The following is a 1,128,579-nucleotide window of genomic DNA, read 5'->3' on the forward strand; positions in this document are numbered from 1 at the left end:
ATTAACAAGACACTTTTTTTTCTCACCCAATCTCCAAGCTCTGGTATACATTCTGCCCACAGCACCCATCTTGGTAGGCTCAGCTGCATCTGATTCCTGTCAGTCTTTGTGCAATACTGACTTGCTCACTGGTGGGAACCCGAGGTCCCCAGCAAGCCCAGTGTGGAGGGAGAGTAGCGGCTGCAAGGACCCCTGCAATTGACTCCAGAGTTTGCTGTGGAGTAGAGCCTAGTGGTCTGGTTTTGGCTCTTCTCAGAGTGACGAAACCAGCCAGTACTGGGCACACATGCCTCAACCAGGATCAGGTCCTAGTCCCAGGAGCCTCTCAGGCAACTGCTTCCAGAAGCCAAAACAAGGAGGAGTCTCTATAGAGAACTCTGCATCTAAAGTTCTCTGCATCTACAGAGCTCAGTGATGCTCAGCCATGGATCACTTTAGCCGGCCCCAGTTTCTGTCCCGTAAGGCCTGACAATCTCTCAAGCACATGGTGTAGATGCACACTCTGGCAGAGACATGCTACCATATGCCATCTCTCTCCAAGCCATGCCGAAGCCAGGGTTCAGAAGCTGTGGCTGTACTGAGAGTTCCATCACCTGGCTTCACCTGGGCTCTGAACTCCCATCTTAGTCACCCTTGTCTGAAGAGGCACCTGGACTAGCATCTAAGGCCCCTAAATGAGTCGCTTCTCACATTTGAGATGTGACTTCCTCCTGAGGGTTGGTTCTCTGTGTCCATGCTGTGTACACTCACTGTCCTGAGTGACATTTCAGTTGAAGGATAAGGAACACAGATGCTCACCCAAGCAGCTAAAAATATGAGTTTTTAGGGAGGGTCTCTACCTGCCATGGGTGTGATCTGGAGCTTTGTTCTTTTTTGCCCCAAAACTCAGTGCTCTTCTTGGCCTCAAGGGAACTAGCATTCTTTTTTTTTTTTTTTTTTTGGTTTTTGTTTGGGGATCACACCTAGCAGTGATCAGGGCTTACTCCTTTTTCTGTACTCAGGAGTCAACTCCTGGTGGGCTCAGGAGACATATGGGATGTCAGGGATTGAACCCAGATTGACTGTGTGCAAAACAATTGCCTTACCCACTATCCCATCTCTCTAGCACATGGGGACCAGCATTCAACTGAGTCTGTGCAGTTCTTTCCTGCTTCTCCTAGTCCTGGACTCAGACTGGAGTTGCACCCAATTTTCCAGCTATGATCTGAAGATGTCTCAGCTCCAAGATCAGGTGAGTCAGTGTCTTACTGTAACCACATATCAATTAGCAGGGAACAATCTTAGATATCAATGTGGCTCTGTTTCTTTGGGGATGCTGAGGTTCAGATGGGGTGTCCAGTAGCAAACCAATTCATTTATTTGCAAACATTAAGATTTGCTCTATGCTAGACAGTCTATGGACTTGGACAAATACTTATCATTGGACATGGCATGTGTCCACAGTTACTATATAGACAGACAGGGTTGCAGAAGCCTTTTATTTTATTTCATTTTCATAGTTTTTCACAATAATTTATTACATTTAACATTCCAACACTAATCCCACCACTATTACACCTTCCCACCACCATAGTTCAAATGTTTTCACTCCAACTCCAAAACCCTGCTACCAAAGCAGGACCTGTCACTGTCACTGTCATTGTCATCCCGTTGCTCATTGATTTGCTCGATCGAGCACCAGTAACATCTTCATTGTGAGACTTGTTGTTACTGTTTTTGGCATATCAAATATGCCATGGGTAGCTTGCCAGGCTCTGCCATGCAGGCGAGATACTCTTGGTAGCTTGCCGGGCTCTCCGAGGGGGTGGAGGAATCGAACCCCGGTTGTCCGCATGCAAGGCTAATGCCCTACCCACTGTGCTATTGCTCCAGCCCAATTTATTTTGTATTGCTTGTTAAGAATAATCTGCTAAAAATTATCTTAAAAAGTTTCCTTAGAAGAAAGTGTGTGAAGATTGTTATATTTCACCCTGGAGCCATTAGCCCTTATATAAGAGATTACTAACATGTTGTTATAGGTTGAGCCTTGTGTGCTTATATCTATAGCTTATATCTATAGCTATAATTTTTTCTCCCTGAGATTGGTTGCCTTCCACTTTACACCCCATCAAATGTGGTGTGCTACGCTTGGTACATCAGTGCTGTAGAGTATAAGATGAATGCGGCCACATGCTTCAGGAATTCTAAAATTTTAAATACAGTGATTTAGCTGTGGTTAATTTAATGTTTTTTTAACTGGATGGTGACTTTGGGGTCCAGAGGCATCTCTGCTGCATGTTGCTTTGTGTTGCTCTCTTCTGAGAGATTTATTTGTGAGTCTCTGGATCGTGGCCATTAATGAGCTTATATGGTGCCAGAGACAATTTGTAGGTATGGCTGCCAGGCTACCAGAAGCACAGGGAGATGGGGGTATGTCACCCATTCCCAACTCCATGCGAGCCTGGAGATTTCAATCACAAGTCTCGCATACCTGGGTTTTTCAGCAGATTTACTCGTGTATGAATCTCAGCCGAGCCTGTGGAGATCAGCTGTGAGCATGGTGGTTGATTTCTAGAGATTTTCAGCTGCTGGGGCTCTGTCGGGGTGAGTGGATGGGGACTTACTTGCCCCACTCCTGGTTGCCCTGGATGATACAGCATGGCGCAGGGTCCAGAGGCCTTTCTGCAACATGTCCTACAGAAGCCTTTATAAAGAGCTCCGTGGGCCTCAATTCTTCAACTCTGTCACTTCCTGAGCCCCTGGAAACCACAGATCTGTTTATCATCACTAGTCTGCCTGTTTCAGAATGTACACATATGTGATACAGTTCTTGCACATGGCAACTCAGCTTTGAGCTCATGTACCTGTTGGCATAACTTGCTGATCTTCCTTCATTCAGGTGAGTAGGTCCCACAGCTGGACTCTGTACCCATTTGAAGGCACTCTGGTTGCTTCCAACATGGTGTGAGAGTGAAGGTGCTATAGGTTTGCTGGACTTTTGGAGAAACTATCCTCGAAAGTACCTGTACTTGTTGTTATTAATAGCAATGAAGGCAACAGGGTCTGAGGTTTGATAAAAAGAGCACTCCCTCAGTTAACCCATAAACGATTATTTCCTTTTTGTGTGTTTTGGTTTGGGGCTCACAGCTGGTAGTATTCAACAGAGCCCTGTGTGCCAGGGAGCAAACCACACACTTTTCCTTTCACCTCTTATAAATCTCAGATCCAGTCTCCTTTCAATAAGTCCCTATTTCTGAAGCTGTACAATCTGTAGGGGAAAAAAGCCCTCCCTACAATCTGCTTTCATGACAGTTTAGTCTTCCCTGACAAGGTAAAAACAATCACCATTTAATATTTTTATCACTGAAGAAATTCTTTACTGAAAAGACTCAAACATCTATTACTGGCATAAACGTAACTGAAACAATTGAAATATGTCAATACATAGTTTTGGTAGTTAACAGACCATTGGCACATACTGTGGAAACCCATTTCTTGCCAGCAGCACCCGGTATACAGCCAAGTCGCCTCCTGCAGGTTGCAGCTGGGCATCCCCATTGTTTTTGCTTTTTTTTCTTTTTAGTGTAATTGAATTCATTTCTTTTACTTGATTTTTTTTATGCCTGGCAAGCTACCTGTGGCATATTCATATACTAAAAACAGTAGCAACAAGTCTCACAATGAAGATGTTACTGGTGCCCGCTCGAGCAAATTGATGAGCAACAGGATGACAGTGATACAGTGATTAATTCACCATGAGGTACAGTAACAAAAATTTCATGTTTGAACTTCGATCATATGGTCATCAAACACCCATCCCTCCACCTGTACATATTTTCCACCCCCAAAATCCCCAGTATCCTCCCCCACATTTTATACCTCCCCCTGCCAGTGTGGCAGACAATTTGCAGAATATTCTTTCTCTACTTTAGTTCTTTTTTTGGGGGGATGGGGGGGCTGGAGCGATAGCACAGCAGGTAGGGCATTTGCCTCACATGCAGCCGACCTAGGTTCGATTCCTCCGCCCCTCTCGGAGAGCCCGGCAAGCTACCAAGGGTATCTCGTCCACACGGCAGAGCCTGGCAAGCTACCCATGGCGTATTTGATATGCCAAAAACAGTAACAAGACCCACAATGGAGACGTTACTGGTGCCCACTCGAGCAAATCGATGAGCAACAGGGTGACAGTGGCAGTGACAGTGTCTTTAGTTACCTTCGATATTTTGAGACCAATCCTATCTACCACCCCTCATAACTGGCAGAAATAAAATTGCTAGACAATGTGTTTTGTATTGTTTGTTATGGATATAATATAATGTTGCGCGGCTGCGTGCCCTAGGAATTCTAAGATTTTAATAATTATTCAGCGATGAAGACATCGCTGCCTCAAGTTGCTTGGGTCTGAGACTCATTTGTATGTCTCTGGATCATGGACAGGTGGAAGCTTAAGTAGAGGGTGGGCGGATGTGGCATCATCTCAGCGTCCCACTAAGGAGGGGGGAAAGAGGGCCCACTCCTCCCCTGTCCTGTGAGACTTGGGATTTATCGTCACTGCGACTCTTGTACCTGGTGCTACTTGCTGGCTTCTAGAAAATGGCAACTGCTGGCAGGCGGAGGGACAACACCTGGCCCCGTCTGGAGTAGGCCAGTGGAGAAGGCCTATTGCAAAATCCCAGGCCATCTCTGCTGCAAGATTCCTTTGTGTGTCCCTCCCCATTGTTATACAATAAGTATCTGGCCTTAACATGGGTTTGAACTGTAAAATTAGGCTTTCGGTCTTTAAGAAGCCTGGATCCATGGTGCTTTTACAATTGTTTGGTTTGGTTTCTGGGCCTCATCTGGCAGTGCTCAAGCGTTACTCCTGACTGCACTCCAGAATCACTCCTGATGGCTCTTGGGGGACCCTGTGGTATGCTGGGTATTGAACCCAGGTCATGCATGCAAGACAATTTCCCTACCTGCTGTACCATCACTCCAGCCCTACCTTTTAAGTTTAGGGTTAGAGTGTTCAGGTTGATGTCGGCGGGTAGATAAGAAAAGGCCCTGGCAATGAAATTTAGGTCAACAGAACTTCTGGGAGGAAAATCCTAAAACTGGTCCACCCTGTGGATACAGAAAACAGAGCTGATAAGACCTTCAGCAGACCCTGAGGAGGTTGGACCCCTCCCATGAAGTTCCTCAAACTCTCAGACCTCTCCCTTAATCTGATTAATTCAGCCCAAAGAAGATCATCACCACTCCCAACCTCCCTGGTAGCCTCTTTAGCAATGGACTTTTACCTGGGAAGAAGCCCCACGTGGGGACAGGTTGGAGAAACCCTATAAAGGCCCTCTGGAACAAGGGACGGGTGTGCATATGCTGCCTGAGCCCATGTGCACTTGTGCCCATGTGGTCAAGCACATGTGGTACCCAAGCACATGTGTCACCCGCATTTCCCCTCTTGAGATGTATACTTTCATGCTTTTGTGTCTAATGCTGGGATGTGTATAGGGGCTTTCTCTGCCCTTGGAGAAGCCCGCGTTCTATCGAGCATGTTTCTCTCTCTCTTTGTCTCTCTCTCTCTCTCTCTCTCTCTCTCTCTCTCTCTCTCTCTCTCACTCTCACTCTTTCTCTCCCTCTCCCTCTCTACCTCTCCACACTTTAAAACCCTCCAAATAAAATCTGTTTTACTTCACTGCTTGTCTACTCCTGAAATTCCTTTCTGTGAGTGAGACAAGAACCCAGTAACCCTGGGTCCCAGGTGGCAGAGAAGGTTGGGGAGAAAATGACTGTCTTTCTCCTCCCAGCTTCACATAAGTCACCCGTGGGGCCCACCAACATCAAGGTTATAAGCATATCAGCATGTTCAGGGTGCATGCATGTCAGCATGTACAATACATGTCAGTGCGTCAGGGGTTATACACATCAGTGCGTTCAGGGGTCATGCCCATAAGCATGTTCAGGGTTCATGCATGTCAGTGTGTTCAGAGGTGTTGCACTTTAGTGCTTTCAGGGGTTGTACATCATTGTGTTCAGGGGTCATGCCCATAAGCGTGTTCAGTGGTCATGCATGTCAGCCTGGTAAAGGGTCATGCCCATAAGCATGTTCAGGGGTCATGCACATAAGCATGTTCAGGGGTTTTGCATGTCAGTGCATTCAGGGGTTATGGACATCAGCGCATTCAGGGTGTTTGCCTGCCTGCACCACCATGTGTGAGTCCTGGTGTGCACATTGCCTTGTCCAGGCTCTTCTGTGCCTGCTGTGTTTTTCTCCAGACCCCGTGATGTGTGAGGGCTGACCTTGCTGAGGTTGTCTGTGTCTGAAAAGCAAATCTTAGTGGAAACGATCTGTGCAGTTTGCGTGGTTCTTCAGGTCTGAGGTGTGCGGTTATAAGGGCTCTTCCCCTCCTGTGTGTGCCTTGGTTATTGCAAGCCTGCAGCAGGAGGGAAGGCTCTGTGCTAAGGAGGCCCTTTCCAGTGGCTCTGCATTCCTGTTTTTCAGGTTGGGGAGTGGGACAATGGCAGTGTTGCCCCTTATGCTTTAGACCCTTCTCTCCCCTTGTCAAAGTCACTCCCACTATCTGTCTCCAGGCTGCAATCTGTAAGCTGGGGGAAAGTGGATGTATATTTAGCTTAATTTACATGACAAAGAGCAAATTACTTGTAAAATGCTAAGCTATTATCTGTGACTGAAGCTAGAATAGTCTGGAAAGGACCCAAGGAAGAAGCTATGAACTTAAAGAGCTAATATTTCACTAGGGAAAAAAGTAAAATATAAAGATTTTTAAAGAAGAAAAGACAAAGAAAGTAAAATTTGTCATTTCAAATTTGTAGAATCCCATGCATTGAGATAAAATTACCTTACATTATAATTAAAAATTACAAATCCCCATTTTTATGATAAAACAGAAAATTATCAGTTACAATAGGTGGGGCTAACTCCAGGAGAATATAAGCTGTCCCTGTACATGGGCAGTTCCTCTCTGCGGGCCATCCCAGAGTGTGGGACACGGGCAGAGTTCATCAAATATCCTAGGGTCCCTGCTTAAGGATCCCCACAACCAGCACCCGGTGCTCCCTGCAATTCTCAGAGCACAGCTTCAGGAAGGCCCCAATTTCAAGTTCTTAGCATGAAACAGACAAGCATTGAATTTAGCTCATCACTCAGCAAAGTCTAAGAATTCCCTGGTAGAAGACACATCTGAATGAAGGAATAAACACCCTTTGTCATGTGCTTACACTCCAGATAGGCCCTCACAGCCCATGGGGCACACATGGGTGTGGGGACCCTGTCTCCTCAGAAGCAGCACTGCTGAGTTAAGCATCTCTTCTCCTTCAGATTGTGATGGCCATGGTTCAGAGAATTCCGTGGCCAACGCTGAAGTCAGTGTAAGACACCTTGTCAAAGCTGACTGCACTGCCAGCATGCAGCTTATCTCAGCACCTGTCTTTTTAGTACCCTCAGTACTAAATGCAAGTACCCTTAGTACTTCATGCAGCCACAGCACCTGAGGGGGTGCTGGAAGTGGGTTCCCTTGAGTCTTTGCAGGTGTTCTGGGCCAGGACAGAGGGGTACATGTGTCTCACCATCCCAAAGCAAGATGACACACGGGGTCAGGCCTGGAAGAAAACAAAGAGGCATGCTTCCTTTGTTTTAACTCGACCCACTGCTATTTCCCTTGTGAGAATCTAAATTACCAGTCTGCCCTCTGCTCTTGAGCTCATCTTTTTTCCATGGGCTCAAGGCCACAGCGCTCAGCTCTTGCAAAGCTTCTTGAAGCTCTGAGTTAGAATTCATGTCTCCTGATTGAGCACTAGTGTCTTATAATCTCCATAATACTTGAATTTTTCTACTTAGACAACCTGTGAGTTAACCCGGGAAGAAAAGGATGAGCATCCAAGAAGTCTCCAGACCTCATAGCCATGTTCTCCCCACCCCACCCTACTCCCAGGTCTGCAGCACCCTTCCTGGTGTTCTGAGTTGAGGTCCAAGCCAAGCTCCTTGAAACAGATTCTCTGAAGGACTCAGCACACAGAGATAGTACAGGGCTAAAGGCACTTACACTGCATGTGCTGGACCCTGGTTTGACCTGCAGTACCACAGGGTTCCTGGGACATAGTAGAGTGTGGCCTTCAAAACCCTGAGAAATGGGGAGGGGACACAAGGGTAGGTGTTCCCCTGCACCTGACAGCAACACACTCTCGGGTCTTCATTTTGGACTACGGGTTCAGTTGGCAGAGAAACACCAGGAGAGGCCCCTTCAAAGGGTTACCTCTCTACCCCAGGGACATGAGGACAGAAGTGACAGGTAGGTAAGAGTTGATACTTGGGGGAATTGGAAGTGATACTCTGTGAGGGGACAGACCTCTGCAGTCCACCAAAGGGCAGAATTTTTCTAACATTTTCACCCCCATCCCTTCAACTGCCCAGGTGTCCATCCAGGAAACAATGTTCCTGGGGGAGTGTCACCCTCTCTGCAGTTAGGTGAAAAAGGCCTGTGGTCAGAGTCCTATGTAAAGACCAAAGGCCTGCCAGAGTCCAGCACATTCACCAAGAATTTGAAGATTCATTACACTCTTCTTTGTAGTTTTCATATCTCTCTGGAATATCCTGAGAAAATCCACCAAATAACTGTGGATAAATTATAGTTTTCTATGATTAGTTCAACCTTCAATCTTCAAAGAGAATGATTCACTTTGTGGCCAGGGCGCTATTCTATTCCAAGGGTCCTAATTCTACAAGATCCCAGGAAATACCATCTCCTACATTGTGTTTTCATTTACTGGAATTTTCTAGGAAAGGGCCTTCCTGCTAGAGGAATAGATTTTTTTTTTTAATAGAGGACCAGATTGTGTTCCAAGAGAGCAATTTGAGAGGAAGTCGTTGACCAACAATAGATTGCATTGCTACAAACATCTTTGCTGACTGTAGTTTGGAGTGTGTTTTTATTCAGACAGCTTGGTGGAATGAAATAACACGTCCTTTTCATTCATTGTCCTTTTCTCTGCTGGTGAGTTTGAGTTTCTTCCAGTTTTTACTAGCCACATACAGTTACTCATCTGTCATTTGTTATCTCTAATCTTTGTTCACTTTTTCTATTAAAAAAGAAAAAAAAAAAACATAGTTTTAGGGCTGGAGAGATAGTACAGCAAGTACGATGCTTTCCTTGCATGTGGGCCAAACTTGTTCAACCCCCAGCATCTCATATGGTCCATATGGTCGCATATCCACCAGGAGTGAACCCTGAATGCAGATGAAGTAAGCCCTGGGCACTGCTATATGTGACTTTAAGACAAATAAACAAAAATATAATTTCTTGGGCTAGAGACATGGTACAGCAGGTAGGGCACTTGCCTTACATGCTATCGATACAAGTTTGATCCCAGGTTCTACATATCAGTACCGTTCTCTAAGCCTGCCATAAGCCTGCCTGAGAGCAGGGACCAGAAGTAAGTACTAAGCGTTGTCATATGTGGCAAAAAAAAACAACCAAAGAAAACCATAGTTCCTTTTAAAAGCTTTTAAGATTTTCAAGATTCTTTTAATGCCAGGGCTGGAGAGATAGTGCTGGAGAGGGGAGGTGGCTGCCTTGCATTCCACTGACCCTAACTTGAATCCCTGGTACCACAGTAGAGCCCTGAGCCCCACTAGGGTTTTTTGTTGAGCCCAGAGGCATAAATAGCCTCTTAGTAGCACTGGGTATTGCCACCCTTCCCCCAAAACAAACCAAAGGGCCAGAGCAAAAGTACAGCCACTCGGTCAACCCAGCTTTGGTTCCTGCCACCCTATATGGTCCAAGCCTGCCAGGAGAGATCCCTGAGCACAGAGCCAGGACTAAGCCCTAAGCATAGTGAGGTGTGTCCTCCAAACAAACAAACAGACAAACAAACAAACAAACAAACGTAATTTTCTTGCTTTACAGGAGCAATATATATTGCTCTGATCCCAGCCCATGTTCTATCTTGAACACACACTTCTTCCCTTTCTCTCCCCTCACATCTTCCTAAATTAATTTCAATAAAAACGATCTCATTTTGGGACTGGAGATTGGTACAGCAGATGAGACTTTTGCCTTGCAGTTGATCAGGTTCAATCCCCTGCATCCCATATGGTCCCCTGAACACTGCCAGGAGTGATTCCTGAGTGCAGAGCCATAAATAATCCCTGAGCATAACCAGGTGTGACCCAAAAATATCAGCATAAACTTCTCTCACCTCTTCGCAAAGTTGAGAAGGCAGACCAAATTGTTCTAACATTAGTATTTCATGTCTGCGAAGAGAAATTTGCAGAGAAATCTACAAATAATGTTTAGCATTTGTTTCCAACGTTGAAGCAAATATTTGAGACAAGAAGCAGGGTATACACATGCAGGTCAACAATGAAGCACTGTGCCCACCAGCCCCCCAGTCTCCCAATGCAGGGGAGGGGCCCTCAGATCATTCAGAGGCTATCAGCTTGGATCAGGTTCACCCACAATCTCACCATAATTACTTCTTCCTTTATGGTGTCTCAGAATGTGTTCACATTCATGCCAAGTGATGGGCATAGTCTGAGGTCAGCACCCTCTCTGAGCCTCTTGGGAGACTGTTTCAGTGGCTTGAATAACGTGTGTGCCTTTTGCATGCCTGGGAGGGAGGCCAGGCTGGCCTTTGAAGTGCCTAGGGCTGTGGAACAAAGGGAGAGTGAGAGGTACTTCCCAGAGGCAGGCTGCTCTCCCAACTCTAACTCCTGTGGTTTCCCTACAACCCTGTCCCCACCTAGTGCTGAGAGGGACAGTCCCCTGAAAAGAACTAGCTCAAAGGCTAGAAAGTGCAGAGATTAAGGCACATGCCTTGCATGCAGTCAGCCTCCATTTGATTCCTGGTACCACATGGCCCACTGAGCATTTCTGTGTAGCCTTGGAAGCCCCTGAGCATCACCGGAGTGCCCCAGTGATCTGTGGCACTGCAGGGTCAGAGTGGCCTTCTTCTCCATCCCTCACATTGTACTGCTGGCCCTGCTGGCTGAGAAACACCGAGAGGACCCAAAAGAATCATCAAGAGCACTACTTGGGAAGCCAAAAATAAGTAAATAGCAAATAAATAGCTTAACAAAGAACAAACTTGTGCCTAAAAATCTTGTCAAGGGGGTATTCACAGGTCACATGGTTACAGCAAATGATTTTAAATACATGCTTCCATGCATCACTTTTGGTTTTTGGTTTTGGGGGTTTTGTTTGTTTGGTTATTGGGATTTTTGTTTGGTTAGGGTGAGAGACCACACCAAGCGATTTTCAGGGGTTACTCCTGGCTCTACCCTTAGGAATTACTCCTGGTGGTGCTTCAAGGACCATGTGGGATGCTGGAGATCTAATCTGAGTAAGCCACATGCAAGGCAAGTGCCCAACTGCTGTATTATCACTGTGGCCCAGCCACCGATCACTTTTCTATTGCTGACCCCAACTCCAGCTTCCTCAGTAAATGCAGTTCCCAATCACAGTAGTTTTGTTTTCCTACATATCTTCCCCAAAATGATGCTTGGTGTCAAAGTATCGATCTAAGCTGCAGGGTGTTTCTGAAGGTTGAGGAAGGCTGCATGCTCCTTAGCATCTTGGCTCCAGATCCTTCCATTTGCTGAGTAGTCTCTCTTTGACTAAGATGATTGTCAGGCTTGGGAATGATGAGAAAGGACTTCAGAGGAAACCAGTTCTAACTATATTAACAGAGTAACTCCTGTCCAGATGAATCAGGTGTCACTTTGGTCAATATTTGTCAAATCAAGTAACAGCTTAATTCATTAAGGACACGGTTTTCAAACAAATGTCTTTAAAAATATGCCTAAAGTGTGTGCAAAGTGTCCACCCTTCCCTTACAGCCACAGATGTTGGTCTCTGAACCACACACAGAATGTTCATTTGCTACAGACTGGAAAACCAGAACTTTGGGTCTGTCTCCTAGAAAGCTGCACTGACAGGGCTTCTGTGCCAAGTGTCAGAACCTTCTTGTCAGAGACACAGCTAGATATTTGTAACCTCTTGCTGTTCTGAGTCCCTAGACTTTTAACAAAACACCAGGGACCTTGTTGTTTTGTCCAGCACAACTCCCAGAAGTCAGTGGGGCTGGAATGACAGTCCCCTCAGAGCACAAGCTGTTCCACTTGAGAAGGTCCTAAGGAGCATCATTCAGATAAACCCAGATGCTTGGCAGTGCCCTTTGCTCAAATGTAAGGGGCAATACCTAAGCCAACAAAGTTGTTCACTATGAAAATCCCAGCTGAAAGCGTCCATGTAGTTGAATTACAGCTTCTGCTTTCTATGCTCTTGTTCCAGTTAGAAAACCAAACCCTTACGATAGTAATCAGGGGTCTGGTAGGAGGAGGTGAGGTTCAAGGGACCGGTGGGTAAGTGAAGGTGATTCTAGTGCTCTTTATAATACCATCCTGGCTTTGCTTTTGATTTTTGTTTGTTTTGTGGACTTCCATTTCCATAGAAAAGAGCAATGGTCCACTAAACATCCCAGATCAGGAGGGTGGAACTCCTAATGGATGCTCAGGGACACATCACTTGGCAAATGGAAGGTGGCTTACAATGGGAAGTACACAGAACTGGACTGGATGCCAGCCATGCTAGGCAAGGAAGGAGGCCCATGCACTAAATGGATATCCTGAAAACCTGCCTTTCCCAAAACAGGAGTCAAGGTCATGACCCTCTTCAGCATCTCCCAGCCGACATGTGGTAAGCAACGCCCCACTACCTGAGGCTGAGAGCTTCCCTTTGCACCCCTTTCTCCCAGCCCCCAAATGAGTCCCAGTTCTTAGGTACTGACAGTGGAGTGGAGTCCACAGGCCAGTGTGTGAAGCTCAGGCACCCACAGCCCAGTCCACCCCAGAGACTGGAATACTCTGCACACACTCTGAGTCTTCATGCCATAACTGGGACCTTCCCCTGGGCTCTTCACTGGCACTGACAACAAGGTTGCCCTCTGCAGGTGGTCCTCTATGACCCTCTGCTCACAGCCACTTCCAGAGTGGAAAGTTCCTCCTCCACTAAGAATGTTTGGAGTTTGTCTCTGAAGAGATCTTTACAATCTGAGACTGTTCCTTAAACTCAGGCATTTCCTAAATCAGCCTGGATGCTTCGGCCCTCTCATTGCACAAGCCCCCGTCTCACCCTGGAAGCCTCACAGCCCTTCCTGCAGATAAGGCTGTACACACTTACCGTGCCTTATTTAGTTTAAATTCTGCATCTCTGTAGAACAATGTTGCTGCCCTGCTAAGGGATGCTGGACCCATGGAGAGGTCACAATAGCCTCAGGTACAATTGGGGATGCTTTCTGTTTGCTTAAAGAAGATAATTTTTAAGGGGGTCACTGAGCAATTTTTTTTCTGATAACGGAGCAGTAGGACAAGTAAATCTGAGAACCTCTGTTATAGAGTCTCCATATATGTAAAAAATTTGAGTCTTCATTTTTTTTTATTTTCTTTTTGAGTCATACCTGGCGATGCACAGGGGTTACTCCTGGCTCATGCACACAGGAATCACTTCTGGTGGTGCTCAGGAGACCATATGGGATGCTGGGAATCAAACCTGGGTCGGCCGCATGCAAGGCAAACGCCCTACCTGCTGTGCTATTGCTCCAGCCCTCAAAATTTGAGTCTTCTTGCCTCTTAATTTGATGGTTATTTGATTGCTCAGGCAATCTTAGAGAAGACTAAGGAATGGAGATTTCCTGTCTGTGCCTTGGGTCTCCAAGATCAAGACCAAAGAGGTGTCAGTGCTGTTGTGTGAGGGCAGCTACCAACTTCAGACATCTGAGAGCCAGTGAGGGGAGAGAGGGAAGCCAGGTGGGCATGACAGCTATGAGATCTCCATGCCAGCACCAACCAGCTAGTTAGGTGTTCCCTTACCAGCTGAGCTGTGGGATGGGCCATGGAGCCTCTGGCATCTTAAGGACACACACATGGCTCCCCTGAGCCTAGACTTCCTTCCAGTTGGTGGCTGAGTTCCCCAAAAGCATCCCCAGAGAGAGCCTTTCAGAGCTGGTCTTGAAGTTACGTGGATGTAGCTACTCCTTGTGAGCAAAATAGAGATAACTTCCCCCTTGTAGGGAACAAGATCTTGGCAGTGGTGTGGCAAGGACTGTAATGGCACATAAGACCAGAAATGGTGCTGTCCACATTTCTGGATCATTTTCCCCAATGATTAATAACACCTGCAATTTAGAAGTATAAACATTTTCAATGAACTTTACTGTAGAGACCACGAAACTTGTTTGGTTAACTCAGGACTTAGCAATTATCTTACTATGTTATCATTGCCAATTTACTAATCTGATATTTTAAGCTTCATTAGAGCAGGAAATTAAACTTGTTTTATTCCACCATTATACCTATAACACCTGGTGGGATTCTGGAATTTTATTGATGCTTAATTAATATTTTCTAAATAAATGAATCCATAAGTATATATTAACTTGATAGCATAAATCTCACATAACTGCCTTTTACGGCAAAATCTTTTCTCATAAATATATTTTAGAAATTTGATTCCAATTTGTTATCTTTTTTTTTTTTTTAGTTTTTTGGTGACATCCGATGATGCTCAGAGATTATACCTAACTCTGCACTAAGGAATTACAGCTGGCAGTTCACAGGGGAGAATATAGGATCATATGAGATGCTAGGGATTAAACCCAGGTCACCAACATGCAATACAAGTACCCTACCCAGTGTACTAATTCTCCAGCTCCTATTATTATAATTTCTGGTTAGTGAACCAATCAAAAGCAGTGATAATTGACCATATTATAGGATTATAACCTCACCACAATTGTGGTAACCGGCAACAACCTGATATCTAACACAAGACCCACAAGTACAGGAGTTGGTAAGATACATTGCACTTGGTCTCACATATGAAAGCATGGAATGTATAAACCAGGAAATTTGGTGTCCAACCTACACTTTGGAGTTACTCAATATTAATTAGGTGTTTCCAGTCCCACTTGAAGTTGGGGTTTGCTTTAAAGCTTGGGTTGGGCTTCATAAGCTATTACAAGTCTGCCCCGCTCAGTTCCCTCACTGACACTCTTAGTTAACCAGGGTGAAATTACCTGTAAGCAAATGTGAGCAGCATAACCTTTATATTCTGAGGACAGAAAGAGAAGTTGTAGTGAGCTTTCTACAGTCCCCTATTCCATGCATCCTTTGGAGTGGTAGTACCCTGTGGGGCCCATTGACAGCCGAGTCAGCATGAAGGGACAGTGATGCATGGAACGTTCATTTGTTTTTTGTTTCCATTCCTGGTAAATTATTATGAGGTAGAACTTGACATAAGAGGTGGGGGTGGGAAGGAGCCTTAGGAATCTGCAACCATCGGTGGCTGTGCACTGGGCTGGTGGCATGGCCTGGGGGACAGGGCCCATTATCTTGGCACTCTTAACTCTCAAGCTTTTGGCTTTTTCATGTTTCAGTCACTCAAATTAGAAATCCAATGAAAGTATTATTGAGGGAACTTGAGATATCACAGTGGTCATGCCTCATATCTTGTATGCACCCACCCAGGAATTAATTCTCAGTGCTATAGAGAACTGTAGGTCCCCAAACACCACCAGGTATGGTCCAGGGATCTCTAGCACATGCCACATCCTTGGTCTTTGCACTGAACCAATGCCCCAGTTGACCAGAATTGCCCCAAGACCCCTCTGGCTTCCTGAGCACCGCTTTGGGGACCAAATAAATAAAAGTTTATTTGATCGCTGATCATTGAAGATAAAATAGGTTAGTATTGTTAGTCTAATGTCATTTTACATTTCTCAAAATATCACATTATTTCATCAGATAAAACTTTTTTTTATTTTTTTTATTTCCTACCTGATGATGCCTTAAAAAAAATCTTTTTACTTTTCACCAATACACAGATATGCCCATATGTAAATTACCCTGATAATTATTAAAGAGGTAGTTCTCCAGTGGCAAAGAAATCTCGAGTATTTATCAACATAGGTACCCAGGAAAATGGGGTGTTTGTTTTGTATCACAGAAGAAAATTCTAACCAAGTATACATTGTAATGCAAGAATTATAGTGAGAACTAATGCAACTACATTTTAATTTTCCTTATGGGATAATTTATATTCCATAAAATCCTTCCATAGAATGTATGCATCAAACAGATTTGATCAGACCAGTTTTGAACATTCCTGTTATCTCCTCCAATTCCTCAACCCTTTTTCAGTCTGTATTCTCATTCACTCCCACCCACTCAACCACTGATCTGATTTCAGTAATAAGTATTTGACTTTTCTGCACATTTATGTAAATGGAGTCCATATGTAATATTAGCATCTGCTGTTTTCTTGGGCTAGAGCGATAGCCAGTGGGTAGGGCATTTGAGCCAACCTGGGTTCGATTCCTCCGCCCCTCTCGGAGAGCCCGGCAAGTTACCGAGAGTATCTCACCCACTGGGCAGAGCCTGGCAAGCTACCTGTGGCATATTCGATATACCAAAAACAGTAACAACAAGCCTTACAATGAAGACGTTGCTGGTGCCTGCTAGAGCAAATCGATGAGCAACAGGATGACAGTGATACAGTGATACAGTTGTTTTCTTAGCATAATATTTTTAAGATGCAGTAGCAGTTATACTTCATTTCTTTTACTCATGATCACGAAATCCCGTTAATCATCGATTTCTTGAGCGGGCTCGGTAACCTCTCCATTCGTATCCTTTCCCTGAGATCTTACTCTCTCTACTCAGCCCTCCCAATGATGTCACACTGGAGGCTCTTTCAGGGTCAGGGGAATGAGATCCAGCTTGTTACTGGCTTTAGCATATGAATAGGCCATGGGAAGCTTGCAAGGCTGTCCCATGTGGGCAGGAAACTCTCAGAAGCTTGCCAGTTTCTCCCAGAGAGAGAAGTAGGCTACAAGATATCTGGGAGCTCACTTCTGGGAGCTTGCTTTTAAATCTCTGGATGTTGGCCGTTAATGGGATTACACACACCTGGGTTCCTCTGCCGGTACCTTCATGCATGAGGCCTGTCTGTGGGGAGGGGCCTTGAGCATGGCTGTAGCTAGGTTCCGGTGGTCTTCGGCCTAAATTCGGAATAAATTCCTTTTATTGCTGAGTAATATTCCATCACCAGGAGAAGCTGCATGTTTTGATCCAATCAACCAGTTAACCAGTTCAATTATTTGAATATCTGTTGCCATGCTGTATACATGCAAAATTTTGTGTGGATATATTGTTTCATATATCTTGAGTCATAGATTCTTGAAAATTCTGGAAGACATGATAACCTTATGTCAAACGTTTCAATGTTAATTTTTTTCCAAGTACCTATAGGGTTTTCCATTCTTACCAGCAGTATCTGAGGGCCTCTACTTCACCATAATCTGGTCAACCCTGGGCCTACCTATCTTTCTCTTAGCTGACCATTCTCTGAGAGGATGGTACCACATGCAGTTTTCATCTACTTTTTAGCAATAACTCATAGAGGTTGACACATAGCCCCATATTTTTGAATTGAATAACAAAGCAGTATGAATGGAAGGAGCAGGTAGAAGTTATTTTTCACTATAGAAATTCTATTTCTATTTCTCTTTTTTAATAGGACCCTTAACTAGAACCACAGAACCATTGCTTCCCAGAAAAGCAACTTTGCATGTCACTAAAGTCCTTGTGTTATGAGAAAAAAATGAGATTAGAATAATTTTCTTCCACAGGTTCATAGCACCTCTACTGGAACACAGTCCTTTAAACCAAGACTATTCTGTTGTAACCTGCAGGTGTGTCTTGTGTCTACAAACACAAGCTTGCAACTTTCTGTTCATGGTCTCAGTTCATTCGGTGGTACTCATAGACTGAGAATCAAAAACGCCAGTGCTTTAGGACACTGTTGTTAGGGATTTTATTTGTTGGATTTGTTTCCATGTCTTTATTGTAGCAAATGTTTCCTTGATCCTGTTTGAACATTATCTCCTACTGAGAAAACACCCATTAAGGTTTTTGACTGTTTCCTAAAAGTGTAAAGTCTCAAATTCTACAATTTTGTAAAAAATTGATGTTTATTATATGCAGAAATATGCTGGGGATTCATGGAGAAATAAGCAAAGCCCCAACCGTGGAGGTATTAATATTTTACAAAAGGGCCAAATTATTTCAAATAGGGCTGTTTAACAAAAACACCTTGTGATTATAGAATAACTCTATTTTAAAATCTAGTAATCATTCTTATTAAATTGAAGAATGATAGTAGGTCTAAACATGATTCAAGTGGTCAAGCACATGCCTTACCTGGCAAGGTCCTGGCTTTCATCCCCAGCTCTAGTTGGGCTCTTATCACCACTGGGTGTGGCTCCTGTGTAAAAACAGACATGTAGAGAATTCTAATTCCATGTTTTCAATTTTCAGATGGCTTAGTATGCAATCAGTACCTAATGCTGGTATATTGTGAAGTTTTGTAGATTTTGTTTTTTTAATTTAAGTTATAGAACGTTAGAAACCAATGTATAATATAAGCTATTTGTCAGGCCTCATTTAACAAGAACTCCTACTACCCAGTTACTTCAGTGTCATCTCACTGAGAAACTGGATATTCATTTAGACACTCTGAAGCTAAAAGTAAGTACTTTGAAGAACACACAATATATATATTTTTTTGCTTTTTGGGGTCACACCTGGCAGATACACAGGGGTCATTCCTGGCTCTGCACACAGGAATTACCCCTGGTGGTGCTCAGGGGACCATATGGGATGCTGGGAATTGAACCTGGGTTGGCCACGTGCAAGGCAAACACCCTACCTACTGTGCTATCTCTCCAGCCCCAAGAACACACAATATTTATAGTAATCTAGAATCAGGTACTTATAAATATATGTACTTCTCAAATATGTTTCTTGCTTTTTAGGCCTACATTCTCCAGTTTTCTTTTCAAAAGGAAACACCAGAAATAGTACTTTCCATCTCCAGAGAAAGAAAGATCTGCATATATTTCCCTTGTGTGGGGGAGTATCATGCAGAGAGGCCTTGCAGTCACAGTGTAGTCAGCAAAGAACTTAGCAATGAGAGACATTTGGGCCTCAATGAACCTGAGTCCTTCTCCACAACATTCCCCTAGCCTATGCTCCCAGCCAATGGCCCATTGAGCCTTGCACATAATGGCAGCCACACATCTTTTATTCATTTAAATTTTTTTTATTGAATCACTGTGAGATAAAGCATTACAATATAGTTCATGGTTGTGTCTCAGTCATACAATGTTCCAAGACCTATCCCTCCACCAGTGAAATTTCCCAGCTATGCCATATGTATTAAATTGTGGTAAAATACACATAATATAAGATTTTCTATCTCAACCATTGTAAATGCACAGTCCAGCTGTATGTATCATATTCCACATTGCTTTGCAATTAATATCCAGAATTTTCTCATTTTGCAAACTCTTAACTCTACTTACGAAGCACCTCCCCATTTTTCCTCCCCCAGCCCTGAGCAAGCACTACACTGCTCTCCTCTCAGTGAGTGTGGCCACTACTGTTCCCAGTGCTAATAAAATCATATTGCATGTGTCCCTTAAGTTGGTTGGCTCCTTAAACCAAGTTGCACTGAAGTCACATAGGTCTAACCTAATGAAGATTTCCAGATTATGATCCAACATCTAAATCACCTCACATGTTTCTGCCAGAAGTGATGTTCCAGAGAGAGGTACAATGGGTATGGCACTTGCCTTGCATACCACTGACCTAGGTTCAATCCTGATACCACGTATGATCCCTCCAGCACCACCAGGAGTGATCCCTGAACAAAGAGCCAGGAGTAAGCCCTGAGCTCTACTGGGTTTGGCACCAAAAAAAAAAAAAAAAAAAAAAGAGAGATAAGTAAGTCCCTCTCCATCCCTTAATAGTTAATCCTTTTACCTGATTTACTCTCCTAATCTCTCTAACTGGTAACAACTGCTTTGTTCTCATAGTCTAAGACTTTCTGGCTTTGTTTTGTTCATTTGTTATTTTTAACCACATGAATGTGGTCATCTGGCATTTATCTCTTTCCAACTTGCTGCAGGAATCCTGATGTCCTTCACTTCACTCATGCTATAAATCTATCTTTCTGTGTGTATCTAGCAGAGCTGCATCTGTCCTGTGTTTATAGGCCACCACTCCTTTATCCACTCATCCTTCATGGGTATCCTTCATCCTATTTTTTTTTGCTACTGAAAATAATGCCTTTAGAAATATAGGAAGCAGACAACTCTTTAGATTCATGTATTAGTATTTCTTTGGTAAATATACAAAAGTGGGACCACTGAATCGTATGAAAATTGTTTTTAATTTTTAGGGCTCCCCACAATGCCTTCTACTGAGGCTTTACCATTGACTTTTCTCCAGCAGAGCATGAGACCCTTTCTCGCCACATCCTCTCCTTCATTTCTTTTTGTCATTTCTTTGAAATTTTGGATTTGAGGTTTTATTTTGATTCTTTTTGTTTTCCTGGTGGGGGTAGGATGGTGTTGGCATCATGCCCAGCAGTACTCAGGGTTACTCATGGCTCTCTGCTAAGGGATCACTCCTGGTAGGTCTTGGGAACCAAATGGGATGGAGGGGATCTAACTCAGGTCAACCATGTATACGGCAAGTGCCCTACCTGCTGTACTATGGTTTGGCCCCTACTTCTTGTCTTTTGGATTGTAGCCATCATTATAGATGTGAGTTGAGAGCATGTTTTGGTTTTGATTTATGTTTCCCTAATAATAAAATCTGAGGAACATCTTCTCATGGACTGTTGACCATCTGTGTGTCTTCACTGGAAAGTGACTCACTCTGCTTATGGTCCTAAGTGTTGCTATTGTTGTTGAGTACTTGAATGTTGTGCTGTTGAGTACTCAAGTTCTCGAGTGTTGTTATTGAGTATTCAGAACTGCTTGCATGCTCACCCTAGTCAGATGTGTGAGTTGTCAGCTGTTTCTCCCATTCAGTGGCTGCTCTTTTCACTTTTATGACATCCCCTCTGTGCTTTGGACATTGTACTCATTGTAACCCCGTGTGTCTCTTGTCACTTGTCACTGAATAGTCAGTTTACTTAACATAATGTCTTTGAAATTCTCCATGCTGTAATCTGTGTTGGAATTTCCCTCCTTTCTACAGGTGAATAATATTAGATTGAGTGTTCATATGACATTTTGTTTATCTCTTCTTCTGTTGATGTACAATTGGTCTGCTTCCTTTGACCTTTTACCACCATGGATAATTTACTATGAGCCTGGATAAGCAGATATCTCTCCTAATTTTAAAATTAATCCTATGTGGCCTGGAGGGGATAGCACTGGGATTTAGAGCAACTGCCTTGCAAGAGTGTGGTCACAAGTTCAAAACCATGGTATCCTATCTAGAAGTGCTCAGAGGTTACTCCTGGCTCTGCACTCAGGAATCATTCCTGGAGATGATTAGGGAACTATACTGGGTACCTGGGATCTAACCTATCTAACCTGGGTCGACAACATGCAAGACAAGTGCCTTACCCACTGTACTATCCCTCCAGCCCCTCACCATTACATCTCTGACTGCATACAGGACCAGTTAGCTGGGAGAGTATTCAGAGTATTCAGAAAGCTCTGAACAAAATATCAAGTACCGTTTTTTTGCCACCTGTCCACTCACTTCTGTATGGAGCTTGGGGGTGCTACGCATCCTGCAAGGTGATGCTGTCCTTTCCAACTTTTGTTCTCCATGTGAATACTTTCTTAGAGCTCCAATTCAAGGCTCTCTTGCCTTGTTGTCTCCGGGTTTCCTCTTCATTATAAGTTCCATAAGAGCAAAAGCTATCTCTGTTCATGATTGCATCTGAACCCATTACATAGTCAGGACTCAAGAGAGGACAAGTGAATTGGACCCTTTGGGAAGTTAAACGCAACCTCAAAGTATATCATATGTGGTTAACACCGAGTGGGTGCTTGGTAATGATTGAAATCATAATCCACATTTCAATAGACACAGGACCATTTATTTGATGAGTGTACTAAGATTCATGAATGGTTTCTCTGAAACTAGTTCCCACTGACTCTAGGTTAGCTATAGATTCAGAGTGTCCTTTAACTAGAATGACCAAAGCAGTAAGTGGGGTGTACAGACAATACAAGTACAGCCAGCAATTCATTTCTGCATACCATGTATCCAAATTGACGATGTTTTGTTAAATTCCGAAAACAGAATTGCGATAAGGTTACTTTTATAATTTACCAACTTTTGTAAGAGAATTTGATGCTGATTACACCCCACACCTCTGTCCCTATCAATGTTGTATAGCTGGACTCATGGCACAAACTTCTTAGTAAAAAAAGTTTCCACTAATAAATGAAGCAAGGTTTTGAATGTGGTCAGATCTGGGGACCTAATGACTCCTGTACTCTGAGTTGCATCCATCTGGTATTCAGATTTCATCATTCAGATGAAATCTGCTCCCACCCATAAGCCTGCACTGACCTGGGTAAGAAAGAATCTTGGCCGTCTCATGCATTAAATTCTTTTCCACATGGGGCCGGAGCGATAGCACAGCGGGTAGGGCGTTTGCCTTGCACAAGGCCGACCCGGGTTCGATCCCCGGCATCCCATGTGGTCCCCCGAGCACTGCCAGGGGTAATTCTTGAGTGCAAAGCCAGGAGTAACCCCTGAGCATCGCTGGGTGTGACCCAAAAAGAAAAAAAAAATTCTTTTCCACAAAATTTGGTTGACTTCCTATTGGTTCATCATACTATATAAATGCCTGAAGTCCAGCTTCACCCATGACACATGTTTGAGCCCACCTCACTGACCATCCCATGAAGTCCCACTTTGAAATAGTGACACTGTATCCTCTGTCAACCAGATATGTTTTGTTTTGCTTTTGGGCCATACCTGGTGGTACTCAGGGCTGACTCCTAGGTCTGTGCTCAGGGATCACTCCTGACAGGGCTCAGGGGACCATATGTTATGTGGTGTCAGGGATTGAACCTGGGTCATCCATGTGCAAGGCAAGTGCTCTACCCTCTGTACTATCATTCCAGTCCCTTAACCAGATTTTTTTTCAGTCAAGGTTATTTTGTGTGTGTGTGTGTGTGTGTGTGTGTGTGTGTGTGTGTGTGTGTGTGCGCGAAACATTACTTCTTTTCACATATGAGAGGAGCTATCAGATAACTTTTCACTTCCTGACTTATTTCATGAGCAGAATCACTAGATCCATCCATGTGGTCCCAAAATGAGACTTATGCTCTCTACAATTGATCTCTGTTCCTTGGGTTTCTCTATTGCCTTGCCTTTTTTTGTCTGTTGGTGAGCATCTGGGTAGGCTCCAGTTGTTCCTCCTGTGGACAATGCTGCTAGAATCCAGAGTAGATAGTCTTTAGAGTGAGTGGTTCTGCCCTTGGGGTAAGAACCCTCTATCTTTGGGCTTTTATTGTATTTCTACAGTTTTCCCTGAGGCTATTTATTCTCACTGGTCCTGAGCAAGCTTCTGATCTCCACTTCTCACCAGGGATGTTTGCTTCTGCCCTTGTGCTCAGTCATTGGCACAAGTGTGGGATGGAAGCCCAATACGGCTTGAATCTATACTTCTCTGATAGTCAGGAAGGCTGAGCAGCTTCTCACCTGCCTGCGCCATCTGTGTGCCTTCTTGTGAAAAGCATCTGTTCACCTCTTTCTCCCATTTCTTTATGTTGTTGTTGTTGTTGTTAAAGAAGTGGTCCTTAAAAGCAGAATGAGGCTGTGAACTTTAACCTCTAACTGAACTACACATTGACTGTTGCACCTGATTATAGGTGTGTGTTCCTAGATAATCACATCCCACTGTAGAGGTGAAGAATGTGTGAACACCCACATTTGTTCTGCAAGTGGGTCACACATCTGAAAGTGACCTCAGTGACAGGATGTGCAGAGCCTCACACAATATAAAACTAATCAAATTACCTACCTAGCAGTTTATTTTCAGAGGAATAAATTTATTTTAAAAATTGGAGATTCGATGCTCCTGCAAAGGAAAACAAATTTTCACCATGAATGTGTCTCTGGAAACCACAGACACAGATCAGAAAACAGGTAAAGGTGTGATGCTTTAGCTCTTAGCTAACAGACTAATGCAACTGGCTAAATTTTAAAATACAGAAAAATAAAGTGGAAACCAGACCCACTGAAATTCTGTGTTGTCCCCATCCCAGGTTTGGTAGAAGTAAAAGAACAAGGATTTCCTGAAAGTGAAGGGCCAAGAAATTATTCTTGAGTCCCTGATGAAGGCCTCAAATGAAAATACATCCAAGTCAGACTGAACTTGCTGCCCTTCCACTGCAGCTGCTCTGCAGAGGTATGACTTCAACACAGCACCATGCTTCATGTATTAGAGCTGTGGGCATGATATGTTTGTTAGGGACTATGGTAAAATGTCAGAAACTCTTTGGACATGGTAATCTTATACTAAAGGTTCTGTGGAAATGTGTATTGTGTTCCAGGGGCTCTGTATACATGATATAATATGTCAAGAACATCTATAATGTGTGTCAGGGCCCCTGTGACATTTATAACATGTGCCAGGGGTTCTGTTACATAATAACATGTGTTAGGGGCTCTGTAGACATGGTAACGTGTCAGGGGCTCTGTGGACATGGTAACATATGTCAGGGGGCTTTGTGGACATGTATAATGTATGTCAAGGGCTCTATGGACATAATCAGGGCTCTATAGACATGTCAACATGTGTCAGGGGCTTTGTGGACATGTGGGATCCAGGGGCTCTGTATACATGATATAATATGTCAAGAACTATGTATAATGTATGTTAGGGCTATAGTGACATTTATAATATATTTATAACATGAAAGAGTCCCTGTCAAATGACAACATGTGTCAAGGGCTCTGTGGACATGGTAACATGCATCAGGGACTGTGGATATGTGTAATGTGTGTCAAGAACTCTGTCAGGGGCTCTGTAAATATGTGTAATATGTACTATAGGCTCTGTGTACATGATAATGTATGTCAGGTGCTATATGTAATGTGTATCAGAGGCTCTGTGGACATGGTAATGTATGTCATTGATTTCTGTGGACATATGTAATGTTTATTAGGGGTTTGGTGGACATGGTATCATGTCAGGGGCTCTGTGGACATGTGTGATGTGTATCAGGGGCTCTTTGGACATGGTAACATGTCAGGGGCTCTGTGGACATGTGTAATGTGTGTCAGGGGGCTCTGTGGACATGACAATGTATTTCAGGGGCTATGTTTACATGTGTAATGTGGTTCAGGGAGTCTGTGACATGTACTAATGTGTCAGTGACTCTGTGACATGATAATGTGTGTCAGGAACTCTGAGAATTTAGTAACATGTGTTATGAGTTCTGTAGACATGATAACATGTACCAGGCACTCTGTAGATGTGGTAACATGTGTCAGTGACCTCTGTGGACATGATAACATGTGTCAGAGGTCTGTGGACAGGCAACATGTGTCAGTGATCTCTTAAACTTAAACCTTTGTTGACACTAGCTCTAGGCTTTCCCTAAGCTCTATCAAAGGTACCAGGCTAGTAGAAATAGGCCAAAACCAACCAGTACAGCACAGTGGATAAGGGTTTTGCCTTGTATATGACCAATTCTGGCTCAATCTCCAGCCCAAGCCCCATCAGCAGTGATCTCTTATCACAGAGTTAGGAATAGGCCCTAAGTACAGCTGGGTGTTGCCCACCCCATCCAAAAAGAGGAATATAGCATGCCCCACCTTATACTCAGGTTGGCCACAAACTAAACTTTATTTACATAGAAAACTGCACACTTTCTTGGCCACTGATGACTTTAGTTTTAGAAAAATGTCCAGGGTCATGAAATCAAAATGTCCCAATTCACATGAAAGCTGATCAACAAGCACAGTCACTTAGTTAGGATCTATTTCAATTAAAATGCTTTTTTTCTACTTCACTTTTAAAAATCCATTCACAAAAATTAAACACACAAATTTTAAAATCTATATTTATCTGTTCTTATTTCCATATTTCTATCTCTTTCTTTTCAATCCCTTGCTCCATGCTTTTGTCCATAAAAATGAGAAATGAAGAGGGACTGCCACCTGCTGGTGTTTGGGAACCTTTCCTGAAAAAGCATAGCAGCAGAAAACATGCTTTGCGACAACTTTCCAGACAAAAGAAATGTGAAACTTTTTACATGAAACCCTGGTCAATATATTCATTTATCAATAGACTCATTTCAACACAATTGGCTTAAGAACATCCCGTGTTGCTAAGCACAAATTTAAATCCAGATCACGCAGTGAAAAAAAGCATGTGTCTTGGTAGAAGCACCTCTTCACTTTCTTCTTTCTCTTTCCATGCACATTCTGTAGGATATAAATATGATTTTGGAGCATGTACTTGAGTTAATGGAATAAGCCTCTGAGGATAATTTCTGGAAAATATTAAATATTTATGGCTATGCTGCCAGCAAAAGATCCCAGAAGGACACAAATCTCATAAATACCCCTTTCTTCACTCATTCAACACACAGTCTACTTATTTTAATGTACTTAATAACCCCTCTAAATATTACTATTCCCAAGGGAGCAGAGGGTAGGTGAGAAAAGTGTGCTCCTTCCTGCAGGCACAAGAAGGGCACGTTGGGAGAGTGGGAACTGCTGCTCATTCATCAGGGGTGGGCAGTTTACCCACATTGTAGCCACCAGCCCCAGCGCAGAGTTCTGTCTCTGGCCCCCAGGCAAACCCAGGTCTTCATGAGTTCAGAAAGAAATACCACATGACGGTACCTTAAACATCAGCTCTAGGGGCTGGAGAGATAGTACAGCATATAAGGTGCTTGCCTTGCATGTGGCCAACCTAGGTTCAATTCCTAGCATCCCATATGGTCCCCTGAGCACCACCAGAGTGATTCTTGAGTACAGAGCCAGGAGTAACTCTGATCATTGCCAGGTGTGGCCCCCCCAAAAAAAAACAAATAATTATCAGTTCTATGCAAATTCTACTGGGAAAAAAATAAGTGTTATTGGGGACTCTCCCTTGAACCTGAGGTCTATGGGCATAACTTTCCTTGAATTTGCAATGACTCTGGAAACACCTCACCTGAAGCTGGACTTTTCCTTCTCCCTACCTGGTTTCAGAAAAGTCAACTCAGACTCAGGAACTCTGAGTCCCCTTTCCCCTCTGTGGCAGAGACAACACCATTGGCAATTTGTGTTGTTCTGTTGCAAAAGCACATCCTACCTCTTCTTCACAGTCACACCATAGCCTAGAGCCAGTATAGAACTCCTCCTGGCAGATGGAATAGAGAAAGGATCACTAAGAAAGTGATGGCTGGAGAAATCAGTCAGGATGGGAGATGCATGCCGAAAGTATATAAAGGACCAAACATGATGAACTCTCAGTGTCTGTGTTGCAAGCCATAATGCCCAAAAGTAGAGAGAGAGTATGGGGAATATTGTCTGCCATGGAGGCAGGGGGAAGGTGGGAAATGGGGGGTTTACTGGGGGTACTGGTGGTGGGGAATGTGCACTGGTGGAGGGATGGGTGTTTGATCATTTTGTGATTTTAACTCAAACATGAAAGCTTGTAACTATCTCACTATTCAATAAATTTTTCAAAAAAATTTAAAAATTTTTAAAAATTTAAATTAAAAAAATTTTAAAATTGCGGCTGGAGCGATAGCATAGCGGGTAGGGCATTTGCCTTGCATGCGGCCAACCCGGGTTTGAATCCCAGCATCCCATATGGTTCCCCTGAGCACCACCAGGAGTAATTCCTGAGTGCAAAGCCAGGAGTAACCCCTGTGCATTGCCGGGTGTGACCCAAAAAGAAAAAGAAAATTTTAAAATTAAAAAAAAATTTAAAAAATAATTGAATAACTATTCAATAAAATTTAAAAAAAAAAGAAAAGAAACTTACCTCCTCCTTTCATGACGTTCCCTTTCCCTCCACCGAGCACATGATCAGAATCGCTGTGCCCACACTGTCACAGCTTGACATGATCAGCAGAGGTGAGACCATGGTTGCCCCCCCATAGTGTCACAGTTTCTGACTGGCTGCTGACCACACACTCCTCCCTGGTCTTCCTACTGCAGGCATCCAGACTCCCTTTCTGCCCAGAACACATTGATTCTTTGTGTGCACTCTTTCCTGGAAGACTGCTGCCCCTGCTGAGATATTCAGGATCCTACTCAAATTGCACCTTCTCCCAAAGCTTCCTGAGTACCCATTTAACCAGAGGTCCTGTTACACCAGTCTTTCACATCACAGCAATCACGTCCTTGGTGAGGATTAAGTTTTCCATTGTTCATTGCTTGCTTCTTTATTTACCATGGTACTCATACAAAAACCGTGAAAGAAAAGAAAATCATTTTTCACTACTGTATCTGCACTGCATATATTACTGTTTTATATTATGTCTTAATTGAAGGGATGGAGAGGTGAAGAAGGCTTTGAAGCAGGAAGAGGCAGGTGTTGGGATCTACCAGGTAACTAACCTTAAAGAGGAGTCAGTAAGCTTTGCTCTGAGGGTAGATCCAGCCAGACACCAACTTTTGTAACTGGAGCCATGAAACAGTCACAGCATCTTATTAGGTGTTGCCAGAGGCTTTAGGGCCTGGAAACCCTTTCACAGAGACCTTGCTGACTCTGGCCGTAGGGAGAGATAAGGGAAGCCAATCAGGAGAAATAATATTGAAGTATTGCTCTTGAATATAACATAACTATGGAAGCATTGCTCTTGGATCACAGTGTGGGTACATGCAACTCACTCCACCCCATGCTCTGATCCCTATATGCCCTGCCCTCTCTCTCAGGGTGAGTAGAATCCTTTCCCAAGGTGCACACCCAGAATCCTGAGACACTAACTGATTTCTTTGGAAAGATTTTTTTTTTAATTTTAGATCCCATGAAATTACAATTTTATTCATGATTGAGTTTCAGGCAAACAATAATTCAACACTAATTCCTTCACCATTGTCCACTTCCCTCCACCAGTGCCCCCCCCACCCGTATTACCTCCCATCCACCAGTCTGCCTCCATGAGAGGTGCTTTTTTAAAAACAAGTTTTTGCACTGTGTCTAACTCATATTTCTGGAACTTTCTTTTTTATGATTGTAAAGGCAAATGCAGAATCCCAAATATACATTCTGTAGCTTATCCTAATATTCTAGAACTTTCTTTTTACTGATTCTAACAGCTCCATCGCTCTTGCTACTTGTTTTATGTTTCAAAGATGTTGCCATTTCATTAAACTTGCTAAGATATATGTTGTTTTCTTTTGAATCCCATCAGAAATTGAGTGATCTATCTTTCTAATACCAGCGGGTCCTTTGACATGGACTTCAGTGTCCTCAAGAGGATCTTCCAGCCTCTAAGTGGTCCCAGCTGCCGGAAGTCACGCCCTCGACCCACCCTCGGCGCCATCTTGCCACATTCAACAGAGAAGCAGCCAGGCGTTCTGGTGAGCAATGCGGCCCTGGACCCGAAACGGGGCCAGCAACACCGGGGATCCAGGCGGAGGAGGTGCAGCCACCACACCTTCTCCAGATGGAGCCCCGGCGACACTGAGCAGCAACTAACACGGCTCCGGGATGCGGGACTGGGACACATCCGAACCACGCGACCTTTTCTAAAAACTGAAAACATACAATCTTTTAATGGAAAACTAATTATCAAATGCTTCCTTAGTAGGGCTGTCTTTCTTGGGGGGAAACTCCAACAATAATAGTGAGTTTGGTGTTGAAATATGGAACGTAATCAAGGTAAAGAGAGAACGAAGTGAAATTCATCCGTTATACAGTTGAGGGTGGGGGGCGGGAGCGGGAGGTATACTGGGGATTTTGGTGGTGGAATATGGGCACTGGTGAAGGGATGGTGTTTGAATATTGTATAACTGAGACATAAACCTGAGAACTTTGTAACTTTCCACATGGTGATAAAATAAAAATTAAAAAAAAAAAAAAAGAGGATCTTCCAGGGCACTCCAATGTGTGTAGATTTGGAGGCAGTTCAGCAGTTTTAATATCAGTGCAAAGACAAGACTTGACCCTATACAGAGGGTGTGGTAACAGGAATGATATCAGGCCTTTGTCTGCTTGGAGGCTGGGGCCAGGTATCCCCAAGGAAACCTCAGATTCCCCACGGGGAGGGAGAGCCCTCCCATGTCACCATTCTGCTTTCAGGAAAGAAACGTTTCTTTTGGTGCATGTCAAGGCACAGCAATGACACCAGGCAGTCACCATTTCTTGTTTTGAGATCAAAGGAGTAGTGATGAGAAAGCTAGACCAGAGAGGGGACTGTTAGGGGAGGGGACAGTTACAGGTCTCTGCCTCACTTCTCTGCTTTGTCCTGTGGGAAAGACCGTAAACATGATCACAGGGTGAAGCGGAACCTCTTGCCCAAGGAGAGCATGTCTTTATATGAGCCACCACAGCAAGCCTGTGCCAAATGAGTCAGATCACACTATCCTGGAAATGAAGCCACGGGGGGTCACTGAATGCTGGTGTAGCCCCCCAGGTCCACATTTAGCAAAACCAAAACAACATGGAAGCAGCATTCGTTTGCATCCCTGATTGTTCTCATAGGCTATATGGCACAGGCCTGCAGCCTTTCATGGATGCAGATTAACCCCAAACAAGGCAAACTGTGACATCAAAGAAGGGGAAAAAAAAGGAATCTTAAAGTACAACTAAGTTATTAGTGTTGTGTGCAGTAGAATGCTCAAGTTTCTCCTTCAGTATGGATTATCTGAGAGGAAGGCAACCACGCTCTGGCCAAGGTCCTCTGAAGGTCAGAGCTAATCTCCTGGTCGTCATCAGAACCACCTCACATTGTTTGATATGCTAGAGTCCCATAACCAGAAAATAATTGACTTTCATAATAATGAACTATCAACTCTGTAGCACTGTCCTCCCGTTGTTCATCAATTTGCTCGAGCAGGCACCAGTAACATCTCCATTGTGAGACTTGTTACTGTTCGTGGCATATCAACTCTCTTTTCATAACATTTAAAATTGTTGATCATTTTCTTTCCAAATATTTAATTCCATGTATTTTAACTTAACTCTTTTCCTAATTAATGTTGACCTGTTACCAAACTTTGCTGAAGATAGAAAATTCTAAATTATACAAGTAGCAGTCAAATGTATGATACAATCATCATCCCAATCCAACAATTTCAGGAACTAGTTCATTTGTCTATTCATGCAAGTAGATACCTTGATGAGAGAGGCTGGGAAGTAAACTTGTAGAAAAGATACTGCACATTGGGGAAGTGAAACTGGCAGGGTCAAGAGCAGACAGGGTGTGTGAGATGGTTTTCATTCTTTGGGTAGCAAGCCCCATCCCACCCAGGTGAAATTGAAAGAGAAGTTGCTGTTATGAGCCATGGCTCAGTCTGGGACCCACTGCGCACTATGTGAAGTCTTCTCATCAGCCTTTGTAACTACATGTCACTTAATCCACTTTAATTTAATGTTGAATGCTTGAATTAGGCATGGATGTAGGAGATCTTTGTGATCATCAAAGCCATGTGAAAGCATTTGTATTGAGGATCAAAGAGATAGTACAGGGATTAAAACACTTGCCTTGCCTGTGGCCAATCCCTGCTGAGTCCTCAGTACCACATTGTCCTGTCTTGAATTATAGTTCTAAACATTTTTGGTTTACCAAGTAACTCGAAACTTTGTGACCTTGGACTCTGGGCTCAACGGGACCAGGAGTGGAGATCCTCTGCCTTTTTCCCCCCAGTCTCCGGTGACCCAGGGGTCACACCCATAAACTACCTCCTGTGGTGTCAATAATCTCATCATCGTCATTGGCCACCATCCAGATCACACGGCTCTTTCTCCCAGAAGGTAGCATAACATGAAGCCTGCCATAGCCATGCCACTCGTCTCCACGCCAGGCTATTTCACTCGGGGTGCCCCAGAGGGGGGCAGGTGAGAGCCCTCTCTGTCCCAAGGGACCCAGCCCCAGCAGCTGAAAATCTCCAGAACTCAACCTTCACCATGCTCAAGGCTGCTCCCCACAGGCTCAGGCCGAGCCTCACGCATGAGTGAACATATTCTTGGGCTGCGTGGCACATCATAAGACACTCCCTACCCGGGGCTGGAGTGATAGCACAGTGGGTAGGGCATTTGCCTTGCACGCAGCCAACCCGGTTCGATTCCCAGTATCCCATATGGTCCCCTGAGCACTGCCAGGAGTGATTCCTGAGTGCATGAGCCAGAAATAATCCCTGTGCATTACCAGGTGTGACCCAAAAAGCAAAAAAAGAAAAAGAAAGACACTCCCTACCCATTCTCCATAAGTACCGCACCACATTTGATGGGATTCAGATAGTAGGCAACAAATCATAAAGGGAAATATTTATGTGCATTATATACATATTTTCATATATATGTACATATATGAAAGCTCACATCACTTAACCTTTAACAACATGTTAGTGATATCCTAAAGAATGTCTTAATGGCCTCTGCCAAAATAGAACAATCTTCAAACTGTTTCCTATATGAAAACTTTTTTGTAAGCATTTTCAGCAGTTCTTCATAACAGACAATACAAAATATATTATTTTGGTTGTGCTTTGGGACAGAGATTGGAGCTTGAGATGGAAACATCCCAAATTCGGCGGTGGGAAGGTGTACTGGTGGTGGAATTGGTGTTTGAATATTAAATGTAATCAAATATTGTGAACTATCTTATAAAATAAAAAAGTAAATTAATAAATAAACATTTTAGGTTTAACATTGGTTTGTCCTTTCTCCCCTGAAGGGAGCTTAAGTTTATTGAGTAACTCCCACCACAGTGCTCCCAAGGCTCACCATTCCATTAGGTGCTCCCGATCCTCCGTGTTTATCTTTAACCTCTCCTTTTGTGCTCTTCTTCCCCTTTCTGTTAATCACTTTTATCCCCAAATCAAACCTTGTTACTTGTAAAGTCAAATTCTTCTGAGGACTCTGGATTCTGTGTATGCAAGTAAAATATTGCTTTTCTCTTTCCTTTATGTCTTTTGCATTTACTTTAGAGTAATATCCTTTTTGTATAGACACAGGAAGACAGTTAATGCTATGTTTTTGTAACTTGGGAGTTAGCTGGCTCCAAATAATATTTATTCCTGGGCATCTATCATATTTACTTGACTTAAGTCTCACTTGCTCACAGTTCCTAACACCTCAAAATGGAGGTCCTTCCGAGGGACAAAGATCGACCGACTCAAGGCAAGCCATCAGCTACCCTCGCATCAAAAAAGGACAGGCTAAGCACCATAAAAAGTATAATAAGTTAAGAACACAGTCATGGAACAAACTCTGCCATGACCCCCCCAAAACAATAACTGAATCAGGATCCTGCTGGGGTTAGGAAAGACTAACCTGATGATAATTGTAGTCTGAAATATATAGCAAGATGTCCCCCATATATACAGTAATATAGATATATACAGTAATATATCTCTTACTGTACCCATACAAAATGACTAAAAATATTATTAAGAAGTAAATTTAAGATTAATGTTTAAATGGATACTGGCTGAGAAAAGGAGAAAGCAATACACTCTTAGATGAAATTCTACCTTTGAGCGGATCTGCTAGCAGGTATCTAGAGTGCTGAGTACTTAGATTTTGTCTTTGAGTATTTCCTAGAAGAACTACCCCTGAAGGAAGAAGTTTACATCTGTTCATTGTTTGTGATAATGTTCAACGACACCTATATGTAATAGCTACCCCAACCCTTAGTGATTTCTCTATAACTAACACTGTGAGACTTGAATAAACAACCATGGATTACCAACCAGCCAGGTGGCCCTCATTCCTTATTTCATCCATCACCATTGGCCAGCCAGAGGAATGGTGATTGACCCTGAATGCACCAGGGGACCCTCGGGTCACCACGATGAGCCCGTGACCACCATGCAGGAAGAGCAACACTCTGAGCACAGGGCTGGGAGTACAGTTTTTACATGAAGACTAGTCACTGCCTGATCCTCACCCTCCTCTTTTCTTTACTGAGAAGATAGAACTTTTTTAGACTGCGTGTGGATTGTGAAAGGCACAGAGTTAATACAGTTTCTAATGGTTAATAGACACCCCTCCTCTCAGAAGAAAAATATTTAAGAAAGGAATCTGCTATTGAAATTAAAGTTGACTATTCCAGAGGCAATATTTTCTAGTGAAAGGTATGGGAGATGAACCCTGCCACCTGATTTCTTGGGGAGCAGTGAACTCAGGCTGGAGGGAGGAATTGCTCTTTGCAGAGAAGAAAAGTCAACTTTAATCTTACCCAGGCCTTTTGGGTTTGTCATCCTTCACTCACAAAAAAGGATATCAGGAGACGACGAACAATGAAGCATTGTGAGTTTATTGGGGGAAAAAAAGGAAGTAAGGAGAGAGGTGGGTTAAGATATGTGCTCAATTTTAGTATTGAGCATTGAGCACATATCTTATCCCACCTCTCTCCTTACTTCTAAACTTACTAAAATACAGAAACCCAAAATCGTGAGGCCACTAGTGCGGTCACTCGACCTCATACCCTCTTCATTCTCAGCAGTGGAAAGCAGGTTATCTAATGCTTCCTTTTCAGCAGGTCCGACTTTAGGGCAGAGACTCTCCAAACAATAATAGTGAGTTTTGTTGAAATATTGAATGCAATCAAAGTGAAAGTAAAGTGAAATTTATTAGTTACACAGGCGGGGTGGGGGGGGGCTAAGGGTGGGCGTGGGAGGGGCTGGGGCGTGGGAGGGGCTGGGGTGTGGGAGGGGCTAGGGGTGTGGGGGTGCGAGGTGGAGCTATACTGTGATTCTTGGTGGTGGAATATGTGCACTGGTGAAGGGATGGGTGTTCAAGCATTGTATAACTGAGACTTAAACCTGAAAACTTTATAACTTTCCTCATGGTGACTCAATAAAAAAATTAAAAAAAAAAAGATATGTGCTCAAGAGAGAACACATGAGGTGGGCAGAGCAGAGAGATAGTACAGAGGGTAGGGTGCTTGCCTTGCATGCAGCCGGTCCAGGTTCAATCCCTGGCCTCCCAAACCCAGCCTGCCAGGAGTGATTCCCAAGAGCATCGCAGAGTGTGGCCCCAAAAACAGAACAAACAAAAATGAGAATATGGACTTCTCGAGAGCAGAGAGATCCACTACACATTCTGGCGTAAAAGTATAAAAGAACACATCTTAAGAGAGGAGATGTGGGCATCATGGGTGCTGGCACCAGGGGCACTGGGCAACATTCATGTGCTCATTCTCTGACAACCTAGTTTATATGCAGTTTTCTCAAACTGCCCCCCTCACCCCACCCACCCCCAGTCCATTGCTAGGGTGGTTGCCAAGGGCAAGATCTTGGAGCAGTTGATGGTCTTCCTTTGATATTCTTTGCCAGGTCTTTGTTCCAGTGGTGGAGTCTCCTCCTAGGGGTCCAGCCATTTGTCCTCTCAGAATCCATCCTAGCTTGGGCCTAGAATTCTGCATTTCAATAGTTTTATGGTCTCATGAGATGGGTCCTTTGTGTCAAAGTCCTCCATTCCTTCAGGCAGTCTTCAGACCCTGTTTTCCCCAACTTCCATTACCAGTAGCCCCCTATCTTTCCTGCCCACAACTCTGGCTGGTGTTACATGCCCCGCTTGTGGTCCTTACACACATTCTGGTGGTAGTTTTCACTGTGGTGCTCACCCTTGCTCATGGGGTGACACTTCTGGACAGTTTCCTTTGCATTTGCAGCCATAGTGCTTTCCAGCTGCACCGTTTAATTATGGCACTGACAATGCCTAGCTGCGGTACTCCATATTCTGCCCTCTCTATAGTGGGACAAGGGATCCCAAACAGCAAATCTGCAAGACTTGGCTTTGTGTATGTGGCAGGACTGGGATTTAAACTGAGCCCTCACACTTGTAAGGCAGGTATTGTTGCCACTGAGTCATTTCTAAGCCATTGTGAACCTTTCAAGGTCACATAAATTCAGTGTGAGTCAAGACGACTGCTCTGAGATAGTATTTGCCCTTTCAGAACCCACAGGTTGGGCAGAACTGGTTTTCATTGTTGCCTCCACAAAAGCTTTTCTAGTTTTGTGGGGAGAGGACACACCTGACTGTAGGGCTTACTCTGGACTCTGAACCTAGGGATTTGGGGAACCATATGGTGTGCTGGAGATTGAACCTGGTTTGGTTGCACACAAGTGATGCTTTTGGAATCCTCAGGTGACTTATATGAAGTGGTGAGGAGAGAGGCCGTAGGGAATCTGCCATTTTCTCTCTAACCACCTATGACACCCAGGAAACGACTGGGGAGATCAAGGACTGTGAGCCTTGCTCATTGCAGGAAAGAAAAGTCTGTCCTAAACCTTACCCAGGCCATTTGGGTCCTTCACCTTTAAAAAAAATTGCGGAGAGGAGTCATTTCTAAGCCATTGTGAACCTTTTTATTTGGAACCTTGTTCCAAATAAAACAGGTTTTATTTGGAAGTTTTGAAGAAGGAGAATGTGCTAGAGAGGAAAGAGAAAATGTGGACTTCTCCAGAGTGGAGAGGGAACCCCAGTACACCACCCAGCATTAGATATGAAAGTATGATAGTACATATCTTAAGAGAGGAGATATGGGCAACACATGTGCTTGGGCACCACTTGCTCTTGGCAGCAACATATGGGCATAAGCAACAGAAATGTGTGCACTTCCTTTGTTCAAGTTGGCTTTTATAGGGTTTTCCCAACCTGCCCCATGTGGGGCTTTCTACCTAGATAAGTGTGTTTCTAGGGTGTTTGCCAAGGGGTAGAGTTGGGAGGAGAGTTGATGGTCTTCCTTGAAATTCCTTTCCTGGCCTTTGTTCCTGCTGGAGCTTCTCTGAGTCAGGGAAGGGGGTTCTAGCCTTCTCTGTATCTGTGCTGGCACAAGATAAAGATAAAGGTCTGGTATCAGGTCTTAATTCCTGTGTTCATAAGGTGGGTTTTTGCAGCCTTGAGGCTAGTTGATTTTATTACTTCCCAGGAGTTCATTATCATGGGGGATGCTTCCCTATCTACTTTCCTGCCTGCTCCACAAGGCAAGTGTCCCATCAGTGTTCTCTCTCTTCAGTCCCAAAAGATTTTCATCTTGGTGTACCATGGGTTTGAAGTACTATAAAATTTCAGGGGTAGAGTTTCACACCTCTATATATGTATATTACTAACCACATATGTATAATGCCAAAATGTCTTCTCCCTAATATGGTTTTCTTGAATGGTGTCTACCAATTCTCCTTAGTATTATATTTTCACTGGCCAGTGGAGGTTGTGTGAGCTTGAGTGTGTGTGTGTGTGTGTGTGTGTGTTCACATCCATGCACACATGTCTTTTACTGTCACTGATGGCAAAAAGATGCCTTTCACACAGTGCAAATCTTTAAATCTGCGAAAGAACCTGGAAGGCAGACTGTTACCTGAAAATCTTCAATCACTCTTCTTGGAGCAAGGCCATGAAGCATAATTTTGGGAGGGCAGTTTTCTCTATGAATTACAAACTGGTGAACCTAGAAGGGAAACTTCCTGCTACAATAACACGGCAAGGCAATATGATGAACACTTTTATTTACAAATATAATTAAAAGCTCTGACAGTTATCACGCTCTTCCTTGAAACCTGAAAAATGTTTTTTTGAAAGTGCATGCAAAAGAAGTAAAGCCTTTTTTTCATCGTTTTTTATTGTAAGAAAATACACAGCTTGAAAGTGTGAATAATGCAATATTTATGAGCAAGATATGGGACTTAGGGAAGGAAAGGGAAATAAAGAAAAAAGATCAAGATGATCTGATTGAGAGGCAGTGTTGAACTCCAAATACTGAATTGGAAAAGGAGGGAGGTGGGCTAAATATTTCTTTTTAATGATTTTTTTGGCTTTTTGGGTCACACCCAGTGATGCTCAGGGGTTACTCCTGGCTCTGCACTCAGAAATGACTCCTGATAGTGCTCAGGCAACCAGATAGGATGCCGGGGATCAATCCAGGTTGGCTGCATGCAAGGCAAACGCCCTCTCCCCTGTGCTATTGCTCCGGCCCCTTGGCTAAATATTTTTAATGATCACGCTCCCATATTTTGCTTTTACTAGAATAATTTCATATGCATAACAATGAAGTAAAATATATAACTTCTGGGTATTTGGTTTTGAGGTCCAGACAATCTTAGTAAGAGGCATTATGATACACATCACAATGTCCCATATGTACGAGGCCCCTGAGTTTAATCCACAGCACCACCAAAAACAACAAACCAAAAAAAATATTGCAGGGAGGTCTCTGTTCTAAGCCTTAGGTGTTGAAAATTGGTATTTAGGGTTTTGATTCAGAGATTGTTTTGTAGCCTACAAGATGAACTGTTACAACAGACAAATGTAACAAGACTGTTTATTGTAATATGCCAAAGCAGGAAGGTACACTGAAAAAATGACAAACTATTGATATAGGGTAAACCCAACTTTAAAGCCTCTAATAGTGATTATGCCATTCCTTCAGCTGTTTAATTCACTGAAGTTCCTGTATTAAGTACATCTGAAAATATTGGAAAGAACTGGAAGTTAAGATATAATTAACCAAGGAAAAGGGGTGATGCACATTAGCATGCTTGGTTCTCAGTGTGCTGAGATGAGAAAGCAAAGCATTTCCAGGGCAAGGGGGTGAGCTCAGGCCAGAGTTGGTGGTAGCAGCAGAATCGAAACCTGACTGATCAGAAACCATCTAAGCACAGGTCAACTGACACTCAGAAGACATTAACTCTTTAGTATGGCAAAAAAAAAAAAAAAAATCCTGTAGTTATTTAATTAACTACAAGCTGTAAAAATAGCTTGTGAAAAGGCCTAATTGAAGTTCCCTCTCCACAAGTTGTCAATGGTGCTTCCCAGGGTGGAGTTAACCAGAAAGGATGGGATCCTGTTCCTAAGAGTGGTCCAGACGGGATCTTCCAACTCATTCTGGTACCTGCCTACAGAAATAGAGAATAGAGCAACTAGATTGAGAGCGCAAGAGCAGGCCCAGAAGTTTGGGTATAATAGCAGAGAGTCCATATTCTTCCAGCATCTGCTAAATTCCCCTGCATTAAGATGAATTAGAGTGGAAAGAAACTCAGGATGCAGGAGGCCTGGTTCAATCCCCGGCACCAAATGGTCCCCTAAGCACCACCAGGTCTGGACCCAAACTAAAATTATATAGGTGTCATACATAATAGCCAAGGTATGCTTAGCTTTGATTTATAACTTCATTGAATATTTACTATGCCTTGCGTGTTAGGCAATATAGCAGATGTAAGCTATGTCACTTTGTCTCACACAGGTAAAGCTCTTTGCCTGAATGGAATTATATTATTTCATTCAGGCAAACAAGACAATAAAAATCATATGTTACGGGGGTAGATAAAGGAGAATGTAGGAATGGTTAGGGAGAGCAAAAGATCCAGAATCAGTACACACTTTTTTTAACTAGTTGGATGGCTGGAGAGATAGTACAGAGGGTAAAGTGCCTGCTTTGCACATGATTAACCTGAGTTTGCAGCAGAGTCTGGCAAGTTCCCTGTGGCATATTCTATATGTCAAAAACAGTAACAATAACAGGTCTCATTCCCCTGACTCTGAAAAGCACCTCTCAACGTTGGGAAAGACGAGTACGGAGAGGCTGCAAAAATCTCAGGGCTGGGACAAATAGAGACATTACTGGCGCCCGCTCGAGTAAATCGATGAACAGCAGGATGACAGTGATACAGTGATATGTATAATACTAACACAGAGTGCCACTGCCAAACCTCCTGCAAAGATCTTCTACCCATTCCTCCCATTTTTTATTTTTTATTTTATTTTTTTCCATCATTTTACTTATTTATTTATTTTTTATTTTTATTTTTTTTTATTGAATCACCATGTGGAAAGTTACAAAACTTTCATGCTTAAGTCTCAGTTACATAATGCTCAAACACCCATCCCTTCACCAACTTCCCATTTTTTTAACTCTTGTTTTTCACCTACCAACTTCCTGGCCAATGCATCTCCTTGACAAACATCTAGGTCTCTTACCCACAGTGCTTGGTTCCCACTGTGTGGACAGTGTGTGTTTCATTATGTTTTAACAGTTCCCTGACTTAATATCCACCAATGCCACTGTATCACTGTCACTGTCATCCTGTTGCTCATCGTTTTGCTCAAGCAGGCACCAGTAACATCTCCAAGTGAGACTTGTTGTTACTGTTTTTTGGCTTATCGAATATGCCACGGGGAGCTTGCCAGGCTCTGCCGTGGGGGCGGGATACTCTTGGTAGCTTGCCAGGCTCTCTGAGAGGGATGGAGGAGTTGAACCTGGATCGACTGCATGCAAGGCACATGCCCTACCCGCTTTGCTATCACTCCAGTCAAGCAATGTGAAATAAAATACCGTGGGCCTGCTATGGGGGCTGGCCTGACGGGTGGTTGGGAAAATTAAGACAATACACATGTTCAATCTCCGGCATCCCATACAGTTCCCCAAGTACCTCCAGGAATATTTTCTCAGTGGAGTCAGGAGGAACCCCTGAAAATTGCCAGGGGTGACAAAAAATATCTTTATTTATATCTATATCTATCTATCCATCTATCTATCTATATTATGGAACGGATCTTTTAAAGATACCTTTGGGGACCAGACATATAGAATAATGGTTTAGGTGCTTGCTTTGCATGTGGCCAAGCCTGGTTCAATCCCCAAAACTGCCTATGGTCTCCTGAGCACCACTAAGAGTGATCCCTGGGCACCACTGGATATGGCTTAAGAAATAATCCCTTGTATCAAATGATGGAGGTCAGAACCCCTCGATGGTTCACTGCCTCATTGTGGCAGGGGGTGGCAATGGTGCCAACTGGTGAAGAGTGGACCAACAGGCGCTGCCCAAAGACGCAGGCAGGTGCATATTTGTCAGCGTGCAGATCGTTACAACATCCAAGTCTACCAAAAGCTTGCATTCAGTAGACTGAGCACCTGTAAGGGCAATTAGAGGTCACCGTAAAAGCCTCCTTCCCTCTCGGGGAGACTGGCAAGCTATTGAGGGTATCCCGCCCACACAGCAGAGTGTGGCAACTATCCATGGCATATTTGATATGCCAAAAACAGTAACAGTAACAATAAGAAACAAAACTAAAATAAAATAAATCTTGACTTTAAAGATGTTTTTATGGAGCCCAGGGGAATTTTTCAGGGGCTTAGAGCACCTATCTTGATTGTGTGGTCATAACCTCAAATCCCCAGTGTCCCACATATAAAAGTTTAATCTGGGCAACCTGGCAGCCCTGCTGTCTGTGATTCCCCAGCACCACACCACAGCAAGGTATGGTGATCGTGTGGGTGTCACTAAATGGGGTGCAACTGCCAGTGAGCACTGAAAACTTCAAAGGATATGGGACCACGAGGACCAGGAAGTATGAGCACATGTGAGAGAACCCCAACACTAACGCTGCGTGCCTCAACTCGAAATGCCAGCCCCTGTGAGCATCTGTCGCAGAACCACCACTAAAGGAGTCCAAACTTCAGTAAGCAACACCACCCGATGTAGGAGCACTCCCTCCCAGTGTGGGAGCATCACAACTGAAGATGCATCGCTGGCCAAAACCTCAGCTGAAAATCTATGAGCACACAGCCAGGTATGCAAGCAACCCCCAACTAGGGCAGCAACAATGAGGGCCAGAAAGGGAACACACCAATGCCACATAACTTTTTATTTTTCAGGAAAGTCTATTAAGACATTGTGATTTACAAAGTTGCTTATGACACAGTAGTAGCAATCATACAATATTCCAACAATTCCACCACCAATGTTCCCTACCCTCCACCTGTATCCCCAAGGTCCCTCCCACCCACTAGCCTTCCCACTTGGCCGACACGTAACAAATTTATTTCGTTTTACTTGGTCCAATAACTCTTAAAGGAATGGCAAATAGAATTATCAGAAAAAATCATTAAAAGTCAATTTATGATGATGAATTGTTATTTTTTTTTCTTGCTTTTTGTTATTTTTTTTTTCTTGCTTTTTGGGTCACACCCAGCAATGCTCAGGGGTTACTCCTGGCTCTGCACTCAGGAATTACCCCTGGCAGTGCTCAGGGGACCATATGGGATGCTGGTAATTGAACCTGGGTCGGCCGCGTGCAAGGCAAACACCCTACCCGCTGTGCTATCGCTCCAGCCCCAATTGTTATATGTTCTTTTTTTTTTTAATTTATTTATTTTATGATAATTTTTTTATTTATTTATTTATTTATTTATTTTTATTGAATCACCAAGTGGAGGGTTACAAAGTTCTCAGGATTATGTCAGTTATACAATATTCAAACACCCTTCCCTTCACCAGTGCCCATCTTCCATCCCCAACCCCCCCAGTCTATCTGCCGCCCCCTCCCACCTCCCTAGTCCCCACCCTTATACGTGATAAGTTTCACTTCATTTGCGCTTATCTCGATTACATTCCATGTTTCAACACACAACTCACTACCGTTGCTGGGGTTTCCCCCCAAAAAGAAAAAGACAGTCCTATTGCCAATGAGGCATTTGATAATTCTCCATTACTAAGCATATAGAGATATTAAGTCCTGCTGTTTGTTACATAACTTTTCTTTTTCCCCCTTGCCCCGCGCCACCGAGTTCACGCCTGTTTAGTAATCGCCACGCTGTCTGACAAAGGGAAAAAAAACCGAAGAGGATGGTTATTTCCCGTCATCAGCCGGCGTGGGGCTCTGGCTTAGTTGATAGTCTAGTAGAGTGTCTGGAAGCAGTTTCTGGAACCAAAGCTCTTGCGCTGATATCGGCTCTGGCTCGAGATACCACCAGCGTCCCGCTGGTCCATGTACCTAATTTTTCCCCTTATTTCCCATTCCCACGCCACCAGGTCTGTTTGCTTAATGGACATCACACTATGTTTGACACCACGCCACGTTTCTTCCCGAGAAAGAAGGATATTTCTTTCTCAGCCAGTGTGGGGATATAGCTTAGTTCAGTCTAGAGAGATGGCTACCATTTTGATTGCCTTCAATATTTCAACAAAATACTTACTATTCTTGTTAGGATCACCCACAAAAGTCCGACCCATTAAGAAGGAACCATTACATACTGCTGATACTAAGATGACATTAGGTCTCGAGTGTTATATGTTCTTAACCCTTCTAATCTAGTATAGGACAACCATATGCACTATTCGTGAGTGCCATACTCAATGCCACATGATGGGAAGTTTCTCCTGTCCTTTACAGAAGTTCTTTTAATTCTTCTTGCAAAACTGGTTTCAAGGCTATGAATTCCCCAAACTATTATCTGTCTATGAAGCCCTGTATAGCTCCTTCTAATGTGAATGATAATCTAGCTAGAGTATTCTTGGTGAGGTATTTATTTCATTGAATTTTTGTATTAAGCCCTACCATAATCTTTTGGCTCAGAGTCTCATTTGCTATATCTGCTGTACATCTAATAGGTTTTCTTTTGTATACAAGTTCCTTTTTTGGTATTGCGGCATTTGATATTCTGTCTCTATGTTTGGGTTTTGTCATTTTGAGTATAATGTGTTTTGGAGTTTTGCTTATTGGCTCCATTTTCTCTGGGACCATTTGGGCCTCTTGTATCTCATTACCTGTAATCCTCAACTCTGGAAAGTTCTTATTGATGATTGATTTCTTTAAGTAATGTTTCCTCATCACATTTACCTTCCAGCTTTTCAGGGACTATGACGATTCTTATGTTGTTGTTCTCAAATGCAACTCATAGTTCTCTAGTATGTTGTTCATTTCTTTCCAGGCTATTTTTCACCTTCTACTGTTTCCTAGAGGTTTTCTCCTTCAAATCTTGGATCTCCTTGATCTTTTATTCAGTTTCTGTAATTCTGCTGTTCAGGGCTTCTGTTGACTTAATATCACCTACCATGCTCCACATTTCTGTCATTTATGACCTTAGTAGAAATTTTAGTTTGATTCTCATACTTTTTTGTGCCTTGATAATGACCTGTGCTATTGTTTCTTTGAACTTACTTAACATCCTCATCCTAGTGTCACTAAAGACATTGTCTGAGGATTTTTCTGGTGTTGTTTATAACTTTGGTGACATTAGTTTTGCTCCTTGATCTTGGTGGGCTTTTAAGTTTTCCCCCATTGGTTTTCTAGTGTTTTTGCTGTGCTGAGCGTGAGTGTAGTTACCCCCACTGGAAGATACTGAGGGATTAAGCTAAAGATTGCTCTCTGTCTTCTCTGCCTGTCCTTCCAAAATGATGGGAAGAAAAAATTTAAGCATATAATTTGTTAATTATCTATGTCACAGGTCCCTTAATAATGGTGCAGGTCAGGTGTGAAGGCTACTGGGCCCCATATGGTATGGAGGGGTTCTACTTCCCATTCTGAAATAGGCCCGGTGATATCAGCCTGAGAACCACAGCAACATAACTTTGCATGAAGTCTTGCACTACTTTTAAGATCACAGGCATTTCCTGAGGGACTGGAGAGATAGTACAGCAGGTAAGGCACTTGCCTTGTACGTGACCAACCCAGGGTTTATTCCCAGCATCCCATATTGTCCCCCAAGCCTTCCAGAAGTGATTCCTGAATGCAGAGCTGGGGGTAAGCCCTGAGTACCTCTAAGTGTGGCCCAAAACACAAACAAAAAGGAAGACCCACTTGTGTACTCACAAACCTGATGTTACTCCTCATCCCAGTGACCTCTGCTCTCCCTGATAAATCTGGTTGCTTCTGCAGTCTTCCCTATTAATAATTTTTCCATCACAAATACCTACCTTCCTGTTTGTTTCTCCTGTGAAAGCCTCTTACTAGGAAAACCCTAATCCTAATCCCACAGTCCCTGTTACTTAATCGATGTCCAGGCAGCTAAACCCATTCCTACCAATCCAGCCAGCAACCATTTCTATTCACAATCAAGGTATGGCCCTCCCATCACACCAATTTCTATACAAACATTTCAGATTACCTCCATCTGTCACACACCAGGATTCTGTCTTCTCCCATCTCACGACTCAAATGGTTGGAGCATCAGACAGATGTTCCTTTCATGCTCCACCAACAAATTTATTAGCAGCCTACCTCAAAACCAACTTCTTCTTGGGGGCTGGAGCAATAGCACATCGGGTAAGGCATTTGCCTTGCACTTGGCTGACCTGGGTTCAATTCCCAGCATCCCATATGGTCCCCTGAGCACCGCCAGGAGTAATTCCTGAGTGCATGAGCCAGGAGTAACCCCTGTGCATCACCGGGTGTGACCCAAAAAAGCAAAAAACAAACAAACAAGCAAAAAAACCAACTTCTTCTTCCTGCCCTCTTGATAGAAAACAAACATGTTTGTCCTTATCTCCAGGCCACTTCCTCCACGCAGATCCCAAATCCCAGCCACCTCCCTAACTCTCTAGCTTTCAAAGCATTCTTCTGTTTTTTGTTTGTTTGTTTGTTTGTTTTGGGTCACACCCAGCGATGCACAGGGGTTACTCCTGGCTCTGCACTCAGGAATTACCCCTGGCGGTGCTCAGGGGACCATGTGGGATGCTGGGATTAGAACCCGGGTCGGCCGCGTGCAAGGCAAACACCCTACCCGCTGTGCTATCGCTCCAGCCCCGCATTCTTCTATTTTGTCCACAAAAAATACATATTACATTGCAACCCAGATTACATACATATACCCATGCATACTTTATGTAAGTATATATCATATAAATGTATAAAGGCGTATATAAATACAAAACTTTTTTTACATGGCTTGCATTTCACAATTTATACAGATAATAGGAACAAAGTATCACAGGATCAGGTTTTATTGCTGTGCTTTGGTGCTGTCATATTTCCTCTCACTGCAGGTGAGAAAGTGCTATGTACCATGCTAGCACAGCACTGATGAGTCCAAATATGCAGTTTGAACCAAAGGGTATTTCTCCATTCCCTGTAACTTTATCTTTGAATTCTATCATTGAATCTTTTCAAGTTCTCATCTCCCTGAGCCTCTGCACACTTAGTCATATCAGAAATGCTATTTCATTGTCATCTCCCTTTCTGTCCTATTAACTTCTGAGATTCAGATAATCTGTCTCCAGGCCCCACTTCAAGGAAATCAGTTTTAACTGACCCATTAAGCATGTGTGAGCACTACAGCTGCAGATTCCCAAGACTATGGATCCTGGACATGTGAGTGCCACAGTGCCCCTTAGTGAGCACTACGACTGGGTGACTCCCTAGAACCAAAATAATCCAGGGGTTCATGGGGGTGGTTATATCCACTCCTCAGAACTGACTTGGTGCTGTTGTCAGTCTTTGATGTTCATGACCTCTTTCTTCGGACTCCTCTGCCAAACTTCCCAGCATTCAAGGCTTCTCCTTCTGTGTTTCTTTACACTTCTCAAAGCTTGCTCCAGTCACTGTCTCCTTGTAAGAATTACCACTGGGATGTAGTAGACCAATGAAACTGCCTTTCACAGGCTCAAGGTCTTTGAACTTAGTCATGTAAGGAGGCTTCCTCACCCCAGAGAACAGAGAATGGCTCTAATGAGTCAGGATCCGAAGATTCTCTCAGATCACTTCCATGTATATGCAGTTCCCCCACAGAGAAATCCTTCCTTTTATATCCTGTGCTCAAGCCCCTAACTATGTAAATTTTAGCATGCTAAATGCTATTAATATTCCACCTACATTTCCTATTTCATTAAATTCAAGGATTCTTTTTCTTCTTGCAGAATTTAGGTCTCTGTGGAAGCTAACAGGTTCTCTCTGAAATCAGCTCCAAGTCTTTGAAAGTTATATGCTCATATTTGAGGGAGAAGTTTATAGGATAAATAAATCATAACACCTGCTTTCTAGCTTTGTCAATTCTGTGATCTGTCTCAAGACATTTGGCCGTTTCACCTATCTTTGATTGCATTTCTAGGTGTATGACCAAAAATCTTTTTTTAAGTATCTTGTGGTGAAATGAAACTCATCTTTAACTTCTCATGAATTTTTTCTTTGCATACATAACATACTTTTTGAAAAATGTGAATATAATGGGCTATCAACAATCACTCAATATTTAAGTGTCTATTTACAGATCTATGCTATGGTCTTCCAAATCCAGAAATGTTCACTTCAAACTTGCATCCCTGTAGAATAACTTTGGTGAATTTAAGGATACAAGTCTGGTTCATATTAAATTAAAATGTGACCTTCTGATCATGTACTTGTTTGAGAATAGCCTGATGGAGGAGGCCTGAGCCACAGTACAGCAAGCAAGGCTGTACTTAACCTGGGTTCAATCCTGATACTCCATATGGTCCTTTGTGCACCACTAGGAGAGATCCCTGATGCAGAGTCAAGAGTAGGCCTTGAGCACCAGAGGGTTTGGCCCAAACTACCACTCCCAAAATTAACTCCTATTTTCATATATTCTTTGCATTATTTTCTGAATTTCAATATTTTTTATTTATGTTACTTGTGTTATGATTATTATTTTTTCCTTTCTTCTGCTTACTTTGGGTTTTATTTGTTGTTCTTTTAGGTGGTTGGGCGATTAATATGAGCTTATTCTTCTTTTCTGATACATGCCTGTATTGCTATGAACTTCCCCCTTTGTGCTACTTTTGCTCTGTCCCATAGGCTCAGTAATGTGTGCTTTTCTTGGTTTTGAGGAATATTTTATTTCTTCTTTGATTTTCTCTTTGACCCAATAGTTATTTAACAGTATGTAGTTCAGTTTCAAAACATTGGACTTTCCCCCAACTTTTTTAAATGATTTTTTTAATTAAAGATAAAAAGATTAATTTTTATCTTCATAGTTTTGTGGTCTAAATAGGTATAATTTTCATTCTCATTGCTTTATGGACACTCGTATTATTTCCCAGCATGTGGTTTATTATAAAGAATGTTCTTGAAAAGAATGTATATTTAATATATTTAAATTTCAGGTGGTGGAGGGTCCTGTACATACCTATTTGGCCCAGTTTTTTAAAAATTGCTTATTTAGAGCTTTGTTTCCTTACTGAAAGAAGTGATTTCCTTTTTCATGACTTTAAGGACACTAGAATTGTTCCCCAGCAAGTGGTTTATCATAAAGAATATTTTGGAGAAGAATATATATTCAGCTTTTGGGTGGTAGAGAGTCCTGTACATGTCTATTTGTCCCAGTTCTTTTAAAATTTCTTATCTAGGGATGCATATGCTGCCTGAGCCCAAGCGCTGCTTGCGCCCGCGTGGCCGAGCATATGTGTCGCCCGCATCTCCCCTCTTGAGATGTGTACTTTCATGCTTTCATACTTTTGTGTCTAAAGCTCGGTTATGTGTAGGGGCTTTCTCCACCCTTGGAGGAGCCCGCGTTCTCTCTTGAGTGCGTTATTTTCACTATTCTCTCTCCCACTTATCCCTTCCTCCTTCCCTCAGAAACCTCTAAATAAAATCTATTTACTTAAAAAAAAATTTCTTATCTAGGGCTCTTGTTTCCTTACCCATATTCTGTCTGGTTCATCTGTCCAATATCTTAGTTTCCCACTACTATTGTGCTATCATTGTTGTATCTTCTCAGTTTTGTTAGCTTTATGAACTTTTTACCCTTCATCTGCTGTATTTATGTTGGTTAGAATTAAGTTATTTTGATCATTGATTCCTTAACCATTAAGTAATGACTATCCCTAACTCCCTAGCTCTCATTTTCTTTAGCTTGAATGTTATTTGGTTTGATACAAGGATGACCTTCCCCTATTTTCTCAGTCTTCGGTACCGGTAACAATATGATAGTTTTTTCACCCTAGGCCTGTGTTTATTGTGAAAGTTCAGGAGTATCTCATAAGCAACAGAACACTGGATTTTGTTTCCTGATCCACGTAGCCACACGCCATGCCCCTTGATAGAAGAGTTAAGTCCACTGACATTACATAAATTATTAATATGAAGGAATTGGTTGCATTTTTCCAATTAGGGTTTATTCATTTTTGACATTTGCCATGATTAAAAAAAATACCATTACTTGTAGAACTCATTTAGATACAACAAATGTTCTTAGTTTTTCATTCCCTGACATTTTGCCTCCCCGCCCCCCACTCCCTCAAATCTAAGTGATAACCTAGCAGGGTAGAAGATTCTTAGTCAGTACCATGAATATATATGTAGATATATATGTATACATATGTATATATACACATGTATAATCCCATTCTCTTCTTACTCATATAATTTCATTTGAGAAATCTGATGTGAATTTTGTTTTCCATACATTTGAAACAGGAGTTTGCTTTTCATTGCCACTTAGTGTACTTTTTATCTGTCTGGTTCTTATTATTTTGTCACAATGTGACTTAGAGTTGGAGTATTTTATTTGCCTCTCTTTGGATCTCCCTTATTAGTACTGGATTCTCTCCTCTCAGACTGGGGAAGTTTACAGATAATCATTTTCTCTTTCACCATCCATTCTTTCCTTTCTTTCTTCTGCAGATCATTCCTTGTCTTTCTAGCTTTGAAAGTCAACTTGGACTTTCTCCACCAATTGAAAAGGCTTAGTTTTCTTCTTTTGCCCTACCGTGCCTTAAAGGAAATCCAATGATAAAGAAATTAACAGGGGCTGGAGCGATAGCACAGGGGGTAGGGCGTTTGCCTTGCACACGGCCGACCCGGGTTCAATTCCCAGCATCCCATATGGTCCTCTGAGCACTGCCAGGAGTAATTCCTGAGTGCAGAGCCAGGAGTAACCCCTATGCATCGCCAGGTGTGACCCAAAAAGCAAAAATAAAATAAAATAAAATAAAAAATTAACAGAGAAGAACACATTGGAAAATATTATATGTAATGATCAATAAAATTAAAATCACAGTCATGGTAAGATTCTTTGTTTTTCCTTCTTATGTTTGAATTAGCTCCATAGACTTCTCAGGTCCTCATATATCTCGGCTTCTGATATTACTCCATTCTACTGACATTACTCTGTTCGACTGACATGCCAGTACTCACCTTCTTTTCAGATTCCAGCTGATGTCCATTACTTGAGGGTATGAGTGGGCCTGACCACAGCTAGATTTGCTCAGGGCAGGGCTCATGCCTGACTGTGCTGGTGGTGGGGATAATGTGATGTGATGCTGGGGATAGAACCCAATCAGTCACAAGCAAGTACATCTCACCTGCTTTCTTGAATTTTATTATTTGTTCATTATGGGGTGGGGTGGAGATTTGGGCCACAGTTGGTAGTACTCAGGTGTTTCCTCCTGGCTCTGGAGGCAGGAATCACTCCTGGCCGTGTTCAAGTATTCCTGGGATTGAACCCTGGTAGGCCACTTGCAAGTCAAATGCGCTACCAGCTGTACTAACGCTCTGGCCCCATATTTGTTCTTTTTAAGGTTGTGAATTTGCCTTTATATTTACTAGTTCCACACAAGCGTATTAAGATTGATGTTTATTGATTTTTCTTTTCTTCTTCACCTGCTGCATCATCTACTGCAGGGCTAGCAGTTACCCACACGTTCCTTGTGAGTCTGTTCTGTGAGTGTGTGGGAGGCACCCACCCAGGGTTTTAGAACAGATTTCCCATTGAGAACAAGGTACTACCATAGTTTTGGGGGGCTCCAATACTTGCAATGTAGTGCTGCTCAATGCTGGGGGCACTTGGTCACTTGTGCATTGCCAGGAATGCTCAAGAGCTAGCTACATCACTACCCGTATGTGACGCTGGGAATTAAACTCAGGTCTCCGCATGCCATGCATGGACATCCACCCTTTGAGATATACGGTCTGCGCTTTTGTTGTATTTCTTAAGGATTTTTAAAAAATATTTTTTAGACCACCCCTCCTGCCCCCTCCTTGAACAGCTCCCGCCCACTGCCCCTCTCCAGCTCAGGCCCCGCCCACTAACTCCCCTCCCCGGGCTCACAGGCCACTCCGCCCACTGCCCGCCAGCCTCCTGCGCAGGCCCCGCCCACTGCCCCCTCTCGCGTTCAGGCTCCGCCCACTTTCCCCCCTCCCGGCCCCCAGCCCCCAACTCGGGCTCACGCGCCACTCCGGCTGCGCCAACCCGCCTCGTGCGCAGGCCCCGCCCACCGCCCCCTGGCTCGCTGGCTACTTCGCCCGCCGCCCCCCTGGCTCGCAGGCCAGTTGGCGCGAGGTTGCCTGGCCGCTACAGCTGCTCCTGTGCGCCTGCGCCGCCGGAACCTTCGCGAAGGTTCCCGAAGCGGCGCCGGCCGTTTCCGGAAGCCATCGGCGCGGAGGGCGCCTGAGGAGCTGCCGCCGCCGTCCCGCAGTTCCGGTGCCGGTGCCCGCCCGTTACGGCAGAAACATGGCCCTGCTGTGCTACAACCGCGGCTGCGGCCAACGCTTCGACCCCGAGGCCAACTCAGACGGTGAGGGAGGCTGCCGCCCGCACCCGCCCCGGGGCCGGAGCGCCAAGGCCTCCAGGGGCCCGCGGCGCCGCCTCAGCCGGTCCCGGCGCCCGGCCGCGCGCGGCCCCCGCCCCGCCGCCTCAGCCCGTCCTGGGGCCCGTCCGCGCGCCGTCCCGGACCCTGAGCTGCTGCCGTCTGCGGGCGGGCGCGGGCTGGGGGGGGTCCTCCGCGTGTGAGCGGGACGGAGTGCGCGGTGCCTGGGTGAGGGGGTTGTTTGCTGAGTGAGTGGGGCGGGTGGCTGTGATTGGTGGTTGTGGGGTGCGGTTGTGTGTGTGTGAGGGCTGCTGTATGAGTGGGGCGGCCGGTCGAGTGTGACCGTGGTGGTGGGGTGCAGGGGTGGTGTGTGCCTGGGCAGGCTGTTTGGCGAAAGTGGGGCGGGTGAGTGTGAGAAGCGAGTGTGATGGTTGTGTGGGGTGTGTGTATGGGAGACAGATGATCGTGTTCGCTTTAGATATTTTGGTGCCCTTGTGTTTGATACACGTATATGTTACCACTTCCTGTTGTTTAGGTCCCTTTATAATGTCCATTTTGTCTCTTGTTACCTTTTTGGCTAAGTCTTTTGTTGGATACAGTGGCTTTTTGCGTTTTAAAACTTCTTCATTTATTATGGGTCAGAGAGATAGTACAATGGGTAGAGCACTTGCCTTGAACATGGCCAATCCAGGTTTAGTCCCCTGTACCTTGTATCTTCCCCTGAGCCCTGTCAGGAGTAAGCCCTGAGCATAGCCAGCCAGGTATGGCTCCAAAACCAAAAAAATAATAATAATAACAAATAAATTTGTTTTTCCATTTATTAGGCACTGTTTGGTGACTCAGAGCACTTGTATTTAGGGTGGCTAATACTTTATGAGTGCTCGTCCAGTCAGGCTGGATGGTCAGTGCTCGCTGGGCCTGAGCAGGCCGCTCCTCAGACCCTGTGCTGCTGGGGACCATTAGGGTCACTGCAGCCGCAGAACTTAGGATCTCTAGGGCCTCATTCAACATTCACTATTGCTCAGGGGCCTTCAGGGCTATACCCGACTGTTCTAAAGGGGTGAGTGCAGTGCTGGAGATTGACCTGGGCCTTCTAGACACAACCCTGACTCCTGTCTCCCCAACCCCTTTGTGTAAAATCACCAGGCAGCTAGGAAAATCCCGAGGCCCTCCCTAGCTGTCTACCTTAGGTGGTCTCGGGCTGCTTCTCCACCCGGGCTGGCCAATGCCGTGGGCAGACGAAGGAGGAAACGAGGGCCAGGCTGGTGATCAGTTGCCATGTATTCCATTCTCCCCACGCGCCTGTTCCAGTCTCACTAAGCTCCCCATTCTAGTCTCACACTGTCCCTCATTCCCATCTCCTCCTGTCTCTTCCACTCACCTCTCTGCTTATGTCAGCGCCCAGACTCACTGCCTTGGTCTCTCTATCATCTCTCTCCACTCCCTGCATTGGTGGTAGCACAGTCCACATAAGAAAACCCTTCTGCTCAAGGGATCAAGGGCAGAATACCACTTAGGGGTGTTTCTTCTCTCCTTAGTCCGATAACTTAATTAACATCTTAATTCTACTTCTTAATAGTAGTTATTTTGTATGGGACACAGTAAGAGATACATTAAGCTTATAGGGTGGATCTCCTGGGGACATCTTGCTATAGATCTCAGACTACAGTGCTCAGGGCAGATTAATCTTTCCTAGTCCTAGCAGGGTCCTAATCTAGTTGTTACTTTTTGGATCTTGACAGAATTTGTCCATCACCATGCTCTTAACTTACAGTTAAGTATTGTGGCACTTTGGCCTGGCCCATTTCAATGCCAGGGTAGTTCACAGTTTGCGCTACGTCCATCCAGTCCCTCCTCGGGACCCTGCTTTTGGGGTGCTCAGTCATATGAGGCTTAAGTTTGAGAGAACAGATGCCCAGGTTACAAAAGCATAGCATTAACTGTCTTGTGTTCATACGAAAAGGACATGGCTCTGAATTGACTATGCAAAGGACTTATGGAGAAGAGAAAAGCAATATTTACAAGTTAACAGAGTCTGATTGGAGATAAAGGTGGTTGACCCGTTGGAAGCAGAGCACAAAAAAAGAGGTTACAAATAAACACGAGGGATAGGAGCACTGTGATGGGAGCAATAAACCTAAGCTCCCTGTGGCAAGGCAGAAAGGACAAACCAATGTTCTCCTACATTCCTAATCAGTGTTTTGTGGGGGGGGGGGGATTTTTTTTTTAATTAATTTATTTTTTTTAATTTAAATAGGCTTCAGTTTCTAGTAAGGGGAGTCTCATTGTGGTTAATTCTTTGTTTTTGTCTGTGAAAGCCTTCATTTTGTCTCACAAAATTTATGGTATATAGCATTTTTATCTGACAGTGTATTTATTGTATTTATTTATTTTTTATTCTGCTTTATTTTTTTTTTCAGTTCAGTTATTTTTATTTTCTTTATCACAGTTACAAATTTGGCCATGATTTGATCTCAGTCATATGATGTTCCAACACCCACCCCTTCAGCAGTGTACATTTCCTACCACCAATGTCCCCAGTTTCTTTTTATATGCCCCCAGGTATTTATTTTCATAGTTCTACTTCCATTTCCATATCTTCATCTTTTGCAGTGCTTATTGTCCTTGTTTACTTTCTTGATAAAGTCACATAACATTCTTAGTGTCTGTTTTAATTTTCTCTCCTTCCAGTTCAGTCATATCTAAGCTTCTGTCTTCAAGCTTGCTGATTTTTTGTCTATCTTCATAGTTTGTGCTGTACTCTTGATCTCAGTGTTTCCTAAAGTGGGTGATGCCCTCTCCTTGGGGGCACTGGAATGATTGTGGGGATTGGGGAAAGAGTGTAGCAGAGTTGAATGCAATTGGAGGACATTTTCTGTTTGTTGTCCTAAGGTAGATACACAGGAGAACAATATTTTTCTTCACAGTTGGAAGAGGGAGGGTTATCCAGAGTACTTTCTCTGTTGCCTTTCTTGTTGGGATCTCGGCCCATGTGGGTCACCTCAGCTCCTCAACTTTGTGATATAGTTTGAACAGCAACTTGTCACTGTAGTCACTGCCTACGCCTAGAATACCTTCTCACATCCCAGTCCCACCAACTGTCCAGTTTTGGTTACACAGATGCTTGGATCTCCCGGGACCCTACACAAACTCCTAATGCAGTTTGTGTAGGGTCTCAGAAGGAGAAGTACATCAACTTCACCTCTCCCTTGTGCTACAGGATTTGCTCCTCTAGACCCTTTTCTGAATTGTTTATCTTGTCAAGAGCCAGATAATATTGTATTATCTTGGTGTGGTAATCTGATCTATTCAGTACAGTGTTGCATAGGTACTCGTGGTACTGAATTCTTAAGAAGTATTAACTACATTTGGAGAAAATATTCAGTGTTAATACCTGAAGGGAAGCATAATTTTTATTATAAGGCTTTTCCTTCTTTGTTTTAACCAGATGCTTGCACATACCACCCTGGTGTTCCAGTATTTCATGATGCACTAAAGGTAAGAACTTGCCTTTTTTTTTTTTTCTTTTACCCACACAGTAAACTTAGAGGTGTAATACTGTCTTTGTCTTCTCATTTTTCCCATCAGTTTGTGTCTGTCCAGTTTTGTTTTGGGGCCACACCTGGAGGTGCTCAGTGATTACTCCTGATCTGCACTCAGGGAGACCATATGGAGTGGCAGGGATAGAACTCTGTTTGGATGCAAGCATCCTAGTCAATGTGCTATCTCTCTAGGCCCTTTCTTACTTAATGACTAATTTTGGTGTTATTTAGTTAGTCTTGGCAGCCATACCTGGCAGTGCTCAAGGCCTACTCTTGGCTGTTGGCTCAGGTATCGCTCATGGCGGGCCTCAGAGAACTATATGGGATGCCAGTAATTGAACCTGGGTTGGCCACATGTAAAGCAAGTGCCTTACCCATGTACTGTCACTCCAGCCCCCTACTTCTGGTGTTTTAAATGGGCAAACTCCAAATAGGCAGACAGTAGTAGACAGTTACAAAACAATGTAATTTCTATTTCTGCTCTAATTGTTTACATTTCTCATTTCTTTACTCGCCCGTTGGTGGAGGAATTAAAATCACTTGTATTGGATCTTTTTTGGCGGGGAGGGACGGCACAATTCATCGGTTCTCAGGACTTACTCCTGGCTTTATGCTCAGGGATCACTTCTGGTTTTTCTCAGGGGACCATGTAGGGATGCACCTGGGTTGACTGCATGCAAGGCAAGCATCCTAGCCACTGTTTATTGCTCTGGTCCCTTAATCTCTCATCCTGTGTAAAAGAAGTCCTCTATTTTAGGAAAAACTGTCATAGACACCCACAGTGCCAATTTCAAGCATACATAAGCTTAAAGAAAGCTCTCAACAGAAAAAGAAACACTGGCAGTTTTATGCCTGTATTTCTTTCATATTTGGCACAGTAGAACATTTTTGTCTTTGTGTGTGTGTGTCTTTGGTTGGTTCCTTCATCTTTCACATTTTTTCATGACAATATATTCTTCACTGTCTTAAAGTATTGCATTGTGGGTTTTCCTGGAGTGCCATTGTAACTCTTCTCTGTTGACCAATTTCAGTAACCCTTCCTTGTGATGTTTTCCTCTTACCTTCTAGCCATAGGAATACCTCTCAGCCTTGGTCTTCCAGTTTCTCTAATTACAGTTGATAAATTCCTATCCTTAGACATCACCTCTACACCAAAGGCTTCTGCAGCGTATCCCCATTTATAGCTCATTGGCAATAACAAACTGGCTTCTAAAGAAAACTATTCCAAAATTAGTTTGCCTTTCAACTCTGCTACCACGAGTAATATTTTTCCACCGTACTGCTCCACCCCTTGTGACTGTTTTTTTATTTTAAGGCAGTTTTTTTTTTTTAGGCAGTTTTTTTTTTTTTCAGGTAGTGCTAGTGATCACACCCAGGACCTCACACATGCAAGGCAAGCACTCCCAATACTGAGCCACGGCCCCAATACCACAGTTAGTTATTCTTTACTATTTGTTAGTGACCCAGTTAACTAATCTTAATGGTTTTAAAGTTTAATGATTTTTAAATATTCCTCTTAACCGTCCCTGCTGTTTGGAGTGTGGGGCCACACCCAAAGGTATTCATGGTTGTTCCTGGCTCTGCACTCTTAGGAGGATCATAAGTTAGGGGGCTCATAAGTTATGCCAGAAATCAAACTATGTCATCCTGTTTATCATACCCTGTCCTGTAAACATCGATCAAAGACTTAAACTTTGTATTAGGCTTGTTAGCCCAGTATGATTTCAGATAAAATATGTAAATTACTACAAATGCCAGTTTCCTAGATTACAGTTAAAAATTAAACACTGCTGTAACCAAAACCATGTGTTAATACACAAATTAGGAGTATATTTAGAGAAAAGGACAGTTCTTTTTATTAGTGAATCACCATGAGGTACAGTTACAAACTTAAGAACTTTTGTGTTTGCATTTCAGTCATACAGTGATCGTTTACCCATCCCTCCGCCAGTGCCCGTTCTCCTCCACCAATGTTCCCATTATCCCTCCCACCCACCCCATCCCCCACCATCACCCACCATCCCACCCTGCCTCTGCGGCAGGGCATTCCCTTTTGTTCTCTCTCCTTTTGGGTGTTGTAGTTTGCAATAGAGATATTGAGTGGCCATCGTGTTCGGTCTATAGTCTACTTTCTGCACATAGCTTTCAACCCGAGTGGGTCCTCCCAACATCCTCTACTTGGTGTTCCCTTCTCTATCTCAGCTGCCTTTTCCCCCAGTATATGAGGCCAGTTTCCAAGCTGTGGGGCAGACCTCCTGGTCCTTATCTCTACTACTCTTGGGTGTTTGTTTCCCATTCTGTTACTTTATATTCCACAGATGAGTGCGCTCTTTCTATGTCTGAAAAGTACAGTTCTTAAGACCATTGGTAACCTGTCCACATGCCTAAGTTCTTCTCCTTCTCATCTTACTGCCAGAAATTCAGATTGACTTTTGGTAACAACTAGTCTGAGTCATAAGGGAATTCTTCATGTATAAATGAGACAGAAGTGCTTTTTCTCATAGAGAATATATTTGCCAATGACTTCACTATTTATGCAGAGTAAACTATTTGGTTGTAGTTATTAAGAGTAAAGTGGGGTTATTGTTGAACAAGTTACAATTTTATTCAGAAATTGAATTAATATAATTAACATCTCTGCTAGACTTTTTGTTTGTTTGGGGGTCATACCTAGTGATGCACAGGGTTATTCTTGGCTCTCTTCTCAGGAATTACGCCTCGTATTGCTCTGGGGACCATATGGGATGCCAGAGATTAAACCTGTATTGGCTGCATGTAGGTATCTGTTATACTATTGCTCTGGCCTCTACTGGACTCCTCAGACTCTTCACAATAAATGCTTTTAAAATTTGCAAGTGAGGGGCCACTATGGCCCTTGCCTTGCATGTGGCCAAACTGGGGTTTGATCCCTGGCCTCACATAGGTTTCCCCAAGAGGAGTGATAACTGAGCACAGCTGGTTATGATCCACTCTCAGCCCCCCCAACCCGACCAAATAAATAGAAATTGCAAGTGTTTCTTGTGTGTGGCTCCCGAACTGGGGGAAAAAAATCAAGAGCTTTTCTTGAACTCTACATATTTTGTTTACAGACATAAAGATACAGATAAATGCAAGCTGCTTCCTTGTTTAAGGAGTTATGTGGAGTGTTCAGATGTTGTGGTTCTTAGCAGTTTTCTTTTGTTTCTTGTTTCACAGGGTTGGTCTTGCTGTAAACGAAGAACAACGGATTTTTCTGATTTTTTAAGTATTGTAGTAAGTATTGCCCATTTTTCTCTATATTATCTCTTGAGACGTATGTATTATGGGCACCTCAGATTTGAGGGGTTTGGTTTAGATATCAGCTAGTCTTCACTAACTTGTAGATAGTATTTTTTAAAATGGGGTTCAGGGACCTGAGAGATTGTACTGAGGGTAAGGTACTTTGCATGCAACCAACATGTTTTTTTGATCTCTGGCACTCCATATGGACCTTCAAGTCTCTCCAGGAGAGATCTGAGTATTGAGCCAGGACTAAGTCCCGAGCACCTCTGGGTGTGGCTCAAAACCCAAAAATAGGAGGGGTGTGGGTGGGGTCTTACCTCCCTTCTATAAATTTTAAAATAAGGATGTTTCAGAGATTAAATTTGGGAGATATTAACTCCCAAGTTTACCCATTTGTCAGAGTTTAGGCTTAAGCCTATATGTGGAAGCAGAAAGTGGGGAAGCATGAACTAACAGCTTTTTTTTTTTTTTTTTTTTTAATTCTTTCATTGATTCACCATGTGGAAAGTTACAAAGCTTTCAGGTTTAAGTCTCAGTTATACAATGCTCAAACACCCATCCCTTCACCAGCGCACATATTCCACCACCAAGAATCACGATATACCTCCCCCCTCCCCCACACCTCCCCAGTCCCCCACCCCGCATGACTAGCAGCTTTTTTATTAAAGTATTGTGGTGCATTGTTATTTTTTGCAACTTTGAGAAAACGAAGGTTGTTAAGTAAATCACATGTCATTGTTCTTAGAGTTTTGTATATGTTAAGATGTAGTATAACTCAGTGAGATTTGGAAGTAGTTACCCTTTTTTGAATGTCTACCATCTGCCAGATATGAGAAGTATTGTTTATAAAGTCCTTTCAAAAAAATAAATTATATGCTGTTACCTTCACTGTACTAAAGTTTTAAAAGATTGGTTAATTAGGAACCTGATTAGAACACAAACGCCTGTAGCATGTGTGTGTTATACGTGAAGCCATGTTGTGTCTGACACAACATGTCCCCTCTCACTCCTGCTCCCCTCCATCTCTGTTATCTTCGTGTTGGAGCCCTGGTGCCCCTATCACCCAACAGCTAGACTAGGTATCATTGGGAAGTGGTCCCTGAAAAGCAAAAAAAGAAAAAAAAATTGTAATAAGCAAATATAATTTGTCCGGGTTTATAGCTGATCAGTAGGAGAACCAGAGCTCAGTTTGATGACATATTTTGTTTTTGTGTTTTGGACCACATGCAGTGGTGCTCAAGCAACACTCCTGGTGGGCTCGGGAGACAATATGGGATACTGGGGATTGAACCCCAGGTTGGCTGCAGTTACCCTACTCGATGTACTACTTCTTCAACCCTGATAATAGTTTTTGACCCAAAAAAACTCAAACCCCAAAAGAGATGGTTTACTCTCCCCCCTCATTCCGCAATCAACTTTATTGGTAGGCTCATTGTGAAGATGTCGTGCTTGTAATGTGAGGGGTTGCTCAAGCCACCCCAGCAGTGCTTGTGGTCTTCTGAAGCTATATTCAGCAATACTCAGGAGGCCAGGTGGTGCTAGGGATAGAAGCAGAGTCAAGTCACATGCAAGGGATGCACCTTCACCATGTACACATGTTCTGACCCTTTGAGCAAAAAGATCTATATCTATAACTTAGAGAATTTATTTGATGAATGTGAGTTCACAAAATATGTGTGAGGTGCTGCGTGACATGTGCATTTGGTGGCAGAGAGCTGCTTCCTATCCTCCCCAGGCCTCCCTTTCAGAGAGACAGACGGGGGAACCATAGCCTGATGGTGAAAATGGCCCATTTAATGCAGAGCCGCTAGTATACTTATGGAACATTTGAAAGGGGTTGAAGTATAGGACCTTGGTGTGAATGATCATTTAGAGATAAAACATTTGGCAGAGGTAATTCTCTTGGGGAGATTAACTCAAGGAGATACTCTTTCTCCCAGGGACATCTACATTGCTTTTGTCTTTCCTTCTAGTTGTATATATTAAACAATTAACTTTATTTCTTATCAATACTTGTTTGATATACTTGTTTGGATAAACACAGTAAGAGACAAAGATCCCAAAACTTAGTTCTCTGGGCTCTGAGAACAAGCAAAGTTTTACCGTAAATCTCCTCAGGAGGAGGTCAGCTCAGCTTGTCCTTCCCCATGGGGGTCCTGTTTCTTAAGTTGTAGCAGCTTGAATCAAAACTACACATTTATGCTTTCTAGACTGTCCCATTTCAATGCCAAGGTAGCTCACTCTCCCTGGCTTTATGCCAGTTCCATGGTGGGACCTCCCTTTTGGGGTGTTAGGAACTACAGCGTGAAGCCTGAGTCAAGTAATTATTACCAGTGCTCAGGAATAGATATATTTCAGAGTCAATCAACTCCCAATTAGAAGCATAGCATTAATGGTCTTTCTGTGTTTAACCAAAGAACATTGCTCTATAGTAAAATATAAAAAGACTTTAGTGGAAATAGGAAAGCAGGTACAAATACACAGTACTTCAAATACAAAGCACTACAAAGTCCAGAATTATCAGAAAGTTTTTGCTTATAAGTAATCAAGACTAACTTGGAAAACTGAGGCAATGAGAAGTAATACACAAAAGAAAGGTTAAAGATAAACTTTAACTGAATTAGGGATTGCTAGCAAGAGCACGGTAAACTTCTCTGGAAGGAGGAAAACGGGCAATTCACTGATAAAGCCTAAAGCACTTAGGGTTAATATCCAGGAATGAGTTCTCCACAATTTGTTTAGGTCAGTTTATGTTACTTTGTTTCATGGAACAACTTTAGTAGACATTCATGAAGCATAATTCAAAGACATTAATTCATTATTATATGAGAACTCATGAGCAAATACAGCAAATTCAGAATCTTGTTTCTGTTTTTTAATAGAAGTGGACAGAACATACTGAGAAAATATGATTGCTCAATAAAGATTTGTACCTCAGTGTATGTGAATTAAATCATAGGCTGTCTCATGATGCATGTATTTTACCCACAGGGCTGTACCAAAGGTAGGCATAACAGTGAGAAGCCACCAGAGCCAGTCAAACCCGAAGTGAAGACTACGGAGAAGAAAGAACTGTCTGAATTAAAACCCAAATTTCAGGAGCACATCATTCAAGCTCCTAAGCCAGTAGAAGCAATAAAAAGGCCTAGGTACACTTTTAACAGTTCCATGTCTTGAAGTCATGCTTGAGGAATAGCATTTGCTTCTAGTATTTCCATACATGGTTTTGCATGATACCAGTACTAGCAGCTGAGGTTACCTGTCATTGAGCCATTTAGTTTTCCTTCTCTATGCCTTTTCATTTTTTCTCAGATGCCTGAAAATTGTTGATCTCTTTTTACTAATGAAGCTTTGCTTTTTGTTTTGTTTTTTGGGTCACATACACTGGTGCTCAGGACTGACTCTTTGCTCTGCGCTCAGGGATCACTCCTGCTGTGCTCAGGGGACCCTATGGGGTGTTGGGCACCAAACCCTAGTTAGCCACATTGCAAGGCAAGAGCCCTATCTGTTCTTCCACTCTGGTCCCTTTACTGATAAAGTTTCAGTGTATTTGATTTAGATGGCACCTTTGTTAAAATGTTTGTATATTACCTCTTGCTTGTTTTATGGTAGAATCATATAGTTACTTAGTAATCACCTCCTGATCAACTAGACTCATTTCATTTTTCACATGCATACTGGGCACCTCTGTTACAGGAGGTCTTTTTTCTGTTGCCCTTGAGTACTAAACTGTTTTAGAATCAAAATACTGGACTTGAATATTCATCAGATGGTTTAGGGGCCTTCAAAGGACCCATGCTATTTCATGGTTTCCCGAGTTCTTTTGGTTTTATTTTGTTTTTAACTAATCTTAAATTTATGGCTTATTAAATAATGTCCAAGCAGATCAAGATAAGAGTCTAAGAAATTTGTTTTGTTAGTCTGTGTTAAAGAATATATTTAAAATGATTTTTGTCCCAATTCTACCTTGTTTTATAATCAGGAGACTTATCAAATGCCTTGGTGACTGATTTGCCATTTTATAACAACAAAAGCCAGAAAAAGATAATAAAGCTGGTAGTAGAATCTGATATAATTGATAGTGTGAGTTAACATTCTCTTTAAGTAATTTTTAATTATTTTCTTCATAATATTGATTTTATTTATGAACATGAGGGAAGGGCTGGAGACATAACTAGCATCAGAATACTTGCTTGCTTAAGTTTGTAAGGTTCTGGCTTCCTTCAACACCAGGAAAATAAAATGAAGAAAGTGAAGGAAGTCAAGTATGTTACCATAAAATGTGGTGGCACTGTAGAGTTGTAAAGACTTGGGTTTTTCATGTATTTTGTAACTATGTCCTGTACAGCATTCTTTTTATTAAGGAGACAATATGAATAACATAGGGTTTCTTAAAACATTGCTAAATGAAACAATGTTTTAATTGCTTCATTTATTAATATTCCTCACTTAGTTACTGAATGGTCTTAAACAGATGATGTAGCCATTATGAAACAGCGGGGGCTATCATTACTCCTCCTGTTTGGGGGAGTAGGGGTATCACCCGGCAATACTCACAGGTTACTCTTAGCTTTGTACTCAGGAAATACTCCTGGAAGTCCTCAGGGGACCATATGGGATGCCGGGGATCAAACCTGGGTTAGCTACATGGAAGGCAAACACCATACCCTTATACTGTTGCTCTGGTCTCTCTTCCTACTTAAGAGAGCTTTTTAAATTTATAGGTATATATACAAAATCTTATAGCAGATATTTTCTTAGTAATTATTTATTACCTACTTATGATAAACTTGGTTTTCTTTGACCATCCAATGTAATAGTTGTATATGGGGCAGAGAGTACAGCAGATAAGGCATTTGCCTTTCATGTGGCTGACCTGGGTTTGATTTCCTGCAGTCCATGTGGACCCCCAGTACTGCACAGACTAAATACTCAGAATTTCTGGGTATGACCCATAGTCTCTCAGCCACACACACACACAATCACAATGTTGTGCGTGGTCCCTTTAAATTGCAGTTGTACTTCTTGACTAAAGATTTCTAGAGTTATTGTTAATGCTGATGATTTCATAATTTACTGCATTGATAATTTGATATTTAGCACCTTAAAAACCTTCATATTGATCTATTAAAACATTCCCTTGAAATACTTTCTAATAAGAAAAAACTTGGCTTTTCATAAATCAGCTCTTAATTTTAATAAGTTTGATTTGATGGATTATTTTGGTATATCATTCCTGATTATAAAATTTCAAAATTCTCCAGCCCAGATGAACCAATGACAAATCTGGAATTTAAAATATCTGCCTCCTTAAAGCAAGCACTTGACAAACTTAAGCTGTCAGCAGGGAATGAAGACATGAAGAAAGGTAAGGTATTTTATGTTTTATAATGTATTTCTGTTCAATTAACCTGTTATTGGTAAAGGAGAGAACAGGCCAGAGAGATAGTACAGCAATAGAGTACTTGCCTTGCATGTGACTAATTTGGGTTTGATCCCCAGTATCCTTCTGGTCTGCCAGTCCCTACCAAAAGTGATCCCTGAGGGCAGAGCCAGGAGTAAACCATGAGAATGTAGGTTGTTTGCCCTCAACTACCCTAAAACCCAAAATATCCAAAAAAGATTTTGAAAAGAGAGGAGGATAGTTGGATAGTTTACTAATAAAAATGTGAAAAACATATTTCAGTATAAAACTTTTAAAGCTAGTAATAGCACAGAATGAAAAAATGGTTCATTATGTTCTGATTAAAAAGAACAAAACTAATGAAAGTCCTTTTAGTGTGATTAATTCCTCGTCAAAAGTTTAGTTTCTTTGGTTATAAATATTTTATTGTTTATAATATAAAATGTATTCAGTATTCTCTGAACTAAGCCTGACATCACAAGAGGATAGCACCTTTTTGAGATTGCTTCTGTATATGGTTAAGATGATGGATAGAGAATAGAATTAGAGGGGCTAGAGAAATAGTACAGTAGTAGAGTGTTTGCCTTACATGTGGCCAACCCGGGTTATATCCATGGCACCTTATGTGGTCCTACAAACCCCCAGGAATGACCCTGAGTGCAGTTGCAGGAGTAATCCTTTAGCCTTAGCCCAACCAGGTGTGAACACCCTGCTGCCCAAAACCAAGAAAAAACTCCAATAGCATAAAACAAGGTAATATATCATTTTGGGATTTTATTGTATATGTGTTTTGGAATATCACAGTAGTTAACTTACTAATCTTTAAAATGTTGCCTGAAAGTTCTCTTGGAAAACACAATAACTTAAAATTAGAGTTTTCCTATTTGTTCGGTTTGGGTATTTATGTTAATTACTTAAAAAAGGTAGAAAAGGTAGAAATCTGCATCCAGGTCAAGAGCTACTTCCAGTGGTGGTTGAGGGGGTTTGCAAGGCCAGAGATCGAATTCAGAGCCTTGTGCATTTCAGTCATCTCCACCAGCATAAAATGATTACTTTCAAAAAAAGTCACTACAGTAAAATGTTCTATGCCAGTGTTTTAAGTTGATTGTTTTATTACTATTTCAGAAGAAGACAGTGATGAAATTAAAGTTGGGACCTCGTGTAAAAATTCAGGATGTTCAAAGGTATGCATTTTGTAAAATTTATGTTGTCATGGAAGCAATGTTTTTTATTTTTTATTATAATGCTGTGATTTACAAGTTGTTCATAATACAGTTATTTTAGCATTAAATGTTCCAACATCAGTCCTGCCACCAATCCCCTCTCCGGTATGACCTTTCCTCCCCCAGTGTTCCAATTTCCCACCCACCACCCCAGTCTCCCCTTTTGGCAGGCACAAAGTTACTTCACGTATTGCTTGTTACAACACAAAAGCAAATAGAATTATCAAAACTTGGATCAATAGAAGTCAGTTTGTGATAATTGATTGTATCTCACGGTGATAAAAAGTCATCGAGAATCTGCTTTGCTGCTGGTTAGTGCTAGTTGAGCCCTCTCCATTATTGTTTAGGCTCATTGAGCTTGGTGCTCTTCTATGCAACTTCCTGTCATATTTGTTGTGCCCCTGTTGGACTGACAGTACTACGAAATTTGGAGGTGTTGCATTATTGCTGTCCAGGAACTATATATCTGGATCAGTTTGGTTCATTTGTGGAACTGGGCCATTTCTGTGTTGGAGGGTATCAGGTGTGGCTGCAGACTGCTGTGCCTTCAGGCAGAAATGAGAATCTGCCTGTCCTCATTCTGAGAAGGCCCCAGAAATCTCAGCCTAGACCAGTCTACCTAGGAAGATTTAACAGATATGTTGTTATGGAGATGTGGCACTGCGCCATTTCTCTGCTGCCAAGATGGCAGGTGTCACAAGTTTTAATTTGGAAAAAAGGATTTCAATTTAGTGATGCAATTCAGCAAAAGTTTGGGTGTCTGTTGTCTGCCAAGTACTTTGTCATTGACCATAACTGTGAACTTTGATAAACGAATATCTTTGGGGCACATATATCTGATAGAAAGAAGAGAACATTTAAATCTCAGCATTTACGGAGAACAGACTGTGCTAGACATTGTTTTAAAGGAGAACCCCTGTTCTTGTGTTGCTTATATTCTAGCTTGGTGCGAAAAACAGCATATTGTTAGTTAAAACATGATTTGAGGGCCAGAGCAATACTACAGCAGGTAGGGCATTTGCCTTGTGTGTGGCTGACCAGGATTCGTTCCCCAGCATCCCATATGGTTCCCTTTAGCACTGCCAGGAGTAATTCCTGAGTGCAGAGCCAGGAGTAACCCTGGGCATTGCTGGGTATGACCCAAAAAGCCAAAACAAAGTATGATTTTTTGGTTAGGTAAAGCAGATAGGGAGATACGGTAGTTCAAGTTGGTGAGATGAAAATCAGTCAGGTCAATTATGTCTAACTTGGAGTTGATGTGGAATTATATGCATAAGTTTGAGAAAGGTTTGTGTGGCTTGGTATAGGGAATGAAAGCAAGAGTAAGAGATAGACAAGGTTTGGAGCTATTCACAGTCATTATCTGATTCAATTAGTGTATTTTTTAATGATTATTTGACACAAATTAATTTTTTAATTGAATCATGTGGATGACAAAGTTACAAATATGTTTATGATTGAGTTTCAGGCACATATTCTTTCAACAACAGTCCTTTCACCAGTGCCTACTAACCTCCACCAGTATCCCCAGTTTCCCTCTCCCCCAGCCTGCCTCTGTGGCAAGCACTTTTTTTCCTGCTCCCCCTTTGCCTGGTGTTTCCTTTCATTCCTTATCTCCTTCATCCCTGCCCCGACGCCAAGCTTTCTACTAAAGACCACATCTGGTCTTCTCGCCTGTTCACCTGTTCCTTACATTACATTTATTTTGCTTATGATTTCTCTCTTCTAACTCCCATGCTTCCCCTTTTATGAACTGTTTTCGAGTACAGAATTTTGTATCTTTTAAACTGTGTAGTGTCCTGTACCTGGTACATGGCAAATACATGTAGAATGAATGCTATTTAGAAGTCTTGGCAGGATATTGGGATGCGCTGAAAGAAAGGGGGCTTGTGGCTTTAGCATCCAGGTGACTGATGACACCATTAACAAAGGAGACTGGAGGAGGGTGGGATATAGTTTTGCCTCATACTGCACTTTGGGTCTCTCTCTCTTTTTTTTTTTTTTTGTTTGTTTTAAATAGAAACTATGACTTATAGCTACTGTTAATTCTTTCTCATGCACATAAAGTCCAACACCACACCCATAACCAGTGTTCCCATCTCCCACCCCTAAGGACCCTAAGATACCTCCCTCCCATCTCTCCCTTCCCCCCACTCCATCTCAGTTGTGGATCAGTTTCCCAAGGGGCCACTCTTCTGAAATGTCTTTTATTTATTTTTTGGTGTTTAATCGAATCACTGCGAGATACACATTTACAAAAGTTGTTCATGGTTGAGTTATAGTCAGAGAATGTTCCAATACTGTCCTTTCAGTAAACTTTTCTGAAAAGTTAGGAAATCTTTGGGAATCTTTTCATCTAGAAGTGCTCTTGAATATCTTGAATAGAAAGCCTGCTGGACTTGACTATTGTATAAGATATGATGTAGATACAGTTAGTGGACTTTAAGAGATACAGAAGTAGAAGACAGAGAAATGAGCCTTTTGGTATAACACAGTTCCTTTACCTAAAACTGTGATCTTGATAGTGATTGACACAGTAAACTGCTATTTTCAAGTCAGACAGATTTTCATAGAAAACTACATATGACTAGAGGGTGAAGAAAAGTAAAGTGGACTTAAAGAATTTTGCTGACTGGACTTGTCATTAAGTAAGATGGGAGGAGGGCTAAGGAGGTTGGGGAGTAGTAGTATAAATTTAGAATCTCACATCTTTAGGGCATATGTCACCTGTATTTAAAACTGGGAAAAAAGGAACCTATGGAATTTTATTGTCTGTACTTGGAGGTAGTTGTTATGAAATCCAAATCAAAGACATTCTACCACCAGCTTTATCTGTGTTATTGGCATAATGTTTTGTGAATTTATCTGTCAATACTTCAACTACAGCCATGATGGGGTCTGGATATCCTAGACAGACTCTGAATGTCTGTGTACGTGTACAGCTCATCTTACCCTTTCCAGGGATAAGAAGTCATCCAGAAATTTAGGAATCCCAGAAATAAGCATATACAAAAAGGAATCTCTTTCATTTCTTACTAGAATGTCTGGGGTGAACTGGATATGTTAGATAATATTATCTGAACATTTTTATAGTTTATAGATGCATAGTGACAATTATGTGTTAATGATAACTGAGATGTGTAGCTTATTTTTTCCTTTTTTTTTTTCTTGTTTAGACATATCAGGGCCTACAGAGTCTGGAAGAAGTCTGTGTGTATCACTCTGGAGTACCTATTTTTCATGAAGGGTAATTTATGCATGACTCAGATGTTATGATAGAGGTTAAAAAAGCTAATTCATATGTCTTTAAAGACTATTTACCACATTATTAGATATTTTACTTTCTTGTATAATTTAGATGGCCACCTACAGATATAAGCTTTGTCCTTTTGTTTCTTTTGTTTTGGGGCCACACCTAGCAGTGATCAGGCATTACTCCTGGCTGTGCAGTATGGGATGCTGGAGATTGAAACCTTTGTTTGGCAGTTTGCAAGGGCAAGTGCCCTACCCGCTTATCATCGCTCTGGCCTCCAAGTTTTGTATTTTTAAAATATATTTTGTGTGGGCCACATCCTCTGATGCTTAGGACTTATTCCTGGTTCTGTGCTCAGAGCGTCATTGTTAGTGGTACATGGCAGACTCTGTGGAGTTCTACAGATCCAATCTGGGTTGACTGCATGCAAGCCAAGAGCCCTAAATCATCCTTTGTCTCTCTAGCCCGGTATGAAACTAAAAGATGGTTGTTGAGGATTCTTGAGAGATAGTACAGTGGGTTGGGCACTTGTTCTGCAGACTGCTGATCCAGGTTTGATCCCCAATACTTCACGGGGTCCCCTGAGCCCCACAGAAATGAATTAAGTTTTATAAATACTTACAATTTTGGTAGGGTTTGGGGGTAACCACACTTAGTGTTGCTTGAACGCTACCCTGGAGTAATCTCAGCTTGGTACTACCTCCTTGGCTTCCTGCCTTCTAAGCATAGCAATCTCTCCCGCACGTGGCAATGCTATCCTGGGAGCCACCCCGTGCATAGTCCCTGATCATGTGTTTCGGGAAATTGAACTGAAGTTGTCTATAGGCAAGGCACATATCCAGCCCTTTGAGCTATCTCCTGGCTGGAGTGTATTGTTTGAAGCACTACCCTATGCTTTGTAGGGTCTTGTCAGTGTTTGTCCTGCGGCACTGAGAGCCCCAGTGCAGCAACTAGGAAGTGGTTTTCTCTTCCTGAACTTCATCAAGGAGCCTGTGGTTACTGGACTGCCTCACTACCATGCTATAGGGAGGCAGCATCGAGATATCAAATATCTTTTGTCATAGTTATCAGGACCTAGGCCTGAAGTTTTATGCACCAGAGGAGTCTTATCTCATGGTAAATTTTTCTCCAGTAATGGTAGGTTTCTACTATTTTAGAACTCACCATTTCACGTTTGTATAAATATTAATTTTAGTTTGTGTATTCTTTCTTGGATTACTGAAATGTGAGAACTGTCATCTTTGCTATGTTAGCTTCTTGGGAAAATAGTATTGTGAATAGTCATTGTAAAGCTGATCTGGCATTTTGTGATGATTTATGAATGTTTTGACTTATGAGCTCCAGGATTGCTACATCAAATAGCTTTCAGGTTTAAAGATTAGACATTTGTAAGGTACTAGAGTAACAGTTGATTATTTTTTAAAATCATAATGACCATACTATTTCTGAACTTGATCAGTTTGAGATTTCTGAAATTTCCTATATTAATTTAAAGGATGAAATACTGGAGCTGTTGTAGAAGAAAAACTTCTGATTTTAATACATTCTTAGCCCAGGAGGGCTGTACAACAGGCAAACACGTGTGGACTAAAAAGGATGCTGTAAGTAGCCTTTTCTGGATAACTGAGGCCAGAGTCATTTTTAAAAGATTGGAGATTGTGTTCTCATTGAATAAAAAAGAAAGGTTTTATCCTTACTCATTTTTGATGAGCTGTCAGACTGACTGAGTCTGTGCTCTAGAGAAGCCTCGTAAGCAAAGCAACCATCACACAGGTTTGTGCGCATATGTGGTTTTTTGTGAAGCATGTCAACCTGCCAAAATCTAAAGCATTCAGTATAATTACATGGCCTGTTCCCATTTTTTTTGCTTTTACAAATAGCTTTTCTACTGATTTAGTAGGAAAAAAGTTATTAAATTAAAAAATGTTATTAAACATTCAGACCTGGGATTTTTAGTTATCTACAACTTTCTTCAACCTTTTAGACCTACAGATAGTAGTGAACAAAAGGGAGAATTGCAACTTGTGACAGTGGAGTGGTTTTGAGTGCTCTGCTTGCTACAGAGATAGTAATCAGCAAACATAAGCAAGGATTAGTTTCTAGTTTCCTGGACACCTTTTTAAAAAGACTTGTGGCTGTGCCAGTGACTCCTCAGGATCTCTTTAAATAGTTGGAAGGCAAATATTTGTTGCTAGATAAGTGTTTGTTAGCTATTGTTCATGTGACTTAATAATGTTTTCATGAGGTTTTTCTTGTTCTTTTTTTGTGTGTGTGTGGGAGGGGGTGGGAGCATCTTAACGATGATCAGGGATTACTCCTGACCATGCTTGGGGGATCCATATGGGATGCCAGGGACCGAACCTGGGTCAGGTGTGTGCAAGGCAAGTACCTTAAGTACTATAATATTGCTCTAGCTCCCCATTCCTTATTTATTGGTTTCATTTTTGTCTTGGGACTTTAGCCAGGTCCCCTGATAGTGCTCGGTGGACCATATGTTGTGTTGGGGATTTAATGATGGTCAGCCACATGTAAGGCAAACACCTTAACCCTTGTATTCTCTCTCTAGCCCCTATAATCAGTTTTCTGTTTTATTAGCCCTAATAACCGAAGTCTGCATTTTATATCTTGCAACTTAAAAAGTAATAGTAAAGTTTTACATTTGAGTCCTCATAAAATCAGCTTTTTTATTAAACTCGATTGGGATTGAGCTATATCCTAGTTACTTGTCAAACACCATACAACTACCAAGGAATGATTTGTTAGTAAAGAGTGAAGTTTCCTTTGTTTTCCAATGTCCAAAGTTTTGGAAAGTGTAGTTTGAGAATTTAAAACATTTTATATGCAAAAGTTTACCGAGCATAATGCTTATGAAATGTTTTTGTTACTTTTCAGTACATGTAGTTATCAAGTGTTAAGTGTCAAAGCTGATGTCTAAGGGAAGAAAAATGTGAGTGATATGCATTAATTAATATAATTATATAAGATGTATATGTATTTTACAACAGCAGTGTCTCAGTTTTCTGAAATTATGTTATTAAATCTCCTTTATTGAAAAAACATCAGCACTAATTTATTGAAAAAAACATCTCTCCATTTAAAAGAAATATGAATAAGCTAGGGATTGTACTTAAGTGGTAGAGCACATGCCTAGCATATATGAGGCCATTAGCTTCCTGTACCCTATGTCTGACACTGCTAGGTATGGCTGTGGTCTCCTCAGGAAAAAAAATAGTTACTGATAACAGCAGTAGGTTACTGTTTGGTAAAAATATTTCCATCATAGTAATTAAAAGGCTAATTCCCACTTTTCACTTGCTTGGTATTAGGTGAGAAAAATCATTATTCATTAGCAGCAGATAATTTTAAGTAGTTATTTCCTCACAGTTTGATTTATATAAGATATCCTATCATGAGAAGAAAATAAGACCTGGTGGATTCTACAAAGCCATTATGTTTCTCTCACTTTAGTTTTTAAAGTGTTTTTCTGGGGTAGGAGAGCTAGCTCAATGGGCTGTAGCACATACTTTGCATGCAGGCATACAGGAAGGCTGATTTGCTCCCCAGCACCTCATGGTCCCCTGAGCCCCTTAGTGCAAGAGTCACTCCCTTGCACTAAGCAGGGAGTAGACCCCAAGCACTGCCAAAAAATTCAAAAATAGTATGTTTAAGTGTAGTAGCTCTTAAACTATTTTTTATAGTGTATATAAATCTCAAAGGAAGTAAGTAAAATAAAAGGAATAAACATGTTCTCAAAACATGAAACTGCTGTTCGTTTTTTTTATAGGCGTGCTCTCAAGCATCATTCAGGTGGCTGGTGGGTCGGGGTGGGGGGCAGTTCCAACAGCCAAGCAGACCAAACTTCTCAGTGCTAGGGCCCAGCAGTGCTTGGTGGCTCCAGGTTATACTTGCGGTGCTGAGTGTGGGAAAGGCCATGTGGTAGGTGTCAAAGATTGAACTCAGTTCTGCGCACATGCAAGGTATGCACCCTTATCAGCTTGAGTTATCTTCCTAGCTTCACCTGTAAAAATTCTTATGTTACAGTTCATTGTTTAAATTTCTGGTCAAAATTTTAGAAGTTGCTTGCTCTTGAATTATTATTATTTTTTTTTAATTTAGACAGTTGTGCATAGTCATTTATTCTTTGGTAAGTCATTCTTTCCTGTGGCATTTTGAAACTTTAAATAAGATTATGCTGTATATTACAGGGGAAAAAAGTGGTTCCATGTAGACATGACTGGCATCAGACTGGAGGTGAAGTCACCATTTCGGTTTATGCTAAAAATTCGCTTCCAGAACTTAGTCAAGTAGAAGCAAATAGCACGTTGGTAAGTACATTCAATGTCTTTGGTGCCAAAGAGAAATTACAGCAGATAAGGTGTTTTTCTTGTACATGGTGACCTAGGTTCAATATCTAGCACTCCTTAGGTCCCCCAGTCCCGCCAAGGGTACCCCTAAGTGCAGTGCCAGGAGTAAACTCTTAGCACTTATCAGTGTGGTCCAGAAATCTCCCCCCCCCAAGTATTTCATTACACATTACATTAATGTTTTATATAAAGTACTTTCCTTTGAGTTAATTTTTATATCCCTTTTAGTCTTCTCCACTTAAAAAAATAGTCAAAAAATCTTTTTTACAGGATTTCTTTTAGGTGAAAATATCTGCATGATAGAATATTCTGGAATACTGATGTAGCTTAAAGCTGTATCAGATAATGTAATATCCAGTTTGGAACTTGAAGTTAATTTTTCTTTTAGTTATTTTCTCGTACAAAATAGAAATAGCTAAAATGATTTTAATAGTATTTTCTGATGTGTATAATTGTTTTATGTTCACAATCTTCATTCTGAATTAATCAGTGAATCTACTATCTTTTACAGTTAAACGTGCACATTGTATTTGAAGGAGAAAAGGAATTTCATCAAAATGTGAAATTATGGGGTGTAAGTACTATGAAACCAAAAGAGCCCTATTCACCATTTAAAACCCTTTGTACAGAAAAGACAGTGCTTCATTTAGCAATGATGCAAAGTAGGGTGTATGTAACTGACCATTATATCATACCAAAAAATTTAAAGCTAGATATGAAAATGGCTGTATTAATAGCTAAAGATTCAGTACAGCAGGGAAGGCATTTTGCCTTCCATGCTGACCTGGGTTCTATGCCCAGCACACCACATCATCCCCAAGCCCTGCCAGGAACTCTGAACCAGGAGTAAGCCCAGAGCCAACAGGGTGGGGCCCCAAAACAAAACCACTGAGATTTACCTTTTTGTTTTTTAAACAGGTGATTGATGTAAAGCGAAGTTATGTAACTATGACTGCCACAAAAATTGAGATCACCATGAGAAAAGCTGAACCTATGCAGTGGGCAAGCCTCGAACTGCCTGCAGCCAAAATTCGGGAAAAACAAGAAGATAGAACAAAATAAATCCCACGTTTTTTGCCTATTTCAGAATCCTTACTATATGGTGAAATGGTAGCTTGCTGCTGTACTCTATTTTTGTTGTGGAATCTGGCATTTCAGGGTCAACACTAGGTTGTTTAAAACCAAAGTCAGTTTGTCTTCTTGAGCTTCCCACTCTTTTGCTTAAGATTGCATATTCACTTTTTTCTCTCCAGTAGGAATACAATTTGTCCTATACTTGAAGAGACTTAAAAATAGCTCATAGACAGATGCAGTATTTCTTAGTACATTAAGTAGAGAAATGTAAAGGAAAATTTGTTTATTTTGCACCTCTTCCCATTATCCCACAGTTCGTAAAGCAAGATGGAATGTAAAGTTTTTAATTAGTATTAATATTAAATTAATAATTGCATTCCTATAATACTTGAAAATCTTTGAGTGGGAAGATGAAACTCTGGTTACTCTTTTTCCTAGGAGAACTAATTCTGAGGTAGTGTAGTAAGTACTTAAAGGGAATATAGGCATTAACGAATTAAAATTTGCTTTCAACTATTTTTTTAAGTTTTTTAATTTTTTTTGTTTGTGGCCTATGATTTTAAGAAATATATGTTCCTCCATGGTAGAGCACACACCTTGCAGTTGTGGATCCCTGTATTTTTTGTGTCTCATTCCCAGCAATTCAAAAAAAAACAGTTCTAATAATACAATTTAAGATTATCAGAGTAAGGGTTAAGCGACAGTAAGTTGTTAGAATTTACCACTTTTGTAAGACTAAGCAATAATGGTTAGCAACTTTTTTCTTGATTTCTATTTCTTTGGTGTTATGAGTATATTGTACCTGATTTATAACCTGTACCTTTCTGAATCCTTCTGTTGCACATCAAGAGGAATTGTGTGTGTGTGTCCCTGGGGAGAAAAACTAAAGTTTCAAATGTAAAAATGTGGGAGTAAATTAAAGTGTCAGAAAAACTAAATAATTCAGCTTTGCATTGTGGCAGCTGTGTTTTCCTTGTTGAATAATAGCTTCATCCTTTGGGATTTTTAAAAAGGTGTTCATGAGACAGTGGACAATTCTAGGTGATGGTTTTTTGATTATTGTGTACTTTATAAAATATAGCTATCACAGAATTAGATTATTTATGCTCCTTGAACCCATTGAAGGATAGGTTAATTTTTAAGTAATGCAGTAGAATTGTCAAAGTAAACTAAATGTTATGAAACCATAAACTCTGATAAACCATATATGTTTGGATATGAGTGATGCTTATGTAGATTAAAAGTATTATTTCCCAAGTTCTTTTGAGTGTTTTTCTTCTCTTTGTATTTAATGGTATTAAAAGAAGAGAATCTGGGCCTATAAGATTATACAGTGGGTAAGATGCTGCTGACCCAGGAGTGATCCTCTGGTATAGCTGGGTGTGTCCCATATATTTATATGTGCCTACACCCCAATGGATGATGTCATGAATGAGGGGACTCCATGGACAAAGCCACAGGTGAGTCTCAGGTGTGTGCTTAGCTGGACCCCTCGTGGGATCTTAGCTTAAGAGTATTGTTGGTATGAGTTAGTTAGCTTTAGGTTTAGGAGGGCTAGGTATAAGTGGTGTAGGCTTAGGGTTAAGGGTAGGGTTACAGTTAGATTTATCTAAGGTTAGAGTTAAGGTTATGGTTAGTGATAGATTTATGGTGGGAGGTGTGTTTAGCCTTAGAGTTATGGTTAGGGTTAGTGGTTAGGGGTTAGGGTTGGGGTTAGGGATATGTTCAGGATTATTATTGGTTAAGGTTAGCTTTCAGATTAGCATGTCGGATAGGATTAGGGTTAGATTTATGGTTAGGGTAACAGGGTTCTTGTTAGCATTAGGGTTAGAGTTATGGTTAGAGCAATGGGTAGTAGGTGTTAGGGTTAGGGGAATGGGTGTAGGTAGGTTTAGATTTTGGCTTTAGGGTTAGGTTTAGGATAAGGTTAGGAGTTTGGGTTAGGTTTAGTGTTAGGGTAATTGTAAGACAGGGTTAGAGTTAGGTTTAGGGTAGGGCTAGGTTGTAAGAGTGATATAGGGTTAGGGTTAAAGGTAGGGTTAGAGTTAGGGTCAGTTAGGTTACTGTTAGGTTCCATGTCATGGTCAGGCTCCGGGTCACAATAGGTGGTAGAGTTAGGGGAGGGTTTAATGTTAAGATTAAGGGTTTGGGTGAGGGTGAGTGTAGGGATTTGGGTTAGGTTTAGGGTTATGGATAGTGTTACTATTAGGGTAAGGGTAAGGATACTGTTGAGGTTAGGATTAGGGTGTTAGGGTGACGGGTTGGGTTTAGAATTTTAGAGGGTTGGGGTTATGGTTATGTTTAGGGTTGGGGGTTACTGTGAGAATGAGTGAGGGTGAGTGTAGGGTTCCGAATATGGTTAGGGTTAGAGATAGAGTTAGGTGTAGGATTAGGGTTCGGTTTATGGCTAGGACTAGTGTTAGTGTTCAGTTTAGGGTTAGGATTCTGGTTATAAGGGTTAGGGCTCTAAGGGGATAGGGTTAGGATTTGGGTTTAGGGTTAGAGTGGGTTAGGGTTAGGTTCTGGATCAGGTTAAGAGTCAGAGTAAGGGTTACAGTGTTTTAAGGTTAGGGTTAGCGTTAGGTCAATGTGAGGTTAGGGTTTTATACTTAGGGTTATGGTTGTGATTTTTAGGGTGAGGGAGATAATCTTGAGGGTGAGCGTAGGTGCTAGGGTTAGTGTTAAGATTTGAGTTTAGGATTAAGATTAGGTAGGGGTTAGGTTAGGGTTAATGTTAAGATTAGGGGTTGTCAGGGTTAGCATTGGGGTTTAGGATTAGGGTCCTGTTTTGGTTAGGGTTAGGTGTTAGCATGAGGGTGAGGGTGAATGTCCTTAGAATAGGATTAGGGTTAGGGTAAGGTTAGGCTTATGGCTTGGTTAGGTTTAGGTTAGAGTTAGGGATCAGTTTAGGGCTAGGTTTATGGGAGGGTCTAGAGTAGGCTATGGATAGTGCTAGGTCTATAGGTAGGGCTAGGGTTAGGTTAGGGTTTAGGGGATAAGGTTAATGTCAGTGTTAGGATTTGGATTTAGGGTTAGAGTAAGAGGGTAAGGGTTAAGTTCAGGATCAGGTTAAGGGTCAAGGTCATCATGCAAGTGGAAGCAAACATAAACGGGACTACATCAAACTAAGAAGCTTCTGCACTTCAAAAGAAACAGTGACCAAAATATAGAAAGAGTCCACAGAAGTGTTTGAGCATTGTATAACTGAGACTTAAACCTGAAAGCTTTGTAACTTTCCACGTGGTGATTCAATAAAATGATAAATTAATTTTAAAAAATGACTCCCAGGTTACAAAAGCATAGCATTTGCTACCACTACCATCTTCCTGTGCCCATACAAAAGGACATGGCTCTGAATAAACTATCAAAGGACTCAAGGAGAAAAGAAAAACAATATTTACAAGTCATCAGAACACAAAGAAGTTACAAATAAATACAGACGGGAGCACTGTGATGGGAGTAACCCAATAAACCTAAACTATCTGAGGCTATGTTATCCTACAGTTTAGGGTTAGTATTATATTTAGGGTTAGAGTTAAGGTTAGGATTTAGGGTTAGAGTAAGGGTTTAGGGTTAGGCTTCTGTGTAGGAGTAGGGTAGGGCTAGTGTTAAATTTATGATTATGTTTAGGGGTTTGGGTTAGGGTTATGGTTTGGGTTTTAGACTTGGGATTAGGGTCAGGGTTAGGGCCAGGGTTATGCTAAAAGTCTAGTCACTGAGATTGGAGTTAGAATTATGGTTGCGGTTAAGATTAGGGTTATAGGTAGGTTTAGGTGTAGTGGCAGGGATAGAATGAGGGTTAAGTGTTGGGGTATGGGTAGGATTAAGGGTATGGGTACTGGCTAGGGTTTTGGTTAGTGTTAAGTTTTAGGTTATGGTTAGTGTCAGGGTCAGGGTCCATGTAAGGGTCAGGGTCAGGATGTCAGAGTCAGAGTATGGATTAGAGTTAGGGTTACTGTTAGGGTTAGGATTAATTCTTTTGGTTAGGGTTAATGTTAGAGTGAAGCTGAGATTTACGGTTATAGTTAGGGTTAGGGGTTAGGATTAGAATTAGGCTTAAGGTTCTGGTTAGAGTTAGGGTTAGGGTTAGTTTAAGGGTTAGGATTAGGGTTAGGTTAGTATTAGGTTTAGGTTTTGGTTTGACTTTGGGTTTTGAGTTTGGGTTGGGTTTGAAGTTTGGGTTAGGATTAGTGTAGAGTTAGGGTTGGGGTTAGTTTTAGAGTTAGGGTTAGGATTAAGATTTCAGATTTAGGGATTAGATATAGCATTACAGTTTAGAGTTAATGTTAGTGGTTATGGAGAGGGTTAGGTTTAGTGTTAGAGTTATGGTTGGAGTTAGTGTTTAGGGTTAGAGTTAGTTTTAGGGTTAGAGTTAGGGTTAGGGAGTTATGAGTTTAGGATTACTGTCAAGATTAGGAGTTGTTACGGTTATGGTTATGGTTACGGGTTAGGATTTGGGTTAGCTTTAGGGGTTAGGGTGAGGATGAGGTTGAGTGAAGGTGAGGGTGAGGGAGAGTGTAGGTATAGGGTTAGGGCTAGGTTTAGGGTTAAGTTAGGTTTAGAGTTAGAGTTAAGGTTAGCATTTGGGTTTAGGGTTAGGATTAGTCCTATGGTCAGTGTCAGGGTAATGGTCAGATTATGGTTGGTGTCAGGGATATGGTTAGGTTTAGGGTTAGTGATTAGGATTGTGTGAGATTTAGGTTTAGCGTTTGGGTTAGCGTTCAGGTTAGGATTAGGGTTATAGTTAGGGTTGGAGTAGAGGTAGTGTTAGGGTTAGGGTAGGAGTCAGATCAGGCATGATCAGGGTAGGGGTTAGGATTAGGTTTAGAGATGAAGGTTTGGTTTAGGTTTGGGTTACACTTAGGGTTTGATTAAGGATGGGTAAGTGGTAGTGGTAGTGTTAGGGTTAGGGTCAGGGTTAGGGTTTAGGATTGGGTTTAGGATTAAGTTTAGGTTTATTGGGTTAGGAGTAGGTTTAGGGTATGTTTAGGGTTTGGGTTAGATTTCGAGTTATTGTAGGTTTATGGATAGGTTAGGCTTAGGTTCAGAGATAGGGTTATGGTTTGGGTTAGGGTTAGGGTTCTGTTAGGTTTAGGCTAGGGCTTAAGGGCTAGAGTTAGAGGTTCAGGATTATGGTTGGGTTAGCTTTAGGGTTGCAGGTTGGTTTAGGGGTAGGGCTGGAAGAGGGTTGGGATAAGGTTAGGGTTAGGGTTGGGTTTAGGTTTAGGATAGGGCAAGGGTTAGGGTAAGGATAGAGATTATGCTGTAGGGTTAGGGTAAGAGATGAAGTAGGGCTAGGTTTTGGGATACATTTAGGATTTGATTAAGGATGGGTTAGGCACCAGGTAAAGTGTGGTTTGAGGACCCGCATGGGATAGGAGATGCATGCTGAAAATAGATTATAGACCAAACACGATGCCACTCAGTGACTACTGCAAACCACAACACCCAAAAGGAGAGAGAGAACAAAGGGAATGCCCTGCCACAGAGGTGGGGTGGGGTGGGAAGGATGGGGTGGGAGGGTGGGAGGGATACTGGGAAAATTGGTAGAGGAGAATGGGCACTGGTGGAGGGATGTAAACAAAATGCAAACATGAAAGTTCATAAGTTTGTAACTACCTCACGGTGATTCACTAATACAAATTTTAAAAAAAAGCATGGGTTACAGTTCATGTTACATTAGGTTCAGGATTAGGGTTTATGGTTAGGTTAGGTTTATAGCGTTAGGATTAGGTTTAGGGTAGGTTTAGGGTTAGGCTTAGTGATAGTGTAGGGTTAGGTTGGATTAGGGTTGGGTTATGGTTATGGTTAAGTTAGTGGTTAGGGTTACATTAGTGTTAGGGTTAGGATTAAGGATAAAGTTAGTTTAGGGTTAGGGTTAGCCTTAGTGTTAGGGTTAGGGTTTGGTCTGGGGTTATGGTTAGAGGTTGAGGTTTAAAGGTTGGGGGTAGTTAGTGTTAGTGTTTGCTTATGCTTCGAGTTTGGTTTAGGGCTATGGTTAGGGCCAGGGTTACAATTATGGTTAGGGTTAGTGTTCGTTTTAGGGTTAAGATTAGGGCTAGGGTTAGGGTAAGGTAGAGATTATAGGTTTAGGTATAGGGCAAGGTAGAGATTATATGTTAGGGTTAGGGTAGAGGTGAAGCTTAGGTTTGAGTTTGGGTTAAGTTTAGGGTTTGATTTAGAATGGGTTAGGGTTAGTGTTACGGTTAGGTTCAGGGTTAGGATTAGATTTATAGCATTACGATTCAATTTAGAGTAGGTTTAAGGTTAGGGTTTGCCTTAGGGATAGGGTTAGGGTTACGTTGGATAGTGTTGGATTAAAGTTAGGGTTATGGTTAAGGTTAGTGTTTTGGGATAGCTTTAGGTTAGTGTCAGTTAGTGGGCTAAAGTTAGTGTTATTGTAGCTTTATGGTTAATGTAGGGTTCGGGATAGAGTTAGCCTTAGTCTTATGGTTAGGGTTTGATTTTGGGTTATGGGTAGGGTTTTAGGTTTAGTGTTAGGTATTAAGGGTTAGGGTTAGAGTTAGGTTTAGTGCTTTCTTATGGTTTGAGTTTGTGTTAGTGCTAGGGTTAGAGCTAGGGTTACAGTTAAGATAAGTGTTAGCATTCGCTTTAGGGTTAGAGTTAGGGCTAGGGTTAGGGCTAAGCATAGGGCTAACCTTAAGGTTAGGTTTAAATTAGGGTTTGGATTAGGTTTATACCTCTAGGATTAGGTTTAGGGTAGGTTTTGGGTTAGTGTTAGGGTTAGCCTTAGTGATAGGGTTAGGGTTAGTGTTAGGGTTAGTGTTTAGGGATAGGGTTATGTTAGTGTTAGAGTTTGAGTTAGAGTTAAAGTTAGTGTTAGGATTAGTGTAGGGTTAGAGATTGGATTAGGTTTAGTGTTAGTTGAGGGTTTGGTTTTCATTTATGGTTAGAGATTTAGATTTTGCCTTCAGTATTAAGGGTTGGGGTTAGGGTTAGGTTTAGTGTTTGCTTAAGGTTTGAGTTTGGGTTAGGGTTAGGGTTAGGATTAAGGTTAGGATTAGCGTTTGCTTTAGGATTAGGGTTAGGGTAGGGCTAGGAGTAGAGCCAATCCTAGGGTTAGTTTTAAGGTTAGGGTTTGGCTTAGGGTTTGGGTTAGGTTTAGTGTTAGATTTACGATTAAGGGTAGGGTTAAAGTGTAGAGTTAGGGTTTAGTGTTAGGGTTAGGATTAGTTGTTGGCATTAGAGTTAGTTTTGGGGGTAATTGTTGGTATTAGGTGTTAGGGTTATGGTTATGGTTAGGGTTACAGCCCAGAAAACCAGCACTGCAGAACATGTGAGTAGTACATATAGTACACCTGTTCAGTAAATACAAAGAAAAAGAAAAAAATAAAAAAAGGAAATAAAGGAAAAAAGAGGAAAAGAAAACATGTAAAAGGGGGCTGGAGCGATAGCACAGCGGGTAGGGCGTTTGCCTTGCACGCGGCCGGCCCCGGGTTCAAATCCCAGCATCCCATATGGTCCCCTGAGCACCGCCAGGAGTAATTCCTGAGTGCAGAGCCAGGAGTAACCCCTGTGCATAGTCAGGTGTGACCCAAAAAGAAAAAAAAAAAAGAAAACATTTAAAAAGAGAATTGAAGAGAGAAAAAAGTAAAAAAAAGAAAAAAGAAAACAAAAGAAAAAAACGAAAAAACAGAAAAAAAAATGAAAAGAAGGGAAGGAAAAGCAGCTCCCAGGATCAGCACTTACAGCCCAAGTGAGGTGAGCAGCACGTGCAGCCCACATGATCATGCATCCATCCACATATTCAGCAAGTAAAATGACAAACACATAAAAAAGAAGGGGAAAAAGAAGTAAAAGAGAAAAGTAAAAATAAAAGGAAAAGGGAAAAAAGTGTGAAAAGGAAAGAAAAAAGAGAAAAAAGAAAAGAAAAAGAAGTGAAAAAGAAGAAAAGGAAAAAGAAAAAAGGAATAAAAGGGAAAAAGGGAAGAAAGAATAAAAGAAAAGAAAAAAACAGGGAAAATAAACAAAAAGAGGGAAAAAGGAAAAGCGAAAAAAACAGAAAAAAGCAAAAAGGAAAAAGAAAAAGAAAAAAGAAAACAGTGAAAGAAAGAAAAATATGAAAAGAATAAAGAAAAAATTAAAAAACAAGAAGAAGGAAAAAGAAAAAAGGATAAAAATGCAAACTACAAATAAGAGAAAAAAACTGAAAAAAGAAAAAATAAAAAAGTAAAAAGAGAAATAAAGAAAAAAAGGAAAAAAAGGAAAAAAGATAAAGAGAGAAAAAAGAAAAGAAAGGAAAAAAGAAATAAAAGAGAAAAAAAGAAAAAAGTAAAACAAAAAAAAGAAAAAAATTTTAAAAGAAAAAAATGTAAAAAGGGGTAAAATAGCAGCTCTCAGGATCAGCAACTACAGCCCAAGTGATCAGCACCTGCAGCTCACTTAATCAGTACATGCAGTCTACGTGATCAGCAAGTAAAAATAGCAAAAACAAAAAAAAAGAAAAGAAAAAAAGGAAAAAGTAGGAAAAAAGTGAAAAAAAAAGAGAAAAAAAGAAAACAAAGGGGAAAAAAATGAAGCTCCAGGGATCAGCACTTAGAGTCCAAGGGACAAGCATGTGCAGTCCACGTGATCAGCACCTGAAGGCCACATGATCAGTATACATACATTCTACATGTTCTTCAAGTACAAAGAGCAAAAAAAAAAAAAAAGCAAAAAGCAAAAACTAGAAAAGAAGAAAAAGGAAAACAAAGAAAAAATATAAAAAGTGAAAAAAGTAAAATAGGAATGAAAGTAAAAAAAAGAAAAAAGAAACAAAGAAAAGAAAAAAGGAAATTTAAAAAGGGAATAAAGGAGAAATAACAGAGTGCGGGGAAAAAAGAGAAAAAGAGAAAAAAGTAAAAAAAAAAAAAAAAAAAAAAGGGACAAAAACCAAGCTCGTGGGATCAGCACCTGCAGATCCTGTGATCTAAACATGCAGTCCACATTTTCTGCAAGTAAAAAGATCAAACAGAAAAAAATAGGAAAAAAAGAAAAAAAAAGGAAAAATCGGAAAATAAACAAGTGAAAATAAAAGAAAAAAAAGGGGAAAAAGGGGGGGAGGGAAAGAAGCTCCTGGGATCAGCACTTAGAGCCCAAGGGACAACTATGTGCAGGCCACATGATCAGTACATACAGTCCACGTGTTCATCAAGTACAAAGAATAAAAAAAAAAAAGAAAAAAAAAGGGAAAAAGGAGAAAAAGGAGCAAACAAAAAAAGAAAAAAGAAAACAAAGCAAAAAAGAAAAAGGAGAAAAAATGAAAATGAAAGAAAAATAAAAAGAAGTAAAAGAGTAAAAAGGAAATAAAAAAAATAAGAAATAAAAGAAAAAAGTAAAAACTTACAAAAGAATAAAAGAGAAACAAAAAAAGAGAAAAAAATTTTAAATAAAAAATAAACGGGAAAAAGCAGCTCCGGAATCAGCACCTACTGCTAAGGAACCCGTACGTGTAGCCCACGTGATCAGCACCTGTAGCCAACGTTATCAGTATATGAAGTCCACATGTTCGGAAAGTAAAAAGAACAAATACAAAAAAAAAAAAAAGAAACAAGATAAAAAGGGAAAAAAGGAATAATACAGAAAAAGTAAAGGATAAAAGAAAATTGTTTTTTTTTGGGGGGGGGGTTGGGTCACACCCAGCGATGCACAGGGGTTATTCCTGGCTCATGCACTCAGGAGTTACACCTGGCGATGCTTGGGGGACCATATGGGATGCTGGGAATTGAACCTGGGTCGGCCGCGTGCAAGGCAAACGCCCTACCCGCTGTGCTATTGCTCCAGCCCCCAAAAGAAAATATTTTTAGAGAAAAGAGAAAAAAGTAAAAAGGAAAAAAGAAAAGAAGATTAGACTCTCCACCGAGATGTGACCCAAGTGGCCGCACGTGTTCGGCCTCTCTGTTGCTGGATGACCATGATCCCGGAGGCCAGCTAAACTGCTTTTGGTACCAGCAGCTTCTTGCAGAAATGTCTCTAGACTGTGATAAGGAATGGGCCGATTCTTCTCAACCCCCCATACCCATGGGACCCTGGAAGTCATGCCCACAAACTGCCTTCATCTGCTACTTGAGCTCCTTAATGGTCATGATCCAGAGACACACAAAAGTATCTCTGAACCGAGCAGCTCGCTGCAGAGATTTCTCCAGACCCTAATTATCTAAAATTTTAGAATTCCAGGAGCACACAGACGCTCTTGCAGCCATACGACATCTTATGCTATTCATAACAAGGAATACAAAAGAGAATATGGGGGAAGATTGTCTGCCATAGAGGCAAGGGAGTGGGTGGGATGGCAGGGGTGTACTAGGGACCTCGGTGGTGGAAGATGTGCACTGGTGGAGGGTGGAGGGTTGGGTGATTGATCATTGTATGACTGAAACTCAAACAGGAAAGCTTTGTAATTGTATCTCACAATTACATGTGATTAAAAAATTAAATGTGATTAAAAAATTTTAAAAAATAAATTGAATAAAATTAAAATTCTGAATAAAAAAAGTAATGTGGAGTTCATGCACAATTCAATCAATTTAGTCAATGGCTGAATAAATAGTACTCCTACATTTTAAAAAAATCCAAAAGAATTTAAAAAGAAGAAAGAGAGGGAAAAATTGTAAAAAATAAAATTAAAAAAAAGAAAAAAAGGGTGAAAAAGGTAGCTCCTGGAATCAGCACCTACATCCTAAGTGACCAGCATGTGCAGCCCATTTGATCAGCACCTGCAGCCCACGTAATCAGTACAACAGTTCACATGTTCAGCAAGTAAAAAGAAAAAAAAACACACAAAAAATGAAAATAATGAAATGGAAAAAAGAGTGAAAAAAGGAAAGAAAGAAAAAATGGAAAAAAGAAAAGAGAAACAAAAGAACTAAGTTCAAAAGGATAGAGTGAAAAAAAGAAAAAGATAAAATAATAAAAGAAAAAATTAAAAACAAAAAAGAATAAAAAACAAAAAAGAAAAAATGGAAAAAAGAAAAAAAAGAACAAAAAGAATAACGAAGAAAAAACAAAAAATTAAAAAGAGGAAGAAAAGAAAAAAGAAAAAGGAAGGAAGAAAAAAGAAATAGAAAACGAGTAGCACTGCACTATAGCATTGTCCTGTTGTTCATCTATTTTGCTCAAGCAGGCACCAGTAATGTCTCCATTGTGAGACTTGTTGTTTTTGACATATTGAATACACCACGGGGAGTTTGCCAGGCTCTGCCGTGCGGCGGGATACTCTTGGTAGCTTGTCGGGCTCTTCAAGAGGGACAGAGGAATTAAACCTGGGTTCGGCCACATGCAAGGCAAACACCCTATCGGCTGTGCTATTGCTCCAGAAATGAAGCCATGAAATTTGATTATAAATGTATGGGCATAGAGAGTTTCATGCTGAGTCAAATGAGTCAGAGGAGAGAAATAGATATAGAATGACTGCACATATTTGTGATATATATATGTATGCACATATAAAATATATATATATAAAAGGATAGTATGAAACTAATACTCAAGGACAGTTGAAACAAGGGCCAGGAGGACTGGTTCACAGTTGAAATCTTGCAACTTGTGGTGGTGGAGGGAAGGGCATTTAGAAAGAATGCCCTTTTTTTATTTAGGATAGAGAGAAGTCCACTATGACAGTGACAGCTGGAAATGATCGCTCTAGACAAGAACTGAATATTGAATATTGAAAGTAGGTAAAGAGATAAACATGACAATGTTTTAGTACCTATTTTGCAAACCATAGTGCCCAAAAAGAAAGAGAGAGAATGACAGTGAGAGAGAGGGAGAGAAAGAAGAAATGTGCCTGTCACAGAGGTAGACCAGGAGATTGGTAGCAGTAGGGAAACTGGAGACATTGGTGGTGGAAAATGTAAGCTGGTAAAGGGAAGGGTGTTAGAACATTTTATAACTGAAACCCAATTGTAAACAACTTTGTAACTGTATATCTCATGGTGATTTAATAATTAATAATTCCAAAGGTAGTCCAATATATTTTATTAAAGTACTCACAATGAAGATGTTACTGGTGCCTGCTCAAGCAAATCAATGAAAGTAGTCAGATCTACTACATACTCTATAATGACTTTTAAAATACCTTATGGATCTAAAAGAGGAGAGTCTGACTAGAATACTAGATTGATTGATACTGAAACCTCGATAATTGGAATAAGGTTAAATTAAATTTGTTTCCAAATTTGTTTCCAAATGGTCAAATGTTGCTGTCAGTTTATAATCAATATTTCACTAAGTATTAGGGAAAAATGTGGAGAATAAATCAACAAGCATTTCTTTAAGGAAGACCAATGTTTGGCGAACAGGAGTATAAATGTCCATCATCAATTATTAGTAAGGAAATCCAAATCAAGATGATAATGAGATAGCATCTTACACCAATGAGAATGGCATATACCAAAAATACTAGAACAATCTCTGTCAGCGAGAATGTGGTGAAAAAGAAACCCTCATTCACTATTGGTGGTAATACTGTCTGGTCCAATGCCTACAGAAAAACAGGGTACTCAGTAAGCTAAGAATTGAGCTCCCATGTGGCCAAGCAATTCCACTTTTGGGTATCTATCCCCAAGACAGCAAATCATTCATTCAAAAGGACGTGTGCACACCATAGTTCACTGCAGCGCTCAGTACAATAGTTAAGATTTGGAACCAACCTAGATGTCCAAAAACAGATAAGTGGATCACGAAGATATGGTATATATACACAATGGATGTGGTATACACACACACACACACACACACACAGAGGATGATATCACTTCTCTGGATGAGGGAATGCAATGTTTTTTTTTGTTGTTGTTGTTGTTTTATTTTTTTTTTGTTTTTGCTTTTTGGGTCACACCTGGCAATGCACAGGGGTTAATCCTGGCTCTGCACTCAGGAATTACTCCTGGTGTCCTCAGGGGACCATATGGGATGTTGGGAATCGAACCCAGGTCGGCCGCGTGCAAGGCAAATGCCCTGCCTGCTGTGCTATCGCTCCAGCCCTGGAATGCAATGTTTTAAAAGAGGGATGCCCAGGTCAACCTTGAACCCAGAGTATAGGAAGGAAAAGAAAAGAAAGAGTGGGTGAGAACAGACAGATGAGAAGAAATGGGCCAGGTCAGGTGAGTCAGATGCAAAAGGGGTGTTAAGGAGTGATACACTCAACACTGAAAAGACAACCAAACTTTAATAACTGACCTCAGAAATGTGCCTTTTAAGAAGGTATGCTGAGGGGACAAGTATGGGAGGGAACCTGGGAATACAGGTGGAAAGAAGTCGATACTGGTGGTGGGATTGGTGCTGAAATATTGTATTTTAAAACTCAGCTATGAATACCTTTGTAAATCATGGTGCTTTAATAAAAATTAAAAATAATAAAATAAAATAAAATTACAAAAGAAAAGAAAATGGTGGATGGATAAAAATGTAGGGGAGGGGAGTTGAATAGGCAGATGTAAGGTAACAGGTGCGTTGGATACAGTGGTGCAGCAATGTAATATACGTAAATATCTAAACCTCAGAGTCAAGCATGGGACTCAAACTACATCAAACTTCAAAATATGCCTGTTTAGGAGGTAGATTGGAAGGTGGGACAGAACCTGGGGATTTTGGTGGAGAGAAGCTGAAATTGGTGGTGAGATTTATGTTAAAACATTGTATGTCTGAAACTCTATTAGAAACACTTTTGTAAATCATGATTTCTAATTTTTAAAAATTATTTTAAAAGTCCCTTATTGAATGCTGCATTAAGTTTTTAGGAGTTCTTTGTATTGATGTCATAGGAGTGCTCACAGAATTGTTCATTTGTTCTCTTAACCTATCATTTCAGCTTTCTTTTTCTTCCTCTTCCTCCTCCTTTCCTCCTCCTCCTCTTCCTTCTCCTTCTCCTTCTCCTTTTCCTCCTCCTCTTCCTCCTCCTCCTCCTCATCCTCCTCCTCCTCCTCGCCCTCATCCTCCACCTCCTTCTTTTTGGTATTGAGTCACATCTGGTAGAACACAGGGGTCAGGAATACTCCCTGTGATGATGGGGGTACCATGAGTTGCCAAGAATTGAACCTGGAGATTCCACATATAATGAATGCAATTCAGATTTGTTTTTTGTCAGTTTGTAGGCTAAACCTGGCTGATCAGAGGCTTTTCCATTGCTATTCCATTGCTCAGAATGACACCTTATTTTGCTAAGGGAAGCAACTGTATGCTGGGGAATCAAACAAAGGTTGGCAGTAATGCAAGGAAACATCTTAACTCTTGTGCTATCTATTCATCACAGAGAGTAGTCATATATTTTAGCTTTCTGAACCATCTTTGTGACCCATCAGCTTTCATTGTAGAGGGCAATAGCAATGTTTCTGCAAATAAGTCATAGGTAAGAGCTGTGGGCCTTATGGAGCCATTGAAAAGATATGACAGGAAGTAAAGAGAAAGAATTATAGTCAGAATTAATAAAAAAGAAACCTTTATTAATGATGAACAGATTATTTCTTACATATTTTAATTATTATGTATAATTAATTTAAGAATGTGAAATGGTTTCTAATGTATTCTGTAACCACATGTTAAAAATAAGACCTGTTCTAGCATTAACTAAATTTATTCTTCAATAGAACTGTCCAGATGCCTGAACTGGAGAGATTCTGCTACTTCAGGAGGAGAATGGATACTTCCATCTCAAAATGGCTCCATCAGCACTAACACTAATGATATATTGATTTCCTGGACTTATCCGGATGCTCATGATGTTTCCACTATGCCCAATCCCAACATGAGTCACTTTACCCTCATTATAATCCCAAACTTTGACCAGATGATCATTTCCACCTGAAAAAAGACAAATAATTAAAAGGCATTACTGCACTAGAGTAGAAACAGCCATGATTTCAAATAACTAATAATTTTACACCCACAAAAGGGCCCGGGATCACATTATGTCTAGTTTTATGCATTAATTGTTTGTGAAATTTTATGTTTTTATTTAAGCTATCATTAAAATCATTAACATAAAATGAAATTTAAATGTTCATATAGCATATTTCTTTGTCAATGTCCAAAGAATTCAAGAACCTAGCAGAATATGATATCAAGGTTTTCCACTAGGTGTATTTGTGCATGTTAAATGCTTATGAAAATCCTGACTTAAAATACTGGCTCTTTCTTTCAGTAGGAAATAACAGCAAGACATTATGGAGAACTCAATTCATGTAAGAACTCAATTCATGCCTTCTTTATTTTTTCAAATGGGGGTGGTGGGACCAGAGTGATAGTACAGCAGAGAGGGTACATGCCTTACACACAGCCAACCCGTATTTGATACCTGGCATTCCAGGACAGATTCCTGAACGCAGAACCAGGAGTAACCTCTGAGCATCACCAGGTGTACCCCAAAATGAAAAATGCAGGTGTACCTTCCAAGAGGTGCTCAGGGGGTCTAAGGCTACTTGTTCAATTCAGGAAGGTGTTTCAACATAAGGGTTGAAAGATGTTCTACTGCTCAGATTATACGGTATTGGGAGCACCACAGCAACACTAGCTGTTCTTGGACTCCTCCAGGGCCATGCCCAGAAATACACAGGAAGCCGTTTGGTGCCAATAATTGAATCCAAGCCTGAAGACATATAACCTAACTTCTGTATTCTCTCCCTTAAGCAGAGGTCCATTTCTTTAATCAGCGTCTCTCACAGAACAAAATCAGGCAATGAAAAGTATAGCTTTTATTTGTGCACTCTTAAAGTCCTAGGCAAGTGTTTTTCAGAAATGTAATATCTGAATTTTTCTATTCCAGCACACTGGCTGCAGTATGAAGTGATGAATCCAATTATTATTACCCTCTCCTCTCCTCCCCTCCCCTCGCCTCCCCTCGCCTCTCCGCCCCGCCTCCCCTCGCCTCCCCGCCCCGCCTCACCTCCCCGCCCCGCCTCACCTCGCCTCGCCTCTCCCTCGCCTCTCCCTCGCCTCGCCTCGCCTCTTCTCACCTCTCCCTCGCCTCTCCTCGCCTCTCCTCGCCTCTCCCTCGCCTCTCCTCGCCTCTCCTCGCCTCTCCTCGCCTCTCCTCGCCTCTCCCTCGCCTCTCCTCGCCTCTCCTCGCCTCTCCTCGCCTCTCCCTCGCCTCTCCTCGCCTCTCCCTCGCCTCTCCTCGCCTCTCCCTCGCCTCTCCTCGCCTCTCCCTCACCTCTCCTCGCCTCTCCTCGCCTCTCCTCGCCTCTCCTCGCCTCTCCCTCGCATCTCTTTCTCTTCTCTCTCTCTGTCCTCTCTTCCTGTGTGGACTAAACATGTTATATGATTTATGGAACCTATGTGTTATCAGGGAACAAAACAGTATCCATATATATATGTATATATACATATATATATAGATATACACAAGACAGGTACCTTAATCCCTGTACTCTCTCTCTGTTTCTATGTTTACCTTTAAATCTGTTTTGCTGAAAATTTTGATAGCCTCCTGCCTGGGTGTTCCATTTTTTCTATTTAAATAATCCACATCTATATTTCTCTATCCCAGTACTAACCTGTGACAAAGTATACTCCATCCATTGTGATATCCATACCATTTATTGATCCAGACACGGAACCTTCCAGCTCTCGGATTATTGACCCATCAAATACTTCCCAGTAAGCAATCTAGAATTCAGAAAAGGATAATTTAAGCATGAATCAATCCAGTGGAATCATTCACATGTAACCTAACAAAAGCTAGTTTTACACTTTATAGAAATTTTTAAAAATTTCAAGGGATGATATGCTAACTGATATTATAAAACACTACAGCAAGGGTGGAAGAACCATTTTAATATTTTAAGTATTCCATTTAAGAAGTGCATTGTATTTGAAGAGATGTTGGTAGACTGATAAACCAATAACGTGATAGAATGTTTTTTATTAGCTAAGCAGATGAAGTCACAGCAAACTATAAAAAGGAGGAGAAAAAATGTCCTTTATCTACTTTATCAACTCTGCTTTTGTGGAAGAAAATAAGCTACAGATAGAATGGAAGGGGAAAACATTTCATGCCTTCAAATTGAGAAGCAATTGAGTAATCCAGAGAGTTCTAGAGAGGCTGAACTTAAATTTTTTGCCTTCTTATTATGGCTAACTCTCCCTCTATCACCAGTCTTTCCATCCTTTCCCCAATGTTCCCTTTGCCTCATAGCAATAAAATATTCCACAGGGTGCAGATTAAATACTAGGTGATAACACCATTAGTAGTTTGGGGTGAGTGAAGGAGACAAGGCTCAAGGGAGAGGGATGAACTGCTTTCATATTATTAAACTTTGAAACTTTATCCTTTGCAATCTACTTAAAAAGTATTAGCTCATTCTAAACAAAGAACTTTTGGTCAAGAGCTAGGAGTATAAATTTTGGTGTACATTTCACTGTTTCTGTTTGCTTGATGTTGATACCATTATTTATATTCCTTATGCCAGAAAAACATGAGTCTAAATTTAGCCCAAAATTATGTTATTTTAAGTATTTTATGTAATTTTTATTGATGTAGTGTCGGGGAGGTAGTACTGTGGGTAGGGTGCTTGTCGTGTGTGCAGCAGATCCAGTTTGATCCCCAGGACCCCATAATTGTCCCCCAAGCTCTGCCGAAAGTGATCAGTAAGCAGGAGCCAGGAGTAAGCCAAGTGTATGCCTCCCCAAAACAAAACAAAACAAAAAAATATTTGTTTGCTTTAACAAAAAAAAAAAACAAAAAAAAATTTATTTGCTTTAACAAATAGTTCTATTTTCTTCCCTCTCCCTTTCTTTGCCACCAGCAGGAAGGTGTTTCCTTCAGTTCAGTTTTGCTCTGGCTCCTCATGTAATCTATCTTTTCTTTTTACCTGTTCCATTCCATATAATCCTGCTCACTCATTACTAAATGTTCATTTACTTATTTGCTTAGATTTTTATTGACCATTTCATCATTCTCCACTCAAAATAAATACATAAAAATAAATCAAGGGGCTGGAGTGATAGTACAGCAGGTAAGGTGCTTGTCTTGCACGCAGCCAACCCAGGTTTGATCCCAAGCATCCCATATGGTTCCCTAAAAACAGCCAGGAGGCAATCCTAAGAAAAGTCAAGAGTAAGCCCTGAGCATACATCCAGATGTGGCCCCCAAAGAAAAAAAATAAATACATGAAAGAGCAGAGGCATAGTCGTACCACCAATATATTTATAATAATAAATCTATAAATAATAGAATTGCTATTTTTTAACTTATTGGGTACTGGAGCAATAGCACAGCAGATAGGGCATTTGCCTTGCACATGGCTGACTCAGGTTCAATTCTTCGTTCCTCTCAGAGAACCCGGCAAGCTACTGAGAGTATCCCGCCCACAGGGCAGAGCCTGGCAAGCTACCCGTGGCATATTCGATATGCCAAAAACAGTAACAACAAGTCTCACAATGGAAACGTTACTGGTGCCTGCTCAAGCAAATTGATGAACAACTGGATAACAGTGCTACAGTGCAGTAACTTATTGAATAACCATAAATTACAAAGTTACAAAGCTGTTTATGATTGAGTTTCAGGTGTTAATTTATTATTATTTAAATACTCTAATGAATATTCTAAATAGCAAACCCAGAGGTTCTCAATGGGCTGTTCCTGTATCAGTGCTTAAGAATTTGTGGTGTTCGAGTTGAAAGCTGAGTGCCGAAAGTAGTGTATAGACAGAACATGATCACCACTCAATACCTCTATTGCAAACTATAACATCCAACAGGAGAGAGAACAAAAGGGAATGCCCTGCCACAGAGGCAGGATGGGGTGGTGGGGGTTGGGGTGGGGGTGGTGGGAGGGATACTGGGAACATTGGTGGAGGAGAATGGGCACTGGTGGAGGGATGTAAATGAAACGCAAACATGAAAGTTTATATGTTTGTAACTGTACCTCACGGTGATTCACTAATAAAAATTAAACAAACAAACAAACAAAAAAGAATTTGTGGTGTTGGTCTGGGCCTCCCACATACAAAGCATGTGCTTCGGTCCATTGACCTATCTTTTCTTTCTCTCTCTCTCTGGCCCCATGACTATTCAAATTTGAGGTAGCCTCTCAAATTTTATAATGTAAAGCCTAGAATATGGCAACTATCACACTAATTATAAAAGCATACTGGGTCTTGATTCCTTGGCTGACATCTGCCTGAGACGTGTCCTTTCTGACTCTCATGTCTCACTAGTTCACATCTGCCTGTGATGTACTTTCCTACTGGGCACATTTACCCTTCCTGAGGAAATGGGCTACACATCCTGGCTTGGGATAGGTACTTGCTTTTCTAATGCTATTTGGCAATAACGTTGGTTTACATAAATCCAGAAAGGTAGTCCTCTCTGTAGTAGTAGACATTTTGCCAAACCCAGGAAGGTGTGGAAATATTACTTAACAGACAGGAAATCTTAAGAGTCAGCTATGAAGCCTTGCTCCAGAGAAAAAGAGATTTGGACAATTTTTGAAGGATTGGTTTAAATAACAAGGAGTAGGCACAATATTAAGTGCCCTCCAAGCTCAGGGGAGACCCTGAGGACAGGCTGACTCAAGAAAGAACTTACATAGTTTTTGCCAATGGAAAACAAGCAATGTCCAGATCTGCAACCATTTCATGGATTCTATACTCAAGAATCAAGAGGAAAAAAAATCCTGATAACTTGGATATCTCTAACCCGAGGGTGGATGGAACGTATTTTTGCATGCTAGGCAAAATGAGAAGACTCCTATGAGAAGACTGAGAAGATTGAGGCCATCATCAGCTCACTGTGCTGACCTTATCGTCACAGCATCCTACTAAGCCTTGGTAACCAGACATGATAGGTAAAACTTTTTAATTTCTTTTAAAAAATTTTATAATGTAGGAGTACTGCTATTTATTCAGCCATTGATTAAGCTGATTAAATTGGGCATGAACTCCACAAAAATTATTAATTTCTTTACTGATGAGGATGGGCTGGAGCGATAGCACAGTTGTAGGGCATTTGCCTTGCATGTGGCCGACCCGGGTTCGATTCCTCTGCCCCTCTCAGAGAGCCCGGCAAGCTACCGAGAGTATCTCACCCACATGGCAGAGCCTGGTAAGCTACCCGTGGCTTATTCGATATGTCAAAAAACAGTAACAAGTCTCAAGATGGAGACATTACTGGTGCCCGTTCGAGCAAATCAATGAACAACGGGATAACAGTGACAGCGACAGTGACTAATGAGGATAGCTTGACCTGTCCTTAGCAAACCCCCAGGACCTTCCAAAAGGTAACAGAATTCTCTAATCTTGCTTTATTTGTGCAAAACAGCTGACCATGTTTATAAAAGCAAATTATTTGGTAAAAGCAGAGAGAAAACTATGTTTCAGAAACACACCTTTTTGTTGAAATCAGTGCAGTTCTATGGAGATGACAAAGTTTCTGGGTGGGTAAGGATATAAAATCTTCCCTTCTAAGGCATAAATTGCCAAAAAAAGGTTAAATATTTAGGATCTGTACTTACACCTGAAGGTTTATCTCTGTACTAAAGCCTTGCAGAAGTTATTCTTAAGCTCACAACACCTCAAACTAGAAAATAATAGAGACCTTTCTTGGGAATGACAGGATTCTGTACATTTGGATTCCCTGAAAATTTATAGCAATATAGCAAAACTTCTTTACTAGGAACTAAATGAGACTTATTTTAGACCCTAGAGTAGAACTAGAACTGCTAGCTAGAACTTCAAACTCTTAAAGATTACCTAATCTCAGCTCCAGTTTTGGCAATACCTAATCAGAGAAAAGCTGTGTACCTTATATATAGCTAGGTATATATAAGGATAACAAGGATCCTAGCAAGGATAACACTAGGTTTGTTAACTTCTAAAACTTTGGGAAGCTCCTACACCTGATATATAGCTAAGAAGCAAAGCTTTATAACTGTGTCTCATGGGGATGATGATGATGATAATAATAATAATAATAATAATAATAATAAAATTGACATTCTGAATTAAAAAATAATGTGGAGTTCATGTCCAATTCAATCAGCTTAATCAATGGCTGAATAAATAGCAGTACTCTTATATTATTAAAAAAAAACTTTCCCCAATATAATCAAAACCATCTACCACAAGCCCACAGCAAGCATTAATCTCAATGGAGATTAATTAATTAATTAATTAATTAATTAACTAAAGGCTTTCTCCCTAAGATCAGACACAAGACAAGGTTGCCTACTCTCACCACTCCTATTCAACATAGTGCTAAAAGTACTTGCAACAGCAGTTAGAGAAGAAAAAGATATCAAGGACATCATTATAGGAAAGGAAGAAGTCAAGCCATCCAAGGACAGTAGTTACAAGGACCAGGAGGATTGCCCCATAGCTGAAAGACTGCTTCATGAGCGGAGGGGAATAGGCAGATGGGATAGAGAAGGGATCACTAAGAAAATGATAGCTGGAGGACCAGTTGGGATGGGAGATGCAGGCCGAAAGTAGATAATGGACCAGACATGATGACCTCTCAGTGTCTGTGTTGCAAGCCATAATGCCCAAAAGTAAATAGAGAGTATGGGGAATATTGTCTGCCATGGAGGCAGGGAGAGGGTAGGAAAGGTTGAGGGGGTTACTAGGGATATCGGTGGTGGGGAATGTGTACTGGTGGAGGGATGGATGATCATTATGAGATTGTAAACTCAAACATGAAAGCTTGTAACTATTTCACGGTGATTCAATAAAATTTATTATTTAAAAAAAAGAAGTCAAGCTTTCACTATTAACAGATGACATGATACTATAGTTAGAAAATTCTAAAGAATCTACAAAGAAATTCCTGGAAACAATAAATTTGTTTAATAAAGTAGCAGGTTGGAAACATCATCTCAAGAAAAAGAGATACAAGTATGGGATGTCAAGAGAATAGGTCTGAATGAAGACAGGTAACCTAGATTGCCTGAACTTGTGCTGATAAAGTAAATGACCAAGTAGATTGGAACACAATCATTTTATATCTGCCTCAATGGTTCACATTCTTAGAAGATAATAAAGTGCTTACCCATCCAACTTCCCTTTGTTAAATATAAAACCTTCCTCTGGAACCCTTTGGGAAACCCTCCCATAATATGGAAGTTTCTCTGCATTTCTTTCTCCTTCCTTTCTCATTCCTTAAATGAAGTATTTTTTTTTTAATTTTGACCACTTGATCTCTGGTCCCTTTCTTTCACTATTGACTGCTTGAAAACAAGAACCTGAGTGCCTGCACCCATTAAAACAGCACCACCTGCTCAGCATTGGGAAATCTACCCAACAGATTAGCAGCTTGACTTCAAACAAATGTCTAAGTGTTCAGTGTACAAATATTTATTGGTTCTTATTAATACCTTCACTGGGTGGGCATTTTTCAACCATACTTAAAAAGCCAAAGAAATGTCTGAAGTGTTGCTTAAGGAGATAATCCCTAGATCTGGCTTTCTGAGGTCATTACAGAATGACAATAGAGCTTTTATTTTTCTGCTTTTTGGGTCACACCTGGCAGTGCACAGGGGTTACTCCTGGTTCTACACTCAGGAATTACTCCTGGCAGTGCTCAGGGGACCATATGGGATTTTGGGAATCGAACCCTGGTCAGCCGTGTGCAAGGCAAAAGCCCTACCCGCTGTGCTATCACTTCAGCCCTGACAATAGAGATTTATTTGATTCTAAAGTCACCTGAGATTTAGCCTCTGCCTTAAAAATTAATTAACAACTACAGACAGCCTTGTACAACCCCCTGCCAAATGTCAGGAAAGATGGAGAAATATAATCATACCCTAAACAAATATATTATAGAAATTATGTCAAGAAACTTCTGAGACTTGGTTTCACTCCAGACTATATTTCAAGACAGAGAATAGCTCCTAAGGGAAAAACTTCAGCTTGATTCCTTTGAACTAGTGTATGGTAGGCCCTTTTGATATTAGATTCTTACTGGTCTTGGGGAGCTGTGATGTGAATTACAATAATGTAGTTTTATGCTATTTAAAAAATTTATGACATGTATTCTTTGAATTTATGATTTTGCTTGTATGAGTGGAAAATTTTTTGCTTTGAGAAATGCCTTAACCTGAAATTTGTACAAACCATAAGGAACTATCTTTCCTGACACCCTTTTGCTATACTGCCTTGTTCATAATAAATCACATAAATCAAAGATAGCATGTTGCAAACCACCACCCCCTTGCTGATGCCTGATAGATAAGTGTGATTGATAAGGACAGATGAATTTGCATTAATACCCTATACAATGGGCTGGAGTAATAGCACAGCAGAAGGGCCTTTGCCTTTCATGTGGCTGACCCGTGTTCGATTCCTCTGCCCCTCTCAGGAAGCCCAGCAAGCTACTGAGAGTATCATGCTTGCACAGCAGAGCTTGGCAAGCTGCCCGTGGCGTATTGGATGTGCCAAAAACAATAACAAATAAGTCTCACAATGGAGAGATGTTACTGGTGCCCGCTCAAACAAATCGATGAACAATGGGATGATAGTGACCCTATACAATGGCTTATGGGATTCCCAATAGGGGTTGATTATTTCAGGCATTTTTGCCTACTCTCAGTCCACCGGTAAACACACTTTATTATTCTCCTTACTTAAGTCTTGGTGTGCTTGATTAAGAGAATTTTGAGTACAGCATATCCACGTACTCATTATAGATTTTAGGGGGTAAAATCTCTAGATATTAAATGTTGCAGCGGGAAGATATGGAGGGAAGAATATATGCTGGGAAAACACTGGAACTAAAATCAGTCCAAAGGCACAAGGTCTTTGACACAAAAGAACTATCTTAGGAGCCAAAAACCACTAAAATGCAGACCTCTAGCCCCAGAACACAAATGTCTTCCTGACAAAAGGTGGCTAAGACCCCTAGGAGGAGATACTACACACTAGAACAAAGGTAAGGAGAAAAATATAAAAAGTTCCAAGCTGTTTTTGGCAACCACATTTGAAATGAGGTTTGGGGAGGAGGTGGTTTGGGGAAATTGTATATAAACTATTTGGCAGAGGAAAAGGGGTCTTGTCTCTTTGACCAGCATTGAGATATATACATTCTTATCCTAATGCCTCTTTGGACCACACATTTGCCTGTGATATGTATTTTCTTACTTTCCCATTCTAAGGAATGGCCTTTACATCTTGCTTTTAATGTGTACTTTCTTTTGTTCACTCTTAAGAAATCTGTGTTTTTTCTTGAGCATGTATCTCTATCTTTGTCATTCCCTCCCTTTATTTCCAGAGAAGCTTTACAAACCATATACCAAAAACATATACCAAAGCTTTATAATGAAACTGTGATTACTTCCCTAATTATCAATTCTATCCCAGTTCTTTAAGGAACTCCACTTAGACTGTAGTGAAATATGGGGTTGAGATTGACTGGGACCCAAAAGACACATGGTTTGCATTCAGGAGCTTGGGGTTTAATCCCAGAGCACCAGATGGTCCCCAAGCATTTGGACAGGTGTAACCCCTTAGCACTGCCAGGTGTGGGTACTATCCACAAGAACAAAGAGATATGAAGGTCTAAGTCAATTTGGGTTAATGAGACATATGAAGGCAAATATTCTAGTTGGACCATGTAATATTTCTTGTGTTTCTATAACAAAGTGTCTCCTATGGTTCTCAAATACCTAGATGAGAAGAGTGTAGCTCAGTGGTAGACACCAATGTCATCTAGACAATCTAGACACCTAGATTCTATACTCAAGAGCACAAATAAATAAATTAGTTAAATAAATATGAATAACCACCATGCAAGTTTAAATAATAAAAATATTACACCTAAATTCTTATACAGGGAATTGGAGAAAGGCACTTTTAATATCTTTTTTAAATAATTTGTTACTTTCAACTCCATAGATTTTTCTGTAGCTTATGAAAATATAAATATTTGAATTTGACTTTTATTATTTGAAAATTATGTTAAAGTCTGAATTTGGGAAATCGAGATAGACAAATTGAGTATAAAGTAATTAGATAGGTATCATATGGGTGACACCATATTCCTTATTCCTTATCCCCCTTATACCACCATATACATCTATCCCCTATGGAGAGAAATGTTACTCAAAAGAAAGACAATCTTTACTGAAGGAAGTGGACTCCTCAACTAACTAGGTTTTTAATATATTGATGAAGTATAATGAAAAGAGATGACATGCTCTATTGTCATTCAAGTTGAGTTTAGTCAAAGTGATTTGGGCACTGCAATTTTATTCCAGATACAGAAATGTCCTAATAATAAAAAATATTCTAATTGGGTATCCACTAAGAGCAGGCCCCCTGCAATTACCACTATGTATAAGCATCATGTGAATCACTGAACAATTCAATTTGGTCTCTTTTATTATTTTGATAAAATTTTTAAATAGCATGACTGATCAGCAGCAAAATCATTGAAGTGGCATCCCCTAGACTCCCTGAGCTGCATCCTCAGCTGCAATTCTACAGTGTGATCTCCTTAGTACACACACACACACATACAAAACAAAACAATAAAACATCTTAACTCTTACTAGAAATACTTACCTTTCTGTCTGTCCCACTGGTGATGACCTGAAATTCTTCAGGGTGGTAACAAACACACTGAAATAAAGTGTTGGCCAGGATCATCTGATTCCTCCTAAGATGCCTAAAAAGAAAAATGATATTAGGGAACTAAACCACTGAAACCAAATATCATCAATAGTGCAATAGTGAGATCAAGGGACCAAACTTTAACAACCAAACTTAGAAAGGTGCCTGTCAAGAGGTCAAGGCTGGAGTGTGTGGTGGTGGTTGGGGGATGGGGGACAGGGACTGAGACCTGAGAACATTGGTGGAGGAAAGTTGATACTGGTGATGGAATTGATATTACAATATTGTATGTCTAAAACTCAGCCATGGTGCTTCAGTAAAATAAAAATAATAGATTCAATAGCTGGAAAGTCAACTTCCTTCTCTCTCTGAAAGCACTTATTTATTTGTTTTTGCTTTTTGGGTCACACCCAGCAATGTTCAGAGATTACTCCTGACTCTGCACTCAGGAATTACTCTTGGCGGTGCTTGGGGGACTATGTGGGATGCTGGGGATCGAACCCAGGCCGGCTGCATGCAAGGCAAATGCCCTACCTGCTATACTATTGCTCTCACCCCAGAAAGCACTTATTTTTCAAATTGAATTTTGTACAAATTGGATTTGAATTGGGTTAACTATACAAAATGCACCAGGAGATATTTTCAAAGGTAAAGCACAACATTCTGTGATAAGTCTAAAGTTCCTATTGCAAAAAAAATTGAAGACTGAACTTAGAGTCAAAATTCTGAGTTCTCCCTCCACCTGCCCCCTAAGAACTTCAGTGGCCACCATCTTCCAGAACTTAATGAGAAGTGCAAGTATGCGGGTTCAGTGACAGTAAACTTCAGGCCTCAAGGGATAGGGGATGGGCCTGTCCTTCTCATCTCTCCTCCCCTTGGGACCCTGGAGGTCACACCCACAAATTGCCTTTGGCTGCAACTTAAGCTCCTTGAGGGCCATAATGCAGAGACACACAAAAGAATCCCCAACCGAGCAGAGCAGCTCGCTGCAGAGATTTCTCCAGACCTTAATTATCTAAAATTTTAGAATTCCAGGAGAGCACAACTGCAACATCGTCTGCTATTTATAACAAGCAATACAAACGAGAGTATGGGGGAGAGTGTCTTCCATAAAGGCAGGGGGAGGGGTGGGATGAGAGGGATACTGGGGACCTTGATGGTGGGAGATGTGCACTGGTGGAGGGTTGGGTGATGGGTCACTGTATAACTGACACTCAAATAGGAAAGCTTTATAACTATCTCACAGGGGAAAAGAATAATAAAATAAAATTAATATCCTGAATAAAAAGAAAGTAATGTGGAGTTCATGTCCAACTCAATCAGTTTAAACAATGACTGAATAAATGGCAGTACTCCTACATTATAAAAAAAATTTCTGAGTTCCTTATATTCTTGAGGATATATATATATATATATATATATATATATATATATTGGCCTTGAATAGCTTTATTGAAATCTGTATAAATAAACATGCACATTTCAAATGTAAACTCAAGTGAACTCAAGTGCAGACAAAATTTTAACCTCTGTCATGCAGGAGGTTAGTTTACATTTGAAAAAAAGAGAGAGAGAAAAGAAAGAAAGGAAAAACAAAACTCAAAGCAGCTTTTAAAATACCAGGATGAAAAACCAGCTTTAATATCAAGGTATAAAGCAAAGCCATGATCAACATAACTTGAGGATATATTTTGAAGTCAAGTTCCATACAAAGTGTGAGAAGGGCTTTTTATAAATGGTTTTATAGGTCCCACAATGCATTGTAACTTTATTTTTAATTAAAATTTTATTAATTTGATGTAAATTAATTGATTCTCATGTGCACAAAAGCTTGGGAATACTGATTTAAATGTTATACATAAATAAATTAATTTCTCTATCATTGGAGATTATAGACTACCTTCCACACAATTTCTTCTGATTATTGATGTTATGAAACAGAATTCTATGATATTAAAGCTAAACTTATGCTTTTGTTTTGGGACCACAACCCAAGCTTGGGGGGTGCTTGTAGTTCAGTGATGGGAATTGATCCTAGTAGTGGCTCTGGGGACCATGAGGTAACTGAAATCAATCTGGGGCTTCTCTATAAGCCATCTCTCCAGAGATGAGCATTTGAAAACACAGATACAAATTAACAAGATATTACCCATTATATACAGAGAAGCTTAAGGGATTTGAGGCTGTCACAAATCATTCATAGAAACATATTCAGATATGCCCTTCCAGTCACATACAAATAGGAAGTTTATGTGTAGACTAACACTTTCCACAAGCATTAAGAAAATGGTTATATACAAATACCTTTTCCTATACCATTAAAAACTGTTTTTTAGCCTTTTCTATGCTTCTCTGCTTTACAGTGTGCTTTTTATTTTCAAATAAACTCTTGCCCTGCCTTACTTTTACCTGTCTATCTTGCTCAATTCATCATTTGAGATAGTAGGATCCCAGACAGAACTAAGAACTCCATCAGTTGAAGAGAAGGAAAAGTTTACAGCACTCTGCCCACTGCCATGGTTAGCTCATTATAGCCCTGACTAGAGTGTGTAGAATGACTAGAAGAACATTCTATATCATAAATTATTTTCCCTTGAGGTAAGAGATATAGATAAAAGGGGAGGTATGTGATATACAGAGGCCTTGATTCTATCCCCATAATCACATGCGTTGAGTCCTGGTGGTCCCCAAACCATTGGACTTCAACAGTGCCTTATTGCCAGTTTTATTATTTAGCTGAATCATCTAAGTATCTCCAGAAATAGTCACCAAAGCCCCCTGAGCACAGTGTGGGAGTTCTCAAATCCCCCAAATCCTATTTTCCTTCTCCCTTTTGGGAAAAATAATGTTTCCCTCCCTCCTTCCCTCCCTTTCTTCCTCTCTTCCCTTTCCTTCCTTCCTTCCTTCCTTCCTTCCTTCCTTCCTTCCTTCCTTCCTTCCTTCCTTCCTTCCTTCCTTCTTTCTTTCTTTCTTTCTTTCTTTCTTTCTTTCTTTCTTTCTTTCTTTCTTTCTTTCTTTCTTTCTTTCTTTCTTTTTTTCTTCCTTCCTTCCTTCCTTCCTTCCTTCCTTCCTTCCTTCCTTCCTTCCTTCCTTCCTTCCTTCCTTCCTTCCTTCCTTCCTTTCTTTCTTTCTTTCTTCCTTCCTTTCTTTCTTTTTGTTTCTTTCTCTCTTTCTGTCTTTCTCTCTTTCTATTGGTACACTAGAAGGTACTCAGGACTTACTACTAGCACTGTGCTTCAGGATCACTCAATCACTTCTAGTAGTGCTCATATATAGGTGATGAGACCCAGGTCATCAAGTGTTTACCTGCTATACTATCTCTTCCTCCTCAATTTTATCTTTTCTTAAATCTGAGTAGTGTTTCATTGTGTATAAAGGATGTACAGTCATTTCTTTATCCAGTCAACTATTCTTGGGGAATTGGGTTATTTCCAGGTTTTGACTATTATGAATAGGCTGCAATGAACAGAAAATGCCAAATGTCTTTCTGAATAGAGTTCTGGGACTCCTGGGGTAGATGCCAAGAAGTAAAACTGCTGGGTTATATGGAAGCTCAATTCCTAGTTTTTTGAGGAGTTCCATATTGTTTTCCCAAAGGGTTGGACCAGTTAATATTCCCACCATAGGGAATAAGGACCTCTTTCTCACCACATCCACACCAACAGGTTTTTTTCCCTCTTTATGATGTGTCTCACTGGTATGAGATGAAATCTCCCCTTTGCTTTGATTTGCATTTCCCTGATGCACAGCATTTTTCACACACCTTTTGGCCATCTGTATGTCTTCTTTGAGCAAGTTTCTGTTCATCTGTTTCCCCTATTTTTTGATTGGGCTGTATATTTTTCTTCTTGCAAAGTTCTACCAGTAGTTGCATGAACTTTTATTTTTCTTTTTGAGTCACACCGCAATGCTCAGGTGTTACTCTGGCTCTACACTCAGGAATTACTCCTGGCAATGCTTGGAGGATCATATGGGATGCCGAGGATCAAACCCAGGTTGCCCAAGTGCAAAGCAAATATCCTCCCGCTGTACTATTGCTCTGGCCCCTCTACCAGTGTTTTATATATCTTTTATAACATTCCTTTATCAGATGGGTTATGGGCAAATATATGAGTAATAGGCAAGTATCATAAGTTTTAGTCAAAAATTCCCTTATTTTAATTTCCAAGTGATGAAGATCTTTCCTGTTTCTTTTTGTGATTAGTTTCAATTTTCAAAGCATCATGGTCTAAGAGTAGTTCATATAATTTTTATCTGCTTGATTTTATGAACATATGTTTAGGATTCTAGCTTGTAGTATATTTTGAAGAGTGTCCTGTATGCACTGAAGAAGAATGTGTACTTAACTTTTGAAAGATGAAGGATGCATATTCCATCCTATCACATCCACTATTATTGTGAAGACTTTTCTGTGGGATAGGTGAATGGAGTTAGAAATCATTAACCCCTTTGTATTTTCATCTTCTTTGGCATATTTATTCCATTCCTTCTAACAAAACCATTTTCAGTTTTTGCCTAATTATTCAGAAGTAATAGAGAAGTTTCCACTGCTCTTGTATTGCTATCAGATTTTCTTTCCTGTATATTAGAGTTGCTTTAAATATTTAATGGTATAGTAGATTGTTTAAAAATGTGAGTTTTTGCTATATTGATCATTAAAAATGCTCTTAGTAGTCCTTTATAGCATTTATAAATTTGAATTCTGTGTTGCCTGATATAGGTATGACCACCCCAATCATTTTAAGGGAATTGTTTGCCTAAGATTGCTTCCCATACTTTGACTGTGCTTATTTACTGTTAGCACACTTTAACTGTGCTTACTTACTGTTAATGTGTCTCTTGTAGGTAGCAGGAAGTTGGATTCAGTTTTCTGATCCATAATGTCATCTTGATTTCATGGTATTAAAATTGAGTAGATTATTGAGATGAATAAATTCATTGACATAACTTTCTAGAAGTTATACATATTTGTGAAATTTATCTTGACTTTTAAAGAAGTTCCCTTAATACTTCTTGCAAAATTGGTTTCAAGGCAACGCATTTCCTAAATTCATGAAGCTTTTTATAATTTCTTTGAATTTAAATGATAATTCAGTTGGATAGGGTATTCTTAGTGAGATTATAATGTAATCAATTCATTACATTGAAGGGTTTTATGTTTCTTACTATATATTACTATTATCTACTGACCTTTAAAATCTCATTTGATCTGCTATGAATAGAACATAGAAGTTTCTTTAAGATCCTTCTTTGGGGGGCTGGAGTGATAGCACAGCGGGTAGGGCGTTTGCCTTGCACGCGGCCGACCCGGGTTCTAATCCCAGCATCCCATATGGTCCCCTGAGCACCGCCAGGGGTGATTCCTAAGTGAAGGGCCAGGAGTAACCCCTGTGCATCGCCGGGTGTGACCCAAAAACCAAAAAAAAAAAATCCTTCTTTGGGCTTGCTGCTTTTAATATTGTTTCTCGCTTTGGCTTTTATCCTTCTGATAACAATGTGTCCTGGAGTTTTCCACTTGGGTCTGTTTTGGCTGGGACCCTTCAGGCCTCTTGAATCTAGGTGCCAGCACTCCTCAACTCTGGAAAATTTTTATCTATGATTTCTTAGACTAGTGACTCTTCACTGAATTCACCTTCACCTATGAAGAGACTCTGGTGACTATTATTTTTTCCTCTTCAACTTATATAGTTCTCAACTGTGCTATTCATTTCTTTTCAGATTTTGCCATCTTCTGCTATTTCTAGAGATTTTCTGCAACTCATCATGGAACTTAGCAATCACCCTCAGTTGTGACTAGAATGTAATGCTTAGGCCTCCCATTGAATTTTTGTTAGTTTCAGCTATGTCATTTCTCCTATCATACTTTCTTGTGCTTTATTTACTACCTATATCATAATTTATCTGAGCTTATCTATGCTTTTTTAGGTCAATGTGAGAAGCTATAGAAATGTTTGGAACTGTTAAAGCCTTCCACATTTGAGCTTGATGAGATTGTTGAGCTTGATGGGATTCTACTTGGCTTCTTCTCCATTGTGTATGCTATGCTCTGACACAATGTACACTGTGAGGGTGAATCTTTGTAGTTTGACCCAATGGGAGATTTATAATGGATCAGTTCTCTAAGTGCTGCTATTTTTCTTCCCTGCCACTTCTTCCCAGGAACATTTTGTTTTTTAGTGCTTGTGATATTTAGGCCTGATATGTATTACACAGCTTCTTTCAATGCCACCTTGGCCCTGCCTCCCTTCTTGCTACACTTTAAAGTTCTATGTTTTCTTACTACCAACAACCACTGCCTTTTGAGAGGGCTTTTCTGTGGGATAGATAGGAAAAATAGATTTTCTGTAGCACATATAGAGACTAGAATAAGATATTAATAGCTTGGAGCCCTGGTACCACTAGAGGTACCACCAAATCTGTGGGTTCACCTCAAGAAATATAAGTGTGTACAGAGTAATGAGTAGTAAGTAGAAATTCTATATGAGTAGTAAGGCCAGGAAGTTTGGGATACAAGTATCAGAAAGTGGAATTATACATGCCTGCAGTGATGAGAGGTCAGGCCCTATCTATTTTAATTAATCTAGCTCTTCCTTGGCTGGAGCGATAGCACCGTGGGTAGGGCATTTGCCTTGCATGTGGCCGACCCGGGTTCGATTCCTCTGTCCCTCTCAGAGAGCCCAGAAGCTACCGAGAGTATCCCGCCCGCACGGCAGAGCCTGGCAAGCTACCTATGGTGTATTCGATATGCCAAAAACAGTAACAACAAGTCTCACAATGGAGACATTACTGGTGCCCACTCGAGCAAATCGATGAACAACGGGATGACAGTGACAGTGACAGCTCTTCCTGGAAACCATACCTTATCTACATCATCTAAAAAACCCTTAACTCTCTTAAATATCATAGGTGCTCCAGTTATATTTCCTTACGCTGCCTTAAATAAGATTGTGACTCTTTATTTGCATATATTTTTGAGTACAATTAAATGTTGGATCTTGTATGTGCTGCTTTGTCCTTCCCATCACAGGTACCTACACCAAGTCCCAAATGATGCAAGTTCCATCTGTACTGGCTGTGACACACTCCTCGTTGTTCTTTTTCACCCTAATACAGGACACAGAAGACTTGTGCTCCTTTAGGGCCTCCTCCAGCTTCTGAGTCTGGCAATCTATCTGCCACACTCTCACCTAAAAGCCACAAAACACAGGCTCTCAATACAAGCTTGGAAAGTTTGAAAGACTATCAACAAAACATTCCAAGAGCTTTTTAACTTTTTGTGAATTTCCTGTAGTCATCCCAGTTTTTGGGTAAAAAAAATGGGGCAGAAACATTCTTTCAGGAAGTTGTAAAAATGCTACTATCCTCTTGTTCTTAGGACTGATAAATATACCAGACACACACTAATAAAACCAACAATACAGGAGCTATTGCTAAACCAAGTTAATTAATATATTTATTCACTTACGAAAAACATTGCTCTCTAATTTATAGTGCTATCAGAAAATTTCTTTGGTACTTAGCACTGGATAAGAACTTTCATACTGGGGCCAGAATGAAAGTACAGTGGGCAGGCCGTTTGCCTTGCATACAGCTGACCTATATTTGATCTCTGGCATCCCATATGACTCCCCTAGCACCACCAGGATTAATTTATGAGCATGGAGTTTAGAATAACTCCTGAGTATGGCTGGATATGTCCCAAAAAGCAAAACAAACAAAAAATAAAAAAATATTTTTTAAAAAAACCTTTCATATAAGCTGTTTGATTTTAATTGATTAAAATAAATAGGTCTAAGTCCAGTTAAAGTGAGTACTAATTTCCTTTAAGAAATGCTTCTTAATACCCCTTCACTTTCTGAAGTTACAATCAACCACTTACATGCAAAATCTCAAAATTTCAATGTGATGTCCTCAAATGATAAGTAAAAGGAATATAGGTAAAAAGGATAGGTAAAACAAAAATTAGTACTTTCACAACTCTACTAGAAAACATGGGTGTAGGAAAAAAGAGATAGATTGGCAGGCTGAGCACAGTATTTTGCATGCAGGAGGTCCAAGTTAGATTCCTGGTACTATATGGTCCTACCAAACACCTCTAGGAGTGACCCCCAAGACTGCTAGATGTGGTCAAAAACAAAAAACAAATAATGTAGTCAGATGCTTATAATTTCTTACAATGAATATTAGATTTATACAACAAAGGAGAGCAGAAGCTATCTTATATAAGCCACACAAGACAAATAAAAGTAGTTTACACTAGACAAAAATTAGTGTTAGGATAAGTAAAAAGACAATTTTATTTTATTTTTTTGGTGTGGGGGGAGGGTTGGGTCACACCCAGCAATGCTCAGGGGTTAGTTCTGGCTTTGCACATGGGAATCACTCCTGGAGGTGCTCGGGGGACATATGGAATGCCTGGGATCAAACCCAGGTCAGCCATGTGCAAGGCAAATGTCCTGCCCGCTGTACTACTGCTCTGATCCTGACAAATTTACTTTTTACCTGCTAAGTGATAACCTTAAATGAAGCAAGAAAATATTTTTATCCCAAATGAACTGAAACACTCATGTCCACAGTGCCTAAATAATCCTCCATATAACAAAGAGACATGAACTGGATAGTTACCCATGTCAAAGTTAAGAGACATTTTACTAATATACCACATATTTTAAGGCATACATTCATTCTTTAACGAACATGATACTCAAATTACCTAACAAGTATTGTATGGGCACAGGCAAAATGACTTAAGGACTGGAACTTCAAATGTGCCAGGTTAATGTGCCCCTTAGTCATGATATTGCAGGGAATTTTTATAAAACTTAGCAGGAAGGCGATAAGTGGTGGGGAAGGAATCTTTGCAACCCAGGCAATGGCCATTTACCATTTACCAAGAAAAATGGAATTATCTGAGTATGTTGTTGCATGATTATTAGTGCACAGCTGATACAGTACCTCTCATTTCTAGTACTTACAAAATATTACATAATACGAAGGGTACAAAATTGTAATACAACAAAAAAACAAAGAAGAGATTATAATAGTTGTATGAGGCATGGGAGGAGGAGCTTACTTTGATACTGTGATAAGATTGCTGAGCAGAATTAAGGATGATTTTCTGTGTGATATTTCCTCCAGAACCCGTCATCTATTCAGGTTTAGACACTCAGAATGAAGATGGTCTGGTCCAAGCCATGTCTGGATACCAGAAAGGCATCAGAGAGGCAAATTCCACCCCCAAATGTAGAGGGACTTAAACAAGAATGCCGAAGGTGTCCACAACAACTCTGACATAGCGAGGATATTGAAGAAAAAAAGGTGGAAGTAAACCAGGAGGTTACAGATCAGAGTTGGAGGTGCAGCAGGTTAAGGGTTTAATCTGTTTGTGTAGTTGATACCTGCCATGTGGTTGGTACCACTGGAGGTGTGCTCTGGTTGCAAAATAAATACACAGTTTTGAATACTTTATACAGAACAATTTACAATATACCATTGTTATGGACGAGATTGGGCGCGTTCAGGGTGGTATGGCCGTAGTACCATTGTTAGTTGGAAATGGTCACTCTGGACAAGAACTGAGTGCTGAAAGTAGGTAAAAGGATATACATGATAACCTTTAAGTACGTATATTGCAAACCATAATGTCCAGAAGGAGGAGGGGGTGAGGGAGGGAGGGAGGGAGGGAGAGAGAGAGAGAGAGAGAGAGAGAGAGAGAGAGAGAGAGAGAGAGAGAGAGAGAGAGAAAGAGAAGAATAAAAGTCTCTGCCATAAAAGCAGGCTGGGGAGGAGGGGAGATGCTGGCGGGAGGGAAACTGAGGACACTGGTGGTGGGAAATGTACAATGGTAAAGGGATGCATGTTGGAATACTGTATAGTAGAAACCCAATCGTGAACAACTTCGTAACTGTGTATCTCATGATGAGTAAATTTAAAAAATAAAATATAACATTGATAGGAATGTTTCTGTCTTTACATAGAGAAATTCTATGTCTTTATACATGTCTTTATACACAGATACATAATTTTGTGTATAGTTTTAATTCTGTATGCATAAAAATTGTCTATAATCTCCCTGGAGATTAAAGAACATGCACAAGTCACTCACCTGGGAAGTAGAAGTGAAATTTAAGTACGGACCCAAACACTCAGCTACTAATCTGCACGGCCCAAACTCTGCTAAGTGCTACATCATGATGCTGTATTTTTATTCTCCTTGAAAATTAATTATTGGGCCTGGGAAGATAACATATTGGTCATGGTAGGATCTCAATTTGATTTCCAGAGCTGCATAGCCCAGTATAAGGTATGACCCTGGGATTTTCAGGAATCTCTGAACATAAGTAAGTACTTCCTCAGAACCTAATACTGAGCTATCTTTCCAGATTTAATGTGACTGAGAATTGCTGGGAGTAGCCCCTGGACCCCTGAATATGCCTTGATAGGCACTCCTATATAAAAATTAATTTTTGTTTTAGAGCCATACCCAGCAATAATTAGGTTCTATAGTCAGAGATCACTCCTAGTGGTGCTCAGGAAAATGACATGCAGAGCTAGCTCCACACCTTATGCTCCATCTCTCCAGTTTCAATAATTAAATAGCTTAAAAAGTTATATGATGGTATGGATAAAATGAAGGGAAAATAAAGATCCTCTGTAAAGAAAGGGAAAATCTTGAAGTGGGAAAAAGCTGAGGGTAGAGGAGACGGTTCAAAGAATGAATGAACATTAAATAGATGTCTAAGAATTCTCAAAATGGCAGATTAAGTAAAAAAGTAGTATAGCTTTATAAACTTGCCACGTTCAGTTTGGTGCAATTTTTTTTTTTGCTTTTTGGGTCACAGCCCGCAATGCTCAGGGGTTACTTCTGGCGGTGCGAACTGAGTCACTGCCCCATGCCAGGAGGGAAGGGTTTTTCTCTCTCGGCTTTTCCATCTTATGAGCACCACAAAGGGGAAGTAAAAGCTTGCAGTGATGCAATTTCTGGCAGAAATTTCCCTGGACTTTGTTACTAAACTACAGAAATCCAAAACCATGCGGCCACAAGAGCGGCCACACGACCTCATATCTCTTAATTGTCAGCAATGTAAAACATTATCAAATGGTTCCTTTTCAAAAGGTCTGACTTTGGGGGGGAAACTACAAACAATAATAGTGAGTTTTTGTTGAAATATTGAAGGTAATCAAAGTAAAGTGAAATCTATCAGCTACACAGGTGGGGGGTGGGGGCTGGGGGGAAGTATACTGGGGCTCCTGGTGGTGGAAAATGTGCACTGGTGATGGGATGGGTGTTGAGCATTGTATAATGGAGACTTAAGACTGAAAGCTCTGTAACTTTCCACATGGTGATTCAATAAAAAAAAAAAAAAGCAAGTGGGGGGAAATAAAATAAATTCCTAATTTGTTCCTGCTTGAATCTTAGTTTAGAAACATATTAAAAATGGGTAGCTGCTCTAAATTCAAGGCTATTTTAAAATATATATTAAAAAATAAAATATATATTCAGCTTTTCAGAACAATACCTCTCCTTCCCCACCACCGCTGATAATCCTTTTACAGTCACTGGTGGTAGCAATAGCTGTCACTCCAATCCTGTGGGCATTGTGAATCACATACATCAGTCGACCTGTCTCTGGTGCAAAGGCTCGGATTTTACCATCGTTCCATGCTGACATAAAAAGAAAACAAAGGACAGGTGAGTTAAGTATGCAGATGGTTGCTTTTCTAAACAGTAGATGATTGGATAGTAGTGGTTCTAATAAAGGAAAAACAGAAACCGATCTCCTGACAATTGAAAATAATAGTATATTTCTTTCCCCTTGTTTCTTAAATAGGACCTGAGTGATTTTCCTTCATTTAATCTAAATTCTGTTGCACCCATCATCAGGAGAAGGTTGAGATGGGAGGGAATGAAGATAAGCAGCTCCCGCCTCTCCTATGAACTATATATATTTTTAATTTAGTTATTTAAAAATTTATTTTATAAGGTAGTTCACAATATTTGATTACATTTAATACTCAAACACCAATCCCACCACCATTACACCTTCCAACCACCATACTCGGGATGTTTCCATCTCAAGCCCCAATCCTTGTCCCAAAACACAACTGAAATTATGTATTTTGTATTGTCTGTTATAAAGAACTGCTGAACGTGGTTACAAAAAAGTGTTCATTTAGGCAGGAGCCATTAAGACATTCTATAGGATATCACTAACATGTTGTTTTGGTGATGTGAGCTTTGGTATATATACATATGAAAATATGTCACTGTCACTGTCACTGTCATCCCGTTGCTCATCAATTTGTTCGAGAGGGCACCAGTAATGTCTCTCATTGTGAGACTTATTGTTACTGTATTTTGGCATATCCAAGGGTAGCTTGCCAGGCTCTGCCGTGCGGGCTAGATACTCTCGGCAGCTTGCCGGGCTCTCCAAGAGGGGCGGAGGAATCGAACATGGGTCGGCCGCGAAGGCAAAGGCCCTACCACTGTGCTATCGCTCCAGCTTATGAAAATATGTATATATGCATATATATATTTCCCTCTATGATTTGTTGCCTACTGTCTGAACCCCATCAAATATGGTGTGGTAATTATGGAGAATGGGTAGGGAGTGTCTTATGATGTATTGCACAGCCATGAAAGCAGCCACACAGTCCAGGAATATGTTCACTCATACATGAGGCTCGGCTTGAGCGTGTAGGGAACAGCCTTGAACATGCGGTGGTTGGGTTGTGGAGGTTTTCGGCTGCCAGAGCTGGGTCCCTTTGGGTCCCTTTGGGGCACCTCGGGTGAAGCAGCCTGGTGCAGAGTCCGGTGGCATGGCTATCGCAGCCTCATGTTATGCTTCCTTTTGGGGAAGTAGCCATGTAATCTGGGTGGTGGCCGATGACTAGATTATCTGGTGCCAGCAGGAGGTGGCTTATGGGCGTGACCCCTGGGTCACCAGAGACTGGGGTAAACAGGCAGAAGATCTCTGCTCCCAGGTCCTGTTGAGCCCAGAGTCCAAGGTCACAAAGTTCCGCATTACCTAGGTTCCATGGGATTTTTCACTCATGTGTGAGGCTCAGCCTGAGCGTGTGGGGAGTGGCCTGAACATGGCGGCAGTTGGATTGTGGAAGGTTTCTGGCTGCTGGAACTGGGTCTCTTGGGGTGGGGAGGTCTCTCACCGTCCCCCTCTGGGGTGCCCAGGGTGAAACAGCCTGGCGCAGTATCCAGTGGCATGGATATAGGGGCTCCCATGAACTATAAAACCTGTACATTTAATTAATTTCTATCACATCTAGGATATATAATTTAACATCTTCAAATAAATGTCACCGCTCCTCCGCTTATGAATGAGCTTGATGCTCTGCCCTCACTCCTGTCATCTTCACCTCAATAAAAATTTCCACCATTCATCCTGATGCACAAATGAACTTTAGTCATCCTTGATTCTTCTCAATTTCATCCTCCCAAACTAATCCAATAGCCAATTCAATAGCAAGTTCTATCAGCTTTCAGAAATTTACTAATGTTTTTATTAATGCATCATGATTTACAAAGTTATTCATAGTGGATTTTCAGGCATTTAATGTTGCAACACCAATACCACTAGTGTCAACCCTCTCCACCATCTTTCATATTTATAATGAAAAAATTATAAAAATCAGTATTTGGAGAAAAGTAAAGAATCAAGTATGGCTAGAGTGTGACTGATAAGAGACGAATTAGAAATAAAAATGCTGTTGTAGTAGAGAAGAAGGGAAGACAAGGATATAAAAGACTTGTAGGCAATTACACTCTTACTCTTGAAGAGTGGATCTGTGATCTGAATGAATGGTACAATCTGTCACATATTTTTAAAAACTGGAGAGGAGTTGGGCCACATCCTGTTATATTAAGAGGTTTTTCTGGCTCTTTGCTGAGGCATAAATCCTGGCAGTGCTTAAAAACTGTGTTTGGTTGTATACAAGGCAAGCACTTTACTATCCTTCTAAAATACCTGTCATACTTTTAAGAGATTTCTGGGTCAGAGCTGGGTGGTAAAACCTTGCAATTAGAAGATCTGGGCCCAATCTCTAGCACTGCAAATTTTTTTCCCCCTGAGTTCTGTGTTGAGAACAGATCACTTTAGAAGGGTTATAGACAAGGATAGAAACAGGGAGACCTAGTAGGCAGTTAATAGAGAGTGATGATGGTGAGGTTTGGCATGACATAAAATTATCGAATCCTGAATATACTCTGAAGTGTGAGCCATTAGAGGAAGTGGGTGTAAGAGGAAAAAGAGGTTCATGACTCCAAGACCTGAGGGCTCATTAATAGTTAACTACTTGTCAACCACCTGTTCAATAGTTCAGCAGGTAGGGCATTTGCCTTGCAAGCAGTCAACCTGGGTTTGATCCCTTACACTCCATATGGACCCCTATGCCACACCAGGAGTGATCCCCGAGCAGAGAGCCAGGAATAAATTCTGGGCACAGCCAGATATGGCCCAAAACCAAAGAAACAAAAAGTCTAAGTCAGGCTTTTTTCTCTTATACAACAAATGGGGTTCTTAGCACAATTGTCCTGTACTGACAGAGGTATCGAGTTTTTTTTTTTAATTTTATTGAGTCACTGTGAGATAATTACAAGCTTTCATGTTTGGCTTGCAATCTCACAATGATCAACACCCATCCCTCCACCAGTGCACATTCCCCACCACCAATATCCCAGGTATAACCCCCTTTCCCACCCTCCCCCTGTCTCCATGGCAGATAATATTCCCCATACGCTCTCTCTACTTTTGGGCATTATGGCTTGCAACACAGACACTGAGAGGTCATCATGTTTGGTCCATTATCTACTTTCGGCCTGCATCTCCTATCCCAACTGGTTCGCATCTCCCATCCCAACTGGTCCCTCCAGTAATCATTTTCTTAGTGATCCCTTCTCTATTCCATCTGCCTTCTCCCCTCCGCTATGAAGCAGTCTTCCAGCTATGGGGCAATCCCCCTGGCCCTTGTATCTACTGTCCTTGGGTGTCAGCCTCATGTGATGTTATTCTATTCGAGTTTATTTCAAAGCTGAATTACCCCAGAAAGTCCAAGCATGCGGGAATCTATGATTGGGAACTCTGGGTTCAAGGGGACTGGGAACGGAAATCCTCTGCCAGTATTCCCATGTCTCTGGCAACTCAGCAGACACACCTATAAGCCATTCCTGGCAGGCAGGTGCCAGATAATCTCATCACCGGGGGAGCATAACATGATGCTTGCCATAACCATGCCGCCAGACCCCGCACCAGGCTGTTTCACTCGAGGTTCCCCAGAGGGAGACACGTGAGAGCCCTCCCCGCCACAAGAGACCCAGCCCAGGCAGCCGAAACCTCCAGAACTCAACCACCGCCATGCTCACAACTGCTCTCCACAAGCTCGGGCTGAGCCTCACCCATGAGTGAACATTTTCCTGGACCTTTATTCATATGGGAAGACTAGTAACAAAAGAGAATGACAAGAACCGAAGATACTATCTGAGTCTGAGGTAAAAATTTGATATACTGAAATTACCGGAAATGATACTTTTGCCATCTTTCATAAAATCAATGCTGTGGCAGGTCATGTTGGGTATAGTTATCCGCAGCAATTCTCTATTGGACAGTGTGTGCCACACCCTGATGTCCTTCTTGGCACAAGTGGCAAACAGCTCAGCAGTACCACTACAAAGAAACCATCAAGCGAATCAGAGCTATATCATTGTTTCTTACATGCGTGTCTGAAACTAAAACGTATTTTATAAGGATATAGAGAAGGAAGACTCTTCAATGCTAATCATCTTAAAGGCTGATTATCCTATAGGTTTCATGTGGAGAATGGAATTTAATGCCTCAGATATCTGTAAAGAAGCTTCTGTTGCCTTTTCCCTTTAGGAAGAGTTAAGATAAAGTTTTTCATAAATAAAATTTACATTTTTGTCATGTTCTTCCTCTGAACTCAGTTGCCCCTGCAACTCAGTGATGGTGGAGAAAATGGAAGTGGATAGTTGTTTCGCTATATTTATCTCTGAGATAATGAGATGTTCTAAAATTAAATTAGGTAGAGGCTATACAACTCTATATATGCCCCCCCATTGTAATCTCTACAATAAATGGTATTGTATGTACTTAAATTTCAATACTGTATTTCTTGGCAGAACTATGAATTGACTCCAGAAAAGTACTCTACCACTGAGTTACATAATTGTTTCCCAATCTGTCTTTAAAATACAGGTCCAAAACCTAATTAGGATTAATGAATTGATGGACTGGAGCAATAGCACACTGGGTAGGGCTTTGAATTCAGCCGACCCAGGTTCAATTCCTCCGTCCCTCTCAGAGAGCCTGGCAAACTACTGAGAGTATCCTGCCGGCACAGCAGAGCCTGGCAAGCTTTGTGGTATATTCGATATGCCATAAACAGTAACAACAAGTCTCACAATGGAGACGTTATTGGTGCCCACTAGAGCAAATTGATGAACAATGGGACAACAATGCTATACAGTACTATAATAAATAAATATAATAATTACATTAATAATTATTAATATAATATTTAAAATAAATATATTGAAATATAGTTATAAAAGATTATAGGGCTCAGTAATTTTACATATTAATTCTATCAAACTTCTTAGAAGAACAGAGGCAGTGAGGCAAAAATAAATGACCAATGAGAAACATCAGCATTTCCAGTAGTGGAAAATTAGAAGACTTTAGTTACTATTCACAGAACCAAAATAATACCTCAGAAATTAGAGATTGATTCTTTCAAGTGAAACATTTTGCCTATTAGAGAATAATTTGTATTTTTATAAATTCAACATAAAAGTTGAAGAAGTTCAGGACTAAAGATCTTTGATAAGCCTCAGTGAATAAATATCATGAAGGGCAAAATGTTGCAAATTTGATTATTGGCTGAAGTTGTTGTTGATATAAAATTTTTGATGATTGTGTGTTTAATTTGTTTCATGTGGGACTTACTAAAAACTCCTTAACTCAATCCAAAAGAACTACTATAAGAACATCAAATCAGGTCAAGATTGTGGTTTAGCTGTGAAGCACATGACTCTTCTCTATGAGTCCTTGAATTTAATGCACAGCACCACAGAATAAATAGAGGGAAAAAATACAAAATCTGCAAACCCTAGAGGTGTTTTAAAGTTTTTTAATGCCCTACTACACTTTTTTCCAGTTTCTAGTATTGGGAAAATAGAAAAAAAATTAAACATTGTAAAGAAGGCCAATGTTGAGTAGCAAACACTAATGTACATTAGTAAAGGCAAGATAAAATCTATTACAGTAATTTACTGCGATATAAATTAAGGAGGAAAATGATGATGGTAAATTTTGAAATTCATGAGTACAATTAAATTTCTCTGCACACTATATCACAGTTCCACATTCTGTTTGTAGGAGGATAATTCCCCCCTCCCCCCTTATACTTACAATGGAAAGACAATGTCCTGGACAGCTTCAAAGTGACAAGTTGCAATGAGAGTCTCTTTGAAATCTGTAAAGTTGACACGGTAAATGTGTGATTCTTCTGTTCCTACAAAAAACTGGTGTCCTTCACCTCGAAGTGTGATAGAAGTGATACCACCTTGAAACTGGATCTTCCTTTAAGGAGAAACAGATTCAGTCAATGAGTTTTGCATGCCATATAAAAATTATGTAGGGGATACAATAATAAGTCAGAAATATATCTATAGATATGCCTTCACATAGGTAACAGTGAAAAGTTAGGCGTTAACACAGTACTGAGATTCCATTGTGAGAAAATAAAGAGACAGAGGCCAACTTAGTTTGCAATAATGAGGGAAACTTCATTTATGGGATATAATTGGAACACAGATTACAATAAATGTGGGATTTGAACAGAGATAATTCCAGGCAGGTATATTGGAAAAGATAGTTGTGTCAATTAAATATTAATTCAATATCTGAATATAATTTGAAGATCAAGAGAAACCTTGTCAAAGAATATTTTGATCATAGCACTGTCCTCCCGTTGTTCATAGATTTGCTTGAGCGGACACCAGTAACGTCTCCATTGTGAAACTTATTGTTACTGCTTTTGGCATATCGAATATGCCATGGGAAGCTTGCCAGGCTCTGCCGTGCGGGCAGGATATTCTCAGTAGCTTGCCGGGCTCTCCAAGAGAGACAGAGGAATCAAACCTGGGTCGACCACATGCAAGGCAAATGCCCTACCTGCTGTGCTATCACTCCAGTCCTATTTTGATCATATCTTTTAAAAAGAGAAGTTGGAGGGGGCTGGAGCGATAGCACAGTGGGTAGGGCCTTTGCCTTGCACGCGGCCGGCCCGGGTTCGATTCCCAGCATCCCATATGGGCCCCCAGCACTGCCAGGAGTAATTCCTGGGTGTAGAGCCAGGAGTAAGCCCTGTGTATCGCTGGGTGTGGCCCGAAAAGCAAAAAATAAAATAAAATAAAAAGAGAAGTTGGAAACAAGCTATCAAACTGTTAAATCATCTCAGAGAGATTGATCTATGGGCAGAAAACTCTGTAGCCTTCTCAGGATGAGGGCGGGCCGACTCCCCCTCCCTTCAGATAGGGCCAGCAGATACCACACCGAACCTCCTCTGCCATATAAATGAGCCCAATTCCACAGTTCCTAAAGTGAAACCTCCTCCAAATTTCATGGTTCTAACAGCACAACAAATTTGATGGGAATATTGCATAGAAACCACCAAACTCAACAATCAAAAACAATAACAGAGAAGGTTCACCAGCACCACCCAGCTCAGTAATCCGTCAGACAACGTTTAGGAACACATAGTGAGATATAGCAATCGATCATTATAAATTGACTTTTATTTATCTATTTTCTTATAATTCCACTTCCATTTAACTGTAACAAGCAATACTAAGTAAATTTGCAATGTGCCTGCTAAGGAGGCAGGCTTTGGGGGTGGGAGGGAAAATGGGGTCAATATTGGAGGGAAAGTTGTATTAGTTATGGGAGTTGTGGCATACAGGAACATTGTATGCCTGAAACAATTATATTATGAACAAATTTGTAAATCATGATGTTATCACTGTCATCCCGTTGTTCGTTGATTTACTCAAGCAGGCACCAGTAACGTCTCTATTACACTCAGACCTGAGATTTTAGCAGCCCCTCCTTACTTGTCTTTCCATCAATTGGAGGGTCTTTCAGGGTCAGGGGAATGAGACCTATCGTTACTGTTCGGACGAGCCTCACGCATGAAGGGACCGGAGGAGGAACCTAGGTGTGCGGGACCTGGGGCTGAGATTTCCAAGCCTGCTTGGATTGGGACTGGGCCTTCTCCATCCAGACCCCCAATTTTCCAGTAGCTTGGCAGCCACACCCACAGACTTCCCCCAGCCAGCGCTGTGTAATCCCACCAATGGCCAACATCCAGAGACTATAAGACCAAGCTCCCGGAAGAGAGCGATGCAGAGTCTCTTGCTCCCTGCTCCTGGCTGTCTTCACCAGGGCCCTCAGAGGGGACGGGTTGCCTTTCCCTTCCCATCCCAAGCAGAGCTTTGACAGTTAAAGACCTCCGGAACCCAGCCACAGCCATGCTCAAGCCACTCTCCACACATTCAGATGTGCCTCACGCATGAAGGGACCAGCAGAGGAACCCAGGTGTGCAGGACCCAGGGCTGAGAGCTCCAAGCCTGCTCAGATTGGGACTGGGCCTTCTCCATCCAGATCCCCCATTCTCCAGTAGTTTGGCAGCCACACCCACAAATTGCTCCCGGGCTGTGTAATCCCACCAACAGCAAACATCCAGAGACTATAAAACTAATTTGACCTGAGCACTGTAGTCTGAGATCTATAGAGAGATATTCCCAGGAGATCCACCTTTTAAGCTTAATTTTTCTCTTACTGTGTCCAGAAAGATTATTAAGAAGCAAACAAGGTGACTTTTTAAATGGCTATGGACTAAGGAAAGGAGAAATATGTCCAGATTAAGATTCCACCCTTAAGCGAATATTCTAGGACATCTTTGTCTTATCTTAGAAGAGCTTCCCCTGGAAGGAGGGGTTTTCATACGTTGATTGTGCTATCTGGCCTATGTATAATTGCTATCCCTCTCCCCCCCAGCCCTTGGAGATTGTTCTCTATGGCTGATGGAGGAGAAATATGGGCAGTGAGGGAGAGTGGAAAGAGGCAGAGGAAGAATAAATGACAATTGATCACCAACCAGCCTGGCCCCTGTTTTCTCCTTCCTTCATCCATTGCTGTTGGCCATCCGGGGTGGGAAAATGGCCTAACCACTGAACACACGTGGAGAGAGAGCACCGAGCCTCTTATTTATTTTGTAATTACACACTCCCCAAAGCATTACAGAGATTCAGTGCAGTCTCTATTAGGCTACTCATAAAATTTTTCAAAGAAGTAGATCAGACACTTCTGAAATTCATATGTAACCCTACTCCACGAATAGCTGAAACAATCCTTGAACAAAAGAAAACAGTAGGTATCACTTTTCCCAACTTCAAACTGTACTACAAAGACGTAGTAATTAAAACAATATAGTATTGGATAAAAGACAGATCCCCAGATCAATGGAACAGAGTTGACTATCCTGAGACAGACTTTCAAGTATATTTGACATTGGAGCAACAAATATGAAGTGAAGTAAGGAAAGTTGTTGCGTGAACGTTCATGCGGTTAGAGGCGCTGAGATAAGGAACACAGAAGAAATATGTCTCATGGAGGACCAAGGCTTGCTCTGGCTCTTGGCAAAAGCAGAGGGCCTCGTGGATCCCCTTTTATTGATCATGGTACCTCTAAAGGTCACCAAAGGCATCAAAAGATGTTACAGGAAGAACATTGAGGCAGCATTATTTCCTTGTATCTGCAGGCCAGTAATCTAGGCCTCCTGAAAGAAGATACAAAACCAAAACTGAAACCTTCCTTGGGCTAAAAGCACTTGGATTTACATCCCAAAGACAAAGCTGGGCTGCCACAGGAAATCTACATGTCAATTACAAAACTAGGCAGCACCTGAAATCTACATCCCCAAAGACTAGGCTGCCCCAGAGCCTACAATTTACAATATCAAAGGTCAGGCCTGGCTACCACCTGAGATCTGCATGTCAAAGACCAGCCAGGCTTTTGTGAGAAAAGGAAAAACTGCCTCTTTCAATATACTGAAATTATTTTCTGAAGGCAGCTTGAAGGGGGAAAATGTTCCTGTCTGTAGTACAGTCTATGTGGGCTCGCCCTGGTAGCTCAGTCCATCCCCAACAGAAAGTCTCTTTAACAAATGGTGTTGTGAAAATTGGTCACCTACATACATAAAAATAAAGAACTCAGACCTCTTTCTAAGGTCTTGCTCAAAATTCAAATCCAAATGAATTAAAGACCTTGACAGTAGACCTGAATCCATAAGATATATAGAAGAAACATAGGCAGAACTTTCCATGACGTAGAAACTTTAAAGGCATCTTCAAAGATGAAGCTCCATTACCAAGAAAATGGAAGCAAAGATAAACAATATTAAGTTGTTTATCTTTAAGGACTATATTAAATTGAGTTTCTGTACCTCAAAAGAAATGTGGACTAGAATACAAAGACAGCCCATGAAATGGGAGATATTATTTGCACACTACTAAGGGTAGACACTGGTGCCAGAAAATTACATTGGTGGAAGGATGGGTGTTGAAACACTGTTTGACTGAAATACAATCGTGAACAACTTTGTAATGCTCTATCTCACAATGATCCAATTTTTAAAAATTAATAAAAAAAATAAAACTGGTGAGGGTTTAATTGCGATGGGACCATTGGTGGAAGGAAGTGGGTCCTGGATAAATGGTGTTGAATAATTTTATACCTGAAATCCAATCATAACTTTGTAAATTCACAGTGACCTCTGAGCACCAAGCAAGGAATCATACCTGCGCGCTTCTAGCGTTTCCTGCAAAACAAACTGCTCCTCAGTTCAGAGAAATAAAAACCAATGATACTGACTTATCTCACACTAGTATGAATGTCACATATCAAAAAGTATAAAAACAAGTGCTGGGGCTGGAGCAATAGCACAGCGGGTAGAGCATTTGCCTTGCACTTGGCAGACCCAGATTCGATTCCCAGCATCCCATATGGTCCCCTGAGCACTGCCAGGTGTGACCCAAAAAGCAAAAAAACAAAAACAAACAAAAAAAACAAGTGCTAAGTGCTACCGGGAATGCAGAGATGATGGAATCCTCACTCACTGTTGTAAATTGGTTCAGCCTCTAAGATAAACAATCGAGGTTTCCTTAAAAATTAAAAACAAAAATTTGAAAAAAAAATCTAAGACTAGAGCTACCACATGGTCCATGAGACATAAATTTGAATATATATATATATATACACACAATCCAGAAATGACATAAGTGCTCCTATGTTCATTTCAGCACTACTCACAACAGCCAAAATATGGAAACGATCCAACTTTCCAAGAATAGATGAATGGATGAAGAAACTATGGTATGTATACACAATAGGATACTACTAGGATGTAAAAGAATTAAGTCATTTGCTGCTTTAATGGTGATCTGGGAGTATAATGCTGATTGAAGTTAGGGAGAACAGACACATAATGATCTTTCTCACATCCTGGATATAAAAAAAAGCATAGAAGAAAAATAACAAATTCCTAAAGGCAATAAACACAGTAGGAAGTTTCCCACTCATGAGAGGGATAGGACAGGAAAGCAGCGAACACCAAAGTGCTCCCTATCCATAACAGAGCCTTGAAGGAAAAAAAGGTGCCTGTCACAGAGTAGGCGAGAGAGTGGGAGGAAAATTGGGGACACCGGTGAAGGAAGTACTGGTGTTGGAATATTGCATACCTGAAACTCAATCATGAATAAATTTGTAATTCACAGTGATGCAATAAAAATAAATAAAATAACAACAACAAAAGATAGATGTATTCTATGCACATTGTTTGCAATTCAGAATTTGGAAACCCAAGTATCTAACAACAGATGAGTGGATTTACACAATGGAATACCACTTAGGTATAAGAAAATATGAATTCTTGCCTTTTATTATAACATGGGTTGAACTCAAGTGGATTACACTAATAAATAAAATAATGAATGACAAGTACCAGGTAATCTCATTTATATGTGGCATATAAAGAAAGAAAGGAACAGATAATGTCCCCCTCCCCCCAAGAGCCCTTAGGGATCAGAGCAATAGTATCGCAAGTAGGGTGCTTTCTTTGTACCTTGTTGGCTGGGTTCTATCCCAGGAACTACGAGGGCACCAGGAGTGATCCCTGAGCACATAATCATGAGTAAGCCAGGAATAAGTATCATTGCGTTGTGAGGATCTGACCCAGGACAGACCACAGGAATCTATTTAGCTTTCTTAAGACTCTTTTTACAGGAGCCCGCATTCTAGAATAACTTGATTTTCTGCCCCTGAGCAAGGAATTCAGATACAGGCACCCCGGTTCGCAAGAAGGGTGGTGGTCAGACCAGATAACCAGACCCATATCACATGACCCGTATCACAAGACCCAGAACTGCCCCCAGAACCGGGACATTCCTGAATATTGGCGCGAATACTGATCTCTAAAACCATAGGCTAAGGAGTGATGTCCTTTTAAATGGATTGGTTAAGAAAGTTTGTACTATTACAAATCTATTGGCTATGAAATGCGCGGGCTCTGCTGTAACGGCCGGGGAAGGCCTATATAAGATCTCCTTTGAAGAAGCTCGGGGTCTTTTGCCCAACCTGCTGGACCTGCATGTCCGTGTAGGTGGCTGGACCCTGGCTAGCCAGTCTTACAATAAACCCTGCTTGCTGTTTGCAGTCTCTGGAGTCTCTTTGTCGTTATAGGGAGATCTCGATCCGCGCCCTAACAGCGTATGGCCCAAAAATCAAACAAAAAAATCAACTACTAACCTAATGTCTGGCACATAATATATTTCAATGAATAAAACAAAACTGAGAGCCTGAGAGTTGATATTATAGTATAAGTTTATGACAGTGTATTTCATGATATGACTCCATGTATTTACTGAACAATAAGGTGCATTTATTAAAAGGACAGCACCCCTTTGTTAATACTGGATTACTTTCATTTAACACTTCACGGACAAATAAAATGTCTATTGGGATTCTAACTATTCACTTTAATAAATAATTTTTTTAAATTTAGGCACTATGATTTACAAATGTATCCATGAAAGCTTTATGCACAAAATCTTCCAACATCAATCCCCCCACAAGTGTTGATCTCCCTCCACAATAGTCCTAAAGTTTCCTTGCACCCCAGCTTGCCTCCTAAAAAGCACGGTTTAATTATTGTTATTTTAAAGTTCAATTAACTCATGCTTACAGTCTTGATGACTCTGTTGGTTTAGATACATACACATACCACACATCTGTATATAACTTTGTGTCTTAGGACCCTGACCCTTATTCCCTGCTACCTGCTGCTTTCCTCTGACATTTTCATTTATATATTCTAGGGTGAAATTCCATCTTTGGAATTTAACAAGATAAAACTCTTTAACAAAGTAGCACTGCGCTGTAGCACTGTCATTGCATTGTTCATCGATTTGCTCGAGCAGGCACCAGTAACATCTCCATTGTGAGACTTGTTGTTACTGATTTTGGTATATCCAATACGCCACAGGGAGCTTGCCAGGATCTGCTGTGCAGGCGGGATACTTTCAGTGGCTTGCCTGGTTCTCCAAGAGGGACAGAGGAATCCAAATCGGGTCGGCCATGTGCAAAGCAAACACCCTACCTGCTGGGCTTTCGCTCCAGTCTTCCTTTCCCTGTTCTAACCCTACGGGGCCTAAAACAAGAACTTACTTGACAGGTTTGTAGCTGGGGCTTTTACAGAAGACCAGTAATCCGGCTCCAGAGCCTACCAACAAACCTCCCATCTTCAGGCATCTGATAGCTGATACTCCCTAGAAGGAGAAACATCATTAAATTCAAATGGTTACATTTCAGATAAAGATGAGCTCAGACCTGTTTCGAACTCTAGGCATGAAAGTCAGATCAAAATGAATTAAAGACCTCAATATCAAACCTGAATCCATAGAGGAAAATGTAAGCAGAACCTTCCAGTATGTTGAAGCTAAGGGAAACTTCAAGGATGAAATACCACAGACCAAGCAAGTGTAAGAAAAGATAAACAAATGGGACTACATTAAACCAAGAAGTTAGACGAGACTACAGTAAAACAAGAAACTTCTGCACCTCCAATGAAATGTTGACCAAGATACAAAGACAGCCCACAGATTGGGGAAAAATTATTTATGCAATATCCATCTGATAAAAAGTTAATATCCAAGATATATAAAGGACTAGTATAAATTTACAACAAAAAATTCCAATCCCATCAAAAAAATGGGGAAAAGAAATGAACAGAAACTTCCTCAAAGAAGAAATAATAGCCAAAAGACACTTGAAAAATGCTCTACATCGCTAATCATCAGGGAGAGGAAAATTAAAACAACATTGAGATATTATCTCACACCACAGAGACTGGCACACATTCAAAAGAACAAGAACAGCCAGTGCTGGCATGGCTATGGGGAGAAAAGGAGTCTCATTCATTGTTGGTGGGATTATCAACTGGTCCAGCCTTTTTAGGAAAACAGTATAGGCATTCCTCAAGAAGCTAGAAATTGAGCTTCCATATGACCCAGCAATACCACTTCTGGATATAGACCTGGGGCCCAAAAACACAAAGAAGAAATAACATCTGCACTTCTTGTTCATTGCAGCACTGTAGGATATCATCGGTTTGTCCTTCCTCCCTGGCCGCCGGGAGCTTGGGTTTGTTGATCGCTCCCCCAACCTGTCGATTACCTTTGCCTCCTAATCAGACTCTGATGATTTGTAAATATTTTCTCTTCTCATTAATGTCATTTGCATAGTTAGTTACTTCAGAGCAGTTACTTTTTGTATGGACACAGGAAGACAGTTAAAAAGATAAGTTTGAAACCTAGGAGTTAATTGACTCCAGATAATATTACCTCCTGGACATCTGCTCTTGACTTAAACCTTAGTTGCCGTTACTTCCTAGATCCCCAAAAGCAGGGTCCTAATGAGCGACTGGATGGACTCAGGGCAAGCTGTGAGCTATGAGCTACCCTGGCATTGAAATGGGCCTGGCCAAAGTGCCATAATGCTTAACTATCAGTTAAGAGAATGGTCATGGACAAATTCTGTCATGATCCAAAAGATAATAACTAGATTCAGACCCTGCTAAGGTTAGGAATGATTGATCCGGCCTGAGCACTGTAGCCTCAGTCTGAGGTGAGATGTCCCCAGGAGAGTTGTCCTACATGCCTAATTGTGTCTATTACTGTGTCCAAACAGAATGGCAAATATTAGGAAGTACAATTAAGATGTTAATTAGGTCTTTGGTTTAAGGAGAGGAGAAACACATCTTAAGTGCTGTTTTGCCCTGTGGGCTGCAGGTGGCCAAGAAAGCTTGAAAAACATGTCAATTGTGCTTCCCAGGGGGCAGGAGAGGGGAGGGAGGCATGGTTTGGGAGGTGTGGTTAGAGAAGAGGTGGTAAAAAGTGGTGGCTGAGAAGCAAGGGTGACAGAGTTAAAGAGGTAAGAGTTGAAGAGAGGCAGACTGGGAGCTGTGGGCAGAGGTGAGACAGAGTTAGTGAGCGAGAGTTGGAGGGAGCATTGTGGAGAGAGAGTTGCCGCGGGATTGGAGAGAGTGCGACATAGAGAGAGGCTGTGGGGATTGAAGAAGAAGGAGTTGTGGAGCGAGTTAGAGAAGGTTAAAGAGAGCTGGGAGAGAGTTGGAGAGAGTTTGAGGTGAGATGGGGAGAAAGTTGTGAGAGTTATGGAGAGAGTTTGGAAGAGACAAGAGTTAGAATATACGACAACTGGTTATCAACCAACTTGACCTTCGTTCCTCCTTCATTCACCCACCCAAGACAACAGCCATCCCATATGGGGAAGTGGTTCAAGAGCACTGAATGCTGGGGGCGAGAGAGAGCCACCCAAAGAGCCTGCAAACATATAGAATAACATCACATGAGGCTGACACCCAAGGACAGTAGATACAAGGGCCAGGACGATTGCCCCATAGCTGGAAGACTACTTCATGAGCAGAGGGGAGAAGGCAGATAGAACAGAGAAGGGATCACTAAGAAAATGGTGGCTGGAGGAACCAGTTGGGATGGGAGATGCATGCCAAAAGTAGATAATGGACCAAACATGGTGACCTCTCAGTGTCTGTGTTGCAAGCCATAAAGCCCAAAAGTAGAGAGAGTATGGGGAATATTGTCTGCCATGGAGGCAGGGGGAGGGTGGGAAAGGGGGGGTATACCCAGGATATCGGTGGTGGGGAATGTGCACTGGTGGAGGGATGGGTATTTGATCATTGTGAGATTGTAACCCAAACATGAAATCTTGTAACTATTGCACGGTGATTCAATAAAATTAAAAATAAAGTTAAATTTTAAAAAATGTTAAAAAGAGCCTGCAAACATCCTTTAATGTGTAAGCACTCCTAGCATCACTCGGGCAAAAGGTGCTTACACAGCCCCAGAGGAAAGCGAATTACACACAGCACTATTCACAGTAGTCAGAATTTGGAAACAACCCGAATGATTGAGTACAGATGAGTGGATGAAGAAATTAGGGTGTATCTACACAATGGAGTACTAAGAAGCTGTTAGGAAAAATTAGGTTAGAAAATTTGCTATTAAATGGAACAACATGGAGAATATCATGCTGAGCAAAATGAATTAGAGGAGGGGAACAGACATAGAGTGATTGGACTCATTTGTGGGATATAAAAAACATAATATGAGACTAATACAGAAAGACAGTAGATATGACTAGTACTATTGGTCCATGGTTTGAAGCCTGCCTCAAGATTTGGGGGAGGGCTGGAGTGATAGCACAGTGGGTAGGGCATTTGTTTTGCATGCGGCCGACCTGGGTTCGAATCCCAGCATCCCATATGGTCCCCTGAGCACTGCCAGGGGTAATTCCTGAGTGCAGAGCCAGGAGTAACCCCTGTGCATCGCCGGGTGTGACCCAAAAAGCAAAAACAAACAAACAAAAAAAAGATTTGGGGGGAGAAGGCAGTTGGGATAGAGAAATGACCAGTATGAAATGATCATTGTGGATAAGAACTGAATGCTGAAAAAAGGTAAAGAACAAACATGATAACCTCTTAGCATCTGTACAGCAAACCATAATGCCCAAAAGGGGGGGAGGGGGGAAGTGCCTGTCATAGAACAAACTGCGGGGTTGGGGGATGTTTTCGGGAGTAAAACTGGCGAAAATGATGGTGGCAAATAGAGATAGGTATTGGAACGTTGTATGACTGAAACCCGACCATGAACTGCTATTTAACTGTGTATCTCACAGTGATTAAATAAAAAATAAGTAAAGAAAAAAAAAAGAAAAGGGGGGCTGGAGTGATAGTACAACAGGTAGGGCGTTTGCCTTGCACAGGGCCAATTTGATTGCTGGGTTCGATTCCCAGCATCCCATATGGTCCCCAAGCACTGCCAGGAGTATTTCCTGAGTGAAAATCCAGGAGTAACCCCTGTGCATGGCCAGGTGTGACCCAAAAAGCAAAAAAAAGAAAGAAAGAAAGAAAGAAAGAAAGAAAGAAAGAAAGAAAGAAAGAAAGAAAGAAAGAAAGAAAGAAAGAAAGAAAGAAAGAAAGAAAGAAAGAAAGAAGAAAGAAAGAAAAAAAGAAAGAGAGAGAGAAAGGGAGGGAGGGAGGGAGGGAGGGAAGGAGGGAGGGAAGGAGGGAAAGAAAGAGAGGGAGGTAGGAAGGGAAAGAAAGAAAGAAAGAAAGAAAGAAAGAAAGAGAGAGAGAGAGAGAGAGAGAGAAAGAAAGAAAGAAAGAAAGAAAGAAAGAAAGAAAGAAAGAAAGAAAGAAAGAAAGAAAGAAAGAAAGAAAGAAAGGGAAGGAAGGAAGGAAGGAAGAAAGAAAGAAAGAAAGAAAGAAAGAAAGAAAGAAAGAAAGAAAGAAAGAAAGAAAGAAAGAAAGAAAGAGAAAAGAAAACTGAAGAAAAGAAAGGAAAGAAAAGAAAAGAAATAAGAAAGAACAGGAGAGAATGGAGACAAATGCCCTGCTCATGGATTGGGAGAATTAGCATTGTCAAAATGGCAATATTCCCCAAAGCATTATACAAAGATTCAGTACAGTCCTTATAAGGATACCCATGATATTTTTTAAAGAAAAAGATCAAGCACTCCTGAAATTCATATGGAAAAATAACCCTTCCCCCACACGAAGAGCTAAAGAAGATGGGAGGCATCACTTTCCCAAAATTCAAATTGTATTACAAAGCAGTAGTAATCAAAACAGCATAGTATTGGAATAAAGACAGACCCACAGCTCTATCAATGGAATACAGATGAATATCCTGACACAGACCATCAAATATATTACCATTTAATTTTTGATAAAGAAGCAAGAAATATGAAGTTGAGCAAGGAAAACTCTTTAACAAGTGCTATAAAAACTGCAGAAACATGGAGGGAAAAAAGGAAAAATAATTCAGTCCACTTTTTAATGGATCAAAAGTCAGATCAGAATGGATTAAAGACTCAATATCAGACTTGATTCCATTGGGTTCTTGGAGGAAAACATAGGCAGATGTGAAACGTAGGCAGCTCCATGACATTGAAGATGAAGCCATCTTCAAATATGAAATACCACTGACTGGGCAAGTTGAGGCACAGATAAACAAATGGAAATTCATTAAACTAATAAGTTTCTGCACCTCAAAAGAAATGGTGACCAAGATGCAAAGATAGTCCATGGTACGGAAAAAATTATTTACTAAGCACCCATCTGATAAGGGACTAGTATCAAAGATATGAGGCACTGATAGATCTTTACAAGAAAAAAAAATCCAACCCCATCTAAAAATGGGAATAAGAAGTGAATAGAAACTTCCTTAAAGAATAACTACAGGGGGGAGATAGCAGCAGCAGCAGCGGCGCCCACGTAGTGTCCGCCATTCTCCAGAACTCACAAACCAGAGTTGTGAGCTTGTAGTGACATGGCGCGCAAGAGATCATGGGATGGGGGTGTGAATTGTACTTGTTATTTGTTATTTGTGCAAATAAATGTGTTAACTTGTTATTTCATTACATTTAAATGTCACACTCTCTGCCCAGATGAGATCTGGAGCAGCCTCGCACAACACGGCCCCTCTGCTCCTTAAAGACTATGATCCGGGAGGTCTACTAACCCATTTTGGCACTCAGAGACTTACAGAAATGCAACTGAGCTAAAACAACAGAAATCCAAAATCTTCCTTTAATCTTCATTCTCAGCAATGGAAAACAAACTATCAAATGATACTTTTCAGCAAGTTTGATTGTTGGGGGAAAATTCCAAATAATAATTGTCAGTTCTCTGTTGAAATATAGAGAGAATTAAGTGAAGATCATTAGCCACTCAGGTGCGGGGTGGGGAGTATATTGATTTCTTGGTGGGGGAACAGGTGCACTGGTGAAGGGATGGGGGTTTGATCATTATATGACTGAGAATTAAATCTGAAAGCTTTGCAACTTTTGTCACGGTGATTCAATAAAACAAAAATTAAAAAAAAAAGAATAAGTACAGGGGCCAGAGTGATAGTATAGCGGGTATGGCATTTGCCTTGCACACGGCCGACCCAGGATTGATCCCTGGCATCCCATATGGTCCCCAAGCACCACCAGGAGCAATTCCTGAGTGCAGAACCAGGAGTAACCTCTGAGCATTGCTGGGTGTGACCCAAAAAGCAAAAAAAAATTACAAGTGTCCAAAAGGCACACAAAAATGTTCTATATTACTAATAATCTGGGAGATGCAGATCAAAACAACAGTGAGATATCATCTCATGCCACAGAGCCTGGCGCACATCAAAAAGAATAAGAACAAACAATGGTGGTGTGGATGCAGGGAGAATGGGACTCTCTTTCATTGTTGGTGGAAATTCCTACTGGTCCAGTTATTTTGCAAAACAATATGGTCATTACTCAAAAAACTAAAAATTGAGCTTAATATCACCCAGTAAAATCACTTCTAGGAATATACCCTGGGAGGCCCCAAAACAGGAGGAATGCCATCTGCACTTCTATGTTCATTGTAACACTATTCACAATAGCCAGAATCTGGAAACTATATGAGTGTCTAAGAACAGACAACTGAATAAAGAAACTATGAACATCTATGCAATGAAATACTATACAGCTGTTAGGAAAAATGAAGTAATAAAATTTGCTTATAAAAGAATGAACATGGAGATTATCATGCTGAGTGAAATGAGTCAGAGGGAGAGGGACACACATAATATGATAGCCCTCATTTGAGGAGTATAAAAAAAAACCTAATATGAGACTAGAATTTACCCAAGAACAGTAGAAACATTTGTACAAAAGGACATTAGAAACAAGGGCCAACAGGATTGGAAGCTTTTCACAAGTGCTGAAGAGAGGGTAGTTAGAATTAAGAAGGGCCTACTATAATAATGATAGCTGAAAATGATCACTCCTGTCAAGAATAGATCACTGAAAGTAAGTAAAGGGACAAACATTACAATCTTTCAGTACCTGAATTGCAAACCATAATGCACAAAGAAAAGAGAGAGAGATACTGAGTGAGAGAGAATAAAATTATCTGCTGTTGAGGCAGACTGGCAGGAAGCAGGGGGTGGAGAGAGGACACTGGGGACACAGGTGGGAAATGTACAATGGTGAAGGGATGGGTGCTGGAACACTGTAGGACTGAAACCCAATCATGAACAACTTTGTAACTGTCTCATGGTGATTCAATTAAATAAATAAATAAATGATAAAAATTCAATGGAATTAACACTTCATCAAGAATACTTTATTCAGTCACACTCTCATTCAGATTTGAAGTAATGATACAGAACTTCACAAATAAATAACAGCTCGGCAACTCTATTGGCTCAAAACCATCTTTACAAGAATAAAAGGGTCTACTTTAAGACAACCAAATTTAGAAATAAGCCAAACTTCTATGGAAAGATGGCACAAAACTCTTATAATAGTCTTACTCTATATCAATCAACTGTCTAAATACATCAATTAAGAAACAGAGTGTATGGGGCTGGAATGGTAGTACAGTGTATAGGGCATTTGCCTTGCATGCCGCCCACCCGGATTGAATATCTGGCGTCCCATATCCATATGGTTCCCTCGAGCAATGCCAGGAGTAATTTCTGAGTACAGAGCCAATAGTAATCCTCTGTATCGATGTGTGTGACCCAAACAAAACAAAACAAAACAAAATAAGTAGAGTGTGGCATTATGGACAAGAAAATTGAATCCACTTTTTGCTACATTCAAGAAACACATTTGTATAGTCAAAGCAAAGGCAGATTCAAAATCAAATGTTAAAAGACAAGCCTTCAAAGCATGCAACTCCCTCAGAAAGGTCAGGAAGGTCAGGACGGCTATTAGATAACGTAGACTCCAGGTCCAAAAACGTTATAAAAGAGAGGGTCATTCTATAGATTGAACACAATGGCCATCCAATTCCTCCACTGCAAACCACAACACCCAAAAGGAGAGAGAGAACAAAAGGGAATGCCCTGTCATAGAGGCGGGGGTGGTGGGGATGAGGTGGGTAGGTGGGAGGTTTGCTGGGGTTATCGGTGGAGGAGAATGGGCATTGGTGGAGGGATGGGTACTCAAGCATTGTGTAACTGAAACACTGAAACACAGCATGAAAATATGTAAATCTGTAACTGTACCCACACAGTGATTCATTAATAAAAAAATAATAATAAAGGAGGGTCATTTTTTAATTACCATGAGATGTGTATATCAGGAAGAAATTACACTTCTAAACATATGTGCACTTAATGAGGAACCAGAAAAATACTGAAAAATAAAAAAAAACCCTGCTAATACACTCAATAAAAGACATTGATAACAACACAATAATAAATAGTGGGAAACTTTGACATTACTCTTCTCACCTCTTGATTATATCAGGAAGGAAATACATATCTGAAAGAAGAAATGGGAGAGAGGGGCTTTTATGTGACTTTTAATCAGCCAAACCCAAATACACATTCTTCACATATGCATCTGGGACATTTTCCATAACAGAAATTTGCCGGGACACTAAACATACTTCCATAAGGCAAAAGAATAAAAATTATATCAACTGGATTCTCAGAACACATTGCACTGAAAATAGAAGTCAAGCATAAACAGAAACAGAGAAATAATTCGACACCTAGAAATTAAAAATCTCATTACTGAACAACCAGCAGATGAAAGAAGAAATCAGAGAGGAAATGAAAAGATTCTTGGAAATAAATGTGAATGAAAAAAAAATGAGCTACCAGAACTTGTAGAACACAGCAAAACAGTTTTAAAGGGAAAATTCATAGCTTTGTAAGCATTCATCAGAAGAAAGAAGGTCCCCACATAAATAATCTAACCTCACACACAGCTAAAGAAACTGAAAAACTAACAATAAAAGGAGCACAAAGCAGGCAAGAGGACATGATAAAATTTAGAGCAGAAATTAATGAATTGGAATCTAAAAATCCAGAACATTATCAAAATAAAGAGCTGGTTCTTTGGAAAAATAAATAAGATCAATAAACCATTTGCAAGACTCACAAGAAAGAGAGAGAACCCTAATCAACCAAATCAGAAATGAAGAGGAATGTCACAACAGATACCACAGATATTCAAAGGATCATCAGAGATTACTTTGAAAATCTTTGTTACTTTAAAGGAGAGAACCTAGAAGAAATGAATAAATTCTTGGACTCCTATGATCTACCAACACTTAATCAAGATGATATGGAATACCTATACAGACCTATTACTATCAAGAAAATCAAAACGGTAATCAAAATTCTCCCTCAAAACAAAATCCCAGGACCAGATTGGTTCATTTGTGATTTCTTTCAAACCTTTAGAGAAGAACTACTTCCAATCTTCAGGTTCTTTCGGGAAATTGAAGTAACAGAAACACTCTCAAATTGTTACTCTGAATCAAACATCACCCTGATACCAAAAGCAGAGATAGCACAAAATTGAATTACAGACCTATAATCCTGATAAACATAGGTGCAAATATTGTCAACAAAATACTTGAAAATTGAATCCAAAAACTCATTTAAAAGATCATACACCATGACCTAGTGGGATTAACCCCAGGATGAATGGATGGTTAAACATACACAATGCAATAAAGTAATAAACCATAAATACAAGGGGGAAATAATATATCAATAGACGCAGGCATTCAACAAAATCCAACACTCTTTCTTAGAAAAAAAAGCCTCAAAAAAAGGTATTGCAAAGACAGTCTAAGAATGGGAAAGGATATTCACCCAATACTCCTCCAATAAGGGATTAATATCAAGGATATACAAGGCACTGGTTGAACTCTACAAAAGAAAATATCCAATGCCATCAGAAAATGGGGTGATGAAATTAAGAAGAACTTTCTCAAAGAAAAAATATGAATGGCCAAAATGCACATGAGAAATGCTTTTCACGGTGAGAGGCACCGGCCCCTCCCACCGCCGAGATGTGATTCCAGGGGCCGCATGCATGTGCGGCCTCTCTGCAGCTGCACAAGCGTGAATCCAGACCCAGCAAAACCTCTTTCGGCGTGGGCAACTCCTCGCAGAATGTCTCCAGCCTGAGAACTAAGCCTCGGCCCCGTGCCCGCCCAGGAGGGGAAAGGTATTTCTCTCTCTCGCCTCTTTCTCTCCGGGGATGAAGGGCGCGGTGGCCGCCATATTAAGACGACCACAGATTGGGTTTTCAAGCCTGCAATTATCTAATATCTGGAAGAAATCTCCCTGGACTTCTTGTTAAAGTACAGAAATTCAAAACCGCGTGGCCGCTATCACGGCCGCACGACCTTATTTGTCTTCACAGTAGGTCTGAATCTAGTGGGGTACTCCTAACAACAATAATGAGGTTTGTGTTGAAATATTGAATGTAACCAAAGTAAACAGAATGTAAAATGAAACTTATCAGTTACAAGGTAGGGGGTGGGGGGTCGGGATGGGAGGTGTACTGTGTGGGTTTTTTTTTTTTTTTGGTGGTGGTATATGGGCACTGGTGAAGGGACGGTTGTTTCAGCATTGTATAACTGAGACCTAAGCCCGAAAGCATTGTAATCTTCCACACGGTGATTTAATAAAAAAAAAAAAAAAAAAGAAAAATGCTCTTCACTACTAATCATCAGGGAGATGCAGATCAAAACAACAATGAGATATCATCTCATACCACAGAGACTGGCATACACCCAAAAAGCACAAAAACATCAGGTGTTGGCATGGATGCGAGGAGAAAGGGACTTTCCTGCACTGTTGGTGGGAATTCTGACTGGCCCAGTCAGTTTTGGAAAAAAATATGGACATTTCTCAAAAAACTAGAAATCAAGTTCTCATTTGACCGAGCAATACCACTTCTGGGAATATATACCAGAGATGCAAAAAAGTAGAGTAGAACAATAGCCGGAATCTGGGAAGAAACCCGAGTGCCCAAGAACTGATGACTAGTCAAAGAAACTTTGGTATATCTACACAATGGAATACTATGCAGCTGTTAGAAAAAAATGAAATCATGAAATTTGCATATAAGTGGATCAACATGGAGAGTATCATGCTAAATGAAGTGAGTCAAGAAGAGCAGGACAGACATAGAATGACTGCACTCATTTGAAGAATATAAAGTCACATAATATGAGACTAATATCTAAGGTCAGTATAAATAAGAGTCAGGAGGATCGCCCCACGGCTTAGAAACTGATCTAATGTTCTGGAGGAAAAGGTAGCTGAGATGGAGAAGGGAGTACTAAGTAAATGATGGTTGGAGGGATTGCTTGGATAGTAGACGTATGCTGAAAGTAGACTATGGACCAAACATGATGGCCGCTTGGTACCTATATTGCAAACCATAATACCCAAAAGGACAGAGAGAGTAAGAGGTAATGTGCCTGCCACAGAGGCAGGGTGTGGGAAAGGGTGAGGTGGGGGGAGGGAGACTGGGAACATTGGCGGTGGAGAATGGGTACTGGTGGAGGATGGGTACTGAAACTTTTTTTAGTGAAACGCAATCATAAAAGTGTGTGAGTCTGTAACTATCTCATGGTGATTCATTAAAATAAAAAAATAGGTATTGAAGGAACTTTCCTCAACATAATCAAAGCAGTTTTCCACGAGCCCACACCAAACATACTCAGTGTGGAAAACAGCCTTCCCCTAAGATCAGACACAAGACATGTTGCATCCTGTCACCACTAATATATTGGAAGTAATTTCCAGAGGAATTAGAGAAGAAAAAAGATATTAAGGAGCATCTAGATAGGAAAGGAAGAAGTCAAGCGCTCGCTATTTGCAGATGATATGATACTACCTGTAAAATTCCATAATTATTCTACAAATAAAGCATTTAGAAATATATTTGTATAGTAAAGTGGAAAGCTAAAAAATTAACATCCATGGCTTTCTTATATGCAAATATAATTGGCTTAACTGTGATGTGAAATACCTATACATAAAATTATAGACTACTACTTGAATAAAAAAAGAATACAAAGAAATGGAAACCCATTACCTGTTCAAGAATTGGGAGGATTAACATAATAAAAATGACATTACTCCCTAAGTATTATGCAGATTCAATGTAGAGTACAGATGGAGAGTATCATGTTAATGAAGTGAGTCAGAAAGAGAGGGACAGCCATAGAATGACTGCATTCATTTGTGGAATATAAAGTAACATAATATGAGACTAACACATAAGGACAGTATAAATAAGAGTCAGGAGGATCACCCCACGGCTTAGAAACCAATCTCATGTGCTGGGGGAAAAGGTAGCTGCAATGGTAGCTATCCCACCACCATTTCATCTTCCTACCACCATTATCTCTAATATATCCAACCACCCCTTAAGTCTGCCCAGGCTATCAATAATTTATTTTATATTGCTTGTTATAAATTATTTGCTATTAGAATGATACAAAAAATGTTCTCTTAACGGAAAGTTAGTGAAGATTGTTGTATCTCACCATGGAGGTCTTAATTCCTTATATGAAATGCTACTAAGATGTTGTTACAGGTTAAGCTTTCTGTGTTAATATTTTGCAAATCGTTCTACATTATATCCCATCCAATCTGGTGTGCTGCTCCTGGTTTATCTGTGTTGTAGAGTTTGGGATGTCATGTGGCTATATTTGTGGCCATGTGGTCCAGGAAGTCCAACATTTTTAATGTGGTGATAGAGTGGAGTTAAATTTTTACTGGGTGGCAACTTTGGGGGATCTGCATGAGTGCCAGAACTTCTAGAGTACAGCAAGATGGGGGGAGGTAGGTCATCCTCGACTCTGTAGAAGCCTGGAGATTTCAGTCACAAAACCCACATACCTTGTAAAAAATATCTGCAAGGGGTGCCCAGAGGAGAGCCCCAGAGGCTTTCCCCATCACCGCCCAGATTTGGGGGGTCAGTCTTGGGCCACTCGCCCAGGCAGGGCGACGCAGGCCATGGGGCAGACGAAAGAGGAAACGAGAGCCAAGCTGGTTGATTCCATTCTCTCCACGTGCCTGTTCCAGTCTCTCTGAACCCCCCATTTCTCCTCTCTCGCTGCCCCTCATTCCCATCTCCTTCTGTCTCTGCTAGTTCCTCATTCCTTCATCCCAGCTCTCTAGATTCTCCTCTCTCCTCTAGTCTCTCCCCCTTACTTGTCTCTCTGGTCCCTAGTCATACCCAGCAAAATCAACATACATAAGCCCTTCCTGAGGGCCCATCAGGTTCAAAGGAAACACTACCTAGAGGCATTCCCCTCCTCCTAACATCTTAATTAACAACTCAACATTAGTTATTTTTGTATGGGCATGGTAAGAGATACATTGAGGCTTGTAGGGCAGCTCTCCTGGGAAGATCTTGCCACAGACTCAGACTACAGCGCTCAGGCCAGATTGATTAATCATTCCTAACCCTAGTAGGGTCCGAATCTTAGTTATTACTTTTTGGATCATGACAGCATTTGTCCATGACCAAGCTCTTAACTTATAGCTAAGCATTAGGCACTTTGGCCAGGCCCATCTCAATGCCAGGATAGCACATAACTCACCGCTTGCCCTGAGTCCATCCCATCCCTTGTCAGGACCATGCCTTTGGGGGTGCTAGGAAGTAAGGGCAGCTGAGTCTTAGGTCAAGAGAACAGATGCCCAGGAGGAAAATATATAGAGTCAAATGACTCCTAGGTTACAAAAGCATAGCATTTGCTACTGTCTTCCTGTGCCCATACAAAAGGACATGGCTGTTAATAAACTATGCAATGGACTCAAGGAGAAGAGAAAAGTAATATTTACAAGTCAACAGAACACAAAGAAAGAAGTTACAAATAAACACAGAGAAATGGGAGCACTGTGATGGAAACAACCCAATAAACCTAAACTACCTGAGGCTATGTTATCCTACAATACCTGAGTTTTTCAAGAGATTAATTTCTGGGTGAGGCTCATCCTGACCAATGGAGTTTGTCTGGGAGCATGGCAGCAATTGTGGAGTGCGGAGGATTTTGGCTGCCAGGGCTCTATTTGAGTGGGCTCTATGTTTATACCCCCACTCCACGGTACCCCAGATGACTCAGCCTTGTGCAGGGTCTGGAAAATCTCTGCAACTTGTTGATCTATTTTGAGATTTATTTATGAGTTTCTAGATCGTTGCCAGTGAATAAGTTTACTTGGTGCTGGAGATGGTTCATGGGCATGACTGCTGGGGCTTCTGGAAGCACAGGGAGATGGGGGGAGGTAGCCCATCTCTGACTCCATAGAAAGAAACCTTGAGATTTAAGTCATAAAACTTGCAAACCATAGTTTTCCCTCAGACTAATTTTTGGATGAGGCTCGTCTTGAGCAGTGGAATCCAACAGGAGCAAAATTGAAATGTATTAAAGAACTTGATATGATAAAGCACTGGTTGAACTCTACAAGAAGAAAACATCCAACCCCATCAAAAAATGGGGCGAAGAAATGAACAGAAACTTTACCAAGGAAGAAATACGAATGGCCAAAAGGCACATGAAAAAGTGCTCTGCATCACTAATCATCAGAGAGATGCAGATCAAAACAACTTTGAGATACCACCTCACACCACAGAGACTAGCACACATCCAAAAGAACAAAAGCAACCGCTGTTGGAGAGGATGTGGGGAAAAAGGGACCCTTCTTCACTGCTGGTGGGAATGCCGACTGGTTCAGCCCTTCTGGAAAACAATTTGGACGACTCTCAAAAAATTAGATATTGAATTCCCATTTGACCCAGCAATACCACTGCTGGGAATATATCCCAGAGAGGCAAAAAAGTACAATCGAAACAACATCTGCACATGTATGTTCATCGCAGCACTGTTTACAATAGCCAGAATCTGGAAAAAACCCGAATGCCCCAGAACGGATGACTGGTTGAGGAAACTTTGGTACATCTATACAATGGAATACTATGCAGCTGTTAGAAAAAAGGAGGTCAAGAATTTTGTAGTCAAGTGGATGGGCATGAAAAGTTTCATGCTGAGTGAAATGAGTCAGAAAGAGAGAGACAGACATAGAAAGATTGCACTCATCTATGGTATATAGAATAACAGAGTGGGAGACTAACACCCAAGAACTGTAGAAATAAGTACCAGGAGGTTGACTCCATGGCTTCGAGGCTGGCCTCACGTTCCGGGGAAAGGTCAACTCAGAGAAGCGATCACCAACTACATTGTAGTCGAAGGCCATGTGGGGGAAGGGAGTTGCGGGCTGAATGAGGGCTAGAGACTGAGCACAGCGGCCACTCAACACCTTTATTGCAAACCACAACAGCTAATTAGAGAGAGAAAACAGAAGGGAATGCCTTGCCACAGTGGCAGGGTGGGGTGGGGGGGAGATGGGATTGGGGAGGGTGGGAGGGACACTGGGTTTACGGGTGGTGGAGAATGGGCACTGGTGAAGGGATGGGTTCCCAAACTTTGTATGAGGGAAGTATAAGCACAAAAGTGTATAAATCTGTAACTGTACCCTCACGGTGATTCTCTAATTAAAAATAAATAAATTAAAAAAAAAATAAAGAACTTGATATGAGACTTAAATCCATAAGGTACACCGAGGAAAACACAGGCTAAATTCTTCATGAAATTGAAGCTAGAGGCATCTTTAACAATGAAACGCCACTGACCAAGCAAGTAGAAGCAACATTAAATAAATGGAATTACATTAAATTAAGAAGCTTCTGCACCACAGAGGAAATGATAACCAGTTCACAAAGAAAGCCCACAAATTGGAAGAAATTGTGCATCACTCATTTGATAAAGGATTAATATCCAAGATTTATAAAGCACTGGTAGAACTCTTTAAGATAAAACATTCAAGCAAAAAAAAATCAGGAAAACAGGTGAACAGAAACTTAGTAAAAATCATCCAAATAGCAAAAAGGAACATGAAAATGCTCTGTATCATTAATCATCGGAGAAATGAAAATCAAAACAATAATGAGATATCACCCCACAGTAGAGAGTACTGGCATTCATCAAAAAAAAAAAACAACAACAACAGTCATTAGTATTGGTGAAGATGTGGGAGGAAAGGGACTCTTTTTCACTGCTGATAAAAAGTTGACTGGTTCAAGTTACACATGCGCGGTGGGGGGCTGGGGAGGTGGGGGAAAAGGGGGAGGTATACCGTGATTCTTGGTGGTGGAATATGTGCACTGGTGAAGGGATGGGTGTTTGAGCACTGTATAACTGAGACTTAAACCTGAAAATTTTGTAACTTTCCCCAAGGTGATTCAATAAAAAAATAAAATTAAAAAACAATAAATAAATAAAAGTTATCTGAAATAAAATCCAAAATTATTAAAAGAATAAAGTGGCCTGTTCTAAAAAAAAAGAAAATTAATACAGATTAACCTTGATTTAAGCCAAATGTTGAACCGAGAAAAATATTATCAAACATCTATTACAATTATATTCAATAATGCATGTAAAATATAAGAGAATTTGTAAACTGAAAAAAAAAAGTTGACTGGTTCAACCTTTTTGGAAAATTGTACATTCCTCAAAAAACTGAACATTCCTCAAAAAACTAGGATTTATCTTCCTTATGACTTGGCAATTACACCCCTGGGACATATCCCAAGGATCAAAAGGAAAAAGCATGATACAGAAATTATATTTGCACTTTTATGTTTGTTTCAGCACTATTCACAATAGCCAAAATATGAAAACAACCAAAATGTTCAAGAAGAGATGACTGGATAAAACCATAATATCTATACAAAATGGAATCCTATTCAGCCATAAGAGAAGATAAAGTCATGCAATTTTCTGCTATGTGTATGGATCCAAAGAGTAACATGTTGAATGAACTGAGTAAGAGAACAGACTCAGAATGATAATAGTAAAGGGGAGATATTCCTATTATAGAGGCAGGCTGGGGAGGTAGATAAAAACTGAGGATATTGGTGGAGGGTGGTAGACACTGTTGATGATATTGGTTCTGTTACATTGCACACCTGAAACTCAGTGATAAATGTACTTGTAAATGTGTAATTCATAGTGGGTCAATAAAACTTTAAAAAATACAGTCTTAAAGTTCAAACAGCACACTTCTCCTTACAGCTATAGGTATGCCCAATAAAATAGCATTGTTACAAACCACAAAGTCATAGCCTTATGCTTTGAAGAGGTGAATACAAAGGTGTGATTCATTTTTTTTGAGGGGTATTACATTTGGAAGTTCTCAGGGTAGCATGAAATAGGGGACCATGAGATCTCAGGGAATTGAGAGCTTTTGCATATGAAAGATGCACTCCAACCCTTTGAGCTATCTTCCTGGCACAAAAATACAATTCTGATTTTCTAATTGAGATGACTTTCTCCTAAATATAAACCAGAAATAATATGTTTAGAGAACTATTCCATGCACATTACAATTGTACATGTGGCTTGAGTATATGACAGATTTTTGTTTGTTTCACAAACTATCAAATTGTAGACTGTGGAAGGAAGAGGTTACTAGTAGACAGTAGTGAAGAACAGACTTGATAGTCTCTGTTTACCAGGCTATATTTGTCCTTCAAGGGTCCAGTATCTGATAAAAGTTTAGTCCTAGTATTCATCTTTAGGATGTCTCCAGTTGTGGTGCCAAGGTAGAAAAAGCTATCATCACTAGTCATCTAGGAATAAAAGAAAAAAAAGAAACTGAAGATGCTTTTGGCCACTTCTATTTCCACAAAGTTAAACATGAGTATGAACAGTTACAAAGGGAAAAACAAAGTGTCATGTTACAATTACTAGTTTCACTTGAAATCTTTGTGTCTCCTGTTAATTCCAACTTCTGAGATACCTCCACATGGGTCCTAGAAGAAACCTGTGCTCCTCACAAAGATTTTTGTACCTGCTTTATCTCATGTTTCACAAAATCTATATTCATAAAATAATTATGCATTAAACAAGAATAGGTAACTGGATAACCAAGTTACATGTATGAATCTACATTAAAAACATGTCTGGTTCTTTATAAAAGAGAATACATTTTAACATGTTTTCAGTGGGAGAAATAATTTAAGTGGCAAATACATGTGCTGAGAGTTCTGATTGTTTCCCAGCTACACAACTTCCCTCCAGATAAGTCAGATTTCTGGCACTTGATAGTATGGGAATTTGTACCCATAACAACAAGAGGAACAAAAACCCAACGATGGGATATTGGGATATGACCCTGGGAAAAAAGTCTAGATCTGAGAATGTAAAGTGTTCACAAATGTGCACCCAGGAAAGAATAGTATAGCAGGAAATAATTGAATAGGTGACAAATATCTGTTATCTGAAAATATGCACCAGGCACACATAGTCATTTAGATGTCTCATAGTCATTTAGATGTTGGGATAACATGGGCAAAAATAGAATAGGAATTGGTCAAGTCTTTATACTTTTAAGAGTGCCTGTTGATTAGTTATGTGAAATATCCAGCTTCTGATCTTCATTGTATGTATGTATCAACATTATATTGTATGTTAAGTTCTCTGTTAACTTAAACAATATCAGCTCTTTTGGGAAATCAATATTGTATTGAATTAATGGTCATCCCACGAGGTCACTGATGGCTGCCTAGGCAACCCTAAAGATAGGATAGTCCATGTGTGTCTGTTTCTATATATTTATCTCATTCCCTGTGACCAAGCCCACTGGATGGAGGTTGAAGGTGTAAATCTAATTAGTATTAGACATGATGGTAGCCCAGGTCACAGTAAAACAACCTTAATTCTGCTTTCTGAATAAAATTCCAGAAATGAGATTCTTCTTAACTTTCTCAGCCATCATTTGATATGTACAGACATTACTTGTCCATCCCCAGTTCTCAAAGGATACACACACACACACACACACACACACACACACATTGATCAGTAATATTAAAACAGAAATTTGTATTAGTACTTGTTTAAAAAGTAATACTTGGACTATAGAGACAGTACAGTTGATAGGTACTTGCCTATTCAGCTGAAATGGGTTCAATCTCACAATATTGAGCCCCTGTGTATCTTATGAGCACTTCTAGGAGTAACCCCTGAACATACAGCCAGGAGTAATTCCTGTGCACTACCAGGTGTGTCCTCCCTTCCAAAAATTTCCCCAAAAGTAATACTTACTGCAATGCTAATGACTATTCTTTTTTTCTGTCCTGTTCGGCATTCAGTTGGCCAAATTTTTCTATTTGGGAGATCTAGTTCCCAGACACGAATTGTCTCACTATAGGAAAGAAATCACAACAAAATAGATACATATCAATATTTACTTCCTCTCATCTATGTTTTCTATATTATATTGAAGGAAAATCTAAAGGGACTAAATACATGTATATTTAGTAAATATACTAAAGGACTAAACAGTTTTGAGGGTTTATTATAGCATTTTATCCAAGTACTCTTTTTTCATGATCTTTACCATAACCATGTGAGGTAGGTTTTATGATTCCCCAGTTCCAAATAAGAAAATAAAATGCCTAAATAAAAAGAATTCATAACTATCTCTCTTTCACTTTAAAGTGAATACTTTATCTGTTACAGTTTAGACAGGACAATATACAAATTAACAAAAAAATCTTAAGGAAAAAATGGTATTTCATTAGTTATGTTCCTTTCAAAGTATTGTAAAATGACAAAAATTAACAAAAAACACAAAGGAGAAATTGACACAAAGAGGAAATGGAATTTACTGTGCCCTGTTCCCAGAACAAAGGAAATTGTAGCACCTGTTTTCAGGATAGGCTTCGAGTAATTACACCATGTTGTGACTAGGGCCAGGATGCATGCTTCACTAATTGCTATTCGTTTTTGCCTCTGTAACCCCTTTGCTTGCTTGCTTAGTGAAATTCCAGAATATTATTTTTCTCTATTAAAAAAAAACCTTGCTCTTTGATCTCAAGGATGCCTCTCTCATCCAGGCTGAGCTTGAGAGAGCAGTTGCTGGCCAGCTAATAAAGGCTTCTTGATTTGAGACAAAACTCTTACTCTCTGGAATAATTTTGGGATGCTTATAACAATAGTGAATATGTTCAAATGTCTTTTAGGGACTCTGATAGCTCAGAGGTCATGGAGCATATGCCTTGCATACTAAGTGACTCATGTTTGATCCTTGGCACCATGTAGCTGTGAGAGTATCACTGGGATTTCCTAATAGCTCCCAGTGCGGGAGTTCGTTTTCTTAGTAATAATCCCAGACTGGAGCGATAGCACAGCCGGTAGGGTGTCTGCCTTGCACACGGCTGGCCTGGTTCGATTCCTCTGTCCCTCTCGGAGAGCCCAGCAAGCTACCGAGAGTATCTTGCCCGCAAGGCAGAGCCTGGCAAGCTCCCTGTGGTATATTCGATATGCCAAAAACAGTAACAACAAGTCTCACAATGGAGAAGTTACTGGTGCCCGCTCGAGCAAATTGATGAACAACGGGACGACAGTGCAGTGCTACCCTGCTACAGTAATAATACCAAGATCCAGAATAGCCCCCTGAGTAAAACAAATCTAGTTTAGTTTACAATAACTACAGCAAAGGTGGACCAAGGCAGAAACAGAATAAGAAATCACCGTGACTTTAATAGTATACTTTAAAGGTGTTTACTGAATATATATTACCTTTATCCCAACGTTTGCTCTTAATGAACCTGCTTACTCTTTTTCATATACCTATCAATGAAAACAATGACTCAAATGTCTGGAGTCAGGAATCCATCGTGGGAGAGAGATTTTCTGCTCAATAAATAGCCAGACTATTCCCTTGTTGGGGCTGTTGAGGCTAACCTGCAATCTAGACATGCTACAGAGCAAGTCTGTCCACTCTCTGCTACTAACCCTGCTGAACTATTGTAGAAGGTGCCAATACAATCGAATTTATTGTGGAAAAATACCACATCCCAGCACCACAGACGCTGAGCAGCATCACATCACAGTGCCAAAAAATGAACTATCTGACCTGCTTGACCAAATATTGATGGGAGTCCCCCTGGACCTCCTGCCTCAAAAACTTTTATAGAGGGAAGAACTTTATTTCTTTAATTTCAACTTTGTAGAAATTTCTAACTTCAAGGAAGAAAAAATGAGACTAAGAAATTAGAAGACAAACAAAATAGGCTCTTAAAGCGTCTTAGCATATAGTTGGTATTTAATCATTTTGGGGTTAATATGAAATAATAAAAACTAAATTGAATAAATTTATTGTAGACACTTTAGTCATATACAAGTATCACAGACAACAAAACAAAGACTTAAATTAATTTTCTATGTATTAATGTAGAAAAGTATGCATATCCTATAAATGTGTTAAGATATAAGTCATGCTGAGTATTTTTTAAATCATTTTTAATTTTATAAATTAGTTCACAATATTTTATTAAATTTAATATTCAAACACCAATCTCACCACCATTACATCTTCCCACCACCATATTTCGGATGTTTCCATCCTGACCCCTAATCCCTGACCCAAAACAGAACTGAAATAATGTATTTTGTATTGTTTGTTATGTAAAACCACTGAAAATGCTACAAAAGATTACCCTTAGAGAAAAGAGGGTGGAGATTGTTGAATTTCACCCAGGGCCATTAAGCCCTTTTATAAGAGATCACTTACATGTTGTTAAAGATTCAGCCTTGTGTGCTTTTTATATATGTATCTGTAAAAAAATGCATATTTCCCTCTAAGATTCATTGCCTCCTACTTTGAACCCTACCAAATGTGATGCAGTAATCTTGGAGTATGGGTAGGGTATGTGGTTTGAAGTATTGTGTGGCCGCTAATGCAGCCACGCAATCCAGGAATAGATTCACTCGTGGATGAGGCTCGGCCTGAGCATATGGAGAGTGGCTGTGAGCATGGTGGTGGCTGGGTTCTGGAGGTTTTCAGCTACAGGGGCTGGGTCCCTTGGGACAGGGAGCGGTCTCACCCACCCTCCCTCCAGAACACCCCAAGTGAAACAGCTAGTGCAGTGTCTGCTGACATGGTTATGGCGAGCCTATGTTATGCTCCCTTCCGGGAGAGAAGGACATGCGATCTGGATGGTGGCTGATCATGTTGAGCATTTTTTCTTGAGATGCTCCAGTGTTATGACATAGCAAATACTCAAATAAGTATTTTTAATACACTTTCCAAAGTTAAAAGAATCTTCTTTTCTATAGCTGTCCTGGTAGGAGTCATTTCATTTGCTTAAATACTTGAATTTGAAGAATATGTTATAGGAGTAAATATAATGGAGTACTTGATATTGAGACCATAACAGAGACTCTCATGAGAATGGATTCTATACTCACTATATATATGTGTGTGCATATATACATATATACACACATATATACATATATACACACACATATATATACATTTATATAATGAAAAATCTAAGCTATTCCAATTATCATTGTCAAGAAATTAAAGCAGTAGTAAAACATAAATTGTCCTAATTATTTTTTCATGGATTAAATTCAAGTTCTGATTTCTGGAAAAAGATTGTCTAGCCACCAGAAGTGTAAATTTCTTAAACAGTTACTGAAGAGCATAAAGATTCCATAAGACAGGTCACTCTGCTTATAGATAGTTTAGGAACTTTATGGTCATTGGTAAGTTACAAATGCTTTAAGATCAGAGTACTAATTATTAATGCTTGCTCTTTAGTGGCTATAATCAATGGTAGCTAGTCAATTTTATGGCTTCTGAAAAAATCCTTCCTTGGAGTTAATAATGTAATAGCTGCTTATAGAAAGACAGGCAGGTTAGGAAAAGATACATACATGGAGCAGCACAAATTCATAACTCTGTCTAGAAATAAACAATTGTGTGAGCTTTTAACATATGGGGCACCAGATATTGTTGAAAATAGATCTATCCAGTTTATACATCAATCTTACATTCACATATTCCTGACCTTTGAACTAGTAATGCAGATGCTTTTGATAGGCAGTGGGGTGTGGATTTTGACAATGAAAATTCAAAAACTGGGGGGGAGTTAATCTGCCAATCTCCCAGTTTCAGACTGGTTTCAAACTAAAAACTTAATGTCAGGTGTTAGAGAGATATTACATGGGTCAAGGTGCTTGCCTTGACCACAGATAACTCCTTATCACTCCCTGAGCACCACCAGAAGTGATCTTTGAGCACTCAAAAAAGCTTTAAAAATCAAAACCGACAATAAAAGTTCAAGAGCTCTGGAGATTGCTCAAAGGGTTGGAATGTGTGTTTATATGCAGGAGGCCCCAGTATGGCTCCCAATACTGCTGACCCAAGCAGCGAACTATATGAGCCACATAGTTGGGGTGAGTATCTCTGGAACTAGCCCCGCAACACCCTGAGCTCTGCTTAAGAGATTTCCACACACATACACACACATACACACACATACACACACATACACACATACACACACACCAAAAAGGCCTAAGGTCAATGTCTATATGGAATCCATGTTTTCTCATGAACATATTTCTTTATCTCTCTATCTCTCTTTTTCTCTCTCCACACATACACACATACTTCTCTAAGTAAACTTTTTAAAATAACCCAATTTTACATAAGAAAAAAATAGTAAGAGTGAAGGAATAAAATCCCATATAAGACTAAGTACAAGACTCACAAATAAATCTTGAAAGAGAGTAACACGCTGCAGAGATGCCTCCTCACCCTGCACCAGGCTGACTTTATCCAGGGTACCTCGGAGGGGGGAGCAGATGAGTCCCTCTGCCTGTGCCAACAGAACCCAAGTCATCTCAAACTCCAAAACCCAATTGCCGCCATGCTCATGGTAAACCTTCACAGGCTTGAGACGAGTCCCTCATACGTGATAATGAATCGGCTGAAAAACTCAGGTATGCGGGTTTTGTGTCTGAAACCTCCAGACTTACATGGAATCAGGAATGGGCACCCTCCCCCCAATTTCCCTGTACTTCTGGTTGCCTGGTGGTTCACAACCATGAACTGCCTCTGGCGTCATATAAACTCATTAACTGCCATGATCCAAAGACTCACAAATAAATCTTGGAAGAGGACAACATGCTGCAGAGATGCTCCCATACCCCAAAATCACCATGCAGTTAAAAATTTAACTCCAGCTCTAGAATGCTATTTAAAATGTTAGAATTCCTGGACATCTCATACTCTACACCACTGATGTACCAAGAGTGACACACTACATTTGATGGGGTGTAAAGTAGAATGTAATAACATGTTAGTGATCTCTTATACAAGGGCTTAATGGCTCCAAGGTGAGATACAACAATTTTCACACAATTTCTTCTAAGAAAAACTTTTGGGATCATTTTTAGTGTATTATTTATAACAAGCAATACAAAATAAATTATTTAGCATCTGCCTTTGTGGCAGGCTTGGGTGGTGCTGGGAAAATTAAAATAATAGTGGTGGGATTGGTGTTGAATGTAATAAATTATTGTGAACAACTTTATAAAAATAAAATTTAAAAAAGACTAAATGCAAAAAACCTTTTTCCTTTTTTCATGACAATTCACTAACTCTGTGTGTGTGTGTGTGTGTGTGTGTGTGTGTTCAGTGCTAGTGATGGAACCATTGTTCTCACACACACAAGATTTTTATCCCACTAGTGTTCCATATACTTGGCTCTGAAGTGTACTCTATTTCTTGTTTTCAAAGACATGCCCAGAGGCACTCAGGGGCTATTCAGGCTCTTTGTTTTGGGGTTCAATCCTGGTGATGCCAGAGATTGTGTGTTCTCTCTATTTCTATCTCTCTCTCTTTCCTCTCTGTCTCTCTTCTCTCTCCCTATTTCTCTCTCCCTCATTCCTCCCTCCTGTAATGCACTGCAACCTGCACAGATAATCTCTATTCAGGTAGCTTGGAAAAGTTAAAGCTTTGAAAAGAAACCTCTATATGCCCCATTTTGGAGTCACTAGCACATTACAACTTGGGGTGTATAGTTTCTTTCTTTTAAATATGGGATTTCCCTTTCTATCATCAATAAAAACTATTTAGCTTCACATTTTGAAAAACAATTATGTAACAACTCAACAAACAACAATTAATAAACTTGCACTTCAAATCCTGAACAGGACTCTAATTGGTGAGTCTGTACATTAGTATCTTCTGTTAGAATAATTTGTCCAGAACTTCAGCTTGGTTCCCATTATCTGGTCAAAGAAAACCCATGAAAATGATCTCATGTAGCTAATAGTCAAGCATTTCAAACTTCCTAATATGGTTTATTCACAATTGTTATTTCACGAAACCTAAATGAACTGAGACAAATCAATCACTAAGTGTAATGATGAGTAATGATGCAATTTATTTTATAAGCATGAATTATAGATAAGATGCTTTTAAGAGCTCTCTTACTTAACCAGATAAGCATACTTTCTTGCTAGGATGAAGACCGGAATTTTGAAATATGGTATTTTAAAGAATTTTTACAAAAGGAATTTTTTTCTATGATTTGAACCCATACCTGAGAATACTCAGGGGCTTCTCCTGTATTGGTGTTTGGGTGTCAGTCTTGGTAGTGCTCCATGCAACACCAAGGTAGGGAACCATGCAACACCAAGGATAAGACTTGGGCCTCCATCATGCAATGTGTGTGCTCAGCCTATTGAAGTACCATTCAGGCAAGCAAGATATTTTTAATGACATGGAAACTATTATATAAGATTTTCTAGGATTAAAACATGTTTCCCTACAAGTTGGAATGACTTATGTTTTCTGTACAAGCAAATTGACCTACTTATGATTCTTGAAAATAGTAAATGGAGACACATACTTTCCAGCAGTAACAAACATCTCATCACAGGTCCTGGAGAAGATCACTGTGGTGGCATTCCCAACATTGAGGCCAGCTGCAGGACTGCCACAAATAGCTTCTCTCTTGGCTACGCTCCACACTACCACACTGTCAAAAGGAAAGAACCCACAATCAGGGAAATCAGGCTTTCAAAGTAATAAAACGCTCTTTCAGTGATTGTAGGAAGAAAATAAGAGAAATTATTTACAAAGGAGCAAAGGAATTACATTGACCCGCAGACAGCTACGCCATTACATTGGATATTAAGAAAGGGTGACACTGACAACATTTTGAAGGAAACGAGGCTAAAAAAAGCAGTGAGACCACAAAACAAATTTGAGCTAAAATAAAGGCATTTTCAGATATGAGGCATAAAAGCTTACCATCCATTTATATATGTAAAAATTTTCCTGAGGGAAGTATTCTAACCAAAAATTAAATTGTAATAAAGTGACTGACATAGGTAGTGTTTTTGAACTTGATTATGTATAAGGATCACTTAGACAACATATTACAATCAACCGTGGTAGTGTATACCTGCAGAATTTCAGGTCTGGGTGGCAAATCTAAGGATTTGCTTACAAAAAATTCCAGGTGATGTTGCTGGTCTAGGGAAGAGATTACGAGAAGCATTGCTTTAGGTTAGATCTACATTACTCTGAGTGTAATCTATAACTTAGTTTTAAATTGAAGTTTGAAAAATACCAAAAACTACCAGAAATAGGGTGTTAAATTAAACATCTGAGACAAAGTATTAAAGAGAAATGAGAAAAATTATTTAAAACTTGCTCATATAAAAACTTATCTATCTACGTTTCCCAAGTTTTCTATACATAGACTAAAATCAAAATATAACTAAGATTGTCAGGAATGGGGTGTGAAATGTTTAGCATAGGCAAACATATAGAGACAGAAGGTAAATTAGTAACTACCTGGAGTCGAGTGTTGGTGGTAAAGTAGGGATATGGAATTTCAACTTGGGTGTTGAAACTATTTGTAAATTGATAATGAAGATTGTTTCAAATCATAATAAATTTCATTCTTAAAACAAAACCCCACGTAACTATATGCTAAAACCCACTCAATTACATATCTGAAATGGGCAAATTTTATGGCTTGTGAAACTATCTATTGAAGAAAAAGAATCCAGTCAGCTAAAATGATAGTACAGTGCACTAAACTTGCAGGCATGATTGGGTTAGATCCCAGGTAGCACATATAGTATGTCCAAAACACCAGGAATGATCCCTGATTGCAAAACCAGGAATAAGCCCTGAGCACTGGTTGGGTGTGACCCAAAATAAATGTTTTAAAATTTTGGGCCACAAAATAAAACAGAGAAAAATCCAGTATCTCTAGAGACTAAACTCTTCATCATCCTGGAGGAGACAAAAATCTGGAAACTTTGTGTCTAATAGAATAGCGCAGCTTTTTAATAATCCATAAGTAATCATATATAGCTTGAATTTTCAAACACAAATTAATATTTTAAAATATTGATTTTTAAATTAATATTTAATTTAATATTAAATATTATTTAAGAGGGGAGTTTTGGAAAAGTGAAAGGAAGTAGCAGATTAGAAGCTACATAAGGACAATAGTGAAGGGACTTTGGTTTGGTGGTGGTGGAGGTGCAGTAATATTGTATACCAAAAGAAAAAACCATGTTATAATCATGTTACCTCAATAAAATTTTTTTTAAATAAGTAAAATTTCCTTGAGGGCAAAAATCACGTCTTGATTAAGTCAGAAAAACTCTGACGTTTGCCAGAGTTTTTCTCCCTGCTAGCTTTGCTATTTAACAACTGGAGATCTTAGTTCCTCCCATGTTATATGACCTTAATAGCTCCCATCTTATGGAGCTGTTAAACTTAAATGATACGATGCAGTTAAATGCAGAGCATAAATTCTCATCATTTTTAATGATGATAGCAATGATCAGTATGGTGGTGTTAGCTGTAGTACTAGTGATAAAGATGATAATGTTGTCATCTCTTTTTACAGCAATGACTCTTAAATTAAGTTGTTCATTCGAATCACTAGGAAAATTCCTATGACTAAATTTAAAGCCCAAGGCTAAAGCCCAAACCAAGAAGATCAGATTCTCTAAAAGTGGAACAAGGCATCAGTAATATCCCAAAATTCCCCAGTGGATTTCACTGCACAACTAGGGTTGAAAATCAACATTTTGTGGTATTTCCCTCATGGGTTTTTAAATAATAAATATTTAAATATTGACAAAGCAGCAGAAAGTGTCATAAGGGAGATGGTACTTGACATGCTTGAAATATGTCTGGTGGGCTGAAGCGATAGTACAACAGGTAGGGTGTTTGCCTTTTGATCCCTGGCATGCCATATGGTCCCCTGAGGCCACCAGGAGTGATTCCCAAGTTCAGAGCCAGGAGTAAGCCTTGAGCACTGACTGCTGAGTGTGCCCCTCTCCAAGAAATATGTCCAATGGGAAATTAACAAATAAATTTAGATCATTACCTTCCATCATCTGGGCCGCCTAGTGATACCAGATGCAAATCATTTGGTGAAAAGGCCAAAGCTTCAATTTTGCCCTTGTGAAGGGAGAGTCGAGAAATCAGCTCCCTTTTCTTATAATCCCACAAAATGACATCTGCCTAGGGGCAAAAATACACTGTCAAACAATAGAATCAGAAAGAAACTACCACTTTGGGGAAAGGAGGAAAATTATCAGAAACCACTTTTCTAGGTAAGAGATCATGTCTTACAAACATGACAGCATCAATTTGAAAACCAATTTCTGCTTTTGTTTCTGTTTTTGTTTTTGCTTGCTTTTAGTGGAGAGTTTTCCCAGATGCCAATGGACCTGAGGGTCACTCCCTGCTATTCTTGGCCAATCAGATCTGCAGTTCAATGATAGGGCCCAAGGATGCTGAGCTTCTTAGGCTCTGCATTTCTGGGGCCACTAAGGCCACCAGCCATACTTATGGGCGCCTCTTACAGAGGTAACTTATGGGTAACACTGCAGAGGCTTAGTGGTGCCAGGGTTGAGTGCGTGCTAGGCATATGCCCTACCTGATGTACTATCTTCTAGCACTGTGTTTTTAAGTGACAAATTGTGTTCCTAAAAATTTTTGCTCCTAAAATTTTTGTTCCTAAAATAATTTTTAGTCACAGCTGCAACATCTGGTTTAACAACACTAGCTTTCTTCACTTTGTTCTTCACACAATGACAATTAGTTCAAAGAAAAAACAAGAGGAAGTGGCATAAAAACACAAAGCAACACAGAGCTAGAAGAACAGTTTTCTTGGCGAAACCTTGAAATCAATTCACAAAATTCAGTTTTTTACCTTGAAGCCCATAAAGGTGACTTGTCCAGAGGCAATGTACTCTCCATTCTTGGAGATGGTTACACAGGAGACATTGTTGTCATGCCCATGTAGGAAACTCTGGTCCTTCCTATTTATTGCCTGAATTAATATTGTGCAACCCAGAGGGTACACCAGATGTTCCTGGTCAGGATGACATTTCAGACCAGCAGGCACATGTCCTAAAATAAAAATATTAAAATAATTAGACACAAAAGTGGCTAGTGAAATTTTCTCGGTACCTAAGAGAACATTTTTTGTAGGATAACATTGGGTTTGTCCTTTCAGCCTTGCCCCAAGGAATTTAGTTTGCCTTAGAGCAATGTCCTTTCTGTATGGACACAGGAAGACAGCTAATATTATGCTTTGTAACTTGGGAGCTGATTGATTCCAATAATATTTACTCCCGGGCATCTGCTTTCTAAACTCAGTTGCGCTAAGTTCCTAGCACCCCAAAAGCAGGGTCCCGACGAGGGACAGAATGGACCCAGGGCAAGCTGTGAGCTACCCTGGCATCAAAATGGGCCAGGCCAAAGCGCCACAATGCTCAACTATAAGTTGAGAACATTGTCTATGGTCATAGACAAATGCTGTCATGATCCAAAAGTAACAACGAGACTAGGACCCTGCTGGGGAATTAGGAAGACTAACCTGGCCTGAGGACTGTGGAATAGAATATATAGTGAATGTCCTCAGGAAGAACCAAACTTTAAGTCTGATATATCTCTTACTGTGCTCATATAGAATGACATTGCTAGAAATATTAGAAGTAAATTTACTATAACTATTTAAGTGGATTACTAGCTGAGGAAGGAAGAAAGCGACACACCCTTGTTTGAATCCCACCCTTGAGTGGATCTCCTAGTAATCTGGAGTAATCTCTTAAAATGAGATTTTGTTAATCTCCTGGAGAAGTGGTCTTACCCCTCTTTGTTGATTTGTTAATGTTCAACCCACCTTTGTGTTACTGCCCTACGTGATTGCTATATAAACTAAGATGGTAACAGAAGTATGGAGAAGACACAGAAGCAAGGGAGAAGAGGCAGAGGCAAGACAGAAAGGCAGAGGTAAGACAGAAGCAAGGAAAAGAGACAGAAGCAGAGAGAAGACACAGAGGGAAGACAGAAGACACAGAAGCAGAGACAGAGAGAGGTCGGAAGAGACCAGAGGAGAGACTACGGAGCCAGAGCCAGAGATAGACAGACAGAAGAGAGTACAGTAGCACACACAGACCCAGAGCACAGGAGGAGCCATCCCAATCCAGTCCATACACAGTGGCTTGAAAGCACCAAACATGAGTGGCAAGAAAGAGGAAGAGAGTGCCACCCCAAGAGCCTGTGAACAACACAACACAACACACATTGCATCTCCCCCTCCCGTACGCGCACCTTTATATTTAAAAAAAATTTTGATATTAGCCATTGTTTAATAATAGTAATTTTGATTCAAAAGAAAGAGGATGAATCCAGTATATCCCTTCTCAAACTTTAATGTGTATGAAATTTCCAGGGGGGTCAGTTAAACTACATAACTGATTTATTTATGAAATTTTGGGGATTGAAGTCAGGGCTTGACATCTGCAAGGTGAGCATAAACTACATTCCAGCTGCTGATTTAGATATGGGTTGGAATCAAGATTCTGCATTTTTTAACCAGCTCCCAAGTGATGCTGGTCCCAGAACCATTGGGCAGTCAGGGCCTCTGGCCAATTTTAGAATCCTAACAAAATTGACAGCCTATATGAGGTAGTACATAGAAGAGGGAGAAGTGAATTACTACTTCAGGCAAAAGTATAGTAAGAACAAACATTTGGTTTTAGTTTTCTTTCCTCAAGGTCCTCTGAAAAAACTCAAGACCTCTTATAGTCAGACCTGTATGCCCACCACCTCCAGATGTCGGCTAATACTCACCTCAATAACCACAATTTAAAAAAAAAACATGTCTTAATATAAAAAAGATATACCACTTTAAATGTGGGCCAGTGTCTTTGTTGTTAACATTTATTTTATAATATAAACATCAGTCAGTTTGGCCATATAGAAATAACATAATACAGTGATACTAAATGACTAAGGAAAATTTGTTAAACTAACATTTTGCCTTACTAAAAATGGTACAGATAATTAGGCAGACAAGCAGGCAGGAAGTTAGGGTACTTGGAAATACATTTAGCAAAATAATAAAATCAAGAAATAATTTGAAAAGGAGCTCCTGTCACCAGTTTTGAGTCTCAGATTGAAGATGTCACCCTAAACCCCCTTTAAAGATAACCTATACAGGGGCTGGAGCGATAGCACAGTGGGTAGGGTGTTTGCCTTGCACGTGGCCGACCCGGGTTCGATGCCCAGCATCCCATATGGTCCCCTGAGCATCGCCAGGAGTGATTCCTGAGTGCAGAGCCAGGAGTAACCCCTGTGCATTGAAGGGTGTGACCCAGAAAGCAAAATAAAATAAAATATTAAAAAAAAGATAACCTATACAAAGTAAGACTCTGAGTGATGGCAGCCCATTTAAGAATGGAGATATTTCGGCGGCGGGGTGGGGAAAAGAAAAAGAATGGAGATATTTCTATAGGAATAAAAGGATAAAACTAGATAAAGACCACTGAAAGTTCAAAGTTTTTCTTTCCATCTAATAAGAAAATAGCAATTGATTGTTTTGAATCACTGTCAAATACACAGTTACGAAGTTGTTCATGGTTGGGTTTCAGTCATACAATATTCCAAAACCCATCCCTCCACTAGTGTACATTTCCTATGACCAATGTCTACAGCTCCCCCCCGCCCAACAGCCTCTCTCTCCCTCTTTCTGTTTGCACATTATGATTTGCAAAACAGGTACTGAGAGATTATCTTGTTTGATATTTGTTTCCTTTTCCTACGTTCAGCATGCAGTTCTTATCCAGAGTGATCATCTCCAACTACAATTGTCATAGTGGTCCCTTTTTTCTTTCAACTTCCTTCTACCCCAACACTTGAGGCAGGCTTCTAACATTAGACCAATCCTCCTGGCCCTTGTTTCTACTGTCTTTGGGTATTAGTCTCATACTATGTTATTTTTGTATTCAAGAAATAAGTGCAATCATTCATGTCTGCCCCTCTCCTTCTGACTTATTTCACTCAGCATGATACTCTCCATGTTGTTTCATTTAAGTGAATTTCATCACTGAATCACTGTCATCCCATTGCTCATCCATTTGCCCAAGCGGGCACCATTAACGTCTCCACTGTGAGACTTGAAAAAATTTTTGGCATGCTGAATATGCCACGAGTAGCTTGCCAGGCTCTGCCACACGGGCAAGATACTCTCAGTAGCTTGTCAGGCTCTCTGAGAGAGACAGAGGTATTGAACCCGGGTCAGTCGCGTGCAAGGCAAAAGCCCTACCCGATTTTTTCCTAATAGTTGTTTAGTATTCCATCGTGTAGATGTACCATAGTTTCTTTATCTGTTCTCATGTATTCAGGTTGTTTCCAATTTTGGCTATTGTGAATAGTGCTACAATGAACATAGAAATGAAGAAGGCATTTCGGCTGTGTGTTTTTGTGCCCACAGGGTATATTCCCAGAAGTCACTGTCACTGTCATTATCATCCCGTTGCTCATCGATTTGCTTGAGCAGACACCAGTAACGTCTGCATTGTGGGACTTCTTGTTACTGTTTTTGGCATATTGAATATGTCACAAGTAGCTTGTCAGGCTCTTGGTAGCTTGCCGGGCTCTCCGAGAGGGGAGGAGGAATCAAACCCGGGCCTCATGAAAGGCGAATGCCCTACCCGCTGCGCTTTTGCTCCATTCCCAGAAGTGGTATTAGCAACTGATTCTTAACTGCACCATGGTAAGCTCTCATGCCAAGAAAACTAGGGATAAAAACTATAAAACCAGCTATACAATGTAAGCAGCATGCATTTAATTTCTGAGGTAACCTGAGCTCCAACTTCGAGGATGAAATTCCTTTCTGTTTTTCATGGGGGAGCACCGGGAAGTATTCAGGGGCTATATCCACCTTAGTATTCAGGAGTGACTTCTGTCTATACTCAGGGGACCAATGGAGGGCTGGAAAACAAACTCAATCTCCTGCATTCAAACCATGTCTCTTGACCTGCATTTCCTTTCCTGTATTATTTCTCCTTCTCTCTTTGGATAAACCTGCATTCTTTTCTAAGTATGTGTCTTTCTCCCTCAATTTTTATTTATTTCATTTTAATAAAAGCAAACTAAGATGTGCTCAGATTCTATTCCAATTCAGAGATCAAGGGTGCTCCTCAGTGTTCAGGGCACAATAGTGCCAGGAATCAAACCCAGGGCTCCAGCATGTATAGTATGTGCTCCAGTCCCTCAAGCAATTTCCTGGGCTTTCTCCCTACCTTTATATTTTAATTGAAATTTGTATTATAGTTTAAGGTAATAGGGTTACAATAGTCTTGTTTGTGATGTACAAAGTTATTGTATAGCACTAACACCAAAGTGTCTTTGACTCACTACTCATTACTTCTGGTCTGATATTCCTTCCATACCAGCTATCCCTATTATTTGTTGATTGATGATTATAATTTTAGTTTATGCTGTTACCTCCCTAAGCACCAACAGTGTGCTCAAGACCCACCAGTTTTGTGTTTCATTGTTACTTCTAGTCAACCTATTTATCTCCCTCACCTCCAAACGTGGCATTCTCGGGTCCATATTCTAGCATAAAAGCAAGGTTTATTAGATTATTTTCCATACCCATTTGTTTTTCTGTGTATCACCAATGACTGAGATCATCCTATATTTATCTTTTTCCTTTTTCCTTATTTTATTCAGCATATCCTTCAGTTCTATCCAAGTTGCTGCAAAATGCATTAATTATATTGTTGTAGGTGCATAGTATTCCATTTTGTATATATAACACAAATTCTTCATTAAGCCATCGTTGTTGGGCATTTTTGGTTGCTTCTATATTCTGGTTTAGTACTAAGAGCTGAAATGACCATAGATTTGCACAAACGTTTTCACATTCAAGTTTTTTGTTTGTTTGTTTGTTTGGGGAATAAAAGTGGGATAGCTGGGTCAAATGGAAGTGCCATTCTTACTTTATTTAGAAATCTCTATATTGTTTTCCACAGGGGCTGAACCTGATGACATCCCTACAATGAGGATTCCTTTTCTGTCACTACCCCACAAATATTTGTTGTTTACAGTTTTTTGAATACATTTTATTGAATAGCATATAAACTTTTTTTAATGGGTGACTCAATAAAAATTTTTTTCAACTGGTGTTAGGCGATACTTCATTATCATTTTGATTTGTATTTCCATGATACTGTTATAATGAGCACTTTTTCATGTACTTATTGGCCATCTGTGTAACTTTTTTTGCTGTCTATTCATCTCCACATTTTTCATGAGGTTATTTTGTTGTTGCTGTTGATGAGCTTTGTTGGTTGCTTTAGAGTTTTTTAGATGTTAGTTCTTTATTTGTTTTATGCACAATATGGTGTGTGGGACCCGGGGCTGAGATCTCCAAGTCTGCTTGGATTGAGACTGGGCCTCTTCCGTCCAGATTTCCCATTTTCCAGTAGCTAGGCGGTCACATTTAGGGACTGCCCTCAGCTCTCTGCAATCCCATCAAGGGTCAACATCCAGAGACTTAAAAGCAAGCTCACTGAAGAGAGCTACTCAGAGAGTCTCTTGCCTGCATGCCTGGCTGTCTTCCCCAGGGCCCCTCAGATGGGGTGGGCTCTAGCTTCCCTCCCCGCCCTGAGCAGAGCTCCCGAGGCCCAAGACCTCCAGACCCTAGCCACAGACATGCTCAAGGCCCCTCTCCACACGTTTGGATGAGCCTCACGCATGAAGGTACCAGCAGAGGAACCCAGGTGTGTGGGACCCGGGGCTGAGACCTCCGAGCCTGCTCGGTTCAGGACTGGGTCTCTTCCATCCAGATTTCCCATTTTCCAGTAGCTAGGCAGTTACACCCAAGGACTGCCCTTGGCACCGTGTAATTCCACCAATGGCCCACACCCAGAGACTTAAAACCAAACTCCCTGAAGCGGCCGAGCCACATTTTATAGCCTAGTTCTCCCTTGGGAGAACCTGGCTAGCTACCGAGAGAGTTTCCTGCCCACATGGGAGAGCCTCGCAAACTCCCCATTGTGTGTATTAATATGCCAAAACCAGTAACAATGCTGAGTCTCATTCCCCTGACTCTGAAAGAGCCTCCAATGCAGCATCACTGGGAAGGACGAGTAAAGAGAGGCTTCTAAAATCTCAGGGCTAGGATGAATGGAGATGCTACTGAGACCACTCGAGAAACTCGACGATCAATGGGATGATGATGATGATGATGATGATGATGATGCACAATATTATGCACAAATATCTTCTCCAATTAAATTGAGTGTAATCTGATTTTAGTTCAAGTTTCTTTTACCATGTAGAATATTTTCAGCTCCACATAATCCTAATTACTGTTTTGTTTTTGCTACCTTATCCAGTGAAGTCGGGTCATGGATAACTCTTTTGATATCCAGATACTAAGGAGTTTTGTTTTCTTCATTATTCTCAAGGGTTTCTAGTCTAATCTCTAGGTCTTTGATCCATTTCGAATTAATATGTGTGTGGTGTGAGATATTGATTCAATTTCATTTCTTTACAAGTGGTTATATAGTTTTTTTGACACATTTTGTTGAAGAAGCCTTTCTTGTTTCATTTCACTTTACATACCCAACTCCTTTGTCATAGTTTAATTGTACATATATATGAGCACTTATCACTGGGGATCTCAGTTCTGATACATTGGTCTGTCTATGTAACCTTATTCAACTTTTATCTCTTTTAATTTCATAGCTCTATAGTATAAACTTAAGGAATGTGAGAGACCCCAAGTTGCTGCCCATAAACGGCTCTTCCGGCTCCTGAATGGCCATGATCCCAGACGCACACAAGCCAATCTCGGAACCCAGAGGCTTTTGGCAGAAATCCTTTTGGACTTAATTACTAAAATAACAGAAATCCAAAATTGTGCACCTGTAATAGTAGCCGCACAACATCATATGCTCTTCATTATCAGCAATAGAAAACAAATTATCTAATGATGCCTTTTCAGCAGGTCTGATTGTTAGGGGAAAATTCCAAATAATAATGGTGGGTCTTCTGTGAAAAAATTGAATATAATCAAAGTAGAGAGAGAGAATAAAGTGGAAATCATCTGACTTTGCACTCATGAACATATACACACCTAAAGTAGGACTATCAAAATATATAAAATTACTGCTAATAAGCCTGAGGGAAACCATGAACATCAATCAAAACAATAGTAAGAGATTTCTCCTCCACTTTACTTAACTACTGACATTTACAAAGTTGTTCATGATGTTCTAGGCATTCAATATTCCAACTCCAATCCCACCACCACTGTGACCTTCTTTCCACCATTGTCCCTATTTTTCCCAACCATCCCTCAAGTCTGCCCTCACAGCAGACCCAAAATAACTTATTTTATGTTGCTGATAATTACACTACTAAATGGGTAGTGTAATTATCAGAAGATACTTCAGTAAAAAAAAATTTGTGGAAAATTGTTATACCTCACCATGTGCACATTAAGTCCTTGTCTAAGGTTTCACTAAGTTGTTGTTCCTAGTTGAGCCTTTTGTGTTAATGTTTTTGTTAATTGAACTCAATTGGCTTTTAAGGTACATTTCCATCCAACCTGTGTGTTCCTACTGGAACGTCAGTATTATAGAGTTTGGAGATGTTGTGCAGCCAAGAATGTGGCCAAATTTCAGAAAAATTGGAATATTTAACTGGACGGTGAGTTTACATGGCAGTTGTTGTGGAATGTGGGCTTCTGGGGCTTCTAAAAGTATGGGGGACAGTGGCAGGAGACTGCTAATCCCACTCTGAGAAGGCCCAGAGCTCTCGGCAAAAAACACCCTAGTGTACCTGAAATTTTTAGCATTTTAGCATCTGCATAGCTCAGTCATAAGGCTGAGTCCTGTAGGCATGGCAGCAGTCTGTGAGTGGGCTACTAGGGCTTTGGAGGGGTAGGCACATGACCCATAACCCCACCCAAGGGCATCTTGGATTGGTGTATCTGAGAATTTTTTGTGACTAGTTGAAATCTTCTGGGATTTAATCATGAGTCTATGAAGCTGGGCTAATAGATGAGTTTACATGGCAGTGGGTTCTGGGGTATGGGTGTGGCTTCTGTGGTTTCCAGATGGGTGGGGTGGGCTGATTGGGAGGCTCCCCCCTACTATGAGAAGGCCAAGAGTTCAGTAGGAGATTTTAATACTCCTCTCTTGCAACTGACTAAATCAACTGGGAACAAACAAACAAACCCAACAAACAAACAACCTCCCCCAAGCTTCCAAACAGTATAAAGTAATGTTAGCTTTAAAAGGAAGAAATTTAATTAAAAGAAAATAATCTATTAGATATATATAGAGAGAGCTCTCATCACCGCCCCCCCTGAAAAAGTTGTTTACATTTTTATCTGATGCACGTGGAACATTTTCTATGTGCTTGGGACACAAATCATATCTACATAAAATCAAGAAGATAGAAATCATATCAACCATCTTCTGGAAATTAATCACACACAAAAATAGGTGAGAGGAAATTAATCACAGAAAAGTGGGGGAAAACCCAAACACTTGGAAACTGAACAACCAGTGAGTCAAAGAGGAAATCATGGAAGAAATAAAAAGATTCCTGGAAACAAGACTTAAGATACAAAGTACCAGGACATACAAAACACAGCAAAAGTTGCACTAAGGATGGAAGTCCAGTCCACAGCAATGCAAACAGTTCATTAGGAAACAAGAAAGACCCAAATATACAGCATAACTCCTCCTCCTCCTCCTCCTCCTCCTCATCATCATCATCATCATCATCCCATTGATCGTCAAATTTCTCGAGCGGTCTCAGTAATGTCTCCATTCGTCCTAGTCCTGAGATTTTAGAAGTCTTGCTTTACTCATCCTTCCCAGTGGTGCCACATTGGAGGCTCTTTCAGGGTCAGGGGAATGAGACCCATCATTGTTACTGGTTTTGGCGTATTAATATGCCATGGAGAGTTTGCGAGGCTCTCCCATGTGGGCAGAAAACTCTCGGTAGCTAGCCAGGTTCTCCCAGAGGGAGAGAGGGAGAACTAGGTTATAAGATGCTTCTGGGAACTTGGTTTTATAGTCTCTGGATGTTGGCCGTTGGTGGGCAGTCCCTGGGTGTGATTGCCTAGCTACTGGAAAATGGGGAATCTGGGCGGAAGAGGCCCAGTCCCAATCCGAGCAGGCTTGTAGGTCTCAGGCCTGGGTCCCACACACCTGGGTTCCTCTGCCGGTACCTTCATGCGTGAGGCTCATCCAAACGTGTAGAGAGGGGCCTTGAGCATGGCTGTGGCTAGGCTCCAAGGGTCTTGGGCCTCAGGAGCTCTGCTTGGGGCGGGAAGGGAAGCTGGAGCCCACCCCCTCCAAGGTGAGCCTAACTAAACACCTTAAATTACTAGAAAAACATCAACAAAGGAGCCCCTGTAAACAGGGCTTATGAGGGGGAAATCAGCTAAAGATAAACCAAAAGAACAATACAAAAGGTTGAAGGAAAAATGAACTGGCTTTACAAAAGAATAAACTTCTGTAAAGAGATTAGTATGAAAAAAATTATGCCACCAAATTGGAGAACCTAGAAGATATGGATAAATTTTTGGAATTCTTGAATTCTGATTCAAACATTGAATCAGAATGTTTGAGCAGACCAATTATTTACAAGGATGTCCCTTGGGCAACCAAGTGACAATATTAACAATATTAGTATTATTAATTAATATCCAGGTGTGCAGAAACTGGGGCTGAGATCTCCAAGCCTGCTCGGATTGGGACTGGGCCTTCTCCACCCAGACCCCCATTTTCCAGTAACTTGGCAGCCATACCCACAAACTGCCCACTGGCTCCCCCTATCTCCGCCCCGCACTGCATAATCCCACCAACAGCCAATATCTATAGACTATAAGACCAAGCTCCTGGAAGCGCGACATCTAATAGCCTTGTTCTCCCTCTTCGAGAACCTGACAAGCTACCAAGAGTCTATTGCCCCCACGTGAGAGCCTTGCAAGCTCCCCATGGCATATTCTATCTCAAATACAGTAAAAGATATATACATACCTCTTGGAGACCCCAGCAAGTTACCGAGCCTGGCAAGCTACCCCTGGCGTATTCAATATGCCAAAAACAGTACCAATATATCTCATTCCCGGACCCGGAAAAAGCCTCCAATCGTTGAGAAAGACGAGTAAGGAGAGGCTGCTAAAATCTCAGGGCTGAGTGTAATAGAGACGTTACTGGTGCCCGCTCCAGTAAATTGACCAACAATGGGATGAGTGTGATACAGTGATTAACAATATTTAATAGCGGTTTTCTACTCCAGTTCCTCCTGGTGTCTTCTCTTTCTAATGCTCACCGTTAGAAGCCATACTTAGGTCTGGGTAAGGTCATTCCTAAAAGCAGTTCCTTGATCCATCTTTTCAGCACTTTCTCATCAGCACATTCTCTCAGTGGTTGGAATTTTAGGATTTAGTGAATGATCAGATACTGGTGGCAGAGTAGAGATCTTGGTGAGCCGAGGAGGCATTTTACTCCCCCTAGGCGTTGAAAACTTTATCCTAATCCCTGAACATTGCATGTGACTGGATATTTTAGGCAGGAGTAGCTGTCTGAGGATCTCTGTAGGCAGTGATAGTGCATACTATCGCTAAGCACTATCGCTATTTGTAGTTCACTTTCCCTGGGTTCCTAAACCACCCAGCAGCTCATATATGTTGGACTCACCATTAAAGCCGATCACCGATTCAAGCTCTAGATCTGCCACGTCGGATTCGGGAGAAATTTGTTTCTCCATCGTCAGCTAGACAGCTTCGGCGAGGTACAGCTTTCGTAGATACAGCGTCTTTGGGTCGTTATGGTAACGGAATGCGCATGCGCTCTAGACCCATTGCCGCTCTGAATCCGAGTTCGTGAATTTGCCTTCTTGAATTTGGGCGGAGCATTTCTTCCTAGTTCTCTAATAAACTGGGAGGCACCAAATGCAAATCTTACATTTCCTCTTTTCATCCTGTGACTTTCTCGGCGACTTAATCAAGTAGCACAAGTTATTTAAAAATCATAACGAGGGGTTGCTTTTAATGAGACTGCTACTACAAAATATGATTGACATTTTGAGTTAATGTTTGAAGCAGGGCTTAAGACTATTTTTTAAAAAAAGCTTCAAGTGAATTTCAGTAAATTTGTACCTGCGTGTAGCTCTCACCATAATACAGTTTTTGTTCCTTTATTACCTTTGTTTTAAGCAGGATAACAGTTTAAGAAACTGCTACTGATCTTGAGGTGCTTCTGTCTGCTTTCTGGGAAACAGAAATTCAGCACTTCAACAATTCAGCCAGAGTTAGCGAGAGCATATTACATCAGCCTGCTGTGCTCTGGTGGAATGCTTCCTCCCTTTTAATAATAATTTTGGGAACTGATTGTTTCTATTCATTTTGAAAACCTCAGGGTTTTTAGGTCGCGCTCATGCCGAAGCGCAACGTTTGACCCGCGCGGGCCGCCGTAGTCAGCTGCTGCGGACCGGAAGTGTTGTAGGAGCTAGAGAACTGCAGGATGGCCCCCGACCCCTGGTGAGTCCCTGCGAGCGTGACTGGTCGTGGAGCTTCCTAGCCGGGGAAGCCGAATTTCAGAGAGCAGGCGATTGCTAGAGATTGGGGCTGGGGCTGGAGAGTTTTCATGATGAGGGGCCAGCAAGAACACCTCGAGAGACTTGCGCCTGCTCACCCTTGGCTCTTGGAGGAACTCGAGAAAGAGACGTAGACAGGTTTCTGAGGAGCTGACTCGAACCCAGTCTCTTAACGTCCCATTTCTTTTTGCATTTCGTCGCGGACTTTTCCCGGCACGCATTGTTTGTGAAGCAATGCGCTTAGGATGCTGGCAAGAAATTGGGAAAGTGGCTTTCACAAAACGGAGCTCTCTTTTTGTGGAAGGCGAATCAATCCAGTGGACCCATTTAGCTCACAGATCGGTCACCAGCTGCCTAGCCTGTTGTCTCTAGTACCTGTATTTTTGTGCCTTCTTAAAAAAAATAAAACAAAACAAAACATCTTGTAGGAATCTGGATGAGGATCAGGGATATGACTTATTAAAGTGCATGGTTTGTTTGCAGAGATTTTATCCCGGTATTGAAGTAAAAAAAAAAGAACCCTTTTGCTCAGAAGGCAAATCCTTGCTTTAGTCAAAGAAGACCTTTCTAAGGTAGTAAGTTATGCTAGTATAAACATAAAATAACAAAAACAGCAGCTGAAACGTGTAACTCGGCAATTATGTCATCAGGACTAGTAACACATGTTTTGATCACATCACCTTGAGTTTTTTGTTTGCTTTTGGGCTGCACCCAAGTGGTGCCAGGATGCAAAAGGGCCTATCTCCTGCAAATACTCGGGCCCCTTGATTTGAGGTTTTAATAATTTTTCCTTCCTCAATGTTCCCCTAGTTTCTAATAATTAAAGCATTATTATAGTTCTATAACGTCATTCTTGTAGTAATATGCCTCTGCTGTCATTTCTATTATAGTTTATAATTATTTAAGTTGTAATCTGGATAGTAGGGGAAATAGAATGCAATATCAAGGTTTTTGGTTCTATATTGGATCTATTTGATATATGTATATGTAAATACACATGCATTTACAAAGTATTTCATTAAATGTTAGTGAACATAAAATAGGATTTTTCAATGTTTTAATATTTTGAAAGTATTTAATAATTTTTAATGGAGGTAATGTTGGTTTACATTACTGTATATGTTCTAGGGGTACAGCTGTGTACCTCTTCATATGTATTTGTTACTCCCTGCTTATCACAAAGGTAGCAAACACTTCTCTCTGTTTTGATATTTCAGTTGTTTACTCAGAGTTTAATCAGTTTGTTTTGATTTGCCTTTATTCTCTTTTTTTGTTTGTATTTCACATACAAATTAAATTACCTAGTTTTGATCTTTTCCCTCACTTTGCTTAGCATGAGCTTCTCTGAATGGAGAATTCATCAGAGTTGTTGCAATCTGCAAGATTTCATCTACAACCAAAAAGATATATATCACTGTCATCCTGTTCATCGATTTGCTCGAGCAGGCACCAGTAACATCTCAATTTGTCTCTGTCACGTGCTAGTGTAGCCCGATGGCCTATTGGGGGCTCTTTCAGGATGGGGAATGAGGACCGTCATTGATACTGTTTTTGGCATATCAAGTACGCCATGGGTAGCTTGCCAGGCTCTGCCGTGCTTTTATATATATATATATATATATATATATATATATATGTATATACACACACACATATCCCACCATTTCTTTATCCAGTTATCTGTTCTTGGACACTTGGGTAGGCTATTGTGAATAGTGCTGTAATGAATATAGGAATGCAAATGTCCTTTTTGAATAGTTTTTGAACCCTTGAGGGTTCAGAGAAGGAGTCTCCCCTTTCTTCACATGGAAGAAAGAATAGTCTCTTTGTTACTCCAAGGGAAGGGAAGGAAGAGGGGATTCTTCCATCAGGACCCTGGGGAACACCCTTGGTGATACCTACCCTTCTGGACCAGCAGTCTGATATTCAGGCCTGATAATGAGGAGTTCTTGGGCTGTGTGGTGGCAAGGACCACTAGGGCCACCATACTATGCTGGAGAGCACCAGTGCTATCCTTGGTGATGCTCTACATTTGGTGGTGCTGAGGAGGCTGGGCACATGACATGTTGGGGATTGAACCTAGGTGCCAAATCTGCAAAGCACAAACACCTTATCCTTGTGCTAGCTCCCTAGCCCTAAAGCTATTTGAAGTTTTATCACATAGCCCTAGAGATCAGAACAGTTCCAGGCAGATATATTGTAAAAATACAATTTTTATACTGCATAATAATATATGCTTAATTATTTCCATCCTTGTAATATTGGTTTATTTCTAATGATTGTAGAATTGCCCTTTTGGCGGATGGGAGAAGGCAGTGGAATAGAGAAGGGATCATTAAGAAAATGATGGCTGGAGGAATCGATAGGGATGGGAGATGTGTGCTGAAAGTAAATAATGGACCAAACATGTCATGATCCAAAAGTAACAACAAGATTAGGACCCTGCTAGGGATAGGAAAGACTAATCTGGCCTGAGCACTATAGTCTGAGATCGAGATGGCCCCAGGAGAGCAATTCTATAAGCTTAATGGATCTCTTATTGTGTCCATAAAAAATGATTAATATTATGAATGCTTATATGTTTGCTGGAGGAGGAGAGGAGAAACACACTCATGGGACTCCACCCTGTCCTAGAAGCAGCATCCCCTGAGGGAAAGAACTTTATCCCTATTGATGGTGACCACACCTATGTGTAAACCCCAACCCCCTCATGCTGGGTGGATTTAACTAGTCTGTAAGAGTGGGTTGGGGGAGAGATCGAGAGCCAGGAGAGAAGCAGAGGGGGAGAGACAGGAGAGAATGGAATAAATGGCAACCGATTAAGCAACTGGTTTGGCCCTCGTTTCCTCCTCTGTCTGCCCTATGGCCCGGGCCGCTCCGACTGGGCGAGTGGCCCAGGATCAAACCCCCGAACCTGGGGGGCGGTCGACGGGGAGAGCTGCCAGGGCTCTTCCCTCGGTCACCCCCTGGCAGATGTTTTATATAGTGGGGAATGTGCACTGGTGGAGGGATGGGTGTTTGATCATTGTGTGATTGTAACCCAAACATGAAAGCTTGTAACTATCTCATGGTTATTCAATAAAATAAAAAAAAATGCCCTTTTGTTACAGCTCTTAGTTTTTTAGGCTCACTTTCTAGAACTGGATCTATTGAGTTCAAGGGTATGAGCATTTTTGCCCCCTTCCTTTCATTGTTTTAATGACTGGGGTTGGACATATACTTAAATGTGGTTCTCACCAGTGTACACGATACATGATACATGATACCCTGGCGGGGGGTTATGTACATGCTTGCCATGGTTCTCCTGGCCATAGTGCTCACACCCTACATTTGTTGTTTTTGCACACACCTGATTGCGGTGGGCTGGGGATCACACAAGCATGCACTACCTGCAAGGCATAAAGCTCGAAAGAAATTGGACTATGACACAAATAGCATAAAGAAGTTATCAGAGATATAAGAAAAACTAAAGGAGTTAGTGAATAATCTGGTATGAGGAGTGAAAAAAAAGTGATGATAGTGTGTTCAAGCCAAAGTAAGTTAAGAGGATGGTGATGCCATGAAGAGCATCCAGTACCAGGGAACTGGAAAAGAGGGGAATAAATTAAGTTTCTAAACAATGAACAATACCTTTATTCTATCTCAAAAATACTGAGTATACATTTAACAATAGTAAAATTATTTTAAAGTAAATGACATCTTGTATTTAGTATTAACAAAGGTGGAAAAAATAATTATCAAGGGTCCTGGGAGTGGCTCAGTGATATGAAGTACTTGCTTTGCTGGTAAGAGATTGTGCATTCTGTCTTTGGTGCTGCACCCACACACTAACTCACTGCAGCTCTGCAGTTGGGATCCCCTGTGCCATAGTGATTTCTGGCACACCACATCTAGTATGTATAAGGATTTTAGCCAATATATGACCACAAGCAAGCACCATTATGTACAATTGAGTGTGTGAGTATTCAGGTTTTTTGAATATGTTGGAGTTAAGATATATTTTATTTTTAGTTTGTTTTCTTTTTGGGTCACACCTGGTGATGCACAGGGGTTAATCCTGGCTCTGCACTCAGGAATTACTCCTGGTGGTACTCAGAGAACCATATGGGATGCTGGGGATCGAACCTGGGTCGGCCGCATGCAAGGCAAACGCCCTACCCTCTGTGCTATCGCTCCAGCCCCCAAGGGAGTTAAAATATATATATATATATATATTTTTTTTTTTTTTTGCTTTTTGGGTCACACCCAGCGATGCTCAGGGGTTACTCCTGGCTTTGCACTCATTAATTACTCCTGGCGGTGCTTGGGGGACCATATGGGATGCCGGGGATCGAACCCGGGTCGGCCGCGTGCAAGGCAAACGCCCTACCCGCTGTGCTATCGCTCCGGCCCCAGGAGTTAAAATATTTTGATAAATTTTTTTCTTTTCCTCCCCCTTCCTCCGTTCTTTTATTTATTTATTTATTTTTTAATAATGTAGGAGTAGTGCTATTTGTTCAGCTAGTGATTAAGCTGATTGAATTGGGCATGAACTCCACATTACTTTTTTATTTTATTGTATCACTGTGAGGTAGAGTTACAAAGCTTTCATGTTTAGAGATTCAGCCATACAATGATGGAACACCTATCCCTCCACCAGTGTACATTTTCCACCACCGATGTCCCCAGTATCACCCACTGATCACTGCAGAGCAGACTAAGAGAGGGGCCAGTCTACCCTTAAGTACAGCCAAATTCATCACTGTTTATATGTGGCTCTCTCTAGATTTTCTTATAGGAATCTGACTGGCTTTGGCAGCTGCAGGGGTTAATAGGGCCTTCTGCTGAATGAAGTTAAATGTATGCCAGGTAAAACTTAGCAAATATTAACTATTTTTGAACTTTTATCCATAGACAAATATTAGCTACTGTTAATAGGAATCAACATCCCAGTTTTAATTTCTTTAATTTTATTTAATTATGGTGTCTTAGTTTATAATAGTATAGACGCTGTTATTTTATAGTTGCAGAGCTACCGTACAAATTTTTCCCAAGTACTTCAAGATCCCATGATTATTATCCCACGATTCCTTCCCTCTTCCCAAACTCAGTTCCCATTCTGATTGATTGATCATATATCAGTATTTATTTCCATTAGTAATAGTCTAATTCTTTCTTTGTTTCTTTATACTCAACATATGAGCAAGAATACAAAATTACATTTTGACTTTTATATATACTATATTTTAGCATAACCAAAGTTGAATTTCTATCATCATTACACATTGTCGCTCAGTCCCTTCACTGAGTTTGCCTGTATTCATTCCTGTTTTTCCTTTTAAATCATTACCTTGTTTTTATAGTCTAGGAGGATTTAACAAAAATTTATTGTTCTTGTTAATTTGTTCCATATTTTATATTACACGTGAGTGGTTTTCTGAACCAATCATTGCTTTAAAGCAGAGAAATGTATATATGTGTGCATATACACACTCATACATATATATATACATACATATATATATATATACACACAAATAAACACATATATAGTCATGAATACCTCCAAAGAGGTTGACTTGATTATCAAATATCTAAGAAAAGAGCCATCAGTGACTGATAGTGACATTACTGTCTCAAGTATTATCCACTTTATGACCATATTGTTAAAGTTAAAAAAGCTTTAAGAATCATAACAATATCTTAAAATGTGTAGGAAAATTACATACATATTACTAATACCTAGTGTATTCTAAGGATTTTTTCTTAACAAAGTTTTTCATGATCATAATAAAAGTGTATGAATGGGTAAACTTGTACGGAGTAACTTGCAAAGGGACCAGAAGAGATAAGAAAACATAAGGAAACAACAACTTATTCAGAACTCATTCAGGCAGATGCTTCTCCATATTTATCAGTTGCATGAGGTGAAGCCCTTTCCCATGGAAGAGAATTCAATGGTGTGGAAAACCAACCTATTCTCATTATAAAAGTTTTCTAGGAGCCCTTACAGCATAAAACTCCTAATTTTCCCGTCAGCCGTGTCCTGTTCTTCATTCTTTCTACTGTTCTTCGATTATTCTTTGTTATCTTGGAAAATTTTGATCTATGCTTTAATCTCTTGCCCAGATGACCTCCTGTTTCCAGTTTCATTTTCTTCTGTTTTCCTAGAATAATGCTTATTGGGGTTCAGCTTTTCAAACTATGCTGACTTTGCCTCTTCTACTTTTTCTTATCTGTTATCAGAATTTACTCTGTTTACATGAAACAATCATGTGCCAAGAGGTATTTCTATTTTTTCCAAGTAGTACTGAAAAAAGCCTCAGGGGAGATCTCCTGTCTACTTGAAGGACCACTCCACCTCTTTTGCTATATGATAACATTATTAAGGTTGATATCTTTTTCCTGGCCAACAGCCTTCATGGAGAGAAATGCCTTTATTCTATCATGTTTTAGCTCTCAGCCAATAAGCTTCACCCATATTTTGTCTCAAGTGTCTAAAATCTCAGAGGACTTATCCATGTGATATAATGACATTGAGTTTTATATACCAGACCTTCTGACAGACTGGGATTTTGGTAAAGCCTCAATGGTCTTGTGTCTTCCTGAATTCATTCTTAATATTCTGTGGACTCTTCTGCTAAAGCTTCTGTTTGTGTCAACTACTAGTTTCTTTGTTATAGCATTGTTAGACATACTAAACAGATTGTTGATGTTTTCAGGCAAAATTGGGAACTTTTTGACAACAGCTTGTCAAAAAGTGCAGCATAATGCTACTTCTTTAGAAGCTGTAGTACCACCCCACCCTGTCTCTGCAGCAGGGCATTCCCCTTTGTTCTCTCTTCTTTTGGGTGTTGTAGTTTGCAATAGAGGTATTGAGTGGCCTTTATGTTCGGTCTATAGTCTACTTTCAGTTCGAATCTTCCAACCCGAATGGTGGGGGATGGGGTGGGGGTGGTGAGAGGGATACTGGGATCATTGATGGAGGTGAATGGGCACTGGTGGAGGGATGGGTGAATGATCACTGTATGAGTGAAATGCAAACACGAAAGTTCATAAGTTTGTAACTGTACATCATAGTGATTCTCTAATAAAAATTTAAAAAAATTAGATGAAACATGATCAAAAATTTTAAAAAAAGAAGCTGTCGTAGGTCAAGAGAGGATGAAATATGTATATGTTTAAGTATTTTCTATACAACATACATGAAGTAAAAATGCTACTCAGAAGGAAAGAAAATAAGGTGTAATTTTTCAGTCCCTGTGAATCCTTAAAAGTGCAAAAATCTGTTGAAAAAGTGTAAAACTGTTAAAAAAACAAGTAGAGGCTTAGTGTAAGTTTAAATAGAATTTGAATAAGAGGATTTGAGATTTTGGATGCCTGACATGTGTCCTTTGTCTCTTGAGTATTTTGTTTTAGAATAAACAGTACTAGCTGTCTGTACTATAAAAGCACTTCCCCAGGTGATAAGCCTGGCTAGCTTCTTCACCTTGCCTGTCATCCTGTCTTTTAATTCTGAGTTGTTTTCCATAGCCCAGATCAAATTTGAACATACTCTGTGTATTTGTTTTATGCCTTTCTTCCTTTACTTAGCTCTGGGAAATCAGGGACTTGTCCATTTGCTTATTGACATAGTCTCCAATACCTGGAACAATGCTCAGTGCAGTGAGCTACATCAATATCTACTGGATGTTTTATTTTAATCTATTTTTCAAATTTTCAGATACAGTGATTTACTATGTAATAGAGTTTCAGTATTAGGCATACAGTATTCTATCACACCTCATCTCACCACCAGAATGTCATCATCCCTCCATGTATTAAGGTCCTCTCACAACCCCACCTCACATAAAATTTCCATTTAAGTGAGAGTACAGATGAATGTTTGGAATAGATTCTAGCTTAGAATAATTACTGTTCAGTACTTGTTTCTGTTTCTAATCGTGTTATTCTTCCTTCCTGTTTGAATTTGTTATATAAATAAAACTATATATGCAGAAGTTTCTTTCTGTTTTTATTTATTTTTTGTCACATCTGACTGTGCTCAAGAATAACTTTTTGATACTTAGGGGAACACATGTGGTGCCTGGCATTAACTGTTAACTCAGGTTTTTGTGTGTGGCTAGGCAAGCACCTTATCTGCTGTACTAGCTCTCCAGCCTACAGAAATTTCTTTTAAAGAAACTTGAACATTTTCTCCTTTTCTGGCATAGGTTTTCAGTGTATGATTCTGCTTGCCAAATCGCACAAGAGATTGCTGAGAATATTCAGCAACGAAATCGGTATGAAAGGAATGGTGAAACTACAACCAAGGTAAGTATATAAGGAATTAGTACTTGAAATGATTTTGAAAGCTTTGAGGTCTGAAAAATTTTTTTCTAATCTGTAAATTATTTTGCTTTCCCAGCTTTTATTTTATTAAAGCACAGCGGGTGGCCAAGTTATTCGTAATGGGGTATTTGACGTACAGTGTTTTATCTGGTTCAACTCCTGTGGAAAACAGTATGCAGGGTTCTGAGCTACTATTTGACCCAGAAATTCTACTTTTGAGTTTCTATCCTCAAGACAGGAAAACATTCATTCAAAATGACATATGCACACCATTATCATTACAGCACTCAGTACAGTAGCTAAGATTTGGAATCAGTCTATTTAGCATCCATCAGCAGATCATGCAGAAGTGGTATATATATAAAATGGAATATTATGAAGCTGTAAGGGATGATGAAATCATGTAAATTTTCTGCAACATGGAGGGAACTGGAAGATATGTTAAATAAAGTAACCCAGAAGAAGGACAAACACAGATGATATAATTTCTATGTGGTATTTAGAGAGTCTAGATCAGGAAATGCAGTGGTTTAGAGGAGGGAGGGGGGTTTGGTACCTAGATCACCTTTGGTCCCAGAGTACAGGGAGAAGGATAAATATAGAGTGAAAGATAGGGAGAAGAGATCTATAAGAAGCAATTGGAGCAGGGATCAAGAGGATTCAGGTATACTGGTAGTGCTAAGGAATGGGAGAGCTAAATATCCAAATTACAGTTAATGACAATGAAACACAAGACCCACACTTTAATAACCAATCATAAAAGATGTTTTTTCTTAAATTATTTTTAATTGGAATTTAGAATTTTTGTGAGATACAGTTATAGTCTTACAAACTTTTGTGATTATGTTTCAGTCATACAACGATCAGGTACTCATCCCTCCATTAGTGCCCATTCTCCACCACCGATGTTCCCGGTATCCCTCCCTCCTCTCCTATCACATCACTCCCCCTCCCCCACCCACCTGTGTGGCAAACACATTCCCTTTTACTCACTCTCTCCTTTTGGGTGTTATGGTTTGCAATACAGGTAGAAAGTGGCCATCACGTTTGGTCTGTAGTTTACTTGCAGCACATATCTCCCGTTCTGAGCGAGCCCTCCAAGCATCATTTACTTAGTGGTCCCTTCTCTATCCCAGCATGTGAGGCTGCCTTCCAAGCCATGGAGCAATCCTCCTGGCCCTTATCTCTAATACCCTTTGGTGTTAGTCTCCCATTATGGTACTTCTATTCCACCTATGAGTGCAGTCATTTTATGTCTGTCCCTCTCTCTCTGACTCATTTCACTTAGCATACTCTCCATGTTGATTCACTTATCTGCAATTTTCATGATTTTATCTTTTCTAACAGCTGCATAGTATTCCATTGTGTAGATATACCAAAGTTTCTTTGACCAGTCATCTGTTCTTGGACACTTGGGTTTGTTCCAGATTCTAGCAATTGTAAATAGTGCTGCAATAAACATACAAATGCAGATGTCATTTCTATTGTACTTTTTTGCATTTCCAGGATGTATTCCCAGAAGTGGTATTGCTGGGTCAAATGGGAGCTTGATTTCTAGTTTTTTGAGAAGTGTCCATGTTATTTTCCAAAAAGGCTGGACCAGTCCGCATTCCCACCAGCAGTGAAGGAGAGTCCTTTTTTCCCTGCATCCATGCCAGCACCCGCTTTTTTGTTCTTTTGGATGTGTGCCAGTCTCTGTGGTGTATGATTGTATCTCATTGTTGTTTTGATCTGCATCTCCCTGATCATTAGTGATAAAGAACATTTTTTCATCTGCTTTTTGGCCATTTGGATTTCTTTTTTGAGAAAGTTTCTGTTTATTTCATTGTGCCATTTTCTGATGGGATTAGATGTTTTTTTCTTGTAGAGTTCAACTAGTACCTTGTATATCCTTGATAATAACCCCTTATCAGAAGGGTATTTGGTGAATATCCTTTCCCATTCTGTAGACAGTCTTTGTATTCTTGTCACTGTTTCTTTTGAGGTACAGAAGCTTCTTAGTTTAAGATAGTCCTATTTGTTTATCTCTGTTTCCATTTGCTTGGGCAGTGGTGTTTCATCTTTGAAGATACTTTTAGCTTCAGTGTTGTAGAGGGTTTTGCCAACCTTTTTTTCAATGTACCTTATGGATTCTGGTCTGATGTTGAGGTCTTTAATCTATTTTTATCTGAATTTTGTGCATGGAGTTAGGTAGAGCTCTGAGCCCATTTTTTGCATGTAGCCGTCCAGTTTTGCCAGCACCATTTGTTAAAGAGGCTTTTCTTGCTTCACTTTATATTTCTTGCTCCCTTATCAAAGATTACATGGTCATATATTTGAGAGTGTGTGTAAGGATATTCAACCCTATTCCATTGGTCAGCAGATCTGTCTTTGTCCCAATACCATGCTGTTTTAATTATTACCACTTTGTAGTACAGTTCGAGGTTTGGGAAGGTGATGACTCCCCTCTTTCCCCGCCTCCCTTCCCCCCACAAGAATTGCTTTAGCTATTTGTGGGAGCTTGTTGTTCCATATGAATTTCAGGAGTGTTCGATCAATTTCTTTGAACAATGACATGGGTACCCTTATAGAGATTGCATTGAATCTGTTTAATTCTTTGGGGAGTATTGCCATTTTGACAATGTTAATTTTCTGATCCATGAGCAGGGAATGTGTTTCCATTTCCTCATGTCCTCTTTCATTTCTTGAAGTAGTATTTTGTAGTTTTCTTTGTACAGATCCTTTATCTCCTTAGTTAAGCTGATTCTGAGGTACTTGATTTTCTGAGGCATGATTTTGAACGAGATTGCTTTTTTTCATGTCACTTTCTTCTCTTTAATATTTGCATTTAGGAAAGTCATGGACTTTTGGGTGTTGATTTTATAGCCTGTGACTTTACTATAAAAGTCTATTGTTTCTAGGAGCTTCTTGGTAGAGGCTTTAGAGTTCCTTCAATATGGTTTGATGTCATCTGCAAATAGGAGAGCTTGATTTCTTCCTTTCCTATCTGGATGCCCTTAATATCTTTTTCTTGCTACCCGTGGCGTATTCGATATACCAAAAACAGTAACAACAAGTCTGACAATGGAGACGTTACCGGTGCCCACTCGAACAAATTGATGAGCAATGGGATGACAGTGATACAGTGATAGTGATATATATTATACTCTCTCTCTCTTTCTCTCTCTTTCTCTTTCCCTCTATCCCTTTTTGGGCATTACAGTTTGGGCATTACAGGTACTAAAAAGTTATCATGTTTGTTCCTTTATGTACTTTCAGCAAACAGGTCTTATCTTGAGTGATCATTTCCAACTATTATTGTTATAGTGATCCCTTCTCTGTCCTAACTATCCTCTTCCCCCACCACTTTGAGGATGGCTTCCAACTATGGACCAGTATTTCTGGTCCTTGTATCTACTATCCTTGGGTATTAGTCTCATATTTTTTTTTAATATCCCCCAAATGAGTGTAAGCATTCTGTCTGTCCCTCTCCTTCTGACTCATTTTACTCAGCATGATGCTCTCCATATCTCCATTTATAAGCTAATTTCATGACTTCATTCTTCCTAACAGCTGCATAATATTCCACTGTGTACATGTACCATAGTTTCTTTATCCAGTTGCCTGTTCTTGGGCCCTTGGATTGTTTACAAATCTGGCTATTGTGAATAGTGCTGCAATGAACATAGAGGTGCATGTGGCAGTTTTGGAGTGTTTTGGAGCCACTAATGTATATTCCCAGGAGTGGTATTTCTGGGTAGCATAAAAACTCAATTTCTAGTTTTTTGAAGAGTGCCCATATGTTATTCCCAAAAGGCTGGACCTAGTCAATATTCCTACCAACAGTGAATGAGTGTCCCTTTCTCCTCGTATCCATGCCAGCACTGGTTGCTCGTGTTCTTTTGGTGTGTGCCAGTCTCTGTAGTGCGAGATGATATCTCATTGTTGTTTTGATTTCATCTCCCTGATGATTAGTGATGCATAGAATTTTTTCATATACCTTTTGCTCATTTTTATTTCTCCTTTGAGGAAGTTTCTGTACTTCCCATTTTTATTCTCCATTTTTTAAATGGGGTTGGATGTTTTTTACTTGTAAAGTTCTACCAGTGCCTTATATATCGTTGATATTAATGTATTATCAGGTGAATGTAAGGTGAATAATTTTTTGCATTCTGTGGGCTGTTTTTGTATCTTGGTCAGCATTTCTCTCTATATATATTTTATATTATATTATTTTTTATATTGGACTGGAGCAGTAGCACAGTGGGTAGGGCATTTGCCTTGCATGCGGCCGACCCAGGTTTGATTTCTCCATCCCTCTCAGAGAACCCAGCAAGCTACCAAGAGTATCCTGCCTGCACAGCAGAGCCTGGCAAGCTACCCATGGCGTATTCGATATGCCAAAATCAGTAGCAAGAAGTCTCACAATGGAGACATTACTGGTGCCTGCTCAAGCAAATCGATGAACAATGGGACGACAGTGCTACAGTGCTATATTATTTTTTATATTGGACTGGAGCAATTGCACTATGGGTAGGATGTTTGCCTTGCACGCGGTCGACCCAGGTTTGATTTCTCTGTCCCTCTCAGAGAGCCCAACAAGCTACAAGAATATCCCGCTTGCATGGCAGAGCTTGGCAAGCTCCCCATGGCATATTTGATGCCAAAAACAGTAACAACAAGTCTCACAATGGAGACATTATTGGTGCCTGCTCAATCAAATTGATGAACAATGGGACAACAGTGCTACAGTGCTATTTTTTATATTATTTTTGCATATAGAGAGATTATTCACATAAAGGGCAGTGTTGCTCTGTGTGTACGTGTGTGTGTGTGTGTGTGTGTGTGTGTGTGTGTGTGTGTACCAATTGTTTTGCTAGAGTCTGTTCTGTTTTATTTTTATTTTTGGCTTTTATCTTCTTAAACAATTTTCATCGAATCATGTGAGATACACAGTTACAAAGTTTTTCTTGAATAGGTTTCAGTCGTACAATATTCTAACACCATCCCATGACCAGTGTACACCAATTTCCCCAGTTTCCCTTCTTCCATGCCTACCCAGCCTTTCTCTATGGGAGGCACCTTCTTCTTCTACCTTCTTCCTTCTTCCTTCTTCTTCCTCCTCTTCTTCCTCCCCCTTCTCCTCCTTCTCCTTCTCCTCCTCCCCCTTCCCCTCTCCCTCCTCCTCCCCTCCTTCTTCCTCCTCCTTCCTCCTCCCCCTCCCTCTTTCTCTTCTCTCTTTCTCTTTCCTCTCTTTCCTCTCCTTCCTCTCCTTCCTCTTCTCCTTCCTCTTTTCCTTCCTCTTCTCCTTCCTCTCCCATTTGGCCATTATAGTTTGCACTAAAGGTACTGAAAGGGTATTATGTTTGTCTTTTACCTGTTTTCGGCACTCACTTCTTTTACAGAGAGATCATTTCTCACTGTCATTGTTATAGTGGTACCTTCTTTCTCAAAAGCCCTCTCTCTATACTACTGAGGTAAGCTTCCAAGTGTGGACCAGTTTCCTGGCCCTTGTTTCTACTATTCTAGATCTCTTTCTGTGTGTGTGTGTGTTTTTTAATATATCCCACAAAACACGAAATCCATTAATCACCGATTTCTTGGGTGGGCTCAGTAACCTCTCATTTCGTTCTTTCCCTGAGATCTTAGAAGTCTATCTTGACTCGGCCCTCCCAATGATGTCCCTCCCAATGATGTCGATGTTGATGTCACACTGGGGGCTCTTTCAGGGTCAGGGTAATGAGATCCAGCTTGTTACTGGATTTAGCATATTAATACACCATGGGAAGCTTGCAAGGCTGTCCCATGTGGGCAGGAAACTCTCAGAAGATTGCCAGTTTCTCCCAGAGGCAGGTTACAAGATATTGCGCTGCCGCAAAGCAGCCGAGTGCTTCTGAGAGCTTGATTTTAAGTCTCTCTCTGGATGTTGGCCATTGATGGGATTACACACACCTGGGTTTCTCTGCCGGTACTTTCATTTATGAGGCCTGTCTGAATGTGTGGAGAGAGGCCTCGAGCATGGCTGTAGCTAGGTTCTGGTGGTCTTTGGTTGCTGGGAGCTCTGCTCGGGGTTGGGAGGGAAGCTGGAGCCCATCCCCTCCAAAGGGCCTGGGGGAAGACAGCCAGGTGTGCGGGCAAGAGACTCTCTGCATTACTCTCTTCTGAGAGCTTGCTTTTAAGTCTCTCTGGATGTTGGCCATTGATGGGATTACACACACCTAGGTTCCTCTGCCGGTACCTTCATGCATGAGGCCTGTCCGAACGTGTGGAGAGGGGTCTCGAGCATGGCTGTAGCTAGGTTCCGGTGGTCTTCGGTTGCCGGGAGCTCTGCTTGGGGTGAGGAGGGAAGCTGGAGCCCATCCCCTCCGAGGGGCCCTGGGGAAGACAGCCAGGCATGCGGGCAAGAGACTCTCCCACAAATGAAGGCAATAATTTTATGTCTGTTCCTCTCCTTTGGACTTACTTCACTCAGCATGATACACTCCATGTCCATCCATTTATAAGTGAATTTCATAACTTGATTTTTCCTGGTGGCTGCATAGTATTCCATTGTACCATAATTTCTTTATCTAGTCATCTTTTCTTAGGCACTCAGGTTGTTTCCAGATTCTGGCTATCATGAATAGTACTTCAATGAACATAGACGTTCAGATGGTGTTCCTGCTGTGTATTTTTGGGCCCCCGAGGCATATTCCCAGAATTGATATTGTTGGGTCATATGGAAGCTCAGTTTTCAGCTTTTTGAGGAATGCCATATTGTTTTCCAAAAAGGCTGGACCAGTCGGCATTCCCACCAATAGTAAATGAGTGTCCCTTTCTCCTCTTGCATCTGCACCAGCACTGGTTGTTTTTATTCTCTTGACGATGTGCCAGTCTCTGGTGTGGGATGATATCTAATTGTTGTTTTGATTTGCATCTCCCTGATGGTTATCAATGTAGAACATTTTCCCCTATGTGCATTTTGACCACTTGTATTTTTTCTTTGAGGAATTTCTGTTGCTTTCTTCTCTCCATTTTTTGATGGGCTTGAATTTTTTTTTTTTAGTGCCTTATATCCCGTTGCTCATCGATTTGTTCGAGCGGGCACCAGTAATGTCTCTCATTGTGAGACTAATTGTTACTGTTTTTGGCATATCCAATACGCACAGGTAGCTTGCCAGGCTCTGCCTTATATATCTTTGATATTCACCCCTTATCTGATCAATATTGGCCGAGTAATTTTTTCTATTCCATGGGCTCTCTTTGTATCGGTCACCATTTCTTTTGAGTACAGAAGTTTCTTAGTTTTAATGTAGCCACATTTATTTATCCTTGTTTCCACTTGCTAGGCCAGTGGTGTTTTATCTTTAAGACGGTTTTAGCTTCAGTGTCACTGAGAATTCTGTCTACATTTTCCTCCATTTACCTTATGGATTCAGTTCCTATATTGAGGTCTTTAATCCATTTTGATCTGACTTTTGTGCTTGGTGTTAGAAGTCAGTTAATTTTTTTTTTTGCGTGTAGCTGCCCATTTTAAGAAGCTTTCTTTGCTCCACTTGATATTTTTCTTTTTTATCAAAGATTAAACGATCATATATCTGAGGGTCTGTGTTAGGATATTCAACTCTATTCCATTGACCTGCAGGTCTGTTTTTATTCCAATGCCATGTTATTTTAATTAGTATGGCTTTAAGTACAGTTTGAAGTTGGGGCAGGTCAGGTCCCCTCTCTTCCCTTTCTCAAGGACTGCTTTAGCTCTTTGTGTGTTTGTGGCGGGGGGGGGGGGAGGTATTGTTCCATATGATTTTTCAGGAGTGTTTGATCTATTTATTTGAAAAATTTCCTGGGTATCCTTATAGGAACTGCATTGAATCTGTGTGGTACTTTGGAGGAATATTGCCATTTTGATTATGTTAATCCTCCCTATCCATGAGCAGGGGCTGTTTCTCTATTCCTCCTGTAGTTCTCTTTTTGTATATTTGTGTTGTCTCTGTCTGCTTTTGGTCAGGATGATATTTTCCTCACAGGAACTACTTAAGAGTGTTTCTGTTTCTTCAATTTCCTGCAACAGCTTGAAAAGAATGGGGAGTAGGTCCTCTTTAAAGTTTTGAACGAATTCATTAGTAAATCCATCTGGACCTGGGTTTTTATTTTGGGGAAGATTTTTGATTACCATTTCAATTTTCTTCAATGGTGATAGTTTATTCATGTATTCCAAATCTGCTTGTTTCAGCCTAGGGAGGTTATAGGAATCCAGGAATTCTTCATCCATTTTTTCAAGTTTCTGTTGTTTCATGGCATAAGAATTCTCAAAATAATCTTTCATGGTCTTTTGAATTTCTATGATGTCTGTTGTGTTTTCTCCTTTACATTTCTGATTCAGTTTATTTGGGTTCTTTCTCTCTCTCTCTTTGTGAATCTTGTTAGTGGCTTATTGGTCTTGTTTGTTTTCTCAAACAACCAGCTCTTAGTTTCACTGATATTTTTTGGATTGTTTAGTTGGGATTACAGCTCGTTAATTTCTGCTCTAAATTTTACTATTTTCTTCCTCCTGCCTGGTTTGGCCTCCTTTTGTTGGTTGTTTTCCAAGGTTTTAAGCTGTGAAGTTAAGTTATTTATGTGGGCCTCTTCTTCCTTCCTGATGAATCATGCTTGTGGAGCTATAAAGTTTCCTCTTAACACTGCTTTTGCTGTGTCCCACAAGTTCTGGTAGCTCTGTCCTCAGTTCTGTTTGTTTCCAGGAATCTTTTGGTTTCTTTTTGATTTCTTCTTTAAGACACTGATTATTCAGTAGTGAACTGTTTAATTTCCATCTGTTTGATTTGATTCTCCATTTCTATGTATGATTAACTTCTATTTTCAGTGCCTCATGGTCTCAAATGATAGTTGATATAATTTCTACCCTCTTAATTTTATGGAGAGATGTTTGGTGACCCAGCATGTGATCTATCTTGGAGACTTTCTTATTTGTGAACTAGAGAAGAATGTGTATTAACTTTTGGGGAATGAAAAGCCCGGTATATATCTACTAGCCCCCTCCCTTCCATTCCTTCTCTCAAATAAAATATTTTCTTGGTTTGCTTTAATCTAGTTTATATATCAAGAGGTCAAAAAGCAGTGTTGAAATCTCTAACCACTATTTTTAAAAAATTAATTTAATTTTTTTAAAGCTGTTCATAATAATTTATTACATTTAATATTCCAACACTAATCCTGCCACCATTACACCTTCCCACCACCATTATTTTGAATTTTCCTACCACCACCCAAGCTTGCCAAAAGAGCAGGTCCTAAATAACTTAGTTTGTATTACTTGCTATGAATAATCCACTAAAAATAATCCAGAAATTTTCCTTACAGGAATGTGTTTGAAGGTTGTTGTATCTCACCCTGGAGCCATTAAGCACTTGTATAAGTGATTACTAATATTTTTTAAAGGTTGAGCCTTTGTATGCTAATATACATATCATATATATATAAGATATATATATTAATTGGTATGAGATCGGTTGCCTTCTTCTCTATCAAATATGTTGTGCCACTCTTGGTACATCAGTGGTGTAGAGTGGGAGATGTTGAGCAAATGTGGCTTTATGCTCCAGGAATTCAAAAATTTTGAATGGAGTTAAATTTTTAACTGGCTGATGACTTTGGGGTCAAGAAGCATCTCTGCAGCTTGTGGCTCTCTTCGAGATTTATTTGTGAGTCTCTGGATCATGGCTGTTAATGAGCTTATATGGCGCCAGAAGCAGTTCCTGTGTGTGACTTCCAGGCTCCTGAAGAATAAGGTGGGGAAGTCTCCCATTCCCAGCTCTGTGAAAGCCTGGAGAGTTTGGTCAGAAAACTCATGGAGATCAGCTGTGAGCATGGTGGCAATTGGGTCCTGGAGGTTTTTGGCTGCTGGGATTCTGTTAGGGTGCGTGAGTCCTTCCAATCACTGTTTTTTCAATTTAATTTTATTTTTAAAAGTTGTTCACAATAATTTGTTACATTTAATACTCCACCACCAATCCTGCCACCATTATACCTTCCCACCACGTTATTTTGAATTTTCCCACTAGCATCCAAGCCTGCCCCAAGAGCAGGTCCTAAATAATTTATTTTGTATTATTGCATCTTCGAGGTGCCTTGAATGAGACTCAGCCTAGTGCGGGGTCTGGAGGCATCTTGCAGATTGTGGGTCTCTTCCAAGATTTATTTGTGAGTCCTCCAAATTTGTGTTGCTATCAATGTCTCCTTCAAGTCTATTATTGGCAGTTGTTTTAAATATTTTGGTGGTGCCTCATTAGGTGGTCCTAAATAAGTATTTTGCTGGTCTCTCATTAGGAGTGGGCGTTCTTCCTGATATACAGATCCCATGATCATTAAGAAATGAGCTTCACTGTCTCATAACTTGCAGCCAAGTCTATGTCATCTGTTACTAGTATGGACACCATGGCTTTTTTTGAGAGGGTTGTTTGCTTGAAGAAGTTTTTTGAGCCTTTGACTTTGCATCTGAGTTTGCTCTGACTGTTCAAGTGTGTTTCTTGCAGCAACAGAATTGTTTGGTTCAATTTCTTAATCCATCCTGCCACTCTGTCTCTTCATTGGTGCATTTAGCCCGTTGACATTGAGGGAGATTATTGTTATGGGGTTTTGTGCTATCTTTCTACAGGAGTTTGGTATACTTGTGGTGCTTGTTTTATCTTAAAGTAGCCTGTATAGTTCATCTTGTAACAATGGTTTTGAGTCAGTGAAGTTCCTGAATTGGTAATCTGTGAAGTTGTCTATTGTTTCTTCAGATCTTAATGAGAGTCTGGGTGGGTAAAGTATTCTTGGTGAGGCATTCATTTCATTGAATTTTTTCACTATATCCTACCACTGTCTTGGCTCTGGAGGTTTCATCTGATTAGTCTGCTGTAAATCTTAAGGATGCTCCTTTGTAAGCAATTTTCCTCTTTGATATTGCTGCTTTCAGTATTCTATCTGTGGTTTTTGTCATTCTGAGTAGGATGTGTCTTGGAGTATTTTTATATGGATTTATTTTAGCTGGTACACTTTGGTCTCCTAGATCTGGGTGCATGCATTGTTTAGCTCTGGGAATTTCTCAACAAAGATGCCTTTGACATTTCCTTCTTCATCAGGTTTTTATTTCTGCTCCTCAGGAACCCCAATGATTCTTATGTTATTCCTCTTTAATTCATCCCAATGTTCTCCTATCATCTTTTGGTTTCTTATGAAGCTCTATTCCATCTTCTACTGTTGTTTGGAGATTTTTCTGCACCTCATCTTGAAGTTCACTGATTCTGTCCTCAGCATGTTACTCTGTTGCTGAGGTCCCAGTTTAGTTTTTCATTTCACCTACCAGATTTTTCAGATATGTCATTTCTGCTGTATTTTTGTTTGTATTTTTCTCATTTCTATTCTCATAGTCTCTTGCATTTTATTGGTGGTGTGTTCTGTTCTTTCTCTGAGTTCCTTATGCATCTTTAACAGTTCTATTCTGAATTCTTTAACAGAGAGGCTATATGGCTCAGTATTACTGGTTGGATCATTTGGACTAGATGTAATCATTCACTAAGCTTGGTTGATTTCTGCTTTGCTTTACTATTGTGACCTTTGCAGTCTGGAGTTTTTTCCTGTGTGTTGTTGTGTGGTTAGGGACCTACGGGTTAGGATGTCTTTGTATGTTATGGTGAGTTATGAAGAGGTGAAGAAATGCACTCTCGTGGGTGTAGTTCCCTCATTCCTGTAGTTTCTAAGTATTAGCACCTTGCAGTTTTCATCACTTGTTTGAAACAACTTTGGGCCAGCCATTAAAAATATTCTGTGCAGCATCTTTCATTCCCAGCCTTTGTGTGCTTGTTGGTGTTCAGAAATCCAGGCCCACTGGTCTTCTTACCTGTACTTTCCAAGTATTAGTGCCTTGCAGTCTCACTAGTAGAAACTACCTTTAGCTTTGGGCCCGCTGTTGAAGAATCTGTTTTGCTTTAGGAAGAATAAAATCGGTTGCAGATGTTGCAGAAGCCATGGGTCACAAGAAGCCAGTGTCAGCTTTCTGCATCCATGGGGGCATGCCCTGCATTTGAGAAGGGTTTGTGAGGATTTCCTCTTTGTGGAGTTGCAGATGTTGCTGGAGGCACAGGAAGCTGTAGTCCTTGATACACCTGGATGACAAAAGATGTCACAGTCTGCTTTCCAGATCCTTGGGGGCGTGATCTGGTTTTCAGAGGGGTCAGAAGAGTATTCCTAGTTCCAGGGGATCCAGGAAGAGGTTGACTGTATTTGGGTTTTTGAGGAGATGGAAAGCTTCTGTCTGTAATTATCTTTATATTTTTTAGATTCAATGGAATTTGGTCTGATATAAGTATTGCTGTCCCAGCATTTTTTTTTTGTTTCCCATTGGCTTGTATCATTGTTTTTCATTTTGTTTACTGTGAGCCTGTGACTGTCTTGTGATTTTAGATATGTTTCCTGTGAGTACTAAATGGATGGATTTTATTTCCTGATCCATATTGCCATTCTGTGCCTTTTGATGTGATTTTAGTCCATTGACATTTAGAGATATTATTATTATAAAAAGCTGTGTTGCCATTTTAAAAAAAATTTATTTTGTATTGAATCACTGTGATATAAGTTACAAAGTTTTCATATTTGATCCACCACCAAACCCCCGCATGCCCCCTCTGCTTGTGTTGCAGACATTTTTCACTTTACTCTTTCCTTACTTTGATTACATTCAGTTTTCAACAGGGTTCTCACTATCATTATTTGGAGGTTTTCCTCCAACAGTCAGACATGTTGGATGGCATCAATAGATTGTATGTTTTCATTTTTCAGAAAAGGTCCATCTGGAGAAGATGTACCGGCCATACATTCTTCTCTGTTGAATGTGGCAAGATCTGTGTTGCCATTTTTATTGTCTACGGTTTATTGCATCTACAATTGGTTATTTGTTAAGTGGCCATTCAGTAATTAATTCAGGGCCTGTTTGGTTATCATAAATGTTTCTAGCTTTTATATGTCTGAGAATATTTTTTATCTCTCCCTCTCATAGAAATGAGAGCTTTGCAAGGTAGTAGAAAGGGATGTTTCTTTCATTCAGTACTGAATATTTGAATATTTTAATCCACTCTTTTCTTACCTGTACTGTTCATATGAGAGATATGTTGTGATTCTTATGTCATTTCCCTTAAAGTTTATTCTCTCTTTTTGCTTTTAGGAGTTCATTTATCTTGGTGTTTTTGCCATTTTGATTATTGTGTATCTTGGTGTTCTGCTTGAGTCTAGTTTGTTTGTTGTTCTTTTGACCTCATGAATCTGCACAACTGATTCCTCCTTAGAATGAGGGAAATTTTCAGCTACTAGTGTTTCTACCACTAGACCTTCTCCTTTCCTTTTTTTTTTTGGTCATGTTCTGGTATTCCTATCATTTGGACATTATCTTTTTTGTTCATTGAGTACCTTACATTTTCTTTCATTTCTTTTTTCTGTTTTCTTTCCCCACTTATCAATTCATTTACATGGAATCTCTTGTCTTCTGAAACAGTTCTTTGATTTGGTAGAATTTGTATTCCAGTGATTGCTTAGTTTCACTGGCAAGTGCTAGCTTAATTTCTGTTGTCAGTGCAGTGAGCATTGATTTTAGGTCCTTATTGATCAGGCTCAAGGTTTTGATGGTTTGGGGAATTTTGTAGGTTTTTGTCCGTATCTGCTACTTCAGCTAAGTCTCTCTATTTCTTCTCCCCATTTTTTGATGGGGTTGAAGGTTTTTTCTTGTACAATTCTACTAGTGTCTTGTATATCCTGGATATTAACCCCTTGCCTTATCAGATGGCTATTGGGTAAATATTCTTTCCCATTCTGTGGGCTCTCTCTGTATTTGGTCACATTTTTTTTTTTTTTTTTTTGCTTTTTGGGTCACACCCAGCGATGCACAGGGGTCACTCCTGTCTCATGCACTCAGGAATCACCCCTGGCGGTGCTCAGGGGACCATATGGGATGCTGGGATTCGAACCCGGGTCGGCCGCGTGCAAGGCAAACGCCCTACCCGCTGTGCTATCACTCCAGCCCCTTTTTTTTGAGGTGCAGAAGTTTCTTAGTTTAATGTAGTCCCATTTGTTTATGTTTGTTTCTACTTGCTCGGTCAGTGTTATTTCGTCCTTAAAGATGCTTTTAGCTTCCATGTCATGGAAAGTTCTGCCTACTTGTATCTTATGGATTCATGTCTGATATTGAGGTCTTTAATCCACTTCAATTTGACTTTTGTGCCTGGCGTTAGACACAGGTCAGAATTCATTATTTTGCAGGTAGCTGTTCAGATTTCCGAGCACAACTTGTTGAAATGGCTTTCCTTATTCCACTTCAGATTTCTTGCTCCTTTGTCAAAGATTAAGTGATCATATATTTGAGAGTCTGTGACAGAATATCCACCTCTGTTCCATTGGTCTGCAGGTCTGTTTCTAGCCTACTACCATGCTCTTTTAATTACTGCTGCTTTGCAGTACAGTACAGTACATCTTCTTTTTCCCAGGGATTGCCTTAGCTATTCGTGGGGGTTTATTGTTTCACATGAATTTCAGGAGTGTTTTCTCTATTTGAAAAATGTGATGGATATCCTGATAGGGACTGCATTGAATCTGTAGAATGCTTTGGGGAGTAATTGCCATTTTGAAAATGTTGATCCTCCCTATCCATGAGCAGGGGATGTGTCTTCATTCCTAATTTCCTCTTTTATTTCTTGAAGTAGTGTTTTGTAATTTTCCTTTATAGGTCCTACACCTCTTTAGTTAAGCTGATTCCAAGGTACTTGATTTTCTGAGGTACTGTTGTGAACGGGATTTTTTTTTTTTTAGTGTCTCTTTCTTCTTTCATTATTTGTATATAGGAAAGCCATGGACTTTTGGATGTTGATTTTGTACCCTGCCACTTTACTGTACAAACCTATTGTTTCTAATAGCTTTTCTGTAGTCTTTAGGATTTTCTAGGTATAGTATCATATCATCTGCAAATAGTGATAACTTGACCTTTTCCTTTCCTATCTGTATACACTTGATATCTTTTTCTTCCCTAACTGTTATGGTCAGAACTTCCAGTACTATATTGAATAGGAGTGGTGAGAACGGGCAACCTTTTCTTGTCCTCAATCTTAGAGGAAAGGCTTTTGGCTTGTGGTGGGTGGCTTTTATTATATTGAGGAAAGTTCCTTCAATGCTCATTTTGCTGAGAGTTTTCATCATAAACAGGTGCTGGATCTTGTCAAGTGGTTTCTCTGCATCCATTGATATGATCATATGGTTTTTATCTTTTTTCTTTTAGTGATATGATTTATGTTGTTTGACTTACGAATGTTAAACCATCCTTGTATTCCCGGGATGAATCCTGCTTGGTCATGGTGTATGATCTTTTTGATGAGTCGTTGAATTCTGTTTGCTAAGATTTTGTTGAGGATCTTTGTGTCTGTTTTCATCAGGGATATCAGCCTATAATTCTCCTTCTTCATGGTATCTCTATCTGCTTTTAAAGGTGTCAAGGTGATATTTGCTTCATAGAAACTGTTTGGAAGTATTTCTGATTCTTCATTTTACTGGAAAATCTTAAAAGAAGATTGGGAGTAAGTCCTCTTTAAGGATTTGGAAGAATTCATTAGTGAATCCATCTGGGCCAGGACTTTTGTGTTTGGGGAGACTTTTTATTACCGTTTCAATTTCCTTGATGGTGATAGGTCTGTTCAGGTATTTCAGGTCTTTTTGGTTCAACCTTGGAGGCTCTAGGAATTCAGGAATTTAACCATTTCCTCGAGGTTTTCTTGTTTCATGGTAAAAATTCTCAAAGTAATCTCTGAGGATCCTCTGAATTTCTGTAATTTCTGTTGTGATGTCCCCCTTTTCGTTTCTGTTTTGGTTTAGTAGGGTTTTCTCTCTCCCTTTCTTTGTGAGTCTTGCTAAGGTTTATCAATCTTGTTTATTTTCTCAGCTCTTGGTTTCATTGATTTTTCAGATTGTGTTTTGTGCTTCCATCTTGTTAATTTCTACTCTAAGTTTTATTATTTCCTTCCTCCTGCCCGAGTTGGGCTCCTTTTGTTAGTCATTCTCCAAGCTCTTAAGCTGTGAGGTTAGGTAACTTATGTGGGCTCGCTCTTTCTTACTGAGGAATACTTGTAGAGCTATAAACTTTCTTCTTAACACAGCTCTTGCCTTGTCCCATAAGTTCTGGTAACTCATGTCCTCATTTTCGTTTGTTTCCAGGAATCTTTTGATTTCCTCTTTGATTTCCTTTCTAAGCCACTCGTTGTTCAGCAGTGAGCTGTTTAATTTCCAGGTGTTTGATTTGATTTTCTCTTTGTGGTTCACTTCTATTTTCAGCGCATCATGGTCTGAGAAGATTGTTGATACAATCTTTATCTTCTTAATTTTATGGAGGTATATTTTGTGTCCCTGCATGTGGTCTATTTTGGAGAATGTCCCATGTACACTGGAGAAGAGTGTTTATTCAGCTTTTTGTGGATGAAGTGTCCTGTATATATCTACAAATCCCCTTTCTTCCATTTTTTTCCCCTCAGATATAGTATGTTCTTGCCAAGCTTGAGTCTGGTTGATCTATTGAGAGGTGATAAAGCGGTGTTGAAATCTCCCACTAGTATTGGTTGCTGTCGATGTCTTTCTTCAAGTCTATGAATAGTTGTTTTTAAGTACTTTGCTGGTCCCTCGTTAGGTGCATATACATTTAGGAATGTAAGTTTTTCCTTTTGTACAGATCCCTTGGTCATCATCACCATCATCATCCCGTTGGTTGTCAAATTTCTCAAGCGGTCTCAGTAACGTCTCCATTCGTCCTAGCCCTGAGATTTTAGAAGCCTCTCTCTACTCATCCTTCCCAACAATGCCGCATTGGAGACTCTTTCAGGGTCAGGGGAATGAGACCCAGCTTGTTACTGTTTTTGGCATATGAATACACCATGGGGAGTTTGTGAGGCTCTCCCATGTGGGCAGGAAACTCTCAGTAGCTAGCCAGGTTCTCCCAGAGGGAGAACTAGGCTATAAGTTGTTGCTTCTGGGAGCTTGCTTTTAAGTTTTTAGATGTTGGCTGTTGATGGGATTACACAGTGTTGGGGGTAGTCCCTGGGTGTGACCGCCTAGCTACTGGAAAGTGGGAAATCTGGCAGAAGAGGCCCAGTCCCAATCCCAGCAGGCTTGGAGGTCTCAGCCCCGGGTCCCACACACCTGGGTTCCTCTGCTGGTACCTTCATGCATGAGGCTCATCTGAACGTGTGGAGTGGGGCCTTGAGCATGTCTTTGTCTAGGTTCCGGAGGTCTTCAGCTTCTGGGAGCTCTGCTTGTGGTGGGGAGGGAAACAGGGGCCCATCCCCTCCTAGGGGCTCCAGGGAAGACAGCCAGATGCTTGGGCGAGAGATTCTCTGACATCCCTTTATCAATAAGAAATTATCTTCACTGTCTCTTGTGACCTTCTGCAGTCTGAACTCAATGTGGTCTGATACCAGAATGGCCAACCCAGCTTTGTTAAGGGAGTTGTTTGCCTGTAGGATTGTTTTCCAGCCTTTGACTTTGAATCTGTGTTTGCTCTGACTATTCAGATGTGTTTCTTTTTTTTTTATTTTTTATGTTTTTATTTTTATTTTTTTTATTGAATTACCATGTGGAAAGTTACACAGCATTCAGGCTTAAGTCTCAGTTATACAATAGTCGAACACCCATCCCTTTACCAGTACACATATTCCACCGCCTGAAAAGGAAGCATTTGATAATTTGTTTTCCATTGCTGAGAATGAAGAGCTATGGGGTTTTGGATTTCTGTATTTTAGTATTTTAGTAACTAAGTCCAGGAAAATTTCTGCCAGAAATTGCATCATTGCAATCTCGTACCTCTCTTTAGTGGTCCTTATAAGAGACATTTCTGCAAGAAGCTGCTGGTACCAAAAGTAGTTTAGCTGGCCTCTGGGATCTTGGTCATTCAGCAGTGGAGAGGCCGCACACGTGAAGCCACCCAGGTCACATCTCGGCGGAGAGCGGCACCGGTACTGCCCTCATCCCGAGATCTCGCGGGCATCCCGTTGCTGCAATCTCGTACCTCTATTTAGTGGTTTTTATAAGATGGCGGTTGCTACACCTTTCCCCCCTGGAAAGGAAAAGCGGAGAGAGAGAAAGACCTTTCCCCTCCTGGGGCTGCATGCGCTGTGGCTTAGGTCACAGTCTAGAGACATTTCTGCAAGAAGCTGCTGGTACCAGAAGTAGTTTAGCTGGCCTAAACACGTGTGGCCACCCAGGACAGATGTGTTCCTTGTAGGCAGTAGAATGTTGGGTTCAATTTTCTGATCCTTCCTGCCACTCTGTGTCTTTTAATTGGTGTGTTTAGCTCATTGAAGTTGAGAGAGTTATTGTTAATGGGGTTTTGTCCCATCTTTCTGCCAAAGTTTGGTTTATTTGAGGGACTTGTCTTAAATTAGCCCTTTTTCTTGTTCTTGTAACCATGGTTTTGAGTGAATGAAGTTCCTGAGTTGTTGTTTGTCTGTGGAACTGTGTATTGTTCCTACTGATATGAATGAGAGCCTATCTGGGTAAGTATTTTTGGTGAGGCTTTTATTTCATTGAGTTTTTTCACTATATCCCACCACTATCTTTGGGCCCTGAGGGTTTCATCAGATGAATTGGCTGTCAATCTTAAGGATGCTTCTTTATAGATAATTTCTTTCTTTGATCATGCTGCTTTCAGAATTTTGTCTCTGTCTAACGTTTTTGTCATTTTGATCAGGATGTGTCTTGGAATATTTTTATTTGGATTTCTTCTAGCTGGTACCCTTCGGGCCTCCTGAATCTGGTCGCATGTGCTCTGGGAACGTCTTAAGCAATGATGTCTTTGACAGTTTCTTCTTCTTCAGGGTTTTCTTCCTGTCCCGCTGGGACTCCAATGCTTCTTAAGTTATTCCTCTTGGCTTCATCCTGATATTCTCTTGACATCTGTTGGTTAATTGCGAGTCTCTTTTCCATTTTCTACTGTTTTCTGGAGAGTCTCTGCACTTCATCTTGGAGGTCACTGATTTCTGTCCTCAGCAGCTGTTACTCTGCTGCTGAGACCTTCCACTGAGTTTTTCAATTCACCTACCAGGTTTTTCAGATCTGTCATTTCTATTTGTAATTTTGTTTGCATTTTCCACATTTCTGCTCTCAAATCCTCTTGTATTTTATTGGCGGTGCATTCCATTGTTTCTGTTAGCTCCCTATGCATTCTCAGTAGCTCTCTTCTAAATTCCTTGTCAGAGAGATTGTCTAGCGCTTAATTACTGGTTGGGTCTTCTGGGCTAGTTTCTTCACTAATTAAGCTTGGTGGGCTTCTGCTTTGCTTTACCATTGTGACCTGTGTGGTTTAGACTTTTACACTGACCATTACTGTTGTGTTTTTGGCATAATATTAATTGAGGTGGGGCTAATGAATTATTGGCCTACTGTGTTTTTGGTGATCAGGCTGCCCTAGTGAAAGTTCCACCTAAGAGCATAATTTATGATTCTCCCAGGATATGAGGGGGGGAGAATAAAGTTCCAGATGCCAACCCTCCATCCCCCACAGCCCGGGCCTATACCTGGATAGGGGGTGATTAAGGAGTCCTTGGGAGTTGGCTGCTAGTGGCACAGCCCACCTGTGTTTCCATCCCTCAGAGATCTAGGCTTGGTAGCCGGCTCGGAGTTTTGTGGGTGTTAATGATGGAGGTTTAGATTCCCAGTTAATTGAGGCCTGATCTATTCATAGCACTGTAGCACTGTCGTCCCGTTGTTCATTGATTTGCTCGAGTGGACACCAGTGGTGTCTCAATTGTGAGACTTGTTACTGTTTTTGGCATATCAAATATGCCACGGGTAGCTTGCTAGGCTCTGCCATGCGGGCGGGATGCTCTCAGTAGCTTGCCAGGCTCTCCGAGAGGGATGGAGGAATGGAACCCATGTTGGCCGTGTGCAAGGCAAATGCCCTACCCACTGTGCTATCGCTCAAGCCCTTTTCTATTTATAAGGCTACTAATACTTCATTTGCTTTTCAGATTTTCCTTGCAGGTATACAGTGTTGAGTATAACCAGGGCACTTTTAACTAGTTACTCCATTGAGTTAATTGAAATTTGAGGTTATATAATGTATGGATAATAGGAGTGCCACATCCAACTTGCCTATAATGTGAGAGATGTTTGCAGTGGTATTTTAACTACATGGTGTGTCCCTGTAGTTTTGGGTTTGTAGTATGGATGGACATGAGGCGGGCCCAATCTCTGGCTTAGTGGTGAGATATAGCATCAAGTGCAAAAGATTGGGTGTTTTTAGGTTTGCAGGTGTGTCTCTGTCGAGTCTTGCTCACAGGTTGCTGTAAGTCCAAGCTCCCATGGCACCTCAGTGTTGGAGGATAGATTAGCATGAGGCAGTCCCAGTCCTTGACCAAGGGGTAAGGGTACATTGCACAGGGCAGAAGGATCCTGTTTTTTGGTTTTATTGAATCTCTTCAATGGTGCCAGGGCCTACAGGTTAAATTTCACAGTGTCAATAAAGACATGCAATGGATAGAATAGGATCTGGATCCCTATGCATGCCAGGCAATCTTTCTACCACTCCCAGCACTAATTATCTTTTTTTTAAATTAATTTTTTTTACTAATTATCTTTTAAACATATTTCTAATTTTGTTAGAAATTTATTAGGTTAAAATATACAATAATTCACTAGGTATTTTTAATATGCCACTAAACATCATTTGATATATTTATTTAATAGTTCAGTTTTTTATGAATTTGCCTTTATATATCATAACATAACTTTTTGGCATATTTGGTATAGATATTTTTCTGTTGATTTGCCTTTTGAGTTTGTAAATGATGTAAAAATGTAAGTATATGTTTTAACAAGTGTTTTAAAGGTTTTTTTTTTTTTAAACTAGCAGTAACTTTTTTTCTTTGCTTTGGAGGAAGAGGTTTATTCCAAATGGTGCCAAGGACCACAAGGGCCACTCTGGCAGTGATTGGTGGGGTCTCAGGGACATAATTCATGAAGTTCTGTAGCTTCCTGGGCTATACCTTTTGATACTGGTACTGGAGATCCACCTGGGGTTGGAATCTTCTAGCCCAATTATCATTATTATTATTATTATTATTATTTGTAGTCTTATAGAGGAAGGAGAACTGGTATTTTGAAAAGTCAGATTATAAAAATACTTAATCATATAAATTTCTGCTGATTTTTTTTACAGTTTTAGCTATTTTTAAATTAAAAATGATTTATTTTATTTATTTAAATTTTTAAATAGAATATCCATGAGTAGACCATTACAAAGCTGTTCATGATTGGGTTTCAGTCGTACAATGATCCAACACCTATCCCTCCCCCAGTGCATATTTTCTACCACTTCCAGTTTCCCTCCCACCACCCCTCAGCCCTCTCTCTCCTGCAGCTTGCCTCTATGGCATGTACTTTTCTTCTCTCTCTCTCTCTCTCTCTCTCTCTCTCTCTCTCCTTTTGTGCATTATGGTTTGCAGTGCAAGGTGCTATTGTGTGTTTATTTAGGGCATTCTGTGTTTTTATCAGAAAGGAAAGACTGGGGTAGTTCTTTTAATTGGGTGGCAGCTTTGGATTGTGGATGGGACTCCCAAGGCTTCTGGAAGTACAGGGAGGTGGGGGAGGTAGCCTGTCCCATCCTGACTCTGAAAAAGCTTGAAGATTTCATTCACAAAACCCACATACCCCAGTTTTCAGCAGATTATATCTCAGGAAGGTCCATTTTGAGACAATGGAGTCAAGCTGGGGTCATGCGGCAATTTTGGATCGTGGAAGCAAGTGGCTGCTGGGGGCTCTGCTTGGATTGGTGCCAGGCTGGCCCCCTTTCCCCCTTCCCCAACTCCCCTCCTTCTCTTCCCAACCTCGATTTATTTATTTATTTATTTATTTAATTTTTTTTTTCCCCCAACCTCGATTTAAACCAGTCTGTTCAGCCTTGTGCTGAGATTAACTGTGGCTTTTGATCTCTTTTGAAATTTATTTATGGACCTGTGAAGCAAGGTGGATAAATAAGCTGATATAGCTGAGCCAGAGGTGGTTTGTGGGCATGGCTCCCACATACCTAACTTTTGACCATTTAATTTCTTGGGAAACTTGGTCCTGAGTTGTTAGGGTCTGGCCAGAGGCACAGTGACAATTTTGGGGTATCAAGAAGTCTGAAGGCACCATCAGGCTGCTGATGCACTTGCATGGCAGGTACAGAGTGACCTGGCAGTGCTGCAACCCCCAAATGATTTACTTTTTATTGAATCACCATGAATTGCAAAGTTACAAATATATTTGTGATTATTAGACATACAATATTCTAACATTGTTCTCTTCACATTGTCCCTCGTTTTCCTCCTGACATCCCAGCCTGCCTCTGTGGCAGATACATTTCCCTTCCATAATTGTCCTTGTGTTCCTGTCCCTAACTTATTCCATCGACCTCCACCCCAGTGGCAAGATTTGTACTGAACACCAGTTCTCTTGCTTTTCATTTCTGTTGCCTTTAGATAGTTTATATTCCCTTAGGAAGTTTCTTTATATCCCACACATGAGAGAGACCATTCTGAGTCTGTTCCTCTATGTCTTACTGACTTTACTCAAGATGATACTTCCTGACCCATCCATACAGCAGTAAATTACATGATTTCATCTTTTTTTTTTTTTTTTTGTGGCTGAGTAGTATTCATTGTATGTATGTACCATAGTTTCTTTGTTCAGTCATCTGTTCTTGGACATTTGGGTTGTTTCCATATTTTGACTATTGTGAATAGTGCTGCAGTAAATAAATATAGGATGCAGATGTCTTTTCTGCATCATGTTTCTGGACTCTTGGGATATATTCCCAGGGGTTGAATTGCTGGGTCCCAAGGACTCTCAATTCCTAGTTTTTTGAGGAATGTTCATATTGTCTTCCAAAAAGGCAAGACCAATTAACATTCCCACCAACAGTGAAAGAGACTCCTTTCTTCCCTATATCTTTGCCAACACTAGTTGTTACTGTTCTTTTTGATGAGCGCCATCTCTCTGGTTGTGAGTTTTCTCATTTTTGTTATTTGATAATGGTTAGTGAGCAAGAACATTTTTAAATGTCTTTTGGTCATTTGGAATTCTTTTTTGAGGATATTTCTGTTCACCTCTTCTCCCCATTTTTAAATAGGGTTTTATGTTTTTTCTTGACAGTTCTACCAAGAATATTTTTATTAACCCTTTATCAGATTTTTATTAACCCTTTAACAGAGTAGTGATCAGATAGTTTCTCCCAATCTGTGAGTTGAAAGATCTATACAAGGAACAACTACAAAATACTACTTAAAAAAATAAGAGAGGACACAAGAAAATGATAACACATCCCCTGCTCATGGATTGGGAGGATTAGCATTGTTGAAATGGCAATAGTCCCCAAAGTATTATTGAGATTCAGTGCAGTCCCCACAAGGATACCTATGATATTTTTCAAAGAAGTTAATCAAACAAAATTTATACGAACAATATACCCCCCCACAACCCCTGCATAGTCTAATTGATGTTTTATTTGGTGATAGAATGGTGTTGAAGTCTCCAACTATTTTTAAAAATCTATTTAAATACCACGATTCAAAGTTTTCATAATACAGTTTTATTTTTTTGTTTGTTTTTGTTTTGGGGCTACACCTGGTGATGCTCTGGAGTTACTCCTGGTTCTACTCTTAGGAATTATTCCTTGAGATGCTTGGGGGACTACATGGGAGGCCGGGTCAAAACTGGGTATGCTGCATGCAGTGCAAGCATCTTACCTGCTTGCACTGCATGCAGACTCCAATGCCCTTGCCCTAATGTAGTTGTCTTGGGCATTTAATGTACCGACACCAATCCCACCACCAGTATGACCTTCTCTCCACCAATATCCCCAGTTTTCTACCCACCCCCCAAATATGCCAAGGTTCAAATTAATTTATTTTATGTTGCATGTTACTTGAAATGGTAAGTGGAATTATCAAAAAGTAGTTTAGTAAGAGAAAATTTGTGAATATCTCGCAATGGGGTTATTAAAAATCATTGTCTTATGGTGGGAATGCCGACTGGTTCAGCCCTTTTGGCAAACAATATGGACGCTTCTCAAAAAATTAGAAATTGAGCTCCCATTTGACCCAGCAATACCACTGCTGGGAATATATCCTGGAGAAGCAAAAAAGTATAGTCGAAATGACATCTGTACTTATATGTTCATCGCAGTGCTGTTTACAATAGCCAGAATCTGGAAAAAACCCGAGTGCCCGAGAACAGATGATTGGTGAAAGAAACTTTGGTACATCTATACAATGGAATACTATGCAGCTGTTAGCAAAAATGAGTTCATGAACTTTGCATATAAGTGGATCAATGTGGAAAGTATCATGCTAAGTGAAATGAGCCAGAAAGAGAGAGACAGACATAGAAAGATTGCATTCATCTGTGGAATATAGAATAGTAGACTAGGAGATTAACACCCAAGAACAGTAGAAATAAGTACCAGGAGGTTGGCTTCATGGCTTGGAAGCTGGCCTCACATGCTGGGGGAAAAGGCAGCTCAGATAGAGAAGGGAACACCAAGTAAAATGTAGTTGGAGACCACGCACGTGAAGGGAGATGTGTGCTGAAAGTAGACTAGAGACTGAACGCAGTGGCCACTCAATACCCCTATTGCAAACCGCAACACCCAATTGGAGAGAGGTAACAAAAGGGAATACCCAGCCACAGAGGCAGGGTAGGGTGGGGGAAGATATAACTGGGGGGTGGGAGGGATACTGGGTTCATTGGTGGTGGAGAGTGGGCACTGATGGAGGGATGGGTTCTCGAACATTGAGGAACACAAGCATGAAAATGTGTAAATCTGTAACTGTACCCTCACGGTGATTCACTAATTAAAAAGTAAATAAATTGTTTTAAAAAATCATTGTCTCAGGGTTTACTGAATTGTTTATTGCTAGTTGAGCCTCCTGTATTAATGTTTTTACTTATTGAGCTTAATTGGTGTCTATGCTACTTTACCGTCTAAGTTGCTGTTTTCCTACTGGACTCAGTATTTTTTAATTTGGAGATGCGCAGTCACATATGTGGCTGTTTGTGCTTCAAGAACTTGAGGATCTGTTTACCTGGAGTTTTGTTGGTTTGTCATCTCTTCAGAGATTAGTCATGAAGCAGTGAATGAATGGTGTCAGTTGTGGGGTGTGGGTGTGGCAGGGCAGGAATTTGGCCCAATCCCCTCCCGAGGGTGCCCAGAGTTTTCAACCCAAAGACCAGTGTACCTGTAAGTATTGTTGGCTTGGCTTGCATCTCTTTTGAAGTTAGTAGTGAAATTGTGAAGGTTTCATGGCAGTTGACATAGAATGTTGAAGTCTCCAACTGTTACTATGTTGATATCAGTGTCTTCATCTGGATTAGCATTTAAGTGTTATACTGGTCCTCCATTAGTTGCATATATGTTTAGGAGTGTGAGTTTTTCCTAATGAACATATCCCTTGATCATTAAAAAATGACACTGTCTATCCCATATAACTTTTTAAATCCTGAAGTCAATGTTATATGATACCAGTATGGCTCTTCTGGCCTTTTTGTGTCATTGTTTGTTTGAAATACTGTCTTCTGACCTTTGAGTTAAGTCTTTGCCCTTTTCAAATGTGTTTTTTGTTTTTGTAGGCGGCATAAGTTTGGATTCAGTTTTTAAAGACATTCCACTGTTCTGTGCTTCTTAATTAATGCATTTATGCTGTTGACATTTAATGAGATGATTATCATGGAGTTTTGTGTCATCTTTCTGTAGAATTTTGGCATAAATTGTGGAACTGTTCATGTCTTAAAGTAGCTCCATTAGTTTTTGTGAAGCTAATTTTAATATATGAATTTCCTGAGCTGTTGTTTATTGGTGAAGTTGTGTATTTTTTCCTTCAAATCTGATTGAGATTCTGGTTTGGTACAGTATTCTAGATGAGGTGTTTACTGAATTTTTTTTTTTCAAACAAACTATATACCACCATTGTCTTCATTCTCAGATCATTTCATTTGGTAGATCTGATGTAATTATTGATGCTTCTTTGTAATTTATTTCTTTGATCTTACTGCCTTCAGTAATCTATCTCTATGGTTTTTGTCATTCAGGCTACGATGTGTTGGCGTGTTTCTATTTGGATCTCTTCTAGCTGGTACCCTTTGGATCTCAGATTTGGGTGAATGCACTCTTTCAGCTCTGGGAACTTTTCAGCAACCATGTCTTTGACTGATGCTTCTTCATTGGGACTGTCTTCCAACCCCTATGTTCTGGGACCCCTATGTTCCTCTTGAATTAATTCAACAGTTCTACAGTTCTCTTGTCTATTGTTCATTTATTATGAGTCTTTTTTCATCTTCAGCTGTTGTCCAGAGGTTTTCTGCATCTCATCTTGGAGCTCACTGATTTTATGATCCTCTTCTATTCTACTGCTGAGGCCTTCCTGTGAGTTTTGCATTTCACCTACCAAATTCTTTTATTCTGTCATTTGTGCTTATAGTTTTCTCAGTTCTGCTCTCATATTCTCTTGTGTTATATTGGCTGTGTATTTCATAGATTCTTTGGATTTCTTAAATATCTTCAACATTTCCTCTGTAAATTCCTTATCAGAATGATTACATGCCGTTTATTGCCGATTGAGTCTTCTGGGCTATGATCTTGCTAAGCATGGTGGGGTTCTGTGTTGCTTTCCCATTGTGACTTTTGCAGCCTGGAGATCTTTTTTGTGTGTTGTTATGTGGTTAGTATATGGTCTCTGTGAGATATAAAGAAATCCAGCATTGATCAGTCCTTTTGGTAGCCTCATGCTTTACCGCAGTCCTGACTTGAGGGCAAGATGGCAAATTCTTAGTGCATCTTTCTAGTTACTACTGAGATGCTTTGAGTTCACAGGGCTGAGAGTGGGGCCTTCCAGGGCCTCCTGGATCTGTGCTGGTTCCTAGCCAGGTAGCAGGCTTACTTTGCTGGGACCCTACCAGCAGGTGAGACGGCAAGTTATAAATTCAGCTTCCTATCTATTTCCTGGCTACTTTCTAGCTTTGAGTTTGAGGGACCTTCTGGGGCCTAATGGGGTCTCCTGGGGCTGAGCTTAGGCCTAGCTGGGCATCAGGTGTGCTTCACAGATGTTCTGACCTGACAGTGAGATGGCAAGTTCTAAGTGACTTCTGGTTTAAAATTTTCTTTTAAGTTATTTTTTTTCCTATGTATATATTTAGAAGTTTTTAGAAATTTATTCTTAATTGCAATTATATTGTTTACAGTATTATTAAAAATGTTTCCAACACCACACTGGTCACCAGTGTACTCATCTCCCTTCCTGCAGAATGATTAGAAAAAATTGACTTATTCCTGCACAAAGAATGAAATGCTTTATAAAAACACACAAAACCTTTCAATGTTTTCAAAGTATATATATAGCTGTGTTTAGAGGTTGGTCAGCATGACAGTGGATTTAATATCTTAGTTTATAAATGGTTAAGGGAACTGGCATTTTCATTTATGAATAAACTCTAGGGAAAAATTTCTTGTCTGGCACCAAGGTAGACAAATAGGATTAGAGGGTAGACTCTCAGGAGACAGTTTTGCTAGAAATAAACATTCAGTTCACTACACGTGTTCAGGTCTTCATGGCTTACCTAGTCTGGTTGTAGAGTGGGTATAGGCATTTGGTATGTGAACTGAATTAACATTACAGTACTAAAAGTCATTACTGTGAAGTTAGGCATCTCTTCCAGCCCTTTCTTGGTTGAATTATAGTATGTAAAATAGCATTTATATGGTATTTTTATAGATTCTACACCTTTGAACTAGCATACTTAGGGTTGTATTCTTTTCTTTTCAGCTTACCGTGACAATCAGAGCTTTGTTGCAGAATCTGAAGGAAAAGATCGCCCTTTTGAAGGATTTATTGCTAAGAGCTGTGTCAACACATCAGATGTATCCATGTAAACATTTCCACCTCTTTACTAGAGTGGGAGGAAAAACTGGCTTTATTTTAAGAAAGGAAAGAATCTGGGCCACCCAGATTTTTCCACAGCTTGAGGAAGACCTGTTTTCCAAGATATTGCCTGTGATCTTGATTTCTATTTTAAGTGTTACATGTTTTATAGTGCCGTGCTGGCAAAGCAAGACATACTGAAGGAATTAACTTCTTTGGATATAACCTTTTCAGGGCAGGAAGCTAATACTTCCTGTCAGCTATACAGAGCTCTGCACCTGTCTAGACTACTTTGAAGATGGTTAGTTCCTGCTTTAATAGGACACTCATGATAATTTTGAGCTTAGATTCTAATGGTGTTTCCAAAGATTTAAATGATCAATTTTTTCCCCCTGAGAGAATGTACCAGTAGAAATTGAATATATATATAAAAAATTCTCCCTTTTTGTGCATATATTGGAATTTTCTTGTTTGACCTACTGTTATTTTAGAATAATGACTGCTGTAATATGAGGTGGTCCAGGAGATAGAAGACATTTGTTTCCAGTATCTTTTGCCTTTATCTCCACCTTCCATTTCAACTTGAAAATACGTTGTCAAGGATTATTTTTTTCTTTTTAAAATAAATTTATCATCTGAGAAAACTGTTAACCGTTAAACATTTTTTAAACTTAAAAAAAAGTTTTTAAACTTAAGTTAATTTTAGTATGAAAAGAGAGGTCAAGCTGGGGTCTCTTAGGTTAAGAAGGGTCTGTTTAGTCCTAGCTTGCTTCTTCTAGCTTGTTTGAACTTGCTAAGCGTTTTTATGCTTTTCCAATAATGAATTAATGTTTAATTTATATTGAATGTTTTATATGTATTTGGGTGATTTTGTTACATCTATCTGTAGAGATGTATTAGACGTATTATTAGAAGTTATTAATGCAGATATTTTAGCACTATCTATGTAATATTTTCTAATATAAGGACAGTATTTCCTTTTCAGGGGCAAAACACACTTTTATAACATTATAAGCCTATTCAGATTTTCCTTTAAAATTTTCTTAATTCTCCTCTCTTCATCCTTATTGAATTTCATACTTATATGTAACAGTTATGTAAACTGTTTAATGTATCAACATAGAATTATTTATAACATGAATTTTAAAATTTATATACTTAAAAAGAGAAAATCATAGTTTTTTCAATAGTCTATAGTAGTAAAAGTAGTAAAATTCACTAATAAAAAATTAAAAAATATTATTATTGAAAACATTTTTTATTAGTGAATCACCCTTGAGGAACTTTTATATTATTTTTTATCTAAAATATTGACGATAAGGTTATAGAGTTTAGCAACAAAATATGTGCATGACTATCTTTTTAGTGTTGACTGCAACTCTAATGAGGCAAAGATGCCTATTTCCTCTTCAAAATGGGCTTGTGATGGAAAGAGCATTTATTGAATTCATGATTCTAATCTTGTTACTTCTACTGGCTAGTTCTGTGACATTGGGTGACAGATTAAATGATGCTTTTTGTCTTTAAAAATGGGACTTTATTTTTTCTGTCATTTATACAAAAGACCCATACATATGTGAATGTGTAACACACATATATATACATGTATGTAAAATATATACATATATCTATAAAATATACATATATATAAACCTCTTCATGTCACTGGGGAGGTTACATGAATTTCCAAATATTGTTATCAACCACTATGGTTTCAAAATAAAAGTTTAATTTCACAAACAATTAAGGTCTTCTTTGGAACACAGGATATTCTGATATATATATGTGTGTGTGTATGTATATATATATATATTTTTTTTTTTTTCACCTTGTCTTTTGTGTGGTATTGTTTGTTACTTACAGTTAGTCTATAATATAAAATTTTTCACTGTCACTGTCATTGTCATCCCATTGCTCATCGATTTGCTTGAGCTGGCACCAGTAACATCTCCATTGTGAGACTTGTTGTTACTGTTTTTGGCATATTGAATACGCCACGGGTAGCTTGCCAGGCTCTGCCATGTGGGCGAGATACACTTGGTAGCTTGCCAGGCTCTCCAAGAGGGGCAGAGGAACCTAACCCGGGTCGGCTGCGTGCAAGGCAAATGCCCTGCTGCTGTGCTATCGCTCCAGCCCATAAAATTTTTATTTTGTCAAAATCAACTTCTTAATATATAGACTTTAAGTATTTTTAGTTTGGCAGGGCTGTTTTATTCACATTTAAAGGAACCTACACATGTGATTATGGTGTAAAAACTCATTACTTAAAACACATTTAATATTAGAATATATTGCATAATAGATATATTAACAACTATGTATTTGATAACTTTCATGAAAGTAAAGAATTTACTCATCTTAAAATGTTTATGTACTAAACTGTTGTTTAGAACTTTAACTTTTTAAATTTATGTCAAGTTGTTAGAGAGTTAATCATTACACAGTAAAAATTACTTTTTTCTTCTGACTCTTAGAATCTACCCAGTCTACCTTTCAAAATCTTTGTGGGTTTTTTTTTTGTGATCTCAGTGTTTGCTGAGTTAAGTGTAAGCAGTTAAAATACTAATTATTAAATATAAAAGTATTTAAGAATCTGTATAATTCAAAACAAACTGGAATATAACTTTAAAAAAATTTCATCCTTCGTATAATTTATTTATTCTGTAATTTCATCTGATTCTAAGGATGGAATTCATGTAATCCACTCCAGAGATTGGAAGGTGCTCATAAACCTCTGTATTTTGAGGAAGAAAGGCCTTGTTTAAATTCTGTTCCCCACCTCCCTTCCCTTTCTCTTTTCAAACACTTTTAATTATTCAGATTTAAAATATATAGGATAGCAATTTACCAATTCTAGGAACTTTAAATTATTGCTTTCTTTCTTTACAAAAAGCATAGTTGAGATTGGGTCAGATTTTGTACACTAAGTCACTGATGCAGTTGGAGAGAAATTCTAGCATTCCTGCGGAGGAGTTACGTCAAAAAGTAGAATCTCTGTGAATTTAGGTCATTTACTCAGGACTACACAACTGGGAAAGGAAAGAACTAGTATTCAAATGATCCAAATCTGATTATTTAAAAGCGGAATTCGACTTTATTTCTTTTTAATTTTGGTTTTGGCTCACACCTGGTGGTACTGAGGACTTATTCCTGACTGCTCAGGAATCACTTTTGGTGGGGTTTGGGAGACCAAATGCGATGCCAGGGATTGAACCTGCATTGACCATATGCAAGCAAATGTCCTATCCAGTCCCTAAATTCTAGTTTAGTTGAAATAGTACTGACATATCTGTTGGCATGTCTTTTACTAAAATTCTCTACTGTTAATAATTTGCATGCTGGTGAGTGCTGAAACACTTGTTGCTTATAATGTATAGCACTGTAGCACTGTCGTCCCATTGTTCATCGATTTGCTTGAGCAGGCACCAGTAACATCTCCACTGTGAGACTTGTTACTGTGTTTGGCATATTGGATATGCCACGGGGAGCTTGCCAGGATCTGCCATGCGGGTGGGATACTCTCGGTAGCTTGTGGGCTCTCCGAGAGTGATGGAGGAACAGAACCCGCGTCAGCCTTGTGCAAGGCAAACGCCCTACCTGCTGTGCTATCGCTCTAGTCCTTATAATGTGTATCTTCCCAAATCTAATCATCATAAATATTAAGTAGTGTCCACAGAATGAGTTATTCTTTATGATCTATAATTTTTTGACAAATTTTTGTCCATACATTTTTTTTTTTTTTGGTTTTCGGGTCACATCCGGCGATGCACAGGGATTACTCCTGTCTCTTCACTCAGGAATTACTCCTGGAGGTGATCAGGGGACCATATGGGATTGCGGGATTAGAACCTGGGTCGGCCACGTGCAAGGCAAACGCGCTACCCGCTGTGCTATCGCTCCAGCCCTGTTCATACATTTTTAATAAGCCTTAAACCCCCTTTTAAAAAAATTATTTATTTTTTAATTAGTGAATCACCGTGAGGGTACAGTTACAGATTTATACATCTTCATGCTCATGTTTCCCTCATACAAAGTTCCTTCCCTTCACCAGTGCCCATTCTCCACCACCAATAAACCCAGCATCCCTCCCCCCCCCCCCAATCCCATCTCCCCCACCCCACCCTGCCACTGTGCCAGGGTATTCCCTTTTGTTCTCTCTGTCTAATTAGGTGTTGTGGCTTAAATCCCTTTTTATTAAACCCCTTTAATAAAAAATTCCCCTTTAATAAAAATTTTTAATTCCCCTTTTTAAATATAAGTATTTTTAAAGTATAATTCTCCTTTTAAGTTATGCTTCCTAGACAGTGATTAGGAAGTCAAGAACAGCCATCCACTGGCAGTTCTTAACCATGTCAGGCTTTTGGTTAGACGCTAGGAACTAAGGATGCGGTGCTGCTTGGGCCTTGTGGTGCCAGGGATACTCAGGCAGCCCCAGTGTTATTGGGGGCCCCTCGGGGCTGGATCCTATGATGCATACAGGACATGTGATGTTGGGAGTCAAATCTAGATCAAGTGCTTGCTAGGCATGTGCTGTACCATGGTACTATCCACTGTATTATCTTCCAGCCCCTAAATCATACTTTGTTTTTAGGTCACACCTGCAGTGCTCAGGGTTTGCTTCTGGCTCTGTGCCAGATCACATCTAGCAGGCTAGGAGGACCATATGTCATGCCAGGGATTGAACCAAGGTACATGCTGCCCTACTTGTTTCAGTTTGAGACACTTTTTTTAAAAAAAAAATGCAAACATTTGAATACAAATAATTTTCTTTGCTGTGTCAGGCTACTACTGAGAGTTTATGGCACTTTAAGTGCATGCCTTTCTGCATTCATGAAGTTTTGTGAAGAACAACTAGCAATTGTTGAAAAGATAAATCCTAAGCCTTCTAAACAGTTAAAGTAATGGTATAGGCATAAGATGTTATTTCCTGTGAAAGTATTTTCCTCTTGAAAAGAAAAAATAAAAATTAAAGGGAAGACCTGTGCTTTTGAATAAATTAGTTTGCAATTCTTTTTTTTTCTTTCGCTTTTTGGGTCACACCCAGCAATGCTCAGGGGTTACTCCTGACTCTACACTCAGGAATTACTCCTGGTGGTGCTGGGAGACCATGTGATGCTGGGGATCAAACCAAGATTGATCAAACACAGGTTGGTCGGTCATGTGCAAGGCAAACGCCCTACCCCCTGTATTATCTATTGCTCAGGCCCTAGTTTGCATTCTTAGACCAGAGTCCTGTAGCCTATTTTACATTGCTAAAAACAACAACAAAACAACCTCTTAACTTCTATTCAGAGTGACTTAGTGGTAGGACTTAAAAATGCCTTACCAATTGAGGAAAGATATTCTGAGTACATAATCAAATTATGGGATTTTTTCCATGTGAAATTTTGAGCAGGACTGGAGTTATTAGAATTAGCTTTTCTTTTAAATGTCACATTTTTGTTGGATTTTTTAATACTTAAAAAAAAAGACTTAAAAATCCCTTTACAAAAGGTTCCATTATCAAAAGGTACTTGTTCAGTGTCAGGAAAAGTCCTTTAGAAATAATTCTAAAAGTATATTTATTTTTCTGCTTTGCATTTTGGGATAGTGGGGAAGGTGAACAGATAGAGAGGTCAATGGAGAGATACACTGTATAACAGAACCAATGAATGCAGGTATAGAGGGCCTGATTAAACAGAAGATGGTTCATGACTTCAGTGGAAGTGAAATGACTTTGTACCTGTCCATGACAGTTTCACTGGGGCCTGTGAGAAAAGTATGTAGAAAAGTAAGGACAAGACACTCTTCATTGGTAGAAATGTTTTTATGTACACGATGATGTTTTTTTTTTCTTCCCCAGTGTTTTAGGATTAAAAATCTTCTTTTCTTTTTTTGACCATTGTAAAAATGGTAAAAATGCATGATAGTTTTGCTTTTTGTAGGGAAATATCTAAATATGGCAAAGTGTATAAGTAATAATTTTATGTACTGTTTTTCCCCAAATTTGGTTTTGCAAGTGTGGCCAGGTTCTATCTACCTCTGCTCAGGGCTCACTCTTGGTGGATGCTCAGGGAACTATATGTGGAACCAGAAATTGAAGTGGAGTTGTCTACATACAAGATAAGAATCCTTTATTATATTTTGGTCCTATTGGGTGGGAAGGTCTCCCTCTAATGGTTTTGGAAATATCAATGCTCTCTGAAACCTAAATCTGGCATCACTGGTATAGTGAAGACAGCACTGTTTTTGGACCTAGATAGGACTGAGATCGAGTTGCTGATTTTTCATGGGAAAAGTATTTTTAAATTTTGTATAAGACTAAGTACATGTAGTGATTGTTCAATAAAATATATCAACCTTTACTTAATCTTGGGCAAGTTACTTAACCTATTTGTGCCTTATTTTTCTTCCTTGTGAAATAGGGACAATGAAAGTACACCTGGTTTATAGGATTGTTATGAAGCAGAGGTGCTTGACGCTTCCATTTGGGCTGATACTTCCAAAAATGTTACCAGTATTACAAAAACCTTTACTACAGCTATTGAGAGTTTATTAACAGTTGTTTCATTTGTAATTATGTAGGAAAGATATATCAAAGCAAACTATTATATTAAGTAGTACTTTAAAACTGAAGTAAGTGCTTTGAGGAAGATAAGGACCTGATTTAGATTATCATAGATGTTCAACAGCATTTACTAACTTAAAGTTTAAACACTATGGGAACCAGGAAAATATGTCCTCTGGGACTTTAATCTGTGCCCTTGGAGTTACTTTATTATGGCACCAAGGTGTATGATGCAAGCTTCTTTCTTTATAGCAATAGATTCCTGTGTCAAACTTAAATTTTCAAGACTTTTAATAATAAAGAGAAAATGTAGAAGCTGGAATGGGGTAGGAGTTCCTATGTATATAGCTCCATCCTTATTCCACTCCATCCTAATTCAGAGTCCTGAAATAACCCAAATATCCAATGACAGATGAATAATAAAGAAGTTGTGTTATATATACATAGTGATATACTATGCATCTATAAGAAAAGATGAAATGGTGTAGTTCTCTGTAGTATGAATGGAAATAAAATAAATCAGAGGGAGAAGAACAAATACCAGATGATCTCACTCATCTGTGGAATTACAGACAAAATAAGAGAATGGGTGGTACGTAACAAAGACAAATCCTTGGCCTTGGAATACAGAATCGTTACCAAATACAGCAGGGAGCATGGGAAGGAAACGTAACACAGGGACTATGGTGGAAGGTTGTAGGCATTTTGTTGGTAGTATTGTAGTAATTTTGTATTTTGGTAACCATATTATGTTAATAATTTTATATATTATCACGATCCTAACTACCTAAACTATGATAAAGAGCAAACAACAGGAAAATAAGGTGTCTATGCTTAATTATAGCATGATCCAGAGAGACTCACAAGGGTAGTAAATGTTGTGATATAATATTTCCACTATTAAAAAAATCCCATTTATCCTGATAAATTATTTCATACCTTGTGTTTTTAAATCCTTTTATTATTATTATTATTTTATTTTTTGCTTTTTGCATCACACTCAGCTATGCTCAGAGGTTACTGCTGGCTCTGCACTCAGGAATTACTCCTGGCGGTGCTTGGTGGGCCATAAGGGATTGCCAAGGATCGAACTTGGGTCAGCCACATGCAAGGCAGACGTCCTATCCACTGTACTATTGCTCCATTTCTGTGCTCCCTCCCCCCTGCCTTGTGTTATTTTAAAAACATTTCTGAGCAGCAATTTTTACTTTTTAATTTTTTAAGACCTATTTTTAGATGAAAGCGAAATTTTATCTTACTGCAGTTTTAATACATTGATGTTTGTTTTTGATTTGCATTGATCAGGAAGCTAATATTTGGTCCTTTTATTAATGCAGAAGAAACACTTTGGTGTACTGTTTTTCAATTACTCTGGTTACTTTATAGTTTCCAGAATGGGATTCTTAGTGACTACAGTCAAGTTGTAAATGAAAAAGCAATGGTAGGGAAGCCTGGTAGTCTGACATATTGAGAAAATTCATTCAGTATTTTTAAAATAAATTTGACCTAACATTGGTTAGGTCAAATTTTGGTTTTACTGACACTGGGGAAATTTAATGGATTTTTAATTCTTTTACTAGATTTCTGTAGCTAGCAAAGCTAGCAAAAACATTTTAGATTCACCAGGCCATGAATCTTTCATTCAGGAAATGGTGATGCTACTGCTCAATTCTGCCAGTTTTTCTATTTTTTATTTTTCTATTTTTTATTTTATTTTTTATTTTTTTTGCTTTTTGGGTCACACCTGGTGATGCACAGGGGTAATTTCTGGCTCTGCACTCAGGAATTACCCTGGCGGTGCTCAGGGGACCATATGGGATGCTGGGAATCAAACCCGGGTCAGCTGCATGCAAGGCAAATGCCCTACCTGCTGTGCTATCACTCCAGCCCCAGTTTTTCTATTTTTTAAAATTTTTTTATTTCTTTAAAATTTTATTTTATTTTTATAAAGTTGTTTAAAATAATTCATTACATTCAATATTCAAACACTAACCCCAACACCATTGCCCCTTCCCACCACCATAAGAGGAAAGTGTGTGAAGATTGTTGTATTTTATTCCGGAGCCATGAAGCCTTTGTGTAAGAGATTACAAACATGTATGTTAAACCCAAACAAGTATGTGCTATTTTTGATGCATTAGTTGGGTAGAGCATGAGAGGTCGCATACTCCAGGAATTCTGAAATTTAAAATATGATTATAGAGTAGATTCACTTGTAGGTAAGGCCTATGTCGTTTTCTTCCATGAACTTTATTTCAGAGTCTCTGGATCTTGGCTGTTGATGAGATTATATGGTGCGAGGGGCAGTTTGTGGATGTGACTGCTAAGCTACTGGAAAACTTGGAAGCTGGGGGGAGGAGGCCCAATCCTGCTCTGAGCAAGCTTGGAGATCTTAGTCACAGGTCCCACATACCTGGGCTTTTCTGCAGGTTCCCTCGTCGGGGAGGCTCATCAGAGTTTGTGGAGAGCGTCCTTGAACATGACTGCGGTTGGGTTCTGGAGGTTTTCAGCTGCTAGGGTTTTGCTGGGGTGGGGGAGGGAAACTCATCCCACCCCACTCCATGTTTCCCTAGTGAAGACAGCCTGGTGTGGGGTCAGGATGTTCTCTATTTGTTTTTTAGTCGTATGTACAAAGTTTATTGCTTGTCTTTTAAAAGTATTTATAAATCCCAACAGTAATATCATTCATATCTTGCTAGAACTAGGTCATTGCAACCAGGGATACTTTGAATCATCTGGCGTTCAGCTTTAGTAAAACAAGTCAGTGAATAAAAAAGGTAACAGATAAGGCCCATGAATACAGGTAGACTAATTTGGGCCCTCTCCCCCCCTTTTTTAAAAAGTTCATTGTTTTTCTCCCTTTGTTCTCTTTTGGAGGGCAGTGGTTCTTGCACCATACTGTGCTCAGAACCAGAATCTATCTGGGTAGTGTTCAGGGGACTATACTTGGTGCTAGGGATCAAACCCAGATTGGTCATGTGTAATGCAAGTGCCCTACCCAGTGTATTATTTCTGTGTCGCTCCATTTTTTCTGTTTATGGTAGAAATCTTTGTTATTTATTTATTTATTTATTTATTTATTTATTTTTTGCTTTTTGGGTCACACCCAGCAATGCTCAGGGGTTACTCCTGGCCTTGCACTCAGGAATTATTCCTGGTGGTGCTTGGGGGACCATATGGGATGCCGGGGATCGAACCCGGGTCGGCCGCATGCAAGGCAAACGCCCTACCTGCTGTGCTATCGCTCCGGCCCCCGTTATTTATTTTTTAAAAACATGTGAACTTGTATATGTGCCCACATATACCCACATTCTGCTTGGAAGAGCTAGTTACTGTATTTTTCTTCAAGAAGCTGGCATATAGAGAAACAAATCAAGAGAATAGACAGTATATAATGGGGACACACCCTTGATCTTTTAAAAATTTTAATAATTTTTTTTATTAAATCACCTGTGATATACAGTTATAAAGCTCTTCATGATTGAGTTTCAGTCATCCAATGTTCCAGCACCCATCCTTTCACCAGTGCACATTTCCTGCCACTCTGGACAAAAACTGAGTACTGAAAGGAGATAAAGTCATATACATAATACTCTTTCAGTAACAGTATTACAAACCACAGTACCTAAACTCTTGGCCTTTGATTGCAGAACTGAGATTACCAAGCAATAATGAGGGAGAAGAAGGTAGAGAAATGAAGAGGTGGACTTGAAGTGACACAAAGACAGAGCTGGAGGATGTTGGGTACTTGGGTGGTACTTGAAGGTACAGTAATTCTGTTCCAAAATCAAGTTGATACATTATAACTATGTTATCTGATCTACCGTTTACAAAAAGAAAGCTAGTATGTAAAACTTTGGATCTGTTCCTAATTTTTATTAAACCATGACTTATGGATTGGGTTAGAAAATGTGTTAAGACTATTGGTGGTGGTGGGGCTGCACCATGCAGTGCTCCAGATGCTATGTACCAGAGCTTGAACCAGGAACACTGTGGTTCATATACTGGTAATGTGGGAGAGTGGTATAACTAACTGTATACCCAAAACACAGACTCAGCAACACTAGACACATGAGATCCAAATTACAGCCTCCAAACTTTAAAATATGCCTGTGAAGGTGGCAGATAGGTGGGCGGGAACATGAGAACACTGATGGAAGTTGACCCTGGTGGTAGGATTGGTGCTAGAATATTACATGCCTAAAACTCAACTGTAAATAACTTTGTAAATCAGTTTTTTATTAAATAAAGAGGAAAAACAAAGCATAAATGAGTTATTTTATTAACAGAGATAATAATTTCAGTGTTGGTCACTGGAAAAAAACTAAACTTTGCCACCCACCCACTGTCCTACTTTCTGGTTTTGTAGTTTTGTGCCCTGCTCCACCTCCCACCCCCAATCCCAGCCACTACCTCCCGCCATTTCTCAATTTTCACAATGAACTCTATTCCCCTTGGAATAGCCTTGTGGATCACAGGAGACCATATGCGCTTGCTTGAGAAACACATGATTAGAGTCTGTAAAAATCTGTCAAACTAACTTGAAAAATTCACCTAATAACAAAATAGGTAAAATGAGGCAATCCACGTACTACTGAACCTTAACAAGTTGTCTGCAGAACACAGCTTGAAGGAGATCGAAGACAGAACCTCTTGGATGATCTTGTAACTCGAGAGAGATTACTTCTGGCATCCTTTAAGAACGAGGGTGCAGAGCCAGATCTTATCAGGTATGATGCTTTCATTGTACATAGATCACACAGTGGACAGATAATTTATTTGCAGATTGCAACTGTTTCCTGATTGGCTTAACTTCTTTTAACAGTAAAATGTAGTCTGTGATAATGACTGTTTATAATTTTCCATTAATTTAATTTCAATTAATTGGAATTAGATTTAGTGAACTATGTTCAGGGGAATTTCATCTTGGAGAAAATATTTAGAAAAAATACAGATGAAATCAGAAAATATCTTTTGCATTCTTTGCTTAAAACTTTTGCTGTTAGTTGCCTTCTAAAGAAAGTCTTGAAGTCCTGTATGGGCAATGAAGTGTATTATTTTGATGTTTTGTTGTTATTTTAATTTATTAGCACATTGAATAAAACCTTAGTATAGTAGTCTTAGTATAATAGTAATTTGTGACTCATGCGTAGAGGAGTGTTGATGTTGGATTCTTTGCCACTGAATAATTCATTCTACAGAGTTGACATCTGCTTTCTATCCAACTCTCTTGGCATACCCAGACATGAGTTCACAACGTGTGGGGCTGTGACCCGTGCTTCTGAGATGGAGAGCCTCCTCCCCATCCTTCTCAGGCCTCCCCAACAGGGGAACAAAGAGATGGGAGACTCTTGGATAGATGGTAAAAACGGCCCATTTAATGCAGAGTTGCTAGCATACTTATAGAACATCTATCTGAAGGGGTTTGAGGTGCAGGACTGCATGTAGGTGTGGTTGATCATTTACAGAGGTAAAACATTTCGGCAGAGGCGATTCTCTTGGGGAGATTGACTCAAGGAGAAACTGTGTCTCCCAGGGACATGTATATTGCTTTTCTCTTTCCCTTAAATTGTACATATTAAACAATTAAGTTCACTTCTTATTAATACTTGCAGTTATTCGGATAAACACAGTAAGAGATACAGATTCCAAAACTAAGTTCTCTGAGCTCTGAGAGCAAGCAAGCCTTTTACCATAAATCCCAGACTAATTCCTCAGGCTCGTTCAGCTTGTCCATCCCCATGGGGATCCTGTCTCTTAAGTCATAACAGCTTACATCAAAACCATGCATTTATGCTTTCTAGACTATCCCATTTTGATGCGAGGGTAGCTTCGCCACTCACCCTGCGTCCATCCCAGTCCCACAGCAGGACCTCTCTTTTGGGATGTTAGGAACTACAGCAACTGAAGCCTTAGTCAAGTAATTATAACTAATGCCCAGGAGTAGATATATTTCAGACTCAGTAAGCTCCCAAATATTAGGAGTTAACGGTCTTTCTGTGTTTAACCAAAGAACATTGTTTTATAATAAAATATGAAAAGGCTATAGGGGAAATAGAAAAGGTGGTAATTCACCACAAATACAAAGTCCAGAATTACCAGAAAGTTTTGGCTTTTAAGTAACCAAGACTGACTTGGGGAACTGTTGATGATGAGAGGTAAGACACAAAAGAGAGGTTAAAGACAAACTCGAAATTAGGGATGCTTGCAAGAGCACAGTAAGCTTCTCTGGGGGGGAGAGAAAGAGGCAATTCATTGATGAAGCCTAAAACTGAAGCCTATGTGAGTCATAGCACAGTGGGTAGGGCATTAGCCTTGCATGCTACTGACCCATGGTTTGATTCCCAACATCCCATATGGTCTCCTGAGCACCGCCAGGAGTAATTCCTGAGTGCAGAGCCAGGAGTGACCTCTGTGCATCGCTGGGTGTGACCCAAAAAGCAAAAAACAAACAAACAAACAAACAAACAAAAAACAGAGAGAGAGTTTGCTATTTTTCTGTTTCCCCATTAGGAATGAAGCTTTCATTGTGAAAAGAAGCTTGTTTTTACCTTATTTCTCATTAGGAATAAGAAGACATTCTAAGGACTATGTTTTTTGACCCTGTGCCATGTATTTTTAAGGCCCTAGCGTCTATTGCTCATCGATTTGCTCGAGTGGCCACCAGTAACGTCTCCACTGTGAGACTCATTGTTACTGTTTTTGGCATATTGAATACGCCATGGGTAGCTTGCCAGGCTCTGCTGTGCGGGCGGGATACTCTAGGTAGCTTGCCAGGCTCTCCGAGAGGGATGGAGGAATCGAAGCCGGGTCTGCTCCGTGCAAGGCAAATGCCCTACCTGCTGTGCTATCTCTCTAGCCCAAGGCCCCACCATAGTACATTAAATCAGAGGGATCTGGAGCTGATGTTAGTCCCAGGTGATTCTGATATGCATCAAGAATGGCACGAATTGTTGGTGGTCTGTTTTCTTAGAATTTTGTGATTCAGTAGTATTAGAAGTTACAGAAAACTAGGAGAAAAGTTGTTTCATGAAGAAATTATACCAAGGAGTCAGTGAAGATCAGTCATGTGTCCTGGCATATAAACAAAGGCAGAAGTAGTTGGTGGTCCGAAACCAAGTGAAATCAGTTGAACAAAGACTGACCCAGAGTGGTGAAATAAAACAGGTGAGCAAAAGAGCCAAAGTGAACAATTAGTAGCACTGTAGCACTGTCATCCCATTGTTCACCGATTTGCTCGAGCAGGCACCAGTAACATCTCCGTTGTGAGATGACTTGTTACTGTTTTTGGCATATTGAATACGCCATGGGTAGCTTGCCAGGCTCTGCTGTGTGGGCGGGATACTCTTGGTAGCTTGCCGGGCTCTCTGAGAGGGGCGGAGGAATCGAACCTGGTCAGCTGCGTGCAAGGTACCCACTGTGCTATCGCTCCAGTCCTAATATAAAAATAACACACCTGTAAAAAATTCAAATGCGCGCAGACACGGAAGGGTGTGATGTGTGTGTGTGTGTGTGTGTGTGTGTGTGTGTGTGTTGTTCATGGGCTCTCTCTCTTGCTGCTTGAGTTCGGTGCTCTCGAGCCGCTGTGTATGGACGGATCGGGATGGCTCCTCCTTGTGCTCTCCTTCTGTATTTACCGCTGTGCTCTCTTCTCTGTCTCTCTATCTCTGACTCTGTCTCTGTAGTCTCTCCTGTGGTCTCTTCCTACCTCTGTCTGTTGTCTCTCCTCTGGTCTCTTCCGACCTCCCTCTGTCTGTTGTCTCTCCTGTGGTCTCTTCTGACCTCCCTCTGTCTGTTGTCTCTCCTCTGGTCTCTTCTGATCTCTCTTCTTCCAATCTCTCTCTCCATAGCCCTTCTGCTTCTCTTTCTGGAGCCTCACTCGCTCTCACTTCTGACTCTGACTCTGACTCTGATTCTGATTCTCACTCGCTTTGTGCTCTTTCTTTTCCCTGCTTCTGGCTCCAATGACTCCCTGATTCTCTTTCGCTCTGTGCTCTGCGCTTCTGTGTCTTCTTGCCTCTGTGTCTTCTCTTTCTGTGTCTTCTCGAACAATTAGTACCATCAGAATTTATATATTTGAAGGAAGAGGGTTTTTTTTTTTTTCAGTTCAGAAATGGAAAAACTTAGGCAGGAAACAGGTTTTTAGGGGAGTGGGTTGATGGTCAGAGGAAGAAGAAACTTAAAAATAAAGTTTGCAGCAGTGAAAACGAATGGATAATGTTACCATTTGCTAAATCTGGGTCAGATTCTGTTTACCTCTCTGTCACTTAGTGTATTCAAGGGACCAATGTATGCACTAGGTGTTCGTGTTTTATTTTATTTTTTTTTGGCCTAGACCTCTTGCTTGTCACCCCCTTTTTTCCTGTGTCCCTGCTACCTGAGAGTGTCACTGTTACCTGAGAGACTGTTAGGAATGCAGCATCCATACCCCAACCCAGACCTACTGAATTCTGAGAGTATAATTTTGCAAGATCCTCAGGTGATTTGAATGCAGGTTAGTTTGAGAAATGTGTTCTTTATTGTGATGCTTACATCAGAATTATCCAAGAGGCTTTAAAAGTTAAAAAGATGGGCCAGATGAGGTGCTTACCTTGCAAGTGGCTAACCCAGGTTTGATCCTTGATACCCATTATGGTCTTCTGTGTTCACCAGGAGTGATCTCTGAGCCAAGCAAGATGTACCCCGCAAACAAAACAAAACAAAAAATTAAAAGCAGATTGGGAGATCACTCACAACTGATCACATACTTTGTATGTTGAATACCTGGGCTCCAGCCCCAGCACTACATGGTCCCTTGAGCACTGTCAGGAGCAAGTTCTGAGCATTGCAGGGTATGTCCCCTCCCCCCATTTTTTTTTTTTTAAAGAAGAGATTAGGGCTGAAGAGCTATTATAGGGGCTAGTGATACAAGTCTTATAGGATCTCTGGAACTTAGATCTGGGCCTAGAGGTACTGTCACTGCAGGGTCTAAGCAGCAACAAATCTTTGCGCTCTTATGTTGAGCTATTTGGTCTAGTTTGCCAAGTGTCACTATGTGGAAGTCGATGTGGAGGTCTCGTTCTGTTCAGCAGGGAGAACCCTTCGTAGGGCGCAGCCGAAAGAACAGACGCAGAGCCCGGAGGAGGGAGAAAAGGCATTTATTCTATGGCAGTTACAGTATTTATACCTCCCTGCTGGGGGGAGGTGGTGCCAGGACCCCCAACAGAAATGCAGGGTGTGGCACGGGATTTAGCTAGTAATAAACAAATGCTGATAGGATAAGATCTGTAAGATTAGGAGTGGCATGGGGTTAGCTAGTGATTAAACAAATAGTGACAGGATAAGATCAGTAAGGTAAAATGGCTCCCTACATCACCTGGGCCTTCTCAACACTGCTCAAGAACCCTCCCCCCAAAAAAAATTACAAAGAAATATGTGCCTGGGCTATGATTTTTGAGGAGTTAGTGATCTGGTGCTAAGTCTTGGTATCTGGGCAGCAATAACACTGGGGAAACTTCTAAAATATATATATATATATGTATATATATATATATATATATATATATATATTTTTGCTTTTTGGGTCACACCCAGCGATGCTAAGGGGTTAGTCCTGGCTCTGCAGAAATTACTTCTGGTGGTGCTGGGGGAACCATTTGGGATGCCGGGGATCGAACCCAGGTCAACTGCATGCAAGGCAAATGCCCTACCTGCTGTACTATGGGCTCTGGCCCCATCTAAAATAATTCTAACAGATGGCAAGTAAAAAGATATATCCTATTAATGATATCAAATAGTTTCCTTCTGCTCTGTGTTTTCTGTGTGCACACTGTGCTCATCTTTAAAAAAATTTTAATTTATTTTTGGTTTGCGGTCACACCCCTAGTGATACTTGAGGACTGTTGTGTTTGTGCGATCCTTCTTGCCCCGTGAATTTTTCCTTCAAGATTGGTTTTGAGCCTCTGAAGTTCCTGAGCTGTTGTTTATCCATAAATTTGTGTATCAGTCCTTCAAATCTGAGAGTCTAGCTGGGTAGAAGTATAGTATTTTTGGCAAAGCCTCCATTTTGTGAAGGTTTTTTTTTTTTTTTGAAGTAAACAGATTTTTATTTAGAGGGTTTTTTGAGGGAAGGAGGAAGGGATAAGTGGAAGAGAGAATAGTAAGAATAACGCGCTCAAAAGAGAATGTGGTCTTCTCCAAGGGTGGAGAGAGCTCTACACACATCCTAGCACTAGACATGAAAGCATGAAAATACACATCTCAAGAGGGGAGATGCGGGCGACACATGTGCTCGGGCACCGTATGTGCTCTGCCATGTGGGCGCAAGCAGGACATGGGCTCAGGCAGCATATGCGCGCCTCCTGAAGTTTTTTAAAACTATATTCCACCATTGTCCTTGACCTGGAGGGTTTCTTTCAGTAGATCTGCTGTAAATCTAAGGGATGCCCCTTTGTATGTAATTTCTTTCTTTGATCTTGCTGTTTTCAGCATTGTACCTCTGTGTATGGTATTAATGATTCTGATTAGGATATGAGTTGGAGTTTTTATTAGGGTCTCTTTTAGCTGGTACCCTTTGGGTCAGGATGCCTGGGTTCTCCAGCTCCGGGCACTTTTCAGCAATGATGTCTTTAACTGTTACTTTCTCATTTGGGGTTGCCTCCCTGACCCTCTGGGACTCCAGTGATTCTTACGTTGTTTCTCTTGAATTCATCTCATAGTTTCCTGTTCTGCCCTTGAGTTGTTTTAAGGACTTTTTTCATCCTCTGACATTCCCTGGAGGTTTTCTGCACATGTCCTTGAGCTTATTGATTTTGTCTTCAGCTGTTGTTACTCTCCTTTTAAGGTCACCCATTAAGTTTTTCAGTTAATCTACCAAATTTTTAATTAATGTCATTTCTCTATGTAATTTTCTTATTTCTGCTCTCATTTTTCCCCCAATATTTTATTGGATGTCTGTTCCACTGCTTCTTTCATATCCTCCTGTATTTTATTGGATGTCTGTTCCACTGTTTCTTTGAGCTCATTAAGCATCTTTGCTGTTTTGTCTCTGAGTTCTTTATCAGAGAGATTATGTATGTGGGCATTCCTTGTTGAGGCTTCGGGGCTCCTATCTTCATCCACCCCTTGTGGTGGGTTTCTGAGCTATTTCTCCATGATGCCTATGGTACTCTGAAGGCAGTTTATTCTAATGCACTATCAGAGTCTCCACCTCACTGCCTGGGAGGGATCTATGGGAACTTGGTGGGTCATGGTCTCTTCTTTCTTCTTTCCCTGAATAGGATATGGTAGGGGAAATTAACTGGTCGCTGGCCCACTCCAGCAAAACTATGCCCACCTGTGGGAGTAGCCAGGCATTAGGGCCTTGCAGGTGCCATTATGGTAGATTCTGTGTCTCAGACTGCCTCTAGCTTGCTGGTTCCCAGAAAATATCTCCTGTTATACCACCAGCTTTTGTCTTTCTCTAGTTGCGTGTGCTCCATGCTGTGATATGTATAATTCTTAAAGATAATCTTTTAATGCTTGCTTGGATTTTAAAATTCAAGTTGACATATAGATTTATTCTACTGTTGGTAGAATTTTATGTTTACCCATCAGTAATTTCATTTGTAATTACATCTTTTCCCATAGAGCATTGCTTTTGGGGCACAGTTACTTGCTTATTTTAGTGTATTTTATCTTCATAAAAATTGAGGGAAAATTAAAACCAAATATGGTGGAAAAGTGTAGAATTAAGATGGAAGCTATGTGCATGCCAGAACCTACATACAAATTGTTCACCTCCCTTGGGCACTCAATTAGTCATTTTACTGGTTGCAGAGAACAAAATGAGAGTGGTCGATCTGTTAATAAAAACAAAATAAAAACAGCACAATTCTAGGGACCACAATTCCACTACATTATATAATCATATAATTGGCTTTTAATTACTTATATACTTATTTTCAAGGTGGATTGGGCAAAAAAATTAAACATTGCCTATAAGTTTAAAATGGTAATTTTTGAACATTTAACATTTGTAGTTAAAATTTAACTGTCCGCCAGTAGATGGCTCTCTGTTACCATCAGTATAAAGTCTAGTAGCGCAACTAATTGATAGCAGAATTTTTTGCTTTTACATATTGCTTCTAACCCCTCTTCTGTTTTCCAGGCACTGTGACAATCAGACAATTAAAGGCTGTTCCTTATAGTCTTAGATGTTTGATTTTAGATTTCCTGGAAGACTGAGGGATATAGCATGTCGGGATTTTTGAAATTCAGTTTGGAAGCCCAAACAATGTCTTTAGATATCCTTTTCCATTCTGTATTACTGATCCTATTTGATATTCATAACTTTTATTGGTAAATTTAATCAGAAATTTCCAGGAAAAATAGGATTGATTTAACATAAAAAATGTTTTATTACAATAGGTTTAAAAAATGGTATAATGAGAATTTTCTTTTTAAATTAAATCGCTGTGAATTACAAAGTTACAAAGGCATTTGTGATAAAGCTTCAGGCGTAAGTTGTTTCAACACCAATCTTTCACCAGTGCCCATTACCCTCCACGAATATCCCCAGGTACCCTCTATCTCCCAGTTTGCTTCTATGCTAAACACTTTTCTCCTTCCCCATTGTCTTAATGTTCCCTTCCCTAATTTATCCCTTCCCATGCCCACCCCAACCCCAGTGCCAAGCTTCCTATGAAGGCCAATTCTTCTGCTCTTCTTTTCTGTTGTCATTGGGCATTTGATATTGTCCCACGATGTTTCTTTATATCCCACATATAAGAGAGCTTATTCTGAATGTGATCCTTTCCCTCTAACTGATTTCACTGAGCATGATACTCTCTGGATTCCTCTATGTTGCAGCAAATTGCATGACTTTATCTTTTCTTAAGATTGAGTAGTATTCCACTGAGAATTTTCTTGATAAGGAAAAATCCAAGATGTTTTCCTTATTTGAGTTCCTAGTTGTCCTAGAGTAATAATTACTGTTTCTTATTCAGTTTAGCCAGAAGTTATTTAGAGAATTTCCTTTGCAAAAGATACAGTATTGCATTGTTTGTTTTTGGAGTAACAGCTTCCAGATGTCACTTGTCTATCTTGTTGACTTCCAGGTTGGTAGATTAGTTCGTGGCACATATACCAGTAAATATTTGTTGGGTTGGACACACAAAAATAATGGGACAGAATATTGGACTTAAATTAGCAATCAAGTGAAAATAAAGCTCCATATATATTATCCTTTGAAGAAGCAGAATTTGTGTTAAAGTTTGAAAAAAATCCTGAAAGGAAACAAAAAAAATTCTATCCCTGTTTTGTGTCTTTTCCCAGAGTTATCCGGATTTAGAAATCTTTATGGGCAGTCTAATTACTAGTCTTGAGGAGTTTTTCTTTGAATTGCTGGTGAATTGTTCCTTTTTTGCTGTTCTTTTGTCAGACCTCCATCACCTTTTTCATACTCCTGTAACCTTTTGCCTAAATCACACTAATCTTTGGCCTTCCTTTGTGACTGCTGCCTTTCCTCAGTATATTCCAGTTTGCATATTATTGCGATTCTTTATAAGGAATTTATGTCAAAGGATATATTTCTATTTAAGTTTGAGCCTCTGTGCATCTTTACAATCACAGAAAGAAACTACCAAAAATTTTGGAAAACAATTGCCTTTTCAATTTACAGTAGCATTTTCACATCTTTTGAAAGTCTTATTATAAAGCCTTGTATACTCAGTTCCATTCACTGACACCTTTAGAATACCTTCTTTACTCATAATTGCAGATTTCTGTGTTTTCTTATATCTTTTGTCCACTAATATTTTTCAGGTAAAGCAAATATTTTATATAATCACTTTGACATCTTTTGAAATACTAAGTAAAGCTAAATAAAGCTATAAGAATATAAGAATGAACTCTAACAAACTTATGAACTCTAACAAACTCTAACAAATCAGTGAATTCTAACAAATTTTGTATGACATAGAAAAACATGGATTATTTTCCCCACTCAGTATTGTCATATTTTTAATAATATACTTCAGATGCTTTGGGGGATGAAAATGAAGCGATTTTGTATCTTCAGAAGTGACTGGAATCTTTTGGTAAAACCTTACTAATGATCTTTTGGTAAAACCTTACATATAATTGCTAACTTGAAAGAATATGGGTGAAAGTCATGGGAAAAAGTCATTTTAAATCTCTCAGAGTTAATATTTCTTCAACTTTAAAAAAATTTTAAATTTATTTTTATTTAACTTTTTTTATTTTAATGAATCACCATGAGATACAGTTACAGACTTACAAACTTTCATGATTGCATTCCAATCAAACAGTGTTTGAGTACCCATCCCTTTACCAGTGCCCACTCTCCATCACCGTTGTTCCCAGTATGATTCCCTCTAACCCCACCCCTTCCCACTTGTTGCCTCTATGGTGGCACATTCCCTCTTTTTCTTTCTGTCCTTTTGGTGTTGTGGTTTGCAATATAGGTACCAAGCAGCCATCATATTTGGTCTATAGTCTACTTTCAGCACGCATCTATTATCTTGAGTGATTACTCCAACCACCATTTAGTTAGTGCTCCCTTCTCCATCCCAGCTATCTTTTACCCCAGTGCATGACATCAGTTTCCAAGGGGGTCTCAGGTGGGAAGGGGGCTTTCAGGGTCCCAGGGTCCAATTTCGGGGCACACCGACCTGGAGGCTATACCCTTTCTTCAACTTTTCAAAAGAGAAATGTTCCTTCATTCGTCATTCTAGAAGCATGATTAAACCATTGGCTGTTTTAATGATAGAGTTGGGTTTCAAGTAATTTTCTATCTTCTTGCACAAAATCTGTCTTTGGTGTTAAAATCTGTAGGTGAGTAGCAGTAATTAAGGTTTTTCTTGTTAAATCTTTGGAGATAGAAATGTTAATCTCCCTCATTTCCTATCTCTTGCTTTAAAAAGATCATTGCTATTTCTTTTGTTATTTTTATAAACATTTATTGACCCTATTCTCTAGTTTATTCCAAGGCACTTTTTTCATGGAACCAAGTGTATAGACATGACTGTTATGTGGTCTCTTCCCTTTTAGAGCTCATAATTTTGGAAGGGAGACATATGAGTAAATAGCTAACTACAATTCTCCTTGATAAATGTCACATTAGGGATTTGGAACAAATCGCCATGAGAGTACCATGGAGTGATTAATTCAAAAGAAGGGGGTAGGTAAGGGGATCAGGAAAGACTAAACAGCAGAAGTGACATTTGAGTTAAGCCTTAGGGGATGAATAGAATTTTGCCAGGTGGACAAACGTTTGGGGGTGGGAGTTTCCAGACTCATACAAAAACATGAGTGTGAAAGTAATGCATTTTTTAAAATGGAAAGTTAATGCTTTTGTCTGAAAAGTGTTGAACAGTCTGTGGTGAAAGAGAGTAGAGTGTGAAAGTGAGTGGAGATGGAGATGATGTTGCAGAGAACACTGGGGCCATATTGTAAATCTTAAGCTTCATCCATAGATTCTGTAGCACTGTAGCACTGTTGTCCCATTGTTCATCGTAACATCTCCATTGTGATACTTGTTGTTACTGTTTTTGGCATATAGAATATACCACAGGTAGCTTGCTAGGCTCTGCCGTATTGCTGTAGTGGTTTATTGATTTTAGGATCTTTTTTCACGTACTTTTAGGATCTATATATATTATCTTGTCACCAACAAATACTGATAAAACTTTACTTCTTTGTTTCCATACTGGATCCCTTTGATTTCTGTTTCTTGTATGAGTGCTGCTGCTAGGTCATCTAATAAATTATTTAATGTAAATAGAAACAGTGGATATCCTTGCCTTCTGCCTGATTTTAGTGGAAATGCTTTCAGTTTTTCATCATTAAAAATGAAACTAGTTGTGGATATGTTACAGATGGTTGTTACTGTATTAAGGTTACTTTCACCCCTATTTTATTGAGGATTTTTAAATCATTAATGAATGTTGGATCTTGTTAGAACTTCTCTCTGCATCAATTGACATGATCATATAATTTTTATCTTTTTATTTGTTATGTGTTTTTTTTTTTCTTTTTGCATCACACCTGGCGATGCACAAGGGTTAACTCCTGGCTCTGCACTCAGGTGTAACTCCTGGTGGTGCTCGGGGGACCATGTGGGATGCTGGAAATCGAACCTGGGTCAGCTGCATGCCAGGCAAACGCCATACTCGCTGTGCTATTGCTCCAGCCCAATTTTTATATGTTGAAAAGTTCTTGCATCTTTGCAAATGAATCCCACTTTTTTGTAGTGTGTAATTTTTTGATGTGTTGGATTTGGTTTGCTAAGATTTTGTTTCTGTGTATGACAAACTTCTATTTTCAGTATATCATAGTATGAGAAGATAGTTGATACAGTTTATGTCCTCTTAATTTTATGGAGGTATGTTACATGGCCCAGCATGTGATCTGTCTTGGAGAATATCCCAGATGCTGGAGAAGAATGTATATTCAATTATGGGTGATGAAGAGCCCTGTGTATATCTACTAACCCCCTCTCTTCCATGTCTACCTTCAAAGCAGTATTTCCTTGCTGAGATTGAGTTTTGTTGATCTATCAAGGGGTCACAAAGCTGTGTTGAAGTCTCTACTATTGTGTTGCTACCAGTGTCCTTGAAGTCTATTAACCTATTGTTTTAAGTATTTTGCTCATCCTTGTGTGCTGAAAGTAGATAATGGACCAAACATGATGACCTTTCAGTGTCTGTATTGCAAGCCATAATGCCCAAAAGTAGAGAGAGAGTATGGGGAATATTGTCTGCTATGGAGGCAGGGGGAAAGTAGGTAAGGGGGGTATACCGGGGATATTGGTGGTGGGGAATGTGCACTGATGGAGGGATGGGTGTTTGATCATTGTGTGATTGTAACTCAAACATGAAAGCTTGTAACTATCTCACGGTGATTCAATAAAATAAAAAAAAAATAGCTAAAAAAAAAGTATTTTGCTCATCCCTTATTGGGTGCATAGATGTTTTAGAGTGTAATTTCTTCTTGGTTAATAATCCCTTGATTATTATTATTATTATTATTATTATTATTATTATTTTGCTTTTTGGGTCACACCCGGCAATGCTCAGGGGTCATTCCTGGCTCTGCACTCAGGAATCACCCCTGGCGGTGCTCAGGGGGCCATATGGGATGCTGGGAATCGAACCCGGGTCGGCCATGTGCAAGGCAAAGGCCCTACCCGCTTTGCTATTGCTCCAGCCCCAATAATCCCTTGATTATTGATAAGTGACTTTTGCTCTTTCTAATTATTTTCTGTCTGAAATCTATGTCATTGGATTCTAGTATGGCCACCCTGACTTTTCTGAAGGAGTTGTTTACTTGAAAAATTGTTCAGCCTTTGACTTTGAGTCTATGTTTGCTCTGACTATTTAGATGTGTTTTTTGTAGGCAGCAAAATGTTGATTTCAATTTTTAAATCTGTTTTGCCTCCCTGTGTCTCTTAATTGATATATTTAGGTGATTGACATTGAGAGAGATTATTGTCATAGGATATTTTGCCATTTTTCTTTAGTAGTTTGTTGAGTTTGTGGGATTTGTCTTGCTTATGGTTGCTCCATCAGTTCTTCTTTCAAGATTGGTTTTGAGTCTTTTGAAATTCCTGAGCTATTGTTTATCCAGGAAGTTGCGTATCATTACTCAGATATGAATGAGTATAGCTAGATAAAGTATTCTTGGTGAGGCCTTCATTTCATTTCTTTTTTTAACTGTATCCCACCATCAACATCTGGCCCTTGAGGGTTTCATTCCGTAGATCTGCTGTAAATCTAAGGGATGCCCCTTTGTATGTAATTTCCTTCTTTGATCTTGTTGCTTTCAGTTTTTTATTTTTATCTGTGGTTTTCATCATTCTGATTCGGATATATCTTGGAGTGTTTATACTAGGGTCTTTTTTAGCTGGTACCTTTCAGCCTTCTTTTATCTGGTTGCCTGATTTCTCCAGTTCTGAGAACTTTCCAGCAATGATGTCTTTGACTGTTACTCCCTCATTGGGGTTGCCTTCATGTCTCTCTGGAACTTTGATGATTCTTATGTTGCTTCTCTTGAATTCATCCCATAATTCTCTGCTCTGGCCTTTAGTGATTTTGAGGACTTGCTCCATATTTTGCAAATCCCTGGAGATTTTTGCATCTCATCTTCAAGCTCTCAAATTCTGTCTTTAGCTGCTGTTACTTTTGAGGATATCCATTGAGTTTTTCATTTCATCTACTTAATTTTTTATTACTGACACTTCTGCTTGTGGTTTTCTTATTTCTTCTCTCATATCCTATTTTATTTTATTGGATACCCTTTCCACTTTAAATTTTTTTTTTTTGGGTCACACTCGGAATTGCACAGGGGTTACTCCTGGCTCTGCACCCAGGAATTACTCCTGGCGGTGCTCAGGGGACCATATGGGATTCTGGGAATCAAACCCGGGTCGGCTGCATGCAAGGCAAACGCCCTACCCGCTGTGCTATTGCTCCAGCCCCCAAATTTTTATTTTATTATATTGAATCACTGTGAAACAAAATACAAAGCTTTCAGGTATGTCTCAGTCATATAATGATTGAAACCCCATCCCTTCACCTGTGCACATGTTCCACCACCAAGGACCCCAATATAGCCCCCTTCCACCCAGCCCCCACCTAAGTAGTTAATGATCTTCATTTTATTCTTTGTACTTTGAATACATTCAATATTTCAATAGAGAACTCACAATTATTGTTTGGAATTTCCCCCCAACAATCAGGCCTGCTGAAAAGAATTTCTTTTCATTGCTGAGAGTAAAGATTCTATGAGCTCAAGATTCTATGAAGGTTTTGGATTTCTGATATTTTAGTTCAGTTCACAGTCTAGATGCATTTCTGTAAGAAGCCGCTCTGGGTGCCAAAATGGGTTAGATGACCTCTTGGATCATAGTCTTTAAGAGCAGAGGGTCTGTTTTGCGAGCAGCAGCTCCGGTTCTTATCTAGGCCAAGGGCATGCCAGTACCGCCCTCTTCCCATGATCGCCTATGGTCCACAACATTGCAAAGTTCCTATGTCTGGGTGGAAGTCTTAGGGGTTGGCTCTCACCATGTGGATGATGCCGCCGCCGCCAGGGTGGAGAGGGAAAATCCTCCCCGGGTGGGATGTACAGCTCACAGTCTAGATGCATTGCTGTAAGAAGCCGCTTTGGGTGCCAAAATGGGTTAGAAGACCCCTTGGATCATAGTCTTTAGGAGCAGAGGGTCCCCCTTTCCACTTTTCTATGAGCTCATTAAACATTCTCACCATTTAGTCTTTGAATTCTTTATCAGAAAGGCCATGTATGTGGCATTTCTTGTTGAGGCTTCAGGGCTCCTATCTTCATCCACTCTTTGTGGGATTCTTCTCCTTTTTTCCAGTTTGCCTGTGGTAGTTGGAAGAGTTATTTTCTGGTAGACTATCAGCATCACCCCCCAACCACCTCCCTCACTCCATGGAGAACTCTGAGCAGCTCAGTGGGTAGTGGTTTCTTCTTTCGCATCAAGGATATTCCCTTCCAATTTGGTGTTCCTATGTAATTGTGTGGTGCCGCTTGCACCGACTCAGGGAATGTGTTCTATGGCTTGAATTTACTCTTACTTTTTGATAGTGATTGTTTTGTTTCTTGCACTCATCATTACTTTTGTGGATTTTGATGGGATGTTGATTGAAGTAGGGGCTAGTGGAGTTTGGCTTAATCTGGTTGGGGTAGCAGGTTGCCCTGGTGAGAGTTCAGTATAAGAGGCCAAGTTGTGAATCTTATGTGATATGTAGTGGGGTATTAACCAGGCTATCTGTTGGGAAAACCACACCCACCACTGGTCTGACCTATGGGTGGAGCCAAGCATCAGTGGCATTCAGCATTGGTCACAGAATGTGTGTTCTGAACCTGAGGTTGGTTTTCTCACTTCAGGGAGGCAGGAAAATGCTTTCCAAGCATTTGTGTGCTGCTGGGCACTCATTCAAGAAAAGTTTCTTCCTGTGTGGAGAGAATAACCTCACTAGTCACCTGTGAATTTTACTGACTTAATGGCCTCTCTTCCACTATTTAGTCATGCATATGTGGAGCAGTGGGTGAATTGACTTGCTAACTGCTGTGGGATGTGGACCCTACTATTTATTTTCTATTGAACTATATTGGAGCAAGATAAGAATAATTTTCTAGTGCTTAGGACTTACCTAGATCTGAATTTAGTCCTTATATATCTTTCCTATACATTTTTTTATTAATTTGGATTGATATTAATATTAAATTTTTCCCATGTTATACTTGATTCTGTAATTGGTGCTAATATATATGTATGTATGTAATATTCATATACATTATACATCTATCTAATTAAAGGCTCAGGTCTACTTTTCTGGTTTTGGACATTGCTAAAGCGATGTTCTAATCTTTTTAGCCTTTTAATAATTTTTCAATGTATACCTGGGTCTGGAGCGATAGCACAGTGGATAGGGCGTTTGTCTTGTATGCAGCCAACCTGGGTTCGATTCCTCTGTCCCTCTTGGAGAGCCTGGCAAGCTATGAGAGTATCTCGCCTGCTCAGCAGAGCCTGGCAAGCTACTTGTGACATATTTGATATGCCAAAAACAGTAACAACAAGTCTCACAATGGAGATGTTACTGGTGCCTGTTCGAGCAAATCGATGAGCAACGGGATGACAGTGATACAATGATACCTTAGGTGTGGTTATATCTCTCATTAAGACACAGTAACTATAGAAAACTACTGTATCATTAACTTATGTGAAAAATACTAATTTGAATGGATGCTCAGAGCTGGTGATAGATGCCCATTTGATGTTACTTTATGTAATTTTGAACCATTCTATCATTTACAGTAAATTCTTTTGCTAGTTACTGTGCACTGTACCCCATAGCACATACAATGATCAAGAACTGACAGTTGCAAGATGTCATAAGAATTGAGGGTATGTCTTAATTGTAAATTTCCTTCTTTACTTTTATCATTGCTTTCTTTTTATTTATTTATTTTTATTGAATCCCCGTGAGATACAGTTATAAAGCTTTCATGATTAAGATTCAGTCATACAATGATCAAATACCCATCCCTCCACCAGTGCGCATTTTCAACACCAATGTCCCTAGTACCCCTCCCGCCACCCCCACCCCATCCTACCCCTTCCCTCTGTGGCAGGCACCTTCCTTCTTACTCTCTATTTTGGGGCATTATGGTTTGCAAAACAGATACTGAGAGGCCATCATGTTTCTTCCTTAGTCTACTTTTAGTACCATCTTCCATCCTGAGTAATCCCCTCCAGCCATCATTGACTTAGTAGTCCCTTCTCCATCCCAACTGCCTTTTCTCCCCCAGTACATGAGGAAGGCTTCTAAACTTCAGCACAGTTCCCCTGGCCCTTGTCTCTACTGTCCATGGCTGTTAGTCTCATATTACGTTATTTTACATTCCACAAATGAGTGCAGTCATTCTATGTCTGTCCCTCTCTTTCTGACTCATTTCACTTAGCATAATACTCTCCATGTCCATCCACTTATCAGCAAATTTTATGACTTTTTTTTTCTAACATGCTGCATAATATTCCATTGTGTAGACATACCAAAGTTTCTTTAACTAGTCCTCTGTTCTCAGGCCCTCAGGTTGTTTCCAGATTCTGGCTATTATGAACAGTGCGGCAATAAACATACAAGTCATTGCTTTCTTCTTTCTCCTTCAAAATTGTTAGAAATTAAATTCTAGATAATAAATTCAAACTCTTGACATCTTAGGTATTTGAAACTGACAAAGTAGTAAAGAAATGTATCTACTATTTAATCATATAGAGGCAAGTCATACTTCTGTTTGGCATATTAATACTTCTAAGTACAGTGATCACTTTAAAATTTTTGCCTAAAGAATTAAAACTTTTCATCCAGTTTGTTCCTGTTTGCTTTTTTCACTCATATCGTCTTCTTCTATAGGTTTTATTGTTTCACTAAATTAGAAGTGAAATTAATATAGTCTTTTGGGATATATTCTTTTAGTAAGAAATACCTCACTGCCTTCTGTCATGTATCACAGTAACTGGCAAACTGATAAAACAATTTATTGAATGATTGTTTTCTTCAGGCATTGTATTAAGCACTTTGAACACAATTTGTATGTTCTCCCCCTCATTCAACTCCCACAGATAGATGCAACATTTCTATTGAGAATTTATGCTTCTAAGAGCAGAAACAGACTTGTTTTCTCTATATTACTTTCCCCCTCCTCCAGTACCACATAGTTATTATTAGAAAATAGTTTTTAACACATGGATTATATTATTTAATCCTTAGCAACCCCTGTGGTAGATATAACTCTCAGATATTATTGGTGCATGGTGGAGCCAGGACTAAAGCTTATGTTTACAGCTCTTCCTTCATTCTCTGTTTCGAGAGTTGTGTATAGTTTAATCAGGAGTAAATGTCAGGACTCGGGAGATAGCACAGGTGTAAAGGTTGCAAGCATTAGTTCTACATATCCCTGTTTTGATCCATGGCATTATATGCTCCCCAACCCTTGGCCTCACCAGGTATTAACCACAACTACCTGAGTCTTGTTCTGGTGGCCCCTGAATACTCCCAGGGGGACCCTTGTGGTCTACACTGCAGGGCCTGAGCAGCATTGAGCCATCATTGCTATACGCGGCCTTTGTGACCTGAGTCACTCTTAGATAGACCCTGCATTCAAAATATAAAGAAAGACAAGTTTACAGTTCCTGCATTCTACTTAACACTTATCTATATAAGAGATCAAACCATAAGATAGCAGTGATTTCTAACCAAGGGCTAGAAAAACAAATAATAGAAGTGTGAGAGAATATGTATCAACAGCCTGGGCTGTGCCTGCACATAAGTATTAACTGTTATTATTGCAGGTAATACTATGTGTCACATCATCATTTTTATCATATTATATGAGTTATATAAAGAATATGTGGTAGTGAATGCCTCTATCTGGGTTGTGATAGTTTTATGAGCAAAATAGTTCTTTTGGCAAGGATGGAATGTAGACAGGTTGGGGCAGGGAAAGGAGACACTTGTTCTAAGACTTCTATAAAAATGGGTCCTAACGTCAAAAATGTGTTATCTGTTCCTCAGACTGTAATATTTCTGAATTAATACATTTTAGTATTGACAAGTGAGTTATTAGGAGAAATAAAAGTTGGTACTGATATCTCAAAATTTATCTATTATGCTATAAATTCTACAAGCATATTTATAAAATTGGATTCGAAACACTGAATGTTTCTGTGAGCAACTGGTGCTTTCCATTAAAACTTTATATGATCATTTTGTGTGTGTGCTATATAATGTTATATCTTCTTTTTCACCTAAATTTTATTAAAGCACCATGATTTACAAAGTTAATCTATTGTATTTTAGACATACCGTGTTCCATCACCATTCCTGCCACCAGTGTCAATTTCCTTCCACCAGCGTTCTCAGGTTCCCTCTCCTACCCTGCCATTCCAGCCTGCCATTTTGACAGGCACCTTTTACAGTTTCGTTATTAAAGTTCAGGTTTTCCCCCAAACCCGTGTACTTCTGAAAGCCCCAGCAGGCATGCTCACCTTCCTCCCACAACCGCTACTATATTGACTCACACTGGCCCTGCTTTACTTATGTCCTACTAACTCTCCCAAGAGATGCACTTCAGGCATCAAAAATTTATGGAATCACCAGTCCCCACAGCTGAAAACTTTAGGGTTCCCTCCGAGGGGGGGCAGGCTGAATATCCCCCCAGCCAGAACTCCAGCAGCTGCAGTCACACCCCACCAATGCAGCTATGCCAAGGGTTTGATTCTACTGCTTCACAAATATTTTCTGCAGAGTAGCCAATCTGTGAATAATTTTAGGTGTCTGGTACTCAGGCTTAGAACTGTGGTGCTTTTCAGATTTTGGGTGGGTAGCTTCCCCCCAACCTCCCATACTTCTGGAAGCCCTAGCAGTCAGGCCCATCACTGCCATGTTGACTCACACATAGGTCCAGCTCTACTGACCCCTGATTAAATCTTTCAGGAGGTGCACACCAAGCAGCACCACCTAAAACAACAGACAACTACAACTTAATATATTCTTGGCAAGGACCTAACCCTGCAACCAGATACAACAATTTTTACAAAAATTGATTTTTTATACATACTGCTTTTAATAGCAGAGCTGTGTTACATAATCAGTTTTAGTTGTAGAATTGTATCAAAAGTTGTGAAGTTTTCTTTATTAAAATAAAATTTAAAAAACCAAGGCAAGTCTATTGTATTAGTAGCCAACCTAGTAAACCAAAATTAAGTCAAAGTTTCTACACATAAGTCCAACTAAAAGGATACACAAAAAATTGACAAGACAGTCCCAAATGAGCCAATAGATTCTGCTGTAACAAATAAAATTCTTTGCTTTCCTTCAGCATCTTTTTAATGAAAATCTTCCTCCAGCCTTTTATTATAAGATGTCCCTTAACCACTTCTGGTTAGTGATAGATTAGGCATTGCCAGATTTGAATGGATATTTGTTCAAATAAGCTCAGTAGTTAAAAATGAAAAAATCTGGATCCCTTTATTTCACTGTTGTTGACTCTGTGGTTTGGATATTTATCTCTATCATTCCTTACTGCCACCGATGTACCCGTATCGCCTTGACACCTTGACCTGTTGAATTCTATCTCTTTGCTTCTTCCCCTTCACTCTATTTATTTTCTTATTCTCCTTGTACTCTGGGGCCAAGGATGATGATCCCCTTTTAAACTATTGCATAGTTACAGTTATTCTACATGCTACATATAAGTAATATTATCCTTCTTCTGGCTTCCTCCATTTAACATGATATGTTCCAGTTCCATCCATGTTGTAGCAAATTGTGTGATTCATCTTTCCTTACAGCTACATAGTATTCTATATATTCCACATCTCCATGGTGCATTAATCTGTTGTGGGATGTCTAGGTTGATTCCAAATCTTAGCTGTTTTATTGAATGCTGCAATGAATAATGGTGTGCACATGCCCTTTTGAATGAAGGTTTTTATGTGCAGGGTGTACATATCCACGTGGTATGGCTGGGTCTTATGGTAACTCAATTTTGAGCTCATTGTAAATCTTCCTTGCTGCTTTCCATAGTGGTTGAACCAGATAACATCCCCACCAACACAGATTGTTCCCAGTTATGCCAAAACCGGTAACAACAAGTCTCACAATGGAGATGTTACTGGTGCCCGCTCGAGCAAATCGATGAACAATGGGGCAACAGTGCTACAGTGCTACAATGCCATTCTCACTGGTGTGAGATCATATCTCATTGTTTTCTGATTTGGATTTTCATAATAAGTGTTGATGAGTGTTTTTCATGTGCCTTTTATTCCCCTAGTGAATTAGACAAAGCTTGTCTATCTTCTTTATTCTTTTGATGAACCAGTTTCTGGTTTCATTGATTTTTAATTTTTTAATTTTTAATTTTTTTATCACCTCTTAATCACTATATCATTGAGTTCTGTTCTGGATTTCATGATTTCTTTCATTCTGCCTGTCTTTGGATTCATTTGTTATTGGTTCTCCAGATATTTCATTTTATTTTATTTTTTAATTTATTTTTTTCAGTTTTGTTCATTTATTTTTATATTTATTTAATAAAGTTGTTCATGATGATTTGTTATATTCAGTATTCTAACACCAATCCCACCACCATAGCAACTTCTCACAACGATTATTTCCAATTTTCCCACCACCCCTCAAGCCTGCCCCTATAGCAGACCCTAAATAATTTTTTATATTGCTGTTATAAATAATTCACTAAAAATGATCAAAAAATTTTCCCTTAGAGGAAAGTGTGTGAAGATTGTTGTAGCTCACCATGGAGCCCTTAAGCCCTTGTATAAGAGATTACTAACATGTTGTTACAGGTTGTATGTTTACATATATATTTTTTAAATTTTTATTTAAAAAAATTTTTGATTAGTGAATCACCATCAGGTTACAGTAACAGATTTACACATTTTCGTACTTGTGTTTCCCTCATAAAATGTTCGAGCACCCATCCCTCCACCAGTGTCCATCTCCACCACCAGTGAACCCAGTATCCCTCCCACCCCCCGCTTCTGTGGCAGGACATTCCCTTTTGTTCTCTCTCTCCTTTTGGGTGTTGTGGTCTGTAATAGGGGTATTGAGTGGCCATTGTGTTCAATCTATAGTCTACTTTCAGCACGCATCTCCTCTCCTGAGCAGGTTCTCCAACCACAGTTTACTTGATATTCCCTTCTCTATCTGAACTGCCTTTTCCCCCAGCATGTGAGGCCAGATTCCAAGCCATAGAGCCAACCTCCTGGTACTTATTTCTACTATTCTTGGGTGTTAGTCTCCTACTCTGTTAATTTATATTCCACAGATGAGTGCAATCTTTCTATGTCTGTCTCTCTCTTTCTGACTCATTTCACTTAGCATGATACTTTCCATGTTGATCTACTTATATACAAAATTCATGACTTCATCTTTTCTAACAGCTGCATAGTATTCCATTTTATAGATGTACCAAAGTTTCTTTCACCAGTCATCTGTTCTTGGGTACTTGGGTTTTTTCCAGGTTCTGGCTATTGTAAACAGTGCTGCGATGAACATATAAGTGCAGATGTCGTTTTGACTGTACTTTTTTGCTTCTCCGGGATATATTCCCAGCAGTGGTATTGCTGGGTTAAACGGGAGCTCAATTACTAATTTTTTGAGGAGTGTCCATATTGTTTTCCAGAAGGGCTAAACAAGTCAGCATTCCCACCAACAGTGTAGAAGGGTCCCTTTCTCCCCCCCATCCCCTCCAACAGTGGTTGCTTTTGTTCTTTTGGATGTGTGTTAGTCTCTGTGGTGTGAGGTGGTATCTCATAGTTGTTTTGATCTGCATCTCCCTGATGATTAGTGATGAAGAGCATTTTTTCATGTGCCTTTTGGCCATTCGTACCTCTTCTTTGGGAAAGTTTCTGTTCATTTCTTCGCCCCATTTTCTGATGAGGTTGGATGTTTTCTTCTTGTAGAGTTCAACCAGTGCCTTATATACCCTTGATATCAACCCCTTATCGGATGGGTATTGGGTAAATATCCTTTCCCATTCTGTAGATTGTCTTTGTATTCTGGTCACTGTATCTTTTGCAGTGCAGAAGCTTGCACATTGAAGACAAAGTCGGCGAAACCCTCCACAATATTGAAGCTAAAGATATCTTCAAAGATGACACGCAACTGATCAACCAAATGGAAACAGAGATAAACAAATGGGACTATATTAAAATCTCCAGATATTTTAGATGTACACTTTTGGGTTCTTGATTTTATTTTTCTTCTTTCCTAGTGTAGGCCTGTATTGCTATGTGTTTTCGCCTAAGTATGGTTTTTGATGTGTCCCATAGATTTTGATAACTTGTTTTTTTATTATCATTAGTCTCAAGGAATTTTTAAAAATTTCTTCCCATGTTTTTTCTTGTTGAGTCTTCAAGGTGTTAAATTTTCTCCAAATCTTCTTTTTTATGATTAATTTCTGTCTCTGTGGCATTGTGGTCTGATAGAATGCTTGGTATGATTATATCTTTGTGAATTAATGTAGGTTTGTCTTTTGCTCTAATGTGTGACATACTCTGGAGAATGTTCAGTGTGTGTTAGAGAAAAATGTGTATTTGGATTTTTGAGGATGTAAGGCCCTGTATATATCCATCATTCTCAGCTCTTCTAAATTTTTACTTAGTGCTCTTATATCTTTACTGATATTTTGTCTAGTTGATCTATCCAGTGGTGACAGTGTTGAAGTTCCCTATTACTCTTGTTTTTCCATCCATTTATTTCTTTAGTTTGTGAGCTAAAGCCTTATAAACTTTGCTGATCCAACATTTGGCATTTATGCTAGTACTTCTTGATCTAATGTTCCCTTAATAAGCAGTGTTCATCTCTTTCTTTAAATTGAATTTTGTTTGGTCTTATATATGTATGGCTTTCTCAGCTTTTTTCTCTTTACCATTGGCTTTATGGTTGTTTTTCATCTTTTCACTCTGAGCCTGTGTCCATCCTGTGATTTTAGAGGTGTTTCCTATAAGCACCAAATGGATAGGTGGATTTTGTTTCCTGATCCATCCTGCTACTCTTTGCTATTTGATGGGGGATTTCAGTCCATTTATATTCATAGAAATTCTTGACATAAAGGGTTATATGTCCACTCTTCTGTTTGGGGTTGTTGCTTCTACAAATGACTCTTGGGTTTGTATAAATCGTCTTTCAGTCTTTCTCATTCAGGGCTGGTTTAGTTGTAGCAAATGCTGTCAGCTCTTGCTTGTCTCTCAGTGTTTTTATCTTTCCTTCCCTGCTAAATGACTATTTCCCAGTGGACTCTAGTTTGAAATTTTTTCATTGAGTGATTTGAATATGTTATTCCAGCCCTTTCTCTTCTTTACCATTTCTTGGGGAGAGATCTGTTGTGATTTTTGTTATTTCCCTCATATATTTTAGGTTTCTCTTCTCTCTAGAAGCTTTAAGAAGTCTCTCTTTGGATTTTGCGACTTTGAGTACTATGTTCTTCCATTTGGATCTGTTTTGCTTGGTACCCTTTGAGCCTCTTGAATCCGTATATCCAGCCTCCCTCTACAGAATGGGGAAGTTTTCAAATATAATCCCTCCCACTATTTGTTTTTTCCCTTTCTCCTTTTTCTGGTATTTCTATAATTCAGAGATTGTTCTTCTTTCTGTTATCCATTAAGTACCTTAATTTTCTCCTTTTCTAGAGTTTCTCTTTTCTTTTGCCAGTTCCCTATTAGTGCTGACTTGTATTTTTGTTTTCAGGTTTGTCCATCTGGTTCTGTTTGCAGTTCTACTATGGTTTGCTGTTGTGTTCTTTATTTCCTTCATTTCATTTTGTATGGAATCCATCATCCTTTGAATCAGTTCTTCTTTGACTTGGTCTAAGTTTTCATCTAGTGATTGCTTAATTTCACTGGCCAGTGCTTGCTTAATCTCTATTATAATGCAGTGAGTGTTAATTTCAGGTCTCATTATCCAGCTCAAGAGTTTTAATGGGCTTGAGAATTTGCCTGGGTTTCTATCTCTGTCTGACAAAGCACTTGGGTTTCTTATTTTCCCCATTGTTCTTTATGTATATTTATTGTGTATCTGTTCTTTATGTTTACATATGTTTATTCTGGAGGTTCAGATTTCCAGTTATTTAAGAACTGATCTGTTTAGTTGTTACTGATAATATATGTGGTTTTCAAATGATTTCTTTTACTTTGTTTGCTTATAACAAGGGGTCTTCAACTAGTCATTCTTTTTAGTTAACTGATACTTATGAGTAAGGTGAGTGAAGTATGATTGTTGCGTATCACCGGCTTCAAAATAATTTCAAAAAAAAAAAGAGCTTTTTCATAATAATCACACTGGATCCACTAGCGACCATGTGGTTTTGGGTTTGAAGCATGACTTCGTGATCTACAGATTGGGATTGATAAGGTAGAGTCCCTCAAACCCACTTCCATTTTGTGTGTTTTTGAAATGTAAGATTCTTCCTCATTTATGTTTGACATAAATGCATTCTAGAGGATTAGTAAAAAAGAATTTGATGTGCTGTCACGGTCTTTTAAAAGTCTTCAATTCTTTTAGGGAATAGACTTCTACAGTATTCATCCTGAAATCTCTTCCACCACTGTATACAGTTGCTAGCATCAACTAAAGGTGAAGTTTGTTGTGGTTGAATTAAATGTATTAAAAGAATGCATGAGTGACCATCTTTGTGCTTCTGAGAGTAATTTTTAACAGAATATATTTTGAATAATGTAACATGTTTAATGTTGTTTGTAGGTCCAGCCTGATGACTGGAGGGGCCAAACGAGAATTACCTAACCCTTGGCTCTTCGAGGAGCCAGAGGAGACAAGAGGCTTGAGTTTTGATGAAATTCGGCAACAGCAGCAGAGAATTATTCAAGGTAGTGGATACTCAAATAGAGTGGGTTCAAATGCCTTCTCAGATTTTTACTGTGGGCCCGACTATCCTTATATTAATTGGACACTGGAAGTAAAACAGTTGGCCTTCAGAAACTATTTTTAATTTTGTGCTTCCGGATTTCTTAGACAGACAAATGCTATCATTCACCTGATAGCTCTTGGAACAATCAGTTCTCTATGAGGAGACATCATCTTCTCCATCATTTGGTGTCTGTTTTCCAGATTGGTGATTCTAATAGGTTTGTAATGGTAAATCTTTGATCTGAATTACCCTGATGACATACAATGTGTAGATTCTTATCATATGCTTATTTGTCATCTGTTAATATTAATTGGTGAGATGTGTGCTAACAGATTTGACCCATCGAGAGTTTAATTGAATAACGGATCTTTATCAGGTGTATCTTTTGTGGGCCGGAAAGATTCTACAGTGTGTAGGATGTTTGTCTTGTGCTCTGCTGACCTGAATTCCATCCCTTGCACCCCAGTGGACCCATGAGTGCAGAGCCAGGAGTAAACCCTGAGCACTGCCAGGTACCGCCCAAAAAGAAAAAAACAAGCAAAAAACCAGATATCTTTTGCTGATTTTATTTTTCTGTCGTATGGCTTGTCTTCATATTTTTCTGACAATGTCTGTCTCAGCAGACATTATAATTGTAATGAATTTTAACCTGTCAGTTCTTGTCTTTCATTGGTTATGTCTTTGGTATTATATTTAAAAAAAAAAAAGTTATCACCAGACTTTGTTTTGTGTTATACATGTAAGCATCCTAGAATTTTCCACACAATTCTAATTGTATCATATCAAATCATTAGTTCTTCTGGAATATGTAGAGAGAGGAAAGGAGGATAACAGATCAATAACTTTACAGTCAGGTAAATACAGGAAGGTTGTTGTTAACTGATGCAGAGATTCTGAAGCAAGAACTCAGTGCTGGGTCAGAAAACCTGAACTATAATAGGATTTTTTACTGGAAACTCTGTGTAGACAACTCTGAGATTTTGAAAAATATCTCCAGAAGAGCCAATAGTAGAGAGGTATCCACTAGTTAAGTTTATCACCAGAAGATTGTCCTTGTTCTCCTGTAAATGTTAAGTGTAATTAACTAAGGCTCGCCGAGGGGCGTGCGCACTCGCGGGCTCTCTGGGTGGCTCTGTCTCACCGCCTGCGTTCGGTACCCCGGAACCGCTATGTGTGCTGTCAGTTGAGGGCAGGCAACGGAAGGAAGAAGGCCAAACTGTTTGCTCGATCAGTTTATTTCATTCTCTCTCCCTGCTTCTCTCCCGGCTCTCGGTCTCTCTCTGGATCTGTGGATCTGGGCCCCGTGGATCTGGCCCCCCAACTCACTCTTACAGCCTAGTTAAATCTCCCCAGCACGAGGGGGTTGGGGGTCTACACCTAGGTGTGGTCACAATCAATAGGGTAAGGTTCCTTTCCCTTAGGGGATGCTTCTCCAAGGACTTAATTCTCTTTCAGCAGGAGGATCCACCCAAGGGCGGAGTCCCATGAGTGTGTTTCTCTTCTCCTCAGCCAGCAAACATATAAGAATTCATAATATTAATCATTTTGTATGGACACAATAAGAGATGCATTAAAGCTTATAGAATTGCTCTCCTGGGGCCATCTCAATCTCAGACTACAGTGCTCAGGCCAAATCAGTCTTTCCTATCCCTAGCAGGGTCCTAGTCTCATCATTACTTTTGGATCATGACAGCATTTGTCTATGATCAAGCTCTTAACTTATAGTTAAGAATTAGGCACTTTGGCCAGGCCCATCTCGATGCCAGGATAGCACATAACTCACCGCTTGCCCTGGATCCTTCCTGTCCCTCGTCGGGACCCTGCTTTTGGGGTGCTAAAAAATGAGGGTAACTGAGGCTTAAGTGGAGAAAGCAGATGCCCGGGAGGGAATAATATTCGAGGCCAATTAATTCCCAAGTTATAAAAACATAATATTGTCTTCTTGTGTCTATACAAAAAGGACATTGCTTTAAAGCAAATTATTCAAAAGGCACAAGAAGAGGAGAAAGGCAATATTAACTTATATAATATAAATTCAGTATCCTAGGAAGGTCTGACCGTACAAATTAGCGAGTCAGATTAAGGGAAAGCCTCGGATTAACTGTTTTGGGGAAGAGAGCATAGAGAAGTGATTATAAAAAAAGGGGTGGGAGAGATTCGGGAACACCTTGATGGGTGAGACTGGGGTAAGCCTAAACTCGGGGAAAAACCGGGACAAGCTACTCATGGCAAGTGGGGAGAGGACAAAGTAATGTCATCCTACAGTCAAGTAAATGTCCCTTTAGACTTCTGGCATTAGAAAGGGAAAAGGAACCATTCTGGAATATGTCTGATCATTGTTCTTATTAGTAGCAATCTTCTTATACAAGTTTGCTCTCAGGAGAAATCCCTAAACCAGAACTTAACCCACTTGGGTTTTCTCATAATCTATTGGCCTTATGGAATGATTGTTCAATTCAAATCAACTAACTATTCTGTTTTACTTCAAAAGGAATATGTCTGTGCATGTTGGGTGTAGGTAGGATTGTCAAATGCTAGTGAATTTCTCAATTCAGAGGCATAGGTCTTTTCACTAAAATACTAAAACCTAATCAGAGGACTATAGAATATTCCCTCTTTATATTACTACCATATTTTCCAAAGACTTATTAATGGTAGTTCTATTTTACCCACTAAATTTTGTCTGGTTATCAAGAAAAATTTAAAGGGCAAATCAACCATCAAAAAATTTAACTGAACTCAGATCACCTGCTTCTTCTCATGATGGTTAGATTCCAGACAGAAAGCATGAGACCCTGAGCACTCCGTTCTCACCTACCCCAGATCCCAGTTACTGATCAGGGAGTTGTCCTGTCTGACATAGATCTAATTCTTTGAACCCAGGTGTGTGCTCTTAGGTACTGGGCCTTCACTCACTCGATCTTCTCACCATGGCCAGCTAACAAAAGGAAAGCCTCAAACTCAGAACCCTGAGGGCTGGTTTTCTGAACCCGAACATCGCATGGAAGCGTTAGTGTTCTCAAAAGATTCTTACTGAACACACTTCATATGTTCAGTGGATGCGACAAACATACTTCACTGACCTTATAGAGTCATATATCTCAGTCAACTAAAAGGAGTGATTAGTTCAAAAACCTTTTCTCTTAGTCTAATAGCTCTACATGGTAAGTGAACTAATCTGAATAACAGGGGTATTATTAGCAGTTGTCTGGTATAAACAACAACATATCAGTTCTTGAGGACTGAGCCTCTAAATCCACATGAAACTCAAAGAACAGTGGGGAAACTAAGTAACCCAACTGCTGTTTCAGACAAAGATCAGAACTCAGGCAAATCCTCGAGCTCAATAAACATTTTGAGCCTTGATGATGAAGACCTGAAATCAACACTCACTACATTGCAATAGAAATTAAAGAAGTACTGGCCAGTGAAATTAAGCAATCACTAGATGAGAAATTTGACCAATTCAAAGAAGAACTGATTGAGAGCCTGGCAATTTCCATAAAAAATGAACTAAAGGAATTAAAGAACATAGTTGTAAGCCATAGTAGCAGTATTGCACTTGTAGAGAGCAATAGAGAAGACTTTAAGACAAAATATGAGCCAGCATTGATAGGGGAACTGGCAAAAGAAAGAGAAGTAGAAGAATGGAAGAGAATGGAAGGCACTTAATGGATAACTGCAACTGGCACAGTCTCTGAATTATAGGAATAGCAGGAGGTGCGTAAAATTGAAAAGGGGATGAACAAGTGGTAGGAGGGATTATAACTAAGAACTCCCACTCTCTTTGGAGGGAGGCTGATATACAGATTCAAGAGACCCAAAGAATACCAAGCAAAATAAACCCAAAAAGAAAAATGCCAGGACATACAGTAATCAAAATGACAAAATCCAAAGAGATAGACTTCTTAAAGCTCCTAGAGAGAAGAGAAACCTTAAATATAAATGAAATAATATGAGAATTGCAACAGATCTCTCCTCTGAAATGGTACAGGATAGAAAAGAGTGGAATGACATTTCAAATCATATGCTGAAAAACACTTTCAACCTAGAGTTCACTACCTTTAAAAGCTTCATTTAGACGGGAGGGAGGGGTAAAAACGTTCTCACACAAAAAGAGCTGACAGCAGTTGCTTTAACCAAGCTGGCCACAGGAAATACTGAAAGACCATGTGTATAAACCAAACATCCACTTGTAGAAGCAACAATCCTGAACAGTAAAATGGCAACATAGGGGAAGGTGGGTGGCACCGGCCCTGCCTGCCGCCAAGATGTGATCCCGGAGGCTGCACGTGTGTGCGGCCTCTCCACAGCTGCATGAACGCGACTCTAGACGCCAGCTAAATTTTTCGGCATGGGCAGCTCCTCGAATAATGTCTCCAGACTGAGAACTAAACCTCGGCTCCATGCCCGCCCAGGAGGAGAAAGGTATTTCTCTCTTTCGCCTCTTCCTTGCCGGGGGTGAAGGGCGTGGTGACTGCCATATTATGAGGACCACAGATGGGATTTACGGAACTGCAGCAATAGGATGCAAGGGTGCTCTTGGGAAGGTGGGTGGCACCGGCCCCGCCTGCTGCCAAGATGTGATCCCGGGGGCCGCACGTGTGTTAACAAGCTGGCAGTGATCCAATACCTGGAAGAAATCTCCCTGGACTTAGTTGCTAAAGTACAGAAATCCAAAACCTGTTGTGAAGAGACCTCATATCTCTTCACAACAGGTCTGACTCTAGTGGGGTACTCCTAACAATAATAGTGAGGTTTGTGTTGAAATATTGAATGTAACCAAAGTAAATAGAAAGTAAGTGAAATTTATCAGTTATAAGGCAGGGGGGGTGCGGGGGGGGCAGGATGGGAGGTGTACTTTTTTTTTTTTGGTGGTGGGATATGGGCACTGGTGAAGGGATGGTTGTTTCAGCATTGTATAATTGAGACTTAAGCCTGAAAGCATTGTAATTTTCCACATGGTGATTCAATTTTAAAAAAATGGCAACATAGCCCTTTATATCAGTAATTTCTCTGAATGTCAATGGACTGATCTCTCCCATCAAAAGATGCAGAGTGGTGGAATAGATCAGGAAACAGAAATCATCTGTTTGTTGCTTATAGGAAACACATCTAAAATCAGAAGATAGACACACGGTTCAGACTGAAAAGATAGAGTGCAGTTATACAAGCCAACAATAGACAGAAAAATCTGGGACACCCATGCTTATATCAGACCAAACAACATCCAATCTAAAGAAAGTTGTGGATTTAGCTCTTCACTGTCACCACTGGAGAGATCAGCTTGATATAATGTCAGTAAAGTCATAAGAGCCGGGACTAGTGCATATATTAATACATACAGGGCTTCTCATCCTCAAAGCTTACTGCTTGCAGTAAGGGCTTCTCAAAAAACTGAAGACATATTTTTCTCTAGTGCACACAAAATGTTCTACAGGATAGATCACATTTTATGGTATAGATAAACATCCATGAATTCATAGATATACATATCATACCAAGTATCCTCTCAGATCACAATGCCATAGATATAGAAATTTATCATAAAAAGAACAAAATAATATCGTCAATGAAATCTTAGCAAACAAAACCCAATAGCATGTAAAAAAATTGTGTACCACATCAAATAGGATTTATCCCAGTGAGGTATGTATGGTGGAGAAACTCTAACACCTGGAGAAGACTGAACAACATAGTGCTGAGTAAAAGCTGGATCGTAGAAATCAAGGAAGGTATTTTTAAAAAATTCCTTGAGAGAAATGATAAAGAAACAATTTATCAAAACCTATGGGACACAGCGTAAGCTGTACTTAGAGGGAAACTCATAGCAATGCAGGCCTACATTAGGAAAGGAGGAAAAAAGATAAACTCAACAACCTACATGTGCATCTCAAACATCTAGAGAACCAACAACAAATTAATCCAAAGACCAGAAGGAGGAAGGAAATAAAAATCAGAACAGAAATCAATGACTGAGAAATGAAAGATGTAATACAAAATACAATAAAACCAGAAGCTGGTTCTTCGAAAAAATATATGACAAACTGTTGGCTAGACTCATGAGGAAAAAAAGAAAATATTCAAATAAGTGTGATCAGAAATGGAAGGAGAGAGATTGCAAAAGAAGACTTAGAAATGCAAGCCATCATGAGAGCTTACTATGAACAACTCTACTCACTTCAGCTGGTTAACCTAGAAGAAATGGACAGATTTTAGAAACATGTGCTCTCACAAGTTGAAAGCCCAAACAGGCCAATCACAAGCAAAGAATTTGAAGCAGTAATCAAGAATCTTCCCTAAAACAAATTCCTCGTCCAGATAGTTTTACTGGTGAGTTCTGTCAAATCTTTAGAGAAGATTAGGGCCGTTGATCCTTAAACTCTTCCAAAATATTGAAGAAATAGGAATCCTTCCTAACATTGTCTGTGAAGTTAACATTACACTGATACCCAAAGCAGGAATCAATTTAACAGATCTTTGCCATAAAAATTACAAAACAATTAAGAAGGAAATAGATGACCTTTGAAACTGGAAAAATATTCCATACTCATGGATTTGAAATATCACCATTGATAAAAAAATAACTTTCTTAAAGTAGTATATAGATTCAATGTATTCCTACCCAAATTCAGACATTCTTGAATAGTCCATAATAAAGTTTGAAATCATATTTTATTATACATATTATTTGTACGGAATCATAATTGACCCCAAATATCCAGAACCATATTGAAAAATAAGAACTGGGAGTGTAAAAATACCTGCCAGGGTGGCGGCCAGGGGAGAGCCCTGGTGGCTCACCCCGTTTGCTGCCCTGGTTCAGGGGGGTTGGTCCCGGGCCACTCGCCCAGCCTTAGCGGCCCAGGCCATGGGGGAGATGGAAGAGGAAATGAGGGCCAAGCCGGTTGATTGATCAGTTGCCATTTATTCCATTCTCTCCACAAGCCTGTTCCAGTCTCTCTGAGCATCCCATTCTAATCTCACACTGCCCCTCATTCCTTGATCCCAGCCTTCTAAATTCTGCTTCTTCTTCACTAGTCTCTCCACCCCTGCTTATCTCTCTCCACCTTGCCCTCTGGGCTACACACAGTCTGGTAGCAAAATAAACATAAAAAAACCCTTCCTGAGGGCCCACCAGGTTCAAAGGAAACACCACCTAGAGGCATTCCAAAGCCCTTCCTGACTGCCCAAAAGCAAAATACCACTTAAGGTGTTTTTCTCCTTTCCTCAGTCCAAAAACTCAATCAGCATCTTAATATTAGTTATTTTTGTATGGACACAGTAAGAGATACATTGAGGCTTGTAGGGCAGCTTTCCTGGGAACATCTTGCCACAGACTCAGACTACAGCTCTCGGGCCAGATTAACCAATCATTCCTAAACCTAGCAGGGTCTGAATCTAGTTATTACTTTTTGGATCATGTTATTAATTTTTCAGTTATTAATTTTTTAGTTATTACTTTTTGGAGCATTTGTCCATGACCAAGCTCTTCACTTATAAACATTTGACACTTTGGCCAGGTCCATCTCGATGCCAGGGTAGCACATAACTCACCACTTGCCCTGGGTCCATCCTGTTCCTCTTCAAGACCCTGCCTTTGGGGGTGCTAGAAAGTAAGGGCAGCTGAGGCTTTGGTAAAGAGAACAGTTGCCCAGGAGGAAAATATCATGTAGAGTCAAATGACTCTCAGGTTACAAAAGCATAACATTTACTACTATCTTTCTGTGCCCATACAAAAGAACATGGCACTGAAAAAACTATGCAAGGGACTTAAAGAGAAGACAAAAACAATATTTACAAGTCATCAGAACACAAGAAAGAAGTTACAAATAAACAGAAGAATGGGAGCACTGTGATGGGAGTAACCCAATAAACCTAACCTACCTGAGACTATGTTATCCAACGGGGGGTATCTCATTAACTAATTTGAAACAATATTATAAAGCCATTGTTAGCAAAATAGCATGGTATTGGAATAAAGATAACTCTCATACCAATAAGTCAGAATAGAATATTCAAGGACAAACTCCCATACATATGGTCAGCTAATATTTGACAGAGGAGTTGAGAGCATGAAATGAAGTTAAAAGAGCACATTCAGCAAATGGTGCTGGCAAAAGTAGATAACCATGAGTAAAATATTACTGTATCTTAGACCTTATGCAAAAGTAAATTCAAAGCTAGTCAAAGACCTTGAGTTAGACCAGGATCAATAACATACACTCAGGAAAATACTGAAAGCTCCGAGCTCTGTACCTTAAAGATGTCTTCAGTGATACAATGCCGTTTTCAAAAACAACAGAATAAAACATAATCAAATAGGTTACATCAAATTAAAGAGTTTCTGCATGTCAAAAGAAACACGGACTAAAACTAAAAACTAACTGAAAGAGAGAATATACAAATAAATGGCTGATACCTAGGATATATAAATTTCTCACAGATCAGCAACAAAAAAATCCAAAAACTCCATCAAAAAATGGGGAGAGGAGTGAACAGGAACTTCTGATTAAGACCAACATATGGCCAACAAGCACAAGAAAACATGCTCACCATCACATGTTTCTTTTTTGGAAATCCAAATCAAGACAACAATGAGGTACCATATCACACCAGTGAGAATCATACATATCAAAAATACTGGGAACAACTTGTGTTGTTGGGGGTGTTGTGAAAACGGAACTCCCTTCCATTGCTGGTAGGAAGGTTGTCTGGTTCAACCCTGTGGAAAAACATATGATGGGTTCTTAGTAAACTTAAAATTGTACTACCACATGATCCAGCAATTCCACTTTTGGGTGTCTATCCCCTGGACAGAAAAACATTCAACCAAAAGGACATATGCACACCAGTATTCATTGCAGCACTCAGTTTAATAGCTAAGATTTGGAATCAACCTTAGATGTCCAATAGCAGATCAGTAGATTATGAAGATTTGATAGATACACACAATGGAAAACTGCACCGCCTAAGAGATAATGAAATCACGCAGTTTGCTGCAACATGGATGGAACTGGAAGATATGTTAAATGAAGTAATCAGAAGAAGTGGGACAAAAACAGCATGATTCGCTTATATGTGGTATTTAGTGTGATTGGATGAGGAAATGCAATGGTTTAAAGGAGGGTTCACCCTTTTCCTCATAGGGAGTTGAAAGTAAGAAATAGAGTAAATGGGAAGGGGAGAAAGGTGAGAAGCAATGGGGTAAATCATCAAGGCGATTTAGCTACGTCTGTGGTGTTAAGTAACAATACAGTTCAGAATAGAATCTCAAAACAACTATGATTCTATGCTGACCCTGATGGAAAAAGTCAGCAGTATGTTAAAAAAAATCAATAATGTAAACAAGGGATTGGAAATCCTTTAAAAGAATCATAAAGAAGGGGCTGGAGTGATAGCACAGCAGGTAGGGCGTTTGCCTTGCACGCGGCTGACCCGGGTTCGAATCCCAGCATCCCATATGGTCCACCGAGCACCGCCAGGAGTAATGCTGAGTGCATGAGCCAGGAATGACCCCTGGGCATGGTCGGGTGTAACCCCCCCCCAAAAAAAAAGAATCATAAAGAAATGCAAAAGAACAAAACCTCTGTAATTGACTTGAAATGGCAACTTGAAGCTTGCTATATCAATATAAACTACAAAACTGAAAATTAAAGATAATAACTAATAAAAAGCACAAATATGCAAAGAATGTGAAACAACAAAAGGTCTAGTTGGTGTGTAATTGGAGTACCAGAAGAAGAGAAACAAACAAAATATTTAGAACCATAATGTATTTTCTCATCCTTAATATCAGACACTAAACCACAGATCCAGGAAGTTTTGAGAACTCTTAACCAGGATAAATCCCCTGAAAAACACCTAAGCATATAACTTTCAAACTAAAAAAAATTTTCTTAAAGAAATCAGGGACAAAAGTCACCTATAGGAGAACAGATTGTCTCTTAACTTCTCAGAAACCATGCCAACAAGAAGAGAGTCAAATAAAAGTTCAAGAGTTTGTTGAAGGGGAGGATCAATGGGGATTGGGAAGGGGAACCGACCTATCATTCTGTACTCTGCTAAATTATCCTTCAAAAACTGAAAGGGAAATAGATAAATTTGATCTAATTTGTTGATAGTAAACCTACCTTGCAAGATATATTTAAAACTTTAGAAGGAAAATGATCTAGGAAAATAATATAGTTATGGATAGATTTTGTTTGGTATTCTTTGAATCTTTTGGTTCTGTGCATACGTTTCCCTCCAGTGATTGGGAACATTTTCCATTTACACTTGTTATCTCTTTTTCTTTCTTATGTTCCTCTTTTGATATTCCTATAATTCAAGGTTGTTTCTCTTGCTGTTAACCATTAAATATTTTCTATTCTCAGTTTTAAAAAAGTCACTTCTCTATTACTTCTTTTCCTTGGTATGTAATGGCATTCAGTCTATGGCACTCTGAATTCTTTCAGCATTCTATTGTATACTTGCAATTGTATTATTTATTGTTTTTTTGGAACACTGTGGACCTGGGGTGGGAGGAGGCCCAGTCCCGATCCAAGTGGACTTGGAGGTCTCAGTCACGTGTTTCTGAAAATCTGGGTTTTCCTTCTGGCCCGCTCTCTGGTGAGGTTCATCTTGTTTTAGGTGAGGCTTGTGCCCTCTTTGGTGAGGCTCGTCCGAGCATGTGAAGAGTGGCCTTGGGCATGGCAGTGATTAGGTTCTGGAGGTTTTTGGCTGCCAGGGTTCTGCTTGGGGCAGGGAGGGCAACTCAACCCACCCCCCTCTGAGGTGCCCCAGTGAAGACAGCCTGGCACAGAGTCAGGATATTCTGCAGTGCTCTTTTCTGGGAGCTTTAGTTTATAGTTTCTGGGTCTTGGCCATTGATGAGATTACATGGCTCCAGGGGCAGTTTGTGGGTGTGGGTGTGTCTGCCAAGCTACTGGAAAACTGGGGACCTGGGAGGAGGAGGCCAAGTCTTGATCCAAGGGAACCTGGGGCTCTCAGTCATGGGTTCCCACCTACCTCTGCACTACAGGCCCCTACTGCATCTTTTGATCTCTTTTGAGATTTATGGGTCTCTGAAATAAGGCTAATATAGCTGAGCCAGAGGTGGTTTGTCGGTGTGTCTCCCACATAACTAACTTTTGGCTGTTTAATTCTCTTGGTGAACTTGGCTCCAAGTTGTTGGGGTCTGGCCAAAGACATAGCAGCAATTTTGGGGTATGTGGAAGTCTGAAGGCATCATCAAGCTGCTGCTGCACTAGCCCCATAGGTACAGGTGTACCTGCTGGCGGCACTATATCCCCATCTCTGTTTTTCTTAACTCCTGTGCTCTCTCTCTCTTTCTTTTATTTCTAAACTTTTTTTTTTGGTAATGTATTTAAAAATAGTTACAAAGTTGTTTATGATTTGGGTTTTAGTCATACAACGTTTCAACACCTGTTCCTTCTCCAGTGTACATTTCCACCACCAATTCCCCAGTTTCCTTCCCACTGCTGCCTCTATGGCAGGCACTTAGGCACTTCCCCCCACTTTCTCTTTTTCTTCCCCCCCTACCCCATCTCTCTCCCCCCTCTTCTCCCTCCCCCATCTCTCCTTTTACAACATTATGATTTGCAATACAGATACTGAAAGGTTATTTTGAATTTCTCTTTACCACTTTCAACATTCAGTTATTATCCAGAGTGATGATTTTTCAACTATTATTGTCATATTGGTCCCTTCTCTATCCTAACAACTGCCCTTCCCCCCTTCCCCCTCTCCCCCCCGACACACGCACCTGTGGCAAGCTTCCAACCATTCACCAGTTCTTCTGGCCCATGTTTTTCCTGACCTTGAATACTTTTTTTTTTTAATATATCACAAATGAATGAAGTATTTCTATGTCTGTTCCTCTCTTTCATACTCATTTCACTCAATATGATACTCTCCATGGCCATCCAGTTATAAGCAAATTTCATGACTTATCTTTCCTTAACAGCTGGATAGTATTCCATTGTGTAGATGTACCAAAGTTTCTTTAACCAGTCATCTGTTCTCAGGCACTCGAGTTGTTTCTGGATTCTGGCTGTTGTGAACAGTGCTGCAATATACATACAAGTGCACGTGTCATTGCTACTGTGCTTTTTTGCATCCCTGGGATATATTCCCAGGAGTGGTATTGCTAGTTCATATGGGAGCTCAATTTCCAGTTTTTTTAGGAATGTCCATACTGTTTTCCAAAAAGGCTGGACCAGTTGGTGTTTCCACCAACAATGAAGAGTCACTTTATCCCTGCATCCAGCCAGCAGTGGCTATTTTTGCTCTTTGGGATGTGTGCCAGTTTCTGTGGTATAAGGTGATATCTCATTGTTTTGATTTGCATTGCCCTGATGATTAGTGATGAAGAGCACTTTTTCATGTGCCTTTTGGCCATTTGTATTTCTTTTTTTTTTCTTTTTGGGTCACACCTGGCGATGCACAGGGGTCACTCCTAACTCTGCACTCAGGAATTAACCCTGGCAGTGCTCAGGGGACCATATGGGATGCTGGGAATTGAACCTGGATTGGCTGTGTGCAAGGCAGACTCCCTAGCCGCTGTGCTATCGCTCCAGCCTCTGTATTTCTTTTTTGAGGAAGTTTCTGTTTATTTATTTTCCCCATTATTTTTTATGAGGTAGGAGTTTTTTTTTCTTGTACAGTTCTACCAGTGTCTTTTGGATAGTAAGCCCCTATCTGATGGATATTGGGTAAACAATTTTCCCCATTCCTTGGGTTCTCTCTGTATTTTGATCAATGTTTTTATTTTTATTTTTTTTGACGTGCAGAATCTTCTTAATTTAATGTAGTCCCATTTGTTTATCTTTGTTTCCACTTCCTTGGTCAGTGGTGTTTCATCCTTTTTTTAAATTTTATTGAATCACCGTGAGATAGTTACAAGCTTTCATGTATATTGCTGACCCCTCATTTTGTGTGTATATGTTTAGGAGTATAATTTCTTCCTGAGTACTTATCCCTTGGCTATTAAGAAATGCTCTACTGTGTCCCTTCTAATCTTTCTCAGCCTGAAATATATGTCATTGGATACTAACATGGCCTTTTTGTCGAGTTATTTGCTTGAAAAATTGTTTTCTAGACATTGACTTTGAGTTTGTGTTTATTCTGACTATTCAAATGTGTTTCTTATAGGCAACAGAATTTTGGATTCAGTTTTTTAATTCACCTTGCTACTCTCTGTCTCTTTATTGGGCATTTAGTCCATCAACATTAAGAATTATTATTATGGGATTTTGTACCATCTTTCTGTAGAACTTTATTCTGGTCATGGGTTTGTCTTTCAAACCAAGCCCTTTCAATCCTTATTTTAAAGTTGGTTTGGAGTTCATGAAGTTCCCAAACTTTTATTTATCCATAAAGTTGTATATCATTCCTTCAAATGTAAATGAGAGTTTAGCTGAATAAAGTATTTTTGGTGAGACATTCATTTAATTAAGTTTTTAAACTATATTCCACCAATGATCTTGGGATTGGAGAGTTTCATAGGATAGGTCTGCTGTAAAACTAAGGGATGCTTCTTTATATGTAATTTTCTGCATTGATCTTGCTACTTTTAGTATTGTATCTCTATCAGTGATTTTTGTTGTTTGGATTGGAATATTTCTTGAAGACTTTTTATTGGGGTCTCTTTTAGATGAACTCCTTTGGGTTTCTTGGATGTGGATCCCTGTGTTCTCCAGCCCTGGGAACTTTTCAGCAATGATGTCTTTATATGTTACTATCTCTTTTGGGTTGCTTCCCTGTCCCCTTTGGGGCTCCAGTGATTCTGATGATATTCCTCTTGAATTCATCACATAGGTCTCTTGCCCACCCTTGACCTATTTTGATGTCTGTTTCAATCTTCTGTTGTTGTCTGGTTGTTTGCTGCAAGTCATCTTCAAGCTCACTGATTTTGTCTTTGGCTGTGGATCACTCTACTATTGAGGGCACCCATTGAGTTTTTCATATCATGTACTGATTTTTTTATTAATGACATGTCTGTTTGTAGTTTCCTCATTTCTGTTCTCATTTCTCCTGTATTTTATTGGCTGCCCATTCCACTGTTTTTCTCATATCTTCGTGTATTTTATTGAATATCTGTTCCACTATTTCCTTGAGCTCATTGAACATCCTCACCATTTCATCTCTGAATTATTTTGGAGAGATTTTGTATGTGGGATAGGAGCATCAGGGCTCCTATCATTATCCACTCCTCATGGTACGGTTCTTCGCTGGTTTCCCATAGTGCCCGTGGCTGTCTGGGGTGGTGATATTTTCTTCCCCCTTCTAGGATATTCCCTTCCATTCTGGTATTTCTGTGTAACTATGTGGAGCCTCTTTGGAAATGGATCTTATGGGCTATACAGTGGGAGTATAGGTTGTATAGCCCATAAGATTGTGGCAGCGTTAGGGGAGACTGTGCTCCCCTTAGTGCTAACCTGCGGGCAAGGGCATTAGCAGATTCTGAGAGTTGGGGACCTTGCAGGGTCCAGTCACCACCTAGGAACACTGGCACTGGGTCCTTGGGGTTGCTACCACTTTATTTCCAACTTTAAGTTGTTTTCCTTTGGTCTTTATTTTACTTGTTTGTTTTGTTTGGGGGCCACAACTGGGGAAATTTATGTTGGGCATTGGTGCATGAGTGGCCATGCTGTGCCAGAAAATGAATCTGGAACTTACACATGCAAAACATGTACTCCAGCTCTTTTTCCACTGTCCCCCTTTCATTTCAGCTTGTTAATTGTTTTACTTTTTCCTACAGAACAGGATGCAGGCCTTGATGCCCTTTCTTCTATCATAAGTCGCCAAAAACAAATGGGACAGGAAATTGGGAATGAACTGGATGAACAAAATGGTAAGAAAATGTCTGAAACTGACCAAATATGCCATATAATGAAATACTAAATGCTTGAATGTTTTTTAGTGATTTAAATGTTACAAAATAAAGTGGTTTAACATTAATACATTATTACTATTTAACATGATTCTAGTTGTTTTCTCTCTTTTTTTTTTTTTGGGTCACACCTGGCAATGCACAGGGGTTACTCCTGGCTCTGCACTCAGGAATTACCCCTGGCCATGCTCAGGGGACCATATGGGATGCTGGGATTTGAACCCGGGTCGGCCGCGTGCAAGGCAAACGCCCTACCCGCTGTGCTATCTCTCCAGCCCCTGTTTTCTCTCTTATAGTTTGGGTGGTTGGTAGGTTATAATAACTATTCTATGGAAATTTGTTAAGGAGGTTTCTAGTACTGAGAGAGATAGTACAGGAGGCAAGGTGCTTGCCTTGCACAAGGCTGACCCTGGTTCTATCTCTGATGCCCCCAAGCAGATCACTTATGAGTGCCGAATTAGGATAACCCTTGAACAGTGATGCATATGGACCAACTCCTCCCACCAAAAAATTCCAGGTTTCTGTAGACAATTTTAAAGGTTATTCATTGTGTAATCCTTTTATCCCATAAACTCTTTAATGTGAAAGTGTAATGCAATTACTAAGTGCCTTAAACTCTGATATAAATCACATGAGAGGCACTGAGGTGCTAGGGACTCTCTGTTGTCTACACACCCAATGGACTTGGTTCTTCTTCCATCATAAATACCATTTTCTAGTCGAAAATGTGTTTGGCGAGGCGAGCGTGCTTGCTTGCATGAGGCTTAACAAGCTTTGATCTCTATCATTGCTAGGAGTGACTCCTGAGCACAGAGTCAAAAGTAAGTCCTGAATATAGCCAGATATGGTCCCCAAACCATAAAAACTAAACAAAGCAACACGCACTTCCAAAAATACACCTGAAAAAGATGTCTAGAGATTTTTATTCAAGACTTGTGACAAATCTGGATGGAGAATAACTTACATTAATTTTCTATTAATTTATACTATCACAAATAGGATAACTACTCGCAGGCTCTTATCTTTGATGTTTCTGGTGTAAGGGGACAGGTATTTGAATGAGAGCTGCAACAGCAGGATTGGATGAGAGAGGATGAACATGAGGGACTGACAGTGATTCTATTATATGCACAGTCCTGGGAATTGGAACAATCACTTGTTTATTTCTGGACATCATATCTGGGCATATTCAGTTAGAGATACCAGTAAGAGTTTTGAATGGAAGCGCTGAGTAGAGTGTTGAAAGTATGGCAACAGTGAAGAGACAGTATCCAAGGAAAGAATAAAAGAAACTTCAGCATAAAGGTGATTTGAGAAGGCATAAGAAAGTAAGAAAGTCTACGTACTCAAAGCAGTTCCATCGTTATAATTTTATTCATCAGTATGCAGTATCATGAAGGCAGTGTTGTCTGTGTCATACATGAAACTCAGAATGAGTAACTTTCATACGAGTAACAGAAAAAAGTATCTACTTAGGTACTTGGATTTTAATATGGTGTGCTCTCTCTAGTAGGCTGGCTTTTATTGGCAAGGAAGGTAAAAGAGAGAAACAAAAGAAAAATGTTATGTGGCTCTAAAATTTATCTTTTATTATGGTACCATGGAGGTCTGCAATTGAGAAAAATTACTGTGTATGAGTAAATATCAAAGACATGGGAGTGCATGATTGCTCTGGAGGGCTGCATCTGTCAAAATTATACAAGTACTTCTTTTTATGATCTTACAAAGGCATGAATTAATTTGTTCTCACGTACTTTTCCATTTATGTATATGTCATATGTCAAAAATAAATAGATTACTAGGTCGAAAAGAGAAACTGTTCATCTACAATCCTAATTGTGCTTTTAATAGTTTATATGCAGGGAGAAGGATAGTTTAGTTCTGTTTCTGATGATCCCAACATGAAGACCTCTATGTATTTGTATGTAATTTAAATATTTCTTCTTTCAAAGATGGTATTGGTTAAGAAAATAGATTTAGAAAATTGTCATATATATGTATCATGTGCTGTTCTTTTTCCAAAGAAAATTTAGCTTATGAAATTGGTTGAAAAGACTCTAGCACACTTACTAGTGAAGTGTGCCCACCCTATAAAATTATTAAATAAATTTACCATATGTGGGGAAAGAGTTTAGAATGAGTAGTACAAACTTTAGTAAGGTGACTTATTGAATTCCTAGATAAAGTAAAGCCCCATACATTTTCTCTCATATGCCAGCATATTCTTAACTTTTCTTTTTTCTAGATTAGTAGTTATCATATAGCACATCAGCAGGGCATTTGCCTTGCATGTGGCCGACCCGGGTTCGATTCTTCCTCCCATCTTCGTGAGCCCGGCAAGCTACTGAGAGTATCTCGCCTGCACGGCAGAGCCTGGCAAGCTACCTGTGGCATATTCAATATGCCAAAAACAGCAACAAGTTGTCTCAAAATGGAGACGTTACTGGTGCCCACTTGAGTAAATTGATGAGCAATGGGATAACAGTGACAGTGAACAGTAACAGTGACATATTTTGTTGTATAGTTTTCAATCATTTGGGAGATTTTTTTAGATTGCCATATCTGGGCTTAATATTTTCTGTTAAAATAAATTACCAGAAATTTAGTGACCAAAGACCTTGTACTTTTCTTACTTAAAATTTTATAGGTCAGAGATATGACATGGATTTTAGTGGGATAAAGCCAAGGTTTTGGCAGGGCCACATTCCTTTCTGGAGACTATAGAGGAAGATTAATTCCCTTGCTTTTCCCAGCTTCTGTAAGCTGTTTATATTTCTTACCTTTTGGCCTCCTCCTCCATCTTCAAATCCAATAATAGTAGATTGAGTCCTCCTCATTTTTCACGAGTCCCTCTCATTTTTCATCATTCCATCCTATAACTTCTGCCTGCCTCTTCTACTTTTAAAGACCTTTGTAATTACAGTAAGCACACCAGAATTATCCAGAATAAAATTCTGTTACTTTGTCACCTAATTGCAACCTTAATTTACTCAGCAAACTTAAATCCCCCCTATCATTTAACATAACATAGTCACAGATTCTGTTTGTGTGTGTGTGTGTGTGTATGTGTGTGTGTGTGTGTGTGTGTTTGTATCTGCCTTACTACTCTCTGAGAGATTTTCTTTTTTTTTTAATATTTTCATTTTATAAAGTAGTTCACAGTATTTGATTACATTTAATATTCAAACACCAATCCCACCACCATTACAACTTCCCACCACCATATTTCAGATGTTTTCATCCTGAACCCTAATCCCTCCCCCAAAGCGGAACCGAAATAATATTTTTTTATTGTTTGTTATGAAAACCTGCTGAAAATGTTATAATAAAGTACCCTTAGAGGAAAGAGTGTAAAGATTATTGCATTTCACCCAGGAGACATTAAGGCCTTCTATAAGAGATCACAAATATGTTGTTAAAGGTTGCAACGTTGCACCGTGTGTGCTTTTATACACACACACACACACACACACAAACACACACACACACATATATATCATCATCATCATCATCCTATTGATCATCTAATTTCTTGAGTGGTCTCAGTAACATCTCCATTCGTCCCAGCCCTGAGATTTTATTTTAATTAATTAATTAATTAATTAATTAATTAATTTTGCTTTTTGGGTCACACCTGGCGATGCACAGGGGTTACTCCTGGCTCATGCACTCAGGAATTATTCCTGGCTGTGCCCAGGGGACCATGTGGGATGCTGGGAATCAAACCCGGGTTGGCCGAGTTCAAGGCAAATGCCCTACCTGCTGTGCTATGGCTCCAGCTCTGCCCTGAGATTTTAGAAGTCTCTCTTTACTTGTCCTTTCTAATGGTGCTGCATTGGAGGCTCTTTCAAGGTCAGGGGAATGAGACCCATCATTGTTACTGGTTTTGGCATATGAATATGCAATGGGGAGTTTGCAAGGCTCTCCCATGTAAGCAGGAAACTCTCGATAGCTTGTCAGGTTCTCCTAGAGGGAGAACTAGGGTATAAGAGTCGCGTGGCCTTATATGTACATATATTAAATGTGTCATGTTGGATGTGGTCCTTGGTCATGGTCTTTTAGTTGAGGTGCTTGCACATTCAGATAATGTGGGAGTCTCATTAGGGGTCACTGTGTTGTTCATACTTATGCTTAATGAGTATCAAATACCTGGCTCTGGTATTCACACATCTCTAGTTTTGGTGCTCACTGTGGCACCAAACAATGTTTGCAGAACGTGCTGTGGTGGCAGTGTTTGGGACATCAGGACTGCACTCCATAGGTGGGACAGGCAACAGGGATAAAACTCACAGTCTCATAATGTAATGCAGGTAATTTTTGCTGTTGGACTGGAGCGATAGCACAGTGGGTAGGGCATTTGCCTTGTATGTGGCCAATCCAGTTTCAATTCCTCCATCCCTCTTGGAGATATCTATAAAAAAATATTTCCCTCTAAGATTGGCTACCTAATACTTTGAACCCCATCAAATGTGGTGCAGTATGCGAAGGGTGTGTGGTATGAAGTGTCGAGGTCCAGGAATAGGTTCACTCATGGATGAGGCTCGGCCTGAGCGTGTGGAGAGTGGCTGTGAGCATGGCAGCAGTTGAGTTCTGGAGGTTTTCGGCGGTGGGGGCTGGGTCCCTTGGGGTGGGGGACATCTCACCTGGCCCCTTCTGGGGTGCCCCGAGTGAAATAGTCTGGTGCGAGGTCCAGCGGTATGGTTGTGGTGAGTGTCATGTTATGTTCTCTTCTGGGAGAGAAGGACATGCAATCTGGATGGTAGCCGCTGACAAGATTATCAGTGCCAGCCAGAGGTAGCTTATGGGTGTTGCTGCTAAATTGCTGGAGACAGGAGGATACAGGCAGAGGATCTCCTGGCAGAGGATCTCTGTTCCTAGTCACATTGAACCAGAGTTCTTTGTCATAAAGTCCTGCATACCTGGGTTTTCCGGGAATTCACTCATGGGTGGGGCTTGACCCGAATGTGTGGTCTCTGAGAGATTTTCTAATCATGTTTAATCCCCATCCTTTCTTTTCTCATTTTTGGTTTTGTGCCACACCTGGCGATGCTCAGGGGTAACTCCTGGAATCACTCTTGGCAGTGCTCAGGGCACCATATTAGGTGGCAGGGATTAAACGCAGATTGGCTACCTATAAGGCAATCACCCTACCTACTCTACTATCCCTTCAACCCGATAATACCCATCTTTTCTACTTCCTCATGTTTCTTTAGTTCTTTACTATATTCCAGACCTAGATGCATACATGTGTACATAGACAAATATAAGGTATTTTTTTGCCCATAAATTTCCAAAGTTAGCTGTGCTTTCTCTGTGGTAACCTTTTGGAGAGATGATAATTATGCTTTCAGTTTGGCATGTGTACCTTTGCTCCATAGAAATAGGAAATAGGAGAAAATTGGGCATTGTATTTCCTGGAAACTGAGACTCTGAGGCTAAATTATAGTACTGCCAGGATTGTAATTAGCCTTTATTCCTTGTCAGAATCTAAAGGGTCATCATGGGCCTTGTAAGATAGCCCCTGTGGTAGAGCACATGACTACCATGTATGAGGCCCTAAGTTTGATCCTTACCACCACATTATCCACTTTATCCCCAGCACTGTGTGCTGTAGTCCTACTGGATTTTGAGTCTCACTGTTGAGTCCAAGTTCAAAATCCAAGGTCCTGGGTCCAACGAACAGTCAAGCAGTACACGAAATAACATTGATAGGAATGGTCATGGGTGCTCCAAGCTCTGCTGGGTACTCTTATTTGTGTGCCGTGTGTGTTTGTATGTGTGTGTGTGTGTGTGTGTGTGTGTGTGTTTATATTCTGGAGGTGGTGGCACACACAGATGAATAAAGATAAGCTTCAAAATTCCTCAAAATTGTAAATTAATAAGTAGATTAAGTAACTTGTTTTTTTTTTTTTTTTTTTTTTGCTTTTTGGGTCACACCCAGCGATGCTCAGGGGTAACTCCTGGCTTTGCACTCAGGAATTACTCCTGGCAGTGCTTGGGGGACCATATGGGATGCCGGGGATCGAACCTGGGTCGGCCGCGTGCAAGGCAAACGCCCTACCCGCTGTGCTATCGCTCCGGCCCTAGATTAAGTAACTTGTTTCATAAACTACATTTTTAATTTTTACAGGCATAAGTGTAAAAATTGGTAGTGTAAGAGGACTGGAGAGATGGTACAAATATGGTGCTTGGGCTTGCACATGTCCAACCTGGATTCATACTCCATATGGTCTCAGGAAACTCAGTCCTTGAAGCTCTGTGTTGTTCCCTCAAATATGAATGGTAATCTAGCTGGATAGAGTATTCTTGCTGAGGTTTATGTTTCATTGTTCTTTTTTTTTTATTATATCCTCTAATCTCTTCTGGTTTATTCTCCTTGAACTTTATGGGCTTTATATTATAGGTAATTTACTTTTTTCCCTGGTCCTACCTTTATTATTATGTTGTATAGAGAATGTGTGGAGCATGTAACTTGTCTGACTTGTTTTTTTAATTCATAAGTGTCATGATCAAAAGGATCATTTATCCTGTCACCTAGGCTTTTTTTGTGCTGATGGCAGAATTGGAAGTCCTGTAGTATAGGCGAGCATGTTTGGCCTAGGAGAGGAATGTGAGCAACAATGTGAGTGAGGGAGGTAGACCTGGGAAAAAAGTGCTTCCACCTCTCTGCTTGACCCACCTCTGCCACCAGTAATAGGGGGAAAGGTCTGGTATGGGGCAGGGCTGGTAAAGCTGGCTACAAGCACCTACACAGCATTGGCACTCAAGTCCCAGCTGCCTCACATGGCAGCCACCAACCTGCTCCTGGGGTCCACTTTTCCAGCTTGGCATGGTGATTGGTCCCTGCCACTTGATAACTCAGGAGACTGTGGACTCAAACTGGAGCAAATAATTGTTCTTTTTTTTTTTTGCTTTTTGGGTCACACCTGGCGATGTACAGGGGTTACTCCTGGCTCTGCACATAGGAATTACTCCTGGTGGTGCTCAGGAGACCATATGGGATGCTGGGATTCGAACCCGGGTGGGCTGCGTGCAAGCAAATGCTCTACCCTCTGTGCTATCACTCCAGCCCCAAGGAATTGTTCTTTGCAAAAGACAAAAAGTGATAGCGCTCTCTCTCTCTCTCTCTCTCTCTCTCTCTCTCTCTCTCTCTCTCTCTCTCTCTCTCTCTCTCTCTCTCTCTCTGGACTTTTTAAAAACAATACTTCCCAGAATCAACATTGTCAAAATGGCAATACTCCTCAGAGCATTATACAGATTCAATGCGATCCCTATAAGGATACCCATGAAATTCTTCAAAGAAATGGATCAAGCAATCCTGAAATTCATATGGAACAAAAAACGCCCACTAATAGCTAAAGCAATTCTTGGGAAAAAGATGAAGGGAGGCATCACCCTCCCCAACCTTAAACTCTACTATGAAGTGCTAACAATTAAAACAGCATGGTACTGGAACAAAGGCCGAGCCGCAGACCAATGGAACAGAGCGGAATATTCCTACACACAACTCCAAATGTATGATCATCTAATCTTTGATAAGGGAGCAAGAAATATGAAGTGAAGCAAGGAAAGCCTCTTTAACAAATGGTGCTGGTGTAACTGGACAACGACATGCAAAAGAATGGGCCTAGACCTCGACCTAAATACCATGCTCAAAAGTCAGATCAAAATGAATTGATTCTTCACTTTCTGTTTTTGATTAACTTCTATTTTTAGTGTCTCATGGACTGAAAGAATGAAGAACTCTGTATATATCTACTAGCCCCCCTTTCTTCTATTTCATCTTTCAAGCACAGTATTTCCTTGCTAGCTTTAGTCTCGTTGATCTATAAAGGGGTGACAAGGCAGTGTTGAAGTCTCTACCTACTGTTGTGTTGCTACCAATGTCCTCCTTGAAGTCCATTAGCGTTTTTTTAAAGTACTCTGCTGGTCTCTCATTGGGTGCATATATGTTTAGGAGTGTGATTTCTTCCTGATGTGCATCACCACCCTACCATCCCATTGCTCATTGATTTGTTCAAGCGGGCACCAGTAACGTCTCTCATTGAGAGACTTATTGTTACTGTTTTGGCATATCCAATATGCATGGGTAGCTTACCAGGCTCTGCCTCATGGGCTCGATACTCTCGGTAGCTTGCTGGGCTCTCCGAAAGGGGCAGAAGAATCGAACTCGGGTCGGCCGCATGAAAGGCGAACACTCAACTGCTGTGCTATTGCTCCAGCCCTGATGTGCATATTCCTTGATTATTAAAAAAAGACCTTTGCTGTCCCTTCTAATATTTTTCAGCCTGAAATCTATGTTGTTGGATACTAGTATGGCCACCCTGGCTTTGCTTGAAGGATTCTTTTTTGCTTGAAGAATTGTTTTCCATCTTTTAACTTTGAGTCTATGTCTGCTCTGACTGTTCACATGTATTTCTTGTAGGCAGCAAAATGTTGGGTACAGTTTTCTAATCCATTTTGTTACTCTGTGCAATTCTTAATTGGTGCATTTAGAACTTTGACTTTGAGAGAGATAATTGTCATGTGATTTTGTGCTATCTTTCTGGAGAGGTTTGTTGTGCTTGTAGGGTTTTGTTTTGTCTTGCAGTAGCCCCTTTAGCCCTTCTTTTAAGGTTGGTTTTGAGTCTTTGAAGTTCCTGAGTTGTTTATCCATGAAATATTGTATCATTCCTTGGAGTTTGAGTGAGCTTTAGCCTGGTAAAGGATTCTTGGTGAAGTGTTCATTTCATTGAGTTTTTTCACTATATCCCCCCATTTTCTTCAGGCTCAGACAGTTGCCTCTGACAAGTCTGCTGTAAATCTAAGGGGTGGTCCCTTGGTATGTGATTATTTTCTTTGATCTTGCAGTTTGCAGTATTGTATCTCTATGTGTGGTATCTGTCATTCTGATTATGATATGTCTTGGAGTCATCATATTAGAGTCTGTTTTAGCTGGTACCTTCGGGCTCCTTGGATTTGAATGCCTGCATTCTTCAGCTCTGGGAACTTCTCAGCAATGATATCTGTAGCTATTGCTACTTCATTGGGGTTGCCTCCCTGTGCTTCTGGTACTCTGATGTTTCTTATGTTGTTCCTCTTGAATTCGTCTTCTAGGTCTCTTATTCGCCTGAGTGCTATTTTGAGGTCTTTTCCCATTGTTTTTGTTTCCTGTATGCTTTCTGCAGCTCATCTTCAAGCTCACTGATTCTACCTCTGGCTGTTATTCTACTGTTGAAGGTGCCCACTGCGTTTTTTATTTTGTCTACTGAATCTTTTATTAGTGGCACTTCTGTTTGTAGCTTTCTTATTTATGTTCTCATTTCTCCCTGTACTTTGTTGACTGTCCATTCCACTGTTTCTTTTAATTCTTTTAATTTTCTGGATACCTGTTCCACCATTTCTTTGAGCTCATTGAACATCCTCAACATTTCATCTCTGCAGTTTTTGTTGGAGAGATTATGTTTGTGGGAATTTCCTGTTGAGATTTCAGGGCTCTTTTCTTCATCCCCTCCTCGTGGCGGGGATCTGCACTGTTTCTTCATGTTGCTATGGTAGTATGGAGGTGGGTTTCTCCAGTTCACTATCCGTGACCCCCTCTCTCACTGCAAGGAAGGATTTTAGATGGGCTTGGTTGACGGTGGTCTCCTTTTCCCCTTTTAAGAATGCTACCTCTTTGGTGCTCCTCTGTGCCTTATTTGGGGCTACTAGTGCAGCTTCAGGGGATGTGTTCTTTTCTATTAGGCTTGTTCAGATTCTTATGCTAGCTGTTATTTTGGTGGACTTGGGGAATTTTTTGATTGGAGTGGGCTAGTGGATGATTGGCCTAATGTGTTTGGGATAGCTAGGATGACCTCTTCAGAATTGAGTAATGGAGGCTGAGCTGAGAGTCCAGAGTGCTGTGTGGGAGGGGTCGCTTCAGTGCCTGTGTGGGATTTTGAGTTAGCTTCTGAAGCTCCTAAGGCTTTCCAAGTTCCCTCCTGGCCAGGTGCTCGAAGGGGGCCTCAGCCCTTGAGGGGGCTTTCAGAGTCCCAGGGCCTGGTGGCTCCACATGCCTCCCCAGAGGCCACACCTACCATGCCCCTGTACCTGTCCCAGAGGGGTTTGTGGTAGTGCTTTTGAGGGATTTGGAGTTACCTTCTGAAGCTCCTAAAGCTTGCCGGGTTCTCTCCTGGCTGGGTGTTCCAAGGGGGCCTCAACCGCTAAGGTGGCTTTCAGGTCCCAGAGTCTGGTTCTATTTTCATTAACTTTTGGTTGTATTTTGTTTCAGTTCAGATTCATTAGTTTCTGCTCTAAAGTTTATTATTTACTTCCTCTACAAGTCTTACAATGGAGACATTACTGGTGCCTGCTCAAACAAATTGATGAGCGACAGGATGACAGTGATACTTGTGTTCAGTTTCTTTTATCTGGCCCTTCTTCTTTCTTAAGCTGTAAGGTTAGGTTATTTATGTTGGACCATTCTTTGTTCTAGATGAATGCTTTTATAACTATGAAATTTCCTCTTAATACTGCTTTTGTTGCATTCCAGAAGTTCTGGTTGCTCATGTGAAGAAATAATTTTTAAGCAGGCTTTTTTGAAATTTGCAGATTCATCAATCTCCATTTAACCTTTCATATTATTTGTTACACTGTTAATTACATAATTTAGTCTTGTGAGCTGTGATAACAGTATTTAATGTGGTGAAATGTTTGGTCAAGTTGGTGAAGTTTTCTTTCTTTAAGATTTTTCTGATGGGGCTGGAGCAATAGCACAGCAGGTAGGGCGTTTGCCTTGCACGCGGCTGACCCGGGTTTGATTCCCAGCATCCCATATGGTCCCCTGAGCACCACCAGGGGTAATTCCTGAGTGCAGAGCCAGGAGCAACCCCTGTGCATCGCCGGGTGTGACCCAAAAAGAAAAAAAAAAAAGATTTTTCTGATAACAGCACTTTCCAAAGTGTGTAGGCAAGCTGCTTTTATGTTCTGTGCAAAAATAAAAAAAATAGTTTACATTCCATTAACTATATATCTAATAGTATGATAGAAATAAAATGGCACTAAATATCTGTTGTTTGCACAGAAATGTTTGTTTCAACTATTATTTTTACTTATACAAGTACATTTAACTTGTATAAGTACATTTAACTTGTATAAGTAAAAATAATAGTTGAAACAAAGACAAACATTCATCATATATGGTATACAATAAAATACAAGCATGACAAAATATTCCAAAGGTGATATTTCAAATGTTCCACTGGAGATAGATTGCTAGAGACTTTTGTTAAAAGTCTTGTTTGAATAATAGAGAGATTAGAATAATTAATGAAATGATGACTTCCAACCCTGTAACTGTTACTGTTGAAGGGTTTGTCTACAGCAAGGGTGTCTGGTGCTAGGCTCCCAGAATTTATCCTTTGAAGAAATTAAGCCTGTCAGATATGTTTTTTTTTTTTTAACTTTGAAGGCATTATATATGATTTGAGATAGAGGGAGCACCTGTTACTCAGCAGGTGATAGGTAATCACTGATCCATTATCAGAGATAGGTCGACGAATGATAAGTTCAGGCCTTTGAGTACACATCCAGTGATATCCAGTACTTAATGGGACATGCTTGGTTTTTATGAATTAATTTTGGGATGCAGATTTTTTTTCTTTTTGTGTCACACCCTGTCGTGCACAGGGGTTACTCCTGGCTTTGCACTCAGGAATTACTTCTGGTGGTGCTTGGAGGACCACATAGGATGCCTGGGATCGAACCTGGGTCGACTGCGTGCAAGGCAAACGCCCTACCCACTGTGCTGAGACTGGAGTCATAGAACAGCGATAGGGCTTTTGCCTTGCATGCGGCCGACCCGGGTTTGAGTCCTCTGTTCCTCTTGGAGAGCCTAGCAAGCTACTGAGAGTATTCCGCCCGCACAGCAAAGCCTGGCAAGCTACTCATGGCATATTCAATATGCCAGAAACAGTCACAACAAGTCTTACAATGGAGACATTACTGGTGCCTGCTCGAGCAAATTGATGAACAAGGGGTCAGCAGTGCTACAGTGAGAATTTTGGGATGCATTCTCCTATTGCCAAATTTGAAATATAGGCACAAGTAAATGTCTCTGTAAACAAAGGCTTCTCTAAGAGGCTATATTGGTTTGGATTTCATTTTTCTTTTGAGGTCTCATTCAATGACTTGACTAGTTACTAGGATTAGTGGAATGACTTCTAAGATCTACAGTTTGTAAAGAAATTTGTGAACTATTTAGTTTTAAAGAATTTTAAGATGAAAAGAGATTTGTGAATCATTCTCTTTCCCAATCCCTGGTATCTTTGTGTTTTGAAAGAACTCTATGCATTTGCCTATAATTTGTGGTTGTCTATTCTTTCTCTGAATTATTCTAGGAAAGTTATGAGAAATTCTCTTGATGCACAAAATCAGTAGCAACAAGATCACATTTTTTGGCACATGTTTGTACATATGCTTGAATGTTCACCAATTTGATCTTTAACGTTTCTTTATGTAAGTCATGTAAACTTTTTTTTTTATATATATATATACTAGAACCAGTCCCTTCTCTGTCTTACTCTCCTCAGCTACAATCACTTGTGGTTGATTCTAACCATTGATTAGTCCTCCTAGACCCTGTTTTCCCTGGCCATAGATATTAGTATTCTAATGGCTGCAGTCATTCTATATCTGTTCTTCTCCTTTGACTCATTTCACTCGGCATAATACTCTCCATGTCCATACATTTATAGGCAAATTTCAATACTTTATTTTTCCTAACACCTGCATAGTATTCCATTGTGTAGATGTGTCATAGTTTCTTTATCCAGTCATCTGTTCTCAGGCACTCAGGTTGTTTCCAGATGCTGGCTGTTGTGAATAGTGCTTCAGTGAACATAGGAGTGCAGTTGCCATTTCTACTGTGTGTTTTTGGGCCTCCAGGGTATATTCCTAGACGTGGTACTTCTGGGTCAAATGGCTGCTCAATTTCTCATTTGAGGAATGTCCATATTGTTTTCCAAAAAGGCTAGATCAGTTGGCATCCCACCAACAATGAAGAAGATTCCTTCTTTCCCCACATCTGCACCAGTATTGGTTGCTCTTATTCTTTTGCATGTTGCCAGTTTCTGTGGTATGAGGTGATACCTCCTTGTTGTTTTGATTTGCATCTCCCTCATCAGGAATGGGGTTGTTGAAGTGATGAAGTGATGAAGAGCATTTTTTCATGTACCTTTTGGCCATTAAAATTTCTTTCTTTTTTTTTTATTTAATTTAATTTTATTTTATTAAATCACCGTGTGGAAGATTACAATGCTTTCGCGCTTAGGTCTCAGTTATACAATGCTGAAACAACCATCCCTTCACCAGTGCCCATATACCACCACCAAAAAAAAAAAAAAACCCACACAGTACACCTCCCATCCCGCCCCCCCACCCCCTACCTTGTAACTGATAAGTTTCATTTTACATTCTGTTTACTTTGGTTACATTCAATATTTCAACACAAACCTCACTATTGTTGTTAGGAGTACCCCACTAGATTCAGACCTACTGTGAAGACAAATAAGGTCGCGCGGTTTTGAATTTCTGTACTTTAACAAGAAGTCCAGGAAGATTTCTTCCAGATATTAGATAATTGCAGGCTTGAAAACCCAATCTGTGGTCGTCTTAATATGGCGGCCACCGCGCCCTTCATCCCTGGAGAGATCACATCTTGGCGGTGGGAGGGGCCGGTGCCTCCTACCTTCCCAAGAGCACCCTCGTGTCCTTTTGCTGCAGTTTTTGTCGTAAATCCCATCTGTGGTCGTCTTAATATGGCGGCCACCGCGCCCTTCATCCCCGGAGAGAAAGAGGCGAGAGAGAGAAATACCTTTCCCCTCCCGGGCGGGCACGGGGCCGAGGCTTAGTTCTCAGGCTGGAGACATTCTGCGAGGAGTTGCTCACACCGAAAGAGGTTTTGCTGGGTCTGGATTCATGCTTGTACAGCTGCGGAGGGGCCGCACATGCGTGCGGCCCCCAGGATCACATCTCGGCGGTCCATTAAAATTTCTTCTTTGAGAAACTTTCTGCTCATTTCATTATACATTTTCTGATGGGGTTAGATTTTTTTTTCTTGTAGAATTCCACTAGTGTCTTGTATACTTTTTTTTTATATTAACCCCTTGTCAGAAGTATATTTGGGTGAATAACCTTTCCCGTTCTGTAGGCTGTCTTTGTATCTTTTTCACTATTTATTTTGAGGTGCACAAGCTTCTTAGTTTAAAGTAGTCCCATTTGTTTATCTTTGTTTCCACTTGCTTGGCCAGTGGTGTTTCATCTTTGAAGATACCTTTAGCTTCAATATCCTGGAGGGTTTTGCCTACATTTTCCTCCATGTACTTTATGGATTTAGGTCTGATGTTGAGATCTTTGATCCATCATGGTCTTACTTTTGTGCCCTGCATTAGAGGTCTGAGGCCCCCGCTTGTTTTTTGCATGTTGTTGTCCAGTTTGCCAGCACTACTTATTAGAGGCTTTCCTTTCTCCACTCCACATTTCTTCCTTCTTATCAAATAGTAAATGATCATATATTTGAGGGTTTGTGTCAGGGTATTCAACCCCATTCCATTGGTCTGCAAGTCTATCTTTATTCCAAAACCATGCTTTGTAGTACAGTTTTAAGTTGGTGAAGGTGATGCCTCCCATCTTTTCCCCAAGAATTGCTTTAGCTATTCTTGGGAGTTTATTGTTCCATGTGAAATTCAGCAGTGTTTGATCAGTTTCTTTGAGAAATGTCATGGGTATCCATACAGGGACTCCATTGAATCTTTATAGTGCTTTGGGGAGTATTGCCATTTTGACAGTATTAATTCTCTCAATCCATGAGGGAATATGTCTCCATTTCCTTACATCTCTTTTATTTCTTGAAGTAGCATGTTGTAGTTTTCTTTGTACAGGTCCTTTATCTCTTTAGTTAAGCTGATTTCAAGATACTTGATTTTCAGAGGCATGATTGTGAACGGGATTTTTTTTTTATATCACTTTCTTCTCTTTTATTAGTTGCATATAGGAAAGCCATGGACTTTTGGGTATTGATTTTGTAACCTGCCTTTTTACTGTACAGATCTATTGTTTCTAGGAGCTTCATGGTAGAGGCTTTGGGTATAGTATCATGTCATCTACAAATAGTGAGAGCTTGGCTTCTTCCTTTCCTGTCTGGATGCCCTTAGTATCTTTTTCTTGTCTAACTGCTATGGCAAGTACTTCCAGTACTATATTAAATAGAAGTGGCATCCTTGACTTGTTCCTGATTTTAAAGGGAAGGCTTTTGGTTTTTCCCCAGAAGAGAATAATGCTTGAGGTGGGCTTGTGGTAGATGACTTTGACTATATTGAGGAAAGTTCCTTCATATCCCATTTTGCTGGGAGTGTTCATCATAAACTAGTGCTGGATCTTGTCAAATGCTTTCACCACACCTATTGATATGATCATATAGTTTTTATCTTTTCTTTTATGATAACGATGGTGTTGATTGACTTGTGAATATTAATCCATCCTTGCAATTTCTGGGTGAATTCCACTTGGTAATGGTGTATGATCTTTTTGATGAGTCATTGGAGTCTATTTGCTAATATTTTGTTGAGGATCTTCTCATCGGTGTTTATCAGGAATATTGGCCTTTAATTTTCTTTCTTTTTTTTTTGTGGTGTTTCTGTCTGCTTTTGGTGTCAGGGTGATATGTCTGGCTCTGTTTGTAGGAATTACCCCTGTATGGCTCAAGCAACCTTATGGGATGCCGGGATCAAACTTGGGTTGACCACATGCGTGTGAACACCCTATCTCTTTAGCCTTAGTTTTAAAGTATCTTTAAATTGAACTTTAAATTTTTCTAGTTTTTCTGGTATGTATAGTTGTTCATCTAAGTTCCTTTCATGTAGGTATGGACTAAATTATGACCCCTCAAAATTCATATGTTGGGTCTTAACTCCCAGAATTTCAGACTGTGACTTTTTTTAAAGGGATAATTAAGATGAAGGACTAGAGTAGACCAAATTCAGCCGCACTAGTGTCCTTATAATAAGAGGAAATTCATACTTAGACACAGATGGAAGATTGTGAATTCTCAGGGGGATGACTACCCAAGAGGGAGGCCTCAAAAGTAACCAATTTAGCTGATACTTTTGTTTAGACTTTTATCCTCTAGAAAGTAAGTTTCTTTTATTTAACTCTTTTTGGAAGGGTACACACCTGGTAGTACTCAGGTTTACTCCTGGATCTGTGGTCAAATATCATTCCTGGTAGGCTCAAGGGACCATATGGGGTGTTGGTAATCAAACCCAGATTGGCTGTTTGCAAGGCAAGCACCTACCAGTCTTATTGTCTGTCTGGCCCCAAGATCCTTTTATTTTAACAACATCCAGTCTTGTTACATTGTAGCAGCCTTAGAAAATTATGCACATGTTGTAGCTTGTCTTAAATATCCTACCAGTTCTTTCTTGACTTCATATTAATAAATAAATGGCTTTGTCTCTATGAATAAGTAGCTGGCATAGGCTTTCTTTGTATTTAAACAGATGTGTTTGCCCTAAAATTTTCTTTCTTTAGTGGGAAGATTGGCTGTGTACTCTATGTAAAAGGGTTGGATATATCAATAAACACTTTTTATTTAGGTTATGTAATTAGATAGGAGAAGACACAACTAGGTTCAGCGCCAGTTTTTTGTAATACCTCAAAATTGCAAAGGTAAGGAGAGCCTTAACCTTGGGATGACATCTTTTACATATTTTATTTCCTTTTTTGTATTGTTGTCTGTAGTGGCAACTCTTCTTTGATTTGTGTTTTGACCTGAACACCAACACCTAAGACCACTTCCCAAACACTTTCTTTTCTAAAGTTATTCAGGGGGATAATATTGTAGTCTGTAGTTTACACAGGAGAGGGTTAAGGGTCAGCTGACCTAGTTGTTGAGTGGCTATCTGTTGTGTGGTTCCATTGCATCCTGCTGTGTATTTCCCTTGTATTCTGCCAAATTGTTCTATTCCCAGACTGTATATTCTAGTATTCTGCCATCAACAGGGTCACTCCTAAGTACAGAACCAGGATTGGCCCTTGAACACTACTGGGTTTTGCCTAAAAACCAAGAGCAGAGCAAATAAATGGAAAAGGCAACAAACAGCCACTATTGTGAGCCTTTTATTTATTTATTTATTTATTTATTTATTTATTTATTTATTTATTTATTTTTGCTTTTTGGGCCACACCTGGTGATGCACAGGGGTTTCTCCTGGCTTTGCACTCAGGAATTACTCCTGGCGGTGCTCAGGGAACCATATGGGATGCTGGGAATCGAATCTGGGTCGGCCGCGTGCAAGGCAAATGCCCTACCCACTGTGCTATCTCTCTAGCCCCTTGTAAGCCATTTTTTGCATCTCATGTTTTGTAATCCTCTAGAAGAACTCATAGGATTCAACATATATTTGCTAGCTCACTGAAGTTTGTCTATTACCCCATCATGTTATTGCAGTAGTTAGATATATGTAAAAAGGTGAAAATTTTGAATTATTCAAGTGGATTTGTTGAGCCAAATCACTGTATTACTATCATCACGGCAGAGCCTGGCAAGCTGTTTAGCCAAAATCAAACAAAATGATGTTTGCGGCCTTTTATCTCTTCAATTAGAGATGATCAAAGAATGAAGATCAAAATGTCCAGTTTGGGGACAGTTGTCTGCAATTTAATCCCAACTTTGGATCCTGTTAGTGGAATCCCTCATGCAAATCATTAACACTATTGAATTTCTTTTGCTTTGCTTTGTTTGGGGGCCACATTCATCTGTGCTCAGTGCTTATTCCTGCCTCTACACGCAGGTATCACTACTGATGGGCAATGGAGTGATGGGGCATTGAATCAGGTTGGTTACATGCAAGACAGGTGCCCTATCCAATGTACTGTTGCTCTGACCTTTATATATATATATATATATATATATATATATATATATATATATATATGAATCTACCATGATGCCTTTATAAAATATGGAAGGTTTTATTTTCTCCAACTTCTAAGTGTACTATTAAGCTGTAATAATCAAAGTCATTTGGTACTGGAATAAGGAACATACCTCCCAGACCAAAGAAATAGAATTTTGAATACAGAGACAGATTCTTAGATATACAGTGAATTAATTTTTGATAAAGGGACAGATATATGAAATGGAACAAGAAAAATCTCTTCAATAAATGATGCAGGGAAAACTGGCCAGTGCATGAATAAATGAACTCAAATTCCTTTCTAATGCCACCATCAAAGTCAAATCAAAATAGATTAGATCACTGTATGACTGAAGTGCAAACACAAAAGCTCATAAGTTTGTAACTATACCTCATGGTGATTCACTAATAAAATTTTTTTTAAAAAGTTATCTCAATATAATACCTGAATCTATAATTTTTTTTCAGTCATTCAATGCCGTTGGCCAAGCTAAGGGAAACAAATATATACAAATGGGACTACATCTAAGTCCCTACATATGGGACTATAACTGAGAAGCTTTTGCACCATAAAAAAAATGATAGCAGAATAAAGAACACTCATTAGACTGTGAGAGAATATTTTCCCATCACTCACCTGATAAAAAGCACTGTAAGGATGTTATAAGAAAAAACCAACCAAGTCCATAAAAACTTGTGAGAGAGTAATAGAAACTACTCAAAGAAGAATCACCGTTGATCAAAAGGTATGTTAAAAATGTTCTGCATGATCTAATATACCATGGTATGATACTTGTACATATCATAAAAACACAAATACAAATAGATGTGGGTGTGGGAAAAAAGGGACCCTCATTCACTTCTGGTGGAGTTCAGCCTTTTTGGAAAACAATGTGGATCCTACTCAGAAAACTAGGAATTGAGCTTCACTGTGACCCAGAAATTTTACTTCTTGCCATCAACCTCAAAGACCCAAGAACTCTTCTCATAAAAAATATTTGCACTACTCTATTCATTGCAGCACTATTCACAATAGCCAAAACCTAGAAACAATCCAGATGTGAAGAACAGATGACTGGCTAAGAAACTAAGGTACATAAAAACAATGGAATACTATTCCTGATGAAATCCTGGAAGTAAAAGCCACATAGATGGATCTGAAGAATATCATGTTGAGTGAAGTTAGTCTGAAGAAGAGGGACAGATGCTGAATGATCTCTCTTATGTGGGATATAAGGAAATGTAACAGGTAAATAATAAGCAGTTGCCTTTGGGAATATAAACTAAGAAAACAAATACTTGTTTTCAGTAGGAAGCCTACCATTGAAGGGGGAGTAGAAGGGGAATGGGTTGGCTGGACATACTGGAAAAGTAGTGGTGGTCATGAGTAATCTGGTGGAAGGATGTGGTACTGGAATGTTTTATGAAAAACCATACCAGTAACTACTATAAATTGTGGTGTCTGAAATAACTTCTAAAATAATTTAATATTATAATATGGTATACATGTATATATACACACACATATATACATGCCAATATGTTGCATTTTCTCTATCAGACTGGCTATATCCTATGCATGAAAGACTTAAAATGAATTACAGGATCATGTTGGGTGCTTCCTATTCTTTCATTTTCAGTAAAAATACTATAAACTGTGTTTGCTAGTTTATAAGTCACAGTGACTTTATAGAATATAACTAGTGTAAATAAAAATAATTGATTCTATACTCTGGTTTACAGAACAAGGGTACAAAGTAAAATCAGCAAGAAGTGGTACAGGGAGTAAAATCCTGGCTTGGGGACTGGGAAAATCACAAGCTTATAGAAGGCCGCTTCCAGTGTAGGTGAATACAATTAATTTAATTTTCTACAAAATGTTGCTAACCAATGGACCTCATGAATTACTCAAGACTAGGGTTTTTGTTGTTGTTCTTGTATATGGTATTGATACTAGGTACGCCTCTAGCATTTTTTGAAATTACATGGTTTTAAAAGGACTGGAACAATAGCACAGTGGGTAGGGTGTTTGCCTTGCATGCAGCTGACCCGGGTTCAATTCCTCCATCTCTCTCAGAGAGCCTAGCAAGTTACCAAGAGTATCCTGCCCGCATGGCAGAGCCTGGCAAGCTACCCGTGGCATATTTGATATGCCAAAAACAGTAACAAGTCTCACAATAGAGACATTACTGGTGTCTGCTCAAGCAAATAGATGAACAACGGGATGACAGTGCTACAGTGCTACATGGTTTTGAAATTAGATGGTTTTGAAGTTTTAGGTGTAAAAAACTAAAGAGCGCCGTGGGGGCGCGTACACTCGAGGGCTCTCTAGGCGGCTCTGTCTCACCGCCCGCGTCCGGTGCCCCAGAACCACTGTGTGTGCTGTCAGTCGGGGGCAGGCGACGGAAGGAAGAAGGAAGAAGGCCAAACTGGTTGCTCGATCCATTTATTTCATTCTCTCCCTCCGCTTCTCTCCCACTCTCCTCGATCTCTCCCCGTGGATCTGGTTCGTGGATCTGGCCAGTGGATCTGGCCCCCCAACCCACTCTCATAGCCTAGTTAAATCTCCACAGCATCAGGGGGTTGGGGCCTACACGTAGGTGTGGTCACCATCAATAGGGTAAGGTTCTTTTCCCTTAGGGGATGCTTCTCCTAGGACTTAATTCTCTTTCAGCAGGAGGATCCACCCAAGGGCGGAGTCCCATGAATGTGTTTCTCTTCTCAGCCAACAAACATATAAGAATTCATAATATTAATTATTTTGTATGGACACAATAAGAGATGCATTAAACCTTATAGAATTGCTCTCCTGGGGCCATCTCAATCTCAGACTACAGTGCTCAGGCCAGATCAGTCTTTCCTATCCCTAGCAGGGTCCCAGTCTCATAATTACTATTGGATCATGACAGCATTTGTCTATGATCAAGCTCTTAACTTATAGTTAAGAATTAGGCACTTTGGCCAGGCCCATCTCGATGCCAGGGTAGCACATAACTCACCGCTTGCCCTGGATCCTTCCTGTCCCACTTCGGGGACCCTACTTTGGGGTGCTAGGAACTGAGGGCAACTGAGGCTTAAGTGGAGAAAGCAGAGGCCCGGGAGGGAATATTCGAGGCCAATTAAGTCCCAAGTTATAAATACATAATATTGTCTTCTTGTGTCTATACAAAACAGTCATAGCTTTAAAGTAAATTATTCAAAAGGCACAAGAAGAAGAGAAAGGCAATATTAACTTATATAATATAAATTCAGTATCCTAGGAAGGTCTGACCTTGCAAATTAGCAGAGTCGGATTAAGGGAAAGCCGAGGATTAACTCTTTTGGGGAAGAGAGCATGGAGAAGTGATTATAGCTAAACAAAGGGATGGGAGAGATTCGGGAACACCTTGATGGGTGTGACTGGGGTAAGCCTAAACTCTGGGTAAAACCAGGACAAGCTACTTGTGGCAAGGAGGGAAAGGACAAAGTAATGTCATCTTACATTTAGGCTTCTTAAAAAAGGTGGTGTTAACATCCAAAAGAACAAAAGCAACCTCTGTTGGAGAGGATGTGGGGAGAAAGGGACCCTTGTACACTGCTGGTGGGAATGCTGACTGGTTCAGCCCTTCTGGAAAACAATATGGACGCTTCTCAAAATATTAGAAATTGAGCTCCCATTTGATCCAGCAATACCACTACTAGGAATATACCCCGAAGAAGCAAAAAAGTATAGTCGAATTGACATCTGCACTTATATCTTCATCACAGCACTGTTTACAATAGCCAAAATCTGGAAAAAACCCAAGTGCCCAAGAACAAATGACTGGTTAAAGAAACTCTGGTACATCTATACAACGGAATACTATGCAGCTGTTAGAAAAAATGAAGTCATGAACTTTGCATATAAGTGGATCAACATGGAAAGTATCATGCTAAGTGAAATGAGTCAGAAAGAGAGAAACAGACATAGAAAGATTGCACTCATCTGTGGAATATAAAATAACAGAGTAGGAGACTAATATCCAAGAATAGTTGAAATAAGTACCAGTAGGTTGGCTCCATGGCTTGGAAGCTGGTCTCACATGCTGGGGAAAAAGGCAGCTCAGATAGAGAAGGGAACACCAAGTAATATGTGTTCCAGTGTTGAAGATCTCGCCTGGGAAAGGAGATTCGTGCCGAAAGTAGACTAGAGACCTAACAGGATGACCACTCAATATCCCTATTGCAAACCACAATACCCAATTGGAGAGAGAGAACAAAAGGGAATGCCCTGCCACAGAGGCAGTATGGGGGGTGGAGATGGGATTGGGGGGCGGGAGGGATACTGGGTTTTTTGGTGGTGGAGAATGGGCAGTGGTGGAGGGATGTGTTTGAGAACATTGTATGGGGAAAAACAAGCTTGAAAGTGTGTGATTCTGTATCTGTACCCTCATGGTGATTCACTAATTAAAGAATAAAATAAATTTTTTAAAAAGGTGGTGTTAAGCATAAACCATATTGTTTGTGCAGTTTAAGAATGTAGCCAGAGCCGGAGCGATAGCACAGCGGGTAGGGTGTTTACCTTGCACACGGCCGACCCAAGTTCGATCCCTGGTACCCCATATGGTTCCCCAGGCACTGCCAGGAGTAATCCCTGAGCATCACTGGGTGTGACCCAAAAAGCAAAGCAAAAAAAACAAAGAATATAGCCATTCTTATCAGTTGTAGCACTGTTGTCCATTGTTCACTGATTTTCTTGAGTGGGCACCAATAACGTCTCCATTGTGAGACTTGTTGTTACTGTTTTTGGCATATCAAATATGCCACGGGTAGCTTGCCAGGCTCTGCCGTGCGGGTGGGATACTCTGCTTTTTTTTGGGGGGGGGGTCACATCCAACTATGCACAGGGGTCACTCCTGGCTGATGTACTCAGGAATTACCCCTGGCGGTGCTCAGGAGACCATATGGCATGCTGGGATTCGAACCCGGGTCGGTCGTGTGTAAGGAAAACGCCCTACCCTCTGTGCTATCACTCCAGCCTATCGGGCGGGATACTATTAATAGCTTGCTAGGCTCTCTGAGAAAGGAGAAGTAATTGAACCCTGGTTGGCTGCATGCAAGGTTAACACCCTACCTGCTGTGCTATCGCTCCAGTCCATTTATTGATAACAAACATAAAATAAATTATTTTGTGCCTGCTAAGGGGATAGGCATAGGAAGTAGCAGGGGAAATGGAGACTTGATAGAGGAAAGATTACTCTGGTGGTGGGATTGGTATTGGAACATTAATATTGTTAAATTAGAAATGAAGGAATAGGGAGCAGCTGTTCAAGATTATCCTACAACTCATTTTAAGTCTTTTGTGCATGGGATGTAGACAGCCAGATAGTGAAAATAGTTAAGGCAGGGGATAAGTAAAATAAAAATGTAGTTCCCACTGTTCTAGTCTTCGTTTTGGCTTCATGCCTGCATGTAGATGAACGGAAAAATAAAAAGTTGCTCTCACACATGTGCACAAATGTCAAACAGAGAAGAAATTCGTGGGGCTAAAAGGCAACTGAGCAGTGAGAGGTAGATTGCCTGAACAGGTGGAACTATACAAACTGGACACACATCGTACATTGAACATTGTATACTCAAGCTGCATGGGATCAAGTGAGCATGAAAAGTGCCTAGGAGGAATAGTAATTGGATCTGCCATTGAGAAATGAAAGTTCCTGTTTCTATGACTGTTGCAAGCCCAAACAAGTATTTCTGCTTAAGCTGTTAAATGAAAAACTGATAAATCCTGAAAATATCTGGTTTCTCTGTGTAAGTCTTACACATAATCTGTAAGGATCCAAAAGCTAACCGAATTCCACTATAAAAATGGGAACTTTCCCAAAGTCCAAGTACTCAAATGCAAGCAAATGGCTGAGATTTATTTTTAATTTTTTTAAAGGTTCTTTTATTGAATCACTGTGAAACCCTTACAAAGCTGTTCATGATTAGGTTTCTGTCATACAGCGTTTCAATATCCATCTCTCCACCAGTGTACATTTCCCAGCACCAATATCCCCAGTTTGCCTCCCATCACTCCCACCCCTGTTTCACCCCTCCATGCCTCCCCCACATACTCCAGCCTGCCTCTATGGTCCTCCTCCTCCTCCTCTTCCCTCCTTACTTCCCCCTTCCCCTGCCCTCCTCCTTCTCTGCTCACTTTCTCCTTTTGGGCATTGTGATTTACTATACAGATACTGAAAGGTTATCCCTTTACCTATCTTTAACACTCAGTTCTTGTCCATTGCGATCATTTCCAACTAGTATTGTCATACTGGTCCATTATCTATCTTACCTACCCTCTGACTAATGCATATTATTGGTAGATTCCAACCATTGACTAGTCCTCCTAGCCCTGTTTTCCCTGGACTTGGATATTAGTGTTCTACTCTATATTTTTTGTCTACCACAAATGAATGTAGTCATTCTATATCTCTTCCTCTCTTTCTGATTCGCTTCATTCAGCATGGTACTCTCCGTTTCCATCCATTAATAAGCAAATTTCATGACTTCATTTTTCTTAACTGCTGTGTAGTATTCCATTGTGTAGATGTGCCATAGTTTCTCTACCCATTCTTCTGTTCTCAGGCACTCAGGTTGTTTCCAGATTCTGGCTATTGTGACTAGTGCTTCAGTGAACATAGGAGTGCAGATGGTGTTTCTACTGTGTGTTTTTGGACCCCCAGGGTATATTCCTTGACGTGGTATTTCTGGGTCAAATGGCAGCTCAGTTTCTCGTTGTTTGAGGAATATCCATATTGTTTTCCAAAAAGGCTAGATCTGTTGGCATTCCTACCAACAATGAAGAAGATTCCCTTTCTCCCCACATCCGTACCGGCACTGGCTGCTCTTGTTCTTTTGGATGTTGCTGGTCTCTGTGGTATGAGATGATATCTCCTTGTTGTTTTGATTTGTATCTCCCTGATGATTAGTGATGAAGAGCATTTTTTTCATGTACCTTTTGGCCATTCGAATTTCTCCTTTGAGGAAGTTTCTGTTCATTTTTTCTCCCCATTGTTTGATGAGGTTGGATTTTTTTTTTCTTGTAGAGTACTACCAGTGCCTTTTATATCATTGATGTTAACCCATTATCAGAAGTGTATTCTGTGAATAACCTTTCCCATTCTGTAGGCTGTCTTTGTATCTTGGTCACTCTTTCTTTTGAAAAGTAGAAGCTTCTTTTAGTTTAATGTAGTTCCATTTGTTTATCTTTGCTTCCACCTGCTTGGTCAGTGGTGTTTCATCTTTGAATGTACCTTTAGCTTCAGTCAGAGACAAATGGCTGAGTTTTTATGCAGGTTTTTAGTTTGTTTGCTTTTTGGGTGGCCACATCTGGCTATGATCAGGGGTTAGTCCTGGCTCTAAGCACAGGGATCACTCCTGATAGTTGTTGGGGGAATAATAGTGGGTGCAGGGGTGGGGGGGATTCAAATTCTAGTCAGCTGGTTGTAACCTAAGTGCCCTTTCCCTATTCTAGCTCTTTAGCCTTTGTAAGCAGGTCTTTGTTAGAAAAAGTAGTTAAGCCTGCTATGTTAACTCTTTTCTCAATAAATATGGTATTTATCTGCTGCTTTTCTTTATGATTGGAGTATATGTGAAAGAATGAGAACTCCTGGTTTCTGAGAAAAGGCGTATTCTCTTAAGAAGGAAAGTGAAAACATAGGTGATACTTATGTTTATACTTATGTTTAGGTGATACACTAAACACAAAAACTAGCTCTTTAGTTTCATCCAGAATATTTGAAGACCATTTCCATTACTGAAGACATTCAATACTGAGTTTCAATAATGTTTTCAATAATGAATTTGGCTTTTCTTTAGGAGTCACAAAGAATGTGCATCTAAAAGGGAAGTTGTTTAGCATATGGGGTGGTGAAAAGGAATGAAGAACTTTGGTAATAAAAACCAAAGCAGCAGGAAGAGGTGGCCTGATTAGAACCAAGTGCTTAAGCAGCAAAAGAAAGCATAGGAAAGGAACTTTTTTCACTGTTGCTGAACAGTTCTATTTTAATTGATTTAGAATCTTCTCAAAGGAGCTTGATAAGGAAGGTGATCTTGACAGTTTATTTTGGAAAGAAAAAATTGTTCTCTTTCTACCTTTAAATTCCTGCCAGGAGGGTAAAATCTTAGAAGAAGAAAAAAAGAAGTTTTGAATGCATTGTCAAAGACCTTTTATTTTACTTTTACTATTACAGTTATAATCACTTAGGAATATTTTAGAACTTTAATACATCAAAGGTAAAACAGTTTCTCTAACCATTTTTGTCAGTCTAAAATGTGTAACACAACTCTAAGAATGTTTCATTTATGCCAAATAGTTAGCAACTAATCATTTGAAGTATGTTTATAAGCAGCTTTTGAATATATTTCAATGACAAATGTTACATGCCTTTGAATAAGTGAATTTAAGGAGACCCTGGTGTGGTCTGTACCCTTTAGGTCATTTGGATAGAATAATTTAAGGCGCTAGAAACAGAAGTGACCTTAACTTCTGTTTCTGAATTCATTCCTAAATCTTGTAGGATTTTTTCGCCTCTAAACTCATTGTAAACTAAGTTTATAGGATTGTTAGTAAGTTAAATTTTATTATTTTCTATTGCATTCAAAGAACATAAGAGTAATCATTTTGTTTTATTCTTAAAACAATATATTCTTTGTACTTATTTAATGTTTGTGTGTGGGGGGCAGAAATTGAGCAGGGAGTCTAGGGAGAATTAAGTAGCTATTCTATGAGAGATTTGTTTAAAATGAGCTCATGAAGAGATTCAGCTTCAAGTTGAGGTATTTGGAATGAAAATTCAGGTAATAGTTTTTCATCTCATGGTTATGTGGAACTGGACAGTAGTTAAACCTCAGCTTTCTATGTGGAGAAGAAAGCAACCTGGAAGATCTTTTTAGGTGTGTGCTACAACCCACGCAGCTAGTAGAATGTTAACCCAAGAGAGGGAATGAGAGCTGCAAAGATGGGGTAGGGAGGACTGTATGAAGCATACAGCGGCTTTATTGCATAGCTCACTGACTTTTATAGTATGTAGTAGACAATTCTTGGGAAAGCCAAGAATTATAAGTTATTATAAGCCAAGGTTATAAGTTGAGCAAGCTACTCTCTGTTAGTCTGTTTTGCAGCTGCTTATACGGGCAGTTCCTTGAACTTTCTCAGCAAAACAGGACAGGAATGAGAATGTGGCTTCTGGCCCAGCCAAGGCGGATCAGGTGCAGTCTTCCCTTCAGCCCCCCTTATCGGGGTCAACCGCCAGGGCATGGCACTCCCACACACCAAGTTTTTCCCCTGCTCATTCCCTTTTCAGGGAAAACAAGCAGGGGCTACTAAGGCCAGTCCCCAACAGGTGTGTATGTGGAAAAGAGCAAGAGAATGTGGAAAAGGGGAGGTGGAGAGGAGAAAAGAATGGAGGGAATAAGGAAGAGAAAGAGACAGAGAGAATGTGAATGAGAAAATGTTTGATACAGAAGTTCACATACAGTTAACAGGTAATTTATAGTCTTAGTAGGAGGCCCACTTTGATAGTTCTGTTGTGTTCCATTTTTTGGATTAGAATAATGCAAAAAGACCTACCCAAGCTGAACTGTCCATTCTTTTCCTTCCTTGAATTTTTAAGACCCCTTAAAATATTGCTAATACAGAGGAAAACCAAGATATTTGTGAAAGTTGGTTTTTTTTTCAGTTTTCACTGGTACCTCTTATTTTTAAAATTAAATTTCTTTTTTTTTTATATCTAGAGATTAAAACATGGATTAGGTCTCTAGAAAATGAAGTTTGCTTTGCAGGATGTTTCTGAGGTATACTTCTCAGAATCACCTTGGAAGGGAGGCATGGAAGCAGGATAGGCAAAAGGACAAGCTTCTTGATGTGTCCTAGGAGCCTCCCAGTGATAACTCTGCTGACCTGACCATAGAGTTTAATGCCTAGATATAGTAATGAAGTGAAATTTGGGTCCAGTGTTATTGGGGGTCACCAGAACCATCTCAGAAGTGCCTGGGGGCCTCCAGGACCATACTGTGCAATACTTGGTGGGCCTCGAGTAGCAGGAATAAAACTCAGGACTGCTGCGGGGTAGCACTGGCCCTGCTCGCCGCCGAGATGTGATCCTGGGGGCCGCATGCGTGCGGCCTCACCGCAGCTGCACAAGCATGATTCCAGAGGCCAGCTAAACTACTTTTGATACTGGCAGCTCCTTGCAGAATGTCTCCAGACTGAGAACTAAGCTACGGCCCCATGCATGCTCAGGAGGGGAAAGGTCTCTCTAGCTCTCTCTCTCTCTCTCTTCCTTACCCGGGGCGGGGGTGGGGAAGGGCATGGCGACCGCCATACTATGAGGACCACTAATGAGAGATACAAGCTTGCAATGATCCAATTTCTGGAAGAAATTGGACTTAGTTGCTAAAATATAGAAATCCAAAACTGCAAACTCATATCTCTTCACCACAGGTCTGACTCTAATGGGGAGCTCCTAACAGTAATAGTGAGTTTTTTTGTTGAAATGTTGAATGTAACCAAAGTGAGAAGAAAGTAAAGTGAAATTTATCAGTTACCCAGGAGGCGGGGGGGGGGGAGGGGGGAGGGATGGGAGTTATACTGGGGTTTGTTTTGGTTTTTTTTTGGTGGTGGAATATGGGCACTGGTGAAGGGATGGTTGTTTCAGCATTGTATGACTGAGACTTAAGCCTGAAAGCATTGTAATTTTCCACTTGGTGATTCATTAAAAAACAAAACAAAACAAAACAAAAAAAGAAAAATTCAGGACTGCTAAAAATGCAAGGCATGTGCTTTAGACCTTTGTCTCAAAGCTTGACAACAATCTAAGCCAACCTCATAGATAGCTTTGTAGCCAATGTAGCTTGTCAGAATTGGCCCATTTTGAATCTATATGACTAAGCCTTTATACCTCCATCTTAGATCCATGATTATATGGTAGAACCTGATATATCTGGGAACTCTGTCTGGTGCAGACAGAGGGACAGAGATGAATAAAATGAAGGAAATAGGAGAAGTTTATTGGGATGGGCCTCCTGGGTGAACTCTACAAACCTGGGGTGAGGCTGGGGTAGAGCCCCCTTACTGGGAGACACTAAGGGGCCTTTTAAGTTGTCTTGGTGGGAAAAGGGAACCAAAACTAGTAGAACTGGTGTACTTGGTCTGGCTCTTGTTATCAGTAAGGGGTTTGATGCTGAGGAAGCATGGAATGCAGCCTGGTAGCTTCCTGGTGTCAGGTGGGCCATAAGTCCTATACTCCGTGCTAGGGGCGTGGTGATCTCTAGTTCCAGGAGGTTACTGTCTTATCAGCCAGTCATCATTTTGTCCCAGACTCCATTTTGTCTGAGTAAACTTCACGGCACCCTTATATACAGGATGCCTCTGTGACCTTAAAACAACCCCTATGGGGGCCATAGAGTTAGCTCAGTAGATTGAGCACATGCTTTGCATGTTTGGAGGTGTTCGACCCCAGTACCATATAGTTCCCCGAGTACCTTTGCGAGCAACCCTAGCACTGGTGAGTGTGGCCCACAAACAAACAAAAAAAGACAACCATAATGAGACTAACAACTAGTTAGTCTAACAAATGCTATTCATTAATATCACTCCCTCTAGTTGGAGGTGGATGGGCAGAAGTTCTTTTAAGAGGGACTGTGAGAACATCTCCATTGGGTCTATTCATTTTGGATCAATCTCAAACATTTGAAAATGTCTGTAGAGTAAGTAATCAGTAGATAGATGGGGAGTGAGTTAACTAAAATGCTCATCACTTCATAAGATGTTTATAAAACCCATGAAATCAAACCATATATTGTTTTTATCATGTTTCTAATTTTCACTTGTTCATGAGATAAACATGTAGAACATTATGTCTTTTTACTTCTATTGCTTATAATTAAATTTATATATTAGTTTGGGAGCTATATATTGTAGGGTATTCTGTGTTCAAAATTTTACTGAATTATAACTTATTCAAATCAACTGGAATGTGGCAGCTAGATTGCTCCAAGAACTTGTGAAATAAGAATTTTTTTTTATAAAGCTTCTAATATGTAGTTCACTTAGAGCATCTGTTTTGCAGGTGTGAGACTCTTAAGTTTAACTCCTCACACCATACCTGCTGTGTGCATTCCTGGTGGCACTGCTGTTTGAAATCCCCAGGATCATAGCTAACAGTGTGATCTTTGGCATACTGCAACCATGGTGTATACAAGATTGACAGTTAGATTCCTGGCGATCGTGCAACCAAATATGTAAGCACCACAACCAATGTGTGATACCCTTGAATGACAAACTGACATATGAAACTTCTGGTGAGCACCACCCAGTTTTTGACAGGTGATCATCACAACAACTACTGCAACAATGAGGGAGATGATAGAGAAAATAATATGAAAAACAAACCCAGTAGAAAAAGTCCCTTGCTATATTTTTTATGTCCAAGTTCCTACTGCATTTCAGCACCACACCACCTTACTTTGTATTTTGATTGACTTAATATAACTTTCTTCATTGTTAATTTTTACTCTTAGCTAATAATTATATAAAATAAGTAATAATGAAATAGCTAATTCATTAATTAAGAGAAAGTTAAATGGGCAGAATTTTGTTTTCGGATCACATTCAGCAGTGCTCAGAACCTATTTGAGCTCTGTGCTCAGGGGCCATTCCTGACAGGCACAGTGTACCACTCGAGTTGAAAAGAAAGGTCTTCCTCACTGATTTCTTCTAGTAATTGAGTTGTAAGTGGGAGAAGGAGTAAGTTGATGTTCCTTTGTCCTTAACCTGGAGGTTGTGAAACCTATTTTTTATCTTTATTATAAGATTCAGAGGGGTCAGCACAATTGTTCATTCACCTAACGTAAAGAGTGATGGCGGAGCTGGAGCGATAGCACAGTGGTAGGGCATTTGCCTTGCATGCGGCCGACCCGGGTTCAAATCCCAGCATCCCATATGGTCCCCTGAACACCGCCAGGGGTGATTCCTGAGTGCATGAGCCAGGAGTGACCCCTGTGCATTGCTGGGTGTGACCCAAAAAGCAAACAAAACAAAACAAAACAAAAAAGAGTGATGGCCTTCATGATGAAGTGTGAGGACATGGAGGCCACTCAGACTTGGGAAAATTATTAAATTCTTCTGTAGGCTTTAATTATCTCATTTTTATTGAACTCACATCCAATATTGGGACTGGGGGCAAGGTGCTGGAAGTTGGGCATGTTGTGCCAGAGATCCATCTGGGGTCTTAAACATGCTGGGCATGGGTTCTACAATTTGAACTAGCTAGCCTCATTTCATTTTTTAAGACAGGAAAAGGAAAGTATCCCCTTCAGCATGGTTTTGATGAGTGTTGAATAAGATAAAGCGCTTAGAAATCTGCTAGCATGTAATAAGCACCCAGTAACTGTTCTGGTTATCATCATAATGTTTTGTGCCTCTTAGATGGTCAGTGAAGGTGTGTTGGATTGAGATTTCAATCATGGAGCTACGTAGTAGCCCCATCTCACTTTCATATAACTCTTTTATGCCAAAAGAAATAAGACAAAGGAATATTGGTGCAGGTCTGAGTCACTTTTCTTGAAAATAAGTTGGAAAATTAATTTTTATCCTTTCAGGATGAATGGCTTAGAATCCATAGACTGTAAGGTCTAGCAAATGTCTTCCTCCAGTGTTTATTTCTATACTCTATGTAAAAATATTAAAATGTAAGGCCTTCTTAGCAGCTAAAATATCTCTAATCTGAAAAGTGCCTCTTAGTTTATTGTCCAAGGTTTTTTAATTTAATGCAGTCTTTGGAAATAGTTGTCCCTCACATATTTTCCAAAACCATTTTGTACCTGTACATATTTTAATATTTCTTCATCTAATTTTTGAAGAATATTTTGTTTTGCCTTTTCTATGAATATCATGACACAAAAAAGGAAAAAAAAACAAATAGATGCAGCTGAAGAATCAAAGCTTTGAATCTGAAAGATACACAACACACACACACACACACACTCCATTCTCTAGTTGTGTGACCAAGAGCAATCTTCTGAAGATTTCCAAACTTTATTCCTTATGAAAACATCCACATTACAAACTATGAAATTTGAACTCAAGAAGATCTTGCAAATGTGATCTTAGTACAGTGAGTAGCAGTGACTTAATTTAGCACAGTAAAGCCCTGGAAGTTCTCAGTAGATGTCCACTCTTTTGTGGTTGTTAAAACAGTCAGATAGTGCAGAGAGCTGTTCAGTTTTTCTATCTTACGATGACAGGCATGCTACTTGAAGAAGTGCTAGAACTAGCCTTTTAAAACGCTCAGTTTCTCCAGGTAATCCTGGAGAAAATCCTGCACATCTGTGGGATGACTGATCTCTCAGTGTATAAATTTCTCCAGCACACAGAATTTCCTTTTCACCACACGCAATTCATTTATGATATTAGTCACTAAACTTGGAACCTTCTGGTTTTGATTGGCTAGTCAGGGTTCACTGAGGCAAATTCTTTCCTGAGAGTGCTCCATATGTTCAGGAAAGGGAGTGATTTTGAGTTGCACAGGCAGTAATGTAGACAGAGAGCCAGAAGACAGCAGTATATTGCCATTTTCAGCTACTCCCGGTGGACAACTGGGTGGAATGATTAATATTTTAGAATCTTTGTTCTTTCTGTTTAGTTATAACACTAGAGCTGTTTAAATCACTCTGAAAATAACATGCTTGACATTTCTGCAGTTAACCGCCCCCCCCCCCAAAAAAAAAGAACAACACTAAAGTAACTGCCTATTACTGAGGAAGTGTTTTGGTGAGAAAGCAGAGAAAATTGGATGTCTTTGGGGAGAAGAATAATTTTGTATAACTCATAGTGGCTACATGAAAAACCTAAGAAACACAAAGACATGACCAGAAATGTGTGTTTAAGAGGCTGAGGTTGGCACCACAGAGTATTGCATTCCACAGGTAGACCCTGTTTCCAGTTCCCACTCTTGCTTTGAATATTTGTTATTTGCACACTTTTGACACTCTTCATGTAAAACATACACTTTACAGTTTTCAGTACCATCCTCCAGGAATATGAAAATTTTACTGAGCAAGTACTAGAGACCTGGTATTGTACTTTTATTTCCTAATGACTTTCCATACTTTCATGTACTCTTTTTAAATTTTTTAAAAAATGGTTTAGGAATCACCTATTCAACTTCCATATCAGGAAATAAATCAACAAAAGTCAACTTGTTGGGATCGATTGCTATGTTAAATATTGTTTAACATATTTAAACAATATGTTAAATATTATTTGCTATGTTAATAACAATATGTTAAATATGTTAAATAACAGCTATGTTAAATATTAAAAATATGGTTAAATATTGCTTTATTTAACCTATGTAAGTAAAGAAATTAAAATCATTTAATACAATTCCTAAAAGGAATTGCGAATAGAATGACCATATTGTATATCCTAGATATAAACCCCTTATCTGATGGGTATTGGGTAAATAATTTTCCCATTCCATGGGCTCTCTGTATTTTGGTCACTGTTTCTTTTAAGGTGTGGAAGCTTTTTTTTTTTTATTAGTTTATTTTTAATTAGAGAGTCATCGTGAGGGTACAGTTACAGATCCATACATCTTTGTGCTCATGTTTCCCCCATACAAAGTTTGATAACCCATCCCTTCACCAGTGCCCATTCTCCACCACCAGTAAACCCAACATCCCTCCCCCCTTCCCCAGTCCCGTCTCCCCCCCACCCCACCCTGCCACTATGGCAGGGTCTTCCCTTTTGTTCTCTCTCTCTGATTAGGTGTTGTGGTTTGCAATAAAGGTGTTGAGTGGCCATTGTGTTCAGTCTCTAGTCTATATTCGGCCCGCATCACCCTTCCCCCACATGACCTCCGACCACATTTTACTTGGTGGTCCCTTCCCTGAGTTACCCAGAATGAGAGACCAGACTCCAAGCCATGGAGACAACCTCCTGGTACTTATTTCTACTATTCTTGGGCGTTAGTCTTATAGTCTATTATTCTATATTCTGCAGATGAGTGCAATCTTTCTATGTCTGTCTCTCTCTTTCTGACTCATTTCACTTAGCATGATACTTTCCATGCTGATCCACTTATATGCAAACGTCATGACCTCATTTTTTCTAACAGCTGCATAGTATTCCATTGTATAGATGTACCAGAGTTTCTTCAACCAGTCATCTGTTCTAGGGCACTCGGGTTTTTTCCAGATTCTGGCTATTGTAAACAGTGCTGCGGTGAACATATAAGTGCATATGTCACTTCGACTATACTTTTTGGCTTTTCTGGGATATATTCCCAGCAGTGGTATTGCTGGGTCAAATGGGAGCTCAGCCTCTAGTTTTTTGAGACTCGTCCATATTGTTTTCCAAAAGGGCTGAACTAGCCGGCATTCCCACCAGCAGTGTAGAAGGGTCCCTTTCTCCCCACATCCTCTCCAACAGCGGTTGCTTTTGTTCTTTTGTATGTGTGCTAGTCTCTGTGGTGTGAGGAAGCTTTTTAGTTTAATATAGTCCCATTTGTTTATCTTTGTTTCCACTTGCTTGGTCAGTGGTGTTCATCCTTAAAGATGCCTTTTGCTTCAATATCATGGAGTATTCTGCCTACCTTTTCCTCCATATATCTTATGGATTTAGGTCTGAAATTGAGGTCTTTAATCCATTTTGATCTGACTTTTGTGCCTGGCATTAGACAAAAGTTTGAGTTCTTCTTCTTCTTTTTTTTTTTTTACATGTAGCTGTCCAGTTTTCCAGTACCACTTGTTGAAGAGACTTTCCGTGCTCCACTTCACGTTTCTTGCTCCTTTATCAAAGATTAAGTGATCATATACTTGAGAGTCTATGTCAGAATAGTCAACTCTGTTCATTGGTCGTGGGTCTATTTCTATTCCAATGCCATGCTGTTTTAATTACTACTGCTTTGTAGTACAGTTTGAAGTTCAGGAAGTTGATGCCTGCTTTCTTCATTTTCCCAAGGATTGCTTTAGCTATTCTTGGGTGGTTGTTGTTCCTTATGAATTTCAGTAATGTTTTGTTTATTTCTTTGAAAAGTATCGTCGGTATCCTTAAATTCTCAACAAAATGGGAGTTGAAGAAACTTTCTTCAATATCATCAAGGTCATCTACTAAGCCTACAACAAGCATTATTATCAATGGGGAAAAACTAAAAGACTTCTTTCTAAGATCAGGGACAAGAGTAGGTTGCTTACCCTCCCTACTTCTATTCAGTATAGTAATGGAAGTACTTGCCATAGCAATTAGGGAAGAAAAAGATACTAAGGGCATCCAGATAAGAAAGAAAGAAGTCAAGTTCTCACTATTAGCAAATGATATGATACTGTATTTAAAACTCTACAGAAAAGCTCCTAGAAACAATAGGATTGTACAGTAAAGTGGCAAGTTACAAAATCATTATCCAAAAGTTCATGACTTTCTCTATACACATAATGAAAGAAAAGAGAGAGATATTAGAAAAGTAATCTCGTTCACAATTGTGCCTCAGATAAACAATTTCTTCAAATAAGCTTAATTAAAGAGGTGAAGGACCTCTGCAAAGAAAAATATGTACAGATTCAATGTGGTCCCTATATGGGATATTTTAGAATAGGGTTCTTTCATGTTTCTCTGTGACATTCTCTCCACCACTTCAAAAATACCAAAAGAGGGCTTTCTTCAGTATATTCAGGGCACAGGTTGGATGGTTAGTTCTTCCATGGACTTTATGGATACATGACTAGATACTGCATTTAGATTTTCTGGTCCAGGACACTCGTACTGACTCCCCAACTGGTGTTTTTCTGTTTCTTTTCCTAATAATCGAGAGCAACCAAGAAGGTCCTCTAATGTAGAGGAGCCAAGAAGGTGCTCTTGACAGTCCTTAACAGTATACTCGTTTTGTTAAAATTAAGATTGTTCCCAGAGGATTGTTATTTAGAGTATCATTATATATTTCATTATTCCATTCGGCTTTTAAAAACCATTATAAAAATTCTTGAAAGGGAAAAGAACTCAGCATTGAAATAAGGTTTTATTTTCAGTTCAGATATAATCACTTATTTTTTTTTTCTTTTTGGGTTACACCTGGCAATGTACAGGGGTCACTCCTGGCTCTGCACTCAGGAATTACCCCTGGTGGTGCTCAGGGGACCATATGGGATGCTGGGAACCGAACCCGGGTCGGCAAACGCCCTACCCGCTGTTCTATTGCTCCAGCCCCAGATATAATCACTTATCTGGGTACCTCAAAATTATTATTAAGTGCCCACACAAAAGTTTTAACGTATTTCTTCCTGCTTTCTCTCTTGGTTTCATACTTCCACATATGATGACCTATTGCATGAACTCTGGCTGCAACTGCTGTCTCTTACTCCTCCTCTACTCTTTCTTCTCCCTCTTCTCCTCCTTCCTTCTCCTTCTCCTTCTTCCGTCTTCTCTTTCTTCTTCCCTTTATCCTCTTTCCTTCTTCCTCTTTCTTCTTTCTGAGTTGTTTGAGGTCTTTGTTTTCTTTTCTTTTCTTTTCTTTTCTTTTCTTTTCTTTTCTTTTCTTTTCTTTTCTTTTCTTTTCTTTTCTTTTCTTCTCTTTTCATTTTTTTTGTGACTAAATATGGTAACGATACTTGTTTGTTGCCCTCATTTATTGGAACCACGTATCCCAGGCAAGAACTCTCTGTACAAATTCCAGTACAAGATCATTCTCTCACTGGAAAAACAAGTCTGTATCTACTTTATATTGAATTGACTCTTGTCTCTCTGTTTCCCAAAGGTACCACACATGGATATTTTTCTAAGGAAAAATACCAGAGTAAAGGATGATGCTAGGGAGAGAGTGTTTTAATTTTTTTAAATTATTTTTTATTTTTTGTACCCATCCCTCCACCAGTGCCCATTTTCCACCACCAATGGTCCCAGCATCCCTCCCGCCACCTCCACCCCGCCCCCCACCCCACCCCATCTCTGTGGCAGGGCATTCCCTTTTGCTCTCTCTGTCCTTTTGGGTGTTGTGGTTTGCAATAGAGGTATTAAGTGGCCATCATGTTCAGTCTGTAGCCTACTTTCAGCATGTATCTCCCATCCCGAGCAGGCCCTCCTAGCACCCTTTACTTGGTGGTCCCTTCTCTATCTGAGCTGCCTTTTCTCCCAGCATGTGAGGCCAGCTTCTAAGCTATGGAGTAATCCTCCTGGTACTTATCTCTAATATTCTTGGTCTCCCATAGAGTGTGTTTTTAATAAAGATGATTTTATATTAATTTTGTTTTGTTGCTGAGGATTGAATTTATGGTCTCATGCATAGGAAGCATGTGCTCTACTCTCCACTAAGTTATGCCCCTGGTGTTTTTGATATATACACCTTTCTATCATACTCCACCTCAAAAAAAATCATCCCTTTCTGCATTGATCGTCTATATTACCTTCATCCTCTCTTAGTGTGGAAATCTATAGAACAGCTTGTATTTTGTATTAGTTCATGTTTAGATTTATCATTAAAGATAATTTTTTCAAGAGTTGTGTACATGGTTTTAAAAAGCATGTACTTGGTTTTAAGGTATTCTTAATTTTATTAGAAATATGTCTTTAAGGGATTATAATAGCTCTCCTCCCATCACTCCTTTTGCCAAAGTCGTGTAGACCAAGGAAGCTCCCACTGACTGTGCTCAAACCCAGGTTCTTCCTCTACAGAATTCTAATGCTGATGCTTGTCTTTGTCATCTAGGTGCATTGAGGACTTCAAACCTCTTGTCCAATCACCCCTTGTGGCATGATGTCTTCCTGGGTCCTGTGGACCAGGGAAGCCCCTGCCACTTGCTTTTGAGTCAAAATCTGCCCCTACAGTCCCCCCTAATGCTGATTTTGGCCTCTGTAATTATTTAGGTGCATCAGAGGCTCTAAAATTCCTCTTGAACTCTTTACACTGTGATCTCTTTCTGAGTCCTGTGATGTAAGGAACCCCCTCATGCCAACTCTGTAGCCCAGGACCTGATCCTACTAGTGCTGATTGCTGATCTCAGTCCTCATCTAGGTGCATCTAGAGCTCCAAATCTCACCTTGCCCCATCACTACTATTCTGTTACCTGGGTCCTGTGGATAAAGGAAGACCCTGCTGCTAGTTTTGGAACCCAGGATCTGCCCCTGTGGATCTCTAATGCTGATGCTGGCCCCTGTCCTCATATAGGTGTATCAAGGGTTTTTGACCTTCTCTTACCCCATCACCTCATACAGTTTAATCTCACTCGGAGTCCTGTGGATCAAAAAACAACAACAACAACAACAACAAAACAAACCCACACTGGTTCTCAAATGCAGTATTTCCCCCCACAAACCCCTAAAGCTAATGCTTTACTTTGTCATCCTCTAGTGTCATCCACAACTCTGATCCTTCTCGCTCAACCCTCACTTCATGACCCCTTTCTGGGTCCTGCAAACTGTGGAAGCACTGTACCAGCTGTCGTACCATGTGTATGCACTTGACTCCTAACCCCACCTCTAGCCCCTCAACTTTGCCTTTCTAAGGGCTGTAAATTCTGATACCTGTCCACAAATATCTCCATAATAACCCTGCTATGTAAATGGGAGGAGTCACCTGGATGACTATTAGTATCTTAAAGGTACAGAAATTGTTACAGTAACAGATTATAAGCAATAATCCCTTACTGAAAAATAACGAATTAGATTAGATCTCAGATAACAGGGAATCTGAAACTCAAATGGAACCAACCCAAAATGTTTAAGAACAATGAGGAAACAAAGGAATTAACTTGCTCCAGCATCATGGACAGAAGTCCCAGCAAATTACTGAGTTAGAAAAAAGCTTAAAGTGTTATCAAGGACAGCCTCAAATCAACACTACTGCAATGACAATAGAAATAAAACAGTTGCTATAAGAAAATTTCAACTAGCTTAAGAATGTACTGATCCAGGGTATCAAAAAGTTCAAATGACATTGGAGTTAAAGAATACAATAGCAAGCCACAGCAATGGAACTCAGCATGTCGAGAACCGTATAGACAATATCGAAGACAAAATACTAGTTATCAGCAATAATAAAGTGGCAAAATAAAAGAAAAGTGAACAAATAGAAGAAAACATGAGATTCTGAATAGATATTAGCAAGACAAATGAGCTCCAAGTTATAGGATTTCTAGAGGGAGAGGTAAAAGGAATAGGAAGAATAACTGGTAGAATAATAACTGAGAACAACCCTGGTCTAGGGAGACTCTTCTTCATTGATTCAAGAGGGTCAAAGAGTATAAACAAAATAGATGCAAACAAAAGAACACCATGATGCATAGTAATTAAAATGGAAAAAAACAAAAGACAAAGAAATACTACTTAGAGCAGCAAGAGAGAAGAAAACCCTCAAAACAAGGGAAAGAACACAAGAATCTCAAAAGACTTTTCATATGGTATCATGAAAGTCAGGAAACAGTGGAATCAGATTCAAAGTATTGAATGAGGAAAACTGGCAGCATAGAGTTCACTACCCTGCAAAGCTATCAGTTAGACTTGAAGGAAGGATAAGAACATTTTCAAACAAAGTGGGCAGCATTTGTAATAATTAAACCAGTTCAGCAAGAATTACTGAAAGATGCCTATAAAAAATACACTCTTGCAAAAACGACTTGATTCCAGATATACATGCACAAAAATGGCAATACAGCCCTTTATATCAATAATCTCTCTCAATATTAATAGACTAAATTCCCTTGTAGAATGCCATAGAAAGGCTAGACTTATCAGGAGAGAAATTCTCTCCAATTTCAGCCTGCAGGAAACACACTTAACCTCACAGGATAAGTACAGATAAAGAATGAAAGGGTGGAAAACAATCATACAAGCAAATTACAGATTAAAAACAAAGAAAGAGCCAGGACTCAGTACAGCTCTACTAGTATAAGACCAAATAGCATTCAGCATAAAGTAATAGGTGGCAGTGATGGACACTACTTATTGATTAAGGGAATAATGCACTGTAGCACTGTCATCCTGTTGTTCATCGATTTGCTCAAGCTGGCATCAGTAATGTCTCCATTGTGAGACTTGTTGTTACTGTTTTTGGCATATCAAATATGCCATGGGTTGCTTGCCAGGCTCAGCCATGTGGGTGAGATACTCTCGGTGGCTTGCCAGGCTCTCTGAGATGGACAGATCTGTCCCTGGGTCAGCCGTGCAAGGCAAACATCCTACCCACTGTACTATTGCTCCATTCTAAGGGAGTAATCAAGAAATACTGTGACCAACCTTTATGCACCAAATGAAGAGTCAACAAATCTCATGCAGCTTCTGCTCATAAACCTAAATAAACATCTTGATGGAAACACAATAGTAGTGGGAGACTTCAACACTCCACTTTCTTCATAAGAGAGGTCAGCCAGATGAGTATCAGTATAGAGACAGGACACCTAAACAAGTTGCTCAAAGAACTGGTATCGTTAGACATATGTAGGACTCACCATCCCAAATAAAAAAAATACACATTCTTCTCTATTGCACATGGAACATTCTTCAAGATAGATCATATATTAGGGTATGACTCTAGCATACATACATTTGCAAATATAGAAATCATACAAAGTACCCTCTCAAATGACAGTGCCATGAAAGTAGACATTAACCATAGAAAAAAAGATGGGAAAAATTTCCAACACTTGGAAGCTGAACAAAACACTTCTAAACAACCATTGAGTCAAAGAGGAAACCAAGGAAGAAATAAAAAGATTTCTTGAATGAGAATGAAGATAGATACAAGGTAACAGAATCTGTGGGATACAGCAAAGCTGTATTAATGGGGAAGTTCATACCAATGCAGGCCTACATTATGAAAGAAGAAATAGCTGAAATCAAGAATCTACACATACACATAGACACACATTTCAAAAATCTGCAGAAGGAACAGCAAACAAACTGAAGAACTAGTAGGAAGGAAACAGTAAAAACTGGAGCAGGTATCAGCAACATGAGAACCAAGAAAGCAATTCGAAGAATCAACAGAAATGAAAATAGGAACTGGTTCTTTGAAAAAAAAATTAACAAACTAGATAAAATGAGGGGGAAAATAAGAGAAAATATCCAAATACATTAGATCAGCAATGAAAAGGGAAATATTATGAAGATACCTAAAATTCAAAACATAATAAATAACTTTATGTTTTTAGGTTGGAGAACCTAGAAGAAATGGATAGGTTCTTAGAGTCATGTTATCTCCCAAAGCTGAACAAGGAGAAGTCGAAACATAAACAAGCCAATTGCATATAAGTAATTGAAACAGTAACTTAAAATCTCCCTGAGAATAGAATTCCCAGTGCAGATGGATTCACTGGTAAGTTCTATCAAATCTTCAGAGAATATATATTGCCTTTACACCTTAAGCTCTTCCATAATATTAAGGACACAGGAATCCTTCCTAACACCTCTGTGAGACTACCCAAAGCAGAGACAATTTCAGAAAAGAAACTTTTAGAATAACTTTCCTGATAACTGTCTATGCAGAAAGTCTCAACAAAATCTTAACTAACTAATATCCAGCAACATACTAAAAAATTCATACACGATGATCAAGTGGGATTTATTCTAGGGATGCAAAATTGGAATGCAAATCAATTAACATATAATGTGCCACATTAGTAAAAGAAAAGATGAAAATCATATGATCATATCAATCTAGGCAGAGAAAGCTTTTGACAAGATGCATTCATAGGAAAAAAATAGCAACAACAACAAAAAAGCCCTCAACAAAATAGCAGTGCAAGGAAGCTCCTCAAAATTGTAATGGCCATTAATTACAAGCTGACAGCCAATGTAAGTGTAAATGGTGAAAACTGTAAGCATTCTCTTTGAGATCAGGTACAAGAAAAGGATGTCCATTATTGCAACTTTTATTTAATAAAATATTGCAAGTCCTAGCCACAGATATTGGGCAAGAAAAACAAATCTAAAGGATCCAAATTAGAAAAGAAATCAAATCATCAGTATGTGCAGGTGAAAAGATTATATGCATAGAAGACCCTATAGGGCTCACCAACTAAACTCCTAGAAACAACCCAAAACAGCAAAGTTGCTGCCTTCAAGGTCAATATACAAAAATCAGTTGCATTCTTATATACAAAGAATGAATCAGAGGAAAAAATGACCAAGGAATCCATTCTATTTAAAATAGTATTCCAAAGCATCAAGTTTCTAGGAGTCAAAAGACATAGGAGATCTATACCATGAAAACTTCAAATCACTTAAGAAAGAGATAGAAGACCTTAGAAATGGAAAACTATTACAAGCTCATGGATTGGAAGAATATTGTTTAAAAAACTACTCTACATGAGCTATTATATAATTCAATGCAATCCCCACCCAAAATTCTTCAGGAATCTAGAAAATTTAATAATAAAGTTGGTGTGTAATCATAATAGACCCAAATAGCCAAATTCATACTGAAAATCAAGAAACTTGTGGATATCTGATTAACAAATTTGGAACTATACTATAAAGCTGTAATGATCAAAACAGCATGGTAATGGAATAAAGTTCTATTCTAGATCAGTGGACCAGGATTAAATACCCAATGACAAACCCCCATATTTATGGATAGTTAATTTTTTACAAAGCAGCTGAGATCATAAAATGGAGTAAAACAAGCCTCTTCAACAAATACTGCTGGAAAAATTGAATAATCAAGTGTAAAAAAATATAAAGCTGGATCCATGTTTGACACCTTACACAAAAATTATTTCAAAGTGGACCTGAGATTTGACTGGAAACTATGAAGTACATTTGTTAAGGAAAGTCCCACCAAAAGCCAGCAAAAAATCAAGCATCACATCTTGAGAATTAGGAAAACACTATTATTTTACTCTTGTGGACTTATTCAAGCTCTTTTTCCAGAACTGGACTTAGAACTAAGGCCTGCACTCCATTTTATAGAATATCTAATGGAGGTTGGGATATTTGCAGGGAACTGGCAGTAGAATAAAGAATCAGAAATTCCACAGCATGTTATTTGGCACAGCAGGATTTGAACCACCTCATGGACATGATCACATTTGGCATAGGTTTTCCAGTTACCAAGGTTATAAAACAAAAGTAGGACCATCTCAAGAACATCCCAAATGCACTCCATGGTTATGTTATGTCCTGCAGTTTCAGCTTCTGCTTGGCAGGCTCTGCCCTCTGGTGTTAGCCTGCTTGAAGTTAGTCTGTTTAAGTAGGGGTCTCTTTACTTCAATACACTGAGGAAAACACAGGCAGAATGCTCTAAGATTTGGAACTCAAAGACTTCATCAATGATACCATGCCACTGACAAAGGCAAAAGAATAACAAAATAAGCAGATGGGATTATATTAAATTAAAGAGATTCTGCATGGCAAAAAAACAAAACAAAAACAAAAACATGAACTAAAGCTAAAAGGAGATAACTGAAGGGAAAAAATATTGACATTCAATATATCAGATACAGGGTTGATATTGAGGATAAAGTACTCACAAAGATCAACAACAACAACAACAACAACAAAATCCAAAACCACTATTGAATATGGGGAGAGAAAATAAATGGCAATATGGCTGAGGAAGACAGGCAGATGGCCAATAGGCACATCAAAATTGCTCAGTATCATTTAGCATTAGAGAAATCCAAATCGAGACAACAATGAGATACCATCTCACACCGGTGAGGATAGCACTGTAGCACTGTCATCCCATTGTTAATCGATTTGCTGGAGCTGGCACCAGTACCATCTCCATTGTGAGACTTGTTACTGTTTTTGGCATATCGAATACGCTATGGATACCTTGCCAGGTTCTTCCATGCAGACAGGATACTTACGGTAGCTTGCTGGGCTCTCTGAGAGGGGCAGAGAAATCGAAACCGGCTTGGCTGAATGCAAGGCAAACACCCTACCTTCTGTGCTATCATTCCAGTCCACCAGTGAGGATAACACATCAAAAAGTAGGAACAGTCTGTGTTGGCAGGGATATGGTGAAAAGGAAATCTTATCCACTGATTGTGGACTGTTGTCTGGTTCAACTCCTGTGGAAAATAGTGTGGATAGTTCTCAGTTAACTTAGAATTGAGCTGCCAAAAATGACCCACCAATTCTACTTTGGGGCATCTGTCCCGAGGACAAGAAGCTTTTATTCAAAACGACATTGTGCTTTTAGTCTCTTCGAGTATATTCCCAGAAATGGAATTGCTGGGTCATATGAAAAGAAAGCCCAGTTTCTAGTTTCTTCAGGAACGTCCAAACTGTCTTTCAAAAAAGCTGGATCAGTCATTAGTCCCAGAATAGTGAATGATGGTTGCCTTTTCCCTCACATCCATGCCAACACTGGTTTTCAATCTTTCTGATGAGTGCCACTCTGTGGTGTGAGGAGATAGCTTGTTTTAATTTGCATTTCCCACGTGTTTAGTTACACAGAGCAATTTATCATATGCTTTGGGGCCATTTGTATTTCTTTGAGGAAATTTCTGTTCATCTCTGTGCCCCCAATTTTAATGGGGTTTGAATGACGTATTTTTGTAAAGTTCTACCACTTTATATATTTTGGATATTACCACTTTGTCAGATGAATGGTGGGCAAATAATCTCTTCCAGTTTGTGGGCTGTCTTTGGATTCTGTTCTTTGTTTCCTTTGAGGTACAGAAGATTCTTAATTTAATGTAGTTCCATTTGTTTGTCTTTTCTTCCACCTGCCTGGTGAGTGGTGTTTCATTCTTAAAAATGTCATAGCTTCAATGTCAAGGACAGTTCTGCCTGTGATTTCCTCTATGTGCCTTATAGATTCAGATTTGTCATGGTGTTAGAAAGAGGTCTGAGTCCTTTCTTTTTTTTTTTGCATATGGCTCTACAGTTTTCCCAGCGCCACTTGTTGAAAGACTTCCAATGTTCCACTTCATATTTTTTTGCTCCTTTATTAAATATTAACTGACCATAGACCTAAGGGTCTGTCTCTGGATTTTCGATTCTATTTAATTGATCTGTGAGTCTGTCTTTATTCCAGGACCATGCTATTTTATTTACTACTGTACAGTTTCAGTACAGTTGGAAGTTGGGAAATGTGATGCCTCCTTCTCCTCTTCTTCTTTTTCTTCCTCCTCCTCCTCCTCCTCCTCCTCCTCCTCCTCCTCCTCCTCCTCCTCCTCCTCCTCCTCCTCCTCCTCCTCCTCCTCCTCCTCCTCCTCCTTCTTCTTCTTCTTCTTCTTCTTCTTCTTCTTCTTCTTCTTCTTCTTCTTCTTCTTCTTCTTCTTCTTCTTTTTCTTCTTCCCCTTCTTCCCCTCCCCTCCCCCTCCTCCTCCTCTTCCTCCTCCTCCTCCTCTTCTTTTTTTTTTTTTTTGAGGATTGCTTCTGCTATTTGGTGGTGGGGGCAGAGATAATTTTTGCATGTAATTTTTTTTTGTTTGTTTTTTGGGTCGCACCCGGCGATGCACTGGGGTTACTCCTGGCTCTTCACTCAGGAATTACCCCTGGCGGTGCTCAGGGGACCATATGGGATGCTGGGATTAGAACCCGGGTCGGCCGCGTGTAAGGCAAACGCCCTACCCGCTGGGCTATCGCTCTAGCCCCTGCATGTATTTTTTTTCAACGTTTCATCTATTTCTTTGAGAATGTCATTGCATTGAATGTGCATAATGAGTTGGGAAGCATTGCTATTTTAATAATGTTAATCCTCCCAATCTATGAGCAAGGAATTTGTTTCTGTTTTCTTCTTTACCCTCTTCTGTTAAGTAAGTTCCTAGTATTTGATTTTCTGAGGCAAAATTGGAATGAGATTATAGTCCCTTTCTATGCTATTTCATTATTTGCAAAGTCCATGAATGTCTTTTGCAGGTTGATTTTGTAGCCTGCACTTTACTAATATGATTCAGAAAAGATATTTATACTCCTTTGTTCATTTCAGCATTATTCCCAATAGCCCAAATCTAGAAATAAACCAAATGCCCAAGAACAAAAGCTCTGATACAGGGGTTGGAACTATAGTATAGTGGGTAGTTCGTTTGCCTTGCATGCAGCTGACTCAAGTTTAATCTCTAGCACCCAATACAGTTCCCGAGCACTACCAAGAGTAATTCCTGAGTGCTGAGCCAGGAGTAGCCACTAAGCATCAATGGGTGCAACACAAACCTCCCCCCCAAAAAAAAGAAAAAAAAAGAGGAACACATAAACACATAAACAGTCGACTATTACTGAGCTGTAAGAAACGAGGAAACCCAGTCAGCAATTTGCTGATACATGAATGGATCTGTAAAGTATCATGTTGAGCAAAATGAATCAGGGAGAGAGTGGTGAAAACACAGAAAGATCTCCCTCACATATTGGATATAAAGAAACATGGTAAGGGAATAACTAACACCTAAAGGCAATTGAAAAGCAGGAAAACCTGTCCTAGGCTTGCCACTAGTTGGGAGGAGGGGAAGGAGCCATTCAGGGAAGGGGTCACTCTGGACCAGGAATAGGTGCTGAATATAGGTGAAGTAACATGCAAAATACCCTATTTGTAATAGGGTAAAACACAGTGCAGGAAGGAAGGAAGGAAGGAAGGAAGGAAGGAAGGAAGGAAGGAAGGAAGGAAGGAAGGAAGGAAGGAAGGAAGGAAGGAAGGAAGGAAGGAAGGAAGGAAGGAAGGAAGGAAGGAAGGAAGGAGGGAGGGAGGGAGGAATGGAGGGAGGGAGGGAGAGAGGGAGGGAGGGAGGGAGGGAGGAAAGGAGAGAAAATGATGTCATAGAGGCATGCCAGTTGTGAGAAGACCGGGGACATTGGTGGAGGAAATGATCAAGGGCTTCCTGTTGGAATATTGCCTAAAATGCAATCATAAATAACTTTTATTTCATGGTGAGTAAATAAAAATATTTTTGAAAAAACACGTACACATTCATTAATGCACTTAGTATAGTAGCTAAGATATGGAATCAACTTAGGTGTCCAACAACAGATGAATGGATTATGAAGATGTGATATATACACATGGTGTACTATGCACTTGCAAGGAACAATGGAATCATGCAATTTACTGCAACTCAGATGAAGTAAGCTAGAGGAAGAACAAGCACAGGATAATCTCACTTATCTGTGGAATATAAAATAACTGTGCAAGGGAATATATTGTAGTAAAGGGGAATGCCTGGATCATTCTTGATCCCAAAGTATAGGGAGGAAAAGAAACGAAAACAAATAATGGGGAAGGAAGAATATGAGAAAGAGAAGTAGTGAGAGGACTGGGCTCAGGGACCTTCAATATATTGGTAGTTAGGGGAGCATTATAGCTATATATCCAAAGCACAGACTCAGTAACACTGAAACACATAAATTCAAACTACAACCACCAAACTTTAAAATGTGCCTTGAAATGTGGCAGGCTGAGGGGGTGAAGGGGAATTGGTGGAAGGTAGTTAACACTGAGAGTGGGATTAGTTTTAGATTAAAACTCAACTATCAATAACTTTGTAAATCACTCTTCTTTAATTAAAAAATTAAAAATAAAATGAAAATGTTTAAAATATTTTCAGGGTATTTAAACATGATAAATTATTATTTTTTAATTTTTTTAAATTTTATTTTATTGAATCACCGTGACAAAAGTTACAAAGCTTTAAGGTTTAAGTGTCAGTCATATAATGATCAAACCCCCATCTCTTCACCAGTGCCCCTGTTCCCCCACCAAGAACCCCAATATACTCCCCTCCCACTCCCCACCCCCTGCAACTGAGTGGCCAATGATCTTCACTTTATTCTCTCTATACTTTGGATACATTCAATATTTCAACAGAGAACTGACTATTATTATTTGGAATTTTCCCCCAACAATCAAACCTGCTGAAAAGGTATCATATGATAGTTTGTTTTCCATGGCTGAGAATGAAGTTTATAGGAGCTTAGGTTTTGGATTTCGCTCAGTTTACAGTCTAGATGCATTTCTATAAGTCTCTGGGTGCCAAAATGGGTTAGTAGAACCTCCCGGATCATAGTCTTTAAGGAACAGAGGGGCCGTGTCGTGCACTGCTGCTCTGGATCTCATCTGGGCCGAGGGCATGCCGGTAACACCCTCATTCCATGATCTCTTGCCCACCACGTCACTACAAAGCGAGTACCTCTGGATTGTTATTCCTAGAAAATGGCGGACGCCACGTGGGTGCTTGTGCCGCTGCCGCTGCTATCTTCCCCGTAGAAAGAAGGTGCTGGGAGAGAAAATCCTTTCCCCTCCCTGGGCAGCATGGGGTCATAGCTCAGCTCACAGTCTAGATGTATTTCTATAAGTCTCTGGGTGCTAAAATGGGTTAGTAGAATCTCCCGGATCATGGTCTTTAAGGAGCAGAGGCTAGACATGATAAATTAAATGGAATAAGTAGACCACTGATTTTTCAAATCAATTCCTAAATGCCTAAAATTAACTATATTCAGGTTGGGCAAGAAATATGGAGAAGGGTTTTCTTACTGTAATATTACTTTAAAAGTAGACAAATAGAAGTGGAGGTCTTGGAAGTATCAGAGAGAGCATAGCAAAAAAATATTTTGGTATGTTGGTATGGGAAGAAGTACAAATGAAAATCACTATCACTCACTCTATCACTGTTGTCCTGTTGTTCATTGATGATTTGCTCGAGCAGGCACCAGTAATGTCTCCATTTGTCCCTGTTGTGTTCATTTGTCCCTGTTGTGTTCAGGGTCAGGGGAATGAGGCCCATTGTTGTTACTGTTTTTGGCATATCGAATATGCCACGGATAGCTTGCTAGGCTCTGCCATGCAAGATTCTGCATTACTCTCTTCCGGGAGCTTTGTTTTATAGTCTCTGGATCTTGGCCGTTGATGAGATTACAAACGAAAATAGTAAAATTATATAAAAAGTTTCTTAAAAACAATCAAATACAAACTATTAAATTTTTCAGTGGTATCAGGGTAGAAATTCTAGGGAAGAAAGAACTAAAACTATGTACAAAAATGAAACTGCCCCAGTAATATAATCGATGTATCTTACAGACAACACAATATTATTTACGAAATGGGCTCACTTTCCATTCAATATTATCTCAAATAATTTGTAAAAACTTTCTAACTTACTATGTAAAATTTCCCACCAATAGGTCTTATTACAGCTCATTTTTTTATGCCACAAACTATTCTGTGATATGCCCAAATTGGGATTTATAGATACGATTTACTGTACCTAGCACACCCTCCACACTGCAAAATACATTACAAAAGTGGTTTACATAGGATCCAGGTCCTACGAGCAACATCATGACCAAGGACATTAAACGTAATAAAAATGTGGTCATAGTAGAGCTCCTCAAAAGATTTCCAGTGTTGAATACCATTATGAGATAATTATTATTTTCCCATGGATATCATCTTTATCTACTTTACAAAAACTGTTTACTGATAAAGGAAAGGAGGTTCAGTATTGGAGATTTGGGGGTATGAAGTAAGTACAGAGAGTGGGTGTGGGTCCCATGATGGGTATGGTTCTTTGGAGCAGAAATTATAATAAGTAAAGCTGAAACCCAGAATGGTGGGAAAAAAGACTTGCTGTAACCTAAATGGCATTTGATCTTTGACCTCCCCGATCTTACACTGTGCTGAGTTCATTGTACAGCTGTCTGGTGACAGCTGCTTTCAAAGCTATCAGTAACATTTGGTTTGAGCCAATCCTGGAACTCTGGTGAAAGAAAAAGAATGTTTCCCTCCATTTTTACCTCGCCTAGAGCTATCTTAAATTGGAAATCACTTGGATTTTTAAAAACTATCATTTCTTGGCATGTTCAGAGTCTTTTGAAATGTTATTTTAGAAAAGTGAATTTGGATGCAAGGAGGTCTCAATAGGAAATGAATCTGGCCATTTGAAAGTGCACCTGTGAATTTCCAGGCCATCTCAGTACTCAAATAATTCACCCATCCTTCCAGACATCTTTTGTATCTTTCTTTTTCAAAGTTCTAATTTATTATTGTCCAAAATAAATAGAAAATATCTTTGCAACATTAGATATAGATTCTGTAGATTTCTCTAACACACCCCCCCAATTTAATAAATACTATTTAATCTACTTCACACATTAAAGCATGTGTTTGTCAGTTAGGACAGCTTAGGCTACAGGTAGCAAAATACCTAACTAAAATTGAATTAAAAATACAAAATTTAACAAAGTCATCAAGTACCCAATCTTTATCACTGTTAGTTTTTTTTTCTCTAACAAATTACGTAGATTGACATAAGACAACCTAAGACTTGTTATAGTCTTAACAAAGTTTGTAGGTCATAAGTTTGATACAGCTCTCACTGGACTAAAACCAGGGTGTCACTAGGGTTATATTCTTTCTATAGGCTTTTGGGAAGAATTTATTCATCATCTTTGCCAATTTTATAAAGGCTACATACATCCTTCTGTCTTAAATGGCAGTGATAATTACTTGAGTCATATCCTATCCCTGAAACACTGACTCTCTGACCTATCTCTTCAACTCTTTGTTTGGGGGCTATACCTGACCTATTCCTATATAGTTGTTTAGGGCTTGCTGGCTTTGCCAGGATTCAAACCCACTTGCACACTTGTATGCAGAGTGTGAATTCTCACCCTTTGAGTTAATTCCTTTGCTCTCTTCTCCTTTATGATTGCTTTGTGCTCAATCAGAAAATACAAAATAATATCCCTATCTCAAGATAATATAACTTATCAGCAAAAGTAACCCAGTTACAGATTTCAGGGTTTGAGATACAGAATCTAGATGGCATTATTTGACCTAACTAAATCTCTGCTTCTACAGTTTTGCTGAGGACTGTGCCGCTTGCTATCAGACTAGTTCTTCTCAGTCACAAAATATAGCAGTTTCAAGAGTCATATCTAAATGTGCCTTCCCAATGTAATAAAGTAAAATGATCTTTTTTTTTTTAAGGGAGAGAAAACTTTCAGGTTCTCCTTCATGTTTCATTGGTTGAGATGAATTACCATTACCTGATCTTATAACCATTTGTCAAGGAGTACAGGTTCATCATTAATGTCAAAGCAATCATAACTTTGGAAGTCTCTGTGTATTAGTAAGTAGGGTGGTGGTTTCAATTTTATGTCTACAGTCACTGCTCTTACTCCTCAAAGGAAGCAAAAAATGCAGCTTTCCCATACTCTAGAGGCTACTCAGAACAGCTTCTCTTGTGTTTTTTTTTTCTGACTGTGGCCTTCTTCAGACCTTGCTTCCTTCAGTGTTACTCTCTGTCTTACTGACTGGTCCCTAGTCTTGTAGTGTATCCCCCATTTACATGATTTCCACCTGTTACCCCTTGCAATATCTTGGGCACTCAGAGGGGCTACATGGTTCTGGGGGAGAAATGTTGGCTAAGAGGACTATTCTCCTAGATAAAAATAATGGTATATGATGAAATAGTAGCTTGGCATCAAAATTCGGACTATTATGGTTCTTTAAGTAAGGGTCCACACAGGGGACAGAAATCATACCAGTTATTATAAGAGAAAAATCAGCATAGAGAATTGTTACGATGTCAGTATTATTACCTAGGTAACAAAGGGAGAAAAACAACTCCAAAGTATCATGAAAGCAAAAAAGTTAATTAATAATGCACTGTCTGTCTGTAGCACTGTCGTCCCGTTGTTCATCGATTTGCTCATGTGGACACCAGTAATGTCTCCATTGTGAGACTTGTTGTTACTGTTTTTGGCATATCAAATACGCCATGGGTAGCTTGCCAGGCCCTGCCATGTGGGCGGGATACTCTCGGTAGCTTGCCAGGTGCTCCGAGAGGGATGGAGGAATTGAACCGGGTCAGCCGTGTGCAAGGCAAACACCCTACAGCTGTGCTATCGCTCCAGTCCCTTAAATAATGATAATAGGAAAATATTAGGGAAATAATGAAAGGAAAAAGTTAAAGTTATTAAAGTTAGAAACATGGAGATGAACTCCATGTATTTAAAACTGAGGAAGAAGTGCTACTTAGTGGAGACTAGTATCTGGACAGTACACAAAACAGCTGAATCTATAACAGTTATAAAAGGCCATGTGGGGGAAGGGAGTTGCGGGCTGAATGAGGGCTAGAGACTGAGCACAGAGGCCACTCAACACCTTTATTGCAAACCACAACAGCTAATTAGAGAGAGAGAACAGAAGGGAATGCCCTGCCACAGTGGCAGGGTGGGGTGGGGGGGAGATGGGATTGGGGAGGGTGGGAGGGACGCCGGGTTTACGGGTGGTGGAGAATGGGCACTGGTGAAGGGATGGGTTCCCGAACTTTGTATGAGGGAAGTATAAGCACAAAAGTGTATAAATCTGTAACTGTACCCTCACGGTGATTCTCTAATTAAAAATAAATAAATTATAAAAAAAAAACTAAATTTAACTCACCTGTTTCAGGAGTAATTGCTACTATTAGGATGAATAAGCATTGTTTGTGTGATGTAAGCAGACAGAAAGCAAACCTGAAGGTGCATGTATGTGTATGTATGTATGTATGTATATATGTGTGTGTATAATATATTTTATATATATATATACACGCTTTTTGTTTTCCAACCCTGTAGCATCCTTCCAGCACTCACTATCAGAACAGCTTCATAGGAAGCCCGAGTGTGTGGAAAGCGGGGCCTGGAGCCAGGTTGGCAGCGGTTGGGTAGTGGAAGTCGACTGCTGAGGCTGGGTCCCTTGGGGTGGGTAGGGCTCTCGCCTGCCCCCCTCTGGGGTACCCCTGGTGCTGAGTCCGGTGGCATGGTTATGGGAGCCTCAATTTATGCTCCCTTCCGGGAGAAGCAGCCATGAGTTCTGGAGGGTGGCCGATGAGATTATCTGGCGCTGGCAGGAGGTGGCTTATAAGTGTGACCCCTGGGTCACCAGAGATTGGGGGAAGCAGGTAGAGGATCTCTGCTCCCGGGTCCCGTTGAGCCCAGAGTCCAAAATCACAAAGTTCCACGTTACCTGGGTTCCGAGGGCACTATCAGGCTGCTGATACCCTCTACCCCCATATCCAGGTTGACCTGCTGTGGCGCTGTGCCCTTTGGGCCCCAGTGGTGGCAGCAACTAGGCAGGGACTAGGACCGAGGTCAGTGTTGCTATAATTTGTGACTCGGGTGTTCTGGGTGGGCTATAGCCTGGCAGAACCTGCCAGGGACAAACGGCCTCATTCTCAGTCTCCAGACAGTTGGTGCTCAGGGAGGTTTTTCTCCATAATATGCTGCAGGCGGTACTGGTGACACATGCTGGTCCAGGGAAGAAAAGGTGGCGGGGACGCCTTGCCAGTGCAAGTTGCCTGAGCTGGCCTCCCATGGTGGGAACGTGGGTGCCCTTCCAATTCTGGGACCTGCACTCCACAGTAGTGCCAAGGTGGACCTGAAGAGTTGTATTCATGAAAGCTAAACTATTGCCAGCAAGTGGATGACTGCCCACGGCGCTGAGAGTTGGGGTAGCTCCGGTAGCTCCATCAGCTTCGGAGCCTGCACAGGTGACAGCGCCATCTTCACAGTCTCACTTCAGCCAGTGCTCCACTGCAGGTGCCAGTTTGGTTCACTTAAGGCTACTCTTTTTGAGAGAAAATATTTAAATGACACTTAGTCAGCAGAAACTTTATGCCCACCTGCTGTTGAGAGCGCTTGAGAGCTACTGCCACTGTGCCAGCTCTCGTGCCTGCTGCTGTGCCACCACCATCTACTCTTTTAACTGGACATTTCTTCAGTAATGTTTTCCTCCCCACAAACACTCCCCTGTTCGAGAGAAGTTCAATGTTTCAAATATACTTATCCCCAAGGAAAGGGCTTCACCTAAAGCTTTCAGTTACTAAGAAAATCTATGGGGTAAATGGGTGTTGGAACACTGTATGACTGGAACCTACTCATGAGCAGCTTTGTACGGTTTTATCTCATAGTGATTCAATAAAAAGAATAATTGGAAAATAGAATATTTGAAGTTGGGGAAGATGATGTTTCCCATTTTCTTTTTTCCCAAGGATTGCTTTAGCTATTCGTGGGAGTTTATTGTTCCATATGGATTTCTGGAGTGTTTTGTTTATTTGAAAAATGTCATGGGTATCTTTACAGGGACCGTGTTGAATCTGTATAAAGCTTTGAGGAATATTGCCAGTTGGACAATGTTAATTTTCCCAATCCATGAGAAGGAGATATGTCTCCAGTTACTTGTATCTTTTTTTATTTCATGAAGCAGCATTTTTTAGTTTTCTTTGTACAGGTCCTTTACCTCCTTAGTTAAGCCGATTCCAAGCTACTTGATTTTCTGAGTCATGATTGTGAATGAGATTGCTTTTTTCATATCACTTTCTTCTCTTTCATTATTTGTATATAGGAAAGCCATGAACTTTTGGGTGTTGATTTTGCAATCTGCCACCCTAATATACAAATCTATTGCTTTTAGGAGTTTTTTTGCGAGACTTTAGAGATCTGTAAACTATAGTATCGTATCATCTGCCAATAGTGAGAATTTGACTTCTTCCTTTCCTATCTGAATGCCTATACAGTACTACAAAGCAGTGGTAATTAAAACAGCATGGTATTGGAATAAAAACAGACCCATAGACCAGTGGAATAGGATTGAATATCCTGACATACAGCCTCAAATACATGATCATTTAATCTCTGATAAGGGAGCAAGAAATGTGGAGTGGAGCAAAGAAAGCCTCTCTAACAAGTGGTACTAGCAAAACTGGAAAGCTACATGCAAAAAAATGGACTCAGAACTCTATCTAATGCCACACGCAAAAGTCAGATCAAAATGGTTAAAGACCTCATCATCAGACCTGAACCCATAAGGTACATGGAAGAAAAGATAGGCAAACCCTCCATGATATTGAAGCTAAAGGTATATTCAAATATGAAGCACCACAAATGAGACTATATTAAACTAAGAAGCTTCTGCATCTCAAAAGAAACAGTGACCAGGATACAAAGACAGCCTGCAGAATGAGAAAGGTGATTCACCCAAAACTCTTCTGATAAATGGTTGATATCAAAGATATACAAGGCACTGGGTAAACTTTACAAGAAAAAAACAACAAAAGACCTAACCCCATCAAAAAATGGGGAGAAGAAATGAACAGAAACTTTCTCAAAAAAGATTCGAATGGGGGCCGGAGCGATAGCACAGCGGGTAGGGCGTTTGCCTTGCACGCGGCCGACCCGGGTTCAATCCCCGGCATCCCATATGGTCCCCCAAGCACCGCCAGGAGTAATTCCTGAGTGCAAAGCCAGGAGTAACCCCTGAGCATAGCTGGGTGTGACCCAAAAAAGCAAAAAAAAAAAAAAAAGATTCGAATGGCCAGAAAGGCATATGAAAAAATGCTCTTTATCACTATCATCAGGGAGATGCAAATCAAAACGACAGCAAGATATTATCTCTCAACACAGAGATGGGCACACATCCAAAAGAATTAGAGCAACCGTTGCTGGTGTCATTGTGGGGAGAAAGGCACTCTGCTTCACTGTTGGTGGGAATTCCGACTGTTCCAGCCTTTTTGGAAAACAATATGGACATTCTTCAAAAAATTAGAAATTGAGCTCCCATTTGACCCAGAAATACCACTTCTGGGAATATATCCTTGGGGCCCAAAAACACACAATAGAAACGCCACCTGCACTCTATGTTCATTGCGGCACTATTCACCATAGGCAGAGTCTGGAAACGAGTGCCTGAGAACAGATGAATGGATAAAGAAACTATGACATATCTTCACAATGGAATAAGCAGCTGTGAGGGAAAGTGAACTCATGAAATTTGCCTGTAAATGGATGGACATGGAGAGTATTATGTTGAGTGAAATAAATCAGAGAGAGGGCTTATACAGAATGACCACATTCGGTTATGGTTTATATAAATGTATATATAAATATATGTGTGTATTACACACACACACACACACACACACACATATAGAGCACTGTTGTCCCGTTGGTCATCGATTTGCTCGAGCAGGCAACAGTAATGTCTCCATTGTGATACTTGTTACTGTTTTTGGCATATCGAATACACCACAGGTAGCTTGCCAGGTTCTCCTGTGTGGGCGGGATACTCTCGGTAGCTTGCCAGGTTCTCTGAGAGGGACAGAGAAATTGAACCTGGGTCAGCCATGTGCAAGGCAAACTACCTACCTGCTGTGCTATCACTCTAGTATATATCACAAATATATATATATATGTATATACACACACATATATATGTTTTGTTTTCTAACATATATACATATGTATATATATATATATATATATATATATATGTTAGAAAACATATCCATGGCAAGGGAAAACAGGGTCTAGGAGGACTGGTCAGTGGTTGGACTCAACCACAAGTGTGTGTGGGGCAGAGGGTAGGTAAGATAGAGAAGGGATCAGGATGAAAATAATATCTGGAAATGATCAGCCTGGATAAGAACTGAGTGTTAAAAGGAGGTAAAGGGATATACTGGATAACCTTTCAATATCTGCTGCAAACCACAATGCCCAAAAGGAGAGGGGGTTGTGGGGAGGGAGGGAGGAATGCCTGCCATGGAGGCAGGATGGGTGGTGATGGGAGGCTAAACTAGGGACACTGGTGCTGGGAATGTACACTGGTGGAGGGAGGGGTGTTGGAACACTGTATGACTGAAATCTAATTATGAACTGTGTAATCACTGGGGCAGCGAGAGAAAGCCCCAGTGGATCTCTCTCACTGCTCGTGTTCAGTGGACTCAGGCTGCTCCCCCAACCTGGACGGCCCGAAGGAGGAAAGGAGGCTGCCAGGCTGGTTGGTGATCAGTTTTCATTTATTCCATTCTCTCCATGCACTTATTCCAGTCACATAAGCTCCCCATTCTAGTCTCACACTGCCCCTCATTCCCATCTCCTATCTTTCCCACTCATCTCTCCGCACTCCTTCTCGCAGCTGTGTCTCTCATCTCTCCATGCGCCTGCTCCTGCATTCTTCCCCTACATTCTTCTCCCTCTGTCCCTCTTGCTAATCTCTCCGTGCTCTTTCTTACTGCCCAGGTCTCTCTTTAGTTTTTCCCCAACTCCCCCGGCATGGCATTGGGGGTAGCACAATAAACATATCAAAAGCCCTTCCTGATCACAGATAAGGCTTAAGGGAGGAAAATAATACCTAAGAGGTGTTTCTCCTCTCCTTAGTACAATAATTTAATTAATTAACATCTTAATTAATATCTTAATTCTACTTCTTAATATTAGTTATTTTGTATGGACACAATAAGAGATACATTGAGCTTGTAGCTGGCTCCCCTGGGGACATCTCGCTATAGATCTCAGACTACAGTCCTCTGGCCAGATTAATCTTTCCTAACCCTAGCAGGGTCCTAATCTAGATGTTACGTTTTGGATCATGGCAGCATTTGTCAATGACTATGCTCTTAACTTACAGTGAAGTATTATGGCGCTTTGGCCAGGCCCATTTCAATGCCAGGGTAGCTCACAGCTTGTCCTGGGTGCTTCCAGTCCCTTGTCAGGGCCCTGCTTTTGGAGGTGCTCGGAAGTAAGGGCAACTGAGGCTTAAGTCAAGAGAACAGATGCTCAGGAGTGAGTATCATTCAGAGTCAATTAAATCCCAAGTTACAAAAGCATAGTATTAACTGTCTTCCAGTGTCCATAACAAAAGGGCATTGCTCCAAATTAACTATGCAAAGGACTTAAGGAGAAGAGTAAAGCATTATTTACAATATTTACAATATTTTTCCCAACTATTTTGTTTTTCGTTTGGTTTTTCTGAAGATTCCCTGTATAAAATCATTGACATCACTGATTCAGTCCTCAGCTTCTGTTACTCTATTGCTGAGGACTTCTAAGGTGGATTTTTTTTCATTAATTTTTTATTTTATCAAGCATGTTCTTTAGTTTTGTCATTTCAGATGGCAGTTTTCTCATTCCCACACTTCTACTTTCTTGTGTTTGACTAACTATATACACATCATTTATTTGAACTCCTTAAACATCTTCATCATGGTATCTCTAAAGTCCTTATCTGGAAGACTTTAGAGTTATTTGGGCTTCTACACGACCCTGATGACTCCTGTTGTCTGGGAACTATAGATAAGTTTCTGGTTTTATTGTTCCCAGTGCCTCAATCTGGCCTTTTTGCTTCATTCCTTGGATTCAGAGTTTTTGGTTTCCAAAGCCTAGAGAATCTTGGCACTGCTGTTTACCTGAGTTTAAGGCTGTGGTGGGGTGCTTGTATTTTGGAGGATGGAAGAACTTTTTGCTGAAAGTCCCTGGGAGTGACTTGGACCGTGGTTTCACTGTTCTTCCTCATCACAAGTTGAGGACTTCTACTGCCAGATTTTGTGGTGGGGTTTGTCTTGGCTTCTCAGCTTCTCTGCCTCTCCCTCAGCCCAGTGATTCTGTGATCGCTAACTTGCTTAGTTGCTGTTGTTCCAATGCAAAATCTTTGCAAGACCACATAGAGTTTTGTACTTCATTCTCTGGTAGGCCTCATAGAACTGATTGTTATTTCTGTTCTAATTGTTTCATTTCCCCAGGCTCTTTTTTCTGCCATTTTGTCCTCACTTCTCTAGAAAGGATGTGAGAGCCTTCAAATACACTTATATCCACATTCTCATCAGCTCTGTTGTTTTTCACCTCTCACTTCTGCATAACCAACAAATCACCAACATATGAGTAGTGTCTCAGCACCCTCCAACCACTTCGGGGTAAAATATTTTTTCAAGTAATTTGATGAGAAAACTAGCTTTTACAACCAGAAATTAAAGGTATTTTTTTTTAAGAATACCTTTATATTGGGCTGGAGAGATGGTTCCAAGGATGAGAATGCATGCTTTGTATGCTTTAAGCCCTGAGATTGCCCACAGCATCCCATGGCTCCCGGAACACTGCCAGATATAGCCCTGCCTGCCCTCAACACAACTGGGTCTTAGTACCAAACTGTACTGATAGACCTGGACTATCAGTTTCAGTATTGCTGGTGGTGGTCTTAGGCCACCAAGCACCTCGGGAGAGACCCCTATGAAAAATTAAAGCTTCCTAAACTTAAAAACTCCCTAAGAGTTTTATTGTGAGGCAGACGCAAAGATATTCTTGTTTTATATTGGAAGATCAACTTAGGTGAGGCGATCTTTTACATACATACCATTCAAACATATTAAAGCCAGACCTTCGTCTGAAAAAATAACTTAAAATGTTTAACTCTAAATTTTGTCACAGCAATATTCACAGGAGATGTATTAAAATTCACAAAACAGTTAATGCGTTTATCAAACTTCCACTACCTAAAAAGTTTTACGTATTGCCTAAAAAGTTTTATGTATTGACTGCCAATATGATATAGGACCCAAGGAAATTGCCTATCCTTATTGAGACAGAACAATAGCAATAAATTGATTTTTCTGCAAACTGTGGGTAAGGAATCCAAGTTCCTGACCTTGAATATTTCACTATATGTATTCTACGGTGTAGGAAGTGGTCAAGATGACATTTGCTGAAATGCCTGAGATTTATAACATAATAGCTTGAGCATATGTCCAAAAATAAAAACCTTGAGTCCTATCAAATCAGGATTAATTACCTATTAAAATATGTAATAATAGCAAATAATGTAGTACAGGTTTGATAATAACGGTCTGTCTTCATCTGTTTTTATAAAACAAAACTTTTGGTGATGACAAAACATGAAACATCATGTTCATATCTCACTAATAGTTCAAAAATGGAAAAAAATGTATTCAGTCATTTTAGTATGGATTTGGGCTTTTCTTTGAGGAGTGATATCACAAACTTTTCCCTGAAAAGCATATGTAACTCTCTGGAAACTACTAAATTTTCTGGTTTTGTACTATTGGGTTTTTTTTTTTTAAGAAAAAAAAACCTGAAACTGTTGTCTCTCATCATCATTTATATATTTATTCTTTTCTTTCTTTGTGACTAGTAACCTAGCATTCCATGAAAAGAAAAACAGTGGGTTGCTTCTTCCCTTCCACTGACATTACAAAAATTAATCCCATGGGTAAATATCTTCTTTATAATCAGTCTTAAGTAAGTGGGAACAGCAGAAGTGGTACATTGTGATTGTGTTTCTTCATTAAGATAAGTTTTGAAATTTGGGGGAAACTTTTCACAAAATATTGTCTTTAAACCTTTTTACTAGGTTTGAGTAATAAGTCGTGTTTTTTTAAGTGCCCAGTGAATAGTCAGTTTGCAAATATTTAATGTGTCTCTCCTATGTACCAGGTTTTTTCTAGACTTGAATAATATAGTGAACAAGATAATTTATGGTCTCTAAGTAAATTCTACATTTATTTGTGTTAATGTCATTGGTTAAAAGTGTATTATTGGACACACAAAAGAATCTTGGAACTGAGCAGCTCACTGCAGAGATGCTTTCGGACATTGCGCCAAGTCGATTTCACTGGGGTACCTCAAATGGGAGCAGGCGTTGTCCCTCCACCTGCCCCCTAAGAATCCTGGCGGCCGCCATCTCCCAGAACCCAATGAAAAGCCCAGGTACTTGGGATTGGTGACAGCAAAATCCAGGCCTTATGGGATAGGGGATGGGCTGGCCCTTCCTACCTCCCTACCCCCATGGGACCCTAGAGGTCACACCCATGAGCTGCCTCCTACCATATTTAAGCTCATTAATGGCCATGATCCAGAGACACACAAAAGAATCTCAGAACTGAGCAGCTCAATGCAGAGATTTCTTCAGACCCTAATTATCTATAATTTTAGATTTCTACGAGTGCAGCATCCTATGTTATTCATAGCAGGCAATACAGAGAAATTATTTAGCATCTGCCTGTTCCCCAGGTTTGAGTGGTGGTGGGAAATTCAAAACAATAGTGGTGGGAAGGTGTGGTGGTGGTGCAACTTGTGTCGAATATTGAATGTAATCCATTATTGTGAACAACTTTATGAAAATATAAAAAGTACTATTGGAAAATTATAGCAAACAAGTTTATAAAATGTTACTATAGTATTATGTGGAATGTTATTATGGTTTTAAAAGTAAGCCATACTTACACAAAATTATGCATATAGGCAGGTTGATCTATTTTTCAAACCTGTCTTAAGTAAATGTGCCTGCTTACATGGTGTTGCAAAACTCTCCAACTGGGAGCTTTACTCCCCTCCCCTTTCTAGAAGAAACCCAGCAACATGCTGTTCTTTTTTCTGAGATCCTAGACCATCTCATTATGAATGGTTTAACAAGCTATACTTCTTCGTTTGTTTTTTACAAAACAAACTCTTTAGCAGTGACATGAAATATCATGTCTTGTCTTTCTCATTCACAGTGTGAAAAGGAAAAAAAAAGTGTTCCTTGGTCATTTCTCTTTGTAGAATTTGGCGCTTTCATTAGAAAGTGCCAATAAGTGTTCATTTTTTATGTTGCTTTGGAAAGCTGTAAACTGCCTTCCAAGTCACAAAGCAAACTTGGTCCCTAACAAATAGTTCTTCAAACTCAGGTCAGAAAGGTGGGAAAGTTTTATTTTCCTAGGCAGGGAGAGAGTGTATGAATAATACACTTGTAACTTGCTTCTTTTCTGGTAGCCAGCTTCTCTGTTAAACAAAATGCACATCAATCTGCTGTTGATGGTCAACAGGGTAGCAAAAAAGCCAGTGTAATTGTGAACATACAACAAAATGACTTGCTTCCCAGCTGGAGATCAATCTGTGTTAGATGGCAGCATGTTTGCTTCTACAAATGAGTTGGACCCCTGTGCAACGAATCTTTGCCAACGTTTGAAAGAAAAAGTCTATTTTAATTCTTGGGGTAGGCGGGGGTGGGAAATAAAGAGAAATTCTGTCTCCCTCCCTGTATACAACCAGCTTTTGAGAAATCCATGTACATTTTCACAACTAACGTCCCAAGAAAATAGTTTTGAGATGTCAAGAAGTTGTGTACACAAAGAATAAAAATAACCCCAAACTACGTGTATGTGTATTCACCGTTTTCTTCTCTTTTTAGTAGCTATAATGTTCTCATGAGACAAATTGTACCTTCTCTGTTGACTTCTTACTTCATTACAAAAGACCATATGTTTTGGTTTGTACTTTACTTCTCTAGGCTGAGGGTGAAACCAATAGTGTGATGCTGGTGTAAAAGTACTACAAAATTTTAATTGAAGTTTACTATTATTGTGTTATTATTTACTAAGGTATCAACTGAAGATATTTCCAATGAATCAGTGCTAAGAGGAAGACATGATGTGTCTTATTAGTTTTGAATTTTTAAGAGATCTTAGAAAATTCGGTGGGGTGGAGAGGCAGTAGTGCAGTCTAGAAACCATGGTGTTGCAGGAAGACTCTTTTTTTTTTAATTGAGTAACCATGAGATACATAGCTCTTTGGGATAAGGTTTCAGTCATACAGTGATCCAACACCCATCCCTCCACCAGTGTCAACTTCCACCACCAATGACTCCAGTTCCCTCCTGCCACCCCCCTTACCCCAACCTCTGCCTCTCTGGCTGTATGGCAGGCACTTTCTTTATTTCCCTCTGTCTCTGTTTGTCTGTTTGTCTGTCTGTCTGTCTGTCTGTCTGTCTGTCTCTGCTTCTGGACACTATGGTCTGAAAGATAGATACTGAGAAGTTATCATGTTTGTTCCTTTACCTACTTTCAGCACGTGGGTCCTATCCAGAGTGGTCATTTCTATTTTTGTCATAATTGTCCCTTCTCTATCCCAATTGTCTTCTCCCTCAATACTTTAGGCAGATTTCCATCCTGAGACTAATCCTCCTTGCCATTATTTGTACTGTTGCAGGAGGATTTTGAATTGGTAGTACTGATTAGATAAATGAATATTTAATATTAGATAGATTAGATAAATGAAGATCATATTATGTGAGAATCAGTGGATGGGCAGCATAAGTAAAGGGAACGTCTTATTTTGCAAGTCAAATGTCATGACTTGCCATGGTATATTTGGGGGTAGGTGTGATGAATATGGAAATTATTCTTAGTCCAAAGAGAAAAACTGAATAGTCAAAAAAGAAAAGTTGTGTATTGTTCAGTAGGGATCTAACAGTAACTAACATAAACACACCAAACGTAGGATCTGCAATGTTTATAAGGCTTTTACTCACAAACCTAAAGAAACATGTGGATGGAAACACAATAGCTGTGAAGGACTTAAGCATTCCACTGTCACCACTGGACAGATCAACTAGACAGAATGTCAGTAAAGGCATATGTGAATAAGGTGTATGATACGGTCAGTGGCCAAGAGCTGCCTCCTCGGCCTCCCTGACAGAGGAACAAAGAGACATTGACCACTGTGGACAGTGGACATTTAATTCAGAGCTGAATAGCATACGTATATAGAACATCTGAGGGGGTTTGGGATATAGGACTACACATAGCTCTGATTGATAATTTACAGAGATGAAGCGTTTCGATGGAGTCAAATAGGGAAATTAATCTTAGACTATACTGAGAAATTCACTCAGGGGTGACAAGCTTCTATATTGTTTTTATCTTTCCCTTGCTACTAGTACATATTAAACAATTAAGTTCTTACTAATATGTGCAGTTATTTGGATAAACACAGTAAGAGAGATAGATCCCAAAACTTAGTTCCCTGGGCTCTGAAGCTTGGAGCCAGCTGGGATTTTACCCTAAATCCCAGGCTCAGTTCTCAGGCCAGGTTAGCTTTTCCTACCCCCATGGGGTCCTGTCTCTTAGGTCATCTTGGCTTGTATTAAAACCATGCTTTATGCTTTCTAGACTGTCCCATTGATGTTGGGTTAACTTTGCTGCTTGTCACAGGTCCATCCAGAGGTTCTTCAGTGGGACCCAGCTTTTTGGGGTGTTAGGAACTACAGTGACTAAAGCATGAGTCAAGAAATTATGAGAGATGCCCAGGAGTAAATATATCACAGTGTAATTTAACTCCCAAATATTAGGAATAGCATTAACTGTCTTTCTGTGTTTCAGGAAAGAATGTTGCTCTTTAGTAAAACATGAAAAGATTTTTGGGGAAAGAGAAAAGCAAATAATTCACTACAAAGTTCAGAGTCACCAGAAAGTTTGACTTTATAAGTAACCAAGCCTGACTTGGGGAATCTAGTAACAGAATGAGAGGTAAAGCACAAAGGAAAGGTTAAAGATAAATTTGGGGGATTAAGAGTGCTCATAAGAGCACTGTAACTTCCTCTGTGGGGAGGAAAAGGGGCAATTCACTGATGAGGCCTAAAACACTCGGAATTAATATCCAACAGGCATACACTAAATGAGAACTAGAAGAGCTAGGACTAGTGGATATGTACTGGGCCTTATATCCTCAAAAAGCCAAATACGCATTCTTGTCTAATTCACATAGAACATTCTCCCAGATTAATCACATACTATACCATAAAACAAACCCCTACATAAATTCACAAACATAAAAATCATACCAAGTATCCTATCAGACCACAGTGTGACAGAGATAGAAATTAATCATGAAAAGAAAAATGTTAAGAAACTCTTACACCTGGAGTCTGAACAACATGCTACTAAATAACAGCTATATCAAACAGAAAATCAGGGAAGAAGGGGAAAAAAAACCCTTGAGGTTAAGGATATAAAGAAACAAATGATCAAACTCTATAGGACACAGTAAAATTATTCAGGGAGTTTTGTAGCTCCTTGCAATTTTTTGAAGGGGTTTCTCTTATGGCTTGGGAGACTGGGTATTGAACCCAGGTTGGCCATGTACAAAATAACATCCTGCCCACTGGACTATTTCTCTGGCCTCAGTAACAAACTTCTGAAGCGAACCTTAATCTTGATATCCCAATCCCTCTTCTCCCATTCTCTTTGTTGTAACTGTTTTGATGTCTGGGGATTGCACACTGACTTATAGTGTTTGTACACTTGGTGTGAAGAATACCTTCAAGTAAACTCAAAGAGTAAATAGGGGTCTCCCTCACAGTACTGGGTTCCCAGACTATGTCCTTATAATATTTAACTTAGGCATTCAGACCTCATGATTTAGTGCTTAGGCTAGCAATGCACTGCTACTTGGCCTTGCATTGTTAGAAGTCACTAGGTTGTGTTGTGGCCAGGGGTTGGGATGCTGTTTCAGAGATCAAGCTTAAGGTCTTACAGATGCAAGGTATGTGCTGAGCATTTGTGAGCTATCTGTTGGTCCTTAGCTATGGTTTTTATAACTTAATTTTATATTAATTTATGATATATTAAAATTCATGTTAATTGAGTTAGTACTGTATATGGGCTGGAACGATATACAGCAGGTAGGGCATTTGCCTTGCAAGCGGCCAACCTGGGTTTGATTCCTTCGTCCCTCTTGGAGAGCCCAGCAAGCTATTTAAACTATTTCCAACTATCTTTGTCATAATGATCCCTTCTCCATCACAACTGCCTTATTCCCCCAGCACGTGAGGCTCCCAACCCTTCAACAATTATCCTAATGTCACTTCTGTCCCCCACTTGAATGTTTGGTAACCTCAGTTTTGAAATCTAGTGCCAAAGGTTTGTCATCATTTAGTAACATCTATTCTTGTTTTCTTTTTTTATATACAACATGAGTAAGATCATCTGATATTTGTCCTTCTCTAACTTACTTCACTTAGCATAATGCCTTCCAGTCCCACCCAAGGTGAAAAAAACTGCAATATTTAATATTTCCTATACCTTAAAAGCATTTTATTCATTGTTTCAGTTATTTAATTCATTCATCCATCTTTCATGGACATTTGGGTTATTTCAATATCTTGGCTGTTATTATGGTAGGCACTTCGGTGAACATAAGTACGCATATTTCTTTTGTAAATGTTGCTTTTGTGTTTTGGGAAAGAATTCAAGAAATAGAATCAATGAGACATATGGGAGCTTTATTTTATTGTTTTAGAAATTTCTATACTATTTTCCATGGAGGTTGGGCCAAATAACATCTCCACTAACAGTTAATGGGGGTTTCTTATTCACACGTACCTGCCAACTCAGTTTTAGTCTTTTTGATATATGCTATTCTCACTGGTTTGAAATGATATCTTACTGATATTTTGATTTGCATTTCCCTGTCAGTAAGTGCTTGTGAATACCTTTTTATGTGCTTACTGTCTATTACCTTTATTCATCTCTTCTCCACATTTTTAATGGCAGGTTTTGGGCATTTTTTTTTATTTTTAGCTTATGAATGCTTTATACTTCTTGGATATTAGCCCTTTATCTGTTCTATAGTGTGCGAACTATTTTCTCTAAGTCAGTAAAGGTGTCATTTTAAATTCAGTTTCTTTTGCAATGCATACCTTTTTTTTTGCTTTTTTGGGTCACACCCAGAGATGCTCAGGAGTTACTCCTGGTTCTGCATTCAGGAATTACTCCTGGTGATGCTTGGGGGACCATATGGGATTCTGGGATTGAATCAGGGTTGGCCACGTGCAAAGCAAACGCCCTACCTGCTTTGCTATAGCTCTAGCCCTTTGCAATGTATACTCTTTAGTTTGATATAATCCTTCAGAATATTATGTTTGGATATTTGGATATCATATTTTATGATTCTATGTAAATTTTAATTGAAAAATTTAATAACCACAAGTACCACCACATATGGTCAAAAAGAGAAAAGAAAGAAGGAAGGAAGAAAGGAAAGGAAAGAAAGAAAAAAGAAGGAAAGAAGGAAAGAAAGAAAGAAGGAAAGAAATAGAAGAGAACATAGCTGCTGCGGGTGGGCTTAGGAACTCAAAGAAGGACCATTACATCAGGTCATGACCCCAGGGTTTCTGAGGTTGTCCTGAGCAGCCTGCCTGTCTGATTCTGCCCTACAGCACTAAGCCAGAAATCCAGAGACACCCCCAGGAGTCACAGACACATGGCTGGGCAGAGACCTGGGGCATCCCCGCATCTGTGGGGCAGTGGATCCCTGCTTCTGGCCAGGAGTGGGGCTGACACCCCTCCTGGATGGTCAAGGCACACCACAGCAGGGACAGGACCCAGCAGCAACACTCTCCCCAGGACCTCAGAGCATTAAAACCAGGGGGGGGGGGGGGCAGTGCAATAGCACCAGCAGGCAGGGTTGGTTCTATGCTATATTGGTTTATTATTTCTAAGAATTTTTTTAGTGTCATCATTAGGGTCTTCTATGTACATTAACTTGTCATTTACAGCTCGTTATAGTTTAAATCCTTCATTTTCAGCTGAATGACTGATTTCTGTTTTCTTGCCTGGTTGCTGTGCCAAGGACTCCCATAAATATGTTGAATACTACTAGATAAAGTTGGCATTCTTTTCTTATACTTGATTTCAGGGGGAAAACTTTTATTTTTAGTTTGCACTACTTTTAGTTTTCATTACTGTATATAATGTTGGCCATGGATTTATTGTATATGGCCTTTACTATCTTGAGGTATATTCCTTCTATTATTATTATTGTTATTATTAATATTATTATTAGTATTTAGTTTAGGGTTTTTTGTTTTAAAATCTTAAATGGATGTTGAATCTTGTTGCAGGATTTATCTGTATCCATTAATATAATTTTTATATTTCCTTTTGTATATATCATTAATTGCATTGACTTTTATATATTTTACTCTTTTCCTTGGAATGAATTCCAGTTGACTATGTTTCTTTTGTTGTTGAATTCTATTCTCTAAAATCTTTGCATCAGTAGTTATCTGGATTCTAGCCTTTAATTTTTTTAGTGATATCTATAACTTTGTTATTAGGTAAAGTTGATACTTTGGTGCTTTCACTAAAAGACAGATTATGTTCTAAATAGGGAAGGAACATGTATTATACAAAAAGGGTAAGTTCTGGTAGTATACATAACTATATATGTGTGTGTGAGCACACAAGGTATGGCAGAGATTTAGATTGTAGTACAGGACTTTAGATGTGTATATTAAACATTTGGCGTTGTGGGGGGAGGAGACAGGGAGCAACATAAGCTAAAAAACTGCTGGAAATCAGGGGTCAGAGCAATAGTACAACAGGTAGAGCCTTGCACACAGCCAACCTGGGTTCTGTCCGTGGCATCCCATATGGTTCTTCAGCAGTGCCCAAAGTGATCCCTGAGAACCTCCAGGTTTGGCTCTCAAATAAACACATAAAAATGCTTGGACTCTGAACTAAGGAGTACATTAGCAGACTCTAAGGGAGACTGCCATGCTTAGTAGAGCTTGTGAAGTTGTACAGTTTATCTTCCATTTAACTAGAAGGAAGAACTAATTCCAAACTATTTTTTAATTACTGAAGTTAATCTCTCAATAAATTAAATTTTTATCATAATTAATTGTAATAACATTTTAAGTAGTTTACTTTTTACTGTGAAAACTTTCAGATGGTAGTTTTTGAAGTCGATGTCATGTTCACTATCGCAATAGTTGGTAACTATTAACATTAAGTGCAGTTATTAAGTAGAGAGCTCCCATTTTAGCATATTCTATTGTTTAATGATAATTGGAGGAATTGTCATTTATCATATAGATATTAATAGTGCACATTCAATGCATTTAGTACATGAAATATAGTAAATTAGGATATTGGAAAGAAAGAACCAGGATAGGGCAGTATGTAACAAATGAAAAGAAACTGATTTTTTAAAAAAATATTATATTTTTACAAAGTAGTTCACAATATTTAATCACATTTAATATTTGAACACCAGTCCCACCACCATTACACCTTCCTACCACCATATTTCGGATGTTTCTATCCCGAACCCCAACCCCTGCCCCAAAGCAGAACTGAAATAATTGATTTTGTATTTTTTTTTTTTTATGAATCAACTGCTGAAAATGATCCAAAAACGTTTCCTTAGAGGAAAGTGTGTCAAGATTGTTGTATTTCATCCAGGGGCCATTAAGCCCTTCTCTAAGAGATTACTAACATGATGTTAAATGTTGTTAAAGGTTGAGCCTTCTGTGCTTATATATGTATATGTTATATATACATATGTATATATATTTATCTGTAAAAATATATTTCACTCTAAGATTAGTTGCCTTCTACTTATTTTTTTTTCTTTTTTCTTTTTGGGTCACACCCAGTGGTGGTCAGGGGTTACTCCTGGCTCTGCACTCAGGAATTACTCCTCATGGTGCTTGGGGGACCATATGGGATTCTGGGGATTGAACCTGGGTCAGCTGCATGCAAGGCAAATGCCCTACCCGCTGTACTATCGCTCCGCCCCCTAGTTCCCAGTTGCCTTCTACTTTAAAAATCACCAAATGTGGTGTGCTACTCTTGGAATGTTACCAGTGTGAGGTATGATTCGAGGCTGCGTGATCCAGGAATAGGTTTATTCAGGGTGAGGCCCAGCCCAAGGGTATGGAGAGTGACCATGAGCATGGCAGCAGCTGAGTTCTGGAGGTTTTCAGCTGCTGGGGCTGGGCCCTTGGGGTGGGGATAATAACTTACCTGCTGCTCTCCAGGTTATCCTGAATGAAAAAGCCTGGCATGGGTCTGGCGACATTGCTATGGCGTGTCATTTATTCTTTCTTCTGAGAGATTTATAATGTCTCTGGATTATGTCCACTGATGAGATTATCTGGCACCAGCCAGAGGTAGCTTGTGAGCATGACTGTTCAGTTGCTGGAAACAGAGGGATGGGGGGGGGGGAGGAATTTACCCATTCCTGGTTCCGTTGAACCTGGAGTAAGAAACGGAAATTTTTTTAAGAGGAGAATGATTTCCTGAATTTTTTTTTCTCTGCAAAAGCTTTGAAGGCATGGTATTGAGTTTAAGACAAAAAATCATTTGATTACAAAGGACACAATAACAAATCAGATTTGGTCATCATTTACATGAAGAATTTGACAAATAGACTTTAAATTTCTTGTTGAGTTTTGTTTTGGAGCCACACCGGGTGGTGCTAAGAGCTTACTCCAGGCTCTGCACTCTGGGATCGCTCCTGACGGTGCTTATGGGACATTATGAGGTGTAAGGGATTCAACCCAGGTCAGCCACGTGCAAGGTAAATTGTCCCTACCCACTGTAATACTGCTGTCCCCCACAAATCATTTTTTTAAACTTTATTTAAACATTGTGGTTTAAAAAAATGTTTATAATATGGTTGTTATGGGCATTCAATATTTCAACACCAATCCCACCACCAGAGTAATCATTCCTCTGTCATGTCTCCATTTCCCCAGCTACTTCCGATGCCTACCTCTTTAGCAGGCACAAAATAATTTATTTTATGTTTGTTATGAATAAATGGGCTGGAGCGATTGCACAGTGGGTAGGGTGTTTGCCTTGCATGCGGCCGGTCCAGGTTCAATTCCTCCATTTGCTCTCAATGGAACGAGCATCTCCGAATGCAGCAGCTATGTGTACCTGGGTTGAGAAATCAACATGAGGAATGACTTGGTGTTAGAACTGCGCAGGAGGAAGAGAGCAGCGTGGAATGCATTCAGGAGCGTCGAAGAGGTGGTTAAGAGAACAAAGAACTTCTGACTCTGGGCACATCTTTTCAATTCCACCATTCTTCCTGCACTAACATATGCCTCAGAGACCTAGGCCCTACGCAAACAGGATGAGAATGCTATTAGGGTATCCCAAAGTGGAATTGAAAGAGCTGTGCTGGGAATATCATGTCTCACTCAGGTGAGAGAAGGAATCCGGAGTTCTGACCTCCGTCGACGGTGAAATATCAGGGATGCTGTCTCATTTGCCAAGGCATCAAAAATCAGATGGGCTGGTCATGTAATGCGGTTCAGAGACAACCGCTGGACTAGAGCTGTTACCGACTGGATTCCACTGGACGTCAGAAGACCTCGTGACCACCCACCAACTAGATGGTCAGATTTCTTCGTCAAATCTCTGAATGAACGATTTGAGGCTCTTCCTGTTCCTGGAGCGAGCAGATATCATTGGGCTGCACTAGCTCGCGATAGGGACAAATGGAGATGTAACTGGCGCCCGCTCAAGCAAATCAACGGGACTACAAGTGATACAAGTGATGAATAAATGGGCTGGAGCGATTGCACAGTGGTTAGGGTGTTTGCCTTGCATGCGGCTGACCCAGGTTCAATTCCTCTATCCATCTCGGAGAGCCTGGCAAGCTACTGAGAGTATCCCGCCTGCACAGCAGAGCCTGGCAAGCTCCCCCTGGTATATTTGATATGCCAAAAACAGTAACAATAACATGTCTCATTCCCCTGACCCTCTCATTCACATATATATGTATATGTGTACATATACATTATATAAGTGTATATATATATATATATATATATATATATATATATATATATAAAGGCTTTTGTCTCTGTTGAGACTGAAGCAGTCATCAAAGCCCTAATGAAACAGGATGTTCAAACTCAGTACATCAGGATCCTCTTTGAGCTGTATTATGGATTCACCAACAGGATCTCACCATTCTACAAGGAAGTGACCACTTAAGTAAAGAGAGGGGTTCGACAGGTGATACCATTTCACTGAAACTCTTCAGTGCCACCCTTGAGAATGTCATGCGATGACTGGAATGGGAAGGAATGGGAGTGAAGATAGACGGTCGGCAACTCCACCACCTCCGTTTTGCTGATGACATCGTTCTCATAACACCAAGCATTAGCCAAGTGGCACAAATGCTGGCTGACTTCAACCTCAAGTGTGGAAAGGTCAGACTGCAGCTGAATGTCACGGAGACAATGTTCATGAAAAATGAACTAGTCCCTGACGTTCCTTTTGCTCTCAATGAAACGAACATCTCTGAATGCTGCAGTTATGTGTACCCGGGTCGAGAACTCAACATGATGAACGACTTTGAACCAGAGCTGCACAGGAGGAAGAGAGCAGTGTGGAATGCCTTCAAGAGCATTGGAGAAGTTGTTAAGAGAATGAAGAACCTTCGGCTCTGGGCACATATTTTTGACTCCACCATTCTCTTTTTTTTTTTTTTTTAAATTTTTTATTAGTGAATCACCGTGAGGTACAATTGCAGACTTTCAAACTTTTGTGCTTGCATTTCAGTATACAGTGGTCAAGTGCCCATCCCTCCACCAGTGCCCATTTTCTCCCACCAAAGATCCCAGCATCCCTCCTACCACCCACCTCTGTGTCCTCCCTCCTTCTTCCTGCACTAACATATGCCTCAGAGACCTGCACCCTACAAAAGCAGGATGAGAATGCTATTAGGGTCTCTCAAAGAGGAATTGAATGAGCTATGCTTGGAATATCACATTTCACTCAAGTGAGAGAAGGAATCCCGAGGTCCGACCTCTGTTGATGATCAAGGATCAGGGTCGCTGCCTCGTTTGCCAAGGCTTCGAAAATCAGATGGGCCAGACACATAATGTGATTTGGAGATGACCGCTGCACTAGAGCCGTTATCAACTGGATTCATGGACGTCAAAAAAACGCCTGGCCGCTCACCTATGAGATTTCTTTTTTCACAGACTTCTTTGTCAAGACCATGAATGACCGGTTTGAAGATTCCCTCTAACATTGGTTGCCTCTTACTTTAAACCCCATCAAATGTGCAGTACTCTTGGAATATGCGTGGTGTAAGGTATGAGTTGTCCGGTGACATGGTTATGGCATGTGTTATGTTATGCTCCCTTCTGGGAGAGAAGGACTAAAGACTCTGGATCTTGGCCGATGACGAGATTATCTGGAGCCAGCCAGAGGTGGCTTATGGACATAGAGGAGCTTCTTTCAAAGACAAGACATTGTGGTTATTGTTGCCCTCTATAGGTAAAAGAATATATGTTTTCCTCTAGCTTGCTAAGGGTTTATATACATTTTCAATAATAGATTAGCATCTCCTTTATATTCACACATTCTATGTCTTCACCAGTTTTCTTTTATATCCATAGAAATTTTTATTAACACCTCTTACTTACCTGTGGTATATAGTATCAATAATATAATATTTTCTGATATTAAATCAAACCAATATTCACTGTCTTAAGATACTTTATTCTGTTTCTTAAGGTAAAACACGTTGTGCTTTTATAGGCCTATTCAGATTTCCTCTTTAAATTTTCTTAGTTCTTTTGAATCTTACTAAAATTTACATTTGTAGACTTTACCTATTTCATATGAACCCAAAAATACATTAGCATATAAGAAAAGATGGCTTTATTAATGACAGGAAAACATGATTATTACAATGTTAAGACCCAAGTACAAAATAAAAGTTAATGCAGTGTATTATAGATGCCCAAGTTGAAAAAATTGTTAAATGAAAGTACGAATACTATTATGTTGTATTAAATACTTTTAATTTTTATCAACATAGGTTTTAAAATCATATAGCAACAAATTATTGCAAATTCAGTTCTATTAATTTTTTTTTTCATTTTGGCTTTGGGGCCACACCTGGTGATGCTTAGGGCTTACTTCTGGCACTGAGATCAATCCTGGAGGGCTCAGGAGACCATATGTGGTGCTGGAATCAAACCCGAGTTGGCCACATACAAGACAAGCATCCAACCCACTGTACATCTCTGTTGCCTCTGTTCATTTATTTTATGATAATCCCACTTGCCATTGCTTTAAGCTTTGTTAGAGCAATTAATGTAAAATAAATTTGTTATGTTCCTGCTAAGGGGACATGGAAACTGGTGACACTGATGATGGAAATGTCATACTGGTGGTTCAGGTTGGTGCTGAAACATTGTATTCCTGAAACAAATGAATAACTTTGTAAATCATAATTTTTATATAGCAGTGTTTTAAAACATATTTTAAAGTGTTTTTTTTTAGATACAAGACAAGCTTCTCAGCACTTCTCCATTGTGTATTGCATTCACTCATGGTTCTTATGGCTATAACTGGGTTAAGACAGATATATTTTGATTTACATTTCCCTGATCATGAGTGATGATGAGCTTGTGAGAATAGCACATATCAAAAAATCTGGAAACAGCCTGTGTTGGCAGGGTTATAGTGAAAGGAAACTTCATCCACTCTTGGTGGGAATGTTGTCTGGTCCAGCCATTATAGAAAACAATATGGAAATCACTCCAAAAATTAGAAGTAGAACTTCCATAAGGACCCAGCAATAGCACGTCTTGGCATCTATTCCTAAAACACTAAAACAGTCATGCATGCCTATGTTTATCCATGCACTTAGTATTATAGCAAGATATGGAAACAACCCAATGTCCAACTACGTATAAATGGATCAAGAAGATATGGTATATGTACACAAGTATTTACTATGCAGCTTTTAGAAAGTTGTGCAATTTGCAACACGATAGATGAAACCAGTAGATAACATACTAAGTGAAATCAGTCAGAAGTATATGAATAGATAGATGCAGAATGACCTCTATCACATGTGGAACTTGAATATGCTCATTAAGGTAGCATCAAAGGTCCAAAAGCAACATAGTGGGAGAACTGATCCACACAATTGAGTCTGGGTTTGGCAGTGGGGGGGGGGGGTGTTGAAAGGGAGAGGTGTTGGGTCTTTGGAAAAGTGAGGTGGGCACTGGTGATGGGTATGATATTGGAATTATGTGCATAAAAAACCATTTTTTTACTTATAAATAATAGAATTTTATTTCTCATATGTCTTTTTATTAAAACATCATGATTTACAATAGTATTAACATAAGTGCACTAGGCATACAATGGTACTGTGCCATATTATTGCTTAAGTATTAATATCCTCCATCCCAGTTCCTTGTTCCCTTCTGTGTCTCCTGAACCAGCATCACCAGGCTTTGCAGTCTCAATTCTGTAGGTAAAGTCTCAGGGATTGTTTACATTGCCATTGGTTATTCTTTTACTTTGTTCTTTATACTCTACATGTAAGCAAGATTCTGCAGTATTTTTCCTCTTTTTGACTCATTTTGCTCAACATGATATCCTCTAGTTCTTCTCAAATTGAAGTACAATGCATTATTTCACCTTTGTTCATGGTTGAGTAGTATTCTACTGTGCAGATATACACCACTCATCTGTTTTTGGGCACTTGGATTGTTTTCAAATCTTGGCTAGTTGCAATGACCATAGGTGTGCAGGTATCTTTTGACTTAGTGCCAAAGAGTGGAATAACTGACTCGTGTGTCTTTTTTTTTTTTAAATAATAAATTTATTTATTTTTAATTAATGAATCACCATGAGGGTACAGTTCCAGATTTATACACATCTGTGCTTATGCTTCCCCCATACAAAGTTCGGGAACCCATCCCTTCACCAGTGCCCATACTCCACCACCAGTAAACCCAGCGTCCCTCCCATCCTCCCCAATCCCATCTCCCCGCACCCCACCCTGTCACTGTGGCAGGGCATTCCCTTCTGTTCTCTCCCTCTAATTAGCTGTTGTGGTTTGCAATAAAGGTGTTGAGTGGCCACTGTGCTCAGTCTCTAGCCCTCATTCAGCCCGCAACTCCCTTCTCCCACATGGCCTTCGACTACATTATAGTTGGTGATCCCTTCTCTGAGTTGCCCTTTCCCCAGAATGTGAGGCCAGCCTCCTAGCCATGGAGTCAACCTCCTGGTAGTTGTTTCTACAATTCTTGGGTGTTAGTCTCCCACTCTGTTATTCTATATGTCATAGATGAGTGCAGTCTTTCTATGTCTGTCTCTCTCTTTCTGACTCATTTCACTTAGCATGAAACTTTTCATGCCGATCCACTTAAATAAAAAATTTGTGACCTCCTTTTTTCTAACAGCTGCATAGTATTCCATTGTATAGATGTACCAAAGTTTCCTCAACCAGTCATCCATTCTAGGGCATTCGGGTAAAAAACCATTTTTAACAGTATTGTAAACCACAGAATCTCCATTTAAATAAAAAGTTCTCTTATTCCTATCTTCCTAAGGGGTTTTAAACTTTTCAAATAATGAATTGATGTTTCATTTATTTTTAATGTTTTGTCTATGCCTTCTGGTGATTTTTGGATGGAGTGATAGTATAGTAGGTAAGGCACTTGCCTTGCATGCAGCCAACCCAAATTCAATCCCTGGCACTATATACAGGCCCCCAAGCCTGCTACAATTGACCCTGAGTGCAGAGCCAGGGATTATGGCATGAATTTTGTGTGCGGCTTAGCCTAGTTATGGTTCCCTGAGCATCATCGGTTGCAGCCCTGTGTACTTCTGAACATAACTGGGTGTCAGTGGATACCACTGAGTAGTGCTGATGGCCCTGATGGATCCCAAGCAACACTACTTCCTCAAAACCTTTTCATTGAACTACTCGCCCAGTTATAATTGAGTTCCAGCTTGATACTGTAGAAAACTTTTCAGTGCTGGAGAGAAAAAACTTGAAGCATATCTCCTGTGCAACTTTTATTGCTTGTGTGTTCAATAATAGTTTGTGGATGCTCTTGCCACGTCTGTTCAGTGGCCATAAGCTGCTGCCCCATCTTAGCCTGCAGCTGAAGCCAACAGGTGCATAAAGGAGGGAACAGGGTCACCAAGTGGGTTAGTGATCAGTTGCCGTTTATTCCAGTCTCCTCCCCACCATTTATTCCATTCTCCCCACACACGTATTCCAATCCCACTGAGTGTCCTATTGCAGTCTTACATTGTCCTTCATTCCATCTCCTCCTGTCCCTTATACTCCTCTCCCCACCCAGTCTCAGCCTTAAGTAAGAGCTGAACCTCCAAGGTTGGGGATAGCAGTTACACATAGGTGAGATTACAACATATGTAAAGCCCGTCTTTTGGGAAGCTCTTCTAAGACAAAGATCTCATCCTGCTAGGAGATCCACTCAAGGGTGGATTTCATCTAAGGGTACATTTCTCCTTTCCTTAGTCCATAATCATTTAAACAGTCTCCTTAAATTCTTGATAATCTTTCTGATCATTTTTTATGAACACAGTAAGAGGTATATTAAGCTTAAAGGGTAGCTCTCCTGGGAGCATCTCGCTATAGTTCCCAGACTACAGTCCTCAAGCCAGATAGATTAGTCCTTTCTAACCTTGTCCAGTCACTTCTGTTTGGGTCGTAACAGAATTCGTCCACGACTGTGCTCTTAACTTGTTATAAGTTTTATGGCACTTTGACTATTCTGTTTTGATGCCAGGGTAGCTTCTAGCTTGCCCTGGGTCCATCCAGTCCCTTCCCTGCTTTTGGGGTGCTAAGAACAAAGGCAACTGAGACTTATGTCAGATAAATATGACAGATGTCCAGGAGTAAATTTTATTTGGAGTCAATTAACTCCAAAGTCATAAAAGCATAGCATTAACTGTCTTCCTGTGTCTGTACAAGAAGAGTATTTCTCTAAAGCAAACATAAAGGACATAAAGGAAAGAGAAAAGCAATATTTCACTTACAAGTACAAATCCAGAAATCTCTGAAGAATTTGACTTTACAAGTCACAGGTTCTGGTTAGGGGAAATGAGTGATTAATAGATAGGGAACAAAGAAGAAGGTAAAGATGAATGCTGAGGTAATGGGAGTGTTTTTGGAGCATTGTGATGGGTGCTACTCAGTAAACCTAAGCTCCTTTACTGCAGAGGAGAAAGGGTGGAGGAGAAAGGATACAATTGCTGTGTCCTGCAGAACCTCAGCTTTACTCCCAATACTATTGATTCTCAATTCACCCCTTTTCTTTGGACAATGCTTTCTACCTTTATGTAGTGATAGTGTAATCATAATGGTCCTGTTCCACAGCTACCAATATGGCCAGTCCAATAAGAGACAGGATGGTGAATAGAGAAAGAAATTTTATTTATAACAAGCCAGTATTTTGGATATAGTAGATCCTAGAGAATCATCCTGTCTGCTTATTTATTTAAGAGAAGAACAGACAAGTCTGTTTATAGACAAGACATATTGCAAACTACTTGGTGTCAGAGTGATTGATAAACTTTGTTGTAACCTGATCCTCAGATGTATGCTCCACTATATCTGTTGTGTAAATCTCAAGATTTCTAATTAAGGGTTCTTCCTATGTGCTTCCTTTTATAGGCCTCAGGGGGAAGGACAAGATATAGGAAAATGGGACATACTGCGCATTCTTACAATCCCAGAAGTTTGCTGGGTTATTTTTGAATCTTCCTTTAACTCCTTTTGGGCTGATTTCAACAGCATAAGGGGTTGGCCTGGCATTCTCTGACTTTACTAAAAAGATTCACTTAGTGCTAATCTGTGAGCAAGGATTTTTCATGTGTCAAGTTGGGTGAAATTTCCCTCCTTCCTGAATTTACTTTCCACTCTTTCCACTACTGACCTATGCTCTTCCACTCTTACACTGCTGACAACATTGTTCACCTCCCTGTTGCTTCCAAGTCCTTCAAGTCCTTTTCCCTATCTAGGACAGCTTTTAAGCTTCCTAAAAGCTGGAGTTGTATCTACCCCCTATTCATTCTTGATCCCTAGTGCTTAGTTCAGAGTCTAAGTTGTTCAAACTATTACTAGAAACTCTTTATCCTCTTTTACACTTTTTTTCTAAAGCAATTATTACAAACATCAAATCATTGAATCATGTCTTAATTAAACGTGCTTTTCTCTATGACATTCTTCTGCTTAATAGAGATAAGCTATTCTAAACTTCTTTTTGTCATTTTCTGTTCAGACTCTGAAGGACAATGCTTTCTAAGAACACTGTATTTACAAAAATAAAAACGTCAACTTGCGTATATTACAATATACATATATATATATAGAGAGAGAGGGGAATAGATAAATAGATTTACACACATAATGGTGGTGGTGGTAGTGATGGTTTAGGACCAGGGCCTTTACCTAGAAATATTTGGAGGCCACATGTTGCTAGGAATTGAGACTTCCTTATATGCAAGGCATGTACTCTACCAGTGAACCACATCCCTGTTCATCTCTCCCAGCCACCAAACATATTTTGATGAAAGTTCTTAAAATGCTGCAGGGAAATGGAACTCTGAGATACTGTCTAATTGTTATTCAGAGTATGGTCAGTTATGATGATCTTTGTAATGCAAGTAACTATGCTGTTTTAGAGTTAACTTCCACTTGACTTTATTTAAAATATTTTGTAAAATTTGGTGTGATTAGATACATGGCACTTTTATTTTGAACTAAAATAATATATGTTGTAAAATTATAACTTCAAAAATGATAGTTTTATTTACAATTCTTTCCCTAATATCTTACTCTTATATTCCTTGGACTTTGTATTTGTGCAACATTAGTCTTCCCTGAGATCAAATGAACAGAATGCTTAATTGGATTGCTTATTAGAATTTTTAAAAATAATTGTCAGTCTATTTAACTTATGGTTACATATATTCATACTGCTCTATAACTAATTTATATTACTTTTAACACAGTGGCCCCTAATATGTATGTAAAAAAACTTTACATACTTTGATATATTTATAAACAATACTCTAGAATTTTTTAATTATAAAATTCTTTGTATATTTTATTAATTATGCATAAAGGTTTCTGTATAATATATGTCTTTTACAATAATAAGTTTTAAAAGTTTAAGATTATAAATATCACACATTAGTAGAAATTTTATTCTTTCCACATTCTTTAATTCATACTGCATCTTTTGGATTATAGATTATTTTAGTAAATTGCCATCTAACTTGAAATTTCTCCCTCATTTTCATTCAGAAATGGATACTAGTGAAAAACCATTGCTATTTTGTGTATTACTTTAACCTGACTTTTCAGAACTATGTAACTGGAATTTTCTGACATGATGCTCTTTGGAGATAGCTAAACTGCTACTAAAAATGTAAACTGAGATTTAAATTAAAAACTTTAGAAATTTTTTTTTAGATGAACAAGTTTTTTTTTATTTTAGAGACCATAACTCTTACAAAGAAATGAAATGTCTAGTAGAGAAATGAAATAGATGATCAATTATTGTTTTATTTTCATGGCTGTAGCTCTTACAAAGAAAAGTGTATCAATAACCCCAAACGAATACTCTATATAATAAGAGTATGATTCTGCAGCTGTAAAAAGGTAGTGATGAATTTAAGGTCATACCAAGGGGCAGGGAGATAAAGCCCCATACACAGTATGCATATGCTGTACCACTTGAGTTCTTGAGTACTGGACTTGTCTGACCTCCAGAGAACTGCCCAGTGTGGCCCTTGTGGTCCTGAAGACTGGATCAGATCAAGATTTTCATTAAGGTTTACACCCAGAAATATGCAAGGTCTGTGCTAAATTTGTGTTATGCTAAAACTATTTCATAAAACAACTTTAAACAACAAAATTTAAGCAAATTGACATTCTAATTTCTAGCAAATTATTTTCCAATTATAATAAATAAAATGATAAATGTTAATAAGACATTTACAAGAGAGACCCCTAAAACAAAAAATTTAAAAGAATAAAGTACTATGCAAAAAAAGTTGATCAAAATGTAGTGGCAAAACTATATTAATAGTATATCAGATATACTGGGAATGTATGAATGGGATTATAGATGGTACTACATAACTTTATTTTTTTTATTTTAATTTTTTATTGTGGAAAGTTACAAAGTTACAAAGTTTTCAGGTTTAAATCTCAGTTATACAATGCTCGAATACCCATCCCTTCACCAGTGCTCATATTCCACCACCAAGAATCCCAGTATAGCTCCACCCCGCCCCCTCACACCCCAAACACCCCCACGCCCCTAGCCCCCCCACCCTAAGCCCCCCCCCGCCTGTGTAACTAATAAATTTCACTTTACTTTCACTTTGATTGCATAAAATATTTCAACAAAACTCACTATTATTGTTTGGAGAGTCTCTCCCCTAAAGTCAGACCTGCTGAAAAGGAAGCATTAGGTAATTTGTTTTCCATTGCTGAGGATGAAGAAGTGTGAGGTCGAGTGACCACACTTAGCGGCCTCTCAGTTTTGGGTTTCTGTAGTTTAGTATTTTAGTAACTAAGTCCAGAGAGATATCTGCCAGAAGTTGCATCGTTGCCAACTTGTACTTCTCAGTTACATTATATTCCACATATGAGTGCAATCTTTCTATGTCTGTCTCTTTCTTTCTGACTCATTTCACTCAACATGATACTTTCCATGTTGATCCACTTGTATGCAAATTTCATGACTTCATGTTTCCTGACAGCTACATAGTATTCCATTGTGTAAATATACCAGAGTTTCTTTAGCCAATCATCTGTTTTGGGGCACTCTGGTTTTTTCCATATTGTGGCTATTGTGAACAGAGCGGCAATGAACATGGAAATGCAGATGTCATCTCTACTATAATGGTACTACATAACTTTAAATATGTACATATATGCCACACTTCTCTTCTTCTATCAATTAAGTAAAAAATAAAAATGCACTTAAAATGATATAGTACTGAGTATATAAGGAATTAAAAATAAACAAACAAATAGGCAAAAGACATAAATGAAGTGGAAGGACAAACACAGGATGATCTCACTTACCTGTAATATATAGAATAACTGAATAAAGAAATGTAATGGAGTAAAGGCAGGATGCCTAGACCATCCTTGATCTCAGAATATAGGAAGAGTATAAAGAGAGAAGAAAAAGAAATTAAGGGGTTATAGAAGAATACTAGAGAAGGGAAGCAATGGAGGGCCAGGGGTTTGGGCTTCAGTTATACCAGTGGTACCAGTGATCTGGGAAAGTAGTATAGCTATATATTCAAAACATACTCAGAAGGTTTTCGACTGTCAGTGCTGGGTCCCTTGGGGTGGGGAGGGGGGTCTCACCCTCCCCCCATCCGAGGCACCCTGAATAAAACAGCCTGGCGTGGGGTCCAGCAGGCATGGTTATGGCAAGTGTCACATTATGTTCCCTTCTGGGAGAGGATATGCCATTTGGATGGTGGCCGATGATGAGATTATCTGGCACCAGCCAGAGGTGGCTTAAGTGTGTGACTGCTGAGTTATCAGAAGCAGAGGTAAAAACTTTAGAAATTTTTTAAAAATTTATTTGTTTTCTAAGGGCCTTTCCTCTGAGATCGGGCACAAGACAAGGATGCCCACTCTCACCACTCCTCTTCAATATAGTACTGGAAGTACTTGCGATAGCTATTAGACAAGAAAAAGAGATTAAGGGCATCCAGATAGGAAAGGAAGAAATCAAAATCTCATTATTTGCAGACGACATGATACTATATCTAGAGAAGCCTAAAACCTCTACTAAGAAACTCTTAGAAACAATAGACTTATACAGTAAAGTTGCGGGCTACAAAATCAATACCCAAAAATCCATGGCCTTCATATATGCAAACAATGAGGCAGAGGAAAGGGACATGAAAAAAGCAATCCCATTCACAATCGTGCCCCAGAAAATCAAGTACCTCGGAATCAGCTTAACCAAGGAAGTAAAAGACCTTTACAAAGAAAACTACAAAACGCTACTCCATGAAATCAAAGAGGACATGAGGAAATGGAAACATATACCCTGCTCGTGGATAGGGAGAATCAATGTTGTCAAAATGGCAATACTCCCTAAAGCATTATACAGATTCAACGCGATCCCTATAAGTATACCCATGACATTCTTCAAAGAAATGGATCAAGCAATCCTAAAATTCATATGGAATAACAAACGTCCAAGGATAGCTAAAACAATTCTTGGGAAAAAGATGATGGGAGGCATCACCCTCCCCAACCTCAAACTTTACTACAAAGCAGTAACAATTAAAACAGCATGGTACTGGAACAAAGGCAGAGCCGTAGACCAATGGAACAGGGTGGAATATCCCTACACACAACCCCAAATGTATGATCATCTAATCTTTGATAAGGGAGCAAGAGATGTGAAGTGGAGCAAGGAAAGCCTCTTTAACAAATGGTGCTGGCACAACTGGACAACCACATGCAAAAAAATGGGTTTAGACCTTGACCTGACACCATGCACAAAAGTCAGATCAAAATGGATTAAAGACCTCAACATTCGACCACAAACCATAAGGTACATTGAAGACAAGGTCGGCAAAACCCTCCACGATATTGAAGATAAAGGTATCTTCAAAGGTGACACGGAACTAAGCAATCTAGTAAAAACAGAGATCAACAAATGGGACTACATTAAACTAAAAAGCTTCTGCACCGCAAAAGATACAGTGACCAGAATACAAAGACTATCCACAGAATGGGAAAGGATATTTACACAATACGCATCAGATAAGGGGTTGATATCAATGGTATATAAAGCACTGGTTGAACTCTACAAAAAGAAAACATCCAACCCCATCAAAAAATGGGGCGAAGAAATGAACAGAAACTTTACCAAGGAAGAAATACGAATGGCCAAAAGGCACATGAAAAATTGCTCTGCATCACTAATCATCAGAGAGATGCAGATCAAAACAACCATGAGATACCACCTCAAACCACAGAGACTAGCACACATCCAAAAGAACAAAAGCAACCGCTGTTGGAGAGGATGTGGGGAGAAAGGGACCCTTCTTCACTGCTGGTGGGAATGCCGACTGGTTCAGCCCTTCTGGAAAACAATTTGGACGATTCTCAAAAAATTAGATATTGAATTCCCATTTGACCCAGCAATACCACTGCTGGGAATATATCCCAGAGAGGCAAAAAAGTACAATCGAAACAACATCTGCACATGTATGTTCATCGCAGCACTGTTTACAATAGCCAGAATCTGGAAAAAACCCGAATGCCCCAAAACGGATGACTGGTTGAGGAAGCTTTGGTACATCTATACAATGGAATACTATGCAGCTGTTAGAAAAAAGGAAGTCAAGAATTTTGTAGTTAAGTGGATGGGCATGAAAAGTTTCATGCTGAGTGAAATGAGTCAGAAAGAGAGAGACAGACATAGAAAGACTGCACTCATCTATGGTATATAGAATATCAGAGTGGGAGACTAATACCCAAGAACTGTAGAAATAAGTACCAGGAGGTTGACCCCATGGCTTCGCGGCTGGCCTCACGTTCCGGGGAAAGGGCAACTGAGAGAAGCGATCACCAACTACATTGTAGTCGAAGGCCATGTGGGGGAAGGGAGTTGCGGGCTGAATGAGGGCTAGAGACTGAGCACAGCGGCCACTCAACACCTTTATTGCAAACCACAACAGCTAATTAGAGAAAGAGAACAGAAGGGAATGCCCTGCCACAGTGGCAGGGTGGGGTGGGGGGGAGATGGGATTGGGGAGGGTGGGAGGGACGCTGGGTTTACGGGTGGTGGAGAATGGGCACTGGTGAAGGGATGGGTTCCCGAACTTTGTATGAGGGAAGTATAAGCACAAAAGTGTATAAATCTGTAACTGTACCCTCACAGTGATTCTCTAGTTAAAAATAAATAAATTATAAAAAAAATAAAAATTTATTTGTTTTTGGCTTACAATACTATAAATAATGGTTTCTCTGAATTTAAAACTTTGATATTAGTAAAGATAAAATTCTTTCTCTAAAAGTTTTTCTCTAAAAGCATGAGTATGGAGTAACCAGAAGTAGCTTAAGTGTTAGAGCACATGCCTTGCATAGTGAGGTTCTGAATTCAGTCCCATGTATCATATGGCCTCCCGATCACCACACGGAGCACTGAGCACAGTGTCCCCTGAGCACTGCCATCAGAAGCCCCCCCAAACAACACTACCACAACTGAACATCACCAGGAGTGGCCCATATTTCCTAAGCATCACTAAAGGTGGCTTCTATTTGAAAAAGAAAAAGCAAAGCTATGGATTAAGTTTTTCTTGGAGTTAAGTATAGTCTTGTGTCTTTTTATTGGGACAGATTGTTTTGGTTTTGTTTTTTTCCGAAACTGGCTATGAATATTTAGACACATTCTAAGGTGCTTGGGAAAATTCTAAGTCATAATTCCTAGGTGGGGAGACCTTTGTTCTGTAGGAAGAGACCGAATAGCAGGGCTTACCCAGAGGTATATTGGGAACATCATTCATTGTTGAAATAAGTCATCGAGAGAAGTTTCCCTCTGGGTGTTACTGACCATCATACCGACCATCACGCCAACCATCACACATTTTGGTTGTCCTTTCAAAAGTGATTTATTATTAAGCACCCTGAGAACACAAACCTTTAGTGTTGATTTTATGATTTGTGTAAAATGCTTCTGTGCATTCTAAAGTTATATATTTATTTACTTTAAAACTCAGGCAGATAATAATCAAAGGCTTGGTGGTTATTAAGTTATTTGAACAAATATGCTAACATGTAATACTTGCTAAAGTATTTACATTGCAAACAATATAATGCCTGGCCAATAGTTAGTGGATTGCCTGGTGGCAAATAAATAAAATAAGACATTTTTTAGGTTGATTGGTTTAATATTTTAGGCCAATTTGGCCGATCATATGCTGATTAATATGTTTTGCTTTGTTACCATTTGCAAAACTATTGATAAAAGTTTTGTACTTTTCTTCTTGTATGTAACATTTCATGCTAAAAAATTTAAAAGCATTTTAGGGAGAAAATGGAATGAATACATGTCATCCATAAGCTTTTTTTCCTCTAGAGGTTTCTGGATTATAAGGTTAAATTTTTTTCTTTGTCAAGTTGAAGAATAAACACCAGAGTATTTGCTTGTCAACACATGGAATTTGGTGATTAAATTATATTTAGAAAACTCTAATTTTGAACACTTTAGGGAACAGGATTTCCACGTGTATCTTGCTAACGGCCTAGAACAGCTGCATCTATGCATTTTTTTTTTCAGATGGCTTCCTTGAGACATCTGTGAAAATAGATAACTTCAGTAACTAAGCATGCTGTGAGCCGTGGCACAGTATGCGTTTTATAATAAATGGGGGCTTGAGTCTCCTGTGTAACTGAAGTTTGTTGGTTTATGCAAAAATACTTATTTGACTTCCATCTTGATTGACATTTATTAGCTAAATGATAGGAATGAAAGCTTAATTTTTCAAATACTATAAAATAAATTATTTCATTTATTTATACATGCTAAAATTGGAGAATAGAAATGATTTTATGAAAGTAAATTAAGGTGAGATATATGTTAACAAGTCAGTAATAAGCGATTAAAGCTTATGTGACTGTTGTAATAACCATTATTAGAAATAAAAGGTCAGTCTGTACCATTTGTACAAATATGGGACAGAACTGAAGATAATTGGGTGGGATGCAAGTGTGGGGGTGAAGGTAGCTTCACCTACACAATTTCTTTGAACTATTATATTCACGATCTTTTTTGTTCTTTTTCGTTTTCTGTTTTGATTTCTGTTTTGTTCCCTTCTCCCAATCATTTTATATTTGTTTCATGGGGGGAAAAAAAGATTAGTCTTTAAAAACAAATTTACAAGTTAATTAGATGTGGCCATTGGGTGTGTACATTCTAACTATATCAATGTTCAAATTATTAAATGTGGCAAAAATGTTGTTTATTCTCAAATAGATTCTTTATGATTTTAGAAAAAAAAATCATTACTGTGGAGAAACCCCAGACTTAACACCCTGTCCTGCGCACTCTGCTTCCAATTACTGATTTGCTATCTCATTCCAGATAGTTAGAAAGGGATATTCAAAATACTATTTCGTGTAAGTATGTTTTTTTCCATGCGTTACATTACTGGGAGTTCTCAACACATCTGGCGTAGCAGCCAGAGAGACATTTAAATGCACTGTTTGGGTTGGCAGAGTGACATTATAGTATATGCCAATTTTTAATAGTTTTTGGAAACAGGCAGTTTTAAACTCTCCCTGAACTATTCCCTTAAGAAATTTTTCAATTAAGTAGAACTAAAATTAATGTCTAACATTTTTATTTAAATAAAATAGGCAGCTATAAGGGAGGATTTGTAGTTCTTACTTGTACCTTTGTTTTAGCCGAAGATAAAGCAGCTAAGAGGTGTCTTGAAATCAGTTCATATTTCTAGATAAGAAAAAAATTACCATATCCTCCTTACTACTCTTACATTGAACTAATATTTCTATTGCTACCTCAGTTGTTTCAAATATCTGAGTAATTATCTAGTTCCTGTATCCCTTCCTGTACCATCTGCAGAGTGCAACACTATCTGTTTATGTGAGTGCTTCTCAAACTTATTAAGAGGCTTGGCTTTCAATTGGGGATTTTGTTAAAATTAAAATTTTTAATCATTATGGGGCTGGAGTGATAGCACCGCAGGTAGGGCGTTTGCCTTGCACATGGCCGACCTGGGTTCGATTCACAGCATCCCATATGGTCCCCTGAGCACCACCAGGAGTAATTTCTGTGTGCAAAGCCAGGAGTAACCCTTGTGCATCACCAAGTGTGACCCAAAAAGAAAAAGAAATTTTTGAAATCATTAGGTCTAAGGTGAAAACTTGGATTTTCCAAGTCTTCTAAAGTCTTCCTGCTCTAAGAATCAATCTTGGAGTTGCAAGGTTCCAGACAATAATAAAGCATGTGTTGAGAGCTGGAGTTCACTTTGATTTCTTATTTGTGACTTGTTCTGGCTATATTCAAGTAGTTATGATTCCTGCTCTTCTTTCTGGTATAATATACTCATTTCTCAGACTTATTGATTCAATTTTGGACATCTTTTGACTTTCTTCTGAGGAATAGATTGATTTAACCCCCAGAATCCTCTACCTACACACTTCTCTTCTTCCCCATTACCCATTTTCTTTGAAATGTCTATTGTAAGTATATAAATGGTGATCATGGCTGAGCCACAGGCTATATTAGAAATATATTTCATTACACTCTTTTCCACAATAATTATCTCCTTTTATTCTTGATTTGCTTAGATATCATTATTGATACTCTTTCATAGACACTCCTGTTCCTTTCAAAATAAACACTGAAAAGGCCCTTCTGAGCACAGAGCCAGGAATAGCCCCTGAACACCTCTGGGTGTGGTTCCAAAATGGGGTGGGAGGGGAAGGAAAACCAACCAGAAAATATTTTTTATAATCTAGGAAGTCTAAAATGAGGGTGCCACCCAGAGTGGCCTCTTATAGACATGCATCTAGACTGTGAGCTGTACTTCGACTATGTGCCGCCTGGGGAGGGATTTTCCCTTTCCACCCTGTTTTTCTGCACAGAAAATGGCAGCGGTGGCATCATCCACGTGGCGAGAGCCACCCACTAAGACTTCCACCCAGAGGTAGGAACTTTGCAATGTTGTGGCTCATAGGTGGTCATGGGAAGGGGGTGGTACCTGCACGCCCTCGGCCCAGATAAGATCCGGAGCTGCTGCTCGAAAAACAGACCCTCTGCTCCTAAAGACTATGATCCAAAAGGTCTTCTAACCCATTTTGGCACGCAGAGCGGCTTCTTACAGAAATGCATCTAGACTGTGAACTGAACTAAAACATCAGAAATCCAAAACCGTGCAGCCGCTGTCTCGGCCTTTTGAGCTCATAAAATCTTCATTTTTAGCAATAAAAACAAATTATTTAAATGATGCCTTTTCAGCAGGCCTGATTGTTGGGGGGAAATTCCAAACAATAATAGTGAGTTCTCTATTGAAATATTGAATGTATTCAAAGTATAGAGAATAAAATGAAGATCATTAGCTACTTAGGTGGGGGCTGGGTGGGAGGGGGGTATATTGGGGTTCTTGGTGGTGGAACATGTGCACTGGTGAAGGGATGGGGTTTCAATCATTATATGACTGAGACTTATACCTGAAAGCTTTGTATTTTTTTTCACGTTGATTCAATATAATAAAATAAAATTAAAAAAATGTTTTTTAAAAATGAGGGTGCCAGCACTCTCAAGGGGAGTCCTTTTCCAGATCACAGGCTTTCCATGCTATAGAAGAGGAGAGGGAGCTCTATTCTCAGGCTACTGCCAGACCATTTTTTTGAGAATTTGAACACCCCCACACTGGGCATGTATCTCTAATGTGTATCCCGTGTTTTCTCAACTCATTGCCCTCTTTTTTCCTGAAACTGAATGTTTTTTTTTTTCTGAATGTGAATTTTTCCTGAATTCTTCTTCTTTTTTTCCTCTTTTGATGAAACATATTCTCTAGGAACTTCTAAAACTCAGTGAATGGGAAATAAGGAAATTTAAGACCTATAAATGCTTGAAAATTACATTCTTTCCCTTTCATACTTGATTGAAACAGTGGCTGCATTCTAGGTTGGAGTTTATTCTCTGAGACTTTTGAAGGCATTAGACTCCAGTTCCCATTATTGCTTTTCAAAGATCTGCCATCTAATTTTCATTGTATGTGAGCTATTTTTCCTCCCATCGCTGAAAGCTTTTAGAATCTTTTCATCTATATTCACTGGTATAGGTGTAATTTTTATTCAGCACTCTCACCTGGGAATGCATGTCATTAAAATCTGGAAAACTGCCTTAAATTTTTATTGCAAATTTTCATGACATTTTCTTTCTTTGTGTCTGTGTGACTCTCTCTCTCTCTCTTTCTCTCTCTGTGTCTCTCTCTCTCTCTCTCTCTCTCTCTCTCTCTCTCTCTCTCTCTCTCCCTCTCCCTCTCCCTTCTCTTTTCTTTCAGAGTAAGTGTGTATATTGGTGTGCTTATTTGTTATGTCTTTCTTATGTTTCTTAGTGTATATTGGTGTGTTTATCTGTATGCTTCTGTTTTATGCTTCCTATATGGACATCATTTCCTTTGAGTTCTCTAGATTTTTTTTTTTCTTTTAAAAAATTTTGTGTGTATGCGGGGCTGGAGCAATAGTACAGCGGGTAGGGCATTTGTTTTGCACCCTGCTGACCCAGGCTCGATTCACAGCATCCCATATGATCCCGTGATCACTGCCAGGAGTAATTCCTGAGTGCAGAACAAGGAGTAACCCCCTGTGCATCGCTGGGTGTTTTTTTTTTTTTTTTTTTTTTGTGTGTGTGTGTGTGTGTGTGTGTGGTGTTTTCTTTGGAAACTTTTTTCAAATTGTTTATTCTAAATGATCAGATTTGAAAGTAAGTCTCCAAAGTTGAGTGGAAATATTGTGTTGTTGAACTTTGTTAACTGGTGGGACCTATTTTAGGAGAAAAGAAGGGGGTCTAGATATTTTATTGTAGTAGTTTCAAATATTAGCACATATGCATCGTTTTTTTTTCTCACGATATTCTTCTGGAAACCCTCTCAGTCTCCTCTTTGAGGCTATCTGCTGCTAGAGTTCTAGATGCTGACAGTAAAGAATTAGGAAAAAGCAGTGCATTGAGGCTCATCTGTCTTGGTAGAGAGCTTGTTTCCTCAGTAGTATCTAGTGTTTTAGACACAGAAACCCCCGGCTGGGATTCAGACCTCTTGAAGAAGGCATTGAATTCTCTCTATATATTTTCATCAGGATGGCAGCTCATCACTGAAAACACTGATCCTGAGGTACTGGTGTGCCGAAGCCAGTAGACAGAAAATCACAAGTAAAATTGACAAGTAACAAATATCCCTCTAGGCCAAAGACAAGCCAGGATCTGTGGGCAGATTTACAGTTAGGAGTCAGAATTTTGGAAACCAATTTACTGGTAAAATTGTGCAAAACATCCATATGAGTGGACTGTAGAAAGATTGCAGCCTGGTTGTTTGTGAAAGGAGAATGAGTTCCCTAGGAGGATTTTTACTCTGGTCTCACAGGTGGCACCTGGCATTACAAGACATTGCTATATATCTATAGTGATTGGTAATCTATAGTGACTGTTTATCTATAGTGACTAGTCAACTGCATCTAAGCAGAAAGAAACACTAGTGCACCTCATTCTAAAGTGCTGCTTTCCTCTTGAATTATTCCAGAAGAACCTTTTACGGATAAGTCTTAATATCATGCTTTCTATAAAAGGAGTAATGTATAGAGTCCAGTTTACTAGTGCAGAGTCAATCCTGAAGGGAAAAAAGACAAAAGGTAGAAGATTGAAAACTGACACAGAAGATTAAAATACACACAAAGTACAGTTTATTGATACTTTCTATAAAATTGGGACATTATAAATTTGCTCTTCTTTAATGAGCACCCCACATTTTCAGTTGTACTATGTTTTGTGATCATATTTTGCAATTTTATTTATTTTGTATTCTTGGAAAGAAATTTGAAAAGCAGTGTTTTTTGGGGGGGAAGAGCACATTTTTTAAGTAAGAATTTTTAAATGCATTTAAGTGAAACTCAAGGATAATTGAGTCAACTGTGACTCTAACAGAGCTGCCTCCTGTAAATCCTACCTCAGGAAAAATGTTGGCTCAGATCTCTGTCCTTTACACTCCCTTTCTATGATAGAAAAACATATTTAAATTATAATTTTTCATTGTTCAAATAGATTCAAATTGCATATTTGTATTATATGAAATTTACCACATGCTTATGGTGTTTAAAAGTATATATAACCCTTATGATTTTCTTAATGCAGTTTTCTTTTGTCTAACTTCTGTTTATTTATTTTTTATTTATTTTGGTTTGAGAACCACACCTGGCAGTGTCCAAGGCTTATTCCTGGCCCTGAGTTCAGATATCATTCCTGGAGATGCTCAGAGGGACCATATAGGTTGCCAGGAATCATACCTGAGTTGGCTGCTTGCAAGGCAAGTGCTGGCTTGCTGTATTATTTCTTGGGTCCCAAGCTTATATATTTTGTTACCATTAAGTCTTCCAGTCAACCATAGTCAACTATTAGTGTCTTTCGGGGAATCAAAAGTTACACTTGGGTTTCTGATAGCAGTGTTGGTGAAGTGGGGCTCACTGATCCCTACATTTTTGATGGTACTATGTCCCAAATGGAAATATGTAGTCTGTGTTTAGTCTGGAGTTAGTCACACACCTGAAATTTGAGATATAGAAACATGAACTACTGAGTAAAGCTTTTGAATGAAAATCCATTGATTCATCTTCTTGTATCTTACTGTGTTCATGGGGTCGCTTAAGTGGACAAGTCACTTAAGCTATGGGCCTGTTTTGACATATGTAGTACAGTACTGTTTTTACTGTCTTCCTTTTAGGAATGTCTGGAAGATCCAATAGCTATTAAATGGTTTTACACAGTTCTGTGTATTAGAAGGGTATAAGGAAATAGTGGTTAATTTGGACAAAAGGGACAACTGTACATTAAAGGTGCAGAATTGTACTTTCAGTGGTAAACTTAATATAGCATATAAATGTGTTGGCTTTCAATGATGCATATCTGAAACATTTTAGTGCTTTACTCCCACCAAAGTATCAAAGACCTTTCCTCACTGCCCTTATGTCTCTTCTATTCCACAACTTTTTTTCTTTACAACTATCCTCCCAACTTGGTGGATCACAAATTTTGCCTCATAGACAAGTACATTTATTATAATGAATAGTAATTATGCATTTACTTAACAAAATTTAGAAGATACCTTATGGTAGAAGTGATTCTCATCTTCTAGGCAAAGCAGACAGAACAGTCTTTAGGTATTTGATCTGATGTCCTCTTTCTTCCTTTCTGAATTTGTGGGCGTGTTGGATCCTCCATAATTAGATTACAATTCAGACCAGCTTTGACACCTACCAGCTATATAACTTAAAATAAGTCATTTAGCTTCTTTGGGTTTTGCCTTTATTTAATCTGTGAGCAGAGTTAGCCTAAGAATGAATACATATAGTACCTTGTTCACAGAAACTACCACCCTTGATACCATCCTTATTGTTTCTCATTTTTCTGTATATCAAAATCGAAGAACTGGGACAGCAGGGGTGAGGGGATGGCTCAAAGCACCTTATTTATTCAACATAGTGCCTATAAAAATCCCTGACAATTTTTATACAGACATTGACCAGAGGCTGCTAAATTTTATAGGTAGTAATAAACCCCCAAAATAACAAAAGCACTCCTAGATAAAATGAAGGTGGGAGGCTTTTTTTCCTCACCAAGTTTACATTAAGCTAAAAATTTGTAATAGTAAAGACAGTGTAGAATATAGAAAGACCTGCCTACTGTACTCTATCTGGCCCTATTTTATATTTTCCTCTAGCCAAATAGTACTTCTTTGTGTATATGTATTATAGTTCTTTTAACCATTCATCTGTTTTTTGACACTTGAGTTATTTTCAGATTTGGGGTATTTTCAATAGTGCTCTAGTGAACATAGGAGTGAAAATGTCCTTTTTCAATAGTTTCTTTTGCCTCTGGAGTAATGTCAAGAAGTGGATCACTGGATCATATGAGATTCAATTACTAGTTTTTGAGAAGTGTCCATATTGTTGTTCAGAAAGACTGAGGGTTCTTTTTTGCCACATCCTTGCTAACACTGGTTATTTTTAATCTTTGTCATGTGTTCCAGTCTCACTGATGTGAGATGATATCTCATCATTGATTTGATTTTCATTTCCCTGATGAGGAGTGATAAAGAAAGTTGTTTAATCTGGCCATCTGTATACCTTCTTTGAGAAAGTTTCTGTTTATCACTGCCCCACCCTGCCCTGTGCTAATTTTGAAAAATGTTGGTTGATTTTTTTTTTGTAAAAGTCTACCAGTGGCTTGTAATATTTGATACTAAACCTTTCTCAGATGAATTGTGGGTAAATATTCTTTATCCTAGTATATCTATCTTATTTTACTCATAATTTCTTTGCAGTACATTAGCTTCTGAGTTATCTTTGGATTCTAATTTGGAATCAAATCTTTTATCCATTTTGATTTGACTTTTGTGCATGATGTTAGAAAGGAGTCTGAGTTCATTTTTTTGCATGTGAATGATAAATTAATTTTCGCTAGCATCATTTGTTGAAGAGACTTCCCTTGATCCACTTCATCATAGATTAACTGTCCATGTACCTGCAGATTATCCCTGGACTTTCAATTCTATTCCAGTGGTCTGAGAGTCTCTCCTTATTCCAGTACTACACTGTTTTGATTTCTGTAGCTTTATAATATGACTTAAAGTTAGTGAAGGAGAAGTTTGCCATCTTCTTTGTCCCTAGGGTGCTTTGGCTATACTGAGATTTTTATTATTGCATATAAATTTCAAGGCCATCAGATATATGTCCTTTTGAAATGTCATAGGTATTTATTTCTATTGGGATTTCACTGAATCTACATATTGCACTTTGCACAAGATTGCCATTTAACAATGCTGAGTCTTCCAATATATGGATAGGGGATATGCTTTCATTTTTTTCAGGTCCTCTTTCATTTTTTCATTTTCCTCCCATTACCATTGTCCTCTCCCCCATTGTCCTACTGTTCCTTCCTTAACTCCTCACCCTTGCCCCAATGCCAAGCTTCTTACTGAAGTCCAGTTCTCCTCCATTTCTGTTGCCATTTAGAATTTGATATACCCCTACAAGGTTCTTTTTTCTTTTCTTCTCTTTTCTTTTTTTTCCTTTTCTTTCCTTTTCTTTTCTTTTCTTTTCTTTTCTTCTTAAATATCCCACATAGAAGAGAGGTCATTATGAATCTGTTCCTCTCCCCCTAGCTAATTTCACTCAACATGATACTCTTCAGATTCATCCACATTGCAGCATATGACTTTATATTTTCTTAAGGCTGCGAATTATTCCATTATATATATGTACTGCAGTTTCTTTATCTAGTCCAGTTCATAGACATTTGAATTGTTTCCATATTTTGGCTCTTGTTATGTAGGTTCTGCAATAAACATAGTACTGCAAATGTCTTTTCTAACTTGTACTTTTGGACCCTTGGCGTATATTCCCAGGAGGGGAATTGCTGGGTCATATGGAAGCTCAATTCCTAGATTTTTTTTTTTTTAGGGATGTCCCTGTTGTCTTCCAAATGGGCGGAATCTGTCTGCATCCCATCAGCAGTGAATGGGTGTCTCTTTTTCCCCACATCATCACCAACAGTGGTTGTTTTGATGAGTGCCAGCCAGTCTTTTTTATATGAGGTGAAATCTCATTGTTGTTTTTATTTTAATTTCCTTCATGATTAGTGTTATAGAACATTTTTTCATTTGCTTTTTGATAATTTGTATTTTTTTCTTTGAGAAAGTTCCTGTTCATCTCTTCTCCTTAATTTTTGATAGAGTTAGATTTTTTTTTGGTAGACTTATACAAGTGCTATCTTGGATAATAAAATAATTTCTCCTGGTCTGTGCCTTTGTATTCTGGTGATCATTTCCTTTGAGGTGCAGAACCTTCTTAATTTAATTAATTTGTTTATCTATGCTTTTACTTGCATTTCATCCATTTTTTGTTTTGTTGTGTTTTGTTTTGGGGCCACACCTGGTTGTGTTCAGGGTAACTTAGAGGGTATTGGGGATTGAACCCAGGTTGGCTGCATGCAAGTTAAACACCTTACTTGTCTCTTCAGCCCGTGCATTTTATCCTTAAAGATACCTCTAACATCGATGTCATGGAGGATTCTACCAGTGTCTTCCTTTTTTGTACCTCATGGATTCAAGTTTGATATCTGGGTCTTTAATCCATTTTTATATGACTTTTGTGCATGATGTTAAAAGAGGTCTGAGTTCTATTTTTTTTTTTTTTTGGCATATGGCCCACCAGTTTTCCCAGCAACATTTGTTGAAGAGATTTTCCTGTTCTACTTCTTTTTTTCTCCTTTATCAAGGGTTAACTGATCATATTAATTGAGGCTCTGTCTCTGAGCTTTCTGTATTATTTAATTGATCTGTGGGATGTCTTTATTCCAGCACCATGCAATTTTAATAATTACCACCTTATAGTACAGTTTGGAGTTGGTGAAAGCGATACCCATCTCCTTTTTCCTGAGGATTAGAAATTTAGCTTTAGCTCTTCAGAGGGGTTTATTTTTCCATATAAATTTCAGGGGTGTTTGATCTATTTCTTTTTGTTTTTTGTTTCTTTTTGAGTCACACCCGGTGATACTCAGGGTTTACTCCCGGCTCTGCACTCAGAAATCACTCCTGATGGTGCTCGGGGGACCATATGGGATGCCAGGGATCGAACTCAACTTGGCCATGTGCAAGGCAAATGCCCTACCCACTGTGCTATCGCTTCAGACCCCCTGATCTACTTCTTTGGAAAATGTTATAGTCCCTTCAGTGGGACTGCATTGAAACTGTATAATGCTTTGGGGAGTATTCCTATTTTGACCATGTTAATCCTCCTATTCCATGAACAGGGGATAGTTTCCATTTTCTTATATACTATTATTCCTTGAAATACTGTTTCATAGTTTTCTTTGTATAGGTCTTTCACATCTTAAGCCAGTTCATAGGTATTTGATTTTCAGAGACACAATTGTGAATAGGATGTCCTATTAGAAGCATCTTTCTGTTTAATTTCATTATTTGCATATAGAAAAACCATGTCACTTTACTGTTAATTTTATAGCCTGCTACTTTACTGTACAAGTCAATTGTATCTAGGAGGAGGTGTATTTTATTTTTTTTGAGTTTTGTAGTTTTTCTAAATATAGTATCATATCATCTGCAAATAGTGAAAGTTTTACTTCTTTCTTATCTGGATGCCAATGATTTCTTTTTCTTGCTTAATTACTGTGACAAGTACTTCTAATACTATGTTGAATAAAAGTGGTGAGAGTGAGCATTTGCAGCCATGCAGTTTAGAACTCAGTCAGTGAAGGGTAAAGTTATGATTTCGTTCTGTCCCCTCAGGCTTCTTGACAGTGTTGTGGACTGATTTCTTAAATGGAAGTTAATAAATATCGCAGATTATAGCCCCTGACAATGAGTTTACTGTTATCTGAGACTTATATTATAAGGGAAAATTTAGCCCTCCTGGAAGTAATGAGTTTTGAAAATAATACGTAATCCTCTTGTCCATTTACCACTTATTTTGTGTATCATCAGTTGGAAGCTATAGTGATTGACAAATATGTCCAAGTGATATTGTTATAGTAAAATACACTTTTAGAAAGATTATCTTGCATTATTAAAAGTGTTTTTTTAAATTTATTCTTTTTAAAAAATTGGGTCACTCTTACAATCACAGTTACAAAGCTTTCATGATAGGGGTTTTAGTCATACAATATTTCAACACCCCTCCCTCCACCAATGCACATTTCCTATCAGCAATATCTCCCGAATCTCTTCTACCACCACCACTACCACCCCTAGCTTGCAGCTTTTCTTTTCCTTTTTTCTTTTCCTTTCCTTTCCTTTCCTTTCCTTTCCTTTCCTTTCCTTTCCTTTCCTTCCCTTCCCTTCCCTTCCCTTCCCTTCCCTTCCCTTCCCTTCCCTTCCCTTCCCTTCCCTTCCCTTCCCTTCCCTTCCCTTCCCTTCCCTTCCCTTCCCTTCCCTTCCCTTCCCTTCCCTTCCCTTCCCTTCCCTTCCCTTTCTTTTCTTTTCTTTTCTTTTCTTTTCTTTTCTTTTCTTTTCTTTTCTTTTCTCTCTCCTTTTGTGCATTGTGGTTTGCAGTACAGGTTACGAGAGACCATAACAGCTGCATAGTATTCCACTGTGTAGATGTACCATAGTTTCTTTAGCTAGTCGTCTGTTCTCGGGTACTTGGGTTGTTTCCAAATTTGCTATTGTGAACAGTGCTGCAATGAACATACAAGTACAGATGTCATTTCTGCTGTGTGTTTTTGTGTCCTGGGATTATATTCCCAGAAGTGGTATTGCTGGATCATGTGGAAGCTCAATTTCTAGTTTTTTGAGGACTTCCCATAGTGTTTCTACCCAATACCCAACAGATAAGGGGCTAATATCTAAGATATATAAGGCACTGTAGATACATAGGCAGCTAGAGATTAGGGACAATCCTCTGGAGCAGTGAAAGACATCACAAACTTAACTGAACACGTGAAGAATAAAATGAAAAAGTGGATAGATAAAATTCTAGCCAAAGGTACATAGCTATAGAGCTCCTATCAAATGCAAGTTGTGACATTTATACAATGTTTTTATGAGCTTTACAGAAGCACACTCATATAACTCGTCCTTTATTAATCTGATGTTTTGCATTAATCAGCTCTAGGAGTACTTTGTTACACCTTGCAGCATTGCTTGGTAAGATTTTGAATTCTTAGGAACCTTGACTTTGTCCCTGATAGTGCCTTTTTTTTTCCCCTTTAATGTCTTTTGGTATTTAGTGTTTCACAGGAACAGTGTGATAGCTAGCTTAATTTGCTTCCTTTGTTCATGAACTCCCTTTTCGTGTGCCTATATTTAATTGCTTGCAGATTTTTTCTTTATTCTGAATTTAGTACATTTTATGTGATGTTTCTTGATCTTTACATTAATGTTCAGATCTCGAATATTTTTGAGAATATAAATTTACAAATATATAGGGGGCAGAGCCAGTGGTGCTTAGGTGCTATATTTCTAGCTCTGCTCATGAATGATAGTGTTTAGGAAACCATATGTGGTGTCAGAGATTTGAACTTAGGTTGGCCATATGCAAAACAAACACCTTACTTCCTGTTCTATTTCTGACCCCCATGAGTGTTTCTGATATTAAGGACTTTAATGTCTTTTTCCGCTGAGGAAAAATTTTGTTTATTTATTTATTTTTGGCAAGATTATCTATTTGGTTTTTGTTTCTCCTTGTTTTCCTGGATCTTTATCTGTTCCTCTTTTTATTTTCCCTTCCATACATATCCTGTATCATTTTTCTCTGACTTGTAATGGGAGTGATTATTTATTTCATAATTATGTTTCTTGCTGGATGCAACAAATCTCTAAATTTGTCCCTTATTGTGGTCTCTATCCCAGGTGCACTGAATTGTGTCCTCTTAAATCTTGTTTTTTAAGTAGAAACCAATTTCTCAGCTTTCCTCTTTTATGGAAGGATTTTAATTTTTCTCCACAAGAGGAAAGGGCATACCCATAAATTCACCTCAGCTTCCTCCTTTTCAACCCTTCATTTATACATGTTAATTGTTTGTTTCACTTAGGGGCTGGAGCCATAGCACAGCGGTAGGGTGTTCACCTTTCACACAGTCCACCCGTGTTCAATTCCTCCGCCCCTCTCGGAGAGCCCGGCAAGCTACCGAGAGTATCGTGCCCCCACGGCAGAGCCTGGCAAGATACCCATGGATATTCGATATGCAAAAAACAGTAGCAATAAGTCTCACAATGAGAGACGTTACTGGTGCCCGCTTGAACAAATCGATGAGCAACGGGGTGACAGTGACAATTGTTTATCTTCAGCAAGAGAGATCAGTGTCTGTTGTCAGAAGTTGGGAAGGGTTCTGCTATACATAGACCTCAAATCTTTTTAGATCCAGATGAAGGAAAACTAAAAGGCTTTGGTTGGTGATGGGGAGGGAGAACGCAAGGTGCTAGTGCTTTCTGTCTAGCCCAGCCCACCCGGCTGTCCATAAGGTGTGAGCAGGTGTGGTTAAGTGAATTTATCTTAGGTTCTCAAAGCATAATAAGCACACCTGAAAGGTTCTGCTTGAGTGTGCTGGAGTTCCCCACCTGCAGATGAGTTATTATTTTTCTTTTGCTGAGTCACACGTTGATCTTTTCTTTCTGTTCCTGGATCCTGTAATTATTTCTGACATTTTCCCCTAGTGTATGACCCTTCCCCCATTTTTAATTTCCATAGAAAATTTCAAGTACAGTTTGTGTTGTTCATAAAAAAGGAAGTTAAATGAACACCCTCAGGAAAAACTGTTTATTCACTGTTTAATATATCTCCAAATGTCATTAGCAATATAAGCAAAAGGGATAATAACAGAGATTGAGAGCTGCCAGTGACCATTGTGTATACTAGAAAGGCAGCAAACTTATCTGAAAATACATAACACACTTTGTGACTGTATAATTTGAGACTGTAATTGCAGCTAGGAAAAAATTATGAATAAGATAATTTGATGAACCAGATAGTATGTCTTAGTGCTATTGATTCTGTCAATTTTTGTGTCACAGTTTATATTGTTGATTATTTCCTTTCTATGCGGGAATGGCACTCAAGCATCTCAAATTAATAAGTGACAGAAGTATGAACTGCTTCTCTAAACCAAATGCAAATACGTACCAGGAAGTAAACTATCAGTTTCTAGGATACTATACTGTTAAGAATCTGTAAGTCAGCTGGCTGTTTCTCAGCTTTGCTCTGAAACCTGTGTTTAATTTGCTTTTAATAGAGCATGGTTAGGGGAATTTCCACCTTAGTAGCTAGTGGTCCACAGGGTGGGAATTCCCCCAAGTCCCTCGATCTTGGAAGTCTTCTTCTGAGGTCTTAATAACTGACAAGTGGAATAAGTTCTATCAAATCAATCAACAGTGGCAGTATAAAAAGCCTTTAAAAAAATGATTTAGCAATGTTTTCTAAAGTTCATGCAGCAGCCATAAATATACTTTGCTAAAAATGAAGAGAAATGATAATTGAGGAAAGAATTCATTGTTCAAAATTATGGAAGCATTCTTAGTATTTCACAATAGGATATATTTAGTGATTGTTTAGTTAATAGAATATTTTGTACTAATTAGAAATTATAGCTGAAAACTGTATCACTGTATTACTGTCATCCCGTTGTTCATCGTTTTGTTCCAGCAGGCACCAGTAACGTCTCCATTTGTCCCTGCCGCGTGCTAGCATAGCCCAATGGTATATTTGGGGCTCTTTCAGAATCAGGGGAATGAGGACCGCTGTTGTTACTAACAGTAATAGAAAACTATGTAATAATGTAAAAGAATATAAATGATATGTTAACAGATGTATAAGTTGCAGTTCTATGAAAACAAATGTATGACAAATCTTAGAAATAATTATCTGCTCTTTTTATTTCTCTGTTAAAGTTATTTCTCTCTCAGATGTCAAAATGATTTATCTGTCAAAATGATTTTTCACTAAAAGGATATATTCACATCATTATGCATTGCTGCACATAGTACAATAGCCAAGATATGAAATTAACCTAGGAGTCCAGTGACAGATGAATACGTATGAAGATGTAGCATATATACACATTAGAATACTATGCAGCTTCTAGGAGTGATGAAATAATGCAATTTGCTGCAGCGTGGTTAGAACTGGTAGATACCATGTTGAGTGAAGTAAGCTAGATGAAGAAAGACAATCTCATGATTGTCTCAAAATCTCATATGATCATCTCATAATCTCGTAGGATGATCTCACTTATCTGGTGTATAGAATACAAGATGAGGAAATGTATTGTTAAGGGGGATGCCTAAATAGCCCTTGACCCCAGTCACCCCTGTGACCTCTTGACCCTTCAGCCCCTTGTGACCCCAGTGATCTCTTAACCCTGGAGGAGAAAGACAGAGAAAGAAATCAAGGGGAAGGGGGAAGAAGAGAATGGAAAGTAATGGGTGAATAGGCTCAGGGTTTCAGTTACAATGGTGATATGGTAGTATAGCCATATATCCAGAACACAGACTCAGCAACACTATAAACTTGAGATCTAAACCACAACCACTGGAAATTCGTAATGTGCCTGACAAATTGAGGGTGGGGATAGGGATGAAATATGGACCACTGCTGGAGTGAAGTTGACATGGGTGGTGGGATTTTTGTCAAATCTCTTACAAATATTTTATTTGCCTATAAAGTCTGAAGAGTTACAAAATTTGACTATTAGAAAGTTTGTAGCACTGTTGTCCCATTGTTTATCGATTTGCTCGAGTGGGCACCAGTAACATCTCCATTGTGAGACTGTTTTTGGCATATCGAATATGCCGCAGAACAATGGAACAGAGCGGAATATCCCTAAACACAACCCCAAATATATCATCATCTAATCTTTGATAAGGGGCAAGAAATGTGAAGTGGAGCAAGGAAAGCCTCTTCAACAAATGGTGCTGGCATAACTGGACAACCACATGCAAAAGAATGAACTTAGACCTTGACCTGACACCATGCACAAAAATCAGATCAAAATGGATTAAAGACCTCAACATCAAGTGGACATGATAGTTGTAGTAGATAGAAAATGGTGCTACTAATACATCAGAATTGTTTGATAACCTATTTTTTCTACTGAAGACAGATAGATGGACAGTTTGATGTTTATATAACCTCATCAGTTGCTCATTAAAAAATTATGGTTGATAGACATCAAAAAGTTGTATTTTTATAATAGAAACCTATTGAGTTTGGATATAATTTAATGTAGTATAATCAAATGATACTTATAAGGATATAAGTAAATGTTGGCTTAACATTTTTATAAAAATTTATAAATTTACTGTACATTTACAGGTTTGTGGGACCTGGGGCCGAGATCTCCAAGGCTGCTTGTATCAGGACTAGGCTTCTTCCACCCAGATTTCACATTTTCCAGTAGGTAGTCAGTCATACCCAGAAACTGCCCCCAGCACCGTGTAATCCCATCAATGGCCAACATCCACAATACAGTACTATTATTCATGAAAAGTATATGTGAATTAATGTCATCTAATAGAGAAAGTAGATTCTAATTTAGATGTTACAGAGCTCAAGACTGGTGCGATTTTCAGTGTCCTGACCTTCCTGTGGCATAAAATAACGTTGAATTTATAAGACTGGAAATTTTGTATATGTAGTCTCAACATACCTATTTTGGACACACTGGCTAACAGAATCCAGAAAATAAACAATAAACACAGAAAGGTTTATTTGTTTTCACTTTTATAGCGTCTATTCAAAACCTGAGTCACCATGCAAAAAGAAATAGCAGTCATGCATTTTTTTTCAACCTTAAAATGAAGTGTTTTGAACTTTTTCTGTATTTCAACCAGTTAGAGTAAGCACCTGACTCCAAGGTTAATCTAGACATAGGCTTCCTGTGAGCTGTGTCGGAAGAAAATATGCTAATAGAAATTTTGTAAAAATAGAAAAAAAAAAGACCTCAACATCAGACCACAGTTCATAAGGTACTTCGAAGACAAGGTCGGCAAAACCCTTCACGATATTGAAGCTAAAGGTATCTTCTAAGAGGACATAGAACTAAGCAATTAAGTAGAAACAGAGATAAACAAATGGGACTATATTAAACTGAAAAGCTTCTGCACAGCAAAAGACACAGTGACCAGAATACAAAGGCCATCTATAGAATGGGAAAGGATATTCCCCCAATACCCATCCGATAAAGGGTTGATATCAAGGGTATATAAAGCATTGCTTGAACTCTACAAGAAGAAGACATCCAACCCCATCAGAAAATGGGCCGAAGAAATGAACAGAAACTTTTCCAAGGAAGAGATACGAATGGCCAAAAGGCACACGAAAAAATACTCTGCATCACTAATCATCAGGGAGATGCAAATCAGAACAACCATGAGATACCACCTCATACCACAGAGAATGGCACCCATCCAAAAAAACTAAAGCAACCGCTGTTGGAGAAGATGTGGGGATAAAGGGACCTTTCTACACTGCTGGTGGGAATGCCGACTGGTCCAGCCCTTTTGGAAAACAATATGGACGCTTCTCAAAAAATTAGAAATTGAGCTTATATTTGATCCAGCAATACCACTTCTGGGAATATATCCTGAAGAAACAAAAAAGTGTAGTCGAAATGACATCTGCACTTATATGTTCATCGCAGCACTGTTTACAATAGCCAGAATCTGATAAAAACCCGAGTGCCCAAGAACAGATGACTGGTTAAAGAAACTTTGGTACATCTATACATTGTAATTCTATGCAGCTGTTAGAAAGGATGAAGTCATGAACTTTGCATATAAGTGGATCAACATGGAAAGTATCATGCTAAGTGAAATGAGCCAGAAAGAGAGGGACAGACATAGAAAGATTGCACTCATCTGAGGAATATAGAACAACAGAGTAGGAGACTAATACCCAAGAATAGTAGTATATAATACCAGGAGGTTGGCTCCATAATTTGGAAGCTGGCCTCACACGCTGGGGGAAAGTCATCCCAGATAGAGAAGGGAACACCAAGTAATATGTGATTGGAGATCCTGCGCGGGAAGGGAGATGCGTGCTGAAAGTAGACTAGAGCCTGAACAGGATGACCACTCAATACCCCTATTGCAAACCACAACACCCAAAAGGAAAGAGAGATATCAAATTGGAATGCCCTGCCACAGAGGCGGGGTGAGGTGGGGGGGATAGGATTGGGGGGGTGGGAGGGATACTGGGTTCATTGGTGGTGGAGAATGGATACTGGTGGAGGGATGGGCTCTCAAACATTGCATGAGGGAAAAACAAGCACGAAAATGTGTGAATCTGTAACTGTCCCCTCACTGTGACTCACTAATTAAAAAATAAAAATTAAAATTAAAAAAAAGTAAAAAAAAACATAATGGTATTGTGTTTTGGACAATGTATCTCTGAAGTTAGCACTGATTTTTTCCAGATTCTGGCTATTGTTAACAGTGCTGCGATGAACATATAAGTGCAGATGTCATTTCGACTATACTTTTTGGCTTTTCTGGGATATATTCCCAGCAGTGGTATTGCTGGGTCGAATGGGAGCTCAACCTCTAGTTTTTTGAGAATCGTCCATATTGTTTTCCAAAAGGGCTGAACTAGCCGGCATTCTCACCAGCAGTGTAGAAAGGTTCCTTTATCCCCACATCTTCTCCAACAGCAGTTGCTTTTGTTCTTTTGGGTGTGTGCTAGCCTCTGTGGTGTGGAGGTGGTATCTTGTGGTTGTTCTGATCTGCATCTCTCTGATGATTAGTGATGTAGAGCAATTTTTCATGTGCCTTTTGGCCATTCGTATCTCTTCCTTGGAAAAGTTTCTGTTCATTTCTTCGGCCCATTTTTTGATGGGGTTGGATGTTTTCTTCTTGTAGAGTTCAACCAGTGCTTTATATACCATTGATATCAACCCCTTATCTGATGGGTATTGTGTAAATATCCTTTCCCATTCTGTGGATAGTCTTTGTATTCTGGTCACTGTATCTTTTGCGGTGCAGAAGCTTTTTAGTTTAATGTAGTCCCATTCGTTGATCTCTGTTTTTACTAGATTGCTTAGTTCTGTGTCATCTTTGAAGATACCTTTATCTTCAATATCGTGGAGGGTTTTGCCGACCTTGTCTTCAATGAACCTTATGGTTTGTGGTCTGATGTTGAGGTCTTTAATCCATTTTGATCTGACTTTTGTGCATGGTGTCAGGTCAAGGTCTAAGCCCATTTTTTTGCATGTGGTTGTCCAGTTGTGCCAGCACCATTTGTTAAAGAGGCTTTCCTTGCTCTACTTCACATCTCTTGCTCCCTTATCAAAGATTAGATGATCTTGATCATCTAAGATAACATTGAGGTTGTGTGTGGGGATATTCCACCCTGTTCCATTGGTTCCATTGGTCTGCGGCTCTGTCTTTGTTCCAGTACCATGCTGTTTTAATTGTTACCGCTTTGTAGTAGAGTTTAAGGTTGGGGAGGGTGATGCCTCCCATCATCTTTTTCCCAAGAATTGTTTTAGCTATCTGTGGGCCTTAAACCCGAGTGCCCTAAAACAGATGACTGGTTGAAGAAACTCTGGTACATCTATGCAATGGAATACTACGCAGCTGTTAGAAAAAATGAGGTCATGAATTTTGCATATAAGTAGATCAGCATGGAAAGTATCATGCTAAGTGAAATGAGTCAGAAAGAGAGAGACAGACATAGAAAGATTGCACTCATATGTGGAGTATAGAATAATAGACTATAAGACTAACACCCAAGATTAGTAGAAATAAGTACCAGGAGGTTGTCTCCATGGCTTGGAGGCTGGTCTCTCATTCTGGGCAACTCAGAGAAGGGAACACCAAGTAAAATGTGATCGGAGGTCATGCGGGGAAAGGGTGATGCGTGCCGAATATAGACTAGATACTGAACACAATGGCCACTCAACACCTTTATTGCAAACCACAACACCTAATCAGAGAGAGAGCTCAAAAGGGAATACCCTTCCATAGTGGCAGTGTGGGGTGGGGGAAGACGGGAATGGGGAGGGTGGGAGAGATGCTGGGTTTACTGGTGGTAGAGAATGGGCACTGGTGAAGGGATGGGTTCTTGAACTTTGTATGGGGGAAACATGAGCACAAAAATGTATAAATCTGTAACTGTACCCTTACGTTGATTCACTAATTAAAAATAAATAATTTATTTTAAAAAATTAAAAAATAAAGTTATCACTGAAGAAAAAGGATGAGAGAGAAAGAGTAAAAGAAAAATAATGCTCAGGGGCTGGAGCAATAGCACAGCGGGTAGAGCATTTGTCTTGCATGCAGCAGACCCAGGTTCAATTCCCAGCATCCCATACGGTCCCCCAAGCACCGCCAGGAGTAATTCCTGAATGCAGAGCCAGCAGTAATCCCTGTGCATCTTCGGGTGTGACCCAAAAAAGCAAAAATCAAAACAAAACAGTGCTCATTATAAAGAAATCAAGCAATCCAAAAATTCAAGGAAGAGCACCTAGAAATAGTCTTTATTAATATTTGGTTAACATTATCATCTATTTATATCCTGTAGGTGTTTAGGTGTGTATCCTCTCACCCATTGTTTCACTCTCTGAAGTTTCTTTTATACTCAGTGTTAAAAACTGCAGCCCAGAAATACTCCATCCAGTGGTATACATTCTGAGGGAGAGATATCACATCCACAATTTTTATTACAATGCGTTATTTTAATTTTTCTATCATACTAGTTACTGATAATTCTGTACTGTGCCTAGGTCATAAATATGATTTTATCCTAGACATGTGCACCTAGGAAATATATACAGTATGACATAGATCATTATGCTGCCTAAGTAAAATTAATTAAAGTGAAATACAGATTTGGTTGTCTGTTATAAAAAGAAGATAAATTTTTCATAGATAATTTTTAGTCAATTTTTTAAAAACACTGTTATTTACAAAGTTGTTTATTATATAGTTTTTTTAAGCATTTATTCCAACACCACCAGTGTGATTGACCTTCCCTCTACTAGTATTCCCAGTTTCCCTCCCAATCCCATATTGCCCCCTTAGACGCATAACAAATGTGCCTTTTATTGCTTTTTCTAATAAAACTTTAAGAACAGGCAACTAGGATGATCAGAAAATTAATCAGTAAGAGCCAAGTTAGTGATATGATATGATTCCTTCCTATGTAAATAGGAAAATTAAAACCATTCAATGTGATATAATAAAATGCCCATTCTCATTTACATTTATATGTTTCCAACTCTGGAATCTAAAGTATATTACATTAAATCTTGTTTTATACTTGGATCTCACTGTGGTATTAATCATGTCTCACCTGTTATTAACAAAACTTTTAAAGCAATTCTCTGTTAATATATTTTGGAATTTACACGGAATAGGTAAGGCCTACATATGTAAATTTCTCCTTTAATCTTTATATAAATACTGTGGTTTACAACGTTGTTCATGGTGATTTGTTACAGGCTTTCAATATACCAACATCAGTCCCACCACCTTACAACTTCCCTCCATCATTGTCTCTAATTTTCCCAAACACACTTAAGCCTGCCCCCATTGCAGGTCCTCAGTAATTTATTTTATATAGCTTGTTGTCAATAATTTGCTAACAGAATGATCAAAAAATGGGTTCCATAGAAGATAGTGAAAATTATTGTATCTCACCATGGAGCCATTAAGTCATTGTATAAGAGATTACTAAAATGTTGCAGGTTAAGTTTTCTGTATTTATTTTGTGAATGGAGATTGGCTGCCTTCTGTGTTGCATCCTATCCAATCTGGTGTGCTATTACTGGTTTATCAGTGTTGTAGAGTTTGAGATGTCACTCCAGGAAGCCAGAAATTTTAACAGGGTGATACAGCTGGAGTTAAATTTCTAACTGGGTGGCTGGCAACTTTGAGTGTGTGTGTGTGTGTGTGTGTGTGTGTGTGTGTGTGTGTGTGTGTGTGACTGCCAGGGCATCCGAAAATACAGGGAAATGGAGGGAGATAGTCCATCCCAACTCCGAGAAGTCCTGGAAATTTCAGTTATAAAATCCGCAAACCTGAATTTTTCAGCAGATTAATTTCTGGATGAGGTTTGGGTCTCCAACAGTGGAGACTAACTGGAGGCATGAGAGATTTTGGAATGTTGGAGCTGGGATAGAGGCCAGCCCAGAGCTGTCCCACTCCTGGGTACCCTCATGACTCAGCCATGCACTGATTTCTGGAAAAATTCTTGTGAGACTTGTTGATCTCTTTTGAGATTTATTTATGAGTTTCTGGATCATGGCCAGTGGATGAGCTTAAATGGAGCCAGAGGTGGTTCATGGGTATCTCCATGAAAAAATTCTTTATAAAGGATAGTAATTACTAAAAGATAAATGTAAGGTTAAAAAATTAATTACATAAAACATTGAAGCTCTATGTGTTTGTAAAGCAGTAAGGTTCTTTCTCCTCCACTGCTTCCTGATTTCAAGTTACAATTTACATCATCCCTTTTTATAACATATCTTTTCCCAAACTAATTTCTATTTGTTTGTTTCAGGTAGTATTTAAATTAATTAACTTCTTACAGATTTCTCTATGTCATGCTTGCTCCTTGTTCAATCTAGAGTTGTTTGTTTTCTTAAATTTCATACAACTTCTTGGCTAACTAGATGGCATCATAAAATTGTTTTCTTAATAGATACCACATGGTCCCTAAAATCTTATAATGTCAGTTTTAATATTAGAATGACAACTTGGTCAGCCAAGTAATTTCAGTGGGTCAAGTTTTCTCCTTAATCTTTTATATTTCTTTGGGGCCAGAGTGATAGTACAGTGGGTTTGGCACTTGTCTGGCATGTGGCCATCTATCTGAGTTTGACCCATGGCACCTCATATTGTCCCCCTTGCTTGCCAGGAGCGAGCCCTGAGTGCAGAGCCAGGAGTTAGTCCTGAGCAGTCGGGTATGGCCTAGAAAGAAAGTAAAATTTTTTGGCATTTGCTCTCCATCTCCTAAAATTTTTTTAGATCAATTTTTTTGTGTGTCCTAATACTGTTTTTGATTTCCTTTTTTGAATTAGAATCATAGTTTTCTTTTGGGAGAAGAGTTTTATTTGGGACTACCCTCAATGATGCCAGGGCCTGCTCCTCACATAACACAGAGGAAACCATACAGTGCCAGGTATTGAACTTGATCTGTCTTTATGCCGAGCATTCACTGTAGCCCTTTGAATTCTGTCCTTGGCCCCATGAATTGTAATTTTCAAACATGAGCTTATTTATTTTCATTTGAGATATGTATTACGAGGAAGAACCATCACAATACAGTACAGTGGTGTGATATGGAGTATTTTTAGAGTATTAATCATTCATTCATCTTTACTTTCCTGTGTAGAGATAATCGATGACCTTGCCAACCTGGTGGATAACACAGATGAGAAACTTCGCACTGAAACCAGACATGTGAATTTGGTGGACAGAAAGTCAACATCCTGTGGTAAGAGATGCGTGGTCAGGGTTCTATCTCTTTAATTCATTTTTTATTTACTCTGCATTGAGTTTCTGTGTTTAATCCTGCAAGATTTGATTACTGTTCTAATAAAGGCAGTCTTGTTTGATGAAAATTTTAAGATACCAAAACTTATTAAAATGAATTGGTTATGAATACAGAGTGAAGTATAATGCATTGTTATATATTTTAAAATTTAAAATAAGAGAAATCAGAGACAGGATAAGAGTGGGGGGCATTTGCTTTTCATGCTGCTGATCTGGGTTTAATCCCCACACCCCATATCGTCCTCAAACCCCTCAAGGAATGATCCCAAAGTTCAGAGGCAGGACTAAGAACCACCAAGTATGGACCAAAATCTAAATAAATAAATACAATTAAAATAAGATAAATATTATATGAACATAATTTTAAATATTTATTTATTTTTATTTTTATTATTATTATTTTTTTTGCTTTTTGGGTCACACCTGGCAATGCACAGGGGTTACTCCTGGCTCTGCACTCAGGAATTACTCCTGGCGGTGCTCAGGGGACCATATGGGATGCTGGGATTCGAACCCGAGTCGGCTGTGTGCAAGGCAAACGCCCTACCCACTGTGCAAACGCCCTACCCACTGTGCTATCACTCCAACCCCTAATTTTAAATATTTAATATATTAATTTTTATTTTTATTTAAAGAGCCACAATTTGCAAAATTATTCGTAATTAAAGTTTAGGCATATGATATTTCTACACCAATCACACCACCAGTGTCAACTTTCCTCCACCAGTGTTTAATATATTTAAATTATAAATATATGCTTACAGAGAATAATGGTCTTGGAAATTGCAAAATTTGGAAAATGCTAGTTGATGGTAGTAGATCTAAGGAGTTTTGGAAACAGACTTACCTAATTTTGTGCCTATTTTTAGCTGAAACTTTTTGTTCAGGTGGCCAGAGCAATAGTACAAGGGGTAGGGCATTTGTCCTGCATGGGACCCATCTGGATTAGATCCCTGGCATTTCATATGGTCCCCAAGCATCACCTGGAGTGATTCTTACATGCAGAGCAGGAGTAACACCTAAGTATTGCCAGGTGTGACCCCCAAACAAAAAAACCTTTTTTTTCAGTTGTTGCACAATGGGTAAGAGTCTAGTATAAAATTTTTAACTAGTTCAAATCCTATATTTAATGACATTATCTTTTTTTTTTTTATTAGTGAATCACTGTGAGGTACAGCTACAGACTTGCAAACTTTTATGCTTACGTTTCAGTCATATAGTGGTCAAGTGCCCATCCTCCACCAGTGCCCATTTTCCACCATCAATGGTCCCAGCATCCCTTCCACCACCACCATCCCATTCTCCCCCAACTCCACCTCTTCTTTGTGTACACAATGGAATACTATGCAGCTGTTAGAAAAGATGAAGTCATGAATTTTTTTTTTAAACTGGGGATGGGAGTGGCCACACCCAGTGATGCTCAGGGATTACTCTTGGCCTTGCACTTAGGGATCACTCCTGGTAGGTTTAGGGAACCTAATGCCAGGAATCAAACTCGGTCAGTCTCATACAAGGTAAGTGCCCAACCCACTAAACTCACCTCCTGTACCCACCTACCCACCTCCAGCCTCTAGTGATGTTATCTTTGGTGGACACTTTATATTTAATACCTTGTACTTAAAGTGGAACTATACATGCCAATATGAAAATTACTTGAAGTAATTCTTCAGACACTGAATGACAGGTCATCTCCTATGTATTCTGGTTTAATAACATTCAGGACTTTGAATGTTCATTTAACAAGTGTTATTATTAAATAATTACCAGTTGTGATGTAGGTTCTTAGTATTCTGTAGAATTTCTGGTGCAAATGTTACTGAAACGTTTAGATTATATATTACATGCTGTGCCTTCCCTAAGGTAAGTGATATTAAATGTTGGTGACAGGAATCGTAATGATTATTATCTCACAAGGTTGCAAGTTTATAAAGTAAATATCTTTAGTATGAATGAAAATGCGATCAGATTTTTCAAAAACCTCATGATATGATTTTAAGATTTGCCTTTTAACGCTTTCCTTATGGAAAAGATAATCAGTTATTTGATCTACCCAATTTTAGAACAAGTAACTTGGGTACAAACACTGTACAGATTGTGAAGAGTTACGCTACATGCCTCTGTTTGCTAGTTAAAATGAAAGTCAAGAATAAGTAAGGTCAGTCAGAAAAAAAGGGATAAATACATATGTAGGATCTAAAGATACAAAGTAAGTAGCAACAAAGGGCCAAAGGCAACACAAGAGAACTGATCAACACAATTGAGTTGGCTGGGGGAGGGGAGGTAGTTAAAATGGAGTGACGTTGTGGTAGGGAGGTGAGTATACTGGTGATGGCTAGAGTATTGGAATTGTGTGCACGGAAAACCAACAATATCAATATTAAAATCACACAGAGATTCAATAAAATAAAGAAAAAAACATTTTTAACTAAAAAAGGAAGAACAGCGAGGGTCCAAGAAATCATACAGCAGACAGTGTGCTTGCCTTGTACCTGGCTTACCCTGGTTCTATTCTTAGACCCCTGTCTGGTGCCTGGCCCCCCATCAAGAGTGATCCTGGCACCGTGTGCAGATTTTGGAGACAACTCTGAGAATGGCTGGGTATGACCCAAAAACAGACGCCGCCGCCCCCCCCCCAAAAAAAAAAAAAAACCCACAGGGTGAAAAGAAAAAAAAACTCAGGTTGAAATAACACCAGATAGATGTGGACTCCAACATCTTAGAGGAAGTGAGAGTCTCAGGAACCTCCTTGCTTACTTTTTATTACCTGTTCTGCTTTCCCAAACTGTAGGGTTCCAATCCACAAAATACTTACTCACTAGTGCTTCTGACTGCTTTGTAGATATTCATACTTAGAATGGACCATGAAAGTTCATAATTGCTCTGAAGTATACCCACCAGGTAAAGCTCTACTGCCTGGCACAAAAAAAAAGAAAAACAAACATACAAGAAGATGCATCTCTAAAGGAAGGCACATTTGTCTTAGATCTCCAGAGTTAATCAAAAATAAAATTTTCAGGACCATAACCAGGCCATAGTCAAAGTTAACAGTAGTACAAGGGATATGGCATGGGTAATAAGGCTTATGTTTTGCATGTATAAGACCAGGAGGTCAGTCTGTTACACTGATACTACCCCACCACTAACATACCATCAGGAGTAACTTGAATACTCAGCATGTAAGGAGTGTCCCTACCCACCACATAATGATAGGAAAAATATCAAATAATATGGATTATTTGATATTATGTCAAATTGATATTATATCAATAATGTCAAATAATGTCAATAGCAAATAAAAAATCAAATAATGTATGGGAAAAGTACAGCATGAACAAGAGCTAGCAACACTGAAACTGATCTGTACAAATTCGCAGCATTAGAATGATCAGACATAGATTGTAATCAGACATAGATTGTAAAATAAATTTTGATTTTATAGTTAAAGACATCGCAAGCTTAAAAGTATCTTCAGAAATGGAAATTTTTTAAATTAACAAAATTTGAAAAGGGACCAAGCAGAACTTCTAGAAATTAATAAACAAAACAAAACAAAACTGAAATTAAAAATCAGTGTTTTGTTTCACCAGAGAAGAAAATCAACCAGAGGATAGATCAAATAAGCTATATTTCCTTTTCAGAAATGCAGTTTTTGCAAAGAATATCCAAATAATAGGACAGTTAAATTATAATCTTAGTAAGAATAGCATGGGAGGGAATTCCAGTCAAGGTGGCAGCAGTGCAGTGCCAGTGCCAGAGCTGGTGGAGGGACAGCAACTCTCAGAGCTCTAAACAGCCAATGGGGTCATAAAAGTTCCGTGTGAGTGAATGTGGGTGCCCCTTGGATATTCTCTCTCAGGGAGAGTGCCATTAAATGAAACTGGCTGTTTGCCTACCATATAGCACCAGCTCAGAGTGGGACACATGAGGATGGTGATAGGGTGGCTGCCAGCTGATGGAGCACAGGCCCTGGAGTTGAGGAGCACCCCAGGTTCCCACCATAGGGTTCCAGAGACTTGCCACCATTGGGGCAGCCCTCCTAGCATTTCTTCCACAGACCAGCCTGTGTCACCCTCAGTATATTATAGAAGAAAACCTCCCTTAGGGCCAGCTGTCTGGAGATTCAGGATGGGGATATGTGTTCCCTGGTCAGGCTCTGCTGGACTGGTGGCTGCATCCCACCCAGAGGTCCTGAGCCACAAGCATTAAGAACCCTGGCCCGGGTCCTGATACCTGTCAGGGCAGCTGCTGCTGCCATCACCACTGGGGGCCAGGGAGTGATGACTGCCAGCTAGTCAACCTGGACCTGCAGGGCAAGCTTCAGGCTTCCTGGTATCCCAAAATCGCCTCTGTGTCTCTGGCTGGACTCCAACAATTCAGGACCAAGTTTCCCAAGAAATTAAAACACCAAAAGTTAGGTATGTGAGAGTCATGCCCACAAACCACCTCCAGCTCAGCCATACAAATTCATTCATCAGCCTTGCTACAGAGATCCTCAAATCTCAAAAGAGATCAAAGCTGCAGTTAATCTCAGACCCATGCAAATCTGAACTGGGGTACATTGGAGGGAGGAAGGTCAACATGGTTCCTGCCCAAAAAGAGTCCTCGTAGCTACTTGCTCCCACAATCCAAAATCGCCATCATGCCTCCATGCTATGGCTGGATTCCATATCTCAGGGACAGACCTCACTGAGTTATTAACCTGCTGCAAATTAGGGTATATGGGTTTTGTGACTGAAACCTCCAGTATTTCTCAGTCACCATGGGCTACCTCCCTCAACTTTCCTATACTCCTGAAAGCACCAGCAGTCACCCCCACAAATGAACTCCAGCACCACTTTATAATCTCTGCTAACAGACTCCCTTCAGAGACCCATAAAGAAATCTCAAAAGAGATCAAAAGCCACAACTAATCTCGGACTCGTGCAAGGCTAAAAAAAAAACCAGGATAGATTGGAGAGGGGCACATTATCCTGGGCCCACCCAAACAGAGCTCCCAGCAGCACCTTTCTCCCACAATCCAAAATTGCCATCATGCCCCTGGCTGGATTCCACCATCCCAGAATGGACCTCATCGAGATATTAATTTGGGTATGTGGGTTTTGTGACTAAAATCTCCAGACTTTCTCAGGGTCGGGATGGGCTACCTCCCCCCACCTCCCTGTACTTCCTAAAGTCATGACAGTAATTCGCACCCCAAAGCCACCACCCACTTTTAAAAAAGCTACTCCAGCTGTACCTTCCCAGTAAAAATACTTAACACCCTGAACAAGCACGATAACCTCTTAGTGCTTATATCTCAAATCATAATGTTCAAAAAGAGATAGAGAAAGAAGAAAGGTACCTGCCTTAGGAGCATGCAGAGGGGTGAGTGGTAGAGGGTGATGAAAGGGAAACTGGGGACATTGGTGGTAGGAAATGTACACTGGTGAAGGGATGGGTGTTGGAACATTGTATGACTGAAACCTAATCATAAATAGCTTTGTGATGGTCTGTCTCACAGTGATTCCATTGGGGGAAAAAGAGGGGAAAAAAAGAAAGAGAATAACAGCATGGTAATGCACTGGCAAAAGAGCAGAGCTTGGGTTGGTAACCTCAAAACATAGCAAAGAGTTAATTCACCTGCTCTTCCCAAATGCAGGGCCAAATCGATCATTCAAGTGATCAATTGCACATATAGACATGAAGCTGCAAGTATATTGTTACTATTTGAGGAGTGGGAAGCAATCTCTTCAAGGTTATATCAATTACTGTTTACATGGCTCTCTTCTTACTGTTCTGCTAAAGGACTTCTGTGAGCTGCTAACTCATTTTACTTAAAGGAGTGCAAACATAGGTTGTGAACAGTGTAACAGTCTTCCTCCCTCCCCCCCACTACCCTCAGCAGATTTCCCATGCTTGATGTTTCACATCAGTCATAGAACCTTTTGCAGTGGGGACATTTCTAGTTAAAAGTATAGACTAAATGGCAAGAGGGCCACACAAAAGGACCTGATGATAAATTTGTTTGTTCAGTTGTTAACAAAGGGTTCAAGTACCTCTTTGTGAACCTTTCTCTAAGGATCTCCAGCTTAAAAAGAAATTTACTGCAATATTTGTGTGATTTTTACCTCCTTTCTCCATACACTACTACCTCAGTAATACATCTATAAGACTCAATATTGTTTTTCTCCAGCTTCTAAATGCACATTAGACTGATACTTAACTTTGTGTTTTCAATGTGGCATATTTTCAGTTTTATTACTTGCATTAAGGATGTCTACATAAGAGCAGGATCTTTGTAATTGAAATTTAAATGTTCAGTGTGCCTAGCCCTCGTTAGAATTCAAAATACAGCCTTGTCTGAGTCTGAAGGACAGAGGCAATTGTGAAAGGCCAGACTAAGAATTCTGAATGATTCGGGTTGAATGAGTGTGCTTCTCAACATAGTGACTATTATGTAATGTAGTACAAACACGATTATTGTGATTTTAGCCATATTCCAGTGAATTGATTAGAAATAAGCTCTGTGGTTCTCACATTAGCACACTTAACCTAGAATCATCAGTGCCTCAGAATATGGTTACTTTAGGGAGATAGAGCAGTACAGTGGTTAAGAGGAGTGTAGTACAGCATCAGTGTAAAGCCAAACAGACCCAGATCATAATGTGAATTCTACTACTTAGAACATAGATGACTTAGAAAGCTGTTTGCCTTCATTAAGTCTCCACTTCTTTTTCTATATGTGAGGATATCAGTTACTAATATACATGATTATTCTGAAAACTGGATCAGTGCAACTTGGATGGCATAATGACCATTCTAGTGAGTCTTCAATCAGTGCAAGCTATGAAATGTGGGTTTAATTGGTTGCCAAGAGCCTCTTTGATAGATACAAACTAAAGACTCCTACCTCTCTTTATAGCCGGCATAGAGATCTTTAAGGAGAATAGATATGAGTAACTAACTAGCTAATACCTCTGCAGGGGTATTCTGGAGTTAAGAAATGAACAATCTCATTTGATTAAAAATTGAATTGATGGCCAGAGAGATAGTACAGTGGGTTAGGACACTTGCCTTGCATGTGGCTGTCCCATGTTTAATTCCTGCAACCACATATGGTCCCACAAGCCCCACCAGGAGTAATCCCTTAGCATATAACCAGGAGTAGGCTCTATCCCAGTGGGCATAGCCCTAAAGCAAACAAACAAGTCTGTGTATGTAACACAAAACAAAACAAAAACAGATCAGCTATATAACAATATAGATGAAACTTTAATTCATTATTAAAGATGCATAAAATCCATTAGTAAGCTAGGAGTAAGCATACTTTTTAAAAAACCTAATAGAGAGTAATCATAGGTTCTACTACTGAATGTCCTATTCAATGCCAAATTCTGGGAAGTGTTTCCTGCCCTTTAAAAAAGCTCTTTTAAAGCTTTTTGCAAAACTGGTTTTAAAGTTATAAATTCTCTAAGCTGTTGCCTCTTCACTGCTGATGGGAATATTGTCTAGTCCAACTTATATGGAAAACAGTTCTCAGTAAACTCAGAATTGAACTCCTCAATGACCCAACAATTTCACTTTTTGGTATCTACACCCAGGACAGTAAAACATCCATTCAAAAGAATGTATATACACCATTATTCAGTACAACGTTCATTACAGTAACTAAGGTTTGGAATCAGGCTAGATGTCCAATGACAGATGATCATGAAGATTTGGTATATACAAAATGAAATACTATACAACTGTAAGGAATGATGAAATCCTGTATCGCTGGGTGTGACCCAAAAAGCCAAAAAAAAAAAAACTTTCCAAGAATAAAGATCCAGTCCCAATGGATTTGTTTGTGATTTCTATCAAACCTTCAAAGAAAATGTGTTACCTATACTCCTAAATGTTATTTGAAATATGAAAGAGATGGGAATACTTCCTAACACTAGCTTATGTGGAGCCAAAAGCAGATAGCAACGTTCCTTTAAAAAAAAAAAAAGAAAATTATATACCAACAAACATTAAAGCAAAATCTTCAAAAACTATCAAACCAAACCTTACAATATATCAAAAGCATCAGCACCTTTATCAAGTGGCATTGATTCCAGGGATACAGAGACTCTTCAACATAGGCAAATGAATTAATGTAATATACCATCAAGAAAAACAAAAATTAAAATTGTATCAATTGCTACAGAGAAAGCTTTTGAGAAAATTCAACATCTATTTATGATAGAAATCGTCAGTAACATGAATAGAAGGGACCATTCTTACAACAAACCCACCGCCAACACCATAATGGTAAAAAAACGAAAGCCTTCTGTCTGCAATCAGGCACAATGCAAGAAATCTACTTTTCTCCACTATTCCTCAAAATTGTCTTGGAAGTCCTTGACACAGTAATTAGGCAAATAATAATAATAGCTATAATAATGAGATGTAATTGAAAGAGAATCCAAAAAACTAAAAAAAACCATTACATATGATGCAGGTATATTGAAATTTTTTTTCTTAGTGTCTTTTGATCTGAAAGTGTCTTCATATTGAACCGAATGCAGTTTCTATCAGTCTCCAATTGTTTCTGTCTTTCAAATTCTTATTCCCTATGTGAAACATGTAAGTTTTTCTATAATATCTTTGAGCACTTTCTCTTGTCTTTAATTTTTAAGTCAGTTTAACCATAATAATACTTAAGTGTAGCCCTCTGTATATTTATCATACTTATCACTTGCTCAACTTCTTTATAAACGTATATCTTTCAGCAGATCTCACAAATTTGCTAACACATTGCCATGCATTGTACAACAATGCTTCTCTCCCCTCTGTAACCTACACATGTAGTAGGTTATATCATGCCATTATGTCATTATATTCTTCAACCTGGGGCTGAGAGCTCCAAGCCTGCTTGGATTGAGACTGGGCCTCCTCCACCCAGATCCCCCATTTTACAGAAGCTTGGCAGTCACACCCACAGACTGACCCTGGATGCCATGTAATCAACAGCCAAGATCCAGAGACTAAATCAAAGCTCCCGGAAGCTCTTATAGCCTAGTTCTCCCTCTCAGAGAACCTGGCAAAGTCCCAAGAGCATCCTGCCCAAACAGCAGAGCCTGGCAAGCTCTCTGTGGCGTATTCAATATGCCAAGTACAGTAACAATGTAGGGTCTCATTTCCCTTACCCTGAAAGAGCCTCCAATGCGGCACTGTTGTGAAGGACAAGTAAAGAGAGGCTGCTAAAATCTCAGGGCTACTTTTGGAAAACAATATTGACGATTCTCAAAAAGTTAGAAATTGAGCTTCCATTTGACCCAGCAGTACCACTCCTGGGAATATATCCCGGAGAGGCAAAAAGGTATAGTAGAAATGACTGCATTTCTATGTTCATTGCAGCACTGTTTACAATAGCCACAATCTGGGAAAAACCAGAGTGCCCCAAAACAGATGACTGGTTAAAGAAACTTTGGTACATCTATACAATGGAATACTATGCAGCTGTTAGAAAAGATGAAGTCATGAAATTTGCATATAAGTGGATCAACATGGAAAGTATCATGTTGAGTGAAATGAGTCAGAAAGAAAGAGACAGACATAGAAAGATTGCACTCATATGTGGAATATCAAGTAGCAAAGAGGTACGAGCTTGCAATGATGCAATTTCTGGCAGAAATTTCTCTGGACTTAGTTACTAAAATACTAAAATACAGAAATCCAAAACCGCGCGGCTGCTGTTGTGGCCGCTCAACCTCATATCTCTTCATTCTCAGCAATGGAAAACAAATTATCAAATGCTTCCTTTTCAGCAGGTCCGACTTTGGGGGGAGAAACTCCAAACAAGAATAGTGAGTTTTTTGTTGAAATATTGAATGTAATCAAAGTAAAGTGAAAGTAAAGTGAAATTTATCAGCTACACAGGCGGGTTGGGGGGCTAAGGGGGTGGGGAGGTGGGGGGAGGTATACTGTGATTCTTGGTGGTGGAATATGTGCACTGGTGAAGGGATGGGTGTTTGAGCATTGTATAACTGAGACTTAAGCCAGAAAGCTTTGTAACTTTCCACATGGTGATTCAATTAAAAATATATATATATAGATGAACCATATAAAAAATGTGTTCAGTATCACCAAAAATCAGAGAAATGCAAATTAATAACACAGTGAGATAACCACCTCATACTTCGTGATAATGACTTATAGAAATGGCTGAAAGTGTTGGAGCAGGTGTGGAGATATGGGAATTCCTCTGTACAGTTAGCAGAAATATAAATTGATATAAGCATTTTGGAAAACACAATGGAGATTTTTTGAGAAGCTAAATGTAAGGTCTTGGAATATGGCTTAGTGATAGAGCAGCTGCCTTGGTGTGAGATCCTGGGTTTGAAACCCAGCACTGGAAAAGAAAAAAAAAATGGTAAAAGTAGAGCTGCTAAGTAGTAGCTTCTGTGTTCAACAAAAGATGGGCTCAATCATCTCACTTTAGGATAAAATCCAAATGAAGAGCCTAAAAATATCAACATAAAAAAGTTGAATCCACTCACATTTATTATATCATTGTTTAGTAAAATATGGTAGCAACTACAGTATTTATTGATAGACAACTGAAGATATATTATAACTGTTCACATATAGGACTACTATGTAAAAGGTAAAATTTTGTTGATGACAGCAATATAGAGGGAACTCAAGAAATATTGCGTGATATCAGCTATTTGTGTACTGTAAGGATATAAAACTGATGAACAGACAAAACAAAAAGACAAACCTGTGGATATTTATACTAGAACTCCGAGGTTACTAGGAGAGGATGGGTGAGGGAGATAGTTGTGGGGCATCAAACTAAATTCACTGGACCCCTAAATGCACAAAAAAGGGAGTAAATCCAGAGTATCACTAGATGTTGGGGAAAAATTAATAATACCAAGAAATTAATTTAAAATTGCCTCTCTTTTACCCTCATTCTCCTTGAATAACTCGTAGAATTTAAGATGGTTATGTCTATTAGAAATGACTGCTTTTTATGATATTTCCAAGATGTGTCACTCTGGTTGCTTTTCCTTACATATTCTGTTATTTGTTGAATGCCACTACTGTCAGGCACTGAATAAGTAAAATCAAAGATCTTAGTGACTGGCCTCATAGAACACTTAGTCTAGTGGAAAGAGAGAAAATCTTTGAGAAAATCTCTATTAATGTACACAGCATGCTGAAAGCAACCTGAGTCCCTCTTGAATTCATCATAGAAAGTCAAAACTGACAAAGGAAATTGAGTAGAAGTAGCACGGCAGGCAATAACCAGTTTGAAAGAGTCAGTGCATGAAACTAGTCTAGCTGCAATCAAAAGTGTCCGTGAGGCACTGAAGTTACATGGTCAGGCTTGGACTAGGTATGGTGCTAATTAAGTCTACAATTGCAACATTCTATTGATTCTGTTAACATGTGTCTTTATATTCATTTTTTCAGGTATTTAAATTTTATTTATTTGTTTATTTTATTTTTGCAATGCTAGGGATTGATTCCAGGCTACAAATATAAGGCATGTAGCTTTTCATATTTGTTTTGCTTTCCTCACTGATGGCTGTTGAAAAACATTTTTATATATAATTTTAAAATGTAGGCACTATGCTAATTGGACTGGAAAGGTAATACTGCGGGTAAGGCACTTACCTTGTATGTGGCTAACCCAGTTCAAGTCCTGGCATCCTGTGGTCCCATGTCTGCCATAAGTGATTCCTGAGTACAGACAGGAGTAACCCCTGAACACAATTGGTTACAGCCCCAAACAAAAAATTTTAGGCACTATAATTTACAGTATTGTTAATGAAAGTATTTCAGCTGTACAGTATTCCAACTCTACACATAACTGTCACTGTCACTGTCATCCCATTGCTCATTAATTTGCTCGAGTGGGCACCTGTAACATCTCCATCGTGAGACTCGTTGCTACTGTTTTTGGCATATTGGAAACGCCACGGGTAGCTTGCCAGGCTCTGCTGTGCAGGTGAGATACTCTCAGTAACTTGCCAGGCTCTCCAAGAGGGGCAGAGGAATCGAACCTGCTCAGCTGCATGCAAGGCAAACACCCTACCTGCTATGCTATCACTCCAGCCCCTACACATAACTAGTATCAGCATCCCTCTAACCATCCCTCACCTCACCCCCTTGGCAAACTAATTTTTAAAATTTAATTACTATAGTTTGTGACATACGTTTACAATAGTGTTAATGCTTATGGTTTCGATGCATGGTTAGGTCACCTATACCCACCAAAGTGTCCCAAGACCATCTACCAATGTTTTTATGTTACGTCCAGTTCACCTCATAATTGCACTCAGTCTACTACTTACTTACTTGACGTTCTCAGTTCTGTGTCCTAGGGCCAAGAGTTTGCCATCATTTGAAACTTTCCATTTCTGGTCTTTTTATTCTATATACATGAAGGAATAAGATCCTGTGTTTTCTTCTAGTTCCTTCAGTGGTGACATATTTTTCTATGTGTTTTTCATATTCCCTGTTAAATTGATTTCTACTATTTGGTGTTTTGGGACACTATTTTAAGTCTATTTCTTTATCTTCTAGATCATATAGAATTGCTGTTTGTTAGGGTTCATGATTCAGATACAAGGCACTCTTGAGGAGTTCAGAGAGAGAGAGACAGAGAGAGAGAGAGAGAGAGAGTCAGGGTACAACCCTCACCAACTGCGGGAAAGGGATTAAATGCCCTAAAACCACATTGTTCTTTCTCCCTAACTCACCTGTAAGCTGATTGGTTAGTGCCACCTGTGGTGCCCCTTTGTTCTATTCTTTTCATGCCTAGCTGACCACTAGATTCCTTCTTTTAACTGATTGGCTGGCACTATCTGCAAGCATTGTAAATTTTGTTTGTTCCCTTCACTTTCCCAAGATATGGTCTCAGGTTCATGCCCAGTTCAGCTGTCAATTGCATAATCATACAGAATAGCAAAATGGCTACTAACAACTAAAATGGCTGCACTTTTGTTCACACTGAAAATGGCTGTACTTTGGTTCTAATAACTGATGTTTGTGTAGCCTATTATTTAGTATTTGTAGCCTATTATTTAGTATTTCTGAGAGTTGTTTGTGGTCTTCAAGGTAGAGTAGTGGGGTCTTCAAGGTCTTCTGCATATATTGTCATGTAATTTACAAATAGAGATAGTTTAACCTCTTTTTTTTTTCATTTTTAATTCCTTTGATTTTTTTTCTTGCCTGTTGGCTATGAAGACTTTTAAAACTATGTTGAGTAGTTGAGGATTGGAGAGAGAGTACAGGAGGTAGGGTTCTTGCCTTTCAAACAGTGAACCCAACTTTGATCCCCTTAAACACATATAGCCCCACCAGGAGTGATCTTTGAGTGATTTTCACCTATGAGTAAGTCCTGAGCTCAGCTGGGTAGGGCCCAAAAGCAAAAAAATATAAAATAAAATATAATAAAATAAAGTAAAATAATGTAGAAATTATACATACATTGCCTTTTCCTGATCTTAAAGGGAAGACTTTCAATTTTTCACCACTAAGTATAATATTTACTCTGGATTTGTTATCAGTGCAGTTACTATCTTGAGTAATGTTCCTTCTATCTCTATTTTACTGAGAGATTGGTCTGTTTATTTTAATCATGAATGGATATTGTATCTTCTCAAAACCTCTCTGTATCAATGATATAATCACATTATTTTAATTTTTCTTCTTGTTTTTATGTTTTATTAATTGATTTTCATAACCATCCTTACATCTTGAATGTACTAGATCATGGTGTATGATCCATTTGATATGTGTTGGATTTGGTTTGCTAAGATTTTGTTGAGGACATTTACATCAACAATATTCATTCAATGAATATATTATTCCATTTAATTGTTGCTTGTAGAGTTTCATTAGAGAAATATGATGTGAATTTTCATATTTCCCTTGTATTTGAGGCACTGCTTTTTCCTTGTACCTTGAAGATTCACTGTATTTCTCTTTGGTTCTTGTTCTTTTGATTACATTGTGTTTTGTTGTTTTTCTGTTTGAATTCATTTTGTTTGGCACTTGGGTCAGTGCATAAGTCTCCCTCCTAACACTGGAGAAGTTTTCATCTATTATCTCTTCCATCACACACTCTTCCCATGATTTTCTTTCTTTCACTTCTGGAAGCCCTTTATTTTGGTGATTATTCCTCTTCTGTGTCTATTGAATTTCTTAAATTTTCTTTATTTAAAAATATCTCTTTTAGACTAATATCCATGACTAGGGAAAACAGGGGCTAGGAGGACTTGGTCAATGGTTAGAATCAACCACAGGTGTGTGGGGGGCGGAGGGTAGGTAAGATAGAGAAGAGACAGTATGACAATATGATATGACATAGAATATGACAATATAATATAATATGATCATGCTGAACAAGATCTGAGTATTAAGAGTAGGTAAAGGAATATTCTTAATAGTCTTTCAGTATAAATATTGCAAACCACAATGCCCAAAAGGAGAGAGAGAGAGAGAGAGAGAGAGAGAGAGAGAGAAGAAAAGTGCCTTCCATAGGGGCAGATTGGGGAGAGGGAGGTGATGGAAGGGAACCTGGGGACACTGGTGCTGGGAAATGTGCACTGGTAGAGGGATGGGTGTTGGAATACTGTATGACTAAAATCTAATCAGGAGCAGCTTTGTAAGAGTCTATCTCACAGTGATTCAATAAAAAAGTAAAAATTTAAAAAATCTCTTCTAATACCTCTTATTTATTGGTAATATCCTGGGCCTTTTCCTCATGATTGCTGATTCCATTTTGACTTTCCCATTCTTCTGCTAATCCCTGATACTGTATTCTTTAGCTCTTTCAACTCTGTTTTGATCAGTTCTTTGATTTTTTCCCATCAAATTTTCTTTGGTTTTATTGGGTTTTTCTTCTAATGAATTCTTAAGTTCAATGAACATATTAAGGAATGCTGCTCTATAGTGATATTCAGGTGTCGTCAGCACTACCAGGACTAACCCCTGAACACCACCATATGTGCCTCAATCCTTGAAAAATAAAAACTTGAATGCTCTGAGCAGGTTAGAGAGAGCTCTCTACACAGAGCAGAGGCAAGCAAGAGTGCAGTGTGGGCATGGAGCTACAGTTCTAGGGGGAGGCAGGCAGGGGGAACCATAAGTGCCAGAAACATGTTTTTGAGTTTGTTTGGGGTTTTGTCTTGTTTTGATTTTTGTCTCCATTATGTTTGAGAAATTTTTTTTTAAATTTTGATTTGGTATCTAATTTTCTAGAATCATAATAACAAATAATACTTGGTGTGATTTCACTGTTTTTTATACTGTTGACAATTGTTGTGTGTCCCAATATTTGTCTCCATTCTCATTTGTCTTGCAAGATTTTTACTGAAAAGGTCATAGATAATCTTATAGGAGTTTCCTTGTATGTAATTTGCTTTCCCCAGATACTTGTATTATTCTGTTCTTATTTTACCAGTAGAGTTCTAATATATGTGTCTATTGGGCGTTTTATTGTTTAATACTCTGAAACTCTTGTATTTGACTCTTTAATTCCTTTCCCAAGTTAAGGAAGTTCTTGGTCATTTTTTTCTCCAAATAGGTTTTTGCTCCTTTCTGTCTTTTTCTTCTCCAGCCCCTATGATATAAATTTTGTCCATTTGGTACCATCTCACAGGGGCTTTTCAGTCTTTAATATTTTCACTATAATTAACTTTCTTCTTTCCTTCCTTCCTATCAGTTTAGTGCACATCAGGTTGTGTTTCTTGTACACTCAGTTTTGATGCTTACACATGTGCATGCCTGGAGTCATTTCTCTTGGCTGTGGTGTTCATGCACATTCTGATTATAGCACTAACCAAGTCTGCTGCAGCGCTCACACAGGTGCTTCTGAGAGTTCCTACTTTGTGAAGGCCACAGTGCCTGTACATCTTTTAGCTGTGCTCCCTGGGGGTCTCACCCCATCAGTTGTGCTACTCACACATGTTTAACTGCAGTGCAGTAGGAAATTGCTCTCAGTACTGCAGTTCCCAGAAAGCAGAACTGCCACATTCATGCAATAGAGCACTCAGGATCTCCATAGATATGGTGGCATCGGAGATTGAATTTGAGCCTTAGTTTTGGAAGATAGATGTTCTAAGCAACTTTCAGGTACTGTCCTAGTTCATAATCAGCTACTTAAATATTATTGAGCCTCTCCATTGTAATTTTCAGTTCAAATATTCTTTGTTGTTACTATTTCAGTTTCAGTTTTTCCCACATTTTCCTATTCTTATTGCAATTTGCGTTTCAATAGTCAGTTATTCTTATTTTTTCAATAAGCACTGTTCAAAATGTTGTTTGTACTTTCTTCTAGTGTGTTACTTTGTACTTTTCTACTTCAATTTTGTCCCAGAGTTTTGTTTAGCTACATTTATGATATATTCCTCTATCTCTTCATTTTGTTTGAAATTAGATGTTAATTTCTTTAAATTGAGCTACACAGTTATTTTCCATACCATGACATACAGACCTCATATTAAGATTACAAATTGCGGATCTGGAGAGGATAGTAGTACAGCAGGTAGGGCACTTGCCTTGCACACAGCTGACCTAGGCTTAATCCCGACATCCCATATGGTCCCCTGAGCCCACCTAGGAGTAATCCATGAACATAGCTGGGTGTGACCCAAAAAGAAAACAAACATAACAGCTTGCAGAGTATCACCCTAGTTTGTTTATCCAGGATAATGTGGTGTCTGTTGCTTTATATATTGACACTTGTGCACCAATTAGATGATGAGCATTCTAGTGCCAATGCAGTATAGGGATTGTCATACTGGGAAATCGAGATAGATACTAAAGAGTGTCACCAATTTGAACCTTTCTATGAATTGCTGATGTCTGGGCTGCTAGGACAAAGCTGTAAACACCTACTCCTCAGCCATTTTCATGGTCAGTTTTCCCAGTCGCTTTGGTTTGTCACTGACTCTTTAATTGTACTCTAGTCCTAATAGGTACTCCTAATCTTTTACACAGTACTGATAGGAGTGATCTCGGAACTGTTTGAACTGCAGTCTACATACCCTCTTATTTTTATGCCACTTTAAATTAATTTTGTTTGTTCTGGTGCTGCACCCAGTTGTTCTCAGGGCTTACTTCTGGCTCTGTAGTCAGAAGTCATTCCTGGCAGGGAGTGTGTGGTACTGGATCAGCTGCATGCAAAACCCCTTAACTACTGTACTATCTGGTCCCTGCTTTCAATTGATTTATGTCTATTTCTCTTTCCTAGACATATCTGCTTTATTTTTTAAAAATGAAATTACTCCATCACAGAGATAATACATACTAACCATGTAATGTAAAACTTTTCTGAGACTGAATTCTAAAATATAAGAGGATGTTGTAACACTCCAATGTATATATTGAAATTGCAGTAATGTAAACCACATGCAAAAAATTTTTTTAAAAAGTGCTTCTCATAGAGTCATACTGATGGGTGGGAGGCTAGTTTTCCAGGGGGCAGGAAGAGGGTAAGTCCAGGATGCATATTGGAGGGAAGTGGAGACTGGTGATGGGATTGGTGTTGAAACATTGTATGCCTAAAGCCCAGTCATGAATAATTTTGTAATTTCTCAGTGACTACATAAACTTTTTAGGATATTTGTTATGGAAGTTAAAATGGACAATTGGCAGGCATCTTCTTCATTTATCAGCTCTAAATACTCCCTCCCTTCCTGGGCCCTTTGAGTGCTCATGAAGGTTATATTTGAAATGTTTGTGGTCAGGTATCTTTTATGTGATAGATATTTTTACATATTATTACTTTTGTGTATTTTGAATTTTAAGTTCCAAGTGTGAAAAAAACTATTTTTTTCTGTTAATAGTAATTATTTGGTGAGGGTCTAAATGGATGCATTAATCTTGACAGTCCAGCTTAATCCAAACAAAGTGAAGACTGAGAAAACAGAAAATTGGACCCTTGATTTAATAGAAGGTAATTGATAGGAGCTAACAACCTTAGAACTCTCACCTTGACCACCTTGAGTCCGCCATGCTTCTCTAATCAATAGATTAGAGACCGTAACTTCCATTATCATCAAGGGGTCAGAAATGATCACAGTAAATCATTTTTTTATTATTGTTTTTGCTTGGTGTGGTTTGGAAATATAGTTTCTAAGAGTGTCTTTTGTAGCTGGAGAGTAATAATTAACATGTGTGGGCCTTGGTTGATGCGGCTGCTGTTGTACATGTTAGTGCATGTTCGATATTTGTTCATTAGTGAATTTGTCTGCTTTGATGTGGGCCTGATTAGACCAGCTAGCCCTATCTAGATTTAGGACTATCAGTTTGTTTTACTTTCTTAAAGTACACATTACCTCTATTATTTTTCTACTATTATTTTTCTTATAGGGAAAGAACACTGCCATATAGCCAAAGATATTTTAATAAAAATTTTCAGTTCACGGGCCGGAGCGATAGCACAGGGGATAGGGCGTTTGCCTTGCACGCGGCCGACCTGCGTTCAATCCCCGGCATCCCATATGGTCCCCCAAGCACTGCCAGGAGCAATTCCTGAGTGCAAAGCCAGGAGTAACCCCTGACCATCTCTGGGTGTGACCCAAAAAGCCAAAAAAAAAAGAAAATTCAGTTCACTATACCCAAGTGCTTCTCACTCATGTTTTTTTTTTATTATTATTATTTCATGTTACGTTTATCAAAGTCAAGTAAAAAATTGGATTCTGGTTATGACTGAAATTATATAGGATGGGCAAATCTGAGAGGGCAGGAAATCATTTGATGTCTTTTTAACTGTAAAATCAGTGGTTTAGAGTAGATGGTCTTTATTGTTTGATTTTGGAGCCAAACCCGATGGTGCTCAGGGCTTACTTCTGGGTCTGTGCTCAGAGATCATTCCTGGTTGGCTTGGATTCCAGGAATCAAACCTGGTTCTGCTGCATTTAAGCAAGTGCTCTATCTTCTGTACTCCAGTCCCATAAAATAGATGAGTTTGGAGTTCCATCTAGCACTGCCATCCTCTTTTCATCCTATTTTTATATTCCTTTAAAGAGAATTTGACATTCTTTTGAATCTCAGTGCTCATGTGCACAAATACAACACACACTCACAATTAGATATAAGCTAGGGAATCAAGGTTATATTTTGTTCAATTTTCTTTCATACAGGGTAGATGTCAACAAGTTAAGTATTTACAAAGTTAATTACCTGAACAAGACTTTTACTCTCCATGTTATATACAGCTATATAGTTGGTTGAAATTTTTTTCAACAAACATACATAATTATCTCATCACAACAAGAAAGATATAGAGGGAATTTTTAATAGAAATAGGGAGATGGTTTGGTGGATTTTGAACAGTAGGATTTTTGAGATCACTCCTGGGATCTGTGTTCAAAAGAAGTAGGTAGAAATTACTTAGACATTCAAGTTATAATTTTAAAAAATATCCCCTTTGTTTTCATTGATGCTTTAATTTCAGTGATCAAGGTGCTCACACATTTTTAGCTATGCTGCTTGCCATGATTGTGGCACTTAAACACTCAGACATACTGCTCATGAGATTATGCACTCCCTTAGTTGTAGAGTTTGCACATGTGCTCACAGTCTCATTTTTATTTGAGGTACACAGGTTATGGCTGTGGGGTAGGGCAGTAGTTGTTTCAGTGGTTACACATGTGCTTGCCAAAGATTGCCAGTTTTTGAGTCACACAAGTTTGGTTATAGTGCTTGTTGGGATTGTTTCCAGGAATTTCAAACATCAGAACTTCCAGGTACAGACAGCAGAGCTGCCAGGATCATGCTTGGCACATGTAGCAATACCAGGGCTTCAGACTTGTGACTTTACACTTACAAGGCAGGTATTCTAAGTCACTGTGTCATTTCTTTATTCCCCTCAAGATACATTTTTTAAAGTAAGTTGGTAAAAATAAATAAAAAGGATTTATTTTTAATTCTCTAAATTTTAAATTTTATACATAGTTCTCATTAAAAATTGTACCCATAAAATGTATTAAATAGGCATGTATAATGGGTATCCAAGTAACAGTTATTCCCAGGTTGATTATTTTCTTTGTACATTAATAAAATAGAAACTCAAATACCAGATTACATTCTTGATATTCTTATGCTTGCAAATCTGACAATTATTGGTATATGCTCAGTGAATGAGATCATTTTCCTTTAATAAAATACTAATATTTAATAAACGGATCATTAGTAATGGGAATTGAAATGCTAAAATTAAAGATTTTGTTTTGTTTTTAGAAACTCTTGTAATTTTGGCCTTTGGATTTCTAACTCTATACAGCACATCTCGGTTAGCCACATTTGTTAGTTAATTCATAAGTAAATCCTTGCTCCTCTCCAGCTGTTCACCATGAAAAATGCTTCTTAGTGATGCCCATGTGAAAAGTGGCTCAATTCCAAACCCGTGCTTACAGTCCAGATCACAGTTCTTACTGATCTTAATGAAACAGATGCCCATTTCAAACTGCACATGTTTGAAAGACTTAGGAGGAGTAAACAGTTTAGGATAGCTTAAGGGAATGTATGATATTTAGAAGATAAATATTCTCCTTGGCAATGCAGTGTTCGTTACAAGCCCCAAGACTAACTTTTTTTTTCTTTGTTTTGGGGAGTGGTGCTGAGTGTTATGGGGGCAGTGTTATGGCACTCGCTTACCTGTGTTCAGGGATCACTCTTGGCAAGGTTTAAGGAGCCATGTGGGGTGCCAGAGAATCAAACCTGGGTTGACTGAATATAAAGCAAGCACCTTACCTACTTATATTATCTCTTTAGCCCTAAGGTCAATTTGTTAAGAATTTAACTCCAGTTTTGAGACTATGATGTAGTTATAGTCACATACATACGTGAAACTTTGGGCTTGATCCCCACTACTTGAATGTAGGCACTGTTGCATTAATAAAAGTTTTTGCAATTCTGAGGATCCGTTAATGCATTCCATTAGAATTTACTAATGATTTTGTACTTATTTTTTAGTTATTCTCTTTCAGAGCCAGGGAAGAGTAACACTTTTCAGTCACTGGACCAGCAAAAGTTTCACAGAATAACTGATTTGGGACATATTTAATTTATTTTGGTTTTGGAGCCACACCCATCTATTGTTACAGCTTACACCTTACTCTGTGCTCAGAGATCATTTCTGGCAGTGCTCAGGGGACCTTTTGCTAGGTTGGGGATAAACTTCAAACTTGAGTAAGCCACCAGAAAATCAAATGCCTCATCTCTGTACTATATCTCCCACTCCTGGGGTTCATGTTAAATTACTGTTCAGAGGACCAGAAAGATAGTTATGACCCATACTTCACATATGACTGACTTCAGTTGGATCCTTATACCACAGATGGTTCTCCAAATAATTCCAAGACAGATCCCTAAGTACAGAAACAGGAATAACCCCTGAGCACCGCTGGCTATGGCCCAAAACCTGAACATGAATGCAAAGCGCACGCGCGCACACACACACACACACACACACATAACGGTTTGGGTTTTCTCTGTCCATAAATATGAACATAGATCAATTTATCTGAGCTAGGACTAAATTAATCTTCCTGTTAGTTATGGTTGTCACTATTCCTGGCAGTCTCCACATAGACAGGCACTTGAATCTCTCCTTGTGTCTCATAGTCTACTGCTTGGAGCTCACAACTCCCCCGACAGATATCTTATTCTCAGGGGGACATGGAAGCATAAATGTTTTCTGTGTTCCTTCCACCCTTCCACTCCTTGATTTGTGTTTACTTCTCTGGACCCTTAATGTGGTAAGTCCAGGGGTTGGAGAAATAGTGCAGTTAGTAGGGCACTTACAGTGCACATGCCACTTGTGTTCAGTCCCCGGCACCGAATATGGTTTTCCAAACCTGTCAGGAGTGATCTCTGAGTGCAGAATTAGGAATAAGCCCTGAGCACTGCCAGGTGTGGCCCCAAAACATGCCCCCCAAAAGTGGTAAGTTCTTTCAAAACAATTTGGATTTCTAAATCTTTTCATAATGCATGAAAAAATATTTATGGATAAGTATTTTTCTTCATTGTGTTAGGATTTTTTTCTGATAATCCTTTTCCTGTAAACACAGAGTAATAGACAGAAAACTGGAGATGTCTACATTTTAAAAAACCTGGAGAGATTCGGTGACTGTAGTAGTACAACAGTTGAATACAGTTTATGCCACTGAACTATATTGGAGGGCCAAGCATATAGTTCAGTGGTAGACTACATGCATCACATTTATAGAGCACTGGGTTCTGTTCCCAGCACTAAAAAGAAAGGTAAATGTTATGGTGGTGAATTTTGTTACATGTATTTTACCATGTCAATTTTAAAGATTGACACTTTAGCAGAGGAGATAGCTCAAAGAGGTGGAGTGTAGTACTTTGAAACAGAGGCACCAGGTTCTGGTGGTCCACAGCACTGCTAAGCAAAGGCACCATGAGCACTTCATCGTAGATAACTTCCACAAAAGAAAGAGTTAACATGGTGCTCACCATTCCGTGTACTAACAGCAAAATTAGGATAATATAATTTCTAAAAAGCCTTCCCAAATTGTATCACAATTTTCAACTTAAATTATTTATGTAATGTGGAAGCAGGATCTCTATAATAGCAGAATCACTGTATCACTGTCATCCAGTTGTTCATCGATTTACTCGAGCAGGCACCAGTAACGTCTCTATTTCTCCCAGCCATGGGATTTTAGCAGCCTCTCCTTACTCATCTTTCCCAACTATTGGAGGCTCTTTCAGGGTCAGGGGAATGAGACCTATCGTTACTGTTTTGGGCATATCGTATACGCCATGGGTAGCTTGCCAGGCTCTGCCTGTGCGGGTGCGATACTCTCTATAGCTTGCCGGGCCATATATATATATATGCCAGCGCTGTGTAATACCATCAATGGCCAAGATCCAGAGACTATAAAACAATGCTTCCTGAAGCGTTACAGCCACTTGACCTCTTATAGCCTAGTTCTCTCTCTCAGAGAACCTGGCAAGGTACCAAGAGCATCCTGCCCGCACGGCAGAGCCTGGCAAGCTCTCCATGACATATTCATTATGCCAAATACAGAAACAATGATGGGTCTCATTCCCCTTACCCTGAAAGAGCCTCCAATGCGGCACCACTGGGAAGAACGGGTAAAGAGAGGCTGCTAAAATCTCAGGGCTAGGGTGAATGGAGACGTTACTGGTGCCTGCTCGAGCAAATCATTGATTAACGGGATGTCAGTGATATAGTGATATATATATGTACATATATATATATATATATATTACTCTATGATTTGTTGCCTACTGTCTAAACTCCATCAAATATAGTGTGGTAATTGTGGAAAATGGGTAGGAAGTTTCTTATAATGTGTCAAAGCAGCCACGTGGTCCGGAAAGTGGGCTAGAGCATAGCAGCGGTTGGGTAGTGGAGGGCTGGGGCTGGGTCTCTTGGGGCGGGGAGGGTTCTCACCCATCCCCTCTGGGGCGCCCTGAGTGAAAACAGCATGGCGTAGAATCCTAATAACAGAATAGATTTGCCTAAATGTTGTTACAAAATGTCTTTAAACATCAAGACAGCTAAAAATTAATACAAATGTGGGGATCAGAGAGATTACAGTGATTAAGGCTCTTGGCTTGCAGGAGACTGACCCTGGCTTGATCCCCTGCATCACATGTGGTTCCCTGAGCCTATGGAAATCTTTTAGCACAGAGACAGAAGTGAGCCATAGGACTATTGGGTTTGGCCTAAAAATCAAATGTGAATAAGTACCATAAATATGAATGCAATTAAAGAAAAATGAACTAGGAATTGTACTGATCTATTTTATTATTCTTATTAGACTAATATAACATAGTTAATGATCATTGATCTGTTTTTATGTCTAAAGTATTGGCAATTTGTTTTTAAAAGAACAAAGAAAAGATTTAGACTGGAATGTTTGGTTTGGATTTCTATGTTCCTTTGACTTCTTTTATTGTTGTTTTTTAATCACCATGAGATACGCAGGTACAGAGTTGTTCATAATTGGGTTTCAATCATGTAATGTTCCAACACTCATCCCTTCCTAAGTGTACATTTTCCACACCAATGTTCTGAGTTTCCTTCACTCTACTTATGCTCCAGTCTGCCTCTGTGTTGGGTATTTCTCTTCCCTCACTCTCTCTCTTTCCTTTTGGGCATTATGGTTCGCAGTACAGGTACTGAAAGTTTATCATTTATACCTCTTTACATACTTTCAGAACTATATTCTTGTCCTAAGGGATCATTCCCAACTATCATTGTCATAATGAACAATCCTAACTGCCTTCTCACCCCACTTTTGGCAAGCTTTGAACCATTAACCAATCTTCCTGGGCCTCAATTCTACTTGTTTTTAAGTAATAGGCTCATACTATGTTTTTATATCTCACAAATTAGTGCAATCATTTTATGTCTGTCCCTCACTTTCTGACTCATTTAACTCAGCATGATATTCTCCATGTCTATCTATTTACTTATTTATTTTTATTAAATCACTATGAGATACAGTTACAAAGATTTCATGATTTTCAATCATAAAACGATCAAACACCCATCCTTCCACCAGTGTACATTTTCTATCAACAGTGTCCCCAGTATCCCTCCCACCACCCCACCCGCCCCTGCCCCCTGTCTCTATGGCAATTTCCTTCTTGCTCTCTCTCTCTCTACTTTAGGGCATTATAGTTTGCAGTAAAGATAGTAAGAGGCCATCCTGTTTGGTCCTTTATCTACTTTCAACACATATCTCCCATCCTTTGCTGTCCCCCAACCATCATTGACTTAGTGATCCCTTTATTCCAAATGCCTTTTCCCCCAGCACATGAGTAAGGCTTCCAAACCGTGGAGCAATCCCCCCTGACCCTTGTCTCTACTGTCCTTGGGTGTTAGTCTCCTATTATGTTATTTTATATTTCACAAATGAGTGCACTACTTCTGTCTGTCCCTCTCTTTCTGACTCATTTCACTTAGCATGATACTCTCCATGACCATCTACTTATAAGCAAATTTCATGACTTCATCTTTCATAACAGCTGCATAGTATTCCATTATGTAGATATACCAAAGTTTCTTGTTAACCAGTAGTCTATTTTTGGACACTCGGGTTGTTTCCAGATTCTGACTATTATGAATAATGCAGTATACATATAAGTGCACATACCATTTCTATTGTCTTGTTTTTCACCCTCTGGATATATTCCCAGAAGTAATATTGCTGGGTCATATGGAAGCTCAATTTCAATTTTTTTGAGGAATGTTTATATTGTTTTCCAGAAAGTCTGGAGCAATCGGCATTTCCACCAATAATGAAAGATTTATCCCCACATCTGCACCAGCACTGGTTATTCTTGTTCTTTTGGATGTGTGCCAGTCTCTGTGGTGTAAGATAATATCTCATTGTTGTTTGGATTTGCATCTCCCTGATCAGTGCTGTAGAGTATTTTTTCATTTGCCTTTTGGCCATTTGTATTTTTTTTTTGAGAAAGTTTCTGTTCATTTTTTGATGGTATTGGAGGTTTTTTTCTTGTACAGTTCTGCTAATGTCTTGTATATCCTGGACATTAAGTGGGCTCTACTGTGTTTTGGTCACTGTTTCACTGTTTCTTTTCCTTTTTTTTCTTTTTGGCTTTTTTGGTCACATCCGGTGACGCAAGGGGTTACTTCTGGTTCTGCACTCAGGAATTACTCCTGGCAGTGCTCAGGGGACCATATGGGATGCTGGGAATCGAACCCAGGCCGACAGTGCAATGTTGGATTCAATTTTTTAATCCATTTTGACTCCCTGTGTCTCTTAATTGGTGTATTTAGACCACTGATATTGAGAGAGATTATTTTCATGGTGTTTTGTGCCATCTTTCTTTAGAAATTTGTTGTGTTTGTGGAGTTTGTCTTCCTTACAGTAGCCTCTTCAGTTCTTTCAAATTTGATTTTGTGTCTATGAAGTTCCTGAGCTATTTTTTATCCATGAAGTTGTAGATTATACCTTCAAATCTGAATGAGGGTCTAGCTGGTGAAGTATTCTTGGTAAGGCCTTCATTTCACTGAGATTTTTTTTTCTTACTATATCACACCATTGACTGTGGGCCTAGAAGATTTCATTCAGTAGTCTATGGGACACTACTTTGTATGTAGTTTTCTTTTTTGGTCTTGGGCTACTATCAGTATTACATCTCTATCTGTGACTTTTGTCATTCTGATTAGACTATGTCTTGGAGTCTTTTTTTATTAAGGTCTTTTAGCTGGTACACTTTGGGCTTCTTGGATCTGGATGCCTGAGTTCTTCAGCTCTGAGAACTTTCCAGCAATGATGTCTTTGACTGTTACTTCCTAATTGAAGTTGCCTTCTGGTCTCTCTGGCACTCTGATGATTCTTATGTTGCTCCTCTTGGACTCATTCCATAATTCTCTTGTCTGCCATTGGTTTATTTTGAGGTATTTTTTCATCTTCTGCTATTGCCTGAAGGTTTTCTGCATCACTTCTTCAAGCTCACTTATACTGTCTTAGGCTGCGGTTACTCTACTGTTGAATGCATCCACTGAATTTTTCATTTCATCTGTAAAATTTTTTAATGATAACATTTCTGCTTATAGTTTTCTCATTTCTGCTTTCATTTCCTCCTGTAATTTATTGGTTCTCCATTCCACTGTTTCTCTCATATCTTCCTGTGTTTTATTGGTTGTTTGTTCCACTGGGTTTTTTTTTTTGTTTTGAGCTACTTAAACATCCTTACCATTTCATCTTTGAATTCTTTATCAGACAATTATGTGTGGGGTATTCCTTGCCAAGGCTTTAGGACTCCTATCTTCATCCACTCCTCATGTGGTTTTCTGTGCTGTTTCCCCTTGGTGTCTGTAGAGGTCTGGGGGTGGCTTCTTCCAATACACTATCAAAATCTAACCCCTCACTCCCAGGGAGGACTCTGGGGGGATGCTCCGTGGGTGGTGGTCCCTTCTTTTCCTGTCAAGGATATTCCCTTCCTCTTTAGTGTTCTTGTGTGATTGTATAGAGCGAGTCTCTTGCACTGATTCAGGGAATGTGGTTTTTTGGCCTGAACTTAAGTTATTTTTTAATTAAGGTTATATTATTTCTTGGAATCATCATTACTTTTGTGGGTTTGGGGGAATGTTTATTGAAGTAGGAGCTAATGGACTATTGGCCTAATGTGTTTGTGGTAGTCAGACTTCCCTAGTGAGAGTTCAGTATCAGAGGCCAAGAAATGGACCGTAAGTGATATAGAGGGGGAGTATAGCGTAGGGCTGCAGGGAAAACCATACCCTCTACTGGTTTGACCTGTGGGAGGAGCTTTGGTGAGTTTCATCACTGTGAGCATCCAAATCCACTTTTTCCCTCACCAGGCCACTACCATTTTGCTCTTATTAGCAGGTAAACTCTTTGCTACACAGCTTTTGTGTGAGGGCCTCCTACTTGAGGCCACCAGCCCTAGGAAAATTAGCAGGGATCATTGGTGCCTGCATTCTTCCATACTTGGTGAGCCTACCTAGGAAAGTTCCCACAGGGTCATTGGTGCCTGTGCTCCTGTAGCTGCAGCTATGGGAAAACCACCTTCTTTGACATTTTATATACTGTTAATAACATTCCTCTTTTTAGCATATTCTTTGTATTCATTTTTTGGGGAAAATTTTATTTTTATAAAGTAGTTAACAATATTTGATTACATTTATTATTTGAACACCAGTCCCATCACCGTTATACCTTCTCACCACCATATTTTGGGTTTTTCCATCCTGAACCTCAACCCCTGCCCCAAAGCAGAACCGAAATAATTTACTTTGTATTATTTGTTATGAATAAGCTGCTGAAAATGCTCCAAAAAAGCTTCCTTGAAGGAAAGTGTGTGAAGATATTAAAATTGTTGTATTTCACCCAGGGACCATTAAGCCCTTCTATAAGAGATTACTAGCATTGTTAAAGGTTGAGATTTATGAGCATATATAAGTATATGTACATGTATGTATGTATTTCTGTAAAAATATATTATTCTCTAAGATTGGCTGCCTTCTATTTTAAATCCCATCAAATGTGGTATGCTACTCTTGGAATATGAGTGTTGCGCAGCCACAAATGTGGCCATGCGATGCAGGAATAGGTTCACTCATGGGTGAGGTTTGACCCGAGTGTGTGGAGAGCAGCCATGAGCATGGCAGCAGTTGAGTTCTGGAGGGCTTTGGTTGCCAGGGATGGGTTCCTGGGGTGGGAAGGGGCCTCCTCCACTCCCCTCTGGGGTGCCCTGAATGAAGCAGCCTGGTGTGGGGTTCAGTGGCACGGCCATGGTGAGTCATTTTATGTTCTCTTCTGAAAGATTTGTAATGAGTCTCTGGATCGTGGCCATTGATGAGATTATCTGGCACCAGCCAGAGTCAGCTTGTGGGCTGCCAAGTTCCAGGAAACAGTGGGACATGGGGGGAGGTCATCCATTCCCAGTTCTGTTGAACCTGGAGTTTTTAGTCACAAGTCCTGCATACCTGGGTTGGTTTTCTGCAGGTTCACTTGTGGATGAGGCTCAGCCCAAGTGTGTGGCGAGTGGTTATGAGCATGGTAGCAGTTGAGTTCTAGAGGATTTCGGCTACTATAGCTGGGTCCCTTGGGGAAGAGAGTGTCCTCATGCTCCCCACTCCAGGGTGCCCCGAATGATGCAGCCTGGCACGGGGTTCAGAAATATGGTTATGGCAATTCCTATTCTTTATATTCTTAATTAGTAAGGGAGAGTCTCTTGTCCACACACCTGGCTGTCTTCACTGGGGCCCCTCAGAGGGGGTGGGTTGATTCTCCCTCCCTGCCCTGAGCAGAGCCCCAACAGCTGAAGACCTCCGGAACCCAGCCACAGCCATGCCCAAGGCCACTCTCCACATGCTTGGATGAGCCTCACACATGAAGGAACCAGCAGAGGAACCCAGGTGTGTGGGACCCAGGGCTGAGATCTCCAAGCCTGCTTGGATCAAGACTGAGCCTCTTCCGCCCAGATCCCACAGTTTCTAGTAGCTAGGCAGTCACACCCTCAAATGGCCACGTGACATCTTATAGCCTAGTTCTCTCTCTCTCAGAGAACTGACAAGCTACTGAGAGCTCCCTGCCCACACTGGAGAGCCTGGCAAGTGCCCCCTGGCGTATTCATATTGTATCCATAATACAATAACAATGATAGGTCTGATCTCCTGACCCTGAAAGAGCCTCTAATGTGGCACCATTGGGAAGGACGAGTAAAGAGAGGCTATTAAAATCTCAGGGTTAGGACGAATGGAGATGTTACTGGGCCTGCTTGAGCAAATTGATGATCAACAGGATGATAATGATAGTGATAGTGATAGTAAGGGATGCTTTTTAATTTGTTTTTCAACTTTGATTTCTATTTACTGTATTTTTAGTGGAGTCCAAGTGAATTGGGGAGACATGCATTTTCACTTTGGTCAGGCAATGCGCATATCTTTCTATGGATTTTCTCCCTACATTAGCATTTGGATTTTCTTTTGAGGGGTGACACCCAATGATGCTGGAGGATTCCTCCTGACTCTGATATTTAGGGTCTGCTCTAAATATCAAGATGCATCAGTTCTTAGAAGACATGTGGTAAGTATTAAATTGTACCTTCTACATGTGCTAGCAGATATCATTGGGCTACACTCTCACATGACAGGGACAAATGGAGACATTACTGGCTCCCACTTGAGCAAATCAAAGATCAGCAGGCTGACAAGCGATACAAGTGATACATGTGCTGAGATCTTTGAAGCTTCTGCATTGCCCTACATTAGCATTTCTTTTTTTAAATTTTATTTCCATAAAGTTGTTCACAGTAATTGATTACATTCAATATTTCAACACCAATCCCACCACCATTACACCTTCCCTCCACCATTATTTTGAATTTTCTCATTACCATCAAGGCTTGCCCCACAGGCAGATGTAAAATAATTTATTTTTTATTGCTTGGTATGAATAGTATGGGATGTCTAAAATTTTAAATAATTGGGATCCGGAGACATCTCTGTGGCAAGCTGCTGTCTTCCGAGATTCATTTGTGAGTCTCTGGACCTTGGCCTTTAATATGCTTAAATGGCCCCTGAAGGCAGTTCATGGGCATGACAGGACATCCAATGGGCGGGTAGATCGGGAGCGAAAACCCATACCCGTCTCCATGTGGCCTAGAATTTTCAGTCACTAGTCCCACGTACCTGGGTTTTTCTTCTGGAGTTTTGTGGCCACTGGGGTTCACTTGGAGTAGGCGGAGACACCTGTTCATCTGAGGCGCCCTGGTGAAATCAGCTCGGCACGGGGTCCAGAGAAATTTCTGTGGCAATCTGCTGTCTTCTGAGATTCATTTTTGATTCCAGTGTTTCTTAAGATGTCTTATATTTCTGGTGGTTTGTAATGATTCAATTTAATTTATTTTGTATGGGAATGGGGCTTCAAAGTCCCACTTCTGGAAATATTTGGCCAGGTATTATGTTTCTCTGCTTGGACCTGAAGATGCAAAATTGTTCAGTTTTTGGTGCCAGTAGGGCCTTACAGCTGGGGCCATGCTGTTCTGGAGATCTAACTCAGGTACTGGCACATGTAAGACACATGTCTCTGACTTAGGAGCTTTCTCCCTGGCCCTTCATTTAATTTAATAGTCATGATGTGCGTAAGTTGAAGTATTCCTCCCTTCTCCCATTCAGGCACTATTTAAAAATGCCAAAATGCACATATAAATTCTAGAACTGAGAAAAGTTCTCAGAAAAAAAATAGCACTTATCCTTTAAGTCCTAAATAAATGTTATTATTTTGCAAAGTGGTGGCTGATTGTGACTTAATTTTATATATGAAAGTAAATGCAAAGGAGCAAAACCTATTTTTTTTTCTTTTTTGGCTCACACCTGGCGATGCTCAGGGGTTACTCCTGGCTCTGCACTCAGGAATTACTCCTGGTGGTGCTCAGGGGACCATATGGGATGCTGGGTATCAAACTCTGGTCGGCCTCGTGCAAGGCAAATGCCCTACCTGCTGTGCTATTGCTCCAGCCCGCAAAAACTTATTGAAGCAGCTTCTCTTTGCCCTCTGTTTCTTCTAACCCTTATTAAACAGAATATAGCTTAGCATTTATTCTTACCAAATTAGATATAAATACCTAAGGCATATATGGGTTTTTTTTCCCCCCAAAGCACTTTTTATTTGTACAATTTCCTAACCACATCATTGGTAGGAGGAACAAGAAATGTTCGCTCTTCAAACCAGAGGCTTCCATAATGTTAATTAGTTTTTACTCAACATGTAGGCAAGTGATGACTTCAGGCTGGCAAGTTAACTACAATTTGGTCTCTCTCTGTTAGAGCAATAAGGTGAGCATCAGTCTTTGCATCTGTGAGAATCCTGAGCTTAGGATTTTCAACTGTAACAACTCCCAACTTCTATTTCTAAAGGTTTGAAATCAATTGATGGAACAGTAGACAGGCAGTAATTGCAGGTTCCATTGTCTGTTCAAATGTCCAACCAAATTTTCTTCTTTACTTTTGTTTTCAAGGAAGCTGGTTGACTCCGTTAGTTTCACTCCTGTTGCAGTGGTGTTAAGCCCACAGTAGTAACCTGCAGGATTACACTTCTACACCTAGGACCCTATTCTTCATCTGTACTAATTAAGATCATACAATATAAAAGTGATATAATTTAATAATTAGAATGAACATGGTATTTCTAAAGATTGACATTAATGGTAAAATAGTCACTAGGGTGAGGTATGAATTTTTGTGTTTTTAATTATCAACTTTTTAAGATTATTTTACATTTCAAATTTTCAAATGTTTTCTTGGACCTCAATGCCATGAAAGCAGAAATTAAAAGATCAGCCAATGCATCATGGTCTGAAAAGATGGTTGATACAATTTCTATCTTGCTGATTCTGTTGAGGTATGTTCTGTGACCCAGTACGTGGTCATTTTTGGAGAATGTTCTGTATGCACTGGAGAAAAATGTGTATACTTTCTTTTTAGGGCTTAAAGCCCTGAGGTCTATTAGCCCTCTCTCTTCTATTTCTTCCTTCAGGGCCATTGTTTCCTTGTTAGTTTTGTTCTTGTCGATCTATCCAGAGGTGATAAGGCAGTGTTGAAGTCTCCGACTACTATTGTGGTGCTAGTGATATCCTCCTTAAAGTCTGTTAGGAGTTGTTTTAAATATTTAGCTGGTCTCTCATTAGGTGAGTATACGTTTAAGAGTGTGACTTCTTCCTGTTGTACATATCCCTTGATGAATAAAAAATGACCTTCGCTGTCCATTCTAATCTTTTTCAGCCTGAAGTCTATGTTGTTAGATACTAGTATGGCCACCTCAGCTTTTTTGAGGAAGTTGTTTGCTTGGATGATTGTTTTCCATCCTTTGACTTTGAGCCTGTGTTTGCTCCAACTTTTCAGGTGTGTTTCTTGTAGGCAGCAGAAAGTTGGGTTTAGTTTCTGAATCCATTTTGCTACTCTGTGTCTCTTGATTGGTGCACTTAGACCATTGACATTGAGAGAGATTATTGTCATGGGATTATGTGCCATCTTTCTGTAGGGTTTGTTGCTCTTGTTAGGGTGTTTCTTTGTCTATTATAGCAGCCCCTTTAGTCCTTCTTTTAAGTTTAGTTTTGAGTCTATGAGTTGTTGTGAAATAGTTGTCTGTGAAATAGTGTATGGTTCCTTCGAGTTTAAGTGAGAGTTTCGCCGGCTTAGACCTCGACCTAACACCATGCACAAAAGTCAGATCAAAATGGATTAAAGACCTCAGCATCAGACCACAATCCATAAGATACATGGAAGACAAGGTCAGAAAACCCCTCCATGATATTGAAGCTAACGGTATCTTCAAAGATGGCACGCAACTGAGCAACCAAGTAGAAACAGAGATATACAAATGGGACTATATTAAACTAAGAAGCTTCTGCACCGCAAAAGATACAGTGACCAGAATACAAAGGCAATCTACAGAATGGGAAAGGATATTCACCCAATACCCATCTGATAAGGAGTTGATACCAAGGGTATGCAAGGCACTGGTTGATCTCTACCAGAAGAAAACATCTAACCCCATCAAAAAATGGGGCGAAGAAATGAACAGAAACTTTCTCAAGGAGGAAATACGAATGGCTAAGAGGCACATGAAAAAATGCTCTTCATCACTAATCATCAGGGAGATACAGATCAAAACAACTATGAGATACCACCTCACACCATAGACTGGCTCACATCCAGGGGAAGAAAGACAACCGCTGTTGGCATGGATGCAGGGAGAAAGGAACCCTCCTACACTGCTGCTGGGAAAGCCGACTGTTTCAGGACAGTTTCAGCCCTTTTGGAAAACAATATGGTCACTTCTCAAAAAATTAGAAATTGAGCTCCCATTTGACCCAGCAATACCACTTCTGGGAATATATCCTGGAGAGGCAAAAAAGTATAGTAGTAATGACATCTGCACCTGTATGTTCATCGCAGCAGTGTTTACAATAGCCAGAATTTGGAAAAAAACCCGAATGCCCGAGAACAGATGACTTGGTACATCTACACAGTGGAATACTATGCAGCTGTCAGAAAGGATGACGTCATGAACTTTGCATATAAGTGGATCAACATAGAAAGTATCATGCTAAGTGAAATGAGTCAAAAAGAAAGAGACAGACACAGAAGGATTGCCCTCATCTGCAGAATAGAAAACAACAGAATGGGAGACTTAACACCCAAGAATAGTAGCAATAAGTACCAGGAGGCCTGCTCCATGGCTTGGAAGCTACCCTCACATTCTGGGGGAGAGGGCAGCTCAGATAGAAAAGGGAACACCAACTAAAGTGTAATGGAGGATCCACTCAGGATGGGAGAGGCGGGTTGAAAGCAGACTATAGACTGAACACAATAGCCACCCAGTATTTCCATTGCAAACCATAACACCCAAAAGGAGAGAGAGAACAATAAGGAATTCCCTGTCATGAAGGGTGGGGGTGGGGAGAGGATAGCACGGGGTGGGGGGTGAACATTGGGGCCATCCATGGAGGAGAATGGGCACTGGTGAAGAGATGGGTATTTGAGTATTGTATAACTGTAACACAGGCACAAAACTCTGTAACTGTACCCTCACGGTGACTCATTAATAAAAAAATAAAATTAAAAAAATAAATAAAAAATATAAAAGAACAGCTAAAAAAACTAACATTTGGAAACTGAAAACATTGTTTAAAGTAACTGAACAGTCAAAGAAGGTATCAAAGAAGAAATAAGAGTTTTTGAAATAAGTGCTAACAAAGACACAAATTATCACAACTCCCAGGACACAGGAAAAGCAGTATTAAGGGGCACATTATAACAATACAGGTTTACATTAAAGAATAAGAGAAAGCTCAAATTAGTAACCTAGTCTCACAGTTTGAGAAACTAGAAAAGGAGCAAGTAAATCCTGAAGGGTGTAGTAGGAAGGAAGAAAGAGAATAATAAATAAGATTGAAATCACACCAATTATCCTCTCAGATATGACTTTGAAAATATAAATCTATAAAAACATAAATACTGTTGGGGAATTAGAAATTAAAAACTCACTTGGATAACCAGTGGGTCAAAAGATAAAATAGACAGGAAATCAAAAGATACCTGGGAAAAAATGAAGATAAAAATATGTGTTAACAGAACAATTGAGACACAACTAAAGTGGTGTCAAAATGAAAGTTTATAGCAGTAACTTGTTATTTTATGGAAACTAAATAACAACCAAAATTCAAAATATCAACAAAACCATGAGCTGATTCTTTAAAAGAATAAAAACATTGGTAAACTATTAGCAAGACTCTTTTAAAGAGAGAAAACTCTAATAAACCAAATCAGAAATGAAAGAGATGTCACAACAGATACCACAGAAATTCAAAGAATCATCAGGAATTATTTTGTTAGCCTTTATGCCATGAAACTGGGTGAGCTAGAAGAAATTGATACAATAGCACAGCGGGTAGGGTGTTTGCCTTGCACACAGCCAACTGGATTTGATTCCTCTGCCCCTCTTGGAGACCCTGGCAAGCTACTGAGAGTATTTGCCTGCCCGGCAGAGCCTGGCATGCTACCCGTGGCATATTTGATATGCCAAAAACAGTAACAAGTCTCATAGTGGCAACGTTACTGGTGCTCGCTTGAGCAAATTGATGAGCAACGGGGTGATAGTGACAGACAGTGATAACTTTCCAAGTCTATATCAAGATGAAACAGCACCTGAACAAGAGAATTACTACGAAGGAAATTGAAACAGTAATTGAAAGTCTTCCAAGAAACAAATACACCAGCCCAGTCAGTTTTACTAGTGAATTTTTCCAACACTTTAAAGAAAACCTACATCGTTTCCTTTTCAGGCTCTTTTCAGAAAATAGAAGAAATGGGAATCCTTCCAAATATCCTTCCCAGGGAAATATTATCCTGATAACAAAAACAGACATATCACTAAATAAGAAAACTTACAGACCTATATCACTGAGCAACACAGAGGCAAAAATCAAAATATTAGACAACTAAATCCAACAATACATTAAAAACCATAAAGCTTGACCAAGTAGGATTTTTCCTGGTGTGCAGAAATGGTTTTATATACACAAATCAGTTAACATAATACAACATATCAATTCAAGGAAACGTTAAAATCATATAATCATTCTAACAGATACAAAGACCCATCCCCTCTTCATGATTAAAAACTCTCAATAAAACAGAGGTTGAAGGAAGTTTCCTCAACATAGTTAAAAACATTTAGGGGCTGGAGCGATAGCACAGTGGTAGGGAGTTTGCCTTGCACGCCACCAACCCGAGTTTGATTCCCAGGATATTATATGGTCCCCCGAGCATTGCCAGGAATAATTCCTGAGTGCATGAACCAGGAATAACCCCTGTGCACTACCAGGAGTAATAATAGTGCCGAGCCAGGAGTAATCACTGAGCATCCTTGGGTCTGACCCAAAAAGCCAAAAAGAAAATAGCATCTCTGTGGTGACTGCCATTTGAGTGCTCTCTGTTTCCTAGAACCAGGTGCCTTTTCTTGATCTTGATAACGAAGAAACCAACAATGACTTGCTTCTATATTCCTTGAGTATTTTTCTAAATTTACTGAAGCAAATGAATGTTTGGAGATGGCCAGACTGTCACAGAAACCCACCTCTCAAAAAAAGACTTCTCCCCTCTTCTGTGTAACTACTTAATTGAATCATTTAGCTAAAAGTAAGGTGATTGAGCCTACTATGTGGCTCAATACCACTGTGTGTGTGAGGTCCTAAGTTTGATGCCCAGTTCTGTGTAGCACGTGAGCACCACTGGAATGGCCCCTAATTTAAAAAAGAAAGTAAACCTGTGAAGAAAACTGATTTAGAAAAATTATCACTAGGAAATGATCCATATTTGGGAAATTAAAGCTTGTTAGAGAATTAGAGAAATACTTTATCTGGGGGATGAAGGAGGTAAGAGTGGCAAGGAAGACTAGCTGAGGTGACTTTATTTATCTGGATAGGCCAGGAGCCATAATGGGAGGTCTCAAGGTGCCTATAAAAGAACCCGGTCATGGGAAGGGAGCAAAAATATAAAGAAGCTTGGTGTTACAAATAGACTTGCCTGGCATACCTGAATTTCATCTGGAGCCTCCTGATTCATCAGGACCTCAGCTCCCCAGTCTTCAAATCAAATGGAAAGTATCCCTCTTTGCTTAATGGTGAAACCTACAAGTAATTGCAAAGAGTCCTGCACTTGTGCAGCAAAAATCTGGGGATGTAATCTAATGAATATTAGATTAACTTTAATTTCCATTGTTACTGAAGTGATAGCACAGCGGGTAGGGTGTTTGCCTTGCATGCAGCTGACCCGGTTTTGGTTCCTCTGTTCCTCTCAGAGAGCCCAGCAAGCTACTGAGAGTATCTCACCCACAGGGCAGAGCCTGGCAAGCTACCCATGGCGTATTCCATATGCCAAAAACAGTAACAAGTCTCACAATGGAGATATTACTGGTGCCCACTCAAGCAAATCCATGAACAACGAGAGGATAGTGCTACAGTGCTGTATTTATTTCATGAAGTTTTATCACTGTCATGAAAAAACATGAACTTATTTCATTGTACCACTAATTCCTGTGCTTGGACCTCGTTGTTGAGTAGCTGCTTTTTATTTGTTCTTTTTTTTTTTTTTTTAAAAAAAGAGAGATTAACATTGCTTTTATTTTTTAATTAGATTGGGTTACCCAAACCTAGATGAAACAAGAGTGACATCATTGTTTCTTTTTTGCAGGAGTGACATCACTAGAAGTTTAGCAGCTGACAGCCTGAAATGGCAGATGGGCAGGACCTGGGAAACAGAGGGAGGGTGGTTGAAATGCAACTGGAGCGGTCAGTGAGAAATTTGTGGGCAGCCTTTGCTAGCATGCAGATTTATCTGTTCCCAGTTGAGAACTGTGCTTTCCCTTTCTCCACCCCATCTGACCATCACTGCCATGCTTGCTTCTCCTGATCTGGTGGCAGAATTTTTGTTAAGTTCTGAAAAAGTGGAAAGACTTTGGGGAGAGAAGGGGTGCAGCAGAAACTGTTGTGAAATGATAAAATAAGGCCTAGGATTATTTGGGCATCTTTCACTTTGAGTTTCTCTGTATGAGACGCTTTGGATGCAGGAATGTAGATTAAAAGCGTTATTTTGGTTTTCTTGTTTAAAGAAAACAAAACTGTTACAATGATTCAGTTGGCTATTAGTAGGTGTGGTTATTTTGCAACGAGCAAAAGGGAGAACAGCTTTAATTAACCCTTTTCTTCTATTTTATGATCCTTCAGTAAACTTAACCCCATCCAAAGTTCCAGTAAAACTGAGTAGTTGAGACTATTTAGAACAACAGTTTGGTTTGTCAGCCTTCATTTGGAAAAATTAAATCTTGATTGTTTCTTGAAATAACACAAGAATATTTTTGGTTTGGTGGTATGCACTATTTGTCAGATCTCTGCTCTTCTTTCTCAAAAATTTTCTCTATCCCATGGTTTCGGTTGTCATTGCCACTATGTCCCTCCTGCAATTATACCCTTTTTGTCTCCATATCACCCTGTCATTTCCTGGCACTCAACATGTCTCAAGCTGTGTTAATAATTTAAAGACTCTCACCCTAATATCATTCATAGACACACATATATGTATATATGTATATATATATACACATATATGTATATCCACCACACATATACTGTTTAAACACTTAAACAGTAATGATAGGTCTCATTCCCCTGACCCTGAAAGAGCCTCCAATCATTGGGAAAGATGAGTAAGGAGAGGCTGCTGAAATCTTAGGGCTGAGTGTAATAGAGACGTTACTGGTAGCCACTCGAGTAAATTGACAAACAGCGGGATGACAGTGATACAGTATATACACCACACATATACACTTGAACCCAGAAGTCTTTTCTCCAGTGTTTGTGTTTGGTATCATGCCCTAGCAGCTTAATCTGTACAATTTCATTCACACTGTAGTTTCCCCCTCTTTTTCCTGTGTCTTCTCTTCTCCAAGCCATAGCTTTGCTTGTACACTCATTCTTTTCCTTATACTTTCTTACCTTCACCACTTTCATATGGGCTCATGTGCTGCTACTGTACCTTCCTCAGTGGGGTCTTCAGTGTTCTTGCTTTTCTGCCATGCAAGCTATTCTCCTGTGAAGTCTGTTCTATAGCTCTAGCCTGCCCCAGTAAGAGAGTCCACAATCTATTGCGCTTATCCAAGAACTTCTGCATTCTCTCCAAGCTTTAGAAACCACCTCTTTGTACACCCCTCCCTCCACCCTGAGGGAGCCCTTAAACTCAAATAAAGTCCTATCCCCATGTCTTAACCTGTTTCTGCTTCTGAGCACTTGACCACACTGGTAACCCTCCCCCAGTTTCTTCTGAATTTTCCTTCACCTCTGCTTAAAACTTGGATCTTCGGGCTGGAGTGATGGTAAGCCAGAATGGCATTTACGTTGCACACAGTCGACCCAGAATCCATCCCAGGTATCTCATGTGGTCTTCCAAGCACTGCCAGGAGTTATTCCTGAGTGCAGAGCCAGGAGTCAACCCTGAGCATCACAAAAAGGAAAAGATAAAAGAAAAACAGTCTTGGATCTTCTTGCGATTAATAGTCTATTTTCTATGTTCTGTTTTCCCTCTTCAATTTATTAGCAATACATGAATACACATATCATTGGGAAAGGCACATGGCAGCAGTCAGACAGGTGCAGAGTGAAGCCTGGGATGTCAAAGTTAGGAATTATCCTTTCTCAAAAGTGGCCAGTCCATTTATGAATCCAATATGTGAGGCAGCCATGATTTTGAAAGGAAATTCAGATTTTTCAGACTCCATGTGAAATTTACTTATTATTTTTTCTGTCATTATTTAAAGGTGATTCTTTCCAAAGAAACCTAGTTTCTTAAAGTTACAATTTAAAGACTACTTCATGGATAAGAAATAGTAATACGATCATGTACAAATACAAACTACAGTAGCATTTCTGCTTTTTAGGATGGGACTAGTATCTGTAAAAAGAACACTGTAGCACTGTAACACTGTCATTCTGTTGTTCATCAATTTGCTCGAGTGGGCACCAGTAACATCTCCATTGTGAGAGTTGTTACTGTTTTTGGCCTATCAAATATGCCACAGGTAGCTTGCCAGGCTCTGCCTTGCAGGTGGGATACTCTTGGTAGCTTGCCGGGCTCTCCAAGAGGGACAGAGGAATCAAACCCGAGTTGGCCACATGGAAGGCAAACACCCTACCTGCTGTGCTATCATTCCAGTCCTGTAAAAGGAGACTTTTAGGAAAACAGTAATTCATAAACATAAGAATTTTGGGATTTAAGTGCTACTAGAAAATTACATCATTTATTCCCTTTTTGGGCTGGAGCGATAGCACAGCGGTAGGGCGTTTGCCTTGCATGCAGCTGACCCGGGTTTGATTCTTCTGCCCCTCTCGGAGAGCCTGGCAAGCTACTGAGAGTATCTCGCCTGCACGGCAAAGCCTGGCAAGCTACCCGTGGTGTATTCGATATGCCAAAAACAGTAACAACAATTCTCAAGATGGAGACTGGTGCCTGCTCGAGCAAATCAGTGAGCAACGGGATGACAGTGACAGTGACAGTGATTTCTTTTTTTATAGAGTAATTTACTGTTATAGCATCTTAATTGATGTAATGAAATGCCTTTAGTCTCTTAGAGTTATTTTCATTTTACAAAAACGTTTCAATAAATAAGAACTTTAAATAAAATAAATGAAAGTGATATGAAAGGACAGTTTGTTCACTTGGGGATATTTTATGTTGAGAGAGTCTGTATATTTGAAAAAATCATAGACCTTTCCAGGTTAGATGAATGTGAAGAGGGAAAGAAGCAGCTGCCCCCTTTGATAGACTAGGAATACTGTAGCAGCTAGCCTCAGCAGGTGTTCAGAGAATTTCTACACAGGTGCAGATTCCAAATGAGCATTTATTACATTTGGGTTCTGTGACATAGTCATCTTTCATCCATTCATCACATTTTTATTGAGTTACATGAGACTTCCAAAGTTGCTTACGGTCTTGTGTCAGATAAAGAAGTGCCCCAAATGCAATTATGTAAGAAAACTGTGATTGGTGTTTCTTAGTTCCTAAATGACCAAGTTAAAAATAATAAGTGGATAAAGTTTATAAGGTGCTTTCAAAGATACATAGTCTTTTTGGGGGGTTACTTCTGTGGGAAAGTTAATTCCTGACATTTCACTGAGGAAAAACGCTAAACATTTCATGATTTTAGAGAAAACACCCTTTCTGTACCAATGAACTGGTTACAAATCAGAAATGATTTGTTTAATTATGTTTCTATATGCTACTTTGTTTTGATTTTCAGAGCACCTTGATTTGCTATTTAAACACAGATGAGTTTTAGAAAGAGGAAATTGAAAATATTTATTTGCTCATCTGCAAGAGTAATGTTGTTCTGAGGTTATATACAGTGATGCAATGTCAGACTCATAGGATTTATGACACAGGCCTAGATTTCAGGGAGACCACAGTCTTCTACCATGCTTATTTTACTCCAGTGCGCATGAGACTCACTTAGAGTGCTTTCCAAAAAGGGAAATATCTGGGGCTCTCAGACAGCAAATCATTTAAGGTGTTTTTGGGCTTTGTCTAATAATCACCCCGAGGTGATCCAGCAATTAGTAATTGTTAGAAGTTGTTACTTAAAAACCTCTGATCTATACACCATTTCTCAACTGGAGGGCTCCATGGCCCTAGATTGTCCCACGGGATAAATGAGGAACAAGAACAACAGACTAAGGAGTTAGCTGGAAGAACACCGGGCCACAAGAAGGAAATGGGTGGAAGGAGGCCACAGTCAGGAAAAGGTTGGGAGCACTGGTCTGGTCGATTGGAGTAGAGAGAGAAGATGATAGACAAACAAAATTGAAGAAATCAATTGTTTCTGAGTGATCTGTTTCAAAGGCTATATAAATTTAGGTTTGACAGAGGGCTCATTTACTAGTGAGAAGGCATTTGAGTTGGTACAGAAAAGTAAGTTGGAATTTTGGTGATTTGAAATGAAATTCAGGGGGTATGATTAGGATGTCTGAAAGGAACTTCCTGAAAGAGAGTATGATTCTATTTCTTCCTGTTTTAAAAGCTTTTCAGTAGCTGTGAGGTCCTGAGAGCAAAATACAAACTTCCTAGTATGGTTTCCATAGCAGGCCTGGACTTTTACTTTTTTTTTTTCTCCCTTCCATTCCTTCTCCCTTAACCACAACATATATCTCGCCCACTCCCCACTTCCCTTACAGTGTTTACCCTTAATCAGGTACTGTCTTCACCTGTCTCTCACTGATTCATGGTTACCTAACTAAAAGCTGAGGCATTCATTCATTTTGGAAGGGTTTATAGGGCATCTGTTCTCTGCTATGTATCATGCAAGGACCAAAGAAACAAAACAAACCTAGTCTCTGAACTCATAGAATTTATGGTATAGGAGAACTATCATTTAGCTCACTTTCTGGCACAACGTGCCCTTAGTAAGTATTTACTGAATGAGTAAAGGAGAAGAGAGAGAAAAGAGGAAGGAAAGAACAATGTCAGGGAAAGTATGGGAAAGAAAGGTTGTCACTGAAGCACTTTGAACGCTAAGTGTACCCTCTGGCTTTGGATCTGGCTGGAAGCTCAGAGTTGAATGTCTAATCCAAGATCATAAAATGAGACTATTAAGGGGGGGGATCTCAATCCCAGTTGGACAAAGTGTTGCTTAGTACAGTACACATGTTTGTAACTCAGCATGATTAACTAACAGGAAAATGAGAAGGAGATTCTGAAAGGTCTGTGTTTGGAAAATAGAAAATTTTCATGTGGTGCCGATATTTCTTCTTCAATATGAAAGTGTCCTAAAAAAATATATAAAAATATGAAAGTGTCCTCAGTAGTGTCAAGTTCAGGGATCTGACTTTTATAATCTTTTCTTAAGGACTTCTCACTATGTTTTCAATATGTTTTAATGGAAAACATGATGGAAACATAATGTATTTTCTCCAGAAGTAGGGATTTTTAATTGTGGTAATAAGGAAGGAAAAGGTTACTGTACTTAAATTATTAAATTGTATTTGAATGGGCTTGAATAACGTCGATAAATTTAAAATATATATATTTAAAAAAAACAAGGACCCTAGGAGCTGGAGAAATAATACAATGGATAGGGCACTTGCCTTGCATGCAGCTGACCTGTTGTGATCTCTAGTACTCTATATGGTCCCCCAAGCCTACTGGGAGTGATCCCAGACAGAGCCAGGAAAAAGGGCACTACCTGGTGTGCTACCCCACCTGCCCCCCAATAACTGAAGGATCCTGGGAAAGATGTGATATGCCCAACAGAAACTCAAGACAGGCTTTATGAGAGAGAGAGAGAGAGAGAGAGAGAGAGAGAGAGAGAGAGAGAGAGAGAGAGAGAGAGAGAGAGAGAGAGAGAAATTAAGGGAGAGGAGAGTGAGTCGCCTGGAGAGTTTTTCAAGATTTTAGACTTCCTTTTGTTGTCCAAAGGACTATGGAATGAAAGTAAGTTATCACTGTCTTTAGAAATATTGATGAGGTCATTTTATTTCATTTGATTTAAGTTGTGTGTTTCATTGTAGTTTTCTAATACTCTGGGAAACAGCCTTTTTTCTTTAATATTTGAACTTTGAAGTTCCGCAGGTATTTTTTTTTTCTCATGAATTTCAAGGATTTTTTGCATAGATGCAATGGAATGACCTATCTTACACATTTATTTCCAACCCTCTTGGGCATTGTCTCAAACTCTTTCTGATCTGTAAAGCTCACAGCTTCCTTTTATTTGGTGGTTTCCTGAGTAGTTAGGATAAATCAATATCATTTCGCATTAAAATTAAATTTTAGGAGAAAGGAATTAAATAGTTATTTAATTGTTCTGAACTGTATTCCCCTTGTCACATTTCTAGCTATGGCCTTGTAAGAATAAGAACAGAAATAAATCAACAAAGCATGATACGAAAAAGGAAAAACCTTAATGAGTATCATCAAGTATCCCATTTCCCCAGATATAGGTATTACCCTATTAAAGCTGTGTTCATTCTTAATCCTAACATGGTCACTTAAAACCTATAGGATTATAAAGTTGTATTTGGTAGTAATCACTAACATTCCTTCTGGCTACTACCAGGTTATACCTTACCTTTAACTTGCTGATAGGTGCTAAATCCTCATATTGAAAAAATTAGGTTAGTAAGGTTTTAAATGCTAGTTTATAGCTGTTGACAAGTATGAATACCCATCCACCGGATTATCATATCTCTTCAAAATATTTGAGCATCCTCACATATAATCTTTTAAACCCAGAAATGTAATACTAGATTGCTTTTAACTAGTATTAAAAGAGGGAAAATTCTCTTAAAATCCCTATAGTATTCTTGTCACAAATATAACTAGAAAATAAAGTATCACTGTAGCACTGTCGTCCCATGGTTCATCGATTTGCTCAAGCAGGCACCAGTAACATCTCCATTGTGAATAAATTCTTGTTATTGTTTTTGGCATATCGAATATGCCATGGGTAGCTTGCCAGGCTCTGCCGTGCAGGAAGGATACTCTCAGTAGCTTTCCCAGCTCTCTGAGAGGGACAGAGGAATCAAACCCAGGTCAGGCGCATGCAAGGCAAATGGCCTATGCACTGTGCTATCACTCCAGTCCAGAAAATAAATTATAAAAATGACTAGAAAAATAAATAGAAAAAAAATAAATGACTAGAAAAATAAATAAATAGCCACAGACACACCTCCCACCTCCAGAAATGTTTCTGTGTAGCTTTAGGTATGTATATTCCTGAACTGAGCACTGTAGCTCCCCTTCTGTGTGCATGATTGAGACCCACTTGAGTACATGTTGAATTTTTCAAAACTCTTGAAGCAGAGGCATGCTCATTGAAATATTTTTCTGATTGTGAACAATAGATATTACCATTCCCAGCAATGATGTCTTAGGCACTTTAAGAACAAGCTGTCTTAACTATTGGTTAAGCCGCAACAATAGTTCTTGTCCTCATAGAGCTCACATTGTAGTGGGGAGGAAGGAGAGTGTAATAGACACACAGATGTATTAATTTTAAATTGTGATCATCCAGTCAACCAGAAGGCCCTCCGAATTAAAAGATTCTGAAAAAAGCTCTAGTTCTGCATTACTTATTTTATCAATGTCACTAAAATAGTCCCTAGAGAAATAATTTATAGAACATAAGTACATTTAGGTAATTATGACAGATACATGAAATATAATACCATTAGTTTCATTTGAATATGCTAGAAAATAATCTCTAATTACTCGTAAACTTGGGATAAATGATATGTCATTAAAAACCTAGACCTAAGGAAGAAAGCTGCCATTTTTGTTCATTACTTTTGTGAATCTCTTCTTCCTCTCTTCATGGATCATGTTAACCTAAGGCAGCACATTGATGTCATGATTTGTAAAATCTGTCTTCTTTGTTCATTGGTGCTTTGAATGATGGAAGATGATGAGATCTCTGATTCTCAGTCATTCCCCCTGACTTCAGCTCAAGCCTGATTCCAATTCATCCAGTTCCCATTATGAAGAAGAAAAGACTCCTTAAGAAAGACCTGGTTTATTTACCTAATAAACTGGCTCTTGTATTGCCTGGGAAATGCTAAAAATTTTTCAGCCAAGAAATCCTAGTAACAAGCAAACAGAGGTCTTGCAGTCAGGTCTGAAGAAACAACAAAATGAAGGTCAGCTAATATCGCCATTATTCTCCTTCCTGGTGGCCATGACAGCACTGGGGTTTATTTGAAGATCCCAGACTCCGAATCATTGCATGCATTGTTAGCCGCCCAAGTATTCTAGGCTGTGCCAACAGTTTCAGATATTAATGTATTCTAGAGATCAGTGAGTGAAGAATTCCTCTGCACTTTTTTCCTTTTTAATTTTTTTCTCCTTTCCATACACTTTGTTTGTAGTGTCTTTGTCTGCCAGAGGTTGCTGGGCATTTCTAATGAGAAAGCAAAGAATTACAGAAGGAAAAAGGCAAGGGGGGAGGAGGGCAGAGAGAAGAGAACAAGCCAGGAAAAACAAGACTTGTTTAGCACTTTAACAGTAAGGTGACATTTTTACAAGCTAGTCAGGTGCACTGAACTCACTGGAGAGAGCAGCATTGGCGATGCAAATTCAGAGTGGAAAGTGCATTTTTGGAAATGTCTAACTCATTGATTAGCTTCTTGCAACAAAAACGCACTTTTATTTTTGAACATCATTTTCCCTGCAGGATACCCGGCCTCTGTGCCACTTTAGTATTCATTCAGCTTCATTATTGCAGCCACCTTACAACCTACCCTGGGCAGCTGCTAAAAGGAGGAGAAATTAAAGCAATTCATACTCTGGTGACTTACTGCTGCAGAATAATTGGTTTCTATTTGCAAAGAACTTTATCAAAGCACAGCCCAAAAAACAGAAAGATTTGCTTAAGAGAAGGGTTACTGGGGCTTTAGTGGAAGATGGAGGCAGTTATAAAGATCAACGTTTTTTTTGAGAAGACAGCTAATAATGCTTAATATTGTTTCATACTAGAAAGTGTGATATACTTCTATATGTACTATTTTTTAGCATACCCTTTGATACTCATGGAAATGTTAATGAGATGAAACTAGTTAAAGAGCTCTTTAGACAGCACAGTGCTTTGGGGATGGCTAGAATGAAATGCAGACTCTCTGAGGGCCTCTCCAACACACAAGACGTCCCTTTGTTTCCTGTTTTATAAACCAGAGGCATGTCTAAAATTGAGAGAAAGTGAGAGGGGGCTGAAGAGTTGGTGCTGGAGGCTTGGCTTTCTATATGTAAAGAGAGAGGGGAAAAAAATGTTCACTAGTTATTCGTGCCTGGATTTGATAGGCATTTTGAAGTTCTGAAGGAAAGTTCTCTGAAGATGTAAGCGGGGTCTGTCTTTCACTTAGACTTAATTAAGAAACTTGCTGGCTTTGTCTGTAGGGGGCCTATTACGCACAAGCTGCAGCCCCCTCTGAATAGGGGCTCAGGCTGGAAAGTGTATACATGCCATACCGCCTTTGTGTAGTGTTGCCAAACTGGAGGCAGGAGCAAGTGCAGACGAGGCTCTGCCAGAGGTCATCCCTTGTTGTTCATAAATGTGAGCCCATGGCCCCAATAGAAGGCTGAAGCAAGTGCACAGATATTCCTTAGGGACCTATTGGAAAATGAATATAGTAAACTAAAAAACAGCGGGCCTAGAAGAGAGTCTGTCTCTTCTTCAGAGTCCCATTTATGAGCTGCAATGATAGCTTGGAGGGCCAACAAGTTAGAAAAAATCGTGTCTTGGCAATGCTTTGTAATCCAGGGGTGCACAGAGCCAGTGGCTTCAGGCACAATCTCACCCTCAATTTGCTTCCATCCAGCCCAGGGAGGAAGTTTGCTGTGGTCGCTGTTCTTATAACCTTGAGAATAATTTCACCCTGGTGGGCTACTGTGGCCTACCCTATTTAGAGCAAAGTTGCTGAATGCTAGAGAATAAAGAACAGTTAGAAGGCTGTGAGCAGTGGTTAATCAGCTAATTCGCATTTCAAAAGACACTAATAAGAGTTGGTAAATTCAAATAAAGCCCTGGGTATGAGTACTTTGCCTACCCAAGGGCCTTAGCTAGGTGCTCTTCCTTCTGTTTCTTTCCCTGCCTGACTCTATGCTTTTCCTTTTAAAGCTTCCATGATACCTGCCCCTCTGCCCGCCACTGCCCTCTGAGCAAGGCCCTGCACACATTCACCTTTCTGTTGGGCCGGGACCAGCTGCATTCTGTGCTACAGAAACAAACATCTTTGGGACCTGCTCCCAAAGGAATCTCCAGCCATTGTTTTCCTGGATCCTCTGAGCCCCCTTGTTCCCCTCTATCTTATTGATTTGACCAGATACAAAATCTTCCCTTACAAATAAGTCATAATGACCTTTTTTTATTTACCTTGCCCTCTCCTGATCTGTGTATCTAGCAGTACTTGTCCAACTTTGTCTTGTAGCCATTTGCTTGGCTTTGACAGCAGGAGAACCTATTAGTCACTTTGTCATTAAGTGCCCTGCCCTGAGACCCCTTCTGCTAGTGCCTGGGTGGTCTGAAAAGACTCAAAGTGGCTCTCCCTCTTCCCTACCATATCCTGTTCCTGCACCCTCTCTGCTCTTGCTCACATGCAGGCTGTTTAGTCTGGTAGTCTGCCTTTTGGGCTTTTCAGAGAGGACCCTCATAATCAGATCCTCCTTTCTGCCATCATTGTCCTACAACCAGTGTCTCTTCCTCAGTGACTTGATCCCAGCAGCGTTAGCAGTGTTTGACACTTTTGTTTTGTTCTCTTCTGTGATCTTTCATAATGGCTCCCTTCATCATTTCCAGAGCGTTGGTTTCATCAAGCTCTGGAAATCCATTAGGAGCCAAGTGACCACTTTAGTTGCCTGCTCATAAAGAATGACAATCCATTTTCTAGCCATGAGTGATGTGCAATTTTCCAGAACTAACTCCTTGATGAATTGATGACAGTTAGGGTATCCTCACAGGCCCTAGGATGATTGAAATTCTATAACTGGGAATTAGTTGGAATCTTATTTAGACCTCGAATTATTTAGGAAGATTTCCTACTTTAGAAGGAGTAGGAACCAGATACCAACAAGATCCCTTCTATGCAGATATGCAGAAGCACTGAGGGCACAGAATTCATTTGCTCTCTACCAGCTTGAAGTAGGGGAGGGTGGTTATCAGGTTACAAGCTTTACAGTAGAATCCAACTTTTTATCAGAAGAAGTTCATAGCTATAATCTACAGAGATCAACTCTGATTACTTAAGTCCTTAAGATTGGTTGTGAAATTTGTAGACCCTGAGAAAAATGAAAATTCAGGCCTTTTTTGTTTTCTTCAAGAACAGAAGACCATTAAGCCAGTTAAGCAGAGAATCAGTCATTGTAAGCTGTGTGCTACACAGTTGGAATTTAGGACTTATAAGGCCATATGAATGCAGTCTAGTTTATCAATGTTATCTTTTATTTCCTGTTCACAGCTTAAGGTATAGTGATAGCTATTCCAGTTTTCACTTATTTCATTCAGTTACACCAAAGAGGATAGATAGTAGTGAATTATGAATTCTAAGCCAGATCTTTTTACTCTCAAGTTTCCCTTTCTCCACTTCATGTCACACTGTCTACCAAGAGCTTACAAAGTGCAGGTTTGTGGAAGGTACTCGGTGATCTCATGGACCTTCATCTTCCTGGGTTGTTCATATGTGAAAGCTTAACTTAAAATAGGATTTTTTTTTAAATAAATAAACTGTATTCTAGGAATAAGTGAAGAAGATTAAGGCTCATCAGCCAGTAACTGGACCACCATCAGGCTCTATATCCTTAATTTAAAAACAGGGGCTGGAACAATAGCACAGCGAGTAGGGCACTTGCCTTGCACGCTGCGGACCCAGGTTCGATTCCCAGCATCCCATATGGTCTCCTGAGCACCGCCAGGAGTTAATTCCTGAGTGCATGAGCCAGGAGTAACCCTTGTGCATTGCTGGGTGTGACCCAAAAAGCCAAAAATAAATAAATAAATTAAATTAAAACACATTAAAAAACAAAAAAGGCTTCCTTTTTTGTTTTTGTTTGGGGGACTTGGAGCCACACTTGGAATGCTCAGGGGTTCTCCTGGAATTGCTGGGGTTTCTATAACAAGTTCAACTGTGTGTGTGTGTGTGTGTGTGTGTGTGTGTGTGTGTGTGTGTGTGTGAGAGAGAGAGAGAGAGAGAGAGAGAGAGAGAGAGAGAGATGTGTCATATGGCCTTGAATGAGTCCTTGACTCACCTTCCTATGGCTCCCATTTTCTCATCTATTAAAGTGAACTGACCCGTCCACAATATAGGACTGCAGGTCTCATATTAGTTTTGGATCCGACCCCACTCCTTTACTCACAATGCTTTCCTGTTTTTTCAGTTCCCGCTTTGCCACCAGCTCTAATGTTTTTTGCTTTCCTTTGTATCTAATTCCTTTAAAACTCCACCTATGCTGGGGCCAAAGCGACAATACAGTATGTAAGGCACCTTGCAGGTGGCTGACCCTGGTTCAATGCCCGCTTCCCGCCCCCCCCTTTGCACATACCCTTTGGTCTCCTCAGCACTACCAGGAGTAATTCCTGAGTGTAGAACCAGGAGTAACCCCTGAATATTGCTGGGTGTAACCCAAAACTCAAAAAAATTAAAAAAAAAAACAAAAACAAAAAAAAACCTCAACGTATGCTATCTGCTGGCTCTCACCACCCACCCTTTCCCTTCTCTCTCTATTTCTCTGTTTCCATGAGAGCTTACTGTAGTATTTTTTCCAGACTCTGCACTTAGTAATTTCAACAGTCTTATAGATATCTTTTGCAGTGTCTGTCTCTTTAATCCTTTCCTTTCCTTTTCTTTTTTTCCTTTTCTCCTTTTACCAGTTCCCTTCCTTGGTGGGGCATAATATATGAGATTCAGACAATGTTTTGAGAATATTGGGCGAGGGAGGTAACTCAAAGGGCTGAGCACATGCTTTGCATGGAAGAGCTCCCTCCATGCACCCCCAGGTGCCCTATGATTCCCGAAGCCATGTACCAGGAGCCCCGAATCCTTGTGCCCTTCTGGTATGGCCAGAATGTCAAATATATAAAATAAAATGAGGTTGACAGGTTTCTAATTTTAAAAGCATAGTTCTTGAACAAAATATAGCTCTCTTTATAAAGCTATAAATGAACTTAATTGTTTTTTATTGCCATGTAGTCTTTAATAGCTTTCACCCCCCCAAGTATATTTTTCTACTTTAAACTTGGGGAAGGAAAAATTTCCAAGGGTTATTAGTTCATTAGCTGTTAGCAGGAATAATTGATCTGTCAAGTCAAAGGATTTATAAGGATCTAGCTCACAGAATTCGTGAAAGCAGTAGCATGTTCTGCCTCAAAAGAAAACAGGCAAATTTCCCTTATTGCAAGATAAAAATTAGCATATCTCAAGTGATGAAAAATCACCTATATTTTAATATCCTCCCTATCTTAAGGAGCTATAGCTGCAGTATTGGTACCTTATCCCTGAAATAGTTTGATATGTATTTCAACCAAATGAATGGATTATAAATACAAAGTTTTTGGTTCTTTCCAGTGTTTTTTCCCCCTAATTAAAGGAGTGAAGCACAACTAACATTTCTTCAACTTCAAATGAGTTTTTTCTCTTTTTTTTTTTTAAGCAAATGCACCCAAATTGGGTTTGGTTCACAAAGGAAAGACTGACTGCAAAGCTAACAGACCCATCATTAGCCATCCATGCCCTCTTAAATGGCCTGTCCATTGCACTGTTCACAATATAGCACTAAGACCATAAACAAGGGATCCAAGAAAACTTTGGACAAGGAAAATACAATGGAGTGGGATAAATTTCTTTAGCGTAAATAGCAGTCTCCAATGGTGACTGGTGTGAATGGATTCCTGCTGTGAGGGTCTCTGTGCCTACGGAGGAGATCTGTGGCTTTAAGAGCTATGGTCCCACCCCCTGGGCCGGGGAAGTGCTGAGTCTCCCCTGCTGGGCATGGTCCACAGGCCCCCTATGGGCCTCCTCTTTCCTTTCAAGCTGTGAATCTTAAGGAACTTGGTGACAGCTACTCTTTCATTCTGCTGTACAAATCCTTGAGCTGTTCCTAGTGCTTTCAAAGGGAAAATATAAGACATTTTACTTATTCTGTCCAGGATGAACATGGAAGCCTGGTAAGAACCAGGGTAATTCTGGCAGTAGCCTTGTGAGCTCTTCCTTTTTGTAATTACTATGGTAGAAATTCTGCAAGATGACTGATAACCAAGTTTATACTTACTACTTTCTTTAGATCTTGCCCTGTGTGATTGCATCCTCTGTATTATTATTCCTCAGACTTGTTTACTGCCATCCGATGTCTGTATAACCCAAGTCATAATCCATACAGTAGAATTGCGTATATCCAATAGTACATGCCAAAGGTTAATTCCTTGGTAAGCATGAGTCAAAATATTCAGGCTCCAGAGTGAATTTTCACTTCTAAAAGATTTAAAGAATGCAGTTTTAAAAATAACCAGGGGGCTGGAGCAATAGCACAGCAGGTAGGGCACTTGCCTTGCATGTGGCCAACCTGGATTCGATTCCTAGCATCTCATATGATTCCCTGAGCACCAAGAGGAGTAATTCCTGACTGCAGAGCCAGGAGTAACCTGTGTGCATCACCGGGTGTGACCCAAAAAGAAAAAAAAATTAAAAATTAAAAAAATAACCAGGCCCTTGTTCATTTCTATCCTAAACCCCAACAACTTTGGGTTTTGTTTGTAAAGTATAATAGTAAAAAAAAAATAATGACTTTGAACCTCAAATTACTTTCAAAATGTTTTTGCCAACATATATGCATACCAATAGTATAGTAGTGTTCAGGGGTTCTACACCTTACCAGTTGTAATAGAGGTAATTTGATGAACTAAATATGAAACCTCACTGGTATATTATAAATGAAATTAGACATCCTGTTCATTGTTTTCATGATTTTTTCCAATAATAAGATATTTTATACCATTTCCCCAGTGTTCTACTTGTTTAACATTTTCTTTCTTATCTCTCAATCACTTATGTATGTTTTAAATACCTTCATGTAGGTCTTCTCTGTTACTGTGCTCATTTTAAATGAAGATTATTATTCCAATAATATAGACTATAGAAATAAATAATATAAATATATAAAATATGTATACATTTATTATATAATTAGAAGTATTTTCTAACCATGTGTTTGCATAGCTGTCTTCTTTTCTAATTTCTAATTTGATCCTATGATCAATATCCACTGGTAGTGTTTTTAATTTTTTTCTGTTAATTTTATATCCTTATGTTGTATATATAGTGAAATCATCAAATACTTGAGTTTTCCATCCAAATTTTTTTGCTTTCTATAATTCCCTTGGTGTTCTTCCAGATTGATGTCAGTAGCAAAATCTCACTTTTTGATATATATAGTTCTACTGTATAAAATGTGCCATGTCTTTTAGATTCAACCATCTATTGATAATCTTGATAATCACTTCATTTCCTTCGAGACTTTAACAGTTGTAAATAATATTTATAGTAAACATTGCAGTGTTGTTTCCCTATCTTTCCGACAGAAACACAAGTTAGATTACTGAGTCATATAGAAATTCTATCTTCTGGGGGGCTGCAGTAATACTTCAGCAGACAGGACATTTGCCTTGCGTGCAGCCAACCCTGGTTTGATTCTCAGCATCCCATATGGCCCCCTGACCACCGCCAGGAGTGATTCCTGAGTGCAGAGCCATGAGTAAGCCCTGAGCATCACCGGGTGTGACCCAAAAAGCAAAAGAAGGGAGGGAGGGAGGGAGGAAGGAAGGAAAGGAAGGAAGGAAGGAAGGAAGGAAGGAAGGAAGGAAGGAAGGAAGGAAGGAAGGAAGGAAGGAAGGAAGGAAGGAAGGGAGGGAGGGAGGGAGGGAGGAAGGAAAGGAAGGAAGGAAGGAAGAGAGGGAGGGAGGGAGGGATTGATTCTATCTTTAGATTCTTTTTGTTTTATTTGGGGGTTTATTTTGGAGGTGCTGGGAATTAACCCAGGGTCTCAAACATGCAAAGCAAATGAAATGCTCCACTACTTAGCCATATTCCTGTTCCTTTTAAGCTTTCTTTTAAGTTTAATTTTATTTTTATAAAGTTGTTCACAATAATTTATTACATATAATAATCTAACACCAATCCCACCACCATTACACCATCTCACCACCATATTTCGAGTGTTTCCACCCAGATCCCTAAGCACTACACCCAAAGCAGGATGTAGTAATAATCCTGAATAATTTATTTTGTATTGCTTGTTATTAACAATCTGCTAAAAATGATCCAAAAGAAAAGCTTCCTTAGAAAAAAAGTGTGAAGATTGTTGTATTTCACTGTGGAGTCACTAAGCCCTTGTCTTGATCAATCAGTGGTGTAGAGTATGTGATGTTTATAAGAACTCTAAAATTTTTAATACGGTGATATGGCAAAGGTTAATTTTTTTTATTTTTTTTGACTGGATAGTGACTTTGGGTTCCAGAGGCATCTCTGTGGCATGTTATTCTCATGTTGCTATTTCCGCAGAGATTTATTTGTGAGCCTCTTTATCATGACCATTAATGAGCTTATATGGCACCAGAGACAGTTCGTGACTAACAGAGAAGCACAAGGAAATGGGGGGAGGTAGCCCATTCCCAACTCGATGAGATTCTGAAGATTTCAGTCACAAATCTCACATACCTGGGTTTTTCCACAGAATGCTAATGGATGAGGTTCGTCCAAGCCTGTGGAAATCAGTCGTGAGCATGGCAGCAATTGAGTTCTGGAGGTCTTAGTGTGCCAGGGCTCTGTTGGGGCATGTGGATGGATTCACCCACTCCCCTCCAGGTTGCCTGGATGAGGCAGCTTGCTGCAGGGTCATGAGGCATCTCTGCTGCGTTTCGCACTCCTCTCTTTTTTTTTTTTTTATTTTTTTTTATTTTTTTTATTTTTTTATTTTTTTTAATTTATTTATTTTTAATTAGAGAATCACCGTGAGGGTACAGTTACAGATTTATACACTTTTGTGCTTATACTTCCCTCATACAAAGTTTGGAACCCATCCCTTCACCAGTGCCCATTCTCCACCACCCGTGAACCCAGTGTCCCTCCCACCCTCCCCAATCCCATCTCCCCCCCACCCCACCCTGCCACTGTGGCAAGGCATTCCCTTCTGTTTTCTCTCTCTAATTAGCTGTTGTGGTTTGCAATAAAGGTGTTGAGTGGCCGCTGTGCTCAGTCTCTAGCCCTCATTCAGCCCGCAACTCCCTTCCCCCACATGGCCTTCGACTACAATGTAGTTGGTGATCGCTTCTCTGAGTTGACCTTTCCCCGGAACGTGAGGCCAGCCTCGAAGCCATGGAGTCAACCTCCTGGTACTTATTTCTACAGTTCTTGGGTGTTAGTCTCCCACTCTGTTATTCTATATACCATAGATGAGTGCAATCTTTCTATGTCTGTCTCTCTCTTTCTGACTCATTTCACTCAGCATGAAACTTTTCATGCCCATCCACTTAACTACAAAATTCTTGACCTCCTTTTTTCTAACAGCTGCATAGTATTCCATTGTATAGATGTACCAAAGTTTCCTCAACCAGTCATCCGTTCTGGGGCATTCGGGTTTTTTCCAGATTCTGGCTATTGTAAACAGTGCTGCGATGAACATACATGTGCAGATGTTGTTTCGATTGTACTTTTTTGCCTCTCTGGGATATATTCCCAGCAGTGGTATTGCTGGGTCAAATGGGAATTCAATATCTAATTTTTTGAGAGTCGTCCATATTGTTTTCCAGAAGGGCTGAACCAGTCGGCATTCCCACCAGCAGTGAAGAAGGGTCCCTTTCTCCCCACATCCTCTCCAACAGCGGTTGCTTTTGTTCTTTTGGATGTGTGCTAGTCTCTGTGGTGTGAGGTGGTATCTCAAAGTTGTTTTGATCTGCATCTCTCTGATGATTAGTGATGCAGAGCACTTTTTCATGTGCCTTTTGGCCATTCGTATTTCTTCCTTGGTAAAGTTTCTGTTCATTTCTTCGCCCCATTTTTTGATGGGGTTGGATGTTTTCTTCTTGTAGAGTTCAACCAGTGCTTTATATACCATTGATATCAACCCCTTATCTGATGGGTATTGTCGCACTCCTCTCTTAAGCATTTTCCAAAGTGCTTGCTCCAGTTTACATTCCTACCAATAGTACACAAATCTTTTTCTGAAAAAATAATTATGTCTTAATCACATAAAAAATGTTCCTTCTCACACCCTCTTCAACATTTGGAACTATTGATGAAAGTCATTCTCACAGGTGTGAGATGGTATCTCACCGTGGTCTTCATTTGTGTTTCCCTTGTACTCAGTAATGATGAATATGTTTTCATATGCCTATGGACCAATTTTAAATCCCTTTTGGAGATGTGCCTATTTAGATTATGTGCCTGTTTTTTTCCACTTGTATATTTTGTTTGTTAGGTTGTTTTTTTACTGTTGCTAGTGTTGTTAACAATTTTCTTTCTATACTCATTATCAGATGGAATGATGTATAGCAGATTGTTACTCAGTGTATTGTTTTCATTCTGTTTATATTTTCTATTGATATGCAATGTCCTTTAAATTTAATGCAGCCCCAGTTGTTTATATTTATTGTCATTTACTTTGCTATTGGGACTATATTTAAAATATTTCTAATGTTAGTATCATGGAATGTTTGATCTTATTTCTATCTGTATGCTTTGTATTTAGGTCTTACACTAATTTTTTTATTTAACCTATTTTCTTTCTTTCTCTCTCTTCTTTCTTCCTTCTCATCCAGATATACAGTTACAAAGTTGTTCATGATTGGATTTCAGTCATATCATATTCCAACACCACTGTAGCACTGTCATCCCGTTGTTCATCGATTTGCTTGAGCGGGCACCAGTAACGTCTCCATTGTGAGACTTGTTGTTACTGTTTTTTGGGCATATCAAATACGCCACAGGTAGCTTGCCAGGCTCTGCCATGTGAGTAGGATACTCTCGGTAGCTTGCCGGGCTCTCCGAGAGGGATGGAGGAATCAAACCCGGGTCAACCGGGTGCAAGGCAAACACCCTACCCACTGTGTTATCGCTCCAGTCCAGTTTCAACATCCATCCCTTTAAAATAATGTTGACATTTATGGTCTTGAACACACCTCACCTCACCATAACCAAAGTGCCCAAAATACCTCACACCCACCCATTCTTCTCTGTCTCTTCCAGCCCACCTATTCCCTCACTCCTCAATCTGGTGTTCTCAGTTTATATGCCAGTGCCAGAGTTTGATATCAATGGGGCTGGAGCTATAGTAGCGGATATGGCATTTCCCTTGCACACGGCCAACCTGAGTTTGATTTCCAGCATCCCATATGTCCTGAGCACCACCAGGAGTAATTCCCGAGTGCAAAGCCAGGAGTAACCCCTGTGCATCACTGGGTGTTACCCAAAAAGCAAAAAAAAAAAAAAAAAAAAAAAAACAGTTTGATGTCAGTTGACTTTATCTCTGGTTCCCCAATACACCATAGATGACTGACATTGAGTGCTTGTCCTTATCTTTTTGGCTTATTTCATTCAGCAAGATATCCTCCAATTCTATCCAAGTTGCAGCAAACTGCAAGATTTTACCCTTAAAAAAATTTTTGCATTAAAGAGCTGTGATTTACAAAGTACAGATAGTTGCATTTCAGGCACACAATAATTTAACACCAATCCCTCCATCAGTGTCAACTTCCCTCCACCAGTGTTCCCAAATTCTCTCCACATCCCAATCCCCACTGCACGCCCACCTGTCAATTTGACAGGCACATTACAAAGTGTCAGTGGTTGCCACTCAGATCTCATGTTTTCAGTTCTGTTGAATCTGTGTATTGGGTATATGGTTATACCTCTCACTAATATCACTGGTATGACTGAAGCCCTAATATCTGTTAACCCATTATTTCTTTTTTTTCATTTATTTTATTGAATCACCATGTGGAAAGTTACAAAGTTCTCAGGTTTATGTCTCAGTTATACAATACTCAAACACCCATCTCTTCACCCGTGCCCATATTCCACCACCAAAGACCCCAGTATACCTCCCACCCCCCGCTTCCCACCCCCCATCCCCGCCTGCTTAGTTGATAAATTTCACTTCATTTTCACTTTACCTTGATTACATTCCATATTTCAACAAAACATTCACTATTATTGGAGTTTTCCCCCAAGAAAGACAGCCCTACTGCCAATGCAGCATTTGATAATTATTTTTCCATTGCTGAGACTGGAGAGATATGAAGTCTCATTGTTTCAAGTACGTAGACTTTTTCCCCCTCCTTCCCATGCCACCAAGTGCATGCCTGCTTAATGAATAGTCCTCATATTATGGCTGACACTATGCCGCCCGACCAGAAAAGAGGAGATTTCCCATCCTCGGCCAGCGTGGGGCTATGGCTTAGTTCAGTCTAGAGACATGGTTACAAGTAGTTTCTGGAGCCAGAAGTAGTCTAGTTAAGGCTCCAGATTCTGGTTGATCAGCAGCATCGCGGCCACACAAAAGTGTGGCCACCCGGGTCGAGTCTCGGCGGAGCATGCGCTGGTATCAGCCCGAGACTTCCCAAGCGTCCCCCCGCTGTTACAAGTACATAAATTTTTCCCCCCCTCCCATTCCCGCGCCTCTAAATTCATGCCTGCTTAATAGACCTCATAATATGGTGGACACCACACCGCATTTCTCCCAGAAAAGGGAAAAGAACCGAGAAAGAAGGATATTTCCTCACCTCGGCTGGCGTGGGGCTTTGGCTTAGTTCACAGTCTAAAGAAATAGCTGCTACTTTGATTACCTTCAACATTTCAACAAAAAACTCAGTACTGTTGTTTGGAGTTTCCCCACACAGTAAGACCTGCTAAAATGGAACCTTTTCACGTTGCTGACAATCAAGAGATATTATGTCGCACGGTTTTGGATTTCTATATGAAGTCCAGGGAAAATTCTGCTGGCAATTGCATCACTTCGATCTTTTACTTCCCTTTTGTGGTGCTCATATGATGGAGAAGCCTGGAGAGAAGAACCGTGCCCCGCTGGCAGCACATGGGCCAGTAGCTCCGATCACACAGTCTGGAGGCATTTTGGGGGAGCTGCTCGTGTCCAAAGTAGTTCAGTTGCCTCCGGGGTCGAGCTCGTGCGGCGGCAGAAAGGAACGTACCCACATGGCACTGTGCTTAAATATCAGCTAACCCATTATTTCTTGTCTCCTTTTCTGCCTTGATTTCTTTCCTTCTCTGTCTCCTCTCGGAGCACATTCATTTTGGTCAGTGATGGACCTTGAATTTGTCAATAATCCTAGCTCTTCCAGTTCCAGATTTAGGTCTTTTGTTTCATTACTGATGTTCTGTATCATTGGTCTACCCAAAGACAAAAGTGGGGCATCAGAATCTCCCATTACTGTTGTTTTTACTGATGTTCCTTTTTAGATGTTAGCAGTTTCTTATAAACTGTTTTTCATTTAGTGCAAATATTTTGATAATATTTATCTTCATTTATTGATCTGTTAACTTGCATGTAATTTCCACTGTATCTCTTATTACTTTCTTTAGCTTGAATATTGTTTTGTTTGATATAAGTATAAATCTGTGTGTGTATGTGTGTACTGATAGCTTGCATGATTGTTTTCCACTAGTTCACTCTGAGTCTGTGATCATCTTGTGAATTCAAATCTGTGTCCTATAATAAACTGAAGGTTGGATTTTGTTTTCTGATCCATTGTAGCCACTCTTGTCTTTCGATTGGAGCATTCAGTCCATTGGCATTTTGAGAAATTACTGACATAAAGGAATTTGTAGCCATTTTTCTATGAGGATTCTGGTTGTTTTTGCCATTTCCCACAGTACTTTGAATACATTACTCCATTCACTTTTTGCATGTAGGGATTCATTTGAATTGCAAAAAAACTATAATGTTTTGTTGTTTCTTGTAACTGAATTATGTATATGTAATACAAACTTATTTGTATTTTTATATTTATCATAGTTATGGGTTTGCAGTAGTGTTAAAATTTATGTTCCTGCTACTAAAACTTATTTATCCATTCATCTTCATCCATATTCATTTGGACATAGATAATGAGTGTCAAAACCCATGGGTATTTGGATTGTTTCTGTTCTTGGCTATTATACTTAAGGTTGCAGTGAACATAGGTGTCCATCTAGCTTTTCAAATTAATGTTATTGTGTTTGGGGATATATGCAAAGTAGTGGACTCAATGTGTCCTACATGTATAATGTATATTTACAACATCTATTTTTAATTTTTAAAGTTCTCCATACTGTTTTCCATAGATGCTGAACTAGTGACAATTTTGCCAACACTGTCCTTTTTTTACTGCATCCCCACTTGCCCAGAAACTGTTTCCAGACTTATTAAAGTGGCTATTTTGATTAGAATTTCTTGAATAATCATTTGGTCATCTGCATGTCTTTAGGAAAATGTCAGTTAATTTATTCTCCCCATTTTTGATTGAATTATTTGTTTTTTATTGTTGAGTCTTTTCACTGCTCTTTACATTTTAATATTAGCCCATCATCCAAATAGCAAAAAAAAAAAAAAAGAAACAGGGTAAAAAATAATAGATAGCTAAGTGAATAGGAAAAAAATACTCTCACCCAAAACATCAGATAAAGATTTGATATCTAGGATATATAAAGTACTCACAAAGATCAGCAACAAAAATCAACAAAAATAAGTTGTTAACCCTATAAAAAATGGAGAGAGAAAATGAATAGACACTTCTTAGAGGAAGATGGGCAGATTACCAATAGTCTCATGAAAAGGTACTCAGTATCACTTACCACTAGAGAAATCCAAATCAAGATATTAATGAGATGTCATATCATGCCAGTGAGAATGACACAAGCAATATGTGCTGAGAGAGATGTGGTGAAAAGGAAACTCTCATCTACTCCTGGTGGGAATGTTGCCTGGTTCAACTCCTATGGAAAAGAGTATGGAGAGTAAAATTGAGCTATCATATGACCCAGCAATTCCACTTTTGAGCATCTACCACCAGGACTTAAAAACATTTATTCTAGGGGCTGGAGAAATAGTACAACCTATAGGGCACTTTTCTTGTATGCAGTCAACCCAGGTTCGATCTCTGTCATCCCAATGGTTCACTGGGTCATCCAGGAGTGATCTCTGAGTACAGAGCCAGGAGTAAGCTCTGAGCATCACCAGGACTAGCCAAAAAATAAACAAACAAAAAATATTTAATTAAAAAGAAAAATATCCATTCTAAAGGACATAAGCACATGATTATTCATTGCTGTAATTAGAGCAATAGCTAAGATATGGAATCATCCTAGGTGTCCAATGACAAAAGAATGGATCACGAAGATGTGTGTGTTTGTGTGTATACATAATGAAATACTATGCAACTGCAAGAAGCAGTGGAATTATGCAATTTGTTGCAAGCTGGTTGGAACTGGAAGCTATCATGTTGAGATTGAAGTAAGCCAGAAGAAGAAAGATAATCACAGAATGATCTCACTTATCTGTAGTATATATAGAATAATTGGAGGAATAAATATAATGTAGGGAAAAAAAGATGTTCAGATCATCCTTTACCCCAGAGCTTTAGGGAGAAGGACAGAGAAGGAAAAATCAAGGTGGTAAGGAAGAAGATGAGAAGAGAAGTTATGTGGAACAGGAGTCAGGATTTCGGTTATACTGGTGATATGGTAGAGTGGCATAGCTGTATATCCAAAGCACAGACCCGAGGACACTGAAAACATGAGATCTAAGATGCAACTACTGAACTTTGTAATGTATGTGTAGGGTGGCAGGTGGAGGCAATGCAGAGGGGATAGAGTATGGGAATAGGGATAGAGGGAAGTTGACATTGGTAGTGGGATTGTTGTTGAAATACTATATGTCTGAAATTCAACTAACAATAATTTTGTAAGTCACAGTTCTTTAAAATAATTTTTAAAATAACTCTAAACTCACAGTTAATTTAATTAATTTTAATTAAAATTAATATTTTAATTTAAAAAATCTATCAAGCAGTGTATTTTCAATTCTTTTCCGTCTTTACAACTACAACTCAGTATATCTGGAACTGGATCCTCTATCGACATTCTTCTCTTTGTCTCCAGTAATCTATAATTTCATTTTCTCACTCAGACTTGTGAGTTTAAATCTTTTTTTAGAATTTTTTTTATTGAATCATTTTTATTGAATTTTTTATTGACATAGACCCTTACAAAGCTGTTCATGATTAGATTTCAGTCATACAATATTCTAGCACCCATCCCTCCACCAGTGTACATTTTCCCAGCACCAGTGTCCCCAGGTTCCTTTCCATCACCCCCACTCCCCACCCCCAGCGTGCCTCTGTGGCAGGGGCTTTTATTCTCTCTCTCTCTCCCTCTCTCTCCTTTTGGGCATTGTGGTTTGCAGTATTGATGATACTGAATATCCCATTACCAAGTTTTAACCCTCAGATTGTGTCCAGCGGGATAATTCCCAGCTATTATTGTTATAATGGTCTCCTCTCTCTTACCTACCTTCCTCCCCACACACACTTGTGGTTGATTTCAACCATTGACCAGTCCTCCTAGTTCCTGTTTTTCCTGGCCATGGATATTAGTCTCCTACTATATATTTTTATGCAACACAAATGAATGCAGTCATTTTATATCTGTCCCTCTCCTTCTGACTCATTTCACTCAGCATGATACTCTCCATGTCCATCATTTATAGGCAAATTTTGGGACTTCATTTTTCCTAACAGCTGTATAGTATTCCATTGCGTAGATGTGCCATAGTTTCTTTATCCATTTTTCTGTTCTAGGACACTCAGTTTGTTTCCAGATTCTAGCTATTGTGAATAGTGCTTCAATGAACATAGTAATACTGATGGTGTTTCTGCTCTGTGGTTTTGGGCCCCCAAGGTATATTCCCAGAAATAGTATTCCTGGGTCAAATGGGAGCTCAATTTCTAGTTTTTAGAGAAATGTCCATAATGTTTTCCAAAAAGATTGAAACTGTTGGAATTCTTACCAAAATGAAGAATGGTCCCTTTCTCGTCAAATCGAGGCCAGTACTGGTTGTTTTTTGGATGTGTGCCAGTCTCTGTGGTGTGAGATGATATCTCATTGTTGTTTTGATCTGCATCTCCCTGATGATTAGTGATGAAGAGAAATTTGTCATGTGTCATTTGGCCATTCGAATTTCTCCTTTGAGGAAATTTCTATTCATTTCATTACCCCATTTTCTGATGGAGTTGAAGGTTTTTTCTTGTAGAGTTCAACCAGTGCTTTGTATATCTTTGATATTAGCCCCTTATCAAAAGGGTATTGGGTGAATATGCGTTTCATCTTTGAAGATACCTTTAGCTTTAATATCATGGAAGGTTTTGCCTACCTTGTCTTTCATGTACCTTATGAATTCTGGTCTGATGTTGAGGTCTTTAATCAAAAGATCTGACTTAGAGGTCTGAGCTTTTTTTTTTTTTTTTTTTTGCATATAGCTGACCAGTTTTGCCAGCACCACCTCTTAAAGAGACTTTCCTTGCTCTACTTCATATTTCTTGCTCCCTTATCAAAAATTAAATGATCATATATTTGAGTGTGTGTGAGGATATTCAGCCCTAATCCATTGGTCTGCAGATCTGTATTTTTTTTTAACTAGGGGATTATAATTTTATTTTATTTTATTTTCATAAAGTTGTCCACAATGATTACATTCAGTATTTCAACACCAATCCCACCACCATTACACCTTCCTACCACTAGTATTTTGAAGCTTGCCACCACCACTTGAGTCTGACCGCAGGTCTGTCTTTATTCAAATAACATGTGTTTTAATTATTTTAAATTATTGTGGTAAGTTTTCAAGCCTTCTTTCCTTAACCTACCAGCCAACTTAGATGGGAAACCATTAGCTTTGACTGCTATGATTAACTTAAGGCTTCTTCTTGAAAGGTTCACACAGTTCCAAATCTTGTCATGCAAACAACTTGAGAGATTTAAAATAATTATTTAATTATTTACACTTTGTAGTACAGTTTGAACTTAGGAAAGTGATGCCTCCCATCTTTTTTCTCTTGTTTTTTTTTGGATTCTTTTTCCTTCTCACCAGGAAAGAATGGTTCATTTTCTATCTACAGCTCTTGGGTCATTAGTTTGATTTTATTTTGCTTTTGTTTGGGGTGCCACAACTAGTGGTGCTAAGGACCAAACCTGGGCCTCCTGAATACAGAATATATATATAGTGCTCAACCTATTGAACTATCTCTTTAGCCCTTATGATTCCATATATTTAAGTTAACTTCCTGATCATTTTTTTCTATAATATCATTTAAGGCTGTTCCTTAACTTCACTAATAATTGTCAGTCTGACTCTTGACTACAGGGTGCTATAAGGAAGTACTTCTTGCAGAGAAGATACAATTTACAAGTTGATCTGAAAATGGTTATTTAATATTATTATTCAATAATATTTAGTATTATTTAATATTATTGAAATGAAGTGGTTTCTAAAACCATTATAGAATTTCTGGCATTCAAGCAAGGAAGGCCATATAATGATATTTGGGCCGAGTAATCTCATTTTATTGCTTATAACAATTAGTCCTAATTCTATTTTAGAAATTTTTTTTTAATTAGTGAATCACCATGAGGGTACAGTTACAGATTTACACATTTTTGTGCTTGTGTTTCCTTCATACAATGTTCGAGAACCCATCCCTCCACCAGTGCCCATTCTCTACCACCAATGAATCCAGTATCCCTCCCACCCCCCAGTCCTATTCCCCCCATCCCTATTTTAGAAAATTTTTAAATCTGGTCTTATAACCTTCCCCCTTCTCTTTAATTTACTTCATATATGGTGAGTGTTACTCACCAAATCTAATGAACTTAATGTTTAAAAAATTAAATGAAAATTCATCAGAGTGGGGTAGCTCCCATAGAAGATTCTCCATTTTAGATATAAGAAACCAGTAATGAATGTGTACTATCAGGGAACAGGGATTTGGAGGATGAATTTCTCAGGGCTTAATCATTTCATAATTCCGGAGTGTGACTTTTTCCCCAATAATCTACTTATCTCAGTAACTTAGCCCTCCTACTTCATTGCAAGGAAAATGAGTCTCCCAAGTTGTTTGCATGACAAGTAGTTTGGTATTGTGTGAACCTTTCAAGAAGCAGTCCTAAGTTAATCACAGCAGCTGAAGCTAATGGTTTCCCCGGTAAGTTGGCTGGCAGGTTAAGGGAAGAAGGCTCGAAAAAATTATCACAAGTACTATCACAAGCAATTGAAAAGCTGAAATCTTAAAAATGTTTTCTTCATGGAAGATACTTTCCTTTGCAATAATAATGGATGAGGGGGGAAATTGTCCTTCTGGATATTGGACTAGTTATATTGCAAATGTTTCTTGATGTTAGCTACTTGGAGGAATCTTAGGGAGGTTTTCAATTTTTTCTATTGGACCATGCAAATTTACCCCCCTATTTTTTTTTCAGTTACATCAACATTACTGAGATGCTCAATGCAAACAAACTACTACAAAAATTTTCTGTTTTATAAATGTTCATTTTACATTTGTATTTTTTTTCTGGCTGTGGTGTCAGAATTATTTTAAATTTGTATTTTAAATTCTTCACACTAAAAATTATATAGTATATTTTCTATTTTAGAAAAAGAATTAAGAAGAAAACCTGCAGTATATTCTGCAGAGTATCATTAGAGGACAAGAGAGGGTTACATGTGCTCTCTTAGAAATGAAGGTACAGAAGATGAAATTAACGCAAATTTGAGTAAAAATCAAGATACCTTTACCCACATTGTATAAACTATAAAGATCCAAAGTTTTAAGTGAGCAAGGTTTCTTTTGGTTTCTGTGAAAAGGGGGGCAGAACCAGAAATACCTGCTTTTCCTTTCACTGCTTTGTGTCCTAAATTCTTTTTTTTTTTTTTTTTTTTTTTTTTGCTTTTTGGGTCACACCTGGCGATGCACAGGGGTTACTCCTGGCTCTGCACTCAGGAATTACTCCTGGTGGTGCTCAGGGGACCATATGGGATGCTGGGATTAGAACCTGGGTCGGCCGCATGCAAAGCAAACGCCCTATCCGCTGTGCTATTGCTCCAGCCCTGTGTCCTAAATTCTTAGTTCAAACATCACTTCCTCCAAGAAGCCCTTTTAATCCTATGAGGGAATATAATCCTTCCTAGCAATTTTCAGCTAGCAAATTACAGTCAAAATTTCTCATCTTAAATATGATCAAGTTTTTTCACAAAAAACTTTAACCTAAGTATATCAGATGATTTTGTAAATTTTTTGTAAGTATGCTATTCTATATCATTACAACTTCAGAAACTAATGAGTTCTCAGAACATACCTTCTGAATAAATAGTTGGCTATTTTGATGAGAATACAGTTCTTAAAAGTATTTCTGGTGGAGTATATCAAAGTGAGTTAGCAGAAAAATTTAAGAGGCTTTTCCTTATTCCTTAGAAGAGGAAGGGAGTACACCCCAATGATGGGCTGTGGTGTCAGAATTATCTGCAGAAAAAATGCTAATTGCATTGTTCGGAATCTCTCTTTCTCGCTCTTTAAATTGTGATAGTGGTGATACCTACAAACATTGGTGAGTAGGGTTAAATTCCTGAAGTTCCACAAAACTGAATCAATGGTAAATTGATTAAGTTTTAAAAATATAAGACATTAGTGATGGGAAATGTGCACTGATAAAGTTGGAATATTGCATGACTAAGACTCAATCATGAACAACTTTGTAACTGTATATTTCATAGTGATTCAATATAAGTAAAAGATAAATAAGAAAACTATATCTTTTTACAGGTAAATATATATTTATAATAAATATATAAATATAATGAATAATAAATATATATCTTTATAATAAATATATAAATAAGTAATATAAATTAATGATAGATAGTTCTGTGCTATAATGCATTTTAATATTTGCGGGAAATGGATGGGTAAAATTGTACAAATGTAAATTCTAGTGAAAGAGTTAAGAACATTTTAAGAGGAGACTCTAAATAGGACAATTGTATTATAACATTTTGTTTTATCCTAAAAAGAGAATATTGGCTTTATGTTAGAAAATATTATATTATATGATTCTCCTTTATTATCTTCATTAATAAGGATTGTAATTTTAGAAAATCGACAATGTGTAAAAAACCTTCTGATCAGATAAATAATGTGTTAATTTTTTATTATAGACTAATAAAAGATCTTAGCAGGATAGGAGTAAACAAATGCTTCTTAATCGAGTAGAAAGCAACCATCCATGCCACAACTAAATGCCATACTCAGTGCCAAGTGCTAAGGAGTTTCTCTTATCTTTTAAAGAAGCTCCTTTCATGCTTCTTTAAGCATTCTTGAAACAAGACTGGTTTCAGAGAATGAATTCACTAAATTGTTGTCTGTCCCTGAAGCTCTATATGATCTTCAGATCTGAATGATAATCTAGTTGGATGGAGTATTCTTTGGCAACTTGTTTAGTTTATTAAGTTTTTGTACTATATCTCTATTCTGGCATGGACAGTCTCATTTGGTAGATATGCTATGAATATTACAGGATTTCCTTTGTATGTAAATTCCTTTTTTGATCTTGCTGCTGTCAATATTCTGTCTATATCTTTAGATTTTATCACTTGCATATAGTGGGTCTTGGAGGTTTTCTAGTTGAATCTGTTTTTGCTGGGACCCTTCAGGCCTCCATGTATTGCAACGCCTGGTATTCTTCGCCTCTGGGAAATTCTTATCTATGATCTGACTGTTGTTTATTAAATTTTCCTTCCTATTCTTCAGGAACTCTGATGATGATTCGTATATTGTTCCTCTTTAACTCATGTCATAGTTCATTTGTTTTATGACTCCCCCCCTCATCCTCTATTGTTTTTTTTCTTTAGCAGCTTCCTGCATCTCATTGATGTAGAGAATGCTTTGACAAATCCAACATCCATTCATGATTTTGGAAAAACCTTCAACAAAATAGCAGTTCAGGGAATCTCCTCAAGATAATGATGGCCGTCTATTAAAAGCCTAGTCAGCATCTTTTTTTTTTTTCAGTTTACTTCTTTTTTTTTAATTGAATCACTGTGAGATACAGTTACAAAGCTTTCATGTTTTAGTTTCAGTCATACAATGATCAAATACCTATCCCTCCACCAGTGCACATTTTTCACCACCAATGTCCCCAGTACCCACCCCCATCCCACCATTCCCCCTGCCTCCATGGCAGAAAATTTCCCCCACTCTCACTCTCTCTACTTTTGGGCATTATGGCTTGCAATATAGATACTGAGAGGCTATCACATTTGGTCCTTATCTACTTTCAGCACACATCTCCCATCCCGAATGATCCCTCCAACCATCATTGACTTGTGATCCCCTCTCCATTCCAGCTGCCTGCTAATGAGGCAGGCTTCCAACTATGTAGCATAGCATTTGGCCCTTGTGCCTACTGTCCTTGGGTGTCTGTCTCATATTATGTTATTTTATATTTCACAAATGAGTGTAGTCATTCTATGTCTGTCCTCTTCCTGGCTCATTTCACTTAGCATGATACTCTCCATGACCACCCACTTATGAGCAAATTTCATGACTTGATCTTTCCTAACAGGTGTGTAGTATTCCATTGTATAGACGTACCAAAGTTTCTTTAAGCAGTCTTCTGTTCTTGGACACTTGGGTTTTTTCCAGATTTTAGCTATTGTGAACAGTGCTACAATGGACATACAGGCAGCATCTTTCTTACAGGTGAAAAAATTGAAAGCGTTCCCTCACAGATTGGAGTATAAAGGCAAGGATGTTCACTGTCTCTAAAGTTATTCAATATAATATTATAAATTCTAGTTACAGTGAACAGGCATAAGAAATGGATCCAGACTGAAAAAGAAGTCAAATAGTCACTATTTGCAGATGACATGATACAGAGAAAACCCTAAAGAGTTCATAGAAAAGCTCCTCTAAAACAACCAGTAAATACAGTGACCAAAACAGCATGCTGCTGAAATAGGATAGACTCTCTGATTAATGGGTTAGAATTGAATACTGAAAGACAAATCCCTACATCAATGGTAAACTAATTTTAGATAGAGGAACTGGGAAGATGAAGTTGAGTAAAGATAGCCTCTCCAACAAATGGAGCTGGGAAAACTGGAATAAACAGCCTATAAATTGAAAGCTGGATCAATACCTCACTCCATAGACAAAAGTCCATTCAGAGATCTTGAAATCAGGTCATGGACAGTAGAAATGAGGGCCAGGAGACTTGTCAGTGGTTGGAAGCTTGCCTCAAGTGGGAGAGAAGGGGAGAGTTAGGACAGAGAAGAGACCACTATGACAGTGTTTTGAAAATGATCACTGTGGACAAGAATTGAATGCTGAAAGGAAATAAAGGGATATACATGATAACTTTTCCATATCTTTCAATATATTGCCAACTATAATGTCCAAAAGGGGAGAGAGAGAGTAAGAGAGAGAGAGAGAGAAGTATCTGCCACAGAGGCAGGTGGGGGTGGGGCTCATTGGGGGGAAACTGGGCCATTGCTGGTGGGAAATGTATACTGGTGAAGGAAGTGTTGGAACATTGTATGACTAAAACCCAATCATAAACAACTGTGTAATTGCATATCATGCAATGATACAATGTTTTTTTTAAAAGAAATCTCTAACATTGAGGAAAATATGGGCAGAATGCTCTAAGACTTGGACCTCAAAAATGCTTCAATGACATGATGTCATTGGCAAAGGCACAGAATTAAAAATAAACAAGTAATTAAGGAGAAGAAACATATGCTGAAGCTGAAAAAGACACCCAAAGTGAATTGGAGAAAATATTTGCACTCAACACATCAAATAAGGTGTTATAATCCGGAATATACAATATTCACAAAGTTCAGCAACAATCAGACACCCTCCCAATTCAAAACTGGGAGAGTAAATGAACAGGGACTTCTCTGAGGAATACAGATGTATGACCATTAGCTATTTGTAAAAAATGCTCATCATCACTTATTAGGGAAATCTAAATCAAGACAATCATGGGATGTCATCTCACACCAGTGGGAAAGATACATTTCAAAACTACTGGGAACAGTCTGTGTTGCCGGGATGGGTGAAAAAGGAACTGTCATGCACTGCTAATGGAGAATGCTGTCTGATTCAAACCCTATGTAAACTGTATGGAAATTTCTCAGTAAAGTAACAGCTGAGCTGCCATATTCCCAGCTATCTATTTTTGGCTATCTACCCTAAGGACATATCTCAGAAGGAAATATGCACACCATAATTTATTGCAGGATTTAGCCAAATAGCTAGGATCAACCTAGGTGTCCAATTACAGATCAACCTACGTGTCCAATAACAGATGAGGGGATTATGAAGTTAGTATATAGACATAATTAAACAATATGCAGCTGCAAATAATGATAAAATCATGCAGTTTACTGAACTTTGATGGAACTGGAGGATATCATGTTAAGTGAAGTCAAGAGAAACAAGGACAAACATAGGATGACCTCACTTATCTGCAGCATATAGAAATAAGGTATTAATGTGGAAGGATATCCAGATCACCCTTGATTTCAAAGTATAGGAAAGAGAGGAGAGAGAAGGAAAGAAATGGAGAGGGTAATAAGGTAAGGAAAGCAGATGGGAAGTAGCAGAGGGCATGGATTAAGGGCCTCAGCTACATCAGTGGTGTAGAGGGGTGGTATAGCTATAGCACAGTCAACAACATTAAATACATGAGATCCAAACAAATGAAATTTAAAATGTGCAATCAAAGAAGCAGCATGGGGCAGTGTGGAGGGTGGTGGTGGATGGGGAGAATCGGGACACTAGTGGAGAGAAGTTGACAATGGTGGTGGGATTGGTGCTGGAACATTGTATTCCTGAAACAACTTTTAGTAACTTTGTAAATCATGGTAGCTTTGTAAAAAGATTAAAACAGTTTTTCCGCTATCCCCAAATAATTCCCTCATGCTTTGCGTAGTCAGTTTTCTTTTTAATCCTTCATTCTCACCCAATCCCCATTAATTACTGATTCAAATTCTGTTTCTATATTATTTCTTTTAAATGAGAGGACACTGGTAATTTTGAGCATGTAGCCAAACTCTCATTAACAGAAAGTAAGAAGAAATGATGTCCAAGTCTGAAAATGTTAAGAATGCATGTGAGTGCCCTTTTTCTTTTCTAAAGTGTTGCATGGTGTGTCCATGACCAAGCTTTGACCATGTGATTTATAACTATGCAGCTTAGGGGAAATACCTGACAGATAGAGGTAATTAACACTGACCCCATGAAAAAGCAAAACCAGACCATAAGGAAAGTACAGGAGTTAGGTACTTACTTTCCTTGCTTACTGCTGATTTCTGTTCCCTCCCCAGTATGGTCCACTGAGCACTGTCAGGGGTCACTCCTGAGCACAGCCTCTGAGCACCACAGAGTGGCCAGGTTTTACATTTTCATGGGATCAATATTGATTGTTATTCTGCTGCTCAGACCTTCTTTTGAGCTTTTTTTTTTTTATATCACCTACAGTACTTTGCATTTCTGTCATTTCTGATTACAGTTTTCTTGCTGACCTCCTGTGCCATTGTTTCTTTGAGTTTATCAAACATTGTCATCTGGTGTCACTAAAGTCACTAGACCTGTTTTACTATTCTTGCTCGTTGAACTTGGTGGGCTTCTACACATCTTACCCATTGGGTTTGCAGTGCTCCTGATGTGCTGAAGACAAATCTTAGTCGTTAGCCCCACTGGAAGACTCTGAGGGATTAGGTTGGGAGTTTCTCTTTTCCTCCCTACCAATCTTCACCCAATGACAAGAAGTATTACTGGGAACTGTGTGGAATATGATGATTAGACCTGTTGCATGGCCATGCGCTTCAGAAGATATGACATTGGATTTATTAAAATGGTGGATCTTGGCATGGAAGCTGCCCAACCTACCCAGAGGGAGGGGAAGCTACTTCTATTCCAAAAAAGGGCCCTGAAATGTCAGTCGGGAGATTAATCTCACCTGGAGGTGGGGGGAAGCAAGTAGAGGTTCTACACCATCTCTTTATCCAGTCTCTGTTCATGGGTACCTAAGCTATTTCTAGCTCTTGTCTGTTTTAAATTATGCCATGATATAAATGTGGGTGAATAAATCTCTTCAAATGAGTGTTGAATTAGTGAATAATCCAAAAGTAGAATAATTTTGTGCAGTTTCTATTTTTAAGTTGGGGGGGGATGTCTGTAACTTTTCTATGATGACAATACTAATTTACATTCCCACAACACAGGTAAGGAGTTCCCTTCTCATTACATCCTCTCCAATATTTGTTTTTTGTTTAAATAATGATCATTATCACCAGTGTGAGGCAACACCATGCATTGTTACTTTCCCTAATAAGGGTGACAGCTTTCTTTTCATGTTTTCACTGAGCCTCTGTGTAGCTTCCATGGATGAGTCTTCTTCGACCCTTAGCCTGATTTTTATTTATTGTAATGAAGCAAAATAGTGTTTATTGAAAGGAATGTAAAGTGATGTGAATGAAGAGAAAGACACGGGTATGTGTTCATTTCCTTTGTGGGCTTCTCCACAGGGGAGATAGTCCCTTTGTCTGATTTTTAATCTGATTGTATTTGTGTTGCATTTTACAAGATTTGGTAAATAAATGTGTTAGGTATATAAGCTGTGTGTGTTCAAATATCTTCTCCTATTCAATCTTTTTGCTTTGATGATCAATTTCTTTCACCATGAAGAAGCTTTTCCATTTGGTATATTCCCATTTGTTTGCTTTCATTTATTTTTTGTTTCCTTTACCATTGGAGTTCATGATGGACAATTTTATGTGGCTTATTACCTGTGATATTTTCCTTGTGTTCTATAGTTGTAGGCTTGACGTCAAGTTTTTAATCCATTTTTGATTAACTTCTGTGTATAGTGACCTAGTTTTATTCTTTTACATGTAGACATCTAGATTTCTGAGCACCATTTTTTGAAAAAATTTTATTTGCTATATTATAAGCTCTTAGCTATTTTTCATTAATTAGTCATTTAGGCTCTTTGTTTTTTTCCATTGATCTTTGCATATGTTTTTATGCCAGTACTGTTCTGTTTTGATTACTATTCCTTTGCACGCTAGTTTTAAGTCAGATAATGTGGTATCTCCATTTTCCTCAGAATTTTTTCTATTCAAGGTCTTTTGTAATTGCAAATAAGTTTCAGCATATAAAAATATTTTTATAGTGATACTTTTGGGATTTTTTATAGGGATCTCCTTGAATTGGTGTATTGCTTTATATAATATAGTCAATTTAACAGTGAATTTAAAATTAATTTTTCCATTCCATTATTGTGGACTAACTTTTCATCTCTGTGGTTTCTATTTCAGTAGTCAATGTCTCCTAGCTTTCAGTGTACATTTGATACAATTATAATGGAATGTTTTCCTGATTTTTTTTTGCTAATTCGTTATTTATGTATAGAAATACAGCATATTTTTGTGCTTTGAAATCTGGTAATGTTCTGTATTTATTTTCCTAGTAGTTTTTTTACTATAGTCATTGCTACTTTTTATGGTATGTTATGTGATTTTCAAATAATGATAGTTTTACTTCTTCCATTCTATATTTCAAAAATTTTATGGACTGTCTAATTGCTTTGGCTATGTTTTATAATTCTATATAGAATAATAATAGTAGGAGTATATATCCTATCTTGTTTTTCTGGATTGCCTGTAACAATAAGTTTAGTAGGATCATCAATAAATTTGATCTCTGCCACAGGGCTGAATCTCATGTTTTACTTCATGTGAGGCCTTTAAGAATCTGAACACCCTCAGTCTAATATCCTGTTGTTGAGATTAGCAATAGTTGGATTTTACAATTCCAGAGGCCCCAGTGTCATACATTTCCCCCCTCTTCTATCTGTGCTCAGAAACTAATTCTAGAATGAGCTCATTTTTTTCTTATAGTGGTTTACTAAAAGTGAAAATAAATGTAAGTGTTAGTTTTTAAAGATGCATTATTTATATATATAGATTTGTATTATTATAATTTAATAGAAAATTGTTAGAGTATTCTACTGCTTAATTCTCAGGACTATGGTGAATGGGTATAAAGACAATTGTGTAAAATTACCCATATAGAAATGTCATTACACAAAAAAACAACATTATATACCCTACTGAGGTGGGCAGGAAGCTGGAGGGAATGAAAATGGTGACGTAAAGGCATGAGTGAAGATAGAGAGGATTCATTACTTTTCAAGTCTTTTTGTTTCATTGTTTCTCTTATAATGTGTCAAATGTGATATTACACTGTGGGTAATGAAAATAGTCCTCAGTCATAAAAATTATGTAATAGTTCTTTTGAGAAAAATGAGCCTTCAAAATCCTTGCAAACAAAAACATTAAAAATATAGGTTTATTTATTTTAATAAAATTTAATAAAATAAGAGATAGTTCAGTTGCACACAGCTAACCCCTTTGATCCCAGCGCCCCATATTTAAAATGGTAGACTTATTAATAAATATCCAAGCAGCCTATGAAAATTCTAATTTATTAGATAAGTCTTTGTCAAACATAATGAAAAAATAAGTAAAAAAATTATATCTCTTACCCCCTACTTTCCACTAAATGCTCTGCTTGCAGGCAAATTTATAAGCAAATTACTTTAAAATATCTTAAATGTTATTATTTTTTAATCATTGTGAATTTTAAAGTTGTTCATGTTTCACTTTCAGTTGTACAGTTTTTTTTTTTATTTTATTAGTTCACCATGTGGAAAGTTACAAAGCTTTCAGGTTTAAGTCTCAGTTATAGTTGTACAGTGTTTTAACACCAATTCCTTCACCAGTGTCCACTTCCCTCCATTGATGCCCCCATTAAACATTATTTTAACATATTATAAACATTCCAGAACAGGTTGAATAAACTGTTTCACAGTACAGAAAAGAAGAAAAATGTCCTGTTTTACTTTATGAAGTTAGAATAACTCTGATATTAGAAAGATAATATATAAATATAAATCTGAAAACGAAGGCTTTTATTAAAACAGTATATTCTTAGTTTAAATAAAAGTAAATCTTCAAACTTGAAATTAAATCAAACTTAAGAGGAAAGTTCATAGCTATGCAAGCATTCATCAGAGAGAAGAAAGGGCCCACATAAATAATGTGACTGCAAACTTAAGAATCTGAAAAATGACCAACAGTAAGAGCCCAGAGCAGGCAGGAGGAAGGAAATAAACCTTAGTGCAAAATTAGTGAACTGGAATGCAAAAAACAATCCAAGAGATCAATAAAATTAAGAAGAACGGGTTCTTTGAAATTAAAAAAAAAAGTTCTATAACCACTAGAAAGATTCACAAAGAAAGACCAAATCAGAAATGATTGGGGAGATGTCACAACAAACACCACAGAAATTCAAAGAATCATCAGAAATTACATTGAGAACCTTTATACCATGAAACAAGAGAACCTAGAAAAAAATGGATTAATTCTTGAACTCCAGTAACATCCCAAAGGCTGAACCAAGCACCTGAAGAGACCTTTTGAGGAAAATTGAAGTGGTAATAAAAGCCCTACCCCAAAACCAAAGCCCAGACCCAAATGGATTCACTAGTGAGTTCTTTTAAACCATTAAGGAAGACCTACTCCCCATACTTTTCAGGCTCTTCCAGTAAATCAAAGAACCAGAAACACTCCCAAACAGTTTCTATGAAGCAAACATCATCCTAATGCCAAAAGCAGGTGCACCAGCAAAAAAAAAAAAAAAAAAAAACTCCTTGATGAACACAGATGTAAAGATCCTAAACAAAATACTGGCTAATAAGATCCAACAATTCCAAAAGATCATACATCATAACTATTTAGGGTTTGTTCTGGAGATATAAGGATGGCTGAACATTCACACATCAATCTACATAGTACACCAAATCAATATAAGAAAAAATAAAAATTATATGACCATATCAATAGGTGCAGAGAAAGCATTTGATAAGTAAGATCCAGCACCCATTCAGGATTAAAATTCTTAACAAAATTGGAATTGAAGTAACTTTCCTCAACATAGCCAAAGCCATTTGCCACAAGCCCACAGCAAATATTACACTCAATGGAGAAAAACTAAAAGTCTTCCCATTAAAGTAAGGCATAAGACAAGGTTGACCACTCTCACCACTTCTATTCAATATAGTACTGGAAGCACTTGCCATAGTAATTAGGCAAGGAAAAGGTATTAAGGGAATCAAGATAGGAAAGGAGAAGTCAAACTCTCACTCTTTGTGAATGACAAGATACTGTACTTAGAAAATCCTAAACTCCACAAAAATAAAACTCCTAGAAATAATAGATTTATATAGTTAATTTGGCAAATTGCAAAATTAATATGCAAAAGTCTATGACTTTTCTTTATCCAAATAGACAGATTTAAAAAAAAAAATCCCATTCACAGTTGTACCTCAGAAAATCTAGTACCTAAGAATTGGCTTAATCAAAGATATAAAAAATTGATACAAAGAAAACTACAAAACTTTATTTCAAGAAGTAAAAGAGGACACGAGACAATGGAAACACATCCCTGCTTATAGAATGGGAGGATTAATATAATCAAAATTACTGCCCCAAAGCATTGTACAGATTCAGTGCAGTCTCTATAAGGATACCCATGTCATTTTTCAAAGAAACAGATCAAACACTCCTGAAATTCATATGGAACTGTACCCCTCCCCCGTGAATAGCTAAAGCTGGGGTTAGGGGGGATGGGGGATGGGAGGCATTACTTTCCCCAACTTCAAACTGTACTGCAAATTGGTACTAATTAAAACAGCATGGTATTGAAATAAAAATAGTCCCTTAGATCAATGGAATAGATGAATATCCTGAGACAGACCCTCAGGTTAGATCAGTTAATCTTTGATAAAGGAGCAAAAGATATAAAGTGGATCAAGGAAAGTCTAATTGTTTAGAGCTTATCCTGAACAACTCTAAATTGAAAAAAACCTTATTACATATAACAAGAGAGAATATACTAACTACCCTACATAAAAGAAGGACAAAGCAATGGAGAAGAAATATTTGTTAAAAAGGAATCTGCTTGGGACATAAAAGCTGGTGAGAAAAATATATGTTTGTGATTTTGTTTTATGTTTACAAATAGTACTGTTCTTGGGGAAGTAAACCCATGTGTGGAAGGAAGGCAAATGTCTAATAAAAGATAATGCCTTTGTAAATATGTTTCATGTCTAATTGTATTAACTTTAAATTTATTCAATTTTGGAAATTTATAAAAATGATTGACAGAAGCATTTATTTTCTGTGACGTATGTTCATAGATGTAAGGTTCAAAGGTTTTGATTTGATAAACATGTAGAATTCTCTTTAACTATTCCAAGTGTTGGAAAAATTAGTTGACAGAAACACATTAGAAGTAAAAGGAGTTTATGTTCATTCAGTATAACAATTTGAAAGGATGACTCCTAGAATGAAGTGTCTCTACTGACTAGAAGCAAAAAATAATATCACCATTAAGAGCATAAGAATGACGGCAGTCCCCACCCCAGAAAAGTCATTGGGGTTTATAGCTAAAAAATCATACATTTTCCTTGTAAATAATATGCAGATATGGTAAGAGTCTGCATTCTAAGTAGCATATGTTTACAATTAATCACCTAACCACATTTACACCAGCTGAAGTTGGATCTCTGTCAAGTGTGGAAAACGATGGTGTGATGAGAATCAAGTAGAAAAGATCACGGTGCCTATGCTGAAACATGTGTTGGAGCAAACTTATTCTGGGCACCAGTGCCATCTGAAGTTCAAGAGCATATGTGAACCCAAGTTGGCCCGCACACAGTGAACCCTCCAGGCCAAAGGGAAATGACCTTCTTGACTAATGGAGAGAGAATGGAAGTGAGAGAGTGCTCACAAAACACCCACAATAGAAAAACCAGGTGGTTTTTTGGTTAATTGGTCACAGACTATAAATTACCCTCAAGTATCTTTCTTTTAAGCCACATCTGCCCTTGCTATTTAGAAGAACCTGGATCTTCTATGGAGATTCAAAGGAATGTTTGCAAGGATGAATGCCACTCAGGTTTGGAGTGGGGAGAGGAGTTAGAGTAGAATAACAGAAATGTTTCTGCTTATAGAGAAATATGTAAAAGAGGGGTAAAAAAAAAATGAGGCCAGAATGGGACATGGTGAAAATGTTGGAAAGGCACTTAGGAAAAGACTAAGTTGCCGTATCAGCCTTTCCATTGCCAGGTACTCTTCCATGACTGTGGGTTCTTGCTGGCCCTGAGCAAAAGTACAGAGGTCAGGAAGTTCCTCTTCTGTCCCAGCCCTTCTTCCTGTTTCCCTCTGCTTATTTACTTAGACTCACTTGGCCCTCAGTCACTGCACTCTTGCCAACCACCCTGTTCCGCATAAGGGCAAAGGAAGCAGAAGGGTCTTCTAACTCATCGGATTATTCCCAATTACATGGAGGTAGCTTTGTTTGTAGGTCTGCTGCTTGATATACACTGGAGTCCCATATTATCCTTTTTTCCAGTTTATGTCATTGGCAGTGTAATAAACATTATTGAGCACCTGCTGTTGCTGGCACTGGGACTTTTTGAGAAAGTCATATATACTGAAACTGAGAGCTCTTTAGGTCTTGCACTAATGCTCCCTCTTTCTTTCTTTCATCATCTTTCCCTCTTCCTCTCCTCTATTTCCCTCTTCCGTTCCCTTCTTTAGCCCTATTTATTCACTCTAAATTTATAGGAAAGGGGGTGATAAGATTCTAATACACTGCTCTAGTGGTCAGTCTCTAGATTCACAAGTGTATTGGAGATGTGTATACTTCCCCTCTTCAAGTCTGGGTAGATATTGTATTACCAGGTTTTCTTAAAAATGATACAGAGTTTGACTATCTTTGAGAACTTCACATTCCCTCTGGCCATGTTGGTTGTCTGTACTAGATTTTCAGCACCAGTGTCAACTTCCCTTCACTAGTGTCCCTAGGTTCCCAACCACCTTCAGTCTGCCTCTTTAATAGCCATATTATTAAAATTGGCAGCTTAGGTACCATGTTTCAGTATTGATGAATCTTTTGTTTAGATATATACATATTCCATGCCTTTGCATCACGTATATGCCCAATGGCACTGAACCTTGCCTCTGTCATCTTCTGTTCACGTCTTACTTCCCATCTCCATTTCTTTTCTTCCCTGACCTTTTATTTTCTATAATCTAGGGCTGAGGGTTTATACAGTTTCCCGTGCATTTTGCTTGCTCCCAAAAGAGTTAAGTAGCATTTCAGTGTTTCCACTAGGGGTGGGGACATACCAGGTGTTCTCAGTATCAGGGGATTGAGTCTCTGGCTCTCACACACAAGGCATGCAGTACACTCCTTTGAGCATTTTCGTGGCCTCCAGTCAGCTCTCTGATGTCTATTCTAAATTATGTAATAATGTCAGTGTGCTTATTCTAATAGTTTAACATTATAAAAAGATGTTAATATACAGATGTAGCAGTTATAATTTACCCAGGAATCTTCTCCTTGGGTCATTCTATACAATTTCTCACTTCCTGAGTCCCTAGGGCCCAACGCCATGTAGAGCTTCTCTCTGTAGGTTTTTATCTTCTTCCGCCCCTCTCACTAATAGCTCTTAGTTTACCTTGGGGTCAAGTTAGCAGAAGATGGTGGAAATCAACACTTTAATAGTTGATGTCAGAATATTATACCTGTAATATTGTGTATTAAGTGATCTTCGTTAATTGCTTCATCTCTTCAATGGTAAAGTGATTTGTGTTGGAACAATATATGCCAGAAACTCATTCATAAACATCTTTGAGGCTTTGTGATTCGTGGCAATTCAATAAAATAAATAAGTAAATAAAATGGTTAGAATAATATTGCAATAGTTGTAAGCAAAAAATTAGAATGACAGTCTGGAGTAAATACAAAGCTCAGGATAAGTAATATCTGTCACATTCTTTACAGAGTACAAAGTATAGTAATCATTGATTTGCGGGCACCAGTCACGTCTCCATTGTGAGACTTGTTGTTAGTGTTTTTGGCATATCAAATATGCCACGGGTAGCTTGCCAGGCTCTGCTGTGCAATCAAGAGACTTTTGGTAGCTTGCTGGGCTCTCCAAGAAGGACGGAGGAATTAAACCTGGGTCAGCCACGTGCAAGGCCTTACCCATTGTGTAAAATTCATTTTTGTGTTTTTGGGTCACACCAAGTAGTGCTCCAGGGACTACTTCCAGCTTTGTGCTTGAGAGTCCCCAGAATTACTCAGGGGATCATTCAGTGCTGGGAATAAGTCTCAGGGCTCCTGCATGTAAAGCATGTAATCAGTCTGTTGCACTATCTCAATGGCCCTATATTTTATTGGGGGGGGGGTTGTTTGCTTGAGGGCCACAGTGTGGCAGTGCACAGGGCTCACTCTTGTTGTAGCCATGGAGACCATATAAAATGGCAGAAATTGAACCGGGCTTGGCTGAGTGTTAGACAAGTGACCTACCCACTGTATTACTGCTCCAGCCCCAATATTTCAGTTTTTATTGCTCCGGCCCCAATATTTTAGTTTTTAATAAAGTTTTTGGAGCAAATCATTGACTCACCTTGTAACTCCTGTCTCACTATACTTATATACCCAGAGGACCTTCATCAAGTCTTTGAGAATTCCTCAAAGTTGCCTTACAATTCTAAAGCTTCCTTCTCCCTTGCCTGCATTATAACACACTCATCTTTAAAAAGTAGTCTCTGCTACTTTTTACTAAAAAGTAGTTTCACAAACTTTCTATAAAATCTTCCTATATAATCAGAGAATGGCAAATGACTTTTCTGGAAAGCTATAGTCATGAGTTAAAGGTCTGTACTTTAACAAAGTTTCTGGGTTTGTATCTAGTTCTGTTACTTATCTGCTGTGTAACCTGAAGCTTCTTTTTGTTCTACATGTTTACCTGGTAACTAAAAGTGTTGGTAAAGCCCATTTGGGTTTTGTTTTTAAGGGCGAGGTACTCTTGGTAGCTTGCCAGGCTCTCCAAGAGGGGCGGAGGAATCAAACCCGAGTTGGCTGCGTGCAACGCAAATGCCCTACCGCTGTGCTATCGCTCTACCCGTGGTGTATTGGATATGCCAAAAACAGTAACAACAAGTCTCACAATGGAAACGTTACTGGTGCCCGCTCGAGCAAATTGATGAGCAATGGGCTGACAGTGACAGTGAGTTTTTAAGGATGTAATGACTTAGAACATGTCTAGTTCTTAGAACAATGTAGTACGTAGTGATATTCTTTATTAGTGTTCCTCATCTGTCCAGAATATAAGGACTCCTATCTCCCAGTGCTTATGTAGTGATTTCAGTTCACTAATGTTGGTGAATTAAATCGGAATTTGCTTAACCAGTTATACACATGTTTGTATTTTGTCTCACTTTTTGTTCACTTAATTGAAAATGGTTTCTAAAAAGAAAGCTTACTATCAGGTATAAGGCAGTATGTTTGGGAAGAGAGTGGGGAATAACATTTGCGGTGGTATCTGAAGATTTGGAGCACAGGAATTAAGGAGCAAATTCTGAAGAGAAAGAACATAGGGTGGCCCATGAGACTTATAGGATCTGACTAAGGTAGTTAAGAGAGAGATGATTCTTGAAATTCTACTAGGTAGAAATCAGAAGTGAGAGATATTTTGCTTATGGTGTACAATGCAAAACTTTTCTTTTCAGAAGATGGAAGGAGGAGACACTTTCCTGATGGCCTCAGAATTAAAAGAAATAGATGCATGTTCTATTTTTCTATTATATGTGTATTTTTGAAAACTGTGTTGTGTTATGAAAGAGACAGATTTGATAAACAAATTTCATTTTTATCCTAAGCCATGATTTGGGAAAATATTCTAAATCTTGGTACCGGTGCCTTCTTGATCCTGTAAACCTGTTACTCTCTTCCACCACACGGTGGTGACACATCTAAACTGTGGGGTGGGTCTCCAAACCATCGAAAACTTAAGATCACCAGCTGGCACCAACATTGAAATGATCTCACTCACTTTCAAGGTACATTTGCTCTTACCCTTCTAAGATTATATGTTTAGTGTCTATTTATTTGTCTAATATGTTTTTGGTGGTGGTGGTTTTTTCACTTTGTAAAGGCATTTTGCATGGTCAGAGAGCCTCCTCCCATCCCTAGCCCAGTTCTGGCCATCCTGGATTTACTATGCATCTCAACCAACTCTTAATAACTTTTTCTGAAGTTTTGCTTCTGGTATGGCTAGCTGGTAGAATCCAATCCTCAAAAACACATAGACATATGAAGAAAGTAATTAGCTTCTCCTTAATGAATTCTCCTTAATTTTGAAAAGCTTGAGGATTTCAAAAATAACTTTTCCAGCACCTGCCAAAGAGGCAGGCAAGGGGTGGGGGGTGGGGGGTGATGGGTGGGAACCTGGGGATACTGGTGCTGGGAAATGTAGGCTGATGGAGGGATGGGTGTTGGAATACTGTATGACTGATATTCAATCATGAATGGCTTTGTAATGCTCTAACAACAGGTGAAAGAAATGTAAATAATGACTTTTCCTTGGAAATGAAAACAAAACATACGCAGCAGCATAAATGGATACACTCGCAGTTTAGCCTGCAGACCAAAGCATAAGGATAAAATAGTAAGCACTGAAGACTGACTAGTCTTGTGAGAAGCCTACTAGTTTCCCCAATTTAGAATATTAGAATATAAAGTAAATGAACAAAAATAACACTTGTAAGGAATACTCCCACAGAAGGATGTCTGTTTGCAGGCTCTCCGGGCAGCTCTCTCTCACCATCCGCGTTCAGTGCTCTCAAGCCCCTGTGTATGGACAGGATCGAGATGGCTGTAGGCGATGGGCAGGCAAAGGAAAAACGAGGACTAGGCTGGTTGCTGATTAGTTACTGTTTATTCAATCTCTCGTCTCTCCCATCTCATATATTCTTCCTTCCTTGCCCCTCATTCCTTGATCCCCTTCTCGCAGCCTGGGCTCTCCCTCTCCTCCCTTGTTTGTGACTCCCACTGCTTCTCTCTCCACCCCTACTTATCTCTCTCCACCTTGTCCTCCGGGCCCATGCTCCACCCAGTCTGGTAGCAAAAAAATAAATAAATAAAGAAGCCATTCCTGATGGCCAGCTGGCAAAATACCTCTTAAGGTGTTTTTCTCCATTAGTTATTTTTGTATGGACACAGTCTGTCCTACATTGAAGCTTATAGGACAGTTCTCCTGGAAACGTCTTGCCACAGACTCAGACTACAGAGCTCAGGCCAGATTAATCATTCCTAACCCTAGCAGGGTCCAAATCTAGTCATTATTTTTTGGATCATGACAGCATCTGTTCATGACCATGCTCTTAACTTGTAGTTAAGCATTAGGCACTTTGGCCAGGCCCATCTCGATGCCAGGGTAGCACATAGCTCTCCGCTTGCCCTGGGTCCATCCAATACCTCTTCAGGACCCTGCTTTTGGGGGTACTAGGAAGTAAGGGCAGTTGAGGCTTAGGTCAAGAGAATAGATTCCCAGGAGGAAAATATTATTTAGAGTCAAATGACTCCCACATAACAAAAGCATAGCATTTACTACTATCTTCTTATGCCCATACAAAAAGAACATTGCTCTGAATAAACTATACAAAGGACTTAAGGAGAAGAGAAAAACAATATTTGCAAGTCAACAGAGCACAAAGAAAGAAGTTACTAATAAACACAGAGGAAAGGGAGCACTGTGAGGGAACAACCCCATAAACCTAAACTACCTGAGACTATGTTATCCTACAAATCCTCTTCTCTCCACGCACAGATTTTTAAAAAATAATTTCTGATCTCTGGATTTCCCAGGAGAATGTGGGGTTGCTTATAATACAGTGGGTGTCTATGTGTCTATAATCTCACAGCTACTAGCTAAAACATAGGAAGTATTTAAATGGACATAAACATAAATAGAATTTATCAAATACATAAACTAATGTTTGAGAATCAAATTTAGAAAGAGAACCCTGAAGAGATTCAAGAACTATTATAAAGGATAATATGTAATATAAAACAATTTTCAGGAATAGCAAGCTTTTTCATGGTACTAAATATTGATCACGTTAATTGATACTTATAACTCAACAATGATTTTGCAGAACACACAAACTCTCTCCACTTAGTTGACAGTAATATTCATTTGGGCCTTACTGTAGGACCTAGAAGAATCCACATTTCTTTCAGATTTTGTTCTTTGCCCATCATGGCTGTTCATTTGTCCCTTTTGTAGCTGACCTGAGGCAAAGAGGAATAGGTGTCCGTAGAAATAGTGTCCTTCCAGCAAAGGAAACTAGAGAGGAATGAGCCTCCTGAAGTACAGTCTGATATGGAGGGTGTCCTGAACTGTTGAGCAATGTCTGTTTCTTCCATTTCCCTTTTCCCAACTGGGACCTTTTAGTAGCATTACGGAGATTTTCATGTATGCACATATGTTGAGCATTTGGGAAAGATGATTGAAATGCTTAGTTATTATGTGGCAAACCAAGTGTGAAGTCATGTTAGAAATAATCATAGCATCGGGATATAGCTCCATGGGCTGGAGCTTTGTGTACCAGACCCCAGGTTCAATCCCTGGTACTACATGGTCTCCAAGCACATCTAAGGGGCAACCCTTTCCCATCACTGTGATATATGGTCCCACAAAAAAAAAAAAAAAGGCAACTAATCTGCTCCAACTTCCTTCCTCCAAGTTCCACTCTTCAATTTAAAGTACTATCAACTAACTCTTTCACATAATTTTTTCTAGAGTTTGCTCTCTAGAACATGCATATTTCTAAATGCATGTTTGCAATTTTATTACCATCCTACATGGACAATGATGACTTGGGTCTTTACTGGTTCCTCCTCACACACACCATTCTCATTTCTCCACAACTGTTAGTTATTATCCAGCAATTTCAGTTTAACTAGATAAATTTGGGGGGAAATGCCAAAGAAGTACTCTAGGGGACTGGGTGCCACTCCCAGCAGTTCTCAGCCTACACAGGCTAGTGGTTCAAAGTGAGAGTCTGAGAATTTGATACTATTCAGAGCCTGAAATATTGACAATACCCAGCCTATAGCAGAAATGCTAGGTGACTTTTAGAAATTTACCCAGAAATTGATGTTCAGGGAACCTTGTGGTGCCAGGGATTGAATTGGAGTTGGTCACATGTGCAATATGTTTCTTAACCCCTGGCTGTCTCTCTGGTGCCTATGCAAATATTTTTAACTGAATCATGTATCTTACTATAATTAAATTTCTTTTATTGCACATTGTTTTTCTTGGCCTTAATGTCTGCTTCAGGAGGAGGAATAGGGTGCAGAGAGCCTCCCTAAGCAGTGCTCTGGATTTGAATCTTAATTCTCTCATGAAATATAGTATCATACTATTCATATAAATGTTTTAGACCACTATTGAGTCGCTAAGGTAATGGATTTTCTATATTATTTTATTGACTCCTCCTTTTTCTAAGTATTAATTCTGTTAGATCCAGGATTTTGTATACTTTCATAAATGAAGGATAGAAACTTGGAATATAAACTAGTTTTGTTTTTCTAAGGTGTGGTTTTCTAAGGTAAGTCTACTATGTTGTTTAGATGTTGCTTTCTAAAATCAGACAATACAAATACCTGTTCAAGCAAGTTACTTAACCTGTCTAAACTCCAGGTATCTCACCTATAATAGTGGGAATGCTTATATTGTAAAGTGAATGTGAGCAAATAACTATGAACCAATACCAGATCCTTGTCACCTACCATTTTCTTTCCCAGAAGGTCAATATTGGCATATTGTAGCATACTCTCCTCCCTACACAGGCATATACCCTTGCACATGCACAAAATCAACTTTAGGATGTTTGCAATTTAGAGCTTACTAAAGGTTTTATATTGACGCAGGAGATCCAAAATTCTTCTCCATCCCTTCCTTCCTTCCTTCCTTCCTTCCTTCCTTCCTTCCTTCCTTCCTTCCTTCCTTCCTTCCTTCCTTCCTTCCTTCTTTCTTTCCTTCCTTCCTTCCTCCCTTCCTGCCTGCCTGCCTTCCTGCCTTCCTGCCTTCCTGCCTTCCTTGACTTCCTTCCTTCCTTCCCCTCTTTCTTCCTCCCTCCCTCCCTTCTTCCTCCTCTTCTTTCTCTTTCTTTCTTTCTTTCTTTCTTTCTTTCTTTCTTTCTTTCTTTCTTTCTTTCTTTCTTTCTTTCTTTCTTTCTCTCTTTTCTTCTTTCCTTCTTTCATTCTTCATCTGATTTTTTTTCAAGCCACTTATCTTTCCTCAGCAGCCTCTTTTGGCCTCAGCTTCTATCCTACCACTATTCAAGCTAAATCTCTCCAGATTTGCTTTATCATACAATCCGGAAGAAGTACTAATTAATGTCCCCAGAAACATATTTTGAGAACATTATTAATATATCTGTGAAACTAGAGCAATTTTATTTAGAAATCAGAAAACTTGAGTTTAAAAGATAGAGAATTTTTAAGGTGTGAAGAAATCTCAGAAATTAATGTTAAAATGGCAAAAATGAAGAAAGTAATAAAGTAATAGAGGATTAAGACAAGAAGTCCAATTGAATGAGTCAAAAGAGCAAATGGAAGAGGTAACTATCAAAACCATAAGACAAATATTAATAATTGAAGGACAGGAATTTCCAGACCATAATGTGCCCTACCCAGTAAGAAGTGAGGGAAAAGCTTAAAATCTTTCACATGTTATTTAGAACACTGAGGCTAAAGAGAATCTCATAAAATCAAAACAACATACAAGATTCATAAGTCAAGATAGCTCAGGACTTCTCAGTATCAACACAAATCTAGAAGACAATAAAAAAAAGTTCAAAATACTGAGTAGAAATTGTTTCTGACTTAACAATTCATCAATCCACTGTGAGGGATAGTAATTTACTCTGTCTCAGAAAACCAGGGTGCCAAAAAGAGAGAGCGAGCAAATGGGAATGCCCTGCCACAGGGGCAGGGTGGGGTGAAGGGGACAAGGTGGGGATGGTGGGAGCGATGCTGAGACTATTGGTGGAGAATGGGCACTGGTGGAGGGATGGGCACTCAATCATTGTATACCTGAAACGTAAGCATGAAAACCTTTAAGTCTGTAACTTTGTTTCACGGTGATTCACTAATTTAAAATAAAAGAATTTACAATGCAAAAATGAAAACCAGGGTGGGATATGTTCTCTTTTAACCAAAAAAGAAGTTATGATTTCCAGAAAAATACATTATTAAAAACTAAAATATTAGTCACCCTATTTCCTTACCCTGAAAATTTTTTTTAAATGATGTCATAGGTGTATGTGTAAAGTTCATTTTGAGTTGGTATGCCTCACAGGTTTTAACTGACAGAAAAGAATTTAGTCATTTTGGGGGCAATTCCCAGTGTTCATGTCTATAAGTCTTCTCTTGTTGGTAGTCATTTTCTGTTGAGAGAATCCCTATATTCTGCATCCTATTGATAAAAGTTTAGCTCTCAGTGTCTGGGCGGAGATGATAAGCTCTCTGTTCCATATGAAAAATTTTATTTATGCTTCCTGTTTTCATCTAGTCCAATTTCTCTATTGAACTTCTTTCATGAGAGGATAGGGAAGAAGTAGCATGTCTGCAGTGACAGCAGAAATCTGTGGTATAACTCTTCTCATAAAGTTTTTAAACCCCCACCCTTCAATTTTTGCAAGGCATTCAGAAGTACGTGCTGCTGCCATCTGCCTTCTTTTCCAGGGATACAGCACACCATTTAATGGCCTGTTTTGAATTCCCATCCCACCCACCGTCAACTGTTTAAGTTTTATCTTGTACTGTTAGTCATTTATCAGTTGTCCATTTTCTTTCCACCTTCTAACATTCTGTTGATTTATCTGATCAGACATCATTTTTTTCCCTAATGGTTGGGTTTATAGATTTATACCGTTTTCTCCCTTAAGGGTTAGTTTAGGGAGGAAACAGTGGGTGTTCAGGAGAATGTGGGTGTTCAGTGTCCTGTATTTTTTTACAGTGGGCATATTATATACATTAATTCTTCCAGAATTTCTTCACTACACCCCCAAGAGGTAGGTAGCACTATTCACATATTACAAAGACAACACAGAGAACGAAGACCCAGACAGGCTAAGGCCCTGTGACAATGTCATGTACATAATCAGTGGCTACACTGTGATTTTATCCTAGTTATGCCTCTGAACCTCACATTCTTTCAACCATATCACACTTTTCCTGATTCTCTGCAAATGCTGTTGGATTCCTTTTTACCACAGTGAACAATATTAATCAGGAATACATAACACACGGAATCCCAAGGGGACTATGTAGTTGAGCTAACAGGGCTATTTTTTTCTTCCCTTTGTTCCCTGAAGCAATTATTTTTTTAACTTCATTTAGAAACTGCCTCTGCAGCTGCTGCAGACAGCTTAGAGTTGTCTGAAGAAGTTGTCTGAAGATGAGAACCAAAGCCAGGAGCTTACAAGCTATCAAAATTGAAAGATGAATTTCAGTGAAATACTGCTGCAAAGTCTTCCCACCAAACCTTTTTTTAAAGCATGTTTTCTTTCCAAAATGAATGAGCACCTTTTGCTCTATGCATAAAAATCCTCGCTCAGGCAGTATTCAGGGTGAGATTTTTCGTAACTTCCCACCCTGTATAACAGACAATATAGTCTACCAAAGTTGTGTGCTGTGTACTGATATTTAAAAGAAGTCAAAGATTAGTATATGTGGATGGAACAAAAGCATGTGCCTTCTTTTCTGTCTTTTGGAGATAATTTGGTAAAAATTGAATAATTTTGTTTTCATACTGAATATTTAAGTTGCAAGTTTGAGTTGTGTGAGCAAAGGTTTAAAATGAAGATAGCTAAACTACTGAAGCATTTTTGTAGTTCAAGCAAATGGAAGAAACTTAGACTGACTTCATGGAGAAGCATTCAAGTGGAGTTTTTCATCCCATTTATGACCTTGCTCTATTTATTTTAGCCTCACCAAGTTTATTTCTCTTGGCATTTCCAAAGAGGTCCATATAGTTATTGGCAAGTGTAAAATGCAATAATATAGGGATTCCAGAAGAAGTTCATTATAACTTTTCAGAAGTATTGGGCAATTTAGTCACTTTTGAAAGGAAAATGTGAAGGTATTGTTTGTCTTTAAACTATTTGTTTTCCTAAGCACAAATAGTTTAAATGCCTTAGCAACTGTATGTGAAGACAGGTTTATTTCGGCAGAATTCGTAGTAAACAATGTATTCATTTAACCAAGCAATGGTACAGGTCATGGTTTCATCTGCAATTTTCTGGCGTTATAAAATCAGATCATAACCATTCAAAAAGACATTTTTGCCTTTTTGTGTTTATTTCCCTAAGATGCTCACTTTTTCCAACTCTTGGAGCTGGACTGATGGGCAGTCTAGTTCTGCCCCATATTTGGGCAACTGGATCCTCAGTTGTTCATAATACTTTAAACTTAATTATCTGTGGCTATTGGAGGGAAGGCCTTCAAGAAATGACCCGTCTAGATCAAATTAGGAACTGCATCTAAAACAGGAAGAATTTTCAGACATAATTAGACTATAACCCAGATTTCTCTTTTATCATAACTTTTCACACCTAGATTGGTTTCTCTTGAAACTGAATATTTTATTTCTAAAATTTGAAAACTTGAATTTGGCAACTCCTCGTCAATAAGAGCAATGTTTCTGTCAGCCAGATGTTGTCTGGTGTGCTCATTATAAATGCATATTCTGGGTCTGGAATTTGCCTTGCACATGGCTGACCCAGGTTCGATCCCTGACATCCCATATGGTCCCCCGCGCACCACCAGAAATGAGCCCTGAGCATTGCCAGGTGTGGTCCAAAAACCAAAAACATAAAATGAAAATTCTTGAGCTTCCTAAATCAACTCTCTGAATCTTATGCCTGGGAATACTGCTATTCTTTTCTCCTAGGATCGCTGTCACCTCCCCTTCACCATTGTTATTCTTATGCAAGTCATATTTCCTAGTTTTCCTCGATGCTAAAGATTACATAATATTCTTAATAAAAAACAAGTCCTTGGGCCCTATTCTGGTGCTAGTAAATATGAATTCACGGATTGTGGTAAGGATGGATTCTCCCAGTGCTAAGAAACTGGGAGAATGAGACCTAGTGTTACAGCAAAACAAGATGCCAAGTCAAGGCTGTCTACCAGAAGCTATCAGAAAAAAGAAATCATGCCCTACCCCAAACTTTGAAATGCATCACATCTTTTAATTAAAGCATAATGCTAGTAAGAGACTAACGATGACCTAGGATGTTAGGGCTCTCGGCCAGTAAAATCAGAAAATGTGAGTTGTTTCTATACATTAACCTAGTATTTTTCCCAGAACCTCTGCATTTTCTTTTGTGATTTTTTTTTATCATTTTGATATGTTTTGTGTTTTCTGGATTTGGATTGGGGGCACACTCAAAAGTGCTTGGGGAGCATGAAATGCCAGACCTGGGACTCCTTCAGCCCTTTGAGCTATCTCCCCCATCCAATATTTCTAAGAATTTTTGAAGCTTTCTAATTACTTCTACATTAAAGTCAGGATGTACTCTACTAGTTATAAGATGGAGGGAACTGATAGCGCAGTGGGTAGGGCGTTTGCCTTGCATGTGGCCAACCCGGGTTCAATTCCCAGCATCCCATATGCTCCCCAGGCACTGCCAGGAGTAATTCCTGAGTGCATGAGCCAGGAGTAACCCCTGTGCATCACTGGGTGTGACCCAAAAAGCAAAATTTTTTTAAAGTTTTATTTTCTTTGACTTTCCAATTAAAATTTAGTTTTTAAATGCTTTTACTTGAGAAGGAAATGGTTTGTAGTTTGGGCCATATCCAGCAGTACTCAGGTACTACTTTTGACTCTATAATTAGGGATAACTCTTGCTGATGTTTAGGAGTCCATACGGTGCTAGAGATATAACTCAGGGTGCCCAAGTGCAAGGCGAGCAACTTAACCTCTATACTATAACTCTATATCTTTTATACTTCTAAAAAACGTTTAACACGGGAGACTGGAGAGATAGACGATGAGTAAGGCAATTACCTGTAACACACCCAACCCAGGTTTACTCCCTGGTACTCCACATGGTCCCCCAAACATAGGCAGAAGTGCTAACTGAGTACAAAGCCAGGAGTAAGCCTGGAGCACAACCTAGTGTGGCCTAAAATTATAATAGCTTCTGTAATTTGTCATATCTTCTGAGGTGTTCAATTTCATTTGTATATGAGCTGGGAGTTTCTAAGATTCAAAACAGATGTGTCATTTATCTTTATATTCCCTGGGTAGGTACAAATGGACACCTTGCAAGTTAAGTGAATATTTTGCGGATTGAGAGAAATATATTTTACTTTCTTTGCTGTATTTAATTTATTTGAGTTAGGGCCATCAGAGTTAAACATGATTTTTTTTAAGTTAAGAGGGATAAAGGAGTCCAATTATAGACTATATAGTTGATTAACATACTGGTTTATTGATTTGAACATTTATGGAGGGCAAATGCTATTTTTTTAATATGTAGAACTAAGAGACAAAATATATCATTGTACAAACATGAAAAGAGATGTGCAAATTCCTTTATATCCTGCTGACAAAATTTTATTGCATAAATAAGTTACTATTAGTTGATGGAAAATTAAGTTTACTGGAATCCCCAGTTCACCAATCATGGCAGTTAACTGAGGTATTAGCGTACTGTTTATACTCTCAGAGCTATTAAGTTAAATGGTCATGACATGAAACCTCAGAAAAGTTTTATTGTTGTCTAGAAAGATTGCATACAGGTGTTGCTAGCCTGCTTTAGAACGTAAAAGGCTTCAGTATTCTCAAAAAATCATTTCCTCTCATGAGCACTAGTAAAATAGCCTTTAGCAGTAAGGTAATTGATGGCTTTCAGCTTCAAAAGAAAATCCTTGAAATTTTTTCAGGTTATAGTTTCCATCAGGCTTATCTAGGATGATAATTTTGGGTTTGATTAATAAAATAATTCTAGAAAATAAAATGAACTATCATTTAATGTCTGAAAACAGAAGTTGTTTTAAGAAAATGTTTTTTGTTTTTATTGTTGTGGGGACCACACCTGGCAGTACTCAGGGGATCATGTAGTATTGGTAATCAAACCCAGGGCTTCACATATGCAAGGCATATGCATTTGTACATCCCAGCCCAAGAAAATGCTTTTTGTTTGTTTGTTTTTAATTTAACTTTATTCACTGTAGTTTGCAAAACTTATTAACAGGGCTTCATACATGAAACATTCCAGTCCCACACCTACCACAAGAATGTCTGCTTCTCTCCAGTGTCCCTTCTCCTCTCTCATCCTCTCCCCCACCCAGCCCCTGGTAGTAAGTTTCCTACTGAAGTATATTTCTCAGTTTCTGTTCCCTTTGTATGTTTGTTATTCCTTTACTATGATTCTTTATATACAACATGAGAGATCATTCTGTATCTGACCCTTTCCTCCGACTAACTTTACTCAGCAAATGAGTATGAGTCCCCCCTTACCCATTCACATGTCATAAAATTGCATGATTCCATTTTTTCCTTAAAGCTGATTAGTTGTCTATTGTGTATACGTGCCATAGTTTCTTTATTCAGTCATCTGCCCTTGGTCACATAGGTTTTCCCCAGACTTTGACTATTATCAGTACTGCTGCAATGAATAGGAGTACAGTGGGGCTTTGGGGCAGATGCCAAGAAGTGGAATTACTGGGTTACTGAATTCCTAGTAGAATTATTGGAAGCTCAATTCCTAGTTTTTTGAGACATGTCCATATTGTTTACCAAAAAGACCAGACCAGGCAACATTCCTACCAGCAGTAAATGAGAGTTCCTTTCTGTCGCCCCCACCACATCCATACTAACACTGTTTTTGTTCCTTGTGATGTGTGACAATCTCCCTAGAGTGAAATGATACATTATTATTGTTTTGATTTCCATTTGTCTGATGACTAGTGATGAAGAACACTTAATTTTCATATGTATTTTGACTATCTGTTGTCTTCTTTGAGGAAGTTTCTGTTCATCTCTTCTCCCTATTTTTTGATGGGGTTGATAGCCTTTATTTCCTCATAATATCTGCCAGTGCTTTATATATCTTGGATATCAACTTTTTCACAAGTTAGTGGTGAGCAAATATCCTCTCTCTGTCTGTGGGTATCTTTTACTTTTTTTTAATATTATAAAGGCTTCTTAGTTTGATGTAGTTCCTTTTGTTTACCTTTGTTACAGTTTGTTTGACCAATAGTATTGAATCATTAGAGTTAACTCTAGCCTCAATATCATGAAATGTTTTATGGTTTTTTTTGTTTTTTTTTTACTTCCTGTTAGTGAGAGTGGCTTAGTTGCTCATTCAAGTGAACCCTCTGGTTAAACTACTTTTTTTTTTTATATAATTTTATTGAATCACCATGTGGAGGGTTACATAGTTCTCAGGATTATGTCGGTTATACAATTCTCAAACACCCTTCCCTTCACCAGTGCCCATCTTCCATCACCAACCCCCCCAGTATACCTGCCGCCCCCTCCCACCTCCCCAGTCCCCACCCTTGTACATGATAAGTTTCACTTCGTTTATGCCTTATCTGGATTACATTCCATGTTTCAACACACAACTCACTACCGTTGTTGGGGTTTCCCCCAAAAAAGGAAAGCAGTCCTATTGCCAAGGAGGCATTTGATAGTTCTCCACTGCTAAGAATATAGAGATATTAAGTCCCGCTGTTTGTTACATAACTTTTCTTTTTCTCCCTTGCCCCGCGCCACCGAGTTCACGCCTGTTTAGTAATCGCCACGCTGCCTGACAAGGGAAAAAAAAACCGAAAAGGATGGTTATTTCCCGTCATCGGCAGGCGTGGGGCTCTGGCTTAGTTGATAGACTAGTAGAGTGTCTGCAAGCAGTTTCTGGAACCGAAGGGCTTGCGCTGGTATCGGCTCCGGCTCGAGATTCCACCAGCGTCCCACTGTTCCGTGTACATAATGTTTCCCCTTATATCCCATTCCCACGCCACCAGGTCTGTTTGCTTAATGGACATCACACTGTAGTTGACACCATGCCGCGTTTCTTCCCGAGAAAGAATAAAATTTCTTCTCAGCAGGCGTGGGGATATAGCTTAGTTCAGTCTAGAGAGATGGCTACCACTTTGATTGCCGTCAATATTTCAGCAACAGACTTACTATTCTTGTTAGGATCTCCCACAAAAGTCCGACCCATTAAAAAGGGACATATTAAATATTGCTGATGCTAAGATGACATTAGGTCGCGCGGCCGCTGCCGCAGCCGCGCGGTTTTGGGTTTCTGTATAAAGTCCAGGGAAAGTACAACCAGAAATAACATCACTACAAACTTTTACCCTTTTATGGTGCTCATAAGATGGAGAAGCCTAGAGAGAGGCTCGGCGTCTCCATTTTGCGCTCAGGAAAACCGCGAATCCTGCGCTGTGCTCAGGAGGGAGGAGTGGAGAGAGAGAGAGGTTAAAAGAATTGGGGGATGCCCGGTTCCCACTGTTTCAGCGCACCGTGGGGTCTCTGGTCCCATGCCGGAATTAGTTCAGTGGGCTGTTTGGAGTCCAAGGGCGCTTCCTTGGGCTCTTCCATCATGCTCGCTCCACAGCAGGGTCCAAAGGCGAAATGTTTTATGTTTTTCTCCTATGTAATTTATGGGTTCAGGCCTAATATTGGTTCATTTTTATTTAACTTTTGTGCATGGTGTTAGAAAGGGGTCTGATTCATTTTCATGCATGTTTTCCCAGTGCCAGTTGGTGAAGAGATTTTTCTTGCTACACTTAATATTTTTTTGCTCATTTATCAGAAATTAACTGTAAATATACTTGGGGATTTTTATGGACTCTGAGTTGTATTCCATTGGTTGGTCTGAGAGCCTATTCTTATTCCAGTACATGCTGTTTTGAATACTACAGCTTTATAGTATAATTTGAAGATGGTAAGAGAATAGCCTCCCATCTTCATTTTTCTAGCGATTTATTTGACTCTTGAGGAAGAAGTGGGGGGTGTTATTCCATACAAATTTTAATGGAAGTTGATCTGTGTCTTTAAAAATGCCAAGGTATTTTTATTGAGACTGTATTAAATTTGTATAATGCTTTGGGCAATATTGTCATGATAACAATATTAATCCTTCCAATCCATGAACAAGGGATGTGTTTCCATTCCCTCATATCCTCTTTTATTTATTTTAACGATGTCTGTTGCCCGCACGCCTGGCTTTCTTCACCGGGGCCCCTTGGAGGGGATGGGCTTCAGCTTCTCTTGCAGCCCTGAGCAGAGCTCCCAGCGGCTGAAGACCACCAGAACCTAGTCACAGCCATGCTCAAGGCCCCTCTCCACACGTTCGGACAAGCCTCACACATGAAGGTACCGGTAGAGGAATCCAGGTGTGTGTAATCCAACATCCAACGGCCAACATCCAGAGACTTAAAAGCAAGCTCCTAGAAGCTCCCAAATGATATAACCTACTTCTCCCTCTGGGAGAAACTGGCAAGCTACTGAGAGTTTCCTGCCCACATGGGACAGCCTTGCAAGCTTCCCATGGTGTATTCATATGCTAAAGCCCGTAACAAGCTGGATCTCATTCCCCTGACCCTGAAAGAGCCTCCAATTCGGCATCGTTGGGAAGGCCAAGAAGAGAGAGGCTTCTAAAATCTTAGGGATAGGATGAATGGAGAGGTTACTGAGCCTTCTTGAGAAATCGATGATCAATGGAATCTCGTGATTGTGATCATGAATGATGTTTTATAGGGTTTTTTTTAAAAAGTTTTCCCCTCTTCAAAAAAGTACAATCGAAACAACATCTGCACATGTATGTTCATCGCAGCACTGTTTACAATAGCCAGAATCTGGAAAAAACCCGAATGCCCCAAAACGGATGACTGGTTGAGGAAACTTTGGTACATCTATACAATGGAATACTATGCAGCTGTTAGAAAAAAGGAAGTCAAGAATTTTGTAGTTAAGTGGATGGGCATGAAAAGTTTCATGCTGAGTGAAATGAGTCAGAAAGAGAGAGACAGACATAGAAAGACTGCACTCATCTATGGTATATAGAATATCAGAGTGGGAGACTAATACCCAAGAACTGTAGAAATAAGTACCAGGAGGTTGACCCCATGGCTTCGCGGCTGGCCTCACGTTCCGGGGAAAGGGCAACTCAGAGAAGCGATCACCAACTACATTGTAGTCGAAGGCCATGTGGGGGAAGGGAGTTGCGGGCTGAATGAGGGCTAGAGACTGAGCACAGCGGCCACTGAACACCTTTATTGCAAACCACAACAGCTAATTAGAGAGAGAGAACAGAAGGGAATGCCCTGCCACAGTGGCAGGGTGGGGTGGGGGGGAGATGGGATTGGGGAGGGTGGGAGGGACGCCGGGTTTACGGGTGGTGGAGAATGGGCACTGGTGAAGGGATGGGTTCCCGAACTTTGTATGAGGGAAGTATAAGCACAAAAGTGTATAAATCTGTAACTGTACCCTCACGGTGATTCTCTAATTAAAAATAAATAAATTATAAAAAAAAAAAAAGTTTTCCCCTCTTTTGTTAATCTAATTCACAGGTATTTGGTTTCATAAGGCACAATTGTGAATGGGGTTATTTTATTTTTATTTTTCTCTTTCATTATTTGCATAAAACAAAGTCATCGATTTCTGTGAATTTTGTAGCCTGCTACTTTATTGTACAAGTCTATTGTTTGTAGGAGGATTTTTTCTTTATTTTGCAGAATCTTTAGGGTTTTCTAGGTATAAGAACATGTCATCTGTGAAATTAAACCCCTGCTTCAACTACAAAAGATTGAATATTTATAAAATGGGGAAACCGTTTTCTTTGTAAAACAATTTTTAGTTATCTATAACTTTTTGTCCAAATGAGAGATAATATTTGATGGGAGATATTTAGAAGTTACAATTAGTTGTCATGTAAACATCATAAAAAGCTTCACACTAATAAACCTAAGACTAAAATACAGACCTGAAGTGCTATGTTAGTGAATAGGGGATGAGGGGAATGGATAAACTTCCAAGAAGTAGCAGAAGAGCATAAGTCTCAAGGACTTGAGTGACGTTAAGGGACATCAAATTTCTAATCCATCTCTCACTTCAGATTTTCAAATTGATCTCAAATGCCCTGTATTTTTTTCTTAGTTCTCTGTTAGACATGCTGCCACAGGTGAGCAAGAAAATGCCGTTCTGCTCTGTCTAAATAGGTTGGCAAAAGGAGTGTCAGATGGAGAAAAGGGGCAGCTTTCCATTGATTGAATTTCTCCACATTGTTATAAACAGCTACGTCTAAGGATAGAGTTGAAATGGATTATTGTAATTTATGAAAACGGATGTCTAGAGAAACTAATATTTCATTAACAAAGATGATTTTAATTGTGTACCTTTTGTTAAAAGCTTTTTCACCATATTCTGAAATATTAAATTGTTTTCTATAATATGAGTGAAGCAACATTTGGGAAAGGGATTATGTTCAAGAAAATATAAAGTATAATATAAAATGTTATCTTGTGCAATTATACTCATGTCTTGTATATCCTGGATATTAACCCCTTGTCAGATGGGTATTGGGTAAATATTCTTTATCATTCCGTGGGCTCTCTTTGTATTTTGGCCACACTTTTTTTGAGGTGCAGATGCTTCTTAGTTTAATATAGTCCCATTTGTTTATGTTTGTTTCCACTTGCTTGGTCAGTGGTGTTTCATCCTCAAAGATGCTTTTAACTTCAATGTTATGAGGGTTCTGCCTTCATTTTCCTCCATGTACCATATGGATTCAGGTCTGATATTGAGATCTTTAATCCACTTTGATCTGACTTTTATGCTTGGCGTTAGAGGTCGAAGTTTTTGGGGTTTTTTGGTTTGTTTTCTGCAGGTAGTTGTCCAGTTTTCCTAGCACCACTAGTTGAAGAGGCTTTCCTTCTTCCACTTCACATTTCTTGCTCCATTATCAAAGATGAACTGATCATATATTTGAGAGTCTGTGACAGTATATTCAACTGTTCCATTAGTCTGCGGATCTGTTTCTAGTCCGATACCACACTGTTTTAATTACTACTGCTTTGTAGTACAATTTGAAGTTGTACTACAAAGGTGATAGGGAAGGTAATGCCACCCATCTTCTTTTTCCTAAGGATTTCTTTAGCTATTTGGGGGAGTTTACTGTTCCATCAAAAAAATGAGGAGAATAAATGAACAGAAGCTTCCTCAAAAAAGAAATACAAATGGCCAAAAGGCACATGAAAAATTGCTCTACATTACTAATCATTAGGGAGATGCAAATCAAAACAACAATGAGATATCATCTCACACCACAGAGACCGGCACACATCAAAAAGAACAAGAACAACCAGTGTTGGTGCTGATGTGGAGAGAAAGGAACTCTTTCATTGTTGGTGGTAATGCCAACAGGTCCAGCCTTTTTGGAAACAATATGGGCATTCCTTAAAAAACTAAAAATTGAGCTTCCATATGACCTGTAATGCCACTTCTGGGAATATATCCCGAGGGTGCAAAAAAGCACAGTAGAAATGACATCTGCACCTGTATGTTCATTGCAGAATTGTTCACAATAACCAGAATCTGGGAAAAACCCTGGTGTCCGAGAACAGATGACTGGATAAAGAAACTTTGGTACATCTATATAATGGAATACTAAGCAGCTGTTAGGAAAGATGAAATAATAAAATTTGCTTATAAGTGAATGGTCATGGAGAGTATCGTGCTAAGTGAAATGAGTCAGAAAGAGAGAGACAGACATTGAATGATTGCACTAATTTGTGGAATATACAATAACATAATATGAGACTGACACCAAAGACAGTAAACACAAGGACAAGGAATATTGCTCCATAGTTGGAAGCTTGCCATATGAGCTGGGGAAAAGGCAGATGGAATACAGAAGCAATCACTAAGTCAATGACGGTCAGCGGATCGAGTGGTATGGGAGATGTGTGTTGAAAGTAGATAAAGGACCAAACATGATAGCTTCTCAGTATACATATTGCAAATCATGATGCTCAAAAGTAGAGAGAGAGTATGGGGCAAATTTTCTGCCATGGAGTCAGGGGGAAGGATGGAATAGGGGTTGGGGAGCAGATACTGGTGATATTGGTTGTGGAAAACATGCACTGGTGGAGGGATGGGTGTTTGATCATTGTATGATGGAAACTAAAACATGAAAGCTTTGTAACTATCTCACGGTGATTCAATTTTCAAAAATGTTATCAAGTGTACCAAATCATAAATGAATATTCTGATTTGGGGGACTAGAGGCAGAAAAATTGGAGTAGTGGCATCAGACCTAGCTTCCGACATGCTTGGGGAAAAAGACCCCCAGAAGTCCTTGACTAGTGACATCCTATGAGGTCTTGATGCTTCTTGTTTTATTTTTGTTTTGTGGTCACAACCAGGAGTTGCTGGGGGTGGAGTGGGGGGTAACTTCTAGCAGTGCTTAGGGGACCTTGAGCCTGGTATCTAATCTGGTGCTCCCACATGCAAAGCAAGCACTTTAGTCCTTTGAGCCAGCTCTCTAACCCTTTTGATGCCCTTTCAGCACTTTAATAGTCACTTCAAGGGATTACAGCTGCTTCACAATGAAGATACTTAAAATAGATGTGGACCTCCTCCCAACCCCACACCAAAATAGGGACCCTCCCCCAAAAGCCTGGCTAGCCCAAAAGATAAATTCTCTATAATCCCAGTGGAAGAAAAGTAAATATTGTGTCTGTCAAAATCAGCTTGAAATAACATCCAAGATGTTCAAAACTGAGCGAATGATCTTCTCCAGCCCTGCTTTTCTTTTTTGACGGACAAGACCACCAACCACTCGACATCCCAGGCCAAATACTCATCAGTCATTCCTAGCCCATCTTGCTTAGTCTGCACATCCATTTTTCTTGATTCTTGTCACTTTACCTTCTTAAGAGTTATAAAATTCATATATTTGCTCTTTTTCTAATCCTAAATCTTTTGGCTCTCCTATGATCTTACAGTTGAACCATCACTGCCACGCCAGATTGATTCTGTACATCTTGATGCTAGTCTAAATTTTTGTTTATTTGTTTTGGGCCACACCTGCCAGTACACAGGGCTTACTCCTGGTTTTGTGTTAGGGATCACTCTCAGCAGTGCTCGGGGGAAATGAAGTGGAAATGAACCAGAATCAGTGTAACTTCAGTGCTATCTCTACAGGTTTTGTTTGATATTTTTGTCTTGTTTTGTTTGGGGTGTTTGTTTATTATGCCACACCCAGTGGTGCTCAGGTCTTACTCCCATTTCTTCACTCAGGGATTTTTCCTGATAGGCTCAAGAGATCCTATGGGATGCTAGAGTTTGAACCCAGGTCACCTGCTTGCAAGGCAAACTCCCTACCTGCTATATGATGGCTCAGGCCCCTTAACTTTGACATCTCAACTTAATCCATTTATAGCACAACCAGAACCCTCAAGTTTTCTCGGTTTCAGTAAGTGACACCATTGACTCAGTTACTCAGTCAAGATCTTTTTTCCTCTCCTCTTCTCTCACTCCATCTCCTTTTTAGTCAAAGTCCTGGTAATTCTCTTTTAAAGTACATATTTTTGTTTACTTTTGGGGGGAGCACACCCAGAAACAACTCAGGTGCTGCTCCCAACTTTGTGCCTAGAGTTTGCTCCCAGTAGTGCTTGGGAACCATGAGGTGCCAGGAATTCAAGCAAGACCTCCTGTATCAAGGCATGTGTTTATCACTCTAAGCTCTATCTATGGCCCCTTGAAAGACATTTTTAATTCTCCCATTTCTATCTCCCTCCCTTGCCGTGATTGTTCTCTCAAGTAGTGCTTCAAGATAGTTACCCCAAGAAGATTTGTTGACTTTAATTTTACCCCCAAAATGTACCCTCTAACCCATTCTTCTTACAGAGGCATAAATGACTAATATAAAGAAAAATCTGCTATTCTGCCTAAACTCATCAGTTGATTCCTTCAGATTCCCTTACCATGGCCTCTAAGGCCTTGCAGTATTTAACTTCTTTCTACCCCCAGATTCCTCCTTCTCTTGGCCACTTCTTGTCACAGTAGCACTTTTCCCATGCTCTCCTTATTGCTTTCTGCAGCTGGAATGGTCTCTGCCTAATTTGTCTTGTGATTGAATAACTTATAGATCTTAACTCAAGGGCCAGTTATGATATCCTATTAAAGTATTTCTTGTCTGGTTCACTTCTTCCTTAGAACTCATTCATTATTTATAATATTTTGTGTAATTATTTGAATGTCTGTGTCCCCCATTAACATGTAAATTCTTTAGGTCCAGTACTATGTTCACTTTAAAAAGCATCTGTAATACGGAGCCTGGCACAAAATAGATTAGAGATGGATGAAGAGTAACTACCTTCTCTTCTCTCTACTCAGCAATGGATCTATGTACCATATTTATCATGAACCATTTAAGTCCAAATCATATTAACTTTAACCAGCTGTTTTTTTATAGCTGTTCTTTTTCATATCTCCGTCCACACCTTGTGCTCCAGAAAACTAAGGATTTCTTTCTCTCTTTTATTTTGTTTTTGTTTGGGGGGTCACACCCAGTTATTCTTAGGGCTTACTCTTGGTTCTGAACTCAGTAATCACTCCTAGAAGACTTGGAGGTGATATAGAGTGCTGCCAGGCATTGAACTCAGGTCAGTCACATGCAAGGCAAATGCCCTATAGGGTATCTCTCTGGGTCTCTGGGCCCTAAAGGACTTACTTGAGAAATAGTGATAGGAACATTATCACCATAAAGACAAGTTAATTTTTTTTAGATAAAAATGAGAGTTTGGTCTTTATTTGCTCTTAAGTCTTAAAGAATTTTATCCCAATTAAATCTCTATACACCATAGAGTCTGAATTTGAAATGGGGTAGATTTAAGATATCTCTTGACTAAAACAAATTTTTTACATGTTTTATATGTCTTGCTGATCACTTAAACTCAAAAGTCATGACTTCCAACCATCTTGCTAATACTCCAAATTTCACTACTAGAAATATAATTCTTTAGTGAAAATCTGTCCATTAGTTAGAGGGAGAGACTGCATTGTTCCTAGTTCAACTACAGAGAAGAAAAAATTTCTTACCAAACTCAGGTAAGCAGACTGGACTAAAATGTCTCAGAGGTTACTGACCAGTCCATAGATAGGCTGTCTATGGACTTATAGATACATAGATAAGATGACTCTTTGCCCAAGTTATCAGAGCTTGACAGGTAGAACCACAGGTGTCTTGGCTCACCCCTCAATCAGAACTGTAGTCAAAAGAGATCCCATTTGAAAGGACCATGAAGCATACACAGTAAAAAATTAAGAAAATCAGATATATGATTTTATGAGGCATGAACAGGTTAAGTAGCTCATAAAAATTCACATTGGTATGAAGTGGAGTAAGTCATGATTTTAACTCAAGCAGTGTGCTTCTAAAATAACACAATTAGTTATTTATTACATGCCACTAACACTGTGTGAGATCCTGTTTGTAAGTGGGGCTAGGTGGGGAAAGGCCAGAGGACCGTGGAACGTCATCAAAGAAGTAGCCATGGTCTCCTGCATCATTTGCATCAACTCTCTATTTAGAGGAAAATAAAGAAATCCTGAACAGTTTAGTTTGTGAGGTGAGAACTAAGGCAACGAAGTCCCCCAAGGGTATTTAGAATAAGAGCAGAAGTGTACTAAAGAAGAGACCCAAGAGCCCTGGATAAACAACTAGTTCCAACATGGTAGAGGTTAAAAGGATGTCTGTCTAATCAGAAATAAATATAAGTTGCAAATAGACCATAAATTGTAGCTATTAAATAATGAAGGTTTTGATGGTTGAGATATTACAAAGAAATTTTAATGTTATATTTTAGAAGACTTATTTTAAACAAATGTGGCTGTCATCAATAAATTAAGTGTCTAATTTTTTGACACTTAATAATGTTGAACATGGTCATTCTGGTATCATATCCCTTCTAGGATAGAAAGAAAGATAGAATCAAATCCCTTCAAGACCTTACTGCATCAACATGCAGATGACATGTCTGATTAAAAAGGCTTATGTCTCTGAATTTAATTGAAGTGAAATGTGATAAAGCAGTGGTGTTAGATTATTATTGGCAAGCATGACTGTATTATTTTATGTTTTAATTCAGTAGTTGCAGCCTATACCCAGCTATGCTCTGGAATTACTCTTCATGGTTCCTGCGTAACCATGTGTGATTCCAGGGATCAAACCAAAGTCAGCTGCAAAGCAAACACCTTACTCTCTATATTCGCTTTCTCACCCTAAGTATGACCATTTTAATAAGAAAAGTTGCCCTTTTTTGGTTTTGGAGTCACACCCAGTGGTATTTGGGGGAACTTCCAGCTATGTGCTTGTGAGTTGCTCCCAGCAGTGCTCAAGAAACCATGCAGTGACAGGGACTGAATTGAATTGTCCATGCACCTTAACCTGTACTATCTGTGGTCCCAAAAAAGTTGCTTTCTTGTAGCAAAGTCTCCTCGCCAACCAATTTGTTTCCTCAGAGCCAACATGAGATTGTAATGATGAAGTGTGACTTGCAATTCACTCTAATCTTATATTCAATTCCACAAGAATAGGAAAACAGCAGCACATCATCTCTGGGGAGCTGTCAAAGGGACCACATAAAGCAGACTCCAGAGTATGGTAGACTATACACCCACAGAGCCTGAAGTTGAGTTCTAGCCATGTAAACACACTGCTCTGTAGCAAGGCTGAACAGCTAGTATTTCCAGTTCAAGATTCGGAATGAGTGGGAAATCGTCAAGGCAGAACGGCCTCAGGCCAATTATGCAGTTAGCCAATAGCCTATGCTGGCCTCCACATTTGTTTAGATAGATTTTGAAATCATCAGCAAGCTCTTGAGCCAGATTCTTCCTTTGCAAGGAGAAAGTCAGATTGTATAAACCTGCATGGCACCACACAGTAATGAATGTGAGACAAGTTCTACCTCCCCCAGCCTCTAGCAGGAGCAGGATCCTTCTTTAGATCTCTCTCTCTCTCTCTCTCTCTCTCTCTCTCTCTCTCTCTCTCTCTCTCTCTCTCTCCTCTCCCTCTCCCTCTTTTTCTCCCTCTCCCTTTCCCTCTCCTTCTCCCTCTCCCTCTTCCTCTCCCTCTCCCTTTCCGTTTCTCCCTCTCCCTCTCCTTTTCTCCTTCTCTCCCTCTCCCTCTCCCTCTTCCTCACCTCTCCCTCTCCCTCCCTCTCTCTCTCTCTCTCTCTCTCTCTCTCTCTCTCTCTCTCTCTCTCTCTCTCTCTCTCTCTCTCTCTCTCTCTCTCTCTCTCTCTCTGTGTTCTGTTGTGGCCCTCCCTCATGAGGGTGGGGGGTTGGGAGAAAGAGTCACCACTGAGGGCAGCCACTAGAGCCAAGATCGAGTGATTACACTGCTATAATCACACAAGCTGCTTAGGCACTGTGTTGGGCCCAGAGCTTCAAGGCTCACCTCCATCATCTTTGAACCTGAGGAGGGGCTGTAATTTGCCAAGATTACAACTCCAGGAAAGGAGGGGGTGGGGCTTTTTGTTGCTCTGTTCCAACAAGATGATCTTTTGTACCCAGAGAGGAGATCTAGGCTCCAGTTGCTTTTAGTCTCGACACTCAGAGTGCTTTCCATGTATCTCATTTATCCTCATGACACCCCTGAGGGGTAAGTTTGCTTGAGATTTTATACAGTTATGATTAGACATTTAGACTTGAGTTTCTGACTCTATGTCATTCTAAACTTTAAGCCTCATTCCCATCTCACTTTTCCTAACAGAACTAAACCCTTTGGGGAATGAAATGTCGCAGACTTTAGCCCAGCCAAAGGGTGATTTTCCCCCCTTCCTTTTTTGTTGTTGTTAAGTTTGATTTATTGCTTAGCATTCTAGCCAGGTTCATTGGATGTTCAGAATATTATAAATAATGTGGATGGAAAAGATTGTGCTGAAATGTTTATTGCATTCTTAGAAAGAGACCAAGGAATAGAGTGGAGAGTATGGCCATGGTGAAGGAAGGAGAAAAGGCCAGCCTGCTCCTAGGATATTTTAGTGTGTCTGTAAGAGACAGTGCTCTGAAAGAAGGAAAAAAAAATTTATACTGCAATTCCAGTATCAAGAAGGCAGAAGTGTTCCAGTGGGTGTAAAGAATATGCTTCAAGAATCTAAGGAGCATAAGGAACTAATCATTAGACATTCTCTCTTTCATTTCCTTGCCCACAGTGCTTGAAGAATTCTATTAATGGAGTGGCTGCCTGTGCTTTAAAGCAGGCTCTTTAGCATGCTAACATTGGGGTACCATTTGATAGTAGGTAGTCATAGAGAGGAGATGGTGAGGAAGCACCTCTTTTTTACTTGCACTTAGTGCTTTAAGTGCCCTAGAAATGAATACAAAGTCTATCAAGATTAGGTTTCCTGATGCAATGATAGAAGTGTCACACTAGTCTACTGGTATCCAACAATTGCATTTATTTTGTTTTAATTTTTTTATTAATGAATCACCGTGGGGTACCCTTACAGACTTACAAACTTTCATGCTTGCTTTTCAGTCATACAATGATGAGTGCCCATCCCACCAGTGCCAATGTTCCACCACCAATGGTCTCAGCATCCCTCCCACCACCACCACCCCGTTACCACCCTCCCACCCACCCTACCTCTGTGGCAGGGCATTCCCTTTTGTTCTCCTTCTTCTTTTGGGTGTTGTGGTTTGCAGTAGAGGTATTTAGTGGCCATCATGTTCAGTCTATAGTGTACTTTTAGCATCCTTTACTTGGTGGTCCCTTCTCTATCTGAGCTGCCTTTTCCCCCATCATGTGAGGCTAGCTTCTAAACTGTGAAGTAATCCTCCTGGTACTTATCTCTGCTGTTCTTGGGTGTTAGTCTCCCATTGTGTTACTTTATGTTCCACAAATGAGTGCAATCTTTCAATGTCTATCTCTCTCTTTCTGACTCATTTGACTTAACATACTACTTTCCATGTTGCTCCACTTATATGCAAATTTCATGACTTCATCTTTTCTAACAGCTGCATAGTATTCCATTGTGTAGATGTACCTAAGTTTCTTTAACTAGTCACCTGTTCTCAGGTACTCGGGTTTTTTCCAGATTTTGTCTATTGTAAATAGTGCTGCAATGAACATGTAGGTGCATATGTTATTTCTACTATACTTTTTTGCATCTCCAGGATATATTCCCAGAAGTGGTATTGCTGGGTCAAATGGGAACTCAATTTCTAATTTTTTTAGAAGTGTCCGTACTATTTTCCAAAAGAGCTGAGCTGCTCCTGCTCGGCATTCCCACCAACAGTCTGTGTGTGGTTGACTTCTATCTTCAGTGCATTGTGGTCTGTAAAGGTAGTTGGTACAATTTCTATCGTCCTGATTCTATTGAGGTATGTTTTGTGACCCAGCACATGGTCTGTTTTGGAAAATGTTCCGTGTGCGCTGGAAAAAAAAAATTTGTATTCTTTCTTTTTGGGATGCAAAGCCCTGTATAGATCTATTAGCCCTCTCTCTTCTGTCTCTTCTTTCAAAGCCAGTATTTCTTTACTGAGTTTTAATCTTGTAGATCTATCTAGAGGTGATAGTGCAGTGTTGAAGTCTCCAACTACTATTGGGTTAGCAATGTCCTTGTTAAAATCTGTTAGCAATTGTTTTTAGTATTTAGCTAGTCCCTCATTAGGTACATACACATTTAGGAGTGTGATTTCTTTTTTTTTCTTTTTGGGTCACACCTGGCGATGCATAGGGGTTATTCCTGGCTCTGCACTCAGGAATTACCCCTGGCAGTGCTCAGGGGACCATATAGGATGCTGGGAGTCGAACCCGGGTCAGCCGCATGCAAGGCAAATGCCCTACCCGCTGTGCTATCACTCCAGCCCCAAGGAGTGTGATTTCTTCCTGCTGTACATATCCCTTGACTAGTGAAAATTGGCCTTCGCTGTCCCTCCTAACCTTTTTCAATCTGAAATCTATGCTGTTGGATACTAGTATGGCCACCCCAGCTTTTTTTAGGGAGTTGTTTGCTTGCAGGATTGTTTTCAATCCTTTGACTTTGAGTCTGTGTTTGCTCTGACTGTTCAGATGTGTTTCTTGTAGGCAGCAGAATGTTGGGTTTAGTTTCTGAATCCATTTTGCCACGCTGTGTCTCTTAATTAATGCATTTAGACCATTGACATTGAGGGAAGTTATTATCAAGGGTTTTGTGCCATCTTTCTTTAGGGGTTTGTTGTGCTTTTAGGGTTTTTTCTTGTCTTACAGTAGCCTCTTTAGTCCTTCTTTTAAGTTTGGTTTTGAGTTTAAGTTTATGAAGTTCCTGAGCTGTTGTTTATCCATGAAATAGTATATCTTCCTTCAAGTTTGAGTGAGAGTTTAGCCGGATAAAGTATTTTTGGTGAGGCATTCATTTCATTGAGTTTTTTCACTATATCCCCCCATTGTCCATTGCCTTCAGGATTGGAGGGTTTTCTCTGATAGGTCTGCTGTAATTCTGAAGGGTGCTCCTTTGTATGTGATTTCCTTCTTTGACCTTGCTACTTGCAGTATTATGTCTCTATCTGTGGCATCCATCATTCCGACTATGATATGTCTTGGAGTCTTTTTACTAGGGTCTCTTTTAGCTGGCACTCTTTGGGCTCCTTGGATCTAGATGCCTGCATTCTCCAGCTCTGGGAGCTTTTCAGCAATGATAATTTTAACTGTGACTTTTACATTTTAACAGTTGTCTCCCTGTCCTGATATTTTGATGATTCTAATGTTGTTCCTCTTGAAATCATCCCCTAGGTCTCTGATTCGCCTAAGAGCTATTTTGAGGTCTTTTCCCATTGCTTGTTGTTGCCTGTAAGCTTCCTGAAGCTCATCTTCAAGCTCACTGATTCTGTCTTCGGCTGTGGACATTCTACTATTGAGGGCACCTACTGAGTTTTTAATTTCATCTACAGAATCCTTAATTTGTGACACTTCATTTTGTAGCTTTTTTATTTCTGCTCTCATTTCTTCCTGTATTTTTTCGGCTGTCCGTTCCATTGTTTCTTTCATGTCCTCCTTTAATTTCCTGGATGTGTGTTGAACCATTTCTTTGAGTTCATTGAACATCTTCAGTATTTCATCACTGAATTTTTTATCGGAGAGATCATATTTGTGGGTACTGCTTGTTGAGGCGCCTGTACCTTTTCATCATCTTCTCCTTATGGTGGGGATTTTCATTGTTTCTTCATGTTTTCAGAGTAATGTGTGATGGAACCTTCAGTTAACTATTAGTATTACTCTCTTCCTGTCAGGCGCTCCTCAAGGCTTAGGTGAGGTCTCTAGTGAAGCTTTCGAGGATGTGGTTGTTTTTTTTTTTTTATATTGGACTTGTAGAGCTTCTAGTGATGCCAGTATTATGGTGCAATTGGAATACGCTACTGAACTACTGTCCTTATGTGTTTGAGATGGCCAGAATAATCTCCATAGAATTAGGTGATGGAAATGAAGATGTGATTTCCAAGTGCCAGGAGAGGGGAAAATAACTGCAGCCATGCCCACTTCTGTGGAGACCACACCCACTACCATGATGTGGGTGGAGTGCCTGGTGGTGGGGGGGTGTGCAGAAACCTGGGAAAGGGAGAAAACTGGGAGCAGCGCTGGAGGGTGGCTCAGGGGCAGATGGGATAGTGCTCAGGGAGGTGGGGTGGCTCAGGGTCCTCCCAGAGGCATGGGCGCTGGAAAGTGGCATCCCAGGTTTGAGTACTGACCTGGGAAAGGGAGAAAACCCGGAACTGCGCTGGTGGGTGGCTCAGGGGTGGATGGGATGGTCCTCAGGCAACAATTGCCTTTAAAAGTAAAATCATACCAGCTTCTTCCAACTATATTTTTGCCAGCATAAATTCTTATTCCTCACTTGGGACTTTCCATAATCTTCCTTGAGATTGACATATACATAATAGTCCAAGAACTATTTAAGCCTGGTAATGAGCTGCCACCCAGTCAACCAAAACGAATACATGTTAAATATCAATTATATGGGAGTATGGTGCCACCAACAGGTCAACCTGTACCTTTGGGGCAAGGGCATCAGCAGCCTGATTGTGCCTCCAGGCTTCCTGACACCCCAAAATTGCTACTGTGCCTTTGGCCGAACCCAAACAACTTGGGATAAAGTTTGTCAAGAAATTAAATGGTCAAAAGTAGGTATGTGGGAGCTACACATACAAACCACCTCTGGCTCAGCTATACAAGTTCATTTATTGGGCTTATTTCAGAGACTCATAGATAAATCTCGAAAGAGATCAAAAGCCACAGTTATTCTCTGACCCATGCATGGCTGAACAGACTGGGGTAAGTCAAAGGAGGCAGGTTGGCCAAGCAGAACCCCCAGAAGCCACTTGCTTCCACAATCCAAAATTGCTGCCATCTCCCAGTCTGACTCCACCATCTCAGGACAGACCTCACCAAGATGTGATCTGCTCAAAATTTTGGTATGCGGGTTTAGTGACTGAAATCTCCAGGCTTTCTCAGGGTCGGGATGGGCTACCTCCCCCCACCTCCCTGTACTTCCAGAAGCCTCGGCAGTCACATCCACACCCCAAAGCTGCCACCCAATTGAAAAGCTACTCCAGCCTTACCATCATAATAAAATACCGAATGCTCTGAACAAACACCATGACCTCTTGCACCTATATTACAAATTATAATGCATAAAAGGAAAAGGAAAGAGAGAGCAAGAAGGAAAGTGCCTCCCATAGAGGAGGGCTGGGGGGAAGGGGCGGGGTGTTGGGGGATGGTGGTGGGGAAACAGGGGACATTGGTGGTGGGAGGTGTGCACTTGTGGAGGGATGAATGCTGGATCATTGTATGACTGAAACCCAATTATGAACAGCTTTATAATGGTCTATCTCACAGATATCCAATTTAAAAATTTTTAAAAAAGTAATGTGGAGTTCATGCCCAGCTCAATCAGCTTAATCAATGACTGAATAAATGGCAGTACTTCTACATTTATATATATACATATATATATATATAAATTATTTGACCACTGTACTTGGTACCTGTAGATAATATGCTGAAACACAGAAATACATGATCTATTCTGAATCACCGAGAAGTCAGACTATCAAGAATGGATACCCAAACCCAATTAATTATTAATTTACCCAAGTAATAAGTTTTCTAACATGTGTTCAAAAGAAATCTGAGAAAAGCATTTCTCTTGGGCACGGGAGAAAAGGTGTTCAGGGGAAGGAGTGTTTCGGAATGAGATTTAAAGCTAGTACTGGTGTTCTGGGTATACAGAAGTGGAAATGGTCTCTCAAGCAGTGCGAACAATTTGTATCAAGCTGTAGAGGTATGAGAGAGTGTGGTGTGTTGAGTGTTTTACTGAAGTTATGTAATAATCCAACTTTTAAAATTTTGCTCTAGAATAAATTCTGAACTATCTGATAGACCATGTTTAATGTGGGCCAACAAAAATTTAAAAATCAAGTCTGACTTTTGAATTGTCCCACAAGAGTAGATAGTAGAAGTTGATGACATATTTTAATATTATCTTAATATTATCCTCAAACACCTTTTATTTTTTATACTAAAAATGTGTAGGAAGACAGTTTATAGATTTTTGTGGATGCGGTAAGCAAATACCTGATATTAACCTGAACAGGCTAATGTGTGACTCACACCATCATTTAGTTTGCTGATCAATGTGCCTGTCTGTCTGGGATTTTATGATCTACTTGAATGTCTTACAAACTGACCACCTTCAGAGGAAGGGAAGGGAAAGAGTGAAATTCCATCTGTGTTGTAATTCTTTGAAAATCCAACATTGAGTTTTCTTGAAATTCCTACTTTCCAGGAAAAAAAAAAGGGGCACTTTTTTTTCTTTTAAAAAATTTTTATTAAAGAGCCATAACTTACAAAGTTACTGATTGTCAAGTTTTAGGCATCAGTAATTCACCACCAATCCCTCCACTAGTCTCACCTTCCCTTTACCAGTGTTTCCATATTCCCTCCCAGCCCCCATTCCACGTTTGGCTGTCAAATTGACAGATACATTACAAAGTTTCAGTGGTCACCACTTGGATCAATCTAAGTGTCCAACAACAGATGAATATATTGTGAAGATGTGGTTTATACTCTATCTATAGCCAAGCACAAAAGTTAGATCAAAATGGATTAAAGACCTCAATATCAGATCTGAATCCAATAAGTACATGGAGGAAAAGGTAGTCAGAAAACTCCATGATATTGAAGCTAAATGCTTCTTCAAGGATGAAACACCACTGACCAAGCAATTAGGAACAAATATAAACAAATGGGACTACATTAAACTAAGAAACTTCTACACTTCAAAAGAAACGGTGACCAAAATACAGAGGGAGCCCACGGAATGGGAAAAATTATTTACCCAGTATCCATCAGATAAGGGATCAATATCTAGGATATATAAGACATTAGTATAACTGTACAAGAAAAAAACATTTAACCCCATCAAAAAACGGAGAGAAGAAACGAACAGAAACTTCCTCAAAAACGAAATGCAAATGGCAAAAAGGCACATGAAAAAATACTCTACATCACTGATCATCAGAGAGCTACAAATCAAAACAAGATTGAGATATCATCTTACACCACAGAAACTGGCATACATCCAAAAGAACAAGGACAACCAATGATGGCATGGATGTGAGAAGAAAGGGATTCTCATTCATTGTTGGTGGGAACACCAACTCGTCCAGCCTTTTTGTAAAACAGTTTGGATATTCCTCCAAAAACTAGAAATTGAGCTTTCATATGGCCAAACAATACCACTTCTGGGAATATATCCTGTGGGGTGCAAAAAAGCACAGTAGAAATGACATCTGCACTTGTATGTTTATTGCAGCACTGTTCACAATAGACAGAATCTAGAAACAACCTCGAGTGCCCGAGAACAGACAACTGGTTAAAGAAACCATGGTACATCTACACAATGGAATACTATGCAGCTACTAGAAAAGATGAAGTCATGAAATTTTCTTATAAGTGGATGGACATGGAGCGTGTCATGCTAAGTGAAATTAGAAAGAAAGGCACAGAAATAGACTGGCTGCTCTCATTTGTGGAATATAAAATAGCATAACATGAGACTGACATCCAAGGACAGTAGAGACAAGGATTGGGAGGATTGCTCCACTGTTTAGAAACCTGCCTCATGTGCTGGGGGGGAAAGCTGTTGGAATGAAGGGACTACTAAGTCAATGATGGTTAGAGGGATCCCTTGGGATGGGAGATGTGTGCTGAAAGTTGACTAAGGACCAAACATGATGGCCTCTCAGTATCTGTGTTGCAAACCATAATGCCCAAAAGTAGAGAGAGAATAAGAAAGAAGGTGCCTGCCTTTATTGCAAACCACAACACCTAATCAGAGAGAGAGAATGAAAGGTAATACCCTGCCATAGTGGCAGTTTGGGGTGGGGGAAGACGGGACTGGGGAGGGTGGGAGGGACGCTGGGTTTACTGGTGCTGGAGAATGGGCACTGGTGAAGGGATGGGTTCTCGAACTTTGTATGGGGAAAACATGAGCACAAAAATGTATAAATCTGTAACTGTACCCTCACAGTGATTCACTAATTAAAAATTAAAAAAAAAAAAAAAGAAAGAAGGTGCCTGCCACAGAGGCAGTGGGTGGGATGGGGTGGGAGTGGCAGGAGGGATTCTGGGAACATTGATGGTGGAAAATATGCACTGGTGGAGGGATGGGTGTTTGATCATTGTATGACTGAAACTCAATCATGAAAACTTTGTAACTGTATCTCATGGTGATTCAATTTAAAAAAATTCAAAAAGATGTGGTTATATATGCACAATGGGATACTATGCACCTTCAAGGAACAATGAAATTATGTGATTTGTTGTAATGTGGAACTGGAAGATATGCTGAGTATGCTGAGTGAAGTAAGCCAGATGAAAGACAAATATGGCACAAAATAGGACAAAATTTTTAATCATTAGCCTTGACCCCAAACTTAACTCCAGACTATTCCCTCAGATGCAGCAGTTTTATAATCTCAGCTCAGCTACCCTAAATCCTGATCCCCAAATACTTCTATTCATCTATTTCCCTTTTGGGGAGTTATTTTGGGACACACTTGGCTGTGCTCAGGGATTATCTCTGGCTCTGTACTCAGGGACCACTGTATAGGGTGCCAGGAATCAAACCCAGGTTGACCGCAAGAGAAGGGTTCTACCTCCTGCCCCTATTCACCTGTTTTGCATATAGAATCCTTGATCAACAGTTTTAGACTGGCCATATTCTAGAATTTATGTCTTAGGACTTTGTCCTTCTGTTTTCTGTGAGCTCATTTCACCTTGTTGTCATTTCTGTGGGTCTATATCTCAGAGTCCCATAGGAGTTGAAGACTTAAGGTTTTTTCCCTTATCTTTCCACTTCAAACACTGACCTCTTGCTATTGCCCTGACAGCAAAGTCTCAAAGTGGTAGCTCACCTCTGCATAGGTCAAATTTTATGGATTCTCAGATGATAAAGTGATCATAAAGTGGCACCTTTGGAGAGTGAAAGTCAGTAGAACTAAAAGGAGGTGGTATTGTTGCAACTTTCCTCATAATGAATATCTTCATTCTACAGAATGGATACACCTACAGTGATGTTAAATGAACTGTCCCTAAAACTCTTGCTTATTCCCTAGATCCAACAGCAAGTCCTGATGCTAGTTTGGTAAAATGCCTCCTTTCTAACATCTAGACAGAGTAGTTTCTAAGTCTTTTGTTCTCACTTCATAATTCTTAGCTTTGTCTCCAGAGCTCACTACTCCCCTGGCTTTCTTCCTGCTCCTAACGAAAATCTAGCAGTTGTAAGGGTGCTTAGTAGTTTACACTTTATCTCTCCAGACAATAATCTCTTTGCCATATGTCATTAAATTTGTGTAACAAGCCTAAAGAGGAGACCCTTGAGGCACACTAAGTGGAAGATACGTCTCTTCTAATTGAATAAATTTGAATTACATTTTATTGCAGGGCTTTTTTTTTATGAGAGGGGCCCACACCCTGTAAGGCTCAGAGGTTACTTCTGGCTCCATTCAGGAGTATTGTTACTCCTAGTGGTGTTCAGGGGACTAAAGGGGATGCCAGCTGTGTAAGGCAAGCACCTACTATGCTCTCTCTCCAGCCCTCTAAGGAAGGACTCTTGACATAGATATCTTTATACACATGGGCATACAGCCTGTATGTTGACTCCTGGAGAATTTTATGTGAGCATAAATCTTAAACCCTTTTGTATAAAGTCTTTGAGATTTGGGTTTTCAGAGAAAGTATGGCATCAGGTATGTTTGATTACACTGAGTGTATTGCTGCCTGATCCCTTTGCCTTTCACTGTGCCCAATGCAGAAGAGGGCAGCATTGAAGACTTGAGGTGATCCCAAGTAGGGAGAGATCAGAATATCATTAGCCGGAGATTGCTGATTGTGAATGCCACTTGTGTGGCATGAATGGTTTCCAGTAGGTAATAATAATAGTTAATGTCAATTGAGAATATGCCGTATATTAGGCAGCTTGTTTGACACTAAGCAGTTTTCCTCCTCTCACTGCATGTTAACTCTGGAAGCAGAAGGTTAGCATTTGCCTTATTTTAAACTTAGAGGTCCCCTACCCAAATGACAAAGCTCTAATTTGAGTTAAATCCATTTGGTTTCTCAGCCCACAGTATAATTCTAGTTTTATTAAACATTTTAGACTCCCAAAGAGGGAAATCTTTTATTCATGCATACATTTCACAATTCTTATCATACACCATTTTGATGCATAGTTAAGAAGTGACATATATACAGTGCTGGAAGTTTGTAGGTTAAAGAGCTATGATCACCTCATATAGACCACTTGAAAGCAGGGACGACCTCTTAAACACAGTTGAGCTAATTTTTCTGCCTTAACAATAGATACCAACGCACAGCCTAATGGAGTAATCATGATATATGTTCTATATGTTCTGGTTGTATGAGAAACAACTCAGCTCTTAGAGTGAATGGACCATGTGTTGCTACTCTCTCCAGTTCTTGTTTTTGGTTGTTTGTTTGTTTTTTTTAATAGTTCTGAACAATAATCTTTCTTCTGCCTGCCCCACCGTGGCTCTTGGTTATATATAGTACAGGTTACTTTGGTAACCACTGGAATGTTGAAATTAGGTGGGAATTACCTCTGGACAATTATCCACCCTAAGCATCAGAAATGGTGTTAACACTTTGAAATGTGTTATTCCAGATTCTCCCACACTTTTGGTTACGTCTTGTATTTACCATTTCAACCACTGTAACACAACTATTAGTTTTTATATAAGCAAACCAGATAGGGATCAGCAGTTTCCACTTCTCTACCACACTGTATAAGTGAAAAGTTCCCTAAGGAAGGCACCAGTTATCCGCTTAAGAAGCACACTTGTCATGTAGAACTGCCAAAATAGGCCATTTAAGTAAAAGTTGCTGTCCAAAAAGCAGTGTGCTGCTTCTTCATATTTTGTCACATTTCCAACCACATGTCTTTACAGAGTAAACTCTGAGAGTTTGCTGGCCACAGTACCCCTAAGCTGGAAAGTTCTAGAAACCCAGTGGCAAGTTCTTCCTCTCCAACTTGCTCTTTCCAACACTTGGTAATAAGTCCTCTTTCTATTTCCAGTTGTCATAACATCACCCTTCATTCCAGCAAACTCTTGTAATGTGTTATTCCTAAGTTTACATATTATTCACATTTAAGAATGGCAGTTTCCTTATGCCATGGAGGAAAGGACTCTAATCTTATTGCAGTGTTTCTAAATTTCACATGAAATGGTTAATTTCTGGAAAGTAACATCATTCTCTCCCTCTTCTACATAACCTTATGAAAGAAAATACTACCACCTAGAATATACAATCAGCTACCACCTAACATATACTAATCAGAAGATATGGGTTGTGTTTTCTTAATAGAACTTTCACTTTCTAACACACTACATTACTTATTTTGAATATTGTTGATCTTTATGCACTATACCCCAATACTTCCCATTCCCCCATCCCCATTACATGAACATATCACACACATATGTGGTGAGAGCAGAAATTTAATGAGAGCAGAAATTTTTGCCTATTCATTGCTGTGATCCCAGTACTTAAAACAGGGCCTGTTATTCTGTAAAAGCTAAATCAGTATTTTTTTATAGCCACCATAAGCAAATGAAGAAATGCAGAATCTTGAGGAATCAGTTTTATTTTTGGTTTTGCCATAGGAGTAGGGAACTTTCTTAATTTAACATTAAGCAAGCAGCTTAATGTGTGATGTTTATTGTGTTTATGAAGTGCCTAACACTGATGATATGTGTATGGGTCGGGGGAGTCAGGCACATATGCATATGTTGCCAGGGACTGGTCTCAGAACCACACACATGGAAGATGTGTGGTTTACCACTGAGCTACATCGTCAGCCTAGACATGGCTATTTTTTGGAACCACTGTCTTGGCAGAAATATTGTATGGGATCTTCTTGATCCAGATGCCAATAGAATTCTACGTGGTAACCTGGAGAAGATTGTTCCTCACAGGAGAAAAGTTTCAGCAGCTCGTTGAAAGTCTATTCAGTGTATTCTTGTTACCTTTAGGGTCAGAAGAGACACTTTTCTATCTTTGAACTTTGCTCTCTATCCTTTTGACCCAGGATTTGAGCATATCTCCTGTTCACTTTGACTCTTCAAAACATATTGCGCTAATCAAACAATAGTTATATATTCTGACCCAAGTAAGAGTACCATAGATAAGACAGTTGCCTTGCATATGGCTGATGTGGGTTCAATACCCGGCACCAAATATAGTCCTTCAGCACTGCCATAAGTGATGCTTAAGCACAGAACCAGAACTAAGTCTTTTTTTTTCTGCTTTTTGCTTTTGGGGTCACACCCAGTTTACTCCTGGATCATGCACTCAGGAATTATTCCTGGCAGTGCTCGGGGGACCATATAGGTTGCTGGGAATCGAAGCCAGGTCGGCCTTGTGCATGGAAAACGCCCTACCCGCTGTGCTATCGCTCTAGCCCCCAGGACTAAGTGTTATCATCTCCCACCCCCATCTAAAATAAAGTAATAGAATACATGACAGTAAAAGAGAAGAGTTTGTGTCAGAGAAGGCCTCTTAATGGTACAAGGAATTCCTCTTGGAGCCTTGGCTCATTTAGAGTATGTCTAGATGGAGCACATTACTGTCCTGAGGAACATTGACTTTGAGCTGTCCTTTTTGCACTAAACTCAATAAACCGACCAACATGATACTTATTTTTTTAAATAATTGGAGACAAATGTTTGTTTATACTGATGGTATCTTTACTGAAATATCCTGGTTCTATAAAAGGGAGTGGCCCTGGCTTGTTTAGGTTAAAGAACATATAATTTGTTTAAATGATGTTGGGTTACTTGGGAGATTGTATGGTTTAGCCAACCAAGCCTCAGGAAGAGTTGGATCAAAGACATGTCCTTCCAAACCAAATTTGTGGACCACCCCTGGACACCATTTCAGTGACTCAGCCCCAACTGGAGTTTCTGCCAAAACACAGAATTCCTGAGAAGAGAATCCTATTGGCCTCACTGGGTTTCTATTGCTGACTTCTTGTGTAGAGACAGGGTCAAACTGAATGAATAAAGCTAGTAGGCTCCTCATCCTATGTAATATTGAGGTTTGGAACTTAGATACTCAGTCCAGATTCCCTTTTGCATCTAGACCAAATGGTTTTCTTATTTTAAAAGGCATCAGTCTCTTGTTATCTTCCCTAGTATCCCTTATAGATGCCAGATGATATTTCCTAGTCTAAATTGCATAATGAAGGGGTTTGTAATGATGTATCCATAACATGACTAAACCCATCTAGAAATCATTTGATACTCAGTCAATAAGGAAATGTCAAAGCAAGCTATCCATAACAGAGTTCCTGATTGTCTTTCCAAAGGCACTTGATTTTCTGCCAGACTCCAGACAGATTCCCATCCCCAGGGATAAATCACAAGGGGTCTTTCTTAGCAAATATTGATGTGCCTGAGAATTAGCATTAAATTATTGAGTTGACAACTCATAATAAACTGCTTTGGATTGCTGTTATAAAGGACTATTTACAATTTAATTTTACTATTGAATTGTGGTTGCTGGGTTAAACTTGTTTCAAGGAAGGGTAAAGAACAATGCTTTAATAATACAGATGGGTTATAGAAACTAGGAAGCAACAATGTCTGAGTTTTTTAATTATCTAACCCCCAGCAAGGAACAGTATCATTTTCAGGGATGTTTTGTTTTGTGCAGGCAGGGATTAACTTTGTACCTCTAGTGATACTAAAATATCTGTTAAAAAAAAACTCATAAAAATCTCATAACCTTTAGACCTGACCCATAGTGGACACTAAACTTTATTTTTAGGTCTCTCGGGCAAAAGTGATCTAGACCAGTGACTTTGGTCAGCAGCCCACTATGACTTCTCACATCAGTGACTGCTTGTCAGCTTAACCACAGCCTCTTTTCTGATGGTCACCTAATGCCCAGTGAAGGACCTTTTCCCTGGATTTCAGAGTCTAGACCCTAAGAACCTGGCTCTCCTAAGCCATTGTTCAGAGATGCTCTGTCCAATCCCTTGCGGTCTTAATTTCTTTTATTCTCCTGTTTCTAGACAAGTTCTCCCGTACCTCCTGCATCCTAACCTCCACTCCTATCAGGGGACTCTTCCCCTCATTTCTTCCATCCAAAAAAGCTTTCGCTCTCTGGCCTTCAGATGTTCCTCTCTACATCATTCTCTTCTCTAATCATCAGCTACCTTCTTTTGAGAGTGGTTTCTTGTCAAATTTCTCACGTTATGGTCTTGCCTTCCTTGAAATGGACACCAACCCCAGGGAAAAGTGAATTTTTCCCTACTGGGGGAGTTTTCAGTATCATGAAGGTTCCTGTCTTCTCCATGACAGAAATCCAACGCTGGATTTTGGTGTCTCTGAGGGGTACTGAATTCACTGCTCCCATTTTTAGGAAACATTATTTTGCAGAATGTAACTAGGGTCTTGTCATTTAGAATGTCATGTAATCCTCCTCAAGTCTTGGGAAATGTGTATGTCATCCGTCATTAACCCTGAGGAGGCTGGAATGCAGAGGTCTTGTGCACCTTGCATGCAAACTTGCAAACAGCCTGACTGGAATTTTCAAACCCTCCTTACTTCTGTACCATACATAGCCTTGTCAAAAAGCAGAAAATGTTTGGTCACAAATAATTTTAGTCATCTTGACATAATATCCAGATCAAATTAAGATCTGCTCAAGGTTTTTTTCTATTGGAATCCAGACTTAGGCAGACTATACACTAATTCATTCATATTCGAGGTGCTGTATTCTCACTTCCCTGTCACAAGTCATGTGTGTCCTGTGGCCCGTCCACAGTGTTTCTTCTATTCTGAACCTGTGCACCCAGTCTTAGGCCCAGTGGTATATTGTGTCTTGTCAAAGGCTGTGGTCATTTACCCAGCGGCTATACTGCTGTTAACCTGCCGCCTTCATAGGGTTCTTTCGAGGACAGTGTGGGGTGGTCAAACTTCGAACTCCTGTTTTCTTACAAATCAGAGGAACTAGTCGATTTACTGACCTCATAAATAATATGAATTTGAGTATATGTGAAGTGTTATGAGTACATATATCTTAAGATATAAGAGAAACTTCATTTTCATTTTCTGTGACACTGCTATTGCTCTTCTCTTTGTCATCAGCAGCACTTCTTGAGAGCTCTTTCTGGTTTTCCGCAGATCCTCTTCATTTCTCTCCTGAGGTGCTTTAACCTCCTTTCCATAATCCTATCCTCAACAGTGTCCTCATGCCAAATGTCCCTTCCTCAAAGGCCTTTCATATTTTTTTCCCCATAGCTCTTCTAACAATGTCTTCTTTTTTGGGGGGGGGGGATCATACCTGGCGATGCACAGGGGTTACTCTTGGCTTTGCACGTAGGAATTACTCCTGGTGGTGCTCAGGGGACCATATGGGTTACTGGGAATCGAACCCAGGTCAGCTGCTTGCAAGGCAAACACCCTACCTGCTAAGCTATCACTCCAGCCCCACACAATGTCTTCTTGACTGTACTCTCCTTGCCTTTAGATATTACACAACATTTTACCCAGCACAGCAAGCTTTTCTGTGCCTAATAACTGAAACAGAAGCTGCCAGATATTCCATTCTAAACTTTCAACCTCTTCTAGATGCATCACAACACCACTGGAATTGGACTGTCTGTCTCTAAATGCCACCTCAGTGTTCCTTTTTTGCTTCTTTCTTTTCTCTTTTGCAATGAATGACATTTTATTTCTATTGTTAAACTGAAAGACCATCTCTCCCACAGAATGTCTGTAGATCACCTGCTGTACACAAGGCACCCTTCTCCAGCAATGGGTTTTACAAGGTAGTTATTGTCATCACAGCTGCCGTTCATGGACTGCCTGCTGATCTCTAGAACTTTTATGTGCTATTTCATATTAAATCTGCACATGCCTATAAGATAAATATTTTTAATCCTATATTGTAGGTGGCCAGAACTAAACTCAGAGTTTCCCATGATGTCCTACCTGAAAAATAGCAAATGTGAAGTCAGAATTAACCATCTCCCTATTGCCCTCGCTGGGAAACCTATGCCAACCTGCATGTTGGTTTGCTTTAGCCTCACTGAACTTTGAGGCCAGTAGGAAGAAGAATGCTCTTATCCACAACCCTGTGGCAAATCAGAAAAGCAAACACAGCTCATGAGTGGTCAGGTTCAGGCCAAGGGGTGATCTCAAGGGTGACTACAATACTCTAGGCATTGAATTTTAAAAATACATCATTTACGTTCACCTTCTCTGTACATGGTCTACTCTTTTCTTAGCTTATTTGCTCAGTAATGGTATTAAAGGGAACATTTACATAAACTTTTGAGAACAAATATTTCAGTTTTGTCTTTTATTCTGCTCATTCTGCACCTCACACCTCGATTCAGTAGTCTGCCATAAAAAAATGTTTCATCAGTGAGAACCAACTAGTTAATACCTAAGCAAATATCACCTATTAATGGACATAATGAGCCAGGAGGGTAGTGTGCGGGGGACGGGGGGAGGAACTCTAGAGTCTTTTATAAAGTGTGTGGGTCTTCAGAGCTTAAGTATCTACTTAAGTGTTCTGTTTGGACCCAATGTGAGAAGACGGAAAGAAAATAATTTTTTTAGTTCAAAACAACCAGCAGTTACAGGCAGTCATCAGTCCTTTCTTAATAAACAAAACCAGATAAAAAATAATCACCAGGTAAAAATGCCCTTCATATCTCCCTCCTTCCCATCCACCCCCATTATTCTCCCACCATGCATATCTTCCCCCATTCCCCTACCTTCAAAGAAGACAGTGGACTATCTCCCTATCACCAGTACTGGGAAACCTTGGCCTGAAGAACAGAAATCTACTTACTCTCTCAAGAACAGCCAGACTCCATATTCTTCCCCCGTAAGTACTAGGAGCCATTGCCTGTATTCAACAGGGGCATAAGTGTCAGTAGTATGACTGCCATAATTTGCAGGTTTCCAACATTTCACTGGGCAAAAAAAATTTGGACCGTTAGTCCAGATGAACAATCTTCAGAAGTTCCTGAGACTATGTTTCATATCCTTTTCCAGTTTCAAAAGGAGTTTGTTTTCTTACATCTTTTTTTAATTGCTATGAGCTGTACTTGTAAATATTGTAAGTGGTTGAGTAATACTCATCTGGTAAACTGACCAAAGGAAAAGGACATTTTTTTCCACTCTTGTAACTCTGGCACCCATGCCTACCCCTGACAGGGGCATTTGGGTCTGAGGAGGGAAAATATGCCATGCCGGGTGCCAGAAGCATCCATGCTCTGAGCTGAGTGAGGGGTAGAGGATATGATACCTCTGTCAAGGTCTCACAAAGTGTTCGGGGGTTGGCACTGAGGTCAAAGAGCGCTCATTAGGGCTGGAGCAATAGTACAGCATAAAGGGCATTTGCCTTGCACGCGGCCAACCTGGGTTCGATCCCCGGCACCCCATATGGTCCCCCCAAGCACTGCCAGGAGTAATTCCTGAATGCAGAGCCAGGAACAAACCCTGAGGATCACTGGGTGTGACCCAAAAAGCAAAAAAGGAGAAAAAAAAAGAGCACTCATTGTTTAAGAGGTTGGCAGGTTCCCAGAAGTTCAACTGTCTTTCCTCATTCTGAAATGTCAAACATTACCCTAGCTGTGGAATGGATGATTAGACCCCCTGAGGTTTAAGCAGTATTCCAAAACAGAAGAAAAGCCTGACCGGTACTATTTGTTGCTTCCCTATTGGTTTCTGTGTCTTCTTTGCTTGAACTTGCTTGGTCCTGTTTCTGAAGTATAGTAGACTTATCCCTAGCTTTGCTTTAATAAATAACAAAGTCTGGGGTGTGGCATAGTGAAAAAGACCCTAATTCCATCCCTGGCTCTAAACGACTCCTTGAGCACTGCCAGGTGTGACTCAATGGCCATTGAGCACCACTGGACCCAAGTTGAGTGAGGCCCTCACAACAAATAAAAGAAAGAAAAAGAAATCTCAACCTCTCTGTATTTGAGGAGAGGTGCTTTTTGCTTTTTTTTAAATGATAGTTTATTTTTTAATGATTCAGAGATTCTTATGGAAATATTTGTAGACAAAATCTGTCTGAAATTCAAATATATTGAGAAGCTGTAAGGATGTAATATAAAACCATATTAACAGTGTATCAGTCCCAGTTAATGTTTAACAAGAGTTCATCAGATTCCATTAGACTATTAGACTCTTCTACTTTTGTGTTTGGTTACATTTAAAATTAAATTATTTAGAATTTTTTTAAAAAAATTAAATTCACCGTTAAAAGAGGAGGGAAAAGGGAAGAAGGAAAAGGGGGGGGCAGAGGTGTAATAAAAAGAGAAAATTCTTAATCTATTTTTCAGTTCAAAGGAATCTGGGTATCTCTCTTCCTTATAAGCCCCATGCTCTGTCAGGAGTCAGGATCCCCTTGAATAGGCCCAGCTGATCCAGAGAAATGACATGAAGCATGGGCAGTTCTGATTCTAGCCTTAAATAAGCCTTAAATAAGAATTAACCTTCTGAAACCTTATCTCCCTCATAAAATGGAGATGAGAATTTTATATTACTAAGAAATAAGCAAGACAATTCACCTATAGCACTTAGTACAGAAACAAGAACTTGCAAATATTCTATGTAGATCATGTTTTAGCTCTTCTTGGCTTTGAAAAGATTCTAGGTCCCTTTTCCTAAAACATCCTGTAGGGGTGAGACACTATATTCAGTAAAGCTGCCAGAACTGTAGGTCACTTTCCAAGAAAGCCAAACTTCTCTTTAAAAAGTGGATTGTGACAGGGCTAGAGGAATAGCACAGCGGGTAGGGTGTTTGCCTTGCACGCGGCCGACCCAGGTTCCAATCCCAGCATCCCATATGGTCCCCTGAGCACCGTCAGGGGTGATTCCTGAGTGCAGAGTCAGGAGTAACCCCTGTGCATCGCTGGGTGTGACCCAAAAAGCAAAAAAAAAAAAAGTGGATTGTGACAATAAGGTGTATAAACACCATCCCTGTGACCAGAACCTAGGGTTGACTTTTTCATATTGCTGTCCCTTGTCATCTTTAAAAGTCTTCCTCTGTAGACTGTGGGTACATGCAGTTTACCAAAACCTGTTTAAAATATCCTTCCCTAAAGATCTCTGTTTATGCTGAAAGAATTTCAAACTTAAATCTTATGTATTGTTCTTCTCAAAGTTCATTCCCTTTTCAAAGGAGTGACAGAAACCTAGTTTTCTATTCTATCATCCTGTACTATCTGTGGTGTCATTAGCTAGAGTACATTTTCACTTTTCACAGGTATTATGTATACTGTCATACCTTTGCTATGCTCAATTTGTATAATTCACAGTTTCCGTGACAGAATAATTAATAGCTTTGATAGGTATCAATGTATTAAGTGTTGCAGCAGACCCATTCTTCCCTCTACTGAAACTGTACCGTGAAATGTCTCCAAGCCTAGGCTTTTCTCTGAAGTATTTATTGATGTATACTCATCACTTTTTAAAATTTTCTCTTTTCCTGGCCTCCTTGGCACTTTCTCTCAGCTCCATTTTCCTTATTGTTACTGAATTTTGTCTTCCATATAGTCAACACTTTTGTTCACTTACCCAATAAGGAATAGGCTGTACTTCGTTTGTGAGTCAGACTGTGTGTGCTAGGTACTAGGAATGTGGGCTAAGCAAGAGGGCAAGGCACTGTTGGAGATGCCAAGTGCTACTGATAAAACAGATAGTAACTGAGGATGTGAATCACCATTTAAGTGGAGTTGCTACAGAGGAACAAAGGGAATTCAGAGCATGGTTTATTGGATGCCAAATGAGGTTACTTAGGAAAATGACATGACACTGGTGCTGAGTTTTGGAGGATAAATAAGGATGGCCAGGCAGGTACTGCTCTCTGATGTTCAGGACAGCATGTATAAAATACTCAGAGGAACATGGTTTATCAGAGGAACTAAACGCCAGGATGTCTGTAACACAGGTGTGCCAAGAGTGACTTCAGGATCAGCAAGAACCAAATCATGGAAGGTTCTAGTCCACCACAAAGAAATTTGGATTTCTATTTAAGTCACTTGAGTTTTAAAGCCAATGATCTCATTTCCATTCTTGTTAAGTTGTGGAGAATGGATTAGGTAAATTACCTGTAAGTTCACAGCAGTGACTCATGTGGCATATGGCTGTCACTGATACCTGGAGACCTCTACCCTGGGATTTCAACCTTTATGGGTATAAGCTAATGCTGGATATGCTTTTTTCTCCAACCTAACCAGTTATTGTTCTTTTGGTAGCGTGGTTGGGGTGGAGGGGGATTGGGACCACTCTTGGGGAGGGACACACCCAGCAAAGTTCAGGGGTTACTTGTGACTCTACAATCACTCCTGGTGGTGCTTGGGGGACCATATGGGATGCCAGGAATTGAACTGGGCCAGCCCATGCACAAGGCAAATGCCATACCCGCTGTCCTATCGCTCAGCACTCTCACCCCCCCAATTATTCTTGATTTATTGTTCTCCTTATTTTTTCATAATCACTCTGATTTGAAAAATTCAAGGTCAGTTTCATCAGCCTCTCTTTCCTCTTAGCCTGAGGTGCTTCCCAAGCTCTTATCCTACCTGAAGATTTCAAAACATTGCATCCTCTCTATCCATGAGAAACTCAGTTGTCACCCTTAAAATTAGCCCCAAAGAAGAGGATCGGTGATTTAGAGCACCTACATCGCAAATGTAAGGTCATATATAAAGTTCAGTTCCCAGTACTGCTGCATTTGCAATTCTAAGTCTTACAAGTAATCTCTGCCTTAGTCTAGAGTTCTCTACTGTTTGTGCCTGACAGCTCTCTTATCTTTGGTGACGACAGTCACTTCTACCCACACCACAGGGAAGTGTGTGTAGGCACTGCAACTAAATGTGTATGACCCTGTTGTGACCACAACTGAAAAATAAGCACATAGTATGTTCAGGAAGTACAACCTCCTGATGAGAACATGTGTGCATACCACAGCAATTCCAGGCAAGCACTATAATCAGAATGTGCACCAATATTCCGACTAAGCTGTGTAGCTGCTGGCCAGCACCAAAGCTAAACTAATGTGACTGTCAGTGAGTTGCTTGTCACTTGTCATCCCGTTGCTCATCGATTTGCTCAAGTGGACACCAGTATCGTCTACATTGTGAGACTTGTTACTGGTTTTTGGCATATCAAATACACCATGGGTAGCTTGCCGGGCTCTCCGAGAGGGACGGAAGAATCGAACCCAGGTTGACCATGTGGAAGGCAAACGCCCTACCTGCTGTGCTATCACTCCATGAGTACCACAACCAAATGTTTAAGTACTGCAGCCCCCAATAAGTACCACAACTAAATGTGCAGCCCACACAGCCAATTATGTATATAACCGTGTTACCACAACAGAAAACAAAAGAGAGAAGGGGGAAATAGATCATCTCTTAAGGGGCAGAAAATATTTACTATATGCTACCTCAGCCTTTCATTAGTTTCGTTTGGAAGGCATACCCAGCAGTGCTTGGGAGCTACTCCTGGCACTCTGCTTGGGGGCTACCATTTGGTAACTAGAATCAAACCTTGTGGGCTCCAGCTGGTTGAGCCACTTCCTGGCCCTTCACCTCAGTCTTTCTTCATTTCTGTTATCTTGTCTTGATATTAAGCAATATAGAACTTTTACCTCAGACAAAAATAGCAAGATTCCTGTCTTAGTGAAGCTTTTGATCAATCTGCAGATGTTTCTGGAGACAAACTTGAGAAGGTTCGTCTGGTTCTGTCAAGAAGATAGAAATAATACTCACACACATGGCATCTTGAAATGCTAAAAATAATACAATACCACCCTTCCCCAAATGTTAATGTGTAGATAAATTTGTAGGTCAAGGCAGAGAATTATTTTTATAACTCTTTAAATTATCAAAACCATTCTTGAAGTCAGGGGTGTGTTTCAGTGGTAGAGTACATGCCTTACTTGTGTGAGGCCCTGTTTGTTCCCTGGTACTGCAATATACATATTAAATATTCTTGACTCATGGGTTGCACAAAATTAGATGACAAAATGGATTTGCTAATCCCTGACATAAAGAAGGGTGGAAAAAACCTTAGATCCATGAAATCTGTCAGTGTAATTGAGAGTTTTAAAACATGCTTATAAATAATTATTGGAACAATAAAGATATTAATAAAATGTTTTAAATATTAAGAATTTACACAGTTGGTGGCAATGTTTTCTGGTTCAGTCTCTGTGGAAAACAATATGGAGGTTTCTCAGAAAAATTAAGACTAGAGCTTCCATATGACCAAGGAATTCTAGTTTTTGGCATCTACTTCCAAAACACAGAAATATTAATTTGAAAAAATATATGTGCACATATGTTCATTATGTTCATTGCAGTACTTCATACAACAGCAAGAATATGCAAACAACCCAAATGCCTAATAACAGGTGAATGGATAAAAAAGTTTTAAGGGACCAGAAAGATAGTATGGCAGGAAGGGCTCTTGCCTTGCATGTGGCCAACCATGTGGAATGCTGGACCTATCCCCAACACTCCATATGGTCCCCTCAAGTCCCACTATAAGTGATCCATGAACATAGAGTGAGGAGTAAGCTTTGAGAACTGCAAGGTGTGGCCTCTAAAAATTTGTATGTATATGTATATATATATAAAGAGAGCGTGTAATATATATGTACATGTATATATACATATATATGTATATATGCAATGGAATACTAGGCAACTGTAAGAAAGGTGAAATCTTGCAGTCTGCTGCAACTTGTATCCTGTTAAGTGAAATAAGTCAGAAAGAAAAGGTCAATTATTGGTTGATCTCATCAATGGCATATAGAGAAACAAAATAAGGGAGCAGATTATATCTAATGATAAAGCCTTGACCTTGACTACCAAACCTGAGATTACCATATTAGTAGGGGGAGCATGGAGGGTAAGAGGTGGACTAGACCTCAGTTCCCTTTTCTTCCAAAACCTAGAAGTCATGCCCATGAACTGCCTCTGGTGCTAAGTAAGCTCAGTAACCAGCCATGATCCAGAGACTCATAAATAAATCTCGAAAGAGATTTAAAAAATAATAATAGGGGCTGGAGTGATAGCACAGCGGGTAGGGCGCTTGCCTTGCACGCGGCCGACCCGGGTTCGATTCCCAGCATCCCATATGGTCCCCTGAGTACCGCCAGGGGTAATTCCTGAGTGCAGAGCCAGGAGTGACCCCTGTGCATCGCCGGGTGTGACCCAAAAAGCAAAAAAAATAAAAAATAAATAAAAAATAATAATAAAGAGAGGTGGACTAGAAGTAATATAAGAGCAGAGGTGGAAAGTCTTGGGTATTTGGTAGGGTTGAAGATAAACTATGTACATCAAAATCATAATTGTTGGTGGTGCTGGAGTGATAATACAACAATTAGGGTGTTTGCCTTGCCTGACCTGGGTTTGATCCCTGGCACTCCACATGATCCCTCCAGACCTGCCAGGAATTCTGAGTGCAGAGCCAGAGTAAGCCCTGAGGAGTGCCAGGTGTGGCCCCAAATTAGAACAAAACAAAAATCAATCCATGATACCTAAACTGTGGTAACTGAATGAAATTTAAACATTCAGAATTTAAAAAATAACAAAATGAAATTTTCTCATCAAATTGTAGGGGTAATATTTAGAAGAAAAATGGAAAATGAGTGAGTCAACTTTTTTTTTCTTTTTGGATCACACCCAGTGATGCTCAGGAGTTGCTCTTGGCTCTACATTCAGGAATTACTGCCTGAATGCTTGGGGGACAATATGGAATATCAGGGATTGAACCCAGGTTGGCCGCGTGCAAGGCAAACGCCCTATCCACTGTGTTACCGCTTCGGCCCCACAACTTTTTTTTTAAGGCATTATACTTTACAAATATTGTTAATTGTAGAGTTTCCTGCATAAAACACTGGAGTGCCACCCCCACACCAAAGTGTCTGCTTTTCTCCACCATTATCTCAGTGACCCTACATTCTGCTCTCCCCTCTATCCTCACTCCCACCCTGTGTTCAGCTTACTACTAAGGCCAGTTTTCAGCTTCTGTTGCCTTTGGGTATTTTTTTTTTGTTTTGCCTTTGGATGTTTATTATTCTCTACTTTGTTTTTTTGTATCTACATATGAGACAGATCATTTCCAGTCTGTTCCTCGCCTTCTGAAATGAGCCAACTTTTAATTCTAGAAGTTAAAGAAAAAATCTATAAAGCAAATCCAGAGAAAGTCCATATGGCAAATTAATAAAAACATGCATAAATTTATAAAATAGCAGGTGCTCAGCAAAGTCAACTTACCTCTGAAAAAGATGAAAAAGACACACTTGGAACTGAGGAGATAGTTTGTGTGGTAAGGAACACACCTGGTTTGTGCAAGGCCATAAGTTTGATCCCTAGTAACATATGTCCTCACCCACCCAACATCACGGGGGGTAGCCCTAGTGCCCCAAACCACCACACTATGGGGCTGAGCAGCTTGCTGCCTGATAGAACATCTCTGGGAGGAGCCCTGATATGAAAAAGAATTAAAAAATTTAAAAGACACACTTGTAGAAAAGGAGGGGGAAAGAATGCAGTTGTATTGAGAGAAAAAGAAGGGTACAGGTGCTTTACTGTACTTAAATTATAAGACAATAATGTGAACAATTTTATTCTGCAGTTTCCTGGAAAACTATAATTTAACAACACTAACTCAAGAAGAGAATTTGTCCTCCTCCTCCTCCTCCTCCTCCTCCTCCTCCTCCTCCTCCTCCTCCTCCTCTCTCTGCCCCTCCTTCTCCCACCTCCTCCTCTTCCTCCTCCTCTTCCTCTTCCTCTCCCTGCCCCTCCTTCTCCCACCTCCTCCCTCCTTCTCTTCCTCCTCCTCTCCCTGCCCCTCCTTCTCCCACCTCCTCCTCCTCTTTTGCCACCTCCTCCTCCTCTCCCTGCCCCTCCTTCTCCCACCTCCTCCTCCTCTTTTGCCACCTCCTCCTCCTTCTCCTCTCCCTTCTCCTCCTCCTCACCCTCCTCCTCCTTCTCCTCCTCCTCCTCCTCCTCCTCCGCTGTACTCAGGCCTTACTTCTGGCTCAGTGCACAGGGATCATCTCTGTCAGGTTGTCTGGAAACCATTAGTGTTGCTGGAGATCAAACCTGGCAGAATAAGCACCTCACCCACTGTACTATTTCTTTGGCCCCTGATAGCAATAATCTTTATTGTCTATGTGATAAACATTGCCCACATGTGGACTTTGAGCACTTGAAAGAATGGTTAGTGCAAGTTCAAAACAGAACTTTTTTTACTTTAATTTTAATTAACTCAACTTTAAGTAACTACATGTGGCTTGTAAGGTGCGTTACTAACGTTCTATAAAAGAAGTAGGAACAGATAGATAACTTTGGATATACCTTCCACAAAGTTCCTCAGCCTGAGGTGGGTCCTCTGTTACTTTTTAAAACACTTTTACATGCTTTGTCCCATCACTCCTCACTTCTTTCTTGTGGCCTCAGTAGCCCAAGTGTCCTTCAGAAGCATGTGATGATAATCATGATAATTTGTTATAGTCACATCGTGTCTTTTAAATGCTGTACTCATGTTGCTCTCTGGTACTTAACAATGTTGAATGCTCATTACACACTGGGTAAGTGAATGTGGGAGACCTTGAGTTCTCTGGGTAAAAACTGTGGGTTCTTTGCTCCATTATTGTTTAAAAGAAAGACACATGAGCCTGAGGGCACACTGTTGTGTTGGCAGGAAAAGTTGCATGGGGAGAGCAGACTGGCTGACAGAACAGATGCTCTTTTTCCTGTTTCCCAGCGGAAAAACTCAAGGGAAGGCGGAGCCATAAGACAGCGGGGAGGGCATTTGCCTTGCACGTGGCCAACCCAAGTTTGATCCCATATGGTCCACTGAGTATCACCAGGAGTAATTTCTGAGTGCAAAGCCAGGAGCAACTCCTGAGATTGCTAGGTGTTCCAAAAAGCAAAAAAGAAAAAAAAAGAAAATTTCTGAACTAAAGCTTTAAAAAATAGATATAATACAGAGGGTAGCGTGCTTACCTTGGTACTTAGATTGCATGCAGATTACACAGGTTTGATCCCCAGTACCCCATATAGTTTACCAAGCCCTCCAGGAGTGATCCCTGAATGCAGAGCCATTAATAAGCTCTGAGCACAACCAGGTATGGCCCCCAAACCAATAATAATAATAATAATAATAATAATATAAAATTTTATTTTAAGAAAACTCCCTTTTGGATATATATAATAGTTGGATATATGTTTACAGACTTCAGTGGATAGTGAGGAGAAAATTCTAGGATATCACTTTGTAAGCCCTTGAAGCCATTTGCTTTATGTCTTATCAATGCAAACAGAAAACAGAGTCAAGCTATACACAGAAACTTAAACTAGTTTAATGAGCACATAGCTCCTCGCCTGAATGGGAGAGAGAGGCCGTATGTAGGATCTCAGTCCTGCTGTCAGGAAAACCCTGATTCTTGGTGAGCGACACTTTTCATGTGGTAATGGAATTCTCTCTAGTGTTCATGGGGACTCCCTCGAGTGTCCTAGAAGTCAGAGCTGTGCAGCAGCAGCAGCATCCTAGAACAACTGACCCCCGCCCCCCCACACACACACAGTAGAAGTGTACAAACTGGTCTCAGCAAGAGTAGTCACATAATATGACTGCAGCTGCTAGCCTCCCTTGAAGATATTAAAATGTGTGGTGCTCTTCTGGTATGAATTATTTTTTAAAGTCTTTTCTACTTTGTTTTTCAGGGATGATAATGGTGATTTTATTGTTGCTCGTGGCTATTGTGGTTGTTGCAGTATGGCCTACCAGCTAACAATCAAGGGACCACCAACTGTGATACCTGCCATGATGGAGAAAAGTACAGCTCCTTTTTGGTACAAGAAATAAATGCCCCCTATCTCTAAACTCTTGCTGTGTGTTGCTTCTGTAAAGAAAGATCGTGTGATGACTCTGGAGAGCTGCTGGAAAACTTGGGCTCATTGTTTCTACTTGATCATTTTGATGTTGGCCCAAAGTCCATCAAGTAGTGGCTGCCACATGGATGCCAGTGCATTTCAGCCATCTCACAGTCTGCTGGGTTGTTCTGGGACATTGGATCCATAGGTGTTTATAAACTTAGAACACTTAGTCTGCTAGAGGAACTCATGCCCAGGTTTTAAAACACAACAAATCAGTGAATGGTTATAGCCATGTGTCACAAAGAAACAGAAATAAAATGCAAAAAGGTCTCAATGCTACTTATCTGTGTAACTGTGACCCAACTATCCTACCCAAGGCACCATTCACAATGGTGCTTTATACCATCACTCAGAAATATTTCTAATCTCTATTTTGGGGATTTTCTTTGCACCTAGAATCACATTCTTTCTAGTTTCCTCAGTGATCGAAAACCAATTTTCCAAGGCGAAAATATCTTCATAAGCAGCCAGAATGAATTCTGTTGAATAGGGTACGCAGGGTGGAAGGGAAGTGAGTTTTGTGGGGGAAAGTACTCAGTGCTTAAGGCTCCAAGAAAGATGTGATTGTGAAGTCAGAAGCACAGTGTCATGACTCCTAAACTGGCTCTCACAGACTGTGTGAGTTCACATTTGTCTGCTCACGCCTATATGAAAAGAACAGATGGGCCAGATCTGCAGAAGGTACCAGGCCCATAGGAGTTAGAATGAAGTTGAGGGCCAGGCCTGAGTCCCCTGTCCTATCTCTGTATGTAGAAGGCAGATGGCTTTGCTTGGCACTCTATGGCAGGAAAAGGGAGCAGAGCTGATGATGGAAGTTTCCAAAGCACAAAATTTCAACAAGGAAGATCTGTGGTAGGGAAATTTCAACAAGGACTGTGGTAGGGAAATCTTTGGCTTGGGGTGGATTTTCCAGATACTGCCTATGACTGCCCTCAAGAGACACATTTTTAGGGCCTTGAGAGACATGGATATCCTCTAGGACCTTGAGAACTGAAAGCCCCTGTGCCCCAACCCAGCCTTCAGTAAAAGGGTAACAGTGACCTCCCATTCTTACCGAGTTGTAGAATTTCTTTGATGTGTGAGCAACCCTATTTATGGCAGCTCTTTCCAAGGGCTCTTTACCCCCTGCCTGCCCATGCGCCACCCAAATGAGTTCACCTCTATCTTGTGTGTGCAAGTGGAGTGCCAGTGATTCATACTTTGCCTCCTGGAGTCTAGACCTGGCATGCCTGGGTTTTCAATGTCCTCTATCAGCCAGAACGGACAATATGCAAATCATTGCGGCCTAGATCCAGCCCTAACATAGGTGCATTCCTTCTGTGGTCAGCCAGAAGTTCTGTCTCATTTCCTTGCTCCTGAACAAGACCAATGGGATGGCTACAGTTCACTCTGGCAGAGGGATGGGGACTTTGGAATTTAACACACCAACTGGAGCATATTCTGCCAAGAAGTGAACCTAACACTTCTGCTCAAAACTCGATGGCTAGGATCAGTCACCTGGCCCTGCTTAACCTCAGGGGGACTGTGAAGTACCCAGAAGACAGAGCCTAAACTAGGAAATGAATGATCACAAGTTACAACCACACCACTCATCAGGTCTATGATCATGGATAAGGGATGCTTCCTATGCCTCAATTCCTTCTTGAGAAAACAGGATTTCTCACAGAGGTTGCTGTGGGGATTGGTGTGGGGGGGGGGGGCGCGGTAGAATGTGCTCAACTGAAATAGGATTTCTCCTCTGATCAACATGCAACAGAGCAAACTTATGGAGTTAGCCAGGGTGAAGAATAAGTTCTTGTCTGCTTGAATTCCTGTCCCAGGGACTGCCAAAAAAATGTAGACTACAGCTAGGTCTGGGAATTTTAAAGCCATAGAAGTGAACTGGCTGGACCATATTTGGATTAAAGGTTGCAATGAAAGAGCAAGAGTGGGGACCATTGAGCCATAGATCTTCAAAAGGGAACTGAAGCAAATGAGAGCTGTTCCTGCAATGAACAGTCCATGTTGGACAGGACCATTGGGATGCTTAGTTATGAATACTGGGTGCTTTTTACTTGTGGTGTGTTTTTGGGGTGGGGTGGATGCTGATGGATCACCCAACAATTGGGCAATCAAGAATCTGCAGAGCATTTTTTTCAGTCTTGTCTTGAGAACTCCTGAATCTGTATAAAGTGTCTCCTTGGAGTCGCCCACTTTGAAACTCTAGGAAGGAAGCATCAAAGGTCTGTTTGATTTTCTCACCTCCTCTTGATTTCTTAGCAGGGTCCTGGGTGGCTCATGGGGTATCTTTGAAGCAGAGCCATAGCATCCTGGCTCAGTCACAGAAAGGGCTTTTCCAGCCAAACACAGCTGATGTCTGCACACAGCAGCTTCTGTTCTTTTAATTGAACTGGGATCAAGACCCAGCCCTGGCAGAGCAAGCTGGGTAACCCTGGACAAGGGATGTCAATTCTCTGACCAGAAGACAAAGAAAAGGGTTTGAATCTGATGAGGCCAGGCCATGAGGATATGCCATCCAAGCTTTGGGCCAGTGGTGGACTTTAGAGAGTGTGGTGATGCCAGCAGAAAGTTGGCCCCTTAACTTCCTCAGGAATGGAATTCTCAAGAAAGCTATCACCCACTCTGAACCCCAAATTATAGACAAAAGTTTCTAGGATGAATCATCCGGGGGATCTGTTGCATCAAGACTCACCTTACAGCAGGCTGACTATGGAAAAGTGGTGCTTTATAGCTTGATTTAGCAAAGCCCAGTTTTACCATCAAAGTTCTAGGCCCACAGTCCCACATATGAGCCATGGGACCTTCCCCTAATACACAGAAGAGGCAGCACAGGCCCAACACTCAGCCCCTTGGGTGTTTATAAAAGTGTAAAGTACCTGCTTAAAACGAGTACTTTTGTTTCATGGAAAATTCATTAACAATTGCAATTAAACTTTAATTTTCATTTGTCCCCAGGGAAATTTGGTCCTTTCAGATACCCTGGGGTCTTAGTAGACCTCTTAAAACTCCAGGGAGTGAAGGGAGTCTTGGGGTAGAATCTTTTTCCCTAATCTTGGTGTATCTGGCTTTCCCCAGACTGGTAGAGCAGCAGTCCCATGTCTGCATTTTTCCTTCCTTCACTAGAGCACTTTGCAGCTGCCTTGAACCCTCCTACTTCAGCTTCTAGGGCACCAGGGGAGCTCTTTGCAAAAACTAGTGTAAAATGATCCTATTATTGGAGTGAGGAGAATTCTTAAGTGCTAGAGCATATGCTTACATACAGGAGGCCCTGGATTTGATCTTCACAACATGAACCCGCTGAGTACTCCCCGGTTAAGCCCCAAACTTAACCATCAAGAGAATGGCCCCCTGGGTCAAATCCTATCCCCAGCACCCCGAGCCCCCATATATGTATGTACCTATAAAGGTCATCTTATCCAACAACATTTTCTAATGAGTCTGCAAAGACGGCCCCATGAGTTGCCTTGCAGAAAGGTGGATTTATACCCCTTTTATTTATTTTTTTTAAAGGCCAAGATTAGTGTTTCCTTTAATTGCTTCAGTTCCAGGCTTCTTTCAGTAACAAAAGCATGCACCTCTTTCCAGATATGGATTGCTGTCCTGTTGAGTCTCCTGTTTGTAGAAGAGTGAGTTAGTCTGCCTTAAGTTATGTCTCCTTGTTCTGTTCTTCCTTTTACTTCATTTTTCTCGTGAAAGTTCTCTTGTGTCTTAGAAGACTATGGAAAGAAATGTCTGTTCAAGAAAATATGAGAGAAGTAGTATCCCAATGCAGGGAATTAACTCTAGAGGAGAGGGCTCTTTGACAATTGGTTGGACCCTGGAGGCACTCACCTGGTTGGGTTCAAGGCCCTTGATGGAACTGGAACTCTACTGGACCCTGAGTTCCTGACAGGGTCCTGACAGGCTTCCTTGTGCTTCAGCATGCCAGTCTTGAAAATGGACTTTTCCATTTTACTAAGTACTAAGCAGTGACCTGGCTTTTTTTCTTGCATTGAGTTTGGCAGGTAGCAATGCCTTCTCCTCTCAGCCAGAGATGAGCTATTGGGAGGCATGGGTCTGCTACATTGTGTCACTGGTCAATAATGTGCTCCCTTCAGGCTGTGGGCATGGCTGCAGCTATGCATGGGGCCTGGTTTGGGTGGAATCCCAAAGAGAACAGCAGTCTCAGACACAGATGACATTTTTATGAAGGACAGAAAAAAGCCACATCATGAAAATCCTGGGTAGACTGGACCCTTGAAATAGAATGTCTGAAGTTGAGACTCAGACTTCCAGTGTAGCACAAACTCTTAGTCATGGTGTCTCAGCAGGTCTTAAATACTGTACAGGGTCCAACTGGATATGAACTGGTCTTGGGAGAGCCTGAGATTGTAACTCAAGCTTGCTTTTTCCTCAGCCTGTCCAGCCTCTGCCTGCCCGCCATATGTCAAGCACTGACCTTCCAGTAGAGCCTTAAACCCCTTAGGCTGACTAGATCCCAGAGACCAGTTATGCCTTGCTCTGAGCACAGGGCCCCTTCCTCAGAGGCCAGCCCCTGAGGAGGCGAGGAAGGCCTATTTCTTCCTGAGGAAAAATTGAAGGCTCTCAGCTCTCTGCACAAGGGAAAGGGTTGGCCATGCCTTCAAGGGGCCAGTGGAATCTGCATTTCTCAAGACCAGACGAGGCTCTTCGCTGTGACTTCAAAACAGCTGTGTGCAGAAATTATAGCTTCCTGGTGACGCTTGGTTCCACTTCGCATGGCAACACAACATGTTCCTAATGACTGAATTGTTTGTTTAATAAAGAAATCGCAACCATTTGGAGGTTTAAATATAGCTTCAGAATCCCAGTGAGCTCAGCTGGTGACTGTGTGGTGCTGGAACCAGCCCCATCCCTGCAGCTATCGAAGTCTTTGCTTGGAAAAAAAATTATTTTCACTAACCCTGTTATCTTTCCTCATGAGTTTCTTTCTTTTTGGCTTTGAATAGAAGAAATTGGTTATGTAAAAGACAAAACCTTATCTTCAGGTTCTACAGCAGGTGGGAAGATGAAAGGAGCTGCCTGCCCTGCTGCTGAATTTGGAGCAGATCGGAGTGTCCCTCTTTTACCCCTGAACATTGTTAGGATGGTGTCCAGGGATGGTTACTTGAGGACTGAAAGCAGATTGTCCCCATCAGTAACCTTTTAGTTCAAAACTGCATCTACAGCCAGCATTCCACTAGTCTTTACAAGGAAAAATTGCCTTTTCCTGTCTTTTCTATGTAGTTGGGCTTTGTTGACAGAGAATTCTTAGACCAGAACTATATTCCTTGAGTAGCTTGTTGACCCATAGACTTTTCTCCCTCCGCCTTCCCAAGCCCCAAGCATAGGCACAATGAAGACTGAGAGACAGCACAGTGTACAAGAGTTTATTTAATTGATATTTGAATTTAGTTCTATCATGTGTATCATGTGGAGCCCACGTTACAAGTTCCATCTGGGTCCACTACACCTCTAACCAAAAAAAAAAAAGAAAAGAAAGAAAACTTAAAAAAAGAAAATCCACAACTTTTCAATGTCATTAAATATATTCATATATAATAACCATAATATATTAGTAGGCATTGGGAAGGAACCCAAACAATATGTCATGGTCACAACTAAACATTTACAATGCAGAGTGAACAGAACTCCAAAATCCAGGAGGGAGTTAAGGGAGGACGGGAAGTGCATTTGGGAATGGGTGGGAAGGGATGTCCAATGGCACATGGAATAGGACTGGCCGGGTTTGTGCAGGGGAGGGCCCCACAAGTACAAAACTGCGATACCCCTAGGGTATGACCATGCACTCAGTGACCTCATCAATGAGTCTAGTTTGTCCACTCTCCAGTCTTTCCTGGAATTTGGAGAAAACCTATAATTATTCCATTTTAAAATTATTCCTTACCTTACAGTCTCTTTGAGTTCAGTCTCATTCCACTATAGGGTAACCCAAATCTGTACCATTGCCAGCAAACCACTTTGGAGATAGAGTTCCAGGAGGTTGCAAGAGGCCTTGGGGAAACTCCTAGCCTCCTTGGCTTGCACAGGAGGTGTCAAGTATTCCTTCTATTTGTGGGACAACTCAGATGCTGCTGCTCACTCTTTTCCCCACCAAGGAAGCCACTGCGTCCAGGGGGCAGCCCCCATCCTTTCCTCTTCCCTCCATCCCAAGCCTTTACGGCATTACTCTGTGTCAGAAAAGCAGACACTCCACTGTCAAGGGCTCCAGACCACCCAGCAGGTAAGAAAAAACAACTGGGGAATCTGCAAACAAAAAAATCTAATCTGATATGTTGTTCTTCAAACACCTACATATCACAATTCTGGTTAATACACTCATCAAATTCAAAATCTAGTTCCATTTGCATTCCTTCCTAACTGTACAAATTGAAAACACCTTGATTCCTTCCACCTCCTCCTGGGGAGAGGGGTGAGGGTGGAAGATGGGTGCTTTCCCAAGGATGGATCATCGGGTGATGGCTGGAATCAGGAGTTGATTCTTGATCAATTGGGTCCAAGAGATTGAGGTGAGGGAGCTGCCATTAAGAAGCCAGATTGGTGTTCATAGAAGAGGGACACTTGCCCTGTGTAGTGCCTTCTGTGGACTGTGAGACAGCTGAAAGTGCTGGCTGAAATCAGGAGATGTGGGCAGGATCCAAGAGATCGGGAAGGGCAGCATGTAGTGGCTGAAGTCTCATCAGTGTTCTCACACTGATCACTGATCTGGCTGATTTGACATGGATCCCAGGAACTGGCCTTGTGTCCTCAGAGGAGCCAAAGGAAGAATAAAGTTATAGGCTGACTGAATTTAAAACAAGATTAATTCTTGCTTGGCATACCCTTGGCTGACTCAGGAGACCTCAAGAGATCTATGGTCTAAGCCCTTCACTGGACATGGGGGTGACAGAGAACTCTGGTGGGAAGTAAGGGAATACCAGTAAGAAGCTGGACTGGTGTACACAGAGATAGGACACCTGCTCCAATGCACAGCCTTTTGTGGACTATGTATGAGACAGCAAAGTGCTGAGACCTTCCAGATGCTAATGGTGTCAGCAAACTACTCTGGGCCTCAGGAGAGCTGCTGTTTCTTTAGCAGAGTGGGACCTGGGAAGACAAATGCAGTTCACAGAATAGTCTTCTCCCTATCCCCATAGGTATCTCTGCCAGTCTCCCCTGGAACACCTCCAAACTCCCCCAGGGGGACAAATGTTCTCTCCACTGTATCTGAGGTCAGCTGAGGCTGATACTTCTGGAACCTGGACTCCCAGGACTGCCCCATAGCAAGTCCTTTCTCTTCTTTGCTTGCCTCTGAAGATGTCACTTTGCCCACTTTCCCCTCCACTTCTCCAGACAACCTGCATTGAACAGGGTCAGTGTCTCAGTGGAAGCCTTGATGGCAGCCTGATATGTGGCAGGACTATCATGGAGAATGGCCCTAGCTCAGAAAACAAGGCTTGAGTCTGAACACAGTCTACACATGACCCTGGTAACTGCCCAAAGCCCAGTGGTCTGGTTACCTATGCCTTTTATTCATCTCCGGTGAGAGGGTGAAAACCCCTGTATCACAGGGTTGTCACAGGATATGACGATATCATGGGAGTAAAGTGCCTACCACCGAACAGGTGATTGGTCAGTGGCAACCATGATGCGGGCTTCAGCTGAGGCTGAAGGAAGCCAGACTAAAACAGGTCGAGCTTCATACTTGGTGTGACCCCTTTAATGAGTCAAACTCCAACAGGAAAAATGAAGCCAGTTTCCTGACTGAGAGTGAGCCAGGCCTCCAAATCAGTGAGCTAGAGAGAGCACGCGAGTCCCCAGGCAGTAAAGAGATTCCAGGAGGCAGATGTCCCTAAACCACAAGAAGGGAGGGCAAGCAGATCAGACAATCTAAAGAAGAGGCTTGCTTAGGGGATACATTTCTAAGAAGACTTGGAGAGGGGGGCCTGGCCACATGTGGCATGGAGGCATGGGCTAGATTAAGACAGCTGTAGAGGGTAGTTCTAGGGTTGGCATGGAGGAGAGATGGGAAGCAATAGGCTCCCCTGGCCCTGCAGCCTCTGTCCTTTCCCTTGGGGACCCAAGGAAGGCAGCAGCAGCAGAAAGTGATCATAGCTTCCTTGTTCCCCAGGAACCCGGCCATACCTTCCCCTTCCTGCTTATGGCTCCAGTGATCTGGCACTTCACTGAGCCTGCAAAGCTTGTCTGACTCTGGCAAGCCCCTTCCCCCAGCGAGCCTGCCTTTGCAGCCTGCATTCCTTGCCCATCCTGGCCATTCCCAGCTGTTGACACAGTAGAGGGGCCTTGTGGGAGCTGATGTCATTATACAAATAGTGTCACTGCAGCAAAGCCAGTCAGTGCTCCACCCCGCCCCCCTCCCCTGGAAAATGTCATTAAAAGGGCTAGTTGCAAGTTTCCAGAAAGGAAACTGGGAGGTTTTGCCTTCGAAATGCTTTCTCCGGCAGGCAGCTCCAGCATGAGGCAGTGACCACCCGGCTTGGGCTTCTCAGGGGTGTTCTTGGGCCCACTGCCCTCTGGCAAAGGGCACAGTCCTGGGCCCATCTCAATCCCCAGCTGGGCGGGGAGAGGCACCAACAGGGGCTTCCTCTCCCCTCTGGATCCAGAGGCTATAATCACTGACCCACGGCCCCACCCAGGAGGCCCAGGTCAGCAGGTGGCAGTAGGGACCACAGGCTGCATGAGAAATGCTTTTTTTTTTTTCTCCCCAAAATGCCTGCCAGGTCCCTTCAGAAGGGGCCCAAGTTGTCTCAGCCAGGGGTCCTGTGGGAATTCCCAAAGAAAAGTCAGGGGAAAGGTGGGAACTTTTCGTCTTGTATGTTGTGGGTGGTGGTTTGGCCAGACTCCATCAGTCCCCACTCCCCGAGAATTCACAGTTCTCCTCACGTCTCCTACACCATCACCAGCCACTAACCAGGGCGGGGATGGGGGGGGTGCAGGTCGGTGCCCCGCCCCCCTCCACAGTGACCCCCCCTCCTGGTCCTCTGGAAGCGGAAGCGCGACTCTGCTCTGGAGGGAGCCCGTGAGGTAGCTAAATTCTCATTTCTCCAGGGCCTGGCCGGCAGCTCCGCAGCCAGGGACAAACAGGGTGGGGCTGGGGTGGGGCTGCCAGGCTGCCTGCGGCCCCGCCCCTTGCCCCGCCTGGGAAGGGCGCCGCCTGCCCCGCCGCTGGCGCCGCGGCCTGCGCGCTAGGCCTTTTTGCACTTGCCCTTCTTCTCGCGCTGCTGGAACTTGCGCAGTCGCCGTGCCCATGTGTCCCGCCACTGGATCACCAGGCTGCTCTTATCAGCCACGATGCCGCTCTGGTCCGGTGAGTCCTCTGCGTTGCCCAGCAACAGGTACTTCTTAAGGGGCTTGATTTTGGGGCACTTGCAAGCGATGTCCCGTGAGCGAATCCAGAGGCTCTGATCACCACGGCGGATGCGGCTTGTGCCCTGCTTGTACACAGAGATGATGTTCACCGTGAACTTCCACCAATCCCCCGCCTTGTCTGCTTTCAGGATGTGGATCTGGACGGCTGCAAGAGAGCACAGAGGGTCCAATTAGCTTCCAGTTCCGGTGGCCAGATCAACCCTGCCTCTGTACTCCGGAGGGTCCAGTGTATTTGAAGGAAAAGTTAAAAGGGCCCCAAAGCCAGGAAGAGAAATGAGTGGGTGGTGGCAACGCTGATCGGAAGCCCGAACTGCCAAGAGCTGAGCCAAGGTCATTGTTCCCTGAGCCTTACCATCTATTTGAAAGGCCCAGGACTGCCAAGGCCTTCCAAAGGACTGGGAAGACACTGCTCCATCTGCCCAGAATGGCTGGTCCTCAGAGGCTGAGGGATTAGGGTGTGGAGCTGCTACAGGTCCCTGCCATCTAGCACCAAGCCTCCCGACACGTCCAGACACACAATTTTTGCTAATACAGAAGAGTCCTGGGCATTCGGGTTTCCTAACCCTCCTTCCCCCATGGCAACTCCACCTGGTCCTCCCAATTCTCTCCTAGCATTTCCCCCTAGTGCCAGGTTCCCCCAACTTGCATAGGATCTGAAACCTCTGAAGGGCTTGTCAAAATTCACATAGTTGTTTTGGTGTTTCTGATTCCACAGTTCTGGGTGGGGCCCAAAATATGCATTTTCCCACAAGTTCCTTGGTGCTTCTAACCCAGGGAGTACACTTTTAGGAATCACTGCCCCACTTAATGTTAACATGTTATTTCTGTTGAATATTAAAATAGAGGAAAAACTCTTCAAAAATGTATGTAAAAAAGGGCACTTTGCTAAAATATTTGTGAAACACTGGATTGAACAAAGTCAGAGCCTTCCTTACTGATTGACCTTTCAGCACCTTTAATATGTGCACCGTTTCCCCATCTGCTGACCGCAAAACCCTTTGGCTACAGCATCAACAGTTACCAGTAGCGTCACAAGGCCTTCACAGGAACTGCTACACAGACTTTCCCAGACCAGAGACAGCAGCGTCTGCTGTTCTAACCCTTATTCACAGGAAACAGCCATCTTCCCCTTGCTGAATCCACCCTGATTTCCTTTATTCTCGCACTCAGAATCCCTCTGGTGACTGAGTGGACTTGTTCCACTTGAGAAAGGAGCAGCAGCCCGACTCTCCAGATGACAGGAGACCTCAGTGGCTCCAGCAGTCATGAGGTCACGTGGGCAGAACATGCCGAGTATGCTTCACCTTCTACTTAGTGTGGCCTGGCTTCCATGTTGGCTAACTTCTCAAGGTTCCTGTGGGTGGGGGGGTGGGGGGGTGCAAGTGAGGAGCAAAATGCCATCTTCCTTCCCAGGGTCACCCTGCTCTCCACCTATGTCTAAACGTGGCCCAGAGTGATGAGTCCAAGCCAGACACCATCCCACTCCTGTTTCTGGAGTAAGAAAAGTGGCAGATTTTCTATATTTTCATTTCAGTTGTTCTTGGGCATCTTGAACTTTGCACTTTCATCTGAGGGCTCAAAGAATGGCTGCCATGGAAACGGTTTCTATGTTTTTGTTGCTAAGGGACTCAATACAGAGTGTGAACTCTGAGGGTGGCCCTCAAGCCAGGCGAAGAGGCTGAGCCATGTGTGTTTGACTGTGCAGCTTGAGGTCAACTTGGCAACTGAGTGCTCTTCAGCTCAGCAACAGGAGAGTCATCCCTGACACCCCTCAGAGCCCCAGTTTCCTCTCGTCAGGACAGACTGAATACACAATGAGTCTCCCTCCACATCCACTATTTGCCAGCATGAGACTGCAGAGTCCTAGGCCAGCCACACTATACTATGCCCCCAGGACCCCCTCCCTGCTGGAGTAAACAAGGTGGTTTAGCAAGGCTACAGTGGAAGCTCCCTCTGACTCAGGACCCTGGAGAAAGCTGCGTTGATCTCAGGCATTCAGCATCTATGGACTTAGCTATGGGCAGAACTGGGTCTTCCCACATCCCAAATCCATATGTTAAAGTTCTATCTCCCAGTCTCACAGTACATGACAATATTTGGAGATAGGATCTTTAAGTACTGTAGCACTGTCATCCCGTTGTTCATCAATTTGCTCGAGCAGGCACCAGTAACATCTCCATTGTGAGACTTGCTTTTAGTGTTTTGGGCATATCAAATACGCCACGGGTAGCTTGCCAGGCTCTGCCGTGCAGGCGGGATACTCAGTAGCTTACTGAGCTCCCCGAGAGGGATGAAGGAATTGAACCCAGGTCAGCGCGAGCAAGGGAATCTTTAAAGAGGTGATTAATATGAGGTCACTGGGCTTGCCCCTAATCCAGTATTGCTAAGAAGGGCATTAGGACACAGATGGGTACACACAGAGATAATATCCTCTGTAAGCCAAGGAGAGGCCTCAGGAAACCAGCTTTGCTAACCCTGTAGTCAAACTTCCAATATCTAAACCTGTGAGATAATACATTTTATTATTTATGGCCCCCATTTTGCTTTCCCCCATCCTAACAATGAATTCAGAGACTTGGGATCAGGTTAATCTCAGGGTGAGTGAGTGAAGGCTTGGTGAGATTTTTCCAAGGAGGAGGACACCTGTGAAAAAACACCAGACCTTGACCTGGCCCTCCAGGTCCCCAAAGGTGCCTCTTACTCCTGGGGTGAATGCTCTATCTACTCAATGAATGCTCTGGATCACCCAGCATATGGAACATCCAAAGCAGCCCCCCAACCCCCAATCCCCCTCACCCCAGCTTAGTTCTGCTTAACTCTGAGGACACAGCCTAGAGAGATAGCTACCTCTATACTTTGCTCCCCTGGAGAATTCAGGGGTCTTATTCAGAAAGCACTGGCCCGGGAAGTGTAGTGACAGTTTAGTAGGTAGGGCATTTGCTTGCATGCTGGTTCAATTCCCAGCATCCCATATGGTCACCTGAGCACCGCCAGGAGTTATTCCTGAGTGCAGAGCCAGGAACAGACCCCTGAGCATTGCCAGGTGTGACCCAAAAACAAAAAAGAAAAAAAGAAAGAAAGCATTGACCTTGTCCTCCTTCCACCCCAGCCACTCCTGTCTGTTTCACGGGCCCCCATGTGGGACAGCATAAGTCTGGGGCGGGAACAGAGAGAGTGGTGGTAGAATGTGATCATATGATCATGCTGAAAAAAAATTCACATTTCTGCTGCTCTTGGCAATGCCTCTGCATATTACACAGCCCACCAAGTATAAACTGTACATGAGCACATGGGCCAAGTCCTCAACAGCTGAAAATATTCACAGACACTGAAACGGCGACCTTCAGCAGACCTGCTTGGTATGCTCAAAGCACACTCACACAGCACATTCCCTGTCTGCTACCACTTTGGAGGGCCCTGCTGGCAGATAGGAATAAGTGGGGTTCCTGGGAGCCCAGGCATCACCCGGTCAGGGACTAGGCATAGCGACTGTGGGCAATTCTGCACATCTGAGAGGATCACAACAGGCCCTGAACACCACAGTACATTCATTCCAAGACAATCAGCTTTAGGAACCTGAGCCCCCAGCCCCCTTACACTGATGTCTTAAACTGACCTCACCAGGCTGGAATGTGGGCATAGGCAAGGATCCCCCAAGCAGTTTTCAGAAAAGGGAAAAAACTTCAAAAAGGAAGACCATGGGGTCAGATGAGGGAAGGGGAGACTAAGAGCCCCGAAAAGCCCTGAATGAAGAAGGTTCCAGCACAAGCCAGACTGACGGTTGCTAACGCAAAAGCAGGAAGGTTCCAGAGAGATGCTGAGTGTGTGGACCAGCTGGCCCCCAGCCACTGCTTCTTCAGCCTGACTCAGTGACAAGCAGCCCCATCTCAGGTCTGCACCATGAAAAATTGAGAGCTCAAGAGGCACAATAGTGGCATGCATTGGCCTCATGCAGCACAAGGGTGGATGAGTGACACAGGCCTAGCCCAACTGAGCTATTACACCATGGGTCTCCAGCAAGCTTCGGACGAAGCAGATCTAGAGGGTGGCAGAGCAAGGGGAAGAGTCCTTAGAACCAATACCCCTGCTCTAGTGCACACTTGCCATTCTGACTGACAGAAACCTGCAACTCTGGAGAGCTGCCCATGACTCGAAGACAGTGAGAAAGGGACTGAGGCCAAGGGAGGCCAGAGTCATCATGAATAGCTGTGCCAGCTGGTGCCGGTCACTGAGTGCAGAAAGCTAGGAGGTAGGTTCCACGCAGTCTAGATACCAGGGCCAGTCCTGAGGACCCTCTAGGCCACTGTTTGCTACATTCCAGCAGTAGCATGTCCTTCCCTGGGAACAGGCAGCTGACCACCCTTAGTGAGAGCCTCAAGCTGCAGTTGCTGATCTTGGGAGTGACCTGGTGATTGAAGTCAACCTAGGCAGTGTCTATGCTTGGATTCCTATGCAGGGACTAGCTGCTACGTGGCAGTCCTTTGTCCAGAATCCCTATTTATACAAAGACTCCTCCTCTTGGCACCAGCTCTGGGCCTGCCACTGCCTCTACCCTGGACAGTAGCTTCGCTTGCAGGTTGGGGAGATCCTGCTGTGACCAAAGTTCCTGACTGAGGCCAGATTCTCAGAACCTGCTTGGGAACAGGGGCAGGGAGGTTGGGGACACACTTGCTTCTTATTCCTTTGCTGCTCAGCCTGAGGAAATAAAACCATGTTGGGCCTGGGCTGTCCTCTGCTCTCAGTAAGTCTGACCGCAGGGATATTTCTGCAGGAGAGTCTTTATGCCTCTTGGATTTATGGGCTGCTGGAGGGGCCGGGAACCAGGACCTTCCCCATAATAGTCCCTCCAGAGAAACTTGGGCAGTTGGCCTCTGACCTCCAGAGACCCAGGAACACTTTTCTGTTGGCTCAATCCAGCTGAGAGGTTGAACCCATCCACCTCAGAGATAACTAGCAGAACAAATGGCAGGAGGATACTAACCCTACACAAACCATTAAGCCATGCAGCCCCATAAATCTCCCACCACAGAAAGTATGTCAGGAGTTGCAGCTGCTTTCATAAAATTCATCTCTGACCCCATGGTCCCCTGGCCCCTGTGAAGGGAAGGAACTGCAGAGCAGGGTCAAGTCCTTTTCTCAGGGATGCTAGGCTGCTGCCAAGGGAAGAATGAGCAAACAAGTAGGAGCCTGGCAGGGCTGGCATACCCAAGAAGGGGTATCACAACTGCCTGTGCCCAGTTTTCATTAACTGAGGTGCAGGGTCAGAAGCTCAGAGGCCATTCCTCACCCTCCCCCACAGTCACCATCTGAGAAACTGAAGGAATCCTGGGGTTGCCACACAGACTTCTAAGGCACTGTCCCAGAATTTGAGTAAGGCAGAGATTCACTTAGGACTGGACAAAGTTTTCCTATTACCCCTTTAGCTAAAGAAATATTGGTACCACACTCTATCAGCTAGTTGAGGGTTGCCTCAGTTTCTGACTCCAGGTTCCAGTGATAGACTCTGCCTGGGGAAAGGGTTTAGGTGTCTGAAGTTAAGCTGGCTGCCAGGGAATCCTGAAGGAAAAGACACTGGGGAGATGGCAGAGAACAAACCCAAGGGAAGCTATCAGCCCCCCCTCTTCCTGGTGGATATGTTAACCTGCCCTCCCTTACATCCCAGCTTGAAATCAAGGAGAGATTAGGAAACTGCTATAGCACTTTGCAAAAAAGTTCAGACAGGAGAGAGACCCTGGATTTCCTGAAAGAAACCAAGGAAGAGAGACCCTTCCAGAGGGTCCTTAGGCTGTCTCCTCACCCTGTCAGGAGACCACAGCCTGACCAACCTGACCCCAGTGTATGTACCTTCCCCCAACAACAGGTACCCCCGCCACACACACACACACACACACACACACACACACACACACACACACACACACACTGCTCTCTACTGTCAATGTCACTTGGACGGTGGCCAAGACTTTATCCCTGGATATCATAGCTTCATGAGATGTGCTGCCACTCCAATCTCCCAAACCTAAACTAACTCACACTGCTCCTCAGGAAAGACAACGTCTTTCCTGTCTCCTCAGGAAAGACAATGTCAGGCTGAGTACAGAAAAGTACATAAAGAAGCTCCAGAGAGTGAAAGGATGAGGCCCAGAAGTGCCCAGAACCTCAAGGCTCGCCTCACTCCTGCTCCCAGGTCTTCAGCGAGCTGGGAGAGTCAGTGTTGGAGACTCTTGACCCCATCTGTCTGGTTAAGCAGTCACCCACTCTCCCCAACAGAAAACCTCCTTTAGCATGACATCTAAAGGGCCTTATCTGTTGAGCTGGCATTGGGGACTCCCTGGATCTCCCTGTAGTCCCCCACATTCTTTGAGGCTAACTCGTGGACTCAGTTCCACATCTGGCTTCCATATGGGCTACTACTCCAGGCAGGGACTCATTTGGCTGAGGAAAGAGGATGATTCCCAGGAGATGAATGACCCATCCCCCCGACCTCAATCACCCTGAGAAGAGGTCAGTGAGCCTCTGAAACCATGTGTTACTGGCTGATCAGAAAACCATCACAGGCATGAAGACAATGCTCAAGGGGTGAGAGCCAGTCACCTAGCTCACCAGGATGCCCCTCTTGGTGGAATAGTCCCTAGAGCACTTATCTAACATCAGTACCTGCCCCCTAGTTCCTACATCACAGTTTACTATAAATATAGACGCCTCATCTCCAGGCCGAATATTACCGATTGGGGGCTACTGACCAAGAGCAATAAGTTGTCAGAGAGTGGGGAGGGATTGTCCTCACTGAGGGGTCCACATCCTCTGGTGATCTGGAGGGAGCTCTGAGACTCTCCAGTGCTCTGGCTCCTCTGGTTTCTACCCGAGCAAGGCCTTGTCTCCATGTGTCATCCCTGCCAGTTCCTCAACCCACCATCCTCTGGGTAATCTACAGTCATTTCCACCACCATCACCCCCACTTTAACCATGATCCTAATTAATCCACCATAAACTCCCTCCACTAAAGGTTGTGCCTGGTGATAGGATGACTGTGCTAATCCCAGCTCCCCATCAACAACCCTGTGTCTGCCATGTCCACCATCATGTCTGACTTCCTCACAAAGATGTCTTTGTGGCCTCTCCCAAGGCATAGAGAAGTTATCCCTTGTGCTTCCTAAGAACTAGTGTCCCTCTATGCTGATACAGATAGTGCCCTGTTCTGGGGAGAAGAGCCACCCAAGCCCTCCAAGTTCCACCTTTTCATCAACAGATATGAATCCTCCCTCATGGGGTTGTGATGATCAGTGTGTAGCAAGGAAGAGATCAGTTACTAGCTTTGAAGTTCCTTCTCTCAGTCTTGCTCCATTCCACAGGTGCCAGGTCACATAGGGCTATAGAAAGTAAATCCTAATTCCTGCAAGGTACTCAGGCCTCTATCTGCCCAGTCTCTGAGAGAACACATGCACCTCTTCCCTACCAATCTCCTCCTGTGATTGACCCTCCGAAACAAGCATTGTCTACACTGTAGACAAATCATCTTGTGAAAGGTATCTTGATTTTCCATCTGGTGGTTCCAAGATGTCTTTCAACAAAAGGAGTGAATAATAAATATTTCTGGGCATGAATAAGTTTTCCAAGTATAGGCAAAAGAGAGATGATCTCACCTTTCAAAATGTGAACTGTCTTCCCCACTATTAAATTCCAGGGAGAAGGGAAGAGTGAGACAGCAGCACCCGGGCCCCCAGGGGTGCCTGGTGTCAAGGTGAGTAGGACTGGTTCTTGATGGGTCAGAGTGATCTCTGCGTGGGCCCTAATTGTGGCTGTGAAGCACAGCCAGCTTTACCTCAGCCTCTCTGCCTGCTACTCCACCACTCCAACTCTTCAGGATCTCTCCCCTTCCATGTCCCTTGTCTGTTTTCATTTCTATGCTTAAAGGCTTTTCTCCCCTGTTGGATAATACTGGGTTGTAATTGCTGCTCCCGCAGAGAGCTTAAGGTTTATTCGGCCACTCCCATAACAGTGCAATTGAGGTACACCCAATTCCATCAGGCACTAATAATTCTATATTGCTTTTCTCTTTCCTTTATGTCATTTGTATGGTTAATTTAACAATGTCCTTTTTGTATAGACACAGGAAGACAGTTGATTCTATGCTATGTAACATGGGAGTTAATTCACTGCAAAATAATATTTACTCCTGGGAATCCATATTTACTTGCCTCAGTTGCCCTTAGTTCCTTGCGCTCCCAGAGCAGGGTCCTAACAAGGGACTGGATGGACCCAGGGCAAGCTGTGAGCTACCCTGGCATCAAAATGGGCCAGGCCAAGTGCCATAATACTTAACTATAAGTTAAGAGCACAGTCATAGACAAACTGTCATGACCCAAAAAGAGGTAACTGAATAAGGACCCTGTTAGGAAAAGGAGTTAGGATAGATTAAACTGGCCTGAGGACTGCGGCCTGGAAAGTACAGCGAGATGTTCCCAGGAAGAGCCAACCTTTAAGCTTAATATATCTCTTACTGTGTTCATACAAAATGACATTGCTAGAAATATTATAAGAAGTAAATTTACCATGACTGTTTAAATGGGTCACTAGCTGAGGAAAGGAGAAAGCAATACATCCTGGATGGAATCCTACCCTTGGGTGGATCAGAACAGAACAGAACAGATGTTGGGGAAGGAAAACAGAACTACTCTGGACTGAGACTCTGGGACTGGACTCTGGAAAGGAGGTGCTGAGAAGGAGATGCTGAGAGGGAGATGAAGACTAGATGCTGAAGACTAGATGCTGGGGACTAGAGAGTCGACGATGAGACGCTGAAGTGAGGAAGAAGAGATAACGAAGGAGAGGACTTTGAGGTCTACAAGGAGGCTAGGATGATGGAACTCTGATGACTTGGACTACGGCCCAAATGACAACTATGATTGTGCCGAAAAGGGAGTGATTGGACGATGCTGGGGAGGAGAGAGAAATAAACTGACTGCCGACCAGCCCTGGGGCCTGGCTCCTGTTTCTCAGTTCCTCTGCCTGTCCGCCGCTCATTGTCCGGCCTGGGGAGGTGGTTCTAGGCCACAGAACGTTCTAGTACTGCATCCCTCACATGTGCAGGCCTATCGCAACCCCTTTTCTTCTTTCATTATTAAAACTTACACTCCCCATGCCTGGAAACCCTGCATTACCCAGTGAGCACTGGATTCTGGACTCCCTTATCCAGGAAGGCTGCCTGCCCCTCCTTTTCTGCTCACTCTGGAAGATAAGTCATGCCCTGCTTATTCCTTCTCAGACCAGACCCAGACCCAGACCCAGATCCATTTTCTGTCTTTTTTTTTTATTTTTTGGGTCACACCTGGTGATGTTCAAGGGTTAATTCTTGCTCTGCACTTAGGAATTACTCCTGGCAGTACTCAGGAGACCATTTGGGATGCTGAAAATCAAACCCCGGTCAGCCCCTTGCAAGGCAACTGCCCTACCAACTGTGCTATCGCTCCAGCCCCCCAGATCCATTTTATATGAACTCTGTGAGGTAATATTGAGTTACCTCCGTAACTGTAAGCTCTGCAGTCAGCACAAGAGAAGGAACACAGCCCATAGCCGGACAGTCAGGAGTGGATGTCAAGTGAGATGGCAGTACTTCTTAGGATATGAGCACTAATGTGATTGTTTCTGCATGTATGTGTGCAAGTGTGTGTTTATGGGTGTGGTGTGTGGCTTGCATGAAGACAGGGCTGTGTGTGTGCCTATACACAGAAGCTGTGTCAAATGCAGAGTTTCAAACTTGAAGAGGTAACTGAGGACCACAGTGAAACCTCCAAAGGAAAAAGAAAGGAGACAAAGAGAAAGGAGACTGAGGTATGGAGGTGGAACCAAGGCTGTGTTGACCAGGGTTGGCATTGTGGGCTGGGCTGGACTGGCAAGGGAGTTCTGGCAGAGAACTGGAGTGCAGGGAAGTCCAGTGCAGGTCTGCAAAGAGGCTGCAAGATGCTATCTGTCCCCTTTATAATCTGCCCTGGGACCCCTGCCAGACTGCAGTCAAATAGTTCAACAAATGTTATTTGGTCATGTGACTCAATCTATGGTTTCTGGACTGGAGCATCTGGATAACACTCTGCAGGGCTGACAGCACTAGCAGAAATGCTTTTTGCCTCCTGGAGTCACCCAGCTCTTCATTGTGATTGCATGTACACTTTTGCTTGTGTGCACTCTCACAAGAAGACACAGATCACACATAGATGGAGAGGTCTCACACACACATGCACTTTGAACACACTCACATGCACACTCACACATTTACTCACACATGTGCACAGTCAACAACTGCACAAAATAAGGGTCTTCCCAGGTAGAGGTTTTCCTGAAAAGTTGTCAGGGATATGTAGTGTGCTTGAAAGGTACAAAACCTCCCCTCTGAACAACCCAACAGACTTTTCGTGCTTTTTCAGGCATTTGTAATGTGAACCAGATTCTCCTATATGGCAATGGAGTACTGAGAGGTGCCAGAAGTCAACAGACACTGATGACACCACTGACCCTGGCTGCTTGGAGGGTGGAACCTGGGGTGGTATGGTTCATAACATCCATATCTCATCTAGAAGAGCATCAAATCTAGAAGAGCATCAAATACACCTGAATACAACTCCATGTGATAAGAGAACAAGGTCCAGGCTGGTGAGACTGTCCAAAGTTACACTCAGGAATCTGTGTTCCGTGACTTCATTCCCTACAGATAGGAATAGAGGAGCCACGGTCCCTGTCACAAGATCTCTATGGATTAAAAAATATATATTATGAATGGGGCTGGAGTGATAGCACAGCGGGTAGGCCATTTGCTTTGCACGCGACCAACCCGGGTTCGATTCCCAGCATCCCATATGGTCCCCCGAGCACCGCCAGGAGTAATTCCTGAGTACATGAGCCAGGAATAACCCCTGTGCATCGCTGGGTGTGACCCAAAAAGCAAAAAAAAAAATATTATGGAACTTGGATGGGAGACTCTCCCCCTACCAAATTCTTTCTTGCTCTGCTTGGTGCCCAGCCCTGCCACTGTCCACAGAGCAGGCCCAGTTCCTCTGAGCCAGCTTCCTGACTTTTCTGCTCATCCCCCTTGGTGCTGGCATATGTATGCCTCCAGGGGTGTGTGGAACATTCCTGATTCACACTTCATCCCAGGGGCACAATCTTGACAGAAAACAAGGTTCCCAGATCCCTGACCAGACACCTTGGAGCAAAGTCTGCAGCTGCCCTTGCTGAATGGGGTGTGACTTGGAGCTTCCATAACAAGACTTCCCTCAGGCCCTGTACCCTGACCCGGCTGGGGGTGTCCTCCAGCCCCTCTCCAGAAGCCTCTTTGTCTTGCCTAAATATAAAACTTAGATGCTGACCTGGGCTAGGGGGTGCTTCCCCACTTTTAGATGACCCCAAGAGAACTAGGGACAATTTCTGAGAACAAAGTCCCCAAAAGTGTTTGGGAAATGGGAGGGAGGTAATAATCCCAGCCTCAGGAAAACAGCCTGAGGGGCATATTCACGAATCATGAAAACCCCGTTAATCATCGATTTCTCGAGTGGGCTCAGTAACTTCTCCATTCGTTCCTTCCCTGAGATCTTAGAAGTCTCTCTTGACTCGGCCCTCCCAATGATGTCGCACTGCTCTTTCAGGGTCAGGGGAATGAGATTCAGCTTGTTACTGGATTTAGCATATAAATACACCATGGGAAGCTTGCAAGGCTGTCCCATGCGGGCAGGAAACTCTCAGAAGCTTGCCAGTTTCTCCCAGAGGGAAAAGTAGGCTACAAGATATCGCGCGGCCGCGCGCTTCTGGGAGCTCGCTTTTAAGTTTCTGGATTTTGGCCATTGATGCGATTACACACACCTGGGTTCCTCTGCTGGTACCTTCATGCGTGAGGCCCATCTGAACGTATGGAGAGGGGCCTCGAGCATGGCTGTAGCTAGGTTCCAGTGGTCTTCGGCCGCCGGGACTCTGCTCAGGGTGGAGAGGGAAGCTGGAGCCCATCCCCTCCGAGGGGCCCTGGAGAAGACAGCCAGGTGTGCGGGCAAGAGACTCTCTGCATCGCTCTCTTCTGGGAGTTCGCTTTTAAGTCTCTGGATTTTGGCCATTGAGGGGCATATTAATATGACATAAATGAATGGTGCCAGAAAAAGAAAGACAGTTCAATGGGATGAGCACATGTTGGCACCACACAGTCCCCTGACCACCTCAGGGAGTGACTCCCGAGAACACAGTGGGGAGTAGCTCCCAAGCACCACCAGGCATCACCCCCAAACAAGTAATAGTCATTACAAATGAATAAGACTATGGTGTAACATCTCTAGATCTCAGCACTATCAGAGGGGTCACCCTACTTCTCTTGCCTCTGTTGACCTTTCACTCTTGATGCCAGCAGAAATGTGGTCAACTGGGCAGTGCACCTGGGCTATGACTTAGGGGCATGAACTGGTGTGGGGGAAGTGAAGTACCAGCTGTTCTTCACTCTCCTTAGCCAAGGACAATAGGGCCCTGATGTCTATGGAAAGAGCAGGAGGGGCGAGTTACCTCAATGACTATCCCCATTAATGAAAAGAAAATTAATAAAACCTTATCACATAGTAGGTCCAGTTATTACCCTCGAAACTTCTGACTTCCTAGATGGACTGTTAGAACTCACTGAGTCAGGGAAGACCGAGATACAAATTCTGGATGATGAGGTTTGCGTCGGGGACCCTTCTTTCTTACCCTAATTCTTTCATCTGTCTCTTCCTCACTCTCCACACAGCTGCCTGCATACTCCCAGAAGCAATTTTATGAGTCCTGGCCCTGTGCTTGGTCCTTCCACACACCCCAGTAGATGTGTCACTTCCATATTATAGACAAACTGAAAAACAGAGAAGTGACTGGGCTTACTCAGGTCCTACAAGAAAATCATACTCACATCCTTGGAAAAATGGAGAGAAAGGGGAGACCATCCAATGTGGATGGAGGCTTAATGTGGGGGTCAGTAAGTTAAAGAATGGATGGCCATAAGAATTGGTAATACTCAGGGGGCTGGAGTGATAGCACAGCGGGTAGGGCGTTTGCCTTGCACGCGGCCGACCCGGGTTCGATTCCCAGCATCCCATATGGTCCCCTGAGCACCGCCAGGGGTAATTCCTGAGTGCAGAGCCAGGAGTGACCCTTGTGCATCGCCAGGTGTGACCCAAAAAGCAAAAAAAAAAAAAAAAAAAAAAAAAAAAAAAAAGAATTGGTAATACTCAGCTAGAATGGGGAGGTGGGCAGATGGGAACTGAGGACAGAGCAGACCCTGCTTCAGCTAAACCAGGCCCAGACATCAGGAGGAATATCCAGAGAGAAAAGACCTGTGCCTGAGTTCTGGGCCCTGACTAGTGTCCAGATTGTGTCTAAGTGGCTCAGGGAGTTGAGCCAAGTTGCAGCCTTCCCAAGTTCTGCCAACAGATAGCTAAAACCACCCTCTGAGAACTCCTGTTTGCTCTACTGCTCTGAAGTGATCCCTTAACTTCACACATCTTTAATATCTCAGTTAGGCTTTGATCCCATATCTGGTATCTGGTCAGCCAGGCCTCCAGTAAGTGCTGGTGCTCACAGGTCCAAAGCCACGAAACCAGTACTGGTGCAAAAGATTCTAGGTCAGTGCTTATAAAAGGCAGGAAAGAGGAGCTGACAGAGAATGTCTAGGCTTCTGGGGAGGAGTCAGAAGATGGGTTAACCTCATGCAGGTGAAGGTGCCTGAGAGGTGGCCCCTCATCCAGTGCCATAGTTCCTGGGAAAAGGCCGTCAGAAATCCTTTGTCTATTTTCAAGCTTTGGGTACACCAGAATGACTTCCAGAATGACTTGTTTCACATACAGATGTTCCAATCCTACACTGGTCCTGTGAAGTACTGGAAGGTGGAGGAGACTTCAATAATCTACATTTCTGCCAAAGTGGTCCCTTCTCTAACCCAACTGCCCTCTCCCCCAGCACTCGAGGCAGGCTTCCAACTATAGACAAATCCTCCTGGCCTAGGATGATTGCCCCATAGCTGGAAGAGTGCTTCATGAGTGGAGGAGAGAAGGTAGATGGAATAGAGAAGGGATCACTAAGAAAATGATGGCTGGAGGCATCAGTCAGGATGGGAGATGTGTGCCGAAAGTAGATAATGGAACAAATATGATGGCCTCTCAGTGTCTGTGTTGCAAGCCATAATGCCCAAAAGTAGAGAGAGAGAGTATGGGGAATATTGTCTGCCATGGAGGCAGGGGGAGGGTGGGAAAGGGGGCGTATACCAGGGATATTGGTGGTGGGGAATGTGCACTGGTGGAGGGATGGGTGTTTGATCATTGTGAGATTGTAACCCAAACATGAAAGCTTGTAACTATTTCACGGTGATTCAGTAAAATTAGAAAAAAAATAGTAAAAAAATTAAAAATCCTCCTGGCCTTTGTTTCTACTGTCCTTGTATATGCCCAAAAGGATAAAGAGAGAGCAAAAAAGAGGAACAGAGAGAAGGAAAGTGCCTGCCATAGAGAAAGGCTGTAGGGAGGGCAGTGGGAGGGAAACCGGGGACACTGGTGGTGGGAAGTACACACCGGTTCAGATGTTAGAATACAGTATGACTGAAACCCGACCATGAACAGCTTTGTAACTCTGTATCTCACGATGATTCAGTAAAACAAACAAATAAATAAAAATGTTTCTTAGCAACAACAAAAACAAGAATCTGAATTTCCAACACACCATGAAGCTCCCAAACACCCCTCCTTTTTAATATACATATATATCTGGAGAATCCCACTTTGAGCAAAAGAGGTTCAAGTATAATGTCACTAAACAAATGACACATAAAAAAAAGTGAATTGTGGCTACAAGTATTGCACAAAGGCCAGAAGCCAGTGGAGAATCCCAGCCTCAAGCAGGTCTCTCTGGCCCTGGTACCTTTCTGCAGGATGAGAGGGAGAGGCAGCCACTGTCCTCCCACTCTGTAGGAAATTCCTATGCATGGGATCCGACAGAGAGATTTCATGACCACTACCCACCCAAGGCCACTTGCACCCCAATTCCTGCTTCCTGCAGGCCACATGGTGCCCTCCCCACCAGACAAGGGAACTCTCACTCACCGTAATCCTTCTTGCAGTACTTTTTCATGTTAATCTTCAGCTTCCCTTTCGAGGCCTTGCAGTAGGAATCACAATCTGCAAGAAGGGGAGGGAAAAGCACAGACAAAAAACCTAATTAGGCTGGCAACAAATAGGCTGGAGGGAGGCGCAGGAGGCCCACAATACCCAGAGGCTTGTGATAGCCATGGGCCACACAAACCAGCAGTCATTCAGGGTAGGCTGGGCCTTCTAAAGAGGCCCCTGGGACAAAACATGCCCCATCCACCCCCTCTGGCCTGACAGATCCTTGAGCCGCTGCCTGCAGCCCTCCTGGTCTCTGCGAGGGACTTGGCGGCTCCTCTATTATGCCACCCAGGGCTTCTGAGCACCACACAAATTCCCCCTGTTCTTAAGACACAACTGGAGCCTGATTAAAGCTGATAGAGGCCTCATTGTCACCCTCACGCTGGTTCTGTGTCAGGCGCTGGCTTTCATGGTGTGGAGCCTCTGGCTGGGGTCAGACCCCAACAAAAGAGGTCACAGAGGAAATTAGCAGCCCATGAAGCATAAGAAAACCCCTTTGGTGTCCACTCTACTGGAGTGTGCAAATAAAATGCCCCACGAAGAAGAGTTCAGTTCTAATGGGCCCTACTGCTGAGAGGAATGGATGCTGTGCCTGTAGCCACTGGATATCACTGTGAGGTATCCACAATGTGGGTATCTCTATGGGGCTTCCCACAGCCTGTGCACAAGAAGTGAAGGATGTGCGAGTTTCTGAGGCCTGCTTGCTATGGGGCTTGATTCTCCTGAGGATGGCCTGTATTAACCCACCAAATGCAAATGCCCACCCTGACAGTTCTTTCCACTCTTTGGATACAGAGCTGCAATTCTATTCTGAATTCCATTTGAGATACTCAGCAAGATGACAGGCCACCCCAGAGCCTCAAAAAGCCACGCCAGACTGCTTTCTTAACACTGGATCTTATCCAACTCTTGATGTGTGGGTCCTCACATCAATGTACATGATGTATATACTCTTGTCCTGCAGTTAAGAAAACTGAGGCACCTATCCAGTGCATCTGAGATGCTAGTCCACTTTAACTAGGGTCTCAGGTGCCATACTCAACTTAACACTGGTTTGTGCCATGTCACACTGGCAATAAATATCCCCAGATGTTTACTCCTCCCTTCAATGCAAGCAGCATTAAGCTCCATATTTTTCTCTGCACAGTGCTAGCATAGATTGGTAGAAGTGACCAGGAAGTGTGTGCCCGTGAGTAACATGATAAGAGAGAGCAGAAGGGAGGAAGGGAAACAGGGCTTGTGCATGCACGTGCATGAGTATACATGCACATACACTAATACACGTACACATAGGACCCATACTGCAGAGAGGTAAAACAAGGTCAATGTGGAAGTAAGAGTGCAGAGAAACTCAGGGCAAAGCCAGGATAGAAGGCTGGGCCTCCCACAGGTGCCTGCTCCACAGTTGACAGGTTAGCTCTGAGGGACTATTCAGGAGATATGACCCCAGAGTCAGCGTCTGGTACTTAAGGTGGCTGCCTCCTTTGTTGTCCCAGGATAAACTGAATCTCAGATTTCACAACAGCTCCATCCTACTGTTCCAGGAGACTGAAGCCTGGCAGTCCATGGCTGTCTTCAATACCAGCTTCTAGAGGACTCTAGTTTATTAGTCTCCTTCAGGTTCCTTAAAGCACTGGAGTCCACAGTGCAGACCCTCCTGATGGATGGTTTGGTTAGCGGGGTAAGGAATCTCCCCGGACACAGGGAAGGGGCCATATAGAGAGACTTTGTTCTACCCTGACCAAGCGCAAGAGGTAGAGGAGAACCAGGTGAAGGTAGTCTAAACACACAGATCAAGTGCACTGGCATCCCACAGTGGCACTTAATGTCCTCTTAATGTCTAATCAGATGGTGGGGGCTGCTTCAAACAATACTTGACAAATCATACCTGTCTGTATGCAAATCAAGAACTCAGTCAAGGCAGCCCCTAACACAACACTGAGGAAGCATGGCACTGCTCTTTGACCCTGCCAATGAGCCCTGTTTGCATAAAGACGAAACTGAATCGAGGCTCCTAATGCCCCGTTTCTCACAGTGGATTCACCAAGCAGTTTAATACAAACACTGATATCTGATTCCTACCAAAGAGGGTTTCATTTCGTTGTTTCAGACCATATTTTTAAGTTCCTCTGGTGATTCTAAAGTACCACCAGGGTCAACACCACTTTCGAACAAATATAGCTGGGTGGATATAGAGAAATAGGATAGTATCCCTGTGGTCTTACACAGAAACCTCAGCAACGAAGAGGAAAAGCCCAGATCAGTGGTTACTGACTCATACTAGTGTTCATGCAGATATACTCAAGTGCAGGAAACAGTGAGCACAGGGGTTGGCATTCATGGTTTTTACTGGGGGTCCTGCACCTCTACTTTCTGTCAGCCAGGTCAGTGTGCTGGTGTAAAATGTCCCTTATTCCCTTATGATCTGCCGATTATAATTTAGCTAAAAGAAAGGAAAATAGAAAGACCAAGACTATTAGAATTGTACATAAAACATGGATAAACTGTCTTGGAGTAAGAGACTGAATGTACTCCTTTGGGTAAAGTGAATAACCTTCAGAACATGGACACTGTGGCAGTTTTCTGGCTGGTTGTAGACTCTTTGTTTTGGTTGTATTCCAGAGAACTGAGGTCACTGAACAAGTGGTCCCTGGATAAAGAAATTATTTTTGTGTTTTCTATTTTTATCAAATATACAAAGCAACGGAAAATGCATCAAGATGAAGATGAACAAACACAGCTTTAAAATGCAGCTTTGGCTCCTTCAATATGGCATCTACTTGGCAGCCACCCAAGTTGTCTCTACTTGTTCTGTTCAAAAAGAGCTATAAAGACAAAGGAAAAAAATGAAAAAAAAAATCACACTCATGCCAAAAAACTATACTGATAGATGATCCAATGCTGGAATCTGGGAGCAATCTCTAGTAACTAAAGGCAGATGGTGGTGGAACATGAAAAACCTATCCAGGTTTTACCTCAGGACATAACTCTATGTTTAATGAACAGAAAGGCCCTGAAAAGCAGGGTGAAAGACGCAACAACCAGAAAACAAATGGGCAGATAGTGGGCAAGGTCCATATGATAGTGTCCTTCCAGGAAGGGAAAGTTATGGTAAGGTAGGGAACTGAAGTAATGGTGTTGGGTATTTGAATTGGTATATATGTTTTTTCTAAATCAGTGAGGTAGAGAATAAGAAAATCCAGCAGTAAGGATGGAAAAAAGGTGAATCAAGGGAACAGACTGGCAAAAATTAAGACTCAGAGATGGGATAGCAAACATTTCCCTGCTGGGTCTTAAGATGGGAATCTAGCTGTCATGCTAGAGCAGGGATCTGAAATTCTGTTTGCAAAAAGCCAAACAGTAAATATTCAGGCTCTGCAGGCCATAAAAGGTTTCTATCACAATTATTCCAACTGTGTCTGTAGTTAAAAAAAAAAAAACTAGAGAAAATATGTAACCAAACGAGCAAGGCAGATTTAAATGTTTTACAAAGGTTTGACCTCTAGGAAGGAAAAGGAAACTTAAATGGGAAGATTGGACTGAATGTTATGATGCAAAAGGGAAACTAGTGAGAAAAAGAACAATCAGAGAGACAAAAACCTAAACCAACACCCAAAAATCCAGGCCCGAACTAAAAGACACTTTAGAAGAAATAAAGAGAAATGCTATCAAAGAAAACAAAGTTAGACGCATGTAGAATATATTGTAGAAACTCACAAAAATCATAGGGAAAAAAGACAAATGAGAGAAAAATAACAAAACCACAAGGAAATGTAGAGGTAACACCTGGTTGCAACACCTGTAGCAAAGGCCAAAGGAATGGAAATAAGGATCAAAGATCCCCTCCCCACCCCGCCCTAATAAATCAAAGATAGGATTCCTGATCTAAAGACTGACATACAAGTGCACAAGAAAAGGACTGCAGATTAAAAAGATATAGGGAACTGGAGAAACAGTACAGTGGGTAAGGCCTTGCACTTGGCCAATCTGTTTTCGATCCCTGGCAGTGCGTACAGTCACCTCAGCACCACCAGGAGTGAGCCCTAGAAACAAAAAACCAATACAGCAAGCACAGCAGCCAGCTACAAAGTCTACATATAAAAAGCTGTCTCATTCTTATATGCATAGAATTAATCAGAGGAGAAAGCAATCAAAAGTCATGCAAAAGTCAATTCAAAGTGGATGGAAGACCCTGAGATCCAACCAGAAACTACAAAGTATTGAGGGAAACCTTACAGGCAGATTGTTTCAAGATTTTGACTTCAAAGGTGTCTTCAGTTATCTGATACCACTAACAAAGGCAACACAATAAAAACAAACAAATGGGACTACATAAAATTTAAAAACTTCTGCATGCCAAAAGAAGAAAAAAGAGAAAAAAAAAACACAGGCTAAAGCTGGCTGAATGAGGAAAATATTTGCATTCAGTATGTCAGGTAAAGGGTTGAAATCCAGATTATATATAGAGGAGTCACAAAGGTCAACCAAAAGTAAAAATTCAAATACCCTATCAAAGAATGGGGAGAGGAAATGAGTACACACTTCTCAGAGGAAGACAAGTGTATGGCCAGAAGGCACATGAAAAAAATGCTCAGTTAGGAGAAACAATCTGTGTTTGCAGACATGCGATGAGAAAGGAAATCTCATCTGCTGCCTGTGGGAATGGTGTCTGGTACAACCTCTGTGGAAAACAGTATGGAGAGTTCTCAATAAACTTAGAATTGAACTGCCTATGACCCAGCAATCTACCCTCAGGACATAAAAACATTCTCAAAAGGTCATTTGCATATTATTATTTATTGCTGCACTCAGTGAAATAGCTATGATAGGGAATCAACCTAGGTGTCCAACATTAGAAGAATGGATTATGAAGATGGGAGATATATATATATATATATATATATATATATATATATATATGATGGAATACTGTGCAGCTGCATACAATTTGCTGAAATGTGGTTGGAACCGGAAGATGTCATGTTAAATAAAGTAAGCAGAAGAAAGACAAACACAGGATTATCTCACTTATCTTTGGCATATAGGTATATAGAATACTGGATGAGGAAATGTACTTTATTAAAAGGGTCAGGGGTGCCTAGATCACCCTTCACCCTAGTGTTTAGAGAGAAAAAGAACAGAAAAAAAAAGAAATTAAGATGAGGAAGAAGAAAATGGAAAGTAGTGGGTAAACAATCATCAGGGCTTCAGTTATACCAGTGATGTGGGTGAGTGGTATAGTAATATATCCAGACTCAACAAAACTGAAAACATCAAATCTAAGCTAAAACCACTGAAACTTTGTAATGTGCCCGTCAAGTTGACGGGTGGGAATAGGATGCGGGTTGGGGTGGGGAGAAAATATGGGAACACTGATGGTGGGATTGGTGTTGAAATAATATATGCCGAGAAAACTCAGCTATCTTTGTAACTATCTTTTATTAACTTTGTAAATCACAGTTCTTTAATTAAAAAATAAAAAGAAATTCAAAGCAAAAAATATTTAATTTTAAAGAATATTCTTTAAAATTTAATTTTACAGAATATCACTCCAGAATATCACTGGAGTGATAGTGCCTTGCAAGCAGCCAACGTAGGTTCAATCTCTGGCACCCCATATGGTTCTCTGCACACCACCAGGAGTGATCCCTGAGTTCAGAGCCAGGAGTAAACCTTGAGCATTGCTGGGTGTGACCCGAAAAACAAACAAACAAAAGTGTGCTTCTAAAGACAGCCAGACACTTGGGCAAGAGACTCTCTGCGTTGCTTTCTTCCTGGAGCTTGCTTTTAAATCTCTGGATGGGCCTCTGATGGGATTACACAGGGGGCCGGGGGCAGTCCCTGGGTGTGACCACCTAGCTACTCGAAAATGGGAAATCTGGGCGGAAGAGGCCTAGTCCCAATCCGAGCAGGCTTGGAGGTCTCAGCCCCGGGTCTCTTGCCTGCACGCCTGGCTGTTTTCCCCGGGGTCCCCTCAGAGGGGATAGGTTCCAGTTTCCCTCCCCACCAGCAGCGCTCCCAGTGGCCGAAGACCTCTGGAGCCTAGCCACAGCCATGCTCAAGGCCCCTCTCCACACATTCAGATGAGCCTCATGCATAAAGGTACAGGCAGAGGAACCCAGGTGTGTGGGACCCGGGGCTGAGACCTCCAAGCCTGCTCGGATATTAATTTTAACATGCTAAAAAGATAAAAATGTACAAACATTCAAAAGTAAAATAATACTGGGGCTGGAGTGATAGCACAGCGGGTAGGGCGTTTGCCTTGCACACGGCCGACCCAGGTTCGATTCCCAATGTCCCATATGGTCCCCTGAGCACCGCCAGGGGTAATTACTGAGTGCAGAGCCAGGAGTAACCCCTCTGCATCGCCAGGTGTGACCCCCCCCCAAAAAAAAGTAAAATAATGCTAAATTAATTCCAAGAAGCTAAAATTGTATAGGTTACATTTTGCCCAAAATAATAATTACTGTTAAACAAAAAATAATAAAAATAAATAAAGATTATTATACAATTTCAAGAGTTAGAAAAAAGGAAAAGCAAACCCTGAAGAAAGCAGAAGGAATCAATAACAAGTAGAAATAAATTTGAATATTAAAATAATCTCCAAATTTATCAATATAACCAAGAATTAATTCTGAACAAAACTCCAAAAGAAACTTACAAAGAAACAGATACAACACTATCATGTCATATCTCTCTCTTCTCTATCTTACCTATCCTCAGCTCCACACATGCTTATGGTTAGATCCAACCATTGACCAGTCCTCCTAACCCCTGTTTACCCTGACCATGGATATTATTCTTCTAATATATATATACATATATATATACATATACATACATATATATCACTGTATCACTGTCATCCTGTTGCTCACTGATTTGCTCGAACGGGCACCAGAAATGTCTCCATTGTGAGACTTGTTGTTACTGTTTTTGGCATATCGGATATGCCACAGGTAGCTTGCCAGGCTCTGCCATGCAGGCAAAATACTCTTGGTAGCTTGCCAGGCTCTCCGAGAGGGGTGGAGAAATCATGGGGATACTGGTTGGTGCTGGGAAATGTACACTGGTCGGCTGCGTGCAAGGCAAATGCCCTACCTGCTGTGCTATTGCTCCAGTCCATATATATACACACACATATAAATATATTTTATATTTTAAAACTTTATTTCTGCAAAGCCAATCAACAAGTGGGGGGTGAGGGGGTGGGGAGGGAGGGGGAGTCAAGTGGAGGGGGAAGGGAGTGTAAAAGTTATTCTTGCGTATTTGGGAACAGCAAGCACTTAGTTTGAGAAAACAAAGACTTAAAATACTTGAATCAAAGGCTAACTTGTAGTTTAAAACAACCAACCAGATGACCCCTTGTAAGCAACATTCCTCTCTTTCCTAAAAGCTACAACATGATACAGAGCGCAACAGCTCACTTGAAAGTGCTAGAATCAGAAGATAATAGAATGCCATTTGCCATCCCACTTACATTTCCTACTACACAAATGCATTTGGGTGCTTGATAAACCAAGCATTCACGGAGCATTACATTCAACAGAAACACTTCTCGTACTTTGGGTTTTAAGATCCTTGCCCCTCCAGTTCCAATGTTAGGCACACATATATTTTATATACCACAAATGAATGCAGTCATTCTATATCTGTCCTTTTCCTTCTGACTCATTTCACTCAGCATCATGCTCTCCATGTCCATCCATTCATAGGCAAATTTCATGAGTTCTTTTTTCCTGACAGCTGTATAGTATTCCATTGTGTAGACGTGCCATAGTTTCTTTATCCATTCGTCTGTTCTTGGGCACTCGGGTTGTTTCCAGATTCTGACTATAGCTGGGAATGATCATGCTGGACAAGATCTGAGGGTTAAAAGTAGGTTATCAAGGGATATATCAAGAATATCAAGGGATATTCTTGATAACCTCTCAGTATCAATACTGCAAACCGCAACGCCCAAATGGAGAGAGGGAGAGAGAGAGAGAGAAAGAGAGAGAGAGAGAGAGAGAGAGAGAGAGAGAGAGAAGGAAAGTACCTGCCAAAGAGTCAGACAAAGGGTGGGGGGTGGGGGTAGGGGGTAGGGGTGATGGGAGAGATCATGGGGATACTGGTTGGTGCTGGGAAATGTACACTGGTGGAGAGATGGGGGTTGGAATACTGTATGACTGAAATTCAATCATGAATTGCTTTGTAATGCTCTAAAAAGTTTTTAAAAATTAGACATTATCTGGGGCTGAAGTGATAGCACAGCGGGTAGGGCGTTTGCCTTGCACGTGGCATACTGGGTTCAAATCCCAGCATCCCATATGGTCCCCTGAGCACCACCGGGAGTGATTCCTGAGTGCAGAGCTAGGAGTAACCCCTGTGCATCGCCGGGTGTGACCCAAAAAGCAAAAAAAAAAAATTAGACATTATCATGTCTAATTATGAAAAAAAGGAGAAAATTTTGAGTTATAGCTTAAAACTAAAATATTGGACATATGAATGAAATATATTACATTTTAGTAAGACAAATACCAAGCTGGTTTAGAAGATATATTAAATCTAAATAAATAAATGTTCTTAAAAATATCTGGATCCGGATGGTTTCTGAGGCTGGAACTATGTAAACAATGAAAGGACACATCATTTTCATACTGTTTGATTTATAGAAACAGAAAAGGATGAAAAGCTATCAGAATGAACCACATGAAAGTACCAAAATATTAAACACAGTTTAACTTAAAAATATCATTTTGTATGGTTCAACCATAAAATCCAACTTAAACCTATACACAGGTGTTGTAGACCAGCTGAGAATTTACCAACAGAGTCCCAATCATTTATGTCTGGCCGCTTCCTATCCTTACTCCACCCAGGATGGGGCCCTGTAGCTCTGATCTAGCAGCCTGTGCCACACAGGAAAAATCAGTCAGAGGTCTGCAGGAAGCTTGCTGCTTCTCTCTCTTAGGGAACCTTAAGTTGAGGCCAGTGTCTACTGGAAGGTGTTTCAGGGCCCTGCATCAGCACCCTCTCTTTTTCCCCTTTCAGGGTGATGGGAAGTATTGAAGCAGTACATAGGCACTGCCTGGTACCCACTCAGGATATGCCTTGTTGCAAGGAGACTATGAAGACCCGGAGCCACCATCTGCAGCTCAGCAGGTCCATCCTGACTGGCTGGCATCTCAGCTACTCCTGGGAGCAGATGACCCTCCTATTCCCAACCCCCCTGCCCCACCTGCTACCCTGACCAAGCTACAGCCAAGAGCCCCAGAGGGCCCTGCAGGCCCAGTCCCGATGGCCAAGTTCCTCCCTTTTCTTCTTCCACCTTTTTAGCTCACCCCTTTGGTTTGACTCCTGTGTCCCAGGTGCCAAAAATCCTGCTGAGTAGGACTGCTCACCAGATAGAAGCTCATCACCCAGCATATGGCAGGCGGTGCCCAGAAGCCCAGTGCTTGGAGCCAGGACCGCTGCATCTGGCAACTCCCTTGGAGCAGGGAGAGGAGCTGCTGCTGACAGGTCTCATCTCAGCAGCACCCTCTGTCTCTCTGTTTCTGGGCTGCCAGACTTGGGAAGGTGGGGAAGAGAGGTAGTGCCTGAGGAACACCCAACCATTACAGTCCATCCCCAGGACAGGGATATGGTGTTGGGGGTGGTTGAGCTTCAGCCTCTGTGGTTGAACATGAGCTCCTGGTCTCTTCTGGTGCAAAATAAAAGAACTCAAGAGTTTTGGGCTACAAGGGCACTCTATAGCTCCATCCATTTCATCTGGTCCACTATCACAGTGAAGCAGTGCGAACAGCCTGCCTACAGTGTTTTGGGTTCTATCTCATCTGGAATAACAAAGCCACATGGAATTCCTCAGGCTGAGTCTACTTTTCAGTAGGTATAACTGGTGGGTGACATGCATGGGTTTCAATGCAGGAGACTGCTGAAGGAGGAGGAGGCACTGTCTACAAAGCTAAACATCATCTCTTGGTTCTAGGTTCAGGCAATTTACAACTCTCCCCTCCTTAGCACTCTAACCCGAGACACAAATCCAGACCAGGAGAACAGGTGCAGAGAGTTCTCAACCTGTTCTGCCATTATCAGCTCCACTTGATGGAGAGCATAATTTAACTTTGACCTCTGGTCAGAAAAGCTGAGAATTCCTCAAATGAGGAGGTCTCTAACAATGAACTGGCAGAGAAACTGGGTGTGAGGTACCTTGCCATCTTTAATAGCAAAGGGATTTCTAAAAATCCCAAAATTGGTGAGAGATAGTACAGTGGGTAAGACACTTGCTTTGCAACTGATCTGGGTTAGATCCCCAGTATCTCATATGGTCCCCTGAACAGAGTCTGGAGTAATCCCTTAGACTAGCTGTGTATGCCCCCAACCACCCAAAGTCCCAAATGTTTGCAATAGCCAGTGTCTTTAATATATAAAGAGTTATGAAAATCAACAAAAAGGGACAATTAACTAAAATTCTCAGGCAAGTCAAATGAGAGGAGAAGAATGATAAGATATAAAAATATTCAATTGCAAATAAATAAATGAAACAAGCCAACATATGAAAAAAATTGCCTACAAACTGATAAAATCATATAATGTGGTCGGAATACAAAACAACACAAGTATTTCTGAGTTGCAGCTGGCAGCATGGGAGCAAAAATTCTGAAAAGACAGACACCTTTGATGCAGTACCTCCACTTCTATGAATTTACCATTCATTCAATTCATTCAATCATACACACACACACACACAAAACCCGTTTGCTTCAAAGTTGCCATATTATAGCTCCATGAAGTACTCAGAAAAATAGACCAATAGGATGCTTTATAGAAGCAGACATGGGGCAAAGTCAGACTCAAGAGAGTGACACACCCCAACAAAAGAAGGCTAAGAAGCAGGGAGACTGGTAGGGAATGGGGGAGGGGCAGTGAGATTCCACTTTTTTGTTTTGTTTTCCATGGCCACACCTGGTGCTGCTGGGATACCATGAGATGCCTTGGATTAAATCCAACCAGGAGTGATCCCTGAGTGTAGGGCCAGGAGTAAGCCCTGAGCACTACCAGATATGGCCCCCAAACAAACACAATTATGGTGAGTGGATGATGACATGTGACAAAGCAGCAGCAAACATAAGTGTGCAAGGTGACAAGGACTCAGAACTGAGAGAATGTAGGCTTCCCTAGTCCCTAATAGAAACTACAAAATTGACCCAAATCAAGAACCAGTTGGTGTGGTGAGATCTTGATGATGAAGCTCTCAAAAAGAAGTGCATCTGCTTCCAAGATCCCTTCTAGGGGCTCCTCAGTGGGCTACACATAGACAGACTGCAAGAAAACATCCAGATGAACAGCATTAGGAACCTGGCTTGAGGTCTTGGGACATTTTCTCCATTTCTATTTCTTCCTTCATTTCAATGAATGGTTATGAATCCTCTTATTTGCAGGACAACAGAAAAGATAAGAACCTACCCCCAAGGGTGTTATAATGGCCAAAGACTCCTCAGTGAGAATTTCACAAGCTCAGCCATCACTCTGGCCTTCCTTGTGTTTCTCTAGTGACCTTTATTGTACCCCACTTCTGCATCACTTCCCTTCGGTCTTCCTTCCATCCCCCAATACAGCTTGGTACCTCCTAGGTTCTCAGTGCTCATCTCATAATTCAAAATGAGATCATGTCTCCTTTCCCCACAGTGATGCTGGTCCCAGCACCTGACACAATGTGTGTCACCATTAAATACTTGCGAACTCACTGGATAATAAACTCTGGTTCCCCCAGAGTGACAGAGGGCAGTATAAAATAAGCTGAATGCATTGCCCTGCCTGGACAGATCAACTCACAAATAACAAAAGGCACGCTCAGGTTCCTTTGCAAGAGAAGATAACCTTAGAGAGAACCCTTTCATTGTTAAGAAAGCCTAGTGAAAGGGTTTAGGTATCTTTCAAGCCTGCTAAACTCACTGACAAAAATGGAGGGCAAGATTTGACTAGAGAAGGCTGGAGTGGCACCAAAAATCAGAAGGTCAAAAGCCTGTATTAGTATTTGCAACTGTCATTTGGAAAGCAGCCCTTCTCATTATGTATCCAAAGGCTTTTGGAGGTCTGAGCCTCTGTTTTGGGGAAGTCTATCAGGACACAGATCATTTCTAACTGCCTTCCAAAATTCAATCTATAGCATAGTAGCAGTGGTTTATCTCGAAATACTAGTAAACTTCCGGGCTGCAAGATTATGGGGTAAATTTCAAGGAAATTGTTGAGAAACTCAGAATGTTCGCATCCTGACTTATAGTTGGTGTGTCTTCAGACAAGTTACTGGGCTTCTCTGAACTACAGACTCATCACTGATTAAATGATGGCAAGAGTATATAATCCTCCAAATTTCTAGTGATGTAACACCTGACATGATAAGCACCAAGAATATTACCTAGCATTATTTTTAGTATGCTCTTTGAAACCCTAGCAAGAAAGTCTATAGCATTGTAGCACGGTTGTCCCATTGTTCATTGATTTGCTCGAGCGGGCACCAGTAACGTCTCCATTGTGAGACTTGTTGTTACTGTTTTTGGCATATCGAATATGCCATGGGTAGCTCTGCCGTGCAGGCAGGATACTCAGCTTGCCAGGCTCTCTGAGAGGGATGGAGGAATCGAACCCAGGTCAGCCATGTGCAAGGCAAATGCCCTACCCACTGTGCTACTCCTATCATGTACAATTAAAATTTATTTTAAAAATAACTTCATTCAAGAATGGACTGATTAGGACCAGAAACATAGCACAGGAGTTAAGGTGCTGGCTTTGCATAGGACAGCCCAAGTTCAACCCCAAGCACTGCATGGTCCTCTGAACACTGCCAGCAGTAGCTCCTGAGCATTGTTGGGTGTGCTCTCCAGCACCAACAAAAAGAATGGATAGACTGAAGTTTGGCTGTTTTGAAAATCAGATACATCTTTAGGGCTGGTTACTCCCAGCACTTGTTATAGAGTAGTTAGACATTTTTCAACTTGTTTTGTTTATTGTCCAGCTTCCTCCCTAAAAATGACACTGCTTCTGTGTTCCCTCGTCCCTCCCCAGGGCTCTCGACACATCCAAGTCTTCAATAAATATTTGTTGAATAAGTTGAATAAAAGGGACTCATTTGCTACCACCATGTGGCCAGCAGAGTGACCAATGGCCCAATAAATTCTACCCACTCCTCTTGTTCCAGGGCTGAAGACACCAAGTCTGGCAGAAAAACCTACCCGTGGGAGTCTACAGGAAAGAAAAGGTTCTGAAAAAAAGATTATTAAAGGTATAAAAAGACAATTTTGGAAAAACTGGGAAGCACCCAAAAGTAGAAGCCTGACGAGAATAGCTTCTTCCCTATGGAGCGCAGAGGGCAGGAGCTGATAAATCTTCTCTCTCCAGGGAGGTTTGAAGGACTTCAGTGTTTTGTTTGGACTTTAATAACACAGTTCTAAATTCACTGCCTTATTATAAATATATTTGCAGATTTAAAACAGTGGGCTTGGATTCTGAAGGCTCTTGGCCAGAGTGAGTTGGGAGAACCAGCCACCTCCCCTCAAATTCATCCTTGGAAGTTAAACTGGGCTGACGAGGGTGCTTTTTACCTAGCCCAGCATGCCAAGCAAGGATTTTTCTCTTTATGATAAAAGCTGCTGTTCAACCTCAGACCCCTCCTTGTGGGGCAGAGCAGTATGCAGTCTGATTGAGGGTTGGGGTCTGAGGTGACCAGGACCAGAGAGGTTGAGGCCACATGAGGGGGGGAAGTAGTTCCTCCTCCACGTTGAACAAGAGGGTGCCCTGAGTCTCCAGCTGCTCTTTCTTCTTGCTGGACAAGATGGATTGGAAAACAAATTGGCTCAAATAAAGCATGTAATTAGATTAAGTGTCTTGCCCAGAGTTACTGGGATTGTAAAAGGCCTTCTGATTGGAGGCATGAGAGCTTGGCAGGCTGAACTAAGCTCCCGGATATCCAGAATTTTTTCTTGACCCCTGGTCACCTGCCCTATGTACTCACCAGACACTGAAAATTTAGCTGGGGGACTGATTCCAGTAGGGTAACAGACCCTGCTCTGCTACCAGCCACACAGCCTTGGGGATCATTCTGCCCCCACCTGAAAAATCCTTCCTCAGCCTCAGAGGGCAGCTGTGTCCAATCCAAATGTCCAAAGTGGAGCTTAGTCCTCTCTAGTGTGAACACCTGAAATGGTGACAAGTCTGGGTCACCACAGTGTTTTCCACCTCAGGCCCCATTTGAGCTGCCTACCCATATATACAGATGGTGTGTATTATTAAGCAAGTATTGTTAGAGTGCCATTTTCTGATACTCACATGATAGTAATCAGTGCCCCAGGCTACTAGCCAATAGTGGCAATTTCCTAGTTGCCTTTACCTCCAGATCAAGGCTACCCACAGGAGTTTTGTCCTCAAAAGTCAAAGTAACACGATGACCAATGGGCAATGACTCTGACTCTCCCCCACTAGGGGTAGCCTGCTACTAGTGCTTTGTGTATCTTGGATATTAGCCATCATTGAATGAGTGGTGGAAACAATAGTTTCTCCTAATCTGCGGGCAATATTTGTATTCTGATCATCGTTTCTTTTGAGGTACAGAAGCTTTTAAATTTAATACGGTCCCACTTATTTATCTTTGCGTCTACTTGCTTGGTCAGTGGCATTCCATCCATAGAGATGACCTCATTTCAATGTCATGGAGATTTCTTCCTATATTTTACTCTATGTAGCTTATGGATTCAGGACCAATATGGACATCTTTATTTTTATTTATTGTTTATTTTTTGTTCACAATAATTTATTACATTTAATATTTGAACACCAATCCCACCACCATTACACCTTCCCACCACCTTATTTTGAATGTTTCCACCCTGAACCCCAAACCCTGCCCCATAGCAGAACCAAAATAATTTATTTGGTATTGCTTGTTATGAATAATCTTCTGAAAATGATCCAAAAAGTTTCCTTAGAGGAAAGTGTGTGAAGATTGTTGTATTTCACCCTGGAGCCATTAAGCCCTTCTATAAGAGATTACTAACATGTTGTTAAAGGTTGAGCCTTGTGCACAAACACACACACACGCATGCACACACACATATATGTGTATATATGTATATATATGTGTATACATATATATATATATTCCCTCTGAGATTGGTTGCCTTCTACTTTAAACCTCATTAAATGTGGTGTGTTACTTTTAGTACATCAGTGTTGTAAAGTGTGAGATGTCATGCAGCTGCAAAAGCAACTGTGCACTCCAGGAATTCTAAAATTTAAAATACTGTTACACAGCAGATTCACTCATGAGTGAGGCTTGTCCGAGCCTGTGGAAAATGACCATGAGCATGATGGTGATTGAGTTCTTGAGATTTTTGTCTTCTGGGTTTCTGATACAGACATCTTTAACCCATTTTTATTTGATTTTGGTGCATGGTGTTAAAAACAGGTCTGAGTTAATTTTATTTTGATGTATGTGGCCAAAATGTCTTCCCAACATCACTTGCTGAAGAGGCTTTCCTAGCTCCACTTCATACTTTTTTTGCTCCTCTCTTGAAGATTAACTGACAATATACCTGAGGGTCTACCTCTGTATTTTCTACTTTATTTCTCTGATCTGAGGGTCTGTCTTTATTCCAATATCATGTTATTTTAATTGCTACCACTTTATAGTACAGTTTGAACTTGGGGAAAGTGGCACCTCTAATCTTTTCCCCAAGATTGCTTTGGCTATTCGAGGAGAGGGTATATTTTTTATATGAATTTCAGGAGTGTCTGATATACTTCATTGAAAAATGTCAAGGGTATACTTATGGTGACTTCACAGAATTTGTATAATGTTTTGGGAAGCACTGTCATTTTTATGGTGTTAATCTTTTCAATTCATGAGCAGGGGATGTTCCCATTTCCCCCTGTCCTCTTATTCTTTTTAAGTAGGGTTCTGTAGTTTTCTCCATATAGGTCTTTCACCTCTTCAGTTAAGCTAATTGCTGGTACTGATTTTATGAGGCACAATTATGAATGTGATTTTTTTTTTACTATCTCTCTCTTGTATTTCATATAGGAAAGCCATGGACTTTTGTGTTTTTCATAGCCTGCCACTCTGTTATATAAATCTATTATTTCTAGGATCTTTTTTGGTAGAGCCTTTAAAGTTTTCTAAACATAGTATCATGTCTTCTGAAAAAAACAAGATCTTAATTTCTTCCTTTCCTATCTGGATTCGCTTAATATCTTTTTCTTGCCTAATTGTGATGGCAAATATTTTGCACACTATATTGAATAGATGTGGTGAGAGTAGGCAAGCTTGTCTTGAGCATTTTATCTTAGGAGAAATGCTTTCAGTTTTTCCCCATTAAGTATTATGTTTTCTGTGGGTTGGAGTAAATGGTTTTGACCATGATGAGGAAATTTCCTTTAATTCCCATTTCATTGAGAGTTTTTACCATGAGTAGGGTTGGATCTGGTAGAATGTTTTCTCTATATCTATTGATATTATCATATGGTTTTTATTTTTTCTTGTATTGATATGGTGTATTATGTTGATCGACTTGTATACTTGAATCATCCTTGTATCCCAGGGATAAATTCCACATGGTCATGGGATATCATCTTTCTTATGAGTTGTTAGATTTCATTTGCTAGTATTTTGTTGAGTACCTTTGCATATATGTTTATCATTGTAATTCTCCTTTTTGTGCTTGTGTGCTGCTTCTATCTGTTTTTGGTATCAAGGTAATGTTCACTTCATAAAAACTATTTGGGAGTGTTTCTGTTTCTTCAATTTCCTGGAAAAGCCTAAAAAGGATTAGCTATAGCTCTTCTTTAAAGGCTTGAAAGAACTTACCAGTGAATCCATCTGAGCCTGGGATTTTGATTCTGGGGCAACTTTTGATTACAATTTTGATTTCCTGGACAGTGATATGTCTGTACAGGCATTCCCTATAATCTACATTCAATCTCAGAAGCTTATAGGACTCCAAGAATTTATCCACATCTTCTAGGTTCTCTTGCTTAATGGCATATCTATTTTCAAAGTAATATATGATCTTTTAAGTATTTGTGGTGTCTGTTGTAATGTGCCCCCTTTCATTTCTGATTCAGCTAATTAGGATTTCCTTTATTTCCTTCCTTCCTTCCTTCCTTCCTTCCTTCCTTCCTTCCTTCCTTCCTTCCTTCCTTCCTTCCTTTCCTTCCTTCCTTCCTTTCTTTCTCTCTCTCTTTCTCTTTTTCTTTCCCTTCTTTCTTATTCTTTTATTTCTTGCCTTGCTAGTAGTTTATCAATCTTGTTTATCTTTTAAGGAACCAACTCTTTTGGTTATGTTAATCTTTTGGATTTTTTTTTGAGGGGGGATTTCAGTTCATTAATTTCTGCTCTAAGTTTTATTATTTCTTTCCTCATGCCTTCTTTGTGCTCCTTCAGCTGGTCGTTTTCCAGTTTCTTGTGCTGTGTAGTTAGGTTATTTATGTGGGCCTTTTCTTCCTTCCTGATTAATGCTTGCATAGCTATGAAATTTTCTCTAAACACCGTTTTTGCTGTGTCCCACAATTTCCGGTGGCTCATGTACTCATTCTCATTTATTACCAAGGATATTTTGATTTCTTCTCTGAATCAGTATTGAATTGCTTAATTTCTGGGTGTTTGAATTATTTTTCTATTTCTATTTTGGTTAGCTTATATTTTCAGTGAGTAATGGTGTGAGAAATAGTTGACAGGATAATATTAAGAGGAAGATAGTTTATCCTCTTGACTTTATGGAGGCATATATTGTGGCCTACCATGTGGTCTACTATGGAGAATGCCCCATGTGCAGTGAAGAATGTGATTCAGGTTTTTGGAGATTAAAAGCCCTATTTATCATCCTATGTCTATCCTTCTCCTCACTGATTTCACTCAGCCTGAGAGTCTCCATGTGCATCCATAAGCAAATTTCACATTTTCATTTTTCCTAACATCTGCATAGTATTCCATTGTGTAGATATACCATCGTTTCTTTAATCAGTAGTCTGTTCTCAGGCATTCGGGTTGTTTCCAGACTTGGGCTATCATGAATAGTGCTGCAATGAATACAGAAGTGCAGGTTACATTTCTGCAGTGTATTTTTGGTCCCCAAGGGTATATTCCCAGAAGCAATATTGCTGGGTCATATGGAAGCTCAATTTCTAGCTTTTTGAGGAATGCCCATATTGTTTTCCAAAGAGGCTGGACCAATTGGCATTCCCACTACAATAAAAAAAGAGTCCCTTTCTCCCTGCATCCATACCAGCATTGGTTGCTCTTGTTCTTTTTGATGTGTGCCAGCCTCTGTGGTGTGAGAGATCTCATTGTTGTTTTGATTTGAATTTCCCTGATGATTAGCCATGTGGAGCATTTATCATGTGTCTTTTGGTCATTTGGACTCAATTGTGGAATATCAGAAAACACCCAAAACACAATACAAGACCAATACCCAAGAACAGTAAAAGCAAGGGCCAGGAGGATTGATCCATGGTTGGAAGCCTATCTCAAATGGTGGGGAGAAGGCAGTTGGGATAGAGAAGAGATCACCATGACAAAGTTTTAAATGATAAATATGGATAAGAATGCATGTTGAAAACAGGATAGGTAAAGGAACAAACATGATAACCTCTCAGTATTTGTATTGCAAACCATAATGCTCCAAAGGTGGGAGGGTGAGAAAGAGAGAGAGAGAGAGAGAGAGAGAGAGAGAGAGAGAGAGAGAGAGAATGAATAGAAGGAAGGAAGGAAGGAAGGAAGGAAGGAAGGAAGGAAGGAAGGAAGGAAGGAAGGAAGGAAGGAAGGAAGGAAGAAGGAAGAAGGAGGGAGGGAGGGAGGGAGGGAGGGAGGGAGGGAGGGAGGGAGGGAGGGAGGGAAGGAATGAAGGCAGGAAGGAAGGAAGGAAGGAAGGAAGGAAGGAAGGAAGGAAGGAAGGAAGGAAGGAAGGAAGGAAGGAGGGAAGGAGGGAAGGAGGGAGGGAGGAAGGAAGGAAGGAAGGAAGGAAGGAAGGAAGGAAGGAAGGAAGGAAGGAGGGAGGGAGGGAAGGAATGAAGGTAGGAAGGAAGGAAGGAAGGAAGGAAGGAAGGAAGGAAGGAAGGAAGGAAGGAAGGAAGGAAGGAGGGAGGGAGGGAGGGAGGGAGGGAGGGAGGGAGGGAGGGAGGGAGGGAGGGAGGGAGGGAGGGAGGGAGGAAGGAAGGAAGGAAGGAAGGAAGGAAGGAAGGAAGGAAGGAAGGAAGGAAGGAAGGAAGGAAGGAAGGAAGGAAGGAAGGAAGGAAGGAAGGAAGATGCCTGCTACAAAGACAGGCTGGTGTAGGGAGGGATGCAGGAGGGAAATTGGTGGTGGAAAATTTACACTGGTGGAGCGACGAGTGTTGGAACACTACATGACTGAAACTAATCCACGATCACCGTTGTAATTGCCCCTCATGTTGACTCAAAAAATATATATTAAAATTTGGGGGCTGGAGCAATAGCACAGCGGGTAGGGCGTTTGCCTTGCATGCGGCCAGCCCGGGTTCGATTCCCAGCATCCCACATGGTCCCCTGAGCACCACCAGGGTTAATTCCTGAGTGCAGAGCCAGGAGTAACCCCTGTGCATCACTGGGTGTGACCCAAAAAGCAAAAAAAGAGGAAAAAGTTAAAATTTAAAAAAATTAAAAAATAAGTAAATATAAGACACTCAGAGTGGGAAATAAAGTTCTATTTAAGTCTATTTAGCCTTCTCTTCCATTTCTTCCTTCAGATCCAGTATTTCTTTGCTAAGTTTTAGGTATTGATCCACTGAGGACAGAGCAGTGTTGACATCTACAGCTATTATTGTGTTGCTATTGATCTCTTCTTTCAAACCTATTGGCAGTTTTTGTAAGTATTTTGCTGGTCCCTTATTAGATGCACATATATTTTGAAGTGTGAATTCTTGATGATGTACATATCCCTTCATCATTAAAAAATGACCCTTTGCTGTTTCTTATAACTTTATTAATCCTGAACAAAATGTTGTCTGATACAAATATGGCCACCCTGACTTTTTGTGGGGGTTGTTTGCTTGAAATATTATCTTCCAATCTTTGAATCTGAGTCTGTGTCTGCTCTTAGGATTCAAACATTTCTTGTAGGCAGCAGAGTTTGGATTCAATTTTCTAATTTACTCTGACACTTTGCATCCTTTGTTGCTGCATTTAGGCCATTGATTGACATTGAGTAAGATTATTATTATGCAGTTTTGTGCCATCTTCCTAAAGAAGTTTGGTATGATCATAGGATTCTTCTTGTCTTAATGTAGTTCCTTTAGTTCTCTTGTAAAGATGTTGTTTATCGAGAGATACACAAATCTCAGAACTGAGCGGCTCTTGGCAGAAATGCCTCTGAACTTTGCATTAGGCCACCTTCTCTGGGTCACCCCAGACAGGAGTGGGTGCCATCCCTCCACCTGTTCCCCAGGAAGCCCAGCAGCCTCCATCTTCCAGAACTCAATGAAAAACCCATGTACAGGCCAGCAGTGACGACACATGCCAGGCTTCGTGGGATAGGGGACAAGCCAGTCCTTCTCCTCCCCTGCTCCAATGGGATCCTGAGATTACACCCACAAATGGCCTCTGGCTACTTATTAAGATCCTTAGCAGCCATGAAACCAGAGACACACAAACGAATCTCGGAACTGAGAGGCTCTTGGTAGAACGCTCTCCAGAGCCTAATTATTAAAATTTTAGACTTCCAAAACGCAGCTGTGTGACATCATATGCTGTTTATAACCAGCAATAAAAAACAAACTGTCTAACATTGCCTTTTTGACAGGTCTGAGTGTTGGAGGGAAATTACAAATAATAATGGTAGGACTGGTGTCGAAATGTTGAATGTAATCAAAGTAGAGAGAGAATAATGTGGAAATTTTCTGCCACACAGGCAGGGGTAGGGGTAGGATGGGGGGGTTTTGGTGGTGGAAAATGTGCACTGGTGAAGGGATGGGTGTTTAATCATTGTTTCACCGAAACTCAAACATGAAAGCTTCAAAACTGTTCTCACGGCGATTCAATAAATAAATTAAAAAGTAATAATAAAAATAAATAAATAAATAAGATGTTGTTTATCTATGAAATTGTATATCGGCCTTTCAAATCTGAATGAGAGTCTGGCTGGATATAGTATTCTTGAGAAGGTGTTCATTGCTTCCTTTTTTTTCTGTATCTTAGCATTGTTTTGGGTTCCAGAGAATCTCATTTGATAGATTTGCTGTAAATCTTACTTATGCTCCTTTGTATATAATTTCCTTCTTTGATCTTGCTCCTTTCAGTAGTCTATCTCATATTCTGATGGGTTTTGTCATTCTGAGTAGATACATATTATTTCTTAACCATCCTTTCTATCTTCAGGAATTCTCCAGACAAGATTTCCAACTGCTTTTCCACATTTGTCCATAATCTTAGGGGTACACTTGGGGGTCTGTATTTCATGGATTCCCACCTACTATCCACAGACCAAAGAAAATGTAAAAGACTGGTGGGGATTCAGGTATGGCTACGAAGTTCACACATAGACTTTCTGCAAACAGCCCCAGCATAATTCCCCAGCTACCATGCACGGGGTAGTATGTGTGAGATACATCATTAAGTTCCATTCCCAGTACAGCATAATCATTAGCCCCCTTTAAAAGCAATCCATCGACTCATCAAAAAGATCATACACCACAACCAAGTAGGATTCATCCTAGGGATGCAAGGATGGCTCAACACTCACAAGTCAATCAACATGTACTCACCATATCAATAAAAGGAAAGATAAAACCATATGATCATATCAATAGATGCAGAGAATGCATAAGACAAGATCCAACACCCATTTATGATAAAAACTCTCAACAAAATGGGAGTCAAAGGAACTTTCCTCAGTATAGTCAAAGTCATCTACCACAAGCCCACAGTAAGCATTATTCTCAATGAGGAAACACTAAGAGCCTTCCCTTTTAGATCAGGGACAAGACAATGTTGCCCATTTTTGCCACTTCTATTCAATTAGTACTGGAAGTACTTGCTATAAGAGTTAGGGAAGAAAAAAAAATATAAAGGGTATCCAAACAGGTAAAGAAAAAGTCAAGTTATCACTATTTGCAGATGATATACTATACTTAGAAAATCCTAAAGACTCTACAAAACAGCTCCTAGAAACAATAGGTTTGTATAGAAAAGTGGCAAGCTACAAAATCAATACCCAAAAGTCCATAGTTTTTTTCATATAGAAATAATGAAAGAGAAGAAAGAGATATTAAAAATACAATCCTTTCACAATAGTGCCTCAGAAAATAAGTACCTTGTAATCAGCTTAACTAAAGAGGTGAAGGACCTATATAAAGAAAATTACAAAATACTACTTCAAGAAATAGAAGAGGACACTAGGAAATGGAGACACATCCCCTGCTCATGAATCAGGAGGATTAACATTGTCAAAATGGCAGTACTCCCCAAAGTACTATACAGATTCAATGTGGTCCCTATAAAGATATCCATGACATTTTTCCAAGAAATAGACAAAACACTCCTGAAATTCATATGGAACAATAAACTCCCATATATAGCTGAAGCAATACATGGGGAAAAGATGGGTGGCATCATCTTCCACAATGTCAAATTACTACTACAAAGCAGTAGTAATTAAAACATTACTGGAATAATTGGAGTAGAAACAGACTTCCAGACCAATGGAATAGAGTTGAATATTCTGACACAGATTCCCAAGTATATGATAACTTAATCTTTGATAAAGGAGCAAGAGATGTGAAGTGGAGCAAGGAAAGCCTCTTCAACAAGTGGTTCTGGGAAAACTGGACAGATACCTGCAAAAAAAAATAAAAGAACCCAAACATCTGTCTAACACCAGGCACAAAAGTAAAATAAAAATGGATTAAAGACCTCAATATCAGACCAGAATCCATAAGATACATGGAGGCAAAGATAAGCATAACCCTCCATGATATTGAAGCAAAAGGCATTTTGAAGATGAAACACCACTGACCAAGCAAGTGGAAACAAACATAAACAACTGGGACTATATTAAATTAAAGAGCTTCTGCACCTCAAAAGAAATAGTGACCAAAATACAGAGAGAGCCCACAAAATGGGAAAAATTATTTACCCAAAGACCTGGAGTTTTGGGTAAAAAAAGGGTTAATACCCAAGCTATGCAAGATACTGGTAGAACTTTACAAGAAAAAAAAACACCATCCTCATCCAAAAAATGAAGAGAAGAAATGAATAGAAATTTCCTCAAAAAAGAAATACAAGTAGTCAAAAGTCACATAAAAATGCTCTACATCACTAATTATTAGGGAGCTGCAAATCAAAACAATAATCTTACATCACAGAAACTGGCACACATCCAAAAGAACAAGAACAACCAGTGCTGGCGTGGATGTGGGGAGAAATGGACTCTCTTTTATTGTTGATGGGAATATCGACTGGTCCAGTCTTTTTGGAAAATAATATGAACATTCCTCAAATATTAGAAACTGAACTTCCATATGACCCAGCAATACTACTTCTGGGAATATATACCAAGGCTGCAAAACAGCACAATAGAAATGACATCTGTGGGGCTGGAGTGATAGCACAGTGGGTAGGGCATTTGCCTTGTACACAGCCAACCCAGGTTCAAATCCCAGCATCCCATATGTTTCCCCTGAGCACCGCCAGGAGTAATTCCTGAGCCAGGAGTAATACCTGTGCATTGTCAGGTGTGACCCAAAAAGCAAAAAAGAAAGGAAACGAAATGATATCTGCACTTGTATGTTTATTGCAGCACTGTTCACAGTAGCCAGAATCTGGAAACAACCCAAGGGCCCAAGAACAGATGACTGGTTAAAGAAACTTTGGTACATCTACACAATGGGATACTATGCAGCTGTTAGAAAAGATGAAGTCATAAAATTTGCTTTTAAGTGGATGATCATGGAGAGTATCATGCTAAGTGAAATAAATCAGAAAGAGAAGGACAAATATAGAATGAATGCACTCATTTGTGGAATGTAAAATAACATAATATGAGACTGATACCCAAGGACAGTAGAGACAAGGGCCAGGATAACTGCTCCACAGTTGGAAGCCTGCCTCATGTGCTGGGGAGAAGGCAGTTGGGATGGAGAAGGGACCACTAAGTCAATGGTGGTTGGAGGGATTGCTCGGGATGGGAGATGTGTGCTGGAAGTAGACAAAAAACCAACATGATGGCCTCTAAGTATCTGTTCTAGAAATAATGATGCCCAAAAGTACAGAGAGTAAGAAGGAAGGTTCTTGCCACAGAGGCAGTGAGTGGAATGAGGTTCGGCTGGCGAGAGGGATGCTGGGGATATTGGTGGTGCAAAATGCGCACTGGTGGAGCGATGGGTGTTCGATCATTGTATGACTGAAACTCAATCATGAAGGCTTTGTAACTGTATCTCACAGTGATTCAATAAAAAATAAAATTTAAAAACCCACCCTCTTTACTCCACTCCCTACTAAAACTCATCAAACTTGATCTTGAGCCACAGATCAAGATTAAAGATCTTTTATCAGCCAAAAGTCAAAACTCTTGCATTTTAGCCATGCCTTCAAATTTCAGTTCTTGGAAAGATAAATAAAACTTTATGTTTTCTGAAAATTAGGTACATGAAACAAATAAAGCTTTGTGTTTGCTGAATCAGGGGTGTTAGATTGGGGCTTTAAGAGAGGTCCACATCTCTATGGGGAAAAAAGGATTTGGAGTGTGGAGACCAAACATGTATCAGAGACAGAAAATGGCACCCTAACTCTTTTCAAGTGGCAAATTATGACATTTAAGATGGACTTTCTAGAGAATCCTAAATTTCCAGTCACGACGTCCTTATTTTTGCCATTTGTAAAATGCACTACATCTGAAGAGAAAATTAGCCATCTTGGATTCGAGACTTTATTCATTTGGGCAAAACAGACTCTGAAGACAGAAAAGCCCTCACTGGAAAAGACCCATCCAAGGTCACATGGTATGTACTAACATGTGTGCACCTAGCTTCACTTTGACAGGTAATAGTCTGAATTGAATAAGTCTCTTTCTTTTAAAAATAACTGTGATTTACAAAGCTGTAGATAATAGACTACAGGCATTAAATATTCCCATTCTAAACCTATCACCAATATTAGTGTTCCTTCACCAGTGATTCAAGATTCCCTCCCTCTCCCCATCCACCTCCTTAGCAAACTCATTTCCGTTTAATTTGATTATTATATTTCAGGTCACACGCTTTCAACTAGTGTTGATTCTTGGTTTTGATATACATTACCTTACTGCCACATCACTGAAATGCTGAAGATCCTTAACCAAATGCCTGTATGTTATCTCCAACTTATCATTCCCCCACTCCTGTCCTTCCTTGTCATTCTCACTTATAACATGCCTGGCAAATCATGAGTCTTGTTGAAGGCCAGGCTCCATGCCCCATCATAGAAAATATATGGAAAATGAATGCAGGAATTAATGAGGGGGATATGAATAAATGAGCTAGTTCACAAAAACTGTCATAGAAAAGAAACAGAGAGCAAGATGGCACAGAAATGAGGTTCTCTGGGTCATACATCCAGCAAAACAGAAACAGCAAAAGGATTCTGTGAGTTGCTCTGAAGTGAAAGAATTCCAAAGGAAAACTGGTGGGAAAGTTGAGGGGTAGGGGAGGTGGACAGGGATAAGGCAGTACTCAAAACAACCAAGACTGGCTGAATAAGAAATCCCCACTAACAGCATTACTCCAGATAAGGCCAAGGGAAAGATTTACAGAGCTGAGGATCAGTATTTCACAAACCCTTCCCAATTGCCAAAAAAAAAGCACTGCACCTGCTTTCACCAATCTGTGGCTGCTAATCCACTGTAACAGCTCTGTATCCTTCATTATGTCTCCCACTCAGAGGGCAGAGTTATCCGTGTACTCACTTTAATAAGCTGAAACTATTCAAGCACTGTATTCACTGGTATCTGCTTCCAAGGGTCAGCCCCACAGGGTCTCCTTGTCAGCTCTCTGACTGCACAGACTCTGAAGTGGAAGAATTCCAAAGGAAAACTGGCAGTGAAGTTGAGGGTCAGGGGAGGTGGACAGGGACAAAGTAGCACTCAAAACAACCAAGACTGGCTGAATAAGAAATACCCATTAGCAGTATTAATCCAGACAAGGCCAAAGGAAACAAAACTATCCCCATGGGGATCTGGGTGGTTCTTGATAATGCTTCTCCAATGAGAGCCAATCGTGGACACAGGCTGTAGGTACTAAAGAGAGGTTCATCTGAGAAGGAGACAATGAGTTTAAGCAAAGGGGAGTCATGAGGGACTCCCTAGGAAGGTCATGAAAGAAAGAGCGGCTTAGACAAAATATGGAAACAACTCAAGATCGTAGATACAAGGGCCAGGGGGATTGCCCCATAGCTGGAAGACTGCTTCATGAGCAGAGGGGAGAAGGCAGATGGAATAGAGAAAGGATCACTAAGAAAAAGATGGCTAGAGGAACCAGTTGGGATGGGAGATGCATACCGAAAGTAGATAATGGACCAAACATGATGATTTCTCAGTGTCTGTGCTGCAAGCTATAATGCCCAAAAGTAGAAAGAGAGTATGGGGAATATTGTCTGCCTTAGAGGCAGGGGGAGGATGGGAAAGGGGGGGGTATAGCCGGGATATTGGTGGTGGGGAATGTGCACTGGTGGAGGGATGGGTGTTTGATCACTGTGAGATTGTAACCCAAACATGAAAGCTTGTAACTATCTCATGGTGATTCAATAAAATTTTAATTTTTTTTTAAAAAAAGACCCTGAAAAAAAAAGAAAGAGAGGCTTATAGCACCCATCTAGTGGACTGATTGACTGGTTAACCCAGCTAGTAAGTCCAGTGCCAAAGAGGGGAGGTCACTCCTTAGAAGCTGCCAAAACCTTTGCTTGGTTCTCTTTGGCCTACATCCCAAATCCAAGCAATTATCAAGCATAAATTTCATCTCCCAGTTAAAGACAAGGTAAGCCACTTCTTACAAGAAAAAAGTCTCTCAAAGTTCATGGTCACTTTCTGATATCAGAAACTGTGGCACCAGGATGAGAAATGAACACCGACTTCAAAGTCAACAAAAAACAGCTACTCTTAGCAAACTCCTCTTCCCTTTCCTCGCGAGATTATGGACTACCTTATCCAGAATACTTTGGGGTTAGGTGTAATTAACCCCAAAGTATGTAACTGAATTTAGGTCAAATGGCCCTGTACAGAGCTGATGTGGGTTTCTAGCCATGGCCAGAAAAAGCATCTATTTCCTTATCTGCTGTCAGCAGTTAAATAGAGACTCCATGGCTCAAAGGCATGGCAGTACCATAATGGAAGAGAATTTTCTTAATGCCTGGAAGAAGAGAGTTATCCAATCAGGAACACATGCAATGAACGGTCTGACCTGACTATCATAAGACGTAGTCTGCTCTGACAAAAGTAGAGTTGAAAAAAAGTTGTCTGAATTAGGCAAACAGCAGAAGTGGTGTACCGGTAAGAGAAGTATAAAATTGTCATTACTGTCAGAGGGAGGACACTAGGTCCCAGAGATGCACCAGGTCTGTCTATAATGCAAGGCTATTGGAGTGTAGGCAAAAAAAAAATCTATATATGGTCACCAAATTCTAACAATGTTTGCCTTTCTATAAAAGCACTTATCAACTATAGTAACTGGTTGATAATTGTGCTACTGCGCTCATCTCCAGCTGCTGTGGGTACTATCATTTAATATCTCATACTTCCACTCTTCTCTGAAGGCTAGCCCCTGGCTGATGATATTACTTTGCTTGGAAATATGTGAAGGTTACACATGTGAAGACTTACTCCCTTCCCAGGGAGAAATAGGCAGGTATAATAACCAAGACTCTTTTCCTGTTAAGTAGGTCAACTTCTTTGGTGTGAATCACTCTCTGAGCTCCCTGGGGGACAAGATTGGGGTTAGACTTCTCCTGAACTCAATTATTTTTCTTAAGCTTCTTTCTCTAGTAGGGTCTCTTTACTGCTTGTCTCACCCCCTCAATAAATCACATAAGAATTCCTGTCTTAGTTACATCAATGGACAAATCACCCAGACAGAAAGTCAACAAGGAAATATTGGCTTTAAGAGATATTTAAAGCAGATGGATTTAATAGATATATACAGAACATTCCATCTGAAAGCCAAAAAACACACTCTTCTCAAGGAACCTTGGGGCTTTCTCCAGAATTATCAAAAGCTAGGTCACAAAGAAAGTCTTAAAAAGACTGAAATCCTCCAATCATATTTTCTAGCCACAATGCTGTAAAAACTAGATATCAATTTCAAAGAAAAATTGAAAATACTAATAGCATAATGTTAATGAACAACTACTAGATCAATAAAGAAAAATATTTAACAATGTTCACACACAAATGAAAATAAAAATTCAAAGTGCCTAAATCTGTGACATGATAAAAATCATATTTTGAGAGAAAAGTATAGTATATATATATAGACACATATAGACACATCTGATAATAAGAAACATATTAAGGAGCTAGAAAAATAGTACAGAGTCTAAGTGTATGCCTTGTATGACCCCAGTTTGGCTCCTGGGCACCACATGGTACCCTAGGCACTGTCAAGTACAGGCCAGGTAATCCACAGCACGGTAGCACTGTAGCACTGTCGTCCCATTGCTCATCGATTTGCTTTAGCGGGCACAGTAACATTTCCATTGTGAGACTTGTTGTTACTGTTTTTGGCATATCGAACATGCTATGGGTAGCTTGCCAGTCCTTGGGTTATTTCATTGAACCACATGTCCAATTCAAAGAGAATCAATGGGAGGGGATTCCTGGGGATTCCTGAACACAGTTTTGGGAGGTCCTCCACCCCTACCCCAAACAACCCTGTTCAAAATAGAAAAATCTTAAAACAACCTAACTCTATACCTAAAGGACCCTCTGTTGTATAGGACTCACGTACAACAAAGTAATATCATGTGTTTTAGGGACAGATGCTAAGAAATGACATGCATTTATGTGGCCCCAATACCTCCCCTAATCAAAAATAAAAAAGACTGAATCATGAATAGGAATAAAAACCACTTCTTTGACTGATTGAAGTTCTATGATTTATAATACTGTTAATTCTGGTTTCCATGGACATAATTCCAACGCTATAACCATTACCCTCCCCCAAGGGCACAAAGGCTCTCTCTTTCAACCCTTCTACCCCAGCCCCCAAAATTTCACTGTGTAGATCAGTTCTCCCATTGAGTTCTGCCTCTGACCTTCTGTTGCTACCTTACTACTTTGCAGTGTATCTTTAAGTCCCACATCCCTCATACGAGACATATTACTCTGTATCTATCCCTTTGCTTCTGACTTCACTCGGTATGATATCCACTCACATCTTGGCAAATTGCATTATTTTATTCTTTCTTTAGAACTTCATATTACTCCATTCATTTGGGGGCATTTAGGTTGCTTTTTTTTTAATCTGGGCACTGTACAAAGTGCGGCAATGAAGATAGGTGTATATAAATTCTTTCAAAATAATGGTTTTTTTATTGGGGGATAGATGCCAAGAAATTATATCACTGTGTAGTATGTGAATCCTATATAACCCATGAAGAAGTAGGACATTTGAATAGACTGTTTAAATGATAAAAATCCTTGCCTAAAATACAAGTCCATGGCTGAACAGTTAAGAAGTCTTTCTAGAAGCTGGAGTGATAGCACAGTGGGTAAGGCGTTTTCCTTGCACACGGCTGACCCGGGTTTGATTCCCAGCATCCCGTATGGTCCCCTGAGCACCGCCAGGGGTAGTACCTCAGTGCAGAGCCAGCAGTGACCCCTGTGTATCGCCAGGGGTAACAAACCCCCAAAAAAAATAGTAGTCCAACTAACCAAAGAAAATTTAATAACCATTTTCATGAACTCATTAAAATAAACTAAAAAGGATAGAATTTTTCTAAACTCATTTTGTTTTGTTTCAAGACCATACCTGGTGGTTCTGGGTATTACTCCCAGCCCAGTGCTTGTGGATCACTCTAGGCAGTGCATGGGGTGTACTGAACCAGTCAAGTATTGAACCAGAGCCTCCAATATGGAAACTGTATACTGTAGTCCTTTGAACTATCACCTCAGTCTCATTCATCTCTCTTGAAATGAATTTAGAACAGCCTAAAATTAGTACCAAAATCAAAGGCATCTTTAAAAAAGAAAAAAGTAGGGATAAAGAGATAGTAGAGGGGGCAAGGTTTTGTCTTGTAAATCTGCCTGCTCCAGTTTGATTCCTGATACCACATATGATCCCTCAAGCACTCCCAGGAATAATCATGGAGCACAGAGCTAGGAGTAAGTCCTGAGAACTACTTGGGAGGTCCCTACACCAAAAGCTAATATTTACAGGACAATATCTCTGATGAATATAGATTAAAAAAATCTTCCACAAAATGTTAGCCAAGTTAACAATACAAAAAATTATAACAACCATCAAGCAAGATTTATTCCAGTGATGCCTCAATAATCACAATACAATGTGATGTACCACCTCCACAAGAGGAAGCATAAAGCTCTAAACCACCTCAATAGATACAGAAAAACATCTGACAAAATTCAATTGATTTAAAAACAAAACAAAACAAAAGCCCTCTATAAGTGGATCTAGAGGGAACATGCCACAACAAAATAAAGGCATATATGACAATGTATGAATTATTTTCAATGTTGAAAAACTGGGCCTCTTCCACCCAGATCCCCCATTTTCCATTAGCTAGGCAGTCACACCCAGAAACTGCTCCCCTGCCCACCCCCACCCTGTGTAATCCCATCATTGGCCAACATCCAGAGACTATAAAACCAAGCTCCTAGAAGAGAGCGACACAGAGTCTCTTGCCACTGCACCTGGCTGTCTTCACCGGGGCCCCTCAGAGGGGACGGGTTGCGTTGCGTTTCCCTCCCCACCCGGAGCAGAGCCTCGACAGTTGAGGACCTCCAGAACTCAGCCACAGCCATGCTCAAAGCCACTCTCTACATGCTGGATGAGCCTCACGCATGAAGGAATTGGCAGAGGAACCCGGCTCTGAGATTTCCAAGCCTGCTCAGCTCAATCAAGACTAGGCCTCTTCCACCCAGATCCCTCATTTTCCAATAGCTAGGCAGTCACATCCATAAACTCCCCCTGGCACTGTGTAATCCCATCAATAGCCAACATCCAAAGACTATAAAACCAGGCTCCCAAGAAATGGCTGTGTGACATCTTATAGCCTAGTTCTCCCTCTCGGAGAACCTGGGAAACTACCTAGAGCTTCCTGCCCGCATAGGAGAGCCTGACAAGCTCCTCGTGGCGTATTCATATACCAAATACAGTAACAATGTTGGGTCTAATTCTCCCCTGAAAGAGCCTCTAATACAGCACCATCAGGAAGGACAAGTAAAGAGAGGCTGCTAAAATCTCAGGGCTAGGAAAAATGGAGACGTTACTGGGCCTGCTTGAGCAAATTGACGATCAACAGGACTATAGTGATAGTGATAGTTGAAAAGTTTAACACCTTTCCTCTAAAATCAGGACATAGAGAGGGCAAGATCTATTGTGGAGGGAAGCATTCAACTAGAAGGAAAAGATGGTGTTGAAAAAAGTGTTATGTATGAAACCCTATCAGCAACAATTTTCTAAACCACAGTACAGAAACTAATTTAAAAAATAGAAAGAAAAGAAGCGCCTCTATAGAAGCAAACTGGTGGGTGGAGGGCAATGGATGTGGAGGGGGGAATTGGTGGAAGAGAGTGGACACCGGAGAAGAAAGAAGTGTTGAAACATTTTATACTTTAAACTCAATCATAAATAATTTTGTCATTTCACAGTGACTTGAAGGAAAATAAATAAAAATCAGGAACAATACAAGGACATCATTCTCACAACTTTAATTGGGTGTAGTAGTGGAAGAACTACCTGAAGCAACTAGGGAAAAAAAGAGTGGAGTCATCCATATTGGAGAGGAAGAAATAAAACTCACTATTTTTATCTGATAGTAGAAAACCACAACACACACAAGAGTTAAAACCACTAAACACACTCAGTTCAATAGTTACAGGGTGTAAGACCAACATAAAAAAATTCTGCTGGATTTTAAACAATAGAAATGAAATACCGGGAAGAAAACTATTCCATTTCAAATTGCATAAAAATAGGAAAAAAACTACCTAGGAATAAATTTAACCAATACGGTGAAAGAACTAATGAAATAAACAATTTTTTGTTTGTTTTTTGGGCCACATGGGGTCGTGCTCAAGGGTTACTCCTGGCTTTGCCCTCAGGAATCATTCTTGGCAGGCTTGGGGGACCACACGGGGAACCGGATACAGAACCAAGGTTGGCTGTGTGTAAGGAAAACGCCCTACCCATTGTTCTATCGCTTCAGTCTCTAATTAAATAAATCAAAAATGACAAAATAGAAAGCTATTCTGTTCCAAAGACTAGAAGAATACTGTTAAAATGCCCATACTACCCAAAGCATTATACAGATTCACTGCAGTATTTATCAAAATTCCAGTGATTAAGAAGAAGAAATCCTAAAAATTTATATAGAAAGATATAAGATACTTAACAATCAAAGCCATCTCAAGAAAGAACAGAACAGGAGGACTACACTCTCAAATTTCAAGCTATATTTAAAAGCAATAGCAATTGGTGCTAATATGAAAATGAAGATAGATGAAGAAATCAAAATAAAAATCCCAGAAATGAACCCAAACAATAATGGCCACACAAAGGTGGAAATAATACAAGTGGGAAAAATTTATTCAGTAAAAGTCCTGGGAAAACTGGATAGTCACATGTGAAGTAATGAAACTGAATCCTTGTCTTATGTCATATATAAAAATTGACTCAAATGGATTAAATACTTGAATATAAAACCTGGAATCGAAAAATTACTACTCAAAAAGATTGGTGGTAAGCTTTTGACACTGACCTTATAACTATTTTTTATCTGACTCCACTAGCAACATAAACAAAGCAAAAATAAACAAACGGGGAAGTACCAACCAATTATTTTCTGCACATTTAAAGAAACCATCAACAAATCAAAAAGTCTATTGAATATTGTATATTTAGAGATGATATATATATAATAAGGGGTCAATGTTCAAAATTTATAAAGAACCCATGCAATTCGATTGCAAAAAAACAATCTGATATTAGAATGGGAGGACGATCTGAATAAACACTTTTCCCCAGTCCAGGGGAAAAGCCCGATGGCTGAAGAAAAAGCTGTACAACGAAGGAGCCCCTGATTTTTTTAATTAAATTTTTATTAGTGAATCACCGTGAGGTACAGTTACAAACTTATGAACTTCCATGTTTGCATTTGGTATACATCCCTCCACCAGTGCCCATTCTCCTCCACCAATGTTCCCAGTATCCCTCCCACCACCCACACCCCAACCCCCACCACCCCACCCTACCTCTGCGGCAGGGCATTCCCTTTTGTTCTTTCTCCTGTTGAATATTGTAGTTTGCAATAGGGTATTGAGTGGCCATCATGTTTGGTCTATAGTCTACTCTTGGTATGCAGGTTTCAACCCGAGTGGGTCCTCCCAACGTTCTCTACTAGGTTTCCCTTCTCTATCTCTGCTGCCTTTTTTCCCAGCATGTGAGGCCAGTTTCCAAGCTGTGGGGCAGACCAAGGAGCCCCTGATTTTATGTGTGGCACTGCATGGCTCTTGACACATTAGGAGCAGTCCCCAGGATGCTAGTAGTCCCTAAGCACAACTAGGTGCGACCCCCAAAAGCAAACAAACTAAAAAAACCCACATTTCCCCAACAAAAGACATAGAGGAGAGACATCACAGCTGAGTAAGCTCAGTGAGGCCTAGTCTCCTGGCCCATACCTCTGGATCTTTCTTGAGATAGAAGTGGACAGAGTCTCTGCCCTGCTGAAAGATCCAGTATGCTACCCACATCTGACTTTTGTCAGCATACAGAAGGACTAGCTCCACGATTGATCTCAGAGAGACACCAAGCTGCTGAATTATCCCAGTTCCACAGCTCCTGGAATGTGCAGATGCATATGCAGTAAAGCAGCATCTCCAAGTCTCACAGGACTTACAGTTCAGCAGGAACACAGGGAATTCGATGGGAAAGTAGTATAGAAACCCACTAAGTTCAATGAGCAAAAGCAATGACACAGACGGCTCAACTAATACCTAACAGTTCATTTTTAATTCTCAGGAAATGTACTTAGCAATGCCATTATGAGACATTGTAATAACAAGCAATATAAAGTAAATTATTTTGTTCCTACTAAGGGGATAGGCTTGGGAAGTGGGTGGGTAACTGGGGCAACTGGTTGAAGTATTTGGAGGTGAAGTCACTGGGAAGTTATTCTGGTTAGCTAAGATCATGGGATCAGAGCTCACAAGGAGATTAGTGACCTTCTCAGAAGGGACACTAGAGTGTTCTCTGTTCATCACAGGAGCATATATGAGAAGGCAGTGACTCTTCAAGTCAAGAAGAGAGCCTCCTCACAACCAATCACACTGGCTGCTCCCTGATCTTGGTCCTCTAGTCTTTTGTTACTGAAGAACCCTAGTTGGTGGTATTCTGTTATAGCAGCACAGGAAAAATGCTATTATTATTATTACACTAAACCTGTGTTTAAATATGGTTCTAAGTATAGAGGGATATTTAACTAATAGGAAAAATGTGGGTGCTACCCAACCCTAATTTCTGGGGATGAGAAACTTTACTTACTCCAATTCCATGGCTGCTGAGCTTTCCACTGGGGTCATTTGACAGTCAGTGGGTTGGGAAAGGTCTGACTCTGCACTGAGTTGAGGCAGCCAGGGTGCCTGGAAAACCCCAGCTACTGTGCATCTCCCTCCCACCAGTAGACATAGCTCTGAACAGAGGCCGCCCTTGGTTTACTGCATCCATTCTGCCTCACCCTATCCTGTAGCTTGTACCGGCTGCCTCACAAGGCCCTATCAATAAGGACTCTGTGACGAGTGTGACACAGGAGTTGGCCCAAAGTATTTCAATCTTCTCTCTCATTGAAACCTGTCATTGTCCCAACCCCATCCCCCATCCTCATCTTTAGCTCTCAAAACTCAAGAAAGGCTAAATAGTTAAATATTCCACCCCCACTTGCTCCTCTGGCCTCCTTGCACATCCCTTTATCCTTCTTCAGACTGGTGGCAGTCCACCTGCATAGGGAACAAAAGGGGTCCTAAACTCGCAATGCAAATGGCTTCTTTTATGCTCCCTAGGCTGAGAGGGCCCCTAGCAGTGAGGCCCTAACTACCCCTAACCTGACCTCTGCCCCAGTCTTTTGTGTTGGTCCAAAAAAGGAGGAGAGAAGGAAGGAAGAAAGAAATCAAGAAAAGTGTAAAGGGGTAGTGGAGAGGGAAGAAGAAAACTGTCAGAGAGAGACAGACTAGAAAGTCAGAGAGAGATGGGGGGGCGGGGAGAGAGGGAGAGAGAGAAAAACAGAAACAGAAAACAAGGAAACTGGATTATATGTGAGGTACCCAGGAGGGTCTCCCAGCCTGTAATAACTTGGACCATCTGAAATTACTATTTTTTTCTGTGTCAAATAAAACAGTATGTGACCAGTCTGTGTCAAATCTGGGCAGCGTGAGCAGGTCTACTCAGGTGCCAAGTCCTTCTGAATCTCTCTGGTTTACTTTCATGGAGTGTTCTGGAGACCTGGGCTAATATCAGAAAGTTGGGAGTGAACCCAGTCTTTTAACCATAGCTCTTTGACACCCAGGGAACATCTGATTATTACTCATGGCAGGTACTAGCATCTAGTGGGTATTTATAATGGCTAATGCTTAACTCCCAATGCACAGACAGCTCTCACAAGAGAGGCATCCAGCTAGACTGACAGTGGTGGAAGGATGGGAGAACTGTCTTGGCTCCTTCTCTTGATAGGCACCTTAAATCACTCACTGTGCAGTGTTTCTTCACTCTCACAGCCAGGAGGTATTGAATAACTTTGTATTATATCTTAAGCTTCTGTCTCCTCTGCTGCAGGGTGCCTCGGGTATTCTTCCCTGAAGGGTTAGCTCCCCACCTCAAAGCCACAGGGAGAACTGAAGTGGGTTAAAAAAAATGGTCCTAGTTTTTCTTTAAGAGCAAAGCTAGGGGCTGGAGCAATAGCACAGCGGGTAGGGCATTTGCCTTGCACATGGCCAACCTGGGTTTGATTCCCATCATCCCTGAGCACCACCAGTAGTGGTTCCTGTGTGCAGAGCCAGGAGTAACCCCTGTGCATCACCAGGTGTGACCCAAAAAGAAAGAAAAAAGAGCACAAAGCTAATGACAATGTTAAGTAATATGCTATCAGCATTCGAACTTTGAGATGCCAATTCACATATATTATAGCCTCAGAATGGCTAGAGATTCAGATGCTGGGGATTCTGAATACAATGCTCTGTATACAGTAGCATGTTTTAAGAGTGAAATCATTGAACAAACAGCTGTGAAAGATAACAAAGAAATTCTGAAGATGGGCATAAGATTGTTTCAAATAACTTCTTTGCTTTTATTTTTATATTTTAAACAAAAATAATACTAATAAAGTACTCAGAAGGTAATCATTGAAATAAAAATAAATGAAAATAGCCTAGGAAATATACATATGCTAAGGAAAGTAACAAAATAATTCTGTGCTATGCCTGCAATGTCCGGCTAGACAGTTAGGGAATTTGTTGATAGCACAGAGATAGGGCATTCGCCTTTCACGCGGCCGACCTGTGTTCGATTCCTCCACCCCTCTCAGAGACCCCGGCAAGCTACTGAGAGTATCGCACCCACATAGCAGAGCCTGGCAAGCTGCCCGTGGCGTATTGGATATGCCAAAAATAGTAGCAATAAGTCTCACAATGAGAGATGTTACTGGTGCCCGCTCGAACAAATCGATGAGCAATGGGATGACAGTGACAGTGACAGTGGTAAATTTAGTAATAATATAAAGATATAGGGAAATTTTGAAAGTGGCATTCTCAATTACTTAGGGGTAAAATGTCATAATGCTTAAGCTTTTGTGTAAAAAAGGCCAAAAATGTTGAAACAAATGAAGTTATATGTTTACTAAGTCTAATGGATAAAAATGTTGGTGTCTACCACTTTATTCTCTATTCCTTTAACAAATTTAAAAACCATAGAAATCACTTTATTCTAAAATATAATTAATTATAGTAGTAAAACTTAAATTTGAGTTAAATTTCATTTCAGTTGAGATAAATTGCACTATAGGTAAGGACCAAACAAACTAAAAGATCATTCAGAAAATGATCACTATCTTGAGAATCCTTAGCTTTCCACTTCAACAGGATGAGTAACTAACAAATGAGCTGGGGCACAGTAGGTATCTCTCCTTAACACTTTTGGAGAGAAGAGACCATTTTTTAAAATAATTTATTTATTTTTAATTAGTGAATCACCGTGAGGGTACAGTTACAGATTTATACATTTTTGTGCTCATGTTTCCCTCACACAAAATTCGAGAACCCATCCCTTCACGGGTGCCCATTCTCCACCACAAATAAACCCAGCATCCCTCCCACCCTCCCCAATCCCATCTCCCCCCACCCCACCCTGCTACTGTGGCAGGGTATTCCCTTTTGTTCTCTCTCTCTAATTAGGTGTTGTGGTTTGCAATAAAGGTGTTGAGTGGCCATTGTGTTCAGTCTCTAGTCTACAATCGGCAGGCATCACCCTTCCCCCGCATGGCCTCTGACCACATTTTACTTGGTGTTCCCTTCTCTGAGTTGCCCTCTCCCCAGACTGTGAAGCCAGCTTCCAAGCCAGTGAGTCAACGAGAAGAGACCAATTTTATCCTGTATAAATATACCAGTCTTTCAATCTCAGCACTTACAGTATTTGGAGCCAAAAATTCTTTGTTGTTGGAGGCTGTCCTATGCAATACAGAATGCTACATGGCAAACCTGGTCTATACATACTAGATGCCAATCATCCTCCTTTTTAATGACATATAAAAATGTCTCAACATGGCCAAATATTCCCTGGATAGAAAATAGTCTCCTCACTGAGACCCACATAACATAATTAAATAACTTATTTGAAATGGTCTTTTCACCAATAAAAACTGACCCTCCAATGTCAACATTTGTATATTTCCATTTCATATTTAAATACTGCCCACAGCATAATTATATGGCTGTCCCATAAATGAGTAACTGAAACTCTAATGAAAGGCATTTGGTTGTTTCTCTCTTTTGTTATTTTATAAATAATGCTTCAATCAACATCCTTATAGCCAAATATTGACTTGTATCATCATTTCCTTAGGCTAAAGCTCTAGAAGTAATGATAGAATCAAAGACACATTATGAGAGCCCCACAAAGCACCAGGAATAATGAACAAATGAATCAACAGAGGGGCAGAGAAGTCCAGACTCCCCTCCCCACCAATTATAATTTTTGGTGCTAAATGAGGATGATTTTACAGCAACAATCCTCCAGATGTTCACTGAACTAAGGATATCACTGAAAGAGATTCAGTAAACTCAAAGACTAATGGAAAAAAAATTGAAGAACTTACTCAAACAGCAACAAAGGAGCTAAAGAATGGAAACACAATGAAAGACTCCAAAGATTGAATCAGTGTCCTCAAAGAAAACAAGTAGACACCACTAATAAAGAAGAGGTAATAGAAAAGATGCTTTTAAATGAAAAACATTTAAGATATTTAATAGGCAAAAGCAAAAGGAACAGTGTCAGAATAACAGAAGAAAAGATAGAAAGAGGGAAAATGGCTTGTGGAAGAGATTATAGTTGAGAACTTTCCCAGTCTGAGGAAGGACTCCTGAAATGGTTAGAGAGAAGCAAAGTCTCAAATACAAGTAAAAAAAACCATAAAATCCACATAAGATGTTGGGGCCGGAGCGATAGCACAATGGGTAGGGCGTTTGCCTTGCACGCGGCCGACCCGGGTTCAATCCCCGGCATCCCATATGGTCCCCTAAGCACTGCCAGGAGTAATTCCTGAGTGCAAAGCCAGGAGTAACCCCTGAGCATCTCTGGGTGTGACCCAAAAAGCAAAAAAAAAATCCACATAAGATGTCTCTAATAAACTACTATAAGCAAGAAGACAATAAAATAATATACTCAATGTATTGAATGAAAAGAATCTGTAACCACTGGAGTAAGTCCTGAGCGTATCTGAGCATGCCCATCCCTCCTTTAACCCCCCACTCCCCCACACACACCAAGAAAAGAATCTGTAGCCAAGAATAATTTCAGTGAGTGATAAAATATTCCCAGACAAAACCAGAGTGATAGCACAGGGAGTAAGCCACTTGCCTTGCATATGGTTGACTCTGGTATGATTCCCTAGCATGACATAAGCTCCCCTGAAGACCACCAGGAATGATCGCTGGGCACATAGTCAGAAGTAAGCCTTGAGCAGAGACAGGTTTGGCTCAAAACAATCATCACAAAGGTCATTTTAATCATTTTTAATAGCAACTACTTTTAATTTTATTTTTAATTTCTATTTTAAATTATATGCAAATAATGAGAGAGAAGAAAGGGACATGAAAAAAGCAATCCCATTCACAATCATGCCTCAGAAAATCAAGTACCTCGGAATCAGCTTAACTAAGGAGATAAAGGACCTATACAAAGAAAACTATAAAACGCTACTTCATGAGATAAAAGAGGACACGAGGAAATGGAAACATATCCCCTGCTCATGGACTGGGAGAATTAGCATTGTCAAAATGACAATACTCCCCAAAACATTATACAGATTCAATGTGATCCCTATAAGGATACCCATGACATTCTTCAAAGAAATGAATCAAACACTCCTGAAATTCATATGGAACAACAAAGCCCCATGAATAGCTAAAGCAATTCTTGGGAAAAAGAAGATGAGAGGCATCACCTTCACCAACCTTAAATTAAACACAAAGCAATTATAATTAAAACAGCATGGCACTGGAACAAAGGCAGAGCTGCATACCAATGGAACAGGGTGGAATACCCTTACACACACCCTCAAATATATGATCATCTAATCTTTGATAAGGGCGCAAGAAATGTGAAGTGGAGCAAGGAAACCCTCTTTAACAAATGGTGCTGGCAAAAATGGACAGCTACGTGCAAAAAAATGGGCTCAGACCTCTACTTAACACCATGTACAAAAGTCAGATCAAAATGGATTAAAACCTCAACATCAGACCAGAGTCTATCAGGTACATTGAAGGCATGGTTCGCAAAACCCTCTACAACATTGAAGCTAAAGGTATCTTTAAAGAGGACACTCCACTGGCCAAACAAGTGGAAACAGAGATAAACAGATGGGAATACCTCGAACTGAGACACTTCTGCACCTCAAAAGACACAGTGAACAGAATCCAAAGACAATCTACAGAATGGGAAAGGATATTCACCCAATGCCCATCGGATAAGGGGTTGATATCAAGGATTTACAAGGCACTAGTTGAACTCTACAAAAAGAAAACATTGAACCCCATCAGAAAATGGGGCAATGAAATGAACAGAACCTTTCCCAAAGAAGAAATTAGAATGGCCAAAAGGCACAGAAAAAAATGCTCTTCATCACTATTCATCAGGGAGATGCAGATCAAAAAAGCAACGAGATATCACCTCAAACCACAGAGACTGGCCCACATCCAAAAGAACAAAAGCAACCGGTGTTGGTGTGGATGTGGGGAGAAAGGGATTCTCCTTCTCTCCTAGTGGGAATGCTGACTGGTTCAGCCCTTTTGGAAAACAATATGGACAATTCTCAAAAAATTAGAAACTGAGCTCCTATTTGACCCAGCAATACCACTCCTGGGAATATATCCCAGAGAGGCAAAAAAGTATAGTCGAAATGACATCTGCACACGAATGTTCATTGCAGCACTATTTATGATAGTCAGAATCTGGAGAAAACCCGAGTGCCCGAGAACAGATGACTGGCTAAAGAAACTTTGGTACATCTACATAATGGAATACTATGCAGCTGTTACAAAAGATGAAGTCATGAAATTTGCATATAGGTGGATCAACATGAAAAGTATCATGTTAAGTGAAATAAGTCAGAAAGAGAGAGACAGACATAGAAAGATTGCACTCATTTGTGGAATATAAAGTAATAGAATGGGAAACTGACACCCAAGAATAGTAGAGATAAGTATCAGGGGGATTACTCCACAGATAGAAGCTGGCCTCACATACTGGGGAAGAAGGCAGTCCAGATAGAGAAGGAACCACCAAGTAAAGGGTGCTAGGAGGATCCACTCAGGATGGAAGATGCACGCTGAAAGTAGCCTATAGACCAATACCTCTATTGCAAACCACAACACCCAAAAGGAGAGAGAGAGCAAAAGGGAATGCCCTGCCACAGAGGTGGGGTTGGGGGGACGGGATGGGGGGGGGTGGGAGGGATGCTGGGACGGTTTGTGGTGGAAAATGGGCACTGGTGGAGGGATGGATACTTGATCATTGTATGACTGAAATGCAAGCATGGAAGTTTGTAAGTCTGTAATTGTACCTCACAGTGATTCACTAATAAAAAAAAATCACTGTCACTGTATCACTGTCATCCCATTGCTCATTGAGTTGCTCGAGTGGACACCAGTAATATTTCCATTATGAGACTTGTTGTTACTGTTTTTGGCATATCAAATGCACCACGGGTTGCTTGCCAGGTTCTGCCATGCGGGCAAGATACTTTGATAGCTTGCTGGGCTCTCCATGAGGGGCAGAGGAATCGAACCCAGGTCGGCCACATGCAAGGCAAAAGCCCTACCTGCTGTGTTATTGCTCCAGCCCCATCATTGTCTTAATAAGAATTTAATTTTTAATTAAAATTAAGCAGACAGAATTTAAGAAAAATAACTATTCAAAACATAAACTAGGGGCTGGGAGACAGTATAGTGGTTAAGATGCATTGCATGTGCCAGACCTGGGTTCTATTCCCAGCACCACATGGTCCTCTGAGCATTTTGGGGTGCATCCCTGGAGGCCACTTGCGCCACCAGGATAGCATCCAAGCAGATATCTTTGACACTTCATTTTTTTTTTTTTGCTTTTTGGGTCACACCCAGCGATGCTCAGGGGTTATTCTTGGCTTTGCACTCAGGAATTACTCCTGGTGGCACTTGGAGGACCATATGGGATGCTGGGGATCAAACCCGGGTCGGCCGCGTGCAAGGCAAACGCCCTACCCGCTGTGCTATCACTCCAGCCCTTTTGACACTTCATTTAACCAGTTGCTTATAATAAATTTTTAAAATTATTTATTTGTAATGTAGACAAAAGCTAGAACTTTTGATACAATTCTAGAGTTGAAACTGATTAGATAACAAAGCTCCAATATTAAAATAAATTAAGTATAGAAAAATCAATTTTTATGTGAAAATTGTTATATCTGATCATGGGATTGTTAAGTCCTTGTCTAAAAGTTATTAAGCTGTGTTGCAAGTTGAGCCATATGTGCTATTGTTTTTGTTTACTGATTTAGTTGGCTTCTATCTTACTTTCCCAACTAACTTAATGTGCTCCTACTGGAATTTAAGCACTGAGGAATTAGGAGCTATCACACAGTTGTGTAGTCCAGAGACTTCTGGATCTATGGTCTGGCACTGGTGCCCATGAGTTGACATGGTAGTGGCTGTAGGGGATAGGCATGGTTGCCAGGGCTTCTAGAAGTACAGAGGGTTACGGGGAGGCTGCCCACCCTGACTCAGAGTTCTGTTGGGGCATCAGGGTATCTGAAATTATTCACAGTTTGGCATCTTAGTGGAGAATATTCGTGAAGTGGTGGAGTTGAGCCCTTGGCGTGGCTAATAGTAGTGGGGTGTGGATGCGGTTGCTAGGGCTTTGGTAGGGCTGGTACTTAGCCTGTCAGCCTCCCGAGGGCTCCCTGGAGTTTTCAGCCACAGGGACCAATGGCTAATTATTTTCTAAATCAATTCAATGACAATGTACAGTCACAGGGTTATACATTCCCTATCTAGTTTCAGAACTTTCCAATAACCACAAAAGGAAAGCCTCAATTAAGTCCCCATTCCTCCCTCATCCCCCTTAGTCTACTTATAAGTAGAAGCACTAATCTACTTATTCTCTCTGGAATTGCTTTTCCTGGACATTTTGTGTAAGTGGAATCAAATAGCATGTGTCTATTGCGTTTATATTCTTTTTAAGAATGCTTTTCAGTGGCTGGAGCGATAGCACAGTGGGTAGGGCATTTGCCTTGCACACGGCCAACCTGGGTTCGATTCCCAGCATCCCATATGGTCCCCTGAGCAGCCCCAGGAGTAAAATTCCTGAGCACAGAGCCAGGAGTAACCCCTGAGCATCTCTGGGTGTGACCCAAAATGCAAAAAAAAAAAAAAGAAGAATGCTTTTCAAAGTTCATCCAAGATGTAGCATGAGACAAAAACTTCTTTTTTTCTTTCTTATTTTTGTTTTGTTTTGAGCCACTGCCAGTGGTGCTCAAGGGCTTATTATTCTTGGCTTTGTGCTTACAGGTCACTCCTGGCATGCTTGGAGGACCATATATGGTGTCCAAACTCCTTTACTATTTATGCAAAGTCCAGGTATTTAATTTTAATAGCTGGGTAATATTCCAATATATTGATGGACCAAGAACTTAACATCCACAGATCGACATTTGAGCTGTTTTAACATTTCAGTTATTGTGAAGCCAAACACAGACCTTGAATTGATTTCCAGTCTTTAACTCTTTGATGAGTTTAAGGTCCAACATCAGCTTCTGAGAAGGCAAGGGCAAGATCATTAGCATTTCTGCCAGGGGCATTGATCTTGGGAAGCATCACCCTGTCCAATCCCAAGGTCTTATTGAGCCTCCACTCTCTATCTCACTGACTCTCCAGACTTGTCTTGATTTGATGCCTTCTGCCATAAATCCCACTTTCTTGTCATGAGGAGAGGAATTTCAGCTCAACTCAACCACTCTAAGAGAGACTACTGTAATTCTATATTCCATGTAGTATCACTGTGTTTTTAATTGAGCACTTAGGACATGCCCACCACTGACGCTAACTCATTTAATCCCCACAATCAGCCCACTAGGGGAGGTGATCCCTGCCTGTTTCCCTGAGGACATGAGGTGAGAATCAATATTCAGGCTCCCAAATCAGTGCCCTCTCTACCCACAGACCTACTCCCAACACCTGATCTTCATGTCTGAAAGGCTCCTTTTCATATATTCCCAACATCCTAATCTTGAAAAGCAAAATTCTAGGAACAATTTATGTGCATCCATATTTCAGGTCTATAAAAATTTAATTTTCTCTCATTAAAAAAGTGGAGGTGCTAAAGGCTGACATAGCTCCCCGCTATACACATACCTAGAACACCCAAAGCAAGAACTCCTCACATAGGTCAGCTTCAGAAGCCAGGAAACAATGAAATTCTAAGCTACCCTGAAGGCTATCAGGTGTCTTGCAAGTCATACTCCCAGGCTTAGTTTACTGGGTCAATCAGCATAACTTTGGACCCCTAAAAGGGGGTTTAGTGGAAGAGCAGCATCTTAGACGGGACCCAAGACCCTAATGAGAGGAGTGGGGAGAGGGGTTGGCTCCTTCTTCTTTTCTGTCTATCCTGGTTGCCACTGAAAATGCCTCTTTTGACCATGTCAGTGGAAAACCAAAGCTTTTTGCCCTTTGAGAGGCAGCCCTTCTTCCCTCTTAATTTCTTTGTTCTCAAATCTATACTGTATTTCCCAGGATACAAGTAATGATGGGGTGATCTGCTCATATGGGATTTAAGACAATCATGCAAATTTCTCCCTCTCACCTGGGGTGCTTCTGCACCAACCAGATGTTCATTATTTATCTTCAAGTTCCTGTCCATGGGGATCTTTGCCAGGGACTATGGCTGATCATCAGATGCAGAAGAACAGTGACCAGGTATTTCTAAATAAGTAAAATGAGAAGAAGGAGGGTTTCATTCCTACTAGAAGAAAAGTGGGGAGGGGGCAAAGGACCCTTGACCTCATTCTTCAAGAAATGCAGGAAGGAGAAGTCTGTGACTAACCAACGCCTCACAGCCAGTAATCCCAGGACAATTGGCTTCAAACCAGCAATCATCTCACTGAACTGAGTCTCCCTACAAAACCAAACACAGATCAATAAGTACCAGGAACTGACAGAGGGTAAGGGTAGGCCATGAGTGTATGAACCAGTAACTATAAGGAAAGGTGTTTGGTGTGGGTGGTCTTTATCCCCTTCCCATCGTTTTCCTCCTGGGCACTCCCACCCCCACACCTCCCAGGGATGCATGTTCCTCCTGTCCCACTCCATGATGGAGTACCAGCCAGCTCAGTGAACAGGTGGGGAGCATTTCCTGAGTGAACTGGCCCTTCAAGGGGACGAGTTCAGTGTGAGGTTACGTCCATCAACTTTCAGGACAAATTCTCAGCTTATTAATTCTCTTCTCTGATGCAGACAAAAGTAAATAAGCTTTTCTTAGGAAATCTGGCACAGAGGCCTTCCCTATTCAAACACTGCAAGAATTGACAGGCTTGGAAGTATTCAATTCCTAGACCCTGCTTCCCAGGGAGCCCTTCTGGCCTCCTGCCCACAACGTCCCAGCCTGCTAAGACAAGATGAACCCTGGCTCTTTGTGACTGCAGACTCCAAGGTTCAGGACTCAGGCCAGGCAAGACCAAGGCCTCTAGACAGAGTTTCAGAGACCCTGAATATCTGAGGACCATCAGAGAATATCAGAAATGGTTTGGTCAAGGTCTCATCTGCTCCTTTTTCCCTGTGATAAAAGTGCATTTCTAAGGATTTTATTTATTGCTTGCTTCTATTTAAATCACATTTTCAAAGACTCAGAAGAAAGAAAGGAAATAGTAACAAAGTCAAAAGAGGTCCAAAATGTTAATTAAGCAACAACCTTTAACAAAAACTTTCCAAAGAAAGATGCTGCTGTGTTTCTAACCACTTGCTCAGGGAATCCTTTGGTCAGATAATGATTGCTACAGGTTTTATACCAGAGACTGTACAAATTCTTATTGAAATTCACCTTCCATTTTATCCTAGTGTATCCCCATTCATCTACTTTATTATATTTTATGTTCACTTTTTATTTGGAAGGGAAAAACCCAAATCTATCCCAACAGCCTAAAGTCAAGCTACTAGGACTGGAGAAATGTGGAGGGAATGCTATGGTTAGCTTCAGCCTTGACTGGAGGATCTGTGGGTACCAGCCACCAGTGTTTGGGCATGCTCTGTTACAACTGATGTCACGTCAAGAAAGCAAGAGTTAACTCCATTGATGGAAATGTTTTCAAGATTCAAAATTTTTAGAGTTAGGGTTTTCTTCAGGACTGAGCTGATGTGAGCTAAACCTTTCAACTATCTATACAGAGAAAGTCCTCTCATCTGCCGTGTTCGTTTCTGTCACTCCAAACGTCTGGGTCCAGAGCAGCTGCTTCTCCTAACCACTCTCACAATTATCTTTCCAAAAGTCAACCAAGGATAATGAAGATTCTATTCCCCCGCAAAAAAACCCAAACCAGCATTGCTTTTCCCCAGTGTGACTTCTGGTACTTCCTTAAATGTCCTTTCTTCTCTGTGGACTACTTAAGGACTGTATATAGCCAAGTTTTTAATGTGATTTCTCTTAACTTCCCAGTGCACAGCCAATACTCCGAGAGTCCATAGCTTTTATAATAAAATACTCAGGTGAACACACTTATTAGAATATTCAGATCAGGACTGGGCCTCCTCCCCTCCAGCTCCTCAGTTTTCCAGTAGCTTGGCAGTCACACCCAAAACTGCCCCCGGTGCCATGTAATCTCATCAATGGTCAAGACCCAGAGACTATAAACTAAAGCTTCCAGAAGAGAGCTACGCAGAATTCTCTGGAGAATGTGGCCACATTCACAGCCAAGTGACCTCTTATACTCTAGCCCACTTATGTAGCAAAAGTAGGACACATTTGTTTGGTTTTAAATCATTGCTTGTATTCTCTTATATATGTGATTAAATGGCTTCGGAATGAAATACAACAACCTTCACACGCTTCCCTCTTATTGTGGCAGGAAGGTGCTTGGTGGTGGGATTGGTGTTTGAATATTTTCTGCAATGAACTACTGTAAACTACTTTATGAAAATAAAATATTTAAAAATTGAAATAAAAGAATATTCAAGAGTTGTAAATTTCTCCCATATTTCCCTGTTATACCATCTGGAAAGGAAAGGGTTTCATAGGGATGTCCATATGGAGCAACACTGTTATTGTTTTCTACTCCCATTTCCACCCATACACAAAGTGCATCATACAGAGCCATGTTGATCCTCAGGAGCAGGGTGCCAGGTACAGGCCTGGTCTAGTTTGCATGGCCCCCCATTCACCCAGGCTCTAAGCCCAGTGTAACCTTTCCTGTTCCCCAACCCAGGGAAGCTTGTCAACCCTTTCTTACAGCATTAGTCTCAAATGTGAAAGTAAAATGCACAAAATCAAAAGAAAACTATAATACTGAAATATATGGCAAAATCACATTTTATGATTACATGTCAGGAGTTATGGATAGGCCTTCTAACATAGTATTGTGAAACAATACTGAGCACAGCAGGATTTTATGATATTGGCACCAACTCTAATGTGATGAGAAAAGAGCTGTGATTTCTGCGGGTGGCCAGGACATCAATGTGCTGGCACTGCAGTACGATGGTTTGTGGTCTGTAAGCTGAACAAACATGAAGATGTGATTCCCTTCCTGATCCCAGCTCAGAGATCACACTTAATTCTGTGTGTGGAAGCCCTACGCTCAAAAACATCTTTCTTTCCCAACCTCTCATCTCCGTCCTTTTCTGCAGCCTCTAGAAGGTTGTTGGGTTGATCGGAAGCTTCTTACCCTGGGTGGATGAATAAGAGTGCAGCTTTGAGTATCTCAGGCTTGGGAGAGAGGGGTGTGGTCACAGGTATCATCAAACACTCTTGCTTTATTTTTTTCTTGGAGGGAGCATCATGGTAAAATGCCCAGTGTTCTATCCTCCTCAATCCAGCCAGGGACTTATACAAAACAGCAGCCACCTGGTTCTGAAATATGGCTCTTGAAATCTCCCTCCCAAATCCTCACCTCCAAGCCTACCCAGAGCAAAAATAGGAGATGAGCAGAGCAGAAGAAAACCCACCTTCAGGCTCCTCCATGCTGCTAACCACAGTGGTCGGTGGTGCCACGGGGATCTCTGTAAGATTCAAAGGGAAGAAAGAAAAATCAGGGTGAGATTTTTTGGGTTTTGTTTTGGGGACACACCTGCCTATGCTTTGGGTTTACTCCTGGCTATGCGCTCCTAGGAGGACTTATTGGACCATATTGGTTGCCAGATATCAAACCTGGGTCAGCTATGTGCAAGACAAATATCCTGTCTGCTTTATTATAGCTCCAGCACAAAAGATGTGATTTGTTTGTGTGTGTAATTTACAATGTTATTTATAGTTGAATTTTAGACATACAATATTGCAGTACCAATCCCACCATCAGTGTCAACTTCTTTCCACCAACATTCCTAGGTTCCCTTCCGCATCCCTCCTCTCCCCATCCTGCCCTCTTGACAGGCACCTTTCTAAGTTTGGTTATTAAAGTTTGGCTCTTGATTTCAGTTGTTGTTGACTCTGTGATTTGGATATTTGGTCTCATCTGTATCTTCTCCCTCTCCCCTCCACTATATCTTTCCTTTTCCTTCCTATACTCTGGGGCCAAGGTTGACCAGGGCATCCTTCCTTTAAAACATTGCATTCCTTCACCCAGCTATGCTAAATACCACCAGAAGGTGTAATTTTTAATCTTAGGGGGTAAAAGTGCAGCACAGGCTCAGCTCAGCACTCTTGGGTCCCCTTTCCTGTCCCTCTCTGCTTCCAGAATTGAATGGTAATGGAGAAAGCTGCCATAAGGCCCAGGCACAATGCCCCACTCTCCTGTGAAAGTTGTTCCTTTGCCTATAGGGATGTGGAGGCTCCTGGCTGTTGAGAAAGGACAGGCATGAAGAGAAGGCCAGTAAGAGTGCCAACCTTGCCACCCCAACTGTGTGGGTGTCATCAACATGATTCAGACCTGGGGCAGTGGAGATGGTCTTCCCCAGGCCCCTCTGCTCATCATGATGGGGTATCTAGGACCTGCAAGCTTCTGACCTACATTTACTAGTGGGGAGGGATTGTAATTCAGGTTTTGTCAGGTTAGAGAGTAGCAAGCTGGCTCTACTAAGCTCCCGAACAATTTGGCAGGAGACCTCATTGATCAGAGGGCACTGATGGTAGAGATCTGCATGCAGGAGCATGAAACTCACCAATGCAGTGATCTATTCAGAAAAGAGTTCCCCCCATTCTACTGCACCCATGCCTGGGCAGAAGGAAGAGGGTGGCTCACACCTACTTATGCAGGGTGCGATGGGAGAGCGGCTTTGTTGGTAGCCCTTGGCACAGCGGTTGCAGGTGATGCCTGTCACACCGTCCTTGCAGGGACACTGGCCTGTAGTCTGGTTGCAGGTTTTGCCAGCAGCACCCACGGGATGGCAATCACAAGCTGTAGAGGAAAAACAACAGAAGGTTCAGAAGGCAGGAATGGGCCAGTGCACACCCTATCTCAGGATCCTTCCCCACCTAAGGGTGCCACAGGGAACCTATCCAACGTGAACAATGCTAATGGGGTACTAGCCCAGCCCAGCCCAGACACATTCCAGAGCTCAAAAAATGGAATGGGTAATAAAAATCAAAACAGTCAACTTGAAACTACTGTTTTGTTCAGGAAAATGAAACTGTAAGGGGCCTTTCAAAGCCCTGAGAGGAAGCCCACATTCATTTACAATTTCAGGGATCCCAAGAGGAGGTGAGTGAATGTCTAGAAGAAACTTCACTGGAGAGGGTCCTCACTCCTCTGCCGTCCTTATGGGATAACAATATGAAGAAAAAGATCCCTGTGCTTCTCTATGTGCAAACATGTGGCAGTGGGTGGGGGGAGGCGAAGAGGATGGGGGAAAGAATTGGCAATATGAACATATAGCAAGAAGGCAGCAGCCGACCAATCAGGAAGAGAACCTTCGCCAAAAATAATGTATCTGCTGGCATCCTAACCTTGTATTTCTCAGCCTTGATAGCAGTGAGAAATGTCAGTTCCAACCTCTCCCAATCTATGTTTTCTTTCTTTTTTTTTTTTTTTGGTTTGTGTGTGTGTAAGCAACCCCAGCTGGCTAGACCCCCACCAAACACTGATTCTTGGGCAGAAATGAACAGATATAGCATATCTGCACCGTCTGCTGAAGCTGGCCGCCCTGAATTTAAGCAGTATATTCTGAATGTGGGTAAGGAAGGGATGACAGGAAGGAGGAGGCAAATGTTTTGCTTCTCCCTCTCCCCCACCCCTTTGCCCAACCCAGAAAAGCCTGGAAAGGATACAAAGTTGTCTACAAGGAGGTGTCCTGTAGTCATTTCAACTGGCACTGCAAGCTGCTGCTATGTGTTTTGACTTCATACAGGGAGAGGGAGAAAAGATATCCAAGAAATTAAGTGAAAGCAGAGATTCTAAAAGAGCAGAATTAAAACTTCCCAGCCAGCACTGCTAAGCATGAGAGGACGAGTCTGTAGAAGAAAATATGGTCTCTTCCAGTCATCCATGGGGTCTAGAGTGACTCATGGTGACAATTACAAAGAAGGAGGGAGGACATCAGGGAGGGGCTAAGTAGAAAAGAGAGGAATGCAAGGAACTCTTTGTCAAAATTATGTCTGTACATGTGAGAGTTTGGGGAAGCTTGGGAGTGAGGTTCCTGGCCATGGGCTCTTCTTATCATGTTTGAGGGGAACACAGGCCACAAATCCTGGAGGACAGTATGCCTTGAGAACTCTGGGTTTCCCCAAATGGTGGGATCTGAGTGAGGCGTCTTGCATCTTTATATAGGAGTGAATCCTTCTGTTAAGAACTTGACTTTTTTTATTGCACCCTATATCCAGGTCATTATTTATGGGCATCTTCTTCTTTTCTTTTTTACCTTTTCAGTAGTAAGTAAAATCGCAGGCTTAAGTGCCCAAGGGTTAACGTGCAGGTAACAATGATGAGGAGGGAAGCTGGAGAATACCAGACCTTTCTCTGGAGCCTCTAAAGTCTGTCCCTGTGACAGGAAGGGCAATCAAGCATCGGACTGCTTTTAAGTTGAGCAGGTTAAAAGCACAGGACCCTTTTTCCCAAGCCACTGATGTGGGCACAGGCAAAAGGCAGATGAGGACCTACCAGGATCATGCCAGCTGACCTCCCTTGGCTGCTGAGCAAACCAACTGGTAATGCTAAGATTCATGCCAGGATGCCTTCCCGTCAGTGCTAACAGAACACAGCTGTGTACCAGAAGTTTCTGCATCTCAGAGTTGGCTGGAATGAGGTCACTAAAAGTTGCTGGGTCACTGAAGGGTGAGTCAAGTCACCCACAGGCACCACTATTGGCCAAGGTCAACTCTATTGAGGAAGAAGCTGGAGCAGAGCAAAACCTGGGGAAGTGGCAGATTCATCCCTCACAATCACTCCACTTCCTGGCCTAGCATATACTCCTAGGAAGGAGTTGGGCCCCCACCAAAGTTACTGTAAGCATGTGAAACCAGGCAGTGTACCACCTCTATGGAACAGACACTCCATATGGTATGTGGGTACATCCTTTGGATTAAAGTAAATGGGCTTTGCTGCCTGGTCTCCAAAGATTCTGAAAAGACCCTAATCAGCTGGTCCTTTAGCTGGGTTAAACAGAAGTGAAAAGCTGACTGTGCTTTCACTTACATGTCCAGAAAGAGAAGTGGTCACTTTCCCAAAGGACAGAGGTCTCTGAGGCCATTCAGATCAACTCTAGGACACACCTCTGAGGTGCAACATTCTTCCAGCATAACACCATCCCCTAGCAACCACACTCTCATGCACTCTTTGGTTCTCATACCAGCCAGTAAAAGTAACAGAATCTCACAGAAGAGACTGAAGACAAGGAGAAGACAGTGCAGAGAGATAAAGGGTATGGCCTCTGAGGGCACTATAAGGGCCCTTCCTTCGTGAGACTCCCTCCTCCCCCCCCCCACTTCCTCTCACATCCTGTTCCAGAAAAAATAAGAAATAAGAGCTTTCCCCTTGAAACCAAGGCTAGGCTGGTTTTCTGCTATATGCAGTCAAATACAATCTAAGACTTCCTTTTTATGCTCCCAATTCCAAGTAAAACAGCTCTAGCATAAGGACTTTCCAAAAACCCAAGAGCTAGGAAAAACTGTTAAAAATAAGGTGCAAAGTAATGTGAGCTTCATCATTGTAAGGAGTACAGATAGGTGACAGTGTCCTACAGTGGTTTCTTTGGCAGACTAAAACAAGGGATGCTAGCTAACAGTAGCAGAGGAAGAGGTTTGACACAAGGATATGAAAATACATCTCCAATTCATAGATCAGAAGGATCAATATTATCAAAATGGCCATCCTTCCCAAAGCACTAAGCAAATTCAATGCAGTCCCTATAAAAAATACCCATGCTTGGGCCAAGGAGGTAGTACAGCAAGCAGAAATCTTGCCATGCATACAGCCAACCCAGGTTTGATCCCTAGCACCCTTTATAGTCCCCCAATTCCCTACAGGAATAATTCCTGAGTGCAGAGGCAGGAGTAAGCTCTAAGCACTGCTGTTGTGGCCTAAAAAGCAAAACAAGCTGCCCGTGGTGTATTCGATAGGCCAAAACAGTAACAAGTCTCACAATGGAAATGTCACTAGAGCAAATCGATGAAAAAGTAAAACAAACAAAAATTATATGGGGTTAAAAAAAATCCCGAATAGTCAAAAAAATTCTAGGAAAAAATATCAGAAAACTTCTCTTTCCCCAACATTAAGTTATGCTATAAAATTATGCTAATTAAAATAGTGTGGTATTTGGGAATAAATAACAAACTCTCAGACCAATGGAAATGAACTGAGAGCCCAGAGTTGGACCTCAGGTATATGAACAGCTAATCTTTTTAACAAAGAAGCTAGGAACATAAAGTGGAGTAAGAAAATCATCTTCTACAAATGGTGTTGGGAAAACTGGTCAGTCACATGCAGTGGCAGCAGCAGCAGGAGCAGGAGGAAGAGGAGGAGGAGGAGGAGGAAGGAGGAAACAGAAAGAAGGAGTAGGAGGAGGAGGAGGAGGACCACGGTGACAACAGCGGAGAAGAAGAAGAAGAAGAAGAAGAAGAAGAAGAAGAAGAAGAAGAAGAAGAAGAAGAAGAACAACAACAACAACAACAACAACAACAACAGCAGCAGCAACAACAACTCAGATCCCTATGTAACAACAGCTTACACAAAGGTCAATACACGATGGACTAAAGACCTCAACATCAGACCTCAATTCAGAAATTATATTGAGGGAAACATTATCATAACCCTTCACAAAGGGTTCTAACAAAACTCTTCTCAAAAATCTAAGAATTGAGCTTCCATATCTCCCAGCAATTCCACTTTTGAGCATCTATCCCAAGAGCCCAAAAATTATATTTTAAAAAAAAACCTGTGTTCCTATGTTCTCTGCAGCCTCAATAGCAAAGATCTGGAAATGACCTAAGTGCTCAAAGAAACTGACATATATACACAATGGGATACTGGATGGAACTAGAGGATATCATGCTGAGTGAAGTCAGTCAGAAGGAAGGAGAACCAGAAGGACAGATAATCTCTCTCATATTCTGGATATAAAAAATCCGCAGCAATGAAGTAACAAATACCAAAGGCATCAGAACTGGAAATCTATCAATAGAACTGAGCTTACTTGGTGAAGATCAGGGACGAAAGGGTTCTTGAGACACTGGTAGAGTGGAAAAGTTACTCTGGTGATAGGTGTGATGTTAGAATGAAGTATACATGAAATAATCATTGTAAATCATAGTGCTACAATAAAAATAGGAGGAGGTAAAGAAGATGTCTGAGCCCATCAATTACAAAGGAAGCTCTGAGCTCTGGTCATCAGAGAGTAAGTCAAAGGTCCTGTTATATCTCTTCAACACTGAAATAACATTCAGACCCCCCCTCCACATACACAATAATACATACAACAGGTTAGATGCTTAGCACCACATATAATCCTCCAGGCTCCATCAGGAGTGATCCCTGAGTGCAGAACCAGAAGTAAGCTCTAAGCACCACATGGTGTGGCCCCAAAGCAAACATAAGACAAACAACAGAGCATTTAATTCAATGTCTGTATCACACACATAGGCATTCATATTCTTACAAACTCACAGCACAGTTAGACTCAAAATCACATACACAGGGACACACATGGCTGCAAAGACATTCCCAGACATAAATTTCTACAGATACCTACAAATTCATATGTACAAACACAGAACCCCCCCCCCCGAATCTCTCTCTCTCTCTCTCTCTCTCTCTCTCTCTCTCTCTCTCTCACACACACACACACACACACACACAGATTCACATGCTTCTACCATAGGAACTGAGGAGAATTGCAGAGAGAGGGTTTGGAAAAGTGTAAGAGTGAGGTGAGTTTATGAGACAGACTCCTTTGTAGAGGCTGGTGAGGGAGATAAAGAGACAGCATCTGTGACACTGAGCATGGTTGGCCAGAAAGTCTTCTGCCACAGGAAGCCTGACTGGTGACTCTGGAAACTTCTCTGGAAGTCCGCCACTTCTTTTCAGAGAAGGTCAACAGCTTGTATGAAGCAGCTGCACCTGGTCATGGAAATCAATCTAGTAGAGGGTTTTTCCATAAAAAGAAAGGTGAGACCAGATGGAAGGGTCCTGAGAAGGTGGCAGAACTGAGTTTCTCACATGCATGGCAGGCACATTTAGACTCAAAATCAAAGAGGCACCCTATAGGGAAATCAGCCCAGACTGTTCTTGATCTGGGCCACCACAGAGATAGCACAGGGCAGAATATCAGATGGGCATAAGGAAGTGGAGATCTGGTCTTGTCTCACCAATAACACTGTAGGACAGTCATTGAGTTGGCCTCTGAGCCTCTAAAAGACATTCCCACAAGAGTCACTTCCTTATAAGTGCCTTTGCTTGAGGTTTAGTTTTCATATTTCCCTGAAAGGATCCAGGGTGGTGACCTGTCCTCTTGGAACACCACCAAAATAGAGCAACAAAAATGCCAATGTTTCCAGCCCCCCGGGCAGCCTTCAGTCTACCTGGATGCCCTCTCCTGACACCACAGTCCTACACACTTTGCCAGAAACTTCGCATGGAGATTGGTTTGTCACCCAAGAAACACAATGGAGGTTTCTCAGAGCCCCAGAAAAATGGACCAAAAAGGCAGAGAAGGGTTGGAGACAGTCACTACAGCACCCATCCTTGCTTCAGGTGGCATGGCTGCCACCCAGATCTCTAGTGTCCTGTGAAGACAGCGGTGGTCCAGTCCTTATGTATTAGCTGAATTATAGCTCCCTAGAGTACCAGCATTATAGGTGCTATTAATAATAATGGCTTCCCTCTACAGTCAATCATTAGGTTTGACTGGACTCAAAGTCAATGTCTGTGTTTAATGCAAATGTTCATGCTGGCCCATGGAACTTCCCTTGCACATGGCTGACCCATGTGCAAGGGAATCCTCGGCACTATCTATAGTCTCCTGAGCACAGAGCCAAGAGTAAACCTGAACACTACCAGTTGTGGTTCAACCCCCCTCTCCAAAAAAAAAAAAAAAACCCAGAGGCCTGACCTCAGATGGCCGCCAGCTTCCCGCAAGAGCAGCTCCAACCAGCACACTATTTTTCCATCTCATTGGTTTCTCCCACAGAATTCACCACAATCTATAATGATCATTAATATTATTTTCTTCTCAAGTTTCACCTAAAAACAAGGTCAAAAGAATGGATCTGTCTTCGTCCTCTGCATTGCCCATTTCTGAATGTACCAAGTGCTTAATACATACTCAATGAACTAATGCACCACAGGGGAAAGGACATTTTATTCACCCAGTGGATCTCAAGGAAAAAGGAGAATCAAGCAAAAAAAATAACTCATTTTCATGTCAACTACAGTAAATCTTCCCATTCTTCAATTTTCCATGCTGATGAGGGAGCAAGGATCATTTAAATCCAGATAGTCCCAGGCATTTTCATTTTAGCTGTCTGCATCAACTTCCTCCATAACTATACTGTTATTTATTCCAACAAGTGCTAAGGAAGTACAATTGAACAAATGTTTCAAATTGCATGACCCCTCCCTTTCCTCTGCCACTTTCAGACCACAGAATGTGGAAAGGAAAGGATCCCCATAACACCAAACTGGCTTTCTGACCCTCTGTAATTATACAGTCTTCCTGTGATGATTTTTTATGAGACAAAAGACTCAGGTCCTATAGATAATCCCCAGAGAGAGTATGTGTCCATGTGTGTGTAGATGCAGCTGGGACTGTGGGTGAAAGTATGTCTCCATACTCACACTGGAACAGGAGGAAAGAGTTTGATCAATATAGCATGCAAAGTACTGGAGCGATTGGGTCAGAAGCAGCAGTGAGGAACAGTGAGATGGGACAGTAAGGACTAGTTCTGGTTTCATATCTGACTCCCAGTTAAGATGAGTCAGGAACTCCGAAGATGCTGCAGATTCTCCCAGCATCACATTCACAACTGCATCTGGATGCACGCATCCTACCTGTCTTATCAGGAACTCCACAGAAGTTACCAGGCACACATGAGTCCAATGAGAAGTAATAGACTCATTTGTCAATTCTGCTCCCAAGGCATATTCTATCAATCCTTTACTGAGAATGTGCAAAGACATTAGGGAATATTCCTTGGGCCTTATGCATCCTGTAAGAACCAGCCTCAAAATTCATGTGAGAGCAAAACCCTTCAGACGCTCAGGTACTCAGGGCCCATTCTCCATGGCACACTGCCCTGAGAAAACCAGAGGCAGCCAAGAAACCATCACTGCTTGGGTGTTTTTTGTACGTGCTAGCAAGGCAGAAGTCCAGATTTTGGAAGATACATCCTTTTACCTTCTAAATAACTCTAACAACAGGACCAGAGCACATAGCTATGTCAGGAAACCTCTCCACCTCACTTGGTGAATCTGATAACCCTAGCAGTAGCACTGTAACACTGTTGTCCCGTTGTTCATCGATTTGCTCGACTGGGCACCAGTAACATCTCCATTGTGAGACTTGTTGTTACTGTAAGGAGAAAAAAATCTCCATTTCCAGACAAGAAAAGTAAAATGCTTTAGAGTAATTGTTCATACAGGGAAGTTGAACCCTGGTCTAAGTAAATCCACATTCCATGCTTTTAAAATTGCTTCAGTCCAAGTCTATTGGCTGGGGTCTACATGCAGGTCTCCCAATAGGAAAAAATAGCAAAAGATACTGCTTCAGTTGAATGGCCTTGTTAACTGGGGAGATTCAAGAATTAAAATCATTCCTGCTCAAAGTCAGGACCACTAGGGATCCTTCAAAGGTGATCATGTGGAAGTGGGATGAGAGTAGCATCAGAGGCTAGGGAACAGACCAGGGAATTAACAAATCTGCTCAGGGATGTTCAAGGGACAGACATAAAGGGCTGGGCCTTAAAGAGCAGATCACTACAGAGCAGAGCACTACAGGGAGAGCTGGGCTGTAAGATGGGGCATTTGTAAAGCCTTAGAACAAAATCACCTCTACCTGATTTCTTAACTCTGAGCTTTACCACAGACCTTGCTGACACAAAGCATTATCTAGTCTTATCAAGGATTTATAAATCATGATAATATTTTTTAAAAAAGAGAGAGCACTTTTTCATGTGCTTTTTGGTAATTTGTATTTATTCCTTGAGAAAGTTTCTGTTCATCTATTCTCCTCATTTTTTGATGGAGTTGTACATTTTTATCTTATGAATTTCCACCAGTGTCTTATATATCATAGATACTAACCACTTATCAGATGAGTGTTGGGTAAAAAATTTTACCCATTCCATGGGCTGTCTTTGTATTCTGGTCATCATTTCCTTTGAAGTGCAGAAGCTTTGTGGTTTAATGTGGTCCTATTTGTTTATCATTACTTTCACTTGCTTGGTCAGTGGTGTTTCATCCTTGAAGATGCTTTTAACTTCCATGTCGTGGGGAGTTCTATCTACGTTTTCCTCTATGTACCTTATGAATTCAAGTCTGATATCAAGATCTTTAATCCATTTTGATTTGATCTTTTTGCATGGCATTAGAAATAGGTCTGAGTCTGAATTTTTTTTATAGCTGATTAGTTTTTCCAACATCACTTATTGAAGAGGCTTTTCTTGATCCATTTCATATTTTTTTCTCCTTTATCAAAGATTAACTGATATCTGTGGGTCTGTCTCAGGATACTCATTTATTCCATTGATTTGAGCGTCTATCTTTATTTCAATACCATGCTGTTTTAATTACTATCATTCTGCAGTACAGTTTGAAGTAGAGGAAAATAATGCCTCCCATCTTTTCCCCAAGGACTGCTTTAGCTATTCAGGGGAGGGGGTGAGTGGTGAGTGGGTTAATGTTTCATATGAATTTCAGGAGTGTTTGATCTATTTCTTTAAAAAATGACATGGGTATCCTTATAGAGACTGCATTGAATCTGTACAATTATTTGAGGAGTACTGCCATTTGATAATATTAATCCTCCCAATCCATGAATAGAGAATGTATTTCCATTTCCTTGTGTGTAGGATAACATTGATTTGTCCTTTCTCCCTTGTGGAAGGGAGCTTAGGTTTATTGGGTTACACCCATCACAGTGCTCCCGAGTCACTCCCATTCCCTTGCTTATCTGTGACTCTTCTATGCTCTCTTCCCCAACTGGTCTATCACCCTTTCCCCCTAATCATATTCTGTTAACTTGTAAGGTCAGATCCTTCTAAGGACACTGAACTTGTATTGTAAATTAAATATTGCCTTTCTCCCCTCCTTATGTCTCTTGAATAGTTTACTTTAGAGCAATGTCCTTTTTGTATTGACACAGGAAGACAGTTAATATTATGCTTTTGCAACTTGGGAGTTAATTGACTCTAAATAATTTCCACTCCCAGGCATCTGCTTTCTTAACTTAAGCCTCAGATGCCCTTAGTTCCTAGCACCCCAAAAACAGGGTCCCTACAAGGAACTGAATGGACCCAGGGCAAGCTGTGAGCTACCCTGGCATCAAAATGGGCCAGGCCAAAGCATATAATCTGGCCTGAGCACTGTAGTCTGAGATCTATAGTGAGATGGCCCAGGGAGAGCAATCTTATTAGCTTAATGTATCTCTTACTGTGTCCATACAAAATGTGTCCAAGACAAAATGATTAATATTATGACTGTTTATATGTTTGTTGGAAAAGAGAGGAGAAACACATCCATGGGATTCCACTCTTGGGTGGGTCTTCCTGCTGAATGAGAATCTGTCCTAGAAGAAGCTTCCCCTGAGGGAAGGACTTTACCTCTTGATTGTGACCACACCTATGTGTAAACCCCAACCCCTCATGCTTTGAGATCTAACTAAGACTGTAAGAGTGGGCTGGGGGATCCAGAAGGAGAATGAAGTAGAAGGGGAGGCAGAAGCAGAAAGAATTATGAAGGAGCAGGATTCAATAGGAGGATGAGGGGCATAGGAAAAGGGGGATCCAGAGGAGGAAGATAATGGAGATGGGAATGTAATAAACTGCAACTGACACCAACCAGCCTGGCCTCCGTTCCCTTCTTGTCCGCCCATTGCCATCGGCCTCCCCAGGGTGGGGGAAGAGGTGGAGATCACCAAAGGCAGGTGGTGGGAGAGATAGAGCACCGTGGCCCTTTTGTATTTATTTTATTTTTTGAATACACACTTGTGTCCTCTTTTATTTCTCGATGTAGTGTTTTATAACTTTCTTTCTTTTGATACACTGGTATTTCACCTCTTTAGTTAAGCTGATTCTAAAGTACTTGATTTTCTAAAGCCTAATTGTGAATGAGATATTTTTAAAAATATCTCCTTCTTCCCTTTTATTAGTTGCATATAGGAAAGCCATAAATATTTGCATATCAGGGAGTTTCAAATCTAAACAACAGTGAGATATCATCTCAGAAGAAAAAAAAAACAACCACCAATGCTGGCATGGATGTGGAAAGGAAGGGACTCTCAATCATTGCTGGTGGGAATGCCAGTTGGTCCCACCTATCTGGAAAATAATATGGATATTCCTTAATAAAAAAGTGCCCTAGAACTTGAATTTCCATTCGACATAGCAATACCACTTCTGGGGATATAACATAGTGGCCCAAAAACACAATGCAGAAAAGCCATCTGTACTCCTATGTTCATTGCAGCATTATTCACAATAGACAGAATCTGGAAATAACCCAAGTGCCTGAAAACAGATAAGTGGATAAAGAAACTATGGTACATCTATACAATGAAACATTATGCACAACTGTTAGGAAAAAATGAAGCAATAAAATTTGCTTATACATGGATGGACAAGGATAGTATTAAACTGAGTGAAATCAGTCAGAGAGAGAAGGTCAAACATAGAATGATTGCATTCATTTGTGGAGTTTATATTAAAAAGCACCATAATAAGTGAAAAACACCCAAAGACATAGAAACAAGAACCAGGAGGACTGATCCATACTAGGAAGCTTGCCCCCAAACAGGAGGGGGAGTGCAGTTGGGACTGAGAAAGGACCTCTATGACAATTATTTTAGTTGGAAATAATCACTCTGGATAAAAACTGAGTGCTGAAAAGTGCATGTAAAGTGATATACATGATGCCCTTTCACTTGCAGTACTGTAACCTATAGTATCTAAAAGGAAAATGAAAGAGACACATACAGAGAGAGAGAGAGAGAGCAAGCGCATAGAGGCAGGCTGCAAGAGGAAGGGGTTATGGGCAGGAGGGAAACTGAGGATACTGTTGGCAGGAAATATGCACTGGTGAAGGGATGGGTGTTGAAACATTGTTAAAATGAAACTCGATCATGGATAATTTTGCAATTGTGTATCTCACAATCTCGTGGTGATTAAATTTTAAAAAATACAAAAAAGAGAAAGTATGCAGAATACAGAATGTCAAAGCTGAGTGGGACTCAGAGATCATACTTATGAGGTTTATTTCATAGATTAGATGACCTGCGACTAGAGGGGATCACACGACCTGCCTGCTGCTTTGTGGGATGTGAACCTGGAGCCATAGCTGGAGATTAGCATTACTGACTATCACATCCCCCCAAAACAGGGCTAGAGGAAAAGTAGACCTCTTCCACCAGGGATTTTCTTCCTATGGAGGCTGACCTTAACCATTCCCAAATATTGGAGTCCAGTTCTTGGGTTGTAGTCTTTACCTCCTAACCTGGGAGCTGCCCCAGGAAAAGGGGAAGTCCTTCCTAAAATGACTGACCCTTTTCTTTGTATGACTGATCTTTCTAACGGTTTAGAGCTTTTGGCGACTGTATCAACTTGACATTAGTGTTATGGAGGGGACTGTCCCATTCCATGCCTTCATTCTGACATAGACTGCACTTACAAATCTTCCAAACTTACCTAGAAACTGTTTAGTTTCTTAATTTTTAAATGACCCCTTTACCTCATTTTTAGAAAGAGAACTATAAAAAATTATATCAAGCATGTCTTTTCTCCTAAAGTAAGAAACCACAGGGCCTCAGTCTGTGAGTATTCCCTTTCTCAGTGTCACCAAGAACAGTTCACCATCCTAATGTCTAGACTCCATCACCCTGGGTCTCATTCTTAGCTACACAGTAGATGTACTCAGTGCCTGGGCCTCATCTGAACCCACTAATCAAACCAGAACCTCTGGGGGGAAAGAACTGAAGCATTAGTACTTATAATCACCAGATTATTCCACAGTGAAACTAAGGGTTGAAACCTCCACACACATTAGAGGCAAATAAATTGAGGATGCCATCAAGTGAAAGTCATAAATCAAGAGCAAGAACAATACAGGGAGCCACATACAGTGGTCAGGGAAACAAGGGATCAGCTCAAGGTGTCAGACTCCTTCTCAACCCCTGATAAACCTACTGAAAGAAATAAGGGCACAGAGACACCGTGAAAAACAGGCTGGAACATTCCCAGAAAATGAAAGCTAGTTGGTGGTGTGGATCAACAGTAAGGTGCATGTCTGAACATGCAATGCCCTGGGTTTGATCTGTAGAACCTCAAGGAAGGGGAGAGAGCAGAGGGAAAGGAGAGGAGAGGAGAGCATAAGAGAAGAAGTGAGGGAAAGGGAATAGAAGGGAAGAAAGGGGAGGGGAGGGGAAAGGAGGGGTAAAAGGAAGGAGAAAGGTAAGGGAGAAAAAAGGCAGGGAAAGGAAGGAGAGGGGAAGAATTCCATATGATTCACTTGTCCATTTCTGGTTAGTACCCAAAGAATGGGCTGGAGCAATAGCACAGCGGATAGGGCATTTGCCTTGCACACAGCAGACCCCGACTCGATTCCTCCGCCCCTCTCGGAGAGCCTGGCAAGCTACCGAGTGTACCTCGCCCACACGGCAGAGCCTGGCAAGCTACCCATGGCATATTCCATACGCCAAAAACAGTAACAACAAGTCTCACAATGGAGACGTTACTGGTGCCTGCTTGAGCAAATTGATGAGCAATGGGATGACAGTGACAGTGATACAGTGATACCCAAAGAATAGGAATACATTGATTCAAAGAGATAACCCATGGCTTTATTCACAAAGCTGAGAACAAGTAATAGCCTAAGTGTTCAACAATGCAAGAGTGGATAAAGAAGATATGGTTTATAAATATGGAATACTGAATTTAAAAAATGAGGAAATTCTGCCATTTGCAACAACATGAATGAACCTATATGGCATTTAGCTAAGTAAAATAAAAAAGACAAACATGATACAATTTCAGTCATGTGGAAGAAACAAACTAATGGACACATAAAACAAAACAAACAACAATAAAAACCAGATCACAGACTACAAGAACAAAAGAGTGATTATCAAAAGAAAACAGGAAGAAAGGTAAATCAGGTAATGAGAGGTCAACTGGTGAAAGACAGAGGCTAGACTTTGGTGTGGAACATAATGCAGTACACATACAGTTTGATTTAAAATGCTATACATTTGAGACCTATGTTACGTCTCTTCAATAAACATTTTTTTTAAGGAAAGAAAGAAGGGATGGGTGTAGGCACGGGACCAGTGCACACTTCTGTTGCTGACTGCAGCTTCTTCAAGGACTCTCAGGCACCTTCTAAGAAACCTTTAATCAGCTACTGCAGACTGGAAGGGGGCAGGCTGCTCAGTGAGATGGAACCCAAGCCCTTTGGGAGGTTGGAGGGGGGAGGACTGGGTCTGAATTCGGTGGTTAATTTCTTAATTTTCATCGCCATTTGGTTCACAGGAGACTTCTGAATGTCTTTATTCATCAATGCTTGTTTAGGGAGATGATAAATTAATATTGTTTAAATGAAGGCCTGGCTGAGATGATTAAATGGAATCATCTTTGCTGGATCTAAAAAGCCCCCAAGTCTATAAAGAAGACACATGATAAATAAAACCTCCTATCTTTTTTTTATAGATTCCAGGATGAGTATCATTCACAAGCCATCCTTTTGAGAAAGGGGGGAAATTCATCTCATCTGACTTTGTATAGGACAACAGCCCACACCATAATGAGGCCTTTCCAATGCTGTGAAATTGTGCTGAATAGCTGGAGAGTGCAGCCGCCTGTTTCCTGGGCATGTTTATTACAGCCCTTTGTATGCAGCAGTCTTGCCAGCTCTAGTCTGGTTCTAAACTAGGGGAGGGGAAAAAAGAAAACAACAAATTTGTTGCTATGAAACTTCCCAAATGGGGGATCGAATAATAATGTTTGGAATCTAATGCCCTTGCTAGGAGCTGTTCTTGTCTGGGTCCACCCCTGCTCTAAACTGAACAAGGTCTGGAGTCAGCCAATCGTCAACAGTGTATGGGTGGCCTCAGCCCCTTTCCAGGGCCCCTCCCAGGCCCTGGAAGTCAGTGGATAGAGGGCCCCCAATGGCTATTCTCAAGCACCTTCGGGACAAGTGCCAGCTTGTGAGTCAAGGACCACTGACCCAGTTCCCTTGTGAAATGCACTTCACCGAGGATCTGAGACTAGGCTCCCTTAGGAGCCAGGAGACCAGGGTCTAGGGTGTGGGGGTGTGGGGAGCACTGTAGTTCCATCAGAGAGCCATTTCCTTACATTGTCTGTCCCTTAGGGGTGGGGGGGTGGGGCGAGTGGAGACAGAGAGACAAAAGTATCCTCAGGAGGATTCATGTTTGAAGACCTCAAAGGTATGCACCCTCCTGTTGGCATCAGAACCCTGAAGTTAGTTCCCACCGATATCTCAGAATTTCTTTTTGGTATGAAACATGTGGTGGGATGGGGGTGGGGCGGTGGGTAGAGTTAAGCTCCCACAGGCCCTAAGGGGTAAGAATAGGCAAAACAGAATTGAAAAGGATCTGAAATTTTCAGGTCCAATCTTCTCCTTCACCAGAGTATATATCTTTAAAACAGTTTTTAAGGTTTAAAAAAAAGTTATTTAAGCAATAAAATGATTACAAGGAAAAAAGAAACAGTGAAAACGGGGTCGGCAGTAGTCAAATCATGAGCCTAGCCCCTTGTATTATCTCTCTGGCCCATGTGTATGGTTTGGAACTATGTCTTTTAGAACAAATTTGTGATAGCTTTGAGAATGCAGGTAGTGTTTACATGTCAGTTGTAACTGAGGTAGACTGGAAGCTGCATCTGGGGCCCCTTGCCTATCAGAACACAAAGCACACTGCTCTGTGCTTACCACCTCAAAAGAGAAGACTGGGGCTGGAGCGATAGCACAGCACGTAGGGCATTTGCCTTGCATGTGGCCGACCCCAGTTCGATTCCCAGCATCCCATATGGTCCCCTGAGCACCACCAGGAGTGGTTCCTGAGTGCAGAGCCAGGAGTAGCCCCTGTGCATTGCCAGGTGTGACACAAAAAGAACAAAAAGAGAGATAGAAGACAAAGCTACCATCTTTGAGCAGTTAGAAAGGCAGATGTTGACCAGAAAGAATAACTCCACAAAGACAACCAGACTGAACCAGCTTATGCCAAGCTGGGGCCGGATGCAGACCCTTCAATGACTCTACCTCATATAAAGATGAAAAATCACATCGAGGTGGAGATGTCACATGATAATTAGACCTGAAACCCATGTAAAGCATGTTATGTCCACTGTGCCTGCTGCCCAGCTTCCAGTATCTCCCTGCCCCTCCTTGCTTAACTGTCTCTCCTTTTCCATCTCTGCCTCTCACCAGTGTTCTCAGGCCTGTATTCAGGAGCACCTATGCTGTCTGGTTCTCTTGTGTGCAGGCAAGAACTTTGCTAAAAGCAACCTGAATCTTTCCTTGTCCTTGGGTCAATCTCTATTTAGCAGAGAGCCAAAGAGCCATGAGGTCTGTAAGATACAAAGTCAAACTAGTGTAAGTTAAAACCATACAGCAATCGGTGGGAATGCCGACTGGTTCAGCCCTTCTGGAAAACAATTTGGACGACTCTCAAAAAATTAGATATTGAATTCCCATTTGACCCAGCAATACCACTGCTGGGAATATATCCCAGAGAGGCAAAAAAGTACAATCGAAACAACATCTGCACATGTATGTTCATCGCAGCACTGTTTACAATAGCCAGAATCTGGAAAAAACCCGAATGCCCCAGAACGGATGACTGGTTGAGGAAACTTTGGTACATCTATACAATGGAATACTATGCAGCTGTTAGAAAAAAGGAGGTCAAGAATTTTGTAGTCAAGTGGATGGGCATGAAAAGTTTCATGCTGAGTGAAATGAGTCAGAAAGAGAGACAGACATAGAAAGATTGCACTCATCTATGGTATATAGAATAACAGAGTGGGAGACTAACACCCAAGAACTGTAGAAATAAGTATCAGGAGGTTGACTCTATAGGTTCGAGGCTGGCCTCACGTTCCGGGGAAAGGTCAACTCAGAGAATCGATCACCAACTACATTGTAGTCGAAGGCCATGTGGGGGAAGGGAGTTGCGGGCTGAATGAGGGCTAGAGACTGAGCACAGCGGCCACTCAACACCTTTATTGCAAACCACAACAGCTAATTAGAGAGAGAAAACAGAAGGGAATGCCTTGCCACAGTGGCAGGGTGGGGTGGGGGGGGAGATGGGATTGGGGAGGGTGGGAGGGACACTGGGTTTACGGGTGGTGGAGAATGGGCACTGGTGAAGGGATGGGTTCCCAAACTTTGTATGAGGGAAGTATAAGCACAAAAGTGTATAAATCTGTAACTGTACCCTCACGGTGATTCTCTAATTAAAAATAAATAAATTAAAAAAAAAAACCATACAGCAATCAATCATCACAATTTTGGGGCTGGAGCGATAGCACAGTGGGTAAGGTGTTTGCCTAGCACTCGGGCAACCAGGGTTCAATTCCTCCACCCATCTTGGAGTGCCCGGCAAGCTGAGAGTGCCCACATGGCAGATCCTGGCAAGCACCCTGTGGCGTATTCGATATGCCAAAAACAGTAACAACAAGTCTCACAATGGAGACGTTACTGGTGCCCGCTTGAGCAAATCAATGAGCAACAGGATGACAGTGATACAGTGACAGTGAGTTTTTTTGGAGCAAGAAATATGAAGTAAATTTGTTATGTATCTGCTAACAAGGAAGGCTGGAGGCAAGAATGGGGACTGAAGACATTGGAGGAGGGAAGGCCACATTAGTGATGGGATTAGTATTAGAACATTGCATGCCTGAAATAACTGTATTATGAACAACTCTATCACTGTCACTGTATTACTGTCATCCCACTGTTTGTCTATTTACTTGAGTGGGCACCAGTAACGTCTCTATTCCTCCCAGCCCTGAGATTTTAGCAGCCACTCCTTACTCGTCTTTCCCAATGATTGAAGGCTCTTTCAGAGTCAGAGAAATGAGACCCATCATTACTGTTTTTGACATATCACACGCTCTGCCTGTGCGGGTGGGATACTCTTGGCAGTTTGCTGGGCAACTCTGTAAATCACAGTATTTTAATTAAAAATAATGTTTTTTAGTCAAACTGAAAAAAAATGGATGGTCACAAGGAAAGAAGAATAGATCTCTACTCAGAGGAGTAAAAAACTATCTCTTTGCTTAAGATTACACAATCTTAATTGTTTTTTAATGGAGTGCCTTTTACTAGAGTTAGGTCTTCTGTTCCTGATCCTGGGATGGCACCCTGAGGGAGGCAGGCAGTATCTTTTCTCACCAATCTTGAAGCTGAACCCTCCAGGCAAAGCTTTTCCTCACTAGTGAGGTGGTAAGATTGTTGAAGCAGCGTCTTTCCTCACCAAACAAAAGATTCTTTCCACTTAGCTTCTGCAGGATAGGTATGTGGATATTCTTCTGAACAGAACCCATCTTACATTTCTCTCCTTCTGGGAGTTCTCCCACCAAGGCCGGGGACAATTGCTGCCCAGGGTTGAAAGGGAAGACACAGCCTCAGAGACTGGGCACAGCACTTAAAAAAGATAGAACTGCACCCTCTCACCTGCAGCTGCTGTTCCTCATGAAAACCAACCCAGTGATCCTGGTGTCCCCTCCACACCATTTTGTCTGAGTGGTAGAATGATATACAGGGTCCCTTGTTTCTCCCCACAGCAAAAGAGGAGAGAAATGGGAGGTGAATGCCGAATAACAAGGACGTGGCTTCTTCAAGCCTCCAGACGTCTTCTGCCATTTCCTGCTCTGACATCAGAAACTGGTATAAAAGGAAATGATCCTTCCACATAGAGTCCAGAATTATTATTCATAGGTAGGAATGGACATGCCAAGAAACCTACATGTCTTTAAAAGACATAACCAGTTATTTACAAAATTGTGGCTTCAATTTCTCCAGTGAAAATGAAACACTAAGATTGGAGATACAGCTCAATGCAATAGCTCAAAAGCAAAGTCCCAGGCTTTGCATGCAAGAAGCCAGGGTTTGAGCAACAGAACTAGAAGTACCCAGGACCACCACTGAGTATGGGACAAAAACAGAAACAAGAAAAGAAAGACAATAAACATACAGGCACAGGAGAATTGGATACTTTCTAGTTACATTCCCTCAAATCCCAAATCTCCCCTTGGTCAATCCTTCCCACAACCATGGATGGTTCTGGGTCTCTGCATGGATTACTGATTCCCCACTCAAAGTCTCCTGTGGGGTTCTCACCAGACCAGTCTTTTCTTCCCTCATTGTTTATTTGTTTTTCATCTGGAACTAGTGTAGCCACCTCTATGCTTCAATTTCTCTTTGCCTCTGCCAGAGGTAGCTTGTATACAGATTCTGAGGGAGAATTTGCTTCTGCCTTTGGAGCCATCCTACTCATACCCATTGACAGAGAATCAGTGGGATTGCATATGGAGACAGAATGGGACCTGAGGTGTTTCTGTGGTCCTTCCTTCATTCTATGTGGTCCATCTGTCCTTCCTTCCTCCCTCCTTCCCTCTCTTTCTTCCTCTCTTCTTTTCTTTCTTCCCCTCCCTCCCCCTTCCTTCCTTTCTTCCTTCTTTCCTCCCTCCTTCCCTCTCTTTCTTCCTCTCTTCTTTTCTTTCTTCCCCTCCCTCTCCCTCTCCCTCTCCCTTCCTTCCTTCCTTCCTTCCTTCCTTCCTTCCTTCCTTCCTTCCTCCCTCCCTCCCTCTCTTTCTTCCTCTCTTCCTTCCTTTCTTCTCCTCCCTCCCTTCCTTCCTTCCTCCCTCCCTCTCTTTCTTCCTCTCTTCCTTCCTTTCTTCTCCTCCCTCCCTTCCTCCCTCCCTACCTTCCTTCTTTCCTCCCTCCCTCCCTCCCTCCCTTCCTTCCTTCCTTCCTTCCTTCCTTCCTTCCTTCCTTCCTTCCTTCCTTCCTTCCTTCCTTCCTTCCTTCCTTCCTTCCTTCCTCCCTCCCTCCCTCCTTCCCTCTCTATCTTCCTCTCTTCTTTCCTTTCTTCCCCTCTCTCCCCTTCCTTCCTTCCTTCCTTCCTTCCTTCCTTCCTTCCTTCCTTCCTTCCTTCCTTCCTTCCTTCCTTCCTTCCTTCCCTCCTCTCCCTCCTTCTCTCCTTCCCTCCTCACACCTGGTGATGCTCAGAGCATTCTCCTGATGAAGTGCCGGGTATCTAATCCAGGTCAGCCATGTGCAAGGCAAGTTCCCCACCTGCTGTACTATCTCTCAGGCCTCTATTATTCTTTGTTTGTTTGGAGAAAACTTCCTCACAGACAGAGCCAGTTCCACGGGTCTCACAAACAAAAGGACAAATGCTTGGTCTGCAATGGCTATTTTGAATTCTCAGCAATGAGAAACAAGGAGACCTGTATTTTCATATTGCACTGGGGCCCACAAATTATGTAATCAGTTCTGTACACAAGTGCCCAACATCTGGTGGATTTCCTATTGAGAAGATGATACTTAAGTTTTAACCATAGCCACGAAGTTTTCCTCGACTGCTGCTCATTCTTTGGACATAAACCTGCCTGGCTTGGGTCTCCCTTGTGGAAGATCTGTCTCAGGATTCCATCCATGCTTGACTGTGGCCCAGGAGCTCTCAGAGATAAACATTTACTTAGGAAGTCATGCTCAAAACAAGCTCTGGATCTAGATCCAAGTTTTGGACCCAGAAAACAGTCCGAGTTCCCAGAATTCCCAAAAGGCTAATGTGGGGCAGGGGCTCCCACTCCCCTAAAATGTCACCGAATTTTCTGGCATTTCAGCATTTTATCAACTCCTGAGTCATCAAACCACTCCTTCATTTTTGTTGGTGGGAGAAAACAAACAACAGAAAGTTAAAACATTAGTGCTTGCTTCAGTGAACGAAAATAGAGTCTCCTGTCTCCCTTGAAGATTTTTTGTGCTGTGAAGTAAAGCTATTTTCAGGTGGATTAAATGTTCCTTTGAGACACTGCCCCCGAAGCTGCCAACCTCTCTGTGACTGTGATTGTGCATGTCTGTATGAGTGTTGGAGGCCAGGGGGGCGGGGAGGGGCTCACACACATCCAGAGAAATACATCTGTTGGGTTTTGGTGAAAGAGAGTCCTTTGTGTAAATGGTGAGCCTGCTAAATATGACCCCCCGCCCTGTGGTATGCAGCACACCTGTGTGGAGAAGCTGGGGGTAACTGGGGGTGGGGGATGGAGCAGGTCAAGGGCCCTGCATGTTGGAAGGATCACACCTTCTCCTTTCTTCTCTTTGGAGCCATTTCTCCATTGCCTTTTGTTTCCGCTTACACCTCCAAATGCCAGAGAGGCTGGGGGGGCGTGGGGGGGGGGAAAGAGAGAGGCAGGGAGGGGAAAAGATGAGAGGGAGATGAGGGGAAGAGAGAGAGAGAGAGAGAGAGAGAGAGAGAGAGAGAGAGAGAGAGAGAGAGAGAGAGAGAGAGAGAGAGAGAAAGAACAGGTAACGTGGGGCTGGGGAAGGGAGCTGGCACTCCCCACCTCTGGCCCCTGCTTACCTTTACAGGCCTTCCTGTGAGCGATGGGTTTGCCCAGGTCCCGGTAGTAGCCCTCTTTGCAGTAGTGGCAGTGGCGGCCAGCAGTGTTGTGGCGGCAGTTGAGACAGACACCCCCACTCTTGCGTCCAGACAGTTTATAGAGCTCCATGTTGAAACGGCAGCGCCTGGCATGCAGGTTACAGTTACACGCTGTGGGGAAGCAGAGAGAGGTATTAGGAGAGAATCACCTGTGGGGGTAAATAAGAACCCCATTTTTCTCCACTGCCCAGGTGGGGAGGCAATCTTTCCCTGGGAGCTCTCTCCCCTGCACACTTGTTATCACCTAGCAGTATAGAAATTGTGGCATATGTTTGCCCCACCCAACACAATGTGGTCTATGCCTCAGAGCTGGGGGCTGGGTTTGGGATCCTCCTAAACCTGAATTATTCTTGCTCTGGGCTGAATTGTCTCTCCATCTACCTTCCATAGGATGAATAAGTCTACCTCAGAATGTGGCTGTGTGGAGACTTTAAGAGACATAACTAGTCCATATAAGACCATTCGGGTGAGCTCCATCCCTCTGATTGGTGTCTTTATAGGAAGAGGCACAAACAGATGTAGACACAAACAGTTACCAAGGTGAAAAGAGCTGTTTAGAGGACACAGCCCCCAGAATCTCAAGTTCATGGCTGTTGGGTATTACCAGGTGTGTGGCACTTTGTGACAGTTGGTGCTGTCATCCACAGCTTCCAGGGCATTCCTTTCTATATTCTCAACATTCCACAGGATGACCCACCTGACTGTATCCTCCTTCTTCTGCTCATCCTCCCTCTATCAACATGGATGACTTCCCATTCTGGGGCAGCCCACATTCTGGATCCTCTGTTGAGTGCTCTCAGCATGTGCCTAACTGGTTTTCTTGCTGTCCAGTGCTGCTTCCCTCTGCCTCTCTTCGCCTGCCCCTCAAATGTCTCACCCCTTTCTCTGCCCTCTGATGCTCTCCTAGGTAAGCCTCCTGCACCCTTTTAAAGTAGCAGTGACCACTTGGGTGATTTTGGCTTTCCAAGTCTTTCTGGTTTGGAGTTTTCTAATTTGGGCTATTTCTGGCTTCTGTTTTGGGGTTTCCTCTTGTACCCAGAAGTACCTCCACGCACCCTCAAAAATCACGTACCCGTCTCCATTCCTTCAGGCCTGTGTAACCTGGGCTGAGTTGGCCATGTTGTTCTCAACACTAACCAAAGCAGGTTTCCTTAGTACCATTCCAAGGATTTCTTTCACGTATTTAAAATCCTCAGAGGCTCCCTCTGGTAAATCTAAATAACTCAGCACAGACTTCATAAAGGGGTGTGACTAAGAGGATCTTGTTTCCCCCTTCCACTGGGGCTCTGCTCACTCTCCTCTCATAGTCAGCCACATCCATTTTAAAAATTATTTTCTCAAGTAGGTATGAGGGCTTGAGATGAGGGATTTGGGTATGAAGGTCTTCACCTATCTCCTTGGAGGCCTTGCATATGCTACTCCTTTCCTCCCAAAATCTTCTTAGTCCAAGTGTTCTCCTCCTTTGCTTGCATCCTTCTCCTCCTTGGTTTCAATGTCACTCCCAGGTTCATCTCTGGGAAGCCTCAGTTCCAGAGCTCCTGGCTCCCAGGCATCCCACATACCCCCATGAAGCCCTCTCCATTCCTTCAGTCACTGTGACCTCCAGCTTCAGGTTTCCAACTCCAGAATAACTACAGTTTACATCTGGCCTAATCATGCTCACTCTACATTAGTTTTGCTCTGCTTTTGTGATAAATTTGTTTTAAATCACACTTTATGTCATTTCTAAAGAAACACATGCTTAATCCCAGACACTTTAAAAACAAAAGCAGAAAGGAAAACAACACACCCAGATTTCCACCAGCCACTATTAACACAGGGTTCTTTCCTTACAGGCTTTGATAAACATTTACTCAGTTGTGAAACTATTGAGTTCTTTCCTACAAACCTGAGTTCTCCTTGCACACCTTGTGTCTATTTTGCCTGAGGATGACTTATTTATTAACTGGTTCAGATTCTGTGATTTATACTATTCTTAATAATGGTTTCTTATGCATATAATTCCAATACCACATCCATCACCAATGTACCCACTTCGCTCCTTCAAGGACCCCAATGTCTTTCCCTTTAAAATCCCCCCAACTTATTTGTGTGGATCATTTTTATATGGATCATTATATGTTATGCCACATCACTAGGTGTGACCCAAAAAGCAAAAACAAACAAACAAACAAAACCTATATTTTCTACCATGCAAGCAGAAAATTTTTTTACCAGTTTCCTAATCATATATTACATCTATCATTTCTTTTTTAATATACAAGTTTTTTCTTTGATGCTATAAACTCTTCAAGATGTTCTTGCTCAATTATACCATCAAATCACATCCCCAAGTCTGTGATATAGCTCAGTGGTACGGCACATGTTTTGAATGCATGAAGTCTTACACTCAATTCCTAGCACCATCCATAAGTCACAAAAATCACAACATTCAAAATTTACAAGTTGAGTTAGATGAGGGCCTTGGAAAACAAAGCAAAAGAAAAAAGACTAAGTTTATGCCTATATTCTGGATGTTTCTGGAAATATACTGAGGTCAGGGAAAAGAATGATTCCTGGAAACCCTCGCCCACTGATGGTAGAAATGTTTACTCTTTATGGAAAGCAATATGGAGACCTATTTAAAAATACAAGAAGAGAAATATAATATGATCCAGTAATACCACTCTTGGCATGTATCCCCCAAATTCAAAAACATTAATTCAAAAGGCTATATGCTTGCCTATGTTCATCACTCCAAGTACAAGCGCCAAGATGTGGAAACAACCCAAATGTCAAACTACAGACAAATTGATTAAAAATGATCTCTCTCACATGTGTGATTAAAAATGCACAGCAAGAGCTTCCAGTCAAGATAGTAGTGTAGCAGCAAGTGCCAGCGCTGGTGGAGGGACAGCACCTCTCAGCGCTCTGAATAGCCAAGGGGGTGATAAAATAGCCAATGGTGTGTGAGTGAATGTGGGTTCCCCTTGGATATTCTGTCTCAGTGAGAGCACCATTAAGCAAAACCGGCCTCAGAACCGTAGCCCGTTGCAGAACTCCAGTCTGGAATGGGAACTGTGGAAATGGCAGTGGCACAAACACCAGCAGGTGCTGCTATGGTAACTCTTGGGGCTATGGGTGGAGGCAAAGTTTTAACGTGTTTGACCAGGGCTCTTCATGTCCAACTTAGCACCACTGCAGAGCATGGGTCCCAGAGTTGAGGGGCGCACTGGGGCCCTGAGGCCCCAGTGATTTGCCACTGGCAGACCTGCCCCACTCCATTTCTTCCCCAGACCAGCCCATGACACCCACAGCATCTTATGGAGGAAAATCTCTCTGAGCACCAACTTTCTGGAGACTGAGGATGGGAGCATGTGCCCCCAGTCAGGTTCTGCTGGCTGGTGGGTGCAGCCTGCCCAGAATGCCAAAGCCTCAAATGGTAGCAGTCCTGGGCCCATCCTGGGCCCTGCTAGGGCCACTCATGCCATCCACAATGGGCTCAGGAGGCATGGCACTGCCAGAAGATTAACCTGGACCATGGAGTGAGTGCATTAGCAGACTTGTGGTGCCCTCAGCCTTCCTAACACTCCCAAAATCATGGCTCTGCCTTTGACCAGTTAGAGGTCCTGACCTCTAACAACTCAGGACCAAGTTTCCCAAGAGATTAAAACTGCCAAAAATTAGGTATGTGGGAGTCACACCCACAAAACACCTCTGGCTCAGCCATACAAGCTCATTTATTGACCTTGCTTCAGAAACTCATAAATAAATCTTGGAAGAGATCAAAGGCCACACTTAATCTTGCCCTGTACAAGACTGAATAGACCAGGGTAGACAGGAAAGGGGCAGGTCAGCCTGGTGCCCACTCAAACAGAGCCCTCAGGAGCCACAATCCAAAATCACCGCCATGCCCTTAGCCAGACTTCACAGTCTTGGTACGGACCTCACTGAGATATTAATCTGCTGAAAATTTGGGTATGCAGGTTTTGTGACTCTCCAGGCTTTCTTGGGGTCAGGATGGGTTATATCCCCACTACCTTCTTGTACTTCTAGAAGCCCCAGCCATCGTGTGCACACCCTAAAGCTGCCACCCAGTTAAAAAAAAAGGCTACTCCAGATGTACTTTTTTAATAAAAATACTAAATGCCGTGAAGAAACACGATGACCACTTAGTACCTATATTGCAAACCACAATGCATAAAAGGAGAGAGAGAGAGAGAGAGAGAGAGAGAGAGAGAGAGAGAGAGAAAGGTGCCAGCCATAGAAGCAGGTGAGGCGAGGGTGGCTAGGGGATGCTTAGAGGGAAACTGGGGACATGGGTGGTAGGAAATGTACACTGGTGGAGAGATGGGTGTTGGAACATTGTATGACTCAAACCCAATTATGAGCAGCTTTATGATGGTCTAGCTTATGGGTGATTCAATTAAAAAAAAAGATACACAGCAAAGTAGCAACAAAGTTCCAAAAGCAACATAATGGGGGAACAGATTCACACAATTGAGTTCAGAGGACTTGGGAGGGAAGAGTCTTGAGGTCCTTCGGAGAGGGAGGGAATACACTGATGATCAATGTGCTGTTGGAATTATGTGTGTGGGAAACCATTATTAATATCATTGTAAGCCACAGACCTCAATAAAAAATTTAAAAATTGTTTCCACAGACCGCCGAGATGTGATCCCGGGGGCCGCACACATGTGCGGCCTCTCCGCAGCTGTACAAGCGTGAATCCAGACCCAGCAAAACCTCTTTCGGTGTGAGCAACTCCTCGCAGAAAGTCTCCAGCCTGAGAACTAAGCCTCGGCCCCGTGCCCGCCCAGGAGAGGAAAGGTATTTCTCTCTCTCGCCTCTTTCTCTCCGGGGATGAAGGGCGCGGTGGCCGCCATATTAAGACGACCACAGATTGCGTTTTCAAGCCTGCAATGATCCAATATCTGGAAGAAATCTCCCTGGATTTAGTGTTAAAGTACAGAAATTCAAACCTTATTTGTCTTCACAGTAGGTCTGAATCTAGTGGGGTACTCCTAACAACAATAGTGAGGTTTGTGTTGAAATATTGAATGTAACCAAAGTAAACAGAATGTAAAATGAAACTTATCAGTTACAAGGTAGGGGTGTGGGGGGGGGCGGGATGGGAGGTGTACTGTGTGGGTTTTTTTTTTTTGGTGGTGGTATATGGGCACTGGTGAAGGGATGGTTGTTTCAGCATTGTAAAACTGAGACCTAAGCCCGAAAGCATTGTAATCTTCCACACGGTGATTTAATAAAATAAAAAAAAAATTGTTTCCACAGTGTCTAAACCTAGCCTTTTGTAATATGTCACCTCAGTATGTGGAACTAAAATCAATCCAAATCATGTGGTCCTCATGAGAAACAGCTATTACTGGTAAAAGAATAAAGAGTACTAATGAGAATATCATCATAAACAATATTTGTATTAGAGAAAATCTCTCTTAAGGCAAAAGAAAATCTAAAAGACAGAACTGTGTCCAATGAAGTCAAAGGGAACCTCTTTCCTTGACACCCAGGGTCCCTTATCAAACGATGGAAACGCCTTGTTTCTCTCACTTACCTTAGAACTTAGAGTCAAGTAAAATCTCTACACATGCATTATTAAATTTGGTCTTTCCCCCTATTTAAAAAAATGGTTCCTGAGAGCCATACCAAGTATCTTATCAGCATCTCCCACTTGGGGGCTGAATCCCACTGAGCCTTTTCTTCCTACAAGGAATACAATGATACATACACTGAATCCCTGGGCTTAGTCAGCCACTCAAAGAAGTTAAACACCCATCCCAGTACCACCGAGTCAGGCAACAACAGGTCCAGAACTGGACCACAGGTCCAGAACTGGCTTCTGGTCAACTGCTCCAGAGGAAAGACTTTCTATCACTAGAAGAAATAGCTAGACCTTGATAGCAGCCCAGGTCTGGATCTTTTCTATGAGCATAGAAAGTACAGAGCAAGTCGCATCATTTCTAAAGTGAAATCTGGAAGCCCGTCTGGGCCTTACTCCTTCGTGATCCACTAGTACCAGGAAAGTCTTTACTCAGAGTAGTATCTTTGGGTCCTTCTTGAAGGCAGAGGCAAATCTTGTGTTCTCCCCCACAAAGCAGTTTCCATTATCTCCTATTCTGCCAGTGGGGCTCCAGTAGCCTCTGACCCCCTTCTCAGAGATTAGTCCCTTCTCCCACACCCCAAGAGGAATCTTGGACTGGAATTTCTCTTTCTATATGCACCATTCCCCAACCTTCTTCTCAAACAACTGACCACACAAAAGAAAGCTCAGAGGCCAAACATCAAAAGACAGGGCACCCCTCCCTCCCCCTCCTCTTGGAGCTGTCAGAGGACATCAAGTGGCAATTGCCCATGCTAGGTTTCTGCAAAGCATTTTACCTTACCACTTGTTTTCCTTTCTCTTTCTTTTATTTTCTCTGCACAAATGGAAAAATGCACTGAGCAAAGCAGCTAACATCTGGACTACTAGGCTCCACACAGAGGTGTCACCCTGTCCCCAGATCCTTCCTCAGAGAGACACCTTAATCCCTCAAGCCTTCCTGTTTATCTTCTGCTTCTCTCAGAGGCAAATATTGGGTATTAGTTTCATTATCAGATTTCAAGGCGGGAAGGAAAGGGCAGCTTTATAAGAACTAAAAAGGGTCATCTCAGCAAAGGAGGGGGGATGGGAGGCAGAGCGGCTTTCGAGTGTGGGGCTTCAAGACAGGGGGTTCTGTGCCGCAACCCCCGGCCACCAAGCCACTCTGAAAAAGCTGGTATATTCTCCACCCCAAGCTCTGCACCCTATTCAATTCTCATATAAGGATTACCAAAAAACATACATGGTTACATTTCAACAAGGCAGGAGGCAGGAGATGAAGAAATACCCCCCTCACCCCCCACTCCCTAGCCAGAAACCTGAAAGAATGAAAGAACCTTTCCCTTTCCCATCAATAACATATGCCTGCCAGAAACCTGACAGAATGAAGGAAACTTTCCCTTTCCCATCAATAACATATGCCAATAACACAATTCCTTAAGCATTTCCAAACTTTTCCCACCAACCTGGGTTGTCCAATCCCTCCCTTACAATATACAGACAAGTTCAATTCAAAAAGCAGACATCAATACACTTAGTCATACAAATTACAGAGGAAGAAGGACAAAAATGAACAAGCAAGAGATGATATAGATGGATGGATGAATGGATGATGGATGGACAGACAGGATGATGAATGGGTGGGGTGGTGGGTGAGTGAACAGATGTAGGAATGAGCAGATAGGTGGAGCGATGGATGGGGGGGTGCACGAGGTGGTGGTGGCTAGATAGGGAGCAAGGTAGGAGAGATGGAGATTGTATAGTCTGCTTGCATACCTGTTCAGGTATGAATTTGTGACATTTCTGTGACTTAATGCTCTTGCTTCTTTTAATGTTGCTTTTAACAACTTACTGATTTAGCTCTCTGTTCAAATAGACTAGAGAGACTTAGGGAAAAGAATCTTCTTTGAAATCAATACTTATCAGTGTTGAAATATTATGTGCCTAAAACTCAACTATCAATAACTTTGTAGATCATGGATCTTCAATTAAATAAAAAAAAATTAAAAGAAGTGGCTGGAGCAATAGCACAGTGGTTGGGCGTTCGCTTTTCACGCGGCCGACCCGAGTTCAATTCCTCTGCCTCTTTCAGAGAGCCTGGCAAGCTACCGAGAGTACCGAGCCTGCATGGCAGAGCCTGTCAAGCTACCCGTGCATATTGGATATGCCAAAAACAGTAACAATAAGTCTCTCAATGAAAGACGTTACTGGTGCCCACTCGAACAAATCAATGAGCAAAGGGATGACAGTGACAGTGATTAAAAAAGAACTCTCATCATAGATACCCCAGACTGCCCCTAGACTCTTAGTGGAACATCGTTCCCAACAGAGACTAAATTTTTATCCACTGGTTTGATGAGTGTATCAAACACAGGTTTTTATATTTCCTGTAAGGCACTGATGAACAAGCCCCAAGTCTCATCAGAGATATCACAGACCTGAGAATCTCTAGCTTTGTTTCAGAGACTCAGCTCTAGTTTCTCCAAAGGTCATATGGCTCAACAGTACTCTTTGTGGAACCAGAAGACCCTCTGTTCCCTTTGAGAAGGCTCTTTTTTTATTGAATCACCGTGAGATAGTTACAAAGCTTTCATGTTTGCGTTTCCATCATAGAATGATTGAACACCCATCTGTCCACCAGTACATTTTCCAGCACCAATGTCCCCAGTATCCTTCCCCCGACCCTATCCCAACCCTCCCCTGCCTCTATGGCAAATAATTTCCCCCATACTCTCTCTCTACTTTTGGGCACTATGGTTTGCAATACAGATACAAAGAGGCTATTATGTTTGGCTCTTTATCTACTTTAAGTACACATCTCCCATCCCAAACGATCCCTCCAACCACCATTGATTTAGTGATCCCTCCTCTATTCCAGCTGCTTTCTCCCACAGCTCATGAGGCTGGCTACCAACTATGAAGCAGTATTCCTAGCCTTTGTCTCTACTGTCCTTAGGTGTCAGTCTCATATTATGTTATTTTTATATTCCACAAATATGTGCAGTCATTCTATGCCTTTCTCTCTTTTTCTGACTCATTTCACTTAGCATAATACTTTCCATGACCATCCACTTGTAAGCAAATTTCATGACTTCATTTTTCCTAATAGCTGCATAGTATTCCATTGTGTACATGTACCAAAGTTTCTTTAGCTAGTCATCTCGGGCACTCGGTTTGTTTCCAGATTCTGGCTATTGTGAAAAGTGCTGCAATGAACACACAGATGCAGATGTCATTTCTACTATGCTTTTTTGCACCCTTGGGATATATTCACAGAAGTGGTATTGCAGGGCCTTATGGAAGCTCAATTTCTAGTTTTTTAAGGAATGCACATATTGTTTTCCAAAAAGGCTAAACCAGTCAGCATTCCCACCAACAATGAAAGAGAGTCCCTTTCTCCTCACATCCACGCCAGCACTGGTTGTTCTTATTCTTTTTGATGTATGCCAGTCTCTGTGACTCTGATGATTCTTATATTGTTCCTCTTGAAATAATCCCATAGTTCTCTGGTATGCTGTTCATTTCTCTTCATTTCTTTCTCCTGTTTCCTAGAAGTTTTCTCCTTCTCATCTTGAAGGTACTTTATCTTTTGCTCAGCTGCTGCTCAAAGCTTCTATTGACTTTTTATATCACCTGCCATGTTCCTTATTTCTGTGATTTTTGACTATAGTAGTTTCTTTAAAATTTTGACTCTCATACTTTCTTGTGCTTTGCTGACTCCCTGTGCTATCATTTCTTTGAACTCATTGAACATCCTCATCACAGTGTCACTAAGGATACTGTCTAAGGATTTATGTCTTCAGTGAGACTGTTTTCACTCATTGAGCTTGATGGGCTTCTATGTGTTTTCTTCATTAATTTTCTAGTGTTCTTGCTATGCTGAAGGTGAGTCTTTGTGGTTAATTCTCCTAGAGGATGCTAAAGGACTAAGTTGGAGTTTGCCCTGTCTTCTTTGCTCATCCTCATAGAGTGAAAAGAAGAATAACTGTGAGTTGTGTGTAATTTGTTGAGTAGCTCTGTTGCATGCACTTCACAAACTTTTATCTGGGCCCTTACTCTGCTGCAGGTCAGGTGTGGAGGCTCCTGGGACCGATCCGGTAAGAAGGGGCTCTGCTTCCCATTCTGAAATAGGCCCGGTGATGTTAGTTGAAGGCAAGCCTCACCTGGGGTGGTGGTGAGGTCAGTAGGGCAATTCTTTTAGGAAGGTCATGTTACTTCTGCAGCATATCGGGGAACTTTGGATATCTATATCTGTAGGTGAATTGTCTAAAATTGTTTTTGGTGGACATATGCACTGAGAACAGGCTGAGGGCTTTGTAAACCAACTAGTCCCCAATCCTGGACTATGCATGAGAGAAGTACAGCCTTCCCCAAATATCCAGGTCACAGGGGCAGGCTGAAGCATGATGGTCACCTGCAGATTTGGGATAAATATTGCTTCCATCACTGGTTCTTTGGCTAATTTTCTCTGTGGCTCTGGATAACAACCACAAAACCTACACACAACACACAAGGTGCTGATAACATCTGAGAGGTTGGGGGGAGGTAAAAGGATTAAACTGAGGTTCTCAACTGAGGACAAGTTTGGACACAAGCAGGAAATAAATAATGTTTAGCAGCATCTGAGGGAAGATATAGAGATGTGCATCCTACAGTGCCCTGAACAATAATTATCCAGCTCCCATGGTCCCAGATGAGTTACCCTTCCCAAAGTGTCGGCTGATCCAACTTTGATAAACCATGCATCAGTGAGATGGTGTTGCCCTTACCCACAAGGTATGGGAATCAGAGGTCTATGCACTGGTCTCCAAGCTCAGTAGACCATGTATATCTATGTAATGCTGATTATCAAACCAAGGTTCACTACATGCAAGAAGGGTGCCTCATTCCCTGTATCTCTTTGTCCCCAATAATATATTTATTGACTACACTTATGATACTCAGGGGCTTTTCCTGGCGCTGTGCTCAGGAGCAACTCCTGACGGTGTTCAAAGGACCATCTGTAGTGCTGGGGATTGAACAAGGGTTTCACTTAAAGTGGCTGCATGAAAAGCAAGTGCCTTACTGCCCATATTATCTCTCCACCTCCTATATGATGCTTTTTTGTTTGTCTTTGGACCAAACCCGATGATGCTCATAGGTGATACTACTGGCTTTGCATTCAGAAATTACTTCTGTGGTGCTCAGGGGACCATATTGGATGCCAGGGATCAAATCTAGATTCGCTGTGTGCTGTACTGTTGTTCTGGTCCCTTCAAATTAGGCTATTGCCTAATTTGCCCTTCTCTAAGAACAAAGTGCACCTTCCAATCTGTGCACAGGGGACAGACCTTAATAAATAGGAACTGAAGCCATTAAAAGCATCAGATGCTGGCTGAGTGAGGGGATACAATACTTAGCACAGCAGAGCCCTGCCCACATTGTGCTCCTGCTGGAGAAATGTTAGGTGATCTTATGTGAACAATAGATCTGGACTTTCCAACCATGCCAAAGACTATGGGGACCGACTTTTGGGAACGCCAAAATTCTGAACCCATCAGGTATGGTGGTGAGAACCAGGACCGAGAAGACTCGGATCACAGATGAAATGTATTGGCCAGATGGAAGAGCAACATATGGCTCACCCAGCTTCCTCCTAAAATGCAGTCTAATTCAAAGATTGCAACAGGCCTACAAGGCTGCATTTCTAACGAGCTCCAAGGTAGCATGGACTAGAGCTGGGATCAAACTAAAAGCTATGCGTTGGAATATAAACAATCTGGAGAGAGAGCCTCCCAGGGGCAAAAGGGGGAGTTGATCACAGGGAGTCTACAATGGAGCTTCCAAAGAGATAAGTCCTGAAACAAAATTATTTTAGTATTTTTTAAAGACTTTGAGGCAGTTTGTACAATCTTTTATTTTGTTGATCTATATTTGGTAAGTATAAGTTGTTTGGCTCCTGGACTGAAAAAATTGTACAGTGAATAGGGCACTTGCTTTGCATGCAGTTGACTCAGATTTGGTCCCCAGTAGCCCATATAGTCCAGACTATAGAAAAATATTATAGGCTCATGATTTATTCATTCAAAGTATACTATTATTATGTGTCTATTATATTCCAGGTGGGCTGGAGCTATATAGCACAGCGGGTAGGGCGTTTGCCTTACACGCTGACAACCTGGATTCAATTCCTCCGCCCCTCTTGGAGAGCTCGGCAAGCTACCGAGAGTATCTTGCTCCCACGGCAGAGCCTGGCAAGCTACCCGTGGCATATTCAATATGCCAAAAACAGTAATAAGAAGTCTCACAATGGAGACGTTTCTGGTGCCAACTCGAACAAATCGATGAGCAACGGGAAGACAGTGATGACAGTGATACTCCAGGAAATCTACCGAAGACATTTACAGACAAGGGATATAACAGTGAGCACAATAGAGGCAGATCCCCTGGCCCCTAACAGTTTTCTTAGATGCCTGATAAATGTCTGTCACCTCATGTGAGGGACCACTCTCAATCCCCAAACATAGGGCTTAGAACAGGCCAGAGATACAATTCACTGATAGCTAGTCAAGGAGAGTCAGAGGGATTGGCCAAGTACTAAGCATCACATAGGAAAAGAGAGGGCCCAGTCAAGATTGTAGGGATTTGTGCTCAGTACTCAATCTTAGCTCTGTGCTGTGGAGGACCATATGCAGTGCTGAGGATTGAACCTGAGTAGGCTGTGTGCAAGGTAAGCTCCTTATCTGCTAACCTACTATTTCTCTGACCAAAAGAAGTAGTGGCAGATAAATTCTTTTTTTTTTTTCGGGCAGGGGAGGGAGGGTTTGAATCACACCTGGCTGCACTCGGGCTTACTCCTGGCTCTGTGCTGAGGAGTCATGCTTGGTGTCATGCAGGGGACCATATGCAGTACTGGAGATTAAACCTGCAAAGCAGGTGCCCAAGGCCCTGTTCTATCCTTCTAGCCCAACTTTAATTTTTAAAAACCTGCTGGGTCTGGAAAGATGGTTTAATGTGCTGATGGCAGGCTCTGCATAAGGGAACTCTTGGATCGAGCACTGCATCGGTCTCCAGCACCATATGGTCCTCTGAACACTATCCCCTCAAAGCATTGCCAGGTGTGACCCCCCAAACCAAATAATAAAATATTCTGAAAAGTATAACCTAGACATAGCCAGTAGACATAAACAACTTGCTTGTCTGAAAGAGAGTAAACAGTCTGTGCTGGTTATTACAGAGCCTAGTCGAGGTGAGGGAGTTCAATGGGACTCTGGGCTTTTTCAGAGGACACAAGAAAGATGCTGTGGCACCTTAAGACATAATATGGAGTCACATCCATAACAGGATCTGCAGTTGTTGCATGGATTTCCTATTCACATCTTCATTCAACAAATAGTGACCAAGCACCTTCAATGTATCAAGCTGTAGAAGTGTTACTCGGCACTTCTCTGTCTCAACACTATGCTCTTTCAATCAAACTCTGCTTTTCAACTCGAGTTTGTCTCTCCAAAGACCCCAACATATGATGCAAAGAATCACATGAATCACTTGTTAAACTGAAAGCTGAGGCCCACACCCAAAATGTCCTGCTTTAGTAGGCTGCAAGCAGGGTCTGAGAGCTGGACTGCTAACAAATTCCTCAGTTAAGCTGATGCCACCTATCCAAAGGCTAGAACCAGTTTTCCCAAAACTGAAGTGGAAAAAAGAGACGTCTCATGGCAAGAACTTATGAGCTTACAAGTGAATAAATTATTATTATTATGTAAAATCTAACAGAGCATGTGGGGACCTGGTGTTAGTCCAAACACTGAACCTCACACAAATGTGAATGAACTTCTGAGCCTCTATATTCCCATTCAAAGGATGAGGATATTGGGTCATTATCCCAGCATTTTTCTGGCCTGAAAATTCTGTAACTGAGGAAAACAAAAACTTCTGGGAGGTGAAAGGTGGATGTGGGTTAGCAAAGAAGCCTGCAAGAGGAGCTCTGCAGGGCAGCACTCCATGCAGACAGAGAGGCCACAGGTGTGGGGTGAGGCAGGTATAACCTCTACTCCAGAATAGAGAAAGGGCATGATGAGACTGGTTCTGGGGACATGCACATGTCAAGGAGGAGATAGTGGGGCCTTCAGTAGGAAAAGAGTTTTGGAAAGTGAGTAGACACCATAAGGGGGTCTGCTAGGTCTTCTGGGAGAAGAGGACCATTTTGTGGAGAAAATGGATTCTGTGGGAGAAAACATACACTTTGGAGGCCTGTGGGCTGTGAATGTAGGGTTTGGTGAGAGAATTTTCAAAAGGACAGTCAGCAACAGGGACCTCTTTGCTAGTTCTGGGAACCCCTGAGAAGTCAAGGAGGAGTGAGGCCACTGACCTCTCTAGAAATCTCTTGGACAGTGCCTCCTCTTAGGAGACAGAAGGCCCTACCTACAGCCACAAATTAAAAAAAAAAATCTCACTGAAACATATCTATGACCCCATGGGCAGTCATGTTATCGTTACTATTAGAAACAGAATCAACAAAACAAGAAGTGGATCAAGGTGTAGGAAAAAAGGAAAGAAAATAAAAATGAGAAATGTTCCGCAGACCAGATCTGTAGAGTCAGTGAAGAAAGCCAAAGTGCCCTGCAGTCAAAGACAGGTTCTATATAGTTTCTGATAAAGTCTGGGAGGTAAGTGGCCTGAGTTTGCCCAAGACTTAGAGAGCTTTAGCCAAGTCTGAACACAAAAGGGCCCTCTGTCAACAGTGCTTCAGGCCACTAATAGGGTTGAACAAACAACAGGGTAACAAGCTCTTCACACCTGTGGGGCTTGGGAAAGACCCACCCCCTCTGTCAAGAAGTCAGACAGAGGCCTCCACCCAAACAGACATTCATGAGCTTCTGAAAAAGGGATTTGGGGTAGGGAGTACATTTGAGGCCTGATATCCTGAACAGAAACATGAAACGGGAACTCCAAATGGAAGGGTCAATGCAGCTCCCAGAAGCAGATGGGTGGTAAAGATGCAGAGGGCATGTCATGGGGGCTGGTATCAGGGCCCAGGCAGGATAAATGTGCAGGGCCCAGGGGTCCTGCTCACCCAAAAGTAGAGCACAGTCCGGGTGCTTTCTTCTCCAGTGCTTCAGTTCACTCTGCAGGGCCATCTCCCAAATCAGCCTGACCTCACTGTCAGTTTTTCCACTGACTTTTTCTCTCTGTAAACGTCTTAGCCTTTTTTTCCCCTGCCCTTTTTTCAGCTGTTGTGCTCCCCCCACCCCACTGAAGGCTTTAAAATAGTCCCTCCTTCCTATCTTCTCCCAGGCCTTTCATTGCTTAGGGATAAGTCAGCCTCCTGCTGCATAAACATCCTCCTCTTTGCCCAGTGGGTAGGTCCCTTTCACTGGAGGAAATGCCAAGAAAGCTTTGGTAAGCCCTTATTCATTATAAATTTCTTTGTCTGCAGCATTCCTCAGATCCTCCCTTTGCATCATAGTCCAAAAACCCGCCCCAGACACCCAGACAGAGGATGGGTCCTGCCCTGTCACCTCCCTCCCTGACTCCAGTCCCAGACAACTGGGTAACATTACTAACTACAACAGTGCTCCATACCAATCCCTCTTTAAGCACTCCTTTTACCTTATTCTGGAACCTTCAGAGTTATCCACTGATAATGATAAAAAGATGTAAACTCTATTATCCTCAAGAACATTGGCTTCAAAAGAGACACCCAGGCAGCCAGAAGATAGTGACTTGCCTTGCATGTAGCTTGCCTCTGCACCATATACAATTCGATCATATGGTTCAATACCCAACATCACATATAGTCCCTTGATCCCTTTCAGGAGATATTCGTGAGCACAGAGTCAGGAAAAAGCCCTGAACACTTCTGGGTGTAGCAAAAAGCACCACCTCCACCTTCCCCCACCCAACGCCCACATCAAAAAGCCAACAGAGGGCCAGAGACTAAAGGGTTAGTTTTTCTTATAATGGGACCCAATATAGACATACCTACCCAATTTCTATCCATGTCCAAGAACAGCCAAATAGAGAAAAAGAAGGCTTCACTGCAAGGCAAAAATAGATATTGAGGCTTATTTGAGCTTCCGGGTTTTCCTACTCTACCCTTCTGTAATAGAAGAGATGAGAAAAGTGAGGGAAGATTCAATAACCAGAAAGACTTTCAGGGACCTGTAGCTAGTTAGGAAGCACTCCTAATGGTAGGGTTCTCTCCAGACTCCAAAATGGGTAGCATGACCATGGGCCAAAAGATGATTGGTGGAATTCATTCGTTCAGGTCAAAACTTTTCATGTAGCAGGAACTGTCTGAGAAACTCCTGCAGCTTTTTTTGCTGCAAAATCCTCTTAGCCTTCTGTACTGTCCACCTACTCACATGTTGGTCTTAGCAGCACAGAATTAATTTCCTTAAAATCCTTGATCTTTAAGGGTGGAGCACAAGCTCCCTGTCACTCTCACTGTCACTGTCATCTCATTGCTCACTGATTTGCTGGAGCGGGCACCAGTAACATCTCCATCCTGAGACTTGTTACTGTTTTTGGCATATCGTATATGCCACGGGTAGCTTGCCAGGCTCGGCCGTGTGGGTGGGATACTCTTGGTAGCTTGCCGGGCTCTCTGAGAGGGGCGGAGGAATCGAACCCAGGTCAGTTGCGTGCAAGGCAAACGCCCTACCCGCTGCGCTATTGCTCCAGCCCAAGCTCCCTGTACTTTATTAAATGGACAGCTGAGAATTGATGTGCCAGATGCATCAGCCAAATCAGGCCCCTTGTCCTCTGGAGTTATTTCCCATATGTAGTGGGCATATGCCCAGCATGAGCCTGAAAAATGACCAGCTAGAGAAGTGAATCTGTACTTCAACAGCATAAAAGAAGCTGATGCTGAGGATGGTTTAACAACTTACAGTTATTTATATTCCTCTAACACGAGGTAGGAAATTGTGTAAGTCCCGAGGCCCCTTTCTTACTCCCTTCAATATCTTATGGGTCAACTGTGTGACTTTGAAACGCTTTAGTTCTTTGACTTAGTAATCAGCTCCAGAGACCAGATTAACCTGCAATCTAAACTATCCTAAGGCCAAGAGGTCCAGGATCCTGGTTCTGGATGGAACAGGATAAAATGAGGCCAATTCAGGTCAACACATCCCTTCCCTTTTTTCTAATTCACTCTCAACTATGGTTGCCAGGTCAAGCAAACAAAAATTACCATAACCAGTTAAACTGAAATTTCAACAAATTTTTTTTTAAATAAGGTGCTGGGTATCAAACTCATGGTCTCACACATGTTAGGCATGTGCTCTACTGCTTATGTTATCTCCCCAGCTCTTCTGCAATTTTTTTTAATGAAAGTATTCCTAGGAATTCCTACATCCAACTCCCAAACTTGTGCTTTGTCCTAAAACGTGTGATTTTTATGTGACAGTTTTTATCAAAGGCAACAATTTATCAAAGGCAACCAGCACCCACAAATCCCAGTGTATTCTCAACTCAACCTGACCAAGGAAGATGAGGCTTGCTTAGCATTTCTTAACACCAAGGTTTGTTTATTCAATTCCTCTATAATGAGAGTCATCATGTCCTCTCTAAGCCACACACACACACACACACACACACACACACACACATTTCTCTATCCACTAACTCAGTACTGGAGCCACAGCACAGTGGGTAGGGTGTTTGCCTTGCATACAGCCAACCTGCGTTCGATTCTTCAGTCCCTCTCAGAGAGCCAGGCAAGATACCGAGAGCATCCCGTCCGCACGGCAGAGCCTGGCAAGCTATCCATGGTGTATTCAATATGCCAAAAACAGTAACAACAAGTATCACAATGGAGACGTTACTCATGCCCGTTTGAGCAAACCGATGAGCAACTGGACGACAGTGCGACAGTGCTTCAGTGCTACTAACTCAGAATTGAAATCTCATATCTAAAACCACATGGAAACTTAAAAGAAGGGGAAAACCCTGCCTGCCTGATGATCCTCAAAAGTGTTTTGGTTATAGGTCTTCTCAAAATTTCGGTCTTCTCAAAATTTTCTAATTTTTTTTCCCTATCTTGCCCCAATTTCACACGCAAAGGTGTGCCCCATGGCATCACTGTGCCATTTAGGAAACAGAAGAAAGAAGGCAATTGTGATCAAAATGGTAAACTCTTTCCTCTTAACCTCCCAAAAGGACCTTTTTTTTGTTTATTTGCATGAAGACATTCAGTAGTACAAAAGATCAAACATTGAACCCCAGATCTGAAACTAGTTATTTAAGTCAAGAGCACTAGGTAAAATTTATTTATTTGTATCACTGTATCACTGTCATCCCGGTTATTCATCAATTTACTCGAGTGGGCACCAGTAATGTCTTCATTCATCCCAGCCCTGAGACTTTAGCAGCCTCTCCTTACTCATTTTTCCCAAAGGTTGGAGGCTCTTAGTCATATTGAATACACCATGGGGAGTTTGCCAGACTCTTCCCTGCAGGTGGGATACTCTCTGAAGCTTGCTGGGCTCTCCGAGAGGCATATATATATTTTCCTTTATGATGATGTGTCGTGCAGCCGTTTTGCGGCCGCTAGGTCCAGGAATATGTTTACTCATTCATCAGGCTCAGCCTGAGCGTGTGGAAAGTGGCCTGGAGCTTGGCGGCAGTGGGGTACTGAAGTCAGCTGCCGAGGCTGGGTCCCCTGGGGTGAGGAGAGCTCTCACCCGCCCCCCTCTGGGGCACCCCTGGTGCAGAGTCTCCAGTGGCATGATTATGGGGGCCTCGTTTTATGCTCCCTTCCGGGAAAAGCAGCCGTGATTTCTGAAGGGTGGCTGATGAGATTATCTGGCGCCGGCAGGAGGTGGTTTATGGGTGTGACCCCTGGGTTGCCGGAGATTGGAGCAAGTTGGGGGAAGCAGGCAGAAGATCTCTGCTCCCAGGTCCCATTGAACCCAGAGTCCAAGATCACAAAGTTTCTCATTACCCTGGGTTCCGTGGAACCTACTCATGTGTGAGGCTCGGCCCGAGCATGTGGAAAGTGGCCTGGAGCGTGACGGTGGTGGGGTAGTGGAGGTCGGCTGTTGGGGCTGGGTCCCTTGGGGCGGGAAGGGCTCTTACCCGTCCCCGCCCCAAGGCACCCCTGGTGTGGAGTCCGGTGGTATGGTTATGGGGGCCTCATTTTATGCTCCCTTCTGCGAGAAGCAGCCATGAGTTCTCGGCTAAATTTATTTGTATATCAGTATTTATGGAATTACAATAAAATATCATGTCACTGAAGAAATTAGATGGCCTCCACAAAACCAAGGGAATGATGTATTCCAGCTAACCAAGAATAACATGAACCTACTCCCTCCATGGAGACCACCTGCTGCCCTGAAAGAGTGGTTTGTTCAACCAAGCAGAGGAACATAGTCCAGGAGACTCCAGCTTGGATAGGGTGAACCAGAGCAGAGGTTTCTAAACTAATTTGGCCTATCACCCCATTTTACGGAAAAAAAAAAACACTTCATATTCTTCTGGAAATCTGCCTTCTTAAGCAAACAAACAGAAAGTTCACATACTCAGAATTGCACCAGAGGCCCACCCCCAATGGTTACAATGCCCCAGGGGTCAATATCTTCACCTTTCGAAAGACTGAGCTAGACTGACAAAATCTCTTTCAACCTAGAGAGCCTCAGAAGAGAAAGAAACAATGTGAAGTCTGGGAGATCCTCCTGTGTGCGGCTAGAACCAGCTTTGTGAATATTGTTCTAGTAGTGTAAGGGATGTCCCCAGAAATCTTTCGGTCTGTAAGTGACCCTGACTCCTCAGATTCAGGACTATTCACTGGGCTGAAGAGGTAATACAGGAGGAAAGGACGTGCTTTGCAAGTGGCTGCTGAGGTAGCTGCCAAACTGGTTCAGATTCAGGACACCACATATGATCTACTTAATACCATCAAGGATACATAGCCAAAAATAGCTCTGAGCACTACAAGGTGTGGCCCAAAGAAAATCTTATCAGGAGTCTGGAAAACCCCTTTAGGGGCACATGTGGGGGATTATCTATGGAGACCTGGGATTAAGTCATCTCTTCCTCATGGGCACTTTACAGTTTTGAAAGGAGCTTGGGATCAGTGTGTGCAAAGGGGAACAGCCACTCTTGTGCAAACTCATCTTCTGTGGAAATGCATAAATATAGCCATATGCAATTGGCATCCCCATGACTTACTAGGACTAGTAAACACCTATTGTCGAGCATTTCAAACCTCTTCTCTAGATTTGGGGCTGATAAATCAGGCTTAGAGAACTGGTGTTTTGCTAGTTGTGACATGCCGGAACTCCCAGGCAATAATTCAATAAGGGTATAGGGTGAGGGAGGCAGACAGAGAGATAACAGCAGGTAAGATGCTTGCCTTGCATGCAGCCCACCTGTGTTCATCCCCCCCTCCTCCCACACACAACATATGGTCCTCTGAGTCTCACCAGAAGTGATCCTGAATGTAAACCAGGAGTAAATCCTGCACTCAGCTGGGGTGTGGCCCAAAAGAAAAAAATAAACAAAAAGTGTCCAACAAGAGGTTGACTCTCTTAGGAAAGGAGAGAGACAGCCCGTGCTTCCCCTCCACACTGCTGTTAAGAGTCAATAGCTCACCACCCCGTGCTTCTCCTCCACACTGCTGTGTCCCTTTCAGAACTTCTACAGGCCCAAAAGGTATGAGAGACTTCTGAAAGCTCCATAAAATGACAAGATAGGTAACAGATGGCAGGCCATCAAGAAAGAAAGGGGGCACACTGGGTAGTAAAGGGCTTGAGGTGAGAGGTGAAGGCAGTACTCAATAATGGGGCAGCTTATACCTGACCCTCCTGACTTACTGTGGCCATCAAAACAGTGGCAGAAGCCCGCCCGAGACTGTCTTTCTGCGTCAACTCTTCATAGCCTCCTGCTGAGGCAGGCCATTACTGATGTCTAACTTGCACCTTAATATGCACCTCACCAGCACTGCTTCAGTTTCCCCAGTAATGTCATATACACATGCAATACTACTCTCAGAGAACATTGTGGAGGTAAAAGAGGGGTATACATGCATTAAAGGGTTCTGGAGCCTACGGAAGGGTCTTCTATCTCTGTTCAGGTCAAGCTGCTTAACTAGTAATTTCAGAAACATTCTCCTTATCAGTCCCCTCCTCTACACTGTAGTATGGATGGAAAATAGTGCAAACCATTTGCTTTTATACACTTACTTGCACAACTTTGCTTCATCTTACCAAAGGAAGCCATGAAATACAAACAGTGGGGTCACTTGGGGCCTGGTTTTATTTACTTTATCTCCCCAGTGGTGAGAGAAGGCACTACCTGACCCATTTCACAGATCAGGAAAGTGAGGCCCTGTGCTGAGCTCACATGACTCACAAACCACGTTTGGCTCCAGCTCAGGACTTTAGACACATTTACACTATCCCAGCTCAATAGGGTAGGACTCGTTGGCCCTCCACTGGTGACTTGGTTGGCTGTGTAACCAGAATAGATCTGTTTAGGGCACATGCTGGGCCAGTCGAGGGTAGTTTTATGACAATAGTTCCTCTCAGGTAAAAGTGTTTTGAAATGTTTTTCCTTGTCCTAAAATTAGGGGGTTTGGGAGCCAAACAGGTTCCTTAAAAGGTTGGGGTGGTGTGGGGTAGAGGGGGGTGGAGAAGTTGGGAGCATGTAAATGTCCGTTCACATTTCTTGGCCTGGTGCTTCTAACTGCTTTGGATTTGGCTAATTCCCTGGGCGTCTTCTATAATTCCACAGTAATATGGCTTTAATTGTCCCCAAAGTGAGCCATTCTCCTTTTGTGTGCAGTAAATTTCCCTCCAGAGTTCAAATTTCATGCGCCTGGCCCCGTTGGGGAGGTGGGAGGAAGCTTGAGGCGCAAGCAGGGGCACTACTGTCCTCAGGCTGGGTGGGCAGTGGGCCTGGCCTTTCAGCCCCTTCTCTCTGCATCCCAGTTCAGAGTTCAGAGAAGGAGCAGAGGCTGCCAACAGACTTCAGGGGCAGGTCCCTCTGGGAAGAAGTCAGGGACACTAGTCTGTGGTTCTGTCTGGAAAACAAATTAACTTAGTAAATGCAAACAAGCTGCAACTGCTGGGCTAATTAGACCTAGTCAGGACTATTTAATTCATGTTTGCTCATTTATTTCATCAGCAAAAGCTGCTGAGGCAGGAGAGTCAGGCATCAAGAAGCATCTATGGGACCCCTTGGGATTTTTACCCATACAAGCCAAGCACCGGCTTGACCTCTCCAGTAGGCTATTAGGCCTCTCTTGTAAACGAAGAACAATTAACCCCTTACCCTGTCCCCCCACACCCTCTTTTCCGATGAGATAAGGCTCCCAGAACTTCCTGGAGCTGGATGCTGAGTTCAAATCCCTTCTGCCACATGCTGTCACAATGTACTTGACCTTGTTTGTTAACCTCTGTGGACTTCAGTTTCCTTATCAGGGAATAAAGACAATAATAGCTTCCATCTGTTAACAGCCAGCTAGGAAACCCAACATTGAGGGCACAGTTCCACACATGCAGGGATACAAAACTGGGCCCAAGTCTATGTCCTGAGTGCGATGCTTATGAGGAGACACACGGATGCAGAGAAATCCGCTCAGGACACTGTACCAGGAGAACACTGCAAACAGAGTTACCCTCAGGATGGATCCTGAGCTCTGCAGGCCTCAGTCTCTGGGAAGTCAGGCCAGCTCGTCTCTACAGTCTCTGCAATAGAAAATGCTATGGGTCCAGTGTTCACCTGACATGGTTTGTGTCAGGTATTACGGGATTTTTACTGTGCCTTTTTCTACAGGCACATTCTTTGCAGAACCTAAATCATCCCAAACAAGGGAAAACCACCTTTGAACATCCCAGAGACCACCAGTTTTCCCCACTCAAGTAATGTTAGTAGTTAGAAATGTATCCTAATTCTGTCTCAATTTTTGTTGTTGTTGTTGTTGTTATTGTTGTTTTGTGCTCTTCACTGACCGAATCATAACACAGCAAGAAGTGGGGGACTGAAGTTTGATAGGGAGGTAGGAGACAACAACAAAAGAGAAATAACAAAAAAGAGCATGCAATGTGAGGGCAATCGAGAAGGAGCAAGTTGTTCTTACATTACAATAAGCCTCTGTTAAGGGAAGTAAGATAACTGGTATTTAGAGATATGCTGACAGATTCAGAGATGATAACATGCACCCCTCACACTTCATGGAGGACAATGTTTCCCCACCCTTGAGTCTTGGGACTCTTTTCCATCTGGGACTCAGGCCTAGCCACCACCCTACAGTAACCAGGTCCCACTTCTTTGCGGTACTCCTCATCCTGTTTCCACATCGGCTGACCTGTTTATTCACCTGAACAATTAAGGTCACCATGACCTTTCCCTCTCTCTTTTACTCCCATTCAAACAGTCAGTCCTTCTGTATTAAGAAGGAAAGACAAACATTTCCATCAATTCATGATTGATTGATATGAAGTGATTAGTCCCACTTCACTCCCTTCAAGTTTTGGCTCAGTTGTTATTTCTCAGTGAGATCACCTAACTAAAAGTTTCAAATGCCTCACTTTGGCCTTTCCATGTCCTCTCCTTAATTTTCTCTGTAAGACATATCTTATATCTTTAAGTGTAGACATACTTTACTTATTTTTGCTTTCACTCAAGTGAGAGAAGGAATCCAGAGTTACCAAGGCATCAAAAATCAGATGGGCTGGACACATAATGCGATTTGGAGACCACCACTGGACTAGAGCTGTTGCCGATTGGATTCCACGGAACGTCAAAAGAACGCCTGGCGCCCACCCACTAGATGATCAGACATTTTCATCAAGACTCCAAACAAATGGTTTGATGTTCTTCGCATTCCTAGAGTAAGCAGATGCCACTGGGCTACACTAGCACGAAACAGGGATGGATGGAGATGTTACTGGCGCCCACTTGAACAAATCGACGAGCAACGGGATGACAAGTGATATAAGTGATACAATGATACTATATGTAATATTCACCCCACTCCCATCTAGAAGCTGCATAAGACCTGGTTTTATAAAAATTTATGTTGGTCCTTTTTGTTCTTTGTTCCCCAAGGCCTAGAGCACAGCTCCTGGTACATAGTAGGTACAAAGTAATACTTGATGAGTCAAGAACAAATGAGGGCAATGGTCAGGAGATGGTTTGAAGTTGAAAAATTCACTGGCAGCTCTGCTATATGTGGTTTCTGATGCCACAAGAGTTCCTGACAGTGCAGCCAATATATGCAAGCAATTCTGCTTAAGGATATGAACTCTACTCTAAAATTAAAGACATGCAATCACAGGGCTATACAGATAGTACAGCAGGTAGGATTCTTAATTTGCACATAGAGGACAAAGGTTTTTATCCCCAGCATTGTAGATGGTTCCCCAGCACCTCCTGGAGTGACCCCTGAGCACAGAGCTAGGAGTAAGCCCTTAGCACAGCTAGGAATGGCACCAAAACAACAACAACAAAAATTGTGCAAACACTTCAACCCTTCACTAAAACCAAAATTTGTGCAAGGACCACAACGAAAGAAGGGCAACCCCAGCAAGCACAGCAGCTGAGTGTGTGAGCACCATAAGCAAGTATGTGCAAGACCCCTGGTCAATATCAACAGTGAAGGGAATAAAGAATAATATAATTTCCTAATTAAAAATGAATGGATGAGTAGCTCTGAAGAGATGCTGCTCTCTGTCTCACTCTTTGAAATTCTATTTCAAATGTTCACCCTCTGCTCTCAGCTTTTTAAAGAAAATGGGGGCCCTAAGAAAGAGCTCTTAAAAATCTGTGGTTTTACCCACCTGAAAGTTACCTGTTGTAGAGCCTGCACACTCAAACCTCCCTCTGGTTAGAGCCAGCTTTCTCCCCAGTTATGTTTGCAATCCACTCCTTCATGCCTCTTCAAGAAATAGAATCTTAGTCCATCTCTCTCAACTAACATTTCTCATTTTATCCTCCTTATCTTCTCACTCTTCTGATGGTTTTACTCAAATTGCAAAGAGAAGACTCTTTAAAGTTCCTCCCTCCCACTCTACATCTCACCCAGAACCCTCTCTCTAGCTTTCCCAACTCAGTTTCTTTATTCCTTCACCTCTTGCTCAGTCCACGGGTTATTCTATTATTCCACCAGAGCACCTACTAGAAACCACTTGCCTTGCAACCTGATACAAATCCAGTGGAAGTTTCCAGCCCCCCTACCAGACCTCTTAGCCGTCCAGTGCTTTCCACATCTCCTGTAGTCTTCTCTTTCTTTGATGAACAGAGTGGCACCCTGGCTTTCTCCCTCCAGTGCCTACAGGCTCACCCTAATTAAAGCTGGAGTTCTGCCAGGAGAAGCTGGGCTTTATCTCCTCTCATCTGACTATTCTCTTGATAAGCTCACCCAATTCAGTTATGATCTTCTTGCAGAGAAATAACTCCCAGATTTGTATGTCTCATCCAGAAAATAATTTTTGAGCTTCTGACATGTATATCCAACTGCCTACCTCCATCTTGAATATCTCAAAGGCACTTCAAATTTAACATGGTCCAAGATCAAATTGATGATATTTCCTCCCAAATCCAGTGGTCTTCTTGGAAATAATGCTTTTATCTCCTCACACGTCCAAGGTGGACATTGAAAGCCACCCCTGCCACCTCATCCTTACTCCACCCCATCGACTAATCCATCACCAAGTTCTGTTCACTTTTAAATGCCCACATTTCTCCCATATCTCCCTAGTTCAATGTATATCTGGCCTATCTAATGTTCTCATGATATTGGACCTTAAACTTGCCTGAGGGCTGACTGGTGGTTCTGAAGTCTCAGGAGAGATCACTGTATTTCCTCTCACCCAATGTGAAGAAGGTCAGGGTAGGCTGATGCCCTGAGCCCCAAGGTTACAGGGCTGATATACCCTCACACTGCAAGCTGGCCCTATACTTGCTCACCTCCATAATTTCGTGTATACCCTGTGATACTTTTTTTTAAATTTTGACAAGCATTTTAATAAGATGAAATGAAGACGGAATAGTTATTACAGCAAGTGGTGCAGAGAAACATGACATACACAGTCAAAAGTATGAAATTGGATCGACATCTTATTTTGTACGCTAAAATCAAAATGTATAAATTATATCCATGCAATCTTTGAAAAAATAACTTCTAAAGGAAAACATAGAGAAAGCAATGTTCTTCATAATTATTTTGTTGCTGTGACATTAGCAGAAGAGGCAAGAAACAACAAAAAACAGGAACTACATCATTCAAAATTATTCTGCATAGTACATAAAATAATCAATAGAATAAGAAGCACCCTAGAGAATAAGAGAGATAATTATAAACTACATATCTGATAACTATTAATAGTAAAAAAGTATCAAAACTAGTAAATTCAACAGTTAAAAGACTAATTACCTTAACTTTTAAAATTTTTATTTTTTATTGAGTCACCATGAGATACAAAGCTGATCATTGTCGGGTTTTAGTCAACACCCATCCCTTCACCAGTGTACACTTTCTGAATATCATGCTGAGTGAAATGAGTCAAAAGGAAGGGGGTAGACATAAAATGATGACTCATTTGTGAGATTTTTTTAAAGCATAATATGAGATCAATACCCAAGGACAGTAGAAACAAGGACCAGGAGGATTCATCCATGGTTGGAAGCCTACCTCAAATCTAGGTCAAAAGGCAGTTGGGCTAGAGAAGGGACCACCAGGGCAAAGATAGTTGGAAATGATCACTCTGGCTAAGAACTGCATGCTGAGTACCTGTACCTCTCAGTACCTGTATTGCAAATCATAACGCACCAAAGGGAAGAGAGAGACAGAGAGAGAAAGAGACAGACAGACAAACAGAGAAAGAAGGAAAGTAACTTCCCTAGAGACAGGCTCAGGGGAGGGTACCCTGTGATCCTTAACAAATGCCTTCAATCTCTAATCAACTTGAAGATACATTTTTTTAACTTTGCATTTTTACTATTGTTAAAATGTCTGGTTTAATACTTTATGTCCATTGTTTTCAAAGGTAGATAGTGCTACACATGCTATATACAGCAGGAAGCAGGCATTCAGTGGGATAGAGGCCACCTTCCTGGTGGCCTTAGCATGACCAGCACACACCACTAATAGTGTTCAGGGGCTATTACTGGCTCTGTCCTCAGAAGTGACTCCTGACAATGTTCAAGGGACCATATACAGTGCCTGGATCCAACTGGGGTTAGCCACATGCTAGTCGAGTGCTTTACCTCACATGTTTTCTTTGACACTGAATGGATTTCTTTAAGCAAACTTCAGCTCTTCTAGACTTTAAGAGGAGTTGAAGTCTGCTCCTTCGTGTCCCTGTAATGGCACCAATTCTTCAATGTGGCCTGTACTCAACCAACTAGAAGGAAACAATCTTAGCAAATTATGGAATCAGTTTAAAAGATCATAGGACAACACTTTTTTTTTTAAAAGAAGCCAGTATAAAAATACCAGGTGAATCAGACATATAAGTGCTCACCTACCTATTAGAAGGATGGATTGATGCTTGGGTGGGTGGATGAATGAAAAAAGAGAAAGAGGAAGGGAACTGGGAAAGGGAGAGAAAAATGGAGGGAGAAAGAGAAAGATGAAAGGATATACATACTAGGACATAATTCACAATAATAACTGCATTTTTTCACAGTGGATCATGATCCAAAAATGTTTAATTTAAATTCCACTATGGTTTCTGTTAGTCCTGGAAGAAAAAAAAAAAGCTATGGTTTGTCTCCCATTCTCTCACTGACATAGAAACGTGTTGTACTCCTATGAGATTGACAGAGTTTCTAGAAAAGACGAAGAAATCTTTAGAAAACTGAATCCTTGAGAAATAGCATGGATTCTTCTCTTGGAACCAAAATCTAATAACCCAGAGCCTGGCTGTCCTAGCAAGTCTGCTACTTCGACTTTGCCAGGTAAAAACAGACCCGGGACTCACAACAGTCTCACCTTTGACTCCAAGCCAGGATTCAGAGGAAAGCGGTTTACCTCAAAGTTTTACCTTGAGGCAGAGTAGGAGGACAATGTGGATGGAAAGTGTGGAGTCTGAAAGATCAGAGCTTCCCTCTGCCCCCATTCCAATCACATGGTGTCAGCCCTGGACTCCTGGACCCCATGCTTTCCTTCTGGTCCTACAACAGGTCTAAGTGTCTCTTTTCTCTGACCCCTTGTCTGGTCAGACAGCTGTCCTTGCTCAAGAGTGCCAACAGGACAAGGTCAATTTGCTTAGCTTGGCATTCAAGACTCCTCACAGTTTTCTCAATTTCCTATCTGGAGTCACCCCTCCCTCACAATTCCCTTTCACTGAAAGCTATGCCCACCCTTGCCCACTCTGCCTTGAGGATCCCTTTGACTTACCTTGTTCTTCATGTATTCCCTAGACTTGCACTGGTGCAGCAGGCCCAGCTTCTGCTCCACCAGCCATGCTGAGAAGGAGCACGCTCAGGAACAGAAAGAAGACAGCCCTGTGGGAGACAGCCTCAGCACCTCCCTCCCTCCATCCCCCACCAGGAACTTAGGGTGTTTGCTGAGAAGCTTAGCTCCAGCTCCAGAAGCTGAGGCTTCCTGGCTAATCTTTAAGACTCTCTTCAAGTCCCTTTCTTCAGCCTTCAGATGCCCAGAACCCTCTCGACACACCTCACTTCCTGTCCCCCTGAAAAGCCCTGGTCACCCATCCACCTGATCACAGTCTATAACACAGCTGCCTTGTCTTTTGTGCTCTGTGTCTTGCCCTCCCTCTCCTCCTGGCCGCACCCAGAGTCTGGCTGTCACTATGTGGGGTGCACGCTCAATGAGTTGGTGTAGACAGATTGACTGATGGGGAGGGATGCCAGAGCCCAGGTGGGAGTAAGGGTCTGTCTGGCCTGCCTCCCTCCCTGGTTGACCTTTGGTGACAATGTGCTGAGAGAGGAGGACAGACCAAGGTCAGGGATAGGCAAGCTGAGATCCAGCATGGAGCCTTCTGGAAGCAGTGTGCATGTGCTTTTGTTTTTCTTCTGCGGCCACTCTGGCAGGAGCTCCTGCAGAGAACACAGCCTGAGAAAAATCATAGACATAAGCACTCTGGCGGGACTGAGCCCCCTGCCACCAGTGTCTGCTGCCCCATTATGAGGTCTATTTGAGTTTCCTCTGCCTAGGGCAATATCTCACCACTAAAATTTATGCAAATGAAATAATGAGCAATTTGGGAAAAGGAATGAAATGTTAAGCAGGATCCAAACCAGCCCAGACACCCGCCTGCAGGGGTTTTCAAGTTGAGCAATAATTGTAAAGAAGATTTAAAGTCACTCCCTGGGAAAACACACCAGGATTCTTGCAAAGCAGAAAGTCCTGTGGCTCTGGGAAGCCACTGGTTTCCCAGTGGGAGCAGTGAAGCTCAGTCTAGGGAGGCTCTGGGGCCTGTCTGTTGCTCAGTCCTTCGTGACTAGAGTAGCAGGTTATCAGAAAGGAACACCCACCCAGAGCAAAACACAGGAACCCAGCCTCTGGCCCTGGCATCCTCCACCACCCACCTCCTTCCCTGAATGAAATATGAGGAAAGCTCTAGGCCATCCCGGAATGCCTGAAATGCTCACCAACTCCTACTAGTAGGAACATGTCCACCCAGGGACAGGGTACTTTGTCCATTCACTCACATTCAAACACTTCACTATTTGTGGGGCGACCACTTCTTGCAAGTCCTCTTTAAGGTGCTGGGATCATAGAAGGCAACAAATACTCATTTGGCCACTCACTAACTCCAGTTTTCTTACTGTAACTCACCAGGGTTTGGAAAGGGGCAAAATAAACAAGAGACCGTAAGTACTTTTCCTTTGGGGACACTAAAGTCATTGGGTTTCCCTCTGCCCCTGGACTCCAGCCACATTCTGCTCACAAGGAACAGGGCAAGGAATAGCATGGAAGTAAATGTCAGAGGGAATACAGTCCACATGGGAAATTCCTAAATTCCATATGGTATGTATGGCAGCATCAGGAGGAATGGTTCTCTGATTTCAGAGTCCTTCTCCTCTCTCTACAGTGAATGTTCCAATTTGGATGAGGGGCAGGGTGTCATAAAGATCAAGACCTTACAACGAGTAGGGATATTTTTTTAAAGGAGATTTAAAAACCGTAAAATGTTTCAAGTTGATAATGCTGGGTGGGGATGGAAACACATAGGTTTTACACTATCCTCTTAACTGTATATTACTCTCTTTAGTATATCTGAAATTTCAGTTCAGTTTGGTTTGATTTGGTTTTGTAAAAATAGAGGCATAGAGGCAAACATTTGTTCAATTGACACTGTTTCGTGGCCTCTTGAATCATTTCTTTCGGAGAATGTGCCTTCTACAACTAGTAATAGCTTCCCCTCATTGGGAACTGACTAGATTTCAGATAGCAGCATGGGTCAGAGTACCAGAGAATGGTGGGGAAAGAGTCTCAGAGTCCCCAGGGTGGGGGGGTGGGGAGGACCAGTGGCACATCCACATTTATCCATGGAGCTGTGACAAGAAGCTTAGCTGGGGGTGCTCACTATGTGCTTTGAATACCAGCCAAATTCAGATCAGTCTCAGTCTAAATAGGGTGGAACCAGGGATAACCCTTATTCTCTAAAAGCAAGCCAGTCCCACACCCACTAAACTCTAGAAGCCAAATCAGATTGCCAACAAGGTAATGTAAGAGCAGAATCCATTGTGACTACTTCAGAGGGCTCTGAAGCCCTCATCTGTAGGTGATACATAGAATTCAGGATATAGTCCCTACAGGAAAACACAAAGAAATTAAACAATCATGCTCCATATGCCCCCAAAATCCCAACAGTGCTGGGGTATTGACAATTCAAGAGAACAGTCTGCTCGGCAGCAGGAAAGCATCTGAAGGCCACAAAAACACTGAGAACAATCATAGTCAGAGAATAGCTAATGAAAAAAAATACGGTTGGGAACAAGATACTAAGCTGAACCTTCTAAGAAGAGGGAGAAGAATGTGCAAAGGCTCAGGTAATAAGAAGCCATGCATCAGCGCAGTCACGGAAGGCTGCCTAAGGCAGAAGCTAGAAACAGGCATAGAGGCAATAACTGTAAAGAAGCAAAGGTGTGCCACGGATAGGGGCAGATACTTTCTCTCAGTTTCTGTAAGACAGTGACCATCTGGCGGTGAGTAAATACCAGATCAAAAGTGTCAGAAAGGTAGAGATGAAAAGCCCTAAGAGGGGCTGGAGCGATAGCACAACACGCGGCTGACCCGGATTCGATTCCCAGCATCCCATATGGTCCCCTGAGCACCGCCAGGAGTAATTCCTGAGTGCAGAGCCAGGAGTAACCTCTGAACATCGCCAGGTGTGACCCGAAAAGAAAAAAAAAAGAAAGAAAAGCCTTAAGAGAGAAGAAGCAGGACTCTGCCAGGGAAAGGCAGGAGATGGGGGTCATCTATCATGCCTACTTGAACACTAAAGTAGAGAAAAAGGACATCAATTTCCTTTTTTTGATATGTTCGGTTTAGGGTATGAAGGTTGAGATCGAGAAGTGCATAGGAATAAGGATACCCATTCAGAAGACAGCAACCACTACGTCTGCAACCCTCAAGACCTAAAACAGGTTTGCTCACCTCCCTCAGGGCTCAGTAGTGAGAAATCTTTACTAGCTCATTCTGGTCTGCAAATATCTAGCATGCAACCACCATGAATGACCCAGGCCTTAGGTGTACACTCTGCACCTAAGAAGGAGGAGGAGGAGGAGAAGGAGGAGGAAGGAGGAGAGGAGGAGGAAGAGGAAGAAGGAGGAGGAGGAAGAGGAGGAAGAAGAGGAAGAAGAAGAGGAAGAAGAAGAAATAAAAAGAAGTGAGAAAAGAAGAAGAAAGAAGAAGAAGAAGAAAGAAGAAGAGGAAGAAGAAGAAGAAGAAGAAGAAGAAGAAGAAGAAGAAGAAGAAGAAGAAGAAGAAGAAGAAGAAGAAGAAGAAGAAGAAGAAGAAGAAGAAGAAGAAGAGGAGGAGGAGGAGGAGGAGGAGGAGAAGGAAGAGGAAGAAGAAGAAGGAGGAGGAGGAGGAGGACGAGTGGGGAGGAGGAGAGGAGGAGGAGGAGGAGGAGTGGATGGGGGGAGGAGGAGGAGGAGGAGTATAGGCTAGGTGGGGGGAGAGGAGGAGGAGGAGGAGTATAGGCTAGGCGGCGGGGGGGAGGAGGAGGAGGAGGAGGAGGAGGAGGAGGAGGAGGAGGAGGAGGAGGAGGAGGATCTGCCACAAGGTGGGCGATGAGGGAAGGGAGGGAAAACCAGGAGACATTGGCGGTGGCAAATGTACACTGTTGAAGGGATGGGTATGAAGCATTGTATAACTGAGACCGAATCATCATGATCACGATCACAAAATCCCGTTAATCATTGATTTCTCGAGTGGGCTCAGTAACCTCTCCATTCGTCCTTTCCCTGAGATCTTAGAAGTCTCTGGACTAGGCCCTCCTAATGATGTCGCACTGGAGGCTCTTTCAGGGTCAGAGGAATGGGATCCAGCTTGTTACTGAATTTAGCATATGAATACACCATGGGAAGTTTGCAAGGCTGTCCCATGTGGGCAGGAAACTCTCAGAAGATTGCCAGTTTCTCCCAGAGGGAGAAGTAGGCTACAAGATATTGCGCGGCCGGCCGCACACTTCTGGGAGCTCACTTTTAAGTCTCTGAATGTTGACTGTTGATGGGATTACACACACCTGGGTTCCTCTGCCGGTACCTTCCTGCGTGAGGCCCATCCGAACGTGTGGAGAGGGGCCTCGAGCATGGCTGTAGCTAGGTTCCTGTGGTCTTCAGCTGCCGAGAGCTCTGCTCGGGGTGGGGAGGGAAGCTGGAACCCATCCCTTCTCAGGGGCCCCGGGGAAGACAGCCAGGCGTGCGGGCAAGAGACTCTCTGAACTCACTGTGATTCAGTAAAAAAATTTAAATTATATTTCAAGGCCTGGTTTCCAAGGTTGGTGGAGTTTTTAGATATCACTAGAGAGACCCTTTAAAAGACAGAAAGGTTGCTCTACAATGAGAAGGACAGAGTCACCAGCCTTGTGAACTCATATCTTTCCAACTCTTTTGTCAGACCAAGATTTCATTATTCCTTATGTAAACACTTTTCTCATTTTTGCCATTTCCGCAAAATAGGAGGTTCAATAAATAAATGGCTACATGAGTTACTGCTCAGGAATGCAGCATAGAATACATGATGGGAGACTCAGCCCCCCTAGATTCAGGAGGTGAATTCTGAAGATCACATGGTTGGGAGAAATTATTGATTTCATTTATATTTTCCCTTTTTTAAAAATAAATTTTGTCACCATAAGATACACAGTTACAAAATTGTTCACGATTGGGTTTCAATACAATGTTCCAACAACCATCCCTTCACCAGTGTACATTTCCTATCACCAATGTGCCCAGTTTCTCTCTGGCCCCCACCCTCCAGCCTGCCTCTATGGCAGACACTTTTCTTCTCTCTCTCTCTCTCTCTCTCACACTCTCACTCTCTCTCTCTCACTCTTTGTCTCTCTCTGTCTCTCTCTGTTTCACACACACACACACACACACACACACACACACACCTTTGGGGCATTATGGTTTGAAATACAGGCACTGAGAGGTTATCATGTGTGTTCCTTCCTGGCCCTTCTTTTTACTGTCCTTGGGTATTTGTCTCATATTATGATTTTATTTTTAATATCCTGCAAATGTTTCCAATTATTCTATGTCTATCCCACATTTATGACTCATTTCACTCACCATAATATTCTCCATGTTCATCCATTTACAAGCAAATTTCATAACTTCATTTTTCCGAACAGCTGCATTATGTAGATGTACCATCGTTTCTTTAACCAGTAGTCTGTTCTTGGGCACTCAGGTTGTTTCCAGATTCTGGCTACTATGAATAGTGCTGCTATGAACAAAGAATGCAGATAGCATTTCTGCTGTGTGTTTTGGGCCCCCAAGGTATATTCCCAAAAGTAGTATTGCTGGGTCATATGTAAGCTCAATTTCTAGCTATTTGAGGAATGCCCACATTCTTTTCCCAAAAAGCTGGACTAGTCAGCATTCCCACCAACAATGAAGAAGAGTCCCTTTCTCCCCACATCTGTGCCAGAATTGGTTGCTCTTGTTCCTTTTGATGTGTGCCAGTCTCTGTGGTGTGAGATGGTATCTCATTGTTGTCTTGATTTGCATTTCCCTGATGATTATTCATGTAGAGCATTTTTTCATGTTTCTTTTGGTCATTTGTATTTCATCTGTGAGGATGTTTCTGTTCATTTCTTCTCATTTTTTGATGGGGTTGGATTTTTTTCTTGTAAAGTTCTGCCAGTGCTTTATATATCTTGGATATTAACCCCTTATTAAATAGATATTTGGTAAATATTTTTCCCCAGTATGTGGGCTGCCTTTGTATCTTGGTCACTTTTTTTTTTGAGGTGCAAAAGCTTTTTAGTTTAATGTAGTCCCATTAAATACCCACCATATCTTTGCTCCCACTTGCTTGGTCAGTAGTAGTTCATCTGTGGAGATGCCTTTAGCATTAATAACGTGGCGAGTTCTACCAACATTTTCCTTCATGTACATTATGGATTCAGTTCTGATACTGAAGTCTTTAATCCATTTTGATCTGACTTTTGCAGCTAGCATTAAAAAGAGGTCTGAGTTCATTATTTTGCATGTAGCTGCCCAGTTTTTCCAGTATCACTGTTGAAGAGGCTTCCCTTGCTCCACTTCATATTTATTGCTCCTTTATTAAAGATTAGGTGACCATATATTTGAAAGTTAGTGTCAGGATATTCGACTCTGTTCCATTGATCTGTGGATCAGTCTTTTTTTCCAGTACCATGCTGTCTTAATTATTACCTCTTTGTAATACAGTCTGAAGTTTGGGAAGGTGATACCTCCCATCTTTTCCCCAAGGATTGCTCTAACCCTTCGTGGGGGGTTGTTTTTTCATATGAATGTCAGAACTATTAGATCTATTTCTTTGAAAAAAAATGTCATGTGTAATGCACTGAATCTGTGTAATGCTTTGGTGAGTATTGCCATTTTGACAATGTTAATACTCCTAATCCATGAGAAGGGATGTATTTCCATTTTCTTGTGTCCTCTTTTATTTCTTAAAGTAGTGTTTTGAAGTTTTTTTGTATAGGTCTTTCACCTCTTTAGTTAAACTGATTCTGAGGAACTTGTTTTCTGAGGCATGATTGTGAACAATATTGTTTTTCTAACATCTGTCTCTTCTCTTTCATTATTTGTATACAGGAAAGCCATGGACTTCTGGGTATTTTGTAACCTGCCACTTTACTATACAAATCTATTGTTTCTAGGAGATTTTTTGTGAAGTCTTTAGGATTCTCTAAGTATAGTATCATGTCATCTGCAAATAGTGAGAGTTTGACTTCTTCCTTTCCTATCTGGATGCCACTGATATCTTTTTCTTGCCTAATCGCTATGGCAAGTACCTCCAGTACTATATTGAATAAAAGTGGCAAGAGGAGGCAACCTTGTCTTGTGTCTGATCTTAGAGGGAAGGCTTTACTTTTTTCCTATTGAGGATAATGCTTGCTGTGGGCTTGTGGTAGATGGCTTTGACTATACTGAGGAAGGTTCCTTCAACTCCCATTTTTTTGAGAGTTTTTATTATGAATGAGTGTTGGATCTTGTCAAATGCTTTTCCAGCATTTATTAATATGACCACATGGTTTTTATCTTTCTTTTATTGATATGGTGTATTATGTTGATTTACTTGTGAATGTTAAAACATCTCTGCATCCCAGTCTGACACTTACCTTCCTTCCTTCCTTCCTTCCTTCCTTCCTTCCTTCCTTCCTTCCTTCCTTCCTTCCTTCCTTCCTTCCTTCCTTCCTTCCTTCCTTCCTTCCTTCATATCACCCTGACACCCTGATACCCAAAACTCCGTCTGTTTTCGGTATCAGGGTGATATTTGCCTCATAAAAATTGTTTGGCAGTGTTTCTTTAATTTCCTGGAAAAGCTTGAAAAGGATTGGCAGTAAGCGAATCCATCAGGCCTGGACTTTTATTTTAGGGAAAACTTTTAATTACCATTTAACTTTCCTCGATGGTGTTAGGTTTGTTGAGGTATTCCAGATTTTCTTGGTTCAACCTTGGGAAGTTATCAGAATCCAGTAATTTATCCATATCTTCTAGGTTCTTTTGTTTAATGCCATAAAGATTTTCCGAGTAATCGCTGATAATCTTACAGATTGCTACAGATTCTATTATTATGTCTCCCTCTGCATTTCTGATACAGTTTATTAGGTTTCTCACTGTTTCTTTGTGAGTCTCATTAGTGGTTTATCGATATTGTTTATTTTTTCAAAGAACCGGCTCTTAGCTTCATTGGTCTTCTGGATTTATTTTTGGGATTCCAGCTCATTGATTTCTACTTTAAGTTTTATCATTTCCTTCCTCCTGCATGGTTTGGGCTCGTTTTGTTGGTCATTTTCCAAGATCTTAAGCTGTGAGGTTAAGTTACTGATGTGGGCCCTTTCTTCTTTCCTGATGAATGCTTACAGAGCTATAGAACTTTTCTCTTGAACCTGCTTTTGCTGTGTCCCATAATTCTGGTGGCTTATGTCCTCATTTTCATTTGTTTTCAGGAATCTTTTGATTTCCTCTGATTTTCTCTCTAACCCACTTATTGTTCAGTAATGAGCTGTTTATTTTGCAGGTGTTTGATTTTATTACCCATTTCTATGTGTGATTCACTTCTATTTTCAGTGCATCGTGGTCAGAAAAGAAAGTTGATATAATTTCTATTCTCTTAATTTTATGTAGATATGCTGGAGGCCCCTCTCCACATGTTTGGACAGGCCTCATGCATGAAGGTACTGGCAGAGGAACCCAGGTGTGTGTAATTCCATCAATGGCCAACATCCAGAGAGACTTAAAAGCAAGCGCTCAGAAGAGAGTGATGCAGAGAGTATCTTGCCCGCATGCCTGGCTGTCTTCCCCAGGGCCCCTCAGAGGGGATGGGCTCCAACTTCCCTCCCCATCCCGAGCAGAGCTCCCGGCGGCCGAAGACCACCAGAACATAGCTACAGCCATGCTCTAGGCCCCTCTCCACACGTTCGGACAGGCCTCATGCATGAAGGTACTGGCAGAGAAACCCAGGTGTGTGTAATCCCATCAATGGCCAACATCCAGAGAGAGACTTAAAAGCAAGCGCTCAGAAGCACGCAGCCACTTTGTGGCCGTGCAATATCTTTAGCCTTCTTCTCCCTCTGGGAGAAACTGGCAATCTTCTGAGAGTTTCCTGCCCACATGGGACTGCCTTGCAAGCTTCCCATGGTGCATTCATATGCAAAATCCAGTAACAAGCTGGATCTCATTTCCCTGACCCTGAAGAGCCCCCAGTGCAACATCGTTAGGAGGGCCGAGTCGAGATAGACTGCCAAGATCTCAGAGAAAGGACGAAATGAGATGTTACTGAGCCTGCCCGAGAAATCGGTGATTAACGGGATTTCGTGATGTGGTCTATCTTGGAGAATGTCCCATGTGCACTGGAGAAGAATGTTTATTCAGCTTTTGGGTAGCGAAAAGTTCTGTATATATCTAAGAATCTCCTCTTTTCCAATCCTCCCTCAAATAAAATATTTTCTTGATGAGCTTTAGTTTGGTTGATATATTGACAGGTGATAAAGCAGTGTTGAAGTCTCCACCTACTATTCTGTTGTTCCTCACTCTGCACTCAGGAATTACTCCTGGTGGTGCTTAGAGGACCATATGGGATGCCAGGGATTGAACTCTGGTCAGTCGGCCTCATGCAAGGCAAGCATCCTACCCGCTGTGCTATCGCTCCAGCCCAGAGATTCCTTTTTAAATTTAGAAATTTTCTTAATTTTTAAGTGTCTGAAAATTTCAGGAAGGTTCTTATTTTCTCACTACTCATGTAGATTAGTTAAATGTCAAGCCATGCAATCCTGGAAAAATATGCAACATTCTACAGACCCTGCAGTGAGCAGACATAGGTAAGAGAATCCCCTGGTGATGATTCTTCCTTCCTCCAGATCTGAATCCAAGAAAAACACCCAGGTGAAACTTTAGGTCTAGACAGAGAAAATTAGTCTCTAACAGTCTGAAATATGGTGGGTGTTTCAGAACATGGGAGAAGGTTTGGCATTTTTCTGCTTCATACTGGGAGCAAGAGCCATATAGATATTAGGCCAGGAAGCCCTCTCTACTTCTGTCTTCCTTGGGTAAGGGTTGCCCACCAGGAGCATCTTTTCCACAGCTCTGCTTCAATATGCACTACCTCCACTGGTGAAACACAAGAAGAGTTCTAGAGGGGATAGATCATATCAGAAGCCCCTGTTCCTAAAGCACAGTGGGCAGGGTGGTTTGAGATATATTTAAATGAACTGAAATTTCTTTTATTGAGTCCTACAGTTAATTCCCAAAGCCACTCAGGTCCCATTCATCAATAAAGTCACTGATGCTGACTGTAGTGATCATAGTGATAGTGGTGTTGGATGGTCTCCCAAGAGACTTTCCATCATTCCCAGAACTGAGCTGTAAGAAGCTTGAGTGGCCTTATGACTGACTTTCCAGTCCATAATGGTTTTGAAGAACAGTGCCCAGTAAAGGCTAAATGAATTCAGGGAATCCAGATGACAGAGCCTGGTCCCCTCTGCTCTCCATCTGCCTTCACACTCTCTCCACATCTTGTTATCCATACCACAAATAATTAACAGATAAGCTACTTCCCTCAGTCTTCACTTCTGGATCAATGTCCTCCAAAGGTGGCACCAAGCTCCAGAGTGACATAAGAGCAAAAAAAAAATCCAGGAATTATGACTCTATTTCAGTTTGCTCTCATAAACAACCTCCCAATTTCTCATGGTATCACCTCCCACATGGATGCTACATATACCCATTTCTCTCCACCATTCCTTCTGTCCACATGTCCACATCATCCCTCATCTGAAGACTCCCCTAGCCTCTTCCCTGTCTCCTATAGAGCAGCTGGGGTGATCCCAAGGAAAATATAAACAGCATTACTTCACACCTCAGCCTCACACATACCCTTTGCTTCCCTTTACACTTGGAATGAAACCCACACATCTTCTCTAGCCATCCTCCATTTAGCTCCAGCCGCCTCTCTCATCCCGCCCTGCCCCCACAGGTTTTCCTCCCTATATAGTACCTTCCCAAGATCTTTCTTCAGCATGTAACTTGGATGTGGTAGCCAGTAGAAAGGACCACCCTCCCGGTGGAAAGACACCATCAGTTTGACTCAGATACTTACCCTGGATTTGTTCCCCATGTGAGCTTGACTCCTGGGGTTCTTGCCCACTCATCTCTGACCAAAGAACTCCTACCAGTCACAAAGACTAACTCCAAATTCTGCCAGACGTCCTAACCCTACTGTTGGACATGCTTGCAATAGGAGAGGCAGAGTGTCCAGGCAAGAGCACCTCGGATGTGGAGGGGAGGGCAGAGAGAGGGAAGGAAGTGCCTGCCATAGAGGCAGGCTGGGAGGTAGGAGTTGGAGGGAGTAAACTGGGGGCATTGGTGCTGGAAAATGTACACTGGTGAAGGGATGAGTGTTGGAAAACTGCATGACTGAATGACTAAAATCCAATCATGAATGCTTTGCAATGGTTTATCTCACAGTGATTCAATAATTATTTTTTTAAAAAGAGCACCCTTGGAAGGCTGAAGAGAATATCTAAATCCCTTCATCTTCCTTTCTCCCTTTGTTTTCATTTCCCTCACAAACCCAACAACATGCAGTAAGTCCATTTGTCTTCTCTCCCACCAGTCCTTCACAAAATTCCATCAAGTAAATGCTATTTAATATGCTCATTCTTTCAAACAGATTTTCCTAACAAACTATCAAATGCTTCTTTTCCAGCATTTCCGACTCTGGGGGGGAAACTCCAAACAATAATAGTGAGTTTTTTTGTTTGTATGTAATCAAGGTAAAGAGAAAGTAAAATGTAATTTACCAACTACACAGGCGGGGTGGGGGACGGGGGATGGGGCGGGAGGGGGGTGGGAGGTTTACTGTGGTTCTTGGTGGTGGAATGCATGCACTGATGGAGGGATGGGTGTTCGAGCATTATGCAACTGAGACTTAAGCCTTAAAGCTTTGTAACTTTCAACATGGTGATTCAATAAAAAAAAAAACAGATTTTCCTTGTCTCTACCCTATTGACTATGCAATTCTGCTTTAAGCTGACTAAAATCAGTTTGACTGGCGTTGACTGTCAGCGTTGGCATTACTTAGAGGGCCCTTGGCGAGATCAGACTCCCTGGACTTTGGGTTTCTCATATAAAATATACATAACACTTAGTTTAAAGGCTTTATAGAGATTAAATCAGATATCACTCGGGGCTGGAGCGATAATACAGCGGGCAGGGCATTTGCCCTGCACACGACCGACCCAGGTTCGATTCCCAGCATCCCATATGGTCCCCTGAGCACCACCAGGAGTAATTCCTGAGTGCATGAGCCAGGAGTAATTCCTGAGTATCGCAAGGTGTGACCTAAAAAGAAAAAAAATCAGATATCACTGTATCACTGTCACTGTCATCCTGCTGATCATTGTTTTGCTCAAATGGGCCCAGTAACATCTCCATTCATCCTAGCACTGAGATTTTAGCAGCCTCTCCAATGGTGCCACATTAGAGGCTCTTCAGGGTCAGGGGAATGAGACCCATCATTGTTACTGTATTTGGCATAAGAATACGCCACGGGGAGCTTGCCAGGCTCTCCCCCGTGTGGGGAGTAAACTCTCGGTAGCTTGCCAGGTTCTCCAAGAGGGAGAATTAGGCTATCAGATGTCTGTATTGCTCTCTTCTGGGAGCTTGGTTTTATAGTTTCTGGATGTTGGTCGTTGATGGGATTACATGGCACCGGGCGCAGTTTCTGGGTGTGACTGCTTAGCTACTGGAAAATGGGGAATCTGGGTGGAAGAGACCCAGTCCCTATCCAAGCAGCCTTGGAGATCTCAGCCCCGGGTCCCGCACACCTGGGTTCCTCTGCCAGTTCCTTCACTGTCTTTGAAGTGTGCCACTCTCCTCACGTTCAGACGAGCCTCACGCATAGTGAAAATACTGAGTGAAATTACCCATGAAACAACCAACAAAATGAAAAGAATAGCTACCAAGCAATTTAAATCATCATAGTAGTGACATAGGGCACGTTCAGGTAATAATCCTAATATTTTACTAGAAAAGAAATTTAAAGGGCTGTTAAAGTAATTATTTGATTATATTGATAAATGCTAATTTTATTACTGACTCTCATCAGTATGAGGCTACCTACCTGTCTAGAAATTCATTGCATAAAATCAATGTCCAACAAGTATGTGCAATTATAATTTTTACTAAGTGTTAAATCAGATAATGTGTTAAAAAAGACCAAGACAATAAGGATGATAATAATTTTTCATTATTATTATCATTAATATTCACTGATTTTTAATAAAGAAAGTATGAAAATACTTTCTACACTAGGAAAGATTGTATGATGGTAAATACAACAAATCAGAAGCCATCATATATAAAAAAACGCATGCAACACACACAAATAACTGCAAATACAGATAGATGTTCATCCATGCCAACTCTAAATTCAATGTCCACACCAACCCAGTGAGGCAGTTTCCCCATTTTATAGATGTAGAAACTAAGACAGAAAAGTGAAGTCATTTGTCTAAGTATCATCATAGTGACAGAGTCAGGATTCAAAATCAATGTTGACAGCATGCAGGATCTGAGAACCAGGAGCTTAAACCCTAGGCTCTCTCCTAACATGAGGGGAATGATGGGAAAAAAGGGAAGATATTTCTCTGAATGCCCATAAAAGGATAGATATTCAGTAATTGAACTATGATCAGTGAATAGAGTTTTTTTAGGATTTCACTTTGTCTTCCGACCACTGCCTATGTATACCACCTCCTCAACCTTGTCATTGTTGTCAGTATCATTGCTGAGAACAAAGAAGGACTGAGTAAGGTCTGAATGTGACCCAGCCCACATTAAGCCCTGTACAAGTTGTGGCCAAGAATACCTTGGAAGTCTGGGTAGACCACCCAGCGGACTTCCCACTCACAATCTTCCTCCAAGTTTAGGAAGTGGACTCTGGAGAAAAACTAGAGTGAGGAGGGTACTGAAGTGTCTGTACTACTGACTAGCATGGATATCACAGCAACAAGAGTGAGAAAGGCATTCCCCAATGTCTAATGCACACATTGTATTAAACATTGCCACCTTGATTTCCCCATCTCGGGAAGGAAAAAGCAACCACTATGCCCAGAATATCTGATTATGGAAAAAAAGTATCTAGAGTCAGTGAACATGAGTCAGCAGCAGTCAGGTTGCTGATTTTTAAGAAAAACAACAAAAATAAGAAAAGTGGTGATGGAGCTGGAGGTCCACACTGACACAGGACTGCCTTTCCTGGGTTTTAGGTACTACTAGAGGTTTAACTTCGTTAAGTAAAGCGAACAAACCTGAGCTTAAAATAAAGCACTGATTCATGAGCTCTGAAGAAAAGCTGTGAACCAAATAAATCCTTTGCTCTCACCAAGCAGGATGTTGAAATGAAGTATATTCAAGCTCAGTCTAATAATGAAGTATAACAGTATGTTATACTTCAAGCTCAGTCTAACAATGTGAACAATCCTTTGCTTTTTGCATGGAACTGTGGCCTTCACAGGACATCTCAAAGTCTCAGAGCTGCAAGAATCAAAACAGCATCAGTTGGCATGAGAGACACTTTAAGTCCAAAAAGAGTCCTATTCATACTATCAATACCAGAAAATGTAGGGATACTGGGGACAAAAAGGACAGAGGTTAAGAAGACCTTTCTATAGGATGATACCAATAGTAAAACCTGAATACAAGATTCAACTTCAAACATTAGAGGTGAAAAAGCACCAATTTCTGAAATTTTCAGAATTTCCATAAAAATAGATCAGTAATAATGAGAAATTTATCTGTAAGACAAAAAACAAACAAATAAACAAAAAACCCAGAGAGATACCACCTCACTCCACGTCAGGCTGACTTTATCCAGGGGACCTTCGAGGGGGCAGGTGAAAACATCTGCCTGCCCAACAGAACCCTGGCAGCCGCAAACTCCAGAACCCAATTGCCGCATGCTCATGGGTTGATCTTCACAGGCTTGGGAGACAGGAATCAGCCCCATCCTCACCCCTACCACCATCTTGATATGCTTCTGGCTGCCTGGCAGACATGCCCATGAACCGCCTCTGGACTCCATATCAGCTCATTAATGGACGTGATCCAGAGACTCACAAATAAACCACAGAAGAGAGCAACATGCTAGCATCCTACTTAAAATTTTAGAATTTGCTTTCATGGCCACACAATACCTCATACTTCATATCACTGATATACCAAGAGCAGCATACCACATTTGCGGGAGTATAAAGTATAAGGCAACCAATCTTGATTTAAAAAGGAGCGATAGCACAGAGGGCAGGGCATCTGCCTTGCATGTGGCCAACCCAGGCTCGATACCTCGGTCCCTCTTGGAGGGCTCAGCAAGCTACCGAGAGTACCTAGTCTGCACGGCAGAGCCTGGCAAGCTACCCGTGGCATATTCGATATGCCAAAAACAATAACAACAAGTTTCACAATGCAGATGTTACTGGTGCCTGCTTGGGCAAACCGATGAGCAATCGATTGATAGTGACAGTGATCAGTGATACATAATATTAGCACATAAGGCTGAACCTGCAACATCTCGTTAGTGATCTCTTAAATAGGGACTTAATATCCCCAAAGTGAGATACAACAATTTTCACACACTTTCCACACCATTTTGATAATTTTTAATGGATTATTCATAACAAACAATACAAAATAAATTATATTTTGCCTTTGGGACAGGCTTGCGTGGTGGTGGTAAAATTGGAGATAATGTTGGCAGGAAGGTGTAATGGTAGGATTGGTGTTGAAATATTGAATGTAAAAAATCATTGTGAACAACTTAATTTTTTTAACATTGATAATTAGATTTATTGTTTGTTTATCTTTGGGTTACATCCACTGATGACCAGGGGTTACTCCTTATATTGTACCCAAGTGAGGATCAAGGGACGCTATGTTGTGCCAGGGGTGTAACCAAGGTTGGTCGTGTGCAAGACAAGCAAATTACCTGCTGTACTATCTCTCCAGTTCAATAATTTGAAAAACAAATGAGTTCTCGCAGATATTTATTGATTTCAAAGTGAGTCAATAATAGCTGCAGGTAAAAATTAAAAATTGTGAGCTTTCCTAAGCTAGAAGAATCTGTTAAACTGGAAAATTATTTTTTATGCATTTATTTCTTTTTTAAAAAATTTATTTATTTTAGTGAGTCACAGTTAGGGTACAGTTACATATTCACACATTTTCGTGCTTGTTTTTCCCTCATGCAATGTTCGAGAGCCCATCCCTCAACCAGTGTCCATTCTCCACCACCACCAATAAACCCAGTATCCCTCCCACCTCCCCACCCCATCCACCCCACCCACCCCACCTCTGTGGCAGGGCATTCCAATTTGTTCTACTGGAACAAAGGCAGAGCCGCAGACTAATGGAACAGAGTGGAATATCCCTACACTCAACCCCAAATGTATGATCATCTAATCTTTGATAAGGGGGCAAGAAATGTGAAGTGGAGCAAGGAAAGCCTCTTCAACAAATGGTGCTGGCATAACTGGACAACAACATGCAAAATAATGGGCTTAGACCTTGACCTGACACCATGCACAAAAATCAGATCAAAATGGATTAAAGACCTCAACATCAGACCACAATCCATAAGGTACATCGAATACAAGGTCGGCAAATCCCTTCATGATATTGAAGCTAAAGGTATCTTCAAAGATGACACGGAACTAAGCAATCAAGTAGAAACAGAGATAAACAAATGGGACTACATTAAACTAAGAAGCTTCTGCACCGCAAAAGACACAGTGACCAGAATACAAAAGCAATCTACAGAATGGGAAAGGATATTCACCCAACACCCATCTGATAAGGGGTTGATATCAAGGGTATACAAGGCACTGGTTGACCTCTACAAGAAGAAAACATCCAACCCCATCAGAAAATGGGCTGAAAAAATGAACAGAAACTTTTCCAAGGAAGAGAAACGAATGGCTAAAAGGTACATGAAAAAATGCTCTGCATCACTAATCATCAGGGAGATGCAGATCAAAACAACCATGAGATACCACCTCACACCACAGAGAATGGCACACATCCAAAAGAGCAAAAGCAACAGCTGTTGGAGAGGATGTGGGGAGAAAGGGATCCTTCTACATTGCTGGTGGGAATGCCGACTGGTCCAGCCCCTTTGGAAAACAATATGGACGCTTCTCAAAAAATTAGAAATTGAGCATTTGATTCAGCAATACCACTTCTGGGAATATATCCTGGAGAAACAAAAAAGTATAGTCAAAATGACATCTGCACTTATATGTTCATCGAGGCACCATTTACAATAGCCAGAATCTGGAAAAAACCCGAGTGCCCGATAACAGATGACTGGTTAAAGAAACTTTGGTACAGCTATACAATGGAATACTATGCAGCTGTTAGAAAAGATGAAGTCATGGAAAGTATGTGAAATGAGCCAGAAAGAGAGGGACAGACATAGAAAGATTGCACTCATCTGTGGAATATAAAATAACAGAGTAGGAGACTAATACCCAAGAATAGTAGTATATAATACCAGGAGGTTGGCTCCATAGCTTGGATGCTGGCCTCACATTCTGGGGAGAGGGCAACTCAGAAAAGGGAACACCAAGTAAAATGTGATTAGAGATTCCGCGCGGGAAGGGAGATGCGTGCTGAAAGTAGACTAGAGACTGAACATGTGAACAACTTTATAAAAATAAAATTTTTAAATACAAAATAACAAAAGTTACTATATAATGTATGATGAGTTTATTAGGAATAATAAAAATGAATTAATTTCCTAATAAGTAATCCACAGATATAAATTTAGGAAAACTGATTAACTTTTCTTGTTAGTTTCTAAAAATATACAAATTAAAACAATCAAATACCACTTTTTGTTTTCTAAAAGCAACAGCTTTTAAATTCATGCCCAATTAATTTAAGGAAATTTAAGGAAAGGCAGCACAATGACACCAGAAGTATCTGAAACTTGTGCTTATTCTCTGTGCCAGCCACACACAGGAATTAACCTGAAGAGAAGACTGAGGAATGCCACAAAGATTCTGTGCAAGAGGGGAAAATTTTTTTTTAATGCTCAAAATTTCAAATTTAAATAAATTCATGTTTAACCCATGCAAGGTACAGAAGCAATATTATACCACCATTCAAAACTCGACTAATAAGACACTGTCATAACTTTTAACTCAGGTATTTTCTCCCTTTTACCCTAGTTTATGTCAGTCTCTTGCCCCCAGTTCCTGTCTCCATGGGGGCCCCTCAAAGCAGGGCATGTTGAGTTTCCCTCCCCACCCCGAGCAGAGCCCCGGCAGCCAAAGACCTCTGGAACCCAGACACAGCCATGCTCAATGACACTCTCTACAAGCTAGGACAAGCCTCACACATGAAGAAACAGGCAGAGGAACCCAGGTGTGCGGACCTGGGGCTGAGATCTCCAAGCCTGCTCAGATCAGGACTGGGCCTCCTCCATCCAGACCTCCCATTTTCCAGTAGCTTGGCAGCCACACCCAGAAACTGACCCCGGTGCCATGTAATCCCATCAATGGACAAGATCCAGAGACTATAAAACAATGTTCCCAGAAGCACACTAATGCATTTGAGGCCACTCGATCTCTTATAGCCTAGTTCTCCCTCTCAGAGAAAATGGCAAGGTACCAAGAGCATCCTGCCGACATAGCAGAGCCTGGCAAGCTCTCCGTGGCATATTTGATATGCCAAATACAGTAACAATAATGGGTCTTACCCTGAAATTGCTTCCAATGCGACACTGCTGGGAAGAATGAGTAAAGAGAGGCTGATAAAATCTCAGGGCTAGGAGGAATGGAGACATTACTGGTACCCGCTTGAGAAAATCAATGATCAACAGGATGACAGTAATACAGTGATACCCTAGTTTATGTTCTTCTTTGGGGGGGGGGTGTTTTTTTGTTTTGTTTTGTTTTACAGTGGAAGGTGCATTACACCTTTGCAACAAGAAAAGTGAAACGGTCAATTAGAACCACAAGTCCAAGACTGGGAAGCAGGGGTTGATACCTTAACTCAGCCTCTCTCTCTCTTTGGTGTGGAAAGTTCCCGAGGTTTCCATGACTCCAGGTCAATATTCACAGAAATGTGTACAGAAAATGTGTACATAGCCAAATGGCCATAGATCATAATCTGTCAGGAGTATCACTAAGATCCTCAATCCAAGTTATCATTTCCTAGTTATGAACCAAATTTAAGGAGACTTTAGTGTGTGGGTAGAGTGCAACAACTGAAAAGAATGTAATTCTGAAACAAAACTCTTACATCCCTAAACATGCACAAACTGGGAAAGATAACATTCACTTTGGAGGGACTAAGTCATATTACTGCATTTCCATATCAAGAGAGGCAATGTTAATTGGAGAGTGTCAGTGGAGGGGATGAGACAGTGAGATGTTTGAAAGTGGTCTGGGAAGACTGACTTAAGGAAGTATACATGACTGTGCTGGCAAAAAAAAAGGCTGAAGCAGTACATGGGAAGGATGTTTTGTTCACATGACAGGTGACTGCTCTGCATTATCTGGGGGAAAATTCTGTCACTGACCATAGTTATTAACCCCTGGTCAGGCCTTGATGTGGCCTATGTGATGCGGGAGGGGCAGGTGTTAGGAGGAGGCATGCTGAACTCCACATTCTATGGTGGTGGAGGGAGGGGGTGCTTAGTGGGTAGATGTCTCAGGGCACAAGGAAGGGTGGAGGGAGGCAGCAGAGCCTTCACAGAGAACATGAGGGAGCACAAATGAGTCCAGTGCCAGATTCCTTGTCATCATCAGCAAGTACAGAAAGGCCAAGAGACCCAAATGAAAACAAGTGCATTAGCTGTGGGGGGAAATCACAAAAGCAGCCCGCCTGTGCAGGTATAAATTAACAGAAATGCAGGAGAAAATAAAAAATGGATGAGACTCAATGGATGAGGCCAGGTATTTTACTGCAGAAGGAACCAGCAAGATGAAAGATCACCTGGGATGTTCAAGGGGAAAAGCTGCAAGAAATGAGAGTCAGAATGGAAATGACTTCTAGGAAAAGGAGAAACTATCCTTGTGGGAGGAGCTTTATCACTAGTAAGGTTCTTAGCATGGTTGTGGAGACCCAGTTCCCTCTATGAGTAGTTAACACCTTATAGGAATTACACTGGTAGTACCAGATACTTGCCTGATAATTCTTCTGGATCACTTGCCTCCTTCATTTTTCTTACCCGGTATTGAAGTGAGGCTCTTTCCCAGATCCACCACTGAGGATAACATTTAGCCTGATGACTTGATTCCTTGGGTTCATAATCATTTCATCTCTCATGGCTCACAACAGATCCCCAGAAAGAGTCAGAGAGGTACTTGAAATCACAACTGAGTTCAATCATTGTCAAAGACAAATCGATTCTTGGAATACCCAAGTAATTTTAGGCAAAAAGAAAATATAACAGAAAGTTTATACAGAGTCAAAAAGCCACCCAAGTGAATAGTATCACTGTCATCCCACTGCTCATCAATTTGCTTGAGCAGGCACCAGTAACATCTCCATTTTGAGACTTGTTGTTACTGTTTTGGGCATATTGAATATGCCACAGATAGCTTGCCAGTAACTGGTACAAAATAAAATGGTGATGATGTGGAGATGAAGAGATAGTACAGTGGTAGGGCATTTGCCTTGCATGCAGCCAACCCGTGTTTGATCCCTGGCATTCTATTTGGTTCCCCCATGAAAAGTCAGGAGTGATTCCTGAGCACAGAGCCAAGAATAAGTCCTGAACATTGTCAGATGTGGCTCAAAAACAAACAAAAAATGGGGATGAGACAAGCATAAGAAAACCTTAGTACAAAATGAAGTCACTGAGGTATGTCAGGGAAAGAGCCAGGGCAGACTTGGGGTCCCTAACACCACCAAGCACTAGCCAACATAACCACCAGCAGACTAACCTATGGTTAATACACACATTTTGGGGTGCCTTATATGACATGTGACTTATACTTACTAAAGTTATTTTTTAAAAGAATTAACTTAATCCTTGTATCCCTCTAAGGTAGGCACTGATGCAAACCCTTTTACAGGTAAGAAAAATGAAGCATATGGAATAACTTGTCTCAGACGACCACCACTTGGAAATGGAAGAAATGAGACCAACAACCCAGGCCCACACTCCCAAGCACTGCTAGAAAACTACTCACAGTCTGACAAATGGCCACTTTCCTTCTCATTTGGGACTGCAAATATGGAAGGCATAAAAGGGGACAGTTTCCACCCCTCTCAGTCTTTCTCAAAGGAGGCCTGGGGGAAGATGATTCTACTGTACATCCTGTCACCTAAATGTTTAGAGGTAAAGCATCTGTGAGTACAAATCCTCACAAGTTGCTCAAAATAACAGGTACTGTACCTGCAAGTCGACTAAGGACTGGTGGCCCTCTCTGTCCAGCACTCCCAAAATGCACCTGCCATTCTGCAGTTCTTCCACCCCAAATGTCTCACTTATCTCCCAGAAAACAGCATCCTTTGCCATTTCCCCTCCTGTTAACAGTGATATCCCAGCTGCTAGGTAGCTTTTTTCCCTGGATCCTGGTGGTAATCTCTTTTATGTCCTCTCGGCTCCCTATACCCAACTCTGGGCTTGCTCTGTCTGCATGCTGTTTCCTATTCACGCACTGTTTCCTTAGTCACTGTATTTTCCTCTATAGCATCACATCTGATCCAGACTTTCCCAAAGCACCATTTTGTCCTTGTAGCTTTCTCAGGTATCACTCCAGCTGGACCAGACCTACATGTAGGCCCCAACTCTGAGAACAAACAAGTGAGACAAACAACAAGTAGGAACTATCCTCACCTTCCTCCCTGACACCATTCACAGTGTCACAATACATGTTTTCATATCAAAAGCCACCCCATGCATCTCAGCACAAATCCTTCCTGAAATCAGATAATATATCTTCAGTCAAGAATTTAAAAGATGAAAAGCACGTTGTACTCAACGTTTAAGAATTTTTTCATCCCGTACTTGTATTTCATAATTATCTCACACCTCCTTCTTCTCCACTTTCAACACAATATATTTCTTTACACCTTTTCTGGGTAGGACAGGATATATTTTCCCCCAAGATGTATAAAAGTACAGACTCTGGAAAATACAAGTAAAAGTCTGAACTCTAAGGCAATGGAACACTGACCTTCTGGGGCCTTCTACATTAACAATGAGAATGAAATGAATGAGATGCTTTCAAGCAACGGCAAGAACTTCAGCTCACAGAACAACCTGGAATTTCAGTCTTGGGAGTGAAATAGTGGAATTCAGAGAGATATGGAGAAAGAAAGGGAGGCAGCGGAAGAGGGTCCTCGGGAAAAAAATCCCCTACTCTACTCTCCACCAATCAGTTTCCTCCCTGGTTCACTAAACCAAACAGCTAGTCAAAATTCTAGAAATTATTTGCCTTGATCTTCTCGCACAAAATATAGAGAAACTAAGGCCGAGGAATGTGAAGGCCACACCAGCAGTTGGTGGGTTAAGAAGGAAAAATCAGGGCTGCTTTTTGACCCGTCGGATTTCTGCCCACCAGACCCCTCTGCTGTCTCTGCCAAGCAGCACCAAGTCTATCGGTGACATCAAGGCATTCTTCAGAGTTAGTGCCTGGATGAGGATCTGGACAAGGACATGGAAGGCTCATAGCTTCTGTTATAAGAACAACAGAGCCTCACCAGCACCAAGAGCTGATATGCTTGGTTAACTAAACAAGACGATGAAACTCACAAGTGGATTTCTAGGTCCTCAAAAAGCTTCACAATCTGCTTCCTTGAAGAAAAACACCGAGGTTGAAGAAAGGCTACCCAGCCTAAGTCTCCCACCTGATCAGGTCATGCTTGTTTGGATTATGGGAGAAATCTCCAACTATTCATAGAGGGAGACACAAAGTCCCTTTATGTGTTCTAGAAGAACCTGGCTTCTCCTTCACATAGGGATGGCCCCAAGCAATGAGCTTCATCTGAAGTGTCACTCTAGGGACCTCTCTCCCCAGGGCCACTGGCTCTGAGGACTATATCTATGAAATAAACTTTTTTTCAGTGCCATATGTAACTAGACTTGGGGAAAGGATGAGTCAGACCTCATGTGCAGACCTCATGCTGGCCTGCCTTCTGTGATTACAAGGCCTCCTTGATTGTGCTTGTAAGGTTGGTTTTAACCTTACACATAAGTGGAAGCATTTAAAATATTTATTTAATCCTCCAAATTTCAGCAGGGATCTGTACAACTTTCAGAACCTCAGTAGATAAGGATACAACTTCAGGAGACACTCAGCTTTCTTTTCCTGCCATAAGCTCTGAGAATAAAATGCTTAATCATGAGCAGAATACCTGTATATTCTTGTCCTATCCTGGAGAGATGAGATGAGACACCAATACACCAGCTTCAAAGAATCACTCAAAAATAACTCTCTTTCCTACATTCCCTTCCAAAACTCATAATGGTTTCTCCAATGCTAAAATCACGGACTCAATCTCAAAATACCCATAATCCACTCAAACAGGTACGCTCAAGATTAGTTGCTCATCCTTCTCCATACCTTCATGGTATCCTTTTCCTTCCTTATGCCATGGTTCCAACATAAAAAAAAGTTCAGGATGGGTGAGGGAGAGCTGGAGGGAGAGAGCAGAAGACGAAGGGCAGGCATCCTGCTACATCCCTGCCCACTCTCTCCCCAACACTATTTCTCTGAAGAATACAAACAGCATCACTTAATACAACTGCCAAGATATGGAAGCAACTCAAATGCTCAATTATGGAGGAATGATCAAGAAGTTGTGGTATATATATATATATATCATTCCATATATATATGTATATATATATGCAATGGAATACTATACACAGGAAGAAGTTGTGGTATATATATATCATGCCATATATATATGTGTATATATATATGCAATGGAATACTATACACAGGCTCTAAGAATAAAGTCTTGCAATTTGCCTCAACATAGAACTGGAGGACATTATACTGTGTTTGTTAAACACGGTATAACAAATAAAAATAAAATATTTTATATATACTCAATAAAAATATATTTCTTGAGTATGTATTTAAAAATTTTATTTTCATAAAGTTGTTCATTATAATTGATTAGACTCAATATTTCAACACCAATCCCACCACCATTACCCCATCTCACCACCATTATTATTTTGCATTGCTTGTTATGAATAGTATGAGATGTCTGTAAGGGTCTATCTCACAGTGATTCAATAAAAGAATGAAAAAAAAATAATATGTGATGTTGTACAGTCACTTTTGCAGCCATGAACTCCTAGAATTCTAAAATTCTAAATAATTAGAGTCTGGAGATATCTCTACAGCAAGTTGCACTGCTGCAAGATTCATTTGTGAGTCTCTGGATCATGGTTATTAATGCGCTTAAATGGCACCAGGAGGCGGTACATGGGCGTGACAACCAGGACCCCAGAAGCGCAGTTTCTTGAGTATGTGAGTATATTTAAAATAAACAGAATCATGCATTTTTTGTGCTAAAAGTAACTAATATCACCCTTTATGCCTTAATATAGTTGTTCAGATCCTTTTCAAATTATGTACTCATCTACTTTAAGCACTGACTTTCCTTATTCCCTTTAGTTCTATAAGTAATTCACAATAGAACTGTTTGATAAATATTACTACTAAATTATATTTTAACCAATTATTTAGTCATTCTATTTGAGGGATTGGAGAGGGAGTTTCATTCAGTCTTACTCCTGGGTCTGTGCTCAGGAGTCATTCTTGGTGGTGCTCAGGGGATGATATGGTGTTCCTGGGATCAAACCCAGGTCAGCCACATAAAGACAAGGAAGGGACTTACCTGCTGTGCTTATCTTGCCAGTCCCTCTTTCTGTTATTTTTAAATAATTTTTTTTAAATTTAGGAACCACAATTTATAATTATGTCCATGCTCTATTTTTTAAAGTTATTCACAGTTGAGTTTCAGGCACACAATTTCCCAGCACCAATCCCACCACCAGTGTCAACTTTCCTCCACCATTTTCCCAAGATTACTTTTTCCTAACCCAGTCTTCCTCCTTAACAGGTACATACATATTTAAGATTTATTATTATAGTTTGGGTTTCATACTTCAGTACTGATGGCTCTGTGATTTAGATACATACATATACCTAGCCCCTACACCCTCTGTGTGTCCAAGGCACCTGACCTATTACTTCACATCCTCCTCTTCTTACTTTCTCCCTCCATTTTCTTTTTCCTTAGACTTTTCATTTCTGCAATCTGGGGCCAAGGGTTTACCCTACTTTGTTATCTGCATTCCCTTGCCATGTTATACTATATGCTACAATTAAGTGATAACATTCAATATTTTACTTCTTTCTTCTGACTAACTTCACTTGTGATATCCTCCAGTTCTGCCCAAGTTGCAGCAAGTTGCATGATTTCATTATTCTTGGCTACTTGGCTAGTCTTCCACTGTGCATAATATTCCACACCTTTATTATTCAATTATCTGTCCTGGATACCTAGTTACCGTACCAAGTACTGCAATGAACATTGGTGTGCATATTGTCCTTTTGAATAAATGTTTTATATCATGGGGAAGATATTGAGAAACAGAATTTCTGGGTCTTTTCTGGGTCCATTTATAATTTATTGAGAAAGTTCCAAACTGTTTTCCATAAATGTTGAAGCAGGCAACATTCCCACCAGATCACATTCCAGCCATCACAGATTGTTTCGAGTCTTTTAGAGATATGTCATTTTCACTAATGTGAGATGGTATCCTATTATCATCTTGATTTGAATGTCCCTGATAATTAGTGATGATGAGCACTACTCACATACCTACTTGGACATTCATCTTCTTCAGAGAAGTGTCTCTTCTTTTCCTCTCCCCATTTTTTGATAGGGTTTTAAAAACTTTTTTTTCTGTGGCTAATCTTTGTGAGTGTTTTGTATATCTTAGATATGAAACATTTATCAGGTATGTTGATACAAATATTTTTTCCCATTCAGCAGTATGTTTCTAATAGTTCTAGCCCATGTTTCTTTTGCAAATAAGAAACTTTCTCATTTAAAGTAGTACCATTTGTGGTGTTTTGTTTGTTTGTTTTTGTGATTTTTGCAAAAAGAATTATATCCCTAAAAACACCCCTGGAGTCCAAGTCTTGGAACATTCTATGTTTTCCACAATGTATTTTATGAATTCTCATCTAATCTCAAGGTCTTTCATCACTTTAAATTGACTTTTCTCTGTCTCTATGTTTCTGTTTCTGTTTCTGTTTCTCTCTCTCTCTCTCTCTCTCTCTCTCTCTCTCTCTCTCCCTCTCCCTCTCCCGCTCTCTGTGCGTGTGTGTGTGTCTGTGTTGTTTTGGGGCCACACCCATCAGTGCTGTTGATTGTGCACAATCCAAGTGCCCTACCTGCTGGAGAATCTCGCCAGCCCGTGAACTGATTTGTGTGAAATATGTGATATGGATTCAGCTTCGTTTGGTGGAGAGAGAGGGTTGGACCACACCAGGCAGTACTCAGAAGTTACTTCTCATTCTTCACTCAGAAATTACTCCTGGTGGGCACCCATAGTGGGTGCCGGGGATGAAACTTGGGATGGCCATCTGCAGGGAAAGGCCTCTACCCACTGTGCTATCATTTCAGGCCCATATTCAGCTTTATTTTTATGCATGCAGTTATCTGGTTTCCCCAACACTATTTGCCAAAAAGACTATCTTTACTCTGCTTCATAAACCCTACTCCATTCTCGTCAAAAATCAGTTAACCAGTGATCTGGAGTTTATTGCTGGGTTTTTAATTCTAACACATTGGTCAGAGAGCATAGTGTTGGTTCTGTAACTTGCTGTTTTGATTATGATCGATTTATAGTATATTTTAAAATGAGGCAATGCAATACCTCCCAATATTATTTATCAGTGTGGTGTAGGCTAATTAGGGTGTTTTTTGATCCCATATAAACTTTCTTTATGATTGCTTCTAAGTGATCAAAATTTTAATGAGATTGCGTTGAATCTATATAATTACTTAGGTAGGATGGTCATTATGACAATATTGATTCTTCTGCTCTATGAACTTGGAATTTTTTTAAATTTCCTGGCATCCTTTTCTATTTCTTTCATAAATGATTTATATTTTTATGTTAAAGGTCTTTCACAACTTCTTAAATTGATTTCTAGGTGCTTAATGTTCTTGGACACTGTCTTGGATGAATTAGTCTTATTTTTATTGTGTTGTGGTTTTGTAGTAGTAGTAGTAATAGTAGCACTGTCATCCTGTTGTTCATCGGTTTGCTCCAGCGGGCACCCATAACATCTCCATTGTGAGACTTGTTGTTACTGTTTTTGGCATATCGAATACACCACGGGTAGCTTGCCAGGCTCTGCCATGAGGGCGGGATACTCTCGGTAGCTTGCCGGGCTCTCCGAGAGGGGCAGAGGAATTGAACCCGGATCAGCCAGCTGCGTGCAAGGCAAACACCCTACCCACTGAGGTATCGCTCCAGCTCTTTTTTATCTCAAAGAAATACAAATGGCCAAAAGTCACATAAGAAAATGCTCCACATCACTAGTCATCAGGGAGATGCAAATCAAAACAACAATGAGATATCATCTCACATCACAGAGACTGACACACATTCAAAAGAATAAAAGCAACCAGTGCTGGTATGGATGTAGGGGAAAAGGGATGCTCTTTCACTGTTGGTAGGAATGCCAACTGGTCTAGCCTTTCCGGAAAACAATATGGACAGTCCTTCAAACACTAGAAATTGAGCCTCCATCTGACCCTGCAATACCACTTCTGGGAATATATCCCAAGGATGCAAAAAAGCACAGTAGAAATGACATCTGTACCTATATGTTCAATGCAGCACTGTACACAATAGCCAAAATAAAGAAACAACCCAAGTGCCCTGGAACAGATGACTGGTTTAAGAAACTTTGGTACATCTATACAATGGAATATTATGCAGCTGTTAGGAGAGATGAAGTCATGAAATTTGCTTACAAATGGATAGACATGAAGAGTATCATGCTAAGTGAAATGAGTCAGAAAGAGAACAGACATAGAAGGACTGCACTCATTTATGGATATAGAATAACATCACATGAGGCTGACACCCAAGGACAATAGATACAAGGGCCAGGAAGATTGCCCCAAAGCTGGAAGCCTGCTTCATGAGCGGAGGGGAGAAGGCAGATGGGATAGAGAAGGGATTACTAAGAAAATGATGGCTGGAGAAATCAGTCAGGATGGGAGGTGTGTGCCGAAAGTAGATAATGGACCAAACATGATGACCTCTCAGTGTCTGTGTTGAAAGCCATAATGCCCAAAAGTAGGGAAAGTATGGGGAATATTGTCTGCCATGGAGGCAGGGGGAGGGTGGGGAAGGGGTGGTATACCAGGGATATTCGTGGTGGGGAATGTGCACTGGTGGAGGGATGGGTGTTGGATCATTGTGTGATTGTAACCCAAACATGAAAGCTTGTAACTATCTCACAGTGATTCAATATAATTTAAAAAAAAGAATGAGCTAGAATCTAAAAATGTCTTTTTTTAAATCCCACTCTCTTCTTTTTCTTTCAGTTTTAATTTTTTATCTTAATTAAGTTATTTACAATAATTACATTCAATATTTCAATATCAATCCCACCACCATTACACCTTCCCACCACCATTATTTTGAATTTTTCCAACCACCATCCAAGCCTGCCCCAATAGCAGGCCCTAAATTATAAATTTTGTATTGCTTATTATGAATAAATCTCTAAAAATGATCAAAAAAGATTTCCTTAGAAGAAATATTGTTGTATCTCACCCTGGAGTCATTGAGCCCTTGTATAAAAGATTAGTAACATATTGTTACAGATTGTCTTCTGTGCTAATATTTTTTTTAATTGAGATTAGTTGTCTCCTACTTTACATCCTATCTAATATGTGCTACTGCTGGTACATTAGTGGTGCAGAGTATGAGATATCGCTGCCAAGCACTACAGGAATTCTAAAATTTTAAATAAATACACCTGGAGTTAAAATTTTAATTGGATGGTGACTTTGGAGTCCGGAGGCATCTCTGCAGCCTGTTGCTCTTTCAAGATTTATTTGTGAATCTCTGGATCATGGCTGGTTAATGAGTTTATATGGTGCCAGAGGCAGTTCGCTGGCCTGACTGCCAGGGTCCTGGAAGAACAGGGGGATGGGGGGAGGTCATCCATCCCCAACTCCTGAAAGCCTAGAGATTTTGGTCACAAAACCCGCATAACTGAGTTTTTCAACAGATTCATTCATGGATGAGCTTGTCCAAGCCTGTGGAGATAGGCCATGAGCATGGCAATGATTGGGTTCTGGAGATTTTCTGATCTCATTCTCTTCTAAATAATTATTTGCATATAGGAATGTGACAGACTCTTGTGACAGAATTTGTAGTCTCTTATTTGGCCACATTGGTTCATTGTTTCTAGGAGTGTCTTGTGAACTCTTTAGGTCACTCTATGTATATTATCATATCACCTGCAAATGATAGTTAGACTTCTACTTTCCATTTTGGAACCTCTGATTTCTTTTACTTGCCTGATAAAAGTGGAGACAGAGAATATCCTTGCCTTGTGTCTTATCCCAGAAGAAATGCTTTCATTTTTCACTTTTCAATGATACTGACTTGGGGTTTGTAACAGTTGGACATTACTATATTGAGGAAAGTTTATTCTACCTTTATCTTGTTGGAGGCCTTATCATGAATGGAAGTTGGATTCTGTTAAAAGCTTTCTCTGTATCAAGTAATATGAAAACATAATTTTCATCCTTCTTCTTATTGAATTGGTGTATTTCATTAATTGATCTGCATATGCTGAACCATTCTTTTATACCTGGAATGAATCCCACTTGCTTTTAGTGAATGAATCCCACTTGATATTTTTTATATGTTGTTGAATTCAGTTCCCTAAGATTCTGTTGAGAATTTTTGTGTTGATGATCATCAGGGAAATTGGTCTGAAAAAAAATCTCTATCTGCTTTATTAGCGTAATGTTGGCTTTAAATAAACTGTTAGAAAGGATTCGTGTTTCTTTGATAGTTTCTAAGAGTTTTGAGAAGCAAAGGTAGAAAGCCTTCTTTGAAGATTCAATAAAAATCACTAATGAACTCATATGGACTAGGACTTTGTTCTTTGAGAGACTTTTGATCACTGTTCCAATTTTCTTGCTTGTGATTGTTCAAGTTTCATATTCACTCCTTGCTCAGTTTGGGGAGGTTGCATGTTTCTATAAATCTGTCTCTTTCTTCTGGGTCCTCTAGCTTAACAAGCTGTTAAGCAATTACAGTAAAGTTGTTCATAGTAATCTCATAATATTTTCAATTTCTTATGAGGTGTGCTGTAATTTCTCTCTTTTCATTTCTAATCCAAGTTATTTAAGCATTTTTCTCTTTTTTTATTCATATGTCTAACCAACAGTTTATCTATCTTGTTTATTATTTTGAAGAACTAGTTCCTGGTTTTATTGGCTCTTTGCATTGCTTTCTTGATTTCTGTATCATTGCTTTCTGCACTAGCTTTTTTTTTATTTCCTAACTTCTACTAATTCTGTTAATACTACTTAGATTTTTTTACTCCAAACATTTAAGATTATTGATTTGAGATTTTTTCTTTTTTCCCAATGTTGGCCTGTATGGCAATCCCATTCCATCCCTATAGTTCTACTTTTGCTGTTTCCCACAGATTCTAAGAATTGAGTTTTTCATTCTCATTTGTTTCAAGGAACATTTTTTATTTCTTCTTTGATTTCCTCTTAAGTTCAGTGTTATTTAAGTGTTTGTTTAGCTTCAGGTGCTAAAATTTCCCCCACCTTTTTTTATGCTTGAAACGATTTCTATACTTGAAAATTATGTTTGAGGTTGGAAATAATTCAAAAATTATGGTCTCTGGCACCTACCCTAGAAATATGTCACATATGACATGAGATAGTTAAACAAAATTGCTTAATGCAGTGATATTTGTGAGGAAAACACTGGGGAAAGGCCAATAGTCATCAATAAGAAATGGATAAATAAATTGATTTTTTTCTTATAGAGTGTCACACCATGTAACTCTTAAAATGAAGAGTTCTGTACAGTAGTATGTATCTATTTCAAAAACATAACTAGGGGTCAGAGAAATGGTTCGGGGGTAAGGTACTTGTACGCGACTGATCCCTGCTCAATTGCTTGCTCTACATATGTTCCCCCAAGTACCTCCAACAGTCGCTACTGAGCAGAGTCAGGAATACCCTCTTAGCAGCACTGCCAGCTATGACTTCCTCCCCAAATACACACAGTACAAAGCGAATCATCTGGTAAATGTGTTTATATGAATTCATAAAACAACACATTATTTTATACATATATATGTCTACTGTAGGGGAGTTTGGACCATATTTAGCAGTGTTCAGAGCTTAACTCTTGGTTCTGTGCTCATGGGTCATTCCTGGTAGTACTTGAGAGAACCTTTGCAGTTCTGGGTCTAAACAAGAGTTGGATGCAATGCAAAGCAAGCATCTTAACATGTGTATTATGTTTCTGGCTCTGACATATCTACTTAAAAATTTTAACAATGTGGAAGATTAATTTGCTATACTCTTCATTCTCTGAGAGGAAGGAAATTTAATGAAACTAAAGACAAGAATGAAAGATACTTCAAAAGTCCTTTACAAACAATATTCTCTAATTTTAAAATACTGAAAACAAGAACCAGAGCTTGTCAACTGCTTGCCTTGCACGTGGCCTAGCTGAGCTCAATCCCTGGCATTCCATATGGTCCCTTAAGCCCTTCTAGGAATGATCCCTGAACACAGAGCCAGGAATAAGCCCTGAGCATCACTGAGACTGGCCCCTCAAAATAAACAAAACCAATGAAAATAAAAAACAATGAAAACAGATAAGCACATAACTATCCTATTAAAAAGAATAGCACAGCTTCCTGTAGAGTGGGCAGATACTGTGTTCTGAGGGTGTAGAAGACACACTTTCATCATGGGTAGACTTCCTTGAGTAGATGACGCTAGAATCTTTAAAGGTTGATGACTAGGTCAGAGTGATAGTACAGCAGGTAAGGCACTTGTCTTGCATGAGGCCAATCTGTGCTCTATCCCTGGTATGCCATATACTCTCCTAAGCCCACCAGGAGTAATCCCTGAGTGCAAAGCTTGGAGTAGGCCCTGAGCACTGCCAGGTGTGGCCTCAAACTCCAAAATAATAATAAACATAGACTGTTGGTTGAGATTTGTAAATGCACCTAAAAGTGCCTTCCATACTTATTCTTGTTCTGTTGGGCACCTGGTTCCATCTGTTTTGCTATGATTACTTATAATGTCTGAAATTTTCAAATTTTGAAATAAAAAATGGAGGAGTTAAACACTGTCTTTCAAAGCAAGACTACCATGGTAATTCAATAGAATGTCTAGCCAACACTCAAGCTTGAGAGCTGGACTCCTCCTGGACTTCCTTGCAGCAAGGCTCTTTGATGAATGTGGATTTTTGACAGACTTTGGTATGAATCAGTTGGAAGAAAGCTGAGAATGGGCCGTCCTTTTGTGCAGCGAGTTATGTTTCTGGGTCTTGGGTCCACTGCCCTGTTCTACAACTGCTAAATTTGAAATATGACTAAAATCCAGCCTTAAATATTTTCTTTGGCCCTTAAAATTCTGATTTACCATAACTCTTTAATAAATCCCTTTCTACTTGAATTAGTAGATTCCATTATCTGCTGCTAAGAACCATGATCAATTCATCTTCACCAAATGCCTCTGCTTACCAAGCTTACAGTCTTGGATAACATTTTTTTCTAATGAACACACAATCCTGAACTATATCTTACCATTATGATACAGTGGAAAGATATTTGGAAAACAAGTGAACCAATGAATGGACGAGTTCCAAGGGCTTATGATATACATAAAAAAATTAAGTTTCGGAAGTATCCAAAATACCTTACTAAAAAAGATATTAGGCTAGAGTTTAGCAAGCTTGTTTTCTGTAAAGGACCAGATGGTAAACATGTTAGGCTTTGCAGGACATATTATCTGTCACAACAACTCAATTCTGCTTTCTGGTGTGAAAGCAACCATGGACAGTATGTGAACAAGAGGGTATGGCTGTGTTCCAATAAAACTTCACTTATGAAAACAGGTGTCTGACTGAATTTGTCCTTAAACAATCATTTGTTAACCACCCCACTATACCCTGATAATAAAATAACCAATAATCAAAATGACCCCAACCTCTGGAGAAGTGGAAAGGAATAAGATATACCTGTGCATCTATGTCCTGTCCCCAGCTGAAGATATTCATGCAGAGCTTCCCCAGTCTCTTTCTCTTAAAAATACATTATATGGAAACAGTCCTAAACAGGGATGAGTGTGTACCCACATGTTCTTGACACTGGTTTTTTTTGGGGGGGTCACACCCGGCAATGCACAGGGGTTACTCCTGGCTCTGCACTCAGGAATTACTCCTGGCTCTGCACTCAGGAATTACTCCTGGCAGTGCTTGGGGAACAATATGGGATGCTGAGAATTGAACCCGGGTCAGCTGCATGCAAGGCAAATGCCCTACCCACTGTGCTATCACTCCATCCCCGACACTGTTTTTACAATAATCACATTTTATTTGCACATCCAAGATTCTTATTCTTAAGTAGCTGAGACCTACAGAATTTCCATTTCAGTCTTTAATTAAAATATAATTAAAATGCATATGGGGGATATGCATATGGAGGGATATGCTGGAGTGATAGCACAGTGGGTAGGGCATTTGCCTTGCACGTGGCCGACCCAGGTTCAATTCCCAATGTAGGGAGCCAGAGCACATTGCGCATGCACCCTCCCCAGCTTTTCCTTGGTTTTGAACTTGCTGCCGTGTCCAAATTATTTGCCTCGACCCCTCAACCCTTTAATCTTTATACAGATAGCTTTTATATTGCCACCCCCCCCCTTTTTTTGCCTCTAGATTGCTAGCTTCTTATTAGAAAGAGCCCGATGTACATTGTAGCAACCCCATTGTCAGGGGGACAAGACCAAAGATAATGTGGACTCCCGTAGGGCAGGTTTAAGAATTTCTGTGTGAATGTGGTGCGTGGGGTGCGCACCGGAATGAAAGAGGACCGGTCCGAATGAGTGCAGGAGTGTGATTTGTGCGAGTGCCTTTAGTATGTGTGTATATTTGTCTCATTATATTTCTCTTAGTTATGCTTATTATTATCAGCAGAGAAGTCAGGAAAATGCAAGATCATGTGGTTGAGTGTTTAATAATATCAGGAATGAAAAAGAGTGTCGCTAAGGTGGTCTATCCACCTCAGAAATAGTCTTGATCTTAAAATTGTAACATCTGACAACTTAGGTTTCAACAACTTTGTCATGGATTGTTTTGCCGGCTTATATCAACAAAAGCGCTTTCTTGACCCAATTTTAATAAGCAGGAAACTGGCTGGTCAGGCAGAGAAACGGGGAGCAATGTTCCCAATCGGCCGACAGGGCTTAACTTTGCCCTGGGGACTTGTTCCTTCCTTTCTCAGTCTATCAGTTTTTTCCCTGCCATTTCTGAAGGGTCAGATCGATAGATCAACTGCAGATGTGTGCACATGTACATGTGGTGTTTTTAGTGAACTTATTGTCTGTCTGTTTGTCTGTCTCTCTATGTAGAACACTTGAGTGCTGGAGCCAGAGTGGGAATCAGTGGTAAAAATTAGGCCTGGGGAAAACAGGATCATCTCAAGAGATCAGGGTGATATGCAGTTCAGCAATTTAAAGGATCTATGTGATTTTGGAACCTGTTAGACCAGGTTTAAACAAAGATTTCTAATTAGAATATGGCGCCTACAACGAAATTGAAATTTTTAGTCTAAATTTTTTATTGGAAGAACATTAATAGTTATTACCAATTGAAATTCTTTTGAATTCCAATATCTGTACTATCTAGAAAAAGCTACAGAACTAGAGCCAGAAATCTAAAAGTGAATTGGGAATTCAGAGTGCAAGGTTTATCTTATAAGCCTCTGCTAATTTTAATGAGGAATTTAGCTGTTTTTCAAACAACAAAGGTACAGAAACCCTCAAAATAAACAAAGTTACTTGTGTTTCCGTAGACATTTGATAGTCAAAAAAAAATTTTTTTTTCTTCTTCTATGCTATTATCAAAGTTTGGTTAAAAAAAAAATTTTTTTTAAGCTACTTAGCTCAGGGTCATAAGGAGTGAGAGTTTTTAAAGATTTCCGAGTCCGAAGAATGCTCCAGGGGGAACCCCTGAGAGGGATTCTCTCTTTTCTTCTTACAGAGAACATGCGGCTCGTCGTCCGGTGCCGACCCTGCGGGTTTGCAATGATGATCCTACTGCTGACTGTGCAACCGACGGAGGCCGGATTGGGCCGGCCGGCTGACCCTACACGCCTCCTACAACAGCTGTATGGGACCTCGTGCAACTGTCAGGGAGGACAATCTTCGGTGACCCCAACGAGCTACACGAAAACCGTGGACTGTGGGACTCTGACTATATATCTCATCACGCGGCCCAGTGCTCGGGGCGGACTGACCCAGTTTTGGCAGTGCGTGCCCAAGCCTACTTTTATAAATAAGGGGGATTCCCTGTCCTCAAAACTGTCAAGTGGTAGACCAGATGAATGCCATGTGTTATACCAGCTATTCTGAATGTACCCTAGGAGGAAAGAGGTATTTTACTGCAAAGCCCCATATGTCCTACGTGGAAACCGCTTGATGCTATGTTGGTTGATTGCATTTCTGATTTTGTTTTGATGGTTGTATTTTTTGATTGTTGTTTTGATTATTTGCTTTTACCTGGGTTATAGCTGACTGCTGCCTGGTGCCCCAATCCTCTGGCGGGGGCTCGGACTCGTTGGGCTCCCGCTATCCCCCTCTATCTTGCGCTCATGGCTCCTGCTCTGGGAGCAGCCGTTGGGCTCCCGCTATCCCTCTCTATCTTGCGCTCATGGCTCCTGCTCTGGGAGCAGCCCTTGCACGCTCGGAGCCACAAGGGCTCATTGCACGAGTACGGGTGCTCCCGAGTATTCTTCCTGAGAAGGGTGTCAGGCCGGAGAGCACTGCACTGAGTTGGCCCCCGACTCAGGGTGGCGAGCCACTTGCATAGGGCCGCCGTCGGATTTTGCCCTGCCTGGAAGTGAGGACGGCGGGACAGGTGGAGCCTTGGCGCGACCTGAAGGGGACGTGCGGAGGCCTCCTCAGTCCCTTGTAATACAGGCAGTGGTGACCGCCACCCCCTTCTACCAACAGGATGGCTCCATAAATAAAGACATAAGGGGGAGATGTAGGGAGCCAGATCCCAACCGCATTGCGCATGCGTGGCGAGAGCCAATAGAGCGCCACCTCATATGGGGTGATTGGTGAGAGCCAATAGAATGAGCGCCACCCTATGGGGTGATTGGCGAGAGCCAATAGAATGAGCGCCACCCTATGGGGTGATGGGCGAGAGCCAATAGAAGATGAGCACCACCTTAGAGGCGGGGCAACCAGGCTATATAAGGACTGCCATTACCCAGGTTGTGGTTCTTTCTCCCCGTGAAGTTAAGTGAATAAAACTGCTGCAGAAGGATCCTCAACCCGTGTCGTCTCACTCTTTGCTGGCGAAGGGAAATCGCGACGCGGGCGACGAACATCCCAACATCCCATATGGTCCCCTGAGTACCACTAGGAGTAATTCCTGAGTGCATGAGCCAGGAGTATCCCCTGTGCATCGCTGGTTGTGACCCCAAAATTAATTAATCAGTTAATTAATTAATTAAATGCATGTGGAAACTTAGAGACAAACATTGATGTTTGTATTATAAAATGTCTTGATATAAATTTAACATATAGCAGTAATAAACAAATTTTGCACTTTAATTTTCACTTCTACCCCAGAATCACAGAATTTGGAGAATGTCACTGAAACAAAATGTACTAGATTCCTGCCTAACCTTCCAAATATAAATTGGTGTGATGCTAAAGTTGCACATGCCTCCGTATAAACTGCATTTTTTTTATAACTCAGATGAAAAGACTTATCTTTTGGATTCTTGGTTTGCAATGCTTTAAAGAGAGCAATATGTGGTTGGTACGACTGGTACCATTCATCCTGCTTGTCAGACATAGGACACGGATTCCTAGTAAGTGCTTGATAAAGTGTCAACACTGTGATGATGATGATATTAAAAGGAAGTTTTGAAATGCCAGTGACCAGATGACAAATCAGTGATCAAAACCAAACCCATAACATTAAGTATATTTGCTAATCCTGAAATAAACCTCCAATTTTACATGTCTACCCTTTCCATAATAACAGCTCCTGCAAAACTCTTGTCCCCAAGGTACAAAATGCAAAAGGATTCATCTGGGCACGAATTCACAGTACCAAAGCCAAATGCTATGCTCTTACTTACAGAGCAATCAAGAAACTGCAATTCGGGGCTGGAGAGATAGCACAGTGGGTAGGGCGTTTGCCTTGCATGCGGCCTGGCCCGGGTTCGATTCCCAGCATCCCATATGGTCCCCTGAGCACCGCCAGGGGTAATTCCTGAGTGCAGAGCCAGGAGTGACCCCTGTGTATCACCAGGTGTGACCCAAAAAGCAAAAAAAAAAAAACTGCAACTCTGCAACTAACCACCTATGCCAGCAGAAATGAGTTACTTCATATCTCTGGATCGGAAAAATATGTCTATTTCAGTGTTTCTTTTGTTTGTTTGTTTGTTTGTTTGTTGGGGTGTATGAGTGTGGTTTGGGGCAACACACATTGGTGCTCAGGGTTTACTTCTGCCTCTGCAGTCAGCTGACACTCCTGGCAGGGCTCGAGGGACCATATGTGTTGCTGGTCCAGCACCAATTCTGTGGTTGAAACCACTGGCCTATTTAGCACTTCTCAATCTTCAATGTGCATATGGAGAATATTATTATAAAATACAAATTCTGATTCAGTGAAGTTTGGATGCAAGGATTTGCCTTGTTGACAAGTTCCCAGGGGATTCTGATGCCACATTTTGGGAACCACTCTTGGTTTCACCCTACCCCCATCTCCAGACCAGTGAACTCTGATCAGAACATGAGCACATAGCTGCTCACATACAAACATCTCATTTTCCTTCTCTTCAACCCAATCCTCTCTGTCATGAATTGACACACTTTCTACCCCACCCTTGGGTGTAGAAGGTGTGAGGATTCCCATAGTTTCCTAAGAATCAGCAATGACTGACTTCTTTATCAAAGGAAGGAGGACTGGGTGGCTCGGGGGTTGGTATTAGGTCCAAAGAAACCAATATTTTTTTTAAAAAGTACTTTTTAGAGGTAAATCCTATTTATACTTCCTGAAACCCTCACTCCTACACCATGCAGAAGCCAGAGATCACTTGTATCACTTGTCATCCCCTTGATCTTTGCTCCAGCAGGCACCAGTAATGTCTCCATTCGATCCTGTCGCATGCTAGTGTAGCCCAATGATCTGCTCGCTCCAGGAACAGGAAGAGCCTCAAACCATTCCTTCAGGGTTTTGATGAAGAAGTATGACCATCTTGTTGGTGGGTGGCCACGCAGTCTTTTGACGTCCTGTGGAATCCAGTCAGTAACAGCTCTAGTCCAGTGGTCGTCTCTGAATCACATTACGTGTTCGGCCCATCTGATTTTTGACGCCTTGGCAAATGAGACAGCATCCCTGATTCTTGATCGTCAATGGAGGTTGGAACTCCAGATTCCTTCTCTCACTTGAATGAAACATGATACTCCAAGCATAGCTCTTTCCATTCCTCTTTGGGATATCTGAATAGCATTCTCATCCTGTTTTCATAGGGCCCAGGTCTCTGAGGCATATGTTAGTGCAGGAAGAATGGTGGAGTCAAAAAGATGTGCCCGGAGCCAGAGGTTCTTCATACTCTTAACCACTTCTTTGACTCTCTTGGAGGTGTTCCATGCTGCTCTCTTCCTCCTGCTCAATTCTGGCACCAAGTCATTCCTCATGTTGAGTTCTCGACCCAGGTACACATAGCTGCTGCATTCACAGATGTTCGTTCCGTTGAGAGCAAATGAAACGTCAGGGACTAGTTCATTTTTCATGAACATTGTTTTTTTTTTTAATTTTATTGAATCACCATGAGATAGTTACAAGCTTTCATGTCTGGGTTACAATCTCACAATGATCAAACACCTATCCCTCCACCAGTGCACATTCCCCATCACCAATATCCCAGGTATAACCCCCATTTCCCACCCTCCCCCTGCCTCTAAGGCAGACAATATTCCCCATACTCTCTCTACTTTTGGGAATTATAGCTTGCAACACAGACACTGAGAGGTCCATGTTTGATCCATTATCTACTTTCGGCATGCATCTCCTATCCCAACTGGTTCCTCCAGCCATCATTTTCTTAGTAATATCTCCTCTATTCCATCTGCCTTCTCCCCTCCACTCATGAAGGAGTCTTCCAGCTATGGGGCAATCCCCCTGGCCCTTTTATCTACTGTCATTGGGTGTCAACATCATGTGATGTTATTCTATACTCCACAAATGAGTGCTGTCCTTCTATGTCTGTCCCTCTCTTTCTGACTCATTTCACTTAGCATGATACTCCCCATGTTTATCCACTTATATGCAAATTTCATGACTTCATCTCTCCTAACAGCTGCATAGCTTCCATTGTGTAGATGTACCAAAGTTTCTTTAACCAGTCATCTGTTTTAGGGCACTTGGGTTGTTTCCAGATTTTGGCTATTGTGAACAGTGCTGAAATGAATATATAGGTACAGATGTCATTTCTACTGTGCTCTTTTGCATTTTTTCATGTGCCTTTTTGCCATTTATATTTTTTTGAGAAAACTTCTGTTCACTTCTCCTCATTTTTTGATGGGGTTGGAGGTTTTTTCTTATACAATTCTACTAGTTCTTGTATATCCTGGATATTAATTCCTTATCAGATGGGTATTGGGTAAATATTCTTTCCCATTCTGTGGGCTCTTTCTGTATTTTGGTCACTATTTATTTTGAAGTGCAGAAGCTTCTTAGTTTGATGTAGTCCCATTTGTTTATGTTTTTTTCCACTTGCATGGTCAGTCTGTTTCATCCTTAAAGATGCTTTTAGCTTCAGTGTCATGGAGAGTTCTGCCTACATTTTCTTCTCTGAACCTTATAGATTCATGTCTGATATTGAGGTCTTTAATCCACTTGCATCTGACTTTTGTGCCTGGCATTAGACAGAGGTCAGAGTTCAGTTTTTTGCAGGTAGCTATCCAGTTTTCCCAGCACCACTTGTTGAAGAGGCTTTCCTTGTTCCACTTTGCATTCCTTGCTCCAGTGTCAAAGATTAAGTGGCCATATATTTGGGGGTCTGTGACAGGATATTCAACTCTGTTCCATTGGTCTGCAGGTCTGTTTTTATCCCACTACCATGCTGTTTTAATTACTACTGCTTTGTAGTAGAGTTTGAAGTTGGGGAAGGTGACGCCACCCATCTTCTTTTTTCCAAGGATTGCTTTAGTTATTCGTGGGGGTTTATTGTTCCATATAAATTTCAGGAATGTTTTGTCTATTTCTTTGAAAAATATCATGGGTATCCTGATAGGGACTGCATTAAAGTTGTATAGTGCTTTGGGCAGTATTGCCATTTTGATAATGTTAATTCTCCCTATCATCTCTCTCAGCGTCAATGGGTTAAACGCACCAATTAAAAGACAGAGTGGCAGGATGGGTTAGAAAATTGAATCCAGCATTCTGCTGCCTGCAAGAAACTCGTCTCAACAGTCAGAGCAAACACAGACTCAAAGTCAAAGGCTGGGAAACAATTCTACAGGTGAACAACTCCCATAAAAAAGCTGGTGTAGCCATCTTAGTATCAGACCACATTGATTTCAGACTGAATAAGGTTACAAGAGACAATGAAGGTCATTTCTTATTGATAAAGGGATCTGTACAACAGGAAGAACTAACATACTAAATAGATATGCACCTAATGAAGGACCAGCAAAATACTTAAAACAACTACTCATAGACTTGAAGAAAGATATCGATAGCCACACAATACTAGTGGGACACTTCAACACTGCTTTATCACCTCTTGATAGATCAACCAGACTCAAGCTTATCAAGGACATACAGCATCTGAGGGAAGAAATGGAAGAAAGGGATTTAGTAGATATATACAGGACACTTCATCCTCAAGAAGCTGAATATACATTCTTCTCAAGTGTGCATGGAACATTCTCCAAGATAGAACACATGCTGAGCCACAAAACATACCTCCATAAAATTAAGAAGATAAAGATTGTATCAGTGACCTTCTCAGACCACGATGCACTGGAATTAGAAATAAATCACACACACAAACAGAAAATGAAATCAAACACCTGGAAATTAAACAGCTCACTATTGGACAATGAGTGGCTTAGAAAGGAAATCAAAGAGGAAATCAAAAGATTCCTGGAAACTAACGACAATAAGGACACAGCAAAAGCCATGTTAAGAGGAAAGTTCATAGCTCTACAAGCATTCCTCAGGAAGGAGGAGCAAACCCACATAAGTAACCTAATCTCACAGTTTAAGAGCTTCAGTCTCAACAGAATCAAAGGCCTTAATCAATGAACGTTAGACAGAGCGGCATCTTGAACTATCTCAAAACTTCAATGAGCTTGGCCACTGTGTGGATATGGTCGATCATGCTGAATCCTTTTCGGAACCCGCCTTGCTCGAATGGTTGTCCTTCATCTGGTGTTCTGCCTATTCTATTCAGGATGACTCAGATTGAACAACTTGTAGACAACGGACAACAGGCAGATTGGGCAATAGTTGCTGATGTCATGGATGTCTCCCTTCTTGTACAACAGAACAGTCCTGCTGGTTTTCCATTGGACCAGAAGTCAGAGATAATACCAGGAACTCCCACATCACCACAGTTATAATATCTCAGCAAGAAAAATTACTCTGCATTGATGCCTCTTACATTAATGTGCTTGCAGGCTAGGAGTACTCTTTTTTCTCAGCCCCAAAATGTTCCTAAATCTTTCCAGGGCCATCATATACACCCATCAAGCTCCATAAATCTATAGAAAGGAGAGGTAGATCGTTGGCTTGAGAGCAGACCTGGGGTGTGGTGGGTGGATAAAGAAGAGTCCATGTCTTAGCACCAGGCAGAGAGAATATCCTGGATAGATCTACCACAAGTGACCCTAGTAGATAAGTTGTCAGGAAACTGCTTTGTTGGGAAGCTCCTACGAAACTTTCCCCCCTGCTAACCAAAAAGTCAACACCATAACTTCCCCTTCCAAAGGCAATGCTCAAAACAAAACACAGGGCTAAATGGCCAGTATCTTCGTTTTCTGGCTTAGATGCAAAGAAAGATTTCTGCCCTAAGAGGAAAAGTCCAAGGAGCTCTTGCCAGTCTCCTGTGGTAAGCAGAGCCTCTGTTCCTAGTTCATGACCAAAAAAGCACATGGAGGCATTTGTTGTGAGTTCTGATCCTGAGTCTGGTTCTGCTCCAGCTCACTAGCAGTGAAGAAAGTTAATTCCAACTCTGAAATGTCATATGGGCAGCAGGCCTTGGTTGTCAGGCCAGGACTGCCGTCCCCACTCTCACTCCATAAAACAAAGCATAAAATAGGGTAGTCTATTCTTCCATAGGATAAAATACCTCATCTAAAGCCTTGTCAACAGAACTGCCAGAAAAGCTGCTTACATTCAGAAAACAAACCAGGGTGTTATCAGGGTGACCAACGAAACAGAAGTGCCACAAAAAGAGAAGTTTCGCTCTAATAGGCACAAACACCCTCCAATGTGCCAGTTTTGACATGTTTGCCTGGAAATTCTGATACTCTTGCACGTGTAATGTCAAATGAGGCCCTCTCCAGCCTAAGAACACACTTCAGCCCTGGAAGCACCCTTCCTGGGCTCAAAAGCAGCACTTTTTGGCTGAGTTTCTCACTAGTCCCTCAGCAAAGCAGTCATTGCGCTGCACTGTCACTGGTTTTGTGTGTGTGTGTGTGTGTGTGTGTGTGTGTGTGTGTGTAGGTGAGGGAGAAGGAAGATGAGATAAATACTAACAGTGGCAGTAATAAAAATATTTGTGATCACCCTGGCGTACCGGAGAATCATTCAATGCAAGAGATTGAATCCAGACTCCTGAACGTAAAGCATACGCTCTGGCTCTTTGATCTATGTCTCTGAATTTTTATCTATTTTTCAATGTGGCCAAATACATAAGATATAAAGATAAATCATTTAAATAATTTTAATATATAATTCAGTGGCATTAAATACACATTAAAGACAACCATAACTATTATCCATCTCCAGAACCATTTCATCATCCAAAATGAACACTTTGTACCTCTTACACAAGAGCCCCTCTATTCTCTCCTTCCACCTCAGGAAACCACTACTGTAGTTTGTCTTTATAAGTATAACTGTTCTATATACCTCAACTAAATGCAATCATACAATATTTGTCTTCCAAGTCTGGCTTAATTTACTTACAATAACACTGTTTTTAAAGTTCTACATAGCATGTCAGAATATCCTTCCCTGTCAAGGTTGAATAATAGTGCTGTGTGTGTGTGTGTGTGTGTGTGTGTGTGTGTAGTTTATCCATTGACCCCTCATTGAACAGCTGGGTATCTTCACCACTGATCATTGTGAAGAGGTATTCACAATGAACTGAAGCTTCTATGAACAGAGGTGTGCACGTATCTATTAGTGCTTTTGTTTTTAATTATTTGATGCATATACCTTTTTCTTTGTTCTTGACATATTGTATTGGTCAGAAAATTTCTCATATAAGCATGGTACTCATAAGATTCTTACAATCTGAATACATCCAGACACCTTTAAATCCATATCAAGAACCAAAATACTACCTCCCACAAACCTCCTTTTTTTTTTATTTTTTTTTTTTTTATTTTTTATTTTTTTTTAATTTATTTATTTTTAATTAGAGAATCACCGTGAGGGTACAGTTACAGATTTATACACTTTTGTGCTTATACTTCCCTCATACAAAGTTTGGGAACCCATCCCTTCACCAGTGCCCATTCTCCACCACCCGTAAACCCAGTGTCCCTCCCACCCTCCCCAATCCCATCTCCCCCCCACCCCACCCTGCCACTGTGGCAAGGCATTCCCTTCTGTTTTCTCTCTCTAATTAGCTGTTGTGGTTTGCAATAAAGGTGTTGAGTGGCCGCTGTGCTCAGTCTCTAGCCCTCATTCAGCCCGCAACTCCCTTCCCCCACATGGCCTTCGACTACAATGTAGTTGGTGATCGCTTCTCTGAGTTGACCTTTCCCCGGAACGTGAGGCCAGCCTCGAAGCCATGGAGTCAACCTCCTGGTACTTATTTCTACAGTTCTTGGGTGTTAGTCTCCCACTCTGTTATTCTATATACCATAGATGAGTGCAATCTTTCTATGTCTGTCTCTCTCTTTCTGACTCATTTCACTCAGCATGAAACTTTTCATGCCCATCCACTTAACTACAAAATTCTTGACCTCCTTTTTTCTAACAGCTGCATAGTATTCCATTGTATAGATGTACCAAAGTTTCCTCAACCAGTCATCCGTTCTGGGGCATTCGGGTTTTTTCCAGATTCTGGCTATTGTAAACAGTGCTGCGATGAACATACATGTGCAGATGTTGTTTTGATTGTACTTTTTTGCCTCTCTGGGATATATTCCCAGCAGTGGTATTGCTGGGTCAAATGGGAATTCAATATCTAATTTTTTGAGAGTCGTCCAAATTGTTTTCCAGAAGGGCTGAACCAGTCGGCATTCCCACCAGCAGTGACCACAAACCTCCTTTTATACCCACAGTAAAATCCCCCCACCTAACTGGAATAACCACTATCCTGACTTATAACAGCACATGTTAGCTGTGCTTATTCTTACAATATATATGAATTGAACCCTATGAATAAGTATTGTATTATTTTATTCAAATATGTTTGTGATGTTCATCCCACAAATGCATACAATTTTGTATTAATCATACTCATTCTTAGACAGCATTCTAATGATATATCACAATTTATTTTTCTGTTCCATTGCTGATAGTCATATATGCTGGTTCATTACAATTCCATTATAGATACATATCTACATCTTAATGGAATTGTAATGAACATTTTCATTACAATTCCATTACAGATGTAGATATATATATATATATAATGTAGATATATATATCTACATCTGTAATGGAATTATAATGAACATTCTAATATTACACCTCCTGGAAAGCACATGTAATGGATAAATACTTGAGTAGAATAGGTCATAAGGTGTGCTGATGCAAACTTAACAGTTTTCCAAAAATGATTGTACAGTTTACACCACTGGTAGCAAAATATTTCTTCAGCATTTGATATTCTCCTTATTTCTTTGATCATTCTGGTGGATATGTAGAGGTAATTTCCTATAACTTAAATTTCAATATATTATATTGTTGAGTATCTTCAGTCTTCCCATCCAACTAGTATCAGTGAAATACAGACTTAAATTTTATTACATAAAATAAGGCTATATTCTCCACTGGCATGGCATTGTAATGGACTCTGAGCTGGCTTAGATAGGACTGGCCTATTCATTCATCACTGTTTGTTAATAACAGTGTTCCAAGAATCAAGACTTTTACCAAAAGTGGCAGATATCACTGACTAATGTCAAAAACAACAAATCGAAGTGTGCAATTCTTAGGAACAAAGAATTCCTTTGGAAATAAACACCACACATAATATGAAGAACTCGGCAATCAGTAATGGAATAAAAGTAACCCAGGGGCCAAGGAGATAGTGCAAGAGGTACTATTAAATATATTTAAAAACATGAAAAAGACACCAGGAAAAAAAAATCTATGCCAAAATGTTATTAGTGTTTTCACTGGAAGGTAGGACTTTAAATAATTTTTCCTTTTGCATTTTTCTGTATTTTCTTCAATTTCTCAAAGTATCACTTTGAAATCAGAAAGAAAATGAATACTACAGGTAAACAAAAGCTATACTGCTGAGGGAAAAGTAAGAAAATAATTACGCATTAATTGGCCTGCACCCCAGCAGCACCACAGTCTCCTTTCAGGCTGGCATTACACTTAGGGATGAGGCTTGTTTTTTTCATGTTCAGGTATATCCACATGGCCTGTTCCACCCCGGTCCTGCTTTCAGCTCTGCTCAAGCCACATGATCCTGCAAGAGGAAGGATCTGCCTGCTGCTATAGCTCCAGCGGTCCCTCTCTCTCCACCTGTTTTATCAGGCAGGGTACTGCAATGACTTTTCCAAGCCAGTGTTCAAGACCTATTCCACAGGGACTCCCTTAGCCCATGGGCCCAGTTGCTAATCCTTTTGCTGTGATTAGAAACTTTCCAGAAAGTAGTACCATGGAAGCTGTCTGGCCAGGAAAGGCTCACCTTGCCTCTGAGTGATGATAAAGAAATAGACAATAAACAACAGCTGTGATGGATACAGGTCACAGGTGGTATGAACCTCGTCCATAAGGATGACAGCCCAAAGAAGTACTTACTGGGTGAATTCAGAACTAAGCAATTCCCGAGCACAATGCGGAAATGAAGAAAATGTCCTCTCTGTTTAATTTTAATTTTGTTTTTGAGCCACCCTTGGCAGTGCTCAGGGGTTAATCCTGGCTCTGCACTAGATATCATATTAATCCTGGTAGTGCTCTGGTGATCATAAGGGATGCCAGGAATTGAACTCAGGTAGGCTGCATGCAAAGCAAATGTCCTACCAGTTGTTGAAATATCTCTCTGGCCTCAATGTTCACTTTATAATCACAATAAATAGCAGAAAGTCCTTGACTAAAATCCATTGACTATGCCCAATACAAATCATCAGATACTCAGTCAGAAGCTATTTAAATTCACATCCAGAAAAAAAGAAAGTTTATGCTCGATGGTGGAGGGTTCATCTTTTAAGGTCAGAGTAAGCAGATTAAAAGTAGAAATTTAGAAAAGGAGAGCAAAGGTTTATAATTATATTGATGCTCACAGCAGCTATTTTTGCAAAAGACTGGGAAAACCTGTGTACAACTATTTTGTTGTTATTTTGGGGACACTCCTGTCAATTCTCAGGGTTTACTTCTGGCTCTGTGCTCAAGAATCACTCCTGGCAGGCTCAGGGATACATATCAAACCTGGGTCACCTGTGTGCAAGGCAAAGGCCTTATCTGCTTTTCTACGTATGGCTTCTGTCCCCATTAGGAACTATTTAAATACATTATTATTTATTTTGGTTTGGATTTTTGGATCACATTTGGTGATGCTCAGGGATTACTTCTGGCTCTGTGCTCAAGAATCGCTTTTGGTGGGGTTGAAATGACCATGTGGTGCCAGGGACAGAACCCTGCTGTGCTGCGTACAATACAAAGGCCTTATGATACTACCATACTACCATATCCCCAATCCTTAAACTGTTACTTGAATGCATCAGTATATAAAAGTATATAATGTGTTGACTTAGATCATCTGCATCTGTTTTAAAAAAATTTTTAAATTTTATAAGTTAGTTCACAATATTTGGTTACATTGAATATTCAACACCAATCCCACCACCATTACACCTTCCCACCACCAAATTTGGGATGTTTCCATCCCAAACCCCAATCCCTGTCCAAAAACACTACTGAGAGAATATATTTTGTATTGTCTGTTATGAAGAACTGCTGAACATGCTTACGAAAAAGTGTTCATATAGGAAATACTGTGAAGATTGCTCTATTTTGGCAGGAGCCATTAAGACATTCCATAGAATATCACTAACATGTTGTTAAAGTTTGGGTGATGTGAGCTTTGGTATATATATCTGAAAATATTTATATATGCATATATATATTTCCCTCTATTATTTGTTGCCTACTGTCTGAACCCCATCAAATATGGTGTGGTAATTATGGGGAATGGGTAGGGAGTGTGTAATGATGTGTTGCATGGCCACAAAAGCAACTGCGCAGTACAGGAATATGTTCACTCATATGTGAGGCTCGGCCCCAGTGGGTGGGAAGAGGCCTGGAGAGTGGCAGCAGTTGGGTTGTGGAGGTCAGCTTCTGGGTCTCGGTCCCTTGGGGCAGGCGCCTTGAGTGTAAACACTCTGGCTCGGAGTCCGATGGCATGGCTATGGGGGCCTCATTTTATGCTCCCTTCCAGGAGAAGCAGTCTTGTGATCTGGAAGGTGGCTGATGACGAGACTATCAGGCACTAGCAGGAGGTGGCTTATGGGAGTGATACCTGGGTAGCCGGAGAGTGAAGGAAACAAACAGAGGATCTCCACTTCTGGGTCCCATTGAGTCCAGAATCCAAGGTCACAAAGTTCCACATTACCTGTGTTCCGGGAGACTTCACGCATGCATGAGGCTCAGCCTAAGCCTGTTGATCATTTTCTTTCCTTTTTAAGTTTTTTTTCTGGAAAAAAGGAAATTTCCCTTTTTCTTTGTAAAGTTTTCTTTTACATTTTATTTTATTTTGGGGCATATGAAATATGCCATGGGTAGCTTGCCAGGCTCTGCTGTGGGGGCAGGATACTCTCAGTAGCTTGCCAGGCTCTCCGAGAGACAGAGGAATCGAACCCAGGTCGGCTTCGTCAGTCAGATATAGTCAATTTAATTTAATATAGTTAATTTCAGTAAGATAATAGTCAAGAAATTTTGGGATTGTGAGACTCATGCCTTAAGATAATTTAAATATTTTTAAATTATATAATAGGCTGAAAAATCATAATATAAAAAAATCATGATATAAACTTAGGTTTATGTCACTGGACAGAAAGAACTTCATAAATAGAAACCAAAATATGTAAAAGCTGACAGATGACATAAAGAACATTTTCTAACAGGAGGAGAACAGAAAATGTTTGGTAAATGTAACAGATTTTATAACTTAAACATCAGATGGCTTTGGGAAAAGAATAAAATTTTAATTAAAAAATTAAATTATGAGAGTGTTATAAAATAAGCTAAAATGTGGATGAATATCTATAAAATTTGATAAGCATCATTTATTAAAATAATAATGGCAGAAGTTAAAAAAGAAAACACTTGGAAATAAGTCTATAGGCAACTTAGCAGCATTTAAAAAAATTTCAACAAGTAAAACTAAAAAAAGTACAAAACTTGGGTAGGATTGTCAGCAATAGATACAACAAATTACATCCTTCATGGACTAGAGGGATAGCAGAGTGAGTAGGACGTTTGCCGTTTGCCTTACTCGGGCTTACCCAGGTTCAATTCCTCCGTCCCTCTCGGAGAGCCCAGCAAGCTACCGAGAGTATCCCACCCGCACAGCAGAGCCTGGCAAGCTACCCGTGGCGTATTCAATATGCCCAAAACAGTTAACAAGTCTCACAATGGAGACTGCACTGGTGCCCACTCGAGCAAATTGATGAACAACAGGACAATGGTACTACAGGCAGTGCAGCACTAATGGAAAAATTATACAAGGTCCATAAATAAATAATTATGAAAGAAGAAAACCAAATGACTTAAAGGGGTTTGTTTGTTTGTTTGTTTTACTTTTTGGGTCACACCCGGCAATGCGCAGGGGTTACTCCTGGCTCAAGCACTCAGGAATCACTCCTGGTGGTGCTCAGGGGACCATATGGGATGCTGGGATTCAAACCGGGGTCGGCCTCGTACAAGGCAAATGCCCTACCTGCTATGCTATCACTCCAGCCCCCAATTTACAGTTTTTTTTAGTGGTCAAAGAAATGCATACTTTTTTTGAGGGGGGCTTTGGGTCCACACCCAATGGTGCTCAGGGCTCTGCACTCTGAGTCAACCACATGCAAGGCAAGTTCCTTATCCACTGTACCAAGATTCTTTTTTCCAGCATTAAAATTCGGAGATATTTTTAATGACAATACTCTGGATCAGTAAAAGAATAGGGAAATATCTACTCTTCAATTTATTTGCAAGGAATGATAAAATCATGTAATTTACTTCAACATGTTGGAACTGGAAGATATCATGTTGAGTGAAGCCGAAAGAAGAAAGACAAACACAGATGATCTCATTGATCTGTGGTATATAGAATACTGGATGAGGAAATGTAGTTTAGTAAAAGTGAGATACCTTGATCACTCTTGACCTCAGTGTTCAGAGAGGAGAAGGACAACGAAGGAAAGAAATCAAAAGGAGAAGAAGAGAATGTGAAGTAATGGGTGAACAGGCACCAGTTATACTGGTGATATAGTATCATATGATATGGTATATAGGGTGAGTGGTACAGTAATATATCCAAAACACAGACTCAGCAAACATGAAAACACTGAAAACATGAGATCTAAGCTGCAACCATTGAAATTTTGTAATGTGCCTGTTAAGTTGACTCATGGCTGCAGTGGGGAGTGAATATGGGGACACTGGTGGAGGGAAATTGACACTCATAGTGGGATTGGTGCTGAAATATTATATGCCTAAAACTCAACTATCAATAAATTTGTAAATCACAATTCTTAATTAATTTTTATAGAAATAAAAATTTTAAACACCTGTAGTCAGCCTCTGTTTTTTTGCGGGGGGGGCATATCAAATCTGATTCGATATGTTACTGTATTTGGCATATCAAATACGCCATGGTAGCTTGCCAGGCTCTGCCTTGCGGGCAAGATATTTTCGGTAGCTTGCAGGGCTCTCCGAGAGGGGTGGAGGAATCGAACCCGGGTGGGGCTGCGTGCAAGGCAAATGCCTTACTGCTGTACAGAGGCATTTCTATAAGAAGCCGCTGGGTGTTGAACGTTGTTAGTGAGCCTCCGGGATCATGGTTGCTCACAACTCTGTTCACAACTGTGCCTCAAAAAAATGAAGTACCTTGAAATCTGTTTAGCTAAAGAGATGAAGCATCTGTACAAAGAAAACTATTTCAAGACATAAAAGAAGACATGAGGACATGGAGATAACCCTCCCCCTCAGTCATGGATTGGGAGGATTAACGTGATCAAAATGGCAACATTCCCCAAAGCATTACACAGACTTAGTGCAGTCCTGATAAGCATAGCCATGACATTTTCAATGAAATATACCAAACACTCCTGAAATTCATATGGAATAATAAACCTCCATGAAGAGCTAAAGCAGTCCTTGGGAAAAATGGAATGGGAGGCATCACCTTCCCCAACTTCAAATTCTACTAAAAAGGGGTAGTAATTAAGACAGCATGGTATTGGAATAAAGACAGACCCACAGATCAACGGAATAGAGTTGAATATCCTGACACTTACTCTCAAATATATGATCACCTATTCTTTGGTAAAGGAGCAAGAAATATGAAATGGAGCAAGGAAAGCCTCTTCAACAAGTCATGCTGGGGAAACTGGACAGCTACATGTAAAAACAATGAACTCAGACTGTTTCTAAGGCCAGGCACAAAAGTCAGGTCAAAATGAATTAAAGACCTCAATATCAGACCTGAATCCATAAGATGCATGAAGGAAAATGTGGGCAGAACCTTCCATGACACTGCACTTTCAAAGATGAAATACCACTGTGGAAGCACAGATAAACAAATGGAACTACATTAAACTAAGAAACTTCTGTACCTCAAAATAAAGTGACCAAACTACAAAGACTGCCCACAGGCTGGGAAAAATTATTTACCCAATACTCATCTGATAAGGGGTTAATATCCAAGATATATAAGGCACTGGTAGAACTTTACCAAAAAAAATCAACCCCATAAAAATTTGGGTAGAAGAAATGAACAGAAACTTCTTCACAGAAGAAATACAAATTGCCAAAAGACACATGAAAAAATGCCCTACATCACTAATTATCAGGAGATGCAAATCAAAACAATGGGATTTAATGTCACAACACAGACACTGGCACACATCAAAAATAACAAGAGCAACCAGTTCTGGCACAGATGCAGAAAAAAAGGCACTCTTCTTCATTGTTGATGGGAATGCCTTCTTGTACAGCCTTTTTGGAAAATAATATGGACATTCCTCAAAGCTAGAAATTGAGTTTCCATATGACCCAGTAATACCACTTCTGGGAATATACCCTGGGGATCCAAAAACACACATCAGAAATGCCATCTGCACTTCTATATTTATTGCAGGTCTATTCACAATATCCAGAATCTGGAAACAACCTGAGTGCCCAAGAACAGACGAGTGGTTAAAGAAACTATGGTATAACTACACAATGGAATACTATGCAGCTGTTAGGAAAAATGAACTCATGAAATTCGCTTATAAATGGATGGACATGGAGAGTATTATGCTGAGTGAAATGAGTCAGAGGAGAGGGACAGACACAGAATGATTGCACTCATTTGTGAGATATAAAAAATAGTATAATATATGAGACTAATACCCAAGGACGTTAGAAACAAGGACCAGGAGGATTCAGTCATGGTTGAAAGCCTGCTTCATGTGCTGAGGGAGAAAGAAGACAGATGAGATAGAGAAGGGACCTCCATGACAAAGAGAGCTGGAAATGATCACTCTAGATAAGAACTGTGAGCTAAAAGTAGGTAAAGGAACATGAGGACCTCTTAGTATCTGTATTGCAAACCATAAAACAGAGAGAGAGAGAGAGAGAAGGAACATGCCTACCATAGATACAGGCTGGGAGGGTGGTGGCTGGAGTGAAACTAGGGGTATTGGTGGTAGGAAATGTACACTAGTGGAGGATGGGTTTGGGACACTATGACTGAAACAGGATCATGAACAACTTTGTAACTGTGTATCTCACAGTGATCAATTTTTTTAAAAAAGGAAATCGTGGGTCAAAGAGATAGCTCGATGGGCTGATAGCATGTGGGAAGCTTTGATCCTATCCCAGCACCATTTGCTTCCCTGATCACCACCAGGTATGGCCCACCTCCAGTGCCCCCCCAAAAATGGGACCAGAGAAAAATTATAGGAGTTAAGATACTTATGCAATCCACAGCACCACTAGAAGTGACTCACTACACCAAGCACAGATCCAGAAGTAGACCCTGAATACTGCAGGGTATAGCCCAAACCTTCACCCGTCACTTTGCAAAGAGGTAAAACACAAATGTATGTACCAAAATGTTAATAGCCTATATACCAGAAATATATGTGGAGAAAGAAAATATGAAAGAAATTTTCTTTTTACTTGTTTACAGTTTTTAAATGTTTAAAATAAATTTCTAAGGGGCTGGAGCGATAGCACAGTGGTTGAGCATTCGCCTTTCACGCAGCCAACCCGAGTTCGATTCCTCCGCCCCTCTCGGAGAGCCTGGCAAGCTACCGAGAGTATGGAGCCCGCACGGCAGAGCCTGGCAAGCTACCCATGCGTATTGGATATGCCAAAAACAGTAACAATAAGTCTATCAATGAGATGTTACTGGTGCCCGCTCGAACAAATCGAGGAGCAACAGGATGACAGTGACAGTGATACTTCTAAAACAAGAAGGACATTGATTCAAAATTATTTGCTAAATTATCAAATGCTTTCTTTTCAGCAGGTCGGGTTTAGGGGGTGAAACTCCAAATCAATAATAGTGAGTTTTTTGTTGAAATATTGAATGTAATCAAAGTAAAGTGAAATTTACCAGTTACACATGCGGGGTGGGAGGCTGGGGAGGTGGGGGGAGGGGGGAGGTATACTGTGATTCTTGGTGGTGGAATATGTGCACTGGTGAAGAGATGGGTGTTCGAGCATTGTATAACTGAGACTTAAACCTGAAAGCTTTGTAACTTTCCACATGGTGATTCAATAAAAGAATAAATTTTAAAAAAACAAAATTATTTGCTAAAGATAGCTCGAGTACAAACATGTTCACTGCATTATGAATAGCCATTATAAATACATAACTATTCACAATAACCAAAAGGTGGACGAAACTCAAGGAGGTTTGGTAAGCAAAATGTGGTATCTGAATACAATGACATATATTATTTGGTCTTTGAAAGGAAGGAAATTCTGACACATGCACAATATGGATGAAACCCAAAGACATTATAGTAAATGAAATAAACAGACAACAAAAGGACAGAGGGGCATAATTCCACTCATGAGGCACCCAGAGCAGTCAAATCACTGAAAGCAGAACGGTGGATGAAAGCAGCTGTGAGAAGGCAAGAAATGGGAAGTTATTTTATTTTTATTTTGGGTTTGGGCTACACCTAGATGTACTCAGGCTCACTCCTGGCTCTACACTCAGGGATCACTCCCAAAGGTACTCAGGGAACAACAATGCTGGGTGCCAGGGATCAAACTCAGGTCAGTTGTGCACCTCACCTGCTACCTCTCCAGTCCCAATAAGTTAATGTTTCATAAGAATGGAGTTTTCAATTTGAAGATTTTTTTTAAAAGTTCTTCAAATGGATGGCAGTGATGGCTGCCCAACAAAGTAGATATACATAATATAAACCCATACATTTAAATGTGTACAATGGTCCTGTACTGCATATAATACCCAAAAGGAAAGAGAGAGAGCAAGAGAGAGAGAGATAGTGCCTGCCACAGAGGCAGACTGAGGTTGGAGGGTAGAAGGAGGGAAACTGGGGGCATTGATGGTGGTAAATGTACACTGGTGAAGAGATGGACGTTGAACATTGTATGAGTGAAACCCAAACATGGACAACTTTGTAAATGTTTATCTCACAGTGATTTATTGTTAGAAAATCAATTAATTAAAAATAAATGTGTACAATGGCAAACATTCTGCTTTGCACATTTTATCACAATATTTTTTAAACTTCACCAATGAAACCATTTAATTTTAAAAATTTATTTTATTTTAAGCACCATGATTTACAATATTGTTAATGATATGGTTTCATGCATACAATGCTCCAACATCACCCTCTCCGCCAGAGTGCCCCCACTCAAAAACTCACTACTTCAACCTTACCTACACCCTGGTAAACTCAGTTCTGCATACTGTTCATACTGTTGCTTTTGATCATTTGTTATTCACAGAGAGGTCTTCTACATCTGTCCCTCTTTTCTGATTAACTTTACTCAGCATGATACTCAGCAAATTGTAGGATTTCTTTTAGTCTATAGTACTCTATTGAATACAGTTTAAATTTTAAAGTATGGGGAGTTTCTGTACCTTAAAAGTTACTAGGGAGAAACAGCTCATTCTCTAACAATGCCAAAGAAATGAGGTGTTGTTGTAGAAAGTAAGACATAATCAACACTCCAGAGACCTTTAATTTGGCACTGCTGATTCCTCTGCCTGGCAGCTAGCACCCTTTTCCAACTGGCACTTTTTCCCTCTCCCCTGCTTCCAGGGCTCAACCCCACTGCTGGCACCAGACTGAAGGATCCCATGGGAAGGAACTGACCCAGAGCAGCAGGGCTTCTCAGGGTCAAGGCCTATTCCTCCTTACAGCAGTGTCAGGGTGGGCACTTACCCCGAGTGTGGGCAGATCCTGCCAGCCTCCCTGCCCCCTTGTCTTGGGGAGCATTTGACTTTCTAATTCTTCCTTCCCCACAACAAAAAGCTAAATGTTCCTCAGGCAGTTGGCCTGGTTTCTGTACTCAAGCAGTGATGGCCAGAACAGGCAGACAGTAAACACCGCCACAGCAAGAGGTCCAATCCATCTGCCTCTCACCCTATGGAGCACCAACATGCCTCATCATTCTGTTCATTCATGGCCAGAAACATTAAATGACCTCCCTGCTCGGTGTCCTAACTGCTTAGAAAAGTGAGAAAAATCAAGTTAGCATTGGCACCCAGCCCTTGGTTCCCACTAAAAGATAAACTAAAGCCTGGAGTCAGGAGCCAAGTTTTAACACAATCCTTTGCTTGCGCACCACTTATGGACAGTCTTGTGGCCTCAGTAAGCCCTCCATGTCCTTAAATGTCCATCTCCCTATTTGGGCCACCAAAGGATAAGCACTTGCAGTCTGGGCTTCGCAGCATAGAAGGAAGCAGAGCTAACTTTTCTTAGTAACTATGCCGCTGTGTCCAGATAGCTTTTTTTGTATATAAATACATATCTGTTTGACCACTCCAACAAGTGCACACCAGAATCTGCAGGAGGCTGCTGGCAGGAGTCGGGTTATTAAAGAGAGATGAAACCCCGAAATGGAAAAAGACGATCATACACAAGCAGCTGCAGCTGTGAACACAAAACTCGTCTCCAGTGCTGCAGCACATGGGGAAAGTAGAAAGAGACACCACCAGAGTGATTTGGGGGAGTCAGGTTCTGAGTAGAAAGCCTGAGAAGGTAGGGGAGGGTGCAGAGAATAAGTTCTCAGAAAAGGCATTTAAGATTCAGGTTCTACCAGCAGCAAGAATCCCCCAGAGTGGTAGCAGGGAGCATTTGAGATAAAAACAGTAAAACTTTCACTACAATGTAAATTCTCAAACAGATATTATTGACATCCAGAATGCTGCCCCCAATTTGTTAAGACTCAAAAAGTTAAGATGCAGAGTAACTAAAATTTATGCTGTTACTCTACTAATAAAGAGGGAGAGCACAGAGCACCTTCCTACCTTTCTCCTGAGTAGGAAGCAGTATTTCCCTTTCCCTGGCTCTTCTGGTAGCCACTTCAGGTTCAGGCGTGAAACGGGAGAAATTAGCCAGCAAACTCAATCATTTAAATAGTTCAGTCACGCCGTATTTTGCAGCAAGGACAGGTACAAGAGAAGATTTCATGATAGTTGGCCATTAGGAACCCAGAAAAAGGTTGTTTCTCTGTATTGAAATCATTCAGACTCTTGGTGCTGAAAGAACAGATTTTCAACCCTAAGGAGCTCTACTCATGCTTCCAGCCAGCTCAGAAATAGTTATCATGGATCAGCCAAGCTGCCAGCCCTGTCTGAAAACCCAAAACCTGCAAAGAAAATAACTGAAGCAGAAAAACCCTCCATCTGTGAAATCTGAAAGTGTTCCAAGCTTCCGGGGCTGCCCGGAGGTCTCAAGTCCTTAAATTTACAAGGCACCTGGGAGTGGTGTGGAGAGAGGATTCCAAGTCCATCACCTTTTGGTCTGTCTCTTGTTTAGTGTTGTCACTCAGGTGTTTGGACCTAACATACAGTCTCTCATCTGGAAGAGACCCCAGAGGACTTCTCAGGTCAATCTCTTGTTCATAAAAGGAAAACTGAAGGGATAGAGCTAAAGTACAGTGGGTAAGGCCCCTGCCTTGCACACAGCTGACCCAGGTTTGATTCCTTTCATCCCATATGGTCCCCTGAGCCTGTAGGAGTAGTTCCTGAGTGCAGAGCCAGGAGTAATTCCTGAGTACTGCTGGGTCTTCCCAAAAAAAAGGGAAACTGAGGCCCAGAGAAACAGGGATGTCCCGATGAACTAGTAATGAATCAGTGCTAAGGGGTCAGGATGGTTGAAAAGGAACAGTTCTATAGTGTTCCTGTGGCATCAACACAAAGAATACATAAAAAGCAAAACACACAGCAAAGTTTAAGGGGAAACAATGAAAGAATTCACTAGAGAAAATAGCTGTCACCTCTTGGAAACTCAATTCCATGGAAAGCAGAAATATGGGCAGAGCTAAGGAATGCTTCCCTGGTGTGAAGCAGGGAGACGCTGACACTGAATGAGAAAAGGTAATGCAAGTCTAGTACTTGACAGAAATCACCAAAAAAGAGATCTGAGTAGAAGTCATGAATAATCCTCTCCATTGCCTTTCTGGAATATGTGATAGATCCATCAGGACGTCGGAGGGCAGTTATCTTGGTCTTGTAGTTGGCAAGGGACAGGTGAGCATTGCAAATACTTTTCCCCACTTCTGCTGCATCGGTCAACACTGCTGCTCTTCTCTCTTTGAGGTCTTCCTTTATTGCTTCTCTGCACAGCTTTGCGAGTTCGGACATTAGCCTGTGGTTGCCTGAGGCTCGTGCCAAACCACGTTGGTGAATGAGCCCGAGAGTTTCCGAAGACAGGCGTCTGTTTGTGGCTTTCCCACTCTCAGCATTTTTCGTGCAATCATGGAGGTGCTGAACCAGTCGATCATATTCCTCGTCGATATTGTCAATGACGGCATCTTCCCACTTGCGGCAATAGTACCAAAGAGCTCCCAGTTAGTGGTCATTCTGGGAGTTCTCTTCTTAAACTTAAACTCTGCAGATCTTTCTCCCCGCTCTGTGAAGTAGAATTTTGCACGAAGGAGTCAGTGGTCTGATCTTGTTTGGAATTTTGGAACAACAGCAACATCAGTCAGGCAAAACCTTTGTTTGAATATGATGTGGTCAATTTCATTGTGGAACTGTCCACCGGGAAACTCCCATGTCCAACGTTTAGATTCGGCCTTCTGGAACTGTGAGTTACCATGGATGGTCTTGGCTGACATGATGAACTCAGACAATCTCTCACCCTGTTCATTCCATTCTATTCCATGGGACCCAATGTGAAGTTCTTTGGGCAACCTTCTCAGTCCTATCTTGGCATTAAAATCACCAACAATGATCTTATAGAAGGTGTGATCTTCTTTATAGAACTTCTCCAGCTCCATGTAGAACTTCTCAATTTCATCTTCATCATAGTTGGATGTTGGTGCATAGACGACGAAGATAGAAACTGCCGGCAGTGAGCCACATCTATTCAGGCGTAATCAACCGATTCGAGTTGTTAGGCATTCTAATGAATCAGTGCTCATGGCCAAGTTCATGTTGACAAGGACACCGACACCACCAATGCCTCTGTTGTTGCATGTTCCGAGGAACAGTTCTTCTCCAGTGTCAAAAATGGCGTGATGTGATTGATGCCTTCTCATTTCGATCTGACCAATGATGTCATACTTGATCTTCTGCGCTTGCACTATCAGGTCCTCGATAGATGCTTCTGATGCCAGCGTATGTGCATTGAAAGTACAGACAGTCACTTTAGTCTTTCTTTGTTTTGGCAGTCTAGTTCGTCCCTGAGATTTTATCAGCCTCTCCTTGCCCATCCTTCTTAATGCTGCCATATTGGGGGCTCTTTCGGTGTCAGGCAAATGAGGCCCATCGTTGTTACTGTTGTTGGCATACCGAATACACCACAGGTAGCTTGCAAGGCTATGCCATGTAGGCGGGGTACTCTCAGTAGCTTGCCAGGCTCTCCGAGAGGGATAGAGGCTTTTAGGGCGGCCTCCAATCGCCCTTCCTGGTGTTCCCATGATTCAGACCATATTTGAAGGCCATCAAATATGGTGCAAAAATTATGGAAAATGGGTATTAAGTGTTCTACGCTGTGTTGCGCAGCCACTTTGCAGCCACGTGGTCCAGAAAGCATCCTGGAGCATGGTGGTGGCTGGGCAGTGGAGGTAGTGGAGGTCTGCTGGTGAGGTATTTATCTGGCTCCAGTAGGTGGGTCATCTGTGTTTGATCCCTGGGGTGACGCGCCGGAAATTGTAGGAGTTTCCCCATAGTAGTAGCCAGCTCAGAACCAAAAGAAGGTGCTTCACATTTAATTTCCAACCAAGGTTGGAAATTAGAAAACACCTAGGCTAGAAAACACCTAGCACATAAGATCCAATAAAGTTCAGTTTTGTGCCTGTATGCAGAGGAAGACTATTGCTAGAAGTTGTCTCTAGGCCACTCTGGGATCATCCTTTCCCAAGAAAGCAAATGGGAGCTGCTACACAGGAGGTTTAACAGGTAGCTAATACCCACAAAGCTGAGCTCTGCCCATCAGAAGATGGTTCAAAGCATCTATCCCCAAACTGGTACTGACATGCAAAAATTTCCCCAAAGCTATGAAGATCAGGTTGCTGAACAGTTGTGATAAGATATATGTAAAACATATAAAACAGCTCTCCAGGTAATACTTAATGGCCTCCTATAAAAATGTTTAATTAAAACATATCAAATTTCTTACAGAAAATGCTAACAAATTCCCTTATATCAATAATATCTCTAAACACCAATGAGCTGAACCTCCCTGTCAAAAGGCACAGAGTTGCTAGATGAATCATGAAACAACATCCAATGTTCTGCAGTGTACAAGAGACACACACTTGAACTCTCTCTTTTTGTTTAATTTTATTGAATCACCATGAGATAGTTACAAGCTTTCATGTTTGGGTTATAATCTCACAATGATCAAACACCCATCCCTCCACCAGTGCACATTCCCCATCACCAATATCCCGGGTATACCCCCCTTTCCCACCCTCCCCCTGCCTCTAAGGCAGACAATATTTCCCATATTCTCTCTCTACTTTTGGGCATTATAGCTTGCAACACAGACACTGAGAAGTCATCATGTTTGGTCCATTATCTACTTTCGGCATGCATCTCCTATCCCAACTGGTTCCTCCAGCCATCCTTTTCGTAGTGATCCCTTCTCTATTCCATCTGCCTTCTCCCCTCTGCTCATGAATCAGTCTTCCAGCTATGGGGCAATCCCCCTGGCCCTTGTATCTACTGTCCTTGGGTGTCAGCCTCATGTGATGCTACCCTACATTCCATAAATGAGTGCAGTCCTTCTATGTCTGTCCCTCTCTTTCTGACTTATTTCACTTAGCATGATACTCCCCATGTTTATCCATTTATAAGCAAATTTTCATGACTTCATCTCTCCTAACAGCTGCATAGTATCCCATTGTGTAGATGTACCAAAGTTTCTTTAACAAGTCATCTGTTTTAGGACACTTGGGTTGTTTCCAGATTTTGGCTATTGTGAACAATACTGAAACGAATATATAGGTACAGATGTCATTTCTACTGTGCTCTTTTACATCCTCAGGATATATTCCTAGAAGTGGTATTGTGGGGTCATATGGAAGCTCAATTTCTAGTTTTTGAAGGACTGTCCATATTGTTTTCCAGAAAGACTGGACCAGTCGGCATTCCCACCAACAGTGAAGGAGTGTCCCTTTTTCTCCACATCCATCCCAGCACTGGTTGCTTTTATTCTTTTGAACGTGTGCCAGTCTCTGTGGTGTGAGATGATATCTCATTGTTGTTTTTATTTGCATCTCCCTGATGACTAGGCATGTGGAGCATTTTTTCATGTGCCTTTTGGCCATTTGTATTTCTTTTTTGAGGAAACTTCTGTTCATTTCTTCTCCCCATTTTTTTATGGGGTTGGAGGATTTTTTCTTATACAATTCTACAAGTATCTTGTATATCCTGGATATTAATCCCTTATCAGATGGGTATTGGGTAAATATTCTTTCCCATTCTGACACACTTGAACTCTCACAATAAACACAGGCTCAGAGTAAAAAGCTGGAAAACTAATATCAAGGCTAATGACAGTTTTTTAAAAAGCAGAAACAGCAATGTTTTTCTGAGGCCAAACAGTAATCAAGATAAAGAAAATAATAAGATAGATATGGATATTACATACTTGTTAGGGGACAAATACATAAATAGAGCAAGAGACTTTAAGTCTCATCAACATACATGCACCAAGTGATAGGGAAGAAAAGTTTATAAAAGACCTGGTAATAGACCTGTGGAGATACACTGATGGCCACACAATTAAGATGATTAATAGCCCACTCTATTTGTAGGACAAGTCAACAAGGTAGAACATCAATGAATAAATAAGAGTACTCAAAAGGGAATTGAAGATTTGGAATTAACAGACATATACCCACATTCCCACAGAGCCAAATATATATTGTTCTCCAGGGCAGTTGGAACATTTCCTAGGATGTATCACATGCTTTATAAAGTCACACACACAAAAAAGTCACAAAAAACGAAGTCATTTTGAGAATCTTTTCAGACCACAATGCCATGAAGGTAGAAATTAATCCTAAAAATAAAGTCGGGGAAAGCTTCAAAATCTGGAAACTGAACAATAAGTTTAAATAATAGCAAGTATCTAAGAGGAAATCAAAGAAGTTAAAAACGCCTCAAAGCAAATGAGAATAAAAATACAAACTATCAGAATCCATGGGATACAGTAAAAACAGTCTAAGAGGGACATTTATATTATAACAAATGCTTCAGAAATGCAAAATATCCTGAGGTTACTATGAAACAACTCTGTATTACTAAAATGGAGAACCTAGAAAAAAAGGTGAATTGTGAAAATATATAACCTCAGACTAAATTAGAAGGAAGTAGAACACATGAATAGATTGATCATGGCAAGGAAATTGAAACAGTAATTTAAAAATCACTCCAAGAAAAGCCCAGATCAAAATGGGTTTACTAGTGGATAGGTTCATAAATCTTCAGATTCACTGCCCATATTCATCAAGCTCTTCCAAAACATGAAAGAAACAGGAATCATTATTAATAGCATCAATGAAGCAAATTTTACCATAAAGTACCAGGTTCATGTGGAGATCACTTTTAAAAATAGACCAATATTTCTGATAAGCACAAATACAAAGATCATAAACATTATCTTAGCAAAATGAGTCTACAATATTTTAAAAGGATCATACACCAGTAGAATTCATTCCAGTTTGCAAGAATGATTCAAAATCACAACTCAATTAATACAATGTACCATATAAAGTAAAGGAAAATAAAAAATATTATGATTATATCAATAGATGAAGATTTTGACGAGTTTCAACAGTCATTCATGATTTAAAAAAAAAAAAAAAGAGGCCCCGGAGTCGCCGCCCATGGACAGCTCCTCTGGCTCCTGAACAGCCCTGATTCCAGAGGCACACAAACCAATCTTGGAACCCAGAGACTTTTGGCAGAAATCCCTTTAGACTTATTACTAAAGTATCAGAAATCTTAAATCACGCAGCCATTTCATAGCCACGCGATATCATATGCTCTTCATAACCAGCAATAGAAAACAAATTATCTAATGATGCCTTTTCAGCAAGTCTGATTGTTGGGGAGAATCCCAAATAATAATGCTGGGTCTTTTGTCGAAATATTGAATGTGATCAAAGTGGAGAGAGAGTAAAGTGGAAATCATCTGCCACACGGGCAGGGGGAGGGGTGTGATGGGGAGTATACTGGGGTCCTTGGTAGTGGAAAATGTGCACTGGTGAAGGAATGGGTTATTAATCATTGTATGACTGAGACTTAAACTGGAAAGCTTTGTAACTATTCTCACGGTGATTCAAGAAAGAAAGAAAGAAAGAAAGAAAGAAAGAAAGAAAGAAAGAAAGAAAGAAAGAAAGAAAGAAAGAAAGAAAGAAAGAAAGAAAGAAAGAAAGAAAGAAAGAAAGAAAGAGAGAGAGAGAGGAGGGAGGTAGGGAGGGAAGAAAGAAAGGAGGAAAGAAAGAAAGAAGGAAAGAAAGAAGGAAAGAAAGAAAGAAGGAAGGAAGGAAGGAAGGAAGGAAGGAAGGAAGGAAGGAAGGAAGGAAGGAGAAAAAACCCAACAAAATAGGGAAAAACAAACATACCTCAAGGCAGTCATGGCCATTTATAAGAAATAAACAAGATACTCAACAGCAAAAACCTGAAACCCTTCCCTCTGAGATCAGACCCTACTTTAGACACTTAATTCAGTGCAGTTTCAGGGGTCCTCATCACAGCAATCAGGCAAGATAAAAACAAACCAAAGATATCCTATTTGGGGGGGGAAAGGGATAAACATCACTATTTGCAGATTATATACTAATATGCATAGAAAACCCTAGAGATTCCACAAAGGAAACTCTTAAAAACAATAAGCCAATAACAGAAAAGGAGCAGACTGCAAGATGAACACATAAAAATCTGTTGCATTTTGGGGTTGGAGATATAGTACAGTCGGTAGGATGCTTGCCTTGCATGCAGCTGATTTGGGTTTGATCCCTAGCATCTCATATGTTCCCTAAGCCCTTCAGGAGTAATTTCTCAGTGCAGAGCCAACAGTAAACCCTGAGCACTGCCACATGTGGCCCCAAAACAAACAAACAAAAATCTGTAAATATCAAAGTAGAAGGAAAAAAATAAAAAATGACAACATATTTAAAATTGTGTGCAGGGGTCAGAGACATAGTACAGGAGGTAACCAAAACCTTCATTGTTACCTACCATCCATGGAACACTGAGAATGAAAAATCCCATAAAATTAGATTCTAAAGTACAATGAAATCAAAGTTCGGGGGTTCACTCCAGTCCACCTAAAACCTTAACACTACTCAAGGCCTCAGAGCAACAGTCTTCATGATGCTAGAAGAAAGGAAATAAGTCTGGAAGGGAAATTCAACTAACTTAAAGAAAAACTGATGCAAAACATTACAGAATTAATCTAAGAGGAATTGAAAGAGATAAAGAACACAATAACAAGTTACAGCCACAGAATTTGGAATGTCAAAACCAAATCAGTGATCTTGAAGACAAAACACAAACTATAAGACAAAAGAAGAAGCAAGAGAAAAGCGCCTTTTAAAATGGGGAACATGTGTAAAATATTTAACAAATAGCAAGAGGAACAATCTCCAAATCACGGAAACACCAGAAAAGAGGAAAATTGGAAAGTGGAAGAATGACCAGCGGAAGAGATAATAGTTAGACATTTCCCCAATCATTAGAGGGAGACCTGTGCAAAAGGCCAAAGGTCTATCAAAACTATCTAACTAGAACTCCCATAGGACCAAGCAATACTATTTGGCATCTATGCCCAAAATACAAAAATATTAATTCGAAAGAATACATGCATAACTTTGATCATTACAGCATTTAGTGAAATAGCCAAGTTATGGAAACAACCCAAATGCCCAACTGCAGATGAATGAATCAAGAAGTTGTAGTATATAAACATCATGGAATACTATGCAGCACTAAGAAAGAACAAAATGATGCAATTTTCCATAACAACAAATTGTTTGATAAAGAAACTATGGTGTATTACAGCTAATGAAATACTACTTCACTGATAAGAAAAGATGAAATCATGCAATTTTCTGTTATGTGGATGGATTTGGAGAGCATCAAGCTGAGCGAAGTTAATAAGAAGGAGAGAGAGGGACATAGAATGATCTCTCTCATATGTGGGATAAAAAGAAACAAAGTAAGGGCACAACAAATGTTCAAAGAGATCAGAAACTGAGTACTGGTCTTTAGTATGAAGCTTATCATAGGGAAGCCCCTCCCCATTTTATTGGTGGGGGTGGACAAAATGTGGAGGTTGGAGACATTGGGATAATGGTGTGGAGAAGTAGAATACTGGTGGAAGGTGTGGTGCTGGATTGTGTTTTGCATAAAATCCTACTATCAAAAGTATTGTAAAACCATAGGTCTAAAACAAAATTTCATGTATTGCAGTAAGGGGGGGCATTATATCACCCCCACTGTATAGAGAGAAGGACAGAGAAAAAAAGAATCAAGGTGGGGGGAGAAGAGAACAGGAAGTAATGGATGACTAGGCATCAGGGCTTCAGTTATACTGGAGATATGGGTGAGTGGTATAGCCATATATCCAGAACACAGACTCAACAACACTGAAAACCTGAGATCTAAGCTGCAACCACTAAGACTTTGTAATGTGCCTGTCAGGTGGGGATGGAGGGGCGGGTTGGAGTAGGGAGGGAATATGGGAACACTGCGGGAGGGAAGTTGACACTGGTGGTAGGAATGGTGTTGAAATATTTCATGCCTAAAACTCATCAACAACTTTGTAAATCACAGTTCTTTAATGAAAAATAAAAATAACAAATAAAATACAATTTAAAAATAATAATAGTAATCAGAGTAATCAAAACCAGTATGATATCAAAACAATAATATACTGTCAGAGTAATGGGTTAGAATTGAGGTCCCAAAGACAAATCCCCAGAACTATGCTCAACTAATTTTTGTTTTGTTTTGTTTGGGGGGCATGCCTGTGGTGCTCAAGGGCTTATTCCAAACTCTATGCTCAGAGATCACCCCTAGCGATGCAATGCTCAGGGAACTATATGGGATGCCATAAGATGAACTTTTGCCTTGAATTACAAATTTGATTAACAAGGTAATGGGTGAAAGGAATGTCACTAGAGGTGACATAGGAACAGTGATAGAGTCACCAGCATTTGGTGGTAGTGTGGTGCAGTAACATCAATGCCATAAACTTTAACACTACTGTAATCACTGTCACTGTCACTGTCATCCCGTTGCTTATCGATTTGCTCGAGCAGGCACCAGTAACGTCTCTCATTGAGAGACTTATTGTTACTGTTTTTGGCATATCCAATACGCATGGGTAGCTTGCCAGGCTCTGCCATGCGGGCTCCATACTCTCGGTAGCTTGCCGGGCTCTCCGAGAGGGGTGGAGGAATCGAACAAGGGTCGGGCGCGTGAAAGGCGAATGCCTAACCGCTGTGCTATCACTCCTATTACCTAAATTATAGTTACAAAAAATTTAATGCAGGTTAAGAACCTAGAATTATTGATCCTAACTCACTAGGTTTACTTCCAAATATTCAAGAGCAGGATGATGGGCCTTGGGACCAACTTTGGGGCATATAAACAAACCCATAGCACCCATTGAACTCCCTCAGACCCAACATTAGGAAAGGGGTTTTCTCCTGTATCTTGGCTGTCCCCTTTTGGCAGCCCATTTGCCACTATACCAGATTTACAGGGCAGAAATTTGCACTTACTCACCCTAGCATGGGATTGCAGCTCTAAACAAGCAGCCCTATTCGCCAGGAAAGTCACAGAAAGCTGGAAGCACTACAGCAGGGAAGGCAGCATGATTGCAGAGAGTATGAGGTGCTGGCTTCATTTAGCCTCTTGTTAGCGTTGGTTTTTCTGCAGCAGCTCATGGTACTGTATATGCAGTCTGGGGCCAGATTCTGAGTGAGTTCTTTATTACACAGGATTTTCCTAGACGCTGGAACCAGACCACTGACCAAAGCACAGGAGGCTCAGGGGAGCACCCAGTTCAAAGTCCTTTAACACTACGTTCTATCACAGTCTTCAAAAAGGCTGTTTTTAAATTGGAATGCCCTGCTACAGAGGCGGGGTGGGATGGGGGGATGAGACTGGGTTGGGTGGGAGGGATACTGGGTTCATTGGTGGTGGAGAATGGATACTGGTGGAGGGATGGGCTCTTAAACATTGCATGAGGGAAAAACAAGCACGAAAATGTGTGAATCTGTAACTGTACCCTCACTGTGACTCACTAATTAAAAAATAAATAATTTTTTTTAAAAAGGCTGTTTTTAGGAAGCACAAGTGGGTTGATATGGGTCTTACTTTAGCCTTACTAAAAAAAAAGGAAATAAATAAAATATACCACTACTATTATCACTGTCTCTTTATAATATCATGAAAATTATTTAAAATCTATTGAGAGGGGCTGGAGCTATAGCAGAGCAGGTAGGGTGTTTGCCTTGCACGTGGCCGACCCAGGTTCGATTCCCAGCATCCCATATGGTCCCCTGAGCACCACCAGGAGTAATTCCTGAGTGCAGAGCCAGGAGTAACTCCTATGTATTACCAGGTGTGATTCAAACGCAATTAATTAATTAATTAAAATCACATTTAAAAAATAAAATCTATTTAGAAAATTAGTCCAAAGTCCTAGACAAAGCTAGAAGCATCTGTCCTGAGGAAGCCATACCATCAGCCCTGCTCTCCTGCTTGGTTTCTTCTCCAGGCATCAGTGAAGAACACCTTCTAGGAAGCAGGGTGTCCTTCCTCTGAGTCCCCCACAATGAAGGCAGCCAGTAATTCAACTGCTCCAAATTAGCTGTTTCCTCTCTGTTGTCCCACAAATTCAGTTACATGCCCTCATCTCATTTAAAACACAAGTATCTTCCTTTGTTGTCAGATAAAGTCTAAATGCCAGCTAAACATGGCAAACTTGAACCCTGCCACATTGTCCTGTTCCATCTCTCACTGCTCAAAAATGAAACTCCATTCATACTCTTAGTCCTTCTCTGCCCTTTGAATGTCACTCATTCCTGGAATACTCCTGATTCCTTGCCTTTCTCCACCCACTATTCCAGCCCAAGTTTGAACCCTAAATCTGATGCTGAGAAACTCACGGTGTGACTATAGTCAAGCTGCTTAAACCTTATGATCCTTATTTTATTCAACTTTAGGAGAATATGGTTGACCCTTGAACAAAATGAAGATAAGTGCCTGACACCACAGCTCTATTCATGCCCTGCATAGTCATTACTCCAATTATAACCTACACTCCTTCCAGCATATCCATGGGTTCTGCTCTCACAGACTCAGTCAAGCACAAATGACTATAGTGACCAACATAGATCAGAATGAAATGAGACCAACCATAAAGAAGATGTATCATGGATGCTTCTGTGAAAATGATCATAAAGCTGATGGTATGGTGATGATGAAGACAATGGTGTTATTATAAATATATTGGTGGTTACGATTATTTTTATGACACCACTTTCTCTAGCCAACCTTCCCTGATCCTTTTCCCTATGGATCCTTATCTTTCCATTTCTAGATAATTCTAAACCTGTGGCTCTTATTACACCATATGGTGTGTATTCCTTGAAGGTAAGACCTTTAGAGTAGTCTCCATTATCTTTCCATCATTTAGCAGACATAGTATGAGACCAACATTTATAAAGAAGTCCTTAGATAGCAAGGGGACACTGGAATTCTTGTGTTAGTAGTGATGACAATTATACATGTGAAGCTATCATAAGATTCTATAAGATTGCAAAAGAAAAAAATTAAAATAAATTATAAAAATACTAACTAAATGCTTTTAAAGTTATTATTTTTATATTTTGGGTTTATTTTTCTGTTCAATCATTATTTCCCCCTTTCTTTTGTTGTTGTTAAGATAAGGGGGCCCCCACACTCAGTTCTGGCTGGTCAAGATCACACGCTTAGTTGTAGAGCTCACCACAAGTTACAAACTTCAGCTGTAATGCTCACACAAACTTAACCATAGTGCACCAGAGGTTACACACTTTAGCTGTGGTTGCAAGGATCACAAACAGTAGTGTTGCTGCCTGGATCTTACTTGGCATGTGGGGCAGTAGCAGGAACAGAACTTGCAGTTTGTTGCCTGCAATGCAGGCACTTTGTCACTGAGCCACAACCGTGAACTAAGTTTGTTTTTATTTACAAGGATACCATGACAACTTACCTTTCTACAACTACATCCAATTGCTAACATTGAAAATAGCCATCATTTTTAAAATAAGGAAAATAGTAACTTTTAAATGAACACAAATGAGATGCTATTCCCTGATTTTTTATTAAATTGTCTTAATAAATTATCATCCCATTGCTCATCGATTTGCTCAAGCGGGCACCAGTAACGTCTCCATTGTGAGACTTGTTGTTAGTGGTATTGGCATACTGAACACGCCACAGGTAGCTTGCCAGGCTCTGCTGTGCAGGCTAGATACTCTCAGTAGCTTGCCGGGCTCTCCGAGAGGGGCGGAGGAATCAAACCGGGGTTGGCTGTGTGCAAGGCAAGCGCCCTACCCGCTATGCAGTGAATAAATTATCAATGAGAATGCAGAAATGCATTTACTTGGAATCTATTGCTAATTGTACCTAGAAACAACCACAAGGAAGACACTTGGCAAAGCATCCCAGCTCGGAAATCACATCTGGTAACAACAAGCACCAGGGAGAAGAGTGATTAGAAGAGATGACTATCCTGAATTAGTGCTCCCGTCTTCCCCTGCCCCACTAGATGCCCTGACTTGGGCTTTTGTCTGCTATTTTCACTATCAAATCTCCATCCAGCATCTTGATACACAGTAGGAACTCACAGCCAATTTGTTGATTGAGAGAATAAAAGCAGCCACAGTGTCAGCTACTATTTGCACTCGTGATGTGCAAAGTCTTCTCCTCTATGTCACTGAAGTTAGCACATGCATTGTCTCTATCTTGGAAATGAAGGTTCTGAGGTTTGGAGGGGTTGAGGCAAGAGCTAAAGTGACTACTAATGATCCAAATGACCCTGTTCTATAGTTGCAAGAGCTGAGACTCTGAAACAGAGAAGTTAACAGTCCCCAGTATCCATTTTGCCTTTTCCTTTTAGTTTTGAGACACAGGACCACCTAGCCATACTTTCCAAGATATGTTTCAGCTAGGTGTGACAATATGACAAATTTAGGGGTAATGAAATATAAATGGAAATGATGCGTGTAGCTTCCACATCACTTCCTTAAAGGGAGTTGCTCTCTCTTCACCCTCCTGGCAGGCTGAATTTAAGGAAGCCAGCAATCAGGTAGACCAACTCCCACCACAGAGCTAAGGGGAACATCCCAGAGAGGAGCAACAAATTACTTGTTGCTCTTGGGTCCTGTTCTGCACAATGTCATGGAGCAAAGCTGCAAGCTCACCCCAAATCGCCCCCTTCCTCTTGCTATTACATAAAATGTAAACATTCACTTTGCCTGAGTCAGTGCATTTTGAGGCCTACATATTTAGACACTGAGCTTATAGCTAACCAGGGTCCTTGCCCAAATCACACAGTTTATTACTTTGGTTTGTTTCTGAAACATCCCCCTATGAGGCAACAAAAATGCTGATCACATTCCTTCACTATCAGAATGCAATGCTAAGAACAGCAAAAGACAAAAATAGAGAAAAAGAAGCCCCTAAGGAAGCCCCTTCATCTCTTCCACCAGGGTAAGAAAAAGGAGGCAGCACTCAGGATTTCTATCAGTTCTATCTGACACCTCCTCAACGAGTCATTCTATACTCCCTTAAATGCCACCTTGGGAAGGTACAATGGTAGTGGGATTGGTATTGAAATATTGAATTTACAAATCATCATAAACAGCTTTATAAAAAAAGTAGCACATGCAACTTATTTTTAAATAAATAAAATGATATTTTGAAAATGCCACCCTGTGACAAAGCCATGTGAAAACACCATTCTGATGACTACACTGGAATGACAATTGTGGGGGTTTGTGTTTCACTAAATGACTAGCCGAATAGCTCCATTGAATCCAACTGTTGGTGACTTCGTGGAAATTTTCGATTGCTATTTCAAGCATGTCCATAGTGACTACAAGTACATCTTACGTCATGCAATTTGAATGCTCTTTACAACTTAACAGTTCTCTACAAAACTACTTTGAATAAAGTATGTAGTGATTTTCTTTTAAAGATCTAGCATTATGAATCTCGACATACTAATAGCTCATTATCTTTGTACATACCCTTTAGGCCTGAATCCATATCCCAACTCCAATCTAATGGCTCTTAATCAGCTACTGTGCAGTTCCTAAAACGTATCCTTAAAAGACCAGGATCCAGAAGTACTTGCAATATTCCAGTATATGACTCTTCCTGGAGAAGGAAGGGCTGTCACCTCCATGGCAATTGAGATTGTCTATGTACCAATCCTCAGAAAACTCAACCCAAAATTAATCCAGAGAATTTTAAGAATTCATCTTTTTTGGAGGGGGTGCAGACATACCTGACTCTATGTTGAGGGGCCTCTCCTGGGTCTGTGTTTAGAGATGATCTCTGGTGCCGGAAACCAAACTAGGATCACAGACACAAATGCGAGGCAAGTGTCTTTACCTGGGTACTGTCTCTCTGGCCCAACTCCAGATAATTTTATAGGTTCAGTAATAAAATATCTGGAAGTAGATCTTGCTTCCCGTTAGATATATCATCAAGATCTTGGTTTTCTATCTGTACTCGAGATCTTGGTGGTATTAGTATGATCATAAAATGGATGTTCTTCATCCTAGCAAAATAGCTAGAGGTTCCAGACTTCATATCTACAATATTATCATCCACAATAAGAAGGCTCTCCAGAATCTCCTCTAAAGGAGCCAGCTATCATATGACAGAGCCTCCAGTCAGTATCCTCTTAGGCCTCACTAGATCCATAGTCAGGAGAAAACTATTTATCAATGCAGATAAATGTATTTATCAATGTTTTATCAAGGTATACAGAACGGAGATTCCTCTAATTGATTGTATCAAACAAGTCACAAACTTGGGTAAGGTGAATATTGGGTAGAAGAGAAAGGAAGGGATGGGAAGGGGGAGAGGGGGCAAGGGGTAAAAGCTAAAACGGAGGGGAGGTAGAAGGAGGGAAAAGAGAAGGGAAAAAGAAAAGGAAGAAAGGAAGGGGAGGGAAGGGGAAGGGAAGAAAAAGGTAAGGGAAAAGAATAAAATGGGAGGAAAAGGGAAGAGAAAAGTGAATGAATGGAAAGGGAAAAGAGAGGAAAGGAGAAGAGAGAGGAGTAGAGAAGGGAGGAGAGGAAAGAGAAGAGAGGAGGTCCAAGGTTGTGTTGCTGCTAAAGACCTGTGGTATCAAGGATAATTGAAGCCACACTAGCTGTGATAGGGGCTTTGAAGGTAAAACATACAAATGCTCAGGGGACCAATATAGTGCAAGGAATTGATTGACCCAAGGTCAACCACATGCAAGGTATCCTCCTTAAGCCCTGTTTTACCTCTCTATCCCCTGTATGTTGAGAATTTAAACTTGGATAAAGTCTGCTTTTTTAAAAATTTTTTTCCCTTAGGGTCACATCCCCGCCCCCAACTTGGGGGACTAGGTATCAAATACAGAGATCCCGCATACAAAGCACACATTCCAAGTCTTTTATTTGAACCATTTTCTCAGCTCAAGTCTACTTTGCTTTTTAAAAAATGTACTAATTTTAAAGCATAAGTATACTAGATTTTAAAGTCAAATTTTAGCTTACTAAACCCTTAAAGTCTCTCCTTAAGTCTATAGATAAGGATACATCATACTGTACTAACGTTTATTTTTTCAGACCTATAGCCAAGATTTATTCCCCCTCTCTAATATTTTATCCAATTTTGTAGCTCAGTCATTGTAGCCAATCAAGATCATTCTGTGAATAATTTTGTTCTCCAAAGTTATAAAACAAAACTTCTCAAAATCAATTTCTACTTACCGTACTGACCAAAGTAATAATCCACATCTGGCACTCTTTCTGTGTCGTTTTCAGGCCTGGATCCAAAGCAAGGTGACTGTGGCTTACTCCTGAATAGGCCCTCAGGCTCTCTGCTGTGTGACCCATAAGGCTGCTGTCATCTGGCCCCACCCATGAAAAATGTGTTAAAGATACATTTTTTCTATGAAAAATAAACCAGAAAAGCTCAATAACAGTCACCGAATTTTCAAAAGATATGTTATCAGATCTACTTACGATGGTGGAGAAGATGCCTGAGAATGGCTAAGGGAGAAGCATTGAAAGTATAAGATTCTGAAATTAGATAACTTCAAGAGCTTCTCTGAGGAACTGATTCACTTCAATGAAAATGGAGACTACAGACGATGTATTGCAGGCAAGGTTAATGCAAGAAACAACACAGAACCCTACCAGCAGACCCAGACTCAAAGAAAATGTCTTGGCCCCACATCAAAAGCCTGGCAAATGGATGTACATTTACATGTCTTAAATTAATATCAAGTATTTCAATGTCTGACTTATTTGATTGTCCAGCCAACGATTGCCTTCAACTGTGCAACTTTAAAGGGCTTTCCTTCTGGCTTCCCTCCCCCACCACACCCCAGTTTCCTGTCATTTACAAGGTTGCCAATTGTCAACAATCTTTCCCAAAGTACTAAAAAAGTTGAGAAAGGTGGGCTTGAAGCTTAGTATCCACTGTGTTAGCGGATCTGTTTCCTTGATAATGAACGAGGAACTTCCAGACAGGACAGAGTCTGTGGGGTTCTGTGGAGCAAGTGAGATTAGTAGGGACAGAGCTGATTGGTTGGAAAGATCTCCAGGTGAGCAGAGATTGAGGGTTGGCAATGCAAAGGGAAGGGAGCAGGTAAGAATGGGACATTAAGACTTGGTACTTGGTTGAGAAGTCAAAGAAGACCTAGATGGAGTTTCTGGGTGACTATTGTTGGCACAGAGAAAATCACAAAGGAAGTACTCATTGTTTGACAGGATTTCAAACATTCTAAGTTTGTGATACCAATATTGTCATAACAATATTTGATAGTTCAAGAAAGACTAGAGCTTTGTTGGGGTGTATCTCACAAATATCTCACAGATTTATCTCACAATAAAAAATCTTGAAAAAAAAGACTATATGGATAATTAGAAACCACTTTAATCTTAAATCAAAGTAACATTTAGATCATGACATATACAAGAAAAAAGTAACACAATATATAAAGAACTAAGTAGAAAAAAGGACCCATCCCAGAACATCTCTGTGTTTTCAGGTCTGAAGTAGGAAACCAGACCAAGTAGGGTGACAAACAAAGCCTGAGTGGAGAAACCACAGTCATGAAAAGACAGGTAAAAGAAAGGAAAAGGAAAGTACTAGGAATATGTAGAGCACGTTCATCACTCATGCAAAGCACTAGAAGCAAACCTTTGCCCAGCAAAAAAAAAAAAGAAGGAAGGAAGGAAGGAAGGAAGGAAGGAAGGAAGGAAGGAAGGAAGGAAGGAAGGAAGGAAGGAAGGAAGGAAGGAAGGAAGGAAGGAGAGGGAGGGCAAGAGGGAGGGAGGGCAAGAGGGAGGGAGGAAAGAGAGAAAGAGAAAGAGAAAAAGAAAGAAAGAGAGAAAAGAGAAGAAGGAAGGAAGGAAGGAAGGAAGGAAGGAAGGAAGGAAGGAAGGAAGGAAGGAAGGAAGGAAGGAAGGAAGGAAGGAAGGAAGGAAGGAAGGAAGGAAGGAGGAAGGAAGGAGAGAGGGAGGGAGGGAGGGAAGGAAGGAAGGAAGGAAGGAAGGAAGGAAGGAAGGAAGGAAGGAAGGAAGGAAGGAAGGAAGGAAGGAAGGAAGGAAGGAGGAAGGAAGGAAGGAAGGAAGGAGGAAGGAAGGAGAGAGGGAGGGAGGGAAGGAAGGAAGGAAGGAAGGAAGGAAGGAAGGAAGGAAGGAAGGAAGGAAGGAAGGAAGGAAGGAAGGAAGGAAGGAAAAAGAAAAGAGTGGGAGTGGAGGGGCAGAGAGATAGCACAATGGGCTGAGGGTATGCTTGGCATGCATAGAGCTAGGATTTGACTATTTCATCAAGCCACCAGGAGGAACCTCCAACAGAATGGGAAATAACACTTGAGTGCCTCTGGATGTGTCCCACAAACTTAAAAAAGGTGGGGGGTGGCTGAGTAGAGGAAAGGTTCATGTTGCCAAATGCTTCAGAGATGTAAGCTCCCATACTTGGAGATCAAGGTCACTGGTTAACCAAGTTTAAAAGTTTCAGGCCGGGAAAGTGAGGTAGGACAAAGAGAAGGCAATTGCCTCGAATGTAGTTGATCCTAGCTCCATCGCCAGCACAAAATAAAGTCCTCTGAACAGAACTAGGAGTGGCCCCAGAGCAGCATCAAATATGACCCCAAAATCCAACTCCCCTCCAAAGTTTGCAAGAGATTGTAAGAGATCTGAAGGACCAAAAATCATGATTGCCTGGGAGACATTTCATTAGTGCCCAGAAGTTAGAAGTTAGGGGGAAAGGGAGGGCATCCAAGAAAAAAAGAAACTTGGCTTACCCCTAAAGCCATCAATACATGGTGAAAGGAAACATAAATTCCTCAGCCCACCTCTTTATGCCTTAGGAGGTCTAGAAACAGACCCAAAGCTAAGGGAGAAGTGCTTCAGCTATTGAACCAATAGCCTAGCAGAAGAAGAAATACAAACCACTGCAGCTCACCCTCTAAGCATCTGTCACTCCAGATGGATGATTTGAACCCCTAAGCAGGGTTCTACTGCTATAAGCACGGGGACAGAGGTCTACAGAAAAGGCCTTTCCATGACAATCTCAATTCCAGGTTGCACAAAGGATTCCAGGAGTCACATATCTTTAAATTCTGCTGCTTTGCCACTTCTGCAGTGGTTCTCCTTTTCTAGGACCCAATGCTGGCAGGTCAAGCAAGAGAGATTGAAGAGCTATTCAGACTAAAGAAATCACTGGAAGCCTCCCTATATGTGTAATTTTTTTCCATCTAGATGTGTCCAGACCTCTTTAGTCAGTTTCCGTGAACCTCAAATAAAGGGTTCAAAGGAAAACAGGAGAGACAGAGGGAGTGGCCGAGGAAAGGGCAAAAAAGCATACAGATATTGAGTGCTGACAAGGAGAGCTTAACCACTGTCTGGGAATGAAAACCAAGAGTTGAATAATGATAATAAAACTTGTTATGGAAAATATCTTTCTTGGAATAACCTTCATACTCCCGACATGGAGCTCAGAACCCCACATGCCTCCATAAACACTGAAGACCAATAGTCACAGAATGAACGTCAACTCTGCCACCCTCACTCACTAGGCATTCTCAGTTGTCCTGTCAGGTTTGCTGAAGTTCCGTTTTTGTTTTTGTTTTTGCTTTTGCTTTTTGGGTCACAGCCGGCGATGCACAGGGGTTGCTCCTGGATCTGCACTCAGGAATTACCCCTGGCAGTGCTCAGGGGACCATATGGGATGCTGGGAATCGAACCCGGGTCGGCCACATGCAAGGCAAATGCCCTGCCTGCTGTGCTATTGGTCCAGCCCCTGAGGTTTCGTTTTTTAAGACAAGGAAAATGAGTCATTAGATGTCATTTCATCTGTCTTAAATTCTCTCCACTGATACCTTGATCATCCTTCCGTCTTTCTAGATATGTTACTAACAGAAGAGTTCATCTGCCCAGACTTTGTTTCCACCAGAGATACTGCATTTTTGTTATCACCATTATTTTTCATACAGTGACTCAGAAAAAAATGTTATTTTTGAATTATATCATTTGGTCTAGATTTATTATCTCCACTTTACAAGTCAGGGCACTGAAGCTGAAAAAGGTGAATGACTGCTGTAAATGCTAAAATGAGATGATGTATAAGGCCTGAATAGGAAACAAAGACTGACTCCCAGCCCAGGGCTCCACCTCCATATCCTGTTGCATCTGGATGCCCTCTCTCTCACCTCTAGTGATCTGAACTCATGTTCTCCTGGGTCCATTCCTCAAACAACGTGTAGCCCAAATCTTGTCCCTCTTCCTGGCCAAAACCGACATCATTTCTTTCCTTTTCTTTCTTTCTTTTTTTAAAAAATCTTTCCATTTTCCACTAGAGGGTGGGGGCTGATTGTTCACACTTTGGAGACACTGTATCTTCAGTTGCTATCAGTTCTTTCCTCTATCTCTTGATTAATTCCAAGATATCTCCAAAAGAAAATCATCGCACACAATACTATGTTAACCCAACTCAGAATAGGTTATGGTACCTTTCCAGGAAAAAGACAAAAAATAAGTAAGATTGTCAGGTTTTAGTTTCAAAATGTGCATGCTCCCCCTCTGACTTCTCTGCACTGTTAGCAAGATTCTCAGACTCTTTCTCAAGGCATAAAATCCGGAGTCAAGGAAAATGGGGAGAGGCCATGCTATATTTCCTTGTGTGAATGTAGAGGCGATCCCAACAACAAATCTTCACACATCTAACTGTATGGAATCAGGAAACAGGACACCTGAGTCCTAGCTTACAGAAGTTCCAGCCTGGATGGTGGTAGGTGGCGATAAAATCAGATTAAAAAATGAAAATAACTAGCTGCCAAAATACTCAAGAAAATCACTGAAATCAAGGCCAAGAGATAGTACAGCTATAAGTGCACATACCTATCATCTAGCCAACTAAGATTGAATTCCTTGCATTGGATGGTTCCCTAAGCATCACCAGGTGTGGTCCTGTAAGTTCCCAGAACTGCCAGGGTGGCCTGGGTCTGCACCACCACAGCATCCAAGCAGCATTGCATTCAACGCCCTTGAACTGACTGAACTGACAGCCCAGTTCACTGAAAGTTGCCAGTGGGCCTCCTAAGGTCCTGAGCAACTGCTTGGAAACCCTACTCCCACACCACCAAGAGAAAGAAAATCATTGAAATCACCAATATTAGCAAAATTCATGATTCTGCATATTTACTTTCAACTCTACTTGACAGGCATGTTGAAGACCATTAAATGGTCTAAATAGGAGACCTAGAGGAAACATAGGCAGCATTTCCATGATTATGCTTCCAAGTTATTCCCAGCTGTGGCTGATGTAAGGGTAGCTGGTTTGGTGAACAGAGGACTCTTCAAGAAGCTCACCCAAGGTTGATTCCATTCTATCTTATGGGAAACATGATAACTCTTGAGATTGAACTCTTACATATGATAGAAAATGTAAAGGCCAAGATTAAAGATAAAGAAAGTTAATCTTTTCTGGTAAACAACTTGAAGATGGACATATTTTGTCTGACTACAACATCCAAAAAGAGCCCACTCTTCCTCTTGTTTTGAGATTTCTGGGTGACACTAAGAAAAGAAAGAATTCTTATGTAACTCCCAGGAAGAATAAATATAAAAGAATGAAGGTTAAACTGGCTGTCCTGAAATACTACAAGGTAGATGAGAATGGCAAAATTAGTCACGTTTGCCACGAATGTCCTTCGAATAGATAAATGTGGTGCTGGAGTTTTTATGGCCAACCACTTCAACAGACATTATTGTGGCTAATGCTGTCTGACCTATTGTTTCAACAAACCAGAAGACAAATAAATACATGTATAGGTTAATAAAAGGCATGAACTCTAACACTAGTTGTAAAGTTGATCCATTGATTGAAGAGTGATTTTAAAGCATAAAAATAAAATAAAATACATCAAGGGTTACTTTGGGGTTTAAAGGTGACCCAGCTCTTGGCTTCCCTAAGTTCAACACAAGCAACTCTGATTTCTCCTGTTTTTTGCACTCAGGATCCATGTAGAGTTTGCCAACCACTCACCAGTTCAAAGATGCTTTTTACTCCCAGGGAAGCATGTTTCCCCTACTTACTCTCGTTTCCTGCCTATAATGCTGGTTGGGATCGTACTTCCAGGTATCTACAAACTAAAGCAGGGCTAGATACAGCACAAACCCAAGACCCCAAGGCTGAAGTGCTTAAGTTCTCAAGAACTCCTCCCAAGATAGTCAAGAGAAGCAACATGGATGCTTCATGAGTTGGAAGATAAAAGACCCTCCTCTTTCACTGTGTCATCTATCAAAGGCAACCCAACCCAACCTAATACTAACCATATAGGACTTTTTTTTTGCTTTTTGGGTCACATCTGGCAATGCACAGCGGTTACTCCTGCTCTGCACTCAGGAATCACCCCTGGAGGTGCTCAGAGGACCGTATGGGTTTCTGAGAATCGAATCCGGGTCAGCCGCATGCAAGGCAAACGCCCTACCCGCTGTACTATTGTTCCAGCCACATATGGGACTTTTATAGACTCCATTTTTCATTTTATAGATGAAAAAAATTAGGGAGAGAGCAGATAACTTCCTTAAAACCACAGGGGGTTGGGGTGGAGGTGGGAGAGAGACTGTAATCTAAATACAGATAGTGCAGGAATAGACTACTTGCTTAATCACTATGCTATATACCCCTTGAAAGAGGTTCTTGAGACCAACTAGGCCTGACTATAATATGGTGATATGGTCTTTCCCAAACCAGAAAATTCCATGTCCATACCCATATATTTATTTGAGTAAGATCCTTGGGTGTTAGGGAAGGCAGAGTGTGAGCTACTCATTTATTCCAACAATGTTAGCACAGTGAAAAACATTTCCAGGACGCGCAAAGATCTTAGGTGATGGCAGTTTCTTGACCCAGGACCTGGGTAGAATTTTTTTTTTTATCCAGCCCCAATTCTTGGGTATCAAATCTAATGAGAAGGTTCAGAGATCAAGTTAGGGTGATGTTGTTTTTGGACAAAAAAACTAACCATAACTATAAAAATTTTAAAAACTGCCCCTGAGGCTGGGAAAATGACTTCTCGGGCCAGTGAAGAAATATTTCTCCTCCCAAAGCATAGGATACTCATTTGGACTTGTTAGCTTGGATCTGTTTGGTTAAAAAAAAAAAAAGTCAACTCCATCCTTTGCAGTCACACCTTTGAAGCCAACAAGTCATGAACTTGGGAGTTGTTTATCCAATGGTGGAGATAAATTTCCTGATTTTTACACCCGCTCACCCACTCCCCAACTCTGCCTTGTAAGGAATGACACACATTTTCAAGAAGGCTAGCCAGGTGTGGAGTTCAGCCCAAGGCCGTGCACCAAAACACAAGTCGGTGATCCTTGATGAGAATGAGTCACAGCACCATACCAAAACCAGAGTGAGCTGGCTGTATCCCACCCCTAACCCTTCTGAACAAAGTAATTATTAAACTTATATGCCATCATACTCCCCAGCCTAGGTTTCCTTTCTGCGCTGGTTGTATTTCAATGGTACAAATGGCCAGCACCACTGCCTTCTCTAGAACACTTCATGGCCGAAGTGGCACCCTCGGGTTCTTATACAAGTAGACATCCCCTAAAGTCTTCACTCAGCATATGGGCCTCCTGGGACCCTGTCCTCAAAATGCTTAGAGTGCTGGGGCATTTGTAATAAGAATAATGCATTTCCCAGAACTTGATGCCAACGGCCTTCCTTCTTTCTCTTTTCCCTTGTCCTTTAAAAATGCTGGGAAACCAGCTCAGAAAAATCACCAGAGATGTTTCTTTGCACCAAGAACTGAAAATCCCAACACGCTGACATTCAAGTGAAAGCAATGTCCACTTTCACATTAAGCACTTTCTAAACACAATACGCCAGGCACTAACCAACTTGGATCACTGTTCACAGAAGACACAATCAAAATCAACATGTACAATTCCCAGAACCTCTCTAAAAACTGGCCTTACCAGAGAGTGGTCACCCTGGAGAAGAGGAAGCAGAGATGCAGTGCTCTTGGTCAGTTTAAGTGTAAAACAGATTCCTGCACTGAACAAGATAGAAGATGAAGAATAATCTCCAGAGTCCTCTCACCCCAAAATTTAATGTCTATAAAAATCTGATGCAAAGAAATAGACACACGCATACATACTATCTAGTATAAAACAGATGTCCAAGTCTTCGCTAGGAAAGCTGAGCCTTCCATTCTAACTACTACAGTGGGAAAGCTTCCTTAAAATCTGTGTCCTGACCCAATGAACTCCCAGGGTTGGAGGTGATTGGAGAACTCTCCTGGGGACTTGCTTTAAGGGTTTAATTTCTTCCCAGATGACTCACTTTCAGGTTTAGCTTTCTGAACCACCCCAGAGTCCACCTTTGGCCTCAACTCTGATACTTCCCTCCTACCCTCTCATGTCCTGCACTCAGGAGGCAGGTGTCTGGGCACAGTTAGGGGCCCTGACTCCTCAGAGTCACTGTTTGCAGAGCAGGGCCCCTTGCAGTGGCCTCCTATATGCCTGGCCTCCACCATGCATAGGGAGGCACGGCTGCCAGCCTGCTTCCAATATCCGCTCGTCCCTCACTGGCCTACCAGCCAGACGGTCCCCCCACCCCTTTCCCTTTGAAGAAAAGTGATTTAATTTCATGAGACTTTGGGGTAATCATGTTATGATCTTCAACATTAACCAGAACCAACTCCCTGCTACAGGAGGGTGGGGAAGGAAAGGAGAAGAAAAAAGTAAACAGTCCCATTCGGGATTGCCAGAAATTAGAGGAAAAAGAAAATCACAGCAGCTGCTTTGCTGGTTCCCCTGATGAGGACAGGCCTCTGCCAGAAACAGGGCCTCTCTGCCAAGGTTTCTGGAAACAAGGAAGTTGGGCTTGGCAGAACCTCCATTTCTACAGGTTAATCAGCTCAATTCAGGAGGGGGGAGATATTGGTTTTCATTCCTTTGCCTCACTTTTATTTCCACCCCACCCCCACCTCCCACCACTTCCCTCCCCCTCGGCACCCCTGTCTACCAGCTAAGATGACCTAACACTCTTCTCAGAGCCCACCAGGCCTCCCTGCCTCCTCTCTGAACTGAGGTGCAAAGCTACTCTCGAGACCAGGTCAAGCAGCCACTTTAGATTTCCTTTGAAGGGTACTCATGCTCATCTTTCAAACTTTTTCAGACAATAAAAACAAGGCCAGATGGGAGAAGGTTGGTGAGAAGGCAGAGTTGAGGAAGAGAACACCAGAAAAGAGGGGTGGGAGTCTTTTAAAAAAGAAAAAGGAATAATCTGGGGCACAACTAGAATAGTGCAGCTAAGGATTGGCTGTAGCCAGAGAGGAATTCTCATGAACAATGGTCCTTCTTGGCAGACAGTCCAAGGGTGTGGTGCTCGTTTGAAAAAACAGCAAATAACCCAAACCTCAGAGCCACCAGGGAGGAGCTGGTGTAACACTGGAAAGCTGAGGAAAATATTTCATGCAGACACCCAGGATATGATGGTGCGCACAGGGAAGATGTTTCCTCTGAGGCTATGGCTTAAGAGCGATCATGGCAGACATCAGTTCTGTGAAGAACAGACAGCTCTGACATGTCTCTCCCATCCTTCAGGGTTACCTATCTATTCAGAACCCTTCCCAAAACCCACTGGGCTTCTCTGTCTCTTCCAAGTGGGGTGCTGAAACAGAAATTTCTCTTCAAGGTATTCCTATATAGGGACCACCATGCCACATGAAGCAACTTCTCATAACCCTATCACTTGGTCCACCAAGCATCTGCTCACATTTCAAGCTGGGATTCAGAGTGTTTTGGGAATTCTGGAGAGAAACAAACCCCGGATGTGACTTGGGAGGCATATGTTTGCAGTTTAAGTCTCTTTTTAGGGTGTAGAGAAAACAATACAAGTGAAATAGGCCAGAATATGACTACCACATTGTCCCTAGGACTTAATTCCAGATCTCTGGCTAAAGGATATGGGGGTGGGAGGGGACGTGCTCCCTTAGCCTTGACAGGCAGGTGGGCAAAAGAAAAGTGTATGACCTGCTCCAGAGCAAGATTTGTATCAAGTCCTTTAGCCTCTGTGAGGTGTGACAATGGGACAGTGCTAGATGCATAAACGAATTCATTCAGTATATTTTTGTCTCAGAAAACATGTTTTGGATTTTATACTTCACATAAAATTTAATTTAAGATAAAGGTCAAGAAGAGTAGAACAGAGGGATTACAAAGTCTAATTACTGAGAATGTGAGGAGCTATCGTTATATTAGAAAAGTGATCAAAATAGGCTTAGAGCAAGCATTGAACCATGTCGGAAGCTTAATGTAGTGGTTCCAGAGACTGCTCTTTAAATTTTGAGAAATACTAGGGAAAATAATCACTCAGTTCAAGGGTTTCAGTGTTCAGTAGATCCGTGTTTCATCAAAATTAGATCTGTGTCCCAGAGAGAACAAACTCCTTCAGGCAGCTAACAAGCAAAAAAAAAAAAAAGAAAGAAAGAAAGAAAAAGCTGGGCTCATGAGATTTACAGTCTCAGTGATTGTGGCTCTCCTCTCAATGTGGAAAGTTCTGAGATGTCGAGAAATTGGGGTCTGTGGAGAGTGGGTTATACTGGGGACCACAGAAGGGCTCTAATAGCAGAAATACGTAGTAGGAATATGCCAAAAGACAGCAACCAGAAATCATTGGAAGCCCCAATTGTGGGTCTAGTCCCCACAAAGTGATTCTTAAGCCAAATATATCTCTTACAGAAGGACTCCAAATCAGTAGCAGCTTATATTAGTGGTAAAAGTGCATAATAAAGAGGTAAGTGACTTAGCTTCAAATTCTTTTTATCACAGTACAAAGTCTCAGAGGTCTGACTAACAGAGTCATTTTAGCTCTGTTGTCAATTCACTATGTCTCAGTGGTCTCAATAAAGAGTGTAGTGAGTTTAGACAAAGTAAAACAATCCCCTTTCTGGAACAGGAAAATGTCTACAGATAAAATTTTCTTTAGTAATTAAAATACACCCAGAAGACTTGTTGCTAATTTTGACTGAATACTTACTATAAGAGCTTGGCAAGTTACCCATGGCGTATTCGATATGTCAAAAACAGTAACAAGTCTCACAATGGAGACATTACTGGTGCCCGCTTGAGCAAATCGATAAACAACAGGACAACAGTACTACAGTGCTATATCACCATATCACTGTCATCTGGTTGTTCGTAGATTACTCTAGCGAGCACCAGTAACGTCTCTATTCCTCCCAGCCCTGAGATTTTAGAAGCCTCTCCTTACTTGTCTTTCCCAACGATTGGAGGCTCTTTTGGGGTCAGGGGAATGAGACCTATCGTTACTGTTTTTTGGCATATCGAATACGCCATGGGTAGCTCTGCCCTCTGCCTGTGTAGGCGGGATACTCTCCATAGCTTGCCGGACTCTCCGAGAGGTATGTATATGTGTGTGTGTGTGTGTGTGTGTGTGTGTGTGTGTGTGTGGCTGGAGCCATAGTGCTGTGGGTAGGGTGTTCCCCTTGCATGCGGCCGACCCGAGTTCGATTCCTCTGCTCCTCTCAGAGAGCCCGGCAAGCTACCAAGAATATTCTGCCCGCACAGCAGAGCCTGGCAAGCTCCCTGTGGTGTACTCGATATGCCAAAAACAGTAACAACAAGTCCCACAATGGAGACGTTACTGGTCCCTGCTTGAGCAAATCAATGAGCAACGGGATGACAGTGACAGTTTTATGTAATATATATATATGTATGTATATATATACACACACATATATATAATTCTCCATGATTTGTTACCTACTGTCTGAACTCCATCAAATATGGTGTGTTAATTATGGAAAATGGGTAGGAAGTGTTTGCGGCTGCACGGTCCAGAAAGTAGCCTGGAGTGTAGCGGCGGTTGGGTAGTGGAGGTCGGCTGCTGGGGCTGGATCCCTTGGGGTGGGGAGGGTTCTCACCTGTACTCCTCTGGGGCGCCCTGAGTGAAAACAGCCTGGTGCGGAGTCCAGTGGCATGGCTATGGGGGCCTCATTTTATACTCCCATCTGGGAGGAGCAGCCGTTGAGATCTGGAGGGTAGTCAATGAGGAGGCAGCGTGTGGCAGGGTGTGGCTTATGGCTGTGATCCCTGGGTCACTGGAGATTGGGGGATAGCAGGCAGAGGATCTCTGCTTACAGGTAGCGGCAGTTGGGTAGTGGAGGTCGGCTGCTGGTGCTGGGTCTCTTGGGGCGGGGAGGGTTCTCACCTGCCCCCCTCTGGGGCGCCCCAAGTGAAAACAGCCTGGTGCGGAGTCCAGTAGCTACAGTGCTATTTACTATAAATTACATATAGTACCAAGCACTACCTCCCAGTAATCCCCAAATAAAGGGACTTTATCCTCTCCCCTAAAGACAGGAGGAGAAGCTGAGTCCCAGAATGCCTGAAATACCTTCCTAATATCACTGAGTGATGGAAGTGGACTTTGAGTGTAGATACTGGTATGAAGCCATCTATGAGCCCACCACACTCTGTGGCTAACTTAAAAACAGATGTGAGTACAGGATTCCCAGTACACTCTTGACCATGTGCTTTCGAAAGTAACAAGACTAGTTTACCCTATTTATTCTAAAGGTGGGTTGGAGCAAGAGCACAGCGGTAGGGCGTTCGCCTTTCATGTGGCCAACCCGTGTTCGATTCCTCTGCCCCTCTCGGAGAGCAAGCTACCGAGAGTATCCCGCCCGCATGGCAGAACCTGGCAAGCTACTCATGGCATATTGGATATGTCAAAAACAGTAACAATAAGTCTCACAATGAGAGACGTTATTGGTGCCCGCTCAAACAAATCGATGAGCAATGGGATGACAGTGACAATTCTAAAGGTGGGTATCTGGTCACCCACCTGAGGAAATACATAGGTGGTACATTTGCCCTGTGTCTTGCTGTTTCTTGGTACACACACCCAGGGAAGCAAAACTAGGACATATCTAAGACACAAGAAGCCATCTTCCTAACATAGGGATCAACCTCACCAGTCTTTCCTTGTTGGGAGCCCCAAACAACTCTCCTACTCTAGATTTTCACGTTCTCCCCTCAAGCTGCCTTTTCACTCATCTGTCCTCAAATTCCAGGGAGTGCCATGAAAGCAGTTTCTTGAGGTGCAGAGAAAGAACATGTGAAGAACATGGGAAGTTTAACAGTCTGAAGACTCAAACTCCTCTTGAAAAGGAAATAAATTTCTCTGCTCCATTTAATTTTGTTTTTAAAAAGTGAAAGTGAATAATCCGTGTTCAAAAATAGTTTATACACAGTTTTTTAGGACTTTTAAATTATGAAATATGAAAAAAGTTCATTCTTCTGCTTTGGAATAACAAAAAGCCAATAAAGTGGAAATTAAATTGATCTTTAAAGAAGACCAGAGAGAAATGTTGCTAAAACTTAATTTCCACTCATTTTTTTTAATTCCCATAACTATGAACTAGTTCAGTAGAACTTTAAAACGTTTTAATAAGAAAATTCCTGAGAGGGGAAGTGAAATTGTGGTATCAAAGAGGTTCAAATTTAACAGTTGAGAAAAGTATCTTAGCAGCTCACAATCCCCACAGGATTGCGAAATTCAACAACACAAAGACCTTGGTGCCTGGTTTTCACAATTAGAAGAAGCCAGACTTGAAAATCAGAAGCTGTTTGCAAGGATAGGAAAATCCAATGTCTCATTTTGAAAAGCAGACAAGCTTATTTCCTAGACTCGTGGCAGGGTGGATGTGTGACCAGAATGCAGGGCATCAGCCAGGAAGAGAGTAAGAGGTCAGTCTATTACTGTCCGGTGATTTGGAAACCAGTCAGTCCCCTCCTCCATCTTAGATTCCCTGCTGAAAACTTGAGGTTGACATACTGTTCCCTTCCAAGGATATAAAGTGAGAAAAAAACCTATTCATTAAAAAAAATTTCTCAACTGGGGCACACAATCTGACTCTAATTGCATCAAAGAGGTACTTCCATAAACTCATCAGTCCCTTTTTCAGCCTAGCTGTTTATTCATTTACCCAGACAATAACCCTTTATTAAGCGTCTCCAATGAAACAGAGGTGCTATGCTGAGAAATACAAACTGAGCTTTACAGAAACAGAAGTAAATGTGTGGGTTTGCTCTGGAGGGTTCAACAGCTGAGCATGGACAATCCTACCCACAGAGCCATGGACTTGGCATTTATCCCCCTGAGTCCAGAGCCCCTATCCCCATTTCATCTGGTAGAAAAATGAATACACAGAAATGCCCAAAAAAAATCCTAGTCTAGCCCCAAGGATATATGAGCAATACAAACACAGGAGGAAGCTACAGAGGCTAGAAAGGAGAGATTGTCAGGACTAAGTCACAAAGAGGAGCCTCAAATTCCCTGCAAAAGAGTTCAGACTTAATTTTGTGAAAGACAAAAAATAAGAACTAGAATTATAGAAGAAGGCGATTTGGGTGACAGGAGGCTAAAGTACAATGGGCATTTTAATGAGTGTGGATAAAGAAGTTTCCTTTTTCAATAACATCCTATTTACTATCATGAAAACTTCTAAATTTGAGAAGAAAATTCAAAGAAACTATATTTAAAACATGTATTATTGCATATTTGGTTAAAATTCAGCATAGACTTTATTTATACTCCATTTCTACACTTGAGTGAAGGTCACTGAATAACCTTAAGGATTCTTGCCATGTTCACATCCCATCAGTGGTGGAATTTTTTTTCTAATTTGTTTGGGTTTTTTGTTTGTTTTGTGTTTTGTTTTGTTTTTTAGTTTTGGGGGTTGTTTAGGGATTTGGGGTTGGTTTTGTTTGGTTGGTTGGTTTTTGTTTTTGAGTTTATGTTTTGATTTGGTTTTGATGGGTTTTGAGGAGAATTGGTTTTTTTTGTTTGTTTGTTTTGCTTTTTGACATCACATCTGGCAATACTCAGGGGTTACTCTTAGCTCTGCACTCAGGAATCATACCTGTTGGTGCTCAGGGGACCACATAGGATGCCAGAGATCAAACCCGGGGTGGGCCATGTGCACGGTAAGTACCCTATCTGCTGAACTATTGCTCTGACCACTCAAGGTTTAAAGCAGAGTATTTGACTACATCTTACTTCTGCCATGTGCATAGCAGAAGGGATGCCAGGACAAAGAGAAGAGCTGGGAAGAAGCCACCTGAGTGGTTTAAGTGAACAGCAACAGTGGTAGCTCAGGGGATGGCATAAAGCAGACTGATTTAAAATGTTTCAGATAGCTCTAATCAGACTCAGTAATAAATTGTTTGGGATGGAGATTAAGAGCACTAAAGAGAAACTGAGGACAGCTCTACTGGGTACTTGGCATGGGTAGTGTGGCATGTCTATTAGATTCCTAAGTGGAAGTAAGAAAAAAGAGTTGGGAAGTCAAGAGTTCAGAGAGAGGACATAGTCAGAAAGGTAAAAGTGAGAAGCTTTGCCTCTGTAAAGATGAATTATCTGCAGGGAATATGGATAGAACAAAGAGAGGTGAGAACTCAAAAAGAAAGCCAATAAAGATAAACAGAGTCCAGGGCGAGCTCATACTTTGCCAAGCAAAAATGCATCCATTTTACAAGCATGAGACCAAGATTTTGATTCCCCAAGACTGTCCCACATGTACTCAGGATTATCCTGGATATCATTCAGGAACCCTGGCACAACTACAAAGGGTGAAATCTCCAGTGTACCACAACCAAGAATGTGCTAGTACTGCAGCTAAAAGTTGTCCAAGCACCTCAACTAAGTATGCAAAACTCATGCAACAAAACAACAAAAAGGGAAGAGTGATTTCTAAACATAACTTAATGAAAATAAGTAAGTTTTGAAAAAAAGAGAATGCTCTGAAATAATCCCCTACATATGGAAGTCAGTTCAAGGAGTAGCCAGGACCCAGAGGTGGGCAAGTCATAGGTGAATGCAAGGATGAACATATCCATGAGTTAATATACAAGTAATCCCAACCAATTAATGTAATCACTGTCACTGTCATCCCGTTGCTCATCGATTTGTTCAAGTGGGCACAAGTAACATCTCTCATTGTAAGACTTATTGTTACTGTCTTTGGCATATCCAATACGCCATGAGTAGCTTGCCAGGCTCTGCCATGCAGGCTAGATACTCTCAGTAGCTTGCCAGCTCTACAAGAGGGGTGGAGGAATCGAACACAGGTCGGCGGCGTGAAAGGCGAATGCCCTACCACTGTGCTATCACTCCAGCCCAATTAATGTACTCAGAAGAGAAAATAGGACTATTTACTCAATATTCTTACTCTCCTCTCCATCAGTTTTTGAACCCTCTTTACTACTTCTCCAAGGATAGTAATAAACTACAAGGACTCCCCTAGATCTTGAATAAGAAAACAGCCAAACACAGGAATTCTAGCTAGGATGCTTTATATAACTGATTGAGAAAATATAAGTCACACTGGAAAATAGTGGGTAAGGCAATCAAGATGAATCTCTCTTCTTCCCCTAAGCAGTATGCCTCCAGAAAAGACAACAGGCCATATCTGGAGGCATATGTCAGTCTTGGCTAAAACAGAATCATGTCTCTGCTAAATATATCTGCTAACCTCTTTCATAGAAAACAGTGGAGGCTTTGGATTATAAACTAAATCCTACCTTTGTTCTCAGACATAGAGAAACACCATATTGTGTTCAGCGTGGCAAAAAAAGGGCAACAAAGCTTTAAAGGTTAATAATGAATATCTTTAAAAGGTTACTGGATGGATGAAAACTAGAGTCTTTTCCTTTAAAAAGGAGGAGGGGCTGGAGTGGTAGGGCATTTGTCTTGCACTGCCACCTGGGTTCGATTCCCAGCATCCCATTTGGTCCCCTGAGCACCGCCAGGAGTAATTCCTGAGTGCAGAGCCAGGAATAACCCCTGTGCATTGTAGAGTGTGGCCCAAAAAGCAAAAAAAGGGGGGGGATTGGGTATTGAGCCTGGAGCTATAGAGGAAGCCCGGAGCACAGTTAGGTATGATCTCAAAATAGATAGATAAATAAATAGATAGATAAATAGTCTTATCTCTTGAGGTATGATTTCTCAGTAAAAAACAGAGAGCTTAAGATGATGTGCTTTCAGATTTTAGATACACGTATAACAAATTCTGAAATGTTTGTCACAACCCTGTTGAGTTTTTTTTCCTAACAAAAAGGCAATGCTAGCAAATGCACTTAAGAGTTCTATGAGTTGACATTGTCATACTTACAGATACACTAGGTGTCAGATATCCTCATCACATGACACAGGAAATGTAATGCCTGGAACATAATTTTAAGTATTATTTTCTTGAGCTTTCTCTGAAAAAGCAGGGTGACTTCTTGAGTAGCAGTAATTTAGCTTTCACACTACTGTAATAATCAAGCTGCTGATTACCCTGAATAACATTCCAGGCTGTCAGAATATTTCAGGATTGTGAATTATCATTTCAAAACCTTTTGAAACCAAGGGTAGGAGGGCTTTTCCCCTTAGCTAGTTGCAAAGATGCAAGTGTTAAGTGCACACCTGGAAAAACTGTATTTCTGTGGGAAATATTGAATAGGGATGTGAAAAAAAAATGTGTCAAAATCCTTGAGCAACATTTTAGCCTAATAATCCACTGAAATTTCTGAGGTTTGATTTCTCAGTGAAAAACAGGAAAGTTCGAGATGATGTGCTTTCAGATTTTAGATATGCATTTAGATAACAAATTCTCAAATGTTTAGAAACAATCTAAATTTCTGCTACCGAAGAAGCTGCCTTGCTTTTCAAGAGAAAGCTAAAAAACTATAACACATAAGGGGTTTAAGTTGAGAAGCCAGAGAGATAATACAGCAGGTAGGGCACTTGCCTTCTATGCAGCCTACCAGGTTTAATCCCCAGGATTGTATGCTGTATGATCCCAACAACAACAAAAAAGGTTTAAGTTCAAATATTCTGTTCAATGTCCCTGTCTCTCATTAAAATACCCAGGAAAGATAACACAATAGGTGTGGAAATCTTTTTCTACATTATTTCTCTAGTCCAGTAAGGGTCAAAAATCTTTTGTTTAGGCCTTGGTACTGGGAACTTGATACTAAGAAAGACTGTAACCACCAAATATAATGACTTTTGGTCAGCAAGCTGAACATCCAGGGCTAAAATGTACTGAGATACATGAGTGAGTGAAGAATATAACCATCTGATTTAACTAATCATTGTTCTCACAACCATATCCAACAGTCACCACTTGCACCATTCTCCGTTGCTTATTAGTAATTCTCAAAGTGTGGTCCCAGATTAGAGGCAGAAGTACCACTTGGAAACTACTAGAAATGTAAATTTTGAGATCCAACCCCAGACTTACTGAACCTCTAGGTAAGGACCGAAACAAGCTGTGTCTCTGATGCAGCTAAAATAGAAACCAGTTACCTACATAAAAATCCCACATTCTTTTACCTGGCCACCATGTTGCAAATGCCATCTCTCTGCTTCATTCCCTTTTACTTTTCCACAGCATGCTTAGGTTCTCTCCTCTACTTCATGCTTCCTGAAAATGCCCGCCCCAGGCTTTCCCTTTAGTCTGACATGCATTGTAAAATCAAATGACTAGAATCTTCCACCTTCACCTCCTTCTACCAGGTGCTCCATTTTCTAGAAAGAACTCTTCTACCTTTTCTACTAGGCCTTGCGACCTCCACTTGTCACAGATCTGCTGGAAAGAACAGTGGGTAGAAACAGCACAATGATCAACTACTACAATGTTCTAACATGGGAGTGTTTCCCCACTGCAACAAAAATAACCTGCAATGGCTCCATTAAGGGAATTGTAATAGAAAAACTAGAGGAAATTCTCTCAATTTTATTCTTCTTTTCAAAACCTTTGCTGTCTGGTCCTTGTTATCCCACTTGAATGCTGACAAATGACAAAACAGACAAGCCAATTCTGCAAAGAGCATGATCACTTCCAATGCCATCTGCTCCTCTTATTCCAAAGCTTAACTGTGGTACCAGTCATTTGGCAGTCAATCTAACTTCTATTGCAGAAATATATTTTTATCTTTATATAATTTATATCCAACCCAATCAAATGGCTAGTATTTTGCATAAATATGCACAGTCACTTACACAATGGGTTAAGTGTGTCCAGTTTTGTCCATCCCATGACATGTGTGTTTGGGTTCATTCCAGAGAGTGAACAGGGTCTAACACATCTAATGGAAAAGCTCTACTGCTAACCTACATCCCAGTACGTCCACGTCATTCTTTGTTCCCTGCTACTCCCCACTCTGGTCCCAGGGCTAATTTGATGGCAAGTGATCCTGGTAGTTTGATCTTGAATTTAGTCTTATCTGCATGTATTCTCTTTTAAACTGATATGAAATTCATGTAACTACCTACACTGACAGCGTCTGCCTGGATGGTCCATATATCTTCACAGTGTACTGCAGCCATCACCTCTGTGTAGTTCCAAAGCATTTTCATCACTTCCCATATTCATTAAACAGTCTTGATTTTCCTCCTCCAACCACCCTGGCAAACACTAATCTGTTTTTTGTCTCTATAGACCTATTCTGGGTATTACTTGGTCTGGATATTTGCCTATTCTGGGTTAATGGAGTTTCATGGTTTATGGTCTTTCATGGTTGGCTTCTTTCACTTACCCACATGTATCAGTATTTCATTCCTTCTTATGATTGAATAATTGTGCACTGTAGGAAAACACTCCACTGATGAACCTTTGGTGTTTGTTTTGGTTCTGGGTTTGGGTAGCACACCCAAAAGTACTCAGGAGTCTCTTCCAGCAGTGCTCAGGGGACCACACAATGCAAGGGATTGAAGCCAGACTTTCTGCATGCAAAGTATGTATACTAGCTTTCTGAGCTATTTCACCAGCCCCAGTTGATGGGCATTTTAGCTGATTTTACTTTTTTGGCTATTACTAATATTGCTAATAATAGTGCTATTAATAATAATGCTATTATAAATTATGAATACTGGTATACCAGATTCTGTTTAATTCCTGCTACTAATTGCTTTAGACATATAAAGGGGTGAATTTTACTGGTCAAATAATATGTTTAACTTTATGTGAGGCCTACATGAGTTCCTAACTTACATTTGTTCCATTTTGTCTGATCATTAGTGGATATGAACAGCATCTCAAAATTCTTCAAATATACTCAAGGCCCAGAACTGTGCCTGATACACAGTAGATAGGCATCATAGTGAATAAAATTGCAGACAGAGGAGTTAGTTTATGCAACCATTGCCCAATGCTTTGTTTCAGCTTTAGTTTATTTTTTAAGCTTTGGGGCCACGCACAACATATCAGGATCACTCCTAGCAGGATTTGAGGAATAATATATGATAACAGGGATTGAATTGGGGTCAGCCACTTAACCCCTGCACTATCTTTCTGGCCCACTTCATTTTGTTTTATTTGCAGAGGACCTCCAAAGTGGTGCTTTGAGGACCCAGATGTCACTCCTCCGAATCTTAATTTACCAGACCAGGTGGTTCCATTCCAGGGCCCATGGAATGATGCTGCTCGGCCCTGCAGTTCATGGGACAACCAGGGGCTCCATATCAGTGCTCAGAGCCACAAAGGCTATACTTGCTGGTACTTTGAGGTCTCCAGGGCTACATCCAGTGATAGTAGGAAGAGTCCAGTGGTGCCAGGAATCAAACCACGGTCATGTAGATAATCCCTGAGTGCTTTGTGTATATTAATTTACTTAATGCTTAGTTCTCACAATAACTCTTTAAGGCAACTACTGTCATTACTCCTACTTTTCAGATGAGCAAACTGATTTGTAGGGAAAAATAAGAAGCTTACTCAAGGTAATATGGTATGTAAGTGGCAGTCAGGGTTAGGACCCAGAGAGACTTACTCCAAAACCTGGGCTCTTGAGGATGAGGATCAGTGGCAGTCTCCAAAGTGTAAGGCCATAAGTTTGGTCTCCCCAAAACCACAAAAAATTATGTGGGCTCCTCAAACACGACATCACCATTCTCTCCATGTGCAGCTTCCTGCAAACTCTTAAAGAGCCACACAAAGCAGAATTGTTTCAGATCTCCTGGATTAAAAACTCAAAGCCAGGTTCTACATAATGGCAGAGGGAAGGGGACACTGGTGTAGAGTACTGGAACATCATATGCATAAAACCCTATCCTTAAATCGTCATAGTGCTATAATCCTGATCAATCATGATGATTATAATATTATATCCAACATATTAAAGGACATATTCAGTCTTCCTAGCATCCGGTTCTTCCTCCCCATATACACCCCACTGGCCAGGATTAAACCCAGGGTCTCACACATGCAAGGCATGTGCTCTACCATTAAGTGAAATCCCCAAAACCTAATGGCACCTTTATTTAGTACCTTTTTATTTAGTATCTTCCATGGGTCAAAATATACATTCAAATCCTCATCCAAATCCTGAAAGACAAAAATTATCCCAATTTTATATGTAGGAAAAGTGAACTTTATGACATAGAATGCTTAAATCTTCAGATTTGATGATATGGGACATTTAGGACTAGGTATACAGTCCTATTCACTTGCACAATTCACACAACAGAATGCAATAACTTTTTGTCTATAACTCATACTTGAATTTGCAGTTTTGAACTCAATAAAAGTTTTTAAATGGAAAATAATGCAATAACTGACATTCATACATGTATGCCTGAGTCATTATAAAAGTTAGGAGGTCAGAGAGATAGTACTATGGGTAAGGTATTTGCCTTGTACACATCAGACCTGTGTACAATACCCAGCACACTATATGGTACCTAGGTCTGCCAGGAGTGATCCCTGAGCACAGGGCCAGTTGTAAGCCCTGAGTAGACTCAGGTATGGTTTCACAAACAAAAACTTTAAGAACTTAGGGGGCGCTCTTAGAAGACAAATAACTATAAAATACATTTCAGAGAGGTTGTTATTAAAATTATTAAAATGATATTAAGTGTTAAACATTTATAATTTTCCAAAAGATTTTCTAAATGGGGAAACCTCTCCAAACTGGTGATAGAAAATAGTTATGAGCCTGCACTCTGTCTGATAGCTTTATGGAGATGGTCTGTAAACAGCATTCAGCAGATGAATTATAAAACCAAGAAAGAAATAGCAGACAAAGAAATGAAAATGGGGTAAGGAGAGAGGAGTGTAGGGTCCTTGGGAAAGGGAGGGATACAGTGGTGATGGGTGTGGTGTTGAAATTTCGTGAATTAAAAACCATTATCAATGGCAGTGTAAACCACCAACTCTCAATTTTAATAAAAAATGAAAATGCATGAGAAATACCTGTGAATCAATGTGAACTGGAATGGGAAAGGAAAATAAGTCAAGTAGAGTGGTCACCAAAATGCAGACCGCCTATACTCTTGTCCCTGGGACACATCAGCAAGAAAACCAAAAAGCAAAAAAGACAGCAATAACCCTGGGCAATCATAGGAAACAGACTCAAAAGGTCACCGCAGGATTTGTGTGACATCAACCAATCTGGGGATTAAGAGATGAAATTATTTCAGTCAACATCCCCAACTGCCCATTGTTTACATAGTAAAGCAGTGAGGTGAAAAATAAAAGGTTGGATAAGTGGCTCACAGGCTTCTTTGTATCCCTTAGGGGGTCCAGAGGGTCCTTTGATCCTTTGGGTGAGGGGTGACAGGGTCTGGGAGAAAAAAACACTTCCTTCAACAGAGCAGTTCAGCTTTTACTACAAATTTCTACGTAAGATTATGGATGAATAGAGAAGTGTGATACTAAAAAACATTTTGAAAAGCATGTGGTGCAAAAAGACCTGCCCTTGACATCTCAAAAGGGTCCCTGCTGGTTGGTGGAGTGGATGAGCACAGAGCAAATTCAGACGTGCCCTAGTTTTCTTGACTGACTCATCAACTTCTCTCCCACCTTGATATCAGATTGGGTCCCTAATCCTATCAGTTCTTTCTTCAATAGAAAAAACTCACTTCTTTCTCATCTCCATGATCCCAACCACAGCAAATTTGTCTTCCTTGCCTGCTCCCTGAATGCCACCAAGAGTCCTCCAATTGGCTTCTTACATTTTTCCAGTTTGGGGGTCATACCCAGTGGTCACCATGGAATACTCCTGATGGGCCCAAGGGATTATATGGGGCACCAGGGATCAAACCAGGGTCAGCTCACGTACAGGACAAACATCCTACCTGCTGTACTATTGCTCTGTTCCCCTCCAATTGGCTTCGTCCTGCCATTTCTCCTGGTGTCCTAATACTTTCTTAATGTTTCCAGTAAACAAAAGGATCCAAATGTCCTTGCTGGCCCCAGAGAATATCTCAGGACACTGAGCCAGTTCACTCATTAACAAGGGTCTGGACTCTCTATAGTATTTCTGCAACTCTAAGAGTTGATAGTATTATTTCTCCCTGGTGCACCCAGGCTCTAACTGATGAAATTATAATGAAGAGAGGATGTTCACATTACATTCTGAAGCTCCATGAAGTTCTCTTAACCCCTCCCTACTGCTCAATGACAGAAATACTGTTAGAACAGGAGGAGGGTGGATAGAAACAGGTTGGGATATCAACAGAGACACAGAGTAGCAGTCTGGCCTCTGCAAGTGGGATCACTCTGTCTTTCACTTGCAACAAAAGCAATTGTTGCAAACATTTATATTATTTATAAATGTTATCAAGCACCAATATCAAGCATTGATGCCAATATAAAGCTTCTCCAACCAAACTAGTCCTGAAGCTATAGGCTGCCTGCTGCTACTGCCTTCCCCTCATCTTACAGCATAGAAATCCTGTTTCTGGACCCTACACAGAGCCTGGATAAACTTGATTAAGAGCTCACCTATTTGGGGTGTCACCCTCAAGGACACTGGGTGTGTTCCCAATGAGTTGGGCTAATGGCCACAAGTTGCCTCTCCTCTGCCCCAAGCTCGCCATGCTGTAACTGGCACCCCCACAAATTCCACCTGAAGTTGAGAGTCTGCCCCTGAGAGTCTGGTTCAAAGTCAGACCCTCTCAGTGGTCTATAACTCATCTCTCATCTCTCCACTTCATGGTCTTTTCCTACTTCATTTTTACTATCTCCTCTGCACTACAGTCTTCAGAATAAAATCTAACCTCTTTACCCATCCCACAAGCCCATCTTGATTGCTACCCTTGATGCAGGCAAGGCAGAAGAGGCAGTGGCAGATCTCTGTGTTCATTCGCAATTCCCAGGTTCTTCAATATTTTCAAGAATGAAATATTGAATAATAAAGATGCTCAGAGTTGGAAAGAAGAAAAGTTTATTAGAAAATAGAATAGAAAAGAAAAGGAACTCCCAAGTGGGGAGGAACTTGGTATAGAACTAAGTTAACTCTTTTTGTGAGATTTTTTTATAGGAAAACAGGGTCTTAATGTTACAAAGAATGCAGGGAACCTACAGAGTGGTCACCCTGTTTTATCCTTCTGGTACTCTGCTTCGGATATTAATCATTATCTTAGTCTGTGACTCCTAGTCCTGGGACAGAAGAATAGGGTTCTGGGGGAACTCCAGGCATGTCAAAGATAGGGCCTTGGGGATGAGGTGTGGTTGGTCTATGGGGATAAATGGAAACTGTGGGCTCCCCTCTTGTTGGCAAGGGAAAACAGAGGCTTCCTCTTTCACCCTCCAACCTTATCTCCCCATTTCCTCCCTGCTGGCCTTTTCTCTGTTCCCAAACCATACAAGATCCTTCCACGAGTCCCTGCATTAGTTCTTGAGACCTGGAAGTTCCTATCTCTAGCCACTACTTGGATGCCTCCTTCTCCTCATAAAGGTCTCAACTGAAAAACCTGTCCTCAAAGAAGCCTCTCAGGCACCCTATCTAACCATTGCCTTCCCAATACTCTGATCTCCCATCATTTCCTTCTTGGGTATGTCTTTCCCCACAACACATCAGCTTTATGAGGGAGAGACTACCCATTACCATGATGTTTGCAGTATTTAGGACCCTGTCTGTGGAGGACACAGGCTTTTAGAAACTGATTGTTAGGCGAATTAATTAATAAGTATGTGAATGAATGAGAAAAATTAGTGAATAATGGGTGAATGAATGAGAAAAATGCTTAAGTCAATGAATGTGTGCAAGAAGTAGGAGTGAATGAATGAGAAAATGCAAAAGTGAATGAACAGCCTGAATGAATGTGAGCATGAATGAGTCAGGCAGTGAAAAAGGCAGCAAGGAAGATATTTCAAATCATCCATCTAGCAGTCCTCAATTCAACCTGTCCCCCTTAGACCAGTTGGGATGGAAACCCTGCAAACTTCAGTTCAACTTCTACTGACCCGCTTTGGCACCCATTAAAGAGGACCAAGATACTATCAAGAGGGACTTTACATTTTATTCTTTTTTAAACACAGATACAACTTACACATTCTCTATTTAAACTACCATTGTTAGATCCTCTCTGAAGGGAACTTTCCTTTCTCTCCTCATTTCACCCCTTTGTTGCAGCAGAAATGCTCCGTTTAGCATTCCTAAAGGGCCATTAGCATGCCAAAGCTCTGGTGCTGCCTGGCTGGGGGTGGTTCCAGAGGAGGGGCTGAGCTGTGGCTTATGCCCAGTGAGATGCTGTGGCTGAAGCACAGCCCTCCAACATCCCTGCCACTTGGCAGCACCTCCTTCCTTGTTCCCCAAACTCAATTTACCCTCTCATTTCAGATATTTAGCATTATTCTTGCTCTGACTCTGGTCCCGAAAAATCTCTCTCCCTCTTTATTTAAGCCTAATAAGAGCACCTTTGGTTAAATACTCATGGGGTAAAAACTTTTCATTCCACTGAAAGGCCTCATCTGCAAGGCAAGATGAATATCCCCATTATAGAGCAAACAGGGCGAGGGGGTGGGGGAGGATGGATTTAATCCTTACTTTGCCCTGCATCTAGTTCAAAGAGAAAACAGTCCATTTTCCAAAAGATAGGTTAGGCATACTTGGACAGGCAGGAGCACCCAGGAGGTCCTGATGTTCAGGGGCCTAAATAAGTGATCCCTCCTAAACGTAATGTTTCCGCCTATCTGGGACTGATTTCATTCTGTGTGGCACATTGTTCTAGATAAACCTGCTGCTGAAATTGGCATGTGAATCAAACAAAAACCCTTCTAGATATGCTAACTCAGTTGCTAAGTTTTCAGGGAGAATTATGCTTGCTGTCTGCCCCTTAGTTCACATCAGACTGGATTCTCCTTTCCTAGGGCAGCCTTTCCTATAAAAGGCCTCAAAAAAATCAGATGTTAGGCATCTAATGGAAATTCCAGGCAAAGCAAAAGGATGACCACCCAATCACTGTGAGAAGTGTCTTGGCAGCCCTGAAGAACATCAGAATGCATGTGCCTGGACCTATCTGATGACAATATGAACCGTCTCCAAACTGCCTCTCGATGATACCTTGCACCTCCCTCAACCTCAGTGAAAAGAGACATAACATCCCCTTTTCACCCAGAAAGCACTAGACCCAGAGTCATTTGCCCACCATTTGTACAGCTGGTCCTTCCACCCAAGTGAACAGATTTACTTAAGTTCTGGCAACACTCTCTGAATAGGCCACCCAGGGAAAAGAGACTAAAGGTGTCTTTTTTTCTTTTCAGGACTTCCCTTGATATGTTAATCCCCTGTGTATTTATTAAGCACCTACCATGAACCATAGTATCACTAAGTCCTGAGCATAGAAAGATTATAGCTAAAGGACTGTACTTGGGATAGAGATCAAGTGTACCAGGGAACAGTGGGGAGATTCTTAGTGAATAGGCATCCCAGCCTCTAACTAATTCCCATAGAGGAGCTAAATTAGATAGAGCCTTACCACAAGGCTTTGTGTGTTAGAGAGGCAGAGGGATACAGTGACATTCTTAATTTGTCATAAAATTAGTCCAGGCTTTTACAAAGAACCCATCCAAACTCCACTGACTCATACAGCAACAGCAGGGAAGCCAATTTCTTTCAATAGACCCAGGTATTGGAAGAAATGAGGTTGCTCTAGAAAAGTTAAGGCCAAAGTTCAATAGACTTTCTCTTAAAGAGTCAAATAACTATTTTATGTTTTTCAGAACACAGCATCTCTATTGCAATTATTCCACTCTGCTGTTGCACCAAAAGCAGACACAGACAATATATAAACAAATGGGAGTGGCTGCGTTCCAATTAGAATTTATTTAACAAACAGGCAGTATTTGGCCTACAGGCTGTCGTTTGCCAATTACATGGTCTAGTTCAGCACTGAGGAAGGCCTGGTTCTTTGTTTAAACTAAAGATTAAATTTATAATCCACATAGTAACAGCAAATTCACTTGTCACAAATTTTCTGAGCCTGATGCTATTCCAAAGGCAACTGTGAAATAATACTATGTGCCAATGCTGTGACAGGACAGAGAAAAGAGCATGAAGGCCCTCTGCTGAGGGGAAGCACTGTCATCCCTAAACGGTGGCGGAACCGTGCTTTTGTTTTGATACATAAGTGGCATCAAAATCCATAAAGCACGGAGTCCTTTTGGTGCACACTCAGATTTATGGTTTATCTGGATATTCTAGGATGTGTCCCTATTTTTTGTCTATATATTTTTCCAATTTACTGGTACGTATTTAAACCATATTTCTCTCTCTAATTTGGGAAAAACACATTTATACATGCCTTTTTATGTACCTACATATTTCTCTAGGGAGGACAGAGAGATGGCATTCCCAGGTCACAGAGCAAGAATATTTAAATTGTACCAGGATATTCCAAATCTCTAGAATTTATAATTGAACGCTGGCTCGCTCTCATGTATCTCTGGTCACACGGGACAGGCAAGTGACAGAATATGGATGAATTTATATAATACAGGATATGGAAGAATTTATCTAAAAACAGGGACTGAAAAACTTCTCAGGTGCTGGGCCTAATTGTAAACCAACACTATCTGCTTTGTTTTCTTGTAAGTCGTTCAATTAAGTGTCCAGAGTGATAACATAAGTGTTAAGGGACATGCCTTGCACGCAATTTTCTCTGCTTCAATCCCCAGCACCACATGGTCTCTCAAGTGTCACTGATGCAGCCCTCAAGACACCCCCATCTGCTCCCGAGCACCAAGGAGGGGCATCAAGTGATTCCGGGCACTTCCTAAGCACTGCTTAGGAGGTCCAAAAATAATTAATTAAGCAGTAAATCAATCACCAAAAGTACCAGCACACCCCCACATACTGCGGAGGGGAGAAATCAGAAGTGGAAACGAGAACACCATCTTTGGGCTGCAGGCCCGGCTCCGCTGTCTGCAGCACTGACACCCTGGGGAACTGGCTCTTACTGAACTCTAATTAATTTGAACCCTGGGTCAACAAAGGGAGCAGGCTCAGGAGAAAAGCTCTACAGTAAGTTCTTGGCATTCCTGGAGTGGGGGCAAAACTCTTTGGGGATGGTCTGGACAATCTGTGAGTACTAAGAATGTGAATTTCTAAATTCAAATGCCAAGCCAGGCCTGGTGCTACCCAGGTTGAGCCTTCCTTTGTGTCTGAAAACCTTTTTTTGTTTGAAGCTGGTGTGACTTTAAGCAGCCTGCCAAAGAGAGTGTGAGAAAACTCAAGGGCCAAGCTGTTTTCCTTTTCCCATCTCAACCTGGGTCAAATCAGTTCCCCCGTGATGCACCTCTTCTCAACTGCTAGGCTGGGGAGCTTCAAGGACTCCTCTCCAGGCCCTACCAGCCCAAATGAGCACTGATTCTCTAGCTCCAAGACAAAAAAAGATTGATGAGACAGATGAGTGGGGCTGGCATTTCCTGATACATGCAGGCACTTCACATAGAATTGTAGGCACAAGTTTCACATAACTCACCAAAAGCCCCTGGACACAGACATGATTAATACTGTTTCACAGGTGAGGAACTGACACTGAGACATGAACCAGTTTTTTTTTTCTCCCATACTAATGGTTTCAAACTGGAAAGAATGACTAAAATAATGATTTGGTTTTCCTTTTCCAAATTGGAATAATGTTAGAACAGTACAAGGGATTACTGCACATCCATCACCCAGCTTCCCTAAATGTTAATACCTCACAAATCTATCCCATAAATGCCAAACAAGCATAATGACACCTAACCTTCAATCCTTATCAAAATGTTACCAATTTTTCCACTAAAGTCCTTCTCTGGTTCAAATAGATTTAATCCATATTGTGGCATTCTATTTTAGTTTTACGTCTCCCGCAGCCTTTTAGTGAACCCGTCTTTCTTTGTCTGTAATGACCCTGATGCTATTTGAATTTGAGGGGGGGGGTCCCCAAGCAGTGCTCAGGGGACCTAGGGGGAAATCCCGGTGAAATTCAGCCAGCTTTGCTGGACAGTTCAATGTTCACACTTGGTGATGTGCTGCTATTTAGCCTGGCAGTGCTGGGAGCCACAGGTCTACCCTAGCATTACTCGAGAACTTTCAAGACTATACCTGGTGGTGCTCAGGAGGCCATGCAGTGTTAAACTTGGGTTGTGATACAGTCAATCTTAGCAAGATTCCACAAAGTTAAAGTCATTTTGTCAGTACACTAGATGCCAGAATATCCACTCATTATTAGCTTAATTATGACCACATGATTCAAGGGATGTACGCTTGACTTCAGTGTAAAGTTACTTCTGAACTTGTGGAGAGACAGTCTGACTAAATATTTCTTATACCTTTACACACTAACACACTGACTTTAGCAAACATTGTGATTCTTACATCTACTGATGATTATTACCTTTTTAAAAAACCAAACTGTGATATTCTATTTTCATCATTCTATTTCACATTTATCAAGTGGAAATCTACTTAAAGCAAAAGTGGACAGTAAATCTTAAACTTCTCTGCATAGTGATTTCATTCAGTGTACTAATCAAAGTGTAGACTTTCAGGTCCTACCCCAAGAGATGTGACTTCATCAAGCCAAGGGAAGGTTTAGCAATATACCAATCAATACTCATTTCCCATTTCCCAAGGGTACTTTTAAATTATAATATACACCAGACACCTTTTATTATTTTAGGGGAGGGAGAAAATTAGGGCAAAACCCAAATGTGTTTAGGACTTACTCCTGGCTCTGTGCTCAAAGAATAGTCCTGGGAGTACTCAGAGGACCATATACGGTGTCAGGGATCGAACCTGGTTCGGTACCTTAATCCTCTACTACTTCTCCAGCCCCAATTTACCCTACCACAGAGTAAAGCTCTAAGGATTTTAGTATCTCCAGAAGATTTCAAATGATCACCATCTTAATTTCATTTTGATCAGCCCCCAAAGAAATCACACACCCACTAAGCAGTAACTCCTCACTCAGCCATCCCATCAGTCTCTAGCAATCAATAATTTGCTCCTACATGGATCTGCCTATTTGGGGCATATCTCATAAGTAGAACCAAATACTATATGGTCTTAATGTGTTGTATTTCTTTCAGTCAACATAAAGATGTCAAGGCATTTCTATGCTTTTGCATAGACCTGTATACCATTCCTTTTTATGGATTAATAATTTCCCAGTGTGTAGATATGCCAACATTTATGTATTCATTCACTAGCTAATGTAAATTTGGATTGTTTCCACTTTGAGGTTATTATGAACAATGCTACTGCTATGAAATTGAATGGAATCATTGGGTCATATAATAGCTCTATGTATCACCTTTTGAGAAACTATTTTCTAATGTAGTTATACCACTTACACTCCATTTTCCACGGTCTTTTCAATATTAGTCATCATACTTCTTAAAAATTAGGAGCCATACACATTCAAAAGAACAGAAGCAACAAGCGCTGATGTAGATGGAGGGGGAAAGGGATGCTCTTTCACTGTTGGTGGGAATGTCAACTAGTCCAGCCTTTCTGGAAAGCAATATGGACATTCCTTCAAAAACTAGAAATTGAGCCCGCAATACCACTTCTGGAAATATATCCTAACGATGCAAAAAAGCACAGTAGAAATGACATCTTCACCTATATGTTCATTACAGCATGGTTCACAATAGCCAGAATTTGGAAACAACCCAAGTGTCAGACAACTGGTTAAAGAAACTTTGGTACATCTACATAATGGAACACTATGCAGCTATTAGAAGAGATGAAGTCATGAAATTTGCTTATAAGTGGATAGTCATGGAGAGTATCATGCTAAGTGAAATGAGTCAGAAAGAGGGACAGAAATAGAAGAACTGCACTTATTTGTGGAATATAAAATAACATAACGTGAGAGACTGACACCCAAGGACAACAGACACAAGGGCAAGAAATATTTCCCCATAGTTGGAAGCCTGTCTCATAAGCTGGGGGAGAAGGCAGCTGGAATAGAAAAGGGATCACTAATACAATAATGGTTGGAGTAATCGTTCAGCATGGGAGATGTGTTCTGAAAGTAGATAAAGGACCAAACATGATAACCTCTCAGTCTCTGTATTGCAAACCATAATGCTCAAAAGAAGAGAAAGAGCATGGGGGAAATTGTCTGCCATGGAGGCAGGGGGAGGGTTGGAAAGGGGAGGCATACTGGGGACACTGGTGGGGGAGAATGTGCACTGGTGGATGAATAAGTGTTTGATCTTTGTAAGATTGAAACTCAAACATGAAAGCTTATAACTATCTCACAGTGATTCAACAAAAAATATAGGAGCCATGACAGGAAGTATTTGGTATAGCCCAATAGGATAGGCTCACCTGAGCTTGAGGGCCACCCAGACTATGATCAGATGTGCCTAGGGGTCCAGGAAGTAGAGGTATGAAATTTGGTCTTGCACATATAAGGCATATTAGGCTACCATTTGAGCTATCTCCCTGACCTTTACTATCTTTGTGATTACTCAAGGATGTAAACTGGTTGTTCCCTATGATTTTGGTTTACATTTCTCTGATGACTAATGATGTTAAAATGTCTTAATAAAATTATTGGTCATGTGGTCATGTGTATATCTTCTTTGGGGATGAGTCTACTCCTGTCCTCTTCCTATTTTTATATTGGGTTGTCTTTTTGTAGATGAACTGGAAGATTTCTTTATACAATCAAATATATGATTTGCAGCTATTTCCTCCCATTGGTTAGTGTTCTTCATTGCCTTCATAGTGTCTTTCCAAGGAGAAGTTTTACATTTTGATGAAGTTGAATTTATATGCTTTCCTTTGTTTTCATGGAGATTTTGCTGAAGCTCATATATGGAGAGTGCTATGAGAAATACTCCAAGGGTTTGGCCAAGATACTAGAAATCACACAGCTCAGTTACCATTTTTCAGCTTTTGTTAAATCTCTACACTTGGACTGAAGCAATAGCACAGCGGGTAGGGCATTTGCCTTGCACATGGCCGACCCAGGTTCAATTCCTCCATCCCCCTCGGAGAGCCTGGCAAGCTAACAAGAGTATCTCGCCCGCATGGCAGAGCCTGGCAAGCTACCCGTGGCATATTCAATATGTCAAAAACAGTAACAAAAAAGTCTCACAATGGATGGGGGGAAAGGCAGCTCAGATAGAGAAGGGAACACCAAGTAGAGGATGTTGGGAGGACCCATTCTGGTTGGAAGATGCGAACTAAAAGGAGACTATAGACTATAGATTAAACTTGAAGGCCACTCAATACCTCTATTGCAAACTACAACACCCAAAAGGAGAGAGAACAAAATGGAATGCCCTACCTCAAAGGCAGGGTGGGGTGGTGGGAGATAAGGCAGGGGTGGTGAGAGGGATACTGTGATTATTGGTGGAGGTGAATGGGCACAGGTGGGGGGATGGGTAAACAATCACTGTATGAATGAAATGCAAACACAAAAGTTCATAAGTTTGTAACTGTACATCACAGTGATTCTCTAATAAAAAATTTTTAAAAGTCTCACAATGGAGACATTACTGGTGCCCGCTCGAGCAAATTGATGAACAACAGGTTGACAGTGCTACAGTGCTACAGTCAAATCTCTAATTATATCTCTTTTTCTTCCTAATGTTACTTATTTATTTCTCCTTTTTTCTTGAGCAATCTTTCCAGATATTTTCTTATTTTATTAGTTTTTCCAAACAACCAACTTTCAGCTTCTGTTGATCATTTGTTGAATATTTGCTTTTGTGTTAATTGATTTCTGTTATTATTGATTCTCTCTCCCCACCTCCCCCCCCCACGTACCACCCCTGGCTTATTATTCTGTTAATTTTTTCCTCTAACCTCTTAAATGAGATATATTACTTATTAATTTTCATCTTTTTTTCATGGTTCTAATATACTATAAAATACATGCCTTTCTTAAGCATACCTTTTCCTTTATAAATTAATGTGCCCCCCCCATGGCAGGATAATGAGGAGAATCATAGGCAAACCTGGAGCTGCACAACTTGCCTGTTCTTCTCCCTGCACCTTTCCCCCCACCCAAAAAAAAAAACACTTATGGAAGTGGTTTTTCTGAGAGCTGTGAAAGGCTGGAAGAATGAAGACTGGCATATTTTGGAACTAAAACTATTCATGCAAAGCAGTATTTCATTATGGGAGGTGACATCCCAAGTCAGTGAGTTCTTGTGGCTTCACCATCTTACAGACTGAATCTCAGTAATTCTACAGGGACAAAGGGAATGAGGCAGATGCTCATGTAAGACAGGCATGAGCCAAAGCAATAAACTCAGCCCCTGCTGTCAGCTCAAACTGCTCTTGATTCAGATAAGAATCATTCTATCCTTTTCTTTGCTTCTAATCCTTACTCCTAGGTAGTTTTGTTATTGGGATCATTGAGTAGAAGGAACTCCAAAATCATTATCATATAATCCCCTGAACACTCACCATAGTGTCCCTGAGCACAGAAACAGGAGTAAATTCTAAGAAACACTGGGTGTGGCCCTCTTCCCCCACCACCCTCCCACAAAACAGTGATCTTGCATACACACATGAGACTATTAAAAACAAAAACTATACCAGCTGCAACAAAATAAAATCAAACATAAAAGCAGATAGCTCCTCAAAGAAGTCATAGAGATGGTCAATGCAACTATTAAAAATGTGATCATTGCCACTAATCATCAGGGAAATGCAAATCAAAACAATAGATAAATTTTTGTACCAGTGAGATGAGAAACTGTATGAAAAAAGACCAAAAAGGCAGAGATGTAGTTTGTTTTTTTTTTTTAAAAAAAAAGGAACTCTAGTTCACTGCAGGATGGACTGCTGACTGGTTCAGCCTATTCAAAAAGAAATGGTTTAGATACTTCTCAAAACATTACAAACATGGTGTGGAGCAATAGTACAGCTAAGTAAGGTGCTTGGCCTTGCACATAGTCAATCCCTAGAACCTCATATGGTTCCCAGAGAGGAGATCTAGTTGTGACCCAAGAACCAAAAAGAGAGAATGAGAAAGAGGGAGAGGGAAAGAGAGAGAAGTATTATGAACAGAACTTCTGTATGATTCAGGTTCTGCTCCCCAAGAACACAAAAGCACTAATTTGAAAGGACACGTGCATACCAATGTTCATTATAGCCCTGTTTATAATGGCTAATATCTGGAAACAACATAAGTGCCCAACAACAAATGAGGGGACAAAGAAACTGTGGTATATGTACAAAATGAAATATTACTCACCCAGAAGAAAAGAGGAAATGTTGCAGTTTGCTGCAACTTGAATGTAAGTGGAGGGTGTCATGCTAAATGAAGTGTGTCAGAATATAAAATATGCACAGGTGGAGTAAAATAAAACAATATGGGGATTAGAAAAGTCCCAATGCAAGTAAACCCTGAAATATTATCAACAGAACTGGAAATGAGGATATTAAGGAGTGAGAAGAGGGAGAAGGGACCATGAGGAAAATAGTGGAGGGATCTTGAAACACTGTTGGAGTTTCAAGTACAAAACAATGACTTCCTTTACAAGGATAAAGGCATTTGCCTTGCATGCAGCCACTTGCAGTTTGAATCCCTGTCTCCATATAAGGCTCCTGAGTACCACCAGGGGTCACTCTTAGCTGAGAGCAAGAAATAACCCTGAATACCACCAGGTGTGACCCCCCCCCCATCTTCCCATTTAAAAAAAAAGACTTCAATACTATTGCAAACTATGATACATCATTAAACAATTAAATGTGTATATATCTTTTAAGGACCTACTCTTGAAACGAAAATACAATTAATAAATACTCTGGAAGCAAAACTGAGCACCAAAACTACAATAACAATCATTGTAAAAGCAGTAACAATGACAGCTCTACAAATAAAAAAAAACAAACAGCTCTACAAGCCTAAAAAACAAACAAATAAAACCAAAAATAGAAGTAATAAAAAGTATTCAAAAGTAAATAGGAACACAAAATAGCAGATACAAGCACTGGCTCAAAGAGCTGAACTCTACAGCTTTGGGCTTTGAAAATATGCAACATCAGGCAAGTTAGACATTTTAATTTTTCCACCACCTATAAAATGAGGATAGTGCTCAACTTAGAGAACTGTGAAAGTCTTGTTAATGATACATGTGTAAAAAGTAGTGAGCACAGGTCTTATTATCATTTGTTTTAATGTCAGGAAAGAACCCAGTCCCTTGCATGCAGCCAATCCAGGTTCAACCCATAGCACCTGATATGGTCCCTTGAGCCTGCCTACAGTGATCTCTGAGCACATCACCAGGAATAAACCTTGAGCACACTGAGTGTGGCCCCAAAACAAACAAACAAACAAACAAACAAAAGCAAAGAACAAAAACCAGGAAAATAAACAAACCTAGGCAAAGTGGGAATAAATATTTGCTATTAGAAATTCACAGAGGTGGCTCATCAGTAGAACCACAGTGGATCCTGGCTTAAATAAGAATATTCTGGGAGGTGGAACAATAGCACAGCAGGTAGGGCATTTGCCTTGCATGCGGCCCACCTGGGTTCGATTCCCAGCATCCCATATGGTCCCCCCAGCACCGCCAGGAGTAATTCCTGAGTGCATGAGCCAGGAGTAATCCCTGTGCATTGTTGGGTGTGACCCAAAAAGCAAAAATAAAAAAGAAGAAGAATATTTTAAAGGCCCAGGCATAGATCAGTGGTTGAGCATCTGTTGTCAAGGCTGAGACCCCAAGTTCAATCTATCACACATTTCTGGGGGAAATCGAAGTAGTACTGCCATTGGGTTCCCTGGCATCTCAGCAAATATGCAATCTCTGGACACTACAGTTAACTGTGTGCAAATATATCACAACAAAATGTAAAACCCCAGATATTTCAACAATAGGAAGGAAAAAAGGAAACATTCATAGGAATGTTCATAGCTGTTTTATCTACAATGTCAAAAAACTGGAAATAACCTAAATGTCCATCAGTAGGCATGGATAAATGTTGACAGAACCCATATACTGAGAAGCTAGTCATCAAAGAAAGGTATGAACTACTCACAATATAACATCATGATTGAATCTCAAACTACTCAAACAAACTAAAAACACTGGGTAAAAAAGAATACATACATTTAAGAAGTGGTAGGATGGGGCAGGAGAGATAATACAGTGGGCAGGGCATTTTCTAGCATGCAGCTGACCTGGGTTCAACACCCCAAGTCCCACGAGAAGTGATCCCTGAGTGCAAAGGCCTTGCCAGGTATGGCCTTTCAACTCCCCAAAAGAAGAAATGATAGGGAAAAAAAACAGATCAGTGAAACAAAATGTGATTTCCAGAAAACAGATTCAAGTAAAAATAATACATGAGATAAATGTGATATCTTAAATCAGTAAATCTTTAAAATAACTGTCACTGACTATCTGATGAAAAAAGAGAGATTCTTATCTCACATTATATATCATAAATTAATAAATATATATATAACTTCAAGTTTTGACCACAGGGTATACTGAGACAATACAGAACCCTTACACTGCAAAGTTCTAGAATTCCAAAATAAAAAATAAATTTTAAAAAATGCATAGGGGTGGGAAGATAGCTCCAGGACTGGAGCATATGCCTTACATGCACTAAGCCCCTAGTTTAATCAATGGTCCCCCAAGCACCTTAAGATGTAGCCCTGGGTGACTCCTGGTACTGGACCCATGAACTATCACATCACCAGGCCCAATCACTGAACCATCAGGTGACTTCAGAAAAGCCAAGTATAGCCAGAAGTCACACCTAGAACCCCTGAATACTGCTTGAAGTCCCACTACCTTTTCCCCCTGCAAAAATTTAATGCAGATATTATAAGAAATAAATGAAAACTCCAAAGTATTAGATAGCATACGTCTCTTAAAACCAAAGACTTAAGGAAAACACTAACACTGTAGTGATCACGGGGCATAAATGGATAGAGAAAGAATAGGAGGAAAGAGATGAGGATAAAGAAAGTAATTTAGAATAATCCTTAATAGTTTTTTCTTGGGTGGAGGTGGGGGAGTCCTTGAGTCAAACCTGGCTATGCTCAGGAGCTATCCCTGGCTCTTTGTTCTGAATAACCCTTGGCAGTATTTAGAGGTCCATACAGGTATAGGTAATTTGAACCAGGGCATGGCTGCCACAGCTTAAGCAAGGTAAGTGCTTCACTTCCTGTACTATCTCTTCTGCCCCATGCCTTAATGTCTTTGAATTGTTTGTTTTCTCTTGCGTGTTCACACCCAGAGGTTCTCAGGGCGTGTACCTGCTCTGCACTCAGAAATCATTTCTGGTGGTGCTCAGGAAACGATATGGCATGTTGGGATCAAACCCAGGTTGGCTGCATGCAAGGCAAATGCTTTACCTGCTGTACCCCATTAATGTTTATCCACACTATAACTCCTGATGATGGTTAGGTCCCATTGTGAGCAACAAAGAGTCCAAACATTTAGAAAGGAATAAACAGGTAGAAAAATAATAAGCATAATAAGTAAATAAAATAACATTTTAGAAAGTATACTAATGGGGGGGAGAACAGGTTATCAGAGTGGGTATATATGTGTATGTGTGGGAGAGAGATAGGTTATCAGAGTGGGTACATGTGTGTATGTGTGGGAGAGATACAGAGACAGAGTGAGAGGGACAGAGACAGAGAGACAAAGAGAAAGCAAGGGGCAGGCAGACAGAAACAGACGAGAGAATGCTTTATGACAATTAGAGCAGACCACAGTGAGAAATGACAACTGATCAAAAACTTCAGGTAGTGAGGGAGTCATCCATTTGGCTGCCTTTGGATAGCCAATAATAAAAATTAGAGATAATGTGGGGAAAGGGTATAATGATGAAGACCACTTAGAAAACAATATATAGCAGTAACCTAAGAAACAAAAATCCTGGATCTTCCTAAATGATTTTGTCTACCAATCTACAGTAATCACAAAAGTTTGTCTCCATCAAAAACACTTGAACAAACTGTGGTGGGTGGGGCGGGAGGTCAAAAGGGGGGAAAAACACAGGGCCTGAAAGACAGTAGAGCAGGTAGGGTGCTTGCCTTGCATGCAGTCAACTCAGGTTCAGTCCCTGGCACCACTTATGGTTCACCAAGCTCCACCAGAAGTGATCCCTCAGTACCATCAGATTTGGCCCAAAAAGACAAAAAAAGAAAAAGAAAAAGAAATACAGACATGAAAGGCAAAATGTTAACTTTCATTTGATACAGGAAATTCCAAAATAATTCAATGAAAAAAAGAGATCCCAAGTCAATGATGCCCTCTGACTTGTACATCTGACAGAATCAAATGCAAAAACACTTGATAGACTTTTTCAAACATCAGAGGAATTTCCATCAAATCTCAAATAAAAATAATTTTATAGTCAGACAATAGAAAAAAAACACACAAGGAAATCATTTACCCAAAAAAATGTCAGCAAGAGAGGTTTGGATCATTCACTAAACTTGGAAGATCTAAAGACTTAAGTCAGTTTACAAGGAAACAATGCTGAACAAAAGGCAGTAGATAGAGAAGAGAAAATATGGTTTTATTTCACTTGTATAAAATTCAAGAACAGGCAAAACAAAATCTATGGTTAGAAGTCAAAAATCTGTAGTGGTTACACTGGGGTCATGACTGAGTGAGGTATAAAGGAATTTTCTGAAAATCTTTCATTCCTTGATGGCTCATAAAAATGAGTTGACTTTGTGAACATTTGACCAGCCAAACAAGCATGCTTCGAAGCAAGATTGGCTAGCTAACACACTGGAGGACGAAAAAGGAAGAGCTTCTTCCTCTCCTTTCATGAAAGAGCAGGGGAATGAGTACTGGAGAAATGTCCAGCTGTCTTGAAGGGCAGGCTCAGGTGTTCACCAATCAGAGACTGAGCAATCTTTTAGGAGACTCTAAATGGAGTGAATAGAATGGAAAATACTCACACAACAAAATTGCTTCTGGTTGAAAAGGGAATGGAGGAAAGTGAGATATATGTATCAGAAAGCCCTCAGGAAGGGGGGCATTTCCACAGGTAACAGAGTATTAGATAGGTTTATGATCAGGAGTCACTCCTAGTGGTCTCAGGGAACTATATGCAGTGACAGAATTCAAACCATTGTCATTGCAGCTGCAGTGACATGCAGGGTAAGTGCCTTAACCCCTTTTCCTATCTCTCTGTCCCCCTCCAAAATAAATCGTTTTTCTTAAAGTTGTTCAAATAGTTTATTTCATTCAATATTTCAACATAATCCCACCACCATAACACTTTCCCACCACCATTATTTTAAATTTTCCCACCACCACTCAAACCTACCCCAAAGGCAGATGCTAAATAATTTAGTTTGTATTGCTTATTATTAACAATCAATTAAAAATGATCCAAAAAGGTTTCCTTATAAGAAAGTATGTGAAAATTTTTGTAGCTCACCATGAAGCCTTTAAGGCCCTGTACTAACATATTGTTACAGGTTGGCCTTGTACATATATATATATACATATATATATATATATATATATATATCACTGTCATCCCGTTGCTCATTGATTTGCTCAAGTGGGCACCAGTAACGTCTCCATTGTGAGACTTGTTTTACTCTTTTTGGCATATCGAGTACGCCACAAGTAGCTTGCCAGGCTTTGCCTTGCGGGCGGGATTCTCTCAGTAGCTTGCTGGGCTCTCCAAGAGGGACAAAGGAATCAAACCCGGGTCAGCTGCATGCAAGGCAAATGCCCTACCCGCATTCATATATATATGATATCACATATATATGATATATGATATATATGATAGCACATATTTAGGAATGTAGGAGTGCTGCTGTTTATTCAGCCATTGATTAAGCTGTTTGAATTAGGCATGAACTCCACATTACTTTTTTTAAAATTGAATCACTGTGAGATAGTTACAAAGCTTTCATGTTTGAGATTCAGCTATACAATGATCAAACACCCATCCTTCCATCAGTGCACACTTTCCACCACCATGTCCACAGAATATTCCTCCTGTGGAGATGTTACTGGTGTCCACTTGAGCAAATCGATGAACAGGATGACAGTGCTACAGTGCTACAGACATAACAAAGCTCATTTTATAAGACTCATCTCTTGAGGATTAAAAGAAGTGATATCTATATAGTACTTATAATAGAGCAGGATAGCAGTTGGAGTTATAAGAATGTGTGCTAATAGGGGCCAGAGAGATAATACACCAGGTATTGCCTGGCATGTGATCCAACTGGGTTTGACCCCCAGCATCATTGATGGCCCCCTGAGCTCCTCACTTTTTGGGCTCAGGGACCTATAGCACATAATCAAGAGTAAGATCTGAGCATTACTGGATATGATCCAAAAACAAAAAAATTAAATAGAAAAGAATGCATGGTGATTAAAATGCAGTATCTGTGACAAGCCTTTGGCTCCACATCTCCTCCCAATATCCCTCAGCTGAGTGCCCTCCAAGATACAGGGCATCCACATTCCTTTCATTTCCAGCCCCACCCATATGACAAGTGTAATCTAGAGCAGAGCCCTCAAGACACTGGAGCATGGGAGGCACAGAGCACTCAAACAACATGCCCACTTTGGGTGATCTGACATTTAAGCCAGGGCAGTCTTGACATTGGAGGCAGGTTCTTTCAATCAAAACCCCTATTATTTGACCATTTTTACATATTAAATCAGAATAATGTGCTTGCTAGCTGATTCTGATTTGAAACTTGGTAATTCCTATGGAAAATCAGAACACTTTTTTTTTTCACTTAAACATGAATGATAGTCTTCTGGAGTCTTTGAGTCTTGAAAAAAACAGTTTGCTTACACTGATTCCAACAAACCATGGGGATTGGGGTGGGAGTGAGAAATATAAGGGATTGCCCAGTCCCATCCTTCTTGCATTTATGGATATCATCAAGATGCAAACCTGCCCCCAAATTTGGCTTTAGCAAGGCTAGTTTCTGGGGATTGCAGTGAGAAGCAATGTTTCTCCTTGCAGCTGCTCAAAAGACCAGTCACTTTCTCGTGACTGGTTAGATCTACACTTCTTTGTAGATCTAAGCCATGCAATGACACAGGGCTGGGTCTGTGAAGAAAGAGTTGGCTGACATCAACCTGCCCACCTCTGAGATCTGGCTTTGGGGAGAGGAAACAAGTTGGCCGCAGAACTCAAAGCAGGGGGGGCCAGTGTCCAACAGCCCTGCCCTGGGGCGCCCAACCCAAAGGTACTTTCATGTTTCAGATGCCAAATTCTGTATCTGTAAACACAATGTGTTTCCTTTTTCATGCTGGGATTGGAGCTGCTATTGTTCGGCACTTTCTGTGCCAGCCCAAATGTAAGCAGGGGGAAATGGCCTTTGCAGAGGCCTTGGTGCCACACGGAGAGTTTGGAGCCTGGGTCCAACTTCCAGGATGAAAATGCCCCCAGAAGCCTCATGCACTGTGGAGTATAGGAAGGTCTGACCTCAACTAGAACATAATTTTCTTTGTGTTTCAAGGTCAATGATGAGCTTTAGTCTCAAATAAACAAGGCAGTTCTGGTGATCCCCTAGGATAGAGAACCTTAACAGAGTTTCAGGACAGACATTCCTGGAAAAAGCTCTTACTTCAGGCAATTTCATTTTCTCACACATTTGATGTGATTAAAAAAAAAAAAACATTCTGAGGGTCAGAGAAATAGTACAGTGGATAGGGCACTTGTCTCGCAAACAGCTGACCAGGGTTTGATCCCCAGTATCACATACAGTCCCACAAGGACCACCAGGAATAATTCCTGAGCATAGAGCCAGGAGGAACCCTGAGCATGACCAGGTGTGTCTCCCCCACAAAACAAACAACAAAACAAAACATACACATATGACAGGATAAGTGTAGGAGGTATATATATAAAGTGATACCACTGTGAAATGGTAAACAAACCAAAATCTGCTTTTTACCAAATCCACAGAATCTCATCAATATCTTGAGTACAGAGCAAAGTTTCTTACTCTGCGTGGTCCATCCATGTTCATAATTGGTACAAGTACACAAGTATTTTCCTTCCCAGTATATGACCTCCACAGGAAGAGTGTACCCTCATTTACAGAGAGGTCATCTGTATCACACTTCCTTATATTTGCACAGTTACTAGACCACTGAATGCTCCAAAAATACCCTCTTACTAGCACTTACTAGGTAATCCTGCAGGCTGGAGGAATGCGGAGGAGAGTATAGGAAGGCTGGAGGGTTCTCCTGGGATTCTTAGCAGTCTGGGGTTTTATATTGAAAAGGATTCTAATAAGTTTTTTTGTGTATTTGGAGCAAAAAAAAATGCTGTTATTGATTAGCTGTGTCTGCCTTGGGTTCAGAATGGGAGAGTCAGGGCGATTTACTAAGCCCTCACCATAGATCCTGCAGGCAGGAACAGGTGAAATCAGAAGCCTAGTAGAATATCTTACAAGGATCAAGGCAGCCAGGAAGTGTTCATGACTTTTGGACTTCAAACACATAATGCAGCATAATATTTAGGTGCTCAGGAAACTAAAGAACATCTGTCATCTCCTAGTTACCTAGGATTCAATTAACCAAATTAAGCCGTAAGTCCTGTGAACTTACAGACTATCATAGATGTGAATCCTCTATAAAATGCAAACATTAATAAAATCTATTTATAGGGAGAAAAATCCATTCATTGCAGTAGACAGAAGGGAGCTCGGATGCACCACAACCCAAATTCAACCACCTTCAGATAGCTGGGTCCTCACATAAGCTATTCCTAAAAGTGCCTTCTTCCAGGTAGTGTTGGGAAGATTTTCTGGGTAGCAGCCATGCAGCGAATTAGAAAAAAAAGAGTGATAATTTTTTTCCTTTCAAGTTTCTTACTCCAAAACTTCTCATTGTCTTCTGAAAATCCCTCCATTTAACTAACCTGGAAGGCTACCATACTTACAGACCTACAAAGTCATCTTTCTTCTGGGTCTTCTTTAGCTGCACAAATACTCTGCAAAGTGATTCCATTTTGCCTCAGCTCTAGGTAATTTATTAATAATGACAGCAAAAGGCTCAGTAGCTCCAAGGGATTGCCCTGACATGGATATGCTTTTTGACATGGACAAAGCATGCTTCTCCATTCCTTCCTTGGCTGCGCTCCTGAACCACTGGTACACTTGCCTCCTCAGACGATACCTTCCCCTCCTCTCTGAATGCCAGCTGAAGCCTCTGATAGAAAAGTCCTTCTCTAAGGACGCTTGTGCAGCTGCTTACATGTTGGAAGGAAAAGGCTCTGGCAAGAAACATTGCAAATGCCATCAATCACAGGGCCACAATAGTTGAGCATAACACACACCTGACAAAGGCTTCTCAGGAGGTGCAATAGGAGAGGGTATATTAGCTGTCCAGACAATGGAGTGACCACCAAAGTAGATATCTGCCATCCCAGAGGGAAAAATTCATATAAATTATACAAAATTTCAAAGGGTAATTAAAATCTAATTCTGAGTATTTAATAGGAGCACAGTTTTTGGAATATGAATAGAGGAATGCAATACTGAACTCACTACTTTGTGCTAAACAAGCCAAACCTCAGGACAGCAGACACCACAGAGGTAAATAATCCTATGTCTAGAGGTCCAAGGCAACTCACATATTTCAAGCACTACTCATAATTGTCCCTTGGATCTGGTTATAATGAGAGACAGCTTTAATGTGATCAGCCTTCAAAACAAGTGTTGCTGATACCCTTGCTCGCTGTGTAAAATAATCTTTCCAGATAAACCAATATATGCCCTGCAGATTTGTCCATACTTAGTTCTAATTGTGCAAAACCTGCCTTTAGTGGCAGAGACATCTGAGTTTGTAAATTTTCTTGTGAGCATCTGCTTAACTGAAACAAAAGCATATAAAGCATTTAGAGCAATGCCTGGCACTTTGGAGAGGGTTGTGGTCTGTCTTCAGATCCAACCTAACAACTACCTTGGACCTTCTAAACACTGGAGTTCCCTGACTACCCAAACATATGACACACCTTCCAACACTGCAGAGATCACTGGGGCTAATTTTCCAGGTAACAGGTAAAATGCTCTGACCATGTGCAAGCACCAGGCTTAAATCATAGGCATGTTATAAAGCACAGTCTTGTACTAAGGATTAGCATTACAAAAAAACCAAGGTATGAGTATAACTTTTCTGAAAGAAGAAAAATAACTGGTTCATAAACAAACCATACTTATGCACAGACAAATAAGTCTGCTTTATAATCCAGTTCCCTCAAGAGCCATTATAATTGGTGAGGCCAGTGCGCACTGCAGAGACTGGAGTCATCATCAAAATAACACAAATAATTAACCAAGTGGACTTCTGAAGTGTAAACATAAAAGTCTATTAAGAGTACAATGTTTATTTAATCCCAAGACAAAAAATTTACTTAATGAAAAGCACAACTCATCTCAAGAAGAAAATATCGATATCAGCTGTGAGCAGAAAATGAAGGGATTTCTTCCAGGGAACATCTGAATTTCAACCCACTGCCTTTCCAATATTTACTCTGGACATAAAGTCTCAAATACTTTCCTGAAGATCTCATTTTTCTACAGGAGAAGGCAGTCAGGAAAAAAAGTCTGTACAGAGCTAAAAGAGAGCCTGGAAATATATGCACAGACTGCCCTGCTCCCACCCCAGAAGATTTACCCCAACACAACTTATCTCTCTCCTCTGGTAGAGAGTAACCTTTCTTGCTTCAGTTGGTCCTGTCCCGCAGGTGCCAATAAGGAACAAAGCAGAGACCCTCATTCCCATTGTATATGACTAAGAGACATATATGATATTCCTGTGCTTCTGACACATGAATCTGCACCTAAAGCACTACGCCAACAGCCAGAGTGCGCTCCTCTATCTCAACAACACTTCATAGCCACTTCCTAGATTTATTCAATCTGTTCCAGGAAAGCCATAGGATACTGAGCACTAGGAGAAGACAGTCTTAGCAAAGAGAATTTTCTGAGTATAAGTTCTGTTCCATCACCAGTAAGAATGATCACAGGTCCTGAAATTTGGCAAGGCTTAACCGGCAGCAGTACCTGTGGGAACTGAGAATCATTTTCTTTAATTCCCTTCCCCTTCCCTTTGTTGTGGTAGTGGTGGTTGTGATGACCAGGAGTCATACACAAACTTGGTTATGGCACTTGCCCACTAACAATAGTGCTTTCAAGGGGTCACATACTTTTTAGCTGTTATATTTGCCCAAATACTCATGAGGATTCACATTGTTTCAATTGTAGTATTCTTTCTTACACATTCTGATAGTGCTCATCTCTCGCCTGTGGTCTTGCACATATTTTTTAAGTTGTGGTGCTTGCACTCACCTGGCTATGTGTCAAAGGTTGCATATACTCTTGCAGATCCAGGGGTCCTTAATCAGAAATGCCAGGACTGAGCTCAGCACATGCTCAGTAGTGAGCTGAGCATCCAAGATTGAATTCACAATCTCAATCTTGCAAGGCACACTTTGTTTCCTTTTCCTTATTTGTAGTGCCAGGGACTGAATCCAGGTCTCACTCATGCAAGGCACATGCTTTGCCATTGAAACACATCCCAGTTCTAAGGTAGATGCTTTTGCCACTGAGCCATCCCTGGGCCCCTAATAATAAAATATTTTAGTACTCTTCACTTGTATTCCTAACTCCCAGCTCCTACTATACCTAATAGGTAAAATATAGAACAATTTTCTATATACAACTTCCTATTTTTTTATTGAGGCATTGTGATTTACAATATTGTTAATGATGGTTTCCCATGCACATAATTCCAAAACCAGCCCATCACCAGTGTGTGTACCTCCCTCCCCCAAGAATCCCAATGCCCCTCCCTTTCAACTCCCCCACGCTCCATAAACTCAGTGCTGTAGGTGGGTTCTCTCTTTGTGCTGTCTTTGGCCCTTTGTTGCTCCCATGCTGTATCTCTTTAAGTCCCACATATGACAGAGACTCTGTCTCTATCTCTTTTCTGCTGAGTGACTTCACTGAGAATGATACCCTTAAACTCCATCCACATCATGGCAATTTCATGTTTAACGATGTATGACTATAATATAATGTAATGTAATATAACATAATAAAACACAATTAACCTTCTCTGGGTCTAGCAGGAAATTAGAAATTCTTCCATGATTTCTCCTATACACGAATTTATGCCATCTCTCCACCCATTCACTCTCTACGGAGGCAGCATGGAAGATAAAACAAAGAAAGAATAAACATCAGACTGGAATCCCATCTTCACCAACTACTAGTCATACGGCTTTGGTTAAACCGTTTATTGTCTCTAGGCTGTGGTTTGTTTCCTCATCTGTAAAATAAGGACAATAGCAGTGCCTATTACTAATGTAGTTACACTGATTAAATTAAAATTAAAGTACTTGACAAATAATTAACCCTCAAGAGTTAATCATCATAATGACAATGATGAAAGTAATTACTAGAACTACTAAAAATATTCACTGACCTACAGTTATGTGCCAGACTCTGGATTGAAAAGCAAAAAATTCTACCCTCCTGATTTTGCCAGTCTTGAGTCAGGCAACATCTCATGGCAACATCACCAATGGAATCTCCCTCTCCTTCTATTGGTAGCTTGATCATGGTAGCTTGACCCAAGCACCACAGCTATGGGGATCCATCTCCCCCCGACCAACACACAACCCTAAAGTCACATTTAAACAATCATGAGCATTATGTTTTATGCTGCAGGTACCAGGACCATAGGAGACCAGTCCAGTATGGTGCTCATCTTGCAGAGTTATCTTTTGTGTGGGTTTTGGGTTTCAGCTGGGCAATGTAAAGCCATTGAGTGAGTCACAAAACAAGTTTTTATAAGCTCACTCTGTCACAAACCAGGCAGGGGTTCATGCTGACATCCCCACAGTAAGATTAAACAGCATGCTTCATCAGGCACTAAATACTAACACAGCTCCGACGTCAGGGGGACACTGATTAAAACTGATGTCAATAATTTATGAAACACAATCTGGTCTTCAGATGGTCTTTTGAGAAGAAAAAAAGAAGGAAGGGAAGAGCCTAGCAACCCAGGTGGCTTAAAATTGTTCATGCATTTTTCCTTGAATATACACACCCCCACCATGCATGGATGCTTCTTTACACGATGAATATAAATGCACATGTGTATAAAAGCATGTGAACATCGCTGATACATATGGGCGGAAGAAAGTATTTAGTTATTCCACTGAGAGCTGTCGAGGCTGTAACATTATACATAGTCTTGTCTTTCATATTGTTTTGAGGATTTTTTTCTTTCCAGGAGAAACCTAACATTACATTTAAAATAAAATTGGGTTTTTACAAAAATTCAGTTTTTTTCTGAAAAGAACTCAACCTTGAAGTCACACCAAAGAGAGTTTTACTAAAGAAAATATATAGACTACATGCATTTCTTTATAATTTAAAAGTACCTTGTTCCCATAAAGAGAACCATTCTGTCAAATAATATCAACAGCTATTTATTGTTGCAATTTAAGTTTTAAGCCGTTTTTTGGGGGGGAGGGGAGGGGCACTGCACTAGAGAAAGAAACTAGTTATTTTTGGTCTATTATAAATTACAACTTATTTTATAAAGACAAAGACAATAGCAATAGTGATGTTTCAGTTTTGATCAAGATTGATTTGGGGAATAAAAAATGTAATTATTTCTTTATTTGGTCTTAGTTGTAAATAATCTGAGTGGCTTGACTTTATATGCCAACAGTGTAAAATTCACAAGATGGGATTATAGTTGGAGGGAAAAAAATCTGAGCCAACATAGTACAAAAGTTAGTGTTTGAAGGATTTATTGATGCTTTTCCCTAGCCCAGGACCCTTTAGTGTCTCTGAACATCTGTCAAAAACTAATTCATTCACATATCTCCACCATACAGCCTTTTCATAAAAAGCTCAACCTTTAATTGTAAATCACGTTTTAAATTGTTTTCCTGGCTTTCTCTCTTGCGGAATTATGGAAAAGTCACTAAGACTTCAATTAAGACATTATGGCAATTTTAACCTGACATTCCCAGCTATATCTACAAGGTATCAGAACATCTATTCAAAAAGGAAACTATAAATAACTTTTACATAGTTGAATTGGCTTTGCTTTTATGAGATGACTGACTAATTGGCAAGATTTAAAGATGCTCTGTCTACTGAGAATTCAAATAACTTTAGTAAGAACCAGAAAATATTGTTAGTCAATTCTCATGTAGATTATGTACTTATTAGGCCTAATTAAAGTTTTTGGACAAAAAAAAACCCACTTACTAATTGCATTAGTTAATATGTTGATTGCTCAATTTGACTAAAAAAAAAACCCGTCCAGTCCAGGCAAACCAATTTGTGCTATTAGTGCTTTGGTCAAAAGACAAAAATCCTCAACTACAGAGATTATTTTTAGTACGTGATCATTGTTATAACAAATTCAGAATACACCTTCACACCCAGCATCACAGGGAGAGATAGGGCAGTAGTAATTTTGAGTAATACTCAAATCAAGACAAATCTTGAGGCCAGTATATCAAGTCACAATATTAAGTTTATGCTACTCAATATATTCACTTGCATTTGTCCATCTAACCAAGCTGGTAGAGTTATCTTTCATAAGCACATAAAAACTAAAACTGATAGCAAAACCCTGTGAGGCCCTTTAAATGTCAATAAAGAGTGGGGGTTTTTTTTATGTACAAAAGGATAAAGAGGAAAGGGGGAAAGAAAAATGGGAAAACCAACATTTCTGAAGGATCAAAGGGATTTTATTCTCAAACACCACTAAGACAGGGGTTTCGAAGGCATAACTACTATCTCAATGCAGAATCCTGAGAAGTCTCTTCAAACTAGCTATCCTGTTCCTTAAAACAAGGGATGAACAATTAGATCTGCATGGGCAGGCTACACCGACTGCAAAAAATGGAGGCCAGCAACAGGAAGGGCAGCCCTCTGCAGACCAGGCCTGACAGGGCCTCAGTGTCGACTAGCTCCAAGACATGTTTTCCATTCACTTGCTCAAAAGTCTGCATCCACCATCATGAGGCACAAACTATTTGACAACAACATGACACAATTAATCAGAACCAGACCTTAAAATGTGTGTTTGTGGGGACCAGCAAACTTTGCAATGTGTCTGGGAGGGTGAAGCAACTGAAGAGACTCAGACTGTTTTCGATTGGGGGAGGGGATGGAAAAATCCTATGTATTTACAAAAGATGCAGGCCAAATGGCATAATGACAGATTAAGCGATTTTCAGTAAAATAAAATGCAGGATTTTGAAACTGACATATCCTACTAGAGCTTACTACTTTTTTCCTTCCAATTTTTGCTTCTTTATGGGTAGAAACTGACACCTTAGATTATCTATAGCAAGAAAGTTTTACTATTCAGAGATAGAAAGTATCCTTTAAAAAAATTATTTCTGACAAAATAGTATTCACAGTGCAGGTTTTGTCGGATTTTTGTCTTAGGAACTGAAATCGCATTTTTTAAAAAAAGAAGAAGGACTCTAATTTTATTTAAAAAATGATTCAATTTCATCAAACCTTGACTTTAAACCAAAATTCTGGTAGACTTCTTTTTTGGAGACAAAGGTTAAATTAGTTTAAAGTAATTACTGAACTCTCCTTTGTGATCTATAGATAGAAATTAATTTAAATCACATCATTCTTTTACTAATTCACTGTACAGAATTACAAGAAAATAATAATAATAACCCAGACCATAAGACACAAAAGGAAGGCACAGAAGTGATATTCGTTCGTTCGAACTACCCCCTAATTTCGAATCCTTTTTTGCTGGCTCCCAAGGGATCAAGTGGCTGTGATGCTGAACTTCCTGGGAACCTGGCCGGGATCTCCAGCAGAGCTCCCAGTTACAGGGTGCGAGGCAGAGGAAGAACTGAGAGGAAGGCAACAAATGTTTGCCCTTGGATCCAAGGATTGTATTTTCTGCAAAATACTGTCTTCCTGCACCATATCTCATGCTTCCCGAGAACACCGGGCGAAAACCTGAGGGTCTGTTGCCTACGCCATCAAAGCTAGTGGACACACTCGGCTTTAAGCCCTCCCGGGTCCAGAACATCCAGGACAACTGCTTTCACCATTCCAGCAAAACCCACACCTTGGCCAGCTCTCGCTGAGGCAGCCTCGGCCGCTGGCAGGAACCTGTGGCCCGCGGCCAGCCGGGGCGCAGCGTCAGCCCGCCCGCCGCCCACGTCCTCGCGGCGCCCCACTCACCCACGCACTCGTTGGCTTCCCGGGCGGTGGCGCGCTGCCAGGGTCGGTCGTAGTGGAAGGGCTTGCAGCGGTCGCACTCCGGGCCGGCGGTGTTGTGCCTGCAGTCGCACACCAGGCTGTCGTCGCGGTCGCGCACACAGCGGGCCGCGTGGCCGTTGCACTTGCAGCGGCCGCCCACCTGCAGGTCCGACACGGCGTAGAAGTACGAGTCGCGCGCCAGCTCCGAGTCGTCCTCGTTCTCGTCGCCGAACGTATGCAGGCGGCTGAAAGTCACGCGGATGTCGGTGGCTGTGACCCAATCCTGCAGCACCGGCGAGTTGTCGAAGTCGTGCGCTGAGGGCCGCCCGTCCAGCGTGCTGAAGGCTATGAGGCCGCCAGAGAGCGGGCGCATGTCGGTGTGCGAATCGGTGCAGACCGCCTCCTGCTCGTTCTGCTTGGTGATGGGCGCACGGTGCGGCCGGTTGTACATCTTACGGCACTGCGTGGAGTAGAACTGGAAGGGCACCCACGTGCGCCCGTAGTCCATGGACTTGTAAATGGCCATGGACTCGGGCCGAGGAGAGCAGAACTGCAGGCTCACATAGGTTACTTCGAACTTCTTGCCGAGCGACAGAGTGAGTGTGACGTTGTGCGGGAACTGCAGGTAGTTCTCAGACTGCCAGCACGTCAGGTTGTGCGGGTTATTGAGATCAGTAAGAAAGGCGGGAGGGTGCGCCTTTTTGGGGTCGGATGCGTTGCAGAGGTGGCAAGAGCGTAATCGCTCCTCGCCGCGCTCGCTCACCACGCAGTAGCGCGCCGGGGGGCGGCCGCAGGTGCTGGACACGCGCACATCCTTGCCGAAGGCCGCGTTGACAAAGTCGGGAATGCAGCGGCGCGGGTGGCCGTTCTCGTCTGAGCAGGGGTCAGGCTGAGCCGCCTGACCCGAGAACATGCTGAGCCCGGGCCCACCGCGCACCGCGCCCACCAGGCAGGCCACCGCAGCCAGCGCGGCCAGCGCCTCCCACACAGCGCGCATCATGCTGCGTCCAGCTTTGCCACGGTCCCGCCGCGCCGAGTCGGTCAGCCCGCAGCTAAAGGCTCCTGCGGAGAGAGGGAAGCTGCGCTCAGTCAGCCCGCCCCGCGCCCTCCACCCTACCGCTCCTCGGCGAGCGGGGCCGCGGGCCAGTGCCCGGTTTCCCTTGCCCATAGCCTACATCCGACTGCCCGTCTCGCTCCCCCGAAGAAGAGAGAGGAACGGGCGATCTGGGGCGCCCGCAAGCCCCGGCACCGCCCGCGCCTCCTCTTCCCGGGCTGGGGCGGTGAGTGAGCTGGAGTCACCACCGCCACTTCCACGCCGCCCAAGGAGCATGCCCGCGCCCGTCTGCCGGTCCGAGCCAGCCCGCCACGGGACCCCAAGTCTCGGACGCAGAAGAGCGCGGGGAACTCGAGCTTCTCCCGGCCTGCATCTACCGCACCCTTGGAGACTTTACCTCCGGAGAGGACAAGCGCGAAAGAAAAGTTTGCCTGGCTCGGACCGAAGAGCCCGCGCACCGGACGGTGGAAAGCCTCTCGCCAGCTGCTCGCAGGCGCTTCCCACTTCAGCGCGGGCTCGCCAGCTCCATGCCCCGCGCGGCCGCCGCTGCCCCAAACCCGGCCCCGGCCCGGCCGCTGCCGCTGCCTCTTTGGCCCGAGTGACGCCGCTGCAAGCCCGGCTCCCGCTGCTCCGGCCGCGCTCGCAGTGCTGCCCAGCCCGCGCCCGGGGCGCACACACTCACGCTCGCTGGCGCGCGCACACACACGCACGCACGCCCCCAGAAGGCTAGCGCCGGGAGTGGGGGGCGGAGGGGCGAGCGGGGGCGGGGGGCGGGGCTGCCAGGCGGGGAGCCGGCCAATAACTGCGGCCAGCAGCCGCCGGCTCCGAGCTAAAGTTGTAACCCCGGGAAAGAGAAAAGTTAAAGGGAACCCGCCCGGGACTCGAAGAAAGCGAGAGCGCGAGCGGGTGGGATCCCGGGAGGTCGGGGAAGAAAAGCAGAGACAAAGAGAAAGCGAGAAGAGCGCCCGGGGAAACCCCGGAGAGGGGGCTGGGCCGAGCGCGCACCCCAGAGAGAAAGGAGGGGCGGACCGGGACTGTCAGCCTTCTCCCGGCCCCACGCTGCCGGGAGAGCCCCACAGGTTTCTCCCGGCCTTAATGCCCCCCGGAGAACTCACAGATGTGGAGGAGAGGACGGTCTTCTCTCGGTCGGTCCCAATAGAACATTATCTGTGTTTGTTTTCTTTGCTGCACCGAGCTTGGGCCTTCCGCTAAACCCAGCCTTTTGGCCCCAGTGGCACAGCGCGAAGGGCTCACGATCTCACCCAGAGATCGTGAGAAAGAGAAAGAGGATGTAAACTCTGCTTGTCTCCTAAGACCCTGGAGCCTAACAGGAATAGCGTTTCTCCTCACCCCCCAAATTTTCCGAGACAGGCCTGTTTACCTCTGGTGGGGGTGCAGGGGGGCAGCCCGGCTCTCTCCAACCGCCCCCCCCACCCCCGCCCCGCCAGGCAAGTGCGCGAATACTTCCTGCCTCACGTTTTTGAGGATACTGTATGATCTATGGGAACACCACAACAGCTTTGCAATGAAGGCATGTGCAAATGAGAAAACTGAGTCCTCGGGAGGTGAAGGAATTTGCCCAAGGTCTCCCAATAGTAAACAGTGAGTTCATAAATAGAAACCTGGGCTCCTTTCTCTCGTTGTTTTCAAAAGCATAATCCCACGCAATTATTGTCTCACGGGGAAACCCCAGAGCCACCCTGACTTATTTTCTGTCTTCTTAACAAAAGGACTGAAGAAAGCAACCTTTAACCATCTTAAAGCAGCAAAGATTTTGAAAATAATACAATGTGGTTAGAGTTTGGAACCCAACTTGTGTTGGTTTGTTACTTTTAAATAGTCAAGTGATAAACTAGATTCAAAGTGATAAACTAGATTGAAAGTCCTGGGTCCTGGTTCTAGTCTAAAGGCTGAGTTGCTGCAGTATCTTCATTGAAGCACATCATTTTTTCCTTATTCGCATTTTTATAACTAGAATTTAAGAGTGAAACTTAGGCCTCTTCTGGCCCAGAAGTTTCCTTAGAAGAATACTTTTGCCAACCTTCCTTACAGAAAACCCAGGTCTGCTTTTCTAGGGATGGGAGTTTACAGCACCCTCAGCAAATAAATCTATTTCATTGCTTATCAGCTTGAATTCATCCTCTTCCATGGGTTAGCACTGTTGTTTTGCCTTCTTGTGCCATTTACCATCATTTATCTATTTATGCCCTATGTTGTAGCACAGAGGATTTTAGGTACTTAAATCATGGCAAATAGAGCCAGTGAGTTGAGCTCAAGTTGCTGAGTGCATGCTTTGCACAGTAGGCCTAGGTTGAATTCTGGGCACCCTATGGTTCCAGAACCCTAACTCCAGCAATGGCAGAAATGACTCTGGAGCACCATGCTAGGAGTAAGCTCAAAGCACCATCAAGTGTGGCACCAAAACAAAGGAGGAGGAAGAAGAGGAGAAGGAGACATGGGAAAGAATAAATTCAAAAGGGAAATGAAGAAGATTAACAAAATGTTTAACCACTGTGGACTGTAGATTACCAATAGCACATTGAAAGACAGACTAGCCATTAGCAGCATGCACTTTCAAGCCAGGATATGGAACTGGTGAGTTTTGCATTTTTCTTTACTTTGGTTTCCTCATAGAAAAGAGGGACAATGATGTCTACTTTAAAGGACTGTGAACATCAAATATGAATAGTGTAAGTTAAATATGTACACATACATACATTTTGCATGGAGTAGAACAATAACACAGAGGGTAGGGCATTTGCCGTGCATGCGGCCAACCCAGGTTCAATTCCTCTGTCCCTCTTGGAGAGCCCGGCAAGCTACCAAGAGTATCTCGCCCGCACGGTACAGACTGGCAAGCTACCCATGGTGTATTCCGTATGCCAAAAACAGTAACAAGTCTCACAATGGAGATGTTACTGGTGCCCGCTCAAGCAAAACTGATGAACAATGGGATGACAGTGCTACTACAGTGCTACAACATGTTGCATTTATATAATCTACATGGATATTCTTTTACACTTATGTACATAAATATATAAGGCCAGACATATTGGTAAGTGGATTAACATAATGGTAGCTATTAGTATTAAATTACTAAATCTTCATGGAGATTTGAAATGATTTAAAGAACATTTAATTATATAGAGATATTTATATTATAAAATGATACAAAGCAGGTTATAATACATTATTCAAAAAATCCTATCCATAGTGCACTCTCTTTTAAATAAACTTTAAAGTATGCATAAAAGATAAGATTGTTAATTATGGTTAATGGATTAACTGGGTAGTTAATTACAGGTGATTCTAATTTATTTTTGCTTTAATATTCCTGGCTTTGTAAAACAAGAAGGAAAGCTAGGAGAAGAAAGAAAAATAAAGAAAAGACTAAGTAGAGTAGGAATAAAGCTAAAATGCCTCCCTGGAAAGCCCTATTCATGTCCTGTGGGTGGGCCACAAAAAAATGTCCTTTAGTTTTCCCTGCAGCCAAAATGAAAAGAAGACCACATCAGTTACACAATTCCCAGTGTCCAAAAGATAAAAAAACAAACCCATTACTCAAGAAAATTACAACTATTCTTGGTACTAAAATCAGACAGGAATTTCTCCTGGTGGGCCTCATAAAAGGAACACAGTATGAGGTAATGGCCAAACATCCTCAACAACATCCCTGAAACAGTCCCCACAATAAGCAACACAGGGCAGTTTCATGAGAACCCACCATATAATCTGATGGCATTGCACCAAAGCACAAGTAGGGAAAAGACAGTCTGGCAAAGATGGATCTGAAAGAGGCAAGTCAGGGAGCCCAGCTCATTGCATCAGTCTTAGGTATACACTGAAGAGTCTACCAGACTGATTCCTCTAGTGCTCTCTAGGCATTTTTCTTTTGTCTTTGTCAACAGTGTGTGTGTGTGTGTGTGTGTGTGTGTGTGTGTGTGTGTGTGTGTTTTAGGGCTGGGCTCAACAGCTACTCATTGCTTGGCACTCATGTCACTCAGAATTGGCCCTCGGAACAAAACCTGAGGTACCCTGATGCAAACAAACCATTCATACCAGACCCTTGAGACACATCTCTCTGACCCCAACAAAATGGATCTTGATGGATCTTGCTTGATAGCAACTCTATAATTTCACTCCTGGGGTGCAGCTTCTCTACATTGCCAGCTGAGCTTAGGTCAGAGGCCTTCAGTAGGAGTGGGGGCACTTTTCACTTTTATCGTGATCATCTCAATTCTTGGTGAGCAGGTCTGTCTCACCTTGAATCCTCCATAACATTCCTGGAAACAAAACTCATGTTAGCTCTCACTCCCCTATCACTTCTTAAGTTAGCTGAATTTTAATCCCATATAACAGCACAGATCAAGGCTCTCTTCAAATGTTTAAATCAGCCCTCTATCATTTCTGTTTTCTCTCTTCCAAGCAAAGTGTTTCTAGTTTTAATGATCTCACATGGGTCATTGTTTTCTGATTACTCCACAGTTTCTCCCAGTGACTTCCAATTTGTCAGTGTCCCTTCCTAAAACATACCGCCTTTTGAAGGGACAAATGAAAAACACAGATGTCCCAGTGTTGTGAGAGCCTGGCAAAGTGGGGGCTGTAAATACAAACTGGTAAAGACATGTCAGGCTCTGAGCAGCAGGATCCAACCACACAAATAGGAGTTCAAATCACAAGAGTGAGGCTCTTGGGTGAGAAAGCAAATTCCCAAATGTTTCTTCTTCGAGGAAAGTGTCAGGAAGGGGAGCTGCCATTCTTGACAACCAACTTCAGCTATCAGATCCCAACTGATGGCCCTAGGAAGAAGAGAATGTGGTGGTTTCAAGAACTTAAGAGTAAGCAGAGTAAGAGGAGGAAAACAAAACTTTGATGTACTAGAAACCAAGAAACAGGGAGCAGGTGGAAGGGTGAGGGAGGAAATTGAGAGCATGTAAAGTGCCTTCAAGGTCAAGATAAGATCTGAAACAATCCTTTGGATTCAATCACAGAGAATGGTGACCTTGGCTGGCACTGGCAGAAGTGGTGGGGACAGAAGCCAGACTGCCTCAGGTTATAGAGTAAGTGGGAGGTGAGAAAGTAGAGATAGCAAGTGTGGACAACTTTCAAAAGTGTGAAAACAAGCGGTAAGAATGAGCCAGGGTGATTGCTAGAAGGTGACATGGAATGAAGGGAAGGTCAGGATTTTTTATTGTTCAAAGACAAGGCTATTTAAGCATGCCTAATGTTGGCAGGAAGGAGCTGGCAGAAGGAGAGTGGTTAAAGATATAAAACTAGTCTTGTAAAATTGGTGGTCAAGTAGTCTGGAAGCATATCTTGTTTCAATGAATTTCAGAGAGTGAGGGTGATACAGAAACATTGAAATTTGGAGAATGGGGGACAGCTTGCCTAGGTCACTGCAGAGAAGAGGATAATGCTTGCTGGACAGAATGCAAAGTCCTACCGGGTTTTGTGACCATCTGTGGGAGAAAAATGCTAAACAGAAAAGTCATGAGACTTCCACCTTTCCTAATAATATTCAGTAGGACCTAAAGAGAACAGAACAATTAGATGAACTTAGAATTGAGAATTTGTTTCCAGGAGGTAGAACAGAAGGATAAGAATATGGTAGACCAGGGTTGGATAGATCTTTGAAAGGGTAAGGCACTTACCTTGCATGCAGCTGACTTGGGCACCTGATATGTGGTACCCTCAGCCCTTCTAGCTGTGATCTATGAGCACAAAACTAGGAGTAAGCCCTAGGCACCACCAGATATCAACAAAAAAAATATGATGGACCATTAAGATAAAGAGAGAAGTGAAGCGCATTAATGGAAAGAAGTCAGAGTCTACAGCAGTGTTCAACACTGTAGCCAATAACTACATACAGCTATTTTCATCTTAGTTCGAATGCAATGAAGTTAAAAATAACACGAGTAAAACCTGTAAAAAACTATTATCACAAAAGTTCTATCAGCCAGGACTGGTCTACTCTAGATGACTCAGGCACCTAGAAGAGATGTGGTGAGTGATAACAGAAGAAATTGTGATATACATCAGAGGCCAAGGTGATGAATCAACACACATTTTTGATGATTTCAGTTGAATACCTGGCACAACCTGGTCCTCTGAGCACTGCTGGGTGTGACAGCCAAGCAAAGTCCTGAACAACACTGGGTATGTTCCTCAAAAAACAAACCAAATCAAAGAAAAACAAAACAATGTCAAAATTTAGGAGTCCAGAGGTGGAACAGCTTTGAGTGATGATAAACTTCACTGAGAAAAAGAGAAGAGGCAGAGGTGAAGGTCACTGGAGATAAGATTGTCCAGGATGTACTGTCACCTGCTAAAGATACTCAGGACCAGCATTAGTGCTAGGGCAAAGATAAAGTTGAATCAGGTGGCTTTAAAGAAAGAGAGGAGCAGCCAAACTAATCTGGGAGGCTGAGCAGGGGGTGAAGTTTGTAAGTCAAGGGGGATAGGCCAGGATGACCAGGAGGGAATGTGGAAAGTGGAAGAGCTGTAGCATGTGTAGCACTCGATATTTAAAGGAGCTGGGTGTGGTTTGGTGGTGTTTTAATAAAATTGGAAATTAGGTAAGATAATAGCTTCCTGGTTCCTCAGCTTTGAGTATATGTGATGTGGGAGAAGAAAAGTCTCATTGAATAGGGTTGCAATGTGCGTGAGACCTGATGGGAGGAGGGGCTATGGGGTAAGCATGACGGCAGATGAGGAGGCAGGGAGGACCTATTCCAGGGATATGTGCACCAGAGGACACAGGTCAATGATGCTTAAGTATGAAGAATAGGAAAAGAGTCACTGTCACTGTCATCCTGTTGCTCATCGATTTGCTCGAGCAGGCACCAGTAAGTCTCCATTTTGAGACTTGTTAGTGTTTTTGGCATATCCAATACACCACGGATAGCTTGCCAGGCTCTCCTGTGGGGGCAAGCTACTCTCGGTAGCTTGCCGGGCTTTAGGAGAGCACAGCGAAAGCCTTACCCGCTATACTATCGCTCCAGCCCAGGAAGAGAGTAAAGAATCAAAATTTTGAGATAGCCAGTGGGCCAATGAGACTTTCATCTTGGGCATGATTAAGGATTTTACATTTTTAAATCCAGCATTTATTTAACACTTTCAAAATCACATACACAATCTTCCTATCAACCTTAAAATTCTTTATCTTCATTTAAAAAAATTGAAAAGGGGACATAGAGAAGTTTTTTGCTGAAGATCACCTCACTGGTAAGAAGCAAATATTTGAACTAAAATGGTCTTGTTTGTGAATTTGGAACTCTTAATTGGCACCTACGGACAAGATTGATTTGTCTGATCTTGAGTTTTCCCACAGGTATGTATCTCAACCATATCTAGACTGGCCAAGATATTGAGTCTACTATAACTTTGAACTGTAACCTTCTCAACTATGCTTCTCAGCACATCAGGTTTGGTGAAGAGTGCAGACACTAAAGGGTTTGGCTCCCATGAGTCCTAATATAGGCTGGAAATTATAGCAGCAGAGGTGGTCCTGGCATCTGTTCTCTCCAGAAAGATCAATATGATCTAGCTTGATTGTATTTCTTCTAGCAATGGAAAGAATTTGACTCAAACATTTATTTCAATTCATTATTTGCTGTCTGAACAACTTGTTTACTATCTGAGCATCTATTTACTCCCAGGTAAATAGGGGTCATCACACTTGCCTTACAGGCTTGCTAAGATGTATCTGAAAGGAAAGAACTGGCACAGAATAGATGCTCAATATATATGATGACTTTATTTTCATTAATATTAAATCAAAATAAAGTTATATATCTTTATTTGTATGTGTTTAATACTCACAATCATCCTGGGAAAATTACTTATATTCTCTCATTTCAAAGCTCACCTGGTCAGGCACTTGGAGGATTGTCCAAGTGATCCCAGATTCCTTGACAGGATTTTGGGGGACATGACTGTAATAGAAAAGCAGTTAGAGCCTTTAAGAACAGGCCTGTACACGCGGGGGAAGGGTAAAACGTGCTGAAAGTAGACTAGAGATTTAACATGATGGCCACTCAACACCCCTATTGCAAACCACAACACCCAATTGGAGAGAGAGAACAAAAGGGAATACCCTGCCACAGAGGCAGGGTTGGGTGGGGGGAGATGGGATTGGGAGGTGGGAGGGATGCTGGGTTTATTTGTGGTGGAGAATGGGCACTGGTGAAGGGATGGGTTCTTGAACATTGTATAAGGAAACACGAGCACGAAAATGTATAAATTTGTAACTGTACCCTCACGGTAATTCACTAATTAAAAAATAAATAAATTTAAAAAAAAGAAGAGGCCTATATAAATCATGGAGGATTCCTAAAGATTTATCTATTTCCTCAGTGTTTCTTATTTGCATCTTCAGCTCAGGCCTCCCCTTTTTTGGATATCTTGGCTAAGGATTCAGGAATAGGGCATACAAGCCCATACAAACCCCAAATCTGCCAAATCCTTTACTACCAGAGCTCTTTGAAAAAGTGGAGAAAAAAAATCAGTGGGTAAGGGAATCAGCAGATGTAATTTATTTTAGTTTTCAAAAAGCTTTTGACAAGGTCCCACCCTGAACTCTGCTAAAATAAAGAAAATGGGTCACATGGAGGGAGGCTTTGTCATGGATGGAAGATTGACCTCAAGGAAAGGAACAAAGAGGCCAAGAAAAGGATGGTTCTTTGGGTGGAAAAAAATAGTGGTTTGGGGTCTGCCCAGATTCTGGGGGGCTCAGTTAATTTAATATTTACACAAAATCTGAAGGAGGAACTTCCCTCCAAGTTTAGAGATAATACTGGAGTGATGCGAAGGGAAAGGAGATAAATTCTAGGATCTCAAGAGGTATATGAATTCAAGAGGCATATGAATGGACTGTGGAACAGAGGTTTAGCAGGTGAGAGAAAAAAATTGAAATTCTCCTCTCTCTTTCTCTCTCTCATGTTTTAGTCATAGCCTGATGCTTGGTGTACCTTACCTTGTGCTTGCCTGAATTGAACCTGGACCTCCTGCATGCAAAGCATGATCTTCAGCCCTTTGAGTCAACTTCCTGGCCTCTGAAATACTCTTATTAGATGAAAGGCAATCAGTTGTCATTGAAAAAAAGTTGGGGGACTCATATATAATTGCTTCCTTAAAAATATTTCCCAGGTAGGGAAATTACTTAAAGTGTTGGAGCACACGCTTTGCATGCCAGAGATCCTTGATTGATCCCATCAACGAATGGTCTGGCACTGATAGGAACAACCCCTGAGCACAGAGACAGGAATAGTCCCTGAGCACCCTTAGGTGTGGCCCCCAAACAAACAAACAAACAAACAAATAAGAACCAAAAAGTACCTTTCCTGGAGCTGAGAGATGACTCACAGGGCCAAGTGCATGCATAGCATTCAGGATTGCAGCTTCAGTTAAGGCACTATGCTGTTGCCTTAGCACTGCTGATCCTGAAGAAGCCCCAGAGTACCACCAGGTGTGGGCCCAAAACAAAAGCAAAGATAAAGGATGCCTCTCTACAGAAGTATTGTTGGCACTGAGGACAGGAAAAAATTGTTCCTAGGGTAGAAGAGTCATGACCTCCCCCCCCATCGACTATTGGACATTTAGAATCCCTGAACCCTGTACACTAAATACAAGTGGATCCCACCCATCCCCATCCCCAAAGTCATTATGAAGACTGACAAATAACTCCATAGGGTCATAAAGTTACCCTAGAGGATCCATCTACCCAATTATAATTCACTGTAAATTTAGCCCAATATGTTACCAACCCCCAAAATTAGTCTAAATACAGTCTCAAGAAGAAAATTAGAAATGCAACAGATCTTGTCCGGCAACTTCTGTGCCTTGAAATCCTTTCCTGTGTCCACCTATCAGAGGAAGCTCCTACCAAGTTCCTCTTGAAACCAGGGCATGACCCCAAGGACCCAGAAAACTGGCTCTGGGCTCTTTCATCATTCAGGTGTGTGAAGAGCAGCAGCTCTATCCTGAACCTCAGCTTCTACACCATTTGCAATCACTTCTGGGGGTTCAGACCAAGGAAACCCCTTCGAAACTTGTCTCAAACCAAAAACTGTGTGGATGCATTAGCAAAGACCCTTTCATCCTCAACAATTCCAAGGGTTTGGGGCCTTATGTATTTCTGTCTATTTTAATCCTTTTATAAAAACATATATTAGACACAGAACTGCATGATCAGTGAAGTAACCTCCTAAGGGCACTGATGTTGTTAGACTAATAGAGTATAAAGGGTATTGATTGCTGAAAAAGCAACTAGATCAGACCTTAGATATCTGGAATCTTAAATGCAAATCACAGCACCCACAAATCTTTATGAACAATGGAGAAATCAAAGATTTCATCAGCTCTGGAAGACAGGGACAAAAGTCTTGGCAAAGATTGAACTCAAATAAACTCTTAAGCCTCACTGATGAGGAACTCAAATCAATGCTCCATACAATGGCCATGGAACTCAAGCAATCACTGGAAGAAATATTTAACCAACTAAAAAATGAGCTGATCCAGAATATCAAAAAGCCCATAAAAATGGAATATAATGAGTTAGAAAATACAATGACAAGTCACAGCAACAGAATTTAACATGCAAAAGATCATATCAGTGATATTAAAGACAAAATATTAGCCATCACCAATAATGAAGTGAAAAAAGAAAAGAAAAGCACATGAATGGAAGAGAATATAAGATTTTTGACAGATAATAGCAAAAGAAATAATATTTAAATCATAGGAGTATCAGAAGGAGAGGGAAAAGATAAAGGGGAAGAATAGCTGGTCAAAGAAATAACTGAGAAATTTCCTGGTATCTTGAAAGAGGTTCCTGCACAGGTTCAAGAAGCTCAAAGAGTACCAAACAAAACCGTTTCAAACAACAGAACATCAAGACACAGAGAAATCAAAATGGCAAAATCAAAAGACAAAGACTTAAAGCAGCAAGAGAGAAAAAAACCCTCATCAAATATAAGAGAATCAACATAAGAATTAAACAGACCTTTTATATGACATCTTACAGACCAGACATATTCAGAATAGAATGACATATTCAGAGTACTCTGAAAAAAAGTTCCAGCCCAGAATCCATTGCCTGCAAATCTATCATTTAGACTAGAGGGAGGCAGAAAAACTTATTTCAAACAAGAGCTGGAAGCATTTGCAAAAATTAAACTAGTCCTTCAAGAATTACTGAAAGGGGGTAGGAAAAAAAACCTCCAAAATTCTTGCAGAAATATCTAGATCATACACACCACACACACACACACACACACACACACACACACACACACACGCACGCACGCATGCACGCACGCACGCACGCGGTAACACAGTCCTTGATGTAAACATTCTCTTTGAATGTCAATGAACTAAACTCCTTTATAAAAAGGCATGCTGTTGCTGGATGAATTCATAAAGGAAATCCATCCATTTCTGCCTACAGGAAACACACCTAAACTCTCAGGATAAATACGGGCTCACAGTGAAAGGATAGAAAATCATATAAGCCAATGGAAGAAAAAGGGAAAAAAAGCTGGGACAACCATACTTATATCAGACCAAATTCCATTCAATATAAAGAAAGTAATTAAAGACAATGATAGATAATACTTATTGGTCAAGGGATCAAGAAATACTGTCATTGATATTTACACACCAAATAAAGGCTCAGCAAAGTTTATAAAGCTTCTGCTCACAAACTTAAGGAAGCACATGGATAAAAACACAATACTAGTGGGAAATTTCAACACAGTACTTTACCCACAAGACAGATCAACTAGAGAGAATATCAGTAAAGAGAGAAGATTCCTAAACAAGGAGTTGAGAGAACTGGCATTGTTGGACATATGTAGAATTCTATATACATTCTTCTCTAATGCACATGAAACATTCATCAGAATAGATCACATATTAGGGCACAACTCAATCATAAGTAAATTTACAAGTATATAAATCATACAAACAACTTTCTCAGACCACAAAGCCATGAAAGTAGAAAGTAACCAGGGACAGAAGATGGGAAAAACTTCTAACACATGGAAGTTGAACAAAACACTGCTAAACAATAATTGGATCAAAGAGGAAATAAAAAAGATTCCTTGAAATTAATGAGAATTAAGACATAAGCTACCAGAATCTATGGAATATAGCAAAAACTATACTAAGTGGGAAATTCATAGCAATGTAGGCCTACATTAACAAAGAAGAAAAATCCCAAATCAACAACCTAAACACAAATCTCAAAAATCTGGAAAAGTAACAACAAGGAAATTCAAAAAGTAATGGAAGAAAGAGAATAATAAAAACTAGAGCGAATCAACAACATAGAAACCAATAAATCGGGGCTGAAGTGATAGCACAGTGGGTAGGGCGTTTGCCTTGCACGCAGCTGACCCGGGTTCAATTCCCAGCATCCCATATGGTCTCCTGAGGACCGAAAGGAGTATTTCCTGAGTGCAGAGCCAGGAGTAACCCCTGTGCAATGCCAGGTGTGACCCTCCCCCCAAAAAAAGCAAAAAAAAAAAAAAAGAGAGAAACCAATAAATCAATTTAAAGAATCAATAAACTCAGAAACTGGTTTTTATAGATAAATAAATAAATAAATAAATAACAAAATAGATAAACCTTCAGCTAAAACTCACAAAGAAAAAAGAAAAAATGTTCAACTAAATCAGATCAGATATGAAGGAGCAGAAATTACAACTTCAGAATATTCAAAATATAATGAGATGTTACCATGAACAATACTACGCTCATAAGCTGGAGAACTTAGAAGAAATGGACAGAGTCTTAGAGTCATGTAATCTCCCAAAACTGAAGGAAGAAGAAAGTAGAAAGCCTAAATAGGCCAATTACAAGTAAGAACATTGAGACAGTAATTAAGAACCTCCCAAGAACAAAAGTCCCAGTCCAGATGGGTTCACTGGTAAGTTCTATCAAACCTTCAAAGAAAATTTACTGCCTCTACTCCTTAGGCTGTTCCAAAATATCAACGAAAAAGGAATTCTTCCTAATAACTTCTATGAAGCTAACGTTACACAAACACCCAAAGAAGACAGAGACACTTACAGAAAATTTCAGACCTATCTCCCTGATGAATATTGATGAAAAAGACCTTAACAAAATCTTAGCTAACCGAATCCAACAACATATCAAAAAAAATCATATACCCTTATCAAGTGAAATAATACCCAAGGATGCAGGGATGGTTCTACATATGCAAATGAATTATCATAACAAACATCAGTAAAAAAATATATGAATCATATGATCTTATAGATTGATGCATAGAAAGCCTTTGACAAGATCCAACATCCATTCATGATTTAAAAATACCCTCAACAAAATAGGGATGGAAGGAACTTCCCTCAAGACAATAATGGACATCCATAACAAGTACACAAACAGTATCATTTTTTGTGGTGAAAAACTTAAATAATTCCCTGAAGGATCAGGTACAAGACAAGGATGTCCACTATCTTCACTTCTATGCAACACAGTATTAGAATTCCTGGCTACAACAATCAGGCAAGAAAAACAAACCAAAGGGGTCTGAAGGAAAAGAAGAACTCAAAATAACACCATTTGTAGATAACCTGATGATGTACATAAAAGATCCTAAAGAGTCCACAAAAAAGCTCGTAGAAATAATAAATCAATAGAACAACATAGCTAGCTACAAAATCAATATACAAAAATCAGTCTCATTCTTATATTTAAAGAATTAATCAAGGAGAAAATGATCAAGGAGTCTATTCCATTTAAAATAGTATCCAAAACATCAAGTATCTAGGAATTAGCTTAACAAAAATTGGGAGAACTATAACATGGAAACATTAAATTACTTTTAAAAATAGAATAAAATCTTAGGAATGGAAAAATATCACATGTTCATGGATTGGAAGAATCAATATTATTAAAATGACTATCCTACATAAGCTATTACATAGAGTCAATGCTATTCACATCCAAATTCAGATGACTTTTCTCCCAGGATCTAGAAAAGTCAATAATCAAGTTTGTATGGAAGCAAAAAAGATTATGAATAGCCAAAGCCATACAGAAAAATAAGAAATTATGAGATATTTCATTACTTAATTTGGAACTGTATTGATCAAATTTGGAGCTATAGTGATCAAAACTGCACGGTACTGGAATGAATGAAGATAGACCCTCTGGTCAATGGGTCAGAATCAAATACTCTATGACAAAAACCCATGGATATAAGCAGTTAATTTTCAATAAGGGAGGAGAGAGCATGAAATGAAGTAAAGATACCTCTTAAACAAATGGTGCTAGGAAAATTGGATAACTAAGTGTAAGAAATTAAAGCAGGTTCCATATCTTATACCTAATCCAAAAGTCAATTCAAAATGGATCAAAGACCTTGAGATTCAATCAGAAATGATAAAGTACATTGAGAAAAATATACACAGAACTTTTCAAGATTTGGAGGTCAAAGGAATATTCAATGATCTGAAACCACTGGCAAAAGCAACACAATCAAAAATAAACAAATGGGACTACATAAAATTATAAAGGTTCTGCATGGCAAAAGATGCATCGGCTAAAACTGAAAGGGAATGGGAAAAATATTTGCATTCAACACATCAGATAAAGGTTTTATATCCAGGATATATGAAGTTTTTATTTACCCTCATTCTCAATCTTTATTATCAAATAATGAAGAAGAAATGAATAGAAACTTCTCAGAGAAAAACAGGTGATGGCCAGTAGGCACATGAAAATATGCTCAGCATCACTGATCATAGAAATCCAAATCAAGACAACTATAAGATATCATCTCACACCAGTGAAAATGGCACATATCAGAACTAGTAGGAGCAATCTATATTGGCAGGCTTGTGGTGAAAAAATGAACTCTCGTCTGCTGCTGGTGGGAATATTTTCTGGTACAACACCTGTGGCAAATATTATGGAGAGTTCTCTTGAAACTTAGAATTGAACTACCATATGATCCAGCAATTCCACTTCTGAGCATCTAGCCCAGGACATAAAAATACTCTCTCCAAAGGACATATTCACTCCATTATTCATTATTGCACTCAGCACAATAGCTAAGATCTGGAATCAACCTAGGTGTTTAATAACAGATGAACGGATTGTGAACATGTGGTGTATATACACACTGGAATACTATGCAGTTGCAAGAAATGATGAAATCACGCAATTTGCTGCAGCATGGTTGGAACTGGAAGATATCATGTTGAGCAAAGTAAGCCAGAAGAAGAAAGACAAACACAGAATGATCTCACTTATCTATTGTATATAGGATACTTAAAGAAGAAATGTAGTAAAAGGAGGATGCTATGATCACCCCTGACCTCATTGTCAAGGGCAAAAATGGAGGAAAAGAACAGAGAAGGAAGTAAATCAAGGGGTAAAGAAGAGAATGGGAAGTAATAAGTGAACAGACATTAGGACTTTAATTATGCTGATGATGTGGGAAAGTGGTATAGTCATATATCTGAAACACAGACCCAACAAAACTGAAAACAAGAGATCTAAGCTGCAACCACTGAAACTCTCCTCTCCTCTCCCCTCCCCTCCCCTCCCCTCCCCTCCCCTCCCCTCCCCTCCCCTTCCCTCTCCTCTCCTCTCCTCTCCTCTCCTCTCCTCTCCTCTCCTCTCCTCTCCTCTCCTCTCCTCTCCTCTCCTCTCCTCTCCTCTCCTCTCCTCTCCCCTCCCCTCCCCTCCTCTCCCCTCTCTTCCCCTCCCCTCCCCTCCTCTCTCCTCCCTTCCCCTCCCCTCCCCTCCCCTCCCCTTCCCTCTCCTTTCATCTCCCTTTCTCTTCTTTCCCTTCCTTTCCTCTCCCCTCCCCTCTCCTCCCTTCCCCTCCCCTCTCCTCCTCTCCTTTTCTCTCCTCTTGTTTCCTCTCCCTTTCTCTTCTTTCCCTTCCTTTCCTCTCCCCTCCCCTCCCTTCTCCCCTCTCTTCCCCTCCTCTCCTCTCTTCTCCATTACCCAACCTTCCCCCTTTCCTTTTATTTGGAGGGGGGATACACACAGCAGTGTTCAGAACTCACTTCAGGCTCTGTTCTCAGGGATCACACCTGGTGGGCTCAAGTACCATCTGGATGCCAGGGACCAAACCCAGGTTGACTATGTGCAAGGCAAACACCTTAACTGCTGTACTATCACTCCAGTCCCATTGGGGTTCCCTTTCTATAGCTCTTAGCATTATGTTGTTTTTCTGACTAATCGATAAACTTCATGAGGAAGGACCTGAATCTTTCCCCTCTAAATCCCTTGTATCTAGCACAGAATAGTAGTGTGCTATGAATTGATTAATATAAATCCATTAAAAAACACAGAAGTATGGATAATTGATGATGGTAATCAATTATGGTAGGTGGAACCCCCTTCTTCCACAAAACACATACACACATCAATATTGGTGTCTTCAAATCCCTGAAACTATGAATATTACCTTTATAGGAAAAAAAAGGCTTGTGGTGAGATGCTATTTTTACATGGGTAAAACTTAAATGCTATCACAAATATCCTCATAAAAGGGAAGCAGAGGGAGACCTGATAGGACATAAAAGAAAAATCATGTGAGGATAGGCAGAAACAAGAATGGTATAGCAATAGGCCAGGAAATATCAGGTTCAAGGGCTTGAACATGAAGAGACAATTAATCAGTTCCCCTTTTAAGGCCTCTGCAGGGACTATCCCCTGTAGTTTTAATTTAGTGATACTAATTTCAAAATTTTGGACTCCAAAATTATGAGAGAATATATTTCTATTATTTTAAGAACATCAAGTTTGTGGGAATATATATATATATATAAAACCATAGGAAATGAATATACCAATAAATTCTAAAAATATAAGAAGAGAGTTTCTTACAAATTTAAAAAACAAGTGTGGGGCAAATGAAAGCAAGAAAAGAACAGTGGACTCTCTGGTCTTACAGTATTCCTGAAATTTCCTTTGCTTTTCTTCTCATAAACTGTTATCATGTTTCATCTCTCCCAATACCTAGTGCAGCGCTTTCAATATAATCCCTGTATTTGCAGCTTGCATTAAGGCATTATAAGCTCCCTTTTTCGAGGGCCAGATTTGCAGCACTATTTATGATTCAGCACAGAGTCCAGAAGTAAATCAACAATTCCCTAGGCACTTGAGAATAGACAACACATTCAGGAACCTCAGTCCACAAGAACACCAGAAATTTTTCAATTCAAAGTGTTTTTTAGGACTGGAGATAATACAGTAGGTAAGGTACTGCCTTGCGTGGAGGTAACCTGGGGTTTGACCTACAGTACCACATATGGTCGACCAAGCAGTGCCTGGAGTAGTTCCCTGAGAAAAAGCAGGAATAATCTTTGAGCATCAACAAGTATAGTCCAAAAATGAAAGAGAGAGGGGGGATTTCAATCCATTGGGTCCTCTAATGGGTTGAACTGTACTTCTGACGTGCATAAGATCCAGAGTTCCATCCCTGGCACTACATGTTCACCCAATCAGACTGAATACAGCCATAATCACATCATAATTATAGTCACAATTACAACCAAAGTCACATTTATATAGTTACAGTTTTGGTGTCACAATCCAGTCCATAGTCACAACCACAATCATTATCATAGTCCTAGTCACAATCATAATTATGTTCATAATGACAGGCTGTGTAGAGCCCAAAGAAAGGACAGGAGTACACCTTTTACATAGGAGACCTGGATTTAATCGCTGTCGTTGTATGGTCCTTTAAGCACTCCTGGGAGTGACCCCCACTCACTGCCATGTACGGCCCCCCCCAAAAAAAGAAAAATTTTAAAGGCCACAATAATGACAGCTCATATTTTTTGTTTCAGAGCCACACCCGGGGGACCACAGGGTATCAGGAATCAAACCCAGGCCTCTTTCATATGGAACATGTGCTCCAGTCCTTTGAATCATTCCCCAGGCCCAGTGGAACTCAGATGTATAGAACACTGTGTTTGTTGTGAAGCCTGGTCTGTAAACTCATATGCTGGGTTTCAGACAGGGGACTTGTCAAGGAACTGGTGATGGTGGGGAAGCTGGAAGTGAGTAAGAAGACTCTTGTTTTAGGAAATATAGGGAAGAGACTATAAGCAGACCACATTCCCCATCACTAAGTATCTTCCTTGTTTACTGTGCTAACACCTGGCCCAGAGTTTGGTATATAGTAGCCATACTCCAAAAATTTGCTAAATGAATAGGGAAAAGCTCAACCTATACTCTGTATGTAAGGATATGTAAGAATCAAGGATTTGGGGTAGTGTCCTGGAACATATTTATTTTTGGTAGCCTTGTGGCTCTAATTAGTTATTTGCATCTATGAGTATTTATTTCCCACTGATATTTCACCAGAAATATATATATAGAAATGCACACACACACACACACACACACACACACACACACACACACACACACACATATATATATATATATATACACCTCATAGAGCTTGGCAAGCTACCGAGAGTATCCCACTCGCACGAGCAGAGCCTGATAAGCGACCTGTGGCTTGTCAGGCTCTGTATTCGATATGCCAAAAAGAGTAACAATAGGTCTCATTCCCCTGACCCTGAAAGAGCCTCCAATAGTTTGGAAAGACGAGTAAGGAGAGCCTGCTAAAACCTCAGGGCTGGGAGGAATAGAGACATTCCTGGTGCCCACTCGAGTAAGTCGATGAACAACAGGATGACAGTGATAACAGGATGACAGTGATACAGTGATTTCACCAGAAGAAGACTCACAATGCAGTTCATGTGACTTTTCTCTAAGTCTGGGATGCTTCTTGGCATCATCAAAACCTCATAATAACCTCTTACTTTCTCTCTCTCTCCCTCTCCCTCTCTTCTCTCTCTCCTCTCTTCCTCCCCTTCTTCCATTCCATTCTCTCTCCCCCCCCTTACTCTCTCCAGAGTGGGAGCCACATATTTTCTTTCATTTTTAAAATATTTTTTATTAAGGCACTGAATCTACAAAGTTGTTCATAGCACTCAACTTTAGAATTAGTCATGATCAAATTCCATGTGTACAGTTTTGCTAACCTCAAGCCCATCATACCAGTATTAGAGATCATTCCCACCTGGGCTTTGGGGTCATGTGGGGTGCCAGGGACCGAACCCAGATCAGCTGCATTGCAAGACAAATGCCATAACCGCTGTCCCATCACTCTGGGGAGCCACATATTTTCTATAGGAACAAAGGACCTTCAACGGGCTAGGTGCTCTCTCCCTGGACCCAGTAGGCCCTAGAGACAGCTGTCTCCTGGCTGGGCCCCCTCAACTAAGATCTGATTTTCTCATCATCTGGATAGTCTCAGCAACTTGCAGCAAAGGGATGAACCAGCTGACCTTTCTGGAGGTTTGTTTAAAGCAGAACAATGTTTGTCTTGTCCAAACACTATGAATTACTCCAGAGAATCCTGCCCAGTTTTACAATCCACAGCTACAAATGGCTTACATAAATAGGGACTTGTCTCCTCCCTTAGCCCTGTCTCTATCCTAACAACTTCTCCCCTCCCCACTCCAATAGATATATCCTAGGCCTCTCTCTATATCATCCCACACCTTCTCTCCTCTGAGGCCCAGAATGGTGCAGAAGCAGATGTAGGCCATATCTCACATGTGGGTTATTGCTGTATGTATTTCCGGTAGCAGTCGTCTCTGTTCTTGGTGTGGAAAGGGGTAGTCTTGTTAAGAGGATCTCTGGGCACATTGTACCATCAGTGTGAGGGAAGTGGTACACAGTGTTGGGTTTAGTCGTGATAGTATCTGGATAAAAGGAGGCTGTTATGTTTGTAGACTCAACACTGAGCCATTATGCAATGCATTGAGACCATTTCTTACCTATCATATTGCTCAACTCAGTCATACATGGCTTCCTTAGAGATTGTATATTCAGAGAATCTAGTGTATCTCCTACAAGTTGACCCCACCCACTATGGGCTTGCAATCGAGTAGGAAAAAGATTTGTACCATCAAGTGTGAGTCACAGAAAACAAGAAAGTCTTATGTTCTTGGGATAGAAGAGGCTGCAGGGAACAGCATCCAGATGCTGTTTAGGTAAACTTTATTGCAGTTTACCTAAACACAGTGTCCATGACACCTACATAAAAATTTCCAGGAAACTTGTTTAAAATGAAGATTTCTAGGCCTTTCCAAGAACCTAGGAAAGTTTCCAAGCACCGTAAATGGCAGAGGATGGAGATGGGGCATGTCAAGTCTCAGTACCACTATCTGTATGATGGTTTCAGAAGTTTTGAGAGGTGCCATTTAGCTCATTTTGTGTGGTTTCAAGGAATGCTGGACACCAGAACCCAGAAATTTTAAGGGAAGGTAGAAGCAGCCTGAGGGAAAAGTGAAGAGTCACCTAAAACGCCAAGAAAAGTGTTGTGAAGACTGGAAAGAAGCCAGGTGAGTGTGAGGCAGGACTGGTGATTGAGGCGTGAGTAGTAGGTGGGAATCTGCCATATGACCTGCGCTTGGAGCCAACTGTGATCTCATTAGACAAGTAAACTGAGACACAGAAGGAAAAGCTTCAGCATAAAAGTTGGCAAATGTTGTGGGATTCAGTCTTCCGTATATACCCTGGGATACCTGATGCGGCCTTTCTAGAATTGGGACTTTCCACAAGTTGCTTCTTAAATGAAAATGAGAGGTTCCACTTCAGAGCCACACTCCTTCTCTCCCTCAGTGGGAGGGTCCCACTGGGTAGCTGGGCCCTGGAACCAAATCTGCCCCGTGATGGACACAGGGTGAACCTGGCTGCACGGAAATCATGGACCTGGAGTTTCGCCCTAAGAGATTGGACTTGTCTTTGCCTTCCTAGAGGTTCCACTGCAGGACTGCAGGCATTCCTGATGGTACAGTCTGCCCTGAAGAGCTGCTATGCAGGATCCTGCTCCCCAGGGGATAAGAGACACCAACTGAAAAAGCTACCAATCCGTCATCCCTGCTTTCAGACCTGGTAGGCTATTTTGTACCCAATACTTGGGTGGCCCTGAAGTCAAGAGAAGATGAAGGAAAAAGTCCTTTCCCCTCCACTAAAATACTAGGGAAAATTTCTGGGCTCTGACAGTAGTGCTATGCTTGGGCACATGGTCACTTGCTGTTGTTCCCATGGGTGAAATCTGGAATACCTGCTCCATCACTGTCATTCCGTTCCTCATCGATTTGCTCAAGTGGCACCAGTAACGTCTCCATTTGGGGGCTGTTGTTACTGTTTTTGGCATATCGAATATGCCACGGGGAGCCTGCCAGGCTCTCCTGTGCGGGCGAGATACTCTCAGTAGCTTGCTGGGCTCTCCAAGAGGGGCGGAGGAATAGAACCCCAGGTCGGCGGCGTGCAAGGCAAACGCCCTGCCGCTGTGCTATAGCTCCAGCCCACCTGCTCCTTATCTGGAGTTAAATGTCCAATAGAGGTTTGGGGTTGCTCTAGCCAGGCCCTACTTTTCAGACCTATGCCGGTGCATGTGATTTCATTTGCACATTGCAAACTCCAGAAACTTGCTGTATGACCTCTGGCACTATACGGTGGACTTTGGGGCGTGTGTCTTCCTCTTCTGCAAACCGCGGGTCTTTGGATGGTCGGACCTCTCCCCCGCCCCGCCATCCCACCACCTCCCAGTGCTTACCAAGGGGCAGACAGAAATCCAGCCCTAAAAACCGTGCCTGGAATTAGCTGCGCCGCCTTTAGTTTAGCATTTGATTTTCTAATCAATCCCTTTGTCCCTAAGGCCTTAACCCGAGGCCCCGGCTTCCACGTTTCCCCTTGGCTGGACTTTCCAGTCTAAGGCACTTGAGTGAGTGATTCCTGGGAGCCTAGGCTGAGGCCGGCGGGTCCGCGGCGCGGGCCGGGCTGTATGGAAATGGTCAGAGAAGCCGGCCGGCGCGGCGACGATTTATTCTGGGAGTGACAGCCCCTTTGAGCGCTCAGCGAATGGCATTTTCTGTCTGTGAAAGCCTTTCTTCCCACCTCTGTTCAGATTAGCTCGGTGGATGAATGCGCCCATTATCCAGCCCGCTGACCATTCTGAAACGCCAAATTAATTACTAAGCACTGAATCGCGCGCCGGGGCCGGGGCACTGGGAAGTGTGAAAATAGCCAGCGGCTGGGGACGGGGAAGGCGAGCGGCAGCGCCGAGAGGCCAGGCGGGGTGGCCCGGGGTGCGGGCGTGGCCGGGCCAGGGTGTTGCTTGGCCGGCTGCCGAGCGCGACCTGCAGGCGTGACCGGGCGCGAGCGCGGGGCCAGCGGACTGGAAGGCGCTGAGCCCGGATCGCGGCTCCGGCAAGCTGGGCTCGCCCGGACCTCGCCAAACGCGCGGGGCGTGAGACCGAGATGCGCGGTGGTGCCTTCTCCCCGAAGCCCTGCGGGGGGAAGGTCGCCCCAGATCATCCTAGCCCGTGGCCACCCCGCCATCCCCGCGGCCTTCAAAGAACTTGGGGACCGCGCTGCAACTGCAGCCCAAGCCAGAGGTTCGGGGAGCGGGATTCCGGCTCAGCGAACGCAACTTACCTCCAGAGGCTCTGCGCAGCGCGGCGGCTCCCGGCGGAGCGCAGCGGGCCAGCCGCGGGTCTCGGGTCTCTTCCGCCAGACTCCGCCAGGTGGTGTCGGGACCGCGAGGGCCTCTGCAGCGTCTCACCCTGCTGGGGCCTCCGGCTCTGCGGCCCGCCCTCCAGAGCCCACCGGCTCCGCTCCCGCAGCGCGGAGACCCAGGCACCCAAAGGATGGATAGGCACCGTTTGGAACAGGAGGATGCCCAGGAGAAAGTTACGCATCCTCCCCACTCTAGCACTGCTGAGGTGCAGAAATCGCTTCCGAGCTGCAGGCCTCAGGGAAGGGAGGTGAAGGGAAAGGTTCCCGGGTCCCATCCTGGGGTTTGCGATTTTGTGCCCATTGCCGTTGTCCCAGAATGAGCCTCCAGTTCATACTTGAAGTGGTCCGCTCGCCCGCACGCCTCGCCGGGTCTCCAAGGGAGCCACTTAAAATTAGGCTAGCGTGTCATTCATACCCCTAAAACAGAAAAGTTTGAGGACCCGGGAGGCGATTGAGAGATCCGGCGAGAAGCGGGACGTTGGCGCGGGTAGGGCGGGGAGAAGTTAGATCTCAGGGGCGCTTTCTCGGCGCCGAGGACACGCCACCAGGCAGTCGCGGCACAGCCAGTCCTCAGGAGTGAACCGATTTAAGTTTCAGGATGCCATTAAAATGTCATATTATGTTGTCCTCTCTTTTCACAAATTAGTTTTTAACATTTTGTGTCGAGATGTCAACCTGTAGGAATAACTAAATTTCTGTCTTTATTATTTGATAAAAGAAATTAGTAAATTCCTTAGTTTGATTCATTTCTCAACTAGTTCTTTTGGGGAACTAGTATGAGGATAATAGGTAGTGAAACTTTTTGAGTCTTTGCAAGTCAAAGAAGTCGCTTTTCTCTCTGTTTACTTATACACAGACACTAGTTAGATACTGGATGGTTTAGGACATAGGACCCATAAGTCTTTATTTGCACCCACAGGTCTGTAAAATAGGGATGTTGTAGGCATTAAACTAAGAGATTAACACGGAACATGTTACTTTCTCTATGACTGAGACACTAGAGAACCCTCAGTGTGACTCTTTGGGAGACTCAGATATTTATTGATTTACCTTCTGGGTGTGTTTTGGTGGGAATGGACATGGCTCTGTGCTTGGGGATCATGCCTGGTAGTGTTCAGGGGACCATATGCATTGCTAAGATTCAAACCTGTTCTCAGGCACAGTCTCATGCTTTATACTATCTCTCTGATCCATCTTCTGATTTTGTGTGTGTGCTTACGTGCAACTTTATTTATTTATTTATTTGCTTTTTGGATCACACCCAACGATGCTCAGTGGTTACTCCTGGCTCTGCACTCAGAAATTATCCCTGTCTGGTGTTCGGGAGACCATATGGGATGCCAGAGATTAACCCGGGTCAGCCGCGTGCAAGGCAAACACCCTACCTGCTGTACTATCACTCTGGCTCCTCATCTTCTGATTTTTTATAGTTGCAGAAACCTCCCAAATTTTAGAGAGTAAAAATATTATGCAACTTTAATTCTTCTTCTTCTTCTTTTTTTTTTGCCATCTGGCTTTAGTTTACTTTCTTAAAAGAAAAGAGATTCTGTTGCTTCCTCCTGCACCAATGGTGACATTTGTTTGTCACTTTTCTTTCCATTTCATTATTATTTTTGAAACTTGAACAAATTGAACTATATAATGACTATAATTCCTCCCATTCAGATCCCACAGTCTGGAAATCTATGGTAAAAAAAAAACATGCCCACCTCCAAATGAAATAATATTTCACAGTTAAGGGACCGGGAGATAAATAGTACAGCAATTAGGGAGCATACTTGGTATGTGCCTAACCAGGGCTTGATTCCTGGCATTGCATGGTCCCCCAGGCATAACCTGGTTCTGCCATGGAGGTTCCCAGCACTGCTGGAGTAGCTGTGTAATCCCCAGCACCATGGGGTCTGAACAGCACTATATCTTAGAGCCCTTGCATTGAACTGCAGGCCTGGATGGCTGATGGCTGAGAATTACCAGTGGCGCCTGTGGGCCCCCTGAACACTGCTTGGGAAGACGGGGGAGGGGTGGTTTCATCGGAGGGGAAGATTACAGTGAAAAATAAGTGTTGAAGAGATTTGTGACCAGAGGCCTTCCTGGGAATGGGAAAAATGATGCACCCATTGACATATAGTCTGGCATTTCCTCAAAAAGTTAAACATATGTTTATTGTTTGTGTGTGGGTTTTTTTTTTGAGGGGCACACTCAGCTGTGCTCAGGGCTTAGTCCTGACTCTCTGCTCAGGGATCACTCCTGCAGGCTCAGGGGACCATATGGGGTAGCAGGGCTCAAACCCAGGAAAGTTTCACTTAAGGCAAGAGCTTTTACCCGCTGTACTATCTCTTTAGTTCTTTTGTATGTCACTTCACTTTAAAATACATATATATATATATATATATGTGTGTGTGTGTGTGTGTGTGTGTGTTAAAAATAGCAGTTGTCATTTGACCCCAACAATTCCATTCCTGATTGCAGATCCAAGAGAAATGAAAACATAAATCCATGCATAAACATACACTATACAGGTCAAGAAAATGGCTTAACAGTTGAGCATTTTTCTTGATAATGTAGGACCCTGCGTTCAATGCCTGACACTGTCTGAAATGTATACATAAATGTCCATTTGTTGTATTATTCAGAATAACCAAAAAGTGGGACCCCAGATGTTCATTTGATGAATGGCTAAAAATGCAGCATACCTATGTAATGCATCATTATTCAGCCATAAAAAGGAATGAAATAACTGACAGGAGGAATGAACCTTGATTAGAACCAGCATTATAAGTCAAAGAAGCCAGTCATCAAAAGCCATATATTGTTTGGCTCAATTTATTGGGAAATGTCAGAATAAGCAAATCTATAGATATAGGCAATAGATTAAGACTGCTAAAAGGTTAGGCCTGGGAGTCAGAAGTTAATGGGAATTAGCTTCTTTGAAGAATGATAAGAGTTGATTTTATTCTTCAACAATTTTGTAAACAGACTTAAAATCATCTATTGTACATTTTAAATGAATAGATAGCTTGAAAGTGAATTCATTTAAATCAATATTCTATATAAAATTCTTATTGAGCACTCGATGTGCATTAGATACTAGGGAAAATACTGGTGACACATAAGTGAGCAGAGATGTGGGCTCTGAAGTTTAAAGCATAATGTAGGATTTATAGAGCTTATTTCAGGTTCCTACTACCTTTCAAAAGAAAGAAACACTCTCCTTTTACTTATGTGCAAAGTCTTATATGGCCCACACAAAAAATAATTTTTTTCTAATTAAACTATGATTTTATTGCTTGAATACACAAATTTGTGCCATTAAGGCAGAGGAGGTTGATGGGTCATATTTCCAATTGAGGGGGATGTCTTGTCTAATCTTCGAATAGTGGGAGAAATAGTGAATATGACTCTCAATTAGAATCAGACAGCACTTAGCATCCTTATTCTTTCTGTTCCTCTCTAGATGCTTTTGAACAGCAACAGATTTCTTAATTCAATTGTAGATAAGCTCAGGAAGATCAGGAGTGAGTCCTTTTAGACTTAAAGATTTTTGAAGTTTCTTTCTAATCACAAATGTTCTCATCTAACACTATGGGAGTCTCTTAGGATGACATCAATCTGGGAGAGCATCAGGCCATTTTGGGCTACTTTTTAGATTAGCTTCTTCAAGTTACTGGGTGTCAACTTTAGCCAAATAGGGACTCTGTGACAATAGGACGGAGCCAACTGTGACAGGCCCTTTCCAGAAACATGTATTGGACACATTATGGTGGAGGGTGGGAGGCAAGAAAATCAAAGACAAGACTTTTCTGAATTCTACTGGCAGTAATTTTCAGTTTACCTTGGAAATTCTTCTTTGAGATAAATGGCATTAGGTATTTCTAAATTTTACTTTAAATATTTAAATATTACTACCAATAGTAAGCCTTGAGCACAGCTAGATACCTGCATCCCCTTACCTCCTCTGCCCCAAATAATTCATTAATCTGAGCAGCTGGTTAATAAAAGTTTCTATAAATGCACTATTCAGATTCATAGTAGCCAAAAAGGTCTTGGTAAGAAATAGCTTTTCATTTGAGTAATTGCTTTGGTCAGAGTCTTTTGCCCCCGCACCTAGGAGGGGGTGGCTTGAGTTTCCCTCCCCATCCCAAGCAGAGCCCCAGCAGCTGAAGACCTCTGGAATCCAACCACAGCCATGCTCAAGGCCCCTCTCCACACATTCGGATGAGCCTCACACATGAAGGAACCTGCAGAGGAACCTAGGTGTGTGGGACCTGGGGCTGAAATCTCCAAGCCTGCTCAGATCGGGACTGGGCCTCTTCCGCCCAGATCCCCCATTTTCCAGTAACTAGGCAGTCACATCCAGAAACTGCCCAGGGCGTCATGTAATCCCATCAATGGCCAACATTCAGAAACTATAAAACCAAGCTCCCAGAAGTGAATAGGGCTGAGCGACATCTTATAGCCTAGTTCTCCCTCCTGGAGAACCTGGCTACCAAGAGTTTTCTGCCCACATGGGAGAGCCTAGCAAGCTCCCCGTGGTGTATTCATATGCCAAATACAGTAACAATGATGGGTCTCATTCCCCTGACCCTAAAAGAGCCTCCAATGCAGCACCATTGGGAAGGACGAGTAAAGAGAGGCTTCTAAAATCTCAGGGTTAGGTAGAATGGAGACATTACTGAGACTGCTCAAGAAAATGATGATGATGATGATGATGATGATGATGATGATGATGAGATATCTCTAAATACCTACAGACTTATACACCTACATACATTTGTAGATACTACAGACTCAGCAGCAGTCTCCTGCTCCCTCGTCCCCTCCTCCTCTAGGTGATCCTAGAAATTGGGCCTGTAAGGATTGCCTTAACTTCACACTTTAAATCATTATTCAAGTCTTCTGATTGGTGGTGTTAAATTCTCAGAATGATGTCAATTAATTTTGCTGCTGCTTCCAAGAACTATAGCACAGTGTTTAAGAATAATGACTGTGGAACCAGACCTACAGGGCCCAAATACCAGCTCTGTTTCTTGGGATTAGCTACTTACTTTCTCAGTGTCTCAGCTTCACTCCCGCAAAATGGGGTGGGAAAAATATTAACATAATAACCAAAGCCATAAGTATAATGAATGTAATAAATATATACATAGAAATGACAGTGTGATGCTAGCTGATAATATTGTTTATTTAGGATCAGAGATGCTACTTTTCCAAGTCCCACGAGGTGGTGCAGGCACACCACTTCAGGCAGTTAAAACATACACACCCCAAATCCCCTGGGCCTTTCACTCTTACCTCTGGGACTATAAAAAAGCATGCAAATACTTTTCTAGTTTTGTGATTCCACAACATTAAAGTGAGCTATCTATAATGGGACCAATTTCTCTAATCAGTAACACTCATTGGAAAATGTTCTCTCCAATTCAAAGAAACTAGTGCATGTCATACACTAAAGTGTATATGAACTCCATGCCAGACTGTGTGCTGCCTGCTATCTAATAATGGTGGGGAGCAAATATAAGAGTTTTTCTTTGTTATCTGCCTCCTTTCTACAGCAAATACTTTGTAACATCCTTGTCTTAAGGTTTATAGACAATGCAATTTTCTGACATAATTTTATTTCTCATCAACATAACACCCTGATAAGAATATAAAGAAGAAAAATGAAGTCATGTTGAGCCTAAAGGAATAGCTCAACACGTTGGAATGTTTGACTTGCAAGTTTATGATTGCAAGTTTCATACCTGGTATTACCACATGCACTGAGGAAAATTCTGGCAGCTTTTCTGTTTGATTCCAACCACTGCAATAAATTTCCAGTCATACTTACTTTGTACAACCACAATGAAGGAGTGGTAAGTACAACCAAAGAAATGTGAGGCCCACAGTTATAGTATCATGAATGGTGAGCACATGTATGAGCATAGCAGTTACCTTTAGCCAGCACTAGAGCCAGAACTTGTGCAGTGAGTATCACACAGCTATACACATGTGTTACCTCTGGTCATCACAACAATATAAACACATCAAAGAGAAGGGGAGGACAAGGTAAAATTAAATGCATATAGCATGCATTTTAGTAGATGAATGCTTGGCAGTTATATTAAATATGAAATAATGGACAAGACAACAATAACACCAAAATGTCTGATTAAAGTTTTCAACATGATTTTTCTCCACCTTCCCTCTTTTATTTTTGGTTGTTGGGATGAACAGTGGCCACACATACTTGGTTGTGATGCTTTTTGGAGCTTGTACATCTGGTTGTGATGCTTACACACTTAGTTGACATATCTGAACACAGTGGCTTATAATTCCAGAGACTTTACATTTTAATAGGGGCCTCTCCAAAAGTTCTCAGAGTACCAGAGCCACTCTCAAGTGAGAATAGTCAGTTGCCAGCGCCAACCACTTTTTGTTCTGTCCTGCGATGTGGTGCTGAGGGTCATATGCTTGCAACACTCAGGACACCACAGTTGGGGGTTTGTGCAGTATGATGGGTCCTGCTTACCTGCAAGTTATGGTCTCCACCCTTTCAAATTACCTCCTTGCAGGGAATCATTGCCATGATGACACTCTGTGTGTGTGTGTGTGTGTGTGTGTGTGTGTGTGTGTGAGGGGGGGGAATGGATTCTCAGCCTTTTATCATAACGGAGATGCTATATCGCTGAGCTACATCCCTGGGCCTCCTGACCAACATAGTTTTCCAAAGTGGTCTTGGTCAAGTTTCCATCCTGGAAGCGTAATTTAAATGTTATTTTATGGCAGTACTCCCCAAAGTGTTATACAGATTCAATGCAATCCCTATAAAGATACCCATGAAATTCTTCAAAGAAATGGACCAAGTTATCCTGAAATTCATATGGAACAACAAACGCCCACGGATAGCTAAAACAATTTTGGGGAAAAAGATGATGGGAGGCATCACCCTCCCCAACCTTAAATTTTACTACAAAGCGGTAACAATTAAAACAGCATGATATTGGAATAAAGGCAGAGCTGCAGACCAATGGAACAGGGTGGAATATCCCTACATACAACCCCAAATGTATGATCATCTAATCTTTGATAAGGGAGCAAGAAATGTGAAGTGGAACAAGGAAAGCCTCTTTAACAAATGGTGCTGGCACAATGGACAACCACATGCAAAAGAATGGGCTTAGATCTCGACCGCGCACAAAAGTCATCAAAATGGATTAAAGACCTCAACATCAGACCACAATCCATAAGGTACATTGAAGACAAGGTCGGCAAAACCCTCCATGATATTGAAGCTAATGGTATCTTCAAAGATGACACGCAACTGATCGACCAAATGGAAACAGAGATAAACAAATGGGACTATATTAAACTAAGATGCTTCTGCACCGCAAAAGATACAGTGACCAGAATACAAAGACAATTTACAGAATGGGAAAAAATATTCACCCAATACCTATCCGATAAGGGGTTGATATCAAGGGTATATAAAGCACTGGTTGAACTCTACAAGAAGAAAACATCCAACCCCATCAGAAAATGGGGCGAAGAAATGAACAGAAACTTTCCCAAGGAAGAGATACAAATGGCCAAAAGGCATATGAAAAAGTGCTCTACATCACTAATCATCAGGGAGATTCAGATCAAAACAACCATGAGATACCACCTCACACCACAGAGAATGGCACACACCCCAAAGAACAAAAGCAACCGCTGTTGGAGGGGATGTGGAGAGAAAGGGACCCTTCTACATTGTTGGTGGGAATGCCGACTTATTCAGCCCTTCTGGAAAACAATATGGACACTTCTCAAAAAATTAGAAATTGAGCTTCCATTTGATTCAGCAATACCACTTCTGGGAATATATCCCAGAGAAGCAAAAAGGTATAGTCGAAATGACATTTGCACTTATATGTTCATCACAACACTGTTTACAATATCCAGAACCTGGAAAAAAGCTGAGTGCCCAAGAACAGATGACTGGTTAAAGAAACTTTGGTACATCTATACAATGGAATACTATGCAGCTGTTAGAAAAGATGAAGTCATGAATTTTGCATATAAGTGGATCAACATGGAAAGTATCATGCTAAGTTAAATGAGTCAGAAAGAGAGAGACAGACATAGAAAGATTGCGCTCATCTGTGAAATATAAAATAACAAAGTAGGAGACTAACACCCAAGAATAGTAGAAATAAGCACCAGGATGTTGGCTTCATGGCTTGGAAGCTGGCCTCACATGCTGGGGGAAAAGGCAGTTCAGATAGAGGAGGGAACATCAAGTAAACTCTGATTGGAGGACCCGCTTGGGAGGGGAGATGCGTGCTGAAAGTAGACTATAGATTGAACACGATGGCCACTCAATACCCCTATTACAGACCACAACACCCAAAAGGAGAGAGAGAGATCAAAAGGGAATGCCCTGCCACAGAGGCGGGGGGTGGGGGTGGAGGGGGGATGGGATTGGGAGGTGGGAGGGATACTGGGTTCACTGGTGGTGGAGAATGAACACTGGTAGAAGGAGGGGTGCCCGAACATTGTATGAGGGAAACACAAAGTATGAAAATGTGTAAATCTGTTACTGTGCCCTCATGATGATTCACTAATTAAAAATTTTTTTAAAAAGAAAAAAATAAATGTTATTTTAATGCATATTAAATTATGAATCAAAAACAAATATTATTATATGTTCATAGGCTGTCCTTTGAGACATTTATAAGTTATATGATCCTAGTGGGCCCCAATGACCATGCTGGAATCACCATGGTTATCTTCAGCACCTCTGAGTCTGAGAAGCATCTCATTGCTGGACCAGGCATTAAGTTTTCCAGTGGGGCTGACCAAGCATCACTGGGAATGGCCTCTGGACTCCCTGAGCACTGCTCAGAAGGCACTATTCCATGAAAAAGGTTATTGTGAAGTTGTGTTAGGCAAAACAGTCCCATATGATATTTATATAGTTCTGAGTCCTGACTTCTACCACAATCATGGTGGACAACCAATTCACCATGAATTTGAACTACTGGTCCAGCATCCAATTACTCTGAGTGTTTCTAGCAAAGTTAAATTTAGTCTGCTTAGGGCTTAATTTTTAAAGATCATTTAACTTTTTGGTGCAAGGGATGGAACCCGGGACTTTATAAAGGCAAGGTACACAGTACATCACTGGTCTACCTTTCTGAGAGAAAGGGAAGCTGTGGAATGAGGTATTTTCCTGAGTGTCTCCTATCCTGTTAGTTCTTTGTTTTAAAAAAGAGAAGCTTGAGGTAAGCTGGGTTAACTTAAAGTCTTGAGCACAACCCAGTGGGCTTTTTCTTTTCTTTCTTTCTATCTCTCTTCCTATATCTCTTTCTTTCTTTCTTTCTTTCTTTCTTTCTTTCTTTCTTTCTTTCTTTCTTTCTTTCTTTCTTTCTTTCTTTCTTTCTTTCTTTCTTTCTTTCTTTCTTTCTTTCTTTCTTTCTTTCTTTCTTTCTTTCTTTCTTTCTTTCTTTCTTTCTCTTTCTCTAAAACCCAGCTGGGAAATAAATTAGAACAGACATAATCCGGAATTTTCACTCTAGGAGCCAAGGTATCTGAGAAAAACTTTGTCATTTAAGAATTTCCTGCTATATATTTGCTTTGCATGTCAATTTCAAGTTCTCTTCCTTTGCTTTCGCAGGGATAGGGCTTGCAAGATCAGAGCTTGTTAGGACAAGATTTGAACATGTTAGCATGTATAGGCTTGCTCAATAGGCTTGCTCATTAATTATGTCCACCTCCACCTGCTACAGGGCTTTTTCCTGTCCTTGCATCTGGCTTTTCCTTACTCTTTCAGTTATAGCACCTCACCCCCAGCCCCATCCAAGCTTTCATCTTATTTGTCTTGAGAGGCAGGTATGACATGACCCAATCCCCCCATCGGTATTCTAGGAATTCCACTGCTTTAACAAACTGAGACAATCTCTCCTGAGCCAGGCAGCTGCATTTCTCTGTACACATTCCATCATTTCTGCCAATTGATGTCTCGACACCAGCTGGTCCTCTACAGTACAGGTTTAGATGTCTCAAGATTTTCCTCCCAGAAAAAGGAGGCCTCTCTGACCTAAAAGGGACAGCTAAAGGGAGAAGAAACCTTTCCATCATCAAGTGGGCCAGAGACCCATGACTCTGTACTTCTACTCTTTAGACACTATCCTGATAACTTAGCTCCCAGATGTCCATCTCCTACAGCTGTAATCTTCTAGGTAGTGTATCTTTACTAATGATCTCCTGTATGCCTGGCACTATGGATACAGTGGGTTATTGGCCAGCACAATCTTTGTTCACATTGGGCTGTACCCTAACAGGAAAGAAACATTCAATAAATAAGTCAATAAACACGTGTTTAACATTAGATGAACATTACTAGAAATAAAGATCCATGTGAGGGTCTGCTATGTGAAGGTTGCCACCTCTATTATTTCTCTAGCCCCAGGCAAAAGAACCTAAAGAAGAAATATTTTGAAATACATATAGAAGGCCATTATGACTGGTGGGTTGAGAGCAGTTAGGGGAATACAGCAAGATGTGGAAAATGGATAGGAATCAGATTCTGATAGCCCTTGTACATTATTTCAGGGCTTTGAATTTAGTTGAGAGTGCCACTTCTATCATTAAAGAAGTTCACAGTGGCACTCTTGCAGAGCAACAATGCACTACAAAATATCAACCAAAAGATGACAACTATGTGAAGTATCATTGGAGTTTATAGAAATACAGGCGTACTTTAGAAGTATTTTAGATTGAAAAATTCAATCTAGGGCTATAAAGGTAGCATTGTGGGAAGGGGGCTTACCTTGCATGTGGCCAACCCAGGTTTTAGCCCTGGCACCTCATATGATCTCCTGAGCCCCTCCAGGAGTGATCCCTGAGCACTGAGCCAAGAATAACCCCTTGAGCACCCCTGGGTATGGCCCAAAAACAAACAAAGAACAGACAAAAAATGTTTAGAAGAGAGGGCTGCACATGTGACAGGTTTTCCATTTTACATAGTTTCTAGTTTCTAGTCGGAGGCAAGACACACTGAACACTGTGAGTTGCTAAAGGTCCAACTGAAAATTGACATCTTCAGTATTAACTGATTGTTTGACACCTCTCCCTGATGCTTTAAAGATAGTTCAAATTCAATAGTTCTCAAACCCAACTCATAGCGTGCTACTCACACCTGCCGCCTCAGTACTTCCTGTTTTTTGCCTGTCCAGGCCAGTGACCCAGCACTTATCTTTTTTTTTCTAAATTTTTTATTAGTGAATCACTGTGAGGTACAGTTACAAACTTACAAACTTTCTTGCTTGTGTTTCAGTCATACAATGATCCAGTACTCATTCCTTCACCAGTGCCCATTCTCCACCACCAATGATCCCAATATCCCTCCCACCACCTCCATGACCCACCCCTCCCTGTCTCTGTGGCAGGGCATTCCCTTTTGTTCTCTTTCTCCTTTTGGCTGTTGTGGTTTGCAATAGAGGTATTGAGTGGCCATCGTGTTTGGTCTATAGTCTACTTTTGTCACACATCTCCCATCTCGAGACGGTCCTCTAAACACCCTTTACTTGGTGTTCCCTTCTCTATCTGAGCTGCCTTTTTCCCCAGCATGTGAGGCTGGCTTCCAAGCTGTGGAGCAAACCTCCTGGTACTTATAAGTACTATTCTTGGTTGTTAATCTCCCATTCTGTTACTTTATATTCCATAGATGAACCCAGCACTTATCTTTTATACCTTACTTGCTGCCTCTAATACCCTCTATTTGACTCCCCCAAATCTTGACAAACTTACTTTTTAGACATTTCTCTAACTTGTCCTCTAATCTTCAGCTCTACCTGAGACCTTACCTAATTGATTTACAGTAGATTACTTTCGCCTTTTAACTCTGGCCATGGTCTCCTTACTGGACTCCCAAAATCACTAGATTCGATTCCCCTTTCACTCACCCCACTCTATTCTTCACATCTTAAGCAAACTAAATATTTTTAAAATGTACAGCCAATCACTACTTCTCATACCAGCCTTACTGCTCTAAAAGGAAAAAAGATATTTTCTTCTGCTTCATTAGGACAGTATGACCCATTCTCAGATGAAAACAAAAATAATAAAAAGAAATCAATATGTTCACTGATGTAATGTATATATGTTAATAATAAATGTTGCATGTTAAATTGCTAACAAAAATAATTTTTTAAAAGAACTAAATTCTATTTAGTTATTTTTAAAATTCTATTTAGAATTTTTAAAATTCTATGAAATTTATAAATTATAAAGGTGGTGATTCTGATAAAGAATATTTTTTTTGTTTTGTTGTGTTTTGGGGCCACACTTGGTGGTGCTTAGGTCTTACTACTAGCTCTGTACTCAGGAATCACTCCTGGAAGGCTTGGAGAACCACATGAGGTGCTGGGGATCAAACACAGATAGACTGAATGCAATGCAAGAGCCTTACCCTCCGTACTATCTCTCTGGCCCATAAAGTATAGTATAGTGTATATTTTAAAGTTATGAGAGTTGTCCTTTAAAAATATGTGAAATCAAGTGCATGAGAAACAACCATTCACAGTATTACAAATCAAAGAATCTAAATAAAAATGCTTTAAATGCACAACTGTAAAAATAAATATTTAAGTAAATAAATGAAGAGCTGTAAAATCTTGACTATCCAAATATGTCCAGGAGTTGCTCTGCAGTCCGGCCTAAGACTGCACAGATGTTAGATAGCTTAGCGTCTGGTCTGGGAGTCCCTGGTGAACGCTGGAAATGTACTGATGCGAACTTCCGAATATGAAATTTCAGCAATATTTAGTAACATTCTTAGAAGTTTGTTATTAAGAAGTCTTAAGTCAAAAAAAAAAGTCTTAAGTCATATGGGAGAAAAAGTTTTTAGATCTTATCATCAAATTAGAGTTTTATTTTCTTATCTTTTTTATCTTTCTGTAGTTTTTGAGTGCAGAAACTCAAGACCCCAAATGGGCAAAGGCCAAGGGCTATGCTACTGAACTATCTTCCCAATGTCCAAATTTTATAAATTTAAATAATAATTTAATAAATTTATTAAATAATTGAAAATCTCAGTTCTTCTGTGAACTTGAAGGGGCTCTTAAATTTTAAAATCCCTTTAAAAAAACACATCAAACAAAACCTGTTTAATGAACACTAAGTTTTAAATTTGACTTGCTAGGAAGTCTTTTGTTGTTTTTATTTCCAATCAGTTAAAAAAGTGTTGAATCCTGTTTAACTTTAGGGTAATACAGAAAGAAGTTTTGAACCAAATTATGCCTGCAGGGACAAGTTTACCCATGTTTGCCTTAGGGCGCTTATTAGAATACAGATTTCTGTGTTAGATGTTAGACTGACTCAATCAGAATAGTTTGTAGGGAAGTCCAGGAATCTGTCCTTTAAAGAGGACACAGGTGAGTTGCATTCTTTTATTTCCTTACTGCTTAAGGATGAGCTGGAGTGATAGCACAGCGGGTAGGGCATTTGCCTTATACACGCTGACCCAGGTTCAATTCTTCTGCCCCTCTCAGAGAATCCGGAAAGCTACTGAGAGTGTCTTGCCTACACGCAGAGCTACCCGTGACGTATTTGATATGCCAAAAACAGTAACAACAAGTCTCACAATGGAGAGGTTACTGGTGCCTGCTCAAGCAAATTGTTGAGCAATGGCATGAACAGTGACAACAAATAATTAATAAAAATAATAAACAATAATTTAATAAAATTAATAAATAATAATTTTATAAATTTTATAACTGTGCAATACAATGTCTTATGTGGTAGGTTACTTTTTGGATTGGGGTATGCTAAGATAATTTCACATAGTAGCTATTTTTACATCATGCTATTGGTTTATGAGTACTACACTAGAAAAACTAGCACCAGTCCCTGTTTTAAAGTAAGAAATTGAGATTCAGAGACATTAAATGCTGGTGCACAAATCCCATAGCTACATTTTAATGATACAGAGTCAACATAATCATCTGACTCCTTTTTATTTTTTGTCCTCTCCAGCTTTATTCTGTTATAGCAGGGTAGCACTGTCGTCCCAGTGTTCATCGATTTGCTTGAGCAAATAATAATGTTTACTATAACGTTTATTAAAAATAATAATGCTTACTATAACAATGCTAGTCAAAGTTATGTGAGGTAACTTTACCTCACAGTTACCTTTTATGTTTTTTTATGGTGAGAATACTAAAGCTGTAGTGTCATAACAATTTTAAAGTATATAATAGATGCTTTTAACTATTATCACTTAACCTAAAGACAGACTAAAATCACTTAGCCTAAAGACTGATCCATAGTGTTGGAGTAGAATTTAATTTTTATGATTTTATAACGTGAGGTGTAAATTTGTGCATAATATTTTCTTTATCCATTCGTCCATTAAAGAATATTTACATTATTATTTGCATGCCTTCTTTATTGTGAATATTGCCATGAGAATGAAGATTTTTTTTACATACTGATTTCATTTCCTTTGTATATATATATACCTAGAGAGAAAATACTGGAGCACATTATAGTTGTTTTTGATGATTCACATATTTTTTGTAGGGACAAAATTTTATAGTAAAACTTATAGTTCACATAAAAATTTATAGTTCACCAATGTTATAAAAGTTTTTCCTTTGCTGAAGATTCTCACCAGCATTTGTTTCCTTGATCTCTCCTTTTCCCCTCTCCTTTTTTTTGATAGCATATATATATGTGTATATATATATATATATATATTGCTTTTTGGGTCATACCCAGCAATGTACAGGGGTTACTCCTGTCTCATGCACTCAGGAATTACTCCTGACAGTGCTCAGGGGACCATATGGGATGCTGGGAATCGAACTCGGGTCGGTCGAGTGCAAGGCAAACGCCCTACCCGCTGTGCTATCACTCCAGCCCCCAATAGCTTATATTTTAGGTAACATGCTTTACTTTAGCATGAATTGTGATTTAGGAATATAATGTTACTACTATACCAAATCCATTACCAAAATGTCACTATCACTCCTCTGCTGTTCCTATATCTCTTCTCATTCCTTCCCCCACCCATTTTCTGAACTTAGTTCTGTGAGCAAAGTCTAAGAGTTTGTTCTCGTTGGCCGTAGTCTATTCTCCCCTTTGTTTCTTTGTATTCTACCATATGAGAAAGGTCATCTGAAATTTTGCCTTCACCCTTATGATTTATTTTACATAACATGACACCCTCTAGTTTCAAGTTGTTGCATAAAACAATATTTCATTTTTAGTTTTAGTTCAGTAGTATCCCATTTTGTGTATATACTGCAATTTCTTTATCCTGTCATCTGTTGTTAGGCATTTAAGTTGTTTCCAGATCTTGCTATTATAAGAAACATAGTAATAACATAGATATGCATATATATTTTCAAATTGGTATTTTTGCATTCTTAGCATAGATGTCACAGGTTGGAATCTCATGGTGCTTCAATTTTAATTTTTTTTAAATCTCCATACTTTGTAGAGGTTAAACAAGTTTATATTCCTACCAACAATAGATAAAGTTTTCCAGCCCTTTTGCTATAGGCCTCTTTTATTGGTATCTCATAATTGTTTTGATTTGCATTTTCCTAATAATCAGACGAGTAAGGAGAGACTGCCAAAATCTCAGGGCTGGGAAGAATGGAGACATTACTGGTGCCCACTCGAGTAAATTGATGAACAACGGGATGATAGCGATACAGTGATAGAGTGAATAATCAGTGATAATGAGCACTTTTTCACACAAAATATTTTGTGTGATACTTTTTTTAATATCCTGTTGACCTGTTTGTCTTCTTTGGAGATGTTCCTGTTCAGCTCTTCATCCCATTTTTCCATAGGTTTTTTCTGTTGTTGAGTTTTGTGACTGTTTTATATGTCTTGGATATAAACATTTTCATCAATTTGCTCGAGTAGGCACCAGTAACGTTTCCATTGTAAGATTTGTTGTTACTGTTTTTTGGCATATCTAATATGCCACGAAGTAGCTTGCTAGGCTCTCCTGTGTGGGCGAGATACTCTCGGTAGCTTGCCGGGCTCGCCAAGAGGGGCGGAGGAATTGAACCCAGGTCTGCCGTGTGCAAGGCAAACACCCTACCGCTGTGGTATCACTCCAGCATAAACATCTTATCAGATACGTGGTGTGCAAATATAAATATTTTCTCCCATTTGTTAGGGTGCCTTTTATTTTAGCCATCATTTCTTTCACAGAGTGCAGAAACTAGTTTGATGCAGTCCTATTTGTTCTTTTCTTTTCTCTCTCTCTCTTTCTCTCTCTAGTATTCTTACATTCAGTCTCTGCTGCTACAATCAGACAGGCAGAAAGTGGGAGGACACTTTTTTCTCACATCTGTAGTGGAAATCTTGGAGAATATAAGCAATTGCTACAGGTCTGTCAACAGATACATTTATTTTATTTATGCATCTTATTTTATTTACTTTTATTTATTTATCTTTATTTTATCTTTATTTATGCATTATTTAATTCATTTATATATGCTTTCAATTTTATTTGCCATCAGAGTTGGAACATTTAAGGTATCTCTGAAGTCAATAACTTGAGAGTTATGTCTTGTTTTCCTCAATTAATTTTATAGATCCAAGTCTAATATGAAGGCCTTTAATAAAATTTTAATAAGCTTTTTGGAGTATGGTATGATGTGATCTGATTTCATTCTTTGCATTGGACAACTGCTTTTCCCAGTACCATTTTTTGAAGAGGCTTTCCTTCCTCCACTTTATGCTCTTGGCTCCTTGGTCATAAATTAACTATTCATATATTTGAGGATTTACTTCTAGGCTCACAATTCTAGATGAAAGACATTCATTTGATACAAAACGATCACTCCGAGTAGGTTTGACTGGCATTTCCTTTTCCCTGATGATGCTTTCTGAGGTTGAAAAATTTTCATGTAAATGTTGAACTCAGCATGCCTTTGGAGAAATGTCTTACAAAAATTCTCTGTTAGTTAAAAAAAAAAGTGATAGTAACTGTTGTCAGCCGTTGGCTATTGAGCTTTATGAGTTCCTTATATATTGTGAATGTTAATTCCTTTCATGTAAATGGTTTGCAAATATTTTGTATGTTTCCGGGCCACACCTGGTTTTGGTCAGGGTTCATTGCATTACCAGGCAATGAATCCATATTTCTTTCACTTTGGAAAAGTATTTTTTAGCTTAATATAGACACACTTGTTAATTTGAGGGAGAAGGTGGTACTCTTCACTTATGAATAGCTCCTGGCACTGCTTGTGGAAACATGAAGTACCAAGAATCAAATCTAGACCTCTTGCATGCAAAACACGTGCTCCCACCCTCTTGGCTACCTTTGTGGCCCTAACCTTTGCTTCTCACTTGTGTTCTTGGTATTACATAAAAGAAAAGCTATTGCCAAAACTGATGTCAAGAAGTTTTCCTCATACATTCTTTTAGGAGTCTTTGTTTTTGCTTTTTTTAAAAAAATATTTTTTGGACACACCCAGTGATGCTCAGGGGTTACTCCTGGCTCTGCCCTCAGGAATCACTCCTGCAGTCCTGGGGGACTATATGGGATGCTGGGAATTGAACCCAGGTCAGTCGTGTGCAAGGCAAATGCCCTACCTGCTGTACTATCACTCCAGCCAAGGAATCTTTGTTTTGTTTTGATTTTTATTTTTGTTTGTTTGTCAGCTTGGCGACTTGTAAGGCAAGTGCCTCTTACCTCTCTGGTCCCTCTTCTAGAAGTTTCATGAATTTAAGTTTTAATATAAACCATTAATCCATTAAGTCTTAATTTTGTGGATTATGTAAATGAGGATATAAAATCTCATTATGCCCAGTTTTTCAGGAATCACTTATTGGATAGTTCTTGGCTCCCTTGTCAAATATTAGCCTTATCAGTGTTCATTTCTTGACTCTATTCTGTTTCACTGGTACTTGCCTAGTGGTTTGGTTCTATTTTTTTGTAATATAGTTTGATCTCAAGAAGTGTGATACCTTCAGCTTTGTTCTTCGTTCTCCAGATTGCTTTGCCTATGCAACCCTTTATGGTTACATAGGACTTATATAATTATATATTATTATATTATTGTGAGAATGTACTCATACACATCAGAGATAATGGTCTATAGTTTCCCTTTCTTATTTTATTCTTATCGGCTTTGGTATATTATGAGGGTAATGTTCTCATAATTTAAATTTAGGACTGTTCCCTCTTCTTCAGTGTTTTGTTGCTTTCTTTTTTTGAGTTTGAGATTTGGCTTTAATTCTTCCTTAAATGTTTGATAAAATTTACCCTGAAGTCATTTCTTTATGGAATTTTATTTGTAAATTTAAAAAAAAATCCTAATTCATTCTCCTAACTTGTGATTGTTCTGATCACATTTTTATTTTTTTAAAACTTAAAATTGATTTGGACTCTCGGTACTTGCCGGGCTCTCCAAGAGGGACGGAGGAATTGAACCTGGGTCAGTCAAGTGCAAGGCAAACATCCTGCCCGCTGTGCTATTACTCCAGCCCCAGATCTTCTGGTGCCGAAGACCTCCGGAACCCAGCCACAGACATGCTCAAGGCCACTCTACACATACAAATCGAAGATCAATGGGATGACAGTGACAGTGATAGTGAAAAATATTTTTGGTGTGATATTGGGTGTTATGACATTGCATTTACAATTGTATCCACTTGGTAAATTATATCATAATTGTGTATCATATCTTTATCTTTTCATTATATAATCACCTCCTTTGTCTCTTGTTAAGACTTTGGTCTCAAAATTTCTTTTGCCTGATAAAATTATAGTTATCCCTGATTTCTTTTGATGTCCATCCACATCGAATATTTATTTTCCCTTCACTTTGAACCTCTATGTGTCCTTGAGACTGAAGTAACTCACATGTATCAGTAGATATTTGGTTCCTGTTTTTCATAATCTGTTCATTTTTTTATTTGTCCAGTCATTTTAGACAAAATGTTGAAGATTAAGTCTACTTATTGAACACAAATTTTGTACCCCAATCTTGGGTCTCTGGCTCCAGACATATGAGCCACTGTTTTCATTAACAGGTATATTGAGAAGAATTAGCAGGTATATTAAGAACAAGGACTAGGATATTTACATAGCTGTGGCCAGAGGGTGATCTACAGTCAGCAAGCACCTTTAAAGCATAGTATTAAAGTTATGGAATTTCTTATTTGTTCTTGCCTGGGTACACATTTGCTGTCCTCCAAGTAGTCCATTTTTGCTTCTTTTGCTCAGGAGACTATTTCAACCTTGGGGACAATGATTAAGAGGACAATTATTTCTCACAATTAATATTTTGAGAAGATAGTGGTAGTGATGGAGGTGAAGGTGGGACTGGGAACTTTAATGTATAGTTTCTGTACCTTTACCAGCACCAAAGTGCCAAGACTCTTCATCACTGTCCTTTAAAAAAAATTAATCATCATGAGATACACAGTTACAGTTATTCTCATGGTTGAATTTCAGTGATACAATGTTCCAACATACATACCTTCATCCAGTGCACATTTCCCACCACCAATGTTCCCAGTTTCCCTCCTACCACTTCCCACTCCCAGTCTGCCTCTATAGAGATACTGTCCTTTTTCTTTCTCCTCCTCTTCCTCCTCCTTCTCTTCCTCTTCTTCCTTCTCCTCCTCCTCCTCCTCCTCTTCCTCCTCCTCCTTCTCTTCCTCTTCCTTCTCCTCCTCCTTCTTCTCCTTCTTCTCCTTCTCCTTTTTCTTTTCTTTCCTTTCCTTTCTCACTCTCTTTCCTTTTGGACATTATAGTTTGCTGTACAGGTACTAAAAGATTATCATGTTTGTCCCTTTACCTTCTTTCATCACCAAGAGAGATCATTTCCAACTATCATTGTCTCAGTGGTCTCTTCTCTGCCCTAACTGTCCTCCCTATCCCCCACTTGTAGCAAGCTTCCAACCATGGACCAGTCTTCCTGGTCCTAGTTTCTATTGTCCTTGGGTATTAGTCTCCCACAACAGTTATTTATATCCTACAAATTTATCACTGCTCTTATGTCAATTCTTGTCCACCTCTTTCTCTCCCCCCTCCCCCTGTTACCTGCTAATCTTAGATTTACAATGAAGGCCAAGAGTATGCCATCATTAGAGACTGTCTATTCTATAAGTGACAGGGCTGGAGCAATAGCACAGCAGGTAGGGCATTGGCCTTGCACGTGGCCCACTCGGGTTCGATTCCTCTGCCCCTCTCAGAGAGCCCGGCAAACTGCCGAGAGTCTCCTGCCAGCATGGCAGAGCCTGGCAAGCTACTTGTGGCGTATTCGATATGCCAAAATTAGTAACAAGTCTCACAGTGGAGATGTTACTGGTGCCCACTCAAGCAAATTGATGAGCAACGGGATGACACTGACACAGTGATATGCCACACATGAGTGACATCATCTGATATTGATATTTGTCTTTATTACACCTAACATGATACCCTCCAGTTCTTAGTAGCATAACACTACAAGATTTCGTCTTTTCTTATATCTAAGTAGTATTCCTCTATTTTAAAATTTATTTATTTATTTATTTTATTGAATCATCATGAGATAGTTACGAACTTTCATGTCTGGGTTACAATCACACAGTGATAAAACACCCATCCCTTCACCAGTGCACATTCCCCACCACCAATATCCCTGGTATATCCCCCCTACCCACTCTCCCCTGGCGTCCATGGCAGACAATATTCCCCATACTCTTTCTCTCTACTTTTGGGCATTATGGCTTGCAGCACAGACATTGAGAAGTCATCATGTTTGGTTCATTATCTACTTTCAGCACACATCTCCCATCCTGACTCTTTGTGTGTGTGTGTGTGCTTGTGTGTGTGTGAGGCTGTGTATATCACAGCTTCTTTATTCATTAATTTGTCATTGGACATTTGGGTTGTTGCCATATCTTGGCTATTATACTTAATGCTGCAGTGAATATAGAGTATACACGTATCTCTATAAATTAATGTTCTGTGTTTTGGGAGTAGATGCCAAGGAGTATATTTCTGAGTCATATAGAAGCTCTATTTTTTTGAGAATTCTCAATACCGTTTTCTGTTGAGGCTGAGCCAGACAACATTCCCACCTACAGTGAATGAGAATAGTGAATATGGTGGGAATTCACCACATCCCCTGGTTGTGGTGAAATAACACTGGTTGTTTCCATTCTAAATAACAGTATGAGATGATATCTCATTTTTATTTGCTTTTCCCTAATAATAAGTAATGACAAACATTTGTTCAGAAAGCTACTATTTGGGTAAGTGTCTGTTCATTCTTTCGCCTCATTTCTTTGATGAGGCTTTTTTATTGTTGAGATTTGTGAGCTCTTTATAAATCTTATATAATAACAGTTTATCTGATGCATGGTATGTAAATATAGTTTCCTTATTCAGTAATTTTAGTCCAAGTCTCTTTTGACAAGCAAAACTTTTTTTTATTGAATCACTGTGAGACAGAACATTACAAAATTGTTCATGATTGCATTTCAGTCATTGTATAATGTTCCAACATCCATCCTTCCACCACTGTAATTTCCCAGCATCCCCAGTGTCCCCAGTTTCCCTCCCACCATCCAAACCACCCCACTCCACCCCAGCCTGACTCTGTGGCTGGCACCTCTCTTCTCTCTCTTCCTCTCTCTCTCTCTCTCTCTCTCTTTTCCTCTCATTTTAGGCATTATGGTTTGCAATACAGATGCTAAAAGGTTATTATGTATATCCCTTTACCTGATGTCAACACTCAGTTCTTGTCCAGAGTGATCATTTCATACTAGTATTGTCATAAGGGGCCCTCCTCTATCATAACTACCCTTCATCTCCCACACCATTGACCAACCATTAACCAGTCTTCCTGGCCCATTTTCCTTGGCTTTGGATATTAGTTTCATACTTTAAAAAAAATCCTATAAATGAATACAGGTATTTTATGTATCTGTCCATCTCCTTCTGACTCATTTCACTCAGCATGATATTCTCCAGGTCTATTCACTTATAGGCAAATTTCATGACCTCATTTTCCCTAACAGCTGCGTAGTATTCCATTGTGTAGATGTACCATAGTTTTTTTTATCCATACATCTGTTCTCGAACACTCAGGTTATTTCCATATTCTGGTTATTGTGAATAGAGGTGAAATGAACATAGAAGTGCAGATGGTGTTTCTGCTGTGTGTTTTTGAACCCCCAGAGTATATTTCCAGAAGTGGTATTACTGGGTCAAATGTGAGCTCAGTTTCTAGTTTTTTGAGGAATGTCCATAATGTTTTCCAAAAAGGCTGGACCAGTCGGCATTTTCATCTGCAATGAATGAGGGTCCCTTTCTCCTCATATCCTCTCCAGCACTGTTTGATCTTATTCATTTGTATGTGTGTCAGTCTCTGTGGCATGAGATGATATCTCATTTTTGTTTTGATTTGCATCTTCCTGATTATAAACAGCAGGTAGGGTGTTTGCCTTGCATGCAGATGACCCAGGTTCAATTCCTCCACCCCTTTTGGAGATCCTGGAAAGCTACCAAGAGTATCTTGCCCACACGGCAGAGCCTGGCAAGCTACCCGTGCCATATTCAATATGCCAAAAACAGTAACAGCAAATCTCACAATGGAGATGTTACTGGTGTCCGCTCTGGCAAATCGATGAACAATGACAGTGACAGGAGAGCACTTTTTTAATCTGTCTTTTGGCCATTCAAATTTATTCTTTGAGGAAGTTTTTGTTCATTTACTTGTCTCCATTTTTCTTCGACGGAGTTGGGTGTTTTTCTCTTGTAAAGTTTACCAGTGCCTTTAGAAACAGTGACCAAGATACAAAGACAGCACATTGGAAAAACTATTCACCCAATACCCATCTGATAAAGGGTTAATGACAAGCAAATTTTTTTAGTTTGACATAACCTCTTTGTTCATTTTTTTTGTTTTGTTTTGTTTTCTACTGGAGACAAAAAATTAAGACTCTTTTGAAGTACATATCTAGGAGAATCCTGTTTTTCTGTATTAAATGAATTCTGGTCTAATATAAAAAAACCTTTAACCCACTTTGAATTAACTTCCAACTTACTCTTTCTCATAATAACTCTGGTTATTTGGGAGCTTTATGATTCCATACACATTTTAAAAGAATTTTTCCAAGTTCTTGAAGGATGTAATCAGAATTTTGATGGAGATTGTACTGAATATGCATTGGGAGGAATAGTCATTTTTGACAATGTTAATACTTTTGGTTGACTATCATGGAGTATTTTCATTTCCAGGTGCCCTATTCTATTTATTTCAATAGTAAATTAGAGTTTTCAAATCTTTGATAAGTTGATTCCCAAGTATTTGGTGTTTTGGACCCTGTATTAAATTAAGTTTTTAAAAAAGTCTCTCTTTTTTGCATTTTATTGTTTGCATAGAGAAATTAAGCATATTTTTTGTGTATTGTTTTTGTAGCCTGCTTATTTGCTGTACTGTTTTGTTTCTAGGAGTTTTTAGTGGAGTTCTTAGAGTCTTCTTTGTATATTATCATGTCATCTACAAATAGTGATAATTTAGCTTCTTCTTTCCCAATTTGAATACCATTGATTTCTTTCTTTTTTTGTCTGTTTTTTTTTTTGTCAGGGACCTCCAAAACTATATTAAACAATCATAGAGAAAGTGAACATCATTGTCTTTTGCCTGCTCTCAGTGGGGAACTCCAGCTTTCAGTTTTTAACCACTGAATATAATGTTACATAATACAAACAAACTGTGGTTTGTTGAGTGTTGCCTTTACAATCCATATTTTATTAGTCTTTTAAAAAATTATGAATAGATGTTGAATCCTGTCAAAAGCTTTTTCTTGATCTATTGACATGATCATGTAATGTTAGTATTTCCTTTTGTTCACAAATATATTTCCTGTTCATAAATTTTAATCATTTCTTCTGTATATATTACATTAATTGATTTACAGATGTTGAATCATCCTTGAAATCCCTGGAATGAACCTTTTCCACTCATCCCACTTAATTATGGTATGGGTTCTTTGATTCTTTCTATTTGTTAGATTTTGTTTACTAAAATATTGCTGAGGATCTATGCGTGACTATTGATTCAGCAGGAATATCAGTTTTTATAATTTTCTTTTTTAGTAATCTTTCTCTGCTTTTGATACTAGAATTATGCTGTCTTCATAGAACATAGAGTGAAGGATTCTTATTTCTTTAATAATTTGAAAGACATTGAGGATACTCTTTAAAGTTCATCAAAAGTTACCTTGTGAACTCTTAGTTCACACCATTACAGGAAGAAGGATGACAGGACTAGAGCAGTTATCCTAGAACCTAGGTCTATGTTATTTTTGTGAGTTCCTGGTGGCCTGACTGGTACAGAGTAATTACTATGGTTACAGTTGTCATAGTTTTTTGTTTTTTGTTTTTGGCAAGTTTATGCCTTCTCTCCCCTGCCACCCCTGTTCCCAGTTTTAAAAGGGTTAAACTCTGGGGTTAGAAAAAACTAAACACACAAGCCTGGGGCTTCTAGTTTGGAGGAAATTACAAGCTCTTTTGTGGAGAAGCTTCCCTGTTGTATTTTATTTTCTCTGGTTGGGCCGAAATGGAATTTTAACATCTTTGTGCTTTGAGAAGGACCTCAGACACCTGGTCAGACACTATTGATAAGTGAAGACTGTGTAGTAGAGTCTTATTGACTTTTAGTCTCCTTGATTACTAAACTCAACATACCCTGATGACAATTCTCTGTCATTTTCTGTATTGTGACATATTGTCATTGTATGTTCCTCAGTTGTGTGTTTGCCATATTCCCTCAAGAATAAGCATGCATTTTCTGAAAAACTACTAGTAGGGGAGATGTATAAGATTTTATCCCATCCATCTCTGCTGGGTATAAGCCATACCCTTATGTCTCCAGCTCATTCTGGTGGGCATCCTTTCCAACTTGTTTCATTGCTAATCAAATCCCGATTTTCTATTCAGTTGTTCTTGTATTTTTCCTAAAACAGCATTGTCAAGGGCCTGGATCTTGGCAATATTGAGAGGTGTCATTATTTTGACAAACCTGTGAGAGTAGGTTAACAAATGATTTATTCCTAGGAAAGTAAGTGTGTGTGTGTGTGTGTGTGTGTGTGTGTGAGAGAGAGAGAGAGAGAGAGAGAGAGAGAGAGAGAGAGAGAGAGAGAGAGAGAGAGAGAGAGAGAGAGAGAAAGAGAAAGAGAGAGGTCGGAAACGGATATTCAAATTACTTTTCCTATAGTGGAGTAAATTGCCTCTTTTTGAAATAACAGCACCCTCTAGTGGAAGATTACTTATCATTCAGGTTTGTTGCCTGAAACCTAATTTAAACTCACCTTCAAAAGAAATTTAGCAATTGAAAGTGAAAAGGACCAAAAGTGAGGGCCTCTCAGTATTTGTGTTGCAAACCATAATGCCCAAAAGTAGAGAGAGAGTATGGGGGAAATTGTGTGCCAGGGAGGTAGGGAGAGGGTGGGAAAGGGGGATATACTGGGGAGATTGGTGGTAGGGAATGTGCACTGGTGGAGGGATGGGTGTTTGAGCATTGTATAATTGTAACTCAAACATGAAAGCTTGTAACTGTGTCTCACGGTGATTCAATGAAATAAATTAAAAAAATAAATCTAGCATTTCCTTTAACAAATCACTGTCACACCACAGAGACTGGGAAACATTAAAAGAAAAAAAAACACCAAAAATACAAAAGCAACCCGTTCTGGTATGGATGCAAGGTGAAAGGGACTCTGCTTCATTGTTGGTGAGAATGTAGATTGGTCCAGCCCTTTTGGATAACAATATGGACATTAATCAAAAAGCTAGAAATTGAGTTTCCATATGACCCAGCAATACCACTTGTAAAAATATACCCTGGGGGCATAAAAACACAGCCTCAGAAATACCATCTATACTTCTATGTTCATTGTAGCACTATTCACAACAATAAGAATATGGAAATAACCTGAGTGCCCAAGAACAGACGAATGGATACAGAAACTACGGTACATCTACACAATGGAATACTATGGAGTTGCTAGGAAAAATAAAGTATGAAATTTGCTATAGATGCATGGACATGGAGAATATCATGCTAAATGAAACGAGTCAGAAGGAGAGGGACAGGCATATAATGATCGCACTCATTTGTGGGACTTACGAAAACACAGTATGAGACTAATACCCCCAAACAGTAGAAACACAGGTCAGGAGGATTAGTCCATGTTTGGAAGCATGCCTCAGGTGCTGAGGTAAAGGTAGTTGGGATAGAGAAGGAACCACTATGACAATGATAGTTGGAAATGATCACTCTGGAAGCTAAAAGCAGGTAAAAGAATGAACATGATAACCTCTCAGTATCTGTATTACGAACCATAATGAGAGAGAGAGAGAGAGAGAGAGAGAGAGAGAGAGAGAGAGAAGAAGAAGAAGAAAATTGCCTGCCATAGAGATAGGCTAGGGGTGGGGCATGGAAGGAGGGAAACTAGGATCATTGTGGTGGGAAATGTACATGGTGGAAGGATGGCATTGGAACAATATATGATTCAAACCATCATGAACAGCTTTGCAATTGGGTATCTAATTCATTTTATAAAAATGGGGAGAAGAAATAAACAGAAACATCCTCAAAGAAAAAATACTAATGGCCAATGAAAAATGAATGGAATAAAAATACAATACAATTAAAAATGCTCTACATCACTAATCAACAGGGAAATGCAAATCAAAACAATGAGTTATCATCTCAAACCACAGAGACTGGCACGCATCCAAAAGAACAAGAACAACCAGTTATGGAACAGATGGGGGGAGAAACGGACTCTCATTCATTGCTGGTGGCAATGCCAACTGGTCCAGCCTTTTGGAAAACAATACAGGCATTCCTCAAAAAACTAGAAATTTAACTTCCATATGACCCAACAATATCACTCTGGGAATATACCCTGGGAGCCCAAAAATACACCGTAGAAACACCATCTACACGTCTATGTTCATTGAAGCACAATTCGCAATAACAGAATCTGAAAATAACCCAAATTCCTGAGAACAGATGAGTGGATAAAGAAACTATGGTATATCTACAAAATGAAATACTACACAATCACTAGAAAAATGTAAGTCATGAAATTCGTGAAGAGAGACAGACATGGAATAATTGCACTCATTTGTGAGATAATAAAAACAGAGTGAGACTAATATTCAAGGACAGTATGAACAATTGTCAAGAGAATGGGTCTATGGCTGGAAGCTCGTCATAAATGGTGTTGGGGAGGGAGGGCAGTTAGAATAGAGAAGAGGGGGAGAAAGAGAAGGAGAAAGCGGGGGATGGGGTGGGTGGAGAGAAGTAACTGCCATAGAGGCAGGCTGAGGGGGTGGGGAGCAGGAGAGAAACTGTGGATATTGGTGGTGGGAATTGTACACTGGTGAAGGGATGGATGGGATGGATGTTGGAACATTGTATGACTGAAACTCAGTCACAAACAACTTTGTAATTCTGTATCTCATGGTGATTATTTTTTTTAATTCAGTCCTTTCCACCCCAGATTAACATGTATGTGACATAAATTTTCTCCTCCTGTTCTTCCTCCTCCTCCTCCTCCTCCTCTTCTTCCTCTCTCTCCTTTTCCTCCCTCTCCTCCTTTTTCTTTTTTTTTTGCAGGGGATTTATTTTTGCTTACACTCAGTAGTAGGCTTGGGATCTACTCCCAATCTAATGCTCAGAGGTTATGCCTTATGCAGTGCTGGGGATTAAGGATAAGCTCTCTCCATGCACACTAGCACTTTAAATGTTTAGCTTGCCCCTAAATATTTCCTGCTTTTACTATATCCTAAAAGCTTTGGCATGTAATATTTTCAATTTTGCGCAGTATTAATATTTTAATTTCCCCTATTTTTGAACCCAGGGATTGTTGAGACGTGTTATCTGATTATTTTACACACTTTATGTAACCAGTTTCTAATCTAATGGCACTGCAGTCTGAAAATATAGTCTGTTTGACTTCAATTCTCTGAAGTTTGTTAGGATTTGCTTTATGGCCTGCACATGATTAATTTCAGTCATGTGTGCTTGAAAAGAATATGATATCTTTTGGATATTGAATGCAGGATTCTATATATAATCTTCAAATCAGTTTAATCACTTGGGGCCAATTTGCTCTGATTTTGTTACATTTTATCTATTGAAGTGTTTATAATTCTGAGAATCTCATTGAAATCTCCCAAGTTATGATAAAATTTTCAATTTATTCAAACAGTTACTTTTAAAAAGTTTAAAATTTAATTAAAGATTCCGCCGAGATGTGACCCACGTGTGCGGCCTCTCTGTTGCTGGATGACCATGATCCCGGAGGCCAGCTAGACTACTTTTGGTACCAGCAGCTTCTTGCAGAAATGTCTCTAGACTGTGAACTAAGCCATAGCCCCATGCCGCCCCAGGAGGGGAAAGGTTTTTCTCTCTTGACTTTTCCTTTCCAGGCAGAAGGCGTGGCGACCGCCATATTATAAGGACCATTAAAGAGAGGTTTGAGCTTCCAATGATGCAATTTCTGGCAGAAATTTCCCTGGACTTAGTTACTAAAATACTAAAATACAGAAATCCAAAACTGCGTGGCCACGACCTCAGATCTCTTCATTCTCAGCAATGGAAAACAAATTATCAAATGCTTCCTTTTCAGCAGGTCTGATTTGGGGGGAGGGGGGACTCCAAACAATAATAGTATTTTGTAGAAATATTGAATGTAATCAAAATAAAGAGAAAGTAAAGTGAAAATTATCAACTACACAGACGGGGGAGGGGTGGGGATGGGAGGGGAGGTATACTGGGGTTCTTGGTGGTGGAATATGTGCACTGGTGAAGGGATGGGTGTTCCAATCATTGTATAACTGAGACTTAAGCCTGAATGCTTTGTAACTTTCCACATGGTGATTCAATAAAAAAATTAAATTAAAAATATTTAAATAAAGAACCATAATTCACAACATTATTGATAGTGGAGTTTTAGGCATATAATGTTCTAGAACAAATCTGACCACCACCCATGTCTATGTAGTTCTATAAGTATTGCTTTGTGTATTTGAAATTTTCGTTCTGTACAAGTTTAGGTTTGTTTCCTCTGTTGGTAAATTAAACTCATATTGCTATATAATGATTATGGTTACCACTTAAGTTCTTTTCAATCTGAAATGAACTTAAGTTCATTTCAATCTGAAATTAATACAAGCAACCATGTTATTTTGTTAATTTTGGCTTGGTTTTATTTTTATTTCTTTTTTTCTTTCTCTTAGTTTATGGGCTATATCTGACAGTGCTCAGGGTTTACTCTTGGCCCTGTATTCAGGGATGACTCCTGTTGGTGCTTGAGGGACTCTATGTGATTCCAGGGATGCCAGGGATGCCAAATTGGCTGTATGTAAGGCAAGCACCTGCATGCTGTACCATTTTTCAGGTTCCTTTTTTCCCTTTATAATTCTGTTACCTTCATCCTTTTTATGTTTTCATACCTTAGATATACCTCTTATACTGCAAGAAAATAAATTATATTTGTTTTATCCAGTCTTCTAATATTAAGTCATGTTATTTCTGCTACCTTCATAATAATTATTGATAGCTTGTTGTTTTAGTTTACTATTTTCCTTGTATCTTCATATATTTATGACAACTTATTTATCTTTGGTGAATTGTCCACTCATCTGCTCAGACCATATATGAAACATATTTTTTCAGTAAAAATACATTTTATAGCTAAAATGATACCCTTTGTAATTCATTACAAATATTTACCCCTATTTTAATATTGCCGGGCTCTCCAAGAGAGGCAGAAGAATCGAACACGGATTGGCCGCATGAAAGGCGAACGCCCTACCGCTGCAAGCTACCAAGAGTATCGAGCCCACACGGCAGAGCCTGGCAAGCTTCCCGTGGCGTATTGGATATGCCAAAAACAGTAACAATAAGTCTCACAATGAGAGACGTTACTGGTGCCCACTCGAACAAATCGATGAGCAATGGGATGACAGTGACAGTGATTTTAATATTTGTAATACTTTTCTTATAGTTATTTTTATTTCTATAGTCAAATCAATATTTTCCTTCATATTTGGCATAATTTGGTGCAATGCTTCAAAAGGCCAGCTAAAATTTCAACATTATGTACGTTTCCATTTTTCTTCAAAATGTCTTTTATTACTAATTTTTATGATGATAATCATTTTAGTGTGCCAATAATTGAACCTAGGGACTCATAAATGTGAAGCATGTGTACTATCATCGAGCTACATCTCCAGTTTATCTTGTTATCCTATTAGAGAACCTGGCAAGCTACTGAGAGTTTTCTGCCTGCATAGGAGAGCCTGGCAAGCTCCCTGAAGCGTATTCATATGCCAAAACCAGTAACAATGATGGGTCTCATTCTCTTGACCCTGAAAGAGCCTCCAATGTGGCACCATTGGGAAGGATAAGTAAAGAGAGGCTTCTAAAATCTCAGGGCTAGGACGAATGGAGACATTACTGAGACCGCTTGAGAAAATCAACGATCAATGGGATGATGATGATGATGATGATGATGATGATGATGATATGGATCTTTAATTAGTCAGGAATTTTGTGTACTGTTAATTTTGAAACAGAAATCACACTTTTAAAAGTTCTTAACGGTGTGAGATGATATCTCATTGTTGTTTTGATCTGCATCTCCCTGATAATTAGTGATGTTGAACATTTTCTCATGTGCCTCTCAGCCATTCGGATTTCTTCTTTTTTTTTTTAACTTTTTAATTAAATTTTATTGAATCGCCATGTGGAGGGTTACATAGTTCTTAGGATTATGTCAATTATACAATACTTAAACACCCTTCCCTTCACCAGTGCCCCTATTCCATCACCAACCACCCCAGTATACCTCGCGCGCCCCCACCCCCGTCCCCGCCCTTGTAATTGATAAGTTTCACTTAGTTTACGCTTTATCTTGGTTACATTCTGTTTCAACACATTACTCGCTATCGTTGCTAGGGTTTCAAGCAAGTCCCATTGTTTGTTACATAACTTTTCTATTTTTTTCCCCCCTTGACCCGCGCCACCGAGTTCACGCCTGTTTAGTATTCACCACGCTACCTGACAAAGGAAAAAAAACCGGAAAAGATGGTTATTTCCTGTCATCAGCCGGCGTGGGGCTCTGGCTTAGTTGATAGTCTGGTAGAAAGTCTGCAGTTTCTGGAACCAAAATTAGTGTGCTGGTATCGGCCCCGGCTTGAGATTCCACCAGCATCCCGCTGTTCCATGTACATAATACTTTATTCCCTTGTATCCCATTCCCATGCCACCAGGTCCGTGTCAACTTAATGGACATCATACTATGGTTAACGCCACACCGCGTTTCTTCCCGAGAAAGAAGGATATTTCTTCTCAGCTGGCGTGGGGATATGGCTTAGTTCAATCTAGAGAGATGGCTACCATTTTGGTTGCCTTCAATATTTCAACAAAAAACTTACTATTCTTGTTAGGGTTTCCCACCAAAGTCCAACCCGTTAAAAGGGAACCATTTCATATTGCTGATGATTAGATGACATTAGGTTGCGTGGCCGCGGCAGCGGCCGCGTGGTTTTGGGTTTCTGTATAAAGTCCAGGGAAAATTCTGCCTGAAATTCTATCACTACAATCCTTTACCCTTTTATGGTGCTCATAAGATGGGAAAACCTAGAGAAATACCCGGCCCCCGCATGGGCGGAAGTGGGAAAGCTCCCTTGTCCTCCTCAGTCATACTGGAGCTGCGGGCACGGCGAAGTGGGAAAGCCCACGTGGCTGCACTCTCTTTAAGTGTCCGAAGTGGGTGGAGACCGTTACTTCCCCGCCCTTGATCTCCCGCCAGCTGCGCCGCGCATTTGGGTGCGTGTCTCCATTTTGTGCTCAGAGAAGTGGGGTGGAGGCTGTGCTGTGCCCAGGAGAGGTTGAGGGAGAGAGAGAGAGAGATTTAAAAAAAAAAGAGAAACGCCAGGCCCCCGCACGGGGGGCCTGGTGGAAACGCTCAAATCACATACTGCAGGTTGCTGGTGGGCTGCTGGTGTCCAAAGCAGCTCCCTTGTCCTCCTCAGTCATACTGGAGCTGCGGGCGCGGCGAAGTGGGCCGGATTTCTTCTTTGGAAAAGTTTCTGTTCATTTCATCACCCCATTTTTTGATTGGGTTGGCAGTTTTCTTCTTGTGGAGTTCAACCAGTGCATTGTATATCCTTGTTATCAACCCTTTATTGAATGGGTACTGCATAAATATCCTTTCCAATTCTGTAGATTGTCTTTGTATTTTGGTCCATGTTTCTTTTGAGTTGCAGAAGCTTCTTAGTTTGAGATAGTCCCATTTATTTATCTTTGTTTTCACTTGCTTGGCCAGTGGCGTGTCATCTTTGAAGATACCTTTGGCTTCAATGTCGTGGAGGGTTTTGCTGACCTTATCTTCAATGTACCTTAGGGATTCTGGTCTGATGTTGAGGTCTTTAATCCATTTTGATCTGATTTTTGTACATGGTGATAGATGGAGGTCTAAGCCCATTTTTTTGCATGTAGCCATCCAGTTTTGCCAGCACAATTTGTTAAACATGCTTTCCTTGCTCCACTTCACATTTCTTGCTCCCTTATCAAAGATTAGATGATCATATATTTGGGGGTGTATGTCAGAGTATTCAACCCTATTCCATTGGTCTGCAGCTCTGCCTTTGTTCCAATACCATGCCGCTCTGTTTACAATAGCCACAATATGGGAAAAAAACAGAGTGCCTGAAAACAGATGATTGGCTAAAGAAACTCTGGTATATTTACACAATGGAATACTACGTAGCTGTCAAAAAACATGAAGTCATGAAATTTGCATATAAGTGGATCAACATGTAAAGTATCATGCTGAGTGAAATGAGTCAGAAAGCAAGAGACAGACATAGAAAGATCGCACTCATATGTGGAATATAAAGTAGCTGAGAGGTACAAGCTTACAATGTTGCGATTCCTGGCAGACAGTTCTCTGGACTTAGTTACTAAAATACAGAAATCCAAAACTATGCTGCTGCTAGTGCGGCCTCCTGACCTCATATCTCTTCATTCTCAGCAATGGAAAACAAATTACCAAATGCTTTCTTTTTAGCAGATCGACTTTAGGGGGGAGAAACTCCAAATCAATAATAGTGAATTTTTTTGTTTAAATATTGAATGTAATCAAAGTAAAGTGAAAGTAAAGTGAAATTTACCAGTTACACATGCGGGGTAGGGGGCTGGGGAGGTGGGGGGAAGGGGGGAGGTATATCGTGATTCTTGGTGGTGGAATATGTGCACTGGTGAAGGGATGGGTGTTTGAGCATTGTATAACTGAGACTTTAACCTGAAAGCTTTGTAACTTTCCACATGGTGAATCAATAAAAGAATTTAAAAAAAAGTTCTTAACGGTTAGTTGTTCTAATCTCTTCTTCTTATTTTTTTTTTGGTGGTGGTATATGGGCACTGGTGAAGGGATGGTTGTTTCAGCATTGTCTAATCTCTTATTATAAATAGATCAGATTTTAAAAATTTTATATTTATATTATATTTTATATTTTGTTTTATATAAAATTTATTCAAATATTTATATTTGTGTTTGACAGATAAATTTGACCCGATCAATAATATTTTATTTATCAGTACTTTACATGTGGCTTCACAGATGTACTTACATCTCGGATAGCAACTTCTCCCCAAAATTGTGCCTTTGAAAAAGTTTTCTTTTTGAATTGGTAAATTAATAAAAATTTTAAAATTATTATATATTTTGGGCAGTGTTGTGGACTAAATCCACAACAAGAGCAAATGCTCTACTGCTGAGCCCTAGCCTAGCCCAATTTTTAGAAAAATAGGAGTTATTCCCACCTGAGTGGTGTTTGGGGTCCAGGAGCTCTTCACAGCAGTGAAGATTCCCACCTAGTTATCATGAATGCCTGACAGTTCAGTTCAGCAACAAAGTTGGTGTTGTGGTGCATAATAGTGTCTGGTGCTGCTGGGGTTCACCAGGATCACACTAGGATGCTCAGGAGAGGTTGGTGTGTGTGAGTAGTAGTAGTTCAAGGGATCCAATGTGGGGACACATTCATGGCAGGCATGTGCTTTACCCTTTGAGTCATATCTCAGAAGATGTTTTCGTTTTTCTTTATTATTTTATTTGTCTAAGGTTCATCACCCAGTGCTGATGGAACCCAGAAGATGCTTTCTTGGCAATCCAGTCTTGATAGTTTGATGCTCAAAGTCTTTGCATATGCCTTTATGTGCACTGCCATTTGAACCACATCCTTCCAACCTGAAAAAGTTCCTTGGCTAATCTCACAGAGTATTCTTCATCATGAAAAATAAGGCAGAACCAACGATCAATGGAAGAGGGTGGAATAGCCGTACATGCAATCCCAAATATATGACCATCGAATCTTTGATAAGGAAGCAAGAAATGTAAATTGGAGCAAGGAAAGCCTCTTCAACAAATGGTGCTGGCATAACTGGACAACCACCTACAAAAAAAAGGGCTTAGACCTCGACCTAACACCATGCACAAAAATCAGATCAAAATGGATTAAAGACCTCAACATCAGACCACAATCCATAAGGTACATATGATCCTCTGAGTACCACCAGGAATATTCCTGGCTGAAGAACCAGGAGTAATACCTGAGCACTGCCAGGTATGATCCAAATTTTCTTTTTCTTTTCTTTTTTTTACAAATAGGACTAGCAACCTGGTTCCAGGTGGTGAACCTGTATAAGGTCAAACTCCATCCCCTGCACCATTTGGAACACTGAGCAACAGGCCAGGGGTAGTTTTGGCGGTCCCAGCACCTTCAGTCAGAACACTACACTGTATTAGCACCTTAGCATGAGGTTTGAACATCAGCCTGCCTGGTCTGCACCACCAGACCCTGTGCACCAGTGGCTCCCCCTCTAAAAATATCTACATGACTAAATGGTTTTTAATATATTCAGAGCTGTGTAATCATCATCACAGTAAATTTTTGAATATTTCCACTTCCCTGAAAGGAAACAATACCAATTAGCACTTACTTCCTATTTTCCTGCAACTATCTCAGCCTTAGGCAAGCACCATTCTAATTTTTGTTTCTGGATTTTCCTATTCTGAAATCTTACACATATAAATGGAATCATGTATTTTGTGATCCTTTGCAACTGGATTCTTTAACATAGTGTAAAGTTACCAAACTTTGCCCACATTGTAGCATGCAGTATCTCATTTCCCCCTAAAGTTAAATAATATTCCAGCTTATAAATATGCCACCAGACATTTGTATTGTTTCCTTTTAACCTTCTAACTATTATGAGTAATGTGTCATATACATTCATTACAAATTGGGAAAGGAATTGGGCCATGGCAGTACTCAGGGAACCATATTCATTTCTGGGGATCAAAGCATGGTGGCTGACATGCAAGGAAAGTCCTGTACTATTTTTTGAATGCTCATGTCCAAACTTTTATCCTCACTTTTATTTTCACTTCTACATATATACCCAGAGTGGAATTTCTTGATCATATGGTAACAAAGTTTATCTTGCCATACCCTTTGTAATAATGTTATACCATTTTACATTCTCACCAGCAGTTAATATATGAAAACTTCAAATTCTCCACATTTGTGGGCTGCCTTTTCCTTTTTCCTTCTTTCTTTCCTTCCTTCCTTCCTTTGTCTATTTATTAAGAAACAAGTTTTTGTTTCTTTATTAAGAAACAAAGTTTAATTAAAAAAATTTTTTTATTAGTGAATCACTGTGAGGTACAGTTACAGACTTACAAACTTTCGTGCTTGCATTTCATTCATACAATGGTCGAGGACCCATCCCTCCACCAGTGCCCATTTTCCACCACCATGGTCCCAGCATCCCTCCCACCACCCCAACCCCGCCCCCTCCACCCCACCCAGCCTCTGTGGCAGGGTCTTCCCTTTTGCTCTCTCTCTCCTTTTGGGTGTTGTGGTAATGATGCCCCCAAATTTCTTTTTCTTTTATTGCCTACACATAGAATGCCATATCTTTTAAAAAACGAAAACAAAAGCATTGTATAGAGGCAGAAAAATAGTATAAGAGATAAGGCATTTCCCTTTCATGTCACCAAACCTGGTTTTATCCTCAGCTCCATATATGGACCCCTGAGCACTGCCAGAAGTCCTTCCTAAGCAAAGGGACAGGAACAACTCTTAAGTCCTTCTAAGGACTTAACCCAAAACAACACACAAAAAAATTGCCTAAACCAAAGTCATGAAGATTTAAGCCTATGTCCACTAAGAGTATACTTCAACTCTCCTGTTTAGTTTGACAGTTTTTAAGTTTGACACATTTTAAAGTTAATTTCTTTGTGTGGTCTGAGGTGAGAACGTAATCTTACTCTTTTTCACATGGATATCTGATTGTCTCAGAATGATTTGGCAGGGGGGGGGGAACGGGGGAGGGAATAATTCTGTCCTCTTTTAAATTATCTTGGCATGTTTGTCAAAAATCAAAACTAACATGTGAGTTTATTTCTGGATTACCAGTTTCATTCCACTCACCTATAGATATCTTTGTATGCAAGTATTCATTGTCTTGATTATGTAATTTTGCAGAAATATTTGAAATCCTAAAGTCTGATTCTTCCAACATTGCTATATATTTTCAAGAAAGTTAGCTATCTGGGTCTCTTAAATTTCCTACCTCTTAGGTTAAAAAAAATTAATACACGGGGCTGGAGCAATAGCACAGCAAGTAGGGCGTTTCCCTTGCACACGGCCAACCCAGTTCAATTCCCAGAATCCTATATGGTCCCCTGAACACAGGGGTAATTCCTGAGTGCAGAGCCAGGAGTGACCCCTGTGCATCACCGGGTGTGACCCAAAAAGCAAAAAAAAATTAATACACAAAAATCCACAGCATTTCTGTTTGAAAATAATGAGCTAGAAGAAAATGAAATGAAATGAAATTACTATCCTTTTAAAAATTGTCTCCCAAACCACCAAATATTTAGTTTACAAAGGAGATAAAAAACATATGCAGTGAATACTGCAAATCACTGCCAAAAGAAACAGACAAGAACACCAGAAAATGGAAAGACATTTCCTTTTTATGTATTGGAAGAATCATATTGTCAAAATGACCATCCTACCCAATTCAGATAACCCAATGCAATAACTTATACAAACTCAATGCAATACATATCAAAATTCAAATCTTCTTCAAAGATAGATGATAAACAGTACTAATATTTGTATGGAACCATAAAGCTCCTCATATAACCAAAAGAATTCTAAGAGAGAAGAAGAAGAAAAAGGAAAAAAGAAGAAAGAAGGATAAGGAGGAGGACGAGGATGAGGAAGAGAAGAAGAAGAAGAAGAAGAAGAAGAAGAAGAAGAAGAAGAAGAAGAAGAAGAAGAAGAAGAAGAAGAAGAAGAAGAAGAAGAAGAAGAAGAAGAAGAAGAAGAAGAAGAAGAAGAAGAAATAAATGGGACAAAATAATTAAGTCTATTCATTAGAGTTAATGGACTACTAATCTATGACAAAGGAACTAAGTATATGACATGAAGCAAAGAAAATATTTTCAACTAATGGTGATGGAAAAACTGGATAGTCATATTTTTAAAATGATATTAGAATGATACTTGACATCATTCACAAAAGTAAACTCAAGGTGCAATAAATAACATGAGATTAAACCATAATCCATAAAATACACTGAAGAAAACACTGGTTCTCCAGGAAATTGACTGTAGAAGAGTCTTAATCAAGAGAACCACAGAAACAAAGACAATAACAACGAGAAAAAGTAGATCACATTAAACCAAAAATCTTCACAGACAAAAACTCCCAAGTTCTAATTAGAAGCTACCATACTGAACGAAAAAAGTATTTGTACACAACACATCAGATAAAGGGCTAGCATCTGAAATATGTAAAGCACTCACAAAATTCAATAACAGAAAGTCCAACTACCCCATTCACAAATGATAAAGAAGATGAATGGACACTTTTACAAAGTAGACATAATAGATGGCTAACAGACATATGAAAAGTGCTCATTGTCACTCAGGATTAGGGAAATGCAAAACAAACAAACAAAAAAACCACCAAAACCTCAAAACATTGCCAATTAGAATGGCAGATACCAAAAAGTTGAAGAGGCCAGTGAGGGAGGGGTTGTGATGAGAAAGAAACCCTCATTCACTGGCTCCGCCTCTATGGAAGTTAATACAGAGGTCTCTCTAAAATTAGAAATAGAGTGAGAGATCGTACAGGAGGCCGAGTGCTAACATGGCATGCAGCCATCCTAAATTCAATCCCCAGCACCACATATGGTTTTCCCAGGTACCGACACAAATGATCCCTGAGCACAGAGCCAGGAGTAAGTTCTGAACAGTGCCAAGTGTGGCCACAAAACTAAACACAAAGTAAGAATGGAATTCCCATATGACCTAGTAATACCACTTCTTGGTATCTATCCCCCAAAAACAAAAACATTCATTTGAAAGGATATGTGCTTTCATTATCTATGTTAATTGTAGCACTTATATATATACACACACACACATATATATGTATGTATATCACTGTATCACTGTCATCCCATTGTTTGTCCATTTATTCAAATGGGCACCAGTAACGTCTCTTTTACACTCAGCCCTGAGATTTTAGCAGCTTCTCCTTACTGGTCTTTCCCAATGATTGGAGGGTCTTTCAGGGTCAGGGGAATGAGACCTATCGTTATTGTTTTTGGCATATTGAATACGCCACGGGTAGCTTGCCAGGCTCTACCGTGGGGGCGGGATACTCTCAGTAGCTTGTCGGGCTCTCAGAGAGGTATGCATCTATCTGTTACTGTATTTGGGATATGAATATGCCACCGGGAGCTTGCCAGGCTCTTCCAAGTGGGCAATAGACTCTTGGTAGCTTGTCAGGATCTCCAAGAGGAAGAACTAGGCTATTAGCTGTCGTGCAACTGCATCGGAGCTTGGTTTTATAGTCTCTGGATGTTGGCCGTTGATGGGATTACATGGCACCGGGGCAGTTTCTGGGTGTGACCACCTAGCTACTGGAAATGGGGGATCTGGATGGAAGAGGCCCAGTCTCAATTCGAGCAGCCTTGGAGATCTCGGTCCCAGGTCCTGCACACCTGGGTTCCTCAGCCGGCTCCCCCATGAGTGAGGCTTGTCCTGTATATATATATATGTGTGTATAAAATAGCCAAACTAACAACCCAAATTCTCAACCTTGAATCAAGAAGTCATAGTATATATGTACAATGGAATAATATACAACTCTAAGGAAGAACAAACCATGTAATCTGTCACAACATGGTTGGAACTAGAGGATATCATGATGAATGAAGTCAGAAGGAAAGGGAAAGATATGAAATGATCTCTCTCACATGTAAAATTAAAAGATACACAGAATCGTAGCAACCAAAGATTGAAGGCAATACAGCAAAGGAACTGATCCACAAAATTGAGTTTTGGGGGGTGTTGCAAGATAGGGGCATTGGGAAACTTGGGGAGGGAAATTGTATACTGATGATGGATGTGGTGCTGAAATCGTGTAGAGGAAAAACCATCATTAACAGTCCTGTTAATCATTAACAATAGTGTAGGCCAACCCCTCCCATAGCCACCCCCATGTCAACTCATGCATGGACCCTGCTCTTCAGATTCATGACATAAATCTCTGAGGAGATGCAAGCCAAGTAACTGAAATTCATGGACATAACAGTTTCTCCAAACTGAAAACTCTAGGGTGCCTTGCTGAAGCCCACATGCATACCACTGCTTCTGACACGTCAACGGCCTATGACCTAACTTCACAGTTTTACTAAGAATCTCCCTGTTGTGCAGATCCTGAAGTTTCTGAAAGTTTTGGCTGCACAACACCTCCAAATTCCACAGTGCTTAAATTCCAGTAGGCATACCAAATCAGATAAGAAAGTAACCTAGAAGACAATGAAACCAAACAAAAACAATAACACAAAAGGCTTAGCTAGCTATGAACTAGCTCAACTAGCTTAGTAAATCCTCAGACAAAGACTCAACAACCCCTTGGTGAGACATAACAATTTTCACAAATTTTCTTTTAAGGTAATTTTGATAATTCCTTTAGCCATTTGGTTGTAATAAGTAATATAAAACAAAATCAAAAGATGTTGTAAATCAAAGTATCTCAATCAATGTTTCTTAAAAATAAAAAAAATTCTACCTCGAATTATTATTTTTGCTGCCGCTGAAGTAAGTCAGTTCTGTTTTCTACTATATTTTTTCAATTTGATCATTGCTGTGTATAGAAAAACTTGAGTATCATTATTTTTGTATAATAATTGAATTTTCTTATGTTACACATCAGTCAATTAGCTAGTTTCTCAGATAATGAAATATTTGATCATTATAAAACTATAAACTTGATTCAAATATTGTGTCTCTTATTTTTGTTTTTTCTTTTCTTTTTTTCCTTGTATTTCATACGTTGTTGACATTATTCACAGTATCAACTCCTTGTTGATAATTTTCCTGGAGATGCCTTTCATCTCTCTCTGTTTCAGGTCATTATATTACATTGTCTGTTGGATTAAGATACTGACCTTCATCATCTTTGCAGACTTTTATTTCTAGTCACTGAGAATTTTCATACAATTAATTAGGATAAATTATTTTTTTATTTTTTAATAGTTTATTTTTAATTAGTGAGTCAACGTGAGGGTACAGTTACAGATTTATACATTTTTGTGCTCATGTTTCCCCCATACAAAGTTCGATAACCCATCCCTTCACCAGTGCCCATTCTCCACCACCAGTAAACCCAACATCCCTCCCACCCTCCCCAGTCCCGTCTCCCCCCACCCCACACTGCCACTATGGCAGGGTATTCCCTTTTGTTCTCTCTCTCTTATTAGGTGTTGTGGTTTGCAATAAAGGTGTTGAGTGGCCATTGTGTTCAGTCTCTAGTCTATATTCGGCCCGCATCACCCTTCCCCCACATGACCTTATTAGGATAAAATTTAACTTTACCTCCTGTGTTCTATTCATATGGTGAGCAACATTAATATACGTCTAATATTACATAACCTATCTCCCCAGTCAGTGGGAACAAATGAGGTACATTAATAGAAAACTCAAATTTTACTGTGGAGTTTCCATCTGTGTAATATAGAACAGATGTCAAAATCTGTATGTTGGTAAGTCATATCTGATTTGATCAGCAAGGGAATTTAAAATACTATAAAACACTACTCAAATTATTTTGCAGCATTAAAATCATCAGATTTTGAGCAATAGCACAACAGGTAGGGCATTTGCCTTGCACACAGCCGACCCAGGTTTGATTCCCAGCATCTCATATGGTCCCCTGAGCACCATCAGGAGTTAATTCCTGAGTGAATGAGTCAGGAGTAACCCCGTGCACTGCCGGGTGTGACCCAAAAAGCAAAAAAAAAAAAAAATCAGATTTCAGATAAGAATTCCAAGTTTTGGACAATTACTGGATTTTAAAAATCACACATGGAATATAAATAATCAAAGCAAACAAATCACAATCACAATAATTCTCAGATTTTGAAAAATATATTTGTTACTGTATAAGGGGAGATAAAGGAGATAGAATGGATAGAGGATGCCAATTTGGTCTCGGCAAAAGCACTAGAACTTTGTTTTTTTGTTGTGTGTTTGTTTAATTAATTAATTTATTTATTTATTTTAAGATTTTATTATTGACTCACTGTGAGATAGATCTTTACAAAGCTGTTCATAATTATGTTTCAGTCATACAGTGTTCCAACACCCATCCCTCCACCAATGTACTTTTCTCAGCACCAGTGTCCCTAGTTTCCCTCCCTTGACCTCCCCCACCCCCAACTCCAGCCTGCCTCTATGGCAGGCACTTTTCTTCTCTCTATCATTCTCTCTCTCTAACTCTGTCTCTCTCTCCTTTCAAGCATTGTGGTTTGCAGTACAGATACTGAAAGATTATTATGTTTATCCCTTTGCCTACTTTTAACACTCAGTTCCTGTCCAGCAAAAGCATTAGAACTTTGGAGGTGGGTGCCTATATAAAGATATGAACTATACTCCTCAAATTTATATAATACTACAAGTCAATAGTGATATGGTATAATTGTAAATATAAAAACAGCAAGAAAATACAACTTTTGGTTCTTTTAAAAAATTATACAATCTTACCATATTAGAGCTGCATTCCCACATAACTAGTCCTAAGCTCCAAAACCCTTAGAGGTCTCCTTATTTACTTCCTTTCCAGATTTTGATTTCTTCATATCCTATTGTTTCCTAGACATCAAGGTCAAGTGTCAATGCCAGGATTTATGCTTACACAATTTTCTCTTACAATGTAATTAGGTGGGCTGGAGCGATAGCACAGCGGGTAGGGTATTCGCCCTGCATGATGCCACCCGGGTTCGATTCCTCCGTCCCTCTCAGAGACCCCGGCAAGCTACTGAGAGTATCCCACCTGCAGGGCAGAGCGTGGCAAGCTTCCTGTGGCATATTCGATATGCCAAAAACAGAAACAACAAGTATCACAATGGAGATGTTACTGGTGCCCGCTTGAGCAAATCGATGAGCAACAGGATGACAGTGACAGTGAATGCAATTAGATAAAAATGAAATATTTATTGTATATTTATCACAAGAAAGAAAATGTGTGTGTGTGTGGGGGGGGAACAGGTCAAGAAGAATATGTGCTTCAAGAGAAATGAAAATAATTTCTTGATAGAAGTGAAGGATAATCTTAAATTTTAATATATAAAAAAAGTGCATCTGGTAAAAGAATATAATGTAAGAAGCCACAAGAGAAGAAATCCTAAGAATATGGAAAAAACTACGGCCACTCTCCACAGGCTCGGACGAGTTTCATCCATGAGTGAATCCAGGTATGCAGAACCTGTGACTGAAATCTCCAAGCTTGCTCAGAACAATAATGGGCCACTTCCTCCCATGTCCCTAGTTGACCAGTAGCTTGGCAGTCACACCTACAAACTGCCCTTGGTGCCATATAATCTCATCAATGACAATGATTTAGAGACTCTGAAATTAAGCTCCCGGAAGAGAGCAATGTAGAAGGAAATGCCGAAGATATGCCTCCAGACCCCACGCTAGGCTGTCTTAACTCGGGCAACTCAGAGTGGGGTGGGTGAGTTTCCCTCTCTACCCCAACAGTACCCTAGCAGCTGAAAACCTGCAGAACTCAATTGCTGTCATGCTTATGGCTGCTCTCTACAGGCTCAGATGAGCCTCATCCATGAGTGAATCTGCTGTGTAATTGTATTCTAAATTTTAGAATTCCTGGGGCGTACAGCCATATTTGCAGCTGCGCTACCTCTCATACTCTACACCAGTGATATACCAAGAGTAGCACACAACATTTGATGGGGTTTAAAGTAGAAGGCAACCAATCTCATTTGGGGAATATACATATATACACAAATACAAGGCTCAACCTTTAACAAACATGTTAGCAATCTCTTATACAAGGGCTTAATGGCAACAGGATGAAATACAACAATCTCCACACACTTTCCTCTAAGGAAACGTTATTAAACCATTTATGGCAGATTATTCATAACAAGCAATAAAAAATTTTCAGTCCTGCTTTGGGGAACATAGTTTGGGATTTGGGGTAGAAACATTCAAAATATGGTGGTGGAAAAGCACAATGGTGGTGGGATTGGTGTTCAAATATTAAATGTAATGAATAACTGTGGACAACTTTGTAAATAAAAGAATATGGAAAAACTGCCCAAGGAAAGAAAACCACATTAAACCAGAAAAGAAAGAATGAAATTTCACAGGGTTTCTTTCAGGAAACACAGAGATAAAGCAACACTCTTAGGAAGTGTTTTGTTATAAGTTTTGTTTTGTTTAAGTCAGCACCTGCTCTGACCATGTGTCTAACAATCTGCTTGTCTTGGAGATATTTGGATTTCTGACCCTTGCTCAGATCTCTAGCATTTTCAAAGCTTCCTGTGTGCTTTTGTTCATGTTCTCTTGTATCTCCTTTATTCTGTGTTGTATCCTAGATACATATCAATGGCCTTATTGGAAATTACTCCTACTTTTGTCTGAAGCTCTTTCTCCATAATGTTCATATGCCAACCTGTGAGGCTGATGAGCGGCAAAGTCTCAACCCCTTGGGGCTGAGGCTGACCTCATCTCTACCTCTCCAAATCTCCAGTCTCAGTATTATAGTGATGACCCATGAGACTCCAGGTTCTTATAATACTGACCTTCTGGAGTTTCCATTAAGTTTCTATTCCTAAAATATCAACCTTGATCCTCCTACAGAATTTTCCTCACAGCCACCTCCACTCCTTATTATTTTTGGTTTAGGGGATACAACCAGCAGTTCTCAGGAGCTACTCAAGGCTCAGTGTTCAGGAGTTGTCCTAATAGTGTGGGGGGAAATGGAACACTGACTTCTAGCATTCTGAATCATCTCACTAATCCAGCAGTTTGTTCAACTTTTAAAAAAATAAAAGAAACACCAACTGGACAACCAGTACAGTTGAGGCCTGAATATGTCTGAATCGCTTAATAACTCATTCAAGATGTCAGTATTCCTTGAACAATCTCTAATTGATAGTGGCAGTTATTACTTAAAAGTTGATACAGTTTTCTCTAATTTTATTTAGGAGTTTTGTATCTGCATCATAAAGGAATGATCTGTAGTTTCCTTTGAGTATCAGGGAAAATAAAAGTTGGAAATTTATTAGAATAAAATTATCATTTGCAACACTTTTATTGCTTCTTGAAAGTTGCATTTTAAAATAGTCTTATATTGAACTAAGAGGAATCAGAAAACCTGAACAGACCAATCTCCAGTAAAGAAATTGAAACAGTCATTAAAAATACCCACAAGACCAAAAGCACTGTTCCAGATGAATCCACTAGTGAATTATACTAAAACTTATAAGAAGATTTAGTGCCCATAATCTTCAAGCTCTTCCAAAATATTGAGGAAACAGGAATCCTTCCAAACACCTTTTTTAAAGAAAATATAACAGTTACCTAAAAAAGACACTACTGAAAAATAAAATTACAGATCAATATCCATGATGAACATGGATGCAAAGGTCTTTAACAAAATCCTAGTAAACAGAAATCAACAATATATCAAAAGTTTTATACACCATTATCAAGTGGGGGTCATACTAAGTAAGAAGGATGGTTCAATATAAACAAATTAATGTCAACAAAATCATCATATCAACAAAAAAGACAAGTAAATATATATGTTCATATCGATCAATACATAAAAGCCTTTTCACAAGATTGAAACCCATTCATGATTTTAAAAAACTCTCCAACATAAATAAGAATTGAATAAGCATACCTCAAGAGAGTCACAGCTATCTACAACAAACGCACAGCTAATGAAAAACTGAAAACATTTTCCCTGAAGTCAGGCACAAGTGTGTGTACTGTCACTGTTCTTATTAAACATAGATTTGGAAGTCCTTGACATAGTAATCAGACAAGAAAAAGATATCAAAGGGATCCAAATTGGAAATAAAGAAGTTAAATTATCATGATTTGCAGGATGACATGATACTATACACTGAAGACCATAAAGACTCAAACAAACAAATCCAGTAAGGCAGCAGGATAGAAAATGAACACACAAAAATTAATGGCATTCCTGTACACATAAAAAAAGAACCAGAAGAAAAAAATCTAAAAAAAATCTCTTTCAAAATAGTGACCAAAATCATCAAATACATAGGAATTTATTTAACAAGGTAGGTGAAAGATATACAGTGAAAACTATAAATCACTGCTAAGAGAAATATAAGACATGAGGAAATGAAAGAGTCATTCCTTGTTCATGAGTTGGAAGAATCAATATTGTTAATATGACAGCCCAACCCAAGTACTATGCAAAGTCAATGTGATCATCATCATCATCATCATCATCCCGTTAATCATCGAATTTCTTGAGCGGTCTCAGTATCATCTCCGTTCGTTCAAGGCCTGAGATTTTAGAAGCCTCTCTACTCGTCCTTCCAACGATGCCATACTGGAGGCTCTTACAGGGTCAGGGGAATGAGACCCAGCTTGTTACTGGTTTTGGCATATTAATACACCATGGGGACCTTTTGAGGCTCTCCCATGTGGGCAGGAAACTCCCAGCAGTTTGCCAGGTTCTCCCAGAGGAGAAGTAGGTTATAAGATGTCCCTTCCGGGAGCTTGGTTTTAAGTCTCTGGATGTTGACCGTGGATGGGATTACACGGCGCTGGGGGCAGTCCCTGGGTGTGACTGCCTAGCTACTGGGAAATGGGAAATCTGGGTGGAGGAGGCCCAATCCAGATCTGAGCAGCCTTGGAGGTCTCAGCCCTGGGTCCCACACACCTGGGTTCCTCTGCCGGTACCTTTATGCTCGAGGCTCGTCTGAACGTGTGGAGAGGGGCCTTGAGCATGGCTGTGGCTAGGCTCCAGAGGTCTTCAGCTGCCGGGAGCTCTGCTCCAGGTAGAGAGGGAAGCTGGAGCCCATCCCCTCTGAGGGGCCCCTGGGAAGACAGCCAGGCATGCAGGCAAGAGACTCTGCTAATATATATGAAAGGAAAATATGTGAAGTGGAAAAAGAAATATCTTGAACAAATGGTGTGGGGAAAATTGGATAGTCATGTGTTAAAATAAAAAAATAGAACTATACTTCACACCCTACCAAAAGCAAACTCAAATGGATTAAAGTTCTCAATTTAGAATAGAATCCAAATATATATTGAAGAAAAACATTGTCATAACTCTTAGGAAATAGACTGCAAAGGAGACAAGATGAACACAGTATCAAACACAATACAACCAAAAATAAACAAATGGGACTCTATCAAATCAAAAATATTTTACACCAGGAGCCAAAGTTATAGTACAGAGGTTAGAGCACTTGCCTTGTATATGCCTGACCTGGGTTTGATGCCTATCACTCCATATGAGCCCCCAAGTCTACCAAGAGTGACTCCTGAGTGCTGAGCCAGGAGTAAGCTTTGAGCACCACCAGGTGTGGCCCACAAACAAACAAAACCACTTCTTCACAGTGAAAGAAACTCAAACTCTAATAAAAAGACACTTCATTGAATGGGAGAAAATACTTACACACAATACTTCTGATAAAGACTGATATCTAAGATATATAAAGTACTCGCTAAACTCACCAACCAAAAATCCAACAACTCTATCCATAAACAAGATGAGGAGATGAACAGACAATTCCAAAAAGAAAATGGCCAACAGACATATAAGAAAGTGCTCATCATCACTCAGAATTAGGGAAATGCAAATTTTAAATAACAAGTATCTTACTTCAGTGAAAATGATACATATTTAAAAACTGAATACTGCAAATATTTGTGAGGTTGTGGTAAGAAAGGAACCTCATCCACTGTTGGTGGGTATGTCGCCTGGTTCAGCCTCTATGAAAAGTAATATGGAGATCTATCTCATATGACCCAGTGACGCCACTTTTTGGCATCTATCCCCCAAACACAAAAATATTAATTTGAAAAGATGCATGCACACTTATGTTCATTGCAGCAGTACAATAGCTAAGATATGGAAACAACCCAAATGCACAAGTAGAGATTGAATCATGATGTTGTAGTATATAGACACTATGTAATACTAAGCAGCTCTAAGAAAGTACAAAACCATGCACTTTGCAGCAACATGGATAGAACTAGAAGAAATGATGCTGAATGAAGTCAATCAGAAGGAAAGGGACAGATACAGAATGATCTCTCTCATGTGTGGGATTTAATGACGCAGAGTGAGGTGGCAGCAAAGGTCAAAAGGCAACATAATGGGAGAAATGATTCACACAATTGAATTGTGGGGGAACGAAAGGGAAGAATGTTGGTGTCTTGGGGGAGGGATATGGATATGCTCATGTTGGATGCCGTATTGAAATGATGTGCAAGAGAAGTCGTTATGAATAGTATTGTAAACTATAGAACCTCAATTTTAAAAGAAAATAAATAAAATAATCTTGTAATTAAAAAATTCGCAAACATATAGTTGCTATAAAATTTTGCTTCTCTAAATATTTTAAATTGTACATTGGGAATGATGATTATTGAAATAAAAATCAATATTAAATAATCATATTTATGAATATATAGGTTTTTCTATAAATCTTGCCAATTATCCCACTGATAATCTTATATGATCCAGGATTCAATTCAGAATTCTTCATTGAATTTAAGTGTTGAGTGACAATCTCATAGTCTCTCAGTCTTTTTGTCTTTTCAACTTTACACAGTTAAAACAATGTTTTTTTTCTTTGTTTTTGTTTGGACTGGAGCAATAGCACAGTGGGTAGGGTGTTTGCCTTGCATTTGGCCCTGATCTGGGTTCGATTCCTCCATCCCTCTCGGAGAGCCCGGCAAGATACTTAGAGTATCCCAACTGCACAGCCGAGCCTGGCAAGCTACCCATGGCGTATTTGATACGCCAAAAACAGTAACAAGTCTCACAATGGAGACGTTACTGGTGCCTGCTTCAGCAAATCAATGAACAACGGAGGACAATACTACAGTGCTACAGTGTTTTTGTTCATTTATTTGGGGCAAAATCCAGCAGTGCTCAGGGCTTACTTCAGGCTCTGTGCCTAGGGATCATTCCTGGAAGTTCTCAGTGGACTACATATGATGTCAATGATCAAACCTGGGTTGGCCATATGCAAACTAAGTGCTTTACCTGCTTAATTTTTTTTATCTCTCTGACCCTAAGTTGCTTTTTAAAAAATTATGCTTATTAAAATGCCATGATTTACAAAGTTATTCATAACAGAATTACTTCAGGCATCCCCAACACCAGTCCCACCACTAGTGTGACCAACCTTCTTTCCATCAATGTTCCCAGTTTCTCTGTGCCACCCCCCCACCCTCAGGCTGTCCTCTTAGCAAACACAAAACAAATTTACTTCTTATTAATTTCCTCAAGAACACTTACAGGAATGGAGAATGCAAATATCATAAAATAAATCAATAAAAGTCCATTTGTGATGATTGATTGCTACATGACATTAACCTATGCAAATAAAGAAATTAAAATAATTTAATACAGTGTAATATAATACCTACTCTCATTTACATAGGTAAGTTTTCAACTCTGGTATCTAAAATGTGTTGTATTAACTTTTATTTTGTACTTGGGTCTCATTATAATAAAAATCCTGTCTTCCCTGTTATTAATAAAACTATTAATTTTTTTCTCTAACATAGTTTAGAGTTTGCATAAAGTAGGTAAAGCCTACAACTGTAAAATTTAGTAAGAGTGAAGAGAATTAAGGGAAATTTAAAGAGGAAAATCTGAATAGGCCTATAAAAGTACAGTGTTGTGTCCTAAGTAAAAGAATATTGTAAAGATTATTAAGACACAGCACATTCAATATAAACAAGATGTTAATTAATTATTGAAGATGCATAAAATATCCTCACATGCTAAGAATAAACATAACTTCCTTAATCTAGAAGACAACCATAAGCAATATGAGCAAATGCTATAGCCAATGCCAAGTACTAAGAAGTGTGACCTGTCTTTTAAAGAAGCTCTTTTAATGCTTGTAAAACTGGTTTCAAGATTTTCAGATGATTGAAATGGAGTTTAATCTGGTTTTCCCACTGTTGATTTTTTTCCCTTGGTAACTAATAAGAATCTGTGAGGAGCAATTTTTTTTTTTAATTTTTATTTTATTGAATCGCCGTGACAAAAGTTAACAAAGCTTTCAGGTTTAAATCTCAGTCATATAATGATTAAACCCCACCAGTGCACCTATTCCCCCACCAAGAACCCCAATATACGCCCCCTGCCACATCCACCATCCCCCCCCGCACCTGAGTGGCTAATGATCTTCACTTTATTCTTTCTATACTTTGGATATATTTAATATTTCAACAGAGAACTGACTATTATTATTATTTGGAATTTTCCCCCAACAATCAAACCTGCTGAAAAGGCATCATTTGATAGTTTGTTTTCCTTTGCTGAGAATGAAGATTATATGAGCTCTCGCGGCCGCTGTATTGGCCGCACGGTTTTGGATTTCTGTTGTTTTAGCTCAGTTTACAGTCTAGATGCATTTCTATAAGTCTCTGGGTGCCAAAATGGGTTAGTAGACCTCCCGGATCATAGTCTTTAAGGAGCAGAGGGGCCGTGTCATGCGTGGCTGCTCCAGATCTGTGAGGAGCAATTTTAAGTCTAAGTAAATATTCTATTTAACATTATGCCTTTAGAATAATGTTATCAGAGTCCATCAGTTTGTTTACATATGACATTGTCCATTCCCTTGCTTTGTTTCTTTATATACCGCATACAAGTAAGAGCATCTGACATTTATCCTTCTTCTGACTGATTTCACTTAATATGACATCCACATTCTCTAGTTCCATCCTAGTCATAGAGCAAAAGGCAAGATTTTAATCTGTTTTTTATAGCCAAGTAGTATTCCATTGTTCAATTTCTTTATCAATTCATCTTTTATTGGGTATTGTGTTGTTTCTGGATATTGGTAATTATAAACAGTATTGCAGTGAATAGTATGCATATATCTTTTTGAATTAATGATTTTATGATTTTGGTATAGATGTTAAGTAATGAAATAATGGGATCATTATTTTACTATCTTGATAGTAAATCACAGAAGTGAGAGCAACCTGCATTAAGATGATCAGAAGCAGCCAGTGCTGGCTGAATGTGATGAGAAAGGAACCCTCGCTAAATAACTGTTGGTAGAACTCGTGTCTGATTCAGACCTGATGAAAAGCAATACAGAAAGTTCTCAATCATTTTTCCCCCAAATTTTCTTAGATCATTTTTGAGAAGCACATTATTTTCTAGGACTCCAAAATTTTCTAGAGTCATCTTGCTCTGTCCTCATCTTTTCTCTTCCCTCACCAACTTCTTCCAGGAGTCCTGCTGGTTCCTTTTTATTTCCTGTTTCATTTCCCCCAAGATTTAGGGGCGAGGTAACTAAAGTCTGAGTTAGGAAATATACATATCTAGACATGTGTGCATGTGTGTATGTTTACTGACTATTACTATCAAAAACCATGAACACACACTAATATCTGATTTTATTCTAACACCACTAGATATATTCCAGCCTTCCACCATTTTTTTATTTGTAATTTTGTCAGTGAAAGAATTTTCACAGCTGGTGGATTCTTGATGTGTGATTCGAAAGGAAAAGCTGGCTTACTCCTCTCCACCAAGTGAACACAAATTCTGGAGTGGGAGAAACAGGACAGTCTGAGAAGGCACCCAAGGGGCTTGTCAAAGTGCGGGAGCAACAGCGGCATTTATAACTGCCTATCATCAGGGTCATGTCGTTCAGGCCTAATGAAGTAAGTTGGGGGTAACTGAAACCATTACATATCAGAAAAGCCTCCATTAAGTTTTCCTGCTTGTATGTGTGGGAAATGACAGGAATGGGAAAAAGCCTGTGTTTGGCTCCTTGCCTCGGTGTCTCTGCTGGCCAACACAATCAAGAGTCAGTAGGATTGAAGTGATGCCCCACACTGGAAAAGAACTTTTGACACTGAATATATTAATAGTGATGACATAATAAAAGTGATAACACTCATTATTTCCCTTGCCCTTATTATTTATATTTGCTTATTTGTTCAATTTCAGTATGTCCATGAATTACAGCTTAGACTGTTAGAAAGATTTATGGAGTAAGTGGCGTTAGTGAGTGTAGATATCATTTTGTCTTTATCCTTTTCAGTATGCTTGGGTCAAAACATAGGTCTCCAAATGTACTTACCTTGTCCTTTTTGTCTCCTCAGTATGTTATCACACTCATTTGTAAAAGGGCTAGGTTCATATTTCACTTCGGGTTCCCATCACATTCTGTTTGATGTTATTCAACTATTTGGGAGGATATATGGAATGCTATTACGGTCATGAATATACAAAAAATCATTTGTGGAGAGCACCACTTCACCATTTATTCCATCCAGTTTATCAGCATTCTTATTTCCTAATCTTTCTGACCCAGTCCTTTATGCCCTACCCCTCCAATAAATGATCCTACTGATCTCTTTTTTATACTGCTTGTTTTTCTTTTTTTGGCTTTAGGGCAACACACTGAGTTTTCCCATGCTTACTCCTGACTTTGTGCTCAGGGATCAGGGTTCACTCTTGGCAATGCTCAGGAGACCATATGTGGTGCTATATGCTTTTCTTTTGCCACATATTTTTATGATTTGATCAAATTCTGGTCGCTGCATGCAAAGCAAGTGCCTTAACCATTGTGCTATCTCTCTGGCTCCTATTTTTGTACTTCTTATCCTTCTTGCATATTTTGTACAAATGAACAGATTCATAATATTTTATTAAATCCTGTTTTTTTCCTCTGATGAGAGGTGGTCCACTGTACCTCACTTTATTTACTAAAATATTTTTAATCCCAAATAATAAACAGTGTTTATTCAAGAACAAAAAACAGAAAAGAGGGCAGATTAGAAAGTGAACTTTCTGAATTCAAGGGCAGCTTTCTTTCTTTCTTTCTTTCTTTCTTTCTTTCTTTCTTTCTTTCTTTCTTTCTTTCTTTCTTTCTTTCTTTCTTTCTTTCTTTCCTTCCTTCCTTCCTTCTTTCTTTCTTTTTTTCTTTCTTTCTCTCTCTTTCTTTCTCTCTTTCTTTCTCTCTCTTTCTCTCTCTCTCTTTCTTTCTTTCTTTCTTTCTTTCTTTCTTTCTTTCTTTCTTTCTTTCTTTCTTTCTTTCTTTCTTTCTCTCTCTCTTTCTTTCTTTCCCTCTCTCTCTCTTTCTCTCTCTTTCTTCCTTCTTTCTTCCTTCCTTCCTTCCTTCCTTCCTTCCTTCCTTCCTTCCTTCCTTCCTTCCTTCCTTCCTTCCTTCCTTTCTTTCTTTCTTTCTTTCTTTCTTTCTTTCTTTCTTTCTTTCTCTCTTTCTTTCTCTCTCTTTCTTTCTCTCTTTCTTTCTCTCTCTTTCTCTCTCTTTCTTCCTTCTTCCTTCCTTCCTTCCTTCCTTCCTTCCTTCCTTCCTTCCTTCCTTCCTTCCTTCCTTCCTTTCTTTCTTTCTTTCTTTCTTTCTTTCTTTCTTTCTTTCTTTCTTTCTTTCTTTCTTTCTTTCTTTCTTTCTTTCTTTCTCTTTCTTTCTCTCTTTCTCTCTTTCTTTCTCTCTTTCTCTCTTTCTTTCTCTCTCTTTCTCTCTCTTTCTCTCTCTTTCTTCTTCCTTCCTTCCTTCCTTCCTTCCTTCCTTCCTTCCTTCCTTCCTTCCTTCCTTCCTTCCTTCCTTCCTTCCTTCCTTCCTTCCTTCCTTCCTTCCTTTCTTTCTTTCTTTCTTTCTTTCTTTCTTTCTTTCTTTCTTTCTTTCTTTCTCTCTCTCTTTCTCTCTCTCTCTCTTTCTTTCAAGTGACGAGCTATATTCCCAGCCTGAGTATGGGGGGGGGGGGAAGGGGATAGCAAATAGTGCACAGATATCCCAGTAGCTTTACTGTGATTCTCAGCTAACAGGGTCAGCATTTCAATGCAAGGTTCTGAGGAGTTGCTTGGGCATTGCCATGCAGGATATTACCCAGCCTATCAGTACTTGGGAGAACTAGGCCTGCAATCAGTGATGCTGAGGGAGGATGTGGTAGCAGTGATCAAACCTATGTTAGGTGCATGCTAGGCGTGAACCCTAACCACTGTACAATTTCCTGACCCCATTGAAAAATAATTTTTTAAAAAAAGCAGTGGTGTTAGAATGACATATGCATAAAATCATCACTATCAGTTTTTACAAATAACAGTATCTCAATGACAGTTTTAAAAAAAGGACAATTTCAGTTTTTACAACTTGGTGGAAGTCATCCATGTAACTTTTGAGTCTATTAAGGAAGTAATTTGCTAATTTATAAGACTTGTTGGTTATTAGTTTATTCAATTGTAGGTCTTTTTAATGTGGGTCTTTAGGCCAATTTTTCTAATTTAAGCTTTGGTGGAAAAGTTGGGTTTTCAAATGAAATATATATTCTTTACTCATATCATATAATATTTCTTATGCCACATATTTTATTTTTTCTCTCCTTGGAATTATTTTATCACATAGTTTTTTTTTTTAATTTTATTGAATCACCATGTGGAGGGTTACATAGTTCTCAGGATTATGTCGGTTATACAATTCTCAAACACCCTTCCCTTCACCAGTGCCCATCTTCCATCACCAACCCCCCCCAGTATACCTGCCGCCCCCTCCCACCTCCCCAGTCCCCACCCTTGTACTTGATAAGTTTCACTTCGTTTATGCCTTATCTCGATTACATTCCATGTTTCAACACACAACTCACTACCGTTGTTGGGGTTTCCCCCCAAAAAGAAAACCAGTCCTATTGCCAAGGAGGCATTTGATAGTTCTCCACTACTAAGAATATAGAGATATTAAGTCCCGCTGTTTGTTACATAACTTTTCTTTTTCCCCCTTGCCCCGCGCCACCGAGTTCACGCCTGTTTAGTAATCGCCACGCTGCCTGACAAGGGAAAAAGAAACGAAAACAAAAAACGAAAAGGATGGTTATTTCCCGTCATCAGCAGACGTGGGGCTCTGGCTTAGTTGATAGACTAGTAGAGTGTCTGCAAGCAGTTTCTGGAACCGAAGGTCTTGCGCTGGTATCGGCTCCGGCTCGAGATTCCACCAGCGTCCCACTGTTCCATGTACATAATTTTTCCCCTTATATCCCATTCCCACGCCACCAGGTCTGTTTGCTTAATGGACATCACATTGTAGTTGATGACACGCCGCGTTTCTTCCCGAGAAAGAAGAAAATTTCTTCTCAGCTGGCGTGGGGATATAGCTTAGTTTAGTCTAGAGAGATGGCTACCATTTTGATTGCCTTCAATATTTCAGCAACAGACTTACTATTCTTGTTAGGATCTCCCACAAAAGTCCGACCCATTAAAAGCGAACCATTACATATTGCTGATGCTAAGATGACATTAGGTCGCGCGGCCGCTGCTGCGGCCGCGCGGTTTTGGGTTTCTGTATAAAGTCCAGGGAAAGTACAACCAGAAATAACATCACTACAAACTTTTACCCTTTTATGGTGCTCATAAGATGGAGAAGTCCTGCGCTGTGTTCAGGAGGGAGGAGTTGAGAGAGAGAGACAGGTTAAAAGAATTGGGGGATGCCCGGTTCCCACTGTTTCAGCGCACCGTGGGGTCTCTGGTCCCATGCCGGAATTAGTTCAGTGGGCTGCCTGGAGCCCTTGGGCTCTTCCATCATGCTCGCTCCGCAGCCGGATCCAAAGGGAAGCACACGTGGGGGAGGTGGGTTTAAATATCTATCTGCGGTGGGCGGGGGTCACCGCCCCCGCCCCCTGGGGTCTCCCGCAAGCACGCGAAATCGTCCTGTTTCAGCTGGATCGCCGGCTCCATTTTGCGCTCAGGAGAACTGCGGATCCTGCACTGTGCTCAGGAGGGAGGAGTTGAGAGAGAGAGAGAGGTTAAAAGAATTGGGGGATGCCCGGGTCCCACTGTTTCAGCGCACCGTGGGGTCTCTGGTCCCATGCCGGAATTAGTTCAGTGGGCTGCCTGGAGCCCTTGGGCTCTTCCATCATGCTCGCTCCGCAGCCGGATCCAAAGGGAAGCACACGTGGGGGAGGTGGGTTTAAATATCTATCTGCGGTGGGCAGGGGTCGCCGCCCCCGCCCCCTGGGGTCTCCTGCAAGCGCGCGAAATCGTCCTGTTTCAGCTGGATCGCCGGCTCCATTTTGCGCTCAGGAGAACTGCGGATCCTGCGCTGTGCTCAGGGGGGAGGTGTGGAGAGAGAGAGAGGTTAAAAGAATTGGGGGATGCCCGGTTCCCACTGTTTCAGCGCACCGTGGGGTCTCTGGTCCCATGCCGGAATTAGTTCAGTGGGCTGCCTGGAGTCCAAGGGCGCTCCCTTGGGCTCTTCCATCATGCTCACTCCGCAGCCGGATCCAAAGGGCTATCACATAGTTTTAATTCTTCATCTTCTCCAAATTCTAAGGATACATTCTAAAACTTTAACTCACATATTCTTTTTTTTTTATAATGTAGGAGCACTGCTATTTATTCAGCCATTGATTAAGCTGATTAATTCACATATTCTTAAGTTTCCAATCTACTATTCATTGTCTCTGCTGAACTTTAAATTTACCAATCTAAAAATGCTCCCCAAGATGCAAATCATGACAACAATAAAATATCATCTCATGGCACAGAGATGGCACACATACAAATGAATAAGAACAACCAGTGGTGGAGAGGATACGGGGAGAAAGGGACCCTCATTCATTGTGGATGGGAATGCCAACTGGTCCAGCCTTTTTGGAAAACATTATGGACATTCCTCAAAAAACTAGAAACTGAGTTCACATTTGGCCCAGCAATACCACATCTGGAAATAGACCCTGGGGGTCCAAAACCACACAGCAGAAACACCATCTGTACTTCTATGTTCATTTCACCTCTATTCACAATAACCAGAATATGGAAACAACCTGAGTTTTCGAGAACAGACTTATGGATAAAGAAACTATGTTACACCTACACAATGGAATACTACACAGCTGTTAAGAAAAATGAAGTCATGAAATTTGCCTATAAATGGATAGACTTTGAGAGTATCATGCTAAGTGAAATGAGTTAGAAGGAGACAGAAAGATACAGAAAATAACTGCATTTGTTTGTGGGATATTTAAAAACAACAACAACAACAACAACAACAAAACAACATGAAACTAATATCCAAAGTCAGGAAAAAAGGGCCAGGAGGACTGATTAGCCAGTTGGTCAATGGTGTAGGAGATGAAGGGTAATTAAGACAGAGGAGGGTCCATTATGACAGTACTAGTATGAAATGATCATGCTGGACAAGAACTGAGTGTTGACATCAGGTAAAGGGATATACATGATAACATTTTAGCATCTGTTTACAAACCATAATGCCTAAAATGAGAGGTAGAAAAAGAAAGAGAGAGAGAGAGAGAGAGAGAGAGAGAGAGAGAGAGAAGAGAGGTGCCTGCCATAGAGGCAGGCTGGGGTGGGGTGGGGTGGCTTGAAGGGGTGGGAGGGAAACTGGGGATACTGATGCTGGGAAATTACACTGGTGGAGAGATGGATGTTGGAACATTATACAACGACTGAAATGCAATCATGAACAATTTTGTACTGCTCTATCTTATGATGATCCAATAAATAAAAAAATACTTCCTAATCAACTTGCAATTTTTATAGTTTCTTCCACTCCATTTTAAAACATGCCCTTTCAAATAACAAAAAACTTGAATCAAAAATTGTTGTAAAAATTATTGTTTTATGGACATAGTTTCAAACATAGAGACCAGGCTGAATGCCAATGGAAATTAAAGTTATTTTTATTATAGTTTAGGTAACATGACTAAAACAGTGTTAAAATTAATGGTAATGGGCCTCAGCGAGACCCTGAGTTGCCGCCCATGAACAGCCTTTCTGGCTCTTGATCAAGTTGTTTAACAGCCATGATCCCAGAAACTCAGAAACAAATCTCAGAACCCAGTGCTTTTGGCAGAAATGCGTCCAGAATCTGCATTAGGTTTCCAGCTCCGGGCCACCCCAGGTGGGAAAAGGTGCTGATCCACGGTTCCTCCTCCCTCTTCCGTGGTTCAGGGGCCGCCAGTGAACAGACAGGTGTGGGACTGCATTGAAGAGACAGCAGGGCCTCACGGGATGGGGGTGGAGCCAGCCCTTTTCTCCCCCACCCCAATGAGACCCCAGGTCTCCACCCACAGAAAACTTCTCTGGCTCCTGATCAAGTTGCTTAATGGCCATGATCCCAGAGACTCAGAAATAAATCTCAGAACCCAGCGGCTTTTGGCAGAAATCCCTCCAGATTTAGTTATTAAAATTTCAGAATTCAAAAATTGCGTGGCCGTGGTAGTCATAATAAGCAATAGAAAACAAACTGTGTAATGTTGCCTTTTCGGCAGATCTAAATATTGAGGTAAAATTTCAAATAATAATGGTGTGTCCGGTGTCTAACTATTGGATGTAATCAAAGTAGAGAGAGAGTAATGTGGAAATTATCTGCCACACAGATAGAAGGAGGGTGTGGAATGGGGGCATATTGGGGTTTTTGGTGGTGGAAAATGTGCACTGGTGAAGGGACAGGTGTTTCATCATTGCATGACTGAGACTTAAACCCAAAAGCTTTGTAACTGCTCTCATGGTGACTCAATAAATAAATTTATTTAAAAAATTAATGGTAATGGTGTATAAAGTTATCATGTGTACATCAATTGCAAAGTTACTTATCATCAAAATGCTCATGACCTTCCCACCACAGTCTCTCTGCCACCTCATCCTATTTTTTCAGTCTCCCTACCTACCTTCCAGTCCTTGGTAGTCAGTTTTGTAATTTAAGGCCAAAGGTTGAACATTTAATAATCTGTTCCCTTATTTTGTCTATATTCTACAGATGAGTGAGACATCCAATATTTGTCATTCTTCCTCAGATTTATTTTGCTTAACATGACAACCTCCACTCACACATGAATATCAGAACTGAGCAGCTCACCCAGAGAAGTTCTGGACCTTGTGACAGGCTGATTTCACTGGGGTGTCTCGGACGGGAGCAGCCGTGATCCTTCCACTTGCACCGTATGAATCCCGGCTGCCACAAACCTCCAGAACCCAATGTAAAAACCCAGGTACGTGGGACCAATGACTGAAAACTACAGGCCTCAAGGGATCGGGGACAGGATGGGTTGCTCCTTCCCATCTCTCCACCCCTTCTGGGTCCTGGATGTCACACTCACAAACTGCCTCCAGGTGCCATTTAAATGCATTAAAGGCCATGATCCAAGACTCACAAATGAGTCTCTGAACCCATCAGCTTGCTGCAGAGATGTCTCCGGACTTCAATTATTTCAAATTTTAGAATTCAGGAGCCCATGGCCACTTTTGCGGCTGCATAAAAATTTTATGCTATTCATAACAAGCAATACAAAATAAATTATCTAATATCTGCCTGTGGGGAAGACTTGAGTGGTGGTGGGAAAATTCAAATTAATGGTGGTGGGAAAGTGTAATGGTGGTGGGATTGGTGTTGAAACATTGAATGTAATCAATTATTGTGCACAACTTTATGAAAAATAAAATTAAAAAAACAAAAAAATGACAACCTCCAGTTCCATCTACATTACAGCTAAGTGCATAGTTTTATCTTTTCTCACTATAAATATATATAATGTATAAAAAACACAACTATTTTATCCGTTCATGTGTTGTTAGACATTTAGGTTGTTTTTGTATTATGGCTCTTGTGCTTAGTGCTGCAGTGAACGTTGGCTGTTTCCAGTTTGGTTTTTTGTTTTTTAAAACATATTTATTTTAAAACTATGTACACATGTATGCATTTCTCACTGGGGTAAGATGATACATCATTGTTATCTTGATTTGAAGTTCCCTGATAAATGATGATGAACACTTTTTCATATCCCTTTTGGCTATTCTTATGTCCTCTTTATGGGAATCTCTACTCATCTCCTCTTCTCATCTTTCAGGAGCTTATTTTGTTGTTGTTGTTGTTATTGTTGTTCTTATCAAGTTTTGTGAGTACTTTATATAACCTGAATATTAGTCCATTATCTTGTGTGCTGTGAGCAAATATTTTCTTCTTTTCAGTAGGGGGCGTTTTTTCCATTTTATCCCAAGTTCTCTTGTTATGCAAACATTATTTAATTTAATATAGTCCTATTTTTCATTTGTTATTTTTTCCACTAACGACAAATAATTGAAGATACCTTTTTTAAATTGAATCACCTCGATAGTACCCTAAAAAATTGTTCATGATTGGGTTTCAGTCATATAATGTTCCATCACCCATCCCTTTACCAGTGTACATTTCCCACCACCAATGTCCCCAGTTTCTCTCCTGCTACCCTCCACACAGACTACCTTTATGGCAGGCACTTCTCTCTCTCTCTCTCTCTCTCTCTCTCTCTCTCTCTCTCTCTCTCTCTCTCTCTCTCTCTCCCCTGCCCCCCGCCATTGGGGGCATGATGGTTTGCAATATAGGTACTGAAAGATTATCATTTTTGTCATTGCTTACCTACTTTCAGCACTCAGTTCTTGTCCAGAGTGATCATTTTCAAATAACTTTGGCATAGTGGTCCTTTCTCCATTTTTGCTGCTTCTTATGGCAAGCTTCCAACCATGGACCGTTCCTCCTGGCCCTTGTTTCCACTCTCCTTGGGTCTTGATCTCATACTATGTTCTTTTATTTCCCACAAATGAGTCCGATCATTTTATGTGAAGACACCATTGTGGCCCATATTCTCGGGAGTTCTGCTTATGCTATCCTCAGCATATTTTAGGTATTCTGATCTTATCACCAGGTCTTTAATATACTTTGAATTAATTTTTGGGGATGGTGTAAGATATAGCTCCAGTTCCCTTTTGAAGTTCCATGATCTCCCACCACGATTTGTTGAAGAGATTTTTCTTGCTCATTTCATGAGCACAATGTCACAAATGAAACTTTTAAAAAATATATAGCAACAACAAAATGCTATGTAACTAGGTGCCACATGAGGAATCTGCTTTGCTGAGTGGAAGTAAAAGGTGGAAGAAAACAGTGCTAATCAGATCTTTGGGTTGGTGATCAATCCTCCGTGGGCAGGAGACACAAGTGGGGGGGAGAAGAGATGAATAAAATGCTAATTCAACATCACACCAAGTGATGGAGAGTAGAATTCCTCCCTGGGGAGGCGCAGGGGGAGTTATTTGGGTTACTGGATGTTTAGCTCTCAAATAATGGGTTCACTAAGGGGTTCTCTGCTTTATCTTCAATTTAAAAGGAATATTACAAAAGTCAAGGATGCCAAAGCATCTCCAGTACTTTTCCTCTACTTTTCCAAGTGCTTCTCTAAACTAACATGTCAATCTGGCACAAACCATGCTATTCTTGTTATGCAATGCCCAAACCCAGAATGGTAACACCACTTTCAGGCCACCTTTGGCTTATGTCTCTCTTCTCTCCCCTCCCCTCTCTCCGTGGAAAAAGTAGAAACTAGGAAGGTTAGTGTCTTTGCACACCTTTATCAATTTGTATTATGTTCTTGACAATCCTTGACTCTGATTCATTAATTGTAGCAGTAGTGAATGAGAATTGAGAGAAGTATTTGTATTAAATACATTCTGAGCGCTTTTTCCTCTATTTATAGGTTGGGACCTGTCCTCTGTGTTAACTAAAAGATACTTTCTGCTTCTGTTTTCTGTGTCTTTTGGGAAGTTACTTTTTGTTGGTAGCTTTTCTTTTCTTCTTTTTCTTTCTTTCTCTTTCTTTCTTTCTTTCTTTCTTTCTTTCTTTGTTTCTTTCTTTCTTTCTTTCTTTCTTTCTTTCTTTCTTTCTTCCTTCCTTCCTTCCTTCTTTCTTTTTTTCTTTCTTTCTCTCTCTCTTTCTTTCTTTCCTTCTTTCTTTCTTTCTTTTTTTTGAGTCAGGAAAAGAAAAGCCATCAGTGTTCACAGCTCTGAAACCTTAGGTAGGGCTGTGACTTCTCACCAATAATATACGCCCAACTTTGAACGCTTTTAACAGAAATAGTGACACAAAGTAACATTCAATAACGGAAGGGGAAAATTCAGTCTTTTTATTAAGTCCCAAATAGTGATCCTTCTTCATGGCAAAGGCTGCATAGCCCACTTTATACCCATTTTATTGACGAAGAAATCAAGTCGCTCGGAATTGCGGTGATTTCCGCCGTTTTTTGATGAGGGTTTGAGGGTTGTTTTGTTTTGTTTTTGGTTTTTTGAACGTTGCATAACAACTCTTGCTACGTTTGTGAGGGGAAAGGGCGGGGTGGTGGGATGGCAAAAAACCTTGATTCTGGAGAGCCCGCTGCACCCCCAACCCTTTGGGGCTGGGAAATGGCTGAAGAGTACATGCTGACCCTGGGGCGGGGGTCGGGGCAGGTAAGAAAGTCTGACCCGTGCAGGAGGAGCCTGCATTGAACACTCGCATTGAACAAAGGTGTCCGTCTGCTTAACAGCGCGCCTGTCACAGAGGCAGACAGGCGGGTGGGCGGGGGAGGGAACTGGGGACACTGGCGGGGGGCTGTGCACACTGGTGAAGGGATTGGTGCCGGAAAACAATGTGCCTAAAACCCAAGCATGAATGACTTTTTGTAATTCACAGGGACTAATTTTTTTTTTTTAAGTTAAGCTCACCCAAAAAAACTAGAAGTAGGAGGAGGAAGTGGGGCGCTGAATCGCACCGAGAGAAGGAAGTTGCGAGTCCGAGGTTCCCCTTTCTACCCCTTCCCCGAAGCCGCCGGCCTCGGCGTCCCCCGGCTCCGCCCCACGGCCGGGTCTCGGAGCGGGGCCGTGGCTTCCTCCCGGGACAGCGGGGAACTAGGCGCTGGTTTCCGAGCTGCCTGCATCCCGACCCCCGCGGTGGGCTCTGGAGCACCGCGCCCGGCCGCCAGGTGGCGCAGGAGGCCGCCTCGGGCCGGCCCCGCCCGCGCCCGCAAGGTCCCGCCCAGAGCCTTGGGGCCCCCTCGCCCCTGAGCGGCCTCTACAAATAGATGCAGGGACTCGCCGCGTGATTCCAGCCCTGGAGCTGTGGTTCCGACTGTCACCCGGATCGCAGAGACTCGCCGCTGGAGAGGGGCTCGGCGCCCGGCAGGGACCACAGGTGTTTAAATGGGGCGACAGGGTTGGGCATCCAGTGCATGTGTGGGGCTGGAGGCTGGGGACCTTGGGGGAGAATTTGGCTTTTAAGGCCACCGCCGGTAAGCAGGACAAGGTCCCATTATCCTTTTCCATGCAGAGGGCCTAGTGCCGAGGCACAGCCAACACCCTTCCAATATTTCTGAGACGGGAGGGATGACCAGGAATGGTCTCTCAGAATGTGAGTGACCCGTGTATGAGACCTCAGTGTGGTCGCACCTTCCTGGCCTCCTCCAGAGGCTGGTCAAAAGATCATGGAGCCTACTACCCTCCACTCTGAAATTCTCCTGGTGGGCATTGGCATCAGGAGTCCTTTGCCATCAGGACCTGGGAGTCCTGGACGTGCCTCCTTGGTTGGTCTAAGAGAGCCCGAAGCCTGCAGACAGAATTGCCCCTTGTGGTATCAGAGGATTCCCTGGATGTTTCTAAGTGTCTGTGTGTCCTGCATGTGTGCTCCTGTGTCTGGCCCATCCCAGATATGGGGTAAATAAGCAAGATGTTCAGGTCAATGGGAGGAAGGTTGTTCTGAGGGAAATGGAAGGCAAGATGAAAGCAGCAGGATGTGGTATCAAGTGAGTCGACAAGCCTCTGGGCAGAGAGGAGGAGTGGGTTTCAGCAAAAAGGAGGTCTAAAAGTAGGCCAGGTCTTGCCTTCAAGGCAGCTTCTGGGTTATCCTCTTCCTCTCTCACATGTCCCCATCACTTCCCATTCGCTTTCTGCTGTATGGCCTGTGACCACACTGGCTCCTGAGCTCATTACAGCACAGTCTCTAGGTCTCAGCTCTGCAACATGACTTTCTAGAGGTAAGGATCTGCACTTTTCTAGAACTTGGTGATGTTTTGTAAGTGGTGATCTTGAAACTGTTGCCTAGAAACCCTGAGTGATGTAGGAAGGAGGCATGACTCCAGCCTGACCCACCTGTGTGTCCTGGACTGCCGCTCTCTCAGCCTGTTCCTTATATATAAAATGGGTTAGAATAGTAACCTTACTTCAACGTCTAATGAGAAAATTGCAGTGAGGAATCTGCTCCCTGGGTATTTGCAGATCAGAGAGTGAGTGTCCAGGACTTATCTGTTTCCTCAGCAAGACCCTGGTCGGCCAAATCTCTAGAAGACAAATGAAACAGTTTCAGGACCATGCTCTCATTTTCTGGTTTAGAGTATCCTCCCCAATCTTTTGAAGCATAGGAATGTGAGGAATGGAAAAAGTTCAGGGTCTTTGGGTGCTGTGTCTTCTTGGGGTTTTTAAGAACTACCTTCTACCATCTCCAGTTTAGGTGGGTAAGGAGTCATTCTATTCTTTTCCCAAGCTACAATGGAAGCAATTTACATTAGCCTCCCCTGCCTTACCCTCATCCCTTCTGTAGAAGTTTTTAAAATTTTCTTTGAGGATTCTCTAGTGGAGATAGAATCATTTATTTATAGTTAATGGAAGAGAAATAAGGAGGCGACTCTGTAGTGAAGGCAGTGGAAGAGGCTGGCTGTTGAAGTTCTAGACTATTGAAGTTCTGTTGAACCTAGCCTCTGCAGTTCTAAGTTAGTAATTGATCACAAGTCTGCTAGTAGGTCCTTTTTGATGATGCCGTGTGGAGTTAGAAACTCCTGTTTGGGTTCATCTGAGCCATCAATCTGGATAGACATGGACTTAATTCAGGAAGCATACCCCCAGCAGCTGAAGACTTGTTTGACTAATCTGTGGGTGATATAAATTCTGGATCAGAGGTTTTTTTTGTTTTGTTTTGTTTTGTTTTTTGCTTTTTGGGTCATACCCAGCGATGCTCAGGGGTTACTCCTGGCTTTGCACTCAGGAATTACTCCTGGCGGTGCTTGGGGGACCATATGGGATGCCGAGGATCGAACCCAGGTCGGCCGCGTGCAAGGCAAACGCCCAATCCGCTGTGCTATCGCTCCGGCCCCAGGTTTTTTTTTGTTTTTTTGTTATACCTGGCTGTGCTTGGGATCACTCCTGCTAGACTCGGGACCATATGGCATATGGGATGCTGGGGATTGAACCCAGGTCATCCACATGCATAGCTTACCTTGATTAGATTCTTAAGAAAGAAAACTTTTGAAGAGGCAAGGTAGAATGATCCTCAATAGCTCACAATTTAATTTTCAACTTCAGCAAGACGCAGGGGTTGGGGAGGACCAGAGCAGAGACACACAGGAAAGACTGTATCTGATATCTGTTCAAAGGGAAAATGGGACATTTTCATTGCTGACATGTATTGTGTATTTGAAGATTCCATCAAGTTGAAGTTGTAAATATTTTCACATTTCAATAATTCTAAAAATCAAGATGCATCTTACAGTTTGTAGCATCTAACCATTATAATAGAAGCATTTATTTCTTAGTGGGATACAAAATGATGGTGTGTCTTAGATGGCATCTAAGATCCTCTTAAAATGGAATGTTATGGTCTTTAAAAATTAGGGGGAGGGACTAGAGTTATAGTACAGTTGGTAGAGTGTTGTCTTGCATATAGCTGACCCGAGTTCAATCCCTCGTACCCCATATATATGGTACTCCAAGCCCACTAGGAGTGAACCCTGAATGCATAGCCAGGAGTAAGCCCTGAGCACAGCTGGGTGTGGCAAAGATACCAAATGGAAATAGAATGCAAAAATTGGTGGTGATGGTGGGGCATTCTTTAGATGTACAGTACACCCAGGATATATTATTCAAATAGGTGAATTTTCATTGCAGATTTCCAATAACTCTGTTTTTATAACAACAAAAGTTTTTATTGTATTTAGGTTTTAAAGAAATCTTTATAAAATGGGTTGCTTGACTTTAGAAATATAGCACACTATTTAAGACTCAATAATTTTTAAATATCAACTTTAATACCTGTCATTCTTTGTACTATGGATATATACATTATCTATCGTTTCTATTTCAGTTTTCCCCTTTCCCTTTAACTGCAATTTCATGTTGTTGAGCTCTGGATTAATTATTGAGCAGTGGACTAATTTATCTTCACAATCACACTCAGAAGTATCTCCAGGTACTGTTTCATTTTATGTGTGAGCAAACTGAGGGTTAAAGCTACTAGTAAGTGCCAACTCTTGACTTACTCTGACATCAGCTTTTAAGCAAATATGGTCAAGCCCAGGTGGTGGCTTGCATCTCTCTGTAAGAATGAAGTTTGTATCCTGACTAGTCTGACTTTGGGGATGTGAAGTGACTATCCACAAGTCTTTCTATTAGTTTCTAAGCTAGCAGCTAGTGTGTGAATAATTGGGGTGATTCCTGCATAAGTGAGACACAGCTATTACAATGGTACCCAATTGGAAGGTGGGATGAATAATCGGAAGAAATCGGGACCTGGTAATACAGAACAGATTTTGTAAGCCTGAGTCTACTGAGATGCTAGGCTTTGGGCTTTAGAGTTTGGTTTTCTGTCTCAAGCCTCTCTCCAGTCCCAGTCCAATCTCTCTGCTGTTGTCATAATATACTAGTAAACAATTCCATGCAGATGACTCTTCACCTTTTATTTATGTAATACACCCGTTCCCACTCCCCTAACCTAGCCATTACCCTCTGGAGAAGGTCCAGTCCCCCTCACGGGGCAGTAAGTTCTCACACATTAAACCTAAATTTAGTGTAAAATGATCCTCAATAGCTCATAATTTAATTTTCAACTTCAGCAAGGCACAGGGGTTAGGGAGGGCCAGAAAAAGAGACACACAGGAAAGACTGTATCTGACATCTGTTCATCTCCTGAAGTTTTAGTAGACCTCTGTCCTTTGCATGTACTATTCTTCCTTCCCACCTTGCACTGCAAGGTAGAATGAAGTCACCCTCAGATCTTTGAAGTGGTCACCAAATCTCATCCTAAAAGAATGACTGCCTCCTCCTTCTGTTTCACTAGGTCTTTTAAGTCCTTCAACCAGAGAGCTGACCAACCTGATATAGGGTCTGATCTGTAATTTAGAGACTTGCTTTCTAGGGTTACGTGATATTTAGAATGTCTCTTAAGCTGTCACCATGAACTTCCCCCAAAACTCATAGGCAAGATGTTTGTGTACACCTGTAGAGAAATCTGCCTAAAGGCAGGATGGGCTGAGGACAGGAGGGTGGGGTCAGGAGTGAGTGTTGTGCTTTTCATTTTCGTGTCCTCCACAGTCTACTTGCTGCTGTTGTTGATCTAGGCAAATCCACTTGTGTGGTTTCCTTTTAGGCGGGGTGTTGGGGGTGGGCTGGGGTGAGGACTGAAGGTGACTTCTAGGCTTTTACCTCATTTGGAGTCTGTCTTAGTCCTTCTCTCCTAGCCATGTGATCTTAGATAAGTCCTTGTACCTCTTGGAGTATCAATTTTTGACCCACTGGTCTGTAGCATTAAAATATTTTCTGCAGTCCCTATCTAACCTCCAATATTCCATTCATTGACTCACCATTTAAAAATAGAGAATCTTCTTATTCCATTCATTGGCTCACCATTTAAAAATAGAGAATCTTCTATGTGCTAGATCAAATTAAGATAGTAATGTTGATAATAATCATATCTGATATTTATAAAATATCTACTCCTTAGGGTATCATCTTAGATATTCCTTTCATCAATTTCTTATGGGCACAGGGACTCCCTCTCCAATGAGAATCAGAAGAGATGAGTGCTTGCAAGTGCCCAACGTAGTGCTTCACATAGACCAGGGGCTCATCCTCTGTATCCTCTCTTTCCTTGCCTTTGAACAATATCTAACTTTGGCACAGTGAAAAATAAGAACCACTCTAGGGTACCTTTCCCCCACTTTTCTCTGATTGCCACCAGAGAAATTGGTTCATTGCTGCCACTGTGGGTTTCTTGCAGGAATCCTCTAGATTCGTGTTTTTGCGTTGACTCACTTCAGTAGTAGCGAAGAAGGCCCCCATCTACAGAAATCTCACCACATTATTTGCTGTCCTTCTGTCCCTCTGGGGTCCCACTACTCTTCAGGGTTAGAAAACACTGATTTTCTATTATCATTTAAGAAGTACTTGTTCAGCTCCCACATCCTTCTTTCTCATTCCAAGTTGTCTTCTGAGAAATGTGAGATCTCTGTCTCTGGGTTTGGGGTTTGAGCTTTTGTTCCCGAATGCATGGTGGTTTTGAGTCTTGTCAGGCAAATTTTCACACAGCTGTTTTCATGCAGCCCGGGTGATACAGCCACCACCTCCTCACTGAATTTTGTGTTTGTTAGATCACATCTATACCTACAGCTCTAGAGTTTCAAACTCTAGATAATGAGTTTCTTTGAAAAAATGATAGCATGATAAAAAAAAAAAACTCATTCTCCCTAAAGTGTAAGTGGAAAAAAAAAATCTCATCTCAGAGTTTTGCTTAAACCTTAAGGGTCTTCTCAGACACTTGCCATTTACAGAGAAACCCAGGTTAATAACTTCTGTTCTAAAACACAGAGTTTTCTCTTCACTAATATTTTTTGGCTAGCTACCAACACAGCATCAAACTAGAGTAAGCTGTTGACAGAGGCAAAGCAAGGGTGATAACAATAATGAAAGCCTGCCAACCACAAAGGAAGCCCCTGGTGATTCACTGGTGAAATCTTGCAGTGGTTGTGCATCAGGGGCTGAACTCCTACCTACTTGCTCACACTCTATGAATGTGCTTTCTAGATTTTTCTTAAATTGAGCACATTTCAACTATTGTTAAAGAACATTACTTTTACTGGTGGAGTGCTTGCAAGAAGCCCTCTCCTCTGCTCCCCATCCAGAGAACTAGATTTACAGCCCAAGGGAGAATCAGAGAAAAAGTGTATTTCTGTCCATTCACACAAATGAAAATAGTTTTTGATAGTAATTTTCAATCACTGGTTCACAGAAATTTCCTCTATCCCATCAAAAACTTGCCACTTAACATAATGTTTTTCAATTGTTGGTCTGCTGGTTCTAGTCCCCAGATGTGAAATGGTTAAAAACTATTGCTCCAGGGAACTAAAACAGCTACTGCTGGGTATTCTACCATAGACATTCAAAGCCTCGCAGGGCCAGCCAGGAGCTTGGGCTTTGTTTCTCTGATGTGGGCATAGTACTTTAGAATCTGTACCTTGAAGTCAAGTGTCATGTGTGAAGACACTTTCTACAACTTCTAATTTCAAGGGATATTTTGTTTGTTTGTTTGTTTGTTTGTTTATATGGTACCAGTGGTCATTGGACCAGAACCTCATAAGTGCAAGGCACATGCTATATCACTGAGTCATTTCCCTGACTTTTCTACAAATCCTTGTTTGGGGGGGGTTGGGGGCGGGGGAGAGCTACACTGGCGATGCTCAGGAGTTACTCCTGGCTGTGCACATAGGAATTACTTCTGGAAGTGCTTGGAGAACCATGTGGGGTGCCAGGGATTGAGCCCTGGTTGACTGTGTGCTGTACTATCTGTCTAGCCCCTCTATAGATCTTTTAAAGCATGAGTGGAAGTTAAGTTTTTCAAATACTTTTAGCATATATACATAAGGTGTTCTTTCACCTTAAATGATATGTGTCTTAAGTGATATGTGATATGTGATATTATCAACTTTCACATATTGACCCTCCCCTGCACTTCCAGCATGAACTTAATTTGGCCAAGATATTTATTCTTCAAATACAAGAGGCTTTTATTGGCCATGATTGGCCATTATGGGCTTTAAAGATTTTGGCATGTATGCTCATAAGTGTGCGAGTATACTCATAAATGTAATTAATCTTTGCTGCATAACTGTTGCCATGTTTTGAGATGCTGGTTTTGCAAAGTGATTGAGGAAGCATTTCATATCCCCCTGCACACTGGGACATCTTATAAAGAAGGGGCTATAAAATGGTCTGTTCTTAGAAAATTGTAAAGTACTGTTTGTCTTTAGGTCCTTCACTATCTTTTGGTTCTTAATTTTCTCTCTTCTCTCTTCCTCATCCAGGTGCACACTTATCACCTCAGGGCTCTTAAATTGGCATCTGAGTCATCTTATTTTTAATTTTATTTTATTGAATCACTGTGAGATACAGTTACAAACTTTCATGTTTGAGTTACAATCACACAATGATCAAATACCCATCCCTCCACCAGTGCACATTCCCCACTACCAGTCTCCCCAGTATACCCCCTCTTTCCCACCCTCCCCCTGCCTCCATGGCAGACAATTTACCCCATACACACTCTCTCTCTACTTTTTAGCATTATGGATTGCAATATGAATACTGAGAGTTTATCATGTTGGGTCCTTTATCTACTTTCAGCACACATCTCCCATCCTGATTGATACCTCCAAAATCATCATTTTCTTAGTGATCCTTTCTCTATTGCAGTTGCCTTCTTCCTCCACTCAGGAGGTAGGCTTCCAACTGTGGATCAATCTTCCTGGCCCTTGTGTCCACTGTAGTTTGGAGTCAGTCTCATGTTATTTTATACTCCACAAATGAGTGCAGTTCTTTTATGTCTGTCCCTCTCTTTCTGACTCATTTCACTTAGCATGATACTCTCCATGTCTATCCAGCTATAAGCAAATTTCATGACTTCATTTCTCCTAACAGCTGTATAGTATTACATTGTGTAGATGTACCAAAGTTTCTTTAACCAGTCTTCTGTTCTCGGGCATTTGGGTTGTTTCCAGATTCTGGCTATTGTGAACAGTGCTGCAATGAACATAGAGGTACAGATGCCATTTCTACTGTGCTTTTTCTAAGTATCCAATTCTCAACTTCTAATTTCCACAAGTCCTTACTTTATATACCCCCCAAGATCTCCATTTAGTGGTAATGTGGTAATATTGTAGCACAAAATGCATGCAGAAATGCCCTTGTTTCCCTCAGCAGTGGATACTAAGGATAAGTAACACCTATCATCAGACTCTTGAAGGGCAGCAACCTTTGGAAAAGGTAAAGAGCTGTTATATGAGGCTCATTCTACAGGAAGGAGAAAGGATCAGTGAAGGAATATTGGAGGGAAGAATTTAATTCACAGCAAGAAATTTAAAAGTTCATAATGGATTAACAATGAATTTGGTGGCCTTATGATAGCAAATTTCCCCATTTTGGGTGCATGTGTCAGAGGTAGAAATGAGTCATTGTGAGAATGAAGACTAAAGAGATAACTATTTCTCTTTATAACTAGTTCTCTTTAGAACTGTACAGAACTATTCTTTTTTATTTTTCTAGGGAGGGTCCCACACCCAGCAGTGCTCTCAGGGTGACTCCTGACAGTTCTCGGTGCCAGAGACTGAACCAGGGATGGCTGTGTACAAGGAAAGCTTCTTAACCCCTGCACTAGCTCTCTGGCCCAGTTCTTTAAATCTTAATGGCCATCATTGACTGGTTGTATATAAATTGGCTTTTCTGAAAACTTAATTTTAGTAATAAGTTCAGTGTTCTTAGACGAACAGATATCCACCTTGGAATGTCCCTCATGAATCTCACAGCTTTGTTTTACAGCCTCCAGAGCAGGAACTTATCAGTGATTAGAAAATCACTCACCATACCTGGTAAGAAACTGTGGACTGTGATCAGGATCCCCCTTCATTTTCTGTGTTGGAGCATGGGATTTTGGCAATCTCTCGTGATTGTTGTAATAAGCTAATTGATCCACACTTCAGAATGATCTTCCCATGTGGTAATCCTAGAGTCAGTTTACACCAATCTTCAGTCTGAACTAGGAAATAATGGTCTCTTGTTACTTAGGATTTTCAGGTCATCATTTAATAGACATTGAGTTTTTAATTCACTTTAATACTGATGTCTTGGGACCTGGGCTTTGAGAAAACTAAAATCTCAGAGCTTTCCTTGGCCTATTGCTGTGCTTAAGAGAGCACTTGGCTGTGGCATGATATCCAGATGACTAGATAGGAGTAGGAACATTATTTCTGGTCCTGGTTGTTTTCTACTTACTCCTTACCTCTTTGAGTATGTTTTCTCCTGAATCATGAACTATATTATTCTGAGATCCTGTGAGTTTTCTGTCTACTCTCTGAGACTAGACTTGTTGAAGCTGCTCTTAAGAACTGAGCAAAGAAGGAACCTGCTCCTTCCCTCATGGTGCCTGACTTATGACAGGAGTTCTGATACTAAAAGTTGTTTTGTCAGACCACAGTGACTCCACAGTTCCCTCCACCCAGCCTTCTGTTCTATATGATTCACTTTCAGGTCATTGGTAACTTTGCAATGACAAATTTCAATGACCTCCTTGCAACATGCATCTCTTTGAATTTTTTTAGAACAATTGGTGCCCCACACATTCGTCTGGAATTTATCCTAACACAGTTTCTACCATCTCTCTGCTGGGTCTTCTTGCCATTTTCAGATATGCTTTTCTTCCTTACCCAGACTCTTAACTCGAAACCCACACTGGTTATTTTCACAATTTCAACTTCAACACACATCCAGAGTCCCACTTTTCATCCACAAGGCATTCTTCCTCTATATACTTCCCCATTTTTGCCTCTGGTGAAACCAGACTCCCAGTCTTGAAACCTTGGAATCATCTCTGAGTCCTCCCTTCATCTTCCTGTTCTTCATTGTCCAAAACACTATCGCCTGTTTTGATGGTGCTTCCTTTCCCCTGGGTTCTTGCTTCTCTCACTTCCCCATCGATCTTTCTGCCACCCAATTTGTGTTTCATCACCATATGCTTGCTCTTGGACTTTCCTTGCTTCATTCTTATTAAAGTCTCTTTTATGTTCAGAAACCACTGCAGACCTCCCCACTGCCCTGTCTCAGAAGGAAAGTCCAGAGTTATTGGATGTTTCAGTTTCAAAATTGAGTCCCCCATTTTTTTCTCCAAGAATTTTTGCTTTCTCCTCTACCTGAATTACTTCCTTCCAGGTTTACTTTGTATTATATCCTCTCTCCTCTTTTTCCTGAGTGGAAAATATTTCTGCCATTTTGTTTAACACTGACTGCCCAGCGCCTAATAGTGTTTATGTGTTTGGTGGTATTTGGGTAGTGTTTACTGAGTAAATAATTGCCTGTGTGCAAAACCATCATGGTGAGTCCTGGGATTTATCCAGATGGCTCATAATCTGGTAGACTGCACTACCTCCATCTAATATATTGTGGGACTCATTTATTTTCCTAGGAATTGAAGTCTCTACCTATGAAGGCAACTACCTATGCTTCTATGGGCATTTGCACAGGCAAGACCTTGAGTTTTTGCCTTCTAGATCAGGACAAGGATAAATTCTGATCTGCTTTAGACTCCTTGAGCCACTTTCTAACTTGAGGTGCTAAGATACCTCTCCTTGATAAATCAGCTTCCTACCCACCAGGTGATTCAGACTGAAAAAAATAAAGTTTTTTAACCGGGTATGCCTAGGAAACCATCCCCAAACAAGCAGTAACTACTGCTTTACATGGTCTGGGGAAGTATCTTGCTTACAACATGGTGTTTACAAGGCAGAGAGGCTTCCTGTCCCACCTACCAGGCAGACGGTGGAGCAACCAGAACTGTGTTTTTAGGGGGAGGGAAGCTAAGAAGTGCTTGGAAGATTTCCAGGGATTTCTCAGACATCTCTGGAAGGAGTCAAATAGTCAAGTGATCAATATTTTTAATTAAAATAAAATAAGGTCTTACTACTATTGTTTCTTATAGATGACAGTATTTTTTTTTTATAAATGTGGCCCCATTATGATGTAGAACCATTTAGAGTAAAAAGTGACTCCCTTCAGTCATTTACAAGCAGGGTATGTGGGTCAGGGTGAAAAAGGATTAGGTTGTTTTTATTTTTTTTTTAAGCACCACCCAGAGGTCCTATTGGGGATTTCTATTGCTTTGCCTGAGGGGTTTATCCCTGGTGTTATTCTGGACCACATGGGAATCAAACCTGGTCCTCTCACAAAGCATGTGCTCCAGCCCTTTGAGCTATTCTTCCTGATCTAAGGTGAGTTTTTTGGTTATTGTTGGGGGCGGGGGGGGGGCTATGAGTAGTCATGCACACTCAGCTATGCTCAGGGCTTATTCATGGTTCCATGCTTAGGGGACACTTCTAGGTGCTGCTGGAGAACCATATGAAGTGCAGGGGGATCAAACCAGGATGAGCAATGTACAAAGCAAATACCTTATCCCTATGGTCTCTCTGACCTTTCTTTACTTTCTTTAGAAAAATTGGAAAGAAGTGTTTGGGGTAAAGAAGAAAGGAGTCAAAAAGATTCTTCAGGAGAAAGACGCCTGCCATCTTGAGTAGTCTGACCACTGCTGTAGTACCCATAAGAACTTGAACTTGTGTCAATGGCCTTTGCTTCCTCTAGGCCCCTATATTAGATTTTAGAAAGATCTTGATAAAGTATTTGGACTCTCTTTGCCCCAGGACAGAGATCTTTCATGTTTTCTGTTTAGTGAGAAGGGCTAAACCTGACTTCTAGTGACCCAAGACTATCTTTCAGGTGAGTTCAAAGAAAGGATATACAACATGAATTGTCTACATGCAGGGAAGACATACAACCTGCAGGGAAGACATACAAGGACTACTGTGACTTTATTATACTAGCTTGTGGGCCACAGTGCCATTATATTGGTTTTGTAGGGACATTTGCTATAAAGGACAAGGGCATGGCCCTTTAACAGAACCGATAAGAGCAACAACAAGAAAATGATGTCCTTTTTGAGAAATGCAGAGGTTGGCCTTAATGCTCGGGTTGAGGAAGATGAGAGGTGGTGTTAAGCAAGGATTCATCTTCTGTAGCGTGGAGACAACATGTTTCTGAATGGAGAGATGTAAGGTCTAAGGCATATGAGTTGTTTGGAAATTAGAAAAGAGGTTGTTCTAGCACTGGAGCGATAGTACAGTGGGTAGGGCACTTGACCAGCCCAGGTTTGTTCCCCAACATCTGATATGGTCCCCAGAGCACTACCAGGAGTAATTCTTGAGTGCAGAGCCAGAAGTATCCCCTAAGCACCGCCAGGTATTTCCCAAAAACCAACAAAACCAACAAAATCATTAATTAATTATTTAATTAATTAATTAAAGAAGTTAATATAGTAGTGCCAGAGTTAGCTAGTAAAAACAAGATGATGGGCTTGGAATTAAAAATTTCAAGCCCACAATATTGGACCATTTAGTGGATATAGTGAGTAAAGAATGAATTGCCAAGGGGGTATGGTGCTGCCAGCAAGTCAACCTGTACCTGCGGGGTGAGTGCATCAGCCTCAGACTTCTTGATACCCCCAAATTGCTGCTGTGCCTTTGACCAGACCCTAACAGTTTGGGACCAAGTTTACCAAGAAATTAAACAGCCAAAACCCACAAATCACCTCCGGCTCAGCTATACAAGCTCATTTATTGGCCTTACTTCAGAGACCCATAAATATCAAAAGAGATCAGAAGACCCAGTTAGGGCTGGTGACACAGAGTAATGCAGGTGAGGAGGCACATCCCTGCAGGGCATATGCCAATAGTTTGTTTCTCGGGAAAAGATGGAAACAAGGGCCATGATCCAAAGACAGACAAAAGAATCTCCAAAAGCAGCTTGCTGCAGAGATGCCTCCAGACTTTAAGCCAGGCCAACTTTACCGGGGTGCCTCAGACAGGGGCAGGCATCATCCCTCCACCTGTCCCCTAAAAATCCGAGGAGCCATCAGCTTCTAGAACCCTATGAGAAGTGCAAGCTGTCTTCACTGGGACAGCTCGTGGGTTGAGTTTCCCTCTCTGCCCCAAGCAGAACCCCAGCAGCTGAAAACCTCTAGAACCCAACTACTACCATACCCCAGGCCACTCTCCACATGCTCAGAGGAGCCTCACCCAAGAGGGGACGAGCCCCACCCAAAAGCAGACCTGCAGGAAAACCCAGGTATTCGGGAACACGTGACTGAGATCTTGACTGAGATCTCCAAACCTGCTTGGATAGGGACTGGGTCTCCTCCCTCCCAGGTCCCCAGTTTTCCAGTAGATTGGCAGTCATACCCACAAAGTGCCACTGGCGCCACGTGTAACCTCATCAATGGCTAAGACACAGAGACTATAAAATAAAGCCCCCGGAAGACAACAACACAGAGTTTTCTGGACATTGTATTCTATCCATAACAAGCAATACAAAAAAAAATTGTCTAGCATTGCCTTTTCAACAGGTTTGAATGGTGGTGACACTGGTGTTGAAGTATTGAATGTAACCAAAGTAGAGCAAGAGTGTGGGGGAAAATTGTCTGCCACATAGGCATGGGAAGGGTTGAAAGGGGGGAGGAGGAAATAGTGGGGATTTTGGTGGTGGAAAATGTGCACTGGTGAAGGGGTGGGTGTTTGATGATTGTATGACCAAAGCTCAAACATGAAAGCTTTGTAACTATCTCATGGTGAATCAATAAAAAAGGGGAAAATAACAATAATAAAATAAAGTGAACATTCTGAATAAAAAAAGTATTGTGGAGTTCATGCCCAATTCAGTCAGCTAATCAATGGCTGAATAAATAGCAGTACTCTTACACTTAAAAAAAAAGAATGAGTTGCCATTAACTTCCAACTTCCCTTATTCTCCCATTCTTGGCTCAAGGCAAGGTGCTATAATGGTCCAATGGTTATGACTGACTGAAAATAACTCTTCTTAGGTCATGGCTCAACTCTACTGGTCCCCAACACACTCATATAGGGAATCTGTAGGCATTCAGATGGGACCACAGTTGAAATACACCTTGGGTTCAAAGCTCAGTCCCTTCAGAGATTCTAATTTTGCCTCTTCCCTCTCTTACTTACTGGTTTCAATGACAAGAAAATACCTTCCTTGGCCATGTTACTCCTAGACTTGTTTAGTGGGAACATTAATATATTTTTATAAGACTCAAAAGTTTTAAAGCAATTTTAGGCTTAAACCAAAACTTAAAGGAAAATCAAGAGCTTTCCTATAAGCCTCCTGCTCCTGAATAGAGGCTAACATAACTCACCAGAATGATACTTTGTTGTTTCCTCCTCCTCCTCCTCCTCCTCCTCCTCCTCCTTCCCTCCTCCTCCTTCCCTCCTCCTCCTCCTCCTCCTCCTCCTCCTCTTCCTCCTCCTTCTCCTCCTCCTTCTTTTGTTTTCTGAACTAACAGTGAAAATACATTGACACATTCTAACTACCCAAAGTTCATAGTTGACATCAGGTCACACTCCAGTTGTATTTCTGTGGATTTGGACAAATGTATAAAAACTTACATCTATTATAATATTACTATACAGAGTATTTTCATTATTTGAAAAATCCTATGTTCTTCCAATTCATCTGAAAATCATTTATATTTCTATTATCCTCTTATTTCCTTGGAAATATTATTGTTTCACTTAACAATTAAACCTTTTGTAATGCCCACGCTTGATTATCCAGGTACTTTCTTATTAATTCGTGAGAGATTATCTTTAATTTATTTACCAAAACTGTCTTTCTCAACTTGAATTGCTAGCTAGTTCAACTTGCTGCAAAAACAGTCTGACCTTTAAATAACTCAGTAGCTACTGTTGTTGCCCAAGTTAGATAAACAGAGATTGATATAAGCAGATATTGTAGACTGCTTCTCTGAAGGACAACTCAGCTTTTTACAAGATATTCCCTACAATGGAATTTGGGGTATATGATGTGGTCTCTGTTTAAGGTCATACCACAGAATATACTGTATAAATTTTGGGGAAAATCACTAGTTATATCTAAGTGACACATTAATAGAGAAACAAAAATGTAGTTTTGTTTTTTAGCATCGATTGAAATAATAATTAGTGTGTGTGTATGTGTGTGTGTGGTGTGTAGTTTCCAAAAGTCTGTAGGAATTCTGCTGTGTGAGTATGGACAAACTTCTCAGTGAGAGATGAAACTTGATGTTATGGCTCCACAGAGAGATTTCATGCATGTGCATTTCATGTCTATGCAGTCCCTTCTTTTTGTTCTTTATTTCTATTAAGTCAAGCTGGAGTGATAGCACAGCGGGTAGGGTGTTTGCCTTGCGGGGGGCCGACCCGAGTTCGATTCCTCCATCCCTCTGGGAGAGCCTGGCAAGCTACCCGTGGCATATTCGATATGCCAAAAACAGTAACAACAACTCTCACAATGAAGATGTTACTGGTGCCCGCTAGAGCAAATCAATGAACAACAGGACGACAGTGCTACAGTGCTATGTTGGTTTGTCTGTTGTAGGGAAGAAACCTAAAATAGTAGTGACTTAAACAAGAAAGAGGTTTATTTATATTTAATGTTCCATTCTGAGAATAAATGGTTTAGACTTTACATGACAATTTTATGGGCTTAGAAACTCCTTCTGTCTTTGCTCTGCCTTTCTCAACTTTATTAAGTTTTAATTTCATGACAATGATAGCAGTTCTAGAAATTGCTAGAACATTCACTTTCTAGTTAGCGAGAGAAGGAAAAAGGAACAATAAGTTTTATTTCATTAAAAATATTTATTTCAAAACATTTGAAAATTACAGTAATTACATTGATCAGATTGTGGTCATATGGTCATACTTAACTAAAAGAAAATATGTAATATGTAAAAGTTATATTCCTATAGAAAAAGAGAGAATGGATATGGAAGGATATTATAGGTCTCACTCATGTTTGAATTCTACTAGTTTGAGATTCTTCTGAATCTCCTCTGTCATATAATGTTCTTCATACTTTCACTATGCAGTAAACATGCTTTGAACCCTATTGACATTTGTTTTTTTAAGTGGCATTCTATATTCTGAATGATGGAATTAATCCAAATGTTGAATGAATGAGTAAACAAAATGTGGTTATTTTTGTTTATGAAAGGAAACCCTGTCAGATGTTACAATGTGGATTAACCTTGGGAACATACTAAGTGAAATAAGACTAACAAAAAAAGACATATATTGTATAAATCCATTTGTATGAACTATTTAGAATATATAGACTGAAAGAATAATGGTGATTTCTAGGGGCTGGGATAAGAGGCAAGGGGGACATATTGTTTAAAGATACAGGATTTTAGTATGAAAAGATAGAAAGTTTGACGTGAATTGTGGTGATGATTGCAGAACAATGGAAATATACTTAATGACACTAAACAGTATACATAAAGTGGTTAAAATGATAAGTGGTGTGCTGTTTATTTTATGTTTGTTTTTCTATTTTGTTTTTTCTTGAGAGGCCATATCTTATGGTTCTCAGAGGCTGCTCCTGGCACAGTCCTGGGGAAAACATGGTACTAGGGATCAAAAATGGGGTTCTTGCATGCAAAGCTTATACTCCAGCCCTAAAACCATCTCCCAAGCCTGTGTAGTTTATGTTTACCACAATTTTTTTTAAATTGTTTACTCTCAAAAACCAAAATCAGGGTTCTCTGTTATGTTAAAAGAGATGACCCTAGCTGGAAGCCTGCTTCATGAGCAGAGGGGAGAAGGCAGATGGAATAGAGAAGGGATCACTAATAAAATGATAGTTGGAAGAATCAGTTGGGATGGGAGATGTGTGCCAAAAGTAGATAATGATGACCTCTCACATAATGACCTCTCAGTGCCTGTGTTGCAAGCCATAATGCCCAAAAGTAGAGAGAATATGGGGAATATTGTCTGCCATGGAGGCAGGGGGAAAGTGGGAAAGAGGGGGTATACTGGGGATATTGGTGGTGGGGAATGTGCACTGGTGGAGGGATGGGTGTTTGATCATTGTGTGATTGTAACCCAAACATGAAAGCTTGTAACTATCTCACAGTGATTCAATAACATTAAAAAAAGAAGATGACCCTAAAGCTGAAGACATTCATGCACTTTTTTGCATGAGTTTGTTAAGCCAGTGGTAGCCCTATGGTTTTTTTTTCAGTTCACATTTTTCTGTATTGTCTTGAGTCAATAGCCATCAAATTTGGGTATGCTATTTTTGAGGTATTTTATTGTATTTACAGTCCTTGGTGTTATAGGTTACTTTCTCTAGTGCTTATGAACCACAGTTAGGAGTGTGTAGAGAATGTTGTGGGGACTGGGGCGACAGCTCAAAAGGCTGGAGTGCATGCCTGGCATTCTGAGGCTCTGAGTTTGGTCATCATACTCCATGTTCCCTGCATATCACTGGATGGCTCTAGTGAACCCCAGCACTGCTGAGTTAGAGTAGCTCCTCATTGTGGTCCCAGGCATTGAACTATTGAGTTGCACATTTGGGTCCCGAGTGGCCCCCAGTCCTTTGAGCGCTTCTTGCAAAGTCCCCAAAGCCCCCAGAAGAGAACATTGCTGGTGGCTGGTATGCTCAGGGACTATAACGTTCAAAATTATATTTTAAAGGATTTTCTAATATTTAGTTTGCCTTTTGTAATATCTTCCTATTTCTTATCTCTTTCTCACTCTCTTTCTTTAATTGTGTACTCCAAAAAACCAAAATCAGAGTTCTCTGATATGACATGAGATGACCCTAAAGTGTATATGTATATCATTTTCTCCAGTTCACTGAATAATTCTCAATAGCAGTAAAACTAAAGAAAGAATCTACACCTAAAAAAAGAACATAAACATAAAGAAACATGACTCTCTGATTTATTTGTGCTAATCTGCTACCTACAACATGTTTCAAGTAGCAAACCTATGACTTGACTTCACAACCCTCCAAGCCAGAGCCTCCTCCCTCCATTCCCTCTCTCCTGTGCTTCCCCACCTTGCTGTGTGATCTCCTAAATTCTAAGGCCAATATGTCATTCACTCTAAAAATGAGTCCATATGGCGCCCTCAAGTTCACTTCTGATCACTTAGCTTGGCAAAATGGGGTATAAATGGGGCCAGTCCTACTCTTTCTTACCAGCTCATACAATTTCATCTTCAAGGGTGCCCTATGTCTAACTTTTTCCTCCCTCAGGGTAGGCTACTCCCTAAAGGAATTGTGTGTCTAATGCCTGCCTGTCCCAAGACTAAAAACGAGCAGCTTTTTCTTTTTCAAGCCTTATCTTGCAAACTACCTTCTTGGAGAAGCTTTGCTTTTCGACTTACTCTTTCCTCTAGGTTCCTAAGCACCTGACTCATATCACCTCTAATGGGACACCTCACCTCTGGATAGTATCTATCTCAAAAGTTATATTTAGGGGCTGGAGCGATAGCACAGCGGGTAGGGCATTTGCCTTGCACGTGGCCGACCCGGGTTCTATTCCCAGCATCCCATATGGCCCCCTGAGCACTGCCAGGAGTAATTCCTGAGTGCAGAACCAGGAGTGATCCCTGTGCACCACCAGATGTGACCCAAAAAGCAAAAAAAAAAGTTATATTTAATAGTGCTAACTGTAAACATTTTGGTGTTTGTCCCCGGAGTACATTCCAATGGAAGGAATTGCTGTGCAATGGGGTAATCACGATGCGATGGGGTTGTTCATTGATAGGTACTAATAAATTTATTTTCTCTTTGGAAAGTGGCTCAATCTGTTTACATCCGACATGCAGTCCTGGTGATTCAAGTTGCTTCACTTTTTCATGAGCAGTGTTTTCTGTCTTTTTAATTTTAACCATTGTATAGTGGTATCAAGCTGTGATTTTAATTTGTATCAATTTTATAAGGGCTGGAGCGATAGCACAGCAGGTAGGGTGTTTGCCTTGCATGTGGCTGACCCGTGTTCAATTCCTCTGTCTCTCTCAGAGAGCCCAGAGAGCCCAGCAAGCTACCGAGAGTATCCCGCCCGCACGACAGAGCCTGGCAAGCTATTGGCGTATTCGATATGCCAAAAACAGTAACAACAAGTATCACAATGGAGATGTTACTAGTGCCCGCTCTAGCAAATCGATGAACAACGGGATGACAGTGCTACAGTGCTATAGTGCTATAGTGCCATCAGTTTATAACTAATGAAATTGAGAACATTGTCCGCTTATTAGCCATTTGGAGATTGTTTTTTGTAAAGGGTCTTTGGCCCATTTTTTTAAAACTCTTAATCAAATTTTATTTTATTTTTTTGATTTTTTTGGGGGGGTCACACCCAGCGATGCTCAGGGGTTACTCCTGGCTTTGCACTCAGGAATTACTCCTGGCAGTGCTTGGGGGACCATATGGGATGCCGGGAATCGAAACTGGGTCGGTTGTGTGCAAGGCAAACGCCCTACCCACTGTGCTATCACTCCGGCCCCTGCCCATTTTTCCTATAGGATTGTTTGCTTATTTTGTATGTTAGATTGTCATTGCTGCTCCTACTTGACTGTATAGTCACCCCTATTACCATGAAATGTTCCATCTAGGTTCTTATTTATTTATTTATTTATTTATTTATTTATTTAAATTTTATTGAATCACCATGTGGAGGGTTACATAGTTCTCAGGATTATGTCAGTTATACAATACTCAAACACCCTTCCCTTTTCCCGTGCCCATATTCCATCACCAACCACCCCATTAAACCTCCCGCCCCCTCCCGCCCCCCCAGTCCCCGCCCTTGTAAGTGATAAGTTTCACTTCGTTTACGCTTTATCTTGGTTACAGTCCATGTTTCTCACTATTGTTGCTAGGGTTTCCCCGAAAAAAGAAAAGACAGTCCCACTGTCAAGGAAGCATCTGATGGCTCTCCATTGCTGAGAATGTAGAGATATTAAGTCCCGCTGTTTGTTACATAACTTTTCTATTTTTTTTCCCCCCTCGTCCCGCGCCACCGAGATCACGCCTGTTTAGTAATCACCAAACTGCCTGACAAAGGGAAAACAAACCAAAAAAGATGGTTATTTCCCGTCACCAGCCGGCGTGGGGCTCTGGCTTAGTTGATAGCCTGGTAGAATGTCTGCAAGCAGTTTCTGGAATCAAAGGTAATACGCTGGTATCGGCCCCGGCTTGAGATTCCACCAGCGTCCCGCTGTTCCAAGTACATAATAATTTATTCCCTTGTATCCCATTCCCACGCCACCAAGTCCGTGTCAGCTTAATGGACATCACACTATGGTTAACGCCACGCCGCGTTTCTTCCCGAGAAAGAAGGATATTTCTTCTAAGCCGGCGTGGGGATATGGCTTAGTTCAGTCTATAGAGATGGCTACCACTTTGGCAGCCTTCAATATTTCAGCAAAAGACTTACTATTCTTGTTAGGATTTCCCACCAAAGTCCGACCCGTTAAGAAGGAACCATTTCATATTGGTTATGATTAAATGACAATAGGTTGCGCGGCCATGGCAGCGGCCTCGTGGCTTTGAATTTCTGTATAAAGTCCAGGGAAAGTACAGCCAGAAATTACACGTCGCTACAAACTTTAACCCTATTATGGTCCCCCCAAAGTCCAACCCATTGCAAAGGAACCATTTCATATTGCTGATGATTAGATGACATTAGGGTTTCTATATAAAATCCAGGGAAAATTCTGCCTAAAATTCTATCGTTACAATGTTTTACCCTTCAACAAAAAACTCAGTACTATTGTTTGGAGTTTCCCCCCATGGTAAGCCCTGCCAAAAAGGAACATTTACACGTTGCTGACAATCAGACAATCAAAAGATATTAGGTCGCGCGGCTGCTATCGCGCGATTTGGATTTCTATATGAAGTCCAGGGAAAATTCTTTTGGTAATTGCATCACTCGCTGGCAGCACCTGGGCCAGAAGCTCCGAGCACACAGTTTGGAGGCATTTTGGGGGCGCCGCTCGTGTCCAAAGTGGTTCAGTTGCCTCCGGGGTTGATCTCGCGCAGGGCCAGAAAGGCCCATCTAGGTTCTTTTGAACACATGAACCATTGGCTTTCCAGCTCTGCAGCCTGTTTTCTTTCAGATTGTGGGGTCTATGCTACATACACATCTTCCAGATACTTTTGCTGTGTAACCAGCTACCCAAAACACAGTGGTAGAAGACTACAATCATTTTCATAATACTCAAGAGTGATATAGGACAGGATTGAGGTGGCTTGTTCAGCTATATCTTGGTCTTAGCTGGGAACACTTGAACAGTTTGGGACTGATACTGCAAATCAGAGTGCCTGCCAGTGGTTTCTCTTATTGTCTGAACTGCCTCGACCTTCTGGCAACCTTCTGGGTGGGAAATGTAATTCTTTCTTTTAAAGGGGCAAGGCTGTGTTGTCGAAGAGGTGGTGGGATGAGAGCTGTGACCGATTTATAATGTAATGTTCTTTTTTTCCTGGGAAGAAATTCTCATTTTGCCTTGTCATTGGGTTGGAGCAAATTTCCAGATGTCTTTTTATACCATATCCAGCATCAACTCTAAGTACAGCACATTTGGGAACAGCAAGTCCCATCCTCCCACTGCTGTCCCCTAGACAGTTCAGTGAGATGCTGAGGACATCAGCAGTGCAGGTTGTTAGGCATACCATAGGTGTTCTGCAAGTGTGTTTCGTGGGGTGTAATCAATGGCATTTCACAATTATTACCCACTTGTTAAGTATGATAACATTATCATCAGGTGGAAGAATATTCTCTTTTTTTAACTTTTTAATTGAATCATGTGAGATAGACCCTTCAAAGCTGTTCATGTTTGGATTTCAGTCATACAGTGTTTCAACCCATCCCTCCACCAGTGTACATTTCCCAGCACCAGTGTCTCCAGGTTCCCTCTCATCATTCCCCACCCTCCACTCCCTGCCTGCCTTATGGTAGGTACTCTCCTCCTCCTCTTCCTCCTCTTCTTCCTCCTCCTCCTCCTCCTCCTCTCTCTCTCTCTCTCTCCCCACCCTTTTGGGCATTGTGTTTGTAGGAGTAATACTGAAAGGTTATCAATAATATCTCTCACATACTTTTAACCCTTAGATCTTGTCCAGTGTGATGACTCTCAGCTATTATTGTCATACTGATCTCTTCTCTATATTGCCTACCCTCAGCCCTCCCACACACACTGTGGTTAGTTCCAACCATTGACCAGTCCTTCTAACTCCTGTTTTCCCTGGCCATGACTATTAGTCTTCTACTATACAGTTTTATATGCCAAAAATGAATACAGTAATTCTATACTTGTCCCTCTCCTTCTCACTCATTTCACTCAGCATGATACTCTCCATGGATAAAGAAACTATGGCACATCTACACAATGGAATACCGTGCAACTGTTAGGAAAAATGAAGTCATGAAATTTGCCTATAAATGGATGGACATGGAGAATATCATGTTGGGAGAGTATTCTTATACTTGAGGGAAGCTTATTAGAGTATTAGATTAAACCACATGAATGTTCTGATATCAGTTCATGTTTAATATGTTTCAATATAACATTTAGGAGTTACATGTCATGGATCTACATGATAAACTTGCTTTCAAATGGTTTAGCAAAATAAATTCATATGTGGTATTGACCTGAGGATGGAATATGCCCACTATGGTAATAAGCATGTAGGAATAAGGCTAAAGGCAGATACAGGAAGTCCATTTTTCTCTGCCTTTTTTCCATTTTCAACTCTCATGTACAGTCTGTCCCCTGGTGAGGAGGGGTATTAGTGAGGTACAATAGGGTCTCCGGAAATCAGTGTGTACTTGCCTGAATTGTTACTGTCATCACTCTCATTCCATTGATCCTCAATTTGCTCGAGCGGGCCCAGTAATGTCTCCATTCATCCTAGCTCTGAGATAGCAGCCTCTCTTTACTCGTCCTCCCCCACGGTGCAGCATTAGAGGCTCTTTCAGGGTCAGGAGAATGAGACCCATCATTGTTATCGTACTATATTTGGCATATGGATATGCTACCCCCAAATTACCCTGAATTAACCCTAGTTTTTTTGTCTGAAGAAACCCTGGTTCCCCATCCTAGTAAAATCATCAGGGACCATGGCATCAGTTTGAGCTATAGGGATCAGAGTCTGAGTAAGGTTATGGGAGAGCATTGTTGAAGAGGCCCTGATTATAGGTGAAGGAAGGAGAGGGAACAAGGTTGAGATCATCTGCATTCCTGGAGGGATACGGGCAATTAGGGGCAGGGTATGATTGCTAGGAAGGCAGAGGAGCAGATGGTAAAAGAGAGAAGTTGGAAGTTGTGTTGAGGGGATGAATCTTCAGCTCAGGGTCTTTGCACCCCTCCTAGGGTTTGTGAATGAGCCAGGATTCTACCATCCCTTGTGTGGCAAGAAGGAGGGAGAACCTAGGATGGAGTAGGGTAGGACAGCCTTTGGGAGTTTATGCGTTGCCTGCTCTGAGCTAACTCTTTCCAGTCTTTCAGGAATCTGGCCTCACTGTGCCTTCCCTGAACCCTCATACTCAACTGCCTAGAAATTATTAGGATATTCAGAGACAGAAATAAGTATGGCTAGTCATCACCTAAATCCTCAAAGCACTGAAGGATCTCTCTGCTTTCCTTTTGCTTTTCAAAAGACACATAAGGTGTATGACTATGGAAGGAGGCTCTCTGAAGAGCTTCTTCACCGCAGACATTTGGGCAGATCTGCCACATCCTGTACCCGGGCACAGGTTGCTGCATTCTTGAAGCAAAGGCCAGATGTGCAAATTCTGCGGCTGTGCCCAGGTCTAGTGCAGTACAGCATGCTTTTCTTGGAAGTCATTGGTGATTTGTTAGAAAAACAGGAAACATTGGGGCTGCTGGTGTACACTTTGACATTTTTGTTTTTGAACTCCTTTCATCTATCTCAGTCTCAAGATGTTTTAAGGATATTTCTGTTCAGCCCTGCCCTTCAAGTCTCTTCATTATTCCCCCCCCCCCCGTTCCCTGGCATCCTCTCTTTTCATGTTCCCTCTTGCTTTCTGTAGCCTTCTTCATCCACCCCCAATCACTGCTGCAGAAGTGGGCAAGAGTAGGCAACCGTGGTAACAGGTGTGGTGTCTTGGTGATGTAAGTAACTATGAGTCAGGCTTCTCCACACCTGTCCACCCTTCCTTACCCAGTGTCCCCCACCCAACCCCGCCTCTTTCTTTGTGGTTTGACCGGAAGCTGAGTGGTCTCTATGTACTGGAACCTGCTGCAGGTGGGACAGCTGGCTAGTTGCTGTCAATCAAAGCTTATGTGGCCAGAAAGGGAAATACTTTATCCCTGCTGGGTTAATCTGGAGACCGAGGAACCATCAGATGTCATTTTATCCTGGAGACACTAAATTCAATAGAGGAGAGAGCTCTCCAAGTGTCCCGGAGTCTATGTCCTGATTAAAGGAGAAGGAATGGAAGGGGATGAGTTTGTCCCTGCTACAACCCAGCTGCAGTCACAGTCATTCTGTGCATTAGGGTCCATAGTAAAGTGCTCTTAAGTACTGTCAAATAAGTGCTCCTTAGAAAGATTATCCTGGATATCTTTTTGGCAAGAGCCATGAAATATCTGATAGATGACTGAGGAGGGGATATGTATTCAATCCATCTTGCATTCTACATCCAATAATATGCCACTCATCCTATAATATGTCACTTATGGAGAGGGCAAGTTCTCATTTTATGGAAGAAGAAACTGAAGTCCAGAGAGATCAAGGGATTAGATTATTGTCTTTTATTCTTTAATTAAGATTCCTGGAGGGAGGTCTCAGGTAAGGGATCTGCTTTGTCCTGGTGGTCCTTTTAATGAACTATGCTCTGATTTTTTTCTAATGCCTCTGCACCACATCCTCAGCTGGGGCCCTCCCCTTTCCCTGGGGAACCAGGTTCAGGGGCTGTCCTTCTGAAGTCATATAAGAAGTTTGTTATTAGAGATTAGAAACTCCCAAACCTCTGGGAAGTATTGTTTTTAAAAAATCCAGAGAGAGAGATGGAGAGAGAGAGAGAAAGAGAGAGAGAGAGAAAACTTGAAAGACCAAGATAGAGTTGCCAGCTTGAAAAATTAAAGCACCATATTTAGGGAGGTCTCTAGAGAAAAAAATGTATTTAAGAAATTCTGGATTAGGGAAGCAGAGTGGGCAAGAAAGTGACCTGTTCTCACACCAGGACTTGATGGTGAAGTTCAAGAGGCATCAAGAGAGAGAGGGGAAGGACTGCCTTCTCTCCCATTCCTTATGTCTATTTTTTGTGTCATGCAGTTTCTAGAAGCAGAAACTCTAACCTAGGGTCCTATGAACTTTATTGGGATCATTTTAATGTGCCTGTAATTAAAGTTTTGTATTTCATTCATTCCATTAAGAACTTAGATGCAAACTACATACTTATATGTAACAAAAAGTCTGAAAGTCAACATTGTGTATATGCCAATGATGTAATGTTCTGGGAAAGACATAGTTATAGAGATAGTAAAAGATTAGTGATTATTAGACATTGGTGAGAGGAAAAAACATAGATTAAGAGATTTTTTAGGACAGTGAAACTATTCTAAATGATATTGTACCTTGTGACACAAAGAGTGAACCCTAGTGAAAACTACACTTATCAAACTATACTTTAGTTGTGTCAACATTGGTCCATCAGTTATATCAAATGTACCACACTAATGGAAGATATTAATAACAGGGGAAACTTTGGGTGAGAGAAAGGTGGGAATGTAGAGAGGGTATATGAGAATTTTTATTCAATTTTTCTGTAAACCTAAAAGTTATTTAGAATTAAATTCTAGATAGGGGGAAAAGTAGAACATTTTCTTCTCACATCTACTGAAATCCAATTATGAGTCCCACCCCATCCTGCCAAGAGCTGTCTGATAGATAACTCAGTTTTCATTTTTCTGCCACACCTTTCCCTTAAGTCTCTGCTGATTTATTGGCATGAGAACTGACCAAAGAGAGGGGAAATTTTAAATAAAGAAAGAAATGACTAGCCTCATGAATTGTCCTCTGTTTTTGCTCTGTGGCCATAGAAATCACTCCTAGGAAGCATGGGTTCTGACCTGAATCTCTTCCTTTGGCCTTTGGACAAAGGAAATACAGGCAGAATCAGGGCTCCAAGCAATCTGCCCACACGTGGATGGCAACGGACTCTTTCAACACCCTAGTAAGAACTGACTTACTGAGAAGTTACAATAGACATGATTTTCCTTTGAGGCTTAAGGAATATCCCCTATTGCTTTTTTGATCATGGCATCATATTTGGGTTTTTGATTAGCATATTTCCATATTCATAGAGAAATGAATATAGAGAGAATCCTGATTTCTGAACTAGGTATGAGGATTAGAAACCTTGAAATGGTAGGCATGTCACTATTGTCAAAAATTAAAGTCCAGGGGCTGGAGCGATAGCACAGCAGGTAGGGCGATTGCCTTGCACGTGACCTACCCGGGTTCAATTCCCAGCATCCCATATGATCCCCTGAGCACCGCCAGGAGTAATTCCTCAGTGCAGAGTCAGGAGTAACCCTTGTGCATCGCCAGGTGTGACCCAAAAAAGAAAAAAAAATTAAAGTCCAATAGAGGAAGTCCAGTGCATTTTAGAGTCATTTTTCTCATTTTTAATTAATTTTTTATTTTAATGAATCATCGTGAGACACAGTTACAGACTTACAATTTTTTAAAATTTTATTTGATTTTCTTTTTGGGTCACACCCAGCGATGCTCAGGGGTTACTCCTGGATTTGCACTCAGGAATTACTCCTGGCGGTGCTTGAGGGACCATATGGGATGCTGGGAATTGAACCTGAGTTGGCCGCGTGCAAGGCAAACACCCTACGAGCTGTGCTATCGCTCCAGCCCCAAGACTTACAAATTTTCGTGATTATGTATCAGTCATACAATGTTCAGGTGCCCATCCCTCCACCAGTGCCCATTCTTCACCACCAATGTTCCCAGTATCCCTCCCACCCCCTGAGATACTGATGAGGACTGTATTGAATTGTAGACTATTTTTAGCAAGATGATTGGCATAATACCAATATTGTGTCTGTGGGTTGTATATAACTCTCTATTTATTCTTGGATCTGGAGGCTTTACAAAGTTTTGTTAAATTTATCCCTCGGAGCTTTAATGTTATTTTGAAGGGTATATTTACAAATCTTATTTTCTAGCTTGTAATGACTTCAATGTAGAAATAGAATATAGTTCTTATATTGGCATGGTAGTGTATAATTTTGAGAAATTCACTTGTGGTGTTTTAGAGTCCTTAGAAATTTCCCATGTACACATCTAGTTTTTATGGGACTTTTTCTTGTCTTATGACAATGATTATGACTGCCAGTGTGATGTTCAGTAAAGGCTGTGAGAAGGGCCATGGAGATAGCTCAAAGGGTTGGAAAACATGTTTTGCATAACAGATGCCCAAGTTCAGTCTCTAGCGTTATTTAGTTCCTCAGGCTAAACTAAAAGGATGAAGTATAGTTTTTTTTCAGAAAGAAAAAAAAGATGTTGAGAACAATATCTTTGCTTTTCTTAATAAAAAAGTAAAAAACTTGAGATTCACTTTATAGACTTTTTCATAGTTGTTCTTTATCAGTTTATTTTTCTCTCTCTTTTTCTCTTCTCTCTCTTTTTCTCTTTATCAGTTTAATAGAGTTCCCTTCTGTTTGTAATTTACTGAGAAATTTTATAAGTTAGTATTGAAATTATTGTTTTGTTTGTTTTTGGACCACACCTGGCTGTGCTAGGGCTTACTCCTAATTCTGGGCTCAAGAGTCACACCTGGCAGTGTTTGGGTGACCAGATGTGAGGCAGCATCAAACCCAGATTGGCCATGTGCAAGGCAAGCACTATACTAAATCTCTAGTCCTGGTGTTGAATTTCAAAAATGTTATTATTTATTAAATGTAGTGATTGTGAGATTTTTCTTGAATTTTCTATTTTCTTTAATTGATTTTTTATTAAGAAACCGTGATTTAAAACTGTATCCCGCCTGCATGGCAGAGCCTGGAAGCTACCCATGGCGTATTTGATATGCCAAAAACAGTAACAACAAGTCTCACAATGGAGACGTTACTGGTGCCCACTCAAGCAAATCGATGAACAATGGGACGACAGTGCTATAGTGCTACAGTAGTCTCATTTGTTTATTTTGTTTCTGATTGCCTTTGTCAATGGAATTATATCATTGAAAACACCTTTATGGTTCAAATATAGGCATCCTACCTGACTCACTTAGAATTGACTTTTGTATAAGGGTGAAATATGGATCCAGTTTCATTTTGTCATGTGGTTATACAGTTTTTCTAACACTGTTTGTTTAAAGATCTATCTTTACTCCATTTCATGGAGTAAAGATAGATCTTTACCCAACAACTTTGTACAAAATTTGTTGATCATAGATCTGGGAATTTGTCTTTGTGTGCTTGATTCTAACTCACTAGTCAGAGTGTCTGTTCTTAGTACCATGCTGTTTAGATCACTATGGTTTTGTAGTATAGTTTCCAGTTGTATAATTAGCTATGTCCCATTTTTTTATATCTCAATATGAATTGACTATTTGGGGTGTTTTATGATTCCATAAAATTTTCGTATTGACTGTTCTAAGTCCTTGAAGCATGTCATTGGTGGGGATTGTATTGATCTGTATAATAATTTTGGTAGGATGGTAATTTTGACAATAGTTCTTTTTCTAATCATAAACATGGAATAGTTTTTATTTTCTAAGACCTTTCTTCTAGCCCTTTCTTAAGTGAATTATAAGTTCACTTAACTAAATTATAGTTTTTGTAGTATAGGTCTTTCCCATCTTATGTTGATCCTCAGGTGATTAGTGTTTTGGAACACCGTTTTGAATGGCGTGGGATTCTGAAAGGAGTGGGATTTTTGATCTCTTCCTTTTCTAGTTTATTATTTCACGGTATCACTGTCATCCCATTGATCATCGATTTACTGGAGCAGGCACCAGTAATATCTCCATTCGTCTTAGCCCGGAGATTTTGGCAGCCTCTCTTTACTTGTTCTTCCCAGCAGTGCCCCATTGGAGGCTCTTTCAGGGTAAGGGGAATGAGACCCATCATTGTTACTCTATTTGGCATATCGAATATGCCACAGAGAACTTGCCAGGCTCTGCAGTGCAGGCAGGACGCTCTCAGTACCTTGCCGAGAGGGAGAACTAGGCTTTAACTAGGTATTCGCAGCTGCGTGCTTACTGGAGCATTGTTTTATAGTCTCTGGATTTTTTTTTAATTTTATTGAATCACTGTGAGATAGTTACAAGCTTTCATGTTTGGTAGCTGTTAGGAGAGATGTATGGATCTTGGCTGTTGATAGGATTACATGGCGCTAGGGGCAGTTTGTGGGTGTGGCTGCCAAGCTACTGGAAAATAGGGGGTCTGGGTGGAGAGGACCCAGTCCTGATCCGATCAGGTTTGGAGATCTCAGCCCTGGGTCTCGCACACCTGGGTTCCTCTGCTGGTTCCTTCATGCGTGAGGCTCTTGTGAATGTGTGGAAAGGGGCCTTGAGCATGGCTGTGGCAGAGTTCCGGAGGTCTTCAGCTACCGGCGCTCTGCTCGGGGAAGGGAGGGAAATTTACTAAAGACTCAATTCAATATTTGTATATAAACATTCAGTTCATTATTTATATATAGAATATTCATAAGATTTTTGTTTGTTGACTTTATGACCGGCTACCTTGCTGTATTGATTTATTTTTTCTAAAAAACATAAAGAGCTTTTTAGTGAACTCTTTATATATATTATGTCATATACAAATTGTGATAATTCTTTTCCAAGATTTGGATTTCTTGGATTTCTCCTGTATTTTATTCATTTGATTAGTTACTTTGATTTTGAAAGTTAAAACTTTTTGAATTCCTAGGTAAATACATTTGGCCTCTAAATGTATTTATTTTAAAACATTCATATTTACATGTTGCTGTATTTAATTTGCAAATAATTTGTTAACGGGTTTTGCATCTGAGGGCCAGGGAAATAGTTCAAAGGGATGGAGAGCATGTTTTGTATGCAGGAGGCCTGGATTCCATCTCTACAACCACTGGTCCTCCTGAGCACTTCTGGGGGTGGCTCCCAAATGTAAAATATTGAGGCAGTTTAAGCATCTTGAGATTAAAAACTGCAAAATATTGATCAGTAGAATTTTGGGTGCATACAGTAATATTTTTGGGACTTTATTATTTGTTATTTTGGTTTCATAAGTGAGTTGGGAAATTTTTCCTTCTTCTCTTTGAGTAAGAGTAGTGTTATTTCTTTCTTAAATGTTTGGTAGAATTTTCTAGTGAAGCATTGTGGTCTGAAGTGTTCTTTGTGGGAAATATTGTTTTCTCATTAATTATCATGAACCATTTCTTTGAATTTAAAAAAATATTATAAGGAAATTTTACTTTAATAAAAATGCTTAAAATGTAGATTTCATTTATAAGCAACAAGTGCTTATCTTAAGGTGTGTAAATGAGGACAAAATATTGAAAATATTTGCAATACTTAAGAGCTATTCAAGTCTTACAACCACTAAAAAACGTTTCAAAGAAATTCAGATCTGGTTTTGAGTATGTGCCCGCAATGGCAGAGAATATATCTTGCATATGTGTGGCCCTGGATTAAAAACTAACACAATATATCTCTCTCCCCAAGCATTTCAGAGAGTGGCCCTCATATACCCCAGCACTGCCTGGCCTGACCCTTCACAACTATCATGCTACTTTGAGACACTCTCACTTATTTGGGGACTATAATAGCAATGACTAGATTTTTTTTGTTGTTTATTTATTGTTGGGTCACATCCATCGATGCTCCAGTGTTACTCCTGATTCTGCACTAGGGGAGCTATATGGTATGCCAGGGATCAGACTCTAGATGTCTGTGTGCAAGGCACCTTACCCACCCTGCTGTACTCTCTCCAGCCCCACAATGACTACAATTTTTTAGTTTAAGCTAACAAAAAGGGTCCTTACCAGCTATTACAGGACTAATTCCACCAATACTACTGTGATGAATGTTTCATTAGCCCATTTTTGCAAGTGAACAAAAGAGCAGGAATAAAGGGCTTGGTCTTGGTGACAGAGCTAGGAAGTAACTAAGTGACCAAGCCTGTCTGATTTTAAAGCTCTTGAAGTCTTTCCTAGATTCCAAAGTACCTTGAAATGGAACTTTATTCCCACCCTGTCCTTTCTCTCTTCCTTCTTCTTTGCCTAACTAGAGAACTAGACATCAGCTTGCATTCCTCTCCTTAAATTGGGTTAGAAGCTGGTCCACAAGAGCTGGAGAGATAGTCCTGTAGTTAGGGTACTAGTTTTGCACACGGCCAAACCAGGATGAACAATTTCTTTGGTTAACAAAGACTTACACTTACAATCTTTTCCTTATTCCACATTAAAGCTAAAATATTTTAACGAAAATATTCTCACTTGCCAGAATCTGCCCCTGAATAATATTTCTCCCACTCAATTAATCTTTTCCTCATGGTTTTTAATCCATATAATAAAGCTACCACTTTTAACTTCCTCCTCCTTCTTCTCTTCCTCCTCTCCTCCCCTGGCAGCTATAACTCTTAGAACTCTGGCACAAAGGTCTAACTGAAACAATTCCTGTCCTCAGAGGTGGGCCCCAGCCACAGTTGGGGGAGACAGAAGAAGCCCTACTTGATACACCTGTCTTGTGTGTTTCATCAGGACTCAACTTTCCCTTCTGTGAAATGATGAAGAACTTACCTCTGCGCTGCTCCAAGAACTTGGGTTGAAAGGGGAGAAACCATTTTATGGAGCAGAGTCTGTTGATGACATTTGGGCCAGTAATTCAAGCCCTAAACATCAGTTTTGAAGGTGTTCCATCTCCCAACTTCTCCAGCAGGTGCTGCTGTCTCTGCGCCTGAATAAGACTAAGATAAAGAGGATCTTGTATTTGGGCTGCCACTAAAAGCAGAGGGTGAGGCCTCATCAAGTATTCATGCCCAGGAACAGACTCCCATACCAAGTACTGGAAACAAGTCAGGTAAGAGAGGAACTCAGTAGCCTAAAATCTGCCCACCTGGCTCAAGATTAGTGAACTCACTATCTGGGTTGCCTGTGGAGGAGTCAGCAGACAAAAGCAACTTTGAAAATTACCGTGAAGGTCAAAGTATATCTTTGCATCCAGGTGCCATGAATGGAAACACTGTAGGTTCTGAACTCAGTCTTTCATCTCCACAGCCCAAAAGTAGAGAATCTGGAAAGCTGATCTAAGTCCTGAGCAAGTCTCTGCCCCAGGCTTTGAGCTTTAGGGTCTTGATCCTTGGCAGATGTAGTCTTGCACCCAGATCTTGGCACATGCCATCTCTTACTGGAACATTCTCCTTACTTCTATCTGCCTTTCTATTACATCTTTTAAAATTTTTAATTTTATATAGGCACCATTCACGGCTTATAATACTGCTAATGGTAGGGGTTTTCCTGTTACATCTTAAACGTTCCTTCTGAGGGCTCCATGACCTCCCAACAAACTCAAAGAGATTTCCCCATTCAACTCTTTCCAGCAGTATCACTTCTTCGTTTCATGAGACCTCGTCTTTCTTTGATGAATTGTTTAATATTTGAGACTTCTAGAATGGAACATGTCTGCTTCGGTCACTGCTATGTCCCTAGTGCCTGGCACATTGTATGTGGTCATAAAATACATTATATTTTATTTTATTAAATACATACTTCCTCTAAGCTCATCCTGCTCTCAAAGGCCTTCTGTTTCACTTGGAGTGGGGTTTCTCTGAGGCTAGGAAGGTTTTGGGATTTGCCTATGTGGTATTTCCTAGTCACCACTGTTCCATTCCATTACTAGGTGCAGTTATAATTCCATAGTTCTTTGCATGTTATTTGCATGGATGCACCCTGATTCCATTATTTCCTTGTGGTTTCCTGATCTGTCCTCGGTTCCACAGAACTGGAGCACTATTTACTCAATTTCCCTCTATGACTTGATCTGACTGTCCAACCCAGCATGTACCAGGAAGGGATGAAAACAGTATGATTTCTCAGAGAAAAGCAGCTGTAGCAACTGCTGCAGCGTAATAACTTTTGTGTTTTGAAAGCTGACGCAGCATGGCTGTCTTGTAGAGAGTAGATTATTGTCATCTCTGTTTTATAGATAAGTAAGCTGAAGTTTGGAAAAAGTAAAGAACTTTTCTAGCAAATACCAAAGTGAAGATCTGAGTCTAAGTCTGTTGATGCTCAGGGTCTAGTTTAATCACTGTGCTCAGCTGTCCTCCTATTATGCTTGCCCCTTCATCTGTGGTTCTTGAGGGAACCTGGGTCCTGTCACAAAACAAAGAAGCTGGGCTGGCTGAGGACTCTCAGGATTTGACACTTCACGCAGTTCCTCACCTGGTGCTATAAGCTGTCTTTAATGCCCTTCTCAGTGTCTTTTCAGTCTGATCTACACACCCTTCAACCTTCCTTGTAAGACATGGAGGGGCAAAGTGAGGTCTTTGGATGATCGCATAATGACAAGTCTTAGAGAAAGAACAGGAAAATGGCCACAGAGAAAGGGAAAGCTAAAAGTAACCTGGGGACCCAGGAAGGGTTGTCAGGGTAGGAATGTGGCACTGGGTTGTTTTTTTTTTAATTAATTATTTTTATTTTAATGAATCACCATGAGATACAGTTATAGGCTTACAAACCTTCATGATTACGTTTCAATCAAACAATGTTCTAGTACCCATCCCTCCACCAGTGCCCATTTTCTGCCACCAATGTTCCCAGTATCCCTCCCGCCACCCCCACCCCCTGCCTCTGTGGCAGATACATTCCCTCTTACTCTCTTGCTCCTTTTGGCTGTTATGATTTGCAATATAGGTAGTAAGTGGTCATCATGTTTGGTCCATAGTCTTTTTTTCAGAACATATCTCCCATCCTGAGCGATCCCTCCAACCATCATTCACTTAGTGATCTCTTCGCCATCCCACCTGTCTTTTCCCCCAGAACATGAGATTAATTTCCAAGCCATGGAGTGATCCCCCTGGCCCCTATATCTATTATCCTTAGGTGTTGGCACTGGGTCTTAGAGTTGGAGCACCCGCACATTGTGTGATGCCTTCTGCAACATTCTCATCAGAAATAAGCTTCCAACCTTCCCTAAGCTTCCAATTCCTACCTATTCGTGATAGGCAAGGGATGCAGGTCTTAAAATTCAGGGGAAAGAATAGAAATTCTATTAATTCTATTAAGAATTGCTACTCTTAACCACAACCCCACCTTCTCCTTCCCAATCCACCATCTTCTGGACACTCCCAGGACACTCCGTGGGCTCTTGAAAACACTTGGCACAGACCCTTTTCTGCTTTTCTGCTCCTATCCTTGACACTTCACTTTCTGTAGCCTTGTGACCTACTAGATCAAGTGCTCCTTGAGTCTGGATTTATCAGGCTGACCTCTGTTTTACCCATGCAGGCAATGACTCAGGATGCAGACAGGGGCCACAACTTGCACAGAAGACCGCATCCTACATGCCCTGGAACGCTGCTTGCATGGACTCAGTCTCAACCGCCATTCCACCTCTTGGTCAGGTAGGTCTTAGAGTATGAGGGTGGCATCTAGGACCTAAGGAAGCCTCAGGAGCCATGATGCCCATGGAAACCTGACAGAGTAGGCCTTCAGGAAATGGGAATTTTGACCTTTTCATAGTTTCTTCCTCATACCCATCAGGGCTGTATCTTGACTCTTTAGCTTGCACTAGGATCAGAGATATTTGTTGAAATCAATTAAAAATGACACAATTTATTATGGTAGAACAGCTGGTAATTTATAGCAATTCTGTTTATTGGTTTTTAATTGTAAAACATAGGGTCTTACAGCAGAACTTCAGAAAGCAAGCAGTTTTCAGGTTTCTCAGGACTGAGAAAGAGGGGTACCTGCAGGCTGGAGTAGTTGTGTTTGAAGAGTAGTGCCTAGTTGTACTTCATTATGCTCATAAAGATTTATGAGTTATAATCCATTATGCTCATAAAGGTATTTCATATCCTATATCTCACTTATTTCATGTCTCTGACTGCCTCATGAGGTAAAAGCCCAATACTTTCTGAACATATCCCCTTTCTTTTAACCTCAGGACCTTTGCACCTGCTTCATAGAACTCTTCCTCAGAGAAACACGTAACTGAATTCTTCTCCTTTGAAGTTCAAATATCACCTCCTCTGAGAGACTTTCCATAATTTTTGAAATTAAACATAATAGAGATAGAAAGTTTATTTTTCCTTTTTGGGCTACACCAAGCAATGCACAGGGATTACTCCTGGCTTTGCTCTCAGAAATTACTCCTGGCAGTGCTCCAGGAAACATATGGGATACTGGAGATCGAACCTGGGTCTGCCGCATGCTAGGCAAATGCCCTACCTGCTGTACTATCGCTCCAGCTCAAGATTAAAAGTTTTTCACTGACTGTATAACCTTATTCTCCAAGGACCCCACTGATCTGTATAATGAAATTAATAACAATAAGGACTGCCTATCTAAAGGGAGGATGGGGCTCAGCAAGAATATTTAGTGGAGATAATGTAAATAATTTGTTTTGTAACGGCATAAAATCTTATTGTCATGGAGTAGACAGTAAATGGAAATTTTCTACCTTTTTTCCTCCTCCCCAGATTTTGTTTGAATTTATCTTATAAACTGGAGGGGGCTATCATTATGTGATATAATGCAAAAACATCTGACTCTTATAAAGTTTACAAAGACCAATGATCACATGAACACTCTGTTCGAACCATTATGACTTTGGAAGGAGTCCAGGCACGTTAAACTCCATGAAAACTCATGATTGGGCTGGAGTGGATAGGGCGTTTGTCTTGCACATGGCTGACCCAAGTTCGATCCCCGGCATCCCAAATGGTCCCCTGAGCACCGCCAGGAATAATTCCTGAGTGCAGAGCCAGGAGTAACCCCTGTGCATCGCCAAGTGTGACCCAAAAAGAAAAAAAAAAGAGAAACTCATGATCAATCTGGTTTTGTCCATGATGTGTTTCTCCTCCCCCAAACCCACACATGACTCACCCTTTAATTTGTAGGGGTTTACCCATGCTGACTTCAGGGAAAGAGAGATTAACAAAATACAAAAGTGTAGGGAAGTTACAAAGTGTTCATTGTAACTTTCAAAATCTAAAGGAAAGTAGCTTCCTCTTCCCAGGCTCTCATTTTGAAGCAGTCCTGGACAGTCTGTGGCTGCTGGCTATTATTGACTTGTCCCCTATGTCATGGAATGAGGTTTGAGTGGCTCCTTTCTAATTTTTGAGCAACCCCCCTACCCACCCCCATGCCCTATTTCCTGCATCTTTGAGATTTGAGTACTCACTGTAGGAAACCAGGTAGGGAATTTGGGAGAAAAGTCAGAGAAGCAGAACTATAACCAGGTCACTGACCTCTATAGAGAATCCCAGCCTATCTATGAGTCTCTTGAGGCTCCTATATATACATACATACATATATATGCATATATATGTATGTATATATATACATACACATATGTAGAACTAAGGAATTTGTTGGCATATCTTGAAGACAGAGCAGAGATTCTTCAGAGATTCTTTTTTTAAATTTTTATTAGTGAATCACTATGGAGTACAGTTACAAACTTATGAACTTTCATGTTTTTATTTAGTTTACATCCCTTTACCAGTGCCCATTCTCCTCCACCAATGATCCCAGTATCTCTCCCACCACCCCATCCCAACCCCCACCACCCATCCTGCCTCTGCGGCAGGGCATTCCCTTTTGTTCTCTCTCCTGTTGGATGTTGTAGTTTTCAGTAGAGGTATTGAGTGGCCATTATGTTTGGTCTATAGTCTACTTTTGGTACGCAACTTTCGACCTGAGTGGGCCTCCCAACATTCTCTACTTGTGTTCCCTTCTCTATCTCTGCTGCGTTTTCCCCCAGCAGGTGAGGCCAGTTTCCAAGCTGTGGGGCAGACCTCCTGGTTCTTATCTCTACTACTCTTGAGTGTTAGTGTTCGATTCTGCTACTTTATAATCCACATATAAGTGCAATCTTTCTATGTCTGTCTCTTTCTGACTCATTTCACTCAACATGATATTTTCCATGTTGATCCACTTATAGGCAAATTTCATGACTTCGTCTTTTCTAACAGCTGCATAGTATTCCACTGTGTAGATGTATCAAAGTTTCTTTAACCAGTCATCTGGTTTTGGGCACTCCAGTTTTTTCCAGATTTTGGCTATTGTAAACAGTGCTGCAATGAACATACAAATGCATATGTCATTTCTACTATACCTTTTTGCCTCTCTGGGATATATTCCCATGAGTGATATTGCTGGGTCAAATGGGAGCTCAACTTCTAATTTTTTGAGAATTGTCCACATTGTCTTCCAAAAGGGCTGAACCAGTCGGCATTCCCACCAGCAGTGAAGGAGAGTCCCTTTCTCCCCACAACCACACCAACACCGGTTGCTTTTATTTTTTTGGATGTGGGCCAGTCTCTATGGTGTGAGGTGATATCTCATCATCTCCCTGATGATCAGTGATGTAGAGCATTTTCTCATGTGCCTCTCAGCCATTTGGATTTCTTCTTTGGGAAAGTTTCTGTTCATTTCATCACCCCATATTTTGATCGGGTTGACAGTTTTCTTCTTGTGGAGTTCAACCAGTGCCTTCTATACCCTTGATATAAACCCTTATCGGATGGGTATTGGGTAAATATCCTTTCCCATTCTCTTCAGAGATTCTTATGCTTTATAAAAAATGTACCAGAAAGAGTTGAATAAACAAGGTCATGAACAAGATGCTAATGGCCCTGGTTCCCTATGAGTAGCCAACCTACTTTGACTGAGAAAATGGGCTTTGTCATGGGTTGTGGCATGGGCATGGCAGCAGTCCTTTTCCTAAGGATTTGAATACAGGGTTGGGAACCTATGGGTGGCATTAGGAAAACCAAGTGCAGAGTGGTGGCACCTTTGGTACGTTCATGGCCTTTGAAGTGGACATCAATACTAGTCAAGGTAATAGTTGTCTGTTACATCTCACTCCTTCCTTCAGTCCAAGCTATCAACTACAGTAAAAAGTCTTTGAATAGCAAGAGGGAGGAGGAGGAGGAGAAAAAGAGGAAGAGGAAGGAAGGAAGGAAGGAAGAAGAAGAAGAAAAAGAAGAAGAAGATAAGAAGAAGATAAAGTAGAAAAAAGTGATGATGATGATGATAATGATGATGAAGGTGGTGAAGAAGAATGCAACAGAGCTGCCCCAGAAGGGTTCTACTCCCTAACCTCAAAGTGAATGCTCACCTTTCTCTTTATTTGCAGCTGGGCTGTGTCTGAACTGTTGGAGCCTACAGGAACTTGTCAGCAGGGATCCAGGCCACTTCCTTGTCCTCCTGGAATTGATCTTACAGAAAACTGGAGAGGTGGGAGCCAAACAGGAACTAAAGGGATTCAAGAAATAGGCACCTACAGAATGTCAGTTCTGAGGTACTTGGTCTACTATAGGACTCAGTCAAAACTGAGTGGTCGTTTGTGTGTTTGGGTTGAGAGTTTCTAGAAAGAAATCTGAGCTTCTTGAGAAACTGACACTAAGAATAAATTGTACTAACTAAAAATAAGAGAGAAAGCAATAGCAAATTCACCTACCTTTCTTCCTCAAATCTTTAAGAAACAAACACTTGAGTGCCAGTGAGATAATACCCAAAATAAAGCACTTACCTTGCATGCAGCCGATTGGACTTAATCCCTAGCACTGAATATAATCCCCCAAGCACCACTAGAAATAAACCCTGAGCTGAGTCATAATCTAAAAGTCCAAACAAAAAGATAAATAAAAAGACATGCGGGGCTGGAGAGATAGCACAGCGGGTAGGGCGTTTGCCTTGCAGGCGGCCGACCCGGGTTCAAATCCCAGCATCCCATATGGTCCCCTGAGCACAGCCAGGGGTAATTCCTGAGTGCAGAGCCAGGAGTAACCCCTGTGCATCGCCAGGTGTGACCCAAAAAGCCAAAAAAAAAAAAAAGACATGAAAGGGAAAACTGATTAGAAGGTAAACAGAGAACTTCCACAGCAGATCAACCCATAGACATTTGGTACTAAAGGAAGTATTTCGGATACTGAGCTGGACTGGGGTTCAGAATAGCTGTGACTCCCCAGGGTAAATTCTGGTTTTTATAAAGAATTACCATTCAAGGTCTGTTTAAATACATAACTGAGTAGGGAAATATGTACCATTCTCTAAGTTAGGAGTTCCTATTAAGAAAAAAGTCTTGGTTTATCAAGACTAACCCTTGTTCAACTTCTGATGCTAATCTTTATCTACTCCTTTTATACTGTGATCTCAAGTGGACCATATCAGAAAAGCTAAACCACTTCTGGGGTGATTAACACATAAATCCCAATATAACAACTCTTTGGCAATAGGGGGAGGGGTTTTGTTTGTTTTTGATCACATCGGAGGTGTGCAGGAGCTATACCTGGCTCATTGTCAGAGTGGGGGCAGGAGGATGTGGAGGATATCCAATGAAGTACCAGGGATTCGACCTGGATCTGTGCTCCCACTAGGTCTCTAGTATCTCCCTGGGTCCCATGGGAAAGCTTTTTAAGAGAGACTGACCAATAGGTCTGTCAGACACTTTATTCAGGATAAGGAGAGAGGGAGAATTCAAAATTTGAGACTGCTATGGTCAGGAGACATAGTAGAAATGAAGGGGCTTTCTCTGTATCTTCAATGCCCATGACTTCTAGAGTAAACCAAAAAGTCTTTAGCATTTTGACCAAAGAATTCTAAATAATGTACATATGGGCATAGGTGGCACTAAGGGATAATCCACAAAAGAATAAATAGAACTCACAAGCAAATATGGAAAAATTGTTGCCTCAGGTTATAATAAAATAAATGTAAATTAAACCATAATGACCCAACCTTTGTTTAGCAAATTAGAAGAAAAATTATTATAGCTCATAGACAGAAGGGCATAATGATACAAGTACTTTGATAAATAAAAGGTATTATAAATGGCAAAATTATTTTTAAAAGCAAGTTAACAATAAGTGTCAAAGATAGTAATATTGATAAGGTGATCCTATTTCTTGAAGTCGATCTTAGATAGGATATAATCAAAATTATAGAAAAGGGGATATGCTCAAGATTTTTCATTGCAGAGGGATTTAAATAGCAAGAAAGTAATCTCAAATGTCTAAACTTAAGCTAATGTCTTATGAAGATCTATCAGAAGAAATATTACACATGTAATAAAATTATGAATATTATCTAAGGATATAAATGACTTTTAACGTACAATCAAATGGCATTAGTAAGATTTATTAACGGTCTAGGAGGAATTGACTAAACATCTTTGAAAATACAGAATAAGATTACAAATTCACACCATATGAAAATGGAATTCTAAACGCACTAATGAGTTTAATTTAAGGAAATAAATCTTTAAAGAAAAGGAAATGTATGTATATGATCCTTTCAAAGCTCCAGAAGGAGAAAATTAATACCTATCATTTATGTACATCAAAATATTCATAAAATTAAAAGACAGAAAACTGGAGAAAAATTTGCAACACAAATGACAGGGTCAATATATAACTAAAGAGGGAAAAAAGAGGTAGTCTTAGAGACCATGTAGCAAAACAGAACTTTATTTCTATGTAGATCTCAACCATAATATATTTAAATGTTAGATATAAGAGACATTGAGAAAAAATACATAAACCATAATTATAGTTCTGCAAAAGAAACTGCAGAGAGGGGCTGGAGCGATAGCATAGCGGGTAGGGCGTTTGCCTTGCACGCGGCCAACCCGGGTTCGAATCCCAGCATCCCATATGGTCCCCTGAGCACCGCCAGGAGTAATTCCTGAGTGCAAAGCCAGGAGTAACCCCTGTGCATCGCCGGGTGTGACCCAAAAAGCAAAAAAAAAAAAAAAAAAAAAAACTGCAGAGAGAAAAATGGTGTAAGGAGAAATCATTGAAATACTATTTGTGGTTGGTCTTGGAAGGAGATATTGTTTTTGTTTGTTTTTCACTTCTGTTTTTAGAATTGTTGCTTTGTGATTACATCATCTTTTACTTGAACAGAGAAAATTAAAATGGCAACAAGAAACCACTGTGCTGCAGTACTGCAGGGTGCCCTCCACCCTGTACATGAGCCTTATCCCTTCACTCCTACCCTCTCCACAGGTTCAAGAAAAGGGAATATACGACCTCCTGACCCCACTGGCCCTGCTCTTCTATTCCACCGTCCTTGGTGTAAGTTCCAGGTTGTATCCAGCCAGGGGAGGTTGGGAAGGAGAGCATAGTCTTCACACCTTTGGAGACAGAGGTGGTATTCAACCTTCTGACAGCTTTAGGACAGTCATCTTGAAGGCCTCCAAGTGAATACAGGTAGTTTGAGTGATTCACTTTAAGAATAAATAAACACTTGCCTCTACTTGAGAGAATTTCCGTAAAAGTGTTTTAGGGATTGAAGACCATTCTCTGAAATGAATAGTACTAATGGTACCATATAGGATGACCTTCAAGGTAAGAGCTTTTTAAAGAAGGACTCTCATTTGTTGGGTGAACTGTGGTTTGTTTGTTTTATTTTGTGAAAACTAGGCCTTTACTATAGACACTACCCTAAGCCCCATCTTGTTCTTGTATAACCTACTTCCTCTGGATAATTTCTGATTCTTCCTAGACAAATTTCTATCCGTGGCTGGGAGAAATTGCTGCCAGGAAATGCACAGGTCTGAGATAGATATTAGTGAGCTTTTCCTCATCCAGACTCAACTGTTTGCATTCCTTCTCCATCCCAGACACCACACTTTCCACCAGATTCAGATATTCTTCTGAAAGCATCCAGAACCTACCACCAATTCCTGACCTGGCCTGTTCCTTACTGTAGCATCTGCCAGGAACTGCTCACCTTCATTGATGCTGAACTCAAGGCCCCAGGTAAGTGTTGAAACAGCCAACACGTAAGATAGAAGTCATACAATCAGAAGGTTTCCACCTCTTCTAGAACTGTTCTTTGGTGATGAAGCTCCTTATACCACATCCCTTAGCCCACATTTCTTGCTTTTTAACTTTGAAGTTTCTTCATGGCACATACAGCACTGCATAGCTGAAAGTATGCAAAAAGAGACAACTTGAGGAGGAATTCTAGGGGGAAGTCATAGCAGAGGTTCTGGGAAGGAGACTCTGCATAAGTCCTGGACCTGCTCTGGACCTGCTCTGGATAGCCAAGGGGTCTCTAAGGATGCTCCTCCAGTACTGAAATTTGTTCTTTTTACTGTAGCACTGTAGCACTGTCATCCCGTTGTTCATGGATTTGCTCGAGCAGGCACCAGTAACATCTCCATTGTGAAACTTGTTACTGTTTTTGGCATATCGAATACACCACGGGTAGCTTGCCAGGCTCTGCTGTGCGGCAGAAAAATGTATGCACACAGCTAAATTCAGTTCTGAAAAGTAACTGATGTTGGAATGGACAGGTTGCAAGTGTGGGCATGACCTGGTACTGGCAAAGTTTTCATTATGAGGCCTAATAAGCTGGGGCTTTTTTGGTTTTTTTTTTTTTTTGCTTTTTGGGTCACACCCAGCGATGCTCAGGGGTCACTCCTGGCTCTGCACTCAGGAATTACCCCTGTCCATACTCAGGGGACCATATGGGATGCTGGGAATTAAACCCAGGTTGGCTGCGTGCAAGGCAAACGCCCTACCTGCTGTGCTATCACTCCAGGCCCTAATAAGCTATTTTGGAACAAGAGAAAATATAGTCAAGTACAATTTACTTAGACGTATAATGATATTAAAGTCAATACATCAATGGATCAAAAGAATATTTACATAAGCATCTAAATAGATAACTCTAAAATATTTGATTAAAAACAAATATCTATTTCTAATATTAAAAAACCTTCTAATATATGGAACTAGAATATTAAGAAAGTCAACAACTCATAGTAAAATACTAAAGTCATTTTTTTTTCTTTTTGGGTCACACCCGGCGATGCACAGGGGTCATTCCTGGCTCTGCACTCAGGAATTACCCCTGGCAGTGCTCAGGGAACTATATGGAATGCTGGGAATCGAACCCAGGTCAGCTGCCGCGTGCAAGGCAAACACCCTACCCACTGTGCTATCACTCCAGCCCCAAGTCATTTTGTTTTGAGCCAATAATCATCCTCTTTGTGCTTCTTAATAATTTGCCTATCTTCCTAAATACAAGTAAAATATAATTCTTCTTCTGAAGAAAATAATATTTTAATTATGTAGAGATAAAACAGTTCCCTGTCTGACATGACAAAAAGAATAATTTGAAGAACTGGTAGACTAGTAAACAGGCAGATAAAGAGTTTTCCAATATAACAGCATTAACAAGGCAGAAAACATAACATTAAGGCCTCCTGAGAACTGCTTGTGAGGTGTCCCCCACAGGGGAAAAAAAGAAAAATCAGAAAGATCCTGATGAGATGGATTGGAAGAGGAAAGGTTCTTGGACACATGATGAATGCAAGTCTGCCAACCTAACTTTCCTAGGCACCAGTTTGAACTGACCAATTTAAGATTGGTCTTCTTTCATTCCTTTCCTTTCCACAGACACTTCCAAACAACATTGTTTGGGATCTGAATTGTTTCTGGGCTTCTTGCTAGTGACAGAATTTCTGTAGCAAGAATGCAAAGCTGTTCTTCCCTTCTATAAGTTAGACAAAAAGAATTTGAAATGCAAATGCCTTGGCAGGACCTTTAGTCATTTAGATATCCCAGAGATAGAAAGAACTCTTTCTTACTTTGAAATGGAAAAGGGTGATGTTGGGTTGTGGGAAGGCTGTCATCTGTGTGGCAGGCAGACTGCTTCCTAATTTCAAGTAGACCCAGATAGTTCCCACCACTCAGCTGAATGCATGAAATACCTGGAGATATTTTTGTGAGCAGCTGAGTAGAAACTCTGTCCTGGGCAGTGCAGCAAGCAGATGTAGAGCAAGAGAGGGTAGGGATGTCTTGAGGCCTAGACCCTGGGGCTTTTGGATGCTAAACCTGAGGGACAAGAGCCAGGAAAAAAAGCAACTGAAGATGAAAATGGAATGAGTTTTTGGACTCAGAGCAAAGAGGAAACTTAGAGTCCATGTCTTTCACTGCTTAGGGTCCTCCCCTGCATATTGCCCTAGGGTGTTGAGGTCTCAGACATCCCTCTGAGCAAGAAGAAGGTAAATTACTGAGAGGGATGTTCACCGAAGAACTTTTTCTCTTCAAGGGAAAGCATGATGAAAATAGGAAACCATTAACTCATTGTCACATCAGACAGTCCTTTTTCTTTTTTTTTCTTTGTGGGTCACACCCAGTGATGCACAGGGGTCGCTCCTGGCTCATGCACTCAGGAATCACCCCTGGTGGTGCTCAGGGGATCATATGGGATGCTGGGATTTGAACCCGGGTCGGCCGAGTGCAAGGCAAACGCCCTACCCGCTGTGCTATCACTCCAGCCCCAGACAGTCCTTTTTCTAATGGTTAAGATTCCTAACATTCATACAGATGTGCTGTGAGTCTTGTCAAAGACCTAGTCATTACTGATGTCACCAACAGCGTGGTAGAGTTGGTTGGTATGAGAAACTGATAGAAGTTTATCCATATAGGCAAAAAGATTGCGAAATTAGTTAAAATCAGATAGGGAAATAAAACTGTCGCTTCGAGTTTATGTTTTCAATCAAAGTTTATCTGGTATCCTTTCATTTAAATTAAAGGTTTGATAACATTTAATTTCACAGAACTGCCTCAGTAGTAAATAGTAAGTTAAACCAAATAACATTCTACATGACCTCAAAGTAGACTTACTAGAAAGTGTCTTAATGTGAATTTGTGAAGGCATGTGGTACTCAGAGTGGACTCAGCCACCACCAGCAATAAGCAAATGGAAGGAAGTGAGGAAGGGACTAGGATGCAGGTCAGGGAATGAGTTTTACGGGAAAGATTGGAGCTCAATTACTTTGTGGCCATCAGTGCCTTCTACTAGAAAGCTGGTTTCAAACCCTATGGCAAGATGATTAGCTTTCTTCACCTATACCTCATCTATAAAATGGATACATAATAATGTCCTTCCCTGAGAGCAGTTTAAAAGAACTTGTGACAATCAACTTGCAACCTACATTTCACATTGCTGGGGAAGTGGCATTAGCTGAAGACACAGGGCCTCCAAGGGTGTAGGGAGAAGATAACAAGGGCTTTGGGGGCTAAGCTCTCCAATTATAGAGGTTTAGGGAGTCAGCTGTTGTCACGGAAATGTGTGACTAGTTTATCTGGCCTTGATGTGACTGATAGGCAAAGGATGCACCTTATCAAGACTGTGGGTGTCTCCCTACTCCCTGACTCCACCTCCAGTAGGGCTGTCTACTGCCTGCACTCTGGGGGTGACAGAGAATCTCACATCAGTTGTCTTGGGCTCAGCCCAATGTTTGTTAAGTATTTATTGCATGGTTGTGCAGACCACAGAAGCTGCCCGCAAAGAAGTTGCTGGTAATGCTGAGGGGGAAATAGGGGCATATTATGTATGAATTATGCTGAAGTTTTCAAGGCACACAGATTATACCTTATCTAGACAATAACCCTATGGATTAAAAAGGAAAAAAAGCAGTATTAGTCCTATTTTAGACGTGGAACAATCAAGACTCAGAGACATTCAATATTTCTGCTTAAATCAAGTGGGAGATAAGCTGACTGGCCTAAGTACATTTTATGTATGTGTGTGTGTGTGTGTGTGTGTGTGTGTGTGTGTGTGTGAGTGTGTGTGTGTATGGGCTGGAGCGATAGAACAGCAGGTAGAGCATTTGCCTTACACACAGCCGACCCGGGTTCAATTCCTCCACCCCTCTCAGAGCCCGGTAATCTAATGAGATATCTTGCCTGCATGGCAGAGCCTGGCAAGCTACCCGTGGTGTATTCGATATGCCAAAAAACAGTAACATGTCTCACAATGGAGAGTTACTGGTGATCGCTCAAGCAAATCGATGAGCAACGGGATGACAGTGATACAGTGCTATGTATATATAATGTACTTAGAAATGTACTTATATGTAAGTACATTTTAAATATATATATATATTTCCTTTGAAGTGTAATAAATTTTATTTGGAAGTTCAGGGAGAAGTCCTGGTGATGTCGGTGTGCCCCACCGTGGCTTATGTAAAGCAAGGAGGAGAAAGATTCCTTCTATCACCCGGGACCCGGGGTTCCTGGGTTCTTGTCTCACCTTGCAGAAAAGAATTTCAGGAGTGGACAGCAGTGCTGTCTGTTATCCCGTTGCTCATCGATTTGTTCGAGCAGGCACCAGTAACGTCTCTCATCGAGAGACTTATTGTTACTGTTTTTGGCATATCCAATACGCATGGGTAGCTTGCCAGGCTCTCTGAGAGGGGTGGAGGAATCAAATTTGGGTCAGTCGCGTGAAAGGCGAACGCCTAACTGCTGTGCTATCACTCCAAGTAAAACATTTTTTATTTGGAGGTTTTGAAGGGAATGGGGAAGAGAAAGTGGGAGAGAGTGGAGAGTGATGTGCTCCAGCGAGAATCTGACTTCTCCAACAGTGGAGAGAGCCCCTACACACATACCAGCATTAGAAATGAAAGCATGAAAGTACTCACCTCAAGAGGGGAGATGTGGGCGACACATGTACTCAGGTGACACATGTGCACTGGTGACCCATGTGCTCAGCCACGTGGGCTCAAGCAGCACATGGGCTTGGGCAGCATAAGCGAGCCCTTTCTTTGTTCAAGGTGACTTTTATAGGGATTTTCCAACCAGCCCCCACGTGGAGTTTCTGTCTAGGTAATAGTCCGTTATTAAGGAGGTTACCAAAGGGTTGGGAGTGGTGAAATTCCTTTCCTGGCCTTTTGTTTCTGCTGGTGCTTTTCTGGGTCTGTTGCTGTCTATAGGTGAGGGTCTTATCAGGCCTTAGTTCCTGTTTTCTACAAGGTTGGCTTTTGCAACTTCAGGGCTATTACCTCCCAGGAAATTTGGGATTGCCTTGAGGGGGGGGGGGTCTTTTCTATCTGCCTACCTGCCTACATCATTGGGGTTGGGGTGCTGGTGGGGATGGGGGGTGGGGGTGGAGAAAAGCACTAGTGAACACAAAAGCAGGCAAAGTGTGTGGGATTAAAACTTGTAACTGCCTGTCTGTCACTGTCACTGTCATCCCATTGCTCATCGATTTGCTCGAGCAGGCACCAGTAACGTCTCCATTGTGAGACTTGTTGTTACTGCTTTTTGCATATTGGATATGCCATGGGTAGCTTGCCAGGCTCTGCCATGCGGGCAAAATACTCTCGGTGGCTTGCCAGGCTCTCCAAGAGGGGCGAAGGAATCGAACCCGGCGGCATGCAAGGCAAATGCCCTACCCACTATGCTATAACTGCCTGGCAGTCCCCAAATCAAACCATGAAAGTGGCCAGAGATGAACAGGTAGAGAAATCAATGTTAAGAACTATTTCTTGTCATGGAGGCAAAGGTGAAGAGCATGTTTCAAGGAGAAGGTGGTGAAAAATATCAAACGCCTGAAAAAGACAATGGCAGGAGGGTGATGATACAGTGGCGGGGCAAAGCTTCAGGAGCACTTCTGAGAAGCTGTCAACCTGGGGTTGGAGAGAAAACTGATGTGGAAGGGATGTACCGGAATCTCTTGTAGACATAGAATGGTGTGTGTGGGAGTATAACTTTACTAGGAAATGTTTTTTAAATATTTCAGTTTTTAAAAGTTGCAGTTGAGGCAAGAGAAAATTGTCTGTATGTCGCAGTTAGGGAGATTATGGGGGAGAAGTGTTCATCTCTACCACTGAGCCATTACGTATAGGGGGATGGTCTACTGGGCGTTGGGGTTGGGCCTGGCACAAAGGAATGTTTTTCTCTGTCATGCACATGAACAGCCACAAGATGGAGTCCCAAGTTCTGCTAGTAAGAGTCATTGTTTCTGGGACTTTCTACCAAAACAGACATAACATGAACTTCTAAACATGAGACAATTGTACAGAAGAAATAACCAACATGGGCTCCAAATAAAAGCAATTATTATATAAACTAAATATAAACTAGCAATTAGACTACCACAAACAGGCAACTGTTCAAAAATCTGCTTTTTACTGTTCAAAAATCATGGCCTTGGGGCTAGAGCAATAGTACAGCGGGTAGGGCATTTGTCTTGCACACGGCTGACCCGGGTTCGATTCCCAGCATCCCAGATGGTCCCCCCAGCACCGCCAGGAGTAATTCCTGAGTGTAAAGCCAGGAGTGACCCCTGTGCATTGCCGGGTATGACCCCAAAAGCAAAAAAACATAAAACAAAACTCAAAACATCATGGCCTTTCTGTTTATAGCTATGTCTCTAGCCTAATCCAGGTTTACACTTACCTTCCTATTCCTGGCTCATACCCAGTCTCAGGAGGCCCTGCCCCCTGATGATTTCAGTCCAATAAGTAGGCTGCCTTCACCTCTCAGTCCCAGTTTAATCTCATAGTAGATGATACAGTACTGAATGCATACTGAGTTTTTAACCCAATAATCAAAAACTAGCTATAGACTGAGTCAAATTGTAGGAAGAAAAGAATTCTTCTGGCTCATGTATGTCTAAAGTCAGAGTTGGGAGAAAGAAGAGGTTGGAGGGGAGGGGTGGGGACAGGGGGACTCTGGGGCAAAGGCAAGCTTCAGACTGAGGGAGGAAAACACCAGTATGATCAATTTTCCTTGAGATTGTGGGAACCAGATGCTAGAATCTGTATGAGTATCCTGAGGCATGCAGGTCAGCCAGCCAGGAGGGAGCACCGGTAGTAACAGCTGCAGGGGGAACCCCACAGCTTCCTGGCCTAGAATCCCTTACAGAGCACTCTCCCCACATCTCTGAAGAGCAGAGCTTTAGGTGAGCTCAGATGGGCTCTGGGAATCAGAATAAATGTGGTCTGGATGTCCACAGGTCTAATGGACCCTTGAACCTCATCAAGGAGCTCTCAAACTAATTTTCCAAGTGTCGACCCACTGTGAGACGTAGGCATGATTGCTGACTGGACAGAGACACCCAAGAACTGGTTTTATTTTTGTTTTATCACAGGAATCTCTTACCAGCGACTGGTGAGGGCCGAACAGGGCCTGTCCACTAGGAGTCACCGAAGCTCTACTGTGTGAGTGCCCTTGCGGGAGGAAGAAACACAGGGTGCAGTTTGGAGGTGTTCAGAGGACAGGTTCACCATCCCCCTCCCAACCCCACAGAATTCCACCTCATGCTTGTTCGTTCTGTCACTATACCACAGCCAACAGCAGGCTTCGAGGGAACAGCAAGTTCCCAGAATTGCTGGCAATGTTTTAGGTACAGGTTTGTTTATCTAGGCTGATACTGTTATTAAATTTATAAAGGGTCTGAGACCTAAACCATGGATAAATAATAATAACAAAGCCTAAAACTGCCTGCATTGGTCATATTGGGGACTTATTGACACATTTAAGCCCAATTTTTCACATGAAGCAACTGTAAATTAGAGATGTCAAATACCTTTTTCAAGATCATCAGAAAATTGCACTGGTGGTGGAAAATGTGCACTGGTAGAGGGACATTTAGACATTTTTTTTTCTTTTTGGGTCACACCCGGCGATGCTTAGGCGTTACTCCTGGCTCTGCACGCAGGAATCACCCCTGGTGGTGCTCAGGGGACCATATGGGATGCTGGGAATCGAACTCGGGTCGGCCACGTGCAAGGCAAATGCCCTACCCGCTGTGCTATTGCTCCAGCCCCCATTTAGACATTTTATGACTGAAACTCAAACATGAAAGTTTTGTAATTGTAGCTCACAGTGATTTAATAAAAAGAAAAGAAAAAAAGAGAAAAGAAAAGAAAAGAAAGTGTCGAGGTAGATTTGAGCCTCAGTCTTACTCAGATACTTTCTCTGAAGTCTTTCTGCCAACTATTTAAAAAAAGCATTTCCCAAAATTTTTGGGCCAGAACATAATTTAAAATGCATCTTAAGTGACACAATGTTCATTTGATCTCAAGTTACCTCACCTAAAATGCAACCTTAATTTTTGTTTGTGAGGTTACCTGGGTCACACCCATAAATGCTCAGAGGGCCACCAAGGTCACACTTCATGGGGCTCTGGAGTCATGCAGTGCTATAACGCAAGCCCGCAGCCTCACACATGCAAGACATGTCCTCTATCACTCTAACCATACCCCAGCTCATGATCTTTTGAGTAATCTTATATTCCATTCCAACAGGAAAATGTTGATACAGAAAATTAGGTTAAAAGGCCAGAGAAATAGTACAGTGGGTACTTGCCTTACAGGACACCTACCTGGGTACCATTCCTGGCAACATATGTGGTCCTAGCACTGCCAGGAGTGATCCTTGAGCTAGGGGTAAGCCCTGAGCACTAGTGGCTGTGGCCCCCCAATAGAAAATAATTAAGTGCAGTTTTTTTAAAGTGTTTGAAAATACCAGCTGAAGAATCCTCCACTGTAGACTGTAAACTTCCACCTTGGAAAGGGACCTGGAACACCCAGTCTCCATCCTGGTCTTGGACTCGGCCCACAGCATCTCTCTTTGCCCCCAGCACTGTGATGTTGCTGAACCCACTGGAGGTACATGCTGAGTTCCTTGCCGTGGCCAACAAGCTGAGCGCACCCAGACACTCACCCAACAGTGCCTACATAACCCTGCTCTTACACGCCTTCCAGGCTACCTTTGGGCCCCACTGTGACCTCCCAGGTCTACACTGCAGGCTGCAGGTATGTGCCTGTGCCCTGGGGCTCAGCACTGCTCCTTCTCTTGAGAGGCAGTCTTCTCTCTGCTCTGTCCTGAGGCTCCTGTCCCTGGGATCCACTGGTTCACCTCACCCTGTGTGACCTACTGGGACTGGAGGACTGGCCTCGTGGAGTATCTGTTTCAGTTGTTCTGGTCCTGATCAGGGTGGTGGTACCCTGGGTCATGGCATAGGTCAGATGATATAAGAACAAGCTTAGAATGAACCTGGAATGCCTAGTTTCTGGATCTAGCTCTGTGGCAGGTCAACTCTGTCCCTGGACAGCACCTACCCCTCTCTAAGCTGCAGTGGTGAGATCTAAGTTCCTCCTAATGTTCAGTGCCAAGGCTCTCAAGCCTTTGATATGACCTCTTTCCAAGACCTGGTGGACGTGGCGGGTGGTTGTTCTGGCTTTCTGGAGAGAGGTGGGTAATAAGGCTGAGGAGGGGACTGGTCACTGCAGCTCTTGGTAAGACGCTGGGGACAGGAGAACAGTTTTGGGCCAGGAGCAAACCTGTTTCCTCCTGGGATTTTAGTCCAAGACCTTGAGAGAGCTCGAGGACATCTTCACAGAGACTGCAGAGGCTCAGGAGGTGGCAGCCAGCATTGAGGTTGCAGCTGAGGCCCGCCAATGGCTCAGGACCAAACTGCACACAGTAGGAGAGAAGGCCGGCTTCCCTGAAGTCTTAGGTGAGCTTTCTACCTTCTTTCCCCTCCCTGTTCCAGCTCCTGGCAAGCAATCCAGACTATCCTAGTGATTCTACTCCCCAGAGTCATTGGGGGCCCAGATTCTTCAAAATCCCTTTGCTGTAGCAGCCTTGGCGGTGTCATTCCTGTCTGCAGAGTCAAGGTTGAGTTGACAACATGTGTCAGTCTTCAGGAAAAGGAAAAGAGGATGCTAATTGAGGCCAGAAAGGTTTTTTTTCATTAAAGGAAAAGCAGAGAGGGTGTGTGACTGGATCTTTTGCAAGTATCCCTGTGAGTCCCTGCAGTCACACGACATGCTGCCCCAGTGAGCAAGAAATGCCCTCTCCACAGCTCTTTCATGGGGAAGGGACACCAGGGAGAGAGCACCACGACTCCCCATTTGAACTGTATGGAATGGGCTCAGAGGTGGGGGATTGGCCATATTCACAGAGTGGCTGCTCTCTACAGGGTGCACTTGGGGAAAGGCCCTCTAGCAGGAAACCAGGTGCCAGCTGAGCTCCAGCCCCACAGCTCTGTGCCTACAATCCTCACCCAACATGGTTTCTTCTCTAAAACAAGGGCCTGGGCTGGCCAGTCTCAAGGTGTCTTCCCAACCCTCATCTCCTTCCCACCTGTTGTTCCAGATACCACCAAACTTGGTAAGCTCCGTACCATCCCCATCCCAGTGGCCAGGTGCTATACCTACAGCTGGAATCACGACAGCTTTGGTAAGCAACTGGCTCTGGTTTGTGGTACCCAGTTCTGAACCCCCAACTCTTCCTGATCTTGGTCTGTGCAGCTTCCTCCACCCCCACAACACCTTTTACCTAAGCAAATTCTAAGCAGAGAAGGGGCTGTGCTCTGACCTTGACACCCTCTCCCTGAATTCTCTCTGTCTGAGCCTTCTGTTCCTCCCAAGGAAAGGTATATAAGAGGGGGGATTCCAGGGCCCGGACACTCAGATGCTGCTGCCCTGTCTTCCCTGCAGATATCCTACAGGAAATCCTGCACAAGGAACAGGAGCTGCTCCTGCCAGGAATCCTGAGAGATGAGGAGCAGGAGGAAGAAGAGAAGGAGAAGGAAGAAGAGTACTTAGCAATCAACAGGCGTTGTGATGAGAGAGACTCTGTGATCTCCACCAGCTCTGGGACCTCCCGAGACTCGGCCCTGTCCCTTGTCTCCGCTCAGGTCTCAGGGGCCACCCTGCCTCGCCAGTTGCTTACTTCCTTTGTCTCAGGTCTCTCAGATGGCCTGGATAGTGGCTATGTGGAGGACAGTGAGGAACTCTCCTGTGAGGGGCCCTGGAAGCCTGGCAGTCAGGAATGCCAGAGCCACCACAGGTCTGGGCAGAAGCGCAACAAGTTCTATAAACTCTTCAAGAGCACCAGCCAGCTGGTGCCGAGGAGGGACTCTAGGGGCCTGGAGGGCAGCTCAGATACAGCCCAGTTTCTTCTGCGGGTGGAAAACCTCTCCAGTCCCCTGGACAGCCCAGCACTGCTCCCTACCAAGGCCCGGCGCTCCCTCTCCTTGCCCTCGCCTCAGCTCAGGACCCAGCTGCCCAGATGGCTCCTGGCCCCTGCCTCAGGCCACCAGCGCCGTCGCCCATTTCTGAGTGGAGATGAGGACCCCAAAGCTTCCACACTTCGCGTTGTGGTCTTTGGCTCTGATCGGATTTCAGGGAAAGTGGCTCGGGCATATAGCAACCTGCGGTAAGAGCTGAAAGGGGGCCATTGCTTCTGCCCTAGGTGGGGGAGTAGGTATTTGGGGCTTGAGACTTGGGGCCCAGAAGAAATTCCCTTCCCATCCTCTTCCTGCTAGGCGATTGGAGAAAAGATGCCCACTACTCACGCGCTTCTTCAAGCTCCAGTTCTTCTATATTCCTGTGAAACGGACCCCAGAAACAAGCCCGAGAGCCTGCCCTGATCCTCCATGCCAGATGCCCCCAACACTTGCAGAATCCCCAAAGCACTCCAGCCCTGAGGTAGGACCCCAGCCTGTACAAAAAGGGGTAGGGCCTTAGAGCAGGCATGTGTGGGGTTCACTTACCGGGAGGGTGCAGCTAGAAGTTACCCGAGGTAATGGCCTGTGTTAATGGGGTACCCCTTCCTGCTTGGCCTTTGCTCCCAGAAATGGTCCCCACCCTACACTTGAGGGAGATATTTTGTGTCACTAAAGGCAGAGATAAGTTGCACTTGGGCTACAGATGCCACTCGGGTCTAAGGAACTGTGCCAGCAGGTTCCCTGGGAACTGGGAGTGACTCTTGTCCTTTGTCCCAGGAACTGAGCACTGCACCATGGGTGGAAAGTACCAATGACATCTCCTACTACCTCGGCATGCTTGACCCATGGTATGAACGCAATGTTCTAGGTCTCATGCACCTGCCTCCAGAAGTCCTTTGTCAGGTGAGTGTTCCCAGGGAGGAGAGAGAGGCTCACTGGCTGGTCACAATGTCACCTAGAACCAGGGCTGATTTGGGGGATCCAGCTTGACATTTCCATGGAGGACCAGGGCTCACTTGAGAATAAAGCTTAGAAGATGGGTGAAAAGCCTGAACCCAGGAACTTAAAAGCCAGAGGGGCAAGGGATGGGTCAGAACAGTAACAAGAAGGGGCCTCAGAAGTGTTCAGAGAGCCTTAGGCTTCAGCCCTGGCACTCAGCTCCCAGCTTTGTCCAGCACAGCCAGGCCTCCCTTGTGATCCACAGTCCAGGTGAGGGAGAGTCACAGAGGCTGGACTGTGGGCCCTGACCATTCTCCATCTCATCATCACCACGTTGCTCTGTCTGCCTCCCGTATGTGTTGCCTATACTCTATTTGTCTCATTCTCTGTTCTACCTGTCCCTTTGTTCCTCTGTCCCCTACCCCTAGCAGTCCCTTAAGGCTGAGTCTCGGTCCCTGGAAGACTCTGCTACACAGTTGCCCATCCTGGCAGACATGTTGCTCTACTACTTCCGCTTTGCTGCCCGACCTGTGCTGCTGCAGGTCTATCAGATAGAGGTAAGGTACCCTTCTGCCCTCATTGCCTCTTCCCCACAATCTTTGGCAGTCTCCCTTCAGGTCCTAGCTTGAGTCCACAGGGCCTGCAGTCAGCTGCTCTGTGCTGGGAGGGACATGGTGAATATTTTGGAAAGGGTCACACTGATACCCAGATTCTTGCTCTCTCCAGCTGACCTTTGTCTCTGGGGAGAAAACAACAGAGATCTTTATCCACTCCCTGGAGCTGGGGCACTCTGCTGCCACGCGTGCCATCAAGGCTTCTGGTCAGTGTCGCCCATGTCCAGGTAGAGATCTGTGGGAGGGTGGGAGATGGGCTCAGAGACACCAGGAGGTGGGCTGGGGGTTGGAGGCGGGACCAGAGGACAGGGGCTGGGAAATAGTGGGTTTAGAGACACCAGCAAGTGGGACCCAGAGGAGGCATGAGAGGTTCTAGAAATGAGGAGTGAAGAGTTCATGCTTGGCACAGGTCGTGGCAGCAAGCGGCTGGGCATCGATGGTGACCGGGAGGCCATCCCTCTAACACTACAGATTATTTACAGCAAGGTAAGAATGATGCTGGGGCCATTGCCCTCCAGAATCTGCACCTGATTCCTCCTCCCCAGCAAAGGACTCATCTTTTACTGGGCTCCCGTTAAGCAGACTATCTGTCTCTGGGAGATACAGTGAGAAGGGATCAGGGCAAGGAGCAGACCCCATTCCTGCTCTGCCTCCAAAGCCGCCCTCTCCTTCCCCCCCCCCACCCCCAACAGTCCTCACCAGCAGTTTCCAGAACTGTTAGGGCTTGAGAGTGAAGCCTGAGTGGGGCTTCCAGAGCCCCAGTGAAGATTTAAGGAGAAGATGAGGATGAGGTTTAAGGAGATTATGGGGCTTGGTTGAGTGTATGGGAGATAGGACCAGTGTGAAGAGGAACTGTGAGATGAGGTGGGAGGGGGTTGCATCTGAGCACACCAAGGAGCATGAAACTCTGAGCGTGTCATATCCCAGGGCTCGGGCCATAGGAAAGACTTGACCTCACAGATGGAGTGTCCTGCTGCATGCCCGCTTTCTGACGTTGAAAAGGTATTCATGTAGCAGTATGTATGCATGTCAGGCTTTATGCTTGACAAGAGGAAATAGCAGTGAGCAGAGATGGCGAGGCCCTCCCTTTGACTTTCCTGGAGGAAGGAGACAGACAAGAAACCAGGGGGCATAAATGGCTAATCAGATGTCAGAGAGGAATTTGTTAAACACCTACAGTGTTCCAGACATTATTCTAGGCCCATCTGAGGGCACAAGAGTAAACAAGTATTGGGGCTGGAGCGATAGCATAGTGGGTAGGGCATTTGCCTTGCATGCGGCCAACCCAGGTTCAAATCCCAGCATCCCATATGGTCCCCTGAGCACCGCCAGGAGTAATTCCTGAGTGCACAGCAGAAGTAACCCCTGTGCATCGCTGGGTGTGACCCAAAAAGCAAAAAAAAAAAGAGTAAACAAGTATTTATAGTCTAGAAGAAATGGCAGACATTGATTATTTGATCCCACAAGATGTAGCTCTGCCAATAATTACATGGGCCTATCTCTTTTATGCTTTAGGTTTAACAAGAGATTATCAAGACCACTTCTTGTTCTCAGGTGCTCCACAACCTGTTTACAAGGCTGATACATACACCAAGACCCATTGGTCTTCTGTGAAGTCATTAAGATCTATGTGGAGGTCAAAAGGCTATTGATGTAGAAACAAAAAGAGCTGGATAAGCCAGAGAATCCTGGGGTGGGCTGACTATGGGCAGCTTCCTGTTGCTGGAGGATAAATAGTCTCTTTGAAAGTAAGGCAGAAGGTGCTGGCACCTCCAGGCTTAAAGGTTCTGGCTTTGCATTTTCAGGGAGCTGTTAGTGGACGAAGTCGCTGGAGCAACATGGAGAAAGTCTGTACCTCTGTCAACCTCAACAAGGCCTGCAGGAAACAGGAGGAACTAGGTGACTGGGGTGGACAGCAAGGATGGGTGGGTATTGTCAGGAAAAAATTCTGAGCTTGGCCTAAGTGCTACTGCCCTTCAGACTCCAGCATGGAGGTCCTGATGCTAAACCTGACAGAAGTGGTGAAAAGGCAGAACCCCAAATCCAAGAAGGGCTTTAACCAGGTAAGCTCTTCCTTCTTGTAGCCATACTCTCAAGAAAGTTCCTTGGTATATGTGTGCATGTGAGTGAGGGAGAGGAGTGTCTGAAAGGCCCAGTTAAGTATGTAGGTGGGAAAATGAGTCAAGATTAGAGATGTGGCTTAGGGATGGACAAATGTGGAATGCTGTGGGGTGTTAGGAAAGAAAGGATATGGATTGTGGGAAGGTTCTATGATGGCATGAGGAAAGCCTTGAGTCTGTATTGGGGAATCCCAGCTTCTCATGGCATGGGCTCTGATCAGCATGGTTCCTCCTGGGAGCCAGTTGATTCTTCTAACTCAGGAATAGAAAGAGTCTGCGAATGGGTAAGTGCCTGATGGAGGCCATAGGACTTCTCCCATGGGTTGGACCTCTTCCCCATTAGCTCTGGAAAACTGTCAGACAAGCTTCCATTCCTACTGCTAAAACCTGGGTAGACAATTCATAGGGGAGTAACTGCTGTGCCAGGGCAGGCAGGGGCTGACCTGGACCCTCATTACAGATTAGCACATCACAGATCAAAGTGGACAAGGTGCAAATTATTGGATCCAACAGCTGCCCCTTTGCTGTGTGTTTGGACCAGGATGAAAGGAAGATTCTGCAGAGTGTGGTCAGGTAGGAAAGAGAGGGGTTCTCAGCTGTTTTATCCAAATGGGATCCCAGAAAAGGGACAAATTTCTGTGCATCCCCCTGAAGCAGCAAGAGGAATGGGGGGATTGCATTTATTCCCACCTGCTCCACAGGTGTGATGTCTCACCCTGCTACAAACCAGAGAAGAGCAACTTCTGCCACTCATCTCAGAAGCCCACCAACCTGTCATCCCAAGCTTCACCAGACATCTGCTCCCTTCTCTGCCTCCCCATCATGACTTTCAGTGGAGCACTACCTTAGAGTGCCTTGTGCCAGCCCCCGCACAGCCTCCTGGACCCCCACCTGAGCCCCTTCCTGAGGGACAGCTGAGATGCTCTCACTCCATGTCTCCACTGAACGGTGCTTGGTTGGAGTACCAGGCTTACAAGTTTGGTGCCTGATTGGATAAAAATTGTGGTATTAGCTTTCTGATTGGCAGGATGAAAGTTGGGAGCAAACATAAAGGCAGATGGTACGGAAGTTGGGGAAGTAACCCTAGATACAGACAATTGTGCCCTGCCCTGAACACTTCCCTCTTCCTTCTCCTAATAGGGCTTCGAGGGGGTCCATGAAACCCCAACCCTGAACCAAGTAAAGTGGATAAAGCTGGCCATTTCTGGTCTGACCAGGCCTCCCCCATCTTATTCATTTGTACTTGTTCCAGAGTAATTCCAGAAAGTAATCAGACTTCTATATTGTCAACTGATCTTGTCATGCAATTTCTGGTGACCTGGGCACACAGAGCTGATTCTACTGCAGTCTATGACTAATGGTCGATAGATGCAGACTACAAGCTGATGACACTGTTGACAAATTAAAATAGGAAATTAAAATTAAAATTTTAATTTTAATTAAAAATTAATTTTTTATTTGCACTAAAATAATTCAGTGAATTTGGAAATTCACTAAAATTCACTAAAATTTAGAAATTGTAATTAAAATTAAAAATTAATACATGATTAAAATGGAATTTATTGTTATTATTGTCAAATAAACTATGTACCTAATCACTAATAGTTATTTCACTGAATGACAATTAATTGGATATTTTCACACATAGCAAAAGTTAGATTCATGATGGGGGGATTTGTTGTTTTTGTTTTTAACTTTCTACTCTAAAAGAAATATATCTGGGGCCAGATGCCGTCACCCCTGGTTCAGTCTCAGGCAGCACATTGTTTCCTGAGCACCACCAAGTGTGACCCCTAACAGCCAGGAGTAGCCCAGCAAGCACTGACAGGTGTGGCTCAATTCTGGACCCCCCTCAATAAAAATAAAATAAATTTGCACTAAAGTTTTCCTTGAGAGTGTTCAATTTAAGCCTCATCATATTCATTGACTCACAGACAATTCTAGATCAAATAATCAGCAGTTGCAGTTTTCTTTCTCAACCATCTAAGAAATGTAAGCTCCTTCATTCAGCTGTTGTCTATAAACCAAAGTCCAGGGAGGCAATAGTCTGAGGTTATTGTTACTAATGATGATGCAGAGGCTCTGGATCTGGGGCTCTGTCTGGACTTGATGCAGAGAAGGGCAAGAACAGGAAATGAATGATGATGGAAATTCCTTGTGGCTTGCAAACAGTAGGGAGCAGAGGCTTCCAGGACAACCACTGAGGATAGAATAAGAAGGAACCAGGAGGTGCTCTCTGCTTCAGCCAACTCTTGTCAATAATAAGTATGCCTAACATTTACTAAGTTAAAACTGTGATCATTTATGTCAACATGCATTTTCTGGACATCTAATTATCACCTGGATAAAATTATCTAGGTGAGACTCAGAATATCTTGGCTTCAAGCTGTAATTTATCTTCAACAAGATCTGGGGGTCTTTTAGTCACCTTGGGCCAGAATCTAGCACAAGAAAGTTAAGCAGAGACATGTGACATCTCTAGGACCTGGAACCAGAACAATATTCAGTTGGACAACTTAACTGGAAATTATCAACTTACAGATTAAATCAGCTCAGCAAATTTTGCAAGATAAAAACTAAATCACATAGAATTTTTTTAACTTTTACCTCTGATCTTCTTTTCAAAATCCCATAACCTCAATTAAACAAGAAAAACCATAAGACAAACTCAAACAGTGGGCATATTATTTATACTGACAATGAGCATTAACTATATAAACACAGAAATGCTGAAAGCAAAGAATGAAAAACACAATGCAAAAACCTAACCCCTCAAAACTGGTGTTATTATACAAATATAAAAGATTTTGAGGCAGAAATGTTACATCATATATATAGGAACTTTTAATAAAGATCAGGGGTCACTAAACAAAAGTCAGTCAAACTGGATCAAACACCTTGAGATATGACCAGAAAGTTTAAATATTATTGAGGAAAATATAGGCAGAACACTCCAAGATTTCGACCTCAAAGTCATCTTCAATGACCATTGGCAAAGGCAACAGAAACAAAATAAACAAAAATGCTCATCATCACTAATCAAAATCCAAATCAAGATGACAATGAGATATCATCTCACACCAGTGAGAATGGCACGTATCAAAAATACTGCTAACAATCTGTATTGTTTTGGATATGTCGAAAAGGAATTTTCATACACTACTAGTGGCAATGTTGTCTGGTTCAATCACTGTGGAAAACAGTATGGAGAATTCTCAGTAAACTTAGAATTGAGCTGCCTTATCATCCAGCAATTCCTCTTTTGTGTATATACCACTTCCAGAAGAAAATAATTCATTCATAAACACATATGCACACATTATTCATTGCAGCACTTAATATAAAAACTAATTCATGGAATCAACCTAAATTTCGAATGACAGGTGAATGGATTATGAAGATGTGGCATATATTACACAATAAAATACTATCAACTATAAGGAATGATGAAATCATGCAATTTGCTCTAACCTTGATGAAACCAGAAGAAGATATCATGTTGAGTAAATTAAGCCAGAATAAGAACACAATCATTTATCTGTGGTATATAGAATAATAGGGTGATGGAATATAATGTTTTAAAGAGGGGAATGCCTAGATCATCCTTGACTCAAGAGTATAGGGAAGAGAAAGCAGGAAAAAAAATCAAGGGGGAGGGAAGGAGATGAAAAGGGAAGTAATGAAGAAACAAGGGTCAGGGACCTCAGGTACATATAAATATACATATATATTATATTTATAAGTATATATAATATACACATATATTATATGTTATATTTATAAATATAAATCTTGCAACGGAGGCATTACTGGTGCCTGCTCAAGCAAATCGATGAACAATGGGACAGTGAGACAGTGCTACATATATACATATATACACACATATTTATGTATATACCTCAAGTATATATGTATAGACACCCACACACATATATGTCACTGTATCACTGTCATCTCATTTTTCATCAATTTGCTCGAGTGGGCGCCAGTAATGTGGGGAAGTGGTATAACTATATACTCAAAGCACACAGTCAACAACACTGAAAATACAAAAGCATAACTACAGCCACCAAACTTTATGTGTCTGTCAATGTGACAGGCTAGGAAGGCAAGAGGGAACATGGGAACACTGATGGAGGGAAACTGACACTAGTCTTAGAATTCCTTGTTCCAACAAAACTTAAAGAAATGGCAAGTAGAATGATCAGAAAATAAATCAGTAAAAGCTAACTTGTGATTGCTATATCATTTTAACCTGTAAATAAGGAAATTAAAGCCATTTAATACAATATAATAAAATGCCTATTTATTTACATAAGTTTTCAACTCTGGAATCTAAAATAAGTTGCATTAAATTTAATTTTGTATTTGGATCTCATATGGTAATAATCATGTCTTACCTGTCATTAATAAAACTAAAAAATACTGTACTAATATATTTTTGAGGTTTACATGAAATGGGTAAGGTCTACACATGTAAGAAAAATATTCTCCCTACACTTTATTTAAACATATGGTTTATAAAGTTGTTCATGATGATGTTACAGAATTTTAATATTCCAACACCAATCCCACCACCACTATCTCCTTCCCTCCACCATTGTCTCAAACTTTTCCAACCACCTCTCAAGCCTGCTCCCGTAGTAGGACCACAATAACTTATTTTATACTGCTTTCAAGCTACCCATGGCATATTAGATATGCCAAAAACAGTAGTAAGTATCACAAAGGAGACATTATTGGTGCCCACTCGAGCAAATCGATGAACAATGGACAACAGTGCCACAGTGTTACCAATAAATTGCTAACAGAATGTTCAAAAATATTTCCTTAACTGAATTATCCAGGGCACATGGAGTGGGGGCAGGTTAGCCCAGTGACTGCTCAAACAAGAGTGTCCAGCAACCACTTGCTCCCACAATACAAAATCACCACCATGCCCCCAGCTGCACTCCATTGTCTCAGGCTGGACCTTACCAACATATTAATCTGCTGAAAACTTGAGTTTGTGGGTTTTGTGGCAAATCTCCAAGCTTCTCTCATAGCTGGGATGGGCTACGCCAGACACCTCCCTCCAAACTTTCTGTACTTCTGGAAGCCCTACCAGTCGTCCACACCCCCAAATTGCCACCCAGTTAAAAAAGCTATTCCAGCTCTATCTTCCTGATAAAAATACATTGATGGTGGGAAGTATGCACTGGTGAAGGGATCAGTGTTGGAACATTGTATGATTGAAACCCAATTATGAATAGCTTTGTAATGGTGTATCTCACAGTGATTCAATTAAAAAACTATTTTGTTAGATGAAAATTAGTGTAAATTGTTGTATCTCACCCTGGAGACATTAGGTCCTTGTATGAGGGATTACTAAGATGTTGTTACAAGTTAAGCCTTCTATGTTAATGTTTTCATTAGTCATTATTGGTTGGCTTCTATGATATATCCCATTCAATCTGATATGCTACTACTGTATTATTAGCGTTATAGAGTTTGGAGAATAAGCTACAGGGAATCCAGAATATTTTAGTGTGTGGTACAGTTGGTGTTAAATTTTTAACTGGCTGGCAGTTTAGGGGTGTGGACGCTACTGCCAGGGATTCTGGAAGTATAGGGAGGTGTAGGGGAGGTATCCCATCCCAACTCTGAAGAAGCCTAGAGATCTTAGTCACTGGGACCTATGTACCTAAGTTTTGGGCCAGTTAATTTCTTTGTGAATCTTGGTCCTGAGACAATAGAGTCCGGCCAGAGGCATGGCAGTGACTTTGGAGTGTGGGAGCTAGTGAGTGCTGGGGCTTTGTTTGGGTAGGATTGGCCTGCCCTCCTCCAGTGTGCCCCAGATGCCTCAGCTGGGAACAGGTGTCTAAGAAATTTTTGTGGCTAGGTTTATTTATGAGCCTCTGGAGCAAGGATAGTAGATAAACTTAAATGGCAACAGAGATGGTTTGTAGTCACAGTTCTTTAAATAAAATTTTTTAAAAATAGTCAATCCAAGAAAATGTAGAACAGTTATAAATTTATGTGCAAACAATAGCAAAAGGTCAAACTTCAAGCTAAAATCAGCAGAATGAAGTCTTTATACACAATAGAATACTACACAGCAGTCAGGAATGATAAAATGAAATTTTCTGCAAAATGGATGGAACTGGAAGATATTATGTTAAATTAAGTAAGTCAGAAGATGGATAAACAGGATAATATCACTTGTATGTGACATTTAGAATAACTAGATGAGTAACTGCAATACTATTATTATAATTGGTTGTAATAAGAGTATTTAATGTTATATTAGAATTCCTGGCAACAGAAAGAAAGAAAGAAAGAAAGAAAGAAAGAAAGAAAGAAAGAAAGAAAGAAAGAAAGAAAGAAAGAAAGAAAGAAAGAAAGAAAGAAAGAAAGAAAGAAAGAAAAAGAAAGAAGGAAGGAAGGAAGGAAGGAAGGAAGGAAGGAAGGAAGGAAGGAAGGAAGGAAGGAAAGAAGGAAGGAAAAAGATATCCAAATTGAAAAAGAACTCACTGGGGGGGGGGGCTGGAGCAATAGTACAGCAGGTAGGGCATTTGCCTTGCACGCGGCCGACCCGGGTTCGATTCCCAGCATCCCATATGGTCCCATGAGCACCGCTAGGGGTAATCCCTGAGTTCAGAGCCAGGAGTAACCCCTGTGCATTGCCGGGTGTGACCCAAAAAGAAAAAAAAAAGAACTCACTATCACTATATGTACATGAAATAATAATATGCATAGAAGACCTTAAAGAGTACATTAAGAATCTGCTAGAAACAGTAAAAGCAGCAGGTTACAACATCAATAAACACACACACACACACACACACACACACACACATAGTTGCATTACTATACACAAATAACCAGAAGGGAAATAGATTTTTTTTACAGACTACTCTGTTGAAAAATGTTTTTTAAAACATCAAGTACCTAGGAATCAACTTAAAAATGTCAAGGATCTGTACCATGAAAATTATGTCACTTATGAAAGAAATAAGAGTACCTCAAGAAAAGGAAAAATCTCCCTCTTCTTTTTTTTTGTTCCAACCGAGTTACAAAGGTGATTTTATTATTATTATTTTTTTTTATTATTGAATCACCATGAGGGTACAGTAACAGATTTACACATTTTCATACTTGTGTTTCCCTCATACAATGTTCGGGCACCCCTCCCTCTACCAGTGTCCATTCTCCACCACCAGTGAACCCAGTATCCCTCCCACCTCCCAATCCCATCCCCCCTCCCCACCCCCCCTCTCGCCTCTGTGGCAGGGCATTCCCTTTTGATCTCTCTCTCCTTTTGGGTGTTGTGGTCTGTAATAGGGGTATTGAGTAGCCATCATGTTCAATCTAAAGTCTACTTTCAGCACGCATTTTCCCTCCTGAGCGGGTCCTCCAACCAGAGCTTACTTGATGTTCCCATCTCTATCTGAACTGCCTTTTCCCCCAGCATGTGAGGCCAGCTTCCAAGCCATGGAGCCAATCGCCTGGTACTTATTTCTACTACTCTTGGGTGTTAGTCTCCTACTCTGTTATTTTATATTCCACAGATGAGCGCAATCTTTCTATGTCTGTCTCTTTCTGACTCATTTCACTTAGCATGATACTTTTCATATTGATCCACTTATATGCAAAATTCATGACTTCATCTTTTCTAACAGCTGCATAGTATTCCATTGAATAGATGTACCAAGTTTCTTTCACCAGTCATCTGTTCTCGGGCACTCGGGTTTTTTTCCAGGTTCTGGCTATTGTAAACAGTGCTGCGATGAACATATAAGTGCATGTGTCATTTCGACTATACTTTTTTGCTTCTCTGGGATATATTCCCAGAAGTGGTATTGCTGGGTCAAATGGGAAAATTTCCCTCTTCTTATAATGACTTAATAGTATCATGGGGGCTTCTCTTCCTGAAATAATCTAACACTGAGGTTATCATGGTAACTGGTAATATCCCAAGGTTCTGATACCTCAAATACCATCCCACTGGGTGTTCAACATGTGAATTTTCAGAGAATACCAACATTCAGTTTATAACACTCTGGAATTCTCAGTGTGTGGTCCCTAGAAAAGTTACCTGGCCACAGCAAGCAAAAGTGTGTGCCCCTTTCTTCACAGGTAAGTAGGGGAAAAGTGCCATTTGGGAAATTTCAGGTATTTGAGCTGACAGACTGAGCCTTGCAATACAGCCAAAGAATTACTGATGAATGTAAAACCAATGTAAGCTAAATAACAGTACAAACCATTTACAGAAGTGTTCTTCAACATATTCACACCTGTGGACTGGAACAACTAGGAGCAATATTTTACAGACCAGTTGACAGTTGAGATAGAAACAAAAACCACTATTGATAGTTCTTTGTCAAATACAGACAAGTTTTAGCTATTGCAACATCTTCTGCTGCCATTGCTTAGAGGTTAGATGTAAAAGGCAGACCACTGAGCTACAGGTTGAAGACTAGGGTTTGAGCACACTTACTTGTTAACCCAACATATAAGCATTAATTTGGCAGATTTACTAGAACTGTAGCTAGGAAACATAGATTTCAGTATTCCCTGAATCATGTTTTGGATTTCAAAAAATGGGATAGGCTTACAAAAGCTAAAAACACAAAGAAAAGGTGGGATAGTTCTCATTCTGCTATACATCTCAGTCTGCTATGCACATTAAGTGAAAACTTATAGTAAATTAGTACTAAGTAAATCAGGTGAAAATTGGTCAAGAATTATGATTGATGCAGACATGGAAAATTAATGTTGTGAGTAACCATTGGTTAAAGTTCCAATCTCTGGGCTATCTGAGATGAAGGTTTCTAAGTCATTGGTCTATTCTTATTAGGGCATATTGATATGGGAAATGGCTGATAGACTTTTTTTTCTTTTTGGGTCACATCCGGCAATGCACAGGGGTTACTCCTGGCTCTGCACTCAGGAATTACTCCTGGCGGTGCTCAGGGGGCCATATGGGATGCTGGGAATTGAACCCAGGTCGACAAGGCAAACACCCTACCCGCTGTGCTATCACTCCAGCCCCAAGGGCTGATAATCTTAATCTCATTCTTCCCAATAGCTGGACATGCCTGGGGCATGAGCCTCAATTTTCTACTGACTCTGTTTTATTTACCTGACTAAAATTTTTTATTGGAATCTTTCACAGCTAGTGGATTCTTTCTCTTGACTCAAAGAAGAATTTGAAACACCAACCAAACTTCATATGGGTTTTTTGTTTGTTTCTTTTTTTTATCCACATCAAGGAGATATAAACACTCAGGTATTAGAAAACCAGACCCAATGCTCAGAAACCACTTCAGGGCTTTCTAAAAATGGCTTCTCAACACTGGCTCACATCACCTGCTACTCAGATCACCTCACTAAAAAAAAGAGGTGAGGCCTCAGTCTGCCCCTCTGGGATAAGGTGAAGGAGACAGCAAAAGTCCTTAGGGTCTGGAAACTTCTGGTCTACTTCCCCACCATAAGTGGGATAGGAAGAGGATATATGATCAGAAATTAAAAGGGCTCATTTTCTATGATCCTTCCTGTCAGAAAGAACCCTTAGCACTGATGATTGACAAATGGTAAGGGATAGCTGCTTGACTTGCATGCAATTATCCCTTGTTCTACCTGCATATAGTTCTCCAAACTTAGCCAGGGATAACTCCTAAGAACAGAGAAAGAATAGGTGATAAAATATATTAAAAATTTTAACCTAAATAACATAAACCAACAACATTCTATGACCTTTTTTTGATGTCTGTTTTTATTGTACAAGTACTAGACACTATCCATATGCATGACTTGTTTGGGCTATCTTGCTTATGCATACCAGAAGCCACATATGAGAGCTAGGAAAATAAGATACAAAAGTTTTCTGAATCACCAAAAAGAAGGGTTAAAAATTCAAGCTCAGAGAGCAGGGCCTCATCATGCCTATTCTTTTTAAATTATATTTAAAAAATTATTCCCGTAGTTTATAAAGCTGTTGATAAGTGTATCAGGCATTAAGTGACTCAAAACCTTCCATTAGTGTCAGGATATCTTTACCAATGACCCATGGTTTTTCCCTTTTTCCCATCCTGTCTTCCTAGCAAACTTATATTTGGATGCTAAGGACCTGCTTCTGCACTCAAGGATGACTCCTGGCCAACTTGGGACCATATGAGGTGCCAGGGATCAAACCCCCAGGTTGACCACATGCAAGGCCTAACTTGCTTTACTATCTCTCCAACCCCATAAACTCATTTTAAATATGATAATAGTTTGGGTCATATGTTCATACTAGTGTTGACTCTAGTTTTGATGTACATAGTTACCTCACCTCTGAATCACCAAAAAGACCAATGCTCTATGTTATTACTGGTCCTCTCATTTTCCTCTCTTCCTCTTTTCCTTCCTTGGCATTCTCATTTCTATAATCCAGTGCCAAAGGTTTGCCATCATTTGATAGCTTACATTCCTTAGTCTTGGCATCTTAATATCATAGTTAAATGAAAACATCTGGTATTTGTCCTTCTCCCTAACTTAGTTCTCTTACCATGAGAATTAAGTCAAGGAGAGTATCATCCATGCTACTGTGAACTGCATGATTTAATCTTTTTTCATAGCAGTATATGCTTCCATTGTGCATATATGCCACAATTTCTTTATTGATCTATAATTCGACATTTTGATTGTTTACATGGCCTGGCTATTGTACCAAACCAGGGTTACTGTAATTCTCTCTCAATTCCCTCCTGTGAAAGGTAGGGAAACTGGTCCAGAAAAGTAAATTTCATATAAATACCTGAGAGATTGTCACTTGTTATCCCATTGATCCTCGATTTGCTCGAGTGGCCGCCAGTAACGTCTCCATTCATCCTTGTTGCGTGCTAGTGTAGCCCAATGGTATCTGCTCACTCCCCAAACATGAAGAGCCTCAAACTGTTCATTCAGGGTTTTGACGAAGAAGTCTGATCATCTCATGGGTGGGCTGCCACGCAGTCTTTTGATGTCCCATGGAATCCAGTTGGTAACAGCTCTAGTCCAGCGATCATCTCGGAATCACATTATGTGTCCGGCCCATCTGATTTTTGATGCCTTGGCAAACGAGACAGCGTCCCTGATTCTTGACTATCAATGGAGGTCTGAACTCCGCATTTCTTCTCTCACTTGAGTAAAATGTGATACTCCAAGCATAGCTCTTTCGATTCCTCTTTGGGATACCTGAATAGTGTTCTCATCTTGTTTTCGTAGAGCCCAGGTCTCTGAGGCATATGTTAGTGCAGGAAGAATGGTTGAGTCGAAAAGATGTGCCCGGAACCAAAGGTTCTTTGTCCTCTTAACCACTTCTTTGATGCTCTTGAAGGCATTCCACACTGCTCTCTTCCTCCTGCGCAGTTCTGGCACCAAGTCATTCCTCATGTTGAGTTCTCGACCCAGGTACACATAGCTGCTGCATTCAGAGATGTTCGTTCCATTGATAGCAAATGGAACATCAGGGACTAGTTCATTTTTCATGAACATGGTTTTGGTGAGATTCAGCTGCAGTCCGACCTTTCCACACCTGCAGTTGAAGTTGGCCATCATTTGTGCCGCTTGGCCAATGTTTGGTGTTATTAGAATGGTGTCATCAGCAAAGCAGAGGTGGTGTAGTTGCCAACCATCTATCTTCACCCCCATTCCTTCCCATTCCAGTTGTCACATGACATTCTCGAGGGTGGCACTGAAGAGTTTCGGTGAAATGGTATCACCCTGCCAAACCCCTCTCTTTACGTCAATGATCACTTCCTTGTAGAATGGTGAGGTCCTGGTGGTGAATCCACAATACAGCTCGAGGAGAATCTTGATGTACTGAGTTTGAATACCCTGTTTGGCTAGGGCTTCGAAGACTGCTTCAGTCTCAACAGAATCGAAGGCCTCCTTTAAATCTATGAATTTTAGACAGAGAAACATCTTGAACTTTCGCGAAACTTCAATGAACTTGGTAACTGTGTGGATATGGTCCTTTTAGGAACACGGCTTGCTTGCATGATTGTCCTTAGTCTAGTGTTCTGCCTGTCCTATTCAGGGTGACTCGAGTGAACAACTTGACAATAACCTGAGAGATTATTTTATTAAAATGGAATTATAGGGCTGGAGAGAGAGTGCTTCTGCTTCCTTGCATGCAGCTGATCTGGGTTTGATCCCTGGCATGGATGGTTCCCTGAACAACACCAGGATCTCTGAGCACAGAGTCAGGAGGAAGCCCTGAAAACAGCTATGTGTAGTCTCCAAAAAAGAAACAAACAAAAACCAACAAATGGAATTCTAGAAAGTTCTGGAATGACTTCAAAATGGAACTGCATTTTTTTTCACTTCCTCAGGAATGGTGGGGAAGGGGAGAAGTTGGGCCAGGAGGGAGAAGCTGGGTCAGCTTGGGGGGGGCTCCACATCAGTGTGCTGTTCACTGCTGAGAGGAAGTAATCAAGTAGGAAGCCCTCAGTTACTGTTTCTTCAGGCCTAAGACTGACCTGAAGGATTTTCCTGGGACCTCTATATGAAGAGAAGTGAAAGGGAATAAGGAGTTTGGAGCAGCTCTACCCTAACCCCAAATCCCAAGCTCTATCCTCCATTACAGCCAAGGAAAGTGCATATTATCACCAGGACAGGACCAAAGGTCTTTTCTGAGCAGAAACATAGCCACAGTTCTTTGAAGTCAGAACCAGAATTGTCTGAGGACTGAGAAAGCTGGCAAGGGGGTTGCAAATACATCCTTCAATCCCTTGGCTACAGATGAGAAAACTGAGACCTGAGAAGGAGGAGTCAGCAAAAGCAAAGGAAGGAAAATCCTCGTAAGTCGTCAAACTTGGAAAGTCTAGTGGCAGTGGAACATGCAGCATCAAATTGTATAGATCATTGCACAATTTATATTTCTTTTGGTTTTAAGTCTACTCTGACAGTATTATGAGCACATTTAGTATTTTTTAAAGAAAGAACTCCCCCTTCACTCCAGAGTAAGAGTATAGTTGTTGGAGTGGTGCTGTGGCAAATTGTATCATCAGTCTCTCTCTCTCTCTTTTATTTTATTTTTGCTTTTTGGTGATGCATAGGGGTTACTCCTGGCTCTGAACTCAGGAATTACCCCTGATGGTGCTCAGGGGACCATATGGGATGCTGGGAATCAAACCCGGATCGGCCGCGTGCAAGGCAAACACCCTACCTGCTGTGCTATGGCTGCAGCCCCTATCATCAGTCTCTTAAAGAAGGACTTTGAGGATAAATTTATCATGGGAGGTGAATTTAAGGGAGAGGTGATGGATTTCTTACATGACATTATTTTCCTTAAACTGCCAAAAACTATCTCTGACAGTCTATAGTGTAACTGTACACCTGTACACCAATAAAGTTGATTATTATCACAGCTGGAGCATGTAGCAAGAGGGATAAAGGAATCTCACTTTGTAGTGAAGCATGAATATCTTTAAATTTACCATTCCTAATGTAAAAATAGAGCCAAAACTGCAAGTTGTTTCCAATCTAGTATGTGTCTAGGAAGACAAACAACTTTTTCACAGACTGTTTTTGGAAGCGGTTGCAGTCTGGATATTTATCCAAATTCGATTGCTTACTGGGGAAAATGTTGGGAGTTAACCTGTTAAGCTGTCATGGACTGATCTTTGAGAACACAGAAGCACTAATATGCCTGCTAAAGTGAAGTGTGTTGATGTCTCTCTGAAGACTCTGCACCCTTATTTAGATCACTGAATCTGCACTGATACAGATAAGGCACCTGGATAAAAGTTCACAAATACATGATTGATTGTGCTTATGAGGTGATCAAACAAATTCTGTAACTCCTGTGTTGTTGAACTGTCCACAAAAGATTGGAAAGAAAATCTAATAGAGTATCCAATTCTCAGCATGATGAAGAATGCCTATGGTATAAAAGAAGTCTTTGTGAGCATGCCTAAGAGAGAGAAGGGAATCTCAGATGTTGTGAAGATGATTCTGAATCCTGAGCAAGAGGCGGTTTTGAAGAAGAGTGCAAATACACTTTGGGAGATCCGAAAGGACCCGCATTTTTAAAGCTTTCCCTGTTTAGACTACAACATGAGCTTAGCTTAAGTCAGCACATAGTGCCCCTTTCTATCTGATCTGTGACTAAAATGATAACATTAATACAGCATAATAAAAACACTAACTTGCTACTAAAATACTAAAATACTGAAACCCAAAACCATGAGGCCACTAGGTGCGGTCACTCGACCTCATACCTCTTCATTCTCAGCAATGGAAAACAAATTGTCAAATGTTTCCTTTTCAGCAGGTCTGACTTTAGGGGAGTCTCCCTAAAGACTTACTCTCCAAACAATAATAGTGAGTTTTGTTGAAATATTGAATGCAATCAAAGTGAAAGTAAAGTGAAATTTATCAGTTACACAGGCAAGGGGGGGCTACGGGTGGTGGGGAGGGCTAGGGGTGTGGGGGTGCTAGGGGTGTGGGGGGACGGGGTGGAGCTATACTGTGATTCTTGGTGGTGGAATATGTGCACTGGTGAAGGGATGGGTATTCGAGCATTGTATAACTGAGACTTAAACCTGAAAACTTTGTAACTTTCCACATGGTGACTCAATAAAAAATTTTTAAAAAATAAATAAAAATAAAAATGAAAATGAAAAAAAACACTAACTTGCAAAAGTCAGAAATAGGAATGATTCCTTAATATGTATAGCTATCTCCTGATATTGGACAGTATTTTTGCCTAAACTGGTTTGTGTAAAATAGTTCCACTGACTTGGAGACACTGCTGCCAATGTTGCACATGCCTTTCACAGCAGCCCTGTATTTAGTGTTGATTATATAACTTTCTTCATCCAAAACTCCTAATTCAACTCATTTTTCTCCTATAGTTACATCTTGAGAGCCAATGTCTACACACACTTATGTGTGCCCAGTGCATAACTGGTCTGAAGAAATTTATTTTGTACTATGTGTATCAATAAGTCTCACAATGAGAGACGTTACTGGTGCCCGCTCGAACAAATCAATGAGCAACAGGATGACAGTGACAGTGACTATGTGTATCAGAACAAACATACATTGCCATATAATGTAAAAAGGTAAATTGACATTTTTGACATTTACCTTTTTACATTATATGGCAAGAAAAACAATTAAGACACAAAATGAATCTTGAACAGTGGAAGTGAAGAGAAAGAAAATTTCTAATAATTTCTAGTAATACTATTTCTTCCTTTCCACACCCACAAATGACAAAAATATTGCTAACAAGTTTCTGGGTAATACTGATGATACTAGAGCAGAAACCACACTTCGGAAATCATTGATTGAGTTTCATGTTGGAGAGGGCTTCATTAGAAACATATTTTTCCATAAGATGGGTGCCAGCCATAACAAACCTGCCTTGGTTTTCCTGAAGTAGAGAGGAGAGGGCAAGAAGCACAGACTGACTCACCCTGCATGTCCTCCGTGTAGGAGTGTAGGTGGACCCTGGACTCAGCATGCCTTGAATCTCAGTCCCAACACCACTAGATAGTTAAATTAGCCCTTAAACTCTAGTTTACCCCTCTCTATAATATTCCTACCTCATAAAATGATCATACAAAAGGAAATAAAATTTGTTGCTACAATAGCTATTTTTTTTGTTTCTTGCTTTAGGTTTTATGTTCTAATAAATGAAGATATCTCAACTCTCTTTGCAAGGGAGAGCTCTGAGACTTTCAGGGTCACTAAGAAGCCCTTCCTTGGTTACCGCACCCAGTGCAGTTGCAGAAGTAGCCACTAATGATAAGAGGAGCAATGCAGACATAAGATGCCAATAACAGCTTGTGATTTCCGATTCAGTTAGGCCAGAACTGTTAAGGAAAAGGAGCTACCCACAATGCTATGTTGCCCAGCTGCTGCTGAATCTGAAATTTGGTCTCTTTCTTGTCATTGACTTACTCATGTCACTCATTTATGTTCTAATTCATTCATTCATTTAGTCAGTCATCCATTCACAAATCTTTTTTTTTCCCTTAGGGAGCTAAGCAGTCTCAATATGCAATGGATAAAATAATGAATAACATCCAGCCTCTGATTCTCCAGAGATTAGTAGCATAGGGATGAGGTAGTCATGTGATCTAATAACTTACATGAAGATTCAAGATAGACCATGAATTCAGTCATATGAAAGGACAAAAATGAAGCATCTGTGGAAGGGAGAGAGCACCCAAGTAGCACTGTCATCCCATTGTTCATCGATTTGCTCGAGCCGGCACCAGTAACATCTCCATTGTAAGATTTGTTGTTACTGTTTTTGGCATATCAAATATGCCATGGTAGCTTGCCAGGCTCTGCTGTGCGGGCGGGATACTCCCAGTAGCTTGCTGGGCTCTCTGAGAGGAATGGAAGAATTGACCCGGGTTGGACATGTGCAAGGAAAACGCCCTACTCACTGTACTATCGCTCCAATCCAGCACCCAAGTAAATTATGTAATTTTATGAAATTTTCTTTTTCCCAATGGCCTCATCTCTGAAATTAAGAGACAGAACAGAACACATTCAGGCTTTTCAGAAACATCAATGACCTCTCGTGACAAGTGATAGAAACCCACTCAAACAGACTGTTGGGGGTTGGGGAAGAAGTTTACTGGAGCACATAGTTGAAGAATTTCAGAGTTGATCTAGGCAACTAGGTCAGGTACATCTGAAAGAAGGAATTTAAACAATGTCATCAGCAACCTGTCTCCAAAGTCTGGTCAAATAAGATGAAGAAATAAGGTCTGTATACATTTTTAAGGTGTATAAATGTTATGACTATCCCCCAAAATATTACTAAGCTTCCAAACTGTTGGATATTAACCCTAAGTGCTTTAGGCTTCATCAATGAATTGGCCCTTTTTCTCCTCCAGAGAAACTTACAGTGCTCTTGCGAGCACCTCATACCCCTGAGTTTATTGCTAATCTTTCCCTTGTGTTAGTTACTACAGTCCTCAAGTCAGTCTTTTTTACTTATATGTCAAAACTTCTGGTGATTCTGGACTTTGTATTTGTAGTGAACTACTTGCTTTTCTATTTCCCCTATAACCTTTTCATATTTTACTATAGAGCAATGTTCTTTGCTTAACCACAGAAAGACCACTAATGCTATGCTCCTAATATTTGGTAGTTGATTGACTCTGATATATATATATCTACTTCTTGGCATCCATAATAATGACTTGATTCAGGCTTCAGATGCTGTAATTCCTAACACCCCAAAAAGGGAGTCCCATTGCGGCCTGAATGGACCTGGGGTGAGTAGCAAAGCTACCCTGGCATCAAAATTGGACAGTCTAGAAAGCATAAAGCATGGTCTTGATGTAAGCCGTTATGATTTAAAAGACTGAACCCCCACGGGGAAGAACAAGCTGAATTGGTCTGAGGACTTAGTCTGGGATTTATGATAGAAATAAGAGTCCCTCAGAGTCCAGAGAACTAAGTTTTGGTATCTATGTCTCATACTGTATTTATCCAAATAACTGCAAAGTATTAATAAGACGTAAACCTAATTGTTTAATATGTACAATTAAAGGGAAAGAGTAAAACAATATAGATGTCCCTGGGGAGACAGAATGTCTCTTTGAATTAATGTCCCCAAGAGAATTGCCTCCATCAAGCCTTTACATCTGTTAATGATTAATCATACCTACATGCAGTCCTGTACCTCAAACCCCTCAGATGCTCTATAAGTATGCTAGCAGTTCTGCATTAAACAGGCCATTTTGATCATCAGCCTGCGGCCTCCTGTCTCTTTGCTCCTCTTCTGGGAAGGTCTGGGAGGCAGTTCTCGGCCACCAAACGCATTGCTCACCCACATTTTGAACTCACACCAAACAAAGGAGGAAATCTGACACATAGCAATAGAATGTGAAAGCACTTTGACTTTAAGGTGAGACAGGACTAGAGAGAGGCATATGGCTGTTGCAGTAATTCCTGAGCAAAAAATAATTCCTGAGTAGTTTCATGAAGCATCAATCTTGTGGAGCTAGATAAAGGACAGGGTGCAATTCACTAGATAAAGGACTTGGGGCTACTTAGATGTGACAGGGAAAAGGAAACTTTGAAGTTGATGTGCAAGTTTCCGAGTTTTCTAATTTTGAGGTGAGAAACAAAGGAATGACTATAGAAAATGAATGATGAACTTGGTTTGGACATGAGTTGAAGGGAGGTGTTTGAAGACCCCCCCTGACTGACAGTGTCTGGGGATGGGTGGACTGTTGATGAGTATGAATCTCAGAAGAGTGTCAAGATTCCCTATGTCACCCACCACTAAGTTGGCACCAGAAAGTGACCCTATAGGGGTGCCCTCACAACCCTCAATCAGAATGAAGAACCTCCAAAGGCCATAGGTGACCACATATGCTTGTTTTTAAAAGTCACGGCAGAATGTATTCTTGGAGGAGCTTTGAGAGCCATGGGGAAGGGGAAGGAAGAGGAGGGGACAGAGCCAGGCTACATGTGATACAGGTCTAGAGACCACATCCCCATAGGAGCTCCTTTAAAACAACAGTTTTTCTGGGGCTTGGTGGCCTCCCTGGGCAGGACTGTGGGGAGCTAATTAGCTGAAAGTCTTGGAGACCCAAGCTGAAGCAGCAGTCACCGGTAGGTGCTGAGCTGGGGTGGGACCCTCCAGGGAGGGAACTCTGAGCAGAGCAGAGGGAGGAATGCTAAACGGAGAATTTGTGAAAGGCTGAGACACCCCAGCTTTAATGATCACAAAGCTTATTCTTTCTGAGAACCAACTTAGACATGGTGTCTCATAGGACTACTCTGCTGGGGCAAGACTGTATATCCCATCTCACAAGAAGAAAGGACACGGCACTCTGTGAGAAGAGCTTTGCTTTCTTTTCTGAATTCTGTAAACGCCAATAATCATAGGACAACTGTATATACTGGGAATGATTCTCACAAGCAATTGGAAGTCGGTAGTGGAGGGAACTTTAATGCCTCTTATATATGTCAGGAAGGCAGCTATGTTCACCACTATACCACCAACAGCGGGTAAGGTGTTTGCCTTGCACGCAGCAAACCCGGGTTCGATTCCCAGCATCCCATATGGTCCCCTGAACATCACCAGGGGTAATTTCTGAGTGCAGATCCAGGAGTAAATCCTGTGTATTGATGAGTGTGACCCAAAAAGCAAGCAAATTTGGGGGGCTGGAGCGAAAGCACAGAGGGTAGGGCATTTGCCTTGCACATGGCTGACCCAGGTTCGATTCCTCCGTCCCTCTTGGAAAGCCCGGCAAGCTACCGAGAGTATCCTGCCCTCAAAGCAAAGGCTGGCAAGCTACCCATGGCATATTCGATATGCCAAAAACAGTAACAACAAGTCTCACAATGGAGACGTTACTGGTGCCTGCTCGAGCAAATCAATGAAAAACGGGATGACAGTGATACAGTGATATATGTCAGGAGACTGAGGCTTAGAGAGCAGAGGAAACTTGCCAAAGATTGCACTGCAGGTAAGCAAGAAACAAGATTGTGGGCAGATCTTCAGGGTCCCTTGTGTACCCTGCTGGGACAGCATTTGTTCATCCCTTCCTTGGGCAACTTGGTGATGGTCATGCCAGCCTGGCCCACTCTTTGCACATACATGAATGAAGCATCTTCTATATGTGTGGTTGGCACCAGGGTTTGACTAAAGCCAAGCCTCCTACCTCTAGATGAACCTCTGGTGTACAGGTTGAGATATGGCCATGAGTGGCTAACAGAAAGTATGATGGCCCAGGTCCTTGCAAAGCAGGCGAGAGGTCCTGGGGTTTGTGTCAGAGAGGTCTTTGCAGAAAGTGGCACCTGAGCCTGGAGAGAAGGTGGCACTTGTGTACAGAGGTGAATCATTACAGTGAGGAGACAAATCCACAGAGTTGAAAAGTGTGAAACGGGGGTTAAGAGTAAGAGTAGTTAGAGATTCCACTTGGCTGTTAAAACATGGAGTTTATGGAGGACTTAAAGTCATAGGCTTGTTCCGTTTCTTTATTCAGCTCTAAGTGATTTCTGAATGTCATGTTATTTATTTATCTCAGTAATTCTCTGAGGTGGTTAATTTTTTTCAGTGGGTATATTTTAAAGATGCATCTCTTTTAAAGATAGAAAACCTGAGGCAAAAATAATTTAAGAATCTTGCTCAAGTTAGCAACCGAGAGAACTAGAACCTAAGCAGTCTGCCCAACTGCTTTGCCACTCAGCAACTCACCAGGATCTACTGCTACTTCTGCTGTCTCTAAGAAAGCTTCTATCATGTTAACAGAGCCACCATGGCCATGTGTCCTTAGGATTCCAGGCCTATGTCCAGGCCCTACTAGATTCCTCCCAGGCTCCCTGACTTGAGGAACAAAGATTTCTTCCCTCTTTTTCCCCCTAGTAGCTTCCTATCAGCCAGGTGTTTCCTTCACAGCCAGTGGCAAACACAGCAGAGGAAAGAGAGGGAAGCCCTTGGGAATTTGGAAAGCCCAAGTAGGCCTGAAAGATGGATACTGCTGTTTGTCTTCCCTTCTCTCTCCCTTTGTCTCCCTCCACCTCTCTCCATCTCCCTCTCTCTTCCTCTAACCTCCTCACTTACCCCCCCCAAAAAAAAACTCCAGCCCTAGCACTCTCATTCATCTTCCAATACAAATTCTTTTTTTTTCTTTTTTTTGGGTCACACCTGGCAATGCACAGGAGTCATTCCTGGCTCATGCACTCAGGAATTATCCCTGGCGGTGCTCAAGGGACCATATGGGATGCTGGGATTTGAACCCGGGTCGGCCGCGTGCAAGGCAAACGCCCTACCCGCTGTGCTATCACTCCAGCCCCTCCAATACAAATTCTTATAAGCTACTTTTACAGTCACATAATTTTATTATTTTATTATTGCATCTATTTTTCCCCTTCACCCTAAATAAATGCAATAGAATTTCAGTCTTTGGGAAAATACATTTCAGTCTTTAGGAAATCAGGATTTTTATCTATTTGACTGTTTTTCACTGCTTTTCTTTTTTTAAGGGTAGAGAACCACACCAGATGGTTCTCTGTGTTTGTTCCCGGTTCTGTGCTGAGCATAGAGATCACTCCCGGTCGGTTTTAGGGAACCAGATGTGGTGCTAGAGATAGAATCCAAGTTGGCTGTGTGCAAGGTAAGTGCCTTCCCATTATACAGTCCAGCCCCCTTTCCTCTTCTTTCTTGTTGTTCTTGCTGTTGTTGTATTGTTTGAATGTTGTATACCTGATTACAGGGGTTCATGCCTGCAGTGCTGAGTTTAGTTTCAAAGGATATCACACTCAAAAAGGAACACTCTTTCACTGTTGGTGGGAATGCTAACTAGTCCAGCCTTTCTGGAAAACAATATGAACAGTGCTTCAAAAACTAGAAATTGAGCTTCCATATGACCCTGCAATACCACTTCTGGGAATATATACTGAGGATGCAAAAAAGCACAGTAGAAATGACTTCTGTACTTATATATTTATTGCAGCACTGTTCACGGTAGCCAAATATGGAAACAACCCGAGTGCCCTAAAACAGATGACTGGTTGAAGAAACTTTGGTACATCTACACAATGGAATACTATGCAGCTGTCAGGAGAGATGAAGTCATAAAAATTGCTTATAAATGGATAGACATGGAAAGTATCATGCTAAATGAAATGAGTCAGAAAGAGAGGGACAGACATAGAAGGACCTCACTCATTTGTGGAGTATAGAATAACATCACATGAGGCTGACACCCAAGGACAGTAGATACAAGGCCCAGGAGGATTGCCCCATAGCTGGAATACTGCTTCATGAGCAGAGGGGAGAAGGCAGATGGAATAGAGAAGGGATCACGAAGAAAATGGTGGCTGGAGGAACCAGTTGGGATGGGAGATGCAAGCCGAAAATAGATAATGGAACAAACATGATGACTTCTCAGTATCTGTGTTGCAAGCCATAATGCCCAAAAGTAGAGAGTATGGGGAATATTGTCTGCCATGGAAGCAGGGGGAGGGTGGGAAAGGGGAATATACCCAGGATATTGGTGGTGGGGAATGCGCACTGGTGGAGGGATGGGTGTTTGATCATTGTGTGATTGTAACCCAAACATGAAAGCTTGTGACAGTGATTCAATGATTTTCTTTTAAAAGAAAGGATATCACACTTAGCAATGTGAGGAGTTGCCATGAATTGAACTCATAGTCTTGTGCATGCACACCTAATACTCTACAACTGAGAAAAAAACTCCAGGCACCTATTTTATCTATTTGAGGTTATTTCCGTATCCAGGACTAAGAAGCATGTCTGTACATTTAAGCGTAACAAGCATTTGTTGAATGAATGAATGAATGAATCCATCCATCCTTCCATTTGATATTAATTTGAAAAACTGGTATCCTGTAGGACTAAGTCTAGCTTAGATGAAGGCTTAGTGTTTATTTTTGAATTTTTATTTAACACTGTGGTTTACAAAATTGTTCATAATACAGTTGTTTTAGGCATCAGTGTTCTAAGACGAATCCTGACACCAGTATGACCTTCTCTCTACCAATGTCCCCAGCTCCCAGCCCCCTTACCTCCCTCCCCACAAGCCTGTTCCCTTAGCAGGCATAGAATAATTTTCTTTATAATACTTCATGAATCACAAATCATGAAATCCCGTTAATCATCGATTTCTTGAGCGGGCTCAATAACCTCTCATTCGTCCTTTCCCTGAGATCTTAGAAGTCTCTCTCGATTCGGCCCTCCCAATGATGTCACACTGGAGGCTCTTTCAGGGTCAGGAGAATGAGATTCAGCTTGTTACTGGATTTAGCATAGGAATACACTATGGGAAGCTTGCAAGGTTGTCCCATGTGGGCAGGAAACTCTCAGAAGCTTGCCAGTTTCTCCCAGAGGGAGAAGCAGGCTATAAGATATCTTCTTGTAACCTTCTTCTGGGAGCTTGCTTTTAAATCCCTGGATGTTGACCGTGATGGGATTACACACACCTGGGTTCCTCTGCCAGTACCTTCATGAGTGAGGCCTGTCTGAATGTGTGGAGAGGGGCCTCAAGCATGGCTGTAGCTAGGTTTCCGTTGGTCTTCTGCCGCCGGGAGCTCTGCTCGGGGTGGGGAGGGAATAATACTTAATACAAAAAATGGCAAATAGAGTCATAAAAAATAATTCAGTAAAAGAAAATCTGTGAAGATTGTTATATCTCACAATGGCATGCTTGAAGTCACTGTCTGAGAATTTACTGAGTTGTTTAATGCTAATTCAAAGCTCATTAAGTACTGAACAATGAAACAACAAAAGAATGCTGTGGATAGTACAGGAAGAAACACAGACAAGTGGACCCTTATATCTTACAGGCAAGGACTGCACGTCATTTACGTGCATAAACTCTCATCACTTGCACAACTTATGCCACACAAGAGGTGTCCATAGGTGTTCTTTGATTTATACTCCATCTCGGTCACTGAAAATGCTGCCAGGAACTAGGAAGAGCCAGTAGAGACTCTGAACAGCCCAGAGATTCTATCCATGGATGATAATTCCATGCTCTTACATATATTGGTTTCTCAGATTTTGTTTTTGTATTTTATATACAATACAGGACTGGAGTGATAACACAGCGGTGGGGCGTTTGCCTTGCACGCGGCCAACCCGGGTTCCATTCCTCTGTTCCTCTCAGAGAGCCCAGCAAGCTACCGAGAATATCCCGCCCACACGGCAGAGCCTGGCAAGGCTCTACCATGGCGTATTCAGTATGCCAAAAACACTAACATGTCTCACACTGGAGATTTTACTGGTGCCCATTCGAGCAAATCAATGAACAACGTGACCCAGAGTGAGGGCTATATACAAGGCAATACCTGTATTCTGATCTGTCTTCCAAGCCTTCAGCAAACCCGCAGTTGAGTGAAGGGCAGAAGAAGGCTCAGACAAGGCTGTTATCAGCATAGAGAAGAGTAGCAAGAGGCTCCTGAAACGTAACTCTCTGAGTAAACAAATTGCTGGAAGTGTCCTTTTGATGGATGAGTTACAAAAACTGGTTCTTCCTGCCTGGACAAATTATGAAAAGGCTAACCAGAAGGCAGTACCCCCACCCCACCCACTATGTGCCAGGCTCATATGGCACTACTGAAATAAAAAAAAAAAGAAATCTGTGAGAATTCAGAAAATAGAACACGTTCAGTACAGGATGGAGGATTTCTTCATTTATGTGCAATTAACTTCCATTGAGATTCATGGAGAAAACCTCTAGAGGCATGTTTTGGTGCTTAAGCAGGAAGGTTTTATTTCCTAAAAAAATTATCTCACTCCTGATGTGATGACAAGTGAGATTCTGATGATGCATTGGAGAATAGCTTGAGTTCTGTTTGTTTCCATTTCCTGTCTCAATGTAATCTTTTCCTCTGAGGGTTCTCCCACAAAGGACAGGAAATAGTGGAGGAGCCTGAAGATAGCACAAAGCATGGCAACAACTATTCAAAGATATGCAAGTACTGATAAATGTGTATAAATGAAAAATGAGCAAAATTCCAGAATGTGGTAAAAAAACAAAAACAAAGAAAAAGCAAAGCATATAAGCATGTGATCCCGGTTACAAAACAAGAGGAGCGTTTCTCACCTTGTAAAACTTTCTTATTTTATTTTTCAAATTTGCATACATCAAATCAGCTGCTTTTGTTAAACTGTTTTGTGACTTTTAACACCTGCATAGATTTATCACCACAGTCAGAATAGAAAGCTAACCCATCCACCCATCTCTGTACTCAACTCTTCTTCCTACTCCAAACCCTTCTAATAAACTGCTTTATTTTCTCACCCCATAGTTTTCTCTTTTTGAGAGTGACATGTAAATGGAAGCACATAGCATGTTATGGTTTTGAATCTCATTTCATTTTTGTGGCACAGTGTTGATGTTCAAGCATGTCAGAGCATGAATCATCAGTTCATCTCTTTTTGTTGAGTATATCAGTGTATGTCTGTGTCACAACTCGATAGTTTCTATATTGAGATAATCATGAGTAGAGCTATGAATAGGTTTGTGTATACATGTAAAATATACACAGCCATGAGAAGGCTTTTGTGTACACATAAGATTTTTTTTTATCCACATTGCAGTATTTCCCAAAGTAGGTTATACCTCCCTTCCCTGAGAAGCACTGAAATAATCTGAAGTGGATAGAATTGGTAGTTTGGGGTATAATGGAAGGCATTGCCTGTTTGTTTTTTGTAGGATAACATTAGATTTGTCCTTTCAGCCTTGCCACAGGGAACTTAGTTTACCTTAAAGCAATGTCCTTTCTGTATGAACACAGGAAGACAGTTAATATTATGTTTTGTAACTTGGGAGCTGATTGATTCCAATAATATTTACGCTTGGGCATCTGCTTTCTCACCCCAGTTGCCCTTAGTTCCTAGCACCCCAAAAGCAGGGTCCCAACGAGGGACAGAATGGACCCAGGGCAAGCTGTGAGCTAACCTGGCATCAAAATGGGCCAGGTCAAAGCACTACAATACTCAACTGTAAGTTGAAAGCATGGCCATAGACAAATGCTGCCATGATCCAAGACTAACGATGAGACTAGGACCCTACTGGGGTTAGGAAGACTAACCTGACCTGAGGACTGTGGTCTAGAAAATATAGTGAGATATCCTCAGGAAGAACCAAACTTTAAGTTTGTTATATCTCTTACTGTGCTCATACAGAATGACATTGCTATAAATATTAGAAGGAGATTTACTACAACTAGTTAAGTGGATTACTAGCTGAGGAAAGAAGAAAGTGACACACCCAGGATGGGATCCCACCACTGAGCGGATCTCCTAGTAATCTGAAGTAATCTCCTTAGATGAGATTTTGTTAATCTCCTGGAGGAGTGGTCTTACCCCTCTTTGTTGATTTGTCGATGTTCAACCTACCTTTGTGTAGCGCCCTATGTGATTGCTATATAAACTAAGACTGTAGGAGAAGACACAGAAGCAGGGAGAAGACACAGAAGCAGAGCACAAAGAGAAAGAGAATCAGGGAGTCTTGGAAGAGACCAGAGGAGAGACAATAGAGACAGAGATAGAGAGACAGACAGAAGAGAGCACAGCAGCACACACAGAAGCAGTGCACAAGAAGGAGCCATCCCGATCCGGTCCATACACAGCGGCTCGAGAGCACCAAACGTGAGAGGCGAGAGAGCGAGTGAGAGAGAGAGAGAGAGAGAGAGAGAGAGAGTGCCACCTTGAGAGCTCGAGAATAACACACACACATCACCTCTTTCCGAGCCCATGCGCGCTTGTATTTTTTACAGTTTACGTAAAGAAGATAAACTTCCAGGGGAGGCACTGAATTATTTTTTTTCTGAAAAAAAAAAATAAAGTGAAAAGGAGTGAAAATAAAGTGAAAAGAAAAAGCCAACAAACTGGGCCTAGAGAAATGCCTATGGGCCTATTAAAAGTGAGATTGCATGATATACAGTAAATCAAGTTCAACTTTCCCCTTCTTTTCTTCCCTTGGTTATTAAAAGTTAAAATAAACTCAAACACTGAATATCTAGTTGTTGTGGTCACACACTTGACTGCATGTTTGTCAGGAGTTGCACACCATTAGTTGCTGTGCTTGCGCACAAGTTTATGGATTGGGGACCAGCCACACTCTCTTAGTTATTAGACTTTTGCATATTCTGGTTGAAGTTGTCACTGAGTGTTCTGTGCTTCTAATATATCTGCTTGTTGGGGTCTGTGTCCCTGACTAAGGTACTCAAATATGTTTAGTTTTAGTATGCGCGTGCGCACACACATACACACACACACACATACACACACACACACACACACACACACCAGGTACGTGTGGGCAGCACTCAGTCAAATTCAGGTCCTCATATTTGCAGGATATGTGTTTTTGCCTGAGTCATTATTCCTAGCCGGTGGTTTAACTTTTAGAAAAAAATGACTAAACTGCTTTCTGGAGTGGCTGTGCCTCTTTCATTGCCACCAGTACTGTGGCAGCAGTGCTAGTTTCTCCATAATGTCTGCAGAACTTCACACCTATTTATTTTCTAAAGCTTTCTAACTGAATACAGATGCTCATTGCCTTTTAAAATGTAAACTTTTAGTTATTATGATAGGCATAGAGTGATAGTTGCAGTTTTAATTTTAACTTCCCTAACATGAATTTTGTGCATATTTTTATCAACATATTTTAATAAACGGTGTGTATATTTTGCTCACTTGGAGATATTCTTTTTCAGATATGTAATTTGTACATCTTTTCTCTAAATCTGTTTGGTTTTTGCCTTGTATGCAGTTGCAGCAGCTGAGACCCTGGTTCAATTCCCCCACATTGCATATCATCCCCTCAGCACTGCCAGGGGTCGCTCCTGAGCACAGAGTCAGGTATAAACCCTGAGCACTGCTAAGTAGCAAAATAAACTTTCCAACCAAAATGTTCACTTTGCTAACACTAGTTCTTTTCTATTTTTTTTAAAAATAGCCACCCCAGTAGGTATGAAGTGTTTTATTTAGCTTTCTAAAATTATATAATATATATAGCAATGGAATATGAGATGCTTCCCTCCCTTCACTTTATTTAAATACCACGGTTTACAAAGATTTGCGACAGGCATTCAATATTCCAACACCCCACCACCACTGTCACCTTCCCTCCATCATTGTCTCCATTTTCCCAACCACCCCTAAAATCTGCCCCTATAGCAGGCCCACAATAGTTTATTTTATTTTGCTTGTTATTATTAATGGCTAACGGAATGACAAAAAAAAACTTTGTAGAAGAAAATTTGTGAAAATTGTTTCTTCTCAAGATGGGGACATTAAATCCTCCTCTTAGGGTTTACTAAACTGATGTTGCAAGTTCAGCCTTCTGTGTTAATGTTTCTGTAGAGATTGATTGGCTACTGTGTTACAACCCATTGAATCTGGTATGCTATTACTGGGATGGAAGTGTAGATTTTGAAGATATCACTCCAGATAATCCATAATTTTTAACTGAGCAGTTCGGCCAGAGGCATGGCAGCCGCTTCAGGGCTGTGGGAGCAGCTGCCAAGGCTTTGTTTGGGAGGGACCTGACCCACCACCCCTCCACAAGTGACCCATGGTTCCAGCCAGGAATACGTGTCTGAGAAATTTTTGAGGCTAAGTGATCTCTCTCTCCTCTCTCTCTCTCTCTCTCTCTCTCTCTCTCTCTCTCTCTCTCTCTCTCTCTCTCTGTGTCTGTCTCTTGAATTATCAGACTTATTTATATTCTTCTTAGCAATAGGAAAAGTCAATCTAAAATTTTCAAAATGCCTTGAAGACCACCAATATGCCCCTTCTTGTTTTGTTTTATTTTTTATTAATTAATTTATTTTTAATTGAATTCCCATGAAATACAGAGTTACAAGGACAAAGTTGTCCATGATTGGGTTTTAGTCATGCAATGTTCCAACACCTTTCCCTTCACAGTGCACAGCTCCCACCACCACATCCCCAGCTTCCCTCCTGCTACCACACCCCCTGCCTGCCATAGAGGCAGGCGCTTCCTCCCCACTTCTCTCTCTTTCTCTTTCTCTTTCTCTCTTTCTCTCTCTCTCTCACGCTCTCTCTCTCTCTTGTGCGCTCTCTCTTTTTCTTTTTCCCCTCTCTATTTCTTTCTTTCCTTTTGGGCATTATAGGTTTGTAACATAGGTACTGAAAGTTTATCATGTATATCCCTTAAGCAGCTAGGTGATCTCTTTTGAGATTTATTTATGAGTCTCCAGAACAGGGCTGGTAGATGAGCTTACATGGTGGCAGCAGTAGAGCATGGATGTATTTTATAATTTTGATGTCAAGCAAAAACTGAACTTTTCATAGGAACTATTTTTATCATCTGAAATATTTTAACATAGAAATTTCCTTCACTCTGTGGTCTTGGAGAAGCCTATCAGAGGAACCACTCTTACAGAGATAGTTCTTTAGCAGCTTTTCTACTTCCTTGCTGGCTACAATTAACAGCCAGTTTTCTAACTTTTGAAAGCCTTTAGGTTTTTATTTTCCTAGAAGACAATGTATGATCTAAAGGGTTTAGATATGACATCATTTCTGGTCTGTCCCCACCCACTCTCCCTTTTTTCCCCCACCCCACAGATATATGGTTCTTTTTCTTGCTCATGGAACTTTTTGGGGTTTCTTGAGTTTGTGTGTCAGGTTTGTGGCTCTGAGGAGCAAATTTTGAGGATCCTTCCTTCTGAAGTCACAGGCGGACAGACAAGGAACATAAAAGAGGTCATGGCTCTACAGCCGGTTGATCTGGATGTTCATTCCTTAATTTACCAAATTCTTGTCCTTAATTAGTTATTTAACCTCACTGTGCTTCAGTTTCCACAGTTGGAAAATAGGGAGAAAACAGTACCTATAGCAAGAGGTTAATTAGAAAGCTGATCAGTTTTCAGAGCAAGTTCTTGGTACTTGGAAGCACTGTGTAAGTCTTTCCTCTACATGTCTAGATTGCCCTCCAGCATGCCAGAAGTGTAGATCCCCCTAGGAGCTTCTCTGTTTCCCAAAAATATTTTCCTGCCCCTTCCCATCACTTATACTAATGCCTATTATTTTTCAGATCCAACTTTATGCACAAAACAACCTCTTTACTTTATATTCCTCTGTCTGAGGCAACTGTATCCTCTTCAAATGTCCTAGGCTCCCATGGAGAGCACAGGCATGCATGGTCATGGGGACATGTTTCTAATGTACGAAGGAGAAGATCCCTCTTGTACATAATACCACCTCACAGGGTTGACAAGCCATCTCCACCCAGTTAAGCCATGGGACTTCAATTCAAGCTGCCCAAATGTGAGAACATTTCAAGAGACAGAGTTACTCATTGGATAAGCTTCAAGACTTGTGGGTCACTTGTTGGGAATAATAACAGTATTAACCATGATTTATCACCAAACACTTGCACTAATTTTTTTAAAGGATTTATATTTTACAATATTAGCAATAAAAGAACTTGATCCATTTAGTCTTCATAATGACCCTGGAAGATAGATATTATTACTATCACTTTACAGAGAGGGACAGGTGTTGCTCCTAATACCACATAGATATTTTTCAATTAAACCCAGAAACCATACTTTTAATGATTTCACTATAGATTGCCTCATACAATAATCAAAATGATTCTGTGAACAGGGATATTAGTCTGATTATCTACTTTTACTGAAAGTGAAACTGAGGTTCAGAGACATATAGGAATTTTCTAAAAGCCTCATAACTAATATATGACAGAATTAGAACCCCGGTCTTGTTTCCAAAACCTAGAGAGCAATCTATATCATCCTGGGACAACAAGGAGAGATGACCCGCTCATCAAGACTCATGTTCAATCCTCATTTTATCACCTAATGATCACTCAAAAAGTTGGATACCACAACTAAGGTCACCAGGAAGAAACTCTACTATTCTTGAATAATTCTCTAGGGTAAGGGGATAGGAACACCCCGAGACAGGCACAGGCTATCATTTGTTAAGACTTGCCTCCTTTCCATATTCCACTAACTCTCAGATATTCTCACCTAATCAGAGGGAGTTCCAGCTAGTCAGATAAGTCCAGCGATTCAAGATGTGGCCAATATTCCTGGTTATCTCTAACAAGTTTAAACTGACAAGACTGTAAAAAATCTAAATATTTTAAAAAACAATTTACTTCACATTCAGTTTACTTATAACAGTAACACATGTTGTATTGTTTTATATATATGTACACATATACATATATAAAGAGAGCTGTGCAGATATATAAAAATATATATGTATATATATATAAAGAGGGCTGTGCAGATATACATATAAATAAATAAACATATATATAAAGAGGACTGTCAGATACAAGCAATATAAACTCCATATGGCTTATCTAACTTTTTTATAAAGTGACCCTCTGAAATAAAAACTAAAAAAGGCAACATGTAACCAATGAAATTCACATAATACAGAACCAACTTGCCTTGGGAGTTCTAAATCTGACTTGAAGTAGACATAAGCAAACTACATTCTTCTCACTTGTATTATTATTATGTAGTGGGTGCAGGTGCTCATGTTCTTGTCTTCAAGCAGTAAAGATAGAAAACAAGACACTGAAGATCAGATGGCTGAATTCAGAAAAGATGTTACTTAAGGGAAGAGGAAAGAAGGTGGGGAAACTTCCATATTATGGGATGGGTCTCCCAAAGGATTCCAGAGAAAGGCAGAAACCTTTTGCCTTTTATGTTTTTTTTTTACATGTGTGTGTGTGGGGGGGGGGGTGCTGGAGTGATAGCACAGCGGGTAGGGAATTTGCCTTGCACACAGCCGACTTGGGTTTGATTCCTCCGTCCCTCTCAGAGAGCCCGGCAAGCTACCAAAAGTATCCCACCCGCACAGCAGAGCCTGGCAAGCTACCCGTGGCATATTCAATATGCCAAAAACAGTAACAACAAGTCTCACAATGGAGATGTTATGGTGCCTGCTTGAGCAAATCGATGAGCAATGGGATGATAGTGACAGTGAGAGTGTGTGTGTGTTGAGATAATTATTTTTTATTTTATGATATCCAGTCATCTATATTATTCAGTTGTCTAGGTTATCAGGCAGAGCTTATATAATTCAGATTATCAGGCACCACGTAGGCCTACCCTTGTAATATTCCACACCAACAATTGCTCTTCTTAGGGCCATGTTCTTCATCTCACTATGCCTGCTACCCCTTTCTCCATGTAATTATGGACATACTTCACCTAATGTGAAGTAACAGGACCTATGTTAGTAATTTTATATGTAATGGGTTAGTGATTTTATAGTGATTTTCAAAAGAGACCAATCAGAGTCTGCTGAACATTTTCATTTCCATTTCACTTCTTGAGTAACATTAGTACTCAAGAAGAGAGTACTAATTTTTGCTGGCTAATATTCAGAGAGTAGAGAAATCATCCCTTAAGAATTATAAGTTAAATCCTTTGGCAATAATTTGGTGTCTATAAAGTTATTGTGATCCTGTCAGGTTAAGTTTCCTTGTAAGCTTGCCATCTGGGTAGACATATCTACCCTTTCCACCCTCCATTCTTCAGCTGGAGAAGATTGAGGAAATATTCTATTTTATTATGATATCATTTTCCCCCATACTGATGCCACAGTCCCCTGGAGTTTTTTCAGAGACATATAACCAATGGGATTCATGGAAAGAGCAAGACTTACTATAAGGAGTTGGCTCATGTGGTTATGGAAATTGACAAATCAGCTGATATGCAGTCAACAAACTGGAGATCCAAGACAGCCCATAATATAGTCAATTTCAATGCCCAGCAGTCTCTAGACTCAGGGAGCGTGGTATTTCACTCAAGTTGAAAGGTAAGAGAAAACTGATGTCCCAGCTGAAAAATAGTCAAGCAAGAGAATTACCTCTTAGCTGTTCCATCCAGTTCTTCAACTTATTGAATGAGGGCACTTTGCTTTATTCAGCCAAATTAAACTTTGAGTTCATCCAATCATCCTCACAGGCACACCCAAAATAATATCTGATTAAATATCTGGGCTTTCTGTAGCTCAGTTAAGTTTACACACAAAATATAGTCATCACAAGTAGGCATGGGGTAAGTTTAAGAAAAAGTTTTAGAACGTTTTATTTATATTATGGATGGACTCCAAGAGAGTTAGAGTCCTGGTGTCTACTACCTAACACCCAGGGTCACATTTCCAAACAAAAGTTATACAACAAAAGTTGCAAAATAAGACAATGAACAAACAATAAAAATCAATGTTCTCAAATTGCATTCTCTCTTTTATTTGTTTATTTTTTTTTGGTGGGGGGGTCACAACCAGTGATTCTCAGGTCTTGCTCCTGGCTCTGCACTCAGAAATTGCTTCTGGTGGTGCTCAGAGAACCATATGGAATGCTGGGTATTGAATCCCGGTTAGTTGCATGCAAGGCAAGCACCCTACCCATTGTACTCTTGCTTTGGCCCAAATTTTATTTTTCTTGAATCTCCTTCTACTTACTGATATGTCTGCTAAGGAGAGCTCACCTGGAAAATTTAAGGATAAGGATGATTGTCCATTGTTACTAAGCATCTTGTCCCTGATTTCTCCCTTAGCAGATCAATTGTACAGAACCCTGAGCTTATTACCTGAGAGTAATCCTAATTCTAGATATACATTATATTCTTCTGGGGGAGATATTAAAATATTCAATAAGGCTCCTGTCCTCAGATATCTGATTTAAGATATTTGGAGTGGGGCAAGGAACTGGAATATTTTTTCAATTTTTTAAATAATTTTAATACTAGGGGAAAAGCAAAACATACTAAAATGCCCTTGGGAAGATATTAACTCTCTCTCTCTCTCAATATCACAGGACAATAAACAGTGGGAATTGTCAAGTTCTACAAGTAATCAACTTCTAAAATTTGCCAGCTCTGACTAGCCTGAAATTGAGAAACAGAGTCTTCAGTTAAATCATGGGGTCCTGCAATATTGGGATCCTGCTTCCTTCTCTCTTTCTTCCTATTGTTTCTTAAGAAGCAGTAATGGGTAATGCCTAGTATGAGAGCTGTGAACCTCTTTTCAGTTAACTTTAAATGGGAATTGATTTCTATATTCAAATTCTAAACCACATGGGAGGACATATGCTTGTAGTTTCATCTGCTATACCTCTCTCTTTTCTTGTAATCAGATGATGTTCAGAGTACAATTTAGAGGAGGAACATTTGATAGAGTTCTATGGCAAATGTTCCATGGCCTTTTATAAATTTTCTCTCTCCTCTGAGTCTTATTGTCCTATCTTCAAAATGGGAAGAGACAACAAAAGTTCCTCTAGGCCTGATCATCTGTGGTTGAATAGGAAATTTGGGGCAGAATTAAGGCTCTTGATCTGGAATCTGTAATACAGGAAAAACAGTATTTGTCTTGGCGAAATCACAGAGTTCTTGTCAGAATAATATGAGATAATATATTTAAATAGCACTTTGTGGCCAGAAAGATAGTAAGGAGGTGAATTACAGTCTTGCATGCAGCTTATTGCAGTTCAAATCCCCAACACCACATAAATATTGACCCCTCAGTACCACCAGGAGTGAACCCTGAGCACAAAGTCAGCAATAAGTCCGAGGCAGTACAGGGTGTGGACCCAAAACCAAAGACAAAATTTAAAAAGCAAAAAAACTATGTATTAATGACTCCACCAGAGAATGCTAATTTTTAAAATAAATAACCCCAATATCACTTGCTTAATACAACAGTAATTGTTTCTTAAAATAAATAACCCCAATATCACTTGCTTAATACAACAGTAATTGTTTCCCACACATGTCGCCATTGATTCTGGGCTTCAAGAAAAAAATCAGAGACTAAGGCTTCTTTCTTTTTGTGGCATCATCATCTTCCAAGGTTAATATGGAATGTGAAAAGAGAACATGAAAAATAGTACAGAGAAGCTTATGTCAAGGCCCCAAAGGACTAAATATCACTTCCACTATGTGTTATTGAACACTACTCAGTTCTATGTGGCTATCTAGTTGCAGTGGATTCTGGGAAATCCAGTCTTCCTGTCTACCTGGGACAAAAATGAAATTGGTTTTATCACTACACCATATCATCTAGCCCCCCTATGAAAGACTCTCTACATGTCTTTCAAGTGCTATTCAGAAATTATGAGCAATGTTGCTACCCAGTAATAATACTCCAGTTTCCTGAATGGAGAAGATAATAAAATTAATGTCATCTATTTATTCACCTTTTTTAAATTGAATCACTGTGAGATACATGTTACAAAGCTTTCATGTTTGAGTTTCAGTCATGCAATGATCGAACATCCATCCATCCAACAGTGCACATTTTCCAACACCAATGTTCCCAGTGTCTTCCCCCACCCTCACCCCTGATTCCTCTCCTCCACCTGCCTCTATGGCAGACAATTTTTTCCATACTCTCTCTCTATTTTTGAGCATTATGATTTGTAATACAGATAATGAAAGGCTATCACGTTTGGTCTTTTATCTACTTTCAGCACACATCTTCCATGCGGAACTACTCTTCCAACCATCATTGACTCAGTGATTCCTTATCTATCCCAGCTGCCTTCTCCCCAAGCTCATGAGGCAGGCTGCCAAAAATGGAGCAATATTCCTGGCCCTATCTCTACTATCCTTGGGTGTCAGTCTCATATTAAGTTATTTTGTATTCCACAAACGAGAGCTGTCATTCTATGTCTGTCCCTCTATTTCCGACTCATTTCACTTAGCGTGATATTCTCCATAAACATCCACTTATAAGAAAATTTCATGACTTCATCTTTCCTAACAGCTGCATAGTATTCCATTGTTTTCGCTGTTTTAAAACATCACTTTCTATGGGTTGTTCTGAGTAAAGAATGATGTTAGATATAGGTATCATATCTGAAAAACCCCAAGACACTGAAGGCAAGAAAATTTATTTCTGGATTACTAAAATAATCAAATCTAGGGGTCAGTGAGACAGTACAGTGGGTAAGGTGTGTTTGTGTTGCATGCAGCTGACCTGGGTTTGATTCCCAGCACCCCTGAATGCAGGGCAAGTTGTAAACACTCAACACAGCCAGGTGTGACCCAGAAACACATACACAAATACACAAACACACACACACATATATATATGTGTGCATATACATATATATATATATATATATACATAGCACTATAGCACTGTCGTCCCGTTGTTCATTGATTTGCTCGAGTGGGCACCAGTAATGTTTCCATTGTGAGACTTGTTGTAACTGTTTTTGGCATATCTAATATGCCACAGGTAGCTTGCCAGGCTCTGCTGTGTGGGCGGGATACTCTCGGTAGCTTGCCAGGCTCTCGGAGAGGGATGGAGGAATCGAATCCAGGGCAGCTGTGTGCAAGGCAAACGCCCTACCTACTGTGCTATCGCTCCAGCCCATACGTATACATATACATATACATATACATATACATATACATAAACATATATACACATACACATACACATACATATATAATCATAAAATATTGCTTCAAGATATATTTTAAAATGTCAGTGTGAATTATAATATCATTGAAGTGCTTTCCCTCTCCTTGAGATTTGTAAGAAGTCCGGGACTTAAAAAATCTAGATTATGGAGAATTTTGTGCTTTTCTCAGTCTATTGTGGCTTCACCACCGCCCCAAAGTTACTTGCCAGACTTTCAAGGGCCCTAAAAGAGATGAGGGACATTCCTGTGCTCTGGAAAATGTAGCCCAGGTGACACACAGCAGTGATATTCAGGGGCATAGCTGCTCTCATATGGGAACTCTGCTATCATAAGTAAGCTATCTTCCAGTCAAACCTGGTCTTTTTTTTATTATCTGGATCCCCATAATCCTCATGCCTTCAAAGTGTTGGGTAATTCAAACACACAGCTGTGTGTTTCTACCTTCCCCTAACTAAAAGCAGAAGCATTCCTCCCCATGCCATGCAGACAATTCAGTTTGCTTGCCCAATCAGCTAGTCAAGGTCTCAAACTCAAGGACCCAGGAAGAATAGGTAAATGAGTAAAACATGGAAAATGGGGACTGATCTCAAAAAGCTGTGTCCCATGTCTTGGGAATAGCTACTTCCTAATGTAGACTGTTGCATGTGGAAATGACTATCCAATGTCAACAGACTTTCGAGAGTTGCCAGAAATCCTAACTTTATGCAAAATCTCCTTATTTGTAAATGTTGGCAGATAATTCATTTTCTTTTTCAAGTAACTCTATACACACAAACCAAACACATTTGCAAGCCAGATGTAGACCCAACATAAAGAGTTTTCTCTGCCTGCCAGACTTTTGAAAACAAAGTTTATTTCTGGTTGTCTCTTGTGGCTACTTGCAACTTCTCTATTTTTCTCTTAAAAAAAACCTTAGCTATTTTCAGAAAGCAGGGGAAACTAGAGCTCAGAAGACAAAAGTTTGAGTGCCTTTCCAGTGATAAGGTTAAGAGGAAATCACAGATATCACAGGTTTTAGTTTCTGAGTGCTAGAGGCAGAGAGAGAGGAGAGGGATGAAGAAGGGTGGTGAATAAAGGAAAAATAAAAGAAGACATAATACCATTTGAAGCCACCTGCATAAGTTCTCTCAATCTTCATACATAGTGGAGATGGGTAGATGAAAGGACACTGATGACCAACCTTCATACCAAGCTAAATAATTTCCTTCAGAATGGTGAGATGCTACACTGTCCAGCAGAATAGCCAGATGGACAAAGGTAGGTTGTAACAGATTGCCCACTCCGTATCCACTCTAAGTCTAGAGATACTCAGGATTCAACCTTAAAATGGACAGTAAGAGTCCAGAAAATGGGGGTTTTAGAGATGTAAAAAGGTGGCCCTATTGACTTTGCATTGGGCTCAGATCATAGCTATGAGGGACCATACACATAAGGTGCCTAAATAAATTTTGACACCTATTGATTTTTTAAAACTTGTGATCTCTATCCTTCCTACTTTCAAAAGAATCAAGAGCAATTCAGTATGTGTTAAGTATAGTATAAAGCAGAAACACTGGAGAAAGACACCAGTTGCTTGAGATGAGCTGATTTTTGAGACTAGCCTTTTTTTAGTTCTAAGTTTCCTGACAGCCAAGACAAAAGGAGAACCCCCTGAAACATGTTGTTTGTATTATCTGGCAACCAGAGAATGCATACTAGCCTAAGCAAACAAACTCCAAGTTGGAGCTATCAATAACAGGGAATTTGTTGTTGAAGATGTGTCTCTCATACTTCCTGATCTTCCAAGAATCAGACACCAAGACTAAATTACTTACATAAGATGACATGTATGTAAGCAAGAGGGCAGGAGAGATGGTTCAGTTGGTAAGGTACTTGCCTTACATGACACCAATCCTGGTTCAATCTCTGGCATCCCATATGGTCCCATGAGCACTGCCAGGAATAATTCCTGAGTACAGAGCTAGAAGTAATCTGAACATCACCAGGTATGACCCTGCACACACCAAAAAAAAAAGGAGAAGAATATGGAGAAATGGCTGTAGTGAAAATTTGATTCCAAATTAAGGATAAAGGAAAAAAGTGTGGTAGAACTGTGTTATAATGAGAGATAATAGAAAAAGACTTAGGGCATGGTTGGAGGATCCTGAAGTCAGCCTCCAGAGAAGGATTCATCTCCCTGGGCTTAAAAAAGTCCCTTCCTCTCTCTGATTTGGCTGGGAAATGTGGCCTCAGAATAAATCCCAGCAGCACAAAGACCCCATGCCCCGACGCAATGTGGCAGTTAAAGTCCCTTTCATGGTATATCAGTGAGATCAGCATTCCTTCACTATACTCTTTAAATGGCAACTTTAATACTTTCACCCCAGTTTCTATGTCAATGTACCACTGCTAAAGAAATATTATTCTGACACTTGTTAAAGATGATAGGGGAAAAAGTCAGACCCAACTCCAAAAGAGAAGGGCAGCTGGGCATTTTCCATCAATGAAGAGTGGGGGGAGGCAATAAGATTTCTTGCTAAGGGAACTAACAGAATTCTTGAATTAGGCCAAAGGTTGGAGAGGAAGAACTTAACCAGCTATCAGTGATGGATGACTCTCTATAAACTAGTGTGCAATTCTTGTTAAAACTGGGAGAGACATGCCAAAGACAAGACAGGGATGGGGAGAAGAGGAACCTAAGGGAATTTTGCTCAGAGACCTGGTTTCTGTCACCTGTCTTAGAATTTATCTGACATGTTTCTTAAAATCAACTTTAAATTTAGTTTCATGTATAGGTTGAAGAACTACTTCTATATTTTTTCTTATACACAGTTTTTAAAAAATGAATAATTAAATTTTGGAGATAATTTGTGTACCACCTAAAAAATGTGCAATCAAGAGCAGAGGTACGGGACAAGAAGTAGGGCTCTTGCCTTGCATGTGGCTAACCCGGGTTTGATTTCTAGCACCACATATGGGCCTTTCTCCCTACCCTACCTTCAGCACTACTGGAAGTGATCTCTGGAAAGAGAGCCCTGAGCAGTGTTGCATGTGACTCAAAACCAAACACAAAAAGGTGCAGCATTTTTGAAAATTCTGATTTTACAAACAACACAGGTAAGATAATTAAAAGGCTGTGTACCAACCTGATCTGTAAACTGACTCATAGTGGAGGTTAAAGATATTTTCAGCAAGAGTGGATGTGGGCCAGAGACGATGAGCTCCCAGTGCCTGACTTTCAAGGCTTCTCCTTCCCAGATGTGGAGCTGAACCTTTGGCGGAGTGTTCAGGCTGTGCTCCAAGAGCTCAGTGCCCAGAGTCCGGTTCAACAGAGTAAACATGGTAAGGGTCAGCAAACAAACCCCTGGCTGCTTTCTCCCCACATCCCAGCCCAGCATTGTGCAGCCAGTTCTGCCCAAGCCTGGAACTCACAGATTGTGGGACTTTCAAGAACCCTTTTTCCTACTTAAAATATCAGGAGTCTGAAGGATTTCTCTGCTTCTGTTCTTACTCTGCCTCAGCTCAACCTCCCAGTGACAGTGGCAGAATAAGTTGGGGGATCTCCCACCCTTTATCTTGAACACTTTCCCCAACTCTGCTCACAGAAAATATTCTCCTTGGAACTTCAGGCCCTGATGTTCAGAAACACAGGTGCATAGCTGAAAACATTGTCACTGAGTAGACCATAGGCACACACCTGTGCCACTATTGTTTCACTTCTTTGACTTTACTCTTGTAATTCTCTATCCACAAAGGGCATCAGAACTCCCTTCCCTGCCACACACACGCGAGAAGCCCAGGAGCCAAGATGGTTTCTGTATGAAGAGTCAGACCTGTGGCTAATCAAAGTCACAGTCTGGGGCTGCAAGGCCCAGGGTTCTGTCAGAAGAGTCTCTTCTAAGAGCACCCCACTCCACCTGGCTGCACTGTGGGCTCCCCTTTTTCATGGCCTAGGCATGTGGAGATGGTTCCTATACAAGAAAGTGGAGCAACCACAGCTTGGAAGCTGGTCTCATGTGCTGGGGGAAAAGGCAGCTGGGATAGAAAAGGAACCACTAAATAAATGATAGTTGGAGGGTTTGCTCGGGATGGTAGATGCATGCTCAAAGTAGACTATGGACCAAACATGATGGCCGCTTAGTACCTGAATTGCAAACTATAACACCCAAAAGGAGAGAAAGAGAGTAAGAGGGAATGTGCCTGACATGGAGGCAGGGGGTGGGAAGAGGTAGGGGTGGCGGGAGGGGGGTACTGGGAACATGGTGGTGGAGAATGGGCACTGATGGAGGGATGGGTACTTGAACATTGTATGACTGAAACATAATCACGAAAGTTTGTAAGTCTGTAACTGTATCTCACAGTGATTCATTAAAATAAAATAAAAAGAAAGAAAATGACTTTAGTGACAACAACAACAACAACAACAAAAGAAAGTGGAGTGAGATTCTGAAAAGAGCCCAGAACTGGTCTGAATTCTGCTTGCAGAACTGGAGAAGGTGGATGTGGGGGTTCAGGAGGGTGGAAGGGATGGACTTAAGAAAGATGTCAATCAGGCTGAGAATTTGGAATCATCTGCCCTGTATCCCCAAACTGATGCTTGTGGAATGCCTGCATAATAGTCATCAAATCTCTCTCCCTGCCACACTTCTCTTTAAAAAACACTTTCTCAGAGAGGGCCAGACATAGAAGGATTGCACGCATTTGTGGAGTATAACATCATGTGAGGTTGACACCCAAGCACCATAGATAGAAGGGCCAGGAAGATTGCCCCATAGCTGGAAGCCTGCTTCACGAGCAGAAGGGAGAAGGCAGCTGTAATAGAGAAAGAATCACTAATAAAATGATGGCTGGAGGAATCAGTCGGGATGGGAGATGTATGCTGAAAGTAGATAATGGACCAAAAATGACCTCTCAGTGTCTGTGCTGCAAGCCATAATGCCCCAAAGTAGAGAGAGAGTATGGGGAATATTGTCTGCCATGGAGGCAGGGGGAGGGTGGCAAAGGGGGGTTATACTGGGAATATTGGTGGTGGGTAATGTGCACTGGTGGAGGGATGGGTGTTTGATCATTGTGTGATTATAACCCAAACATGAAGACTTGTGACTATGTCACAGTGATTCAATAAAAATAATTAAAAAGTGAAGAGTAAGTTACTTAACTTTCTCTAAGTTTTAGTGGGAAAAGGAAGTACTATGCTTTGTTAAATGTATTAATCTAATGTCTTCATTAATGACTATAGAATAAACTAAGTACTTGAAATTCTAAAAAAAAAAACACTTTCTTTACTTTAACTGCCATTGTTTTACTTGAATTAACCGTAAAAAGAAACTCTGTAGCATGCCCCAAAATGGAAAATCCATACCACTTCTCAGAAAGAGAAAGGACCTATAAACATAAATGCATAACTACTAAAGATTTTCAAAATTATACTTGTAGTACCTAAAATTAATCACCACTCAATGGTGTGCCTGACACTTTTGAGAACCACATTCAAGGGAGCCTCCAAGTTTGGGGCTTGTTTGTCATTTTGCTGCCAACTTCTGTCCTGAAACTTTCTCAGTCCTCCTCAGAGTTCCCTGTCCCCTTTTCCATACTGGCTTAGCAGAGCCTCTCTTCTGCTCTCTCTCCCCAAAGTCCCTTTCACCAGGACATACTAGCCCTTTTTCTTTGCCCTCAGCATAGAGGGACACCACATTCTACCCTGTCCCTTGCCCATATTACACCCTTCAAAATGTTTCCTGCTAGGATTAAGTGAGACTCCATCAACCCCAGCCCATAGATGTCCTCTGATCTGTTTTCCAGGTAGAGAGGAAGGACCTCAAATATGTCATTGTTCCCTTGCTGTACACTCTAATGTATGTGCTAATGAAGGTGGGCAGGGACTAAGGATCAGGGCATCCTTGGATACCCATGAGGGTGTCCCCCCCAACCCTTCTAACAGACATCTTCTCTCTACAAACCCAGAAAAACTGATTGTCTACACCAAAATGGCTTATCCACACTAACTATGTCCTCCCCCTAACACAGATACAATGTTGAGGCTTTAAGGGAGCCTGTTGCTTCAGCAGAGTAGAAGGGTCAGGAGAGTGTTTATTTGTGGTGAAACAGGGTGAGATAAATTTTTACCTTGAAAGTTTGATGAGTTGTGGGTGTGTCAAAGAAAGGATGTCTTACAGATGTTGGGAGAAGAGGTTGAAGGTATAGACTTGGGAGAGTAGTATAAGGTTTGGCTGGAAAGTCTATCCTTCCTCCTCTCCCACCCCAGAGCACTTATAACCCCTCCTGACAAGGATTTGGGCACACCAACTTCCTCTTACTAGGCTATGGGAATCACAGAAGAACTGTACTGGAGAACCTACACATTTTGGACGAGATTACTGACTCTGCCCATCCCATTCAGTAATTCAGTACAGTGACTTTGGATTGTGCCATAAGGTTGAAAACAGAGATGGCTGTCCTATCGGTGGGCCACAGAGGCAGCCCAACCCCAGATCTGGTCCTGTTCTCCAATACTCTCAGGAGCTCAAGTTACAGAAACTTCTATGGGAAGATGAAGAATAGGTCACAGACTTAGAGGCCAGTTGGTTGAAGTGATCTCCTTTACATAGGTGCTACACCAGAGACTAGTAATTGCACAACAGAATTTGGAGAGTGAACTGTAAGTGGCTCTGTAAGGTGGCTGCCTTCCAAACCTCCAGACAGTGGATTTCTGTAACTGTTCATGGGCAGGAAGACAAAGGGAGGCTGCATTTGGAGGAGTCTGAATCAGGGACACAGTTGTATAGCAATGAAGAAAAGCACAGATGGGGTGTGTCCTCTGAGGCCACAGAAAATGGGATCCTTTTTTCCTCATGCCTGGGTCCAGAGCTTCTGTTCATAGGCAAAACATAGGTATAACCTTTGTGCCACTCTGGAGTTCTGTGCTTACACCATGTTTGTGACCATCAACTATCCAGGCAGCTAAGGACAGTTGTTTGCAGTATAGCCAAACTTGCATACAGTTTCATTTACTGCATATCTAGCATGTCTGTAGTAGGGAAAATTCAAACCACAACTACAGCCTGACTCCTGGAGTCTCCATCTGTGTATGTTCAGGCCTTTCTGTAAGACTGCCCCTGTTTGCTGGAAGGAGGAGGTGCCGCCAGCACACCTTCTCCAGATGGAACCCTGCCGACACTGAGCAGCAACTAACACGGCTCCAGGATTCGGGACTGGGACACATCCGAGCCGTGCGGCCGCTAACTCGGCCGCGCGGCCTTTTCTAAAACCTGAAAACATACAATCTTTTAATGAAAACTAATTATCAAATGCCTCCTTATTAGGGTTATCTTGTTTGGGGATATAACTCCCACAACAATAGTGAGTTTTGTGTTGAAATATGGAACGTAATCAAGGTGAAGAGAAAATAAAGTGAAATTCATCAGTTATACAGTTGGGGTGGGGGGCGGGGAGTATACCCGGGATTTTGGTGGTGGAATATGGGCACTGGTGAAGGGATGGTGTTTGAATACGGTATAACTGAGACATAAACCTGAGAACTCTGTAACTTTCCACATGGTGATAAAATTTTTTAAAAAATAAAAAATTAAAAATCAAAAAAAAAAAAAGACTGCCCCTGTTCATGAAGGTGAGAGCAGTTGATGGGGTGGGGTGAAGAGCTTCTCCTCAGCAGGCATCTCAGCAGACCTGACAATAACAGGCACATCATGGAGTTCTGTGTTCATGAAGAGTACAGGGAAGTGAAGGGATCTGAAGGAATCAGTTTTGAAGTGGTTGAGCTGGCCAACTGTTGAGTGAGGAGGAGAGACTGGATGGGAGGTTTCCTGGAGGACAGATAATGAGAAGAAGGGACTCACTCAAGGTTGCAGCAGGAGCAAACAGTTCCTCTTTATAGAAAGGTTATATGATCAGTGAGATATGGCATCGAGGAAGGACATAGCATTTTGGAAGCAACTTACCCAGATGAGACTAGAGAGAGTGACAGAGGCCAGCTATCCTACTAGCAGGACTGTGTGTGCTCTTATTTGCAATAGTCCTCACCAGTCTCTATTGTGTCCTCACCCAGACTCTTTGAGTTTCCGTTTTATGAGGAACTAAATCACTTGATGGTGGGAAGTAAGGGATGCTGCAAAATTCATAGAGTACACTTCAAGTGTCTCCTCTCTATAGTCATCACTTTTGGTGCCCCCACCCCCTTCTCTGCCCTTAGAGTGTTTCTCTTTGTGGATCCTGAATTGGTATCACCTCTGTGTGCAGTGCCCTGCTACTGGAGATTGAATCTGTGCAGGTCCAGAAGACACCAGAAGTCTGCTTGCACCAGGTGGCAGTCCTAGGGGAACACTGCCATTTTGAAACTCTGTAAAGGAAGCTGCAGATAACTGCCCTATCCTGACCCTTGTTGACTCCAACCCAGGCCCCTACATATCTAAGACAATTGCTCCCCTACTTGATGCCCTTCTCCTCTTTCAATATCACCTTTTTCCCTAAATAAAATATGCATACACATTTGCTGGAAAAATCTGAGGGAAATACAAAATGGCCGTAGAAGATAATAAAATTCTTTCATGTCTCTCTACCCTGACATATTAGCAATTAACATTTTGTTTTTTATGAAAAATATTAACAATGACATGATAGCTTTTTATTGGAAGCCTGATATATTCCTGGAATTATGTTAAATTCTTCCTTGTAGCTATCACAGTTTTTAATTCTCAACACAACATTGTAAAGTACAAATAGTTGTCAAAACTAAGGCACAGAACAGTTGTTTCCTTGCTCTGTTATCATGCTCTGTGAGCATGGTCACACAGAAAAAAAGTGTGACTGTGTCAGCATTTGAACTTAGATCTATATGATTTTTTTATGTTTAATTACTTCCCTCTTCCACACCACTCATGGTTAACAAATTGATATATCAAACTGTGTACAGCTTTATATTCTGTGTTTTTATATATCCATATAATATTTTCCCACGCCATTAGAAATATGCCATGTGGAAATTTTTTCATGGAAAATAAGAACTATCTAACAGTCATTCAAGAGAGTTCTGTGAGTATTCTCTCTTGGGAATGTGCTGTTATTGATTTGATTAGCACCCTACTCCTATTGTGAAGCGTTTATTTTGCTTCCATAGTTACACACATATTCCCTATCCTATCTCTGGTAAGCTACCGAGAGTATCTCACCCACATGGCAGAGCCTGGCAAGCTACCCGTGGCATATTTGATATGCCAAAAAAACAGTAACAACAAGTCTCACAATGGAGGCGTTACTGGTGCCCGCTCGAGCAAATCGATGAGCAACGGGATGACAGTGACAGTGACAGTGACAGTGACAGTGATCTCTGACTCAACCTTGCTTCTTTCCACAGCCAAGGGTTTTTTTCTGGCCAAGGGTAGCCACAAGCTAGGCTTCTTATGTGTGGGAGCATGCTGCCCCCCACAGTGAGTGTTGGCAATGGCATTGTTGGAGGTGACAACTCTTTCAGGGAAAGGCTCCTGTGGTCCTGGATAGGGTCACCACAAAGTTTCCAAGCTGCTCCAATAAGGCTGTGCTGCTATCACTCCTCCAGGCTCCCAGAAGTGAAGGTGCCCTCCAGGGATCAGCTTTCCTCCTTGCCTTGCCCTGGGAAGTGGTTCATTGCCAGTCCATGCCTCACATCCTGCATTGTCCATTAAAAGGCACTAGAAGCACTGATTTTCATATCCTTTAAAATATATAGAACTCTTTACATTATAAGCCCTATGCCTTCCTTTGGAAGAATTCCAAAGTAGCCTTCCTTTGATCATGTCTTATTTTTGTGAATTGGGTCCCCCCTGAGAGACTCTGTGATTGTTTCTATCACTCAGTTTCTCTAAGAGCACCCTTCACACCTTCAGAATGCCATTCCTTTGTTATGCCTTCCAACCTGGATCTGTGGAAGGATTTTTGGATTTTTGACTCACTTCCCACCCTCTCATCCTTTCTATAAGCTCCTTTTGAAAGAAGTTACAATAAGCAGCCACACGTTGAGGGATGTCCCCATCTGACAAATACCTGATTGTGATCTTAGCATAGACACTATGTGTCTTAGCATAGACATCCTTTTCCTTGAAAATGGCCTTAGTTCTCAGGAAAGTGATAAGGGCATGACTTTCTTAACCAGTTCGGTCACTAAGGAACACCCTTCCACACATTCAGCAGCCCTGGCCATTATTTCTAGCTCACCAACAGGTTCTAGTGAAAAGAAAATTTTGACATCACCAAGTCAAACATTTAAGAACACTACACTGTTTTGTTTCCTGTGATGCAGGAAATTGACAATCCTTAACCTCTCTTCATTTTCAATTTAGATGCAGCAAGGGTTTAGAGGCAGGAATGGGATAAGATTGAGAGGCCCCAGGTCTTGAATGGGATGGAACTCAGGGCTAGGGTAAGCAGCACACACTGTTTTGCAATTTATAAGAGCAACCATAAAAAAATGCCAGATTTTCAAATACTTTTAAACATACTATATTTCTCACCCCACCCAAAGATCTGAGAGTTGTTTTTTTTATATATAGGAAATAAAGCAGAGAGGTCAGAGAAGAACAGGGAGAGACTGTAAGGATGAACCATTTATCTAAAACGCTTGGTAGTTTAGAGGTAGGAGTCCTCTATCGCCCCCTGGCATATTTCCGTCTCTGTTGGGTGCTGGGGCTCCTAGGCATCAGCCTGGCCTGAGAACCTCCAATACCTGCCAACCATCACTCTCCAATCCTCTGAGACTCACCCCTACTTCTTTGGAATTAGCTAAGCCAAATACCAGGCAGACCTTGCAAGCTCAAAACAACTTGACCTGAAAGAGCTTCAGTGACTCAGATAGTCAGTGTCTGCTTAGTAAACTTTATCAGATCACCCGCCTGCTTCCGGTCAGCTGAGGTCCAAGTCTGAGACCCAGATGGAGAGGATAGTAGTTTTGTGTCCTTGTGTGTATATATAGAAGATGACAAAGACTTGAGCCTGACAGGTAAATTTGAGAAAACCCATCTCCCTAACCCTCTGCATCTTGTATTGGGTATATCTCCTGGTACTAGGACTGTGCCCTGTGAAGTCTGGGAGACAAGAGCCAGAGAAGTATGTTTGAAAAGCCAAAGATTACCTGAAGGAAATGAGAATGGGACCGAGTAAGGGAATCTGGAAATAGCTCTGAAAGCTAGCTCCCAGTGGCTTGGCACTAGGACTTAGAAGCAGGTTCAAGTTCTCAAGGTCTAATTTTCCTCTGTCCTCATTCCTTCATTATCCTAAGCTCCAGAAATATCTTTCTTTTTTTTTCTTTAATTTTTAAATTGAATTACCGTGTGGAAAGTTACAAAGTTCTCAGGTTTATGTCTCAGTTATACAATATTCAAACACCCATCCCTTCACCAGTGCCCATATTCCACCACCAAAAACCCCAGTATACCTCCCGCCCCCGCCCCCCACCCCCAACTGCATAACTGATGAATTTCACTTCATTTTCTCTTTACCTTGATTACATTCCATATTTCAACACAAAACTCACTGTTGTTGTTGGAGTTTCCCCCCAAGAAAGACAGCCCTACTACCAAGGAAGCATTTGATAATTAGTTTTCCATTGCTTAGAATGAAGAGATATGTAGCCCTACTGCTCCAAGTACATAACTCTGTTTTTTTTTCTTTTTCCTTTTCCTTTTTTTTTCCTCATCCCCCTTCCCGTGCCATAGTATGTGGACACGTGGCTATAGTAATGTGGCCATGCCGCGTTTCTCCCTGAAAATGGGAAACGACCGGGAAAGAGGTATATTTCCTCTTCTCGGCCGGCGTGGGGCTATTGCTTAGTTCACAGTCTAGAGAAATGGCTGCTACTTTGATTACCTTCAATATTTCAACAAAAAACTCACTGTTATTGTTTGGAGTTTCCCCCCAAAGTCAGACCTGCTAAAAAGAAACCATTTTACATTGCTGACAATTAAGAGATGTTATGTCGTGCGGCCGCTGCCACTGTCACGCGATTTTGGATTTCTATATAAAGTCCAGGGAAAATTCTGCCCGAAATTGCATAGCCCAGGTCACAGTCCCAGTGCATTGCTGTAAGAAGCTGCTCTGGATGCCAAAATGGGTTACAGGGCCTCTGGAATCAAAGTCTTTAGGAGCAGAGGGTCCGTTTCACTCTCAGCAGCTCCGATTTATCTGGCCGAGGGCATGCCGGTAACACCCACTTCCCATGATTGCCTAGGAGCCCCAAAGTATAAAAGCCGTACACCTCTGGGTTAGGATTCTTAGAAGGTGGCTCCCGCCACGTGGATATTGCTGCTGCCGCCATTTTCCGTGCAAAAAAGCAGGGTGGAGAGGAAAGATCCATCCTCGGGCAGCGAGGAGTTGTAGCCCAGCTCACAGTCCCAGTGCATTGCTGTAAAAAGCTGCTCAGCTCCAGAAATATCTTACCCACAGTTGACTTCATAGTAAAATAGGAAACTAAGCTGGTAAAAACATCATCTCACGTTAGTATTATCTGACATTTATGTGAAGGGACCTGGTCCTTATCTATAAATGTAGAATCCCCAAGATGGGATATTATTTTGGCTAGGAAGTCTTACTCAGCTGAGGGCAATTTCAGAAAGGGACCGAGATCTAGCAGCTTCATGCACTCCCTATGGCAGCAGAGTTTAGGCCTTGGTTCTAAAAGTCACAGATCTCTGCCGTCTCACCTAGTCAAAGCCAAAATCAAATGACTGGAAATCATACATACCATTTTACCACTTTCAGCATCAATGAGGGGTAAGAAAAATAAGTCAGTATAAGATTGACCTAATTTGTGTGTGTGTGTGTGTGTGTGTGCATTATCTTTTTTTTTTTAATTTTATTGAATCACCGTGAGATAGTTACAAACTTTCATGTTTGGGTCACACAATGATCAAACACCCATCCCTCCACCAGTGCACATTCCCCACCATCAATATCCCCGGTATAACCCCCCCTTTCCCACTCTCCCACTGCCTCCATGGCAGACAATATTCCCCATACTCTCTCTCTACTTTTGGGCATTATGGCTTGCAACACAGACACTGAGAAATCATCATGTTTGGTCCATTATCTACTTTCGGCACACATCTCCCATCCTGACTGACTCCTCCAGTCATCATTTTCTTAGTGATCCCTTATCTATTCCATCTGCCTTCTCCCCTCCTCTCATGAAGCAGGCTTCCAGCTATGGGGCAATCCTCCGGGCCCTGGTATCTACTGTTCTTGAGTGCTTGACCTAGTTCTTTAGGCATTTATTGTAAGTTTTCTTTGTGTCAGGCATTGGGCCTACAGTGTGAAAAGCCAGTTAATATCAGGACAAAAGGTGAGATAATAATCAGATTTTAACTTTTTGTTAAAAGATAATGTTTTGAGAATTCTAATACAGAGCAAGTGATCTTAGCTAATAAAACTTGTTATATACTCACAAATGGCTGAAAGTAAATCTAAAGTGTTCTTACCAAAAGAAAAGAAATGTTAATTATGTGATAGAGGTGTTAGCTAATGCCATAGTGACATTAATTTTGCAATATAAAATGTACCTTAACATATACAATATTATATGTAAGTTGTATCTCAATAAAGCTGTGAGAAAAATGACTGAAAATCAGTGACCTGCCATGGGTGGATGATAATCAGACCGAGGTGGTTTGTGGGTGTGGCTCCTAACTGTTGGCCATTTAATTTCTTGGTAAACTTGGACCAAGTTGTTGGGGTTCAACCAAAGGCACAGAGGCAATTTTGAGTTATCAGGAAGCCTGCTGGCACCATCAGGCTGCTGATGCACTTGCCCTGAAGGTACAGGTTGACCTAGTGGAGGCAATATACCCCCATATCTTTAGTTTTTTTGAAGAGAAGTTGGTTTTATTAACAAAAGTTGAGAGGAGGGAAACAAACACCACTCAGGGCTGGCAAGCAGGTCATTGGCAAAGTGCCTTCTTATATCAGTGCCAGCTCAAGACCTGGGAATTAGTCACTGTCAGCACCAATCTCCCTTTTGGAAGAGAGAACTAGCTTCAAGACCTATGCCTTGACTAAACACAGACCCTAGCTAGAATTTAACCATTATTGGCATCTTATAATTGCTTTGTGATAATTAAAGGCACCTTATTTATTTTCTGCTTAAGAACAAATGACTCTCACCTTTTCATTTAGAGTGGCAATTAAAAGTCCACTATAAATAAACAAAAACAAGTGAGTTGATTCAAAGAAAAATAACGAGTAACAAATAAAACTATAATATCAAAAGTGCAATATAGGAATGATAGAAGTTTGGGAAATACTTGACAAATACTGAATAAGCTCCAGGAGGTATTCTAGATCTCTTGATGCAACTATAAATAAAATAGGCTAAACTTGCTGAAGTTACTGTATACTCATGGCCCTTGATCCGAGTGCTTGATGACCCAAAGATGGATTCCCAAAGGGATCTGTAGCTGCAAAAAGATTCTGGTAACAGCTGTGTGTGTGTGTGTGTTTGTGTGTGTGTGTGTGTGTGTGCATGTGTATGCAGCAGACCTTTGGGAGTGTGGCAAGTTCCAGTTCCACGTGGTTCCTGCAGTGGAGCAGAGATGTGGCCTTGGCCTGTCTATGCACCTGTGGCCTTGGCACCAGAGCTGGGGTGGATGGCTGCTGTAATGGGAGCCAAGGTCTGATTGCCCCTTTCCAACAGGCCAGTTCCAAGAGAGCATTGGTGCATTATTTCCATGCTGTGGTAGATGAGATGGAGCAGATGGCCAGAGAGCCCAACCCGAGCCAAGAGGGATATCTGCAGAGACTGGAGGGGTCAGTGCTAGGATCAGAGACCACATGGGGCCACTGCGGTGATGGTAAGAATAAAGAAGGGAATAGCACATGAGTCCAGAGATTGGGCCGGACTCTGCAGGAGGCACCAGACAAGGTCAGCTGCTGAGGTGGGGTGGGCTCCTCTGTAGGATGAGGATAATGATATCGCCCAGTGGCCCAATATTAGTGCAGGGCCAGGTGAGATCATTATTACAATGTATTGAAGATGAGAACAGAGTCTAGCAGAAAAACCTATTTCCTTAACTTGGTTGCCATCTTGTAAGGAAGATATCATGGTTGGGAAGGCAACCATGCTTTGCAGAAGTTAAATGGGAAGACAAGAGTGAAATCCTAAGACTATAGGTTAGGTGTGTAGTCAGGGAAGGTCTTTGGTGAGAGAATGGCCGCAGACCTGAGTGGCCAGGAAGGCATTTGGAGTGGGGCGTGGTCCTCATCCCTCCCTGGACTGCCAGGACTTCTGCTGATGAGATGTCTTCAGTATCCGCCACAGAAACAAGTGTGCTACTTTACAGAGACTGCCACATCTCTGTGTGGGTGTCCACAGGGATCTAAGAACAACGGGAGAGGCAGTGGCTGCAGGGGTATTAGAACTTAAGGAAGGGCCAGTGGAAGAAAAGGTGAGTTAAGAGCTGTTTGTGGGGAATTCTAAAGGCAGGAAATAGGGAGTCACCAAGTACTCTTGGGCAGGGAGACAGTGAACAAGAATGGGGAGAGGAAGTGGAGAGAGAGAGAGAGAGAGAGAGAGAGAGAGAGAGAGGCCATATTCGGGAAGGAGAGGGTCTCTGCTGCCGCTGTAGCTCCCATACAGGAACAGGGATCGGGCTAAGGAGAGACTGGAGGAAAATCACACCTTGGTCTCCATGTTCTCCACAATCTGCTCCTTCCTTCAGGTGATCCCGTAGAAGACCAGCCACCATCTAAGCATCCCTCTGTCCAGTCCACACATCACCTTCCACCTGTAGACAGATGAGGAATAGTTCTGTAAGTGCCTTCAGCCTCACGAGCATGTATGCCGGAGCTGGAGGTGCTGGCCTCTGTCTCTGTGTTTTGGGTCTCCACCTGTGCGTGACTCTGTGGCTCTGTGTGGAGATGTACCTGAAGAAGGAAGCATCAGAGAAGTTCTGGCTCCCAGCACTGTACAGGACTTTCTGGATATGTCTTCTTGCCCGACACTCCTACACCCCTATCTCCCTCTCCAACTCTTCCTGAGGGGTAGAGGGTCACAGGAACGTCCTGGGGTATAGTGCTGGACCCGTGAACTTGATTTCATCCTATACTGACTCAGTTGTCTCTCTGAGCTTCAGTTTTCCTGTGAACATTTCCCACCTGGGGTGAAAGGTGGTTTAGAAAATCCTGGAAGTCTTTCTCAGAGCCAGTGGTAGGCTGTGTGTCCTGGGGAGTTTTTTTAGGTGGAGAATGGGAAGAAACTGAAGCACGGATATCAGAGGCGGCCTCTAGAACCAGTGGGATCTGGGTTAAGTTGATTTCTTTGCTTGAGACTTGAATATGTTTGCTTAGGGCTATCAATAGAGGTGGCAGGGAGGGCAAGGTTTTATTTTTTGCTGGCCACAGTGACCTTGTTCCTTCATGAATACCTGGATCTTCTTTCAGGTGAATAGTGTTTGAAGAGAACCAAAGCATAGGCCTTGCCCAGGCCTTGCCTAGGCTCTGCCTGCCAGTCTCATCCACCTCTCTGCCCTAACATCCCCTTTTTTTGCATGCCAGGAAAGGAACTGGTGCTCTTTCCATACCCACAGTCCCAACAGCACCTCAGCCACATACTAGAGGCTTTGGATCTGCAGGGCTGCCTGGTTGGCCACAAGTCAACATGGGTGTCTGTGCTGTCTACTGACAGTGGCATTGAGTAGGACCTTCCTTTGGGCACAGATGAGCTGCCAGTGTCCAAAAGCCCTGAGACAGAGCATGGGAGGCATCAAGAAGCGGCATGGCCCTCATGCCCAGCGGCATACATCATCATGCTCAGCACCGGGGATGGGCTCCCAGGACTGCATCAGAGGTCAAACAGGCCCAGGGAGGTTGGAGAGCTGCTGCCTGTTGTTGCCCGGCTGCACATGGCCTGGGTACTGGTACTGGGGGATGACTGGATGCTGGGACTCCCGGCTCAAGCTTACCACACCTTCAGCTAAGCCCCAGAGGGCCTGTTATGGTGGGGGTACAGGTGTGTTTCCCATGGACTGGTCTGAGGCAGAGGCAAGGGTATAATTAGGGAGGATGCTGCTTGCCCAGGGTACACAATTATCCTACACTTGATCTTAGCCAAAAGGCCGAGAAGCGATGCACAACTATCCTGGACCATTGTCGAATGCCAGACACCACTATCCACTCATTGTGTTTGTTCCATAATCCTCATCCATTCTTCATATGAGAAAGCAGGCTCAGAGACAGAAGTCAAAAGTCAAGAGATAGCAGAACCAGGATGTGGAACCAAGTCTGTCTGGAGCCACAAACCCTGCTCTTACCACTACACTCTGTTGGTCCTTGCTAGGAAGCAAGACATGGAGAAGTTCTGCCTCACGCCTAGACTAAGCCTGCAGCTCTACTACATCCCTGTTTCAGCACCTAAGATGATGGTGGGAGTATGTGGGGAGCAAGAAGGAGTGGAAAGGAGTGGATGTCAGGGGAAGAACTCTAGCTGAAGCTGGCCAATGCAGTCCAGCATCCCCTGACACCAGGGTCACACTTCCTTAGGATGTGAAGCTTGGCCTGGGGTGATGATTGGGTTGATATAAAATACCTTTTGTTCCAGGCCCTGGAGGTTGAATGTGGCCAGTGCTCACTTATACTACCACTCCCTGGGGCACACAAAAGTGTCTCAGACCATGGATGCCTGCTTGAGGCAGCAGGGGAAGGCTGGCGCTGTGTTCCTGTTGCACACGTCTTCTTATTGGGGATCATTATTTCCTCTACCCCTTTTATGATTGATAAACAAGTACTGAAGGATTTACCAGCTCTAGCTGAGGTTTAAAAATAGCTGTCTAGAGGGTATAGTCTGCCAGCAGGTCAACCTGTACCGTCAGGGAGAATGCATCAGCAGCCTGATGGTGCCTTCAGACTTCCTGACACCCCCAAATTGTTGCTGTGCCTTTGGCCAGATCCCAACAACTTGGGTCCAAGTTTACCAAGAAATTAAACGGCCAAAAGCTAGGTATGTGGGAGTCACATCCACAAACCACCTCTGGCTCAGCTATACAAGCTCATTTATTGGCCTTATTTCAGAGACCCATAAATGCTGAAAGAGATCAAAAGCCTCAATTAGAGCCGGTGCAGTGTGCTTCAGGAGAGCGGGCATGCCCTGCAGGGCATAAGCCAGTAGTTTATTTTACTGGAAAAGATGGAAACAAGGGCCATGATTCAGACACACACAAAAGAATCTCTGAACCAAGCAGCTCGCTGCAGAGATGCCTCCAGATTTTAGGCCAGGCTGACTTCACTGGGGTGCCTCAGACAGGATAGGCATCATTCTTTCACCTGCCCCCTATAAGAACCCCAGCAGCTGTCAATCTCCAGAACCCAATGAGAAGTGCAGGTTCACGGGTCCAGTGATGACAAACTCCAGGCCTCAAGGGATAGGGGATGGGCCGGTCCTTCTCATCTCCTCGTCCACATGAGACCTGAAGGTCATGCCCACAAACTGCCTCCAGATGCTACTTAAGCTTCTTAAAGGCCATGATCCAGAGACACACAAAAGAATCTCTGAACCGAGCAGCTCTTGCAGAGATTTCTCCAGACCCTAACCGTCTAAAATTTTAGAATCCCAGGAGAGCGCAGTCGCGACATCATATGCCACTCATAATAAGCAATACAATAAAGAGTATGGGGGAGATTGTCTGCCATAGAGTCAAAGAGAGGGGTGGAATAGGGGGATGGGATACTGGGGACCTTGGTGGTGGGAGATGTTCAGTGGTGGAGGGTTTGGTGATCAATCATTGTATGACTGAAACTCAAACAGAAAAGCTTTATAACTGTCTCGTGGGGATAAAAAAATAATAAATAATAATAAAATAAAAATTAAAATAGCAGTCTTTGGGCATAAATAAATAGAGACCCAATAGAGGCCAAATCACTTAATTTGGTTACATCCTCAAAGCTATTGTGCTTCCTGGTGCCTGGGGACTTCGAACTAGGAAGGGAGTCTGACTGATGCATCCCAATCCTTATCTCAGAAGCCTGTTGTATCCACAAGCTCAGAGTTAAGGGAGCTGGTAGCGTTCCTGGGCCATGCAGACCCGTGGTATGAGAGAACCTTCAACATGCTGTATACTGCAATCTACAAGCTGGCAGAGATGGTAGGGTAGTGAGGGCAGGAGTGGGAAGAGGGGCTGTTTTCATATATTACCCTTCTCTGACCTCAAGAATCAGCCCCAGGCTCCTTTGAGTGTGATGAGGCAGGACTGGAATACAGAAAAAAAGCCCAAACACTGCACCTTCCCTAGGAAAAGAAGTTAAGCATCTTTATATGAGTTCAGGCCAGGGAGAGGCCTTTTGTGAGTTCCCTGTGCTCATTTCTCTGAGTGTGACAACTGTTTCCTGAGGACATAGAGGTGCCAGATCTTCCATTGCTGCCTTTCTGTCAGGAGGTGGCACTATTGCCCTTTCCCAGGTTATACATCGGGCGGTTGAGGCCCACTGAGACTGGGCCACTTGCCCAAAGTAGCAAAAAGAACAGAAGTGTCCTACTTGGCATAGGGTCATGGTGGCTTCAATCCAGACCCCACTCAGTTCATCACAAATCATATGCAAGAGGGATATCTCAGACAGAGAAGGGAAGGAAACTCATCTTTTATTGGTTTAAAAAGATCTTATACCTATGGCTCAAAGGACTTGAGCACATGCTTTGCATATGGAATGTCAGGGTTCGATCTCTGGTACCAGATTCCTGGGTCCTGAGCATTGGGCTGGGAGTAGCCCCTGAACACCACTCATTGTGACCAAAAAAAAAGAAAAGTCATAAATTAAGAGAATTAGCTTTTGCTGTCATTTGTGTTGCAGTTATTTTTAGCCACTTTATTTTTTGCCTATCAATTTTGTCAAAAATATTGTTTGACTCACATAACTTTAATACACTTTCAAACTTTATGGTTGCTACCTTTGAAGTCATACTTTGAAAGACCTCTGGTCCAAGATTAAATATTCACTGGTAATTTACTCTAAACCTTTTAACGTCCCACTTTGTATATTTACATAACCCATCTGATTAATTTTGCTGTTTACTGTGAAGTATATAATTATATTTTTACAATTATTTAGTCATAACTTATCTTGCCCTATTAATTAAAAATACCACTTTTATCATTTGTTGGTTTTTTTTAATCCCTTTTGGATTTCTATTGGAATTTGCATCTTTAGAAAATTAGGTCATATGTATAACTTTGTTTAAGCTCATATATATATGCATATATATACACACATACATACATACACATATCCCTCAGGATAGTTATACATCTTCATTCTACTTTTTTTGCCTGTTTCTTATTAAATTTATTTCCCTTGTTTGGTAATTTTCCCCCGCAGTTCATTATATTTGAATATTATTCTTGGTATAAAAGGAAACTACTGATTTTTACTATTTATTTTCTAACTTGTCACTCTAATAACTCTTCATTTTGCTTTTCACTTGATCAATCAGGGTGCTATTTTTTGTTTTTGGATCATACGTGGCAATGCTCAGGGGTTACTCCTGGCTCTGCACTCAGGAATTTCTCCTGTCAGTGTTCAAAGAACCATATGGGATGCTGGGGATCAATCCCAGGTCAACTGTGTGTATAGAAGAATCCCTACCCACTATGCTGTCACTCCAATCCCCAAACAAGGTGCTTCCTTATGTCTTTATGTCTTTAATTCTAATAAAGATATTGGGGAGTCATATTTTCAGAATCATTACTTATTTTATATTTTCTTATTTGATATTTTTATTAATTGATATCTATCTGCTGCTATTTTTATTTGTCAAGACACATACAGGATTTTGGTTTTCCCTGACTCCTGTTCCCTAACAATTAACGATTAATATTTGTCTTATACTGACACCAAAAGCACTTGGTACATGAAGAGACTAGAGATATTGTGAAAATAGACAGCATTTTTTAGAAATGGTGACACCTAATTCCTTAAAGTCACATTTCTGAATTTAATAGTATTCCAATAGACCGGATGTAAGAGTCAGAAAAGACTAGTAGAGTCAGAAAAATAGGATCAGATATCAACTAGATGAGATAATTTTTGAACATCTTTCTACTTTGATACTAATAGATCCTATGCAGAAACACTTTTTATTTACCCAGAAAAGCCAATTATTATGCTTTTTTAAAAAATATTTTATTAGAGAACCACTGTGATGGAGTTACAAACTTATAAACTTTTGTGTTTGCATTTCACTCATACAGTGATCAGTTACCCATCCCTTCACCAGTGCCCATTCACCTCCACCAATGATCCCAGTATCCCTCTCATCACCTCCACCCCATCCCCCCACCCCACCCTGCCTCTGAGGCAGGGCATTCCTTTTTGTTCTCTCTCCTTTTGGGTGTTGTAGTTTGCAATAGTGGTATTGAATGGCCTTTATTTTCGGTCTACAGTCTACTTTTAGTTCTCATCTTCCAACCTGAATGGGTCCTCTCAACATCCTCTACTTGGTGTTCCCTTCTCTATCTGAGCTGCCTTTTCCCCTAGTATATGAGGCCAGTTTCCAAACTGTGGGGCAGACCTCCTGATCCTTATCTCTACAACTCTTAGATGTTAGTCTCCCACTCTGTTATTTTATATTCCACAGATGAGTGCAATCTTTCTATGTCTGTCTCTCTCTTTCTAACTCATTTCACTTAACATGATACTTTCCATGTTGATCCACTTATATGCAAATTTCATGACTTCATCTTTTCTAATAGCTGCATAGTATTCCATTGTGTAGATGTATTAAAGTTTCTTTAACTAGTCACCTGTTTTTGAAAACCCAATTATTATGCTTTAAAGTCATATAGGATTTGCAACCCTCTAAAAATCATAATTGTGTTGATTTTTCAACCAAATGCTAAAGAGCATCTTGTAATGTGCACATAAAGTCTTTTGTAGATTCTTTTTTTTTTTTTTGCTTTTTGGGTCACACCCAGCGATGCTCAGGGGTTACTCTTGGCTATGCACTCAGGAATTACTCCTGGCAGTGCTTGGGGGACCATATGGGATGCCGGGGATTGAACCCGGGTCAGCTGCGTGCAAGGCAAACGCCCTACCTGCTGTGCTATCGCTCTGGCCCCTTTTGTAGATTCTTTATTGCCTTTGTCTGTCAACTAGAAACTATTCGTTTGGAGTTTTCATTCAGGCCACAGTCCATCAGCATGGATTTATAAAGTCTTGAGCTCTATTAGAAATGTGAAACCTGTTCTAATTCTCCCAACAACTCAATTCACTTCTAATTATCTAGTCTTTTGTTAGAGAGTGCCCCCCAATCCAATCAATCTTGCATATAATGCACATTCTAGCTGGAGTTTTAGTCTGACATTTGTGTGGGGGTGGGTTGGGTTGGAGGGGTGAGTTTAAAGCATCTTCTAGTGCTTTTAATTGCCATCTCTTAAAAAGCATCAAATAAAAAATTCTCTACATGTTGTTTTCTTCTGGAGGCTCTATGTCATAAAGCTTTAATTAGTAAACCGATCCTATGTGTGGTTTTAGAACTAACCAAACCATCAACTCCTTGTTCTAGAATACAAGGATTTTGGCCCCCTTGAGATTTCAAGCAAAAAAAAAAAATCACAAGGACATACCTGAGAGTCTGTAGGTTGTACTCTTTGATACCAGATAACTTTTTTTTTCTTTATTAGAAAGACTTAATATTCCACACTGCACAACAGCTCCTCCCAGGGTCTCAACAACTTTCTTTTATTCTCAAAATCAGGTCCAATGAGCCTTCTGGATCTATAGTGCAGCTACAGTTCATTCAAAGCTTTTGTCAGGAAGGAGGGAATCTATTCATACTTGAACACTCTCTACTTGCTTACTTATTGCTTATTGGGCATGACTTAAGTACACAGAAGCCACCACCTCTGATGGCAACTGTTAAAAGAAAAAATTCCCCTCCCCAACACTATGATTCCTTTAACATACTTTCAGCATCCCAAGGTAGGCCAAGGTAGCACTGTAGCACTGTCGTCCCGTTGTTCATCGATTTGCTCGAGCGGGCACCAGTAATGTCTCCTTTGTGAGACTTGTTGTTACTGTTTTTGGCATATCAAATACACCATGGGTAGCTTGCCAGGCCAAGGTATCCACAAAAATAATAATAATAAAATCTTGGATTAGACCTACTGGAGATCTGGCTGATGTTAACAGAAGGGAAGGCAGATTGGGTGCAGCTGGCTATGGAGAAAGTGGATTGGCTGGTGTGGTACAAAGAAAACTACTGGTTTATATACTTTAATGAGGATCTAAATCAAATGCTAGGTTCTTTTTTTTTTTAAATGTCATATGAGGGGCTGGAGCGATAGCACAGCGGGGAGGGCATTTGCCTTGCCCGCGGCCAACCTGAGGTCAAATCCCAGCATCCCATATGGTCCCCTGAGCAGTGCCAGGGGTAATTCCTGAGTGCATGAGCCAGGAGTAACCCCTGTGCATCACTGGGTGTGACCCAAAAAGAAAAAAAAATGTCATATGAGGTTGGGTGAGAATGGTACAGGCACTGATCCTTTTCCTGTAACATTGTCACTGTCATCCATTGCTATCGATTTGCTTAAGCGGGCACCAGTAACGTCTCCATTGTGAGACTTGTTGTTACTGTTTTTGGCATATTGAATATGCCATGGGTAGCTTGCCAGTCTCTGCCATGTGGACGGGATACTCTCAGTAGCTTGCCAGGTTCTCTGAGAGGGATAAAGGAATCGAACCCAGGTTGGCCACGTGTCAGGCAAACTCCCTGCCTACTGTGCTATCGCTCCAGTCCATTAATTAATATCATAAGAAATAATTTCAGTTCTTATAATATTTAAAACTTAGTTTATTCATAGTTTGTTAATAATTTCAAAATCATTAATTTAGTCAGGTACCACAAGAGACATCAGATCATCTCATTAAATCCTTCACATATACCCAGGATTACCTAGCATTGGCTAGTTGATATAATCCTTGGACCCAGTCAAGACATTTCCATCATTAGTTATAGTCTCAAGCATCTTTTCTTCTCCTAGCACAGCACCTTACACACAGAAGTGCTTGATAGTTCTTGTGCAATTGAAATTATTCAGGGTCCCTGTGGAGGATATCATTGTGTAGTTGTTTGTGATTAGGAGTGGAAATTGTATTGTAGCATATTGAATCATGTAAAAGGATCTGCTAGGTTAGTGTATCAAAGGATATAAAGACTTTAAAATTTCTCTGGTAACAGAGAAAACAACACTTACTAGTAACTTCAGGTACCCTCCTAGCCACTTTCCCTGGACGTATCCCAGACTGTAGACCCCTTCATCCTGGATGTTATCACCTACTATGTCTGTATGGGCATTCAACCCATCTATTTCCAGATCTGTATAGTCAAGGTAAGTTTCTCACCCTGGCAGATCTATCATGGCAATCCGCAGAACCCTATAATCTAAATATCCTGGCTCTACCACAAGTTGTCAGGGTAGAAGTCATAAACCCACTCAGTAACTTCTCTTCTTAATAGAATATGGATCTGGTTATTTTAACATCTAATACATCAAGTCCAAACACATTCAGATCTCCACATGGCAATATTCTCCTTGGCTCTTAATTCCAATGGAAGATCAGCAGTTAGGCAGAGACAGGTCTGGACAATATCAAGAAGAAGTTATTTTCCAGGGCAATCTTAATCTCTGCTTTTCTAGTTTCTGATCATGAATTTAATCCCTCTGAATTTCACTTCCCTTCACCTCCCCCACACCCCACCTCTCTTGTTAGCCCAAGAACAACCAACAAAAACATCAATTTCTCATCATCACTGGCCCCTGATGCCCTTCTGACTTTAAAAACAAATTTTTTTACTATAATTTACAAAATTATTTATAGTTGGGTTTTAGGCATACTAAGTTACACCAGAACCAATTCCACCACCAATGTCAACTTCCTTCCACCAGTGTCCCCAGGTTCCCCCCTACTCCAGCCCCCAGACTACCTCTGAGACAGGCACTTTTTAAAGTTTGGTTGTTGTAGTTCGGATCTCCTGTTTTCAGTGTTGTTCATTCTGTGGTTTGTGTATGTATATATAGCTATGTCATGCCTCAATACCACCAATACAATATACCCAAACCCTTTGACCTCTGCCCCCCATCACTTCTCTTACTGGAACTCTCCTCAATTTCTTTCCCTGTCTGTTCCCTTCCTATATTGTGGGGTCAAGAGTGGCCAATATCATTATACCTTGCATTCCCTCATGCAATTATTCTGCCTAACACATAATTGAGATCGTCATGTGACTGTCCTTCTTATGGCATACTTAACATGATACCCTCCAGTTCATTCAGGTTGCAGCAAATTGCATAATTTTGCTTTTCCTTGTAGCTGCACAATATTCCATTGTGTATATGTCCCACATCTTCATAATCTACTCATTTGTCATTAAACATCTAGAGATTCCATACCTTAGCTATTGTGTTCAGGGCTGCAATTAATCACAGTGTGCATATGTCTTTTTAAATAATTTTTTTTGTCTTGGGATTAAATACCAAAAATGGAATTGCTGGATTGTCTGGCAGCTCAATTCTTTACTTATAAATCTCCATGCTGTTTTCCATAGGGATTGACTCAGACAACATTTCCACCACCAGTGGATAAGTTTCTCCTCATTTAGGGCTTTTGTTTCTTTACTGATATTCTACTTGGTCTGATATTGATCTGTCTTATGGCAAAAGTAGAGTATTGAAGTCTACTACTATTACATTTCCATTAATGCATTTCTTTAGGTTTAAGGGCAGAAGTTTTATGAATAAATTTTGTGACCATTCATTTGCTGCATAAGTCTTGATAAGAGTTAGTACTTTTTAGTCTATTGTTCCTTTAACCAGTAAGTAGTATTCATTCCAGTTTTTACTTTCTTTCTTTATGTTGAATGCTGTTTGGTCTGACATAAGTATGCCTGTTCCAGCCTTTTTTTTTTCTTGGTCTACCACTGGCTTGTATGATTGTTTTCTAACCTTTTACTCCAAGCCTGTATTTATCCTATGAGTTTGAGTGCATTTAGGTGAGTTTTGGTTTGCTTCCTGTAAATAACAAACAGATTTTCTTTGCCTTTTTATGAGAGTTTTGTCCATTGCCATTGAGACTATTGATATAAAGGGCTGTGTTGCCATTTGTGTGTGTGGTTATCTTTGCAAGTGGCTGTTTGCTTTTCATAGGAAACTTTTCAATAATTTTTGCAGAATTGGTTTAGTTGTCTCAAATGTTGCCAGCTCTTGTTTATATGGAAAGACTTTTATCCATCCCTCAAATCAAAATGACAGCTTTGCAGGTGAGTAAACTCTAGTGTAAATGTTATTTTGTTTCATTCACTCTTTTCTTGCTTTTATGATATAATATTGAGATCTGTTGTGATTCTTGTATTATTTCCCTTGTATTTGAGGTTTTCCTCTTTCTTGCGGCTTTAAGTAGGCTGTCTTTGTCTTTTGCTTTCACCATTTTCATAATTGCTTGTTTTGGTGTTTTGTTTGTTTCCGTTTTGTTTGGTCTCTTGGATCTGTGCTGAAGCCTCCCTCCAGAGGCTAGGGAAGTTCTCAATTATGATTTCTTCCACCATTTTTTATTCCCATTCTCTTTTTCCTCACCTTCTGGTATTCATAGATTATTTCTCTTGCTGTTTGTTATCCATAAGGAATCTTACATTCTCCTCTGTCCTTTTACCTCTTTTTTGTCTTTTGTTACTGCCTTACTGTTCATGACTTCTATTTTGTCTTCAACAATTTTATCACTGTTATGGTCCTCCACATGCAGAATTCTGTGGCTTGCTATTGTATTTTTTTAACAGTAGCATCAATTCCATCTGTATGGATTCTTTAATACTCTGAATCAGTTCTTCCTTGAGCTGGTTGACTTTTTTGTCAAGTGATTGTTTATTTTCATTGCCATTGCATAGAGGTCAGTGCATTTGAGGTCTGCCTCAACTAGGCTCAGATGTTTTGTTGAGCTCAAGGATTTTCTGGGACTTCTTTCTGTTGGCCAGTGCAGAGGAACTCCTTTGTTTCACCACTTCCCGTAGTTTTATGGGTGCTGACAGTTGAACTTTAGAATCCAAATTATCTGTAAACTGATATGACTCATTATTTTACAGTAAGAGGTTACTGTTATGTTGCACTATGGGGTTATGATCTCTTATTCTAGCAATATCCATGCCCTTGAGGTGGTATTCAGTAGTCATGCAAGTCAAAGTCTAGTTATTCCCATTTACATACCAAGGTTATTGTGGAGCTATTCTGGGACAGATATCAGAACCTGCAATTACCCTCCAGTCCTTAGAGTTAGTGAGGATGGAGCAGCAGATTTATGTAGTTTGGGGTATCTGCCCAGTCTCTGGGTTGCCTCAGACCAGCTGGTTTGGTTTAGATGTGCTTCCATGGGTCCATGGAAGTGGTCCTGAGGCCAAAGGCTGGAGAATGACAGCTCTACTTCTCTTCAATTCTTGCTCATCACACCTATTCTCACCTCATCTCATCTCATCTCATCTCATCTCACTTCCTTGATATCTCTTCCCCATGAAACTGCAAGCCAAGAGCAGTGCTGCAGTTACTTGCCTTTTATGGAAGCTGGACTTCTCAGCATCACTGAAGAAAAGATCTGAAGTAATTTGCTGAAGTCCTTACACACTCACAGTGTCTAGCCTTGCTCTCCACAAATTCCTCTGCTCCTAGAACAAGGGCCATTTCTTTCTCCTGCACTGACCTTTTCCTTAACTTGCAACTCACTTTTTCACACCCACACTACTGGGGGAGATAAAAAGGTGGGAGAGGACTATTAGGAGTTCCCACTCTTCCTGTAAGCGAATGCAAATGCATGCATGCTCTCTCTCCTCCAGTGAACATGGTTGCCTCAATTCAGGGGAAAAACTTGTGTCCTCAACCCCTCATGTTCCACTGAGACTTTCCTATGTCTTCCATAGCTTTCCCCTTCTTTTGGTGTCTGTAATCTAAAATAGGTAAAATCACCTTTCCATCTTGGTGAAGTGAGTGGAACTTGGGTAGGATTATCCCGAAGAGCAGATGTTTCCTAGGCCTCAATCTTATCTCTTTTGTCATTAAAATTCCAAACATTTTCTGGCATTAAATGATGCCTGGGAACTTGATTTTTTAAATTCTTTCATTTCTGTGATTATTCAGCTCTTGTCAGTTGAATCAGGTGGCAGACAGAACCTCTCTTGTTAAGATAAGGGATATTCACCAGTTCTTTCTTGCTGGGTCTCACCAGTGCATTTGGCACTGTGGCCACTCTGCTTCTGTCCCTTATCTAAATGTGGAATACCCAGGATTTTGTCAGTTTACCAAAAGCAAAGCACACATCCCTCCTACTCTGTGACCCTCCCTCCTGGGCCTCTCACCTTCATGCCAGTCCTTTTGGTCACTTTCAGAAAGTTTCTTTGCCTTGCCAATGCGTTGTTCTGTTTTGGTTTTCCACACATTCCCTGAGGCTACCACCTCCAGACTTTGCTCATATTTAGTTCACTTCTTTCCCATCACCCTAACCATCCTTTTCCCAAATCTCTCCTGACCAATATTCCCTTCAGCCCACAATGGAAGTGGGTGCTTCTCTGTATTTCTGACATAATTATCATTTCGCTACTATTTTGTAACACACCTGCAAATGGGTGCCATGCCCCACCACAATTTAGAGTCCATTTAGATCATACTTTGTTCATCTTCACAACTCTTGCCAATAAAATAATGAACTCTATGTGAAAGAGAGTATGGTGGGGTGGTTCTGGGGACTAGCTGGGTAGAATGGTGTATAGTTGGGGCATTTGTGGGTAGTAGACACCTCATAAATTTGCATCTTGTGCTAGCTCTGTTATCATAAGCAACTCTACCTTTATAATTTTTTCACCTTTAAAATGGTAATAATAATCTACCTGCCATAGTTTTAAAAAATTAAATGAATTAAAAATATACAAAATATAGAGTAAGTTGGAGTCAAAGAGCCAGACACACAAAATATCCTATTGAAACGGTTGAGAACTAAATCCTAACAAGAATAGTAAGTCTTTTGCTGAAATATTGAAGGCCACCAAAGTGGTAGCCATCTCTATAGACTGAACTAAGCCATATCCCCACGCCGGCTGAGAAGAAATATCCTTCTTTCTCGGGAAAAAACGCGGCGTGGCGTTAACCATAGTATGATGTCCATTAAGCTGACACGGACCTGGTGGCGTGGGAATCGGATGCAAGGGAATAAATTATTATGTACTTGGAACAGCAGGACGCTGGTGGAACCTTGAGCCGGGGCCGATACCAGCGTATTACTTTTGGTTCCAGAAACTGCTTGCAGACATTATACCAGACTATCAACTAAGCTAGAGCCCCACGCCGGCTGATGACAAGAAATAACCATCTCTTTTGGTTTGTTTCCCTTTGTCAGGCAGCGTGGTGATTACTAAACAGGCGTGATCTCGGTGGCGCGGGACGAGGGGGGAAAAAAATAGAAAAGTTATGTAACAAACAGCGGGACTTAATATCTCTACATTCTCAGCAATGGAGAGCCATCAAATGCTTCCTTGACAGTGGGACTGTCTTCTCTTTTTTGGGGGGAAACCCTAGCAACAATAGTGAATTATGTGTTGAAACATGGACTGTAACCAAGATAAAGCGTAAACGAAGTGAAACTTATCACTTACAAGGGCAGGGACTGGGGGGGTGGGAGGGGGCGGGAGGTATAATGGGGTGGTTGGTGATGGAATATGGGCACGGGTGAAGGGAAGGGTGTTTGAGTACTGTATAACTGACATAATCATGAGAACTTTGTAACCCTCCACATGGTGATTCAATAAAATTTAAATTAAAATAAAAAAAAAAAAGAAACGGTTGAGAACTTAAGTTTACACCCCAGTAAGGAACCAAGGAGATAACTAAAAAAGCTGGAGCACATACTTTGCATAACAGAGCCCCAGGTTTTATTCCTGGCACTACATGGCTCCCTAAGCACTGCCGGGTGTGTGCCCCTGACAATAAAACTCAACTGGTCCAGTGCAGTATAAGATCTCAATCAAGGAAACTCTTAAACATCCCTCTTCCTCACTCTCCATCCCTAATTTATTCATGCCTTGTGATCCTGTGCACCCAAAGTTCCAACCCACACACATCTCCACAGCCAATCTCTGTTACAGAGAGTTGGACCTAGACTTCTTTCCTTAGGAATCAACTGTAGTCTTCCTAACTAAAATCAAATGACTTTCCATGTACTCATCTATGGGAGACCCAGTACCACCCATTTCTGAGCTTTCTGTGCATGCCTAGGAATTAATTTCTTCAAGTCTTGCTTAATTTGTATTCTTCACCCTGCATTCTGTGGTAGATACTTTCTTTCTCACTTCCTTGGTTTTCAACTAAAAAAGTTTCAGGTCCTTTCTTTGGTTTCTAAAATGGGTATGGGGGGGGGAGCTAACAGTGGGGACAGGTGAGCAATCAATCTCTCAAGCAAAGGGAGTAAATATATAAATAATGAAAATTGCTTAAATACCAAATATCACTACCCTTAAACCAATGTCTCCTGGGAGCATGCCTGTAAGCAAAGTTGGGTTTCCAAACTTACCTCAGGAAGGTGACACACACACCATGGAAAGCTAAGCCATACCTCTGGAAGAAATGCTAGGAAAAACCTGTTATCATAGGATTAGGGATTTTTTGGTTGATTTGGGGGGAGGGTTCCCTAAAGTAGCCAATGTTCTGGAATGAATGCTTCCATTAAGTGGGAATAGTCTATAATTGGGCTTCTCATTAGTTCTTATCATAATTCTTACCATAATTCTATAGTTCTGTGAGTCTCAGACCAGCCATTCATATTTTCTAGAATTTAGAGGATAAAATAACATGTATTCACCTGAGTTCAGATGTGACTGATCTGGACTCTGCCTCCACAAACCATGGGCACAGAGTGACCTTGCCTGTAAGTGTTGTGATCTGTGAAGATGTTTATTGTCGACACAACAGCAAGCCTTGCTATGAGTGGCTGCTTTTCTCTTCCTCCATCTCTGTTCTCAAAAGTTCTATGGCCACTATTGCTATTGTTCTGAACACATCCTGCTGTTAGTCAGAACCAGGTTGTTTAGGACCACCCCATTGTTCTTGTCACATATTGCCCCTCTTTCTTCTCAGCCCCTCTTCCCAGCTTCTTCTAAGCTCCATTTAAGAGTCTCAAAGTTCCTCCAGATTTCCCCCAGAACCATTACGTATAGCCCTTTCCTGGTGCGTTTCTGAAGGGCCAGGACTGACAGTGACCCCTGGCCCCTGCCTTTGTGTCTTCCCCCTCGACCGATTTTATTGTTCCTCCCTAATGTGCACTGTTCCTTACTTCCTGCCCTCCCCATTAAATAGAAGTGGCCATATGGACTTTATAATAAGTTTCCTCCACATTTATAAACATATTCTATTTCTGTAAATATAAAATGTGTTAGGTATTTGGATAGTCAGATCCAGAAATAATTAGATGCAGTTCAGAATCTAGCATTAGCAGGGTGGCAGGGTGGGAGTGGGGAACTCCTGCTCTGATTCCAAACATTTTCTAACTGTTCTCATCCTGGGTACGTCCTTTGAGGGAAACATGGGGCAGATGAAGGAGAGTTGCCTTTAACAGAGTAAGTCCTCTTCAAACCTCCTCCCCTCACCTCCTTCCAGATGTTCTTCAGAGATCTGAGCCAAGAACCTGCAGAAGACATTTTTCTCACAGAAATGAAGGTGAAGATCCAACACTCAAAACTCCCCAAAGGTGGGTGGCTTGAAGGGGTGGGAGGGAAACTGGGGACACTGGTGCTGGGAAATTACACTGGTGGAGGTATGGGTGTTGGAACATTGTATGACTGAAACTCAATCATAAACAATTTTGTAATGCTCTAATTCATGGAGATTCCATTTAAAAAAATCCCCAAAGGCATTTCCCTTTTTCCAAAGTCCACCTTAACTCAGTTTTCTCAAGTCTCATTTTAGGAAGTCTTCCTGTCTCTCACCTAATCTCTCTCCTCTGTGAAAAATCAGCAGGTTAGCTGTGGCCTTGGTAAGGTGGGTAGACCAGGTGTGGGGAGAGACTTCTCACCTTGGTCTCTCCTCTCTCAGATGGCTCTTCACACGGGAGGAGAGATGGGGAAATCCCAGGAACAGAGCTCTCCATTTGCTACCAGAAGGTATGAAGGGATGGTCTGAGAATGCGGTGTGGTCTGTGAATACAGGAAATCAGAAGAAGGAGCTGACAAAGCCAGAGAAATCTTCTGCCTTTTTTTTTTCAATGCTTTCCCCAGAGTTTTCCAGCTTTCCAGAATTTTGCCTTCAGGGATGCATGGGTTGCAAAGACTTTGTTATTATAAACAAGGGGTATTTCTGGCTTAAAGAATAAGGAAGTTGCCCTTGATTCAAAACCCGCCAGCCCCAGCAGGTGATCAGATGCATCAGAGACCTATTCCTTTGGGTTTGGAAGGATGAACACTAGAACTACGAGTGCTTGAAGCCATTATCAGCTAACCTCTTACTGAGCATCAGCAAAGACACAAGATTTGTGTTAGAGGTGGATTGCAGGGTGTTTATATAAGGGTGTGATTATTGTCCTGAGGACTCTCATCTGTTCCTACACCTCCTCTCCAATCCTTGCTAAGGCACAGGAGTCAAGAGGTCACCATCTCCCTGAGGGCCAATGAGCTGGTTCTAAAGACCCTTTCAGCCAGTGACACTGAAGGTAAGAAGGTGAGAGAGCAGAAAGTGTAGAACAAGAGGTGAGAGGTTCAGTATTAGAGATAGACAATCCTTGGCGAAGAAGTCTTGTACTCCATCTACCAAGGGTCACAGAATGTTACCCAGGAGCTCTATGTCACTAATGTTGGAGTAATAGGTGCTAAAGCACTGGATTGTGCTTCTGCAGCCTGTACAAGCTAAACTGGACAGGGAGACACTACATTAAGGAAGCATGTTGTGTCAGTCCAGATAAGCAGTTATATTTTGTTTGGCAATTATTTGTTTTGAATTGTTAGAGGGGCAGGGGAAGGCAGGTACCCTTCAGTTCACAAAAGCATCATTCATTTAAATTTTCTAATTTAAATGATACAATTACACATATACAATAGATATTAGGAAGTATCTAATTATTTAAATCTAAATTGGAAGTAGTAAGATACCAGTTCATGTGCAATAATAAGATATCAGTTCATGTGCAAAGAGTAAACTATAAATACATTCTTGTTAGGTTCCTGGTGGTCTGAAAGAATGAAAAGGTTAGTCATGTGGATGACTACTGATGTATATAGGCAACCATGACAACATTGGGTCAACATTTTTTTGCAATCTGTGAGAATTGCTATTATTAGCAACTTTGTTTTGGAGAGAAAATAAAAGCTTTTAACCAAATTTACACCTTTGAGAAAAATTCAAATATGGGATTCACCAGATAGTAACATCAGAACCCAAAATGCCTCCCCCTGTCCCACTGGGCCTTCCCTAGAATTGTCAAATCCGAGCCAAGCCACAGATGCTCATAGCAGATTATCTTAGCGCAAACAAGAAGTTTACCCCTCACCTAGGCAGAACATTATTTGTTCACATATCTTGGCATAGTGGATGTACCCAATAAACATTTGCTAAGTAAATGAAGTGCCCCTTTGTGTATAAAAAGTTGTGTTTTTTAAATAAAATGCTGAGAAGAGAGCTCAATGGGCTAAAGCACAAACTCTGCATGCTGGTAATCAAGATTTAAACCCCAGCACTTTATGGGCTCCCAAATACTATCTAAAGTAGGCCCTAAGCACTGTTATTTGTGACACAGAAAGAAAGAAAAAGAATTAATTTTGAATACTCCAAAAGAAATACAAATAAAAATACATATTAGCCTGGTTGGAATACCTATTGAGAAATCTGCCCTGATCCCTACTTTCTCATCATACTTTGCAGTGCTCTGAAGCTTTGCTCACATTTCTAGTATGACATCTGTCTTAAAAGCATCTTGGTTCTGACATAGATATCATCACCCTTAAATTATCTCAACATCTGGCACAAAGAAGAAACTTAAGAAATAATTAATCATTTCCTGACAGAATGACTTCCTGTCTAGCTAAATTTGTGGATGACTTATGATATTCTCTTCTAAGCAAGAGATTTTTTTACTTGTAGATTGTTAATGTTGCAGAAAAGACCTGTAGTTTGGGGGATATCTCTCAGCCTAGGGATGATCATAGAGCAATGACTGAGTTAAGAGCTCATGTTGGTTTATAGAACTTAGCTTAGCAAGCATAGAGATGGGAGAGGTGGGGCAGTGGGTTTGAGGTAAGACCCTGAGACAATAGTAGTGGGAAGTGAACAGCCTGGTGAAAGGTGTAGTACTGGAATATGAAACCACATTATTGACAGTATTGTAAATTATGGTGATTAAAACAAAATGAAAACTTTTTTTTCTAAAATGAGCTCAGTTTCTGGAATCAGATGTGCAGTTTTCAAATAATAACATGGTAATAACATGGATCATGGCAGTATCCTTTCTTTACAGAGGATAAGGTCTCCCAATCCCAATTAATGCTCAGGGGAGACCTGTGGGTCACTTTGAGAAATACTCATACAGCCACCCAGACAGTTGAATGCTCAAACTGAGCCATGCTAGGGGTACCAGGATAGACCTGGCAGTGTTTAGGGGTAGGGAGTCAAACTTAAGACCTCAAACATGCAAGGCATGTATTCTTGATCACTGAGCTATGTTCCCAGCCCCTTAAGGAGATCTCCATAGGATTAATCTGTAGGTCCATTCACAGACATCCACCCCTAACTTATTCCTCCCAATTTCAGGGTTCACCCATTATGCTCCTATTACAAACCACATGTGCCTGAATGTCTACATGACAGAGGTTGTCAAGTCCTCCAACTTGGCAGAAAGGTCCTTTTCTCTAAGTATTGGGTTCAATGGGAACTGGGGATACTCAAACAAGGTAGGTGGCTGGAGGGTCCAGAGTCAAGGGTGTTCAGGGAACAGGAAAGGGCATTAGAGTCTTTGCTATTGAAGTGGGTTTTCCTATGGCAATTCTGCTCTTCAAGCCATCTATTTGAAGTATTATACACTAGATTGTACAATTAAGGTACCTGTTAAAGTGTTATGGACCTTCTTGTCACCTAGCAGCCATTTGAAGGCCTAAAACACTCTGACAAATCACAAAATGCAAACATGTTTGGCAACCCCTACATGATACAAAAGTCAGACTACTAAAGAGCCTGACCCTTGATCAAAATAAAATAATTCAAATTCAAATTTTTTTAAATTTTGACAATATTTCTGACCTCAGTGATGCTTCTTGATAGAAATTCCCTTGTTAACATAGACATAGGAACCATCCACTTTCTTCCTATCTGACAGATTCTCTGTACATTACTTTCCTATCTACTTGAACTTAGATCCCACAATTGCAATTTTTTTTATTGAATCACCGTGAGATAGTTACAAAGATTTCATGTTTGAGTTTTGGCCATAATGATCGAACACACATCTCTCTACCAGTGCACATTTTCCACCACTAATGTCCCCGTTATGCACCTTCTCTACCATCCAATTCTTCCCCCTGCCTCTATGGCAGACAATTTCCCCCATTCTCTCTCTCTACTTTGGGGCATTACGGTTTGCTCGAATTTTCCCACCATCTTTCAAGCCTGTGGTAGGCAGATGCTAGATAATTTATTTTCTATTGATTATTATGAATATCATGAGAGGTCGTGTGCATTTCTGGAGTTTTAAAATTGTAAATGATTGGGGTCCAGAGACATCTCTGTAGAGAGCTAATCCATTTTGAGATTCATTTGGGAAGTCTCTGGATCAAGGCCATTGATGCACTGAGATGGCCCCCAGAGGCAGATTGTGGGTGTGACAGCCAGGACCCCAAGCAGGCGGGGAGACAGGAAGGGACAGCCTCTCTCTGCTGCCACCATGAGGTCTGGAGTCTTAGTCCTGGAACCTGCATATCTGGGTTTTGCTTCTGGAAGCCAGTGGCGGCTCGGGTTTCATCTGGAGTGGGTGGAGAGGGCACATTTGCTCCATCTGAGGTGACCGGGTGGAAATGGCTCACTATGGGGTCCTGGAGAGATCTCTGGTGAGCTCTGCTGTCTTTTGTGATTCACTGATGTGTTGGCATAATTGCAATTTTGAACCAAGATCTCAAGCACCTTTAATTCCCTAGACCACCTTTTAGGCAGATATTTTATACTTTTTGTTTGTTAGATTTTTGGGCCACACTCCGCTATGCTCAGGGATTACTCCTGGCTCTGCATTCAGGTGGGTGGTGGGTTCAGGGGACCATATGGAGTGTCAGGGATCGAACTTGGGTCAGACACATTCAAAGTAATCACTTCACTCTTTGACCTCATAGACAGATACTTTGAATTAAAAAATCTTCTCAGTTATATGCTGAAAGTTTCTGGATTAAACTCCAATTCCATTACTTCCCACCTCAACCAGATGCTGTCACCATTAGATTCCTTTCTTTTCTATCTCCTCTAGTCTCTTCTTTATCTGTTTCAAGTCCTTTTTTCTTCAGCTTTGACTCTCCTTTTCCACTACCCCTTCATCTTAGCCTATAAATACACTCAAATATTTTTCATTCTAAAAGGAAAGACCCAATCAAGAGGCGGGTCTTTCCACCAAGATGAGATTGTCTCTTCAGCTAGCAATGAACCTTCCTTCCTTTCTTTGTCGCACTTCCCCAAAAAAATACCTTTAGAGAAGTCTCAAGTTCATCCTACCCACAGCCTCAGTGTGACAAAGTCACCCCCATATCCTCAAAAACAAAGTTCACATTTTACTCCTTTATGTCTTTATGGTTTTTGTCTTTGTGTCTTTATAAATAGTTTATAAAGGCATTCTTTGTAATTTAAAGACATTTAATGTAAAATAAAGACATTACTTATAATGTCTTCATAAATCTTTGAAAATATTTTACCCTATTAATAAAAGTTTTATTATTTTTGGAAAAATAATAAAAGTACAAAGACACAAATCCACTACTATTTTATTACCTAGAGAAGGAAACTATTAACATTTTGAGTGTAAACATCTGGACTTTTTTACTCTACATATCCTTTTTGTCTGTTTTGTTTTTGGGCCAAACCCAGAAATATTTAGAGCTTTTTCCAGGCTCTGCACTCACTCAAGGATCACTCCTGGCAGCACTCTGGAAACCATAAAGGGTCCAAGTGGTTGTTTCTGGGTTGGCCACTGTAAGGCAAATACCTTACCTAATGTACTATCACTGTTGCCTCAATCTGTATATTCTTTCTTACTTTTGTTTGTTTGTTTTGGAGCCACACCCAGTGGTGCTCAGAGTTTAATCCTGGCTCTGGGCTCAGGGTCACTTTTGGAGGTGCACAGGGGACCATATGCATTTCAGTGATAGTCTTAGGGCAAGCTCCTTAATCACTATAGTTCTCTCTCAAGCCCTAATATATTCTTTATAACTGATGGCTATTGGTACTAGTCTGTGATTTGACATTAGTACTGTAGGAATGTTGTGCCATTGTTCATCGATTTGATCAAGTGGGCACCAGTAGCGTCTCCATTGTGAGACTTGTTGTTACTGTTTTTTAGGCATATTGATTATGCCACGGGTAGATTGCCAGGCTCTGCCGTGTGGGCAGGACACTCTTGGTAAGCTTGCCCGGCTCTCTGAAAAGGACGGAGGAATCAAACCCGGCCGGCCTTGTGCAAGGCAAATGCCCTACCTGCTGTGCTAAGCAATGTGAATTATGTGTGAGCTTATTTATGTCATTAAAAATCTTATGATATTAAATGTTTTTCAGTACTATGTGATGTCAGCATATTCCTATATAATTTTTTGATTTCTTATAAAACTTTTAAAATTCTTATAAAACTTTATCGGGCTGGAGGGATAGCACAGCGGATAGGGCATTTGCATGCGGCCGACCCGGGTTCGATTCCTCCTTCCCTCTGAGAGCCCGGCAAGCTACCGAGAGTATCTCGCCCGCATGGCAGAGCCTGTCAAGCTCCCCATGATGTATTCGATATGCCAAAAACAGTAACAACAAATTTCACAATGGAGACATTACTGGTGCCCGCTCAAGCAAAATAGATGAGCAACAGGATGACAGTGACAATGACTATCAAAATTTTCATCTTTTCAATTTGTATTTATTACCAACAGAATTTGATGTCTTATTTATAATAGAACAATTCATTTTGTTGTAATTTATTGATTATAATTATAAGTATATAATAATATTTATCAATAATTTATTAACATTTCCCTTATTTTATACTTTCTTTTCATGTTATAAATTCTATATTACAATTGTGGTATTTCCATTTAATAATCCAAGAATATTAACCACTATTTGTCACATATTTTGGAACTATTTTGTTCCTATTGTCTTTTGATAATTTTAATTTTTTAACTTAAAGTATATTTATATTTTGATATGCCAAAAGTTTTCTCCTTTAATTATTTCTGCCTCTTTATACCTTACAGATATCTTATTCTACAGAGGTATGATTCGAACACCATAATTCATAAAATTAAAGACATGACCTAGTTTGGGGTTTTTGTGTGTTTGAGGGCCACACCTGGCCATGTTCAAGGGTTACTCCTGGGAACATATGGGATATCAGGGATCAAACCTTGGTCAGCCACATTCAAGGCAAGCGCTTTGCCTGCTGTACTATCTCTCCAGCCTAAGACATGATCTTTTTTTTTACCTCTAGGAAAAACTGCTTCCTAAACAATGGATAGTGCTTTCTTATCACAATGGTTGCAAATACTAGTGTCAGAGATATTAAAATATGAAAGAAAGTTGTTATAAAATTAATACAAATTATATGGCTTTTTCTTTAATTATTTTTAATTCTCATAGTTGAATTCATTCTCATTTAGTTACTCATTATTTTTAATAGTTTGTTTTTTTACAATTTTTCAGAGCCTAATTCTTTTGTTTATTTCATCCTCCAACCCAGGCATGTGGGACCCGTGGCTGAGATCTCCAAGCCTGCTCAGATTAGGACTGGGGTTCCTCCACCCAGATCTCCAGTTTTCCAGTAGCTTGGCAGTCACACCCACATACTCCCCCTGGAACCATTTAATCTCATCAATGGCCAAGATCCAGAGACTATAAAACAAAGCTCCTGGAAGAGAGCCATGTAGAATCTCCTGCCCCCCCTGCCCCCCGCCAGGCTGTCTTCACCGGGGCCTCCTTGGAGGGAGGCGGGTTGAGTTTCTCTCCTCGCCCCAAGCAGAGCCCTGGCAGCTGAAAGCCTCCAGAATCCAGCCACAGCATGCTCACAGCCACTCTTCACACGCTCAGACGAGCCTCACCCATGAAGGAACTGACAGAGGAACTCAGAGCCTGACAAGCTACCCATGACGTATTTGATATGCCGAAAACAGTAACAACAACGTGCTCTTCATGTTCCTGGAATGAGCAGACGCCATTGGGATACACTAGCATGAGACAGGGACAAATGAAGACGTTACTGGGGCCCGTTCAAGCAAATTGATGAACAACGGGATGACAGTGATATAGTGATACAGTGATTTGGTCCTCCAGTCCTCACTGTAGCTTAGTTACTTGTATATTTCCTTAACTGTCACTGTCACTGTCATCCCGTTGCTCATCGATCTGCTCAAGTGGGCACCAGTAACATCTCCTTTGTGAGACTTGTTATTACTGGTTTTGGCATATCGAATATGCCACGGGTAGCTTGCCAGGCTCTGCCCTGCAGGGAGGATACTCTTGGTAGCTTATCAGGCTCTCCGAGAGGGATGAAGGAATCGAACCCGGGTCAGCCACTGTGCAAGGCAAACACCCTACCCACTGTGCTATTGCTCCAGCCCATTTCCTTACAGTGAGATCATACTAGTTGGTGTTTTATTTGTAGGAAACCCTGATGAAAAATTTGTCCTTCTAGAGAAATTCTAGTGCCAAATGCTCCAGTGGCGTCATCTGCTCAGGACCATATTTTGAGTTAATTTCTCAGCTCAGAAATCTCTAGGCATGTAGATATTTTAAGTGTGTACCCCCAAACTCATAAAAAGATAGGTCTGTGGCTAAGAATTTCTCCCTCACTCATCACATAGTCCTGTTTTCCTAATCTAATCTTTCACAATGGGTATGTAGCCTCATGAGTCCTTGAGTGGATGTGATTAAATCTCTGCCTGGAGGAAGTGGTGCTGAAAGATTTTTACCTTTAGGTGTTGTTTTACCTATCAGCAACAGTGCTATAAATCACATTACCAAAAAAAAGTGTGTATATGTATTTACATATGTGTGTGTGTAAGTGCCTCTAGTAAAAGCAGGGTGGTAAGCAAATGGTATGGGCAGGATGAAAGGTGGGGAGGTGGGCACTGATGGAAATGGACACTGGTGAAGGTATTAGTATTGAAATATTTTATGCCTGAAGCCCAATCATGAATAACTGTAATTTTCTCGGTATCTAAGTTTTTAAAAAATTATATACCTATGTATTTTAAAATCCCTACCTCATGTGAGTCCAAGTTCTTCTTTCCTATGCCCCCTTGCTATTGAAATCCAGAGCTCTTGTTTTCTGAGATTTGTAGATATTCCTGGGACAGCCCAAAATTCTGATCCACATTGAATGTTTTTATCAATATTTTAGTTGCCTGATACATGATCAATTTTTAAAATATCTTGTGGCAACTAAGATAAATGTGTATCTAGAACAAAAGACTTGATCCTTAATTATTAAATCCAATTGATATTAGTACATAATTTAAATTTAATTTTTACTTTGTCCAAAATTGAGTAGTCAACATTCCCACTATTGTTTTGATACTGCTCATTTCATTTCCATTATGAAAGCCTAAATTTTCTTCATTTTCCAGTACTACTGCTACTATGATATCCCAGTCTTTCTAGGAGACTGGAATTAATTTTCGTCTCTTTGTCTTAAAGTTTATACATTTCATAGAAATGTTTCAAAAATGTACCTTGCAAGATCCCTTTCATTGCATCTTTGAAAAAAAAATCAGACAATTTGCATCTTTTGTTTCTGAGATTTTTTTTTCTAACATAGTTTTAAAAAGTATTTCCTTGGGGCCAGAGTGATAGCACAGCAGGTAGGGCGTTTGCCTTGCACGCAGCCGACCTGGGTTTGATCCCCGGCATCCCATATGGTCCCCTGAGCACTTCCAGGGGTAATTCCTGAGTGCAGAGCCAGGAGTAACCCCTGTGCATCGCTGGGTGTGACCCAAAAAGCACAAAAAAAAAAAGTATTTCCTTCTATTTGCTTCCTGGAACTACATATGTGAATCTTCCTAGAATGATTCTCTAGTTTGTGAATCTTCCCCATTTTCCTCTTCTCTTTGTTTTTGAAAGTTTATCATTTATTAAACATTTAAACTTTTAAAATTCCGTTGTTTTCTGGTCATTCTTTAAATATTATTCTATTCTTGCTCTATTGATAAGATTATCTTCTCTTACCCCCTTAAAGACTATTTATTATGGCTTATAATTTTCTTCTGCTTCTTTTCTTGTACTGCTTCCTAACTTCCTGCTTTCTCTTTGTGTTCTCTCTCTCCCCACCACACTTCTATCTCTCTCCCAGGTCACTCTCTCTTTCTCTTTTCCTTCCTTCCTTCCTTCCTTCCTTCCTTCCTTCCTTCCTTCCTTCCTTCCTTCCTTCCTTCCTTCCTTCCTTCCTTCCTTCCTTCCTTTCTTTTCCTTTCTTTCTTCTTTCTTTCTTTCTTTCTTTCTTTCTTTCTTTCTTTCTTTCTTTCTTTCTTTCTTTCTTTCTTTCTCTTTCTTTCTTTCTTTCTTTCTCTTTCTTTCTTTCTTTCTTTCTTTCTTTCTTTCTTTCTTTCTTTCTTTCTTTCTTTCTTTCTTTCTTTCTTCTTTCTTTCTTTCTTTCTTTCTTTCTTTCTTTCTTTCTTTCTTTCTTTCTTTCTTTCTTTCTTTCTTTCTTTCTTTCTTTCTTTCTTTCTTTCCCTTCCTTCCTTCCTTCCTTCCTTCCTTCCTTCCTTCCTTCCTTCCTTCCTTCCTTCCTTCCTTCCTTCCTTCCTCTCTCCCTCTCTCTCTCTCTCTCTCTCTCTCTCTCTCTCTCTCTCTCTCTCTCTCTCTCTCTCTCTCTCTCTCTCTCTCTCTCTCTCTCTCTCTCTCTCTCTCAATATTGGAGGCTCTCGCCAAACATCTAAGCAGTCTCAATTTTGAGAGTGGGGGCCCAGAAAGCTGACTCACTGGTGGGTTTCTCAATGGATAGAAGGTCATGTCCTTTCTTTGTGGGCAACCCAAGTGTCAGTATTTGCAAGACTCTCTTCTAGAACAGTGTTGCTTTTTTTCAGAAGGGCCTTCAAGCTTTTTCATGCCTTGGGGAGAGAGGCCTGTTGGTGACTAGTGACTTTGTTCCGGAGCTGAATTGGTCAGAGAATAGGTTCACACACCATTCATGCAAGTGCTCATGTGATCCACTTGTTTGGGAGATAGCATTTCACATCATTCCTTTCCAACTGTAGTATCCTCAAGTGCAGTCTCTCTGGTTTAGTTTCTATTACTGTGGTGGGTTCAGTTTTCATGGCTTCACTAACATGAGTGGAAGTGGGAGCCCAAATCTATTTAACTGTTTCTCACACCAACTGTAGAACATTTCACTTCAGGGTCCATCTCATTCCCACCATAGTTGATCTCCAGTTCCTCACAAAGGCCACCCCTTGCAGTGGTCATGGATCATGTTGTTCTGGAAATGAAGCTCATGGTTCCTCATTTTCTTGTACTCCGTGGTGTGAGCTATCTCCCTGGTCCCCCTGTCTAGCAATTAACTCTTATGTTTGATCTTCCTCTCTCTAGCTTTCTCATTTCCTTAAGAATGCTTCTCCTTATTGAGATTAATTTTAAGATGATAGAAAGAAAATTTTCTTATTTTAAAATTACAAATCCTTCCACTTTAAAATATCGTTGGGGGCTGGAGCGATAGCACAGCGGGTAGGGTGTTTGCCTTGCACACGGCCGACCCGGGTTCTAATCCCAGCATCCCATATGGTTCCCTGAGCACCGCCAGGGGTAATTCCTGAGTGAAGAGCCAGGAGTAACCCCTGTGCATCGCCGGGTGTGACGCCCCCCCAAAAAAACCCAAAAAATATCGTTGGGGGAGGATTGGGTCACTATCCATGTTTCTCAAGGCTTACTCCTGTCTTTGTTCTCAGGGATTATTTCTGGAGGTGCTTGGAAAACCATATGTGGTGCTGGGAATCTAACCAAGATCAGCTGCAGGCAAGGCAAATACCTTAAGCCCTATACTAAGAAAACTCTTTTGTTTTTAGAACTGGAATATTGTCCAAGGACTGAAGTATATATTTTGCAGATCCTGATTGTGAGCCTAGCTTTGTATGGTTCCCCGCCCCAGCAGTGCCAGAAACAGATAAAATGTACAAATTTTATAGATGTCTCTTCTAAATAGTATATAATTGAGCTTTGGTGTGACTCATTCTGAAAGCCTTTGGTCTTCAAACCTCCAAACCTCCTCACTTCCCTTAGATGTATTGAGCTGTCTAGTCCACACTCTTCATTGTGGGACACAACAGGTGCCAGAGACCAGGTTTTGTCTCCATGGATCCAGAGGTTGTACCACTGAGCCATATTCCCAGGCTTTGAAAGTCTTTTTCTTTGTAAAAGAGAGTTTAACCTATTAGCCCTAACTTTATGTGCCATTATGTCTTACCCTGCCAATGTATGTTTTGGGTTTTTTTTTAATGCTTTCGCTTTTTTTACATTTATACTTATACATACATACATACATACATACATATTTCTTTGTTCTCAGGTTATTTGATTATTTTTCTCCCTTTTATAATTCAGGAATTATATGTACTATTTTTGCAATCATAAGTTACATATCGAATATGTCATAGGTAGCTTGCCAGTCTCTGCCATGCGGGCGAGATACTCTCGGTATCTTGCCAGGCTCTCCGAAAAGGACAGAAGAATCAAACCTGGGTCAGCCTCGTGCAAGGCAAATGCCCTATCTGCTATGCTATAAGCCAAAAACAGTAACAAGAAGTCTCACAATGGAGACATTACTGGTGCCTGCTCGAGCAAATCGATAGCAAAAATAGGATGACAGTGATAGTGATACAGTGAAGCTACATATCAACTAAAAGTATTTGTGTTTAGAATTATATTTTAATACTCCAGTAGTCAGATTGCCAGCTAGCTTTTGCTAGTTTCATCAGTTTTGCATGAGTGCTTGCCTCTACAAGAAGATTTTAAACTTCCTAAATATGTGAATTCTGAAACACTACTTTCTTGTAGCTCTTCTATATATATAATTGTTATTTGGGGGTCTCTTTTCTCTGAGTTCCCTAAGTAGTTTCTATTCTCAGCTTCTACCCATGACTCATTTCTTTCCTCATTCCTATCAAAAGCATTTACAACATTTTAGTACACTTTTCTAAAACCTAATCTCCTGTTCTGACTTTCATCTCTTGAGTTTCTGATCCTACCATTAAATTAGTCACTGGTTGTCTCACAATACCCCAAATTCACATTATTCAAAACCAAACCAGTGATCTCTAAACCTAAGTATTTCCAGACTGCCAGAGTTAAAACAGCATGGTATTGGACTAAAAACAGACCCGCAGACCAATGGAACAGAGTTGAATATTCAGACTCTCAAATATATGATCACTTAATCTTTGATAAAGGAACAAGAAATGTGAAGTGAAACAAGGAAAGTCTCTTCGGCAAGTGGTGCTGGGAAACAGGAGAGCTATCTGCAAAACAGAAATGAACTCTGACCTCTAACACCAGGAACAAAAGTCAGATCAAAGCTGGTTAAAGACCTCAATATCAGACCTGAATCCGTAAGGTACATGGAGGAAAATGTAGACAAAACCCTCCATGACATTGAAGCTAAAAGCATCTTTAAGGATGAAACACCTCTAACCAAGCAAGTGGAAACAAATACAAACAAATGGGACTACATTAAACTAAGAAGCTTCTGAACCTCAAAAGAAAGTGACCAAAATACAGAGAGAGCCCATGGAATGGGAAAGAATACTTACCCATCTGATAAGGGGTTAATATTCAGGATATACTAGACACTAGTAAAATTATACAAGAAAAAACCTCCAACCCTATCAAAAAATGAGAAGAAATGAACAGGAGTTTTCTCAAAAAAGAAACACAAATGGCCAAAAGGCACATGGAAAAAAGCTCCACATTGCTAACCATAAGGGAAATGCAAATCAAAACAACAATGAGATATTGAGATATCATGTCACACTACAGAGACTGGCAAACATCAAAAAGAACAAGACCAACCAGTGCTGGCATGAATGTGGGGAGAAAGGGACTCTCTTTCATTATTGGTGGGAATGCCAACTGGTCCAGCCATTTTGGAAAACAATATGGGCGTTCCTTTAAAAAACTACAAATTGAAAGAATGAAGTCATGAACTTTGCATATAAGTGGATCAACATGGAAAGTATCATGCTAAGTGAAATGAGTCAGAAAGAGACAGACACAGAAAAATTGCACTCATTTGCGGAATATAAAATAGAATAGTAGCAATTAATACCAGGAGGCCTGCTCCACGGCTTGGAAGCTGACCTCACATGCTGGGGGAGAGGGCAGCTCAGACAGAGAAGGGAACACCAACCAAAGTGCAGTGGAGGATCCACTCAGGATAGGAGAGGCGGGTTGAAAGCAGACTATAGATTGAACATGATATCTACCCAGTATCTCCATTCAAACCATAACACCCAAAAGGAGAGAGAGAACACTAAGGAATTCCCTGTCACGGGGTCGGGGGGCGGGAGGGAGGGACCCTGGCCCTGGGGCCATCGATGGAGGAGAATGGGCACTGGTGGAGGGATGGGTACTCGAGTATTGTGTGACTGTAACACAGGCACGAAACTTTGTAACTGCACCCTCACGGTGACTCATTAATAAAAAAAATTAAAATTTAAAAAAAAACCAACTACAAATTGAGCTTCCATATGACCCTGAAATACCACTTCTGGGAATATATCCCAAGGGTGCAAAAAGGCACAGTAGAAATGACATCTGCACCTGTATGTTTGTTGCAGCATTATTCACAATAGCCAGAATTTGGAAACAGCCTGAGTGCCTGAGAACAGACGATGGGTTAAAGAAAGCTTTGTACATCTACACAATGAAATACTATGCAGCTGTTAGGAAAAATGAAGTCATGAAATTTGCTTACAAGTGGATGGTCATGGAGAGTGACATGCTAAGTGAAATGAGTTAGAAAAAGAGGTACAGACATAGAATAACTACACTCATTTGTGGAACATAAAATAATATGAAACTGACACCTAAGGACAGTAGACACAAGGGGCAATAATATTGCTCCATAGTTGGAAGCCTGCTTCATGATCTAGGGGAGAAGGCTGCTGGCATAGAGAAGGGATCACTAAGTCAATGATGGTTAGAGGGATCGTTCAGGATGGGAGATGTGTGCTGAAAAGTAGATAAAGGACCAGACATGATAGCCTCTCAGTATCTGTATTGCAAACCATAATGCCCAAAAGTAGAGAAAGAGTATGGGGAAAACTGTCTGCCATAGTGGCAGGGACAGGTTTGAGATGGGGCAGGGGAGAAACTGGGGATATTGATGGTAGAAGATGTGTAGTGGTGGAGGGATTGGTGTTCGATCATTATATGAAACTCAAACATGAAAGTTTTGCAATTGTATCTCACGGTGATTCACTGTCACTCACTGTCATTTCATTGCTTGTTGATTTGCTTGACCAAGACCAGTAATGTCTCCATTGTGAGACTTGTTACTGTTTTTGGCATATCAAATACACCATAGGTAGCTTGCCAGGCTCTGCAGTGCAGGTGGGATACTCTCAGTAGCTTGCCAGTCTCTCCGAGAGGGATGGAGAAATCGAACCCAGGTCAGCCGCATGCAAGGGGAACATTCTACCCGCTGTGTTATCACTCCAGCCCCTCATATTGATTCGATAAAAAAAATTAAAAAATGAAAAAAATGGCATAAGAAAAGAATGAAGGTCCTCAAGACTAGAGTGATAGGAGAGCGGGGAGGGTACTTACCTTGCTACATGGCTGAGCTGGGTCGATCCTTCGTATTCTATATGGTACCCCAAGCACTGCAAGTAAGTAATTCCTGAATGCAAATCCAAGAGTAACCCTTGAGCACTGCCACATGTGACTCTCCTCCCAAAAATAGAATGAGAGGCCACAACAGTAGTACAGTGGGTAGGAAGCTTGCCTTGCAGGCAGCTGACCCAGGTTCAACCCCAGCATCCATATGCTCTCCAAGCTGCCCAGGAATGATCCCTGAGATAAAATCCTGAGCACAGCCAAATGTGCTCCCCACCCCCCAAAAAAAAGAAAGAGTAAGAATGAAAAACCTATTGACTTCTACCCCTTCTTCTTCCAACTAGCTGTATGTGAGTATGGTCTCATTTATTAGAGGGGAGAGATAGATTTCCATTTTCAGTTCCATTCCTATCTACCAACAGAGCCCCTTTCATAGGATCAGGTTCATGCTTTAGGACCCATGGAAGCATGTGTGACTCGTCAAAAACCCTTTTCTCTGCAATAAAATCCTGCAGGTCCCATTGCCTCTCTGGCACTGCTGGATTGCTTTGAGCACTCTGGCCACGGCTGAAACCAATAGCACTAGACATTGTATACAAAATATAGTGAATACAACAGAACACTTTTTTTAAAAAAATGCAAATGTCTTCTTCTTTATTACAAAAAAATGAAACAGCAAAAGTTGAATCTTCCTTTACAACTAAAGAAAATCTTGCAATGAGCCTAGGCCTCAACATTTCTCCTCAGAGGTCTCTGCAGCCCCAAGTGTGGGGATGTCGATTTTGTCCTCAGCAGGGTATTTAATTGGCTTCTTCTCAGATCCAGTTCGAGTGATCCTCCTTCATGGCCTTCACAAGCCAGTCCTGTTCCATCTCTTGCTCAGCGTCACTGGTGTCATTTGCCTGTACAGCCAACAGCTTTGAGTAGCTGATTTTCTGCTCTTGGGGCAATTTAAGCTGGATGGAAAGGAACAAAGCCAGCCATAGCAGCAGGGATACACAACAGGTCTGGTAGAGCACAGCTAGGCCATAGTGCATCACCACAAAGCCTCCCACAAAACTGCCCAAGCTGGACCCACCCACATAAAAGTAGCTTTGGAACATGGCACTTAGAGGTCTCTCTGTTCTGGGAGTGGACATGTCCTTGATTAAGGCTCCCAATGCCCACCAAAGAGCCCCGCTGCTGATGGCACTCAAGATTTGAGCAGGGAGAACTGACCACCAGCTCCAGATGAGTGAGTAGTACAATAGCTGTCCTGCTAGGCAGCCCAGCCCCAGGCCCACTGTCCCCACTCTAGATAGCTTCCTAAGCAACGTGGTCTTCAAGGGGTGAAGCAAAACCTCTCCCAGTAAGCCCAGGGCAACTGAGAAACCCATAACCAGCTCGCTGCTCCCATAGTTCTGCATGTGCCAGAACAAGAAGTTCTGCACAGTGCTGGTGGTGGCTCCGATCAGAATGACAGTGAAGACAAGGAGAATAAGGTGGGGGTTGCCCCCAATAAGAGTCAGTGCTTTGACTGTTTTGTTGCTGGGTTCCCACTGCCTGAAGACAGGGATGGGAAAGGCAATGCTCACCAGTAAAGCCAGAGCGCTGACCAATACATAGCCATAGAAGTGCATCACACCGGAAGGGGCATTAGTCCCCAGAAAACAATTCAGCTGCCCCACCAGGACTGCGATGCTGCATACACCTACTGACATGCCCAGCAGCCTCCAGATCCACAGGTCACGATAACCATCAGTGGCATCCACAAAATCCAGGTATTCATAAAGGCTGTCATCTGCCACCTGATCCAGAGGGCTTGTCAGCAACTCCCAGAGCACCAGGAAGCCCAAGGAGAGGAGAAAAGTCCACTGCAGTCTTCCCATGGATAGGTCGAGAGCCCTGGCATATTCTTTGGTTGCCGTAAGACTGGCAGCACTTGTGGGAATTGTATCCCCAGCAAACAAAGGGGTGGCAGTACTGACCACTTTGAAAGTCCCATGTAAAGGAGCTTCTTTCACTCCAGAAGTGCTAGGATGGGTAACTTGGGGTGTGCTCCTGGCTTCTTCAGCAGAACCCACAAAGTATCCAGGCAGGCGACTGAAAGATTCTTGGACACTTTGGTGACCAGGTTCTTCTCTGACTCCAGAAGCTTCCATAGTCCCTCTTTTGGCTGGAAGGCTGGGCAGCAAGGCTGGGTGGTTGGAAGCTGATTCTCTGGCCAAGGTGCTCTTCCCCGTTAATGCAGCTCCAAGTGGTGGGACTGTGGCGGTCACGTTGTTGCTTGCGTCACAGTAGCGGAACTCCGGTTCTTTGTCCACTCGCGGGAGCAGGACCATCAACAAGCTGCACCCCGCGGAGCCCAACAACGAGCCCATCAGAAGTGCCCTCCTTTTCTGGTAGCTTTTGACCAGAGAGGCACAAAAGGGAGCCCAGAAAGCTTCGACCAGGTGCTTGGTCCCCATTAGGATGCCCACCCAGGGCGCGGTCAAGCCCAGCTGGCCTAAGTAGAGAGTCAGAAACGGAGTCACGCAGGCAGCCCGGAGCCCGCACACCAGGTGGAAGAGCTTGGCCACCTGCAGCGCCCTGCGGACATCCCACTGCGGGTTGGCGCTCATGCCTGCGGGGTCGTGGTCCCCAGAGGGCAGCGGGCGCAGCTGAGTGCAGGGCGGCCGCGGGGCCATGTCCTGGGCGGGGCTCCGGAGAGGAGTGACCGCGGTCGCCGAGTCTCCCGGTAACGGCCCCACCCCGACCCGCGTGTCCCTTGGCGGTGCGTCCACGCGTTATGAGCGGCCAGGGACTAGGCCGGGGTGCGGGCGGAATTTGAGTTCAGTCCCGGAATGGGAATGGGGTTCAGCTGTGAGCATCTTCCCTCTCCTTCAGGTCTTTCTTAGCCTGAAGTCAACAGGAGTTGATTCAACGTTGGTCCAAAACCCTTTTCTTTCCGCCACCAATGTCCTCAGTTTCCCTCCTGCCAGGCCCTCCCTGCTCTGCCCCACACCCAGTCTCTTAGGCAGACCGCCCCCTCTCTCTCCCCCTCCCTCTCCCACCGGCCCATTTCCCTTTTAGGCACTATAGTTTGCAATAGTGTTAATGAAGGCATATCATGCATAACGATCGCTTTATCTCCATTCAGCACTAGGTTTGTGTCAGAATGATCATTTCCAGCTATCTTTGTCATAGTGTGGTCCCTTCTCTATCCTAAGTGCACGTTCCACCCCACACCCCAGCTCCCTACTATGGACCAGTCCTCACACTCTTGTTTATACTGTCTTTGAGTATTATTCACATAATATATATATACATACATACATACATATACATATCCTGCAAATGAGTTCAATCATGTCTGTCCCTCTTCCTCTGACTCATTTCACAGCTGGGGGAGTAGACTATCCTTGTCCACTCAGTGTATAAGCAGATTTCATGACTTCAGTTTTTCTTGCTGCTGTGTAGTGTATCATTGTGTAGTTGTGCCATAATTTCTTTAACCAGTCATCTGTTCTCGGGCTCTTGGGTTGTTTTCAAATTCTGGCTATTGTGAATAGTGCTGCAATAAATATAGAAGTGCAGAAGGCTTTTCTGCATTGTGTTTTTTGAGCCACTAGGGTATATTCTCAGGAGCAGTATTGCTGGGTTATGTGGAAGCTCAATTTCTAGTTTTTGGGGGGCAATGTTCATATATTTTCCCACAGAAGAGAACGTGGATGGAGTCCCCCACTATCATAAGTTATGCAGTCAAGTTTCCCACATTTGTGGATGTGAGAAATCACAGAGGCAAGCACATCCGGTGCATAATGGATAAGGCTCGCCCTTGAAAACCACCTTTGTGATCACGGTATCTCCCCTGCCAGGTAAGTATGCATATCCATATTGTTTTCCAGAAAGGCTGGGCCAATTGGCATTCCCACCAGCAGTGAATGTGAGTTCCTTTCTCTCCTCATCCACACCTGCACTTGTTCTTTTTGATGTGTGCCAGTCTCTGTGATATGAGATGATATCTGATTGTTATTTTGAATTGCATCTCTCTTATAATTAGTGATGAAGAGCACTTTTTCATGTGTCTTTTGGCCATTTGTATTTCTCCTTTGAGGAAGTGTTTGTTCATCTCTTCTCTCCATTTTTTTGGTGGGATGAAATTTTTTTCTTGTGAATTATAGTTCTACCAGTGTCTTAGAGTTCTTATAAGTTCTACCAGTGTCTTATAGTTCTACCAGTGTCTTACGTTGTTATAGTGTCTTATAGTTCTTCTGTTGTTATAGTGTCTTATAGTTCTTGTGTTGTTATAGTGTCTTATAGTTCTACCAGTGCCTTATAGTTCTACCAGTGTCTTACATTGGATATTAACCCCTTTATCAAATGGGTATTGGGTAAATAATATTTCCCAATGCATGGGATTTGTATTCTGGACATCATTTCCTTTGAAGTGCAGAAGCTTCTTATTTAATGTCCCACTTGTTTAACTTTGGTTTCGCTTGCTTGATCAGTGGTGTTTCATCCTTAAGGATGCCATTAGCTTTAATGTCATGGTGAGTTCTGCCTACATCTTCCTCTGTGTAGCTTAGGAATTCAGGTCTGAAAAAATGTCTTTAATCCATTTTGATTTGAGTTTTATGCATGGTGTTTAGAAAGAGGCCTGAGTTAATTTTTTTTTGTATGTAGCTGACTTGTTTTCCTGGTATTCTCTGATAATCCTTTGAATTTCTGTGGTGTCTGTTATGATATCTTCTCTTTCATTTCTGATTCAGTTTGTTAAGGCTCTCTCTCTCTCTCTCTCTCTCTTTCTCTGAGTCTTGCTAGTGGTTTATTGATCTTGTTTATTTTTTCCAAAGAATCAGCTCTTGTTTTCACTGAAAATATCATCAATTTTTGATATTTTGGAATTCCAGCTCATTAATTTTCATTCTAAGTTTTATTATTTATTTCCTCCTGACTGCTTTGGGCTCCTTTATTTGGTCATTTTCCAGTTTCTTAAATTGTACAGTCAAGTTATGTATGCGGGTCCTTTCTTCTTTCCTGATGAATGCTTGCAATAGCAATGAACTTACCTCATAACACCACTTTTGCTGCTTCCCACAGTTCTGGTAGGTAGTAGTGTCCTCATTCTCATTTGCTTCCATGAATGTTTTAAATTACTCTTTGACTTCTTCTCTGACTCACTGGTTGTACAGTAAACAGCTATTTAATTTCAACTTATTTGAGTTGTTCTTCCATTTTCGTTTGTAATTGACTTCTTTCAGTGCATTTGTGGTCTGAGATGAACATTGATATAATTTCTATGCTCTTGATTTTGTGGAGTTGTGTTTTGGGTTTGTGGCCCATAATGTGGAAAAAGTCCCATATGCATTGAACAAAAATGTGTATTCGGCTTTTACTGCCCTCTGATCCATTTCTTCTCTCCAATAAAGTATTTTCTTGTTGAACTTTAATCTAGTTGATCTCTCAAGAGGTGACAAAGAGGCATTGAAATCTCCCAACTACTATTGTGTTGGAGATCAATGCCTTTCTTCAAGTTTATTAGCAGTTTTAAGTATTTTTCTGTTCCCTCATTAGGCTCATATAGATTTAGGAGTGTGAGTTATTCTGAGGTATGTGTCCCATGATCATTAGAAATGACCTTTTATGTCTCTTATAGCAGTTCTCAGACTGGTTTCTGATACTAGTATGGCCACCTGCACCTTTTTGGGGGGTTGTTTGCTTGAAGAATTGTTTTCTAACCTTTGAATTTGTGTCTGTTTTGCTCTAACTGTTCAAATGTGTTTTTCATAGGCATTAGAGTGGTGGGTTCAATTTTCTAATCCATCCGCTCTATGTATCTTAATTGGTGCATTTACTCCAAGGATATTGAGAGATCATTGTTATGGAATTTTTGTCATTTTTCTGCAGGAATTTGGCATGTTTGTGGGACTTATTCTGCTTTAAAGTAGCCCATTTAGATCTTCTTATAATGATGTTTTTTGAGTTGTGCTTGTTTCAGCAGTACGTATACTAAAATTGTAAAGGTGGGGCTGGAGTGATAGCACAGCTGGTAGGGCGTTTGCCTTGCACGCGGCCAACCCAGGTTCGGATCCCAGCATCCCATATGGTCCCCTGAGCACCGCCAGGGGTGATTCCTAAGTGCAGAGCCTGGAGTAACCCCTGTGCATCGCTGGGTGTGACCCAAAAGGCAAAAATAAGTAGGTATTTAAAATTGTAAATGTACAGAGATTAGTGTGGTCCCTGAGCAAGGACGATATGTAAATTCATGAGACGATGGTTTTGAGTCTGTGAAGTTACTGAATTATTTATCTGCGAAGTTGTGCATTGTTCCTTCAAATCTGAATGAGAGTCTGGCTGAGTATATTATTCTTGGTGAGGTTTTCATTTCACTTGAGTTTTTTCACTATATCCCATCACTGTCTTTAAATCTTAAGAATGCTTCTTTTTGTATAATTTCCTTCTTTGATCTTGCTGCTTTCAATATTCTATCTGCATCTATGGTTTTCATAATTCTGATTAGGATGTTTCTTGGAGTATTTTTATTTGGTCTACTTATAGCTGATATCCTTTAGGCCTCCTGGATCTGGGTGCATGTACTTTTCAGCTCTGGGAAGTTCTAAGCAATGATGTTCTTGACAGTTGCTTCTTCATCGGGGTTGTCTTCCTGCACCTCTGGGATCCCAGTGATTCTATTCTATGTTCATCTTGAATTCATCCCAAAGTTCTCTCATTTATTGTTTATCTATTGGTTCATTTTGAGGTTTATTTTCATCTCCTGTTGTTGTCCGGAGGTTTTCTGCACCTCATCATGGAACTCACTGATTCTGTCCCTAGTAGTTGTTACTCTGCTGCTGAGGCCTCCCAGTGAATTTTTCATTTCACCAACCAAGTTTTTCAGATCTGTCATTTCTGTTTTAGTTTCCTCATTTATACTTGTGTTTCATTGGTGTCAGTTCCATTTTTTTCTTTGAGATCCTTGTATATCCTCAACAATTCTTCCGTAAATTTCTTACCAGAGATGTTATGTAGCTCATTATTACTTGTTGAGTCTTTGGGGCTGACATCTTCAATCAATATGCCTAGTGGGGTTCTGCGTTGCTTTACCATTGTGACCTTTGCAGTCTGGAGTTGTGTCTTGTGTATTGTTGTGTGGTCAGGTGCCTACAGTTAGGATGTCTTTGTATGTTTAGAATGAATTATGGAGAGAAGGAAGGGGGGAATTCCTGACCTGGGGGTGCAAAATGGCTGTCCTGAGTAAAACGCAGGGCCCCTGATTTTGAGACCATGCCTGGACAAAGTCAAGGCAACATGGCTAAGTGCCCTTCCCCTTCCTTATCTTCTTCACAGGCTGGGAAGGGATTCCTGACCTGATGGCAAAATAGCAATCCTGAGTAAAAATCAGGGCCTTACACAGTTTTCTTCAACCAATAAATTTCCCGAGAGAATGGGACTCTCTGAGGTCTGACTTGGAGTGGCAATTTAGCACCCTACCCTCACCCGAGGTAGCCGTCAAATCCAGAACCTGACTATTGGATAGTTTTAATCAAGGTTCCAATTTAGGGATATGTATCCAAAAGTGGTTGATTAATATTTAGTCAACAAACCACATTCTGGAAGCAGTGAATACAAGCACGTCAATAATTATAGATGAGAAGAAGTGGCTTCATTAATTGATACTGGTGAAACCTCACTGGCCAAATTAGTCACATGAATTAACTAAGCATTTTTTTAGGTATCTCCTCCCCTAGAAAACAATGAGTCTTTTCTATAGCGAACATAAGAATCTAGAGATAACAGTGATCCAATCCCTTTGAATTGGGATAGTTGGCTTTCTTTCCACATGCTCCACTGTGAACTTTCGCCTTCAGAGTTCTTATTTGGCCAGAGGTTCGGGGTAAATTTGGTGTGCGCCTACTTGCCAACAACTATATGAATATGTAATGATATTTGGTCTGCAACTTGATTTCATTGTAAGCTGGTAGAAAGACTGTTGTGGCAGAAGGGCTGGAGGCCTCACCTAACTCTAACAATGATTAAACTGCAAATTTTACTTAAAAGATCTACTAATCATGAATTCAAAAACTGATATAAATTAGCTTGCTTCACCTCAATGCTAGAAAAAATTTTAACCAGGGCAAATTTAACCAGAAAAACTCACTCAAATTCTGAGACCTATTATTTCCAGCTTTTAGACCTCCTTTAGTCACATTGCGGCTTGCGGCTTGTCCTCTCTGGTTCTGCAGCATCCTGTGGTGCTTCTGCGGAGAACCTCAAATCCATGCACTCTGAAGTTCTGTTGTTTTCTGGAATATCTCTTCTGAAGGGCAGACTGGTATTGATGCCAGTGTAACCACAGGAAGTACCCAAGTTCTGTGGTTCCTCCCTGCTACTCATGGTTGCACACCTTTTTTCACTGTAAAATCTCTTGGACTTACTTTATTTCAATAGTGACAAAACCTTACCTTCTTTACTTGTACCCTCTCAGAAACTGCCATTTCACCTGTCTGCCTGGGCACCCAGAAGGACCTTCCTCTAAAATTCCTATAGTTGTTCAGAATGTGCTCAGGGACTTGGTCCATGCCCACCTGGGTATTAGATGAAAACAGAATACCTTTAATACTTTAAGAGGACATGCCTCAGAGGTCACTCTGTTTTACTGAATTTGATATTTTCCTATCATCCGGGAGAGTTGCCTACAGGTTTGTGGATGAGATGGGCAGAGAGAGGAAAGACACCAGGCGTGGGAGGGCAAAGATGTAATTATCTTTGCATATGTTCCATTTCCTACCAGGCGACAGGCTGCTGACCAAAACAGAGGCAGTTACCTTGGTTTAAACAAGCCATATGGAGATCCTGAATTGTGCTTATATGGGAATTTAAAATAAATGATAGAGTGCAAGGAGTGGGGCTGTGTGTGTGTGTGTGTATTTACACGTACATAGATTTGCCCATTGCCTATCATCAGTTCGTTGTCATAACCGCCATGGACAACTCCCTCTGTGCCATAACCACCAAGGACAAACCCCATATGCCACAGACCCCAAGGCAAACGCCCCTGTGCTATAGCCCCTCCCAAGGCCAGCCTTGCCGTGACCTTGGCTGGCTTTGAGTCAAGGCCAGAGCCACCAAAGATAGTAAAGCCTTCTTGAAGCTGTGTCTCTCCTTGTGTGTTTGAACAGGTGGGATCGTGTATCCTTCCTCTTTGACTTGCTGCTTTCAGACTCAGCTCTTCTGTATCCCTGTTATGAATCACTAGACAATGCCAGAGAATGTGTTGATGGACATTAGGAGGGGCATGACTTTGGCTTTTATGCTTTACGCTTCTTGTGAACCAGGCCTGGGTGTCTTGGACTTCTGGACCCCAGAACATGGCTCTGGGCAGGGAACAACCTTGAATCTGTGGAGAGAGGATAGATCAAGATGTCAGGGGTTCAATCTTTCTGGGGTATTTTACAGAAATGTCCTTTCTTGCAGGGCTGTAAGGGAGAGAAACTTACAAAAGGAAGAGAAATTAGGACAGCAAGATCACCCTGGGTCAGACAGCACAGGAGAAGAGGACATGTCTCAGTGGTCACCCTATGTTTTCCTTTTCCAGACGTTTCTTCTCAGAGATACTAATACAGGCTGTGTAACTGGAACAGAGATGCCACACAGGGTCAGCCTATGTTGCAGTGACCAGTGAAGCAGAGGGGGCTGGTTCTGAAGAGCTCTGCACTGACAGAGAAATCTCAGGTTTCCTGAGGTAATCTCAGGTAATGTCAGCTTCTCCCTTAGTCTATGATCTTCTAGGATTTCGTCTTAGAGAAGAAACGTAAGTCCACATCGAAATCCACAGCAGGGACACCTGTCTGACCAAGGAACCTACCTGGACCTGGGCTGGATAGAAGTTGGTAGGATTGAGAACTCCAGTAGGATTGAGAGCTCTTGTCGCTTAGATCTGCCAGTAGTTTCAGGAGTCCTAGGGCCATGGGCAGCCTCCCCGACAACATCCCCGAAAGTGTGCTGGTTGTCCTTGTCCAGAAGCAATGTCAGCAGCTTCTGATCCTGACTGTGGATCTGATTGTGGGATGATCAGAAAGTGTTTGTCACCATCTACAACAGAGAAAGTCCACTGGAGAATCAGAATATGGTTCTGCCAACACCTCTTCCTCTGGACTCTGGTGGTTTTGTAAGGCCAGAACTTGGGTCTTGCTTCTTTTTCTCATGCTGAGCCATGAGAACCCTGTAGAAACTGTATCTCAGCTACCTTAATTGTGGTGCTCCATTTCTACAGTTTTTTCCCCAATCCTTTGTCTTTATTTTCTATCAGCCTGGATAGAACCTGCTGTGTTTGTCAGGTTATCAGGTTTCCTGAGAATCTCCTATATTCAGTATGTTGTGTGTGGATTGTGGGGGTATTTCAGGACTTTGATGAGTTTGGACCCAGTTTGAGAAAATGGAGTCATCTGGTTGCAGTTGCAACTCCCAAAGGTCTTTCTCAGTTGCTGGTTCTTCAATCAGTCAGCAGCTATGAGTTGATTCCACTATAGGGAGTTCAAGTTTCTAGAGCATTAAATGTATTCGAATTCAAGCAACAATATAAACATTCCTCAAAAAACTAGAAATTGAGTTTCTATTTGACTCAGAAACACCACTTCTGAGAATATACCCTGGGGGCCCAAAAACACATCTCAGAAACTCATCTGCACTTCTATGTTCATTGTAGCATTATTCAAAATCAACAGTCTGGAAACAAACCGAGTGCCTGAGAACAGATAATTGGATAAAGAAATTATAGTATATCTACACTATGGAAGTATATCTACTATACAGCTGTTAGGAGAAATGAAGTCATGAAATTTGCCTATAAATGGATGAACGTGGAGAGTATCATGTTGAGTGAAATAAGTCAGAACGAGAGAAACAGATATAGAATGACTACATTCATTTGTGCCATATATATGTATAGTATGAGACTAATATTTAAGGCCAGGGAAAATGGCCAGGAGGATTGGTCAGTGTTTGGAAGTTTTCCACAGGAGTGTTTAGAGGATGAAGGATAGTTAGGATAGAAAATAGACCAGTATAAAAATAGTTGGAAATGATCATTTGGACAGGAACTGAGTGTTGAAAATAGGTTATGGGATATATCTGATAACTTTTCAGTATCTGCATTGCAAATAATAAGGCCCAAAAGTAAATAGAGAGAGAAAAAGAGAGAGGAGGGGGGAAATGGACACATCTTCCATAGAGGTAATCTGCATGGGGGCAGGGACTGGGAATATTGGTGGTGGGAAAAGGACACTAGTAAAGGAATGGGTGTTGGAACATTGTATGACTGAAACCCAATACAACTGTGTGTCTCATAGTGATTCAATTTGAAAAAAGACTTCTCAGTCCTGATCCCTCATGAAAAATCACCTTTCTAACACCAACCTGGGGATTCTGATTTAAGTGGTCAAGTGGGAGCATTTTAACAAGTTGTCTATTGTAGGAACAACTAAGAATCACTGAGATATAATTCACATTTCACTGTAATTCTGCAGATTCACAAGCAGTAGCCTAATGAGGGGAACTGGGGATTGAACATGTCCAGGCATTTCTGCATAGGCACACGTTATTGTAGAGGTTTGGGCCAGCCAGAAATCAATGGGTAGTGCAAATTGTTATTGTTTCAACTCATAAGGAGTTCAAACTCTGCTCAAAGCATAGTCTACAACCATGTTGGCAGGTTCTATTCTGGCCCTGTCATTATGTGGGTAAACTGTCTACACATTTAATATTTCTGTGCTTTCATTTTTTTATATTATTTGGGAAAACCATAGCAACAATAGCAGCTGTCTTGTAGAACTATTGTGAAGATTAAAAGAGATAATGTATATGGGGCTGGAGTGACAGTACAGTATGTAGGGCATTTGCCTTGCACACGGCCAATCTGGATTTGATCCCCGGCATCCCATGTGGTCCCCCAAGCCTGCCAGGAATGATTCTTGAGCATAGCACCAGGAGTAAACTCTGAGTACTGCTAGGTGTGCCCCCCATGCCAATAAACCAAACCAAAAAAGAGCATGTTAAGTTCCTAGGTTGTGGTGTAAGTGATACATTAGTGTTCATTATGTATAAGAATAGATATCACGCTACTATAATTTTATAAGGAGCCACACATGAGAAATGGCTATAGTTATCAGAGAGGAAATGAATCCTACCATGGACTCTTTCACTCTTTCAGTCTCTTATACCAAGACCCCTTCTACCATCACTTTATCTCCAGACACATGTAAGTGACCTTTGTAAAGACAAAGGTAACACAAGCGAGAGGGGACTCCCCCACTACTCTGTAAAGATCCTGTAGCTGCTTTTGGTCACAATGGACAGTTGTAGTTGTAGCCAGGGATGAGGTGGTGTACTACCTGTGTAGTCACCAGGTGGATAGAAGCTGGATATTTGTGGGCACAGAAAAGCCCAGAAGACCAGGGAGAGGTTGGAGTCCTGTGAGACAGGAGTGCAAGGAGCAGAAATGCATTCTGTTTATTATAGTAAGATTCTACCTGAACTGATTTCAGCTGGAAAGTAAACTTGAAATTCCTACAGATAAGGCAATGAATGTGACGCAGAGAAGGTTTTTCATTGGTGGCATTGGATTCAGCTCCCTACTCCCAAGTCACTGCTGCTCTATTGCTCATTTCTTTTGTTCTAGCAGTTCTGGACTCCCTTGATTCAAAGGAATCTGATCTCTCCTCCCACTTGCCCATGGTGGACAGATGGACTTTATTTTCTCCCCTACACACACTTCAGCTGCTTTATGGAACCTGGCTTTGTTCCATGAGGACACAGGAGTCTTGGACTTTTGTCTATAAATACAATCCTAATACCAGATGCTGGAATACTGCTACCCTAAAACTCTCTCCCCTCATTTCATCCATGTGGACAGAACATGTACACTCCCTTGCCTTGAAGAGGAAACACAGCTGTGGGAATTTCCCCCAGGGAGCCAGTGTAGGGCTGTAAAGGAATTCCCTTAGATAATAAGCTGAGATTTTCAAAAGACTTATGACCAGATTGTCTTAAGGAGGTCTTAAAAAATAGGAAATCATTATAAGGAACTTACTTGAAAGACAAACACAAGGGCAAATCAGACCATTCAACTTTAGTGTTGAATGCTTAAACCCAGAGCTGTCCTGTAGGAAGGCAGACTTCAGCTTCGTATGGCTTTTATGCAGTGAGTGACTGCCTCCAAAACAAAATTGAGTTTAGCATTGGGGTGAGATTTTGGAGATGTGAATAATGGACTAGATGACTCAGAAAAACTTGGGGAGCTCCCTGTGAGAGGTAGACATGATGTTGAGTGTTGGAGAGAACAGTTCATTGATACACAAAGACCACAGTGTGCTAATACTTCCTATATCATAGCTTCTTAAACTGTGGGCCAAAGCCCCAGATTCATATGAATCACATTCAGCTAAATGTGGGACTTTCTTTAAAAATTGATTTACTATTAGAAATTATTTGCTTTGTATACATATTTTAGATACAATTATACCTGGGTTCATGTAAAATTTTTTAAGGTGTAAAAGGGTCATCAGCGGGAAATGTGCGCTGGTGAAGGGAAAGGAATTGGAACATTGTATGACTGAAAGTTAATCATGAACAACTTTGTAATTGTGTATTTCAAGGTGAGTCAATGAAAAAAACCTTTTTTTAAAGGTACTTGGTGGAAGTCTCCAGCAACCCAGGGGTCACACCCATAAACCATCTCCTGCTGGCGCCAGATAATCTCCTCATAAATCACCATCCAGATCAAGAGGTTTTTTCTCCTGGAATGGAGCAACATGATGCCCACCATAGCCATGCCACAGGACTCTGTGCCAGGATGTTTTACTTGGGGCACCCCGGAGAGGGGCGGATGAGAGCTCTCCCCACCCCAAGGGACCCAGCCCCGACAACTGAAAACCTCCAGAACCCAACCACTGCCATGCTCAAGGCCGTTCCCCACACATTCGGGCTGAGCCTCACATACAAGTGAATATATTCCTGGACCGCACGGCCACAAATGAAAACCGACACATCACAAGACGGTTTTCCATAACAGACAATACAAAATATATTATTTCAGTTATGCCTTGGGACAGGGCTTGGGGCTTGGGATGGAAACATCCCAAAATTGGTGGTGGGAAAGTGTAATGGTGGTGGAATTGGTGTTTGACTATTAACTATAATCAAATATTGTGAGCCACCTTATAAAATAAAATAATAAAGGTCCTCAGTGGAAAAGTTTAAGAAGCTCTCCTCTACATGACTAGGGAGTAGAGGATATGTAAAGAAGTGGGAAGAACCATCAGGAAAGGTCTGAGGAAAAATGACACCCAGTTTCACTTCAGGAAAAAAAATTATGGGAAAGAATATGAAGGAAAATAAAGTATTGGCATTTCAGGACAAGCAAAGTGTTTGAACAGAGGCAGAAATATGTGAGAGCAAAGTAAAAGCAAAATATTTGAAAAAGACAGGACTAGCAAAGTATTAAAACTGTGTCAGAGATGTGTCTTGCCATATGTGACCAAGGAAGAGTCAGAGTCAAGCTATGAAATACTGAAGAGTTTCTGCTTTTCTTATGGACAGAGGGAAATAGAAATAGGTACTTTAAGCAGAGTGACATGTCTTACATAGGGTTATCAAATTTTCCTGATTTGCCTGGGACTTTTCTGGTTTTAGTTCTGAAAGTCTCATGTTCCAGGAAACCCCTCTGTCACTAGCACACTGGGAATATTGGTCAGCCTCACTGAATCAGAATAAGGTTGGAGAGGAAGAGAATTATTAGAAATATTTGAGAGAAAAAAAATAGGATGACACTGGGTGGTGAGGAAGAGGACGCATCTGAGGTGACTGCTGACTGACAGTTAAAATAGGGGTGGGAGGTGCAGGAAACGAGTTCAAAGCACTTGCTCAATTGTATGACTCACACATAGACATGCTTGGGAGGCTTGAGCACATCCTGCCTGGTTGGCCCCACACAACCGGGCCAAGTATCATCCAGAGTGACCCCCAGATCTAAGCATTGCTTGGGAGAAGAGAGAGACAAACAGAAGGATTAGAGACGCGACAGATGCAGAGGACATAACAAAAGAGGGAGTGACATTAAAAAAATAACTAATAAGTAACTCTTACTGTGGTAAGCACTTTTATAAGATCTGAATTATTAGCACCATTTTGCAAAATGAGATTGAGGCACAGAGAACTTGAGTAACCTTAAAGTCACACAGCTGCTTAGAGTCATGATCTGAACTCTGGCAGTCTTAGTTTTTAAAAAATAATTAACTTTTTATTAAATCACCATAAGATACAAAGTTACAAAGCTTTCATGTTTGAGTTTCAGTTGCACAATGATCGAACACCCATCCCTCCACCTATGAAAAATTTCCACTACCACTGTCCCCAGTATCCGTCCCCCACCCAAATAATCCTTCTGCCTCCATGGAAGACAATTTCCCCAATACTCTCTCTCTACTTTGGGGCATTATGGTTTGCAATACAGATACCGAGAGGCTATCACATTTTGTCCTTTATCGACTTTCAGCACACATCTCCCATCCTGAACAATCTCTCCAACCATCATTGACTTAGTGATCCCCTTCTCTATCCCAGCTGCCTTCTCTCCCAGCTCATGAGGCAGGCTTCCAACTATGGAGCAATATTCGTGGCCCTTCTATCTACTGTTCTTGGATATCAGTCTCATAATTATATTCCACAAATGAGTGTAGTCATTCTATGTCTGTCCCTCTCTTTCTGACTCATTTCACTTAGTATGATACTCTCCATGACCATACACTTATAAGTAAATTTTATGACTTCTTCTTTTCTAACAGCTGCATAGTATTCCATTGTGTAAATGTATCAAAGTTTCTTTAACCAGTTGTCTGTTCTCAGGCACTCTGGTTGTTTCCAAATTCTGGCTATTGTGAATAGTGTTGCAATGAACATACAGGTGCAGATGTCATTTCTACTGTTCTTTTTAGATATATTTAGATATATTTCTGGATATATTCCCAGAAGTGGTATTGCAGGGTCATATAGAAACTCAATTTGTAGTTTTTGAAGGAAAGCTGATATTGTTTTCCAACAAGGCTGGACCAGTTGGCATTCCCACCAACAATGAAAGAGAGTTCCTTTCTCCCCACATCCATGCCAGCACTGGTTGGTCTTGCTCTTTTTGATGTGTGACAAAAATGATGATTAGCTATGTAGAGCATTTTTCCCATGTGCCTTTTGGCCATTTGTATTTCTTTTTTGAGAAAGCTCCTGTTCATTTCTTCTTTCTATTTTTTAATAGGGTTGGAGGTTTTTTCCTTGCATAATTCTACTAGTGTCCTGTAATCCTGGATATTAACCCCTTATCAGATGGGTCACTGTCACTGTCATCCCTTTGCTCATCGATTTGCTCAAACAAGCACCAGTAACGTCTTCATTGTGAGACGTGTTGCTACTGTTTCTGGCATATCAAATACACCACAGAGAATTTGCCAGACTCTGCTGTGTGGGCGGGATACTCTCAGTAGCTTGCCGGGCTCTCCGAGAGGGATGGAAGAATCGAACCCAGGTCAGCCGCATGCAAGGCAAGCTCCCTAGCCACTGTGCTATCACTCCAGTCCGTCAGATGGATATGGGCAAATATTCTTTCCCATTCCATGGGCTCTCTCTGTATTTTGGTCACTTTCTTTTGAAGTGCAGAAGCTTCTTAGTTTAATGTAGTCCCATCTGTTTATGTTTGTTTCCACTTGCTTGGTCAGTGTCAGTGGTGTTTCATCCTTAAAGATGCTTTTTGCTTCAATGTCATGGATGGTTCTGCCTACAATTTCCTCCATAGACCTTATGGATTCAGGTCTGATATTGAGGTCTTTAACCAACTTTGATCTGACTTTTGTTCCTGGTGTTAGACAGGTCAGAGTTCATTTTTTTTTTTTTTGTAATTAGCTGTCCGGTTTTCCAAGCACCACTTTCCTTGTTCCACTTCACATTTCTTGCTCATTCATCAAAGATGAAGTGATCATATATTGGAGAGTGTGAATATTAAACTCTGTTCCATTGGTTTACGGGTCTGTTTCTAGTCCAATACCATGCTTTTTTAATTACTACTGCTTTGTAGTAATGTTTGAGGTTGGGGAAGGTAGTGCCATCCATCTTCTTTTTCCCAAGGATCGCTTTAGCTATTCATGGGAATTTATTGTTCCATATGAATTTCAGAAATGTTTTGTCTATTTCTTTGAAGAATGTCATGTGTATCCTTATAGGGACCGTATTAAATCTGTATAGTGCTTTGGGGAGTGTTGCCATTTTGATAATGTTAATCCTCCCTATTAATGAGCAGGGGATGTCTCCATTTCCTAGTGTCCTCTCTTATTTCTTGAAGTAGTGTTTTGTAATTTTCTTTGTATAGATCCTTTACCACTTTAGTTAAGCTAATTCTGAGGCACTTGATTTTCTGAGGCACTATTGTGAACGGGATTGTTTTTTTTTTTATATCACTTTCTACTCTTTCATTATTTGTATATAAGAAAGCCATGGCCTTTTGGGTGTTAATTTTGTAACCTGCCACTTTACTATATAAACTATTTTTTCTAGGAGTTTTTTTGTAGTCTTTAGGATTTTCTAAGTATTGTATCATATCGTCTGCAAATATTGATAGCTTGACCTCTTCCTTTCCTATATGTATGCCCCTGGTATCTTTTTCTTGCCTAACTGCTAAGCAAGAACTTCCAGTACCATATTGGATAAGAATGGTGAGAGTGGACAACCTTGTCTTGTTCCTGATCTTAGAGGGAAGGCATTTAGTTCCTCCCCATTGAGAATGATGCTTGCCGTGACTTGTGGTAGTTTGCTTTCACTATACTGAGGAAAGTTCCTTCAATGCCCATTTTGTTGAGAGTTTTCATCATAAATAGGTGCTGGATCTTGTCAAATGCTTTCTTTGCATCCATTGATATGATCATATGGTTTTAATCTTTTCTTTTAGTGATGATCATGGATTATGTTGACTGACTTGCAAATGTTAAACCATCCTTGCATCCCCGGGAGAATCCTACTTGGTCATGGTGTATGATCTTTTTGATGAGTCATTGGATTCTATTTGCTAGGACTTTGTTGTGGATCTTTGTGTCTGTGTTCATCAGGAATATCAGCCTGAAATTCTCTTTCTTTGTAGTATCTCTATCTGCTTTTGGTATCAGGGTGATAAATGCTTCATAGAAACTGAAAGTGTTTCTGAGTCTTCAATTTCCTGGAAAAGCTTAAAAAGGACTGGTAGTAAGTCCTCTTTAAAGATCTGGAAGAATTCACTAGTGAATCCTTCGGGGCCAGGACTTTTATTTTTGGGGAGACTTTTTATTACTATTTCAATTTCCTCAATGATGATAGATCTGTTCAGGTACTCCAGGAATTCTTCTTTCAGCCTTTGGGAGAATATAGGAATCCAGGTTTTCTTGTTTCATGGCATAATGATTCTCAAAGTAATCTCTGAGAATCCTTTGAACTTCTGCAGTTTTTGTTGTAATGTCCCCTTTTAGTTTCTAATTCTGTTTATTCGGGTTTTCTATCTCCCTTTCTTTGTGTTTTGCTAGAGGTTTATCGATCTTGTTCATTTTCTTAAAGAACCAACTCTTGGTTTCATTGATCTTTCGAATTGTTTTTGTGCTTCCGTCTCATTAATTTCTGCTCTAGGTTTCATTATTTCCTTCCTCCTGTCTGGGTTGGCTCTTTTTGTTGATCATTCTCCAAGGTCTTAAACTGTGAGGTTAGGTTACTTATGTGGGCTCACTCTTCCTTCCTGAGGAATGCTTGTAGAACTATAAACTTTCCTCTTAGCACAGCTTTTTCCATGCCCCGTAAGTTCTGCAACTAGTGCTTTCATTCTTGTTTGTTTCCAGGAATCTTTTGATTTCCTCTTTGATATTCTTTCTAAGCCAATCGTTCAGTAGTGAGCTGTTTAATTTCCAGGTGTTTGATTTGATTTTCTATTTGTGTTTATGATTCACTTTTGTTTTCAGCATATTGTGATCTGAGAAAATCATTGATACGAACTATATCTTCTTAATTTTATGGAGATATATTTTGTGGCCCTGCATGTGGTCTACCTTGAAGAATGTCCCATGCACACTTGAGAAGAATGTGTACTCAGCTTTTTGAGGATGAAGTGTCCTGTGTATATCTACTTAGCCCCTTTCTTCCATTTATTCCCTCAGATAAAGTATGTCCTTGCTAAGCTTGAGTCTGGTTGATCTATCGAGAGGTGATAAAGCAATGCTGAAATCTCCCACTAGTATTGTCTTGCTATCAATGTCTTTCAAGTCTATGAGCAGTCGTTTTAAGTATTTTGCCGGTCCCTCATTAGGTGCATATACATTTAGTAGTGAGTTCTTCCTGATGTACAGATTCCTTGATCAATAAGAAATGGCCTTCACTGTTTCTTGTGACCTTCTTCAGTCTGAACTCAATATGGTCTGATACCAGAATGGCCACCCCAGCTTTTTTGAGGGAGCTATTTGCCTGTTTTCCAGCCTTGACATCTGTGTTTGTTCAGATGTGTTTCTTGCAGGCAACAGAATGTTGGGCTCAATTTTCAGATCCATCCTGCCACTCTGTGTCTTTTAATTGGTGTGTTTAGCCCATTGACATTGAGAGAGATTATTGTTATGGGGTTTTGTCCCATATTTCTGCTGAAGTTTTGTGTATTTGAGGGACTTCTCTTGTCTTAAAGTAGTCTGTTTAGTTGTTCTTATAACCATGGTTTTGAGTCTATGAAATTCCTGAGTTGTTTGTCTGTGAAACCATGTGATGTTCCTTCTGATATGAATGAGAGTCTAGCTGGATAAAGTATTTTTGGTGAGGCATTTGTTTCACTGAGTTTTTTCACTATATCCCACCACTGTCTTTGGGCCCTAAGGGTTTTATCAGATAAATCGGCTGTAAATCTTAAGGATGCTCCTTTATAGGCGATTCTTTGATCTTGCTGTTTTCAAAATTTTTTCTGTCTATGGTTTTCATCATTATGATAAGGATGTGTCTTGTTGTATTTTTATTTGGATTTCTTTAGCTGGTACCCTTCAGGCCTCCTGAATCTGGTCGCATGTGCTCTTCAGCTCTGGGAATATCTTAGCAATGATGTCTTTGACAGTTTCTTCTTAAGGGTTTTATTCCTATTCTTCTGAGACTCCAGTCATTCTTTTGTTATTCCTCTTGGCTTCATTCCAATTTTCTCTTGACATTTGTTGGTTCATTTTGAGGCTCTTTTCCATTTTCTGCTGTTGTCTCAAGATTCTCTGCACCTCATCTTGAAGCTCATTGATTCTGTCCTCAACTGTTACTTTGCTGCTGAGGCCTTCCACTGAGTTTTTCAGTTCACTTACCAGGTTTTTCAGATCTGTCATTTCTGTTTGTAATTTTAATTGCATTTTCCACATTTCTGCCTCAAATCCTCATGTATTTTATTGGCAGTGTGTTCCATTGTTTCTTTTAGTTCCCTATGTATCCTCAGTAGCTCCCTTCTAAATTCCTTTCCAGAGACATTGTCTAGCGCACCATTACTGGTTGAGTTTTCTGGGCTAGTTTCTTCACTAAGCTTGGTGGGCTTCTGTGTTGCTTTACCATGGTGACCTGTGTTGTTTAGACTTTCATGCTCACTATTACTGTTGTGTTTTCAGTTTATTATTAATTGAGGTGGGGTTAATGAATTATTGGCCTAATGTGGTTTTGCTGATCAGACTGCCCTGGTGAAAGTTCTACCTAAGAGGCTAATTTGTGGTTCTTATGAGATATAAAAGTGGAGAATAACTCACGGCCACATTAGCGGTCACTGCTCTGGACACAACCCCCTCTGGGCCTATACCTAGATTGGGGGAGATCAAGCAAGTCCTTAAAAGTTGGCTCCTAGTGGCAGTGGCCTGCTTGGGTTCCAATCCCTTGGAGATCTCACCCTTCATTCTTAATGCTAATATCACCAAAGATTGTATCCATAGAAGTGTTTTCCATATTTATATCAAATAAAGATCAATTTCATAACATTTGGGCTCACATTTTGCATGTCCCACCTTGAAGTGCACATGGAAATTTTCTGCATGTGCTTTGATTAGGGTATACCCTCTTCCATAGGGTTAAGATGCTGTGGTAGTCCTTGATAATATACCTGTGCCTTGCCACTTAGTGGGATGCCTTCTTGACTCCTACCTCAAAGAACTTTATTTTATATTTATTTATATTTATATTTACTAGTTTTGCTTTTTGGGTCACACCTAGTGATGCTCAGGGGTTACTTCTGGCTCATGCACTCAGAATTTACTACTGGCAGTGCACGAGGGACCATATGGGATGCTGGGAATCGAACCCAGGTCTATCGCGTGCAAGGCAAACACTTTACCCACTGTGCTATCGCTCCAGCCCCTCAAAGAACTTTAGAGGCCAACCCCCCAGAGCCCTTTTTTCCATCAAGAAAGAAAGAGGAAGAAGAAAGGAAGGATTTATTTCAAAGGGTCTGCATTTCACAAAGGCAGGAAAAAAATGTTTCATAACACAGATGGCTTAACTTGCAAGAAAAGTAAACCCTCAGACAGGACTTAATGTTGCCATGGTGGCATACAATTTTCACAAATTTTCTTTTACCCATATCTAGCAGAGTCATTAGTTGAGACCAGTGGAGATACTATTCTCAGGAAAGCCAGAGTTGGGAAATGAAACTTTCCTAAACAGCAGGAGTCACTTATCACCTCAACAATAAGCCAAGAAGCAGGCTGAGATTTGGGGCCAGGGCTCCAAAATCAAGGGTGGCTCATGACTAGTCAGTGAGATGAGTAAATTTAGGTTCTGGCTCTCTCTTTCCCTGCTGGTGAGGCTGTCAGCCTATAATCCTCAGAAAACTGAAAAAGTGGGATAACAGAATCATTCTTTCAAATGATGATGGGTTCATTAAAGCCACGGGTCTTGTACAATTTCATTATTGAACCCTCAACTTCCCACACCACAGACATCTTTAGAAATCTGACTCCAGAGGAAACAAGCCCTAGGCAAACTAAGATGCACATCTATTGATTCTATAATTTGAGGGGGGAATGAGATTTTAAAATCCGACCTTTGAACTTATTTGTCTATGGGTAACTAACTAAATTTGTAATTTGTTTTTCTTTTTTTTCTAAAAAACTTTATGCATGATGGAAGAATTCTTGAAAAATGAAAAAGCTGAATTTATGTGTTACTTAAAAATGTGTGAAATACCCTACAAATGCTAAAGTTAAAAATTTATGAAGTTGGAATATTATGTTTTTATGCATTTAGACATTTATGCTTTATTTTGTGGTTTCCTCTTTATATTTTAGAGACAATCCTTTCCAGGCTGAAAACATTGTCGAGGCTTTTGAAGAGCTCAGACTCTGGGCCCTAAAGACAACACCCCCTGACACTGTCATGAATGTTTGTCTCCTTTGCACAAAGGACTTTATGTTGCTCACTGCTATATCACCAATCTGGAAGAAGATTGGGTACATGGTCAGTACTCAGTGTAAGCATTTGCTAAATGCCTGGCCACCTCTGGAAAAGGGATGGGACAAATGGGCATGGAGGGCTTCAACAGTATATATCTATGCAATAGAAACATATCTATGCTATATAAATGATACAAAATGAGAATATTTTCAGCATATCTTCACAACTTATCACTTCGTGCCCATCTAAAAAGGGGTGGGGGAATTGGTACAAGAAAAAGAACAATAGGTAAGGCCTTGCAAGCAGCCAGCTTAGGTTAAATCCCCAGCACCACATATGACTTTCTCAGTGATCCCTGGGCACAGAGCCAGGTGTAAAACCTGAATACAGTTAGGTGTGGCCCAACTCCACTGACCCCTTTAAAAAGGGAAAATAAAAGGTATTCCGATCTCTCCCTTACTGCACAATCGTAGTCATAGTTTTGTCGTAGTCCCAGTCATCATAGTTCCATCATCCTAGTCTCCTCGTAGACCTCAAAGTCCTCTAATTCTTTTTTTTTTTGCTTTTTGGGTCACACCTGGCGATGCACAGGGGTTACTCCTGGCTCTGCACTCAGGAATTACCCCTGGCCGTGCTCAGGGGACCATATGGGATGCTGGGATTTGAACCTGGTCGGCCGAGTGCAAGGCAAACGCCCTACCCGCTGTGCTATCCTCTAACTCTCTTAACCCTTACAGCATTGTTCTATAGAAATTATGATGGATGGAGTACTCATAGGTGGGGTGTACTCCCATCCAACATTGTCAAAACAACAAACAGAGGTAAAGCCACACTTTCAAGGGAAGTTTTAAGAGACTAACTCAAGGACAAAATCTCATTTGAGGGTTCAGCACTCATTACTAGGAAATCTGCTCCAGGGCAGGATTCCTGGATTCAATCCAGGGTGCATTGCTTTCTCCTTTCCTCAACTAGTAATTCATTTAAACAATCAAAGTATATTTACTTCTTATAACATTTCTAGTCATTTTGTATGAACACAGTAAGAGATATATTAAGCTTAAAGGTTGGTTCTTTCTGGGGACATCTCTCTGTATATTCCAGACCAGAGTCCTCAGGCCAGGTTAGTCTTTCCTAACCCCGGTAGGGTCCTTATTCAGTTACTTCTTTTTTGGTCATGACAGTTTGTTCAATGACTGTGTTCTTAACTTATACACTTCTTATGGCACTTAACTTGTACCCGTTCTTTGCTAGGATAGCTTGCAACTTGCCCTGGGTCCATCCAGTCCCTTCGTTGGGACCCTCCTTTCAGAGGTGTTAGGAAGTAAGGGTAACTGAGGTTTAAGTCAGATAAATATTATAAATGCCCAGAAGTAAATATTATTTGGAGTCAATTAACTCCCATGTTACAAAAGCATAGCATCAACTGTCTTCTTTTGTATATACAAAATGGATATTGCTAAATAAGCCATGCAAATGACAAAGGAAAGAGAAAAAGAATATAAGATTATTAATGCTTGATGGAATTGGATGTGTCTCAGGGGCACTGTTGTGGGAGTAACTCAATAAACCTAAGCTTCCTGAGGGAGAAGCAAGGGAAAACCAATGTAATCCAACAAGTACAAAGTGGTGAATTATATATTACATAGGTTTCACCACAATTAAATAACTGTGGTAAATCATCCCCTAATTAAGCCCCAAATCAGGATACCTCTGGGTAAAAATTGGGGTATTTTAGGTAACAGGCTCAGCAAACATGCACCCAGGAAAGAAATAGGCAAGAACGGAATAGGAAAATTTTATAACTTTACTTACTTTAAGGTGTCTGTTTATTATTAATATCTTCTCTTAATGTTAAATTTTTGTGTGTCAATGGAATATTACTTTGTCATAAAAAAGATAAAATCATGCAATTTGCTGTGAAGTAGATGGATATGGAGAGTATCATGCTGTGTGAAATTAGTCTAAGAGAGATATATCAACACAGAATAAGCTCTCTTATATGCAAGATATTTAAAAAACACAGGGAGGGGAATAACAAATGCCCAGAAGCAATAGAAATGAAGAACAGGAGAACTGGTGTTCAGAAGGAAGCTTGAGGGGCGGGGTGGGGCAGTGGGTGTTGAGGGGAGAATTGGACAGGGAAAAGAATGCTACAATGGTGGAGGGAAGTGGTCAACCACCGGGAGCAGGTGGAGGTGCTAAAAGGTAGTGAAGTTTTATGCATGAAATCTTATCAGTAACAGTACTGTGAACCACAGTGCCAAAAATTTATTTTTAAATGTGCCTGTCATAAGGACAGGCTGGTCAGTAGAAGGGAAACAGGGAACACAAGAAAGGAAGTGGACATTGGTGAAGGGATTGGTGTTGGAACATTGTGTTGAAAACCAATCATGAATAATTTGTAATTCACTGTGACTAAATAAAACTTTTTTAAAAAATTATGTGTCTACTACCTGTGCTTAGTGTATCTGTCAACTTAGACAATGGCTAACCTCTTGGGAGCCAGGGTTGGGGAGCAATATTGTTGTGAATAAATGAAGCTGGCCTTTGATTTCACTCATGACTGCTCAAGTCACTCTTCAGTCCTTGTGTGTTTATTTGCCTCATTTTCGGTGACAAGCCCCTCTGGGCTAGTGCCGGAGGAGGGAGTGGAATAGATTATTATAAAACCAGTTTGGCAGCTGTTGTAAAAAATAAACCCTGGGCACACAAATAAATCTCAGACCCAATTAACTTGCAGAGATGGCCCTGTCTTTGCAATAGGCTGTTTCTGCTGGGCTACTCCAGATGGGGGGGCAGGTGCCATCCTTCCGCCTGCCCTGTAGGAGCCCCAGAGGCCACCATTTTCTAAGTCAGCGACAAGCTCCAGGTATGAGTGGCAGTGGCAGCAAACATCAGGCCTCACGGGACAAGGGAGGAGTGGGCCCTTCTCCTTCACCCCACCTTGATGGGATTCTGAGATGACACCACATCCAGCCACCGTCTACTTAAGCTCCCACACGGCCATGATCCAGAGACACAAACAAATCTCAGACCCAAGCAACCTGCTGCAGCGATCTCTTCAGACCCTTATTATTAAAATTTTAGAATTCCTAGAGCATTATATTTTATCCATAGAAAGCAATACAAAACACATTGTCTAGCATTGCCTTCTTGGCAGGTATGAGTGGTGGTAGGACTGGTCTTGAAATATCGAAGGTAACTAAAGTAGAAAAAGAGAGTATTGTGCAAATTGTCTGCCACACAGGCAGGAAGAGGTGTGGAATGGGGGGGTGTCAGATACTGGAAATTTTGGTGGTAGAAAACACGCACTGGTGAAAGGATGGGTATTTGATGACTATGATCAAAGTTCAAACATGAAAGTTTGTTACTGTACTTCACAGTGAATCAATTTTTTTAAATTCTGAAAGTAAATTGGTTGAAATACACTTATAAATTTGTGGAATTTAAAAAGCACATCACTCCCCTCAACAATTTGAATGATCCACAGAATTAACTAGATAATTATTTTAAATTTTTGTGATAAGAGAAACTATAAAAAGATTGAAAGACAAACAATAGGCTAGGAAAACATTTTCATGTATGTTAAACAGTATTTGTCATACTTGTTTGGGAGGAGGGAAGTATATATAAAAGGAATCAAGCAAAATAAAGAGGATGTCAGTGTGCTGGCATTTTTCTAATTACAAGAGTATCTGAGGTAAGAACACAATTATCAATTATCAATTATCCAAGCAAATGAGCAGAAAACAAAAGAAAGATCTCACTACAAATTAGATCCATCACAGGACCCCAGCTCACATCACTGATACCATAAGCCACATGCAAATAAGTCAAAAATAACTAAAAGGCGTTTGGCAAGAGTTTGTGTAATTTTGAAGAATGAGCTCTTAAAGGGATACATACAGCTTGTTGCTAAAAGAGCCTGCACAGTCTGAGAACTCAAAATATTCTTGGGGATTACAGTTTTGAACTGCCAATCGTGTGGTCATGAGGTAAAAAGAAATATTGCCTTATCTATTCTGCTAAGATGTTATCTCTACTTTTAGTAAGTCCTCAAGGTAGAAGAAAAAGCTTACTTGCTCATGATTTAGGTGTATAACTTGGTCAGCTTACCCTTCAAGCCTTCCGTGCTCCTTATAACATTTAACTCAGGTACAAATGTATTCAGATAGAAATAAGAGAACACTGAAATTGTAGGATTATAACCTGGAATATACAAAATGCTCCCAAAAATGCAAAACAATTCAAATTTTAATGTGTATAAATATGGGCAAGAAACAGAAGAAAGGTATATAAATAACCTTTATTATATATAAAAGGTATATCCACAACTTCATAATAACTAGACAGATTAATTTTAAATAACAATAAAGTATCTCCAGTTATTATGTCCGAAGTCCCAAGATTGGTAATATACATTGTTGATGAAGATGCAGGAAAATAAAGACTCCATATTTTTTGGTCGGAACTTTATAAAGTTTTCAGAGACTTAAATATGAATTATGCTAGTCATAACACCAAGCCTTTATTTTGGCAGCTCTCAGGGGAAAGGAAACAGAAGCATCATTTTCATTGGATATTCTACTATATGCTTTATTTTACATTTAATTCAAGTCCACCTTAACTTTAAATTTGTATAGTCTTGAATAACTAGTAGGTCAAAAATGAAATCAAAAGAAATTTTTATAATATTTCAAAATAAAAACATAGCAAACCAACATTTATGGGATATAGAAAAAAGCAGTTTTAAGAAGAAAATTTGCAACAGTAAAGGCCTACATTTAAAAAAGAGTAAAGATCTCAAACAACCTAGCCTCAAGAAGCTAGGAATAAACTACATACCAAATTTAGAAGGAATCCAAATCCAGGAGGCCCAGGGGGTACCAAGCTAAAAAAAATCCAAATAAAAATACCCCAAGACACATCCTACTCAAAATGATGAAAATCATAGATAGAAATAGAATATTGAAAACAGCAAAGAAGGAAATTGCTTATAAAGAAGCATCCTTAAGATTCACAGGAGACTTTATCAGATGAAACCCTCCAGGCCTAAAGACAGTGGTGGAATGTACTGAAAAAACTCAATGAAACGAACATCTCACCAAGAATAATTTACCCAGCCAAAGTTAGAAGGCAGGAAACAATAAATAGCAAAGCATAAGCACACAATGGCAAAACTGATTTTAAAAACTATTTAAAAAAATTAAATCAGCAAACCCAGCAGACTGCACTGTAGCACTGTCATTCCATTGTTCATCGATTTTGCTCGAGCGGGCACCAGTAATGTCTCCATTGTGAGACTTGTTATTACTGTTTTTTGCATATTGAATATGCCACGGGTAATTTGCCAGGCTCTGCTGGGCAGGCAGGATAGTTTCGGTAGCTTGCCAGGCTCTCCGAGAGGGACGGAAGAATTGAACCCTACTGCTGTACTATTGCTCCAAGAAATGATGACCCCAAATCAAAAATGAGAACAGACATTGCAATAAATAATCTCACAGGGTAAAAAGGTAATCAGGGTGAGCACAGTAGGGAGAGTGTTTGCTTGGGTTCAATCCCCAGCACTTCACATGGTCCCCTGAGCCTGCCAAGAGTAACCCCTAAGTGCAGAGCCAGGAATAAGCACTACCTGGTGTGACTCAAAAATATCCCAACAAACAAAAAAAAAGAAAGGAAGAAAAGAAAAGAAAAGAAAAGAAAAGAAAAGAAAAGAAAAGAAAAGAAAAGAAAAGAAAAAAGGAGGATCACAAAGAACTGTTATGAACATGTGAGTGAACTGGTCAATCAGAAGAAATGGGTACAGTCCTAGAAACATAGATTGTACTAAGACAGAACCAAGTTGAATCAATAGAAAAGTTGAACACATAAGCAAAAAGTAATGAAATAAAATGAGATAAAAAAAAATCCCCAATACAGGAAAGACCAGGACTAGGTGATTTCACTTTTCACTGCTGAATTCTACCAGTCAATTTTTAAAATACTAGCTCTTCTTTAGTGATTCCCAAAATTATATTAAAAAAAGGGAACACTCCCCAATTCATTTTACATGATCAGCTTCATTACCCTCATAGTAAAGTCAAATAAAGACCCACAAAAAATAAAACTATAGCTGCAATGGATACAACATTTTTCAGTTAAAATACTAGTAAAATCAGTTAAACAACACACCAAAAATATATACCATAACACATCACATATCACACATAACCTATATTAAAAATCATGAGATTTATCTTTAGGACAACATGTTGGTTTTATATATACAAGTCAACATAAAATTAAAAGAATAAAATGGAAAGTTTCCTCTTTAAAAATTTTTAAGTCATTTTTAAAATTTTTATTTTACTTTTATAAAGTTGTTCACAGTAATTTGTTGCATTTAATATTTGAATACCAATACCATCACCATTACACTTTCCTACTACCTTATTTCGAATGTTTCCACCCAGACCCCCAAACCCTGTCCCCAAAGTAGAACTGAAATAATTTATTTTGTATTGCTTGTTATAATATACTAAAAATGACCCCAAAAAGTTTCCATAGAAGTAAGTGTGTGAAGATTGTTGTATTTCACCCTGGAGCCATTAAGTCCTTGTATAAGAAATTTGTAACATGTTGTTAAAGGTTGAGCCTTGTGTGAGTGTGTGTGTGTGTGTGTTTTCTCCCTGAGACTGTTTACATTCTACTTTAAACCCCATCAAATGTGGTGTGCTATTGCAGCACTGTTCACAATAACCAGAATCTGGAAACAGCTTGAGTGCCTGAGAACAGATGACTGGTTAAAGAAACTATGGCACATCTACACAATGGAATACTATGCAGCTGTTAGGAAAGATGAAGTCATAAAATTTGCTTATTAGTGGATGATCATGGAGAGTATCATGTTAAGTGAAATCAGTCAGAAAGAGAGGGACAGATATGGAATGACTACACTTATTTGTGAAATATAAAATAATATAAGACTGACACCCAAGGACAGTAGACAGACACAAGGGCCAGGAAGATTGCTCCATAGTTGGAAAACTGCCTCATGATCCGGGATAGAGAAGGAATCACTAAGTCAATGAAGGTTGGAGGATAGGAGATGTGTGCTGAAAATAGATAAAGGATCAAACATCATGGCCTCTCAGTATCTGTATTGCAAACAAACCATAATGCCCAAAACTAGAGAGAGAGCAAGATGGAAATTGTCTGCCATGGAGGCAGGGGTTGGGTAAGGGAGGGGGTGTAGGTATGGATACTGGGGGACATTTGTGGTGGAAAATGTACACTGGTGGGGGGATGGGTGTTCAATCATTGGATGACTGAAACTCAATCATGAAAGTTTTGTAATTGTATCTCATGGTGATTCAAATTTTTTAAAGGGAAAAAAGAATGTTCAAAATGGTAAAAAAAATGTGGCATGCTACTCTTGGTACATCAGTGGTATAAAGTATGAGATATCGCATGGCTTTGAATGCAGCCAATCGCTCTAAAATTTTAAATATGGTTATACAGAAGATTCACTCATGGGTGAGGCTTGTCCGAGCCAATGGAAAGCGGCCATGAGCATGGTGGCAATTGAGTTGTGGAGGTTTTGGCTGCATGGGCTCTGGTGGAGAAAAGAGGGGAACTCACCCACCCTGCTCTGGGTTGCCAATGATGAGACTGCCTGATATGGGGTCTGGTCTGGAGGCATCCCTGAGGCATGTCATTCTGTATTGCTCTCCTCCAAGAGTTTTATTTCTGAGTTCCTGAATCATGGTCATTAATAAGGTTATATAGCCCCAGAGGCATAAAGAAAATGTTAATTTTTTTAAAAAAACATAATAAAAAGGAAAAAGAAAAAATCTCCATGACAATCTCAATAAATGCAGAGAAAACACTTGACAAAGTTCTACATACAGAGTAGAAAACTCTCAACAAAAGAGGTATAAAAGAACAATCCTCCAATTCAACAAAGAGCATTTATGAAAATACTATAACTGCTGTCATCATCAAAGAGAGAAACTGAAAGGTCTTTCTTTAAGATGCAGCACCAGGAAAGAATGGCTCACTCTCAACATTTGTACTTCAACACTGGAAGTATTAGCCAGAGCAATTGAAAAATAAGAAATCAAGAAAAAAAGTATCTCTGCTTGCTCTGGTAACATGATTGTATATACCATATATATGTATGTGTATATATATATAATTAGGGGTGTGTGTATACATATATATATATAGAGAGAGAGAGAGAGAGACACTCCAAAAGAAATTATACCACAGACACAGACAACGGTGTGGCAAAACAGCAGGACAAACAGGTGCTTCTAGAAACCTCCTCCACAAGGCTTGGCAAGGCACATTCCCCTCTCGGGGAATCTGGCAGGACGCCTGAAAGCTGACTGCCAGGTGTAGTGACCAAAGGAAAAGAAGCGTTACCGGCACAACGATGCCGTTGTTGGTGGTGGTGTTTCTCATTTTCCCCTGCTGGTTCTGCTGCTTGTGCGCGCTTTGGGTGGACGAGCATCTCTGGCTGGAAGAATGTTCTAGCTGAACTGGGGAACATCCTGCTGCCGGACGGGTTGGAAGGGCCAAGCCCTGTGGGGCCTCCTGAGGCTGGCTCGGCGGGGTGGGGAGGGTGGACGCCCTGGACAGAAGGTGGTGGCCAAGGTGCGGGAGTGGGCTGTGAGCCGCGCAGAGCTGAGGCTGCGACCGAGAGCCAGCAGGGGGCGCTGGAGGACCACCCGTGTCGCAGGGTGGGTTTGCAGGCTGGGGGTCGCAGCGTCTGCCCATCCCACGCCAGCCTGCGGCTCATCCACTGAAAGGCGAAGGACGCCGCGGGCAGCGGCGGGCGCGGCAGCCGTTAAGGCCCCGCGGGGACCCCGGGTTTCCGTTTCACCTACAGGGTCGGCACGTTTGGACTCTAGGACTCGGGCGGACCAGTGTCTGCATTGCACAATGCCCCGACAGGCTCGGGGAGACAGCTAACACGAGCAAACATGTGCAGGAAGTGAGGCTGAGGATACCATGTTCTAGTTTGGGTTTTTTTTTTCATTTTTTCATATTTTCATATTTTGCAAACTTCAAAAACTGGCACTAAATCTATTCCGAAAGACCCTTTCCTTGTTCCTTCGCCACCGTGGGCTCAGGCTTCATATTTACTTACACACACAACCTGTTCCCCACACCCCAGACTCCTCATCCCCGGCCCACCAATTGGTGTTTAACTTCCAGACTCCACACCTCCTGCAGGCCCGGCTTCTCTCTTACCTCTCCCCCACCTTAGCTAAGCATCCTGCTTCCGCCTCTGCTTTTCCTCTGGTTGATTTGTACCACGCCCAGCGTCCTCCCTCACTTTTCACTCACCTGCCTCATCAGGATCCCCTCTACTAAACCCCCTCCCCATCCCTGCACCCACATCTAATTAGGCCCAAAACTCTTCCCAGAGACTCCAAGGTGATAAATACAAGGTCTCAGCAAGAGTGGGGCAGGGGGCAGGGGTCAGAGGGCAAAGCCTGGGTTCCATGTGCAGTTTATGGAAACAGGTGACTCGTGTTGCTAGGTTGCTAGGTCACCAGATCTCCAGCATCACCCCAACACAACCACCCCGGGTGCTGAACCCAGCCTTCAGCCATCTTTCCCCAAGTATCTCAGAGACCTGCCCTTGAAGGGAATTTAAAAAGTAGGAGAAAGGGACAGTCAGAGTCTAGACACGACCCTGAGCACCTGTGGCTCTACTACCACCTACTATTCCACTGAAGTTCCAGCTGCCTCAGCTGGTAGTTCACCACCACCATGAGTCTGGGCATCATGGAGGAAGAAGATCTGGCCGAGTACTTCCGGATGCAGTATGGGGAGCGGCTGCTACAACTGCTGCAGTGAGTGTCTGAGGGCTTGGAAACTCTCTCTGTGCCTAAGTCCATATCTACCCACCCCAGGCCCCATGTTTCACCCTGTATGCTCCTGTTGTCCCATTACCCCAAATTACCTGGACATCCAGTCCTCACTCCCTCACACATCTTGCCCCCAGTTTTTGACATGGGCTATTCACTCAACACACCATTTACTCTCATCAGGAAGGCAGGTAAGCTTTGTAGATCCCTTAGGTCTGTCTTTATGGATTACCCATCGTCCTAGCCTGCCCCAGGTGCACAGAACACACAGGTTCCTCTGCTCATGTCCCGGACAGGAAGTTCCCTAACATAGAGGAGCAGTCGGACTCTCCATCCATCCAGCTCCTGGAGAAGAAAAAGGAGGCCAAGATTATGCACCATGCTATGGAACAGAAGAAGGAGGTAGGGAATAGGGGCTGGATCACAGGGCACAACAGGGTTCAGAGGAAACCTAAGGACAAACTCTATTTTGTGGGTAGAAGTGTCTAGAACCAGCAGCCTGGGTGGTGGTTCTGTGTTTCTCTGTGGAGATAGAAATGATTTGAGTCTTGGGGTACCAATGTCCTAGCATGCTCTATTCAAAACTAGGCCTGGTGGAAAGTGGGGAGTCTAGAAGTAGAGACTCAGGGGTAAGGGATGCTGCCTCCTGTGGTATCCATTTTAGCCCTTCTGACCTCTTTATTAATACCGCCCAAGACATTTCAACGCAAAATGGAAACTCTGAACCTGCGCTGGGAAGAACTGGGCGTCAAGGAGGCCCAACTGAAGGCCCATATTCAGAAATTTGAGCAGTTCATCCAGGTATGCAATGTGAACGCATAATAAATAAATTATCAATGAATGATGTCATGTTCAGGAATAGGCATTTGGATATGAAAAGTGTTTAATCAGTCAAGTTTTATTGCCCCTAGCTCACTTTACCCCTCCGTCTTTGCACTAAAGGGGTAGCTAAAGGACTAGGCATCAATACCCATCTCAAGACAACATCCTTCCGCTAGAGCAGTGGAGATCATTTTTATTCCTGCCAAGGGCTATTTAGCTATAACATTATTCATGGGCCATACAATACAGGCAGATGAGATACAGGCAACTGATGGAAGCATATATGCCCGCCTGTCATGTTCTAGAGCCAGACCACATGACTTCACAGACCTTATATATCCATGTCTTGGAAGTTCTTTATTTCTACCTTAGTGAGACTGTGTGAGCATTTAAAATCCAGATTTCCCCAGAAATCTTATGGGCACCTGATACAGCTCCAGAGATTCATCACTGGACTCTGTTTGTTTGTTTTTTTTCATTTTTTTAATTTTATTTTATTAAATCACCGTGTGGAAGATTACAATGCTTTCGGGCTTAGGTCTCAGTTATACAATGCTGAAACAACCATCCCTTCACCAGTGCCCATATACCACCACCAAAAAAAAAAAAACCCACACAGTACACCTCCCATCCCGCCCCCCCACCACCTACCTTGTAACTGATAAGTTTCATTTTACATTCTGTTTACTTTGGTTACATTCAATATTTCAACACAAACCTCACTATTGTTGTTAGGAGTACCCCACTAGATTCAGACCTACTGTGAAGACAAATAAAGTCGCGCGGCCGTGGTTGCGGCCGTGCGGTTTTGAATTTCTGTACTTTAACAAGAAGTCCAGGGAGATTTCTTCCAGATATTAGATAATTGCAGGCTTGAAAACCCAATCTGTGGTCGTCTTAATATGGCGGCCACCGCGCCCTTCATCCCCGGAGAGAAAGAGGCGAGAGAGAGAGAAATACCTTTCCCCTCCTGGGCGGGCACGGGGCCGAGGCTTAGTTCTCAGGCTGGAGACATTCTGCGAGGAGTTGCCCACGCCGAAAGAGGTTTTGCTGGGTCTGGATTCACGCTTGTGCAGCTGCGGAGAGGCCGCACATGCGTGCGGCCCCCGGGATCACATCTCGGCGGTGGAAGGGGCCGGTGCCTCCCACCTTCCCAAGAGCACCCTCGTGTCCTTTTGCTGCAGTGTTTGTCGTAAATCCCATCTGTGGTCGTCTTAATATGGCAGCCACCACGCCCTTCATCCCCGGAGAGAAAGAGGCGAGAGAGAGAGAGAGAAATACCTTTCCCCTCCTGGGCGGGCACGGGGCCGAGGCTTAGTTCTCAGGCTGGAGACATTCTGCCTGGACTCTGTTTCAAAAGAATCTTGTCTCTTTCAGCATTGTGTGTGTGTGTGTGTATTTTAAGCCAGGTGGAAAAGGATTAAATGGACATATCCCCCAAAAAAGTCTGGCCCTCCTTCCTTGCTAGAGAAAAAAAGGTGGTTGATAAAATAGACTATTTGGGGGAGAGGGATCCCTAAGTATCCAGGAGAAAGCCAGCAGCACGGGGTCCTGAAGAGCGAGTTATAGATGTAGAGCCCAGAGCTCTCCTCACTCCTTGCAGGAGACCAGGTCCAGGCATCTGATTTTTAAAGGATCCTCTGAAGGTTGTGATACTCCATTGGGATTCAAAAACCTCTAGTTGGGGTCCCTCTGTCCTCTCCTGGGTTTATGGGGCAGAATGTGAATCCTCCACATTCTTTCAAATGCCACTATCACATGTGCACATCCTGAGCGGTGCCACAGAAATACATTGTAAGAGGTGGGTTTTCCCTTAATTTGGGAGGGACTTTAGAGAAAGTAGGGCCAGCCTGATGATGAGCCTTATGCCTTATTTTCTGAGTCCTAAATTGCCTTCATTATCTCTTCCTGCCCCAGCCCCTTCCGCAACATCCTTGTTCCTCCTCCTTCCCTTGTCCCATCTCCCTTTGTAAAATGGCAATTACCCGCACTTGGATAAATTGAGACACCAAGTAACAGACTGGGGGGAAAAAGTCAGCCCTCCGATCTGAATCTAGAATTCTGCCCTGTAACAAATGGCAACCAAGAAATAAAGAACAGAAGCATAAACTGTCAGAAAAATTCACAAGGCTGAGTTCTCTGCAGATACCAAGACTAACACAAAATAGATCTTCCCAACCCTTCACCAGCCTGCACTCTGAAGGTCCCAAATACCACTGAGTCTGAATATTTCCCATCTTGTTATCATAGATCAGACACCTCTTTACTTGAGTAGACTTCTTTCCTAGTAGTCCCTTCAGACCCCCTGACCTGACAAATCCCCTCAGTCAGCTCTGAGTAACCCTGGGATCCTGTCCCCACTTCTCTCCCACCCAAGTGGCTTAGCCATCCTTGCCCAACAGGAGGGTAGCCCAAACTCAGCAGACAGTGACTTAGTGAGGCCACCAGCCACCAGGATCCTGGCAAGGTCGGGGCCAGTGCCTGACCTGCACCAACTGCCTCACCCCAGGAAAATGACCAGAAACGAATCCGTGCCCTGAAGAAAGCCAACAAGGAGCGTGAGCTCAAGAGGCAGTATATGCGTGAGTTGGCTAAGGCCAAGCAGGAGATGGCGACCCTGCGACAAGAGCACCATCGACTCAGCAGCCGACTGCAGGATTACTCCATCTTCAACAAGTACCTGGAGAAGGTGGTAGAAAACTCTGAGGTGAGGGGACAGCAGGGATGGGTCTCTTCTTGCCAGGATGTCTGGGAGTTTGAGGGTGAGGGGTGCTTCGGGCATGGTCACTCCTACTCTGAGGAGATACTGCCAGTCTTGGGAAGCAGCTCAAAAAAGTATGTGGAGGCCAGTAGTCTATCTTTATGTTTGTGTGAGACAGTCACTGATGGTCTCTCAGTGGGTTGTGCGCTAGTGTGTGTGGAGTGTGTGTGTTTGTGTGTGTATGGTGTGGTGTGTAGGATGAGGCTTCCTTGGGGATCACTAGTACAAAGTTTTTCCTGCCTCAAGACATGGCCTATAGCTATCCCTGCATTCCCTCTTCCCTCGTGTTTTTTCCTACCCAAGAATCAACTGGGATGAAGAAGGGAGGAAAATGGTAAAATCACCCAACCTGTTGTTGAGCTTGATTGCTCATTGTGTACTGGGCACGGGACTGGGTGATGCACATGGTAACTTCCCTCAGCCCTGCCAGCTTCCAGAGAAAATCTTTGAAAATGCCATATAGGGAGGATCACTAAGTCAATGATGGTTGGAGGAATTGTTCACGTTGGGAGATGAGTACTGAAAGTAGATAAAGGACCAAACATGATAATCTCTCACTATCTGTATTGCAGACCATAATGACCAAAAGTAGAGAGAGATTATGCAGGAAATTGTCTGCCATAGAGGCAGGGGTTTGAGAGGGGGGGAGTAATACTGGGGACATTGATGGTATAGAATGTGCACTGGTGGAGGGATGGGTGTCTGATCATTGTATGACTGAAACTCAAACATGAAAGTTTTGTAACTATCTCACTGTAATGAAAAAGAAAGAAAGAAAGAAAGAAAGAAAGAAAGAAAGAAAGAAAGAAAGAAAGAAAGAAAGAAAGAAAGAAAGAAAGAAAGAAAGAAAGAAAGAGAGAGAGAGAAAGAGAGAAAGAGAGAGAAAGAGAGAAAGAGAGAAAGAGAGAAAGAAAGAAAGAAAGAAAGAAAGAAAGAAAGAAAGAAAGAAAGAAAGAAAGAAAGAAAGAAAGAAAGAAAGAAAGAAAGAAAGAAAGAAAGAAAGAAAGAAAGAAAGAAAGAAAGAAAGAAAGAAAGAAAGAAAGAAAGAGAGAAAATGCCCTCTAGAGAGGAGGAGAGATCAGTGAGGTCAGGTCGACTGCTCAGGGCCTCACAGCTTGTCAATGGCAGAGCCCTTGCCTCTTACACCAACTCACAATGATTTTCTTGAGTAGATAAAGGAGTATCTCCATCCTATGCTCCCACACATCCTGCAATAGTTTACATTCCACATAGTTCTCCTTCAAATTTATCTTGGTTCTTGTTTCTGGGAACATCCCCTCCTTCTCCTGCTTTACTCCTCCCTTTGCCCCCTCCCATTCAGGCTTTTTGAGGGGTTCTCTTTCTAGATCCCCAAATTTTCCTCATTCTTAGGGTCTTATCCCAAGACTCCTCTTTTCTTTGAGCAATTTAAGGGCGCCTCCTGTGGAAACCTCCCACTGTTTGTCTACCCACCATTCTTCCATTCTCCCATGGGACAGCAGCAGGGAGAGACCCTCAACCAGAGAAGAGGCAGCCATGATGGATCAGGGTCCTGTGAGGGACCTGAGGAGACACAACATGTTCAGCTTTTTAGTTAGCAGGACTTTCCATTGATCTAGCTTATTTGTTCCCTAGTACCAACTGTGTGTAATTACCTTCGTTTGAATCATTTGTTATATTTTGGTGGGGGAATTCTACTATATTAAAGATGCATATACAGATATCTTCAGTTAATTAAATGTGTTTCTTAATATTGAGAATACCAATATGTCCCTGGCCCCTATTTGCTTTGATTGTCTGGTCCACATTTGATTCATCTGCTTCCTGCCCCCCCGCCCCCACACACAGGGCAGCCTGACACTGCTGTGTCTGGTGTTGGTATATAGAAAGGCCTGTTGCCCCCATTCCATGGCCTCCTGAATACTGGAGCCTCATCCTCTCCCTCCCCATAACCATCAGTCAGCAGATGTGCTCTACTCTGCCTCATAAGTATTTCTGGAATCCAGCCTTTGCCCTTTCCTCACACAGAATGCCAGTGCGCTTTTGGAGTTCTGATTTGCATGACTCCTTGACTTCAGCCCACATGACATTCTATAGCCAAGTGAGATCACTTTTTCTCTTTCTTCTTCCTTTACTTATTTCCTATTTGTTTTTTTAACTCTATTTTAAGCATACAGAAAAATATATATAGAAATACAGATTAGCACCATATACTCACTACACAACTTTGTTAAATCTTATGATGTCCTGGTGTTTTCTCTCAATTCTTTGTTCAGAAATAAAACACTGCCAGTAAGTGAGGCCCCTTTTGTGCCCCCTACAAGTCCTGCTCCTCTTTGGATATTCCCACAGCATCCTGACTTTTTGTTTCTCATGATCATGCTTATCTTTTTATTATTTTGAAAATATATTACATATCCACAAACTGAATATATAAGTGCATCATGACTTGCTCTTTCTAATCAGTTATATATTTTTAAACCTTTTTGTGGGGTATAAGGGTGGCTCAGTGTTAAAGCACCTGCTTTGCATGCACAAGACTGAAAGTTTAGTTTCTGACATTGTCCCACATGCTGTGTGATCCCAACAACACTGCCATATGTAATCCCTGGTAACACAGAAATGTGTGAAATCTGATGCACCCAGGGTGCAAACAAGGGTATCACAGCAGCAGCAACAAAAGGGGTTGCAATAGGATAAAGCTTCTCATTGTGGAAAACTTTGAACACACAAAAGTAGAATAGTCTAATGAACAGCCTTTACTCTCATCTAATTCCAACAATTATCCATTTAATCATATTTTACCCACATTATTCCACTGCTGCCATTTTGAAGCAAATTATATAAAACAAATACATATACAAATATATATGTATATACACATATATAAATACATATACAATATGCAAAATATGTAATACATATTCCAAAACCAAATACAAATAAAAACCAAATATGTATATGTATATATATGTATATGTATTCATTTTGGGGGCAACAACTGGCAATGCTTCTTCTGGTGGGCTCAGGGGACCATATGAAGTGCCAGGGATCATACACAGGTTAACTGTGTGTAAGGCAAGTTCTCCAGCCTAGCAAATTATAACTTTTTAATCTATAAGTATTTTTTCTTTTTTTTTAGTGAATTGCTATGAGATACAGTTACAGAATTACAAACTTTCATGATTACGTTTCAGTCATGCAATGATCGAGTACCCATCCCTTCACCAGTGCCCATTATCCACTACCAATGTTCCCAGTATCCCTCCCACCACCCACACCCCTTCAAACCCTCTGCCTCTGTGGCAGACACATTCTCTCTTACTCTCTCTCTCCCTTTGGATGTTATGGTTTGCAATATAGGTACTAAGCGGCCATCATGTTTGGTCCATAGTCTACGTTCAGCACACATCTCCTATCCTGAGCAAGCACTCCAGCCATCATTTGCTTAGTGGTCCCTTCTCTATCCCAGCTGCCTTTTCCCCCAGCACTTGAGATCAGCTTCCAAGAGGTGGAGTGATCCTCCTGGCCCTTATCTCTACTATCCTTAGGTGTTAGTTTTCTATTTTGTTTCTTTATATTCCACAAATGAGTGCAGTCATTCTATGTGTATTCCTCTCTTTCTGACTCATTTCATTTAGCATAATACTCTCCATGTCCATCCACTTACCTGCAAATTTCATGAGTTCATATTTTCTAACAGCTGCATAGTATTCCATTGTGTATATATACCAAAGTTTCTTTAACCAGTCATCTGTTCTAGGGCATCTGAGGGTTTTATTCAGATGTTCTAGGGCTTCTGAGGGTTTTATTCAGATTCTTGCTATTGTAAATAGGGCTGCAATAAACATACAAGTGTAGACGTCATTTCTACTGCACTTTTTTGCATCTCTGGGATGTATTCCCCAAAGTGGTATTGCTGGGTCAAATGGGAGCTCAATTTCTAGTTTTTTGAGAAACGTCCATATTGTTTTCCAAAAGGGCTGAACAGTTGGCATTCCCACCAGTAGTGAAGGAGAGTTTCTTTCTCCCTACATCCACAATCCACACCAACAATGGTTGCTTTTGGTTTTTTGGTTGTGTGCCAGTCTCTGTGTTATGAGATGATATCTCATTGTTGTTTTCTATCTGCATCTCCCTGATGATTAGTGATAAAGAGCAATTTTTTGTGTGCCTTTTGGCCATTCGCATTTCCTCTTTGAGAAAGTTTCTGTTCATTCCATTGCCCCATTTTCTGATCGGATTGAATATTTTCTTCTTGTAGAATTTAGCAGTGCCTTGTATATCCTTGATATTGACTCCATATCAGAAGAATATTGGGTGAATATCCTTTCCCATTCTGTAGACTGTCTTTGTATTCTGGTCACTGTTTCTTTTGAGGTGCAGAAGCTTCTTAGTTTAAGATAGTCCCATTTATTTATCTTTGTTTCCACTTGCTTGGTCAGTGGCATTTCATCTTTGAAGATACCTTTAGCTTCAATGTCATGGAGGGTTTTGCCAACCTTTTTCTTCAGTGTACCTTATGGATTCTGGTCTGATGTCGAGGTCTTTAATTCATTTTGATCTGACTTTTGTGCATGGTGTTAGACAGAGTTTGAGTTCCTTTTCTTTTGCATGTTGTCCCAGCACCACTTGTTGAAGAGGTTTTCCTTGCTCCACTTCACATTTCTTTGTCCCTTATCAAAGATTATATGCTCATTTACTTGAGGATGTGTGTAAGGATATTCAACCCTGTTCCATTGATCTGTGGATCTGTCTTTGTTCCAACACCATGGTGTTTCAATTATTACCACTTTGTAGTAGAGTTTGAGGTTGGGGAAGGTGATGCCTCCCATCTTTTTTTCCCCAAGAATTGCTTTAGCTATTTGTGAAATTTTGTTGTTCCATATGCATTTTGAGGAGTGTTTGAACAATTTATTTGAAGAACGTCAATTCTTTAAATCCCTTATAGGGATTGCATTGAATCTGTATAATGCTTTGGGGAGTATTGTCATTTTGACAATGTTAATTCTCCCAGTCCATGAGCAGGTGATGTGTTTCCATTTCCTCGTGTTCTCTTTTATTTATTGAAGTCGAGTTTTGTAGTTTTCTTTGTACAGGTCCTTTACCTCCTGAGGTAAGCTGATTCCAAGGTACTTGATTTTCTGAGGCATGACTGTGAACAGGATTGCTTTTTTCATATCACTTTCTTCTCTCTCATTATTTGCATATAGGAAAGCCTTGGACTCTTTGGTATTGATTTTATAGCCTGTAACTTTACTATATCACTGTAGGACTGTCATCCCATTGTTCATCAATTTGCTTGAGTGGGCACCAGTGATGTCTCCATTGTGAGACTTGTTGCTACTGTTTTTAGTATATCAAATACTCCATGGGTAACTTGCCAGGTTCTGCTGTGGGGGCGGGATACTCTCAGTAGCTTGCTGGGCTCTCCAAGAGGGATGGAGGAATCGAACCCAGGTCGACCGCGTGCAAGGAGGCCTACCCGCTGTGCTATCACTCCAGTCCATGTGACTTTACTATACATTCTATTATTTCTAGGAGCTTCTTGGTAGAGGCTTTAGGGTTCTCTAAGTATAGTATCATGTCATCTGCAAATAGTGAGAGCTTGATTTCCTCCTTTGTTATCTAGGTGTCCTTAATATATTTTTCTTGCCTAACTGCTATGGCAAGAACTTCCAGTACTATATTGAATAAAAGTGAAGAGTGGGCATCCTTGTCTTGTCCCTGATCTTAGAGGGAAGCCTTTTAGTTCTTTCCCATTGAGGATAATGCTTGTTGTGGGCTTGTGGTAAATGGCTTTGGCATATATTGAGGAAAGTTCCTTCAATTCCCATTTTACTGAGAGTTTTCATCATAAGCAGGTGCTGAATTTTGTCAAATGCTTTCTCTGCATCTATTGATAAAATCATATGGGTTCTTTTATCTTTTCTTTTATTGATTTGATGTATTATATCAATTGACTTGTGAATGTTAAACTATCTTTACATACCCAGGATAAATCCCACTTGGTCATGGTGTATGATCTTTTTGATGAGTCATTGGATTCTATTTGCTAATATTTTGTTGAGGATCTTTGCATCCATGTTCATCAATGATATAAACCTGTAATTTTCTTTTTTGTGATGTCTTTTGTCTGCTTTTGGTATTAGGGTGATATGTGCCTCATAGAAACTGTTTGGGAGTGTTTCTGTTTCTTTAATTTCCTGGAAAAGCTTAAAAAGGGCTGACAATAGGTCCTCTTTAAATGTCTTGAAAAATTCGCTAGTCTGGACCTGGGGTTTTGTTTGGGGTAAGACTTTTGATTACTGTTTCAATTTACTTGATAGTGATAAGTCTATTCAGGTATTGCAAATCTTGGCTCAGCTGTGGGAAGTTATAAGAATCTAGGAACTTATCCATTTCTTCTAGGTTCTCATGGCATATGGGCTTTCATCTTTTGAATTTCTTTGGTTTCTGTTGTGATGTTCTCCTTTTTATTTCTCATTCAGTTTATTAGGGTTCTCTCTTTGTGAGTCTTGCTAGTGATTTATCAATCTTGTTTATTTTCTCAAAGAATTGGCTCTTGGTTTCATTGATGTTTCGGATTGTTTTTTTGGGTTTCCATGTCATTAATTTCTGATCTAAGTTTTACTATTTCTTTCCACCTGCCTGGTTTGTGCCCTTTTTGCTGGTAATTTTCTAAGATCTTAAGCTGTGATGTCAAGTTATTTATGTAGGCCCTTTCTTTCTTCCTGAGAAATGCTTGCAGAGCTATAACTTTTCCCCTTAACACTGCCTTAGCTGTGTTCCACAAGTTCTGGCAGCTCATGTCTTCATTCTCATTTGTTTCCAGGAATATTTTGATTTCTTCCTTGATTTCCTCTCTGACCCACTCATTGTTCAACATTGAGTTGTTTAATTTCTAGGTGTTTGATTTGAGTTTTCATTTCTGTGTATGATTGACTTGTCTCTTCAGTGCATCATGGTCTGAAAAGATAGAGATAGTTGATACAATTTCTATCTTTATGATTTTATTGAGGTATGTTTTGTGGCCCAGCATGTGTTCTATCTTGGAAAATGTTCCATGTGCTCCATCCCCATCAGAAAATGGGGTAAAGAAATGAACAGAAACTTTTCCAAGGAAGAGATATGAATGGCCAAAAGGCACATGAAAAAATGCTCTTCATCATTAATCATCAGAGAGTTGCAGATAAAACAACCATGAGATACCACCTCACACCACAGAGATTGGCACACATTCAAAAGAACAAAAGCAACCATTCTTGGCAAGGATGTGGGGAGAAAGGGACCCTTCTGCATTGCTGGTGGGAATGCCTACTGGCTCCGTCCTTTTGGAAAACAATATGGACGCTTCTCAAAAAATTAGAAATTGAGCTCCCATTTGACCCAATAATGCCACTAATGGGAATATATCCTGGAGAAGAAAAAGGTATAGTCGAAATGACATCTGCACTTATATGTTCATTGCAGCATTGTTTACAACAGTCAGAATCTGGAAAAACCTGAGTGCCCAAGAACAGACGACTGGTTAAAGAAGCTTTGGTACATCTATACAATGGAATACTATGCAGCTGTTAGAAAAGATGAAGTCATGAATTTTGCATATAAGTGGATCAACATGGAAAGCATCATGCTAAGTGAAATGAGTCAGAAAGAGAGAGACATAGAAAGATTGCACTCATCTGTGGAATATAAAATAATAGAGTAGGAGACTAACACCCAAGAATAGTAGAAATAAGTACCGGGAGGTTGGCTTCATGGCTTGGAAGCTGGCCTCAAATGCTGGGGGAAAAGGTAGCTCAGATAGAGGAGGAAACACCAAGTAAAATGTGAATGGAGATCCCACTTGGGGAGGGAGATGTGTGCTGAAAGTAGACTAGAGACTGAACACGATGGCCACTCAATACCCCTATTGGAAACCACAGCACCCAAAAGGAGAGAGAGAACAAAAGGGAATACCCTGCCACAGAGCAGGGTGGGGTGGGGCGATGGGACTAGGGGATAGGAGAGATACTGGTTTCATTGGTGACAGAGAATGGACACTGGTGGAGGGATAGGGAAAAAAAATTGTTCCATGGTTGTTTTGATCTGCATCTCTCTGACGATTAGTAATGTAGAGCACTTTTTCATGTGCCTTTTGGCCATTCGTATCTCTTCCTTGGTAAAGTTTCTGTTCATTTCTTCGCCCCATTTTTTGATGGGGTTGGATGTTTTCTTCTTGTAAAGTTCAACCAGTGCTTTATATACCCTTGATATCAACCCCTTATCTGATGGGTATTGTGTAAATATCCTTTCCCATTCTGTAGATAGTCTTTGTATTCTGGTCGCTGTATCTTTTGCAGTGCAGAAGATTTTTAGTTTAATGTAGTCCCATTTGTTGATCTCTGTTTTTACTAGATTGCTTAGTTCCTTGTCGTCTTTGAAGATACCTTTATCTTCAATATCATGGAGGGTTTTGCCTACCTTGTCTTCAATGTACCTTATGGTTTGTGGTCTGATGCTGAGGTCTTTAATCCATTTTGATCTGACTTTTGTGCATGGTGTCAGGTCGAGTTCTAAGCCCATTTTTTGCATGTGGTTGTCCAGTTGTGCCAGCACCATTTGTTAAAGAGACTTTCCTTGCTCCACTTCACATCTCTTGCTCCTTTATCAAAGATTAGATGATCATACATTTGAGGTTGTGTGTGGGGATATTCCACCCTGTTCCATTGGTCTGCAGCTCTGCCTTTGTTCCAGTACCATGCTGTTTTAATTGTTACCGCTTTGTAGTAGAGTTTAAGGTTGGGGAGGGTGATGCCTCCCATCATCTTTTTCCCAAGAATTGTTTTAGCTATCCGTGGGCGTTTATAAATTTCAGGATTGCTTGCTCCGCTTCTTTGAAGAATGCCATGGGTATCCCTATAGGGATCGTGTTAAATCTGTATAATGCTTTTGGGAGTATTGCCATTTTGACAATGTTTATTCTCCCTATCCATGAGCAGGGTATATGTTTACATTTCCTCATGTCCTCTTTTATTTCATGGAGTAGAGTTTTATAGTTTTCTTTGTAGAGGTCCTTTACTTCTTTAGTTAAGCTGATTCCAAGAACAAAAGCAACCGCTGTTGGAGAGGATGTGGGGAGAAAGGGACCCTTCTACACTGCTGGTGGGAATGCTGGCTAGTTCAGCCCTTTTGGAAAACAGTATGGACGATTCTCAAAAAACTAGAGGTTGAGCTCCCATTTGACCCAGCAATACCACTGCTGGGAATATATCCCAGAAAAGCCAAAAAGTATAGCCGAAGTGACATATGCACTTATATGTTCACTGCAGCACTGTTTACAATAGCCAGAATCTGGAAAAAACTCGAGTGCCCTAGAACAGATGACTGGTTGAAGAAACTCTGGTACATCTATACAATGGAATACTATGCAGCTGTTAGAAAAAATGAGGTCATGACATTTGCATATAAGTGGATCAACATGGAAAGTATCATGCTAAGTGAAATGAGTCAGAAAGAGAGAGACAGACATAGAAAGATTGCACTCATCTGCGGAATATAGAATAATAGACTATAAGACTAACGTCCAAGAATAGTAGAAATAAGTACCAGGAGATTGTCTCCATGGCTTGGAGGCTGGTCTCTCATTCTGGGTAACTCAGGGAAGGGACCACCAAGTAAAATGTGGTTGGAGGTCATGTGGGGGAAGGATGATGCGGGCCGAATACAGACTAGAGACTGAACACAATGGCCACTCAACACCTTTATTGCAAACCACAACACCTAATCAGAAAGAGAGAACAAAAGGGAATTCCCTGCCATAGTGGCAGGGTGGGGTGGGGGGAGACGGGACTGGGGATGGGGGGAGGGATGTTGGGTTTACTGGTGGTGGAGAATGGGCACTGGTGAAGGGATGGGTTATCGAACTTTGTATGGGGGAAACATGAGCACAACAATGTATGGATCTGTAACTGTACCCTCACGATGACTCTCTAATTAAAAATAAACTAATAAAAAAATTGTTCCATGTGCACTGGAAAAGAATGTGTATTTGTTTTTTGTGGGATGAAAACCCTATATACTTGTATTAGCCCTCTCCTATTTCTTGCTTCAAAGCCAATACTTCCTTGCTTAGTTCTAGTCTTGTTAATCTATAAGGGGTAAGAGGGTGGTGTTGAAGCCTCCAACTACAATTGTGTTGCTACCAGTGTCCTCCTTGAAGTCTATTAGCAGTTGTTTTAATTATTTTTGCTGGCCCCTCATTGGGTGCGTATGTGTTTAAGAGTGTTATTTTTTTCCTAATGTACATATCCTTCGATTATTAAAAAATGGCCTTTGTTGTCCCTTCTAATCTTTTAAGCCTGAAATCTATGTTGTTGGATACTAGTATGGCCACACTGGTCCTTTTGAGGGAGTTGTTTGCCTGAAGGATTGTTTTCCATCCTTTGACCTTGAGTCTGTGTTTGCTCTGACTGTTCAGATGTGTTTCTTGTAGCAGCAGAATGTTATGTTCAGTTTTTTAATCCATTTTGCCACTCTGTGTCTCTTAATTGGTGCATTTAGACTATTGATATATAGAGAGATTATTGTTATGGGGTTTTATGCCACCTTTCTGGAGAGGTTTGTTGTGCTTTGTCTTATCTTACAGTAGCCCCGTTAGTCCTTCTTTTAAGGTTGGTTTTGAGTCTATAAAGTTGCTGAGCTATTGTTTATCTATGAAACAGTGTAACGTTCCTTTGAGTTTGAGTGAGAGTTTAGCCAGATAAAGTATTCTTGGTGAAGTATTCATTTCATTTAGTTTTTTTTCACTATATCCCACCATTGTCTTCAGGCTCAGATGGTTTCCTCTGATAAGTCTTCTGTAAATCTAAAGGATGCTCCTTTGTATGTGATTTCCTTCTTTGACCTTGCTGCTTGTAGTATTGTGTCTCTATCTGTAGTACCCATCATTCTGATTATGATATGTCATGGAGTCTTTTTATTAGGGTCTCTTTTAACTGGTACTCTTCAGGCTTTTGGATCTGGATGCCTGCATTCTCCAACTGTGGGAACTTTTCAGCAATGATATCTTTAGCTGTTGCTACTTCATTTGGTTTGCTGCCATGTCCTATTGGTACTTCAATGACTCTTATGTTGTTCCTCTTGAATTCATCCCCTTTGTCTCTTATTCTCCTGGGTGTTATTTTGAGGTATTTTTTCATTATATGTTGTTTCCTGTATGCTTTCTGCATACAGGAAACAACATATAAACTCATCTTCAAGCCCATTGATTCTGTGTTCAGCTGTTGTCATTCTACTGCTGAGAAAGACCACTGAGTTTTTAATTTCATCTACCAAATCCTTTATTAGTGACACTTCTCTTTGTAGCTTTATTTCTGCTCTCGTTTCTCCCTGTATTTTGTTGACTGCCCATTCCGCTGTTTCTTTCATGTCCTCCTTTAATTTACTAAATGCCTGTTTCACCATTTCTTTTTTTTGGTTTTTTTTTTTGGTTTTGGGGTCACACCCCGTGATGCACAGGGGTTACTCCTGGCTCATGCACTCCGAGGAATTACTCCTGGCGGTGCTCGGGGAACCATATGGGATGCTGGGATTTGAACCTGAGTCTGTCGCAAGGCAAACACCCTACCCGCTGTGCTATCACTCCAGCCCCTGTTTCACCATTTCTTTGAGCTCATTGAACATCCTCAACATTTCATGTCCAAATTCTTTATTGGAGATATTGTGTTTATGGGTATTCCCTATTGAGGCTTCCGGGCTCTTTCCTTCATCCACTCCTTGTGGCAGGATCTGTGCTGTTTCTTCATGTTGCTATGGTAGTATGGAGGTCAATCTCTCCAATTCTCTATCAGTGACCCCCTCTCGTGGCAAGGGAGAATTCTAGATGGGCTCAATCTGTGGTGGTCTCCTTTTTCCCCTTTAAGAATACTACCTCTTTGGTGCTCCTCTGTGCTTTATGTGAGGCCACTAATGCAGCTTCAGGGGATGTGTTCTTTTATATTAGGCTTGTTCAGATACTTGTGTTCACGATTATTTTGGTGAGTTTGGGGAGTATTTTGATTGGAATACGCTAGTGGACTATTGGCCTAATGTGTTTGGGATAACCAGGCTGTCCTCACCAGAATTATGTAATAGAAAATGAGATGTGAGTCCAAAATGCTGGGAAAAGGAAAAATAACTGCATCACTGCCTAGAAGGCCACGCCCACCGCGCCGTTGTGCCTGTGGGGGAAGGAGCCACTTGGGCCCCTGCAACTTGCAGTTCTCTTGTGGTGCACTCCTAAGACTTGCGGGGGTCCCCTTTGGCCAGGTGCTCAGAGTACACCTCGACCTAGAAGGGGTCTCCTCAGATTCCCTGGGTCTGGTACCTGGGCATCTATAAATATTTTATATATATTTCTCAAACATCTTGGCCGAGAATGGCTTAGTGGTAGAGCATGTATGAGGCCTTGAGTTTGATACCAGGGACACTCACACATCTATCACACACACTCACAGACACACACACACACACACACACACAAACACAGATTACTTCATTTGTTGTTCAGTCTTGTAGGGGAAGGTCTTCTGAATAGTGCTCAAATAACCCAGCGTCCATTCCCAGTGATAAATTTTCTCAGCTGTGTGAGCCTGATGATTCAGTGTTTGGGGCACTGAACCTGGAGTACTGGCACCAAATACCCATAAGGATTTGAAGGCCATGTGATGATGGTAATCAAACTTAGGGACTAGAAAATGCAAGGCATGTGCTCTTTTAAGCTATCTCTACAGTACAAGGATTCCTTGTTAACATGGCTACAGTATCACTGCCACAGCTAACATGTCTATAGAAATTTCTTAATGTCAAATATCCAGTCAATGTCAAAATCTCCCAAGTTACTGCAAAAAGAAAATTATTTTTATATCATTGATTTGTTCCTGTCAGAATCAAAACAGGGTCCCCATATTGCTGTGAGTTGATAGTTTTCTTATCACAGACATTATTATGCTGAGCAGAAGGCAGACACAAGTAAAACACATTGTATTATTACAGGGGTATATTTAAAATTGAATAGCACATATTCTTGGTGCTAAGATCAGATTTCTGGTTTCCTCAATATGTGGGGTTGTGTCAGATGGTTGTGTCAGATAACTGAGATGGGGAGAAGAAACTTTCAGGGTTCTGGGAATATTCTCTCATGACTGCTCTAGAACCAAAACAAAACAGACTTCATGAAGAGAAACATGCCTTTAGGAACTAGTTGATTACTATGTGAGCCTTAAGGAGAAAGTCTGTTAACATTTTTTTTTGCAATTTTCAGAATAATGAGTTGATTCTCTAGCATCTTCCTCAATTGACCCATGATTCTGACTCAATGTTTTTTATATATTTGAAATGATGCAGCCCTTTGTGTGTATTTTTGTTTGTTTGGGGGCCATACCTGGCAGTTCTCAGTGGTTACTCCTGGCTCTAAACTCAGGAATCACTCTTGGCAGGGATCAGGGAAACATAGAGGTGCCAGGAATCAAACCTCGCTCAGCCACATGCAAGGCAAGCACCCTACCCGCTGTACTATCTCCCTGGCCCCTGCATGTATTCTGACTGATGTGATAATAATCCATCTTCGACAGTGGGAGCCTCTTCTATTTTGCACCCTGCTTACACTGTTTATATCAGTATTAATGCTTAGAAAGTTGCTCCTGGCATATCTGATACCATTCATTCATTTGAACTGCTTATTATTTAAGGTTAAAGACCATATGAACTTTTGAAACGCAGACATGATTAAAATCTTTGTTGCTTGAAATTCTTCATTGGTTGAAGTCCACCTTCCTTCATAAAGATTTTCTGAGTTCTTTCCCCTCCCCACATCTTCTTTTCCCTCCCCATCTTGATCTAATTTACACTAAACCCTCCTCAGCATCCTGATCATGCCATCATATTTACCCAGGATAACCCTGTTCCTAACCCTACCTGCATTGCTTGGCTATCTCCTACTTACTTCCTTCTCTCATTTCAGCCATCCTTTTCCCTTGGAAACCTTTTCTGGCTGTTCTACCTCCTCACATGCTGAGATGAGAGGTATATTTGGGAAAGGTGAGCAGGAAAATTAGTAGGTATCCATTCTATCACTAGAAATGACATGAACTAGAGAAAGAGCTCAGGAAGAGTCTCCCAGGTTGGGGGGTGCTTGGAGACACACTCTGAGCAGGTTCTAGGGAGGCAGGTACCGTGAGCATACTTGCGCCTGGTACTCACAGAGCCTTCCAAAGAGTGAGGGTTGAAAGACTTTTGTTCACTTACGGGGCTTGTAAATTAAGACCAGAGTGGCCCAGTTCTGGCACCAGCGAAAAGAGGCAGTTGAGTCCTTCAGGAAACCCCAACTCCCTCCTTAGCAAACGCTGAGCAAATTCCAAAGAGCACCAGGTTGAAGTCATTCCTCCCTACCTCCATCCAGTTCCACCCCTAGCTGGAGATAGGGCTTATCACAGTGCTGTGAGGATTTACTTGCCTGTCTGCTTTCCCTCCACACCACCCTGAGTTGTAAGCTTTAACAAAACAGGGTCTGGTTTCTATCTCATACTATGGCCCTAGCATTCAGCATAGTTCCTGGTTTTTGAATGGTTCTTGGTACATTCTTGTTGAATAGCATAATTATTGTCATGGAAAACATATTCTCAAAACCTCTCTCTCTCTCTTTCTCTCTCTCTCTCTCTCTCTCTCTCTCTCTCACACACACACACACACACACACACATACACACACACACACCAGCATTTTTCAACTCTAGAACTACCTGAGAATCATATGCCAAATTCATATGACAAGCAGTTAATCTGACCTACTGATTTTCTTGGGGTGGAATTTGTAGGGTGTCCTTATTAAAATTAATGAGGGCTATTTGGATATGTGTTTGAACAAGAACCCTAGATTAAGTTGCATAAGGCATCACAGCCTATACCAACCCGGGGGAGAAGCAGTGGGACTCTAAAATTCAGGGCCCACCTGCTCAGCAAGAATATCCTTGTAAGGGGCTTACAAGGTAGCTTTGTGGGGACTCCAGGGGGGCAGCAGGAAGTGACCTTAACTCCCCACTGCAGTTTGAAGAGATCCAAGAGGTGATTGCACGTTACAAGACGTTGGTGAGCATGCACCATGACCTCATGCAGTCTGCACAGGAGGGCCAGGAGAACATTGAGCATGCCAAGGCGCGACTGGCACGCTACATGGAAGAGAAGGATGATGAGATCCTGCAGCACAACAATGAGCTGGCACGCCTGCAAATGCGCTTCGACCGTGCCCGCAGTGACGTCATCATCTGGGTGAGGGGCCAGGGGCTTCTGGGGCCTGGTGAGTGAAGAGCACACACACACACACACACACACACACACACACCTACACACACTTAAAAACCACATTTCCTCATATAACCCATGCCTCATTCCCTTGTTCCCTCTCCAGGAATCCCGCTGGGCTCACATCCAGAACACAGCAGCCAAGAAGACTCTTCTGCTCGGCACCATTAAGATGGCAACACTAAACCTTTTCCAGATCGTGAGCAAGCAGCTGAAGGAGACCACCTCTGTGTCCTTGGAAGACACACACAAACAGCTGGACTTGGTAGGAGATGGGGCAGATGCCAAAGTCTGCACCCTAGTGGCCAAGATGATTCTAGATATAATCAGTGTCATACAGCCCCCATCCCAGGTCTCTGACTCAGTGAAGTTCCATGTTTAGTAAATTCCCAGGTGGTGGCGGTAAGAGTTCTGTACTTTAAATACTTTGTCTTAGAAGTAAAAACCTGTTGGTCCCAACCAACAGGATTAGTTGCTACAGAAGTAGCAGGGATCTACAATGAAATTTATTATTTCTGAAAAATAGTCTTATTAAGTTCTAGTGAACTACTAGAGGTCTATGCCTGAGTTATCTCTGAGAAAAGAGAAGTTGGGAGAAAGGAAATCATCAAGTTTAGGGCATAGTTGAGGTCATATTAGAACCAATTAGAACGTTTCTCTTTAAATTGAAAGAAAATTGAAAAGGAAATAACATTTTCACTGTGTGCTTCAAAATTACTTAATGTATTATCCATATGCCACTTAAAATCATCTCATTTCTGAACAAAGGCATACACTTTTCATGTTTGGGGTATTAATGACTGAGAGGAATCTTGAAAGAGATGGGACTGTTGGTGTAAGTTTCACCCCAAGGAACTTTCTTGGGAATAAGAATATTTATAACTGAGATTGATCTTCAAGGTCACACAAGCAAACTTCTTCCTCTCTTCCGCTTGTAAAGATGCAGAAAGATGAAGGGATTTCCCCAGAGCTGTGACCAGATCTCCAGTCTTTGGACTCATGAAGCAGCTCTGTCCAGAATGTTGCCACTGATTAGTCTGGTTTTAGATGCTGATGAATGTTAACTGCCTCATGATGCTAACTGCCAGGAGCATCCATTTTCAAATATACGATTGCTTGAAGCCTGGGGAGTCTGTCTGCCCTGACCCTGGCTGGTTCTGGCCTGTTAAGATGCACTTTTAGTCCCGGTGTCTGCTCACATTTCTATCTCTCTGTATCCCCTCTATTAGGCTGTCAGCCTGCACTTCATCCTATTGCTATTTGTCTATTAGAGGACCCATTCCAGTCCTAGGAATTGCTTCAAGTTTAGCAAGTCTGATACTCAATTTCAACTGGAATAGTTGTTGAAAGAGGGCAAGTGGCCTCCTCTTGAAGTTAGTCCATAATACTTAACCAGCAGGGGAGATCCATGATCACAAAGGTGTTTTTCCCAGGGCAAGGCTTGTCCGTTGCACTCTAAGATGTGTTGAGCCCTTTCATCTCCCCAAATCTGGGAAACCTGCCTGCATAATTTGTGATAGTTTACACTCTACCTTGGCAGGAAAAAGAAACCATAGAAATCGGTCCACAAAATAGTGACTCCTTTTAAATTACATGCAACGTGTTCTGTTTGGGGATGGGTGATCTCTAACTGGATAAGGTTGACTGTGATCTCTTTCTCTTTTAGATTCAGCAGTTTATCCAAGACCTGTCAGACATCTGGACAGAGGTAAAGAAGAAGGAGCAACTGCAAGTTCGGATTTAAGGAGTCCCAGGCTTGTAGAATGTTCTGAGTCTGAGTCTCAAAGAGGATATATTTCTGGTGATCTTGAAATCCAGACATCCCAGTCCAGCCCTCTGTACCTTTCTATTAGTGAACAGCCTATTTTACTCTTGGACTTTTGTACACCCCAAGCCCTGAAAATATTAACTTCTATAACAAGCTTGATTCTAAATTCTTACTCTCTCTCTTTGGTGGTTTGTCATGGGAAAGAGGGTACTTCAAAGAGAGAATCTCCAAAAGTAGCTACTCTCAAAACTGGCTACTTAAAGTTTCCAGGGACCAGAAGCCAAAGTGTATACCAAACCCTGGAGTAAATAACAAAGAGCCCTTCTTTCCTCCAGCACTTAATTATTTTTTTAAGTTAGTGTTTCTAATTGTGGCGCAAAAACTCACTGGAAACTATGAAGAAAGCCTCCCACCTTAGGAAGTGAGTCGGGAACTTTCCCTGACTTATGAGGCTACCCCTCACCTCCTACCTCCTTTGGACCCTAAAACATGAAATATGGCATTATAAAGGATAATATCAAAAATCACAGGCATACTGCCAAAACACAACCTTCAGAGCAACTCCTTCTTGGGCTGAAATGACAGGTTTAAACTAGCAAAATTAAACTTGAGTAGAGATCAATGGAAACTACTTAGGATGACAATCTTAGTTATATATTTCTAAATCATCAATGGGATAAATTTAGTCAGAGAGTAGGGGGTATTAGTAACAAGGAAAATATAGCAGTTATAGAACATATACTTCTATATCCCAGTGAAAACTCTGTGAGGCACCTTTATCCTGTCTTCTTAAACATAGCACTTGACCAAGAACACTGGCTCCAGATGCCAGAACCTGGATTGCCACTGAATTAGCTGGTTCATATCCTGCACTTCCTCTGAATCCAGGCTGCTGCTTCTCAGAAGACAGAGAACTGATGTTTTCCTCTCCAAAGAAGGCAAAGGAGGAGACCTAACAAGACTCCCTTTTGACCCTGTGATCCTGGATGGCCCACCTGGATCCCCCCCACCTACAGGGGAAAGTACTGCTGCATTTTCCTCTTCTGGAATCTTCTCTTTTTTTTAATTTTTTTATTGAATCACTGTGAGATAGACCCTTACAAAGCTATTCATGATTGGATTTCAGTCATGCAGGATTCCAACACCCATCCCTCCACCAGTGTACGTTTTCCAGCACCAGTGTCCCTAGGTTCCCTCCTATCACCCCTCACACCCTGCCTGCCTCTATGGTAGGCGCTTTTATTCTCTCTCTCTCTCTCTCTCTCTCTCTCTCTCTCTCTCCTTTTGGACATTGTGGTTTGCAATATTGATACTGAAAAGTTATCAAGAATATCCCTTACCTAGTTTTAACCCTCAGATCCTGTCCAGTGTATCATTCCCAGTTATTATTGTCATACTGGTCTCTTCTCTATCTTACCTACCCTCAGCCCCACACACACTTGTAGTTGATTCCAACCATTTACCAGTCCTCCTAACTCCTCCTATTTTCCCTGGCCATGGATATTAGTCTTCTACTACATATATTTTATATATACCACAAATGAATGCAGTCATTCTATATCTGTCCCTCTCCTTCTGACTTATTTCACTCAGCATGATACTCTCCATGTCCATCCATTTATAGGCAAATTTCATGACCTTATTTTTCCTAACAGCTGAATAGTATCCATTGTGTAGATGTGCCATAGTTCCTTTATCCAGTCGTCTGTTCTTGGGCACTCAGGTTGTTTCCAGATTCTGGCTATGGTGAATAGTGCTGTAATGAACATAGGAGTGCAGATGGTTTTTCTGATGTGCATTGTTGGGCCCCCGAGGTATATTCCCAGAAGTTGTTTGACACTTCTGGAATCTTGTGAACAGTAGTAACCACTCACCTTGTGCCGTATTACATCTGTGGTTCTCAGCACCACACCTGGGAGGAGAGGAGGAGCACCCAAGAACTTATAATAAATATGAACTTTTAGACCCCACAGACATGAAATTCAGAAATTCAGATTGGTAGGAGGAAGGGTGAGATAAGCATCCTGCATCTAACAAGCCTTCTGAGTAATTCAGAATCACTCAAATTTAAGAAGCACTGTTCTATAGCCAAACACTTATAAGGATCCATACTTCTTTTTCCTTCTACCATGTGTGTATTTCACAGTCTGTATCATGCAACCAAGAGGCAGAATCACCAGAAGACAGAATTGTACAGACAGAGCTTTGTAAAACCTTTGCCCCTATAGGGCAGAAACTGACTTCTCTGTAAAGTTTGTGATAATGGGGTCTTCCTATCTGAGGCTGGAGTTTTACATCCACAGAGGAGGTTGTTGGGGAAAAGTGATGGATGTAAAGCAGAGAAGATCAAAACTTTCCAAAATTATATAAACACTAGAGTTGATAAGAATCGACAGACAACCATATTGTTTTTTGCTCCTTCTAAGCCCAGTGGTATGGAATCCTGCACAAATCAGGACCTTTTGTTAATGGATCTGAACACACCTCACCCAGAAATTGGAGGGGCTGACGGAGGATCCTGGGAAAGAAACCTATTGCATCCACATCTGCTGCTCTTCACATGTAGTATGAGTGACTGAGCCACAACAGTGTGACTGAACCACTGCTTTATCTCTATGCAGCTCCATTCCACATAACACCCAAGAAAAGGGATTCTGGGAGATTTCGTTTAGCCTCACTCGATGGTTATGTTCCAGGCTCTGCACTATTATCTCTGCTTTACAGATAGGAAGTAGAGGAGAGGAATGGGATTGTTAGCCCCTACCAAAGGTCATCTCTCTTTAGAGGGGACTAGGGGACGAGATCATCTTGTCAAGGACATGGAGGAGTTCCACAGTGCTGCTCAGAGAGAAGTGGCTAGAGTTTCTCACTAAAAGATGTTAGGACACTCCAGAATCTGTGGGTGAAATATTTGCCTCGAAATTAGCTTCCCTAATCTTCAAAGCTGAATAGAAGGGACACCCCCAGTACATTCATCCTACATTGTTTTCTGTTATATTTGTGAAGTAGTCTTGTGAAGTTCGTTCCGAAAAGACTATATACTGTCTGAAGTGCCAGTGACCTCTAGGCCCCACTTCAAGTTCATGCCAAAGAATCAGAAGCCTTCTTTCCCTGTATCCTTCCTGACTGTGCAGCATTGGAGAATTTCTTGCTGAGTCAGGGGAATTGTGAAGAGACACAGAGAATTCCAGTGATCACATACCAGCTTATCTTAATATGCAGATGTTTACACACGTGTGTATAACTCATTCTAGTATTTCTGTGTTTTTTAGGTTTCAAAATAGGCCCATCCCTGAGGCAGAAGAAATTCTGTGGACTTAGGCAGATTCCTTAGTTATAAGCAAAACCACAAAGCCACAAAATCATTCCTAAGCCCACAGAAAATGGTCAGGCAAATCTAGAAGGTTCAGAGATTCTCATGAGCTTGAGTTGGGGGACTTCCAACTGAGAGTGGGGCTGAGCAGCTGTCAGACTCTTACTTCCTGCCCCATCCCAAGAACTCAACAACAACCCACCCCTATCCCACCCCACCAATCTTGCTGCAGTTCCACACTGGACCCTGCATGTACATAAAGAAGCTCAAAATCACCCAATCAAGAGAAATCTGTACTCCCAAATGCATAAAATCATGTTCCAAGAAATAAATGATGGATTTAAGAGCTTGACCAGAGTTTCCCTGACAAGAAGATTCACCAGTTTGTTAAAATAGAAATAATTTATTGGTTTCAGAAATGATTTATTTGTCAGCAAATGCAGGGAGCAAGGACCTACGTGTTGTACAAGGGAGGAAATTCCTTCAGTGACTGTCAAACCTAGTAACTTTTCCTGATTGAAGGGAAGGGAAAAAATGGTGGAAAGGAAGGAAGGGAGGGAGGGAGGAGGAGAAGGAGGTATGGAGGGTCTCAGACGTGAAAGAGCACAGCAGACAAGACAGACAAACTCCCCTTATCTGTCATACATATTATGTTAAGTCATACACACAGCAGCCATACAACCACTAATGCCCCAAACCTGGAATTTATGCAGGGCCAGCAAGCTCCTCTTATTCTGGATAAGCAATATCTACTGGAGAGTTATGTACACAACACTGGGTATTCAGGTAAGAGGAGTTTCAGGAGGTTTCTGCTTCTGGATGTTTTGGTTTTTTCCTGGTAGATGAGCCATGGCAATATCAGAATATAGACCTCATCTGAGTTTTTATTAACCAGCATTGGTCTGACTTTGCTATTACACATTACTCTAATTTGTTGTTGTGCGTGCCACCAGAGCCATACCTAATGGTTCTGAGGGTCCCTGAGGTACCCAGGTATCAAACTCAGTGCCTCACACTGGCAAGGTATGTACTCTACCACTTAAACCACAACCCTGGCTCTGTAACTTTTCAGTTTTTGAAATGTAGACGTTTCCAAAAATAGATTACTGAATCAGAATTAAGAAGAGTAGAGTCAGAGGCATCAGAATGTTATACCACCCTCTGGGATGGGGAGAGCAACATTTTTAGAAATTTAATCAGGAAATAAGCTAAATATGGAAACATGCAGTAGAATGAAAGCCAGCTGTGTAGTAATGTGAATTTATGTTTGTTTTCAGTCTGTGTAACTAATTACCACAAACCTAAAGTCCTGAACCACCAGCCACTTATTATCTCACAGTAGGAGGTCAGGATCTATGTGGCCTTAACTGGATCTCCAAGCAAGGCTGAAATTAAGATGTTGGTCAGAACAAGCTCTTATTCGGAGTGTCTAGGGAAAAACCTGCTTTCAAGCTCATTCCATTTGTAAGCAGAATTCAGTTTCTTGAATTATGTGTGTGAGGACCCCATTCCATTGCTGGCTGCCAGCCAGGGGCTGTCCTTCTGCCTTCTTAATTCCTTGTAATGTGCTGTTTTCCACCTCAAAGTCAGAGATGAGGTCTGTTGATGGACATGTGGGTTGTTTCTACTTTGGGGCTATTATGAATAATTTTGTATGAACACTCTTGTACAACTCTGTGGACATAGGTTTTTATTTCTCTTGGGTATATAGACATAGAAGTGGAATTGCTGGATCCTATCCTAACTCTGCTTAACCTCTTGAGAAACTGCCAGACTGTTCTGAATTAGGGCGTTCTCCCCCCACCTCGCCCCACTTTATTTAAATTCCATGGTTTACAAAGATTTTTCACAAGCATTCAATATTCCAACACCAGTTCCACCATTATCTCCATTTTCCCATCCACCCTCGAGCCTGCCCCCATAAGAGTCCCACGTTAATGTATTTTATATTGCTTGTTACCATTAAATGGCTAATGGAATGATCAAAAAATATTTCCATAGAAGAAAATTTGTGAAAATTGTTGTATCTCACTGTGAGAACACTAAGTCCTTGTCTGAGAGTTCATTAAGCCATTGTTTCAAGTTAAGTCTTGTGTTAATGTTTTTATTAGTTGAGATTGGCTGGCTTCTGCATTACATTTCCATCCAATCTGTTGTGCTACTACTGGATGGAGGTGTTAGAGGTTTGGGAGATGTTATGCAGCTACACATGCAGCCATTCACTCCAGAAAATCTAGAATATTTAACTAGGCAGTCCAGCTTAAGGCATAGCAGTAACTTTGGGAGTGTGGAAGCAGCAGCCAGAGCTTTTGAACTACTGCGTTTTGGAGAACATTAATATTAGAGATTACTGGCCAGTTTGGAAATGAAAGGAAGACCAGTCTAACAAGATAAAGGAAAAAGTCAGGATTTAATGAAACAATGGCTGGGAAATTCAACACGGATGAATATAATATCTGTTTGTCGGATGCACCAAGAGGAGGAGGCTGTTCCAAGGATAGATACCAAGTAACCACTTACCCCTATAACACATTTAACAGACCCTACTTGATTTAACCCCTCTCCTTCGTCTTCTGCTATCAAACTTGGACTTCAGGACCCTCTGTTGATCAACAAATCATAATGTTTTCAGTGCCTTCTACATGCCAAGCACTGAGCAAAGTAAAGGGGATATGGTAAACAAATGATGTGGTTTCTACCTCATGTTCTTATAGTCTCTTGATAAAGAAATTTTAAACCATACTTAAAACTAAATGACTAAAGATCTAGATTATTATCACTGCATGGGGTGTCAAGAAGTGGTTGATGCTATAGGATCATAGAGAGGAATGAAAGGGTAGGCAAAAACTACTGCCCTTTCTAAGGAAGCAATGCTATGTATGGGAAAGAGATGAAATGAAAAAAGGAGGAGGGAGAAGGGGAGAAAAGACTGTTCTTGAACAAAATGGTGAGATCCTGACAGCAGGTACTGCGGGGATGTAGAGCAGGAAGACAGGACTAGATACAGGGACTTTGGGAAGGCTTTCTATGGGTCTTGCACTTTATTCTACAGGGACTGAGTATGGGGGCAGAACAATAGCACATGATCAACCCAGGTTCAATCCCTGAAACCACATACGGTCCCCAAGTCCAGTCAGGAGTGATCCTTGAGCACAGAGCCAGAAGTAGACACAGAACACTGCCAGGTATGGCCCTAAAACAAAACTAAACAAATAATAGGGACTGAGAATTTTACTGAGAAAACAAATAGCTGGTAGAGCACTTGTCTTGACACCACATACCCAAGTTCCATCCCTGGGACCACATATAGTCCCATGAGCCCTGCCAGTAGTGATCCCTGAGTACAGAGCCAGAAGTAAGTCCTGAGCACCACTGAATGTAGCCCCCAAGCCCAAAATGAATAAATAAGACACCAAAAACTTGAGCTGTGAGGACAAATTGTTATTTTGTGTTACATTGGCACATTTAGCATGGAATCTAGTATTTGGAGAATGAAGTTGTGGGGATGAATAAAGCATTAAATCTTTAAATGTGGAAATCAGAGTAAAACACAATTCCCGAATCTTCTATCCTGTCCTGAGTGCATTGGTGAGCTCTACCCTGGGGCAAGTACAGGGTTTGGCCCTCAGAGCACCTCCCTCTATTGGCTGGAGGTAAGGAGCCCGACTCAGAGCAGTGATGTGCAACTGTCTGAGTGTGTGTGCAACAGCGGTGTGCACCTTCTGCAGAAGTCAAACCTGCACTGCTGACAGTTACCCTCATGTATGTCTACTGTAATGTGAAGAGGAACATGATGATATTTGTCCTCAAGAAAGATGACTCTAGAACTGGAGAGATAATACAGGGAAGGCTTGCCTTGTACAGGGCTGCCTCTAGTCGCCTCTGGCCTTCCAAGCACAAAGCCAGGAGTAAGCTTTGATCACAGCCAGATGTGACCCAACTACAGTACCTCCACCAAAAAAAAAAAGAAAATGACTCTGACCCCTGCGTGGAGAACAAATGGATGTATTGAGAGGGCAAGAAAGGTACGTGCCAGAGCAAATGCAGGGAGACCATTAAGCAAAGGATCATTTTTTAAAAACACTTTTTATTGAGGTACCAATATTTACAATACTGTTAATTGTACTTTCCTCAGGTGCTTCATTCCAATATCACACCCATCACCAGAGTGCCTTCTTCCTTCCGCCTGTGTCCCAAAGACTCCTCTCAGCTCTACGTATAAAATCTTCTGTTATGATGATTGGAGCCATTTACTTTTCCCTTTTTATGCTTCTCTTTAATCTTATATTTAAGACAAATCTCTCTTTTTTAATTTTAAAGGTGATGACACCCATTCATATAGTGAATAGAGTTAATGTCCTAGAATTCCACAAAATTATAAATCAATAATAAATTGATAAAGTGAAATTAGATAAAGTAACAATAAGGTAAAAATTTTCAAAAACTTTACCTTTTTTACAGACATATAAATTTAAAATATTAATATACATAATTTTATGTGAAAATATTTTAAAATTTACATGAAAGAGATAAATCCTACAAATATAGATTTTAGTAAGAGTGGAGAGAGTTCAGAAAAATATGAAGGGAGAATCTGAATAATCCTATAGAGGTATGAAAGTGTGTTTTACCCTTAAAAGGGAAAGAAAAGTTCCTGTCATAGAGGCAGGCTGGGGGCAGGAGGGAAACTGGGGACAATGGTGGTGGGAAATGTACACAGGTGAAGGGATGGGTGTTCAAACACTATGTGGCTGAAACCCAAACATGAACACAGTCACTTTGAACCTGGACTAAGAGCTAGAAGGAGATAAAGTAACATGCTAATGTCAGTAACAGTATGGTTAAGTCATGGTGCCTAAAAGTGAAAAAAAAATTTTTAAATAGTGCCTAAAGGCAAGTGTCATAAAGGCAAGGTGGGGGCAGGAGGGAAACTAGGGTCATTGATAGAGGAAAGTAGATGGAGGTGAAGGGATTAGTGTTGAAAACTTGTATGTCTGAAACTCAGTCATGAATAACTTTATAACTCTGTAATTCATGATTATTCAATTAAAAACAAAAACAAAACAAAACAAAAGCCTTCTCAGGGCCAGAAAAATTGTGCAGTAGACAGAATGCTTACTTTGCATGTGGCTGACCTGGGTTCAATATTAGCACCCCATTTGGTCCCCTGATCCCTGGCAGGAGTGATCTCAGAGCGCAGAGCCAGGAGTAAGCCCTGAGCACCCCGGGTGTGGCCTAAAAACCAAATAAATAAATAGCCCTCCTCTGCAGAGTTGCAAAAAGATAAAGAAAAAAGGAAAAGTGTGTAAGCCCCTGGTGAATCTAAATAACCCTAGAATGGGCCTCTGGAGGCATTGAAAGGAATTCAGTATTTTTTTTGTTTGTTTAAAATTTATTTTTTTATTGAACCACAGTGAGATACACAGTTACAAAGATGTTCGTGATTGGGTTTCAGTCATATGATGTTTCAACACCCTTTGCTTCACTAGTGTACATTTCCCACCACCAATGTCCCCAATTTCCTTCCCCATAACCCCTGTCCAGTCTGCCTCTATGGCAGGCACTTCTCTGTCTCTCCCTCTCTCTCTTTCTCTCTCTCTCTTTCTCTCTCTCACTTGCTCTCTTCCTCTCTCTCTCCTTTCTCTATCACTCTCTTTATCTCTCTTACCTTTGGGGCATTCTGGTTTGCAATACAGGCACTGAAAGGTTGTCATGTGTGTCCCTTTACCTCCTTTCAGCACGCAGTTCTTGTGCAAAATGTTCATTTCCAACTATCATTGTCAGAGTGCTCTCTTCTCTATTCTAACTGCCCTCCCCTGCCCTGCAATTTGCGGCAAGTTTACAACCATGGACCAGTTCTCCTGGCTCGTGTTTCTGTTGTTCTACCCAAGCCTTTCTTAACCTTTTGCAAATTTCCCTGGCAATCTTCAGCTGCAGCAGTGGCCCAAGCAAAGTTGGACTTAGTGAAACAGACCCAAGTGGAACACTGTGATTGAATTGGAGTTCTGAGGGTCCTCAGATCTCTCCCAGGAACCCTGGGATTCTTTAGAATATAATTTGAAAATTTTGGCTGATTTTGGTATTAAATGATGGCATAAAAGCACCCAAGAGAATGCAGAGTAAATAACAAGAATACCTGACAGAACTGCCTTTTGGATGTCACTGACTTCGCGACTGAGAAAACAGTGCTCTCTTGTTGTTGTTGTTTTGAAATTTTTTTGGTTGGACCACCATGAGATATATAATTGAATCACCATGAGATGTAAAGTCATTAATGATTGAGTTTCAGTCATACAATGTTTCAACACCCATCCCTTCATCAGTGCATATTTCCCATCACCAAAGTCCCGAGTTGCCTGCCTGCCCACACCCCTCTCCCCGCACTGCCCCCACAGCCTGCCTCTATGGAAGACACTTTTTCTTCTTCTTCTCTCTCTCATTCTCTCTCTCTCTCTCTCTTTCCTTTTAGGCATTGTGGTCTTCAATACTATTACTTAAAAGGTATCATATATATAATTTTTTTTTACTTTTTGGGTCACATCCAGAGATGCCTAGGGGTTACTCCTGGCTTTTCACTCAGGAATTAGTTCTTATGGTGCTCAGGGGACCATATGGGATGCTGGGAATCGAACCTGGGTTGGCCGCATGCAAGCATGCAAGGCAAACACCCTACCCACTGTACTATCGCTCCAGACCTCCATTCATATCACTTTACCTCCTCTCAGCACTCAATTTTTGTCCAGAGTGATCATTTCCAATTATCATTGTCATAGTGCTCCCTTCTCTGTCCTAACTGCACTACCTCGCCCGCTTCATGACAAGCTTCCAACTGTGGATCAGTCCTCCTGGCCTTTAGTGCTCTCTTCTTGAGGATCAACCTCATCAATGGACAAAGTGTAATTGAGCTTATCTCTCAAAGACATGGAATTGTTGGTAGGATTGTCCTAATCATCTCAGGGCACTATTTGAAGGTACATGGTTGTCCACAGGTCAACACAAGAGTATATAGATGGTATACTATTTTGGTCTTTGAAGGAGCAACACTACAGGCTGAAAACTCTTGTGGTAGGAACAATAGGCCACATTTAATCCACCAAGCTTCACAGAGAGTTCCTAATGCCGAGTCCTGCATACATTGTAAGCCACCTTGACCACACTGGATCTGGTCTCTTGGAGTATTTCTTAAGTTACTGGAATTTCCACTGCTAGCTCAACACTAGAGAGGTAAATTTTCAATCCCACAGCCTAATGTGCAGGGGGATGCTGCCTGTTCTTATAAAATAAGATAATAAAATAAAATTTTATTTTATTTATAAAATAAATGCATTTGAAGGACCATGCGGTGGCACATCTCATAAGGTCCTTCCAATCCCAGGAGACTTTGCAAGATGAAAATGAAGGTAATTTCCTCATATCTAGTGATAAATAGTCCAGTCTCTTTGCAGCTCACAGTCCTCATTCCAGAAGATGCTCAAAAAGGAACTTAACCAGGACAAAGATATAACTACCAACACTGATTCAACCAATAATATAAAACATCATATCCCTTTGATGTCTACAAACAGCCAAGAATCACAGCTACTGCTTTAAATGAAGGCCCAAGTTCTGAGAATGAGGTGGGACAGTGCTAGACAACAAAGCACACAGTGTGTGATCCTTTTCATTTTGTCCACGTGAAAGAAACTAGCCACAAAATAGGTCTGTCCATCGGATCTTCACTTACAATGTATCATGGAAGCATGGAGTCTGGAAGGAACTGGATGCATTCCAGATACATACCAGAAATCAATCTCACAAAAATATCATCTTTGGATGTCTCTCTAGTGCAGGATACAATGAATTGCTGAAGGCTACATCTATTCTGCCCTTCGAGGATTTTACCTGGAGTGAGGGATACAACACATTGAGGTTCCAGCACTGCTGTCTTAAGAGGCAGAAGCACCCTGCAGAAGACTGAATCTCTTAACTCGAGTCTCGTAACTGAACACCCAAGGAGAGATCTCCACCTTTGCTTGCAACCAGCTCTCAGCTCTTTTCTACAGGACTTTTTTTCTTTTCAGTTGAGGCAAATTCGTCTATATATAGCACAGAGGGTAGGGCATTTGCCTTGCACGTGGCCGACCCCGAGTTCAATTCCTCTGACCCTCTTGGAGAGCCCAGTAAGCTACCAAGAGTATCTCCACCACACGGCAGAGTCTGGCAAGCTACCCATGGCGTATTCGATATGCCAAAAACAATTAACAACAAATATCACAATGGAGATGTTACTGGTCCCTGCTCAAGCAAATCGATTAGCAATGGGATGACAGTGATACAGTGATATATTTTAGGGGTACAGTTTCACACATTTTCAAAGAGTAAGAAGTCACCACTAAAAGCAGCAATATCCTTTTACCACTGGATATCCTTTCCCCTCTAATCCTCCTCTCTACCAGAAGTAACTTCAGCTCTGCATTGAGTCCAGAGGTTTGTTTTCTTTGGGCTTAATCTGTTGCCTTGCTTTGTTTCCTTATCTTGCTTTGTTTCATATATCTTATATGTGAATGAGCTCATCCAGTATCTGTCTTTTTTCCTTCTGACTTAATTCTTTTAGTATAACATCCTTTAAGTCTCTCCATGTTGTAGCAAAAATCCAAGATTTCATACTTTCTTAAAGCAAAGTAGTATTTTATTACACCACCTTTCCTCTGTTCATTCATTTCTAATCGGGTGTTTTATTTTTCCTGACTGTGCCAGAAATTGAACCCAGGGTCTCACACATACAAGGCAAGTGCTCTACTGCTGAACTACATCCACTCTTTAGTGTGGCTCTCACTGAGGGTCTGGACACCTGAGTTATGGTTCAGGAGTATCAGCTCGTAGAGCTATAGGGATGCTTTGAGCATAAGGGCAGCACAGGGGTTGAAGCTGTGGGCTCACAATTGCAATGCAGATATTTTGCCACTGAGTCATCTCATCAGCTCCATATTTTTATACGGGCCCTTTCATTAGTGATTGGGTACCTAAAGCCACCCCCGTTTATACTCTAACTTGCAGTTCTGACCATTTAGTTCCTTAGCCTCATGATGTGGTACTGTCCGGGCACAGCAGTGCCCAGCAGCACAGGGCACAGGTGCTGAAGAGTAAACTTTAGGCCTCAAGCATGCAAGGCATGACCCACATACATACTGTATACTTATACCACCTACCATTATTTAATTTTTCATTAGCTCAACCAGAATAATTATCAGTTCCATCAGGATAGTTTTTACCTTATTCATAGACATGGTAAAATTTGTTGTCCAGAACAGTGCCTTGTGTATAGTGGATATTCTTCAAATATTTGTATATATTTGTATATATTCTTTACTAGAAGGACCTGTGTGATCTTTGGATCTTCATATTCTGAATATAGTTGCTCAAGTATGGTTAGAGCCTATTTAACATTGCAGACTGAATTAATACATAAATAAGTTAAAAAATAAAATAGGAGTAGTGGTAGTCTCTGAATAAAGCCTATATTCCAGGCACTCTCCCATTCCTCCCTTATGACCCTGGAATCTCCTTGTCCAATGCAGAGTACATGCTTGCAGCCCTAGAGTTTGGGCTCCAAGAGTTCAGATGTTACTTTCTCTGTGGGTCCTACCATGGCTGCCAATTCTAAAATTTCAATCCCTACCCTAGAACATCCATGCACTGTGAAATATCTCCATAGATATATCATCTTCTAGCATACATTCTGTTTCTCTCCCTTCCTAGAATAAAATCTCTGTGACAGTAGCATTTACATATATGGTATTCACTGCAGTATCCCTTCTCCCTAAAATAGTGTCTTGTTGTCTTGGTACAAACACCAATGAATATTTGTAGGTTGGATGAATGAGTGAAACAATGAGTAAACTGAGAGAAATGCCCTCTCATGAGCAAAGGAGATTTAGAGGAGGTTAGTGACAAAGGAACCTACCCCTGCTAGAGATGTGGGGAGATGCAAATAAGATGAAAGAGAGAGACTGAAGGATAATAATGTGTGTGGGGTGTGTGTGTGTGTGTGTGTGTGTGTGTGTGTGTGTCTTATATCTTGCCCTTGCAAACTCTTTCTGTGTCACATCCTGTATTTTCTTTATCTCAAAACATTTTCTAAACTTTTACTTTAGAAGGCATTAATAATACTAATAATTGTTGGTATGTTGTATCGAATGCTTACTATGTGAGAGGAATGTATGAGTGTGTATAATTGTGTGTGTTTTCTGGTGTGGAGAACCAAACCCAGTCACATCTATCACTCACTTTATGCATCACTTTTTAAAGGATTTTGAATGTTTTATTCCAGTTACAAGGTTAAACTCCCTTCAGCTATTTATGTTGCATTTAAACATTTATTGTGTTTAATTTCCTTTTATGTACTTTAATGGTCTAACTTAATAAACAGAACTTTTTCAAGTTTTTAAACTTAAAATATTAATCAAATAAATTAAACTTATAGTGAACTTTCATACACATTCCAACAGCATATGTATGGTTTAAACATTTCAGTTTAAAATTATTATTATTATTATTATTTTGCTTTTTGGGTCACACTCTGCGATGCTCAAGGATTACTCCTGGCTCTGCACTCAAGAATTACTACTGGCGATGCTCAGGGGACCATATGGGATGCTGGGAATCGAACCCGAGTCGGCCTCGTGCAAGGCAAATGCCCTACCCGCTGCGTTATTGCTCCAGCCCCTCAGTTTAAATTTATTAATTTTCTATTGGGATGTCAATATTTTCACTCTAGGATAAATTCTTATACGCTATGAATGCCAAGTGTGTATACATTCATTTGCATAAAAACACCAAAAACAAGGTCAGGAGATAGTATAACAGTTAGAGTGCAAGCAAGCCATGCACCTGAGCCCAGTCCAGGTCCTAGCACCACATGATACCTCAAGCACTGCAGGAATGGCCTAGGTATTCACAGCTCTCTGGGGCTCTAACAGTCCTGTTTCCTTGTACTCTTTTACTGAACGAATAGTCTGATGGCCAAGAATTGCTGGTGGAATCATCAGACCTCTTGACAACCATTCAAGAAGCCCATAAATATAAATGAAGAAGTTTTATAAATAAGTATATAAATATATTAATTCTATGACTTAGATTGCATTGAATTTTCCTTTTTTCTTCTTTTTGGGTCATACCCAGAGATTCTCAGGGGTTACTCCTGGCTCTTCACTCAGGAATTACTCCTAGCACTGCTTGGGGTACCATATGGGGTGCTGGGAATCGAACCTGCATTGGCTGCGTGCAAGGCAAATGCCCTCCCCACTGTTCTATCACTCCAGCCCCAGCATTGAACTTTCTGTGCTTAAGTTACATCTCCTAAATATTCCCATTCACTAAAGGATCTATAACATTGTTTCACATCATTTTTAGGGGGTGCCTTATCAACTCCTCTGAAATTACAGAACAGAATCCACTCTCACCTATAACTCCTAGGTCATCCCCATAATTCAAAAACAGAGCCACACTGCCTAACATACAATTCTCAGTTGTATGTTACATTCCTACTTAGGAACTATGCTACTTTATTGAATTTGCGTGTTTTGTGCATTCTTAAGTAGCCACGTTGCTTTTATTTAATATTAAAGATCTTTGAGCCAGATGGAACTCTGAATTCTTTCGTATTCTATGGGCCACTGATATCTTATCAAACTATGGTTTAGGAATCATCTGTTTTACATCTACTAGTAATGTAAACTTCAGGTACTCATCAACAATGGAAGTGCACTTGAGGATCACCAGTTCCTTTCATGAGATGTCACATCCTACCTATCCTACCACAACCTTTGAGGTCATGCACTCTGAAGGCAGGAAATAGGGAGGCCTCTTCGAGGAGTCCTATATTAGATTCTTCTCTTAAGAATCTTAGGGTCACACAGATAGGACCAGGAGACACGAAAACAGCAGAAATACTGCTGATGCACTTCTCCAGAAGAAGCATGGGGTGCCTGCACACTTCTTTATATATGTATTGAAGTTTTAAGAAAAAAAAAGCCAAGTTTAGGCTGGTAAGCTGGTGGGTGGCCTTATTCCCATTTTTCATCCACTCAATAAATATTCATTAGCTACATCATGGATAAGGCCATTGCCTCAAGGATTCTATCAGACCTGTTTCAAGAATTAATATAGTCTACATTTTAGGAGAAGGTAAAGTACAGTTGGGGGTCAAAGAAGAAGAGAGAGATTAGCTAGCCGGTGGAAGGTATTCAGAGAACTATGAAGGAGGTGATATTTGACCTTCGATTGTCTTCTTGGCATCTACCATATGCTGGCACTATTGGCAGAGGGATTGGGGATGAAGAGACAAAAATTCAACAAGGTAGTTTTGTGAAAAGTAAATGATTACTGAGTGCTTACAAGGTGCTGCTCTAAGTGCTTTGTGCAAATTGATTCATTTAATTCTCCTATCCCTTCTGTTTTATTGTAACCATTAATGTCCTCGTAGATGAAGAAATTTTTTCAATTACTAATTTCTGTATAGAAATCCATCCCAGAATTTAATGACTTAAAATAATTATAATTTGGGGGGGGCTGGAGTGATAGCACAGCGGGTAGGGCGTTTGCCTTGCACATGGCCAACCCGGGTTCGATTCCCAGCATCCCATATGGTCCCCTGAGCACCACCAGGGGTGATTCCTGAGTGCAGAGCCAGGAGTAACCCCTGAGCATTGCCGGGTGTGACCCAAAAAGCAAAAAAAAAACCTATAATTTTTGCTATCATACCTTGGATGAGGAATTGAGTGGGACTCAGTGGGGATAGTGAATCTCTGCACCAGAATGTTAGCTGGACATTTGGAGAAAACTGGAAGATCAAGATGAATCTTCTCACATGAGTGGGGTCTCGGGGAAAGTTGTCTGCTGGAGTTCTAGAGTTGTCCAAGATACTGGGAATTCTTCACGTAAAGGTTGATTCCCCAAATGCAAACAATAAAGTCTTGTGTCTAACATACTTAGTTGTCCAGTGAATGTCACAGAGCCAATTCAAGGCAAATTAATTGACCTTGGTAGAAATTACAAAGTCACTGTGCAAAGGCATACAAGATAGGAGGAATTGCTGTGACCATCTTTGGAAACAATCTTATGTAGACACTAAGTTTAAATAATGTTCTCAAGGCCATAAAGCAAACAGTAAGGTTGTAGGGGTCAAAAGGCATTTCAGAGAAAATAATGCACGTGAGTAAAGGCATGAAAACCTGGATTCTAACTGTTCAGTTTGCTTAAAAACTAGCAGACAGGGCTGGGAGATCATTCAAAAAGCTGGAATGTATGCAAGAGCCCTGGGTTTGCACCACATGGCCACCTGAATACTTTTTGGAGTCCCTCTCTAAGCAATACTCTGGGATTGCTACCACCAATCCCTGTACAACTGGGTGTGGTCCAAACAAATAGAGGTAGACAAAATTAGGTAAAAGAGGTAAGGCAGGAGGCTGGAGCAATAGCACAGTGGGTCTACCCTAGCATTTGCCTTGTACGAAGCCGATCCAGGTTTGATTCCCAGCATCCCATATGGTCCCCTGAGTGCCGCCAGGAGTAATTCCTGAGTGCAGAGTCAGGAGTAACCCCTATGCATCACCAGGTGTGACCCCCCAAAAAAAAAACAGGTAAGGCGGGTTCAGACTGTGGATAACCTTGCACACCAAGCCATGCTATTTGAATTTAATTATGAAGGCAATAGCTTGCTAACTTGAAAGGTTTAGAGCAGGAAGTGGCTTTAGCAGAACTATTTTAGGAAAATTCCATCAGCTCAGGGTATGCTGGATGAATGCACAATAAACAAGACTGCTACAGGAGAGATGAATACCAAGTAGCATATAAGAGACTAGCAAGCATATAAGAGACTAGGTAGCATCCAGGGATCAATTGGACACAATCTGGTATTTTACATATAAATCTGGCTTTGGGAAGTTAATACTCCATGATCTCTTAAAAGAGCAAATGACAAAGGGGGAGAATCCAATGGGAAAAATAGGTGAGGGTGGGACACAGGTTGGAGTTCATGTCTTGTTTGTTGATTGGTTGGGGGTGGGATGGGGGCGGGCATACATAGCAGTGCTTAGAGCTTACTCCTGACTCAGAGATAAGTTCTGATGGCATTGGGGGTACTAAAAGGGGCACCCGGGATTGAATCTGAGTCAGTCATGTGCAAGGCAAGCACCTATAACTGCTGTACTATATCTCCAGCACCTAGGCTTCGGATCAATTTTTTATATATATTAATTTTTTATTTTATTGAATCACTGTGAGATAGAGCATTACTAAGCTGTTCATGATTGGGTTTCAGTCTTACAATGTTTCATCACCCATTCTTCCACCAGTGTAATTTCCCAGTACCAATGTCCCCAATTTCCCTTCCACTTCTCTCTTTCTCTCTCTCTCTCTCTCTCTCTCTCTCTCTCTCTCTCTCTCTCTCATTTTAGGCATTATGGTTTGCAATACGTTGCTGAAATGTTATTATGTATATCCCTTTACCTACTTTCAACACTCAGTTCTTGTCCAGAGTGATCAATTCCAACAAATGCTGTTATAATGAACCCTCCTCTATCTTAACTACCCTTCACTCCCAACACCCTAGGCTTCGGACCTTTAGACCCTTGTTTGTTTCATTATAGCACAATAGGAGTATTCCTGTAGAAACTATAGAAGTTTGGGGCCCTAGTGATTTGTCTATGGGTCATGGTGATATTGGCTTAGCATGGGTGTCAATCCCATGAATTGTCTAATATTGAGATTCCTTAACTGAGCCTCTAAATGTTCCCTTCCTGTTAAACTGCGTGGTCCCTGTGAGGTTATATATGGATTGGGTGTGGAGAGGTCAGTGGGAGCTTGAATTTTGCTGCTTTTTACATGCTCTGATTTGTTTTGAGGGTATTTCTGAGTGATACATTTTTTAAAGCTTCGGGCAAGAAAGGAGCTCTTAGTTTGAAAAGACACTAGGCATTTTTTAATAGCCTGGTTGGTCTCATTCTTAGATCTCAAAGGGGCCTCCCCACCCCCCTCAGTACTAGTTGCTCCATAGGTTTCGAATCTTTTATTCTTTTGACACACTTCATGCAGGGAGAGCTCATTTTGGCTCACTCAGAAATTAGACTCTAAATTTAGAACTGGCCTCAAAACTTCTGATCTTTGAGCTTAAATTGTCTAGCTTGGTCCAGCTCGTAACAGCCACCTCTTACTTATCACCGTGAATGTTGTTCCTATTTGGTTCTCTGGTTGTCTTAGAAACATAAATTAGTATGATCGGTCATAACCAAGAAATAAAAGCCAGAGCAGACCTCACCAGTCTATCTGGATAAGACCCTATTCTTGCTTTGTTCTGGCAAATAGTGTTTTCTGAAAGCAGAGAATGTTTTCCCCTTATTTTCTAAGAGCTCGACCCCCTGGGTCCATGCCAAATTCCTCCAGTCTCTTTTCCATCTGTTGCAAGTTTCTTTCCTGATTTCTTATCCTGGGAATCACCAGAAAGTGGAAGGAAGCTGTTCTTGGTTTATGCCTTACCCCAGCTGCTTGCCATCTGGACGCAGGCCTATTAACCCCTGACCTTCAGCCATAATCCTTCACCTCACCTCCTCTACACACTCCTTGTGGGAGAAGGAACTAAAAGCCAAGGAACTGCACCATCTTCACCAGTGATCCTTCACATGTCCTGTTATTTCTCTCTCTGAGCTCAGCATCCTCCATCCATTGTGCGGTGGACAAACTGGTTCTGTGTTCTTGGCTCTACTCCTAAGTTGGACTTATCACTTGCCTTTCTAGCAGAGCCTGTTTTACCCTCTGTAAAGAGGGTAATGAGCTGACCTCTAACCCCAGGGTATATCCCACTTAAGACATTCCATGTCCTCTCTGACCATGACTAGTTTTTCCCCAAAAGAAAAAAAGGTCCTTTTAACATTAGAGAAGAGCATCACACCAAACTCTACATTACCCCTGTAGAAAAATAGTCATAAAACTCAATTAGAAAGTTCCAGCATTCTTTGATAAAATCCAAAGATATAGCCCTTAATTCAACTCACAATCATCCTGCAAAAGGCCAAGACCATCTGGATCTCATTGTGATCGTTTTGAATGTTCACAGTGTTGTAAAGATAAAAATTAGATTATCTGTAACGGTGCTTCCCCAATTGCTCTCTACAAAACTCTGGAATACCTGTGCAGTTGCGCCTGCCAACCTGTTGTCAAATAAGTTTCTAGAAAGCTGCACAGCTTTCCTGCAGGATTTCTTTTTTTTTTTTAATTTATTTATTTTTAATTAGAGAATCACCGTGAGGGTACAGTTACAGATTTATACACTTTTGTGCTTATACTTCCCTCATACAAAGTTTGGGAACCCATCCCTTCACCAGTGCCCATTCTCCACCACCCGTAAATCCAGTGTCCCTCCCACCCTCCCCAATCCCATCTCCCCCCCACCCCACCCTGCCACTGTGGCAAGGCATTCCCTTCTGTTTTCTCTCTCTAATTAGCTGTTGTGGTTTGCAATAAAGGTGTTGAGTGGCCACTGTGCTCAGTCTCTAGCCCTCATTCAGCCCGCAACTCCCTTCCCCCACATGGCCTTCGACTACAATGTAGTTGGTGATCGCTTCTCTGAGTTGACCTTTCCCCGGAACGTGAGGCCAGCCTCGAAGCCATGGAGTCAACCTCCTGGTACTTATTTCTACAGTTCTTGGGTGTTAGTCTCCCACTCTGTTATTCTATATACCATAGATGAGTGCAATCTTTCTATGTCTGTCTCTCTCTTTCTGACTCATTTCACTCAGCATGAAACTTTTCATGCCCATCCACTTGACTACAAAATTCTTGACCTCCTTTTTTCTAACAGCTGCATAGTATTCCATTGTATAGATGTACCAAAGTTTCCTCAACCAGTCATCCGTTCTGGGGCATTCGGGTTTTTTCCAGATTCTGGCTATTGTAAACAGTGCTGCGATGAACATACATGTGCAGATGTTGTTTCGATTGTACTTTTTTGCCTCTCTGGGATATATTCCCAGCAGTGGTATTGCTGGGTCAAATGGGAATTCAATATCTAATTTTTTGAGAGTCATCCAAATTGTTTTCCAGAAGGGCTGAACCAGTCGGCATTCCCACCAGCAGTGAAGAAGGGTCCCTTTCTCCCCACATCCTCTCCAACAGCGGTTGCTTTTGTTCTTTTGGATGTGTGCTAGTCTCTGTGGTGTGAGGTGGTATCTCAAAGTTGTTTTGATCTGCATCTCTCTGATGATTAGTGATGCAGAGCACTTTTTCATGTGCCTTTTGGCCATTCGTATTTCTTCCTTGGTAAAGTTTCTGTTCATTTCTTCGCCCCATTTTTTGATGGGGTTGGATGTTTTCTTCTTGTAGAGTTCAACCAGTGCTTTATATACCATTGATATCAACCCCTTATCTGATGGGTATTGTGTAAATATCCTTTCCCATTCTGTGGATAGTCTTTGGATTCTGGTCACTGTATCTCTTGCGGTGCAGAAGCTTTTTAGTTTAATGTAGTCCCATTTGTTGATCTCTGTTTTTACTAGATTGCTTAGTTCCGTGTCACCTTTGAAGATACCTTTATCTTCAATATCGTGGAGGGTTTCGCCGACCTTGTCTTCAATGTACCTTATGGTTTGTGGTCTAATGTTGAGGTCTTTAATCCATTTTGATCTGACTTTTGTGCATGGTGTCAGGTCAAGGTCTAAACCCATTTTTTTGCATGTGGTTGTCCAGTTGTGCCAGCACCATTTGTTAAAGAGGCTTTCCTTGCTCCACTTCACATCTCTTTCCTGCAGGATTTCTTAGAGCCTTTACAGGTGCCTTGAATATAGAGTCACTAGACATTCCACTTCACCTTCAACATAGCCTGTTTGTTTTTACTATTTTGCTCTTTCCTCTTTTTAATTTTGGTTTTGGGGTCACAATTAGTGCTACTCAGGGGCTACTTCCAGTGTGTTTTTCAAGGTGTCATTTCCAGCAGTGCTTGGGTCATGTAAAGCCAAGGATAGAATCTAGGGTCCCATCAGGCAAATTATGTGTTCCAGTCCCCTAGGCACCTGCTCTTTTCATTTTGAACATGAGAAAAATGAGGCTCCTTACATCTACCCTTACTTCCAAACTTCAAAACTGCCCATGGTCTGGCAGTTTGAAAGTAAAAAGACAGGCTATATTTTTATCCTTTGTTAATAAACTCCAGAAAGAAGTTATAGTTCCTTTGTTCGAACTGAAACACCTCAGGGAAAGTGGAAAAATGGATAGACTTACAGAAGAAGAATTAATAAAGGAGAGGTGTTGATATGCATACAGAAACCTTAGGATAAGGATCCAGGCTATACCTGGAAAAATCATGTGGAGGGATGGGGACTCATAAGAGTCTATGCTGCTCCTCCCAGCTAGAACTAGTCTCAGAAGTAAGTGAGGTGAAGGAGTGCCACTATCTTTACAAGAAAAATACAAAGAACCTGGTAGGGATTCAAAGATGCCCATGCTAGAACTATTCACTGTTGTGTTCATTACACCCCTCTACAATATAACTGATTACATGGGATCAGTATCAGTCCCCTGCTGATCAGTCTACTCTAGGAAATCCTGAGAGATTTAATTTGTCACTATTCTTTCAACTTTCTAATAAGCACCTACTGGGCATAGTACTGTATAAAGGAGTGACCATATTGAGCAAGTCCACTGCTCCTGTTCTTAAGGAGAGGTAGCACTGTAGCACTGTCCTCCCATTGTTCATCGATTTGCTCAAGCAGGCACCAGTAACGTCTCCATCGTTAAACTTGTTGTTACTGTTTTTGGCATATTGAATACGCCACGGGTAGCTTGCCAGGCTCTGCTGTGCAGGCAAGATACTCTCGGTAGCTTGTCGGGCTCTCCAAGGGGGGCGGAGGAATCAAACATGGGTCGGCCACATGCAAGGCAAATGCCCTACCCGCTGTGCTATTGCTCCAGCCCAAGGAGAGATAGACTTAAAATAAAGCTCAGACACACAGCCACTGCCATGTTGACTCATCCACTGATCCTACTCTACTAATTCCTGTCAAATTTCCCAGGAGATGCACACCAAGGATCTAAAATTCATGTAAACACCATTGCCCGAAGCTGATGGGCACTAGGGGGCCCGTAAGAGGTGGGCAGGCTTAGTACCTGGCCTGCTGAAGCCCTGGCAACCACAACCACATCCACACCCCACCCACGGCAAGGGCTCAACTCCACTGCTTCACAAATATTCTCTGCAGAGATACCTAACTATGAAAAATTTCAGGTACCCCAGTGTCCAGACTGAGAACTCTGGTGTTTCTTGGAGTCAGGATGGGAAGCCCCCAACCTCCTTCTATACTTTGGGAAAGTCCCAGCAACCACATCCACCTCCCAGAGCCACTGCCATGTCAACGCATTGGCCCAGACCATAGATCCTGAGGTATCTTGACCATGCAAAACCTCCTAATTTTTCAATACTGAAATTCCAGTAGGAGTACACCAAATTAGATGGGAAAGTAACAGAGACACTAACTAAACTCAACAAACAAAAACAATAATACAGTTGGCTCAACGAATAACAAACAGCTTAATAAATTCTTCAACAATGACTCAATAACCTCAGGATCAGATATAACAATTTTCACATAAAATTATTTTTGTACTTATTTATTTTAATATTGGAGTTTTGCTATCTAGTAAACTTCAACTTTAGAATTGTATCAACAATTGTGGCTTTTGTCTACATTAAAGTAATTTTAAATTTTTTTTTAAATTCACAAGTGGTATAGTTAAAAGGAAGGGAGTTCTTTGATGGGAATGAGCATTCTCTTTTTTTTTTTACTTTTTGGGTCACACCCAGTGATTCTCAGGGGTTCCTCCTGGCTCTGCACTCAGGAATCACTCCTGGCAGTGCTTGGGGGACCATATAGGATGCCAGAGATCAAACCCGGGTCAGCCACGTGCAAGGCAAATACCCTTCCCATTGTACTATCACTCAGGCCCCCGAGCACTGTCTTTTGACTGTGTATCAAACGCTCACTATCTAATTTACCCTTTTTAAAAAAAAAAATTTTGGGTCACACCTGGTTCAACACTCAAGAATTAACTCTTGTCAGTGCTTGGAGGACCATATAGGATGCCAGGGATTGAACCTGGGTCAGCCCCGTGCAAGACAAGTGTCCTACCCGCTGTGCTCGCTCCAGCCCCATCTAGTTAAGTAATATGTGATTATTGAAAGTTAGCTCACACATTCCTTCAAAACATCCTCTGGCAATGAATGCAGTTGTAAAAAAAAAAAACTCTCCAACTGTTGTCCCTCCAAATCGGTGAGGGTTCATTACGTAAATCCCTCCTGCAGGCTAGCCAATGACTAGTGGGATACCTTAGCTGGGCCATCTCTGCCTGACACAGGATTATTCTTATGGGCAGTTTCTCCATCTGTTTGACTGGTATTGTCAGTGGGGTGTCCAAAGTGAGAAGTGAAAAGGGGAGCCATAAAATGAAAGGAGGGATTTACAATACCTTACTCCTGGACGGCTCCTCACAGTGTTAATCAGAAAGTGTATGGCCAGAAAGGGCAGGACTGGTAAAGTTTGTATAACATGGGAGCATAGACACGAAGGTCCTGCCAGCCTGACTAACGAAAACCATCAAACTATACCAGGGACTCGCTTGATCTGTGTGACAGAGAGCACGTTCCTGCCATCCAGATTTTTGGGGGTCTGTAGTTCCCAGGCTAAGACAGTTAAGCTCTTAGCAAGAAAGGCAGAAGTGAGTCCAACTTCCACTCAGGATCCACGTCCTTTAAAAAAATAGTTTCAGAAGAAGACAAATAGTAGATAAAAAGAGTTTAATTTAGAGAGGATACTGGTTCTAGGGAGAATGCATGCTTCTCCAAGAGAGAGGGGATAAGCACGGTAAAGTAAAAGAAATTACACACCCCAAGTAGGAGTGCAAACAATTTCAGATAAGAACACCCTGAGTAGCTTCGGGAAGCTGACTTTATAGCCTTTTCCAAGCTGCTTCAGTGTTGGCTGTCTGTGCTAATAGAGTCATTGCTAGAGTAATTGTCAGGGGAAAGTGTTTTGAACTCTGCTGGTATCTTCATTTTGAGCTTTATCAGGGCCCTAGTTCCTGCCTGTGAATTGAATCCAGAGTGACATCAAGCCATTTGAGTTAACATGGAGAGTACCCAGCTTGCAGTATGATAACTCTTTTTCATATTACATTTTGTCTCTCCAAACATTTCTTGGTTTTGTGACTTCATGAAATCATTGACAAGAGGCCTCTCTTCCTAATTACCTACTTCACTGGAGCATTCTCAGACTGTAGCCCTCCTTCCTTTCTTTCTTCCTTCCATCTTTCCCTCCTTCCTTCTTTCCTTCCCTCCTTCTCTTCTTCCTTCCCTCCTTCCTTCTTTCCTTCCTTCCTTTCCCTCTTCCTTACCATCCTTCTTTCATTTTTTTCTTTCTTTCCTTCCTTCCCTCACTCTTTACACAAGTATCAGACCCGAAGATTCTCCCAACTTGCTCTTGATCCCTCATTCCCCTTCTTTCTTCAGGTCACTTTGGTGATTGCTTCTTGCTGAGAAATGAAATTCAGGGCCTGGAGAAATAGAACAGTAGGGAAGGCACTTGCCTTGCATGCATTCAACCTGGATTCTATCTCTAACACTCCTTGTGGTTCTCAAGCCCAATAGTGATCTCTGAGTACAGAGCCAGGAGTAAGCCCTAAGCATTGCCAGGTGACAGATCCCAAAACAAAAATGCAAAAAATAATAAATAAGTAATATAAAAAATTTAATTTACAGAGTAAGTTTTAAAGCTCTTACTGGCTTTATTCAATAATAATATCCAACCTCGCAGAGAGAAAGAAGTTCAGTAGATCTGTGCAAAATGAAAGAATTTGATAGTCAAAAGTGGGAACAAGGGAGAGCAAAACTACTATCAAAAATGCAGATTGGTTATTATAGCAGTTATTGATTATTTTCCTTTAAAGGGTTGCAAAGGTTTCTCCAAGCTTATCTAAGAGTCTCTTGCCCGCACCCCTGGTTCTCTCTCCCCAGAGCCCTCGGAGGAGATGGGCTCCAGCTTCCCTCCCCACCCCGAGCAGAGCTCCAGGCAGCCGAAGACCACCGAAACCTAGCTACAGCCATGCTCGAGGCCCCTCTACACATGTTCGGACAGGCCTTATGCATAAAGGTTCTGGCAGAGGAACCCAGGTGTGTGTAATCCCATCAACGGTCAACATCCAGAGACTTAAAAGCAAGCTCCCAGAAGAGATATCTTGTAGCCTGCTTCTCCCTCTGGGAGAAATTGGCAAGCTTCTGAGAGTTTCCTGCCCACATGGGACAGCCTTGCAAGCTTCCCATGGTGTATTCATATGCTAAATCCAGTAACAAGCTGGATCTCATTCCCCTGACCCTGAAAGAGCCTCCAGTGCGACATCAACATCGTTGGGAGGGCCAAGTCGAGAGAGACTTCTAAGATCTCACTCAGGGAAAGGACGAATGAGAGGTTACTGAGCCCGCTCAAGAAATCAACGATTAACGGGATTTCGTGATTTGTGAATAACGTGGGTATAATAGCATCAACAATTTTAGTTCTAATCACTGGATCACTGCATCACTCTCATCCTGTTGTTCATTGATTTGCTCGAGTGGGCATCAATAATGTCTCCATTCATCCTTGTCGTGTTCAGGGCCAAGGGAATGAGGCCCATTATTGTTACTGTTTTTGGCATATTGAATATGCCATGGGTAGCTTGCCAGGCTCTGCCATTCAAGATTCTGCATCGCTCTCTTCTGGGAGCTTTGTTTTATGGTCTCTGGATCTTGGCCATTGATGAAATTACATGGCACTGGGAAGCAGTTTGTGGGTGGGACTGCCAAGCTACTGGAAATCTTGGGAGCTGGGTGGAGGAGGCCCAGTCCTGATTCCAGCAGGCTTGGAGTTCTCAGCTACAGGTCCCGCATACCTGGGTTCCTCTGCTGGTTCTTTCATGGGTGAGGCTCATCTGAGCATGTGGAAAGTGGCCTTGAGCATGGCTGCGGCTGGGTTCTGGAGGTTTTCGACTGTTGGGGCTCTGCTTGGAGCAGGGAGAAAGACTCAACCCTCCCCCCTCTGAAGGAGCCCCGGTTAAGACAGCCTGGCACAGGGGCAGGGATTCTGGTCTAATTTAATTTTAATGTGCAGTATTATTGCATCACCACCAAAATGCCCACACTCCTCTACTACTGAAATTTCAATGTTTTAATTATTTTCATTTAGATTTATTTTGTATGCTAATTACATGCTAGTGCTGACAATTATATCTTGGGGATATATAAAATTACCTCACCTTACCACTACCAATACCAAAATTTTCTCCACCGATACCCTTGTGTTACTTCCAGTCTGTAGTATTAATAGATAATAAAGCCTGGGCACTGGATTACAGAACTGGTATTGGGTGTGTGTATGTGAGTGTGTGTGTGAGTGTGTGTGTGTGTGTGTGTAGCAAGACATATATTAACAGGAGAAAATTTTTAATCTATGTGTACAGGTACCTCACAAAGAAATGGAATTTCCTGATAGACAATTAGGATGCCATCCTGAACTGGGTAGAAGAAGAAAATCATTAGTATCTTGGATTTCAAAGAAAAGGAATATAATTTACAGGGAAATGGAAAGATCAAAGGTTTGATAAATAAATTTTTTCCATGCCATCCAGAAACTAAGGGATGCAGATCTTGCTAATTTCCCCTAATATGCCATATTTACCTTTTATTCTTTGTAGTTAATGCGGATGACTTTCTGGAATATGCTTTCTATCTAAACTACATTATATCATTGAGGGACAGATTAGAAAAGAACTTTCCTGAGTCCACAAATCCTAAAAGCTTTCAGCTCAAAGCAATCCACATGTTAAAGGAGGTAAAGTGATATTTATGATACCCTTTCAGTAGCAGTGTTGCAAACCACAGTGCCTGAAAGGAAAATGAGAAAGAGAGTCTGCCAAAGAAGTGTCTGCCCAAGAAGCAAACTGGGTGTGGGGCAGGGTTGGGCGCAGGAGGGAAACTGGGAATATTGGTGGTGGGAAATGTGCAGTGGTGATGGTATGGGTGTTGGAAAATTGTATGACTGAAACTCAATCATGAACAATTTTGTAACTATATATCTCACAGTGATTCAAGATTTGAAAATCCACATTCCATGCAGTATATCTGAGGGGTGGTTATTCTTTTCCCCCAAGGGCTTATGCAAAAGCTCTGTGATAGAACTGAGTGAGTGTGGCTAAAGCACAGTAAGCAAGAAAAGATTAGAGAAATTGGGAAGATGGAAACGACCAGAGAACATAAGGTCTTGCCAAACATGGGAAATATTTATCATTGCAAAATTTATCCTACCAGTGCTCTATTTGATTGCTGAGACTTTTGGTACCTAAAATTTCTAGAATTAGTGGGGCTAGAGCCATAGCACAGCAGGTAGGGCGTTTGCCTTGCACTCAGTTGACCCAGGTTCAATTCCCAGCATCCCATATGGTCCACTGAGTACCGCTAGGGGTGATTCCTGAGTGCATGAGCCAGGAATCACCAGGTGTGACCCAAAAAGAAAAAAAAAAAGCAATTAGAAACTCTTGAATGGATTTAACTGACCAGATATACAAAGGATAAAATTCCTTATGGGAAGTTTTACAACTTTTCATAATTGTTGGGTGGAGAATGTATAGAAAGAGGAGATTGAAAACAAGTGTAGGGGCCAGTTATTTAGGTGAGGGTTGGTAATATAATTATAAAGTCCAATTCTACTGCCACTTGAGGGTCAAGTGAGAGATAGAGCCTTACTGGCACAAACCAACCAATTGGTGGATAGCATATTCATGTCCTCAAAGAAACCATCCTACCTGCACAGTCACAAGAAAAGGTTTTTATCTGAAAAGAGAATAGGAAAGTGTTTTTAATTAAATGTGTTGCAACCAGTGAGCACCAGAATGAACAATAAAATTACTTCACTTACTAATCCTCTGAAGTATACTTTGTCTCTTTTTGTTGCTTGGACCACACCTGTTAGTAGTAAGAGGCTCTCCAATCTCAGTGCTTGGGAGTAGCTCCCAGTGTGCTCAGGTACCAGGGTTTGAACTCAAGTCTCTCTATATGCAAAGATGACAGGCACATCACATCTTACCTAAACACCTAAACAACGTAAGTGTTAAACTTTTAGGGGAAGGATAAGCTGAGAACAAACTAACAAACTATCTTATCTTTAGACTTTGGAAGAATATAAGACAAGGACTGTTGTCCTTGTCTAATATTGATCTGGTTTTAATAATGTTAGCTCTAAAGCAGAAGCGTTGAGATGGAGATAAATGAATGGAGTTGAAATCTATTGACATTGTAAAAATAGAAATTAGAATCAGCTGGATATGGGGATGATAAATCAGAAATGTATGTTCCGACTTCCAGCTTTCTACAGTGCACAGAATTGAATAAATGGGGAGAAGATATTGAGTAGCACAGAATATGTGTGTCACTTTGGCATGAGATTTCTTTGAACTCAAATTAGTGAAGGCCTAACAAACTCAGGGAGAGTGTTTTTGTTTGGCTGCTTGTTTTATTTTTTTAACCTCTCCCTTAACTACCTAAAAGAATTTAGATAGGGTGGCCTATATAAACAGGAAGGAAGCTATTACCACAAAAACTTTTTACATCAGAAAGACTTATCTGCTTGACACAGAAAACATTTACCAAATACACGCATTTCACATCTTTGTGTGAATTAATTATCTTGCTCAGCTTTGAAATTCTATACCTACCCCTTTACCTTCTTAACTCAGGCTGGCATAGAAGCTCAATTTCCTGACTGCCTTAGGGTATCATATCTTTGGGACCTCCATACTTAACAAAATAAAATTTGTTTTGCACTCATTAATCTATCTTATTCCAATGTAATTATTAGACCAGTCAAGAACTTAGAAGGGAAAAAAGTAAAATATATTTTTTGCCCCGTAACATCACCACAGAATCTACAGACATTGAAAAAGTATAGTAATACAAGTAACTAATAATAAAATATTAAAAACTTTATGCCAAACCCTGGACAATACAAATGATATGGACAAGTTGTTTGAAAAATTACAACCCTACAAAATTGACACAAGATTAAATTGAAGATATAAATTCTTTTATCTGTTAAAATGATTTTGAGAATATACCCGAGGGGGCCCAAAACACAATACAAGAAAGGTATCTGCACTCCTATATTCACTACTCACTACTCACAGAATCTGGAAACAACCCAAGTGCCCAAGAGCAGATGACTAGATAAAGAAACTATGGTACATCTACACAATAGAAAACTATGCAGCCATTAGGAAAAATTAAGTCATGAAATTTTCTTTTACAAGGATGGTCATGGAGAATATCATGCTAAGTGAAATGATTCAAAAGGAGGCAGACATAGAATGATTATACAAATTTTCAGAATATTAAAAAAAACATAGTATGAGAATAATATCCAAAGACAGTTGAAACAAGGGCCAGGATAACTAGTCCATGGTAAGAAGTTTGCCACAAGTTGTGTGGGAGTGCAGTTAGGACAGAGAAAGGACCACTATGACAAGGATCATTGGAAATGATCACTCTAGACAAGAACTGAACACTAAAAGGAGGTGATATATATGATAACCTTTTAATAACAGTATTGGGGCAGGAGGGAAATTAGGGACATTGGTTGTAAGAAATGGACACCAGTGAAGGGACTGCTGTTGGAACACTGTATGACTGAAACCCAATCATGAGCAATTTTACCTGTGCATCTCATAGTGATTTAATTTTTTTAGAAAAAAAGAAATACACACTCACAAAGAAGTGAAAAGCATCACTAACAAAATTTTTTTAAATGAATTTATCATCCAAGCCAGAAGTTCCCAAACTATTTGTCTAGTTGATACTTTTTTTTCCAGGAAAAAAAATCAGCAACACTCAGTGCTTCCCTGAAAATCTGTCTTCTTTAGGTGAACAAATAAGAAGCACCCCAAATTGCACCCAAAACTATTTCCACCACCACCACCCCCAATTGCTCAAGTGCCCCTTGTCAGAAACACTGATCCAAACCTTTTCCACAAAGAAAGCTTCAAGAATGGAATAGTTCACAGTTTATTTTGTGAGGCCAAACTTCACACTTCACAAAGACACAAAGAAAGAGAGGAAGAAGGAGAGAGGAGAGGGAGAGAGAGAGAGAGAAAGAGAGAGAGAGAGAGAGAGAGAGAGAGAGAGAGAGAGAATATCCCAAATCAGTACCTTAATTCAGCTGTTTTGCATGTCAAAATCTGTATTATCAGTATAGTTTTTCTCTTCATTGATGACTCTTCCATCTCAATATATGTGCTTCTACTGTGATTTAGGCAGAGAAAGGGTCATTGTACATTACATGCCTCTTCTTAAATCCCTGCTGTAAAGCAACATGTCATTTATGTTCATGTATACTACTCTCTCCCAAAGTGGTGCGGAAGTTCCAACATGAACTAGAGGGGAATGGATAGTGATTATGACTGGAGCTATAAATGTAGATCACTGTATCACTGTCATCATGTTGCTCATTGATTTGCTCAAGCGGACACCAGTAATGTCTCCATTGTGAGACTTGTTACTGTCTTTGGGATATCGAATACGCCACGGGCAGCTTGCCAGTTTCTACCATGCAGACTAGATACTCTCAGTAGCTTACTAGGCTCTCCAAGAAGGATGGAGGAATCGAACTCCGGTCAGCCACGTGCAAGGCACCCACTGTGCTATCATTCTAGTCCATAAATGTAGATTGTACCAGAAAAACCTAAATCAATAGTATGAATAACCTGCCCTTTGGAACACTGTGACTGAAACCCAATCATGAACAACAAGAGAGAATATGTCCATTCCTCAGTTTTTCTCTGGCTGAATGAATAATAAAATAGCATGATACAAGTTAACAAAGAAAAAAATCAGTGTAATAACTTGCACAAGGAGAACTATAATGATTATTCAGGTCCTACTTATGCAAAGAAGAAAATTCATCTAGGTGAGGTGCCTAATGCATGAAGGAGAAAAGAAGGGGAGATTTCATGTAAGAAGAAATATCACACAAATATCTCATCAACTAAAGGGACAAGTTCACAGATAAATCTACATGGGATTCTACCCACAAATTACATTCTTTTAGGTCATAAAGGGGCAAAAGTGATTGCTGCTTTAGTTAAGAAAAGAGTCAAAGTTTAGGGAATGGTGATCATTTCTTTGATCAGAGGAGACGCAAAAGGACAAACATAAGAACAAGAATTCAGAAGCTTCATTGCTCCTGGCTCAAAACAATCTGCATACCATATCTGGGATTTTTGAGACCAACTCTGAGAATCTTGGTATTATTTAGTTCAGGCACCTTCAGGGCCTTGGGGCCAAACTAAGACAGGGATATGAGATAATAGAGACGGCTGAGATTAAGGAAACCAGAGGTGATGGGAGTGTAGGGGCAGGGTGGGGACCCCCCTCAGGAAAGTCAGTACATTCAAGGAGGGATTCACCCACCATGCTATGTGATTAAGTGGTCATATAACTTGAGGACAAAAACAACTAGGATGATAATAGTAATCAAAGAAAGATCTGTGTCAGTGGAATGATTGAAGTAGAAGCCAGAATAATGCTGGGACCAGTGAAGAGATAAAGCAAATTTCCTGCCGGTGCAAAGCCCAGTAAATACCCAGCATATTTGGTCCAACAAAAGCCCAACATGGGCAAAGCTTCATCTATGGTATCCTATGTCAGCCCCCTAGCACTGCCAGGTGTGGCTCCAGAGGCCTAAGCACTGCTGAGTCATGTTCCTGAACACTGCTGTATGTATAGCCCCTTCTTACAAAAGAAACCAAATAGAATGAGTGCCAGGTGAAAAATAGAAAATAGAATATGAATGCCCTTTAAGGAAACTGGTTGTGAAGGGAAGGAAAGAACCCATTGGAATGGGTTTTTTCTTCTTTCTTTTTTAATTTTAATCTTTTGGTTTTGGGGTGGTACTCACTGGTGCTCAAGGCTCACTCCTGGCTCTATACTCAAGGATCACTCTGGGGGAGGGGGAGAAAAGGGTTGGGGTGGTACCAGAGATCAAACCCATGCTGGTCATGTACAAGACAAGTGCCCTACCCACTGTGCTATCACTCCAGCCCAGGAAGGTTTGCTCTTTTAATGGAAGGAGTTTGAGAATGTTTAAGTACTGCTGGAAACATTCAACTCTGAAGGAAGTGGATTAAGGATAGTTGTAAAGTTTCTATGAGGTGGACACTGCACCTTGGTAAAGAAGGAGTTGAGCTTAGGCTAGGGAAAGGTAAAGTGGTGGGAGGAGAACCAAGTCAGCAGAGAGAGAACTGAGGAAGATGAAGGAGAAAATGTACCATAAGCGATAGAAGCCAGGGACAGAGAGACCTGGCACTAGAGTCTAGTCTCCAGACTCCTTCCATCCTGATTTCCAGTTCCAGTTCTGGATTTTCTGTATTCTACAACCCCTTTCATATGACCACATTTCATCAAATAAACAAATATTTATAGTGTATCTGTTATGTGCCAAACCCAGTTCTGAGCAACACAGGTAGAGTAGTCGGCGGGATAGTAATGAGTGGGATAGATGTCATCCTTGTCCTTAGAATATTCCTACAGTCAGAGAAGTTTAGAGGGCCTAGGATTGGGAGTTGGGGGTTCAATGGCTAAAACTGCCTGCCTTTGAAGCATGATCCCATCAATCCCTGGTACCACACACATGCTGAGCTTGGCCCCTCCAGCTCTGCTGTCTAGGAACTCCAACATCATAACAGAGCTTGCAATCTCCTCACCAACCCCTGGAGATTTCCACAATAAGAATAACCATGAGCACAAATAACTGAGTGGGGTCCCTAGTGAATATCATAACCTAGCATGGGCAATGTTTAGTCATCACATCAACAGTGACATTGGGAAGGGAAAGAGGGTAAAACACAAAGAAGCTGAGTGGCTCAACCCTCTAGAAAACAGGTGTCCTTAATTTGGACTTTGTTTTCAATAGCAGCAAAACATGTATAGCGCAGAGGACTCTATGCTTTTCTTAATAGGAAAGGGACTGATGGTTAGGATTTGTCACCTAAAAAGTCTTTGGGAACTTCAAAGAAGAGACTGTAGTGTATGCCCACATGTGCCTCTAGGCCAGCTTGAAGCATGGAATCACTCTGTTCTCAAGGGGCTTGTGAAATTTATGTGGTGTTCGTGATTTCTTCCCACTCTCTCCATATGGGAAGAAAGAGTTCAACAAAGAAATACTCTCCTTGAAAGCATAACCATTCTGTTTTGTTGTTTTGAGTTTTGTGGAAATTTGAAAGCACACCCAAAGTGGAGAATGGCCCATCATTGTCATTGCCATCTCTTCTTTGTCCAAAAGAACTCTGATTTGTTCATGCCTTACAGGAATAGCACAGCAGGTAGTGCGTTTGCCTTGCACGTGGCCAATCCGAGTTCGATTCCTCTGTCCCTCCCAGAGAGCTGGGAAAGCTACCAAGAATATCCCACCCGCACAGCAGAGCCTGGAAAGCTACCCCTAGCATATTCAATATGCCAAAAAACAGTAACAACAAGTCTCACAATGGAGACATTACTGGTGCCCGCTCGAGCAAATTGATGAACAACAGGACGACAGGACAGTGCTACAGTGCTACTTTTCATGATTTATTTCTCAGGAAGTCTGAGTTTCAGCTGCTCTTGAAACCAGCACTATTTCTGGACTTTGCTCTTAAGTGAACCAATATTTTTCTTTCTATACTTCAGTTGGAAGTTTTATTTCTTATTATGAAAAGACTCGTACCTAATATAGAAACTGAGTCAAGTTTCACCCAACCTTAATATCCTATCAGCCTGGGACCAAGTTTTACTTATGCAGTTGCATAACACTTACCCAAACAGATGTGTGGAAGCCAGCCTCCAAGATGGCCCTTGAAGAGATTTATTCCTGATATTCATGCCCTTATGTTCTATATTCCACTATCCTGTCAAGCTTTCCCTATGAAGCAGACAGAATATAGTGGAATCAACAAAGTGTGACTTCCAGCCCAGGGCAGGTCTTATTGCAAGTTGTATCTTGCTCTCTTGGGACTTACCCCACTGCATTGTGATCTCCAAGTGAACACTCAGGACAATACCTTACCTAGCCCTGGAGCCTGGTGGAAGGAATTACTGAACAGAGTTCTAAAATCTTACCCTTCCTTCTGAATGCTTGTGAACATAGATCTCTGAAGTCAGTGAAGATACACCATAGGACAGGCTCTCAAGTCTTCCAGACTGTCAAAAAGATACTTCTGGACAATATCTGTACCCTACGGAGGAGAACCTGAGAGGGTCCTAGACCTCCAATACCCTGCTAGGTCACACTGCACAGAGACAAGGAGATAAAAGTGGAGCCACAGTTCCCACAGGTAAGTGCTTCAGAGTGTCACAGAGTGGGTATTGATTTCTGCAAATACTAACACAATACCTGAGCTATAGATGAAGGCAGGCTGGGCGAGGAAGCTTATACTTTGCCCCTCTCCACACTTCCCTGCTGATCAATTATCTTCATTTTTCTGTGCTTTCCCACAAACAAGGAAATAAGAGCATATTCAAATACACTTCCCTTTTCAACAACCCCTGCCTGCCCAATTCTTCCACCACCACCCATTTCAAGCCTTCACCAGACTTGCCTTTGTTCCCTGGTTCTCATTTGTACTTCTCTGGTCTTCACAAATGTCCATACTCATATGGTGAAGCAACCTGTGAGCATGAACATGCAGATCTGTGCATATTCCTATGTGCGTATGCCTTTATGTTCTGAATGTGTTTTTATATGTACCCGACCAGATAACAGTGTGTATCCTGGACCTGACATATGATATGTACATATGGTTTGGTGTCACAGCCTCAGGTGTGGCAGGAGGCTAAAGAGGCAGAAAAACCCTTTAGCATCTTCAGGTGGTCTCCCTGGTCTGGTCCCTGCCCAACTCCCAGACTCATGTTTTACCTCACCCATGAAACTGAGTCTCATGCACTCTCTCCTCTCTCTTTCTGTCTCTCTCTCTGCCTCTCTGTCTCTATCTCTCTGTCACTCTCATTTTTTTTCTTTTTGGGTCACACTCCTCTCTCTTTCTGTCTCTCTCTGTCTCTCTGTCACTCTCATTTTTTTCTTTTTGTGTCACACCTGGCGATGCACAGGGGTTACTCCTGGCTCTGCACTCAGGAATTACTCCTGGTGGTGCTCAGGGGACGATATGGGGTGCTGGGAATCAAACCCGGGTTGGCTGCATGCAAGGCAAATGCCCTACCCACTATGCTATCACTCCAGCCTATGTGCCTCTCTCTGTGTCTTTCCTCTCTCTCTCTCTTTCTCTCTCTCACTCTCTCTATCCCTCCCCTATGCTCCTCCACCTAGGGTTTCTGTTGCTAATTCCCACCCATTATAATAGCACTGTAGCACTGTCGTTCCGTTGTTCATCCATGTGCTTGAGCGGGCACCAGTAACGTCTCCATTGTGAGACTTGTTACTGTTTTTGGCTTATAGAATATGCCAGGGGTAGCTTGCCAGGCTCTGCCGTGCAGGTGGGATACTCTCGGTAGCTTGCAGGGCTCTCCGAGAGGGACGGAGGAATTGAACCCAGGTCAGCCACGTGTAAGGCAAGCACCCTACCCATTGTGCTATCGGCTCATTATTATATACAAAATTATCTCCTATTAGACTTTTATACAAGGAGCCTCCTTGAGCCCTTTTGTCTGCGCTGCATGTTTGGTGTGGCAGCAGTCCACTGCTTCATCTCCCCTCAGGATGGCTGCTTAAAGGCCACGTTTCCCCCCCCCCCACACACACACACGAACACTTCCTTTCCTATCCAGCTTAAGCCTGGACCAGAGCAGAAACTCACAACTGGAGCTGGAGAGGAAGATGAATGGAGACAGAGAAAAAGAAAGGTGGGGGGGGGGAAGAATCAGCAATGTTGGAGACTGTGGATTCCTCTACCCCTGGAATCTGGTATGGACTGTGCCCCAGCCCTGCAATTAGGCTGCTGCAAATAATGTGAGATATCACTCTTAACTTTTTAAGGCCAAGATCAAACATACTCAAACCCTTCCTAATTATTCTCCCCCCACCAAAGTCAGTCCAAGACTGAGAGCAGGAGAAAAGATTGAAGGGATAGAGGCCCCTTCTTCCCTAACTCCTCCCCTAGCCAATCTGTGAGCTCCTTTGGTTTCCAGAACAAGGCGGGATGGCCTGAGGCACTAAGAGTGGCTCCAGGGAAATTCAGAGCCAGTCAAGCTGCAGGCTCCAGGGTCATGATCCAAGTGAAGAATTTAGCTTCTTTTCATCACATATATTATTTTGCCATATATGGTCACTGAGAGCTACTGGCAGCCAGGCTGAAACCCAGATGGTGGGCTTCCAGAGTGAAATGAACTATATACCAGCCCAGAACAAATAGACCATTGCTCACTCTGCTGGACAGGTGGGTGGGCCAAAGAAGGATTATATATAGTTCTGTTCACATTCCTTCTCTAATGTTTGTGCACAATCTCCATTTCTGGCTCTTTTTCCTTAATTTGCTAACTGCTATTCTACAACCAAGGGAATGAAAAAAATTCCAGGAGGAATGTAGACAGAGAGATCTGCTAGCCGTCAATTCTCTCATCTGACACACCCCCTCTCTTGCCCACTGTCCCCTTCCATGTAGCCCCCACAAAACACAATGCAAGGTTTTCCATCCTGGCTGCCTCCAAAGAGGCTCCTCTATTGACTTTTCTTCCCTTCCCCCCTGCCAGTATCCATTCTTCTCTGTTTCCTTCCAGCCCAGAAGAACCTGGTCAGGTAGGGTCAGAGCCATAGTACAACCAGCAGTGTGCTTCCTTGCAAGCAGCCAACCACGGATTCAATCGTTGGCATCCCGTATGGTCTCCCAAGCATACCCAAGAGTGCAGAAGTGTAGCTCCTGAACATTGCTGGATGTAGCACCAAGAGGAAAGAAAGAAAAGAAGAAAGAAAGAAAGAAAGAAAGAAAGAAAGAAAGAAAGAAAGAAAGAAAGAAAGAAAGAAAGAAAAGAAAGAAAGAAAGAAGAAAGAAAGAAAGAAAGAAAGAAAGAAAGAAAGAAAGAAAGAAGAAAGAAAGGAAAGGAAGGAAGGAAGAAGGAAGGAAGGAAGGAAGGAAGGAAGGAAGGAAGAGAAAGAAAGAAAGAAAGAAAGAAAGAAAAGAAAGAAAGAAAGAAAGAAAGAAAGAAAGAAAGAAAGAAAGAAAGAAGAGAGGAAGGAAGGAAGGAAGGAAGGAAGGAAGAAAGAAAGAAAGAAAGAAAGAAAGAAAGAAAGAAAGAAAGAAAGAAAAGAAAAGAAAGAAAAGAAAGAAAGAAAGAAAAGAAAGAAAGAAAGGGGAGAGAGAAAGAGAGAGAGGGATGGAGGGAGGAGGGAAGGAAGGAAGAAAGGAAGGAAGGAAGGAAGGAAGGAAGGAAGGAGGAAGGAAGGAAGGAAGGAAGGAAGGAAGGAAGGAAGGAAGGAGGAAGGAAGGAAGGAAGGAAGGGGAAGGAAGGAAGGAAGGAAGGAAGGAAGGAAGGAAGGAAGGAAGATGAATGAGTCTGTCCAGGTACAGATGATCCTCTGAATCTAGGCAAGATTTTACAAAGTGTGGACTTGCAACAGACACAGTCCCCAACTTCCAGAACATACCTTTTGCCAAATATTGAAAATATCAAAAGCTCACTCTCCCCAACTGGCTTGAGCAAGAAACAGATGTCAAAAACTAGCAATGAAAATAATTTTTTTAGAATCTGCCTTTGGGGAAGACTTGGGTAGTAGTGGATAAATTCTAAATAATGGTGGTGGGAAGATGTAATAGGTGGTGGGATTGGTGCTGGAATATTGAATGTAATAAATTATTGTGAACAATTCTATAAAAATAAAAATGTTTTGAAAGAAAAAAGGAAAGAGATACAAAAGGTAGTAAAAATATCTTCACAGAAAACCAACTCCTGAGACTCAAATATTGGTGGCTCCAAAGCCAGTGTTGAGACTTCTGGGGTCAGAAGGCTACTGTTTGTCATATGGGGAAGCACAGATCCATGGGGCAGAAGAGTCTTCTGCTAAGTCTTGAGTGGTAGGTACAGACTCAGTGACATTCATAGCAGAGTTCCAATGTCAATGGCAAAGAAATTAGTTAACCTCATGCACAGAATCAGTGTTTATAGCCATCCTCAGAGAAAGCACACTGGGTTAAAAAAGTGACTTTGGTGATTCCTGGTTTTTAACCCACTTTAAAATAATATCAACTAATTCTTCCAGCATTGCAGTTCCTGTGCCTCTAGTAGACATGAGGAACTGGGGAGTTCTTATAAAAAACAAGTTTTCACGTTCAGTCCAGGAATGTTATGACCTCAGGTATGTGATGTGTATCTATTTCCTCAAGCTATGGGTGGACTGATGTATGCACAGCTGCAAAAAGGGGCGGTTTCTTTACAGTATCTCATCTGAATTTACCTTCCTCCTGTCCCTCCCCCAATCTGCGGCAATCTTGGATCCCCTAAGTCACACTAGTGACAGAGAAATACTGAAGTGTATCTTTCCCATAAGGGTAACCTCTGACCTGGGGTAGGAATCAAAACTTCTTATGCACCCCCACCCCCGATCTGCCCCTCAACAATACATTTTAACTCAATTACCCTAATTTCTTAAAGCTTTCAGTTCCCTCATCCAGAAAAATTATGGAGCTCTTTTACAGACATTGAGATTGTTTACATAGTAGCCTCCCCTTACCATGCTTGGCACTAAGATTTGTTGTTTCCCTTTAATTCTACTCTTTTGCCTGCTTGAAATGAGGGAATCAAGGCTTAGAAAAATGAAATCGCTTGGCCCAGTTCCCATAATCATTAACTATAGGGTAGCTGGAATATAGCTCTAGAACTTGCATGTCTAAGCACTGCCCGTGCTTTACACAGTAGACAATAAAAAGATTACTGCTGGCTGTCATTTTCTGGGATAACAAGACTAAGTCTAGAACGTTTTAGGTCAGGCAGAGAAATGTGATTAGCACACAAGGGGGAAATGTGTTTTCCCTTGTTCTCTATTGTGGACTGTCAGGGTAAGTTTCAAAGTTCACTTCATTTAATAAAAGCACAAAATAGTGATTGATCCCAAGATAAGGTGACATTAGCCTGCTGAGAGAACAGTTAGCCTGCTCTATTTAGCAGTAAGCAAAGAAAACACAAAATGTGGACAGTTAGATAAACTGTGGACCTGTGAAGATGTTCTGTGAACCAGAACATGAGAGCATGTGAGTTTGGATCCATCCCCATTCTGCCATTACACCTTTTAATTTTTTTTTAAAGAAAAATCAGAAGGAAGGAAAACTTGATCTCAATCGAAGGTTGAAGATGAGGTTAGTGGTGGTGGTGAGGTAGGGAAAGGAGTTTGAAGGAGGAAGTGGCCTGAGTCAGAAAACTAATTCTGTGGTAACTGACCAGTCCAAGAAAAACTAAGAGGGCCAGTGAGAGAAAGAAGCCAGAGAAATTGTTCTGTACTTTGCATTCTAGGTAGGGGATTAGGATTAGAACAGAGCATCAAGGGAAATATTTTTCTATTTAAGACATAGTTAAGGGGTTAACCTGTACCTGTGGGGTGAGTTCATCAGCAGCCTGATGGTGCCTTCAGGCTTCCTGATACCCCCAAATTGCTACCGTGCCTCTTGCCAAACCCCAAAACTTGGGACCAAATTTCCTGAGAAATTAAACAGCAAAAAGTTAGGTATGTGGAAGTCATGCCCACAAACCACCTTTGGCTTAGCTATACAAGCTCATTTTTTGGCCTTGCTTCAGAGACCCATAAATAAATGTCAAAAAAGATCAAAAGCCACAGTTATCCTCGGACCCAAGCAAAGCTAATGGGACCAGGGTAAATTGGAAGGGGGCGGGTTGGCCTGGTGTCCACCCAAGCAGAGCCACTGGCAGCCTCTTTCTTCCACAATCCAAAATCACAGCCATGTCCCTGGTCAAACTCTACTGTCTAAGGACAGACCTCATCAAGATATCAACCTGTCAAAAATTTGGATATGCGAATTTTGTGACTGAAATCTCTAAGCATTCTCAGAGTTAGGGTGGACTACCTCCCCCACTTTCCTATAATCCAGATAGCACTGGCAGTCACCCCCACAAACCAACTCCAGCGCCACCATGTAAGCTGTCTTGCTTCCAAGACCCATAAATAAATCTTGAAAGAGATCAAAAGGCACAGTTAATTCTGGACCCATGCAAGACTGAACAGACCGGAGTAAATTGGAGCGGGAAGCATTAGTCTGGTGCCCACCCAAGCAGACCTCCCGGCAGCTGCTTGCTTTCACAGTCCAAAATCGCCACTGTGCCCCCAGCCAGATTCCACCATCTCAGAATGGACCTCACCAAGATATAATCTACTGAAAACTTGGGTACGTGGGTTTTGTAACTGAAATCGCCAGGCTTTCTTGAGGTCCAGATAGGCTACTTCCTTCCACCTCCCTGTACTTCCGGAAGCCTGGTCAGTCAAGTCCACACCCCAAAGTTGCAACCCAGTTAAACGTCTACTCAAGCCTTACCATCCTGATAAAAATACTGAATTCCCTGAACAAACATGATGACCTCCTTAGTACCTGTATTGCAAACCATAACGCACAAAAATAGAGTAAAGCTGGGGCTGGTGGGTGGGGTATTGTGGGATGGTGGGAGGGAAATGTGGGACATTGGTGGTGGGAAATGTACACTGAGGAGGGATGGATGTTGGATCATTGTATGACTGAAACCCAATACGAACAGCTTCATAATGGTCTATCTCACAGATATTCAATTAAAAATTAATTTAAAAAGGTAATGTGGAGTTCATGTCTACTTCAGTCAGCTTGATCAATGGCTGAATAAATAGCAGTACTCTTATATTTAAAAAAAAAAGACACAGCAGTGAATCCCAGAAGACAACAGCTCATCGGAGATCTCTCTGGACCCCATACTGAGTCAATTCCACCAGGGCACCTCAGATGGAACGGGTATGCTCTTTCCCCCCACTCCAGATGAAACCCTGATGGTCACGAGCTTCCAGAAGCAAAACCCAGGTACTCGGGCTCAGGGACTAAGATTCCAGGCCACATGGTGGCAGCGGAGATGGGCCATCCCTTCCTGTCTTCCTGTCAGCTTGGGCTGTCACACCCACGATCTGCCTCGGACGCAAATCACAGTGCATCAATGGCAACAGCCTTGACCCAAAGACTCATAAATGAATCTCAAAATGGATTAGCTCTCTAGAGAGATGTCTCTGGAGAAGCACGTGGCCACTTTTGCGGCTGCACGGCCTCTCATGATATTCATAATAAGCAATAAAAAATAAATTATCTAGCATTTGCCCCTGGCAGGCAGGTTTGAATGGTGGTGGGGAAATTTGAAATAATGGTGATGGAAAGTTTAATAGTGGTGGGATTGATGTTGAAATATCGAATGTAATCAATGTGAACAACCTTATGAAAATAAAATAAAATGTAATTTATTTTATTTTTATTTTTTATTTTATAGTAGGGCTGGAACGATAGCACAGTGGGTAGGGCATTTGAATTGCACACGGCTGACCTGGGTTCGATTTCTCCATCCCTCTTGGAGAGCCGGCAAGCTACCGAGAGTATCCGCCCACACTGCAAAGCCTGGAAAGCAACCCGTGGAGTATTTGATATGCCAGAAACAGTAACAAATCTCACAATGGAGATGTTACTGGTGCCTGCTCGAGCAAATCGATGAGCAATGGGATGACAGTAACAGTGACAGTGATTTTATAGTATCCTGTAGCACTGTAACACTGTCATCCCTTTGTTCATCGATTTGCTGAGTGGGCACCAGTAACGTCTCCATTGTGAGACTTGTTACTGTTTTAGGCATATTGAATATGCCACAGGTAGCTTGCCAGGCTCTGCCATGCAGGCGGGATACTCTCAGTAGCTTGCCAGGCTCTCCAAGAGGGACAGAGGAATGGAACCCAGGTGAGCCGAATGCAAGGCAAATGCCCTACCTGCTGTGCTATCACTCCAGTGACTTTAATGGTGTTAAAATTTATGAGTTTGGTGTATCAAGGGTAATCTTTGCTTCTTCTGTATAGTTTGAATTTATTATAATAAGAATATTTTTATAAATGCTTCATATATGTAAAGGACCAGAATTACTATAGCAGAACATAGGAACAAATGGAATCCAATTTGTAAAATTAGTGTAACCCTTCTATTAAAACCTGATATTAGCTCAGATAAAGAATACAAGAGGGATCACAATATTCACAATTTTCACTTGTGAATATTGACAGAAAATTGCTACATAGAACATTAGTAAATAAATTCTAGTGTTATTTAAAAGTATAATATATTTTCTAAAAATATTCCAAAATCATAAAGATGAAGAAAATCTGCTTATGCAGTCTACCAAGACTACCAGTCAGGGAAGAAGCCTCCAGGATTGAGAGCATATTTTACATAAGGGAACCCCAGGTTTACATACCTGGTACTGCAGTAACATTGAGAATAACTCCCTCGCACCATTATTGGAACAGCATGAGTTCCTCTATGTATGCCCTCCCTCGAGTCCCTGCCCCCGAAAGACAATCAGCACAATGAACAACTGGGCCCCCTCTCCAGTCCTTCTCCAGCTCTGCTTCTCCCAAATGGTGTAGGATTCCTCTGGGCCCCAAAAATAAACTTGTCCTATGTGTGTAATCCTTTTTAGGTTAATATCTTTGATATCAGGATTCCAAAATTGTCTGTCCAGATGGACCCAAGCCTGTTCTCAGGATTTACTCTGGCTGCTTTCTGGTTCCATATTCTCAAAGGTGGATCTTGCCACCGTAGTACACACACAAAGGCCTGAAGGATAACCAAAATAAGGAGTTTTAGGAGATGATAGTGTAGTAAAGTGGAGCTTGGGTATGTGATTAGAATGACACACAGTTTAGAATGGAACTGGGGATGGGAAAAGAAAAATGGTGAGCTTTAGAGTTGGAATGAGCAGGGAGAGACTATTTGGTATAAGAAATGAGAGAATTCTAAATTCAAACCTTGCCTCCAGAGTTATTATGAAGTTAAATGTTGAGGTAAGGGATAAGAATATATTTATTTAACAGTTTTGTTTAACATTTCTAAATACTTAGAAACTTAGCAGGTCAAGTATCCACATTTTTAAACTGTATTTAAATATCATGACTTACAAATACCACAGAACGTCAAAAGAATGCCTGGCCACCAACCTACGAGATCGTAAACTTCTTCGTCAAGACCTTGAATGAACGGTTTGATGCTCTTCATGTTACTGGAGTGAGCAGATGCCATTGGTCTACACTAGCACGCGACAGGGACAAATGGAGACGTTACTAGCGCCCACTCGAGCAAATCAATGAGCAACGGGACAACAGGTGATAGAGGTGACTTACAAAATTGTTCATAATACAGTTGTTTCCGCCATTCAATGTTCCAACACCAATCCCACCACCAAATAGACCTTCCCTCCACCATTATCCCCAGTATTTCACCCAATCCCTAACCCACCCCCTTACCAGGCACAAAATTATTTTATATTACTTGTTACAACAAAATGGCTAATGGAATCATTTTTAAATAAGTAAAATAAAATTTGTGAAAATTGTCACATCTCATAATGGGATCATTGAAGTCATTGCCTGAGGGTTTAGTGATCTGCTTGTTGTGACCTAAGCCTCTGTGTTATTGTTTGTGGCTTATTTCTTATGCTACTTTCCCATCTAATTGGGTCTGCTTCTACTGGGCTGTCAGTATTGTGGAATTCAGAGGTGATGCTTGGCCATTCTTTTGGAGCATGGCTGCATGCTCCAGAAACATGAGGATCTATAGAACTAGGCTGATGAGCTTCAGTGGCATGATTTGGCTTGCATATTTTCCAAGACTAGTGATGAAGATGGCCATTGCTTACATTGTAGTGGTTGTAAATTTCCATTTTTACTGTTAACATAGGACCATAACTGATAAGGACATCCCAGTAATAATAGAAGCCAGCCTAAAGAATGTGATACCAAAAATAGAAGAAAAACGTAATAATATGAAGAATTAAAAGAAAGGAAGAAGATATTTTCAGAGAGAAGAAAATGAAGATATTCTATAATTCAATCACTATAATCTTTATATGGATGTCTACTCTTTGCTGGAGGGTCTGGGGACACCAATGTAAAAATGGGGACTATAATTTGGAAGTTGGAAACACTTTTCTATAGATATCACTTGTATCACTTGTCATCCCATTGATCTTCAATTTGCTCGAGCAGGCGCCAGTAACATCTCCATTTGTCCCTGTCGAGTGCTAGTGTAGCCCAATGGTATCTACTCGCTCCAGGAACACGAAGAGCCTCAAACCATTCATTCAGGGTTTTGACGAAGAAGTCTGACCATCTCGTAGGTGGGAGGCCACGTGGTCTTTTGACATCCCGTGGATTCCAGTCGGTAACATCTTTAGTCCAGTGGTCATCTCTAAATCGCATTATGTGTCCAACCCATCTGATTTTTGACACAGTGGCAAATGAAACAGCACCCCTGATTCTTGATCTTTGATGGAGGTTCGAATCCGGATTTCTTCTCTCACTTGAGTGAAATGTGATATTCCAAGCATAGCTCTTTTGATTTCTCTTTGGGATGCCTGAATAGCATTCTCATCCTGTTTACGCAGGGCCCAGGTTTCTGAGGCATATGTTAGTGCAGGAAGAACGGTGGACTCGAAAAGATGTGCCCAGAGCCAGAGGTTCTTTGTCATCTTAACCACTTCTTCGACACTCTTGAAGGCATTCCACACTGCTCTCTTCCTCCTGCTCATTTCTGGCGCCAAGTCATCCCTCGTGTTGAGTTCTCGACCCAGGTACATATAGCTGCTGCATTTGGAGACGTTCATTCCGTTGAGAGCAAATGAAACGTCAGGGACTAGTTCGTTTTTCATGAACACTGTTTTGCTGAGATTCAGCTGCAGTCCAACATTTCAACACTCAAGGTCGAAGTGGGTTAGCATTTGTGCCACTTGGCTAATGTTTGGTGTTATTAGAACGATGTCATCAGCAAAGTGGAGATGGTATAGTTGCCGACCATCTATCTTCACTCCCATTCTTTCCTATTCCAGTCATCGCATGACGTTCTCGAGGGTGACACTGAAGAGTTTTGGTGAAATGATATCACCCTACCAAACCCCTCTCTTTACCTCAATGATCACTTCCTTGTCGAATGGTGAGATCCTGGTGATGAATTCATAATACAGCTCCCAGAGGATCCTGATGTATTGAGTTTGAATGCCCTATTTGGCTAGGGCTTCAATGACCGCTTCAGTCTCAACAGAATCAAAGGCCTTCTTTAAATGGATGAACGTTAGACAGAGCGGAATCTTGAACTCTCAAGAAACTTCAATGAGTTTGGTCACCGTGTGGATATGGTCAATCGTGCTGAATCTTTTTTGAAACCCAGCTTGCTCGCATGGTTGTCCTTCATCTAGTGTTCTGCCTATTCTATTCAGGATGACTCGAGTGAGCAACTTGTAGATGACAGAAAACAGGCAGATTGGGTGATAGTTGCTGATGTCATGGATATCTCCCTTCTTGTACAACAGAACGAGAACAATCCTGCTGGTTTTCCACTGGGACGGAACCGTGCATTCAGACAGGTAGTTTGTGAAAAGCTGAGCCAGTGTATTGACGAGTACTGGTGGCAGATTCTTCAGGTGTTCAGGTCTGACCTTCTCTGGATCGGGTGCTGTATGCTTCTTTACCAATGAAATGGCTTGTCGGATTTCAGAAGGGAGAATGCTGGGAACAACATATCCATCCTGCAGAATTTGGTATGTGGGCAGATGGACGTGTCTATCAAAGAGGTCTGAGTAGAGTAGTGGATAACCTTTTCCATTGCCCTTCTGGAAGATGTGATAGATCCATCAGGACATCGGAAAACAGTCATCTTGGTCTTATAGTTGGCAAAGGACAGGCGGGTGTTGGAAATACTTTTCCCAGCTTCTGCCACATAGGCCAACACTGCTGCTCTTCTCTCTTTGAGGTCTTTCTTTATCATTTCTCTGCACAGCTTTTCGAGCTCCGACATTAGCTTGTAATTGCCTGAGGCTCGCACCAGACCACATTGGCGAATAAGCTCGAGTTTCCAAAGACAGGCAACTTTTTGTGGCTTTTTCACTCTCAGCATTCCTTGCACAGTCACGGAGGTGCTAAACCAGTAGATCATATTCCTTGTCGATGTTGTCAATGACGGCATCTTCCCACATTACCACAATAGTGCCAGAGCTCCCAGCTGGTGATCGTTCTAGGAATTATCTTCTTTTCTTATTTTTGCTTTTTTGGGGTCACACCTGATGATGCACATGGGTTACTCCTGGTTCTGCACTCAGGAATTACCCTTGGAGGTGCTCAGGGGACCATATGGGATGCTGGGAATCGAACCTGGGTCAGCCGCGTGCAAGGCAAACGCCCTACCCGCTGTGCTATTGCTCCAGCCCCCAGGAGTTCTCTTCTTAAACTTAAACTTTGCAGCCCTTTCTCTCCATTTTATGAAGTAGAATTTCTCACAAAGGAGATGGTGGTCTGACCCTTTTTGGGATTTTGGGACAACAGTGACATTGGTCAGGCAAAACCATCGACTGAATATGATGTGCTCAATTTCGTTATGGAACTGTTCAGCAGGAGACTCCCATGTCCAATGTTTAAATTCGGCCTTTTGAAACTGTGAGTTACTATGAATGGTCTTGGTCGACAAGATGAACTCAGATAGTCTCTCACCCTGTTCATTCTATTCTAAGTCATGTGTCCTGATGTGAAGTTCTTCGGGCGACCTTCTCGGACTATCTTGGCATTAAAATCACCGACAATGATCTTGTAGAAGGTGTGGTCTTTATAGAACTTCTCCAGCTCCATGTAGAACTTCTCAATTTCTTCTTTATCATAGTTAGATGTTGGTGCATAGACAACAAAGATAGAAACTGCCGGCAGTGAGCCACATCTATTCAAGCATAATAGTCCGATTCGTGTGGTTAGGCATACGAATGAATCAATGCTCATGGCCAAGTTTGTGTTGACAAGGAAACAAATGCCATCGACACTTCTATTGTCACATGTTCCGAGGAACAGTTCTTCTCCAGTGTTGAAAATGGCATGATGTGATCAATGCCTTCTCATTTCAGTCAGACCAACATCATTGATCTTCTGTGCTTGCACCATCAGGTCCTCAATGGATGCTTCCAATGCCAGTGTACGTGCGTTGAAAGTACAGACAGTCATTTTAGTCCTTCTTCATTTTGGCAGTCAAGTTCGTCCCTGAGATTTTATCAACTCTCCTTGTTCATCCTTCTTAATGCTACAGCTCTGGGGGCTCTTTCAGTATCAGGTGAATGAGGCCCATTATTGTTACTGTTTTGGGCATATTAAATATGCCACAGGTAGCTTGCCAGGCTCTGCTGTGCAGGCAGGGTACTCTTGGTAGCTTACTGGGCTCTCCAAGAGGGATGGAGGTTCTTAGGGCAGCCTCTAATTGCCCTTACTGGTATTCCCACGGTTCACACTATATTTGAACCCCATCAAATATGGAGCGGTAATTATGGAAAATGGGCATAAAGTGTCTTATAATGTGCAGTCCAGAGAGTGGCCTGGAGTGTAGTGGTGACTGTGTAGTGGAGGTAGTGGAGGGCAGCCAATGAGGTATTTATATAGCGCCAGTAGGGTGGGTCGTCTGGGTGTGATCCCAGAGATTTGGGGAGGCAGACAGAGGATCTCTGTTCCAAGGTCTCGTTGAGCCTGGAGTCCAAGGTCACAAAGTTCTGCTTTACTCGTGCGTGAGGTTTGGCCCAAGTGTCTGTAAAGCGGCCTGGAATGTGGCAGTGGCTGGGTAGTGGAGGTAGTGGTATTGTTCTTAATGGTGAAAAACTGAAACCATTCCTGCTAATATCAGGCACAAGACAAGAATGTCCACTGTCCCCACTCTTTTTTTTTTTTTGCTTTTTGGGTCACACCCAGCGCGATGCTCAGGGGTCACTCCTGGCTCTGCACTCAGGAATTACCCCTGGCCGTGCTCAGGGGACCATATGGGATGCTGGGAATCGAACCCGGGTCGGCCGCGTGCAAGGCAAACGCCCTACCCGCTGTGCTATTGCTGCAGCCCCTGTCCCCACTCTTATTCAACATTTTATTAGAAGCAACTTGCAACAGCATTCAGAGATAAAAAAAAAAAGGAATCAAACTGGCCCAAATTGGAAAAGAGGAAGTCAACTTATCTCTACTTGCAGATGATACAATGATTACATTGAAGACCCTAAAGAGTCCACTCAAAATCTCCTAAAGACAATAAACTATATAGCAAAGTGACTGGTTACACAGTCAATGCACAAAAATCTGTTGCATTCCTTTAAACACCTTTTGGGTCTCCCAGCAAGTAGCTACATGATAATCCCCTCTTCCTCAACACATAGAAAGCACAGTTGGATTCTGAAATAAGCTCACAAATCATAGATAGGCAAAATGAGAAATCAGTGCATAATTCCAATATGCTGAGTGAATTTGGTAGCCCGAAGACTCAACCAGGAATAACCAGCTATTCTGATAAGAATTTTGTAAAGTAAATGTTGAGAATTTTTAAGGCTGTCAGAGAAACAATGGAATGGCAAGTCAATAAAATACAAGAGGTGTTATTCATTTCTGAGATCAGAAATGAGAAAACTACTGACAGAAATCACTGAACTAAAGAATTTGGTAGGTTCACTGACCAAGCAAGTGGAACCAAAGATAAACAAATGGGACTGCATCAAACTAAGAAGCTTCTGCACCTCAAAAGAAACAGTGGCCAAGATACAAAGACAGCCCACAGAGTGGGAAAAATTATTTACCTAATATCCATCTGATAAGAGGTTACTATCAAAAATATATAAGACACTGGTAGAACTTTAAAAGAATAAATACAACCCTATTAAAAAATGAAGAGAAGAGATGAACAGAAACTAGAAACCTCTCCTGGCGGTGCTTGGGAAACAATATGAAATACTAGAGATCAAACCTAGGTCAGCCATGTTCAAGGCAAATGGTCCTACCCTATGTACTATTGCTCCAGCCCCTTCTTTCAAACTTTTAAAGAAGTGTTACTGCTAATCCTTTTCAGTATCCTTCAGGCAATCAAAGAAACAGAAACACTTTCAGTTTTTATGAAGCAAACATTACTCTGATATCAAAGCAGATGAAGATAGCACAAAAATAATTATAGATCGATATTCCTGATAAACATAGATGCAAACGTCCTCAAATATTAGCAAATTGTATCCAAAACTCATCAAAAAGATAATCAAGTGGAATTCATTCCAGGGATGCAAGGGTGGTTTAACATATGCAAGTCAGTCATTATAATACATGATACCAATACAAGGGGGAAAATCATGTGATAAAATCAATAGATACAGAGAAAGCATTTGACAGAATCCAGCACCATCTCATGATAAAAATTCTGAATAAAATTAGAATTAAAGGAACATTCTTCAACATAGTCAAAACCATTTGCAACACACACCCACAGCAAACATTATACTCAATGGGAAAAACTAAGAGCCTTCCCTCTAAGATAAGGAACAAGACAAGGTTACCCACTCACCACTTCTATCAATATAGTTCTAGAAGTACTTGCCATAGCAATTAGACAAAAAAAAAGACAATTTAAAGGCATCCATATAGAAAAGGAAGAAATCAAGCCCTCACAATTTGCAAATGACATGATTTAAAAAAAAACCCAAAGACTCTACAAATTTAAGCTCTTAGAAACAATAGATTTTAGCAAAGTGGCAGTCTATAAAATTAACATGCAAATATCCATGGCTTTCCTAAGGCAAATAATAAAATAAAAGAAATAAAGATTAAAAATATAATTCCAGGTAGAGTGCTGTCCAGAAGGTCAACCTGTACCTGTGGGGCAAGTGCATCAGCAACCTGATAGTGCCTTCAGGCTTCCTGATACCCCAAAATTTCCACTGTGCTTCTGGCTGGACCCCGACAACTTGGGACCAAGTTTCCCAAGAAATTAAACAGCCAAAAGTTAGGTATGTGGGAGTCATGCCCACAAACCACCTCCAGCTCAGCTATGCAAGTTCATTTATTGGCCTTGCTTCAGAGACCCACAAATAAATCATGAAAGAGATAAAAATTAGGCCATTTAAGCACATCAACAGCCATGATTCAGAGACTTACAAATGAATCTTGGAAGAGAGCAGCAGGCTCAGAGATGCCTCTGGACCCCAAACGTTTTTAAAATCTTAATATCCTCAGGAGCTCTCAGCTGCTTTTGTGGCCACACAATATCTCATACTATTAATAACAAGCAATACAAAATAAATTTAGCATCTACCTATGGGGTAGGCTTGGCTGGTGGTGGGAAAATTTGAAATAATGGTGTTGGGGAGGTGTAATGGTGGTGGAATTTGTTGAATGTATTGAAATATTGGATGTAGACAATTACAGTGGACAACTTTATGAAAATAACTTCTTAAAAAAATTAAAAAGAAGTAAATTCAGCAAAAAATTCAATCCCATTCACAATTGTGCCTCAGAATATCAAGTACCTAGGAACTGACTTAAGTAAAGAAAATTAAGACCTATAAAAGAAAACTACAAAATGCTACTAGAAGAAATAAAAGGGGACACAAGGAGATGGAAACACATCCCCTACTCATGGATCGGGAAGATTAATATCATTTAAAAAATGGCAGTATTCCTCAAATGATTATACAAATTCAGTGCAGTTCCTATATTGGCTAAAGAGATAGTATAGTGGATAAGGTGTTTTCCTTTCAGGTGGCCAGTCAGGGTTTGATCCCCATCATTCCATGGTCCTCAGAGCACCACAGGACTGATTACTGAGTGCAGAGCCAGGAATAATACCTGAACATTACTGGATGTGGCCCCAAGACAAACAAAAATTCCTATAAGTTTTTATAAGGATATCCAGAATGTTCTTCAAATAAATAGACCAAGCACTCCTGAAATTCATATAGAACAATAACACCCATCCCCACCCCATCCCCAAGTAGTCAAAGAAATCCTTGGACAAAAGAAGATGAGCAACATCACTTTCCTCAATTTCAAACCATACTGCAATGTAGTAGTAACTAAAACAGCCTGATACTGGAATAAAGACAAACCCCTGGATTAGTGGAAATGAGTTGAAAATCCAGAAACAGACCAACAGACCATTGGGTGTATAATCAATCGATCTCAAATAAAAGAGGGAGAGAAAAAAATACCATAAAGTGGAACAAGGAAAGCTTCTTCAATAAGTGCTGTTGACCACCTACATAAAGATGAACTCAGACTTTTTTCTAATGCCATGCACAAAAGTCAAATCAAAATGAATTAAAGAGCTTGATAAATTTATGTCCCCATGGTGAGATACAGCAATTTTCACAAAGTTTCTTTTACTGAAACATTTTTTGGTTACTCCATTAATCACAGAATGGTAACAAGCAATATAAAATAAATTATTCTGGTCCTGCTATGGAGGCAGGCTGGGGGGGTGGTTGGAAAAAGGGAGAATGGTGGAGGAAGGTGATAGTGGTGGTTGGGACTGGTGTTAGAATATTGAATTCCTGTAACTAATTATCATGAACAAATTTGTAAACCATGGTGTTTAAATAAAATGGGGAAAAATTTTTAAATAAAGACTTTGATGTCAGACCTGAATCTATAAGGTACAGGGATAAAAAGTTAGGCATAACTCTTCATGACATTGAAGCTTGCATCATCTTTAAGGATAAAACAGCAGTGACCAGGCAAGTGGAAGCAAAGATAAACAAATGGGACTACACTAAATCAAGAAGATTTTGCACATCAAATAAAATGATGACAAGAATACAAAAACAGCCCTCAGACTAGGAGAAATTATTTGCCTATTACTTATTTGGTAAATGGTTATTATTCAAACTGTGTAAAGGACTGGTAGAACTTTACAAGGGAAAAAAATCCAACTCCATCAACAAATAGAAAGAAGAGATAAACAGAAACTTCCTCAGAGATCAAATACAAATGACCAAAAATCATATGAATATATGCCACTAATCATCAAGGAAATGCAGCTCAAAACAACAATGTATCATCACCTCACACCAGAAAGACTGGTGTACATAAAACAACAACAACCAGTGTTGCCATGGACATGGAGGTGAGAGAGAGAATGAGAAGAGCACCTAATTCTCTGATGGTGGGAATATCAACTAGTCCAACTTTGGGGGAAGAAAATAGGAACATTTTTCAAAAATCTAGGAATTGAGATTCCACATAATCCAGCAATTCCACTCCTAGGAATACCCCCAGGACACAAAAACAATGCAGAAAAGGCACCTGTTCTACTGTGTTCATTGCAGTACTACTCACAATAGCCAAAATCTGGAAGCAACACAAGTGCCCAAGAACTGATGACAGGGTAAAGAATCTATGCTAGGTACGTACAGATAAAGTTATGAAATTTACTGATATGTGGATGGATCTGGAAATTATGATGCTGAATGAAATGAGTCAGAGGGATATAGACAGAGTGATCTCATTCATTGAAGGATATAAAGAAACATAGTAGGGAGAGAAACAGTGCCCAAAGGAAGAGCAGGAGATCTAGTTTTCAGTAGGAATTTTTCCATTGTTGGAGTATCAGAGATAGGTCAAGAAAGGGACCACTATGACAATGATAAAAGGAAGTGGTCACTCTGGACAAGGATTGGGTGCTGAAAGGAGGTAAAGTGATATTCACGATACCCTATCAGTAACAGTATTGTAAACAACAATGCCTAAAAGGAAAAAGGAAAATAAAAAGTGCCTGCCATAGAGGCAGGCCAGAAAGGTAGGAGGAAAACTGGGGACATTAGTGGGTGGAAGTGGACACTGTTGAAGTGATTGGTCTAGGAACATTGCACACATTGTACACATGAAGCTAAATCATGAATAACTTTGTAATTTACAGCCGGTTAAATTTTCAAAATATAGTTTGTTTTTATCTTTTTTTATCTTATTTAGATTTAACTCTACTTTGTCTCAAACAAGTACAGCTTTATAACTAATTTTTTTAAAGCTATGAGTGCCTTTATGATCGTTTTCCAGTTCTCCACTCTTGAGTGTTTTTTTTAATTATGAAAGTTAAAGTATGTCTCTTGTGAGCATCAGAAGGCTGGATTTTGTTTACTGGTCTCTTCATTCACTAGGTCTTTTAATGGGGTGTTTAACCCATTGATATTTAGAGAAATTACTGACAGAAAGAAATTTATTGCCATTTTTCTATGAGGATTTTGGGTGTTTTTGCAGTTTGACTTTGTTCTTTTGACTTTCCTTTATTTTCTATGCTAATACTTAGACATCAACCTTTCACATAGTAATCTGCTCTCTATACCACTTCTAGTTTCTTCAAAGTATACTTACTTTGACAGTTCATGAAGTTCTGCTTCATGCTCCACCATTCCAGGTGTGGCTTGCCTCTGGCAGACATCCCTGGACCTATTCCAGAATGGAAGGCTAAGTTCCAGTACCAAATTAACAGGCTCACGCTACAGCTCCTGAAGTACATGGCCACACCATGCTGTGAGAAATATATCCTGCAAATTACTCCCTGTCAGTAATGATAGGCAGAGAAGAAGAAAGCAACCCCATCCAAACCCTTCAGCATTTTCCAGGGGGTCTAACTACACTCTAACTTCACTCTCCAAAATAGCAAGAACACTAGAAAACCAATGGGAACACACATAGAAGTCCTCCAACTTCAATGAATGAAAACAATGATCAGTGAAGCCACAAAAAATACAAGCCAGCTCAGTAAACCCTCTGACAATGACTTTAGTGACACCATGATTAGGATTTTTAATGAATGCAAGGAAATGATGGTATGGGTAGTTATCAAAGTACAAGAAATAATGAGCTGAGGGGGCTGGAGCAATATCACAGCGGGTAAGGCATTTGCCTTGCACATGGCTGACCAGGGTTCGATTCCTAGCATCCCATACGGTCCCCCGAGCACTGCCAGGAGTAATTCCTGAGTGCATGAGCCAGGAGTAACCCCTGTGCATTGTTGGGTGTGACCCAAAAAGCAGAAAAAAAGAGTAAAAACTACAATCAAAAATGAAGAACATGGTAGGTGATATTTAAAAAAATAGAAGCTCTGAACAGGAGAATAACAGAACAGCAGCTGAGCAAAATATCAAGGAGATCCAAGAAGAGGAGGAAACTGCTAGGAAACAGCAGAGGGTGGGAAATAGTCTGAAAAGAAATGAACAACATGCCAGAAAAACTCAACAAAATGAATGCATCACCAACAATATTCCATCCAGCTAGAGTATCCTTCAGATCTGAAGAACTGATACAAAGCTTCATGGATAGGAAACAGTTTAGGGACTTCATAATCTTAAATCTAGTTTTGCAAAAAGCATCAATAGAGCACCTTGAAAGAACAGGGCAAATGTCCTGACATGTGGCATTGTGAATAGCACGAACGGTTCTTATAGTTGCCCTCTACTAGATTAGATTAAGAAAGACACTTACTCCTAGCTTGCTAAGGGATTTTATACTATTTCAGTAATGAATTTACATCTCATTTATATTTAATTGTTCTATATTCAGTTTTTTACATCTAGAGATTTTTATTGCAATCTTTTACTTATTAATGCAGACACGTAAGCAGTACCTATAATATGTTCTTATGTAAAACCAATATTTCTTTTCTTAGGATAACCACTTTGCTCTTTTACAGGCCTATTTGTATTTCTGTCTTAAGATTAAAATGGTGGAATTTGTTCTCAGATTCTTGCTCTTTTAAGACAATTTTCAGGAGACTGCTGAAGCATGTCTTATTGGCTTTACATCTTGTCTCCAGCTCATATTTTGCTCAAGTGTTTAAGTCCAGGTGCCTCTTTTCAGTTTGCCCTGCCCTTTTCTCAGCGCAAAGTTCTAAGCTTTCAGTCCATGCTACACTTCCTACCTCTCTGGGATTAGTCTTGGTAGCTCTGAAACTTGTGCAGCTTTGTCTTCCACAACAACAGTTCCCCCAGAGGTAATACCCGGGTTCACTAGTGATTTTTTTCCCAGAAAATCCCTACACAGGGTTCTGCATTTCATTTGTGAGTTCTTTGTGATGGTACCATCATGGGAGCACATTCAGGTTTTTCTCTTTTGGCTATTGTGGCCTTTTCTCTCCCCCAAAGATTTTCTTTGTGCCTATTTGTAGTTTCCATCCCCAATCCTAGGCAACTACTGATCTACTCTCTGTCCAGAAGTTCTGCTTTCCTTAAAATTTTCATATAAATATAACTATAGAATATGAAATCTTTGTCTTTCATATTCTGTTTTACTTCATTTAGCATATTTTGAGGTCAATCCATGTTGTAGAATGTATCTTCTCTACAAATATCTTCTTCAGGGAAGTATTTAAGGATTCTGTTTATTTTTTAATTGGAATTTAAAAATGTAACTCCAATGGCAAAAGCCACAAAGCAAATATTTAAATTCTTTATAAGAATTCTCTATTGACTCAATTCACTCAGGATGACACTTTCCATGTCCATTCATTAATAAGAAAATTTCATCACTTCATTTTTCCTGCTAGCTGCATAATATTCAATTAAAAAATAAAATAATCGGGCCGGAGTGATAGTACAGTGGGTAGTGCATTTGCCTTGCATGTAGCCCACCTAGGTTCAATCCCTGGTATCCCATATGGTCCCCAGACCACCACCAGTAGTAATTCCTGAGTGCAGAGCCAGGACTTAACCCCTCAGCGTCATTAGGTATGACCAAAAAGAAAAAAATAAATAAAAGAATGTTCTATTGGGGTGGGGGTGGGGCAAAGCAAAGTGATAATATAGTGGTTAGGTCATTGCCTTGCACGTGCTGGATTCAGGTTCCATCCCCAGACCCTGTAATAGGTCCCTGAGTCTTGCCTGGAGTGGTCCCTGAGTGCCGAGCCAAGAGTAAACCCTGAGCACTGCAAGTGTAAACCAAAAAATAAATAAAATATTAAGTCACCTTCTTTGTTGAAAATTATCAGAGATAAATATGGAATTTTCCTTTTCTTCAGGTTAGTTTCTTTTTCTTCAGGTTAATTTCCATTTATTCTCCCCTAAACTCAAATCGTTCTTTTTCAAGCTCAGTCAGAAATCTCCAATCTGATGTACATTGACATTTTCATGGCATTTACAATTGTAGTTAAATATTTAAATGTATAATTTAACCTAGGGCTGGAGCGATAACACAGCAGGTAGGGTGTTTGCCTTGCACATGGCCGACCCAGGTCTGATTCTTCCGTCCCTCTCAGGGAGCCTGGCAAGCTACCAAGAATATCCTGCCCGCATGGCAGAGCCTGGCAAGCTACCCATGGCATATTTAATATGCCAAAAACAGTAACAACAAGTCTCACATTACTGGTGCCTGCTCGAGCAAATCGATGAGCAATGGGATGACAGTGATACAGTGATAATTTAACCTTAGTTTGCAATGCCATTCAACAGGCTCGTTAAAGGGGCACAGGCACATTATGTCCTCAGGAACTAACCTAACTAGATATATAATGGGAATTCTCAACATATTTTTTGAATAAATAATTGAGCAATAGAGGCCCTGCTTCTCTAGGGAGAGGGGTCTCTAAACAGCAAGTTCTTTCCAAATCAGGGGATAACTGTAGTGTGAGCTGATAGAGAGTCAGTGTGCAATGGTGAGAACCACAGGCATGATCATACCCATGGAGAGCAACTGTAGACTCAAAATAACAGAATATTTCTAAGAGGATCTTTAAAATCTATACACATATACTAAGAGCCTGTCCTAAGGACTGGTTCATACTGAAGAGAATTTTTCACCTAGGAAGTAAGAATTTCCTCTAGAGTTGAGGAATTACAGTGGATGTGGTTAGAAATTAAGTTCAACTATAGACAGGGCTGTGAGGAAGGTCCTGTGACTCAATCTTGGAAAGAGAAATTCCCTCTTCCGGACCCCCAGGTTACAGCGTGAAAAGTGAACTGGAGGTCAGCAATGTCATGTAACCCAAGAGGGGCTGAAACTCCATGAGATTTTTCCTCAATCTCTTTTCTCTTTCTCAGTTAATAAAAATTTGGATAAATTGAACACTTTGAAAAGCACTTTCAAAAATATTTCAAATGTCTCCAAATGAGGTTCTTGCATGTTATGTTTCCCATGGGTGGTGTTGGGTAGATGAGCTATTTGAACAGAAATTCCTTTTATTTCTGAAAAGCTGTGTGACTTTTGATAACAGAGAGAGGAAACAGCTGGAATGAGTTCAATTTGCTGACCCGGATGAGGTCACTTGTAAGCTAGATATTCCCAAGATGGGAATCTCCAAAAGTTGTGGGGATAAGAGACAAGGGATCCAGAGATGAATCTTGAGCCCTTACAACATTTCAAGATGCTTTAGAAGAGTGTGATTCAGAGACCCAAGTAACAAGTCTCTCTTAACTTGTGGGTACTAACTTATTCATTTTGATATACATACTAGAAAGAAAAGTCTAAAGAATACAGCAGAGCATATGGTCATCTTTGATTGGCGAGGCTAGGGGAAATAGGGATTAAGAAATGGAGGTGACCATAAGAACCACATAACATTTGATGGAGTTCAAATATTAGGCAAGAAATCTTAGAGGGAAATATGTATACACATATGCATATATACATAGTTTCAGATATATATATATATGAGAGCTCACATCACTCAACCTTTAACAACATGTTAGTGATATTCTAGAGAATGTCTTAATGTCCCCTGCCAAAATAGAACAATCTTCACACTGTCTCCTCTATGGATACTTTTTATAGCATTTTCAGCGGTTTTCCATAATAGACAATACAAAATATGTCATTTTGGTTGTACTTTGGGACAGGGACTGGGGCTTGGGATGGAAACATCCCAAATTTGGTGGTAGGAAGGTGTAATGGTGAGATGATTGATGTTTGAATATTAACTGTAATCAAATATTGTGAACCACCTTATAAAATAAAAAAAATTTAAATAGAGGTGGCAAAGAAGAAATTCAAATGCCCAAAAGTCACATAAAAAATGCTTTTTATCACTAATCATCAGGGAGATGCAGATCAAATCAACAATGAGATATCATCTCATACCACAGAGACTGGTACACATCCAAAAGAACAAAAGCAACCAGTGTTGGTGTGGATGTGGGGAGAAAGGGACTCCCCTTCACTGCTGGTGGGAATGCCTACTGGTCCAGCCTTTTTGGAAAACTAATTGAACGTTTCTCAAAAAAACTAGAAATTGAGTTCCCATTTGACCCAGAAATACCACTTTGGGAATATACCTTAGGGGCCTAAAAACACAGAGCAGAAACACCATCTGCACTCCTATGTTCGTTACAGCACTATTCACCATAGCCAGAATCTGGAAACAACCTGAGTGCCCAAGAACAGATGATTGGGTAAAGAAACTATGGCATATCTACACAATGGAATACTATGCAGATGTTAGGAAAAATAAAGTTATGAAATTTGCCTACAAATGGATGGACATGGAGAGTATCATGCTGAGTGAAATGAGTCAGAAATAGAGGAACAGATACAGAATGACTGCATTCATTTGTGGTATATCACTGTAACACTGTATCACTGTCATCCAGTTGCTCATCAATTTGCTCGAGTGGGCACCAGTAACATCTTCATTGTGAGACTTGTTGCTGTTATTGGCATATCGAATGCGCCAAGGGTAGCTTGCCAGGCTCTGCCGTGTGGGCAGGATACTCTCGGTAGTTTGCCGGGCTCTCCAAGAGGAACGGAGGAATCGAACCCAGGCCGGCCGCATGTAAGGCAAATTCCCTAACCCACTGTGCTATCATGATCATGATCACAATCACAATATCCCGTTAATCAACGATTTCTCGGGCGGGCTCAGTAACATCTCATTTCATCCTTTCCCTGAGATCTTAGAAGTCTATCTCGACTCGGCCCTCCTAACGATGTTGCACTGGGGGCTCTTCAGGGTCAGGGGAATAAGAGCCAGCTTGTTACTGGATTTTGCATATCAATACACCATGGGAAGCTTGCAAGGCTGTCCCATGTGGGCAGGAAACTCTCAGAGGATTGCCAGTTTCCCCCAGGGCGAGAAGTAGGCAAAAGATATCTTCTGAGAACTTGCTTTTAAGCCTCTCTGGATGTTGTCCGTTGATGGGATTACACACACCTGGGTTCCTCTGCCGGTACCTTCATGCATGAGGCCTGTCCAAACGTGTGGAGAGGGGCCTCCAGCATGGCTGCAGCTAGGTTCCAGTGGTCTTCGGCCGCCGGGAGCTCTGCTCGGGGTGGGGAGGGAAGCTGGAGCCCATCCTCTCCGAGGAGCCCTGGGGAAGACAGTCAGGCGTGCGGGCAAGAGACTCTCACTGTGCTATACAAAATATATACAGTAGAAGACTAATTTCCACGGTCAGGGAAAACAGGGGTTAGGAGAAATGATGAGTGGTTGAAATCAACCACAAATGTGTGTGGGGCTGAGGGTAGGTAAGATAGAGAAAAGAACAGTATAACAATAATAGCTGAGAATGTTTACGCTGGACAAGATCTGAGAGTTAAAACTAGGTAAGGGATATACTTGATAACCTTTCAGTATCAATATTGCAAACCATAATACACAAAAGGAGATATATATAAGCAAATACATATTTATTTGTATATGAATATATAATATAAATGTATATTGAGAGAGAAGAAAAGCGCCTGTCATAGACACAGGCAGGGAGTCGGGGGGAGGGGTGATGGGAGGGAACCTGGGGACATGGGTGCTGGGAAATGTACACTGGTGGAGAAATGGGTGTTAGAATGCTCTATGACTTAAATCCAGTCATGAACAGCTTTGTAATGGTCTATCTCACAGTGATCCAATAAAAAGGTTCTTTAAAAAGAGAAAAAAGAGGTGAATGTTTTACCAAATAACTTAAAAATACTTCGTCATTTTATTTTTTTAATTATTTTTTAATTAATTAATGTGTGGGTACAGTTACAGATTTACATATTTTTGTGCTTATGTTTCAGTCATACAATGTTCAAGCACCCATCCCTCCACCAGTGCTCACTCTCCTCCACCGATGACCCCAGCATCTCTCCCATCCCCCCTCCCACCTCCCCCCCCTCCCGCCACCTCTGTGCCAGGGCATTCCCTTTTGTTCTCTCTCTCCTTTTGGGTGTTGTGGTTTGCAATGGAGGAATTGGGTGGCCATCATGTTAAATCTATAGTCTGCCTTCAGCACACCTCTCCCATCTCGAGAGAGTCCTCCAGCCACACTTACGTTGGTGTTCCCTTCTTTATCTGAGCTGCCTTTCCCCTGGCATGTGATGCTGGCTTCCAAGCCACGGAGCAAACCCCCTGGTACTTATTTCTACCATTCTTGGGTGTTAGTCTCCCATTCTGTTGTTTTATATTCCACAGATGAGTGCAATTCTTCTATGTCTGTCTCTCTCTTTCTGACTCATTTTACTTAGCATGATACTTTCCATGCTGATCCACTTATATGCAAATTTCATGACCTCATTTTTTCCTGACAGCTGCATAGTATTCCATTGTGTGGATGTACCAAAGTTTCTTTAACCAGTCTTTTGCACAAAATCTGTAGGTATTTTCCAAGAATAGTAGTATACAATACCAGGAGGTTGCATCCATAGCTTGGAACTTGGCCTCACACGCTGGGGGAGAGTCATACCAAATGGAGAAAGGAACACCAAGTAAATTGTGAGTGGAGATCCCACGTGGTAAGGGAAATGCGCGCTGAAAGTGGACTAGAGTCCGAACATGATGGACACTCAATACCCCTATTGCAGACCACAACACCCAAAAGGAGAGAGAGAGAACAAATTGTAATGCCCTGCCACAGAGGTGGGATGAGGTGGGGGGGATGGGATTGGGGGGTTGGATGGATAATGGGTTCATTGGTGCTGGAGAATGGACACTGGTGGAGGGATGGGCTCCCGAACACTGCATGAGGGAAAAACAAGCACGAAATGTTTGAATCTGTAACTGTACCCTCACTGTGACTCACTAATTAAAAAATGAAAATAAATAAATAAATAAATAAAATCTGTAGGTATTTTTAAATGCCTATATATTTTTTGAATAATTTAAGAATAAATTGGTGAGATGATGCTACATCATTCCAGAATGATTATTTTAAGTGTGGATTTCCTGCCATGTAAATTCTGAAATAATAACAACACAACCAACAAAGTTAGGAAATAAGCACAAACAAATAAATTTCATCAAGTGTCCCAATATTGTTCTTTTTTGTTGTTGTTGTTTTGGGGTCACACCCGGCGATGCACAGGGGTTACTCCTGGCTCTTCACTCAGGAATTACCCCTGGCGGTGCTCAAGGGACCATATGGGATGCTGGGATTAGAACCCGGGTCGGCCGCGTGCAATGCAAACGCCCTACCCGCTGTGCTATTGCTCCAGCCCCCCAATATTGTTCTTTATAACAATGAAATGATCCAATTTTCATAGTGATAAATTTCCTTTAGTTTTTCTGTTTCTCTAGTTTTCTCTAGTCTAGAATAGTTTCTTAGTTCCTCAGTCTTCATGAAATTCCATACAATGTCTTTCCATTTGATTTTGTCTAATGGTTTCTCACGAATAAATTTAGATTATGACCTTTAAGTATCACAAAAATGAAATGTAGTTGCATTCTGTCATATGGCACATTATTTTGATTTGCATCATTATCAGTGATGTAAGCTTTTTAAAAAACTTATTTTGTAGATTGAGGTGATTCACAATACTGTTACTCTATTAATGATGGTTGCCTGTGAACATAATTTCAACACTAAGTGATCTGAAATCTAATCAGTTTATTAAACGGTGTTTCCAGGTCAATTCACTCACCTTTGGAATAATTTTTTTTTGTGAGAGGTACTTGAGACTATGTAAATTCCTCATGCCTTCTGAAAGATTCCAATTATTCATTTTAAAATTTATGGATTCATAGATTCTTATTTTATTACTACTTACATTTTATACCTTACTGTTTGGGGAACTTTGTTAAAAATATTAACTATTTAAAATACTGAATTTTGAAAAGAGTTTAATTCAATTTTGAACTAAAATTAAAGAACCTCTCTCTGGGCCTGGAAATGTGGCTCAGTGGTAGAGTACCACATACGGTGTGAGGCTAGGAGTTCAATTCCTAGCTCCACCAAACCTCACTGTGTGTGATACCCACAGTACTACCAATTTCCAGCACAGTATAATTAGGCATGTGGGAGCCCCAACTAAGTGTTAGCATCTGATAAGCTTGGCAACCAAATGCACAACCCCAAAACATCGAAACAATAAAAGGAAAGAAGAGGAGAATAAAGACAAAATTTTAAAATTAAGTTAACTCTTCTCTAATGATATGTCTTTATTAAATTCAAGACTCAGGGCATACACCACCCAAGGTGCCTGGTATAGAGGAGAATGTGGTGGGAAGATGGTGTTATCAACTCTAGTAGATTCTCAGTAGAATTCATGACTGAAAGTAGGGAGATGTATTTACCCACATAGAAATGGATGGTGACTACCAAAAGCAGAAATAATAGAAATGAATGTCAAAGATAACAGCGGCTATAAATACAATAAAACACATAGAAAGGAAGTCACCAAGGGCACTGGGAGTGTGGTGGTGGGAATACAGGGTATATTATTTTATAAAGGAAACAGTGCCAGAAAAGTAAAAGAGGGCCAGAGCAATAGCACAGCAGGTAGGGTGTTTGCCTTGCATGAAGCTGATCAATGTTCGATTCCCAGCATCCCATATGGTCGCCGAGCACTGCGAGGGATAATTCCTGAGTGCAGAGCCAGGAGTAACCCCTGTGCATCGCCGGGTGTGACCCAAAAAGCAAAAAAAATAAAAAGCAAAAAAGTAGAGGAACAAACTCCAGGGCCCAGAGTGGTCTCAGAGACATGAAGCTCTTGCTTGCTAAATTTCAAATTAGAACCAAAATCATGTTCCATGGAGTTAGGACCCAGACGAGGAAAAGTGGCAGCATCTGGTTGAGGTTATTCAGAAGTAAAGGATCAGTTCCTAAAAAGGCTGACAATGTATCTTGAGAGAAGACTTTAGTTGAAAGAACCTAGACATTTGTTAATGGCTCTTCCCAAAGGTGGCCAACAACCCAGGATATGAACTTTGGCAATGATGCTAGTGTGGAGAAAGCTGTTAGCAGTCCTTAAAGTCTTTGTAGACTTTTTTTTCAGTACAGGAAGTATCTGTCATGTTATATAAATTATGCATAATACCACTCATTCTGGGCTCTCTCCCATGCTTTTCTCTCTCCACCTCTTAGCCACAAATCCATGGAGTCTGCTTATCATTCCTGTGTGTGTGCATGGGATATTTTAAGAAACTGCTTGTATGTTGGCAGCCACCCCTGGTTGGACCAGAGCACACCTCCACAGACAGACACATTCTGCAGATTTCTAACAAAGCAAGTATGTTGGTTTTGGCATGGCTTATCCACAATTTATCAGACTATGTTGCTTGGTTGACCAGAAGAAAATATCTAGGGAAAACATACTTTATTATCTTAATTGTTGTTGGAGGTGCTCTAAAAAATAAATATATGATCTGCAGTATATTTTAATGAAAGAATTCACATATGGTTTCAATTAGCTCTGAAGTCTGTTGGCTGACTTTACACGGGAGCCTTTCTGGAAGTCAGCTCTCTATCAGGGATTTTGTTTTCAGTCAGAGAGGCACAGTGGAGACCTTGTTCCAGTACAAAAGCATTAACTGTTAATGTGACCCCTCTTAAATATGGCAACGCAAAACAAAGACCTTGAAGTGTCAGAATCCTGTCCTGGAAGACTGAGACAGGCAAATATGAAGGCCAAGGAAAAATGGATAGAATCATAATTCTATAATTGCTTGAGAGACTTATATTTAGGTGCTGTCATTTATTTAATTTTATTTGGTTTTGGTACACACCCAGCAGTGCTGGAGGCTATTCTTGGCTAGGTCATAGCTCAAGGGACCATGCAGTGCCAGGATCAAACATGGACTTCCGATATGCAATACATGCGTTCCAACCTTTTGAGCTATCTCCCAAGCCTATGTTGCTATTTTAAACTCCATTCACAAGAAGGACCAAGATACTGCTGCATTCTGGATAAATGGACAAAGTCAATAATAAAACAGTACTGTGTTTACTTTCATTATGAGCAAGTTGATAAAATCTCTAGGAGACATTTTGGAGTACTTTGTTATCCTAGAATGAGAAGAACTCTAATAAATATGCTGACACATTTCACTTTATTCATGAGCAAGAAGTCAGGATTAAAGGTAAGATGGTAAATTAATGGTAAATCAAACCAACATAACCAAAACAACACACTGGACTCATAGAATAGTAGGAGCCTGCAAAACAATTTCCAGAATTAGATTACTTTGCCTGAACACTTGTGATTTTAAAATCTACCAGAAGTAAATTTTAACAAGGCTATCACAACTCCTTCTGAATTTTTCTCTGAGAGTAGAAGAATTCAACCTTCAGCTCTTCTTGCTGATCTTACAATTTCTCCTTGAGGTGAAGCTCATCCATCTCAGCCCCATGCAGAAAAATTGCATCCTGCCTTGATCCTAGGACATACCCAGGTCACCCTTGTAGGTCACCTTGTAGGTGACCTCACTTTCCATCTATACGACCTTTCTCCCCTAATCACGCCTATAAACCCCAAGAATTCCTAGTTTTTAGCTTCACTGAGTTTTATAAGATATCAACGGAAGTATATCAGTTTCTCCCAGTGATACCTCTGAACAGACCGGGTAATGATAAATTTGAATATCTTGACTTGATAGGGGAGGATAGTATTTTACCCCATTTTATGTAGAAAGCTTCCATAAAACCTGTATTGAGTTTCCCATGGAATTCTCAAACATGTATGTTCCCATTTTGTCACAGCAGGTGCAAGGGCGAAATGGATGCTTCTTTAGTAGGAAAAATAATAATTTTAAAGACAGACAATAATGATTGGGCTTTGCATGCATCATGCACATAATATGTACATGAAGTTCCTTTAAGAGTTCTCATAATTATCTTTTTCAATCCTCATCACCGACTTCTAAGGAGATATCAGGATAACAATATTACAGTTGATCAAGAGATTAAGAATACTTGATGGGGCCTGGGGAGATAATACAGTGCATACCATGCTTGCCTTGAATACAGCTGACCCTGATTTGATCCCTAGCATTACATATGGTTCCCCTGCACACTGCCAGGCCTGATCCCTGAGGACAGAGCCAGGAATAAGCCAAGTGCATGGCCCAAGAACCAAAAGGGAAAAAAATATTACTGAGGTAACTCAGCTAATTCTAGAACAATTATTAGTGCTGTTCCAATGATTCATTTACATGTTGTAGTATAATATCATTGCAATGTATGTGAATGACACAAAATATGGAGAAAATGGAAAAATCCATAAGTAAATTACAGCTAGATCCTGTAAGTTTTGACTCTGTCCACCCTCAATCTCCTGATACTTCCAATCCTCTGTCATATCTCAGCAATGTCCTCTTCTTTTCAAACCTAGACACCACCCTAATTAAAATCTTTATTCTGTCTGCCTGGAAAGCTTGTAATGACTTCTGAACTAGCCTCTGGATTTCTGTGGTTTTTCTCTTCCAATTCAGTTAATGCATAAATCCCAATTAGATTAACACAGAGCGGTTCTCTCCTTGCCCAAGACAGCTCAAAGCCCATAACCATCAACATTCAAGGTTGTCCACAGAATGTCAAATTCAACTTTTCAGACCTCATCCAGGCTTTCCTCTTTGATTCAATATTTATTTTTATTTCTTTTATTTTTAATTTTTTTTAGTCACCATGAATTACAAATTACAATTACAGGTTTCAGGCATACAATGTTCCGACACAAATTCCTTCACCAGAGTCTTTTTCCTTCAGTCAATGCCCCCCAGTTTCCCTCCCACCCACCAGTCTTGTCTCTATAACAAGCATATAAAAAATATTAAACACTGTGGTTTGTAGTAATTGTGCTGATAGGATTTCATGCATTTTACCACTTTTTAGCACCTCCTCCTGAGTGACCACTTCCCTTTGCCATTGTCATAGTGTTCTCTTCCCTGTCCTATTCTTCCTCCCATGCCCACCTTCTGCAGTAGCAAGCTTCCTTCTAAAGACCAGTTCTCATGGTCTTCACTTCTGTTACCTTTGGGCATGTTATCCACCTACTAAGTTTCTTAATATCCTGCATGTAAGAGAAATCATTCTGTGTGGTCTCTCTCCCTCAGCAATGATCCTCTCCAGATCGATCCATGTACTTACAAGTTGCATAATTTCATCTTTTCTTACCACCACATAATATTCCAAATAGGTACCATAGTTTCTTTATCCAGTTATTCGAGTTGAGCAAGAGACTGAGAATAGTTGATAGGGTCTATTATGCACTATACTTTCTCTCCGAAAGTATAGTGCATAATTTGTTCATGGGCATTTGGATCCTTTCCAGATTTGAACGATAATGAATAGTGCTGCAGTAAGCATAGGGGTGCAAATGTCTTCTCTGCATTGTGTTTTTAGGCCCTAGGGGTATATTCCAATAAGTACAATTACTAGGTCATATGGATGCTCAATTCTTAGTTTTTTGAGAAGTGTCCATATTGTTTTCCAAAAAGCTGGACCACTTCATATTCCCACCAACAGTGAATGAGGTTCCCCTTTCTTCCCACATCCACACTAACACTAGTTCCCAGAGGAAATTCTAGGAGAAAAAAAATGAAAGGCATTACTCTACCCAACTTCAAATTATACTACAAGGCTAGAGTAATTAAAACACTATCGTACTTGAATAAGGACAAGACTCCCAAATCAATGAAATAGAATTAAAAATCCAGAGACAGATCCTGTATATGAACAGCTAAATTTTTATAAAGGAGCAAAAAATATTAAGGCTAGCAATGAAATCTTTTTCAATAAGTGGTGCTGAGAAAACTGGTCAGCCACACATAAAGAAAATCAATCCAGAATTGTTTCCAATACCATGCACAAAAGTCAAGTAAATATGGATTAAATAATTTGATATCAAACCTGAATTTATAAGATACATTGAGGAAAACATAGGCAGACCTCTACATGACACTGAAGCTACCCTCTTGAAGGAGTTGAAGCAAACAGAAGGAAAATTAAAAAATGAGACTGAGAACGAAAGAAAGAAAGAAAGAAAGAAAGAAAGAAAGAAAGAAAGAAAGAAAGGAAGGAAGGAAGGAAGGAAGGAAGGAAGGAAGGAAGGAAGGAAGGAAGGAAGGAAGGAAGGAAGGAAGGAAGGAAGGAAGGAAGGAAAGAAGGAAGGAAGAAGGAAAGAAAGAAAGAAAAAGAGAGGGAGGGAGGGAGGGAGGGAGGGAAGGAGGAAGGGAGGGATGGAGGGAAGGAGGAAGGGAGGGAGGGAGGGAGGGAGGAAAGTGAGAGAGAAAGAGAGGGAGGGAGGAAGAAAAGCTATGAAAGACAGGTTTTTCATAGGTAGTACAGGGGTTAAGGTATTTATCTTGCATACAGTTAAACCTCAGTTTATTCTCCTCAATTTAATCACTGCAAATCCCTCGGGCCAAATATTTCTATACTATGTGTGCAAATGTAAATTGATCCATTTTTCTGGAAAGCAGTTTAGCAATATAGATCAGATTATATGTTCTTAGGTCAAATTTCAAGCATTATTACATCTTCTATGTTTGTTTTACATGAAAGTTTACAAATGAAAATGTTCATTACTTAGTTTCTATGATGGCTGTAATCCAGGTCTCATCTCTGTATTTGGTGGCATTCCTGTGGCAAAGGGGAGCCTTGGAAAGATGAGACTCTGTCCTATAAATGCCAAGAAAATAATAGCCTCTGCCAGTCACTGAGCATTTTACTGTGAACCTAGAACTTTATATATGGCAATCTGGTCAATTTCACTACAGCATTATAAGGTGGGTTCCATTACCCCTCTTTTACAGATCTGGAACTGGTCCAGAGGGATTTAGCACTGTCATCATATAGCCAGAAAGCCAAGGTTTGAAGTCAGGTTTATGACTCCAAGATGAGAGCCTGTTTCTGGCAAGGAATCTAGAACCATATGCAGACAGCCCTGAAGTCTCCTTGGGCCAGGCTTAGGACAAATAGGATCCAGGCATCCAGGGAAGTTCTGACCCTGAGCATCCTTGTCAGGAGCAGTGACTTCACCAGCAAAGCCATGTATGCAACTCCCCCAATCTAGCCAGTGATGGACTTAATTCTAGATATTACCCTCTCCCGACTTGAAATAAAAGGAAATCAGTGTGTGCGTGTGGAGGAAGGAGCCAGAGTTTAAGCAGTTAACTTGTTGAGGCTGAGATGGGATAGAGCTCGCAGAAAAGGAATTTGGAAAATTGGGTGTCCTCAGATTTTTCCATCTGCTTTTTGACAAGGCCCTGCCAAGTGACGACAGAATGCTGTGTGTTTGCCCAGCCTCTCGCAACTCCTTCACCTCCCACACTGGGTTGGGGTGGCAGGTTCTGCAGCTGGGGTGGATGGGAAAGAGCTCCTGGGGAGGGAGAATTGTAGGCGGCCAGATCCCTCTTCCAGCATAGTTAGAGCCTGAGATAGTTGTGTGCTCAGAGGAAGTAGGGTGCGCCAAACACCATTTGGTCTCCATCAACACTCAGAAAGTAAGTCGATTCAATATTTTCATCAGAGCTGGGTCTGTAGCAAGGGAGGTAGCAAGGGATATTTTTACTGGGTGGCTCAGCCTGACCAAGAGAATAGGGTGACAGCTGAGGAACTTAGGAAAAAATGTTGTCCAGTGGGCAGAGAAGAGTAGAACCAGATATGATTTACTGGTATGAATAGAGTAGAGCTAAAAAACTCTGAGCTCCAATCCCAAGTATGGAGCAGGGCAGAGGAAACGTGAGTGGTTTCCCAATACCATATAGCAATCCTCTAACACCAGTTGGATATACAACAATTCGGCTCCATTATCAACTTTACCTGGAAATAACCTCAGATTTCACAGTTAAGGGCTCAATCCTACAAAACTGCCCCTTCAGATGCTGGCTAAAAGTCACTGGGGATCCAATCAAAACATCGGCTGTTTGTAAGTCATTGGCCACTGGTGATCCAATCAAAACATTAGCTATTTGTGAGTCATTGGTCACGAATGATCCAATCAACTCATAGGCCACTGGTGATCCAACCTCCAACCCCACCCACCCACCCCATCCCTCCACACACACACTTCTGCCAGGAAATTGAGGTGGGACTAAAGGTTTAGGATTGGATCCTAAGACAACTGGAGTTCACCCACATTCACATGTTTTCCAAAAGTCACCTTATTAATATAAACCCATTTTTAGTGGAAAGAAAACTCTAAAGCAGTGTTTTTCTACTAGTAGTCTGATGGCCCATGCAGGTGTGAAGGTGTAAGAAGATTGAAAACTATTAATCTTTTCAAATTTAATCAGGCCACAATCCCTAAATCCGCCTATCACTTTTAGTGTCGCTGACTCCTGGCAGCATCCCACGAGCTCTGAGGGTCTTTAGTACCACATTCCCAAGTGCGGTACCCTAAAGAGGCAGCAGAGAGCAAGCAAGGTTTGGGGGACACACTCCATGACACACTATTTAGGAAATCAGGGTTCTGACTCTTCTACCACTGATCTTGACAGTCACTTTGCAGCCCTTGAAACAGGGCTTGATGTATTTGGGCTTTTGTTTCTTTATCAGTAAAATAGAGTTACTTGTATGTTTTCCAACAGTCAGTAGTTACTAAAGCCAAGTTGTTAATTTTGCTGAAATGTTCTGTGAGGTTTTGGTCATCTTTAGAGCAGTCTAAAGCCCTTTTATCTGAAAAGTGCTCACATAGGTGTGGACTATTAATAGAATTCATGAATACAAAAGGGATCTGTATTCAGTAGAGGAAATGCCTGATTAAATTGAATTAAACAGCCTTTGATGTGGAACATCACTGTCTATTACTGAATGTGCATTGTGGCTGAGGCTGTGCGGTAGGAGGTGCTGGAGATTGGAAGGCCAGTATTTAGAATTCCTCAGCCTAGTTTGGTGATATCATAACTAGTTTAATATCTCTTTTGTGTGTGAATGTGGTAATATATACATAACATAAAATTTATCAATCAGTTGCACCAAATACATTCACATTGCTTCATAATCATTGCCACAATTTATCTCTAGAAGTTTGATTTTTTTTAACCTTCACAAACCAAAGCTCTGTACCCCTAGCTCTGGCAAACACCCCTGGTCCTGACAATCACCATCTATTTTCTGTCTTCATGAATTTAACGATTCCAGGAACTTCATATAGGTTGATCACACTATATTTGTCCTTTTCTTACTGAAATTTCACTGACAGCTGGGTTTTTGTGTATGTTAGAACATATGACAGAGTTTCCTTTTTAGGGCCATATACTATTCTGGTGTATATCTGTACCTCATTGTGTTTCATCCATCAATGTAAAGTTGGGTTGTTTCTACCTTCTAGTCACTTTGAATAATATTTCTATGAACAGAGCTATCCAAGTATCTATTAAAATCCTTATTTCCAATTCTTGTTTGTTTGTTTGTTTTATTTTAAGCAATGTGGTTTACAAAATTATTATTGGTATGGTTTCACACATAAAATTCCCAGCACCACACTATTTATCAAAATGTCCATCTCCCTCCACCATCATTCCAGGATCCGCCCCCCCCCCACCCGCCACCCTTCCCCACTCTTCCCTGTTGTGTGCTTCCTACTAGAAACCAGTTCTCAGTTTCCTTTATGCACCTTTTATTCCCCGACCATGTTTCTTTGTATCCAACATGTGAGAGATTATTGTGTTCCTCTCCTTCTGTCTAACTTCACTCAGCATGATACTCTACAGATCTATTGCTGTAGTAGCAAATTGTGTGATTTATTCTTTCCTTAGGGCCAAGTAGTCTTCCATTGTGTATGTGTACCATAGTTTCTCTATCTGGGTCTATTCTTGAACATTTGGGCTGTTTCCAGGTTTTGGCTATTGTGAATAGTATTGCAATGTATATAAGGTGCAAATGGCTGTTCTGAGTAGAGTTTGGGGGTTCTTGGGATAGATGCCAAGAAGTGGAATTGCTAGGTCATATGGAAGTTTATTTCCTAATATTTTGAGAATTGTCCACATTGTTTTCCAAAGAACTGGACTAGTCAACATTCCCACCAGTAATGAATGAGGGAGCCCTCTTCTATCACATCCATGCCAACACTGGATGTCTTTGTTTTCAATTCTTTGGCAGCTAAACCCAGAAGAGGGATTGCTGGATCATCTCTTGGACTAATGATGTTTTTTAACACACTTTGTAAATATTGCTATTGATAGCCCTGAGGATACACTGTAAATGAGAAAATATCTGACTTTTCCAAGATTCTTGGAAATTTACACATTCTTCCCTTAGGTGATACAGTGAGAAAACATTCAGGGTTTGGAGTTAGAACTCACATTCCGCCCTGATGGGGCCCTGTGCCTATAGTTTCTTTTTTTAAATTGTTATTATTATTTTCATTAGTGAATCACCGTGAGGTACAGTTACAGGCTTACAAACTTCCATGCTTGCGTTTCAGTGATACAATGATCAAGTACCCATCCCTCCACCAGTGCCCATTTTCCATCACCAATGGTCCCAGCTTCCCTCCCACCACCCCCAACTATCCCCTCCCTGCCCCGCCCTGCCTCTGTGGCAGGGCATTCCCTTTGCTCCCTCAATCCTTTTGGGTGTTGTGTTTTGCAATAAAGGTATTGAGCGGCCATCGTGTTCAGTCTATAGTATACTTTTGGCCCTGTGCCTATAGTTTCCACAAAGGTTGATTAAGTAAAATAAAAGGTGAAGGGATTGGGGACAATGTGGGAAGGAGATATTAGTATATAAGCAAAAGTAATTTTATGTCTTTGTCCTTCAAACTCACAACATTTTCACTTTTTATTGACCCATTTCTGTTCACAGGAGAAAATGGTATTTGCCAGTATCATAGCTATTGGTTTCCTGGACTCTTTCAGTCTCTCCTCTTCATTCAACCAAAAAGCAGTTTGTATTTCCCCTTTCATTTACAAAATAGAAGACAATTCTCGTTTCTTCTACTTTAAAAATAGCAGTGAGAGCAGTCACATAAGTCTCTCGCCATGAATATGAAGCTCAAGAACTAACCTTTCCCTTAAGAAAGGAGTCATTTTCCTCTTCAAAAGAAGAGCCTTCCCTATTGCATTAAGAATCTCTGGCTGCTACTTGAGTGTTAAATATAATAACCAGATTTGTACATTAAGCAAGCTTTCCTTTGTTGCCTTAGCAACAGCTGTAACTTTTATAGCTTGTCAGAGCAGGATCTAAAGAAACTTGAAGGTTTCATCATAATAACATCATAATGATCTGGAAAGGAAGAAATCTTAACCTTTCAGAGCAAGGAAAATTCAAAATTACATCACAAAGCAAAACAAACTCTTCTTAGTTTCTATAATAATCTTCATAAAACTCTACACTAAAGACCAGTTTTATTTGTGAGAAATTCTTTTGATGCAGAAATTCTATTTACTTTTTAGCATATCTTTTTCAACAGTGAGTAAAAAGTGGCTGCTGAAGACAGATATGTTGGCAGTAGTCATAAGCCATCTGGTAGCCTAAGAACAAAAGAGACAGAAAAACTGAAAAAAAGCAGACATAGTACTGTGCTGTGACATTTTTGACAGATTCCAATTTTTTAAACGATTTAAATTTTTTTTAAAGATGTTTTTTGGTTTGTTGGATTGTTGGTTTGTTTTTGGTAAAGATAAGTCTCAGTTAACTGGAAGACTTATTTATTTTTGAAGCATTTGGTACTAGCCGAGTTGCATAGTTGAAGCATTTTGAACTTCAATTGTATTTTGAACTAAAAAATCCAGCAAGGCATTCAAAAATGAAAAAATATGTATACCCACTGGATGAATCATTGGTGTTGTACATGAGGGAGGAAGAACAGATAAGATTTTAACTAAGACTGAGCTATATCTTAAGAAAGATGAATGGTTCTATGTAAAAAAATCAGATATAGTTTAATGCACACTTCTGTTTAGGTGGAGTTTGAGGGTTTAGTCTGAGGTAAACTTGCTACTTTGTTTAGGAATAACACTCTAGTGGGTCTTTTATTATGCAAAGGTAAAATTAATGTATTATTCTGTTGAGAACTGGGGAGCTTCATTTTACTCTGCTTAATAATGTCAAGTAGTGTCTTTGCCATCAAGAGCTGCATCACAGTAATTTCTGAAAGTATTAATCTTTCTGAAAAGATGGTACTTCTTATTCAAGATTCAGAATAGTTATCTAAAGGTCCAAGAAAGATGCCTGCAGACTTATATTCAGTGTGGGTTGATAGCAGTCCTCTACAAGAAGCCAGATCCACTTGGCCTGAGAACCTTAATTTCTACCATTGGTATTCTTTCAGGACAGCTTCTTCTAGAACAGCTGTGCTAACTAAACTTGAGGAAATGTACTGATTCCAGAAAATAGTTCTCATTCCCCCAGGGGGTACAGGATAAGAGCACATTCTTATTCATGTGTGTATTGGGGTGGGGTTGTTCAACCTGAAAGGAATGAATATTTCCATGAACATACATCCTGGTACCCAAAGAAGGATTTGGAAAGAGCCAGCCTTAGACTTCCCATTGGAAAGTTGCCTCCTGCTGACTTTGAGGAATGATGTGTCTGGTTCCTAGTGAAGGGAGGATTTCTCCAGGGCACTCTCACTGTGAGAAGTAAATTAAATTCAGCAACAGAGGCACAAAAAAATAGCAGAAGGAGGAAAATTTTCAGGTGAAATGCTATTAGTCTCGGTGCCTAAGAGATAGTACAAAAGGTAAGACACTTTCCTTACATGTAACCAACCCAGCTTTGATTCTCAACACCATATATGGTCCTCTGAGCACTTCCAGGAGTGATCTCTGAGTACAGTGCCAGGAGTAAATCTTGAGGACCACCAGGTGTGGCCCCAAAGCAAAACGAAAAGCTATATGCCCAGTTAACTATTAACTTTAGATGATATATTAGCATAAGTGTCTCAAAGATGGTCCGCAAATATGACCAACATGATCTTATAGGTTAGTGAAGTCTAAAATACTTGGGTTATAAGTGCAACTTGTAAACATCAGGGTTGGGGATGTTTCTATTCAAGAATGTTCTTTAGCCTCCAATGCAGGGTATTAACATGAAACTTTTCCTGTTGTACGTTTCCATTCAGGCTCCCAAGCTGAATCCCCAAGTTGAAAAGTTAGATGACCACATAGTCTAAAGAAAGGCACCATCTATATAGAACCCACAAAGTACTAGCCACTGGAAGTATATAAGAGTTACTGAGGTACCCTCTAGGAAATTAGAGTTTCCCCAAAGTCATCAGGAAGGGGTACAAAGATTGGAGATATTTTTTATTCATTTATTTACTTATTTATTTATTTTATAAAGTTGTTCACAATATTTGATTACGTTTAATATTTAAACACCAATCCCACCACCGTTACACCTTCCCACCACCATGTTTCCATTCCGAACCCCAAACCCTGCCCCCAAAGCAGAACTGAAATAATTTATTTTGTATTGCTTGTTATGAATAATCCACTAAAAATGATCAAAAATGGTTTGTTAGGGGAAATATGTGAAGATTGTTGTATTTTACCCAGGAGCCACTAAGCCCTTCAATAAGAGATTAGTAATGTTGTTAAAGGTTCAGCCTTGGATATATGTATATATACATATATATGATATATCATATATGTATATGTATATATATATGAGTCTCTTGCCCTGCACCTAGCTGTCTTCACCGGGGCCCCTCAGAGGGGGTGGGTTGAGTTTCCCTCCCTGCCCCAAACAGAGCCCGGTGGCCCAGGACCTCCAGAACCCAGCCAGAGCCATGCTCAAAGCTCCTCTCCATATGTTCGGATGAGCCTCACGCATGAAGGAACCGGCAGAGAAACCCAGGTGTGTGGGACCCGGAGCTGAGATCTATAAGCCTGCTTGGATCAGGACTTGGCCTCTTCTGCCCAGATACCCCATCTTCCAGTAGCTAGGCAGTCACACCCAGAAACTGCCCCCAGCACTGTGTAATCCCACCAATGGCCAACATCCAGAGACTATTAAGACCAAGCTCCCAGAAGCCTAGTTCTATAACCAAACTTCTATAGCCTAGTTCTCCCTCTTGGAGAACCTAGCAAGCTACCGAGAGTTTCCTGCCAGCATGGGAAAGCCTGGCAAACTCCAGTGGCGTATTCATTTGCCAAAACCAGTAACAATGATGGGTCTCATTTCCCTGACCCTGAAAGAGCCTCCAATGCAGCACTGTTGGGAAGGACAAGTAAAGAGAGGCTTCTAAAATCTTAGGGCTAGGACGAATGGAGATGTTACTGAGGCTGCTTGAGAAAATCGACAATCAATGGGATGATGATGATGATGATGATATATGTATGTATATATTTATATCACTGTATCACTGTATTGCTGTCATCCTGTTGCTCATCGATTTGCTCAAACAGGCACCAGTAACGTCTCCATGAGACTTGTTAACTGTTTTTGGTACATCGAGTATGCCACGGGTAGCTTGTCAGGCTCTGCTGTGCGGGCAGGATACTCTCGGTAGCTTGCCAGGCTCCAAGATATATATACATATATATATACATATATATGTATAAATATATTTCCCCCTAAGATTGGTTGCCTTCTACTTTAAACCCCATCAAATGTGGTGTTCTACTCTTGGTATATTAGTGGTGTAAAGTATGAGATGTCCAGGAACAGATTCACTCATGGGTGAGGCTTGACCAAAGCGTGTGGAGAGCAGCCGTGAGCATGGCAGTGGATGAGTTCTGGAGGTTTTCAGCTGCCGCTGTTGGCTTTGTTGGAGCAGGGAGGGGACCTCACCCACCCCGCTCTGGGTTGCCCCAAATGAAACAACCTAGCATTGGGTCTGGAGGCATATCTATGGTATATGGTTCTGTGCTCTCTTCTGAGAGATTTATTGTTGAGTCTATGGCTCATTGCCATTGATGAGATTGTATGAGATTATATGTGGGTGTGACTACCAAACTGCTGTGAAAAGGGGAAGATAGGAGGAGGTCACCCATTCCTGGTTCCATTGAGCCTGGAGTTTTCAGTCACAATCCTGCATACCTGGGTATTCTGCAGATTCATTCATGGGTGAGACTCGTTCTAGAATGTGGAGGCAGAAGTTGAGTTCTGGAGGATTTTAGCTGCCAGGGCTGGATCTGTCAGGGCAAGGAGGGGCTTCATCCATCTCTCTTCTAGTTGCCCCGAATGAAATAGCCTGGGGTGGGGTCTGGAGGCATTGCTATGGAATATTCTGGAGAAGATGTTTGCCTTGAACTAAAGGAAGCCAATCTACAAGTATTTAGATATCCTTTGTCCTGTTTTTCTGGAGTGCCTCATACCAGTATCTGCCATACTTAGAAGATAAAATCTTACAAATTAGCAAGGGTCGGTTGCCTGGAACAACAACAAAAAAAACCCCCACAACCAACAAAAACCACTCAGATTACTTACAACTCAGTTTTGGTTTTTTGCTCATGTTAGTGTTCATTGCAGGATAGCTGTGTCTGGTCCCTCTGGGACCAGAAGAAAACAGTACTTTATGCAACATTGTTGATATTAAGGAAGCTACAAAAGAGTGGTTGGTGATGTATCCATGAAATTGCTTTTAGGGCTGGTTCTTAAAGCCTATTGCTGGATTCTAAGACCTGGTTTGAACCAGTACAGAGGAGATGAACAAATAAAGTTGTTTAGTTCATTTTCTGAAATTCTCTCCCTAGACAACAAGCATCACAGTATATACAATCATTTCTCAGCTATTTTAGAATGTCTAGGGTGCTGCGATGTTATTCTTAAATAAATCATCTCAAGACAGACTGCAGTAACTCTACTCTGTCAAGTGCTTAGACCACATAGCAGATGAGGTAGGGCTCTGGACCAGCCACACTGTTACCTTCTCATATTAAAGTAAGAATTCTCTGGACACTATCACTGATTAATAACTTTCTTGTGAAGTTCAACGGACTCCCAGACTTCCCCATTAGGTGATTACACACAGAAGGTCTTCCTGGAGTGTTTCACTGAGTTTTCAACTGGACAGCCAGAGTCAAGGTCTGGAGACTATCTCAAAATCATAGGGAGGGAGGATTTTCTTTTCACTGTTTTTGAGCCTTGTGCACAGATTGGCCCTTTAAGGGACATTCTTGAGTCTCAAAGACCTTTCTCAGTGCTTCAGAACATTTCAAAGTCCTGCCATTTAAGAATGTAGAGATAGAAACTGCACTGCAAATAGGAAACTGAGGCAGATGTGCTGAAGAATTATTAAGAAAAGCCTGAAGTGCCAGTGAGATAGTAGAAATGTTAAGGTGCTTGCCTAGCATGAGACTGCAGCTATGACTTGTTTTAATTCTGATACCGCATATGGACCCTCAAATACCATTGGGACCCTGAACAGAAACCTCAGTGTGGCTCCTGAGAATGGCAATAAAGAGATAGAGGCAGAGAGAAACAGAGAAAGAAAAACTGATTGCATTTTAGTTCTTAATAGTACATTCTTCACTCTTTCTTCAAATGACTTAAGAATCATTCCAGAAAACACAATACAGCTGCTCTCTCCCTCATCTTATCACTCTTATCAGTTTGGTTCCAAAAGACAAACACTCATGAATTATGTTATGCCTAGAGAAACAGGTATTAACCAAAAGCATTGGCCCAAACAAGCAAGGCTGGTAGCTTGTCCTATCGTTCATTACCAGAGGTAGCTTCACAGTGTCAAATGTGACAGGCTACAACAGAGCTTGAGAGAACTAAACAGTCATATTATAGGCAGTTGCAGAGGCTTCCAGCAAAAAGTAACATTGAACTAGGTTTTGAAGAATTATGTTGTTCCACCAAAACCTTAGAGCCTGTGGTACTAGTAGTACTTAGTAACTTCTTTGAAAATAAGACATTTGCAGATATAGTTAAGTTAAATGTAAGATAAGAGAGAATTTAAATAGTGGTTGGTGTCTTTAAAATAAGAAAAGGGAAATTTAGACATGGACAGACACAGGAAAAAATGTTATATGACAACAGAGGCAGAGATAAATAGTTATGTCTAGAAGTCAAGGAATGCCAATGATTACTGATAACTGGTAGGTAGGTACCAGAAGACAGAAAGAGTTACAGGATCTTCCTATAGAGCCTTCAGAGGGAACATGGTTCTGCAAACACCCTGAATATGACCTCCAGAACTATGAGAGAATAAACATAGGTTAAGCTGCTCAGTTTGAAACAGTTAGTTATGGCAGCCCTAGGAACACAATATGGACACATAGGATGAATGAAAGGGCTATGTGTAGACAGAGTTACTTTTAAGGGAATGAAATTTTTCACAGTATATGATATCTTTGTAGAATACTTAGCAATTTGATATAACTGGAGGGATGAAAGTGGAGAAGAAGAAGGAGCTATGTAGAGTGGGAAAGAATAGTGCCAAGCTGAGGAGTTTGGCCTTCTTGTATAAGATGGTAATTCATCAACATTTTTATTAAAATATGAGATGTTTAAAATAAATTATTTTCATCAATCAAGAGTAAGAAACAGTTCTCTCCAAACTGAATAGCCACGAAGAAGAAAGAAGAAAGAAGAAGAAGAAGAAGAAGAAGAAGAAGAAGAAGAAGAAGAAGAAGAAGAAGAAGAAGAAGAAGAAGAAGAAGAAGAAGAAGGAGAAGGAGAAGGAGAAGGAGAAGGAGAAGGAGAAGGAGAAGAAGAAGAAGAAGAAGAAGAAGAAGAAGAAGAAGAAGAAGAAGAAGAAGAAGAAGAGGAGGAGGAGGAGGAGAAGGAGGAGGAGGAGGAGGAAGAGGAAGAGGAACAGGAGGAACAGGAAGAACAAGAAGAACAAGAACAAGAAAAACAAGAACAAGAACAAGAACAAGAAGAACAAAAGGAAGAACAAGAACAAGAAGAAGAACAAGAACAAGAAGAACAAAAAGAAGAACAAGAAGAAGAATGGGGGGAAAGAAAGCTAGATTCATATTCAATCCTGTTTCAGGTGGAGTAAGTGAAGTGGAACGTGAGGGAGTAGTAGCCTCAAGAAGGAAAAGTGCCTTCCTGCTCAACACACCTCTGTCATGTAGGGAAAGGAAAAGCATATTGGAAGGTTAAGACTAGTCAAGTAAAAACAAGAACCTGCACAGCATGGCAGTAGAGTCCTATTAGCTTCACAAGGTAGCCCTTAGGCTGTACCTGAATTTCACTTTGTCTTCACTGCATAGGAGAAATTTGTCTCCACCCACACACTTTCCCAGGGAAACTTGGCATTAGGTTGGAGCAGAGAATTGCTCTATGCAAGAAAGAAAAATCAGTCTTTGCCTCCACCCAGGTTTCCAGATTTGTCGTGTATCCTCACAGAAAATAATTTAAAAAGAGAGACAAGTAGTGAAGTAAAATATATTTATTCAGAAAATATGAGTGAAGACAAAAGGGAGGAAGAAACACCATCAAGGGAGATTATGGGGATACACATTTTTGCCACACCCAGCTGTACTCAGGGCTTACTTCTAGCTTTGTGCTCAGAAATCACTGCTGTGGTGCTCAGGGGACCATATGGGATGCCAGGGATTGGACCCAAATTGTCCATGTGCTTTTTCTTCTGTCCTATCTTACTACCAGGAGTACACATGTTACACATGTTAAACTGAGAAGTAGTGAGATGAGTTATAAGAGTGGCCCCTTCTAATTTGAGATACCGGTGATTCTTCAAGATGAAGAATACACCCCTGCCTGTCTCTGAAAAGTTAGTTTTATAGGGTTTTCCCAAGATGTCTTCCTTCAACTTGACAGTTTTTCTATGTAGAGTTTTTCTGTTCCTAGAGTGTTGTCATGCTTGAGAGCTTAGAACAGGTTGATAGTCTTTTTCATGCTCTCATCACAGCATTTATTTCTGCCATGGACTTGCTCCTCTCGGGGGAGCCAACCGTCTTTGGGCCTAACTTCTGCATCCCAACAAGTTTCTGGGCTTCTCAGAGAGGTTCCCTCATCTCAAAATCTTTCAGTTTGGAAATCAGTGGGTTTTTTCAATGCACACTATCAGGAACTCACCTGTCTGTCTTCCTGCAAAATACCATACACAAAAGTAAATTCAACATGGATTAAAGACAACTGGTAAGAATGACCAGAAGTTGAAGAATCAGACATCTCTCTGGGAGCACTGTAAGCCTGACAACAATTCATGGGGTCTTCTCAGTGTCTGTGTTGCAAGCTATAATGCCCAAAAGTAGAGAGAGAGTATGGGGAATATTGTCTTCCATGGAGGCAGGGGGAGGGTGGGAAAGGGAGGGTATGCCCAGGATATTGGTGGTGGGGAATGTGCACTGGTGGAGGGGTGGGTGTTTGATCATTGTGAGATTGTAACCCAAACATGAAAGCTTGTAACTATCTCATGGTGAGTCAATAAAATTTTTAAAATTAAAAAAAGTGGATTAAAGAACTAAAGATTAAACCATAATCCATAAAATACATTGAGGTGGGACCGGGTAAGGTGCTTGCCTTGCATGAGCTCAACCCAGGTTGATCTCAACCCAGGTACCCCATATGGTTCCCTGAACTCCCCACAGGAGAAATCACTGAGGATGCACCACAGGATGTGATCCCAAAACAAACAAAAAAATCCCCAAACCTTGAGAAAAACATGGGCAAAACTCTTCAGAATATAAACCTCAGAGGAGTCTTTAGTGAATTAACTCCATTGGAAAAGAAAACAAAAATAGACAAATGGAACTATATCAAACTACATCAATGTTTTAGCATAGCAAAAGAAACTGAAACTAAAGTAAAAAGACACCTTACTGAAAGGGATAAAATATTTGTACATCATCGATCAGATGAAGGGCTAATATCCAAGATATATTATATACTCACAAAACTCAAAAACAGGGCATAGATGTGGAGGGAAAGGAACCCTCATTCACTGCTGATGGGAATGTAACTTTCTCAGTCTCTCTGGAAAACAATATGGACAACTCCTCAAAAAAACTAGAAACTAAGCTCCTATTTGACCCAGTAACTCCAGTTTTTGACATCCACCCCAAGGGTCCAAAAACACAATGGAGAAAAGACATTTGCAGCCTATTTTCCTTGCAACACTATCCATAATAGGCAAAATCTGGAAACAACCCAAGTGCCCAAGAATAGATGACTGGATAAAGAAACTGGTTCATATACACAATGGAATATTACTTGGCCACAGAAAAGTTAAATCATGCTATTTGCTGCTATGTGACTGGATTCTGCAGAATTTAATGCTGAATGAAGTTAGAGGGAGAGAGACTGACACAGCATGATCTCTATCATATGTAAGATATCATCATCATCATCATCATCATCCTGTTGATCATTGATTTTTCTTGAGCGGTCTCAGTAACGTCTCCATTCATCCTAGCCCTGAGATTTTAGAATCCTCTCTTTACTCGTCCTTCCCAACAGTGCCGCATTGGAGGCTCTTTCAGGGTCAGGGGAATGAGACCCATCATTGTTACTGGTTTTGGCATATGAATACACCACAGAGAGTTTGCCAGGCTCTCCCACGTGGGCAGGAAACTCTCGGTAGCTTGCCAGGTTCTCTGAGAGGGAGAACTAGGCTATAAAATGTCGCTTCCAGGAGCTTGGTTTTATAGTCTCTGGATGTTGGCCATTGATGGGATTACACAGCGCCAGGGGCAGTTTCTCGGTGTAACCGCCTCACTATTAGAAAATGGAGAATCTGGGCAGAAAAGGCCCAGTCCTGATCCTGATACAATAAACTTAATTATTATTACAACAAGATTTATATCATATATCATAAAATATATAAACTTTTTTTTTTTTTTTGCTTTTTGGGTCACACCTGGCGATGCACAGGGGTTACTCCTGGCTCTGCACTCAGGAATTACCCCTGGCCGTGCTCAGGGGACCATATGGGATGCTGGGATTTGAACCCGGGTCGGCCGTGTGCAAGGCAAACGCCCTACCCGCTGTGCTATCTCTCCAGCCCCTAAAATATATAAACTTTTATCTCATACTTTTGTTTCAATAACTAAAGTAAAAAGCTCTAATTATTGTCCTAAAATTTTAATTTAAAAAAATCACTGCATATTTTCATGACCACCATTTTAGAAAATTTTGAGATAAACTGTCTTGTTAAACTCAGAAACATGACCTAATCATTCTTCCAAAATACATAAACATACTTTGATAATTCATAGAATGCTTAAATTCTTTTGGGGGAGGCAGGAAGGATTAGGCACCACTCTGAGATGCTCAGGGTTTACTCCTGGGCTTTATGCTCAGGGATCACTCTTAGCAGTACTTAGGGATCATATATAGTGCCCAGAATCAAACAGGGGTCTGCTATATGCAAGGTAGGCACATAAACCCCTGTATTAGCTCTCCAGCCCCAGGATATCTTCATCCTTTATCCAGTTTACAGAAATATTTTACAGGGCCATATACCATGGTGCTGGCAGTAAGGAAAGCATGCATTATGAAGGACGTCACAAATACTAAGCATATGCTCTTCCAAATGAACTATCTCAGTTTATAGCCCAGCCCTAGTTTATAAAAAATATTTTAAGTTCACTATTATAAATATAAAACATAAGTACAGATACAGAGAGGATGAGGCATTGGACTACATGCAATCACTCTTAAGAATTGTCAGGCCTCCTGGGTTCGAATCCCAGCATCCCATATGGTCCCCTGAGCACCGCCAGGGGTAATTCCTGAGTGTAGAACCAGGAGTAACCCCTGTGTATCGCCGGGTGTGACCCAAAAAGAAAAAAAAAAAGAATTTTCAGGCCTATATGATGCTTTCATGGGGAAAGGAGAACTAGATAATAATAAAGGAGAGTTTTGTAGTAATTTGTTGCATGCTCAAAACTAAATATGCAGTCATGCCTCCTATAACAATATTGTTGTTGCTTTATAAATTATTAAGATAGAAGGAATCTTCCTTCCCTCAAGCAGTTATCTTGCTCTCGGAACAAGGTTTTCATCAAAGGAGGTATTATTTGTACTCTGACTTCTTGGCAACATTCAAAACTTGAAAGTATTATTTGGCACTCGGGTTGAAAGTTGCGTGCCGATAGTAGACTATAGACCGAATATGATGGCCACTCAATACAACATCCAACAGGAGAGAGAACAAAAGGGAATGCCCTGCCATAGAGGCAGGGTGGGGTGTTGGGGGTTGGGGTGGGGATGGTTGGAGGGATACTGGGAACATTAGTGGGGGAGAATGGGCACTGGTGGAGGGATGTAAACGATCATTGATCACTGTATGGATGAAATGCAAACATGAAAGTTCATAAGTTTGTAACTGTACCTCACGGTGATTCACTAATAAAATTTTTTTTAAAAAAGTATTATTTGGGTATTACCAATACAATGACCTATTTTATGGTCAGATGATGCTCACCACTATGTAATATAATTTGTACCAAGTCCATTGAGGGATTATCAAGACTCTGGGCCAAATTATTTTGAGGACAGTCTCAGCAAAGTCTACAAACTTTTTACCATAATATGACAACTGGCACTTCTTTGACCAAAACAGAGAAATAGGAGAAGGAAGAAGGAAAGGAGGAATAGGAAAAGAACCATTCTGTTGCTAAACAAACAAATGTAAGATATAAAGAAACATAATAGTGGAATAACAAATATCCAAAGCAAAACACAGGAGAACTGGTCTTCAATAGGAAGATGTCACTTGAAGTGGAGAGGTGGGGAGTGGTGAGTGAATTGGAGAGGAAAGGGAATAAGATTACATAAAACAACTACAACAATGGAGGAGGAAAGTGTTCAACTAGGAGGAATAGAGGGCGGATTGAAATGTAATAAAGTGCTATGAATGAAACTCTAATGACTGTAAGCAACAGTGCCAAAAGTTATTTTTTTAAGTTGTTTTAAAAAATCTTTAATTGGTTGAAGAAAATGAACACGGGTTAAGGAATTGGTGTGAAAACAGTGTTCCTGAAACTCAATCATGAATAACTTTGTAATTCATGGTGAATTAATGTGTCAAAAAAAAAGAAACTGCAACATAGTGAATAAAAGTTGTTTTTAAAAAAAAAAACTCAACAACAATAAAATAGTACTCCCCATCAAAAAATTTCCAAAAGAGGAAATGAACAGACACTTCTCCAAAGAGGACAAACAGATGTCCATCGGCATATGAAAAGTATTCATAGTCACTTATTAACAAAATAAGAATGGCATGAAAAGGACTGGATGAAACACATAACAGAATCAGAATAGAAATCTTGAACCATTTTCTTATTCTAGCAGAAGTGTTGGTATTGTTATTCTGATTCTTACAATACCAACACTTCTGCTAGAATAAGGAAATGGTTCAAAATTTCTTTACTTTTTATTGTTTTTTTTTTCTTTCAATAGCACACAGCGGTTGGGCGTTCGCCTTTCACACGGCCGACCCACGTTTGATTCCTCCGCCCCTCTCGAAGAGCCCGACAAGCTACCGAGAGTATCAAGCCCCCGAGGCAGAGCCTGGCAAGCTACCCGTGCATATTGGATATGCCAAAAACAGTAACAATAAGTCTCTCAATGAGAGACGTTACTGGTTCCCATTCTAACAAATCGATGAGCAACGGGGTAACAGTGATCAGTGACCTCTTTTTTACTTCTCTCACTTTATCCAATTATTTTAGTTCATAGAGTATATCCCCTTGGGAATATACATTCAATTTTATATTCTTTGAAATCACTTGGACTAGATTTCCTTTGTGTGAGTATACTTAAAAATAAGATGGGTAGGCTAAGGGTTTTGTTTCTTTGTTCATTTTAAATTTTTAGTAATGACTTTTTTAAACATTAATTTTGTTATGGTTATATTAAATATTTGCAGACTTTCAAGTCGCATTTGTAAAACCAATATTTAGAGAAATCTAGCTTCAATTCCTGTCTTTAATTGGGTATAAAGAAGGAATAGGGTTTCCCTCTTACTCTACCTGTTAAGAAAAAAATGCATGGACACCTCCAGAAGAAAATAACACCTCTGAATCTTCCTAAGTAAACTGACCTGGGCTGAGAATTCTGAGACCTTCTCAGCATGGAGGTGGACAGATTCCCCTTTCTGCCTGATGGCATAGCAGCTGGAAGCCACACTCAACACATCCTCTGACATAGAAATGGCCCCGCCTCACAACTTGTTCCAGATCTATAGCTATTGAACTTGACACCTCAAAATTTCACAGTAGTGTCCGGTCAGTAGGATCAAAGCAAATGTGCTGGGAAAATTGCATAGGGGACGACAAAGTTCATGAACCTGAACAATAACAGAAGATTCAACTTGCAATAACCAGCACAGTAGATACTCGATGACTTTACATCATTGTGAGATATAACAATGATCACAAATTGACTTCCTTGATCTAACTTTTGATAATTCCATTTGTCTTTGTGTTATAACAAACAATATAAAGTAAATTGAAGTAGACAGTCTGGGGTGGTGGGTGGGAAACTGGGGACATCAGTGGAGGGAAGGGCACCCTGGTGGTGGGGTTGGTAATGGAACATTTAATGACTGCCACTATTGCAATATGAACTGTAGCACTGTAGCACTGTCCCGTTGTTCATCAATTTGCTCAAAGCGGGCACCAGTAACGTCTCCATTATGAGACTTGTTGTTACTGTTTTTGGCATATCTAATACGCCATGGGTAGCTGGCCAGGCTCTGCCATGCAGGCGGGATACTCTTGGTAGCTTGCTGGGCTCTCTGAGAGGGACAGAGGAATTGAACCCGAGTCAGCAGCATGCAAGGCAAATGCCCTACCCACTGTGCTATTGTTCCAGCCCGTAATGTGAACAACTTGATAAATTATTATGCTATAGTCAGTTTAACAATCACTCACATCCCTCGGACCTATCTCTTCATTCTGAGCAATGAAAAACAAATTATCATATTCTTCCTTTTCAGCAGGTCCGACTTTAGGGGGAGGAACTCCAAATAATAATAGTGAGGTTTTTTGTGTTGAAATATTGAATGTAATCAAAGTAAAGTGAAAGAAAAGTGAAATTTATCAGTTACACATGCGGGGTGGGGGTCTGGGGAGGTGGGGTGGAGGGGGGAAGGTATACTGTGATTCTTGGTGGTGGAATATGTGCACTGGTGAAGGGATGGGTGTTCGAGTATTGTATAAGTGGGACTTAAACCTGAAAGCTTTGTAACTTTCCACATGGTGATTCAATAAAAGAATAAATTTAAAAAATTATAATGCTATAATAAAAATTGTTTAAATATAAAGCTTTTAAAGTGTTTTTACTTTCTATAGTGCAGGGGCTGGAGCGATAGCACAGCGGGTAAGGCATTCGCTTTATATGTGGCTGACCCAGGTTCAATTCCTCCACCTCTTTCGGAGAGCCTGGAAAGCTACTGAGAGTGTCTCACCCGCACAGCAAAACCTAGAAAGCTCCCCGTGGTGTATTCGATATGCCAAAAACAGTAACAAGTCTCACAATGGAGACATTACTGGTGCCCGCTCGAGCAAATCGATAAGCAATGGGATGACAGTGACAGTTGTAATATAAAAGCATTTATTCACATATTTTGTGTGTATATATATATATATATAAAACTTTCTCACATCCTAGTTATACTTTTCTCTATCTCTTTTTATTAGAGTTAACTCCAAAGTAGGTCTTTCTTAAGAATTTGGTATAGAGGGCATCCGCTGGGTCCTTAACTGAGCACATGCTTTAGAGCACATATCACAAACAAAACTTTTTTATATTTATTTATTAAAGTACCCATGGGCACCTCAAATACAAAGCCACCAGCACTCAGTGTTGGCAAGGTACAGTAAGACTCTAGACAGTTTCATAAGTAACACCACTGAAGCGCTAAGGAAACACAAACACTTCTCCCAGCTCTTTCCCCAAGGCCTTGAAACAATGGTGACTATGTCTAAATAATTAAATGTGTGTGGGTTGTGCTACCATCAAGGCTGGATATAGGTACCATTGAGATATGGGAAAGTTGGAGCAAGAAAAGTACTTGTCAGAGCAAAGACTGGGGCTTGCCTTGCACACGATTGACCCAGGTTAGATTCCTGGCATCCTATATGGTTCTCTGAGCACTGCCAGGGATGATTCCTGAGTGCAGAGCCAGGAGTAACCTCTAAGCATCATTGGGTGTGACCCAGCCAGCACCCACTTCCCGTGCCCTGAACAAAGAAAAAGGCAAAAACAAATACCTCATACAAATTCTGCCTCCCAACAGTAGACTCTTGCAAATGAAATGTAGCTCCCAATAATGCCAAATGTGCCCATTTCTCTACCACTTTGTGAAAAATGATATACAACTTTGACTCAAACACAAATGTTAGAAATAGTATTTGTCTAATTCTAAATTTTCTTCTTGAATCACTTTTATTTGTGTGTGTGTGAATTCATACTTCTAGCCCATTTTTCTACAATGGCTTATTTTATCTGAATATTTTATCCTGTTTTTATTTTGTTTCTAGACCACATCTGGTGATGATCAGGGCTTATTCCTGGTTCTGTGTTCAGGAATTTTTCCTGGTGGTACTCAGGGATTTAACCTGGGTCAGCTGTGTACAAGACAAGAACCCTACCCACTACACTATGTTTCCAGACCCTTATTTATTTGTTTGTTTGTTTGTTTGTTTGTTTGTTTGTTTGTTTGCATTTAACTGTGCCCAGTGCTTCCTACAGTTTCTATGCTCAGGGATCATTTCTGAAAGTTATCAAGGGACCATTTTGGTGCTGTGATCAAACCAGATCACCTGCAAGCTAGCACCTTACCTGCTGTACTTTTCCTCTTGATTCTTCTATTTTTATTTATTTATATTTTTTTGAGGGCTGGAGCAATAGCACTGCAGGTAGGGCATTTGTCTTGCACGTGGCCGACCCAGGTTCAATTCCTCCGTCCCTCTCAGAGAGCCCGGCAAGCTACCGAGAGTATCTTGCCTGTTCAGCAGAACCTGGCCAGCTACCTGTGGCATATTCAATATGCCAAAAACAGTAACAACATGTCTCACAATGGAGAAGTTACTGGTGCCCGCTCAAACAAATCGATGAGCAACAGGATAACAGTGACAATGACGGTGATGTTTTTTGACTTTTGGCCCACACCCGGAGATGCTAGGTTACTCCTAGCTCTGCACTCAAGAATTACTCCTGGTGGGGCTTGAGGGACCATATGGGAAGCCAGGGATCACACCTGAATCATTCTCATGCAAGGCAAATGCCCTACCTATCTTTATAGGTCTATAGCCCCCACCCCCTTTTAAAAGTTTTTTTTAATTACTTATTTACTGATTTGGGGGCCACATCCAGCGATGCTCAGGGATTACTGCTGGCTCTGCACTCAGGAATTACTCTTGGTAGTGCTTGAGGGATGATATCAGATGCAAGAGATCAAATCCAGCCAGGTTGGCATCACGTGAGGCAAGTCTCTAGAGCCCCAGATCTTCTGTTCTTAGAAATTCTTCATGTACTAGACATTTGAAACCTTTGTCTGTGCATACCTGCAACAGTTTTGTCATTTTTTATGATTGTGGTGGTGGTGGTGCCAAGGATTGAAATAAAAGCCCCCTATATATGAAGTATGTTTTTTATCACTACTTGTTAAAAGTACATAATACGTTCTCTTAATCAGCAGCAATTGCAATTATTCTTTGTTCTATACTCTGGATTCCATTTGGAAATTTCAACAATAATATATAATATCCCTAAAGAAAGTTAAAAATTTAATAACAAACTATAAAACAGTAAGATATTAATTTTAGTTAACAGTAACAAAAACAGGGAGTAAGAATGTAGTTCACAAGAGTGTTTGTCCTTCATGTGTGATTCCCTGAATTTGATCTCTAACACAAAGAAAATGATGGAGAAAGATGAGGTGGAGAAGGAAGAGGTGGAGGAGAAGGAAGGAAGGAAGGAAGGAAGGAAGGAAGGAAGGAAGGAAGGAAGGAAGGAAGGAAGGAAGGAAGGAAGGAAGGAAGGAAGGAAGGAAGGGAGGGAGGGAGGGAGGGAGGGAGGGAGGGAGGGAGGGAGGGAGGGAGGGATGTGGGAGGAGAAAGGAAGGGAGGGAGGAAGGAAGGAAGGAAGGAAGGGAGGGAGGGAGGGAGGGAGGGAGGGAGGAAGGAAGGAAGGAAGGAAGGAAGGAAGGAAGGAAGGAAGGAAGGAAGGAAGGAAGGAAGGAAGGAAGGGAGGGAGGGAGGGAGGGAGGGAGGGAGGGAGGGAGGAAGGAAGGAAGGAAGGAAGGAAGGAAGGAAGGAAGGAAGGAAGGAAGGAAGGAAGGAAGGAAGGAAGGAAGGAAGGAAGGGAGGAAGGGAGGGAGGGAGGGAGGGAGGGAGGGAGGGAGGGAGGGAGGGAGGGAGGGAGGGAGGGAGGGAGAAAGAAAATATTTGGGGGCCAAGAAGATGGCTCAATGGCTTAAATTGCTTGCTTGACAAAGTGCAAGGGAAATTTTTAAAAAGAAAAGATCTCTAAGGAGTACAGAATTGTCCAATATAATGACTCCAGAAATTCAGTGAAAGGAAGTTATCAGACTATCAAAAGACCTTATTAAGGTATATTTGGTTCTAAGTGGATCTTGAATAATATATGGAGAAAAAAAGATGGAAGTTGAGAATACAACTCTTAGTGGAGAGAGCCTTGAAAACTAGATGGAGAGGTACATGTCCTAGGCCTGTGATAGAAGGAAGAAAATGACATGTAGTAGAACATCAAATGAGAGAATATGGAATATTACAACTCCAAAACTTCCACCCTACGTGATGAAGTCAGCCATATACTCTCCTCCACAATCCCAAGACCATGGGGACTGGGGAGACCAGGAATAGTGCAGAGACAGAGACATGGAGAAACAGTCACATCACAGAAACACAGAATCATATCACAGATATACAGACACAGAATTACACACAGAGAGACAAAAAGGAACAAGAAGCAGGAGAAAAGCAGGAGTTTGGGAAGGAGGTTGGTCTGAGAGACCAAGCATTACCTAAAAGGACTATTTAAATTTTCAGAACAGACAAAGATTTCAATTGTATTAGTCATCTCTTCATTCCACCCTCATCATGTGTGAGTAGAAGGGGCAGAAGACTCAGAAAAGAGCCTGATTAGTTACAGAAAAACAAAACACATGCATTTCCTCCTCCCTGCCCCACTCACATCACAGTTTTAGTTGAGCTAAAAATTTCAATCCTAACAATACCTGTATCATAGAATTTTTTTTAAATATAGGACTACTGCTATTTCTTCAGCCACTGATTAAGCTGACTGAAGCAGGCATGAAATTCACATGACTTAAATTTTTTTTTCTTTTTTCTTTTTGGTTCATACCCAGCAATGCTCAGGGGTTACTCCTGGCTCTGCACTCAGGAATTACCCCTGGTGGTGCTCGGAGGACCATATGGGATGCTGGGAATAGAACCAGGGTTGGCCGCGTGTAAGGCAAATGCCCTATCTGCTGTGCTATTGCTCCAGCCCCTAAAATTTTTTTTATTTTTATTTTTATGTTCATAAATTTGCTCACAGTATTTGTTTACATTCAACATTTCTACACCACTCCCACCACCATTACATCTTCCCGCCACCAGTATTTCAAATTTTCACACCACCACCCAAGCCTGCCCCATAGACAGATGCTAAATAATATTTTTGTATTGCTTGTTATGAATAGTATGAGATGTCATGGCCATGGTTTAGAATTCCAGGAGTGCTTTTGCGACCACGCACTTCTGGAATTCTAAATTAAAGTATATATATATATATATATATATATATATATATATATATATATATGTATATATATATATGGGGTCCAGAGGCATCTCTGCAGCCGTCTGCTCTCTTCTGAGATTCATTTGTGAGTCTCTGAATCATAGCCATTAATGCACTTAAATGGTGCCCAGAGGCAATTCTTGGGCATGACTGCCAAGGAACTGGAAGGGTGGGGAGATGTGGGGTGGTCACTTCATGAATCCTGGAGCTTTTAGTCACTGGTCCAGCACACCTGGGTGTTTCAGTGGATTCATACTTATGTGTGGGGGGCTCAGGGCAAGCCTGTGAAGGTCAACTATGGGCATGGAGGCAATTGAGTTCTGAAAGTTTGCAGCTGCCAGGGTTCATCTGGGGTAGGCAGAGGGACACAACTGCCCCCTCCAAGGTGCCTCGGTGAAATCAGCCAGCGAAGGGTGGGGAGACATCTCTGCCGCACACTGCTCTCTTCTGAGATTCATTTGTGAGTCTCTGAATCATGGCCTTTAATGCACTTAAATGGCCTGATTTTGATCTCTTTCATGATTTATTTTTGGGTCTCTGGAGCAAGGCCAATAAATGAGCTTGTATAGCTGAGTTGGAGGTGGTTTGTGGGCATAATTTCCACATTTTCAGCCATTTAATTTCTTAGGAAACTTGGTCCTGAGTTGTTGGGGTTCTGTCAGAGGCACAGCGGCAATTTTGGGGTACCAGGAAGTCTGAAGGCACCATCAGGTGGCTGATACACTCACTCCGCAGGTACAGGTTGAGTACCTGCGGGGAAGGTGCATCAAGTTGGGTAGCACCATACTTCCTCATAGAATATTTTTGAAGAATGGTATAACTCATCAGTAGCTTAGGCCAGTACTTGGCAAGTAATAAATAATAGCTAGCTGTTATCATTAGGTGGTAAAAATAATGGCTTAGGGAAGTGCTAATTAACTGAATCAAAGAATGAATGAATGACCAATAGGCGATCGTACTTGGTAGTAATGGGAAGGCCTGTGAAAGCTAGACAAACCTAGTGATCTCTGATCTCTCTTGCTAAAAGTCATGAGCATCCCCTGCCTCCACTGTTCTTTCCCCATCAGGAACTGGAGATAGTCTGGCACTCAGATTCTTTGGCTACGTTTCTTTGACTATTATAACCAAAGAATTCAGCTAATTTTGGGTGAAATCCCTAGAAGTCCAACTTTAGATCTTAAGCTGGGCTTTATAGTTACATTTGACAGTGAGTAATTCCCTCTGATATAATTGCTGGCAAACATTCTCAGTCACTCAGAAAATGTGCCATCATGTGTTGCTAATAGTAAGGCCACTGTGTCTTACCATGGACTCATCTGTCAGAAAAGAGTTATTTTGAAATCTTGACCTCATTTGAAAACATGTGTTTGCATAAAACTGTTGTCAGATGCTAATTTTCTGTTCCCAATTTAGCCCTTCCCAATTTTCCTTAAACTGGTATGAAAAAAGAAGGAGAAACTTTTGATAAATTGCTTTTTGTTTTATTTTAGTTTTTGGTTTTGGCTTGGGGGCAATTCCTGGTGGTTCTCAGAATGCACCTCAGCCCTTTGAGCCATCTCCCCAGCTCCTGAAATCTTGATTCAGGGCTAGATAGTACAGCAGGTATGGTGTGTGCCTTGCATGCTACTAACCCAGGTTCAAACCCTGACACCCCAAATGGTCTCCACAGCCCTGCCAGGAGTGATCTCTGAGTTCAGAGCCAGGAGTAAGACCTGAGAAAAAAACAAAAACAAAAATTTTGATTCAATTATATTTAGGGGAGTTCATCTGTCTCTAGGCCAACTTCTAGGTTGATTCATGACTAGGGAGACAGAGGAGCAAAGTACCAGAATGATAAGAGCTGGCATTAATGAGAGGTTACTTGTGTGCTAGACAATGCACTTTTCACTTTAAGTATAGGAGCTCCTTAATCCACATAATGACTCTGAACTATAGGAAGGAAATGAGATATGGAGGTTCAGTGACTTGTTAAAGGTTAAATCAAGTTGGAAAAGTTAAAAATAAGCCAGAAACTTCTCTGAGAAAGTGTAAGTTGAATAAATTCATGAATTTACCATCATCATCTGATTTTAATTTGAGAATAGAACTTGATTATTTTCAACAGAAGATTTTTAGGAAGCTGAATGTATGCAACACCATGCTGGGCACCAAGAGGGATGCAGTTAAGCAAAGCATAGTTTTCCCTTTAAGATAGTGTATAAGAAAATATAAGATAGTGTATAAGAGCATAAGAAAAATAATTATTAGCATAGAGAAAGAAAACTAGGTAGAAATTTAACATGGTCCGTGAAGCTCCTGTACAAAAATCAACTATGATGTTTTATATGTGTTCATGTGTTTATGGCGAGGAGATGAAGTATCCATGAGATTCCCAAATCAGATGTGATATTTTCTTTCATAACTGCTTTACAATTAAACCTATTGTTTCAGAAATTAAAAGAAGAAAAGAACTGTATTTGGCTGGAAAGGGAAGTAGAAGTAAAGCCCTTTGAAGAAGAGGTATAAGAATCAGATCTTTAAGAATGAGTAGCATTTCAATAGGTGGAGACTTAAAAAGGTCCTGACAGAGAAAGACCACAGCTGAATGATGGAAAAACTTGGGGGTGCGAATATGTACATCGAATTGTAATTAATCTCGTTGCTGGGATTTTCTGAGAGAGGATAGACATGAAACTACAAAGGCAGTGGAGGCATATTTGGGATCATAAGCCAAGCATAAGTTTGCTATTGATTAAATATTTATTAATTCTATTTAGAGTAGTCCTGAAGAAGTTTCCATTTTCATCTAGAAACCAAAGTAGAACAGGCAAGAAACAGAGTAATTTAAAATAGGAAATCAGAGAAAATTTGGCCAGGACAGAGATGCTTCGGGAGAAGGTGAACTCAGAGATCAGTGTTGATGATGGAGAGGACTTGGCCTAGGGAACTTGAAAAGATGGGACCTTCTAGTAGGAAATAATACATACAAAGGAAAATATGGTCAGGAAAATACAAGGCAAGTGGAAAAGACCTAGGAGAGATAATTATTGGAAGAAACAGCCATGTTGAAGGCAGGAGACAAGAGTTTGATAAGTTATATTGGGATAAGATTATATAGGATTGTGAAAATCAAACTCAGAAATGTCCTTTTTTTTCATTCTTATTTCATTTCCTTGCCCCTACAATTGTTCTTTCTCGATAAATGTCATAACAACAACAACAACTGTTTAACTTTTATGCGGCAATTAAAATATATGCAGGAGTAAAGAAAATAGTGGTGCGATTGAATGAATGTTTATAATTCATATCCTACCCAACCCCACAATTCCCATCTTCTAAGTTGAAATCCTAACGTTCAACTCGATAGTGTTTGAAGGTGGGACCTTTAGGGTAAATAGGTCATGAAGTGGAGTTCTCATGAATGGGATTAGTGCCCTTATAAAAAGAAATCCCAGAAAGTTCCCATCCCTGTTTTTCCAGACAAGGACACATACAGAAGACGGCCATCTAAGAAGCAGAAAGCAGATTCTCACCAGGCACCTTTATCTTGGATTTAGCTTTCACAATGATAAGAAATTAATTTATAGGCCTGGTTAGATAGTACAGTGGGTAAGGTTGCACACTGCTTACATGGGTTCTATCTCTAGAACCCCCTATGAATCTATCTGAGCACTGCCAGAAGTAATCCCTGAGTGCACAACCAGTGTAAGACCTGAACACTACTGAATGTGGTACACAAAACAAAACTTACCAAATATATACATTTCTGTTGTTTATAAGCCATCTATTTTATGGAATTGTTATTGTAGACTAACTGGACTAAAGATAAGAGATTATAAAACCCCTTGGAGCTCATCAGTGTTTCACACTGCTCTCTTCCTCCTGTGCAGTTCAGGTGCCAGGTTGTTTGTCATGTTGAGTTCTTGACCTAGGTACACATAATTGCTGCATTCAGAGATGTTCGTTCCATTGAGGGCAAATGGAACATCAGGAACTAGTCCATTTCTCATGAGCATTGTCTTTGTGAGATTCAGCTGCAGACCTTTCCACACTTACGGTCAAAGTTGGCCAGCATTTGTGCTGCTTGGCTAATGTTTGTAATGACCTTGTAGAAGGTTTGGTCTTCTTTATAAAACTTCTCTAGCTCCATGTAGAACTTCTCAATTTCTTCTTCGTCGTAGTTGGATGTTGGTGCGTAGACAACAAAGATAGAAACTGCCGGCAACAAGCCACATCTATTCAAATATAAGCGTCCAATTCGGGTTGTTAGACATTTGAATGAATCAATGCTCAAGGCCAAGTTCGTGTTGACAAGGACACTGACACCACTGACGCCTCTACTGTCTCATGTTCCAAGGAACAGTTCTCCAGTGTTGAAAATGGCGTGATGTGTTCAATGCTTTCTCGTCTCAGTCAATCCAATGACGTCATACTTGATCTTCTGCGCTTGCACCATCAGGTCCTCGATGGATGCTTCCGATGCCAGCATACGTATGTTAAAAGTGCAAACGGTCATTTTAGCCCTTCTTCATTTTGGCAACCTAGTTTGGCCCTGAGATTTTTATCAGCCTCTTCTTGTCTGTCCTTCTTAAAACTGCCATATTGGGGGCTCTTTCAGGGTCAGGGAAATGAGGCTCATTGTTGTTACTGTTTTTGGCATATCGAATATGTCAGGGGTAGCTTTTTCATTAGTAAAATAAAAACAATGATAATGCATATTTTATAGGATTGTTTTAAGAATTAAAAAGAAGGTAATGTTTGCAAAGACTAGGGACAACATTTGACTCTTAGTGTTCTCAACTTGAGAAACTAATAATTAAATCTCAAATAAATCTGATCAAACTCCCCAGGGTCCAACTATCAACTAATAGAGAACACAGAAGGCAGAGCAAGTCAAACTACACCAGTTAGCAAAATTCAGACTACATGAAACACCACAGGGCATAGCTCCTGGGTTTTCCCATAAGTGTATGGCAGGGATGAATGAAACAAACAAACAAAAGAGGTTTTGTGAAGTGTGCATGTCTTGAGGGCTAGAGAGAGCACAATTAGAGGTAAATGTGCCTCACCTAATTGCATCATAATATGCTTGCACCCCACCTCACCCCAACCCCTGGAGGCACCTCCATGTATAGCCCAGGACTCTAGTACTGCTTTAGTTAAGCAGAACCATATTCTCAGGCCTTCCATTTGAACTCCTGACCTGGTTGGCTATCACTGGAAGTAGACCAGGAGTAGGAATTCCTGAGTACAACTTGAGAGTGCCCCGCCCCCACCTCCACACACATACATACAAAGAAATAAGAGTGTGTTATACATTAAAAGAGACTAGTGTAGGGGCTGGAGCAATAGCACAGCGTGTAGGGCGTTTGCCTTGCACGCGGCCGACCCGGGTTCTATTCCCAGCATCCCATAGGGTCCCCTGAGCACTGCCAGGAGTAATTCCTGAGTGCATGAGCCAGGAGTAACCCCTGTGCATCGCCGGTGTGACCCAAAACCCAAAAATAAGAATAAAAGAGACTAGTGTCAATTTTCAAAATAACTTTCAATGAGATACTTACACACACTCTTTATTTGGAGGGGGTTCTGGAGATCAAGAGTCATTTTCAGCAAACCTGGAGAAGTTTTTTATTTTTTCCTCTACTGGTGGCAAAAACAGAAACTTATCAGTCCTGGATCCTTAAGTTCCATTTGGCGATAATACACAGCATAGGATGTAGAATAGGACAGCATCAAGCATGACTTTAAACTCCAGCTCTCTGCACCACCAGAGGTTCACCATATGCTCAACCAGGACTGATTTGCCAGGGACCCATAGACATTCGAAGACCATCAACCCTATCTTTATTCTGAAAATTGTACAGACTTCATACTTCTCCAACTGTTTGCCTCCAGTGACCTCTTTCTATCAACTATCCACTAGGTGATGACATCCTGAGTCCTCAAATAAACATCTGACAGAGTCAGTTTTTGCCAACAGTGACACCAGCAATTGTTATAATATTGCTAACATTTTCCTTTCTTTTGGTTATTCTTTTTTTTATTTGACTACTCTTTTTTCATTTGTTCTCTAAATATTTACTGAATGAAATTACATCTTGGGAATTCCCAGATGTGTACCAGGATTGATGTCAACTTCAAGAATCTCCAGGATAACTTCCTGCCTTTTTCTATGAAGCATGTATTCCATACAATATCCAAAGACTGTTACTTCCACCATTTCCTTTTCCTTGCCTTTCCAATTAGTTTGGTTCTTGTGTCTCCTTGTATCTCTGCCCTTGTATTTTCCTTTTGTACATGTTTTGAGCCTGCCACATTTTGTTCTCAGCCAACAACATCTGGAAGGCTAGAAGGAAGTTCCCCATCCATCCATCTATTCATCCATATTTTTACACAACAAATATTTATTGAGCATCTCATATGTATCTAGTACTGAAATATTTCCTGGTGGTACAAGTTGAGCACACTAACCTTGCTTGCAAGGAGTTTACAGTCTAATATTGTACTGTTCTATATAGTACCACCAACAACACAGAGTTTATGAGTACTTAAGATATAGCTAGTCTGAAATGAAATGGTCAAAAACACACATCAGATATTGATTATATATTGAAATGCAATAGTTTTTAATATTGGATTAATATTAAAATTAAAATTAGTGGGACTGGAGAGATAGTACAGTGGATAAAGCGTTTGCCTTGTAGGCAGCCAACCTGGATTCAATCCCTAGAACTTCATAGCATCACCAGTTGTAGTCCCAAAACAAACAAAAAAAGTATTTCTCTTTAAGTTTTTATTGTGGAATAGTGTTCATTGTCATACTTGTGGTGGGAGGTGATACTTGTGGTTCTAAAAAGTTACTTTAGGGCTTCACACACACAAGGTATGCACTCTACTACCCAGCCATAACCCATTTCAAATTATTACTATTATTTAGTCACTGTTAAATTAGAAAGTTATTCATTATTGGGTTTCAGGCATAAAATTTTCCAACACTAATCCCTTCACCAGTGCTCACTTCTCTCCACTAATGCCTTCCCCACTCCACCTTTTGGTCTCAGTGAAAATAAAATCTGGGAAAAAATTAAAGTTCTGTGCTGGGGGATTATAAGGTACTGTGGATCAAACCCAGGACCTCCTGCATGCAAAGCATGGATTAAAAAAAAACACAATAATATCTGGAAGGCTGGAAGGAAGTTCCCCATCCACCCACCCATTCATCCATCCATCCATCTATCTTTTCACTCAACAAATATTTATTGAGCATCTGCTATGTGTCATTCACTTCTCCCACCCTTTAAATAAGTCTTTTAAACAAGTTTTAAATAATAAAATTTTTATTTATACATTTAAATAATAAAGTTTTTGCATTGTGGTTTACAGTACTGTTGCTCATAGTTTATGCATAGCATTTGACCACCACCTTTCAGCACCACCTCATCCTCCCAGTTGAATACTTCCCTCTACCATAGACATTGCTCCCTCCCTCCCCTGTCCTGAAGACCCCCAAGTGTCATGTTTCATACTGAATACCAATTCCATTGTTCTTTGTTTCCACTGTCTTTGATCATTCATTATTCCACCATTATGATGACTTATATCCCACATATGCGAACGATCATTCTGTGTCAGTCCCTCTGACTAACTTTACTCAGTATGATACTCTCCATGTAACTATAAATTTCATGACTTTATCTTTAATTATGGCCAAGTAATACTCCATTGTGTATATGTACCATACTATGGTACATGTAACATAGTTTCTTTATCCAGTCAACTATTCTTGAACACTTGGGTTGTTTCCAGATTTTAGCTCTTATGGAGAGTTCTTCAGGGAACATAGAACATAGAGAACATAGAACATAGAGAAAACATGTCTTTTCTCCATTTTGCTTTGGGGCTCTTGAGGTATATTTCAAGAGTGGAGTTTCTGGGTTAAATGGAAGCTCAATTCCTAGATTTGCTTTTGTAAATGTCCATATTGTTTTTCAGAAAGGATAATCAGTCGACATTCCCACCAGCAGTGAATGAAAATCCTTTTTCCTTCCACATTCAGCTAGCGCTGATTTTTCTTGTTCTTTCTAACATGTACCAGTCTCAGTGGTCTGAGATGATATCTCATCGTTGTTTTGATTTGCATCTCCTTGATGATTAGTGATGTAGAGCATTTTTTCATGTGCCCTTTCCAACCATATCCTTAAACACTCCCTTAGCTCTTTAATTTGTGCTCCTGGAAGGTTTAAATTTATATTTGTGACCTGTATTGGGGGTCACATTCCAATTCAATCTGACAACATTGGTATTGAAGAACTCAGAGATGGACACAAAAATTTCTAAGTAGCTTCCAAAAAGTAAGTATAGAAATTATTGTTGTTGTTATTCTTGTAGTAGTAAGGTGAGCTATATTCCAAGTCCCAGTGAGGGAATTTTTTTTGGCTTGTTTGGGTCATACCAAGAGATGCTCAGGGATTACTTCTGGATCTACACTCAAGAATTACTCCTGTTGGTGCTCGGGGGATCATATGGGATGATGGGGATCGAACCTAGATTAGCTGCATCAAGGCAAATGCCCTACCCGCTGTACTATCACTGCAGCCCCAGTGAGGGATATTTTTAAGTTTGTGAGACCATGAATTAAAAGATATTATAAAGAAAACCCTTTTTGGGAGATGCAGATCAAAACAACAATGAGATATCATCTCACACCACAGAGACTGGCCCACATCCCAAAAAACAAAAGCAACCGGTGTTGGCGTGGATGTGGGGAGAAAGGGACTCTTCTTCACTGCTGGTGGGAATGCCGACTGGTTCAGCCCTTTTGGAAAACAATATGGACGATTCTCAAAAAGTTAGAAATTGAGCTCCCATTTGACTCAGCAATACCACTCCTGGGAATATATCCCGGAGAGGCAAAAAGGTATAGTAGAGATGACATCTGCATTTCCATGTTCATTGCCGCTCTGTTTACAATAGCCACAATATGGAAAAAACCAGAGTGCCCGAAAACATGATTGGCTAAAGAAACCCTGGTATATTTACACAATGGAATACTATGTAGCTGTCAGAAAACATGAAGTCATGAAATTTGCATATAAGTGGATCAACATGGAAAGTATCATGCTGAGTGAAATGAGTCAGAAAGAAAGAGACAGATATAGAAAGATCACACTCATATGTGGAATATAAAGTAGCTGAGAGGTACAAGCTTACAATGTTGAGATTCCTGGCAGACATTTCTCTGGACTTAGTTACTAAAATACTAAAATACAGAGATCCAAAAGGGGGACATCACAACATATATGCTGCTGCTAGTGCAGCCTCCTGACCTCATATCTCTTCATTCTCAGCAATGGAAAACAAATTACCAAATGTTTTCTTTTCAGCAGATCGACTTTAGGGAGGAGAAACTCCAAACCAATAATAGTGAATTTTTTCGTTGAAATATTGAATGTAATCAAAGTAAAGTGAAAGTAAAGTGAAATTTACCAGTTACACATGCGGGGCGGGGGGCTGGGGAGGTGAGGGGAAGAGGGGAGGTATATCGTGATTCTTGGTGGTGGAATATGTGCACTGGTGAAGGGATGGGTGTTTGAGCATTGTATAACTGAGACTTAAACCTGAAAGCTTTGTAACTTTCCACATGGTGAATCAATAAAAGAATTTTTAAAAAATTAATAAATAAAATAAAAAAAGAAAACCCTTTTTGTAATGGATTTTGAGCATTGTGCTATACACAGTTGATATTCTTTTGTCTTTTTTTTCAGGTGTGGGGTTTGGGTCACTCCTGGTGGTGCTCAGGGCTCACTCTTAGCTTTGTTCTAGGAAACACTCACTCCTCGCTGGATTTGGGGGATCATATGTGGAGTTGAGGGTCAAACCTGGGTCAGCCACATGCAAAGTAAGCACTCTACCCACTGTATTATCTCTCCAGCCCCCACTGTTGATATTCTTATGCATCATGCTAGGCACTTAATTGTTGGGGACTGCTCAGGACCCTGAACGAAAGAGGACCCCGAAACCTTTACCCTGGACAAACCGGAAAATTCCATTACCAGCTTTGCTTGACCTGAGGCACAGGTGCCCTTGTGACAAAGGAAATAGCCAAACTCAAGAGGTAAAAGTAGCCCAGGGCAGTTAACTAAGAGACGCCCCTAAGTAGAATACCTTCCTCTACCTTGTGCCTTCCTCCTGCCAGATGCTCCTGCCAGATAAACCCTTGCCTTCCTCTCCCCACTATTTCTCAATCTACTCTTGAAGAATGTTGTAAGCCCACCTAATACACCCCGAACCTTTCCTTATTTGGTCTGAGAAGACACTTCCCTGATGATTGACAACTTATGTACCAACCCCCTGCTAAGAAAAGTATAAAACCAGTGTGGCAGTTAATAAAGTTGCCCTTGATCGGTATGTGTCGTCTTGGGCCCCCTGTTTACTAACCTCACTAGTCTTATTTCAGATCGGGACCCTCACAGAATCCACCTAATTAGGAGCGCTTTCCACTGTTGTCTCTCCGCGGGCCGGAGAGATCTCCAGGGGAACGCGCACTTAATATCTTCACACATTGGCCTGGCACCTTAAATATCTCACTTAACCCATGATACAATATGACGATATCTTTCCGCCTGCCGCTTCTTCTTAAACCAATCATCATAATCTCTCAGCTGGGTCATTTTTTCTAGTAGCCTCCAAACTGGCCACCTCTCCATCCCAATTCTCCATTCTTTCCTTCTTTCCAATTCTACTTCAATCCATTCTCTGCATTGTGAAGAAAATGATCCTTCTAAAAGAAATCTGAGCATGTTACTCTTCAAATGAAAACTCAATCGTTCTACAATGTCCTCTGAATAAAAATCTAAATTTCTCCTCAAAGTAAGGTGAACAAGCTGGGCCCTGCCTCCCTCCTCAGTCCTAGATTCTCCACTCTTGCATGACTTTCCCTTTGTTTAGCTACTCTGCATCCCCTTCTGGGCTTAGCCCTTTCCTCTTTCATCTGCGTTGCTTTCTCTGAAAAAATGTCCTCTGACTTGTTAGTCTTCTAACTTCTTATTCTCAGATTATGCTTTCAACATTAATCTATTCAAGGAGAATTTCTAGATCAATCCTTCACCCTACCCTGCTATCATCTTGGCTTAAGTGACCCCCTTATGTATCCCTGATTTTACTGTATTTCCCACTATGTAGTATTTATCATAACATAGTGCATCTCTTGACCATTTGGATTAAAGGCTTTGGAGAAACTTTGCTTCTTTCTCCAGAAGCAACGGGCACACAAATATATTTTGTCCACAATTTCAGAGGCTACAACCCTTAAAGCTTTTTGTTTCTGTAGTCTATATAGAGTAAGAATCCCTATTTCTATCATAATTGGTTGCTTATCCGCTTATAATTCCCATTAGAATGTGTGGTTAGAGACCAGGTCTATGTTGACCTAGACATTTCCTCAGCATCTGGCACTGCTCCAAATCACAAGAAACATTTAAAATGCCACTCGATGTTGGTCTCCCAGGCACATCCCCAACTTGGATCATCCCAAAGAGCACACGGGAAGTGAAAGAGAGGGGACTTCAGCTTTAGGACTTCAGGGCAGGTGCACAAATGGACACTGGAGGGCATTCTTTGTATCAGTCTCCCAGGTACATCCTCAATTCAGAGATTTGAGCATGGCTGTGGAGTGAAGCAGAGCAGCTGCACATTTCTTCACCAATCCATCATTCATCCCACACATACAAATACATCCTAACTTAGGCTCCCAACCACATAAAAACACACAGCGACAACCCTGAACAGCAAAGTTCATGATGCTAAAGCAAACACAGAAAAACATCAGGCTTAGTGAGTGAAGATGCTAGCCCAGATGACCCAATGAGTGACAGTGAGCTATATGATCTCTCTGATAAGTAATTTAGAATGGAACTGTTAAGGATGTATATGGAGCTCTTGAAACCATGGAATATACCACCAATAAAATATGAGAGCAGAATTGAGGAAAATGCAAAAAAAATACAAACCGAAATGACAGACCTGAAAAACATGGTAGGTGAAGTGAAAAACTCACTGGAAGGCCTCACCGACAGAGAAACAGCTGCTGAGGACAGGATCAGTAACCTCCTAGATGAGGTACAGAGAAACTCCAGACTACAACAGAAGATTTAATAGACCCTCAAAGTAAACCAACAGTTGGCAAGAGAAAAATGGGACAATGCCAAGAGGAAAAACATAAGAATCATTGGAGTACCAGAGGGGCAGGAAGAAAACCCTGATGAAGAAGAAGAAACTGTTAAAGCTATCATTGATGAAAAGTTCCCAGAGCTGAAGAATGAATGCACCCAAATCCAGGAGGCCTGAAGTGTTTCAGCTAAAAGAAATCCAAATAAGAATACCCCAATACACATCCTAATCAAAGTGATGAGAACCACAGAGATAGAATACTGAAAGCAGCAAGATCAAAGAAGGAAATAGCTTATAATGGAGCATCCTAAGATTCATGGAAGACTTATCAGATGAAACCCTCCGGGCCCAAAGACATTGGTGGGATATAGTTAACAAACTCAATGAAATGAATGCCTCACCAAAAACACATTACCTAGCCAGACTCTCATTCAGATTTGAAAAAACAATACACAACTTCACAGATAAAGAACAACTCAGGAATTTCATAGAAAAAAACCCAATGTCACAAGAACTAAATGGGCTACTTTAAGATAAGACAAGTCCCACAAGTACACCAAACTCTTAAATAAAGATGGCAAAAATCCCCATCACAATCATTTCTCTCAGTGTCAATGGACTAGATGCACAATCAAGAAAGACAGAGTGGCAGGATGTATTAGAAAATTAAACCCAACATTCTGCTGCCTACAAGAAACACACCTAAACAATAGAAGTAAACACAGACTCAAAGTCAACGGGTTGGAAAACAATTCCCCAAGCAAATAACCTCCTTAAAAAAACGGCTGTGGCCATACTAGTATCAGGTTGCATAGACTTTAGGCTAAAAAAGGCTATAAAAGGCAGGGAAGGTCATTACTTAATGATCAAGGGAGAACTCACACTTCTAAATGTATATGCACCTAACTAGGGACCAGAAAAATACTTGAAACAACTGCTAATAGACACAATGAAAGACATTGATGGCAAAGAAATAATAACACTGCTCTGTTGCCTCTTGATAGATTGACCAGGCTAAAGCTCAGCAAGGAGATACTTTATTTGGGAGAAGAAATGGAAGAGAGGGGGTTAGTAGAAACATACAAAACTTTTTATCGCCAAAAGGCTGAATATACATTCTTCTTCAATACACACGGCACATTCTCCAGGATAGACAACATGCTGGGCCACAAAACATACCTCCATAAAACTAAGAGGATAGAAATTGTATCAACTATCCTTTCAGACCATGAGGCACTGAATATAGAAATGAATCACATACAAAAATTGAGAATCAAGTCAAACACTAGGAAATTAAACAGCTCACTACTGAACAACCAAAGGGTTAGAGAGGAAATCAATGAGGAAATTGATAGTTTCCTGGAAACAAATGAGAATGAGGACACGAACTACCATAATTTGTGGGATAAAGCAAAACCAGTGTTTAGATGAAAGTTTATAGCTCTGCAAGTGTTCATCAGGAAAGAAAAAAGGGCTCACATCAACAACTTAACCTCATAACTTAAGACCTTGGAAAATGACCAACAAAATGAGACCAAATCAGGCAGGAAGAATAAATAGTAAAACTTAGAGCAGGAATCAATGAGCTGGAATCCCAAAAAACAATCCAAAAGATCAACAAAACTAAGAACTGGTTCTTTGAGAAAATAAACAATATAGATAAGCCACTAGCAAAATTCACAAAGAAACACAGAGAGAGGAACCTTATAAATCATATAAGAAATGCAAAGGGGGACATCACAACAGAAACTGCAGAAATATGGCATAAAACAAGAGAACCTTGAAGAAATGGATAAATTCCTGATGTCTTATAACCTCCCAATGCTGAGCCAAGAAGATTTGGAATACCTGAACAGACCTATCACCATCAAGGAAGTTGAAACCATAATCAGAAGTCTTTCCCAAAACAAAAGCGTAAGCCCAGATGGATTCACTAGTGAATTCCTTCAAATGTTTAAAGAGGACCTGATGCCAATCCTTTTTAAGCTTTTCCAGGAAATAGAAACAGAAACACTCCAAACAGTTTTTTATGAGACAAATATCACCCTTATACCCAAAGCTGACAGACTCCACAAAAAAAGAAAAATTCAAACCCATATCCCTTATGAACACAGATCCTCAACAAAATGCTAGCAGATAGAATCCAACGACTCATCAAAAAGATCATACATCATGACCAAGTAGGATTCATCCCGGGAATGCAAGGATGGTTTTAATATTCACAAGTTAATCAACATAATACATCATGTCAACAAAAGAAAAGATAAAACCATATGGTTATATCAATAGATTCAGAAAAGGCTTCTGACAAGACTCAGCACCCATTGATAATGAAAACTCTCAATAAAATAGGATTCAAGCTCCCATTTGACCCAGCAATACCACTACTGGGAATATACCCCAAAGAAGCAAAAAAGTATAGTCGAAATGACATCTGCACTTATATGTTCATTGCGGCACTGTTTACAATAGCCAGAATCTGGAAAAAGCCCGAGTGCCCAAGAACAGATGACTGGTTAAAGAAACTCTGGTACATCTATACAATGGAATACTATGAAGCTGTTAAAAAAAATGAAGTCATGAACTTTGCACATAAGTGGATCAACATGGAAAGTATCATGCTAAGTGAAATGAGTCAGAAAGAGAGACAGACATAGAAAGATTGCACTCATCTGTGGAATATAAAATAACAGAGTAGGAGATTAATATCCAAGAACAGTAGAAATAAGTACCAGTAGGTTGGCTCCATGGCTTGGAAGCTGGTCTCACATGCTGGGGAAAAAGGCAGCTCAGATAGAGAAGGGAACACCAAGTAATATGTGGTTGGAGATCCCGCCTGGGAAGGGAGATTCGTGCTGAAAGTAGACTAGAGACTGAACACAATGGCCACTCAATACCCCTATTGCAAACCACAATACCCAATTGGAGAGAGAGAACAAAAGGGAATGCCCTACCACAGAGGCAGAGTGGGGTGGAGGGGGAGATGGGATTGGGGGGGTTGGAGGGATACTGGGTTTATTGGTGGTGGAGAATGGGCACTGGTGGAGGGATGTGTTTGTGAACATTGTATGAGGGAAAAGCAAGCTCGAAAATGTGTGAATCTGTATCTGTACCCTCATGGTGATTCATTAATTAAAGAATAAAAAAATAAAATAAAATAAATAAAAAGTATTTGCACACATTAAAATTTTAAAAAATGGGATTCGAAGGAACGTCTCTTAATATAGTCAAAGGCATCTACCACAACCCGATAGCAAGCATTATTCTCAATGGTGGAAAACTAAAAGCCTTCCCTCTAAGATAGGGGACAAGACAAGGTTGCCTACTCTCACCATTCCTATTCAATATAGTACTGGAAGTACTCACCATAGCAGTTAGGGAAGAAAAAGATATTAAGGGCATCCAGATAGGAAAGGAAGAAATCAAGCTATCACTATTTGGAGATGATATGATACTATACTTAGACAACCCTAAAGTCTCTACCAAAAAGCTCCTAGGAACAATAGATTTGTATAGTAAAGTGGCAGGCTACAAAATCAATATTCAAAGGTCCATGGCTTTCCTATATGCAAATAATAAACAAGAAGAACGTGATATTAAAAAGTAATCTCATTCACAATTGTACATCAGAAAATTAAGCACCTCAGAATCACTTTAACTAAGGGGGTAAAGAACCTGTACAAAGAAAACTACAAAATGCCTTCAAGAAATAGAAGAGGAAATAGAAATACATCCCCTGTTCATGGATTGGGAGAATTAACATCGTCAAAATGGCAATACTCCCCAAAGCAATATACAGGTTCAGTGCTGTCCCTATAAGGATACTCATGACATTTTTCAAAGAAATTGATCAAACACTCCTGGAATTCGTATGGAACAATAAACCCCCACAAATAGCTAAAGCAAACCTTGGGAAAAAGGAGATGAGTGGCGCCACCTTCCTCAACTTCAACTCTAGTACAAAGTGGTAGTAATTAAAATAGCATGTTATGCGGGGTGGGGGGCTGGGGGGTGGGGGGAAGGGGGGAGGTATATTATGATTCTTGGTGGTGGAATATGTGCACTGGTGAAGGGACGGGTGTTTGAGCATTGTATAACTGAGACTTAAACCTGAAAGCTTTGTAACTTTCCACATGGTGAATTAATAAAAAATAAAATAAAATAGCATGTTATTGGAATAAAGACAGATCTGCAGACCAATGGAATAGAGTTGAAAATTTGTATAGTAAAAGAGTATATTTTAGGGTACAGACCCTAAAATATACGATCACTTGAACTTTGATAAGGGAGCAAGAAATATGAAGTAGAGCCATGGAAAGCCTCTTTAACAAGTGGTACCAGGAAAACTGGACAGCCACATGTAAAAAAAAAATGCACTCTGATCTCTACCTAATGCCATGCACAAAAGTCGTATCAAAATGGATTAAGGACCTCAATATCATACATGAATCCATAAGGTACATGGAAGAAAACAGGCAAAATCCTCCATGACACTGAAACTCAAGGTATCTTCTTCAAAGATGAAACACTGCTGACCAAAAAAGTGGGACCAAAGACTAACAAATAGGACTACATTAAACTAAGAAGCTTCTGCACCTCAAAAAAAAACCCCAAAAGCCAGTGACCAAGGTACAAAGATAGCCCATGGAACTGGAAAAACTCTTCACCCAATACCCATCTGATAAGAGGTTAATATCAAAGATATACAAGGCACTGATAGAACTTTAGAAGAAAAAACACCCAACCCATCAAAAAATAGGGAGAAGAAATGAACAGAAACTTCCTCAAAGAAGAAATTCATTGGCAAATAGAACATAAAATAATACTCTAGATCGCTAATCATCAGGGAGATGCAAATCAAAGCAACAATGAGATGTCATCTCTAGCCACAGAGACTGGCACAAATACAAATGAACAAGAACAACCAGTGTTGGTGCCGATGGGGGGGAGAAAGCGACCCACATTCATTGCTGGTGGGAATGCCAACTATCCAGACTTTTTGGAAAACAATATGGGCATTCTTCAAAAAACTAGTAATTGAGCTCCCATTTGACCCAACAATATCACTTCTGGGAATATACCCTGGAGGTCCAAAAACACACAGCAGAAACACCATCTGCTCTCCTAAGCTCATTGCACACTATTCACAATAGCCAGAATCTGGAAACAACCTAAGTGTCAGAGAACACACCTATGGATAAAGAAATGATGGTACATCTATACAATGGAATACTACACAGCTTAAAAATGACATGGTGAAATTGGAGAGTATCATGCTGAGTGAAATGAGTCAGAAGGAAAGGGACAGGTTTAGAATGACTGCATTCATTTGTGGGATATAAAAATAATAGTATTAAACTAATATCTAAGGCCAGGAAAAATGGGCCAGGAGGACTGGTCAATGGAGGGTCAATGGTGTGGGAGATGGAGGGTAGTTTAGATACAGGAGGGTTCATTATGAAACACTAGTTGAAAATGATCACTCTTGACAAGAACTGAATATTGAAAACAGGTAAAGGGATAGAGATGATAGCCCTTCAGCCTTTGCATCACAAACCATAATACCTAAAATGAGAGAGAAGGAGAAAAAAGAGAGAAGAAAGATACCTGCCATAGAGGCAGGCTTGGGGGGAGGGGCGTGGCTTGAAGGAGTGGGAGAGAAACTGGGGACACTGGTGCTGGGAAATTGATGGAGGGATGGGTGTTGGAACATTGTTTGACTCAAATGTAATCATGAACAATTTTGTAATGTTCTATCTCATAGTGATTCAATTAAAAAAATCCACTAGTCTGACTTGTCCTCAGATATTAGGATATAAAGCATATCTTGCCTTCAGTTTTCTGAATCAACTTGATCTGCAATGGTTGTTGAGAAGTCTTAAATTAGTTTTTCAGGAAACTCTTCTGCAGTTTTCCAGATTTCTAGGGTTTTAAGGAATCTAGAAATTCCAGATATCTCTCTCAGATTATTGGAGACTCTATTTCAAGAAGTCATGTGTCCTTCATACCAATTGGGCATTATTGCCCAGGGTGAATCCATCTCCCATATCTTGCCATGTCCTTGCATCACACTGAAAGTGGAACTCTACCGGTACTCCTATGAATACCTCAAACTTCCACATATTCATTACTGTCAGGGAAATAGCCCTTCAGCTAAAAATAAAGGTCTTTCTTATCTTTCTAGGATGATTTGGCATGACCATTTTGGAGGGAGGGGCGGGCACCCCCGACAACTCTCAGGGTTATTTCTAACTCTGAGCTCAGAAATTATTCCTGGCTGTGTTTGGGAATATGTGGGGTGCCAGGAATAGAACCCAGATTAGCAGTGTGCAAGGCAAAAGCCCTACCTCCTCCAAATCCCTTGTATGACAATTTCTGAAAACTGAACTAAATTCCTAGAAATACTGGTCAATGAATGATGCATGTCATTTTTAAGAGACTAAATGGAATAGTGCAGACTAGCCATGCTGAGGTACAGAGACTTTGTCTGAAAATGAGTAGTAGCTAAGGCATCGATCATTTCTTGGTGAAGGTTTTCAGGTCTCCCAAGTTTTAAGAGGGAAGCCAGAAATATGGATTTCTAAGTGGCATCTCTATTTCCTTTATTTAAAAATTGGGTTTTTACAAGGTATACTTTTGGAGTGATAGTTGCAGCACTGCGGGTAGGGTGGTCGCCTTGCATGCGGCCAACCCAGGGTTCGATTCCTCCATCCCTCTCAGAGCCCAGCAAGCTATCAAGAGTATCCCGCCCACATGGCAGAGCCTGGCAAGCTACTTGAGGCGTATTTGATATGCCAAAAACAGTAACAACAAGTCTCACAATGGAGACGTTACTGGTGCCTGCTTGAGCAAATCGATGAACAATGGGATGACAGTGCTACAGACAGTGCTATACTTTTGTAAACCATGCAATTTATACTATAAAATTCAATGATCTTTTAAGTGAACTTACCAATTTGTGCAACCATCACAGTTCAGTCTTGGAATATTTTCATCATGCCAATAATCTCTCATACAGTCTCATGCTGTTAATGTCTCTTTTGTCCTACTTCTTTCCACCCTGACCCTCACTTTACACTATACCTTACTTTCTGTTTTTATATTTTGCCTCTTATAAACATTCCATATAAATAACTTGTGAGATCTATGCCTTTTTTTTCCCTCACTGAACATAATGTTCTAGTTTTCACCCCATGTTGCACATATCTATAGCTTATTCATTTTTTATGGGTGAATAGTAGTCCAATATATGAATCTACCACACTTTATTTACTCACCAGTAGGTAGTAAATTCTATTTTGGGGAACACTATTAATTTTGCCCCAATCTTTGTTCTATATGTTGTTTACTTTTTCCAGTAGAAACCAAAGGGCAGTGAAAAAAAAAGTGGCTATTTTTAAAGGAACTGGTCTACTATCTTATAGAAGTTGTACTATTTTATACTTCTTCTAGAAATAATTAAGGCATCCTATTTTTCTATAGCCTTTCCAACCTTTATTACTGCATTTTTGTTAGAGTCATTTTACTGGGTGTGAAGTGGTTTCTTGTTATGGTTTTTATTTGCAGCTCCCAAATGTTTTATAGCTCTTGATTTTTTAGTGTTGGAATTTATTCAAAAATTAAAAAAAAAACCCTTCATATCAGTTCTGGACAGATCAAACAAAAACAGTTTAGAACAAAACAGGTTCAGGGGTTGAAACTTCCCTGAGGGAACAAATCTGGACTTCTGACCTAGACTGCAAAACAATGGTCGGTGAACCTTTTCTTTTTTGTCTAAAAGCAGCCTAGACTGCCAGCAAAAATTACTGTGGAGAAAGAGAAATAAAATTTCTTACTCACTTGTAATAAATTTATAGATTATTAAAAAAAGACAATTTTAAAACTATACATTCATAAATTCTACTTTCTTGCAGTAAGTCATCTTGCAACATATTCACTATGTAAGCCCTTTAGTTGTATATTAGTGTTCACTTTTTTGAGAAGTTTAGGAATATGTCAAAGATTAAATGCCGAGTGGGTGGTAGGGGTGGATTCAAACCTGGGTCTGTCTGGCTCTAAATTCTGTGTTTCCCTTATCAAAATGTTAACAAATTCTGGGATGAAATTACATGGGTGAGTCTGGAGTCAGAAGAGGTTGGTTGTCTGTAGGATGGGGGTGGACATAATGTATGGGCAAGGAAGAGGAAGAAATCAAAGAGATGTTAAGACTGGTTTCATTAGCAAAGGAAGTTGGCAAAAGAAAGAAGTTAGTTGGTGGGATGAAGTGTTTGTGGGACAAAAATAGATTTGAGACCTGATTTTTGTTTTTGCAGTTTTTTCCCACCCAGACCAAGAGATGTTTAGCAAGCATTTGAAGTGTTAGAGATATTCAAGGGCTAGAGATATCTTTGCAGATTTTCTCTTTATTATTGATTTATTATTGAGAGTCTCCTGCCCGCGCGCCTGGCTGTCTTCCCCGGGGCCCATGGGAGGGATGGACTCCAGCTTCCCTCCCCACCCCGAGCAGAGCTCCCAGCGGCCAAAGACCCCTGGAACCTAGCCACAGCCATGCTCAAGGCCACTCTCTCCACAGATTCAGACAAGCCTCACGCATGAAGGTACTAGCAGAGGAACCCAGGTGTGTGTAATCCCATCAACGGCTAACATCCAGAGACTTAAAAGCGAGCTCCCGGAAGCACGCGCAGCCGCAGGCCACTCCATATCTTATAACTTCCCCCTCTGGGAGAAACTGGCAAGCTATTGAGAGTTTCCTGCCCACATGGAACAGCCTCACAAGCCTCCCATGTCGTATTCATATGCCAAAGCCAGCAACAAGCTGGGTCTCATTCCCCTGACCCTGAAAGAGCCTCTAATGTGGCATTGTTGGGAAGGCCAAGTAGAGAGAGGCTTCTAAAATCTCAGGGATAGGACGAATGGAGAGGTTACTAAGACCACTCAACAAATTCGACTATCAACAGGATGATGATGATGATGATGATGATGATGATGATGATGATGGATTCATTTTCATGAAAACTAGAATTTTAATGCTGGTGAGCTTCCTTCTCTCTGATAGTCTACTGATTTTGTTTTAAAAATTGAGAAACAGGTGCTGGAGCAATAGTACAGCGGGTAGGGTGTTTGCCTTGCACACGGCTGACCCGGGTTCGATTCCCAGCATCCCATATGGTCCCCTGAGCACCGCCAGGGGTAATTCCTGAGTGCAGAGGCAGGAGTAACCCCTGAGCATCTCGGGGTATGACCCAAAAAGCAAAAAAAAAAAAAAAAAAAAAATTGAGAAACTACAAACTTGGTAGTTGATAAGACTGTGCATGTATAATATCCTAAGCATGGAACATTGCATTTAGAAGTGACCTAATTTTTCTACACAGGGATGGAAAAAACTGAGACTCAGATCTTAGAAATAGAATTTTTAGTTTTCTCTAAAAACATTGAAAATTCAGAAGAGGCATAGTATTCACATATTTTGTACAGTTAACTTGTACTTCATGCATAGACTGCACTAATGACAGACCTCTTCATGGAGCCAACTTACAAAATAACCTGGACAAGGGGCAGCTTACTGCCCTAAATGACAGAAGGGGGTGGGAACCAGATGTACTAGGACAAAAGACAATACAGAACCTGATTCGGATTTCCCCAGGAAGAACTCTGCACTCAGCTGCCTCCGAGCTTTCTCTAAATTCCACCAAATCTTATCATTTCCCGTCTTGTTTTGTTTTTCCCCTTTATTCTCACTTCACTAGATTGAAAGTGTCCGAGATTTAGTCACTTCTATTACATATACTGAAATGTATCCATATTCAACATCAAATGTCACTTTCTACCGTTTCAAATCTAAGAAGTAATCCACTTTGTTTTTGAGGTAGCATTTGATGGTAGACACAGCTGCGTTCCATTTTGTTCTTGTGACCTAAAAGTCACAGGTAAAAACTTGTGTCGCAGATGATTAGAGGCTACAGACCCTTCATTAACTTTGATTTTATTCTTTCCGTTTATTTTGGAGTCCCCCCCTTTTTTTTCGTTTCAAACATTTTTCTTGTCTTAAGGAATTCTGCAGAACCTTCTCATTATCCCGCTCACACAGGGAACCTAGGAGTCCCATTTGATAAACGGAAGAATGATTGAGATGAATGACTCCCTTTCTCTGGTGTCCTCTCAAAGGTGCATTTCCCTATCTTTCGGAGCTCAGACCGGAGGTAGTGTAGGAAGGCCCCTTCCTCGCAAACACAAAACTGCCGCAGCTGAGG

General features: G+C 40.9%; 8 protein-coding genes, 2 non-coding genes and 1 pseudogene across 12 annotated transcripts; 7 read left to right on the top strand and 4 right to left on the bottom strand.

The window, feature by feature from the left end:
* Positions 1-50,942: 50,942 nt before the first annotated feature.
* On the top strand, positions 50,943-74,610 carry CHORDC1 (cysteine and histidine rich domain containing 1). Its single transcript, XM_055133542.1, has 11 exons — positions 50,943-51,220; positions 54,681-54,730; positions 57,970-58,026; positions 61,027-61,184; positions 63,300-63,403; positions 64,565-64,623; positions 67,839-67,909; positions 69,411-69,516; positions 72,121-72,240; positions 72,791-72,853; positions 73,198-74,610. Exons 1-11 carry the CDS (start codon positions 51,157-51,159, stop codon positions 73,339-73,341), a joined length of 996 nt encoding a protein of 331 aa, XP_054989517.1. The 5' UTR covers positions 50,943-51,156; the 3' UTR covers positions 73,342-74,610.
* Positions 74,611-87,883: 13,273 nt separating this feature from the next.
* On the bottom strand, positions 87,884-163,413 carry CFAP52 (cilia and flagella associated protein 52). Its single transcript, XM_055133021.1, has 14 exons — positions 163,314-163,413; positions 152,498-152,697; positions 151,667-151,803; positions 149,156-149,284; positions 142,542-142,641; positions 140,948-141,064; positions 123,707-123,807; positions 116,333-116,503; positions 114,420-114,568; positions 110,411-110,556; positions 105,927-106,078; positions 98,844-98,946; positions 89,844-89,955; positions 87,884-88,152 (listed from the first exon to the last, which is right to left on the bottom strand). Exons 1-14 carry the CDS (start codon positions 163,381-163,383, stop codon positions 87,977-87,979), a joined length of 1,863 nt encoding a protein of 620 aa, XP_054988996.1. The 5' UTR covers positions 163,384-163,413; the 3' UTR covers positions 87,884-87,976.
* Positions 163,414-164,123: 710 nt separating this feature from the next.
* STX8 (syntaxin 8) lies at positions 164,124-491,233 on the top strand. The gene is made up of 8 exons (XM_004605184.2): positions 164,124-164,155; positions 172,404-172,503; positions 200,334-200,428; positions 211,596-211,706; positions 236,763-236,887; positions 251,693-251,785; positions 360,452-360,553; positions 491,061-491,233. The coding sequence occupies exons 1-8, from the start codon at positions 164,139-164,141 to the stop codon at positions 491,126-491,128; spliced, it is 711 nt and encodes a 236-aa protein (XP_004605241.1). The 5' UTR covers positions 164,124-164,138; the 3' UTR covers positions 491,129-491,233.
* A 5,413-nt stretch (positions 491,234-496,646) lies between these two features.
* On the bottom strand, positions 496,647-760,592 carry NTN1 (netrin 1). 2 transcript variants are annotated; one of them, XM_055131810.1, is made up of 7 exons: positions 760,412-760,592; positions 736,822-737,901; positions 586,174-586,362; positions 565,179-565,328; positions 563,941-563,994; positions 515,750-515,824; positions 496,647-500,805 (listed from the first exon to the last, which is right to left on the bottom strand). In XM_055131810.1, the coding sequence occupies exons 2-7, from the start codon at positions 737,837-737,839 to the stop codon at positions 500,477-500,479; spliced, it is 1,815 nt and encodes a 604-aa protein (XP_054987785.1). In that variant the 5' UTR covers positions 737,840-737,901; positions 760,412-760,592; the 3' UTR covers positions 496,647-500,476. The 2 variants fall into 2 exon arrangements, with proteins under 2 accessions (XP_054987785.1, XP_054987784.1); XM_055131809.1 differs by lacking the exon at positions 760,412-760,592 and adding an exon at positions 738,291-738,581.
* Positions 691,731-692,147, top strand: LOC105942809 (ubiquitin-40S ribosomal protein S27a-like; annotated as a pseudogene).
* Positions 760,593-823,019: 62,427 nt separating the features above from the next.
* Positions 823,020-881,110, top strand: PIK3R5 (phosphoinositide-3-kinase regulatory subunit 5). The gene is made up of 20 exons (XM_004604832.2): positions 823,020-823,108; positions 854,510-854,653; positions 857,080-857,195; positions 860,936-861,036; positions 863,808-863,876; positions 864,425-864,563; positions 871,699-871,768; positions 873,193-873,367; positions 873,918-874,071; positions 874,713-874,796; positions 875,057-875,777; positions 875,887-876,049; positions 876,346-876,471; positions 876,936-877,064; positions 877,234-877,327; positions 877,531-877,607; positions 878,927-879,020; positions 879,102-879,184; positions 879,702-879,814; positions 879,943-881,110. Exons 3-20 carry the CDS (start codon positions 857,093-857,095, stop codon positions 880,088-880,090), a joined length of 2,643 nt encoding a protein of 880 aa, XP_004604889.2. The 5' UTR covers positions 823,020-823,108; positions 854,510-854,653; positions 857,080-857,092; the 3' UTR covers positions 880,091-881,110.
* Positions 881,111-918,329: 37,219 nt separating this feature from the next.
* Positions 918,330-950,322, top strand: PIK3R6 (phosphoinositide-3-kinase regulatory subunit 6). The gene is given in 21 exon segments (XM_055132201.1): positions 918,330-918,471; positions 919,084-919,119; positions 919,570-919,625; positions 920,932-921,000; positions 921,450-921,524; positions 921,527-921,592; positions 921,738-921,790; positions 923,321-923,370; positions 923,373-923,449; positions 929,801-929,957; positions 930,825-930,850; positions 930,852-930,915; positions 931,660-932,074; positions 932,438-932,525; positions 934,119-934,241; positions 939,369-939,479; positions 946,770-946,860; positions 947,205-947,273; positions 947,728-947,817; positions 949,902-950,047; positions 950,233-950,322. Coding segments are annotated over 21 exon segments (2,094 nt in total).
* A 12,640-nt stretch (positions 950,323-962,962) lies between these two features.
* On the bottom strand, positions 962,963-964,747 carry MFSD6L (major facilitator superfamily domain containing 6 like). Its single transcript, XM_004605185.2, has one exon. The coding sequence runs from the start codon at positions 964,745-964,747 to the stop codon at positions 962,963-962,965; it is 1,785 nt and encodes a 594-aa protein (XP_004605242.2).
* Positions 964,748-965,821: 1,074 nt separating this feature from the next.
* On the bottom strand, positions 965,822-965,991 carry LOC129403704 (U1 spliceosomal RNA). The gene has a single exon (XR_008629401.1). It is a non-coding gene; the product is annotated as a U1 spliceosomal RNA (small nuclear RNA).
* Positions 965,992-994,307: 28,316 nt separating this feature from the next.
* Positions 994,308-1,015,031, top strand: CCDC42 (coiled-coil domain containing 42). 2 transcript variants are annotated; one of them, XM_004604833.2, is made up of 7 exons: positions 994,308-994,390; positions 994,702-994,807; positions 995,102-995,206; positions 997,737-997,934; positions 1,013,033-1,013,254; positions 1,013,394-1,013,552; positions 1,014,954-1,015,031. In XM_004604833.2, the coding sequence occupies exons 1-7, from the start codon at positions 994,308-994,310 to the stop codon at positions 1,015,029-1,015,031; spliced, it is 951 nt and encodes a 316-aa protein (XP_004604890.1). The 2 variants fall into 2 exon arrangements, with proteins under 2 accessions (XP_004604890.1, XP_004604891.1); XM_004604834.2 differs by lacking the exon at positions 1,013,033-1,013,254.
* LOC129403708 (U1 spliceosomal RNA) lies at positions 1,014,672-1,014,838 on the top strand. The gene has a single exon (XR_008629405.1). It is a non-coding gene; the product is annotated as a U1 spliceosomal RNA (small nuclear RNA).
* Positions 1,015,032-1,128,579: the final 113,548 nt, after the last annotated feature.

This window comes from Sorex araneus, chromosome 3 (genome assembly GCF_027595985.1).
Source record: "Sorex araneus isolate mSorAra2 chromosome 3, mSorAra2.pri, whole genome shotgun sequence".
In the NCBI taxonomy this organism is placed as follows: Eukaryota; Metazoa; Chordata; class Mammalia; order Eulipotyphla; family Soricidae; genus Sorex; species Sorex araneus.

Bases quoted from the DNA above. Each gene is read 5' to 3' on its own strand.
- CHORDC1 (XM_055133542.1), top strand. From the start codon at position 51,157: ATGGCCCTGCTGTGCTACAACCGCGGCTGCGGCCAACGCTTCGACCCC. The intron at 64,624-67,838 runs GTATGCATTTTG...TTTCTTGTTTAG, and splicing joins AAAATTCAGGATGTTCAAAG to ACATATCAGGGCCTACAGAG. The intron at 69,517-72,120 runs GTAAGTAGCCTT...TGTATATTACAG, and splicing joins TGTGGACTAAAAAGGATGCT to GGGAAAAAAGTGGTTCCATG.
- CFAP52 (XM_055133021.1), bottom strand. From the start codon at position 163,383: ATGGAGAAACAAATTTCTCCCGAATCCGACGTGGCAGATCTAGAGCTT. The intron at 106,079-110,410 runs GTATTGTTCTGA...TGTGGCTTTTAG, and splicing joins GCGGTGGTGGGGAAGGAGAG to GTGAGAGTGTGGCAGATAGA. The intron at 98,947-105,926 runs GTAGGTACCTGT...TTTTCTTTTTAG, and splicing joins TGCATCATTTGGGACTTGGT to GCATCTTAGGAGGAATCAGA.
- STX8 (XM_004605184.2), top strand. The intron at 236,888-251,692 runs GTAGTGGATACT...TTTTTCCTACAG, and splicing joins GCAGCAGAGAATTATTCAAG to AACAGGATGCAGGCCTTGAT. The intron at 251,786-360,451 runs GTAAGAAAATGT...TTTCCTGTGTAG, and splicing joins TGAACTGGATGAACAAAATG to AGATAATCGATGACCTTGCC.
- NTN1 (XM_055131810.1), bottom strand. From the start codon at position 737,839: ATGATGCGCGCTGTGTGGGAGGCGCTGGCCGCGCTGGCTGCGGTGGCC. The intron at 563,995-565,178 runs GTAGGTGTGAGC...TGAATCTTACAG, and splicing joins TCCCATCGCACCCTGCATAA to AGATCCCCGTGGCACCACCG. The intron at 500,806-515,749 runs GTGAGTGAGAGT...GCTCTCTTGCAG, and splicing joins GTACTGCAAGAAGGATTACG to CCGTCCAGATCCACATCCTG.
- PIK3R5 (XM_004604832.2), top strand. From the start codon at position 857,093: ATGCAGACAGGGGCCACAACTTGCACAGAAGACCGCATCCTACATGCC. The intron at 861,037-863,807 runs GTGGGAGCCAAA...CCCTCTCCACAG, and splicing joins TCTTACAGAAAACTGGAGAG to GTTCAAGAAAAGGGAATATA. The intron at 877,608-878,926 runs GTAAGAATGATG...TTGCATTTTCAG, and splicing joins TACAGATTATTTACAGCAAG to GGAGCTGTTAGTGGACGAAG.
- MFSD6L (XM_004605185.2), bottom strand. From the start codon at position 964,747: ATGAGCGCCAACCCGCAGTGGGATGTCCGCAGGGCGCTGCAGGTGGCC.
- CCDC42 (XM_004604833.2), top strand. From the start codon at position 994,308: ATGAGTCTGGGCATCATGGAGGAAGAAGATCTGGCCGAGTACTTCCGG. The intron at 995,207-997,736 runs GTATGCAATGTG...GCCTCACCCCAG, and splicing joins AATTTGAGCAGTTCATCCAG to GAAAATGACCAGAAACGAAT. The intron at 997,935-1,013,032 runs GTGAGGGGACAG...TCCCCACTGCAG, and splicing joins AGGTGGTAGAAAACTCTGAG to TTTGAAGAGATCCAAGAGGT.